At 45.7% G+C, this 1,065,335-nt stretch overlaps 1 protein-coding gene across 2 annotated transcripts; it reads left to right on the plus strand.

Moving 5' to 3' along the window:
• Positions 1-149,583: 149,583 nt before the first annotated feature.
• LOC138580165 (C-type lectin domain family 2 member L-like) lies at positions 149,584-667,949 on the plus strand. 2 transcript variants are annotated; one of them, XM_069650494.1, is made up of 5 exons: positions 149,586-150,078; positions 460,984-461,073; positions 576,086-576,288; positions 655,396-655,499; positions 664,818-667,949. In XM_069650494.1, exons 1-5 carry the CDS (start codon positions 149,712-149,714, stop codon positions 664,927-664,929), a joined length of 876 nt encoding a protein of 291 aa, XP_069506595.1. In that variant the 5' UTR covers positions 149,586-149,711; the 3' UTR covers positions 664,930-667,949. The 2 variants fall into 2 exon arrangements, with proteins under 2 accessions (XP_069506596.1, XP_069506595.1); XM_069650495.1 differs by lacking the exon at positions 460,984-461,073 and having other exon boundaries at positions 149,584-150,078.
• The last annotated feature ends 397,386 nt before the right edge of the window (positions 667,950-1,065,335 follow it).

A 1,065,335-nucleotide genomic window follows, 5' to 3' on the forward strand; every position in this document is an offset into this window, starting at 1 on the left:
CATTTTCCTGTACATGTGCTTCTTGTACTTCTTGCAGGTTGACAAACAATTCTTAAAGCGCTGAATACCATCGCACCACTAAAATTGCGGAAATCTAAACCACAACGCCACTTAAATACATGGTTCACACCGCATCTAAGAGAATTACGCAAAACTAAAAGAACTGCAGAAGCACACTGGAAAAAATGCCCTACAGCTACCAACAAAAATGAGCTAACCCTAGCATCCTCTAGCTACAAAGAAGCCATTTTACTTGCTAAAAAAGACACCTACAACAAAAGGATTACGCAAGCAGAATCCAACACAAAAGAACTGTTCTAGATCCTAAAAGAATTAGAATCCCCTATTTCCCCTATTGACAAATGTGTCACAGATGCACTATGGTGCAGCAACATCCAGAAGGCACTATTAGATAAAATAGCTCAATTACAATTGAAAATCAATGCGAAAAATTGCTTGTTACTCTCTGACCCTGGTTACAAACAACTCCCCAACAAGTCACCCACCTTTGAGTCAACTTGTAAGCCATTCAGCTTCTCACCCCTTTGAGTTTGGGAAGTAGAAAACATCATTAGGAAACTTAAACCGTCAAACTGCCAAGGCAACGCCTGCCCTGCCCCGATCATCAAAGCAGCAGCACATGACCTGGCACCATTCATTACTAACCTTATCAATGCCTCCTTCAAAACCGGAGTAGTGCCTGACAATTTAAAAGACGCATGGGTCATTCCACTACTTAAAACACCAACTCTTGACCCTGCCAACCCTTCTAACTATAGACCGATAACAACTGTACCTTTTTTACTAAAAATACTAGATAGAGCAGCCTACCTGCAAAAACAGGCTTATCTCGAATCGAACAATCTTTTGGGACTAAGGCAATCCGGCTTCCGACCCAGACATGGCACGGAAACTGGCTTAATAGACCTCACTACTCAGATCCAAATCTTAAAAGACAATGGTAAACTTGCACTCTTACTGCTTGATCTGTCAGCAGCTTTTGATTTGGTCAACCACCAAACGCTCTGCCACCATCTGAAATCTGCAGCACACTTCTCTGACGCAGCCACTGCTTGGATCAGCTCCTTCTTGGCAAACAGAACTATGAGGGTCTTCTCTCCCACTGATTCTGCCGAACCTTCACCGGTACCTTGTGGTGTCCCGCAAGGCTCCTGTGTGTCTCCAACGCTCTATAATGTATTTAGGAAGCCCCTCTTCGATATCCTTGACTATCTGATTGTCACGTATACTAATTATGCGGACGACACCCAGATACTCATTCCCTTAACTGGTGACTATGCAACAGACAGCATAACCCTTAATGAAATATACGCAGTAATACAAGCATGGATGGCTCACCACGGACTTTGTCTCAATGACGAAAAAACGGAGCTGCTTATCCTTGGTACTCACGCCAAACTAAAAAAACTAAATACTGCTTTTAAATCTTTCACAATAGATGGTAACACCATATCCGTCTCACACAACACTAAAACCCTTGGAATCTGCCTGGATGCCACCCTATCCTTCTCCAAACAAACTAATGCAGTAGCATCATCAGCCGTCTACACCTGTAAACTTATCACCGCATGTAGGCCGTTCATCTCCACACCTAACTGCATTACACTTGCTAGAACGTTAGTTTTGTCCAAAGTAGACTACTGTAATGCCCTCTACTTAGGCACTAGCCACAAAAATATTAACAAACTACAAGTAACTCAAAATAATGCCATCAGGGCAGCCCTCAACATCCCTAAGAAGTCGCACATCTCTGAGACCAGACGCAATCTCCATTGGCTCCCAGTAGAGCACAGAATATCCCTCAAAACTCTTGCCCTTACACACAAAGCCAGGGCCAACCTCGCACCATCCTACCTCACCAACCAACTTACCCCACACACATCATTAAGACCTCTCAGGGCAGCTCAAGCTAACTAATAATAATTATAATAATTAGGCATTTATATAGCGCTACGAACCCTCAGGTATCTGAGCGCTGCTTATTATTGCCCAGGGTGTGTGGTGCTCATTTATCGACCTCGGAAGGATGAAAGGCTGAGTTTGGCCCCGCCGGGATTCGAACCTGCGTTAACAGGCTCTGCACGGATGTCAAAGCGAGCGCTCTACTCGCTGTGCCACTTGACCAGTTAACACCATGACCATACCGAGATTCAAACTCCATAACTCGGGAGGAGCTAGCTTCCCTGTACAAGCCTCTAAGCTATGGAACACACTCCCCGCTCTCCTCAGGTCAGAACCCTCCTTTAACCTATTCAAACATAACACCAAGCTCTGGCTTCATGACCTTGACACAATGACAGCCTAACTTCCTAGATCCTAATCTTGTTGCCTGCCGAAGGATGTATGTAAATAATTTATTATATGATATGCTATATTATTATTTGCACCCTCCATTGCCTACCACATGAAAATGACAACTTGTATGTATGTAAATGTAACACCAATGTCTGTATTTATCTGTAACTGTAACCTTGAAACCTTTGCCTCCTGCATACTAATGTAACTGTAACCCAGTTTTCTGTAACCATATCTAACCTACGCACCCGTATGCCCCTGGGCCTGGCTGCGCTTTATAAATAAAATAAAACAAACAAAACAAACAAACATGCGATTACTTCACAACGGTTGAAGTGCATACTCCTTGTTTTCTGCGGCAGAGCTCACTTCTTGTTTTGGCGGGGGTGTTGCCAACGCGCACACGTGCGTGTTTTTTCCGTACATTTTCTTGGCAGACGGTGAGTCGCGCACTTATTTTTCCACTATGGTTGCCCCTGTGTGTCGCATACCCATTCAGAGGTCATTGTAGCCTGCATGTTCCGTGCATAAGCATTTTTTATGTTTATGGGTGCCACAGCATACTGCGGGTCCTTAATTCCACGCATGTGGGCTACCGAGGGGTCATGTGCACGTTTGTTTTTGTTTTTGGGGTTGCGTGACCCGTCATTTTTCCCCAGGGGTCACAGACAGCCTTGCAGGAGCACAGGGGTACTTATTCCATCTAGTACCCTGCCCCCTTCACCCCAACTGCCCAGGACAATTGTTTTCTGCACCTCCCATTCCCACAAGTACATCAGTGCCATGGTTGGAGGGCGATCAAGTGGTAAGGGAGGCAAAGGTGGCCGACCTCCAAGAGGTGTCCATGGTAGGGGACGTAGCCAGGATGACCAGGGTGGCCATGGTGGCAGCGGTGGGCAACGTTGGCAGGGTGGCCCAAGAGGGCAGTATGTCCAGGACCATTCAGGGACACCTATGCCCCCCCAGTGGGTCAAGGAGATGCAGCTGACACCATCCCAGCTCAGGCCCTGCTAGCCCGGCCCGGATTGGTCACGGAACAGGCATGGGATGACTCACAGGTCCACTTCCGTGTCACGAAGTCCAAGCCACGTGTGGTGGTGAAAGTTGCTGTCACCAGGCCACCTGGATTTGGGGCAGCAATGTCATCTGCTTCCCCGAGCAGCCAGGTTGTGGAGGCTGCAGGGGCAGTTGCAGATGACACCACCCCGGCTGTGAGTCACCCAGCCGGGACAGTGTTGGTCCCCGCGCCTCACACCAAGGCAGTTGTGGCGCTTGGTCCTGGCAAAGGCACCCAGCAGCCAATGCCTGCAGTGAGACCTTTGGTCATCGTGCCATTGCCTGCTTCCAGTGGCCAGTCCACCTGCGCTTCAGCCCCTACAGACCGGAGTGGTGTAAGCCACTCAGGGTCCGCACCACCTCTCAAGGGGAAGAAGCGTGCTCTTGCGGAACAGACTGGGACCCCAGACACGGCTCGCCCATCTGGCACGTCAAGGAAGCAGAGTTTCAATAATGTGGAACTGGACACACTTGTGGGCTACGTGTCGGAACATGGCCGCGACATGCTGGTGACGGCAGGGTGCAAGACTACGCCTGCTCAGCATAGGGCCCTCTGGCAGTACATCGCGGACCACATTAGTTCCTTGGGATTTGTGAAGCGCACAGCTGATGATTGCTCAAGCGTTGGAATGACCTCAAACACTGAGCAAAAAACAAGCTGGCTTCTAACTACTCCTCTACTCTGGTGACTGGCAGTGGGTCACCACCAGGAGGATGAACTCACAGAACATGACGCAATCACTGGAGGGTTCATTGCAGAGAATCAGATCAAAGGCGCGGGAGACCTCCCAGATCTTGAGACAATGTCCAGTGAGTGCCCATGCGTGTGTGTCCAGACCATGTGTAGGTTGCTTGGGTGATGTGTTGTGATCAAGTGCCAGGTCAGGCTTTGTAGTCATAACTGCCATATGTGACCCAAATAGTGCCTCCAAGCCATCCCCCGCCCTTGGGTTTGGGGTTCACTGTATCCCTACTAACCACTGCAAACACTTTGCACATGACTGCACTTGCCCTTAAACTGCCATCATGCCACGACATTGTTATTATGGTTATTTCTCTTTATTCTGCATGATTCATGGAATAATTTGCATGAAAAACGCAGATTTGTGCGCCTTTCTGCCCGAAAATCACCATACTTCAGACAGGGATTTTCAGGCAGAAAGCAGTGCAAATCTGCATTTTTCACACAAATAATTGCATGAATCAGGCTGATTGACTGCTGAGCACCTACACATGTACTGCACACGCTCACTTCTGAGCCCTGTTTCAACCTTCACCATGACAATTGACTTGTGTCATGTCAAAATGACCTACCATTGATGTATCCATGTGCCTCCCATCACTGTATTTGAACACACTGGCGTTGCTGCAGCGTGTGACACATGTGTGTTTTGTCCCACTCTTTTGCATGTTCTGTTTGACGTAATGCGTTCTACATGGGTGGGGGACAGTAGTGATTAACTCCCATCTGGGTGTCCTTGTCAGTTCTGCCATGGCTATGCTACGTGCCATCTGTATGCTGGCATGTGTCATGTTTGTGGATGGTCCATGCCACTCACAGGCTTATGTCTGATGCAGGTGCTATGAACCATGTAGCACATGTGTTGCTTTTCGATTTTGGAGTAATCAGTGTCTGCTTTCAGGGTCCCCTTCCACTTCATTGCCACTGCATGCATGGCTGAGTTTGTGTCATGTGTGACATGTCTGATTAATGTATTGGATGTGAACATTGTGATGCCTATGTGTGTGGGCTATGCTGTTCATGTGTGTTTTCATGACTTCTCTTTTCATTGTGTGCAGGTGATGAGGCACTAGATGCTGTGGAGGAGGAGGAGATGGCGCAGGGGCAGGATTACTCAGAGCCCCAACCAAGCACCAGTGGAGGATGTGGGGTGGTGCCGCACGAGAATCCATTCCTCCTATAGAGCATCCTGTCCATGGATGTCTCTGGGTACACCTCCGAGGATCTCTATGGCTCAGGTGCTGAATCAGACATTGACACAAATGTCCCGCCGCAGGTGAGTGTTTCTGGCAGGGATGCTGTTCTGTCCAACGCACCTGCTCTGGGGGTAAACCCCTCAATGGCCCATTCAGTGATGGAATGTCCGCCTGTGGCGGTTACAAATGCAGGGTCACACTCCACACTATTTGTTCCTGTTCCTGGGGCAGCAGATCAAAGGAGGAATGCAGTCCTGCAGCCTCAGGCAGCGGCAACACAGCACGGTGCACATCACCTTGGGCCCGACAGGTGTCGTGTCCGGCAACGCGGTGGCCGTGCGCCACCGGGCAATACTGTGTGGGAGAACTCCGTGTATGCAATCGCACAACAACAGGGGGCATCATGTGAGATGATGGCTCAGGCCATGGATAGGGTGGCCACTTCCATTCTCCCACCCGAAAGGCAGGTGGAGCTCCAGCAGCAGGCAACGCGGTCCACGTGCTGCTCACACAGGCAGGACATGTTGGCCGCCAACAGGGACCAATGGGCTGAACTGGGGGCTCTGCGCACAGCCATATCTGCAGAGGCACAGGCCCACAGGGATGCCTTGAGGGAGTATAACACCTCCCTCTCAGCTTCTCTGGGTGCACTTGAGGTGTCCCAGAGTAGACGGTCAGAACAGCAGCTGGAGCAGCTAACACGCAACATCTCAGCTGAGCTCCAGGCAACCTGTGAGGAGATCCGTGCATCACGTGAGGCCTTGCAGGCAGAGCTCTGTGCTACACGTCAAGTGCTGCATGGGGACCTCGGGACCATCATCCTGCAGAGCCAAACCTTTCAAACACGCATGTTTGCTGCAATGGAGGAACTTGCCAGGCAGTGGCGTAACAGTGGCCCCCGCAGCCCCTGTGGTGCGGGGGGCCCCACTAGCACATGTCCTTGGAGGGGACCCCACAAAAAAATGAAAAAAACTATTTTTCACATTTTATTTTTTAAATGTTTCTTTTTGAATGCACTCTGCATTCATAAAGACATAATTTCTGTAACAGAAATAATTTCTTTATGAAGGCAGAATGACTACAAAAAGAAACTTTCTTTTTGAAGTCTGAGGGCTCCCCCACCCCATGACATGGAAGACCCCAGGCTGGAGGCCTCATCTGTCATGGGGTTGGGGGAGCCCTATGACTTCAAAAATAAATAGTTTATTTTTGAAGTCACTCTGCCTTCATAAAGAAATTATTTCCATTATGGTTTGGTCCTTAACGGAAATAATTTCTTTATGAAGTCAGAGTGACTTCAAAAAGAAAATGTCTTTATGAAGTAATAGGGCTCCCCTCAACCCCATGACGTGTGTGTGTGTGAGTGTATGGTGAAAGGGTGTACTCTTAAATGTGTAGGTGGCTTCCTATGTAAGTGTATGGTGAAAGGGTGCACACAAATGTATGGGTGGCTGGGGTGTGTGTGTGTGTGTGTATGTGGTGAAAGGGTGCACACTTAAATTTATGGATGGCTGCCTGGGTGTGCCTGTATGGTGAACGCGTGCACACTTAAATGTATGGATTGCTAGGTGTGCGTGTGTGTATATGGTGAATGGTGTGTGCTTGTGTTCAGGGGCGCTACAAAACCTACATTTCGGGGGGCTTATCCTTCAAATGTTGGGAGAGGCGCTAACTTCACGGACGGTGGGGGAGTGGTAAACTTATTCGTTTGGGGGCATCTAATTTCTTTATACATTTTAATGAGACTATTCTAGAGCAGCTTCAATGTTACAAGCAGTTAACTCTCCTTGAAGTCTGAAAGTACCCACTTATGGACTGCTGTGAGAATGAGCGGTCTCCTGTTCCCTCTCTACCCTTCCAATCACTCCCCTGGCATGCAAGTACTAAAGCCACATCACGATTTAAATTGCCTAAAAGATTTGGCATTTGAATGCAGGTACTAACAGTGAAATGCTTTACAATAGTAATTGTTGGGCCCTTGTTAACAGCAAAACCCAGGTGCCGTTAAACATCTGTGTCCTGTCCTGCCCAGCAACTGCTCTGAAGGTCAGCCAGGTTGAGTCAACATAGCCCAAAATGTCAGAGGGGGAGTGCTGAAGTACAGTCAACTCAATGGTGTTACGCCACTACTTGTGTTTAATGCCTTGATTACTTATTGGTAATCGTCATTATTTCTAGCCCTATTCTTACTCGTCCCTGTACTTGTGTATGAGGCAGTACTTGTATATGAGGCACTCTGCCTCATACACAAGTACTGGGATGAGGTAGAGGTACATGGAAGTAATGCCTGACTTAGCTACCTGTACAATTCATTACTCCTAGTCCCACTCTTCCTCATCGCATTAAGTTCTGGGACAAGGAAGAGGGGTGTGAAGGTAATTCTAGGCCAAGGAGCTGATTTTGGACTTTGAGGTAGGGGGTGGGAAGGAGAGGGATGGAATTGTGCGATAAATCATAAAGGTTGTCCATGTCCAGGCTAAGCAGGCATGATATGTGGTATTAGTGGCTAGATAGGCATTTTGGTGCAGCCAGTCTAGTCATTCCTCAGTTTGGTATGACTTTTTTTTAACTGCGCATTTCTGATAAAGCAGTCCTGCTAAGTGTAATTACCTGGCTAGACTGGCATTTGGGTACTGCCAGTCTAGCTATTTCTTACTGCAGCATTGTATATTTTTTTGGGCATCTGTGATAAACTGATATGATATAAGTCATTTATAACACACCTGTACACAAGTGTTTCTAGGCGCGTCAAGACAAGGGAGGGAAGATAGGGGGAGGACAAGACAAACGATCTTACTTGTCTTGTGTCATTCAGATCGTGCAAGTGCGAGAATGAGAAATGCATAAGAAAGGAAGGGGGGAAGTGCAAGGAATAGGGGAGGGGAAAACAGGGCAGTAATGCTCTCAGTAAGTGCATCCAGGGCAGCGCAGCTCTAGGTAGTGCAAGGAGATCAAGGGACTGTAGGGTTACAGTTACATCCCCTAAGTGTGTGATAGGCCCGGAGGCAGTGCAGGGGTGACTGATCAAGAAAGAGCCAGGACTCAGTGAGACTCTGAGGGTAGCCAAGTAACCAGTCGGTACAGCAGACAGGTAGGTCAGGTAGGCCAACAGGGGAGGGAGAGAGGGAAAGCAGAGGAGAAGAGGAACGTTTTGAGCTACTTCCGGAACTTCAGGTGGTCCGCTCAAGTTTGAAAGGGGCAGGGAAGCCATTCCAGAGGGAGGCACCTGCAGAGGAGAGAGATCTACCCCCTACTCTCTGCCTGGAGAAGCATCTCATTATTAGACTATCTTTAGTTTTATCCCCCCTTTTGTGACTTTGTATCCCTTAGAATTCGTGTTGACACCGAGGTGGCTGTGCTTTGGGACCTCGAATCTTAGAGATAAGGCGCTTGCTGGACTCGCCCATAGAGAAATATCCTCAGTGCTTCTAAGTAAGTACAAATTCTTTGGTTTACTCAATTTAGTGGGCCCCTCTCTTGTTTAGAGTTATAACCTTGGCCTTACTTACAGGTAGCGGGTTCCTCGAGATTTTAGAAGCAGAAGCCAAGCCTTTACCAGGAGTATGATTCAGATGAGTTTGTAAACTGGACTTTTCCACTTTGACAACTTCTTTCAAGCTCCATAATATTTTCGTATGGACAAAAACAATCACAAGGTTAGCATCCTTTGTTTCTCTCTTTCTCTTTAGTACTATCTACTGCACACCAGGATTCGTAGCCAGAAAGTTTTCTGTTGCTCATTGATTTATAAAAAGATTGGTTCAAATTTATTGAAACCCATATGTATAGAAATGTGGATCAGGTCTTCACAATTAAGCTTATGCTAAAATGCTTCTATTTAAAGACAATGTCTACTATGTTGGGTGTCCTGACCCACGTTTAAGCTATCATGCTACAACATTTGGTGCTGTGGGCTTAGAAAATTCAAGATGGCGGAAAACCCACATGTGCGCCGAAATCCAGGAAAGCTGCGCAGTTTGTGCGCACACCAAAATGGTTGCCTCACTTGCCACCCACCAGTGCGAGAATGATAGGCCGGGTTGCCATGAGGGAAATGGGTTGCCAAAGGAAAAACAGTAGCGCCGGTTAGCTTCAAAGCGCTTTAAAACCACCCTGTGTTTCTCTGAAGGCAGGCTCAAAATGTCTATTTTAAACATTGCAACACATCTAAAAACTCACTGGACACCAGCAGACATTTGGTAGAATGGAGTGTTGTGTGCCTACAAAATCTGGGAAATGAAGAGCCCAAAACAATGCTTATAACAAAACTGCTATGGAGTCAGCAGTTTAAGTTGCACTGGATTTAAAGACACTAAAATCGAAAATGTTTAGATTAAATGAGTGACCTATGTTTGGTGTCACATGCCTTTGTAACTGTTGAAATGTCATAGTTTTGCACTTAGAATCAGCATTCTAGCTGCATGTGTAAAATTGCAAGTTAATTTAAAAAGCAACAAAAAAAACATGACAGTTAGCTGAAAGTCTGGCTTAAGGAACTTGATTTTGCTTGACAGCTACCCCCATCAGGAGTGAAACTTGAGTCACAACTGTGTTCCCAGGCCTATCTGCCTTTTGCTGGCCACACTAAGGATATACCATCTCTCTGATAATTGAATTAAGGGGAGCCCCCTACAGAATACAGGAGCTCTGAACAATGTAACCCCCTTCACCCAGGCAGATGGTTTATGGCAGGAGTCGTAAATGGTCGTAAAAAGTGGCTTCCTCCTGAAGGAAAGGGGAGGAGCACTGCCTGTGAGAGCAAGCTGGCTTGGCAGAACTGGAAAAACCAGAAATTCAACCTTGTGCTGAGGGTAAACCACACCCATTTTGAAAACACATAAAAGCAGACAGACAGGACAGATAGGGACCTTCATTTCTATCTGCAGCTGGAAGCTCTGCCGGAAAAATCCATATTTACCTCCATCAAACCTCCAGAGAGACAAACTAGAGACTTCAAATCCATCAATCTCCAGAATCCAGAAGCAGTGCTGTACCCAGAGAGAGAGCAGAGCTGACCCAGACCCATGTTAGCAGTTCCAGAGACCAGACGCTGTGCCCAGAGACCGTCCGAAGTCCAGACCTGTTGTTGACCAGATCGTGACAAAGCCGCCTTCCTGTTTAAAATCTCTTGTGAGTACTCAGCAAAACTCAGCATACATCTCTTAGTTAAAATCATATAATTCAATCCATTTTTAATCTAAGTAGAACTGCAGCTTAGCAATCGTGTTATCCTGCCATCATTTTTAAAACTGAAAAAGTGCTGCGTTTAAAATTTGCAAAACCAAAAACGACCTTTACTAAATCGCTCATATCTCCGCGACCGTTTGTGCTAGAGACTTGCAGTGACTTTCATCTGGAAGCTGAGATCCTAGGCTTTCTTAGGACCCCAAAACGATAGTGGTAGTCCTTGTAGTTCCTCTGTAATAGCGCTCGGCGCATTCGCGAATTTTACCGCGATTTGCAAATTTCTCCACGTGTAAAAAAATCTGCTGCTGCTTGCCTTCCATTTGCCAGAAAATCGTTTGCCTCATAAAAACTATCCCTGAATCATTGCAAGAGTGAGCCTGAGCTAATATTAACTAGATACCACTCACCCTGAACCTCTGAAAGGGAATTAAAAGCATTTCCAGCATATTTCTCATCCATTGCTAGCACATATAAAAGCATTTGGGCCTGTGTTTTCAAAACTCCTATCTGTTTTCTTTAAGCGTGCTTGGGGGGGATTGAACTGAATTACATTGATTGCATTTCTGAGAACTGTGTGCTTTCCTCCCATTTCCTTGCATTGCATAAAGAGGGGGGGAGTGAATAGCCAGAGAAAAGTGATTACATTGTTTGGTTGAAATCATATTGAGTATTTTCTGTACTGCATTCATTGAATATTGCATCCACCTGAGCTTACATAAAGCATTCTGTACCACCTTCTTCTTTTGTTCCTATTCACCTGTGTGCTACCTTATCCATTTCATGTCAACTCCTTATTGATTATAGAGAAGCGTGTTGGTGCCAGATTCTCCGTTGTTAATCTTTATCATATCAGATTAAGTGTGCTATTCAATTATTAATTTATTATAAAGTGTGATATATATATCTTTTGTTTAAATTATCAAATAAACCTTTTAACTTGCAAAACAGAACTACTTCTTGGCTCAGTGGGGTCAGGAGGATTCCAACAGAGGGGTGTTATATAGGGGTAGTCATCCAGAACGCATGAACTGGACATAAAGATTTATCAATAAGGGTTTCCATTCAGTATCCCAGACTAGGCATTGACTTAGCTGTAGTGTTGAATTGAATCCTCTTACAAATTGGGGGCTCGTACCGGACGTTTGGGTTAGAATACCACTTGTGCAGCTTAATACAGCGTGCCAGCTGACCAGATACACATATCCGGTCGGATCACCACGCTGTGTTACGCTGTAAAGCACTCCTCAAAAGGGACACTCCAAGAAAAGTTCTGTTCTGCAAAAATAAAATACAAACTTCTGTAAGTCAGGACAGAGACCAATCTCTAGAATGACGACCTTAGTAGACATGAAAATAGCCAGAGAGCACCTCTTGCATAAGCTATTTGTGAGAGGTGAATGGACCGAACAGGGCCAGGATGCGTGGTTGCAGGCCATCACACAACAGGTCACTGAAACAGGGTCAGATATATATAGAGATCAGGGTCCCTTACATGTGGCCCTGAGTGAACTATATATGGCTCCTAAAGCCAAAGAGGAACACAATAAGATTGCCAGGATAGCAGCATACCTGTACCTATACATGGGAGACATGCAGGATAGATGTGCTGAAAGCCAAAATCTGGCAAATAGGCAACAGATGGCATTACAGAAGGCCCAATCTGATCTGGACTCTTCTGAGCAGAGGCTGCAGAGGAGCCAGGAGTCAGAAAATGACAGCAGACGGTACATCACTAAAATAAAGGAGGATATGGATATACTGCAACAGGAAAAGGCTGACCAGGATACTAGATTTCTGGCCCTGCAGAAGGAGCACCAAGACAGTTTGGACTCCTTACTGCAGAGCCAGAAAAAGCTGGAGCAACAATTAGACTTTAACAGGGCATGCACGGAGCAGGTAGCCACCCTGCAAAGTCATCTAGATAGAGTGAAGGTAGAGAGCAACAAGCTGATTTTGAAAGACCTGGATACCCAGGCAGAGTTTGATGAAGAACGCCAGAAAGCTGGTGCCTTTCAAAGGCAGAGGGACGACCTGGCGGCACAAATGCAGGCTCTTAGTCAGGAAAGAGACGCCTTAGGCCAGGAAGTCTGCCATTTAAAAAGGAAAATGGAAGAAAATCACCTGGCCCACCAGGGACTGGGTGACCTCCAAAAAGAACACCAGAACTTGTTAGAGCACACAAGGAGGGTGGAGGATGCTCTAGCAAGAAAAGAGCAGGCCAATAGGGACACAGCTCAGGAGGTAACCCTCCTGCAGCAAAGACTGGCCCAGTGCTCCAGGACCAATCAGGAAACACAGAGAGAGAATGAGGCTCTCTGCCAGCGCAATGATAGACTCCAACAACAGGTAGCGATGCAGGAGAGACTGAACCCAAAACGATAGTGGTAGTCCTTGTAGTTCCTCTGTAATAGCGCTCGGCGCATTCGCGAATTTTACCGCGATTTGCAAATTTCTCCACGTGTAAAAAAATCTGCTGCTGCTTGCCTTCCATTTGCCAGAAAATCGTTTGCCTCATAAAAACTATCCCTGAATCATTGCAAGAGTGAGCCTGAGCTAATATTAACTAGATACCACTCACCCTGAACCTCTGAAAGGGAATTAAAAGCATTTCCAGCATATTTCTCATCCATTGCTAGCACATATAAAAGCATTTGGGCCTGTGTTTTCAAAACTCCTATCTGTTTTCTTTAAGCGTGCTTGGGGGGGATTGAACTGAATTACATTGATTGCATTTCTGAGAACTGTGTGCTTTCCTCCCATTTCCTTGCATTGCATAAAGAGGGGGGGAGTGAATAGCCAGAGAAAAGTGATTACATTGTTTGGTTGAAATCATATTGAGTATTTTCTGTACTGCATTCATTGAATATTGCATCCACCTGAGCTTACATAAAGCATTCTGTACCACCTTCTTCTTTTGTTCCTATTCACCTCTGTGCTACCTTATCCATTTCATGTCAACTCCTTATTGATTATAGAGAAGCGTGTTGGTGCCAGATTCTCCGTTGTTAATCTTTATCATATCAGATTAAGTGTGCTATTCAATTATTAATTTATTATAAAGTGTGATATATATATCTTTTGTTTAAATTATCAAATAAACCTTTTAACTTGCAAAACAGAACTACTTCTTGGCTCAGTGGGGTCAGGAGGATTCCAACAGAGGGGTGTTATATAGGGGTAGTCATCCAGAACGCATGAACTGGACATAAAGATTTATCAATAAGGGTTTCCATTCAGTATCCCAGACTAGGCATTGACTTAGCTGTAGTGTTGAATTGAATCCTCTTACAAATTGGGGGCTCGGGCCGGACGTTTGGGTTAGAATACCACTTGTGCAGCTTAATACAGCGTGCCAGCTGACCAGATACACATATCCGGTCGGATCACCACGCTGTGTTACGCTGTAAAGCACTCCTCAAAAGGGACACTCCAAGAAAAGTTCTGTTCTGCAAAAATAAAATACAAACTTCTGTAAGTCAGGACAGAGACCAATCTCTAGAATGACGACCTTAGTAGACATGAAAATAGCCAGAGAGCACCTCTTGCATAAGCTATTTGTGAGAGGTGAATGGACCGAACAGGGCCAGGATGCGTGGTTGCAGGCCATCACACAACAGGTCACTGAAACAGGGTCAGATATATATAGAGATCAGGGTCCCTTACATGTGGCCCTGAGTGAACTATATATGGCTCCTAAAGCCAAAGAGGAACACAATAAGATTGCCAGGATAGCAGCATACCTGTACCTATACATGGGAGACATGCAGGATAGATGTGCTGAAAGCCAAAATCTGGCAAATAGGCAACAGATGGCATTACAGAAGGCCCAATCTGATCTGGACTCTTCTGAGCAGAGGCTGCAGAGGAGCCAGGAGTCAGAAAATGACAGCAGACGGTACATCACTAAAATAAAGGAGGATATGGATATACTGCAACAGGAAAAGGCTGACCAGGATACTAGATTTCTGGCCCTGCAGAAGGAGCACCAAGACAGTTTGGACTCCTTACTGCAGAGCCAGAAAAAGCTGGAGCAACAATTAGACTTTAACAGGGCATGCACGGAGCAGGTAGCCACCCTGCAAAGTCATCTAGATAGAGTGAAGGTAGAGAGCAACAAGCTGATTTTGAAAGACCTGGATACCCAGGCAGAGTTTGATGAAGAACGCCAGAAAGCTGGTGCCTTTCAAAGGCAGAGGGACGACCTGGCGGCACAAATGCAGGCTCTTAGTCAGGAAAGAGACGCCTTAGGCCAGGAAGTCTGCCATTTAAAAAGGAAAATGGAAGAAAATCACCTGGCCCACCAGGGACTGGGTGACCTCCAAAAAGAACACCAGAACTTGTTAGAGCACACAAGGAGGGTGGAGGATGCTCTAGCAAGAAAGGAGCAGGCCAATAGGGACACAGCTCAGGAGGTAACCCTCCTGCAGCAAAGACTGGCCCAGTGCTCCAGGACCAATCAGGAAACACAGAGAGAGAATGAGGCTCTCTGCCAGCGCAATGATAGATTCCAACAACAGGTAGCGATGCAGGAGAGACTGATAGAGTCTAGTAAGGCCTTAACTGAGGAACTGAAGGCACAAATGCAGGCTCTTGCATTGCAACAGGGAGCAGAGGCGGATAGAGACCAGGTTCGCTGGGAAAGGGAAACTCAGGAGCATAACCTCAGGAGCCCTAATACCAGAGGCCTTTATCTTTCTCAGTCCCTGGACTCTGCCACCCCCATGTCCCCTGGCGCACATGAGCACCGGGCCACAGGGATGGCAGATTACTATCCAGCCAGAAGCATGGGGCTCATAGGCCAGTACCTCCCAGGAATGGATGGGCGGGCATCTGGGCATGGGCACCCAAGCATGGTGCAATTCAGTGGGGAACCCCGGGAGAATAGGCCCATTAAGGGCATCCTGAAAACCTCTGCCCAGTTAGGTCAGTGGGGGGGGGGGGTACCTAGCAAATCCTGGCAGCAAGGAGGAATCTGAAGACTCCTCTGAACTGCGCAGGACACAGGAGACCAGGTCCCCACATTATGCCAGCCATTCCCAGGCTCGCAGAATCCGGGAAAACCTGGAAGAACAGACGGGAACCTCTGGGAGCAGTGCCTCTGAGTCCGAGGACGAATGGACAAGGGTTACCCGAACCAAAAAGGCCAATAAGGCAAAAAGGGCCTTGCTTAAGGACCCCTTAAAACAGATTAAGGCAATCAGGAGCGTCATCACGCCTTACCATAAGAACGCTAAGTATTCTGTTTGGGAGCACTTAGAGCTGTTTGAGCAAATGATGGAGACTTTCCATTTGAAGGACGGCCAAAGCTGCATTCAATATGTAAAGTGGACCTTCTCCCCGGAATACTCCAGTTTCTTTGCGGGGCTGGAGGACCAAAATCATTTAAGATGGTCCACCTATAAGGCGGCCATCTTGAAACATTTTTCTGTTCACAGAAATCCTCAAGAGGCTCGCAAGGCAGCCTACAATTTGCAATGTGGGGAGGATCAGGCCCCACAAGAATTTGTGCAGGAGTTAAAGCGTGCTTTTGCACAGAGCACAAGAAGGGTGCGCACGGATAGCAGAGAATTTATAAATACGTTTTTCCATGCCTTGCCCAAATATATCATGACCCAGCTCGTGAGGGATTTTCACGAGAAAAGATCTTTAGACTGGGTCATTGAACAGGCTACCCGGATCTATGAGGTGCAGAAACCGATAGATAGCAAAAGTAATGCCCAGAAAAACCCCAAAGCCAACAGCACCCCTGCTGCTGCCAAGGTGGCAGAGGTAAAGGTCACCCCCGTTTTGGATTTGGAGATGGGGGGGCCTAAAAACCTACCTGCACCTAATAATGCTAGGCCCAGGAGGTCCTCGGGTCAGTCACAGACAGGGAGCCAAGGAGGCAGCCCCACAAATGGGGTCCCTCGCTCTCCTGATTATGTAAGTCCCCGTTACAAGGGAAATCGACCCATCCTGGGTTATGTGTGGACTCCTCCAGCCCAAGGGGGGGATCCAGCCAAGGACCTAACCCAGGGAACTTCCCTCCAAACTTCCCACAGGAGGGCAGAAATTTACCAAACCCTGGGCAGAACTTTTTCCCCCGATATCCACCCGACTTTCAGCCCCAAAACCATCCATCCTTCTTTCCCCAATTCCCTGAGCCCAGACCACTGAATCCGGGAGAGGGGAGGCCAAGGGTGGAGGGGTACCCAAATCTTCCCAACCCGGGGTATTACCAGAGGAGGGACAGCTACCCTTCCCGGGATCAGCCCAGGGGAGAAAACAGGGCCCCGTATCAGCCTGAGCGGGTTTCCCAGTTAGAGCGCCAGGTTCAAAACATGGCGCGGGATCTGGGTCACATACTGAGGGCTCAGCAGAACCCTCAGATGGGCGTGCCGGCGCAGAACGCACCCAACTCTGGACCTGGCGCTCCAGAACAATGACGGGGGCAGCACCCCGATAACTCACCGGTTCCCAGGGAGGAGGCACAAAGGGAAGGGGGGTGTAAAGCCTTGGAGGAAGCTTCCTTCCTCACTTGTAAACAGCCCCTGGAAACCCAGGAACCGGAAACAAAATCTCTTGCCCCTGAAAGTCTGCCTCCTAAGGAGCAGAGGGGGGGTAGGAGAAACAAAAGACCCAAACAGACTCAGTTTGAGGAGGAGGTACAGATCTTCCAATTTGAGGGAGAGGGATCCTCAGAGGATCCTGGGAAAAGGATCTTCTCCTTCAGAGAGGGGGGAACTCCTCCCAAAGAAAAATGGGTCCCTAGGGATGCAAATCCAGACTGGGGAGATGTGGAGACTGAGCTACCGCCGCCCACCATCTCATCCCAGAACCAACAGCAAGAAAATCCCCTGGTTCAAACCCATCCTGGTGACTGCCTCCAAAAAGGGGGGGGCGGCCCGGAACCGGAGCCAGGGGAACCCACAATGGCTCTGATCTCCAGTTGCCAACTTTTTCTTTCAGATTCCCAAGGCTCTCCACAGAATTCTGCCCAAATCTCTTCGCTAGCGATGTCCAAAACCAGAAAGTTAGCCCACCAGTTGTCCAAAAATGTGCATTATCTGTGCCCCCTTGAGGAGAAGGAGGGAAGATATTATGCCCCGGTACAAGTACAGGGACAGGGTACGATTTTGGCACTGGTGGACACTGGATCTCAAGCTACCCTTCTGTCCAGAAGGGCCTTTGACGAACTGAATGCAGGAAGGGGAGAGAATTACCAAATTCCTCTCACCTCCCTTCCTGGACAACTGCAGAACTTTGACGGAAAGGAAATTCCGGTTGAGGGGACTGCAGACTTGGACATTAAGATCGGGCGACACAAGTTGAAACACCCAGTCATAGTTGTGACTCCAGAGGGCACCCTTTGTTTACTAGGGAATGACCTCCTGAGAAGGTTGTCACCCCTAATAGATTGCGTAAACAAGGTCCTCTGGACCCAGACTAGCCGACCCATAAAATTAAAACAGAGTGTCAACCATGTTAGTTTAAACGGCACCTGCCACATGGTTGAACAAAAATCTGACCAAGTAGAATTTCACTTCCAGAATAGCCAAATTCCAGACGTGACAGTAATAGCAGTAGGACAACAGACTGGTGATGGAGGGTCCTCTCTATTTCTGAAAATCAACCTTCCTTCCAGTCTAAAGTGGTACTCCACGCTGGAAGGAAACACTCTGAGATTCTATACTAATCCACAATCTGAAACTCCCACTCCTATAGTCCAGAAAGATGCGAAATCAGCTCACAGCCTGGCTGATATTCAGCAAATTGGAGAGCAGTTGTTCATCCCTGTCCAATTAAATGATGGGAAGGACTCTGTTCTCGCTCGAGTGTGTGTGAACAACGGTAAGAGCTTCATCAGCGAAGCCATGTTCCGCCAACTCCCAAAAGATCCAGCCATTCCCACATTCAAACTGATAGACAAATGGGAAATGGACCTGGAAGCACCCAATTCCAAACATCTCCTGCCAAGCAGGTGTATGCTCAAAATCTCCATTGGCAACAAGAGCATAGTCCACAATTGTTGGGTCGTGCGAGACGTCCCTGCCGCCTTTTACTTAGGCAGTGACATTCTCAATCGCTTTGCCATTAGTTTGGACCTAATAAACTTCAAAGCTTGGTCCCCATTAGCGGATAATCCCATGGGCTTTGATGATCCAGAAAAAGCATTTAGGTCAGCTCAATTGCTACCTTATGCGGTTGAAATTCAGGTTAAAGAGGAAGTCACCATCCCAGAAAGGACCCGACAATTCTCCCTGGAAGTGAAAGCTAAAAGAGGACAATATTTGCAAAACCCTGATGCTTACATACATCTAAATGCTTCCCTCCAACAGCAAGGGTTGGGGGTAAACCCAACTCCATTAGTCAACATAGAACATGACACCATTCCAATAGAGGTGGATAACAGCGACTTAAAGAGTATTACTCTAGCCGCAGGCACCATTGTTGGAATGGCGGTTGATGACCGACATTTTTCCATTGATTTAGGTAATGAACTGTTAGGACCAATCCCCAAGGACTGTTTTGACAGTGACAGTGAGGACCATACAACACCAGACAGGATTTTTACCCGGCATGGGGGGTACTTCCTGGTGTACACTTCTTGCCCCTATGGTAAGGAAGATGTGACTTGTGACTTCAGGAGGGATGAGGTGATTTTCCAGGTCCATGAGGGCTGCCTTACCCACCTGAAGCCTCCGGTCCAAATCAGCACTCTGACCAGGGACTTCTCCACCCAGCTGGAGGAGGCCGCGGAGATAGCCACACCAGAAGTCTTTCCAGGCTTCAGGCAGATGGTGGAAGAGAGAGTCAACCTAGCTGATGCATGTGTGACTCTGGAACAAAAGCAAAAGTTGAAACAAGTTTTCTTGGATTTCCAAGATCTCTTTGCGGTAGACTCATATGACTGTGGCCGCACCGACATCCACACAACCACAATCCCCACGGACCCTGGCATGACTCCTGTGTTTGTGAAACAATATCGCTTGCCTCTCGCATCAATGGAGTCCCTTACTGAAATAATTAAGAACCTTGAGTCCAGGGGAATAATCCGTCCAGTCCACAGCACCTTCAATAATCCGGTGCTGGGAATATTGAAGCCAAACGGCCAGTGGAGACTCTGCGCCGACCTCAGGGAGCTCAACAAACGGGTCCATACTTCCCGATGGCCTCTTCCCTACATTGACCAAGGGCTGGCCCAGATCCAGGGGTCACAGGTATTCACTGCAATAGACCTGACCAATGGATACTGGACTGTGCCGGTCAGTAGGGAGGACCAATACAAGCTGGCTTTTACCTTTGGGGGCCAGCAATACACATGGACCCGGACTCCCTTCGGATACCTCAACTCCGGTAATGAGTTCAATATTTTCCTACATAAGGCCATGCCCGACCTGGGTGCGAGGGGTAACCTGGCTTATGTAGATGATGTCCTCATCAAAAGTTCATCTGTGGAGGAACACATAGCGGAGATCCGTTATGTTCTGACCCAGTTGAGGGCCGCCGGAGCAAAACTTTCCTTTCAGAAAGCACAGTGGTGTAGAACCCGTGTTAATTTCTTGGGGCATGAGATTACTCCTCAGGGCCTCTGTCCCCAGGAAAAGAAAGTGGAAGCACTTCAGAAACTGAAAGACCCCACAACTCTGCGGGAACTAAGGAGCCTCCTTGGACTGACTAATTACAGCAGAAAGTTCATTGAGGGCTACGCAGAGATCACCAGACCCCTGATTCATCTCCTGAAGGGGGGGGTCAAGTGGGAATGGGGTCCAGAACAATCCGAGGCAGTAAGACGACTCAAAAGAAGCCTCTCACAAGCGCCTTGCCTAGCTTACCCTGTCAGAAACAAGGAGTTCTTCCTGGAGACGGGGTTCTCTAATACGTGCTTGACGGCAGTATTATACCAAAAGCATGACAAGGTCAATAAAGTAATCTCCTATGCGAGCAAAACTTTATCCTCTGTGGAGGAAAAATTCAACGATTGTGAGAAGGCACTCCTGGCAACGGTGTGGGCATTGAAGAATTACCGCCCGTTTATCCAGGGGGAACACATCATAGTGGAGACTCCACACCAGCCTCTGCAATATCTCCAAAGTGATAGAATCCGGGCCGGAAATGTGAGTAATTCCCGAATTACTTCCTGGATTCTGTCAATGCAAGGCTTTCCTGTGGAGGTCAGATATGGCCAAACCAAGAAGAGTCCCCTTGCGCAAGGTCTGGCTGACTTGCATGATTGTGCCAGAGAAAACTGTCTCGAGGACGAAAGTCTAAAAATCAAGGACAACACGGAGGCATACCTTAATTCCCCCCACAAAGTCTTTGAAGAAGACAAGTGTGAGGGAATGCCCACTGTCTATGTGGATGGATGCTCTTACCATGTTGACAACAACGGGGAGAAAGAACTGGTGGCCGGCGTAGGGAATGCATGGGTGAATGAGTTCCCAGAACCCTCCGCTGGATACAAAATTGGTCCCCGAAGTAGTCAGGTGGCAGAATTGATGGCTGTGCATCAGGCCATCCTCACTGCTGTCCAGCATCAACTCCACAAACTGGTCATAATCACAGATTCGGATTATGTACGGAACGGGTTCGTGGAGCACCTGGTTAATTGGAAAACCAGAGGCATGTTATGTGCTAACAACAAACCCTTGAAACATGGGAAGTTGATCCAAAACATTGATGATCTGGTCACCTCGAATGAGATGACCATCTATTGGAAAAAGATCAAGGGTCATTCCAAAGTAGAGGGACCAGACAAAACTGGAAATGACTTAGCTGATCAGCTGGCCAAAACCGGGGCCATCCAAGGGGATCTAATTGAGATTGAGTCCCTATTGGGGGAAATCCAGGTCACTGCTATCACTAGGTCCCAGACAAATGCTCACAACGACCTCTCAATTGCACAATGGAGCAAGGAGACCCCTGATGCGGATTTGATTACCGCTCAGAAGGGGGATCCAATAATTGGTAAATTTTACCAGCACCTTGAGGACCCTGAGAACTTTCCCCTGACGGATACCGATTACACTGGGAAAGAGGACCTAAGAGTGTTGATGAAATGTCCAAAAATGTTCCGAATCCAAGACGGTTTGCTGGTAAGGAAATCCAAAGCTGGACACGATCAGTGGGTGGTTCCTACCTCATTCCGAAGCCTGATGTTAAGTCACGCCCATGATGCGGCCACCGCCGGTCATAGGGGGTTTCACACAACATTGGAAATCTTAAGAGAGGTTGCATACTGGCCACACATGGGGCAGGACCTCGACCAATACTTGAAGGGGTGTCTTGTGTGTGCACAATTTCAGCCATCATCCCTCACGCACCGGGCGCCTTTACAAAAGAGGGGAATGACACTCCCCTGGTCAGATTTACAAATCGACTTTGTAGGCCCTGTGATTCGCTCTGCTAGGGGGAATAAGTACATGTTGACTGTGACATGCTTGTTTACCAAGTGGGTGGAATGTCTCCCAGCCCCAAATTGCAAGGCAGAAACGGCAGCTGCCTTGATGATTAACCACATCTTTTCTCGTTTTGGTCTACCTCAAAGGATTGAGTCAGACAGGGGTAGCCACTTCACCAGTGAAGTAATGACAAAGATGTGGGAGATACTGGGGGTCAAAAGGAAGTTGCATATTGCTTACAGGCCAGCTTCTTCTGGGGCAGTAGAGAGATGTAACCGAACCATTGTGAGCATGTTAAAGAAGTTTGTGGCAGATTCTGGGCCAAGTTGGGATATCCGATTACCTCTGGTCCTAATGGCCATCAGATCTACCCCTTCATCTGCAACCAAAATGTCACCATTTGAGTTGATGACTGGGCGCAAGATGGTGCTTCCGCAGCATTTGCTCTACAGGACCCAAGAGCAGACACTGATAAATGCCTCCACTACTCATGAGTATGTGGAGAATTTAAGGAAACACCTCCAACATGCTTTTGCTTACGCTCAGCGGAATCTAGAAAGATCAGCTGATAGCATGAAGACCCACTATGACCTGAAAACTTCCAGGAAGGAATATCAGGTGGGAGACCGGGTCTATCTATACAACTTCCAAAGAAACCAGGCAAAACAGCGGAAATTTTTGCCTACGTGGAAGGGACCCTTTGAGATCATCGACAAGATCTCCCCTGTGGCCTACAAAATCCACATCCCCAAAGGTCCTTTGGCAGCGGGGGAAGACAAGTGGGTCCACATAAACCAGTTGAAGTGTTGCCATCCCAGGCACGCTCTGCAACAACTGGAGGAATCCTCTGGAATCCTAGCGGATACTGTCTCGGACTAATTCAGTTCCAACCATAAAACATACCACATCTAGTCTCTAAAATATTGTGATTTGCATGAAACTGTCTCTTAGTGATACTGTTTTTTTTTCAAAATAAGAATGTAATGTTTCGTGATGATGAAATGCATATGCTGCCCCACTATCTCAACAGTGGTGGAAACACGTCTGAGTAGGTATTGCCGCTCTTCCTTTGTCGTCCTAGGAGAAAGAAAACCTGGAGACGGGCCAAGGAGGACAATCTGGAGACCGGGAGCAGAGACGCAATGGGCCCGGGGTACCGCCCAATATTCCCATCAGGACCGGCGAGGAGAACCGATCGATCAATACCGGATGGAGGAAAAGATGCTGAACTGTGCCATCTACAGAATTGGAAGAAGATTATGCGGACAGACCGGTGCGTGGGTCAAAACCCTTGTGCACCCGACTCCCCATCGACTCAAATTCAAAGTGCAGTCGCGTGGGGGGGCTTGTTGGGTGTCCTGACCCACGTTTAAGCTATCATGCTACAATATTTGGTGCTGTGGGCTTAGAAAATTCAAGATGGCGGAAAACCCACATGTGCGCCGAAATCCAGGAAAGCTGCGCAGTTTGTGCGCACACCAAAATGGTTGCCTCACTTGCCACCCACCAGTGCGAGAATGATAGGCCGGGTTGCCATGAGGGAAATGGGTTGCCAAAGGAAAAACAGTAGCGCCGGTTAGCTTCAAAGCGCTTTAAAACCACCCTGTGTTTCTCTGAAGGCAGGCTCAAAATGTCTATTTTAAACATTGCAACACATCTAAAAACTCACTGGACACCAGCAGACATTTGGTAGAATGGAGTGTTGTGTGCCTACAAAATCTGGGAAATGAAGAGCCCAAAACAATGCTTATAACAAAACTGCTATGGAGTCAGCAGTTTAAGTTGCACTGGATTTAAAGACACTAAAATCGAAAATGTTTAGATTAAATGAGTGACCTATGTTTGGTGTCACATGCCTTTGTAACTGTTGAAATGTCATAGTTTTGCACTTAGAATCAGCATTCTAGCTGCATGTGTAAAATTGCAAGTTAATTTAAAAAGCAACAAAAAAAACATGACAGTTAGCTGAAAGTCTGGCTTAAGGAACTTGATTTTGCTTGACAGCTACCCCCATCAGGAGTGAAACTTGAGTCACAACTGTGTTCCCAGGCCTATCTGCCTTTTGCTGGCCACACTAAGGATATACCATCTCTCTGATAATTGAATTAAGGGGAGCCCCCTACAGAATACAGGAGCTCTGAACAATGTAACCCCCTTCACCCAGGCAGATGGTTTATGGCAGGAGTCGTAAATGGTCGTAAAAAGTGGCTTCCTCCTGAAGGAAAGGGGAGGAGCACTGCCTGTGAGAGCAAGCTGGCTTGGCAGAACTGGAAAAACCAGAAATTCAACCTTGTGCTGAGGGTAAACCACACCCATTTTGAAAACACATAAAAGCAGACAGACAGGACAGATAGGGACCTTCATTTCTATCTGCAGCTGGAAGCTCTGCCGGAAAAATCCATATTTACCTCCATCAAACCTCCAGAGAGACAAACTAGAGACTTCAAATCCATCAATCTCCAGAATCCAGAAGCAGTGCTGTACCCAGAGAGGGAGCAGAGCTGACCCAGACCCATGTTAGCAGTTCCAGAGACCAGACGCTGTGCCCAGAGACCGTCCGAAGTCCAGACCTGTTGACCAGATCGTGACAAAGCCGCCTTCCTGTTTAAAATCTCTTGTGAGTACTCAGCAAAACTCAGCACACATCTCTTAGTTAAAATCATATAATTCAATCCATTTTTAATCTAAGTAGAACTGCAGCTTAGCAATCGTGTTATCCTGCCATCATTTTTAAAACTGAAAAAGTGCTGCGTTTAAAATTTGCAAAACCAAAAACGACCTTTACTAAATCGCTCATATCTCCGCGACCGTTTGTGCTAGAGACTTGCAGTAACTTTCATCTGGAAGCTGAGATCCTAGGCTTTCTTAGGACCCCAAAACGATAGTGGTAGTCCTTGTAGTTCCTCTGTAATAGCGCTCGGCGCATTCGCAAATTTTACCGCGATTTGCAAATTTCTCCACGTGTAAAAAAATCTGCTGCTGCTTGCCTTCCATTTGCCAGAAAATCGTTTGCCTCATAAAAACTATCCCTGAATCATTGCAAGAGTGAGCCTGAGCTAATATTAACTAGATACCACTCACCCTGAACCTCTGAAAGGGAATTAAAAGCATTTCCAGCATATTTCTCATCCATTGCTAGCACATATAAAAGCATTTGGGCCTGTGTTTTCAAAACTCCTATCTGTTTTCTTTAAGCGTGCTTGGGGGGGATTGAACTGAATTACATTGATTGCATTTCTGAGAACTGTGTGCTTTCCTCCCATTTCCTTGCATTGCATAAAGAGGGGGGGAGTGAATAGCCAGAGAAAAGTGATTACATTGTTTGGTTGAAATCATATTGAGTATTTTCTGTACTGCATTCATTGAATATTGCATCCACCTGAGCTTACATAAAGCATTCTGTACCACCTTCTTCTTTTGTTCCTATTCACCTGTGTGCTACCTTATCCATTTCATGTCAACTCCTTATTGATTATAGAGAAGCGTGTTGGTGCCAGATTCTCCGTTGTTAATCTTTATCATATCAGATTAAGTGTGCTATTCAATTATTAATTTATTATAAAGTGTGATATATATATCTATTGTTTAAATTATCAAATAAACCTTTTAACTTGCAAAACAGAACTACTTCTTGGCTCAGTGGGGTCAGGAGGATTCCAACAGAGGGGTGTTATATAGGGGTAGTCATCCAGAACGCATGAACTGGACATAAAGATATATCAATAAGGGTTTCCATTCAGTATCCCAGACTAGGCATTGACTTAGCTGTAGTGTTGAATTGAATCCTCTTACAACTATTAGAAAAAAGGATGTAATCATGAAATGACAGTCAGTAATGTATTTTGTTTACACTATGGTTGACCCGCCACTAATATGGATGCAAATATATATTTTTTCTTAGAAATCGCTTATTGCCCCTGATGAAGAGTGTGTAATACTCGAAACGCGTTGGGCCCCTTTTGACTACCACATCATGAAAATGAATAAAAAGAAGATGGTTTCTTGTGACCTAAGTTTGTGTTAATGAACTTTTCTTTAAGTTATTGCATTTCTAAAGCATTTGTAACTACTACATTTATAATTTAAACACAACTAATTGTTGGTCTGGTTTTCCAGTCAGTGAAAGTGTGCAGGGGACATGAGTTCCCGACTAGGGAACTTATCTTTGTTTTTTGGGGCACTTAACGCAACCTAGGTGTCAAGGTTGCATCCTTCTCCCCTGCACCTCAAATACATTCTTAATACCATTAAGTCTTTCCCTTTTTTATCAACATACCTAAACATTAAATAAGGGTGTGCTTCTGGTGTCTGCTGTTCTCTCTCACGTTTTGTTTCCCCGGAAGGGGTTGACACCTTTATTGGACACTAGCACCCCGCCACTTTGAAATGTAATTTTCAAAAATCAATACTCTGACAGACAAATCTGCCACTACTTTAGCATTTACAGATGAGGAAGCCGCGAGGATCCTAGGACTAATTAAAGACACGAGTGCAGACACTACTAATAGAGAAAGTCCAGATATTCTCATTCAAAAACTGGAACGTCTCATACGGAGAGAAATTTCTCAAAAACTTCATGCAACGACCCTTACTCAATATTATAAATCTAAAAGAATACCCAGAGGACTTTGAGTATATCTTCGCCCGACATTGTGTAAAGACAATAAAGAATTCGTAAAAAGGTGGGAACACATACTGAACAAGTGCTCCTTGGACTTGATATTATTAACCATAGAAGAATTGGCAAAATCACTGCACTCCATTAATCAAGAGATTGAAGAGGTCTCCACACAACTTACGAAACTCAAATCGGCTGCTGAATTACATCAAATTCTAGAGGATACCAACTCTAAATTAGAGAATTACAAACGAGAGATTGAGGAAAGAAAAATATGAAAGTTCCGAAGGGACACACGTGACTACGCCAAAGAGATTGTATACACGTGGCAGGAATACTACGGTAACTATAGACCTAAACCCTACACACCATCAGGACCAAAGAAACCATCTTCAAATAACAACACTGACAGCAGTGAAGTTACTAGTGGAGAACAGGAAGAACAAGCTAGCACCAGTTCCATCAGCACAGTACAAAATTTAGCACCAACAGGCCCACTGGCATTAACACCAAGAGCATCAGAGATAACAATCCTGTCAACTCTTCCACCTCCTCCTTTTTTAGGAGATGTCAGACCCGAAGAGGGAAAAAGAAAGCCAAGGCAAAAGAACAAGTGAACTCTACACTAATCATAAATATCTCTTCAAAACAGCTATCCAAAGCTCAGATAGACACATTAAGTCTAGGCACCTCCTTCATTCCAACTAACTCCACTACCTTGTTTGAAGAAGAGATCAACCTATTTAAACTAATTCGGAAAATGGAGTTAAAAATCTTTTTTGACAATCTCGGGCAAACTGGAACACCAAAAGAGCATGATTATCTTGAAATGAAAAACAAAAGTTCTTTTCATCCTCAGATCAACAATCCTCTAGTGAATCTTTTTAAGGCAAAAACCACAAAAGATCTTAAAAGAATCAAATATGAAGCACCAAGAAAACAAAATATCCGTAGACATCAATTAAAGATAATTAAAGACCTTGCAGAAGGCAACTCTCTAACAATCAAGCAGGCAGATAAAGGTGGAGCTCTTGTGCTAATGGACACCAGCCTATACAATATAGGCTGTTTAAAACTTCTTGAGGATAGAGATACATATCTACCTTTGGATATGGATCCTACAAATAATATCCATCAGATCATTCAACAAGTGGTGGAGAAAGCGAGTGCAAATGACTGGATATCAGATAAAACTGAAGAGTTCCTGATCAATAACAATCCAATAATTCCAGTTTTTTATGGATTACCAAAGATACATAAAGATTCTAGAGATCCTCCATTTAGACCGATTGTCGCAGGAACTGACAGCATCTTCCAACCCCTAGCGGTATACCTTGATACGGCCCTTCAACCTTTGGTGCAGAAATCCCAACGTACCTAAAAGACACGACACATTTTTTACAGACAATCAGAGCATTGGACATCAATTTCCCAAACCCGCTGTTGTTCTCCATGGACGTCAGCAGTCTATATACTTCAATTCCGCACAATGAGGGGATAACTGCTTTGGAATGGTTCCTTGTAAATAACGAAGAGATCTATATCCACAAGACCTTTGCAATTGAACTTATAAACCTAATACTGTATAACAATTATTTTAGGTTTAATGATCAGTACTACATGCAAGTCTCAGGGACGTCCATGGGTTCAGCTGTGGCCCCCTCATACGCGAATATCTTTATGTTTTACTTTGAAAAGACACATGTACTAGACCACCCACAATGGAAGAATCACATACATTGTTGGATAAGATACATAGATGACATTTCTGGAATTTGGAACAGTTCTGAACAAGAGTTGATGGAATTCTGGCAATATACTAAACACTGTAATCCGAGGATTAAATTTACCATTGAAATTGGGAAACCAGTAGTGAACTTTTTGGATGTCTCAGTAGAATGGAAGGACATGGAGCTAATTACATCCATTTTTAGAAAGCCTACTGATGTCAACAATACTCTACATTTCAACAGTTTTCACCCAAGACATTTGAAGGAAAATCTTCCATATAGTCAACTTTTAAGAGCAAAACGAATCACTTCAAACACTGAAAGACTACAGACTGAATTTGAAATTATGAGAAATAAATATCAAGAAAGAGGTTTTCCAGCAGAAATTGTTACTCAAGCCATTTGAAGGACAGAAACCAATCCCTGTGAGACACTGCTGACAAAACAACCATCTCAAGCCAAATTTAATCTCACCTATACACCTAAGTATTCTGGACAAAGCTTCCAAATTAAGAAAATTATATACAAGAACTGGGACTTCATTAAATCAGACCCCAACCTTAATCGTCTTTTTCCAGCACCTCCTATGTTGGCCTACAAAAGAGGTAGAAACTTACGTGACACTCTAATTAAAGCGGAGAGACCAAAAAAATCTACTCAAAGACTACTGACTAAACAAAAACAAGGGACCTTCCCCTGTTTAAACTGCCAGCACTGCTCGAATATCATAAAAGGAGATCACATTAGGCATCCAAACAATGGGAAAAAGATTCCATTAAGAAGTTACGCAACTTGCGAATCGAAAAATGTGATCTATACCATCAGATGCCCTTGTGGGAAATACTATGTAGGTAAAAGTAGCCGATGGGCAAAAGACAGATGGACGGAACACAAGTCCCAAATCAGGACAAAAAATCTAAAATCACCAGTATTTCGTCACTTTAGAGATAATAACCATAACATCTCACAAATGAGATTTGCCATTCTGGAAGTTTTACATCCCCTAGCTAGGGGAGGAGACCTACCGAAACTGTTATCACAGAGAGGGCTTTTCTGGATACAGAAACTTGATGCCATGTACCCACTTGGCCTAAATGAAGAGTACTATTTAGGTCCATTCATTTAAAAACATATTCAGAACCCGCTGAGTTAAATTAGGAATGCTGTGTTAGAGTTTGATTGACAATAATGGATCAACAGCATTGTGAAAGAATGTGAACCTAATTGAGGACAGGACTATTGCTATCCAGTGCAGTAACCAGTAAAAATAGAGTATATGAGTTGTATCAGGTTGTCTATAAAATGTATGGCTTAAAACTCATGTCAAGTGGAGTCTTGTATTGGACTCTATTATGGGGTATAAGATCAAAACACACCCCATTGGGGGTCTCATATATCCATAAGAATGTGTAGATGATTAAAAACATATCCCACTGTGGGGATCATATATCCATGAGAATGTGAACCTGGATCAGGACAGTGATGTGAAGTGCTTTATGTCATTGTGCGACTTTTAAATCCTCTACGAGCACGTTGAGTAAGGATCTAATAATGCGAGTGCATCCTTCCACTTCTATCTCCATGTTGCCTCCATTTTCACCACCAAATTAACACTGAACAAATTAACAAGGAATTTAGAGCTCTTTTTACCTTTTGGCATAATGTAATAGACAGCCCGCTTATATCATTCTAGTGCGCGTTCGGCCGGCCGTTGTTTACATGTGACGTCATGCACGTGAGCCGCGTGATTATGTCACAATGTAAACAACGAGCGCGTCCTCCTAAATATCAATATAGACTGAACACACTTTTTCGTGAGTTTCCTTACTCACACTGAGTTTACTCCAACATGGACTATGACATTGCGCTCCTTATTAATGAGAGCCCGAGCGCTCATTTTTTCAAGATGATGCGTCACACGTGCATGCGCGTGACAACATCATCAGCATGCACCCCTTAAAAGATGCCACAAAGATTAGCACGGGTACTGTCAAGCGTGATGGTTCCTGTTTTCATTTGGACTGGAGTACATGCTACAGGTGAGACCAAACTCCCTATAGAGAAAAGTTAGCATAGTTATACAACCCTTCCTATTTAGGAACTTTATTAGACTATCTTTAGTTGTATCCCCCCTTTTGTGACTTTGTATCCCTTAGAATTTGTGTTGACACCGAGGTGGCTGCGCTTTGGGACCTCAAATCTTAGAGATAAGGCACCTGCTGGACTCGCCCATAGAGAAATATCCTCAGTGCTTCTAAGTAAGTACAAATTCTTTGGCTTACTCAATTTAGTGGACCCCTCTCTTGTTTAGAGTTATAACCTTGGCCTAACTTACAGGTAGCGGGTTCCTCAAGATTTTAGAAGCAGAAGCCAAGCCTTTACCAGGAGTATGATTCAGATGTGTTTGGAAACTGGACTTTTCCACTTTGACAACTTCTTTCAAGCTCCATAATATTTTCGTATGGACAAAAACAATCACAAGGTTAGCATCCTTTGTTTCTCTCTTTCTCTTTAGTACTATCTACTGCACACCAGGATTCATAGCCAGAAAGTTTTCTGTTGCTCATTGATTTATAAAAAGATTGGTTCAAATTTATTGAAACCCATATGTATAGAAATGTGGATCAGGTCTTCACAATTAAGCTAATGCTAAAATGCTTCTATTTAAAGACAATGTCTACTATTAGAAAAAAGGATGTAATCATGAAATGACAGTCAGTAAAGTATTTTGTTTACACTATGGTTGACCCGCCACTAATATGGATGCAAATATATATTTTTTCTTAGAAATCGCTTATTGCCCCTGATGAAGAGTGTGTAATACTCGAAACGCGTTGGGCCCCTTTTGACTACCACATCATGAAAATGAATAAAAAGAAGATGGTTTCTTGTGACCTTAGTTTGTGTTAATGAACTTTTCTTTAAGTTATTGCATTTCTAAAGCATTTGTAACTACTACATTTATAATTTAAACACAACTAATTGTTGGTCTGGTTTTCCAGTCAGTGAAAGTGTGCAGGGGATGTGAGTTCCCGACTAGGGAACTTATCTTTGTTTTTTGTGGAACATATCGAATAATGTCATAGTCGGAGAGGCCTTAGTGTATGATAGTTTGATGTTTTACTAAGCTACAATCTTGGAACTGGGAACAAGATTGCCTCTTAGCGACCATATACTTCGATTCAACACTCATGGGCTCTGAAAACTATTGACTATACCTTCAGGGAGGAGTCAGCCTCGATGTAACACCAAATTGTAATGATCAAGGAAATGTTAGAACTATCCCTACAATGCAACATCTTTAACTTTAACAATGTTTATTTTAGACAAACTAGAGGCGTTGCTATGGGCACTAAATATGCCCCAGCCCTTGCAAACCTCTTTACGGGACTTTTTGAGGATTCAGTTATCTACAAGGATAAAGTGTATCAGAAGGAACTTGTATATTGGTCAAGATATATTGACGATGTGTTGATACTATGGAAAGGCACAGAATTAGAGTTCACGACCTTCCTAAACAGAATCAATGTTAACAAAATGGGTATTCAATTTACTGGTGTCTGCTATGCAAATAGCATTGATTTTTTGGACCTCACCATATATATTGAACAGAACCAGATAAGAACATGTACATTTTGTAAACCTACGGAGGTCAACGCTACTTTACATGCTACTAGTTGCCATCATCGAACAACGATTCTTAACATACCATTAGGAGAATTTACAAGAGCAAGAAGAAACTGTCAGACCAAAAAATATTTTGGGAAAGAATGCAGGCTTCTACAATCGAGATTTCTGGCAAGAGGATATTCAAAGAAATGCGTTACCAAGGCATTGGATAAAAGTCTGCAACTAACACAGGACAGACTCTGGCTATTAAGAATAAAACTCTGGAGCCACCCTCTATAGGATTCATTACTAAATTTGGAAACAATCATAAATATGTGAGAAAGATTTTGGCCAAACACTGGCATCTTTTGAAATTGGATGACCACATTTCTAAGTTTATTGACGACAAACCAAGAATCATCTTTAAGAGAGCACAGGCACTAAAAAACAAACTAAGCCCTTCAGACTTACCAGACCTAACAGAGGGAACATCCAATTGGTTACAACCCACTAATGGCTTCAGGAAATGTGGAACCTGCACCATTTGCAAACATGCACATGAAAAAACGGATTGTTTTAAGAGCAGCAACAATAAGACTATAAGAATCGAGCAACCCATAAATTGTAGGACGAAATATGTGGTTTACGCGATTATATGTGTATGCAAACTAGTCTACATTGGGAGCACCATCAGGGAACTCAGGACTAGGGTACGTGAACATCTTGCTGAAATTGGAAGCCAGGACCCTAGACTTCCTCTTGCTTGTCATTGGGAAGAGAAACATCAATTGGATAATAAAGCTGATATTAAGTTCATTGGTCTTCAAAAAGTATCCCTCGGAAGACGTGGAGGTGACAGAGAAAAGAGACTCAGACAAGCAGAGGCGAAAATAATTTGTAAATTCAACTCCACAGTACTTGGACCCAACACAGATAATGAAATGGTGTCCTTTTTATAACAATAATTAAGCTGTAATTATAGTGTTTGGAAATATGTTTACCATCTCATTCACACTATCATACACTAAGGCCTCTCCGACTATGACATTATTCGATAGGTTAACATATAAGTAGTTCCCTTTAATTCCGCTTTTCTGACATTTCTAATACATTAACATTAAAAGTTTTTGATGTGCAGACCTGTTTTTCAAACTTACTACTTTACTTTATGTAACTCACCACATATTTTTATGGTATTTTCACTCCATTACAATATGGCCACCAGTGAACACGCGACTAAACATGGAGAAAGGACAGACTGTGGTATCTGCTACATTAGCAACAGATATAATGACAGAGAGGACGCATAATGGCGCCCCCTCGAGACTTGTAGCAACTTTGCGATTGTACGCGCTTATTCTGAACAGCAGGTAAGAGAGCGTCTGACTTTTCATGTTCTACCGCATCCGAAGATTCATGCTATTTCCGCGCACGTGAACGTGAGTTTGTTACTTGCATAGATTCACTTAAATCCTTTAACATGTAATATCGCGCACGCGATTGTGCGCCTTCAATATAGAGTACGTGTGAACCTACCACTACGATTTCACGTGTTTAAGCATTCACGCGTTTAGCTAAGATGCGACTATTTTTCGTCACCCACTAGTTTGTGCACGCGTACGTGTGTTTATTACCTACCGGTAGCTTTAACGTATTTAGATCCCGTTATTTTAATGATTACATATTTCTCGCACGCGTATGTGCATGTCTTTTACGGATCAGACCAGTAACTTCATGTATGCGTGTATTTTTTGACGCAAAAGTGCATTTTGAGTCTTCGTACGTGTAAACGCTTTTCTACGTGTAATTTCATACGCGAAAGTACACCTTGAGTTATTAGGAGTGCAAACACTTTTTTATGTATAATTTTCACTTAACAGACTTTGATATTTAAGAATACGTGCAATTTTGGCACACTTTATATGCAGGTTACGTTCATTTTGAAGTTGGAAACCCAATACTAAGTGCATTTATCACTATCTAGTTTTCATATTAGGGTAAGATGAGAATTTGTTTATGATATGATTTTTTATTTACAGGGATTTACCCTTTCGATATATGGAAGCTCATTTTTCACATTATGTGACAGGGGCATTTTACATGACTACAAGGTAACACGCTTCTCCATATTTTCTGTGACATGAAAGAATATGAATGACCATAATAATGTTTTTATTGTAAATGCATCATGTAACATAACTAACAAAGACTTTGCATCTATTTTTTTCTCCGAATCTCACCTCTGCTTTCTCCAACCCCTACTCCCCATCCTATTATTGTCTGGCTTCTTATTTTTAACATCCATGCACTTATGTGTTTATGTATTTTTCTTAAATGTTATGTATGCATACCTAATCTTACTATTTTTTATCATCACATTATTTTGGATATATACACATGTCTACCAATGTGACTATTTGCTTATGTTTTTCAACAGCCCTGATTTGAAAAAGGTCCTTGGAGGACCGAAACACGTGTCATCAACTATAAGGGCAATTTTCTGAGAAATAAAACAAATTTGCAAAAATTAGGCGCAGTCTCTTTCCAGGTTACTTATATCTTACACTATTTTACAAGGGGTTTTGTACTTGGCTAAACCCCAGACCTGGTGAGACGCGACTCCATGGACTCAATATATTGATTGTATCAACTACTTTCTTTGTTCACTACTATAAGATTTCGCCAAGTTAGACCAAACCTCCCAAGCCAAGGTTTCTGAGGAACCTGTTCTAGATTAGTTGCAGAGGGCGGAGAGTAGAGGAAAGCAGAGTGAGAAAGAGGTTGTTGCAGTAGTCCAACCTAGAGAGAAACAGGGCTCTGGAGACAGTGAGCTTCTGGGGGAAACTGAGAAAGGGAAGAGTCCCTTTGAGGAGGACCAGCTGGTAGTGGGACTTCTTGGCGATGTCCAAGATGTGAGGAGAGAAAGAGAGAGTGGAGTTGAAGATGACACCAAGGTTTTTTGCCTTGCAGGAAGGCTAGGGAAGAGGGCCCAAGGTGGGTGGCCAGAGTGAGAGAGGGAAAGCAGGGGCGGGGTCCCAATGAGAAGGATCTCCATCTTAATGGCATTAAGGCAGAGATATTTGGAGGTGCACCAATCCTGAATCGCAGATAGACAGCCAGGAATGAGCGAGAGAGGAGAGGAGTCTGAAGGAAAGCTGAGTGTCATCCGCATAACACTGAAAGTTAGAGGAGAAGGTGGAGAACCGGTGGGCCAAAGGGGCCAAGTAGAGGTTGAAAAACCAGGATAGGAGGATAGAGCCCTGAGGAACGCTACAGGTAGAGAGAGAGGGGGCAGAGCGAAAGCAATCAAGTTGGACCTGGGAGGGGAAGTCCAAGAGGAAGGAGGTCAGCCACTCCAGGGCCTGATCCGCGATGCCCAGGTTCTCACTTAGTAGATTGATCAGGATGGCCTGGTTGACTGTGTCGAAAGTAGAGGAAAGATCAAGGAGGATTAGGCCAGAAGGAATGATGGAATGAAGATTAGAGAGCAGATCTTCACGGGTGTTCAGGAAAGCAGTTTCAGTGCCTCTGGCAGCTCTGAAGCCAGACTGATGGTCATGGACAACCAACAGTTTCAGTAAGGAGAGTAGGCTGGGAGATGGCCAGCTTTTCCAAGAGTTTGCCAAGGAAAGGGGCGATGGAGATTGGGCGATAATTTGCCGGGCAGATAGGATCGGCAGACGGCTTCTTGAGGAGTTGGTGCACAAGTGAGTGCTTAAGGGGAGAGCCGTACGTTCCAGTGGCGAAAGAGTGATTACAGAAATCGGCCAAAGCTGCAGCGAGGGTGTCAATATGGTCCTGATGGTTCTGGAGGAGCAGGGGAGAACCTGTTTGGAGGACACTTTCATAGATCAGACTTGTCTAAAAACCTCGTCGGCTGTTGTCATAGAGAAAGAGGAAAAAGGAGGAGGAGAGGTAGAGATGGCCAAAGGGGGGGCGAGAGAGGAAGAGGAGATAGAGGACAGGATGACCTGGGTTTTAGCGGAGAAGTGAGTGGCAGAGCCATACAGAGGGCCTGCGAGGGCACAGGAGAGGTAGAAACTGCAACAGGATCGACCAGTTCCTAGCAGATTTTAATGAGTTTGGCCATGTTGTTAGAGGCCGCAGAGACCCGAGCTTGAACGTGTGCTCTCTTCTTGATGAGTGTTAGTACTTCGACTGGCATTTTGGTGCAACCAGTCTAGGTATGTCTAAATGTGGCCTGGCATGCTTTACTGTAATGTTTTTACGTGTCTACGCTGGCCTACATTGTGCAGCCAGTGGGACATGTTTTCAATGTGGCATGGCATTTTTAATAGCAAAGCATTAATGTTCATGTGCACTGTTGGTGACTTGCATGTATTGGATTGGTGTTACCCTACAAAACAATTGCAAACACTGTGGCTTTTAGCCAATTTTTCTCAGAAAGGGGGCTGTACATTGCATTAAAACACATATTTATATCTTTCTCCTAGTACAGTGTGCGGCATACCCCTTCAGCAACACGTTTGTGCGTATTGTACAGGCGTGATAATATAGAAGGGCCCAGAGTGTGGCACGAAACGTGATTTGTCGGCGAGTTCGGGGGGCCCCCCACAGCATGGCTCGCAGAGGGGTCCCCACATTTTGTGTTATGCCACTGTTGCCAGGGCTTTGCGTGGTCTGCCTCCTGTACCACGCACGCCTTCTCATGTAGCACCACAGGGTGACGACAGCAACGGCAGTTCTCCCACTATCAGATAGCCGTGCAGGCCATGAGGCCATGGAGGGATTTGTTTTTTCTCAAAATCCACGCATGTGGGTATTGGGGTGCAACTTTATTTTTTGTTTTTTTCTTTTAATTTTTCCTCTTTTTTGTCTATTGTGCATTCATGTTACAGTGTGTAGCTTTGTGTGGCACCCATAGGCATCCACTGTGTGTTCCAGCTGGGCCCATACAGGCTTGTCTTGTGTTTGTGTTTGTGGCTTGGGATCCAGACACATATGCCACTACTGCTTCCCCTTTCCATGGGCTTGCAAGGGTGGCACTTGACACAAAAGGACCAAGGAAAAGGGTCTCAAGCCTGAGTGTAACCTTATACATTCACACAATAGAACTCAGGTTGATTAATTCTGTGGGGATATTTTCACAAAATATTGAAATTTTTATTTTTAGTTCTCCCTCTAGAGAGGTACTTGGGATTACTTCAAAAATGGCTGCTTCATAGATGAAAAAATTGCAATTTTATTTGATTTCTCTATCCACAGGGTATAAAAAGGAGGTACAGATCAACATATTTCTATTGAATCTCCCGTATTCCTCTTCTGTTCTGATCTTTCTCATGATTAGTTTTCAGAATCCAGGTTAGAGGTTATTAAATGATTCCCATCTTTTTGATGGGGAGTCCTGAATCAGGGAGCCCAGGTGGGTTTTTAATTCATTGTTTTACACTTGGGATTACTTCAAAAATGGCTGCTTCATAGATGAAAAAATAGCAATTTTATTTGATTTCTCTATCCACAGGGTATAAAAAGGAGGTACAGATCAACATATTTCTATTGAATCTCCCGTATTCCTCTTCTGTTCTGATCTTTCTCATGATTAGTTTTCAGAATCCAGGTTAGAGGTTATTAAATGATTCCCATCTTTTTGATGGGGAGTCCTGAATCAGGGAGCCCAGGTGGGTTTTTAATTCATTGTTTTACACGTCTGGGACTCTTCCTGATATTTGAAGCCTACCGGTTTCAGTGGCACAGGGGCCACATTCATCAGGGCTGGACAGACACTGAAGGGTTAGTGTGTCGATGTCGATGTCGATGTCTAGATAACTGGTTGTATCGTGCCAGGGAATCCCACCTGCAGATGAGGCGGGAACAAGAGGGAGGGGGGGGACAAAAAGAGGAGAGTGAGTGGTACCATAATGATTTTTGAGCACTGTCACAGACATTTATCAGTGCTCTCACGATGAAAATTCAACCTAGGTCTTACCTAGTTATAGGGTTCCCCACGAATATCCGCGTGGTTGGAAGGAGAGAATTTATACTTCCCACAAAAAGCAAGAAGCTATTGTCATGTTCTGGAATCTGGAAAACAAAGAGGGGAGTGATGTTTTAACCAGAGAGGGCTGACAGAAGTTTAATATATCACAAGTAGTTAAAATTAGTGCTTATTAGAAGGGGTCATATTCAAATGAACCCACAGCATATTTTAATTCATGGAGCTCCGAGGCTAGACATGTTTACACTAGACAAGTGTCAATAAGCATAGCGTATATGGCTTATCATGCAGTGCCAGAATCCCCTGGGATAAACCAACCAACGGGGAGTACTGGCAAATGGGAAGCGAAACTGTAGGGCAGAAGGGTCCACTAATCGACCTATTGAATTTCAGAGCCCATAACGAACATAAAGGGGGGGCAGGGACAGACGTCTGTGCCTGCACGGTAAATTCAGCTTTTCCTCATGTCATGCTCAAGATGGGCTTACCTTCGCCGCTTTGAAAATATCAAGTCGGGTAGGGACGGCTCACCGCGCAAGATGCCGGTCCGTGCGCGGATATGTTTGTGGCTTCGCATAGGTACTGTCGCGTCTAGGTGATGTATTAAACAAAGCGTCCACAGCGCCGGGGCAATGGCCAGGGACACAAAGGAGGGACTAGTTTGCAGAGTAAGTGTAGGTGCCGTTATTCGGGCACCACATTAGGCTCAACATAGTAAGGGCATCATACTACGTGGAGCAAGGCCCCAAAGTATGGCGGGTTATGAAAGGGAGCAGAATAGCATGGATATGGGTCTTTTCAGGAATAATTTGACTGTTTGCTCCCTTTCATAACCCGCCTTGGTGTTTTCTTTGGGGAGAAGGGATGAGGCATGGTTTGTTTGTGGGTACATGGTTGTGTTTGTAGAATTTTAGTTGGCATGTTTATGACGTTTTGTTTGGGCCTTTTGCAGTAGTCACAGGTTTGGGGCTACAATGCTTTCGCAAGTGTTTTGCCCAAGAGAGGGGCGTAGTTTGTGCTCAGGTGTGGAAGACCTGTGGCCAGTGGCAGTCCTGGCGGAAGGAGTTTAGTACAGGACGGTTGAGTGTGTAGGTTGGTTTTACTGTCCTGTGTGGCAAGGTATGTGCTCGGTGGTGGCAGCACTGAGACCCTGGCGTGGCAGGCCAGGGTAGAAGGAGTTTGGTTGTTATGTTTGTTAGTCCTAGCATGATTGTGGGTGTGATCTGTTCTGTTTCTTGTGGTTGTTTTTAAGGAGGGAGATGTGTTGTAGCTTGGACGATCAGTGTGACTGTCTGTGTGAATGCAGTGCCTCATGGAATGGTGAGGTGGAGCCTGGAGTATTGGAGTCTTGGGGGTTCTGAAAAGTGATGGTTGGGACTTGGAGGATAGCAGGGAACCAGGGCAGATGCGTGTGACCTTCTCTCCTACCTTTCATGATCTGTATCTATGTAACCAAGTAAATAAAGCATCTTCTGTTTGTACCTACCTGGGTCAGCCTGGTTCCTGCTCCATGTCATCTCTGATCCAGGCACATCTTGCTGGCGTGCAAGAAACTACAAAAATCTCTCACAAGAGAATATTCCATCTTCTCTAAATAGAATGGTGGTGACTGAAATGTAATTGTCTCAATCTGTGCAGTATGTTAACGGCCATGTGGAATGAACTGTCCTATGGAATGAACCATTATGTTATTTAAATGGTGTAAGATGACCTACAAATCTCTTCCCTCGTAGGGGCTAACAATCTTTCACTCATCATCTCATTCAAAGGAGTGAATCATTGTATTATGATACAAAGGAACATATGGATAGTAAAGGTCTGTATAGTTTAGATGTTCTGCCTCATGTGAGTGCACAGTCTATTGTCACATGTTTTCCTCACACAACACTCTGCATTCTGGAACTTGTAGTTTCATTTTGTCCATTAGACAGCTGGGCCATCAAGTCCCATCATGAAAAGTAATGTTGACTGAGAAAATAAGCAGGGCAACACCAATAGTTTTGGTATTGTGTTTACGAGGCATGAATTCAGATAATTTCCACTGTGGGTGTTTAATTTTGTGTTGCTTCGATTGTATACAATTACCTTAAATTAAAACTGAAGTAAATGAAAAGCCCAGGACTGGAATTTAAAATTGGTTCTGTAGGGCAACACCTTGAAAAATGAAATGGATGCCAAGTTAACGACAGTATAAAGGGGCATTTTACAACATTTTGATGATGACTGCACCTACGTAAAACACAATTAAGTTGCTGCAGCAACAGTTTAGACCAGCCGGCACAAAGTTAAAAAAAAAATCATGACACTGCCTTCCCAATATATGGCATCATCACCACTGTAAAACACATTCATGCTGCCTGTGTTCCTCGCACTTCTGCCATATAAACACAATATATTTCTGTAAAATGGTTGCATATTTTATTAACAGAAACCTTAAATTGTTGAAAGCCCTACACCTACTAACTACATACCATGGCCCTCATTACGACCCTGGCGGAAATCGAAAAACGATGGCGGAAATGCAATACCGCCATCGAATAGCGCTCGGTGCGATCATGACCCGTCACCGCAAAGTACGATGCCATTAGCGACACCGTAGTGAACGCCAACGCTAACTGCACCAAGTACGCGCACGCGCGCCATGCCAAACCGCAATTACCACCATGGCGCAACGGTACGCGAATTCTGACCCTAGCGGACATGCACCTAACGCCACCAAGCACGGCGGAAAGTACCATTCCGCCATGGTGAGAAGTACGGCATCGCGAACCAACCATAAACGGCCCTACTGAGTGCCTGCACACCACTCCCTGGCCACATTGCACAACTCCTCGTAGGTGCAATGAAGTCACACAATGCAACCAGTGAAATGTACATGTCACCCATGCCTGCCAACGAACAAATTAACCTCAAGAGGGGCCAATGGGAGCTGCAGGGCACAGATGGCACGAATACAGAAGCTACACAAATGGACATGACCTCAGTCTCCCTCCAAGAAACGCACGCAAACACAGGCACCTGTGACCAGCCATATTCTGATAATCACATCATTCCACCAATCCACCTGGCTGACCGGCATCTGTTACACAAAAGCTAATCCCCCGCCCCTGAGCATGACACCATGAAAACAGTCATATTGGCAGCCCTAATCCCTGATCTCACTGGGCTCCGTAGGCAAACGCGCCCAGCACAGTACCACGCAACTATACTCCGAAGCTGGAACCCAATGCAGATCTCCTCACAATACATCGCTCCCCAAATAGGAATATGCCACATCACTTGCAAAGATGAACGCTACACGGTTCATATCAGAATAGAAATTTAATGCACAACAAATTCACCAAGCCCATACAGCCATTAGGCCATGAACCCCAAAATATAATTCACCATTGTGGGCTGCATCCGCAATAAATGACCAGCTACTTCTTGTGTGACGCCCTCTTCCCTCATGGTACACAGGGCCTACATTCTCGTACGAAAAGGCAACATGGAAGCGCCTCGAACCGCAGGGCCGTCCCATTAGGGAGGCACTAGTCCAGCTGAAAGGCCGAAATGTTGCTCCTAGCCACTAGTACTGCATAAGGGCATGTGGGCCATTGGCGATCGTCCCATAAGATCGTAATGGTGCTCCACTGATTAACACGAAGCAGCAGGTGTCGGGAGTAAAATCCATCTGCAGGAGTGGCATACAGATGGCAGTGGCAAAAGGGGAGGAGATACCTGTCACCCAAATTAAATGAAAAAGAATAGTATGGGCATCAGAACTGCATTTGAATTACTCACTTCAATGATCACACAAAATCCACAGCCATATGCATGCTAGCCCACTCCAAGGGATCATCACCACCCAAAAACCACTTGCGAATCATAACTATCTATATCGAGGTGAAAACACTATTACAAACGAGTGTTACTGTGCATGCGTCTGTCAAAACAGAATCCATCAGATGGGATTAGTAACGTGCATAGACACAAGTGTCTGAAGGCGCGTCGAGACAGGGAGGGTTCAACAAGGCCAGATAGACGATGGTCCCACTATGGCAGCCCTGCATCACATATCGCAGGGGAGGTGGATATATTCCAAGAAGCCCCGTACATGGCAAACTCTGTATGAAATCATCTGTCCATGCATCCATACATCATTCCCTCATCCCGTAATGAAAACGCCTGATTTCATACTCACATAACATGTGAAATTTCCATTGAGTTTGTGCGTTATGCAGCCTGCTAAATCCACTGTGCTCCAGCCCGTAATTCCAGTGTTGTGAAGTAACATGTATTTGGGAACGTCCGGCCTTATCGCCCACTTCGCTATTGCGCATCCCATGCTATTCATATCAATCATTGCATTCTCGCCATGGCCCCTGTCCCAAGGACATTGAACAATAGAACGTTATATTTGCAGTCAGACCTGTGGGCATCTCCTCGCCGCTAGCTGAAAACCGAAAGCGCTGTCCTTCGAATTCCTCATTTGCAACATCACGTCGAAAAGGCATCTGTGGCCGCTTGAAATCACAAATTAATCCATCTAGTGCGGCTGTGTGTGAAAATGGCAACTGCCTTCACTCACAAATGGGACGCCCCGCCCGTCGGTGAACCTCGGTACAGTGTTGCATGAGGGTCCACCGTAACTCGAGTACTACGTTCCACTGACCCTTCACAAGTCTGTTTGCGACTGCAAAGATAGTATGTGAACCAATGGGACCATAGCAGAATGAACATATCAACCAATATTACACTGCCATCGGGAACAAATACATGATTGTAATAGCAAGATGCCATTCGTCGAATGGCAGCGTTGTGTGCGGGACGTGCTCGCCCAAAGGGGATTGCAGCTTGCACAGGTGGAATGAATCACCACAGGTGGAGGCTATACAGCCTGAAAACACATAAATTGCACACCCAACCCCCTCACACAACCACACCCACTCCGAAATGCTACCGGCAGGACTAGCGATGTTGGCCCTGGGGGACCTGATAGCACTGCAAGTACTCCAACTTCAAGAAGAAGACGAACCCCAACTACTACAACAACCGGCCGCACGGAGGAGACGCAGGAGGAGGAGGAGGGCAAGGCAGGGCCAGCAAGGGCCGCCAGCACAGCCACTACCACCACGCAGGCAGCCCGCAATCCCACGCCTCCGAGCACATCCGTTCGACCTCACTGATGAGCAGATCCACACCCTCTACCGTTTGGACCGGGACACCATAACCGCCATTGTGGACATGACACAGGCTGACCTTGCCAGCATGATAGATAGCCCAACCGCCATCCCACCCCTACTGAAGGTGGTGTCTGTACTCCACTTCCTGGCCACAGGCACCTACCAGCACACAGTCGGACAGTTGCATGGCATTTCACAGCCACTGTTCTCACGGACACTATTGCAAGTGCTCGATGCCCTCCTGAGGCACGCAGACGACTACATCTCTCTACCGCGCTCGGAGCAGGAAATTACGAACACAAAAGTGGGATTCCATGCACTTGGCGGCATACCGGGTTGCATTGGTGCCATCGACTGCACCCATGTGGAATTGGTCGTCCCACATGCCATGGAGGCCCAGTACCGCAACCGAAAACAATTTCATTCTCTGAATGTACAAATGGTGTGTGACTCCAACAGGATCATTACACATTGTTGTGCCCGATTCCCTGGATCAACCCATGATTCTATGGTCTTGAGGAACTCTACAATACCACGCTACATGGAGCGACACGCAGGGAACAGATCCTGGCTACTCGGTGAGTCTCATTTCAAGCATGATAATGTGGGGTATGTGATGCGCCAATGACCTAGCAGGAAGGGGGGGGGGTGCGTACGTAGCAATGGCATTCCTCAAACATCCTTTATTGTCCACATACAGGTGATGCCGGGTATCCACTGAAGAGATGGCTCCTTACACCACTCCGGAACCCACGGGACCAGCATGAGGAGGACTACAACCATGCCCACTCACGTACCCGTGTAGTCATAGAACAGGCATTCGGCCTACTGAAGACTCGTTTCCGCTGCCTCAGCAGGTCTGGCGGGGCACTCCTGTACCGCCATGAGAAGGTTGCAAAGATGGTCATGGCATGTGTCATGCTACACAACATGTGCGTACGTAGAAATGTGCCCATGCCCCCTGACGCAGAACTGCATGCACCTGAAGATGGTCATGATGAGGGTGGGGATGTGGCAGCACCTCAAGGAGTCTGCGAGGCACAGGAGGGCCGTGACATTCGTCAGCATATCATAGATGCATGCTTCTAGCACTCACGCCTGGTGGCTGATACATGGACACGGAACTTGTGGCACTGTGTGTGTCCGGAACATGCACAATATGGACTGTACGCCTATAATGGCCTCGTACACAAAGATCAATGTCCACACATCTCATTGGATGATCGTGCATTGTTTATGGCATATGTGAAATCATGTTACACACCCCATCGACCCGCCACCCAAGTGAGCCCAACACACCCCCTCCACCCTCCTACCTCCCCCCCGAACACCAGTGTCCAGAGATGCTCATTGTCAGTGGGCAGTCGCTATTGCAAGCCCCCTCTCCGGGTATCAGGGGCACCCCTGCCTGTGGAGCGCAGGTTCCTCCCTGATCTACGTTGGGGGCTGCCCTGGACGGAACTTGCAACGGATGATGTCTCTGCCTGCTCACGTCCATGCATGTCCCTAAGGGTTTGTGAGAGCTCAGTGAGCACACGGCGCACAGCGGCAAGTTCGGCACATACGTCTTTGGACGTCGCATGCAGTTCCCCCCTCAGGCTCTCGGTGCTTCTCTCCATTTGTACTCTCAGGCTCTCGGTGCTTCTCTCCATTTGTACTCTCAGGCTCTCGGTGCTACTCTCCATTTGTGCCCTTAGTGTCTCTGTACTTCTCTCCATTTCTGCCCTAAGTGTCTCAGTTGATGTTTCTATGTCTGCCTTAGTGCCCCCACATTCATCGGCATGGTCCTTGAGGAGCGTGGCCAGTTGCTGCTGTTGCACGATTACCTGGTCGAGGGACTGTTGCCTCTGCTGGGCCATGGCCATTTGCGGTGGTGTCACAGAGGGGCTGGTCACCTCATGTTGCCTTGCCACAGGGCTTGTGGGGGATGGCCAGTCGTCGTCTTGTGGGTGCCCCTGCGTGGTTTCCTCATGGTGTACGGGATGGAACAGAAGGGGGATTGAGACAGGTCATGGATGGATCTGACTTCGACATCCCCGTTTTCTGTGTCGGAGCATGCTGCCATTAATGCAGTGTCACCTATGGTGCTGCTGCCACCAGAAGCAGTGCGTACTGTGGCATCCATTGGGGGGACCTGTGGTGGTGCTGTTGTGGGCATGCTGGGTGCTGGGCTGCCTGTTGGAGTTCCCTCCTGTGTGCTGCCACTTGATTTGTGCTGCTGCCGTGTCTTGATCCGTGCAGCTGAGGTGGAGGGTCTTTGGCCGTTGGTCTTGGCCCTCTTTGCAGGTGTGCTGGTAGGGGTGTCCTGGAGCTCGTCGTTTGAATCGGACCCTGTGGTGGAGTAAAAGAGGGCGAGCGTTATTGATGGGTCTGTGGGAAATGGAATGGCAATGTATCACATGCATTGGGGTGGTACCTGAGGGTGATTTGGGTTGGGGCCTTGGAGGTGGTTTCTTTTTTGTGTGGAGTGAGGGTGCAGTTGTTTTGCAGCCTGCAGTTAGGGTGTGCCTGCTGCACGTGTAGAGGGTGTTTTTAGGATTTTTAATTATTTATGTATTTAATGTGAGTTTTAAAGTGTGCTATCGGGCCTATGTATGTGGACGTTCTCCTGGACATGTGTTACTGTTGCACTATGTGGACACGTGGTACTTCACATGATTGGACATTGTGGTTTTAGCATTGTTTTATTTGGGACACCTACCTGATTCTTCGGATGTCTGCACTCCTTTCTCCATCCCTCCGACTCCCTCTATACTCTCCATTCCAATGGTGGAGGCACAGATTTCTTCCCAGGGGGTCAGCTTGATGGGTGATTCCGATCCTCCCCCGGTAGCTGTGGCAATGTTGCGGTTGGCAGAAAGTATGCTACGGACGCGGATCCGCAGGTCGTCCCATCGCTTTCTGCATTGCTGTGGGTTGCGGGGTGCGGTCCCCACCGCACTTACCCGCTGTGCCACCAGGGCCCATATGGCCTTCTTGTTCGCAAGTGCCGTCCTGGTCATTTGCGTGGAGAAGACGACGGCAGCATTCTCCTGGAGGGTCTCTGTGAGCACGGTGAGTTCCTCACGGGAGAAGTGGACCTGCCGCTTGCGGTCGCACGCTTTCTTCGCTACTTTTCCCATTTTTCTTGGTTTCACTAGGGTGGATGTCGGGTTGCGATGTGTCTCAGGGTAGTATTTTTGATGGTTGTGTGGAAATAGTGTTTTTATAGGTGTACGGCGTGATGTTTCCCGTTCCGGGACCATGTTTTTACTTCCGTTTCCGTATATTTACGGTCACCGTACTTTCCGATTGCCGCTCATTGCGGTGACCGCTAAGATGGGTGGCGGAATTGCGCCTAGGGCGCCGTACGGCGGCGGTGTGGGCCGTTTTGGGGTCATTTCCGCCATCGCGGACTTTGCACTTCCGCCATGGCGTGGTGCTCGTGCCCGATGGGTCGGAATGAGCCGCACTTTGCTCCGTCGTGCAATGGCGGAAACGCTATTTACGCTATGGCGGTCCGGTCGGTTGCTTTCCGCCAGGGTCGTAATGAGGGCCCATGTGTCCTAAACATGGCTTCATAGACACATTCTGTGTTCTTGGTTGAACCACTTATTAATAGAGACTTGAAATGATTTTCACAACTACCAGTCGTTAAAGTTGAGCACAGAGTCCAACAACCTAAATGGTACAAGGATATATTGGATGTCTGCAGAAGCTGAACATTGAGTGTACAAATCCAAGCCCCTTTGGAGTTACCAGGATGGAACGAATACACAGTGTGGATGTTGTGATGCACTGTGAATACACAGTGTGGATGTTGTGATCCCATGCACTTTCCCCCTTTTCCCTTCCCCATGCACTTGCGCGTTCTCAATGTCACTGGGCCTAGTAAGATCGTTGTGTTTGTTCTCTCCACTGTTCCCCTCCCTTTGCCTGGTCGCGCTCTGAAACACCTGTGTATGAGCGCGATATAAATAAAATATCATATCATCATATCATGTTAGGTTGCATTATGCTAGGTTACAGTTTTATGTTGTCATATTTGGGAGCTTTCATTTTAGATTATGATTCTGTCATTATAGTGTAGCAGTGTTTTAGTACAATTCATTTTAATTTGTGTAGCAGGAAAAGCTATTTTAATTTGTGTTTTCTTTTATATGCAAAAGTTTGTTCTTGATTGAATATAAACTAAATGCATGAATAAAAAAATAAAAAAAGGAATTCTAAAATATAGGGGGACGGGGTATATTTGGGGTTCACTTTGTGTTAGCCACAGAAAGTGTGGGTGTCCATACCAGGGAAGTGCTGCCTTTCTCACAGACATGTCAATTACATGCACTCCGATTCTGACTACTTCTTCTGTTTGATCTTCAGACTGCATGCTTTACTGCAGCAGCATTTGTCTGAATCGCCAAACACGGGTGACAAAATGCCTCCCGTAAATCTGCTGGGATCATGGGGATCATTGGTAGAGAGCCTTAAGGCGTTTTAAAACACTCTCTGGGAGAGAGTTGGATATAATGAGGACTCCGGCTCCAGAAATGCTTGTGGACAGAACAGAGGGTCTTAAACTCGATCCTTTCAACCACCAGGAGTCAGTGGAGAGATTTCAGGGCTGGAGAGATGCGGTCCCTGGGCTTGAGGCCAAGGATAACTCTTCTATTCTGAATTAGTTGCAGGGGTGAAAAGTGGAGTTAGGCAGATTGAGAAAGAGGCTGTTAGAGTAGTCTAGCCTGGAGAGAATCAGGGCTCTGGAGACAGTGAGCTTCTCGGGGAAGGTGAGAAAAGACAGAATACCTCTGAGGAGGTGCAGCTGGAAGTGGTCCTTCTTGGCAAGATCAGTGATGTGCGAAGTGAAGGAGAGTGTAGTCGAAGATGACACTAAGGTTTTTTGCCTCACAGGAAGGCAAGGATAAAGGGCCCAAGGAGGGTGGCCAGAGTGAGAGAGGGAAGGCAGGAGCAGGGTCCCAATGAGAAGGATCTCAGTCTTACTGGCATAAGGCAGAGATCGCCGAAGGCAAACCAATCCTGAATAGCGGATAGACAGTCAGGAATTAGCGAGAAAGGAGAGGAAGCTGAAGGAAACCTGAAAGAGAGCTGAGTGTCATCCGCATAGCACTGAAAGTTAGAAGAGAAGGTGGAGATCAGGTGGGCCAAGGGGGCCAGATAGACATTGAAAAGCCAGGGCGAGACTATAGAGAGAGGGGTGGTAGAGAGAAAGGACCCAAGTTTGACCTGGGAGAGTCGGTCCAGGAGGAAGGAGGTTAGCCACACCAAGGCTGATCAGCGATGCCCAGTTCTAGACAATTGATCAGGGTGGCATGATTGACCGTATCAAAAGCAGAGGAAAGGTCAAGGAGGAAGAAGACAGAGGGAGAGCTTTAATTAAGATGGAGTAGCTGTTCCCCAGCAAAGCAAAGAGGCACTTATTTTCCGTTTATGTTTCTGTTATGGGGGAGAAAAGCTTGGAGTGCGGACAGTCCTTGGAGGTGATGGGGTGGTTGAGCCCACTTAAACAACCTGTTCAGGAAGTCAGCCAAGTCAGCAGGGAAATCATCAATCTACGAGCATGCTAGGACGCAGAGTTATGAGGTATTCATGCAAAGATACTGTGTTGTGCTCTTCATGCATTTCAGCCAAAGATTAAGCTCTTGCTCATTGGGATGAGCTTTGGTGCTATTGCCGTGGGTGTGGGTCTGCTTTGGGGAATCCTGAGAACAGGTGCCTCATGATACTCGAGGAGCTTGATCTGGATTTTTTGGCATTCTTCAAGCAGTTGGCTGTGCGGACCCATGAGCAGTGATTATTTTTTGGTTTCCTGTTCAATGCCTCATTCTTAGTGATCAGCTGTGGTGTGAGGTCAGCTGTCTTGTGAGGCCTGTAATTTTGCTTTGGGATCTGTCTGCATTCTAGTTGGGAGTTTTGATGTGATGATTATACCCTGAAGTGGGTGTGGAGTGGATGTGCCTATAGGAAGTTTTTGATTTTGTTGCACTAAGCGACTCCTGGATGTACGTTTCAAGATGGTATGATGTGGCCTCATGTCTAGCAAGTTAAATGTTTGATATTTGTCTTTTGTGTATCCATTTTTTCCTCCACAGGTCCATAAACTGTTTGGAATTTTAAGCTTTGGGCATGGACTCGATAAGAGCAGGGACCTCTCGTTTACCATGTCTCTTTGGGCTCATTTACTATTGTTTCTGTGGTAAGGCTACATGTTGTATATCATCTTATGTAAAACTCAGCTTGTGGCATAGCGAACCACTTGCTGGCTTTGTGGCAGGCCATTCCTGGTGTGTATTTGTTTAGCAGTGCAGTGTCCACCAGTGGGCTTGACCTGGCTGATGTTTTGTGAGGTGCAGTGTCTTCTGGGGTGCCTGACCTGGCTACGGGCCAGCTGGCATGTTAGACACCCGGCATTTTGGGGGTCATGGACCCATTCCTATTTTATTGGAGTGGTGGTGGGGTGTTGGACACCCAGAGTTGTTGGACGTTTCGCTTGGTACGGTTTACCTTCTTATGCCTTTCGGGACACTGATTTGGACACCTGGAACCTTTGAGGGGGTGGGCCTCTTTTCTATTGGTGCAGTGTTGTGGATGCCGATTGCCTTGTGTTCCCTTGATTAGTGTGTCCCGCTGCAGGGCCTGCATGTATGCACTTGGGCTGTAATTGGCTGAGTTGGCCTGTTCTTGCTGCAGGGTGTTGAGAGGATGATGGTTTGGTGGGAGCGTGTCTTCTTGTTCTTATGGCAGAATGGAGTGCCAGGGTGTGGGCGCTTTTGCTTTGGGTCTGAGTGGGATTTGGAGTGTTGGTCGATATATCAGACTTCAGGTCGCTTTCTCAGATGGTTTTCCTGTGTGCTCTCTCTGTACCTCGTTCCTGTGTTTGTGTTGAGGAGGGATATGTTTTGTGTGTTGTGTCTCCCTTGCCCTGGTCTTGCATGAATGCTAGTGAAATGGAATGCCTGGTGGCATGCTCATCTGTAAAATGTTGTGGTGTGAGTGCCCTTGAATGTTCTATGGTTGTCACTTGGTGGATGAGACCCTGTGAGAGTGGGAACCGGTGGATGTTTTCCTTACCTTCCTTTATACTTACCTTGAAAATCACCTGCTTGTTACCACTTTGTCAACTGTAACCCAAGTAAAGGTGTTCACTTCTGGTATGCAGTGATGTTATCGAATAGTTAACAAAGAATGCAATTTTGGACGAACCCAAAACAATGGGAAAAAAAATAACGAATTCTAGAAGGGTAACGAAAAACAAAATGTGTTCTTTTTTTTTCATTTGCAGAGGAGCAGATATATACATCCGCAGGAGATCCCGTCCCCCTACCTCCTTTGTATTGGACCCATGAGACTGTGCCTTGCCTGACACCAGCTATCGTGCCAATACCGCAGCAAGTATTTGTTGGCAGGGGATATCCATTGAGACAACCTTATCGAATGTATGCTCGAGTTGATGACAACCTACAGGAGGAACTCCCTGAAGGAATATGAGAAAGAGCTAAGAAAATGAACTTATGACGTCATAAGAAAGTGTGCACGATGTCCCGAGATACTGACTAAAGACAATGTGTGGACCCTAGAGGACGAATGACGAAGTAAAGAATCGAGTGAACTATCAACGTGGTTTCCTCTCTCACTTTCCATGCTACTAAACTCTTAATCTCCTCCCTTATCTTCTCTCACCTCTTCTACTGCTCCTCCTTACTCTTTGGACTTCCTACTTCTCATCTCGCCCCCCTTAAATCTATCTACCACTGTGCCGTCCACACCCTCTGTCTCCTCTCCTCCCGTGACTCCATCTCTGCTTCCCTTTCCTCCCTTGGCTGGCTTCCCTTTCACTCCCAACTTAAATTCAATTTCTCTGCCTAGTCTTTAAATCTCTCCATGGTCTTGCTCCCCCTTATCTCTCCTCCCTCCTCTCTTTCTACACTCCCTCCCGCTCCCTTTGCTCTGCTGACCACTTCCTTCTCACTGTTCCTCCTTCCCCTGGTGCCACATCCCGTTTCCGCTCCTTCTATCTACTAGCCCCCCTGCACTCGCACTCCTTACCACTCTCACACCGCTCTATTTCTACCTTTTCCTCATTCCGCACTTCCCTCAAATCTCTCCTTCTCCATTCCCCGCCATGAAACCCCTCCTCCCTTCTTGCCCCCTCCCCCCTTGCCTTATCTCCTTGATCATCTCCCCCCCCCATTCTCACCCTTCACTCCATCCGTCTCCCTCCTCCTCCTCTTCCCCACCCCTCCCTCTCCCTCTCAGTTCTACTGCACTACTCTCCTTCTCCCCTTCAGTTTAATTGCTCTACTTTCTGTTTTGTTGGTCTGATTCTCAATTGTAAATTGCTTCTACTGTTACTGTTATAATGTTAATTGTTATATGTATCTTGTTGTTGTTAAAATGTGCAGCGCTTTGGTGTAAAGCGCTATATAAACTAAATAAATACAATACAATACAATGCAAATAAGATTACACATTAACAAAGTGCTGCAGAAAACAGAAGTTCAATACATGTACAGACGCTGAAACGCAAGGTATATCAAGTCATCGTATAGGCTAGCTATGAGTAGTGAATAGAATGCAGGCGAAGACACCATTATATAGAAACTGGACAGTGGCATTGTGAGAAACCTAAAGGTGTCTCCCTAGCTAGTCTCCAGGGATCTGTCATCCAGGTGGCCAGGACACAGCCATCGCTATTGGATCCAGTTCCTGGAGGTAGACCAGTGAGGGAGGATCACCTGGATGTAGGGTCCTTGGGGAGTGGGAGTGGGACACTGACGGGTGAGATGCGGAATCCCCCTTCCTTCAACACCATGTAGGACATTCAAAACCACTGCCCCCTCCCTTTTCCGACATGAACATGTTCACACGACACACCAGAGAACGGACTAACACCAGAGCCGTTTACCTGACATGTCCCAATACAAGGGTCAGGCAAAGTCAGGCAATTGATCAGAATCACACACACCAGAAGGCCCTTTCCCTTCCCGACAGGGATAAAAGATGGAGCAAGAGAGTACAGTACGAGCACGGCAGACAGCACAACGAGATGGCTTATCAGGCGTGTCAGTTCAAGAGGAGGAGAAATACAGCAGGAATCAAGAGGGAGGCAAGGAGAGAAGTGTCCTTGCCATTTCCGTCCCAGGTCTGCTGAACCTTCGAGGAAGAGAGCCTAAGACCACGAACAATAGCACCAGTGTCTTGCAGCAGATGTCAACGGTACACGGGGTAAGCCTATGCTGATAAGCAGGAGCGAGAGAAGCTCCCGCGACTGTGGTCCTGGCCTTAACTCCAGAGACGCCGAAAGCCAAGCGGTTCATCACAGCCAATGAGTTGAGGGGAGAGCCAAAAATAACCGGGCTGTGTTGAATGAGACGTGCAAAGTGGCAAGTTTGAACTAAGTCAAATGAACTGTGAAAAGTGTTGAGGGGAGACCAGCTGCAGAGGGAAACCGGCACCACGTGAGTGCTATCTCGAGAGACTCTGGTCGATTCCCATCTGAGTGAAACTACAAGTACCAGAAGGCTGTAGGAGAGCCGCCAAAAGAGGTCAAAGTGGTCATACAGGAGGTCTAGTAAAATCCCTGTACAATCGAAAGACTTTGATCTATGAACTGTGTGAAATAAAGGGAAGTGAATCCTGCATTGAGAGAAAGTAAGGGACGTGAATCCTGCAACACTTGAAAGTAATGTGAATGTGAAGTTGACAAGAGTGAACCCGCCCGACGGATGCTCACTGAAACTGTTTAAAAAGACATTAAGATTTGTGAACAAAGGAATAGCCGTAGTGAACCCAGAGAAGGGAGGCTGAAAATAAAGAAGGGTCAGTGCCCGGAAGTGGGGGACCAAATGGTGAAAATTCCTCACCCAAAGTGAATCCAGAAAACAAACTTTCATTTGGTTAAAGGAACTTTTGTTTTGTTATTGGAATATGTCAGGTCCTCGAGGCAAGAGACTTTCAGGTGAAACGAGACTTGGCCATCGACGGTCCCGATAGCTGAAAGCTCGAGAGTTGAAAGCTAAACTATCATCTCGTGCTGGAGGAGCCCGAGACTGTGCTGTGCTCCAAGATCCCACCTTACCCCGTGCTCAAAACATGGGGAAGGGAGACCCAGGCTACAGCATCCTGACATATTATTTGAGAACACTTCTGTCTTTTCTTGAGAACTATCCCACATCCTTTTTTGTATTAGTTGTAAGGTTTGGCAATAGGTTTTTTAGTATAGGCCCTTTTATTTTGACACAACACCACTAGGACTGCCTTTTTTCATTTGACGGTCAATGCTTGCTCCCATCATAGATTTAGGTTTAGATTAGGCATTTTTCCAACCTGCATACAGTTTAATGAACATCCTTGAACTGTGAACACTTGTGTCTGTCTTAACAGTTGCCACCACGAGTTCTCACGGTATCATGAAATAAATAAGCCAGGAACCATGAAAGGGGAATGGAAAGCTGTGTCACAGCAGAATAGCAGGCTAGAGGAGCTGCATGGCGAGGCTGTCTGGCCTGAAGTCAAGATCCTAGAAATCGAGGTCAGCTATCTACTCTGAAGAAGAACAAGTGTGCAGAGGAGGAATCCTCTCACATTAAGGTGCAAGAAAGAACACAAAGGATGGCCAGTTTTAATTAGTTTAAAGCATTTAAAAGCTGCAAAATGGACCAAATCATGGTCTCTTGTCACGTGAGCCAAGGATGGAAATAGAGTTTGAACTTGGAGTTCCAGACATGATAGCGAGTGCCCTCACTCCTGTGCATTCCCAGGACAAAAATACTCTGCAAGGCCAAGCACAAAGACAATTTGATGGCAGAAGGCATGGGTGATGAGAGATGCTGGCCTAATTGGGTGATGAGGTAGCCTCATGTTTGCAGGCACATTATAAATGCCACATCATATCATATCATGTCCTATGACCATGCACTTGGATTTTGGCTTACGTGCTGCTAAATGAACTGAATGTTTCAGACATGGCACATGCGTGCCAACCAATTGTATTAGTCCATTTAGCAAAGGACCTTATAGCTTAGAAGACCAGTGAAACACAGTGTAACTATTTTTTCTTAAATGAGATGTATAAGATGTACACCTGATAAAGGACAGCCAATAACAATCCTATCTCCTATATGATTGTATAGCTAGATGTTTCCCGTAACCAATCCGGCCACTTGATAGGTTTGTTGTAACCTCCCTGTGTTAGATAATTGGTAATAAAACAGTAACTTGCCATCCCTTTAGTTTGTCCGGTTATTTGGTGTAATCCCATCCATTACCATATGCACGTTCCAAGGGCCTTAAGCTCACATGGTAGCAGAGGATGGCTCCAGATCCAAACTAGTTTGACTTCAGAGTTTCGGACGATCAGGCATCCTCTGCCATTAGCTGGAAGATCGTGTAGTTTCCTGCGGTGAGCGGCCGATAGAAATAAACTTGCAAGAAGAATCGAGATGGTGGGCAGGACCCTCTTTGAAGAAATCCCTGCTTGGTTTCCACGGACGCTCCGCGGAAGGAAGACGAAGTGGTCGGATTCGAGGAGGAGTGGATACTGAAAGCCTTGAGTTGATTAACAGATGTAAGTAGATTAAGAGAAATGCCAATATAAAGGGGCGAGATTGTTAAATATTTGGGGGAGCAGGACATTTGTGTGGATAAAGGAATGCCTAAGTAATCCTATTTCAAGGGAGATAAAAGAAGATGTCTCAAATTCCAATCAGAATATTAATAGAGTACGCACAGTCAGGACTGTGTAAGGTGACATCTTAAACACAGCACAGGGTAATATAATTGGAGGCGCAGAGAGAATATCACTTACTATAAATGATTATAGGGAAAAGGGAAGTTGATCACAAAAATTATTAATGTGTATTGGGCCTCATTCTGAGTAGGGCGGTAAGGGATACCGGGCACCGGTAAGGAGACCGGTGCCGGTAATCCCTTACCGCCCTACTACGAGGCCCCTTTGTGGGTCCCTCCTTTAACGCCTGGTGTGACCAGGCGTCATGGACGGGACCCGTTAAGGGACTTCAGAGCTAATAACGGTACCGCAATTTGCGGTACCGTCATTAGCGCCTTCCCCATTCCCATTGAGCCCTATGGGGGCTCAAATGGGAATGGGGAATGGTTTTTTCAATGGGGACTTACCAGTCCCGCAAAGGTCAGACTACACCGGTAAGTCCCCATTGAACTAGACTGGTGCCGGACCCGGTATTGGAGGCAGCCATGGCGCAATTAGCGCCATGGCTACCTCCAATCTCGGAATGAGGCCCATTGTGCTGTTGTTTGAAGTATTATTTGTTGTGTGAATTTTCAAGAGGTAATAAGCTGTGAAGGTAGGAACTGACGTTGTTTTGAGTTAAAGTGTAGTAAACGATTGGCACCAATCAGAAGGCAGGTAGGTTGTTTGAAACAAAAGAGGATTGAGCGGTGATTGATGGTGCTTGCTCATATTTGTTGTTTTGAGATTAAAAGTGGTGAGCAATAAGCTTTGAGAAAGAGATTTATTAATGATCTGGTAAGTATCGATAGTCAATTGCGACTTGTCCTTATGGAGGACACTCCTCTCATGCACTTTTGTAAAACATTACCTTGATTTGCGCCCAAGCTCAAACAATACAGTGCAGAATGGGTAAATGGCACAGCTGATAAAATGTTCATGCCATGGCCACAAGGGAGATCATTGTCAAATGTGTTATTACAGCACATTACCACATATGTGCACATTGCATACACAGGAAAGAAATTAGAGAAAAGACTGGCAGTTTTAGAACTTTGGAAAATGTACCAGGAGGAGAAAGAAGACACAGTACAGGAGGGATGGATGCTTAATCAGCTTAAAGGGGAGGGCATTGAGCCCTCAGCTCCTCTTACTTTGTCCGAGATTAAGACTGTAATTACAGAGGAGATAGGAGTGTATCCTTTAAAGGAATTAAAAGCAGTGGCATGGTATAGTAACCCAACATATGAACCCCGCCGCTTACAGTAGTGATGACAGTCCAGAAGAGAGCGAAAGGAAGAAAGATGACTAAGTTCATACGGGTAAGGAAGAAAGAGATGAGAGATTGAATATATCGACAGATATAGACAGAGAATTTCAGAACAAATGGATGGGAGAACAGATATTACTCAAGTTAGATGGGCAAAGCATCAAGGAAGTTAGACAAATGGATGACAAAGACGAGCAAGAAAAAAGAAGGATAGGGAATGAGAAAAGAGGATGATCAACGAAGAAACAGATACATAGAGAAGAACAAGAAAAAGATAAAAATGGGCAGAGGAACAAAGGAAGCACAGCACTAGAAAGAAAGAAATAGAAGAAAGGGATATGTCAGAAAGAAAGAGGGAGGAAGAAGAGGCACCAAGAGTGAAGGAAAAAAGATTACAGAGAAGGAGAGTAGAAGAACGAAGACAGGAAGTGAGAAGGGAAGAACGAAGGCAAGTAGAAGACCGGGCAAGAAGGGATACAAGAAAGGGAAGGGAAGTGGACGAAGAGGTAAAACAGAATAGAAGGCAGCAAGGTCTTTATGCTAGTTTCATTCTTAAAGAATGAATAATACCAAGCAATGAAATACAGGGGCAATGGGACATGATAAGTGAAGTTCTCCTGATGAGAGATAACAGTCAAGAAACACCTAAAGTAGCACAGGAAGAGGAAAGATATGATGCAGAAAGTATTGCAGAAAGGATTGATAACATATATCAGCAAATAAGGATGGACAGTGAGTATGGGACTCGAGGGAGCGGCAACTGATCCCTGATACCTAAATCATTGGATGAGGAGGAAAACATCTTTAGTGATGAACGCAGAGCATTGTCTTTGAGAAGATTACATTTAGATGGTGAAGAGGAGGATGATAGTCACACTAGTTGGAGTCTAGCAATGTCAGATGAGGAAAGAGAGTCAGGGTGTGAGAAAGAAGGGGAGGGTACATGCATCCCTCTGGGAAGTCAACAGATGGAAAGAGGTAAGATGGTCAGATCTGGAACACCCTGAGGAAAGAACACCAGATCCTATACCATATCCTGAACTTCCCCAAAAGCGATCGTATAGTGAAAAAGGAGAATCTCCACCATATGTGAGTAGGTTAAGGTTGTTACCAAAAAAAAGGCAGATAGGGACGATTACCCCTGCATTAGGTAAAAGAATAGTGGGATCCAACTATGGGATGGGGTTCTCACAGTTCTCTTGCTAGAGAAGGGCGAGCAACAATGCAATATATCCCATGGCATCAGATGTATAAGGATAACTTAAAATGCAAGCGCCCTAGTTTGACTACGGGGCCTGGGAAATGGATATATGAATTAGACAAAATGACAGGGGGAAACACGCTGGCCATAGGAGACATTAAAGGTCTACTGGCAGCTATTCTTGGAGAGAGAGCTGACAACATTTGGAGACGAGCAGGATATGCAGGTGTGACTGCACAAAATACAGCACATGATGGAGCGCCATTTAATAATTGCAGGGCAGATGTTTGGAGGGCTCTCAGGCTACAGTATCCTGATACATCAGATATGGGTGCAATTATGACACGTAAAATGAAAGAAGATGAAGACCCTATTTCATATATTCAGGATATTCAAGAGAGATGGAAGCTTGAAATGCGTGAACCGTGAGAAAAAACAGTGGCGCTATTCTATCCTATTTTGTGTCGGGGATTGCCAGAACAGGTACAGAGACAAATGAAAAAACAAGTAGGCATGGAAGCGAAGCAGTGGGCTAAGATACAGTTAACTATTGTGCATCATTGTCGGTTATTACAAGAGAAGAACAAAAAGAAAGATGAGAACTGAAAGATTGAGGATGCTAAATTAGTCCAGAAAACATTGTCAAAATTTCCTATAGAAGGGGCAGTATTGACAAACGGAAAAGGAGTGGGAATGCAAGAAATAATGGATGCGTCACATGTGAATAATGTACACACAGTGGATCAAAGTGGTTATGGGTTTTGGCCACGAGGTAGAGATGTAGGCTTCAGAGGGAAAGGAGGTGGATTTCAGAACACCCAAGGTGGATTTCAAAATACCCAGGGTGGAAGTCAGAATACTCAGGGAGGATATAATGGTAGGTTTGCCAGAGGGCCACTCCCTGTATGTTGGAATTGGTGGATGACAGGGCATATTGCGCGTGTATGTAGAAGCTGGGGAAATGCGCCACAAAATGGACAACCTTTAAGAGGGGGGGATAGCTTATCCACCACCATATAGTTCACAAGGAGGAGAGGGCTTTGCCCAGGATCACACATTCTATCAAACACAGGTGCTGCAAGCCCAACAGGAACAACAGCAGGGGTCAGTGCAAAGGCACCCACCCCAAGGGCAATCGCAACAAGCACCTATGCAAACACAACAGAATGTGAACCTAGGGCAAATATTAACACCTAGGATAGGGGTATCACTGTGGTAGGAGGAAACTCTTTCACAGGCACAGGGATGAATTTGTACCCTCAATAGGACAGCTCACAGGGTGTTTTGATGTATTCAGTACTATCAGTAACACCTGACCCCCAAGGGGAACGAACGGTCGATGTGACAATAGAAGGGAAATCCTTTTCTTGCAGATACTGGGGTGACTCGCTCTTGTATAAGGGAGGGAAAATATCCAATGTCAGGTATTGCCATGAATGCTCAAGGATTCTCTCGAGCTACATATTTATTTCCATTTACTGATAAATTAACTATTTCTATAGGGGCATGTGGCATGTCTGTCCCCTTGCTCTATTCACGACAAATGCTGGTTAACATCTTGGGAAGAGATTTTAATGACAAAACTTAACATGACAATTGCATTCACTGATCAAGGAATAGTGTGCTCCACTCCAGGAATGCAATATTTAAATGTAGGAGAGTTTATACTGGCATTTACAGGGCAAGTGGCTCCACGAGGAGTCCCGGTAGATCCGGAAGTCTTCATGTGTGGGGTGAGCATTTTATTAACATGGCTACCTGGATTAGTAGGGAAAACTGTGAGGATACTTGATGCGTTCTTATTTAGACATCAATAACCTATGGATGAGGAAGAAGGACAGACTATTCCTATAGAATAGAAAGCAGCATTAGTATGAGGTGAAATAGCAATGCTTGAAGGAGTAGATGACGAAGGCAGAGCATGGAGGACAGTGATGCCTCTTGAGGAGGGATACAGATTGACTGACATAACAGATGACGATATGTTAAAAGATGAATATATAGACGATGAGGTAGTGTTTTTCATAAGCATCACGTACTGGATAAAGATCCAGAAAAGGGAAATCCTGCAGCAAATGGCGCTAATGGGGCAACGACCAGCGTTCTTTCAAGAAGACCTAGAAAAGGTGCCAAGTGTCCTGTGGATTACGGGCCCATATAATGTAGGCCTATTGAAGGGAATAGAAGAGGTTAAAATAAAACTCAAACCAGGAGCAATTATACCTCTAGCAAAACAGTATCCTACATCTTGAGAAGCTGATGAAGGCATATTTAAGACTATTTCAGCGCTGATATATCAGGGAATCCTAGTGCCATCGGAATCCCTGTGCAATAATGAGGAGTATCCGATGAAAACAATATAAAGGGGGATTGTGGAGATTTATCCAGGACTTGTGTCCTCTTAATCAGATTGTAGAGACTGGGTTTCCATTAGTTCCTAATCCTGTGACAATATTGTGCAGCATCCCAGTTGAAGCTAAGTATTTCACAGTGATAGATTTGAAAAATGTGTTTTTCTTGATCCCATTGCACAAAGACTCACAGGACCTTACTGCCTTTACGTTCAGACAAAAGAGACTAAAACATACTCGTTTACCTCAAGGGTATTGTGAGTCCGCATCAATCTTTAACAGGGTCCTATAGATGGATCTAGGTAACATTGAACTTAAGAGTGTGGTAATTCAGTTCTTAGATGACATATTAATCTGCAGTGAAACAGAGGATGAATCAGTTAATTATTATATTGGCAGACAACGGATACAAGGTAGACAATGAGAAATTGCACTATTGACAGGAAGAAGTGTTGTACATAGATCAGTTAATTTCACATGAAGGAAAGAAAGTGACACCTGAAAGAGCTGAGGCGAACATGAAGACACCAAAGCCAAATACAGTGAGGCAAATGCAGGAATTTCTGGGCTTGAGAAATTATTGCAGGGCCTGGGGGCTTGGCTACAACATATATACCAAACCGCTTTTGCAAGTACTTCAGAAAGCACAAGTTGGTAAGGAAAAGATAGAATGGACTGAAGAAATGGAGGAAAGATTTGAGGAATTAAAAAGAGCAATCTGTACAGCTCCAGTTTTAGGAATTCCCAACTATAGCGAAGAATTTTATTTGTTTTCACACATCAATGGGTCAGTAATGACAGCAGTACTCACACAAATAACAACATTAGGGTATAAACCTTTGGCCTACAACAGTGGGAATCTAGGTCCAGCTATGAGAGGACATTTCCATGCTTACAATCTTTGGCTGCTGACGCATTTGCAATTGAGAAGACCACAAGTATTACCATGGGCTGTTCCTTGACTCTTTACGTGAAGCACACCTTATTTGCAATTTTAGAGAAACCCAAAGGTACATTGATATCACAAAAAGCATCTGCATATGAGGTGATGATTTCTAATCCAGCAATTAAGGTAGTGAGATGTAAAATAGTGAACCCAGCCACGTTTGTAGCTGAACCTGTAGAAGAAGGTGATCATGTGCTTGACAGCTCAAATTATGTCAACTTTTATGATGATATACCCCATGTGAAAGAAAATGCTCTAGCAGGAGGGGAAATTCTCTTTATTGATGGTTCTTCGAAAATTGACCAAACTAGTGGGGAGAGGCATTCAAGCTCCACAGTTGTAAGACAGAGATTAAATGGTGAATTTGAGATAGAGGCGAGTGCAAGACTACCATCTCATTTTATAGCCCAAACGGCAGAATTGGTAGAGCTTATTGCTGCGCTAGAAAAATACAAAGGGCAACCTTGCGATGGATATCAAAACAGTCATTTCCATACCAGGATGATTATATCAAGACAACACAAATGGAAAAGGAGACTGGATGGACACAAGATGCTTGTGTATCCTGCTGCAGGAAAAGACAAGGTGATTGTTGAAGAAATGAAAAGAATGAACTGTTCTGACATGACGGAAAAGACTGGAATGCCTGGATGCTGGGAGCAGTCACAACTGCTAATCTATTGACGAGCGAGTACAAACAAAGGATGGGAAGATGGAATGATGTCCTGTGCAGCTCATCTGCTGAGCAAGGACGCAGTGCAAGAGGTACAGAAGGTGAATTATGAGTGTCTAAAGTCATGGGTCAAGTACTCTAAACTGCTGACATGGGTGGAAGACGAAACAGTGCCAGTAGCTGTAGTCCCATTGGTTAACGCAACACTGGCTTTCGAAGCAAGGGAAGAAAATCACATTGGACATAATAAAGGGTACAAGAAAACAATTGACCTTCCAGGATGAGGAGAGGGACGGCTGTCTTAATGGATCGATAGTGGGCCTGCGGATCTAGAGCATACATGAAACCGCCCAGGAATTGGGGTGGAGTGTGTTCCTTGGTACATATCCATGTTCCAGCATTGGTGATTCCACAAAGTGAACGGAAGATTGAAGAATTTCCAAAAGTGAATGATCACCCCAGAAAAAGGAGGTCACTAGAACTCCAGCGGATGAAGAGAGGGAATTATTTCTCACAAAAATCACTAACGGCAGATGAAAACATTCCTGTGGAGCACAAATTGTTCATCAGGACTGCAGTGATGTTCTCATCTATGTTCATGCCTGGAATCTAAACAGCGGTGAATGCCAAAAAGCTATAGATCACCAGCCAGGTGGGAGCTGCTGCAAACAGTCAATGCCACTATAAAAGGATTTAATGCTATAATAAAAGAGCTGAGGGCCATAAGGTTTCTGGCCCTCCAGAATAAATATATCATCGACATGATTACAGCAATGGAAGGAGGTGTTTGCGACAGGATTGGGCACCATGTTGCACATTCATACCATCTAATGATGGCGAGAACGGGACTTTGATGGAGGCCATATCGATGTTGACAGATCTATTTTCATGGATTGCTTATTGGATGGCAAACCTATTCAAGTTCCTTGGAGCAATATTGGTGATAGTAATATTTGGATTCTCTATGATAAGGACAATAATTGGACAAGGTCGGAAAATGGCAAAGAAAGCAGTGGGAATGAAGATCGTGATTGACACAAAGGATGAACAAGAAGACAAAGTGCTGACCAATGATGCCCTCAGAGACTACATAACAGCAAGTATTATGCACCTGAAGGAATGACATTCTGGTATCCAAAGGATCATAAGAACTACGTGGGATGTTGGGTCTTCTGTACCCCGAATGGACAATGCAATTACATGACCTGGTGTGTGGATGAACACATTAAAACAGCGGACAACCTGAGGGGGGTGATGAAGAAATGGAGACCCAAGAAACCCAACTTCAAGAGAAAATACAAAGAAGCAGGAAAACTTGAGGAGGTGGTTGAGGACTTGACCAGAGGGGGAATGTAGAGGAGCAGATATATATATCCACAGGAGGTGCCGCTCCCCACCTCCTTTGCATTGGAGACATGAGACTATGCCTTGCCTGACACCAGCTATTGTGCCAATACCGCAGCGCGTATTTGGAAGGAGATATCCATTGAGACCACCTTATCGAATGTACCCTCGAGTTGATGACAACCTACAAGAGGAACTCCCTAAAGGAATATGAGAAAGAGCTAAGAAAATGAACTGATGATGTCATCAGAAAGTGTGCACGATGTCCCGAGATACTGACTGAAGACAATGTATGGATCCTAGAGGACGAATGATGAAGGAAAGAATTGAGCGAAGTATCAATGTGGAAAAGAAGATTACACATTAACAAAGTGCTGCAGAAAAGAGAGGTTCAGTACATGTACAGATGCTGAAATGCAAGGTAGATCAAGTCATTGTATAGGCTAGCTATGAGTCGTGAATAGATAGCAGGTAAAGCTGCCATTTTATAGAAACTGGACATTGGTATCATGAAATAAATAAGCCAGAAAACATGAAAGGGGAAGGGAAAGCTGTGTCGCAGCAGAATAGTAGGCTAGTGGAGCTGCATGGCGAGGCTGTCTTGCCTGAAGTCAAGATCCTAGAAATCGAGGTCAGCAATCTGCTCTGAAGAAGAACGCGTGCATGGAGGATGAATCCTCTCACGTTAAGGTGCAAGAAAGAACACAAAAGATGCCAAGTTTTAATTAATTTAAAGCATTTAAAAACTGCAAAATGGACCAAATCATGGTCTCTTGTCACATGAGCCAAGGATGGAAATAGAGTTCGATCCTGGAGTTCCAGACACTGTGGGGTGCATTTAAAAGCCCCAAACAGAAGTCCATTTCACATGAATAGCAAGATTTTAAACACTGAAACAAAAATGGCCTGGCCTTTGTTTTTGTTGCTCAGGCAAAATTAAAGAGCCATGTGGAAAGGGGCCTACCTGTCATTACCAATGGATAAGAAGCATTTTAATTTATTAAAGAAGGAGGAATCAAAGATCCCTGTCACATGGAAAACAGGATTTTTAAACATTGAAAACAAAAACGGCCTGCACAGGTGTGTGCAGATAAAAGCAGTTTTTAAAAGTGAAAAACAAATATCACTGCTCTCTGGAAAATGTCGGGAAAATAAAACATGATGTGCGGGTTGAGAAATAGCAATCTATATTATGTTTCACCTAGAAAACTCCAGTGACATTTGAAGAGCGACTTTGTCTTCATGGAAAATGTCAGCCCCAGGCAAACCCTTTTGCTGGATTTGGGCAAACCTTCACAAGGAAATCTCCCTCTCCCAGCCTGGATGTCCATCTCCCATCTAATGACCAACAGCAATAAAATGTCCTGCTAAAGGTGTCGAAATTCAGTGTTCTCCAGACCTGCTGGCTCTGAAAGAAACAACAAGAAAAAGTTACTCTTAGCTGGAGCATGACTAATATATGTTAAAATGGGGGCACCCACTTCAAAGAGTACAAAGAGTAAACGTTCAACACAAAGGAGACTGATAAAAAAAACTATGGGCACAGGCCGACCCAGTGAAAACAAATGGCCGGAAGGCAGGTCTCATATGAAGATTCACAATTAATTTAAAAGGATTATTATCATTTAGGTTTTTTTCTCAGTCATCAAAAGGCAGATGGATTTCATCTATGTTCCATTTCTCATGAAATTTCCAGGCGATTTTGGCGATATAAAATTCATTTACCTGTGACTCACAGAATTGTAATGGGCAGTTAAAGGTTTCTGGCTGATTTGAACATGTTCCAAATGTGAGAGTTGGTGAGCGGGTGGAAAATTAAATTACGGATATGCTTAATAACTTACATATTCATAACTGTTGTGCTTTTTATGGAAATGGCAGAAAGGTGCCACTTCGCCGTGCTACTTGGTATGGATTGGTGGTTGGCTTATCAAATTCTCCATAATTAGCAGAATCAGAACATATGTTTAGTCTGGAAGTTACTAGTCAAATTATGAAGTTGTGATACCTAACTAGTTTTTGCAAAAAGTTGAAAGGAGAACAAAGGGCGATTACAAATGTGAATTACCATATGTTGCTCCAGACCCTTTGGCAGGAGTGAAAGGGGTAACTGTCAATCCTAATGGCAGGAATTATTGCAGGGTACTTCGGCAAGATTGTAAAATTGGTGGTGTCATCTGGTGTCAGAGAAGAGACAGACCATCAAAAAGGCTGCTGAAACTTACCATTTGACCATTTTAGCATCTGACAGCGGGAAGGAAACACCAGGGGAGATTGCTGGGAGTGCAACTGGGTGGAGCTGTCTATCTGTAGGATGGCCTCAAAGCTGACTGGTTTCTTTGGTGGAGGGCATGAGGCCATCTTTGAGAGTGGAGTGTCAAACCCCTGCCCTATCTTTCCAGAGTGTCCTGAGACGCAGCTGGCTTTCCTGAACCTTAAACAGAGGCTTGCTATATAAGTAGAACTGAGCCCTGGGAAACCAAAAGGTGGGGGAATCTGCTGGCCTTGGATCTGTTCCATTTATTGTGGGTGGGGGGGGGCAGAACTGTTTATCTCCTTAGCCTATTTAACCAAAAATATTAATTTAATGAATTCCTCATTTGGCTTTACACTACGGGTGAATTATGTTACAATTTGAACAAATCTCACTTCGCAGTGTGCGCTGAAAACTATAGTCTATAATTTAATTAGGTAATCGTTTCTGTCCTGTTGACCCTGACTTCTTTAAGGAAGGTGGGTGTCTTTGTTCTTAAATCAGTACAACCTTTTTATCCAGCTCCCCCAAAACAGGCCTATCAGTAAGGGGGGGTCTGAAATCCAAAATTCCCCTCATCATTCCAATTTGTCTGCCTGACTTCCCAGCATAGACCAAAGCAAGGGGGGGGTCTGAAAAACAAACCAATAAATCACCCTGTGTTTATTTTAATCCAAAAGTGTGGGCAAAATCATCACTACCAATCTTGAAATCCTACTGCTATCCTTTTAAACCTGCAGGATAATCGCACAACATTACATGATAAGTGCCTTTATTATTGATCAGTGTAATTATTTCATGAAGGGAAACTTGCAGTAAGTGAAGAATTGTGATTGTGTTCTTTTTAACTCAATTTTCTGATTTATCTATGCTGAGAGAAGTTGATTGTGTTGTGCCACGGATAAAGTGGTGTTTGACATTTTCGAGCTAATTTCTATTATGTTTAATTAAAATAAATACCAATATATTTCTCGTACACCGGCCTCGTTCTTGGCTCATTGTTAGCTCAGAGAAGGATCAAGGAGCATGATATGTGTCTGAGATAGAGCTAAAAAATAATATGTTAAACAGTTTGTTGCATAACCACTTGAGTAGGGAGGGAAATAACTCCCTATGTTGAGGGTGGCTTCTCAATAAACCGTTTCAACTCGATAGGGAGTGCCTTCACTTTCGTACATTCCCAGGATGAGAATACTCTGCAAGGCCAAGTACAAAGACAATTTCATGGCAGAAGGCATGGGTGATGAGGAATGCTGGGCTAATTGGGTGGTGAGATAGCTTCATGTCCTATCTCCCTGCATCTGGGTTTTGGATTACGTGCTGCTAAATGAACCGAATGTTCCAGACTTGGCACAAGCATGCCAACCAATTGTATAAGTCCGTATAACGAAGGACCTTATAGCTCAGAAGACCAATGAAACATGGTGTAGCTATTTTTTCTTAAATTACATGTTTGAAGAGGTAGGCATAAATTGTTCACCTGATACAGAACAGCCAATAACAAGTCCAGCTCCCATATGATTGTATATCTCGATGTTTCCCTTAACCAATCCCGACCCTTCATAGGTTTTCCACTATTGCCACATAGCATGATGCCACTCTGATGCATAAAGAAGTATATGAATTGTATTTTTTGTGGCAATCATTGAGAGACTGCGCATATGTCCGTTGATGTTCATTGTAACATCCCCGTTTTAGATAATTGTTAACAAAACAGTATCTTCCCATCTTCTTGAGTTTGTCTGGTTATTTTAACTCAGAATTATTCTGGTGTAATCCCAGCCATTACCATATGTGCGTTCCAAGGGCCTTAAGCTCACAATGTTATGGGTTCTTTCAAAATTCATTCTTTGTTTATTTATTTGATAAAATCACATGCAACCGTCACTTCCCTACTTGGTGTCTCTTAGGTCTTCTTCAAAAAGAGCACATCTTTACACTCTGCTTCCAGCGGCCTTCCATAATGGTGGCACCGGCCCACAGGCATCGCTTGCTTGAAGGGATGCCCCGCAGGTGCTATGCCAACATTATGGATAAAAGGCATTTATTTTCTGAAGCCTGAAGCTCTTGAATATGAGCGAGTGCTTGAGGCTTTAGAAAAAAAAGCCTTGTCCTGTTCAGCTGGGGCTGCCAGGGCCCCGCCTCAGAACGATATTTCTGAGCCTGACCGGTACCTGCCTCCTTCCCCAGCCCCCACACCCGCATCCCTCAGCCAAAATATAATCTGTGAATGAGGATACTTGAAAGCTGCACTCCTGAAGCAGAAGGGCGAGCTCAGTGATCTGCTAGTGCGAGTATGCAGACTCACTTAGAGCTGTGCCAGTGACTGGTCTCACTCATTACTCTCCTCCACATAACAATCAACTCACTCAGCTCTCCTGAACATGCCCAGACTCCCACCGGGTCAGGGTAAGAGCCGGTACAACCACAAACACACCACCTCCTCCCCTTCCTCCCACTCCTCCTGACCTAAAATCTGACTTTCAAACCACCCTCACCTACCTCCTCTCCCCCCGCACCCTCTCTTCCCATCCTTTTGAGTAAATTGTGCAGCATACTGTACCAATGGTTTGTTTCATGTTTTTAAAAATGCTTCTTTCATTATTGTACCTTGTTGTTATACTGTAAAGCGCTTTGGAGTAAAGCGCTATATAAACTCAATAAACATAACATAACATAACAATTTTATTTATTACATTTGTTATACGCCCAGACCCGGAGGTATCACGGCGTAGTTACAGACAGAGGCAGAATACAATCTTAGTGATGATAAGAACATTAATACAGCAATACAGGTTTACATTATTACAATATGTACATTTATATACAGTGCAGGAGTTGCGTTAGTCAGGGGTGCAAGGTATCTGGGATCCACTAGGTCTGGTTAAATAACCACGTTTTAAGTACTTTTTTGAATAGTGGGAAGGACTGTCCATTCTTAATGTTAGTGGGTAAGGCATTCCAGTGCCTAGGAGCGAGTACTTTGAAACTGCTGCCTCCTGAGTTTTCTCTTTTGTAACGTGGGATTTCGAGGTTTTCACTGTTATTCGATCTGAGGTGTCTGGCATGGGATTTCCTATTGACTGTGTTGAGCAGGTATTTGGGAGCTTTGTTGGTGATACATTTATAGGCGATGCTGAGGGTTTTGAATAGTATTCTGGCTTTGATGGGAAGCCAGTGATTTTGTCTCCTGATACTAGAGATGTGCAGGGATTTTTTTATGCCAAGTGCAGCACGGAGGGCTTTATTCTGCACGAGTTGGAGTTTGGAAAGGTTGGTGTTGGATGTACCTAGGAAGAGGATGTTACAGTAATCAAGTTTTGATAGTATTAGCGCTCTTGCTAGTGTAATGGAATTTTCTGGTGTGAGGAATTTGCTACTAAGAGAAATCAATTTGGCTCTGTAGGAAGTGGAGGAGGCAAGGGCGTTTACTTGCTTAGTCATGGTGAGTGTCGCGTCAAGGTAGACCCCTAGTGTCTTTACTTGTTTGAGAACTGGGATAGTGGTGCCATCAATGATGAATGATGAGTATATAGGCTGAAGGGATGCACTTTTGGACACTGTTTCTATTATGAGTAACTCGGTTTTGTCATCATTGAGACACAAGCTATTATTGGCCATCCAGTTTTGGATTTGTGAGTAGATTTTGTTGATAAGCAGGGAGTCTTGCTCATGGTTGCCTGTTAGTGGAATAAGGATCTGTGTGCCATCGGCGAAGTTGGTATTGATGACTCCCATAGCGTCCAATGCTGCGAAAAGCAGCTTGGTGTAGGCGTTGTATAAAGTCGGGGAAAGGCAGGAGCCTTGAGGGAAGCCTATCGGGACTGGCATGGGATCTGCTGATTCTTTTCCAATGGCAACTCTTCAAGTCCTATCAGCTAGGAAGGATTTGATCCACTCTGTGGCATTGTTGGATAAGGTGAAGTTGTTGTCTAAGGTGGTGCAGAGTTTGTCGTGGTCGACCAGATCGAACGCTGCAGAGAGGTCCAGGAGCATTAGCAGGCAGAGTTTGCCTGACTCTCTTGAAGCGTCCATTTGGATCTTCAGGTCAAGAAGGGCTGTTTCTGTGCTATGATTTGGGCGGAACCCTGACTGTCGGTCCCCTAATAGTTGATGTTCTAAGTGGTTTGCAAAATGAACTGGAACGTTACAACATATATAAAAAGTTAATGAAAATAACCTGTAAAAGATGGAAACATACATGCAGAAAACTTAAGAGGTGACAAATAAGTTGTGCTGTCGTTAATCCATCAATTGCCAAAAGTCCTATTTTAAAGGCAAACGAGCAATTAACTTGGAAACATTTACCATTAAACACAGCTGGTAAGCTTACACATGTATTATTTTTTGGTACAGTAAACTATTAAACGAGCTGCTGTTGGTAATTCCACATGAAGCATTCCAGTGTGTCTGCAGGTATAACATGTTTGTGAAAAGTAAAATGTCGAGTAATATGCGGCCCGTTCCTGCCTAAAATGCATTTGAAAGAGTGCAGTATGCTCGGGACAGCCTGGAAGGGGATGCTGATAGCAAGTAAAGCCTTAAAATCTATGTGATAATGGCATTTATCCTTCAGGAGTATATTGTGGGACAGAGCATGTAAAATGATAGGCTGTTCCTGTTCTGAACAGCTGAAAGTGCCCAGAGCGTCATAGTAATTCCATTAGACATCATTGGGATCTATACTTTGGAATAATACTTTTAAAACGAAAAATGCAGAATAATAATAACCTTTTACAAAGTCGTTGCTAGCAAAAACCCCATTCTAAACAGACAAAGATGCACGAAGCACCATTTCTATTCCAATTACGGGTGTCTGGCCTGGGTGAGGTAGATAGCTAAAGAGTGGAATAATATTTGGGTGGGGTGCAGTGAAACATATACTGTTCCTAACTGTTTCCTGCACAATGGGAAACGTGTCTGTACATTTTGTGCTAGAGCCAGTATGTATATATTTATATATTTAATAGCATTTTTGTTCAGAGCTGGCCCTACCCAGAGCGTCTCAGAAACGCCTTACATGGTTCAAAGGTTGAAAAGGTGTGATGTGAAATATATGTTATAGAAGTTATAAAAATGTTTTCAATGTAGGATAGAAAGATTTGGATAGACAGGTGGTAGCAGGGGATGTAGGGGGGGCAGGGTTATGTGTGGGGAAACAGGTATGTTTTGAGGCTCTTTTTGAAAGTGGTGTTGGAGGGTGCAGTGTGTACGTGGAGAGTTAGGGTGTTCCATGCCTGGGTGCCCAGTGAGTAAATTATTGTTTTTGTGTGCATGTGGGTTTGCAGAGTGGAATGTATAGGAGATGCTGACTTGCGTGTCTGGTGTTTGCATGTGGATGATGGGTTAGCGTTTGTCAGGTTTTGTGGTGGTTGGATGTGAAAACAATGTATGGCCCTTTGAACATGATTCTTTGGGGTTTGGAGAGCCAGGGGAGCTGGGCGAGAGCTGGGGCAATGGGTCATGGGTGGGAGAGGGATGAGTCTGCCTGCTGTGTTTTGTATGGCTGGAACAGGAGCAAGGGAGCTGCTGGGGAGTACAGTGAGGAGAGCATTACTGTAGTCCAACATGGAGAGGACAAGTGCTTTCTTTTTTTCTCTGTTTAAGTACCTGTTCTGACTTTTTAGAGGGAAGTTAAGACTACAGCTTCACTTTCCTAGCCGCTTGCTTATTGTCATGGGGAACTGATCAGTCCTTCAAACTGTCAGTGCTGGGAAACTTTGTTTCCCCTTTTACATTATGTGGCTTTTCAACATTCCACCAAGCATCTTACAATTCAGTGCAATGGGGATACCTTTGTATCACACTAGCGTTTCACACTTTGGATTTTTGTTTACTTTTATATGTGCCTAAAGACAAGCTGGTGGCAGCAGGTACATTTGTACTATTTTAGCATTATTTTTAGTGTGCACATTCGTGTTTACTGCATCAAGCTACTAAACGGGCGTAGTGCCCTATGGCTGTGCCAAGAGATTTTTGCTTGTTCTTTGACCATATTGTTGTTTGGCCTTCTTCCTGCTTTGCCAAATCAGAAAATCTCTTGTAACATCATGCACTTGCCCTAGAAGGCTGATGCTTCTATGGTCCAGTGATGCCTGTGTGTGTTTGTGTCCCTGGAAGGGGGTGGAACTGTCAGTATCATGCCAAAACACCAAATGCAAAAATTCAGAAAACGTGGAACCTTTTACTCCGCATCGCACCACAAGTATATGTGGGCCGGTGGGTTAAGGTAATAAATAAAGTAAGGGGACTATGGGGGAATGCGGGGCGTTTCCCCCCCGCATATACTTGCGGTGAAAGTGAAATAAATATTTTGTATTCACATTTTGGTTTTCATCCCATTCACCTTGCACTTCTTCTGTCGGCTGGAAGTCCATCATATACGCTGTGCCCTTCTGGACCAAGGTTGTGCTGTAGAACTGTTTCCTGGGTGGCACAAACGTATCCCCCCAATCGCCACCAAGTATGTATCGAACATCCTCTTCCACCTGTCCCAGCGAATCAGGGGCCTACCCACCCCGGCCAAGAATTGGAGAGTGAGGTCATGACTGCATGCAACAAAAAAACTGAAAGGCACAGTTTTGAATGAACATGACTTCGGTAAAAGCACAGAATTGCAAACTGGCTCACCTGGCCTTGGCAATGCTCTGTGACGAAGGTCTGTACATGTTTTCATTGAAAATCAGCTGGGATAATGCTTGTTCCTCATGATCAGCAAAGAAACGCATAGCTTTTGACACCGCCTCGGGAGCTCCTTCTCCTGAGCACAACCACAACGCCGACATTGCCATGCACAACAGTGGCTAGAAATACCATTTCGGCACAGCCCAACGTCCACAGGGCCTTTTCTTCATGTGCTCTCCAAGAGCTGCTGCTCAACACGTGCACCCTGCCCGCCCCCCACCTGGCCAAAGCCCTCGCGCTGGCCAGTGGCCCCCGTTTCCAATCTTGGCATGGCAAAGACCCGGCCCAGGCACGGCAGCCTGCTTCAGAACCAGCACCCTCACCAGCAATCCACGGACAGCCGCATGGCGCCAAGCCCAGCCCCCCGCCAGAATAGGAGCTTCGATGACCCCTCAAGCATGCCTGCCGAGGAAGTATACAGGCAGGGAACCGCAGGCCATGGCTGTCGCCCTCATAGCACCCAAGTTCATCACTGTGGATTATTGAGCTGTGTATAAGTACGTCTTTTATTGGGCCTACAGAGGGCAGGACCGTCGCTCCTACGCTTTCACTGCACGCCTCGCAACTGTCACCATTTACAAGCATGCACAATGTTCTGCTTGGAACTGATGCCAGCACATATCATAACACATAGCTACATACTAACCAAAGAGCCCTCATGGCAAAGACATGTGCAGTAAAGTCTAAAGCCCCATCTTCCACAAGCAAGAAACAGTTGTTTAAACATGGCAGTTTGCAGTATCTGCTCAATATAATAATATAGCAATGTGCAATGGGAGTACATACAATTTTCAATTCCCATACATTTCCCTACACTGGTAATTCATCTCTGAAAGGGCAATCTGCTGTTCAGATTCCCCTTTCATAGAATCCATGGCAAAATCATAGTGTTATCAGTGACCTGCTGCATCATTTTCCTGGTGTATAGTGCCTGCTTCACAAGTGGCACAGAGAAGGTCCAGAGGACACAACTGCCAATTTGACAGCTGCAGTCACAACCAACTATCTGCAGTGCAGGGGCTGCATTTAAGATATGTGAATTGGTAGCAAAACTGTAATGATTGTAAGTAGACATGATGGTGGCAAAATAATGTGTAAGAATAAAGCTATGCGAGGGTTATGGTTTGGTACATGGTCCTACGTGTGATCATTGCAGTCACATCCAATTTGATACCAGAAATGTGTAAGCTCTATAGGCCCAGTTCAGCGGTGGATGGGTTATATGCATTCCCCCCCCGAGACAAGGCTCACCCATGCCCAATGGTGGGTCTTAGCCTTGGTGGATTCCTTCTCTTTGTTCCTTTGTAAGGGCAGGTAATATCCTTTCCCCAGGGACAGCCACTCTGTAGGGAACTGGCATGGGAACAGGAATCAAGGGGCAGATTGTTAGGTTGAATTTCAGTTTTTATGTGCAATCACTCCACCTGTGAGTACCCCAGCACTTTTTGCTGAGCTACTGGATTTTTTGTCAGTTCTCTTGAGTGAGAAACTTTTTACACACTCACTCATTCTTTTAGTCTGTCTATGGGAACCTTTTGTATTTCTTGGCATACCTTTTTCTTGGAGTCATGCTTTCATCCAAGTGTCGTGGCATCAGTCATTGACGTTTGCAGCACACAGCACTCTCTGTGCAGTGTTCCTGGGGGTCTTTGGGCTTCCCTTTTTATTTTCTGTTATTTGATTTGTGAGAACACCTGTTTCTCAAGGGCAGGGGGATATTTTGTATCCATCCTTTTATATTGTGAAATCAGAACACCACACTGTAGGCCTCATTACGACTCAGGCGGTAAGGGGTTTACGCCGGCGTAAACAGCGCCGACCCTTACCGCCTGAGTACGAGGTCCCTTAGCGCCATGGCGGATTTAACACCTGCTTTTAGCAGGTGTTAAAATCCATGGCGCTAAGGGACCATGGAGTTAATTACGCCACCGTAATTTACGGTGGCGTAATTAACGCCTTCCCCACTCCCATTATGCCCTATGGGGCAAAAATGGGAATGGGGAAGGGTAAATGGGGATTGGGGACTTACCGCCCCGCCAAGGTCGGAATGGGGCGGTAAGTCCGCCAACCACCATGGCGTAAACGTAGTTTACGCCATGGTGGTAAAGTCACGGCCCAGGCGGTAACTTACCGCCTGGGTCGTAATGAGGCCCTGTATGTTGAATGCTAATGGCTTACACTGTATCCCCTTTCTCACTGCTCCTGTAACTTTTTGGGTAGCTTTTTGTGTTACAGAGACAAGCTAGTCTGAATGCCTGTTGGCAGTGGTAATATCCTACCAACAGTTGTGTCATTTGTACTCACAGTCTGTATTCAAAGCTGCAGTAATGCACAGAAGGGTCACCAGTGACCCAAAATAGTGGCCGTTTTCTTGTTTTGCCAAATCAAGATTACTTGTCCTTTCTTGGTGCTTTTTGTGCCGTGCAGTGTGGGGGAGGTCTTTGTTTGACTTTTGTCTTTGTCCTGTTTCCCAAAAAATATGGCAGCTGCATTGTGTACGCGTACGCATGACGTCACGTCACCTTGCAACGGTGGCACTAGAAGAATAAACATTGGAGAGACGCTTGAGGCCTGAGCTTTCTCCTACCTGGTGCCATGTTACTGTGACCTGGACAGTGGCAGGTAAGACCACATGTCTTGCTATTTGCGCACCAAATGGATTTTTTTTACATAAGTGTTTTTTCACAGTAGTGGGTTACTCCATCAGCACATTTTTCTTTGTTCCTTCGATTTAGAAACAGGTAGAGATGGATCATTCCAGACAGTCACAAGGATGACTGTATATCCCCAGGTAAATATCAACTCACACGATATGTATACATTTTATTCTACTTTTATAACATATATCCACACCGGATTGTACAGATGTTACATGTTATTGTGTTGTCATGCTTTTGTTTCCCTATAGACGCTTAAAGGCTCTTTCACAGACAGGTAAATTATTTCATTTGAAATTTAACTAAAGAGTGGGCTGTAGAGCTCATATAGATAAACCCCCTATGGATGATGTATTTGCATATGTTTTGACTCTGGTTTTTCAAATTCGTTCTTTCCCGCATTATTTGTTTATCAACTGTATGGAGTTTTTGGCAATTGTGGGGTATGTATTTGTTTCTGATTTATTTTTTGTATCATATTTTGGTGTAATGCCATGTCTATAGTGTCCAGCCCTGATGACGGACTCAGTTCCAAAATGCATTGGCAATTACTTTTTGGACACACATTTTGGATGCACACTGCCTTGCATGAAATTAAAGTGATTGGGATACTTTTACATTAAGATTTATGGACTATAATTTCTGGAACCTTGTGAATATTATTTGAACATTTAGCAAACAGCTGCAACTTGTCTAAGTGTGCAGCGTAAGCGTATTAGGAGCTAGGAAAAATTTCCTAGCTCGACTTTTTGGATTCTTTACATCCTTGTGCCAAGGCTTTATTGGCACGCTCGGATTAATTTTGGACTATTTTCTTTGTATTTTTTTATTAGTGTTTAATCAGTGGAGTCCACCCTTCCTTCCTTTTTGTATTCTCCGTGGGAAAGCCTGCCACGGTACCAGTGTGTCTATAAATACAGGAAACACGGGAAGACTCAGAAACTCTACTGGTCTTTGTCTTCTGCTGTGCATGCCTGGAACAAGTTCCAACTGCGAGACTGGCTGTCCTGAAAAGACAGCCTCTACCCAAAGTTTGAATGGTGCATCAACGCAGACTGGCTGGAATCCTGCATAAGAGGCATGGATTCTGAGGCTGAGCGAATGATGACAACTGGAATGAAGAATCCTGATGAAGAAGATGACCAAAGACCCCTGCAACAACTTCTAGTAACCACTGCTGTCCTGACCCTGTCTTCCGTGTGATAGGAAAGCTCCAAAGGGGATGACTCCCTCCCTTGCACTGGTGCACCCAATAAGACTCACGACGACCTACACGTTGAGTCATCCCACAATGAGCTGTGACCTTCTCCGACTGCAGTTCAACATACCCTGAGACTTGCACCCATTCTGCAGTGCATTGTCTTCTGAAGATCAAATCCTCCCAAAACTATGGTGGACACCTTCCGGACCTCCAGAGGCAAATTTCCACTCCTTGAAGTCCCCTCACCCAAGTGCTGGTTCGAGAAAGCAAAGCAAATCAAATCATCCAAAGCGGTAACCGTTCTTCACTGCTGCTTTGAAAAGGGCACCAAAATCACAGAGCTGTGAATACATTTTTTCTGGGCATCCCTACACTCAACTGCTGCTGCCATATCTATTCCAGTGTCCCTTCTTTTGTTACCACGACCAAGAATCCGGCAACCGTGTCTACTGCTGATTCACCGTTAGGGCATCATGCTGCATCTTCCTGTTCACTCCTCTGGGTAGAACTTACCTAGAGTTGTTCTGCTGCTACTGTGTTGCTGGGGTGGTGATTTGCGCTCTTGGGTTTTCACCCAACCGAGTTCGGCCAGGCCAAAGGCCTGTGCACCTTCAGGGGACTGATTACCAATTCACTGAAACCATTTTGAGGAGGAAAGCTTTACTTACTTGTTACAGAAGCCTCCTTTGGAACTCCTGACTTTCTACAGCTTAAGCCTTACATATTCTGCCCTCCAATCTGACCCAGAGACACTGATAACTAGATAGGGATGGACTACTAAAGCATAAGGCCACTGAAAACAACATACATGTCTTACAAAAGTTTTAACCTGCTTTATGTTGGTTTTGTTTCATTCATTCTTTCCTGAAACAGCTAGTTTATTACAAAAGTGTTTTACTTACCTCAGAATTGCTTATTGCCATTCTATAAGTAATGCAACAGTGATTTATTTTCTGTAAATATTGCCTTGGTTTTGAGATTGTGCTTACTTTGTCTTATGGTACTTACCTTTCTGAAGAATTATCTTTGCCTTAGTGTATATATGAAAATCAACCATTCTTTTCATATAACTTCTAGTGTGTCAGTATTTCTTTGGACTGTGTGTATACTCTACATTCTTTGTACCTTCCTACAGCCCTTCCTCCCTCCTAAGGCTCAGCCATTGCTACCAACATATGTGTGTGGTTCAGGCCTATACTAAGAGTTGGAGACCTGTGACCCATGCGTGAGTCTAATGAAGGACTTTTGCAAAACTCCCTAACACACGCCCATTCACAGAGAGCCAGGTCTCACACTAGGGTGCTGCATTTCTAAAAGCATTTGTTCTTAGAGAGAAGGGAAGGGGGTCGGGTTAAAGTAGTCAGGGGAACTCTGTTCAAGGTAAAGAGACTTCTACCATTTGGAATCTCTCTGCCTCTCTTTCTCTTTCTTGTCCCCCAAAACTTCCTCTGGAGCAAAGCACTTTGGGTGTGACATCAGAAGGGTAAAGTCCACTCGTTTGAAGGGCATGGATTGGACGCCTATAGCAGTCTAGCTTTAGTCCAGCCACCTGGAGACATTTGACGATAAAAGAATGGGTCTCCAACCACTTCTCTGAATCATCTTGAATCATCCTTGTACATCCATCCTGAATATTTCATTGGAGCCTACTGGGAGAGCAGTCCTTTATAAATTCCTCCAATTGTGAGGTGAAGCCAGATGTTCCAAGGCAGAGGCAAACTCTGTCCCCTAACAATCCCCAGCGACCATTGGGTGTTAACTGTGCTGCTGGACTATAAGCCTACCTCTTTGTCAGCCACCCTATTGCCCTTCGCCTTCACTGAGTTGCAGGTTCCCTGATAGTGTGTGCCAGCCTCCCCGTGTTTGGGAGCCTGAGAAAAGGATTGGCATTGGCCCTTGAGACCTTGGACTTAGACTCACAACACCTGGAAGCCAGAACAGCCAAGACCGCTGTTGTCAAAGACGACCCGTTCCGAGCCGTGATTCGAGCGCTCTAACAGGCCCTTTGGTGTCCATTGTTCTCTGAACCGCCGTCTGCTGTTTGATTTTGTTCGCCACTGTGCTAGCAGAAGTGTAAAATTGTGAGAGCCGAGTGTGCAATCTAGCTTTACACTCCTACAGGGCAGAAGTCAATTTGTTACAGGAGGGGCGCAGCTTGTTGGTGTTGTATAGTTATATACCCACCCATTGACTCCCCATTGCCATGATAATCACTGTGGCCATTCCCACCCACTACCTGCCCCGCTCTTCCCCAAAACACATACTCCCGGTATATCTTTGAGCTAGCTCTAGCAAGCAGTAACCTCAAAAGCGGTCTGCTGAGAGTGAATGACTTAATTACAGCAAAAAATGTGCTACTGGTTTCATAAAAATATCTTATCCAAGTGTGCCTTCCGTCACTTGATTTATGTGTTCCTTGTGCAGAAGACGGTTTAAAAACAAGCATTGACAAAGGCAACGGTTTTGGCTGATATGTGGGTATTAAATAGGCCATCACCAGGCACTGCCATCATATGCCCAGGTAATCACTCCATTTTACACCTGTTACCATCTTATCTACAGGTAATACTATTAGGGCAATGTCTGACAAATGCCTACTCCATGCTACACAAAAGACAAACCTGTTGGATTTGCCAATGCTTGTTTGATATACATGAGTGTAAAATAGTGTCTTCACCCTTCACAAGGGAGTCACTTGAGCGATAAGGGTACACGACTGCTTTTAAAATGAATCATCAAAGCGCTTGACATTCCCAATGCCTTTGGTGTAATAATGATGCCTGATGCCTACTATTACACGTTTGTGATTTTCGCACATAGGTAGCTCTGTGGTACCGGTAGGTATGCCAAAAGCCTCCCTTGAGCCATCAGCATTCCCACTCTGGCTGTTAGTGGCAGTTGGAATGGGAGGCCAGGTGGAGGAAGGGATGCACAGGAAAGCAACACTGAGCGTCCTTGCACTCTGTCAACTTTGCCCAAATTCACACTCCTTATCTCAGAGGCAAGTGGGCTTGGGGAGTTGGATGGCACCAGAAGAGGACACAGACATTGCACCTTTATCTTGTGTCCAGTGAGTGAGAAACTTCATTATCTTTTGTGAACCAGTGCTTTAGTGAAGAACGATTTGATGTGGGGAGGCAAGTACCTGGGCCATTGCTGTCAGTCCCCTGCAAAGGGTCAAGTACCCGGGCAGCTGATGGCAATCGTTCGGAGTCGGGCAATTAACTAGGCAATCATTGGCAATAAAGTAGTGGTGTAATCTCTATAGTGGTGATTTGGCACAGTATAATATCATAACACATGGCGGGGCATTTGATAGAAATCATGGACAATGTAGCAAGGACTTAGACATTCCATTTCCACATACACAAAGGCAGACTTAAATATTATTTATTGTAATTTGTTTTCATCAGTAAGTACAACCTAGGTGGCCCTCCAACCGCACCATCTATGCCCTCCTGAGGTGACTAAACCCTAGGTTGCGCTGATGTGCCACTTATCTAGGGTTAGGGAACAGAAAAAGAGGCTTGCCCTAACTTATTTGGAGCAACAGAGAAAATGTATCAACAATAAAGTTTAAAAACACTTCAATAGGCGCTATGTACTGTGTCCCAGAGTGATGGAGGTCATACAGGACAGTATTAATGATTATTTTACTATCCTGGTTGGCAACCTCAAATCAGATTAAAAATAGCTGGGTAACTAAAAACAAGGCTCAATATTTCATTGGTTCTTACCTTGTTATCATTTTGTCGGCGCGCTGGACAAAGGTTAAGATATGCTTTGCAGCATTCTAGTAACTGTTTTAAAACTCTTCCGCGGTCCTAGCATGTATTGCTCTCAATAGGTCCCCCATCTTGGAGTATCTGCTAGTACTTGCGTGTCACTGTCTTGTCCAGGGCCCTCTTGCTATCAGTCCTGGCAACTTTGGAATTGCCAAAGTGGCACCATCTCTCATGGAACTTGCTGTTTGTTCATGTGGTATACATCTGCTTGCTATGCTGGAAAGGTGCTCATGTCCGGCTTTCATGCCAGTGCTGTCCAGCCAGTCTCGTGACAAGTCCAAGACAGCTTTTCTTCAGTTTTCCACATCATGGGTGCACTATCGCCATCAGCGTTGCCTTGGTGATGCCCGCCAAACAAACTACCAGTCACTGCTGGTTGTGTGCTAGGCCCAAGTGCACTGATTAAAGTGCGCCAGGATCTTGGGTGCCATCCCTTTAGGGGAGGGTCATAGGTGTTACTGGACTGATCTCTAAAGGGTCTTATATGATTCTAGGTGTTATGCACAAGTCTGAAAGTGCTTGACCACGAAGACTCCTATAGTTATTTATGTGTATTGGCATGTCCTGGGCCCGCATGGTTGGGGTTTCTACGGATGGTCTTATAAAGTTGCCAGGGTCTGCCAACTCGTGTGTTCATTCAGGCTAGGTCTGTCTGTCCAGAGGCCAAAAATCCACAGTTGCTCCCTACAGAATAAGGCAGTATGTAAGTTGCCTCCTCAGTGTGGTATCAGGATCTTTTCCACAACTGTCCAGGTAAAGTCGGATGGGCTGTGGCCCTTGAGCATGAAATGCTCTACCAGTGGTGCAGTAATTTTTTGGTCCTAATACATGACTGATGTTCGCCCAGGCGTATCTTAACTGGGCAGGTATTCATACCGACATATCTCATGTTGCATGGACACGTAATAATGTAGATGACATTGCTGCTATTGCAGTTGGTATAGAACATTTGTGTCCATGGATATCGCCAGCCTATGTCTACAGATGTACTCCTCTTAGTTAGGGGACAGCCATTGCACTGGCCACAGGGAGCATGGCCTACTGAGCCAGGTTTATTCCCCAGGGTATTGAGAGCTTGGTATGTGTTGAGCAATGAGTCCCAGAGATTCCATCTATGTTTAATCGCAAATCTTGGAGGACTGATTCTGCATGTGCCTACATGAAGCAGTGGCCAAAATCTGGTAACCTCCTTTTTAATTTGGTTTTCCAGAGGGGAGAAACTCAATACAGCTGTGATGGTGTCTGATGCATCTGCTCTTCGTTCATGTTTTTCAAGTGTTGGTTCTCTCTGAATATTTCTGGCATGTTTTCGAGCATGTTTCACTGTGTGTCTAGGATATCTGCTGGTCATAGTCACTCAGGAGAGTGCAATTCCTACTGTATCTCAGAAACTGCCCGAAGGACAGGTTATCTCGTAAACTCCTAGGATGGTAACTATGGAAGAGTAGGAGAGAGTTCCTATCTGTGGGTTTGTGAAACACAGTGCTTTGATGCTCCCATCTTTGGCACAAAGGAATAAGTCCAAAAAATTCACTTTGGATCCACTGCTCATTTCCGTAAACTGTAGGAACGTATTGCTTGAGTTTATCCATTTCATGAATTTTGTGAGGTCGGTGTTGGTACCTTCAAATATCATAAGGATATGGTCAATGTATCTGGCCCATAATTTGACTCTATCAGCAAATGGGTTATTGATGATCTAAACAATCTTAATCTCTAAATCTGCTATATATAGGTTGGCAAGACTTGGTGCAAATGTAGCACCCAATGCTGTCCCTGAGATTTGTTCGAAGAAATCCTTTTTGCAGATAAAGAAATTGCAGGTCAGGGCGTTTCTGCCAGTTGCATAATTAATGTGACTGGGATGTCTATTGGAGGTTCTCTCTCTCTAAGTGTCTTTTGAATGGCCCTCAGTGTGGCCGCCTGTGGAATCCTGGTGTACAGTGATTCTATATCTAAGGTCACCAGGATTTGGTGAGTCAGATCGAAGTTGTGATCTTTGGTCAGGGATAAGACTACTCTGGTCTCTTTTAGATACGATTTTATCTTAGACACCTCCGGTTTGAGGAAGTAATCGACAAACGGTGACAGTGGCTCTAGGATGGAGCCGATGCCGGAGACTATGGGTCTAACCAGTGGCGGGTTGGTGCCCTTGTGTATTTTGGGTAGTGCGTAAAAAGCTGGGCATTTAGAAGTGGTTGGGAGTAAGAATTAATGTTCTTTTTTGCCAATATAGCCTTCGAGGAGCGCCTCATATACAATTGCTGTAATCAGTTGTCGGATTCTTTCAGTGGGGTCACGCCCCAGTTTCCTGTAGCTCCTTTGATCATCCAGTAGAGTCTTAACCATGATTCAGTAATTCGGCGGTATTCATTATCACTGTTGTTCCGCCTTTGTCAGCTGGTTTGATGATGATGTTGTCATTATCGGACAATATCTTCAGTGCCATTTGTTTTTGTTTGAGAAATTTGTGAACCCTAGTACGTGATCCCTTTCCAATTCATCTAGTTTTTTGCTGAGTGCTTTTTCAGAAGTTAGAGATTCAGCACTTATCCCACTAGATGATGGATTTGTTCTTGAGGTCAGTTGTGCTGGTCAAAGGTGCTGGTGCTTTATCCTTCAGAATTGTTTCAGGCATATTTTGTGCACCAGTTGTGCTATTTCAATTCTTGTTTGGAAGGGGCCATGTATCACAGTCGGTATAAAGGATAGTACTTTCTCGAAAAGGGATGTCTGATCCTGATTCAGGGTCAGCTCTGACAGATTGACAACAAGGGCGATGGGACTCACAGGTCCCAAATCTGGGGCTGGTCTCCTCCCCCATTTGTGTCTCAATGGGTATCGTCATTTTGGTTGGTTCCATCCCCATCCTCTGTTCCTGATTTCTGTTATCATTGCTATTATTCATGTCCTGAAAGTGAACATTCCTGTCTGTCTGATTGGTTGCTTACAAGGTCGTACTGGCACTCGAAAAGGTCCAGTTGTTGGTTCGCAGACGTGGTCTGTTGAATCTTCTCTTCTGGATCTGTCCGCTATTAGTCTCATATGTTGCATTCTACTTGTCATAATAGGTGTTTGTTGTGAATGGGTACACTTATTCATGTTAGAAAGCTGTGATGTCCTTCTTGAGTTTGATCACTTTTATATTAAGGTTGAACTCCTTAAAATCTTTGATGGATGCAGTCAGATCCTCCAAGCTTTTCTTATAGTTGGCTACCAGTCCTTCTGTCTTTTTTTTTTTATTGGTTATTTGCATTTAAACCTTAAACATTACTTCAACCTTAGTTCCTTACAAATATGTTCCAAAAAACCATTGTCCATATCGCCCTGCAAACATCACTTAGTCCTCAGGTTTCTGATTTAGTTCTAAGGATTCCACTAGTTGAAGAGACGCCAGTGTCAATCCCAACTTTCCTGCTGCCAGTATCTCCTCCCAAAAATCATTGTCCGTTTTTTGATCAAAGAAGCTTCTATATTTGTTCAAAAAGAGCTTTCATCTTTCGCTCAACTTCCAACAGTTCAATACCATATGTTTCAGTGTCTCGGGGGCATCTTGGTTGTTGCAGAATCGGCAGAAAGAGGTGTCCGGGGAGATCTGTTTTCTCGACAATTGAACCTCCCTCGTGTGCAAAATATGCAATCGGCATCTCAACAGCAAATCCCGTAAAAAGGGAGATGGGAATTTTGCATAGTATTTGGGCAATTGATTCAGTGCTTTCCATTCCCAATGTGGGACAAAACCGGTCTTACTTTGTTCCCTCAGTGGGAGTGTCTCTACCCAATCCCTCCTTTGTAGGTTCGTTTTCACTTTGGTCGGGTTGTCTGTCAACATTTATGTGTCCATCTCATTTGAAGTCAAATATTTGGTACTGCGTAATCCCCAGGCTTGTAGCAGTTTATCCTTTGGGATTCCCTGAATACTTAAAATCTCAAAGGGAATTGCTGGAGTGGGGCTCTTACATTTCTCAAACAGGCAGAGGGTTCCCCACATAGCTATGGATCTTAGCAATTCTAGACGTAGTTCGTATCTGATCATATACGCCGGAACTGAGTTGGGCAGTCTCAGAACCTTTTTCCAGCATTACGCTTCCATAGTTTCCCATACCTTCCAGGAGAGATTCAAAAGTGATTCTGAGCCATACACGAGGACTGCAACCACCGTTTGCTTGTAGAAGGTCCATATCGGGCATATTGAAAACTTCCTGTACCGTAAGTGAATGGCTTTCCCTTGGTTGGTCAATTTTTTTAATTTATCTTTCAGTAAGTTTAGCTGACCTTGTTCGTTAATATTTTTGTTAATTAGAACTCCCAGATAGATAATGGAGTTCACGTTTTCCAATCTTTTACCATTGATGAACCATCGTGGTGTATTCCCTTTTCTGATTTTCTTCTGAGCTGCTTGCATTATCATAACTTTGGACTTGTTCTCATTAGCCTGCATATCGTTTTCATCAAGGTATCGCTTGAAGGTGTCCAATCATCTCTGTAGATCAATTGCTGTCTGGTCTACAAAGACCAGGTCGTCAGCATACAAGATCCAGGGATTTGGCCATTCGTTTAACTTCGGAGGGAAAGCACGGACCTCCCGTTGTGAAACCCCCAGGGCCGCCATGTATAATACAAAGAGGAATGGTGCTAGGGCACATCCTTGCTTTATTCCTCTTTGTGTTTTGATTTTTTTCCTGAGGGCACCGTCTCTGGTTAATCGTACTTGTATAGATGTATTTGTATGCAAATTTTGGATGGCTTCCACAAGATCCGATGGGCAGTCCCACTTTTTAAATTTGGCCCAAAGATACTCTCGATTTACAGTATCGAACGCTTGGGCCAAGTCCATAAATCGCAAGTATAGCTTGCTGTTGGATTTAAGCGTTCGTAGTTTTAGTAGATTCAGGAGAAAAAAGTGTAGCGAACGTCCCACTCCCGCTGTAAAAGCGGTTTGTCGCTTGTCGAGAATCCCTGATGAACTTGCCCATTTTTGAAGGTCTCGCAGCAGCAGTGAGGCAAATAGCTTCCCTATTGAATCAAGAAGGGCTATTGGCCGGTAATTTGTAGGGCTACCTCGATCTCCCTTTTTAAAGATTGGGACGATCAACGCATCTTTCCAGGATGAGGGAAGTTTTTTAATTTTCATCACTTGGGAGAATAGTAGCGTTATTAAATCCGCCCAATGTTCTTCATTTGCCTTTAATGTGTAATTCGAGATACCGTCTAGTCCAACCTCCCTCGATTGGCTCAGCCTCTTGATCATCATTAAGATGTCCCCACGGTCGAAGACGATATTCCAGGGGTTATTAATTTTCTCCTTCTCGGCTAATTGCAGCTCAACTGATTGCAGCGACACTTTACTTTCAAAGAGTGAAGTGAAATGATCAACCCGTTGTTCCTCAGAAACTTGCGTTATACATACCGCTGCTTGAAAAGTGGTCCCATGATTTATAATGTCCCAGAGGTTCCTGCTGTTGTTAGTCGATATTGCTACTAAAAAAAATTCTGCATGATACTGGGCACGTTTTGCTTGAGTGGCTTTTCTCCAGTTTTTATATTTTTGTTTCAATTTCCGCACCAGAAATTCTTTGTCCATCACCTCTGACTTTTTCAATTTCTTTACATTTTTTCTGTATTCTTTTCTTTTTAGCTCTAATTCAGGATTGTGGGCATGCTTCTTTGTGATGAGGGGTATCTTATTTGCTCCCTTTTCTATTACAAATTCATTTAGCAACCATCGATAGTCCACTTCTTCTGGGTTCTCAAGGACAAAATAATCATAATTCTTAACCAACTTGGGCAGGACCTTCTGGTGAATTTGTACTATATTCATACACCAGGTTACTTCCACTTTATTTGAGATCGGGGAGTGGGGCTCTTTAGTTAATATAGAGAGTTCTGTTTTCAGCAGTTCATGATCACTCTTACTTGTTTTTAAGATCTCAAAGGATTTTACCCACTTTAGTAGTTTTTGCGGAGATGAAACAGTAATCAAGACATGTTCCGCTGGATCCTCTGTGCCAGGTGTCAGCCCCTTTAAGGTCACCAGCAGTTTGGGCATTTAGCATATTCATGTCTCTTATTTCCATTTCATTTCTCCAGCAAAGGGCCCAGTCATTGAGTTGAGAGATGGTTTTGACTTCTCCTTCTTTGGATAGCAATTTGATATTTAGATCTCCACAGATCATTATTGGTTTGTCACTTTCCTGTAGCATTGCTTCATCCAAAGTTTCCAAGATGGCCGTTAGATAGCTCTCCGAATTAGGGAATTTTTCACTCCAGCATGTGTTGATTCGTAGGAGATTTATTTGGCTATCCTTTAGTTGTTTCTGGAGTTCCAAAATGTGGACATAGGTATTGGGGGTACGATGGACCAGGACCTTAAAACCAATCCCTATTTTAACTAGGGTTAGCAGACCAGCATATGGTCTTCCCAGTAATCCCCTCCTGGCAGGATTGATAAACACTTCATAGTTCTCACATACCGGTTTCGTGCTAATCCACGTTTCCTGGAGACAGACGATTTCATACTCATCTAAGGTGTTGAAAGCCACAGGTGTTCCATGAGGCACACAGGAGACCCTTATCCATTCCAGACTTCTTATTCTATGTTGATTTTTCTGCCGCTAGTGCTCCAGCAATCCACGCCCAATCCTGGTGCTGTTCACTCATCAGTTTCCTTGATTTCAGGATCTTCATTTGTTTTCTTGAATTATCTACCGTGAATTTAGGCATTGCAGCTAGTTTCTCCCAGTTCTTTATATCTGCCTTGACAGAAGACTCTAAGTCTATTGCCTTGAATTTCTCAGCTGGATTAAACTTCCTTCCATCTGTTTTTTGAGCATTGTTCTTTTCTTTATGTTTTTCTCCATTGCAGTCATCGTTGGTGTTTGGCTCCCTGGGCTTTTCATTCCATATTGGTTTGTGTTGGCTTGGTTTCTCCTTGATGCCACTTATTCTTATGCTATCATTGTAGTTCAACAGCTCATAACCCCTACCCTCCAGTTCCTTTCTCGCTGCTAGGAGTCGGTTTTTAATTTCCGTTGAGACCAGATGTAGTATTACTGCGTCCATCCTCTGTTCACTTTCAAATTCGTTCGACTATTCTGATGTCATTTGAAGAGAGATTTCTTAGTTTAGATGTTTCTCTTAGTAGATTTACCACTTTTTCTCTGTTTAAGATTGTTCGTTTTGAGTGCTTAGCCCTGCTGACTAAACTTACTTTCAGCGACTCTTCCTCTCTAGGTGAGTATGCTCTCCCGGGCTTCATGGGGGACCTTTGGGCACGGGTTTCTTTAGTTCTTTTGTCTTCCTTTTTTCATTCACGCTTTCTCCCCTATTTGTTCTTATTGGAATCGAGTCCGACCTCGGGCGTGCATTATTTTGAAGTTGCGCATATTTCTTCTGTTTTTTTTCCAGGGTAGCGAACTCCATCAACTTATTGTCCTTCTCCTTCAATCGCCCTTCTCTTGGCTTAGGCTCTTGTTTTCTGTCACCCATTTAGGTTTTTCATCTGGGGGGTTGTTTTCTCTTTAGCTTGAGGTTTTGCCAGCTCTTTCCGGACATTACCTTCGATTTCTTCCCATTCATCTAAATTTAGATTGTTCCATTCCTCCTCCTCCTGATTGTTTTTGATGGCTTCCAGTAGGTCACTCAGGTTGGCCACCGATTTCTCTTCGGTAGGGTCAATGTCGAGGCTCACATTCAATATTTCTATTGAATTCTCTTTTTTGTTGACCAAAGCTGAGTCGCTTCCATTGACAATTTCGTATCTAGCTTTCTTCGCACATTGAATTGAATCCAGTTTAGGCCGAGTTCTTATATTCCTAAGGAATGCACGTGAGCCATTAGACTTTTTTTGGAAAATTTCATATTCTTCTCTTTCTTTTCCACTTCCTTCGAATTCTTTAACACTTCCTCGGCCCACTTTTTTTTTCCTAGTTACTGCCAGTATCGCAGGGCCAGTGGCACCTTGAAAAATGGGAAAGTTTGTATTTGTGTTCTTTTTCACCTCTTGTAACTTAGGGCAAACAACTGGAGCGACCCCACTGGGGTCGATATCATTCTCCTCCATGTCTAGCTGAATCAAATCCTGTTCGTCTGGCACTTTCATTACTGAGGATTGGGCTTTCGTATGACTCGATGATTTCCTCGAGCCTTGATCCTTCCATTGGAGTTCTAATCTTGCAGCGGTCATCCGTTCCTCCGCGATAGAGCTTACCACTGGTCTATCATTGGATTCCTTTGCAGAGCTGGTGGTGCTCTCAGTTTTATTCAGACTTTGTCTCTTACATTTGTAATCTTCAATAATGAGTTCCATAAGTTGTGACTTGACATTAGTCTCCCTCAATTCCGATAGGCGGCTTTGCCAGTTGTTAGCCCACTCGGTTTCACCATTTAGTCCCACTTCAAGTCTCTCCGTGAAATGCTCCAAATTCTGTAGACGGTGGTTGATCTTATCGTTGCCGGTTTGTAGTTCTTGCAGTGAGGTATTTAATGTCTCATACAGTTTTACGAACGGTGACCGTGAGATGGCCAAGGCTGCCATCATGGTGTTCTGTATATGGGCTAGGTCCACCTCAGTATCCTTTTTGTTGTCCAGCAGCCTGTCTGATGGCGTCGCCAAAGAACCAATGGTTCGATTCCCCTGGACTTCGGCTTCCCAGCCAGGAACTTTCCTTTGTTCGCATACATGAGCATCCTGCAGGTCAGGCAGGACTTGGCTGCTCTTATGGTGCTGAGTATTTCATTCACTCTTTGGCGTCCTGCTAGCATTTCAGACTTTTTTGCCGACTTCTGGAGTGCTAGGTCATCCAGGGCGGCAATTCTTTCAGTTATAAAAGGCAGGCTCTTTCGCTTTTCTCTAGGGATTCTCCATGTTAGCGCGCTATATCTTGGGATAGTTTCTCAGCTAGAGCAGAGTTTGAGTAAGATTCTGCCTCTTTGATCTCTATGAGCCGATTGGATTTTCCTTTGAGATTTTCAGCATCCTGTGGGAGATCATTAGACGATGACTTACAAGAGTCCCACAGCTTTTCTTTTTCCAACTACGAAGCAAACTTTTCCGCGACAACAGCTGTTGGCAATCGGCTGACTTTACCCCAGCTGGCGTGGTCAAGCCTCTGTTTCCCTGGCTTGCCAGCAGCAGACTCGACTCTCCTGTTAGAGCATTCATCCTCGAGTCAGCTAAAGCAGCCTCCGCTTGTTCTGCTTGCAGCACGGGGCGGCATTAATGTTTGCACTGTGCCTCACAGATTCTTGCCATAGTCGTCTATTGTCTCCCGCCGCTACTGCAGCAACCTCTCCCCCCCCTCCTCCTTGCTGGGTGTGAGATGTAAATGTGCATGGCTAGAGGGGGAGCAAGGTAATGGGGATACGGCTGATTGTGAGAGAGAGGTCACCTGTTTTCTCACCTCACTGCGCGTTCTTGCTGGCTTCGGTTTTTCGACACTTGTCATTTCACGAACTGGCTTTGTTTTTGACAAAAGTTGTTTTCTCAATCACGCTCCCCAGAGACCTTCACTCTGGGTGTGCAACGTAGTGCAGCTCCTCTCGTCCCAATGGACGTTGTGGATGTTGTGCTGCTCCTCTGGTAAAGAATAGCTCCCCCAGCGAACACCAGCAAAAACCATTTGCTACCACTTTCGCTCCACTTTCACGGGAGGAAGTGGTTTTATGTGGTGAACAGGATGTGGTGCAGGGTGGTGCTGGGCTCCGCCTCCAGGGGAGTTTAAAGGTCCAGTAACAGCAATTACACCAGAAATCTTCCTCCAGCACCAGCAAACACCACTTGCTACCACTTTCTGTCTGTAGGGAATCTTGTTTTGCTTCAATCTCCCTCAGTAGTCTCTCCGAGACGGTTTTGGCAGTACTTATGATCAGTGCGAGCCAGTCTCTAGTGCACTTGTTTGCTATGTAGCTCCAGCCCTTTCGGAACTGGAGCTGTTATAAGAATATCCGTGGTTCAATTCGGATTAGAAGGCCCATGGGTGCTGCATGCGCTCTCAGATATTCTGTCATCATAGCTCTGTGTAATTCCGTTCTGATAAGTTTTTCTTAAGAATGTCTAGTTCATTCCATTTGTCTGTGGTGGCACCTCCTGTCTGTGGTGCGTCTGTGCCTAGAAGAGATGGTATTGCTAGGATCCCTTCTACTAGTTCTTTGTCATCCACTAAATACAAGGTGTCTGTCACGTTCCCAGTAGGCCATGCTCCCTGTGGCCAGTGCAATGTCTGTCCCCTAACTAAGAGGAGTACATCTATAGACATAGGCTGGAGATATCCACGGACACAAATGTTCTTTACCAAGTGCAATAGCAGCAATGCCATCTATATTATTACTTGTCCGTGCAACATGAGATATGTTGATATGACTACCCGCCCAGTTAATAAATGCCTGGGCGAATATCGGTTCTGTTTTAGGACCAAAAAAATTACTGCACCACTGGTAGAGCATTTCATGCTCAAGTGCCACGGCCCATCTGACCTTACCTGCACAGTTGTGGAAAATATCCTGATACCATGCAGAGGAGGCAACTTACATACGGCCTTAGTCCGCACAGAGCAACTGTGTTTTTTTCGCCTCGGGACAGACAGGGCTGGCCTGAATGAACACATGAGCTGGCAGACCCTGGCAACTTTATAAGACCATCCGTAGAAGGCTGGGCCATGCAGGCCCAAGATATGCCAATACACATAAAGAACTATCAGCTTCTTTGCGGTCATGCACTTTCAGACTTGTGCATAACACCCACAATCATATACGACCATGTAGGGATCCGTCGAGTAACACCTATGACCCTCCCTTAGAGGGATGGCACCCCTGAGCCCGGTGCACTTTAATCAGTGCACTTGGGCCTAGCACACAACCAGCAGCGACCGTTTGTTTGTTTGGTGGGCATCACCATGGCAACGCTGAAGGCGACACTGCACCTGCGATGTGGAAAACTGAAGAAAAGCTGTCCAGCACTTGTCACAAGACTGGCTGGACATCACAGGCATGAAAGGTGGACATGAGCACCTTTCCTACATAGAAAGCAGATATAAACCACATGAACCAACAGCACGTTCCACGAGAGCCGGTGCCACTTTGGTAATTTCATAGTTGCCAGGACTGATAGCAAGAGACCCCACACAAGAGGGTGACACACAAGTACTAGTGCATCTGGTGATTCAGATAAGCACTAGGACATCCAACAGAGATACACACAGATACTCCAAGATTGAGGATCTTTTGACAGCAATAATCCAGGCCATCCGCACGCATGCATGCTAGGACCACGGAAGAGTTTTAAAACAGTTACTAGAACGCTGCGCAGCATATCTTAACCCACGTCCGGCGAGCCGACAAAACGATAACAAGGTAAGAACCGAGGATCTTTCGGATAGAGCAAGAACAGAACGCCATCCCCCGCTCTAGCTCTGTCTGAAATGACAGACCGCACAGTCACACTGTATATTTGCAAGCATTAGAAATCACATTTTTCTTTTGAAATGCCCTTCACCGACGTTGATTATCCAATATCGTATTTTATTACACTTAGGCAACTTTGGACTACTCACCAGTTCACTCGAAAAGGGAGAGATGCCCCAAGGGAGCCGAGGCTCACCCTGGTCTGGGTACTGCACACTGGGGAAAGATATATATATATATATATTACCATATATTAACATATATTAATATATATATTACATGGACACGGTAGCGTCCATGTAGTTATGTTTAAGTTGGTGTTTTCCATAGGAAGAGCACTTTTTGGGTGGCTTATAACTTCGCTCCCTCTGGACGAATCCTCACCAAACTTTGCAAGTATATGGCCCACTCTGGATTTTTTTGCAAAGTTTGGTGAGGATTCGTCCAGGGGGGGAAAAGTTATAGGGGGGTCTCAAACTTTTGTTTTTTCCTATAGATATACTGGGAAAAAACTTTGCGCACGGCTACAGCCCGAACAGCTGGACGGATTTTCACCAAACTTGGTCCCGAAAGCGTGCCTTTGTAAATTTGGTGTAAATCCGTCCAGTAGTTTTTTTTAAAATGACCAAAATGTAAGGCAAAAAAATTACTGATATCTCCGTTGGCTTCGCGGACTGACTTCCCTGTTCGCTCCGCGGACAGTGCCCCGATTTGCCCGTCGGCTTGCGTGCTGTACGCGGACATGCAACGTGTTTGCTGATTGGACGGCCTGGTGCGTGATGCGCGTCAGATTTTCTGTGGCGCCTGCCATCTTGTATTCGCAGCCGGCCTCCGACAGCGCGGTGAAACTTGAATTCAAAATTGTATTTAGTCGCATGTGTTGGTGTGTAAGAGTGTTTGGGGAGGGTGGGGAGTATGAGAGAGGTTCAATGTTGTATTTTATTTTTTTATGTGGTAGACGCTTTTGTTGTGTTCGATTTGTCTGCGGACAAAGCGGTTGTTCTGGAATGTTCGTAAATAAACAGAATGGATTCGGTGTCAAGTTGAAAGTGTTCCAAGAAGACTCGTGGGGTCCTGGAATGTTTGCAGGGGTGTCTTGGAGACGTTGTCTGTATTGTTCGTTGGCAAGCTGAAAGTGTTCTAAGAACACTTGCGGTGTCCTGAAATGTTCGTACATAAACAAAATGGGGGTGTCCTAAGGACGCTGTTTGTATTGTCCTCTGGCAAGGTGAATGTGTTCTAGGACCTTCCCTCTGTACGCGGACATAAAAATGGTTGCAATGCTTGAATGTATGGGTGTGATATGCTGCAGTGGTTGTGGCCAGGGTAAAGAATGTTGGGTGCATGGCCATTTGGCCATGCACCCAAGAGTCTATGCCCTGGCCAGAAGCACTGCAGCATATCACACTTATAGTGGCTTATAACTTTGGGTCAAAAACACATTTATAAGGAACAATGTTATAAGCCAGTATGGGTGTGGTATGCTGCGATGGTTGTATACTTACTATTTGGTTTAGTAACGGGAGTCCATGTTTTTCTTGTTCATTTCTGTGATAAAAGAAAATAGCATGTTAGTATTAGTATTTTATAAAGACTTATTACATTGTACAATCACAATTTTTTCTTTTTTTTTTACCCTCATATTAGTAGATGACAAACCAGAGTACTGTGCAATTTGCTCAGTTTCTGTTTTTGTTGCTAAAATCATTGGGTCTGTGGGAGAAAAGAAATCCATGTTGGATTAAAAAAAAAAACTTTTTCTGTTATGCTACAGTTTATTTGTTAGTTTGTTTTCAGTGTTTATTTGTTGTTTCTGGCTAATGCTTTATACATTGGATTGTTCCAGTTTTTGGGAGCAGTAAGATATTAGGTATTTGTTTGGATATTGTGAAATTTTGGAGCAGTTAGATACCAGTAGGCGTATTCTAACTGTTTATTTTTTTATATACTTTCGTGGTATTGCTTTATGTATTTGGATATTTCTAAATTTTGGGACAGTTAGATACCAATTGGCGTATTCTAACTGTCTATTTTCTGCTCTATTTGAGTGTTATTAATTTATCTGATTAGTTCTTGTAGCATCTTTGGGCAGTTAGATAGCTTTTGGAATATTGTGACAGTTTATATTTTTTTACTACAAGTGTACTTAAGGTTTAAGTACAGTTTAGTTATCAAATTTTGGTTTTAAGAACATTAAATAAGCGTTTGTAAGATTTGCTGGTAATCTCTGCTTTAGAGTAACGGTACTTTCATTACATTCAAACCATCCACATTTCTTTTTTATATATGCAGTGTAGTGCCCTGAATTGGTTGTGGCTCCTGCGTGGTAGATTATACCTATTGTTGTGAAGGTGTTCCTACCAAGGGATATTTGACCATATGTGAATCCAGTCAGCTTGCAGTTCTTTTTGGTACCATCTGCATTGTAAAGTAGAAGCATTAGTATTACGTATTTACTATGTGTTTGTATTACTAACGTGGAGCGATTATCTGAATTGCAGGTCGAACATAATCTACCGTGGTTTGCATTTTGTACAAGTTGCTGAAATGAACGGATTCACAATTAGGTATTGATATATACACAAAGCGCTCATTGGGGATTTGTTCTTGTGTCACATTGTTGCAGAGAGTGCATGTATGTTTCCACATGTATGAAATCTGGAAGATTTCATTTATAGGTATGTTTTTGTTTTCCAGTACTAATAGTAAGTACATTAGAAATTCTTGTGGATCTTCCTGTGAGTTTATAGTGAATTTCACCATTCCAGCACAGTAGTCCACTTTTTGTCTTATTCCATGAACACTATACAGGGTGTCAGGATTGTTTTTTGCGTTTCTATGAAGTACTAACATTTGCATACACAATAGGTCTCTAAAGGGTAAGTAAATGTTGTCAACAATTGGTGGTATTTGAAATAGAATATTGATTTCTACATTTGCATAGCAACTTAAACCAATTTCATTTATAAGTTTAAATGGACCAGGTAGTTCTGTATCTGAGTGATTTGTTTTTACTTTGTCAAAGTACTTGGTTTACTTTCCCTAATTGGTTCTTTTTTGATTGTGGTACTTGATGAAGTTTTAGTTTCTTTTACTCTCTTTAGAGGATTTGCAGTCACATCCTTTTGCATTTCTGTTTGATTTAGTTTTCTTTAAGAACATATTCCTTTTTGTGGAACAGGATATCTTTCTAGATGGGGGGTGTATAGTGAACGAAGTCTATTGTATTCTAAAATGCAAGGAATATCAGCGTTTATTTTCCTTGCATCAAAGTTGATTAGAAATAGACCATCAAGTGTACGTAAGCGCGATAGTGCTACGTAGCTCATGCCTTCTTTGAAGACTGTGTTACCAATGTCTATCATTGCTTTGTCTAGGGTAAGACCTTGTGATTTATGAATGGTGACTGCGTATGCAAGAGTTAGAGAAAATTGTTCTCTGCGCACATACATGTCTTTGAAGAGAAGGAATCAAGCTGTTGAGCGTCCTATTCTTTTAACTTCTGAAAGTTTGTCAAAGAGAATATTGACAAACTGAATTTTGTTGTCACGTGGGTATGTTTGAAAGCCAACAACTGTACCCAGTGCTCCATTAACTAGTCCTTGGTCTACGTCAAGGTTACGTTTCAGCATTACTCTGCAGTTTAAGGATAATTTCAATATCTTTTCCAAGCCTGCTGTGTTTGAGATTGATTTTTCTAAACTATTTAGTCTTGCTGTGGCTTGGTCACACATGGGTAGTGTCATTCCATGTACATCTAGTTTGTTTGTGGCGCTAATTTCCATTATTGGTTGCATTTCTTTACTTAAAATGGTTTCATTGAATTTGAAACAGCTTGCAAGAGTTGGCATTAAGGCCATACAATTGACATTGTTGTGGGCTAATTGTTCCATAACATCTGTAGCACATGCATTATCATCATAAAGTGCATGAATGTGCCGGGTTTTCAATATTGCTTCTGCTTCTTTAGAAAGTATACCAACTCTGATACTTTTTAAGATGTTGGGATAAGTGAGATCTGCAGATTGGCGCATGTTTTCTGTTAATTCTCTGTATTGTAAATGTTGCTAAAGGTTAACATTTCCAATGCTGCCAACAGTTTTATGGCAGAGTTTGTGTCCTAATGTTTTAAAAATAGGCTCACCTTTTACTGGTGTCAATTGAAGAAGATCTCCGAAAACAATAATGTGTTTTCCTGCAAAGAGCTCTTCATAGTTTGTTTTGAGTACTTCCTGTAATCTGAGGTGAATCAAAGCCAACATTCGGTTGGACACCATGCTCACTTCATCTATTAGGAGCATTTTCATTTGTTTCAATACTCTGTGTAGTTCCATTGCAGATTCTGCAGAAAGTTTGTAATAATCCAATTTGTTTTGGTGTTCGACTGGCAGGAGTAGTAATCGGTGTAAAGTGACACCACCTATGTTGTAGGCAGCTAAACCTGTGGGGGCAGTGACAACAGCTGACAGTTTGTTGTTTATCAATTGTTGAAGGAACTTACTGATGATTTTGATTAGGAATGTTTTGCCAGAACCAGCTTCACCACTTATTTACAATAGTATAGGTTTGTAATTTTGGCAGGTGCATTCTTTGTTTTCATGCTGTACACCATGTGCAATTTCTTTTGTTACTTCTTGAAAAATGCTATGTTGCTCATTGTTTAGCTTTGATTGTAGTATAGTTAAGTCTTCTTTATCTTCATACTGACACATGGTGTTTTCTACTTCTATCATAGCTAATTCTGCCTCATTTGTTATTAGTGGGTCTCCCAGTGGTTCTTGGCTTCCTGTGACAGAAGGTTGACTACTGTCAGGAGTGTCCTTATCTAGTTGGGCCTGGAGTTCTTCTTCGTGGTGCTGTTCATTGTGGAACATTGTTTTGTACTGTGCAAAGTTTACATCAGTTATACTGCTTTAATTTGCTTTGAAAGCATCTTCATATGAGTCATAGTTATCTAGTATTTCTTCTTCCTTTCTCCATGGTTTAAAGAGTTGTAGCAGGGACATGTAATATACTTCTTTATGTTGAGGAGTCTTTAATGACAATTTGATATGATTAATTAAATTTGGTTTGGTGAGTTTTACTTAGCTGCCTTCACAGTTTGCCACTTTGTATTTACAGTTTTGTTCATCAGGTCTTATATTATTTTTGTATGTGTAGTTTTGGGCTATGTGGTATAGACGCATGGTTTCTAAAGTGGTACTCCTGTTTGGGTAGTATGTGTCCAATAAATTGTTTTTTAAAATGTCTTGGCTGTTGGGATCATGTTTGGTTATTGTTTCCATATCGTCGTATGATTTTATAACTCTTTTTCTAGATTTAGCTGGACCAAGACTTAGCCATACTATATTTGCAGATTTACCTTACAATGCAGTACCAGTTAATCGATCAGCTGCTTCATAGGATCCACATTCTCTATGGGACAGCATTTTTATGCCCAAGCTGTATAATTTCTGAGACACTGTTTTATCTGATGACAGGTCATTCCAGAGGTCTTGGAGCTCTGTCTTTTCTGATTTGGTTAAGTATGCTGTAACATATTGTGCAACTGCAGTAGAATTCTCTGCAATGTACTGCACGTCTATGTTTGCATTCCATAAGTGGGAAATGATTGCATTGTAATCATTGATATATTTTTCCTCTTCTTTTCTTTTTATGCAATATGTATTTTTAGGTGATTTACCTTTAACACTATGTCTAACTGAAGACATGAGGTTGTTCACTTGACCTGTATTTGTAACTGGTCTAGGGAAACCAAATCGGCATTTGGTGTAGTATTTCCCTTTGTTTTTGTATTTGCGACAACAATATTTGCCACATTTTTGTCTTTGGAATTTTAAGATTTGTGCATGAAGATCACGGTTTGTGGATTCTGATGGAATTTCCTAAATGACATATTTTTCAATAAACTGTAAAACAGTGGCATCACTGTCTTGACCAAATTTAGGAGCATCTTTAATCCATAAAAGCATGTGGACATGTGGCGCTCCTTTGGCTTGGTATTCTTTTCTCCAAAAGAAGTGTTGCACTTCTCCAAGGGGAGTAACAGTTTTATTACAAATAAAATGTAGCATAGCAATGAAGCGATGGTGAAAATATCTTGAAACATTAACAGTATCCCGTGAACAAAGTTCTCCAGGTGTTAGTATATCTATGTTTGTTTTGTTTTCGTTTGATATGCGTAGGAAAGCATGTAAATCTTCCCATGCATATTCTGCACAACTTAATGTAAGAAACCAAGTCGGTGGGCCAAGGTTTCTGATCATACAACATACGTCTCCATGACGTCGAAACCAGTACTCTTTAGTACCACGCATATTTGCTAATAGATTTGTAAGATTTGCTTGTAAAACCTCAACTTTTTGTTGCACTAGTTGTAATAATTGTGTAGCTGTCATATTTTGAAAGTGTGATCCTGATTTTAATATGTGTGCAACTTCGTAACATAAAGTTGCTAGTTCACTTTCAAAGAGTAGGTGGAATATGTATTCCACATTTTGTCGAAATCTGGGATCTTCAGAATACATTCGAAATGAGCGATATTCTAATGCTGATATTTGAATAGGTCTATCATCGTATCTTCCTCCTTTACCAGTAGGAAAGAGTAGAGGAAAAGCACGTGCTTCTATACTTTTTTCCCATATGCTGATTGGTGATCCTTTAGTTTGACGCATTTGGTACGTTTCCAGTGCATCTTCTATGGTGTCATTAGAGTGCAATGGATGAATTGTATAATGGTCTAAAGTGTTTGATATTGTAGCTGGATCTAGGAGCTCAAATTGACTAGCTTCATGTGTCTCTTGAATCATTTCAGTTGTATCTTTCAAGTTTTCTTCAATATTCATTTCTTTGTAATATTCATTATTCGCTTTAAGATATTGCAGGGCTTCTCTAACTTTATGTAAATCTACCAGTTGTTGCCAATTTTTTTGTCTTTTGTAGGTACTCCATTTACTAAGATAATTAAAGATTGTTCCATTAGAGGTTGCACTCCTAGAGTGTGTACATTTTCTTTTAGATCTAATGGTAAATCCACTACTTTTCCACAAATACCTTTCACCAATTCAGAGGGAGGTAATTTTGCAGTTTTTGGTTGCAGGCGTATTATTGCTTGAAATGGGTGCACTGTTTGAATTATGATGCTCTCATATAAATTAAGTTGTTGAAGGGGTTTTGGTAGTGGATATAATTCCAAGTTATTTGTGATAGCACGTGAAGGAGTTTGATTGTTGTCAAGTTTTGCAGTGCAGTAACTGCAAAGTATTATGGGGTCAGTTATTTCGTATTTGTTTTCTGCTATAAGGTAGAGAGCTAATTCAAACCATTTCGAATCTTCATTGTCTTCTATTTTGTATGATAGGTCTACAGTTTTTGTGTTACTTTTATAAAAAGTTCTGCGGCAACATACACACACATGGTTTGGTACTTCAGCTGAAGTACTTTCAAATTTTAGTATATGTTTTTTGTATGTGTGTAGTGAAAGGTTGCCATGTGGAGAATTGTTAGGAAGTTGGTTTACAGCTAATTCATCTTGTAAGTGGGTTTCACTTCCAAAATATTTTGTCTGGATATAGTCGATTTCTTTTAGTAGGTCTTTTGCTGTACCATGTAGAAGAATGTTATTTAAATTGGCTAGTGCTAAAGCAGGAGTTTTTGCATAGTACAGTTTATAAACTAGATTTCTTATACTTGCATGATGTGTTGATATCCTTTTGATGTCATGGAAGGTTGTTCTGCAAGTAAGTCCTGTAATGCAGGCCAATGAATGTCCTTGTAGTTCTGTGTACTTGCGTACTGGACAAGCATCCATATTTTGCAGTAGTTTAATTTTCATTTTGTCTTTGCTTTTGACATATTGATTGAGGAATTGGCGTAAAGACTTCAACATTTATTTGGGAATGTTACACATTGACGTGCATGGCCATTTGTAAACTAGATGTTCTGATTCAGTTGAATGGAGGGGTAAATCTACGTTTTCAGGGCATATTTTTGTAAGGAGTACTTCTTGTTCCATTAAGGTATTATTCACTTTTTCATAACCTCGACCACTGCTATGTATGGCAATTGTATTTGTTTGCTTTTGTTTGTACGCTTCTTCATTAAAGTATGGTTCTGTGCTTGTAGTGTGACTCCATTCACCTCCACAGATATTTAAGAAGTTATTTCTGTTGACATTTTGTTTATTGAGAAGTCTTTTTTGTAATTTAGTTATTAATTTTGTTAGTGATTTCATTCGGTTTAATACTAAAATAAATAACTTTCTTTTGAGAAGAATTGCACTGTCTATCAATGCTTCCAAGATTAGTTTCCTACGATAGGTTTGAAGTGTTGAACCTGGTTTCTCTCCTGTTTTCATAAGATTTTGAAGGACTGTGTGACGGAACATTTTGGCTAAAATACTTTTCTTGGTATGCTTTCTTTGTAGTACATCAAGATTTATAGAAGAAGTTTTATTTGTAGTGATAGTTGATTTTCTGTTAATTGTTTTTTGGGTTGTTTTACTTTTTGCTAGAGTAGGCAAAATGTTTGTACTAGAAACCTCTTCTGTTTCACTACATGACTGTATTAGCTGTTGTGATTCAACTTTTTGTACAAATTCTGCTATAGATGGATGTTTATGTTGGAGACTTTTCTTTTCATTTGCTCTACTTCTGCGTCCCTTTCTACAGAGTTGTTTTTTGGTAGGCATTATTCAGGGTCTGTTGAAAAAAATACAGAAGGTATGGGTTGGGGTGTTCTGAAATGCATGTGTGTTGTGTGCATGAGTGTTTGAGTAAGATGATAAAGATGTATGTAATGGTGTGTGATTCTGCATTGGGAAGTACAACTAATAGGGATGGGTATTCTTGAATTAATGTGTTACTAAACGGGGGTGTAGATGAGAGAAAAAAGTAAGCCAATGGTGTGGAGAAGTGTAAATAGTATATCTAAAGCTATACAATTACAACAGTTGTTTGTTCTATAACATCTAAATTCTAGCGGCTGACTTGGGAAATTTGTGTGTCGAAAAATAGGAAGTTGTGGGCCATTCTGCCAGTAAATCACGGTTTAAGACGGGGGGAATTTTGGTCAGAATGGTGCAGATTTTCTATTTCTAGGCACAGAAATAGCATGATTACCCTTACAGTGTCATTGATTAATAATTCAAATATTATGGTAACATTCTACTTACTTCTTCTTTCCTGCAGAATGGTTTTCACTGCAATTGTAAAAGAAAGAAATTAGTATTTTGGTTTGTATATAGCACTGGTTTTAATTTAGACATAGATTTTTTTTAATTGAAATGCTTAGCGCCTTCTTCAAAACCATTAAAACTATCTTATGACTAACTGTAGGAAAGAAAATATCTTTACTATGGCTTGTGAAATTCATATTCATAATGTACAACTGTATACCATTATTCATGCAACTAAGCTTTTCCACGTAATAGTGAGTAAATGTCATAGCCTAGTTTTGCATGTAATAGTGAGTGAATCTGATAGTCTGCTTGTCCTATATAAATGCAAGTAATTATATAAATTAAAAAAATTAAAAACAATTATGTGTTTGTAGAAATGTTATTTTGTGAGATTTGATCATAGAGTGTGCATGTAATTTTGTTGGATTGTATGTAGTCTATATATATTTTATTTCAAAAATGTTATTTTATTATTATTTGCGTGTGTGTGTGTGTGTGAAGAAATTAAACGTTATAAAGGTTTGTAAGTCACAGTTCATTTTAGGACAATGAAAAAATGATCGTAGATTGATTTTACTGATTATACAAGGTAAAATTTGGTTAGAAAATGTGTTCATGTACTGTATAGAAAATATGTATACCTGTAGTTTGTGTTCATGCATATGGATATGGACGAAGCTGCAAGTAGAAATCTTGGAGAATTGTATAGTATTTTTCGTAGATCGTGCTTGCCAATGGTATGAGACTTGTAGTCCGAGAGATGCACCGTACATTTTCAGTAGTGATGTATGATGATGCAGTTAAATGTAGAGGATTTGGATTTGATTGGTCGATGGTCATGTGATTCCTTAGGTACATCCAATGAGGGAATGGCACAGAGAGTGAAGTGGAAATGGTAGAAGGGCTATCCATGTTGCGATATGTTCGCGGACATGGCGGTAGTTCTAGGACACCGCGTATTACATCCGGGGAATTTGGGGTGGGAAGGCATGCAAATGAGATTGAATGTAGCAAGGGATTGGTCAGTAAAGTTTAGTGAGTGTGTTGTGCTAGGAGAGGTTTTCTCAGATATTCTTTTTGCTAAGAGAAGAACAGATAGCCATGGCTGAGTGTTTCAAAAAACAGATTGTGTGGATTTTGGGAGACTCGTGGATACATTGGTTGAAGGTGCATGCAGAAAGCTGTGAAGTATCTATAGATCTTGGATTCCCACATGTGGAAGTGCACTGGCATGGAGTGCGTGGAATGACGTGGTTGGACTTGCTACCTCTCTGTGCAACTTTGAAGATAGAGGAACATCCAGACATAATTGTAATTCATTGTGGAGGGAACAGTTTAGGATATGTGTCTGGAATTTCTTTGCAATTTGCAATGAAAGAAGGACTTCAGAAGTTTATGGAAATGTTTCCAAACTCCAAAGTAATTTGTTCACGGATTGCCCAGAGACAAATGTGGCTTCGTTTTTTCTCATGTGGTCCACAAATGGAGAAAGCAAGGCGTAATGTCAATAACGCTGTTTGTGCCTTCCTAAGAGATTTTAGCATGTCATCTTTTCACAATGAAAATATTATGTTTCGTAGTACATACATTTTTCGCAGAGATGGAGTCCATCTTACTTATGCTGGCAATCATATTTATCTGAGAAATGTACAAATTGCATTGCGACCTTTTCTAGAAATACAGCATCCATTTTGAAGTAGGTGTTAAGTATTTATAATTTTTTACATACAAACACCTCCCAAAGGCTCTTTTCAGAGCCACCACTTCCTACCAGAGAAAAATACAATGGTTATAATAGGGTAACACCCCAATTTTCTTTATGTTCGCGACCTGTCCGCGGACATTCAAGATATAGAAAGGGCCCTACTTATTTATTTTCACTTCTATTTTTTAACTCTGAAAAGAGCCTTATTTTTTTTTTTTTGGGGGGTTTTGTAAACACGACACACTAGGAGAGGCGGGGAAAGGAGGGTAAAGGGGGAGACACCAACCACAGGGATAGGAAAGGGCGAGCTGAGAGAGGAAGATGTACAGTGGGTTTTATTTGGGTAGTGAGCAGGTCTTCTCGTGCTCTGAGACGATAGTCTCAAAAGCACTTTGAAGTCGCTCCCCCCTGCAGAGTACTGTGTCACAGTACAAACATACAACTGTGACCCTCGAAAGGTAAGGGTCATCAGAATTCTGTATGGCCTGTGAGGCAGCTTGAGGAAGACGCTGTCCCACAGAGGTTGTCCTTGTGGTGACAGGATCAGAAACGGAGGATGAAGTAGAGGCAATCAACCTACTATGTTCTTCGCAAGGTACAACCTTGCGAATGGCCCCAGTGTGAAATGAGTTCAGGTGTTGCTTCATGGTTGTGGTCCCAAAGCTATATGCACCGTGCTTCCCGCAACTGAGTACCATTTTGCACTCATTGCAGGTGACACGGTTCGCACGAGCCTTAGGAACATTCCCATGAATGGTAAACAACCGCCACACCCAAAAATCACGCCGAGGGCGGGTAGTAGGGATTTCTTCTACCTCATTCTCGTCATCCTCTTCTTCCTCTTCTGTATCCTCACTTCTGTTCCACTCTTCAGGCCCTTGGGGAGGTGGTGGTGGTGGAGGGGGGGGTCGAACCAGGGCGTACCAGTAATACTATCCCTAGTGTGACGTTCTCTGTACCCAGGATCCCTCATGCGTGTAGGACCCTCAGATTGCTTTTTTACGCCATACTAGTCGGATGCATATTGCGGAGTTCCCTCGGCTCTTAGCCGTTAATACTTACAATTACCGTTAAATACTTCCCCGTTCACTTCCACCGTACGCTGAAGATCGACGCCGGTGAAGATCGAGGAAGCCAGCCGTCGAGGACTGCCACGATGGACTTTGGGCCTTGGAAGCGCTCTGGCCTCGGCCCTGTACAGTAGGGAGAGTGGGGGTTGGTCATACATGCTTCTTTCCCACCTTTTCGCACATATACCCGCTCATTGCCATTTTGTAACATATGGAGAGTACTCCATTCAAATTCTGCCCTAAGTGTAATAGGAAGTTTCCCTGGGTGGATAAGCACATTACGTGCAATCTGTGTCTCCCATGAGACCATCCCGAGGCTACCTGTCGAGCTTGCAAGCTCTTCAATCCGAAAACCCTTACGAACCGCTGAACTAAACGCTGGGCCCACTACGCCAGGCAGCTAGAGGCCATGGAAGTGGAGGGGACATTCAGCGATGGCAGCAACGCTGCCGAATCGGACAGCGAGGGCAAAGGGGTGATTTCGGACACCCATGCGCTGGGCCCCGACCCCGAAGGACTGGCCGGCAGCCACGTTGTGGGGACAACACCCGGCGGCAAGACCGCTACACATACTACCTCCAATAAATACATCAGCCCCGGCCGTGAATCGACACGCGTGTCGAGTGATCAGCAACAGAAGACACCAAGAGAGCCGTCCAACGAATCTGTGTCGTCTGGGCATTCCCATTCGTGTTCGTCTCATGACAAAGGCCAACCGTCTTCGGGTGATAAAGGCGTTGCTCTGCTAATAGTCCCCGAGGCCCGATTGTCAGATGACGATTCCGCCCTCTATCCTCCACAGGTAAGGCTCGTAGCATCTGACCGTACACCTGAGATTCGACGTCCTTCTTCGAATCTCACCTCCGAAACACGACATGAGGCGTCTAACTTTAGTCATGGGAAGGGGGATAAACAACATAAAAAGTCATCTTCAGAACATCCTGTTCATAAGGAGAAGCATAAAGACCCTAAATCAATAGGGAAGTCCACGGTCTCAGATCCTACCACTAAGGGTAAACTCATTCACCCCACTGCTCAGGATATGGACACTGATGAGGAACCAGAACATGTTGTTGTTATTTCTAGCTCTAAAGAATGGAACTCAGCTGACATTGATAGGGTCATGAGAAGGATGTCATTCATGGCGGACTTCTATGAAAAGGACCCTAATTACTTTCATAGTTACTCAATACCCCTGCTACCTCTGCCCCTTTGGGGTCTAAGGCATTACCTAAGTCCTCTCAGCCCCCTGCTAAGAAACTCCGCTCGGACGCCCCGGTTCAGGGCTTGGTCACAGACTGCTTTGTGGTTGAAACTTACCACCCTGATTCATATTGTGATGAAACAGAACCTCAATTGGTGGATGACCAGACAGGGGTCTCTTATTATGGGGGTGACGAGGACCAGGAGGAGGAAGAGGCTGAAGTCTACAATATTGACGCCCCGATTCGTAAAGACCCCCCAGTGCATGACTCACCGTTAGATAACCAACCACTCCTCAATAAGGTACTGGCTAAAGCAGCTGCCCATTTTCATATCGACACACAGGGTGTCCAAGAAGACATGGATTTCGCTGAAGAAATCCTAGGAGACAAGAGAGCCATTACTCAGGCTATCCCTATATTAAAATCCATCCAGCGTAGGATTGATCCCTCACTGGTAACCCAGAATCGCACTCGAGCGGTTAATCCGCGAGTCGAGAAATTGTTCTGTGCTGCACCTTTCGATCCCCTGTACATTAGGGGCAAATTAAAACTGGATTCTCTGGTCGTAACAACCACCAGAAAGAGGGCAGGTACACCGCTTGCTTCTTCAGAAGCACCTCCTGATAAGGAAAGTAAAAGAATATATGGTCTGCGTAGAAAGGTTGCCTCCACTTCTGCCTATCAGGCACGAATTGCCAACAGCGCCACCCTCTTGGCAAGCTACAATTGCCATCAGTGGGAGGAGGTATCCGCCTTAGTATCCTCCGCACCCAAACCCTTAAAGAGCCAGGTAGCTCAACTAGCAGCAGTTGGAAGGTCCGTATCAGGCCGCAAGCTAAAAACAAACTTTGATGCAGCAGATAATGCTGGGAGGTTAATCGCCGAAGGCACTGTTATAAAGCGTAATGCTTGGCTAAGGCAGTCAGGGTTCAAACCTGAAACCCAAGCAACCCTGCTAGATATGCCTGTGGAGCCGAATGTACTATTCGGCAAGGCAGTAGAGGAAGCTTTAAAGACGGCAAAGGATGAGTACGAGACTCTAAAATCTATTGGCTAACTCACCAATAAACCCTCTGGACAGAGGGGAAACAGCAATTTTCGCCACTTTCAGCGTCAAAGTTCACAAAGGGGTTCAAATTATTACCAAAATCAAGGAACCTCATGGGGTAACAATCAATCCCAATTCTCACAGGGCTTCCCCAGAGGGCAACGCAGGGGCCGCACTAGGGGTAGAGGTAGCCCTGCCAGAGGTGGTACGCCACCCAACAAGCAGCGACGTTCCACTTCAGGTCCCCTCCCATGCATCCCCAGTAGGGGGGTGTATTTCCACCTTCACCCATGCATGGGAGGGGATCACTTTGGACAGATGGGTGCTGTCCACAGTGTCCGGAGGATATTGCATAGAGTTGCTAGGGTGCCCCCACGACCATCCTCCGCGCCAGAAAATACACTCGCTGGAACACCAAAGGATCCTCCTCGAGGAGATCACCGTTCTGCTAGCAAATGTCGCCATAGAAGTCGTCCCGCTCAACCAGGTAAACAGGGGTTTTAATTCAACCTACTTCCTTGTGCCAAAAAAAGATCTGACAATCCGCCCAGTATTAGATTTGCGCCCTGCAAACAAGTATGTCAAGCCACAAAAATTCTGCATGACTACACTACAAGAGGTAATCCCCCTACTCAAAAAGGGGGATTACATGGCAACATTGGATATGAAAGATGCCTATTTTCATATTTCAATGTTCCCAGCGCACAGAAGATTCTTGCGTTTCAAGATAGACAACCAACACTACCAATTCAAGGTGCTGCCCTTCGGAATAGCCTCGGCTCCAAGGGTATTCACCAAGGTACTGGCGGTGGTGACAGCGCACCTACGCAGGGAGGCAATCCCAGTGTACCCTTACCTGGACGACTGGCTCATTACAGGGGAGTCCCCCCTAATTTGCAGACTAAACATCCAAAGAACAATCGACCTCCTCTTCCAATTGGGCTTCCCAATCAATGAGAAAAAATCAAGCCTGTTGCCAAGCACCTCAAAACAGTTCCTAGGAGCTGTCCTAAATACCCAAGAGGGGTTGGCCTTTCCATCAGAGGAAAGAATTTGAAATTTGTTGCTGCAAATTCCTCAGTATCAGGCCGGTCGCCAAATAAGGGTGTGCAAAGCTATGCGTTTGCTAGGCATGATGGCATCTTGCGTTTACCTGGTTCCCCAGCCGCGCCTGCGCATGCAACCCATTCAGGAATGGTTGGCAAAACAGTGGTCTCAAGCAAGTGGTCAGTGTGACAATCTAGTGGTCGTTTCGCCAACACTAGTACAGAGTCTTCGCTGGTGGACAAGAGAGAATCTTACGAAGGGGAACCCTTCTACGATCCAGAGATACAGGCCGTTGTCACAACAGATGCCTCTCAGGCAGGGTGGAAAGCCCACTACCTTCACCATACAGCTCAGGGTCTGTGGTCTCACACAGTGGCTCAGAACCACATCAATCTGCTAGAACTTCTGGCAGTCTTCAGAGCGCTTCGGGCATTCAAACCCCTCCTATCCAACCAGTCAGTGCAGATCCTAACAGACAGCATGACTGCAATGTTTTACTTAATCAAACAAGGGGGCACTCATTCTACCAATATGTCCAAGCTTGCCCAGAAAATCTGGAAATGGGCACTCAAACGGAAGATTTACCTGTCATCCCAAGATGTTCCAGGGGATCTCAACTCGCTAGCAGATGCTCTGAGCAGGGATCCCCTCCCAGAGGAACACGAGTGGCGACTACACGAAGAGGTCGTAGGAGACCTCTTCTCTCAGTGGGGTTTTCCCACTATAGACCTATTCCCGACAAGCGAAAATAGGCAATGCCCAGACTTTGCATCCAGGTTCCCCCAGCCAGGCTCCAAGGGGTACGGCCTATGGATGAATTGGTCAGGGATATTTGCCTATGCTTTTCCACCAACCCCTCTGATGAGGAAGGTGGTGAACAAGATCCACAGGGAACCGATGACGCTCATCCTGGTTGCTCCTATGTGGGCGAGACAACCATGGTATCCACACCTATGCAAACTGGTGGTGTGCGACCCCATCAAACTCCTGTGCCGGTACAACCTACTCTCCCAGCACGAGGGGCTAACGGTGCATCCTCAGCCCAACTCGATGAACTTGTCAGCATGGCTCCTGAAGTCATAGAGTTCGGGCATCTCAATTTACCTCAGAGATGTATGGATTTCTTGAAAGAGTCAAGAAAACCTAACACAAGGCACTGTTACTATGACAAATGGAAACGATTCGTAATTTGGTGCCAGAATAAGCAAATCAACCCAGTTGATTGTACTCCTTAGTTGTCACCTATATGCTCCACCTGTTGGATGCAGGGTTAGTGTTTAACTCACTAAAAGTGCACCTGGCAGCTTTATCAACCTACACCACTTCCCATAACAAGGTGTCATGGTGGAAAGTGCCAGTCGTCAAAGCATTTATGGAAGGGATAAAGAGACTCCACCCTCCAATTTCTAACCCACCACCAGGTTGGGACCTTAATGTGGTACTTGCTAAGCTGATGGGACCTCCCTTTGAGCCCATGCACAAATCTAGTCTCAAACACCTGACTTATAAAACTGCCTTCTTAGTAGCCATCACCTCCATAAGAAGGGTCAGTGAAATTCAAGCTCTGTCAGTGCAGGATCCTTTCTTTACCATTCATAAGGATAAACTGGTTTTACGCACTCACCCTAGGTTCTCACCTAAATTCATTTCCAAATTCCCTGTTAACCAGTCTATTGAGCTACCGGCCTTCTTCCAAGAGCCCAAGAGCTCTGCTGAGGTGAAACTCCACACACTGGATGTGAGGAGGGCGGTCCTCTACTATGTAGACAAGACCAGACCGCCAAGAAAGACAGATCAGCTGTTCGTCTCCATAGCTTCAGGCAGAGAAGGAGATCGCATCTCTAAGAATGCCATCTCTAGGTGGATAGTCAGATGTATCCAACTGTGCTATTCCCTTTCAGATAAAATACTGCCTTTTATGCCAAGGGCCCACTCTACAAGAGGTACTGGAGCCACTCTGGCTTTCATTGCAAATGTACCCCTTGACAGCATTTGCAAAGCAGCTACATGGAGCTCTATTCACACCTTTACTCAGCACTACTGCCTTGACACTCATTCCAAGACGGATACTCAAGTGGGACAAGCGGTTCTAAGACATTTGTTCGCTCATAACCCTTCTCACATCCCACCTCCTTCTTCTAACACTGCTCGCTAATCTATGCACAGCATGTGATCTAAGCAGATTCCACAAGCCTCAGAAGGGATACATTACTCACCCTCATCGTATTTCTGATGCTTGTATCTGCTTAGATTCACATGCGCCCACCCTTCCTCCCCTCTGAGAGAAGGCGCATGGATGCTTGTAGTCTTATCTATCTTATCTGCTTGGATAATCTGTACTCACGCTACTCCTCATGCTACCTCATGTCAGAAAAAATACAATCTCAGGGTCCTACACGCGTGAGGGATCAAGGGTACAGGGGACGTCACACTAGGGATAGTATTACTGGCACGCCCTGGTTCAACGCCCCTTTTCGAGTTTCGAAAAACAAACTGTAATGCACTGCAGCTTCCACTAGATGTCGGCCTATGTACAGCATGTGAATCTAAGCAGATACAAGCATCAGAAATATGATTACGGTGAGTAATGTATCCCATATGTGTATATATCACACGGCACGCGGTAGCGGCTGTGTAGTTATGGTTAAGTTGCTAAACTCATAGGAAGAGCACTTTTTCGGTGGCTTATAACTTTGCTCCACTGGAGGAATCCACACCAAACTTTGATAAAAAAAAGTATATGGCCTGCTCTGAATTTTCTCTGCAAGTTTGGTGAGGTTTTGTGCAGGGGGGAAAACTTAGAGGGGGTCCCAAACATTTTCTTTTTCCATAGACTGAATGTGCAAAAACTTTGTGCGTGGCTAGAGCCCGAACGGCCAGACGGATTTGCACCAAATTTGTGGCAGGAGTGGGGGCTTGGTTCAGAAAGTGTGCTTTTGTGTGTTTGGTGGGAATCCGATTAGTACTTTTCTTGCAAACAATTGAAATGTACGTCTCCAAAAATGAGTGATATCTGGGTCCGCTCTGCTGACTCATTTCCCTGTTCGCTCCGCAGACAGAAGTGTCATTGGCTTGCAGTACGGCGTGCTGTCAGAGAACTTCGGACACGGTTGGTGGTTGGCTGGAGGGAAGCATGCTGTGGTCAACATTTTATGCCAAACGTCGCCATGGTGTATCGGAGGACAGTGCGCCGGTGGAAGCATCTGGAAAATATACCGTACGCCATATGTTGGCGGCAAGAAGGGAGGGGAAGGGTGGGGGGGTGAGAAGTGGTTCATGTGACATATGTAAATAGGTGGAAGAAGACGGAGGAGTGCCTGCAGTATTCGTGTATTGGGCCAATTCGTGGGTACCTAGACATGCGACTACTTTGTGTGGTGATTGGAGGCAGCTGTCGTAATGGCCTGATTGCAAGTGCCGCAACCTATTTGTGGCGACCTTTTTCCGTGGTGAGTGATGGCAGGAGAATTTCAGTAGGGGAGTAAATTGCACATGCCATAGGTTGGGTGAGAGCGCGGGTGGCTGTGCTCTGCGGATGGATTGCGGTAGTTGGGCACATGGTGGCATGCATGGGGGCATGAAGTTGCAGTGAGTCTGTTGAATGATTAGAGTATTGGGTGCATGGCCGAAGGCCGTAGGCCGTAGGGCATGCACTCAAGAGCCTAGGGCTTTAGCACACCCACCGCAGCAACAAATGTCTGACTCAGCATACTGTAGAGTGTGCTGCTTGCATAGTGTGGTGTGTGCAGATTGGTTGGAGTAGGGCCAATGTTGCGACCAGTATGTGAGTAGGTTGGCAGTGACACAATACTTTGTGAATGGAAGTGGGTACGCCCATACTATGTGAGTGAAAGTGCACAGGGGTACAGGAGACAGTGTTTGCTGCATAATGATAATGGTGTGTTATTTATATAGCGCCTTAATCCAAAGCGCTTTGCACAGCACATATTTACATACAATATGACCCAACCGAAATTGGTACTCATTTATCGACCTCGGAAGGATGAAAGGCTGAGTTGGCCTTGCCGGGACTCGAACCTGCAGATCACGCTCAGATCGCAGCAGCGAGCGCTCAACAAACTGAGCTATTTTACTGACAATGTGCAAAGCTATGCTGCATAGCTCCATGGCAGTGCGCAGGTTGGGTAGGAGTGCTGGTGGTAGTGGTGTGTATGTGGATTGTCGTAGTTGGTGACATGGTGACATGCATGGTGGCATTACGTTGCGGTGGGTGTGTTCAAGGCCTAGACTATTGGGTGCATGGCCGAAGGCCGTTGGCTGTAGGCCATGCACTCAAGAGCCTAGGGCTTGAGCACACTCACGACAGTAACGCATTTTTGACTGTGCATGACTTAGAGGGTGATGACTTGTACAGAATGGTTGTGGAGACACATTTCAGACGCATTAGGGCAGCAGAAGTGAGCGGCCATGCACGTATGTTTGGGTTGGCAGGTGAGGTCACTGTTAGAACATGGTAATGTTTTTCATGTGTGGTTCGAGATGGTGCAGTTAAAAGTCACGCATTGTGGGCACTGGGTGCAGTCTTTGCATACTGTCAGTATGGAAGAGGGTATGGTTGAAGTGCAGCTTATATGTGCTTGGATAGTGAGCTGTGTGCAGATTGGTTGGAGTAGGGGCAATGTTGTGAACATTTGGTGGTTAGGGTGGCAGTGACCAAATACTTTCTGAGTGTAAGTGGGTAAGACCATAGTATGTGAATGAAAGTGCGTAGGGGTGCCGGAGACAGTGTAATGTTTGTAGATTATGGTGACTGTTGCATTTTACGCTGAAGAGCTCCATTGTGGTGCAGAGGTTGGGTAGGAGTGCTGGTGCCAGTGGTGCGTATGTGCATATTGGTAGTTGGTGACATGCTGACATGCATGGTTGCATTACGGTGCAGTGAATGTGTGCAAGGAGTACACCCACTGCAGCAATGCAGGTTTGACAGTGCATCAGGCACAGGGGGTTGATCTTTGAAGGATGGGTGTGGAGAACATTGTGGACGTGCTACAGCAGCCCAAATAAGTTAAAAAGTGTGTTTTGTGCATTCCATGCTTGTGGTGTGTTAGGGAGAATTCTCACTTATGGCTAATTTCCCTTACCTATAGAGTCCCCCAACAGCTTTGCTGGATTTGAAGGGTTTATTTCTTTTTACCTCCTAAGAGTGAGACTCTTTTTCCCACTCTTAGACATTTTTGCTATGTGTGGTCTAGGCTATTTTTGTGTTTAATGCCTATGGGATCTTTCTCGCACCCATAGGAACCATCTTTATGCACGTGTTACACAGCACCCTCCGTGCAGTGACACAGGTGTGTCGTAGCGACCCCCAAACATAGACTCCATACCCTGGGACTGACTACTGTCTCCCAGGGCATGTAAAGTCCCCATTGACTTTACTAGTCAAATCTTATGAACATAACCAATACAAACCATCTTAATATGGACAGACTGGAAGGGGTTAATAGTTTTTCCCCTATGTTCTTTTTCGACAGGGTACCTTAAAGTCCCCCTCTGCAAAGTTTCTGGCTGGTGCCAGTGGTTACTACCTTTTATATTCGACCGCAAATATTTCTCTATGGGATTTTCCCATTGTTCGAGGCTACCACTTTTACTGACAGCCTCTAACATACCGCCGGTTTATTTTATGATTAACTTTACTCCGCTAGGTTTTATTTGCCAGAACTTTGATATAAATTCTTTCTCGTGTCTTACTCTAAACTCCTAACCCAGGTCGGGGATCCTTTGTTCGCTCTTTTGACAGGCTTTTGCCAAGAAGCCCTCCTTTCGGCGCCTCTGAGTCTGGGGTGGGTCTGTTGTTTGGGAGGGAGAGTAGAACCCCTGGACAGAGTTGCCACAGCAACTCAGGTCGCACTCTAACCTGATAGGCTGGAGGGTCTCCCGACAAGAAGACCTCTCCACTGTTTGAGTGGCAGCTAGGCTGCATGAATGGGTCTCTTTCTGCATAAAAGCAGGGTCCTGAGGAATGGAAGAGCAAGACGTTGCCACTGGAACTACGGAACCGAAGGGGAGAGAAGCCACAGACATCTTCAGCATCTACACCACCGGTGAAGCCCTGCTGGATCGTCTCACCACTTTTCTTCCACACGACGAGAGGAGATCTTCAGCGAAAGAGCCTCCTTCCCTTGAGCTGGTGGGCACAATCAGTTCACCCATCGCATCCTCGGACCTGCCTTGGTCGAATTTACAGTGCTCAGCACTTGGAGACCGGATAACCAGGCAGCTATCGACCCGGACCGCGTTTAAAAGGAGCGTATTTTTTAAACTTCGTTTGGCAGCACCGCGGCTGGTTTCATCCCTGGGTAGTGCAGCGACTCGAACTTTCCTCCACAACGAGAGCCTCTCTTCCTCTGCTGGACCCATCGACCTGCAGGAACTACCAGGAACAACCGCCACCGCAGGAGCCACTTCTTCACGTTTAAGGTACATTGTTCTGCCAGGCCGCTCTTTCTCCGTGGTAGCCCTAAAGGTGTTTTAAATCCTTTATCTACTTGTAGGGTCGGCCGCCCTCTCTCTTAACATTGTCTTTCGCCTCGCATCTATCTCTTCAATATTTTTCTACTAAAGACTTGACTGCAGCTACAAGAACATTTTTGCTCCTAAGCTCTTGGTCCTTTACCACTGACTCCGGCTCAGGCCTATTGACTCTGGCTGATTTGTTAGATCTGCTCTCACTAGATTAGTTTTCAATGAGAAATGTGTTGATCCAACTAAATCTTCGAAACCCCTCTTCCTTCCTACTGTTTTAACCCGTGGAGTGCCATTTTGCTCAGTTTTCATTCACTTATCATTCTGCTAAAGTGTTACTGTGCATTACTTGTTCACAGAACTTCAGGGAAGTGTTGCTAGGGGGTGTTTGAAGATATTTCGGTTTAACTTGTGCTTTCCCTCCCGTTCGTTAAATTGTTAGAGTGCCATTTGTAGTTGGTTTTCACTGTGCCGTTTTGCTCAGTTTTCACTCTACCGCAAACTTGTCCACAATTGAATAGGGAGTTGTATTTACTTTTCCTTGACTGAATTTCTATTCCTTTACCAACTGTGATTTATGTGTTGACTTAGATGTGTATAAAATAAATATATATTCTCTTTTGATACAAAGCTTTGGTCAGTGTTTCCTTGTATCATAGTACTGTACTACCTATTGTGTAAACCCTGAATACTGCTCATCTCCCTCTTGAGATAAGTCTGACTGCTTAGCCACAGCTACCAACTAAATCTTTGTGGTACAGACTGATACCGAAGGTGATTTATTGCTCTCACCTGTAGTCTTAATCTTGTCTAGTGGTCCCAGAGGGAACTGCATGGGATTCTGCCTAACATGGTGATAGTTGCAACATGCTACAGTGTTTGGTGTACGCAGGAGATGGTGCAGTGAGAAGTTGTGCAGTGTGGCGACAGGGTGCAGTGTTTCGATACTGTCAGTATGGGAGAGGGTATTGTGGGATGTATTTACCCATGCATCCGAGCCATACCTCAAAACTGTGCAGTACTGACATGGAAAACATCATGATGGCCAGAGCTTCCCAGAAAATGCACAGGGAAATGCATGAAGAATAGGCTGCCACTCATTTTTGCCGATGTTATGGGCACAGAAGGACACTGCCTAAAACCACCATTGGACTACCCACACAGTAGTCTGAAACCATTGGGAATGGCAATGCTGCTTGCCAATAGCAAACCCATAACTGTTGGGAATTCATTTTCTTAAATCCCAAAAAGGGGTGCAGTACCAGTACTCACCACTATCCAAAAGCCGGCGTTTTAAAACAACACCAGATTTTACTTTTTGTAGAAAACTGAATCAATGAACCCAAAACATGCCAAAGAAAGACTTACTGAGAGGTGGATCCAATGTAAAGTTATATTCTGAAGTGACTTGAAGGTTTATAACAAGACTGGCTGAGCTGGGGATTTCAGCAGTTTAAGTAAATTTGGACTGAAAGACATTAAAAATCTCAAGGTTTAAGAGAAATGAGTGACCTACTTTTGAGTGTCACATAGGTTGCAATTGTTTAAATGTCATAGTTTTAAACTTAGAATCAGCATTATAGCTGCATATGTAAAAATGTTTAGTTTTATTTGAATGCAGAAACTGGGGAACAAAAAAGTGACATTTTATCTGAAACTGGCTTAAAGAGATTCCAATTTGCCTGGCAACTACCCCCATCAGGAGTGAAACTTGAGTCACAGCTGTGTTCCCAGGCCTAGCTGCCCTTTTGCTGCTCACACCAAAAGGGATATGACACTTCCCTGATTGAATTACCTGGGCTCTGCAGGAAATTGAACAAAGCCCTGTCCTGACTCAGGCAAATGTTTTATTGGCGGCAGTCGTAAAAGTAGCTTCCTCCTGAAGCAAAGGGGAGGGGCCCTGCCTGTGAGAGCAAGCTGGCTTGGCAGAACTGGAAAAACCAGAAATTCAACCTTGTGCTGGAGGAAAACCACACCCCTTTGGGGCCAGAACATAACTCTAAAAAGATGAATAACTCATAGTACGGACTTGTGAAAATTATTTAAATGACACCATAATTCTTGTGATTTTTCTGCCCACATTTTAAGACGTGCTAGGACCCGGTGGTATGTTCAGGGGGGTTTTAGCGGAAAAGAGGATATTACTCAAAATGTGTGCATGTGAAAAATCTGACACTTCATCAACTAATGTCCATACTCCTTGCGCACATGTGTGTAAATTTGGGTCAATGTCCGGAATTGCAAAACCAGTTAAAAAGGGTAATATGTGACATTTCTGAATGCAAGCCCCCAGGAAGAGCAAAGTTTGGACAGGGTATATCTCCTGTGATATGTGATGTGTGCATGTAATTTTAAACCAATGTTTACCTGTGCAAATATGTCTTTTGTTATCAAATATAGATTGTGTGCAAGTTGACAGGAGGAGTGGACTTTCTGAAGGCTGTAAAATGACATCACTCTGACACAACTTAGCTCCCCCAATCAAGTGAGAAATGGAAGTTTGACCAATTAGAAGCTGAGAGAGAGGTAGGGTCAGTGATGCTAGAACACACCCACATTCTAAACACATAAAAGCAGACAGACAGGACAGATAGGGACCTTCAAATCCATTTGCAGCTGGAAGCTCTGCCGGGAAAATCCATACTTTACCTCCATCAATCTCCAGAGAAAGCTGTGCAGAAAGATCCAGACTTTAAATCCCTCAATCTTCAGAATCCAGAGAGAGAGCAGACCCAGATCACTGTGAAGTGCAGAGACCAGAGTCCCGTCTAAAACCTGACCAGATCCATGGCGAGGCCCATTTAATTCAAGAATATAGTGTGAGTACATAGTAAAACTGTACCAAACCAAAGCTCTTAGTTTAAATTCATCTAATTCAATCTATTTAACCTAAGTAGAACTGCCTGATAACTCCAAATCTGTCACCTGTCATTCTAGCTGCAAAATCTGTCACTTGTCATTTTGAGCTTTTAAAATTTCAAATCTGAAAAACAACCTTTACAAATTCGCTCATATCTCTGCGACCGTTTGTCTTAGAGACTTGCAGTAACTTTCATTTGGAAGCTGAGATCCTAGGCTTTCCTAGGACCCCAAAACGATAGTGATAGTCCTTGTAGTTCTTCTGTAATAGCGCCCGGCGCATTCGCGAATTTTACCGCGATTTGCAAATTTCTCCACGTGTAAAAAAATCTGCTGCTGCTTGCCTTCCATTTGCCAGAAATTTGTTTAACCTGCTAATCATTCCTGAATCATTGCAAGAGTGAGCCTGGACTAATATTAACTAGATACCACTCACCCTGAACCTCTGAAAGGGAATTAAAAGCATTTCCAGCATATTTCTCATCCATTGCTAGCACATATAAAAGCATTTGGGCCTGTGTTTTCAAAACTCCTATCTGTTTTCTTTAAGCGTGCTTGGGGGGGATTGAACTGAATTACATTGATTGCATTTCTGAGAACTGTGTGCTTTCCTCCCATTTCCTTGCATTGCATAAAGAGGGGGGGAGTGAATAGCCAGAGAAAAGTGATTACATTGTTTGGTTGAAATCATATTGAGTATTTTCTGTACTGCATTCATTGAATATTGCATCCACCTGAGCTTACATAAAGCATTCTGTACCACCTTCTTCTTTTGTTCCTATTCACCTGTGTGCTACCTTATCCATTTCATGTCAACTTCTTATTGATTATAGAGAAGCGTGTTGGTGCCAGATTCTCCGTTGTTAATCTTTATCATATCAGATTAAGTGTGCTATTCAATTATTAATTTATTATAAAGTGTGATATATATATCTATTGTTTAAATTATCAAATAAACCTTTTAACTTGCAAAACAGAACTACTTCTTGGCTCAGTGGGGTCAGGAGGATTCCAAGAGAGGGGTGTTATATAGGGGTAGTCATCCAGAACGCATGAACTGGACATAAAGGTATATCAATAAGGGTTTTCATTCAGTATTCTAGACTAGGCGTTGACTTAGCTGTAGTGTTGAATTGAATCCTCTTACAAATTGGGGGCTCGGGCCGGACGTTTGGGTTAGATTTACCATTTGTGCAGATTAATACAGCGTGCCAGCTGACCAGATACACATATCCAGTCGGATCACCACGCTGCATTACGCTGTGAAGCATTCCTCAAAAGGGACACTCCAAGAAAAGTTCTGTTCTGCAAAAATAAAATACAAACTTCTGTAAGTCAGGACAGAGACCAATCTCTAGAATGACGACCTTAGTAGACATGAAAATAGCCAGAGAGCACCTCTTGCATAAGCTATTTGTGAGAGGTGAATGGACCGAACAGGGCCAGGATGCGTGGTTGCAGGCAATCACACAACAGGTCACTGAAACAGGGTCAGATATATATAGAGATCAGGGTCCCTTACATGTGGCCCTGAGTGAACTATATATGGCTCCTAAAGCCAAAGAGGAACACAATAAGATTGCCAGGATAGCAGCATACCTGTACCTATATATGGGAGACATGCAGGATAGATGTGCTGAAAGCCAAAATCTGGCAAATAGGCAACAGATGGGGTTAGAGAAGGTCCAATCTGACCTGGTCTCTTCTGAGCAGAGGCTGCAGAGGAGCCAGGAGTCAGAAAATGACAGCAGACGGTACATCACTAAAATAAAGGAGGATATGGATGTGCTGCAAAAGGAAAAGTCAGAACAGGATACCAGATTTCTGGCCTTGCAGAAGGAACACCAAGAAGGTTTGGACTCCCTACTGCAAAGCCAGAAAAAGCTGGAGCAACAGCTAGACTTCAATAGGGCATGTGCTGAGCAGGTAGTCACCCTGCAAAGCCACCTAGATAGGGAGAAGGCAGAGAGCAATAAACTGATTCTGAAAGACCTGGATACCCAGGCAGAGTTTGATCAGGAGCGCCAGAAAGCTGGTGCCTTCCAAAGGCAAAGGGACGACCTGACGGTACAGATGCAGACTCTTAGTCAGGAAAGGGACACCTTAGGCCAGGAAGTCTGCCACTTAAAAAGAAAAATGGAAGAAAATCACCTGGCCCACCAGGGACTGGGTGACCTCCAAAAAGAACACCAGAACTTGCTAGAGCACACCAGGAGGGTGGAGGATGCTCTAGCAAGAAAGGAGCAGGCCAATAGGGACACAGCTCAGGAGGTAACCCTCCTGCAGCAAAGACTGGCCCAGTTCTCCAGGACCAACCAGGAAGCACGGAGGGAAAATGAGGCTCTCTGCCAGCACAATGAGAGGCTCCAGCAACAGGTAGCGATGCAGGAGAAACTGATAGAGTCGAGTAAGGCCTTAACAGAGGAACTGAAAGCACAAATGCAGGCTATTGCATTGCAACAGGGAGCAGGGGCGGATAGAGATGAGGTCCGCTGGGAAAGAGAGATTCCTGACCATAACCGCAGGAGCCCTAACACCAGGGGCCTTCATCTCCCCCAGTCCCTGGACTCTACCACCCCCATGTCCCCTGGCGCACATGAGCACAGGGCCACAGGGATGGCAGATTACTATCCAGCTAAGAGTATGGGGCTCATAGGCCAGTACCACTCAGGAATGGAGGGGTGGGCATCCGGGTATGGGCACCCAAGTACAGTACAGTTCAATGGGGAACCCCAGGAGAGTAGGCCCATTAAGGGCATCCTGAAAACCTCTGCCCAGTTAGGTCAGTGGAGGGGGTACCCATCAAATCCTGGCAGCAAGGAGGAATCTGAAGACTCCTCTGAACTGCGCAGGACACAGGAGACCAGGTCCCCACAGTCTGCCAGCCATTCCCAGGCTCGCAGAATCTGGGAAAACCTGGAAGAACAGACGGGAACCTCTGGGAGCAGTGCCTCTGAGTCCGAGGACGAATGGACAAGGGTTACCCGAACCAAAAAGGCCAATAAGGCAAAAAGGGCCTTGCTTAAGGACCCCTTAAAGCAGATTAAGGCGATCAGGAGCGTCATCACGCCTTACCATAAGAACGCTAAGTATTCTGTTTGGGAGCACTTAGAGTTCTTTGAACAAATGATGGAGACTTTCCATTTGAAGGACAGCCAAAGCTGTATTCAATATGTAAAGTGGACCTTCTCCCCGGAATACTCCAGTTTCTTTGCGGGGCTGGAGGACCAAAATCATTTAAGATGGTCCACCTATAAGGCGGCCATCTTGAAACATTTTTCTGTTCACAGAAATCCTCAAGAGGCTCGCAAGGCAGCCTACAATTTGCAATGTGGGGAGGATCAGGCCCCACAAGAATTTGTGCAGGAGTTAAAGCGTGCTTTTGCACAGACCACAAGAAGGGTGCGCACGGATAGCAGAGAATTTATTAATACGTTTTTCCATGCCTTGCCCAAATATATCATGACCCAGCTCGTGAGGGATTTTCACGAGAAAAGATCTTTAGACTGGGTCATTGAACAGGCTACCCGGATCTATGAGGTGCAGAAACCGATAGATAGCAAAAGTAATGCCCAGAAAAACCCCAAAGCCAACAGCACCCCTGCTGCTGCCAAGGTGGCAGAGGTAAAGGTCACCCCCGTTTTGGATTTGGAGATGGGGGGGCCTAAAAACCTACCTGCACCTAATAATGCTAGGCCTAGGAGGTCCTCGGGTCAGTCACAGACAGGGAGCCAAGGAGGCAGCCCCACAAATGGGGTCCCTCGCTCTCCTGATTATGTAAGTCCCCGTTAAAAGGGAAATCGACCCATCCTGGGTTATGTGTGGACTCCTCCAGCCCAAGGGGGGGATCCAGCCAAGCACCTAACCCAGGGAACTTCCCTCCTAACTTCCCACCGGAGGGCAGAAACTCACCAAATCCTGGGCAGAACTTTTTCCCCAGGTATCCACCCAATTTCCAACCCCAAAATCATCCATCCTTCTTTCCCCAATTCCCTGAGCCCAGACAACCTAATCCGGGAGAGGGGAGGCCAAGGGTGGAGGGGTACCCAAATCTTCCCAATCCGGGGTATTACCAGAGAAGGGACAGCTACCCTTCCCGGGATCAGCCCAGGGGAGAAAACAGGGCCCCGTATCAGCCTGAGCGGGTTTCCCAGTTAGAGCGCCAGGTTCAAAACATGGCGCGGGATCTGGGTCACATACTGAGGGATCAGCAGAACCCTCAGATGGGCGTGCCGGCGCAGAACGCACCCAACTCTGGACCTGGTGCTCCAGAACAATGACGGGGGCAGCACCCCGATAACTCACCGGTTCCCAGGGAGGAGGCACAAGGGGAAGGGGGGTGTAAAGCCTTGGAGGAAGCTTCCTTCCTCACTTGTAAACAGCCCCTGGAAACCCAGGAACCGGAAACAAAATCTCTTGCCCCTGAAAGTCTGCCTCCTAAGGAGCAGAGGGGGGGGTAGGAGAAACAAAAGACCCAAACAGACTCAGTTTGAGGAGGAGGTACAGATCTTCCAATTTGAGGGAGAGGGATCCTCAGAGGATCCTGGGAAAAGGATCTTCTCCTTCAGAGAGGGGGGAACTCCTCCCAAAGAAAAATGGGTCCCTAGGGATGCAAATCCAGACTGGGGAGATGTGGAGACTGAGCTACCGCCGCCCACCATCTCGTCCCAGAACCAACAGCAAGAAAATCCCCTGGTTCAAACCCATCCTGATGACTGCCTCCAAAAAGGGGGGGGCGGCCCAGAACCAGAGCCAGGGGAACCCACAATGGCTCTGATCTCCAGTTGCCAACTTTTTCTTGCAGATCCCCAAGGACTGCTTTGACAGTGACAGTGATGACAACACAACACCAGACAGGATTTTTACCCGGCATGGGGGGAACTTCCTGGTGTACACTTCCTGCCCCTATGGTAAGGAAGATGTGACTTGTGACTTCAGGAGGGATGAGGTGATTTTCCAGGTCCATGAGGGCTGCCTTTCCCACCTGAAGCCTCCAGTCCAAATCAGCACTCTGACCAGGGACTTCTCCACCCAGCTGGAGGAGGCCGCTGAAATAGCCAAACCAGAAGTCTTTCCAGGCTTCAGGCAGATGGTGGAAGAGAGAGTCAACCTAGCTGATGCCTGTGTGACTCTGGAACAAAAGCAAAAGTTGAAACAAGTTTTCTTGGATTTCCAAGATCTCTTTGCGGTAGACTCATATGACTGTGGTCGCACTGACATCCACACAACAACAACCCCACGGACCCTGGCATGACTCCTGTGTTTGTGAAGCAATATCGCTTGCCTCTCGCATCAATGGAGTCCCTTACTGAAATAAGAACCTTGAGTCCCGGGGAATAATCCGTCCAGTTCACAGCACTTTCAATAATCCGGTGCTGGGAATATTGAAGCCAAACGGCCAGTGGAGACTCTGTGCTGACCTCAGGGAGCTCAACAAACGGGTCCATACTTCCCGATGGCCTCTGCCCTACATTGACCAAGGGCTGGCCCAGATCCAGGGGTCACAGGTATTCACTGCAATAGACCTGACCAATGGGTACTGGACCGTGCCTGTCAGTAGGGAGGACCAATACAAACTGGCTTTTACCTTTGGGGGCCAGCAGTACACCTGGACCCGGACTCCCTTCGGATACCTTAACTCCGGTAATGAGTTCAATATTTTCCTACATAAGGCCATGCCCGACCTGGGTGCGAGGGGTAACCTGGCTTATGTAGATGATGTCCTCATCAAAAGTTCATCTGTGGAGGAACACATAGCGGAGATCCGTTATGTCCTGACGCAGTTGAGGGCCGCCGGAGCAAAACTTTCCTTTCAGAAAGCACAGTGATGTAGAACCCGTGTTAATTTCTTGGGGCATGAGATTACTCCTCAGGGTCTCTGTCCCCAGGAAAAGAAAGTGGAAGCACTTCAGAAACTGAAAGACCCCACAACTCTGCGAGAACTAAGGAGCCTCCTTGGACTGACTAATTACAGCAGAAAGTTCATTGAGGGCTACGCAGAGATTACCAGACCCCTGATTCATCTCCTGAAGGGGGGGTCAAGTGGGAATGGGGTCCAGAACAATCCGAGGCAGTAAGACAACTCAAAAGAAGCCTCTCACAAGCGCCTTGCCTAGCTTACCCTGTCAGAAACAAGGAGTTCTTCCTGGAGACGGGGTTCTCTAATACGTGCTTGACGGCAGTATTATACCAAAAGCATGACAAGGTCAATAAAGTAATCTCCTATGCGAGCAAAACTTTATCCTCTGTGGAGGAAAAATTCAACGATTGTGAGAAGGCACTCCTGGCAACGGTGTGGGCATTGAAGAATTACCGCCCGTTTATCCAGGGGGAACACATCATATTGGAGACTCCACACCAGCCTCTGCAATATCTCCAAAGTGACAGAATCCGGGCCGGAAATGTGAGTAATTCCCGAATTACTTCCTGGAATCTGTCAATGCAAGGCTTTCCTGTGGAAGTCAGATATGGCCAAAACAAGAAGAGTCCCCTCGCGCAAGGTCTGGCTGACTTGCATGATTGTGCCAGAGAAAACTGTCTTGAGGACGAGAGTCTAAAAATAAAGGACAACACGGAGGCATACCTTAATTCCCCACACAAAGTCTTTGAAGAGGACAAGTGTGAGGGAATGCCCACTGTCTATGTGGATGGATGCTCTTACCATGTTGACAACAACGGGGAGAAAGAACTGGTGGCCGGCGTAGGGAATGCATGGGTGAATGAGTTCCCAGAACCCTCCGCTGGATACAAAATTGGTCCCCGAAGTAGTCAGGTGGCAGAATTGATGGCTGTGCATCAGGCCATCCTCACTGCTGTCCTGCATCAACTCCACGAACTGGTCATAATCACAGATTCGGATTATGTACGGAACGGGTTCGTGGAGCACCTGGTTAATTGGAAAACCAGAGGCATGTTATGTGCTAACAACAAACCCTTGAAACATGGGAAGTTGATCCAAAACATTGATGATCTGGTCACCTCGAATGAGATGACCATCTATTGGAAAAAGATCAAGGGTCATTCCAAAGTAGAGGGACCAGACAAAACTGGAAATGACTTAGCTGATCAGCTGGCCAAAACCGGGGCCATCCAAGGGGATCTAATTGAGATTGAGTCCCTGTTGGGGGAAATCCAGGTCACTGCTATCACTAGGTCCCAGACAAATGCTCACAACGACCTTTCAATTGCACAATGGAGTAAGGAGACCCCTGATGCTGATTTGATTACAGCTCAGAAGGGGGATCCAATAATTGGTAAATTTTACGAGCACCTTGAGGACCCTGAGAACTTTCCCCTGACGGATACCGATTACATTGGGAAAGAGGACCTAAGAGTGTTGATGAAATGTCCAAAAATGTTCCGAATCCAAGACGGTTTGCTGGTAAGGAAATCCAAAGCTGGCCACGATCAGTGGGTGGTTCCTACCTCATTCCGAAGCCTGATGTTAAGTCACGCCCATGAAGCGGCCACCGCCGGTCATAGGGGGTTTCACACAACACTGGAAATCTTAAGAGAGATTGCATACTGGCCACACATGGGGCAGGACCTCGACCAATACTTGAAGGGGTGTCTTGTGTGTGCACAATTTCAGCCATCATCCCTCACGCACCGTGCGCCTCTCCAAAAGCGGGGGATGACACTGCCATGGTCAGATTTACAAATCGACTTTGTAGGCCCTGTGATTCGCTCTGCTAGGGGGAATAAGTACATGTTGACTGTGACATGCTTGTTTACCAAGTGGGTGGAATGTCTCCCAGCCCCAAATTGCAAGGCAGAAACCGCAGCTGCCTTGATGATTAACCACATCTTTTCCCGTTTTGGTCTACCTCAAAGGATTGAGTCAGACAGAGGTAGCCACTTCACCAGTGAAGTGATGACAAAGATGTGGGAGATACTGGGGGTCAAGAGAAAGCTGCATATTGCTTATAGACCAGCTTCTTCTGGAGCAGTGGAACGCCACAACCGGACAATTGTGAGCATCTTAAAAAAGTTTGTGGCAGATTCTGGGCCAAGTTGGGATATCCGATTACCTCTGGTCCTAATGGCCATCAGATCTACCCCTTCATCTGCAACCAAAATGTCACCATTTGAGTTGATGACTGGGCGCAAGATGGTGCTTCCTCAGCATTTGCTCTACAGGACCCAAGAACAGACACTGATAAATGCCTCCACAACTCATGAGTATGTGGAGAATTTAAGGAAACACCTTCAACATGCTTTTGCTTACGCTCAGCGGAATCTAGAAAGATCGGCTGATAGCATGAAGACCCATTATGACCTGAAAACTTCCAGGAAGGAATATCAGGTGGGAGACCGGGTCTATCTATACAACTTCCAAAGGAACCAGGCCAAGCAGCGCAAATTTCTGCCTACATGGAAGGGACCCTTTGAGATCATCGACAAGATCTCTCCTGTGGCCTACAAAATCCACATCCCCAAAGGTCCTTTGGCAGCGGGGGAAGACAAGTGGGTCCACATAAACCAGTTGAAGTGTTGCCATCCCAGGCACGCTCTGCAACAACTGGAGGAATCCTCTGGAATCCTAGCGGGCACTGTCTCAGACTAATTCAGTTCCAACCATAAAACATACCACATCTAGTCTCTAAAATATTGTGATTTGCATGAAACTGTCTCTTAGTTATACTGTTTTTTTTTTCAAAATAAGAATGTAATGTTTTGTTATGATGAAATGCATATGCTGCCCCACTATCTCAACAGTGGTGGAAAAACGTCTATGAGTAGGTATTGCCGCTTTTGCTTTATCATCCTAGGAGAGATGAAACCATGGAGAATGACCAAGGAGGACAATCCGGAGACCGCGAGCAGAGACGCAACGGGCCCGGGGTACCGCCCAATCTTCCCATCAGGACCGGCGAGGAGAACCGATCGATCAGTACCGGATGGAGGAAAAGATGCTGAACTGTGCCATCTATTGGAAGAAGATGAGGAAACATCCCAGGTCTTGCGAGTCCCATTCGTGAAATAGAATGGCCATCGCAAGAGGGGGGCTTGTGGGATGTATTTACCCATGCATCCGAGCCATACCTCAAAACTGTGCAGTACTGACATGGAAAACATCATGATGGCCAGAGCTTCCCAGAAAATGCACAGGGAAATGCATGAAGAATAGGCTGCCACTCATTTTTGCCGATGTTATGGGCACAGAAGGACACTGCCTAAAACCACCATTGGACTACCCACACAGTAGTCTGAAACCATTGGGAATGGCAATGCTGATTGCCAATAGCAAACCCATAACTGTTGGGAATTCATTTTCTTAAATCCCAAAAAGGGGTGCAGTACCAGTACTCACCACTATCCAAAAGCCGGCGTTTTAAAACAACACCAGATTTTACTTTTTGTAGAAAACTGAATCAATGAACCCAAAACATGCCAAAGAAAGACTTACTGAGAGGTGGATCCAATGTAAAGTTATATTCTGAAGTGGCTTGAAGGTTTATAACAAGACTGGCTGAGCTGGGGATTTCAGCAGTTTAAGTAAATTTGGACTGAAAGACATTAAAAATCTCAAGGTTTAAGAGAAATGAGTGACCTACTTTTGAGTGTCACATAGGTTGCAATTGTTTAAATGTCATAGTTTTAAACTTAGAATCAGCATTATAGCTGCATATGTAAAAATGTTTAGTTTTATTTGAATGCAGAAACTGGGGAACAAAAAAGTGACATTTTATCTGAAACTGGCTTAAAGAGATTCCAATTTGCCTGGCAACTACCCCCATCAGGAGTGAAACTTGAGTCACAGCTGTGTTCCCAGGCCTAGCTGCCCTTTTGCTGCTCACACCAAAAAGGGATATGACACTTCCCTGATTGAATTACCTGGGCTCTGCAGGAAATTGAACAAAGCCCTGTCCTGACTCAGGCAAATGTTTTATTGGCGGCAGTCGTAAAAGTAGCTTCCTCCTGAAGCAAAGGGGAGGGGCACTGCCTGTGAGAGCAAGCTGGCTTGGCAGAACTGGAAAAACCAGAAATTCAACCTTGTGCTGGAGGAAAACCACACCCCTTTGGGGCCAGAACATAACTCTAAAAAGATGAATAACTCATAGTACGGACTTGTGAAAATTATTTAAATGACACCATAATTCTTGTGATTTTTCTGCCCACATTTTAAGACGTGCTAGGACCCGGTGGTATGTTCAGGGGGGTTTTAGCGGAAAAGAGGATATTACTCAAAATGTGTGCATGTGAAAAATCTGACACTTCATCAACTAATGTCCATACTCCTTGCGCACATGTGTGTAAATTTGGGTCAATGTCCGGAATTGCAAAATCAGTTAAAAAGGGAAATATGTGCCATTTCTGAATGCAAGCCCCCAGGAAGAGCAAAGTTTGGACAGGGTATATCTCCTGTGATATGTGATGTGTGCATGTAATTTTAAACCAATGTTTACCTGTGCAAATATGTCTTTTGTTATCAAATATAGATTGTGTGCAAGTTGACAGGAGGAGTGGACTTTCTGAAGGCTGTAAAATGACATCACTCTGACACAACTTAGCTCCCCCAATCAAGTGAGAAATGGAAGTTTGACCAATTAGAAGCTGAGAGAGAGGTAGGGTCAGTGATGCTAGAACACACCCACATTCTAAACACATAAAAGCAGACAGACAGGACAGATAGGGACCTTCAAATCCATTTGCAGCTGGAAGCTCTGCCGGGAAAATCCATACTTTACCTCCATCAATCTCCAGAGAAAGCTGTGCAGAAAGATCCAGACTTTAAATCCCTCAATCTTCAGAATCCAGAGAGAGAGCAGACCCAGATCACTGTGAAGTGCAGAGACCAGAGTCCCGTCTAAAACCTGACCAGATCCATGGCGAGGCCCATTTAATTCAAGAATATAGTGTGAGTACATAGTAAAACTGTACCAAACCAAAGCTCTTAGTTTAAATTCATCTAATTCAATCTATTTAACCTAAGTAGAACTGCCTGATAACTCCAAATCTGTCACCTGTCATTCTAGCTGCAAAATCTGTCACTTGTCATTTTGAGCTTTTAAAATTTCAAATCTGAAAAACAACCTTTACAAAATCGCTCATATCTCCGCGACCGTTTGTCTTAGAGACTTGCAGTAACTTTCATTTGGAAGCTGAGATCCTAGGCTTTCCTAGGACCCCAAATCGATAGTGATAGTCCTTGTAGTTCTTCTGTAATAGCGCCCGGCGCATTCGCGAATTTTACCGCGATTTGCAAATTTCTCCACGTGTAAAAAAATCTGCTGCTGCTTGCCTTCCATTTGCCAGAAATTCGTTTAACCTGCTAATCATTCCTGAATCATTGCAAGAGTGAGCGTGGACTAATATTAACTAGATACCACTCACCCTGAACCTCTGAAAGGGAATTAAAAGCATTTCCAGCATATTTCTCATCCATTGCTAGCACATATAAAAGCATTTGGGCCTGTGTTTTCAAAACTCCTATCTGTTTTCTTTAAGCGTGCTTGGGGGGGATTGAACTGAATTACATTGATTGCATTTCTGAGAACTGTGTGCTTTCCTCCCATTTCCTTGCATTGCATAAAGAGGGGGGGAGTGAATAGCCAGAGAAAAGTGATTACATTGTTTGGTTGAAATCATATTGAGTATTTTCTGTACTGCATTCATTGAATATTGCATCCACCTGAGCTTACATAAAGCATTCTGTACCACCTTCTTCTTTTGTTCCTATTCACCTGTGTGCTACCTTATCCATTTCATGTAAACTTCTTATTGATTATAGAGAAGCGTGTTGGTGCCAGATTCTCCGTTGTTAATCTTTATCATATCAGATTAAGTGTGCTATTCAATTATTAATTTATTATAAAGTGTGATATATATATATATTGTTTAAATTATCAAATAAACCTTTTAACTTGCAAAACAGAACTACTTCTTGGCTCAGTGGGGTCAGGAGGATTCCAAGAGAGGGGTGTTATATAGGGGTAGTCATCCAGAACGCATGAACTGGACATAAAGGTATATCAATAAGGGTTTTCATTCAGTATTCTAGACTAGGCATTGACTTAGCTGTAGTGTTGAATTGAATCCTCTTACAGTATGTGAAGGGCAGCTTATATGTGCTTGTTTAATCTGCTGTATGCAGATTTATTGAAGTAGGCCCAATGTTGTGGAGATGTTGTGTTTAGGTTGCCAATGACACAATACTTTGTGAATGGCAGTGGGTACGGGTGTTGCAGGCAGTGGTTTGTTTGCGGATTCTGCTAATTTGACACATTTTCGTGAATGGGTGTTTTATGGTGTGGGGGAGTTGGGTAGAAGTGACGCTACGTATGTTACGTTTGTCCAAAATGTTAGCTGCCCACATGGTTATTTATTTATTTATTTTATTTGCATTTTTAAAGCACTCACACAGCCCGCGGGCATCGAGGAGCTGTTACAGGAGTTGTTTGTTTTTTTTTTTTAGTTGCGCAATTGTTTTTGTCTTAGTTGCGTATTTATAACGCGCTTAAACACCTAGAGGTTTTTAAGCGCGGACCCGGGGATCGAACCTTTGTTGCATTGTGTCATCTTGCTGCTAAGGCGCGCACGTTGCCACTGTGCTATCCTCCCGGGACGGTTGCATGCATGGATCCGTAGTGGGTGTGGGCAAGGACTGCACTGTTGTGTGCATGGCTAACGGTGTGCTGGATGTGCCTCAGCATCTTTGTGGATGCTGCAATCGTGCATTCTTTAGCAGAAGTTTCTGGTGGAGGGGCTTTGCAATCAAACAGAACGTGCACTGAGAGTGTTTAACGGTAAATATGGAGTGGTGTACAGAAATGATAGTGTGCAATGCAGAGGTTTTGTATGTGATTGCTGCATGAGTGTTTGAATATTTCACAGTTCCCAATGAGGGAGTGCTGCAAAAATGCCAGTGCAAAGGGAAGAAGTCTTCTGTCTGCTTTACTGGCCCGTGGCCCTCACTGTAGCTGGGAAAGCGCACATGCCACATCTTGCCATTATGAGCATGCTGCCCATGCAAATGGAATTGTGGGAAATAGGCAATTAGGTGTTTAGGGTGTGGTTGACAGCAAGAGGCGGTACCATTTATTCCCAATACTATGTCGTGAGGTTGGTAGAGATGGAGAGACGCACAGTGCTTATTGTCGGTGATACCTTTGTGTGCCATCTGCACAGGTGTTGTGTGCAAAGAGGCGTTGCTGGTAATTTTGGGTTGGAAGGATTAGACGCTTTCTGGGGCTGTCAGTATGACTGCAGTTTCGGCCGGATGATTCGCCTTTGCAGATATGTGGCCTCCGTCACAAACATTGACTTTGTCATGGTGCACTATGGAAGTCTACATTTGGGTTACATGTCATGTGAACGTTTAATCCGTCACCTGAAGAGGTTGCTGAATGCCGTGATGCACGTTTTTCCTCCTGCCAAGTTTGTTTTCTCATACATAACACAAAGAGGAGTATGGGCCCATGCCGGTGTAATTTGTCCCCAGCCTGAGGTTGGAAGGTGTGTTATAAACAGAAGCATGTGTGAATTTATGCAGACTGCTGGCATGTTCTCCACCCACTATGAGATCATGAGGTCGCAAAATATGCAGTGGATCTGTAGAAATGGCATTTATTTGAGCATCATTGGCAAGGCTGTTTTCCTTTACACTGTGCAACAAGCATCGAACAGAATGTGTTAAAAATGTGAGGAGAGGCAAACAGAAACGCATATAAAGAGAAAAAATAAAAAAAGTTGGTCACATGCAGAAAACAAAACCTTTCTACATCTACGATGGAAGACTTAATCCCCTACCCTGCTTCATATTGCTTCTCCCGCAACCCCCGTTCACTATCACGAAAAGTTAGCGGATTCCGCTATACTTTCAGGACTACATGTGCCACATCCTGGGTGGCCATTAGAATGTATGTGGAAGGAGAAATAGTGCATAGTTTTACAACATTTTGTAGTGGACGTGCTTTGGTAAGGACAATACTTGTACTGTGAATGTGTAACGGTACATTTGAAGTGTTGTCCAGGAGTGACAGTGTTGCATGATGGCGGCTTGAATGCGATTGGTGGATGCCTGTGTGCCTATTTACGAGTAACCCAATGAGGTAGTGCTGCAGAGAAGATAGTGCAAAGAGAAGAAGGACTGCTCCAGCTTTACAGGGATACAGCCCTCGCGGTACTTTGGGAAGCGCACGTGCTTCAATATGCCCTTCTCAACATGTTTCCCAATTGACATGGCACTGTGGGGATTATCCAATCAGGTACTGTGGGTGTGGTTCACAGGAAGGGGCAGTCAAACTGTTGTACATTATACTTTGCGTACTGAGGGTGCCTGACATGGTGAAACGCATTGTGTTGACTGTAGGTGATCCCTTTGTCATACATCTGCACAACTATGCCCTGGAAAGACACTTTGGCAGCAATTTCGGTTTGGAAGGAGTGGATGCATTGTGGAACGCTGTGTATGAGTGTCGTTTCGCCGATATGCATGCACTTTGCAAAGACCTGCCCACTTTTGCAACAGTCGATGTTATCATCATCCACTACAGCGGCATGCATATGGGTTACGTGGATTGCTTACATTTTTCCGTCGACTGAGGAGATTGCTGGATGTCGTGAAGACGCTTTTTCCCACTGCCAAGGTGCCTTTCTCATCCATAATACCATGAAGAGTATGGCCAACTGCTCATGGGTGTTGTTCCGAGCCAGACGCAGGAAGTGGTCTCATCAACAGAAGCATTTACACTTTTTTGTCAGCTCGTGGAATGTTCTTCTGCAACAATGACCTCATTAGTTGTGGAAATGCTGAATTTATCCAAGAAACTGGCATGTTGTTATCACCCATTGGCAATGCAGTTTTGTTTGCCCGTCTATAGGATGCGGTGAAGAGTTTACTGTAATAATGTGAGCACAAGAAAACACAAAAGCAAATAAAAACCGAAAAAAGGTGTTTCTCTAGAAGCATCAAAAAAACAAAAAAAAAGGCTCTTTTAAGCGCTGCCCCTTCCAACGAACTCCCCCTACCCTGGTTGCAAGTTATTCCCTCACACCCGCACGCAGCATGAAAGCCACATCCGGGGATTTTGAGGATGGCGGCCATGGAAATGGGACTGTGGGGATTGTCCAATCAGGTGATTAGGGTGTGTGGCAATAGGAAAAAGGACTCCTGCTTCACTCAGGCCCGGCCCTCGCAGTACTTGGGAAAGCGCACGCGCCACATTCTTCGCTTTTCACTATGCTGGCCTATGGAAATGGGACTGTAGGGATTGTCCACTCAGGTGCTTAGGATGTGCATCACAGGAAAGCACGCCAACAGGAAGAAGGACTCCTCCTGCTTAACTGGGGCATAGCCCTCGCGGTACTTGGGAAAGCGCACGTGCCACAATCTGTGCTTCTCACCAATGCTGACTAATGGAAATGGGACTCTGGGGATTGTCCAATCAGGTGCTCAGGGTGTGCGACATAGGAAAGGGTGGCAATATATTTTCTCATTAATCTTTGTACTGACGGTAGCAGCCAGGCATGGAGAGACCCACTGTCTTGATAGTCGGTGATGCCTTTGTGGAAGATTTGTTCCAGTATGCCATTGAAAAAGGCTTTCATGGCCATTTCGATTTGGAGGGAGTAGAAGCTTTGTGGTGCTGTGGCAATTTGTGCAGCTTCGGCGCTGTGCTTGCAGTATATCGACGAGTGGCCACTTTAGCTACTGTACATAGTGTGGTCGTGCACTATGGAGCATTGTATTTGGGTTCCATGCCTTGTTCCCGTCTGTACCGTCAACTGAAGAAGGCGATGAAAGTAGTGCAGCGTATTTTCCCCACTGCCAAGGTGATTTTCTCGTGTATACTACCAAGATTACTATGCACCTATTCCAATGATTGCTGTTGCCAGCTAGAGGTTGGAAGGGGTCTCATCAACAGCAGCATGTATACTTTTTTGTCTGTTCATGGTATGTTCTTCTGCAACAATGACGCCATTAATTGTGGAAATGCAGAGTTGTTCGAAGTAAATGGCATTTTGTTGTCGTCCATTGGAAATGCAGTTTTCTTTGCTCGTCTACAGGATGCGCTGAAGAGTTTACTGTAATAAAGGGAGCACAAAAAAACACAAAATCAAATAAAAACCGAAAAAAAGGTGTTTCTCTATAAGCGTCTACAAAAAAAAAACCTCTTTTCAGAGCTGTCCCTTACAACAAACTCCCCCTACCCTGGTTGTGATTCATTCCCCCACTCCCGCACGCAGCACGAATGCCACATCCGGGGATTTTCAGGATGGCGATAATGGAAATGGGACAGTGGAGGCAGAGGGATTGCGCAATAACGTTTCTGGGCGTGGTGGGTACGCAGAGGACTGTTGTACAGAACTGATACGGTTACATGGGGAGCTCTTCAATGTTATTGGTGGATGCGTGTGAAACTTTTTAACAGTATCCAATGACGGCGTGCTGGAAAGAAGACGGTAGAAAGAGAAGAAGGAATGTTTCTGTTTTGTTGGGGCACGGCCCTCGCCGTCCTTCGGGAAATGCACGTGCACATACACCCGTTTTCTGCATGCTACCCATGACATTGAGACAGTGGGGACTATCACACCTGCAGGTGTGGGTCACAGGAAGGGCCATTCATAATTTTCTACATTACTGTGCGCACTGAGCCGGATTGACATGTTTGCAATTACTTGCAAACGCAATGTAGCACAGCCCATTTGGTCCAACATCACTTACATGTCAAAACTACGTGGCCAGCTACTCTGTACTGAAAAGCTGCTAACAGATTGCAGAGCAGCTATGGAGTATGACCTGCTGTGGAGAACTTGCACCCGGAAAACAGGCCTACATTGTTGAAAAACCTACATACATGTACAACGGCACATTGTGGTGTGTTTGTAAGCGTGTACTTTCCGGCAAAAAATCCCTGCGTTCCTCAACACTGCACTTTGCCGCTGTCCATGGGTCCGGATCGTGTCACCAAAATAAGGGCCCACGTGGGTGCGGTCGCATGGTGATGTCGCCACTGCTCTCCTTTCCAACTGCTGTCCGCAGGACGCGTTTTGGGCGGAATACATTGTGCGCATTTGCATACAGTTGCTGCTTCTGTACTGAATAATAGGGTGCCATACATGTGCCAAGCATTTTGGGAGACGCTGGCTGTTTATAGGGTATAGCAGGTGAGATGTTTATCTGTGTAGGTATCTGTAGGCCGTGGGTGGACGCCTGAACCTAATTAACGTTTGTTTGCATATGCTGCACAGTGGCAGTGTTACCAGGACACAGAGGAACAGATACACATGCGTGTACTTGCACAAAGACCAAATGTCCACTCCCACACATAATCGTAGGTGGAGGACAATATGTGGATGTGCTGGCGTCTTACGGATGCCGCCATTGTCATTTTGGATAGGCCGGGCACCTACCTTTTTCCTTAATTGTGGTCATTCCAATGAGGACTGTGTGCCGCTGAGTGAGAACGGCATTTCAACAAAAAAACAATATCACATATACACTCAACAACCTTACTTTTACACATTCATACACACCATTAAGAAAGGGAAGTGAATACTTATTGTGGGGTATTAGGGATTTCCTCAAGTTGGTTGTGAGGGGAGGAATACATTGAGGTATCACTGTAACGTCTCCCATCACACGGATTTTGAGGGGATGGCACCCTTTAACATGGGGAAGGGGTACAAATGTAGGTCTGCTAGTGATGTTTCATTTTGTCAATAACACACCCTTGTACGCAACCTTTCAGGTGGCACAAATGTTCACCCATTTTTCCACTTTGCCTGCCAGGTTGTCCTTTTTGCTACGCACAGTTTCTTTCCTTTGCTATGGCCGTATGCTGGTGTGGAAGGGTTGGTTATTTGTGATGTAATCTTTGATGTCCTAGGTGTTAGTGTTAGCAGTGCGCGGTGGTGGCACTTGCTCAGCTTACCATAACTGGGGAATTTCGGTTTTTTTTCTCCAGTTTTACCTGTAACCATAACGTACCTGTAACAATATTTTTCCATTGAATTTCAAAGGTTTTTGCTAGTGCAACTTAACCATAACGTCCATTTAACAAAATTTTTTGTTAGTGAATTTATATATATTCAATGAAAAAACATTGTTAAGGGGACGTTATGGTTAAGTTGCGCTACTAAAAACCTATGAAATTCAGTAAAAAAACGTTGTTAAAAGGCCGTTATGGTTACAAGTAAAACCGAAAAACCCCAGAAATTCGCCAGTTATGGTAAGCTAAGCAACCGTAACTCATGCCACCACCGTGCACTGCTAAGACTAACACCCAGAACATCAACGATGATGTCACAAATATCATTGATGACATCACATGTCTAGCCCCTTCTTTTTTGTTCGCTGCCATATCTAGGCCAGGTGGTTTTATTTACTGAAAGTCAGAAACTAACATTCAAAAGGTATTACATTTATAGATGTTGCTATTCTCACATGTTCTTACACTACTTTCCTTAGAATGTAATCACATCTTATGATGTACATATATAGGGGAAGAAGCAGGCCTGAAACACAGCAATCATTCTTGTGAGTGAATACAATCATGTAGATTATACACAGTTGCTAATGATACTGCCTCTTGTTTGCTTACTTTACTCTCCATATATAAGCCCCATATGTGTATGCATTATAGTCTATTTATGTTTTGTGTGTATTAGCAGAAATATGTAGTAAGTGATGCATTATAAGCTACTTAGCACATGTTTCACAGTACGGAAAAGTCTGACACAGAAGCATTCACCGTTTTATTATATAACTTTGGAAAACTACAAATATTGCACCTCTATGGTGTATGCTGCAGCCAATACCTACATTTCTTTATGAGTAGGTTCCTGTACTAGAAAGAACACTGCAGTGGAATGTTCTCTAGAACACTACATTGTGTGATGAAGTATGTAGTTTATTACACATCTCCCGATAATCCCTGATACTTTTTTGCCAACATTACATTTACAACCCCTTGTATGAAAAGTAAATGCACATGTGATGTGCAGGGGAGGGAAGGTCTAAAAGACCCCCCTTGCCTACATCCCTTCCCCAGGTGAGGGCCATGGCTCAATGAGCGTCCCCTCATACCACCAGGGCCCAGGTGGTGGAGGGCTCACCTGCTGAAGACATTTCCCACACATTGAATTTAGTTAGGCCTCAGAAACCATTTTGTCTAATGAAGATGGTGTGAGCTCAGCGCACTGTAGCGCGGCCCCCTCCCTCGGAGAGTTTCAATCCCTGTTGCCGCAGCACCCTGGCAGATCCGCTGTGAGCCTGTTCCCACGAACAAGACGGACATGAGCTAGCATAAGATACTAACACTGTAACATTTCACCTTCCGCAGTGTATCACTGCTCCCAGCATGACCCGGCCAGCGGGGCCTGGGTGATGAAGAGAACTGTAAAATGGTCATCGGATGGCAGAAAGTCCCCAAATATTAATGCCAAGACCACTTGCAAAGTGTGCATTTCTCCACAAAACCTCTTCTATTTCTGAAACCTGTAAAATGTATAACCATGATAGAATGCATGCTTACATGATATTAGCAATGAAGAGCCCACACCACTGCAGTTGGGTACTAGCAATGAAAGAGCGTTCCAGGGGACTATTTGTTATGTGTATCATTGAAAAGCTCACACTCCGTGGTCCCACACAATAACCGAATTAATGCTGCTAGAGTGCAAGGGAAGACGAATGTAACCATACAGAGGGCTCATGTGAAGGACGCACGAGAATACACTTGACATGCGTGTATGTCTAAGCCCCTTATGCGCCACTAACGTCACGTACGGTGGCGAGTCATTTCTTATGTGCTCCACCAACCTCACTACTACCTCACTTACTGCAAATGTATATGCATATAACTAAATGCTGTAGTTGTTAAAACATAGTGTACGAATAAGGTGCTCAGACTGGCTATATTTGAGACACATTTAGCAAAGTTGAAATGTAAGTTTTTGAGTGATTCAAATGAGTATTATAGAGTGTTCAAATGTCTGTGATGTTTTCACCTGAAGTCGGCAACACACGAGGAAGATACCTTTGGGAATATGTGCAAGGCCATTCCCCCTCCCACCCCGCGAAGACTGCCGAGGAAGATACCTTTGGGAATATGTGCAAGGCCATTCCCCCTCCCACCCCGCGAAGACTGCCAAACAAGAGAGCAGAGGCCCGCGCCGCGCTGCTCCACCTCCCCCAACCAGACTGGAGCCGCTTCAAAGATTTGTAGTCCCCTCTGCAGCACCCAAGGCCACGGCCCGCCACCTGCGTTATTTACAGCACAGCAGTAAACCTCTGCCTGAATACACAAATCCAAAGGTGCCCCCTCGTAAACTCCACAACCCACCGGATCACATTAGACTTATAGCCCTGTGCAATTAGGACACCCAATACTGTGGCAACATACAGCGGCACATTCATAACAACTTCTAACAAGACAGAAAGGCATGTACCGCCCGTCCCATGCCCTGAGACTTAGCCCCTCGACCTATGGTACCGGTCAACAGGGCACTGGTAACCATGCCCTGACGAATGACCATCAGACCCCTCACAAGGTGCATTCCTCCTGTGTTGCATTAACCTGTAGAATAACCTATTGAAAGATTTACTAAAGAAGATAATATTGCAATAGCTGAATGACTGCAGTGTGCATGGCTTAGGGCAAATAAGTCAGGAAAAGACATTCATCTCTGACACTGGCCACCATGGCAGGACAACACCGCCCGGATGAACTCAGTCGACCCGCCAGGCCCAGCCCGACCCACGAGGCTGACCAGTGACGTCCTCCAGCCAAGGCCAACCACATCGCAGCAACGCCTATAGTTAGTCATCACCACCCAATCCCATTGAACTTGTGCCCCCTATAGCATGTAGGTTCTTATGACGTTTTTTGTAAATATATACGCCTGTCTTTGCTATTGTCAGACAGAGCTTTCTCGGAGTTTGCAGAGTTCTTTGCATGCCCTATTCTGATTGATAAACTCCCATTTAAGCTCACCCGCACTCTGTCTTGGCTTTATTCCCAACTTGGGAGAGTCCTTCATTGTCTCTCATTGCGGGGAGGATCGTGCTGGTTGGGGACGCTTGCCTTCAGTGGTGACCCCGAAAGCGTGATTATTATTATTATTTTTTCCCAACCTATCATTACCGTCCCCTTTTGGCACAAGAATCTCCGGTCGAAAAGGGATACGCACGGTGCGCCGGCTCCGGGAGGCTGCCCGCCAGCGGCGACCGGTACGCTCAGAAGTGCGCACTCAACAGAGAGAGGGTACGGGATCCCGGTTGAAAAATCCCCTTTGAGTACCGCTCGCCGGAGCCGGGGCTAACTGTTGAGCGGACGGCAACACTGCCTGGACGGACCCAGTTTCGGAGACTATCGGTTCAAGACGGGCACGTGAGTATTGAGTTTGAGCGATCATAAAAAGAGGGGAGGAGGAAATTTAGGACAGGGAACGAGGAGGGGTAGAAAAAGGGGCACGGAGGTCTACTAAGGACCATCTTAAACTTTCTTAACTTTTCTTTGCATATGGCCATTAGGATTAAGAGGTGAATAAGAGATAAAAGTGACGGGAACCTAGCTCCGAAAGGGGGTGGAAGGCGGCGCCGCATAGTGCTATCTTGACTAGTACTGGGAATATATGAAGAAGTGGATAATAAGATAAAAGTGTCTGGCAAAGGGGGACACAGAGAATATATTAGTGACTGCTATTCTTTTCTTTAGGGTTGGGAAAAAAAATAAAATAAATTAAAAAAAAGTGAGCTCAGTACAAAACGTTAGAGATAAAGTAAGAGACAGAGAGTCCTACTGTACGAGAGAAGATCAGACCAATAAATATATATATATGCGCATACCTATATCTGAATAAGACGGACAGGGACAGCCGGCCAGGGAGGAAAGGGAGGGCAGATTGAATTGTGAATAGAGTGTTACAGAGAGGTGTGTGCACCTCGTATGCGTCAGGAGATAATTTGGTGCTGTGGGTGTGTAAAAATTGTCATAAATGTATAGTAATTGAATGGTCATGGTAAGTGTGGCCGGATAAAGCTTCATGAAGACAAAAATGACAAGGTGAAGTGAGTGTGTACCTTTTTGATTTCTGGGTTAATATTGTCGAGATCACTGATGGTTTGCTCTTGTATGTGCCCCCCAAAGAGAATAGAATAGAGACTGTGTACAGCTTTTTTTGTATTGTGCAGGCAGGGGGAAGAACATAAAGGTGCCCATTATTGAATGTGAAATAGAAGACGAAAACTCATATTGGTGATACGTTTACATTATAATTTTGGGACACACAGAGACACAGAAGTACTAGGAGGGCGCAAAGTATGGGGGCAGAAACACCTTTATCACATATTTGTAAGAACCTACCGGGGTACGCAGAGCCATCATGACCAATGGATAACAGAGCTGAAGGGAGAGGGGTTACCCCAGATATGGCCCGAGGGGGGGTCATTTGAAAAAAGTGTTCTGGATATGGTGGCCACATGCATTTGTTTGAAATACAAGGGGAAGCAGTTGCATAATAGGAGGGAAATATTAGATCTCTGGAGGTTATTTGAAGAGATACCACCGCCTAAAGCACCAGCATTAAATCCTGACCTACCATCCACCACTGACAATCCACTAATGATACAGAGAGATGCTAAGGAATTGCCAAATGTAGAGCCACCAATAGAGGTAATAAGCTTGTACCCGATATTAAACAAGCCTGTGCCCGCAGAAGGGTACGGTGACCCCACTTATGTGCCTCCCCCGACAACTACTACACCCCAACGGCCAACGGCACCCCCGCCATACGAGAGTACAAAGGAGCAAGCCCAGGCAAGTACACAAAGGGTGGACATAGAAAAACTAACAGATGATTTAGAGTCAAGACACTCAATAGCCAAAGATGAGCTCTCAAGGATAAAAGACATATGTGAACGAACAGCACTTAATGCAGCGAGATCAGAGCGCACGTCTAGAGCGCCGAGTGAGAATAGAACACTTGAAGACGGGTGGAAAAAAGGTGAGATACTGTTCAGAATTGAGGAAGAACCGACACGAATAATTGAAGTAGGGACAAGAGAGGGATGTACTGATAATGAAGAAAGGCCTATAGGGGACAGAGAAGAACTACTATGTGATATAAGGGACGATTTGGAGGAAAGCGACAGGTTGAGTTTGGCAATAGGAGGGGGAAGCGAAGGGGTAGATGGTGCATGTTCAATGAGAACACTGGACGATGAGTGGACGGGACGATTGAGAAACAGGGTGGGGAAAATGGCATCATTGGGAACATCAGGAGTGAAGACGGGTACAGATACCACGATGAAAGGAAGGTTACAGCTCCCACTGATACTATAGGGGAGGAGGGAGGCCGAATTATATCCCATGGGCTCAGATGGATAAGGCCAATCTATTAAAGTTATTGCCCCCGTTATCGGGAGGGGCAAGTAAGTGGATATACGCCTTTGAGAAACACACCGCCGGGGTACCCCTAGCAATAGGAGATGTGAAGAGCCTGCTTGTATCAGCAGTGGGGGATCAGGCCGACAGAGTATGGGTAAATGCTGGTTTGCCGGGAGTAACATTAGACTGCGACCGCCATGATGGGGCCTCCTTTAACACAGTGCGTGCAAGGGTGTGGGATGCCTTGCGGGAGACTTTTCCAGATACACCAGACTTGCAGTCAGTAATGCAGTGTACAATGAATGACGGGGAGGATGCTATGGATTACATTTTTCGGGTCCAAGAGATGTGGAGAGCAGAAACGGGTACGCCCTGGTATCAATCGACATCTTTATTTTACTTCATTATAAAAAGAGGGCTCCCAAAAGAGGTGCAAAAGGCGCTCGACAAGATAGCAGGTATTGAAGCGAAAGGATGGCCTGAGATTCAAAGCATAATAGTGCACCACTGTAAGCGAATAAAAGAAAGGGAGAAGGAGGTGGCGCAGAAAAGATTGGCAGACGAAGCAAAACTAGTGCAGACAAAGTTGGTGAAGGTCGCAGCAGCAGTAGCCGCGCTCCCACACAGCAGGGAGGGAGATGAAGAGGAGGAGGGGCTGATAGCAATACAAGGAAGGATGGCAACTAATTGGGCTGGAGCAGGACAGCGGCAGTGGAACGAGCAGGAGCAAGGCAGAGGTCCGCAGTGGCAAGAGTGGGCCCCTCGAGGGGGACGAGGTGGGTACAGGGGCCGAAGAGGTGGACCGGGGTACGGGGGAATGGGAGGAAATGGATGGCAGGGTCCTAGAGGTGCACAAGGGAGTTGTTGGAACTGCGGAAGATGGGGGCATTACTCTAGGGAGTGCAGAAGCAGACCCAACAACGGGTTCCAAGAGGCAGAACATTATGGCCATCCCCACCCGGGGAGCCCATATGGTCTCCCAATGGGACAACAACAACAAAGAAACCCAGGCCAGGGGCACAATGAGCAACAACAAGGGCATCAGTATATAACACAGAACCACCCACAAAACAATGACAATATACAGTACACGCCAGGCAACCCTTTTGCGACAACAGCAAACGGGTCCCCCGCACCAGCGCCCTATAGTGGCGTGTCAGTGGTTTCAGGGAGTGTCTTCAATCAGGGAGGGGCAATGAGATACCCCGCATAGGACAGCCCACAGAGAACACTTGCGTGTCCCGTTCTATCTACCACCTACGATGCATCAGAGGAACCATTGGTAGGGGCGCAGATAGGAGACAAGCAGTTCATATTCATGGTGGATTCGGGAGTGGAGAAATCATGCATTAGAGAGGGCCGGTTCCCGTTATCTAACCGGAAGTTAGAGACGCAGGGGTTCTCAGGGGCTGTAATTGAAGTTCCTTACACAGAATCATTGGATGTAACAGTGGGGGGCAAAACTGTAAAGACACCCTTACTGTATTATGAACACTCACCAATACATTTATTAGGGAGGGATCTCCTGAGTAAACTCAACATGACCATATCCTTCACTGAGAGAGGTATAGTATGTTCAACACCCGGAATATGCCAATTACGTGTAATGTTGGTAGTACAGGCCCACACAACCACACAAGAAATAAGAGGGTTGCCAGAAAACGTGGCAATGTTTATTGAAGGGCTAAAGACATTGGCCCTCATAATTCCAGAGCTGAGAAGAATGGATTGTAGGATTCCAGCGGAGTTCCTCTTCCGCCCCATAGTGTGCCCCGACACAACACCAGGGTCAGTGGTATCATTAGACTTGCACGCAGTACAGGTATCAGCGAAAAGGATTTCTGTGATTGGAATAGACATGGAAGGATGTGAGTGGCGTACAGTACTGTGTACAAATGCCAATATCGCCCTAAGAGACTTAACAGATGAGGATCTCTTTTCAGATGCAGAGGGGGATGGTGAAATAGTCATGGAAATAGTGATGCCCTGTGACATTTTGATTCAAGCAAGGGAAATCCCCGTTCAGCTGATGGCAGTGGTAGGAGCACCGCCGTCATTTTTCGATGACGACATGAGGCTCGTACCAAATAATTTATGGACAACAGGCCCCATGATGTAGGGCTGTTGCATGGAGTACAACCTGTGATAATAAAACTAAAACAAGGAGCAATTCTACCCCGAGTGAAACAGTATCCATTGTCCCGTGAAGCTTAAGAAGGGATAAAAGAGACAATAAATGCCCTACTAGCACAAGGGATAATAGTGCCTTCAAACTCCCCATGTAACACATGTATTTATCCAATCAAAAAAGCAAAGGGAGGGTCTTGGAGAATGATCCAGGATTTACGCCTCCTAAATGATGTAATTCAGAAAGAGTTCCCTTTGGTCCCGAACCCTGCATCAATATTATGCAGCATCCCAAAAACGGCATCGCATTTCACGGTGGTTGACTTGAAAAACGCGTTTTTCTCAATACCCCTGGCTGAAGAGAGTAGATACCTGACAGCATTCACACTAGAGGAAAAAGATATGAACACTGCAGATTACCACAGGGATACTGTGAGAGCCCGAGCATATTCAACCGCATATTACATGAAGACTTGGGAAACCTATCAGTTGAGAGTACAATAATTCAGTACGTAGACGATTTACTCGTCTGTGCACAAGACGAAGAAACATGCAGAAAGGATTCTACAACACTGCTGACTCTATTGGCCAATAAGGGGTACAAGGTCGACAAGGGAAAGCTACAGTACTGTCTGACAGAGGTTCTATACCTGGGACAGTTAATATCAAAAGATGGAAAAAGAATATTCCCTGACAGGGTAGAAGCGATAAGATCAGTAGGAGAACCCACAACAGTGAAAGACATGCAGAAATTCCTGGGAATGTGCAACTATTGCCGAGCATGGATATTAGATTATGCAGCATACACAAGACCCCTACTACAAGCGCTCAAAGAAGCACAACAGGAGAACAAAAAAATAGAATGGTCAGAAGAAATGAGTGCCTCCTTTAAATTATTAAAAGGGTTAATTTCAAGCGCTCCAGTACTTGCAAATCCTGATTATGGACGCGAGTTTTACCTGTTCTCACACTGCAAGGGAACACTCATGACAGCTGTACTGACACAGAAGACGTCCCTAGGACACAATCCTTTGGCTTACTATAGTGGTACTTTAGATGCTGTGATGCAAGGACATTTCGCGTGCGAGCAATCACTCGCTGCAGCCGCGTTCGCAATTGAGAAAAGTGCCACCATAGTAATGCGATGCCTTGTGACATTGTTTGTGGAACATTCATTATTTGCAATACTTGAGGTCAAAAAGCACACTGACAACACAGCGGGCAACCGCCTATGAGATAATATTGTCCAGCGCCAGCATCCATGTGGTGAGATGCAAGACAGTGAACCCAGCAACATTCATTACAGAAGCATGCACACTAGAGGACATGCAGGAACACGATTGTGCAACTTACACAGGAGAAAGAGGGGAGGACACAGTGGTGTGTGAGAACGCTCTGAGCGAGGGGGAAGTGTACTTCGTAGATGGGTCAGCATCAATTGACATGGACACGGGAGAGAAACATTTGGGTATGGCAGTGGTAAGATTAGAAGACAGTGAGTATGAAACACTAGTGCAGTACCGCCTCCCATCACATTACTCCGCACAAGCAGCAGAACTGATTGCACTCATAGAAGCACTACATGCAGCTAAAGGTTGTGCAGTGACGATATACACAGACTCAGCTTACATGACGACAACAGTACATGGGGGTCTAGCAAGATGGGGGCGGAGGGGATTTCGACGAGCAGATGGGACTCCAGTGCAGCATGCAGAGTTGCTGAAGGAGTTGATTGAGGCCCTACAAGATCCCACAGCGGTAGCAATAGTGAAGTGCCAAGCACATACATCCAACACAGATGTTGTGTCTTTGGTAAATGCGGCAGCCACCAGTGTAAAGAAAAATCCACTGTTACTGATGTCAAAAAGTTGCTGAAATCATGGCTCATCGGACCACTTTAAAGATTCAACCCTTTTGTGGGGTTCCACATAACCATTTTACTGTAAGGAGCCCCATCAAAACAATGTCAAGCAAGGATTATTTACTACCATGTAAGAACCATTCCTGTTTGAAGTGCATTAATCCAAGAAAGATACCAAAAATGGATGCAGTACCAACAAAATCCTCAAGGCGGTGCTAGCGGTCTAAACTCTGACAGGAGAACTGAGTGCAGTTGCTGACAAAGGAATTTGACTCAGCTGACTTCAAAGGCTGCATTTTAATCAAAAATTAGCCACCTGCTGTTCCCAGAGGCCAGAAACCTGGGAAACCCTCTCACCTCAAGAGATTCACACCACAGCCCAGGATATCACATGTTCATAATAACCAAATGCAAAGTGACCATCTGGTCTGCTGACCTAAGGCTCCCAGAGACCACAAAATAGGCTCTTGCACTTGAATAGAATATGTTGATTTTGACTGTTTCCTGTCAACAAAGGCCTGCCTGCCAGCAGAGGCATGGTTTCTTACCCACCCAAGTCTTGGAGGCGGACTCCAACACTCTGAGAACTGAATTGAAAGCAAAAAAATACAGTTTATAAAAATACTGATAACTCTTTGTAATCAAATGACAGGAATGTATAACTTTGAGAGCCTTAATTTAAAAAATGTACCTTCGATTCAAGCCCAAACTCCAATTTGTGTGATGTTCTGGGGCAAAACCCCGCTATTAATTGACACCACATACTCTGTGTTTAAGCTAGAGATATGGGAATTTACTGGAGTAGGTATGGACAGCCTGTATATGTGTATAACTTTTAATGAAGAACCAAGGTTGCATAACCCACTAAAATTGAAAATAAGTTGCCATTTTTGAATGCAAGCCCTCAGGAAGAGCAGATTTGGGACAGAGACTACCTCATGTGATAGGTAATATGTACATGCAATGACAAACCACTATGTATTTGAGAAATGTGTATTTTGATCAAATATAGATTTGTGTGCAATTTGACAGGGGAGTGTCCTTTCTGCAGGCCGTATAATGACATCGCTCTGACACTCCACTTCTTTCCCCCAATCAAGAGAGAAAGGAAAGCTTGACCAATGATAAATTGAGAGGGGGGCTGGCTTAGTGATGCTGCGCACACACCCACTTTCAAAACACATAAAAAGAGACTGCTGGGACAGGTAGAGACATTCAATTCCATTTGCTGCGGAGCATGCTGACCGACGACTTCACATCCAGAGATCCTACACTTAGACTTCCAAGCTAAACAGAGACTACAGAACTTTGAACCAAGAAGGTCCACTGCAAGCAAAAGTATTTGTCAGCAGGCCCAAAAATCATTTGCAGACTATTCACAGCCGGACCCAGCTGTTGATTCTGGCCTGAAACCCTGTGCCAGAAAGATCCAGAAGCAGTGCTGTACCCAGAGAAAGCAGAGCAGTATCCAGAACCAGAGGCCAGAGATCCAAAGTGACCCAGACCGCTGTTAGCAGAACCAGAGAGCTGACCCAGATCACTGTGAAGTGCCGAGACCAGAACCGGAGTCCAGTCCAAAACCTGACCAGATCCGTGGCGAGGCCTATTTCATAAATATATTGTGAGTACCTAGCAGAACTGTGCAGAACCAATCTCTTAGTTAAAATAATCTAATCCAAACTATTTTAATCTAACCAGAACTGCCTCCTAACTATCACCTGTCATTTGTAAAGCTGCACCACTGTCATTTGTCAATTCTGCAGCTGAAAGCTGTCACCTGTCATTTTGAGTTTACTTTAAATCCGAAAAACTACCTTTATTTAATCGTCCGTATCTCTGGAACCGCTTGGGCTAGGAACTTGGTTTAACTCTGAAAGCTTAGAATCTCACCTCCTCAACAAGCCTAGAACCGACTTGCTACTCCTTATACTTTTGCCGTAATCACGATTCACGCACTCGCGGATTTTTGCCGCGATTTGGCCCGATTTCTTTACTGTAAAAATCAGCAGCTTTTGCCTGAACTGCTAAAATTTCGTTTGCCTCTTAAGAACCATCCCTGAATCATTGCTAAAGTGAGCCTGAACTCATCCCAAGTAGCTACTACTCACCCTGAACCTCCTAAAGGGAATTAAAAGCATTTTGGGCATATTTCTCACTTCATTGCCACCACATTCAAAGCACTTGGGTCTGTGTTTCAAACTCCTATCTGTTGTATAAGCTGCTGGGGGGGAATTGAACTGAATTCTATTTGATTGCGTTCTTAAGAACTGTGTGCTCTCATCTTCATCTCCTTACATTGCATAAAGGGGGGGGGGTGAATTGTCCAAGAAAGTGATTACATTGTCTTTTGCTGAAATCCTATCAAGTTATTTTCTGTACTGCATTTTCATTCCACATTACATCTATTTGAAACCATAAAAGTATTGTTGCTATCTTATCCATCCTATACCCACTCATCCTTGATTATAAAGAAGTGTGCTAGTGCCAGACTATCCATTATTGATTACTGCTCAGATTGAGTGTGATATTCAATTATTAATTCATTATAAAAGTGTGATATATATATATATATATATATATATAGTTTAAATTCTCAAATAAACCTTTTAAACTTGCAAAACAGAACTACTTCTTGGCTCAGTGGGGTCAGGGGGATTCTAAGAGAGGGGTGTTATATAGGGGTAGTCATCCGGAACTCATGAACTGGACATAAAGATATATTAATAAGGGTTTCCATTCAGTATCCCAGACTAGGCATTGACTTAGCTGTAGTGTTGAATTGAATCTTCTTACAATCTTTAAACAAAACCGCAATACTCTGCAATTTAGAATGTGCTATTATTTCACAATAAACGCTCCAAGAACATCTGCCGATTTCCATATTCTACCAAAATGTTTTTTTCTTTCTTTGTTCTCGATACACAAATGTTTATCGTGAGTCACACGGTGATCCTTTGGGTATAAGCTCATTGGAGGGAGGCACTGTGATTCGCAAGACTTAGGCATCAGCTTGTTGCTACACCACCATAAACGATATCAAGATACTCCTTATTGCCGGTACGCAAAAGGGCATATGGGCCCGGGGCGATCATCCCAAAACACTGTTATGCTCATCCAACCATTGAGATGTATCATCAACTGCCAGCTGAAGAATCCATCAATTGGTGTCTGGAAATTATGACATTCGCAGTAGGGCAGGATGTGGCTGTGTAGAAAACATAACACAAATGTGTCTCAGTAGCCGTTCTTAAATCTATTCTAATCGATCAATTTCTTAGGCACCATGTGAAAAGTAAGGATGAACACAACCGGGAAACATTGCAAACACACAGAAAACAACGTGCACTAACCTCTTAGTCAACAATGTGATTGAGAGGTTAGTGCTATGCAGGGTGTTTAGCTCGCAATTGGAGGACGATGCAGAAGTTGCCTAAAGAATTCGAATAACACATAGACAGCATTGTAACGTAACTATAGCCTAGAATAAGGCGTTGGTGGAATCTGTGCGAACACAGACGTGGACTCCATGCATTTCAGTGCTGGACTGCCCATGTGCCATGGGACAAATACAAGTACACACTGGTTGTTTCTGAGTCTCCTCAGCAATTGGCAAAACCAACAAGCCATTGCAATGTTAGACTGCTATCCATACCAATCATAAAATTAAACCCTGACTCCTTTGTCTACAAATTTGTGTACAATAAAACTTACATAATAATCGGCATTTCCATTCTCTTGGCGTAAAGTGTCTGTTCAGATGAACAATTTTTCATCAAATGAAATGAAATGTTATTTTGTCCAGTTTTCGAATGCTGTCCAAAGACAAAAAACAATAGGGGCTTATGCATAGCTTGCTTTTCCTAAATGGAAGCGACAAATTCTCTCGGCAGGACGCGAGGGTGTAGAGAGTTCAAGGCATTGACCTTGAGGCCCATGGCATCGATTCCCGTGTGCACCACTGTAGCATTAGGAATATTTTGGAAAAACAAACAAATTGTTAACTTGCATACACCAATACCACGCAAAATGTCCAGAGATTTACGCATTTTATGAAAACACTTGGAATTTATAATACACCTGTCACCATTTTGTATTTTGGGGTCCTTGCGCTTTTAGACCCTACCCCCGCATCACCTCAAAATCACCTTCCATGAAGGTCCATGTTTACATTTGTGAAAATGTTGGTTTTCTGTTCATGAGTGAACGTTGGATCAGTGGTGCCTCAATGAGCGCCATTTTCAATTAAAATTTCCAACTGCTTTTCACCTACCCTGTAATGCTGAGGTGTGCGCGACCTTCTGAGGACGGTAAGCGGACTTTCACGGTGAAAAAAACCTGCTTCTTTGCTTCGTGCAGGCATATCCTATCCCATCCTCATCACCCCTCACCTCCCCAGAGATTATTTGGTAAGTTTGACAAGTGCAATGTTGTGTTTTTTAATATGTTTTACCCCAATGTCTGCGGACACCGGTCGCCGTCCGCGGATCCAAGATGGCGACCGTTTCCAAAAATCTGAAACCATCCAATCAATGGGTGCGTCCGTTGTCCGCAGACACCATGTTGTCTTCTAAGCCAATCGGTGTCCAGTATGCGGAGTGAACAGGGAAGTGTTTCCACGGAGCGGACATAGATATCACTAATTTTTTGAGACCCACTTTTTGGTCATTTAAAAAAAAAAAACTACTGGATGGATTTTCACCAAATTTACAAAAGCACGCCTTCCGGACCAAGCTGCCGCTCCTGCTGCAAATTTGGTAAAAATCTGTCCAGCGGTTTGGGCTGTAGGTGTGAGCAAAACATTTTCTCCATTCAGTCTATGGGAAAAAAAGAGATTCAGAGTGGGCCATATACTTTTTTTGGAAAGTTTGATGAGGATTCATCCAGGGGGAGCGAAGTTATAAGCCGCCCAAAAAGTGCTCTTCGTATGGGTTTGGCAATTTAACCATAACTACATGCCCGCTACCGCAGGCCATGTAATACAAATGATGTTTAAGCGAGAGTAACAATTATTGTGTTCTGTCTCTCTTCTCAATCATCCCCTGACCCTGTTCCTTTTCCTAATACAGATGCAATGACCAGTCCTAACCCAGCACACGTGTGTGGTGGCCTGAAGAAAGTGGTCTTACTCGATTATACCACTGAAACCGGTTGGCCATATTTTGTGTGTTTACTGTGTCTCGCCCAGTATAAGTCTACAGGAACACTGGTGTGCAACATCAAGTGCACATAGCACTTCAAATATTGAGCTTTTTTTTTTAGTTACCCCCTATTTTTCATCTGATTTGAGGTTAATAAACAGGATAATTAAAAAATCATGAATACTGTCCTTTATGACCTCATCACTCTGCGGCACAGTACATAGGGCCTATTGAAGTGTTTTAAAACTTTATTGATCAGTTTTCTCTGTTGCTCCAAATAAGTTAGGGCAAGCCTCTTTTTCTGTCCTCTAACCCTAGATAAGCGGCACATCAGCGCAACCTTGGGTTTAGGCACCTCAGGAGGGCATAGCTAGTACGGTTGGAGGTCCACCTAGGTTGTATCTAATGATGAAAACAAATTACAATAAATAATATTTAGGCCTGCCTTTGTGTGTGTGAAAACGTTAGGGTATAGGCATGGGTCAGTGACCCACCCTAGTCCCCCTTTATGTGTTACTTGGACATTCCATGCAAATCGATGCCAATGAGAAAATCGTGTGGTAGTGGATGGCAAATAGTTGGCAGGGAGAACCAGGACATGAGCAGTTGGCCAGAATCCTTGTAAGAGGGGCACATTCTTGAGAATCTGATGCAAATTCCTGGAAATTGGGCAGGTACGGGCATAGCTGATGGCAATCCTTGGAAATGACACATATAAATGCGATGTTGATGGCAAGGTTCCTGGGCATTTCACAGTAAACATTGCACTGGGGTAAGCACCTGGGCAGTGAATAGTACTCCTTGAACATGAGCAGGTGTGTGGGAATTTGATGGCAATCCTTGGAAATCGGGCAAATAATTGGGCACTTGGCGGCAACCCTTGCAATGAGGCAAGTGCCAGGGTAATTGGTGGTGACCATTGGCAATAGGGCAAGAATCTAGCCAGTTTATGGCAATCCTTGAATGTGGGGTAAATGCCTTTGAAGCTGATGGCCATCAAGGGTGAAATGGTAAGTTCCTGGATAAATTACTGTAATCCGTGATAATGGGAATTTATGGGGGCATCTGATGGCAACCACTGGCAATGGCATGCATAGCTGGGAAGTTGATGGCAATGGGCCACTTACCCAGGCATTTAATAGCTAACCTTGCACCGGGGTAAGTACCTGGGCATTTGATAGCTCTGCTTGACAATGGTGCAAGCACCCTGAAAGTTAATGGCAGTGCCTGGCAATGAGGTGGGCAATTGATAGCAATCTCTGGCAATGACAAAGTACCCAGCTTTAATGGCAATACTTGGCAATGGGGCAAGGACTTGTGTATTCATGTCAAACCTTGGCTCTAAGACAAGAACCTGGGTATTTACTGGGTATGTTCAGCAATGGAACATGAAGTGGGCATTTGAGGCTAATCCTTGGTAATAGAGCACATTTGGGTTCAGTTGATGGCAACGGGGCAAGTACTGTGCACCTGATGGCAATTGGAGCATGGACATGACTGTTTCATTGCAAACCTTTAACTTTAATGGGAAGAGGCACCTCTGCAGTTAAAGGCAATACTTGGAAAGAGGGCAATTATAATTGATTGACATCCTTAGTAATGGCGCATGTACCAGCCAGTTGATGGCAACCCGTGCCAATGATCGTTCAAGTGCAAGAGTAATTAATTGTAACAATTGGCAAAAGGCAACGTTCTGAACATTTGATGGCCATTGTAAGCAGCTGGAAAGCATCCGGGCACCCGATGGCAATTTTTAGCAACACAGGGTGCTGGGGCAGTGCAGGGCAGTCCTTGGAGGTGGGGCAAGTACCTTGGCAGGTGATGGCAGTGGGGAGAGTACCTGGCTATTTAATGGCAATATCTCGCTCTTGGTGAGACTCTCACTATTGGTGCGCATGTGCACACTTAATGGCAATCTCTGATACTGTTGTGGCGGGCCCTGGGAAATAGATCGCTAAGTATTTTTATACACTTTAACTCATTGCTGTCATTATCAGGGTTTGGCTTTGCTCCGGGCTTGTTTTCAAACAGTATCCTGCGGGTGACTCAGTTGAAAGTGCAGCAAACGCTTCCGCTTTAGAAAGTTGCCAGGCAACAAAGGGACACTCCTCGCCTTTCTTGATAGTTGCCAAACTCTTGGAGGACGGGGCGAGCAAGACGCGCCATTAACAAGTCAGAAGCAGCACGTATCGCCGGCCAGGGCCCTAGGCAGGGCGCGAGCAGGCCACACCATGAACCAGCCAGAAGGAACACCTATCCCTGGGCATAGCCCTACCCACGGAGGAGCAAATCCTCGCCGCAAGAAAGGCAGCCTACAGCGGGATTCCGGTGGCAACTCCCCCGGGAGGCTGAGAGAAAACCTCAGCACTGCTGGTCCTCTTCAGTCCGGATCTGGGGACCCGGGACCACCTCGCGCACCTCTGAGCCCTGAGGCTAGAAGGACCATAAATACCAAGCCTGGCTGTCCTCCGAGTCCACAGAGACGCTCGGTCGCCGAGAACCAAGAAGAGCGTCACCTGCTGGCGACCAAGTCTGCTGACAATGAGAACGAAGAAGGGAAGAGGCAGAGAACCTTTCCAAATGTGGGTTCCCTAAAAGGTAAGATACCCGGGCCAGACACCAGCCCACAAACCTCTGCGAACCAGGTTGCTTCTATCAAAAGTCACGGCGTTGCACATTTCCGGTGCACACAACTGTCACTTAGTTATGTAACGCTGTTCTTTCCGAGTCAACATTATTTTGCGTGATGGGACTTGCAGGCCCAGCCGCCTAGTAGGGAAATGAAACTGCAAATCCCAGACTGCATTGTTGTGTGAGGAAACGGCGGGGCTGTTCAACGTTGTGAAACATGACTTAATGCCGATATTATATCGTGATATATTATATTGAAACGACACCAGTGGAAGGTTGGATTGAAACATTCGCCCTGTAGAAAATCAAGGTGGTAGCTTAGTATGATATGATACGGCATTTATAACGCGCCTATACACAAGTGTTTCAAGGCGCAACGAGGCAAGGGAGGGGGATCAGAGGGAAGACAGACAAGGATCCTACTAGGCCAAGTGTCATTTAGATCGCACAAGTGCATGGGAAGGGGGAAGGGGGAAGTGCAGGGGGGAGGGGAAGGGGACAGTGCAATACATGGGATAATAGAATAAATAACAAAATAAAGTATGGCCAGTGTTAGGCAGAATTATATACAGTACCCTTTGGGAACACTACACACAATTAGGACTACAATTGACAGTACAATTTCACCTTTCGTACAAGCCTGTACTACACAGTTATAGTGGTAGCAGTAGCGGAGCAGCCAGACTTATCTCAAGAGTAAGTGAGCAGTACAAATAGTTACACAAGGACAGCAATGACTATGATTCAGGCAAACACTGACTCAAGGTTTCTAAGTAAAAGAATATATATTTATTTACTCAACAGTTATATAACATTTCACTATTCTAAGCAAGTTAAAAATCACAATCATAAATACACCACACCACTTTCCTTAAATTCCAGACAAGTTAAGCTCACAAAATGAAGTGGGTGCAAAATGGCACTCCAGCAATTTAAAAGGGAGGGAAAGACAAAGTTATTAGAAATTAGGCAAAACCAACAGGTAAGTACTCAGGGCAATTGCACAAGAGAGACTACAGTGAGGAGATCAGCTAGAAAAGGCTTAGGGCCAAAGTCAATGGGTCAAAAGTCTTTTGCTCAAGATCACACAGTTCAGGGTAGTTCGCGGTACGAGGTTAGAGGCATGGCAATACACACATTGTTCTGTTTTGTTATAATGCTGGGAAATGAGAAAGTCGCTGCATATAACAGGTGCCATGCATTAAACATTTACTTGTCGACTTGCCAACATTTGAAGTTAGCTGCAATTTGAAACAGCCCTCCATTAATGCCATACGTTTACAGCATACCACTTTAAGTGTACATCTTTGCAGGCAAGGTAGTGGGCACAAGAGTGTCATGGCCCGGCTGTTAAGAGTTCGTGCATGATGCCAGCGTTTCGGCACATACTCTCTCCTCAGGCAAAATGTGATCTGTGTACAAGGAAGGACACAAAGGCTTTACCCCTGAAGTAGAAGGGCGAGCTCAGTGATCTCTGCGTATGCAGACTCACTCAGAGCTGTGCCCGTGACTGGACTCACTCAGTGCTCTCATTCACATAACAACCAACTCACTCAGCTCTCCTGAACTCGCAGCCTCCCACAACAACCAAGAAACTCAGCTCCCTGAACTCGTCAGCCTCCCACAACAACCAACTCACTCAGCTCTCCTGAACTCGCAACCTCCCACAACAACCAACTCACTCAGCTCTCCTGAACTCGTCAGCCTCCCACAACAACCAACTCACTCAGCTCTCCTGAACTCGTCAGCCTCCCACAACAACCAACTCACTCAGCTCTTCTGAACTCGTCAGCCTCCCATAACCACCAACTCACTAACAGTGGCAGATTTAAGGCAAAGGGCCCCGTGGGCAGCATGTGACACAGGGCCCTAGGTGGGTGAGTCATGGAGGCAGAGCTTTGGGTGGGCAGAGGTAATTGCTGTCACAAGTGCACAATGGCAATGTTAGGGACAAATGCTATTTTCTATTAAGTTGTCTTTATTACAGTTACCTAGGGGTCTGACTAACTGGAAACAGCCTGGCCTCCTCATCAGGCTTTGCTATCAATGGTAATATTGGAGGATGAAGCCTGAAGCTAATGTTGGAAATTAACATGTTTCAAGCCTAATGGGGAAAGAGAATTACTTGGTAGAGCACACAATTTCCTAGGAAAAGGGCTTTAAAAAGTCTACTTGGATCCAATGTTTGTAATTACAACTTTGGACATTTTTCACAAAAATACAAAATCTTGAGGAAATATGGGCGATGGAAGCTCCGTAGGGCGAGGCTAGCGAGTATGGTAAAGGCAGGTATGGATGCACCATCAACTAAGTGATCAGTGGGCTACTAGTGAGCAACAGGTTAGAAAGTGGCAAATAGTGTCAGAGCACTACTCAAGAATTGCAGGTTATACAAGGAATTACTGTGCATGCGCTGGATAAAGACTAGAGTGCAGGCCTCAAGACACCACGTCTTCAGGGTTCAGCATGCATCGAAGGAAAGAAAGGGAAGGAGGCGGTGAGCTGGGGAGTGAGGAGTGGAAGAGAGAGCGAGCTAGATGGAAAGGAAAAGAAAAGCAAAGGGAGAGAGAGTCATTTTGAGGCGTATGGGAGGGGGGACAAGGGTAATACGATGAAAGGCAAGAGAAGTAATAATGGGTGCCAGAGAAGGGAGATGCGAAAGAGGAACAAGAGGGGCAAGGGAGACACAGAGGGGGAAGGGAGAAGTGAGATGAAGTTATGAGAATGAAGGAGAAAGAAATAAAAAAAAAGACAGGGAGGCTGGGAGCGGGAGTGAGAAAGATTATATAAAGTGAGTTAAGAGAAAGAACGATGGAACATAGGATGGAAGAGGAAGTCGTGGATAAAGGGGAAGGGCGATGGTGTGGGAGAAGAACGCAGGTGAGAGGATGGTAGAGAAACAGATGAAGAACGGTATAATAAATAAATAAATAAGTGCTTCATGCAGTCCTCACCCACCAAAGCAGGCTCTGCTGCCTGGTTAGAGGTATTTGTTATGTTAAGATCTCTGTTAGATCTTTATGACGTTGTGTTTTCATTTGCTGGATTCCAGAACTATGTCGAGTTCTGGAATCACTTTACTGTTGGCTGTTGAGCCAAGTGCAGTGCCTGTCGTTCACCCGTATACTTAAGATAAATACCTCTTAATATATGTGCCGTTTGGATTGACCTCAGCTGTCTCGGTGTTCCAAAGGGTGATGGAGGAAGTGTTGAAAGTATTGAGAAACGTTGCTGTGTTCCAAGATGATATACTAGTGTATGCTGACAGTGAAAGGGAACATGATGTAGTTTTGAGGGGTGTGCTAGAAAGGTTGAGGAATGCTGGTCTCACGGTACAGAGGAACAAAATGCAGGATTGGTGTGAAAGAAGTGGAGTATTTAGGGGCCAAAATTTCAGGACAAGGAGTTTCTACCAAATTCAGTCTAGTAGAGAGCATACGCAAAGCTCCTGCTCCAGCGGACAAAGAACAATTAAGATCTTTCATGGGTATGGCTGAGTTCTACCAAAAAATGTGTCAACAAATTTGCCACCATATCTAGTCCTGTGAGGAATATGCTTAAAAAAGGAGTTAACTTCAATTGGTCGGAGGAGTGCCAAGTGGCTTTCATGAAAATAAAGGATGGCATTGGGAATGCACCGTCCTTGGGTGGTTTTGTGTGTGGTAGAAAGACTGTTCTATCAGTGGATGTAAGTTTGTTGGGTTTGGGTGACTCTTTAGTCAGGTTGATTCAGGAAAGGAGGAGCATGTCATCGATTTTGCCTCTAGGCCTTTAAGAGGTGCTGAAAATAATTATTCTGTGATAGAAAGAGAAGCCCTGGCTGTGTTTGGGGCGATCTTACATTTTAAATTTTTCTTGTGGGGTCAAGAATTTCAAGTTAAAACTGATCACAAACTCCTGGTGCAGTTGATCACTAGTAGTGGGTGGGCGAAGGGTTCACCCAGGATCTCCAGGTGGATGATTGGGTACAACTTCAGGATGTGCTATGTACCAGGTAGAGAGAATGTGGTAGCTGATTCTCTATCTCGGCTTCCTGTTGAGATGGTGGGGGATTCTGTAGGAATGATCCGAGAGGAGGACATGATAATTGCCAATGTTCTGAGTAGTGCTGGGAGTAAAACAGAGTGGTTTGAAGCAGATGGAGAAGATGCAACAGTATCTAAGGTGAAGGAATGGACTGTAGGAGGGTGGCCTGGCAGAGAGGTTTTGGATAGGAGTTTTGATTGTTTTTATGAAGTGAAAGAGGAATTAAGTCTCTCAGAAGATCGAGATGGTAGCAAGGTAAGGAGAGGATCCAAAATTGTTCCCCCTTCGGGAGCCAGAAGTACGTTAGTTAATTTAGCTCATCAAGGTCACAAATGCATGGGGGGCACAAAAAGATTATTGAGGCAATCGTATTGGTGGCCTGGTATGGACAGTGAGGTGGAAAGGAAGGTACGTTCCTGTAGGGAGTGTGAGAGGAGTGAGAAAAAAGAAAAGTTGTGAGAGAAATTCCGCTTTCTCCTGTACAGGTTCTGTGTGAACCTTGGAGGAAGGTTGCAGTGGATATCATGGGTCCCATACAGGGGTTAGGAGATGGATTCAGGTTTGTGGTGGCGATGGTCGATTACCATTCTAAATTGTTAGAGTGGAGAGCTTTGAGGGAAGCCACTACAAGTGAAATGATAGCGTTTCTTGAGTGTATTTTCTTCGGAGAGGGCTTCCCAGCTGAAATTATCACAGACAATGGGGTCCAGTTTTGTTCGGAGAGATCAGGTGCCACAGCATTGTATCGCCCCAGAGCAAATTGATTAGTTGAAAGGGCAAATAGATTTCTGAAAGGAGGGATACAGTTGGATTTTAGTTCAGGGTGGTTGTGGACAGGCTTATTTAAAGAGATGGTGTGGAGTTACTGCATCACACCTCATTCCATCACTAAAGTTTCTCCATTTGTATAGTTGAAGGGCCATCAGCCAGCCACCAAGCTGTGCCATGGTTGGTTGGAGTTGTCAGGGTGTGTGAATGCTGACCAACAAGAAATTATGAAATTGATAACACAGGCACAAAGTGAATATAAACATAGGTTTGACTCTGCTGCAAATGGCAAGACTATGAAATGGTCTGTGGGAGATCTTGTGCTGATAAAGAATCCCAAATGTGGGTCCAAGTGTCTGGAGAGCAAATTTATTGGGCCAAAGATGATTGCACCAGTGTGGTAATTGTGGATGGAGGTGAATGTTGGTCAAAAGGGTGGTTGGTCAAATGTTCTGCAGTAGAGAATGATGGAGTGGTGGTGGAGAGTGATAATGTGAAAGTAGAAGGAGAGGTAAGTGAGATGCATCACGAGAGAAATGAGGTGGACGAGCATGCCACTGTCATGGACACTAAAACTAGTGTAAAAAGAAATGCCTATTCATTTCAAGGATTTCTGTTGTGAGTAACGTTAGGCATAACTGTTTGATATGTATAAGGAGAGAGATGTGTTGAGTTAAGATCTCCGTTAGATCTTTATGACGTTGTATGACGTTGTATTTTCATTTACTGGATTCCAGAACTATGTCGAGTTCTGGAATTACTTTACTGTTGGGATGTTGAGCCAGGTGCAGTGCCTGTTGTTCACCCGTATACTTAAAATAAATACCTCTTAATATATGTGGTCTCTGCCTCATCATAACAGTATTGATATTGCCAAACAGACAGCGTTCATCTTTTGAATCTCAGGAGGGTAAAAGGCTGAGTCACCTTATCCAGACTGAAACCTGTGACATGAAGGCCACACACAGGTTCATTCACCCACTGAGCTACCTATCTTTACAGAATCCTATTCCAAAATAGTCAGCAGTTATTGGTTTTAGTGTCCCCTCAGTCAGTTAGATGAGCCGAGCACCCCAACTTTTGCAAAATCAACACGCTGCTGGCTCTTTGTGCCAAGGTCCACGAACTGCGGTGTGTGAAAAATTAATATACCTAACAACACTACGGGCCTCATTACGACCCAGGCGGTAAGTTACCGCCTGGGCCGTGACTTTACCACCATGGCGTAAACTATGTTTACGCCATGGTGGTAGGCGGACTTACCGCCCCATTCCAACCTTGGCGGGGCGGTAAATCCCCATTTTCCCATTTTCCCTTCCCCATTCCCATTTTGCCCCATAGGGCATAATGGGAGTGGGGAAGGCGTTAATTACGCCACCGTAAATTACGGTGGCGTAATTAACTCCATGGTCCCTTAGCGCCATGGATTTTAACACCTGCTAAAAGCAGGTGTTAAATCCGCCATGACGCTAAGGGACCTCGTACTCAGGCGGTAAGGGTCGGCGCTGTTTACGGCGCCGTAAACCCCTTACCGCCTGAGTTGTAATGAGGCCCTACGTGTTCCTGCTTTGATGTTACAATTTCTCCAGAAACGCAGGACAACCATTTGTGGTGCTGCCCATAAAAGGCTGTCCTGCTTTGCCGATAACCTCAAGCCCTTTCCTCCCAAGGGATGTTATCTCCCCACCAGCCACGCCCTCTATTCTCACTTTTTGTGGTACAGTGCTTCTTGCTCTCTTGAGGGTCATGCTATAAAAATCCCTTATGTACAATGCCATGGCTATTGAAGCACCACTTATAATATGGACAATGTAATGCAATACTCTTTGAGTATGGGTCCATCCGCCTTGTATGAACTGCACCTGATTCATGTTACAGGTGCAGGTTCACGACGGCGCACCAAAACATCCCCACGCCAAGAGGTCCCTGTGCGTTCAAGAAATTTCAGATAGAGAGACACAGAGGTAACGAGGTGGGCCCCTGATGGCAGCCCGTGTGCTGCCATGGAGCCAGGCAGCTGCCATACGCACTGCTGCGGTTCATGAATTCCCCCTGCTCTGAGCTGGGCCCCGAACCTCTGACTCACTGGGCTAGGGACAGCGCCTGTCCTGGGTCTTCCTGTGGCGCAGCCCCCACCTCCAGGGCGTGCGTCAGTGCAGGTGCCACTGCACAGGGATGCCGCCAGAGGCGGATCTAATGGTCGTTCATACGGAATTGGAAGGGGCGGGGCCTGGCACAGGGGCCCGGTCGCCATTTGTCTGCCTGGCAACCGCTAGATGCGCCTCTGCTCACTAAGCTCTCCTAAACTCAACAGTCTCCCACAACAAGCAACTCACTCAGCTCTCCTGAACTCATCACTCTCCCATAACAACCAACTCACTCGGCTCACCTGAATCGTCAGCCTCCCACAACAAACAACTCACTCATCAGTCCTGAACTCGTCAGCCTCCCATAACCAACAACTCACTCAGCTCTCCTGAACTCGTCAGCCTCCCATAACAACCAACTCACTTAGCTCTCCTGAACATGCCCAGACTCCCAGAGGTTCAGGATAGCCGCCGGAATGTACCACACTGCACCGGAACATTACAACATATATACAAAGTGTGAAGAATTCGACCATCCGCACAGGAAGAGTACGCTCGCCTGGGATTTTTTATTTTTTATTTAATTAAAAGAATGTATGATCGGAAATCAACCTCTGGAAAACATGTGGGGCCATTCCCGCACATATTTTCCACGCTCACCGCACAGCAGAAATATAGTCATGTCTTCTGGGAGGACACAGTTTACCAGCACTTCCCTCCCCTATCACGTGTAGCTGACACCTGACATGTGTGGGTACATCAACGCCTCTGTCCATGGGCAGCCTGATTAGCATTTCAAGGCCACACAGATTAGCATCTCCATTGTTACACCTTGCTGGTGGTGGCAAATACTGAAGAATGTTAATTAGCAGGCCTCAGGGAAGGCCTGGGTGCAGGAAGTGACAATGGAGACCAGAAACCAACCCCTCTTTGTAATGCAATGTGTCAACTTGGTACTAACACCCCTCCTTGGTATGAAAGGGCAGTGAATGTCCTGTCTGGAACCACTCCTTTCAGAGCAGGGAAGTATGTGAATTGTAGGAGATGAAAGTCTGCCTGCAACCCCCTACTTCAAACGAGGCCCATGTTGTGACCAAGCGTTGCATAGGGCTCAGTTAATTAGGGAAACACTTTGATGTACAGCAGACAGGAAGATGGGTGGGATTTAGAAGTATATGTTGTCATGCTTCCCCTGTCTGTTGCCATGTGCCCTGATTCTGACCTGAAGCATCACTGAAGATTGTTGGTGGGGACTCAGGATTGATTCATTAAGGTGGGCTTAACCTGCACCAATCACTGGGGCCCGTTTGGTTTTAAAAGAGGGCTGTGCCCCTCACTGATCAGATCACCTGAAGATTTCCGAAGGAGTAAGAAGAACGACTCATTTGGACCTGAGCTAAATGTACAGTCTACCTTAAATCTTCCACCACTGAAGGAAGGCCAGGAGTTCAAAGAGGGATACAAGATCCCTCCCCTAAATATCTCCCAGGGAACAGAGGGAGATACTGGACTTAGAGGACCTGTCCAGCAGCCGCGGAACTGATACCCAGCCAGCACACAGTGCGCCCTGCTAGGTTCTGACAGCAAGCTTCCCAAGCTTCCTAGTTGGGAAGTGCCAGAGAGTCTCTGGACAAAGGACAACGCTGTTGCCTGCAATCATTCTCCTGAGCTTTGCACCGTCTACCTTGAAAGGACACGATTCCTGCGAAGAAGCTAAGAGGAGTGCCACAGAAGCATTATTCAGCGTCCATCTTTTTAAGGACAATTTCGAGACAGTCGAGTCCTCGAACCGCATCCGTCTGCACCGCTGACTGTTGTCACGCTGCAGTCACCAGAGCCGTCCGAGATGCCTCGACCAGCATTCCAGATCCACCAACCAGCACAGAGAGAACGATTCTTGGCCCGAGCCACCACACCGGACAGCCTGCAGACGTCGGTCCAGCCTCGCTTGCCGAACTGCCTGCCGCCTGGTAACTGCAGCTGTCTCCCGCCACTAACTCTATCTCACGGGCTGCAAAGCACCCTGAAACCGCCTCAACACTCTCGAGCACCAAGAACTTCTTCAGCACCAGGGACATTGTGGTTCTGCACCTTTGGACCTTCTCGGAAGGCCACTAGAGACAGTTACGACCCTTTGCCCCTTTGTTGTTGAAACTAAATAATCTTAACTATAAGAATGATTACTTTACCAACTACCCTCTTGTCGGTATCCAGAGTGCATCCCTTTCCTTTGTAAAACTGTCTGTCCTCGGTTTTCCTTTACAGTGTGCGTTGTAATTGTAGCGTGCTAGAGCTGTCTGTTGTAGTAATAATAAAGTAGATATTTGTATACAACCTTGACTGGACAGTCCCTTTTATCATTGGGTAATAACTGTATTTTCGCTGTGTTGCAACTAACTAACGATCCATGACCTTGCAGAGATAAACCTGCCGTTCTGTCCACATTACCAAAATTGGACAAGGAGGTCTTATGATTTACTTGCATTCCAATCTGTTCGGATCCCTTCTGGTGTACTAAAGGTTGCGGTTGATTGATGGTTTATAAACCGATATTCATCCCTGGACCATTGGTGCCCTGGAAGTTGATTCGTCATATTGGTGGCAAGCGATCAGGTCGGTTGGAGCCTTGCGCACAGCTTAGTCACCCAACGATAAACGTACTTTTGCAGGCAACGTTTAGTCACTGCTTGGTAATAGTAATAGTCATGGAGCTTGACATGGAGACTATAAAAGGCATGACCAAGGATGTCCTGCACGTCTTATGTCAAGAGAGGGGACTTCCGCACAGCACTAAGGTTAATAAACCTTAGTTGCTGACCAGCCTCCAAGCTTCGGTTTAGTTCAGTTTAATTTGTGGAGCGCACTTAACCGGTAGAAGCGAGGGCGGTTGGGGAGAAGACCGCAGGGGAGGGGCTAGGCCAGGGTACCCGAACGGACAAGACCTTCTGCAGGGGGTAAATGACGAGGATGACCGCATGAGCAGTGTCTCTCGCCAGTCATCCCTCCTGGGGCCAAGTGTGGTTTCTCTAAACTCGAGAGTGTCAGTGAGGACAGGGGCTAATGCAGCATCCTGCATGTCCCAGGCCTCAGCACATTATCTAAGTGGCCCAGTAATTGTTCCTGCTGTAAATGAGGTAGCAGCTAGGAAGCTCCTGCTCGAGGAGAGGAGACTAGCGATAGAGGAACAGAAACAGCGGGACAAGGTCACCATAGAGCTGTGCAAGCTGGCGCTTGAAGAGCAGAAAGAGGCTAACAGATCCGCCTCTAGCGAGAACAGCAGTAGTGGCTCACACCAAAGGGCCCGGGATAAGCCCCGACGGCACATCCCCGAAGATTTAGTACAGGCTTATGAGGTGGGGAAAGATATTTTGGGCTGGTTTGAAGTGCTCAAGCTGGCATTCCAGCTGCAGGAGGTGGATGCAGTACTGTGGGGTTGCAGCCCTGATGAGTTGCTTGCCGACACCCGGGACTGATGCAATTCTTCAGTTTACTCCTGAGGAAATACCAGTTTATGAAAGCATGAAGGCAGCCCTCCTTAGGAAGATCTGTAAAACTCCAGAACAGTATCTAAAGAGCTTCAGAGAGCTCGGAAAGAAATGTGGGCAGACATTTGAAGCATTCACACACGTGTCGTTGAAATGCCTGAGCGGGTGGATGACTGGTAACAAAGATGACAAATTTAAAGGATGTGAGCATGTGTTGAAAAAGTGTGAGTTTGACCTACACCAACATCTTGTGGACAAGACTATTACAGATCCTAGGGAGCTTGCAAAGGCTGCCGACAGGTTTGTTAGTATTCTAGTCCAGAAAAAGGCTCAGACGAGCACACCCAAACCGGAAGAGAAATCAGCAGACAAAAAAGTAAACAAGGATGGGATGGACAAAGGTCCAACCCAATCCTATTCAAAGTCAGGTCCCCAAAAGAGCAAAGGGAAACCCCCAAACTCTATTTCAACCGTGCACACCGAAAAGAAGAGCACAGGCACCCCTAACACTGGGACACCTGCGTTCTCACCACCCTAAGTTTGTTTCGTGTGTAAGGAGCTGGGCCATAGGAAAGGGGAGCCTGCTTGCAAGGGTTTACCCACGCAAACAATAGTGCATGTGGACTCATGGAAGAGGCCATCCTTAGTGTGGGCCTCTCAAAGGAGGATTTCCGTTAGATATATACAACAAAATGGACCGTTAGATCGAGAATGGCAAGAGACTAATCACTGAATATTTTTACACAAGAAATCAAATGTATTCAAAGTTCTAAACAATCCTTTAGTGGTACTAGAACAACATAGGTTTTCACCAATCATGAATCGATCACATAGTAGTTAAAAACTTCATTCAGTTTTCTCCATCGCACACACACACTCAACCATTCATAAACAATTCCTATTCATCCATATTGACAACTGGTTTCATAATGTATATGACCTTATAAACACAATTTATTTACAAAATGTTTTTACACACTTTTCTTGTATGGATGTCTCTATCTGTTAAACAACAGATAATGCTAGTCGACATGTGTTTCAGTTAGTTTCTCTGGGCTTCAGTAGCCCTCCATTATCCCAACCTTATTCAGGACAGACGCTGAGTACACAATATTCCTCACTTCAGGGTACATGGAGTAGGAGACATCATCTCCAACTGTTATCTTGGAGGTCGTTCAAATCTGTGGGCCAAATCCTAAATGCTCAGGCGATTTGATCACTTCTGGGCTGAGCTGCTATGCAGGGTCTTAACAATCTTATGTCATTTTATATTCTTGTTACAAGTACAGCGGTTGTAATACCTATGCGGACCACTGCACAATCCCGAGGGCTGGCCTCTGGTTGACACCACAATCACTAGCAAACCGAAGTAACAACTGCCTCACATTCGTGGTCTGCTATGCAGTGTCTAATCAGTCTGTCTTTGTCAAAAGATATATGCGTGCCTCTGGTCCAAACTGCGGTCACTAGCACAATGGAGTAACAGTTTCCTCACGTACGTGGTCTGCTGCGCGTCTCACCACTCTGCAATGAATCTCGAATAGGGCGCCTCGAAATGGGATTAGTTAGGGAGTGGCCGAATGTGGATTGGTTACCAGTGGATTGGTTACACTGAGTGGTAATGGTATCTGTTGTGTAGTGCTTGTCTGAAGTGTGCAGCTAGTGATGTCACGTGGAATGATGACAAGTGAATGATGGAATGTTATCTGTGAGAGTTCTCGGTGGTGGCAGTTACAGCTGGCCTGCCTGGGTGATGGGAGCCAGTGTTGTCAAAGCTATTGTCCTATATGTATATCTTATATGTCTTCATGTGGAACTGTAACTAAAAAGCTGAAATAAACTTACAAGAAGTAAACATAAAGAGCATGGAGTCAGCATCTTTTCATGGGCGACGAGACAGTCTTGGAAAAAGGGAACCTACGTTACAAGGAGAAGAAATCACTGAAGGACCCTGCTGCGGGGGGGGGTGCAGGAAGGACAAGCTCCAAGAAGGACAACATCGCCCCCAGAACCAGTAAGTCCCATCACCCAGGGAGCAGGGGAAGGAACTGGCAGTTGACCATGTGTTAATTGGGACCGGCTACTAATAACCCTCAAGGAGAGTTGTGCCCCTGGGCTAGAGGAGAAGGAACTTGTCCAGAAAGCAAAGAAGGGGGAGGGGCACATGGATGGCAATGCTTAAGCCCCAAATAGTGAAGGCTATCTGGGGAATGGAGCTGGGTCATGGGGGGTTTCTTGAAGAAATCATATGTGAAAGGGTTACCCATTAATCATGGCCGAGGAATCGGTCGTCCCAGCAAAGCCCCCCCCACCAGGGCGGCATGCCTCCGACAAGTATTTAAATGTTCCCAATGGGCTGTCCAGTATCAGGAGTGGGACCGTGCAATGGGCAGCTCATAACATGAGAAATGTCAGTGGACTGTGTTGTTCGTGGCATATTACGTAATGTGCCCTCACCCTGCATCTGATATGGGTAATGTGTAATGGTCCCAGTCTCACACTGTTAGCGTGTGGCGGTTGGGAACACGGAGCTTCAATGGTTATGCTGCCTGTCGGAGTAATGGTGATGTCATGACTGGCCGTGGGGAGTTGGCGAAGGAATGGAATGGTGACGGTATAACAGTTCCCCCAATGTTCCATAAATAAAGGCTGCAGGAGCGGCTCCATAGCATCGCAGGTTTAGAGTAAAGGTCCTAATTTTCAGGACGCAACGTGAGAGCATCACGTGGTTGCATCAGGAAGGAATGTGAAAAATAGCTTTGTTTATGGAAGCCACTCTGCTGCAGATAGTGAGGCACGCAGTAACTGAATCGGGTGAAATGATGCCGTTCCGCCTTAGTGAGGCGTACAGTAGCGGCCAACTCTGAAGGTGACCTTAGCAGGATGTGATACTTTGTGACACATTTTATTTGTCCGGGTGGAAGAAGTCTCAGTATGAATTTTTTTTTGGGGAGATCTGAAAGGTCCTGAGTTCTTTGGGAGCATAGTTGTTCAAGGAACTGTACTGGGATGTGTTCAAAGGACCTGTGCCATAGAGGTCCGGGTAACTGTATACCAGCAATATGGAGTTTGCTGTGTTACAACGGTGCGTGGGAAGGAATTGGAAGCGAATGGAAACTAATCGTGCAAAGAAGCCGCTGCATCGCATATTTATGAAATGCCTGGCCAACGGTGAGGTTGCAATGACATTTTCGGATGGTGCACTATAAGGTCTCTGTGTCACATGCCGCTCCGTCTCAATTAGTGAAGCGTCAGGTAGCGGCTAACATTTAAGGTTTAGGATGGGTGATTGTCAAATTAGGTACCTGTGCGCACTTGTTGGATGCAGAAAAAGTGCATGCGTATAACAAGATACCTACACATCTAAAACTACAGTGTTTAGTTGTGCAAATGAATAAGTTATGTGAATTATGGTATGGCAATATGTGGTGTTTTAGGCTGTTTAGCGTAATCTCTTGAGGAATTGCAGGTTTGGAGTGCCAATCACCATGGCACACTGGACACTAATGTGCATATCATTAGGTGCGATGAATGCATGATAGGTTGTAAGAGTGTATTAGTATGTGTGTGATAACTTTAATCATTTTGAGGATTTTCAGCAATATTGCACATGCCATTAGTGACTTTATATGGCTATGGACTTTTAGGTTTAAAGTAGCCTGGTCGGGGTGTAGTGGTACCTGTGAAGCACCTTAAATTTAATTAATTTGAATCAGGAGTTGAAGGAGACACCCTGGATACGTGAACACATATGGGCCCAGCGCTCATCGGTCACCTCGAGGCCGAGATCAGTCTCCCAGGAGCGCCGTAGTTTGGGGAATGTAGGGGGCGATCTGGTTTGAAGCAGAGTGTATAGTCTCGAGATTTTGCCCCTCAAGGAGATGGGTGAGGTTAGTTCGGTGATTGCAGGTTCATCGGGAGGCAGTGCTGGGAAGCATGTGTACTTGTGCTTGAGTACCCTACGGAGGGACGAATATTGGAGCCAAACGGAGGGTCTCCGTCTGAGGGAAGCCGGGAGGTCAGGCCACTCAATGAAGTTACCCTGTTTGAATATGTCACGCAGCAATTCATAACCCGCCTCTGCCCAAGAACGAACTACAGAGGGTGGGACTCGTGGGACTTCCGGGAGGAAATTCCAAATTGGGAGGTTACCGTGGAAGGGATGGGTGGTGCCCAGTATTTGCCAAGATTTGGATAAGGCCAGGGATGTGCATGCCGCTGGGTCCATTGAGTCTGATATCACTGGCATAGGTGTGATCACAAGAGATCAAATGTCACGGTCACTGACTGATAGTCTCTCTAGTCTGACATGGGGAGGGGGGTCCAGAGTATTGAACCAGTGTGCAGTATGTTGGAGGTGTGCCGCCAGTCAGTACCTAAGGAAGTCTGGTGCCCCAAAGCCGCCAGCTTCCATGGGGGCGGAGAGGGTCTTGAGTTTAAGGCGAACTGCGCCCGAGTGCCAGAGGAAGGTGTTTAGGGTGCGTGTCAGCGCCTGAAAGAAGTCAGCTCCCGGACATTGCGGAATATTGGCAAATCTATACAGTAGTTGGGGAAGTACCACCATCTTCAGTACCCCTATCCTGTCCGCCAGTGAGATCGGAAGTTTGTTCCAGCCCTGTATTTTTATTGTAAGATTTGCAAGGTATGACTGATAGTTTTCCTCCAGGACCCGTTCGGTGTGCCTGGACACCACTACGCCTAAATAAGTAAATTTAGATTGGGCCCATGTGAATCCCATGGTATCGGGAGGTGGGAGTGTACTGGGAGTGAGCGGAAAGAGGGTTGATTTGGAACAGTTCACTGTGAGACCAGAGATACGTCCAAATAGAGCAATATCTTGCAGTATTGGGGCCAGGTTAACTTCAGGGGAACGAATATAGAGGAGAGCATCGTCAGCATATAGAGAGACTATATCTGAGGAGCCAGCTGTACGCAGACCCCTATGCGAATGGTTCTGGCGAAGCATGTCAGCAAGCGGCTCCATTGCCACCGCGAAGATTAGGGGTGAGAAGGGTCAACCCTGTCTAGTGCCCCTGGCAATGTGGAAAAGGGGGGAACAATGGCCCTCGGTATGGACTCTGGCCACGGGGTTGGAGTACAGTAGCCTGACCCAGGAGACAAAGGTGGGGCCAAATTTGCATTTGTCAAGTACCCGCCAGAGATAGCTCCACGAGACCGAATCAAAGGCCTTTTGCATATCAAGAGTCGCGGCCACCGCGTGTACACCTGGGCTTACTCTACTTATAATGTTGAATAGGCGTCTCAAATTCAAGGAGGTAGAGCGGCTCGGGATGAATCCCGACTGGTCCGGATGAATGATATGTGGCATGAAGGGGATAAGACGTAGAGCGAGTGACTTGGCATAAATCTTGACATCACAGTTGATCAATGAAAGCGAACGGTAAGAGCAGCATTGAGTAGAGGATTTATTAGGTTTTAGGAGGACTGTAATGGTGGCTTCGCGGAGTGAGGGGGGGAACTGACCTACCTCCACCGACTCCTCCCAGAGTGCTGCCAGACGAGGGAGTAGGAGTGATTTGAAGTGCTTATAAAACTCGATTGGTATACCATCCGAGCCTGGGGATTTGCCCGAAGATAGGGAGTCTATGGCCTCCGAGAACTCCTCAGGGGTGAGTGGGTTCTCAAGGGACCCGATGGTATCGGGAGAGAGGGCCGAGAGGGGGAGTTTATCAAGGTAAGCATCTATTTCCGCTGTAGTGGCGTTGTCTGAGTGTGCATATAGGGATTGATAGAAGGAAAGGAATTCGGTATTGACATCACCAGGGGAGGTGGCCAGGGACCCGTCAGGTCTCTCAATTCCGGGAATAGGTGGGGCACCGAACTCACGGCGGAGAAGTCTAGCTAGGAGCCGGCTAGGACGTTCACCCTCACCATATCTCCTTGCCCGACTGGGGTTATCAAGAAACCTCAGCTCGCGGTCTGCGAGCGAGCGAAAGGTGTCCAATTCCGTGCCAATTAACGCAAGGATTTCCGGGGTTGAGTCTAGAGCGTACTGGGCCTCCAGCGCAGATAATGTGGCCTCGCTTCCAGCGATTTCCCTACGGATAGTTTTGAGGATACCATTTTCTTTGGAAAGGGCAATGCCTCTGATATAGACCTTAAAGGACTCCCATAGGGTGGCCTGTGAAGACACGGTGTTGGTGTTGATCTCGAAGAACTCCTCGATCGCCGACCCCATCTCCGAGCTAAAGACCGGATCAAGGAGAGAAAGTGGTTTCATTCTCCAGTGTCTAGTTTGGTCCCGGTCTAGACCCCAACATAGGGTGACAGTCACTGGGGAGTGATCCGATGGGGTCCTAGGAAGGATTGCCATACCAGACACGGTCTTCATCAGATCGTCGGATAACAACCATCTATCAATCCGGGAAAAGGAGTCGTGAACCGAGGAATAAAAGGAATAAGAGCGGGAGTTGGGGTAGAGGAACCTCCAAGCGTCAAACAGGGCTAAGCGAGGAAGGGAGGAAAGTGTGGTGTATGCAGCTCTGGAGAGTTGACGGGGTCTGGAGCCAGATCTATCAAGATCCACGTCGAATATCGTTTTGAAATCGCCTCCCCAGAGAATCGGTATCAGAGGAAAGCCATCCAGGAGAGTTATAAGATGTGTGTAAAAGTCGGGGTCGTCAATGTTGGGACCATATATATTTAGCAGGATAACTTCCCTATTTTGTAGGGTGCCATGGAGAAGCACATACCTGCCCAGGGGATCAATTATCGTAGCAGTGGGGACAAATCTAAGGCACCTGTGGATAAGGGTCATGACTCCGCGGCTCTGGGTAGAGTAGGTGGTGAAGTACCTTTGTGGGCCCCATGTTTTAGCGAATTTGTCACAATACTCTGTGCATGCATGCGTCTCCTGAAGGAACAGGATTTTAGCCCCGTGACGCTCGGCCTGAAGTTGTAATAGCCTCATTTTCTTGTAATTACCCAGCCCCCGTACGTTCCAGCTCATAAATGTCAAAGTTTCCTCACTCAACCCTCCAGGGGTAGCCATCGAGGAATACGGGTGGATGGAAATGTGCCCCCAATGGTCGGTGCCCAGTGCGGGCAGATCTGTATCGCCGACGGGACCGTAGTGCTTCGGACTCAACCTTGTCTGCGAATACCAAGCTTTTTTTAACATATAACCCCATTCCCCCCTCCCCATCCCACATCCCTCCCCCAAACAGAGGGATGATCACCCTATAGCCCAACAACCAAAACCAGAACAGTGGCATCAACGCCTGGGGGGCCTGCGAGGTGGCCTGGCGGCGATGCTCCGAACCATGAGGCAATATTAGGATAACCATAATGCCCGATACTAATATCAATTCCCGTCCAAGGGAGGTCCCGTGGGGGAAGGGGTAGGCATGGTAAACATATAATGAACCAATTTAACGGGGTTAACCCGGTCACGTAGCGTTAGGACAATGAGCAGGGAGCAATAACAGTGGTGAAAAACATCAAAGATACCAACAGTATTTGTTACAGGTGCGAACAGGTGGTCTCATGGGAACCACATTAGGTAATGTCAGAATGCCAGAGGAACAGGTAAGTACTGAGGCAGGATATAAGGGCATCCATTGAACAAATGTCTTAAGCTGTGGTAAGGCAGTAGTGGCGCCTGCTGCAAGAGCATTTCAGCCGGGAAAGCGTTCATCTATGAACCTGGAGGCCTCCTCGGGTAGCGTGAAGAAGTAAACGCGGTTTGCATTTTCGTTGCGCCGTTTAGCATCGTATAACATGGAATATTTCACCTGGAGGTCGCGTAGTCTCCTCTTCACCGCCAGGAAGGTCTTACGTTCCCGCTGAACAGCCACTGAAAAGTCCGGATATAGATGGATCCTGGCCGCGCCTAAGAGAAGGTCCCCCTTGGCCCTCGCCGCCCTGAGGAGGGCATCACGGTCCCGAAAGTTTAAGACCCTGGCTATGATCGGGCTTGGGGATGCACCAGGTTTGGGTTTCGCCGTGAGTGAACGGTGGGCTCTCTCGATCGCAAACTGCGGGGAGAGTTTTGGGGAATCAAGGAGCTGGAGCAACATACCCTCCACATAGTCTTCCATGGGTTCCTGTATACCGTCTTCTGGCACCCCGACAATGCGAAGGTTGTTGCGTCTCGAGCGAGATTCAAGGTCCTCGTTCTTCTTCTCCACCTCAGTGACACGGGTGGATAGTATGGAGACCTCCGCACGGAGGGAACCTAGGCCGTCTTCGGCGGTGCTCACACGCTCCTCAATCTCGGTCACACGACCATCAGTTCTCTCCATATGCGCTTTAATGGAGGATATCGTGCCATTCATATCATCCAGCTTGCTATGAATTGTGGTGAACCCCTCACGGATAAACTCCATCTTCTTCTGGGAATCGGATGGTTCCGGCGTGGGTGAGGGGGAAGAGTCCTGTGTAGATGCCTCCGCCCCGGGGCCCACCGAGGGTTTAGTGAAAATATTGATGGAGGATTGCTTCTTGCCGGTTCGTGTCGACATGTCGCCGAAGGGGGAATAAACTTAAGCCCCCGGAGACCAAACAGGAGAGTGGATATGGTGGCCAGAGCAGGTTCCAGGATCAAGCAGGCAGCGTATGAGCCGGAGCGAGCCGCGCAGAGCGAGTGGGGGGCCCCTCCCCCACACAGTAGGCCGCAGGCCGCGGAGCTCGGGCGGGAACTCCTGGACAACCGCCTCCGCCCTTCCCGCGGCGGGCTGAAACTCCGCAGCAGAGGCGGCTCGGCGGGCGAAACTCGCGTGGTAGACTCCCAGTCCGGTCAGTGACCCAAGCCGGGAGTCGGCTATACGCTGTATCGGGGCAAACAGGAGATTTTACAGATAGAGAGTGCCACACGGGTCGGAGCAGTGAATCAGGCGGCCATCTTCGTCGAGCGCAACAGCGCACCCCCTTCAGGGTGTTTTGCCTTCATTAAGGCAGAATATGGTTATGGTATGTCATGAGAAAAAACTACGGGTTTAAGCAGTTTGTCTTATTCACAGCAAAACATATGACAGCAATGGTTATGGAATGCATGCATCAATCTGATTCCTATGACATTGTATGTAATGAGCAATTCATGTGTCGAGCTGGAGAGAGTCAGTGAGAGCTTGGTAATGAGTGCATTCACTGTGAGCATGAATAATGCGTGTGGGTCTTTTTAGACATGCAACGTAACCCATGGGTAATGCGTGATTGGTGTGGTTTGGGCTATGTAGTTTGTGGGAGGTAGTTGTGTCCTCCTGTTTCGTTATTGGTCTGGTATGGAGTTTACCTTATTTGGTAGAAGTTGCACAGACATGATGTTGTTCTAGAGCGAGGTAGCACCTATACTCTTTTAGTTAAAGGAGATCTGTTTTTTTTTTATTTAACTCAGGTTTGGAGATTGGTTTGGTTTGTGAAGCTTACTTGATTTTAGGTAAAGGTTGAACAACGTTGTGGTTGTTCTAAGGGGAGATAGCGCCTCCTCTAGGGTTTATCACCCTTCTCATCAAAGGGAACAGTATGTAGCTGATGGCAAGAGGGTAGCTGGGGATGCCTGGCAATGACCCATTGGAATGGGGTGTGGTGATGTCCTGAGGTGATGAGAAAAATGTTTTCTATGTTACGTGTGGTTTTGAGTGTGGACCTTGTTTTATGCTATGGGTTCAATGTTCTGACTTGTTTGGGGATGTCATCTGAGCTGATTGGAGCGTTCATTTTTGCCAGTATTTGTTGATGGCATTGGGAGTGTGTGGCCACCATTCTCAATGTGTTTGGTAGGTTTGTACAACGTGGTGTGGTGGAATGCGCCTGGTTTGTCAAGTCGACGTGTGTGTACTGAGTTTCCACTATGAGTTCCTTGATGGTGGAGGTTGTGGTTGGCTTTTTGGGGGCGTTGAGGCTGATTGTGCTCTAGAGTGGCAGTCTAGAGGCCTGCTGGAGTTCCAGGGTGGCAGCCTGGACCCCCGCGATTTTGAGGTGGGAGTGGGCGGTAGGTGGCGAAGAAGTTTTGTCATGGTGTCAGATCGTAGGTGAAGCAGCTCAGTGCCTCGGCGGGTTTGGTCCTGGGGTGAGAGCACAGTTGTCTATTCATGGCAGGAATAGGCAGAGAGAGTATGGTGATTTTGATAGGTTCAGGGAATGTAGTAAGTTGGGTGTGATGTCCGATGGTGAGAATTTGTCATGGGAGTGTTCGTCTGCCAGTGGTGTGGCACGTGTACGTGTGTTTTAGAAGGAGAGAGGTGTGTTGTGTAGTGCCTGTATGTAACGTGCTCTGTGTAAGTGTGGTTGGGTAAAGGAGGGAGGTGTGTTGTATAGTGCTTGTCTGAAGTGTGCAGCTAGTGATGTCACGTGGAATGATGACAAGTGAATGATGGAATGTTATCTGTGAGAGTTCTGGGTGGTGGCAGTTACAGCTGGCCTGCCTGGGTGATGGGAGCCAGTGTTGTCCAAGCTATTGTCCTGTATGTATATCTTATATGTCTTCATGTGGAACTGTAACTAAGAAATTGGAATAAACTTACAAGAAGTAAACATAAAGAGCATGGAGTCAGCATCTTTTCAGTATCGGATCTCCAGAAGAGACCCCAGTTCCCAATAATCAACTGAACTCTATCTAGAGCACCTGTACATCAATGGACACAAAACTCCTGTGGTCCGAGACACAGCGGCTAGTGTCACCTCTGTCACCCGGCAGTGGGTATCGCCAGGCCAGTATACTGATGGGCCTGATTTGTGCGTAAGTGGCTTTGATGGTAAGAGTAAGTGCCCATTGGTGATAGTAGAGTTCAGTTGGCGAGGTGTAACGACTCAGCGCTGTGTAGCGGTGATAGACTCCATCCCTGTCCCATGTCTGTTCGGTAATGATCTTCCTGATGCCGAAATAGACTCGGTGGCTACAGGCTTAAAACCACGCTCTTCTAGGTATACATGATGAGTTCTTGACTACTTGGCTGAATATGGTCTCCCTCCTCAGCGCCATGATACCTTCGGGTGACCTTGCGCTATATAAATTTACCTAACATAACATAACATTAAGGGCCAAAGAGAATGCCAGATTGAGTGCTCTGAAAGCCTTAGGGTCTGGAGTGCTTCCAGAGGGCTTGTTGGAAAGACCGGCGTGGCCGGTAGCCCCTAGTCCAGTTCCACAGACTGCTGAGTCACCTATTCCTGCTGAAGCCGGGCTTGTAACCACAGGAACCCTACTTTGGTAACAGGGGACCCTGTGACCATAGAGTTGCCTGGTGCTGTGCAGGAACCTAAGGTGGAGGATCAGGTGGGTGCAGATTGGAGGGTCTACCCAAGCTGGATGTGTTCGCATCAGCTGGGGACCCAGATCAGACTGACTTCTACACAGCCCAGAAAGAGTGTCCCACTCTGGTGGGTCTGCAGAACCAGGCGGAGGAGCAGGTTAGGGGCGAGGCCCCTGGACTGTTCAAAATGTAGTGGGAGGATGGACTCCTGTACAGTGATCCAAAGGATTCTGAGGGCGAGGACACCAGAAGGTTGGTGGTTACCCAATGCCACACAAAGTTCCTTTTGGATTTGACTCACCAGATTCATTTTACCGGTCACTTGGGAGTGACTAAGACATCGGACCGGTTGTCTGCGCACTTTTATTGGCTGCAGTTTGGCATAAAAGTTAAGGAATTTGTCTGGTTCTGCCCAACTTGTCAAGCTTCTGGCAAGTCAGTTGGTGCCACAAAGTCCCCCTTAATTCCACTACCCGTGAATGGGCGGCCTTTCGAGAGAATAGGCATGGATACTCTGGGTCCTTTGGATCCTCAAACCAGCTCAGGGAACCGATATATCTTGGTGGTGGTGGACTAAGCCATGAGATACCCTGAGGCTGTTCCTCTGAGGAGCATCAAAGCCCTCATGGTTGTGAAGGCTCTGATTGGGATATTCTCCCGTGTTGGATTCCCCAAGGAAGTCGTTTCTGACAGGGGATCAAACTTCATATCAGCATATATGAAGGCTATGTGGGAAGAGTGTGGCGTCACCTACTGGTTTTCTACCTCCTTTCATCCACAAACCAATGGGCTTGTTGAGCGGTTCAACAAGACCCTGAAAGGCATGATGGGTGGCTTGGAAGAGCACCTGAGGAGAAAATGGGATATTCTCCTGCCATGCCTTATGCTCGCCTACAGGGAGATGCCACAGAACGGAGTAGGGTTTATCACATTTGAGCTTCTGTTTGGACACCCTGTATGAGGTCTCCTCAGTCTAGTAAAGGAGGGATGTGAAAGAAAACGCTCATCCATGTCACAAGATGTGATGGACTATGTACTCTGCTTTTAGTCTAGAATGGTAAAGTACATGGAACAGTCAACCAAGAATCTAAAGGCCAGTCAAGATTGATGAAGGCCACAGTGAAAGTCTATTCTCCGGGCCAGTGGGTGTGGATTATGGAGCTTGTCAAACCCAGTGCCCTTCAGGACAAGAACTGGGCCTTACTATGTGCTGGAACAGGTCAGTGAGGTGAATTATCTCATTGATGTGAAAGGACCAAAACAGATGTGCAGGGTCTTTCACGTCAAACGGCTAAAACCCCATCATAGCCAGGATGGCTGGTCATGGCATTAGTGACTGACGGAGAGACTGAGGAGGAGACCAATCCCCTCCCAGAACTCCTGCACACTGAAGCCACAGATGGGTCAGTTGAAGGTGTCAACCTTGCAACAAACAGCAACTGACAGACCGTCGCCATTTACTGGGACAGATTGCCGGTCTGTTTTCGCTGACTCCCGGTTGCACAGATTGGTGTACCCATGATGTGGACACTGGAGACATTAAGACGATGAAGAGTATAATTCACTGGATGTCCGATAAGGTCGGGCACACCATCAAGGTGGAAGTGTCCAAGATGTTGTCCCTAGGAGTGATAGAGCCATCCCACTGCCACTGGGCTAGCCCAGTGGTACTGGTCCCCAAAAAGACCCTCGACATTCTGTTCCCTTCATTCTGTTTTCCGCCTTTAATTCTGGGCATTCTACTGGTTACCTTTGGGGCTCCTTCACTGCTCCAATCTCCACCGTCCAGTGGTGAATTTGTTCCTGTCGGATTCATCCTCACTCCCGACCTCCGAGTTACTGGAGATTGTTCCTATTCCAAGGACTGTATCCGTTCCGCTGCAGAATTCTCACAGCAGGGTTTTTCTGGTGCCAAGTGCTTTTTCCCTGCTTCGGAGGCCGGCTCCCTGGGGTTCCCTTTGGTCAGGGGTTTATATCCTGCCAAGGTGGCCCATGGCGGAGCCCGTCCTTATTTGCGCGAGAAGAAGAGTAAGAATCCTAAAGACCAAGGAGGTGGAAACCGAAGAAAAGGGACAAGTGGAACTCTGAATCGATCAACAGAAGAAGGAGGTGAGGAGGGGTCACGGGTGAGCTCTTCGGGAGTGTCCAGGCGGGACAGTGATGTCCCTGGCCTTGGACATCCATGTACCATGTGGGTGTAATGTCCCCTAAGCACAGCAACAGCTCCAAGGAGCCCCGGCAGGATCCGCATTCCTCCCCTGAGGTGACATCTGTAACGCAGCACAGCCAGAGGTGGAGCCTGAGCTTGCAGACGGACAACCCACATGGGAGGGATCCGCTCCCAGGGAAACACCAATGTTCTGCTGGCATGGGGGCAATTTGTGGCCTGCCCCTGCAATTGTGTCCCAGCCCACCAACATATCTGCCCAGACGGCCCATTCCCACCCACGCCACCAACAATCCAGCCCACTCTCACCCACCCCACTGACAGTGGGCCCTAACCATAGAATAACAAAAGAACAGTACTCACATAACGTTGTAGCTGCTCGCGTAGAAAAAGCTGTACACAAAACAAAAAACATGTGTTACCTACGGTCACACCAGCAAAAACAAATTAATACTTTGCAAGCATGCCCCCCCCCCCTTACAAGCCATCCCTGGCGGTCTACTGAACCTCATCCCCAGTGAATACCCATTTGCCCCTTCCTACGGGCAGATATCTGCCCCCAGGGAGGCCTGCATGAGGTGCCCCCGCCACCCATTTGGGGTGAGGGGGAGAGAGCCACCAGAAATTATGGGACAGGCCCCCCAGTGGGTGGGGCAGTGAGGTTTGGGCACCCCGGGGCCAGATTGGCACACCAATGTACCCCTCTGCGCCAAGGCAGGTTTGGCAAACAATGAAAATAATTCAAAATGGCAGGCTGCCCTTTAGCGGGGGCTGAGGGGCACCCTACACCACTAGATAATTTTCTAATGTGAAGGGGGGTGCACCTCTCCACCCCCACCCCAATTGGAGGGGCGGCGCATCTCATGTAGCCCTCCCTGGGGGCAGGTAAGGGGGGGGGGCTATCCTGCACTCCTCCCTGGGCTCAGGCGTCACTTCCTAGGAGCAGATATCTGGTCAAAGGGAGGGCTGCATGACATGTAACCCACTCCATTGCGGGTGGGGGGTTCAACACCCCATCCCATTAGAAAATTTCCCATCCCTTTGGGGTGCCCCACAGCCCCCCCTAAAATGCGTTCCACCATTTTCACTTTTTACCTTTGGTAACCCAACTCCCCTTGGTGCAGAGGGGCACATTGGTGTGCCAATCTGGCCCCTGGGTGCCCAAACCTTACTGCCCCACCCACTGGGGGGCCTGTCCCACAGTTTTTGGGGGCCCTCTCCCCCCTCACCCCAAATGGGTGGCGGGGGCACCTCATGCAGGCCTCCATGGGCCTCCTACAAACAGCTGCGTGAGGTACACCCCCTCTCCATTTGGGGTGGGGGGAGAGGGCCCACAAAAATTGTGGGACAGGCCCCCCAGTGGGTGGGACAGTAAGGTTTGGGCACCCCGGGCCAGATTGGCACACCAATGTGCCCCTCTGCGCCGAGTGAAGATTTACTACATCTGGTGTTGGATATTCTGAAGTTCTGCTTTGGCTGTGATCAAATAATCCCAGGGGACATAGACAATATATATAGAGTGAGAAGAAGCACTGGCCCCAAGGCGAGACTCATTTTGATCACTCTGATGAACACCAGGACAAAGGAGACCATTCTAGGAGCTGCGAAGAAGAAAGGAAGTACTTATTTCAAGGGTAATCAAATATCCGTGTACCCAGACTACCCAAGAGAGACTTTGATTATCAGGAAATTCTTTAAAGAGGCCAAAGACCTGTCTAAGCTTGTGGGAGTTAAAGCTTTCCTTAATAGGGAGAATTTACTAACTCTGGCTCTGCCTGATGGTGATAGGAGCACATTTGACCCTAAGGAAGCCATAAAATGGCTGGAACCGCTGAAAGATAAGTGCACTTAGTGTCTTTATTATGATATGTTTTATGTGTTTCAAACACTACCCATATCAAACTTTGATTATTATAATTTTGGATTACCCATGATCGGCAATAATGACTTAAAATGGCGCTGATAACATTAATCCGTTGATGTCTTTGAACTGATTTATTTTTCAAAAGAATACTAATCTTTATGTGGATAGATTCAATGTTGACAAAGCTCCGTGACAATGCCGAGATTTTTGAGGAAAGTACCCGGCGGCGTGATTATCACGTGCCCACTGCGTGGATCAGGAAGTGAAACTAGTTAAATATGGCTTCCTGTTATTACGGAGTACGTCCTGTGTTGCAGTGCGGTTCGCTTCTGAACAGAATGCGGGGAGTGGCTATGACTACGGTACCTCTTCTTCTCCCTCCTGATTGAAGATGGATGACAGCGCAGCAATGAGGTACAATCTATGATCAACGGTGTACAGTACGGTATCTGTGTGACGTTCATCTAAGTCCTGATGGCAGGACGGCGTTGCCTAACATATGTTGTTACACCCCGGTTCAAACTTGAACAGAATTGGTGCACGCTGTCAAATGGCATCTGCTTACATCTGACTGAGCACTTCGGCTGATTGCAACACATGATGGAATGCACCTATATGTTTGATGTTATTAAATCACCTTTATTTCATTTTACTACATGCTTCAAATTTTCGTTTCTATCGGGGGAGGTCGGAATTGGCAAATGAATGAGCTTGGTTTCAGGAAGGATATTTCAGCTGTCTTCATTATCACTCGTCTGTGTCTCTTAGCAGCAATGAGGGCTTGCTACACTCTGCAGTCTCCAGCCAGTCCGGCAGGGCTTGTACTGGACTTTGCAGCGCCCAGCAGGGTTCTAACCTGAGCCCTCCCCCCTACTACTGCAGGCCTTGGCAGAAGTGTGAACGATAAGCAGTGTATCATCCCGGACAGACCTCAACCTACAGTCCCTTATCCCTTTGGCCACTCGGCAGAGAAGGGGGGATTAATCTTTATTTTCCTCTTCATCCACTGGACTCACCTATACTAGCTCATTGGGGAAATATGGGAAATTTGGCTCACATCCAAAGCTGCAGTCAAATGGCATCTGATTGCATCTGACTGGGCACATCGGCTGATTGCAACACATGATGGAATGTGGACTAATTTTTCAAACCTAGCGCCTACGTGTTTGATGTTTTGTCACTCTAGCGTGAACATGGCATATGGTGAAATGGCATGGTCCTTTGGTTACATGCTGTACGACTGTGGTTCCACCACACACATACATGTAGTTTTCTGTTGAGGCACTGTTGATGGATGTTTGCTGGACAGTAAACTGATACTGATTGGCCTCCACACTGCTGCCTAATGAATTCCACGCTGGGTGAATTTGTTATGTTGAGTCTGTGTTGATTCAAATTAGGTTGGTGGCTCTGAATACTTCTCAAGTCGTCGTGGATACACGGTATCCGGCTGTTTCCTAAGGGCCCTATATTGGGGTAGGGGGTTATGCAGTGTTGGTGGGACCTGAGAGGAGATGCTGTTTTGGAGATCCTGTAGTTGTTGTGCCTGTGTCTGCCCTGTGACGTTACATATAATATGTTTTTATGGGAATCTCTACCAAATATGCATGCCCACTTTTCTGAAAAGGGTCATTATTCTACTGGTAATTCTTTTTGGGTTTTGAAACAGACTAAAAGGAACTGATTTTCATATGTTTCTAAATGGTCTTTCATTTAGATTCACCCTACTTGTTTTGAGTCTGTTCTTCTTCCTGTGATTCCCTTTTTTGCTGCTTCCGTCTCTTCTTTGCTGTACTTTGTTCTGGCTTTTCTTCCTTCAGTTTCTATCCTCTTCTATTCATTTTATGGGTCAAGTAGTGAACATGTGCATTTGAACTAATGTTTTATAGGCACGATAAAGCAAAGTTTTAGATGGGATGCCATTAGCTGAGGATTTAAACACTGGTCATATCTCGAGTTATTACCTTCGCCCACGCTTTACTTTGATATGTTTCCTTCACTTTGAATTGCATTATTGTTCTAATGAGGTATCGGGATAGCCCAAGGATACATGACAAAAGCACAATTTGCTGGATGTGGCATAAGCGGTGAGTAGTAGTTAGTGATGGTCTATTTCTGTGGTTAAATGTCTACATAGTAGTCTATGACGGGACTCACCAAATGAGGGATACCTTTTTATGTAATTAAATTAACTTCTTATTAGATACTTGTACATTGATATGTGATTCGTATGTACATATATTTGTCCAATGTTCTTTTTCACTTTTCTGAATTCATATGATCAAAAAGGTATGATGATGTGATTGAGGGGTGGTCAATGTGGTATTTGGGGGGGATATCTAGTTTTACTGGTTTCAACGGGATTCTGGGTTATATGGTTCTTCCATGGTTCCACTGACAGTATGTGTACTTGCCTTGCTCTTTCCGAAGTGAGCTTGATCAACACGCAAAGTCGACCAGATTTACTACATCGTATCATTAGTGGTATTAAGGATTTTGGTACTGAGTGCTGAGCCAGTTGCTTCGTATGATCCTCTTTCTAGCTACTAATGTTTATAATTGATGATGTGCTATTACTGAGGCATGGTTAGACAACGGTGTCCAGTCAATTCGTCGAAAAACTGGTCGACTGCAATTTGGTCGACGCAATTTGGTCGAAAACCAAATGGCGAATTTCTTTTTTTATTTATATATTTATTTTTCGGGTTTTCGTTTAGTTAAAAAAGGGGTTTTTAGAGAAAAAAAGGGGGTTGGGGGGGGGACCCCCCCAAAAAAATAAAAAAAAGGGTTAATAAAAAAATTCGACCATTTGGTTTTCGACCAAATTGGTTCGACCATTTGTCTGGTCAACCAATTTTTTTCGACCAAATGTCTGGCAACCTTAGACAACTGCATTGGTTGCTGGAAATGTGATCCATGTGGTCTGTGTTAGTTTGATTGATTTTTCGTTTGTGATTCAATGGTTATAGGAGGGCTTAAGGGTGTGCATGGGGGGGTAAATGGGGGAGATATTATGATACTGCTGGCTTTATTGAGAAGATTGACCGTATGAAGCTGTGCTGCATAGATAGGTATGAATGGCTTGCTGACTCCGGAGTCATGGGCTGCTTGGGGACAGCTGGGATGCTTTTAGATATTACTGGGATAAGATTGGTGGGTGCTTGAACATGTTGTAGGGTATTTATTTATATTTATATATGTTTTGACTTATATATATTTGGTTGCTGATATACTAGTTCAAGGGAGGGAGCGGAGTTTGAAAAGTTGTTTATTTCCGATAAGGTATTTAGGCGAGTGGACTATGTTGGATATTATATGATGGGACACTGTTTATCAGATTGATGGTTTGGGTTATAAATGGATTTGTTCATTTTATGATGCATTAGTGAATGACTTGAGGGATACAGAGATTTTCTATGATTTACATGCAGAGGTGCTGAGAATTGATTTAGAATTAGTTATGAATGAGGTGGTGTTTGTCTCAGTTGGGGTTTTTCTGTTGATTTATTAATAGTTAATAGGTTCATTGGTTTATAGGAGAGGTGTCCAGGACACTGGACTCTTAGTTATGTTATATTTGGTTTGTAAAATATATCTGTTGTTGCTGACTTGCTTCCATTTCAGAGGGGAGGGGGTGGTTCACATCTATTGATCACCTATTAGGACCTGTACATTTAGCTGAAGTTCCATTATTTGGACTAGTGGGTTCATTTGGTGTGATAATGAGCATGGCGGATGATTTGCGTGTGATTACGTAGAACGTAAATGGACTAAATAATTTTTAAAAAAGAATGAAGGTTATGACCTACTTGAGAGAGCAAAAATGTGATTTTTGTTTTATTCAGGAGACTCACCTTCTTAAAGACGATATTGAAAGCCCGAGGAAAGGCTTGGTTGGGAGGGTCTACGGTTCATCATTTTCCTCACGTTCAAGAGGGGTAGCTATTTTGATCCGGAGAAATGTTCCAATAAAAGTACTGAGAGAATTGTCGGATCGAGAAGGGAGAATGGTGGCACTTCTAGTTAATATACAGGGAATGTTGTGGCATTATGTAATATTTATGCCCCATCTGTGGACGATGGATCATTTTACAGGAAAGTGGCTCAATCATTACAAGATTTGGGTACAGATAATATAATTTTAGGTGGTGATTTTAACACTGTTTTGAATAAGGACATAGATAGGAGTGTGTGTGTGACAAGTAAACAGGTTGACCATCATTATCTATCTCTAAAAAGCCTGCTAGAGGAACATGCCTTACAGGATTGTTGGCGGTTAAATCATCCATTTGATAGAGAATATAGTTTTTATTCGGGGGCACACTCAGTTTATTCTAGGCTCGATATGTTACTGACAGCCGGGAAAATGACTGAGTACCATAAAGCCAGTAAAATAGGTAGGATTATACTAACAGACCATGCACATGTGACTATGTGCAGTAGATTGGCTTGTGCAGAACAAAGCCAATTTACTTGGAGAATGAATAATGCAATCTTACAAGTTGAAGAGGAAGTAGAGAAATTGAGGACTTAAATTGATTGTTTCGTGTCTGAGAATCACAAGGGGGCGATATGAAACCTGAAATTGTATGGGAAGCTTTCAAATGTACCATGCGCAGTTATTTGATTAATCTAACATGTGATTTAAACAGGAAACGTGTTAATAGACAAAAAGACCTTGAGATGAAAATTAGTGATTTATCCAAAAAGATTATGGCAGACCCAACTGACTTGGATGGTACTAATGTATTATTGAAATTAAAGAGAGAACTAAAAAAAGAACTTGAGGAGCAGACAGAACGGAAATACCATAATCAGAAATGTGTGTATTTTGAGAATGGGGAAAAGTGTGACCGGTGGCTGGCCTATAGGCTAAAAAAGAGATAGTCGGAACGTTCAATTACATTGATTCAAGATAAGGATGGTCCGGTCACTTTTCATCCAGGAGAAATCAACAGTATCTTTCGAGATTACTAGGTGAATCTATATCGGAAAGAATTTGATATGACTAACGGTTGTGGAGACTTTCTGGAGAAGGCGCAGTTGGCCCGGCTAACAGAGTCTGATTCGGAATTACTTGAAAAGGATTTGACATTGGATGAGATCAAGAGGGCAATTAACAGACTGAATGTAGGGAATTCACCAGGGCCAGATGGCTTTCCAGTAGAGTTCTACAAGCTGTTGCCAAATTCGGCCCTTGAATTATTAAAGGATATGTATATGGCCTCTTTGGAGAAAGGCATTCTGCCGATATCCATGAGACATGCAATGATATCAGTCTTTCCTAAAAAGGGGAAAGATGAGACACTTCCTACGAGCTATAGGCCAATTAGTCTTATTAACACGGACAATAAAATTCTGGCTAAAGTCCTGGCTATTAGACTAGAAAATCTTCTTCCTACCTTGATTAATGGGAACCAATCAGGTTTACTAGGGGAATCCAGACGTGGACCCCTTGCTCACTATTCTTAGAGAGGCACAGCTCCTCCCTACTGATGAGGTCCAACCAGACCGAAATACGTGTCTGGAGATGCTGTTGGTACTCTTGTTCAGAGGAGAATTGCCTAGCATTTCGGTGCTGGACTGCCCCAGGGCAGGACAAAGACTGATATGTTTGGGATATTTCTTCTCTGTGAAAGATAGTGAGCTAAAGACTCTGGGTAAGTCTCTCATAACCAGGACTAATGTCTGGCAGAGGGACTCCCAGGACACCCCTTGTTAATTTGCATATTTATGTAACTTTGGGTCTCACCCTAAATTACTTGGGGAATCCAGACGTGGACCCTTTGCTCACTATTCTTAGAGAGGCACAGCTCCTCCCTACTGATCAGGTCAAACCAGACCGAAACACGTGTCTGGGGATACTGTTGGTACTCTTGTTCAGAGGAGAATTGCCTAGCATTTCGGTGCTGGACTGCCCCAGGGCAGGACAAAGACTGATATGTTTGGGATATTTCTTCTCTGTGAAAGATAGTGAGCTAAAGACTCTACGTAAGTCTCTCGTAACCAGGACTAATGTCTGGCAGAGGGACTCCCAGGACCCCCCTTGTTAATATGCGTGTTGGGGGTTGCAACAAAAACCTTGGCTGTTCGCAGATGACATCCTTTTGGTTATTCGAGACCTGGGAAAGCCTTTGCCGACTCTCAGATCTTGACTGAGTTTCATAAATTATCGGGCTATAAAATAAATTGGACGAAGTATGAGGTATTACCCCTAGTGCCTTGTTGTAGTAAACGATTTGTAACTGATCTAGGGTTCAGATGGTGCTATACCTTGGGATCTGGATTACTCTGAATATCAGTGAGTTGGTGAAGGAAAACAACGATCAGTATGACTCTTAAAAATGATCTAGAGAGATGGGGTTTATTGAATCTTTCACTATGGGGGAAGGGGAATGCCTTAAAGATGGTTTGAACCCCCAAGATCAATTACGTCCTGAGTATGCTGCCGCTAAACATTGAAAATCAATATTGGAATGAATTAGACAGACTTATCCAGGGATTTTTGTGGGATAAAAAGTCCCCAAGGTTAAGGCTATGGAAATTACAATTACCATTGGAGAAATGTGGATTAGGGGTACCTAATTTTCGGGCCTATCATCTTGCATTAATTTGTGCTTTTATTGCTGATTTCTTGCAACCATTGCCTGATGAATGGGTTACGGCAGAGACAAGTTATAATGGCCCATTATCACCAAGGGCATTATTAACTATGAAATCGGGAGCAAGGAGTAAGAAGGATCCGCTAACGGCTTGTTTGAGAAGCTCATGGAAGACATTAGCTGGGTTATTGGGTGTGAACGCATACAAAAATCCTGATGCTTCAATATGGTTGAATCCCTCTATTAAATTAGAAAATAAATCGTTATTCTGGCCAGATTGGTTCTTGGGAGGTGTCAGTTGGTTTGGAGATCTGTTCAAAGAAGGTAATTGGGTGAGTGCTAGAGAGTTACAACAACAATTTAATATTGACAATTTCAGAATTTCAGATTACAGGAAATTAAAGATTTCTATTGGTGAGATGGATTCTCAAGCTACGGTAGATCTGAATTTTCATACCAGGAAATCACTGGTGGGTGAGAGTGGCCTAGCTAGCCGGATGTACAAACAGATTGTGTGTGAATATAAAGGTAATGATATGCTGAGAGATGAGTGGGGTAGGAGGATTGGCACTGACATAACAGTGGAAACATGGACGAGGATATGTGCGAATGTCAGTCTGTGTTCCCGGAGTTTGTCTGAAAGAACAAAAAAATTAAGATTCCAAATAGGGTGTATTGGACCCCGGAGAGATTATGGAAGAGAGGTTTGAAGGATGATCCGGAATGTTGGGCATGTGTTCATGAAAATGGTACATTGGCGCTTATGATGTGGGATTGCAGGAAGGTACGAGGATTTTGGAGTGATATAGGTGTAATTTTGGAGAGGGTCTTGAATGAGCAAATTAGTTTGGATTTTGAAACGCTGATTTTGGGAAATGATGCAACCTTGGAGGAGTTTACTCAATGCCAAAAGAAATGGTTATTTAGGGGTGCCTTGATGGGAAAAAAAATCATCCTTAGGAATTGGAAAACTGATGTTACATTAGACAAGGAAGTGTGGTTGAATGAAATGCGCAACCTGGCGGATATTGAGAAGTTTCTATATAGGAAACAAGGCAAAACTGGATTGTTCATGAAGACTTGGGGAAAATTTCTAGCGATGTACTGAACCTGAATTTTTTTGTATTATATGATGTGAGCTGTGTAAATACTGGGGGGGGTTGGGGTTTCTGAGTTGATGCGTTGTTGTATTATTGTATGTATAAATTGTATATATTATGCTGGCGTTTCATGTTTTGTTGTATTTAAATTATAAATAAAGCTTTCAACAAAAAAAATGGCAGGCTGCCCTTTAGCGGGGGCTTAGGGGCACCCTACATCGCTCGGGAATTTTCTAATGTGAAGGGGGGTGCACCTCTCCACCCCCACCCCAATTGGAGGTGCAGCGCATCTCATGTAGCCCTCCCTGGGGGCAGATAAGAGGGGGGCATCTCATGCAGCCCTCCCTTGGGTCAGATGGCCCTTCCTAGAAGCAGGTATCTGCCCCCAGGGAGGGCTAAAAGGGGTGCCCGCATTTCCCCTTGCGGTGAGGGGGAGAGGGCCACCCCCTTTTCCATCAAATAAATCCCTGGTAGCTAGTGGCCCCCCCACTCCCACCCAAATCTCCCTTTTGGTTTTTTTCATTTCTTTTTGCCCCCTTCCCTGGGGGCAGATGATCAGCCATCTGACCCCAGGGGGGCCTAACCTGCAGGCCCCATCCTTTGGGTGTCCTGCACACTTATTCCTGGTGCCCCCCCTCCAATTGGATGGGGGGGCCACCTCATGTACTCCTGCCTGGGGGCAGCAATCTGCCCCCAGGGAGGGCTACAAGGGGTGGCCCCCCTTTCCACTTGGTGTGGGAGTGGGAGGGCCACCACCCTTTCAGGGGGGCAAAAAAATACCGGGCCCACCCACACCCACCCCCACCCCCAACCCAGTTCCATTTCATTCTTCTTTTTGCCCCCTTCCCTGGGGGCAGATGATCAGCCATCTGCCCCCAGGGTTGTGTACATATGTGCCCCCATGCTTTGGGGCCCGGGGGGAGAGGGCTGATTACTGTAAGCAGCCCTCCTCCCCCACACGTCACAAACGTATCCCTGGTGGTCCAGTGGCATTGCTGGGCTTGAATCGAGCGCTCTGCGCCCGATCCGTGCCCAGCAATGCTGCGCCAAGAGGGTGTCGTTGGAAAGGGGAGAATCTCCCCTTTCCAACGACACCTCCCTCGATCTCCGGCTTGAAATACAGGCAGAGATCGAGGGGGAGAAAGGTGAACACTCACCCGAAATGGCTGCTGCGGTGAAAATTACTTTCACTGTCATGTCGGCGTGCTTTGCGCACTCCGACGTGAAACTGAAGGTAATCCAGCCCCCTGGCAGTGAGGGGGGACCTCCCCTCACATAGCCTGGGGGTGCACACCCAAACAGCCGTATGGTTCTTGTGGCACTCCTCCTGTACGTGTGCTTCTTGTGGCACTTCTCCTTTACAAAACCAATTTGGTGCCGTACTTGTGGACCCTTCAAGTTACCACATGCTTACAGCATGGGGCAACAATTATTGTTTGGTGGTATTTTCGTAATGAGGACCTATTTGTCTGAAACTCAGGGTGCCATTAAAGTACATTTAATTTGCACATAATGATAATAACTAAATAACTAATGGTCAAGGCTTCCTTCAAACATTTGACAATTACAGGATTGTCAAATCATCCAGTGCCAGGTGCATTAGAATTGCCTAATGTCTTGAATTAATATCTCATTCATTCACTATTGGATGCAGTCACGTCCACATATTCATATTCTAATACACATTGAACTGAGGCATCCGACCCAGCCCTTTAAGCCAAGGTAGCAATATTTAGAGACAGATGGAGATGCAGAATTTTACTCAAACATGATTAATCAAAACTGACTCAGGAAGTTGGCAAAGTATGACTGTTTTAATGTCAATTATCTAAAACGGGGAGTTACAACGAACATCAACGTGTTCGCTTGATCTTCACACTCAATTCAACACATTAAAAAAGCAGGTTATGTACTAATAATTCGTCATCATTGACGTCTACCTATGTTGCAAACTACAAAAACCTATTTGGAATGGTGATAGTCTTAAAGGGAACATTTGGGTATACGTTCCATACTGGTCAGGGAAGGTGATTTGGTCTCTAACATCAGGTGGGGCAACTAAGCCCTCCTCTAGTGCAGGTCACCACGAACATCATCAAATGCACGACAGTCCATTGGTTATACAAACTATAGGGCTATTTATTACGTGTTCCTCTACAATAGGTTGGCACCCTTGTAACCCTCTGTAATATTCCACCTACGCAAGCAGCATAGGCACACAGGTGCTGGTGGGCTGGTCATATCCATAGCTTCCCACCAATTAGCCCTAGCATCCATCATCACACTTGTAGCCTACTAGTCAATTAAGGCTTTGAACTCAACCTTGGAAATTTTCAATCAAGAAATAAAAGTCCATTCCAACTAGTCTATGTTAGGTTAGATTGTATGCAGTACACTTTGGGTGCACTACACCAACCGTGACCTACTAGCAATAGGAACCCAACCTTTGGTATAAGTCTGTACTACACAGGTTGGTAGTGTGGTTGAGTAGCAAGGCTTATCTCAAGAGGGGTCAATGTGAGCTGTAGGGGAGTTACACAGAGATTCACAGTGACACGTATTTAAATAAACTCTTACACACAAGGTTTCTTAATTAAAAAAAATATGAATTTATTTAACAGTCAGTTAGAATAAGCCTTCTTCAGAAGGGAGCAATGTAAAGCAACACACAAAACCACTTCAAAATACACATTCTTAGTTTTCTAAATCAGCAAATACCAATTTGGGATGGCACACAGACACTTCCTAAACCCTCAGGTGACTTCAATAGCTAGGGTGCTGTTGACATTAATATATCACTGTTGCATTTAGAATATTACTGAGATGAGTGTCAAAGAAGAGAGGTTTTTAGAATAAGACAAGTGTCCACAAAGTTATTCTTAATCCGGTAAGTACTTTCAACCCTCCCCAATGCAAAGTTGGCTAACCCTTTCCTGGAAGGAAGGCAAAACACATACGCAGAGGAGAGAAGAGTCATTCAGGGAGCCAGGCCAGCCGATGTTAAGTTAGCAAAAGTCAAGGTGAACTGAAGCACTTCTTGCAGGTAAGTAAAAGTCTTGCACAATGTTTTAGAAATCTTGGTAGAAAAAGTAGAATCAAATGTAGGGTCACAAGCTGTTAGACCTGTGAGTAGTAGAAGATGTACGCAACTCTACAAGTGCAACCAAGACAAGTGTCAACTGAGAACAAGCAAGGTTACAAGACAATAAATAAAAAAAATTAAAATAAACAAGAGGTAAATTCTCTCAGACTGTACAGTACCTTTAGGTTGAAGAAAAGTGCAGCAGAGGACTTCTGTTTGTGTGCAGCTCTGCAGATCCTGTTCCTGGGTCTCAGTCGTGGGGACAAGAGGAAGGACTTCTGGGGACTCCTGCTATGCAACTGGATGGTCAGCGCCGCAACTGGCAATCTTCAAACAAGTGGCACTTCTCAGCTCCTCACGTCTACCGCAAATAGCACCACCGCGGTTCCTGTCTGTCGAGATGGCTTTCCTTGCATCTGGGGTCCCGCACTCTGTTGAGGGGGCTCCGGCTCGACCAGTCCTGCTTCCGGGGAGTCCAGAGGATCTTCCTAGAGTTGTTGGCCAGCTTAAAAGCAACACACACAATCTGGTGTTCCTCTCCCTGGCTATTCGGTTCCAGCAGCGACTGCAGTGGAAATTCCCACCAACTAAACGGGAGAAGTCATCCTTGCAGGGCATCTCTAGTTAAAACGAATTTGGAGCTTCAGCACAGCAGCAGGGTTTCACCGGGCAAACCAGCGGTCCAGGAGTTACAGCAGACATCTCTTCCAAGTTCTTCTTCGGATTCCTACGTCCAGTGGTCGACTATGCCTTACAAGCCAAAACACCTCTCCTTTTATGCAGGTTTCTCCCATTCATTCCAGCCTAGCTGACAGTCACCCAGCAGGGTGGCTGTCCTTGCAAGACAGCCAGGCGGCCAATCACCTAAGTATTTCTGTCTCCTAGGAGACTAAGCACAGGGAGTTGCGGGCACCTCCCTCCCTTCCTGCCCCCGCCAGACACCCTGGAGCCAGAGGCGAATGCAGCTTGCAGTAAAAACACACAATTGTAGTAAAAAGTAAACCATGGCCAGCAGCCATTAGTTGTAGAATGGGTAACATAGAAATGTTACATGAGAAACTAGACAACAGGGGATACTAAGTAACCCCTCCAGCACCCTATTGTAAGATAGTATGTGCTGGGTCTAGAAAGCTACAAATGTTAAAAAGTCAATTTCACTTCACTGCTCTTGGAAACAGTGAGAAAGGTATTAAACCTTTGGGAAATCTGAAAGACTCCCCTGTGTCACTGCATAGAGGGTGCTGTTCGACACAATGCAAAAAGATACCTATGGAGCTTTTCAGACTCCAAAAACCAAATGCAACACAGAGTTTAAATCCCAGAAAAATACATGAGAGAATGGGCAAAAGGTCTCACTCTCACCAGGTTAAAGATTCAAAAGTCCTAGAGTCCAGCAAAAGTGCTGCGGGTTTCTAAGGTATTGAGGAATTGGCACATTTCTGAGAATTCTCCCTAACACTCGTCCCCCCTAGACTAAGGGACAGGAGGATTTCATCCACCCCTGGATGAATCTGCTTACTCCAGTCGGTCATACTTTCTGGAGAGACCATCAGAATTTTGGTGTTACACCCTGACTTGTGTTCTATGGTATATTCAAACCCCTGAAGGCAGATTGACCATCTTAACAATTTAGGATTTCCCCCCTTCATCTGCATTAACCATCTCAAGGGTTGGTGGTCTGTTTGAATTACAAAAGTAGGTCCATACAAGTATAGTCTAAACTTCTTCAAAGACCACACAATGGCAAAACACTCACATTCTATTGTTGCCCACATTGTTTCAGGGTCCTTCAGTTTCCTAATAATGAAGCAGATTGGGTGTTCCCTGCCTTTCTCATCCAGCTGACTCATAACTACTGGACCCATATGCATGCAAGTTCCATAGCCTACCCTTCCCTCCCTGGAGAAAAAGTTAGACCACACAGATTACAAGTGTTGGCAATAAAAGCCTGTAGGATTTTATTGTTACAGATATAGTTATGGAAACAATAACAATAATCATATATCCTTATGATATCATACTTTTGGGCACCGGGTCCTGAAGTAACCCCCTCTGGCCCATGCCACCTTCTTCCCACGACTTGTTGTGGTCACCGTACAGTGCCCTTTTTTTCTCGTCCTTTGTTCTTCTCCCTTTTTTTCTAGGGTGGGAGGGTTTTGTGGAAAAGAAGAAAGAGAGTGGAAGACGCTGATTTACCAGTGAACCTCCTGACTGTTTGGGTCCCCGTTCAGGGTCGACAACCAGTTTGTATTTTGTGTGATCTGTGCAGCTCTTTTTATAAGACCCAGGCGTAGCCCTGGGTCTTTGAAGTGTGGCTGTGGGGGCTGAAGCCCAACCCCCAGGCCGGCAGTATCCGATTGTCTGGCCCCGCGGGAGGGGCAGTTCATTGTGCTCTCCCTGCCTGACTGCTGGTTTCCTCTGGGTGTTTAGCACCCTGTTGCTTTGTGGAAGGGTGAGGTGATTGTTCACACCTCACCCCTCCCTTGCTTTGTAGTGGGAGAGACTGCGTGTCTCTGTGTAAGAGGAGGAGAGGGGCCAGGCTTGGGGGAAGGAGCTGCCCCTCTTCTGGGCCTGCCGGATGGTACCAGCAGTTACCCTGCCTCACTTTGGGAGGCCCTGCAGCATTGCCCATAACTGCTGGACCCATATACATGCAAGTTCCATAGCTGACCCTACCATCGCTGGAGAAAAAGTTACACCACACAGATTACAAGTGTTGGCAATAAAAGGCTGTAGGATTTTATTGTTACCGATATCGTTATGGAAACAATAACAATAATCGCATACCCTTATGACATCCTACTTTTGGGCACCGGGTCCTGAGGTAACCCCCTTTGGCCCGTGCCTCCACACACGGGCAGGTTATCGGCTGTCTGTGTTCCCCCAAATGTAGGTTATTTACAGCCACTGGTGGCTAAGGTGGTGGAGATTTCTCGAAAGAAATGTTCCATGCCGTGTCCTGATAGATGTGTGCCGTCCTTGAGGAAAAGGTTGGGGTCTCCTAGTGTAATGGCCAGGTGTTTTATGAAACCCAGGCCTCTGGCTATACATATTTTTTCTATCCCTCTGTTCAGTTTCCTTCTGGAAATATCCACTGATTTGTAACAGGTGGCCCCCTGCCATTTTCTTCTAGGCAGGATTACTGAGAATTAGATTTCAGTATCTCTCCAATTGTGTGAAAAGCCTGCCAATGAGGCGCACATTTCTTCGAGTAGGCTTCGTCTTCCTGTGGACACCAGGTTGTTGCCCCCTAGGTGTATTATCAGGAATTCCAGTGGATCTCTGTATGCGACCAGTTCTGCTAGTTTGTCGTGGATGTCTGCCCAAAGGAGGCCTCTGTATCCCCACCAGGATGCAATAGTGTTCCTAAATGGCGGGACCTCCTTGGTTTCTTCTGCCCATCGCCCTGTCCTGAAAAACGAACGAGTGTCCGACTATCCATGCTGATCGGAGTGGGGCCTTCCACCCCTCTGGTGTTTCTAGTAGGTGGAAGAAAAAAGGTGGGGGGAGAAGGAACTATATTAGTTCTGGTCTGATGTATCTTCTGTAACAGTCTGACTTCCAGCCCCCTATGTTTTTTAATTGCTGGGCGCCGAGTCCCACTTGCCATGCTGAGGTTGCGGCCCCAATTCTGAAGGAGTGGGTGCCGAATTCCTTTGGGTCCCACCCTGCTTTGCTGATAGCTTTTGTCAGCACCCCTTTAAATTGATAGCGGCTTAGTGCTGAGGCATCCCTGTGAATTAGGAACCCCCCCACTTTGGGCCTTTGTGCGTAATAAAGGTTGGTGATGCACACCGGGCAGTTTGTTGCATCGTCGATGCAGCAAATGTTGATGGTTCTTTTGGCTACTGTTTTGGACTGTTTTATGTCTATGCTAACCCTGGTCTCCATGATACTTAAACCATTGTTGGCTTTGGTGCTTGAGGCGATGAGCTCGCCTATTCGGAAAGCCCCAAAGTAAGCCAGAAAAAATGCTGTTTTAAATAACAAGGTCTCATATGGGTGACAGCATATGCTGTCTGGCTGGCTTGTTATCTTTATTAGTTTGTCAAAATCAAGCGGGCGGCGGGTGTCTACCAGAGATCCCTCCATTTTGCCCCAGCATTTCATGGCATAGGAGATCAGGGCGCTCTGTGTGGGATCTGTGTCCCCCCGCCGTTTGGAGTAATAGGATATTGCTACCAGGTGTCTTTTTGCCCAATCCCTCTTAAAACCCTGCTCATGGGCCCATTTTAAAAATATTTCTATATCTTTTCTTGTTATTAATTCTACGTGGTTTAAACCTGTTGCTCTAAAGACTGTTTGCAGGCACTTACTCTACTGAGCCGTGGTGGTGCTTGCCAGTGCTTTCTCTGCCATCTCTGTAAGGAACCCTGTGCCAGGGTTCATGATCTCTGTGGGTAAAGTTTTGTTGGCACCCGTTTTTGAGGTGCCTGGTTTTCGTTGTACATCCTGGTCTTGGCTCTCTGGCGCTGACATTGATGTAATTTCTTTTAGATTCCCATTATTGCCCAGCAGTCAGCTGGTATTAAAGTCATAATTTCTTGGGCGTGTGGTGCTAGCTCCTGGAAGCTGGTCCACTGAAAGCGAGATAAGGCATCTGCAATGTTATCCATTCCAGTGATGGGTTTGGCTTTAACTACAATGATTTCTTGTAGTGTGACTGCAGTAATGGCTCTTAGGACTTTTAGCACTAAGTGGCATTTGGTAGATCTTCTGTTTATGATGCCTACCACAGCCATGTTGTCACAAAAAATCAAGAGTTCCGTGTTAGCTAGCTGCCTGCCCCAGATGCGTAATGTTAGCCAGATGGGAAATATTTCTAAAAGCATGATGTTTTTTGTCCACCCTGCTGGTTGCCATGACTTAGGCCACTGCCCAGCCACCCATTCTGTATCTAGAATGGCTCCAAAACCCTTGCTCCCGGCTGTATCTGTGAAGAGGACCCTTTTGGCCCATGTATTCAATGGCGTGCGCCAAAGTGTGATCCTTTTGAAGTTTTTGAGGAAATTCCCCCAAACGTTCAGATCTTCTTTCACTTCTTTGCCCAGCCGGGTGTGTAGGTGGGGTTTGGTGCATGATTTGGTTTTAAACTCTGAGCTCCTGAAAAATACCTTACCTTGTGGGATGATTCTGGCTGCAAAGTTGAGGCTGCCTGCCAGTGATTGAAATTCTTTTACTGTGCCCTTGTTTTTTGTATTTAAGTTTTGTATTTTCTCCAGGAGTTCTGCTATCTTTGTTTTGGGAATTCTGCACAGGCCCTCTGCTGAGTCCATCTCAATCCCCAAAAAGATTATGTTGGTGGATGGTTTGGTTGTCTTCTCTGTGGCCAGGGGTATGCCCCATAGTGCGACTATCTTTTCTAGCTCTGCCAGTGCCCTTTTGCATTCTCCTGACTCTGCTGGCCCCATCACCATGAAATCGTCTAGATAAAGTACTATTTTGGCCCCTGGTCGTTGTTTTTGGAATGCCCATTGAAAAAATTGAGCTAAACTGCTCAAATAGCACACATGGAACTGCCCATTCCATGGGGAGGCATCTGTCAACATAAAAGTTGTTTTCAAAGGTAAACCCTAGTCATTGCTGTGATTCTGGGTGGACTGGTAAGAGTCTAAAAGCAGACTCAAGTCTTGTTTGGCCATCAGGGCATTCCTACCGCAGTCCTGTATAAGTCTTACTGCTTCTTGGAAATGTGTGTAGGAGACAGCAGATTCAGTGTGCGGGATTCCGTCGTTAAGTGATTGGCCTTTTGGGTAGGAAAGGTGGTGAATTAACCTCATTTTTCCGGGTTCTTTTTTGGGAACCAGGCCTAGAGGCGATACTAGGTAGTCTGAAAATGGCATGGAGTCCCAGGGGCCTGCGATCCTGTCCAGGCTTAACTCTTTCTCTAATTTGTTTTTTAGCACTTCTGGGTTGTCCCTGGCGGACTTCAGGTTTTTTGGAATTTCGCGGGACTCTGTTCCCTTGAAAGGAATGATGAAACCCTTTTTGAAACCTTGCTGGATTGCCGTGCTGGTTTCACTATCTGGATAGCTCAGCAAAGCTTTGCTGAAGTTGTTGGGGTTGATGGGGGTTCTGCCTGGCTCTAAAACCGGCAGTTTCATGTTAGTGCTACTCAGCTGTGTTTTAGGATGGTATTCTGGTGTTGGTTGGACAAAGTTGTTGCTAATCCTTTGTATTTTTGGCTGGTAGTCTGGTGCAATTGCTTGCCGGGTGGTCGCCATTGCAGTTTGTGCAGTTGTGTTCATACCAGCATTCTTTACCCCACGTGCATAGGTTTTTTCCAAAATTCCTGCATGGAATATTGGCGTTGGAAGCATGGTGATTTTTGTTCTGTCCGTGGGCATTTGACTTAGCTGCCCAGGGCTGATTTTTCCAAAAGGGCTGCTCCCCTTTCTTGTTTTTCTCATTGTCGGAACTTCTGGCCCATTGAGAATTTTTATTGGTTTTAGCTGTTTGGTTGCCTTCTTCCTCAGATGGAAGCTCGGCGTTTAATATGTATAGATCATTCTGAACCTCATCCCATTCTATGGCTGGCCGCTCTGACATGCTCCGCCTGAATCTGATATCGTATGCTAACCAGATTGTACATTTTTGGGCGATTTTCACTTCTCTGACTTTGTCCATGTACGCCCATAGCTTGGCACCGTCTGAGAAATTTTTCCAAATATATAGTTGCTAAAATGGCGAAGGATTTTAGCCAGTTGTCCCAGTTCTGCTCTACCTGGGCGTTCCTGGCTATCACCTTTTCCTCTATTTTCTTGGGGTCCCTAAAGGCATCTCTCCCCTTGCGTTGGGCTTCTATCAGTGAAAATATTTTGATGCATTCTTTTGCCTCTATGGCCTCTTCGATTGTATTGTCTATGTTCCATGCTAAGCATCTTTTGTATCTATTCAGAATTTCTGTGTGAAAAGATTTCAGCTTTTGGTCCAGTTGGGCACTGCTGATCATCAACATATCGGCTGTGCCATTGTTGTTTGCATCTAGTTGTCCTGGTGTGCTTGCAATGGGGGCTGCCTATGCTTTCAGTGCACCTCCCAGGTCTGGTGTCGTTGTTGCTGTTGTAGGCCCAATTGGAATTGTGGCTGCTGCTGCCGGAGTGGCAATTGTTGTGGGGGATGGAGTTGGTGCTTCTGCTGCAGGGTTTAATGTTGTTGGTATTATTGGGGGCGCGGTGGGGTTTGTAATAATTATGGGTCCCAATGGAATACTGTGGTTTGGTGGGTCATTTGTGCCTGAGGGGAGTTGTTGTTTGTCTCTAATTTCTAGCATCATTTGTTGCATGTCCCTCATGTTCTCGCATAGCTTTAACAAAATACTGCTTTTGTTACCTTTGCCCGCTCCTTTAGTTGACTTCCTCTTCTTTGTGGGTGGTGGGCTGTCTCCCACCCCCGGTGGCATGGGCACAGCTTCCTTTGGTAGGCCATATAGGTTTTCCCTGACCCAGCCCCAACCGTAGTGTTTGGCTGCCTCAATTGCTGCGAGTAGGTGAGGTGATTAAGGCTTCGGTGGCGAGCTTGCGGGTCCCTGCGTTTTTGGTTTGGGAGCCATCTGCTTGTAAAGGTGAAAATGGAACTCCGCCTGCACCGGACTGCTCTGTTTGTATTTCCTCCGTCTGCTCACTCGAAACATCTTCTTCCCCGGCTTGCCGCGTCCTCCCTATGGAAGGCTCCCTGCACAATTCTGCTTTCCTCTTTCCTGCAATTTGTTTATTCGAACAGGACCATGTTCAAGGAAGAAAAGGTGCTGCGGGTACAGCAAACTTGAAAACAAAGTGCCCAAGGTAGGGGTGCCACAGGAAGATGCTTAGTTAAAAGCAAACTTCACCTAAAAGAGAGAAAAGAAGAAAGAGAGTGGAAGATGCTGAGTTAACAGCAAACCTCCTGACTGTTTGTATTTTTTGTGAGCTGCACAGCTCTTTTTATAAGACCCAGTGTGGCTGTGGGGGCTGAAGCCTAACCCCCAGGCTGGCAGTAGCTGACTGTCTGCCCCCCCCCCAGGGGGCAGGTCATTGTGCTCTCCCTGCCTGACAGCTGGTTTCCTCTGGGTGCTTAGCACCCTGTTGCTTTGTGGAAGTGTGAGATGATTGTTCACACCTCACCCTTCCCTTGCTTTGTAGTGGGAAAGACTGCATGTCTCTGTGTAAGAGGAGGAGAGGGGCCAGGCTTGGGGGAAGGAGCTGCCCCTCTTCTGGGCCTGTCGGATGGTACCAGCAGTTACCCTGCCTCGCTTTGGGAGGCCCTGCAGCATTGCCCAGAATTGCACCTATACCTGTATTGGAAACATCTGTTTGTACAATAAAGGATTGTTTGTATTCAGGAGCTCTCAAGGCTGGATCTTGACAAAGGGCTTTCTTAAGTCCTTCATATGCATTAGTGCACTCCTCATTCCACCTGACCGGAATTTGGGTGAGGAGATAACATTTAATAGAAAAGCTAAGGTCCCATAGCTCTCAATGAAGTTCCTATAGTAACCTGTGAGACCGAGGAAGGCTCTCACTTGGGTTTGAGTAGAAGGGGTGGACCAGTGTTGTACAGCTTGGACCTTGTTAAGCAATGGCCTGATTTTACCTCCTCCTACCTCATGTCCAAGGTAGACCATCATTTTTTTTACCAATTTGACATTGACTTGCCTTTATGGTCAGACTGGCCTACTCAAGAGCCTGCAATACATATCCTAAGTGGTCAATATGTTCCTTCCAAGTAGGGCTGAACACTGCAATGTCATCTAAGTATGCCATGAAAATAGCCTCCATCCCATTCAGAACATGATTTACCATCCTTTGGAATGAGGCAGGTGCATTCTTTAGTCCAAAAGGCTTAACCTTAAACTGGTAGAGGCCTCCAGGGCTTGAGAATGCAGTTTTCTCCTTGGCATGGCCTGTCAGGGTTATTTGCCAATAGCCTGAGGTTAGATCAAATGTACTGAGGAACTTGGCTGAACCAAGTTTATCCACCAGTTCATCTGTCCTAGGTAAAGGATGGGCAGTCGTGGTGACTACATTAAGAGCTCTATAGTCCACACAGAATCTCAACTCCTTGGATCCTGCCTTGGGCACTAGTACCACTGGCCTAGCCAATGCACTTGTAGCTGGCACTATTAACCCAAGATCAAGCATCTTCTTGACCTCTTCCTTTATGTGGGTTCTTACATGGTCTGACATCATGTAACCCCTGCTTTTAACAGGTAGACAGTCACATGTGAGCATATCATGCTGGCCCCAAGGGGTCAAGGCTGGTGCCAGTGAAAACAGGGAGGCAAACTGATTTAACAGAACCTTGCACTCCTCTTGTTGGTCCACAGTCAGATCAGAAGAGAGATTAACCTCTACTATTTTTCCATCTAGAGGTTGTCCCCTGAGGAGGTAAGTAGAGGCTCACTTTCCTCCTCTTCTTGAGCATAGGCTAGAAGCAAAGCTCCCAGTTCTGGTCTAGAGACATAGGCCTTTAGGCGATTGGTGTGAAAGACCCTGGGGACCTCCTTAGGATTGCCCAAGTCTACCAAGTAATTGACCTCTCCAAGTTTGCCCACAACCTTGAAGGGTCCAATCCATTTGTCCTGTAAGGCTCTCTGCCTTGTAGGTGTTACACTTCAGGCTTCCTCGCGGCCCTCCTTGCAGGGTATGACTTCTTTACAAGCTCCTCTATGGAACAGATACAGGCTACCATGGTGTCTGTACAAACTTCGACGGACTCCGGGTCAGCTGACTCTTTACATGGAAGACGTACGGCAAGACACGCCCCTCTTACGACTATAAAACCACCGTCTTCCAAGGGGCTCGTTGCTGCTAATTAGCGTTATCAGCTACTCGCGGTTTCGTCCGTTTCCTGTTCGTGTCTTCCTACGCACGATTCCTCTTCTGAACTCCTGGTGTTGACCTTTTGCCTGACTACTGGATTGCCTCGTCTCTTCCCTGATTCCTGTTGTGCTCGTGTGGTTGTTTTGACTCGGAACGTTACTGGATCCTGCTTCCTTCTGCGGCACTTCATTCCTGGCTGCTGCCTCTGCATTCGGAACCGAATTACTGTCTACTATCCGGATCTCATCTACAGCTACTCGGGATACTTGTGTGCTCAGGTACAGACTTAATTGGTTATCTCCATTGCCGCAACTGTTTATCTCCACAACTTGTCTGGATATTTTTCTTCTGTTGGATTCTGGGACATTGAGTGACTTTCATGCGAGATTGCCCTCAAGTGCATATAAACGCTGTCCTGAAAACTGCACCAACCTGGCACTAGTGCGACCCTCATGCCGTCCGGGGCTACTTCCCTATACTAACATCCCTGTTTGTTATTTTCTCCTGTTGTGTCTTCTGTTCCAGGATCCCTTTCCTCATTATATCCTTATTCAGGTTAGTTGTTATCAATTCTATATATAGTTGGGACCGATATTGAATTAGACCATTTCCACTCATTTTGTGTTATTCCTTGTAGATCCACCCCAGGGAAGCTCCACTCCAATATCTATCTAGGTAGTTATCCATTTAATTCAACTGTTCTAAACACTTGCATTCACCTCAACCCTGTCTAATATCTTTGTATTCCTTTGCAGCATTGGTATTGGCGGTGTGTGTTCTCCCCGCTCTTTTATTCAATAGACACCTCTGTCTGTCCTAGCTGAAACACCAGCGAGGTACATTGTGGAAAGAGCCCCTCTTTGAGGAAGCCTGAGTCTTGTACTCAGGGGAGCTGGGATGGAAGGCTGAATATCGATTCTTGTACCACCATCATCTCCAAGGTCACTTCTCTGTATCTTCAGCCTATTTCGGAGTGGTGAGTAGCAGAATTAGCAGCCATAAAAATGTCCATGGAGGCCAGTGATGCCTTAAATCAAATTGTGCAAATGGTCACGGATTTACGTACCGACTTGACCAATGCACAAGAGGCACTGCGCCAACGTATGGATGCCATTCAGGCCTTGGTTACCACACCAGCACCACAGATGACCGGTGCTGGTACTACAGCATCAGGTTCAGCGTTTCCACCTCCACAGCAGGAATCAAATCCGATCATGCTTACAACCCAGTTCCCTCTAGCTCCTCCTGAACGCTTCCTAGGCGACCCTAAATAATATTGAACATTCATTAATCAATGCAAACTGCATTTCTTGTGTCGGCCCGCTTCATTTCCCACCTCTACAACTAAAGCAGCTTTTGTTTTGTCTCATTTAGGAGGCACTACAGCCGCATGGGCTAACCCATTGTTGGAATCCAATAGTCATGTTCTTTACAACTGTGATGCCCTTCTTGATATGATGAGTAAAGTTTTTGATACTCGTTATACTACTCAAGCTACTGACCTGGAACTCTTAAAGCATCGACAAGGGAACAATTCTTTATTGGTCTATTTGGCCCGGTTCAATCAGTTGGCAGCAGAAACTGACTGGCCTGAGGAAAAGAAGACAGCCGTCTTCTATCAAGGTCTCTCAGAGGAATCAAAGGACATCCTCTCCACTGTTCCTGTAGTCCCCACGGCATTCAGAGACCTGCTAGATTTAGTCCTTCAGATTGATGCTCGTAAATCTGAAAGACGTGGCGAAAAGAAACCAGCTTTGTTCAGCACGGTTTCAGCAGAGGCCTCGTCTTCCTCACTTCCTGCGCCAGAACCTATGCAGATTGGTGTGGTTAGGGGACCACTGACCCCTGATCAACGAGAATATCGTAGATCACACAATCCCTGCATGTACTGTGGGGCCTCTGATCACTGATTGCCTGAGTGTTCCAAAAGGCCAAAAGAAAGGCGGGAAACGCCAAATCCCGACAGTACACAGAGTCCCTACGTCGGGAAACTCACCTTTGGACTCTACATTACAGAATCCGAGTCATTTAGTCCGCCTACCTGTTACATTTTCCTTAGATCACGGTGTATCATTCCAGACAACAGCCATGATCGATTCAGGTGCAACAGGTAATTATGTTGATCAATGCTTTGCCTCCATGTCATGAATAGCACTGGTTCGCAAAACTATACCTGAAACAGTGAATGCAGTGGATGGTTCAATTCTTGTCTCAGGAATGGTAACTCACCAAACGGTTCCACTGCATATGAGTACTGACAAAGGCCATACTGAAGACATATCATTTGAGCGAAAGCCCCGCGAAGTACAGCAGAAGTCTGGGCTCCACTGGTAAAAGTCAGACCTGGATGGTCAGACTTGAACACAACTGTAACTGGTTTAAATTCAGATAATGAAATAGTGTCTTTCCTATGACTTTAGGCAATTTGAATGTAATTAGGCACAAAGAGGAAACGCAAGGTCTAAGATTTATTTGCTGTGAAATGATAAGTGCTCTTTCTAACCAAGTACTGCGCAATACTGTGGCAATAAGACCCGAGGCGGCGGGCCAATACCACCCCAGGTAATGCCCCCGGGGCCGTAGTTACAGGCCGGAGTGTAGCGAGGGCATTACCGTGGGCGGCATTGGCCCGCCGCCAAGGGTCTTATTGCCATTAGTACCCCGGCCCGTTAGAACGGGGTACTAATGGCATATTTTTCTGTATGGCGCGTTTCGATACAGAAAAAAAAAAGTGACAAAAATGGCCGCCGGGAAAGGGAAAACGTAGTCCATTTTCTCTTTCCATGGCCGCCATGGGGAGCGGACACGCTGGGCACAGAAGTGATTCCAGCGCGTTTGCGCCCAAGACAAGAAGAAAAAAGAAGGTAAGTGGGGTTGGGAGGGCGGAAGGGATGGGAAGGAAGAAAAAAAAGAAAAGCGTACCGCGGTCTCCGGCGGGGGACGATGGAAGCCTCCAGCCGTGTGGAGGCTTGGAGCGGGGATGGCAAGGTTATATTTATACACTATAGATGCAATATAAATAATGTGCCTGTTTTTAGTGCAGAGAAATGTATAAATAGGTTTAGTTATAAGTGAATGATGCGTAAAATGAGCTAAACCATTTAAAGCTAAGCAGACAAACATATGCAAAACACGATTGAGAAACTGAACTATTTTTGTACAAAAGAGGGATAAGGCTCCTTAGCTTAAACTGAGCCCTTGAACTACACAGAGATAGATAAGTTCATACTTTCTATTAAAACACAGAAACATCCTATTGCCTGATTTTTTTTTCTCCACTGCCAAATACTAGAATTGCTTTAATGTAATGCTGTTTCATGTTTAATACTAGAAAGTATTATTCTAATTTTACGTAAAGGAGTATGCATGTTAAATCTGATATTCAAATATGAATAGAAAATGAACAGGCTCATGCTATTTTTCTAAGTGATCACTAAATCTGATTCCCACAAATATAGAACATTGTTGTGTTCAGAAAGATTGAACGATTGCACTGTATGACAAGAAAAGGACCAGGTTCAAAGGTTGGCAATGTGCCCGTAGAAATATATCTTGTGATTACAAACACTGAACTCTAATTGCCAAAATTAATTACTCACAGCCTTCGCGTCCGGTTTGAGGTGGAGATAAAAATGACTCTAAATACAGGATACAGGACACATGTAGCAAGGACTTGGCTCTAATTCTGGGGCTCTGACCAAGACCCTTCTAGGTTCTCACGTCCCATCTGTTCCAACATGTGATGGATTTCCAACAGCTAAGGGACTCCCTCAAGGTTTATAAAAAAAATATTTGGAGCTATAGTGAAGGGGTTTTGAATGAAAGATAGGTATACTAACCACCATCCCTTTCATAAAATACTCTGTGCATAAAACGTTGGGGTTAGTGGTGCCTACTCAAGTGTCCTGCAGCCTATTGGTAATGTAATTAAACCCTGACATCCCTATATAGCGGTATGCAGTGATTATAACGAATCACAAAATAACTAATCCAATTACAACAAATCGAAAATAACTAATTTCAAAATAATGAATTTGGAAAAAATCTAAAAAACGGGTTGGGAGTCAGAATAGTGTTTTGGGATTGGGGAAAAGTATTAGGAATAAAAAAAGGAGGCTTGGGGGAAACCCCCCAAAAACAACAAAAAAGAAATTTGTTATTTTGGTATTAGTTGTAATGGGAATAGTTATTTTGAATTAGATAAAATCACATGTAACCCTATATAGCACATATGTATATGCTGTGCTGTGGCCAATATACTGACCAACAGCTACTACTGAAAGTTAGGGAGAATTCTCCACAATGGCTAATTTCCCTTGCCTACCGAGTCCCTCAGCAGCTTTGCTGGATTTCTAGCATTTATTTTTTTCACGTGGTAAGAGTGTAAGCCTTTTTTTCCCACTCTTACATGTGTTTTGTTGTGTGTTTTACATGTTTGTGTTCATAGACTGTGGAGCCTCACCTACTCCATAGGCATCATCTTTTTACGGTGAGTCACACAGCATCTTTAGTGCAGTGATACAGCGTTGTCTTTTTCAGACTTCCCACTTCAAACTCCATTTTCTGGGACTGATTACTGTCTCCCAGAACATGCAAAGTTGCATTGACCTTATTACTCTTTTTAAATCTGCAGACCCAGTACAAACTATCTTTCATAGAGTACAGGAAAGGGTTAATAGTTATCCATTGTTGTCTGTTTCTCATGGGATGTTATTTCGTTCCCCTTTCTCTAAGATTTGGCTGGTGGCAGTGGTATCTACCATTTTTATTTAACTGCAAGCTATGAAAATAGCCTCGGTACTGTTAGAGGCTATGGTGGTAGCCTTGAACTTTAATCCGCTGGACCCCTTTCAATTTTATTTGGTTCTGGCTGGGTTTATTAGCCATTTCTTTTTGTAAAGGTTTTTCTTGTGTTTTACTCTGCGCACCAAACCAGGTTTGGTTCCTTTGTTCGCCGTCCTTTGGCGGGCTTCTGCACAGAAGCCCTCCTTAGGCGCCTAAGTGTCTGGGTGGACAGGATGTGAGGGAGGGGTTTTAGGCCCCCTGCACAGGGTCTCTTGGAGACCCAAGTCGCACCCTAGTTTGATTGGCTAGGTGACTGTCCTGCCAGGACAGCCACCCTGCTGTGTGATTGACAGCCAGGCTGTGTGAATGGGGGTAAAACTGCTTAAAAACCGGTCTCTGGGACTTGGAAGGCATAGTCGCCACTGGATCTAGAGAGCCAACGAAAAGCTGAAGGAAGACGACTGCTGGGAACTAATGGACATCTCGGTGAAGCCCTGCTGCAGGTCCGAATTGCCTGAACTTCGTTGACAGAGGAGATCTGCAAGGAGTCTTCTTCCCTTGAGCCTGGTGGGACCAACCAGCTCACAAAGCCCCTGGACCTCTCTCTTCAACCTGGTCCAATTTGCTGTGCCACAGGAAACCGATAGCCGGCTAGAGAGAGTCCCTTTGTGCTTTTAAGGAGCGCACCTTTTATTTGTTGCTTTGCTCTGCTGCTGGCTTCTTCCCTGGGCAGTGCAGGACCCTCCACAACCATGTGTGTACAATGTTCAATGTTTTCTTTAAACACTTAAGATGTTTTTCTGCACACATAGCACAATGGTGACACACTTTGTTTCACTCGGTCATGTTGATCTTTACTTGTTCTTGAGCTTCAAGAAACGAACACAAATGATTTCTGCAAAGGCACACGGTTTTAGCTATTCAGCATTCAGTCCCACTATTTGAACAAGGATGAAGCTATTGGTGCAGACAACATCTAAATTGATGTTCAATTTAGCTCCAAGGTTTCCTAGTGCAGGACAAACATTCTGCTTCAGCAGCCTCAACATGTTGACACAGTTCAAAGTTCAGTTTTTCTCTGCTGCAGCCGAACACAGAGTTTAACACAAGACAGAAAACAGGAGTTTTAATCAAAATGGCAGATGATTCTAAAATGGTGGCGAAATCAGCTTTACTCAGGTTTATTTAAAACGTGGTTTTCAGTGCGATGTAAATGTGCTTAGGCCAATGTTCATTAACAGGCGGTATTATGCAAAATATGGCTTTAGACTACATCTTCCATACTATCACTGTTTACTTCAATGGAGTAGGGGGAACAGAATGCTCAACACCCTTCTCCTTGCTCTGGTTAAGCATCCATTCCTCAGGGGGCGGATCCTCTCGCTCCTCCCGATACATCTTCCAGAGCTCTAAAATAGCTAACCTTTCTCTAACTTCTTTCCCATGAACGATGCATGCAAGTATGTGGTCATGTGCTTTAATACTGCCTTTGACAGTGATCCCCCTTGTGGCCACGACATGAACATCTTATCTGCAGTGCCTTGTACCCATTCTGCACTGTACTGTTTGATCTTGGGCATGTGTTTTGGCAAGGTTTTACACATGTGCATCAGTGGTGTGACTTCTCCCATTTTGACAAGTCTCAATTGACTATCTATACTTACCAGCGTTTACACACAATACGTTCCAGAAAAATAACAAATATGACCATGCTCCACACTCATTGCTCAAGCCTTTACTTCTCAATGCTTTCAATCTACCCTGTGGTCGGCACCGACAATGACCCAAGATAGATAATATATTTTTACCTCTATTCAACACTGCCTATCCTTGCCGTCTCTCCCAATACTTCCTTAAAAACATAAATTCACAAAAGGACAAACTAGTCGAATTTCACATGCACGTCATGACACCTCTTTTCACTTAGCCTCTAAAGTACTCCCATGGAGTTTGAATTGTCTTCTTTTGCAGACCTGTCTGCGTGTCGCCTATTTTTATCCAGTTAGATTTTAAGACAATAATTTCTATGCTCCTTCAACGAGGACTACAGGCTTTCAGGCGCTATACGTTTCATTTCAACTCCTTATCATATACCTTGACAGTCCTAGTCACACACTAAAATATCCCCTCGTTACTTTGTTACAACAATCCTACCCCCACAGTTTGCCACTCTCCTTAGCCTACTCACCATACGGGTTTCAGCTTTAGGCCCTCAGTATCATCTCTCCTCCTTCAATCCAGCCACTGTTTCCTTCAGTCCACTCGCCGCCTGTGGAAACCAGGAGGGATTTTGTCAAAGAGGGGCCCATACTACCTGTATCTTCTTTACTTGCAAGCATGAATATTTCGGCCGCTCTCCACAGGAAACTTTGCATCAATCCAGCTAGATGGCAGAGGGTATCGGATTATCTGAAAATCTCGAGTCTATTATCCTTGAGCCAATCATCCGATGCGCTACCACTTGAACCTGTATGGGCGCGCTTGGACGAGGTGGTGTTCTTATAGGCTGTATGGGGATGCACAAGTTACTTAAGCATCACTAAATGGATCAACTCAGGAAGTTGGCAAAAGGTACACTGTTTTATTAACAGCTCTCTAAAACAGGGATTACAACGGACATCAACGGACATCTCATGGCATTGTCTCAACGATTTACATAAAAACAAGCTTTTATAGTAAAACTTTGTCATCACTGATGTCACACTACGTGACAAACTGTAAAACTTACACTGGATTGTGGTTGGATAACAGAAAACATCTACATATATGTTCTAAGGGGTGTGGGGTAGAGGTAGGACCTCTATTGTCAGGTTGGCAACTAAGCCCTCCTCTAGTGCAAGTCATCTTCATCGTCATAAATTACGCTATGATTTATTGGTTCACAAACTATAGGGCTCTTTGATACGTGGCCCTCTATAATTGGTTGGCACGCTTGTACCCTTCTAGAATGTTCCACTTGCTAGCAGCACGCAAGCTGGTACCCCAGGTGTTGGTGGGTTGGGCTTGACCATGCCTCCCCACCCAATTAGCCCAACATATATCATCACTCTTACTTTACTTCATTCAATTAAGCTTTGAACATGACCTTGGGAATAAAAAGGGAGTGCGAGCATGCTCGCATCTTCTCGTATCAGCGTTGTCTGGCCATGTCTATTTCGATCTAGTTCACGTGTCTGGAGACCATGTTTTGAGCTTATTCTTCATATTTAATGGTTTTTAAAACAACTAAAACTTGGAACTCATTGCCCTTTTGCTGTACATTGGCAGAGCTTGGCCCCTCTAATGAATTAATTGTATCTCTTGAAGCTCAACAACCAGTTCTCGGCTCCACTGGCCTTTTGACACTGGTCCAACCAAGCCATCTTGAATTCTTTCTTGCTCATCAGCTACTTTTATTAACTGCGCCACACTTTCAGCTTTCCTGCTCATGGGGCCCCAATTTGCTAAAACACGCTGTAGAACATCCAGATTTCTTATGCATATATATACTTTGGCGCATTGCTGCAATCTGTTTACTACGTATAGCCAGCCTTTATGATTACTTAGTTCTACTTGTGTTACAGCGTCTGTACAATTATAAAATGGTTTGCATTTTCTTCCATGCTCTTCACATGTGTGATCTTCTTTTTGCACGTAAAAGGTCACTTACTTCTTTACTTTGTCACCGGATTCTATATGTTCTCTTTACTTTCTCTTCTGTCATATCTTCTCGGTGTGTCACTTTACGTCATGTGACAGAGGCTTTAATGTAGGAGGAGGTGGAATTGCATTGCGCACAGACTGGTCTATCTCACGGGCCAGGAGGACTGTCATGCTAGACCTGTGTTGGGCACGTCAGGGAAGTCTGGGGGTATGACTTCGGCAAAAGCACCCAGCTCCAGGGCTAGTTAGGTCGCTGTGTGGGCTGGGCTAGCATCAAATGTGTTTAATTTGTATTGTTTTGCATCCCTAGATGGACCGGCGGATTGGCCAGCAGTGGGACCAAGGGTACTGCCTCAGGTGGGTAATGCCTGCGGGCTGCACAGAAGTGGAAGAGAAGTGGTGTGGTTGACCTAATCCGATTGCAGCATCCGAGAATTCCCGGGTGGCTGCTACTACGGGCAACTGAAGAATTAGTCCAAGAACTTGTTTTATACATATGTACGATTGAAGGGCCCTAAAGAGTAAAGGATGGTTCTGATGGCGTGCAGGGTGCTATGGGTCGGAGGTCAGGGGTCTGGCCATAGGTTGTCTCATGATATTAACATAAATACTGTTTCAGGAAGGGGGGAGTGCCCCTGGCCGGCAGGCCAGTGGCGGTAGGTTGGGGCATATTGCATTGAATTGAGCTATGGGGTCAACCATTTGGGTCACCGGAATCCTGGGAAGGGAGATTTAGGGCTTAATTCAGGTTCAGAATGGTCAGGTGTCAGGCCAGGGGCTCATTGGTCAGTCCTTGCTGTTACGTGCAATGGGGAGAGGGTCTGGTCGGTCTAGGGGGTCACAGAATTTTCCTCAGTCCCATCCCGGAGCGTGGGAGGCTGATGGCCACAGCCACCCTCCCCCCACGCTCAAGTACATAATGATGACATAGGGAGGATGTAATGATGACATTACAATGGTGTAATTGATGACGTAATAATTGATGATGTCATGGTCTGTCGCATTTTTGATGATGTGAGAGATGTAATAATAAATGCGGCCTAATGCCTTCCATAGAATATGTGTGTCTAATGTCCCTTGTAGAGGAGGAGCCAAATGCCTCTACCGGAAATCCCTCCTATTTTGCCGATATGTTGGAAGCCGGAAATTGCGACATGCACAACGCCAGTAATGGTACCTATCCCACAAAGAATTCTCAAAAGAAGGTATCTATTGAGAAAGCCCTACATGATGTACCCGCAGAGAGATATGACAGTCTCTTAAGGGAGGTCCCTAAAGAAGTGTGAAGCGATGAATACAAGAGGTTGGTAACGTCACAAGAAATGAGAGTGATGCACTAAGAAGGATGATCATGGAAGAGAATGCATCAACCTTATGAAAACTGATGACAAGATAAAGAATCGAGTAACATTTCATCTGCAAAATGAAGATTGCATGTGCGAAGAAAATATAAGTCGTTTCATAACTGTACAGATGCTGTGATGCAAGTAGGCTAAGTAATCATGAAGGCTGGCAATGCGTAGTGAATAGACTGCAGGCGGTGCGTATGATGAGGTTTTGCTATAAAAAGATGTTCTTTCATATGATGCTTCGAGAATATGCTGTGAGACGTCCATTGATGTCTGTTGTACTCCCTGTTTTAGACAATTGAAAATTAAACGGTTATTGTTTGCCAACTTCTTGAGTCGTTGTTGGTGTGAGAGCTATTCTGCAACCCCATCCATGTAATGACGGGCTTCAGGGAGGATGTAATGATGACATAACAATGACATCATTGATGACATGATAATTGATGATGTCATGGTCTGTTCCGTGGGTGTTCATTGCTTGAGAATCTGACAACAGAAGATGCAGCATGGATGGCAAACTTCAATCGGCCCGTCTGGTGCCATTTTAACAAATGTCGTCCTTTTGGCTGGGTGTTAATTTAGACGGTTCAGCATGCTTGCTTCCTATTCGTATTATATTTCTGGATAGAGGCAGACAGCTGATTAACTCGTCTCTTGTGTTCTTTTCAAATTGAAAAATCTACCTACGTTAATTACACAAATGTCTTTTAATTAAGCCTGAGATTGCACACTAGGATGCTTGCTCCGTTTCAATGGTATGCCCACGCCACTCCCTAACATGTTTAACAAACACTTCTAATTGCTCTGACATGAGCCTTCCATGGGCAGCGCGTTAGCGAGGAGATGCTGAACGTTAAACACAATACCTCAATGTTGAGTTTAGAACTTGGGGACTGTGCATGCATATCTCGTGATCCTGCCCCCTTACTGTTTGGGGTATCCCCTAACTGTTGTTCTGTCCTATGACAATGGATGTGTTTGGGCTATCTTGTTTCTAGCATGGTATGTTGTTTACAGTGGTGAAATGGAAAAAATGGAAAGCGGTTCCCACAAAGGCCAGGGTGGGGGCGGTGTTTGGAATGGGGCAGAGTTCTGAGGAGGTAGAGTTCAGAGGGGGCAAAGCTAGCAGGACAACTCTGCTCAGAGGAAATGTTCAAAATAATATTTTTAAAATGATGCCATTTCTTTCCTGCTGTTTCTTTCCAAACTCTGCACTGTACATCAATTCCACTTTAAATCACTTCCATTACAGTGGTGTGCCCAAAATATGTTATTGTTGCCACATTAAAATCGTTTTGGGATCCCATCACCAAAGAATTACCTAAGAGATGAGATTGTGTAATAACTACGCTGGCAAAGTATAAAAGGTGCTCACCTTTTAAACCCAGCAATCTATAGTGCAATATTGCCTGGAGAACAAACTCCAAATATGGGACATGCGCTTTGATGACATGTGGTCTTGTGGGTATTGTGACAACCTGTATGATATCCTCATAGCCAAACACTTATGCAAGCTTGCCGTCCTCAAACACACCCATGGGGTGTTGCATCAGCCCTCTGGGAAGAAAAGTAACACTATCGACCCACATGTATCCTATTCTTGTAGCCTGAAGAACAGCGCATGGCCACAATCAGAGAAAAATAACCTCTCCAGTCCACAGGATTGCAAACTTTCCTGCCACATCCTAGGCAAATATTCACGACTCACTTGCATTCTCATCATCTCTCCACCTCACCCCGTTTGGTTTTCGACAATACTCTGCTTTATAAAGATGGCTTGGAAAGTACACATACCATAGTAAATAACTCACAGAAATATATAAAACCTGCCACATCCTAGGCAAATATTCACGACTCACTTGCATTCTCATCATCTCTCCACCTCAGCCCCTGTTTGGCTTTCCACAATACTCTGTTTTCTAAAGATGGCTTGGAAAGTACACACCCCATAGTAAAGTACTCACAGAAATATATAAAACCTTATAGAAATATGTTATGCAAAACATGTACAATAGTGGCATTATTCCCCCCTTCTTGACTGGGAGACCACAAATAACAGCATGCAATTAAAAAAAGGAAAACGAATGGCCTTTGGGTTTAACTTCCAATACTTATAACATATTGTTTATGTTTCAGTGTTTGACAAATGCAGGGTTCATATATGATGAAATATTACAATATACCAAAAATAAACACTTTTTGGTGTGTTAAATAAGAACATCTGAAAATAATGTAATTAAAATGTAGTTTAATAACTGTTTTGTGTGATATAATTGAATTGACCTGGAGGAGGGCATAGATGTAGGCAGCTAACTGGTGCTTTCTGTCTGCTTTTGGAATGAAAATGGCCATTTCCATTTCTTAACACGGAACCATTGCGAGCGATTTGTCCAAAACAATAGTTCTTTACTTACGAGTGATTTATCATTAGTACCTGGCGGGGCGTGGCTTTGGCCCCCCGGCCAATGAGGAGGATCAGAACAGGGCTTTACCACACAGTATTGACACCGCTCTGAGCCTCCTCAGAGCTGAAGGCTTCCATCTTCCAACGCTGGGTCACTGTGAGTGCCCGCTCCCACTGCGTCCCCTTCTGCCCACCACACCCCCCTTTTCCACTTCTCCTCTTCCCCACCCCACTTAACTGCACTTCTTTATCCGTCTCCTGCGGCGCATCCCGACCCGGCAATGGCCAACATGGAAAGGGTGAAGGGAGTACCTGTAATCCCTTCATGCCAACCATCTTGTTTGTTTATTTTTTTTATTCACTTATGAATGGCTGCCAAGGAAAAAGTCCCTTCGGATATTCCATGGCAGCCATCTTTTTTTTTTATTCACTTGTGAATGGCCATCATGGAAAGGGAGACGGGACTACTACTGTGGTCCCTTCTCCACGTTCCATGGAGGCCATTTTATTTTATTTTTTCCTTCAGACAGTGTTTCACACCTTCCCCAGAGATTCTATTAGTGCCCCGGTCCAATGGGGGACTAATACCTCAGCTGGCCTGTGTGCATGCAGGCTCTGTCCAAACTCATCAGAGAGTTGCAATGGCTTAGGAAAGTGAGGGGATCAATGCTGCTACTGCTACCAGGGAGGACGATTATGCCAATGTCGCAGGCCGGCCTGCAACCTGTGGTGCTGCTTGTGGTGTCCAGAGCCACACTTTTTCTGGCCTCGCTCAGCATGCTGCTGGCTGCATCTTCCTGGGGACGCAGCCTCTGCATATCGTGGGCACTGGAGGAGGAGGGCCTGTTAAGGCAGCAGCCTAAGTTAAGTATGGGCGTCGTCCATGCAACAGGGCCTACCCGAGCCTTGAAACCAGTAGAGCCAAGATGTTGGCGACTGTTACTCATATTATGTTTCCCCAATGATTACTGACACATTGTGCAAGTGTTGGCAATAAAAAGGCTGTGGGTTTTTATTGTACATTAGGTAATATTACACAACATAATAGTCACAATAATAATAACCATGTCATACATAATGTACACTTTTGGGCACAAGGTCCAGGGTTGTGCCCCATGGCCGCTTCCGCCTTCCGTGGGTGTTCATTGCTTGAGAATCTGAATCTCAGGTTTCATCTAAAAGTTGCTCATCTACCTCTACCAGTGGCCAAACTGTCTGCCAGTCCCAAATGGGACTGGCCCCTTCTGTGTGACCAGTAACTGGCCCGTGTGAGGGTTTTGTCATTACCTGGTCTTACTCGTGCGGGGGTGTATTCTAACGCTACAATTTTTCACCCTTTTATCGCTCCAGCTCTTTGCTTTGACTATAGCTTGGTATGGTCTTAAATCTTATGTGACCTCCTGCTTGTTTAAGATTGGCTATCCCTTGTCTTCCCTTGTCTTCCCATGGGCCCTGGTGGCTGCTGCTCTAACCCTTTCTGTTTCAACCGGTTCTGAGCACCCTTCTATTTCTTAATTTATTGGAGTACTTTCTTCTGACTCCCAAAACATGGCCTTCTTGCCCTTCTGCCAGGCCAATAACTTTCCTGGCCCTTCTCCCTGCGCCCATTCTATGTGTGCAGCGGTCTGGGGCTGCCCCAGTTTTACTTTATACTGTTTACAATGTGAGCTAACCCTATACCTTCTATTAATTCACTTACTGTATTATGTTAGGTGCTGTTTGTTACATTTTCTTTTAGTGAGCTCCCAAATACTAACTTAGTTTTTAGTAGTACCATTTTCAGCCACTTGTCATATTGTTATATTGTGCTGCGGGGTGTTTGCCAATGCCTTCTTAGCGAGCCCCCCGTCATTTTTAAACCCGTTTTCAGGTTTCATGCTACTTGCAACTCCTTGGCCCCGGCTGTCCGGCATGGGCCTGTTGTTGCTTTAACTCTTATTAAAAACTACTTCTGCCGGTATTTGCTGGTGTTTTGCAGGCTATTGCTGCTCTTATTGTACTAAACCTCTATATACCTTTGTCTGACTTGTTATTGTCTGTGATTTGTCTCCTTACTCATTTCCCCTTTGCTTGGTAATTCCTGAATTTCTCTGTCGATCCTTATTGGTGTCTTGCAGGCTTCTGTTGGACCCTGTTCCGCTAAGCTTCTAGCTATCGTTATCTGGCTTGTAATGTCTGCGTGTGCATTCTTTACTCATTACTCCCTTCATGGTAGTTGCCCCTAAATTTGTTTACTTACCGTTCCGTTATTATGTGCCTAAATATTCATGCACTAGTTTGAGTGTATGTTCGGGGGCGTCCTTCTGTTATGCCCCATCATTATGCTTTTTTGAGTGACTGTGTTGGCGCCAAGCTATTCCATGAGCCCCTCTGCACCGAGGTGTGTTTTATTATGGGGTGCTGTTTTTCCTCAACGTGTAAAGCCTGCACCATCTACAGCACCCTGCTAATTCCTGTCAGTGTTGGGGTTGAGATAAATTCCTACCCCCATCTGCTATTGTCTCACTTTTACTTGCGGTGTGAGGGGTTGTTTGGCATATCCATTCTCGCCTCTCTTGATTGTAGGTTTTGAGAGGGGAAATTTGTGTATTTCTGTCGGAGGAGGTTGGTTGTAAATCACTACCTCTTTTGTGTTTACCTCACCACACATAGCGGTCTGTGTGTCCCTTTTTAATTTTAATTTTTATCTTCCTCCATTTGTTCTGCTCTAATGCTGTTTTGTAGTAGCATTTATGTTGTTAGAGCCTATCTCCCCCACTGCCCATTTGGCTGCCTGCTGGTAAGTGACACAATATCCTGTTTAGGCCCCAACCCTGGTCGCTTGTGTGATGCCTTCTTAAGCTGTTGGGCTGTGCCTGTTTCTTAACTCTGTCACTTGGGTAAGCTTGCCCTTAACCCATATTAATAATACTTTAATGTGATATAGATTGAAAAAATTCAAACTTTACACATATTACTTGTACATAATCAAAAAAGGGAAAATTTAAAATATGCAATTTAACCCATATTCATTCCTTTTTTATCTCGTGCTTGTGAAGAAACAGTCCCGGTGTCTGGGCGCTGCTTATTATTAGACAGGGGTGGGGGGTTGGGTTTGGTCTTGCCTGGCTTGACTGTGTGTCTCTCTGTGCTGACCAACCCACTTCCGGTATTATTCTTTTAGTCCCTGTTATTATGCTATCTATTGGCCTCTATTCACTATCCCTGGGCCAGTTCGGCCACTTCTTTGCGGTGCTCCTTGTGGAGTCCTGGTGAATTTGACTTGCTTCCCCTTTTCCCCTGTGGCTCTCTTTGCCCGTACTTTCATCCTGGACTACCCTTATATTTCTGTGGGGGCTTTCTATTGCCCCCTAGCCGGTTGGCGCCGGCAGCCAAAAAACTGCACTTTATTGTCCCCTTTACTGGCCATTAGCCCTCTTCCAGGTTATCTTGTATGCAGAGGCTTTGTTTGGTGCTCTGGTCGGAGTCCCAACACTGAATGTACTTTCTGGGGATCTCTTTATAATTTCCAGGGACTAGCCCTGGATTTTGTCTGACTGTGTGGGTGCTTTGCAGCCACCGGCCGGCTGTTGCCAACAGCATTTCGCACCTTCGGTGCCTTCTTTTTCTGCCGGATGTTTTCTTGCTTGCCTTGACCTTGGTGCTTGGCGCCTTCTCAACTTATCCTCTTGGCTCGTTACCGTCTTCTGACTGCCAGGTTGGTGCCTCTGTGCTGTTGTACCTGCAGAAAAATCTGTTTACCCGGCCTGCTTTTGTTGCACTCCTTACGGAGTGTTGTGTGAAACTGGCTCCCCCTTCTACGGGTTCTCCTTACATTGAGTCAACAACCACACGCTGCAGTGTTCTAAACCTGGTTTTCAGGTCTCTTTTCTTTATTCTGCACACGCAGAATAATTTTTGCTGTGTTCAGTTCGGAATGCTGCATGAAATTGATGCCCCTCTTTTCGGGTTCTCCCTTTATTTGCCCTCCATTGCCTGGCTGGCATTTTCTTTGATTTTTTGTTCACCTATTCATTCGGGAAACTTTTACACACGTTTGCTTTCTTGTTGCGGGTGTTGTAGCTGCCTTCTGTTATGCTTTGGTCGAAACTTGCATTCACCATCGCTGCAGTCCACCTTCTTGTACCGCATAACACATGCCACAGCAGGAGTATGCCTGACTGGTTTGGATTAGTGTGAGTTCGCTGCTCCTTTTAATCGAGCACCTCCTAATAATTATGCTGCATTCCTTTCAGAGTACTGCGTGAAACTGGAGATTCCTTCTTTCTCCTGGTTCTCCCTTTATTTGCCTCCCCTTGTCTGCATGGCTTTCTCTGTGATTTTTGTTCCATTCCAGGTTCCGTACAAAAACTCTTCGCTATGTGTTTGAGTTTTTTGCTGCAGTTATTGCAGCTGTCTTGCGCTATGGTTTTGAGCCAAAAAACTTTGACCCCAAATGCTGTAGCCCTTCTCTTGCATTGCCCTTAAAGTGTGTCATGCAGGGATATGCCCCGCTGTCTTTCCTTTCACTGTGCGCTCCGCACTCCTGTTAAACGACAGCCTCGGTATGAATTATTAGTTGGGTGGCTTTGTTTCTTCCTTCGCTGTTTATCTCGCTATGCCGACGACTCTTGCTCCTTTCGTCCATGTTTTATTTTTTGTATGTCTGCATCACTGGTGAAAGGAAACACTAGTTCTCTCGCTTATTCTAGAAAACGGCTGAAACCGATGAATTGATGGAAACTGAAACGCAAAATCCTCTTGAAAAAAAACCTTGATTTAAAACCCCATTTGAACTTGACATGTTGAAAGAATGATCCCACTTGACAAATACTACAGGGTTGCGCCCTTTTCACGTGACCAATGAGCTTTGTAATGCCGCCATGTGTGCAGGCACAGAATATGACAAAGTTTTACCTTAAATGTACCTGCTCTGTAACTGGAAAGGCAGGTGCATGCCAAGAAAAATAAACGTTGTAGTTCAATTTTATACACCGCTCAATATTCTATTTGTAATTGTTTTTTTATAACACGATTTATACCCAGAGGTTTCTAAGCGCAAACCTGTGGATCAAACCTGTGTTGCTCTGCATCGTCTTGCTTGCAAGGCAACCATGTTGCCCCTGAACTATTCTCCCGAGGAATGTCCCGCTACCATCAAAACCATGGCACTGTTGTACGATATGTTGACGCCTACTGTACCGCGTGCTCAGCGCTGCTATAAGTACTTTGTGCGTCTCTTTCCGGATGCCTCCTGACTTATTTCTTACTCCCCCTCTGTTCGAATTGCATCTACTGTAAGGAGTTTCTGAATGAAATACACCTAGATTTTTGTGGTTTATTGAAAGTTTCATAACTCTGCTCCTTTGTTTATAGAAAAAACACACTCGTTTTTGTAAAGTCGCATGTGTTGCTTTTAAGCATTTGAAGAAACGGTTCGCTTGGTGCTGTCGTGTTTTGATTATCCGCTTTAGTCTTCTAGAGGCAACCCTGGTTTGCTATTTTTTGTTTTGTGTTACTGGCTATGCCCCCCCCCCCACTCCCCGCCATCTGATGTTTCAAGTACTATATCTGACATTTTTACGCTTGGGTTGCTTCGGCAACCTCCGCCGGTCCCTTCCTGTGGAGGGCTTGGCTCTGCACCCCGCTTATTTGAGTTTTTGCAACTTCTGCCGTTGCCACGAGTAATCATGCACTCTGGTGCTGGCCCTATTTCGGATAGCCCAGCTTCCTCAACCTTCTCGTCAGCGTAGATCCTACGTGCATGCTCTTGGATTTCAGGTCCGGTTTGATACCCAGGTTTGTGCTGTTTGCTGCAAAGTCAGCCCCTTATATTCTATCAGAATGGCCCTAGGCACTGCATGTGCGTGGGGGCGGCTTTCCCCGCCCCTGGCTGGCTGGCGCCAATGGCAGTCAGTGCCTCATGGTGACCATCACAGGTCACCAGCTGTTATTTCCTGCCCCTTGGATCTCTCTTGTAGGTGCGGCACATGTTAATGTGCTTTCACACCTTGCTAGGGCCCCATCCTATCTCCTGTCTCTTTGTAGCTGAGTGAGAGGGGAGGGGTATGGGGCAGTCCATGTGCCTGCAGCATGTGTCCTGCGCCCTCCTAGCCCCCCAGGTTACTTATCTGCACTTCCAATCTGCAGGGTACCCCCTCAGCAGCGCTGCCTATAACCAAAGATAATGGTGCTGGCTGTGACAACTGTTACACATGACAGCAGAGCCTAGCCTAATCCGGGCAAGAGTACCCACAGTCAACGGTAAGTGCATTATGCCTACCGAAAATCCCCAACAACTGTCATTACCAATGCTTGTTTTTTTAAGCTCTGACAGTGCATGCTTTGTGTTAGGCAGAATCACCTGCAGTACCCTTTGGGAACACTACAGGCAATTAGGAATACAAGTGGTAGCGATGGCTGAGCAGCCAGACTTATCTCAAGAGTTTAAGTGAGCAGTAGAACAAGTTACACAAAGGACCAACCAATACAGTGATTCAAATATACACTTATTCAAGGTTTCTTGGCAAAAGAATGTACATTTATTTACTCAGTCATTTAGAAAACATTACTCTAGCATAAGCAGTTCAATATCACACACTGATACACCACAAAAATTCAACCGGTACGTAACTAAACAAGCTTAGCTCAAAAATGAAGTGTGAGCAAAATGGCCCTTCAATTACTTAATGTAATTAACACGTCTGTGCTTCAGACGTGGGGCCAAGAAGAAGGACGTTGGTAGGTTCCTGCACTGCCCAGGGAAGAGGCCAAAAGCTGTAGCAAGATGTTTAATGTTTGAGTGCCTTAAAGTCCCCGTGGTTTTCTTCCCTCTGACTATCCAGTTTTCAACAGCTCTCTGATGAAAATTCTCCAGAATAGGACGGTGTCCAGGTGGCTTGCGAGTTGGTTGTTCCCACCAAACTCAAGGGAAGTAGTTAACCTTGAAGGGCTTCTCTGTTGTCGGAGTTTCAGGCAATTCGGACCTGCAGCAGGGCTTCACCATTCGTCCAGGAGTTGCAGCAGTCCTTTTCCTTCCTCTCCTCTTCGGTTCTTTCATTCCAGTGGTCGACTCTGCTTTCCAAGTCCCATAGAACCGCTTATAAACAGTTTTACCCCATTCATTCAGTATGGCTGTCATTCACCCAGCAGGGTGGCTGTGCTTGCCGGACAGTCAGTCAGCCAGCCAATTACACCAGAGTGCATTTAGGTCTCCTAGGAGACTAATCACAGGGAGTTTCGGGCACCTCCCTCACATCCTGTCCACCCAAGACACTCTGGCACCAGAGGAGGGCTTCAACACAGAAGCCCACCAAAGGGCACAAACAAAGGGGCCAAACCTGGTTTGGCACGCAGAGTTACACACAAGAAGGACTTTTCCTAAAAGAAATGGTGAAAAACGATGACCGGAGTCTGTTTTTACAGATAGGTCTTGGGCGCCATATTGAAAAACATGGCTGACCCGATTTTTAGCTACCTTTGTTAGCAGTCGGGAAAAATCACGGTAGTTGATCTAAACCACTGCCACCAGCCATTTAAAGTAGGAAAAGGTAACATTTCACTGTTACCTGAGTGTTTTGACTATGGGGAATCTAAGCAACCCCTCCAGCACTCTATAGGAAGATAGTATGTGCTGGATCAGTAAACTTAAAAAGACTAGTAAAGCCAATTTAACTGTACATACTCTGGGAGATGGTAGTCAGTCCCAGAGAAGGTTTTTAAACCTTGGGGAGTCTGTAAAACACCTCTGTGCCACTGCACTGAAGGTGTTGTGTGACACACAGAAAAAGATGATGCCTATGGAGTTGTTTTAAAACTCCATAACCAAAGAACACAAAAGTAAAACACATTAAAAATGAAAAGTTCAAAGCCCCAAAATATAGCAAAAGAGCTTGAGGGCTCTAAGGTAGAGGGAATTAAGCACTTGTGTGAGAAATCTCCCATTTCTCACGGGAGATTTCTCTCCCGTGAGAAATGGGCCGTTGACCATCAATAATGGCCCATTCTACCCGTTCACTGTCGAGTTTATTGTCATCATTAGTTCCCATCGGGTAATTTGAAGCCATTTGGCGTTGGCTTATGTTTGAAATCCTGGATGTATCAGTGCTGAGAAAAACATGGCAGTTCTGCCGAACAGCCTGTGTGATGGTGGTACTTTGTCAAGATGGAGAAAAAGAGACCTAGGCAATTGTGCCTTCGGTGTGGGCCGCACACCCAAAATTCCCACTAAGGGTTAATCAATTCCTCTTAGTTTATTGTTCGATTAATAAATCCAACTTCAATAGTGATTCAAAAGTATAGTCTTTTTTTATTTTTTGATTAGTGCGTTCATACACATATCTAGTGCTTTATTGGTTAAACTTCACCAACAAAGCTATTTATCTCTGTTGAGGCAAAACAGAAAACCCATCCGGCTAATGCATTTCGGATTATATCCTTCATCAGAGCCAGGTTAATCCTGCACACATAATTATACGTTATATGTTCAATGTACATTCAACAGATTCACAATGTTTAAATCATGATTTGACAGTGCAGCAACGAGATTATCAATAAAAGAATAGTTGTTAAACAGGGCGCCCACAAGGACAAACAAATATTTACCATAAATGTGAGAAAGGGAAGAGAAAAAATAATAAAGAAAACAAATAGACATACATCATTATACATATTCCAAATGCAGTTTTCTCCAGGTAAATGGTTATATTCTATCGTTCGTACTGTTCATAATATTTATCATCTAAATTTTCTTAACAAGTTTAGCACCGTGGTCCCTCGTGTTGTCTCAAGTTTCAAAAGGTCTGACTAGCGGTGTGAACGTACTGTGCTGGGGAGTTAGATAAATGTTATTCTTAGTGCGGATAACTGTGGCTGTTTGACTTCGAGATCTTTAAACCACCAGAAAGAATAATACATTACCAAGAAAAGAAGCTGTGCACTCTCGCCCCTCTTTTTTTAGTACTTTGTCAAGAGCCATTTCAGACTTGCCCCAGAAGTAGTTTCCTATGGGGTATTCTGCCTCTACAATGTGGTTGAGGGGTCGTAAATCCTGGATAAAATGCCACGACTCCCCATTTGCCTTGCAGATGGGGTACACAGCAGTGTTAAATGGGGATTCTGATGGTACTAGGATACCTCTGTCTATGAGGGCGCTGATTGTCTCATAAATGCCGTCATCTGCTTCTCTCGTCAGGGGGTATTGTCTGACTCTGGGTAAAATCGCCCCCTTCTTCAGCTTAATTTTCACTCCCCCTATGCTTTTTATGCATCCTAAGTCATAGGGAATTGTTGTCCATAGTGTGTTGTGTACTGTCGCTAGATCTTCCTTGCAGAAGGGAGGCGGTGCTGGGAGGGGTGCCTCCAGTGCCGTTGCTATTTCACTATTGCCACTTCTCTGTTTGTTATGCGTAACCAGAAGTATACACTCATTCCCATCATCATCTTGCTTTTAATTTCTCTTGTGAGAATAGCTCCTCATATGACACCTGAGTTAATCGACACCCTTCTGATTGCGATTATTGCCCTCCATGCCTTACCCTCGTCATCTAGGGCATGCACTGCGACCAAGTCTTCTCTTGCCACAATTCCCTCTATATCAATTGATGTGAATGCTCCCTCCTTCTCATCTGTTGGGGTTTTCGGCCTAAGGAGGTACTCACCTGCCTTCTCCAAATCTTCCCTGCTATTCCTGGTAGACATGCAAGTGCCATGTCTGTCCCGTATTGGAACATTTCATGATCAACTGGCTCCCTCCTCTGTTCACTTTTCCCACAATATGCCTGTTGTATTTGCCTGGCCGTGAGCATATGAATGCCTGATGTGGAGCACACTATGCCTTTGTCTGTGAAGGATATTTTCATGTTCAGTCTGCTCATTACGTCGCGACCCAGTATATTTACAGGTGCTTGTTTAGAGTAAAGTAAAGGTAAAGATAAGTCATGATCTCCTATTGATAAGGAGATGTTATCAATAAAGGGAATCACTTCTCGAGCCCCAGAAAATCCTTGAGTGTTCATGGCATTGCCTGACAATGTGTACCTTCCCTCCCGTATGCATGACCTAGTGGCCCCAGTGTTAACAAGAAAGGAAAATGTTTTGTCACCCATCGCCACCTTTATGCAAGGTTCCTCAGCAGGGTTAGGTGTTACTGATAGGATGGGACACAGCAAGTTTGTCTGTGAGCTGACCTATTGTGGGTATAGTGATTGTCTGTTCCTGTGTAAGGGTTGTGCCCTACTATAGTTACCCTGCCCATCTTAGTTATTGGTACCACTGCCATTGTGTCCTTGGGTTGTTCTGAGTTGTCCTGTAGTTATGTCAACTGCTGTGCCATTTGTTGTTGGCGTTGTTGTGGTGCTGGTTGTGTTTGTATTTGTTGTGTTCCTGGCATTGTTTGGTGTTGTGTCTGTGGCGGATGTATGCTTTGTTGTGGCAGAATTCGCTGTTGTCCTGTCTGTGAGGGGTTGTGCGTTTAGTATCCATTGTGCCCACCCTGGTAACCTTGTTGCCCTTGTTCACTCCACCCTTGTCGTGTGCCGCTACGCCTACACGTGCGGGACACGTGACCTAGTTGCCCACATGTCCAGCACTGGGGCGGCTCTCTGGCTTGCCATGCGAATCCTCCTCTGCCATCGCCCTTTCCCCGTTGCCCTTGCTGTTGGTATCCTCTGAACCCTCCTCCCGGGTAATTTGATTGCGGTCCAAAACCCTGCCCTCTCTGGAACCCTCCTCTTCCTCTATCATTTTTCTGATACGTGTCCATTCCCATGTATGCTTCTCCTATTTGTGGTGCGTATTGCTGTACTGTATTATACTGCTGCTGCTATTGGGGTTGAGTTTGGGGTTGTGATACTGCTGTCTGCGGCTGTGGGGCTGGGCCCGTTATGAGTGCTCCTTCTAGAGCGTATTTGGATAGCTTCTTTTGGATCAATTTTGCTTCATCTGCCTTTCTATGCTCTGGCTTTTGCTTCATTTTTTCCTGCGACAGTCTGCAATGGTGCACTATTGCGAGTTGTATTTCTGACCATGCTTTTGCTTCCATCCCCACCATTTTTTTCAGTTGTCTCTGCACCTGCGCTGGTAACCCTTGTATCAAGATGTGATAAAAGATTGCTATTGTTTTATCCCATGGCTCCATCGTCTCGAGGCGCCAAAGTTCTTACATTTCTTGGATATAGCCGACGGGGTCCTCATCGTCACTCATCTTGCGTGATGTATTTGCACCTATGTCTGATGTGTCGCGATATTATGTCCGCAGTGCCTGCCACAACGCATGTCTGCAGTTTGCAAATGGGGATCCATCATGTGTTGTGATCTGGGTAGTCACTCCTGGGAAACCTGCCCTTTTCCAAATATCATCTGCGGCGTCACCCAGTATGGAGACTAGCAAGCCCTTGACGTCACCCACCACCAACCTGTGTCCTGCTGTTAATTATTCCATTTCATATATCCACTTCCCCGCTCCCCCACTTAAGGACGGTAACCTGCACTTTATGTTTTCCTTGTCTGTGTGTTTTCACGGCACATACTGTGGTCTTGTCCCTCCCCTTTACAGAAGGGGCATCTGTGAATACGCGGCCCTCTCTTCAGGTGCGTGCTGCTATTGTTGCACCTGGATAGGGCCCCTCTCATCCTCTGCGGTTGCCCCAATGTCTGGCATGTCTATAGTGTGTGATTGTGGTGTGTTGTCCCTTGTCCCAGTGTGTCCACCATGTGTGCACGAGTATCCCCTATTGTTACATTTTGCTGCCCCATCTCTCCTGCATCCTGGGAGGTCCTGCAGTCTATTACTGTAGGGTGTTTGTGGGGCCACTCCTGCGGTTGTGTCCTGGGTTATGTTGCCATTGCGCGGTCATACGCCCCTCTCTTTAGGGGTGCTACATTCCCATGCCTTTTTGCGTTATGTAAAGCTAAGTTGGCCCCTTTCTTTATGCATCACTGTCCTCGCCGTCTCCATCCTCGTCGCTACAGAATCCGTCTGAAAATGTCAATTTACGCAGGAGTGGATAGCATACCGTCACTGTCTCAAGATCAATGTTCACAAAGCCACACACATTCTCCTCTTCCCCTCTCCCCAAATCTGTGACCTTGGTCCCTTTTGTATGCACCTTAGACGTACTTGCGCCATCCACTGTGCATCCGTTAGGGGCCTGTCTGTCCTGTTGTCTTTCAAGGTGCTCCTCGGCCCATCTGTTCCCGTCCAACTCCTCCCTTACCGCTTCGCTCACCCTTTGCAGTGCTCTCTCGTCTTCCTCTCTCTATGTTCGCTCTCTCCCTACCCTTGCCATTTCCAACTCCCTTCATCTTCCCACCTCGTACTTACGTTGTTGGTCTAGGAATATCTTCTGCCTCCAAAATGCCATTTCCCTTTCAGCCCCAACCCCTTCACTCTCGTCTACTTCCGTTTTCCTTGCCCCCGCCTGCACCTTGCTCCCTTCACCTGTCGGATTCCTCCCTATCGCCTCTCTCTGCTCCTTCTCCACTAATGCCAACTGTTCCTTCCTTTCCTGCTCCTTTAACTCTAGCTGTCTCACTAACACTTTCCTTTTCTCCTTTAATTCTGCTATTTTCGCTTCTAACACCGCTTACTCCTTTTCCCACAACTGCCCTTCCCTTGTTACATGCTTTGATATTCCTCTGCATCCCTGTCCCAACTCCAGCTGCCCAATGCCTTAGTTGCACCTTCGGTCTCCCCGGTAGTTACCCCCTGTAACATCAATAGCACCTCTAACGCTATCCATTCGTCTGACCTATTCCCACAAATTCGTTCTTTGTTGCCGTAACCCGCCTTCATTGAGGCCTGCACTGTCGGCCTCTACCCTAGTCCCCTCTTGCAGGGCATTAGGGACGGCTACCTTTGGAGCGTATGGGGGTGGTTTGTATGTGGGGTTTGAGTAACCTTCTGCTGCTGTTAATTCTCGTCTCTTGTTAACTTCTCTTAACTCTTGCACCGGGTATAAGCCCTGCCCCTCCTCTTGCTCCTCCTCTGCATCATCCGATGCAATGCTAGGAGGTGCAGGAGGCAGAGCACAGGAGTCCCCCCCCTTCTTTTGCCACCTGTAAACTCATCATCCATGGCTGGTGCTCTTGGAAAATCCACCATAGTTCAAATATCTCCATGCGGTTAGCTAACTTCTTCCCCTTGTATGTGTTGTGCAAATAGGTTAGTAATGTTTGCGACACATCTTTGGAGAAACTGCTGTTAGGCGGCCATAGTACCGTTACCTTTACATCCGTACCTTTTGTCCATTGTACGCTATATTTCACTATCCTGTCCTTACAATGGGTAGCATTTTACAGAGATGCTGGATGGGGTCACTAATGTTTTGGTCCCGCTGTACGATGCCCCCCCCAATACCCTGTGGTACATCATAGTTTGTTTTGTATGTTACCTGACCTCTAATCGAGGATTTTGACTCTCTGCTGTTAGGGAAAGAAAATAAAATGTGTGGGCAATACAGTTCTACTTCGCTTTATCAATATCTATGGACCTCTGTGGCCCCACACCATTGCGCTACGTACTCTCCTACCGCCCCACCTCCACCAGGGTTGCCGCTCTCCAGCACACCCCCTCGATCAAGCGTAGGCGCCTTCTGCGCACTGCCGCTCGTCCACCTGTCTCACAATCTCAGCATCGCGCTGCTGCCCTTGTACCTGCCAATAACACAGCGTCCTATGCGATGGCCTACGGGTGACATCACCAAGCTAACAGTTCATACAACAAAACAACCCGTGCGCACATAAGACAAACCACCCAACTATCTTATGAAAAAGGATACAGGTAACGATAAAGGATACAATTGGTAGGGTTCTTCCGGATCCTTGAATAACATGGCTTGATAGTAGTGAAGTCAAAAATAGACCTTCCAAATGATACAACTCTCTGACTAATAAAACAGGCAGAGAGAGGGATCACTGGAAAGGGCGTGATAACATCATTGGAAGTCAGCCTAGGATACAATAAGGTATAATGAGAAAATGTCCCAACTAAAACTCTCACTAATAGTACAGCATAGCACCTAGTGCAACACTAACCTGTAGACTTAGAAATGGAGGCTCCGCCAACAAGTCTCTGAAGAAATCCAGGAATTGAGACAACGACAAAAGGAGGGAAGGTTAGTAAGGGAAATGTATCCCGAACGGCACGAGGCTCACGCTAGATACCGGGTTGGTGCACCACAGGATAGCGTCCAAAGTACTGTGCACAATCACCTTAAAATAAACAGTTGTCGGCAATACTTCCTTTCCCACGTAGAACAGAAATGAAGAAATGCAGTCCACCCGTTATCTCATCACAGGTGCCAGGGATAAATCCAAAACGAAACACAACTTGCGTGTGGAATTGCACATTTAAAGAGTTCAAGAACGAGCGTGTGTTTTTACACACACCAAAGTACACGCAGCCAGAACAGCCGCACTTGAAGAGTTCAGGAAACCGCATGAGATTTACACGCGACAAACTTACTCGCAGCCAGGAAAGCAGCACGTGGTGATTTCAAACATTTGCGTGGGGTTTTACACGCAACAAAAGTACACGCAGCTGAAACCGCCACAATTGAAGAGTTCAGGAAACAGCGTGGAGTTTTACACGTGACAAAAGTACACGCAGCCAGGACAGCCGTGCTTGAAGAATTCAGGAAACTGCGTGTGGTTTTACACGTGCCAAACTTACATGCAGCCAGGAAAGCAGCACGCGAAGATATTAGGAACCCGCGTGTGTTTATACGCGCGACTGAAGTACTTGCAGACAGGACTGCCAGAACTCACGTGTGAAGAAAACGCTGTCCGTTGGTCTTCTACTGGACGACTGCCGAAGGTAGCGTGTAGAAAAATACACGCGAACAGGAAAAGCTGCCGTAACTTCTTGAATGCAGCTCCTGGATTTCGCGTGTGAAGGAAACACGCAGGAGAAAGTCAAAGATGTAAATGAAGAGATGCAAGGATGCAGATCAAAGTTTCAGCTACCAAAATGCCATATTGGTTCAATCAGAAGCAGCGATCGACGTCTCCATGCTGCTTATGAACATAATGCAGTAATACACGTGATTATCCTGAATCACGTGAATTCAACAACATGAATAATGCAAACGTCGTTTTCCAGGCAAGATATCAAACAACCTCCATTTAGAATAGAAAGGCTTAGCGGTTCTATGAGCATAAGCCGTTCTGCATGAAGACGGTGTTCCCGGTCCAGAGGCAATATGTCTAACATGCATGACAATGACCCCTTCAATTCAATCCCACATTGGTAACCCACAATTTCCTCAGCTATCATCCCACCTCCCCTGGAGTGGAGTATACTTCATCAATTTGTTTCATGATTAAACTTCACCCGTCGCGTAGCCTGATTCGTGATACGTTTCTCACCAGGGAAACTTCACTAGTTAAGCACCTTCCGCAATCTAAGATAGCTCCAACTAACTTTTGTGAGAATACAACATCTACTCACCAAACTAGAACGTTCAACTCATAGGAAAAGCACACCCATATAGGTATGTTCACTGTCCACACCTGTCGGCATGCCAACCCCTGCTTTATTCGGGAGCCCGTTGCCCCGCAACTGGAATGCTCATTAAACACAGAAAAGGGACTACCTCCGCTCCAATCCCTACACCAGCGCACGTGCCGAACAATACCTCTTTACCAACTATTATCACAATGCCACCTTGCCGTTGTTCTTATTTACAGATCCCCCCCACCCACACAATATTTGGTTGCTGGTTGTGTGGACCACACTTACTTTAGTCCCTCATCTGTTGGCGCCGCTCAGCCGCTGACTCTCTGCCCTCGGCTCGTCTTGCCGTCTCTGGACTGCGTTGGACAACTCGCCAAACGTGGGCGGGGTGATTTTGAAGTCGGCTCCCAACAACCGATCTCCGGTTGCACAATCCAGTACTCTCGCAATTCCCACGAGGTTCCTGCAGTCCTTCGAGGTCCGACGGCAGAGGGGGCAGAAACTGGCTGAACTGACGTCACAAACGATCTTGGTGGGACCTCCAACTTGTTAGGGTAGTTCCGGGGCCGGCAGAGCCACACCTGGGGTCCGCAGACCTCCGGTTCACGGAAGGCCCTAACTCCTTCCCTTGACCCAAAGAAGTTGAGGTCCACACAAGGAGCAAGCTTTTCTGCAGTTTATTAGCACAAACGACAGGGATCATCTACATAGAGTACTTCAGGCAAATCACACATATTCTGGCTTGCAGGTCAGTTTTGTAAACAAATTATGTTGCTATTTGCGCCACTCAGCGAGTTCTGTCCCCGAACCTAGCGCCACATAGGATTGGCTCCCTGAGTGGTAGGTACAGTATGGGGACATATAATGCACAATATTGGTGGAGGCCGCTGGGTCAGGTGGTGTGCTTGGATCATCCTTAAACACTGTTACCCTGAAAGTGTTACATTGGCAATCATGGTGATTGACTGGTGATACCCGCCACCTGCTCCTAACCCCCAGTGTTCTGATTGGTCAGGCCGCGGGCTCTCAAGCCTGGGACAAACTCTGTTCCCAACCCGCAAGACACCTGGTCATGGATAATGTGTATCAACATTGTGTGACTATGTGACAGTGCGTAACAATGGTGTGTGTATACTACTGCCATGAGAGTGTCCCATTCCCAGTGTACAACGTTGCTGACATGTTGTGATTTGTTGCAAGCATGGTCTTAGGCGTGAGGGTGCTGTGCTTTCCCAGCCTGTGGGTCTTGCCATCATATCAACTTGGCCGAGTCACGTGTGAGGCCACCCATGTGTGAGGCTCAATTACTTTGATTTGTTTTGTATTTTGCATGGACAAGTCCCCGCTGGGGCCGGTATCACCTTGGCTTGGTGGGTACAGAATGTCATTTTGCAACATCGTGGCCTTGGTTGCCGTTGCGTCTGCCATGGCGATTCTGCTTGCACAGCATCTCGCTGCTTGAGGTTTCTGGGAGATGATCTTGGCTTGCTGGATCTTCCTAAGGCCTACTCTGGCTCTGAATAGGTGTTCTGCATAATGTCCATAGGTTAAAATGAGACATGGTAGGTCAGGTCCCTCGAGTGCTCCGGTCCTTCCATAGGGTTAATAGCAAGTAGCATTTGCAAGCATGTGCACAATCTCTTCTGGCATCTTGCGTTTCTGCAGTGCTGTAGTGGCAAAATAATAAACGTGCAGACAGTGTGTATATTTTACCGTCCTCTATCTCATAGAACTGTACGCATGTATTCTTTGTGTAGACTGGTGTGTGAATGTCCCGAGTGTGTGGATTGCACGTGTGCTTCCTGTCTAACGCAGCTATGTCGTCATGATGTCTGTAATGACTTGCAGCATGGCTTTTGTGGTGTTATTAGTCGATTCTGTCCATGTAGTCGTCTCCAGCTCAGTCTTGCCTCTCCTCGCACACTTTGGGTGGGGTTCGTACTACCGCAGGGTTGTATGGTCGGCTGGCTGGGTATCTTTCATGATGCATGCCGATGGTGGGGGCAGTGGGGATCGGTGCAAACTCATACGGTCGGTGGTCGTTTTGTCGTGGATACTTCTTCCGGTTGGGGGGGGAAGGTCCATCGGGAGGGAAGGTATGTTCGGGTTTTCCCTCTTCAGCCCTGCGTTTGTTTTATTTCATCTGAATGCCAAAAAGTTAGGCAATACATCAGGAAACAGCCTTATCTGACTTCATTCACGTGAGGGGCAAGGATTTCACATTGAAACCGACAGAGCTTTTGTTTTCCCTTTCATGTGAATGGAAGCACTTTGAAACACTGCAAATGAAAGAAACGGCTTAGTTTGTTCTTTTCTCCCATTTCAAATCAAAGAAAACTGTGCGGAGGGTCTCTCCTCCATGTCTATGGATCAATGACAAATGCAAACTTATTTAAGAAGGACAAATTAAAAGTATCATATGACTCACAGGACCACATCTCAAACAAATACGCTTGTACACGTGTGAAAGAGGAAAAAGGAAAAAAATGTGAAACAGTAACCTGTGTGGGTGGCGGTTGGCTACACATGTACTGTATATTCTCCCCCACTTCAAGCACCTTGAGACTCAGAATACTAGTAAAACCAGTTTTTGGGCTCAATTGGAAGCCTGGCCTCCCCCTGGAAGTGACACTTATAAGTGAACTATTCTAAAATGACATATGAGGCAGCTGAGGGTGTGATAATTATAGGTTCTGCCAGACTAGCAGGCAGTCCTAGCAGAAGGGACAAAAAATGCAAGTGTGGCTAGTGCTTGACCCAGAAGTGCGAGTTCTTTTTGCACCCACTCAGTAGGACAAACTGACACCTTCAAAGGGACAATAAAAGTCTTTTGTTGTAAACTGAGCCAGGGAGAGACAGTTTGCTGTGGGGAATGAAGCACCGCCTTCCCATATGTGGCAGATCCTCCAAATTGACATTAAAGGGTTTATGCATTTTAGCCATTTTCCTCAGCACTCGGAATAAGAAATAATGTTGCTTTATGATATTTTTCTATGTGATTTCCAGGTGGATTTCAGTGACTAAGTGCTTGTTTCTAGGAATTTTTTAACTGAAATGGCCAGTCAAAATGGGACAAATTTTCCAGTTGGTGGGAAGATGGAGATGTACATTATGAGTATGCTTAATTATTTGCAGAGTGATAACTATTATACCTTTTATGAAAATGACCAAAAGGTGCCAAGGGGCTATGTTACCTCGCACAGAGTTGGCTATCGGACTAATTCCCCATGACCCACTGAAACCGCCTATCTACTTCTTATGGTGGTGGCTAGTACACATTTTTAGTTATGATGCATAACTCAGTTTTGTTATCTAGTGGACCTGAGAAACAAAGAACTGTCATAAATGTCAAATAGACAGATGGTCCCATTGAAAAACCCAAACCATAGTCCCATTGAGAGCAATCCCTTTTTACTAGAATCCTATTTGTTATGTGCCTCTGTTCTTGTCCTTAAAACCAATTTCCGATTCTGACAACTCATCCCTTTCCTTAGCGGCCTGTCATCACAAATCCCATGTAAAGAAAATTTCCATTTTGCCGTGTGTGTTTTTCTTTTGCATATACTTTCTTCCCCAAAATCGATTTTCCTACCTTGTTTTCACATTGCCCTGATGTGCTGAGTAGTAGTATTTAGGCTTCCTTATCTCCTCAAGCTTAGCATCACATATTTTCTTTCTAGCTGTCCCATCCCGGTTGTGAGCTGCTGTGCGAGTAACAAGCAAATCGAATTCTGCCATTTTGCTCATAAATCAGGTTTTCATTTTCTTTTCTGATTCCCATTTTGGGGTGGTGGGCTGTATTAAAAATCCGATTTTTCTCTCTTTATCCTTACTCCTTGCCACTGCCTTCCATCCAAAGGGAATTAAGTTAGCTGATGTTTGGGGGTGAGTATTGCAGGGGGAGTGCTTAACTTTAGTGCTATCAAGTGCTTAACAATTATTTTTCCTGTTTGCCATTAAAGATTCATGTGAACTGTGTAGGATGTTTGAACCAATTGTTCTGTAGGAAGCACTGCATTGTGTGACACAACATTGGCGGCTGTTGCCAAATTGTTTTATTTTGATTTTTCCATTAAATCATAAATTAAATAAATATCTTATTGATACACACCGGCCTCGTTCCAAGTCCATTGTGACACAGGGTGTTTGTAAAAGGTGGGTGCGGGACGGGTTGGGGCCTACTCAAAATGAATCCGTGGTTTATTAAAGATAAAGGGCCTCATTACAAGTTGTGCGGTAAGGGAATACCGGTACCGGTAATGAATTACTGGTACTGGTAATTTCCCAAGCCAATCACGAGCTGGACCCACCGCTATTAGCACACCCGTTAATTACGGTGCCACTAATAGCGGCAAGTCCGCGTGCGCACGACCTCCATGCCAGAAGTAGTGCCATGGCGCTAATACCAGGGCATCACAAGCCATGCGGACATGGCATTAGCGGCATAGAAAACACCTAAAAACCCCTTACCGTCATGGCGCAAATAACGGCATCGAAAAGCACCCGTTAAGAGACCTGAGCAGTGTACCCATCTGCCACAGGTGGACACAATCAGCACAGGTGTATGCAATGGAGACAGGCAGCACAAAAGAGCACACCACACCCCTTCCCACACCAAGATGGTCCCAATAGCAGCAGCATGACATGATGGGCTGTAGTACATGATAGCAGTTCAGCACCAGCACCAACAACAACAGCCAGCACCAGAGGTGAGCCGTAACAGGTACCCATTCCTCACACCATACAGGCGCTGACAGCTATCCACTGAGGAGGTGGCTCCCAACCCCTGTACGGAACCCACAGAACCATCAGGAAGAGGACAACAATATTGTACATCCTTCCAATGACAGTGCTCCGCTGCCTAAGCGGCCTGGGTGTGGCACTCCTGTACTGCCGTGTCAAAGTGGCAAAGACAACCATGGCATGTGTAGAGCATCACAAAATGTGCATATGATGGAATGTGCCTATGCCACTTGAAATTGACATGCAACCACCAGAAGAGTATGATGTGGCTGGGGATGAGTGCGGGTGGAATGCCCCGGCAGGATATGAAAGAGGCAGTGCCAAGGAGGCACACGATGTGCATCAGCATCTGATTCTGGAATCTCATCATGCACCAAGGTGAAATAGCATGGACGTAGATGGGAATTGTTGCCCTGGTGCATGTTTTGAGGCCCACAAAGGACCCTGTCCACAATGAATGACACATACACAATAATGGAGACCGCGCTTGGGTTTCAAACTCAGAACAGTGTATATTGAACATAATGTGATACTAAAGTGCATTACCCCAACTCCACATATACACCCTTACTCCCCTCCCCCTCAACACACCCAAATACACCCTTGCCCCCCTCCCCCCTCAACACACCCAAATGCACCCTTACCCCCCTTCCCCCTCAACACTCCCATGTGAGTCTCATGACGTGAATGTGTCCATTGCCACATGTGGCACCCGAATCCTGGTGGCCCTATTTGCCAGTGCCTGCATCGTCATCTGGTGGTTGTGAAGCTGTGCACCGCAGGTTCCACATAGACCGGCGTAGGTGACTAGTATGGCATGAACTCCCAGGCGAGGAGGGGCCTGGTTCTTCCTGGGCCGTGAGTGGGCACCGACGCTCAATAGCGTCTGCTATGCGGTTCATGGCCTGCCGCAATTGGGCCATTTCACTGCAGATTCGGTTGGTGCATGCCTCCCCACCCTCCCTTGTCTTCTGTGCAAGTGTAGCAATGTCCTCCCTCAGGCGGGCTGTCTCTGCCACATGTTGCCCTACTAGGCCACTCATCTCGGTCTGCCTCTGAAAGATGGTCGAGAGGTCATGTCGCATGGTGGGTGCTGGTGGGATGGCTGATGCACCTGCACCCATTGCACTTGCATCAGGAGAGGATATCTGGGGGCTCCATAGCCCTTCAGGGGTGAGTGAATCCCCATGACTACCCGGACCTGAAGAGTACCTCGGGCTTGCCAGTAAGGGGCTTGTTGGTCTGGGGCTCTGGCTATCAGCATCAATGGCAGGTGTTTCCTCCTCATCTGAAGGTGGGGCAGTGGCTGCTGCTTCACCCGTCCAGCTGGTGGCAGCAGAGTGCATTCCCTCGATGCTGCCCTCACCTGCTGGGAGACACACTTCCGTAGGTGCCACGAAGGGAGCAGGCATGGCCTGTGGATGCGTGCAACTGGTGTTCCGGCTGCCTTTGTCCCTGTGGTCATGGTCACTCGTCCTGGCTGCCCTTGCGGATGTGGCGGTGTCCCCTGTGGCATCCCTCCTGGCTTTTTTGCTGGATGTGGGAGCAGGTGTGGAAGTGCGTGCCTCCTCAGTGTCAGTGTGTGATCCTGTAAGGGTGAGAAATGTTGACAACCATCAGTCATGGGTCGACCTGCCTTGAGCTAAATGAATTAGTCATGCCGTTCTATGCATTTAGGGCTCTTTAGTGTGGATGCAGGTAATGGGGATGTTGGGTGGGTCATGCATGAATGGCTCTGTGTTGTACGGGTATTTGGTGATGCATGCATGTCTGTTTGTGGCTGGATCCATGGCATTCATATGGACACATGATTGGGGGAACATCACACTTCACTGTGCATTGTTTGATGCATACACTCACCTCCATCGGACGAAACGGCCACACCATGCTCCATTTGTCCAACTCCCTCGATGGATTCCACCCCGATAGTTGATGCACACGTCTCCTCCCACTCAGTGAGCTTGATTGGCGATTCACTGCCTCCTCCTGTGCCCGTAGCCAGGTTGCGGTTAACGGATAGAATGTTCCACACACGGAACCGGAGGTCATCCCACCTCTTTCGGCAGTCTTTGACTGTGCGGGTTGTGGTGCCTACCGCGCTGACCTTGTGGGCTACCTCTTCCCAGATGGCCTTCTTCTTCACAATGGTCTCCCGACGCATGTCGTTATTGAAGACGACCTGAGCATTGTCTGCTAGTGTCTGTGTGAGCATAAGGAGCTCCTCCTTGCTAAATTTCTCCTTGCGTTGCCGCTCAGATGATTTTTTAACGGCCTTGGGCATCTTAACGGTGTCCTTGGTGTATTTTCCAATGTGGTTCCTGGTAAGGTGTCCTGGATAAGGAGGATGGCAACGGATTGTGTTTTTAAAGATGGCTGCCGTGCTCTTTCCCGTTCTGGTGCGATGACGCTATTTCTGGTTCAGCTAATGGCGGTCACCGCTATTTGCGAAGACCGCTATTTGCATGTGGCGGCAGGTCGGAAGTGCTAACAGCGCTTTCGACGATGCCGTTAAGGGACTTTTTGGGGACTTTTGCGGCATGGCGGTAGGCTCATTACCAGCATGGCGGTAGGCTCGTGCCCGCTATCTCGTAATGGCACGCAATTTGCGGCCTCTTGCGAGGGCGGACACGCTAATTACGCCATGCCGGTAATTAGCGATTTTAACCGCCTACCGTGTAATGAGGCCCAAAAAGTTTTTTTATTGTGCGCCATGTTTATTGTCAGGAGAAGGAGTCCATGGCTGGAGTTTGCCTTGTTATAAAACTGTGACAAAGTGGGGGCTCGTCCGGGATTGTGATAAGTGTTTTCACCCGTGACAGTCCAACACAGCAGACCAACCCATTGAAGGTAGTGTTACTTTTAGTGGCTAGAAAACTGTGTTACACTTTAAAGGTGCCATCCCAAAACGTATAACCTGGGTATCAGACCTGTGTCTCAAAATAAAATAGTGTAACCCTAAACTAGGCAAGAGCAGGGTAGAGATTTTGGCCTTGCATAGATAACCAAAGGTAGAACACTCTTCATAATGAGCACCGTGGAAATCAACAAAGCATCTTCTGTCCAAATTATTCATTAGAGGGAATGGGAAGAAAAAACCCATGAAACCAGGCTATCTAGTATGATGTAACAGGAGTCCTCTATATGCACGGATGTGAGGCAGGACAGTGGCCTGGTACATCAAGCCCTGACTGAGTTTTATATGACTCAGAACATCAAAGATGAGCAGATTAAGATGGTCCAACTCACTGCGTACATGTACTTCTACATGATAGTTATGGAAGAAAAATACAGAGAAAGTGTAACCTCTGTGCAAAATCAGTCGGAGCGATTAAATCAAATACAGAGTGAGTTAAGACAGGCAGAGGGGAAAATGTGAGAAAACCAAAAGTCTGAGTTAGAATTAGGAAATACCATTCAGCAGCTAAAGAATGAGTTGGCAGCTCAGCAACAAACTAATTCAGAACATGAGGCCCAATTGTCTGCACTAAAGGAAGAGAGCCAAGAAAGGGTTGACTCTCGAAGAGAGTCGACTAAAATTGAACCAACAAGTGATATACAATAGAACCTGCTTAGAGGATATGATTGCTTTGCAAGATCAGATTAAGCAATTAAAAGATGAGAACAATGAGTTAATCATTAAAGAAGTTCATTCCCAAACAGAATTTGACTAGGAATGCCAGACGTTAAGCGCTATAAAGCAACATAGAGATAACTTTGGTGAATTAAATTGCACACTGTATCAGGAAAAAGATGCAGTATGCCCGGAAGTGTGCAAATTAAAGACCGACCTGGAGAGAAGTGAGTCAGGCCTTCAGGAACTGACTGACTGAAAGGTAGAGAATGAAAAGTCAATGGGGTACATAAGGCAAATAGAATTTGATCTAGAGCAGGCAACACAGGCCAAAACTGCTCAGAGTGAGGAGATGTATCTCCTGCAGCAGAAATGGTCTGAGTCCTCCAGACAATACAAGAGACCCAGAAAGAAAATGAGGCTCTTGCTGATAAGAACAGGGGACTCCAGAGCACACAAGGGAAGGTCATAGAGGCCAGTCAAGCCCTGATAGCAGAGCACAATGCTCAGGCCTTTGCATACTATAAAGAAATAGGGGCTGAGAAACAGAAATTTGAGAGGTTAGAAAAAGAGTGTGCTATGGTAAATAAGGACTTGAGGAACCCTGAACAGTTAGAGAATGACTGGGCAACCCCTGATCACAGTGTGAAGCCCTCGGTACCAAGGGCTTCAAGCCAACTTCCCACCCTGTATGCACAAGGCACTGCTAACCTCATGTCCATAGGTTCACAAGAACCAGTAACCATGAGGCAGCCGGACTCCAGTAGGCCTAGCATGATTGAGCCGGCAGGCCAGAGTCCATCAGAGATTGATGGGCGTGCATCCCTGTTCAGGTTAAAAAATGTTTGTGACTCATGTATCTGACCAGAAAGACTCCTATGAATAGAGTTAGACTGGCAGAAACATCAGCTACAAAGGAACCACCTGGTTCGCATTGCAGATAAAAAGGAGTCTGAGTTTAGGCCCCAAAAGAGTATTCTGTAAACCTCCATCCAGTCAGGGAGGTATGGGGAGTCCTCCACAAACCGCGGAAGTATGGAGGAGTCAGATGACTACTCCCCTGTGCGAAAGAGGGAGTAACTCCTCCTCTATGGTGTGCCAGGTGCAGAAATTGTTCTATGCTTACCAGGAAATCAGATAATTTCTCTCCCAGCTTCAAGGAGGTGGCATGGAACCTCATCATTAAGTCTTCCCCCCGGTTCAGTGGTGACAAAGGCTCCTTCCAGGGCATCCAATACTTGCGCGGACGTTGGATCCAGACTCAATGTGCGAAGGGACTGTACCGTCTGTAGTGTAGGTCCTCGCAATGCCTCCATCACTCATTTCCTCTTTTCTTGATCTGACACTTTCCACTCATGTAGCATCAGCTGGGTGAGATCGGCCCATAATTCGAAGGTTCCCCATTGTGGATATCAGTGGGCAAAGCTTTCACTTTGCAGCTCTCCCAGTTCCCTTGTCTCTCCCTCTTTTGCTCTCCTGGCTTCTGCGGCTTCCCACAGGGTTCTTATTCTCCCCGGGGACCTTCCACTTAAGTTCGTCAGCAGGGGAGCTCCTGCTGTCGCTGAGGTGAAATCACCTCATGGCGCGGCTCGCTCCCCCTGCTGGTGGATCATACCATGTATCCAAAAACAGCCACCTCGTGCTAGGGGCGCAAAACGAAATGACAGCAGAGAAAAATTAAAGGGTACATGAAAACCAAAATGCCTGTCAACAGGTACACCGTGCTCATTCATTCACATAAACCCACAAGGAATATGGGTTTCCAGCAAATTAGTAACCCCTTAAGTGCCAGACTATTATGCAAGCTTATGCATCCCTCAAAGAGAATTTGCCCTTTGGACAGTTTCTGCGCATCAGGAGAAACTGTTCCATGAAAACAGATTTTGAAATAGAGGCAGCAAGAATGGAGTTGAACCTCATCTCCAGAGGTTATCCCAAGAAGGTGGTCAAACAATACCGTAAGAGGGCCTACAATACCAATAGAGATGACTGCCTTGTTCAACGGCAAAGAGAAAAACTAGAAAAACTAGTCTGTGTCACCCCATACAGTCCACTTAGTAATCTAATAAGAAAAGAAAAAAGCCATAACATTAGATTAAAATTGGTGAGAGCAGAACATGCAAAACTCAAGAGAATAATTAAGGAACAGACACTTTGCGGTTTACCTCCAGTGATAGGCCATTATAAATGCAGGCAATGTTCCGTCTGTAACTTAATGAAAAATCTAAAACATTTGGAAATGAATGGGAGTCTCTTGCAACTTAATAGCTTTTAAAATTGCAAAGGCAAGTATGTAATTTATTTAATTTAACATTTAATGTGATTTAGTTTTCAAAATAAACTTTACACATATTTTATACAAATATAAAACAATACCATATCATACTAATATCATAATATCCATCAAATCCTAACATTCAAATCATAACATTCAAATACCAATAATAAATGTAAAAACCATTTAACCATCATTTTTCATAGAATCTCAACAGAATATAATCAAATTAAAATAAATAAAATAAATCCTTCTCATTCTTACTTTCCCCATGTACTCTTTACCTTAAGGGCCAATAATCTCGGAATAACACAGATAGTTAGAATGGAGAAACAGTTTTATCAGTCTTTGCTCAGGAGGCCTCTGGGAATGATTGAGGGTAAAGATTGTATTAATAATTATTCTCTCAGACCACGACCCAACATCCATTTAACGTGGGGAATATTGTCACCACTTTTCCTATTTTTCATATCATTGGACCCAACCTGGCTTTGATATTTAGCCATATATTGTAAAGGGCAATTATCAGGCGCATGCTAGCGGAATTAGTGCAATAACACCAAACGGACAATTCCCTAATGCTTTCCAGATTATGTACATACCTACCAATCTACACCTGGATAGTACTGGCCATGGTTTGCGATTCGGTTAGTATGTGTTTAGCTGTCTCCAATGCTTCCGATGATTTACATAGGTCGAAAGACTCGCTCTTTAGTAGGAATCTTTTCTCTGCTCCGCATAACCATCCTTGTTGGTAGTTGTTCCATTCTAAATAAGACATTGAAGCGCCTGAGCCTTTTAGATAGACAAAGGTTCAAATACGCCTGTGGCTTCATGAAGGTGTATAGTCTGTACTGAACAAACTGATAGCTCTTAACGCACTGAGGTGGGAATAGTTCTCCAACCAATCCCAAAACTCGATACGTTTCCCAAGCGCATTTTAGACTTCATCCGAGTATCTGACCCCTCTACAAGTCCAGCCTATTTCCGCTAGGAATTTAGTCATCGTCTCATATAATGAGCAGGTGGTATGATTTTTAACTAATTCCTGGTGGACTGCCCTCAGGAGTGGGTTTGTTGTTCCACTGATCATCTTCAAAAAGAACCCTGCCCTCTTTTTTAGGATTACCGCTTTTAGGGATGGTAATCCTAATTCTAACATTATGAGGGCCATCGGAACACCAGGAGGTAAACCAAGGTGTGGATCACCGCTCCTCACTGCTGTGACGCCTTGTGTTGTTACGCGGCGCGTCACATCATGCTAACATTTTGTTGTTCTCTGCTCTTTACAGATCCCCTGCGTGTTAAGGCTCCGCCCCCTTACCCTCCCAGCAAGCCTACAGACACTCGGGCACGTGCACATTGGGCGCGCGCATTGGAAGTGCCTTGGAAGTGTAAGGCTGTTGGGCTGTTAGGCTGATGGGGTGAGGGTGAGTACAGCACTAAAGTATTATATTAGACATCGATAAATGGGAGATTGAGTGTTTGCTCTAGCTATCCCATTGGGCTTGGTGCTACCTGCCCTTCTTAAAAAATGCTCCTTCATTTGTATGCACTCAAGTAATAATTCTATGTTGACATGCCCATTTAAGCCATCTAGAACGTGCCCGCCACCTATAGTGATTCTTACCGCATTTGTACGCTTTGAGAGAAACGCAATCCTACGATGGTAAATGGATTGCGGAGCGGCAGAAAACTCCTAACGGGCAAACAGAAAACTTCTCAAATTGAAAGCTCAGCTCTTTCTACCGTGTCCGCGATGTCGAGCTCTCACTTTATACTTACTGAGGGTGGAACGGCAAATGAGGCAAATGAGTTAGCCCCCATCCCAAAGCCTGCAGAAATGATGCCTTGCACTCCACATGAGTTTGAAAACCTGGGACCTACAGTGAATGTGTCGGTGGGTGGGCTCCTAGCTAATCCTAGTAATATTGGTGTTGATACTACTCTCTTGCTTTCAGATAAAAATACTGAGCCTCAATCCTTACATCTTGCGGGAATCAATCACAATGACCTAGATGTTCAGACTGGAGCTCCTCCACAAGGCGAAATAAGTCACCCTGAGGAAAATTGTAATAAGGAAGTGCCTTCAGACAGAGCACTCCCTCCGTGTGAGAGTGAAACCTTAGGATCTTATAAAAATGACCTAGATGTTCAGACCAGAGCTCCTTTACAAGGAGAAATGAGCTACCCTGAGGAAAACTGTAATGAGGAAGTGCCTTCAGATAAAGCACTCGCTCCATGTGAGAGTGAAACCCTAGGGTCTTAGAAAAATTTGCCCACTCAAACACACGCTACAGGTTCTTTGTCTGTAAAAGAAGCAAACAAAATTTTGCCTGTACGATGGGAAAATGAGTGTGAGGATTTGGGTGGTAATCCTGATAGAGATATGATTAAAAGAATGATGGGTGTGGAAGGCTTTGATAATCCTCACACTGACTTTTAGATGCAAGCTCCTGCAATTGAATCTGAACTAGGCAAGCATATTAGGCTCTCAAATGAGCCCTTGACTCCTGTCACTCAAAGGAAATATGGGGTGGAGAATGTTTTTCTTTGTAATAATTTACCAAACTACTCATATGGTGTACCCTCCCATTATATTTTACGCAGAGATGGTCGAGATATTGACAGTATTTTCACACCAAGAATCCCGTCATCGGTTGCTGCAGCCAGGCAAAACATTAGTTCTCCCATATCCGAAAAATCAGCCATACACCACACCCTTGGTTCTAATTCTCTTGAACATTCAATGGCCCAACAACCACTTAGTAATGAACCAAGAAATTAGGAGTTTGGCCCATCAGTGGTGCCCAGCCCTGATAAGCATTGACTGAGTCCAGAAGCATTCCCTGTACTCACTCGGATACACAACTTGTTGGACAGGGGCCATGAACAAACTCATGGTGAAGTTAGGATGCTTCAAATACAGATGAGTGATCTGATTGAGAAATTTAGCAGAATTGAGGGAATGCTGTTTACTTGTGACGTGATATCTGTTTTGACCCAGAATCACGACAAGGGGGTAGAGACCAACTCTACTGCGACCCAGACAAAAACATTTGCTGAGATAGTGGCACATAATCCACGCATTGAGCCACTCTTAGAGTTGGGCTTGGATCCGCAACTCCCGCAAATCGTAGCAACTAATGCTGTTAAAATTGCAGAGCTGACATCGAAAGTTAAAGCAATGGGCTCTAATCAGGCAATTAAACCAAGCTCTAATGAAGTAGGAGTTCCTGCACTCTACGCTTCCTCAGAGAGTGTACATTTAGATAGCCGTCTGCGCTAACTGATCTTATTGATCTTTCCGGGGACACGGTAGAGTCAAAAGAGAGTCAAGAGTCAAGAGATGATCGTGATAGAAAACTGCACCGATGATGCCCCTAGGCCAGTCCTCACGAGGAAACAGAAAAGAGCTCTGGTTAGAGATAAGAAACGTAACGTTTTTGAGAAAAGAATGAAGGGAAAAGCAGAAAAAAATAAAATCAACCACTTGACAAAACAGATAGACATAACACACATATGAAAGACATATGCAATTTGTCTGGTGGGGATACAATTATTGATTTGAATCAATTGAACGAAGAGTCAAAAGCACTGCTCAATCCTTCTGAGCCTCATCGACAGGCTCAACCTCTGACAAATCCTTCAAGTGATTCAAAAAACTCAAATCAACAAGGTACCAGAGTTGTGACGGGGGTACTTTCACATGGTTCAGGTAAAGACGATAACAAAGGAATTATAAAATAAAAAAAGGGGGGCTGTTTCAGCCTCTAAAGTGGTGGCAAAAGGAATCTCCCCACCCAGCGTGCAGCCCGAAATGCCTGAACAAAAGCAATCTGTACTATCGCACTACTAGCCAATACTGGGAATTAAGAAAACAGAAAAAGTAATAATTGGTGTAGGTAATGATCAATGTGTCAAAGGCCCCTGCAAATCAGTAGTAAGCAAAGCAATCACTCCACAAATCTTCCCTGTTGATCGTATGTCCAAAACTGGTGAGGATTTTGCTAACTATTGAGAAGACACGGATGGGCCCCCGCCTCCACCTGGTGCACCAAATGGACAGGTATTGACGGCTTCCCCACCAAGGCGTAGCGGCTAACAAGAGAATGGGCCCCCATGCAATGATTCTCCTTATACAACAAACCAGCTTAGTTCTACTACACTGATGGCTGGGTAAGCGATCCTACACGTCATGGTAAAGCTCGGCTGAACCGAGTCTTTTTGCTAAATGCCTTGCAGGACATTCCAGCTGTACGTACCATAAGATCAAATGACATTGACTGGATTAAACTAGCATCTGTGAATAATAATAGAATGATTTGTAAGTTTACTTCTCACTTCATCATGAAACTCATTTGGGAACAAAGGGAGGATTTAAAATCTATTGGTTTAATGCCACATCTATTCACATCAATTGAGGATGCAACAAGCTTTGTAGAAATTCCTCTTCCTCCTGTAGCTGAGACATCATCTAGAGCCGCTCAGGGTAATCCATCCGTAATAGACGAGAACACAATGAAACAGTTTATGGCCTTTGTATCAGCAATTAAGGGAATGCCATGGATGGATCCTCGTACTGTCCAATCAGATATGAAATATGAATTGTTAGGAGACTCTTAGCTCTGCTAACCTCACTATCATCTCTTGGAACTCGTGCAGTTTAAATCATTTTAGATCTTGGTGCAGGAATAAGAAACACTTAAAGCCAGACGTTATTTTCCTGCAGGAAACCATTTATCTAGCTCCTTTAACCGCCGAGGGTTACCACACCTATTTTGAGGTGGCAAAGCATGGTTCCCTGGGAAGACCATCGGGTGGCTTGGCTTTATTAACACCGCTTGTAATTGTTCCTCTAAACTGATTAGCAGCTCTGACGCATTTTTGGTCATTCAGCTGACTGCTGACGAGGATCCATCCATTATTATTCTGCTGATTTGTATACACTGGAATAAATATTCGAATGCATTATCTTCCATACTTGATTAATTGAACTCCATATTAGAAGAGGCATTTGTTGTAAATCCTGCAGTAAGAATAATTGGTGGAGGTGATTTCAATTCCTTTTGTTATGATTCTGTTTCTCATCCAGAAGCTACAGTGTTGAAGCATTCAGAATTGTCAAGAAAAAACGGTCAGGAATGGGTGAACTTTCTTTTTGAATGGGACATCCAATCACCCCCTATGATTTTTGAGCCCTATAACTATACTTGGTCAAGGGGAGCGAGCTGCTCATTAATTGATTTCTTTTTTATTTCTTCTGGGCTTTATCAATATACTGCTCCTGTTAACATAATCAACCCAGAATTAGGAGACCATATGATTATTGAACTGACGCTGCACATTCACATTGCTCGCTTCATTATCTCTGGTGGAACCTGATCGTCAGTCTTTGACTGTAAGATGGAATCCCACAGCTTGCTGCAAGCTTATTAAATATATTAAATTGGATCCTGAATTTATTACTAGATTAAGCGTCGGGGGCAGGCTACCGTTGGACGTAGAAGCAAACACCACATCGCGCATCAAAATCCACGTAAACAGGTTGGCAATTGAAAACGCCACCCAAACTCACTTGTATTAGAGTCATGCCCACTCCTTCAACTTAAGTCTAGCTGCTTTAAAGAATGAAAAAAACATCCTAATTAGGCACCTATTAAGAAAAAACTTACATTGCGAAGCATTGAAGGAACAGATAAGAAAAATTAAACAGGCATACAAAAATAAAATTATCTGGATGAGAAGAGAACTAAATATCACTAACAATCAAAACATAATTTTCTGCCTTTTAAGACATGATACTAGGCAAGTGTGGTCTATCCTGCGTACTATAACACGATCTCCTGCCACTGCAGTTGAGTCCATAATTTCTGCGGAGAAATGGTCGTGCTTCATAAAGGATAAATATCAACTACCAGCGCGCTTTGCACCGCTTAAAGGCACTGAACCTAAGTTACTACCAGGCATGCAATCTATATGGTCTATTGCAGATATTGTAGATGCTATTGGGAAATTAAACAACTCTAGGGCTCCGGGACCAGACGGCCTGCCCCCTTGTGTATACAAATCTGATCCTTTTTTCTGGGTCCAAATTTTAAAAATACGATTTGACTTGATTGTTAACACTGGGATAATACCATCCTCTTGGTGCTCTGCACACATTATTCCGATTTACAAAAAGGGCCCTCCTGACTCTCCTCTTAATTACCGACCAATTGCGCTTACAGACGCTTCCTCAAAAAAAAAATCTCTTTTACTGCTGAGCCAACTACAAACACAGATTGACCAAAAAGCAATATTGTCTCCAAACCAGGTGGGCCTTCGTAAACACGTAGGCTGCCCCCTGAATGCTACCATTCTATTCCATCTCCAAGCTCAAACCAATTACTCGAAAATGGGGCCTGTCTATTTGGCCAGTCTAAATCTAACTGCAGCCTTTGACAGTGTGATCCGAGAAATTCTTTGGGCAAAAATTCTGAAATTGGGATTTCCCCTCTATCTGGTAGCTTTAATCGCGTTACTCCATAAAAACACTAACTAGCGAATTATATTGAATCGTGAGGGGGCATTGACTAACCCCATTTCTACTGACATCGGAGTCAAACAGGGGGGCAATATGGCAGCAGTATTATTTAATTTATACCTCCTTGGCCTCAATGAGTCATGGCAAAATGCAGTGGTTTTTCCAGACAAACTTGGTTCCATTAGATTGGACTGGATTTGTTTTGCCGTCGACCTTCTATTTATTGATAGAATTCTGTTCGGTCTCCCAAAAAAATTTGGTCTTTTTGGTATATTTGCAAAAGAACATAACCTCCTAGCCAATCCTACCAAATCATACATTCTAACCTTTGCTCACGGCAAACGCAAAACCACGCATTTTTCTTGGACTCTTAACAAGGCTGTTATTGTGTTTGCCCCGCTAATTCGATACCTGGGCTATCCATTAACAGACTGCTATTCTTTGACTATGTGGAAGAATGTCTTAAATGACAAAGTAAAAACACTGACCTCAATGATGAAAATCATACTTCAAAAGTATTGCATGTTTTCCCTGCTTCCCCTTATTCAATTCTACCTATTAAAAGTGGAACCTATTTTGCTGTATCACTTGGACATGTGCACCTTTGATTTAGACTCTTTCCTCGATTCCCTACAGGGAAAATTATGGAAAACCATCTTGGGATTAACACTTTCTATTCCCAGTGTAATTATGTCATGAGATCAACTTGTTAGCCCTCTCAGTTAATTGAAACTGGATAAGTTTGATTAATTACATCAAAATGGTCGATCCCCCCAAAAACACATACGTGGAGCTCAATAAAATTCTTGATGAACCCAATATTCCTTCTCTGTGTAAACTATTGTCTAAACTCAAGTTAATTCTTAAATCTATCAACGAAACTCCAGAGTCTATGTGTGCGCAATTGCCAAGTCAACAAAAAATAATTCAGAGATATCATTGGTGCATCATGCTAGATTTGATTGGGACCTATCCCTCATTCTCAGAATACAATCTTTTTCAGAGAAAATGGGGTGATCGACCCAAATACTTAATCCAATTCCCCTCTCAAATAGCAAGGAAATTGTACCTTCGCTTTAGACTCATTCAACTACCAATCTATGCTAGAACCAAATATTGGCATAGAAGCCAGGGGAAAACGGGTTCAGGTGATTCTTTTGAAGAACACTGTGTGCGAATCTTTGATTTGAGCATCTCGAGTAAAACCCAAATAACTAGAGAATCACTCTGGAAACGATGTATGGAGGGATTCAGCCAACAACTTACCCTGAAATTGATTGAGTTTCTTGGACATATAGAGGTTCAACTGTCAGAAGCAGCAGTATTGCATAACCAAATACTTATCGATTCTCAACTTACTCAAAACTAAAGTTTTTTATGCCCCCCTTCTTTATTTTACTCTGTGAAAACAAATGTGTGCAAGGATAGCTGGTATTTGGAGCCCTTTGGCCCAAGTTTGATTTCAGAAACTTAAAAGCGTGTAAAGTATATTGGAATGATGTTGATCCTAGTTTAAGTAGTGTTTAACAACATGTTGAGGATACATTTTAAATGTGTACGAATCATTATGTTTTAGTGATATTGTATTGATTGATTTTATTGTTTGGGTCAGTTTTAAGTTATTGGTGAATTCTGTATTTTCTTTCCTTCTTGTTTCCTACCTGTTTGTTTAAATTATGTTTTTTGTTTGCTCATACTTTGTATTATCAAATGTAATTCTATTTTTGTAAAAAGGTTTTTTATAAACCATAAACAATAATAAAATAAAATCAATGTACAGAGCGTAAAGCGGAGGCTGCCCCCACAGCACGCCCTAGTACGTAGAATGTCCATCACCATGAGGTTATGGGTGGGGGAATTGTCCTGTCGGAACCCACTTTAAAATGTACATAGAATATTTGCTTCGTCCACCCATTTCTGCATTTCCCTGAACAATAGTGAGGCAAATAGTTTTCCTGTTGTGTCCTGCATTGATAGTAGCCTGTAATTGTTGGGGTCTGACCGGCTCCCATTTTTTAAAATTGGTATTAGGACTGCTGTTTGCCAGGAATCCTGAGCCAAAATCTTCTCAAACAAAATAGTTAACAAACTGGGCCAAAACTCAGGATTGCTCTTGAAGACTAGAGCCACCCTGGACGTATTGGCCATCCTGGCCATATTGGCCAACCCATTGGGTCCAGGAGCTCTTGAAGACTTTAACTCTTTAATTTTGCTCAATATTGCACCATAGGATGCATCGATGGGAGGACGTGGAGGGGCTCTACTCACTGGTGTTGTGTCATCAATATCGCAATCTGAATTACGGTCTTCAAGAAACTTTACCCATTCTCCTCCACAGATTGGTTTCACTAATTGACCTTTCGCAGTCCCCCTTGTCTCACTTAGAACTGACCAGATGCTACGTGAGTTTTTTGAGCAAATGGTGTGCACTACTCTTTGATATGCTCGATTTCTGTCTGCCTTTTTTATGCGCTTGATAGTAGCTATATATCTATTCTTGATTTTCCTCACATTATCGCAGTATAGCGCCATTGGTATATTCTTTATCTTCATGCTACAGAGATCAGCTCTAAGACCCCTCTTTGCATCTCTTATCTCCTTATTAAAGGGTAGCATGTTTCCTTCCGATCTTACCATTAACCCCTTAGGGGCTGACGCATGTTTACCAGAGAATGCAAGGATCCACTCTTCTATTACATTGATAGACATAGCATTAAAGTCAGGAAGGTTAGAGAATTATTTGGTGGTTAGCGCTTCTATTGCCTGATTTACGTTCTTGCCGGACAAACTAATTGACAATTATTGTCCCTGCATTACTGACAATTATTTTACCTATACTTTCTGCAGGGCCACCACTCGGAACATTAAGGGCACACAGGAGGATGTCATGATCGCTCCAATTATTATGGATCACTTCCATGTCTTACACATGAAGCTGCATTTTGGGACATACAAGTATGTAGTCTAATGTGCTACAAGCTGCTCCATTAGTCCATGTGTGCTAACCAGGGCAGTTGCTAAAAGTGCGGCCATTAATGATTTCTAGTTCCCAGGAGTCAAACAGTTGGACCCATCCGAGCCCCTCCGCATCCTTCTTAGCATGCATCATTACACATTTCTCATTCAACTTTGGATTCTGGGAAGTTCCCCTCTCACCTGTCATGTGGCAATTAAAATCCCAAACAACTATTACAGCTGTGTTTCCTAGTTTTATCAACCAAGATATACTTAGGTCATGCAAAGCATCCTATATTTGTTCCCTTAACATTGCTCAAGGGGGATTATAGAGACTTACAAGGAGAAATCGTACATAAGTGCCCTCTCGGCCGTACTCCAGCTCAACTGCAATCAGATTATTCTCTTGATTGCAGTTGACCCTTCTAGAGACTAACGTGTTTGCCACCCCCAAAAGTAAGCCCCAAAGGTACGGCCTCTTTCTCTCCTTTTAGCAAATGACTGGTACACAACAAAGCCATCCAATATCAAAGGGTCCATTGCCCAAGTCTCTTGAAGACAAATACAACTATGCTTTGCTAACACATCAACAGAGCCCTCTGATCTCAATAGGTGGGCGAAGCCTCTGCAGTTCCAAGAGAGGATAGTAAGATCTCAGTGGGTTGCCAACACCCCAGGCAGTGACTCTGCCAACCACTTTAATACTTGCAGTACATCGGCAGCTTCCGCTTTATTTCCTTTAGTTATATTAGGACATATTTCTTCCTTTAATGATGTTACCAGTTCATCTTTAGCAGAGCTAAGATCTACTTCATTCAGATCAACATCGATGTCAACGTCTACTGCCATCAGTTCATCTTTGTACTTCCTAATCATCTGTGCTGTTGATAGGAATTTGCAATGCAAAGCGGAGACATTAGGGTTAGGACCCTTCAACGGCACAACGAATTGAAAATCATCTGATTTCAGCACTCGGAGTTGTGGAACTGAATTGACTCTAATTAGTAATTCAGAATGTGCTAGCCATCTATTTTCACCGCTTTGATATAGATTCTTAATCAGGTAAACACAATTGCCTGACAGCTTTTTCTGATCTTCACTCAGCCTAAAAGGTGTGGTCTTCGGGTTATTCCCTTCACTCTGGGAGCTTGATGGTTTATCTGGACTCAGAGTTGACCTTTCTTCTTCACCGTGGTCCTCTGTCTCCAGTAGTTCCACATCTAAGACCAACTCTATACTCTTCTCTTGCTCCGGTAATAACCAGCTAGTCAGGCAACCCTTACCAGTGGGATTCTTATTCTTTGCTCTATCTGCTCTTTTCTTTGCTTTCTTAGAGCGTAAGCCCGATCTTACCGAATCTCCCACTGGGGAGGACAGAGTACTTGGTTTTTACTCTTTTGTGCCTTCCTCGCCATTCTATGTGGCTTCCGTGAGAATACTTCAGACTTTGTTCTAAATCCAAGTTAATCTGATTGTCTTGCTGTTCTTTAATTTTGTCGGCAATGTGGATAGCTTCCGAGACGTTAACTTCTGCCTCCTCACATTCTTTAACCGTCTGCTCCTGTGCCAGGGCGAGTGTGTTAGTGTTCGCCAAAATACGCCCTGACATTTGCAAGAGAATCTTTAGAGCAAATTGGAGGGATGCTACAGAAGACTGTAACTCGGCAATTTTGCTTGCCCCAGGGCATGGGCTATCTAACTCCTCTGCCTCTATATCCGGAACGTCCACAATTGAGGCCATAGCTAGATTTGGGGAGGCTGATAATCTGCCATAACTCCCAGTAGGATTAAGTAGTTCAGATGGAATAATCATTGGACTTTCACTCTGGGGCAGAGCACTGCTTCCCAGCATCGACGGTATTTGCGGCGTCATCCCTCTTTGAATGTTCAAACACAACTCAATCAATGAGTTATTATCAACGTCATCAAAGTTGGTTCAACTCATTAAGCCACTGCCACTAGGGCCTGGAAACACAATTTCCTCAATAATTGTCGAGTTAATTTCCGGGAGAGGGTTCAAAGGGAAAAACGCAGTGATCACACCTTGATCAGCAGGGATAGAGTACTTCACTCTCTTTTTTGATTTTGATTTCTTCTCCACCGGCTCAATCTCAGGGTTCTCCATACTAGAATGCTTCAATTTCCGTAGATTATATTTAGTCTGCGTAGACCCTTTCCTCAGCGGCATTTCAGTACCAGCAATGGATGAAATGGCAAGTTGGTACTTCTTTTTATCCCAATATGTCAGCTTTCAACCAGCTCTGTAGTGACTAGAGCAACAACTGCTGTTGGACTTAGCTAATTATTAGCTTTAGTGCAGGATCAGAAAGCAATTGGGACCAGAGACTCCTGCTAGTCGCCTGCCAGCCCTGCTAGACACACAGGTCTTCATTAACTTGTGCAGTGGCTGCTATTAGGGTTAAACAAGTTTCACCTTTTGATGCAGGATCAAAGGCAATTGAGCCTGCAGTCTCCTGCTAATCTTGCTTGTATCCCTCCTTGCAGCAGCCACCTATTGCACTGGACTGTCACTTAATCGAAATAAAAAATCAAACAAGGAAACACACCTTCCCAAGGTCAGCTACCAGGTACTGTTTCAAAGCTTTCAGTGCTTTAAGTGGACTTAGCAGAAGCAAAAATTGTAAAAAGTTAAAAGTGAAATCAGGCAGCCCCTTATATGGCAGGTTTCCGCGGCAATTCACTGTGGGTTTACCTGGGCTTCACTAGCTATAGCTTTAGCCATAAAGTTAGCCCCATTACTTAGTTAGCCCCCATCGAGCTGGTGGACTTCGAATCACAATAGTCACACGTACCACCAATGTCAGAGCCGCCACAGAGCAGCTGCTGCTGGCCTTTTCTTAACCCATCTCAGCTCCTTAATTTATCTCCGCTCCACTCCGCAGCACAGTAGCACAGCGCAGTGTAGGTCTGCGGTACACACAGTCCCAGGCGTCCCACACTTCAACAATAGGACATGGTGTGTCCACAAGTCGTGGAGGCTGGGAGATATTACTGTGCTTATTAGGAACAAACAAATGAATCAAGCCACACTGTAGCACGTCCAGTGAAGCACAATGAGACACCAAACACCAAACACTGGCGCACAGCCGCTTCTGACTCACTCAAGTATGATGAGTATAAGTATGCGTATAAAGTATGAAATACAAAATATGAGGAGTTTATCCCCACGCCAATCGCGCTTATCACCGGTTCACATCAGTCAGCTGGACACAGGCCCTTGGCTATTCAACTCCCATCTCTTCTCCCAGCCAACTTCCCGGTTATTTTTTGGAGCCTTAATTGAGGGAACCAAATAAAACCCAACTGTTTTGCCCTTATTCACATGCGGGTTAAAGCAAACAGTAAAACCCAACTGTTTTGCCCGTGTTCACCACAGGGGTTAAAGCAAACAGTAAAACCCGACTTGCTTTTTCCAGAAGTGTGCTGCCAGAATTAGTGCCCACACACACACAGTACTCCAAACAAAACCCAAACTGTTTTGCCCGTGATTCACAGCAGGACTGTTTTGCCACCACAATGGGTTAAAGCAAACAGTAAAACCCAACTGTTTTGTTTTTTGCAAATAGGAAACACTGCTCACAGTACACTGCTGGACCTACCTGGTCGGAGTCCAGGTCTCAGGGACAGGGGGCTGGTGTTCCCAAGTGCTCTTAAGAATTGCGGAGAGCACAGCTACGCTCCCCGCTCGTCGTCAACCCCGTAAGAGGAAAGGACCTTCAGTACCAGAAAAAGGACCGTCAAGCCACACCAGGCAATGCAATGCAGTGAATTGATCTTGCGCACACTACTAACGCTTACTGGCCGCTTCCGACAGTCAGACAGAAACAAGTATGTCATTTATGAAATCAAATGCCCTTGCAACCTAGCGTACATAGGAAAAACCAAACGTGAAGCACGGCAAAGAATTTGTGAACATCAGTCATGTGTAGAAAAACAAGGTAGCAGAGAATCCATTGGTCGACCACTATAAAGCAAAACACCATGGGACGGAGGATATTTTTGGGCTGTGATTTGGCAAAAAAAACAAACTGGAGGTAGCCACCAGGACTTCAGAAAATGCAACAAAAGTTCATACAAAAATGTAACACTGTACAGAAAGGACTTAACATTTGTATCGATCGGGGCCCGCTCATCACTCGATGATGCACACCAGCACGCTACAAGGAGTGCGGTCTGGTGTTTTGTTTTCCCTGAACATCCACTATTTCAGCAAGGGACACAACTGTCTGGACATTCCACCAATGTGTCGCCAGCCTAGCCATGGTGTGTTTTTGTTTGTTTGAGCACAGGCCAGTTTTTCACACAGTGAGATACCCGCCATGCGAAACTAAGCCCATCCCTGAGAAGTGTAATAGTGAAGGTTCTTCATCTTACACACTCTACTCTGATTTTCAAATAACCATGGCACAAATGTTTTGCCCATATGCTTCAAAATAGCATTGGGGACGTGTGTGTGCACCTGACACGCCTTTATCAGACACAGCGGTCATTTTGTGCACTGTGGCATGCATCCCCTGCCTGACTTTTACAGAAAGAAATTAAATGCTTTTGGGGAAGATCATTCTAGCATTTTCTTTCAGATTTATATAGATATTAAACATTATCTGCTAAATCAAACACGAGTGAAGCAAAAGTGAAAACACTGCAGCCTGTGTAGACACTCCCTGGGCTATCCCAGCCTTCGCGGACGTGATTCATGAATCTATTTTTAGATCTGACAGTCAGTCATTTTGGGAATGCTGCCAACAAAATGAGCTCTGTGAAAGCAGCCACTCCGGTGAGCTTTTATCATTGCTGCCAGTGCTTTACATGGAAAAAAAGAAGTGCAGGTACTCACCAAAGTCCTGCTCAGCCATACAAATGTGACGAATTTTGGAGGAAAATTGAGGTTTTCGCAAAGCTACCACTGTGTGAACCATCAAATAGCAACATGTCTAGGCTTTCATGGTGACATTTCTTGGACCTGTTCAAGTGCATTTGTCTGTGCACACTGACATTTTATTTATCCTTAAGTGCTGTAAGATTCACCAGGGTAAATAAAAAAGCACACATTTGTAATGCAAATACAAACACGGAGGCCATTCACACTTGCGTGGAATGGAAAAATACAAGTTTATTCACTTTAAATAGTCTCAAATTTAAGTATGTACATTTATCTACAATTGTGATGGCCTCTTAAGGACTTGCTTTAGATGCTCAAGTTATTTGATGTGGGACGTAATGTTACTACACAAAAACGTAGGTGTTATTTATGGTTCTGAAATCAGAAAAAAAGGAAACCTCTTAACAAGAAAACAGTACCTTGTAGAGGAAATTGGCACATTAAGTGAGAAAAGTGTCCTCATTGGCTCATATGGTGAAAGCTGCACCTCTTGTTTGCGAGCGCGGCAGGCTGTCTCATCAGCACATCTTCTTCCCTCTTTAACCATGTTTTTACATAAGAAAGTGGATCAAATCTCAAGATTGGTGGGGCCACACATTTCAAAAATATGTGCCAAGGGAATTTCTTTTTTGCAGTTAAAAGACCATTCATGCAACTAAACCTACCTTGACATTCACTCGTAGATACAGCTATGGTTTTAACAGCCTTCATTAATGGCATGAAATCGGCCGGGATGGAGGCAGCATTACATTGCTTACATTCCCGCAATCCTCTCAAACTATCCACCACATTTACCCTGAGGATTTGCCAAATGTGTCGCACATCTTTTTCCACATGCTGAATAGCAATATCTTCTTGCCCTTGTGGCCAGTGTGCTGGGTTGAGTACCTTTACTTGTTGCATGAGAGTTTTAGTCTTTTCCCTGCAATCAGCATCTGACACATTAGTGATTACATGTGAAGAGGTTGTGGTAGCCAGTCTTGATTTTAAGTTTTCTGACAAACTCCTATAAAAATGTGCTGCATTTATTGCTGGAATTGTACTACGGTCATGTAGTACCACTCCTTTAAAAGATAAATTGGTCGGGGCCTCCATGGCCTCTTCCGTGTATGGGCCTGGGGTGTTTATCATGGACTGAAAAACCTGTATGAGTCTGGCTAACAATGTGTCTGCATCTGGGAGTGTTCTATCACAGTGTTGTAGCTGCCTTGGAAAATCGCTTAATTCAATGAAGGCTTCCAGCATAAAGCCAACATTCCTTAAAAAAGCACACAACGTTAGAATGTTATCAAGACCAACATGTTTTGCTCGGTCTCTGGAATCTCACTTTGGTCACCTGCAGCTGTAGAAAAATGCTGGTGGAGTGAAGAGAAGCTCTGCCAAACAGCTTTTTCACTCCTTTCACTGGAAGCTACCCATTGAATGGACAATATACGCCCAATAACGAGAAATCGCTGATCAATATCTTTTGCACATTGCCTCAGTTCCCTTTAATTTTTTGGGTATGCATGATACAGATAGTACATGATTCCAGGGTAAACTCATTGAGGAGCTATCTCTCCGCTTACCCTCCACACTCAATCTGTTGGTTGTCTCCAAGAAACCAGTCTGGCATTAGAGCATCCAGAGGCAAGGAAACTGTTCTTCTGAACACCCGTGAAGACCTGCTCTTAGACCTTGACTCCAGCTCTCCCTCTCTCCTCATTCTTCTCAACCCCTCTTCTGCTTTCGATGTGGTAAGCCATGACACCCTGATCACCTGTATCTGTGATACCCTTGGCATCACAGATCAGGCGCTGGCATGACGTGCCTCCTTTCTCTCTGACAGCCCTTACCAGGTGGAACTTGAATCTTTTCTCTCCGCTATCACTCTCTCTTCTTGTGTAGTACCCCAGGAATCTAACCTACCCCCTGGTTCATCAATGTTTACATGGCCCCTCTGGCCAGCAAGATCTCTGTCTTCACCTCCAACTAACAGTGTTATGCAGATGACACACAGCTCTCTTTTCTGACTACCCTCGGCCTCCTCCTCCTTCTCGCTCATTCCTGACTGGCTGGTCGCAAATCAGTCTTGGTGTGCTGCGAGCAAACTCTGCCTTAATGCCAGCATTACAGAGATTGTCCTCATTGGGACCCCTGCTCCCGCCTTCCCTCTTTCACTCTGGCCGGCCTCTGTTGGCCCTGCGCACTCACTCACTAGTGCAGCAAAAAATATGGGGGTCATCTTCAATTCCACTCTCTCCTTCTCCTCTCACATCTCGGACATCTCTAAAAGGTCCCACTACCAACTGCACCTCCGTAGAGGTATTCTACCTTTTCTCACTTTCCCCAAAAGGCTTACAATCGCCAGAGCCCTTGTTGTAACTAGACTTTACTACTGCAACAGTCTGTTTCTAAATCTCCCTACTTCAACTCTCCAACCACTATAACTCATCCAGAACAGAACCGCAAGACTTAAGATCAAGACCCTCTGCATAGTCCACAAGGCTTTCTGGGGCTGGGGCCTGCACTATCTACAACTCTCTCTCCCTAAATACTCTCCTTCTAGAGCCCTCTGCTCATCCTCCTCCAACTCTCTGGGGGTGAGACGTTTTTCCAAGCAGAGATTTGGGGGAAGATCTTTATCCTCCGCAGGTGCCTTCCTCTGGAACAGCCTCCCTGCCTCTCTCTGCCTTGGACCAGACCTCCTAAAGCCCCGGAAACTCCTCAAGACTTCCTTCTTCTCTTCCTCTTTCTCTCTCCTTCTCCCCTGCTAACCTCCTTTCTCTTCTCTCCGACTCCCTCATCCTTTATCCTTCACAATTCTGCTCAGTTTCCCTGACTGGTCACCTGATGCACCTCCAGAGCCTCACAGGTCCCAGGTTACCCCCCACCAGTCCTTACACTTGCCTCCAGACTTTTGCATTCTGCTCACCACTATTGCACTTCTATAATTTGCTCCAGGAGAAGGGTAACCACACTGCACTTAACCCAGGCCACTGCTGGACTGGGTGCAATTACTCGCTACCCCCTCCCTTCACTTCCTGTCTGCGCACTTACACTACCAGACTTCAATAGGCCTAGTTCGCCAGGCCTAGTATGGTAGTTTTTGTTTCTGTATGTTCCTCTCCTTCTCCTCCCCCCTTATCACCTCACTCTTTGTCATGCACTTGCTCTGTCTGAAACCCAGTATGGTAGTTATGGATTGTATGCCCCCCCTTTCTATCCTTCCTTAATGTCATGCACTTCCACTAGTAGTTATGCCATCAGGCCTAGTATGCTAGTCACTTTTTTGTTACTTCATTCAGAAACTGTGTATAGGAGGAGCCAAGTACCCCCACCACAACCACGTCACCTATATTGCCCATGTTGCCTATAGACTTTATACCGAAAAATGAGACATACACGGAGCAGTTGAATCGACAAAGGGCAGAGTATGGACTCTGTGCAGTACCAGTACGACTACCAATACCGAAGAGAATGCTGGAAGCAAGATTTCCATTGAGAAAGCCAAACCTACACACAAAGTTGAAGACATTACTGATGACAGCTGGTTTGGATCAATCTTTTCTTGGATTCCGCAGTGGATGGCAGACATCTTCAAGTTCCTTGGAGCTCTGATAGTGATGGTATTGCTTGGATACTGTGTGATCAAGCTGATAATCTCGCAATGCAGGAAAACAGCAAAGAAAGCAATAGGAATGAAGATCATGATCGATGTTCAGCAGGGATCGAAGGCCAAAGAATTGACAGATGAAGAAATCAGAGACTATGTGAAGGCCAGTATCCATGCACCTGAGGGAACAACGAAGTTCCTATACCCGAAGAATCATAAGAAGTATGTGGGAAAATGGGTCTACTGCAGCCCAAATGGACAGTGTCAACACATGACATGGACCAAAGATGAGCATGTTAAAACAGCAGGTTGCCTGAAGCGAGTCATAAAAATATGGGTCGCAAAGAAGGATGCCTGGGTGTAAAGGATGATGATAGAGTGGTCAATGAATCGCCCAGAGGGGGGAGTGTAGAGGAGGAGCCAAGTACCCCCACCTCAACCACTTCACCTATATCGCCTATGTTGCCTATAGACATTATACCGATATATGAGACATATACGGAGAAGTTGAATCGACAAAGGGCACAGTATGGACTGTTAAGGATTTCAATCAGGCGATACACTCTGCTCTCGGCCTGGTGTACAGAGCAATGGAAAAACGTGTTTGATGTATAGATTCAATTATTTGAAAGATGTACCACTCGCATCACAGCCCTTACTTAAAAATACCCCCGGTCACGCTGGACCAGGAATCAGGCTGGTTTGTAAAAGGCATTATTTATTTATTTATTTAAGATCAAACTCACAATATATATTTTAATAGATACAACAATCACCAATGGGGTGACAGAACACTGAATAATATCTTTAGGACACTCGGAATCAACTAAGGAGCATAGAAGCAATTGCAGCACAGAAAATAATACTTTTGTGTTGGTTTGAAACAGATAGCACTGTGGTTAACAATTCCCTGTGCAACACACCTCCACCCACCAATAAGCAAATTTAAATAGATGTGAGGAGACAGCAAGTATTCAGAAATAGTACAGATCAAACAGTGTCTCACCTCCCCGTTCCCCCCTTAAACAGAAAGAAAAAACTAAGTGGGCTTTTCAACTGTTAGAATGACTTTTAAAGTTGCTGAGCCAGAACTCTAAATGTGTGGAAAAATGCTTAAATTATTATAAATTCCTACGGGAGCCACTTTGAACAAATGCTAACAATCACAAGCGATGGTTTAATCAGAAGAAAACATTTGAAATCTTAAAGTCCAAGTCGGAAACAAATTAAAGCTATTCCACACGTGTAAATCTTTCAGAATTGGAATTTGCATCAAACATTTCCTTGCACTATAGTCGCAGTAATGGGAGAATCGCAATTCTTTGGATAGCTACCGATGTTAGGTACAAGTAGGAGTTGAAATTTCATTTCTATCACAAAAACTGAGGGTGTTATAGAGGTTTTAGTAAAGGTCGTTTTTGTAAAATAGGCGCGAGAATGGAAAACATAAACTTCAGTTTTAAAATCAGAAAAATATTGACTATGGACTAGAGCATCCAAGCTAAGCCACCAGGACGGCCCAACGGAAGAGTCAGAGTGATTCGTGACTCAATCCTGGTTCCTCGATGTCCACCTTGGAGCGCTAGGCTGGTCACTCGAATGAAATTAATAGATCAAAGTTGACAAAATGACTAAAATTACAAAATGACTAGGAAAAGGATACTTTTACAGATAGACACAATAAGATTTCACTATAGATTTAGACAATATTACTGATTATGGAACTAAGGATAGTACAGAGGTTAGGAGGCGACAAGATAATGCACGGTAATCAACAGTTTCTATCTTCCTGTTAATACTCAAAAAACAAATGGATTTAAGATTTTGGACCGTCAGGATTCTGGACCATTGAATTGGATCCATCAGGGACTGACCGCTGGGCACATCAGACTGTACAGGGTCAGCAAGGCTCTCTGGTCAAAGCACTGCACAGGACTGCACGGGATCCTCCCTTCTTGGTTCTGAGGATATTTCAATTCCGCAGGCAAGCACTAACAGCACACCCAGGTGTATTATGATGCTTCCCCTAGGCTTTTGGGATTCTTTTCTAGAATTTGATGCCAAGCTGAGAATGGTTCTGCTATATCATAGGCCTTTGCTTTGCCAAGTTTCTGGAGTCTGGAACAAGGAAGATGTAGATTTCAGCAGCAGAGCGCCAGCAGTCAGGAGATAGTAAAGTTGCAGAAGTCCATATGTGTTGTCAACTGTCCCCATATATTATGCCAGATGACATGCTAAGCCTGCCCCTGTGAAAGGCGATTGGGTCAGAGTCTACTCTCTGCCTTGATAGGAGGAGAGAAACGAGAGTGTCATCTTTATGGTATAATTTTATGATGCTGAGAAACCACCCCTAGCCACTGGAACATAAAGCCTAATTTTGGCAAAATACATATTTACACATGTGCAACCTCTCTAAAAATTACATACACAGATTGCATATTTAATGGAGTATCTGCTCATCAAAATCCCACAGCTCTGAGACATTTGCAGAATTTTGTCAATTTTGTAATATAAACAATGTTCCAATTTTTCTGTAAATTTCCACAAATATGCACGTTTAAAATGGGAATGTGTGTATAAAATTTCACAATTCTAGCAGAAATACACTCCCCATAAACCCACATTTATTGCCATTCCTGTTCAGAATAAGCTACACGGTTGTTCTAAGTTTTCAAAGGTAGTGCTAAAAATTAGGTTAATTAATCTGCCATTTTCAGATTTTGCAACCCTTCTGATAATAAGTTATACACCTTCTAAAAATGTCCATTACATATCCTGTTAACACCAAATGGTCAGTATTTGTCACTCCTTGAAGCATGTGGTAGCCCCCTCCTTTGGAATTCTCTTCTGTCAGCCAGGAGTTTCCTGGGCTGCAGCAGTTTTATGACCTTTCACACCTTCAATATCCTGGGTTGGAGGATGTCCATTGTTTAGTCCTGGGCTGGAGTCAAGAGTCCGGCCTAGCCTGTAATTAGCACAGTCCAGCCAGCATCTGCTGGGAGGAATGCCCTCCCCCTGGATAGAACCTGTTTGGCAACCCCTTGGCAGAATTACATCCCCCGGCCAGGCTTAATTAAATTGTTAAATTCTTTTGGCTTTACTTTAGCACAAAACAAACTTGTTGCATCAAATAACAGATAGAACTCTCATTCAAGATTTTGAACCTATGGGATCAAGAACAACTACAATATGGGTTACTATCAGTAACAGGCCTCTTATATTGCAAACATTTGACTGTCAGTTTATAACATTTTAAAGTTTAATCAGGAAGGCCCCTGACAGCTGTTATCATAGGTAGCCCTCTGCTGCACAGAGATTTTTGACAGATCCACAGGCAGGCCACTTTTGCTGTGGAGATCTCTTTTTGCTCTTAGCCTTTCATGATCTTGCAAGTTCACAGTGATTCCTTAAACTAAGTGAATTGTAGCACCCAGCGAGAATTTTGAATATTTGGAAGGTGTTATGTACCGGCATTCTGAGGTTTTATCAGCAAAGAAAATGTCATTTAAAGCAATATTTGGAGTTTTATTTAGCAAAGCACTGCTTCGTATTCCTTCTGTACTCCACTTTCAATTGTTGTCGAGCCCAGTGACACATTTCAGTAGTGAGAGCTCTGTTCCACCACTGACAACAGGCGTGGCAGATTGGGCAGCCATCTTTTTGTGTGTTGAAAAGTGTGATTTTCAGGGGTTTTGGTGCGCACAAGGGTTTTGCGGCCATTTTGCTGTTTCTGGCATCACCATAACAGAGTGATGCAGCATAGCAGAGCAAAAGTGGGTCAATACATCCCACAGGGCTCTGTGCATTACCAGTACGACTACCAATACCTAAGAGAATCCTGGAAGCAAGATTTCCATTGAGAAAGCCCTACCTACACACGAAGATGTATGACAGTTGTTTAAATGAGATTCCTGAAGAAGCAGAGCAGATAAACAGCAAAAATGAATGTTGACGTCACACAGAGTCGAGCTGACGTGTATAGAAGAGATGCAGAGACCAGAGAATGCAGATATTCTAAAAGGCATCAAGAAAGTATCGAGGATAAGTGACATCTTGGGATCAAGGTGAAGAAGCTTATGCCACAGAACTGATGAAGATATCAAGTTAGTTTACACGTGTACAGATGCAAGAAACGCAAGCAGCAAAGTAATCATGAAGCTAGCCTTATGCTTTATAATGGCTAGATTGGGGCAAGCGCCAATATATAAATATATGCAATTGAAATAAGTAAAGGATTGATGTTTCCACTACGCATTATAGCAGTGCTCAACAGTAACGAGAAGGCCTCAATCGAGTGTGTCGCAGTTAAAAAGCAGTTGAAATTACAAAATGAATCTCAGAAGGCAGAGTTGGATGAGCCAAGAAGCCAAGGTCTTATCAAACTGGAGCAAACGGACATTGGATACAAATGGTGTGAAAGAACAGAACTCCTGTTCTGAAGGCATGGACAAAAACAAAAGACGTCAGAGCACTATTAAGAATTAGTATTTTAAATGCACCAGAAGCTCGATTCCATGGTCTCTAGTCACATGGAAGGATGAAGTTGGATGAACGAGGTGGTCACACCTAGGCACGAGGGCAGACCGTGCTTTCACTCCCTGAATTTCTCAGAGCCAAGAACACTCTCAAGGCCGAATTTCAAAGTTCTAATTGACACTAGACCATTGAGGTGATGATGGATTAGTATGCTAATTGTTGGAAAGCTGGTGCTAAGGCGATCTCACCAGCAACTGAATGTTCAGCCTGCAAGTTGCTAGACATAGGTGGAAAAGTACTGACAGAGGTTAGAAGCCAACCAATTATAGAGGACTTCCAAATTAAGGGTCCTATAGTTTTGTAGCCAATGGGATGTCGTACATTTAGTGACGTTCATAGTGGCCATTTTGAGGGGAGGGCTTATTTGTCCCACCTGATGTTAATTAACCTATCACTTTCATTCACTGACTCATGCTAGTATAGAAAGTATACTTAGATTCTCACTGAGAGCCTATTATTACTGCGCATAGGTTTTTATAGTTTGCCACGTAGGATGATGTTGGTAGTACACAGGTTAACGTCTTTGAAGACTAATTTTGGGTATAAGAACCCAACCTTTTTTAAGATGCATTGAGTAAGAGGATCGAGGGAGTGTGTTGATGTTCGGCGTACTCCCTGTTTTAGATAATTGAAAATAAAACAGTCTTCCTTTTGCCAAATTACCTGAGTTGTTTCGATTATTATTGATGTATGAATAAAATCTGCATCCCCACCCATCTCCAGGGTATTGCAACTCGCCTTAAAGAGCCGGGGAACCCCCCAGTGCAACTTCAAGGTCTAAGAATGACTGTATTCATTTGTACCCGTTCTGCCTTGAAGCGGTCTGAAGCACTTCACTTGTGTATAAGAGCTTTACAAATAAACAGTTACAATTACAAATACAGTTTATCGAAGAAAATTTGGAAATGACTTAGCCCAGAAATCTCTTTCATAACATCACCCACAGCTAGCTCCAAGCGAGGTTTTGAGTAGTGCCACATAAATAAACTTGGATTTTGCTTCTATAGCTGTGTTGCATCCCCAACTTGCCTTCCAAGCATGACAGAGGCACAATCACATGCAAGGGAAATAAAGCTCGAAGGAAGTCCTCATGAAAACCGTGTGAGTGCAAACATTCAATGAAGGCATTAATAATGGCAGACGCTGTAGTATCCTTAAGCTCAAGCAAGTCAAAATAAAGTCTTCACATCAGAATCATTAGCAACTGCAGCACACAGGCATATTACAAGCACCAACTTTCCACTAAATATAGTGGACTCATCAATTAACAGACATATTTTTCGTTTATTTTGTAATATGTCCTTTGCAAGCCATTCTCTCGTTTCAGCTGCAATGGTATACAGTCTTTTCACCGAATAAATTTTCCTCGAGAACTTTTTTACCAAAAACTTTTCATTAAATGTATTTTTCACTGAAAAACTCTTTCCTTGAAGTTTTTAACATCGAAACATACATTCAATGAAAAGTTTTATGTAAAAAAGCTCTCGAGGAAAATTAATGTTTGGGGTGTTTGTAAGGGTTCAAAACTCAGGTTTGAGGGGACACCCCAATAAAATGTTTTAAAAGTTAAAAAAAGGCATTCGGTATACAGGTTGACGGGGGTGTCTCTGGCGCTGTCCAGTGCTGAACTTCATTGATGATTGTATGCAATCTAGTTCAGCACTGGACAGCTTCCTCTGACGTTATGCTTGTTTTGCGGGTGCTGTCCAGTGCTGAAGTTACTCGCTGACACTACACAAGTCAGAGGGAGCTGTTGTTACTGTATGTAATCTAGTTCAGCAGTGGACAGCTCCCTCTGACTTTATGCTTGTTGTGCCGATAGTTTTTTTTACATAAACTCCATTTTCACATTGAAAAAATAAAAGTGTTTATATACCGAATCTCTTTACGGTAAAAGTGTTTCGGTATACAAACTCTTTTTCACTTTATGTATGTAAATTCGGTGAAACAGTTTTTGGTAAAAAAATAAATAAGTAAAACATGTCCTCAATGTATATTTTTCGAGGTAAAGACATGTAACCAGCTGCAATGTGGTCTATGATATCAGCTCAGAAATTGAGTGAAGAACTCTGCCCATGTTTAATCCATTTAGCTCTTGTACATCCACATCAATCATCCTATCTAGATATGGCCTACCATATTTCCCTATTGCATAGGCAGTGCAAAACACACGGCATGACGTTTCCTGTTCAGCAGCACGCATTGCAACAGCATGTTTTTTAATGCTTTTTTTCAAAGAGTCTTGTGAAACGTGTTCTGCAGTAACATGGGCAACATAGCATTTAAGCTCCTGAATGTTTCCTCGCAGTGAAACTTGCTGCTTATTTTAGTCGTCTCCATAGTGTGTCACTACATTCCAGCCGCTCTACTGCTACTCTTAAACCTTGTGATTTGTTTGCACCCAATGAACTCATTGACATGCATGCTGAGCAACAAAGTTGTCTGTCTCTGATAATGAGCCATTCATATGGATTGCAGAAGTACTGCATTTGCTCAGTACTCCAACAGTCAGGTTTGTACACATGGATCTTTGTAGCAGCAAATGAACTGCTTGATAGATTTGGGCTTGCATTTACCGAACATGCAGGGGCACTGTGGCAAACAGATGATTCAGTGTCCTCTATACATTCAGACTCCATCTGCTTCCAGCGCCCTTCTGGATCCACTGCGGGAAACTCATATGTAACCAACCAATGTCTGCCTGTCCTGGTTACAGGTCCTAACTCACGGGTCAGGGGAGTCTCGCGCTTCGATCGATCCGAGTAGGATTTCCTGTCTTCCGCACTAACAATTTCGAAGAGAAAAATATAAATAAAAAATAAAAATGTTGATCACTGGTTTACAGTTATTTATACAATTTCTTGGCCTAAAGGTTAGGCATCCTTACAATTTGCAAAAACACTCAAAACATGAATTACAGAAAGTCAACAAAAAGTCTGCACTGTAGAAGATCATAAGGACAAAAATAGATGTCAATTTTGGCAAATATTGTGATTACGTGATCTGCCCAAGATCACACCCCCAACCTCGACATCCTGTTAAAAACCCAACCTCTTCTATAACCTGAACCCCATGTTGTAATCCCCCCACCCCCACCCATGTCATAAGGGAAAACCTGCGCATGTGTCATGGGGTGAATGAGACATGACAAGTAGAGTGTCAGCTCTTCAGGAAGCCTAGTCAGAAACCGCCTAATAGACAAAACTCAAAAAAGTGCATTGGATAAGGATGTCGAGATTAGTTAAATAAGCGAAGGCATGAAATGGATGTAGGTGCTTCACTGACCATCAATCACACACTTTTGGGCAGGCACGGACTGGCCAATAGGCACAGAATGCTAGTGTCAGTTTTTTGGGTCAAAGGGGGCCAATTTATGGCCCATGTGGGCTAGTTTGATAAGTTACGTCGGCATGCGGATAGTAGTTTTGATCAGTGCTACTGAATAAATATTCTTTAAAATGCACAATTTGTATCACATTTGATCAGCTCCCCCGTCCCCCACTACTCAGTTTGTCCAAAAGGAATGGGTGGCATTTGCAAAGGTGGGCCACTTTTTAATGGTGCCCGAGACAATTGTATACCCAGTCCGACCCTGCTTTTGGGGCCGAAAGCATATTATCAGGGTTACAGAGCGCACTTCCGGTATAGGCCACAGCGCCCTATTAGTTGGCTGCGTGGCGGTTCGAGGGCATATATTTCACCATTAGGAAGAATGCGGCCCACAATCGCTCCACAGACCTAAGGCACTGCGAGCAAAACCAAACCAGTCTGTGTTATAGAACATAGCAAGCGAGACGCACACTGCTCCAGGAGGACAGATAAGGAGTTCATACAAGTATGGAACATATATGAATTCATCTGTTTTCTAGTACATGAAGATTAATCCGCGCCTGGCATGCCTATGGACAAACATGTGACAAGTACAAGAGGACTGAAGCCTTGGGTGATTTCTTGCAGTTTGCACAAAGGAAACTGACATGTATTAGGTATTTTACAAGTTCGGAAGGACCACGGCTCTCCCCACTCTGCAATAAGGTACACAATGGGCGATAATATGCAGGCGCTTTATGTGCGGATAAGAAACATTTATGAAGCACTGTGTACACTCTCAAAATCATAACCAGGGTGCAATAAAGTGTGTCACTGGCAAAAAGGTGCTGAGGCATTACTGAGCTGAAAAGGCTCCAGGACCAGGCCCTTACTTTTATGACTCACTTATCTTATTTTAATGCAGAAGGTGCGGCCGGGTTCAGGCTGCAGGCCAGCCAGGATCCTCTGGTGACGGTCAACAAGTTGTTGTCTTCTGAGAAATGAAGAGCAGGCAAAACAAAAACTGTCATTAAGCTGTAGAAGCGTGGTATGGTTGGAGGGGCAGAACGAATGAAAGACAAAATTAATTATGTAATGAATTGATGAAAATAAAATTATTCGGTAATCCACGAAGTTATTTTGATGTGAGACAGCAAAAGAACCGTTCTTCCTAACTGAAAGCTGAAACAAATGACTCAATTAATCAATGTGATTGATCGATTTGATTTGATTTAACTTTAAGTAACGTTAAGAGTCACGCGTTTCCTATGTGTGGATCTCTGAATTACTTTGCTTCTGGTCCTGCCTTTTGATTTTCACCCTGATTGATTGCTGCCGGCATTTGTGCCTAACGGTTTGACTTGGTTTAACTGAGATGATGCTTTGACCCTGTTCTGGACGACCTGGATTGTATTAATTAATTTGAAATCTGAAATGTTTGAAATGTTTGATAGGCGGTCGTGTTTGGTTGTTATGACAATGGTAAACTAAATTGTTTTACCCGTTTTAATTGATTTCGTGAAATTTGTGTAAAGTTCAAACTGAACTAAATCACAATAAAGAATTATATAAAAACAAAAACTACTGTATTTGCGTGCCTGACTGAACGCATTTATTTGGACAATTTGCAGGCAAACACTGCCACTTCCGGGAATTACAGTAGACTGGCGGGGGGGGAGGGGTGTGGGGGGGGCTGACCGGAATCTATTGTCCATTTGATGGTATTATCCGCTGATTGAAAGGAGCGTTTCATTTCTCCCACGAACGCTCGTGCTTGCAAGGTCCATCCCTCACAGCTGCACTGCGAGCAGAGCTCTTGCAGGCCATTCTGTTTCCTGGAGGGGGCGGAACCCTTCCTGACCACGTGACACAGCACGTGACTGCTAGCCTGCACAAGTTGCCGGCACAGCCGCCCGTGCGGCGTATTATCCGCTGACTGAAAGGAGCGTTTCATTTCTCCCACGAACGCTCGTGCTTGCAAGGTCCATCCCTCACAGCTGCACTGCGAGCAGAGCTCTTGCAGGCCATTCTGTTTCCTGGAGGGGGCGGAACCCTTCCTGACCACGTGACACAGCACGTGACTGCTAGCCTGCACAAGTTGCCGGCACAGCCGCCCGTGCGGCGTATTATCCGCTGACTGAAAGGAGCGTTTCATTTCTCCCACGAACGCTCGTGCTTGCAAGGTCCATCCCTCACAGCTGCACTGCGAGCAGAGCTCTTGCAGGCCATTCTGTTTCCTGGAGGGGGCGGAACCCTTCCTGACCACGTGACACAGCACGTGACTGCTAGCCTGCACAAGTTGCCGGCACAGCCGCCCGTGCGGCGTATTATCCGCTGACTGAAAGGAGCGTTTCATTTCTCCCACGAACGCTCGTGCTTGCAAGGTCCATCCCTCACAGCTGCACTGCGAGCAGAGCTCTTGCAGGCCATTCTGTTTCCTGGAGGGGGCGGAACCCTTCCTGACCACGTGACACAGCACGTGACTGCTAGCCTGCACAAGTTGCCGGCACAGCCGCCCGTGCGGCGTATTATCCGCTGACTGAAAGGAGTGTTTCATTTCTCCCACGAACGCTCGTGCTTGCAAGGTCCATCCCTCACAGCTGCACTGCGAGCAGAGCTCTTGCAGGCCATTCTGTTTCCTGGAGGGGGCGGAACCCTTCCTGACCACGTGACACAGCACGTGACTGCTAGCCTGCACAAGTTGCCGGCACAGCCGCCCTTGCGGCGTTAAGCCCTGGAGACTGTAAGGGCTGGAGATACTGTTTTGCTGTTTGGCTGTGATCTGTGAGTACACTGTCCTGGGCCTTCCTAAGCCAACCCAATTGAAGCTGTATTCCTATTACGAGGGTTTGGGGTGGAGAGTCGGACTCTGGCAGCTCCACAAGCCGTCGGGCGTTCCCTTCCCAAAAAATGACTATTACGCTGACACAACTCATTTACTAAAACTTTTATTCAATTGAGTGTGTAACATTGCTTTTTATTTTAATTCTCTCTTAATACTAGGTTACATATATACTTCATAGGGTTTTTAGACAATGTACTGGTTTTACAGAGCTTGATTTTTGCTATTTGTGCCATATTTTAACATTTGCATTTTTTTAAAAAATTTAAAAACTGCCTAGTATTTTTTGCTGTGTGTCTCTATGTCTAACTTCCCCTGACATCTAGGCTTATTTCCAGTGTATTTTTGGGTACCTTCTCTGGCATAACTCTTATTTTCTTTCTCTTTCTGCCTACTGTTGGGCTGAGGTTTTATCTGTATGACACGTAAGGGACTTAGAAGTCAGACTGCTATGGAGGTCTCACTTCCTTTGTCCCCTTCGCCCATTGTCAGTATGCCCTTCATGCCATCTACAGTTATTGTGCCAGAAACCCCCATTTCTATTGCTATGGGGAGTTCTGATGATGCTCCACTTCAGGCTCATTATAACCCTCTCCTTTTAAGGAACATAGCCCAGGCCCAAATTCATTTGAGAGAGAGGTCTGAGGTTTTCAATGCTATGGGTATTACTCCACGTAATACAGCTTATAATAACTGTATTTTCAAGGGAATACATGACATTTCTATAGATACTCAGGAAGAACGTCTAGCTGCTACTCTTGCCTCCAATCTTTTGGCTGGGGTCAGTTTCTCAAAGATTAAAAGCAATATGGGCCATGACAACAACCCTCTGGCTAATATCTCTCTTCCAACGATCGCCTCACTGAATCCTAGTACGCCCATACCCCCAGTCATGGTGGGTGAATCAGAAGTTATTGTATCACAACCATTAGAGAAGAAGGACAGTGGGAGCGTTGCTATCTCTCACACTCAAACCTCTTTAGGACCCAAAGCATTACTCAGTGCTATCAATCACACATCTTCTTTCCACGTTAACCTTTCTACTAGTGTGGTGGGAACTCCCTTTTCCCCTAATGGGATCTCTTTGCCGTTCAAAACCCCTCTCAACAAATCCCGTAACTCAATATCAAAAATAAAAATTAGTCTAGGTACCCAGGGTAATCCAATCCAGGGGAAAAAGATCTCACATTTTTTTGGTAAGAAATCTGTTTCTAGCACTCTGGCTAAATCTCTTCACCCTCTTCCTTCAGTATATACCCCGGCCCATACTAACTTAATTAACGTAGCTAAGAAACTGGATATTGAAGATCCCTCAGTCCAGGATATTGATGATATCAGTATTATAGAATGTGCAGATAAGGCAATTGCTGATAGCCACTTGGACTCCCGTCTTAACAAAACAAATAATGTAACACAACAAATTTATGATGAATCATTGGCAGGTTCCCCCTCAGATCTCACCAACTTTATTGACGAGTATACTGAAAAACAAAACTGGTTAAAAGAAAGAGGTCTTCTTCCGGACTCCAAAACTGATTTGCCCAGTGAGTCTATTCTACATCATACCCTTAAAGATGTTGATGATAGAATTAAACTCTCCCATCCAACTATCTCTGCGTTGAATATGGTTTTGAGTTCCTTTGTGAGTCTCTATGATAACATCTGGTCAGAGGTTAGATCCCATTCACGTATACTTTCCGAAATATATTCTAGGCTGGAGGGCCTAGATAGATTTGAAGATTTAGTAAAAATTATAAAAGAAGAAAACCAATTTTTGACCACTCAAGGCCTTGACCCTACCCCTTTCAATCTACCTTTGGCCCCTACACACGATTTTCATCAGGGGCCTACGGGGACCACGGTAACTACTTTAGGGGTGGTCCCCAATGCGGCCCTGGGTCTTCTGGTTCTCCAACCTTCGGATCTTGATTCCCGGGGCTCTTCCTCTATGACTCCCCGAGCTGCCTTTGATGGTTTGCGAGAGGTTGACGGCCCTACAGATATACTTCCTAGTGTCCCGACTGTATTCTCTATGGAAAGAGGAAAGGACAAAGTACAGGAGGATCTGCCAGGGGTATCCCTCAAACCCCCTATACAAGACCGTTCATGTGCGGGTGGGACTGCAGAGTTGGCCGTCCGTTCCAAAGGTGACCATATCGCATCCTCAGGAGAAAACATGACTATCCTAACTCCAGAGAACGCAGCAATTTCTTCTGAGCCCCCAGAGGAAACTTCCTGTCCAAAAGTCCTCCCCTGTCTAGGAAAGAAAAGGAAAATTAGCCAACAAATGAAGAAAACAAAAAATCAGAAGAACGTCAAAAAGATTACTTCGTATACTAATCAATTTTTCAAAAACCTCTTTATGGCAAACTCTTTAGTCCCTTCAACCACTGTTTTAGTTCCACAGGGGACTGGTAATTCTGTTGAACCAATCCCCTCTCCCATCTATGTGACCACTCCGGATACCGCCAATGCTCCACCTATTTTACCACCTGCATCTGTTTCATCGGATGCGGTGGGTACGCTGATTAACACCCCTGCCTCTATAGATGCGGGGCCAGGGACTGTTGGTATTGGTGAAATTGCAGTTCCTAGCATTCGGATAACACCTCTTACCGTACCAGCATCCACTAGTACTAACCCTGTAACATTGCCAACCGATACTGTTGCAGCGGAGGCTAAGGACTCTGCCCCAGAAGCAATTCTCCCTTCTACTTTTCTGGAGTCTATTTCTGGAAATAGCCTGAATCATCCAGACACTTCTCTAACTACGCCGACTGTTAATATGGTTAACATTGATATGGTTAAACATTTATTTCAGTCACTACTTGTTCCCAAGATCAGCAAGGTGACAGTGTCTAATTCAAATGTAAGCTTGTCACAGGACGAGGTTTCTACTACTCGGCTCTCTTCTTCTGAACCGGCACTCTTGTCTGCTCCTGAGGAGCCCCTTGTTAATATGGACTGCATTAAGAGGGATGGAGATATGACAGATCGATCAGACTGTGTCTTATCGACTCTCCCCCCTTTTAACCATGCTTCTCTCAGCATGCCAAATATGCGCATGTCTGCGGTTCGAGAAGCGGTCCCCTCTGGGTTTGACTTTGCCCATAATAAGAACGTTTCTAAATCTTGGGAAAGATTTCCACTGGGGCCAAATGTCAACCATAATAGGACTATACTAAGAGGGGCGAGGGGCTGTGATCTGGCGGCTGACCCCCTTGGTCACTTTACCAAAAAAATTACTGAGTCCTTACCTGTCTCTGCAACAACAAAAGTTTCTAGTGATGTTTTACAGCTTTCCAGTCTTTGGGGCGAAGATATGCCAATCTGTTTAAATCGTGGTAACATACTTAAAATCTTTCACCAACTTCCTTCGCTTTCGCTTGTCTCTAGCTATGACATAGATGTCATTCTATTCCCTTTCCATGATCGTGTAGATGTTAGTAATATTATTCTTAGATCGAAGGTAGTTTTGGACCTGATCATGGGGCATATGGAAGGGTTGAAGCAACTAGGATTTGAAGCAAAAATAGTGGACTCTTCTCAATTTGCCAAAAATAAAGGAGAGGGCGCTGAATATAGAGGTAATCTTACAATGGTCTACCATCCAGAAAGAACTCCCCCACCCCAACGGAGGCATTTCTTGCCCAAATCTAATGGAGATTTCGCGAGCTGGGCACATGTCACTGCAGGCTTATGGAAATGATTTAATTCCCGCTAAATCAGAACTCTCTTCGAAGGCTCGCCCTCTATATAGCTTCGGTTTTCTTTCTTGGAACTCCAGAGGTAATTCTCATTTGTTCACGAACCTAGAAACGGTTGCCGTGATTAAGGCTTCGCATTGTTTTTTTCTCCAAGAAACCTGGCTACTTTCAACTCCAGTTCTTGATGGATTCGATATTTTCTCTCAATGTGCCAAACCTAGCCTGGGAGGCCGCGCATCGGGGGGACTTATTATAGGGGTAAGAACCTCCTTTGGTTTTGTTGCCAAGGAGCTCTCGGATACACCTTTTGGCTTTATGGCCTTAGAGGTGCTTTTTCCGGATTCCAATTGTTACTTTCTCTTGGTCAATGTTTACTGGCATATGGGAATCTCTCCTCTCGAATTGTTTCTGGAGAAGCTAACTGATACAATCCTTGCCTGGAGATATCTGCACCCCATGGGCAAACTCATTCTGGCGGGCGATCTAAATTCAGACTGTACTCTCTGTCTGGAATCCAATTATGATGACCTGGGCTTGGTTATGGAAGACGATCCACGTACAGGACTAAAACTTACATGGGGCCGATCTTGGAATCTGGCTCTGGATTCAACTGGCCTAACTTGTCTTAACAGCCATTATGATGTTACTAATCCTTCCTGCCCAACTTGGCGTAGATCGTCCTCATCTTCCACCTTAGACTACGTCTTTGTCGACCATTCTCTGATTCCATTTTCTTCTAATGTCGAGGTGTCCTTCAACTCATGGAGTGACCATGGTATTCTCCGGGTTCAATTTCTATGCCCCTTCTTTACCAAGCTTCTGCCGGAGGGTGGACCCACTCAGCTTTATACTGTTAGTCAAGGGACAGGGATAAGGTGGTCTCCTCTTAACATCAGTGTTCTTAACAACAAACTGATCTCTTCCCTTAACCACACCTCGCTCTGCTGGAAAATAGCAGTCTTTAACACCTCTTCTTTTGATAGTTTCCTCAATGCCTTACAGAGTAGTATTTATGGCCAGCTCAGGAAAGGAGTCTCCAAAAAACTTCACAATCATAGTTTCGACCAACAATTGGCCGATGTAAAGGCCCTTACCAAGAAACTTATTAGGGATGTTCAAGCCCTAGATACGGATTGGGCAGATAAAACAACAAAAATTAAAACCATTCGCCAAAAATACAAAAACTACTGTAAGCATAGAAAAATTACTATGATTCAAAATGACGCACAGTATATGCTTGCAGTACTAATAAAACGAGATGTGAGGGCTTTCTGGGCTTCGGTCTCCAGCCTAGATAACGCATTGATGGCTGATCAGCTTAATGCAATTCCAGAGGCTAAATGGTTTGAGTATTACTCTAAACTTTTTGATATTGGGGAGGAAGACTTGGCTTCGGATGTATTGATGATTTACCCTTTGAAAGACGCATGGAAACCAGTTTTTGATCTTGAGACAGTGTTCTGTCTTATTTCTAAGGCTAAGAAATCTAGGGCGCCAGGCCCAAATGGCCTTACGAACAATACATTCAAAGCCGAGCCCGAGATTTGGGCCAATCTACTCTTCCTGCTTTTTCAGGATGTAGTAAATTCCGGAAAGGTCCCTATGAGTTGGCATACGGCCCATATTGTCCCAATCTTTAAGAGAGGCTTACGCTCTGAGGTAAAGAATTATAGACCGATCTCTCTTATAGACGCGGACTGTAAGCTTTTTGCTTCTCTGCTCCTCTCCCATCTTAACATATGGATTAGGGACAATCATATTCTCCCCAAATACCAAACTGGCTTCAGGGTCGGCCACTCTACCAATCTCAATGGTCTTATCATAACTGCCCTTCAGACCTCCTCTTGGGGAAAATCTGATGGTCCTCTGTATGTCGCCTCTATCGACTTATCTAATGCATTTGATCTGGTCATTAGATCCAGATTATGGGAAAAATTAACTAAATGGGGCATCCCGGCGGGTCTCCTTTCTCTCATTATGGCCCTCTATGAAAACTCGGGGGTACACATTAGGCTCGATTTGGCTGGTACTCTCTCTAGGAGGATTAGGACGCGTATTGGGGTGAGACAGGGTTGCTCGTTAGCTCCCTGTCTATTTATCCTCTATTTGGCTGATGTGGATAACTTCCTGAAAAATGCAGGCATGGTGAGTGCTAAACTTGGGGACCTGAGATTCTCATGGTTGGCATATGCCGATGACTTTCTCTTGTTCGACCAGACCAAAGTGGGCCTGCAGAGGCTCCTGTGTAAATTTGAACAGTACGCACTGCTTAATGGGCTGAAGATCAATCCTGGTAAAACACGTATCATGGAATTCTCAAAGGGGAGAACCCGAAACAACAAAGTATGGAAAATGGGGGGAGCAAACATTTCTCGAGTTAACAAAATCGTCTATTTGGGCTTTTTGATCTTGGCCCAACCCTCGGTGATAGAACTGAGACGAATTCTTAGACAGAAACTGCTCCCTCTCATCTCCCAATCACGTACTTTAGAGAATAAATATTGTATGTTCTCCCTCAAACCCGTGGTAGACTTTTTCAAGGGTAAGGTGACTCCAAAGTTACTGTATGGTATGGAATTCCATTACTTTACACTTTTGCCCTTCTGGGACTCTCTTGAAGGTATTTACTGGAGGAAAGTTTTAAAACTGCCCAATTCAATTCCTACTGTTGCTATTAGATATGAGTTGGGTCTGGTTTCTCTACGAGCTAGGATTCTTTGGAGGGTTCTCTCATTGTTCTCAGCCTTGCTTTCCCCTAGACCTGATACTTTATATGTTGATGTGGGCCACATGATTTTCTCCCAGACACACTCGGGCCATAACATATATCTCCATCTTTTTTCCACTCTCTGCGATAAGACCCTGATGGACATATCCTCCGACAGGGATACATTACTTACCAACCCTAATAAGGTAAAGGAGTCTCTCTTCAGCCATGATTGGAGCAACACTATCGAAAAACTTCATGGTTATTCCTCACTGAGTGATCTTCAATTTGATCATAAGAAGAGAGGTGTGATGTCTTTTATTTTGATCCAATTTCCTAATAGACATTACCGCTCTCTCCTTATTAAACTCAGATGGAATCTTCTTCCCACTCGGGAAGTCCTATGCAAAAGGAAGAAGCTCTCTGATTTGGATCCCACCTGTCGTTTCTGCAAACTTTTGGGGGTCACTGAAACTTCTCGGCATCTCATTCTTGACTGCAAGGCCTTGACCTCTTTAAGGGACAAATATCTAGGCATTTTTAATGTTATGGGGCGACTGGGGGCAGACAATTTGATTTGGTCACAATGTCTCTCAATCTCGAACATCAAGGTTGGTCTGGCTGTGGCGGGCTTTATCAGAGCCCTTGACCTATATGCCCCTTTGGTCTGATTTTTGCTCCTATTCTTGGAACTATGAATTTTTTACTATATGAGCACAGTGGTTTTAATATGAGTAATGTATTTCATATTTTATACCTTGCATTTATTCTATTTGTTATTCTCTGTAACTAGCACTTTGTATTGACTTGATTAATCTTAGACAATCAAATTTTAAATCTGAAACCGGTTGATTATCTATTGTCTGTCCCTTTCTGTAAAATTTGCAAACCTTTTGCAACTTATGTAAATCTGTAATTTCGTATTTCTTTAGCGGGCATTTTTTTTTTTTTTTTTTAGTCTATGTATTAGTGAATTTAAATTTAAATGCAATGAATGTCTTTTCTTTTATTATTTTGTTCTTAATTATTAAGTTTGTTCTATTTGTAAAGGTTTTTTGTAAACCATATACAATAAAAAAAAAAAAAAAAAAAAAATTGTCCATTTGATCCTGCAAGCTGATTGGGCACTGTCCGCTTTGTTAAAAGAAGAATCAAGTGACTAATCAACTTGCAGGAGCAAGTACAGCTGCGACTTGTGCCAAGAAGTGGTGGCCTTATAAAGTAAATATTTTGAGAAGTACCGGTACTGAGGGTCGGATAGTGCCGGCCCATTTAAAGCACTGATTGCTGTGTTGCTGTGTTCATCTAGATAACTTTGACTACATTTGTGTGCAGCCGAGCAGTAAGGACTACTCTTCCTTCTCCTTTTTAAATGCTTGTGCATAATTAAAACATCTTTTCCTCCTCTGTACGGGCGACAAGGCTGGGGACACAATGGGCCTCATTATAAGTTTGCCAGTTCTGTGGGCGGGCGCCCTCCCGGTCGCCAGGTCTGACCTTGCGGTTGAACGGCACCCGCCCGCAGACACAGACGGTAGCACCAGCACCATTGTGAATGGTGCCGGTGCTACCGTGCTCCCCATTCCCATTGAGCCCTATCGGGGCTCAAATGGGAATGGGGACTAATGAATACCGGCATCCGGCAATGAGCAATTTCCGGGTCCGGCGGGGTCGTAATTACCCATTGCAGGGTGCCGGTGAAAAAACGATCCTGGCGGCATCCGTGCCAGTTTAGTGCCGAAATAGAAGAAATGCCTAATCAAGGTTCTGCAAAAATAAGACTTTAAACTAAAGGGACAGATAAACTGTTGAAAACATTACCAACCCTGCACTATAAGAAAATATATTGATGACACAGATGTTTGAAGTAAAGGTGCACTCTGGGTAGGGCATCACCAGGGTCTGCATGTAGTCTTTGTAGCAATTACAAGAATGTGTCTTTAAACGTTAAAGTGAGTTCTTAAGTGTCCCTTGTGACAGCATCAATCCCGTCTTTTATGTGCTTTCCGGTAGGTCGAGTCAGGTTCGAATTGGTTAAGCTGGTTCAACAGCATTCTACACAGTGGTGCAAATCAACAAGCGTCTATGGGTCGAGGCTCAAGAAACTTGGCACAAGTGGTGGTGCGGGGATGCACGCTGTTTGAAGATTCAATGGGTTCCCGAAATTCAGCTTTCAACTGCCTCGATCGGATCCAACAGCGTGGGGTGGTTCGACAAGTGGCAATAAACAAAGCTTGAACAGGTGGTTATGTGCTGTTTGGATTGCTCGTAGACACTCAAGGCAGTTCAAAACATAGAGGTTCAAAGGCAGCTCTGTTGGGTCTTTGCAGTGACACGAATGGGTTCAAAGGCATTCAAACCAGCTTGAAACGATTCAAAATTGCAGAAAGAGCCAAACACAGCTTCCTTTGATTATTGTGGTGCTTTGAGACGTTCTATAGCCACAGACACTTGCAGGTTTGCCAATTCAGCGGCAGAGTCCTGGGTACAAGTGTCCCAGCAGCAGTCAGGCTTTCCATAACCAGCACACTTCAAATGTACCCATGAAGTGGGTAGGGAGAGGATCTGCACCCTCCTTGAAAATCCTTTTCTTCTCTCATTGTTTGTTTGGCAAATATGCATGTGGTATGTCTGGTGCATGAAATAAATATGATTTAATATGCATTGTGGATAGCAATTAAGCTAAAAAGAGCTGGCAGGATCCTACATTTTCAGAGAAACCCCACTTCAGTGTGATTGACCGTCAAAAGGTGTTAAATTCTTACTATGTACCTGTTGCTTTCTGATTCAATTCAGGTGAATTCAGAAAGCTTCTTCATTGAACGGCAACCTGCATACGTTTTCATGGCCGCATAACAGTGGTCACCCCAATGCTAACAGAGCGTGTGGATTGGGTCACTTGGGATGAATCTGCTAATGAGCTAATGAGCCAGCTGACTTTCATGCCCAAGTGTGGCCTGTGGACCAGACCTTATCAGAGTGTTCTGCATCTTGGATTTTTCTTGTTGCGTGTCACCACCACTTATGCATTCCAAGGATCCAAGAAACTCCTCAGATGCTGTGAAAGCATTCAATGTCTGTGAGCTTCCGCAGTCCTAATTTATGGTGCTGCATGAAGTAGCCTGTGATGGTATGCTTCCTCTGTTCAAACCAGTCTGAAATGTGTGATTCCACTTAGTTGTGGAATTCCATGGTTAGTAGTTTGTGGGCAGTCTCTATAAAGGCAGCATCCACTTCAAAAGAGTATCTTTCCATATGAAGGGATACCATCACCTATGGTGATGATGTCAATCTTGAAGTGGTCATTTTGGTGGGAATAAATGTTCTGCCATCTTTTGTGTGTTCCCTCATAAAGCTGATAGGCTCAAAACTCAGTGTCTCCCGTGTGCTGTTTTAGGGCTGACTTGTGATGGAGAAGGACTTGGGTGACTGTTTGGATCTTATACCCAAGGAGTTGGAGGTTGTGTCACTTTTCCTACACTTTCTAGTCTGCACGTCTGCCTCCAAGTCCCTTCACATCAAATGGGAGTTTTCCAAGACTCTAATCTATGCTTGCTTCTGTACACCCATAACAAAGTAAGCCAGCAGCTGGAAGAAGCTCAGAACATTGTTTGGAACACTATTTCTTTTGTTGTTGCCATCCCTGCACTTTATTTAGATTTAGTTTTGTTGGCAAGTATAGGTTCTGGACACAGACAGACTTTTAAATTGAACTTTCTGACACAGACTTTCCTTAGTTTATTTAGATTGGGAAATCCCACTTTAACGTAGGGCAACTTAGGCATTCAACCAACCTGACATTTAAGTAAATAAGACACTTTTATTTGAACATTGAATCTGTGTCTTGCTTCATGATGCCTTCACTGTGTGTAGTGAATAAACCACCTACTCATCCCCCACACTTCTACCAACCAACAGTGGTCCCAAACATACAGTTAAAACAGACACAGTTAATAGAGATAACTCCTTCACCTTTTGTGGTAACATGGGCCGAAGGAAGGCTATACTCTCAGTAGCGGTGTGAATGTGATTCAGTAGTGACCGAAACATCATCACAGCCCAAAATGGAATGTTCAATCAAGGTCCTAAAAATATAAATGCTTTAATTAAACACACAATCTGCAGAAAACTAAAAAGAAAAACTGTACAACACTCACCACTTTGGAAAGAACAGAGAATATGCAAGAAAAGAGGATGCAACACTGTGGACAAGAATACAGGGTTGGAAGGAAATTTAAGTAACCACAACGTTCTTTTTAAAGGATATGTCTTGAGGCAAAAGGTGTACAAATTACCTCTCAAATATTTTACGTACAAATGGACCAGGTGGGGGGGGCGGTTGTGGGTCAATACTACCTGCTTGGTGGTTCAACAACCAAACCAGGCTTTCAGTGCTGTTCATGTGGTTGAAAGTGGTTAAAGAGCGGCAGTCGGATTGTTCTAGACTGCAAGCAGTGTCTAGCAGAGGTCGACCATTAGCTCATTGCAGTTCAAAGGTGATGATGTGAAGAACAGTAGACCACAAGAGTCACCAGGTTCAGTATGACGGTCAGTTCGACTGTGAAAATACTGGTGACTGGATGCGCTGGTCTGCAGGATCGATTTTATGAAGTGCTGAAGGGGCTGCAGATTGCGAGGGTCTCCAGGGTCAGTTCAACCGTCAATTCATTGGTAAAGATGCTGGAGGCTCAGCTACCGTGGTGCAGCGGAAAACAGGTTTGCATATGCAGTTTAAGTTTGAAGAGCTTGGTGAGTTCCAAATACAGCTTTAGAGAGTCCTGGTGGTTCTATGCAGTTGAACTGCTTGGATCATGGCTCATAGAGGATCAATTGTGGGAATGCAGCAGTCCTGTCTGTCTTGGCTCTCCGGCACTGTGAGCCCCTCTCAGAGACAAGTGTAGTCCTTGTTCTCTGGCACCCAAAACAAGGGAGACTGGTGCACACTTCCGGGCCCCTCACCACAGTAAGGTCCTGGGCAGCAGCATGACTGGCAGAGATGCAGGTCTTGTTCTAGCAGCAGGTTCACAGCCAATGCGCCCTTGGGATGGGTAGGGAACATAGCTGGCCTTTGCCTTGGACACTCAGTCTTCACCTCAGAGGTGCAAAGAAATTCTTAGGTGTTGGTTCCAAAGTGAATCTGAGAAGGAGTCGGAGACCCCATCCTTTTAAAGGCAACAGTCTACAGGTGATTGGACAAAAGCAAGCCTGTTTTAAGGGCCCAATCTCTGTCCTAGAACCAGTGGACTGTGCCTGTCGACATCACACCCAAAGTGCTTTTCGCTACAGGAAGTGGAGGGCACAGGAAGAATAGATAGAGAGGAACAATATGGTGTAAGCTCCCTCTGTCTACACTAACCCCACTTCCCTTCTCAATAGAATAAAAAGCCTTTTTGGAATGTTGCACCATGGTTTGAGGTTACTCATTTTGTGAATGGATGTGCCCATTAATTCCTGTTTCCCAGGACAACTTCATGTGGAGTGTCTGTCTCTCTGGGGTGGGTATTACATGGTCTCCCAAAGCAAAAAAGAGAGGCAGCCACCAAGGGTTCAGTCTTGCTTGCACCAGTAAGAAAGTGTGGCTGGGGGGGAAACACACAACACATCCACAGCTGAGCTTGGATCACAGGGCCGACACATATGTGATATCAAATTGATGTTGCTTGAATAATTATGAGAGATACTGACCATCATTCCTCAAACTCAGGTCTGGCTCATATTTACAGTTTAACGTGCCACAGGACAGCATTATCATAGTTATGTTCTCTTGAGAACAGGGGTACACTTCACTTCCTTCACACCTTCTACTGACTACAATCTACTTCACCCCTTCGGGCACCAATCTTCTCAACAGTAGTTTGCTGACGATTTCAGCAACACTGAGTAAATGCCATCTTGTAAAAATGTAAACAGCCTAGCTTTTCTGGTTTTTATTAATCAATAATAAAATGATGTGTTTAATGACTTTTCAGAAAGTTGTTCTACGCAGACGCCTTCCTTTCCTTAAGCTCCATGCCAAAAGCATAGCGACACATGTGCCCTGCTGCATCAATCACCTGAATTGCAGCACATGCTATTCAGTGGCACAGAGCAGGTCAAAGTAAACAGGTAATTTATTGACAGTGGCTGTGACAGCCAAGTTACTGCGGTTTTGAGGCTGCCTCACATCGCACAGAACACTTGTTCGAACCCGACTCAATGCTTACTCACTGTCCAGGACCAACGTGACTCAACGCCATTTAACTCAATTCAAACCACAAGCTCAAAGCCTGGTCCACCCAGTAGAACTGGCGCACATTGGAATTGGTTACTTTAAACTGACCCTGTCCCCCAGGTCGAGAATGTGGGGCACTATATACTGCCTAAGTCCGTTTTGCACCTTTTCCCCACACCAAGAACACATCCTTTCTGAACTCCTTGTATTTTGTGCCTGTTTCTCCACCCTTCTAAGTGCCCAGAGTGATGCCTCATTACATTCTGCTTTTCTCTATTTTTCTCTTACAGGAGTGGGTTTTTATAGTGTTTTAATAGATGAGTGTACAATTGATTTGTGTAATTAAAGTATACATGTTTATAGGATCTTGGTAGGACATTCTTGTAGCTGTTATACTCTTGCTGTTTGGGTTGCTACTGGCTCACATTTATACCCCTTTTCAGAGTATAGCCTTCCCTCGCACACGTAATCACATAAGGTGAAGGAGGCCGATCTCTTGGCTTTACCTGTGTTACCTTTATGGTTGGAGTTCACTGTTGGTTTACAGAAGTGTGAGGGCTCAGTAGGTGGTATAGCGACTACTCATCCCTGGACTCCTGCAGGGCAGACGTCATTTCATCATATACACCCTTCACCTTTGTGATGCTGGAAATGCATCGGAGGGACCGGGCCTCCGTATCCTTGTCCTTTACAGCTTTTTATCATGTGTTCTGTCGTGTTTTCCGCGCAGGAGTTCATGTGGGACTCCTGGCGGTGCAGTTCTCTCTCTTTTGGTTTGGTGAACAGAATCGTGGGATACCCTTATGGCACCCGTGGGTAGGGGTACAACCCTGTGCCCCTACTGTATGTTTTTGGGCACCTGTGTGCGACCCACAGAGCAGGGTACGGGCTGGTGGCAGCTCCGTGCTGAAATGAATGGTGCCCTGAGCGTCCTCCATTTTGGGATGCCCAGGCCCTGTCACTGGAATCGGTAGATTCCTGATGGAGACAAGATGGCCCCCCATGACCTCTTGCCTTCCATCACCTGTTACCTTAATCTTCCAGAAGTCCCGGGAAGCCCTGCCTCTGTCCCTTCCCCCTGACTGGCTGTTGGGTGGAAGTTGATAGTGTGGGGAAGTGCCGACCAGACTGGCTGGAGCCTTCTCAACGACCGTATGTTGTGGGTACGCCTGTGGGTGGGACCTGGGTGAATCGCGTGTGTGACGAATACGCATTCTCTGTTGTGGCTGTCTAGTATCTGGTGTTTGACACAATGACTGAGACAGCCCTGCCCGAAACCGGTATGAATGCAGCTTGGAGTGATGAATGGCTCGGTACTTGCCCCAATACACATAACTTGTTATGAGTGTCTAGAGAGAAGTCAACGGCCTGAATGCCCCATGTGCCTGATTGGCTGCCTGCCTGCATGAATGACCGTAGTCGTGATTGGATGCTTGAGTGTGACCCAGCGGAATGAATGGGAGATCAACAGTATATCTGGGGACCTCTCACTGCTAGGAATCGTGTTCGGAAGCTGAAGTCCACTACGACAAGTAACTGGAGTAACTGAAGCTTAACCCTGAGCCCTGCTAGACGAGAAGAATTGCTGCTGCTCTCCTTCACAATCTGAAAGCTGATGTGCCTCAAGGACTGACCCAGAGAGGACCTGGTAAGGCGCCCTCTTCCCAAGCTACGAGGGACCATCGTGCACAGCTGATCTTTGCCTACGCTCCCTGGTAGACAGACCTTCGACAGGTTGCCGACCGGGGACGGGGACTGCCACGGAATCCCAAGGAGAAGCGCTCCGGACAGTTGTCCGCCACTGTCGACAACCCCCATCGCCGACTGGAGCCGCCATGCTCTCGTTGCCTAAGAACTTCATTGATCCAAGGACGCTCTCGTCTGCATCATCGCTGCTGTATCCCGTCGGAGAAGGCCCGACCGTCAACGCGCCGAGGAGCATCCACCGGTGGGTTTCCTGCCACCCAAAGACCACAGAGACGCCGATGACTCGACGCCCTTGCTGGGCCACAGTTCTTCAACTCTTTGCCGTCCAGAACTATCGACACCGAGGTGCCCCGCATGCCTCTTCCTTGCAGGACGTTTACGCTTCCCCGTCAATGACCACCGCTAGGAACGACGCGGCCACTTCACCGTCGGAGCTCACCCTGTTCTCTGTCGGACGTTCGACGACCCGTGACTCCTGCCTGAAAGGGAGGACACTCAAGAAGGGCCGTCGATTCCCCGACGCAGAACGCTACAACGCCAAGGTACTTTGGGGTTGCAGAACTATTGGAAAGTCTAGTGTGAACAATATATCGACTGGGCTTCTATCTTTGGTCTACAGGTTGCCCGGGTGGGGGGATCTCCACACAGAGCTGTGTTTAACGGTAGTTACCAGTATTCTGCCAATTGCTCAACCATCTTGCTTTCCTTCTTAGCTCTACTGCTGGTTTCCTCTTTATTTTGATCTGTGTGTCATTCTGACCGTATACACTTTAATGAGATCGGATAACGTTAGTGGTACCACTTTAGAACTGTATATATTTTCCATTGTTGATTTTCGGAGTACAAAGTGAGTTATCGTGTATATGATCTTGAATATTAATTATATAAAGACTGTGTTTTAACTGATACAGTGTGTGGACATTCCTTTGTGGGTGTTTGGGGACTACACTGTACTTAAGAACCAGCTTGCATCACCTCCTGAGAAGCTAGGCCTTGATTGCTCGTCCATTGCTACCACAATAGAGAATCTTGGCAGGGGTCTCTGTGTCTCTCCTCTACCAAATAGAGAGCGGAAGTACAGACCCCCCCTCTGGTCTTTACAACCTTCTCTTCACCCCTTTGTGGGCTTCTCTCTCCTGGCTATTCTTAAGAGTAGCCTCGTCAACCCTTCGGGCCTCACTCGCCTCAAAGTTAACTTTAACACAACCTCTCCTGTTTCTCGCGCCTTCTTCAACACTTGGGCCCTACTACTTTCACCCTAAGTGTACCCCTTTAAATTGTGTTGACCCTTTAGGCCCCACGTTTTTTATTCCTTATTCATAATCAACTCTGCCTTTCCATCTTCTTTACAATGGGTGCCTCTTTCACCCCGTTGGGCTCCATTGTTAGGGAGAATTCTCATTCTATGGCTAATTTCCCTTACCTATAGAGTCCCCCAGCAGCTTTGCTGGATTTGAAGGGTTTGTTTCTTCTTGCCTGCTAAGAGTGAGACTCTTTTTCCCACTCTTAGGCATTTTTGCTATGTGTGGTCTAGGCTATTTTTGTGTTTAATGCCTATGGGTTTTTCTCTCACCCATAGGAACCCTCTTTATGCACATGTGTCACACAGCACCCTCAGTGCAGTGATACAGGGGTGTCGTAGCGACTCCCAAACATAGACTCCATACCCTGGGACTGACTACTGTCTCCCAGGGCATGTAAAGTCCCCATTGACTTTACTAGTCAAATCTTGTGAACTTAACCAGTACAAACCATCTTACCATGGAGGTACTGGAAAGTGTTTATAGTTTTTCTCTTGGGTTCATTTTCGAGGGGGTACCTTAAAGTCCCGCTCTCTAAAGTTTCTGGCTGGTGGCAGTGGTTACTACCATAAATATTCAACCGCAAATATTTTCCTATGGGATTTTCCCATTGTTCGAGGCTAACACTTTTACTGACAGCCTCTAACATACCGCCGGGTTGTTTTAGTATTAACTTTACTCCGGTCGGTTTTATTCGCCAGAACTTTAATATAAATTCTTTATCCTGTTTTACTCTAAACTCCTAACCCAGGTCGGGGATCCTTTGTTCGCTCTTTTGGCAGGCTTCTGCCAAGAAGCCCGCCTTTCGGCGCCTCTGAGTCTGGGGTGGGTCTGTTGTTTGGGATGGGGAGTAGAACCCCTGGACAGAGTTGCTGCAGCAACTCAAGTCGCACTCTAACCTGATAGGCTGGAGGGTCTCCCCCCAAGAAGATGACTCCACTGTGTGAGTGACAGCTAGGCTGTATGAATGGGTCGCTTTCTGCATAAAAGCAGGGTCCTCAGGACTGGAAGAGCAAGACGTTGCCACTGGAACTACCGAACCAAAGGGGAGAGAAGCCACAGACATCTTCAGCATCTACACCACCGGGGAAGCCCTGCTGGATCGTCTCACCACTTTTCTTCCACACGACGAGAGGAGATCTTCATCGAAAGAGCCTTCTTCCCTTGAGCTGGTGGGCACAACCAGTTCACCCTTCGCTTCCGCGGACCTGTCTTGGTCGAATCGACAGTGCTCAGCACTTGGAGACCGGATAGCCAGGCAGTTATCTACCCGGACCGCGATTAAAAGGAGCGTACCTTTTAACCCTTGTTTGGCAGTAGGCAGAATCCTGTGCAGTTCCCTTAGGGAACACTGCAAAAAGATTAAGACTACAGGAGTAAGCAGTAAACCCAATTGGTAGCAGTCTTTACCACCCAGATTTACCTGGTAGCTGTGGCTGAGCAGTCAGACTTCTCTCAAGATGAGTAGGGCCATATACAGAGCATACACAATAGGGCTAAAAACCAACTAGGACAAGCAAACACTGACCAGAGCTTTGGTATCAAAACTATACAATTATTTATTTAACACACACTTTAAGTAATACCCTAGCACTATAGAGCAAAGCAAGTTCAAACACAATCAACAAAAGTATACACACCTCCCTTAATAATTAGTAGACAAGTCTAAGTTAAAACACCACTTATTTGCAAAACAGAGGTGAGCGCGTAACCTAGATGGCACTCCAATAATTAGGTTAAAGGGAGAGAAAAAGTCAGGGCATAGAAATAAAACAGTTACCAACACTTTTATAAGACCATAGCAAGTTGGTGAAGGCAGAGTCTACTGTGGAGCCAAAGTTCATAGGCCAGGCCCACTTTAAATGGAGCAAGGTGAAATGTGCCCAAGATCACACAGTTGAAATGCACTCAAGTCTTTGCGAAAAATGTTCAAAAGAGGTTAGGATGATGCAGAAAGATAAAGTTAGAAGGTCTGGGGCCAACCCAGTTGGAAAGCCAAGGATTTAAGGGTCACCTTTAGCAATCCGTTGAAAGGGAGGCCAGGTGGAACACAGTACCTTAAAAAGTGAGGAAGCTCCAGCGGTGGCAGTTGTTCCTGGCAGCGGGTGCAAGTCGTGGTTTCGATCAGGGGAAGAGAAGATCTCGTCGAGGAGGAAACTTGGAGTTGTTGCACTGCACAGGGATGGAACCAGCCGCGGAGTTCTCGGTTAAAAGGTGCGTTCCTTTTATTCACGGTCACAGTGGTGAAGCTTGGCTATCCGGCCGCCGGGGTGCTTGGCACGGGCGATTCGACCAAGAGACGTCCTGGAAGGCGAATGGCGAACTGGTTGGTCCCACCAGCTCAAAGGAAGAAGACTCTTTCAGCAGAAGATCTCCTCTTGTCGTCGGGAAAGTGGTTAGGTCATTGCAGCAGGGCTCCACCGGTGGTGTCGTTGTTGCAGATGGCTCAGCTTCTCCCCTCTCCGGATTCTTTAGGACCTGTGGCGACTTCTGAAGTTCCAGTCCCCAAAGCCCTGCTTTTATGCAGAGAAACCCCCATTCAACAGCCTAGCTGACACTCACACATGCTAAGTGGTGAGCCGGGCGGCTCACCACTGGGCCAATCAGAATAGAGTGCGACTTGAGTTGCCGGGCCAACGCAGTCCAGTGTGCCTTTTCCCCTTCCCACACATCCTGTGGACCCCAGACAGAGTGGGACCATTTGGAGGGCTTCTGTGGAGAAGCTCGCCAAAATAGTGGAACAAAGGGCTCGACCTTGGTTAGGATTACAGAGATGGACACAAACGCCATTTTAAAACCAAGTTCTGGCGAAAAGACCCAACCGGTGATTTAATATTAAATAAATAAACCGGTGGTATCTTTAACATTGCACCAAAAAGTGGTGCGTTTAAAATGAATGGGAAAATCCCATAGAAAATATTCTGGTGGTTCTGTTCACAAATTTGGACTAATAAAGCCAATGGTGACTTTACATGCCCTGGGAGACAGTAGTCAGTCCCAGGGTATGTAGTCTATGTTTGGGGGTCACTGTGACACCCCTGCGTTACTGCACTGAGGTGCTGTGTAACACACATAAAAAACAGATGATACCCTATGGAGTAAAAGACCCCATAGCCCATAAGCACATACAAAGTCAAATACATCTCAAATCATGCCTAAGAGTGGGAGGAAAAGAGTCTCACTCTTAGCAGGAGAAAAAAACAAACCCCAAAAATCCAGCAAAGCTGCTGGGGGACTCACTAGGTTTGGGAAATTAGCCTTATAAGAGAATTCTCCCTAACAGTTTCATCCCTGGGTAGTGCAGCGACTTGAACCTTCCTCCATGACGAGAGCCTCTCTTCCTCTGTTGGACCCCTCGACCTACAGGAACTACCAGGAACAACCTCCACCAGAGGAGCCACTTCTTCATGTTTAAGGTACATTTTTCTGCCAGGCCTCCCTTTTCCTGTGGTAGCCCTAAAGGTGTTTTAAATCTTTTACCTACTTGTTGGGTTGGCCGCCCTCTCTCTTACCATTATCTTTCACCTCGCATCTACCTTTTCAACATTCGTCTACCAAAGACTTGACTGCAGCTACAAGAATATTTTTACTCCTAAACTCTTGGTCCTGTACCACTGACTCTGGCTCAGGCCTATTGACGCTGGCTAATTTGTTAGATCTGATCTCACTAGATTGATTTTCAATGAGAAATGTGTTGCTGCACCTGAATCTTCTAAACCCCTCTTCTTTCCTACTGTTTTAACTTGTGGAGTGCCATTTTGCTCAGTTTTCATTCACTTATTTTTTGGCAAAAGTGTTACTGTGCATTACTTGTTCACAAACCTTCAGGGCAGTGTTGCTAGGGGGTGTCTGAAGATATTTCGGTTTAACTTGTGCTTTCCCTCCCTTTCGTTAAATTGTTAGAGTGCCATTTGTAGTTGGTTTTCACTGTGCCATTTTGCTCAGTTTTCATTCTACCGCAAACTTGTCTACAATTGAATAGGGAGTTGTATATACTTTTCCTTGACTGAATTTTGATTTACCTTACCAACTGTGATTTATGTGTTGATCTAGATGTGTATAGAATAAATATATTCTCTTTTTGATACAAAGCTTTTGTCAGTGTTTCCTTGTTCCATAGTACTATGATACCTATTGTGTAAACCCTGAATACTGCTCATCTCCATCTTGAGATAAGTCTGACTGCTTAGCCACAGCTACCAACTAAATCTTTGTGGTACAGACTGATACCAAAGGGGATTTATTGCTCTCACCTGTAGTCCTAATCCTGGGTAGTGGTCCCTGAGGGAACTGCACGGGATTCTGCCTAACATCCATCCCCCTTCCTCTCTCTAGTGAAGGGGAAGTCAGGTGTGTCAATTCAGACAGATAGCATTGGAATTGGCCGGTGGGCCACACCCCTGAGGATGGCTTCCTGTTCTGTGGTACTTTGGACTGTCTAGTGCCTTCTCTAGGAACGTCATCTCTCTGGCTGTCATGTCCTAACTCTGCCTCCGGGGCGGAACACCGGAGCCCCTATGTTCCTAATTGCATGTACGTGTAGGCCATATCCAAAGGATTTCTGATTGGCTGTTTTTCCGTGTCCCAGCACCCGAGCGGGCGAAGCCAAGCACGCAGGCGCTGACACTTCTGCAGAACCGCTGGTCCTCTATTCCCTTAAAGGTGCAGCAGTAGGAGTCCCCCGCTTCAGTGGAAGTAGAAGCACAGTGCAGTGTGGAGGTGTGGTGCTGTGCCCATTCATGGTTGCTAGCCAGGTGGATGGCTCACGAGTTAAGTGCTCAGCTCTCACAGAGGGGCCAGCCTGCACTTGGCAAGTTTGAATATCACAAGAGGGCTGACTAAGCATTTCATACTTCTGTGGTTGATACATTGAGTACCAATGAATGCCTTCATTATACCAGTGTTATCAAATAATGCACACGTGGGGGGACTCTGGCATCAAGCACTATATAAGAACACATGTAAGTATTACTGCATTTAATGTTTTTCTGCCAGCGTTAGTTACTATTGTGGAAGTGTACGTTAGTTTGATCCCCAAAAGAGATTGGCAGATAAAAACAAGATAACAAATCCTAAAATAAATGCTCATCGAGCTGCTCGAGACAGCAATGAGTACTGTAGTAGTAAACACATATGTAATAACCTTATTACATAATGAAGACACTGGGCCGGACACGTGAAAGGCGGGCAGAGCCTGCTCTCGCTTCATTCACGCTGATTGCTGAAATGTTCAGCTCACCTTATTCTGAGAGATGACCTGAGCATTTCAGGAGGGGCTGCACAATAGCACAAAGATGCGCGGTCCAGCCCCCTTGCATGCATTAGTGCTGTGCAGTGGTCGAAGTTTACCAAAACAAGTAGTGGAACAATGTTCCCTGCTGGCCTGTCCCATCTCCCCACAAACCCCATCGCCACTACCCCTGCCACGTGCAATACAAACCCCCAAACACACCTGCTGTTTAAGGGAATGTGCAGTGCAATGAAGTGAACGTTTCCACTTCTTCCTACCCTTTTATTTTAAAACGAAACCATTCCGGATTAGTTTCTTTTTAAAATAAAAGTAAAGGAACACCAAAACATAAAATAAAAAAGTAGAGGAGCACTGCCCCCAATCGCTCCCACCCACTTCGACCACTGGTGCTGGGAGCATAAGACAGGATCCCAGACACCACGTGCTTGCTGGGAGCACATGTCCTTGACATGGGCTGTTAAAGGGCCCGTCTTGGTGAAATGCCTGAGAATAAAATAAGCATTTCCATTCACGTGTGTGGGATGGAAATGCTAGTGTGACAGCCGCGGTTTAAATTGTGAATGTCACAGTTCAAAAACAGATTGTGAAAGGGTCAGGACGGACCCTGCCATGGTTTGCATATCCCCCTGTGCCTGTTCCAAACGGCGCTCGGGAAGAAGCTCATTTATGCGCATTTAAAAGCGCATCCCATCTGTGAATTTTGGATGCACTTTTAAATAAACAGAAATGCCCCCTTATTTGTGCAAAGGTACAAAGTGGGGGGAAAAAGGGCACGTGAATGTGCTATCGCATCTCCTCACTTGCGCCAAAAAAAGGTTGGAGAATCTGTCCCTGTAAAACACCTACTAAGATGACTGTCAGCATTGTATTTTCAAGACAGCTTGAGCGTGCCTCCCTCATCCCGATGTACACATGTTTCTCCTGTACAGAATATGACTTGAAATGATAAATTCATAAAGGAGTCTGGGCAGCCGAGTCTTTTGGTGTTCCAGAATCAGTGACTGTGTTTGGAGTCTCTGGGGAGTCCAGTCCTCTTTTGCTGCTAACTGTATTTAAATCAAGGAAATCTGCGGAGCGGGTCTTTGGGCTCTGCGGGCGCTTCCGGCGGTTTGTTTACTCAGACCTCCCGTACCCACTTCAGTTACATCAGGGTCGGGTGGAGGACGATAAGGAAACAGCATCCCCTCTCCCCCTGATCCTTTGGCCAGGCTGACAACAGAGGTTTTCCTGAGGACCCTATTATGGACATCGGAGAAAGACAGCAGCAGGGAAAAAGATTTTACACTTGTACTGACTGGGTTCATTGCTCGAGCGGGAGGCTGCGAGGGTTTCCCTGTCGACCCCACTCGTAGCTGTTATCCCGCAGCTGAAAGTTCTTTCATCTATTACAACTGTGAATTGTAAGCTTGAGACACATGCAGAGGCCCCTCAGGGCCCGATTCTCATCATGCCGCAGTGAATGTGCTAAATAGCACGATTCGCGGCACCATTTCGTGACGCCCAGGCACCACTGCTATTCTCATGTGGGCCTGGGTGTCATCGCAAACACCACCGTGCTTTCGCTGTAATCCGCCTGTTTCAGAATCTCGGCCGCATTTTCGTTAAATAACGAGGGAATCGTTATTTAACGAAAATACTGCCGATACACCAAAGTGAGCAGCTTCAACATCGCAGGATGTTGAAGCTGCTTACTTTGGTGTATAGGAAAGTGTTCATATACACCCGTGTGGTCTACATGAACACTTTCTTTTACACCAAAGCCAGCAGCTTCAACGTTGCAGAATGTGACGTTGAAGCTGCTCGCATTGGTTTAAATACAAGTGTTCCTATACACCCGTGTGTTGTATATGAACACTTTCATGTACACCAAAGCAAGCAGCTTCACCGTTGCAGCAACGTTGAAGCTGCTTGCTTTGGTGTACATGAAAGTGTCCATATACAACACGGGGGTATATGGACACTTCCATTTACACCAAACAAGGCTTCTTGTGGCACTCCTCCAGTGTTACGGCACCTAAAGGGCGCCGTATATGTGCGCTAGTTTAGCGCACATATTAAACTGGAGGAGTGCCACAAGAATAGGCTTCCAAAAAGCCAGTTTATAAATGTGGCGGTTGCTAGGTTGGTTTCCAAACCATCCTAGCAACCGCCACATGTATTCCGAAAGTGGCGCATTCCGACTTTGGAAGAATGCGCCACCTTCAGAATAGGTCTTAAGTACCGAAAAAGGTCGTTAACCCTTAAGACCTATTCCGAAAGTGGCGCATTCCTACTTCGGAAGAATGCGCCACCTTCAGAATAGGTCTTAAGTACCGAAAAGGTTGTTAACCCTTTTAAAGTCCTTTTCGGTACTTAACACCAGGATGAGAATCGGGCCCTCAGAGGTTAGTAGGTATATATTTGGAAGCAGCACCGTGACTGGACACAGCTGAAGGGTGCAGGCTGTGCAGAGCCCGTAGGCTCGTTATTTTCTATATTAGCTGCCTGAGTGAGAGGTTCTATTATCTTTCTGAACCGGCCTGTAATTTGTCCATTCGGTAAACAGAGATTAATATTACAGCTTTGCCTCTGGATTGCGGATACTGAAAAGACACATCACGAAAACAGCTGTGGCACATTAGACAGTGCCGCTGAAATCCAGCTGCGACATGAAAGGCAGGGCGTGACACCTGCGTGTGAAATCACTGTCCCGAATCCTTGCTTAAAACATTTGGCAAAAATATCACTCCCTGTATTCAGTGCCGCCAACTCAAATGGCAATGAGATCCAACCTAAGGAGCGGCCCCATAACGGAGGAAGAAAGAGCTTTGGAGCGGGAAGAGCCCCCAATGGTAAAACACTGTTGCAAGTGGAGAGAGACAGTCAGCTGTTCCAGGGACCCCAGCAGAGTGTGCTGGCTGGACAGGTGGTGTACGCACAGGCTCAAATCCACACTTTGGCAGCAGAAGAGAAAGAATTCACTTTGCCACGAACATCAAGGGGAAAATAAATCAATACTTCACTCGACGACGAAATAGAAGTGTGAACGATCTCCAATCAGCCCTTCAGGCTCTCCAACAATCGGGCTTGGCAAATAAGGAGGACATCGGATGTAGCAGCTATTTAGCCCTGGTTTGGACTTCCGGCATGGTCTTTCTTTTTCCCCCAATACCCTCAAATAATGTCTCAAATTTGGCTGTTTTGCATGACTCAACAGATGCTATGAGGCAAGAATTCCTGCCATCAGTGCCCCTATGTCAAAAAGAAAATGAGCACATGCCATCTCTGCAACATCCCTCAAGTCATGAGCCATGTGTTAGTGAAGCCACATTGTCAGCGTTGAACTTTGTCCTGACCTTTTTGGTGAACGTCTATGAAAATATAAAAGGTGATGTGCGGGACACATGGAGGCATACTCTTAGAAATGTCAAAGACCTTGAACAACTTGAATTTTCAGTAGTAGGTCTTAGTAACGCAATAAATATCTCAATTACTTCCCTTAATATCATCTTTACTAAACCAAATGGCATCACAGAAATCTGCCATAGAGGACCTTAAAATCTCATTGCAAGAGCTAGTCGCAGAAGGAAAAAGACACCAAGTTTAAGATCAGCAATCTCATTCAAGCAAAGGAAGAGGTTTTACAGAAGTTTGAAGAGAATAAATGTGTAATAGAATTATCTGAATCTTTTTCTGCTGACGGCACCCAGTGGCGCAACAAAAAATGTGGGGCCCCCCTGCGAGCCATGCTGAGGGCCCCCCCAACTCAGCAACAAATCAAGGGTTGCACCACACTTGGGCCGGCCTAGATTATCACACTTGCGCAATACGCACAAACGTGCTGCTGAAGGGATATGCTGCACACTGCACTAGGAGAAAGATATAAATATGTGTTTTGATATAATATACAGCACACTGTCTGAGAAAAATTGGCTAAAAAGCCAGAGTGTTTGCAATTGTTTTGTAGGGTAACACCAGTCTAATAGATGCAAGTCACCAACAGTGCACAGGAACATTAATGCTTTGCTATTAAAAATGCCATTCCACAATGAAAACATGTCCAACTGGCTGCACAATGTAGACCAGTGTAGACACATAATAACAATATAGTAAAGCTTGCCAGGCACATTTAGACATATCTAGAATCGTTGCACCAAACTGCCAGTCGAAGCAATAACACTCATCAAGAAGAGAGCACATGTTCAAGCCCGCGTCTTTGTGGCATCTAACAACAGAGCCAAACTCTTTAAAATCTGAAAGGAACTGGTCAATCCTGTTGTGGTCTTTATCTCTCCTGTTCCATCCCTGGCCCTCTGTATGGCTCTGTCATCTCATTTCTCTGCTAAAACTCAGACATCCTGTCCTTCATCTGCTCTTCGTCTCCCTCTTCCTCTCTCGCCCCCCCTTTGGCCAGCTCTACTTCTCTTCCTCCATTCTCCTCTTTCTCTCTGACAACACCTGACAAGGTTTCCAGACAAGTCAGAACTATGAAAGTGTCATCCAAACAGGTGCTCCCCTGCTCCACCAGAACCATCAAGAACCATAGCTCAAGCCTTGACCGATTTCTATAATTACTCTTTTGCCACTGGAACGTTCCCCTCTCCCTTTCCTGGGCAAACTGTTGGAAAAGCTGGCCATCTCCCAGCTTACTCTCCACATGGAATCTGTCGGTTGTCTCCATGACCATCAGTCTGGCTTCAGAGCTGCCAGAGGCATGGAAACTGCTGTCCTGAACACCTGGGAAGATCTGCTCTCTAACCTTGATTCCAGTATTTCTTCTGTCATTATCCTCCTTGATCTTTCCTCTGCTTTCGACACAGTCAACCATGCCATCCTGATCAATCGACTCCATGAGAACCTGGGCATCACGGATCAGGCTTTGTGTGGGTGACCTCCTTCCTCTTGGACTGCCCCTCCCAGGTCCAACTTGGTCCTTTTCTCTCTGCTCTATCCTCTCACTCTGGTTTGTCAACCTCTACGTGGCCCCTTTGGCCCACCTGATCTCTACATTTTCCTCTTTCTTTCAGTGTTATGCGGATTACACTCCGCTTTCCTTCAGGTTCCGGTCAGACTCCTCTCCTCTCTTGCTCATTCCCGACTGTCTATCCGCGATTCAGGATTGGTGTGCCTCCAACGATCTCTGCCTTAATGTCAGTAAAATGGAGATCCTTCTCATTTGTACTCCTGCCCCTGCTTTCCCTCTCTCACTCTGGCCGCCTGCCTTAGGGCCTCTTCCTTCACCTTCCTGTGAGGTAAACAACCCTGGTGTCATTTTTGACTCCACTCTCTCTTTCTCTCCTCACATTTCAGACGTCGCCAAGAATCCCCACTACCAGCTGCTCCTCTTCAAAGGGACTTTTCCCTTTCTAACTTTCCCCCAGAAGCTCACTGTCTCCAGAGCCCTGGTTTTCTCTAGGCTGGACTACTGCAACAACCTCTTTCTCAAACTGCCTTCCTCTACTCTCGAGATTTATCCTTGGCCTCAAGCCCAGGGATCGTATCTCTCCAGCCCTGAAATCTCTCCACTGGCTCCCAGTTGCTGCAAGTATCAAGTTCAAGACCCTTTGCATTGTCAACAAGGCTTTCCGGGCCCGTGGCCTGCACTACATCCAATGCTCTCTTCCAAAATATCTTCCTTCTCGAGCCTTTCGCTCAACTACCTACAACTCTCTAAGGGTTAGACGCTTCTCCAGGCAGAGAGTGGGGGGTAGATCTCTCTCCTAGTAAGGCCTTGTAAGATTTTTTGTCTTGTTCTCCCTCTATCTCCCCCCCCATTGTCTTGTTGCGCCTAGAAACACTTGTGTGTAGGCGCGTTATAAATGACTTATATCATATCATTTGATCACAGATCCCCAGAAAAATATACAATGCCGCAGTAAGAAAAGGCTAGACTGGCAGCAACCAAATGGCAGTCTAGCCATGTAATTCACTTAGCAGGACTGCTTTATCAGAAATGCCCAGTTAAAAAAAGTCATTCCAAACTGAGGAATGACTAGACTGGCTGCACCAAAATGCCTCTCTAGCCACTAATACCACATATCATGCCTGCTTAGCCTGGACATGTACAGCCATTATGATTTGTCGTACAATCCTGCCCCCCCCACACATCCCCTTTCCTTGCCACCCCAACCTCCAACATCAGCTCTTTGGCCCAGAATTACCTCCACGTCCCTCTTCCTTGTCCCAGATCTTACGGTTGAGGCTCCTTGCCTCATAGGTAAGTACTGGGATGCGGAAGAGTGGGACTAGGAGTAATGAAGATTACAGGTAGCTAAGTCAGGCATTACCTCAATGTACCTCTACCTCATCCCAGTACTTGTGTATGAGGCAGAGTGCCTTACACACAAGTACTGTCTCATACACACTGGGACGAGGAAGAATAGGGCTAGGAGTAATGAAGATTACCAATAAGTAATTCAGGCATTAACACAAGTATTGGTTCAACACCATTGAGTTGACTGGGATTCAGCACTCCCCACCTGAAATGTTGGGCTATGTTGACTCGACCTGGCTGACCTTCAGAGCAGTTGCCAGACAGAACAGGACACAGATGTTAAACGGCACCTGTGTTTCGCTGTTAACAAGAACCCAGCAATTACTAACATACAAAATGTCACTGTTAGCACCTGCATTCAAATGCAAACATTTTTAGGCTATTGAAATCATGATGTGGGTTTAATACTTGCATGCCATGGGAGTGATTGAAAGGGTAGAGAGGGAACAGGAGACCACTCATTCTCACAGCAGTCCATAAGTGGGTGCTTTCAACCTTAAAGGAGAGAGTTAACTGCTTGTAACATTGAAACTGCACTAGAATAGTCTCATTAAAATGAGTAAAGAAGTTAGATGCCCCCAAACAAATAAGTTTGCCCCTCCCCCACCACCTATGAAGTTAGCACCTCTCCCAGCATTTGAAGGGTTAGCCCCCGAAATGTAGGTTTTGTTGCGGCCCTGAATGCAAGCACACACACCATTCACCATATCCACACACACACACACACAGCATCCATATATTTAAGTGTGCATTTTTTCACCATACTGGCACACCCAGGCAGCCATCCATACATTTAAGTGTGCACCCTTTCAATTTACAGGCAATCCCAGGCAGCCACCCGTACATTTACGTGTGCTCCCTTTCACCATACAGGCACACACACCCAGGCACCCACCCATACATTTAAGTGTGCACCCTTTCACCATACACTCACACAGGCAGCCACATATACATTTAAGTGTGCACCCTTTCACCATACGGGAACACCCAGACAGCCTCCCATACATTAAAGTGTGCATCCTTTCACCATACACTCACACAGGCAGCCACCTATACATTTAAGTGTGCACCCTTTCAACATTCACTCACACACGCACACGTCATGGGGTTGAGGGGAGCCCTAACACTTAAGAAATTGGGCCTCGTTACAACTATGCCGGACTGGTAACCTTTCCGGGCCAGCATATTACAGCTCTGCAGGCGGTTGCCGTCCTGCCCGGCAGGGCAGAACGGCACCCACCCGCATAGTTTTCACAGAAGCACCGGCACCATTATTAACGGTGCTGGTGCTTCTGTGTTCCCCATTCCCATAGAGTCTGATAGGACTTTATGGAAATGGGGACTTACCATTTGCCGGCGCCTGACTTCCCAGACTGCCGAGGTTGTAATCCCCCAGTGTTACCGGGAAGCTGGGCGCCAGTAAATCATTATGGGTCCGGCGGCAACCTGCTGGTAGCACCAGTACGGTTACCGCCAAACCCGTAATGATGCCCATCGTTTCTTTTTTAAGTCACTCTGACTTCATAAAGAAATTATTTCAGTTAAGGACCGAACCATAACGGAAATAATTTCTTTGTGAAGGCAGAATGACTTCAAAAATAAACTATTTCTTTTTAAAGTCATAGGGCTCCCCCCACCCCATGACACGGAGGCCTCCAGCCTAGGGTCTTCCATGCCATGGGGAGGGCGCAGCCCTCGGACTTCAAAAAGAAAGTTTCTTTTTGTAGTCACTTTGCCTTCATAAAGACATTATTTCTGTTACAGAAATAATGGGGGTCATTCTGAGTTGGGAGGTAAGGGTTAACGGGCACCGGTAAGGATGCCGGTGCCGGTAAACCCTTACCGCCCAATTCTGAGGTCCCTTAGCGGGAACCACAAAGGACATGTGTTCAGACCACACGTCCTTAGCAGGTCCTGCTAAGAGACCAGGCACTAATTACGGGCCCGCTATTTGCGGGCCCGTAATTAGCGCCTTCCCCATTCCCATTGAGCACTGTGGGGGCTCACATGGGAATGGGGAATGGTTTACTGAATGGGGACTTACCGGGTCCTCCAGGGTCGGAATGACCGGGTAAGTCCCCATTCAGCCAGACCGGACCCGTACCAGGTATTGGAGGCAGCCATGGTGCTAATAGCACCATGGCTGCCTCCAATCTCGGAATGACCACCAATGTCTTTATGAATGCAGAGTGAATTAAAAAAGAACAAAAATAAAACATTTTTTTTTTCTACAAGTGTGGCTCCCTCCCAGGACATGTGCTGGCGGGGCCCCTGTTACGCCAGTGACGGCACCCCTCTCTCTCTCAATCAACCCTAGACGAATTTTGTAGATTGGCCCATGCAGCAGAATCGATTCCATCAAATTCACTGCCGGCTGAGAGAAGTTCTGCCCGGGGAAGAGCAGGAGGATATACGAGAGGGAGATATGTGGAAAGAGGGCTCACAGCAAACATATCGGAGAAGAAAAAGACTAAGGAGAAGGAAAGGGGGAAAGGTAACGCAAGGACTAAAGCCTGCCCCCAAGCAGACAAAGAAAACAAAAAACATGAAGGCAAAGAAACCAGAGAGTTCAGACACAAACAGCTTTATAAAGAGCCTAAACGTGCCCTCATCAAAATCCCTTAATACAAAAGTGGAATGCCAAGAGAGCTCTCCACTGAGGGGCCAGCTGAGGGATCTATTGGAAAAAAAGGGCAAGAAAGGAAAAACACAAAAAGTAAGTTTGCCTTTAGACACAAATGAAATAATAGTGTCAAAGGCTACTATCGCAATCCAAACAAATTTGGTGCAAGAAGAATGCGTCTGCCTGGTCAGGACGACTCTGGAGAAATCAATAAAATGGGCACCCATCTTCCTTCGAAAAGACAAATCCGAAAAAAAGAAAATTGCGCCCCCATCAGGAAATGGTCTGAAAACTGCGCCAATCTTCAAAAACTGCCAAAAGATTCCAGCAGAGAGATTTTCAAATATTGTACCACCATCAGATCAGGGAAATCAAGTACATCCAGACTCAAGTCCTGTGCAATCCTCAGTAAATATCTCAGAAAATACAAGAACTGAAGATATAATACGAGATAGACAAGACCAGGTGATTGCACAGAGAAGAGACTTGGAGCCAGGTCAAGGAATTATCGGTCCTTATGCAGTTCCGAAACTGTGGTTTACCTGTTGTAAACCAAAACTAAATCCAAGATTTTTGAATTGAGGAGTAATTTTATCAACCATTAAAAAGGTCCCAGAGCTCTATCCATTTTCAACTAAAGACATTGGGCCTCATTACAACAGTGGCAGCCACGGTATGAAAGGTGCCGTTAAGGCACCGGCACCGTTCATACCGGGCCGCCACATTACGAGTTCTGCTCACGGGTGCCGCTCTGCACGCCTGGTCAGACCAGGCGTGCAGAGCGGCACCCGCAAGCAGAACAGGATGGTAGCAACGGTACCATTATGAACGGTACGGCTGCTACCATCCTCCCCATTCCCATAGAGCCCTATGGGGGCTCAAATGGGAATGGAGACGTACCGGCTCCGGGTCCCGCGCAAGTGGAATTACCAGGCACGCCAAGGTCAGAATGGCCCAGTAATTCCCCTTTCGCAGGACCCGAGCCGGACCCGATTTTGGGGGTAGCCATGCCCTTATTAAGGGCATGGCTACCTCCAACCTTGTATTGAGGCCCATTGAGTTTGTGACCTTTCCCGACCTGCATGATGGACTGCTGGTTGAAGTAGGTTTGAGTTCGAAAGTGGGTTTAGGAGCTCTGTGCTCAGTAGCAGACTCCCTCCAAAATTTGGGCCTAATTGTGCATAATTCTCTGCCTCTAAAGAAGGGGGAGGGGCCAAAGCATGGCGTCTAAAAAAGGGAGGGAAATCTGGGAAAAGAGGAGCAGTTGAGCAGTAGATTAATGACGGGTCAGGAGGGAAAGAGTGGAGATCAATCAGCTTTGTGGTCCATGTTACCTGAAATAATAACTCGGGTCTGTCAGAAACTGGGAGCAAGGCAGACTCCCCTTTAGTTGGAAGAGGATAAAGGTGGTGAGCTGGAACACAAGGGGCTCCAGCACCTTCAGAAATATAAAAACAAGATCGGATATTTTGGGGGGAAATAACATAATCCTCTTCCAAGAAACATGGTTGGTGAACCCCCGAAAACTAGAAGATTTTACATTGATAAACCAATCAGCTACCAACATAGGGAAAGGAAGACCAAAGGGTGGTTTACTGATAGCTTGTAAACAGTTGATAGCCATAAGTTTTATTGGAACCCCTTGAGCTCGAAGCTCACAGTCTTTTTGGAAGCATTAGCGGATGTATTCACACAGACTAAAACATCCTACCCAGATGCAAAAATCTTAGTGGGGGGCGATTTGAATTCACGTTGTCTTCAAAATTGATTTGGGGGGTGGGAGCAGAAATTAAGAGAAGTGAGCGCAAATGGGGCAAAGTGGCTATCCTTTTTAAAAGATTGGGATCTCTGGATGCTAAATGGGGCCATAGAGGGCGATATGCCTCCCACATGTACATGGGTTCGAGGAGAGTCAGAATCGATACTCAACTATATATTTTTGTCACCAAGTCTATTTGCGAAATGCGATTACCTTCATGTGGGACATTGTGCCACCAGTGATCGACGATTAGAGGTCTCTTTAGATTGGAGTTTCAACAAAAAAGTCGATATATGGCAGGGAACGGTTGCGACCAATGCCCAGGGTAATCGTTTGGTGAAATACAGGAAAAATGGCATGCGCTTGAATGAAGCGCTGTCTTGTCTAGACAATAGTGATAAAATGAGTGATTTAGACGAAGACCTGAAACCCTGTTTTTTCTATGATTTCCTGTGTGCATTGGATCGCCCTCAGTATATGCCGTTGCATGGCTCTGTACTACATAAACATACCTTCGATGAACTAACGTGGTCAAAGAAGAGAGAGATGCAAGGCCAGATTAGTATATTAAGAAGGGAAATTGTGGATAAAGTACAGTTGATGAAGGAAATTAGGTATCTTAAATGTGCATACAGGAATTGGTCCAAGCAACCGAAAATAAGACATCTTCAGAAAGACGGGGTATCCATGCTCAGGGCTTTAACAAACAACAATACACATAATTTCTGGGCTTTAGTGAACCCTCAAGAAAATAATCAAGGAGCTGCCCAGGCAAATTGTGTGCTTGAAGCTACCTGGGTGAGCCATCTTACAGAGAAAAATCTTGAACCAAGGAGGGATTTAACATACAGTATCCCTAGTGGTCCCTGGGAAATGGCCTTTAGAGAGGATGATATACTCGAGTTAATAAATAAGTCCTCAGCATTGAGAGCTGCGGGACCGAGCGGCTTGACCTATCAAGTTATAAAAGGAATTCCAAATATATGGGCCAGAATTCTATACATACTTTTTCAGGGAATAATTAAAGAAAGAACTATTCCACCATCTTGGAATTGAGCCATAATTATACCATTTTTAAAAAGGGAGACTGGAAAAATCCAATGAATTATAGGCCTATAACTCTATTAGACGTCGAAAGTAAGATCTTCGCTAGTCTAATATTAAGAGAATTAGAGAACTGGGCCACAGTTAATAGGAGTCTTCCAAAACAGCAAACTGGGTTCCGCAAGGGTCATGCCACCTCCCTAAATGGTATAGTTTTGGCCATATTGACAAATAAGAAAGAAAGAAAGATACCAACAAGGCTATACTGTGCCTTTCTCGATTTATCAAGCGCTTTCGACCTGGTTTATAGAGACAGTCTCTGGTATAAACTGGTTTTCAAGGGAGCCCCGACTCCCCTGATAAATATTTTAGTCTCCCTCCATGAAAACAACACCGTAAGAGTGAGACTTAATAAAGAAAGCCGTCTTTCCGAAAAGATCTCGGTTGGGAGGGGGGTGAGACAAGGATGCATGGCTGCTCCCTTTCTCTTCAATTTGTACCTAGCCAACTTTAAGAAAGAAATAGATGCCGCAGGGTTGGGGAGTGTTAAAATCGGCTCAAGAGTTGTTAAATGGCTAATGTATGCAGACGATATCGTCCTTATGGATCCAACTCCAGTAGGCCTCCAGCGACTTTTGACCGCCCTTGAGGGCTATATGAAGGGAAATCAAGAATGGTGACATTTGGGGGAAAGAAAATCGGTACAAGCAAGTTCCAATGGAAGGTGGGTGGTGATCCCATTCGGGTGGTAGAATAAATGATTTACTTAGGTTATTCGCTATACATCCTGAGAAGAAATCAAATTTTGGCTGAACTTATAGTGAAGACAAACCAGCTAACCTCACAACTGCAGAGAGTTAGCAGCCAGCTCTGCAAATTCTCACTGCTCCCAGCAAAGATTGTACCCATTATCCTGTGTGGGATAGAGGCCAAACCCATTGCCTGGGCATTCGACTGGCAGACTATTGAGGGGTAAATATGGAAGAAGGCCTTAGGCCTGCCACAGCGGACCCCAATGGTAAGCCTGCTTTTTGAGTTGGGCCTTAGGTCACTGAAATCCCATCTAGATTGGAAGTTACTATCCCTGTATAGGTTGATTATTAGCCCTCTTATGGACTCACTATATGAAGATCTACTGGAGCACCTACATAGGGGCCATTCACTGGTGCTGCACAACCTGAGAAGGCTGGCATTGGAGATTTTAGAAATCTGTGGTAGTGACGAAGACACACGACTAATAAATCCAATGAAAACAAAGAAGGACCTAGATAAAATGTATTGGATCAAAACAATTGATCAAATTAGGTCCTCCTCAGCGGCAGCTTCCTTCTCAAAGTGCAATAAAAAACTGGGACATCTTCCAAGATACTTGTTAAAATTTCCATGCAAGAAAGTGAGACAAAATTTCCTTAGATTGCGACTAAATCTGATCCATATCGGATCAGTGCTGACCAGATGGGGACGGCAAGATGAAATAAACTCGTTGTGCTTAGATTGTAAATATCCAAAAACCCAAACAATAGAACACTTGCTAAGGTATTGCGAGGGCACGAGGCCCTCCAGAGAAAGGTTTTTGGGACCTTTAACAGTCTCAGTAGAGTGGTTAACTACAGAGATGTTTTGGGATAGAATGATAGCCGGACATGAAATTCCCCTAACAATTAACGTGATAAGAGTGCTTCAAGTGACTGGGGGTATTCAGTTGAAATACTGAAAGTCATTTTTCCTATTGCTGTCTTTTTCTTTCGTATCTTTTCTTTTTGACTTTTTTATTTTTTTTTATTAGATATGAACGTTTTAGGGTTTTCCTTTTTTTTCTTATTCCTGCATTTAAAATAAGTTGACTCTGATGTAAATGGTATTGTGGTATTTCATGTTTCCTTTTGCTTTGTATTGTAATATTTTGTGTAAAAAAAACAAATTTGGTTGTATCACAATAAAAAAATAAAAAATAAAATAAAAAATGTAGTCTTCATTCCGGCACTCCTCATGTGCTGAAAAACACAGACTGGTTCTCTTTCCCATATGCGTCAGATTCCCACTTCTATGTATCCTTACAAAATGTGCAGTGGCTTCGCTCCAACCCACCACATACATTTCTCATCTTATTGGCCAACCGAGGCCACGTGATTGTTTTGGGCAGTGGAGCACCAATCTGTACTCTGCAATATTTATGCTCTTTGGTGGAGTCCAATCCTGGAGTGCGACAGTTACTGTAGATAGCAAACCAATCTAATGCGAGGCACAGCTGGCAGCCAAGAGGTACATGTAGGATGGAGCAACAGCCCCCACTCAGAGGAAGACAAGAGGAAGCAGTCGGGAGGAGTGGGGGCAGATCTGTCCCAAGACCCCCAGACATGGCAGATTATTGTGTTTCTATTTCCTGTCTTCCTCCTCTTATGAGAAAGAGAGAGAGAGAGAGAGGAGAGAGGAGAGAAAGAGAGAGAGAGAGGAAAGAGAGAGAGAGAGAGAAGAGAGAGAGAGAAAAAATAAAAAATAAAATAAAATATCAGCTAATTCTCAGCAGGACTAGCCCCAGACAATACTGATCTATGGCACCCAGGGCTGACCCAGCTAGGACCATTGCTTCCCAGACCCCCAGGGTCCCTAGAATACCCCAGTCTACAGGTGCACACCTTTTTATTTTTCATTGTGCTCTTTTTCTTTTGAGTCGTGGTAGGGTGACCAGATTGAAACATTTAAAAACCAGGACATGGAAACTAACATAAAAAGTAGGACTCACTCTTGAAAGTGGCGGTCAAGGCAGTACACTTCAGTAGAGGTTGGAGGAGAGGGGGGTGGGTTTAAGTGTTACTGTTGAAATAAACACATATTATAATTAATTTATCACAAAATAACACTATCTTAAGTTTTAAAATGCAGCATTTCTTATGAGTCAGATTGTGCATTCATGCCTGTCAGCTATAAAGACGACTACCAAAAACCGGGACCACTGCAGTTTCCAGTGAAAACATAATCTTGAGAAAGGGGGACAGAGCACCAAAAACTGGGTCGTCTGGTCACTCTAAGTCGTGGGCAACTGACTGATGGAAGAGGCGCCCCACAAGTCCCTGCTGGTTAAATCCCAGAACGCATCCAGCTGCTGCAGCTTAAACACGGAGGTCCCACCTGGTGAGATCGGTACATGGTGACATGGACTCCTGATAAAAGCAAACGTCTACACAGTCATCATCATTCATTGCATTTAATAGCAGCTCATAGCTCCGGGTCACTGATTCTTGACCCTCCGCCACACAGTGTGGGCAGCCAGTAGAGATTAATGATGCCTCGGTTCTGCTATCTAACGTCTCACTTCAATGATAGGCTGTAAATCCGGAAGTTGCGTGGCGACCTGATAACATCAATGGCGGAGATCACAATGTGTAAACAAGCAGCTACAAGCGAAGGTATGATGTTAATGAGTATCTCGACGACGTGTCTCTATCATTATCGGGAATGTTAGCCCTGAATTCCCGTAAGGAATCGTTGCAGGCTCTGACCACTCCCGCAACTTTGAAGGCAACCATTGAGTGACAAATACGTGTCATAATGAATTGTGTAAGTGATTGGAATCATTTCACCTGTAAATGCAGTAAAGCAAGCATTGCCCATTGGAATAATTTGGGGACTGGGCAGAGGTGTGCCTCTTCATCTTTGGAGGGACTCCAAAAGGTCCCCACTAACTTAAGCATGACTGCACTTGCAAACAGCAAAAGAAGCCCCTATTCTGACATGCCACCATTTCTACCCTGATGCAGCCGGCATGACAGCTCTGGATAGGTGACTTTCACTCCCAGACTCAATTGTCTATGGATGTTCGAGAAATTACACTGGATTTCAGTTACGGCAGCAGCTCCCCAAAACCCCAAAAGAGTCATTGCCACCACTAATGACTGCTCGGGAAGCAATCATTGATGTGTCTCCATCTTATCGAAGTAGTTAAAACAAACGTTTTAGAAGAATAGCATTACAAAATAGTGGAATTTGTACCTTAACCTTAACCTCTAACATGTGTGTTGTATTTGTTTCAAATGAAAAGGCAAATATTGCAGAGAAGGATTGTTTGTGGGTCCTCTTTTTGCGGACGAGTTGTGATTCGAGCCAGTTGGTGGATTTGCTGTGAGAGGAGCTTGTGCCTCCAGATATGTGGATCTTAGCCGCCAGGTACGCGGGTGTGCTACTCGTGACTGCTTTGTAGATGATGCATACCGTCCTGAACAGCATCTGGCTTGGAGAGGAAGCTAATGTAGTTTGCATAGGACGGGGGTATTTCAGTGAAATACCCACACATCTGTAATAAGACGTGCAGCAGCGTGGAGGACTGTTTTTAGAGAGCCAAGTGACCTCTCAGGGAGCCCTAAGAGGGGGGCATTTCCCCATCGATGTGTGTCACCACAAGCACCTGTACTAAAGTTGGGAAGTCCTGCAGAGGGAGAACATTTTGTTTTTATGAAGGGTGGAGATTTGGAGCGAGACCTAAAAGGTGCTTTTAAGACATAACCTCTTCACGGCATTGTGGAAAGAAACGTTTTTACCTCATGTTATTGTAAACATTTTGAACAGGAATAATGTGAAACTGGAAAAATCATGTCTTACTAACTTCCTCCTTTAAAATTCACTATGCCACATTAAGAGGTACCAATAAATATTAGTTCACACTTGTTTTACTTGCATAACTTTGAGTCAATGCTAAGTGCAATACACCTTTAAGTTATGAATGTGTTTTTTATGGGAAAAAATGATGTCCAAATGTTTTTCACAATTCATTCTGTGATAATAAATAACCTTACATTAGAAGCTACACTTATAAACATTATTATAAGTTATAATTCTTTGTTTTGGTCATTCGTTGTTCCACACAATTCAAGTATTGGTTCACACTCTTATTTTAGATACCATTGTGATTTTTTAATTATAGGTGCCGGCATGTGTTTCGACCATCAAAGAGTCTTTATCAAGGCTTTGATTAAGGTATCTCAAGCTTGGTAATTCAGGTGGGGCAAGTGGCCCAAGGTGAATTTAAGCTGTCTGTAACCTAGCAGTGATACCCAAGGGTCTGTGCGTGTAACAAATGTAATAAATAAATAATAAAACATAGCTTACAAAGTTACAATACTATTGCTTTTAGGCACTTGGCAATATTAACGTTTGCAACCCCTGAGGGAGGGGGTCGGATCCGTGATGTGGTAGTGCCATAAACACACCGTATGATATGCAGTTTTGGCATGTGCGTAATTAATGTTGGAGGGGAAAGCCTGTTTGTTATGAACGATCGCCCCGGACATTTATATCTGAATCATTATTTGCATCATATGAGCCTGAGTGTGCATTATTTTTCTTTAAATCTTAGTGGACATTTGGTGGGGTAACCCCTATCTATGGACTTTGGGCAATGCTTGCAATTGAGTGATCTCTGATGAGCATGTGCTGTATGACTGCTGAGACAGCGCTTTGGGAGGCTCTCGAGTGCACTGAGTGAAGGCCACCCTGCCCCCATCTTCGGATCTGGCCAGTCTATACCGGCAATCACAATGGAACCTTATTCCCCAGCGAATGTAGATAGGGAGGCGGTGGGTCAATGACCGGCACTTGAGATTGGGGATACCTGATGTCATGGATGTTGACCTGGAAGAGGAGCATCACATGATTGCTTGTAAGTAACTGCAAAGAGAGGAAGGACCCAGTCAAGGTGTCCATTGTTGTGTCAAGGGGTGGGCAAATGTCAAGAAGAAGTGATTTGTTTGGTATGGGATCAGCCCATAGGGTTATTAAAGGGCAGGTGGTTTGGGGGGCAGGTTGGGTTGGCTCAGGTTGTTTAGCATGAAGCGATGATGTCTGTTTGTTGACTTGCAAGTCCAATAAATGGGACCCGATTTGTCCATTCTTAATGAGGCTTTTTAGTCCTTTCTTTTCTTACTTTGATACTAAAGAGAGAAAGGCAACTTTCCCAATGAAATCCATGCTCATTTACAAGCATAAAGCTAACACATGACTACAGCCATGAGGCCAACTATCAGAGTGGCACAAACAGTTCAGAAGGAACAACCCCACCGATTTAGGTGCATTTCAGGGATGATCCTGGCACCAGATTAGGCACCTCAGAAATGTTCAAGTACAGTGTTCAGAGAATAGCAAGACACATGTAAACATATATATGCCAGAAGTACGAGGTACTTGTTTAGTGCACACCTTACATTTTTGTAGTCTTGTCGTTCTTGGTATCAGCATATTCACATGGCAGTGCCTTGCTGCAGTCTAAGGACAGGGTTCTGAGAGAGTATGAATAGTTTCCATATCAACAGAATCGATGCCATTAGGCTCCACTTCCAGGGCTTCAAATCTTCTCCCCCCCCTCCCAACATCTCCCCATGGCTATTCACACCAGGGTAGACATCTCGCCCCAGGATCTCGCATACTTCATCTACCGGCCACCATCCTTAATAAACCTATTGGTCCTGTCCTTACTACGCTTCTTAGGACAGTCAACGCCTCCCTCAGCGATGGTACTTTCCCAGACATCTGTCCACGTGACCACTGAATTCCGAAACTGTTGGGAGGTCACAAGGTGTTGCTGGTGGGGGGTGAGAAGCTTAACAAGCCTTGGCTCCCAGTCACCTTCCAGCACAGGTTTGTTGTGATGATGTGTGATTCCAGAATGGTGGACATCACCCTTCTTCTCCTGAGATCACTCCCATTCATTACTTTTGCGTCTTCCTCTGAACACCTGGCTCCTTCTCATTCAGTTATGGGGCATGAGGCCAAGAATGAAGACTCACTGCGGAAGATGACTGAAGAATGAGGATGAGATGTGAGGATGTCCTCAAGCGGGTGCTGCCCCGGAAGTGTTAGACAGGGGCCGTCTGTAGTATCTCCTCATCTCGTCATAGCATGGGGGCATCAGTGGGGACGGTGCTCTATGACCTGCCCCAAGGGGGCCCCACCAGTGATAGCAGCGCCACTGCCAACTAGCTCAGTGTGTCTTCATTCTTCCACCCACTCTCCTCATGCCTCCCCAGTTTCCCCTTGTTTATGTGTTCCCACGGGTTCCCTCGTGCCACGGGTCTGCCCTACTTTCCCTCTGGTCATGGTGTCCCACTGTCCAGACCCATGCCCACTTGCTGGCATCATACACCGACAGCCTTCAAGTGCTGCCTTGCTTCCTGTGTGCCCTGCCCCCACACCACCATCCTTTGGGGCATTGGAAACATGCTTGAAAAGATTTCACTGGTGCCACCGCTAGGCACAGAAAAATACTACGTATAATGTCACTAGGGAAGTCCTTTAATAAAATGGGAAAATGCCTCCAGAGGCACAGGGGACACCCCACCTAATACCAACCCCCCGGGAGGCTTAAATATATTGTACACGTGTGATTAATCCATATTTTTTTTTACTTGGTTCATCGGACAGGAAATATAACTTTTCCTATTTCTATGCAGGCAAGACAAACTCACAATAGAAGGGGCCCAGCGCTCCTACATGTATGTGATGTGCCCCGCAGAGCTGCGGAAATGTGTCATGTGTTGCTGAAAAGACCCCCCTGTTAGACAGAGAATGCATACTATGCTTAATTGCACTGCGGTGGTCCCTTCAATGAATGAAAAAGATGTATCGAGAGTGTTCTAACTTGATGGGTCCGACTTGATGGTCGTGCAGTTATATAATGCCTCCGTCCCCAAGTACCACTCGAGCAGAATGTAAAATACTGCCCTAGCAATCTTTGAGGCCACAGGTAGGAGTGTTGTCGTCAGCCTGGTATTGAGAACGCCGGAAGGACCCCTGAGTGCTGTAAGGCAAAGGGTTATAATCAAGGAAAACACTCTAAAAGGCAATTGGCAGTTGGCAGAGAGAGTAAACAAGATGCAGTGACACCAGCTTACCTAATAGAGGTGGAGCGTAGGTAAAAAACCTATGCAGGGGAATCCACGGTAGGCTGGGATGATGTAGTTGGCACTCCTGAAAGTACCTGGTGGAACAAGACAGGATCGTGCAAAGCGTGAATCAATCCGAGGGTTGCAAAAACAGAAGGGCAATCCAAGAGCAAGTCCAGAGTACAAAAGGTGTCAGATGTCCGGGAAATCAGAGAGCACGCCAGAGTCCAAGGGTAATCCAAGAGCAGTTCCAAGAGAGTTCCAAGGTCGAAGCAAACAAGAATCAAAGGTAATGCGTGACAGTCCTCCGTAGAAGTAGCTGTGAAGCAAAGAGTCTTGTTTGCCGGCTTCTTTTGAAGTGGCGAGCGGTATCACGTGACGCATCACGTGACTGCTCGCGCACGTTGCGTGGAGCGCAACGCGGCCAGCGATTGGAGCTGCCGGTACTTCCTGGTATCCTGACGTCGCCGGCTGTGCAGGAGGCGCCATGGCAACCGCCAACGCGGAAAAGGGCGAAAAGAGGCGGATCCGCCCAACATTGTATTCCGCCTGCCGTGTTTCCCCCGCTGGTGTAAATGGGAAATACGACGGTGAGAAGCGCCTGATGAGGGAGACAGGTGTGAGGAGGGAAGTGAGAGATGGGTTGTGTGAGAGGGCGTGACAGAGCCCCCCCTCAAAGGCCCACGACCGCGTGGGCTGGAAGGATGCTCCCGGTGAAACCGGGCCACCAGGCGAGGAGCGTGAACATCCCGGGAAGCAACCCAGGAGCGGTCCTCAGGGCCGTACCCCCGCCAGTCTACCAGATACTGCAACCCACCCCTGTGTATACGGGAACCCAGAATAGCCCGTACCTCAAAGACATCGGGGGACGAGACAGAGACCGGGGCAGGAGGGGCAGCCAATCGGGTAGGGCCAGGGCATGGCTTAAGCAGGGAGACATGAAAAACCGGGTGGATCCGCCAGGCGGGAGGCACCGCCAGGCGCATAGCCACCGGGTTAAGGACTTTGATCACCTCGTAAGGACCCACAAAGCGAGGGAGAAGCTTACGACAGCCAGGAATGTGTAAATGGCGGGTAGAGAGCCAAACCCGGTCCCCCACCTTGTACGCAGGTGCATCCGCCCTCCTCCTGTCAGCAGCAGTTTTCATGGAGGATTGGGTCTCACGCAGGTAGATCAAAGTTTGGGCATGGACTGAGACCAAATCCCTAGCGCAGGCCGAAGCAGCGGGGGTATCAGAAGAGGAGAAGTCCGGTATGGGAAGAGTACGGGGATGTTGGCCATAGAGGGCGAAGAAAGGTGAGAACCCAGTAGCAGAGTGCAATGTGTTGTTATACGCAAACTCGGCGAGATGCAAGAGGTTAAGCCAAGTGTCCTGATACTGTAACGTTAGGCAGCGTAGATACTGCTCCAACGACTGATTGACCCTCTCGCTTTGCCCGTCGCTCTCTGGATGGTAAGCAGAGGAATAATGAGCATCGATACCCAACAGAGAGGTGAGGGCCCGCCAGAAACGAGAGGTGAACTGTGTGCCTCGATCGGACACCAAAACATGGGGTAGGCCAAAGAGACAGAAGACAGACTTAAAGAAATGCTTGGCTAAAACCGGGGCTGAGGGTACCCCCTTGCATGGTACGAAACGGCCCAGTTTGGTATAGGAATCGACAACGACCCAAATAGTATCGAAACCCTGTGTACGTGGCAGATCAGTAATCAGGTCCATTGAGACCGTGTGCCAGGGATGTGGAGGAACAGGGAGAGGAAGAAGAAGACCCAAAGGTCGGCCCCTGCGTGACTTGCCCTGAGCACAGATTGAACAGGTATTGACGTAATTCTGTACGTCACGTTTCATAGCCGGCCACCAACACCAGCGTTTGAGTAATTCTAGGGTACGATGCTGCCCGGGGTGACCATTAATGGCAGCATCATGAGACCACTCCAACGCCAGGTTCCTGGTTTCACTCGTGGGAAGAAAAAGCTTCCCGTGTACAAAGGGCAGCCCATCCTGCATAACGGGATCCCATTCTGTTAGTGACTGTGGATAGCAGGAGACCCATTGTCGTATGGTGGACTGCAATGAAGGTGATGCTGTGCAGACACAAGCTACATGAGACTCACTCAACAAGGTTTCAGGGAAGGATGGGAGAACCTCCCCCCCAGGGGAACGAGACAGAGCGTCTGCTTTCCCATGCCCGACACCAGGTCTATGTTTGACCACGAAGTCGAACGCGGCAAAGAAGAGATGCCAACGTACTTGTCGGCTATTTGTACATTTCAGGGAGGCAAGGTCTTGGAGATTCTTATGGTCGGAGAACACCACCGTCTGGTGTTTTGCGCCCAGAAGGTGATGTCTCCACGTCTGTAGAGCGTCTTTAATGGCCAATAGCTCTTTTTCTGTGACTGTGTAGTGTAATTCACTTGCCGTGAACTTGCGAGAGTGAAATGCCACCGGATATAAACGACCAGTGGCAGGACATGGTTGGGACTGTACAGCTCCTAGTGCATAAGAGGATGCGTCTGCCTCGAGGACAAACGGGAGTTCAGGGTCAGGGTGTTGTAACACCGGAGCAGTGGTGAACATAGTTTTCAGAGAGTCAAAGGCGTTTTGTTGTTTTACGGACCAGACATAGGGGACTGAAGGACTAGTGAGCGCAGTGAGTGGTGCTACAATAGAGGAAAACCCAGCTATGAATCGTCGGTAAAAGTTGGCGAAACCCAAAAATGACTGCAGTTGTTTGAGTGTGGTTGGAATTGGCCATTCGTTAATTGCCCGAACTTTGGACTGATTCATAGAGAGACCCCCGGGAGAGATATGGAACACCAAGAACTCAACCTGACTGGTGTGGAAAATGCACTTTTCGGGTTTAGCAAATAGTGCATTGGCTTGAAGACGCAACAACACTTCCTTGGCATGCATGATGTGTTCATCGAGAGAGGAAGAGAAAACCAATATGTCATCCAAATACACTACTACGCAAGCGTTCAAGATATCGCCAAATATGTCATCCATGAAACGCTGAAATGTAGCAACAGCATTACAGAGGCCAAACGGCATAACTGTATACTCAAACAGCCCTTGTCGTGAGCAGAAGGTCGTCTTCCATTCATCTCCCTCCCGCATGGTATTGAGAACGCCGGAAGGACCCCTGAGTGCTGTAAGGCAAAGGGTTATAATCAAGGAAAACACTCTAAAAGGCAATTGGCAGTTGGCAGAGAGAGTAAACAAGATGCAGTGACACCAGCTTACCTAATAGAGGTGGAGCGTAGGTAAAAAACCTATGCAGGGGAATCCACGGCAGGCTGGGATGATGTAGTTGGCACTCCTGAAAGTACCTGGTGGAACAAGACAGGATTGTGGCAAAGCGTGAATCAATCCGAGGGTTGCAAAAACAGAAGGGCAATCCAAGAGCAAGTCCAGAGTACAAAAGGTGTCAGATGTCCGGGAAATCAGAGAGCACGCCAGAGTCCAAGGGTAATCCAAGAGCAGTTCCAAGAGAGTTCCAAGGTCGAAGCAAACAAGAATCAAAGGTAATGCGTGACAGTCCTCCGTAGAAGTAGCTGTGAAGCAAAGAGTCTTGTTTGCCGGCTTCTTTTGAAGTGGCGAGCGGTATCACGTGACGCATCACGTGACTGCTCGCGCACGTTGCGTGGAGCGCAACGCGGCCAGCGATTGGGGCTGCCGGTACTTCCTGGTATCCTGACGTCGCCGGCTGTGCAGGAGGCGCCATGGCAACCGCCAACGCGGAAAAGGGCGAAAAGAGGCGGATCCGCCCAACTTGGTATTCCGCCTGCCGTGTTTCCCCCGCTGGTGTAAATGGGAAATACGACGGTGAGAAGCGCCTGATGAGGGATACAGGTGTGAGGAGGGAAGTGAGAGATGGGTTGTGTGAGAGGGCGTGACAGAGAGTCTCTGGTAATCCCCCCGCTCCCGCCTTCAAGTTCTGCCCACCCCAGCATGATGATCTAAATAATTGCAGAAGTGCATTGATGGCGTTATTGGGGCACCTGTCCATGCAGTTGGCACATGATGGCAGCACCTGGGAGGGCATCACATTTGCTTACCCACCCAATATATGATGCTATTATTTGAGACTACACTTGACATATCATTGTAGCGCCTGCGAGGTTCTTCTGCCTTACACATAGAAGAGTGAATTGCTAGGAACCAGGTGGCATTATTGGGGCGCTTCTGCTCCTGTGATATGATGAATAGCACACTTGCATCACATTGCAGCAATGGTCAGGCTGTGCCTTGCATATATCAGCTATGCAATAGCATTATTTTCACATTTGAGGCTGAACGTGGCATAATATAGCAGCGTAGGCATATGTTGAGGTGTATGTTACATGAAGTACTTCATTACTGTTAGTTTGGCAGCAGCCATAACCTGTTGGCTTTGCGCGTACCTGTTTCCTTACAGCAATGATCTGAGGGCTGAAGTCCAATTGCAGTGACGTGCCATCTCCAGTTATCACAGTAGAGCCCGACTCTGAGCCTCAGGAGAATCTGGGGGCAGTAAACTTCTACTGCTCTGAGATAAGATAGTGTTGATTTTACAGCTCTGTTAGATGCTTAGATCAGAAAGGGCATCTTTTCTCAACACAGGGGCTTTTTTTTTTTTGTAGTCACTAAGTTGTGAGATGGGGGAAGGGACGCAACACACCAAACTAAGATCACTTCTGGACACGATTCAAGTGCGGTCCCAGATCTTCATGGTGTAGAAAGTACTGCACGGATCAGGGCCTTACTACATAAACTCTGCCCTGGTGCAAGGACAGCTGTGCACGGGATTAAGCAGGAAGCATATTCTTACAATTCTTATAATGCATTTGTTAACGGGGTCAATGCTTGCTCTAGTCGCAGCCTTTTGCACTGGTCTAAAATGTATTGAAAGAATATGTTGTTTTGCTGTAGGGCACTTTTTGCCCTGGTGCTAATTGGAATTGCACCCATGCAAGGTTTCTGTAGTTTGACCAAATATGTTTTTGCACCAGGGCAATTTCAGGCCCTATTGTGCATACAGTGCAAACTTGTACGGGGCACGGATTCTGCCATATGGCCAACAATGTGCAACTCTGCTGTTCACAAAGGGACTTGCATCTGTTGCTCACCAAAGAGCATGCAGAGATGCCCGGCAGCCCCTGTAACCACCGGCCCCCGGTCCAGGGCCACAGGAATGGTGATTAGTTCCAGCTCTTACCCCTGGTCAGGGGAAGACACCGTCAACTTACAATGGGACCAAAGGGTAACACCACTTTGCGCTACATGTGGTCACCAAAACCTGCCTTGCAATGTGCTCATATCTTCCTTAAAGTGATGGCGAATAGTCTCGGTGTGACCGCCACTTCATGTTTCACATGGGGTCTTGTGCAGAAAGGGGCGAGACCTCGGTGTTCGCGCTGGACTGTCCCTTCTGGGGTGAGATGACACCTGCTTTGCATATGGTCTTTCCCTTCTGTAATGGCATTGAAGGCTGATAAACAATGGTCTGCGGAGTTGCATCAAACACTTGCCAGGGTTTAAGGTTCCTTCATAACCTTCCAGCATCACCCTTCAGTTTGATGATGGTCTCTGCAATTGCAGATGTTCCGCAGGGAGGCTTTGGCCACTGCGGCCCACATGGAACCTGCTCCATGCCACGGGTGACTGCCAGGCTGCGGCCCATGCTTTATCTGTGTTATGAGCGGGAAGCTTGCACTCATGTGCCTGTTCTATGTATGTGAGAGAAGCTTGCCCTGCTGCTGCTGAAGCAGGACTCTCGTGGGTGCACCAGTCTGCCTGCTATGCAGTGACAGCACTTACACACTTGAAGCTGCACTTGGCTTATGACATGTGAGGCACATGAGGCAACAGCTAGAATCAGATGGCAGAGCCTTGACATTTGAGGTAGCACTTGTCCTGAGATGTTAACACATTGGCAAGTGATGCTAGACCTGGCATATCTAGTTATGTATTTTATTTATTGGTTATTTATTATGCACCTATACAGCCAAATCGTTTTTCAAGGCGCATCAAGACAATGGGCATGAAAGAAAAAAACAATACGATAACGTTCCTACCAGTTCTTGAGACATTCAGATCGTGCAAGTGCAGTACAATAATGCAGGGGAGAGGGGCAGGAGGGAAGTGAAGGATGGGGGAGGGACAGGGAAGAAGGTTGACAGTATCATTCCTACTAGGTCGTGAGACAATTCACAGCGTGCAAGTGCATGAGCAGAAGAAGGGAGAGAAAGGGGATGGAAGGGAGTAATGCTCAGGGGGGGAGCGGGGTGGATTAAGTGCAGGTGAACAGCTTCAATGAAGCACAAGGCAGGATTGAAGAACAACATTAGAATGGGTAGACAATTAGGGAAAGCCTCACCCTGTGGTGCAGGGGGCTACATCACATAAATATGCATGTATGTATTTTCTTTTGTAACGCGTCGAAAACCCGAGGTCATCAGGGTGCAAATAGACACACAGAACAACAGAAAAAAAATGAGACAGGAACAATAAGTAAGGTGCACCATTAGACTGCCTCGCCTGCTGCGGAGAGGGGCTACATCAACTATGCAGGCAAAATAGGTAAATTGCATCATTGGACTGCCTCCGCTCAAGGAGAGGGGCTACATCAACTATGCAGGTCAAATAGGTTCATTGCAACATTGGACTGCCTCCGCTCAAGGAGAGGGGCTACATCAACTATGCAGGACACATAGGAAAATTGCAGCATTGGACTGCCTCACCTCCTGGGGAGGGGGGCTACATCAACTATGCAGGCAAAATAGGTAAATTGCAGCTTTGGACTGCCTTCGCTCAAGGAGAGGGGCTACATCAACTATGCAGGTCAAATAGGTACATTGCAACATTGGACTGCCTCCACTCAATGAGAGGGGCTACATCAACTATGCAGGACAAATAGGTAAATTGCAACATTGGACTGCCTCCGCTCAAGGAGAGGGGCTACATCAACTATGCAGGACACATAGGAAAATTGCAGCATTGGACTGCCTCACCTCCTGGGGAGGGGGGCTACAACAACTATGCAGGCAAAATAGGTAAATTGCAGCTTTGGACTGCTTTCGCTCAAGGAGAGGGGCTACATCAACTATGCAGGTCAAATAGGTACATTGCAACATTGGAATGCCTCCACTCAAGGAGAGGGGCTACATCAACTATGCAGGACAAATAGGTAAATTGCAACATTGGACTGCCTCCGCTCAAGGAGAGGGGCTACATCAACTATGCAGGCAAAATAGGACAATTGCAACATTGGACTGCCTCCACTCAAGGAGAGGGGCTACATCAACTATGCAGGACACATTGGAAAATTGCAGCATTGGACTGACTCACCTCCTGGGGAGGGGGGATACATCAACTATGCAGGACAAATAGGAAAATTGCAACATTGGACTGCCTCCACTCAAGGAGAGGGGGCCACATCAACTATGCAGGACAAATAGGAACATGCAAAGTAGGCCTCAATAGGGGTCAATATCAAGGTGGTAACTATGAGGACTACACCGAGCATGTGAGGCAATAAGTACAATAAGGTGGCATCGCCTGGGCATGTGGCACTGTATTTAGTTTCACATTAGTTTAGCCAGCAGGTTAGTCATCGAAAGTGGTAACTGGATATATTAGGGTTCACTATCATAAGAAGGCACCTCTCCTGGGTGGCCCCTGGCATATCAGGCCCACGCCCTTTGTGTACAGAGGGAGCACCAAAGTTAATATGTGATTAGTAAATAAAGAAGCCTTTTTTAATCTATTTTAGAGACTTGTGGTTTATTATTCTTACAATCACTGTCGTTTTTTTTTTAACATCATTGTTGACACATCCTGTGATTTGATTAGTGTGACATGCCATATGAAGTGGCATGTGCTGTCCATGACCTAGGCTACAAAGGTCATGTGGAGTGGCTTCCTGAGATGTAATTGGGCATATTATGACACTACGTTACCCCTGGAGTATTATTGAACTGACACTCCTGCACTTTCCTATATAAATCTCAAACGACACTTTTGAGGTTTTTATTGCAAAGAGCTAGTAGTATGTGAACATCTGTCACCTGGAAGAAAACTATTGTTTACTAGGTTTATCGAACAGGATGAACTGTGATCCCAAGAACATGTATGGAATCGAATGAAATATCCACATGTATACATGTTTTACATTTTATTGATTCCGTTTTATAAGTAGTGTAAAGGTGTGTATTGCATTAATGTTTATGGTGTTTAAATGTGTGTTGCTAAAGGTGAATCTGTTAACCATAAGGCAAATATATAAATATTACAAATAGATGTAAATGTGTGCAGACTAGATGGTGCCTGAGCTGTTGTGCCAGTACATGGGGTGTAAGGACCCTGCTATCATAACACCAGGATATTAGGCCCCTTTTCTTCAATATTTCTCTTCCTTCTTAACAACCCGTAAAAACAATATGTTGCTGTTTTTCCATGTTCTTATTTTAGTCAGCTACTTTCCTGTTTATTTTTCTTCCCTAGAAGCTTTTTCCATCCTTCTTTTCTTTCCCCTTACCCAGTTCATTCATGCACTACTTCTTTTGTTCACCTTCCCTTTTTAGTTTTGACTAAGGGATAGTGCACTACACTGGTGTTAACGTTAGCATTGTCAGCGAACCTTCTGCATGAGAGTAAGGATACAGTGCATTAACTTCTTGTATCCACCGTTTATTGAATGCACCCAATCACTGTTCTGCTGTTCAGGCGTCCAATAAGTAGTGGATGCTGTGAGCTTATCCACGTGCACTATCTCAGAATGAGAGACTGGGAGATGGGGTGGATGGTTTCATGGGTGGGGTGGCAAGGACACATTGCATGGCTGGAGAAAAGAAGTGCGCGTGCCTATCTTCAACTAAGAGCAGAAATAGGGAAGGTGGGCCTTGCTGTCCTGCTCCCTATCTCTCCAGCCGCCTTGGTGCTTCATCAGCCTCATCTGCTCCCCTGATAATGCTGCGAAAGTCAGGAAGGTCAGGAAAGGGAGAAGGATGCAGGGACGGCACACTATAGTGTTGCTGCCCTCCCCATCCCTGCTTCCTGGAGTGGCTGTCATTGGTAGCAAGACCAGGAAGCTGCACAGCAATGTCTGAGGCCAGGGCCATACTTCTCCCTTTTGCCATGTGTAACACCTCATTAGACTTCCTGCACCTGGCGGCACTCCAGCTGAAGACATTTGCCCATGCAATCCCCTTGCTTTTATATTTTGCATCTAGTGGCAAGTATAAAGTGCCCACAATGCCACAGTTTACTCGTCAGTTCAACTGGTACTGCAGAGATCCAGGCCGCCATCAAATAGTTTGACATTGTGGCCCCAAATGGCCAGGCATATCCTTGATTTAAAAAAATACAGTCATCCAATGCATTAGAATACAATCTCTCACTAGTACAACTCACACCTATAATCTCTCACTAGTTCAACTCGCACCGCTATAATTGAAATTCCTAAATGGTGGCTAGTATGACAGAGGGCATAACACTGCTCTTACATGAAACATGTGTATGTTGCTGCCTACACACACGATTCTACAAGATCTAATGCAGTACCAGTCTCTCTGAAGATCAGGAAATGGTAGGAAAGAAACACAGAAAAGTGTAACGTTGATTCCTTCATAAATTATCCCCTACTCCAGAAAAATATAAATGGAAATAACACTATGTTCTGTTCATTCACATTGCTGGTCAGATAGCACAGCGAGCTTGCTGCCTGCTGTGGCAGGTTTGTATCTCAGCACGGTCAACTCAGCCTTACATCCTTCTGAGATCGATAAAATGAGTACCACTCTGTGGGATAATAATGTCTTCTGTTATTTGAGCGCACTGAGACCTATGGGTGTGTAGCGCTATATAAGAAATACATTATTATTATTATTGAGGGAATAAAGATATATTTGAAAATAAGACACAGATTTGTATTTGCATTTATTGAAGGTTGGGTTTCATTTCAACCAGAAATGTCGTCCATATACAGAGAGTGCAGGAGACAGAGGCACTGCCAGGATGAGGTGCATTTACAATACTTTGAGGGTTTGTGGGAGTGGGTAGCTGGCTGATGTAATGGGATGCAGAAACCTGGGATATGGACAATGGGACAGACATAGCTAGTACATTTAATCAAGCCCTAGTAACATGATATATCAGATTATACATATTTTCATATTCACAGCTGAGCAGGGCAATGGAGTATTGTGGCCGGGGTGGACTAGCGTCAGTTGAGGAGGGTGTGGGAGCAAAGGTGTAACTTGAGACTGCACTTGAATCATCCAAAGATGGCATATTTTCAAGGGATTGATTGTAGTGCACCACATAGGAGTAGGACAATGAAAGAGCAGAAGGAGGGGCAGTGCAGGTAAGAGATAGGTTAAGGAGGAACATGGGGCTTGTGAGGAAGAGTACGGGGGATGCAGTCAGTAAAGTGAGGGGGACAAGACTGCGCTTGATTTTAAGAAAAGAAAAAGAAACTGAAAGAGCGCTCTGCATTTAGAGCCAGCCGGCATTGTGGCGGTGTGCAGATATGGGCATGAAAAGGGATCGGTTATAAAGGGTGCAAGTGGCAAAGTTCAGGACTTTGTTAAGGGGCGAGAAGGTGCAGAGGGGGAGACCAAGGAGAAAGATTGAGCAGTAATGGAATTTACAGAGTACAATAGCAGAGATGAGTGATTTGGCCGAGTGGTTGGTGAAGCAGGAAGAATGTTCCTGAGGTTAAGGAGATTGATTCTCGCAGCTGCGGCAGTGGCTGTAATGAACCCTTGGAGTTCCAGGTTGCTGTCAAAGAGTACTCTGAGGTTCTGAATGAGGTACCGTGTTTAGCTGGAATGAGGTGGGGGAAGGGGGAGGAATGGGATAAGCATTCGAGGCATGTAGAAATGTAATTTCTGTTTTGGACGAGTTCAGTATCAGGAATTGTAATGTCATCAGTGACAAATGGCTGTGGCCTGTGGGGAAATAATTTCAAATTGAAAATAAAATCTCTCGGCAGTCCAATAGCCATCCCCACAGCACAACACAGACACATGCACGCATGCATAGACACATTCTGCACTCTGCCAGCTCCATGAAAGCCTTTGGCCCCTGCGCAGCACAAACAGGAACCAGGAAGCACAGAGCACTTCCAGGATTTTGCACATGCATGCATTGCCTGCTCTGTTTGTATGTTTGGTGAGGTGCAGGAGCATCCCCTCACACATACAAACATGCAGCTCCCCAGTCTGCACCTCCAAGGGGCCATGCAAGGCTGGGCAATCAAAGCGCCCCCATCCTTGCATGGCTCATTGGGCTTCTAAACTGGGGCACTTAAATGTCAAATGGATACCATGTTTCCCTTTGACAGTTTAAGCCAGTCCAGGCATGCTCCCTCCGAGGCAACAAGCAGCTGAGGGAGCATTCTTCGGCTGGCGTGGCTCCTCCATGATAGCAGAGGGTTAAAGCAGGTCAGTGTCCCCTCACCCATTATGGACGAGCTGCCCTTGGATAACGGCAGACCACCACTAGCAAAGGCAGGGGTGTCACTTGTTTTCACCAATGCTATTTTAAATGTGTCTTTTTTTGGATTTTCTTTGTTATAAATGGGGGGGTTCTACCACATCCCATCTAACCCACCCCATTCACCTACTCCAAACACAAGACACATATATATATATATATATTCAGTAAAAAAACTTTGTTAAAGGGACGTTATGGTTCAAAGTAAAACCGAAAAACCCCTGAAATTCGCCAGTTATGGTAAGCTAAGCAACCATAACTCACGCCACATCACCGTGCACTGCTAAGACTAACACCCAGGACATCACAAATGTCATTGATGACATCACTGATGACATCCCATGTCTGGCTCACTCTTTTTTCCTTTACTGATATATCTACTTCAAATATGTTCTTACAGTAATTCACTTAGGGTCCACTCAAAGCATATGAAACATATACAAAGGGGAAAACACAGACTTGGAAGACAGCGATGCTTTCTATGTATGAAGATGATTAGTAAGGTTATCAACACTGTCTTATAGTTCTGTTTTTTTATTACTGTACTTTCCCTGGATAAGCTCATATTTGAACACATTGCACTTAAACTACTTTCTTTAGAGTCTAGTCACAATTTGTGATAATTATACATAGGGAAGTAGTAGCTTGGAAGCAGAGCAATCATTTCTGTGCATGAAGATAATCAGTTAGGTTATGAAGATTGTCTGGTAATACTGCTGTTTTTTTCTTTACTTCACTTTCCCTGTATATGCTCTATTTGTATGTGTTGTTGTCTGCTTGTGTTTTGTTTGCAGTAATGCAATAAGGATGTAGTAAGTGGGTTTGATTAGGTACTTATTAAATGTTTCACAGTATGTAAGACAAATAAGAAAGCATTTATAATTTTAGTATTTAACATGGCAAGATTATTAATATTGCACCTTCATCATGTCTGCTGCACACACTGCCTATGTTTCTGCATGAGTAGCTTAGTATACTGGATAGAACTTCATAATAGAATGCTATTTATATCAATGCATTGCTTAATGCACTAACTAGCTCATGATATTTATTCCGATGATACTTGACAATTTTTTGTCAACATTATAATAAGAATCCCTTGTACAGAGTTTTCATGAAAAGTAAATGCACATGTGATCTCATCAGTGATATCAACAATGGCATTTGTGATGTCATCTTTGATGTCCTGGGTGTTAGTCTTAGCAGTGCACGGTGGTTGCGCGAGTTATGGTTGCTTAGCTTACCATAACTGGCGAATTTCAGGGGTTTTTCGGTTTTACTTTGAACCATAATATCCCTTTAACAAAGTTTTTTTTACTGAATTTCATAGGTTTTTAGTAGTACAACTTAACCATAACGTCCCTTTAATAAAGTTTTTTTTTACTGAATATACATTTTCATAGTGTGAATTTGATAGATGTTTACTAGGATTACCTTACTTTATATACATGTAACATAGAACACACTGAACTTCATGTCCGCGGACTGTGCATATGTCCGCGAACGGTTGCGGATGACATCAACACTACCCAAACACTCAGGGGGTATCTTAAATTGTTTTATCATGCCATATAAACACTGCACAAGTTCCAAAAAGCAGCACATAAACACATTATTTATTTTATTTTTAAATATTTTTTTGGGCTTTTGGTAGAAGACATTCGCGTTACAAGTGGTTAATTATGCAGTAATGCCAGTTTTAAATAACAACCATCAAACAAACAAAAACAAAACAAGCAATTCTCGTTACAGTCTTGGCATGTGAAACATGAGAACGAGCGGATGTCTCCTCATCCGGGGTGCCGTTCTTGCCCTTCTTGGGGGCAACTCCTCCAGTTCACGCATGGTGGGGGGGCAGTTTGCCACCCAGGCGTGGGGGAGTACTCATCATGGTGTGCAGTTCGTTCATGGAGGCTTGTCGTCGGAAGGATGAAACATGTCCCATACTAGTGCTTTCCAGGCAACCCATTTGTCACTACCATCCAGCTCTGATCTGCTTACCGCCTCTGCCGGATCTATGTGATCACTGTGACGCCCGAAAATGCTGACTTTTTCTTTTTTTAACCATTTACACCACATATATATGCGGGAGGAGACCCCCAGCAGCCCCCCTCCCCTATTAATATCATACCTTAAATCCCCCCACATATATATATGGTGTAAGGGAGAGGTTAAAAATAAAATAAAAAGTCGGCATTTTTGGCCGTCGCAGTTCCCAGGTTGACATTTTTGTACGATTCCCCTCCGCCCATACCTTAGTCTCAGCCTCCGCCCACCTCTCGAATTCCCTATGCCAATGTTGGTATCGTGGCCCCCCCAGCCCTCTCCCATGACATGGCAATGGTTTTCTTGGCCAGGTTGCATGCGAGGTCCATGAATTTTTGCACATGCTTAGGTTTGCTGATCCTGGGGTAAGCACGAAGCAGGCACTCTTTCGGTGACCACTCATACCGGGCGACGCCAGCAGCTCTACAGGCTTGTTCTATCCACACCCAAAGATCCCTCGCCCACTCGCATCCCCAAAACATATGTATCATATCTGCCTCCTCCCTACCACACCATGGGCAAACTGAGCTGGCGTTCCTGTTGAAGGTGGCTATTCTGTGTGGGGTCATGTAGGTGCGGTAGAGCACGTTTAGCTGTATCAGTTTGAACCGATGATTCTGTGAGACTGCTTTGGGGTAACTCAGTGCCCTCTCCCAATCCCGTTCTGTTAGTGTCGTGCCAGGTCTGCCTCCCATTGTTCTTTCAATGCTGCACTCTTGGAGTTGGGCGTGTCTATGATCGTGCTATATAGGCTAGAGACTGGGCGCCAGCCACCATCAAGGTTGTACATTAGGGTAAGAATTGGTCAGCCTGCAGCTCATCCGGCCAGCCCTCCTAGCCATCTCTGGCCACCTTTCGGACCCGTTGATACCACAGGAACTGCCCACCGGGGACCCCCTCCCGCTCCCGTATTGAGCTGAATTCCCGGAAGACCCCTTCGTTATACATGTCTCCCCACGTGTATATCCCATGCCCTTCCCATCTTCGCAGAGCCGCCAGGTCCGAGCTGTCCTGGCATGCACCTGCCGCTATTGGTATCTCTGGGGTATAAGGGTGTGTGGTCCCCAGTACCGCTCGCATTCTTTTCCATATCTTCCGCCCCAGTGTCACCACCATTGCAATGTGTTTCGCATCCCCAAGGGTTACCCACAGTATTTCTTTTAGTGTGAGGGGCACAACCAGCTGTTGTAGCAGGACAGTCTCCGAGGTGGGGTCATCAGACAGCCATTTGACCACATGGCTAAATTGGGCCGCCAGATAGTACTTTTCTAAATTTGGCAGCTTCACGCACTCCCGGTCATATGGCAGGTATAGGGTCTTCAGTGAGAGTCTGTGGCGAGTGGTGCCCCACAGGAACCCCCGGATCAGCCCCTCCAGTGTGCGGAAGAAGGAGGCCTTGACGTAATAGTGCACGTTGTTAGTATAGGAACCTCATCTTGGTGATAGCGACTCTACCTAGCAGTGATAGCGGTAGCCTGGCCCAGAACTTCATGGAGTTCCTCATGCCATGCAACACCCTACACATGTTGTTTTCGTGTATTTGTTCAGGCAAGTGTTTAATGTTGACCCCCAGGTATTTAAACGAGACAGTCTCCCATCGGAGACCAACTGCAGGCAGCATGCTGGGGTCTCTCCCTATTAAGCCAGCAATTGGGAATATGCAGGATTTAGATCTGCTGAAGCTGATTCCAGAAACCTTGGCATAGTTGACAGTATATCTAGGATTACCGGGACGTTTAAATGCGGGTCTCTGACGTATAGAAGGACATTATCCATGTAAAGCGATAGTAAGTGCCCTGCACCCCTGACCCAGATGCCCTCATCTAAGTTTTGCTTCCTTAGGTATATCGCTATGGGTTCAAGACCCAGGACGTACAGCATTGGAGAGAGGGGACAGCCCTGCCTTGTCCCCCTCTCAATATCTCAGATGGCAGAAACCAACCTCCCTGTTTTGACCCTGGCCTTCGGATTAGTGTACAGAATATGAACCCAGCTAATGAAGGCCTCCCTGAATCCAAACCCCCTCAATGTCGCCAACAGCCACTCCCAGTAGATCGAATCAAACGCCTTAATTGCGTCCAAAGAGAGTATAGCGTATTCCTTCTGGGAGCCCTCAGTCTGTGCCAGGATGTGTTGCAGTCTGCGCAGGTTTAGGGCAGTACTGCGCCCAGGTATAAAGCCTGTTTGATCGCTGTGTATTAAATCCCCAATTATTCTATTCAGGCATTTGGTGAGGACTGTGGTAAGGATTTTGACATCATAATTTAACATCGCCAAAGGGCGGTATGAGTCGCAGCTTTCAGTCGGTTTTCCGGGCTTCGGTATTGGGACAATTAGTGTTTTTCTCATAGACCCCGGTAATACCCCATTGGTGAATGCTTCTTGGTAGACCTCGAGCAGGACTGGCGTGATGACATCAGCATATGTTTTATAGAACTCTGAGGGGAGTCCGTCGCTGCCCGGGGTTTTGCTGGAGGCGAGGGACCTGATTGCCTCAGTGATATCCTCACCTGTTATTTCAGCATCTAGGGCCTCCCTGTGCGTGTTCTCTATTTTGGGAACGCCTATTTCATCTAGAGTGTCTAATATGTCCGAGTTTGCCACTTGGTGGTCGTGGCTGTATAAGCCGGAGTAGAAGTCACGGAAAGTGTCTTTTATGTCTTGCTGCGTTTTATGTGTCGTGCCTGTTTCGTCCTTTATCTCGATGATTTGGTGCATCAGATGTTCCCTCCGGCATAGCCATGCTAACAGCCTGCCCGGTTTGTCGCCATCGGCGTGTGATTTGGCTGTCTTAACTGTGAAATTGAATTTGGAGAGCCTGCCCCACGCCTCTGGACAATTCCCTTGCAGTAATGCCAGTTCTTCCTCCTCCCCCCGTGTTCCCATAGTGTTGGTTTCCCTGTGTTTTATTTCCTCTTCAGTTTTTTCAAGTTCCGCCCTTAGTGTTTTCCGTATGCCGCCGGCTCCTGCAATAGCCTCCCCCCTGACAACCACCTTCATTGCTTCCCACACAGTGCCCCAGTGTTCTACACTGCCCACGTTTGATTCCAAGTACCCTTCTAGCTTGTCCGTTAACTCCTCCGCAAAAGTTTGGTCTGTCAGGGCATCCGGGTACATGTGCCACAGTGGTACAGGTGTGTTAAGTGACTTCAATTCAGCACTCCAACTAAGTCAATGCCTAGTCTGGGATGCCCAAGGGAAGCCCGTTTTAATATATTTTTATGACAAGTTCATAGATCTGGATGACAAATCCTTGTATAACGCTCCTCTATTTGAATCCGCCTGACCTCACTGAGCCAAGAGGTAGGTTTGTTTTGCAAATTAAAAGATTTATTTGAAAAATTAAACAATATATATATATATATACATATATATATATATGTATATGTATATATATATATATATATCACTTTTATGAATACATTAATATTTGATAGCACACCTATGTATATAATGTTGATAACAATGGGTAACGTTACAATTGCACACTCTTTTCAATCAGTGAGGAGTTAGTATAAAAAGGATAAGGTAGCAGAGAATACTTTTATGGTTTCAAGGAAAAGCAATGATGGAAAGAATGCAGCACAGAAATAAACTGATATGGTTTCAACAAGAGATAATATGATCACTTTTTATTTTGACAATTCACTCCCCCCTATGCAATATAAGGAGATGGAAGGGGAGCACACAGTTTTCAGGAATACAATCAAATGTAATACAAATTCTAGTTCCCTCCTAGCAAGCTTGGAGCAACCGGTATGCTTTTAAAACATGCAGAAATACTTTTAACGTGATTTGCAATGAAGTGAAAATATGCTAACAATGATTTTAATTCCCTCTAGGAGATTCAGGGTAAGTGACAGCTACTTTGAATTAGTTCAGGTCAACACTAGTAATGATTCATGAGGGATTATCAGGTTGAAAATGAATTTCAGCAATGGAAGCAAAAGACAGCGATTTTTCACAGGTGGAGAAATTGAGTCAAATTGCAATTCTCGGCACATTTTCCGAGTGCGTCGATCGCGATTATGGAAAAACTATAATTAAAGTTAAATCTTGTTCCTAGCACTTATGGTTCAAAAGATACGGACGATTTAGTGGAGGTAGATTCTCAGAAATAAAGTAAGATTCAAACGATAAATGACACTTTCACAGGTTTGAAATCACAGAATGGACACACGATTTCTATGCAGTTCGAAATAGGTGGAAATGGTTTGAATTAGATTATTTTAAACTAAGAGATTGGTTTGCACAGCTCTGGCTGGATACTCACTCCTAATTTTGGAAGGAATGGGCCTCGTCACAGATCTGGTCAACAGGTTTAGCTGTGGTTCTCTCTGCTCTGCTGGTCTGGATCTCTGGTTCTGGCAAAAGTTCTTGGCACTGCACAGCGGTCTGGTCTGGTCTGTGGTTTGTGGTTCTGGATACAGCACTGCTCTCTGGGTCTTGGCTAGAATCAAACAGCACAGCCCGGCTGTTTTATTCTGATGTGCCCCTTGGAAGTCTGGGGTAAATCAGTTTGCAAAATTGTAAGGCCAGCTGAGAATACTTTTAGCTTGCAGTAGGCCTTCTGCTTCAAAGTTCTGAAGTCTGGTTTTCTAAGTTCTGGTCTCTGGATAGTGCCTGAATTTGAAGTCGTCCGTCAAAGTGCTTCACAAGAAAGTGGAAAGTGAATCTCTGTACCTGGCTTTCAGTGGTTCTTTTTATGTCTTTTGAAAGTGGGTGGGAAGGCTGACTTTCTATACCCAACCCTCTGAGGATCCTGATAGGTCAAAGGATTTTCTGTGCTCTCACTGGAGTCTACATTTTACAATGTATTGAAGAAACGGCCCTTTGCTTTTACTTAGAACCCAATCTTTCATAATCAAACATGTTTCCCAGATACACAAGTGGTTCATAATACATGTACACCTGATAGATGAATTAAGACAGGTCTCTGATCAACCCTGGTCTTTCTAAGAGCTTGGGTTCAGAAATGACAACATTTTGCGCTTTTTAGTAGGTTTCGCCATATTGGTTTCACATCAAATCTTCCACGGAGGTACACCCCCCCCCCCCTACGCATATTACAGTGAGTTTTCATTTTTCTAGCATAATCCCTGTGTCTGCAATATTGATCAATCCTGGGGTTTAGCCTCAGAACATCCCACAACGTTGAGCTTAGTCTCAAAATGTGGGTACATTTCTCATATTAAGAATCCCCAAATTGTAAATGTCTTTCAGCTTGATAGAATATTTTATGAGCAATTTAATAAAACATATATTTGCTGGGCTCTCTGAATCCACAATGGTTTGTCTCCGCCCCTAGCTGGCTGAGTCAGATGTCACATGGCCTGTCTCTCCCAGAGCAGTTGTTGTTGACAGTTCACACCCAAAATCAGCATATCCTATTCAGTTGACAGAAGCTATTGTCTCTTTTTCCTGCCAGCAGAGCCCCAGTCCAGGGTGCCACTCCCAGTTCCTTTTCACACCAACTTGTCAATCTCTTGGCTTGGGGCAGAAGGAAGCTTCTTTTGTTCAGGGGGAGGTGTGGAATCCGTCTGATCCCAAACACTTTTTAACTCTGCCACCAATGTTCCAATTTGTCTTTTCTTACAATATAACCCACATTTTTAATACATACATTAAACAATTGCTTCCTTCAAGTGATTTCAGAATCTAGTTTTACATTGTCTCTACCCCTTAGCAAGTCTTTCTTTGGCATAGTTTGAGTTCAATTGTTGACTTTTCAAAAATAGTATGGTTTTAAAACGCCGGCTTGTGGCAGTGGTGAGCAACGGTACTGCACCCATTTTTGACAGCTGTCCTTACATCAATATCTATAAAATGAGATTTAGCTTGATAGCATATGATTCTTGCTGATAATGTATTTGTGTGGATTCTTGCAGTAAATGATGTGGAACACCCAACAAGAATTTGGATCCTTTTGGTGGTTATGTAAGCCATGATTTTAGCAATTTTTGACAATCAAGAAAATGAATTCCCAAACAGCTCTGGGTTGCTTTTGGCCATCAGTATTGCTATTTCCTAGTGGTTTCAGGCTACTGTGTGTGTAGCCCAATGGTGGTTTTAGGCAGTGACCTCCTGTGCTCACTAATATAGGCAAAAGTGGGTGGCAGCCTATTTTTCCGGTTTTTACTGCACATTTTTGGATGGTTGCCACGTTTGTTTCCAAGTACCCTTCTAGCTTGTCCCGTAACTCCTCCGCGAAGGTTTGGTCTGTCAGGGCATCCGGGTACATGCGCCACAGTGGTATAGGTGGTGTGGGGCCCCTCACAGTCCACAGCACCTGCAGCGGGGAGTGGTCCGATATTGACCTGCCCAAGTATTGGGCAGAGTCCATTTGTGGCTGGTAGTGTTTGGGCACAAATATGTAATCTATCCTGGTGCGCAAGGCGTGGGGGGCAGAGAAGTACGAGTACTCTCTGTCCATTGGGTGGAGTTCTCGCCACACGTCGACCAGGTCTAGGGATTCTATCAGCGTGTTGAGTGCCCCGGTCGCCGCATCGTTTCTGTTTATCTAGATCTGTCCAGTTCCCAGTCCCTTACACAATTAAAGTCGCCCCCCCAGATGCAGAGGCTGTCCTGGCAGCTAGCTAGTTTGGCTTCCAGTGTGTCTAGGTGCTTTGAGATTCCATGGTTGGGGAAGTATGAGTTTATTATGCAGATTTTGGTCTGCTCGATCCATCCCCTCACCAGCAGATAGCGACCCTCCCGGTCCGCCTCCCAGCTTGACACCTTAAACTGAACCAAAGGGCTGATCCAAACAAGCACCCCCCGGGCGTATTTGGAGTAGGGAGCCCCAAAGCACTGCCCGTCTCAGTGGTCGCTCAGGGTTTGTTGGGTCAGATGGGTCTCTTGGAGCAGGGCTATGGACACCTTCTTCCTGTTAAGGAAGGATTTAATTCTGTTCCTGCACCTGTAGGTGCCCAAGCCCTGAATATTCCATGTCAGGATTCTAATGTCATTGGCCATTTCGGCATGTGCAACCCCACCGGCCAGATCCAGAGCCATCCAGCCACTGATCTCGCCCCAGCAGACAGGCCAATCGCTTACCCCAGCCGAGCTCACCCCCCCACCCCAAAACCTGCAGTAATACTCTCGCCCCTCATGCTACATGCCTCATTTTGCGCTGAGATCTCATCACTTCCGTATTAAGAACAAACCAAAACCAAACAAATTAATAACCAAACCAGAACTAGAACTGGGTAACTGCGCTCAGCAGCCACCTTGTGTCCGTGGCGCTCGAGCGCCCCCGCAACTGACTGGCCCTCCAGGGCCACTGCTTGCGGGCTGTGGTGTGTCAGCAACCGGCCGACACTGAACGGTTTGTGGGGTGCCCGCCTTCGCCCAGTCGGAGGCCCCAGCCTGCCCCTGCCTCATAAAATACTGTGGCGGTCTTCTCAGTGTTCTTTTGCGCCCAAGCAGGCTTCACTTGATGCGTTACCCCCCCCCCCACGTGACTGTCTGAATCAACGTTCTTCATGTAACAGCTTCACAGCCATCTTCCAGGTTGTTGTGCTCCAGCCACATGTTGGCCACAGCAGGCGTTTCAAGAAAGACGACGCGCCCTTTGTAAAGGACCTTGAGGCGGGACGGGAACATGAGCATATATTTGAGGTTCAGTTTCCTGAGTTTCAGCTTAACTGGCACGAAGGAGTTCATGGCTCTCTGCACCGCTGGGGTGTAGTCCGGGTATATGGCTATTTTGCCGTTATCATGGCAGATCTCTCCTCCCTCTCTGGAGAACCTCAGAATGATTTCCCTGTCGCAGAAGTTCAGTATCCTAGCTATCATGGGTCGCGGATGCGAACCCGGAGGTGGCCTTTTCTGTAGTGATCTGTGGGCAGGTTCCACCGTGAACCCCTGCGATAATTTCTCCGCTTCAATCTCGTGGAGTATCATGTTTTCAATGAAGTCCGTTGGGTTGGGCCCTTCCATTCCCTCCGGAACCCCCAGCACCTGTATGTTATTACGCCGGCTCGCCCTTCGGCATCTTCTGCTCGGGCTTCCAACGCTGCGTTCTTCCTTTCGAGCTCCATCAGTCGCCTCTCCAGGTCGCTGGTGGTTCCTGTTCTCTCCTTCAGGGTCATTTCAGCCATGGTGACTCTTTCCGTGAGGTTTCTCATATCTTGTCTCATCAGTTGCATGTCCGACTTGATCTCCCCAATTCTGGTGTTGATGAAGGTACGTAAGGCTGTAATTGCCTCGAGCACCTGATTGTCACTGCTAGCGGGGCTCTCTGCAGGTTGTTCTTGTGCTTCAGGTGTGGCCTGTGGTTGCCCTTTCTGTTTGGCATTGAAGGAGTCCATGATCGTTGTTTCCTTTTTTTGTTTCGTGGATGGCATGGCCCCAGTGATGGTCGAGAGTGGAGAGGGATGTAGTGGTCTTGCGAGGGTAGTATTGCGCCTGGTGGTTCACGTGTTGCGTCTAGGGGCCAGCCGCTCGCGGTTTATAGAGGTTATAGGCCCCAGGATCTGTGTAGTATAGCATGCGGTGTGCCTCGGTACGCTGCCCCAGTGCCTTGTTTCAATGTCTGACCCATCCAGTACCTTCAGCAAATAATGTCCCTGGGTCGTTCGTTGTTGCATGGGTGACCACAACAAATTATGTCCAGGAGTCACCAGGACCCAGCCCCTCTGCGCGTAGTGTAGCTCTCTCGGTGGGCCTCAGACTTGCGGGCGCGCCACGTACCTCTTATCCCCTCCGGCGTCTTCCCGTGTGAACCAGGTCCCTCCAGCTCGCACCCGCCAGCCAGTCCTGGCAGGCCGGTCTCTTTGTCCCCCAATGTCCTCTGCCGCGCCTTCTCGGTGTGTTGGGCGGGCTCACTCAGAGTCGAACTTCCAGCCGCTCCTCCCCCTCACTGCCCATCCGAGGCCGTGTCAGCCATCTTGAAGCCTGGGGGGTCTCGGGTTTGCCGTCATCTCTTCTCCCACCCGCACTCCGACTTTAGGATTTGTGCGGTCCGGGGTCTGGGGAAAAACACTTGTCGGAGCCTCCAGTGCGGGTCAAGTCGCTTGGTCTTGCCTTTTATTTAAATAACGCAGGATCTTTCCAGGATCAGGGCAGGAGCCGCGGTTGAAAGCGTCCTCACGGCATGAGCTCAAGCCACGCCCCCCTAAACACATTATATGTAATAATAAATAAGCATTGGAACCTATATATCTAACACATCAACCATCCTTTTAAATACCATATGTAGTAAAATGGGATATACCAAAACAAAAAAGATATGCCTCCAACATAATTATCTCACAGAAACTGCAGAGCTAGAAGCAACAGTAGACCTACACAACAGTACGAATACAATTTACCAGAAACTAGTAAGTAAACTTCAGTTTTCTTATGTATTTCTAAACTTTTTGTATTAGGTACAGCACAACTAATATATTTTTGATTTTCACACAGAAATGTGCAGCACTTTGGAATGACTTGAGGAAAATGTTCCACGTGAGGAAATGTCTGAAGACAGTGATACTAATGGTACACACTTCTCTATATGAGCAAATTAATAATCATTACTTTACATTTATATATATATGTATATATTTATTTTTAACAGACCATACAAACATTGAAAATAATACACCAAAAGACACGTTGGAAAAGACTCTGCAACGCATGGAACAGAAAATGGACATGCTCAAGGAAAATTTCAATGTTTTGAAACAGTTTGTGGAGGACCACATAAAAGAAAATATTAAATACCATTGTCCCACATGTACCTGTTCCCCCTCTCCATGTCCCAGTCAACTATCACCAAACCCTCAACACCAAGAAAAACGTTTTGATGAGACTTCCATCCCTTCATCCCCTCCCATCCAGTAGTCGAAGTTTGAGAAAAGAAGTAGTGGAACTATGTTCCCTGCTAGTCTGCCCCGCTCCTTACAAACCCCATTGTCCTGCCCCCTCCCCCACACAATACATTTGCCTGCTGTTTAAGGGAATGTTCAGTGCAGTGCAGGTTTCAACTTCTTCCTACACTGTTATTTTAAAACGAAACCGTTCCGGAATGGTTTATTTTTAAAATAAATGTCTAGGAGCTGTAAAACTTAATTAAAAAAAGTAGAGGAGCGCCGCTCCCGCTCACTTCGACCACTGCTCCCATCCATCCTCTCCAATCCCCTAATTCCCCTGTATTTGTATCAGTTTCTGCTTCCCCCTCTCTTTCATAAATTGTGTATATGTATATAATAAAAAAAATAGGTTTCTTTTAATGAAATCCTTTGTGTCTTATTTTTTTAAAAAGCAGTTAAAGTGTCCGCGGACAGAGCGCCTGTCTGGAATGTCCGTAATTAACAAAATGGGGGTGTCCTAAGGACACTATACCTGTCCGTACCCTTCGCAACCAAGATGGAACTGTTCTTAGAACACACCCGGTGTTCGGCGTTTCCGTAAATTAACAAAATGGGGGTGTCCTAAGGACACTATACCTGTCCGTACAGTCTGCAGAACATCTACGCACATGCGCACCACACCCGTAAATCCTGCGAACATCGCGCCTGTCCGTAACTGTCTGTCTCACTTGTGTCGCACTTTTAATTTGTTTGAGGACCCCAACACTGTCCGTAGAACACACGCGCGCATGCGCACAACCATTCTCGTGCATTTGGTGTCCTGCGCACACCCGTTCCCTTCACAGATGTGTTCCCGACGTCATCATGTGACCGCACCCACGCTGAGTGTATATCCTAATTTGCGGACACAGTCCGGTTCCCCAACATTTTAAAAGAACTTTTTCAGACAATGCAAATTATTTTACAGTAAAAATTCACCATTGCACATGTCCCAGACAATGATCCTGGCTTTCCACATACTGTTTGGAACTTTTTGAACCTTTTTGGGTGTTCGATCTGTTTGCGAAGCGCACCCCTCCACCCCTATAAAAGGCCACACCCCAGAGCTGATCTTCATTGTACTTCTGGCTATTGAAGATTGACTTTTGCTGCCTTTGCTGCTCTTGCTGAGATTATCTCATCAACTCTGATGGCATCCATGGCTGCTGTTGCTACATCTGCCTCAGCACCACCCCCAAACCCTCCACCACCACCACCACCTCCCCAAGGGCCTGCAGAGGGGAACAGGCGTGAGGATGTAGAGAACGAGGATGAAGAGGATGAAGAGAATGAGGTTGAGGAACTCCCTACTACCAGCACTCACCGGGAGTCTTGGGTGTGGCGGTTGTTTACCATTCATGGTAATGTACCAAAACCATGTGCGAACAAGGTCACCTGCAAACAGTGCAATATGGTGCTGAGTCGCGGGAGACGTGGTTCGTACAGCTTTGGTACGACATCCATGAAGCGACACCCAACGTCATTCCACAGTGCGGACATTCACAGGGTAGTACCTTGTAATAAACGTAGTAGGTTGAGTGCCTCTACAGCATCCTCCGTTTCCGCTCCTTTCACCACAAGAGACACTTCTGTGGGAGAGCGCATCCCTCCAGCTGCTTCACAGGCCATTCATGATGCTGTTGACCCTTACCATTCAAGGGTCACAATATTGTGTATTTACTGTGACGCGGTACTCTGCAGGGGGGAGAGTCTTTGAAATGCTTTCAAGACTACAGTCACGGAGGACCAGAAGACCTGCTACCTACCTAAGTAAGGCCCACCCTAAATCTTCATCTCTCCACTTGCCCTTTCTTATCCCTGTGGTTGGTGTTCCTTCCTTACCCTCCTTTCCCCTCCTCTACTAGTGTGTCGTGTGTAAAGAAAAAAATATATATATATAAAAGAACAAAAATCCCAAAAAAACAAAGGTTCTTTTCAGAGCCGTCTTTTCAGAGCCGACTTTCACAGTTTAAAAATAGAAGTGGCAAATAAACAGTGCAGGGCCCTGTGTATTTTTTGGAAGTCTGTGGACAGTCCTAGGACATATACAATTTTAGGGTGCTGCCCTAGCAAAACCAATGCACTTTTGTCTAGGAGGAAGTGGTGGCTCTGAAAAGAGACTTTTGGTGGTGTTTTGGTGTGTTTGATGACTAATTCCAAAAAAGGTTGCAATGCATTTTGTACATTTCTCAGAAAAATCTGATTGCCAGCATAAGTAAGATGGACTCCATCTCTGCGAAAAATGTATGTGCTACGAAACATAATATTTTCATCATGAAAAGAGGACATGCCAACATCTCTTAGAAAGGCACAAACAGCCTTATTGACATTGCGCCTCGCTTTCTCCATTTGTGGAGCAAATGTAGAAGAACACAGCCACATTTGTCTTTGCGCAATACGAGAAAAATTTACTTGGGAATTTGGAAACATGTCCATGACCTTCCGAAGTTCTTCTTACATTGCAAATTGCAAAGAAATTCCAGACACATGTCCTAAACTGTTCCCTCCACAATGAATTATAATTATGTCTGGATGATGCTCTGTCTCTAGAGTAGCACAGAGAGGTACCAAATCCACGCACTCCATTCCAGTGCACTTCCACATGAGGGAATCCCAGATCTGCAGCTACTCCACAATGTTCTGCATGCACCTCCAACATATGTATCCATGAGTCTCCAAAATCCAGATTATCTGTTTTCGGAAACACACATCCATAGCGATCTGTTCTTCTCGCAGGCAAAATAAGTTGTGTCAAAATCTCTCCTTACACAACACACCCAGTAAACTTTACTGACCAATCCCTAGCTCCGCTCATTCTCATTTGCATGCCTCTCCACCTCAGAATCCCCGTATGTAATACGCGCTGTCCGCGGACTACCGCCATGTCCGCGGACATATCGAAAAATCTGAGCGTGGTGAAGTTAAATTTAAATAGTTGCCCCATTTCCCCTTTGAGGTTGGCTCTGAAAAGAGACGTTTTTTTTGGGTTTTTTGCAGATGCCTGACAGACACCTGTTATTTCGTTTTTTTTTCTTCTTCTTACTTTACTACTAAATTCTTCACATAGCCTTCTCCAAAGCAACCCTTACATTCCAAAACAGCATGGCATTTCCCAAAAACGATAAGGAAACGCCATATTCTCATTATTACAGAAAAACATACCAGCTCTAAGCATGAAAGCACACATGCCTCAGTTGATTGCACACCTAGCAATGTTTTGCTGAGGACAAAAAACAGAATTATTGTCCCATTTTGCCCTAGGTAGTAATCCAGAAAAAAATACTTTGGCATTTGGAAGGATGTTCATTACTGCTTGAACCAACATTTGGGCTACTGGCGTAACCCAAATGGAAAGCACCATAGTGCAAAACTACCAGATGGGGACTGTTCATCCTGCGCATATCGTCAAACTTGTAGAATTCGCGCTAGATTGCAATCAGGCACAGCGCTCCACACCACCTCCACTCCTTCAACATCGAAATTGTTTGCCACATGCCGAAATTGAGCATGCTGCACTAAAGCATGCACAAACATATCTCAGGGCACCAACAACCTGACTTTCTCCACCTCTGCCATCTTCACTACACACACTCTCTTTCTACTCTCTTTCTACACAAATCCACAACGTCAACATCTGATTGGCTGATCCCTACAGTCCCCTTTCCATACTGGATTTGCTAGAATGACCAAAGGTTCGAACACTTTGTTTTCGGACATTTCAGCCCCGATAATTTGAGAAAACACACATTCTCACACACACACACACACAAACACACCCATAACACACACCCCCACTCACACCCTCAGCACACCCCCACCCACACCACCAACATAAACAAACCCCACTTATCTTCATCTTCACGCTGGTTCCTGCACGGGAACTGGTGCTGCAGGCTCCTTTTTCTTTTCTTTATTTTTATTTTTACACGGACGGCTGCGGGGGTGACCCCACAGCCCCCGCTCACTATACCATAAAGTATAGTGAGCGGGGCAATGCGGGGGACACCCCCGCAGCCCCCGTTTTTTTTCAATGCTACCACCAAAGGATCGAACTTTTGGTGTTCGATCCTTAGGTGGTAGCATTTTTAGATCTTTTGGTCGTTTCGACTTTTTTTTTCGGTCAATTCGACCTAAACCTTCATATCCACATGCATGAATACAAACTACAGGTATGCATATTTTATTCACAGTACATGTACAACTCTTATGAATCCATATAAACAGACTAATGCCACTAAACCTGCATAACTTATACATACATGCGAACCCTCCCGATTTAAGCACAAGACTCCCGATTTGTCATTGAAAAATCGCACTATTTTTTACTGTTTACCGTATAACCTATACATACATGCCAACCCTCCCGATTTAAGCGCAAGACTCCCAATTTGTCATTGAAAAATCACACTATTTTTTACTGTCTCCCGTATAACTATACATACATGCCAACCCTCCCGATTTAAGCGCGAGACTCCCGATTTTTCATTGAAAAATCGCACTATTTTTTACTGTCTCCCACCTAAATTAATGCTAATCCCAATGCAATCCAATGGGAAAAATAAATGGTCCCGATTGCTGTGGTGAAATCTCCCTCTCAGGGGCTCCCGATTGTTGTCATGTCTACCTATAAAATGTACTTGTTGACATTTTTCCCATCTACTATAATCAATTGTCACTTCCAAACCTGTCTGCTATCCACAACACAGCTTTAAAAAACCAAGTGAATTTCATGCACTTAAAATTCTACTCATTTGCAAAGCATGTTGAACTAACATATTGTAAATAAAATATAAAGGCTGCACATAGTCAAATGAAATGCATACATACACTATGTTCAGATATCAAACAAGAATACTACTACAAAAACATAAAAATCAACGTCTACATTAACATCAGTGCTATAAACACACATAATTACTAACTTATTTCTTTTACAGTTGCAGTGAAGACCACTCTCCTGAAAATCAGCAGCATCTGAACTACAAACAACCTATCCGAAGAAACCTGCTCATTCCACAAAAAAAGAGCAAGTACAATACTACCTTAATATTCTTACTGTTCCTCAAACATACTGTGTGGTTCATTCATGTAATTTGCGCACCAAAGAAAACAGCGATTTCTGAGCCCTTTTTCCCACAAATCCCCATTTTTTAAACAGGGATTAGCAGGCAGAATGGCACACAAATCCTGTTTCTTTGGAACACAAATAACATACTCAACCCCTAGAATGTTAGTACTACAAAACAAAGAACTGTTTTAATTTTATACCATTAGGTTTACTATTAATGCTTCTCCTCACCACTAGCTCACTTTCTACTCTCATCTGAACCACAGTTTAGTAACACACAAATAGAAGAATAGCCCTCCCACACACCACCACATACATCTTTCCCATCATACTCACACACTCATGCACACAGCACACATACATTGCAGAACGGCCCAACCCATACCTTCTTTTTTTTTTCAACAGACCACAAGGATGCCTACCTAAAAGCAAGTCCGTAGAAAGCAACGCAGAAATAAAGCAAATGAAAATAAAAGTGTCCAAAATAAGCATCCATCTCTACCAGAGTTTGTACAAAAGGTTCAAACAAAACAGCTAATACAGTCATCTAGCGAAACAAAACAAGCTTCCAGTACAGAAACTTTTCCTCCTCTATCAAAATGTAAAACGAAACAGAAAATGATTAACAAGAATTCGGCTACCACTACTGCTAAAACTGCTCCTATAAATCTTGATATACTAGCAAGTAACCATACCAAAAAAAGTATTTTAGCAAAAATGTTCCACCACAGAGTCCTTCAGAATCTTATAAAATCAGGAGACAAATCATGCACAACCCTTCAAACATACCGTAGAAAATTAATCTTAGAAGCTTTGATAGACAGTGAAATCCTTCTAAAACAAAAGTTATTCATTTTAGTGTTAAACAGAATGAAAGCACTAACAAAACTAACTACTAAATTACAAAAATAACTTCTCAATAAACGGAATGTCAACAAAAATAACTTCTTAAATATCTGTGGAGGTGAATGGAGTCACACCACGAGCACAGAACCATATTTTAATGAAGAAGCATACAAACAAAACCAAACAAACACTATTGCCATACATAGCAGTGGACAAGGTTATGAAAAAATTAATAATAACATAATGGAACAAGAAATACTGCTTACAAAAATATCCCCAGAAAACTCAGAATTACCTCTCCATTCGACTGAACCAGAACGTCCAGCATACAAATGGCAATGCACGTCAATGTGTAACATTCCCAGAAAATCTTTCAAATCTTTACGCCAGTTCCTCAATCAGTATGTGAAAGACAAAATCAAAATGAAAGTGCTGCAAGATATGGATACCTGTCCAGTGCGCAAATACACAGGACTACAAGGACATTCATTAGCCTGCATTTCAGGACCTAATTGCAAAAGCACCTTCCATCATATCAAAATGATATCAATACATCATTCAACTATAAGAAATCTATTCTATAAACTGTATTATGCTAAAAGTCCTGCTTTAGCACTAGTCAATTTAAATATTACTTTTCTACATGGTACACCCAAAGACCTACTCGAAGAAATTGACAATATCCAGAGAAAATATTTTAGAAGTGAAAGACACTTACAAAATGCAATAGCTTTACAACAGACTAGCAACAATTCTGCACATGGCCACCTTCCACTACACACGTACAAAAAAGAAATACTAAAATGTAAAAGTACATCCGCTGAAGTGCCAAACCATGTGTGTGTGTGTTGCCGCAGAACTTTATATAAAAGTAACACAAAAACTACACACGTAACATACACAATAGAAGACAATGAAGATTCCAAATGGTTTGAATTAGCTCTCTACCTTATAGCAGAAAACAAATACGAAAAACTGACCCCTTAATACTTTGCAGTTACTGCACTACAAAACTTGACAACAACCAAACTTCTTCACGTGCTATCACAAATAACTTATTCCCACTACCAAAACCACTGCAACAACTCAATTTATATGAGATCATCATAATTCAAACAGTGCACCTATTTCAAGCAATAATACGCCTTCAACCAAAAACAGCAAAATTACCTCCCTCTGAATTGGTGAAAGGCATTTGTGGCAAAGTAGTTTATTTACCATTAGATCTGAAAGAAAATGTGCACACTCTGGGAGTGCAACGTCCAATAAAGCAATCTTTAATTGTCTTAGTAAATGGTGTACCAACAAAAGACAACATTATTTGGCAACAACTCGTAGACTTACATAAAGTTAGACAAACCTTGCAATATCTGAAAGACAATAATGAATACTACAAAGAAATAAATATTGAAGAAAACTTAAGGGAAACAACTGAAATAATTCAAGAGTCACCAGAAACTGGTCAATTTGAATTTCTAGATCCTGATACAGTATCCAATATTTTACACCATTATACAATTCATCCATTACACTCTAATGACACCATAGATGATGCACTAGAAACTTACCAAATGTGACAAACCAAATGATCACCAATCAGCATATGGGAAAAAAGTATAGAAGTACGTGCTGTTCCTCTACTCTTTCCTAATGGCAAAGGAGGAAGGTACAATGATAGACCCATTCAGATAACAGCATCAGAATACCGCTCATTACAAATGTATTCTGAAGATCCCAGATTTAGACAAAATGTGGAATACATATTCCACCTACACTTTACAAGTGAACTAGCAACTCTATGTTACGGAGTTGCACACATATTGAAATCAGGAACCCACTTTCAGAATATGTCAGCTATGCAATTAATACAAAAAGTGCAAGAAAAAGATGAGGTTTTACAATCGAGCATTACAAATCTGTTAGCAAACATGCGTGGTACAAAAGAGTACTGGTTCCGACATCACGGAGATGTACGTTGTATGATAAGAAACCTTGGCCCACCCAATTGGTTTGTTACATTAAGTTGTGCAGTATATGCATAGGAAGATTTACATGATTTCCTACGCATATCAAACAAAAACAAAACAAACATAGATATACTAACACCTGGAGAACTTTGCTCTCTAGATCCTGTTAATGTTTCAAGATATTTCCATCATCGTTTCATTGCTATGCTACACGTTATTTGTAATAAAACTGTTCCTCACTTCAGAGAAGTGCAACACTTCTTTTGGAGAAAAGAATACCAAGCCAGAGGAGCACCACATATCCACATGCTTTTATGGATTAAAGATGCTCCTAAATTTGGCCAAGACAGTGATGCCACTGTCTTACAGTTTATCGAAAAATATGTCACTTGTGATTTCCATCAGAAGCAACAAATAGTGATCTTGATGCACAAATTGTACAATTTCAAAGACACATATGTGGCAAATATTGTCGTCGCAAATACAAAAACAAAGGGAAATACCACACCAAATGCTGCTTTGGTTTCCCTAGACCAGTTACAGAAACAGGTGAAGTGAACAACTTCATGTCTTCAGTTAGACATAGTGTTAAAGGTAAATCACCTAAGAACACATATTACATAAAAAGAACAGAAGAATCAAAATATATCAATGAGTACAATGCAATCATTGCCCTCTTATGGAATGCAAACATAGATGTGCAGTACATTGCAGACAATTTGACTGCAGTTGCACGATATGTTACAGCCTACTTAACACAAGCAGAAAAAAACAGAGCTTCAAGACCTCTGGAATGACCTATCATTGGACAAAACACTATCTCAAAAATTGTGCAGCTTAGGCATAAAAATGCTCTTTCAGAGAATGTGGCTCCTATGAAGCTGCAGATCATTTAACCGGTATTGCTTTGTATGGAAAATCTGAAAATATAGTATGGCTAAGTCTTGGGCCTGCTAAATCTAGAAAAAGAGTTCTCAAATCATACGACGGCATAGAAACAATAGCCAACAATGATCCCAACAGCCAAGACATTTTGAAAAACAATTTCCTGGACACATACTACCCGAACAGGAGTACCACATGTCTATACCACAAAGCCCAAAACTTCACATACAAAAATAATATAAAACCAGATGAAAAAAAAGGTAGATATAGAGCGACAGATTGTGAAGGCAGCTTAGTGAAACTTACCAAACAAAGCTTAATTAATCATATCAAATTGTCATTAAAAACTCCTCAACATAAAGAACTATATTACATGTCCCTGCTACAACTTTTTAAACCATGGAGAAAAGAAGAAGACATATTAGAAAACTATGACTCCTATGAAGACGCTTTCAAAGCAAATGAAAGCACTATCACCGATATAAACTTTACGCAGTACAAAACAATGTTGCACAATGAACAGCAACACGAAGAAGAACTCAAGGCCCAACTCGATAAGGACACTCCCACAATAGTAGTCAATCTTCTGTAACAGGAAGTCAAGAACCACTGGGACAGCCACTAATAGCAAATGAGGCAGAATTAGCTATGACAGAAGTAGAGAACACCATGTGTCACTATGAGGAAGATACAGAAGACTTATCTGTACTACAGTCAAAACTGAACAAAGAGCAGCGTACCATTTTTCAAGAAGTAACAAAACAAATTGCACATGGTGTACAACATGAAAATGAAGAATGTACCTGCCAAAATTACAAACCTATACTACTATACGTCAGTGGTGAAGCTGGTTCAGGCAAAACATTCTTAATCAAAATCTTCAGCAAGTTCTTTCAACATTTGACAAACAACAAACGGTCAGCTGTTGTAACTGCCCCCACAGGTTTAGCTGCCTACAACATAGGCGGTGTCACTTTACACCGATTACTACTCCTTGCAGTAGAACACCAAAACAAATTAGAATATTGCAAACTTTCTACAGAATCTGCAATGGAACTACGCAGAGTGTTAAAACAAATGAAAATGCTATTAATAGATGAAGTGAGCATGGTCTCCAACCTAATGTTGGCTTTGATTCAGCTCAGATTGCAAGCAGTACTTAAACTACGAAGAGCTCTTTGGAGGAAAACACATTATTGTTTTCGGAGATCTTCTTCAATTGACACCAGTGAAAGGTGAACCTATTTTTAAAACCTTAGGACACAAACTCTGGATAAAACTGTTGGCAGCATAGGAAATGTCAACCTTTGGCAACAATTCCAATACAGAGAATTAACAGAAAACATGCGCCAATCTGCAGACCTCACTTACGCCAACATTTTAAAAAGTATTAGAGTTGGTGTACTATCTCAAGAAGCACAAGCAATATTAAAACCCCGGCACATCCATGCACTTTATGGCCATAACCCATGTGCTACTGATGTTATGGAACAATTAGCACACAAAAATGTCAATTGTATGTCCTTAATGGCAACTCTTGCAAGCTGTTCCAAATTCAATGAAACAATGTTGAAAAAATAAATGCAACCAATAATTGAAATTTGCTCCACAGACAAACTGGACGTACATGGTATGACACTACCCATGTGTCAACAAGCCACAACAAGACTAAATACCTTAGAAAATTCTATCTCCAACACACCTGGTTTAGAGAAAATATTAAAATTATCCTTAAACTATGGAGTAATGATTTAACGTAACCTTGATGTGAAGCAAGGACTAGTTAATGGAGCACTGGGTACAGTTGTTGGCTTTCAAACATACCCACATGACAACAACATTCAGTTTGTCAATATTCTCTTTGACAAACTTTCAGAAGTAAAAAGGATAGGGCGCTCAACAGCTCGATTCCTTCTCTTCAAAGACATGTATGTACGCAGAGAAAAATGTTCTCTTAACTCTAGCATACAAAGTCACCATTCACAAATCACAAGGTTTTACCCTAGACAAAGCTTTGATAGATATTGGTAACACAGTCTTTAAAGAAGGCATGAGCTACATAGCACTATCACGCTTAAGTACACTTGACAGTCTATTTCTAATCAACTTTGATGCAAGTAAAGTAAACGCTGATATTCCTTGCATTTTAGAATACAATAGACTACGTTCACTATACACCCCCCATCTAAAAACATATCCTGTTCCACAAAAAGGAAAACGTTGTAAAAGAAAACTAATTCAAACAGAAATGCAACAGGATCTCACTGCAAATCCTCCAAAGAGAGTAAAAGAAGCTAATACTTCATCAATTACCACAACCAAAGAAGAATCTATTACTCAAGGTAACTCAGGTACTTCTTCAAAGAAGCAACACACACTCCGAAAAAATGACTTGGACACAGAACTATCTGGTCCATTCAAATTTTCAAATATAACTGGTGTAAATTGCTACGCAAATGTAGCAATGAATATTCTCTTTCAATTGCCACCATTTGTTGACAACATTTACTTACACAGTACAGACCAATTGTGTTTGCAAATGTTAGTCCTTCATAGAAACATAACAAAAAATCCTGACAACACGTATAGTGTTCATGGAATAAGACAAGAATTAGACTACTCTGCTGGAATGGTGAAATTCACTATAAACTCATAAGAAGATCCACAAGAATTTCTAATGTACTTATTACAAGTACTGGAAAACAAAAACATACCTATGAATGAAATCTTCCAGATTTCATGCATGTGTAAACATACATGCACTCTCTGCAACAATGTGGCACAGGAACAAATCCCTAATGAGCGCTTCGTGTATGTATCCATACCTAATTGTGAATCCGTTCCATTTCAGCAACTTGTACAAAATGCAAACCATGGCAGATTATGTACTACCTGCAATTCAGATAATCGCTCCACCTTACTAATACAAACACATAGTACATACGTAATACTAATGCTTCTACATTACAATGCAGATGGTACCAAAAACATCTGAAAGCTGACTGGATTCACACATGGTCAAGTATCACTTGGTAAGAAAACCTTCACAACAATAGGTATAATCTACCACGCAGGAGCCACAACCAATGCAGGTCACTACACTGTATATATAAAAAAGAAATGTGGATGGTTTGAATGTAATGATAGTACCATTACTCTAAAGCAGAGATTACCAGCAAATCTTACAAACGCTTATTTAATCTTCTTAAAACCAAAATGTAATAACTAATCTGTAATTAAACATTAACAAAACCTCAATTAAAAAAACAATAAACTGTTAGAATACACCAACAGGTAACTGCCCCAAGATTCTATAACAACCAAATAGATAAATTAATACCACTAAATTATAACAAGAAATAAACAGTTAGAATACGCCAACAGGTATCTAACTGCTCCAAAAATCTGCAACAAGCCAACAGATAGAACATTAGCCAGAAACAACAAGTGAACACTGAAAACAAACAAGCAAATAGACTGAAGCATAAAAAAAAGGATTTTTTAAATCCAACATGGATTTTTTTCCCCCACAGAGCCAATGATTTGAAAAATAAACACAAAAACTGAGTAAATTGCACAATACACTGGTTTGTAAACTACTAAATATGAGGCTCGAAAAAAAGCTGAAATGTCTATTATGCAATGTAATAAGTCTTTATAAAATACATACACTAACATGCTCTTTTCTTTTATCACAGAAATTGAAAAAGAATATGTGCTCCAGTTACCCAACTCATGAAAAAAATATATCCAATCTCAAACAATCAAACAGTAAGTATATTCTAATAGAACGCAGAAATACTGCTGCATAACAGAACCATTGAAGCAAACATCTAACCATACCCACAATACAAAATGTTTACTTCCATGCATATGTTATACTACAATGCTTGTTACCAAACTCTACAATCTTAATGACATACAACTTCACATACAAACTATACAAATCAAACAGTACACAAACTGTAGATTTGCAAATATTTGATAGATATTCGATTCTATGGGTGTGATATGCTGCGGTGGTTGTGGCCAGGGCCTAGAGTCTTGGGTGTATGGCCTATGGCCTATGGCCTATGGCCTTCGGCCATGCACCCAAGACTCTAGGCCCTGGCCACAACCACGGCAGCATATCACACCGATGGTGGCTTATAACTTCAGTGCTTATAACTTCGGTCTTGGGTGCATGGCCTTCGGCTAGGCTCTGGCCACAAACACCGCAGCATATCACACCCATAGAGTCAAACATTTTAACTGCAGCATATGGTCAATTTTTATGTCCGCTAACACCGCGCGTGTCCTTAGAAGAGTTTCAACTTGCCTGTGGACAGCACGGACGGGAATACTGTCCTTAGGACACCCCTCATTTTCACTAATTACGAACATCCCGGACAGCGCGGGCATGGCGAATACATCAGTAGCACCTGCCACCTAAACAAATACAGTATTTGACCCATCTCTTACTCCCCAAACCTCCCCAAGCCATCTTGCACACCAAAACACTCCCCAAAACTACATTTCGCCTCTGTTTGCCGCCGCGCTGTCGGTGGATCCAAGATGGCGGGTGCATCGAAAAAATCTGACGCACTTCACGCTCTTCACCATCCAATCAGCGAACACATTGCATGTTCCCGGCCATGACGCGAGCCGATTAGCCAATCGGTGTCCTGTCTGTGGAGCGAACAGGGAAGTGTGTCCGCGGAGCGGACATAGATATCACTAATTTTTTTATACCTACTTTTTCATTGTTTTAAACTACTGGATGGATTTTCACCAAATTTACAAAAGCATGCTTTTGGGACCAAGCTGCTGCTCCTGCCGCAAATGTGGTGAAAATCTGTCCAGCGGTTTGGGCTGTAGGCGTGCCCAAAGTTTTTTCCCCATTCAGTCTATGGGAAAAAAAGAAATGTTGGGACCCCCCCTATAACTTTGCCCCCCCCCTGGGCCAAACCTCACCAAACTTTGCAAAATAAATTCAGAGTTGGCAATATACTTTTTTTGCAAAGGTTGATGAGGATTCGTCCAGGGAGAGCGAAGTCATAAGCCACCCAAAAAGTGCTCTTCCTATGGGATTAGCAACTTAACCATAACTACACAGCCACTACTGTTGCGGTGTAATATGTATATATATATATTAAAATAAATTGGCTAAACGGCAACAGTGAAAACACCACAGTGAAAATGCGCACGTTTAAAAGAGCTGCAGCAAAAACATAGTAAGCAAAGGCAGGCAGACCACTGTACTGTACAGCCCCATGACTAATACCCCCTTCCTCCTTAAAATCTAGATTGGGTTGCCTATTTGCAGATAGCCCAACATCTTAATCAACATCCTATTCTGAATTCCCTTCAATCTGGATTCAGACAGGGTTTCGGCACGGAAACGTCATTGCTGGAGCTGAAGTCCAGGTTATTGAGTTGTACAAATCAGGGTCTCACATCTCTTCTCATCTCTCTGGATCAATCTGCAGCATTTGATTTTGTGGATCATGCTATACTTACAGATCGACTTGCGGAAGTTGCTATCTTCTCCCCCTCCGCAGTACGTTGGGTTGACTCCTTTCTTGCAAACAGGATAAGTAGAGTTTGTGCCAACAAAGCCATGCCCCCTCCCATCCTAATCCAGTATGTGGTCCCACAGGGAGCCAGCACTTCTCTGTGCATTTACAATATCTTCATGGCCCCGTATTTTGCCCATCTGAAACAGGAAGGAGTCATATTTTCCAACTATGCCGATGACACCCAGTGTGTTATCCCCCTCACAGGTTCTCATAGTCAAGATGAACTAGAACTCAATAGAATCTTCACCATCATAGAGACCTGGATTATGCACAATAATCTTGCACTAAACAGAGGGAAGACAGACCTTATGATTGTGGGCTTTCCAGGGACCCTGGCTAAACTGGTCCCAACCTACAAGCTTTTTCAACTTGGGGAGGTGGCTGTTGCACCTCAACCTAAAGTAAAAGTTCTCGGCGTAACTTTCAATCAGTTGCTAAACATGAAAGCCCATGTGGGAAACACGATATCAGTGACTACCTATTACGTCAAATCACTGGCACATCTTTGGCCGTACATCTCAGAAGCTAACGCTGAAACAATTGAACGAGCCATAATAGGAGTGAAAATCGACTATTGCAGTAGTCTTCTTGCAGGAGTTAGCAAAGCAGCCATTAACCGACTCTAAGTAGTACAAAATGGTGCAGTAAGAGTCGACATTGGGCTTGCCCATTGGGCTCACATCACTGATGCTAGACGCTCTCTGCATTTGCTTCCAGTGGAGGCTCGTATCCCATTTAGACTTGCAGCCATGACCTTTAAATGTAGACTGGGCATTATGCCATCCTACCTGCAAGACCACATTAGAGAGAAACGGAGTTGTAGAAGCCTGAGGTCGAGCAATCATAAATATCTTTTCCTGCCAAGATGAAAAACCAAGAAGGCACAGACTGGTGCTTTTTTCAGTGCCGCTCCGTTGACATGGAACTCTCTACCCTCCTCCCTGCAAGCTCATTCTTCTCTTCTCCTCTTCAAGAAAGATCTGAAGACCTTCTTATTCCACTGATCAGGCTAGGGATTTGCTAAACTGTTCCTCTAGCTATCTAGCCTTCCGCATATGCAGTGGCTATCCTCTCTATGTTCTTCATGCTTGTCTGTCTTTGTCTGCGCCCTCACGCCTCAGGGTTCATGAATGCGCTTTACAAATAAAATAAAGTAAAGTAAAGTAAAGTAAGAGAAAGGATCGGGGCTTAAGAACGCTTTTATGTGTTCACCTATAATCACTCTCCTCAGGAAAGGAAAGGTTGCGGTTGGCTAGGGAACCAGGTGGAGAGAGAGCCAATGGGGAGGGAAGGGGAGAATACAGAGGGGCATAGGAAACAGGAAGGTGTGGATTGTTCGGGTGAGGTCAAGGGAGGAGAAGGAGTACCAACAGACCAAGTGGAGGAAGGACGGTCCAGAGGAACGTGGAGAAAGATTGCTGAAGGAGTGTGAAAGGTGACATATCGGTTGGTGGGAGAAAGTCGTATTAGGATTTGAATGCGTGTGCAGGTGTGTGACTGGAGCTAAGAGAGTGAGTAAAGAGTGAATGACAAAGTGATTGAGGGAGTGAAATCAGAGTAGCTATGGCAGAAGGTGTAGCTGGAGTGGAGTGTAGTGGGGTGTCGCGAGTAGTAGTGTTGAGAGGGGGAAAGTAGAAGTAGTAGTATGTAGTGTGAAGAGTAGTGGTGAAGAGAACAGTGGAGAGTAGAGAGAGCAAGAACATAGGAGGGAGAGACTGGAAGAGCGATAGAGAGAGACAAAGAAGAGGGGAAGGAAGGAGAGATGGTAAGTAGAAGGAAGGGAAGGGCAGTATAGAACAATTAGGTGAGGAGTATAAGAGTGTAGAGGAGGTCCCAGATAAAGCCTGCCCTCCCATCGCCCATTTCGAAGTACCAAGAATGTTCACACCAAAATATGTGACGTATGATGAGCAAATAAAACAGCAGAGAGCCGCAGTAGGGCTCTGCCCAGTGCCTATCAGAAGAACAACACCTGTTGAAGTACCGATACCTAGAAAACCATGGACAGTAAGGTATCCAGTGAGAAAACCCTACCAACAGATAAGACGAAATGAAGATAGCCTAAACACTGTCCCGGAAGAAACCCAAAAGGCCTTAATGGAAGACGAATTATGACGTCACGAAGGCCTGAATGGACTCAAAAGTAGAAGATATGACGACCTAAGGATGACACAAGAAACAAAATGCCATGAATAAGGACATTGTGAACCTAGGAGGAGAGACGATGTTGAAATATAAAGAAGACTAAAATGTAAAGCAGGATGAAGGCATTCCACCAGCTAACGCCTGTACATATGCTTGAAACTGCAAGAAAGCTACGAAAACGGCTTGCTATGCTTAGTAGAAGATAGACCACGGCAAGCGCCACCTAAACATATCTATCTCAACGAAGCACAGTATATAAGTGCGAGTCCACTTTACACAAAGCAGAATCAACTCAGGTTACTAGAGGCCAAACAGGACAGGATTCGTATTTCAGCTAAAACGAGAAGAGGTGGCTGAATCAAAACTTAGCAGAGGCAACGTAAGCAAGAAAGAGCCAAGGTCAGACCAATAGAAGGAACGAACAGTAGCATCGCGGAATCGAAACTTAAGAACAGAATAGCCTATCTCAGGAAGGTCGAGATAAGGAGGCGTAGGCAGGTGGCAAGCCGAATAAGAACTAAATACACACATTGAGGGAAACTCGGCAGATTCACGGTGTGAGTAGCATGTGACCATCCGAGCGAGAAGGAGCATGGGTTCACACCTACGCTTGGCAGCCACCACCCAGACAGAGATATCTCGAGGCCGACCACAGCCAACTAATTGACACATAGCCACTAAAGTAATGATGGATTGAAGGAAGGCCGGGTGAATTGTGGGGCACCCTGCACCTGGCTGACCATTCTGCGTGCTGCTAAGTAAAGTGGAGATTTATGCATGGGGTTGAAGCCAACCCAATCACCACGGACCAAATAATCTAGGGTCCTATAGATAGCAGAACCAATGGGACATCGTACTCTTAATGACGTCTACAATAGTAATGTTAGATGGAGGGGCTTAGACGCCCACCTGATTGTGTTTATCCAATCCTCTCACTCTAGTATCATATACAGATATAGTACCTATAGTAAAGTTACCTTTTCCTAACCAATAGAATTGCATGTTAACTTTTGAGTGTTACACGTCAATGATGACGAGTTTTGAGTATAAATGTTACTGTTGGAATGAAGTTCGAGGGAGTCTGTAGACAATGGTAGACTAAGAAGAATCTGCAGAAAGGGCCTGAAGGGACCTGTTTTCCCCACACATCCCTTCCCATTGCCACGGGCAGCTGAGCGGGCAAAAAGCTGAGGGAGGCGGTAACAAAGGTGGTGATCCCGAGGGTCCGGAGACGAACCATGCGAACGGTGAGTGAAGCAAAAAATTGAATGCTTTGGCAAATAGCGCATGCCTTAGAACAAGTAAAGGGAAAAGGTAACGAAGGGAGGAGGAAAAAACGAAATATAGTCAGAAGTCGAGAAGATATATATATATATATATATATATATATATATATATATATATATATATATATATATATGGGGATAATGACTCGAGAATAATAAAAGTAAATGAGAGATTACCGGGGTAGACACCCGAGACATTAGAGGTTATCGGGGTAGACACCTGAGAAATGAGAGGATCCACCTTATTCCTACGCTTTAATGTGTACCCAAAGTCCCACATAATGGGGAATGAATAGGCTACCACAATGTTTAAAACCGTTGTGAAAGGGGTACGTTTACACTCCATGAAGGGGTAATGATTAGAGGCAGAGATATCTGTGTCCACCTGGTGTCCGTCTAGTCTGTAAAGCGTCTGTCTTACATGTTTCTCTGTTGTGACGTCATATGTACTGACATTTTTTTGAGAGAACTGATTTAAAATGTCATGCCATTTGATAGCTGAGACAAAATCGTACATGAATTGATGTTTTTGAGCAAATCGGAAGATATAACATTGTGGAAATCTGGGTTGGAGCTTGCGATGTGTGGTGCTCACTCATATTGTTAGAAGCTGTTTGAACCACACGAAAGCATTGACAAGTGTTATATAAGAGGAAAGGGAACAGATTTAGGCATGGAAGACATAACTCCATTGGCACACTTGTACAAACAGTTGCAAAAGCACGCACCCAAGCTAAAGAAATATAGTACTGAGTGGGTTAAAGGTACCGCCCACAAGATGTTTACGCCGTGGCTGCAAAATGGGTCTTTATCTAAAGCCGTCTTACAGCATATGATGACATATTTGCACGCCACATATACAGGCAAGAAGTTGGAAAAATGCATTGCTGTTCTCGAGTTGTGGAAAATGTATGAACAGGGAAAGGAGGAAGAGCCACCAACAAATTGGATACTTAATGTATGCACAGAGGAGGGTGTGATGCGTACCGCGCCACCTGCCCCACCCGAAGTGAGGGTAGTAAGGACAAGGGATTATACCCATTAAGGGAACTTAAAGCAGCCACGGGGTATAGCAACCACGCATATGAGTCACCTACACACAGTAGTGACAAAAATCAAGGGAAGGATAAGGACAAGAATATTGCCTGCACAGTCCCAAGGGACAAGGGGAGACGCGATGATGAAAGAAAAGATCAGGCACAGACAAGTGTATCTCTCGACAAGGAGCGAGAAGGGAAGAGATGGAAAGGAAGCAAGGACAGAAATGATAGCATTCGCAAAAGATGAATGGGTGGGAGGACACATTTTATTGAAACTCAATGGGAAAGGTATTTATGATGCGAAACAAAAGGAGAGGTTAGATGAGACACAGAGGAAGGAGAAGGAAAGGGAGTTAAGAGACGAAAGGATAAGAAGGAAAGACAGACAAAGGCAAGAACAGCTATATCGCGAAGAGCACGAAAGACAGCTCGATTGCAACCCAGGAGCAGCCTATGATCAAGACAGACAGAAACAGCAAAGGTTAGAAGAAGAGCAAAGAATACGTGGAAAAAAGGATAAGGAGAAGAAGAGATGAGGAAATTCGAAAGGCAGATGAACATAGAAATGAAAAGAGAAAGGAAGAAGATAGGGTCAGAGACGAGGTGAGGAAACGCAAAGAATTTGATGATGATATAGAACGTAAGCAAAGACAGAGAGCACGCGATCTTGAATATCTGGGGGGAGGGGTTAAAAAACCCACTCCAGTTGTAGATTGGGAAGACATCAAAGAATTCTTTCCTGCGTACGATTCAGTACCAGGCAAATCCAGGACAAATATTGATGATGAATTCGACACCAGAAGCATCGGAGAAACGATCGATAGAATATATGATGAAATGGGGCTAGAACAAATACCCCAAGGAGAGGTGGAAGACGAGCACCTGGAAAGCACTCAGTTGTATGACACTGAGGATGTCACCCGAAGTAGTGGGAATAGGGAACTATCCCGGGATACATTAGAAATCAGTAGAAACAATGAAGATACAAGAAGTTGCGTGAATTGGGGACAGACAATGTCCGACTCCGAAAGAGAAGAGCGCGAAGAAAACGAAGAAGGGAGACGAAGTGAAAGACGACGCCCAAGGGAAAAGGAAATAAGATGGTCAGACGCTAATGAGTCTGCACCAAGAGCATCAGAGTCCACCACACAGCCTGACTGGCATTAAGAAGTATCTCCCGGTCAGAGGGGGGTGTCTTCACGGCCCTATGTGGACAGACTAAGGACATTGCCAGGTAGACGGCGATGCAGGAATATTACCCCTGCAATAGACAGGAGAACAATGAGAGAAGAGAGAGAGGGCTACACATTCCAATTTCCGATGCTCGAGAAGGGGGTAATAAGACCACAGTATATTCCATGGCCACACATGGACCGAGAAAACTTGAAAAACAAACTTCCAATGCTGACATCGGGAGCCGGAAAATTGATACATGAGTTAGAAAAAATTACAGGAGGCAACACGCTAGCTATAGGGGACATCAAAGGTCTCTGGATCGCCATACTTGGTGAGAGAGCAGACGATGTGTGGGCACGAGCAGGCGACTGTGGTGTAACCACAATTAATACCGCGCATGACGGAGTGCCATTTAACAATTGTAGAGCTGCAGTTTGGAAAGGGCTACGAGTACTTTACCCCGATACTTCTTATATGGGAGCTATAATGACTCGAAAAATGAAGGAATCTGAAGATCCGTTAATTTATACACAGAACTTCCAAGACGCATGGGTGCTCGAGACTCATGAATCGTGGACAAAATCTATACCTGTGTTTTACCATATCCTGTGCCAAGGGATGCCAGAGCCGGTGCAAAAACAACTGAAGAAATTGGTGGGAATCGAAGCCAAACCTTGGGCTGAAATACAGTCGACCATCGTACATTATTGTAGAGTGTTGCAAGAAAAGAATCGCAAAAAGGAAGCGACTCGTAAGGGTGAGGAAGCAAAGTTGGTGCAAAAGAAATAGTCAAAGTATGCTCTTGAAGGAGCCATGATAATGAGCACAGCTGCACCAAGCATGCAGCAGGTGGCTAGTCCGCAGTAGAATAATCAGGGCAATGCTAGATTCTATCCAAGGGGAAGAGTATTTAGGGGAAGAGGATGGCAGAGCAATCAGGAGGTTTCCAAAATAATCAAGGAGGCTTTCAAAATATGCAAAATGGTAACCAAGATATGTCAAATGGGCAAATGATCCGACCACCGCGAGTTTGTTGGCTGTAAGGAGCGCAGCAAGGGGTGCAACCGCAAAACATGGGGAATTTTCCACAAGGACAATCCCAACAGGCACCGTTGCAATTATCGCAGACGATGAACACAGGGCAGACCCAGAACCCTGGAATGGGGGATAACAATGGGAATGGGGAAAATCCACCAGCACACAGTGGGCTGAATTTATATATAAACTAGGACAGCTCACATGGAACCCTAATGTGTTCTATCCTATCAGTGACACCAGACCCTCATAGGGAACCCAGGGTGATGTTGTCATGGGGGATAAAGAATATTCCTTCCTAGTTGACACGGGTGCGACACGCTCGTGCATACATGAAGGCAAATTTTCCTTGTCCGGTGAGGCCATAGATACTCAGAGTTTTACAGGAGTGACCAGTCGAGTTCACTTTACAAAGGCACTTCCAGTCGCTATAGGAGATTGTGAAACAAATGTACCTCTACTATATTCGACAGACCCCAGTAAAAATTTTGGGTCGAGACTTAATGAGAAAGTGAAAACATGACAATCTCGTTCACGGAGGAGGGCATAGTACGTTCCACTCCAGGAATGCACTATTCAAATGTATGCGAAATGGTTAGAGCATACTCAGGACACGTAGCCATAAGGGCCATACCATTAGAGCCAGAAATCTTTGCATATGGCATGCGTGTGCTTATAGCAGGATGGCCAGGCCTTGCAGACAGAACCATGAGAACCCCTGATGAGTTTTTATTCAGACCAAGAATAACTATGCATGAGGAGAAGGGACAAGTATTTCCCTTGATGATACACATGGCAGCAATACGAGGGAAAGTGGTCTTCGTTGACGGTTACGATGACGAGGGCAGACAATGGTGCGTGATTATTGCCATTGAAGAAGGATATCGAGTGACTGACGTCACTGATGACGATCTGTTTGAAGAACAAGCAGAAATGGGAGAGACAATAGTGGAAGTGAGTCTCACCTTTTGGGTGAAGATGATTAAAAGAGAAGTACCTCAGAGAATGATGTTGGCACTAAAACGTCCTGAATATTTTGATGACGATATAGCTAAAGTGCCTGTCTCAGTGTGGACTACAGGACCCTATGACGTGGGTCTCTGAAAAGGGGTTGGAGAAGTAAGGATTAAATTGAAACCAGGAGCAATTCTAACAAGAGCCCGACAATATCCCATGTCCAGAGAGGCAGATGAGGGGATTTTCAAGACAATCTCCGCCATTATGGACCAGGGCAATTTAGTGATGTCAGAGTCACCATGTAATACGTCAGTGTATCCTGTGAAAAAAAGTAAAGGGGGGTCATGGAGGCTAGTGCAGGACCTAAGGCCAATAAACGATATTGTTGAGGCCGAGTTCCCTCCAGTCCCTAACCCGTCCACAGTCCTATGTAATATACCAGTTGAAGCAAAGTATTTCACGGTGATTGACTTTAAAAATGCATTTTTCTCAATCCTGTTGCACCGAGACTCACAAGTTCTGATGTCATTCACGTTCAGACAGATGCGTCTGAAAAGCACGAGGCTACCACAGTGGTACTGTGAGTCTCCTTCTATTTTCAACAGAGTCCTGCAGATGGACTTAAGCAAAATTGCATTAAAAAGTATCGTCCTGCAGTATGTGGATGACATCTTAATCTGCAGCACAACAGAAGAGCAATGCAGGCACGATTCTGTTCAGCTACTGACTATACTGGCTGAGAAAGGATATACGGTTGACAAGGAAAAGTTACAATATTGTCAACAAGAAGTGCTGTACATAGGCCAGCTGATCTCACATGAAGGAAAGAAAGGGACCCCAGAAAGGGCTGAAGCCACATTGAACACCACTAAGCCGCACACAATAAAGCAGATGCAGAGCTTTTTAGGCCTATGCAACTATGTCAGGGCATCGGTCTTCGACTACAGCTCTTACACCAAGCCTTTACTTCAGGCTCTAAAGAAGGCCCAAGTGACGAAAGAAAAGATCGAATGGTCTGAGGCCATGGAGAAAGGGTTTGCTGAACTCCAAAGAGCTATTTGCACAGCTCCAGTTCTAGGGATCCCGATTATGCAGAGGAATTTTACTTGTTTTCACACACAAATGGCAGCGTCATGACAGCAGTGCTCACTCAAAGAAGCTTGTTGTGGTACAAGCCCCAGGCTTATTACAGCAGGAATCTGGACCCAGTAATGAGAGGCCACTTCCCATGCGAACAAAGTATAGCTGCCGCAGCGTTCGCCATAGAGAAGGCGACAACCATTGTAATGGGATGCTCAATGACATTGTACGTCGAGCACTCATTATTTGCTATATTAGAGAAACCGAAAGGCACATTGACATCTCAGAGAGCTTCTGCTTATGAAGTGATCATATTGAATCCCTCGATAAAAATAGTCAGATGTAAAATAGTGAACCCAGCCATGTTCATAGCAGAGCCAGTCACTGAGGAAGAACCCATACATGACTGTGCAAATTATAAAGAATTCTATGATGAAATCCCCAGGGTGAAGGAAAATGCCTTGGCAAGAGGAGAGATCGTCTTTATTGACGGGTCTTCAAGGATCGATCAAAATAACGACAAAGATATACAGGCGTCGCTGTGGTGAAACACATAGCAAATGGAGAATTTCGAGTACTTGTCAGTGCGCGAATACCATCCCATTACTCAGCACAGGCTGCAGAATTATTGGTGTTGATACTTGCCATTGAGAATCACGCAGACCAGGAAGTAATGGTGTACAGTGACTCCGCCTATGTGACGTCAACAGTACACGCAGGCTTAGCGCGCTGGAAAAGGAGGGTCTACCTCCGAGTAGACAGCACACCAGTGCAGCACGCAGCCTTATTGGACAGGCTGATTAAGACACTACAGCTCCCAGTGGGCATAGCGGTCGTGAAATGCGCCACCCACACAAAAGGGACAGATTTTATCTCACGAGGAAACCAAGCAGCAGACACGGAAGCCAAGCGTATGGCATCCAGAAATGAGACGATTATGGAAGTGGAAGTTGCCTGTAGCAATGAAAGAATGTTGATTGCATGAACAACACCTGAAGCTTATAATAGCCTTGGGCAAACGCAGCTGATGGAACTGCAAGGGGAGGCACCACAGGAAGAGAAGAACCTGTGGAAACGTCGAGGGTGTTCTTTAAACCCCTCTGACAGCTTGTGGCGACAAGACAGCACTGGTAAACCAGTAATGCCTGTAGCCCTATTAAAAATAGTGCTTGAGCAGTTACATTACCTGGCTCATATGACAAAGGAGAATCTAGCAGCAATGCTCGCGGAAGACTGGTTCATAACGAATTTAACTGAGCATGTTGCATTCTTTATGGTGAACTGCATAATCTGCCAGCAATTCACCGCTGGGCACACATTAAAAGTTATGAGAGGTGTCATCCCCAGGCCAAATGGGCCTTTTCAGCACTTGCATGTCGATTACGTCGACATGATTCAAGTATGTAACGGGTACAGATACTTAATTGTTGTGGTGTGTGCATTCTCTAGATGGATAGAGGGAGATCCATGTACACACCCAAACTCTACCTGTGTGGCCACAATTTTAGTGAGGGAAGTGTTCCCAAGGTGGGGGGTATGCGAAGTCATAAAATCAGATAATGGCCCTCACTTTGTTAATTCAGTATTTGAACAGATTAGCTTGCTGCTTGGTAAAAAGCACAAGTTCTCGTCGGCTTATCATCCACAAGGTAATGGAATCTGTGAGAAGCTTAATGGCTTGTTGAAGGAGAGAATAGCCAAGTTGAAGCTTACTCTAAGGAAGGGATGGTTGCACTGCCTTCCACTGGCATTGTATGCACTTTGGAACCAACCAGGCTATCATCATCTTACGCCACAGGAAGAAGAATGAGAACTCCCCTAACACCCCGAGATAGAGCTAGATGTGATGCCCAGCCAACAAGAGAGGTTTTAGGGTCTGAAATGCAAAACTACCTGAACTGCATGACATCTTGCCTTACTGTAATTTCAGACCAGCTGCAGCAACGACGAAAAGAATGCAGCGCAGCACAGAACACAGAAGGAGACACTGCAACAGACCCAGTTCAAGGTCTACATTTTCCACTCGTCTTCCCTGGAGACGCTGTCTTCGTGAAAAACCATACGAGGAAAATTGTGGGATTTTTTCTCGGTGATATCAAACCCTACATCGGAGAAGTCCCCCTGCCTGCACCCCAAACGAGAGGAATCGATGAGCGACGGTGAAGAACCACAGCACATGCAGAAGAGGTCCATGACGAGGAAGAAGGATGCATGACCCACAAAGTAAAGACAAATAACATTTTGCAAGTTGTGGTTCAAATTGGACACTTCCTGTAAGGAAAAAAGGGGATAAGAACATAAAAAACGGACACTCTGTGCATCCTAGTTGCAGGGTGAAGAAGAAAAATTGCACGCATAAGCCACAACATATTCTGTTGATTTGAGCATTGGACTGAGGCACACTTAAGACTTGATGAGAAAAAGACTATGCCAAATTTTGACCGATGACATTTACATTGGAAGCAAATACAGTATCCCGATTCATTCAGTACCAAGACCTTATTCGGAATCACTTATGGTGTCCCACAATAGAGACATCAAAAAGGACCTAGTTGCCTATTTCGACTTAGTACTAAGGTCATACCCGTCACTGGTAGGGATGCTCACCAGTGTCAGACTTTTTACAAGATCCTGAAAACAAAAAGATAATAAGACAACTCCTCACTGTCATTGCCGAACAACTTATCCTACTCCCTCAGTACAGTGAGAAAGAATCAAATGTTCCCAACACAGGCGGAAATAAATGAGCTTGTCAACACACTGTTCTTTCGCATAATCGAAGACTGTCCAACTCTTATTGGAAGAACGTCAGACACACTCACGTTTCTTCGAGAGCCAGCAAACACTGAACATTTAAGCCATCTTTTAAATAAGATTGTCATTTTAGTCGCCCTCCACATGACCGGAGAGTGCAGACATTGTTTACATCAAGGAAAAAACATATAATCCTGAACCCAGCAAGACAGGACAGATGTCACAATGTCCTTTTTAGCCTAGTCACTGACTTTCCAGAGCTGGTGGGGAGACCTATCAATGTTGACGTCCTCACCTTCATCAGAGATACAGCTAATGTCGCACCGATGGGAATGCTCCTGCATGGAATCATACTCCAAGTGGAATTTTCCAACCATCAGAGAGATTATCTGAGGAGATTTTAAGAAAGCCTTCCGCCGAGGGACAGATCGAGGGAGCAGAGTCGAGAACTTCACTTGTTATACTTGGTGTTATATTTTCCCTATTTCTTCATGCTGAACAGTGTTCAATATTTCCTCAGGACTGAAGCAGATTCAAGGAGTGAACTGGGAGCTTACGTACTTTGAACATGTACAGTAAAGGAATTCACTGAAACGTTATTCTATTAAATTTTTCCCATAGTATAGCAAAGGAACTGTATCCTGCACCAAAAGACAATGTGTCACTCACAAGAAGGGGGACACTTGTGAAGACCTGACACTTTTGGCACAGAACTCAAAGAACGATATTGGGTGGGGGAATAATAACAGTGACATTTGTTAAATGATTAAGATGGGGGTCCAGAGCAGCAACCTGGTCCTTCCACAAGCAGAGAGGCACCCTCGCTTCTCTGGAAGGAAATGCTGTCGCCTAACATATAGAACCATAATGTACTTATGCATCGTATTTATCATTATTTTACTGTCATTAACGATCAGAACTACATTCTTTATTGGTGCACGAAGCGTTCCAATTTCAGTGCACCCACCTGATGATACACACATGAAACCCACAAAAGCACCCAGACCTTATCTAGTCATTCCAGTCCCTAGGAGATCTGGCGGTGGAATGGATGAACGTGAAATTAATGTAATTAGCAATGATACACACACACACTTGAGGTAACGAATGAAAAGAAAAGCTGGAGACAGGGTCGGCACGAGATGAAGTGAAATCACTGACAACTGCACACACAAAAACACTGAATGCACATGAAACAGGCCTAGTGTCAATGACCACAGAACCACAAACGAAAGCAGCAGGGAAGAAGAGACTGCCTGCCATAAAAACCTTCAAAACAGATAGTGTGAGAAAACAAGAAGAATGTCATGATGCCTACCTCCAAGGAGCCAGGCCGGGCCCAGCAACCCCAGAGGCAGACATCATTTTCCCCAGGGAAGTCTCAGCAGGCCCAAGTCGGGGCCCTTTGGACTCAGTCGGCGCCAGGCTCATAGCGGACCCCAGTCCTGGTGCCTTAGGCGCCAGGCTCATAGAAGAGGATGTGTTTAAGTGCTTGGGTGCACACTTACCTGATGCAGACCTTGCTGCTTCATCCAGGCCCTCTTGAGGCCTGAATGGGACTACTTTACCTGTAGGACTACTTCACCACCCGGGTGTGGTCGGGGAAGGATACATACCTGATTGGTGGAAGGATACATACCAGGAACTTCTTCCAAGGCTATTTAAACCCCACCCGAACAGCCACACGTGCTTCACGTTGTTCTGCACCTAGCAGCTGGACGCTCACCGTGTCAGCTCCTGCATCCTGACTTCAGCCACGCCTGCCAGCACCCTGGAACACCTGCAAGGGGAGAAAGGAAGAGAATAGGGGAAGAAATGCACTTACCTGCTAAATCTGCATCCCGGAGTCATTTCTCCAACGGCCCTGAAAAGGAAGACATCATTTCAAAGGCATTTTGTTTTGATCACTGCAGCGCTGCATTTTACTCACCTTTGCAAGGCGCTTCCATCTTCAGCAGCGATCTTCCAGATTCAGCTACGCCCCGGCGCCTAGAGGAAAAAAGACAAGAACAAAGGTGAGAGGGAGAAAAGGAATAAGGAAAGCTCAGTTTCCTTTTAAGTCTTACCTGTTGGATTATTCCCATTGCATTTCGGGTCCTGCCGCTTCCTGGCATCTCCGGACCCCGGCCCCTATGGGGAAAAAAGACAAAGTCATTGAATGAGCGAATGCAAAGACATTACCTGAGCGCTCATCCAGAACTGTTTCACTTCGGGTCGGCGCCATATCTCCGGCACTCCGAACCCCGGCCCCTAAGGGGAAAAAGACATAAGCATTAGCGCTTGCTGCAATTAGACAACAAACATTATTATTAAGCTTGAACTTTTGAACAGAACTTTTACAGCGCCTTACCTGAACAGTCAAGCTTACCTGAACTCCCATCAATCCTCAATCCAGTGAAGTAACTGGGTTTCAACGCGCCCATGCATCAGAAGCAGGATGGAGAGCTCATCCTTCCAAACCCTAAGGAGGGTATCCAACGAGCCAAGGAAGCCAGAATAGAGGGGCCCTTCCTGTCCATCTTCAGAGTTCTGCGCCTTCGACGCCGCGCCTCCGTGGGAACCAGGTGAGCGTCACAGAACGCGAAGCCTTACCACAATTTCCCACCTGGGCGCTATGGAGACTTCCGAGACAGATCAGCTGGCCCATCTTTTAGGGGAATTACGGGCAGAAGTGCACTCAGCCCGCCAGGAGACTAATGCTCTCAGAAGGGAACTAATCCTATCCAAGGAAAGAACTGATGATCTGGCCAAAAGGTTATTGCAGGGCCAGGCAGAGCACACTCCTTTACCTGTTTCCGGAGATACTTCTACAACAATGGGTTCGAATAACCCGGTACAAATCAATCTACCTGGACACATGCCTTTGGCCCCGCCGGAACGTTTTGCGGGGGATCCCAAGAAATATGCTGTTTTTATGAACCAATGCCGTTTACACTTTTTATGCAGGCCTGGGGCCTTCCCCAACGACCAAACCAAAGTAGCGTTTGTACTATCTTACCTCAGTGGCTGTGCTGCCGATTGGTCTATTCCATTGGTAAATCAGGATGATCCCATTCTCCGGGATTTCCAGGGCTTTCAGGCCAACATGGAAAGATTGTTCGCTCTACACTCGCAGGGACAGGCCCTTGACAACGAACTGCTATCCTTACGACAAGGTAATCAGGATCATCTTTTGTCCTATATCGCCACCTTTAATAGACTAGTTGTGGAAACCGGATGGCCTGAAAATAAAAGGATCACATTGTTTCATGGAGGCCTGCGCGGAGAGCTTAAAGATGTTATAGCTCGGATAGTAGATCCACCCCAGGCCTGCGCAGACTACATAGACTTAGTGGTTCAACTTGATCACAGACTTCAAAATAGAAAAGCAGATCGGCTCAAGTATGAAACCAGAGTACCTATCAAGACCCACGTTAACTCCAAGAGTACTGACGTTTCCGAACCTATGCAAATTGGCAGTGTTAAAGGACCATTAACGCAGAAGGAACGAGAGAGAAGGCGACAAATGCAACTTTGTCTGTATTGCGGAACTTCCGGTCACTTTCTTCAAAGTTGTCCAGTTAAACCACCCAAGAAGGTGGTTGGAGCCACTGATAACGAGTTATTGACACCTGGTTCGGGAAACGACCTAGCCCGACAAGCGTAGGGGTCCGCTTGCCGAGCTTGAAAACAAACTCTTTGACCTCGCATTTTGTCATGCCAATGGTGCTTGTGAACCCAAAACAGCCTCAGCAGTTGCATGCTATAGAAGCATACATAGACAGTGGAGCTATTGGAAATTACATAGACCGTGAATTGGCTTCCAGGATTAAGCTTCCTCTCCGCCCGAAAGTAACCCAAGATGTAATTACTACAGTTGATGGAACCGAAATAGCCTCAGGGCCTGTAACGCATTCCACAGTTGAAATCACTCTGGTGGGTCAGGACGGACATCGGGAAGCAATCGTGTTTGATGTGATCAAGGCCCCACAATTTCAAGTACTTCTTGGTATCCCTTGGTTAGAAACACATAATCCGAGAATAGACTGGCGAGCAAAGAAGATAACTTTTCCTGATTGTGAACCAACCTGTTACCCAAGGAATCCAGCTATGGGTCTAGCCTCTGTAACTTCCACCCCTGTACAGCTACCATCTGAATACCAAGAATTCCAAGACGTTTTTCAGAAAGAGCAGGCTAACACCTTACCTCCCCATCGATCTTACGATTGCCAAATCGACTTGGTACCCAATGCACAACTACCTTGTAGTAGGATTTATGCTCTTACTGAACCTGAGAACCTGCATTTGCGCCAGTATTTGGATCAATACCTGGCCAATGGCTTCATTCGCCCATCAAAATCACCAGTCTCTTCCGCTTTGTTCTTCGTACCTAAAAAAAGGAAGGAGACCTTAAGGCCTGTATTGACTACCGCGCCCTAAATCAGATAACGATTAAGAATCGTTACCCTTTGCCCCTGATACCTGAGCTTATCGACCAAGTAAAAGATGCTCGTGTGTACACCAAGCTAGATCTCCGAGGAGCTTACCACCTGGTACGTATAAAAGAGGGCGACGAGTGGAAGACTGCATTCCGCACCAAATTTGGGCTCTTCGAATATCAAGTAATGCCCTTCGGTTTGTGCAACGCACCTGCCGCCTTTCAGTACTTCATGAATGATGTTCTTCGGGAACTTATCGATGTTTGTGTCATCGTTTATATTGACGACATCCTGGTGTATTCCTCCTCAGAATCTGATCACAGAAACCATGTTAGGGCAGTTCTTGAGAAATTGCGCCAGCACAAATTATTTGCCAAGCTCGAAAAATGCGTTTTTCATACCACAGAAGTGGAGTTTCTCGGATTCATCCTGACACCTCAAGGAATCCGAATGGACTCGCGGAAAGTGGACGCCATTCTCAAATGGCCATCTCCTAGCTCTGTGAAGGGAGTGCAAAGCATGCTTGGCTTTGCCAATTTCTATTGAAGGTTCATCCCGGAATTTTCTCGAACTGTTCAACCCATCACAGCTCTCCTAAAGAAAAATAAACGCTTTGAATGGACTCTTGAGGCTGAACAAGCCTTTCAGGACCTGAAAACCAAATTCACCTCTGCACCTGTATTGAAGCACCCGCGCCCAGATCTCCCTTACATCGTGGAAACCGATGCATCCAGTTTGGCCATGGGAGCTGTCCTGTCGCAAAGAGACCCAGAAACTAACCAACTACACCCTGTAGCCTTTTGGTCCAGAAAATTCTCTCCACCTGAACTCAATTACGCAATTACCGACAAAGAACTACTGGCTATTAAATCAGCTTTCAAGGCTTGGCGTCACTATCTTCTCGGTGCAAGACACACCATCACCATAATTACGGACCACAGAAATTAGCAGTATTTAAAGACGGCCAAAGCTCAATCTTCGCGACAACTCCGATGGGCTTTATTCTTTGCGGAATTTGATTTTGTAATTACCTATAGCCCTGGCTGCAAGAATGGTAAGGCAGATGCCTTATCCCGGATAGGCATGGAAGAACCCAATTCGAGTTTAGAACCTGTGCCAATCATACCGGAACAAAGAATTCTGGGCTTGACTTCATTGCAAACCATTGAGGACATCCAAGCTCAAGTAAAACAGCTTTTTGACTCTTCTGCCTTACTGGAATGGAGTCAAAAGGGTCCTCACTTCACCGTTAAGGATGATTTACCCTACTTCCAAGAGCGGTTATTTCTGCCAAGTAAAGAATTGCAGGAACTTGTCATTACCCGTCATCATGAATCATTAATGGAAGGACACCCCGGTATCGCGAAAACAGAAGAAAAGATCAAACGCCACTTCTGGTGGCCTTCTTGGAGAAAAGACATAAAGTCATTTGTGTTGTCTTGCGGAATCTGTGCCCAAAATAAGAGTCAAAAGAAAAGGCCAGCCGGCCTACTTCAACCTTTGGACATTCCACCAGCACCTTGGCACACCTTGTCAATGGACTTTATAACTGACCTGCCTCCTTGTGGTGGTTACAACACGATTCTCGTAATAGTGGATCTATTCTCCAAAATGGCCCATTTTATCCCTTTAAAAGGATTGCCGTCAGCTTCCACCTTGGCCAAGGAATTTATGGAAAATATAGTGCAGTTACATGGTTTCGCTTCCATATTAGTCTCAGACCGTGGAAGTCAATTTATCTCCCACTTTTGGAAGAAATGTTGCCAACTAGCACAAATAGACGTGCGGTTATCCACCAGCCACCACCCCAGACCGACGGACAAACCGAGAGAACCAATCAGACTCTCGAGCAATATCTGCGGTGCATGTTACACCAATCCGAGTTAAATTGGAAAGACATCCTTTGGATTGCAGAATATGCATACAACAATTCAGTGCATTCTGGAACCGGACAGACTCCTTTTTATACCCTGTATGGTCACCATCCTCGGACCTCTGACCTAGATCCACCTCTGACCCTGGAGATGCCTGCAGTAAATCACCTACATTCCACAATAACCCAAGCCTTCAAAGAAGCTACAACCCACTTACAGCAAGCCAAGAAAAAGTATAAAGAAAACGCTGATTTGCACCGAAGTAAAACTCCTCCTTACCAAGTAGGAGATCAGGTATGGCTAGCAACTAAACATCTACCCCTCAAGGGTCAGCGAACTTTTAATCCCAGATTCATTGGGCCTTACCCCATCAAAGCTATTATCAACCCAGTGGCCTTTAAACTCGATTTACCATCCAACATGCGGATTCATCCCGTTTTTCACGCATCTCTTCCAAAACCAGTACAACCTGGAACCAGACTGTCTGAGCCCCTAGGCCCTGTCCAAATTGATGGAGAATTAGAATTCGAAGTGAAAGACATTTTAGATTCCAAGATAGTTAAGTCGAAACTCTTCTATCTTGTTGATTGGAAAGGATATGGGCCTCAGGAAAGATCTTGGGAACCCAGTAACTATGTTCACGCACCACGATTAATTCAACGATTCCATCGAAGATTCCCGCACAAACCAAAACCCCCGGAGGAAAAGACCTTGGGAGGGGCCTTGAGGGGGGGTACTGTCATGATGCCTACCTCCAAGGAGCCAGGCCGGGCCCAGCAACCCCAGAGGCAGACATCATTTTCCCCAGGGAAGTCTCAGCAGGCCCAAGTCGGAGCCCTTTGGACTCAGTCCTGGCGCCTTAGGCGCCAGGCTCATAGCGGACCCCAGTCCTGGCGCCTTAGGCGCCAGGCTCATAGAAGAGGATGTGTTTAAGTGCTTGGGTGCACACTTACCTGATGCAGACCTTGCTGCTTCATCCAGGCCCTCTTGAGGCCTGAATGGGACTACTTTACCTGTAGGACTACTTCACCACCCGGGTGTGGTCGGGGAAGGATACATACCTGATTGGTGGAAGGATACATACCAGGAACTTCTTCCAAGGCTATTTAAACCCCACCCGAACAGCCACACGTGCTTCGCGTTGTTCTGCACCTAGCAGCTGGACGCTCACCGTGTCAGCTCCTGCATCCTGACTTCAGCCATGCCTGCCAGCACCCTGGAACACCTGCAAGGGGAGAAAGGAAGAGAATAGGAGAAGAAAAGCCCTTACCTGCTAAATCTGCATCCCGGAATCATTTCTCCAACGGCCCTGAAAAGGAAGATTTCATTTTAAAGGCATTTTGTTTTGATCACTGCAGCGCTGCATTTTACTCACCTTTGCAAGGCGCTTCCATCTTCAGCAGCGATCTTCCGGATTCAGCTACGCCCCGGCGCCTAGAGGAAAAAAGACAAGAACAAAGGTGAGAGGGAGAAAAGGAATAAGGAAAGCTCAGTTTCCTTTTAAGTCTTACCTGTTGGATTATTCCCACTGCATTTCGGGTCCTGCCGCTTCCTGGCATCTCCGGACCCCGGCCCCTATGGGGAAAAAAGACAAAGTCATTGAATGAGCGAATGCAAAGACATTACCTGAGCGCTCATCCAGAACTGTTTCACTTCGGGTCGGCGCCATATCTCCGGCACTCCGAACCCCGGCCCCTAAGGGGAAAAAGACATAAGCATTAGCGCTTGCTGCAATTAGACAACGAATATTATTATTAAGCTTGAACTTTTGAACAGAACTTTTACAGCGCCTTACCTGAACAGTCAAGCTTACCTGAACTCCCATCAATCCTCAATCCAGTGAAGTAACTGGGTTTCAACGCGCCCCTGCATCAGAAGCAGGATGGAGAGCTCATCCTTCCAAACCCTAAGGAGGGTATCCAACGAGCCAAGGAAGCCAGAATAGAGGGGCCCTTCCTGTCCATCTTCAGAGTTCTGCGCCTTCGACGCCGCGCCTCCGTGGGAACCAGGTGAGCGTCACAAAGAATTAAGAGAAAGACCAACAGAAGCAGTCATATTAGAAACTCTTGAGAAAACAAAAGCCAACTCGGAAAAACTCTGCACGAACGCAACTGATAGTAGACTCGTTATTCCCATCCATAGCCAGAGCAAGGAAACTACAAGAGGAACTGAAGAACAAAACCACAGAGGCTGTATTGCCAAGCACACACGTCCTAACACAAGGGACAAGTACCAGGTCTACAATACAGCCATACACCGGACCGGCGTCAGGCTGGCTGGCATGGGCATTTGCACACAGCAGAGAAAAGATGCATGAGGACCAGGATAGAGCTGCCAGACTCCTGTCCACTCAAATGGTACAGATGATGAGACCTGCACCATGGACCAGGATACCCGAGAGTCCTCCAGCAAGAAAAAGCCATACAGAGATGTAGTTATAGCAAACTACAGGAAAACACTAAGAATCAAGAGAAGCATGCATGAAGATGACAATGAACTAAACGACTACCTGGACAACACAGCACAGCACATCTGGGAAACGACATTTGGGACCAGCACATGAAAGAAGTTGAAGACGAATTTCAGAAGGAGAATGCTTCGTTTGTGCACTTCTACCGTACAGCATGGGGAAGTCCAAGGTCTTCGTAGCTGTAGAAATTGATGTCCCGACAGCCCACAGTCTCTCACACGTAGAAATGTGTAAGACCAGAGGCCAGTTCATAGGAAGTGACGCCTCATTGATATGGGCAACTGAAACAGCTTATCACGATGAAGATGATTATGTCCAGGACATTAAGACGAGAAATAGAGCTCATACTAGGGATCACGTGATCAGGTACGAGAAACCTGAAGTTAAAGGAGCAGGAATAAGATGGGAAGTAAACCCGAGACTGAATGTCCAAGGGAAAACTCCAGAAGAGGCTCAAATTCGGAAAAACAGGCCAAATGCAGATTTGGGGAACAGTACTTTCACCAAAAGGATGGGAGCAAGGAGTAGTGATATGCCGAGCATGGATGGTCCTTGGAGCCTGCAAGGAAGCAATCGAGAACTCACAAAGACTGTGCAAACCAGTATGGCCAAAACTTGCAAAACTGCTGACATGGGACGAAGACAGAGGAGGACCCTTGCAGATAGTGCCACTAGAAAACCCGAAATTGTGCTTCGGGAACAATGGCACAAGAAAGATGGGAGAGAATCAGAAATGTGGACGAATCTTTGACGCTCCAGGAATGGTACATGGAACCGCAGTAATTATGGATCATTACTGGACAGGCGGACCCAAGGAATACATCAGACTGCCGAAATACTGGGGAGGCATATGCACAATAGTGAATGTCCACGTTCCAGCATTAGTGATCCCGAAAAGCGACCTGAACATTGACAGTTTCCCAAAAGCAGATGCTCACTTGAGGAAGAGGAGATCTGTGGAACTGATAACTCAAATAAAGAGAGAAAATTACTTCTCTGCCAAAACAGAAGAAGAATTTCATGCAATCCCATATGAACACAGGCTGTTTAGCCTCACCTCATCAGTGTTCACAACGATTTCTATTCCAAGAATCCAAGTTGGAGTAAACACCAAATGGTTGCAGATAACCAGATGGGAATTGCTATAGACAATCAACATGACCATAAAAGGATTCAATGCGATCAAGGAAGAGTTAAGAGCAATCCAACTGATGACTCTCCAGAACAGATATGTCCTTAACATGATCACAGCTATGGATGGAGGAGTTTGTTCAAAAATTGGAGAATCATGTTGCACATTTATAACTTCTCACGACAAAGAAAATGGAACTCTAACAGAAGCCATAGGAATGGTGATGAAGCTACAGAATCAGATGATCGACGAAACTGACGAAGTTGACGATGACAGCTGGTTTGGATCACTATTCTCGTGGGTCCCACAATGGATGGCAGACATATTCAAGTTTCTGGGAGCCCTGCTATTGATGATATTACTAGGATTTTGTGTCATCAAGACAATATTCCTGCAATGCCAGAAAACTGCGAAGAAAGCCATAGGGATGAAGATCATGATTGATGTCAAGCCAGGATGGAGGCCTAGAGATCTAACTGATGATGAAATTAGAGACGTTGTGAAGGCCAGCGAGCATGCACCAGAAAGTACAAAGTTTCTTTATCCCAGTAAACACAGAAATTATGAGGAAAAATGCATTTACTGCAGCCCAAATAGACAATGCCAATTGATGACATGGAATAAAGACGAACATGTAAAAACAGCAGGAAGCCTGAAAGGAGTAATAAAAATATGGACTCCAAAGAGACACTTCTTCAAACCATCATGTACAAACTCAGAAGATGAAGAAGAAATTAACCCAGATGATGAAGCAAAGATGAATACAGAGGAACCAAGTAAGATGAATCCAAAGGAGGAAGCGGAAGTGGTCGATGAATCGCCCAGAGGGGGCGGAGTGTAGAGGAGGTCCCAGATAAAGCCTGCAGTCCCATTGCCCACACCAAAATATGTGACGTATGATGAGCAAATAAACCAGCAGAGAGCCACAGTAGGGCTCTGCCTAGTGCCTATCAGAAGAACAACACCTGTTGAAGTACTGATACATAGAAAACCATGGACAGTAAGGTATCCAGTGAGAAAACCCTACCAACAGATAAAACGAAATTAAGATAGCCTAAACACTGTCCCGGAAGAAACCCAAAAGGCCTTAATGGAAGATGAATGGTGACGTCAAAAAGGCCCGAACGGACTCTCAAGTAGAAGATATGACGACCTAAGGATAACACAAGAGACGAAATGTCATGAATAAGGATATTGTGAACCTAGAAGGAGAGACGATGTTGAGATAAAAAGAAGATTAAAATGTAAAGCAGGATGATGCCATTCAACCACCTAACGCCTGTACATATGCTTGAAACCGCAAGAAAGCTAAGAAAACAGTGCGGCTTGCTATGCTTAGTAGAAGATAGACCGCGGCAAGCACCACCTATACATATCTATCTCAACGAAGCACAGTATATAAGTGCGAGTCCACTTTACACACAGCATAATCTACTCAGGTTACTGGAGGCCAAACAGGACAGGATTTGTATTTCAACTTAAACGAGAAGAGATGGCTGAATCGAAACTCAGCAGAGGGAACGTGAGCCAGGAAGAGCCAAGGTCAGACCAATAGAAGGAGCGAACAGTAGCTTCGCGGAATAGCCTATCTCAGGAAGGTTGAGAAATGGAGGCGTAGGCAGGTGGCAAGCCGAATAAGAACTAAATGCACAAATTGAGGGAAACTCGGCAGATTCACGGTGTGAGTAGCATGTGACCATCTGAGCGAGAAGGAGCACAGGTTCACACCTACGCTTGGCAGCCACCCAGACAGAGATATCATAACTTTTCCTGACAAGAAGACACAGTTTCGAGTCTGACCACAGCCAACTAATTGACACATAGCCACTAAAGTAATGATGGCTTGAACGAAGGCCGGGTGAATCGTGGGGCACCCTGCACCTGGCTGACCATTCTGCGTGCTGCTAAGTAAAGTGGAGATTTATGCATGGGGTTGAAGCCAACCCAATCAAAAATGACCAAATAATCTAGGGTCCTATAGATAGCAGAACCAATGGGACGTTGGACTCTTAATGACGTCTACAATGGTAATGTTAGAGGGAAGGGCTTAGACGCCCACCTGATAGTTTTTATCTAATCCTCTCACTGTTACCATATACAGATATAGTACCTATAGCTTTTCCTAACCAATAGAATTGCATGTTAACTTTTGAGTGTTACACGTCAATGATGACGAGTTCTGAGTGTAAACGTTACTGTTTGTAAGAAGTTCGAGGGAGTTGAAGCGAGACGGGCTATCGCATCACTGTTGATTTCCATGTTTCCCCGTTTTTTGTACTTGTCATTAAACTGACTCCCCTTTGCCAAACCATTGAGTTGTACTTATTGATTGATGTTGGAGTAGTAAACCTGCACCCCCATCCATCTCAAAGGTGCAGCTATCTAGTCTTAAAGTACTCAGGAGCAAACCCTGACTCTATGGGCTGGCCGGGGGTCTCCCCAGTACAAGAGCATGTAGGGAAAGGGCCAAGTGAGACCTGAGGGTCTGAAAGGCGACTATTCTAAGACTAAAATACATTGGTGAACCTTGTTTAGGGACCACCTAGATTGTTCCCTGAGAGAAATAGTTTGAAAGGGTCTTTGCCCTTAGGCCATCACTAGCAGACATACAGATTCGTATATAGTAGGGGTTTCCGATCTCTAGAGACCAACCTGGGGTCAAGGGATGCCTGGGCTATGAATGGAACTGCCCACACTAGACAACAGAGAGCAGAATGACCCGTAGCTAGCCCCTTTTTCGAATTCTCAATTAAAAACCCTTGAACTGTGTTCAATAGTTTCTGTGTTTTTGTTGCCATCCAGACCCTGATAGAGAGGTCGCCCACAGCTAAGGGAGATGCTGAACATATTATTCCTGACCAACATGTCCCACATCCTGTGGGGTAAAGTAGAAACCCTGAATGTCAGAAATAAAAAGACCCGGCCAGGCCAGTATTTAAGAGGAAAGCTGACTGGTGCTAACCATTGGAAAATGGAGGCCAGTCCCAAAACACTTCTGTTTCTGACTTTAGGCCTAGAACATGAACAGAAATGGCCCTCTTTCAACTTTACCAGAATTAACTTAAGCAAAGGAAAATGTGCCTGGAAACTTAAAAGTGCTGGATGTGCCCAATGCATGGCAAGAGACACATGTGGCTGAAAATACTGTTTTCCTAAATACATGGAGAGCTACACTTTCTACTTAAAGAGACAGATAGCAGCGGGTGCATTATCTTCAAAGTATCACAATACCGAGATCCAGAAATCTAAAGTGAAGCCAAGCACTGTGCATTTGTCACAAATAAAAACACTTACATTTCAACATTAAAATGACATAATGTAAAAAGAGAAGCCTACTTGTGGTAGAAGTGAAGAATGGTGCTCTCTGTTAACTGGTCTATTCGGTGAAATTTGGAATGTACCTCAGGGTTACTATTGTGAAAGCAAAAACTATGTTATGAACAATAGGTTGAAATGCAATTTACAGTTTTTTTTGTAATACGTTACTTTCTTTGTTTAGTTGTACATAACTTTCAAATATCAATAAAAGAACCATAGAAGTTTCATCTTCAATTTACTATAAACATGTTTAAACACAATGCCATGCATAATGTCAAAAGGTAAAAACCTTTGGTTGATTTAAAGTTGTACTTTGTGAAGCATGGATGCAGAGAGTCATTTCATTTCCACTGAAATGAAACTGTGCCCCATTACCTTGTGGAAATACATTTTTAGTACCTTAGAAATGTAGGATTGGCCGAAACACATCCGCATGTCCACCACATTATAATGCTGAATAGACTGCCATTTTGTTTTCCGCCATCTTGGCTGCATTGTTCGTTTCTTTGTCCATTTTGCTCTGAACGTGGTAGAAGGCTGCTGTATGAACTTCTTGACACAGGAATGCAAAATTCACTGAGCATGTTGTTTATCTTTCAATGTAGAACCTTGAAATCTGTGCAGAAGCGTAGCTAATCTATGAGTTAGGTGCCTCCCTGTCTCAGCCATGTTTTCTTTCTTGACTGTTAATTATAATAATATGCATCCGAACGTGCTCCTCTGGAGAAACTGCATTTCTAAGCTATAGAGCAGACTGACCTTAGGCTCCAGGAGCAACATAGATAAGCAACGAGAGGATTGTTACCTTGTACTAGAGAACAAGATATACTACCATGTTCTGTTTTGCTCTGTTCTCAGACAGTACATTTTCCACAGAATGACGTGGGAAAAATGCATATGTGTTACCATAGTAAATTCACCTACATTGTTAGGTCATGAACCCTGTCACATGAAGGGGCTGAACAAACCTGCTGTACTTAATTCAGAATGTATATATGTGCTTGTCGCCTCTGAATCGCTCTCTCTCTCTCTCTCCCCGATGTCTTTGCGCATGCATCGTGGGGTGCAGAGACCCGTTTGTAAAAACATAATAAACGTTCTTTGACCTTGTGACTGGTGTATTTCTGTTTCTTTGCAGTAGCCTCTTTTTGGACTATCAACCTGTTGGTTGGCGCTCTCTAGGAGAAAGATGTCTTGTTGTCAATTAGTTGCTGAGTACATGTCCTGCAGAAGTGACCTAAGGTCAGGACTTTCCATAAAAGGAGCAGTAAATCTGATAGGATCAGCATCAACATGGGCTAAAATCCACATGCCGTGTAAGTGTACTTTGGAATCGAAACCTAAGAAAAGGTGTGGGCTAGGAAAGTGACTGAGTGAGGCTTGTGAGGCAGGGGCTTCATTAATAGAAGAATACATTTTGTTGCATAAAGAGTGCATCGTATATCCCCACAAAGCTTGTTACAGACTTTTATTAAAGGTGACAGATATCTCATTTGAACCATGCTAAAACGATTTTTGTGTGATAAACATTACAGAATTTATTAAGAAAATTTTGATTTTGGCGTTCCCGTCATTCTGAGATTTTTGAAAGTTGGTGTGAGGGTGAAGGACACAATTAACATTTGTGAAATACCTTCTTGGTAGTTGACAATAAACTAGGTCTCCTGCCGAGATACCTGATACCTGATGAAATATCCCGAACAAAGTTAGGAACAGCTTCCTAAGGATTAGGCTGAATCTATTGCCCACAGGTGAGATAGTTGCAATCCGACACCAGACCATCAGACTGGTTGCATTTTGCCAAACCTGTGCCATCCCAACGGAACAGACCCTTCATCATCTCCTAATGGAATCTGAAGGAACTCTGGCCCTGAGGAGAGACACACTTGGAAGATTCACTAGGGAGGTGGATAGATTCACGTCTGAGCATCTATGGAATAGGATGATATCCGGCCAGGAAATCCTCATCACATCAGCAGTGGTAGAAGTAATGAGGGCTCTCAATCTCATAAACTAGCCCGCTGAAAGTGAAGGGAGGCCACATAAACACAAACCAGAAGCAAATAAGTGAGAAGAATAACCAAAGATTGTGATCTGATAGAATACAGGTGTTCAGAATTTTGCCACGTGTACATGTTTATTCTGCTTTAATATGTTATGTTCTATTTTCATCCTTTCAGCTTTCTATGCATATAAAGGAATCTAATGAAAAACTATTTTGTAAAGGTTTAAATGCTATCAAACCAAATAAAAATAAATTAACATTTGTATGATGAAGTGTCATATTTTTCAGGAAGGGCGTGCCAAGGTAAGAATAGTATGGTCTGATTCATCATAAAATATAGAATTCATATATATATATTACACAGCCATGGTAGTGGCTGTGTAGTTATGGTTAAATTGCTGTTTCCATAGGAAGAGCACTTTTTGGGCATCCTACCTCTCCAAACTTTGCAAAAAAAGTATATGGGATATTCTGAATTTTTTGCAAAGTTTGGTGATGTTTGGTCCAGGGGGGGAAAAGTTGTAGGGGGGTCCCAAAACGTCTTTTTTCCCATAGACTGAATGGGGGAAAAACTTTGCGCATGCCTGCAGGCCAAACCGTCGGATTTTCACCAAATTTGCGGTAGGGGCAGGGGCTTGGTCCCGAAAGCATGCTTTTGTAAATTTGGTGACAATCTGGCCAGTAGTTTCCTTTAAAACGACCAAAAAGTAGGTCTAAAAAAATGTGTGATATCTATGTCCGCTTCACGGTCACACGTCCCTGTTCGCTCCACGGACAAGAAAACGATTGGCTAATCCGTAGCATCATGTCCGCGGACATGTGGCGTTTTCACTGATTGCTTGTCGAACAGCGTGAAGTGCGTCAGATTTCTTAGCTGCCCCCGCCATCTTTTGTTCATGTTCTGGTGTACACAAACATCGCCGCTAACACATACAAAACAAGACACCAATGCACTTTTTATGCTTATGAAATAATGTTTCCGAAAGTGAGCTTTAATTAGGTTGGGATGGAATGTGGCAGCGGAAACTCAAAAAGTGGCGTTTTCTTGCCACCAAATTCATACGGTAAAGTGGAAGTTGGTGCTGAATGTACGGCCACCAATGCCTGCGTCTGTGTTACAATGTTTTCAGATTAATATTGAAGTCAGACTGGCGTCCTACGTTTTGAAATCTGAGGCCGCCACGTGGAGTGTTTGATGGAAACACCGGTTCTGGAGGCGTATGGGAGCAGCGGTTCTCATGACTGAATTCTCATATGTTGTTGCAAAGTGTGAATGTATTTGCCTTCTGAGTGAAGGTCAGTTTATTTGCTTTTTTGGTTGCGAGCTCAGTAGGCCCACGCATCCAAGTCAATCCATAAGGGGCAATTGTTTTTTGACCTTGAGCGAAAGAGAACTTCAAAAGCTATGCAAGGAATGAAAGCTTGAAAAAAATAAGATTTGATAAGGTTATGTTTTAAAAACCTTTGTAAGGAACATGAAATATCAGTTCACGAAGATTCTTTGGTGTGAACTGTTGGGGGTCCTGACCCACGTTTAAGCTATCCTGCTACAACATTTGGTGCTGTGGGCTTAGGAAATTCAAGATGGCGGAAAACCCACATGTGCGCCGAAATCCAGGAAAGCTGCGCAGTTTGCGCGCACACTAAAATGGTTGCCTCACTTGCCCCCCCACCAGTGCGAGAATGAAAGGCCGGGTTGCCATGAGGGAAATGGGTTGCCAAAGGAAAAACAGTAGCGCCGGTTAGCTTCAAAGCGCTTTAAAACCACCATTGGACTACCCGCACAGTAGTCTGAAACCATTGGGAAGGGCAATGCTGATTGCCAAATGCAACCTAGAAGTGTGGGGAATTCATTTCTTAAATCCCAAAAATGGGTGCAGTACCAGTACTCACCACTATCCAAAAGCCGGCGTTTTAAAACCACTCTGTGTGTTTTTCTGAAGGCAAGCCAAAATGCCTATTTCAAGCCTTGCAACATGTGCAAAATATTCACTGAACACCAGCAGACATTTGGCAGAATGGAGTTTTGTGTGCTACAAAATCCGGGAAATGAAGAGCCCAAAAACAATGCTTATAACAAAAATGCTATGGAGTCAGCAGCTTAAGTTTAACTGCAACTGGATTTAAAACCACCAAAATCGAAAATGTTAGATTAAATGAGTGACCTATGTTTGGTGTCACATGCCTTTGTAATTGTTTAAATGTCATAGTTTTAAACTTAGAATCAGCATTCTAGCTGCATGTGCAAAATTACAAGTTATTTTAAAAGCAACAAAAAGTTAGCTGAAGGTCTGGCTTAAGGAACTTGATTTTGCCTAGCAACTAACCCCCATCAGGAGTGAAATTTGAGTCACAACCATGTTCCCAGGCCAATGTTCCTTTTGCTGCCCACACTAAGGATATGCCACCTATCTGATAATTGAATTTCCTGTGCTCTGCCAGAGGGTGAACAAAGCCTCTCCACTCAGGCAAAGGTTTTTATTACAGACGTCGTAAAAAGTGGCTTCCTCCTGGAGAAGCTGGGAGGAGCACTGCCTGGGAGAAGCAAGCTGGCTTGGCAGAAACTGGAAAGACTGGTTTCTGTACCATGTGACCTGAAAAGACACACCCCTGCAGCAAGGATATGGTTTTATAAAAAGGGGGATAATTCATAGTGCGGACATGTGAACATTTTATAAATGATACCATAATTCTTGTGATTTTTCTGCCCACAGTTTAAGACGTGGTAGGAACCGGTGGTATGTTCAGGGGGGTTTTAGCGGAAAGGTGGATATTACTCTAAATGTGTGCATGTTAAAAATCTGAAACTTCATCAGTTAATGTCCCTACCCCCTGCACACATGTATGTAAAGTTGGGTCCATGTCGGAAATTGAAAAAGCAGTTAAAAAGTCAATTATGTACACTCTTTGAATGCGAGCTCCTAGAATGAGCAGATTTGGACATAGACATGGCTAAATTCAGCCACACCATGTATATGTAATTTTAAACAAATGTGTACCTGTGCAAATATGTTTTTAGGTCAGATATAGATTGTGTGTAAAGTTGACAGGGGTGGGTTCTCTGTATCATAAACAGACCTCATCATGATGACACTTCATTTCATTCCCCCAATCAAGTAAGGAATGAAAATTTGACCAATGGCGAGAGAGAGGGGCAGGTCTAGTGATGCAACATACGCACCCATTCTCAAGAAACAGATAAAAGGATTGAGTCAGGACACATAGAGACATTCAATTTCATCTGCCGCTGGAAGCCCTGCCGGAAAAATCCATACTTACCTCCATCAAACTCCAGAAAGCCAAACTAGAGACTTCAATCTACCCAGAGAGACCCAGAGACCAGAGAGAAAGCAGTGCTGTGCCTAGCAGAGACCAGACCAGGTGCTGTGAGCAGAACCCGGAAAGACCTGACCAGACTGTTGACCAGATCGTGACCAAGTCGCTTTCCTGTTCAAAATCTCTTGTGAGTACTTAGCAAAACTCAGAACACATCTCTTAGTTTAAATTCATCTAATTCAATTTATTTAACCTAAGCAGAACTGCCTCCTAGCTGTCACCTGTCATTTCTAGTAAAATTTGTCATTTTGAAAAAGTGTGCGTTTAAAATTTACAAAACCAAAAACGACCTTTACTAAATTACTCATATCTCCGCAACCGTTTGAGCTAGAGACTTGCAATAACTTTTATTTGGAAGCTGAGATCCCAGGCTTTCTTAGGACCCCAAAACGGTAGAGATAGTCCTCGCGGTTCCTTTGTAATAGCGCTCGGCGCATCCGCGAATTTTGCCGCGATTTGCAATTTCTTCACATGTAAAAAAGCTGCTGCTGCCTGATTTCATTTGCCAGAAATTCGTTTAACCTGTTAATCATTCCTGCATCATTGCTAGTGTGAGCCTGGACTAATATTAACTAGATACCACTCATCCTGAACCTCTAAAAGGGAATTAAGAGCGTTTCCAGCATATTTCTCATTCATTGCTAGCACCTATCAAAGCATTTGCCTGTGTTTTCAAAACTCTTATCTGTCTTCTGTAGTGTAAGCTTGCTGGATTGAACTGAATTACAGTTGATTGCATTTCTGAGAACTGTGTGTTTTCCTTCCAATTCCTTGCCTTGCATCAAGGGGGGGAGGGGAGTAGCCAGAGAAAGGTGATTACATTGTTTGGTTGAAACCATATTGCATATTTTCTGTACTGCATTCATTGAATATTGCATCCACCTGAGCCTACATAAAGCGTCCTCTACCACATTATACTTTTGTTCATATTTACCAGTGTGCTACCTTATCCATTTCATGTTAACTCATTAGTCATTATAAAGAAGTGTGCTAGTGCCAGATTCTCCGTTATTAATATTTCCCATATCAGATTAAGTGTGATATTCAATTATTAATTTATTATAAGTGTGATCTATATATATATATTTGAAATTATCAAATAAACCTTTTAAACTTGCAAAACAGAACTACTTCTTGGCTCAGTGGGGTCAGGGGGATTCCAAGAGAGGGGTGTTATACAAGGGTAGTCATCCAGAACGCATGAACTGGACCTAAAGATATATCAATAAGGGTTTTCATTCAGTATTCTAGACTAGGCGTTAACTTAGCGGTAGTGCTGAATTGAATCCTCTTACAAGTGGGGGCTCGAGCCGAGACGTTGGGTTAGATTTACCATTTGTGCAGCTTAATACAGTGTGCTAACTGACGGGATACATACATCCGGTCGGATCACCACGCTGCATTACGCTGTGAAGCATTCCTCAAAAGGGACACTCCAAGAAAAGTTCTGTTCTGCAAAAATAAATTACTAACTTCTGTAAGTCAGGACAGAGACCAATCTCTAGAATGACGACCTTGGTAGATATGAAAATAGCCAGAGAGCACTTCTTACATAAGTTATTTGTGAGAGGTGAGTGCACTCACCAGGACCAAACAGTCTGGTTGCAGGCCATCATGCAACAGGTCACGGAAACAGGGTCAGACCTATGGAGAGATCAGGGTCCATTACATGTGGCCCTGAGTGAACTATATATGGCTCCTAAAGCCAAAGAGGAACACAATAAGATCGCCAGGATAGCAGCATACCGGTACCTATATATGGGAGACATGCAGGATAGATGTGCTGAAAGCCAAAATCTGGCAAATAGGCAACAGATGGCATTACAGAAGGCCCAATCTGATCTGGACTCTTCTGAGCAGAGGCTGCAGAGGAGCCAGGAGTCAGAAGATGACAGCAGACTGTACATCACTAAAATAAAGGAGGATATGGATGTGCTGCAAAAGGAAAAGTTAGAACAGGATACCAGATTTCTGGCCTTGCAGAAGGAACACCAAGAAGGTTTGGACTCCCTACTGCAAAGCCAGAAAAAGCTGGAGCAACAGCTAGACTTCAACAGGGTATGTGCTGAGCAGGTAGTCACCCTGCAAGGCCACCTAGATAGAGTGAAGGCAGAGAGCAACAAACTAATTCTGAAAGACCTGGATACCCAGGCGGAGTTTGATGAGGAGCGCCAGAAAGCTGGTGCCTTTCAACGGCAAAGGGACGACCTGGCGGCACAAATGCAGGCTCTTAGTCAGGAAAGAGACGCCATAGGCCAGGAAGTCTGCCATTTAAAAAGAAAAATGGAAGAAAATCGCCTGGCCCACCAGGGGCTGGGTGACCTCCAAAAAGAAAACCAGAACTGGGTAGAGCACACCAGAAGGGTGGAGGATGCTCTAGCAAGAAAGGAGCAGGCCAATAGGGACACAGCTCAGGAGGTAACCCTCCTGCAGCAAAGACTGGCCCAGTTCTCCAGGACCAACCAGGAAGCACAGAGGGAAAATGAGGCCCTCTGTCAACACAATGATAGGCTCCAACAGCAGGTAGCGATGCAGGAGAAACTGATAGAGTCGAGTAAGGCCTTAACAGAGGAACTGAAAGCACAAATGCAGGCTCTTGCATTCCAACAGGGAGCAGGGGCGGATAGAGATGAGGTCCGCTGGGAAAGAGAGACTCCTGACCATAACCGCAGGAGCCCTAACACCAGGGGCCTTCATCTTTCTCAGTCCCTGAACTCTGCCACCCCCATGTCCCCTGGCGCACATGAGCACAGGGCCACAGGGATGGCAGATTACTATCCAGCCAGAAGCATGGGGCTCATAGGCCAGTACCATCCAGGAATGGAGGGGTGGGCATCCGGATATGGGCACCCAAGTACAATACAGTTCAGTGGGGAACCCCAGGAGAGTAGGCCCATTAAGGGCATCCTGAAAACCTCTGCCCAGTTAGGTCAGTGGAGGGGGTACCCATCAAATCCTGGCAGCAAGGAGGAATCTGAAGACTCCTCTGAACTGCGCAGGACACAGGAGACCAGGTCCCCACATTCTGCCAGCCATTCCCAGGCTCGCAGAATTCGGGAAAACCTGGAAGAACAGACAGGAACCTCTGGGAGCAGTGCCTCTGAGTCTGACGAAGAATGGACAAGGGTTACCCGAACCAAAAAGGCCAATAAGGCAAAAAGAGCCTTGCTTAAGGACCCCTTAAAGCAGATTAAGGCGATCAGGAGCGTCATCACGCCTTACCATAAGAACGCTAAGTATTCTGTTTGGGAACACTTAGAGTTGTTTGAACAAATGATGGAGACTTTCCATTTGAAGGACAGCCAAAGCTGCATTCAATATGTAAAGTGGACCTTCTCCCCGGAATACTCCAGTTTCTTTGCGGGGCTGGAGGACCAAAATCATTTAAGATGGTCCACCTATAAGGCGGCCATCCTGAAACATTTTTCTGTTCACAGAAATCCTCAAGAGGCTCGCAAGGCAGCCTACAATTTGCAATGTGGGGAGGATCAGGCCCCACAAGAATTTGTGCAGGAGTTAAAGCGGGCTTTTGCACAGACCACAAGAAGGGTGCGCACGGATAGCCGTGAATTTATCAACACGTTTTTCCATGCCTTGCCCAAATATATCATGACCCAGCTCGTGAGGGATTTTCATGAGAAAAGATCTTTAGACTGGGTCATTGAACAGGCTACCCGGATCTATGAGGTGCAGAAGCCCATAGAAAATAAAAGCAATGCCCAGAAAAACCCCAAAGCCAACAGCACCCCTGCTGCTGCCAAGGTGGCAGAGGTAAAGGTCACCCCCGTTTTGGATTTGGAGATGGGGGGGCCTAAAAACCTACCTGCACCTAATAATGCTAGGCCCAGAAGGTCCTCGGGCCAGTCACAGACAGGGAGCCAGGGAGGCAGCCCCACAAATGGGGTCCCTCGCTCTCCTGACTATGTAAGTCCTCGCTACAAAGGTAACAGACCCATCCTGGGTTATGTGTGGACTCCTCCAGCCCAAGGGGGGGGATCCAGCCAAGCACCTAACCCAGGGAACTTCCCTCCAAACTTCCCACAGGAGGGCAGAAATTTACCAAACCCTGGGCAGAACTTTTTCCCCAGATATCCACCCGACTTCCAACCCCAAAATCATCCATCCTTCTTTCCTCAATTCCCTGAGCCCAGACCACTGAATCCGGGAGAGGGGAGGCCAAGGGTGGAGGGGTACCCAAATCTTCCCAACCCGGGGTATTACCAAAGGAGGGATAGCTACCCTTCCCGGGATCAGCCCAGGGGAGAAAACAGGGCCCCGTATCAGCCAGAGCGGGTGTCCCAGTTAGAGCGCCAGGTTCAAAACATGGCGCGGGATATGGGTCATATACTGAGGGCGCAGCAGAACCCTCAGATCAGCATGCCGGCGCAGAACGCACCCAACTCTGGACCTGGTGCTCCAGAACAATGACGGGGGCAGCACCCCGATAACTCACCGGTTCCCAGGGAAGAGGCACAAAGGGAAGGGGGGTGTAAAGCCTTGGAGGAAGCTTCCTTCCTCACTTGTAAACAGCCCCTGGAAACCCAGGAACCGGAAACAAAATCTCTTGCCCCTGAAAGTCTGCCTCCTAAGGAGCAGAGGGGGGGTAGGAGAAACAAAAGACCCAAACAGACTCAGTTTGAGGAGGAGGTACAGATCTTCCAATTTGAGGGAGAGGGATCCTCAGAGGATCCTGGGAAAAGGATCTTCTCCTTCAGAGAGGGGGGAACTCCTCCCAAAGAAAAATGGGTCCCTAGGGATGCAAATCCAGACTGGGGAGATGTGGAGACTGAGCTACCGCCGCCCACCATCTCATCCCAGAACCAACAGCAAGAAAATCCCCTGGTTCAAACCCATCCTGGTGACTGCCTCCAAAAAGGGGGGGGCGGCCCAGAAACGGAGCCAGGGGAACCCACAATGGCTCTGATCTCCAGTTGCAAAATTTTTCTTTCAGATTCCCAAGGCTCTCCACAAGATTCTGCCCAAATCCCTTCGCTAGCGATGTCCAAAACCAGAAAATTAGCCCACCAGTTGTCCAAAAATGTACATTATCTGTGCCCCCTTGAGGAGAAGGACGGAAGATATTATGCCCCGGTACAAGTACAGGGGCAGGGTACAATCTCAGCGCTGGTGGACACTGGATCTCAAGCTACCCTTCTGTCCAGAAGGGCCTTTGACGAACTGAATGCAGGAAGGGGAGAGAATTACCAAATTCCTCTCACCTCTCTTCCTGGACAACTGCAGAACTTTGACGGGAAGGAAATTCCCGTTGAGGGGACTGCAGACTTGGACATTAAGATCGGGCGACATAAGTTGAAACACCCGGTCATAGTTGTGACCCCAGAGGGCACCCCTTGTTTACTAGGGAATGACCTCCTGAGAAGGTTGTCACCCCTAATAGATTGCGTAAACAAGGTCCTCTGGACCCAGACTAGCCGACCCATAAAATTAAAACAGAGTGTCAACCATGTTAGTTTAAACGGCACATGCCACATGGTTGAACAAAAATCTGACCAAGTAGAATTTCACTTCCAGAACAACCAGATTCCAGACGTGACAGTAATAGCAGTAGGACAACAGACTGGTGATGGGGGGTCCTCTCTATTTCTGAAAATCAACCTTCCTTCCAGTCTAAAGTGGTATTCCACGCTGGAAGGAAACACTCTGAAATTCTATACTAATCCACAATCTGAAACTCCCACTCCTATAGTCCAGAAAGATGTGAAATCAGCTCAAAGCCTGGCTGATATTCAGCAAATTGGAGAGCAGTTGTTCATTCCTGTTCAGTTAAATGATGGGAAGGACTCTGTTCTCGCTCGAGTGTGTGTGAACAACGGTAAGAGCTTCATCAGCGAAGCCATGTTCCGCCAACTCCCAAAAGATCCAGCCATTCCCACCTTCAAACTGATAGACAAATGGGAAATGGACCTGGAAGCACCTAATTCCAAACATCTCCTGCCAAGCAGGTGTATGCTCAAAATCTCCATTGGCAACAAGAGCATAGTCCATAATTGTCGGGTCGTGCGAGACGTCCCTGCCGCCTTTTACTTAGGCAGTGACATTCTCAATCGCTTTGCCATTAGTTTGGACCTAATAAACCTCAAAGCTTGGTCCCGATTAGCGGATAATCCCATGGGCTTTGATGATCCAGAAAAAGCATTTAGGTCAGCTCAATTGCTACCTTATGCAGTTGAAATTCAGGTTAAAGAGGAAGTCACCATCCCAGAAAGGACCCGACAATTCTCCCTGGAAGTGAAAGTTAAAAGGGGACAAGAGTTGAAAAACCCTGATGCTTACATACATCTAAATGCTTCTCTCCAACAGCAAGGGTTGGGGGTAAACCCGACTCCATTAGTCAACATAGAACATGACCCCATTCTAATAGAGGTGGATAACAGCGAATTAAAGAGTATTACTCTAGCCGCAGGCACCATTATTGGAATGGCGGTGGATGACCGACATTTCTCCATTGATCTTGTAAATGAACTGTTAGGACCAATCCCCAAGGACTGTTTTGACAGTGACAGTGATGACAACGCAACACCAGACAGGATTTTCACCCGGCATGGGGGGAACTTCCTGGTGTACACTTCCTGCCCCTATGGTAAGGAAGATGTGACTTGTGACTTCAGGAGGGATGAGGTGATTTTTCAAGTCCATGAGGGCTGCCTTTCCCACCTGAAGCCTCCGGTCCAAATCAGCACTCTGACCAGGGACTTCTCCACCCAGCTGGAGGAGGCCGCGGAGATAGCCAAACCAGAAGTCTTTCCAGGCTTCAGGCAGATGGTGGAAGAGAGAGTCAACCTAGCTGATGCCTGTGTGACTCTGGAACAAAAGCAAAAGTTGAAACAAGTTTTCTTGGACTTCCAAGATCTCTTTGCGGTAGACTCATATGACTGTGGTCGCACTGACATCCACACAACAACAATCCCCACGGACCCTGGCATGACTCCTGTGTTTGTGAAGCAATATCGCTTGCCTCTCGCATCAATGGAGTCCCTTACGGAAATAATTAAGAACCTTGAGTCCCGGGGAATAATCCGTCCAGTCCACAGCACCTTCAATAATCCGGTGCTGGGAATATTGAAGCCGAACGGCCAGTGGAGACTCTGCGCCGACCTGAGGGAGCTCAACAAACGGGTCCATACTTCCCGATGGCCTCTGCCCTACATTGACCAAGGGCTGGCCCAGATCCAGGGGTCACAGGTATTCACTGCAATAGACCTGACCAATGGATACTGGACTGTGCCTGTCAGTAGGGAGGACCAATACAAACTGGCTTTTACCTTTGGGGGCCAGCAGTACACATGGACCCGGACTCCCTTCGGATACCTCAACTCCGGTAATGAGTTCAATATTTTCCTACATAAGGCCATGCCCGACCTGGGTACGAGGGGTAACCTGGCTTATGTAGATGATGTCCTCATCAAAAGTTCATCTGTGGAGGAACACATAGCAGAGATCCGTTATGTTCTGACACAGTTGAGGGCCGCCGGAGCAAAACTTTCCTTTCAGAAAGCACAGTGGTGTAGAACCCGTGTTAATTTCTTGGGGCATGAGATTACTCCTCAGGGTCTCTGTCCCCAGGAAAAGAAAGTGGAAGCACTTCAGAAACTGAAAGACCCCACAACTCTGCGGGAACTAAGGAGCCTCCTTGGACTGACTAATTACAGCAGAAAGTTCATTGAGGGCTACGCAGAGATCACCAGACCCCTGGTTCATCTCCTGAAGGGGGGGGTCAAGTGGGAATGGGGTCCAGAACAAGCCGAGGCAGTAAAACAACTCAAAAGAAGCCTCTCACAAGCGCCTTGCCTAGCTTACCCTGTCAGAAACAAGGAGTTCTTCCTGGAGACGGGGTTCTCTAATACGTGCTTGACGGCAGTATTATACCAAAAGCATGACAAGGTCAATAAAGTAATCTCCTATGCGAGCAAAACTTTATCCTCTGTGGAGGAAAAATTCAACGATTGTGAGAAGGCACTCCTGGCAACGGTGTGGGCATTGAAGAATTACCGCCCGTTTATCCAGGGGGAACACATCATAGTGGAGACTCCACACCAGCCTCTGCAATATCTCCAAAGTGACAGAATCCGGGCCGGAAATGTGAGTAATTCCCGAATTACTTCCTGGATTCTGTCAATGCAAGGCTTTCCTGTGGAGGTCCGATATGGCCAAAACAAGAAGAGTCCCCTCGCGCAAGGTCTGGCTGACTTGCATGATTGTGCCCGGGAAAACTGTCTCGAGGACGAAAGTCTAAACATAAAGGACAACATGGAGGCATACCTTAATTCCCCCCACAAAGTCTTTGAAGAAGACAAGTGTGTGGGAATGCCCACTGTGTATGTGGATGGATGCTCTTACCATGTCGACAACAACGGGGAGAAAGAACTGGTGGCCGGCGTAGGGAATGCATGGGTGAATGAGTCCCCAGAACCCTCCGCTGGATACAAAATTGGTCCCCGAAGTAGTCAGGTGGCAGAATTGATGGCTGTGCATCAGGCCATCCTCACTGCTGTCCAGCATCAACTCCACGAACTGGTCATAATCACAGATTCGGATTATGTACGGAACGGGTTCGTGGAGCACCTGGTTAATTGGAAAACCAGAGGCATGTTATGTGCTAACAACAAACCCTTGAAACATGGGAAGTTGATCCAAAACATTGATGATCTGGTCAACTCGAATGAGATGACCATCTATTGGAAAAAGATCAAGGTTCATTCCAAAGTAGAGGGACCAGACAAAACTGGAAATGACTTAGCTGATCAGTTGGCCAAAACCGGAGCCATTCAAGGGAATCTAATTGAGATTGAGTCCCTTTTGGGGGAAATCCAGGTCACTGCTATCACTAGGTCCCAGACAAATGCTCACAACGACCTCTCAATTGCACAATGGAGTAAGGAGACCCCTGATGCTGATTTGATTACCGCTCAGAAGGGGGATCCAATAATTGGTAAATTTTACCAGCACCTTGAGGACCCTGAGAACTTTCCCCTGACGGATACCGATTACATTGGGAAAGAGGACCTAAGAGTGTTGATGAAATGTCCAAAAATGTTCCGGATCCAAGACGGTTTGTTGGTCAGGAAATCCAAAGCTGGCCATGATCAGTGGGTGGTTCCTACCTCATTCCGAAGCCTGATGTTAAGTCACGCCCATGATGCGGCCACCGCCGGTCATAGGGGGTTTCACACAACATTGGAAATCTTAAGAGAGGTTGCATACTGGCCACACATGGGGCAGGACCTCAACCAGTACCTGAAGGGTTGTCTTGTGTGTGCACAATTTCAGCCGACATCCCTCACACACCGTGCGCCTCTCCAAAAGAGGGGAATGACACTGCCATGGTCAGATTTACAAATCGACTTTGTAGGCCCTGTGATTCGCTCGGCTAGGGGGAATAAGTACATGTTGACCGTGACATGCTTGTTTACCAAGTGGGTGGAATGTCTCCCAGCCCCAAATTGCAAGGCAGAAACTGCAGCTGCCTTGATGATTAACCACATCTTTTCCCGTTTTGGTCTACCTCAAAGGATTGAGTCAGACAGAGGTAGCCACTTCACCAGTGAAGTAATGACAAAGATGTGGGAGATACTGGGGGTCAAGAGAAAGCTGCATATTGCTTATAGACCAGCTTCTTCTGGGGCAGTAGAGAGACATAACCGGACAATTGTGAGCATATTAAAGAAGTTTGTGGCAGATTCTGGGCCAAGTTGGGATATCCGATTACCTCTGGTCCTAATGGCCATCAGATCTACCCCTTCATCTGCAACCAAAATGTCACCATTTGAGTTGATGACTGGGCGCAAGATGGTGCTTCCTCAGCATTTGCTCTACAGGACCCAAGAGCAGACACTGATAAATGCCTCCACTACCCATGAGTATGTAGAGAATTGAAGGAAACACCTCCAACATGCTTTTGCTTATGCTCAGCGGAATCTAGAAAGATCGGCTGATAGCATGAAGACCCATTATGACCTGAAAACTTCCAGGAAGGAATATCAGGTGGGAGACCGGGTCTATCTATACAACTTCCAAAGGAACCAGGCCAAGCAGCGCAAATTTTTGCCTACATGGAAGGGACCCTTTGAGATCGTTGATAAGATCTCCCCTGTGGCCTACAAGATCCGCATCCCCAAAGGCGGTTCGGCAGAGGGGGAAGACAAGTGGGTCCACATAAACCAGTTGAAATGTTGCCATCCCAGGCACACTCTGCAACAACTGGAGGAATCCTCTGGAATCCTAGCGGGTACTGTATCAGACTAATTCAGTTCCAATCATAAAACATACCACATCTAGGCTCTAAAATATTGTGATTTACATGAAACTGTCTCTAGTGATACTGTTTTTATTAAAATAAGAATGTAATGTTTCGTTATGATAAAATGCATATGCTGCCCCACTATCTCAACAGTGGTGGAAAAAATCGCCTATGAGTAGATATTGCCGCTTTTGCTTTATCATCCTAGGAGAGGTGAAACCATGAAGGATGACCAAGAAGGACGATCCGGAGAGCGGGAACGAAGATCCAAGGGGCCCAGTGGACCGCCCAATATTCCCATCAGGACCGGCGAGGAGAACCCATCGATCAGTACCGGATGGAGAAGAAGATGCTGAACTGTGCCATCTACAGAAGAGGAAGAAGATTATGCGGACAGACCGGTGCATGGGTCAAAACCCTTGTGCACGCGACTCCCCATCGTCTCAAAGTCAAGGGGCAGTCACGTGGGGGGGACTTGTTGGGGGTCCTGACCCACGTTTAAGCTATCCTGCTACAACATTTGGTGCTGTGGGCTTAGGAAATTCAAGATGGCGGAAAACCCACATGTGCGCCGAAATCCAGGAAAGCTGCGCAGTTTGCGCGCACACTAAAATGGTTGCCTCACTTGCCCCCCCACCAGTGCGAGAATGAAAGGCCGGGTTGCCATGAGGGAAATGGGTTGCCAAAGGAAAAACAGTAGCGCCGGTTAGCTTCAAAGCGCTTTAAAACCACCATTGGACTACCCGCACAGTAGTCTGAAACCATTGGGAAGGGCAATGCTGATTGCCAAATGCAACCTAGAAGTGTGGGGAATTCATTTCTTAAATCCCAAAAATGGGTGCAGTACCAGTACTCACCACTATCCAAAAGCCGGCGTTTTAAAACCACTCTGTGTGTTTTTCTGAAGGCAAGCCAAAATGCCTATTTCAAGCCTTGCAACATGTGCAAAATATTCACTGAACACCAGCAGACATTTGGCAGAATGGAGTTTTGTGTGCTACAAAATCCGGGAAATGAAGAGCCCAAAAACAATGCTTATAACAAAAATGCTATGGAGTCAGCAGCTTAAGTTTAACTGCAACTGGATTTAAAACCACCAAAATCGAAAATGTTAGATTAAATGAGTGACCTATGTTTGGTGTCACATGCCTTTGTAATTGTTTAAATGTCATAGTTTTAAACTTAGAATCAGCATTCTAGCTGCATGTGCAAAATTACAAGTTATTTTAAAAGCAACAAAAAGTTAGCTGAAGGTCTGGCTTAAGGAACTTGATTTTGCCTAGCAACTAACCCCCATCAGGAGTGAAATTTGAGTCACAACCATGTTCCCAGGCCAATGTTCCTTTTGCTGCCCACACTAAGGATATGCCACCTATCTGATAATTGAATTTCCTGTGCTCTGCCAGAGAGTGAACAAAGCCTCTCCACTCAGGCAAAGGTTTTTATTACAGACGTCGTAAAAAGTGGCTTCCTCCTGGAGAAGCTGGGAGGAGCACTGCCTGGGAGAAGCAAGCTGGCTTGGCAGAAACTGGAAAGACTGGTTTCTGTACCATGTGACCTGAAAAGACACACCCCTGCAGCAAGGATATGGTTTTATAAAAAGGGGGATAATTCATAGTGCGGACATGTGAAAATTTTATAAATGATACCATAATTCTTGTGATTTTTCTGCCCACAGTTTAAGACGTGGTAGGAACCGGTGGTATGTTCAGGGGGGTTTTAGCGGAAAGGTGGATATTACTCTAAATGTGTGCATGTTAAAAATCTGAAACTTCATCAGTTAATGTCCCTACCCCCTGCACACATGTATGTAAAGTTGGGTCCATGTCGGAAATTGAAAAAGCAGTTAAAAAGTCAATTATGTACACTCTTTGAATGCGAGCTCCTAGAATGAGCAGATTTGGACATAGACATGGCTAAATTCAGCCACACCATGTATATGTAATTTTAAACAAATGTGTACCTGTGCAAATATGTTTTTAGGTCAGATATAGATTGTGTGTAAAGTTGACAGGGGTGGGTTCTCTGTATCATAAACAGACCTCATCATGATGACACTTCATTTCATTCCCCCAATCAAGTAAGGAATGAAAATTTGACCAATGGCGAGAGAGAGGGGCAGGTCTAGTGATGCAACATACGCACCCATTCTCAAGAAACAGATAAAAGGATTGAGTCAGGACACATAGAGACATTCAATTTCATCTGCCGCTGGAAGCCCTGCCGGAAAAATCCATACTTACCTCCATCAAACTCCAGAAAGCCAAACTAGAGACTTCAATCTACCCAGAGAGACCCAGAGACCAGAGAGAAAGCAGTGCTGTGCCTAGCAGAGACCAGACCAGGTGCTGTGAGCAGAACCCGGAAAGACCTGACCAGACTGTTGACCAGATCGTGACCAAGTCGCTTTCCTGTTCAAAATCTCTTGTGAGTACTTAGCAAAACTCAGAACACATCTCTTAGTTTAAATTCATCTAATTCAATTTATTTAACCTAAGCAGAACTGCCTCCTAGCTGTCACCTGTCATTTCTAGTAAAATTTGTCATTTTGAAAAAGTGTGCGTTTAAAATTTACAAAACCAAAAACGACCTTTACTAAATTACTCATATCTCCGCAACCGTTTGAGCTAGAGACTTGTAATAACTTTTATTTGGAAGCTGAGATCCCAGGCTTTCTTAGGACCCCAAAACGGTAGAGATAGTCCTCGCGGTTCCTTTGTAATAGCGCTCGGCGCATCCGCGAATTTTGCCGCGATTTGCAATTTCTTCACATGTAAAAAAACTGCTGCTGCCTGATTTCATTTGCCAGAAATTCGTTTAACCTGTTAATCATTCCTGCATCATTGCTAGTGTGATCCTGGACTAATATTAACTAGATACCACTCATCCTGAACCTCTAAAAGGGAATTAAGAGCGTTTCCAGCATATTTCTCATTCATTGCTAGCACCTATCAAAGCATTTGCCTGTGTTTTCAAAACTCTTATCTGTCTTCTGTAGTGTAAGCTTGCTGGATTGAACTGAATTACAGTTGATTGCATTTCTGAGAACTGTGTGTTTTCCTTCCAATTCCTTGCCTTGCATCAAGGGGGGGAGGGGAGTAGCCAGAGAAAGGTGATTACATTGTTTGGTTGAAACCATATTGCGTATTTTCTGTACTGCATTCATTGAATATTGCATCCACCTGAGCCTACATAAAGCGTCCTCTACCACATTATACTTTTGTTCATATTTACCAGTGTGCTACCTTATCCATTTCATGTTAACTCATTAGTCATTATAAAGAAGTGTGCTAGTGCCAGATTCTCCGTTATTAATATTTCCCATATCAGATTAAGTGTGATATTCAATTATTAATTTATTATAAGTGTGATCTATATATATATATTTGAAATTATCAAATAAACCTTTTAAACTTGCAAAACAGAACTACTTCTTGGCTCAGTGGGGTCAGGGGGATTCCAAGAGAGGGGTGTTATACAAGGGTAGTCATCCAGAACGCATGAACTGGACCTAAAGATATATCAATAAGGGTTTTCATTCAGTATTCTAGACTAGGCGTTAACTTAGCGGTAGTGCTGAATTGAATCCTCTTACAGAACACACTGCTGTCTGACTTGGCCAAAAACAATGGAGGCTTTAAACATCATGTACATTTAATTTTGACGACTCTACACCGACCCGCGTTTTAATTTTATATTACCAAAACACTAATTGTGACAATATAACTTTAGTATTATCTTTTTGCGCAGTTGTAATTTCCTCCATTAACAGAGAGTGCAGATTGTCCACATTTGCAGGCTATGACTAGAGTCACCCTTGTTGACGGTTATTACTTTTTCTTTGTCATGTTATGCTTGCCCACATAGCTTTGTGTATCAGTTTGCACGTTCTTTTGGTCTTGTGTAAAATCAAGAGATGTAATTTTTTCTTGCTTGTCCATTCATTTTGGCTTCATAACTGAATTACCATCTCACTGTGTAGTTGCTCTTTTTTTAAACCTTACGGCGAGTGCGGATTCTCTGCGTTTGTAGGCTGTCACTATATGTACCCATGGTCAACGCTAATATTTCCATAAAATGTCATGTTTGCCCACTTCGATTTGTGTACTACTTTCCACAATCTTTGTGTCTTTTTTGGAATTTTTTGCTGAAGGGTATTGACACAGATTCTCCCTTACGTTTTCCGCCTAGCTACATCTTGCCGTACTGTGCGTGCCATGGTTTCCAGATGGCGAGTGACAGCGTCTTTCAATGCCAGATGCAACTGCTCGTGACCGGCTGCCTGTCCATAACAGTGTTCTGGGATGACCGGCCAGGCCCCCTTTGTCCCTACACTGAACTAGCCATTAGGAGTAACATAACATTTATGGTGGTCTAGGGCAAAGGTCATGGCGCCGTGTTGGAAATAACTGTGCAAACAAAGCGGGTGCTTTAACAGAAACGCATAGTTTGTGTATGGGAAAATAACTACGTGTGCCACACCATGAACATTTTCAGTGACGCCCTTAGAACCATTGTTACAAATTAATTGAAAATGGGATTAGTCCGATAGTCTCTGACAGTTGTTTGTTAAATAAAACTACTTTACAAATTCTAAAATGTTAATGTTTTCTTTTTAAAATCCAGTGTATCATTTCAAAATGTAAGGTACCACGTTGTACGTCGCTGTGTGTTTATTCACAGGTTCTGCGTCACGGAACATACTTTTGCTTTTTGGCGGCTGTCATGGAAAGCGAAGAGGGGCAATGTATGGAACAACCGCCTTCCTTTTCTATGGTGGCCATCTTGAAAAAGGATTTTGTTTTGTAATAGCAGTATGTTTATGTACAGGTTCTGCGTCACGGCACATACTTTTGCTTTTTGCAGGCTGCCATGGAAAGCGAAGAGGGGCCATGTATGGAACAACCGCCTTCCCTTTCGAAGGTGGCCATCTTGAAAAAGGATATCGTTGTGTAACCCAGCCCGCCGCAGGCGGGCCGGATTATAACCAGAAATCCTATTTTTCAGTAGCACACGTTATTGCTTTGCAAATCTATACTATTATGACAAATCTTATTGCGTCTATGTCCTTTACTGAGAAATATAAAGTACATGGAGTGTATGCGATTTTTTTTTTTTTAATATACTTACACTGTGAAAGGTGGTTCTTAACTAAACATTTACTTTGTTAACGGATGGCTTTCTTTTTTGTTAGGACAGCTAATAAGGCCATTTGCAAACGGAAATGAGGAAAGAGGCATCAACCAGTAATATGGGGTGATAGGTGGATTGCGCAAAAATATTGTGCGATTGTTATTTGTAAGGTTGGGGCAGTGTTTGTCATGCTCCTTCATTACAGCAGTGCTGCTGTTTCTTGAGGAGGAGGGATGGCCTTAGCTGCTGTCATTTTCAGATACCTAGAACTTTTGCTAAAAGTATATAATGTGTACTACATTGTTAATGGCTGACTACCAATACGTGTTGGCGCTGTGGAAGGGAAATGTTGCAGGTGGACGTTTCTACATCAATATACAATCTGTTTCCACACTGTCCACGAGGCAAACATCTTACTGTTAAGTGTTTACGGACTCTGGGACGCGTTACCGTGCTGTACACCGGCATATTGTCATGTGGTATTCTCCGTAAGGTGTGTAAATAAGTCAGAAGTTACTTTACATTATGTTTACGTGCCACTACTATAAACCGATGATCTTTAGCAAAAAAACTTTGCAAAAGGGACGGTATGGTTAAGTTGCTCTACTGAAAGCCTGTGAAATTCAGTTAAAAAAAACGTTATAAATGTGACATTATGGTTCAAAGTAAAACCGAAAAACCCCAGAAATTCGCCAGTAATGGTAGGCTAAGCAACCATAACTGGCCGCACCACTGTGCACTGCTAACACTAACACCCAGGACATCAAAGATGACCTCAAACAACCAACAGGTTCCATAGGAGGAGCCCGGGCGGAAGGGAGATGCAAAGCCCTAGAGGAAGCTTCCTTTCTCATCAGAACAAAACCCCTGGAAACCTCTGAACCTGAACACAACTATTCTACCCCTGAAAAGAACCTAGGGAACAGAGGATATCCTCTCCCAAACAGGTTCGGGTAACTGTCTCCAGGAAAAGGGGACAGCAAAGAATCAGGGCAGAAAGGGGGCTTCCCCCACCCATTTGTTGCTGCATGCAAAATCTTCTTTACAGATTCCCAGCCTGACAGAAAATTGTCCAAGATCACACAGTGTCAGTGTTCAAAATATAAACATTAACTGCCAATCTGGCACAAAATGCACATTTTCTTTGTCCCCTTGGAGAGAGAAAAGGAAGATAGTATGCCTCAGTCAAGGTACAGGGTCAATGTGCATTCTCAGCACTGGTGGACACTGGATCCAAACCACTCTCCTGTCCAAAAGGGCCTTTGACCAAAGGGGAGAGAGTCACCAAATTCCCCTCACATCTCTTCCTGGACAACTCCAAACTTTTGATGGAAATGATATTTCTGTCAAGGGACTGCGGATCTGGAGATCTAAATTGGGCAACATAGGGTGAAACATCTGGTGATAGTCATCACTCCAGAGGGCACACCTTGTCTACTGAGGAATGACCTCCCCCGGAGGTTATCACCCGTGATTGATTGTGAGAACAAGGTCCTCTGGACTCAGACTAACCGGCCAATCAAATTAAAACAAAGTACAAATTATGCGAGTTTAAATGGTGCATGCCACATGATTGAACACAGGTCCGACCAAATAAAATTCCACTTTAGGAACAATCAAGTCCCAGACATCACTGTCATCCCTGTAGGAGACCAAACTGGTGATGAGAACCCTTCTCCATTTTTGAAAATCAACCTCCCTCCCAGTTTTAAGTGGAAGAAAATACTCTAAAATTGTATACCAATCCACAATCTGAAGGAAACCCAAATCCCATGATAAAAGATGATGGAAAACCAGCTCAAAGTTTGACCGACATCCAGATAAAGGGTGAACAGCTGTTTTTTTCCCATTCAGGTAAATGAGGGGGAAGGGGACTTTTCTCATCAGAGTATGCCTGAATAACAGAAGAAGCTTCATCAGCGAAGCATTATTCAGGAAACTTCCAAAAGATCAGACCATTCCCACGTTTAAGTTGATTGATAAGTAGGAAATGGGACTGGAAACTACAAATTCCAAACAACTCCTGCCTAGCAGGTGCATGCTAAAAATGTCCATTGGCGACAAAAGCATAGAGCAGAATTGTTGGGTTGTGAGAGATGCCCCCTTTGCCTTTTACTTAGGCAGTGTCATTCTCAATTGATTCTCAATTCATTTGGACCTAATTAATTACAAAGCCTGGTCCCGACGGGGGGGTAACCCCGTGGGCTTTGACAACACTGAGAAAGCATTTCAGTCAGCTCGATTGCTGCTGTATGCGGTTGAAGTTCAAATGGGAGAAGAGGTCACCATCCCAGGACAGGTAAAACAATTTACAATAACCTTAAAAATTAAGCAAGGACAGACCCTCAAAAACAAGGATGCTTAAATAAATTTGAATTACCTTCTCTAACAGAAAGGTTTGTATTTACATCCAACATCCCTAGTTGACCTAGAACATAACACCATTTGAATATTGGTGGATAACAGCAACCTTAGAAGTATCACTTTGGGCGCAGATACCTTTATTGGAATGGTGGTTGATGCACAACATTATATTATTGATTTAGGTAATGACATAATTGGACTAATTCCAAATGATGGTCACAATTTTGGCGACGATATCCCTCCAGAAAAGATTTTCACCTGGCAAGAGGGGAATTTCTTGGTGTACTCCTCGTGCCCTTATGGTGGGAAAGAGGTGACCTGTGACATCAGGAAGGATGATGTAGTATTTCAAGTCAACAGTGACGACTTCCCATCCTTGAAACCTCATGTCCAGACCAACACCATAACAGGAGATCTCTCCACCCACATGGAGGACCACTGAAATTGCCAAACCCGAGGTCTTTCCAGCCTTTAAGCAGATGGTCGAAGTACAAATCAATCTTGCTGATGCCTGTGAGACTGAGGAGCAAAAGCAGAAGCTGAAACAGGTGTGATTGGGATTTTCAGGATATCTTTGCTGTGGATTCATACGACTGTGGACACACAGAGATACATTCAACCTCCATACCTACGGACCCCGAGATGGCTCCAGTATATGTGAAGCAATACCAATTGCCTCTCGTGTCTATGGAGTCACCACAAAGATATTGAAACCTTAGAATCCTGTGGGATAATTCATCCAGTCCACAGCACCTTTGACAACCCAGTATTGGGGATACTGAAGCCAAATGGCGACTTTGTAAAGGGGAGTTAAATAAATGGGTCCACATGTGAAGATGGCCCCTTCCCTACATCGATCAGGGACTGGCCCAGATCCAAGAGTCAAAGGTGTATATCGCCATTGACTTGACCAACGGTTACTGGACTGTACGCGTGAGTAGGGAAGACTAGTACAAGCTTGCCTCTTCGGGGGGCAGCAATACACGTGGACCTGAACCCCCTTTGGATACATAAACTCTGGCAACAAATGTAATATCTTCCTACATAAGGCCATGCCTGACTTGGGTAAAAGGGGACACTTAGCCTATGTAGATGATGTCTTAAGAGCTCAACTGTGGAGGAACACATAGCTGAAATACGCTATGTTCTGACCCAGTTGCAGAAAGCTGGAGCAAAACTGTCGTTTCAGAAGCCACAGTGGTTTAAGACCCCTGTGAAAGGATGGGGTCTGCAAAAAGATTAGAGAAGCTTGACATTATTACTACCATTGAGTCGCAACATTTTAGCTTGACCACTATTTCAGATAATGTGCAATTAATTAAAAAGCTGAGGTGGTGCATGAATTCTCTAAGCAAACAGCAGCACATGAACATGAACTAACTTCCTTTCATTAGATAGTAATGACCACTTACCAAGCCATGCAAGCTATTAGGAATAGCTTGGCAAGATGTCATAATGAACACTAACAGTTTCACAGTATCCACACTGAGCGCAGCAGCATAAGTACGTTTTCAGCATCAATAGACAGGGGCTAGCATGTTTCCAGAAATAGGTATAAAGGAAAACGCATCAGACACACAAGAATATGGGACAACCATGCAGCTTGAGGCACTGCCTGACACGCCACACCAACGTCCAGGAACTGCAACATGGCCCCACCGCCCACATTCCGGAAAGCGTCCGTAACTACCCAATGTCAGTATGGCTCCCTGTTAGGACTTGTCGCTCTGAAGCGGTGCAGGAGCTCATGAACAATAGCAGATTGCATAAAGAACGTGGAATAGTCAGTGGTCAACGTGTACAAAAAAAAGTAGTGGAACTATGCTCCCTGCTGACCTGTCCCCAATCACCACAAACCGCATTACCACGTCCCATCCGACGCACAATAAAAGCCCTATGCAAAGCACCTGCTGTTTAAGGGAACGTTCAAGTGCACCCAAGTACAAGTGTCAACTTCTTCCTACACTTTTATTTTAAAATGAAAACACTTCGGAATGGTTTCTTTTTAAAATAGCAGTATAGGAACAGTAAAAATGTAATTTTCGAAAAGTAGAGGAACATCGCTCCCAACCCCTGGGAATAGTGGAAATCTAGTAACTGCCTGGGATGGGAGAAGCCCCACGGTTACTGAGGAGTCTGGACGTTTCAAGCAGGTCCGTGTCGCGTTATCGACTATAGCAGGTGCAAAGGAGGACAATGACGGACTAGTGAAGAAACCAAAGAAGGACTTGGCGGGACTCGCTCCTGAAACAGAGAACTGCACATTCCCAGGTCTCAGGACCGAAGACCCTCCAAGGCCACATAAGGGCACTTTTTAGTCTGTAAAAGTTTATGTTTTTCGGGTGAGTGCAGATTACTATTGGGGTGTTTTGAAGGGAGCATGCTGGACCTATTATGCCATTGCAATGTGATATACTGGCTCTGTTCCTGGCTACTTTTCAATAATATATATTGCGGGCTCTGTTTCTTCCACAGTAAGTACTGAAATAGCTGCCTAACAGTGCATGAGTGCTCCCCCAGCACCCCTATGAAAGGGAGCACTTACTGAAACCTTGTGAAGTGCAGAGTTGAGAACCACACCTCTTTGGATTACCACAAGATTCAGAAGAGAAAATCCCATACAAGGAAGCAGGCCCGTTTCTTGGCCAGGGCGAAGCGGGCAGCTGCCTGGGGCGCAATTGCCACGGTCCCTGGTGGGGATGAAATTCCCCCAGTTTGTGGGGCGGCGCGATTGCCGTGGGCAGAGTTCAGCAGTACAGTAGCGCTGTAGCAGGTGCTGCCTCTTCTGACTGTAATGTCACATAGTACATAGTACGCAAGTACTACGTGACATTACGGAAGTCAGAGGCTCCCTCTGACCACTTTCGCGCCACTTGGGGTGGGGGCACAAAAGGGCCCCTTTCCTGATGGCCGTCCAGGACTCACACGGTGGAACAAAGACAGCTGCTTTCGGTTCAGTGTTCCTGGCTTCCCATACCCTGCGAAGCAAGAAGGTCCCCGACTCGTCATCAGAAAGATGATCGGTACAGCCCGATGTTTCTTTCAACTCCCAAAGAATGCCGAACGCTCTGCATTATTTCATGCTTTATTTACTCCTGTCAATTTTGCTTATCCCCTTCTGTTTTTGTTGTGGCTGTTACGTGACACTGTAAACCCTGCCGATGTAGCTCCATTAAGCTCGGTGAAAACATTGCATATGTTACCAAAATAAGTCCACGTGTGTTACAAAAATAAGTCAGCGTGTTTCCCAAGTGAAAAAAGAGACTTGACAGCCGTATCAACCTCCTTGCCCAAGTCTCTTCAAATTCTTTCTTTGTAGCCTTCGAACGATGCAACCTCTCCCTCGAAAAACAGCAAAAACGCTCTCAAATTCTTAATAATTGAACTTGGGGAAACATGTCATGATTTGCGCAGCTGAAAAGTTGCTTAACGCACTGTAAATCAATGTCAGTCTTCCGCCCCGTCCCCGCACTCGTATCGGGCATTATGCATTAACAGCACACAGGATGGCTTTCCACTGTTGTATTTTCCTCGGTAATGTTAATGTTCACTGATAAGCACCTTGGTGCACCTGCGCTCCTCATTCCCCCTTCAATCATACAGGGCAGAGTACAGCAGGCCATGAGCAGGGGTGTCTGGAAATGTCTGGGGGCCTCCATGGCCGACACCCGGGGTACTCCGTCTGCCTACTGTCCGTCAGCAATAGCAGTGCACTCATGTGGCGCAGTTGAAGGTTTTCAAATGCAAAGGGCAGGGGGAAAACAGTAAACATGCTATTTTTGCACAGAAGCAGCATTTACATGTTTATTCTCTAGTGTAAATATGTGATCACACCATTGACCTGTTATAAGGAATGACAAGACTTACCTTATAAAGTAATATATTGGGTACCACGGAATTCAAAACATTTTTAACGTCATCCATTCTGGAGTACAGTATCCTAGACTAACACAATGCTAAATCAACGGTTTCGGCTTTTGTGGAGACTTTTGATATCCATATTTCCAGGCACTGTGAAATAACATAAGAGGGGTTCTTCCTCCAAGTACCACCCTGGAGACCAGGTATATCATGCATGTTTATTCTGCCTGGATGTACACTTGTAGTCTAAGTGTAGTCCATACATATCAGCACAGAAAACACTGGCCCATCCACACATCAGGCCAGCTTACTCGAATTGTTTATGGCCCTCCTTAATGGATCATGCAATTGCCGCATTGTTCACACAATTTTGCAGCTGAAAACACGTGCGAGTAGCATGCAGTTCTGCGATGTTAAAAACGACTGAACTAAGGTGCAGTACATTGTGAGAGGTCACATCTTAGTCTAACACACTTTGTTATGGACTGGGGTACCTGGGTGTCATTTGTTTAGCAGTGATTTATTGACTTTGGATAGGAGTTCCTTAATGGTGTAGTTTGGGAGCGGCGTGCGGGGTGTGGTGGGAGTGGCGCGTGGGGTGTGGTGCGTTGGCGCGCTGGGTGCTGTCAGAGTGGTGCGCGGGGTGTGGTGCGTTGGCGCGCTGGGTGCTGTCAGAGTGGTGCGCGGGGTGCAGTGGGAGTGGCGCTCGGGGTGGGGGGGGCGCATTCCCAGTGTTTCGCCATGGGCAACAAATGGACTCAAACTGCCCTGCAAGGAAGGACTGGATTCTTCAGCAGTATTGCCACCAAAACGGATCAACTTCTAACTGATGGACCTGGCGCCCCCCACTTCTAGAGGACACACACACAGGGGTCATGCAGTGAATACCAATCCAAACTCTAACAGGCATCCAAGACTGATACTTCCGGCTTGCAAGCATCACCCACACAGGACGCCCATCCCACTAATAAACCACGCCTTGGTTGCAGGTCCAATCACAGCGAGGCCACCAGAGCAGCAGAGGCGCATTCTACAGGATCGCTGTACATTACGGCTGGACAGAGCGCGGGTCTCTGGAACAGTTTCCGTCCCACATGGAATCGCTTCTCTACTAGAGTAATGGTACTAGTCAAGTGATGACTCATACTTTAGCTCGCAAGCTCTTTGCGATTCCCCCATTCAGTTTAACACACGTTTATGCCTATAAATATAAAATGCAATGAACACCCACAAAAGCCAAAACTGCTGCTTTGGCAATTCGTGTGTCACGAATCGACAGGGTGGCGGTGAGTGCAGAGTGTGAGTAATGGGTGATGCCAGGTTTAATTACATGAAGAAAGGGTAGAGGTGTGAGGTTAGGGTATGCAAAGTGTGATATGTCTTTGCGAGGGATGGGGGTGAGCGGCTCATGTACGGGCGGGACTCTGAAGCGGAGAACAAGGAAGAAAGGGACTAGGGTTACTGTGCATTAGGGGGCCAGAGAGGAACCAGGGCCGCTCCTTTCATGCGCTGCTGGAATCTGGACTCTTCTGCAGCACTAGTCTAGATAAAGATGCCATACAAAGGTCGGATACCGGCTGGACAAGGTGGGCCACGTTTTTGCCCAATGTGGGCCAGTTTGGGGAGTTACTTAACTATATGCAAAACATCAGTCAGCCAGAGCCTTCTGGGAGCCCATTCCTGCTGTCCCGGACGGTTGGAGACGTGCCAGGCTGGGCTAGGCCACAAAGCAAAGGCCAAGCCATCCACTGGTGCTCCTTCTGACAATGCCTCCCTCAGTTTCTGAGGTCCAGCAAAAGCCTGGATCATGGCTGATGAGGGGCGTGAAGGGCAGAAGGAAGGTCACTGGCGAACTCTAGATGCGGATGTGCAGCACGCTAGATGCGGATGTGCAGAACGCTAGATGTGCAGCACGCTAGATGCGGATGTGCAGCACGCTAGATGCGGATGTGCAGAACGCTAGATGTGCAGCACGCTAGATGCGGATGTGTAGCGGATGGGCATTTCAGAGCTTTGGTCCCTTCACTCTTTTGGCTTTCGGTGCACCTCAGGGGGCTGCAAGCAAGAGGTTCTCTCGGACCCAGGCAGTCTGCACAGGTTACTGAAATCTCACAGCACTTCCTTCTCTGCCACAGGCTGTGTGTCAGAGCCAGATCTCATTGGTGTGTGAGACCATTTTATGGCCCAGTCCGACCCTGGCGGGTAGTTATAGTGCAGATTGGGTGCAAGGTCCAGCCTGTGCGTGACACCGCCCTGTCGCAGTTCAGGATTTAAGGGCGGGTTGTTACACATTTGTGCCATTGCTGACAAGTTAAGGACATTGGTAAGAGCGATCGCCACAGGATGGAAGGGCTGCACTCTATTAATGCCCCAGAGGATGGGGACCCGGAGAAAGGAACACCACCCACCCTAAGCAGCATCTCCACAGACTCAGGAATTTCCCGCATGGATTCCGGGTATGCCTCAGCATGTAGCAGTTTATCATATTCTTCACACTGCCCTGATGCCCTGTCGCTTCCAGGATCCGGGGCACTGGCCTGGGAAGCAGAGCCCACTGCGCAGGCGGGGTGTGAGGCCGGGCCCCAGCAGCTGCAGGGTCCGGGGTGGAGAAAGCCTGCGAGGAGCGAGGACTCGGGGCTGGAGCTTTCACTTTCCCAAGATGCACGCGACGCAGGGAGAGATACAGAAGCAGGAGTGAATGTCACTGATGACCCGCTGCGCCCCCGGGGACGGTCAAGACCCGCCAAGAAAGAGAAAGCACGGACTGAAGGCCCTGGGGCGCATCTACAGGAACTGCTCCCGAGACAAGTAGACACGCAGCCCACGGAGACAGCAGCAGGAGACGAGAAGACTTGCCAAAGGTCTCTGCCGTCCTCTAAAGGTAGGATGCGCAACTACACAGTGGTGGAAATGGAAAAAAATGTGGTGGGGATCCCACAACACAGGGGCCAGGGTGGGGGAGGAGTGTGGGGGGGGGGGCGGCGCCCGAGCAATGCTGGAATACATTATAAAATAAAAAAAAACACACCCGCGCCGACAGCTTTGCCTTTTAACGCCGGCTTTGGCACTGGTGTGTAATGCACAATGCTCGCTACATGTACAACTGAAAGGAATCAGTTGTACGTGTAGCAAGCATTGTGCATGACACACCAATGCCAAAGCCTCGGTACAAGGCAATGCTGCTGTCGCAGGCGTTTTTCTTTAGTTTTGTTTTTAAGCATTCCAGCGCGCGGTTCATGGTCTTGGGCGGCTGTCTCTGGCCGGATCCCGAGATCCGGCTCCATATCTGGTGCTGGATGTTGGATCTGCTGAGAGCCGGCCCAATGACAAGCAGTGCAACTACACCAGTGAGCTGTTCTCAGAAATCAGGGACTGTGCTGCTCTGCTGACAGTGTCATAATAATCCGCAGCTTCCGCATAGTCAGTTCTTATCCTCACCCCTTCTCACCGCAAGGTGCACGGCAGTGTAACTAGGCCAGAAATCACAGCCTGATTCCCCTTTCTGCGGTTAAGCTAATCTGTAGTGTGTTAAATTGCACATGTCTGTCATCTCCTGAACCAACTACATTCTCTTCCCCTTGCTTAATTTGTGCCGGGGGTTGGCGGGTCTGAGCACCGAGACATAGGGGGTCAGGATGAGTTTGCCGGTATCCCGTCGGTAATTACGGCAGATACCGGCAAACTGACCCTACCGTTTCTACCGCCTGATATTCCAGGTGGCAGAAACACCAGTAGCTCCCCATTCCATGCAGTCCCATTGGACTCCATGCAGGGGTTTGCCGCAAGTACCGGTTCTGGTAATTGCAGCATTTTGTTACTGGTAGGGGCCTGATTTACAGGCAGGTCAGGCCTGGACGTAGATCCGTGGCCCCCATCGGCCAACTTGTGTTTGCCCAGTCTGGTAAAAATGCTTATGTCGAAGTACTGAAAATGTTACCAGCATTTTTTACGAACCGGGGAAACTGTAATGAGCAGAATCATTGCCCTCACCAGCACTTTTAAAACGGTTTTAACCACTTTATTGTAATGTTCAGATATGGGGTTTGCGGTACGCGTTTCAGAAATTAAATTATTTTTTAATTAAACCAGCCTTCGAATTGTCATGTCAACATGCGCGGGTACATGCTGCTCACTGTTACTGGAAAAGGTTCAAGTTGATTGAGCATGACTGACATCTGATGTGCACTCTGGCTGGCCCCTCACGTGCCCTCTGGCTGCCTGACATCTGATGTCCACTCTGGCTGGGTGGCCCCTCACGTGCACTCTGGCTGGCTGACCTCTCACGTGCACTCTGGCCGGCTAGCGCCTCACGTGCTCTGCTTTCAGCAAGCTGTTTGTTCGCAGTAGCTTGCCTGGGCGGGCACAGGCTCCATGCATTCTGGACACACCCTGACGCGGGCCTGTTTTTGGTAAAGCTGGCTCTCTTGGCTAGGGATCTCTTGGCTAGAGCCGAGCCAAGGCCGAGCCAAGGGAATGGACGCGCGAAACAGGAGAGGTCCGTATCTGGACCTGGGGGCGTAGAAGGGAATCTGCGGGTACAGGAAAGGAGCATCAGAGGGCTGAGAAAAGAGGTGCGAGGGGGCATGGGTGCAAGAAGAGGGATGTGTGGAGGCTGAGAAAATGGGTCCAAGGGTGCCGGGGGCTGTGGAAAGAAGTTCAAGAGGGGTGTGAAAAGAGAAGCAAGGGTGCTGGGGGAAGTGAAACGGGGTGCAAGGGGTCTGGGAGTCGAGAAAAGTAATGCGAGAGGAAGAGGGGTGCTGGGGGCTGAGGAAAGGGGTAAGAGAGGCCTGGGGGCTGAGGAAAGGGGTAAGAGAGGCCTGGGGCTGAGGAAAGGGGTGCGAGGGGCTATGGACCAAGAAAAGTGGTGAGAGGGGGCTGTGGACCAAGGAGAGGAGTGCAAGGTGCTAGTGGCTGAGAAAAGGGGTGCAAGGGGATGGGGCCAAGAAAAGGGGTTTGAGGGGCTGAAAAAGGGGTGCAAGGGGCTGGGGGCTGAGAAAAGAGCTGCAACGGGGCTGGGGCCGTGGAAAGCAGTGTGAGGTGCCTGGGGGCTGTGAAAATGAATACGAGGGGGCTGAAAAAATGGGTGCAAGGGGGGTTGGGTCCATGAAAAGGGCTGCAACGGGGCTGGGCCGTGGAAAGGAGTGTGAGGGGGCAGGGGGATGTGAAAAGGGGCACGAGGGGGCTGAGAAAAGGGGTGCATGAGGCTGGGGACTTTGCAAAGGGGTGAGAGGCGTCTGGGGGCCGTGAAAACGGGTGCAGGGCCAAAACGAGAGGGCTGGGGGCTGAGAAAAAGGTGCAAGGGGGCTGGGAGCCGTGAAAAGTGGTGCAAGGGTGATGGGGGCTGTGAAACGGGGTGCGAGAGATCTGGGAGTCGAGAAGAGGGGACCAAGGGGGCTGGAGGCCGAGAAAAGTAATGTGAGAGGAAGAGAGCTGAGATAAGGGGTCTGAGGGCTGAGGAAAGGGGTAAGAGAGCCCTGAGGGCTAAGGAAAGGAGTGAGAGGTGCTGGGGCCAAGAAAAAGTGTTTGAGGGGCTAGGCCCCAAGAAAAGGGGTGAGAGGGGGCTGTGGGCCAAGGAGAGGAGTGCAAGGTGCTAGGGGCTGAGAAAAGGGGTGCAAGGGGATGGGGCCTGAGAAAAGGGGTGCAAGGGGATGGGGCCAAGAAAAGGGGTGCGAGGGGCTGAAAAAGGGCTGCAACGGGGCTGGGGCCGTGGAAAGGAGTGTGAGGTGCCTGGGGGCCGTGAAAATGAATACAAGGGGGCTGAGAAAAGGGGTGCAAGGGGGGTTGGGTCCATGAAAAGGGCTGCAACGGGGCTGGGCCGTGGAAAGGAGTGCAAGGTGCTAGGGGCTGAGAAAAGGGGTCCAAGGGGATGGGGCCTGAGAAAAGGAGTGCAAGGGGATGGGGCCAAGAAAAGGGGTGCGAGGGGCTGAAAAAGGGGTGCAAGGGGCTGGGGGATGAGAAAAGGGATGCAAGGGGACTGGGTCCATGAAAAGGGCTGCAACGGGGCTGGGGCCGTGGAAAGGAGTGTGAGGTGCCTGGGGGCCGTGAAAATGAATACGAGGGGGCTGAGAAAAGAGGTGCAAGAGGGGTTGGGTCCACGAAAAGGGCTGCAACGGGGCTGGGCCATGGAAAGGAGTGTGAGGGGGCTGGGGGATGTGAAAAGGGGCATGAGGGGCTGAGAAAAGGGGTGCATGGGGCTGGGGACTTTGCAAAGGGATGAGAGGCGTCTGGGGGCCGTGTAAATGGGTGCAGGGCCAAAAAGAGAGGGCTGGGGGCTGAGAAAGAGGTGCAAAGGGGCTGGGAGCCGTGAAAAGTGTTGCAAGGGTGATGGGGGCCGTGAAACGGGGTGCGAGAGATCTGGGAGTCGAGAAGAGGGGTCCAAGTGGGCTGGAGGGGGAGAAAAGTAATGTGAGAGGAAGAGGGCTGAGATAAGGGGTCTGAGGGTCTGGGGGCTGAGGAAAGGGGTAAGAGAGCCCTGAGGGCTGAGGAAATGAGTGCGAGGTGCTGGGGCCAAGAAAAAGTGTTTGAGGGGCTAGGCGCCAAGAAAAGGGGTGAGAGGGGGCTGTGGGCCAAGGAGAGGAGTGCAAGGTGCTAGGGGCTGAGAAAAGGGGTGCAAGGGGATGGGGGTCCAGAAAAAGGGTGCAATGGGATGGGCCAAGAAAAGGGGTGCGAGGGACTGAAAAAGGGGTGCAAGGGGCTGAGGGCTTTGCAAAGGGGTGCAAGAGGTCTGGGAGTCGAGAAGAGGAGTGCAAGGGGACTGGAAGCACAGAAAAGGATTGCGAGAGGAAGGGGGCTGTGAAAAGGGGTGCGAGGGGGATGGGGGCTGACATAATGGGTCAGATGGGGCTGGGGGCTGAGAAAAGGGGTAAGAGAGGCGTGGGGGCTGAGAAAAGGGGTACGAGGGGCTGGGGCTGAGAAAAAGTGTTCGAGGAGCTAGGGGCCAAGAAAAGGGGTAAGAGGGGGCTGGGGGCTAAGGAGAGGGGTGGGAGAGGCTGAAAAAGGGGCGCAAGCGGCTGGGGGCTGAGAAAAGGGGTGCAAGGTGATGGGCTGAAAAAGGGGCGCAAGGGGCTGGGGTGAGAAAAGGGTTGCAAGGGGATGGGGCTGAAAAAGGGGTGTAAGGGGCTGATAAAAGGGTTGCAATGGGATGGGGCCAAGAAAAGGGGCGCGAGGGGCTTAAAAAGGGGTGCAAGGGGCTGAGAAAAGTGGTGCAAGGGGGTTGGGTATATCAAAAGGTCTGCCACAGGGGTGGGGGCCATGGAAAGGAGTGTGAGACAGCTGAGGGCCGTGCAAAGGAATACGAGGGGGCTGAGAAAAGGAGTGTAAGGGGGCTATGAAAAGGTGTGCAAGGGGACGAGAAGAGAGGGCTGAGAAAATTAGTGTGAGGGGGCTGGTAGCCGCGGAAAGGGGTGCAAGGGGCCTGGGCCTGCAAAAAGGAGTTCAAAGGGGCCGTGACAAGGAGTTTGAGTGGGCTGGGAGTCGAGAAGAGGGGTGCAAAAGGGCTGGGAGTCGAAAAAACACATGCGAGGTGGCTGAGGGCCATGAAAAGGGTTGCGAGGGGGCAGAGAAAGGGAGTGCAAGGGGGCTGAGAAAGAAATGGGTGCGAGGGGCTCGGAAAAGGGGTGCGAGGGGGCAAGGGGTCCAAGAAGAGGGATGTGTGGAGGCTGAGGAAAGAGGTACAAGGGGGTTGGGGGCCATGAAAAGGAGTCCAAGGGGGCTGTGAAAAGAGGTGCAAGGGGGATGGAGGCAGTGCCCCTGACAGGTGTGATGGGTCTGGGGCCGTGAAAAGGAATGTGAGGGGACTGGGGGACGTGAAAATGGCCGGGGGGCTGAGAAAAGGGGTGCACGGGGGCTGGGGACTGTGAAAAGGGGTGCAAGGTGGCTGTGGGCCGTGAAAAGGGGTGCAGAGCCCGGGGGCTGAGAAAAGGGGTGCCAGGGGTCTGGGAGCCGTGAAAAGGGATGCAAGGGTGCTGGGGGCCGTGAAAAGGAGTGCAAGAGAAAGGGGGCTGAGAAAAGGAGTGCAAGGTGGCTGGTGGCAATGAAAAGGGGTGCGTGGTTGCTGGGGGGTGAAGAAAGGGGTGCAAGGGGCTGGGGCACAAGTAAACGGGTCCAAGGGTTGGGGTCCAAGAAAGGTGTGAGAGGGGGCTGGGCCCAAGGAGAGGGGTGCAAGGTGCTAGCGGCTGAGAAAAGGGGTTCAAGGGGCTGGGGACCAAGAAAAGGGGTGCAATGGGATGGGGCCAAGAAAAGGGGTGCAAGGGGCTGAACACGGGGTGCAAGGGGCTGAGAAAAGGGGTGCAAGGGGGCTGGGTCCACGAAAAGGTATGCAAGGGGATGACAAGAGAGGGCTGGGGGCTGAGAAAAGGAGTATGAGGGGGCTGGTAGCCGTGCAACGGGGTGCAAGGAGATGGGGCCAAGAAAAGGGGTTCAAGGGTATGGGGCCAAGAAAAGGGCTGCAACGATGCTGGGGGACGTGAAAACGAGTGTGAGGGGGCTGCATAGGTGACAAGTATTTCTGCTGGTATCAATTTTAAAACAAGTGGCGACCAGATTACATGTGACTCTTGAATAATCTCTTCTAGTTTGGGGCTCAGGGCACTCACATACGTATCGTGGTATCTGTCCAGATGTAGGGAGGTAATTACAGTATTCACTTGCTCGTTTTTTGTAGCTAAATGCACCTTGATTTGCTCATAATTGTACACCTTGATGTTTTTTTTAATCACGTCTTTACGTGCACTGCCATTCATATTTGTATTCTTGCTATTGTTATATTTTATTATGTGTTCCAGATCAAAAGAACTTTTCATATACATTTATATAATATTCAATAAATATGTTCAATACATAACAGTAATTAGTATACAATATTGATACAGTACTTTCAAAACATCAGCATCAGAATTCATATCAACCTACAATTAATTAGATTCCAAAGTCTAACATTGTTACTAAAACCTAATTAGAGAATCATTAAAAGTGCCCGATGTGTCCTACGCTAGAGGTTTATAGGAATGTCTACCTGCATATATCAGACAGACCATCCCATGCCGTCACCACACTTCCATTGCTTCCTTATTGCAGGCAGGGGAAGGAAGGATTGCCACATCCTGTAAAGTGCAATAGTGTGGTGACCATTCTCGGCCATGAGGCAAATTCTCCCAAAAGAATATATTTTTATTTCATTAGGATCAAGGGCAAACTCGCCAAAATAAGCCATATAAAAATGCCCTGACAGCTTACATTGGGTGAACACATGTCTGCTTGACTCCTGTATTTGCCTATTATTACACATCCTGCAGTTTCCTTCTTCTTCAGGAACACCCATTCTAGGGCCAGTGCCTGCAAGAGGCGGCAATTGGTTAAAGCGAAGAAGCCTGAAGAACCTTCTTAATGCTTGATCAGGAGCCATCATCGTGTACCTTTGGGGGCACAACAAGTGAATTTGACAGTCTTAATCTGTGTGTTTTTTTAAATTGGCTAAATGTTCATGGTTGCATTCCCAATCCCAAAGTTTGTGTTTCTTAGTGAATTCGTTACACAATATATGAAGATCCTCCTCCCAGTTTGGGGGCCATCCAGCTTCCACAAATGTTTTCATTTAGCTTTGCAAATTCTGCCAAAGGATGGCCCATCGGTGCGTTCATATGAGTACTGAGCAGGGCTAACAAAGGACATACCGGGTCCTTTCTGGCTTTTATACAGAGCAAGCCCTGCTCACTGTAAGTACAAGTGTCCAATCAATGAGGTTAATCCCAGTTCTAACCTAATGGCCTCGATCGGGACACACTGTGGCAACCCCAGGAGTTTTCTCCATACTTTCCCATCCAATGTTGTAAAAACATGAAGTTAGTCATAAAAGTAGCCTCAAGACCTAGTGGTGTAACACAAAATGTGGGGGCCCCCGTGCGAGCCATGATGAGGGCCCCCCCTCAACTCGGCAACAAATCATGGGTCGTACCACACTCTGGGCGGGTCTAGATTATCACGCTTGCACAATACGCACGAATGTGCTGTTGAAGGGGTATGCCACACACTGCACTAAGAGAAAGATATAAATAAGTGTTTTAATGCAATATACAGCACACTTTTCCGAGAAGAATTGGCCAAAAAGCCAGAGTGTTTACTATTGTTTTGTAGGATAACATAAATCCAATAAATGCAAGTCAGCAACACAGGAACATTAATGCTTTGCTATTAAAAATGCCATGCCACATTGAAAACATGTCCCACTGGCTGCACTATGTAGACACGTGTTAGACACGTAATAACATTACATTAAAGCAGGCAAGGTCACATTTAGGCATACCTAGAATGGTTACACCAAAATGCCAATCGAAGCAATAACTCTCATCAAGAAGAGAGCACACATTCAAGCCCGGGTCTCGGCAGCCTCTAACATGGCCAAACTCTATAAAATCTGCAAGGAACTAGTCAATCCTGTTGTAGTCTTTTCCTCTCCTCTTCCCTCCCAGGCCCTCTGTATGGCTCTGGCCACCCACTTCTCAGCTAAAACTCAGGACATCCTGTCCTCTATCTCCTCTTCCTCTCCCTCTTCCTCTCCCTCTTCCTCTCTTGGCCACCCTTTGGCCATCTCTACCTCTCCCCCTCCTTTTTCCTCTTTCTCTCTAACAACACCTAACAAGGTTTCTAGACAAGTCTGATCTATGAAAGTGTTGTCCAAACAGGTGCTCCCATGCTCCTCCAGAACCATCAAGGGCCATATTGACACCCTCGCTCTAGCCTTGGCCGATTTATGTAATCACTCTTTCACCACTGGAACGTTCCCAACTCCCCTTAAGCACTCACTTGTGCCGTCTGCCGATCCTACCTGCCCGGAAAACTATCGCCCAATCTCCATCACCCCTTTCCTGGGCAAACTCTTGGAAAAGCTGGCTATCTCCCAGCTTAATCTCCACAATGAATCTGTAGTCTCCATGACCATCAGTCTGGCTCCAGAGCTGCCAGAGGCACAGAAACTGCTCTCCTGAACACCTGTAAAGATCTGCCCTCTAACCTTGATTCCAGCATTCCTTCTGTCCTAATCCTCCTTGATATTTACTCTCCTTTTACACAGTCAACCACGCCATCCTGATCAGTCGACTATGTGAGAACCTGGGCATCACGGATCAGGCCGTGGAGTGGCTGATGACCTTCCTCTTGGACTGCCTCTCCCAGGTCCAACTTGGTCCTTTTCTCTCTACCACCTCTCTCTCTACCTGTGGCGTTCTGCAGGGCTCTATCCTCTCACCCTGGTTTTTCAACCTCTACTTGGCCCCTTTGGCCTACCAGATCTCTACCTTCTCTAACTGTCAGTGTTATGCGGTTGACACACAGCTTTCCTTCAGGCTCCTCTGCTCTCTCGCTCATTACTGACTGTCTATCCACAATTCAGGATTGGTGCACCTCCATCAATCTCTGCCTTAATGCCAGATCCTTCTCATTGGAACCCCAGATCCTGATTTCCCTCTCACTCTGGCTGCCCACCTCAGGCCCCTTCCTTTGCCTTCCTGCAAGGCAAAAAACCTTGGAGTCCTCTTCGATTCCACTCTCTCTTTCACTCCTCACATCTCGGGCATCACCAAGAGGTCCCACTACCACCTGCTCCTCCTCAATGGGACTCTTCCCTTTCTCACTTTCCCCCAGAAGATCACTGTCTCCAGAGCCCTGTTTGTCTCTAGGCTGGACTACTGCAACAGCCTCTTTCGCAATCTGCCTTCCTCTACTCTCTGCCCTCTGCAACTAATCCAGAACAGGACTGCAAGACTTATCCTTGACTCAAGCCCAGGGATCGTATTTCTCCAGCCCTGAAATCTCTCCATATGCTCCCAGTGGCTGCAAGTATCAAGTTCAAGACACTTTGCATTGTCCAGAAGGCTTTCTGGGGTCGGGGCCCACACTACATCCAACGCTTACTTCCAAAATACCTTCCTTCTCAAGCCCTTCCCCCAGCTACCTCCAACTCTGTAGGGGTTAGACACTTCTCCAGGCAGAGAGTGAGGGCTGGGAGGTGTGGAGGTAGATCTTTCTCCTCTGCAGGTGCCTCCCTCTGGAATGGCCTCCCTGCCCTTCTCAAACTTGAGTGGACCACCTGAAGTTTCAGAATCAGCTCAAAACCTTCCTCTTCTCCTCTGATTTCTCTCTCTCTTTCCCCTGCGACCTACCTGACCTACCCGTCTGCTGTACCGACTGGTTGCTTGGCTACCCTCAGAGCCTCACTGAGTCCAGGCTCTTTCTTGATCAGTCACCCTTGCACTGCCTCTGGGCCTACCACGCACTTAGGGGCTGTAACTGTAACCCTACAGTCCCTTATTCTCCTTGCACTACACAGAGCCACACTTTCCTGGCTGCACTTACTTAGAGCATTACTGCCCTGTTTTCCCCTCCCCTCTTCATTGCACTTCCCCCTCCCTTTCCACTTGCATTTCTCATTCTCGCACTTACACAATCTAAATGACACAAGGCCTAGTAAGATTGTTTAACTTGTCCTCCCTCTATCTTCCCTCCCTTGTCTTGTTGCGCCTAGAAACACTTGTGTACTGGCGTTTTATAAATGGCTTATATCATATCATACTACACTAAATTTAGGAGGTAATCCCATAAACACCACCCAAGTGGTAGCTCTACCTTATAATGGGTAATTAAACTTGATATAAATGAGAGATAGATAGCTTATTTCAACAGTTATCAACATTAACTGTTCATTGATATTCAATTAGCAATTTATTAGGACATAAAAAATACATTTTATCAAAACACCATTATTTAAAACACTGTATAAAAGATACAATTCATAAATTGTGACAAACACCACCTTTTAAGCTTGGCAACGATTTTAATTGATCGATTTTCAATGTAGTTTTATAGGCTCAGATTAGCGTCTCTTAAACACAATAGTCAGCCACTTGACATATAACTGTTCTCAATAGTTATTTTCATAAACCATTGTCATGTGCTCAACATGTTTCAGTTCTCTTCAATTGTTAACGGAACCTTCATCAGGAGTACTGTCACTAGTTAGTCTAAAAAAGCAATTACAAGAAATACTGTTATTGTATAGTGCTGAAGAATTCCTACAGCTTCTTGTAAACAGTGTAACCGCTGTTTTCTTCATGCAATAAAACCGTTGTAACTGGTGATAAAAACAACAAAAGAGAAAATAAGCTCTAAATGCTATATTAGATCTCTAGGAATATTAACTATTCTAGAACAGGCCTAAAGGTAAATATACCTGGTTTATTCTGTGGAGTTCTTGGGGAGGCAGTCTTGAATATAGCAAGAGATGTCTTCACTTTGATTATCTCTACAAATAGAGGGAAATAGATCGACCTGCAAAAATAATTTTTTTGCTTGTAATATCCTGAGTGATTAAACTCTTGGGGCTAACAAGAGGGGCAGAATAACTAGTTTGAATACATTAGCTCTAAATTTAAAATTTCAACTTTCTAATTAAAATGATCAGGAGTATGTCAGTACCTGTAGCTGATGATAGAAATATCAGCTCTGTTTATCCGCGATCTGCTTGATGATCAAAATAAAGGTCTAGGGACCGTCCTGGTGGATCACTACCAGTTCTTTCTTTTTAGGCACCTATCAACAGAACATATCACATAATGAAGGGCATATTGACCCTCTGTTGAAGGGCTATTTGTGCTTATTTAAGCTTATCGTTCTCTTTACACAGCTGTCTCTTACCTAGATGCTGTATTTCAATGTTGATATGATTCTTAATGGAGAAAGGCGCTTAGAGTCGTCCGGCCTGCTATTGGTCGTCTGTCTCTACCCGCCGGTCCCAGTATACATCTGTATCAAAACAGAGTAAAGAGGTTCCTTATAGTCTGATGTATCGATGTAACTATAACACAGTCCGAATTCTACTTTTTAATAGCGGCATTGTAGTTTAAATCTACAGTTTCTCCATACCCCTTGTTCTTACCTGAGGTATAGGGACTGGAAAGGCTTAATCCTTCGTGAGGAGTCGCTTAGGTTTCCCCGTCGTCCTGCTAGTTGCAAGTAGCTTCTAGTGGTCGGTCGCCATCTTGGGGGAACCTAATAAGGACATTTAGTCCTTTTCTAGTGTCTATCGTGGGTATGAAAAATCGCCCACTAGTTCTCCATTACAGTATTCCACCTCAGGCGTTTTAAAAAGAACGTCCTTCCTCTCTTTTGATATTCTCCATGTGCCGGTGGGGACAAAGTGCCCTCTAGGTACGGATGACTCATTCTGTCACTATTAGTTTACATATAATTGTATCACAGATGCCCAGACAACTATACAATGCAGCAGTAAGAAACGGCTAGACTGGAGTCACCCAAATGCCAGTCTAGCCAGATAATTACACTTAGCAGGACTCCTTTATCAGAAATGCTTAACTGAGGAATGACTAGACTGGTTGCACCAACATGCCTTTGTAGCCACTAATACCACATATTAGGCCTGCTTAGCCTGGACATGGAGAACCATTATGGTTTATCGCACAACCCCGGCCACCACAGATCTCCTCCCCCTTCCCCCACCACCTACCCCAACCTCCAAAATCAGCTCTTTGGCCCAGAATTACCTTCACGTCCCTCTTCCTTGTCCCAGAGGCTCCTTGCCTCATAGGTAAGTACTTGGATGAGGAAGAGTGGGGCTCGGAGTAATGAAGATTACAGGATGCTAAATCAGGCATTACATCCCTGTACCTCTACTTCATCCCAGTACTTGCGTATGAGGCAGAGTGCCTCGTACACAAGTACTATCTCATACACAAGTACAGGTTAGAGGAGGAATAGGGCTAGGAGTAATGATGATTACCATTAAGTAATCAAGGCATTAAACACAAGTAGTGGCATAACACCATTGAGTTGACTGGGCTTCAGCACTCCCCCCCCCTGAAATTTTGGGCTATGTTGACTCAACCTGGCTGACCTTCAGAGCAGTTGCCGGACAGAACAGGACACAGATGTTAAACGGCACCTGGGTTTCGCTGTTAACAAGGGCCCAGCAATTACGAACGTAAAGCAATTCACTGTTAGTACATGCATTCAAATGCCACATCGTTTAGGCAATTTAAATCATGACATAGGTTTAGTACTTGAATGCCAGGGGAGTGATTGGAAGCGTAAAGAGGGAACAGGAGACCACTCATTCTCACAGTAGTCCATAAGTGGGTGCTTTCAAACTTAAAGGAGATAGTTAACTGCTTATAACATTGAAGCTGCACTAGAATAGTCTCATTAAAATGCATAAAGAAGTTAGATGCCTCACTCACAAATAAGTTTCCCCTCCCCACCGCCCGTGAAGTTAGCGGCTCTCCCAACATTTGAAGGATTAGTCACCGGAAAAGTAGGTTTTGTTGCGCCCTGAACACAAGCACACACACCATTCACCATATACACACATGCACACCGAGCCTTCCATACATTTATGTGTGCACTCTTTCACCATACAGGCACACCCATGTAGCCATCTATACATTTAGGTGTGCACCCTTTCACCATACAGGCACACCCAAGCTGCCCCCCGTACATTTAAGTGTGCACCCTTTCACCATAGAGGCACACACACCCAGGCACCCACCCATATATTTAAGTGTGCACCCTTTCACCATACACTCATACAAGCAGCCACCTACACATTTAAGTGAACAACATTTCAAAATACACTCACACGCGCACACGTCATGATGTTGAATAGAGCCCTATTACTTTAAGAAGAAATTGGGTCTCATTCTGAGTCCAGTGGTAACCCTGCCGGTGCTATCGGTGGGTTGCTGTCAGACTCTGAATGATTTACCGGCACCTGAACTCCCAGTGCCCCGGCGGCACGGAAAGTCTGGCACCAGTAAATTGTAATTCCCCATTCCCATAGAATCCCATAGGACTCTATGGGAATGGGGACACGGAAGCACTGGCACTGTTGTTAACAGTGCCCGTGCTTCAGTGACGGTTTGCCTACTGTGGCCGCTGTGCCGGCAGGGTCCGACCTGTTGGGCACAGCGGCTCCGGCAGGCAGACCTGTAGTATGCCGGTCCAGAAACTACAGTGCCTTTAGCTCACCGGAACCATTGTTTGCAGACCGCCATACTTATAATGAAGCACATTCTTTCTTTTTAAAGTCACTCTGACTTCATAAAGAAATTATTTTTGTTAAGGACCGAACCATAACGGAAATAATTTCTTTATGAAGGCACAGTGACTTCAAAAATAAACTATTTATTTTTGTAGTCATAGGGCTCCCCCAACCATGACATGGATGCCTCCAGCCTGGGATCTTCCATGTCATGGGGTGGGGTGAGGGGAGCCATCGCACTTCAAAAAGAAAGTTTCTTTTTGTAGTCACTCTGCCTTCATAAAGAAATTATTTCTACAGAAGGCAGAGTGAATTCAAAAATAAAAATGTTTCTAAATAAAAGAATTTGAAAAAATATTTTTTTCATTTTTTTTTTCTCACAAAGTGGGGCACCCTCCAGGACATGTGCTAGCTGGGCCCCCCGCACTGCGGGGTCTGCGTGGGCCCCCGTTACGCCAGTGTCAAGACCGCAGCCAAAGGTTTTGTGAATTAAAGCCTTTGAGTGCAATCACGTTACTATTTCTTGCCTCAATCATTTCCTCGTATTTGTTATCTGATCCCTAAGTAGTTATAATCATTTAGCTTCTCGATACTCTCACCAATAATTTGGGTATTTCTTCCGAGCTTTGACCTTATAGGGACGCACATCAGTTTGGTTTTCTCATATTTGATCACCAAACCATTTTCAGCAGCGTAGCTTTTTAAACTTCGATTGTTCTCCTCATCCCTATCGGGGTGTGGTACATGAGCACAACATCATCTTGCATACTGATGACAAAGTCATAAGTATCTCTACCCAAATCTCCAGGGTTTCCATAACAACTTTGGCAAGCCCATCAGGGCCAGCTGCTCTTCATTTTAACATATTTTGATCATGAGTAAGATTTCTTCCTTATTGAAGCTGAGATCAAACTTTGGGCCCCGACTTTGAGTCACACATTTATGAACAATTTCCCGTCCACCATAGGTTTTTGTTAAGTAGTCAACTTAGCTTTTTTCCTTTATAGGGTTTGCAACTGCTGATGCTTTAGATCTTATAATATCATTGAACGTCATCCAAAGGCTGTTTGGAGCACAATTACATAGGATGCCCATCATGTGTTGCCACTGGGCATTCTTTATTTCTGTGTTTGCATGTCTCCCTTTTGACATGTGCTACCACTACTGCTGTGTCCAGAGACGATCTCTTAATAACTCTAATAACTCGGTGACGGCACATTTTGGCGTCACGTATTACTGGGTCATACACTCGGGCATGCTTAGCTGCCTCATAGTGCACATAACTATTACCCATAACAGCGACTTTTTAAATACAACTAGAGAATCATTCAATAATTACATGGGAAGGGAACCAGGTTTCTTATATAGCACTTCTTACATTTTTTCCAAGATCACAGCATTCATATCAATTAGATTTTTAGTTGTCCAGCTTACTCGATTTTTCCCTATATTTATTTCAATATCCCCTACTTTACTGGTGCACTGTTTCATTGTATGAAGCATCATATGCGGACTGATTAGTGCGTGATTGTTAAATACTGTGGGTTGGACATTCATGTGGCATTAACATCCTACCCGGCAGGCCGGATTGGGTGTTAAGGCCATTAGCACTCCGGGTTACGAAAGCAGTAACGCAGGGTGCTAAAAAAATCAAAAGTATTTTCCATCATTCAACGGGACACTGCACACATCCCGTTGAATGAAGGAAAATACTTTACCAATATGGCCGACATGGTTATAGAAGGCGGGGATCCGTACGGAGCCCCTCTTCTATGACCATGGCAGAAGGAAAAGGGAAGCTGCAGCAGCTGCAGGCTGCGGTGGCACTGCAACAGTCAGGTAAGTGGGGAGGGGAGTTGGGATTTTTTTAAAAAGATGGTGGTCTGCGGTGGGGGAAGCAGTCTGTGTGTTCTGTGGAACACGGGCTGAGATTAAAGGTTTCAGCTCGTAGTCCACAGAACCTGATTGACTGCGCCCCCACCCCGGGTGCTAATGGACATTATACAGGCTATATCTTGCCAACATATGTAAAAATAATCAAATGTTGCTTCCCTACTCCCCAAATGCCATGTATATTTAGCAGGAATGTTACCCATCACTCTGCCATTTACCATACACAATCCCTAATCTTTTATAAAACACAACCCTGTATATTGGGGGTTGTTTGTTTCCTAAAACTGGCAGCAGTTACACACTTAGTCGTACCATTTTTAGATTTTCCAAATAGTGGGCATTTAAATCCCTGCCGATTATTATTGACTTTTCCTCCATGAGCCTGATGCCAAATCACCAAAGCGCCTCCTGAATGCTTTCGGTGAGATGTCCCCCAGGTGGGTCATAAAGATTCATCACTAAGTGCCCGATTCATGGAATTCTTAGCATGGTTCCAAGTGACTTTGCACTCCTGGACACCATTTCGCATAGCTCTCAACTCACACGCTTTTGCGGGTGTCACCCGCCTTGTAAAGGGCTGACTCACCCGCCAAGCCTCCTGCACGCCCATTCATTCCAATGGGCGTCTCACCCGCCAAAAACAAAATCGGGTGATTTCACCCGCTTTTGCAACACAAATGGTTGAGAGCTATGCCATTTCGGATGGCCAGAAGTAGCAAGTGCAACCCCTGTGCTCACAGCTGCTATCCCTGGCCTCTCCTCTGCCACCCCTGCCCAGCAGCAGTTGTCTGGACCCTCAGTCTCATGCAATTTGCTTTGAAGACACACTTTTACATCGACACACATGCGTTTGTTTAAACTTGTTTTCTCTGGTGGTTTGGGGGTTGGGCTGCTCTGCTCTCGCTCTACTTGCTGGCCCCTGGCGCCTGGGCGTGGCCCAACTTGATGCTTTTCATTACCTGAATGTGACATCATTGCATTTTTTGAACACGCCGGTTACAGAGCGTGGGACCGCAGGATTGATCGAACCTGAGTTGCTGCGTTGTCTTGCTTCAAAGACAAACACATTGCCCCTGAGGTATCCTCCCAGTCCCTCTCTGGAGCGAGCCTGTTAACTATGGTACGGGAGGAGGCGAGCACAATCACAAGCGAGAGAGGGAGGCAGCGTCGGCCTACTTCATCTCGAGAAGAAGACATGTGTAAAAGGATTCAATTCAACACTACAGCTAAGTCAATGCCTAGTCTGGGATACTGAATGGAAACCCTTATTGATATATCTTTATGTCCAGTTCATGAGTTCTGGATGACTACCCCTAGATAACACCCCTCTCTTAGAATCCCCCTGACCCCACTGATATGATATGATATGGTATTTGTAACGCGCCTATACACTGTAAGAGGATTCAAGTCAGCACTACAGCTAAGTTAACGCCTAGTCTAGAATACTGAATGAAAACCCTTATTGATATATCTTTAGGTCCAGTTCATGCGTTCTGGATGACTACCCCTGTATAACACCCCTCTCTTGGAATCCCCCTGACCCCACTGAGCCAAGAAGCAGTTCTGTTTTGCAAGTTTAAAAGGTTTATTTGATAATTTAAACAATAGATATATATCACACTTTATAATAATTAATAATTGAATATCACACTTAATCTGATATGGTAAATATTAACAACGGAGAATCTGGCACTAGCACACTTCTTTATAATCAATAAGGAGTGGACATGAAATGGATAAGGTAGCACACTGGTAATTAGGAACAAAAGTATAATGTGGTAGAGGATGCTTTATGTAAGCTCAGGTGGATGCAATATTCAATGAATGCAGTACAGAAAATACTCAATATGATTTCAACCAAACAATGTAATCACTTTTCTCTGGCAATCCCCCCCTCTTTATGCAATGCAAGGAAATGGGAGAAAAGCACACAGTTCTTAGAAATGCGATCAATGTAATCAGTCCACCCCAGCAAGCTTAGACAACAGAAAACGGATAGGAGTTTTGAAATCACAGGCCCAAATTGCTTTGATATGTGCTGGCAATGAATGAGAAATATGCTGGAAACGCTTTTAATTCCCTTTTAGAGGTTCAGGGTGAGTGGTATCTAGTTAATATTAGTCCAGGCTCACACTAGCAATGATGCAGGGATAGTTGGCAGGTTAAACGAATTTCTGGCAAATGGAAAGCAGCAGCAGCAGTTTTTACATGTGAAGAAATTTGCAAATCGCGGCAAAATTCGCGGATGCGCCGAGCGCTATTACAGAGGAACCGCGAGGACTATCTCTACCGTTTTGGGGTCCTAGGAAAGCCTGGGATCTCAGCTTCCAAATAAAAGTTATTGCAAGTCTCTAGCCCAAACGGTTGCGGAGATATGAGCAATTTAGTAAAGGTCGTTTTTGGTTTTGTAAATTTTAAACGCACACTTTTTCAAAATGACAAGTGACAAATTTTTACTAGAAATGACAGGTGACAGCTAGGAGGCAGTTCTACTTAGGTTAAATAGATTGAATTAGATGAATTTAACTAAGAGATGTGTTCTGAGTTTCGCTAAGTACTCACAAGAGATTTTGAACAGGAAGCGACTTGGTCACGGACTTCAGTCTGGTCAGGTCTTCCCGGGTTCTGCTCACAGCGCCTGGCCTCTGGAACTCTCTGGGTACAGCACTGCTTTCTCTCTGGTCTGGTCTCTGCTAGGCACAGCACTGCTTTCTCTCTGGTCTGGTCTCTTAGTACAGCACTGCTTTCTCTCTGGTCTGGTCTCTTAGTACAGGATAGATTGATGAATTTGAAGTCTGGATCTCTGGATGTTGTATGGTCCGGCAGAGTGCGTTGCAGCAAATGGAATTTTAGGTCCCTATCTGTCCTGACTCTCTGCTTTTATCTGTTTCTTGAGAGTGGGTGTGTGTGTTACATCACTAGACTTGCCCCTCTCACTCGTCATTGGTCAGCTTTCATTCGTCCCCTTGATTGGCGAACTGAACTGTGAGTCAGATTGATGTCATTTTATGATCTCTTGAAACAACCTCCCTTATCATCTGTGCACCCAAATCTATATATGATCAAAATACATACTTCAGAGTTACACAGTTGTTTGAAATTACATATACATGGTGTGGCTGAATTTAGCCATGTCTCTGTGCAAATCTGCTTTTTCTAGGAGCTTGCATTCAAAGAGTGTACATAATTGACTTTTTAACTGCTTTTTCAATTTCTGACATGGACCCAACTTTACATACATGTGTGCAGGGAGTAGGGACATTAATTGATGAAGTTTCAGATTTTTAACATGCACACATTTAGAGTAATATCCACTTTTCCGCTAAAACCCCCCTGAACATACCACCGGTTCCTACCACGTCTTAAACTGTGGGCAGAAAAATCACAAGAATTATGGTATCATTTATAAAATTTTCACATGTCCGCACCATGAGTTATTAATCTTTTTCTAAACAATATCCTGGCTACAAAGGGGTGTGGTTTTCTCTCAGCACAAGGTAGAATACTGGTTTTTCCAGTTCTGCCAAGCCAGCTTGCTCTCACAGGCAGTGCCCCTCCCAGCTTCTTCAGGAGGAAGCCACTTTTTACGATGTCTGTAATAAAAACCTTTGCCTGAGTGGAGAGGGCTTTGTTCACTCTCTGGCAGAGCACAGGAAATTCAATTATCAGATAGATGGCATATCCTTAGTGTGGGCAGCAAAAGGAAGGCTGGCCTGGGAACCCAGTTGTGACTCAAGTTTCACTCCTGAGGGGTAGTTGCTAGGCAAAATCAAGTTCCTTAAGCCAGACCTTCAGCTAACTGTCATGTTATTTTTGTTGCTTTTTAACTTAACTTGCAATTTTACACATGCAGCTAGAATGCTGATTCTAAGTGCAAAACTATGACATTTCAACAGTTACAAAGGCATGTGACACCAAACATAGGTCACTCATTTAATCTAAACATTTTCGATTTTAGTGTCTTTAAATCCAGTGCAACTTAAACTGCTGCAATCATTTAGAGCGGCACAGCTCAGCCAGTCTTGTTATAAACCTTGTCTTATGATCTTCATTTCCCAGATTTTGTTAGGCACACAAAACTCCATTCTGCCAAATGTCTGCTGGTGTTCAGTAAATATTTTGCACATATTGCAATGTTTGAAAATAGGCATTTTGACTTGCCTTCAGAAAAACACACAGTGGTTTTAAAACGCCGGCTTTTGGATAGTGGTGAGTACTGGTACTGCACCCATTTTTGGGATTTTCTTGGATTAATGCATTCTAAACAGGAATGGTTCTTACATGGTAGTAAATCCTTGCTTAACATTGTTTTGATGGGGCTCCTTACAGTAAGATGGTTATGTGGAACCCCACAAAAAGGGTTGAATCTTTAAAGTGGTCCAATGAGTCACGATTTCAGCAACTTTTTGACATCAGTAACAGTGGATTTTGTTAACAAAGACCTTTCTTTACACTGGTGGGTGGCAAGTTAGGTAACCATTTTGGTGTGCGCACAACTGCGCAGCTCTCCTGGATTCTGGGATGAAATGATGGGCGGCGACAGCGCATCCCCATCTTTACCCACTCCAATGATTTATTTTTTGTTCTGGGGCAAAATGATGGGCAGCGACAGCTCAATCCCCACATTCACCCCGTCTAATGATTCCACATGGGTCAAAACCCTCCACAAACCCCCCCGCCCGACTGCGCTTTGACTTGAGTCGAGGGGGAGTCGGTTGCAAGGGAGGTTTTGAACCCTGGCGCTGGTATGTCCACATTATCTTCTTCCAATTCTGTAGATGGCACAGTTCAGCATCTTCCTCTCTATCCGGTCAGATCGATCAGTTCTCCTCGCCGGTCCTGATGGGAAGATTGGGCGGTACCCCGGGCCCATTGGATTTCCGTTCCCGGTCTCCGGATCGTCCTTCTTGGTCATCCTTCATGGTTTCATCTCTCCTAGGATGATAAAGCAAAAGCGGCAATATCTACTCATAGGCGATTTTTTCCACCACTGTTGAGATAGTGGGGCAGCATGTGCATTTTATCATAACGAAATATTACATTCTTATTTTGAAAAAAAAACAGTATCACTAGAGACAGTTTCATGTAAATCACAATATTTTAGAGACTAGATGTGGTATGTTTTATGATTGGAACTGAATTAGTCTGATACAGTACCCGCTAGGATTCCAGAGGATTCCTCCAGTTGTTGTAGAGCGTGCCTGGGATGGCAACACTTCAACTGGTTTATGTGGACCCACTTGTCTTCCCCCTCTGCCAAAGGACCTTTGGGGATGTGGATTTTGTAGGCCACAGGGGAGATTTTATCGACGATCTCAAAGGGTCCCTTCCATGTAGGCAAAAATTTGCGCTGCTTGGCCTGGTTCCTTTGGAAGTTGTATAGATAGACCCGGTCTCCCACCTGATATTCCTTCCTGGAAGTTTTCAGGTCATAATGGGTCTTCATGCTATCAGCCGATCTTTCTAGATTCCGCTGAGCATAAGCAAAAGCATGTTGGAGGTGTTTCCTTAAATTCTCCACATACTCATGAGTAGTGGAGGCATTTATCAGTGTCTGCTCTTGGGTCCTATAGAGCAAATGCTGAGGAAGCACCATCTTGCGCCCAGTCATCAACTCAAATGGTGACATTTTGGTTGCAGATGAAGGGGTAGATCTGATGGCCATTAGGACCAGAGGTAATCGGATATCCCAACTTGGCCCAGAATCTGCCACAAACTTCTTTAATATGCTCACAATTGTCCGGTTATATCTCTCTACTGCCCCAGAAGAAGCTGGTCTATAAGCAATATGCAGCTTTCTCTTGACCCCCAGTATCTCCCACATCTTTGTCATTACTTCACTGGTGAAGTGGCTACCTCTGTCTGACTCAATCCTTTGAGGTAGACCAAAACGGGAAAAGATGTGGTTAATCATCAAGGCAGCTGCAGTTTCTGCCTTGCAATTTGGGGCTGGGAGACATTCCACCCACTTGGTAAACAAGCATGTCACGGTCAACATGTACTTATTCCCCCTAGCCGAGCGAATCACAGGGCCTACAAAGTCGATTTGTAAATCTGACCATGGCAGTGTCATCCCCCGCTTTTGGAGAGGCGCACGGTGTGTGAGGGATGTCGGCTGAAATTGTGCACACACAAGACACCCCTTCAAATATTGGTTGAGGTCCTGGCCCATGTGTGGCCAGTACGCAACCTCTCTTAAGATTTCCAATGTTATGTGAAACCCCCTATGACCGGCGGTGGCCGCATCATGGGCGTGACTTAACATCAGGCTTCGGAATGAGGTAGGAACCACCCACTGATCATGGCCAGCTTTGGATTTCCTTACCAACAAACCGTCTTGGATCCGGAACATTTTTGGACATTTCATCAACACTCTTAGGTCCTCTTTCCCATTGTAATCGGTATCCGTGAGGGGAAAGTTCTCAGGGTCCTCAAGGTGCTGGTAAAATTTACCAATTATTGGATCCCCCTTCTGAGCAGTAATCAAATCAGCATCAGGGGTCTCCTTACTCCATTGTGCCATTGAGAGGTCGTTGTGAGCATTTGTCTGGGACCTAGTGATAGCAGTGACCTGGATTTCCCCCAAAAGGGACTCAATCTCAATTAGATTCCCTTGGATGGCTCCGGTTTTGGCCAGCTGATCAGCTAAGTCATTTCCAGTTTTGTCTGGTCCCTCTACTTTGGAATGACCCTTGATCTTCTTCCAATAGATGGTCATCTCATTCGAGGTGACCAGATCATCAATGTTTTGGATCAATTTCCCATGTTTCAAGGGTTTGTTGTTAGCACATAACATGCCTCTGGTTTTCCAATTAACCAGGTGCTCCACGAACCCGTTCCGTACATAATCCGAATCTGTGATTATGACCAGTTTGTGGAGTTGATGCTGGACAGCAGTGAGGATGGCCTGATGCACAGCCATCAATTCTGCCACCTGACTACTTCGGGGACCAATTTTGTATCCAGCGGAGGGTTCTGGGGACTCATTCACCCATGCATTCCCTACGCCGGCCACCAGTTCTTTCTCCCCGTGGTTGTCGACATGGTAAGAGCATCCATCCACATACACAGTGGGCATTCCCTCACACTTGTCTTCTTCAAAGACTTTGTGGGGGGAATTAAGGTATGCCTCCATGTTGTCCTTTATTTTTAGACTTTCGTCCTCGAGACAGTTTTCTCTGGCGCAATCATGCAAGTCAGCCAGACCTTGCGCGAGGGGACTCTTCTTGTTTTGGCCATATCGGACCTCCACAGGAAAGCCTTGCATTGACAGCATCCAGGAAGTAATTCGGGAATTACTCACATTTCCGGCCCGGATTCTGTCACTTTGGAGATATTGCAGAGGCTGGTGTGGAGTCTCCACTATGATGTGTTCCCCCTGGATAAACGGGCGGTAATTCTTCAATGCCCACACCGTTGCCAGGAGTGCCTTCTCACAATCGTTGAATTTTTCCTCCACAGAGGATAAAGTTTTGCTCGCATAGGAGATTACTTTATTGACCTTGTCATGCTTTTGATATAATACTGCCGTCAAGCACGTATTAGAGAACCCCGTCTCCAGGAAGAACTCCTTGTTTCTGACAGGGTAAGCTAGGCAAGGCGCTTGTGAGAGGCTTCTTTTGAGTTGTTTTACTGCCTCGGCTTGTTCTGGACCCCATTCCCACTTGACCCCCCCCTTCAGGAGATGAATCAGGGGTCGGGTGATCTCTGCGTAGCCCTCAATGAACTTTCTGCTGTAATTAGTCAGTCCAAGGAGGCTCCTTAGTTCCCGCAGAGTTGTGGGGTCTTTCAGTTTCTGAAGTGCTTCCACTTTCTTTTCCTGGGGACAGAGACCCTGAGGAGTAATCTCATGCCCCAAGAAATTAACACGGGTTCTACACCACTGTGCTTTCTGAAAGGAAAGTTTTGCTCCGGCGGCCCTCAACTGTGTCAGAACATAACGGATCTCTGCTATGTGTTCCTCCACAGATGAACTTTTGATGAGGACATCATCTACATAAGCCAGGTTACCCCTCGCACCCAGGTCGGGCATGGCCTTATGTAGGAAAATATTGAACTCATTACCGGAGTTAAGGTATCCGAAGGGAGTCCGGGTCCATGTGTACTGCTGGCCCCCAAAGGTAAAAGCCAGTTTGTATTGGTCCTCCCTACTGACAGGCACGGTCCAGTATCCATTGGTCAGGTCTATTGCAGTGAATACCTGTGACCCCTGAATCTGGGCCAGCCCTTGGTCAATGTAGGGAAGAGGCCATCGGGAAGTATGGACCCGTTTGTTGAGCTCCCTGAGGTCGGCGCAGAGTCTCCACTGGCCGTTTGGCTTCAATATTCCCAGCACCGGATTATTGAAGGTGCTGTGGACTGGACGGATTATTCCCCGGGACTCAAGGTTCTTAATTATTTCCGTAAGGGACTCCATTGATGCGAGAGGCAAGCGATATTGCTTCACAAACACTGGAGTCATGCCAGGGTCCGTGGGGATTGTTGTTGTGTGGATGTCAGTGCGACCACAGTCATATGAGTCTACCGCAAAGAGATCTTGGAAATCCAAGAAAACTTGTTTCAACTTTTGCTTTTGTTCCAGAGTCACACAGGCGTCAGCTAGGTTGACTCTCTCTTCCACCATCTGCCTGAAGCCTGGAAAGACTTCTGGTTTGGCTATCTCTGCGGCCTCCTCCAGCTGGGTGGAGAAGTCCCTGGTCAGAGTGCTGATTTGGACCAGAGGCTTCAGGTGGGAAAGGCAGCCCTCATGTACCTGGAAAATCACCTCATCCCTCCTGAAGTCACACGTCACATCTTCCTTACCATAGGGGCAGGAAGTGTACACCAGGAAATTCCCCCCATGCCGGGTGAAAATCCTGTCTGGTGTTGTATTGTCATCACTGTCACTGTCAAAACAGTCCTTGGGGATTGGTCCTAACAGTTCATTTACAAGATCAATGGAGAAATGTCGGTCATCAACCGCCATTCCAATAATGGTGCCTGCGGCTAGAGTAATACTCTTTAAGTCGCTGTTATCCACCTCTATTAGAATGGTGTCATGTTCTAGGTTGACTAATGGAGTTGGGTTTACCCCCAACCCTTGCTGTTGGAGAGAAGCATTTAGATGTATGTAAGCATTAGGGTTTTTCAACTCTTGTCCCCTTTTAACTTTCACTTCCAGGGAGAATTGTCGGGTCCTTTCTGGGATGGTGACTTCCTCTTTAACCTGAATTTCAACTGCATAAGGTAGCAATTGAGCTGACCTAAATGCTTTTTCTAGATCATCAAAGCCCATGGGATTATCCGCTAATCGGGACCAAGCTTTGAAGTTTATTAGGTCCAAGCTAATGGCAAAGCGATTGAGAATGTCACTGCCTAAGTAAAAGGCGGCAGGGACGTCTCGCACGACCCAACAATTATGGACTATGCTCTTGTTGCCAATGGAGATTTTGAGCATACACCTGCTTGGCAGGAGATGTTTGGAGTCAGGTGCTTCCAGGTCCATTTCCCATTTGTCTATCAGTTTGAAGGTGGGAATGGCTGGATCTTTTGGGAGTTGGCGAAACATGGCTTCGCTGATGAAGCTCTTACCGTTGTTCACACACACTCGAGCGAGAACAGAGTCCTTCCCATCATTTAACTGAACAGGGATGAACAACTGCTCTCCAATTTGCTGAATATCAGCCAGGCTTTGAGCTGATTTCACGTCTTTCTGGACTATAGGAGTGGGAGTTCCTGATTGTGGATTAGTATAGAATTTCAGAGTGTTTCCTTCCAGCGTGGAATACCACTTTAAACTGGAAGGAAGGTTGATTTTCAGAAATAGAGAGGACCCCCCACCACCAGTCTGTTGTCCTACTGCTATTACTGTCACGTCTGGAATTTGGTTGTTCTGGAAGTGAAATTCTACTTGGTCAGATTTTTGTTCAACCATGTGGCATGTGCCGTTTAAACTAACATGGTTGACACTCTGTTTTAATTTTATGGGTCGGCTAGTCTGAGTCCAGAGGACCTTGTTTACGCAATCTATTAGGGGTGACAACCTTCTCAGGAGGTCATTCCCTAGTAAACAAGGGGTGCCCTCTGGGGTCACCACTATGACCGGGTGTTTCAACTTATGTCGCCCGATCTTAATGTCCAAGTCTGCAGTCCCCTCAACGGGAATTTCCTTCCCGTCAAAGTTCTGCAGTTGTCCAGGAAGAGAGGTGAGAGGGATTTGGTAATTCTCTCCCCTTCCTGCATTCAGTTCGTCAAAGGCCCTTCTGGACAGAAGGGTAGCTTGAGATCCAGTGTCCACCAGCGCTGAGATTGTACCCTGCCCCTGTACTTGTACCGGGGCATAATATCTTCCCTCCTTCTCCTCAAGGGGGCACAGATAATGTACATTTTGGGACAACTGGTGGGCTAACTTTCTGGTTTTGGACATCGCTAGCGAAGGGATTTGGGCAGAGTCTTGTGGAGAGCCTTGGGAATCTGAAAGAAAAATTTTGCAACTGGAGATCAGAGCCATTGTGGGTTCCCCTGGCTCCGTTTCTGGGCCGCCCCCCCCCTTTTTGGAGGCAGTCACCAGGATGGGTTTGAACCAGGGGATTTTCTTGCTGTTGGTTCTGGGATGAGATGGTGGGCGGCGGTAGCTCAGTCTCCACGTCTCCCCAGTCTGGATTTGCATCCCTAGGGACCCATTTTTCTTTGGGAGGAGTTCCCCCCTCTCTGAAGGAGAAGATCCTTTTCCCAGGATCCCCTGAGGATCCCTCTCCCTCAAATTGGAAGATCTGTACCTCCTCCTCAAACTGAGTCTGTTTGGGTCTTTTGTTTCTCCTACCCCCCCTCTGCTCCTTAGGAGGCAGACTTTCAGGGGCAAGAGATTTTGTTTCCGGTTCCTGGGTTTCCAGGGGCTGTTTACAAGTGAGGAAGGAAGCTTCCTCCAAGGCTTTACACCCCCCTTCCCTTTGTGCCTCCTCCCTGGGAACCGGTGAGTTATCGGGGTGCTGCCCCCGTCATTGTTCTGGAGCACCAGGTCCAGAGTTGGGTGCGTTCTGCGCTGGCACGCCGATCTGAGGGTTCTGCTGCGCCCTCAGTATATGACCCATATCCCGCGCCATGTTTTGAACCTGGCGCTCTAACTGGGAAACCCGCTCAGGCTGATACGGGGCCCTGTTTTCTCCCCTGGGCTGATCCCGGGAAGGGTAGCTGTCCCTCCTCTGGTAGTACCCCTGGTTGGGAAGATTTGGGTACCCCTCCACCCTTGGCCTCCCCTCTCCCGGATTCAGTGGTCTGGGCTCAGGGAATTGAGGAAAGAAGGATGGATGATTTTGGGGTTGAAAGTCGGGTGGATATCTGGGGAAAAAGTTCTGCCCAGGGTTTGGTAAATTTCTGCCCTCCGGTGGGAAGTTTGGAGGGAAGTTCCCTGGGTTAGGTGCTTGGCTGGATCCCCCCCCTTGGGCTGGAGGAGTCCACACATAACCCAGGATGGGTCTGTTACCTTTGTAGCGAGGACTTACATAGTCAGGAGAGCGAGGGACCCCATTTGTGGGGCTGCCTCCCTGGCTCCCTGTCTGTGACTGGCCCGAGGACCTTCTGGGCCTAGCATTATTAGGTGCAGGTAGGTTTTTAGGCCCCCCCATCTCCAAATCTAAAACGGGGGTGACCTTTACCTCTGCCACCTTGGCAGCAGCAGGGGTGCTGTTGGCTTTGGGGTTTTTCTGGGCATTGCTTTTATTTTCTATGGGCTTCTGGACCTCATAGATGCGGGTAGCCTGTTCAATGACCCAGTCTAAAGATCTTTTCTCGTGAAAATCCCTCACGAGCTGGGTCATGATATATTTGGGCAAGGCATGGAAAAACGTGTTGATAAATTCACGGCTATCCGTGCGCACCCTTCTTGTGGTCTGTGCAAAAGCCCGCTTTAACTCCTGCACAAATTCTTGTGGGGCCTGATCCTCCCCACATTGCAAATTGTAGGCTGCCTTGCGAGCCTCTTGAGGATTTCTGTGAACAGAAAAATGTTTCAGGATGGCCGCCTTATAGGTGGACCATCTTAAATGATTTTGGTCCTCCAGCCCCGCAAAGAAACTGGAGTATTCCGGGGAGAAGGTCCACTTTACATATTGAATGCAGCTTTGGCTGTCCTTCAAATGGAAAGTCTCCATCATTTGTTCAAACAACTCTAAGTGCTCCCAAACAGAATACTTAGCGTTCTTATGGTAAGGCGTGATGACGCTCCTGATCGCCTTAATCTGCTTTAAGGGGTCCTTAAGCAAGGCCCTTTTTGCCTTATTGGCCTTTTTGGTTCGGGTAACCCTTGTCCATTCTTCCTCGGACTCAGAGGCACTGCTCCCAGAGGTTCCCGTCTGTTCTTCCAGGTTTTCCCGGATTCTGCGAGCCTGGGAATGGCTGGCAGAATGTGGGGACCTGGTCTCCTGTGTCCTGCGCAGTTCAGAGGAGTCTTCAGATTCCTCCTTGCTGCCAGGATTTGATGGGTACCCCCTCCACTGACCTAACTGGGCAGAGGTTTTCGGGATGCCCTTAATGGGCCTACTCTCCTGGGGTTCCCCATTGAACGGTATTGTACTTGGGTGCCCATACCCAGATGCCCACCCCTCCATTCCTGGATGGTACTGGCCTATGAGCCCCATGCTTCTGGCTGGATAGTAATCTGCCATCCCTGTGGCCCTGTGCTCATGTGCGCCAGGGGACATGGGGGTGGCAGAGTCCAGGGACTGAGAGGTATTAGGGCCTCTGGTACTCGGGCTCCTGAGGTTATGCTCCGGAGTTTCCATTTCCCAGCGAACCTCATCTCTATCCGCCCCTGCTTCCTGTTGCAATGCAAGAGCCTGCATTTGTGCTTTCAGTTCCTCTGTTAAGGCCTTACTCGACTCTATCAGTCTCTCCTGCATCGCTACCTGCTGTTGGAGCCTATCATTGTGCTGGCAGAGGGCCTCATTTTCCCTCTGTGCTTCCTGGTTGGTCCTGGAGAACTGGGCCAGTCTTTGCTGCAGGAGAGTTACCTCCTGAGCTGTGTCCCTATTGGCCTGCTCCTTTCTTGCTAGAGCATCCTCCACCCTCCTGGTGTGCTCTAGCAAGTTCTGGTTTTCTTTTTGGAGGTCACCCAGTCCCTGGTGGGCCAGGTGATTTTCTTCCATTTTTCTTTTTAAATGGCAGACTTCCTGGCCTATGGCGTCTCTTTCCTGGCTAAGAGCCTGCATTTGTGCCGCCAGGTCGTCCCTTTGCCGTTGAAAGGCACCAGCTTTCTGGCGCTCCTCATCAAACTCCGCCTGGGTATCCAGGTCTTTCAGAATTAGTTTGTTGCTCTCTGCCTTCACTCTATCTAGGTGGCCTTGCAGGGTGACTACCTGCTCAGCACATACCCTGTTGAAGTCTAGCTGTTGCTCCAGCTTTTTCTGGCTTTGCAGTAGGGAGTCCAAACCTTCTTGGTGTTCCTTCTGCAAGGCCAGAAATCTGGTATCCTGGTCTGTCTTTTCCTGTTGTAGGATGCCCATATCCTCTTTTATTTTAATGATATATTGCCTACTATCATTTTCTGCCTCCTGGCTCCTCTGCAGCCTCTGCTCAGAAGAGACCAGGTCAGATTGGACCTTCTCTAACGCCATCTGTTGCCTATTTGCCAGATTTTGGCTTTCAGCACATCTATCCTGCATGTCTCCCATATATAGGTACAGGTATGCTGCTATCCTGGCGATCTTATTGTGTTCCTCTTTGGCTTTAGGAGCCATATATAGTTCACTCAGGGCCACATGTAATGGACCCTGATCTCTCCATAGGTCTGACCCTGTTTCCGTGACCTGTTGCATGATGGCCTGCAACCAGACTGTTTGGTCCTGGTGAGTGCACTCACCTCTCACAAATAACTTATGTAAGAAGTGCTCTCTGGCTATTTTCATATCTACCAAGGTCGTCATTCTAGAGATTGGTCTCTGTCCTGACTTACAGAAGTTAGTAATTTATTTTTGCAGAACAGAACTTTTCTTGGAGTGTCCCTTTTGAGGAATGCTTCACAGCGTAATGCAGCGTGGTGATCCGACCGGACGTATGTATCCCGTCAGTTAGCACACTGTATTAAGCTGCACAAATGGTAAATCTAACCCAACGTCTCGGCTCGAGCCCCCACTTTGTAAGAGGATTCAAGTCAGCACTACAGCTAAGTTAACGCCTAGTCTAGAATACTGAATGAAAACCCTTATTGATATATCTTTAGGTCCAGTTCATGCGTTCTGGATGACTACCCCTGTATAACACCCCTCTCTTGGAATCCCCCTGACCCCACTGAGCCAAGAAGCAGTTCTGTTTTGCAAGTTTAAAAGGTTTATTTGATAATTTAAACAATAGATATATATCACACTTTATAATAATTAATAATTGAATATCACACTTAATCTGATATGGTAAATATTAACAACGGAGAATCTGGCACTAGCACACTTCTTTATAATCAATAAGGAGTGGACATGAAATGGATAAGGTAGCACACTGGTAATTAGGAACAAAAGTATAATGTGGTAGAGGATGCTTTATGTAAGCTCAGGTGGATGCAATATTCAATGAATGCAGTACAGAAAATACTCAATATGATTTCAACCAAACAATGTAATCACTTTTCTCTGGCAATCCCCCCCTCTTTATGCAATGCAAGGAAATGGGAGAAAAGCACACAGTTCTTAGAAATGCGATCAATGTAATCAGTCCACCCCAGCAAGCTTAGACAACAGAAAACGGATAGGAGTTTTGAAATCACAGGCCCAAATTGCTTTGATATGTGCTGGCAATGAATGAGAAATATGCTGGAAACGCTTTTAATTCCCTTTTAGAGGTTCAGGGTGAGTGGTATCTAGTTAATATTAGTCCAGGCTCACACTAGCAATGATGCAGGGATAGTTGGCAGGTTAAACGAATTTCTGGCAAATGGAAAGCAGCAGCAGCAGTTTTTACATGTGAAGAAATTTGCAAATCGCGGCAAAATTCGGGGATGCGCCGAGCGCTATTACACAGAGGAACCGCGAGGACTATCTCTATCGTTTTGGGGTCCTAGGAAAGCCTGGGATCTCAGCTTCCAAATAAAAGTTATTGCAAGTCTCTAGCCCAAACGGTTGCGGAGATATGAGCAATTTAGTAAAGGTCGTTTTTGGTTTTGTAAATTTTAAACGCACACTTTTTCAAAATGACAAGTGACAAATTTTTACTAGAAATGACAGGTGACAGCTAGGAGGCAGTTCTACTTAGGTTAAATAGATTGAATTAGATGAATTTAACTAAGAGATGTGTTCTGAGTTTCGCTAAGTACTCACAAGAGATTTTGAACAGGAAGCGACTTGGTCACGGACTTCAGTCTGGTCAGGTCTTCCCGGGTTCTGCTCACAGCGCCTGGCCTCTGGAACTCTCTGGGTACAGCACTGCTTTCTCTCTGGTCTGGTCTCTGCTAGGCACAGCACTGCTTTCTCTCTGGTCTGGTCTCTTAGTACAGCACTGCTTTCTCTCTGGTCTGGTCTCTTAGTACAGGATAGATTGATGAATTTGAAGTCTGGATCTCTGGATGTTGTATGGTCCGGCAGAGTGCGTTGCAGCAAATGGAATTTTAGGTCCCTATCTGTCCTGACTCTCTGCTTTTATCTGTTTCTTGAGAGTGGGTGTGTGTGTTACATCACTAGACTTGCCCCTCTCACTCGTCATTGGTCAGCTTTCATTCGTCCCCTTGATTGGCGAACTGAACTGTGAGTCAGATTGATGTCATTTTATGATCTCTTGAAACAACCTCCCTTATCATCTGTGCACCCAAATCTATATATGATCAAAATACATACTTCAGAGTTACACAGTTGTTTGAAATTACATATACATGGTGTGGCTGAATTTAGCCATGTCTCTGTGCAAATCTGCTTTTTCTAGGAGCTTGCATTCAAAGAGTGTACATAATTGACTTTTTAACTGCTTTTTCAATTTCTGACATGGACCCAACTTTACATACATGTGTGCAGGGAGTAGGGACATTAACTGATGAAGTTTCAGATTTTTAACATGCACACATTTAGAGTAATATCCACTTTTCCGCTAAAACCCCCCTGAACATACCACCGGTTCCTACCACGTCTTAAACTGTGGGCAGAAAAATCACAAGAATTATGGTATCATTTATAAAATTTTCACATGTCCGCACCATGAGTTATTAATCTTTTTCTAAACAATATCCTGGCTACAAAGGGGTGTGGTTTTCTCTCAGCACAAGGTAGAATACTGGTTTTTCCAGTTCTGCCAAGCCAGCTTGCTCTCACAGGCAGTGCCCCTCCCAGCTTCTTCAGGAGGAAGCCACTTTTTACGACGTCTGTAATAAAAACCTTTGCCTGAGTGGAGAGGGCTTTGTTCACTCTCTGGCAGAGCACAGGAAATTCAATTATCAGATAGATGGCATATCCTTAGTGTGGGCAGCAAAAGGAAGGTTGGCCTGGGAACCCAGTTGTGACTCAAGTTTCACTCCTGAGGGGTAGTTGCTAGGCAAAATCAAGTTCCTTAAGCCAGACCTTCAGCTAACTGTCATGTTATTTTTGTTGCTTTTTAACTTAACTTGCAATTTTACACATGCAGCTAGAATGCTGATTCTAAGTGCAAAACTATGACATTTCAACAGTTACAAAGGCATGTGACACCAAACATAGGTCACTCATTTAATCTAAACATTTTCGATTTTAGTGTCTTTAAATCCAGTGCAACTTAAACTGCTGCAATCATTTAGAGCGGCACAGCTCAGCCAGTCTTGTTATAAACCTTGTCTTATGATCTTCATTTCCCAGATTTTGTTAGGCACACAAAACTCCATTCTGCCAAATGTCTGCTGGTGTTCAGTAAATATTTTGCACATATTGCAATGTTTGAAAATAGGCATTTTGACTTGCCTTCAGAAAAACACACAGTGGTTTTAAAACGCCGGCTTTTGGATAGTGGTGAGTACTGGTACTGCACCCATTTTTGGGATTTTCTTGGATTAATGCATTCTAAACAGGAATGGTTCTTACATGGTAGTAAATCCTTGCTTAACATTGTTTTGATGGGGCTCCTTACAGTAAGATGGTTATGTGGAACCCCACAAAAAGGGTTGAATCTTTAAAGTGGTCCAATGAGTCACGATTTCAGCAACTTTTTGACATCAGTAACAGTGGATTTTGTTAACAAAGACCTTTCTTTACACTGGTGGGTGGCAAGTTAGGTAACCATTTTGGTGTGCGCACAACTGCGCAGCTCTCCTGGATTCTGGGATGAAATGATGGGCGGCGACAGCGCATCCCCATCTTTACCCACTCCAATGATTTATTTTTTGTTCTGGGGCAAAATGATGGGCAGCGACAGCTCAATCCCCACATTCACCCCGTCTAATGATTCCACATGGGTCAAAACCCTCCACAAACCAAGTGTTTCAAGGCGCGACGAGGCAGGGAGGGGGGGAAACAAGGGGAAGACAGACAAACGATCCTACTAGGCCAGGTGTCATTCAGATCGCGCAAGTGCAGAGGTAAGGGGAAAAGGAGAAAGTGCAGGGGGAGGAGGTGGGGGGAAAAGTGCAGTACAAGGTAAGTAGCATAATAAAATAATAAATAATAATAAAAAGGGCCAGCTGGTGGCAAGTGCGAGGTAAGTGCAGAGCAAGTGCTGGGAAGGGGGCTGTAGGGATGCAGTGACAGTCCCACAGTGCAGGGGGAGCCAGGGAGGCAGTGCAAGTGGAGAGTGGCTGGGCCCTGGACCGAGGTCACAGAGTGGCCCAGATGCAGGTTTAGTGCAGACTTCAGTGGGGAGTTTAGCAGGTTTAGCAGGGGAGAGGGAGAGAGAAGGCAGAAGCGAAGAGGAAGGTTTTGAGGTGCTTCCGGAACCGGAGATGGTTCTCCTCAAGTTTCAGGGAGGCAGGAAGGCTGTTCCAGAGGGAGGCCCCTGCTGCGGAGAGAGATCTACCCCCAGCTCGTTGAGCCAAGAAGTAGTTCTGTTTTGCAAGTTTAAAAGGTTTATTTGAGAAATAAGACAAAATATAGATACCACGCTTTTATAATAAATTAATAATCGATATCGCCCTTATAAATATAATGTTAATCAACAATGGGTAATCTGACACTAGCACACTTCTTTATAATCAATGAGGAGTTAGTATAGGATGGATCAAGTAGCAAAAATACTTTTATGATTTCAAGGGAAAAGCAATGAGAAATAAAATGCAGTACAGAGATACTTGAGATGATTTTAGCAAAAGATAATATAATCACTTTTTCTCTGGCAATTCACCCCCCCTTTATGCAATGTAAGGAGATGAAGAGGAGAGCACACAGTTCTTAGAAATGCAATCAAATACAATACGAAATTCAATTCCCCCCCAGCAAGCTTAGAGAAAACCGGTATGAGTTTTAAAACACAGGCCCAAGTGCTTTGAATGTGGTGGCAATGAAGTGAGAAATATGCTGAAAATGCTTTTAATTCCCTTTAGGAGGTTCAGGGTGAGTGAGAGATACTTGGGATGAGTTCAGGCTCACTCTAGCAATGATTCAGAGATGGTGATTAAGAGGCAAACAAGCAAGGAAAGAAATGACTGCTGATGGTTACACATGGCTGGATTTTTAAACAAATCGCAAATCGCTGTAAAATTCGCGAGTGCGTGAATCGTGATTACGGCAAAAGTATAAGGAGTAGCAGTTCTAGGCTTATTGAAAAGCTGAGATACTACTAAGCTTTCAGAGGAAAGTTAAACCAAGTTCGTAGCCCAAACGGTTCCAGAGATATGAACGAATTTGTAAAGGTCGTTTTTCGGATTTAAAGTAAACTCAAAATGACAGGTGACAGCTTGTAGCTTCAGAATTGACAAGTGACAGTGGTGCAGCTTTACAAAATGACAAGTGACAACTTCTAGGAGGCAGTTCTGGTTAGATTAAAATAGTTTGGATTAGATTATTTTAAACTAAGAGTTTATTTCTGTCACAATCTGACCTAAGTACTCACAATATATTTTGGAAGGACTGGACCTCGTCACGGATCTGAACAATCAGGCTAGCGGCACTTCACAGCGATCTGGTCTCTGGTTCTGCGGTTCTGCACGGTCTGGTCTGGTCTGGCACTGGTCTGCTCTGTCCGGATACAGCGGTCTCTGCACGGCTCCTGGATCTCTGCACTGGTCCTAGAAAAAGTTCTTGGCAAGGGATTCAAGCAGCTTGCCCGGCTGTGAGTAACTTGCAATGATTTGAGGCCTGCTACAGAGAACTCAGCTTGTGGTTTTAGGCCTCTGATTTAGGTTCTAAAGTATAAGTTCTAGGTTCTGGTGTATGTAGCTGGAGTCAGTCTGGAACTGGTATCTTCTGGATGCTGTGTGGTCCGGCAAAACGCTCCGCAGCAACTGGATTTGAATGTCTCTACCTGTCCCAGCAGTCTCTTTTTATGTGTTTTGAAAATGGGTGTGTGCCTGGGCCTAGCTAAGCCTGCCCCTCTCTACTTGTCATTGGCCCAATTCTCCCCTCTCCCATGATTGGGGGAAGGAAATGTGAGTCAGAGTGATGCTGTAGGTTTTATGGGTCAGAGGATCCTCCCCTGGTCAGTTTCCACACAAATCTATTTTTGACCCAAATACATATTGCACAGATACGCAGTTGTTGTTACAAATTACAAGCACACATCACATATCACATGAGGTATACTCTGTTCAAACTCTGCTCTTCCTGGGGGCTTGCATTCAGAAATGGCAACATTTTGTGCTTTTTAGTAGCTTTCCCCATATCGGATTTTTCTCCAAATTTATACAATTGTGTGCAAGACATGTGGGCATTTGGATAAGGAAGTGTCAGATTTTTAACCTGCATACATTTAGAGTAACAACCTCTTTTCCGCTCGTAAACCCCCAGATCATACTACCGGGTCCTAAAACCTCTTAAAATGTGGGCAGAAAAATCACAAGAATTATGGTATCATTTAGATAATTTTGACAACCATGAGTTATACATCTTTCTTAAAATCATATTCTGGCCAACAGGGGTGTGTCTTCCCAGGTCACATGGTGGAGAAACCAGTCTATCCACTTCCTTTAAGCTCAGCCTGTCCTCAGAGGGGGCTGCCCCTCCCCATTTCTGCCAAGAGGAAGCCACTTTTACGACGCCCCCAATATATAACACCTGCCTGAGTCAAGGAAGGGCTTTGTTCAAAAGGAAGCCATTTACGACCCCCCAATAAACCATCTGCCTGGGCCCTTTGCTTAGTTTCTTGCAGTCCCCAGCTGCTCCACCCCTAATCTAATCAGAGAGGTGACAACTCCTTTTGGCAAGGGGAAGAGTGGCTGAGCAGGTTTTAACTCCTGTGGGGGTAGATGTCAGGCAGAATTGGAATCTCTTTAAGCCAGTTTTTAGCTAAAATGTCACTTTTTGTTCCCCAGTTTAAGTCAATACAATTTTTACATATGCAGCTAGAATGCTGATTCTAAGTTCAAAACTATGACATTTTAACAGTTACAAACTATGTGACACTCAAAAGTAGGTCACTCAGTTAATTTAAACATTTCGATTTTGGTGGTTTTAATCCAGTTTCAGTTAGGCTGCTGACATGCATAGCTCAGCCAGTTTTGTTATGAACATTGTTTTGGGCTCTTCATCTTCCCAGATTTTGTATGCACACATACTTCATTCTGCCAGATGTCCGCTGGTGTTCAGTGAGATTTTTGGATGTGTTGCAATGTTTGAAAATAGGCATTTTGAGCTGGCATTTAGAGAAATCAAAGGTAATTTTAAAGCATTTTTGAGCTAACAGGCGCTGCTGTTTTACCTTTGGTACCCATTCCACTCATGGCACCCTGGCCCATCATGCTAGCACTGGTGGGTGGCAAGTTAGGCAACCATTTCGGTGTACGCACAAACTGCGTGGTTCTCCTGGATTCTGGCGCACATGTGGGCTTTTTGGCCATCTTGGATTTTCTAAGCCCACAGCACCAAATGTTGCAGCATGATAGCTCAAACGTGGTTCAGGACACCCAACACATGCAAGCAGTTCGGCGTGCTCTCGTCTCGGGTAAGTCGCCATGTTACATTACGCTGTGCAGAAGGTATTCTCTATAATGGAAAAGGAAGGATTTAGACATAAATGGGAGATGGAGAAATTGTATTCAATACAGGGATTGTGTGGGGGGAAAGGACTTAAAGGGGGCCCTATGAAATGAATACATGCACCATGAAAGATGCTGGATTTATTAGGGGGACTGCCTCAGCACTAAGTTTTCACTTGATTCGAATCATACATATCGAATAATTCAAAATGTATTTGATGTTTTCATATTTTTGTTTTTTTTATGAAAGCAAATCAGCAAGGCGCCACACAGGTGCTGCAGATGGGGTTTCCCATCCTAGGCAGTGGGGCCCCAAACATAATTTTCAACTGAGCCACCACGCATCTGCAGCCGGCCCTAAATGCTGTGGTAAAATTAACACTATTTGATTTTAATTGGGTAGACAACTGAAATTCATTACTGTAGTGAGTGAAACAGCAAATACGTTCCTCGACTAAATTGGCCCTCAAGGGCATCCATTGAAAAGTGACATCATTGAACGTGGTTGTACCCCCATGTCTTGCTCCACTAAAGAGTGCTTTTAACTTGGCTCTTGTTAAGAGAGCGGGAGGATTGGTGGTGGGTTTAGCTCACTGTTGTCAAAAGTAAATTAGAGGAAGAATCTATATTTGACACAAAAAGGTTATTAAGTGTTGCCAATGTTTAAAAATCCCAGCACTGTGTGTTAAGGTGGTGCATCCTTAAGCGCCAGTAAAGGGGTGTCTATGTGTGGGAGTGAACTGCTGCAGCTGAGCGCCAATGCTCGGATACACTGAGGACAGCTGTACAAGGCATATACAGCAGTTTGCAGGAGTCCCTTCCTGCCACTGCCACAGTCCATCATTACTCTCCTTTCCCCATGCACTGGTAATCCAAGTTAGTTTGTACTTTGCCTGGACAAGCTTAAGAAATGTTCACATGGTGGGCAATGGCTTGCTTTTCTGGCACTCTGGGTTGGGGTTGTTCCCCAGATGGCACTCAAGACTGGACCACGTGTGAAAAAAGAACAGTTTCATTTCCCACGGCCCCCAGGCCATATATAGATCCTCTGCCGATCTTCCCAGTGGCACAAACAACAGGATATATGGCATTTACACTTGTGATGACTTATGCACATTGAACACTATAGCACTGCTTACTGTTCTTAGCCTTCCAGCCCCTTGTTCGTGTGCACTAAAGTTTCCAAAATGCCTCTGCTTTGCAACCCAATATATTTTCTCATTATGAGCCGATTGTCCATTGCTGTGTAATGCTTTGCTTTCATTGCCCAAGGCCATCCAACTTTGCTCATAAAAAAGATGATTGCAATTGATGATTCTAAATATATGATATATGTCATTTATAACGCAGCTGTACACAAGTGTTTCTAGGTGTGACAAGAAAAGGGAGGGAAGACAGAGGGAGGACAAGACAAACGATTTTACTAGGCCTTGTGTCAGTCAGATCGTCATTCAGATCTTGTGTTCCTGAAAGCACTATATTCCACAAGGCATTCAAATAAGATTTGTACTGTTTGAGCTTTCGGTGAGCATGTGGGTCACTTTGACTGATGTGAGGATGTGGGCATCCGCCGGGTCCCTGTGGGACCTCGACACACAATGCAGCATTTGTGTTGCATGTGGCAGCCTCGAAAAGTCGTCACTTGCTGCAGTGAATTTACAGTGAAGTTCTTACCATTTTATGTGAAAAGAAAATCACTTTGCTTACCGTATATTCTGCGTATAAGACGACTGGGCGTATAAGACGACCCCCGACCTTTGAGAAGGTTTTCCTGGTTTAAAAAGTCATTTTATATACCAGAATATACGGTATATTGACTTTGACATTTTTGCTGTTGGGGGACAAAAAACTGTTTACGAGATCAGTTCTTGGCCAGAAGACACTCGGCAGGCAATGGATGTCTGCACTTTCAGGTTTAGGCCTCTTCGAGATGCTCTGTCTGTTTACAGTTTAGCCCGAGTGATGTACAATAGTCCAGGTTGTTGTGTTGGACGTCTGCTTACATTCACAGTAATGTGGGAATATGGGCCTATGCACACTGATATTAACGCTACATATGCTGATCCATTCTTGTATGAAATGTATATCATATTAAAGTGATATCGTAACCATATTTTTCTTAGTGTGCTGAGGGACAATGCTATGTGAAAGGTCATGTGGCATAACTTCCTGTGATGTCGCTTGGGGGCGGGATCAAATTACATCACTGCTTGAGATGTCATCAGAGGTTAAGGGTCATGTGATGTCACATCCGCTACCCCTGGCATTTTGATGAAATGACATTCCTGTTTGCATTGCCAAAATACACTTTGCACAGTTCCATAAATCAAGGTTTGTGTTGGCAGTGCAAAGTCGCTTTTCAGCAGTGAAAAGTCATTTTGCACTGTGCAAAAAATGCCATGAATCGGGGCCTAAGAGTTTGCTCGAACTCAATAAAGTAGGTACATGTATCTCTACAGCAAGTACACTAGCCGTATTTTCTATCAACTGAATTTCAGTCACATCTAGCTCATTAGACACTCCAATTGGCATACCCCACATCATTCTCCCAATAGGGCCCATTTTTATCAATGATTGTATTATAGTGTAACCATCTATGATTACAGGGTGGGTTAGCCAGCACAATGGTATGAGAAAAATATCATTTTAGTACATCAGCGTATGACCACCCCCCTTTCACTGGTGAAATGGTAATACTCGGTCCGCGGATGTTCTATGCCATAATACTCAATGGTCATGGTCTGTGTTCTGGAATTGCCGGCAAAAAATCCCCCAAGCCACCCCCACTCCTGACCCTCTGAATCTTTTTCAAGGATGTCCTTCTCTCACATCACCGTTCGACCATTGATTCCAGTTGTTATCTTCAGGCCACCTCCAATTTACGTTTCCGACTTCCTAACCATTTAAGCGGCCGTATCATTTGAAATATTACTTGAAAGCGGTCGACAAAGATTTTGTGTTTGAACATCAGTGTCACATAGTGTATCTGGGGTTGCTTCGGAACTCACAAAAAGTTACAAAAGGAATCCAAAAAGGAGCGTACACCATTCAAGAAGTAACACAATTTATTCTGTGCCCGGGTGCAGCTGGGAAAGCAGAATTCACACAGACGGCGGCACAGTACTGCATGAAAGGCGCTCGCAAAGTAACTGCCCTAAGGGAACATCTTTTATAGTAATGAAAGTTAATTAGCATCTAAACATTTTGCAAAATTAGGTTATTCCTCCTACCGCAACTAATTGGTAGGGCTATGTTATTCCCCTACAGAACCACATACATTACACATCAATGATTGGATCCTGAAAAATTCACCCCACTACCCACAACCACCATCATGACGTCACGAACCAACACACATTTCCCACATCAGCAGAACTTTCATAATCTGCCGGCAGTCAGCTCCATCCGTTTCCCATGAGAAATGTCTTCCATCATGACACCAGTAGAGCCATGAACCATTGAAAAATAATCATTGTAATGTTGCATCTTGAGAACACTACAGACCTCTTTCCAGGCTTGAATGTACTAATGGCAATTTGAAACCGCCATGGGACACTTGGAAACTGCCAGCAGTCCAGTTCTTCATTTAATAATTTGCCGAATTATAAAGTGTGTATCTTGCACCATAAGCTTTGCTCCATGACCTTGAATGTATCAGAGACTGCTTGTTTCTTACCATATTATCCTGGGAACATGTACCTTTCCGTGTGCTATCAGCTTTTGCAGTTACTAAACTCGTTAATGAAAAAGGAGTTTTTCTTTTAGCCAAGAAGACAAGCTCTGAGGCCTGTTTACAGTGCCTCTTCCTTAATATTAACCAAAGCATACTTACCTTTTACCCACGCTAAACACCTATATTTTTATTATTGCACTTTCTACCTATTTTGTGGACATTTGATGCATACTAATTATGGGCATTATCCAGCATGGCACCTAGATGGAGCTACGGAGCCATCAATGAAAAGCCCTCTCCATGCCTTGTTATTCTGGCAGTTGATAAGTTTGCGCCTTTGTACCATGCTGAACTTGCATTTTTACCACATTATTCCCATCTTTGATTCACCTGTAAATTTCTATTGTTTTTGGTTATTTGTTGTCCCACTTAATAATAATAATAATAGCGTTAGTTATTATCCTTTTGGATACCCACACTCTAATTACACTACCCAGGTCACCTCCTTCTTCTTCATACCCATCTAATGATTCCCCAATAAGTACAAACCCTGCCCCATCCTTAAGGCATCCCATCCATAAAGCATCATAATCATCAATATTTGCTGGTGGTATTTTAATCGGGTCAATTTCATCACTATTATAATTTATATCAATGTTTGTTGTTAGTGTATTAGGAGCATTATTTGTTCTATTCGTCCCATCAACATTCAGGTGCATCATATGGCTTCCTCTCCCTTTGTTGGTAAAATGTCTCATAATGAGTTGGCCTGTGCAGAAGGCGACAAGCAGGCGAACCACCAAGAGGTCAGTCACTTTGAATACCCCTGCAAGCCAGGCAGGTGTCCAAGCAAAGAGAGTGGCACACCAGTTGTTTGATTGCACTCCATTAGCTTCATTTGGCATCTTCTCATGGAGTGTCTGTATTTCACTAATTGCCTCACTCAGAGTTTCATTTGATGCTTCTCCATTGGGTATCACCGTACAACAGTATTTTCCGATCTTAGAACAAACCTCTCCCTCAATAGCAGTGAGGAGGTCTAAAATCTATCTATTCTGTAGTGCCAACAGGTGTAGTTCCCTCAGTTCTTCATTTACAGCATTTAGTCATTTTGCATTTTAATTTGAAAGCTGCATAAGCTTGTATCTTGTGAGCTACAGCCACTTTCCGTTCGCAGCAGCTTGCACTCCAGGAAATAGCAACAAAACAAAGAACAAAGCCGCCTTTTAAAACAACCTGTATTCCGTTGGAATTGCTGCCAGATTCTCTGCACTCTTCTCCGACAATTAGTTATTTTCTTTCTCCTATTCAGTGCTCCTGGCATTTTTGGTGCTCTGCTTTGCTCCACCACATTTTCTTCCAGTATTTCAGACCGTTCCTTCAGCAAGGGCTCCATGTTGCTCTGGGGCACCACCAAAGCAGGGCTATGCAGTGTGACCATCGAACATGCACCGTTCCAATTGAGAGGAAGCTGGGCATAGGCCTTTGATCCGCAGGCCCACCAAATATCCATGAGTTCCCTGCGTCAGCGTTGCACCGCTCGTCACTCTTGCACAGCTGGTGTTAGTCCCCAGATATGTCGACCCACTGGACCCATTCAACCTGAAACACAAGGGAAATCGTGTAATGCTCTTGATGTATATTGGCTGATGTTTTTCACTTATCCAAACAAAATGCATGTACATAATTTCATCTAATTGCCTTGCAACTGTCATTTACTTTGGATGCTACATTTTGTTCAAATCCTACCAATCCTTCAGCCCGATGCTGCATTATTTCCCCCTCCCATATCATTGTACCATATTGATCCCTGTATTCTCATCAATGGTCTTGTATGGCACCATGGAATGCTTTGTCCCTTGTCATTTACACACTTCAGTTTTCTGTGTACTGTTATCTGCTCCCCCCTTTTTGGACCGTCAATGCAATATTCTATCATTCTCTTAGTTTCTCTTTTTCTGGCTATTTGTTCCTTGAAATAGACACCTTGCTTTGCGAAGGGATAGGTGCATTAGGCTGTCTTGTTGCCACATCTAATCAGTGGTGACAGAGAGCACCCTCTTTTCTTCCAAAGCTCATTTTCTTCTTGTGGAGCTTCTCTCTGAAGTTCTATTATTTGCATTTCAGGGGTTGCATTGAAACCCTTTGGCATTGTTTCTTGTGCTGCTGTTCTCACCAATGTCATAATGATATGATATGGCATTTATAACGCGCCTGTGCACAAGTCTTTCTAGGCACAACAAGACAAGGGGGGGAAAAAGAGGAGGACAAAACAAAAATCTTATTAGGCCTTGGGTCATTCAGATCGCGCAAGTGCGTGGAAGTGGATGTGGAGAAGTGCTAAAGGGGGTGCGTGGAGAAGTGCAGGAAATCAAGAGTGCAGCCAGATGATGGCTCAGTGCAGGTAATGGAAAGTGCAGCCAACGGATGGCTCTTAAGTGCAGAGAGAAGGGACTGTAGGGTTACAGATACAGACCTCAAGTGCTGGGGGAGCCAGGAGGTAGTGCAAGGTAGGTGCAGCTGGACATGTGAGGCACTTGGCCCAAGAGTGTGGCCAGGTGACCAGTGCGTGGACCAGATGGGTAATCAGCAAGGGAGAGGTAAAAAGGAAGCAAAGAGGAAGGTCTTGAGTTGCTTTCAGACCCAGAGGTGGTTCTGCTCAAGTTTGTGAGATGCAGGGAGGCTGTCCCAGAGTGAGGCCCCAGCCAAAGAAAGAGATCTGCCCCCAAATCTCTGCTTGGAAATTCTACTTACCCTCAGAGAGTTGGAGGTGGATGAGCGGAGAGCAAGAGAAGGGAGATGTTTAGGAAGAGAGTGTTGGAGGTAATGCATTCCCAGGCCCCAGAAAGCCCTGTGGACAATGCAGAGGGTCTTGAACTTGATCCTTGCTGTCACTGAGAACCAGTGAAGAGATTCCAGAGCTGGAGAGATACGATCCCTGGGCTTGAAGCCAAGGACATGTCTTGCAGTCCTGTTCTGGATAAGTTGTAGAGGACGGAGAGTAGAGGCAGGCATATTTAGAAAGAGGCTGTTGGAGTAGTCCAGCCTAGAGAGGACCAGAGCTCTGGAGTCAGTGAGCTTCTGGTGGAAAGTGAGGAAAGGGAACATACCTCTGAGGATGTGCAGCTGATAGTTTGTCTTCTTAGAGGCGTCAGAGATGTGAGGGGAGAAGGAGAGGGTGGGGTCAGAGATGACCCCAAGGTTCTTAGCCTCTAGGAAGAGGGCCCAGAGTGGGCGGCCAGAAGAGAGAGAGGAAGGAGGGAGCTGGTGTTCCGATGAGGAGCATCTCAGTCTTACTGGCATTAAGTCAGAGATCATTGGCGGCACACCACTCCTGGATTGCAGACATTCAGGAATGAGAGAAGGAGTAGAGGCAGCCGAGGGGAGCCTAAAAGAGAGCTGGGTGTCATCCGCATAACACTGAAAGTTGGGGCAGAGAGCAGCGATGCAGTGGACAAGGGGTGCCGGGTATTGGTTGAACAGACAGGGAGAAAGGTTAGACCCAAGGGATACACAACAGGTAGAGAGAGAGATATAAGAGAGTATGGACCACAGCTGGACCTGGGAGGGTCGGTAGGTGAGAATGGAGGTCAGCCAAGCTAGGGCCTGATCAGTGATACCCAGGTTATCACGTAGGCGGTTGAGCAGGATGGCATGATTGACTGTATCAAAAGCAGAAGAAAGATCGAGGAGAATGAGGACAGAAGAAAGGTTAGAGTCAAGGTTAGAGAGCGGGTCTTCACAGATTTTCAGGAGCGCACTTTCCATGCTTCTGGCTGCTCTGAAGCCAGACTCGTGGCCATGGAGACAACCAACAGATTCAGTGTGAAGATTAAGCTGGGAGATGGCCAGCTTTTCCAAGAGTTTGCCCAGGAAAGGAGTGATGGAGTTCGGGTAATAGATAGCTGGAGAGGAAGGATCGGCAGAGGGATTCCTAAGGAGGAGGGGGGTGGGTTCCAGTGGCAAAAGAGTGATTGCAGAAATCACCCAGGGCTGGAACAAGGATGTTGATGTGATCCTTGATTGGAAGAACAGGGAAGAACCTGTTTTGACGGGACTATCATAGATCGGACTTGTCTAGAAACATTGTCAGGGGGTAAACAAGGGAAAGGAGGAGTAGGCATATTTCTTCTTGTGTACCTGCTAGCAACAATTATGTCCCTTCTGGCAAATATTCTGCTTCTGTGGCTGCTCTGTCTGCCCTGTCGTTACCCTGGGATGTTAAATCCTGCCCCCCTGTTTAGGCTTTGCATTTTATTATCGCCATCTCCACTGGGATGGGTAGTACCTCCAGTAATTTGCTTAGAAGTGCTGCTTGTTGTACTTGTGAACCATCACTTCGGCAGAATCCCCTTCTCTCCCACCTTGCTAATCCTAAGTGCACTGTGGACGTTACATATGCGAAATCCGAGAATATGTTTACTGCATGTCCTTCTGAAATATTCAAAGCCTGAATTAATACCCCTAATTCTGCCACTTGTGCAGACTAATCTGTTGGCAGTCGTATTTGAGAGAGAATTATATACTCCTCATGTATGTACATTACCACTGCTGCTCCTTTACATTTTTGACCCAAATTCTGGTCAGTACTTGAGCTTCCATCAATGAAGATCATGACACCCCCTTCATCTTCTCCTCCTTCACCATTGTGTTTCCTTTACTCAATGTCTCAAGATTTTGTTTTATGTGGAATGTGTTAGGCTCACTGTGCCCTGATGGTATGTTACGTTATTCACATCATGTTATTTTACATTTGTTTGTATAAATACACAGTTATTGTTATTTTGAGTAATTGACTCAGTAGACAGTCTTTTTGTTCACAGGTGTGGTTCTGTCCGGTTCTTCGCCCTGACCAATTGTTTTAGATATATCTATTAGAAAGGAAAAATCTTGCTGCCCTATTTTAACTGCTACCTCGGGTTGCTCTTTGGGGTCTTTAGTTACTGCTAGGACTGGACACCCTTGTATTTTCCCTGGGCACCCCAATTGGGAAAATATGTTGGATGATGTTGTGAATTTGGTTTCCCCCCACCACTGTAACCCCGGTGAAATGGGGTACCTCATTTGTCCCAATAATGTAGCATTCGCCTGTATGTGCGTTTGTACTAGTGCCTACAGTATGCTCACTGCTCCTTGAGTTCCTGCTAGTGTCCCCCCTTGGATTGGTGCTTGTCCCTGTGTTGGCATTGTTGGTGGCTGCTGAGGCTGTAATTGCATCTATGGTATGTGTACTTGTTGCTGAGGTAACCCTTGCTTCTGCTGATTCTGTTGTGGTATCCCCTGCATCTGCCATGGTTGTGTATATACTTGTACGTATGGTGGTTGCTGCTGTATTTCTCCTTGCCTTGTTGCTTGTTGGCCGAATGGGCCATTCGGGCATAGTGCCCTATATTGCCACAAATGAAACACTGTCCTCCAAATTGGGGCCCCATTCCGTATAGCCATACCCCCTTGCCCCAGGAAAATATTCTCTGCCTGGTGGGTACTTTCCCATGTATGTATTCCCTGTGTTCATGAATCCAGGATGCTGTTACATTTGTTGTTCTCCCCATTGAGAGCTGTACAATGTCTGAGTGTATCCCCCTTGCTGTAGTGCTGCTCCTACTGGAAGTGCCCCTGGTTGGGCGGGTGCAATGCTAACTGGTCCTGAGATTATTGCCCCTTCCATGCTGATTTTAGCTAACTTTTTTATACCAATTCTCTGCTTTTGTCGCATTATCCATTAACTCTTTATCCTTCTCCTGCTTTCGTTTACAATGGTGTACAATTGTAGCCTGTACCTTAGGCCATCCTTTTGCTTCTATCCCCACTATCTTTGCTAAAGAATTCCTAACATCCATAGGGAACCCCCTTACTAGGATGTGGTTAAATAGAGGTATTTTATCATCCCATGATTGTTTATTCTCCGGAATCCACATCTCCTGCAGGGGGTTCTCATCTGGCTACATTTTGCGAACTAATATTGACCCATTTCTGATGTGTCTTTATACAGCCATACATGTGCTCGATAGTTGTTAAATGGTGCTCCGTCATGTATGTTATTGCTCAATTTTACCCCAGCATTCTCCGCCTGCTGCCAAATTTTGTCACTTCGCTCCTGTATCATAACTGCCAGTAAGCTCATGTTGTCTCGTATAGCTAACGGGATCCCTGCGGTTTCTTTTTCAAATACATATATCCCCTTACTAGCCCCTGCCATGAGTGAAGGTAAACTGTAAACCAAGTTGTCTCTTTTTTATCCATCATCTGCCAGGGTACACACTGTACTTCCCGCTTTGCCTTCTGTAGAAGGGGCAGCTGTGTTTGTGCTCCATGCTTAGCCCTCCGTTGCAGTGCTTTCCCTACTGCTACTCTTGCTTCCCAGATTCGAAGCGATTTGTCCAGTTCCCTACCTGTTCTTCTCCTTCTTCTTCATCCCTCTCTCTCCTCTGCCTGCCTCTACCCTTATTTGTGAGGTCACATGGGTCGCATTCATCATCTATCATGTTATTGTCACTTTTGCCTTTCCAGTCAGATTCCGTATTTTCGCCTTTGTTGTATCTTGCTCCTCGTCCACCCCGACGGTCTCCTTGCTATAAAATTAAAATTTTATATGGCCTGACGTCCATCCTTGCTGAGCCTCATCCTCACTGTGTTCTTTCCTCTTCCTCTCAATCTCCTTCTCCACTACCCTTCGTGCTCGTCAAAACAGTCTAATTGTTGTGTGTTTGCTCTTCATTTTCCGCCAGGTACTTTGGAGTGCCCGTCTCTTTTTTATCTTTACAATGGGATTTGGGCTCTGCCCTTCCCTTCCTTTTCTGGAGATACTCACATGGGATTGATATATCCTGCAGTAGGCTTTAATAATGGATAAAATCCATTTGGAGGGTGTGAGGCAATAGCTTTTCCCTCTACCCCTTTTTCCTCTTCCTCTTCTCCCTCTTTTTGCTTACTTTTTTTCTCTTCGTAAAGCTTCCACAAACCCAATATGTCATGGCTCTTTTTAAGCTTCAAACCTTTATATGTTGCCGACCAGTATGAATGCATACTGTATTTTCTATCCTTCTGGAATGTTAATTCCCTGGGCCATTATTTATAACATTGCCCCACTGTGTCATTAGCCCACTGGAAATAATATTTTAATATCTTGTCACAATACTGTGGCAATCTTCGACACATATGATTGAGAGGTGTGTCCATTAAATAGGACATTTTTACACCTTTCTAAATTTGAGTATATTTCAATTTTTTTTAGTACTCTTGTTCATTTTAGTCTTGGCCCTACTTACTTATATTCCAAACACCCCTACCCTTCCTTATTCACATACACTTATTCATACACTCACAGTCACCCACTTACTCTTATAACTACCACTTATTTTCCCGTTCACCCTATCTCATGCACACTGGCCTTCTCCACAAACCCTGTCCTTTCGCACCCATTTTACACACTGGCCCTCTCCACAGGCCCGCCTGTTAATTAAATTTAGTGAACAAATGGCCTTCTCCACAGGCCCACCACCTTAACAATTGTACTTATGTTAATAATGTGTTGAGTGTGTGGTTGCTTCACCCTCTGTTCGATGCCGCTTCAATACGTTTTACGCTGGACCTTCAATATTTACATGTAGTTCGGCTCCGGTCCTTCCGCCCCTACTGTAGCCACACAAAACACTAAGCAAAATTAATGCACTTACTAATGAACAATTGAACACTGCTTTTTCTACACAATCTCTCTCAAACTGTATACAAAAAAATGACACAACTATACGAATCGCCTGCACTAGGCGCAACTCTCGCCTAACGAGGTTCGCCACCTTACTATGCAACTCTCTGCTCTAAAGCAGATGTGCCACCGCCCTCTCACTCCCTATCAGGTAAGCGCACCTAATATCTATTACTACTACGGCCAATCGCCCTCCACCTCTTGTGATGGTGCGTTTAATACACCATAAAACAATTCCACCCCTGCGCGTTCATGCACGGGTACACTCATGTATCCTCTTCGGAGATTCTCGAGTACTCTCAACCCCAATTCTTCATTTAAAGGCCAGCACTCCTTTCTTAGTACAGGGAACGCAGAGACCAGGCAGACCTTTGGGAACTCAACATCTGCACGTCTCCTCATTATAGCGCTGTACAACTGGTCTGCAAACGCCACCCACACTCCTCCACAAGTGCGTCTGGAATACCTCGTCTGGTTGGGAAAACTGGATCTCGCTGGGGCCTCTAAAAATGGATCTGGGGTCACTTTGGAACTCACCAAAATTTTTTAAAATGCAGCGTACACATTGCAAGAAGTAACACAATTTATTCTGGGCCCAGGTGCAGCTGGGAAAGCAGAATTCAGACAGACGGAACAGTACTGCATGAAAGGCACTGTCAAACTAACTGCCCTAAGGGCAAATCTTTTATAGTAATGAAAGCTAATTAGCATCTAAACATTTTGCAACATAAGGGTATTCCTCATAGCGCAACTAATTGGTGGTAGAATCACATACATTACACATCAATGATTGGATCCTGCAAAATAAACCCCACTACCCACAACCACCATTATGACGTCACAGACCAACCCACATTTCCCACATCATTAGTGCCAAACATTGAGTCACGAGCTGATCAGCAGAACTTTAATAATATGACCCCGTCAGCTCCATCCCTTTCCCATGAGAAAGGTCTTTCATCATGACACCAGTAAAGCCTTGAACCATTGAAAAATAACCATTGTAATGTTGGTTGCATCTTGAGAACTCTCCTGACCTCTTCCCAGGCTTGAATGTACTAAGGGCCATTTGAAACCGCCATGGGACACTTTGAAACTGCCAGTAGGCCAGTACTTCATTTAATAATTTGCTGGATTATAAATTGTTGTGCGTCTACTGATTTTTCCTTGCACCGTGAGATTTGCTCCATGACCTTGAATGTATCAGAGACTGCTCGCTTCTTGCCATATTATCCTGGGAACATGTACTTTTCCGTGTGCTACCAGCCTTTGCAGTTACTAAACTCGTTAATAAAAAATGAGCTTTTCTTTTAGCCAAGAAGACATGCTCTGAGGCCTGTTTACAGTGCCTCCACCTTAATATTTAACAAAGCATGCTTACCTTTTACCTACGCTAAACACCTATATTTTTATTAGTGCTCTTTCTACCTATTTTGTGGATATTTGATGCATACTAATTATGGGCGTTCTCCAGCCTGGCGCATAAATGGAGCCGCTCAGCCATCAATGAAAAGCCATCTGGATGCCTTGTTATTCTGGCAGTTGATAGGTTCCCGCCTTTCTACTGCGCTGAACTTGCATTTGTACCACAATGGGACAGCACCAGATCAGCCATGGCACTCGTGTGACAATGAACCATGGATGCTGGTGTTTCAGCATTCTCCAATAACTCCACATAGTCAATACCACACGACAAGAGAACCCTTAACTGAGGATTGCATGAAAGACCTGCAAGATAGCAGCTTGTCTATGTATCCATCTTTCCTCTCTATTGGGAAAGAGGCTACGAATTAAACACTTCCTACTGTTGCTCTCCAGGCATTTAGCCAGGACTACGTTGCCCTTGATTGATAATGGAGAGCTAGTCTTTGCTATCGACAAATTAGAGTCATTTGTGGCAGGCTGGGTACTCTCTTCCATCTCATCCGGCACTTCTTCGCAGTCTAAGCCGTTCTGGCTCACGCCACCAGGGGCTTTTTCATCATCATCTCCTGGAGCATTTATCAAACAGCTTGTCAGCGTGGGTGCTTTTTTACTTGCTCTTTTAAATTTCCAATTGACTCTCTTTCTCTCTGTTCTTTTCATGTCATATAGATGCTGTCTTTACTGTTATCAAGATCATTTTGCCTCTAATTTCCTTCCAAGGCAGGTTGGATCACGTTTCCTTCAACTTCGTTTATAACCACAATATTTCTTTAGAAATGTTCTATTCTTCTCGGAGCAGCCATCTGCAAACTAATGTCTTCATGAATCCTATTACAAAGTTTCAACTGTATTTTAATGGCAAATTGCAATGTTTCGATAGAGACGCTATCACAGTGCAAGTGGCAGCGATAGCCTGAGGGCAGGGCTGCCCGGCGACCGCCTGGGTGCCCTGCCATGAGCCCCCCACCATGCCAGCTCGGGGAGTCTTTCAAGGGCTTCCCCGAGCTGGTGCTGTGGGAGAATGTGGAGCGGAGTGCATTTAATAATAATAGGGTGCCTGCCGTGACTATTGAAAAATGTGGCCCCCTTCACCCTCCGTAAGACCAGGGGTGTGCGAGGGGAGAGGCGCCACATTTGTGTTTTCTGCCTGGGGCGCTGTTACTTCAAAGGCTGGCCCTGGTAAGTGGCTACAGTCGATGGGACCAGTATCTGTTACGTTCCGCCCTGCGTCCCGCTACGCAGTGACGCAGGGCGTCCTTAATAAAAGCCCCGCCCCCGCGCTCGGGAGGCAGTTCCGGGGCAGACCATCCAAGCGTGTGTGTGTGTGTCATTACGGCTCCCGCTGGAGCTGCGCCACAGGCCGTGCGGCCTACTCCAGCTACGCCAGCCCCCGCGCGCGCATGCCGCGGGCTGGAACTTAACAATGGCGACGAGGTGGAGCGAATACTAACATGCGCTCGGCGTTTGACAGCAAATTTCTGGACACCCGGTGGGGGGGGGGTCGCACATGTGACCCTCAAAAAATTATTTTTTTTCCTTTCTCCTTCGCCCTCTACTCTCCTGCTGGGCATTGTGGAGCCATCTGGTATCTGGCCTCCCACACTAGAGGGCAGCAACACGAACTGGCACCAAAACAACGTGGAAGCACCAGTTCCTGAACGTTCCTACACAGTGTCTGGAAACCGCAGCACTTCCAGGGAAGGCCCAACTTCACGGTGCTGGTGGTTGTCCGAAGAGCTCACGCCAACACCAACCAGGTACACGTGAACATGGCGGCCGGTACATCCACCCCTGGGCCCACCACGCCGTCCAGAATTGCGGCAAACCTGTCGATGACATCACCACAGCCTGGCACACAAGGAGGTTCGTCGACACTGGTCCAGCCTTTTGACCCCTTCACGGACCAATCATCAAGTGGACCCAGATGGCAGTTGTGGATCCAGAAATTCGAGATGGCGATGGACTGCAAAGATATAACGACAGCCAGGAAGATGAAGGCACACCTACTGCTCAGTGTGGTGACGAGGTACTGCGCATCTTCAACTCCTTGAACGTTGACGATGGCAAAGATGCATACCAAAGCGCAAAAGATGCCCTCACGGCTCATTTTCTCCCTCAACTAAACCCGGACTATGAGACATTTATCTTCTGCACCACTATACAGGCAGCGGACGAAACCCTTGATGCCTATCACACTCGGTTAAGAAAATTGGCCATGTCCTGCGAGTTCACAAATGTTGAGAGGGAGATCAGGAGGCAAATTATCAACGGCATACACTCAGAAAAACTAAGACACCTGATACTCAGCGAGCAAGGTATTCCCCTAAAACGGATCCTTGAACTTGGACGACAAAGGGAACTAGCTCACACCAGAGCGGCCAACATGGAGGCCACGCTACACAAATTGCAACCTGCTCTCAACACAGCCATGGTGGCCCAGATCACCAACAGACAATCCTTGAGGGTTGACTACAGTGGGGGCTATGGCCAAAACAGGTGGCAATCGCGCATTCCTGGGCCCACAAAGTGCGGCTGGTGTGGTGGCCCACGACATGGCAGCCGCAACTGTCCCGCACAAGGCACCACATGTGGAGCATGCGGCAGGAAGGATCATTATGCAAAGGTATGCAGATCAGCGGGCACCTCCACGCAGCCCCCACAGAACCTTCCGGAGAAGAACACGACCAAGAAAAAGAAGCAAGCCAGTGCAAGGAGGGTCGCAGTGGCCAACTCTTCCATGGAGAAAGAAGGGGATGATGTCTCGGCAATGCAGGAGGATCCCAGTAAGGACAACGATAGGAAAGGGAGGAAGGTATACCTGGTGTCTGCATTAAGCCAAGGTCAGGAACAACAAAGAAAATCTGTCCGAAGGCGCAAGTGCATGGTCACCATCCAAAACCAGCGCATTCTCATGACCATTGACACAGGCGCCTCGGTGAATGTCATGCCCACAAGCATATTCCAGACTCTAAACCCTCAACCAGATCTGAAAAGCACAGGCACGCTGTTGTATGCATACGGCAGCCGGAAGCCCCTACCAGTTATTGGCAGGTTCCGCACTACGCTGGAACACAGTGAAAACAGACTATGGTCAAAAGTCTATGTCGTGAAGGCAGGAATTGAAAGCCTCCTGAGTGGGGATGCAGCAGAAGATCTGGGAGTGGTCAAATTCATCTGCCATGTCGATGAAGCCGAGGAGGTGGAGAAGATGTTGAGTCAATACCCCAAGTTGCAAGATGGAATAGCCTGCTTGAAGGGCAAAACCATCAGACTGCACATTGATGAAACAGTACAGCCGAAAGCCGTAAGGCATTGGAGAACACCATTCCACATGAGAGAACAAGTGGAGCAGGAACTCAAGGCATTGGAAGAAGCCGGCATCATAGAGGAGATCACAGGGCTCACACCATGGGTCTCTCCAATGGTTGTAACGCGAAAGCCTAAACAGCCCGGAAAAGTCCAGATTTGTATAGACATGCGTCTCCCTAACACTGCCATGAAAAGAGAATGCCACATCACACCAACGATTGACGAAATCGTGGCTGACCTCACGGGGTCTTGTGTATTCTCAAAAGTTGATCTGAAGGCGGGGTATCACCAACTCAAACTCCACAGAGACTCTCGCTAAATCACAACATTCTCGACGCATTTGGGGTTGCGGAGATACAAACGCCTGGGTTTCGGGATATCGTCCGCTGCTGAGGTATTCCAGCAAACCATCCAAGAGGTCATCAGGGGTATCCCTGGTGTCCTCAACGTGAGCGACGACATTCTGATTCACGCCCCCGACAAGAAAGAGCATATCAAGAGGCTTCAAACTCTACTGGGCAGACTACAAGAAGCTGGGCTTACCATACACAGGGAGAAGTGTGAGTTCCTCAGATCTGAAATCACTTTCTTTGGTTACAAGTTCGGCAGCACGGGCATCTCCCCTGATCCCCAGAAGGTCGCAGACATTCAGGCTGCAAGCCCACCGATGACCGCCACAGAAGTACGCGGCTTCCTAGGCATGGCTACCTACTGCGGGAGGTTTATCCGAAACCTGGCCACCCTATCTGAGCCATTACGGGAACTGACGAAAGCAAACATCAAGTGGGACTGGGGGCAGAAGTGCCAGGACTCATTCGAAAGCATCAAAGAATCCCTGTCCGTCGACACCAAAATGGCGTATTATAACACCAAGCTGCCCACAGAACTGTTCGTGGATGCAAGCCCTGTTGGGCTTGGAGCCATCCTAATGCAGGTAACGAAGGAAGGGGAGAAAAGGCCGATAGCATACGCCTCGAGAGCCCTCACGGAAACCGAACAGAGGTACTCCCACATTGAAAAGGAGGCCATCGCTGTGCTGTGGGGGTGCAGGCACTTTCATCTCTACTTATATGGGCGTCGGTTCACGACAATCACTGACCACAAACCCCTACTACCAATTTTTATGGGAACGTCATCATACCCTCCGGCACGAATCACCAAATGGCTACTACATCTTCAGCAGTACGACTTTGATCTTATCTACCAACCAGGCAGTGGAAACCCCGCAGATTTTCTCTCGAGGCATCCGCGAGCGGCAACCCAACAAGAAATCCAAGTGGCCGAAGAGACTGAGGAACATGTATGCCAAGTGGTACGCGCAATGAGACCAAAGGCTGTGAGCATCGAGGACATCGAGTCAGAAACTCACAAGGATCCTTGTTGCAATTTAGTGAAAGATGCTATTATCTCAGTTGACTGGAAGACTTTCATGAGACACACACACAACAGAACAGCGGAAGCGAAAGGGTTTCGGTCCGGCATGTTCACCGTCCTGCAAGATTTGTCGATCACAGAAGGCGGATTGATACTAAGAGGAAACCGTATCGTAATCCCTCTCAGAATACAAGACAGGATAGTGGTCCTAGCGCATGGAGGACACCAAGGACTGGCAAGGACAAAAGCCCGCATAAGGCACATGGTATGGTTTCCCCAGATCGAGGAGCGGGTCGAGACACTCATTAGCACGTGCCTATCCTGTCAGATAATGGGGGCCCCGCCAGAACCGGAACAAATTCTATCGGCAGAGCGCGGCCGCTCTCGTTGGGAGGCCATCAGCAATGACTTCTGTAAGCTACGAGAAGGCCTCCACCTTTTGGTGGCCGTTGATGACCACTCCCGATATCCCGAAGTTGAAATAGTCGAATCCACAGCAGCGGAAGTGGTTATTCCGGCCATAGAGAAAATGTTCGCAACTCACGGACTACCTACCTCCATCAAAAGTGACAATGGGCCACCGTTTACAGGGGAGGAATTCAAAAACTATCTGCAGGACCTCAATATAAAGTATCATCACATCATGCCAAGATGGCCCCAGGCAAACGGGGACGTAGAACGGTTCATGAGAACCATTAACAAGGTGCTAAGGGTATCCAAGGGGAATGCCAGCCGATGGAAGGTTGACCTCTACCGCTTCCGCCGGAACTATAGGGTCACCCCCCACAGCACAACCGGCATACCGCCGGCGGAACTCATGTTTGGCACAGTCATCAGATCCTCGATTCCGCATCATCCAAGTAGGACCCCGGACGTGGTCAACGAAGAACGCACGGAAAGGAGGAGAAGGAGTGCCAATGCCCACATGAGTGGCAAGAGGAGAGCGAGGCCGTCCAATCATCAAGTGGGGGACCAAGTCGTCATGCTACACAACCCCACAAAGTCAAAACTCGATACCAGATACGAGGAACTTCCATGGACCGTCAGTGACCGGCACAGAACCATGGTGACTGTGACAGGAGGATGCCGTCAAGTGACGAGGAATTTGTCGTGGTTCAAGGCGGTGCCACGCACCCTGTGGACTGACAGTGAGTGCCACCGGGAAGACGAGGATGCTCAGCCCAGTGAAGAAGAGCCTGGGTCCATCCCGGATGAGACAGGAGCGGGGATGGAACTTGGGAACAGCTGGATGCACCCGGCCTCGAGGACCCGAACAGCGAAGGTGAGCCAGATCATGAGCCGGGGGGGTGTAGTCCCCGAGAAGGGCGATACGGTCTGAGAACTGCCACGAGACCGCCAGCCAAGTTAAATGACTATGTGTGGTAGTTAATGCACCCGGACCACGAACAATAATGGCAGGGTAGTTATTTGTTAAAAACGTGAACAGATGTTGAACTTCCAGTTGATGGCATTTAGTGTTATGTTTGTTTGTTTTATAATAAAGGAGGAATGTTATGTTCCGCCCTGCGTCCCGCTACGCGGCAACGCAGGGTGTCCTTAATAAAAGCCCCGCCCCCGCACTCGGGAGGCAGTTCCGGGGCAGACCATCCAAGCGTGTGTGTGTGTGTCATTACGGATCCCGCTGGAGCTGCGCCACAGGCCGTGCAGCCTACTCCAGCTACGCCAGCCCCCGCACGCGCATGCCGCGGGCTGGAACTTAACAGTGTACTTACGTGACATTTCTGTAAACAAAGCGGGTGATACCAATAGGCGATTTTCATTTGCCTCAGTCGCATCCACTGTTATAACATGCAGATTAGATTCCTGCCAAAGGCCAGCTGCCATAGGTGTCTGCTCAGTGTTATTTCTTTTGGAGGCAATAACACAATTCCAAAGGGAGTTATTATCAAACATAGTCGAGGAAGATTGCAGTATTACATTGGGCTCTTTTCATTCCACTTGCAATGTTACAGGGGCATGATTGCAAGGCTCAGCACCAAAGTAATCAGTCATTCTACCTCCACAGCTTTCCTCATTCGTGTTTTCTTTTCCCTTTGGAGTAACAAGTTGCCTTTTTTTCATATTGTCAACTTTGGCCATAAGACTAAGAGTGCCTGCCTCCCTGGATCCGATTCTCACATTATATTTGCTTGTTTTTGCCTTGCCTCTCGAAGCCATGGCAAACAGAGCTTGTGCTAGGTCGAGATAAAGAACGTAGCTTGCAGCTTATGTTGGTCGACTACACGTAAACAGACAGCATGGTCAACTCACTTACTTATGATGGGCCAGCCACGAGATTCCCGGGTCCCACGTTTACTCTCTGTAGGTCTGCGACCTCTGACCAGCTGGACTGCAAACTGATCCACACTTGCTCTGCTCTTGCGCAAATGCGCAGTGCCTGTGGTTTTTAAGCTGCCAGCCACCAGTTGGATTGCCGAGTTGTCAGCCCAAAGCAAACGATCCAGATAAGATTAAAGCAATGCCTTCGCCAGCGAGCTATCTGCAGGACTGCTCCACTCTTGCTCCGCACTGGCAAAAAAGTGCATATTTATATTAATGTTGCTTGGTTCAAAGTACAGCTTCCATTTAGCATCCTCAATAAGAGTAGATGGAAGGGTTCAAGGCAGGTTATAACAGCCAATATAGTTTCTAGATACAAGAGTCTCTCTTTCACCAATTCATATTTTTTCTTTATCATAAAGTTTCGGTGTTGAATGGCTGCTGTGTTAATGGAGATATGATAAGTCATTTATAATGCACCTGTACACAAGTGTTTCTAGGCGGGACAAGACAAGCTTAGCCCTTATGTACTCCATTGGTAAACTCTTGGCTGAAGATGATTTTGTATCCAGTCTTGCATGTCCAGTGCATACTTAATGCTCATCTCCTCCAAGGCCGAATTCCTACTTCTCACCAACTTGGGTCTTTCCTCTCATCTATCTCTTTCTACTTGTGGTGTTCCCCAGTGGTCTAACCTCTCTCCCTGGCTCTTTAATCACTACCTGGCACCTCTGGCCCACCACACCTCTACCTTCTGATCCAACTTTCAGTGCTATGCGGATGACACCCAGCTCTCCATCAGGCTCCCCTCATCCTCTTCTGCTGCTTCTCTCATACCTGACTGTCTGTCTGTTTGCAATTTAGGACTGGTGTGCCTCCAACGATCTCTGCTTTAGTGCCAATAAGACTGACCTGCTCCCACCTTCCCTCGCTCACTCTGGCTGCCCACCCTGGGCCCTCTACCTGCTCGTTCCTGTGAGGCTAAGATCCTTGGGGTTATCTTTGACTCTACCCTCTCCTTCTCTCCTCACATCTCTGATGTATCTAAGAAGTCACACTAGCAGCTGCACCTCCTCAGAGGTATTCTGCCTGTTCTCACTTTCCCACAGAAGGTCAATGTCTCCAGAACCCTGGTCCTCTGTAGGCTGGACTACTGCAACAGCCTCTTTCTAAATCTTCCTGCCTCTACTCTGCGCCCTCTTCAACTAATCCAGAACTGGACTGCAAGACTTGTCTTTGGCCTCAAGCCCAGGGATCGTATCTCTCCAGCCCTGAAATCTCTCCACTGGCTCCCTGTGGCCTGCGAGGATCAAGTTCAAGATCCTCTGCATAGTCCACAAGGCTTCCTGTGCCAGGCACCATGCTACATCCAACTCTCTCTTCCTAAGCATCTTCCTTCTCGAGCCTTTCGCTCATCTACCTCCAACTCTCTAAGGGTTAGACGCTTCTCCAGGCAGAGAGTGGGAGGTAGTATCCACCCTCGGCAGGGGCCTCCCTCTGGAACAGCCTCCCTGCCTCTCTCAAACTTGAGCAGTTCCATATCAGTTTCCGGAAGCAGCTCAAGACCTTCCTTTTTGCTTCCGCTTTCTCTTTCCCCTCTCCCTTGCTGATGTCCCTGTCTCCTGCACAAACTGGTTACCTGGCCTCCCACTGAACTTGGAGACCAGGCTCCTGCACGACCAGTAGCCCCTACACTGCCTCCAGGCTGAACCACTTGAGGGACTGTATCTGTAACTCTACAGTGCCCTGACTCTCTGCACTTATGATCCATCTCCCGTCTGCATTTACGAGTTCTTGTACTCTCCCCCTCCCCACTCCATCCTTGCACTCTCCCTCCCCCCCAGCACTTGTGCAATCTGAATGACACAAGGCCTAGTAAGATAGTCTGTTTCGCCCGCCCTCTGTGCTCCCTCCCTTGTCTTGTCGCGCCTAGAATCACTTATGTACAGGTGCGTTATAACTGAATTATTACATCATAACAACACCCAGACATACAGACCTGGCTATCAGCCATGAACCCTGAGGGCTTTACGCCAGAGCTCACTTAGTTCGCCAAGTCCCTCGGGTTCCACATCGACAAATACCTCTCCTTCAAGACACACAAAGCTAAGTTAAACTCAGACAGATTGGTATCTGCTCTCCCTCCTGCAGAAAGTCAAGACCTTCCTCCCTCTGGACAGCTTTAGATCCACCGTTCAAGCACTTGTTCTATCCCACCTGGTTGGGGGCAAAGCCCTCCTCGAAGGCCTCCCATTGTCCTCCCTTGTGCCTCTGAGAAGTGTCCTACATGCGGCCTCACGCCACACCCAGGGTCTACGCAGTTATGAGCACATCACCCCGGGCCTCATCAACCTTCACTGGCTCTAACTGCATGCACAAACCACCTGCAAGTCTTGCTGCATCATCTATAAGGCAGTCACCAACAATTCACCCAGCAACTTTGTGGAGGAATTCAGCATCTCCGGTGGACAGCACACCACCAGAAGCCAGGACAAGTGCAGACTTGAAATATACCCCTGTAAAAAGAAAAGGACCAGAAAACAAGCCTTCTCTGCCTACACCCCAAGACTATGGAACCCCCTCCCCATCAGTATTGGACTCGCCCCCATGCTCCCACAATTCAGAAAAGAACTCAAGACCCACCTCTTCAAGGAGTCTCTCCTCCTCAACACCTAGGCCATCAAGTCACCCCCGCCACCTGACTTGCTAGATGTGTTCGCCCCTCTCCTTCCTGCCATCCTGTACAGATGTACCCCTCATCTGTGCCCATCTGTATCCTGCCACCGCTGTATATCTGTTCTGTTATCTCTGAAAAGTGCTGTGTTATGCATCTGTACTGTTGCATTCCTCTGTAAAGCACTCCGCTGTGTATCTGCATTGTTGTATACCTGTGTAAAGTGCTCCGTTGCTTCTAGAAGCTAGGTCTGCGCTCAATAAATACAATAATAATAATAATAATAATAATAATAATAATTAAAACAGCAGTAGAGACATTAAGGGGAAATTGTATGAGGGGAAAGAGACCCGATCCCATCTAGAGCGAATCATCCTGGCTTTGGTTCATTGGGTTGATCCCATTTTCATTTAAACTGCCCCATTCTTATGACAAATACCCTAATAAAGATAGAGAACTGTAACCTATTGTATTGGTGTCACTGTTGGTACTAGGCAGAACCCTGTGACTCTCCTATCACACAATTCAATGTCAAACTTGGGCTTTCATACCAATCAACATCTTTTCAGCTATGCATGATTGCCACTCTTCTGTTTCCCTCCCCCTATCCTTTTCTCCCCCAAACCTCTACATGCCCTATTCCTGCCCCTTCTCCACATGCACTCCCATCAGTGATGTTGGCAAATCTGCTTGAATTGCCCTCCTGATTACCCCTTCAACCTTGCCTAAATGAAGTCGGTTTTCTGCATGTTTCCCTTTTCTTTATACCCACCATACAGCATGGATCGCTTCCTATCCACCTTCATCCTCCTTACTCCTTCCTATTGTGCCAGCCTGTTGTAGGCTTGTTCTGTAGTGTGGGTCATGGTGAGTGGAATGTTGTGAGGTCATGATGGAAGGTTGGGGTTTGAGTGTCAGGAGTGTTCTATAGTCAGTTAGCACTGGACGCTGGTGTGTGTGGATGGTCAGTGTTTGTCAGGAACCAACCTACCTTTTAACTTACCTGGTACCTTGGAATAGATATGCCTGAAGAAACATTGTTCGTAGCATCTTCATTACCCACATGGCTACTTCATTTTGGGGATGAGCTGGTTCCCCATTTTGGGGCCAGAGGTCCCAGTAGCTGGTGCTGCGGCGGAGGGAGCAGCTTCGGGACAGACACTGCCCTCCAGGTTTACATCCACACTGAAGGTACCAGTGGGCTGGCAAGGAAGCTGGCAGGAGGTGCCAGGGACACTGCGGGTTGCAGTTGAAGTCCCTACAGGCAGACAGGCTGGACGGAGTCAGCGGAGCCCATGGTGAAGCCCAAGAGCGTTATCCTAAGGATCTTTCCTGCAAGGCTTGTGCTGGGCGTCGCAGGTAGATGCTATTCACCGGGTGCTGCGAGGCCTGCTATCTGAGGCTGGGGGTCATCCCCTGGTGTGGTAAGCAGCAAGAACATTGTCCTTGGGTGCCAGCACTGTCAGAACCGTCATATTTGTTACACCGCGGTCAGGAGGGAGCAGTAGAGATATTGGGTGCCGGCGGTGTCAGAACTGTCAAATTTGTTTACGTCGCTGTCAAGAGGACACAGTAGTGTTTTCCTGGGATATGGAGGATAAAACAGGGGCAACGCGCTGGTCTTGGAAGCAAGATCACGCAGAGCAACAGAGGTTCGAATTCCAGATCTACGCTTTGAAACCGAACTCGGGTACGGTATTAGGTGCTTTATAAAAAAACAATTAAATAAAATAAATAAAATGTCGGCTGGTCAGGTGTCTTTTCCTCTGCTTGGCGATGTGGTGCTTGGGGGATCCGTTCAGCGTGCGGAGCTGGAGACTGTTGGGCGTGTAGTTCCCTGTGGAGCTCCTGTGCTTGCTGAGGCTGATGGTGGAATGAGGACGTCGGCTCTGAGCCAGGGCATGTCATCGTACGGAGACTTTGCACGCCGCGCACAGAGTCACCATGGTGACTGTGCTCTCGCTAGTGTTGAGTAGGCAGAGATGCGGGTGTCCCAGAGTACAGTGGAGACAGGTACTACTGTTTTAGTCTCTGGGGGAGGCCTATTAAACAGTGTCATCGGTTTCAGCAAAGGTTCGTCTTTCATGGGAAAAGGCCTCGAATGGAGAAGGCTGTTTTCCATACTCCTGTGTCGACCGACTTCCGTGTTCAGGAGCTAGTACAGGTGTCTGGGTGCACTCTGGAAAAAGAGTCAGTGGACATCTCCAGTGGGGTTGTGGACCAGGGGCTTCCGGTGGATCCTACCATTTGCTCAATTTGTATGGCTAGTTAGTTTTATAGTGAGGTGTTCTGCCAGGACTACTGCCGTTTTGTCAACAACTTGAAGGTTTTGGATCCAGATTTGTGGGGTGTGAAGGCATCCTGAAGCAAGACACAGACAACAGATTCAAAGTTCAAAATAATAATGCTTTATTAACTCAAATGTCAGGATGGCTGAAGGCCTAACTCACCCTACACTAAGGTGGGATTTCCCTACCTGAACGAAACTAAGGAAAGTCTGAGTCAGTAAGTCCAACTTAAAAGTCTGTCTGTGTCCTAAACCTATCCTTGCCCTCGCAACTAAAGCTAAACAATATGTAGGGATGCGAACAATAAATAAATGGTGATCAAAATAAAGTTCTGAGCTTCTTCCAGCTCCTACCATCCTTTTCAGCTCCCCTTGCCCAAGATTAAGGCAACACAGTTCCACAGATCCTCGGGGAATTCCCTAACCCCACGTTCAAGGCAGCACAGTTCCAAAGGAAACGGGTCTCGAGGGCTCTGTCTTCAAGACAGCATTAAAGTTCAACAAGACTTCAGGGTTTCCTTCCAAAATACTTCAACTTCTCTTCCGTACTTCAAAATACATTTCTTTTAAATTCTCTCACGCTCTGGTTTCTTAACAAGCAGGGGGTGCATCCCAGCCCCTCTTGTTGGGTCAAGTGTTCCTCAGATTCACAAAATGACCACACGGTTCACCCACTACAGGTTGTGCAACCAGGAACCCTAGGCTCTTTGGCCCATACAAGTTTTTCTGCATATTCCTCTGAGTGAATGTTCACATTCACTTGGCTTCTCCTTATCAGCCTCTTGGCTTTATGTGAAGGTCTCACCCTCACTTGGCTTCTCCGTGTGGTTGCCACACTGTATTCGCACATAAAGTTCATATCGTGGTGATGGCCATGCTTTCTCACAATCTTCCACTCCTGCTCTCTTGCATCTTCCATTACTTTCAGGCAGGCAGTACTTGCACTTTAACCCAACCCGTATCTTTGGGTCATTTCATTCATGGCATTCTGGCTTGCTCATTCGCCAGCTAGCTTCCCCCACAGCCCCCAGGAGTGCCCCAGTTCGAGTGACTTTCTCCCTTTGCTTACCGGTCCTTGGCGTTCCCTCCGGGCAGCTGTGCTGTTCAGTCTCGGCTCGGGCCACTGTTTTTACTTTAACCGCAAGCCCCGCTCGCTCTTCTGAAGCTCTTCTGTTCTCGCCGGCAGCTCCGATTCGCTTCTGTGGATGCTGGTGGCTGCTTCATTTCCTTTTCTTCGCCCGCAGCTCCGGCTGCTCAATTTTGACCACATAGTCTCCCAAACTTGTGGTTTTCTTCCAGCACGCCTGCTCCTGGGCTCCGCAGTTCCTTGGGAACTTTTGGTGGTGTCCTGGATTCTCTGCAGGACCCACCACCGCTGCCTCCTTTCAAACAGGACTCCCTGCTTGTCTCTTGCACTCAGCATTCCCTGGTACTCTCTCACACCTAGGATTCTCTGCTGCTCATTGTGTTGTTGGTTTCCTCCCTTCTCATACACCTGCAACCATTTAACAGGTTGCAGGTGTGAGTTCCCAATTTGAATTGCCTGTCTGCAATTAGAGGAACATACCTGACCTTTAAGGTACTCTGCAGGCATCCTCCTCATCTCAGTACTAGAGTGGTGAAATGACTCACTGGTGTTTATGGCTCCTAGTTGCCTCTTCCTCATCTCAGTACTGTAGTAGGGTGAATGATGGAAATTGAGGGGAGTTGTTTTACAATATCCCATAAAGGTCAGGTTGGTTCTCATAAGGGAAAGGGAGATACCATGTCTTGCTTGTCTCCCCCTTAAACCTTTACTTCTTCACCCTCTTTCTGATGTTTCTATACTGCCTTGCATTTTCTTAGTCAGTGGGTCAGGGGTAGCAATACCCCTTAAAGGTGTCTTGGATTGAGGGTTCCTTCTGAAATGGAAATGAGTGGTACCGCGTCTCACCTAAGGACGTCTCATTCCCACTCCCCCCTCGCTTGTCCAAACCCAGTGTCAGGATCCAAAAGAGATGGCCTTTCCCTGGCCACATGAGAAGATGACCAAAGTGGAGAATATGTGAGGATGCCTTCATGTTTCTCACAGGGGGTTAAATTTGCAGCTGAAGGGACTCGGTCTCAATAAAGTCTAGTTAGTTTTGGTTGTGGGGGCCAGTGTTTTTCTGCTGTTTGTCTTTTATGTAGTGACCTCTGGTGGGGTTAGGAGCAGTGGGTTTAGGTGGGTTAATGCTGGGCCAATGTTAGTATTCAAGTCCTATTGTTATTTAATTGCTGTCATGTTTATGTTGTGGCCTTTTGTTTAGGGTGCTGGTGTCCATGCAACATTTTTGCGTTGGTGGGTGCGGTGGTGCACGGGGCATTTTTGGTTAATTTTGCATTATTGTGGGTGCTTGCATCCTTCCTTGGGACAGGTGGGTGTGTGGTTTGCATTTTGGACACATGTTCTGGGACACATGCATTCTGGTCTAATGTTTTGGATTTAGGTTTATGTTTTGCTTTGGAGCTTGGACTAGGATTGAAGGACTTGCGGGTGCAGGGATCGTTTGGGGTAGATTTGGATCGAGTAACTTTCACCTCATTATTTAGGGATGTTCCTGTGTATTTGTTTTGTTTTGGTGTGGTTTATTGGTGTTGTCAGTAGGCAATTTTGTTTTTATCTCTGGTTGTTGTGGGATGTTTTGCAGTATGGCTGGGCAGAGTCTGTGGCTATTTTTGTGGGTGTATGTATGCACTTCCTTGTGTGGTCGTGTTTTTTCTGGTGTTTGGTGCATTTTGGAGTTGCACAGTCACTTGTGCTTGGGGCTGTGGGCTACAGCCGGGATTTTGGTTGCACCGTCTGCAGTGTAGTAGGGCTGTGGTTTACAGCCGGGACCTGGTTCTACAGTCGGAGGTGCATGGGGCTGTCATTTGTAGCTGGGATTTGGACCTTTGGCGGGTGTTGGGGCTGTCGGTTTTAGCTGGGTTGGATTATTCTCCGGTTATGGGGCTGTTGGTTGTAGCCAGGGTTTTGGTCAAGTTTCATGCTTTTCCTTGTGTGTGACTATCAACATTCAGACGTCAAGCGTTGGGCCTGGACTTGTGTTGCTCGCCTCCTGGTGTGTATTTCGACATTTGTCAGGTCTTCTGTGTCACCGGCTTACCACTAGTTTAGTTGGTGGAGTTGCCTGGGTCCTTTCTCCATGGTTTGGTTGGCGGTAGGGGGAGGTGTGTTGCACAGCATGTGTGGAGGGAGTTTGGTGTTTCATGCTGTGTTCCTTATGTGGCATCATGTTTTGTTTCCAGCTGCCATTTCATTTTATGGTATTTCATGATTGCTGTCGCCATTTACGTCCATCGTTTTGTCATTGGCATTTCTGTTTTACTGTGAGGAGAAGGGTTTGGTGTACTTTCTTCAGGGTATGGAGTTTCACGTTGAGGTTGGGGAGCATGGATTTTCATTCTTTAAGCGGTGTATCTGGTTGAAGTACTGGAACTTGAGGAGTGGGTATGTTCTTCATGGCTTGGTAGCTGGTTGTGTTACATTGTTACCCATAGGTCAGGGGCCCGGTATGTTTGGTTTGCTTGGAGTTGTATTCTTATGTTTGGCTTGCATGCTGGCCACATGTGTGCCTGGTAGTGGAATGTATGGTCTGCTAGTTGAGGTGGGTCGTATAGTGTTTGTATCAATGTTTGCATCTGGGCAGCGTTTTTACTTATGCTCATACCTTTGCGCACAAGCACTAGGGCAAACCTAACATACTACTGAAATGCATTGAAAACATAGGTTTTTGCCCATAGATACACTAAATCTGTGCAAAACTGCACTTGTCTCAGTGCAACGTTCCTGTATTTCGGCCCCAGATTGCGTTCTCTTTCTGTGTGGCCCCCGCTCCACTGCATCGCTCACAGGGGCCCCCTGGGGCATGGTCTGTGATTCGTAAAACCGGGTAACTAAATAAACAGGCCAAGACACGAGGGGGACAGATATTTCAAGATTCAGAATAAACACATTTGTTTAAGTCAGAGTGTGCCTTAATTAAATCGCAATTCTTCTGCGTTACTGTAACCTGTTGGAATCCTGTGTAAATCTTGTGTTGGCATAGACAGCTCAATGACAGTCTTGACAGTGCCATGAACCTGAGAGAATTCTAATTTTATCTGGGCAACCCTGAAACTGAGGTCCCATGGTGAATCCCCCACAAGGTCTAAGCAAGGGATAGCCTGTAGCAATGCCCTGTAAATCTTGCCTTTACTCTCACTGTGCACTGCATAGGGTGACTCTCTTGCAGAACTAAGCAGTCTCTTTTCCTTCAGTCACACTCTCTATGCGCCTTAAACAGAGTTTTCACCAAAACCTCGTTCTTTCTCCTCTCTTATAGAACTACACTCCAAACTCTACTTCATGACACTCTTCCTCACCGCTGCTGTTCTGCTCCTGGGTGTCCTCATTTTAGGAGCCATACTGCATGGTAAGTCTTTGATTGTAAGAAAGTTATATCATGTTACAATGCTTTCATACTGCACCACATCATCACTGTAGTAGTGTCAGAGCACCTAGGCTTGGCCATGGAGTCGCATAGTGTGCAATCGCCAGCGGTAACCAGACCTTAGCCTGAAGACAGAAATAAATGAGCAGGGGAATGATAAAAGGATGGAAAGAGGGTAATAGATTCTACAAAAAAAGGAGGAAGAGATACAGTGAATGAAGAATGTTTTGTGATAACACGAGTGCATGCAAAGCCTGTTAGGTGGACCATAGTTCTATTTGAATAAAAATAATGGGCCTCATTCCGAGGTTGGTGCTAGTCATGGCGCTATTAGCGCCATGACTAGCACCATTACCGGTACCGTGTCCGCCCTGGTTCAATGGGGACTTACCGGTCTAGTCCGACCTTTGCGGGGCCGGTAAGTCCCCATTGAAAATGTCAATCCCCATTCCCATTTGAGCCCCATAGAATGGGGAGGGTGATAATAACGGAACTGTAAATTACGGTACCGTTATTAGCTCTCCGATGTCCTTAACGGTGCCCGGTATCCCTTTGGGCCCTACTCGGAATGAGGCCCATTGTATTTTACAAATAACATCCTCATAACATAATAACAGTAACAAGAGGCATAAAAGCTCACCTTCATATAATAAACATAGATTGTCATGTATTAGAGCCACAATACTAGGCCAGTTCGGTCAACATTGGATCAAGCAAAAAGAAGGAAGGTCAAAAGATAAAAAAAAGAAAGATGCGGGGACACATCCGGTAGTAAGAAAACACATGGGGCAGGAAATCCCGAACAGGATACTCCAGCAAGAAGGGTCAGGAGTCTTTATTCTTTGGAAAATAGTTCTAAAAGAAAGGAGGTTATGCCCTAAATATTGTGGTACATGGATTGTGTTCTTAAGGCAGAATTGGAGAAAAGAAAGTTAGTAAACAATGTGATAAGTCAATGTATATTTGGCTTGAGACTGTTTGTAAGGCAAGTCTCAAATCGATAATAAAAACAATCAATTCAAAGTGCCAAAAAAGAATGTGCGAGATGAGAGAAAAACAACACAGCCTAGGACAAGAATTATCCAAAAGACATTGCACAGTATGATTAAAAATGGTTGGTTATATAGCAATTTACAGAAGAGAAATGACAATAAATTTTACAGATTATTCACGGCCTTTGATCGGACATCGCCATTTACACTATAGGTGAATCCCTACACTACCTAGCGGTTTCGGCCAAAATGACTGAATTCAAATGACCTAACTAACCAAAAGTCTGAAAGAAGGTATCACCAATAAAAGGTCGATTTTTGGTTAGGTAGGGCATTTGGATTCGGTTTAGGGCTGCAGGCCCCCCCCCGCTTACTATACTGTGAGCGTGGGTTGCAGGGGGGTCCCCCGCAGCTGTCCCACAGTCGAAAAAAAAAAAAAAGAAAATAGGCTGCAGGCGCTGCAGGGGTGTCCCCCGCAGCACTCCACTCACTATACTATACAGTATAGTAAGCAGGGGTTGCAGGGGACACACCCAGAGCCGAACTAAAAAAAAATAAACAAAAGGGCCCTGCGGCGCCGGTTCCCGATCACGGAAGTGAAAGGGAACAGGTGTCGCAGGGACACGGCCGGACGGAATAGAAGGTAAGTAAGGGGCTTGGGGGTGGGGTGGGGGTGTGGGTACATCAGGAATGTTCAGGGGAGAAAAGACTGAAGATTATTTTGAACAAATAATCTTCGGTTGTTTCTCCTTCGAACATTTGCACCGCGGAAAAACAACCTCAAATCTACCTAGCCCTATTGGCTTATTCTACCCTCATGACCGGACCAAAATATGCATTTGTTAAGTGACTAGCATTGAGATCATCTCCTTTCTCATTGTGCTGATTAAATAGGCAGACCTCCTTCCTCCTGGACCGACCCTCACAGGTCTAGCTAGGCTACTTTCTCTCCACCACCTCTCTCCACATGTGGTTTCCTCCAGGGCTGCATCCTCTCACCCTTCAACGTCTATCTGGTCCCTTTGGCTCACCCAATCTCCACATTCTCTTCTAACTTTCAGTGTTATGCGGATGACACCAAGCTCTCTTTCAGTCTACCCTTGGCCTCCTCCCCTTCTGTGCTCATTGATGATTGTCTATCCGCTATTCAGGCATGGTGCACCTCCAACAATCTCTGCCTTAATGCCAGTAAAACAGAGATTCTTCTCATTGGGACCCCTGATCCCGCTTTCTCTCTCTCACTCTGGCTGAGTTCCCTGGGCCCCCTCCCCTCACCCTCTCGTGAGGCAAAAAACCTTGGTGCCATATTCAATTCCACTCTCTCCTTTTCTCCTCACATCACAGACCTTGCCAAGAAGGCCCACTTCCAGCTGCACCTCCTCAGAACTCTTCTCCCTTTCCTCCACTTCTCCCAGAAGCTCACTGTCTCCAGAGCTCTGGTATTTCCTAGGCTGAACTACTGTACAGACTCTTCCTTAACCTTCCTAATTCTGCTCTTCGCCCCCTTCAGCTAAGGCAGAACCGGACTGTGAGACGTATCCTTGGCCTCAAGCCCATGGACTGCATCTATCCAGCCCTGAAATCTCTCCACTGGCTCCCGGTGGCTGCAAGGATTAAGTTCAAGACCACCTGCATCATCCACAAGGCTTTCTGGGGCCTTGGGCCTCACTACATCCAACTCTCTCTGCCTAAATACATTTCTTCTAGAGCCCTTCGCTCATCTACTTCTAACTCTATGCGGGTCAGATGCTTCTCCAAGCAGATATTAGGGAGTAGATCTCTCTCCTCCGCAGGTGCCTCCCTCTGGAATGGCCTCCCTGCCCCTCTGAGACATGGGCCGAACCTCTGTAACTTCCGGAAGCTTCTCAAGACCTTCCCTTTCTCCTCTTCTTTCTTGCTCCCTCTCCCCTGCTAATTTATCTGCCTGCTCTCCTGAACTGGCAGATTGGTGCCCTAAGAGTCCTTATAGGGCACCAGTGACCCTCCTTGCCCACTCCTCCTGCACTGCCGCCTGGCCTACCTTGCACTGCTGGGCTGGGACTGCATCTGTGTAGTCCCTTGCCTTCCTCGCACTTAACTCATAGCCCTGCTGCCCTGATTGCACTTCCCCCTGGACCCTCTACCCAGCACTTCTCGTTAACGCACTTGCACGATCCGAATGTCACAAGGCCTGTTAGGATTGTTTACCTTGTCTTGTCCTTCATCCCCCCCGCTCTTGTCTTGTTGTACCTAGAAGCTCTTGTGTATAGGCGCTTTATAAGTACCAAATCAATCAATCAATCAATCAATTGTTCTGTTTTAAGTTTGTATCAGCTGAGCCTGACATTCTATTGACTGTTTCAGGAGGAGTATGCGTGAGGTGAGTGACTGAGCAATTTTCAACCAATCCCTGTGTGAGATATGACAGTGTGACAATGAAATTATAACTTTTGCAACCCCTTCCCATTGACCTAATCTGTTGACACTGTCTTACCGTTCCCATCATTGTGAACTGTTCATCACTGGTACAACTTTGCACCTCGTCATTGGAAACTTGCTTCTCCTTCCTTTCTCATGATTCCATTTGCCCTGCCTCTGACCGTATGAGCTGGGGGCTTAGCTGCTTGCGAACTTGATTCTCTTACACTGATATGAATATATGTATGCAGCTTGCAATATTATAAATATGCCTTGTCACTAATATTGTGTATATGCTGTGAGGGTTGTGCATAGTTTTCCATAAAAGTTACTGATACCTGATCAATCTATTCTTTGTGCAATGGTGGTTTCTTGTGAATTCTTACTTAGCAATTGCAACTCTCTCAGTGAGATTTCTTCTACAAGAGCCATGTTGTTCCTTGATCATTCTATGTTGCCGAGTGCATTCTTTACTGCTCATAGTTCAGTTCCTACCAACGTGTGACCTTCGTTATGATACATTTTGATGCACTTACTAGGAACGTAAGTTGTTATATATCTTTTAAACACTCAGCTAAGCTGATGTATTTTGACCAATTTGTGTGCAGTGTCCTGTCCTCCAACTCTAGGGTCTGGTATTTCTATGTAACATTTTCATGACATCACTACTGCAACCTGTTCGCCCCCCTTACCCCAACCAATCACTGTGCAGAATTCTGTCTTAATATTGAAAGTTACATCTTGGTATGTGTGCTCTTCGTTGCAAGGGCTTGGCTGATGCTTTCTACTGTGGGTGAGGGTTTTTCATGCTTTGAAGATGGCTAACTGGGTCTTGAGGCCTACATGTGTTATTTATTTGATTAGTGTAATGTGTTGCTATCGCTCACTATCATTATGAGTGCTCCTCAATGTTTCCGGGACTAGTGTTAAATGCTGCTGTATCCATTAAGGAAACATGGTTATGTTCAGATGTAAGGTGCGTGCATTCCAGCTCGCTGAAGCATGGCTACTGGCATCTCGTTTGTCCTACATTGGGAAGTTTCTATGTGTGGGGCTGCGCTCTTTGTACTCTGTGCTTTCTTACAATGACTTTCAAAGCTTGTATTTTCGTGCCTGTTTGGGGCGTTGGATGTATTCTCCATCATTACTGTACTCCCCAACATGTTTTTGGGTGATCCTAGAAGATTTGGTGCTTCAGTTGACTGGGGAGTACCTTTAAATGTTAGCACATGCGAGCACTATAATATCAATTCTGGAATTGCCAAGCCTGATGGCCAAGAGCGACCAAGCCAAGAGTTGACCATGTAGAAAGGTGAATGTTGTAGGTTAACAAAGGATAGGGATTAAATAAATTATCTGGTCACGTCCTGACACCCTTATAATGAGGTGCAAACATTAGATAAGTCCTCCTTTTCCTGTCCAAACAGAACCCATTCTGTTCCCTAAATTACAAATGGGGCTGTATTGTGCAATCTATGATCGGCAAGCGTATTCAGTTCATATTACCCGGGCAAATAATCTAATCCTCCCAGAGCAACTCAAAGCAGTACTATTTTCTTGACACTGGGGAGGTCATTTAAAGATGAAGTGATAACCACTTTGTTTATGCTATTATGATTTCTTATGAAGTGTAAACATTTTCACAAAGTTTTTAAATAATCACTCTTCAAAAGAAAACCAAAGTCAGGCGACATGAAAAAGGTGTTAAACGCCACTAAATGTACATGTTTCGATAAAAAGTGATCATTCTCAGGTGGCCTGTCAGGAAGCTATTTCTCCATTGTACAGTGGAGATGCCGTCTTTAAGCATTTGAAAAATGAAGATTAAAAATGTTGTGAAAATGTTTATACTTTACAATAAAACATTATGATAGAATAACCAATAGAATAAACAAAGTGGTTATCACTTCATCTTTAAATGACCGCCCAGGTACAGTGCTGTGAAGTGACATCAATAACAGCTGAGCCCAGTACTGAAATCAGTTGCTTTTGGATAGATGGTCCTAACTTTGTGTGCCCACTCCAGCTTTCAGCTCAGCATCCCAGTAATATCTGTCAAAGTGCCACGATCCGAATTCAGTTCACATGCCAGCAATCCACTAACAGTCAAACACCTGGTACATCTAATTGAACATGTAACAGGCAAAGATAATGTTACATTACTAGTCATCTCTACAAAATCATTTGACAAGTTTCTTCAGTTATGCACAGGCTTGTGATGTTTAGATTATAGCCTGCTGAATGCCCACACCATCCCAACTGCTACAAGACCATGATGATGCCAGTTAGGCACTCTGCAATTGCCACACAACATAACAATGCAAACCAATAAATAAGCAATACGTCAACAAAAAGTAATTCCAGGCCACAGAGAAAAACACACTGCAGCCTCCATAGTTCCAGTCCTTTACCCCCACATCTAAGGCAACACCCCACTCCACCTGCCAGTCAATGTAAGCCTTTTACTGATAAGTGGATAACCCCTCATGATACAGCCACTTTTTTTTGCAGCGTCCCACATGTAATATGCAACATTTACCCACTCTTGACTGACCAATAGATATAGAGGTGCAGTTTTCTTAATCAGCAACACCACCTCGTTCCTCTTGTGCTCCCCACTAAGACTGTCTAGCATAGGTCTTGTCGCAGACACATTAAATAGTGCTTTATGATACTCTTGATTGCATTGCGTGTGATCTGTGGGGTGTAATGACAGCCCCAAGAAAATGAACAGAAAGGCCAGGTTGGACCTCTAATGTGAAATACATTCTTCTTATGGAAAGGCACGCTGACAGAGTGACAAGCCAGCCTTAAAACCTCAACACTGGGAGTGTGGCAGGAGTGTGTTGCCTGTGGAGCCTGCTACGAGATACAGTGTGTCTTTCATCTCTATTGCTGTGGGAGGAGCATTTTCATCAAAAACCCTGTCCAGACGCGGAGCGTCGCGCAGTGTGGCAGGAGTGTGTTGCCTGTGTTGCCTGTGTTCCCTGGGAGCAGTGGGACCAGCGGTATGGCGATGTCGAGTAGATCCGGAGTCCCGCAGACCCGTCCTCAGCTGAGGCGTGCTGAACGGGACGAAATCATGGCGGGTAGAAGAACGCTTCAATCACTGGATAATGCGGTAAGTGCGCTTGCACCTAGCTCATTTAGCCCCCAACGTAGTTGCACACCCCACACCCTGTCTCCTCTTGAGTAGCATGAGCCTGGTGGCGATCATGGTGAGGAGCGGTTGCAGGAGGGAGAGGGGAGCGCGGGGGGCTTGTCACCTGGGAGACACCAGGTGCGAGCGTTCACCGGCGGTGCAGAGCGCCGAAGAGCTAACAGTGGAGAAATTAATGGACAAGGTGCAGAGGACTCCCTCGAGTACCCAACAGTTCAGGCCGGCACACGAAACCGGTCTGAAACGGTCGACCAAAAACTTATCAATAAACATTTCAACACCCCCACAAACGACGCCCGCGCAGTGAGCCCAATAAGCAAAAAAACCAAAAAGTTGCGCGAAGCACTCACCGCGACTTGCAGACGATAGAACAGAGGCCGCTTTCAGTGGGGAGCGGTGATGAGGGAGGAGAGATGGGCCCCGAGAGCTGCGAGGAGGAGGAGGAGGACTCTGAGGAGGAGCCGGAGCAAGGGCTCAGACCCAAACCCAGATCCAAAGCAGCCACTCGGGGTGGGGGCGAAAACCTGAGAGGGCAAAAGGTTTGGCTTGAGGCAGTTGACACGTCAGATAAAGTAAATGTGCAAAGATCGAGTGTAGTGGAAAGAAGCAGCCAGAAAGGAAGTGAGTCCACAGAAGACACTGAAGCAACAGAAAACCTCAACAAGCTAGTGTGTCAGCAAAGAAACAACTGCACACTGAAAATACTAGCGTGGAAGAACGTAGAGGATCTAATTAAAAAAGACATGGAAAAAGTAAAACATATTACAGCGCAAGGCAGCATTGTGCGATGCCGTAATCTGTCACTGGCCAACCTTGAGAACCCTAATAAAAGGATTGGTCTTTCTGACCTCCCTCCTATAAGTGCACAAAAGAGCATGACAAGAATTGAAGACTGTTTAGGAATGATGCCAACACAGTCCAAAGGCGAAATGATAAATCACCCGAATGCTGGAATGGCCATATGGAGACGAAACAATCGCGTATGGCGACAGGATCAAGGGCAAACGTCATCTGAAGAACTAGAGGGGACAATCTCATCGGAAGAGGGCGACTTCCAATCCCAAAAACAGAGAAGATCAGCCCTTAGACTGGACCAAATGGAAGATGAAATCTGGGACCCAGCGTCTGAAGCTTCCTTCAAACCTGATATGGAGATAAACCTTCACCGGCATCCGCGAAGAGATTCTATTGCCATAGCGGATCAGGTAATCAGAGATCTTGCCCTTCTGAATGCCAAAATGGCCGTCCCAAACCAGGTACCACTGAACAATAGACTGCAAGATGGGAGGGATACAGATCAAACGGCCTGCATAGAGAACTATGCAGCTCCCGCAACCATGGAAGTCGCAAGCTCCCAAAAGTTGAAGAGGAAAGCGGCAAGGAAGGAAGATCAGTCTGAAAACGCCCATAAAGCAGCCAACTCAGAGACTGAATTTTATCACTCCCAGAAACGCATACAAAATCAAAGGCTAGAGAAAAATATGGACATAGCTGATATAATTAAACAACCAATCAGATCCAGTGGGCCTAATCAGGGGATACCTGCGTTGCCATCAAGAACCACGGAGTCTGACACAGAAAATGTAAGTGAAGCCCAGCAAAAAAACAAAAACACAAAATTGCCTTCCAGAAAAGTACGGGACGGGATACTGACCTCGAAGGCTGCAATTGAAAAAGTTGTGAACGAACTTCGTCCAATCTTGATGTCGGCCACAACAATAGCTGTAGCTCCACTAACAAAGCTTTATGAGCAACTTAATGATACGTGTAAAGATCAGAACACATTGATTGCCCTCCTAAACACAAAAGTGATAAAAATGGAAAGCGACATGCTCGAAATGGCCCTGCAAAACAAAATGACATGTCGTGGATACGAACAAGCAACCACTTCTCTGAAAGAAGCCTTAAAAAGTAACACGGAGGACAAACGTCTGCTAGCAGAGGTCGCAAAACAAGCTCTAATAACTCAAAATAAAGAGCAAGATAGAAGAGCAGTGTCCAGTAGAACACAAGTATAGCCACTGGAACTATGCAAAGCGGCCCAAGTCGAGCAGGAGTCCCAAACCCTGCCAGAGCAAACAAAGGAGTCAGCGCCACCAAACGCGATCTCAGTACGCTCAGTACGCCGAAGCACGGCAAAGGAGGGACAGACAAAGAACTAAACCCCGAAAACCCCAAAAACGAGACGCGAGAGCGTGAAGAAAAAAGACCGAGCATCCAGGCAAAGGAGGCACAGCAGGTGACAGATGACAATAGTCACAGTAGGGCCGATATAACTGTGCAAGTGACGCCCATGGGTGCCTCTAGAGATGAAGAGATGAGGGAGGGCCCAAGAAAGGAGTTGAACACCGCATCAGCAGCTAAATCAGTACCCCTGATGATTAGCCCAGCGAGAGAGGACAACAAGACAAGCGGGCTATCGCCAGAGCAGAGTGTACTCAAGGACAAGAGCTCTGACCAGAAGTGGTTCGAGCTATTTGAAAAATCGCAGACATCAAAGCAAGGGAACAGTGAAAATACAAAAAAAGGTTGCCACACCAAGCAAGGGAAATGTAAAAAGAAAACAAAAAACATGGTGGCTCCGAAGAATAAAAATGCCATGAGCTCAGCAAATTTCTTCAGAAATATCAAGGCTCTAAATCTGACAATAAATAACACTGAGATGTTCAGAGAAGCTCCCAAAAAAATGAGACCCAACGAGTTAAGAGATGTGCAAGAAATAACGAATTTGACTGAAAAGTGTCAGCATAATAACCCGACCATAACCGGACGGGACCAAGAGAGTGATGAGGACGAACTGTGAATATGTCAGTATACAGTATCCAGTTGAATGCCTGGTTAAAAGAAAGCAACGCAATTGACATCAGACAAACGGGCTTTGTTAAGGGCGTAGGGTGCAGCCTAAATCTTCTATTACTCAATCTGCTAAAAATGGAAGCGATTAGATCGTGACGGAAGGTATATTTAGCGCTAATCGATCTGGCACACGCGTTTGACGGAGTAGATCGTGAAACCCTCTGGCAGAACCTGAAAGAACGGGGATGCCCTACTAGCCTCATCCTGATGATAAGAGAACTGTATTCTCAAACGACGGTAAAAATTCGGCTAGACACCCAATGGAACTACTCAAACGCAATACGAACTGCCCGAGGAATAAAGCAAGGCTGCGCCCTAGGCGCAACATTGTTCAATTTCTATATTTCCGAAGTAGGAAAAGTGTTTGATGAAGTGCGCAGTACCCCACCTACACTGAACGGAACTAAAGTCAGCTGGCTCCTATACGCAGACGATATTGTGATACTAGATCTTACTCAGATAGGCCTGCAATGCAAATTTTCAGCCCTGAAAGAATACACGGCGAAGATGGGCCTAGAAGTTAACACAGAAAAATCAGAGATTCTGACCTTTGAAAACTTAAAAGGAGCATCCTTGAAAAAACGTCAATTCCAGTGGTCATTAGGGAAAGAAAAAATCAAAAAAGTAAAGAGCAGCAGATATCTAGGAGTATACATTAATTGTAGTCTATGTGATGAACCAATGGCACTCCAAACATTAAGCAAATGCAAGCAACTAACGGCACAAGCGTGGGCCGTTCATAACAAATATGGGAAATTTTCTTACAGCCCCATGATCAATTTTTACAAAAGCAAGGTAATCCCCGCCTTGATATTTGGAGCGGAATGCATGTTTGGATGCTCAAGCGAAATCTGGTCAAGATGCGAGGGGATGTTTTGGAAAAAGATTCTGCAAATTCCAACAAGCTACCCAACAGCATGTGTACTTTATGAAGTAGGAGTAGTAACTCTGGATGCAAGAATCACATGGAACATGTTGAACCTACACAGCAAGACAATTGAAGTCTCAGCTCCACAATTTGAAATATTGACAGATCATGAAAAATCGCGGCCACAGCCGATACTCCAACAATGGAGACTGAACTGTAAAAAAATCTTACAAGATTTAGGAGCAGATGACAAACAGTTGATCACTAATCCAAACGCTGTGAAAAAGAAATTAATGGAACACGATTGGATCAAAACAATTGAGAAAAGAAACTCCCACAAATGTATGTTAAATCATCCTGGGGAAGCTAAGGGAAGATCACAGACACTCCAATATTTGAAAATGTTTCCATGCAAAGTCTTAAGAAGATCTTATTTAAGATTTAGACTAAACTTGTATGAAACAAGAGAAGTGGAAATGCATAAAACAAACTGCTGAAGAATGATCTGAAATGCCGTTTCTGCCAAAATGAGAACGAAACACTGAAGCACTTGGTTCTGTACTGCAGTGAGCTCAAAGACTTGAGATCGAAATATTTGTCCAACGAAAGAAACGTAGGCGTAACATACAGTGAAGAAGAGTGGTGGTGCCGCATGCATTGTAGGGCCCACAAAAAACTGTTGCTGGCTCTCACATTGTTTCTACAACAGATGGAAAGCATGATGCTAAAAATGGAGTAAGGAATGTAGAAAATCGCCAGCATCCAAAACGAAAATGTGATGAAGTTGGTGAGATTTCAATAAGGGACAAGTGGCACAAGATGGACTAGCATGGCGTGTAGTGAAAGGGAGCGCTAGCCACGAAATCGCGAAAAGTTTTAGAAGAAAAATGCATTTTAGATACCACAAGCTAAGTGTTGTTAGTGATGAGAACGTATGAAAAGTTTTTCAAAAGTTTGTATAAACTAAATTAAAATAAAATAAATAAAAAAATAAATAAATAAACCAACACTGCCAATGTGTCTAGCAAATTCTACACATGTACTTCTGCAGTTGAAACAAGGAGTATGCGAAAGGTGATGCCCGATTGCAGAGAGGAATTGGAAAGGCACATTATGATTGCCAAAATTATCAGCAGCATTTAACTTGCATCTGCCACTTTAAAGGCAGTTTGTAAACAAAAAGACATAGGGCCTCATTACGAGTTTGGAGGCAGCCATGCCCTTAATAAGGGCATGGCTGCCTCCAAACTCGGGTCTGGGTTCCCTGAATGGGGAAATACCGGGCCATTACAACCTTGGAGGGCCCGGTATTTCCCCATTCAGGGAACCCGGTCATCCCCATTCCCATTTGAGCCCTCGGTCTCAATGGGAATGGGGAGCATGCTAACAACGGGCCCGTTAATGACAGGCCCGTTGTTAGCATGCTGGCCCCCTTGCGGGACCCACTAAGGATGTCTGGTAAAACCAGACGTCCAGAGCGGGTCCAGCAACGGGACCTCGTAATGGGGCAGTAAGGGGTTAACGGCGCTGGCACCTTTACCAGCGCCGTTAACCCCTTACCGCCCCTCACGTAATGAATCCCATACACTTTCTGCTGGGGCCTTGCATGTGATGCAGCTGCTATAATAAACACATGGAGTTAAAATGTTTGCTAAGAATGAACATATCATGATGATAAAACCAACAGCAGTGTTTCACTTTCAGTTTCCCAATTGAAAAACAAATGCTGTGTGCAAGAGAAACTGGTTCAAAATGACCTGGCATGTGCATTTCGCAGTGGCAAAGAAAGACAATGAGAAAAATGTTCAGCTGCCAAAATTAACATAATATGAGAAGGGCTGAACAGTGATGGTGAGATGCAATTTATTAAAATAAATAAAAAGGCTGCACATGAAAAATACATGCCACTGATTGAATAGGCTATTTTCTTTCAGATGCAACATGAAAAGGCCTTATGTGCCCAGGAAAGACGTGACTAAGTTTCTATTCAGAACACTCAAGTGATCTTCCCCCCACTACAGATCTGCTTGGCTCTCTATCTGAAAGTTAAATCTCTTTGATGCCTTAGAAGGAGGGCATTTATGGAGTTGCTATGCGGCTAGATCCACAAGAGAAGCAGCCGTGGAAGATTGCAAATCCTAAAAATACAAACTTTTAGATTTGAAATGTGGTGTGGTCAAGATTTGAATGACAAATTACAGAACTGCCTCATGATGTTCCGAGAGCAAAGGTGAGTCATGTAGCCTGAAAGATAAGAATCTCTTCTACAGGCCCTGACTGGCAGGATTGGGTAATGACTAATTGCAGGCTAAAATCGAGCAGCTGACTGGAACAGATGCTTCGACCTCCCAGCAACTTAAATTGAGAAATTAAATTTAGGAGAAGATATGTAAATATGTGGCCATAGGTTTATGTTAGGAATTATATTTTGCCCATGAACATTTGACCCGTGATACTTTCAGAATTGGGGCATATGTCATTTTAAACTTATTCCACAGTAGTTGTGTTTCCACAACTATCATCCAAATCCGAGTTTTGGAACTTAATTTACAACCCACAATGTGTTTCTAGCTTTCTCGAAAATGTTCTGAATCCAAAATTTGGAGAGCTGGTGGCTTATTAAATTAGATATCTCAGTAGAACATTTCACATTCATAACTATTATAATTTTTGCGTTAATTGTGAAAAACCAATATACAGCAGAAAGAGAAATGCTTTTCATAAGTCCAACATGATAAGGGGAACACACAAATATATAAGAAGTTATGTTTATTTGTAAAACTCAAAAGTGTAAAAAAATGTCATGCAGGTGGGTGGATCTATCATAGAACTCTAAGGGCCTATTGGCAGGGAGGGTTGAACCTTGGGGAGGAGTGGACCATAAAGGGACCAATTAAAATTCAGTGCTACTAAGTTAACACCTCCTGACCATAATATTTGGGTGTGGAATTTAGGGGGTTAATAAGTGGCTGCACAAGCCAGAAGGGGAGAACTGAATAAGATGTCACACATACGAGCAGCGCGTTGGCACCTACTTTGCATGCGTGCTGGTGGCTATGTTCATAATGGTGATTGCGCTATTGCCAGCTACCCCGAAGCCTGGCTGGGTGCCCTGCAGGATTCTGCCTGCAGCCTCATCGCCATCTTGTTTCACGCACGGTTGTGCTGGGGCCTGTTGCAGTGGAAACCGGCACGTTCCATGGCCTTACATGTGCTCAACAGCACCATCATGTTGCCGGTTTTGACACTCCAGCATCTGTTGCCATGGACACCATCACGCCTCCAAAAGCCTCGTTCGTGCCTGCCTGCCAGCATTTAAGAGAACGCTGCATGGATGGCTCTGCGCCTCAACTCTCCCCAGTACATCATTAGTTCTGGGTCTGTTTGTGCCCTTTTTTCCGTGCTGTTCTGACACCTCTTGTCTGCTGGTTCCTGCTATTCTGGCACCTTTTGTCTGCTGGTTCCTGCTGTTCTGCGCTCAGTACTCCTGGGCTTTTCCTTAATATATTTGGGCTTCTTGTCCTGCTGATTACAATAGTTGGGGCTCCTTCCTCCAGCTCTGGCCCCTTCCTATTTTTTTGCTTTCCAAATTCAGCCTGACTTCTTGGATCGCAGTAACATCTGCAGCCTTTAAATACCATCTTTCCCTCCCATTTCAGTGCTTGCACTGCCCTTTCACCATGTTCATTCTGGGAGGTGAGTCTGTGGTGTTAGAGGTTTGGTTCCGCTATCTCTCGTGTTAGATTTCATGGAAGGAGTTAGTGCTAGACACTTAGCATTTGGTTTTGTTCATCCTGAAGAATCTCAGAGACAACATACAACAAATGGAAAGGGGTGTCATTATCCAAAAACAAAATTCTTAACTGTACCCACTCCCCAGACCGGGCCTTTAAAGAGAGGGATGCTGCATATAACTGAAACCTGAGTGTTTGGTGCTGCACAGAGAAGTGCTTTGCCAGTTGAAACCAGGTGTAATTCTCCATTGGAAAATGCACATTCTCTCCTGAGAGTGAGTAACTGACCCTGATAGAAGAAAGATTGTACATTGTTTTGGGTGTGAAGTAGGATGGAAGGTTCTATCAATCAAAATTATTCTGAAAAGTCTGTGTTATTTCAAAACTGCTAGCATTTTTAAGTGTGCAGGGAAACTAAATGTACAAAGCACTGCATGTGTGAATGTTCTTTTAAACACAGAACATGTTGCAGTTGTTTTAAATCTAAACCTTATCAAGAAATACTTATGCTCATGCTACAGTAATGTGTCAAGGTATTATTTAATTTTGACCTAAAAGGGGTTTGTGGGACCAGAGGATTGAACTGTTTATTTGGTCTGTGTTCCATGTAATTGAGACAAAAAGGAAAAAGTGTGTTTGGTATTGGAGTTTTTTTTATGCCACAGAGAAGGTGATGTGTGTAACCCTTTGGTGAAAATATTCCTTGAACCTATCTAAATAAACATATTTTCGTTCTATACCCCGGTTTCGTTCTTGGCTCATTGTTGGCACAGGGGGAGGGATCTACGTGGATCTATATGAGATATCGGTAGGGCTAGTTTGAATTAAATAAATGATTTGTTATGTGTGAGCTTGATTGGGGCAGGGGGGAGAACTCAGGTTAAGAGCAACAATGCCTTTTGGGGAACTTGGCAGTATCACTTAGCGCTTCTGTGGTGGCGTGGACGTCCTGAGGGTGTTTTGGAAAGTTAGCAAATGTGACTTTCATTACAGGCAGCTCGAACTACAGAAAGACTGTTGCACAATAGTGTTGGATGGTGGGTAGTTTGTGTTCTGCCGGTATGGCATGTAGTGGGTGCTATGTGGGTAGGAGCTCCTCCTCTATCATGTTGATAGGATTTCCTATGCAGTCCTTACTGAGGTGATGTCTCTGTGTGCATTTTCAGCCCATGTAGCAAGCTAATGGTCTGTGCTAATGGAACTTTCTGCTCCAATGTTCACTCCATCTGCTTTCTAAAAGTATCAATGTACATCCTTGTAGTGTTGCATTCGTGCTGACATATATTTCCTTTTGTATGTTTGTCTGGGATTCATAGAGTGGGAGCATATCTGGGAAGCACCAGAGTGCCGTATATAGGGAGTGCACCCACGGGATCACATGTAGGGTTCAGGTGCAGCTGAGGTAACAGGAATGGGCAGAGGGAGCAGGGTAATGGGGCGCTACAGAGGGGGAGAAGTTGACTTCATTGGAGTGATCCACCATTGGTGTGAGATTATTTAAAGAGTAGCATCTTCAGGTCTTTACTGAAGTGTAGGATAGAAGGGGCAGTCCTATCCGCATTAGTACCTTATTCCAGAGATGGCAAGGGCCTGAATTCCACTTTGTTCCATCTTTCCAGTTCTTTTTTCCAGTCTAGCAATATCTTGTTTTCTGATGGTGCATTGGCATCTTGATCTGGTAAGCTTCTTGGCCAGGTTGAGTGGTGTTTTGGTTATGACTGCTATGGAGGTGATTCAGGCTGTCTTGAACATGATGACTGCTTGAAGGGTTAGCCTGTGTGGCTTCTAATGGATGGCGATGTAAAGGTCACATTCTATTAGTCCTGAAGTGGCTCTGCAAGTGGCTGTTAGGCTGTGGAACACTGTGGATCTCTCCTGTTACGTCGCTGGAAACATTGTTGCCGATACATCATGTTCACACTACAAGGATATCTTTGACTACCACCACTTGTGGACACAAACAGACTACCTAATATAATTATACGTGTTACTGTATAATTATTGGACCTAACCACGTATATTTCATATATTTTTTTAGGACACGCCCACTTCGTCATAAATTCGAGCCGCCGCGCGCTCCTGTGCACGCGCTCCTGAAGTGGCTCTGCAAATGGCTGTTAGGCTGCTTTGCAAGTGCTAGTACAACGCTGCCTAGCCAACTGCTGTATTACTTTTTCCCCATGATATTATTGCTTTTAATGCTATGACTGCATTTGTAGGACCTGTAGGCACGATTTATTTGTCATTGGATGTAGCAGTCTTGGGGTGAGTTTACAGTATGTATGAAATCTTTCCTTGACCTTTCACTTGTCAGTTTGATTGTATTATTGCCGGTTTTATCTGTTGCTGAAAGTTTTAATATTAGTCGTTTTTAATATTTTTACTTGTCTAGTGCTCCCACTATTGCTGCTCCCACAATTGTGCCTTAATTGTGTTGCGAGCGTGGTGATATGCTTCTTGGCCCTCGTGCCTTCTATTTTGTGTCTATGATTAGCCACATGAGCGGCTTTACTCAGTAACCACTGTGACAGTAACACACCGTGCAGCTGCTTTCTATTGTGTGTGCATTTCGCACCTACATTGCTACGCTTTCTTATTGATGTGTGATCTAGTGCCCTATCCCAGGATATCTATAGTTTGCTAACTTGTGTTGTGTGCAATATCATTGCAGAGGTATGGACGCTTTTGATAAAGAAATGGCTATGCATAAAAATCTGCGCAATAGGTGTGTATGTGTACCTAAGATTATCACTCGTCCTAAAAAGGGTGCTGTTCTTGGTAATCTTAGTAATCCTATTACTGATTACTTTTTAAAGACCCCCACTCCTATCTTAATGGCATCTCATCTGCCTATTGACAAGGATCTTCGTCTTATTCCATCGGAGGATCTAGAAAAATCAGAGTAGCTGCCACGTTGTGAGATTTTTCAACACAAAAATGTAAAACCCACCTGTCATTTTTGGATGGTGTATTTTTCTTCCTCCCTCAGCTTCCATAATCCATACTTCCCAACCTCTGGTCCTATCAGCAGCCAGTGGGTGTCTTGGTGGGAGGTGAAGGAAGAAACTGGCCAATCCACAGCGTGGGAAATATGATAAAATGGGAGTGTCATCAGCCTTAGAAGAGGTCAATTTTGCATCAAAGAGGGCTTTTTCCACTGTATTCCTGGAGGTAGCCTACTGCTGGACTCTTGCGAGGAACAACTAGCAGAGAGGCCTTAATCTTTGCATTGGAGACAGTGACAGGGTAATCTAGAAGCTAGCTGGAAACCACATCAGACGAGCCAGAGGGAGTCTGTGCTTCCGTCAAGGGGAAAATCCTTGACTGAAGCCCTTGACCAGATCTGTGCTGTCCTCAGAGGAATCCAGTAGTTTTTCCTGGAAGCCCCATAACAAATGCCTCCCATGTAAGTAGACTAATCCAAAAGCCATCAATTGTGTGGGGAGCTACCTGCCTTTATCCCTTTCCATTAGTGGATAGGGAGGGGGGCGTTAAACTGGGTAGGCCCTTCACACCATTTATTAAATCACACTCAAATTATTTCCCCATAGATAACCACCCTATCTGTGAAATTTGAATTGTGTGGGGAACTGCCTGCCTTAATCCTTTCCATTAAATTGCTGGGAAGGGGGTGAAAGCGTGTATATCCTTAGCACCTTTAATTAAAATAAATCAATTTATTCCCATATAGACAAATCACAGATTGTGTGTTGTTATAGTTCAAAACGAACAAAATTCATGCCCATTGGATTAGAGACGGTATAGACAATTAAGACTTGGGTGACTGTCCTTCTGAAACCCCTGACTCCTGTCCAGAAAGGGGGGGTCCTGAATCCCCAAAGAAGTAATCCTAAAACGCTACCTTTCAGGTGAATGGGGAGGGGGTAATACGAAAGTTCCTATGTATTCCCTTGTATTCCAAACCAGAATTACCAAGCATTACATCACAATTGTATGTGTGTTGCAAAATGAAATTTACCATTTATTCCCTTACATCCCAAACCAGAATTACCAAACATGACTTCTCATTTGTATGTGTTGCAAAAGGAAATGTTCCATTTGTTCCTGTGAATCCCAAACCAGAATCCCAAAGCACTGCATGTCCTTTGGATGTGTGTTTAAAAATGATTTTCCCATTGAGTTCCTTTTCCCAACCTTGCCTTTCAAATGAAAGCCTAAAAATGATTTCCCCATTTGCGTTCCTTTTCCAAACCTTGCTTTTCAAATAAAAGCCCAAGTCGATTTTGCTATTGTGTTTCTTTCTCAAACATTGCCTTTCTAAAAATGAAGCCAAAATGATTTTCCCATTGAGTTTCTTTCTCAAACATTGCCTCTGTCAAAATAAAGCCAAAATGAGGTTTCCATTGTGCTCCCGCTCCCTGGACCTTACCTTCAAATCAGAGGATTCATATCCAATTGATCCCTTGAGGATGGGGGTTGCTGGGAGTAAAGCATATTGGGACACACTAAGCAATCACTGGGCCTCATTACATTCCGGTCTGGTAACTACGGTACTGGTAAGCTTGCCGGTACCATAGTTACTGGGCTGGCAAACTACGAGTTCTGTTCGCGGATGCCTTTTCGCCGACCAGGTCAGATCTGGCGGGCGGACCGCACCCGCAAACAGAGCATGTCGAATGCACTGGAACCATTGACGAATGGTGCCGGTGCATCCGGCTTCCCCATTCCCATTGAGCCCTGTAAGGCTGCCGAACATGGATGCAGCACACCACTAACTGTGGTCACACACACCTTGAGGTCAGTGACAACGGTTGACTGATCTGTTACAGTTAACTTTGTTGAAAATGAAGTGTTACATATGAAGCTTACATATATTATCCTTATTTTTAGAAACTCAACTATTCCCTCAGATAGCCTTACCTGAAGAAGGACACATTGACCTGAAACACGTAGTAAAACAAATAGGCAATGTTTGCCAGAGAGATCCTCTCTCTCCCAGAACTGTAACGACTTGTGCCTATTGTGATATCTGATCTCTAGAAGAATCAACATACTCAATTGCTAATGATAGTAGAAACTATTGTTACTAAAGGTCACCTCTATTAATTTCATGTGAAGTTTATTACTTATGTCAAGAAGCTCACAGACTTATGCCTTTTACTAATTATTTCATAAAACAAGATGAATGTTATCTTTGACTTATTTTTGACCAATTAAATTTTTGCACATAACAGTAAAATAAATGTTTGATGTTTTTCCATTTAGGAATTCGAATAATGTATGTTTGGATGTAAATTCATTAACAATTATATTGATGAAAGTGTGCCCTGATTTTTGCCCTCCAATGCCCACGGAGGATCATCTCCTTACACTGTTTTATGATCTTGTAGCCATGATCTCATCAGGAGCACCTAAATTATTTCTCATCGAAGGAAAAACTTTGAATCCAACTACTGAATTATTAAAACTACTGAGTGCACCTCTATCCTCGACCATAGAAGAAATACAACACCCCCAACCCAAATTTCTTTCCCAGATACCCTTCAAACCCCAATGTCCAGAATAATCCTCCTCTCTCTCCCTGCTTTCAGGACAATAGATTCCCAAATCCGGGTGAAGGGAGACCTAGGCTGGAAGGCTATCAGGGAAACTCTCAATACCCAAGCTACTCTGGGAGAAGGGACAGGTCCAACAATTAACCCATGACCTGGGTCGCATGTTGAGGGCTCAGCAGAACCCTGAACTGGAAACTGCTGCCCAGAATAACTCAACATCTGGGTCTGGTGCCAAGGAGAAATGACGGGAATAAACCTCTGACAACCAACAGGTTCCAGAGGAGGGGGCCCGGGTGGAAGGGAGATGCAAAGCTCTAGAGGAAGCTTCCTTTCCCACCAGAGCAACACCCCTGGAAACCTCTGAGCCTGAATCTTCTGGCACCAAAAAGGTGGAACCTAAGGAATAGAGGGTAAGTAGGAGAAATCGAAAGCCAAAGACAACCCACTTTGTGGAGGTAGTCTACAATATCCCTTTCGAAGGAGAATTGTCCCTTGAGGATTCAGGGAAGAAAATCTTCTCTTTCAGAGATGGAGGGATCCCTCCCAAGGAATAATGGGTCCCAAAAGACCCTGATTTCGATGGGGTAGGTATGGAAACTGACCCAGAGCAAGTAGCTCTTACACCTAAACAATGTCACCCAGCGGATCCATAAATCACAGATGTATCCTCCCCCCAAACAGGTTCAGGTAACTGTCTCCGGGATTAGGGGGACAGCAAAGAATCAGGGGAAACAGGGGACTTCCCAAACCCACTTGTTTCAGGGTGGAAAATCATTTTTACAGATTCCCGCACTCTGACACAAAAAACTGTCCAAGATCACACAGTGTCGGAGTTCAATATAAAAAGGTTCATCACCAAGCTGGCACAGAATGCACATTTTCTTTGCCCCCTTGAGGAGAGAGAAGGAAGACGATATGCTTCTGTCAAGGTACAGGGTCGGTGTGCATTATCAGCGCTGGTGGATACTGGATCCCAAGCCACCCTCCTGTCCAAAAAGGCCTTCAACCAACTAAATTCAGGAAGGGGGTAGAGTCACCAAATTCCCCTCAAAACTCTTCCCAGACAACTCCAAAACTTCATTGGGAATGATATTTCCATCGAAGGGACTGTGGATCTGGAGATCGAAATTGGGTGACACCCGGTAATAGTCGTCACTCAAGAGGGCATACCTTGTCTATTGGGGAATGACCTCCTTCGGAGGTTGCCACCCCTGATTGACTGCGTGAACAAGGTTCTCTGGCCTAAGACTAACTGTCCAATAAAACTAAAACAAAGCACAAACTACATGAGTTTGAATGACACAAGCACATTGATTGAACAACATTCCGACAAAATAGAATTCCATTTTAGGAACAATCAAGTCCTATACATTACTGTCATCTCTGTAGGAGAACAAACTGGTAATGGGAACCCTTTTCCATTCTTGAAAATCAACCTCCCTCCCAGTTTTAAGTGCCTTTCCACACTGGAGGGAAATACTAATACTAAATAGATTTATACCAATCCACAAACAGAGGAAAACCCAAATCCTATGACAAAAAGTTGATGAAAAACCAGCTCAAAGTTTGAACGACATCCAGATAAAGGGTGAACAGCTGTTTTTCCCCATTCAGGTAAATGAGGGGATGGAGCCTGTTCAAGCCAGAGTATGCCTGAATAATGGAAGAAGCTTCAGCAGCGAAGCATTATTCAGGAAACTCCCAAAAGATAAGACCATTCCCACATTTAAATTGATTGATAAGTGGGAAATGGGCCTGGAAACTCCAACTTCCAAACATCTCCTGCCTAGCAGGTGTATGCTAAAGATTTCCATTGGCGACAAAAGCATAGAACATAATTGTTGGGTTTTGAGAGATGTCCCCTCCACCTTTTACTTAGGCAGTGACATTCTAAATCGATTTGCAATTACTTTGGACCTAATTAACAACAAAGCCTGGTCCCGACTGGGGGGTAACCCCACGGGCTTTGACAACAAAGAGAAAGCATTTCGGTCAGCTCAATTGCTGCTGTATGCGGTTGAATTTCAAGTGAGAGAAGAGGTTACCATCCCAGGACAGGTGAGACAATTTGCAATTCCCCTAATAATTAAGCGAGGGCAGAACCTCAACAACAAGGAGGCCTATATAAATTTGAATTATCATCTCACACAGCATGGTTTGTATTTACATCTGACACCACTAGTTGACCTGGAATACGACACCATTTGAATATTGGTGGATAACAGCGATCCTCAAAGTATCACTTTGGACGCGGACACCTTTATTGGAATGGCGTTTGATGCCCGACATTATTCTATTGATTTAGGTAATAAGATCATTGGACCAATTCCTAATGACTGCGTAGACATAGACAACGGTATACCTCCGGAAAAGATTTTCACCAGGCAAGCGGGGGAATTTCTTGATGTACTCTTCCTGCCCTTATGGTGTGGAAGAGGTGAACTGTGATGTCAGGAAGGATGAGGTGGTATTCCGAGTCACCATTGGCTACCTCCCATCCTTGGAACCTCATGTCCAGGCCAACACCATAACAGGAGATCTCTCCACTCAACTGGAGGATACTGCCAAAAACGCCAAGCCTGAGGCTTTAAGCAGATGGTCGAAGAACAAATCAATCTCGTTGATGCCTGTGAGACCGAAGAGCAAAAACGGAAGCTGAAATAGGTGTTTCTGGATTTTCAGGATATCTTTGCAGTGGATTCATATGATTGTGGATGAACATAGATACATTCAACGACCATACATACCCATGGACTCCAAGATGGCTCCGGTATTTGTGACGCAATACCAGTTACCTCTCACATCTATGGTGTCACTCACAGAGATTATTAAAAATTTAGAATCCCATGGGATAATTTGTCTGATCCACAATATCTTTAATAACCTAGTACTTGGGATACTCAAACCCAATGGATACGTTGCGCAGACCTAAGGGAGTTAAATAAATGGCCAGATCCAAGGGTCAAAGGTTTAAACCACCATTGACCTGGCCAACAGTTACTGGATAGTACCCGTGAGTAGGCAAGACCAGTACAAGCTTGTCTTTTCCTTCGGGAGGAAGAAATACACATGGACCCAAACCCCCTTTGGATACATAAACTCTATTTAATCTTCCTGCATAAGGCCTCTCCTATGTAAATGATGTCTTAACCAAGAGCTCAACTGTGGAGAAACATATAGCGGAAATACGCTATGTTCTGACCCAGTTGCAGAAAGCCAGAGCAATACTGTCCTTCCTGAAGGCACAGTGGTTTATGACCCGCGTGCACTTCTTAGGGCACAAAATCACCCTTGAGGGTCTCAGTCCCCAGGTGAAAAGGTGGAAGCATTATTGAAATTGAAAGACCTTACTACTCTGTGAGAACTAAGAAGCCTTCTTGGACTCACTAATTATAGCGGAAGGTTCATTGAAGACTACACAGAGGTCACTCATCCCTTGGTCCATATATGAAAGGCTGGGGTCAAGTGGTAGTGGGGTCCGAAACAATCTGAGACAGTAAAACAATTAAAGAGAAGCCTTTCCCAAGCTCCTTGTTGGCTTACTCCATAAAGAACAAGGAGTTCTTCTTGTAGACGGGGTTCTCAGATACTTGCTTTAAAGTTTTATTATACCAAAAGCACAACAAGGTCAATAACGTAATCTTATATGCAAGCACGACTTTGTCCACTGTGGAGGAAAAATTCAATGATTGCAAAAAGGCAATCCTGGCAGTGGTGTGGGTGTTTAGGAATGACTGCCCATTCAACCAGGGGGGCACATCATTGTCGAGACTCCTCACCAACCCTTGCAATGTCTCCAAAGTGACCAAATCCAAACAGGGAACCTAAGTAATTCTAGAATTACTTTCTGGATTCTGTCCATGCAAGGCTTTCCTGTGGAGGTCAGATATGGTCAAAACAAGCAGAGTCCTCCAGCGCAAGGATTGGCTGACTTGCATGACTGTGCTCAAGAACACTGTCTCAAGGACGAAAGTCTAAGGACCAATGACAATACAGAGGTGTATCTTACTTCCCCGCACAACGTCTATGAGGAAGACACGTGTGAGGGGATACCCACAGTTTATGTGGATGGGTGCTCCTACCAGGTTGACAATCACAGAGAAAAAGTACTAGTTGCTGGCATTGGGAATGCCTGGGTGAATGATGCCCCAGAACCCTCTTCTAGGTACAAAATAGGTCCCCAAAGTAGTCAGGTGGCAGAGTTGATGGCAGTACATCAAACCATCCTCACTGTCATGTAACACCAACTCAAAGAACTGGTCATAATCACTGATTCAGATTATGTCAGGAATGGGTTTGTGGAACACCTAATTAAATGGAAAAATTGAGGCATGCTGTGGGCGAAAAACAAACTGGTGAAGCACAGGAAATTCATCCAATCAATTGATGATCTGGTACCTCTAATGAAATAACCCTCTATTGGAAAAAGATCAGAGGTCACTCCAAAACAGAGGGACCAGACAAAACAGGAAATGACTTGGCTGACCAGTTGGCCAGAACCAGAGCCATTCACAGAGATCTCATAGAAACCGAATCCCTGTTGGAGAAAATCCAGGTCGCTGCTGTCATGCAGTCCCAAACCCATGCCAATAATGAACTCTTAACTGCCCAGTGGATTAAAGAAACCCCTGATGCAGATTTGAATAATACACAAAAACAGGACCCACTTATTGGGAAATGTTATCAACATCTTGAAGACCCCGTGAATTTTCCTCTGACAGAATCTGATTATATCGGGAAGGAGGATCTCCGGGTGTTGATGAAGTTTTCCAAACTGTTCAGAATCCAAGATGGTTTGTTGGTACGGACATTCATATCTGGATGTGACCAGTGGGTGGTACCAACCTCATTCTGAAGCCTGGTGTGCGCCCTCTGCCGGCCATAGGGGGTTTCATACAACATTAGAAATCTTCCGCAAGGTCGCATATTGGCCACACATGGGCCAGGACCTCAACATCTACTTAAAGGGGTGTCTTGTGTGTGCTCAGTTTCAGCCAAGTTCTCTCACACATAGAGCTCCCCTACAGAAAAGGGGAATGACACTGCCTTGGTTAGATTTGCAAGTCAATTTCATTGGGCCAGTGATTTGCTCCTCTGGAGGAAACAAGTATATGTTGACCGTAACATGCTTGTTTACCAAGTGGGTAGAATGTCTTCCAGGCCAGAATTGTAAGACGGATACAGCTGCCGCACTAATGATCAACCTTGTCTTCTCTCGTTTCGGCCTTCCCCATAGGCTTGTGTCGGACTGAGGAAATCATTTTACCAGTGAGGTGATGACCAAGATGTGGGAGATATTAGGGGTAAAGAGAAAACTCTACATTGCCTACCACCCAGCCTAAAGTGGGACAGTTGAGATGCACAATAAAACAATTGTGGGCATTTTGAAGAAGTTTGTGGCATACTCTTGACCAAGATGGGACATCCAATTATCTGCATCCCTAAACGAGAACATACGGAAGAGAATTGGGTCCATATCAATTCGTCGAAGAGCTGTCACCCCAAAACAGGCGCTATGACTGATTGAAGAATTCCGTGAGGGTAGAGCCCAGAAACCATCTGAAGAATGAAAGGAAAGGATGGACACCTGGATGAAGAATATTGCACGTTACTAGGGAGTAAAGGAATGTATAATTAGAAAGAATGTAGACAATTCAGAAACAAATATAAATAATGTGTGTAAAAATGTTCATGTAAGGGAAATAAATGTAAATATGTTATATGAGGTTGTTTTTTTTCTTCTCGAATTGAATGTTATAATACCGGGGAAATAAGTACTGGTATGATATACTTAACCTCCATTTTACTCTCGACAGATTCAAAATCTCCTTACCTTCACAGCCTGGAGGTAGGAGGTTCCAAAAAGGGAGGGGTTACAGGAGCAATCCCCAAAATCCAAAAAGAGTGGAGTGCAAACCAGAGCACCACTCCCTCAGGACAGGAAAAGAGCGAACATGCTCCAATGAGGAAATTCAAGGAATGAGCCAAAGCAAAAAGATTACATTTAAAAAAAAAACACTCTCCGTTGCTCTTTTCTACGAGTCAACAGAGTCAAAGATCTGGGGGGGGGGGACCTGTGGGGTAAAAAGACAGTCCCAGAGCGACACCTGACATTTAAGAAATAAAGTCAAGTGACAGATTGCGTTTATCAGGAATCAAGAGACTTAATGTTGACCTTATACATTGACAGCCTGTAAAGAGAAAGGCCTATTTTGTTTTTGTAAAAGTGAACACTGGTTTCCTATGTTAACTGTGCCTTATCTGTGTGCATTAGATTAATAGTGAATCTACCCCTGTTCTGATATAGTAGAAAAGAAAGATTGTATTTATGAACAGCAGGCCTAGATATGAGCACGTCTTGTCGATTTAAAACTGTATTTTCTGAAGCATGGATGCAGCTGGTGTTTTCCCCATGGATTGAAAGGTCTGTGCCTTTCAAGATTTGACCTCAAGACCTTTGGCTGAGACCTCGAGGAGGAGAAGGTCTGGTTTTCAGTTTAAATGCTAACATATGCAGAGAAGTATATCGAAATTATCGTATTTACAGATAACACAGCCAGCAGAAATGACCTTTAAGGTCGAATCTGCCCACAAAATATGCATTAGCTCCAAGCAAATACCTTTGAAGCTCAGGTGGGGAGGGCAGAATCACATGGGCTGGAAAGCCAGATGTCCCAGTCATGTGGTTTGGAGAAAATGAAACTGCTTGGGTTTGATCTGAATGTGAAACAGGAGGTGTTATGTAATGCATGCCATATGTATAACATTGAACACATTTTCCTAAATAAAAAGAGCATTGTGTGTTTCCCTGAGCTCACCCCAGACTCATTTTAAAGGGGATACAAAGGCAGTTGTGACCATGTAAAAACGACATGTTTAGGATGGATTCAACTGGAGGTATGTTAATAATTATGATTCTGGCATTTTCATAAATCTGAGGAACTGGAAAATTGGTGAGGTGATAGACTGAGAAATGAATGTATGTTGGAAGTGGAAAACGGCAGATGTGTGAGTATTTCGGCTCAGGAGCAAATCGCAAGAAACAATAGCTCCGCCCAGGAAGGGCATGCACAAATTTAATTAATATTGTCCGTCTTGCCATAAAATGTAGAATCCAAAAATATATAGGTTTACACAGTTATCTGAAAAATGAGGGTAGCTGCCACGCTGTGAGATTTTTCAACACAAAAAGGTAAAACCAGCCTGTCATTTTTGGATGGTGTATTTTTCCTCCTTCCTCAGCTTCCATAACCCATAACTCCTAATTTCTGGTCCTAGCAGCAGCCAGTGGGTGTCTTGGTGGGAGGTGAAGGGAGAAAACTGGCCAATCCACAGCGTGGGAAATATGACAATTTAGGAGTATCATCAGCCCTATAAGATGTCAATTTTACACCAGAAGAGGGTTTTTTCCACTTTATTTCTGGAGGTAGTCTACTGCTGGACTCTTGCAAGGAACAACTAGCACAGAGGGCTCAATCCTTACATTGGAGACCGTGACAGGGAAATCTAGAAGCTAGCTAGGACCCCATCAGAGGAGCAAGAGGAAGTCTGGGTGCAGGAGAAAATCCTTGACTGAAGCCCAAGATCAGATCTGTGCTCTCCTCAGAGGAGCCCAGCTGTTTTTCCCTGGATGCCCCATAACCAAGGCCTCCCATGTAAGTAGACTAATCCAAAGCCATCAATTGTGTGGGAGATACCTGCCATTATCCCTTTACATTAGTGGGTAGGGGGGTGAAACTGGGTAGGTCCTGCACTCCTTTTATTAAATCACACTCAAATTATTTCCCCATAGAAAACCACCCTCTCTGTGGAAATTGAATTGTGTGGGGAACTGCCTTCCTTAATCCTTTCCATTAAATTGTGGGGGAGGGGTTGAAAGCGTGTATATCCTTAGCACCTTTAATGAAAATAAATCAATGAATTTCCACATAGAAAAATCACAGGATGAGTGTTGTTAGAGTTTAACTAAAATAATTCATGTCCAGTGGGTTAGAGCCGATATAGTCAATAACGACTTGGGCAACTGTCCTTCTGAAACCCCTGTCCAGAAGTGGGTGTCCTGAACCCCAAAAGAAGTAATCCTAAAACGCTAACTTTCAAGTGAATGGGGAGGGGGTAAAAAGAAGTTCCCATTTTTCCCTTGCATCCCAAACCAGAATTACCAAGCAATACATCTCGATTGTATGTGTGTTGTAAAACAAAATTTCCCATTTATTCCCTTGCATCCCAAACCAGAATTACTAAGCATTACATCTCAATTTTATGTGTGTTGCAAAACGAAATTTCCCAAATATTCCCTGGCATCCTGAACCAGAATTATGAAGCCATGCCCTCATGCTTTCGGCGCTTGATCAATAAATAAATACATTAATTACATCTCATTTGTATGTGTGTTGCAAAACGAAATTTCCCATTTATTCCTGTGCATCCCAAACCAGAATCCCAAAGCGCTGCATGTCCTTTGAATGTATGTTGAAAAACTATTTTCCCATTGAGTACCTTTTCCCAATCTTGCCTTTCAAACAAAAGCCTATAAAACGATTTCCCCATTTGAGTTCCTTTTCCAAACCATGCTTTTCAAATAAAAGCCCAAAACGATTTTCCCATTGAGTTTCTTTCTCAAACATTGCCTTTTGTCAAAATAATGGCAAAATGATTTTTCCATTGTGTTCCCACTCCCTGGACCTTGCCTTCAAATCAGAGGAGACATATTGAATTGATGCCTGGAGGGTGGGGGTTGCTGAGTAAAGAGCATTGGGACACACAAAGCAATCACTGTGTATTGTATATGTTTTCAATTGCTTAATTTGCAATTAAATCTGATTTAAGTTCTGACTGTATATTTCAGAATTCTACCTGTGTTGTTTTAATAATGGACAGTAATTTGGAGTAGTGATATGGTGTAGTGCCACAGCATTGGTGGTTGAGGTTTTGGTTGCTATTCCATTTTGTCAAAACTTAAATAAATATATATATTCTTACTATACACCTGCCTGGTTCCTAGCCCATTGGTGGTACAGAGGATGTTTGTTGGGGTGGTGCGAGACGGGTTGGAGGCCTCACTAAAGTTGAATCTATATAAGCTCTTTGGGTGCGCGCCACCTTGCTTGGGGGGGGTCCCTGAGTTGAGAGTGACCACCTGATTAATCTTGCCAAAGGTTACATATGGAAAGAGTTTTAGGGCTTCCTCTGTCAAGTTCCATTAGTGTTGTTAGATTTGAATAAGTGCTTTTGTCACTGGCAGTTCATATTTACGGATTTATTTTTATTGTTTCATAAATTCAAAAGCCCACCGAAAAATTCTTTATACGTGGACTTTAGGAAAAAGGACACTAAATTGAATAACATTTTTTGTATTAAAACAATGGAGAAACTGGAAGAATGGGGGTTTTGAGGAAACTCTGTATTTGAAAACCCGGGAGCACATAAGCAACATGTATGGCTTACAGACTGGTGTCGCACTTGTGACTCTGTGGGTGGGTATGATCAATATAGCAGATTGATGACCGGACACAAAAAGCTACGACTGTGTGCTGGATACCTCTGCAGATTTCCATCATGGAAAACTGTGCACATTTTGTTAAGGCTTAGATTAGCTATCTTACCCACAAGAGCAAATTGTTTTTGGTGGAAGACGGATTGTTTTTTCCGACAAGTGTAGATTCTGTTTAGAATATAGCGAAACGTTGCAGCATTTATTTTTAGCATGTGAGGCACTGGTTGATCAAAAATGAAATTGCTTAAAAAAATATATCAACAGGTTTGGGTGCGATACAGGGCCTACGGTATGAATATGTGCTGTGGAACCCTGCCTTATGAATCAAGTAAGGCATTGATTCAATTTTTGGGTATGATAACATTGTTGGATTAGTGGAATGTTAATGGTGCATGGAATGTTAATGGTATGTATGACTTTACCAGAGAATAGGTCAAGGACATTTTAAGAATAATGTGTGCTTGGTGTGAAAAATGAAAAAATTACTTTAAGGGGATTTTGTAATTATCTATGGTTTTATAGAATATCCTGTGGAAATGTAATGTAAAGATGTATTATTGTAATAATGTGTATAGTTGATGATAATTTGTGTAAGGTTTTATCTTTTATAAAACTGAATGCACAATAAATAAACAAAAAACAATGTTACAAACAAACAGAAAAACAAGTTCCTAACTTAGAGTCTCTTGATTTTAGCCTACTCTTCCTGGAATACTAGAGGTTAGTCTCATTGTAAATTAAGTAAGCAAGGCATTGATTTGATTGATAATTATGATACTATGTCATTCCATGAGATCTGGATGACCTAGTTATGGATGCTTAAAATATCATTATGCCTAAAGCTCAGAAGGGCATGCAGTTAAGACTAAATATGAGGCCCTTGAATACATTCCCAAATAAATGTCTATAAAATTATTTTTGGTGCTATCAGTAGTTTGAATCTAATTGATCTGATCTGAGTCGGAGGCAGCCGTGTAAGGCGGTGCGGCCTGATGTAGCATTTGTTGTAGGGTGCTTTGCTCCATTCTCACTGCGATGGAGCAGCGTGTCTTGGCGAGCCCAGCAAGCCCATCTGCAAGGTGTGCATGACCACGGCGTCAGTGAGGAGTGCAGCGTCACACACCCTCTGAAGTCTCCCGGAGTCCCTCAGTTCTCGGCTTCCCGCCCATAGCCCTCTGTCTCATTTTGTCTTTGACAGCGGCAGCTCGGGGGCTCACTCTAGAGGGTGTTCTTTGCAGCTCCTACTGTGCGTCCGCTCTGTACCACAGACCATTCTATCCTCTGCAATCATTCCCTAAATAGCTATGCCTGTTACAAGGCTACAATCCATGCTTAGCATGGATAAGGACATAGTTTGTTCCTTAGAAGCGGACCTGATATCCACCCCGATGCCATCTAGTCATCAGATGGATGTAGGGGTTAAGGTGGATTTCTTGCCATATCCATCACACTCGCCCCGCTGGAATATCAAGGGATAGGCAGTCGCATCTCGGAGGTCTTAGCCCTAAGTGTAAAAAGGAGACAGATGCTTCAGAAGGAACAGAGTCTACTTTCTGAACTCCTGTGTAATAACAAAAATCTTAACAATGACATTAAGATTGGGGTTATGGTTGCAAGTTCTCCCTCACCCTCTTCCACGCATGTACAACCCTACGTACCGGAGCTTCTTGAAGTACTTGGTGTGGTAAAAGGGGTGCTTGTTGAGAATGAGGATCTTCATAAGCTAGAAGGCTTTGATCAGACGCGTGCGCGGTCAGCCTCAATTAAGCAAATGACTAAGGGGGGCATTTGGGAGATAAAACACCTGAAAGTTTTAATAGGGGGCTGTATACCCCGAAGGCAACGGATAACTGGTCTTTCTATAAGGACCAGTTGCAGCAGGACCTAGAGGTGTTGACGAGGAGAGGAAATTACTGACGGGCCCATTGGTCAATACTCACCCTTGAAAACTAGTAATACAAGATAGCTGCACCATGTGAGGACAGAGTGCAGGATTCACATACTCCGGCAAGATTCAATGATCAGGACTCAATAAGTTGGCAAAGGGAAGTCCGTTTAATGATACATACATCAGTTAATGGAAAATCAGCATCCTCTCGAACACCTGTCTTGTTCCGACTTCCTCGAACTTCATTCATGCAGCAATAGTTATAGTACAATTTCATCATCAACTGACGTGTAACACTCAAAGGTTGTCATACAATTCTATTGGTTGGGAAAGATAACTTAAGTATAGGTGCTATATCTGTATATGAAAATAGAGCACACAGATTGGATAACTCTTATCAGGTGGGCGTCTACGTCCAGCCCTCTACTTCACACGTAATTGACGTCACTACAACTACGACGTCTCATTGGCTACAGTGTCTATAGGACTCTAGATTAAATGGTCCATTGTGATTGGGCAAGTTACACCCCTAAGCGTAAATCTCCACTTTAATTAGCAGCATGCAGAATAGACACCCAGGTGCCTGGTGTCCCAGGATTCACCCTGCCTTCTTTCCATCAATCAGTTGTTTCGGGCTACGTGTCAATTAGTTTGCCGGTTATGGTCATGAAACTGTAGTCTCTTATCTGGAGAAGTTATGGCAACCTCGGGTTCGGGGTGACATCAGTCGATAGACTTCTTCGTGCCTGGCTGGTCATGTGTCTGTTCACCGTGGACTCGGCTTCAATCCTCTTCTTTTCGTGTATTTGATTCTCCTTCAGGCCTCGCCACCTGCCTGGGCCCCTCTTATCTTGACCTTCCCTGGCAGGCTGGTATGCTCTGGAGTTTCGATTCTGTAGCTTTGCCGCTCTCCCCTTTCCTTGCGTTGACCTTACTTCCCAGGCTTGAGCTGCTCTTTGTTAAGTTTCGATTCCGCTCTTCTTCCTGTCTCTGGCTGAGTTTCGAAACTAGGCCTGTTAGGCCTCTGGTCGCCTGGGTACCTTTCTGCTTTTACAAAATGGAGTTGCACGTGTACCTTGTGCTTTATTGGGGTTGATATATATATATTTGGCGCACGCCGCTCTATTCTTCTACTAAGCATTGCAAGCAGTATCGATTACTTAGCTTCTTGCATTCCAAGCCTATTTATACACATTAGCTGGTTCGATTCCTCAATCTAGGCTTACAGCTTTGATTCCTTTATATTTAGGCAGCGTTTCCTCTCATGAGTCCATTACATTATCATACATCATATTTCGTCCTTATGTCATTTCTTGCTGACATTTTGTTCATCTGTGAGCTTGCTCGGGCCCTCGTGACGTTACCACTCTTCTCCCACTGTGGCTCTTTGGGTCTCTTCGCGGACCGTTTGTAGGTAACCTTCATTTCGTGTCAGCTGATGGTATGGCTGTCTGATTGGTTACCGTGTTGCCCAGGGTTGCCTGGTTATGGGCATTTAAACAGGACTTGCTCTCCTGATGGGCACTGGACAGAGTCCTAATGCAGCTCTCTGTTGGTTCATTTGTTCCTCGTACGCCAAGTACCTTGGTATGAACGTTCTCCGCAACTCAGCATGGATGGCAGGAGTGCAGGCCATATCTGGGACCTCCTCAACACTCCCCCCTCTGGTCGGTTTATCGACCACATCTGCTTCATCTTTTCTATTTATTTCTTTTGATTCTTCAGTATTTTGATCATCATCTTCAGGGCTGGTACATGATGGTGTGAACATGTGTGTCTTTGGAGTTCATATTTTTATCACGCCTTTCAAATTTCCTGCTGTTTTCACATGTTCATCTTTGTTCCAGGTCATCAGCTGGCACTGTCCATTTGGACTGCAGTAGATGCATTTCCCTTCAAACTTTCTGTGTTTCTTAGGATATGTGAACTCTGTTCCTTCTGGCGCAAATTTGCTGGCCTTCACAAATTCTTTTATTTCTTCATCAGTTAGGTCTCTGGGCTTCCATCCTGGTTCGACATCGACCATGGTTTTCATCCCGATGGCTTTCTTTGCAGTTTTCTGGCACTGTGTGATGATTATCTTGATAACGCAAAATCCTAGCAGTACCATGGCTAGCAAGGCTCCCAGAAATTTGAATATATCAGCCATCCATTGTGGGACCCATGAGAACAAGTTCCCAAACCAGCTGTCATCGTCTACTTCATCTGTTTCCTCGGTCATCTGGTTTTTTAGGGTTGTCAACATGCTTATGGCCTCTGTTAGGGTTCCATTTTCTTCATCATGTGACGGTATAAATGTGCAACATGATTCTCCAATTTTTGCGCAAACATCTCCATCCATGGCTGTGATCATGTCAAGCACATATCTATTCTGGAGAGTCATCAATCGGATTGCTCTTAGTTCTTCCCTAATCGCGTTGAATCCTTTTATGGTGGTGTTGATGGTCTGTAACAACTCCCATCTGGTTATCTGCAACCATTTAGTATTTGCTCCAACTTGGATGTGCAGTAAGAGTATTGTTGTGAATACTGAGGAGGTGAGGCTAAACAGCCTATGTTCGTATGGGATGTCATAAAATGCCTCTTCTGATTTGGCAGAAAAGTAATTTTCTCTCTTCATTCTGGATACCAGTTCCGCTGCTCTTCTTCTCCTTAGATGTGCATCTGCTTTTGGGAAACTGTCCAAATTCAGGTAATTCTTTGGGATTACTAGTGCAGGAACGTGGACGTTCACCAGTGTGCATATGCCTACCCAGTTCCTCTGTAGTCTTATGTATGCCTTGGATCCATGATGACTGCGGTTCCTTGTGTTATTCTGGGGCTTCATATATTCGTCCGCAGTTCTGATTCTCCCCCATTTTCCTTGTGCCATTACTTCTGAAACACAGCTTCGGGTTTTCCAGTGGTACTATCTGCAGGGGTCCTCCTCTGTCTTCGACCAATGTTAGTAGTTTTACCAATTTTGGCCATAGAGGTTTACATAATCTCTGAGAGTTTTTGATTGCTTCTTGGCAGGCCCCAAGGACCATTCAAGCTCAGCAGATTACTACTCCTTCTTCCCATCCATCTGGGGAAACTGCTGACCCCCAGATCTGCATTTGGCCTCTGTTTTTCCAGATTTGAGCCTCTTCTGCAGTCTTTCCTTGGACATTCAGTCTCAGGTTTATTTCCCATTTTATTCCTGATCCTTGAGCAGGGTTCTCGTATCTGATCACATGATTCTTGGTGTGCGCCCTGTTTCTTGTTTTAGTGTCCTGGATGTAGCCATCTTCATCTGGGTAATCCTTTTCGTCAGCCCATATCAACGAGGCGTCTCTTCCCATAAACTGTCCTCTGGTGTTGCACATTGCTACGTGTGACATACAGTGTGCTGTGGGGACATCGATTTCTACAGCTACAAAGATCTTGGATTTTCCCATGCTGTATGGTAGGAGTGCACAGACGAAACATTCTCCTTCTGACTGCCTTTGTCCTACTTCCTTCATGTGCTGGTACCATATGTTGTTTCCAAGATGCGCTGTGCTGTCCAGGTAATCGTTGAGTTCATTATTGTCTTTGTGTGGGCTCCTCTTGATCCTCAGCGTTCTTCTGTAGTTTGCTAGAACTATGTCTATAAACGCATCTGTGCTGCTTTTCCTTGCTGGGGGCTCCCGGGAATGCTTGTCGGTGGAGCAGGCTTCATTATATGTATTGCTTTGATAGGAGGAGCTTTTGCGTTTCTTTTCCTCTCTTTTTGTATCCTCTCGTAGAGTGCCTTTAACCACCACCTGTCTGCCACCAACCCAACGTAAGGCTGTACCGTGGGCCTGGTGCTTGTTCCTTGTGTTGGAACTGGCGAGCTTGCCACTACAGTCGCTGGCGTTCTAATTTTCAGTTCCTCGTGTAGCTTCTTCGCTCTGACTATGAACGGGAACAGGTGCTCCATCAGCATTTGTGTTTTCTCTGTAAGTACCTTTGTGGCAATTTCTGTCCCTTTGAGGGATTTTGCGATGCCCTCTCTCACTAGGTTTTCGTTAGGCTCTTCCTGGATATTTCCACTGCTCTCTGGAACTGGTTGCTCGGTAGGCAGTCTCTTATTCTCTGTTGCCATTATTCGGGGTTCCGTGGCCATTGACACTTGTCCTTGTTCGTGTGCACTCAGTGTGTGGGTGCGTGCCGTGGACAGTGCTGTGTTATCATTCACTCCATGCTGACCCTGTCTCCAGCTTTTCTCTCCATTCATTACCTTAAGTGTGTATGAATCGCTGCTAATTACATTTAATTTTAAATAATTTGTTTTACCATCAGCTTTTCTTGGAACAGGGATGTCAATATACGGTCTGGGTGCTTTTGTGCCCCAGATTTTCATTACCTGGTGGATGCACAGACATTGGAGCATTTCGTGGACCAATAAGAAATGCAGTTCTGATAGTCAAGGACAGAAATACAATAATAATCATTATGTATATACATATGACTGTCTTATACGACAGCTGACAGCATTTCCTTTCAGGGAAGCGGGGCGTCCTTCTGTCTGTGGTAAAACTAGGTTACTGTTCTGTGCCCCCATGTTGATCAAGTCCATAGTCAATTATTTGTTTCTTTTTTTTCCTCTAATCTTGTTGCTAAAAAGTTCAGCAAATACTAAAGTGACGAGTGTTTCTCAAAGCGTCCCCCCTCATGCGAGTGGTGACGGGAGTCTCTGGGTATTCAGTACAGTTCCTTTGCTAGGCTATGGAAAAAGGTTAGGCTAGCATCTATGGCACATCACATTCATTTTGCATTTTTATAATAGACACCATTCCATGGTATTCCCCTAATTTGCCGTGGTCCTGTGGGCGTGCTGGAACCTGTTCAATCTGAAACCATGAAAAAATGTAATTGCTAAAATCACGCAAAAATAAAATATCGAAAAAATAAAAATAAAAGTGAACATATGAGAAGGTAGGAAGAAATAAGAAAAAGGTTGAAAAAGGTAAACACGGCAGTGAAGTTCGTGTCTCTGTTCCTTTCACTTGGTCCTTCGAGGTCGAGTTGATGAACAGTCTCTCTCTCTCCCCCATTTACTCCACTGTGGAACCATGATGCAGAAATAGAAAGGGTAATAATACTAGGAAAAGAAGTTTATGATGTCGTTATCCTTGTTTCTGCCTTTTCTCGATCTGTCCTCGGTGGAAGGATGATGAAAAAGTTTTATCGCGGATCTCCCCCTTCTAATGCTCTTCTCAGCAGTGGATATCCATAATTATTTCTCAGTTGCGCTATGATAGCTCTCAGGAGTCTATTCAGTTGTGCATTTTTTGCTGGGTCTCTGAGGAAAGTGGGTATGTCAGTAGTGATGGGCCTAACCACTAGTCCTGGAAAGTTCTCAATAAGGTGGAAGAAAACTTGGAGTGCTTATCTGCTGTCTTCTGGTGTCAATGACATTCGCTGATTCACTTAGTGCAGTGCCAACAGTTTTTTTTTTCTCGGTCTGTCCCACGACGGCAGGTTTCACTGGAATCTCCTCAGGAATTCTCTTTGAAAGCTAGATAGTTCCACTTGCAGCTGTATGCCATAAAAGAGTGTTCCTATCTGTATAGCCTTAGCAGGGTCTCTGATGAAGGTGAGGGGGTCAACTTCGGTAGGTCTTCCCACCAGTTCTGGAAAGTCCCTTACTAGTCCGAAGAGGACATTGTGGGCTAGTAGGCTGTCTTCAGGGGACATTTGTCCTGCTTTGTGAGATTCGGGATTCTGTGCTCTTTCCTCGACGTGAACAATGTTTGCACTGTCCGGTCGCGTGGAGTTCGACCAAATACTGATCTTATTTAACAGATGGCTCAAATGTTCGGTGTTTGCTGGATCTCGTAGGAATGTCAATGTATCACTTGTTCTTCCAACAATAGATGGACCGTCTTCGATTATACGAAAGAAAAGTGTATAGATGAGTTCATCTAGTGTGGCCTGTGGTGGAAGCATTTGTCTGCTGCTCGCTGTGCTCGGGCAATTCAGCGAAGACTTCTGTGATGACAGTCAGCAGCTGCCTGATTACCTTCTTGTTTTCTGGATCTCGGATGAATTCTGTGACATTTGTTCCTCTCCCTATGAGTGACGGGTAACTCAGCACCACAAACTGAAAGTGAGTGAGTACATCCCACTTGAGACTTCTGCTGGGATGTACCATAAGCCCGCAAACAATGTCTTAAAGCTGGCTGCTTCAGGATATCACTTTTTGGCTCTCAGAAATGTCTTAATAAATGCTTATCAGAGTTATAGAGTTAGTGTTCAATACCTTGTGTGGCTCGGAGCATTTAAGTTACCAGTGTCATTAGAGTTTCTGAATACGTGATTCTTTTCTTTACCCTGTACCTTCAGCTGCGGAGAGTGTTTGATAGATGCCCTGTATCCCCTTTAGTGCTTAGAGGAAAAGTCCAATGTGCAGCCACGATTCTCACAGTGTGTTCTTGAGTTTGTCTTTTTCTGCTTATGCGTCCTTCTTCCTCGTCATCGATCTTGTCTGCACGTGCTGAGGTCCTTCCCCGTTGTCTGTAGATTCCTTGGCGGTAGATGCAGCAGGAGTGCTTTCTCCTAGAAAGTGTTTTATGTCCTGCAGGAAGATCCAGGCTCTTCTTCCCTTGAGTTTGACAGCGGACGGGGTGCAGTCCTCTACTATAAAAGGGCCATTAAACCTTGGTTCGTCCCATCTTTTCCTGGTGAAATCCTTCACAAGCACTCGATCACCAGGGAAGACGGGGGGCGCATGTAGACCTTGTGCGGGGTCAGCTTCAGCACTTCCTGATGTGTTTTGTGCTGCATTGCCCCCTTTTCGCCGTCGCTGGAGCTGGCCTGAAATGACAGAGGCGCTGGATGTCATACAGTTAAGATACTCCTGCATCTCTGCTCCCAGAACCTCTCTAGATGGCTGGGCATCACATCTAGCTCTATCTTGGGGGATAAGAGGGGTGCTCATCCTTCTGCCTGTGACTATCTCGTGCGGCGTAAAATGATGGACGGAGCCTGGTTAGTTCCGAAGAGCATACAATGCCAGTGGTAGGCAGTGCAACCATCCCTTTCTTAATGTGAGCTTCAGCTTGGCTATCCGCTCCTTAAGCAGGCCGTTGATCCGCTCACATATCCCATTTCCCTCTGGATGATACGCCAACGAGAACTTGTGCTTTATACCAAGCAACAAGCTAATCTGTTTGAACACTACGTTCACGTAATGAGACCCATTGTCTGATCTCATAACCTCACAAACCCCCCACCTAGGAAAGACCTCCCATACCAGGAATTTAGCAGCACAGGCGGCATCGGGGTGTGTACAGGGACCTGCTTCTACCCATGTGGGGACACACCACCACAATTAAATACCTGTACCCATTACACACCTGAATCATATTGAATCAATCGATATGCAGGTGTTGGAAAGGTCCATTTGGTCTGGGGATGACTCCTCTCATTACCTTTAATGTGTACCCAGAGGTGAATTGTTGGCAGACAATGCAACGTGCTCCGCTAAATTCGCATGAACCAGTCTTCTGCGAGCGTTGCAGCAAGAGTTTCTCTTGTCATGTGGATGGGGTAGTGCAGTTGTTCTAATGCTACCTTCAGGAGGGCTACAGGCATTAATGGTTTACCAGTGCTGTCTTGCCTCCACAATCGTCTGAGGGGTTTAAGGAACACCCTCGATGCTTCCATAGATTCTTCTCCTCCTGCGGTGCCTCCCCCTGGAGCTCCATTAACTGAGACTGCCCCATGTTACTATAGGCTTCTGGTGTGGCTCGTGCTACCATCATTCTCTCATGGGTGCGTGCCACATCCACGTCCATGATAGTTTCGCCTTTAGATGCCATGCGCTTGGCTTCTGTGTCTGCTTCATGGTTTCCACGTGACACAAAATCTGTCCCTTTGGTATGAGCGGTACATTTTACGACCGCTATGCCAACTTGGAGCTGTAGTGCTTTTATCAGCCTGTCCAATAGGGCTGCATGTTGCACTGGCGTGCTGTCAGCTCGGAGGTAGCCCCTCCTTTTCCAGTGCGCTAAACCTGCATGTACTGTGGACGTCACATAGGCTGAGTCACTGTACACAGTAACTTCCTGGTCTGCATGATTCTCAATGGCGAGTATCACGGCCACGCCTGTATAACTTTGTCCATCTTCTTGGTCAATTCTTGAAGAACCGTCAATAAAGACGATCTCTCCACTTGCCAGGGCATTTTCCTTTACCCTGGGGATTTCATCATAGAATTCCTCATAGTTTGCGCAGTCATGAATGGGTTCTCCCTCTGTGACTGGCTCAGCAATAAACATAGCAGGGTTCACAGTCTTGCATCGCACCACTTTGATCGATGGATTAGAGATAATCACCTCATAGGCTGATGCTCTCTGAGAAGTCAGCATACCCTTTGGCTTTTCTAGTATGGCGAATAATGAGTGCTCAACATATAGTGTCATGGAGCACCCCATCACAATGGATGATGCCTTCTCAATGGCGAATGTGGCGGCAGCTACATTTTGTTCACATGGGAAGTGGCCTTTCATAACTGGGTCCAAACTTCCACAGTAATATGCTAGGGGTTTATACCCCAGCGAGGTTCGCTGCGCGAGCACTGCCGTCATAAAATTGCCAACAGTATGGGAAAACAGATAGAATTCCTCAGCATAATTAGGAATCCCGAGGACTGGGGCCTTACAAATTGCCCCCTTGAGTTCTGTAAACCCTTTCTCCATTTCTTCATTCCATTCAATTTCTACTCTCGTCGCCTGGGCCTTTTTAAGGGCCTGCAACAAGGGCTTGCTATATGAACTGTAGTCAAAGATCCATGCTGTGACATAGTTGCACAGGCCTAAGAAGCTCTGCATTTGCTTCACTGTGCGTGGCTTGGCTGTGTTCATGATGGCCTCAGCCCTTTCTGGGGTTACCTTTTTCCCCTCATGTGAGATCAGTTGCCCTATGTACAACTCCTCCTGTTGGCAGTACTGCAACTTGTCCTTATCCACTTTGTATCCCTTCTCAGCTAATATAGTCAAGAGCTGGACAGAGTCATGTCGGCATTGTTCTACAGTGATGCTGCAGATTAGGATATCATCTACATACTGCAACACAACACTGTTGACCACAATATTGCTTAGGTCCATTTGCAGGACTCTGTTGAAAACAGATGTGGACTCGCAATACCCCTGTGGCAGCCTCATACTTTTGAGGTGCATTTGTCTGAAAGTAAATGACGTCAGGTCTTGTGAGTCACGGTGAAATGGAATCGAGAAAAATGCATTTTTCAAATCGATCACCGTGAAGTATTTTACCTCAGTGGGTATGTTGCACAAAATTGTGGATGGATTAGGGACTAGAGGGAATTCGGCTTCGACTATGTCGTTCAATGCTCGTAAATCCTGGAAAAAATGCCAGGACCCTCCCTTTGATTTCTTGACAGGATAAATCACTGTGTTGCACGGTGATTCGAACGTCACTAGGATGCCCTGCTCCATCATAGCAGAAATTGTCTTTGTGATCCCTTCATCTGCTTCTCTGGACATGGGATACTGTCGTGCCCGTGGCAGAATCGCTCCTGGTTTTAATTTAATTTTCACTTTGCCGGCCCCCCTCAGGAGACCTACATCATAAGGCCCTGTAGTCCATACTTTGACTGCCACTAGGGCCATGTCGTCATTGAAATATTCCGAGCGTACCAGCGCTAACATCATCCTCTGTGGCACCTCCCGCATGATCATTTGGACCCAAAAGATGAGACCCACTTCCACCCGTGTCTCTTCTAGGTCAGGGTGTTCTTCGAACAGATCATCATCGGTGACATCAGTAATGAGATACCCTTCTTCGATGGGAACAATCACACCCCATGGTCTGCCCTCGTCGTCATCTCCTTCAACTAATATTATTTTGCCTCGCACCACAGCAGAGTGTATCATTAAGGAAAATACTTGTCCCTCCTCTTCGTGCATGGGTATTCTTGGCCTGAATAGAAACTCATCAGGGGTTCTCATAGGTTTGTCTGCGAGGCCTGGAAATCCCGCCATAAGCACTCGTACACCATATGCAAAAACTTCTGGCTCCAGTGGTACAGCTCTCATGGCTATGCGTCCAGAGTATGCCCTGATCATTTCACACACGTTTGTGTAATGCATTCCTGGGGTGGAGCACACTATGCCATCCTCAGGGAACAAGATGGTCATATTCAATTTTGTCATCAGGTCCCAACCCATGATATTTACCGGGGACTGGCGCGAATACAATAAGGGTACATTCATGTCGCACTCTCCTACTGAGACGGGGAGTGCATCTGTAAAGGGAACTCTACTATGAGCTCCAGTCAAACTCTGGGTATCTATGGCCTCGCCGGACAAGGAAAACTTGCCTTCCCGTATGCACGAGCGCGTTGCAACCGTGTCAACTAAGAAGGAGAATTCCTTACCCCCTATTTTGACATTTACCCTGGGTTCCCTGTTAGGGTCTGGTGTCACTGATAGGATAGAGCACATCATATATAAGTTCGGCCCACTGTATACTTGTCAGTTTCCCCCACTTCCAGGATTAACTCCCCCTCTGGGAATATTGCCCTGAGACATTTGTGGCGGCGCCTGCTGGGATTGTCCCTGTGGCACGTTCCCCATGTTCTGTGGCTGGACCATTTGTTGTGCACCTTGCTGCTGCACGGTATAGTTTTGTGCACTGCCCTGTTGTGGGGTAACAGGTTGATTCACCATGCCTGTCCCCAACCCTTGGTTGCTCTGCCACATGCCTTGGCTTCTGCACATACGCGCCACGTGCCCTGTTACTCCACACAACCAACATACTGGCGGCGGCCGGGCCATCTGTCCTTCTGGCATATTCGGACTGACCATCGGTGCGTTCTGGATACCATTTTGAACATTCTGTAAACCTCCTAGGTTACCTCTAAATCCTCCCTGATTGTTTTGCCAAACTCTTCCTCCAAACCCTCTTCCTCTTGGGTAAAATCCTGTGTTACCCTGATTACTCTGTGCTGGGTTCGTCACGTGCTGTGCACTCGACTCGGCTGGGCTGGTGAGCATGGCTCCCTCGAGAGCATATTTCGAGAGCTTCTTTTGCACCAGCTTCGCCTCTTCTCCCTTATGTGTTGCCTCCTTCTTCCGGTTCTTTTCTTGCAACAGTCTACAATAATGTGCAATTGTCAACTGTATTTCGGCCCATGGTTTGGCTTCGATTCCTACCAATTTCTTGAGCTGTTTTTGCACCGGTTCTGGTAACCCTTGGCACAATATATGGTAGAATACGGGGACAGATTTCGTCCAAGACTCATAAGTTTCGAGTACCCACGCGTCTTGAAAATTCTGGATATAAAGCAACGGATCCTCTGACTCTTTCATCTTTCGAGTCATTATAGCTCCCATATCAGACATGTCTGGATATAGCGTTTGCAGCGCTTTCCACACTGCTGCTCTACAATTATTAAATGGTGCTCCGTCATGAGACGTGTCAGTTATGGTTACCCTAGGGTAGCCTGCCCTTTTCCACACGTCGTCTGCTCTTTCACCAAGTATAGCGATTAGGAGCCCCTTAATGTCCCCTATGGCTAGGGTGACACCCCCCGTCATTTTCTCGAATTCGTGTATCCACTTCCCGGCTCCCGAGGTCAGCATTGGAAGCTTATTCTTAAGATTCTCTCGGTCCGTGTGTGGCCATGGTATATATTGCGGTCTTGCTCCCCCTTTTTCCAACAGTGGGAACTGATGGGCACAGTCTTCCTTTTCCTTCCCCCTAACTTTCCTGTCTACTGCTGGGGTGGCATTCCCACCTTGCCGTCTTCCTGGCAAGTCTCTTAATCTGTCTGCATAGGCGGATGCTGACGCCCCCCTCTGATCGTGGGGTGTTCCTTTATGTTGGCCGGACTGTCCAGCGGACTTCTGTGTCCTATTTGTGAACTCACTAGTATCTGACCATCGTACCCCTTGGTTACCTGGGAGCCGCTTTTCGCAGTTCTTCCTTCGTCATGTGCCACTTCCTCCGCTTCCCCATCGGAGTCAGACCCTGAATACTCCCAGTTTACACAACTTCTTGCATCTTCTTCATTCTGCTCAACCTCCAGTCTGTCTAGGGACAGTCCCCTGCTCCCACTACTTCGAGTGACATCCTCAGTGTCGTACAGCTGAGTGCTCTCTAAGCGCTCATCTTCCCTTCCCTCGCGGGTCATCTGTTCCAACCCCATCTCATCTTATATTTGATCGATCGTTTCCCCGATGCTTCTGGTGTCGAAGTCATCTTCAATATTTGTCCCACTTGTACCTGGTACCACATCGCTTGCAGGAAATAATTCTTCTACGTCTTCCCATTCTACAACAGGATTGGGTTTTTTAACTTCCCGCTCCAACTATTCCAGATCCCGTGCCCTTTGTCTGCGCTTACGTTCTATCTCCTCATCGATTTCCTTGTGCTTTGCTTCTTCTCTAGCCTTATCTACTTCCCTCATCTTTTCGTCTCTACGTTCCTTTGCCCTTCTAACTTCCTCTTCTTCTCGCTTCTTTACTTTCCTTTTGTGCACTCTCATTTCTTCCTCTAACTTTTTCATATTCTGCCTGTACTTCTCATAGGCTGCGCATTGTGTGCAGCTGAGCGGTATTCCTTGCTCTTGTTCAGCCTTTGCTTATTCTGCTTGTGCTGGTCATAGGCTGCCTTCTGCTTGCGATCGAGCTTTCTTTCTTGCTCTTCGCGATATAATTGTTCTCGCCTTAGCCTGTCCTTCCTTCTTATACTTTCATCCCTCACTTCTTTTTCCTTTCTCAGCACCTCGTCAGACCGTTCACTCGGCCTTGCACCATCACTTCCTTTTCCATCTAACTTCAAAAGTATCTGCCCTCCCATCCATTCGTCCTTTGCAAATGTTAACTCATTGGTTCCTTTCCGCATCTTTCCCTCTCTCTCTCTATCGAGAGATGCACTAGTTTGTGCCTGGTACTTTCCTTCCTCACCTCGCCTCTCCTTGTCCCACGGGATTGTGGAGGCCGAGTCAATTTCCTGTTCCTTCTCTTTCGTCTCATCACTGCTACATGCAGGTGACTCATATGCAGGGTTGCTATAACCTGTGGCTGCCTTAAGTTCTCTTAGTGGGTACAGACCCTCCAACTTACTTCCCTCAACAACTGGTTCCGGTGGGGCAGGTGGCGCGTTAGGCGTCTCACCCCCCTCCGTACATACATTTAATATCCAGTCTGCGGGTGGTTCTTCCTCTTTTGCCTGCTCAAACATCTTCCAAAGCTCGAGAACAGCAAGGCGCTTCTCGAGCTTCTTCCCGCTATAAGTGGCATGTAAAAAGGTGGTCATATGCTGTAAAACAGCCTTAGACAATGACCCATTCTGGGACCACGGCTTAAAATTTTTATTTGCAGTGCCCTTAACCCACTCCTGGCTATATTTCTTCAGCTATGTCGCATGCTTTGGCAAATGTTTGCACAAATGTGCAAGTGGGGTAACCTCCTCTATTCTTAATTTTGTCAGCAACAATGTTTACACAATTCTTCAACGTATCACTATTATGAGCGAGCACCACATGCGCAAGCTCCAATCCAAATTTTCTGCAAGTGTTATACCAACAGTTTACTCAAAACTCATCAATTCAGTGGCGACTCCCTCTCATTTACAGAGTCGCGTAAAGCAAAAATGCATTGGCATCGAACAATAGTAACAACAGTTCCACATTCAGCATACACAGGACATATAGGACAGACGCTTGACAGACTAGATGGACACCAGCTGGTCATACGTATACCTGCCTTCTAATTATTACCCTGTCATGGGATTTGAACGAACCCCATTCAATCTGCTTTAAACGTATGGGTAGCCTATTGTCTCCGCCCTGTGTGCTCTGGGTTCACGTTCGTTCTAACCACTCTTTAAAGCGTAGGAACAAGGCAAATTTAACAGTTTGCTCTCGGGTGCCCCCCCCCCGGTATTCTTACTGTTTTTACTTCTCGGGTGCCCTCCCGGTATTCCTTAGTTTTTGCTTCGGGTGTCTCCCGGTATTCTTTACAGTTTTTGCTTGGGGTGCCCTCCCGGTATTCTTTACAGTTTTTGCTTTGGGTGCCCTCCCGGTATTCTTTACAGTTTTTGCTTCAGGTGCCCTCCCGATATCTTTACCCAATTACTTCAGGTGCTTAGGTCTTTACCCCCTATATATATACAGTCTTCTCTCCTTCTAGCTGTTTTATTTTTTCTCCGCCAACCTCCGCTACCTTTCCCCTTCTTACTCTAAAGCCTATAAAACATTTTCCAAGGTACCGAGTTTCGTTTTTTCACTCACCGATCGCCTCTTTTCCTCTCTGGAACTTCAGGATCACTGCCCCTTCCTCTTCCCGCTTTTAATGCTTTCGTCCGATCCGCTGCCCGTGGGAATGAGAAGGGTTATGCTCAGAAAGGCGGGTTCCTTCAGACCCATTGCAGATTTTTTGGGATAATTACACTATCATTGTCCAAGGGGAGCTTCTCAGCCTACTCAGCCGGAATGGCGAAAGGACTCGTGATGTAACCGAAGGCCCAGAGTTACTTCGTGCCGTCGGTCTAAGGGTGACTTATAACTATATCAATTGATAATCAATAATTGATGGCCGAAACCATCCTCACGCTACCAAGTGTTGACGAGGAGAGGAAATTACTGACGGGCCCATTGGTCAGTACTCACCCTCGAAAACTAGTAATACAAGATAGCTGCACAATGTGAGAACAGAGTGCAGGATTCACATACTCCGGCAAGATTCAATAATCAGGACTCAATAAGTTGGCAAAGGGAAGTCGGTTTAATGATACATATATCAGTTAATGGAAAATCAGCATTCTCTCGAACACCTGTCTTGTTCCAACTTCCTCGAACTTCATTCAAACAGCAATAGTTATAGTACAATTTTGTCATCAACTGACGTGTAACACTCAAAGTTTGTCATACAATTCTACTGGTTGGGAAAGATAACTTAAGTATAGGTGCTATATCTGTATATGAAAATAGAGCACACAGATTGGATAACTCTTATGGGGTGGGCATCTACGTCCAGTCCTCTACTTCACACGTAATTGACGTCACTACAACTATGACGTCTCATTGGCTACAGTGTCTATAGGACTCTAGATTAAATGGTCCATTGTGATTGGGAAAGTTACACCCCTAAACGTAAATCTCCACTTTAATTAGCAGCATGCAGAATAGACACCCAGGTGCCTGGTGTCCCAGGATTCACCCTGCCTTCTTTCCATCAATCAGTAGTTTCGGGCTATGTGTCAATTAGTTGGTCGGGTATGGTCATGAAACTGTAGTCTCTTATCTGGAGAAGTTATGGCAACCTCGGGTTCGGGGTGACATCAGTCGATAGGACTTCTTCGCGCCGGGCTGGTCACGTGTCTGTTCACCGTGGATTATGCTTCAATCCTCTTCTTTTCGTGTATTTGATTCTCCTTCAGGCCTCGCCACCTGCCTGGGCCCCTCTATCTTGACCTTCCCCGGCAGGCTGGTATGCTCTGGAGTTTCGCTTCTGTAGCTTTGCCGCTCTCCCCCTTTCCTTGCGTTGACCTCGACTTCCCAGGCTTGAGCTGCTCTTTGTTAAGTTTCGATTCCGCTCTTCCTCCTGTCTCTGGCTGAGTTTCGAAACTAGGCCTGTTAGGCCTCTGGTCGCCTGGGTACCTTTCTGCTTTTACAAAATGGAGTCGCACGTGTACCTTGTGCTTTATTGAGGTAGATATATATATATTTGGCGCACGCCGCTCTATTCTTCTACTAAGCATTGCAAGCAGTATCGATTATTTAGCTTCTTGCGTTCCAAGCCTATTTATACACATTAGCTGGTTCGATTCCTCCATCTGGGTTTACAGCTTCCTTTATATTTAGGCAGCATTTCCTCTCACGAGTCCATTACATTATAATACGTCATATTTCGTCCTTATGTCATTTCTTGCTGACATTTTGTTCATCTGTGAGCTTGCTCGGGCCCTCGTGACGTTACCACTCTTCTCCCACTGTGGCTCTTTCGGTCTCTTCGCGGACCGTTTGTAGGTAACCTTCATTTCGTGTCAGCTGATGGTATGGCTGTCGGATTGGGTACCGTGTTGCCCAGGGTTGCCTGGTTATGGGCATTTCAACAGGACTTGCTCTCCTGATGGGCACTGGACAGAATCCTAATGCAGCTCTCTGTTGGTTCATTTGTTCCTCGTATGCCATGTACCTTGGTATGAATGTCCTCCGCAACTCAGCATGGATGGCAGGAGTGCAGGCCATATCTGGGACCTCCTCTACAGAGGCATGCCTAAATCTCGAGGATTTCAGTTCCTGGGTGTCGTCTCTTGGTCAGAAACTTCTCGAGTCACCCCAGTTCACCCTGCAGAGGCCTTTAAAATCTGAAGTGAATAGCACGGAAAAGTCCTCCCAAACCTCACCTGGCCAGCTCAGGTCTCATCAGGGATGTCAAACAGCCCCTATTGATCCGGCTCATCTGGTTTTGGCATCGCAAAATAATCCAGACGTTCTGGTTTCTTGCCCTGAGCTCGAAGTTCCACCAGAGGGTACTCTACCTTCCATCAAGCCCTCAGCCTTACTGGCCTCTATATCTCATAAGTATTTACGACTTAAAAAATCAGCATTGGCGAAAATCAAGGACCCCAACCTAAGGAGCTTTGTTCTGGACTCCAGAAACTTTATTATTGCCAATGTTGAGAAACCGGCTCAGTTTGAATCTAGGGAGGCCCTAAAAAACATAATTCTGGCATGGCTCAACTTAAAAGTGGCTCCTAACTGTATCAGATCTCAGGATCTTCGGGTCCTTTGGAGAACTCATATTGAGAATTGGTGCAGTTTAGATAAAACTGTCTGTATTGTGGTGGGATGTGGTTCTAGCAATTTACCACTGTTTCTGCATAGAATTACTAGGCTGAACCATTTATCACCTATTTCTAAGTTGAATATTGTTCTGAATTGATCTATCCTATTCATTTGCCTTGTTGGCTTTTTAGGCATTTGTAGTGCCTTCTTACGGACTGTAATACGCATTCCCTTTTATGTTTTCATGTTGTATAATTTTGTGTTTGTTTGTTTTGTATGCACCATTATGCCTCCGGGTCAATTGTGTGCAATATAAATAAATAAATAAACTATACTAAGCATTAACATATATGATCCACCAGGGGACTCAAATCTAATTTAATTATCTCTCATATTTCCAAAATCGTGCCTTGTTATGGGACAACCCCGAGGGTGAAGTCATAATTTACTTATTGTATAAATGCCTATACAAATGCACAATAAAATAAATAAAAGAAATCATATGCAGTGTGTAGTGTGACATAGCCCTGATATCATAACTTGACCAATCACTATCGAGAGATCAAATGTTCGGTTCAACTTATAAATGAAAATTGGTTGTACAGGGGAATACATGGTTGCGCTACATGTCCAATCAAGGGCTATAGCATTGCGAGGGAGTTGCATAAGATCAACTGCAAAGGTACTTCTACATGTATCAATCGTAAACACAGTAATGTGGATAATATTCTCGTGCCCGGGGAAGGGTGCTCAGCCAATCAGGTGGCTGGAACAGCAGATGACAATACACAATCCCCGGCCGCTGTCCCTGCCACCAAGGCCCTACCCCGGGTGGCGCCTTTTTTTCTTTCAATGCAGAGATTGACTGATTTCCCTCCCCAACCCCTCCATTTACGTGCGCTCCTCCCGTCTGGCTGCCGCCATAGACATGAACAAGGGACTTAGACCCTTTTCCATCTAGCAACAGTCCTTTTTTTGTTTTGTTTTTTCATCGGGAAAACGGTGCGGATATTCCGATGAAAAATTGTGAAAGCAATCTGTACCCCGACAAACCCTGGGGTGCAAATGGCTTTCATGCCCTGCCAGTCAGGTGGACATGGCCTTTAACAGAACACACAGCCCGAGCTGAGGCCCAAGCTTTGCTCGGGCCAGCCTTAGCTCGGGCTGGCGGGCCGTTAAAGGCCATGTCCGCCCTACTGGCAGGACATGAAAGCCATATTTATGAGTCCCATATTGATTGAATGCTTGCTCTTTTTTACATTCACATCAAATGTGTGGAGTGATCATTCATACTTAAGTGTTAAAGAAGAAGGGGCTAGTTTATATGAGTAAACAAAATAATTACTGGACACTATGATATAAACTTGTGAGGTGATAGCATTGTTTGGAATAAGGGTAATATTCAGATATGAAATTACCTCATTATCCATGACTCACTGCTACATGATGTCCATTTTGTAGTGGACAGTTGTTAGGGAGAATTCTCTGTTTAGGCTGAATTTCCCTACCTAGTGAGTCCCCCAGAGCTTTGCTGGATTTCTGGGGTTTAATTTTTTTCTCCTGCCAAGAGTGAGACTCTTTTACCCTCACTCTTGGACATGTTGAACTGTGTTATCTTGGACAAACCTTGTGTTGAATGGGCTATGGGGTCTTTTACTCCATAGGGCCTCATGTATTTTTGTGATGTGGGTTACACAGCACCCTCTGTGCAGTGACCCAGGGGTGTCCTAGGGACCCCCCAACATAGACTCCATACCCTGGGACTGACTACTGTCTCCCAGGGCATGTAAAGTCACCAAAGACTTTGCTAGTCTTGAATCCTGAACAGAACCAGTACAAACCATCCTATTGTGGACGTACTGGCTGGGGCAATTCGATTGCCCCAGGGTCTGTTAGTCGAGGGGGCACGTCTCTGTCCCCCCTGATCGAGTTTTGGCTGGTGGCAGTGGAAACTACTTTTTATATTCGACCGCGAATATTTCCCTATGGGATTTCCCATTGTTTTAGGCTAACACATTTAATTATTTATTTACGGTAGCCTTAAACATACCGCCGGTTTATATATTTATTATTATAAATCCGGTCGGGTTATTTTGCCAAAACTTGATCCTAAAATGGCGTTGGTGTTCGCCTCTGTAACTCTGACCCAAAGTGGAGCCCTTTGTTCCACTTTTGGCGGGCTTCTCCACAGAAGCCCTCCAAAGTGGTGCCACTATGTCTGGGGTACTTAGGAGGGGTGGAGGGGGATTTAGGCACCCTGGACTGAGTTACCTTGGTAACTCAAGTCGCACTCCGTCCTGATTGGCCCAAGTGGTGAGCCGCCCGGCTCACCACTTAGCATGTTTGAGTGACAGCTAGGCTGGGTGAATGGGGGTTTGCTGCATAAAAGCAGGGCTTTGGGGACTGGAACTTCAGAAGTCGCCACAGGACCAAGAATCCGACGAGGGAAGAGCTGAGCCGACCTGCTTCGACGACACCAACCGGTGGAGCCCTGCTGAACCGTCTCACCACTTTTCCCAACGACCGAGGAGAACTCTTAACGGAGTGGCTCCTTCCCTTGACTGGTGGGGACAACCAGTTTTCGCCTTCTTTCCGTCCTTCGAGGTATCTCGTGGCCGCCTTGCCTGTGCCAAGCACCCCGGCAACCGGAATACCACTTTTACCCCCAAACCGCGAAAGTCGGTACAACCCTTTAACCGGAGGACTCCGCGGCTGGTTTCTTCCCGGGCAGTGCTACGACCTTCCTCTTCTGCTCTTCAGTGAGATTTTCTTCTCCCCTGACCGACGTCGAGCCTTGCTGTCACTGCCTGGAACAACTGCCACCGCTGGAGGATCCTTTCCGCTTAAGGTACTGTGTTCCGCCTGGCTTCCCTTGCCACCGACTGTACGGGGTAGATTTAGTCCCCGGCTTTCGAACCTGGGAGTGCCTGGGACACTTTGGCTAAACTTTCTGAGCCACTCTAAACTCTTTCTAACTCTTTGCAAGACTTTGAATCCCTAATAACAGTGTGATCTTGGGCACATTTTCGCTCCGGCTACTCTAAGAGTGGGCCCTGCCTAGTGACTTTTGCTCACCTGTGACTTTGTACTTCTTTAAGCCTATTGCAAGTGTTCTGGACCTTAGAGTGGTGTGTTTAACCTATTTCTGCTTTTTCTACCCCTTTCTTGGAAACTACTAGAGTGTCATCTAACGTTAAGCACTCACCTCTGTTTTAATTATGTGGTGTTAACCTAGAGTTGTCTAGATAGGAGAAAGGATTGAAATTGCTTTCATTATAACTGTGTTTGAAGTGTTTCACTATATTTTGCTAGAGTGTTTTTCAACTTATGTGTGTTTTAAAATAAATAATAATATACTTTTGAAACCAAGCTCTGGTCAGTGTTTGCTTGTGTTATTGTGTTTGGGGGTACCTATTGTGTATACTTTACATACTGCCTAACTCTTCTTGAGGGAAGTCTGACTGCTCAGCCACAGCTACCAGGTACATCTGGGTGGTACAGACTGCTACCAAGTGGGTTTACTGCTATACCTGTGGTCTTAAATCTTTTGCAGTGTTCCCCAAGGGAACTGCACAGGTTTCTGCCTAACACTGGTGTACAGCGGTGGGATTTGTATTGAGTATACATTTTAGTGTGCTTTAAAGATACCTTAGTGCAACTAACCACAAAGCTTAGCACTAGAAAAGTAAAACCTCTAACATGTCAGTTATAGAAAGCTATAGTCAAGAGTCCCTTGCAGCCAAAACTGCTGATTGTTTAAGAGTGCTCTGTAAACATAAGGATCTCATGACTAAGGGCAAGAAAATGGAGCTGATTGAAAGATTGTTAGCTAACCAAAGTCTGGGTGATGGTTCAGAGGAACCTACCACTCCAGCAACTGTAGATAACAGTATTGAAGTTAACATGGATCAAAATGTTGATAATTCTGAGGAAGAGTCAGAAGAGGAGGGTGAGGCTGTTGTAACTGTCCCCCCTAGGCCTCTGCCTGCTCTACCTGCTGTACCTACTGGGCCCTTACCAGGCCCCACATTTAGTCCTCAGTACTTTGAACTAGAGAAAATGAAACTGGAATTGGAGTATAAGAAACTTAATGCTCAAACTGACAAGGAACTAAGGCTAAGGGAAATGGAGCTCAAGTATGAGCTAGAAATGAAGAAATTATCTGTTGAGAATGCTTCTCTCTCTGGCTCCTCTAGAAGTTCCAGTCCTAAAAGACCCCGGATGCCTAAAGAATTGGTTGGTATGTATGAGCCTAAGTTGGATGTGTTGGATTGGTTGGCTCTGTTTGAATATAATCATGGGCTCCAGAACATCACAGGAAATGACTTACTCACCTGGTTGTTCTCTAGGCTTCCCCCTGTTGCAACTGATGTGGTAATGGAGATGGGGGAGGAGGATAGGAAGGATTATGAATGTGTGAAACTAGCTTTGATAGCTAGGTTTGGGAAGACCCCTTCCCAGTATCTTAAGAGGTTTAGGAGCCTCAAAAAGCATGATGGTACCCCTTGGGCTACCTGGGTGAGTGAAGGGTTGAAAAACTTAGAGGGATGGATTAAGGGTTACAAGGTGAACACTTATGAAGGTATGAAGAATTTGTTTATGTTGGAGACTATTTATGATGGCTGCTCTCCTGAGCTCAGACAACACTTGGCTGATTCCAAGGAATTAGATTCCCGGAAACTAGCTAAGGCTGCTGACTTGTGGGTTGCCAACAGGGCCACTCACAAGGATTCTGGGGTAACTCAGAAGAAGGATGGGGAGAAACAGCCAAAAACAGACTCCAAAGAGAATTCTAATAATTCCTATCCCAAAGAGGGCCCCAAACCACAAAATAACCAGGGTAAGCCACATGGGAAACCCAGTCAGGCTACTGTACCTTCTGGCCACAAGCCAGAAGGAGGTCAGAACAAGCCACCCTTCCAGAGAGCATTTGGACAATGCTATGTCTGTCAGGGTACTGACCATATCAAAGGAGATCCCAAGTGCAAGGGTAAACCTGCAGGGATCAGCACAGTCTCCTTAGCCTTCACTCCTGAGGATGAAGTACAGATGGCTAGTGCCCACTTTGAACTCTTTGCTGAAGAACCCCTGGGTCTTCAAGCAACTGTAAACTTAGAGCCTATGGGTCTGGTTAGTCCCCAGAATAGGGTTGTGTATAACTCCCTACCTGTTAACTCTAAGGTGTATTATGTGGACAGTGTTCTTGTCAATGGCCAGGATACTCCTGCCAGGAGAGACACTGGGGCCAGCAGAACAGTAGTGGATGAAAGCTTCTTTCAACCTGAGGATGTGGCCAAAGCACCCAAAGGTCCCACTAAGATGTCTGGAGGCCCTGTCCAAATGGTTCCTATTCTACCAGCCCTCATTCAGTGTAACAACATGACAGTGAGGATCCCTGTCAGTGTTCAGACTGAGGTCCCTGGGAAGGTCCTGTTGGGGAATGACCTAAGAACTCTAGGAGTAGTGTCACATACCCCCAGGCCTCCCAGTATGGAGAAGCAGAACTTAACCAAATTGGCTAGAAAGGCTACCTTGAAGGACCCTTCTAAGCCTGTGGGACCCTCTACTGAGAACCCCACTACAAGCCCTGGTGTTAGTAAGTTGACCTCTAACCCAGGCACATTTCAGGATAGTATGCTAGGAACATGGGAGCCCCAACCAAGCTCCATCATTGTTCCCCTAGTCTCAGAGTCTCTGACTCCCCCTGCTTCTGAGGAAGAGGTGGATAGACCAACTAGGCCCCTATCTGGACCTGAGAGAACTGGTAATTCTCAGTGCTGGTGGAAAGCCAGAAAAGAAAAGTCTAAGGCCAAAAACCTTCAGACTGTTGGACCTTCTACTGAAGACCCCCACTCAAATCCTAATATTAGGGGGGAAACTCCTAAAATAGGTAAGGGTAGATCTAAGAGGAAGGGGAAACAGGTACATTGCCTAACCCCAACCCCTCCAACCAAGAGGCCTAAGACCCAACCTGCTCCCACAAGAGAGGTGGTGAGGAACCTTGGAGGCCCCTCTAGATCTAAGGGAATCCTTTATAAGGACCCCTTGAAAAAGCCTAACATAGGTTCAGAAGTTGTACCAACTTCTGAGGGACTGGTCAACCAGATCCCCTATAACAAAAAGACTGATGTTCCTCAAAGGGTCTGTAGGTCCTTTAGCTTGCAAAAGAAAGCCTTTGAGTTCTCCATTGAACATAGGTCAAGGTGTCACCATCAAAATGCTGATGGACTCTCTAGGATGTATATCATCGACTAGAGGTATGAGGTTCATCCAGGAGTGGATTAAATCCTCCTGTCCCTTAGTCTGGGGGGGGCGAGTGTTAGGGAGAATTCTCTGTTTAGGCTGAATTTCCCTACCTAGTGAGTCCCACAGCAGCTTTGCTGGATTTCTGGGGTTTAATTTTTTTCTCCTGCCAAGAGTGAGACTCTTTTACCCTCACTCTTGGACATGTTGAACTGTGTTATCTTGGACAAACCTTGTGTTGAATGGGCTATGGGGTCTTTTACTCCATAGGGCCTCATGTATTTTTGTGATGTGGATTACACAGCACCCTCTGTGCAGTGACCCAGGGGTGTCCTAGGGACCCCCCAACATAGACTCCATACCCTGGGACTGACTACTGTCTCCCAGGGCATGTAAAGTCACCAAAGACTTTGCTAGTCTTGAATCCTGAACAGAACCAGTACAAACCATCCTATTGTGGACGTACTGGCTGGGGCAATTCGATTGCCCCAGGGTCTGTTAGTCGAGGGGGCACGTCTCTGTCCCCCCTGATCGAGTTTTGGCTGGTGGCAGTGGAAACTACTTTTTATATTCGACCGCGAATATTTCCCTATGGGATTTCCCATTGTTTTAGGCTAACACATTTAATTATTTATTTACGGTAGCCTTAAACATACCGCCGGTTTATATATTTATTATTATAAATCCGGTCGGGTTATTTTGCCAAAACTTGATCCTAAAATGGCGTTGGTGTTCGCCTCTGTAACTCTGACCCAAAGTGGAGCCCTTTGTTCCACTTTTGGCGGGCTTCTCCACAGAAGCCCTCCAAAGTGGTGCCACTCTGTCTGGGGTACTTAGGAGGGGTGGAGGGGTATTTAGGCACCCTGGACTGAGTTACCTTGGTAACTCAAGTCGCACTCCGTCCTGATTGGCCCAAGTGGTGAGCCGCCCGGCTCACCACTTAGCATGTTTGAGTGACAGCTAGGCTGGGTGAATGGGGGTTTGCTGCATAAAAGCAGGGCTTTGGGGACTGGAACTTCAGAAGTCGCCACAGGACCAAGAATCCGACGAGGGAAGAGCTGAGCCGACCTGCTTCGACGACACCAACCGGTGGAGCCCTGCTGAACCATCTCACCACTTTTCCCAACGACCGAGGAGAACTCTTAACGGAGTGGCTCCTTCCCTTGACTGGTGGGGACAACCAGTTTTCGCCTTCTTTCCGTCCTTCGAGGTATCTCGTGGCCGCCTTGCCTGTGCCAAGCACCCCGGCAACCGGAATACCACTTTTACCCCCAAACCGCAAAAGTCGGTACAACCCTTTAACCGGAGGACTCCGCGGCTGGTTTCTTCCCGGGCAGTGCTACGACCTTCCTCTTCTGCTCTTCAGTGAGATTTTCTTCTCCCCTGACCGACGTCGAGCCTTGCTGTCACTGCCTGGAACAACTGCCACCGCTGGAGGATCCTTTCCGCTTAAGGTACTGTGTTCCGCCTGGCTTCCCTTGCCACCGACTGTACGGGGTAGATTTAGTCCCCGGCTTTCGAACCTGGGAGTGCCTGGGACACTTTGGCTAAACTTTCTGAGCCACTCTAAACTCTTTCTAACTCTTTGCAAGACTTTGAATCCCTAATAACAGTGTGATCTTGGGCACATTTTCGCTCCGGCTACTCTAAGAGTGGGCCCTGCCTAGTGACTTTTGCTCACCTGTGACTTTGTACTTCTTTAAGCCTATTGCAAGTGTTCTGGACCTTAGAGTGGTGTGTTTAACCTATTTCTGCTTTTTCTACCCCTTTCTTGGAAACTACTAGAGTGTCATCTAACGTTAAGCACTCACCTCTGTTTTAATTATGTGGTGTTAACCTAGAGTTGTCTAGATAGGAGAAAGGATTGAAATTGCTTTCATTATAACTGTGTTTGAAGTGTTTCACTATATTTTGCTAGAGTGTTTTTCAACTTATGTGTGTTTTAAAATAAATAATAATATACTTTTGAAACCAAGCTCTGGTCAGTGTTTGCTTGTGCTATTGTGTTTGGGGGTACCTATTGTGTATACTTTACATACTGCCTAACTCTTCTTGAGGGAAGTCTGACTGCTCAGCCACAGCTACCAGGTAAATCTGGGTGGTACAGACTGCTACCAAGTGGGTTTACTGCTATACCTGTGGTCTTAAATCTTTTGCAGTGTTCCCCAAGGGAACTGCACAGGTTTCTGCCTAACAACAGTAAATCATCAATCAGTTGTTCCTAGTGACTCAACTATATGGCACTCAGACAAACAAATGCAGTAATATTGAAAATTTGCACCCGTTAAAGACAGATTGACCCCCACAATCTGCCTTTCCCGAGCACGATTGTACCTTCACCGCCGGCAGCTGAAGGAAAAAAAAAACTGAAAAGAAAATCGCAGCCGCCATTTTAATTGAAAAGGGACTTTTTGGAACATGTTTTCCATGGCCACCATCACCCGAAAAGGTACCCAGTCCCTTTTCCATGTTAATTGGGGTGGGCAATTTATTTTTACATTTCTTATTCTCTGAGAGGAGATGGGATCGCGCAGGGCTGAGCTCCCGCCGGAGGAATCAAGAAGAAAACTATCCGCACCCTGGTAAATCCCGGGGTGCAAATAGCTTTCACACCCCGGTTGCTGGCGGGCTATGTATAGAATGTTGTGAAGGAACGATAGCAAGACATTTTGGTGCTTATTTAAAAATACCAGAGTATGGCGATTACATCGAAATTAGTCCTGTTATAGAGAACAGCTAGACAGAATTTATAAAGTCTATCTATTTTATTACTGAAGCAAACAAATCTAAAGGTTTTAAACAATCTACTTCCATCTATAATCATTCAACAACTGAGGAGGATTTATACAATATTATTATAGCATAACAACCTCCAGTGCTCCAGGCCCAGATGGGCTTGCAAATAGTGTCATTAAGGCTCCTCCTAGATATTGGTCCACTTTGCTCCATCACTTATTTCAACAGATTGCTAGGGACATTTTTGGAGAAAATCACATCCTCTCCCTATCTATAAAAAGAGACCATACAGGCTTCCAGGTATTTACAGCTTATTAGCTATGCTAGATGCCCCAAGCAAGATGTGTTGTGATACATTACTAAATGTATTAAGAGACTGGCCTGAGAAAAACAAATAAAATTACAAGTATGTCAAACTGGATTTCACCCAGGCTTCAGTACTACTCACAATTTTTGAACTATGCAGTATTTTATCCAATGTATAATGGATATCTCCTCATTGATACCATATATATAGCTTTTACTGATTAGTAGGCTGCATTCAACTGTGTTAAATCGACAGGTACTCTGGGGAAAGTTAATCAATTAGGTTGTCTCAAAATCACTACTGAATTTCATACAGCAACTTTACAGCCAAACCTCTGTAGATATAAGACTGGGACGTTTTGGCTCATTATCTGATTCTATTGCTACAAATAGTGGACTTAAGGATGTAAATTGGAATCAATTGTATTTAATCTTTATATTGCAGGTATGGATCATGCACTGGAAGCTGTTAGAAGTTTTCCTCTAAAGATTCATGATCAGCATATAAACTGGTTGCGGTGTGCGGATATGTCATTATGGGTCGCACCCAAATCGGATTACAATGCTCTTTACAAGCTCTTGCTAGTTACTCAAAGTGTGATCATCTCAAAATAAATTATAACAAAACAAAAATTATGATATGTGGGAGGAAAAGTCAAAGATCTGACTAAGTATGGAACATAGATGGGATCTGACTTCAAATTGTTGAACAATTTGTATACTTGGGGATGGGGGCTTCGTTAAGTCCCTTCTCCCCGATCGCTGGTGGCCATTTTTTTTTTCTCGAGTCGAGAAATGGTCGCAGTGACATTTCTCAAATTGAGAAATAGTACCCCGGTATGACGTGCCGGGGTACTAATAGGAATAGAACCCTCAGAGTGGGGGCAGCTATAAAAGAAAAGATGGGGAAGCCCTCTGCTGGCCTTATGTTGGGTGTAAGAAATGATATATTAGTAGAGGAATATATGCCTTATTATCAAAGGAAAAAGCTGTGGCAGCTGTCATATCCTTTCCTAGACCCTCTCAGATGCGTAAAATGTTGCTGATTAATTTATATGGATCGCCTGGGAGTGTACATACTATGGATTTAAAGAAATATATTGAGACCGTTTTAAATTCTTGGTTGGATGAATAAGAGGGAAGGTATTATATGATTGTGGGATATTTCAATACTAAGTTCTTAGTTGCTGATCATAATGCATCTGGCTGTTTGACTATCATACGTAGAGCCAGTAGTTTCTGGGCCTCCATTTTAGATGGTTTTCATATGGAGTTTCTTAACCCATGGGAATCTAATCCCACGGATGTAGTGCCTCCCACTTTTACGTGGCAGAGTGGTCAATTAAAATCTAGAATCAATTTTGTTTTTGTCTCCCAATCTCTGAAGGAAATATTCTATGATTACGTCCCCCAGAATACTGAGCTAATTGATCAACTGACTTTGAGCTGCTGTACGAATAACGTAGTGCATAATACACAAAATGTGAGGTTGGGAATGGTATAATGTAATCTGCTAGGTAATCGATTGAGATTGTCTGTGAAGAACGTTGAAAAATTCAATAAGATGGTGTGGGGAGTCCTGCGCATCAATGCTTATTGTAGTGAATTAAGGAGGATGTGTATGGATCTTTCTCCCTTGGAAATCATGGATAAAGTTGATAGAGCTGTAGATGAAATTTGTGGTTTGAGTAACAAGATAGTATTGCCTAAAAATATAAAGGGTGTGATATATAATACTGAGATTGTTAATGGAAGAAAGATATATAGGTCTGAGATGAGACAAGCTAAAAGAAGGTTGAATGTAGAACCCTTAAGAGTTAGGGCTATTGCTAATTTATGCACCAAATATAAAAACTGGGTAAGGATGCACAAGCAATCCCAATATAGTGCACATTGGCTGATTGTCTTTGACACCCTTAAATCTATTGACAATCAGAATATTTGACATTATGCCAATACGTTTATGAAAAGGACGCATAATATAACAGTCACCCCATCCCTGAAATGGACTGGATTGAATATGTAAGAGGTCTTTACTCTAAGCATCTTGGCAAATAGTCAGGGTCTGTATTTAGTAGGATTAATAAATTTACTCACCAACTTAATGATCGGAAGTGGTCCTCATTTGAGGTGGAGGACATTGTCAAAACTATTGGGAAACTGAAACATCCCGAGCGCCCGGGCCGGATTGTATTTCCAACATCGTTATAAAAAAAGGCTCAACTTCAGCTATGGGTGAGTATAATTTATAAGCTCTTCATAAAAATAGTCATTCAATGATTCCGGTCAATGATTCTGGTCTTACAATTTTACAAAGGAAAGGTTGTTCCATCGCTGATATATGGTTCAGATGCGCTGCTAATGATCCCAAAGGAGACCTGCCTACAACTGGAAGGCCTTTTCTGGCGGCGAGTTTTGAAACTACCGATATCAATATCAGTTGGCATCAATACGCTACAAACTATGCCTTCCATCGCTGCAATCAATGGTAAAAAGGAACTCACTGATGCTTTATAGAAAAACAATCATAAGCAACTGCACAACTGTTCTAGATATTGTAAAGGCAGAAATCAAAGGAAGGAAGAGTCATCTTTTGACAATTTGGGTGCAAAATAACAAGGGAGCCTAGAGGAGATAAATTGTACAGATGATGAACGGACCCAAAATCACAATAAGATGAAAAAAAACTGGGAGAGTGGGATTGGATCCAGACCATCTTCCTAGCGTCTAGAAACAAACTGACAATTCACCTGCCACAAGCGATAAGGAAAGTCAACGAACTTCCAAATTATATGAAGAAGTTTCCCAATAAGTCATTGTGAAAAGTCTTCCTACGGATACCATTGAACCTTCTCCTGACAAATGAAATCAAAGCCATAAGAGGGCTGTCGTCTGGAAACGAGTGTCGTTTCTGTAAGATTGCTGAACACCAGGAAACAATTAGACACTTGTTACTATCTTGTGTCGGACTAACTGCATTAAGAAACACACCTCTAAGCCATATATTTAAGGATCTTTGAACTTGGAATGAAGAGGATTGGTAGCCACTCTTAATCAAAGGAGAAAAAACATCCTATGTAATAGCAGTTGCCCAGTTCTTCTAGACTGACGCAGCGTTATGGACAGGATACTTTGAAGTTACTGATTTTAGAGAGACTGGAATGAAAGAAAGCAAACTTGTAAAAATTGCATGTCAATTCAATCAAGTAATAATAAAGAAATAACAACAACAAATAGTCACTATGCAAGTTTCCCTCAATCCTAGAAAGCAAACTTGGTTCCTATATGTATTTATTAATTTATTATCTAAATCCTGAGGCATCAAAGCACTGTTGCAAACCAGTTACATGATACAAAAGCTACAGCAGAAATGTGTCATCCCGCCCATGACACACAGACCGGGTAAGATGCAGATTATTGCGTAGTGAGACATTGTTCTCTGGCGGGTTTAAGGAGGACCGCAGTTTCAGGGTTTTGCAGAAATAGGCAAGATTCAGGGCTTTGCGGGTGGCCCAGTAGGAGTCCTCTGCTCTTAGTTCAGGGAGAGGGTGTTCCATTGGTTCGCGGCCACCGAGGGGAAGCTCACCCCACCTCCTTTGGCTCTTTTCAATTTGGGCTGGGACAGCCGATGTGCGTGGATGGACCTAACCGGCCTGCTGGACTTTGATCTTACAATTTTCTTAGCACAGTATTGCGAAGCAGTGTTGCTCTGGCATCTTTGGGTAAAAGACCATGTTTTGTAGATAATCCTTTCTCTAATAGGGAGCCAATGACCCATGTTTTCAGCAACAGTGATGTGGTCTCTTTTGGGAATGTTTAAGGCTGCTCGAGAGAGTTGTTTTCGATTATCTGTAACTTATTGATGTTCTGTTTTGAGGTCCTGGGAAAGAGGACATTGCAATAATGCGGTCTTGTTCCAGTGATTGCTCTCGCAATAGTTAGGCAGCTCTCGGGGGACAAGAACCTTCTCTCTGAGTTGATAAGTTTGTCGGTGTAAGCTACCGAAGAGGCCACCTCACTCATTTGTTTGTAGAGCGAAAGGGAAGAATCCAGATAGACGCCCAGTTTTTTTACAGCCGTTGATATAGGGATCTGGATTCCATCTGTCCTGAAGGTGGTGTACTGGGAGCTGAGCTTCTGCTGCATAGCAGGGGGAGCCTACCAGTAAGATCTCCGTCTTGTCGTCATTCAGACATAAGCAGTTTGGGGCCATCCAGGTCTGGATAGTTGTGTACACTTTGTTGAGCCTTAGGGAGTCACTATTTTAGGAGCCTGACAGGGGAAGGAGTATTTGGGTGTCATCGGCATAGTTAGTGTAGGATATGCCAATGTCGTCCAGTAGGTCAAATAGGGGTTTAGTGAATATGTTGTACAGGGAGGGGGAGACGCAAGAGCCTTGAGGGATGCCACAAGGTATGGGGATATGTAGGGCACTCGCAATGTTAGAGAAGACTCTCATGGATCAGCCCTCTAGGAAAGATGCTATCCAAGTGGTGGCATTGTGGGAGAAGTTAGCAGAGACGGCGAGGTGGTGACAGAAGGTCTCATGGTCTACTAAGTCAAAGGCAGCCGAGAGATCCAGTATGAGGAGGATGGCTGATGTATCCTCATCTCTGAAGGCGCCCAGTTAGATCTTTTGATCCAATAGAGCTGATTCGGTTCTGTGACCTGGGTGGAAAGCCTGATTGCCAAATGGGGTGTTCTCTCACCTCCCTGGGTCTGTCCCGCCAGTCGACCACAGACAATCCCTAACCTTCTTAGGATATGTGTAACAATCCTCCAGAAATGTCCAATAAGTGTGCAGACCCACTTCGATATGCTCAAGCATGACCCTCAGTTGGGCAGCCTTATAATACAACATCAGATTCGGGAAGCCATACCCACCTTCCACCTTCAATCTTGGCCAGTGCTTAAATCTTCCTTGCAATGTGAGGCCTCTTTCTTTGCCAGACAAAACTGAAATACATGTCTTCAACCTCCATCATGAATCGCTCCAGCAGTACCGTCAGCAACATTTGAAACAAAAAAAGAAGGCGTTGGAGCACGTTCATCTTTACGACTGTCATTTTACTGATTATCGAGGGCGTAAGTCCTGACCATCTCCTTAGGTCCTTCTTAATCTCATCGACCAATGGGATACAGTTTCTATTTAAAAGGTTCCTCCAATTATCCATGCTGCATCACCCCCAAGTACTTTATGTTATCCATCGCCACAGTGATGCCACAGCTTTCATCCGCATTGAGAACTTCCCCCGAGATCGCCTGAAACGGTAACAGGAAGGATTTTTAATATAATTGATATTCAAGCCTGCCAAAGCCCCATAAAATTCCAACACCTGCATGAGCGCTCCAAAGGAAATGATGTGTTTTTAAGGTTTTTTAAAGAAACCCAAAAATTACACAATACATATTTTTTTGGAATAATTCTAGCTTCACTCCATGGACTGATAGGTTTTAAGCCCACCTTTCATGTGTGAATAGTTAAAGGTCAATTCTATGGCAAGACTGGAGGCGAGCCTTATGCTTCAACGTCTTTAATTTACTACTCCTCAGCAGTTTCAACAAACCAATAAAACCAATAACAAAACACTGAAAAAAGTCTCAATAGGCTTTTCTTCTTTTGGAACTACAATCCCCATAGCCTCTGCAGTCCATCTCCTTTCCGCTCAGCTATGACCACTTCCTGTCCCTGAGCTCCTCATTTCCTTCAAGCAGATAAGTACCAAATATTTTACCTCCTTATGAATGAGAAATGTGTGTGAGTTTGGCACATGTATGAGGTAGGAAGTTACTGTAAACGACATAGGCAGCTGGCGTATTAGTAAGCATACCATTAGAGGTTCTCGTAGCCCGAGCGTATACATTTGCAGCGTTTTATGGTATTCATATTATATTTACATTACATGTAGGCAGATTGCGGCATTTGGATTTCGATCGTGTTGTTCAGAACCCCCAGAGGTTAGCAGCCCCGCAGAGCACACACCCCGTGCCGCATACTCGGCACACCAGGGGTGGCTAGGCGCCCGCGGGGCTTTGCTCTGAGCCCTCGTACAAGGGAGAGCGGCCGGCGCTCTCCACCCCCCACCTTTGTAGGGGCAGAGCCAAGATACAAAGTGCTGGATCTTCGCGTCGCATTAGCACTGCGACGCAGAGAAACAAAGGAGCCGGGCCCGGCGGTGAAAGCTCTCTCACAGAGCTTAATTTATGTAACGGGAGCCCTGAAACCCGTCGTAGCAAACAGGCTTTGACCTACCAGTCAGCCGCCTGGCAACCCTAACGCTTGCGATCAGGAGAGCACACTGAGCAGAAAACGGAGCGGGCACACAGAGGCACCGAAGCTCGTGCCTGATATAATATACAGAAGACAAGTCCAGGTGCAGCCACATATATGCCATAAGATAAAAAATAATAATAATAAATAGTAATATCAAGAGGACTAATTCCCATATTGAGCAGAACAATTATAGAGAGTGGGAGATCCTCACAAAGGCATTGACCAGAACATCCAACTAGTGAAGTGGGCGTGCACAGACACCTGTATAAGGTATTACGGCACACAGCAACCTTCTTAAAAGATGTCAGAATTTGAGTGGAGTGAATAGGAGCAGTCGCTGGTTTTAGCGGCCAGCTTCAAGGAGGTGCTGGGGAACTCACTAGTGGATGCTGTGGTGCAAGGGGTCAAGCCCCTTCAAGAGAGGCTGAAGATATTGGAAGCAATCCTACATCAGCCCAGAGATAGCACCAGAGGGACAGAGCGCCCGCCCACTGAACCCTCGGAAGCAGGGTCTAAGGGGAGTACCAAGGCCCGGAAGAGGAAAGCCTCTTGCGACCCCAGGGCCCTTCGGATGTGGTGAAAGAAAAGGCCCCGGAGGTAGTTGATGCTTTTGCAAAGCTCAGAGAAGCATATTTGCAGCGTCGGACAGTGCCGAACCTCACAACCCCCACTCCTGGGGAAGAAGATGAAGGAGAGGAGAACCCAGGCTCGGAATGGAAGCCATTAGAAGGAGACCCTCCCTCCCAAGATGAGTATGAGATAGAGGAGGAGTAGGAAGTCAAGCCCAGCGGAGGGAAGAGAATCCGCAAGGAGAAACACCTCGAGGAGGTGGAGGAGGATATGTTTGATCCGGACAGCATCTGGAACCCGAGGTCAGCGGACTAGCAACCATCACAAGAGTGGCACAGTACATGACCATGAGGTTAAGGAAAGCACTCGACAAGGAAGTCCAACAGCGCTTTCGAGGAGAATGCCTGAGACCAGACCTTCCAGGCAAAGTAGTCGAAACTCTGGAGCTAGACCCTAAGATGCTGACGTTCGTGTCTAAAACAAGCAAGGATACCCGTAAGGGTATCGATAGATCTTGGAAGAGCTGCCAAGAGAAAGTGCTAGACTTATCCGGCACGCTTGCAAAAATCATGGACCTAGCGTAGAGGGCCAGGGACACAGGAGAAGAGGTGGACCCCAAAGCACTGGCAGGCTGGGCGCAGAGAGCAGTCTGCTTACTGGGCAATGCCAACTGTGCCATCGCATTAGAACACAGAAGAGGGCTATTACTGAAAATTGATGCCAAACTTAGCGACCTCGCATCATACAAGGCAGGAGAAGCAGCGCAAGGGCTCCTCTTCAGAGAAACCTTCGCGAAAGAGATGGGCCGTTTCGTCGGTACCTGCGCCTCTTTGGAGAAGGTGCAAACCTCAATTCGCAAGATCTTCCCTAACCGGGTTTTTGCCAGGACCAGCCGCTACAGGGGTCGCTCGACTGGTCGAAACCAGGGAGGTAGAAGACCCCTGAATCACAGCGCTCAATACTGGGAGAACAGGCAGCAGGATTCCTTCTTCCCATCCAGAGGGTGTTTCCCGGGAGGACGCAGAGGAAGACGATCCGGGCGAGGACAAGGATTCACTCAGGTGAGAGCAGCGCATTACCCTCCAGTAGGGGGGAGAACTGGTATGTTCTGGAGAAACTGGCGCGTGCTTTCCAGCGATGCCTGGGTGTTGCAAACCGTGCTAGGTATGCATCTAGAATTTGTAGAACCACCCATACAAGAGCGCAGGCCTCACCAGCAACGATTAGAGCGCGCAGAACAGAAACTGCTAGATCACGAGCTAGATCAGTTGGAGCAGAAGAATGCCATAGAGAGGTGTCCGAGAGAGCCCATCTTTGTAAGCAATATGTTCCTGGTGCACAGAAAGGAGAAAGTGCGACCAGTCATTAACCTCAGAGAGCTGAACGGCTGGGTAGTATACCGGCATTTCAAGATGGAAGGCATCCATCAGCTCAGAGATTCCATCAGAGAAAGAGATTGGCTGATGAGACTGGACCTGAAGGACGCTTACCTAATGGTTCCAGTGGTAGAGGACGTCAGAACCTTATTAGCTTTTCACTGGAAAGAGCAGTTTTGGCGATTCAAAAAATGCCCTTCCGGTTTGCTTCGGCCCCTTGGGCCATCACCAAACTGATGAAGCCAGTAGCGACAGCGATAAGGGAGAAAGGTATAAGGCTGATCATTTATTTAGACGACCTCCTAGGGCGGGCCGAAGACCAGGAGACACTCATACATCAGACGAGATGGGTCCAGGACCTGTTTTCGTCCCTAGGATTCCTTGTCAATGTCGAAAAATCCGACACCAGGCCAGCACAGAGGCGAGACTTCTGGGGTTTTGTCCTAGACACCAGGAAAGCCACGCTGGAGCTCCCAGCCCAGAAAATACGCGACATCAAGAGGGAATCAAGAGGGAAATAAAAGCGTGTCTACAGAAACAAGTAGTTTCGCTCAGAACGTTGGCGAGAATAGTGGGGCTGCTAGCAGCGTCCATTCAAGCCATATTTCCCGGGCCATCGCACGCGGCAAAGACTAAAGACAAGACATCTGCAGCAAGGCTTGAGGTATCAACAGTGGTACCTTTGGATCAAGAATCCGTGACGGAACTGGAATAGTGGTTGAAGAATATGGACGCCTGGAATGTGCGAGCCATTTTAGGAGATCGACCAGACCTGATCGTAGAATCCGACGCAAGCCGCTTGGGCTGGGGAGCAAGATGCGGGGACCTGCAGACAGGGGGGAAATGGAGCGAAGAGGAACTCTGCCTCCACATAAACTGTCTGGAGCTGTTAGCAGGGTACTTTGCGATCAGAGCCTTCACGAAGGGGAGGATGAAATCGTGCGTCTTACTAAAGATGGACAACATATCGGCAGTTCGATATATAAACCATCTAGGCGGCACCAGATGCAATATGCTTGCAGAGCTGGCGAAAGATTTTTTGCATGTCTGCCTTCACTCACAGACATCAGGAACGACGGAGTACCTACCCGAGACTCTGAACGTAGTAGCGGATTGGAACTTGCGGTACCCCACGGACTCCAGCGATTGGAAGCTGGATCCAGCAGTGTTTCAGAAGATGAACCAGAAATGGGGTCCGCTACACATAGACCTCTTCGCATCCCGGTTGAACGCCCAGACAGCAGTGTACTTCAGCTGGAGGCTAGACCCGGGGGCTCAAGGCACAGACGCGTTCCTGCGAGATTGGAGGGATGGTCCGCACTACGCTTTTCCCCCATTCATGATGCTCAGCAGAGTTCTAGCGAAATGTCGGAGGGAGAGAACAGAGCTGCTGCTAGTAGCACCATTGTGGAAGTCAAGTGTGGTTTCAGATGCTTATGGAGCTAGCAGTGGACCATCCAAGAGTCTTACCGGAAGGAGAACAACTGCTCACGGTCCCAGTTGGGTCATATCATCCTCTGAGAGTGAGAGGGACACTCCCGCTCATCACGTGCAGGATATCAGGAGACGCTGGGGTCTGCCAAGCATTTCGACGCAAGCTGCAGAGCTCATCGCAGATTCCTGGGCCCCGTCCACTAGAAAGAGCTACGACGCGGCTTGGGCCAAATGGATTGGCTGGTGCAATATGAGAGGTGTTCATCCCATTTCTGCACCTGTAGTGATGATACTAAACTTTCTAGCGCAATTGTTACAAGACGGACGAGCGTTCCGCACAATAGGAGTATACAGGTCCGCGATATCTGCAGGCATCTGCCGATTGAGGGAGTACCAGCAGGGGAACACCCATCAGTGGTTAGACTTATTTGAGGGGCCAGATTTAAAGCACCCCCAGAACCTAGATATAAGACAGTCTGGGACGTATCGGATGTGAGAGCGCTGGAAGTAAATAGAAAGTCCTTCGGGCCAGAGGGAGTGACCTTTGAAATAATGAAGGGGACTAAGACAGGTACTTCTTCAGTACATTATCTATACTTTCCAAACAAGCCTAAGTGGTGCGTAGCAAGTTGCATCAAGGAGTATGAAAGCAGAACGGCCGAATACAGGGCAGTCAGTACCACGCAGTTGCTCATAGCGCATAGGAAAACTTTTCAAGGCGTGTCCACAGCTACCATTGCTAGATGGGTCAAGGAGATCATGAAAGCAGCAAATATTGACTTAGAAAAGTACGGAGCACACTCAGTGCGAGGAACTATGGCTTCTAAAGCCTTTACAACAGGAGTGTCTCTGAGAGATATTATGTTAGCAGCAGACTGGGCAAATGTTCGCGCGTTTAAAGAGTTTTATTTTAAGCCGACCGAGAGGTTAGCGGTCGCTGTGCTGGGAAGCTTTGAACAAGCATAATTCTCGCCTCCAGTCTTGCTATAGAATGAAGATTACCCCAGCTAACTGAGCAGGGAGTATTAATTCTATTAAAGACTAGGAGGCGAGCATTAAATTCCCGCCCAAGTTATGTATTGTGTATATCGTATTTGTATATTGTAATGGATAATACTGTATATGATAGTGGCAATACATGGTCACCACTCTGAATCTTCTGCTTTGTATTGTTCCTAGAGGAAGAGCAGAAGAACAATTGAGATAGGAGACTAGCAACTGTAGTCGCCTGGAGTCGAGGAGGATCGACATTCCATTTGGAGTGGTTTAAGTCTTCGCTCTGTTGGCAGGACATAGTGTGGAGTTTTGGAAGTGACTAGTGAGAGCGAGTAAAAGAGAGGAGGAGCTCAGGGACAGGACGTGGTCATAGCTGAGCTGAAAGGAGATGGACTACAGAGGCTATGGGGATTGTAGTTCCAAAAGAAGAAAAGCCTATTGAGACTTTTTTCGGTGTTTTTTATTGGTTTTATTGGTTTGTTGAAACTGCTGAGGAGTAGTAAATTAAAGAAGTTGAAGCATAATGCTCGCCTCCTAGTCTTTAATAGAATTAATACTCCCTGCACAGTTAGCAGGGGTAATCTTCATTACAAATCATTTGGATTGTCACATGTCCAACTGCTTGTCCTCTCACAATCCATCATTTTTTTATCAGAAAATAACATTTATTGGGCCTCATTACACGTTAGGCGGTGGACCAAGGTGCCATCAGCACCTTGGTCCATGCCGGTAAATTACCGGCACCACCTTGGAAGAAAGGGGAATTACCGCCTAATTCCGAGGTTGGGAAGGCGGTAATTCCGCCTTCTTCCATTGCCCTTCCCCATTCCCGTTTTTGCCCCATAGGGCTCTATGGGAATGAGGAAGGGGGAAGGCGCTAATTACGGTACCGCAAATTGCGGTACCGTAATTAGCACCTTGGTCCCTTTGCGGGTTGGTTTTTAACGCCTGCAAAAAGCAGGCGTTAAAGTCTCCAACCCGCAAAGGGACCTCGTAGTAAGCCGGTAAGGGTTTACCGGTACGTGTAATGAGGCCCATTGTGTCTTCTATTATTAAAGGCATTCAACACGTTCTATAGAGATACCAAAGTAAAAGGGGATTTACTTACACCTGACACATCTTCCACTTTCCTCTAGTATATTAACACTAAAACATCCACACTGTGTTAATGTGCTCACCCATGCACTGTTTGCCTTACACTTCTAGACGTGTTGTGAAAGTTTAAGGGAAAGAGGAGCATTCACGTTGCTGGGAATACGATCTTAAAAGATTTTCTTTTTTGGGAAACCTGGCTTGTTATGCCAGCATCTTGTAATGGTTATAGCGAGGAATACACACTGTGTGAGGAACACACTTCATACTGCACTGCTGTGCTAAATTAATCTTCTGCACGGGTAGGCATGAAACATGATCTTCCCGTTCTTTTTCACACGGTTCACAGTGATTTTCTTCTCTTTTTTTGAATATATGGTGTACATTCTTTGACAGAGAATGGGAGCCTAATTGTTCATTTTTATGAATGCAAACACTGTATTAGTGCTCTAGCATGTGTGCTTTCTATATATTGAGCACGTTTTTGCCTCCTGCTGCAAAAACCAAATTGTTGAAATGCAAGCCACCCTCCCCCGCCCCCCTCGCCCCAAAAATACAATAGTTCCAAAGAGCATACAATTGCACCTTTACTTTATGGCAACATATTTTCTTACACATCAATCATAAACCTCGTGTCACACAATTGTGGTATCATTCTAGGTTACGGTTTTTAAAAGTGAGCTTTTACAAAATATTCTACGTTATGGAATTTACAAAAGATGTGTTACTCTCTTTCATTATTTTGTAGTTATGCTTTTTTAAGGAACACGACGTGTGTTTCCATTATTTGTTAGAATGTATTAATACTGCGGGAAATGGACACAGTGAAGCATTTACATTGCTGGAAGTGATAACGAAATTCTCCACAGTTTAAGAGGCCTAATTGTCCTGAAAATAAAAAAAAAAAATAGAAATTATTCCCGAATGTCCAGATGTATTTCTAATTCCAAAATGAACACATTCCCAGAAGTATGATTTTCTTTTTCTTTTTTGAAACAATTTGTATTATTTTTTTCTTAGCGGTTCATTTTGTACATTATTGAATATTACGTATCTTGTTAAGCTATAACCGCTACCTACCCTTTACCCTCTCCCCCTTAACTTGAGCCTACTCCATTTCGCCTTCCACCGTTACATCCTCTTGGGATGATCCCTCTTCTGTTTTCTGGGAGGTATCGTCCTCGCTTAAACATACCTGGCTGGACCCAACCAGTGTAGCCACTAAATGCCTCCAGGCCATCAATGTATCCTCCCCCCCTCTGCTGGCTGCTTCGGTCCATACCACCGTTTCGGTTTCAGCCCACCTCTTGAGGTCATTCCACCACACCTCTACCTTTGGCCTGTTACATGCTTTCCAGCCCATGGCAATCCTGCGCTTGGCCAATATGTAACCCAGGTCTTTAAATGTGCTCACATGCTTTAGCTTGCGTGGTCTGGGGCACCCCCCAAAATACATGCCCACACCGATTCCACATCTAGCGTGATCCCCCTTTCTGTCAGGCGCTGGGCCACTTCTTTCCAGAATTTCCCAATTTCCTATGCATGCCCAGAACATATGGGTAATTTCTGCCTTCACTTCTCCACATTTGGGACATGAATGTATTTCTGCGTTTTTAAATCGGGCTATCCTTGGGGGGGGTCATGTATGCTCTATGAGTTATGTATAGCTGGATTTGTTGCAGCCTTGCATTTCTGGACACCTTCTTATGATACCGTTGAGCTCTCTCCCACTGCCCATCATTCATGCTTCCCCCCACCTCCTCTTCCCACTCCTGTTTTAGCTGGGTTACCTCTTTCCCAACCCTGCTCATCAATAGTTCATAGATTCCGTAAACCTCGTGCCCTCCCTCTGTGATGTCATAGATTGTTTCAATGGTTGTATCTGGCTGGTCTTCCAGCACTATTTCAGACCATGTTTCTTTCACTCATCGCACAAGTCTGGTATATGTGACATGTTGCTCTTGATGTAGGCCCGTTTCCTCTACCAATGTGTTAAACTCCAATGTCTTCCCATCTTGCCGTATGTCTCCCATTGTTGCAATGCCCACCGATTCCCAGTGCATGCGTATTGTTTTCCTCAGTTGCACGTCCCCTTTGGTTAGTGCTACTAGTGGCGTCTGTGGGGAGCACGGGGTCAGGTTCTCCATAGATTGGCAAGCTTTCTGCCACATTTGCCATTCCAATTCCAGCATTCTCGGACCCCCCTTTATCTCCAATTTGGGCAACCATATCCATTCTTTCAAGAAGAATGGGGAACACTCTGATCTCAGCAGTCTGGTCTCCGATGTTGGGTCTTCCGATAGCCATCTGGCCACATAATGTAGCTGACTGGCCCAGTGATAAATCTAAAAATATTTTTGTTTTATGCCTCCTTTGTCATATGTGTTTTGTAGTTTCCACAGGGCTATCCTATTCCTAGTGTTGTGCCAGATGAAGCCTCTACTTATGCTCTGGAGTTTGGCAAAAAAACGTTTAGGTATCATGTATGGTATGTTTCCAAAAAAGTGTATCAGCCTTGGTAATACAACCATTTTCAACAGAGCATCCCCCCCCCCTGCTACCATGGCCACAGGGAGCTTAGACCAGAATCTCATACTGTTCTCAATATTTGTTACAGCCTTCTCTGTGTTGTGTTTGTGTTCATCCTCCACTGTGTGATAGATATCTATCCCCAGGTATCTGAAGGTTGTGGTCTCCCAGGGTATGTGTAGGATGGGTAATTGCTCCTGCGGGATCCCTTTATATCTGCCCAAAGGGAATATGCATACTTTTTTTGGGTTGACTGCAATGCCTGAGATGAACGCAAATCACTCCATTACTTCTAGGATATATTGCAAGTTTTCCTCCGGGTATCTTAGATATAACAACATATCACCCGCATACAGCGATATTAGATGTGGCCCTCCTTTCGTGTGAATCCCCACCTCTTCGTACTTTTGTCTAAGGTATATCGCTAGGGGCTCTAATGCAAGGATATATAACATCGGGGACCAAGGGCACCTCTGTCTGGTACCTCTGCTAAGTTGCCACCTCTCTGAAATAACCACCCCAGTCTTTACTCTGGCTAGTGGTGAGCTATAATAGTCTAACCCATTTTAGATACTCAGGCCCTATACCATATTCCTGTAAGGCTGCTATCAACCATGGCCATTTCACAGAATCGAAGGCCTTCACCGCGTCCAATGAGACTATTGCTACCTCTTGTGCTTCCCCTTCTGTCTGCTCTATCACCCGGTGTAGCCTTCTGAGATTGTCTGATATATTTCTATGTGGGACGTATCCAGTTTGATCAGGATGTATAAGTTTACTTATAACCCGTCTCAGTCTCCCGGCCAACACAGCCGTGAGTATTTTACTGTCCTGGTTCAGCATGGATAGCGGTCTGTATGTTCCGCGCTCCATGCTCGGCTTGTCTGGTTTAAGAATCGGGATGATTATCGCCTCCCTTAGGGATTCTGGCAGCATTCCGATTTCGAGAGCTTCATTTAACATGGCCAGTAGTGGGGGAAGCACTTCTGTCTTATATGTTTTGTATAACTCGCTAGGGAGTCCATCCGAGCCCGGGGCTTTACAAGTGGGCAATTCTTTGATTACTGCTTCTAGTTCCTCTAGTGTGACAGGGGCGTCTAAATTCTCTCTCTCTTCAGCACTCAGTTTCGGTAGGCCGATGTCTTCTAGTATTTCCGCTATGTCGCTGTCTTTCTCTTCATCTACATCTCCATACAGTAATTTATAAAACTCAAAGAAACCTTAATTCACTCCCTCCTGGGTATCAAGAATCTGTCCTCCTTCTCCTTGTATTGCTCTAACCATCGGCCTCTGTGTTTCACTTTTGTACAACCTAGCTAACAGCCGCCCCGGTTTGTCTCTGCCGGCGTGCTGCCTCTCTATGTATTTCTTATAGTTTAGGTTGCATAGCCTCTCCCAATGTCTTTCGCATGATTGCTGTAAATGGTTTATAGTATTCGCCTTGTCTAGGGAGTCAACTACACTGCGCGTATCTGCCTCAAGCTTCTCCTCTGCCTTCTGCAGTTCTTGCAATATGACCCCCTGTAGTCCTTTGGATTTAGCTATCTCTGATCCCCTTACCACCACTTTGAATGCCTCCCATAGGGTGCCTATGGATTTTACGCTTCCGGTATTGTTTTCAAAATATTCAACAATCACCTTTCTCAGGTCCTTTCTGAACACTGTGGGCCTCATTACGACCCTGGCGGTCCGGAAATAACGGTGGCGGTAAACCCGCCGCCACCGTTGTTTCCGGACCGCCTGATCCCGACCCCTGCAGGCGGGAGGTGGTGTTCCCGCCAGGTCTGACCTGGCGGGTTTAACATCTCCCGCATGCAGGCGGACGAGGAAACACCGGCAGCATTACGAGATGCTGCCGGTGTTTCCATGATCCCGATTCCCATTGAGTCCCATAGGACTCAATGGGAATGGGGATTTACACCATTCCGCCTCCGTGATTCCAGGAAAACCGGGGTTGTAATGCCCTGGTAATTCCGGGAATCACGGAGGCGGAATGGTAATACGAGTCCGGCGGTAACCAGGCGGTTTTACCGCCGCGGTTACCGCCGGACTCGTAATGAGGCCCTGTGTCTTTTAATGCTTCTTCTCTCAGCCGCCACGTAGGAATTCTAGCTCTGGGGGCTTGATGCTGCCATGTTAAGACCAGTGGTGAGTGATCTGAGAGGATTCTCGCTCTTTATTCGGTCTGCACTATCTCTCCTATAATTTCCGGGGAGGCAACAAATATGTAATCTAACCGTGTATACAAATTATGTGGGGCTGAGTAGTGCAAGTAATGTCTATCAACTGGGTGGTGTAGCCTCCCCATGTCTTCTAACTTAAAGTCTTTAAACAAGGTCTGCAAAGTTCAGGCTGCCGGGGTGGGTTTGTCCAATATCCCATCTGACCTGTCCATCCTGGTATTTAGCGTGCAGTTGAAATCGCCTCACCATATAACCACGCCCCCCAAGTATGGGGTTATTTTACTGTATAGGGTCTTGAAGTAGGCCACAGTATCTTAGTTCAGGGCGTATGTATTAATAATGCACACTTCTCTGTTTTCTATTAGTCCCCGTACCGTCACCATCCTCCCATCTAGCTCCACCGCAGATTGTAGCAACTGAAAAGGGACATGCAGTGCCACCCAGGTGATTACCCCTGTAGCATATGCAGAGTATGTTGCCCCCACTGTGGTCCCTTTCCATTTCTTCCCCATCACCTCTTGTTTTTCGTTTGTAAGATGGGTTTCTTCTAGAAAAGCAATATCTATTTTCTGCCTCCTCAGGTACATCATAATTTTGTTTCTCTTGAGATAACTATGCAGCCTCGTGACATTCCAGGTAACTATCTTGAGGTCCCCCATCATTATCCATACCCGGTTCCGCTCTTCTCTCTTCTTTTCCTATGTATCTTGCGCTTCGGTGCATGGATGCAAGCTCCTTCTTTTATTAAAACCACAGCACACCCTCCAACTCCCTCCCCACCCACCACCCTTTCCGTTCCCAACTGTTGCCCAGCTCCATCCCTGGATCTCAGGCCTACCCGCATTTAGTACCTATTCGGCGGTGCTGATACTAGGGACACAGCAGGGGGTTACCGCCCTAATGGCAACCCAACTATCCTATCAATAGGGGTATAAGAGTGAGTCTATCATGTCTCCTGTTATTATGCCACATTATGTTATGCTCATTCAATACTGCATGCTCAGCCCGTAGCCCGTTACTTCGATGCCTACCCTTGCCCTATCTTATATTCAAGTCCCAATGTCACAGTTTATACAGCATCGGCTTTGGGATCATGCCTCACTTATCCGTTCTGTCCTTTCTCTGGCTGTCTGCTCCCGACGGGCAATTTTGGGTGTCCAACCACTCTGTTGTGTCTTCCGGGGTCTCAAAGAACAGGGCCTTGTTTTTATGGAACACTTTCAGTTTCGCTGGGTACTTCAGCATATCTCTGTAACCTGCTTCACGCAGTCTCTTCTTCACAGTCCCATAGTTCAATCGCCGTTTCTGCACCAGAAGTGTGTAGTCTGGATATGCCGCGATGGTGGCGGATGCTCTTTGAATTGTGCCTCCTTTCCGGAAGTGTTCCAGGATCTTCTCTCTGTCTCGGTAATTCAGTATCTTGACAATTATTGGCCTTGGGGGGGCACCAAGGGGACATTCTTGTGAGGGATCTTTGTGCTCTCTCCACCGCGAACCCTTGGGTGAGCGCCCCACCCCTATTTCCTGAAGCAGCATGGTCTCAACGCAATACGTTGCGTTAGGGCCTTCTTTGCCCTTCCGGAAGACCCACTATATGTATATTGTTCCTCCGGGCACGTCCTTCGGCTTCCTCTGCTCTGCTTTCCAGGTTGGTTACTTGCTGTTTCAGTACGTGGATCTCCGAGGCATGGGATGCGCGGGCTGCCGTATTTGTGGTCACTTCTTTCTCCAGCTCGTCTGTGCGCTCCGCTATTGTTCGTACGTGTGGTCTGAGTAGGTTGACCTCCTCCTGCACTGCGCCCACTTTAAATTACAGCGCTGCCTTGTGTTCAGCTGTGGCTGCCTCCAGTTTGGTTTCCCATGTCGTCTTCAGGTCCGCAATCGCGTCCAGGATTTGCTGGTCATTGCGCATTGGGGTTGTGTCTAATTGTGGGTTCCTGTCTTTGTTCCTGGCCCCCTCCGTTGGCTGTGGGGTCTTCATAAATTCCTCCAGTGTGGATTGCTTCCCTTTGGCCTTGGGAAGTTTAGATGCCATTCCGTCCCCTCAGTTTGTTCCAGTTCTAGATGGCTGGGGACCAATTTCTGTCAAGTGCACAGTGGAGCCTCGCCGGTCTCATGAACTATAGACTCAGACCGGGAGGATTAGGATGTACTTCTCTATGTTGTGGCCCATCTGATGTTGTGATTAGGCCATGTCTCTCCCCTTCTTAACCCGTGGCACTTCTGGACCCTTTTACGGGGAGCAAGGGATCGCTTACTTCCTTTGGTCTACCTCAGGGGTAGCTCCGTAGTTCTTGAGCGGAGGGCACTTCGGGGCCACTCAGGGTTTTGTATGGTGCGAGCAGTCTTGCCCTTCTCCTTCCATGTCTTGGGGCCCCATGCACCTAAGTGTGGTGGGGCGTCTGCTCTTTGCTGCGCTACCGCAACTTCCATAACATGCTTGCCCTGCACTTCTAATTTTGTAGTTGTTCTGGACCGCTTCTCCCAATGTTCTGTGCCGTTGTATCCCGGTCCCCACTCTGGGTCGGCGTAGAGCTGCAGGTTCTTGCCCTGTTTTCACCCCTGTTGGCCACCTCTTAGTGTCTTCCGTGGCAACGTTGTAGTTTACATGCAGTGGTGCCCGCTCCTACACACTTCTTGGCTGTGTCACCGTCTCCAGCAATGCCGCACACACCTTCATTCCGTGTCCTTTGATGCTTACTCCTTTGTTTGGCGAAATCGCCCGTGTTGTACTGTTTCTTGCTCCCCTTGCACAGCCAGCTTCCCCTCTCCACGGCAATCGTGTCAGTTTCATTTATGAAAGTCTGTGCAGTGTATTTCTCTTCTCGACACTGTTACCTCTTGTGCTTCACTTGCCAGCGACTTTCTGTTTGTTTACAGAGTCTGTATGCTTTTTTGGTGTCTGCTCTTCTTAGTCATGGCCTGCTTGCTTGTGTTGTAAGGGAATCGTGTTCCTGTGACTTACGTGTGTGCCACCTCCGTGCAGATGGTATTCTTTCTGGCTCTCTGCGCAGTCCTGTGCGGCAACAATGTTTCACAATGTTTCACTAAGAGCAACGAGGTAATGCCTTCTCCATCGTCTATACCGTTGGTGGGGGTCACCCCTGCGAGCCTCCAGGCTCATGTTGCAATATCCAGTGTTGTAACAGTATACTTCTCGCAGGCACCAAGGTTATCCACTCTCCTCCAGTGCGCTAATGCCGCTACTCAGCAAGTTTGCAGTCCGCCTTTGTCCACACCGAATTCTGAATTTGTTTGGTGCAACAATATATTTTCCGGTCAGCTGCGCCGCGTGCTGCTGCTGGCTATTATTCACACAGCCACTGTAATCTGTGCTGCCATCGTCGTTATCGCTCCTCTGCTTTTCTAAGCCACCGGCTTCGCTGTCAATGCAAGAGAGCACAAGGCTCCGATTCCATAAAGCTGCTGCGCCAGGCACATCCTTTGTTCACAGTGAGGCGCCATTTTAGGAGGCTCGCCCGCAGGGTCTCGCTGTCTTCATAAGCTCATAGTTCTCTTCTACAGCTGTTTGAAGTGTTGCATTTACGACCACTGCTTTTAAAGTGCATTTATCAGTAGGATCTCAGTCGGATCAACAGGAGCCTGTAGAAACCACGTCTTAGTCTGTGGCCATGTAGCCACGCCCCCTCCCAGAAGTATGATAAAGTGTATTGGATAGCAAAAGAAATAGCGTACAGAATGAGGAGGAGAGGGAAATAATTTCCCATGGCCAAAACAAGGATAGAGAGCAAACAAGAACATAGCAGCCAATGGCCAGGAAGGTTGATTCTAGAGACACCCAAGAACATAGCGGCCAATGGCTAGGGAAGTTGAGTCTAGAGATACCCAAAAACATAGCAGTCAATGGTCAAGGAGGTTGAATCTAGAGATACCCAAGAACATAGCGGCCAATGGCTAGGGACATTGATTCTAGAGACACCCAAGAACATAGCAGGCACTGGCTAGGGACATTGATTCGAGAGACACCCAAGATCATAGCGGACAATGTCCAAGGGCGTTGATTCTAGAGACAGCCAAGAACATTGCAGCCAATGCCCAAGGACGTTGATTCTAGAGACAGCCAAGAACATTGCAGCCAATGCCCAAGGACGTTGATTCTAGAGACAGCCAAGAACATAGCAGCCAGAGGCCAGGGACGTTGATTCTAGAGACACCCAAGAACATAGCAGCCAATGGCTAGGGACATTGATTCGAGAGACACTCAAGATCATAGCGGACAATGTCGAGGGCCATTTATTCGAGAGACAGCCAAGAACATAGTAGCCAAAGGCCAGGGACGTTGATTGTAGAGACACCCAAGATCATAGCGGCCAATGGCCAGAGACATTGATTCTAGAGACAGCCGAGAAAATAGCGACCAATGGCCAGGGATTTTAATTCTAGAGACACCCAAGTATATAGCAACCAATGGCTAGGGACGTTGATTCTAGAGACACCCAACAACATTGCAGCCAATGGCCAAGGACGTTGATTCTTGAGACACCCAAGAACATAGCAGCCAATGCCTAGGGACATTGATTCTAGAGACGCCCAAGAACATAGCGGCCAATGGTATGGGACGTTGATTCCAGAGACACCCAAGAACATAGTGACCAATGGTCAGGGACGTTGATTCTAGAGACACTCTAGAACATAGCGAGCAATGGCCAAGGACATTGATTCTGGAGACCACCTCTATATTCATTGTAAACAAGCAAGTTAATTAGGCAGCAATGGCGTCTGCAGCAGAGGAGCAACGTTGGTGTTCAGTGGCAAGCAAATGCCCCTATGGAGGCTAAACATGGAGATTATGCCACTCAAATAACTGGAGGAAGAAGTTTCCTTAAAGGCCATGGCACAGCATGAGTAACCAGAAGTGCAGCCAGGCTCACAATAGCTCAACATTGTTTAAAGTCTACACAAGTGAGAGCAGTTCAACTCAACAACCACTGTGCCATTTATAATAATACTTTGGTAGGAATTGGCGCAAACGCTAACTCCATAGCTTTGTGCACAACATGGCAAGTACGCAACTGTGCTTCCATTTTGTGTTGTAGTTTTATAAATTAATGTATACACAATATTATTAACCAAATTGGTTTTACCGTCTCGTGTATTAATTAGTATTTCTTAGTGAACATGTCTTGGTTTCCACCATGTTTTAATGTTTTTCTAAGAAATGAAATGTGTTTTTTCTGTGAGACACATTCACAATACTACAGTGATGCTAAACTAAATTAAAATAGTAAAACAACTCCTCTTCATCCCGGAGAAATGAAATCTGTTTCTCAGCATCACGCATACATGCCATAATACTGCAATAATGTTTTAAATACATTTCTGCTTTGGTAAGAATTGACGTACTTTGCTAGAAAGATACATTTTGGTCTTTCTTTAAATGATTTTTAGGGAAGCATCACTTATGTTTTCGAAATGTTGTAATGTTGTAACAAGGAATCCAAATGTGTGTTTTGTTTTTGTTTGGGAAACACAACACCCTTTGATGTTGGTATAAATACATTATTTACGTTGCTGGGAATTCTGACCATGTTCACGATCGAGATTCTCCTCTTTTTTTAAATAATAAAATCTCACACAGAATTGCAACACCCTTATACATTTTCAAGAATGTAAATACGCTATTCATAACATCCCGTTGCCATTGTGTGTGTTTTAATTCTCTGGGAAACACGTAACGTAGTACATGTTGTCATTATAGGCGCATTATAAATGCCATATCATATCATATCATATCGTTATGGTTTAGAACAATTTTACCTAACCCCAAAAGTTCGACTCCCAAAGGTTCGACCCCCAATTTCCCGCATATATATATGTGGGGGGTTAAGTATATAAAAAATGTATAGGGGTAAGGTGGGGGGGGGGGGGGGGTTGTGGGGCGTCTCCCCCCACATATATATTTGCGGAAATTTTAAAAAAAGAAAAAAAGTCGAACTTTTCGGTTCAGTACAATCACTTAGATTCATCATCATGTCTCTCTGGGTTCAGGAACGAAAAGGCGACATAATGATAGCGCCTGAAAGCAACATGCGTCTTCATTTGCAACACTCTAAATGCTTTTTTATTAGTATTTGGTGGCAATGTGATTACACAAGCGTTAACACAATATTGCTTAGCAAATATAACAGGCATTGGAAACAGGGCCAGCCTGGGAACCAAAAGTGGCCCTGAAATTTCTTTTCAAAGTGGCCCATATTTTGCCTAACGAGCGAGCACAGCACGTGAGCCCAACCCTTGTATGACGAGATTGAGAGTATCCCCAAGAAAAAGTTGAATAAAATAAATCAAGATTAGTTAATTTAAAGCATGTTTTAAACACATAGGGATTAAAAAGTGATGTTTTAAATAAGTTAATGATCTCGCAAATTAGATCTTCAATGCTAGAGGGACCTGGGATGTTACACATTTTGCAGATGAGAACAACGAATTAATCTGATATTAATGGTGCCCAGTCAACATGCATCCCAAATAAATTTCATCGTATTCTTGTGCTGGGAAGGGCACAGAGATAACATGTATTCTTAAACAAGCATTGGCAATGCCAACAGTTTTGGCTTTTGTGTAGGCATGGGAAAGGCATTTGCCAGGCACTGCCATAGTGGTATTAACGGGACTGTAGCACCTAGAAAGTGTTGAGAGTACCTAGGCATATGATAGCAGTGCCTGATGAATGCCTAATATTGATATAGAAGATTAAACTGTTGGCATTCCCAATGCTTGTTTTTAAAAGGACTTCAGTGAAGGACAGACATAGGACCTGATTCATGGATTATGTGCACCGAAAAACACGGGATTTGTGCGCCATTCTGCCCGCAAATCCCCATTTGTTAAACAGGGATTTGCAGGCAGAATGGCGCACAAATCCCCGTTTTTTTCGGCGCAAATAATCCATGAATCGGTTTAATAGTGCTTTAAATCAAGTGGTTAAAGGCAGACCTGACATTTTTATTACACCAGTTGCGCATTTACAGTTTCAATTAAGTTATTACCTCTGAGAAGACTGCTTTGAGAAAACACTAGCAGGCACTTTGAGCACAAAGCTTGATGGTAAGACCTGATAAAGCTAGCTCAAAGAGATCCCAGGATCACGTGTTTTGGAGGGAGAGGGGTAAAAAGTGGATGAAAATGTCACAACAAAGTGGCAAACTTTCTAGTGTAGATGTTAATGATGACTGAGAGGGTGACATTGTGCAAGCACTGCTGACTGATGGTGAGAGTGGGTGAGGATGAGTGCAGGAATTCAGTGGGGTAAGTCACAGTGACATATTGGAAATGTGTGAATGTGGATGAGAGGCACGTGTGGTTATGCAAGGACAGGGATACAGCTGTCCATAAAACTGTAATCTCAACAGTCCATGTGACAGAAATCCCAAAAGACCATGAGACTGCGAAATTGGGAGCTCTCACAACACCAATTCAAGACAATCATAAGACTGCAAAATCTGTGGCCCCTCTGCCACTGAAAACAGAAGCACTTGTGACTGCAATATCTGACAGTAATCCCAAAATCCCATTACACTGCGAAATTAGGAACCCATTGGAGTGATCCCTGCAGCCAATAGGACTGAGGGTTCAGCGAATTATGTGATCGATAGCTAAGTTATCCATCCCTATTATGTTGGGCTAACTAAGATCCCATGTCCCATGTCTGCAGCTAATAGTCTAGACATGTTCTAGACATGTTCCCTCTGCTTCAGTTACCATGCCACGTTAAGAAAAACTCATATCAGAATACCCTCAAATGTCCCCAGCACACAGTGCTTGGGCTATGCAACACTCCAGGCAGTGCCTCAGCCTGGCGTAAAGCTATGTACGACCTGTGTGAGGTAGCAGGCAAATGAGCTGCTGTGTCATTCTTAGGGCACAAGCTGGCCCTGCGCTCTGCAGCTGCTCTGGGGAGGGGTGACGCCTTTTGTAGACCTTGTTTAATGAGGTTTTGCCTCAGAACGCTCTCACTAGCTGGTATGACACCATGGCGGGTTAAGAGTTGAGTCTGTAAATCAGGCCTGGACTGGCCCACCGGGACACCAGGAGTTTCCCGGGTGGGCCTGTGCACACAGGGCCTCTTTTCTTGGGGGAAGGCAGGGCTGGATTGGCCATCGGCCTTTCAGCCCGTGGCCGAAGCAAAATCATCCCAGCCCACACCTTGGCCGATTATGCGAGGCCCTGTGGGCTGGTGTTTTCCTTTATGGAATTTGCCGTGTATTTGATGAATGCATTTACATTGTCTCCACCTGCAGAGAGGCCCAGGGCCCGGCCAACCCTGCTCAGCTCAGAATGCCTGCTGCTGCTGCATCAAGCCACACCATGGCGCCAGCCAGCCCATCAGTGTTAGTTTTTGTTACAAAACACTGGAAGCGGCCGGGCTGGGACGGGGCAGGGGCTGCTTCAGCCCGGCCCACTCCAAGTGAAATGTATTTTGCTTTACCTGATTTATTTCTGTCCTGACTCCTGCGTTTTCGTGCACGGTGCATCCTGTGGGTGATCGTGGGGGCCCTGGGCTGGCCTGGGCACATAGCTGTGGCAGTGGGTACGGGAGCACGCCACAGCTGGAGTGTCCCATTGCACTGGAGCCAGTAACGTCTTCCCATTACCTGGGTGTACAGGCGGCATTCCGTGCCTCGGGTTCCTGTTAGAAAGCAGCAGGGGCCAATGCACTTTCCACAGTGAGTCTTTTTCGGAGTCGCATCCGCAAATTTGGTCTGTTAGTCTAACCGGCAATTTGCACTAGTTCAGTGCCCTTGCTTCGCTCCCTGTGCCACAGCCTGTCAGTGCTCTTAGTGGTGGCTTAAAGTTGCACCTGATGGTGTCAGTTTATTGCTCATCCGTCTTTTGCAGCGGCAGAGTTCAATGCCATTTGCTGAACTCCTCGATCCTTTTTTGGGAACTGGCGGTGTCAGTGCTTTGTCAGCGTCTCGGAAAGCAACAGATTTGTGTCCTTTGGCCCTTTGGGAGCTGCACGTTTCCTAAGTTTACCAGCAGGCGTCAAGTCCTAAAAATTAAAGTGGGGGGACTCATCAAAATACGAAAGGGATGTGACGTAGCCAGAAATTATCATATCAAGGTAAAATATGCACGTTTCATTAAATTGGTTTTGCATAACCACCCAAATTGCACACAAGGAATGGCATTTGCCTTTCATAAAATCAACACACACAAAACCAAGAGAGGATATTTTCTTCTAATAGTGTTTTTGAAAACGTTAAAAGGTGTGCATGTTTTAAACTCCAAGAACCAATACAAATGGGACATTTCACCTTTAGTTGTTTGCTATTCTTCATCAGGTTACATAGTGCAGTGGTGAAGTGTCCGGACTACTCCGGTTTGATCTCCGAGTTTGGCTTAAATTCAAAGAGCACATTCAATATTTCTCATTTTAGCTGGGTGAACTGAGTCCACCCTCTGAATAAAATGGGGGGACTCCATCCCCCCACGTGTACCCTCGACTTGAGCCCTGCCTACCCCGCCCTATTGAGTCTTCTGTGCTGATCCCTAGTGAACATTTGGGATATGGGATGTCTCAACCCACTCATCCAAGCCCTACAACATCACGGTGCATTGCTGGCAGCATAAACATCAGAATGGCCACTGGAAAACATGCTGCTCGCTCAAAATCATCCAAAAATGCACAGTGAAAACCTGGAAAAGGGGCTACCGTCTACTTTTGCCTATCTTAGTGAGCACAGGAGATCACTGGCCAAAATCACCATTGAGCTACCCACAAAGTAGCCGGAAACCACTTAGAAAAAGCAATGCTGTTAGCCAGAGAAACACAGAGCTGTTTGAAAATCCGTTTTCATGATTGTCCAAAATTGCTAAAATCCTGGCTCACAAATCACCTAGAAGATCCACCCTTCTTGTTGGGTGTTCCACATTACTCTACTGCAAGAATCCCCACCAATACAATATCAGCAGGAATCATATGCTATCAAGCAAAATCCCCTTTTAAAGATTGCTTACTGGAAGAAATCTGTCAAAGTGGGTGCACTACTGGGACTCACCACTACCAAGAGCCGGCGTTTTAAAAGTCATTTTCTTTGTAAAGTTGAACATGGAACTCCAAACTATGCCAAAGGAAGACTTGCTAAGGGGTGGAGACAATGTAAAACCATATTTTGAAATGACTTGTAGGAAGCAATTGTTTAATGTATGTATTAAAAATATGGGTTATAATGTAAGGAAAGACAAATTGTAGACATTAGTTGCAGAGTTAAAAAGTTTCCCACACTGGGATCAAACAGATTCCACACCTCCCCCCTGGAAAAAGGAGACTTCCCCTGCCCCAAGCCAGGAGATTGACAAGCTGGTATGAACAGGAACTGGGGAGTGGCACCCTGGACTGATGCTCTGCTGCCTGGAAAAAGAGACAATAGACTCTTTCAACAGAATAGAATATGCTGATTTGGGTGGGCCCTGTCAAACAACTACTGCCAGTAAGGAGAGACATGTGACCATCTGACTCACCCAGCTGTGGGCGGACCAGACTGGAATGTGGATTCGGATAGCACACCAAATACAGGTTTAAGAAAAAGGCTCATAACAAATTTTACCAAGCTGCCAAAAATGTACAACTTTGAGATTGTGACAATGAAGAATTCACTCATAATTTAAGACTAAGCTGGGCTTCATGTGACGTTCTGAGACCAAACCCTGGAATTTAATCTTATTGTAGATACTGTGTGTATGCTATGGACCTATGGACCTAAAATATTGTTGACGGGTTGTGCAGGCATGTCTAAAAATTGGTGTAAAAATAATATTGCAGAGTTCACCAAAAGCGCGAATAAGTTGTCAGTTCTGAACCCAAGCTCTTAGGAAGATCAGAGTTGGGCAAGAATGTACCTTAAGTAAATTATGATGTGTATATGGATTTTGAACAACTTGTGTATCTGGGAAATATGTTTTTTCAGGTAAAATAGATTTCCTAAGAAAAAGCAAAGGGGAGTGGATTCCGTAAGCCATAAAGATGACACCTCATGACACGCAATTTCTTTCTCAAATCAGGGGCAGGGAATCCTCTAACCTATCAAATCATTAGGGGGTTGGGCATGTAGAATTAGCCTACCCGCCCACGTTGGAAACATATAAATAGAGACTGTTTAGAACAGATGGAAAACTCTTCTTTCCACTCTTCAACCAATTTCTTGCGCAGCACCCTGACGGAAGACTCCAGAATCCAGAACTTAGACTCCAGAACTTAGACTCCAGACTCTAGAACCAACTCTAGAACTAAGCTCTAGAACATTGAAGCAAAGAGGCCTAACCCAAACACCTGAACTCTTCTCAGCAGGCCTTCAGAATCTAGCAACTTGATTCTCACCTTCAACTGCTGGGCTGTGCGGTTTGCTTATAGCTGAGAACCCTGTGCGAGAACCAAGATCCAGACTGTCAGATCCAGACCCAGAAAGCAGAGCTGTATCTGGAACCCGAGAGACCCAGACCAGAGGCCGCACAGACCGCCGTGCAGTGCTGAACGCAGACCCGGTGGCGAGAGAACCGCATCCCAAAACCCGTGACCAGATCTTTGACGAGACACACTCCATTTAAAGACATAGGAGTGAGTATCTAGTCTAGAACTGTCCATAACCCATCTCTTAGTTTAAAGTAATCTTACTCCAACCATTTTAACTTGTCCAGAACTGCATTATAGACTCCTGTGTCCATCCTGTTGATTTCAAACCTGTAAAGCAAACCTGTCATTTCTGAAATCTTGACTTTATTTCTGAAAATCTACCTTTACAAAAACCTCTGTAACCTTTGATCCGCACATCATAGGACCGAGATTTGAATGTCATTTAAAGCTAGGATGCTAAGCTTTACAACAAACCTAAAACGACATTCCAATTCCTTATAGTTGTTACGGAATCGCGATTCACACACGCAAATAAATTGCAGCGAATTGCAATTTAGCTCCATTTCACCACTTGTAAAAAAAGCTGTTTCTTGTCTTTCACTGCTGAAATTCGTTTTCAATATGATAATCATCCATGAATAATTGCTAGTGTTGACCTGAACCAATTTAAAGTAACTATCACTCATCCTGAACTCCTTTAGTGAATTAAAATCATTTTAGCAGATTTACCAATCCATTGCTATCACATTCAAAGTATTTTTGCCTGTTTTAAAATCATTCCTGTGTCTCTCTAAGCTTGCTGGGGGAACTGGGATTGAACTGCATTATCGATTGTATTCCTGAAACCTGTGTGCCCTCATTTCCATCTCTTCATACTGCTTAGTGGGGGGAGTGAGTAGTAACAGGGGGGAAAAGTGTGGTTATCTTGTCTTTTGATTGAAATCATCTCTAGTTCATTTCTGTGTTGCATTCTTTCCCATCATTGCATTTCCTTGAATCACATAAAGTATTCTCTGCTACAGTATCCTTCATATTCATCCTCCTAAGTGATTAAAGAGAGTGTTGATTTTGTAATATTACCCATTGCTGATTACTGTTCATATTCATAAGTGTGCTATTCAAATATTATTTTATTCATAAAAGTGTGATCTATATATTGTTTAATTCTCCAAATAAACCTTTTAATTTGCAAAACAAACCTACTTCTTGACTCAGTGAGGTCAGGGGGATTCACAGAGAGGGGCGTTATAAAAGGGTTCATCATCCAGAGTTAAAGAACTTTGACAGAAAATATATGAATAAGGGCTTCCATTGGGAATCCCATAATAAGCATTGACTTAGTTGGATTGCTGGATTGAAGTCACTTACAAGCAGACAGGCTTGTGTCACAGTGTATTTTTTTCAAGCCGTTCTGGGACTTTCGGAGGTCAGTATTCCACGCGCATTCCCTGTGGACCTATTCAGAACGCAAGGATCTGTGTTCTTTGGTGAGTCCTGTGACCTACTAGCTACAGAACTGAGCTCCTACAGCATAGTGTGAAATGGCTTGGTTGTCTGTGCATAGGGACTCCAGTAACATTACATCAATGGATGTGAATCCTGGCCAAGGAGAGGGAATCGCCCCCCTACCCTGTGGAGACCCTGACCAATATCCTGGATGGTGGCCATGCCAACACTCTTGTCAGGAGAGAAGTAGGTGAGTGCAACAAGCTGTACGATTCCACTCAGTCATGATACAGGCTGTCTCTATCCATGGCCAATGTGTGGGAACATGTGCTGGACGACTTGGGCCCAACCCCTGGCCTGGACCCTGGTTGGGCGAGCACCCCCTACTCCGGGTATCCAGAGGGATTCGCCGGCCCAGCAGACCGGCATGAGAGGGTGAGTAGAGTCCATGGAGGAGGATGTCTCCCAAGTCATCATTTTCCCTTCCACAGGGGAGTGGGGGTGCTGCTGGTCAGTGGTCCTCAGTGTTTGGTCTTGGTTGGTCTCCCTTACTCGTTAGGTTTGGCTCACCACTTTCTCTGTGAGGCCATAGAGCAGCCTGATGTGCATTTTTAAAACAAGGTTAATTGTAAGTCGCCCCAAAAAAGGCTGCTTTATAAGTATTAGAGCTACAATTTTCTTCCAACATGCTTACTATTGAGCTTTGTTTTAGGAGATTGACTCTATGCAAGTTACATACATTGAATGTTTTTGTCAATCATCAAAGGTATGGAGCTTAGCTTTGAATTGTGTGTTTGTTTGGCAATGGGTGGTTTCGAGAACGGAGGACAGCCTGGTTGTTCGGTGTGCCTGTCACGACTTCCAAGTTCTTGGGGGAAAATGGCCTCCAGTTTCTTCCTTCTTCAGATATTTTGTTTCCGCTTTCCTATTTCATGGTTACGTTGCTTGCTTGAATGCAAAGTCATGTCAGCAGGTAGTTTTCATCATTTTGCCGGTGTGTTGAGTGTCTGATAGGCCATACGTGGAAAGTTTTACATATGGGTTTTAGTTCTTACGTGCAGGTGCGTTGATAACAAACAAGGATCAAAACAAACTGACGTTTTAAGACCAAGTAATTGGGCCCCAGCATGAGACCCTGCTTGAGATCCTCGTCTCCATATACCCTCACACTTAAATTGGACACTGGCTCTTGGCCACTGCAGCCACGCACGCGTGTGCACCATCCACATGTTTTACCCTGTTTTCCAAGCCTTTTATCAACTGGGCAATACTTGACATATTTTGACTAGAGCAAAATTGCCATTCTTTCCCTCAGCCAGAGGTCACGTGGCAAGGCCTCGGAAATGCTGTGAGTACCTGGTCATATGATGGCAGTGAGCTGGCAGCCTAAAGGACTGGCTCTGCCGGGGATGTTTAATTCCGTGTGGGAATGCAGGGGGCGTATTTTCCAGCTGGAAATGTGAGAAAGCACTGTTATATTCATCAACGTAGCCAACCCCACCCACACCCTCCCTCCTTTCAAACCTCTTAACATCTCTCCTTGGGAAAATCCAGAGACTCAAATCCTATATGGAAAAAGGGCTATAGAAAACCCTGTACTTGACGTGCATTGTGTGAGGGAGATGCAGGATGGGTGTGCGGGGGGCTTTTTCTCACGCACATGACCACATGGAACCAGCAGCCAAGAGGCAACGAGGGGGCAAGAAACAAGAGCACCATTTGGCAGCATCCGTGTATGTGCGGGTGGGACAACAAAGCTTTAAGCATTGGCAAAGCCAACCGTATTGGCCTGTGTATAGGTATTAGATGCCTAACACTGCTATTGTATGTTCAGGTACTTGCACTATTTTACAGCTGCTACCATTAATCGTCAGTTAGTCCCATCACAGCAGTGACTCGTAAATGATTATTCCATGCCTCCACTAAAGCCCAAACAACTGGCATTGCCAATGCTTGTTTTTCATGAGTGGTTGCTCCAAATGTAAGACTCTGAATGCATTCTAATTTAAAAATGACCACCTCATCCCTTTCTGTTCCGCACTCATACATACAGTATTTCTTCATGCATTAATGGTCTTTTCCCAGCCATAATCAAGCAGAAGCACTCTGAGTTCTGCAGTCATATTAAATAGCTACAACGTGGAGGTTTAAGAATTGCTGGGCTGGGAAAACCGCCCAAACAGGTTCATGGGACATTTGTTATTTATGTAACCAAACTTCATGAAAGTCACTGCTCTGCCTAACATGTGATGGCAGCACCAAAATAGTGCGACACGCCATGGGCATATAAAGCAGTGTGCCTGGCAAATGCCTAATACTTATACATAAGCCAAAACTGTTGGCTTTCCCAGTGCCTGTTTTTAACAGGACTTCACTGAAGGACACACATAGGGGCTGAAGGCAGACCTGTCTAAGACATTTTTTATTACACCATTAGCGGGTTTACAGCTTCAATTAAGTCCTTAACTCTTGAAGGCTGAGAAAACACTTCAAAGTTTGATGGTAAGGCTTGATTAAAGGAAGCTGAAAGAATTCCCATGAAGTTGTTTTGGACGGGGAGGGGCCCCGGAGCTGTAGACCCTGTCACAGAACTGTATGCAAAGTTATGTTATTTTATGAGTTGTGTTGTAATGTAACAGACACATGAACCCTCCATAAGTAGCATTTTCTGTAAAATCGTGAATTGACGTGATTCACGGATGATGTTTTGAGGGCCACTTTTTTTAGATGAGGCCTGGGCCACTTTTTTAGGGTGTCTGGGCCTATTTCTTGTCCCAGTCCGACACTGGCGACGTTTTGTCCCCAGTTCAGACCCGCTCTCTGCAGACACTGCTGCGTGTTAGAGCTCTCCTATCATCAGGCAGTCTCATGGAGAATCACGCTGAGACGGGCAGCTCTGATTGCCTGCAGCAGGTGGGTGTGTGTCTCTGTTACTCTTTACCTTCATGCACTGCCTGCTTGCTCATTAATTGCAATCATGTAATTCTCACTCTCCTGCTTCTCGGTTTCTTGTCTGACACCTTTCCCTTATACGTGTATCTCCCTCTCACTGTTTGCTCCTTCCTCTCCCTTCGTTTCTCTGTTATAGACCTCCATCTATCTGCCGGAATGTCTGTATGCATCTGATTCGTGTATTTCTTTCACTAGTTCAGTATCTGAACCCATGTCTTTATCCACTCAATTGCACACATGTTAGGTCACTGTTACAGTCAGTGTCTTAGCAAAAGACAGTTTCTCGCTTTTTTCAGGGTATGACTACTCGCTGTCCAGTATGAGTGAACATTTCACAAACGTTAGAATAGACAGTGCTCCGTGCATTTAAAAGTCACCAAAATGATAGTTTATTTGTAAGGCATGTACTCTTCCTATCTTCAACATGCAGTTTAAAAATACATTTGGTGATCAGCAACAGCATTTTTAAAATCAGGTTTGTCCTCTCTAAATATCATATTCCATGTCTTCTAGGCCTATACTTGTAATGGGAATAATGAAACTACAGGTTCCAGAAAGCACAGCGTTTTACTGTGGGTGAAAGATCAGAAGTTGCTCAAGATGGCATGTTGTGATGTAAGCTACATTCTACCAATCTTCTATTGGGGTACAATGCATACACTTTTGGAGTCCTAATGACTTCCTCAAACATTCAAGCGTAAGCATCTGAATACTGTCACTACCATTCTGAAATATGTATTTAAAAGACTTTAGTTCCACAAGACTCCAAAACAGGGTCAGATGTGCTCTCAATGAATGCTAAATATGGCATACCGAAATAGCTAATTCAGACCGTCAGCATGCAGAGGCAGATGAAACTTAGTAATAATAGCAGCTATCATAATAGCGCTTAGAAGCACGAAGAATGTGTCATAAAGCACAATATGAAATTGTAATATTATTGAACAAATACGTAAAAATATTTATGAATACGTAGGTATTTACACATTTTGTAGGTATTTTTAATATTTGTTGGTATTTTAATAATTTTCTAAATAATAAAATGGCGCTGTGTGCTTTGTTGTTTTGCGAGGATGCTGCTATTCTTTAAAATGAGTTTAATTGTTTTTTTAATTTTAAATGAATGTATAACTGGATTTAAACTTTAAACGTGCACGATCAAATCCCAACGACATGTCATCATGCACGATCATATACCAAGAACATGTCATCACAGCGCTTTCATTATCCAGCAATCCAGCAGGTGTTTTCCAAAAGGAAAACGTGAGGAAGTAGCAGTGCAAAGCCAGTGTGCAGTGAATGCTTGAAGGAACGGGCAGATCTAGATGAACACAGCACACTCGAGGTCAATGTAGGGTCTGGCAACTCATTCTGCTTTTAGACCACGCAGGTTGGCCTGTTGTCATTCAGATGGTGTAAACACAATTAATATACAGAAAAAGCTTGATCGCGAAACACTCATTTTAATTCTTCCCTGAAATGTATGATATGATATGATATGGCATTTATAACGCGCCTATACACAAGTGAATGATGCAAATGGCTCTCACGATGTGTCAGGATTAATTGGCATGAATTCCTCTTTCAGACATGTCTTCTGACTTGGATATATTGTTCTGCGCTCAATAACAGTAAGCAGTAAGAGCCCAGGATGTGCCCTGCCTTGTATAGGTTTCAGCGTTTATACGTGGGGAATCAGTGCCCACTACCAGTGGTGGACTGGCCTAAAGGGAACTCTGGAGATTTTCTTGTGGGCCTCTTTTGAGTGGGATGAATACAGAATTTCTTACAAATCGTTCAGTTCATGTTAATATGGGGCCACTTTGAAAAACATTTCCAGGGCCACTTTTGGTTCCCAGTCCAGCACTGCTGTGAATGGATGAAAACTCTGCATTCCCATTAGACCGTCCCCATAACAACGCCCTCTGAATGATATATATATTGGAGAGTAAGGTGCTTCAAGGGAGACGATAGACATAGACACAGAGGACGTGAAGACACATAAGCATGACGGACTAGTCTGCTTACGTTCCTATGGAACCAACGCTGTATCCAGCTCTGTCTTTGCTCCGACTTCTCCATCACTTCCACTTGGAATGTAGCTGTCTCTGCTCTCGCATCTCTAGCTCTCCCCTGTCATCCACTACTTGGCCTTCCTGAATTATGCTACCCATTCTGCCACTAGTACTGTTAGTGGAAGCAGTCGATTGCACTTGCAAATCTTTCTTGCGAAGAGCCTCCTCGGGCTAACGCTGAGATTGCCCTGCACTAAAAAGTAAAACGTGCTCTCTCTGCCTCTGTTGTGGAGTGGGTTCTTGGCATGTGGCAGTACTAGAATGAATGGTGGGCACTATTGGTGGAATCTGAGAGGGGGAGGGTGGACTGCTTGAGAGGGTGCACTAGGAATATAAGAATGCATTTGAGGGGCTTGATACGGCTAAGCGATATGTGGTCTTGTTATATTAAACTAATGGTGAAAAGAGCAGATTGTACAATTTGATAGAAGGGAAACTCAGTGGAGATTATGACATTTCAAAAGGAGCTCTGTCGCTAGAGTGTTTTCACCGAACGGCGCACAACTGTGTGTGCTGCCGGCGCATTGATTTTGCTTTAAAAACTGTTGGCAGAAATAACACTCTCCTTTAAAATGTTCGTGCGTCGGTACTCCCAGCTAATAGCATTGGTTTCCTAGGCAGTTTGTGCTTCATTGTACTGCCCAGTGCAGTGTCGGGAATTGTGCGTTTTATTACGTGGAAGGGCGGAAACTAGGGCCTGCAAGCAGACTGCAGCTTAGATGGGAGGCCTGGGAACCCTTGAGATTACAGCCGGCACTGGAACGGGGGAGAAGAGAACGGTCCGGAACTCGGGAATTAACTATCGTGTCACTATTACATTTTTAATGTTTACCAGTATGTCCTCAGTTCTCTCTTCGTGTCCCTGCCATTGTCTTCTACACCTGGCGGGGGTTCCGATTACGTTATTGCCATATGTGTTATGTTATTGGGCATTTGTATAGCGCCTTTTATCATTGGCATGATTCCAAAGCGCTGTGTATTACAAAGAAAGAAGGAACCAATGTGCTCTGAGCCGTGGGGCTCCATACCACAGTGTCTAATCCCTGAAGAGGAACTCCCAGCTCTGCGGGACAGGGACAAAAACCTGCACCATGTAAACGTGCAAGCAGAGAGCAAAATTCCACCGAAATAATCGTATCGCTAATACTGTTGGAACAGTGAGATAGTCAATCAGAAAGCAGCATTTAAACACGCATCCCTGTGTGCCTGGGACCAAACCGGGTCACGTTGTTGCTGGGCTAATCCAAACATAAAACCACTCTCCCAAAGTGTGCCATTATATTAAGCCACTGAGCCAAAATAGGAATTGGCTGATGAAAAATTGCACACATTGCATAGACGGAAAAACAGAAAGCCACCTGTAATGGACATTCCTACCGTAGAGCAAATGTGTTTGAGAGACGGTCCGTCCTAGTTTCTGTCGCAAACCAAACCCGGCGCAACGTGAGTCACCAGCAATGAGCACGTAACCTGCTGTGCTATCTTACATTACAGACCGTAATGTGCCGCAGTATTTTCCCCATGAATTTGACAAAGATTGTGCACCTACTTGTTCATTTTGCCCACAGATGCTCAATGCCATGAGATAGCTACGGACCCGTCCTTCTCCACAAATTACTCTCAGGTCTGCTGTGTGCCCGTAAAACCACAAACCCACTTTGCCCTTATCTGCTGGTAGAACAGCTCAGTTGGCTTGGCCGGCTTCGAACCTGCTCCTTGAGATCACACACCTATTACTGCCGTACAAGCTGAACCAGCCGAGCTGTCCTGCTGTACAACAGAGAACCATTTAGGTACCCATTAATTAATCTCCCTAGTGAAAGGCTCCTTGGAAAGTCGTAACTATCTTTACATTACCCAGCCCACAGTCACTGTGCGCACCTCGTAATAGTCAGCCTTTTCATGGCACATTTTTTGCTTTTAATAAACTGTAAATACTCGCTATCCCAATCCCCTCTGGGCAGGCCCCATGGCCGGGTGAAATAAGGGCCCATTCAGGTGACCTTTCCCACTCGAACCGTGCGCATCCATTGTCCACTCCCCAGTTACAATAATTGGCGTGACAATACTTCCATAGTTTTTGCCATAGGAAGATACAGGGCTGGACTGCACCCCAGGCCCACATGCTCAGCCGCACAACCCAGCTGCCTATGCCCAGCTCTATTGGGAAGAAATGTGCAGCAGCAGCGCCAGCGTCAGCGTGTGTCATCCGAATTGCAGCCAATTCAATGAAACAACCTATGCGGATTCTCAGGGAGACGTGCACGCTGTGTATCCTTCCGCACCAAAGAGGCCCTATGCCCAGAGGCCTACCGGGGGATGTCCCGGTGTCCCGGTGGGGCAGTCCAGCCCTGATTGGAAATGGGAACAGTTTTCTTTTTGTGTAGGCATTGTAAAGGCATTTCCCAAGCACTGCCATAGTGGTATTAACTCGCCATTGAAGGTAGCAGCTGCACAATGGTGTGAATACCCGGGCATGTAATAGCAGTGCTTGGCATTTGCTTAATACTTATACACAAGTCAAATGGCTGAAGGAAAACCTTTTTATTATACCAGAAGCAAGTTTACAGTTCCAATTTAGTATTACATCTAAGAAGACTGCTTTGAAAAAAAAAAGGGCAAAGAGAAACCAGGCGGATGCATTTTGGGCAGGGATGGGCAGGAAGTGGGTGGGAATGGCTATAGGGATTAACATGGGCATGCGCAGCCAGTGGGTGGGAAAATAACAAAACAACACCTACAAGCTTTGTATTCCACCTCATATGCCATTTCTCCCTAGCTTTACTCTAATGCAAGAGTTTTGGGTTGTAGGTGGCACTTAGCTCCACCTAATAGCCAAAACTAAAAATATATCAAATAATATAGTTTACATATTATCCTAAATATTTATATAGCCAAGTTTGTGATGTCATCTTTGATGTCCTGGGAGTTAGTCTTAGCAATGCGCGTAGATGGTGTGAATTATGGATGCTTAGCTTACCATAATGGGGGAATGAGCAGTGTTTTTTGGTTTCACTGTGAAGTATAACAGTCCTTTAACAAAGTTTTTTTACTGAATGTACATATATATATATATATATGGCAGGGAAAGAAAACAAAGGGACTAGACATGTGACATCGTCAGTGATGTCATCAGTGACATTTGAGATGACATTTTTCATGTTCTGGGTGTTAGTGGTAGCAGTGCACAGGGGCGGTGGCAGGCTTGGGGGCTTAGGTTACCATAACTGTCGAATTTCAGGGGTTTTTCGGTTTTAATTTGAACCAGAAAGGGGAGGTGGAAATTATTTTTTTAGTGAACTGCACAGGTTTTTGGTAGGGCAACTTAACCATAACGTCCCCTCAACAATGTTTTTTTTGTAGTGAATTGTACAGGATTTTTGAATGGGAACTTAATCATGACAGTGTGTCAAAGAAGGTGTTGTGTGGAATGTACACTGTGATGATGTGATTTTGGGAGATATGTAGCATAATGTACGTACTTGATATACATTTAACATAGAGTATACAGAACCCGGAATCGTACAAAAATGTCGACCTGGGAACTGCGACGGCCGAAAATGCTGACTTTTCTTTTTCTTTTAAACCCCTCCCTTACACCATATATATATGTGGGGGGGTTTAGACTATGATATTAATATGGGGGGGCTGTGGGGGTCTCCCCCCGCATATATATTTGGTGTAAAGGGTTAAAAAAAGAAAAAGTCGGCATTTTCGGCCGTCGCAGTGATCACATAGATCCCAGAACCCCCTCCCTATTGATAATAGAAAGGGACGGACTGAGCGCCTGTTTGCGGACGGGGCGGACAGGATCAATATTACCCAAAGAGGCGGGGGGTATCTGAAAATGTACTATTGTCTTACACAAAAAGTGTACAACATAGAAAAAGGACATAAAGATATTGTAAGTAGTAATAAGTAAATATGGAAACCTGAAGATGTGAAAAGAAAAGGACACATTTAATAAGCATGTAGAATGAAATGGATGGTACCATAACAGAAAAAGGATGCCTCCATCGTAATCACTTCACAGAAAGTCGGCAGCCTGGAATGACAGTGGACGGACGCAGTAGGAAGAAGGGACATTACATCAAAAGAGTGAGTGGAGGCCATTTTTTGTATGTTTTTTTTTTTTTTTGGTATGTGGTGCAAAAATAATAATTTTTTTCTGTTCTTTTAACTCAGAAATGGCTAGTACTTTGGAGTGGCGGGAGGAGTATTTTCCGCATGGGGAAATATATGAAGACAGCAACAATAATGCTACACATTGCTCTGCATATGCAAAATAATGACCAGTATTTAATAGGCATTTAACATATGTATATTTTCTTTTAACAGACCAGGAAAGAAAAGAAGAAAGGGCAACAAACGAAATAGAAGAAGATAGGATAAAAAGGATTGAGCAGAAAATTGACATATTGAACGAGAATTTTAAAAGTTTACGGAAGTATGTGGAGGACTGTGTGAGAGGAAAAGTTAGTTACCATTGCCGCACCTGTACCTGCCCCGCTTCTCCATTCCCTAGTGAACCATCCCCAAACCTTGAAGATGAAAATAGATGTTTTGGCGAAATATCCATCCCTTCTTCCCCTCACAAATCTTCTCCTCATAACCAGTCCGTGTTGAATCCTAATTCCCCCATATTGTGTCAGTGTCCGCTTCCCCCGCTATTTCTTTGGACTGAAGTGTGTGTGTTTGGAATGTTTTTGTACAGTAGTGTAGTGAAAGAGAGTGAGGAAAAAATGTTTTTTTTAAAAGAGGTAAAATGTTCGCGAACAGCGCGCCTGTTCGACCTATCCGTAAGGAATGGAATGTGGGTGCTGTAAAGGCAGTACACCTACCCTTACTAATGTCAAGTAAGATGGACTTGAAGTTTGACCGCACCATCTGTTGAAGTTGTGCGTACATAAACAGAAAGGGTCGTCCTAAGAACATTATACCTCGCCGTAACGCTTGTAAACGAGATGAAACAGTTCGTAGAACACACCAGATGTCCGGGATGGCTGTAAATAAGCAAAATGGGAGTGTGTGAAGGACAGTATACCTGTACTTATCGGGCGCAGCCAAAATGGTGCCGTCCGTAGAACAGGCACGGAGGCCTGCAAGTTCGTAGGCAAACAAAATGGAGTTGTCCTAAGGACACTCGAACTGTCCGTACAGTGAACATATCATGTATGCACATGCGCAGTACAACCGTAAGTATAGCGAACATCGCGCCTGTCCCTAACTGACTGTCTCACTTGTGTCGCACTTTGAAATTATTTGAGAACCCGAACACTGTCCGTAGGACACTTGCGCGCATGCGCACGTTTGGTACTCTGCATTTGCTATCCAGCGGACTATCATTTCTGGCGCGGATGTGTTCAGGACGTCATCATGTGACCGCACCCACGCAGAGCGTGTGGACTAATTTGCGCAGTTTGTGTGCTTCCTCAACAGTCCAAAAGAAATTGTAGACACAAGGCAAAGTATTGTAGAGTGTAAAAATATAATTTCACATATCCCAGAGAATAGTTGACCTGAGGACTTGATGTGTAAAATTTTTGTACCGCTTTGCAGTGATGAAGGCGGTCACGAGGCACACCCCTCCACCCCTACAAATGGCCACCCCCCCGAGCGCATCTTCATTCTCCTTCTAGCTATAGCAGATTGAGGTGTAGTGCCTTTGCTGCTGTAGTGACCAAAATGAAACTAATCGGTATGGCTTCCATGGCTGCTGTTGTTTCATTAGCCTCTGCACCACCCCCAAACCCGCCACCACCACCACCTCCCCAAGAGCCTGCAGAGAGATATATGGGTGAGAATGTATAGAGCGAGGAAGAAGAAGAGGAACAGAATGAAGTGGAGGAACTCAGCAGTAGTAGCACTCGCCGGGAGTCGTGGGTGTGGTGGTTGTTTTCCGTTTATGGGAACGTACCAAAAGCATGTGCGAACCTGGTGAAGTGTAACCAGTGCGAGGTGGTGCTGAGTCGCGGGGAGTTGGTTCGTACAGCTTTGGTACGACAACCATGAAGCGACACCTCACTTCGTTCCACACTGCGGACATTCGCAAGGTGGTGCCATGTGAAGAGCATAGTCGCTTGAGTTCCTCCACAGCATCCTCCGTGTCCGATCCTCCCACCACAAGACACACTCCTGTGTGGGAGCACCTCCCTCCAGCTGCCTCACAAGCCATTCACAATGCTGCTGACCCTTACCTTTCAAAGGTGATAATAGTGTGAAATTATTGTGACGCAGTACTCTGCAGGGGGGAGAGTTTTCAAAGTGCTTTGAGGCTACGGTCGCAGAGCACCAGAAGCTTACCGAAATAAAGCTCACCCTATATCTTTCTCTGTTCACTTGCCCTTTCTTATCCCCGTTGCTGGTGTGCCTTCCTTACCCTCACTTGGCCTCTTCTCCTCCTAATGTGTTGTGTGCTGTGAAGCAATAAACGTGTAAACAACAGAAATTACTGCAAAGGCTCTTTTCAGAGCTGCCTTTCTCAGTTTAAAGATAGAACTATGAAGTGACGGTCGTAAACCACCGCGGAGTGGTGGAAAAGTTTGCGGACAGTCGTAGGGGAAAAAGGGAGGGTGCAAGCGGAGCAAACACAATGAAGTGGACGCTGGGAGTAAGTGGTGGCTCTGAAAAGAGCCTTTTGGTGGTGTGTTGTATGTGTCAAAAACTGTGGATTGGAGAAAACGGATTGTCAGATAGGTTAGTGTGAATTCAGAAGAGGTCGCAATGCATTTTGTACATTGCGAAGAAAAATCTGATTGCCAGCATATGTGAGGTGGACTCCATCTCTGCGGAAAATGAAAGAGCTGCGAAACAAAATGTTTTCATTGTGGAAGGAGGACATGCTAACATCTCTTAAAAAGGCACAAACAGCCTTATTCACATTGCATCTCGCTTTCTCCATATGTGGACCAAAAGCAGAAGAACGCAGCCATATTTGTCTTTGTGCAATACGGGAAAAAAGTATGTGACAATTTGGAAACATGTCCATGAGCTTCGCAAGTCCTTTGTTCATTGCAAATTGCAAAGAAATTTCAGAGACATGGCCCAAACTGTTTCCTCTGCAGTGAATGATAAGTATATCTGGAGGACGCTCTGTCAGTAAAGTAACACAGAGAGGTACCAAGTCCAGCCACCTCATGCCACGCACGCCATGCCAGTGCACCTCCACATGAGGAAATCCGAGATCTGCAGATAAACTGCAGTTTTTTGCATGCACCTTCAACCAATGTATCCATGAGTCTCCCAAAATCCAGATAATCTGTTTTCGAGCATGGAAAGCCATGGCTGTGTGGTGTCCTGTCAGAGAGAAGACGGTTTTACTAAAGTCCGCAGTTCAGAACACACCTACTGAACTTTATGGACCAATCCCTTGCTCCGCTCATTCTCATTTGCATGCGTCTCCACCCCTGAATCCCCGTTGGTGATAAGCGCTGGCTGCGAAGTACCGCCATGTTCGCGGACATGTATAGGATCAGAGCGTGACGACGGTACATTAAAGTGTCATTCCCCCTTTTCCCCTTTAAGATGGGCTCTGAAAAGAGCAGTTTTTTTTTTTTGGCCAGATACCGTACAGACATCTGTTATTTTATTTCTTTTTTGTATTTTTTGTCCTTGCCTTACTCCTACAACCATTACAGAACATTCTCTAAAGCAAGCCTTACGTTCCAAAAGAACATCACATTTCCCAAAGAAGATAGGGCAACACCATCTTCTTTGAAATAATCCGCATTGCTTGAAGCAATGTTCTCGTGGCTGCAGAAAAACATAGCAGCTTGTATCATGAATGCACGCACGCCGCGATTGATGATACACCTGCCAATACTTTGGTCTGGACAGAAAACAGAATTGTTGTCCCATTTTATTCTAGGCAGCAAAGCAGAAAAAATGTATTTCGTTGTTGGGAAGATGGTCATGAGTGCTTCAACCAAATGTGCCAAATCGGCCAACAAAGTACGTGAACTCACGTATCCCAAATGGGAAGCACCGTAGTGCAGAATTACCACATGAGGAGTGGTCATTGTACGCATGTCTCTGCAAACTTGCAGAATTGCCGCAGAATTGCCATCAGTGTCAGCGCTCCACACCACCTCTACTCCTCTGACATCGAAATGGTGTGCCACATGCCTACTCTCAGCATAGTGTTGTAATCCATGCACAAAAATGTCTCCAATCACCAAAACCCTGACCCTCTGCACCTCTGCCATCTTCACTGTACGCACCGTCTTTCCACACAAAAGTGTAATGTGAACATCAGATTGGCTGATTCCTACTGTCCCCTTTCCATGCAGGATTTGCTGTAGAAACCCGTATGTGACATGCCCTACCTGAGGGCAAACGTTGCTTACGTGCGGCACGTAACTCTTACCCAGTCCTTCCACCCTTTCCACAGCGGTAGCAAGTCGAGTCCCTCATTGGACACAACTAAGCAGTCACACAACCATCCACCATTCACATTGAACATCGCTAATTCTAACTCCGTCATCAACATTGCGCACTTCAAAATTACTGTCGATGATTGTGAATGGAAGTCGCATATCATTGCAAAGCACCTACTTCATAAGCTACTGTGCAAGTATTGCAAATTTCTACGTACAGCTCCATGCATGCGCACATGCATGAGTATATTATACAGGTATGTATATTGTAATCAGAGAACATGTGTAACCCTTATGATTTAATTTAGACAAATTAATCGCGCTAAATGTGCACAGGCAATACATACCAACGTTCCCCCTTTTAAGTGCAAGATGTCCGATTTATGATTGACAAACCGCACGACTGCTCTTCCGTATAACCTATACATACGTTGCAAGCATGCCTATTTAGGGCGGAACTCAATTTTGTATGTCAAAATGTCGGAGTTGTGTACTATGTACAGACTACAGTAATGCTACTTGCAATGTAATCGTATGAGAAAAGTAAGCGCTCCCGATTGCTGTGGTGACATCTCCCTCTGAGGGTCTCCTGATTTTTCGGCATCATGCTTTTAATTTGCAAGTAGAAAATGTTTCCCCATCTACTACTGTGCCCTATCGCTTACAAACCTCTCGCCTATACATAGTACACCGTGTAAAAAACAAGGTTTTTCCATAAACTTCAAATTGTTAGCAATTTTGAAGGACTTTCAAGTACCATATTGCAAATGCCATGGAAAGACTGCACAGAGTGAAGTGAAATGCACACATGCACTGGGTTGAAATATGAAAGTAGAATGCTGTGACAAAAGAAGCACAATTAATGTGTGTAGTATCATCACTGCTGTAAACACACTAAGTCATTGATTTTGTTTTTTTGCACCGCAGTAAAGACTATTCTCCTGAGAATCAACAGCATCTACACTGCAGACGACATACCCGAAGAAACCTGATTATTTTGCGAAAAAAAGTAAGTACAGTACTACCTTTATATTGTAACTACACCTCAAAGACGCTGTGTGGGTTATTTGTTTATTTTGGGCACCAAAGCAAACATTGATTTTTAAACCATTCTACCTACAAATATCCATTTATTGAACAAAGAATAATAGGCAGAATGGCTCACAAATCCCTGTGTGTTTGGAACTCAAATAACATACGTAATCCTTAGAAGGTTATATTTAGAAAAGAAGTTGATGTTGCAAGTTTATGGCATTTCGCTCATTAATAATGGTTTTCGTCACAAGTAGGTCACTTTGTACTCTCATCTGAAGCACATTGTAGTAGTATAGAAACAATAAAGTAGCCTTACCAAATCATTGCACGAGTCCAATGCACATGGACACACCAAGACAAAGACCTTCCCCATGCCTACCAAAAAGCAACTCCGTAGAAAGAAACGCAAAAGTAGAGCAAATAAAAATAAAAGTGCCCAATGTAAGCATCCACCTGTTGTAGAGTTTGTAGAGAATGTTAGAACAAACCAGCTAATGCAGTTGGTTAGCAAAACAAAGGAAGTCTCCACTACCGAAACTTTACCTCCTCCATCAAAATGTGTCACAAAACACAAAAATGTTGTCAAACAAATGACTACCAGTACAGCTAACAATGCTCCTAATAATCCTGATAGTGTAACAAGAACGCATAGTAAAAAAAGTATTTTATCAAAAATGTTTAGTCACAGAGTCCTTCAGAATCTACTAATAAGAGGACCGAAATCATCCTCACCCCTTAAAACCTACCGAAGAAAGTTAATCTTACAAGGTCTCGTGGACAGTGCAATCCTTCTCAAAAGGAAGTTGTTTATATTAGTCTTAAATAGGATGAAAGCACTAACAAAACTAAGTACTAAACTACAAAAGAAACTGAGCAATAAACAGAATGTGAACAAAAATAATTTCTTAAGTTTGTGGTGGTGAATGGAGTCACACAACAACCACAGAACCATATTTTAATGAAGAAGCATGCAAACAAAATCAAACAAACACAATTGCCATCCATAGCAGTGGACGAGGGTATGAGAAAATCAATACTACCGTCATGGAACAAGAAACACTGCTTACAAATGTATTCCCATAAAACTCAGAATTACCTCTCGATTCAGCAGAATCACACTGTGCAGTACACAAATGGCCATGCACATCAATGTGTACCATTCCAAACAAAGCGTTCAAATCTTTACGTCAGTTCCTTAATCAATATGTAAAAGGTAAAGAGAAAAGTAAAATGAAAGTGCTGCAAAATATGGATATTTGTCCAGTGCGGAAATACACAGGACTAAAAGGACATTCATTAGCCTGCATTTCTGGGCCTATTTGCAAAAGCACCTTCCATGATATCAAAAGGATATCAATACATCATTCCAATGTAAGAAATCTAGTGTATAAAATATACTATGCAAAAAGTCCAGCTTCAGGATTAGGCAACTTAAATACTACTCTTCTGCATGGTACACCCAAATAGTTACAAGAAGAAATTGACCGTATTCAGAGAAAGTATTTTGGAAGTGAGAGCCACTTACAAAATGCAACAGTTTTAGAACATAGTAGCAACAATTCTGCATATAGCAACCTTCTACTACACACATACAGAAAAGAAATAGTAAAATTTAAAAGGTCATCGGCTGAAGTACCAAACCATGTGTGTGTGTGTTGCCGCACAACGTTTTACAAAAGGAACACAAAAAATGTGGACATAGCATACAACATAGAAGACAATGAAGATTCTAAATGGTTTGAATTAGCTCTCTACCCTTTAGGAGAAAACAAATATGAACTAACTGAACGCCTAATTTGTTGCAGTTACTGTACTACAAAATTAGACAACAACCACACTCCTTCACGTGCTATTACAAATAATTTGGAATTGTTTCCATTACCAAAAATCCTGCAGCAGCTCAATTTGTATGAGAGCATGACAATTCAAACAGTTAACCCATTTCAAGCAATTATACGCCTTCATCCAAAAACAGCAAAATTACCTTCCTCTGAATTGGTGAAAGGCATTCGTGGCAAAGTAGTTTATTTGCCATTAGATCTAACAGAAAATGTACACACTCTAGGAGTGGAACGTTCAATAGAGCATTCTTTAATAGTCTTGGTAAATGGAGTACCAACAAAGGACAAAAAAATGTGGCAACAATTAGTGGATTTACACAAAGTTAGACAAGCATTGCAATATCTAAAATACAATAATGAGTACTACAAGGAAATAAATATTGATGAAAGCTTAAGGGAAACAACTGAAATAATTCAAGAGCCATCAGAAACTGGACAATTCGAACATCTGGATCCTGCTACAGTATCCACTCTTTTAGACCATTACACAATTCATCCATTGCATTCCAATGAAGCATAGATGATGCACTAGAAACTTACCAAATGCGACAAACCAAAGGGTCACCAATGAGTATATGGGAAAAAAGTATAGAAGCACGTGCTTTTCCACTGCTATTTCCTACTGGCAAAGGTGGAAGATACGATGATAGACCCACTCAGATTGGGGCATCAGAATACCGTTCATTACGAATGTATTCGCAAGATCCCAGATTTAGACAAAATATGGAATACATATTCCACCAACTCTATGAAAGTGAATTAGCAACACTATGTTACGGAGTTGCGCACATTCTTAAATCTGGTACCCACTTTCAAAATATGTCAGCTACGCAGTTAATACAAAAAGTACAGGAAAAAGATGAGGTTTTACAATCAGTATAACAAATTTGTTTGCAAACATGCATGGTACAAAGGAATACTGGTTCCAAGGGCACAGAGACGTGTGTTGTATGATCAGAAACCTAGGACCACCGACTTGGTTTGTTACGCTAAGTTGTGCCGAATATGCATGGGAAGATTTACATGAATTCCTACGCATAGCAAACAGCAACAAAAACAACATAGATATATTAACACCTGGAGAACTTTGCTCTCTAGATCCAGTTAATGTGTCAAGATATTTCCATCATCGTTTCATTGCCATGCTACACTTTATTTGCAATAAAACTGTTCCTCCCCTTGGAGAAGTGCAGCACTTCTTTTGGAGAAAAGAATATCAAGCGAGAGGAGCACCACATATTCACATGCTGTTATGGATCAAAGGTACACCGAAATTTGGTCATGACAGTGACAGCACTGTTTTGCAGTTTATCCAAAAATATGTCACTTGTGAAATCACTTCTGAACAGACACATAGTGAGCTGCATGGGCAGATTTTACAATTTCAAAGACACAAATGTGGCAAATATTGTCGTCGCAAATAAAAAAACAAAGGTAAATACTACACCAAATGCAGCTTTGGTTTACCTAGACCAGTTACAGAAACAGGTGAAGTAAACAACTTCATGTCTTCAGTTCGACATAGTGTTAAAGGTAAATCACCTAAGAACACGTATTACATAAAAAGAAGGGAAGAATCAAAATATATCAATGATTACAATGCAATCATTGCCCTCTTATGGAATGCAAACATAGATGTGCAGTACATTGCAGACAATTCCACTGCTGTTGCACGATATGTTACAGCCTACTTAACAAAAGCAGAAAAAACAGAGCTTCAAGACCTCAGGGATGACCTAGCATCAGACACAACATAATCATAGAAATTGTACAGCCTAGGCATAAAAATGCTCTCTCATAGAGAATGTGGCGCCTATGAAGCAGCAAATCGTTTAACCGGTACTGCTTTGTATCGAAAATCAGACAACATAGTATGGCTCAGTCTTGGTCCTGCAAAATCTAGAAAAAGAGTGCTAAAATCATATGAGGACATAGAAACAATTGCCAGAAATGATCCCAACAGCCAAGACATTCTGAAAAACAATTTACTGGACACATACTATCCAAACAGGAGTAGCACTCTGGAAAGCATGTGTCTATACCACATAGCTCAAAACTTTGCATACAAAAATAATGTAAAACCCGATGAAAGAAAACATAGATATAGAGTGACCGACTGTGAAGGGAGCTTAGTGAAACTAACCAAACGAAGCTTAATGAATCATGTAAAATTGTCATTAAAAAGTCCTCAACAGAAAGAACTATATTACATGTCTCTGTTACAACTTTCCAAACCATGGAGAAAAGAGGAAGACATACTAGATAACTATGACTGCTATGAAGATGCTCTCAAAGCAAATGAAAGCGCTATCACCGATGTGAACTTTACGCAGTACAAAACAATGTTACACAATGAGCAGCAACAGGAAGAAGAACTTCAGGCCCAACTAGATAAGGACTCTTCCGACAGTAGTCAACCTTCTGTAATAGGAAGTCAAGAACCACTAGGACAACCACTAATAGCAAATGAGGCTGAAGTAGCTATGGCAGAAGTAGAAAACACCATGTATCAGTATCAAGAAGATACAGAAGACTTAAAGGGATAGTCCAGTAAAAAATGTTATTTAAAAAATAGATAGGCAATATAAAAAAAATAATACTAGCACTATTTTTTTTAAACTTCCCATGGAAAATGTTGGGCTATTCAAGCTCAAAATTCGCAAAAGCAATCACATGGGCGCATCCATTTTGTGAAATGGATGCCCGCCTGTGCTGGCTTTTGCTTTTGCGGCACTAATGAAGGAAAAGCTAGTAAACAAAAGCTAGCGCTGGGTGGCTTTTCCTTCATTGGTGCCGGGACTCGGAGGACGCGGACCGGAGACCAGAGCAGGAAAGCTGTAGCTGAATCTCGGTAAGTACTATTTATTTTTTAAAAAAATAAGCACTAGCTGCGGTTTCTTTTCTATGTTTTCCGGGCTAGAGGAGCCTATCTATATTGCCTATCTATTTTTTAAATAACATTTTTTACTGGACTATCCCTTTAACTGTACAACAAGCAAAACTTAACAACGATCAGCGCACCATTTTAGAAGACGTAACAAAACAAATTGTACATGGTGTACAACACGAAAATAAAGAATGTACCTGCCACAATTACAAACCTATACTGCTGTACGTCAGTGGTGAAGCTGGATCAGGGAAAACATTCTTAATCAAAATCATCAGCAAGTTCCTTCAACAATGGACAAACAACAAACTGGCAGCTGTTGTTATGGCCCCCACAGGTCTAGCTGCCCACAACATAGGCGGTGTCACTTTACACCGATTACTACTGCTTCCAGTAGAGCATCAAAATAAATTAGACTACTACAAACTTTCTGCAGAAGCTGCAATGGAATTACGCAGAGTATTGAAACAAATGAAAATGCTACTAATAGATGAAGTGAGCATGGTGTCCAACCTAATTTTGTCTTTGATTCATCTCAGATTGCAAGAAGTACTTAAAAGTAACAACGAAGAACTCTTTGGAGGGAAACACAATATCGTTTTCGGAGATCTTCTACAATTGACACCAGTGAAAGGTGAACCGATTTTTAAAACCTTAGGCCACAAACTCTGCCGGAAAACTGTTGGTAGCATAGGTAATGTTAACCTTTGGCAACATTTCCAATATAGAGAATTAACTGAGAACATGCAGCAATCTGCAGATCTCACTTATGCCAGCATCTTAAAAAGTATTAGAGTTGGTGTATTATCGCAAGAAGCACAAGTTGTATTGAAAAACCGGCACATACATGCACTTTATGGCGACAATGCATGTGCAACTGATGTTATGGAACAAATAGCACACAAAAATGTCCATTGTATGGCCTTAATTCCAACTCTTGCAAGCTGTTTCAAATTCAATGAAACAATGTTAAGTAAAGAAATGCAACCAATACTGGAAATTAGCGCCACAGACAAACTAGACGTACATGGTATGCCAGTACCCATGTGTGAGCAAGCCACACCAAGACTAAATAGTTTAGAAAATTCAATCTCCAACACAGCTGGGTTGGAAAAAATATTGAAATTATCCTTAAATTGTAGAGTAATGCTTAAACGTAAACTTGACGTAGAGCAAGGGCTAGTTAATGGAGAACTGGGCACAGTTGTTGGTTTTCAATCATACCCACGTGATAGCAACATTCAGTTTGTCAATATTCGCTTTGATAAACTTTCAGAAGTGAAAAGGATAGGGCGCTCAATTACTCGATTCCTTCTCTTCAAAGACATGTATGTACGTAGAGAGCAATTTTCTCTAACTCTTGCATATGCAGTTACCATTCATAAATCCCAAGGTCATACCCTAGACAAAGCATTGATAGATATAGGAAACACAGTCTTTAAGGGAGGCATGAGCTTATTTACACTTGATGGTCTATTGCTAATGAACTTTGATGCAAGTAAAGTTAAAGCTGATATTCCTTGCATTCTAGATTGCCTTCACTGTACACCCCTCATCTGAAACAATACCCTGTTCCAAATAAAGTAAAATGTGGTAAAAGAAAACTAAATGAAACAGAAATGCAACAGAATCCAACAGCAAATTCCGGAAAGAAAAGAAGCTGAAGTTTCATCAATTACCGCAAACATAGGAGAACCTACTGGGGAATGTAAATCAGGGACGTCGGCAAAGAAGCAACAGAAATTCCTAAAAATGCACTCAGATACAGAACTTGCTGGGCCATTCAAATTTGCAAATGAAAGTGGGGTAAATTGCTATGCAAATGTAGCAATGAATATTCTATTTCAATTGCCACCAATTGTTAACAATATTTACCTCCACAGTACAGACCAATTGTGTTTGCAAATGTTAGTGCTGCATAGAAATGCAAAAAGCAATCCTGACAACACAGTCGTCCAATTGTTGCCTTACTCCATGAACACTGTACGATACAGTGTTCATGGAGTAAGGCAACAATTGGACGACTGTGCTGGAATGGTGAGATTCACCATGAACTCACAAGAAGATCCACAAGAATTTCTAATGTACTTACTATTAGTATTGGAAAACAAAAGCATACCTGTAAATGAAATCTTCCAGATTTCGTACATGTGGAAACATACATGCACTCTCTGTAGCAAAGTGATACAGGAAGAAATCCTACATGAGCGATTTGTGTATGTTTCCATACAAATTGTGAGAGCATTCCATTTCAGCAACTTGTACAAAATGCAAACAATGGCAGATTATGTACTATTTGCAATTCAGACAATCGCTCCACCTTACTGATACAATCACATAGTGCCTACATAATACTTATGCTTCTACGTTATAATGCAGATGGCACCAAAAACAACTGCAAACTGACTGGATTCACACACGGTCAAGTGTCACTTGGAAAGAAAGCCTTTACAACAGTAGGTATAATCTACCATGCAGGAGCTACAACCAATGCAGGTCACTACGCTGCATACATTAAAAAGAACTGTGGATGGTTCGAATGTAATGATAGCACCATTACTCTAAAGCAGAGATTGCCAGCTAATCTTACAAATGCGTATTTAATGTTCTTAAAACCAAAATTTACGAAATGACGTGTACTTCAAGATTTAAAAAAAAAAAGATGTGAAAGACTACAAACAGTTAGAATACGCCAACAGGTATCTACCCAAGAGGATGTAAGAATGACACATAGGGCCTCATTACACGGAAGGCGGTAATGGTTAACGGCCACCGTTAATGGTAACGGTGGCCGTTAACCATTACCGCCTTACTACGAGGTCCCTTAGCGGGTTGCCGTAATTAGCGCCTTCCCCATTCCCATAGAGCCCTATGGGGCAGAAATGGCAATGGGGAAGGGCAATGGCGGAAGGGGGATTTACCGCCCCACCAACCTTGGAATGGGGCGGTAAATCCCCTTTCTGCCAAGGCGGTGCCGGTAATTTACCGGCATGGTCCAGGGTGCTAATAGCACCCTGGACCACCGCCTTCCGTGTAATGAGGCCCAAAGAAATTAATATCACAGATCATTGGGAACAAATGCACAGGTAGAATATGCCTACAGGTATCTAACTGTTGGTAAAAATCGGCAGGAAGGCAACAAACATAACATTAATCGGAAAGATGAAGGAAACACTCAAAGGAAACACGGAAGTAGTTAGTACCATAGTAAATGAAGGTTTTTTTAAATCCGACAAGGATGTTTTTTCCCCAGACCCAAGGATTAGGAAAGCAAACACAGAAACTGAGCACAATGCACAGTACACTGGTTTGTAAACTAAATATGAGGGTAAAAAAAAGGTAGACTGTCTATTAAGCAATGTAGTACATTTTCAAAAAATGCAAAGACTAACATACCTGTTTCTTTTATCACAGAAATGGAAAAAGGGATACTTCTGCCAAGTACGATAACCATTTAAAAATTGTATGTGGATTCTGAACAAAGTAAGGAGTAAGTATATTGGCAGTCATTTTCTACACATGCGAATCTAGACGTCTAATCTATTGTACTAATATTCTGCAGTGCCTGTAGGCTGGCCCTTGCATCTTCGGTGTGTAACCTACCATGTACGCCTTACTACCAAGGTACAAGGAGTATAGGTCCTAGCCACAACCATCTCTGCATATCAAAACCATGGTCCTTGAAAATTAGTTACTTATAAATTTACTTTTCGGACCATCGTCTGTAGCCATGCAGGCAAGACACAAGGGCGTCCACACAACAAGCGCATTACACCACACCCATATTCACTTGTAACTCCACTGCTTATGACTTCAGTCTTGGGTGCATGGCCTTTGGGCAAGCAATCAAGAGTCTGGGTCCTGGCTAGAAACACCACAGCATATTGGAACCATTGTGCCTTGTCATTGTACTATGTACAAACTTGGTTTTGGGAGCATGGCCTTTGACCATGCTCCCAAAACGCTACGCCCTCCCCACAACCATCTTAATGATGTTGCATAGTACAAGTGTACCAAGAGCTTTGATATGATGCAGTAGTTTGTAGCTACAGGCTACAGAGGTGAGTTTGAGGCCATAGCATTATGAATGTATGGGTATACAGTATTTAAAATGCATAGTTACTTACAACTGCAGTGCTTATTACTTTGTTCAAATACTCTGCATCCTGGCCACTACTACCACACCATATGGCATCCATTGTGACATAAGTACACTACGAACAAATTTACTTTTGGGGGCAAGGCCTTTGGCCATGCACCCATGATTGCAGCCCCTCCCCACAGCCGCCAGAGTGATGCACTACCACACCATATCGTACCCATTGTGCCTTGTAAGTACACTACATATAACTGTGTTGTTGGGTGCATGGCCTGCGCCCATGCACTCATGACTGCAGACTCTCCCCACAGCCATCTGACTGATGTTCAATACTAGGGGTGACTCTGTAGCTCTGAAATGCTGCACTGTTTGTGCGCGGGGCCTAAAATTGTAGGTGTATGACCATACATTTCAATATATGGTTGTGAAGTGTCTTATAACTGCAGTGCTTACAAGTTTCCTGTTGGGTGCATGCTTGGGTGTATGGCATACAGCCTGCAACCATGCACCCAAAAGTACACATCTTGTCCACAACCACCGCACTACATGAAACCCATGTGGACTTGTAAGTGAAGAGGTTATGGCTTTGTTGTTGGGGGCATGGCCTTCAGCCTTGCACCCAAGAGTACACACACTCCCTACAATCAGGCAATCGATACGCATTAGTAAGGGGGTATCCATGGGTGTGACATGCTGAAGTATTGGTGGTCTACGGCCGACGGCCATGCTTCCAAGACTCTAGGCCCTGGCCTCAACCACCGTAGCATGTGCCACCCATGGCGGCGTACTGATGAATACAATAACCATAGGAAAAAGTATTGCAATTACGGCATGGTGTCAATTTCAATGTTCCCTAACACCACACATGTCCTTAGAACTGTTACAAGTTCCCCGTGCACTGCACGGACTGAAATACTGCCTTTATTGGACCCCTCATTATCTGTGCGTACAAGGAAGCCATTGAAAATACATCATGAAGAAGGTATAAGTGTGTTATTGGGCGCATGGCCTTCGGCCATGCACCCAACACTATAGAATCTCCCCACAACCACCTCAGTGATGTGTGGTAGTAGGGGTTTTTCTATAGGTGTGGTATCCTTCAGTGCTTCTAGCCAGAGGCTTCACTCCTAGCTGTATGTCCATAGATCTTACATGCGATGGGTGTGCAGTGGCTCTCACGTCTACTACTTATAACTTTGTTCTTGGGTGCATGTACTTATAACTTTGTTCTTGGGTGCATGTACTTATAACTTTGTTCTTGGGTGCATGGCCTTCGGCCATGCACCCAAGACTGCACGCACTCCCCACAACTTGCCAATCGAAACCAATACTACGAGTGTATACATGGGTGTGACATGCTGCGGTGGATGTGGCCAGAGCCTACAGTCTTTGAAGTTAGGCCTTTGGCCTTCGGCCGACGGCCATGCATCCACGACTCTAGGCCCTGGCCACAACCACTGTAGCATGTGACACCCATGGTGGCGTACTAATGATCATAATAATAACAGCCATCGCGGAAAAGTAATGCATCACAGTTAGAATTTTCCTGTCCACTGCATGGACTGAAATACTGCTCTTATTGGACTCCTCATTTTCTGTGCGTACAAGGTGGGCATAGGAAATACTCAATTAGCCTCAGCTGCTCGTCGCGCAAAGGCTTCACTGCGGCGCTCTCCATATCATGACGTGGCAACTTTCCCTTAGCTGCACGCCCCAGCTCCATTAATCTCTCCAGCAGAGCGACCGCCGCCTTGCGAATGCACAGCATCATCTGTGCTGCCGGATTTGGTCCGTGCCTTTCAGTCCACCCTGGACTGTCCCATCTTCATTCAAGCCTTTTCAATCCAGCTCTGTCTGGAACTGTGCTCACAGTTGCTGGACTCCCTGTACAGCAAGCTGGAGCATCGGCCCAGGTTCAACCCCTTTTGGCGGAACCTACAAGTACTGTAAGAATCCTAATACACCGGGATAGTAGATTCCCCCTTGCCCTCTATATACATACAGGGGAGAAACTAATATACTACATAATTCCTGCCCTGAGGAAGGCCCCAACTACTGATGCCTGTTTTGGCACACCGAAACGTGTTATCCATGTGTTTTGTTCCCCTCCCGTTTGGAAGTACTTCGGGAACACATTTTTGTATCTTTCTTACACGTTGGCAGATAACCATATAAACCAAGTTGATTTGATGATTTCGCTTTTACCTACCAGGGTAATTTTTTATACACCCTGGTAATACCTAGTCCACAGGAACAATCTGTTTCCTGCTAGGATATTTTCATCAATTAAGTTTTTGAGAACTATCCAATTTGCTTCTTGATGAATATACCGCTTTTGGTGACCTTATGTATATACGATGAATGCTATGTTTTATGTTTTTTTCTTCTTCTGATATTTTTCTTTAACTTGTGTAAAAAGTAATTTGAACAACACAATGTGTTTTGAATAATAAATCTGCTGTTTGTACTCTTAGGATTTTCTTCCTTGGTTTCTGTTCCTGTGACTTTCTTTGAGAGCATATACCTTGTACTAAAATTGAGATTCAACCAAAATAACTGACAGAAATTAAGACTGTCACCAGCGTGGGTACCTCTTTTGGTTCTTTGTTTAAAATGTGTTGCTTACCCCTGCTCACGCTTGCACACCGGGGTATACCTATTGTCTGTACATATTGAAGGGGCCCCTAGGGGACCCTCGCAGGTGGAAACAAGGCAAATCACCACACACGAACTGATACGCAAGACACAAGGTTGTATTCCCAAAAGCTAGGGTTTATTGCAAAGCAAATAGTCTCAGTTGGCCAACTCGGTCTCACGCCCTGCAATGTGTGTTTCCGGACCTCGAGGGATGCAAGAGAGCGAAAAACGTACATCAGTTACATATATACAAAATGGGCATCTTACAATCAGTCGTGACATGTTTAACACCGCCCATTGTATAATTTCTTTGAACTGGGTTCGATGATTGACAACTCAACGTTTATGACACCTTCACACATCTATTTTAGCAACAATATGCAACATTGCGAGTCTGGAGACATATTTCTTTGTTGAACAGAACACAGTGCTTCTGTGCTCGCAGGCAAGCTGCGTACGGGGGAAGAGTCGCATTCCAAGCCTTGCTATCTCCTATTTGCTATTCGTGTCCTGGGAGTCAGCACACTCGGCTGGGCTTAGGAAAGGGGGGCCGTAAGAAAAGCATAATTCAAGCCTTTAGCTGTTTCTTTCTAGCATTTCTACCATCTTAACATGACTAGCTGGCATCAGTGAAATGATTAAATGCCGTGTTGCTCTCCTTCAAGGCTATATGCGGGAGGGGATTTGGGCATTCCTCTCTGTGGCTGCCTACGTTATGTTTCAACGAATAACTCCCGGCCTCGCGGCATTGCTCTTTCGCTTTGAACAACAAAGTATCAGTGAAGCAGAATCAGCAGAATAAGGTTACAGCTAAGCAGTTTTGAACAAGAAGCAATGAGCAAACGTTAGAGAACAAGATGGCGATTCTAGTTACATCAAAATGGCCACACATTGGTCAAACTTATGAGTCTGTATTCTGGCATTCAGTTACATGAGACGGTTGGTCTTCGGCCAATATGATACATTGCCTCTTATCGTGTGGTATCTATTTTTCTAGACTGACAATATGGGCATAGGAAATACATCATGAAGAGATTATAGCTGTGTTATTGGGTGCATGGCCTTTGGCCATGCACCCAAGAGTGCAGGGTCTCTCCACAACCACCTCAGTGATGTGTAGGAGTGGTTTTTTTTCTATAGGTGTGAAATCCTTCAGTGCTTCTGGCCAGAGGCTTCACTCCTAGCTGTATGTCCATAGATCTTACATGGGATGGGTGTGCAGTGGCTTCCACGTCTAGTACTTATAACTTTGTTCTTGGGTGCATGCACCAAAGACTGCACGCACTCCCCACAACTTGCCAATGGAAACGCAATACTACGGGTGTATCCATGGGTGTGACATGCTGCGGTGGTTGCGGCCAGGGCCTACAGTCCTGGATCCAAGACTCTAGGCCCTAGCCACAACCACCGCAGCATGTCACACCCATGGCGGCACACTAATGAATATAATAATAGGCATCGGGAAAAGTAATGCAATCACGGCATGTTGTCAATTTCAATGTTGGCTACCACTACATGTGTGCTTTCAACAGTTAGAGGTTTCCTGTCCACTGCATGGACTGAAATGCTATCGTTATTACACCACTCATTTTCTGTGCGTACAAGCTGTCCATGGAAATTACATCATGAAGACCGACCCCCAGAACGAATTCATTGATCACCCATGTCTTACTGTCTGAACCTTTCCCAATGGTCTGTGACACAGCAAAACACTTTTATAAATAGAGCATATGTGCGCTGGTTCTTGCTTCGCTTTTGGCGAATCCAAGATGTCGGCCACATCCAAACAATCTGACGCAAAACACGTCTCGCAGCAGCCAATGGGCAGAGACGTCTCATATCCGCGGTCATGACGCCAGCCCCTCGCCAATCGGTGTCTTGTCCGTGGACAGAACAGGGAAGTGTGACGCGAAGTGGACATAGATATCACTAATTTTTTCAGACCTACTTTTTGATAATTTTAAAGAAAAGTACTGCACGGCAAGTCACCAAATTTACAAAAGCACGCTTTCTGGACCAAGCCCCTGTACCTGCCGCAGATTTCGTGAAAATCCGTCCAGCGGTTTGAACTGTAGCCGTGCGCAAAGTTTTTCCCCCATTCAGTCTATGGGAAAAAAAGACGTTTTGGGACCCCCCCTATAACTTTTGCCCCCCTGGACCATACATCTCCAAACTTTGCAAACAAATCCAGAGTGGACCACGTACTTCATTTGCAAAGTTTGGTGAGGATCCGTCCAGGGGGAGCGAAGTTATAAGCCGCCCAAAAAGTGCTCTTCCTATGGAAACAGCAACTTAACCATAACTACACGGCCACTAACGTGGCCGTGTAATATATATATATATTACACACACACAACGTATAGGATTATAAGAAACTGTTTACATTCCGTCTATCTAATGTTTAACCATATTCTCAATCTCATACCTCTCATATCATAGCTTGATTATATGATGTATCAGAAAACGTCACACCCTAATACTAAGTTGCTTACATCCCCCATAAATTACAGTACAAGTATAGAATTCCAGGAATTACTTCAGAATAGCACTTAGCTTCGTACAATGCAACAGCAAATGTTTAATGCTTACAGTCTGTGCTCTATGTCAGATCCAACACATTCTATCTTTCATTGGAAGACCCGTCCGTGCACCAATAACCTGAAACATTATTTGACTTCTGCTGTGACACCCATAACACAGCCCTGGCCTGTCCAGTGCATCATTATTCCCACAAGAGGTCCATCAGAAGCAAGAGATCCTGCCATTTGGAGAAGAGTGCTTCATACATTCCTTGTGGCCTATTATAATGCTAACAATAAGTTGAGGACTAGAGGAAATATATAGTAGGTAATGATTATTGCATATTCTTTCTTTTAGTGATAATTTCACCACCGGAAGTCCCAACATCACCCTGCGCAGAGGTAACACCACCCTGCTTAGAGGCGTGCCCCATGGACTGGCTGCACAATGGAAGGAAATGCTACCACTTCTCCGAGGAGGAAGCAGAGTGGGAGGACAGCCAGATCTTCTGCGCCTCATATAATGCGTCACTGGCTCTCATCGACACCCAAGAAGAACTGGTGAGAATAAATACAATATGCTTTTCTCTTGGACAAATACCCCTGCAAGTGGAATTACATGACCAGAGATGGGCCACACTATGTGCATTCACTCAGCCCGAGGCAATCATCCGAGGCCACTGTGGCCCCTGGTCAGTGACTAGTAGTTTATCACTAGTACAACATTTGTAATATCATTTTTTTAATCTAGCACTTTTGTCAAATTCCATTTGCATCTATTCGCTGCAAAGAGATTGTTGCTTTGTCAGACATGGCTTGTCTGTGGTTCAAACCCTTTTGAATGAATAGACCCTCTAGGCTGGAGATTAAGGAGTTTGACTGCGGTGAAGGTAGGTTTATTTAAGTAATTCTCTTCTGAGCCCACCGGCTGTGTGCTGGCAGCGTGTAGGTGTCCCGTGATGTGCTGTGTGGAAGGGTGAGTGCATGGGGAGTCTAGAATGGTATGGGGGCGGTTGAGAAGTGAGAGGGGACTGCATGGATGGAAGCTACGCTGCTACTGGGCTCTGAAGAGAATTACTTAAATAAACCTACATTAACCGCAGTCCTATTTGTTTGTGTTACTTCATACATGCACGCTAACACCCAAAGAAATGTGGGATGTATCTGGCAGGACAACTTGGGCTGTGAAGGTCAGGATGGGGCCAAGGTACAGGCCATCTTGTTCTCATTGAAACTACTCCGACAGGTCCTTACATACATTGCAGTAGAGGACCATGCTTTGGTGGTAAGGGTCTTGACTAATGCCCATCTGGACTACTGTAACAGTCTGTTGATGGGCATTCCAGTAAAACAACTTCACAAGCTTGAAAAGGCCCAGAATGGGGCCGTTAGGCCCATCTGCGGATTAAGTAAAACTGCCCATGTGTCTCCCTCCCGCCGAGCATTGCACTGGTTGGCCGTAGAAGACTGTATTAAGTTCAAGGTGGAATGTTTTATATTTAAATGCCTGAATGGATTAGCCCCCGACTATCTGAGAAACAAGCTCATCCTGTACCAACCTTCTAGGTGCTTACGATCACAGGATCAATTGCTTCTGAGCAGCCCCTTTCCACTTTGGTATCAAGGGGGGATAGAAGATTTGCTGTCTTTGGCCCAAAGCTTTGGAATAATATCCCCAGCGAGATCAGGGTCTTGGATACTTTATATCAATTCCGTAGGCCCTTGAAAACCTTTTTATTTAGATAGCCAGCTATTGTTCCACCATGTATGTAATATACATTCTGTTTAAATCTGAAGATGGTTATAATTTGTGGTTTAATTTTCTAGATGTCGGCTGCACCACTATGCGGTTTAGTCTGTCACTCTGCGTGATATAAATACACAAATCAATTAATCAATCAGGTTGTACAAGTAGAAGAATATGAATACATATATAGGAAGAGTGAGGTGGGATAAGCACTTAGAAGCTTCTTATGATTACAAGTAAAGTCAGCAGGATCCCCACCCACTATTGCTCTTAAATGTACTGTCAGCACTAACCCCACATACAGGTCATGCAATGGCACGGTCTGTGAGCTAACAGCCTCGATGGTATAATGTAAAGTAACTTCACGTCATTACACATAAGGATGAGAAACACCACCTGCGATACCAGCAAAGCTGGCAAAGTCAAACCAGGACACCACAAGGTTATAGGAGGATGATATAGTAAGAGTCTTGCAAGAGGACATGTAGGAATAGTGCTTACAGAATGGAAAGGACAATATTGGCATTCATATAAGAGCAGGACCAAACAGGGGTGTCTAAAGGATCACGTTTATCTTGCAGAACACATCAAGGTCACAGAACTATAGAACACAGACACACAGGGCCGTGGAGAAACAGGAAAGCACTGGGAGGGACTGACTTCAAAATGGAAGATTGAAAGGGAATTCAGAAAGCAGGAAATACTAATAAGCAGACAGAATTCGAAATCCAGTGATACAGGAACATGGCGCTATTAACAAACAATAAAGAACCAAGAAGAAGGGACTGAACACAAACAGGGGTGTGTATGCACATATCACAGCAATGTGTCCTAATTACACACTCTTGCCGTAGGGTACAGTGATTGCATATTTGGATGGTGCAGAGCCACACTGCAGCATCCTGCTGGCATGACATTTGTCCACTCTTTTGTATTTTGGGAACATGCACTGAGAGCCTGCCAAAGGATGCCTCTATGTGTGTGTTCTCAATGTTGGCCAATTGCCAAAAGAAACTAAACACAACAAGACCAGTGTGCACACAACTGTGGACATATGTGTCCCAGACACACATCCAACCATTGAAGTGGTCTGTTCACAGCAGCACTGGAGTTGTGTCTGTGTTGCATCTTCCAGAACTTGCCATGACAATGGCCATGATGTATGAATTGGTGGATGTGACAATGACATGTCACATGCTGTATGTATTGTGGTGGAGCATCTCAAGGTGCATTCAATGTTGTCATTCTTTAACTGCCTCGACGCATAACGCTACATAGGGCATAACCATTCACCTGGCATGGTGTGCAGCCTGAGTCTCTAGCCTAAATCCCTTCCCCGGTGTTGCCATTTGCTTGTGCCTGTAACTCATCGACCCACACCTGTCTTTGTATTGCTACTGGCAGTCTTTGCAAAGCACCAACGAGAATCAGACTGCTGATGTTAGCCAATGAGCCATTGTGCAATATAGGTTGCCATGACGAAGAGGATAGACAGGATGTTCAACCATGTTCAATGGCATGTGGTAGGGGAGATGTGTGTGTGTTTGTGTATTCCCACTCTGCAGAGTAACATGTGTGGAACTGTCATGTTTCTCACTGAGGAAATAGAGGTGATGTGGGTCATTCACCAATGACTCCATTTCTTTTTTGTTCTGCTTCATGAATGACCCTGGTCAAAATCTGCGGCCGTGCAGAAACACCAGTGTCGGCATGAATCTTTACAAAAGTGGGACATCTACAAAGCGGGAAGAAAGGGGATGCATTGGTGCTGGAGGAGCACGCTTCAGGGCCAGAGGACCAATGTCCTTTACTAGAGGCTACACATTCATTCTTCACTACTGCCACACCTCTGTCTGCTTCAGATCTTGCAGATGTTCATGCCTGGCTTACAGATGTTCCTCTGTGTGTCTTGTACACAGCACCTTAGAGCAGAACATTGAAGTCTCCAATACACTTTATCTGAGGATCGCATCCTCCAGTGTTGTCCAGTTACGCTGGTGTCAGCACACACCCTGTTGCCTCACTGTGTTGCTGAGGCATTACCCACTTCCTAGTGATGAGACGTACAGATGTACACGCGAACCAATGTGCTTATTGCAGACAAGAGGGTCATTGGTGAGCACAATGCCCGATCCTTCAGCAAAGGTCGAATAACACATATGGTGTCATGGGTAGACGATCCAGAGGCTGCCCTGGGGTAGGGGGTCCTGGTAGAAGCCAGTTCGCTCAAAATTCTCAGTCATTCTCGCAAGACAATCAGCAACCTAGTGTAGATAGCAGAAATATTTTCGATAAACCTTCAACTGACTATATTTCTGAAGATCTTGCATTTGACGATATATGGTTTCGTTAGGACAGCCCGAAGCAGGGTCTGGAACCGACGCCTATTCCTGTTAATCAGAAAGGTCCCTACGTTGAGATGATGGTGGGGAATAGGAAGCATCTATTTTTGATAGACACAGGAGCACAGAAGTGTTCCATTGATCATTTGCGGGTTCCAGACATTCCACTGTCAGGGCAGAATAACGTTTCTGTAGGGTTTTCTGGCACACCAGTGGTTAGTCCGGTTTCTCTGCCGGTACCGATTTCACTGGGCCCATTTACGGATCACTGTCTGTTTCTTCTGACAACCAACTGTGGAGAGAATTTGTTGTGGTTGAATCTGTTGAAGGAATTAAATACGGTAATTCATTGTTCTTCGGGTGGAGTGCGTTTGACGATTTCACCCCACCAATCTTCTGCCTCACAGTTTTTCACTAGACCTTTGCCACCAGAATTTAGTGCAGTTCCGGCGTGTTTATGGGCGGTTGATGACAATGATGTTGGTATTTTGCAAATCGAAAACAAAGAGGTGATGGCTGGAAGGTTTATACTGAATCTTAACCACTGGCATTGCTCGGGGCAACCGTCCAGACCATCGTTCTTCGCCTGCCAAGCCATTACAGAAGGGGAAAGACCATATGCAAATCAGGCTTGGCCCCACCCCAAAAGGGGAAGTCCAGCCCGAACTACTAGGTCACATCCCTTCTGCACGAGACCACAAGCATCCCCAAACATGTTTCACCCTTGTTGGGGCTCATCAGTGAGGAGTAGCTTGGGTCTCTAGGCCCAGCAGGCACGGGACCCACGTCTGGGCATACCCGTCCCACTCGGGGTGACAAAGCAAAAACAAAGAGGTGATGGCTGGAATGTTTAGACTGAATCTTAACCACTGGCATTGCTCGGGGCAACCGTCCAGACCATCGTTCTTCGCCTGCCAAGCCATTACAGAAGGGGAAAGACCATATGCAAATCAGGCTTGGCCCCTGTTAGGCAGAAACCTGTGCAGTTCCCTTACTGTTTGCTCTGATTTGTGGTATACTAGGGTGCTTTTTTCTCCCCTCGCAGGATTCTCAAACTTAGGTTGGCCCGGTACCTAATACGCATTACTGTTTGCTTGCTCTAATTGTGGTAACTTGTGCTTGCCGCTCACTTCCTGTCTGCGTGCTCTCGTTTTGTCTGTCTCCCCCCCTACCTCCCTCCCTCCTTACTCCATGGTGCTCTCCGTCTCGCCTATCTTCTCTAACTGCTTCTCCATTGACTATCCTGCTCTCCTCACTAAATCTGGTAGGAAAAAGTTTAAAAAGGACATCCTGGTCTCCAACCCAGGCCTCCCTATCGCTGACACCTACACTAATGCCTGCTCTAAGGAAACTCTCACTGACATCATCTTTTTCGTGCCTTCGCCTGACCTATGGACCCTTCATATGGTCTCTGTGCTCTCTCCTTTCTCCTCCTCTCCCATTAATGGTGGCACCCGTTGGGATGTCCTCTTGGCCCCCTTCCGCTCCTCTAAGGCCATCATTAATGTCTACGCTAACGGGACCGTCTTGGTCCAAGGCCCTCAGGCCAACCTTCACCTCTTCGATAGACGCTTCACACTCCTCATCAACTTCCTCTCCTCTCCTGCTGTCCCCCCTCCTCTATCCTTGGCTACCTTGCCTCTACCCTCCCTCCCTGCCCCCTCTCGTGCTCCTTCTTCACCTCGTGCTCGTGCTCCTTCTTCTTCACCTCCTTCTTCAATACCTCCGCAGGGCGTACCTCTGATCTGTACCCCTCCCCGGAAGTTCTTCAAGGATGGCAGCCTTCTCCACATTGCCACACTAAACACTCGCTCTGCCATCAAGCACTCCTCCAATATCTGTCACCTTCTTGAGGAACTAGACCTCGACGTCCTTTGTCTCACTGAGACATGGTTCACAGCCAGCTCTGCCACCAGCTTTGACACACTCCTACCTGACGGTTACAAGATCCTCTCCGTGCCCAGGCCCAACCGTGCAGGGGGTGGTGTTGCCCTTATCTTCCCTGAGTGGATTCCTGCCACTGTCACTCCTACGCAGACCTACTCCTCTTTTGAATGCCTTGTCTGCCGACTCTCTCTCTCTCCTAGCCATTCCCTTACCGTGGCTACTATCTATCGGCCACCTGGTCAAATTTCCTCCTTCCTCTCTGAGTGGGCTGACCTCTCCTCCGCACTCCTGTCCTCAACCACTCAACTCCTCTTTCTTGGCGACTTTAACATCCACCTTGATGCCTCCAGTCCCCCCACTGGTCTCTTTCGTGACCTCTGCGACTCTCTCTCACTCTCTATTCTCCCATCTGGGCCTACTCACTCTGCTGGGCACACTCTTGATGCTCTGATCTCTTCTGACCTTCCCCTCTCCGTCCCTCTCTCCACTCCTCTCTCCTGGAGTGATCACTTTCTCCTATCCTCCCACCTCACCCTGCCTACCCCACAGGTAAAGCCACCCTCATCACTGCCACCCACCTTCTCGGTCATCCGACCCATGAAGAGTGTGTCAGTTGAGGCTTTCGCTGCTACCTTCTCGCCCCCCCCTGCCCCTTCGGCTGACTCCCACCCTGACACAGCCCTCTCCATGCTCCACTCTGCTATATCTGTTAGTCTTGATATCCTTGCCCCCGTCATGAGAATCCGCCTGAAGCCCAAAGCCAAATGTAACTCCTGGTACGACTCGGATCTCGCCACCCTAAAACGCAAGTGCAGGGTTGCAGAGAGGAAATGGCGTGCTTCATGTTCATCCTCTGACAAACTGGCCTGCCGCCTGCTCCAAAGGCAGTACCGGCTCTCCGTTCTCACCAAGAAGAGAGCCCTTATCCAAGCCCGCATCTCTGCGGCATCAAACAACTCCGCCGAACTCTTTAAAATCTGCAAAGAGCTGGCCAACCCTGTTGCAGTCTCTACCTCTCCTGTCCCCTCCCAGGCCCTCTGCACTGCACTGGCCTCTCACTTCATCTCTAAAACTCAGGACATCCTGTCCTCGCTCTCCTCCTTTCACCTCCCTCCCTACCCGGCCCTTCCTCTGGCCCTTCTGCGGTCACCCCTCCTCCCTCTTTCTCTGCCTTTCCACCTTTCTCTGCTGACGAGGTTTCCAGACAAGTCCGATCTATGAAAGTCTCTTCTAAACAGGTTCACCCCTGTTCCTCCAAAACTATCAAGGACCACATCGACTCCCTGGCTCCTGCCCTGGCTGACTTTTGCAACCACTCCTTCGCCTCTGGAGTCTTCCCTTCCCCCCTCAAGCACTCCCTTGTGCACCCTCTTCTCAAGAAACCCTCTTCCGACCCCTCCTGCCCGGCTAACTATCGCCCTATCTCCATCACTCCCTTCCTGGGCAAGCTCCTGGAGAAACTGGCCATCTCCCAGCTTAACCTCCATGCTGAATCTGTTGGTAGTCTTCATGACCATCAATCTGGCTTCAGAGCTGCCAGAAGCACGGAAACTGCTCTCCTGAACATCCGTGAAGACCTGCTCTTGAACCTTGATTCCAACACTCCGTGTGTTCTCATTCTGCTCAATCTCTCCTCTGCCTTTGACACTGTCAACCATGCCATCCTGCTCAACCGTCTCCGGGAAAACCTGGGTATCACTGGTCAGGCTCTGGCGTGGTTGACCTCTTTCCTTTCAAATCGACCCTCCCAGGTCCAACTGGGGTCCTTCCTCTCCGACATCTTTTTCTCCACCTGTGGTGTCCCCCAGGGATCTAATCTCTCTCCCTGGCTGTTCAACCAGTATCTGGCATTCCTTGCCCACCGCATCGCCGCTCTCTGCCCTAATTTCCAGTGCTATGCGGACGATACCCAGCTCATTTTCAGGCTACCCTCAGCCTCCCCCTCTCCTTCCCTCATCTCTGACTGTCTGTCTGCTATCCAAGAATGGTGTGCCGCCAATGACCTCTGCCTTAATGCCAGTAAGACTGAGATTTTACTCATCGGTACTCCCACTCCCTCCTTCCCTGTAGCTCTCTGGCCTGCCTCCCTTGGCCTCCTCCCTGCTCCTACCTGCAAGGCAAAAAACCTTGGGGTCATCTTCGACTCCACACTCTCCTTCTCTCCTCATATTTCTGACGTCGCCAAGAGGTCACACTACCAGCTGCACCTCCTCAGAGGTATTTTTCCCTTCCTCTCCTTCCCCCAGAAGCTCACTGTCTCCCGAGCCCTGGTTCTCTCGAAGCTGGACTACTGTAACAGCCTCTATCTTAATCTGCCTGCCTCCACTCTCCGCCCTCTGCAACTCATCCAGAACAGAACTGCGAGACTTGTCCTTGGCCTCAAGCCCAGGGACCGTATCTCTCCAGGACTGAAATCTCTACACTGGCTCCCAGTGGCTGCGAGGATAAGGTTCAAAACCCTCTGCATTGTCCACAAGGCCTTCTGGGGCCTGGGTCCTAAATACCTTCAACTCTCTCTTCCCAAATATCTTCCTTCCCGAGCCCTTCGCTCATCCGCCTCCAACTCCCTCAGGGTTAGCCGCTTCTCGAAGCAACGAGCTGGGGGTAGATCTCTCTCCGCGGCAGGGGCCTCCCTCTGGAACAGCCTTCCTGCCTCCCTGAAACTTGAGGAGAACCATCTCTGGTTCCGGAAGCACCTCAAAACCTTCCTCTTTGCTTTTGCTTTCCCTCTCCCTCTCCCCTGCTAAACAGCTAATTAATTTTCACTGAAACTGCACTGATCCTGCAACTGGACCACTCTAAACGGCCTCGGTCCTGGGCCCTGCCACTCTCCACTTGCACTGATGCCCTGGAACCCCTTTGCACTGCGGGTCTGTCTCTGTATTGTAAGAGGATTCAATTCAACACTACAGCTAAATCAACGCCTAGTCAATAATACTGAATGAAAACCCTTATTGATATATCTTTATGTCCAGTTCATGCGTTCTGGATGACTACCCCTATATAACACCCCTCTGTTGGAATCCCCCTGACCCCACTGAGCCAAGAAGTAGTTCTGTTTTGCAAGTTAAAATGTTTATTTGAGACTTAAACAATAGATATATATATATCAAACTTTATAATAAATTAATAATTGAATAGCACACTTAATCTGATATGATAAAGATTAACAACGGAGAATCTGGCACCAACACGCTTCTCTATAATCAATAAGGAGTTGACATGAAATGGATAAGATAGCACACATGTGAATAGGAACAAAAGAAGAAGGTGTTAAAGAATGCTTTATGTAAGCTCAGGTGGATGCAATATTCAATGAATGCAGTACAGAAAATACACAATATGATTGCAACCAAACAATGTAATCACTTTTCTCTGGCTATTCACTCCCCCCCTCTTTATGCAATGCAAGTAAATGGGAGGAAAGCACACAGTTCTCAGAAATGCAATCAATGTAATTCAGTTCAATCCCCCCCAAGCACTCTTAAAGAAAACAGATAGGAGTTTTGAAAACACAGGCCCAAATGCTTTTATATGTGCTAGCAATGGATGAGAAATATGCTGGAAATGCTTTTAATTCCCTTTCAGAGGTTCAGGGTGAGTGGTATCTAGTTAATATTAGTCCAGACTCACTCTTGCAATGATTCAGGAATGATTAGCAGGTTAAAGGAGTTTCTGGCAAATGGAAGGCAAGCAGCAGCAGATTTTTTTACACGTGGAGAAATTTGCAAATCGCGGTAAAATTCGCGAATGCGCCGGGCGCTATTACAGAAGAACTACAAGGACTATCACTATCGTTTTGGGGTCCTAGGAAAGGCTAGGATCTCAGCTTCCAGATGAAAGTTACTGCAAGTCTCTAGCACAAACGGTCGCGGAGATATGAGCGATTTTATGAAGGTCGTTTTTCAGATTTGAAATTGTAAAGTTCAAAAAGACAAGTGCAGCTTGCAACTAGAAACTGACAAGTGACAGCTTTGCAAATGACAGGTGACAGTTAGGAGACAGTTCTACTTAGATTAAGCTAGATTGAATTATATTATTTTAACTAGGAGATTGGTTCTGCACAGTTTTCTAGGTACTCACACTATATTCTTGAGTGAAATGGGCCTCGCCATGGATCTGGTCAGGTTTTAGACGGGACTCTGGTCTCTGCACTTCACAGTGATCTGGGTCTGCTCTCTCTCTGGATTCTGAAGATTGAGGGATTTAAAGTCTGGATCTTTCTGCACAGCTTTCTCTGGAGATTGATGGAGGTAAAGTATGGATTTTCCCGGCAGAGCTTCCAGCTGCAAATGGATTTGAAAAGTCCCTATCTGTCCTGTCTGTCTGCTTTTATGTGTTTAGAATGTGGGTGTGTTCTAGCATCACTAGACCCTACCTCTCTCTCAGCTTCTAATTGGTCAAACTTCCATTTCTCATTTGATTGGGGAAGGAAGTGTGTGTCAGCGTGATGTCATTTTATGGCTTGCAGAGAGTCCACTCCTCCTGTCAACTTACACACAAATCTAGATTTGAAACAAATACATATTTGCAGAGGTACATATTGTTTTAAAATCATATGCACCCATCATGCATTACAGGAGGTATACCCTGTTCAAACTCTGCTCTTCCTGGGAGCTTGCATTCAGAAATGGCAATATTTTGCACTTTTTAACTGGTTTGCAATACCGTACATTACCCCAAATTTACACACATGTGCGCAAGGAGTATGGACATTAGTTGATGAAGTGTCAGATTTTTCACATGCACACATTTTGAGTAATATCCTCTTTTCCGCTAAAACCCCCCTGAACATGCCACCGGTTCTAAAAACCTCTTAAAATGTGGGCAGAAAAATCACAAGAATTATGGTGTCATTTATACAATTTTCACAAGTCCGTACTATGAGTTATTCATCTTTTTCTAAAACCATATTCTGGCTATAGAGGTGTGTCTTTTCAGGTCACATGGTACAGAAACCAGTCTTTCCAGTTTCTGCCAAGCTCAGAGACCCTGCCACTCCCAGCTTCTGCCAAGAGGAAGCTGTTTTACGACTCCCGCCAATAAAACATTTGCCTGAGTCAGGACAGGGCTTTGTTCAATTTCCTGCAGAGCCCAGGTAATTCAATCAGGGAAGTGTCATATCCCTTTTGGTGTGAGCAGCAAAAGGGCAGCTAGGCCTGGGAACACAGCTGTGACTCAAGTTTCACTCCTGATGGGGGTAGTTGCCAGGCAGAATTCAGTTCCTTAAGCCAGGTTTCAGATAAAATATCACTTTTTGTTTCCCAGTTTAAGTCAAGACAATTTTTTTACATATGCAGCTAGAATGCTGATTCTAAGTTCAAAACTATGACATTTAAACAATTGCAACCTATGTGACACTCAAAGTAGGTCACTCATTTCTCTTAAACCTTGAGATTTTTAATGTCTTTCAGTCCAAATTTACTTAAACTGCTGAAATCCCCAGCTCAGCCAGTCTTGTTATAAACCTTCAAGTCACTTCAGAATATAACTTTACATTGTATCCACCTCTCAGTAAGTCTTTCTTTGGCCTGTTTTGGGTTTATTTATTCAGTTTTGCAAAAAGTAAAAACTGGTGTTGTTTTAAAATGCCGGCTTTTGGATAGTGGTGAGTACTGGTACTGCACCCATTTTTGGGATTTAAGAAAATGAATTCCCAACAGTTATGGGTTTGCTTTTGGCAATCAGCATTGCCATTCCCAATGGTTTCAGACTACTGTGTGGGTAGTCCAATGGTGGTTTTAGGCAGTGTCCTTCTGTGCCCATAACATCGGCAAAAATGAGTGGCAGCCTATTCTTCATGCATTTCCCTGTGCATTTTCTGGGAAGCTCTGGCCATCATGATGTTTTCCATGTCAGTACTGCACAGTTTTGAGGTAGTGCTCGGATGCATGGGTAAATACATCCCACAAGCCCCCCTCTTGCGATGGCCATTCGGTTTCACTGATGGGACTCGCAAGATCTGGGATGTTTCCTCATCTTCTTCCAATAGATGGCACAGTTCAGCATCTTTTTCTCCATCCGGTCGGATCGATCGGTTCTCCTCGCCGGTCCTGATGGGAAAATTGGGCGGTACCCCGGGCCCGTTGCGTCTCTGCTCCCGGTCTCCGGATCGTCCTCCTTGTCCCGTCTCCAGGTTTTCTTTCTCCTAGGATGATAAAGCAAAAGCGGCAATACCTACTCATAGACGTTTTTCCACCACTGTTGAGATAGTGGGGCAGCATATGCATTTCATCATAACAAAACATTACATTCTTATTTTGAAAAAAAAAACAGTATAACTAAGAGACAGTTTCATGCAAATCACAATATTTTAGAGACTAGATGTGGTATGTTTTATGGTTGGAACTGAATTAGTCTGAGACAGTGCCCGCTAGGATTCCAGAGGATTCCTCCAGTTGTTGCAGAGTGTGCCTGGGATGGCAACATTTCAACTGGTTTATGTGGACCCACTTGTCTTCCCCCGCTGCCAAAGGACCTTTGGGGATGTGGATTTTGTAGGCCACAGGAGAGATCTTGTCGATGATCTCAAAGGGTCCCTTCCATGTAGGCAAAAATTTGCGCTGCTTGGCCTGGTTCCTTTGGAAGTTGTATAGATAGACCCGGTCTCCCACCTGATATTCCTTCCTGGAAGTTTTCAGGTCATAATGGGTCTTCATGCTATCAGCCGATCTTTCTAGATTCCGCTGAGCATAAGCAAAAGCATGTTGGAGGTGTTTCCTTAAATTCTCCACATACTCATGAGTAGTGGAGGCATTTATCAGTGTCTGCTCTTGGGTCCTGTAGAGCAAATGCTGAGGAAGCACCATCTTGCGCCCAGTCATCAACTCAAATGGTGACATTTTGGTTGCAGATGAAAGGGTAGATCTGATGGCCATTAGGACCAGAGGTAATCGGATATCCCAACTTGGCCCAGAATCTGCCACAAACTTCTTTAATATGCTCACAATTGTCCGGTTATATCTCTCTACTGCCCCAGAAGAAGCTGGTCTATAAGCAATATGCAGCTTTCTCTTGACCCCCAATATCTCCCACATCTTTGTCATTACTTCACTGGTGAAATGGCTACCTCTGTCTGACTCAATCCTTTGAGGTAGACTAAAACGGGAAAAGATGTGGTTAATCATCAAGGCAGCTGCAGTTTCTGCCTTGCAATTTGGGGCTGGGAGACATTCCACCCACTTGGTAAACAAGCATGTCACAGTCAACATGTACTTATTCCCCCTAGCAGAGCGAATCACGGGGCCTACGAAGTCGATTTGTAAATCTGACCATGGCAGGGTCATCCCCCTCTTTTGGAGAGGCGCGCGGTGCGTGAGGGATGATGGCTGAAATTGTGCACACACGAGACACCCCTTCAAGTATTGGTCGAGGTCCTGCCCCATGTGTGGCCAGTATGCAACCTCTCTTAAGATTTCCAGTGTTGTGTTAAACCCCCTATGACCGGCGGTGGCCGCATCATGGGCGTGACTTAACATCAGGCTTCGGAATGAGGTAGGAACCACCCACTGATCGTGGCCAGCTTTGGATTTCCTTACCAACAAACCGTCTTGGATCCGGAACATTTTTGGACATTTCATCAACACTCTTAGGTCCTCTTTCCCAATGTAATCGGTATCCGTCAGGGGAAAGTTCTCAGGGTCCTCAAGGTGCTGGTAAAATTTACCAATAATTGGATCCCCCTTCTGAGCGGTAATCAAATCAGCATCAGGGGTCTCCTTACTCCATTGTACAATTGAAAGGTCGTTGTGAGCATTTGTCTGGGACCTAGTGATGGCAGTGACCTGGATTTCCCCCAACAGGGACTCAATCTCAATTAGATCCCCTTGGATGGCCCCGGTTTTGGCCAGCTGATCAGCTAAGTCATTTCCAGTTTTGTCTGGTCCCTCTACTTTGGAATGACCCTTGATCTTTTTCCAGTAGATGGTCATCCATTCGATGTGACCAGATCATCAATGTTTTGGATCAACTTCCCATGTTTCAAGGGTTTGTTGTTAGCACATAACATGCCTCTGGTTTTCCAATTAACCAGGTGCTCCACGAACCCGTTCCGTACATAATCCGAATCTGTGATTATGACCAGTTCGTGGAGTTGATGCTGGACAGCAGTGAGGATGGCCTGATGCACAGCCATCAATTCTGCCACCTGACTACTTCGGGGACCAATTTTGTATCCAGCGGAGGGTTCTGGGGACTCATTCACCCATGCATTCCCTACGCCAGCCACCAGTTCTTTCTCCCCGTTGTTGTCAACATGGTAAGAGCATCCATCCACATAGACAGTGGGCATTCCCTCACACTTGTCCTCTTCAAAGACTTTGTGTGGGGAATTAAGGTATGCCTCCGTGTTGTCCTTGATTTTTAGACTTTCGTCCTCGAGACAGTTTTCTCTGGCACAATCATGCAAGTCAGCCAGACCTTGCGCGAGTGGACTCTTCTTGTTTTGGCCATATCTGACCTCCACAGGAAAGCCTTGCATTGACAGAATCCAGGAAGTAATTCGGGAATTACTCACATTTCCGGCCCGGATTCTGTCACTTTGGAGATATTGCAGAGGCTGGTGTGGAGTCTCCACTATGATGTGTTCCCCCTGGATAAACGGGCGGTAATTCTTCAATGCCCACACCGTTGCCAGGAGTGCCTTCTCACAATCGTTGAATTTTTCCTCCACAGAGGATAAAGTTTTGCTCGCATAGGAGATTACTTTATTGACCTTGTCATGCTTTTGGTATAATACTGCCGTCAAGCACGTATTAGAGAACCCTGTCTCCAGGAAGAACTCCTTGTTTCTGACAGGGTAAGCTAGGCAAGGCGCTTGTGAGAGGCTTCTTTTGAGTTGTTTTACCGCCTCAGCTTGTTCTGGACCCCATTCCCACTTGACCCCCCCCTTCAGGAGATGAATCAGGGGTCTGGTGATCTCTGCGTAGCCCTCAATGAACTTTCTGCTGTAATTAGTCAGTCCAAGGAGGCTCCTTAGTTCCCGCAGAGTTGTGGGGTCTTTCAGTTTCTGAAGTGCTTCCACTTTCTTTTCCTGGGGACAGAGACCCTGAGGAGTAATCTCATGCCCCAAGAAATTAACACGGGTTCTACACCACTGTGCTTTCTGAAAGGAAAGTTTTGCTCCGGCGGCCCTCAACTGCGTCAGAACATAACGGATCTCCGCTATGTGTTCCTCCACAGATGAACTTTTGATGAGGACATCATCTACGTAAGCCAGGTTACCCCTCGCACCCAGGTCGGGCATGGCCTTATGTAGGAAAATGTTGAATTCATTGCCGGAGTTGAGGTATCCGAAAGGAGTCCGGGTCCATGTGTACTGCTGGCCCCCAAAGGTGAAAGCCAGTTTGTATTGGTCCTCCCTACTGACAGGCACGGTCCAGTATCCATTGGTCAGGTCTATCGCAGTGAATACCCGTGACCCCTGAATCTGGGCCAGCCCTTGGTCAATGTAGGGAAGAGGCCATCGGGAAGTATGGACCCGTTTGTTGAGCTCCCTGAGGTCAGCGCAGAGTCTCCACTGGCCGTTTGGCTTCAATATTCCCAGCACCGGATTATTGAAGGTGCTGTGGACTGGACGGATTATTCCCCGGGACTCAAGGTTCTTAATTATTTCAGTAAGGGACTCCATTGATGCGAGAGGCAAGCGATATTGCTTCACAAACACTGGAGTCATGCCAGGGTCCGTGGGGATTGTTGTTGTGTGGATGTCGGTGCGACCACAGTCATATGAGTCTACCGCAAAGAGATCTTGGAAATCCAAGAAAACTTGTTTCAACTTTTGCTTTTGTTCCAGAGTCACACAGGCATCAGCTAGGTTGACTCTCTCTTCCACCATCTGCCTGAAGCCTGGAAAGACTTCTGGTTTGGCTATCTCTGCGGCCTCCTCCAGCTGGGTGGAGAAGTCCCTGGTCAGAGTGCTGATTTGGACCGGAGGCTTCAGGTGGGAAAGGCAGCCCTCATGGACCTGGAAAATCACCTCATCCCTCCTGAAGTCACAAGTCACATCTTCCTTACCATAAGGGCAAGAAGTGTACACCAGGAAGTTCCCCCCATGCCGGGTAAAAATCCTGTCTGGTGTTGTATTGTCCTCACTGTCACTGTCAAAACAGTCCTTGGGGATTGGTCCTAACAGTTCATTTAATAAGTCGATGGAAAAATGTCGGTCATCAACCGCCATTCCAATAATGGTGCCGGCGGCTAGAGTAATACTCTTTAAGTCGCTGTTATCCACCTCTATTGGAATGGTGTCATTTTCTATGTTGACTAATGGAGTTGGGTTTACCCCCAACCCTTGCTGTTGGAGAGAAGCATTTAGATGTATGTAAGCATCAGGGTTTTTCAACTCTTGTCCCCTTTTGACTTTCACTTCCAGGGAGAATTGTCGGGTCCTTTCTGGGATGGTGACTTCCTCTTTAACCTGAATTTCAACTGCATAAGGTAGCAATTGAGCTGACCTAAATGCTTTTTCTGGATCATCAAAGCTCATGGGATTATCCGCTAATCGGGACCAAGCTTTGAAGTTTATTAGGTCCAAACTAATGGCAAAGCGATTGAGAATGTCACTGCCTAAGTAAAAGGCGGCAGGGACGTCTCGCACGACCCAACAATTGTGGACTATGCTCTTGTTGCCAATGGAGATTTTGAGCATACACCTGCTTGGCAGGAGATGTTTGGAATCAGGTGCTTCCAGGTCCATTTCCCATGTGTCTATCAGTTTGAAGGTGGGAATGGCTCGATCTTTTGGGAGTTGGCGGAACATGGCTTCGCTGATGAAGCTCTTACCGTTGTTCACACACACTCGAGCGAGAACAGAGTCCTTCCCATCATTTAACTGAATAGGGATGAACAACTGCTCTCCAATTTGCTGAATATCAGCCAGGCTCTGAGCTGATTTCACATCTTTCTGGACTATAGGAGTGGGAGTTTCTGATTGTGGATTAGTATAGAATCTCAGAGTGTTTCCTTCCAGCGTGGAATACCACCTTAAACTGGAAGGAAGGTTGATTTTCAGAAATAGAGAGGACCCCCCATCACCAGTCTGTTGTCCTACTGCTATTACTGTCACGTCTGGAATCTGGTTGTTCTGGAAGTGAAATTCTACTTGGTCAGATTTTTGTTCAACCATGTGGCAGGTGCCGTTTAAACTAACATGGTTAACACTCTGTTTTAATTTTATTGGTCGGCTAGTCTGGGTCCAGAGGACCATGTTTACGCAATCTATTAGGGGTGACAACCTTCTCAGGAGGTCATTCCCTAGTAAACAAGGGGTGCCCTCTGGGGTCACAACTATGACCGGGTGTTTCAACTTGTGTCGCCCAATTTTAATGTCCAAATCTGCCGTCCCCTCGACGGGAATTTCCTTCCCGTCAAAGTTCTGGAGTTGTCCAGGAAGTGAGGTGAGAGGAATTTGGTAATTCCCTCCCCTTCCTGCATTCAGTTCGTCAAAGGCCCTTCTGGACAGAAGGGTAGCTTGAGATCCAGTGTCCACCAGTGCCAAGATTGTACCCTGCCCCTGTACTTGTACCGGGGCATAATATCTTCCCTCCTTCTCCTTAAGGGGGCACAGATAATGTACATTTTTGGACAACTGGTGGGCTAATTTTCTGGTTTTGGACATCGCTAGCGAAGAGATTTGGGCATAATTCTGTGGAAAGCCTTGGGAATCTGAAAGAAAAAGTTGCCAACTGGAGATCAGAGCCATTGTGGGTTCCCCTGGCTCCAGTTCCGGGCCGCCCCCCCCTTTTTGGAGGCAGTCACCAGGATGGGTTTGAACCAGGGGATTTTCTTGCTGTTGGTTCTGGGATGAGATGGTGGGCGGCGGTAGCTCAGTCTCCACATCTCCCCAGTCTGGATTTGCATCCCTAGGGACCCATTTTTCTTTGGGAGGAGTTCCCCCCTCTCTGAAGGAGAAGATCCTTTTCCCAGGATCCTCTGAGGATCCCTCTCCCTCAAATTGGAAGATCTGTACCTCCTCCTCAAACTGAGTCTGTTTGGGTCTTTTGTTTCTCCTACCCCCCCTCTGCTCCTTAGGAGGCAGACTTTCAGGGGCAAGAGATTTTCTTTCCGGTTCCTGGGTTTCCAGGGGCTGTTTACAAGTGAGGAAGGAAGCTTCCTCCAAGGCTTTACACCCCCCTTCCCTTTGTGCCTCCTCCCTGGGAACCGGTGAGTTATCGGGGTGCTGCCCCCGTCATTGTTCTGGGGCACCAGGTCCAGAGTTGGGTGCGTTCTGCGCCGGCATGCCGGTCTGAGGGTTCTGCTGAGCCCTCAGTATGTGACCCAGATCCCGCGCCATGTTTTGAACCTGGCGCTCTAACTGGGAAACCCGCTCAGGCTGATACGGGGCCCTGTTTTCTCCCCTGGGCTGATCCCGGGAAGGGTAGCTGTCCCTCCTCTGGTAATACCCCGGGTTGGGAAGATTTGGGTACCCCTCCACCCTTGGCCTCCCCTCTCCCGGATTAGGTTGTCTGGGCTCAGGGAATTGGGGAAAGAAGGATGGATGATTTTGGGGTTGGAAATTGGGTGGATACCTGGGGAAAAAGTTCTGCCCAGGATTTGGAGAATTTCTGCCCTCCTGTGGGAAGTTGGGAGGGAAGTTCCCTGGGTTAGGTGCTTGGCTGGATCCCCCCCCCTTGGGCTGGAGGAGTCCACACATAACCCAGGATGGGTCGATTTCCCTTGTAACGGGGACTTACATAATCATTTGTGGGGGTGCCTCCTTGGCTCCCTGTTTGTGACTGACCCGAGGACCTCCTGGGCCTAGCATTATTAGGTGCAGGTAGGTTTTTAGGCCCCCCCATCTCCAAATCCAAAACGGGGGTGACCTTTACCTCTGCCACCTTGGCAGCAGCAGGGGTGCTGTTGGCTTTGGGGTTTTTCTGGGCATTACTTTTGCTATCTATCGGTTTCTGCACCTCATAGATCCGGGTAGCCTGTTCAATGACCCAGTCTAAAGATCTTTTCTCGTGAAAATCCCTCACGAGCTGGGTCATGATATATTTGGGCAAGGCATGGAAAAACGTATTTATAAATTCTCTGCTATCCGTGCGCACCCTTCTTGTGGTCTGTGCAAAAGCACGCTTTAACTCCTGCACAAATTCTTGTGGGGCCTGATCCTCCCCACATTGCAAATTGTAGGCTGCCTTGCGAGCCTCTTGAGGATTTCTGTGAACAGAAAAATGTTTCAAGATGGCCGCCTTATAGGTGGACCATCTTAAATGATTTTGGTCCTCCAGCCCCGCAAAGAAACTGGAGTATTCCGGGGAGAAGGTCCACTTTACATATTGAATACAGCTTTGGCTGTCCTTCAAATGGAAAGTCTCCATCATTTGTTCAAACAACTCTAAGTGCTCCCAAACAGAATACTTAGCGTTCTTATGGTAAGGCGTGATGACGCTCCTGATCGCCTTAATCTGCTTTAAGGGGTCCTTAAGCAAGGCCCTTTTTGCCTTATTGGCCTTTTTGGTTCGGGTAACCCTTGTCCATTCGTCCTCGGACTCAGAGGCACTGCTCCCAGAGGTTCCCGTCTGTTCTTCCAGGTTTTCCCGGATTCTGCGAGCCTGGGAATGGCTGGCAGAATGTGGGGACCTGGTCTCCTGTGTCCTGCGCAATTCAGAGGAGTCTTCAGATTCCTCCTTGCTGCCAGGATTTGATGGGTACCCCCTCCACTGACCTAACTGGGCAGAGGTTTTCAGGATGCCCTTAATGGGCCTACTCTCCTGGGGTTCCCCATTGAACTGTACTGTACTTGGGTGCCCATACCCGGATGCCCACCCCTCCATTCCTGAGTGGTACTGGCCTATGAGCCCCATACTCTTAGCTGGATAGTAATCTGCCATCCCTGTGGCCCTGTGCTCAAGCACTCCTCCAATATCTGTCACCTTCTTGAGGAACTAGACCTCGACGTCCTTTGTCTCACTGAGACATGGTTCACAGCCAGCTCTGCCACCAGCTTTGACACACTCCTACCTGACGGTTACAAGATCCTCTCCGTGCCCAGGCCCAACCGTGCAGGGGGTGGTGTTGCCCTTATCTTCCCTGAGTGGATTCCTGCCACTGTCACTCCTACGCAGACCTACTCCTCTTTTGAATGCCTTGTCTGCCGACTCTCTCTCTCTCCTAGCCATTCCCTTACCGTGGCTACTATCTATCGGCCACCTGGTCAAATTTCCTCCTTCCTCTCTGAGTGGCCTGACCTCTCCTCCGCACTCCTGTCCTCAACCACTCAACTCCTCTTTCTTGGCGACTTTAACATCCACCTTGATGCCTCCAGTCCCCCCACTGGTCTCTTTCGTGACCTCTGCGACTCTCTCTCACTCTCTATTCTCCCATCTGGGCCTACTCACTCTGCTGGGCACACTCTTGATGCTCTGATCTCTTCTGACCTTCCCCTCTCCGTCCCTCTCTCCACTCCTCTCTCCTGGAGTGATCACTTTCTCCTATCCTCCCACCTCACCCTGCCTACCCCACAGGTAAAGCCACCCTCATCACTGCCACCCACCTTCTCGGTCATCCGACCCATGAAGAGTGTGTCAGTTGAGGCTTTCGCTGCTACCTTCTCGCCCCCCCCTGCCCCTTCGGCTGACTCCCACCCTGACACAGCCCTCTCCATGCTCCACTCTGCTATATCTGTTAGTCTTGATATCCTTGCCCCCGTCATGAGAATCCGCCTGAAGCCCAAAGCCAAATGTAACTCCTGGTACGACTCGGATCTCGCCACCCTAAAACGCAAGTGCAGGGTTGCAGAGAGGAAATGGCGTGCTTCATGTTCATCCTCTGACAAACTGGCCTGCCGCCTGCTCCAAAGGCAGTACCGGCTCTCCGTTCTCACCAAGAAGAGAGCCCTTATCCAAGCCCGCATCTCTGCGGCATCAAACAACTCCGCCGAACTCTTTAAAATCTGCAAAGAGCTGGCCAACCCTGTTGCAGTCTCTACCTCTTCTGTCCCCTCCCAGGCCCTCTGCACTGCACTGGCCTCTCACTTCATCTCTAAAACTCAGGACATCCTGTCCTCGCTCTCCTCCTTTCACCTCCCTCCCTACCCGGCCCTTCCTCTGGCCCTTCTGCGGTCACCCCTCCTCCCTCTTTCTCTGCCTTTCCACCTTTCTCTGCTGACGAGGTTTCCAGACAAGTCCGATCTATGAAAGTCTCTTCTAAACAGGTTCACCCCTGTTCCTCCAAAACTATCAAGGACCACATCGACTCCCTGGCTCCTGCCCTGGCTGACTTTTGCAACCACTCCTTCGCCTCTGGAGTCTTCCCCTCCCCCCTCAAGCACTCCCTTGTGCACCCTCTTCTCAAGAAACCCTCTTCCGACCCCTCCTGCCCGGCTAACTATCGCCCTATCTCCATCACTCCCTTCCTGGGCAAGCTCCTGGAGAAACTGGCCATCTCCCAGCTTAACCTCCATGCTGAATCTGTTGGTAGTCTTCATGACCATCAATCTGGCTTCAGAGCTGCCAGAAGCACGGAAACTGCTCTCCTGAACATCCGTGAAGACCTGCTCTTGAACCTTGATTCCAACACTCCGTGTGTTCTCATTCTGCTCAATCTCTCCTCTGCCTTTGACACTGTCAACCATGCCATCCTGCTCAACCGTCTCCGGGAAAACCTGGGTATCACTGGTCAGGCTCTGGCGTGGTTGACCTCTTTCCTTTCAAATCGACCCTCCCAGGTCCAACTGGGGTCTTTCCTCTCCGACATCTTTTTCTCCACCTGTGGTGTCCCCCAGGGATCTAATCTCTCTCCCTGGCTGTTCAACCAGTATCTGGCACTCCTTGCCCACCGCATCGCCGCTCTCTGCCCTAATTTCCAGTGCTATGCGGACGATACCCAGCTCATTTTCAGGCTACCCTCAGCCTCCCCCTCTCCTTCCCTCATCTCTGACTGTCTGTCTGCTATCCAAGAATGGTGTGCCGCCAATGACCTCTGCCTTAATGCCAGTAAGACTGAGATTCTACTCATCGGTACTCCCACTCCCTCCTTCCCTGTAGCTCTCTGGCCTGCCTCCCTTGGCCCCCTCCCTGCTCCTACCTGCAAGGCAAAAAACCTTGGGGTCATCTTCGACTCCACACTCTCCTTCTCTCCTCATATTTCTGACGTCGCCAAGAGGTCACACTACCAGCTGCACCTCCTCAGAGGTATTTTTCCCTTCCTCTCCTTCCCCCAGAAGCTCACTGTCTCCCGAGCCCTGGTTCTCTCGAAGCTGGACTACTGTAACAGCCTCTATCTTAATCTGCCTGCCTCCACTCTCCGCCCTCTGCAACTCATCCAGAACAGAACTGCGAGACTTGTCCTTGGCCTCAAGCCCAGGGACCGTATCTCTCCAGGACTGAAATCTCTACACTGGCTCCCAGTGGCTGCGAGGATAAAGTTCAAAACCCTCTGCATTGTCCACAAGGCCTTCTGGGGCCTGGGTCCTAAATACCTTCAACTCTCTCTTCCCAAATATCTTCCTTCCCGAGCCCTTCGCTCATCCGCCTCCAACTCCCTCAGGGTTAGCCGCTTCTCGAAGCAACGAGCTGGGGGTAGATCTCTCTCCGCGGCAGGGGCCTCCCTCTGGAACAGCCTTCCTGCCTCCCTGAAACTTGAGGAGAACCATCTCCGGTTCCGGAAGCACCTCAAAACCTTCCTCTTTGCTTTTGCTTTCCCTCTCCCTCTCCCCTGCTAAACAGCTAATTAATTTTCACTGAAACTGCACTGATCCTGCAACTGGACCACTCTAAACGGCCTCGGTCCTGGGCCCTGCCACTCTCCACTTGCACTGATGCCCTGGAACCCCTTTGCACTGCGGGTCTGTCTCTGTATTGTAAGAGGATTCAATTCAACACTACAGCTAAATCAACGCCTAGTCTATAATACTGAATGAAAACCCTTATTGATATATCTTTATGTCCAGTTCATGCATTCTGGATGACTACCCCTATATAACACCCCTCTGTTGGAATCCCCCTCACCCCACTGAGCCAAGAAGTAGTTCTGTTTTGCAAGTTAAAAGGTTTATTTGAGACTTAAACAATAGATATATATATCAAACTTTATAATAAATTAATAATTGAATAGCCCCCTTAATCTGATATGATAAAGATTAACAACGGAGAATCTGGCACCAACACGCTTCTCTATAATCAATAAGGAGTTGACATGAAATGGATAAGATAGCACACAGGTGAATAGGAACAAAAGAAGAAGGTGGTAAAGAATGCTTTATGTAAGCTCAGGTGGATGCAATATTCAATGAATGCAGTACAGAAAATACTCAATATGATTTCAACCAAACAATGTAATCACTTTTCTCTGGCTATTCACTCCCCCCCTCTTTATGCAATGCAAGGAAATGGGAGGAAAGCACACAGTTCTCAGAAATGCAATCAATGTAATTCAGTTCAATCCCCCCTAAGCACTCTTAAAGAAAACAGATAGGAGTTTTGAAAACACAGGCCCAAATGCTTTTATATGTGCTAGCAATGGATGAGAAATATGCTGGAAATGCTTTTAATTCCCTTTCAGAGGTTCAGGGTGAGTGGTATCTAGTTAATATTAGTCCAGACTCACTCTTGCAATGATTCAGGAATGATTAGCAGGTTAAACGAATTTCTGGCAAATGGAAGGCAAGCAGCAGCAGATTTTTTTTACACGTGGAGAAATTTGCAAATCGCGGTAAAATTCGCGAATGCGCCGGGCGCTATTACAGAAGAACTACAAGGACTATCACTATCGTTTTGGGGTCCTAGGAAAGCCTAGGATCTCAGCTTCCAGAGGAAAGTTACTGCAAGTCTCTAGCACAAACGGTCGCGGAGATATGAGCGATTTTGTGAAGGTCGTTTTTCAGATTTGAAATTGTAAAGTTCAAAAAGACAAGTGCAGCTTGCAACTAGAAACTGACAAGTGACAGCTTTGCAAATGACAGGTGACAGTTAGGAGACAGTTCTACTTAGATTAAGCTAGATTGAATTATATTATTTTAACTAGGAGATTGGTTCTCCACAGTTTTCTAGGTACTCACACTATATTCTTGAGTGAAATGGGCCTCGCCATGGATCTGGTCAGGTTTTAGACGGGACTCTGGTCTCTTCACTTCACAGTGATCTGGGTCTGCTCTCTCTCTGGATTCTGAAGATTGAGGGATTTAAAGTCTGGATCTTTCTGCACAGCTTTCTCTGGAGATTGATGGAGGTAAAGTATGGATTTTCCCGGCAGAGCTTCCAGCTGCAAATGGATTTGAAAAGTCCCTATCTGTCCTGTCTGTCTGCTTTTATGTGTTTAGAATGTGGGTGTGTTCTAGCATCACTAGACCCTACCTCTCTCTCAGCTTCTAATTGGTCAAACTTCCATTTCTCATTTGATTGGGGAAGGAAGTGTGTGTCAGCGTGATGTCATTTTATGGCTTGCAGAGAGTCCACTCCTCCTGTCAACTTACACACAAATCTAGATTTGAAACAAATACATATTTGCAGAGGTACATATTGTTTTAAAATCATATGCACCCATCTTGCATTACAGGAGGTATACCCTGTTCAAACTCTGCTCTTCCTGGGAGCTTGCATTCAGAAATGGCAATATTTTGCACTTTTTAACTGGTTTGCAATACCGTACATTACCCCAAATTTACACACATGTGCGCAAGGAGTATGGACATTAGTTGATGAAGTGTCAGATTTTTCACATGCACACATTTTGAGTAATATCCTCTTTTCCGCTAAAACCCCCCTGAACATGCCACCGGTTCTAAAAACCTCTTAAAATGTGGGCAGAAAAATCACAAGAATTATGGTGTCATTTATACAATTTTCACAAGTCCGCACTATGAGTTATTCATCTTTTTCTAAAACCATATTCTGGCTATAGAGGTGTGTCTTTTCAGGTCACATGGTACAGAAACCAGTCTTTCCAGTTTCTGCCAAGCTCAGAGACCCTGCCACTCCCAGCTTCTGCCAAGAGGAAGCTGTTTTACGACTCCCGCCAATAAAACATTTGCCTGAGTCAGGACAGGGCTTTGTTCAATTTCCTGCAGAGCCCAGGTAATTCAATCAGGGAAGTGTCATATCCCTTTTGGTGTGAGCAGCAAAAGGGCAGCTAGGCCTGGGAACACAGCTGTGACTCAAGTTTCACTCCTGATGGGGGTAGTTGCCAGGCAGAATTCAGTTCCTTAAGCCAGGTTTCAGATAAAATGTCACTTTTTGTTTCCCAGTTTAAGTCAAGACAATTGTTTTACATATGCAGCTAGAATGCTGATTCTAAGTTCAAAACTATGACATTTAAACAATTGCAACCTATGTGACACTCAAGTAGGTCACTCATTTCTCTTAAACCTTGAGATTTTTAATGTCTTTCAGTCCAAATTTACTTAAACTGCTGAAATCCCCAGCTCAGCCAGTCTTGTTATAAACCTTCAAGTCACTTCAGAATATAACTTTACATTGTATCCACCTCTCAGTAAGTCTTTCTTTGGCCTGTTTTGGGTTTATTTATTCAGTTTTGCAAAAAGTAAAATCTGGTGTTGTTTTAAAATGCCGGCTTTTGGATAGTGGTGAGTACTGGTACTGCACCCATTTTTGGGATTTAAGAAAATGAATTCCCAACAGTTATGGGTTTGCTTTTGGCAATCAGCATTGCCATTCCCAATGGTTTCAGACTACTGTGTGGGTAGTCCAATGGTGGTTTTAGGCAGTGTCCTTCTGTGCCCATAACATCGGCAAAAATGAGTGGCAGCCTATTCTTCATGCATTTCCCTGTGCATTTTCTGGGAAGCTCTGGCCATCATGATGTTTTCCATGTCAGTACTGCACAGTTTTGAGGTAGTGCTCGGATGCATGGGTAAATACATCCCACAAGCATCTCTACAGCCCCCTCCTCCCCCAGCACTTGTTCTGCACTTACCTCACACTTGCCACCAGCTGGCCCTATTTATTTATTTATTACGTACGCCACTTACCTTGTACTGCACTCCCCCCCCCTCCCCTTCCCCTTGCACTTTTCCCCTCCCCTACCCCTGCACTTGCGCGATCTGAATGACACCTGGCCTAGTAGGATCGTTGTCTGTCTCCCCTTGTCCCCCCCTCCCTGCCTCGTCGCGCCTTGAAACACTTGTGTATAGGCGCGTTACAAATACCATATCATATCATAGCATAGGGAACACTGCAAAAGATTTAAGACTACAGGTATAGCAGTAAACCCACTTGGTAGCAGTCTGTACCACCCACATTTACCTGGTAGCTGTGGCTGAGCAGTCAGACTTCCCTCAAGAAGAGTTAGGCAGTATGCAAAGTATACACCATAGGTACTCAAACACAATAGTACAAGCAAACACTGACCAGAGCTTAGTTTCAAAAGTATATAGTTATTTATTTTTTAGAACACATAAATTGAAAACACTCTAGCAATATATAGTAAAACACTTCAAACACAGTTATATGGAAAGCAGTCCCAACCCTTATTCCTAACTAGACAACTCTTGGTTAACACCACATAATTCAAACAGAGGTGAGTGCTTAACTTTAGATGACACTCTAGTAGGTTTAAAGAAGGGAGGGAAAAAGAGCAGAATTAGGATAAACACACCACTCTAAGGTCAAGAACACTTTCAGTAAGTTCAAAGAAGCACAAAGTCACAGGTGAGCAAAAGTCACTAGGCAGGGCCCACTCTTAGAGCAGACAGAGCGAAAATGTGCCCAAGATCACACCGTTATTAGGGATTCAGAGTCTTGCAAAAGAGTTCAGAAAGAGTTTAGAGAGGCTTAGAAAGTTTAGCCAGGGTGTCCCAGGCAATCCCAGGTTCGAAAGCCGGGGGCTAAAACTACCCCGTACAGTCGGTGGCAAGGGAAGCCAGGCGGAACACGGTACCTTAAACGGGAAGGATCCTCCAGCGGCGGCAGTTGTTCCAGGCAGTGGCAGCAAGGCTCGACGTCGGTCAAGGGAGAAGAAGATCTCGCTGAAGAGCAGAAGAAGAAGGTCGTTGCACTGCCCGGGAAGAAACCAGCCGCGGAGTCCTCCGGTTAAAGGGTTGTACCGACTTTCGCGGTTGTGGTAAAAGTGTGGTATTCCGGTTGCCGGGGTGCTTGGCACTGGCAAGGCGGCCACGAGATACCTCGAAGAAGCGGAAAGAAGGTGAAAACTGGTTGTCCCCACCAGTCAAGGGAAGGATCCACTCCGTTAAGGGTTCTCCTCGGTCGTTGGGAAAAGTGGTGAGACGTTTCAGCAGGGCTCCACCGGGTGGTGTCGTCGTAGCAGGTCGGCTCAGCTCTTCCCTCGTCGGATTCTTGGTCCTGTGGCGACTTCTAAAGTTCCAGTCCCCAAAGCCCTGCTTTTATGCAGCAAACCCCCATTCACCCAGCCTAGCTGTCACTCAAACATGCTAAGTGGTGAGCCGGCCGGCTCACCACTTGGGCCAATCAGGTCAGAGTGCGACTTGAGTTACCAAGGTAACTCAGTCCAGGGTGCCTAAATCCCCCTCCACCCCTCCTAAGTACCCCAGACAGAGTGGCACCACTTGGAGGGCTTCTGTGGAGAAGCCCGCCAAAAGTGGAACAAAGGGCTCCACTTTGGGTCAGAGTTACAGAGGCGAACGCCAACGCCATTTTAGAATCAAGTTTTGGCAAAAAATCCCAACCGGAGTTATAATAATAAATATATAAACCGGCGGTATGTTTGAGGCTACCGTAAATAAATAATTAAATGTGTTAGCCTAAAACAATGGGAAATCCCATAGGAAAATATTCGCGGTTGAATATAAAACGTAGTTTCCACTGCCACCAGCCAAAACTCGATCAGGGGGGACGGAGACGTGCCCCCTCGACTAACAGACCCTGGGGCAATCGAATTGCCCCAGCCAGTACGTCCACAATATGATGGTTTGTACTGGTTCTGTTCAGGATTTAAGACTAGTAAAGTCTTTGGTGACTTTACATGCCCTGGGAGACAGTAGTCAGTCCCAGGGTATGGAGTCTATGTTGGGGAGTCCCTAGGACACCCCTGGGTTACTACACAGAGGGTGCTGTGTAACCCATATCACAAAAGTACATGAGGCCCTATGGAGTAAAAGACCCCATAGCCCATTCAACACAAGGTTAACCAAAGAAACACACTTCAAACATGCCCAAGAGTGAGGGTAAAAGAGTCTCACTCTTGGCAGGAGAAAAAAAGAAACCCCAGAAATCCAGCAAAGCTGCTGGGGGACTCACTAGGTAGGGAAATTCAGCCTAAACAGAGAATTCTCCCTAACAGCCCCACCCCAAAAGGGGAAGTCCAGCCTGAACTGCTAGGTCACATCCCTTCTGCACGAGACCACAAGCATCCCCAAACATGTTTCACGCTTGTTGGGGCTCATCAGTGAGGAGTAGCTTGAGCCTCTGGACTGCCCCTTTTGGGTAGGACCATGCCTGATTTGCATATGGTTTTTCCCCTTCTGTAATGGCTTGGAAGACTGAAAAACGATGGTCTGGAGGGTTGCCCAGAGCTTTGCCCGTGGTTATGATTTATTCAAAACCTTCCAGCCATCACCTTTGCGTTTTGCTAAAGTCACCCCGAGTGGGACGGGTATGCCCAGATGTGGGTCTCGAGTCTGCCGGGCCTAGAGACCCAAGCTACTCCTCACTGATGACGCCCAACAAGGCTGAAACATGTCTGGGGATGCTTGTGGTCTCGTGCAGAAGGGATGTGACCTAGCAGTTCGGGCTGGACTGCCCCTTTTGGGTAGGACCATGCCTGATTTGCATATGGTTTTTCCCCTTCTGTAATGGCTTGGCAGACTGAAACACGATGGTCTGGAGGGTTGCCCAGAGCTTTGCCCGTGGTTATGATTTATTCAAAACCTTCCAGCCATCACCTTTTCGTTTTGCCATTTTGCAAATTGAGCCTGTTAAAATAGTTTTGAAACCAGGAGTCAAGTTGCCACGAATTCCACAATATAAGATTTCAGTTGATGGTGAGTAAGCTTTGAGTGTAGTTTCCGACTTTATACATCGTGGAGTAATTGAAGAAATTGCAGGATGTTTGTGCAATAGCCCGATTTTACCAGTGTATAAGAAAGGGGATAATGCGATTCTTTTCCATTTCATTATCGATTTGCGCGCTATCAATAAGATTGTTGCTCCACAATTTCCAATTGTGCTTGATGTAACGACGTTACTAACAATGATTCCAGCTTCCGCTACTCATTTCAGTGCGGTGGATCTTAAGAATGCCTTCTTTAGCATTCCCATACAGGTGGATAGTAGATATTTGTTCGCGTTCACCCTAGGGGGATGCTCGTTTACATTCACCCGTGCACCACAAGGGTACACGGAGAGTCCAAGCATTTATAGTAGGGCTTTGAATGAGCAGCTCGATACACTTGAGTTGCCTTCTACTTGTACATTGTTGCAATACGCCGACGACCTTCTCTTAGCTGCAGACTCAGAAAGTGCTTGCAAGGAAGGTACTGTGCTATTGCTTATTCATCTAGCAAAGCATGGGCATAAAGCTTCATTGAAAAAGTTTCTGTATTGTCGACAGGAGGTCACCTATTTAGGCTATCTCCTGTCAAAGGAGGGAGAAGATTGACGCCTGAACGAATAAAAGCATTTCTAGCATGTCTGTCCCAAATACACAGAAGGAAGTCAGAGCCTTGATAGGAATGGCTTCTTACTGTAGACAGTGGATCCCAAAGTTTTCACTAGTGATAAAACCAATGTTGGCATTGACAAAGAAGGGCATTTCCTTGCCATTGCCGTGGAACTTGGAACACCAGAAATCTTTTGATCTGCTCAAGGCTGCACTGTGTTCAGCACCGGTTTTGGGCACACCAAATTATGATAAGGCCTTCGAGTTGTATGTGCATGAACGTGATGGATGTGCTTTGGCTGTGTTAACGCAGGAACATGGGGGGGAAGAATAGACCGTGCGGTTATTTTTCCTCCACACTTGATCCGGTTGCATGCGCTTTGCTGAGATGTTTGAGAGCTGTGTCTGCTGCTGCGTCTGTAAAACAAAGTGAGGGTATGGTTTTAGGTCACACTTTAACCATGATGGTACCCCACTCCGTAGACGTTCTATTAAACAGAACGCAAACGCAACACCTTACTGCCGCGCGATTAACAAGATACTAACTGATCCTATTTGCACCGCATATCCAAATTAAGAGGTGTTGCATATTGAATCTGGCTGAATTGTTACCTCTTCCGCAAGATATTGCTTGCAGTGACAAAGTTTCACATGACTGCCTCTATACCACAGAGCAAGAAACTAAAGGCAGGATCGATTTAAATGATACACCTTTGAATGATCCACAAGGGGAGCTGTTTTGCAATGGCTCTTGCTTCAAACTTCCGGATGGTACATCCACTGCTGCATATGCCATCACTACACTAAGCACGATTGTGCAAACCAAGAGAATTTCGCATAACTCCACGCAGGCCGCAGAGATTATCGCACTGACTATGGTTTGTGAACTTTCCAAAGGGCTTTGAGTAAATATATTTACCGACAGCCAATATGCCTTTGGGGTGGTTCAGTAGACTATGGGCAGAACGAGGTTTCCTGACCTCACACAGAACAAAAATCCAACACGGCACCTTGATAGTTCAGCTACTCTTGCGCTTCCTACTCAACTAGCAATCATGAAGTGCGCCGCACATCAGAAGGTAGTAGACTGCTACTGATTTATATTCAGAAATGTATGTCACGAAAGAAACCACACATATCTGTAACAGTAGATGAAGGGATTGACTCGATAAAAAATATTCAAGCTGATGCCACTCCAGGGCTGAGGGTTTAGCAAGTTTGGATGAGGAAGGTTGTTGGGTAGACATTTCAAAAGGAAGATGGATGCTACCCGATGCATATGTCATCGCCATGGTTACAATGGCTCATGGTCCCACTCACATATGTGCTAGGAAAATCTGTAAATTATTAGAATCTGTCTGGGTAAATGTCAAAATCTCAAAAACTGCTGAGCGTTTTGGCCAGAATTGTATGATTTGCTTACAGCATAATGCGGGGAAGGGTACGACGACACCGAGGGGTAGTTTTGGTCCCCCCTCTGTGCCTTTTGAAGTGATTCATTTTGACTTCATCAAGATGGAGCGCTGCTATAACTACAAATATGTCTTGGTAGTCATTTGTGCCTTTAGCAAGTGGGTTGAAGCCTTCCCTGTGAAAGATGCTACAGCAATGACAACGGCGAAAACCATGCTTATGGAATATTTTCCTAGGTTTTGTTTGCTGAGGGTCATCTGGTCGGATAATGGTCCACATTTTAACGCTGCTGTCATCTTGCAAGTATGCGCGGGTTTACAGATCAATAAACGGTTCAATTCGGCTAGACACGCTCAGAGTGCTGGACTCGTAGAACGTCATAATGGTATCTTGAAGAATAAGCTTGCAAAGGTATGTGCCAGCAGTAATTTGAAATGGCCAGATGCCTTAGCTATAGCTCTACTGTCCATGCGGACGACCCCACAGACTAGAACTGGACTCTCCCCATATGAGATAGTAATGGGGAGGCCAGCTAACATTTGGAATACGCAGAGCCCCAAAGTGTTGAAAGATGTGGATCATTTGCTTCCTGCTGAATACTGTGACCAGTTAACTCAAAACTTTTGATTTATCAACAGGTGCGAGAAGCCCTCCCAGTTAAATATGAGGGGCCAGGTCACAGAATTCGACCCGGTGAATGGGTGTTCACAAAGTCATTTGAGAGAGCATCCAGTCTCGCACCGCGTTGAAGAAGGCCTTTTCAGGTCATGTTGGCCACACAGACTGCTGTACGAGTAGCTGGCAGAAGACACTGGATACATGCCACACACATCAAGAGGATACCTTTTCCTTTGCCACACGACAGAGAAGAAAAGAAGGAAACTACTTGCTCTGCTTCTGGTGATCAATCTGTCTTGAACAACATCAAGGATATTTTGGAGACTCTTCCTGAGCCTGTGGGGCCTGGGGAGACTGCTGCTTTGAGTCTGAATTCTTCTTCCAATATTTCTGCACCCTTGAGCAATCTTGCCTTTGTTTCACCACTTCCATCAGGAAGCAACGACACAATGTTCGCAGATCACGAGTGTCTGGAGTCTTAGGGTACGATCTGCGTCCACGGCACTAGACTTACAGCACAGCACGACTGTGCCCACAGGAAACGACTGTTGAGCTAGTCCTTTGCCACTCTCTCGCTGAAACATAAGTAAGTGGCTGGGACAGGAAAAAGCTATCTTGAATCAAGATAAATCACTTGGTCAGGAGATCACCAACAAACGAACATAAGGAGTCTATCGCAGAAACCTTTCCGGAAAGAGCTTCGAGGAACAATGCCTGTCGCTATCTCTACTCGTACGGAGCAACCAATCGATTGTGTGGCTAACAAAGACATTGGACAGAAAAATTCATGGTCCGTGAGGACGTACTGTTTTCTTGTAACTATGTTAACTGGTCTGACAGTAGTAATTGCTCTTGGATTTTGGTATATTGAGGGGGTGCGTCCACTTGAAACTTTGATACTCACTGAGAGTGTTCCCACTATGTCTTCTCCTTTCGTGCATCTGCACACTCTATCTTCTAGGGATTCCCAACACAGAGAGAGTTATCACAACAATACGCTTTTGTTAATTATGAATGCGAACCATGCGATTTTGAACAGAACTAATTGCTGGATATGTTTGCATCTGCCACAACACAGGGAAAAAGGGTTGGGCTGGTATATTCATCCCTTGCCTCTAACTACTGCATGTTATGCCTCTCTAAGGGCACTATTCTTTGGTCATTGGAATGACAGCATCTCAGGGAACTTTGATGGGACTAATTTGAATGAGTTTAAAAGGAGAGTCCTGACGCCCCTGGGATGTTCCCTTTTTGCAAATGGGAGCAAGCTTAATGTTGCTTCTATTAGGCCTTCCTATAGACTTTCTAGACCTCTCAATTGCCAATTTATTTCAAGATGGGTCCTGTAGGCAACCGGGATGCCATGTCCTCCTTCTTACACTATCAATCACAGCCCCAACTCTGTTTCCTTCTGCATACAAAGGAATGGTTCTCAGTCAATGGGTACTTTTGAGGGTTGTACCAATATTGCGAATTTGACTAGTGAGGACAGACCCTTGTATGTAGGTGATCCTGTTTATTTTGTTTGTGAAAATGAAGCTTATCCATGGCTACCTAGAGATTGGCAGGGTACTTGTTATTTGGGTATCTTGCTACCAGGGGTATTTGTAGCTAGCACCTCTGAGGCCTCTAGGGCTTGTCCAAGGCGGGACGAGAACGGTGATACTCCTTCACAAGTCATGGGCGATGTAGCAAAATCCTTTGTGCCATTTTGGGGACAGATCATGAATTCCGAGGATATTAGGAGACTGGCAAGAGTATTGGAGAGAACCATCAACCGGACCACCGATATACTCTAAAATATGAAGTTAGAACAGAAAGCAATTAGATTAGTGGCTCTACAGAACCAGATGGTGTTAGTCGTCATCCTGGCTAAGCGTGGTGGAGTATGTAAATTGGTGGGATCTGCTTGTTGGGTTTTTGTACCTGACTCCTCCCCTACCATATTCAAGGCAATACAAAATCTGCACATCCTAAGTACAGAAGTACATGTTCCCGAGGGAAACTAGGATCTTAGTGCTTGGTTCTGGGGCTCTTTACGGTGTTGGGGATGGAAACTCTTTTCAGCCTTAGTTGTAATACTTGGTATTCTGTTGTTCTGTTGTTGTTGCATACAATTCCTTCCTGCCGTATGTTCGATGTTAGGAGGATGTTGTGTGCAAACTATAGGAACATTAGGACTGAAAATACACACACCCGAGAAGATGACTAATGTTTTTGTAATGGAGGATATTACTGTCAAGGATTTGATGGCGATCGATATATCTGATCAATGTGAATCAGGATGTACGGACATTGAAACGTGGAGTTACGGGTAAAGTGAATATTTCTAGTAAACCTCTTGGCTTAGGAAAAATTATTAAACAGTAATTATATAGTGCCTCCTTATTATTTATATTGGACAAAGCCCATTCGCGCTACACGGAAAAACACGTTGCAAAGTTCAGATTTTTGGGTTAACTTTGCTGCAATTTTAAGAATCATCCGCCATTTTGATTTTCACTCGTGTTCTACGTTCTAAAATGGTGGACTATGTCTTCGACTTGCAGCCAAGCCTTCCGACCTTCGAGTTCTGTTAATGTTTAGGTTGTCCGAGAGCCGACTGTTTAAAATGAGCAAAGAGACCTTGCGATTCATTCAAGTGTTGTCTGCGCTCACAAGCCTCATCCTTGTATAAACATTGGGACAATGAAGAACAAACCTCAAGCATATGCTTTAGCTGAACTAAATTGTGTAGACTCTTGAAACAAGGCTTACCGCGGATCCGAGAACATACATCACTATTGTGTCTTCATGGAAATGCAAACTTATGTAATCCTTCACATAATATTGTAAAATCTGTATGTGAACTAGGCACAAACTCTAGACCATGAATTATTAACGTGAAGAGAGGCTGGACAATATTGTAGATCATGTATAAAAATGCTAGTGTTTAGATGTTCAGCACTCTCTCTCCTCTCTGTGTCGGCCGGTACACACTGCAAGGTGTTGGGTGCCAGATAGCTATCTGTTTTGCTTTGTAAACTGTACAGTAATAAAAGATCTTTTGTATCTTTTCAGCCCGTGATTGGTGTATTTCATTTGTGGTACTCAGCCTCGATATTTCTTAGTTTTTTCACCTTAAGCACTCCCTTGTGCACCCCCTTCTTAAAAAGCCTGTTGCCGATCCTACCTGTCTGCCAAACGATCGCCCAATCTCTATCACTCCTTTCCTGGGCAAACTTGTATAAAAGCTTGCCATCTCCCAGCTTACTCTCCACACTGAATCTGTGGTTGTCTCCATGACCATCAGTCTGGCTTCAGTGCAGCCAGAGGCACGGAAACAGCTCGCCTGAACACTGTGAAGATCTGGTCTCCAATCTCGATTCAAGCCTTCCTTCTGTTCTCATCCTCCTTGACCTTTCCTCTGCTTTTGATACAGTCAATCACGCCGTCCTGATCAATTGACTCTGTGAGAACCTGGGCATCATGGATAAGGCCCTAGAGTGGTGGTCCTCCTTCCTCCTCTACCGACCCTCTGAGATCCAACTTGGGTCCTTGATTTGCACCACCTCTCTCCACATGTGGTGTGCCCCAGGGCTCTAACCTCTCAATCTGGTTCTTCAATGTCTACTTGGCCCCTTTGGCCCACCTGATCTCTACCTTCTACCCTAACTTCCTGGGTTATGCAGATGACACTCGGCTCTCTGTCAGGCTCCCCTCAGCCTCTTCACCTCTCTCGCTCATTCCTGACTGTCTATCCGTGATCCAGGATTGGTGCATCTCCAATGATCTCTGCCTTAATGCCATTAAGACTGAGATCCTTGTCATTTTGAACCCTGCTACCGCTTTCCCTAACTCACTCTGGCTGCCCTCCTTGGGCCCTCTTCCTTTGCTTTCCACTGAGGCAAAAAACCTTGGTGTCATCTTCGACTCCACTCTATCCTTCTCTCCTCCCATCACAGACATTGCCAAGAAGGCGCACTACCAGCTGCACCTCCTCAGAGGTATTCTTCCTTTTCTCACTTTCCCCCCATAAACTCACTGGCTTCAGAGCCCTGGTTCTCTCTAGGATGGACTACTGCAACAGCCTATTTCTCAATCTGCCTTCATCTGCTTTCCGTTCTCTGCAACTAATCCAGAACAGGACTGCAAGACTTGTCATTGACTTCAAGCGCAAGGACCATATCTCTCCATTCCTGAAATCTCTCCACTGGCTCCCGGTGGCTGCAGGGATCAAGTTCAAGTCCCTCTGCATCGTCCACAAGGCTTTCTGGGGCTGGGGTCTGCACTACATCTAATGCTCTCTTTCAAATTACCTTCCTTCTCGAGCCCTTCGCTCAGCTACCTCTAGCTCCCTGAGTGTCAGATGTTTCTCCAGGTAGAGAGTGGGGGGTATATCTCTATCCTCTGCAGGCGCTTCCCTCTGGAATGGCCTCCCTGCCCCTCTCAAACTTGAGCCGGACCACTGGAAGTTCTGGAAGCAGCTCAAGACCTTACTTTTCTCCTCTGCTTTCTCTCTCTCCCCCTGCTGACCTACCTGTCGGCTGTGATGACTGCTTGCTGGCTACCCTCAGAGTCTTACTGGCTACCAGTTCCTCCGTGACCAGTCTCCCCTGAACTGGCTCTGGGCCTACCATGCACATAGGGTCTGTAACTGGAACCCCAAAGTCCCCTGCCTCCTTGCACGTACCCTGAGATGACTGCCCTGGCTGCACGTACTTAGAGTAATGATGCCCTGACTGCACTTCCCAAGTCCCTCTCCCTGGCACTTCCCTGTGCACTTAAAATTGACTCACTTGCACGATCTGAATGACACACTGCCTAGTAAGATTGTTTGTCTTGTCCTCCCTCTGACCTCCCTCCATTGTCTTGGCGCGCCTAGAAACACGTGTGTACACGAGCAATATAAATGACATATCATATCAGAACAATTACCTTAGCCATGCAGAAAAGGAGCAGCAACTTTTTGATACAAGAGACAATATCAGCTGCTTAGTTTGATTACAGAAACGTAACAGGAAATTGGGGCTAGTTCAATTTGCAAACTGCAAAGTACCCCACCCCCTCTCACATACACAGCGTGACCTTCCCACTAATAATTGGATATCTGCAATTTGACAAGAGCATAGATGCATAGTCTTTGCAGGCCAGTGGCTGCAGGAGATCATGTCAACTCTTGTGGTTTACCAGAGTCTGTGGAATAGCATTTGACGAAAGAAAGTCTAGTGTCTTGCATCCTCTGCTCAGAAAGGTGAGGGGTATACGTCATTGTCACCCCAAGGCAAGTGAGGGGGGATAATTCCCCCTGATCAAACCCTTTATTGCTTCCTGGTTCCTACCGCCCACCTCAATGTCATTTGAGAATGTAAGGAAAGAAATATATGAACTTAAAATAGAGAAACACATAAATTATGTTGTAATCTAATCAAATTCTTGGTATTGGGGTAACGTAGTGGTTGAACTATTCATAAAGACTCTTTAACAGAAGGCCATGCTTCAGGTCATGGTTAAGCAGCAGTGTTGCACTGATTTATAAACAAGCTTTAGAGAATCCAATAGCTCTGCCTTTGTAAATGTAGTGGGTATGTTTTTTGTAGAGCACTTACAGTTTAAACATGTTGTTCATCTTCTACATTTGTAAAGACGTAATTATTGACTTTGTCAATGCTTGTTTAAAGGTAGTAAACCTTTATTTTACACATGGTAAAAGGTTGCCACTTTTAAGTAATAAAACAAATAAATGACAACTCCTAGTTAAAGAAAAACAACAAACCTTCCTTCTGAAGAAAGTAAATGTCATTCAGAAATGTCCGCACATATTTATATTTTGGAGCATACTTTCTCTAGAATTGGGGAATTGAAAAAATTGCTAATTTCTGGAAGATTTTTTCCAAGTTCACAACGTTGCAAGAGATGTAATTAATTTGTCAGATGTATTTGCACTGTAAAACACACAATCTTACAAAAAGGTAGACATGTCGAATTGTATTAAACTAACATGCACTATGTTGGTAACCTGGAATTAAAACCAGATTGCAACATTTTTAAGATGCTGTGAAATGCTATTACCAATAAACATCTTCAGAATAATTGCTTGCAGAATGGGATTTTCTCGGGTGCACAGATTTTATTTATTATTATTGTGGTTTATTTTCAAACCTTACACAAAATTAGAACATGCAATACACTATTTACAATACTCTTATATGAATTACATATTATGCATCAATAACAACCATACATTCAAATTGTTCTCGATTATCATGTTAGTCCTCTAAAAATATTAGTAACTTTAAAATACATACAAAAGTATCAAACGTTTCATCACAGAAACTGTATAATCTGTTACAAAATCCTAAAATAAATGCCATTCTGTTTGCTTTCCAAGTGTCATCTAAACAGTCTTGGAGTTCTTTACAGGAATATTAGATCATTACCATCCTGTATTTCCCTCTCCATCATACTAATAAGAGACTTTAGCGACCTGGTATAAGCCAGTATAAAAGAGTTACTCTGTCCCCGCATGAAAGAAGCCCACAAGCATTCACCAAGGTCAGTATAAAAAAGGGTTAATACATTTATAACAGTGTTGTACTGTTAAGATGGATTTCTGAACTCTGCCCTGGAGGGAAGAGGTTCAGAAGGCCAGCAAAGTTTCTTGCAACAGGGTAACCTTCTGAACAAGCCAGACCAATCAAGGTAGCATTGGTGGCAGTCAAGACTAGGGGCCTCATTACAACCCTGGCGTTGGACCATGGTGCTATTAGCACCATGGTCCATGCCGGATTCTGCCATGGTGGATGGTGGATTTACCGCCCCATTCCAAGGTTGGCGGGGCGGTAAATCCCCATTCACCATGGCCCCTTCCCCATTCCCATTTTAGGCCCATAGGGCTCAATGGGAATGGGGAAGGCGCTAATTACGGCACCGTAAATTACGGTGCCGTAATTAGCACCAAGGTCCCTTAGCGGGTTGGACTTTAACGCCTGCAAAAAGCAGGCGTTAAAGTGTGAATCGGGCGTTGCGGGTTTAACAGCGCCGCAGCCTTTTACGGCGCCATTAACCCCTTAACTCCTGGGTTGTAATGAGGCCCTAGGTCTCAGAAGGGTTGAGGGTGATGACTACACCACAAATTACTCTTAGTCAGGAGTATATATCAAGATTACATATACATTTATTAAAGGTCTTTTAACTCAAACACAAACTAAATCTTCAGCAATATTAACAGAACTAACACAACACTAACTATGAAACATATATACAGTAACAGTGGCCTAAACAAATATTACACTAGTAGAGATCCACAACCTGCAAAGAAAGGGGTCACACAGTGTTAGGCAAAGTTTGTATGCAGTACCCTTTGGGTGCACTACAGACAACTCTGACTACAGGTATAGGAAACTCAACCTTTGGTATAAGCTTGTACTACACAGTTTTGGTAGGGTGTTGAGCAGCCAAGCTTATCTCATGAGGGGTCAATGTGAGTGGTAGGGGAGTTACACAGAGATTCCCAGTGACAAGTATTCAAATACACTCTTACACCCAAGGTTTCTTGAATACACAATTATTAATTCATGTATCAGTCAGTTAGAATAAGCCTTCTTCAGAAGGGAGCAATATAAAAAATACACTTCAGTACTGTACACTCTTAGTTTCTAAATCAGTAAAGACCCTTTTGGGATGGCCCACAGACACAACCTACACCCTCAGGTGACTTCAATAGCTAGGGTACTGGGGACACTAATATCTTACTATTGGCACTTAGAATACTGTGGAATTTGGTAAAAGGAAAAGGTTATTTAGAACATACAAGAGACCACAAATATTCTTAAGCTGGCAAATACGTTCAGGTCCTCCAAGAAGAGTCCTTCAGTGAAAAAGACTAAGCCAAAGTAAATAGGCAAACGTCTATCTGAGCTGAAGTCCTGCTTAGCAGGTAAGTAGACAATGTTTTTGCACAATGTTTTAAGAAGTCTTTGAAGAAATAAGAATCAAATTGGCCACAAGCTGTTAGACTTGTGAAAGATAGAAGATGCAAGCAACTCTACAAGAGTTAAGTTCTCTCAGACTTTACGGTATCTTTGTATTGAAGAAAAAGTGCAGCAGAAGACTTCTGTTCCTGGGCAGCTCTGCAGATCTCTCTGTTTCTGGGCCTCAGTCGTGGGGACAAGAGGGAGGACTTCTGGCGACTCTGGTGACTCCTGAACTGCAATGGGACAGTCACCGCTCGCAACAGGCAATCTTTCCAACAAGTGGCACTTCGGTGTTTCAGCTCCTCGGGACTACCGCAAATACCAACAATGCGGTTCCTGGCTGTCAAGATAGACTTTCCTTGCTTCTGGGATCCCGCACTCTGTCCAGTTCCTGGGAGTCCAGAGGATCTTCCTAGAGCTTTTGGCCAGCTTAAAAGCAACGCAAACAATCTGGTGTTCCTCTCCATGGCTATACGGTTTCCAGCAGCAGCTCTGTGGAAATTCAACCAGCTCCGAGAAGGATGTCCAGGTGGCTTACTTTGGAGTTGATTGGTCCCATCAACTCAAGGGGAGAAGTTGTCCTTGCAGACGCTTCTCTGTCGATAAGAATTTGGAGTTTCAGCACAGCAGCAGGGCTTCACTGGGCAAACCAATGGTCCAGGAGTTGCAGCAGGCGTCCCCTTCACGTTCTTCTTTGGTTCCTTCGTCCAGTGGTTGACTCTGCCTTACAAGCCAAAAGCATTGCCTTTTATTCAGTTCTCTCCCATTCATTCCAGCCTAGCTATCAGTCACCCAGCAGGGTGGCTGTCCTTGCCGGACAGTCAGCCGGACAATCACTACAGAGTGCATTTGGGTCTCCTAGGAGACTAAGCACAGGGAGTTTCGGGCACCTCCCTCACTTCCTGCCTACCCCGGACACCCTGGAGAGAGAGGTGGGATTCACTTGTGAATCCCGCCCAAGTTAAAGCGAACAATGTGACCAAACCTGGTCTGGCACGCAAAGTAATTCTCAAGAAGGACCTTTCCACAAAGAAATGGCGAAAAAAGAAGACCGGGACCATTTTGGCAAAAATTTCACCATTGGGTGCTTTACTGCAGCTGTGAAAGCTTTACTGCAGTAAAGCTGCAGTAAAGCTGTGAAAGCAGCACGCGGTAAATGCACACCACAGTAGTTAAAACGAAACCACTGCCACCAGCCATTCAGTGAGAAAGTTACAAATGTAAGTAAAGTCAATTTCATTTTACTGTTCTGGGAAACAGTAGTTTATCCCAGAGAAGGTATTTAAACATTTGGGAAATCTGAAAGACTTCCCAGTGCCACTGCACTGAAGGTGCTGTGTGACACAATGTAAAGGATGATGCCTATGAAGTTTGTCAGACTCCACAACTAAAAGAAACCCAGAGCTCAAAATCACATTAAAATACATGAGAGAGTCGGAAAAAGAGGATCGCTCTCTCCAGGTTAAAAAAATCAAGTCCTCAAAATCCAGCAAAGTTGCTTGGGTTCTCTAAGGTGGAGGGAATTAGCACATTTCTGAGAATTCTCCCTAACACACAGTGCGAAAATATATTAGGCGGTCCTTCAACAATTCAAACCCTAACTAATAGGCAGTCCAGTCCCTAAGAAGTGTGGATCCTTGTGCTCAAAAGTACATTCAGTGCCAGAAAACTTGATTGTGTGGTTAAGTTAAAAACAAGTCTTCTTCAGGAGGCTGTACTGGCTGGGTGAGGTGATGAAGAATAACTTCCCACTATTCAAAGAGGGTCTCCCCAAGAGGACAGAACAGTTTCAAAGAATTGGGAATAGCTCGGTAGCATATGCTACCTCGAGAATGGAGAGTGGCCCTCAGGTGACACTCGTGCATAAACGTCTATGGATGCGAAAGGGGCCACCAGTAAGGGATGCAAGTACCTACTGACCCTCAGCGCACTCTGGACCAAACGTTGCCAGTCAAGTCCAGTTTGCTCACAGGTTCAAATCCTGCAATTGCACAGCTCTGCAGCTTTCAGGCGCTGCGTTCCGGGATGCATTCCATGGTGGGACAGTGGCAATTTCTCTGTTCCTGGTGAAGGGATCAGGCCAGTTCCACTGCAGCGAGTCTTAGGGCACTGGGGGGCACAGCAGCAAGGCACCCACTAAGATTGTCACCACAGCTGGGCGACACAGTGACCGTTTACACTCGAGTTCAGGCATACTCTCCTAAATCCAGACCTAGGAAAGGTAGGTGTACAAAAACCGGTGGGAGAGTGCCTTAAAACAAGAGTTTACAGTTTCCAAAGGCTCAAGTCAAAACACGAGATGGCAGCGGTTCCAGGGCAAATGTCCCTTATGAGCCGCTCAGTTCATTGGGTGGTCCAGGAACACTTCTGAGCAGGCTCGTTAGCAGGCTAAGCAGGAGGTCCTAAGAATAGTTAGTGCCACTAGTCCAACGGGTCAAAGCACCCTTGCAGGCCTTCTGTGATCGATGTAAAACAGGGGCTCCGATGGAAACACAGTGGGGTCAGGGTGCCAAACCTTCCAGCGGGTCACCAGTGCTTCCACGGATCTGCTTCAGTGGTTCAGGATACTTGGCTCCTTTACTAAGTTCGGTGTGAACTCAGAAGATCGACATGGAATGGGTGTAAGGTGCCTTCTCTTATCCAGAATCTCCATTGCGCCAAAACGAAGTGATACCAATAGGAGATCTACTCACATTCAGCCATCCCAGACGTGGACCAATCATGGACCACAGTGGTCCCAGTCATTCCCAGCACACCAGACATCCTGGCACCCAGGATGTGTATTGGAAAGTAGACAGCTGCAGCCCACATCCTTGGCACACACACAAGGCATGCAGAAGCACGCAAAAGATTCGGTTTGCGCGGGGGTCTGCATGACCAAATAAGGAATTCCCAGCTTGGCTCGACCTGGGGAAGGCAAAGGGACAAGATGGCCAAAGGACAGAACAAAGGACCTTGTGGCATGTCCATTTTGTGCACTAACCACTGTTCTGGGCCAAACGCGGTTAATGCGTTTTGGACCCTAGAAAAGATTCAAAAATGCTTTATAAGTAACTGCTACCACCAGCTGTGTCCGGGCACACTTGAACATTCACGTAAAATCCTTTGAGAGTGTCTAGGACCTTAAAAATGAAAACGGCACCCCAGAGCACTGTACTGTAAGGTACATTGTGCACTGATAACATTTTACTCAGAAATAGCAACAAAGTGAAAAACTAAGGGAAACAAAGTCTCCCAGTACTGACAGTCTGAAGGGCATGTCAGTTTCCTCATAACAAAATGAGCAAACGCCCAGCAGAGTACAGCAGAAGGCTGGGCTCCACTGGTAAAAGTTGGGTGGGGGTTCACAACTGGAGGGAAAATTACCCATAAATGGAAATTGTTCCTAACACTCGCCCCTCTCAGACCAAGGACAGGGGGAACTAATCCACCCCTCTGTGAGCTTCTTGTTCTGGTAGGTTAAACATTCTGGAAAACCCATCAGCATTGCTATGTTGGACACCTGGCCTATGCTCAATGGTGAAGTCAAACCCTTGCAGGTTTATGGACCACCTGAGCAATTTAGGATTATCTCCCTTCATGTTCATGAGCCACTTTAAGGGCTTATGGTCAGTTTGCACAGTGAAGTGGGTCCCATAGAGATAAGGCCTCAGCTTTGTTAGGGCCCACACAGCAGAGAAACATTCTTTCTCTACTGTGGACCACTTGAGCTCTCTATCCTTAAGATGGAGACTTAAACCCAATAGTGTGCGCCTTGCCTTTCTCATCTACCTGTGATAGTACAGCTCCTATCCCGGTGTCAGAGATATCTGTCTGCACAATCAAAAGTATTTTGTAGTCAGGGGCCCTGAGAACAGGGGCCTGGCACAATGAGTCTTTTAAGCCATTGAAGGCCTTCGCACACTCCTCAGACCAAGAGACCTTCTTGCATTTCTTTAGAGTTGTGAGAGCAGTCAGAGGGGCAGCTATGGTAACATAGTCTGCCATGAAGTTTCTGTAATCTGTGAGATCTAAAAAGGCTTTCACCTGGATTTGAATAGTGGGGGAAGGCCAGTTTTGTACTGCTGGTACTTTACTGGGTAGAGGCTGAATCCTCCCTCCACCTACTTCATGCCCGAGGTATACCACTGTACCTTGACCAATCTGGCTCTTTCTGGCCTTTATGGGCAAGTGGGACTTCTGAAGGGCCTGCAATACAATTCTGAGGTGTTTCACCTGATCCTCCCAGGTGGCACTAAAAACTGCTATATCATCTAGATATGCAAGATAGAATTCATCCAAGCCATTACAGACATGATTCACAAGCCTCTGAAATGTGGCAGGTAAATTTTTCAACCCAGATGGCATTACCCTGAACTGGTAAAGGCCCTCTGGAGTTGAGAATGCTGTCTTCTCCTTGGCATGTTCTGCTAGGGTTATTCTCCAATACTCTGTAATGAAGTCAAATGTGCTGTGGTACTTGGAGGCTGCCATGGTATCCACCAGCTCATCAGTTCTAGGCAAGGGGTCTGCATCTGCCTTGGTGACAACATTCAGAGCCCTGTAATCCACACAGAACCTCAGTTCAGAGGTACCTGCTTTTGGTACCAGAACCACAGGACTGGGCCAAGTACTACTGGAGGGTTCAATCACCCCATGATCTAACATCTTGCTGACCTCCGTCTTGATGTAAGTTCTCACCTTATCTGACTTCCTGTATCCTCTACTTTTGATAGGTACACTATCTCCTGTGTCAATATCATGTTTGCACCAAGGTGATAAACCAGGAGCTAGGGAAGGGGGAGAATTGCCTCAGCCAATGTATCACCTCATCTTGCTGACCAGAAGTCAGGTGAGGGGCCACTTGGACACCCTCAATGAAGCTGTCTGAAGGACTGTTTTGGAACAGGTCAGGGAGAGGTTCTGACTCCTCCTCCCTCCTCTACATCTGATGCCAAGAGCAGTGCAGCTATTTCAACCCTAGGGGTGAAAGCCTTCAGCCTATTCACATGGAACACGTTTGGAGCCTCTCCAGGCCTTCCAAGGTCCACTAAATAGTTTTCCCCACCCAGTGGCTCCACTATTGAGTAAGGGCCAGATCATTTATCCTATAAAATCTCTAGGCCTTGTAGCGTTCATGATCAGGACTTGCTGGTCTGGTGTAAAGTTGACAAGGGAAGCCTTTTGGTCATATCAGTGTTTCACCAGAGCATGCCCAGCTTTCAACCTATCAGTGGCCTGAGCCATCAGGAGGACCATCATTTTCCTTAAGCCTAGCACATAGTCCACTACTTGGAAGTGATAGGGGGATTAGGCATCTCTCATCCCTCCTTGACTATAGCCAAGGGTCCCCTAACATGGTAGCCAAAAAGAAGCTCAAAGGGGCTGAAGCCAACCCTTGTTGAGGTACCTTTCTCTAGGCAAACGATAAGCATGGAAAAAGGAGATCTCATTTTCTCCCCTGCAGCTCTTCCAGAGCCCCAATAATGCTCTTGAGGGTTCTATTGACCTCTCAATTAAGCAATTGGTTTGGGGGTGATATGCTGATGAAAACCTATACGTAACCCCACGCTCCATCCACATGGCTTGCATGTACTTGGATATAAAGTTGCTACCCCTATCAGACATAACATCTTTAGGGAAGCCAACAGTAGTGAATATGCATAGCAAAGCTTTAGCAACTGACTTGGCAGTTACTGTTAAGCAATTGGTTTGGGGGTGATATGCTGATGAAAACCTATACGTAACCCCACGCCCCATCCACATGGCTTGCATGTACTTGGATATAAAGTTGCTACCCCTATCAGACATAACATCTTTAGGGAAGCCAACAGTAGTGAATATGCATAGCAAAGCTTTAGCAACTGACTTGGCAGTTACTGTTTTTAATGATATGGCCTCAGGATAGCTGGTGTCATGGTCGACCTGCACCAGGATAAACCTATTTCCCAAGGATGTCTGACGGTCAAGGGGACCAAAAATGACAACCCCTACCCTTTAAAATGGTACCCCCACCACTGGGAGTGGTACCAATGGAGCCTGGATTGTTGTGCCACTCTTACCAGATAACTGGCATGTGGCACAACTCCTGCAGTGACTTTCTACCTGGGTCCCCATCCTGGGCCAGTAGAAGTGCATGGCTAACCTTGGTTCTCTTGATGCCAAGGTGACCAACAGGGGGGACTTCATGCACCATCTGCAAGAGGAAGGATCTTACATGAAGGGAAACCACTAACCTCCTATGGTCTCCTTCTGTAGACTCTGTGGGCTCACTGTATAGGAGCCCACCTTCCCAATAAATCCTGTGCTTCCCAGGAGGTTCCCCCTCAATCTGGGAGCAGGCCTGTCTCCTTAGGCCTTCCAAAGATGGGCACTCACATTGGCCCTTACTAAACTCAACCCTGTCAGGACCACCTTCAACCAATAAACTTTGGAGTTCAGGATGGTCATGGGGATTGAGAATTTCAAGCAACACCTCTTCCTCGTCAGGTTCAGGTGTTTGGGCAACTACCTCCACCTCAGTGGTAGGTGAGTTAGGGAGAATATTTTCTTTCTCTCTCTTGTCTCCTTTGACTCCTTTAGCCTTGGGTTTCCCCTTCGCCTTGGGCTTTGCCTTGGCTAAGGTAGCCCTTGTCTCTGACCTTGTGCATGGTCTCTCTGCTATGTCACCTACACAATCTAAGTCGCTGAGATCATTCCCCAGCAGGACATTACCTGGGACTTGCCTCTGTATGCTCACTGGAATCCTGACCATAGTACCATTTATAGTAATATTTACAGGCATTACTGGGAACTTGAGAGGAACCATCAGCTCCCTTGGTGGGTATCAGGGGAGCTCTGACAAGCTCCTCTGGGTTTACCAAAGTGGAATCCACCACAGTTCTGCTGGCTCCACTATCCCTAAGGGCAGGAGTATCTACTCCATTGATTAGCACACTGTCCTTAAAGTAGTGATTGGTATTGTCTGGTATGCTAGTTTTAGCCACTGAGACTATAGGCTCCCATGGAACCCAGGGGAACTAGGACTACCTCAGATTCTATCCCACAGGGGAAGGAGTTGTAGGAGAAGGATGCCCCTGTGATCTCTTCCTCCTCCCTCATAGGGGGGGAGGCTAGACTCACAGAGTGGACCCCCAAGGTTTTGACCTCACATCTGGCGTCCCCCTTCGCATGGTCATTTGCTCCACAGGCCACACAAGATCCACCGGGTCTTGGGACATAGGGAGACTTACTATAACCAGAGTTCTGTCTGCGAGTATAACTTCCACTACCCTGAACATTCTCTTGGGACTTACCCTTGTTTTTCTTTTTGTGGGCGTAATGGGAAGAAGTATTATAAGATCCCCCACCCTCCTTATCTTTGTTCTTTTTCCCCTCCTTCTGCTTACCAGGAGTAGCCTTGTCCTTATGGGACACTCTGTGTGACACCCACAAATCTGCTGCACTGGCCAGCTTCATAGGATCTATCTCCTATGAATCAGCCAAGTGCTGCTTAAACTCAGGGGAACACGATCCACAAATATGTTCAAGCATTTATTTATGTAGGTATTTATTTATTACATTTGTTACATGCCCAGACCCTGGGGTATCACGGCGTAGCATGACTAAACATACCTCAAAGGTGGTGACCTTATAGCCTTCAACCCAGCCAGTCAAGCTGTTCAAGTAATCAGTAACATAGGGCACCCAAGTGTTACCTTCTTTCTGCTTGTACTCTCTAAATCTCTTTAAGTAGTATTGAGCAGGAGTCTTCCCAAACTTTAAGATGAGATTTTGCTTTAATTCGCAAAGTCTACTCTATCAGCCTTAGACATTTCCATATCGGCACTGCAGCCAGAATGGGGAAGTCGACTGAGCAGCCATTCAATCTTGTCAGCATCCACAACCTCTTGTACTTCACATGTGTACTCAAAGGCAGTTAACCAGTACATGATGTCATTCTTGTCATCATATATACTGAGCCGATCTTTAGGAAACCGTGGATGAGAGGAGGACCCAGACCCATGATGATCCCTGTCCTTTTGTTTTTCTGATTGCTCAACTCTCACCTCTGCCATGTTGAACTCAAGCTCTTTCTGCTTAAACAGAAATTCTTGTTTCTTGAATTCAAGCATGGCTTCAGCATCAGAGCTAACAGACAAAACTTGGGACTCTACATCATGCCTGTCTTCATGGACCCCATGGATGAGGGCAGCTACAGCTCTGCTAGAGCTGTCAGTGAGTGCAGCCCCACCACCTTCTGCAATCTCATCTGAAGTAATGGCATCGAGTTGCACCTCTTGCCAATCCATGATCCTTTATATCATTTCACCTTTGGTACCTTGAGCGGATAAGCCTCACTCGGTACACAGCATTCTCAGTGTTTCAGACTTGGAAGCATTCAAGGTTATGTTCGTTATTGCTTCCATGTTTTAAGATAGGTCATTAGCCTTTACAGTTAAGTTACTACTAAGGTCACTATGTGTCCTGGGTAAGTGTAATCTGGGTACCTTTACCAGTGCACAACACTGGGTACCTTTGATCCTATCCCCCGATGTACACCCATTTGTTAAGAGGGATTTCTGAACTCTAACCTGGAGGGCAGAGGTTCAGAAGGCCAGCCTAGTTTCTTGGAACAGGGTAACCTTCTGGAGAAGCCAGACCAATCAAGGTAGCATTGCCGGCGGTAAAGACTACGTCTCAGGAGGGGTGAGGGTGATCGAAAGCCCACAATGGGCACACACAGTAAACAACACCACAAATTGCTCTCAGTCTGGTGTAAATAGCAAAATTACATATACATGTATTAAAGGCCTTTTAACTCAAACACAAGTAAATCTTCAGCAATATTAAAAAAACTAACGCAACACTATGAAACATATATACAGTAACAGTGACTTAAACGAATATTATACTAGTAGAGATCCACAATATTCAAAGAAAGGGGTCACACAGTGCGAATATCTAGTGCGAATACCTAGGATTGATCTCTATATAATTCCCACCAGTTGATCCTCCAAGCTATCAGGAGGACCTAACCTTTGGCACTGGTTTGGAACCATGAATACCCTGGTCCCTAAACCATAGGACTTGACATTCGGTTCATTAGCCGTGGCCACAAATACACCAGACTCTGGTGGGGGACGCATTTGGTTGCTTTACCCTATCACACACAATCAGGACGTGTTGGGGTTTTGTTTTCTCCTTGCTTTGTTTTACTTTTTATTGGATAGACTGTTTATTCAGCTATATATCTTGTGGATGGCGTTTGTTTGAAAATGTTTATTTCTTGCCAACACCAGAGTGTATGTTTTATATTATCTGATGCAATTCATTATGCACACTAATGGTCACTGATTCTTTTTGAAAGTGTCATTTCTGTAAATACTCCTTTGGGAGATCATGTTTTCTTGTTAGATAATAACTGCAAAATTAATAAATAGCCACCAAGCTATCACAATCGTTTTCTTTATGTATTGTTTTTTGCTCCAAGGCAGCAACACTGGATGCTTCGGGGTAGCCTGAGATATCAAACTAATCAGATATCCAGAGTACTTGGATTCAACATTCATTGTTATATAGGCGAATTAGCCTTAAGCCTTTTGTTCATAGAGTACCACACAGGAAGTAATAGTGTGTGTATAAATATATTTTTGTCGGGATGAGGTCAGTTTCTTGTTCGTATAACAGCATTTTCGATGCCCTTTACCTGGCCTTCCCAATACATAGGGCCTTCCCTCCTGTTTACTCGAATATACATATTAGGCAGTCCTTCAACATTCAAACCCTAACTAATAAGCAATCCAGTCCCTAAGAAGTGTGGAGCCTTGCGCTCAAAAGTACATTCAGTGCCGGAGCACTCGATCGTGCGGGTAAGTTCATAACAAGTCTTCTTCAGAGGGCTGTACTGGCTCAGGAAGGTGGCTGAGGTGATGAAGAATAATTTCCCACTATTCGAGGAGGGTCTCCCCAAGGGGACAGAACAGGTTCCAAGAATTGGGAATAGCCCGGTAGCACAGGTTACCTCGACAAAGGAGAGTGGCCCTCAGGGGACACTCGTGTATAAAAGTGTATGGATGCGCCAGGGGCCACCGGTAAGGGGTGCAAGTAATTACTGAACCTCGGCGCACTCCGCACCAAATTTCGCCAGTCAAGTCCAGTACGTTTGCAGGTTCAAATCATGCAGTTGCGCGGCTCTGCGGCTTTCAGGGACTGCATTCCAGGATTGATTCTGTGACGGGACAGTGGCGATTTCTCTGATCCTGATCCTGGTGAAGGAATCAGGCCAGTTCCGCTGCAGCGAGTTTTAGGGCACAGGGGGGCACAGCAGCAGGGGACCCACAAAGATCGTCACCACAGCTGGGCGACACTGGGACGGCGTATGCTCGGGTTCAAGCATCCTCTCCTAATTCCAGACCTAGAACTGCTAGGTCTATGAAACTCGGCGGGAGAGTGCCTTATACCCTGAGTTTACAACCTACAAAGGCTCAAGTCAAAACTCGAGACAGCAGCGGTTCCAGGGCAATGGTACCATACGAGCTGGTCAGTTGTCCAGGAACACTTCCGAGCAGGCTCTTTGCAGGCTAAGCAGGAGGTGCCGAGAGTAGTTATCCCCACTATTCCAATGGGTCAAAGCACCCTTGCAGGCCTTCTGTGATCGATGCGAAAAAGGGGCTCCAACTGGACAGCAACAGGGTCAGGGTGCCAAACCTTCCAGCGGGTCACCAGTGGTTCCATGGATCTGCTTCAGATTTTCAGGATACTTGGCTCCTTTACTAAGTTCGGTGTGAACTCAGAAGAACGACCTGGAATGGATGTAAGGAGCCTTCTCTTATCCATAATCGCCTTCTCACCAAAACGAAGAGATACCAATAGGAGATCTGCTCACATTCAGCGATCCCAGATGCGGACCAATCACGGACCATGGTGGTCCCATTCATTCCCAGCACACTAGACATCCTGGCACCCAGGTTGTGAATTGGAGTAGACAGCTGCAGCCCACATCCTGGGCACACACACAAGGCATGAAGATGCCTGCAAAAGCTTCGGTTTGCATGGCGATATGCATGACCAAATATGGAATTTCCTGGGTCGGCTCAACCTGGGGAACGCAAAGGTACAATATGGCCAAAGGATAGAACAAAGGACCTTGTGGCATGGCCATTTTGGGCACTGGCCACTGTCCTGTGCCAAACTGGTAAACACAGTTTGGACCATAGAAAAAGGTCAAAAATGCTTCAAATGTAACTATTGCCACCAGCTCTGTCCTGGGCACACTTGTACATTCACGAAAAATCCTTTGAGGTGTCTAGGGCCTTAAAAATGAAAAAGGGACCCCAGTGCACTGTACTGAAAGGTACATTATGCACTGATAAAACATTACTAAGATATAGCAACAAAGTGAAGGACTAAGGGAAACAAAGTCTCCCAGTACTGACAGTCTGTAGTTTCGCCATAACAAAATGAGCAAAAGCCCAGGGGAGTACAGCAGAAGGCTGGGTTTCACTGGTAAAAGTCAGGTTAGGATGGTCAGACAACAGAAAAATGTTAGGGGGTTCACACCTGGAGGGAACATTTGTCATGAATGGAAATCTTTCCTAACATGTACTCTAAGCTTTTGCAATCGTGGCCAAAAAATTACTACATGTTTCAATGTTTTGGATGCTTTTGCATTACGACATAGCCTACATTTTCCTTTCTTGAGCTTCCATGCTCCTTTGTGGGCCTATACGTTCTAAGGTAACTAAGTGGTTTAATTTAAAGCATTTTAATGTAAAGGTTTTAATTTAAAGGTAAACCTGCATTGAACGAATCCAGGAACTAATTCTTTAGTCAGACATTCCCAGTCCCCATCCAACCAATCTGCAAATATGTTAGAACTTCTGGAAGGTCTCAAGTGTTATTGGTTCCCCATGGATTAAAGTACAGTAGTTTGTCAATGACCACACAGTTGCCAGAAGGGATATATCACATTCATTAAATATGATCTTGTGATAAATGTTTTTTCACGTAGTAGATCACTTGATTAACTATGTTTCTGATATAAGACTGCAATTAAACAGGTGTCAGAAAATCCCTTTTCCAGGAGAAATTATTTGTTTTTAATTGATAAATCAATCATGGAGGATTGGAAATACATCTTTTTATTTTTGTTTGATGGTCCCTCCCTCCAACCTGAACCCCACCCTTCAACACATGGACTGAGGTTGCGTAATCTCTGTGTAATTCTCTATGAATTTATGACTATAGTCAGTTCTAAGAGACTCATTTACTTAAAGAGGAAATTGGTAGCCTTAGAAAAGGTTGGGTTGGAAGGATATATGGCTCAAGTTTTTCATCTCGATCAAGAGGAGTGGCAATTTTAATCAAGCGGAATTGTCCTTTGAGGATTGTACGGGAAATGTCAGATAATGAGGGCAGGATGGTGGCTCTGCTGGTTAATATTCAAGGTTGTTTGGTGACGTTATGTAATATTTATGCCCCGTCAGTAGATGATGGTTCATTCTTTAGGCAAGTGGCGCAGACGCTTCAGGACTTGGGTTCAGACAACATCATTCTTGGTGGTGACTTTAACACTGTTTTGAATAAGGATTTGGATAGGAGTGTACCTGGAAATTTTAGACATAGTGATCGTCACTATGTTTCTCTTAAAAACTTCTTAGAGGAACATGCTATACGAGATTGTTGGAGATTGCAACATCCGCATGCTAGAGAGTACAGTTTTTACTCAGGTGCACATTCAGTTTATTCCAGATTAGACATGTTGTTGACAGCTGGTCTGATGACCAAGAACTTTATGTCAAGCGAGATTGGCCCGATCTTATTGTCGGATCATGCACACGTGAGGATGTACATTGACTTGGGAAATACTGTTCGGAGAACGTACACGTGGAGAATGGATAATGCGTTTTTAAAGATGGAAAAAGAGGTGGATAAGTTGAAGGCAGAAATTGACTTTTTTGTTTCAGTAAATCATACTGATGATGTGCGGCCAGAGGTGGTTTGGGAAGCTTTAAAATGCACTATGAGGGGTTATCTGATTGATTTGACGTGTGGATTGAGAAAGAAAACTGCAAATAGACAGAAGGAACTTGAATTTAGGGTTGTTGCTTTATCAAAGACAGTTATGGCTGACCCATCTGACAGAGATAGTTTTACTGGATTGAGGATACTGAAAAAGGAACTTAATGGCATAATTGAGGAAAAGACAGAAAGAATATATTGTAACCTGAAATGTGATTACTTTGAAAAGGGTGAGAAGTGTAATAAATGGTTGGCGTATAGATTGAGAATGAGGGAGGCTGAAAGATCAATTGCATCTATTCAAGATAAGGATGTCCAAATCACTTTTATGCAGAAAGAAATTAATAATGTTTTTCGGGATTATTACATGCATTTATATAAGAGTGACATTGATGCGCCTGTCAGGACTATTGACTTTCTGGAGAGTGTGAATCTTGCTAGGGTTTCAGATTGTGACTCACAGTTATTGGAGAAGGATCTGACAATAGATGAGATTAAGATGGCTATCGGCAAACTAAATGTGGGAAAATCGCCGGGGCCTGATGGCTTCCCGGTAGAATTCTACAAGATATTGCCTAATTCAGCCCTGAATCTTCTTAAAGATATGTATGTGTCCTCTTTGGCTGAGGGTGTACTGCCGGCATCGACTAGACATGCTATGATATCTGTCTTTCCGAAGAAGGGCAAAGATCAAACGCTTCCTGGAAGTTATCGACCGATTAGTCTGATTAACACAGACAATAAAATCTTGGCTAAGATCATGGCTAATAGATTGGAAGGTCTAATACCGAGGTTAATTAGTGAAAATCAGTCGGGTTTTGTAAAAGGGAGGAGTACCTCCAGTAATATCAGGAGTTTATTTCACACACTTAATAAGGCATCGAATGAGACTGAAGAGATAGCTGCGTTTTCATTGGACGCGGAGAAGGCTTTCGATAGGGTGGAGTGGAACTACTTGTTCTTGGTGCTTGAGAAGTTGGGTTTTGGAGTGAATTTTATATCATGGATTAGGCTCTTGTATACAGAACCGACAGCAGATGTTAACACTAATGGGATTCGGTCTGATCCATTTAGACTGGAGAGGGGGACAAGACAAGACTGCCCTCTTTCACCTTTGTTATTTGTTCTGGCGATTGAACCTTTGGCGGATGCCATTCGTGATCAACTGGATATAATTGGTGTTTCGTGTTGGGGTTTGTGTCAAAAAATATGGCTGTTTGCAGATGACATACCTTTGGTCCTGCGGGACTTACGTCTTTCATTACCGACATTGATGGGGGTCTTATCCTCATTTCAGGAGATTTCTGGTTTTAGAGTGAATTGGGACAAATCTGAAGTGTTGCCGCTGGTTCCTGGGTGTAACAGAAAATATGTCACTGATCTAGGGTTTCGGTGGTGTCCCGTAAGGATGTTGTATCTGGGGATTTGGATCACCCCGAAGATTTGTGACTTGGTAAGAGTGAACATGAATGTGATTACAGTGGCTTTTAAATACGATTTAGAACGCTGGGGGTTACTGAAGCTATTGCTTTGGGGAAAGGTGAACGCATTAAAAATGATGTCAGCCCCTAAAATTAACTATATCTTAAGTATGATCCCTTTGAAGGTTAATGTATCTTATTGGAAAGAATTGGATAGGCTTATACAAGGTTTCTTGTGGGACAATAAACCGGCAAGATTGAGTTTGTGGAAGTTACAACTACCTTTAGAGATGGGCGGTTTGGGTGTACCAAACTTCAGGGCCTACCATCTGGCCTTCAGTTGTGCTTTTTTGGTGGATTACATGGAATTGAGTCCTAGTGTATGGGCTGTGGCCGAGGCAAGTGCAAATGGTCCATTATCTCCTAAGGCATTTTTAACCTCTTTATCGAAGGGAGTAAAGGATATACTGACTACATCACTGAGAGACTCCTGGAAGAATTTGAATGTCTTATTGGGTGTGGACGCATACAGGGATCCGTGTGCGTCTATTTTGATGAACCTTTCTATTAAATTGAATGGCAAATCATTTTTCTGGCCTGAATGGTTTTTGGGAGGTATCAAATGGATTGGAGATCTCTTCAATGATGGTTTGTGGAAATCTGCGAGGGAATTGCAAAGTGAGTTCAGTATTGATGGATTCAGATTTTTGGATAACAGGAAACTCAAGTTAGCAGTTGGTATAATTGATTTTCAGAATGGTCTAAACCTGGAATTTCTTACGAGGAAATCATTGGTGAATGAGGGCGGCTTGGCGAGCCGGGTGTGTAGGCAGATTGTTAATAATTATAAAAGCAATGATGGCCTAAGAATTGAATGGGGTCAGAGAATTGGAGCGGACATTACTGAGGAAAGTTGGATACGGATGTGTGAGAATGTCAAATTGTGTTCCTTGGGACTGACTGAACGGGCAAGACAAATTAAGATCTTGAATAGGGTGTACTGGACCCCGGAAAAATTGTGGAGGAGAGGCTTGAAGGATGGACCGGAATGTTGGACATGTGTTCAGGAAGATGGTACTATGGAACATATGTTGTGGGATTGTGTGAAGGTCCGTGGGTTTTGGAACGATATCGGTGGTATCTGTGAGAATGTCTTGGATGTGACAATTGACTTTAATTTTGAGACGTTAATTCTGGGGAATGATTCCATTTTGGAAGATCTCACTCTGTGCCAGAAAAAATGGTTCTTCAGAGGAGCTGCAATGGGTAAAAAGATTATGCTTAGAAATTGGAAGTCGATAGCTACATTAGACAAAGAGCTGTGGCTGACTGAGATGGGGAATTTGGCAGCTATGGAGGAACGACTGTATAGAAAGCAAGGCAAAATAGGTTTGTTTCTTAAGATTGGGGGAACATTTTTAGAACTGTGTTGATCTGATCTTGTAGGTAACGAGATGTGAACATGGGGTTGGGTGGGTTTGGGTCCTGAAATTTTGTTATTTATTTACTGTTTCTGTGATTTTGTATATAATGTTAAAGTATTGTGTGTTGATGTATTCTTATTTGTATTGTAAATAAATTATCAAAAAAAAAAAAGTGTAGCTTAGTTCTGTACCACTGTGCCTTCTGAAGATAAATGTTCACACCTGCATTTCTAAATTAAGTCAACACATGGTGGATGTCTCCCAGGTGTTCCTCCACAGTTTTACTTTTGATGAACAGGTGACCTATGTAGGCCAAATACCCTCTTTCTATAAGATCTCACGTTGCTTCGTGTAGAAATATTTTGAACTAATATCTGCTATTAATATATACATAGACCGAAACAGAGTCACAGGTCAAGTGTATTGTTGCCACCAAATGTAAATGCAAGTTTATATTCATGTTCACAGAGTACCGAGGTCATCCAATATCCATTTGTCAAACTGAGGGCAGTATATATTTTAGAACCCTGGATCTGTGCTAATCCATGATCGATATATGGGTGAGGCCACCAGGATATGTCTGACTTCTTATTCAATTCTCTTAGGTCTGCGTAGAATCTCTGTACTGTGAATTGGTCGAATAATCCATCGGAATTCCAGGTTTTTTATATTCTCTGTGTGAATCCATGCAAGCTTGTGGTAACCAGCATTGTCCTACAAATACTGTCACCATATTAGGTGCTGAAGGTATTGGAGTATAATGAAGGGACATATGTCCATAATTATAGGATTCAACAGAGAACATTATTTGTAAATCTAGAAATACCGGTCAAAGTTTTTTGTGTTCTTTGGTCTGATAGGCATCATCCATTCTAATCTGTTCCTCGACTATATGATGGAAACCTGGTGTCAAACTCTGAGGGATTCTCCTGCCCTTCCTCCTCACCTTGTTCTTCAGTGGAGCTTTCCTGGGGGTCTGTCTTCTTCCTTCTGCGTATTTCCTTCTTTTCTCCTGTCTTCTTCTTGGTCTTCTTTTGGTTTAAGTAGGGGCGAGCTCCACTGGAGGCCACATTGTCTGGATGGCAATGCACCCGACTGCAGGGTTCCCCGGAAGCAAGCCGGGAAAAAGCCTCCTGGCTGAAAAAACCCTGATGGAATCCAGGTGTGAAATGGATGAGCAGTCCGGACTGAAGCATAAAGATGTTCTTGGTATAGAAGGTTGGCTCCGGGTTCCGGAATTAGAAAGGTATGATAGAAGTCTGTAACCCAGGTCAAATCACTGGCAGAGATGAGCTGATGCCAGTACGGGGTAACCCGTGGGATACATGTAGTGATTTAGGTTTCCATGTTGTCTTTGCAGAATGAGTAGAATGCTGAGTGAGTGACATGGAATATTGCTGGTGAGAATGTTGTTGTATGGTTGAGAGTTCTGAGTGAGAGTTGGTGAGATGAAGCCTACCTGGGAGGATGCCGGTGCATGTTGCCCTGAACCCAGATGCACTTGACCCTATATGATTACCTAAATGTACTGGAACTAAATAAAGAAGTCACTGGAACTTCACCTGAGGTCAGAGTCATCTGTGGGGAACCAAGAACTTTACATTGGCGACGAGGATGCTGGCTGTGCTGGGGGACAGCACTGAAGATGGCACATGCACCGCCCCCCAACCGAAGAAGAAGACCCTCCCAGGTAGGGAGAGTGCTTTATGCTGTAGGCGCAGGAGGGCCCAGCGCAAAGGGCAGAGGCGCAGAAGAGAGTGAGCAGTGCCTGGGCCAAGGGCTGGCTGTCCTGCCAGCAGTTGGGCAGGTCAAGCACAGTGAAAGGCAGAGGAACTTTGGCAGGGCTGAGGGCCCAGTGACTGTCTGAAGGGGTTTGGGAACCCAAAGCTGCGGCATGGAGGGCTTTGGAGCTCAAGGCAGCAGCATTTGAAGAGGCTGGGAGTCTGAGCTGCGCCTGGAAATATTTGGAAGCCATGCCGCGCAACTGAGGGGCTTAAAGCCCATGGCAGTAGCAATTGGAGAGGTTTGGAGCCTGAGCATTTCCTTGGAAAATACAAATCTGGGAGCAATGCTGTGCAGCTGAGGGGCTTGGAGCCCATGGCAGCAGCAATAGGAGAGGCTTGGAGCCTAAGCGGTGCCTGGGGACTGAAGAATCCGGAGGTCATGTTGTGCAGCTGAGGGGCTTGGTGCCCAGGGCAGCAGCACTGGGAGAGGCTAGGAGCCTGAGCTGCGCCTAGGAGAAACTACCAAACCACTGCTCTCTGGCAGAGGGGCTAGGTGCCCACTATGAGAACTGTTTTTCTATGAGGGTCATAAGTGACTTTGTGGAGTTTGGACCCCATATGCTGTACAGAGGAGGGTCCTGGGGGCCATTACAGCATCTGGAGGGGTTTTCAGCCACAAGGTCTGAAGAGGAGGGTCCTGGGGGCCACTGCAGTGTCTGGAGTGGTTTGGAGCCCAAATGCTTTGATGAGGAGAGGCCTAGAGCCAATTTTGGTGCAGCTGAACGGCATTTTGCCCATTAAGAGAGCGCCAAGGAGATGGTTAATAAGCTGGTGGTTTATGGATTTACTTTTGTTTTGATTATAGGTGGTGTTTTACATAGTATGCAGCAGAGTTTACTTTAACATGTTAGGTTTTAATTGTCACGTGAGGCCTGTGATATGTTGACACCATAATTGCAACATGAGCATTTTTTTGGGTGAATGTACACTGAATGGGAGTGTGTGGTGTCGTGGCCTTTATTGAAAGACACATATTAGATGTGAGCAATGTCAGGTTTATGAAGCAGTTGTGTTTAACGCATGTTCTTTCCGCAGATGGACTTTTCAATGCAATAGGTAAAGTGGACTGATATAGCTATAGTTCATGGCCCGGGAAATGTGATAAATGGAATATGATTACTAAATGTTTTGTTTTCCAGATGGGACTGTTTAAAGGACGTCTGTGCCATTTAGGGAGAACTAAGATGTTTAGTTAGTAAATTTAGCAGAAATGTTATTAATTTTAAAGCACTGTTTTGTTGTTGCAGTGTGGGGATCTGCATGTGTAAGTCTTTGTGGTGTGCTAGAGATTTGGCATTTTGGTGATTTTGTGCTCGTGGCTTGATGGAATGGTGTATGGTGTGTTCAATGGTGTTGTTCTTCACAGCAGTTGAGTTATTTTGTTGGACTCAAGGAACACAGGTGACGGATAAGGGGTGGCAATATCGCACTGTTTGTGCTGTTTCACTCGGACGTTTGGAACGTCCAACCTGGTTCTTTGATTGTGAGGTGCACATCATAGTGGTGTGTATTTATTTGGCTGTGAAGTTATGGGTGGCTGAGTGTAACAAGAGTACTGTTGTTCTGGTGAAAGTTGACTATGCTTTCTTATAGTTGTGTTTGGTCTTTATGTGGATCTTTAGGTTACAGGCAACGAAGTGGGGGCGGCGGCATAGGTACCTTAGGGTGCAATGTGTTATTGTGTCGTTTCACTCGGGTGTTGAGAATGCCCAGCCTTGTTCCTTGGTGTGTGTGGTGCACAGCTCGGAGTTGTGTGTGTGTGGTGTGGCTATGAGGTTAGTATTGGTTATAGTATTTGTGTGGTAGAGGAGGAGAGAGGTTAGAGAGATACCTGAGCTGTTGAAGATTGATTCCTAGTGGTACAATTTCCATTGGTAGGTGTCCTTCCTTTACTGTGTAGAAAAGGGGAGGGGCATTGTTAGCATTGTGTTATGGTACCATTTGAACTTGTGACGCGTTCAGGTTGTACGGGTGTGTTGATAGTTCATGTGGTTGAGATGCACGCGCAGGTGTTGGAGTGTCCGTGTGTGCTGTGTGTTGTGAGTGTATGACCGGTTTTGGTAGGCGTTGTTGTTGTGTAAGGAAGGGAGATATTGTCACGGCTAGCTGGCACCGGCGTTCCCTGTGGCAATGCTGGAGATTGCGAGCACTCTCCGTTTTCCCCTCTTCCAAGATGGCTCCTCATCCTCTGGGTTACGGTACAGTGTTTTCACGTTCGCAAGACAGATGTCCTCTGACGTCATCTCGTTCTCTCATGGATTCCGGATATGGTCCAGCAGAGCCGAAGCCCAGTGCGTCGCTACTCTCTACAGACGCTACGTGAGTTCGCAACTAGGGTGTTACTATTCAATACCTTATACCTATGCTTACCTTTCCTTTTCTACTCTTTCCTACAGCCTTACCATCCTGCCTATCCTTCCCGTTCCGCAGCACACAAGTCTACAGGAAACTCCGGTAGTCTCCCCTTCCAGACACAATAGGTACTTCCCCAATCATTATATTGTTTCCTCTCGTACCTAGTTCCTTCACTCATCTTTCGTTTACTTATTTAGAATCCGGACTTCGCCGAGATTCTGTGACCAGATCCAGTGAATCCTGTAAATCTTGAGGAGCTGCAGCCAGCGGATACACGACCGATCCAGCTTCTCATCCGTTCCAGCAGGGTTTTTTCCCCCAGGAGGGTTTCCCTGGGATCCCTTGCACACCCCTTTGTTTCCCTCTTAGGGAGGAGGGAGGTGTTAGGGGCCTCAGGGGACTCCCCAATTGCCCAAGAAAGGAAGAGGCTTAGATACACATCATGACTACTTTACAGGCAGCCTTAGATCAAGTGCAGCAGTTAACGACCGCAGTACAAGGATTGTCCCATGAGGTACAAGCCTTAAAGCATGAAAATGCAATCCTTAAACAGCAAATGTTAATTAAGGCCCCCACTAGTTCCGAAATTCCTCATGGCCCCCTACCAGGCGGGAAATATGACGGAAACCCGCATTCTTTAAGGGAATTTTTGGATGCTTGTACGGTGCAATTTGCTTTTAAGACATCATTCTTTCCCTCAGACAGAGATAGAGTGGGATATATGATTACTCATCTCACGGGCCCCACGCTAGCTTGGGCCACGCCTATTGTCACTTCCAATAATGCCATATTAGATTCTGTGCCTGCTTTTACGGCGAGTCTGAAAGCAATGTTTTCTCGGAGAGAATACAATGTCTCCTCTCAAGAGAAACTTCTAGATTTCAAGCAAGGTTCTTTAGGAATCTTAGAATTCATTACCCGTTTTAAACAAATGGCCTTAGGCACATCATGGGCCGATGATGCACTTATTACGTTGTTTAGGAGAGGGGTTAATGAGGAGTTGAAGGATGAATTGGCTCGAGTTTCGAGACCAAACACCTTAGCTGAACTAATCTCGTTAACCATGCAGCTGGACTATCGACTGCAAGAGAGGCACGCAGAGAAGAGGAAAGGGAGAAGTCATCGCTCTGCGCCAGAATTAGCATCCTTCTCTAAAACAGCTACTCCAGACGAACCTATGCAGTTGGGCACTACACGGGGTCCTCTGACTCCAGAGGAACGCGCCCGCAGAAGAAACCAGGGCCTATGTATGAATTGCGGCTCTTCTGATCATACCGTACACAAGTGCCCAATCGCTCCTCTCAGAAAACCATTTTGTTCAGGAAACGCCAGACCTCAACCGTAAGGGGACCTACGGTCGGGGTAACTGATACAGGTTCCCAGTCTCCTACAAGGTTGTCTCCCTCGCTGGACATGGTAGTCTTGCGCGTCACTTTTTCTTTGCCAGATGAAAACATTGTTACTGTCCCAGCATTGGTTGACTGTGGGGCAGCTGGTTTGTTCATGGACGATTTTTGGGCGAGAAAACTGAATATTCCCCGATCTCCCAAAGCTATCGCGATACCAGTTGAAGGCATAGACGGAACTCCACTAATTTCGGGACCTATCCGAGAACAGACTCACACTTTGAAGATGTTCATTGGATCTCATAGGGAGGAAGCCGTATTTGATATAATAAAAGCAGCTCACTACCCTGTCATTCTGGGCTTGCCCTGGTTAAAACTACATAACCCTTACATAAATTGGGCAGCCAGTTCCATTTTTTTGGGATCAGAATATTGTACCCAACACTGTCTTGCTGAAGGATCAGTTGGATTTTGTGCTCCTTCATCGAACCCTGTGGCCTCTCAAAGGATAGTAGACTTGATTAGTCTTGTTCCTCCTGAGTACAAAGAGTTTCAGGACATTTTCTCCTCTTCCCAATTTTCTGAACTTCCGCCTCATCGGAGAGATGATTGTTGCATCCGTCTAGACTCCTCTCAGCCACTCCCTTTTGGAAAGATGTACATCCTTTCCAAAAAGGAAAAATTAGTCCTACGGCAGTATTTGGATACCCACCTCAGAAACGGTTTGATTGCGGAATCAACTTCCCCTGCAGGCGCATCATTATTCTTCATAGCAAAGAAGGACACGAACGAATTACGTCCCTGCATTGATTATAGGGGTCTTAATAAGATCACGATTCCCGATCGATACCCAATGCCCTTAATACCGGACATCCTAGAAGCAGTGAAAGGGGCAACTATTTACACAAAGTTGGACCTCAGAGGGGCTTATCACCTCATCAGAATCAAGAAAGGGGATGAGTGGAAGACCGCGTTTCGTACCCCTTTTGGACATTTCGAATACCGGGTAATGCCCTTCGGACTCGCGAATGCACCGGCAGTTTTCCAAAGATTCATTGACCATATATTCTCAGAACTCCTTCTTCATACGGTAGTGGTGTATCTTGACAACATATTGGTGTTTTCCAAGAATCCTAAAGAACATCACCAACACGTATGTCAAGTATTACACCGATCACGAAGTAACCACCTCTATTGCAAGCCTGAAAAGTGCATATTCCATCAGACTACAGTCACGTACCTGGGGTTCGTTCTGTCCCCTACTGGAATTTCCATGGATCCTCGCAAGGTGACAGCTATTCTGGAATGGTCCTCTCCTAGTTCTGTCAAGGAATTACAGAGATTTCTGGGGTTTTCGAATTTCTATAGGAAATTTATAGCAGGATTTTCATCAATCGTTCTGCCCCTTACAAGACTACTCAAGAAGGGAAAGTCTTTTAAATGGACAGAAGACGCCCAGTCAGCCTTTGATACTTTGAAGACCCTCTTTACTTCTGCTCCTCTCTTGCGAACCCCAGATCAAAGCTTACCGTTTATAGTCGAAACTGATGCCTCCCATTTTGCTTTGGGTGCTGTACTTAAACAAGCTTTTACTCAAGGATCAGAACACCCTGTGGCTTTTCTGTCCAAGACTTTTTCTCCCTCTGAGATCAATTACACGGTGTTAGAGAAAGAGTTGCTGGCTATAAAATGGGCCTTTCAGGAATGGAGACATCTCCTGTTGGGTTCCCAACATCCCATTGAGGTCCGCACCGACCATAAGAATCTCAAGAGTTTGCAATACGCTGAGACTCGTAACAGCCGGCAAGCAAGATGGGCCCATTTTTTCTCTCCCTACAATATCACTTTCACTATCATTCCAGGAAAAATCAATCTTCAAGCAGACGCTCTATCTCGTAGAGATCCTGATTGCAAATCTGGTTTTCAGACCGAGAGATTGTTTCCTCATGCTACGTTTATATCTATGGTTCAGGACTTCCTTCACTCTGTAGCAGCCCAAACTCTTGTCTTAATGGACTCCATTAGATTTCAGGCGGAAAAATGGGGACTAAGTCTCGAAGACGGATGTTTCTACCGGGGTCATCAGGTGTACATTCCCTCACTCCAGCTCCGAACTGAAGTCATGCATATGTGTCACGATTCTATGGTAGCTGGACATCGTGGAATAGCCAGTACCCAAGAACTCATACTAAGACATTTCTGGTGGGAAACCTTAAGAAGGGACGTGACTGATTACGTCTCTTCCTGTGTGGTTTGTTTGCAAGTCAAGGTTCCACGCAGTAAACCATTGGGAAAGCTGGCTCTAGTCCAAATACCTACTCATCCTTGGCAATTGATTTCCACAGATTTTATCGTTGACTTACCTGAGTCTAAAGATCATACCACCATTATGGTAACAGTGGATTATTTCACCAAATTGGCTCATTTCCAGGCTCTACCCTCAGTACCGACAGCTCCCCAGATGGCAAGACATTTCATAGACTCCATCTTTTCCCGGCATGGTCTTCCTGACAGCATAGTGTCAGATCGGGGTTCCCAATATATTTCTCGATATTGGCAACAAGTCTGCTCTGCTTTAGGCATAAAGAGAGCCTTGAGTTCGGGATACCATCCTCAAACTAATGGGCAGACTGAACGTTTAAATCAAAACCTGGAAACGTATCTGCGCTGTTTTGTATCAGCGGCACAGGACAATTGGAAGGATTTGTTACCCTTGGCAGAGTTTGCCTACAATAACACTCCTCATGCTTCTATCAAAACTAGTCCCTTTCATTGTACCTATGGGTACGATCCTTCCTGCTATTCATCCTCTCTTCTCAGAGCTTCGGCCTTTCCAGATATGGACGCCCTAATGGGCGACATTCAACAGGGACATCTTTTGGCCAGAACCGCATTACTGGAAGCTCAAGAGCATTCTAAACGTTATGCTAATTTGCATCGTTCATCGTCTCCAGTGATTGTCCTGGGGGATTTGGTCTGGCTCTCAGCAAAGTTTTTGCCCAGACATCTGGTTCCCTCTAAATTATCTCCGAAATATTTTGGACCTTTTACAGTATTGAGAGCAAAAGGTTCTTTGGCCTTTGAGTTACAGCTCCCACCTTCTTGGTCCAGGATCTACCCAGTTTTTCATGTTTCGCAACTCAAACTTCACAAATCGGATCGTTTTGGTCGATCTACAAGGGCCTACCCGCCTCCAGTAGCTACTACGGAAGGTCCGGAGTTCGAAGTCTCGGGCATTTGTGATTCCCGTTATCATCGCGGTCGACTGCAGTATTTGATCCATTGGAAGGGTTACTCTGTGGCCGACCGTACGTGGGAACCGGCTTCAGCGGTTCACGCCCCCTTACTTGTTCGCCGTTTCCACAGGTGTCATCCGGGCAAACCAGGGGGTATTACCCTCAGAAGGAGGCATACTGTCACGGCTAGCTGGGACCGGCGTTCCCTGTGGCAACGCTGGAGATTGCGAGCCCTCTCCGTTTTCCCCTCTTCCAAGATGGCTCCTCATCCTCTGGGTTACGGTACAGTGTTTTCACGTTCGCAAGACAGATGTCCTCTGACGTCATCTCGTTCTCTCATGGATTCCGGATATGGTCCAGCAGAGCTGAAGCCCAGTGCGTCGCTACTCTCTACAGACGCTACGTGAGTTCGCAACTAGGGTGTTACTATTCAATACCTTATACCTATGCTTACCTTTCCTTTTCTACTCTTTCCTACAGCCTTACCATCCTGCCTATCCTTCCCGTTCCGCAGCACACGAGTCTACAGGAAACTCCGGTAGTCTCCCCTTCCAGACACAATAGGTACTTCCCCAATCATTATATTGTTTCCTCTCGTACCTAGTTCCTTCACTCATCTTTCGTTTACTTATTTAGAATCCAGACTTCGCCGAGATTCTGTGACCAGATCCAGTGAATCCTGTAAATCTTGAGGAGCTGCAGCCAGCGGATACACGACCGATCCAGCTTCTCATCCGTTCCAGCAGGGTTTTTTCCCCCAGGAGGGTTTCCCTGGGATCCCTTGCACACCCCTTCGTTTCCCTCTTAGGGAGGAGGGAGGAGGGAGGTTTTAGGGGCCTCAGGGGACTCCCCAAATTGCCTCATTGATTGCTGCACGAGACAGGTTAGTGTCGAATCATTACAGATATGTAGTGATTTAGGTTTCCATGTTGTCTTTGCAGAATGAGTAGAATGCTGAGTGAGTGACATGGAATATTGCTGGTGAGAATGTTGTTGTATGGTTGGGAGTTCTGAGTGAGAGTTGGTGAGATGAAGCCTTCCTGGGAGGATGCCGGTGCATGTTGCCCTGAACCCAGATGTACTTGACCCTATATGATTACCTAAATGTACTGGAACTAAATAAAGAAGTCACTGGAACTTCACCTGAGGTCAGAGTCATCTGTGGGGAACCAAGAACTTTACAGTACACGTGGACCAGACTAGAATGATATAGCAGGAGAGCCACAGGGATGCGGTCAGTGTAATGACCCAGGGAGAAATAGGAGACGGAGTAGCGCAGCACAGGAAGAAAGAAGAGAAAACACCCCTGACAACCGCCAGAGGCGAAACAGAGAGAGATAGTGACACGGGGCGAGGCCCGGTGAAAGGGAAATGAATTCAGAGTTCCGAGAAAGAACCAGAGATAAGAGTAGAGAGCAAACAACCATCCGGGGTGAGACGCAGAAAACAGGGAGAAATAAAGAAAGCAAGCGGGTGAGGACTAGAAAGCCATGAAAGCCACTTGCACAGAAGGCGAGGGGGAGGTGACAGAACAAATAGGCGAAGGGACACCCGACAAGACAGAAGCCACAGTGAGTGGCAAAATACTGCAGAGCGTTAGCTCAAAGGGGGAAAACAACTCACAAGCGTTAGCCTTCGTGAGGATACGGATGTGCAATGCGTCGGGCCGCTGCAATGGGAAGCAGTTTAAAGTGCGGCAGCCATCTTGTTAGAACCACTATACCGTTCAACAAGAACGGTGGGAATTGTGATGGAACATTCAATGGAGTCTCCAGGAGTTCCATAGTTTCCACAAGGGGCGCATGACACCTGGGAATAAATCTGGGGTGGCTGTTTATTATATATCTTCTAATTGGGAGGATAACTCCCTACTTAGAGTGCTGACCTTGTTGATTCCTTAGTGTTGAGGTAGTTACTAGTGGCTCTGATTACTATCTCCAACTAGCATATCACAGGTAACATCTTCCACTCATAAGTGTACAGGGAGTATACCAGAAAACGACCCCCCTTGTCGGGGATATACAGTTATTTATTTATTTAATTGTTTTTTTATAACACGCCTAATACCACACCTGAGTTTGGTTTCTAAGCATGGATCTGGGATTCGAACCTCTGTTGCTCTGCATGGTCTTGCTTCCAAGACCAGCGTCTGCCACAATCAATATAGTTGTAATAATCTTCAGTTATGGAACCAACACCAGGGTTGGTTGAATCCTTGGAAAAGAGTCTGGAATCAACAACCATTGCAGCAGAGATCTCCTGGTTTCAAATTATGTTTAGGGTATCATTATTGTCAACTAATATTTAACCGTTAATGATCATTTAGTATGCAGCTACCCTGCTGCCCCTCCTAGGAGAATGGGAAATGCCAGCACTCGCTCCTAATGGCACCAGAGGCATGGGTAACTATTTAATTCCCTTTTTGGCCAGACTGACTCGTCTGACAACTGCCTTCTTGTTCTCCTAATCAGATTGACAAATGGCCCTGGATCGGGAACTGGGAAGGTCCCTGCCTTAGTTGACTCTGGGCTGCTGGGATATTTATAGACCTAGCGTGGGCACAACAACAAAGACTACACAAAGACTACACACCATCTTCAAAGCAGCCGTGGTACCTGTCAAAGGAGTGGATGGTTGTCCTTTATTGTCTGAATAAGTGATTCATTGTTCTGAAACCTTATTCATGACCGTCGCTGCTCATCAAAAAACAATTATATTTGATCTTATAACCACAGAACATTTCGCCATTATTTTGGAGATACCCTGGCTTAAATACAACAATCCCTATGTGAACTGTACAGCAGAAACCCTGTTTCTAAGATCAGAATGACGTGTGAACCCTTTTACCCTATCTCGTCCTCCATCTACATTGGCCTGGAATGTTTCGGTACAGGAAATGCCAGCTACTGTACTATCTTTACACCCAGTTCATGCCAAACATCATAAAACCCTGTACTTTTTCCAGGATGACGGCAAAAGAAGTTTACCACCAAATCGTCCAGATGATTGTTCTGTAGACTTATTGACTGTGAGCATGGTCCCTTTTGATCATATGTAAGTTATCTGAAAATGTCAGGACAGCATTATGCAAATATCTGGACGATGATCTATGGGACGGCTTGATTACAGAGTCCAAATCACAAGGCAGAGCCTCAATTTTCTTCCTGACGAATATGGATACAGCAGAATTATTAAACAAACTATCCAAGTGGGAATGTACAGCAATAATTCTTCAAACACCTAATTTTGTAAATATTTTAAATATTTTGAGGTGCATTTGCGTGTCTCCAATGGTTCAACAGGAGAACAATGACAACATCACAACAAAAGGACTTGTTAAAGAAAACGAGTCGCCAAATGTACTCCTTAGGAAATGAATCCCCTTACCCAATTTAAATCAATTAATGACATTCACAATGATTTGTTGGTTCAAACAAGTAACATTCAACAGAAACATATGGTGATATTCAATAAAACACCTATTGAATATAATGTATGTATCCAACACATACATATTCAGATCCTTTTTAGGATAGAAGAACATTAATAAGTTGTACAAACAAATTACTGTACTCACTCTCTACAGTTATGTTCTACTGTGTATGTTTTTGGAATAATCCAATAGCATTCGTGATTTCGGATTCCCAACATGTTTCAGATGGTCATCTATCCTTTATCAAGGGAGCTCCTACCATACCATTCAAGAACCTAAATAAGAAATATCACATAATCCATAAACATATTCATTCATCATGAACTACTCCAGTAGTCATTCACAGTTTGTTCACCGGTATCAGCAATGGATATGTTCACTGTGAGTTTAATTCTAATGTCTGAACATTTTTAATGTACAACATAAAACGGTCAGATATAATATTTTTATTGCCAAACCAAGCCTGTAACATCTTGTAAATTAACAATGCTCACCTACGTAGGCTGCATCCATGTACATAGTCACTAACCAAAACACACAACTTCCTAGAAAAGTAAACCACAGAATCCACTTCAAAAAATCCCATCTAGGAATAATCAAACCCCCACTAACACCCACCAACTAATTTGAATACCAATATTAATATTGGCTCACCGATTTACCTGATATTACCAAGCCATATATGGTGATGTAACACAGTCCCTGGTCAGGGTCCCATGGAATAATATGCAAACGAACGGTCTGAAATAAAAAAATACCTCCATTAACTTCCCCGAATCTAGCATTTACTTGAAAGGACTGGTATTTACTTACTCTTATTTTGTAGTTTCCATACACTGAACAAACTTTCAACACAAGGAACGAGGCACTGAGCTGGTGATCAAATCCGGCACCTCCTTCCTCAGTGTTTAAGAAGGAAACCAGAGTGTGGTCATGTGACAGGAATGTGAGTGCCTTCAAAAAATCAGTCTGCTACAGTGGTGGGCATCTTTAAAGGTTCAAACACCACTTTACAGTTAGTAGGCAAGATTAATGTTTACATTAAATTACAGCACTAATCTGGTAATCATCACTAGTAATTCAAACAATTTCTCTGAATATTATAAATACTGCAAATGTCACAATTTTCTCTAGATCTGAGTTCTTATATTCCTGACCCACTCTATATGCCAGCTACATGTTGATGAGGTCCTCTTTACATCTTCTTCTACTTATGTGTGCGGGGACGGGGAACAGAAGCAGGCATCCACTACCCAGCCCCCCTAGCTCACTACTACACACTGCAGTACAGGTGCACAACAGGGCACAAGTCCCCGCACATACATACCCGAGTAGCAGCAGTGGCCATTTTCATATGTGTGCAAAAAAATCCCCAATAATTTATATTGTAGTTCATTGAACACGATCTAACACCATAGAGTCACTCAAAATCAGAATAAAAAAATCTAAAAATCCTCAACAATTCCTCACTTGAATGGATTCACAACATTGAATATCATTCCTGCCAGTTTGATTCTGTCAGATAATTAGATTCTGCGCACAATCGAAATGGAATGCTATCCAGTACATGCATATCAGGATCTGTTGGTGCAATCTCAATATACGAATCTTAGCATCACAAATTGCAGACTAATACCCCTTCCACTGATTCGTGCAGAAGAAATAACCTTCTACTCACTATCTACAAATGTCGTCAAACACCAACCCTAGATGGTAACTTCTCCATGGTTACTTAACATCGTCAAAATATACCCTCACTCCAGTTTCTTGGTAAAATTCTCAATGCGATATCATAGAGTGCATACATGATAGGATCTTTACATTCAAAGGTTTATGCCTCAAAAAAGGTTCCAAAATGATTTCCTTTTCATCGATTCTTGCAGAAGGAAAGTCCTTTCTGCTCACAATCTAACGATCTCATCAATCAACAAATCAGAGTTTTTGCCATGCTACGATTTCAGGGGTCTCAATAAAATTACTGTATAAGACAAATATCCTTTGCCATTAATAAGGACATTCTTACTGCAGTCAAAGGATTTACCATCTTCACAAAACTGATCTTGAGAGGAGCTTACCTCACCTGTGTGATGAGTGGAAGACTGCCTTTCGAACACTGTACGGCCATTTCCAGTACTGCGATATGCCGTTTGATCTAGCTGATGCACAAGCAGTTTTCCAACGATTCGTGGATCATCTTTTCGCAGACATCTTGGGACACTATACTATAGTGTGTTTGGATGACTTACTGATCTTTTCTCAGAATTCGACTATGCATACTAAGAAGTCCTTAGACGGTTACTCAACCACAATCTCCTGATTAAACCCGAAAAATGGGAATTCGACTTACCTTCCATCTTATACCTGGGCTATCGCTCATCTGCTTAAGGTATATCCATGGATGTGAGGAAAATTAATGCTATTCTTGACTGGCCCAAGCCCATGGCACTTAAGGAACTGCAGCGTTTTATCGGTTTGGTGAACTTTTACAGAGGTTTATTGCTCATTTCTCCCGGGTGCTCTTACTGCTAATCAATCTCCTAAAAATTAACAAGATCTTGGCAGCCAAAGCATTTGCCGAACTCAAAGCTGCATTTACCACAGCTCACATACTCTGACAACCGGATGCCACCAAGACTTTCGTAGTTGAGGCTCTGACTCCGACATCCACTACTCAGCGATAATGAAATAACTGCTTGCTATAAAGGCTGCTTGTAAAGAGTGGCAACAATTCTTGCTTGGGGCACAGGAACAGGTTGATATGCGGTTGGATCATCACAATCTTTAGATGTTCCAACAATTTTAATGCTACACCAGAAATTAATTCACCCAAAATGACTTTCATGTGACCTATATCTCTGGTACCAACAACACAATGGCTGACGCTTTATCTCATAAAGACTTAGGGAACCCCAAAGTCACATATTCCACCAAGATACTGGAAGGAAAACAGATTATATATCATATTTCTCACTTTTTGGACCTGGTAAGAGAAGAACAAACCTGTTCTCCAAAAGATTCATGTCTTCAACACCTTAATGTACTGTGATATCATGACATATGGCTGTATTTACCCTCAGAACCTTTACAACTGATGACACTTCAGCTTTGTCACATCACCCCTGTTGCTGGACATAAAGGAATCAGAGGTGCACATGATTTGATTTGTAGAGGCTACTGGTGGCCCTCTTGACACAAGGGCACTCAGTGCTTTGTTTCGGCCTGTGTGCTCAATATAAAATACCTCGTATTGGATCCGTCTGCAAGTTATACCACTCTGAAATACCTGTAGCACCCTGGAGACAGATTTCCACAGAATTCATCATAGAACTGCTGCCCTCTGATGGGCAAACTATAATCATGGTGACAATTGATCACTATTCCAAACTTGCCCACTTTTCAGCATTCCCAAGTCTACCCACAGCTGAAGCTATGGCTCATGTGTTCTTGAAGGACGTATATTGTTTACACGGACTACCTGATGGAATCATCACTGATAGAGGGAGTCAATATACCTCACATTTCTGGGGAACATTGTGCAAATACTTAGAAGTCCAACACATTTTTTCATCTGGGTATCACCCGCAGACTAATGGTTCTACGGAGCATCTGAACTAAACTCTGAAAAAGTTCCTTTGCTGTTTTTCTTCAGCCATCCACATCAATTGGTATGAACTGTTACCGTTAGATACAACTGTGATGAATTACACAGTTAATACAAGCGTTTTCAAATATGCGGCTCCTCGCATGAGTTAATCCGCCTTGTTATTTAACTGGGCCACAAGAGATAAATAAGAAAAAATAATTTCTCTTCCTTAAAATAACAGGCACCCATCACGTGAAGCACCACCTCTGGGAGCACTCACAACGGGATCTACTCCACCTCACCAGTTTGCCAGCCCCTGAAAGTTTCAGAGGAGATTTAAGGCTCTCTTGCCACACACACCTTTCACCCTTGGTCTTTACCAAGAGGCAACGCAGAATTGTCGATTGTCCTCCTGTCCTGAAGAAGGTTGAATATTAAGTCACGATATGAGGGGACTGTTCCACCCTTGCTAAGAGAACTCAACCGAAACATGTTGACAACGGTTTTCTAAACCCCATGAATACCAACAGAGGGGCACATTGTAAAATAATTGAGTGCTTAATTTAACAACTGTTTGACCTATTATTGTGATCTAAAGAGAACCTCACTTTTTTCTAATTCTTTGTAAACATGATGATTGTATGAATGAGTTGTGAATGATTGGTTGTTGAAGGGATGTATTGCAGTTGGTCTGTGGAGCCGACTAATGAATACAAACATTGTATATATTTTTTATATGACACATGTATTTGTACAATAAATAGAAAGCTATTATGATATGAACAATAGTCAGCTGTCATCTCTGGTCTAGTTGGCCCAATCTCTTTATATTGACATTTAAAGATGATAGCAAGGAAACTGAACTGAAGATGGAATTCAGAAGATAGCCAATGAATAGAGTGAAGAAGAGGAGAAATTGAAGAACATGAAGGGATACTGCAAAGAGTGTGAAAAGCTGAATTAGAGATGGAACGCAAAGGAGCAAAAGGGGAATGTCTTGCTGGCATGCCTGGTCCAGACTATGGCTAGGTGTACCAAACCTACCAGGAAGACTCGGGAAAGGTCTGGGCAGTGGAGAGTTAGTCTCAGGAATTGGAGATTATCTCCCTTCTTCAATTAAACGTATCTGCAGGAGTTTGATTGTGTTTTGGGACTCAACTGAATATCTTTGATTTCCTGTCTCAGTATAGCAGTGTAGCATCATGGTCTATTGCAATCAGTATCTGCTGTTTACTTTGTACTAGCGTTTCCTTAAATGCCTTCAGACTAGCTTGGCTTGTGATAAATGCTCTAGTTTTGTAAGACAGTTTTTCTTCCATGTATTGTAGATTATTCTGCAGTGGATCATTTCCTTTCTGGTAAATATTCATTGTTATGTATACTCTTGGTTTATGGACTGCCAACTAGCTGGATCTTTCTTCAGATGTTTGACATTGCATCAAGATCTTTAATTCATATTTCTGATTTCTCTCTCAATATCACATTTTCTTCTAATATTTGCATTGACTATTGTACTTGCACCTGTGTTATTTGTAAGGTGAACTGGTGTTTTCCTGAATTGCAGTGCATTTTTCCTGAGCTAACTGATTCGTTTGCTTCCTAATTATTTTTACATTATTATGGAGCTGATCAAATTCAGTCTGTTAATCAATGTCCTTCAAAACAGGTTTTGGTGCAATCTCTTTAGTCTCTTTCAATAGCATTGTTTTATTTATCATGTCATCTAATGTGCTATTTATATAAGTGGCTTGATCACATATTTAGGCCTTTAACCTTTATGTATCTGTAGCTACTGGCTATGAATGCCATTCATATTTAAAAGATCTGTATTAAGGCTTTGTATTGCTTCTTTGAACACTTTCAATTCGTCTCGTATTGCATCTATTACAACGTGTTATTTCTGCACAAACACTTGCTTGTCCCCCAGAGTTTCATTCAACTGTTAAGGCCCTTGTACCTGCTGAACACTAGCTTGTTGTATGAGTGTTAATTCTTTGGTGGTCTTTTAGGCATTTTCTGTTACCTGGTGCTAATAATGTCGGGTTTCAGCAGACAATCTGTCCTCCACCAGCTTAAGGTGAAGTGAGAGATGGGCAAATAGAATCACAATAATGTGCTTCTCCTCCCTCACTGTGTAGGTTAAATATCCTGTGATGACATGGCTGGATTGTAGGTTTGATCACAAGTATGATTTAATATATATGTCTATAACTTACCTCCATTCAAAAAAACAATCCACTTTAATTATTTTTCTCACTTCAAAATTGAGGAAATAAGGGCTCCAGGCAGCAGTGATGAAGAAACAGTAATTTATTTCATTACAGCGACAGCGGCCTATGAGAGCCGAGTGCCAACATGGCTCTCTCCCTGCAGTCTCTACTGTCTCTCATCTACATTCTTAGAATAACATTCTTAGAACTTAATGAGCTCATAGTGCAGCTCAATGTTTATCTAGGATCTGGTAATACATTTTTATGAACTTGTTTTAACTTACACTTACATCATAACACATCTCATCCCTTATGTGCATACAGCTGTTTACTCCACATAATAATCCTTAAACCAGCCGGGTTTGTTCTTGACTCTATTTGAATGTGTCTGCTGCAGACCTTGAATTGTTGTCATCCTTGGAGCACTTATCTATGACACTAGAGTCTCTGATACTGTTATTAGCAAATTCACCATTGTAATGTTCACCATTGTCATGTTTATCATGTGCATTGTCCTTCATGCATTCTGGACATTTCACAATTCTGGACATTGACCAACACTCCCTCCCTTCTACAATTACTACATTGTTTCTTATCGCAAATATTTTCTTGGGACCAATGTATTTGCTTTCTACACATTTTGGAGTGAATCTAGGGTTCTTTATGAGAATACAATCTCCCACTTTCCAGGTATTACTTTTGACACTCTTGTCCTCATCAAATCTTTCCTTGTACACATCCTGTGCTTCTTTGATTAGAGTCATAATTCTCTCGCGATCAATGTTGGAACTCTTGGCTAAGTCCATCCACCCTGGACATAGTTTTGTTCCAGGTTGTCTCCATTTCAATGACATGAACGGAGATACATTTGTAACTGAGTGTGGTGTGGTACAGTAGTTCCATATCATTTCTCGTACTACACCAAACCATCTTAGATTAGAAGCCATGGGCAATTGCAAACCAACCTTTATGAACCTATTGGCTCTCTCAACGAGGCCGTTGGCCCTTGGATGATATAAAGCAGTTCTAGTGTGTTTGATGCAAAATTTCTTCAAGAAAGTTAACATCCTTTCAGAACAGAATTGTACTCCGTTATCAGTGATTAATTCTGTCAGGAAACCCTCCCTGTAAAACACTTTCTCGTATTTATACCCATTGTCAAGGTTTTGTAATGGTCTCATCAAATCAACTGCAACTTTTTGCCATGGTTCACTCGGTACTTTGACAGGATTTATTGGTACTTCTCTAACCATCTTGGTCTTGTCACTCTTACCACACTCTCTACAACCCCTAACACACTTCTCTGCATCGCTGTCAATCCCGGGCCACCATAAATATTGCCGCAAATATCTCTTTGTTCCTCCCATGTCCAGGTGACTTTGATGTGCTATATTCACTAAATGAGATCTGACTCCACTGGGGGGTATTATCCTATTTCCTTTTCTAAGTTTACATCCGTCCTCAGACATACTTAACTCGTCCTTCACACCAAACTATCTGTCAAACTCTTTTCCCACAATATTCTTGTGAGGCCATCCTTCTCTGGTCCAAATCATAACTTGATTCAATATTAAATCCTCCTCACCAGCTCTTATCCACATCTCTTTATCAATGGCATCATGCTCAATTTCTGCAATGCTCACATCTTGAAATTCAGGTGCTCCCTCCAATTCACCATCACACACAGGTAATCTGGATAAACAATCTGGTACCACATTCTCCCTCCCGGGAATGTAACACACCTTGAAATTATAACCCAAGAGTTCTACCATCCACCTCGAAACTCTTGGAGACCCTTTGGCCCACTCAGAACCGTTCATCAATTGAACCAAAGGCTTGTGATCTGATCTGACAATAAAAGGTCGACCCCATAGAAAGAACTTGAAGTGCGTGACTGCCCAAAATACTTCTAGTGCCTCTCTTTCAATGACCGAGTAATTTTTTTCTGCTCCTCTAAGTGGCCTGGATGCAAATGCAATTGTGTATTCAGTTTTACCTGAGTCAAACTGAGTCAAAACTGCTCCTAAGCCAAGGGTACTAGCATCAACTGAAAGCAACGTTTTCCTTCCAAACATGAATCCACTTAAGGATGGGACCTTGACTATACAATCTTTGATTTGCAAGAATGTTTCCTGACACTCTTTGGACCATGTGTACTTCACGTTCTTTTTTAGTAACTCCCTCAATGGAGATGAGATGGATGCAAAGCCATTCACAAATTTATGGTAATATTCCGCTAGTCCCATGAAAGAACGTAGTTGGTCCTTGTCTTGGGGCTGAGGAGTATTACTAATGCTTTATATGAGTGACTTTTTGGGAGAAATACCTTCTTTCGAAACTTTGTGTCCCAGATACTCCACTTCCTCAACACTTATTTTACATTTGCTTCTTTGGACCGTTAACCCAGCCTCTTTCAGTCGGCATAGTACTGCCCTAAGTACTCTGTCATGCTCATGCTCATAACTTGCAAAAATCAGAATGTCATCTTGAAACACCTTAACATTTTCCAACCCTTTTAACACTTCCTCCATCACCTTTTGGAGCACAGATGCAGCCGAGGCCAACCCAAATGGCATGTGATTGTATTTATAAGTGCCTTCAGGTGTGATAAAGGCAGTGAGATGTTGCGATTCTCGGGAAAGGGGAACTTGGTGATAGGCAGAAGAGAGATCAATGACAGAGAACAATTTGGGTTCACCAAGAGTGGAGAGTGTCTCGGAAATGTTGGGTAGGGGATGTCTCTCCACCAGAATATTGTGATTAAGACTGCACAAATCTACACACACTCTTAATTTACCATTATATTTGGCCACTAAAACAATGGGGGACAACCACTCTGTGGCCTCAACAGGTTCAATTACACCCTTATCTACTAAGTTATTGAGTTCACTGCGTAGTTGCGCTCTCATGTTTAACGGCACATGTCTCACTTTATGAACAATAGGCTGAGAGTCTTTCTTTAGTCTAATATGGTGTTCGAAGTTCTTGAGTCTGCCCAGACCTTCGGTGAAGACCTCTGGGAACTCTCTTGACCACATATCATCAATCTCGGCAATGGTGACAGGCTCAGTGGCGCTAGCTTGCACCCTGACTCTCAACTTCCTTTGTTCCTCCCAACCTAAAAGGGAGGCTCCCTTTCTTGCAACCAAAATGTCAGCAACGCATTCTCCACCTCTGTATTGCACACTTGCAGTAAACTGTCCCAGCATCTCAATAGGGGATTCCGCATAGCCGCAGGGCCGAATTCTTGGTGGATCCAGCATTGATTCATCTTTTATTAGAACATTTTTAAATGTCTCTTTAGAAATGATGGTCCATGGGGAACATGTGTCAACTTTCATGAGTATTTCTTGACCATCAATTACAAAAACATCTGTTGGACCTTTGCTGTCTCCTCCTCCAATGGTCGAAATCTCGAAGACATGTCTGGGGTTGTCTTGCGAGGAGTACACCTCCTGTATGTTGTAAGCTGAGTGAGCACCTTCTTCTTGGTTGTCTCTGGTTTCCAAGAGATTTATTGATGACCTCTTGCATACATTAGCAAAATGTCCTCTGGTCCTACACTTGAAACATTCAGCATTCCTTGCTGGGCACGAAGGGTAATTCGGACCATGCTTGACACTGCCACATCTGGTACACTTCGCACCCCATGTTCCTTTCCTGCTTGTATTGACATTAAGTCTCTTCCTGTGATCAACTGCGCGCACAGCTTGGGTACTCTGTTTGTCAGACTTCAGTTCTTTGACATATTGTGAGGTTTGTTCTATGCTTCTGGCTAGGTCCACTGCTTCATCCAACTTCATGTCTTTTGCCAACAATTTCTCCTGTATCCTAATATTATTTATGCACCTCACTAACTGATCTCTAATTAACGAGTCAGATAGATGTTCGAATTCACAGGAGTGGCTTAATGTTATTAATGAGGCTATGTACGATTCCACGGATTCTGAGGACTCCTGCGTACGCTGAAAGAACTTGTGCCTCTCGAATGTAACATTTTTTTTAGGCTCAAAATGATCCTTGAGTTGTTTAATCGCAAGGGCATATTCATCTGTGCCCTCCGCTTCACCAGCTTGTGCCCTGCCTAACCCATCAAACACTGCACGGCCTTCCACACCAAGATTGTGAAGTAATAATGCCTTTTTGCGAGTTGAGCTGAATCTCTCTCCTCCCATTGCCACCAGGTAGTTTTCAAACATGTCTTTCCACCTGTCCCACCTAATTGTGCCACAATGATGCTGCAATAAATACAATTTTGTGTCACAAAATTTGCTTTTTTATGCACAAAATATTCTATTTCATGCTGCAATATCCTGGAAGATCTGAATGACTATACAACATGGACTATCTCATTCCACAAACGAATGCAACTTCACACACATCTGTGATCTGAGGCACCTTGTGTGTTACACAATGCATGGGTGTATTGACTTCACTGATGTCTTCATCAAAGAATCCCAAACTGATCCCCCATCTGTTGAGATATTCGTTGAAAAATATCTCTTTCAAGTAAGTGGAAATTGATAATTTAACATCTGTTATACAGTCCCGCCCCATAATTGTGGGACAAGAAGCATGCTGTGTTTTATGGTTAAAACCTGAATTTGTTTAAATAAAAGACATTCAAAGGTGCATGCGAGGTCACACCACGACATCTGACATCCATTACCATGAGCATTTACACAGTTAAGGTTTGCCTGACTGTGACAGCATGTCTAACATTTGTAATTCTAAATAAAGCAAGGCAGTAAGCAGTACTTAATTCTATGACTATAACACCACCCTCAGTCATTAAATAGTAAGTGCAGAACATTTTATTTTCTACAGTAACAAAAACAAGCACAGGTACCAGAGAAAAGTTGCTTAGAAAAATTACCTTTATGTACACATATTTACATTAGTTTGCCCCCATCCACGTATGAATGGGGGTTGTTGGTTTGTAGCATGCAATTTAAATGCGGCTTAAAATGCGGGTTTGTGGCAGGAAAACCTTGCTATCAGTTTAGAGAACAGGGGATCATGTTCTTGAGAGCCGTAATGTGAATAGAAGGCTTCTAATCACACCAGAGCTCATTTTCAAGCATGTGTATGGCACAGAGGAGGGGAGGAACACAACTTGCATTTCTGCCTTACCTGCCTCTCCGCCATACACATTTGCCAGCATCTGCGCCGGCATGCGTTTATGGGTCGGTTCAAAAGCTGCAGATCCCTAAGGGGTCCACCTGTTTTATACACCAGCATAAAGCAGGCAGACCCCATAGGCATCCATTGTACACGCTCCCTCCCATACAAGCATGTCAGGCAGGGTTTCATTGTATTTGTGAACACTGCGCACCAATGCAAGCAAAATACTAGCCAGTGATTGACAGATTGTATGGCAGGGTTTGTGGTTTTTGAGGTTGTTAAGGACATGATGATATCTCCTTTGACAATGTTATTATAATTTTACTTACGATTATCTTATTTTTTATAATTTGTTTTGTATTAATACTGTTGTGATTTCTTTCTTTTCATGTGTATGTTTTAACGCTGTTATGATTATTCCAAATAAAGCTTGTTGTTAATAATTGAGGAATTCCAACAGTTTGTGTCAAAATGCATTTGAATGGAATCCATTTTTTGACTCTCTTCCCCACCTGCCTCAGGACACTCCCCTTCCTACACATCGGGCCTCATTAGGAGTCTGCCGGTCCGGTAACAATGGTTCCGGTAAGCTACCAGCACCGTTGTTACCGGACCGGCAGACTCCGAGTTCTGCTGGCGGTGCCCTCCCTCCCGGCAGGTCCGACCTGGCGGTCAGAACGGCACCCGCCCGCAGACTCTGATGGTAGCACCGGCACCATTATGGATGGTGCCGGTGCTACCGCCCTCCCCATTCCCATTGAGTGCTATGGGACTTGAATGGGAATGGGGAGTTTCTTTTTCTGGTGCCTGACCAGAGGGACCGTCTGGGATGTAATGCCCCGGTGATTTCCCATTGCCAGGTGCTGGAAAAAAATGACTCTGGCAGCAGCCGTGCTGTTTTTACCGGCACGGCTACCGCTGGACTCATAATGAGGCCCATCATCTCTTAACTCTGGCGCCTACCCTCCCTGTCATCTTGCTGCTATTCCTGTATCCCTTCATAGATTGGCTTTGACAAATCCCACGAGTATGTGGCCCTTCCCTTTTTTCTGAAATGTGTTGCTATCCTCTCTCACTTACTTTGCCTTCTCCCTTTGCTACCCGGGTTTCCTTTCCACGATTCCTGTTCAGAAGAACTTAGAAACAGCTGAAATGTGGTGATTGTCACTCTATAGAAAGCACTAAATAAATACACAAATTGACAACAAATCAAATGCAGTTAATTTATGTCACAGTGTATAAATCTCACGCCTGAATTGTTTTCTCTTTTGCAGGATTTCATGCTGGAACTCATCTGCACAAAGCACATGTGGGTCGGTCTGCGGCACAACGGGACTCAATTCCACTGGGTGAACGGCACCGCCTGCAACAGTACTGTGTAAGACACTTTGCAAAATGTCCCCTTAAATAAAAGAGTGTTCAGAAACCTATCAGGCACACAAACTAAGACACAAAACATTACCTGCTTTCAGACTGTGGCCGAAAACTAGCTTATATAGATATTTAGTGTGATAAATGCAATGGCCGACATTGGGAGGGTATGACTGGTGAGCTGGGAATAGAAAACCGTGTCTATTAGGAGGGGCTTAAGGCCATTTCAAGTAAAGACTTTAAAGACTTTGTTGTTGATTCTGTTTCACACTTAGATGGGGCTGCCAGCATCTTAAAGTAGTGGAGTATTGTTTTCTCCCTGTTTGGCCTCTGGGTGCTTGGAATATGAGGAACAATCGTGGTATTGCAAAGTTATTGGCCCACTTCAGCGAGTCTGGATTCCATGGCAAGATTTGAATGTTATTTTAGAGGCCATGGGCCTGATTTACAAAGCGTTTTCAAAGGGACTGTGCCATTGTGGAACGCTTTTGTAAATCAGGCCCCATGAGTGTAGTGTTAAGTACTCTGTTCTGTGTGCACTTTGGCGAGGGTTCAGGGGTTGTTAATGACAAAGCCTGTCCTATAACAGGGCTTAATGCTGTTAGCATCCTGGGCTTACATCCGAGTTGTTAAACATTTTTGTTAGATGTGAAATGGCTTTGACTGTAGGGGCGGCTCGTCCATAATGGGCGAGGGGGGTGTGACCCACCAGTACTTGGCCCCCTCTCACACATAATGGAGGAGCCATCCGAGTAAAATACGAGCATTCCCTCAGCTGTTTCTTTGTGAAAAGCAACATTCACTATGGCTTGCTTGGGTGAGCCCTTGCAAGCAGGATCCCCTTTCCTATGGCCCAGCTCCTTGCAAGAACCAAACTTTGGGTTGTGAGACTGCAGGTGTCCCTGTGCTAGGGGTGCCTGTGCATTTCTTTTCTGGGTGCATGGCTGAACTAAAGTTGTGGGGTTTCCCTTCTGGCTTTGGGGACCTGACTTCGAAGTGGGTTGGATCTTCGTCCTTTGTCCTTTCCATCCATGTTAACTTTCTTGTCAGGGGATTTCTCTTAGTGTTTGGGTGGCTCACCTGAGCTTTTTTCTGAACTCGAGTACTGACAAACATGTCAACAGCTTTGGCAAGCTCCCCAGGGTCTGTAATAGTCTTGTCCACAAGATGCTGGTGTACGTCGACCTCACAATTCTTCAAGACATGCTCACATGCAATCACATTGTACCTCCCTTAAAATGTGTAAACTTGTTGCAAGACACCCACCCACTCAGATATTTCAATGACAAGTGTGTGAACGCTTCACATGTCTGCCCACTTTTCTTGCCAAGGTCTCTGAAGCTCTTGAGATACTGTTCTGGGGTTTTACAGAACTTCCTGAGAATGGCCATCTTCATGCTCTCATAAATGCGCCTTTCTTCAGGAGTTAACTGAAGAATTGTATCAGTCCCCTGTGTCGGTAAGCAACTCATCAGGGCTGCACCCCACAGTACCCCCTCCACCTCCTGTAGCTAACAAGCAAGCCAGGGCACTGAAAACCAATCGAAAATGTCCTTCCCCACTACATAGGACGGACTGCCTAGGCTTGTCATGGGCACCTTGATTTGAACCACTACTGCTTTCCTCGCTAGAGGTGGATCTGTTGGCCTCCTTCTTCTCTTCGAGTGCCAGCTTGCACAGCTCTATGGTGACCTTGTCCTCCTGTTTTTGTTCCTCCAGCGCTTGTCTCCTCTCCTCCAACAGGAGCTTTCTAGCCGCTACATAATTTACAGCAGGAACAATTACTGGGCCACTTAGAGACTGTGCTAAGGCCTGGGACCTGCGGAATACCGCACTAGCCCCTGACCTTCGACACACTCTGGAGTGTTGAGAAACAAATCTTACCTCCCTGAGGGGTAGTTAGTGATCAACACTACTTAGGTTGTCTTCCTCGCCATCTTCCACCACCCCTTGTGGAAGGTCTTCAACATTCGGGTACACAGGGCCTAGCCCGTCCCCTGGGGTCTCTGCCCCAGCCCCCCTAGCTTCTACCCAAGTTTGGATGCTGATAAGCAGCTCAGGTTTATTAATCCTGACTCAGTGGGGAAGTCCTCTCTCTTGGCATAGGATGTGCAGGACATCTTTGCTCATGCCTTTCACAGTCTCTATGTCAAGATGCATGATTATTATTAAATACCTGGCAGTGTTATAAACACTGACTGCAACAGTACTTTTATCACTGGGTGACTAAGTTGTGCACAAGGCTCCAACTAGATCTGACTGTCTGCCACCAATGTGATGAATTAAATTCTGGGGTAGTGGGGTGAATATCGGTTTTTAAACCATCAATCAGCACCACACATCTAATACACTATAATGGTTCCGGACAGATTTGATTAACCAAGCATACATTTAAAATGATAATCTTCCTTGTCCAGTTTTGGTAGGCTAGACGGAATGGCAGGCTTATTGCCTCTAACGGTCATGGATCATTGGTTACTTCAAACACAGCTAAATAGTTATTAAGCAATGACAAAAGGAGTGTCCAGTAAAGGTTGTATTAAAAAAAATACTTTAATATTGTCATGACAAACAATCTAATAACACTATTAAATACAACGCACCCTGTAAAGGAATGCAGAGAACAGGCAGTTTCTAAGATGGAAAAGGGATCTCTCTGGATACTGAAAGGAGGGTAGTTGGTATGGTTAATAACGACAACAGTTTTTAACGGCCTCTTGGCTTCAGCAAACATGGAGAAAGGATCTTTAAATGTCTCTAGGGGCCTTGTGGAAGGAAGAGGGGGACAGAACCACAATGTACCCTTTGCTGTAGTTGTGCTTGGTGCTCGCCAGCGTTGAGCTGGCTTTAGGGCACTTTTTAGGCTTCTGCAAGAGCGCTCAAGACAGGAATCCGTGGCAGGTATTCAGCAGTAAGATGGTTTGGCGAGTGAAACTTGGTGAATAGCAGCTGCAGGCTCGCCTTAATGGCAACTCGGGATCAGGAATCGTTGTCTTAGTGGTGATTAGCGATTCTGAAGTGCTGATCAAGATGTCTCAGGTTCTTTCAGCAACTATAGCTTCACGGTGGTAGCTCGAGGCGTGATGGCGGTAAGCATTGCAGGCAGCTGCAGATCGAGGAATTAGACTGGCTCGAAAATCTCCTTTAAGGCGACAGCGGCAGATGCTTGATGTTGCACTTCTCCCAGTCTCTTAAATGGGCATGAGTTGTCCTTTAAGGCAGACGGCTCAGAGCTAGGGAGTGTTTTGCAGGCAGCTACCTTGTCCTTGGTTTCGGGTTCAGAGACTTTCCAGCACTCCCTGTCGAGGGAGCTTGCTGCAGAGCCTAGCAGGGTACACTGTGTGCTGGCTGGGTACCGGTAGTTCTGAAGCGGCTGGAGAGTCTTCTGAGTTCTTTTCTCCCTCTGTTCCCTGTGAGAAGTTAAGGGGAGGGATCCTGATTTCCTCTTTGGATGTACATGGCCTTCCTTCACAGGCTGAAGTTGTAAGGCAGACTGTACCTTCAGCCAGGGTCCAAGAATGAGTTCTTCTTCATGCTTCAAGTGGAGTCTTCAGATGATCTGCCTGAAATAGGGGCTCCAGTCCTCTCTTAAAGCCAAGTGGGCCACAGGGATGGGTGGAGGCTGAGCCTACCTTAGTGAACTAATCCCGGCGTCCCCACCAACAATGTTCTGTATGTGTGAGGTCATAACCAGAGTGCCTTACAACAGGAAAAGGTAAGGGGGTCCTACAGGAGCAAGGGGTGTCCCAGAAACAATATGGCTTACCCTTCTCTCAACAGAAAGAGTTCTGGCTCACTCCCCTGTCATACTAGGTCCCACCTGCCTTCTTGTCTGCTGTGATCAAAGCATCTCTCTGGTAATAGTTCTCCCTCTATGCTTCCTTTTTAAAGCAGCAGATCTCCCTTAAAGGTGTTGCAAAACCAGATTATCTGTCTTCTGCAAACCTCATTCTTGTATCTTATGAAATGGGGGGCCCCTAGCGAGGGTTGCCTACTATAAAAATAGACTCCGACATGTCAGTTCACTGTCATTGATACTGGGAGTTGGGAGCTGGCTTCATGTTGACACAGTTAAATATGAAAGGTTTGTTGGGTTTCCTGTTTCCTTTGTTATCCTCTGCAGCCATGCCCTCTGGGAGCCTGTTTGAAGTACCCTCTATTGGTATGCTAATCACTGCCACCAGCTGCAGGCCTAACAAAGGAGCAGGGTGGTTCCATGGAGCCCTTGTCAGTTAATCAGGCTGTCCATGGCAGGGGGCTTTTCGCCCCTCTCCTTGTGATGACATCATGCTCTCCTCTCCCGTCATATTCCAACTAAATATGACAGGGGTGGACTGTGCCTGTAGGCTGTTTCCATGCCAGAGTTCACAGGTGTATGTTTTAGTTGTGGTGTGAGCACAGGAAAATGTGTGTGGATTAGCCCCACACATTTTCCTGAGGCAGGTCTACCATTGTCCATTTACTTTAAAATTTCAAAAAAAGTCCAGTCGAGCCCACACCCACCATGCAGATGATTTATTCCTCACAGTGCCATCATTTAGAGGATGAAAGCCATACACTCCAGCACAAGCATTTCACGGTACGATGTTGGCTCTATCCCTGTCTAGAGAAGGGTGCCCAAGTAGTTTGCAAGCTCTGTACCACTACTCCTGGCACTTATTCAGCTCTTCCCTTGCTAGGAAGCAACCTGCTCTTCTAAGGCTCCAGTCCTAACTGTCAATTGATGTCACTGTCACACATCCATTGGTTCCAAACTGTTGTCAGTCATAGTATCCTAGCAATGTGTCCTCCCCTGTTGGATAACCATTGGACACAACACTGCCTCCTAAAGTGAGGAATCTGTCACCACAGACAGGCTGACTGTCCTGTAAACTACAGGAAGTCAGGAGGTTAATTAACCCCCTGTAACCCAGAACACAGCTCCCCAGAGAAAAACATTAAAAAAACAATAAACCTGGCTGTAGCTAGCGTCAAAATGATCAGGGGATTAGACCCATTTCTGTTTTCAAAATAAATGTAAAAAACCAAAAAATATTTTTAATAAGCCACTGTGAGAAACCAGAAGATGTCTCACCTGCTAGGCCCAGGAATCTCTCTCTCAGGTGGCCAGGGCACAGCCATTGCCTTTGGATACAGACCTTGGGGGTGGACCAGTGCGGGAGGATCACCTGGGTGAGGGTTCTTCGGACAGTGGGACACCTGATGGAGAGATGCGGTGTCCCACTCCCTTCACCCCATCCTACCCAGTAGGATATTAGGGAACTTCCCCCCTCCCCTTCACCAACACTTTCACACAGTCAGCCCAATCTGGGAGAAAACAGACTCACACCCGATCATTGGACCTGACACGTCCCTCTACTATAGTCAGGCAAGGTCAGGAAACGACTGGTAACCACTCACACCTGAATTTCATTAAGCTTACCCACACAGGTAAAAGGCGGAGCATGAGAGCACACTCAGAGTGAGGCAAAACACATGAAAGAACAGCGTTTTCCAGATGGTAGCTGATCGAGGGGAGAAAGAAGTCAAACCAAGAAGGGTGCGCAAGGAGGGAGATACCCTTGACCTTTCTGGCGAGAAACAATTTTTTTTCTATTATCCATCAGATTAAAAAGCGTAAGGCCAGAAAACCAGACTGAAGGATCCTGCATTGTGTGTAGGAGAGACCTGGGACCCACCTGCATGGCTGACCGAGTCGGGAAGGAGCAGCAGCAACTGTAGTATCGTCCTTGGCTCCAGGATCAAAGCAGCGCCAGAGAGATTAACACAGCCAGTGCGTGGGGGAGACTGATGCAAGACCAGTCTGTGTTAAAGTCAAGTTTGCAAGCAGCAACATTGTATAAAGATCGCAAGAATGAAGATTAGTAACGCGTGTGATGAAAGACGTGAGGAAAGCTTAACTGCTGATGGATGTTTGAACTTTAACCGAGAAAGATACACTACCAGTGACAGGGTGGTCCAGCACCAAAAGATGTGTGCTCAATCGAAGATCTCTGAGAGGCATCCAGCCAAGAAATGGCAGAAGCGAAAGTAAAGAAAAAATGAGAATGATAAAGTGAATCGAAGTGGTCCTGCAATGGTGTAAGTAAAATCCATCGCACAATCGAAAGTCTATTATACAAAAAGGAAATCTTAGAGAGTGAGATTACATGGTCGAGCCCGAACCAGGGAGAGCAATTGTAAATATTGTATTTAGCGGTCCAAGTCTGAAGGAGGGAGATCCGTGGTCTGAGCCCGATCGAGGTAGACCAATTGTGAACATTGGATTAAAGAGGGTCCGAGCCAGAAGGAGGGAGACCCATGAACATGTGAATGTGAAAATCCTCATAAGAAAGGAACTTTGGTGCTTGTTTGTTACATCAGGCCCTCTATAATAAGAAACGGTTATTGGGATAGAGACTTTGGCACAGAAGGCCCCGATACCTATGCTTTGAACTATGTCCTCATGGCAGAGAAGCCAGAGTGTGTGTGAAGCTCGAGTGTGCTGCCTTGCCCCGTGCTGAAAACGTGGGGAAGGGAAGCCAACTGCTCAAATATCCTGACATATCATTTCTTGAACACTTTTCTTTTTGCATACATTGTTGTCCCACACCATTTGTATTTACAAGTAAGGACTGGCAATAAGTTTATTAGCATAGGTCCTTTTTTATTTTGACAGAGACTCCACTAGGACTGTGTTATTATTATTTGATGGTTGTAGCTTGCTCCCATCCTTAGATTTAGGGTTAGAAAGGCGTCCAACCAACCTATTGAAGTTCAACAAAACACCCTTGAACAGTGATCACTTGTGTCTGTCTTCACTGTTTGATAAGATGCCTTCCTTACAGCCACCAAATAGCATAGTGTAACAAGATGACATAATTCACAAAATCCATGCCCTACCATAATTTCGCATTTATATAGCGCGGAAGGGGTGCAGGTATAAACACAAAAAAGTAGTGAAACCGTATTAACCAGTAGCCTCTGTGGAGCTCTTTTTCCCCTGTACCAGAACTATTATTTACCTTATTGTCTCAGATTATGGCCATGGGCTGAATACCCACAAGTTGGCGCCAGTCGATTCTCATCCCATTTCATAAAAGGGGCAGTCTCACAGATCCTTGGAATTTCAGACTCCTGGCTATGCTGGATACTAGCAGCAAGATTGTTGCTACTATTCTACTAACACAGCTGAATAGATGGGCAGAGTCTAAGAAATTACTTAGCCCCCAGCAGATGGAATTCAGAAGATGATGCAGCATGATGTCAACTTTGACCTCTGATATGCTTTCAATCTCCCTCTTTTCCTCTTCAACCTTCTCACCTGTAGAATCAGAGTCTTCCTCTACGGGGCTGAGCGCTCGATGTGCTTTGTAGTCCTTTTCTTTTTTTCTAGGCTGAGCGTGTCTCCCACAAGAGGGAGCCACAGTGAGGGCGGTAAGAAAACGCCCTGACCATGCCCCCCTCCCAGGAGGGACAGAAAGGGGGAAAAAAGCCAAATGTAGGCAAAAAACCTCTAGGGCCGGCAGGTATCTCGATGGCAGCTGGGCCAAACAGACGAGAGATGGAAACAGAAGAAATCAGCAAAACGGGAAGCTCCGGCACAATTGAAACTCCAGCAACAGGTAAGGAAAGTAGAAAAACAACGGGAATGCAGAAACGGGAAAAGGAAAGAAAGAGGGAGAGTCCCGATGGCGGGGACCGGGGAACGAGAAGAAGGACAGAAACAAGAGAATGCTCAGAGGAGCGAGGAACAGCGTATAGCAAGACCGCGGCAGCGATGAAAAATGCAGCTGACCGTGGAAGGGTTGCAACGCACTGAACAGAGAGAGGGGTGTGGCTATGTAACGTTACGGCACCTGAGCGGAAAAAGACTATACCGCTAAGTGAATGTAACGCTGGGCGTGACAGGGATCAGGAAGTCCGCAAGCGGAATCGGGGCCATAGGCGCCAGCTGGGAATGTGACGCATGACACGTGACACACAGCATATGGGCCCTACAATTGCTACTGGCAGAGGTAACTCGGAAGTCCAATCACTGCCTCTATCTGTGTTTCATTAACTACTCCTCAGCATTTGAGTGAGTCTTACGTACCAGTCTCTGGAGTAAACTGAAAAAAATTTGGGATTTGATTCCACCTTATTGCACTACATCAAACTGTTGTAAATGTACAGAAGTGCACCGGCTCGAGTAGCTCAGGATGGCATCCTTACCAAATCTAATAACACTAACATAGGGTTAAAACAGGGCTGTGTGCTCGCCCCTGCACTATACAACTTGTACGTATGTGACTTGAAGTCCCATCTAGATGAATGCCGTAATTTCCCCAAAAATTAGCTGTTAGGTCGCTGGGATGGTTGTCATACGCTGATGACACGGTCCTTATTGACCAAACTCCTGTGGGACTGCAGAGATCGATTGATGCCCTGCATGGTTTGCAAGATGTAATGGCCTTAGGGTCAACCAAAGTAAAACCAAAGTTATGACCTTGGCCAGGAACAAGCACAGCAGCCTACCTTTTACATGGCATACAGGTGTGGAAAACCTGGAGGCTGTCTATTCGTATGTTTATCTCGGACACCCCATCACATCCTACCCCGTAGTATCTTTTTTATAAAGATATGCTAAAAGCCAAAGCAAAAATGTCATTAACAGGAAATGTGGTGAGTCAATTGAAGGCCTGCTTGAGCTATATAGAAAAAGTGTCATTCCTTGCATCATTTACGGCTTGGAAGCATTGCCGGAACTGCATTTACTTGCTTAGATGGAATTGAAGGGAAATTACTACCTTCAATACTTGGTCTCTCCAAATCGACGCATTTACGCCTCGAGTCGGGGCTACCTTCATTATCTACACATTGGAAGGTGGCAGCGTCTGAATAGTGAAGATGATATAGACACATTACTGACCTTAAGGGCTCAACATGTGAGACAGATATTGAAATGTGCTTCCCTAAAGTGAATGAAATTGCGTTATTCAAATTATCTCTAACTAGATCGATAAACTGGGATAGATCGCAATCTATCTCTGCGCTTACACTTAGGAAATGGTATTGTTTATATGCCACTCAGGGTCACGTGCCTGGTGCTCCCCGAAGTTACCTAAGGAAGTACTGCAGCACATTGCTGGGGTGTTTTATTACATAACTAGGATTTAACATCCTTCGGTGTATGAGTACACAGGGTGTGGGTCGGCATACCAGCTGGTATTGGGTCCATACCAATACCAGCAGTGATTACCATTAAATACCAGTCCCTCTAGCTGTGTGTTAGGATCTACAATGCTAATAATAGTCATGATGATGTTTGTGTCCCCTTTGTGATGCAATGTGTTTCTCTTTCCAGATGTGCAATAACAGATGAAGGCGAGTGTGTCTACATGGGATCCAAGGCCCTGCAAATGTCGGGTTGTTCACCGTTAAGACCCTTCATTTGTACCAAGAAGCCTCATATCTGAAGGAGCTCAGCTGGAAGCCACAGGATGATGCAGATGTGCCTCCCTTAGTGGGATCCAACACATCCCTGAAATGGAAACCTTTGATGTCTTTCCCCGAACATTTCGATTACACTTTAATTTGTATCCATTCACAGAAGTTTGCTCCAATGGAAAAACATTTAGAAAAGTCAACCTGCCCTTGGGATCCCTGGCGGTAGTTGGTGCAATGGCGTGAAGCAAAGAGAGTTTAGACAGGGGGAGGCCTGCATCATCATTTGCAGGTGAATGAGACCAGGAAATCCACAGACCAAATCAGGAGGCCCAGAGACTTGTCAAAGGGAAGGGGACACTCTGGGTGTGTTGTATAACCTTGTTTCTATTATGTTAGGCAGATGACATGTAGAACCACTATACATTTCTTAAATGTAACAGTGTTTATAATATACTTATGTTCTTTGTTGTGAATTCAAAAGCAATAGTTCCCATGGGGGAAATAGATCAAAATAGCTTAGGTCACAAAACAAGCACACCTACAAATATAAATAATATAAATAGGTACTGTCATATTTGATGTATTAATGTGGTAAATACAGTGCAGACAGGACTACCGGAGGGTCACTTGTTTAAGAAAATACCAGCCTAGGAATCTGTACAAATGGAAGACGTCTTGAGGGGTTTCCTACCACAGGATGCAGCTGTGAAAGTTTCCATTTCTGGTGGGCCTGGTGAACAGGCGCTCTGTTGTCTTTATATGCTGAGCATGCCCAGCACTGTGCTATCTTTATAGGCTGAGCATGCCCAGCAATGTGAAATCATTATAGGCTGAGCATGCCCAGCACTGTGACACCGTTATAGGCCGAGCATGCCCAGCACTGTGTCATGTGTACAGGCTGAGCATGCCCAGCACCGTGACATCTTTATATGCTGAGCATGCCCGGCAATATGAAATCATTATAGGCTGAGCATACCCAGCACTGTGACGTCGTCATAGGCTGAGCATGCCCAGCACTGTGGCACCTCTATAGGCAGAGCATGCCTGGCACTGTGTCATCTTTATATGATGAGCATGCCCGGCAATATGAAATCATTATAGGCTGAGCATACCCAGCACTGTGACGTCGTCATAGGCTGAGCATGCCCAGCACTGTGGCACCTCTATAGGCAGAGCATGCCTGGCACTGTGTCATCTTTATATGATGAGCATGCCCAGCACTGTGTCATCTGTACAGGCTGAACATGCCCAGCATCGAGTCATCTTTATAGGCTGAGCATGCCCAGCACCGTGACATTTTTATAGGCTGAGTACGCCCAGCACTGTGTCATCTATTAGGCTAAGCATGCCTAGCACTGTGCCATCTTTATAGGCTAAGCATGTCCAGCACTGTGTCATCTGTACAGGCTGAGAATGCCCAGCATTGAGTCATCTTTATAGGCTGAGCATGCCAGCACTGTGTCATCTGTACAGGCTGAGCATGTCCAGCAACGTAAAATCATTATAGGCTGAGCATGCCCAGCACCGTGACACCTTTATAGGCTGAGCATGTCCAGCACTGTGTCATCTTTATATGATGAGCATGGCCAGCACAGTGTCATCTGTGCAAAAGACAGTCAGGTTTCCGCAAAGGCCATGGGACTGAAACTGCTCTTCTAGATTTAAAAAATCAGATTACTAAAATAATGGACACAGGCAAACCTGCCCTCCTCGTCCTACTCGACCTTTCTGCAGCATTCGATTTGGTCGACCACAGCATTCTCACAACGCACCTCTCCAATGCTGCACACTTCTCTCACAAGGCTACCACATGGATCACATCCTTCCTTGAAGGCAGGGCCATGAAAGTGTACTCTGACCAGGATAGCGCCCCCCCCACCACTATCAATTGTGGAGTCCCACAAGGGTCCTGCACCGCACCGACCCTCTACAACCTATTCACCAAACCCCTCTTTGACTTACTGGACTCCCTCAACATAGCGTACATCAACTACGCTGATGACACGCAGGTCCTCCTCCCCCTCTCTGGAGACTACGACCTTGACTCAGAAGCCCTCCTCAAAATCTACTCAACTATCCAAACATGGATGGCTATCAATGGCCTCTGCCTAAACGGAGACAAAACCGAAATCATCATCCTAGCCCCTAACGAAACTCTAACCAAACTCAGCCCCGATTACTCGCACTTGATCATCGACAGTATTAGCATACCTGTCTCCGCTGCCGTCAAGACCTTAGGAGTCTACATTGACGCGACACTCTCTATGACAAGACCAACCAGCGCCATTGCCTCAGCTTCTGCTCTGACTACCAAACTCATCTACGCCATAAAACCCTACCTCACCACGCCCAACTGCCTCTCCATAGCCAGAGCTACTATAGGAGCCAGACTGGACTACTGTAACGCCCTCCTGGCAGGCACCTCATCAAAAAACCTAAACAAGCTCCAAATAGTGCAAAACAATGCCCTCCGTGCTGCACTACACATTCCCAAAACTGACCATATCTCACAGGCCAGAAGACGCGTCCATTGGCTCCCAGTCAAGGAAAGGATCAACTTTAAAATCCTCACCCTCACACACAAATGCATCAACCACACAGCACCCCCCTACCTATCTGAGACTATAACCAAGAACTCCTCCATCCGCCCCAGAAGAAGTCACCACGCCAACCAACTCCAAGTACCCACTGTAAAAAGAGCCAAAGCCGGCGGCATTGGCTTCCCTCACATAGCACCTAAGCTATGGAATGCCCTCCCCAACGCGCTTAGAGCAGAACCATCTCTGTATCTCTTTCGCAAATCCCTCAAAACCACGCTATTCAACTAACTCCACCTTCCCTTCACCCACCTCAGCTCGCACACATCTGATACGAAAAGTGTTCGATACGAAATGTTTCCTGTAATGAAAATTGCTTTGTAACCATCTTCCTTCCATTGTAACCAGACTATGTATGTATTCATGTAACAGCGCCACGATGCCCCCGGGCTGACGTGCGCTTTAAATAAATCTGAATAAATAAATAAATAAAATAAATCTGTACAGGCTGAGCATGCCCAGCATCGAGTCATCTTTATAGGCTGAGCATGCCTAGCAGCGTGAAATCATTATAGGCTGAGCATGCCCAGCACCGTGACACCTTTATAGGCCGAGCATGCCCAGCACTGTGGCATCTTTATAGGCTGAGCATGGCCAGGACCATGTCATCTTTATAGGCTGAGCATGCCCAGAACCGTGTCATCTTTATAGGCCGAGCATTCCCAGCATTGTATCATCTTTATAAAAGTATAATTGATAGCATGAGCAAGTGGAACCCACTACAACAAGCAACTGAAGAAGACACTTTCTATTTCTATGTATTTCCTGAGCACCAAAGCCCTTAGGCATCCAGGTGCTACATTGAACAAAAAAAACGAGCACAGAAAGAAAAACAACACAAAAAAAAACAATATGAAGGCCTGCCTAGGGAAACAATCTAGTTTTCAGAGGTTTCCTGAAGGTGAGATGATTATTTTCTTTCCACAATGCTCTGGGAGCTCATTTCAGGCCTGTGCGATCAGAGTTGGAAAGGACCGCCCATTCCCCCAAGTTCTCTTGAACTGGTGGACAATTAGGCTGTGTGCACCAAAGGACCTCAGGCATCTAACTGGCTTATAGAATTCAAGTTTCTCCTTCAGGTAGCATGGTGCAGTCCCAAACAGACAATTATGGCCTAGTCTGAGTTTCTTAAACTGTACCCAAAGGGAACCAATGAAGTTCCCTGCGGGCCATAGATTATGGGTCTCTATGTGCAATGTTGTACACTATGCGTACAGCAACATTTTGAAAAAGAAGAAAGAAAAAGAAAAATCCATCTTTTAAATTTGGTACATCTTTAAATATTCTGGGTGTCATTCGCCACGCTGCCCTACATCTTTTTTTCTAGTGCCCCCCAACTCTTTGATGTGCAAGTGCTGGAAATGCACAACTGGTGTGCCTTTCTGTGCTGTCCACCCGGCAATTCCAATATGGTCGCTGCATTCTTTGGGCAGTCAAGGCAGTCGGAGCGCCTCCCAAGCTGCCTCCATGCATGCCAATTTTTAATTGGGCAGCATATACTCTCCGTCAACAAAGGCCCACTTCCCAAGGCCCTGTATGTTCCACTGTCCATAGCATGGCCGGGTCCACCGGGCCTTCCCTACTCCCCTCCATGTCCAATGGAGGAAGAAGGATACAATCTACGGAACATTTGTCATCTCGCTGAAGGTCAGTTTCCTCATCAAAAAAAGAAAATAAATAAAAAGAAACTGGACTCACTGTATTTCCTACTGTCCTGTAAAAACTCGCATTTAACCGTGCATAGTGGCCTTCATTGTGTTTCCACTCCCCTGTAAAAACTGCATTTAACCGTGCCTAGCGGTCTTCATTTTGTTTTCCACTGTCCCCTAAAACTGGATTTAGCTGTACCTAGTGGTCTTCATTGTGTTTCCTAGTGTCCTGTAAAAACTGCATTTAACTGTGCCCAGTGGCCTTCATTGTGTTTTCCACTGTCCTGCAAAAATTCGGATTTAGCTGTGCCTAGTGGCCGTCATTGTGCTTTTCACTGTCCTGTAAAAATTGCATTTAGTTGTGCCTAGTGGCCTCATTGTGCTTTCCACTGTCCTGCAAAAATTGCTGTGCCTAGAGGCCTTCATTGTGCTTTCCACTGACCTGCAAAAAAAACTTGCATTTAACCGTGCCTAGTGGCCTTCACTGTGTTTCCACTGCCCTGTAAAAAATGCTTTTAACCGTGCCTAGCGGCCTTCATTCTGTTTTCCACTGTCCCGTAAAACTGCATTTAGCCGTGCCGAGTGGTCTTCATTGTGTTTCCTACTGTCCTGTAAAAACTGCATTTAACCGTGCCTAGTGGCCTTCATTGTGTTTTCCATTGTCCTGTAAAAATTGCATTTAGCCATGCCTAGTGGCCTTCATTGTCTTTCCACTGTCCTGCAAAAATTCATATTTAGCCGTGCCTAGTGAACGTCATTGTGTTTTTCACTGTCCTGTAAAATTTGCATTTAGCCGTGCCTATTGGTCTCATTGTGTTTTCCACTGTCCTGCAAAAATCACATTACTGTTCCCAGTGGCTGCTTGGTTGTTCCATTAGCTGTGTGCACGACCCTTTGTCTCCCACCCCTCCTTGGTACCCACACCCCATCCCACCCTTCCTTGGTACCCCCAACCCTCTTCTTCCTTGTACCTCAGTACCTCAGACTGGTGAGTGTGTACCACTATAGCTAACTATTTTGCTTTCTATCCCTCCTATCCTCTCTAATTGCTTCACTATCTCCTAACCTTCTCCTACCACTAAAACTGGCCTGAAGAAACTTAAGAAGGACATACTGGGATCCAACCCAGGCCTCCCTATTGCAGACACCTATGTCACGGCTTCCGCCAGAGAGACACTTGCAGACATCCTCAACTCACCTGACCTATGGACTCGCTACATGGTCGGCTTTCTCTCTCCTATCGCCTCTTCTCCCATTAATGGTGGCACTCGCTGGGAGGTTCTCCTTGACCTCTTTCCGGAGTCATCATCAATGTCTATTTCAATGGAACCATCTTGGTTCAGGGTCCTCAACCCAACCTTCTTCTCTTTGACAGGCTCCTCCCTCACCTATCTAACCTCAACTCTCATGCCGGCCAAGCTCCCCCTCCATCTGTACCTCCCTCCTCCTCTGTACTAACTCCATTGTCTACTATGCCTTCCTTCTCCTCTGCACTGGCTCCTTTGCCCACTGCACCGTACTCCTCCTCTGCACAGGCTGCCCTGCCCACTGTGCCTTCTTCCTCTGCACTAGCATCCCTATCTTGCTGCACTGTCCTGGCTCCCTTATCTGCCTTGGCCCCTCCGACATCCTCCACTATCTCTCTGACCCTCCTGCCATGCCCACGGGGACCACCACCCCTAGCGTCCCCCTCTCCGCGAAAGACCCTCAAAGATGGAAAGCTGCTTCACATTGCCACGCTTAACCCCCGCTCCACTGTTAAACACTCGTCAGACATCTGTAACATTCTCAAACTCATGGACCTTGATGTGCTTGCCATCATGAAGACGAAGCCGGTAAAATAGTAAAGCAGGTTGAGCGCTCGCTGCTGCGATCTGAGTGTGATCTGCAGGTCACAGGTTCGAATCCCGGCCAGGCCAACTAAGCCTTTCATCCTTCCGAGGTCGATAAATGAGTACCAATTTCGGTTGGGTGATATTGTAAATATGTGCTCTGTAAAGCGCTTTGGATTAAGGCACTATATAAATAACACATCAGTAAGGACAACTCTGTCACAAGCTTTGACACACTCCTCCCAGAAGGTTACAAAATCCTCTCTGTGCCCAGGCCAATGAAGACAGAGGGGGAGTGGTGCTGATCTTCCCAGAATGGATACTGGTGTCCATCATCCCTAGTCAAGCCTACTCCTCCTTCGAGTGCCTAGTCTGCAGGCTCTCACTCTCTCCTAAATCTTCTCTTCTCAAGCCACCTTCTACCAGCAACCAGGACAGTCCACTCTCTTCCTCTTGGAATGGGCAGACTTGGCCTCCGCTCTACTCTCCTCCTGATCTCAACATCCATCTGGACTCTCCTGACTCTTCAAGACCTTTCTGCAACCTATGCGACTCTCTCTCCCTCTCTATCCAACCCTCTGGCCCCATGCACACCGTGGGCCACACTTTGGATGCTGTCATCTCTACTGAAATCCCTCTCTCTATTCCTCTCACTATCTCTCTCTCTTGAACTGACCACTCTCTTCTCAAAACACACCTGAAACTCTCCTCTCCTCTTGCAGCAACACACAGCCACTCGATTTTAAAGACACCAGATCCATGAAAAAAGTGACAGAGGCTGCGTTTGCCTCCACCTACTGTCCTCCTCCCATTTCTGCGGCTGACTACCACCCTAACACAGCCCTTGCTAACTTCAATCTCTCGATCCCCAATCTTGACACTCTTGCCCCTGTCATGAGGGTCTGACTGAAGCCTTTTCCAAAGGTACAACCCCGATCTGGCTGCCCTTAAACGCAAGTATAGGGCTGCTGAGCGGAAATGGAACTCGTCGGGTGGACTGTAGAGAACATAAAGTCTCTCGCGGCGGTCACGCGCGCTCTCGTGTTTACGTTTCGAATGAGAGCCGCGCGACTGCAGCGAGGATGGCAGTTAGAGCGTGAGGGTAAGTGGCTCGAAGTGAGGAGGGCAACGGACGAGCTCTGTGAAAATAAACTCACTTACTTGTTCTTCTGTGTGGTCTCCCTTCTTCAAGTGGCGACGAGGGGGCACACGGAGCTCGCCGCGGAGCCCAACGACGGCTTCCTGGAAGCGGAACGCGTCGCTAGAGCAGGTCCGGAGACGAGAAGAGGCCTGTGGAGAGGTGGGGGCCTGAGAGGGACTGTCTCCGCGGCACCTCGGAGCGTGGAGCTGCAGGGGACGCTCTCCCCACTTTCACTCGTGCTGCCAGACAAGTAAAGGCTGTTTCCCTTGGTGGGGGCCGGCCACTCCCCCTCTCATAGGATAATAAGGTGAGGAGCAGGGAGAGGGGGGAGGCTGGGGGCACAGCCAGGGAGGAGGTACAGCCGAGAAGAACTCAAAGATAACAAGAGCCACGTTATGAAGGAAGTGTGTCTATTTCATTGAAGCTGGGCAACTGTGCGCCTCTAGTGGACATTTATGTCATTGCAGTTTTGCAGGAAGAAGGTCTCCCAGAGGGCAGTTAAGTAACTGCGTAGACTTCACACAATACTGTGTGTCAAAAGAGAACAGAAATACAGAGAACCTGTGCTCTTCATTTATAAGAGTGGAAAAAAGGGCAAGTACATGAAACTGGCAAATAGTAGGAAATAAAGGCACAGTAACGCAAGGAGTGAATTTGGTAAATAAGCCACTATTTACAAGAAAATGGCTGCGGGTAGTATGTCACCTCCACCACAGTTCCTGTCAGAACCTGGTGCTCCACCTATAAGGTGGGATAGGTGGAAGAAGCTGTTTGACACGTACCTGATTGCAATTGGAGGGGATAAGTTTGCAGCAGCCAGAAAAGAGGCGATTCTGCTGCATAATCTAGGAACTGAAGGCAGAAGTGTTTATGATGGATTACCAGATCCTCCACAACAAGGCCAGGGAGAGGTGGACCAGTATTCCATGGCAGAAAAGAAGTTGGAAGTTCATTTCGAAGCCAAGAAAAATATAACATTTGAAAGACACAAGTTCTTTCAAAGAGTACAAGATCCGCAAGAGCCAGTGGAGAACTTTATTGCAGCATTGAGGTCTCTGAGTCATACATGTGAATTTGGGCTGCTTACTGACTCTCTTATAAGGGACCAATTAGTTAGTTGCACAAACAATATAAAGATACAAGAGAGATTACTATCTAGAGATGCATCGCTGGAGTCGGCCATAGACCTAGCAAGGAGTATGGAGCAGACCCATAAATATATGACCACTATGAAGGGAGACAAGTCGGAAGGAGAAGTGGCTGCGGTGAAGGGATTTTGCAAGGCTGGCTTCAATAAAGAAATCAAGTGCTATAAGTGCGGTAGTAACCGTCATATTTCTACAAGCATGTTTTGCCCAGCCAGAAATAGCTCGTGCTTAAAATGCAAAAAGAAAGGGCATTTTGCGAGAGTTTGTCGTGAATCTGGGATGGTGCAGAGCATTGAAGCAGGTGGAGGAATGTTGGAACAAAGTGAAGATTTAGAAATGGGAAGGAGCAACCAAACAAAACATGTATTGGAAGTAACAGAAGTTTCAAGCAAGGGAGGTGCACCCACAGATGTATTCATGGTCGATGGAAGGGTGGTGACAATGAAGGTGGACAGTTGCTCACCATGGACATTGATGTCCAAGGCGAAATTCCAGAGTTGCATGCAAGGAGAGGTGACAAAATTGAAGAAGCACAGTATAGAGCCATATGCATATGGAAATGTTAAGATTGGAATTATAGGGATGTTCCAGGCATCTATCAAGTACAAAGGGAGGAGCTGTGAAGCAGAGATACACGTTACCCAAGAAGGCTCTTCACTTCTGGGATGGGAAGAACAGTGGAAATTGGGAATTAGAATACAGGGGAATGCGGAGAGACCAGTTGATGTAGCTGAACTGAAGGATAAATGGGAAAAGGAGTATCCCATGGTGTTTCAGGAAGAACTAGGAGTATTGAAGGGATTTGAACATGAAATTCAATTAAAGGCAGGGGCCAGTCCAAAAGTGCACAGGGTGAGACCAGTACCTCATGGATTGAATGAGAAACTCAAGGATGAAGTGGAGTCGTTACTCCAAAGGGGAATAATAGAGAAGAGTGAAAGCTCGGAATGGCTATCACCGGTTGTAGTAGCAGCTAAGGCCAATGGAGACATTAGGTTATGTGTGGATCTGAGGGATCTGAACAGGAACAAATTAGTGGATAGGCATCCACTACCATTAATAGGTGACCAGCTATCAGTACTGAACAATGCCAAAGTATTTTCAGTTATTGACCTCTCACAAGCATATCATCAGATTCCGTTGAAGGAGGAGTGTCAACACCTAACAGCATTTATCACGGTGTTTGGTTCATTTAAATACTGCAGGATGCCATTTGGGCTTGCGTCCGCGGCAGCCGTATTCCAAAGAGTCATGGAGACGGTGTTGAGTGGAGTAAAGAACATTATTGTGTTCCAGGACGATGTGTTGATATATGCTGGTTCTACTGAAGAACATGATGAGGTGTTGAGACAAGTGTTAAGCAGATTGAGTGAGGCAGGGTTGACGGTGAAGAGGAGCAAGTGTAAGATTGCGGTACATAGTGTGGAATATCTGGGACATGAGATAGATGAGCAAGGGGTGAGGCCTAAAAAGAACTTAGTAGAAGCAGTGAGATGCGCACCTGTACCAAAAGATAAACAGCAGGTGAAATCATTTCTTGGTTTGGCCGAATATTATCATAGGTTTGTAAAGGATTTTGCCAAAGTATCAGTGCCCCTCAGAATGTTACTCAAAAAAGGAGTGAGGTTTGAATGGTCTGCGCAGTGTGACGTGGCCTTTGAGTGCATTAAGCAAGCAGTGGGTGAAGCACCATCCATAGGTAGGTTTGACCCTAAGGACAAAACGGTTTTGGTAGTAGATGCGAGCATGTTGGGACTGGGTGCGACGTTAGTGCAGTACAACAAGGATAATACTGAGAGAGTAATAGCATTTGCGTCTAGGACGCTGAGAGGGGCAGAGAGCAAATATTCAGTCATTGAAAGAGAAACGTTGGCCATGTTTTGGGCAGTAAATCATTTTTTAAGTTTTTCTTGTGGGGAAGAGGATTTGTGGTCAGGTCGGACCACAAACCCATGGTTCAGATGTTTGAGAGTGGCAGGTGGGCCATGGGTTCTCCAAGAATAAGCAGGTGGGGTCTAGGACTCCAAAATTTTAACCTTGAAGTGAGCTATTTACCAGGGAAGCGGAATGTTGTGGCAGATTGCCTTTCCAGATTGCCTCTTAAGGGTGAACCTATGAGAGACAGAGGAGGAGTTAGTAGTAGCAGAGGTAAAAAGTGCGGTCAGTAAGGAGGAATGGGCGAAAGAAGAGAATTCTGATAATGATCTCAAGTTAGTCAAAAGTTGGACAGTGATGGGGTGGCCAGAAAGAAAAAATCTGGATAGTAAGTTCAATACTTGGTGGGAAGTAAAAAATTAGTTAAACCTATGTGAGGATAGGTTAAGGAGGGGGAGGTGCATTGTTCCTCCTCATTCCCTTAGGTCGGTGCTAGTTGAGCTGGCTCATCAGGGGCATCCTGGAGAAGCGGCTATGAAAAGGAAATTGAGGCAGAATTTTTGGTGGCCGGGAATTGACAGGTGTGCAGAAAGGTGCGTCAAGGATTGTATAATTTGCCAAACGAGTGACAAATGCAGAGTGGTGAGAGAGGCTCCGATGATACCAAATGTGGTACCGGACCAGCCGTGGAGCAAGTTAGCAGTGGACATAATGGGTCCGGTGGCGGGTCTGGGAGATGGGTTAAAGTTTGTGTTTGTCGTAGTAGATTTTCATTCCAAATGGTTTGAGTGGGAAGCTGTAAAGGAAGTCACGGCAAGGGAGTTGATTGGTTTCTTAGAAAAGGTATTTCTTAAGGAGGGGGTGCCGGTTGAAATTGTGTCGGATAATGGGGTACAATTTGTGTCGGGAGCAATGAAGAAGAGTCTTACAGGATACAATATAAAACACACAAGGACTGCTCTGTATAATCCTAAAGCCAATGGACTTGTTGAAAGAGTTAACAGGTACATAAAGGGGGGCCTGCAGTTGGCCATGAAGTCGAGGCAACCATGGAGGGAAGTATTGAGGATGATGACATGGAATTATGTCACTACGCCACATTCTGTGACGGGAGTATCTCCATTTGTTTCGATGAAGGGAAGGGAGCCTGGGACAAGGCTTTGTCCAGGATGGCTAGGAATGGCCAAAGTGGTTAATGTGGACCGGAATCAGATTATGAAACTTATTGTGTTGAGTCAGGAAAGAAATAAGGAACTGTTTGATGAGAGGATGAGGGTGAAAGAACGTGAATGGAAGGTTGGGGAAAAAGTGTATGTCAAAAACCCTAGACTAGTGAACAAGTGTGTGGAAAGTAGATTTCTGGGTCCTAAGAAGATATGTGCAGTAAAAGGTAATGTGGTAATTCTGGAAGGTGGCGAAGTATGGTCGAAAGGAAGATTGGCGAAGGTGGGTGATGAGGAAAGGAGTGAAGGTGAAAAGCAGGTGAGGAAGGTGGAGGAGGATAATACGAGATTGAATGAGAAGGTGAAAGGAAGGGTGCTGGATGAGAACATGGGAAAGACAGGTGGGAAGGTCAGAGAAGATGACATTCAGAGGTCAAAGGTCGAAGAAGATTCTTCACATAGGGCTAGGTCTAAGCCGGTGTGGATGAGGGATTACGAGACTTGACATTGAAGTGCTCACGTCATGTTTAAGGAATACATGATATAGATGGACACTGAGGGTACTCAGGTCATGAGCAAGCAATGTGCTACTGTTAATTTTATTGTATTCTGGTTCAGACAAACTTGCTGATTAATTTTAATTGTTGATAAGTTTACATTACAGTTATAAGCATTATAAAAAAAATATATTTGCCCTGTTTGAGGGGGAAGATGTGTAGAGAACATAAAGTCTCTCGCGGCGGTCGCGCGCGCTCTCGTGTTTACGTTTCGAATGAGAGCCGCGCGACTGCAGCGAGGATGGCAGTTAGAGCGTGAGGGGAAGCGGCTCGAAGTGAGGAGGGCGACGGACGAGCTCCGTGAAAATAAACTCACTTACTTGTTCTTCTGTGTGGCCTCCCTTCTTCATGGACCATCTGACAAACTGGCCTGCCGTCTCCTTCAAAGGCAATATCGACTCTGCATCCACTAAAAGAAAAGTCTTTATTCAAACCGCATCTCAGCGGCATCAAACAACACGGCTGAACTTTAAAAAGTCTGAAAGGAACTTGCCAATCCCACAGCAGCAGCTTCTTCTGTCACACTCACCCAGGACTTCTGCTCGGCCATGGCTGCACACTTCATCACTAAAACCCAAGACATCCTGTCCTCCCTCTCTTCCACACCACAGCATATGCCAATACCGGAGCCTCCCTTGCCCCACTCTCCACTCACCCTCTCTTCTCTCTCACCCATCACATCTGTTGAGGTCACCAGACAAGTCCAGTCTATGAAGGCCGCTTCCAAACAGGTGGACCCATGCACCTCAAAAGAAAATAAGGACAATATTGACTGCCTCGCCCCAGCCTTGGCAGATCTCTGCAATCTCTCCTTTCCCACTGGAGTTTTCCCAAATGCCCTTAAACACTCCCTTGTGCACCCTCTGCTCAAGAAAACCTCTGCCGACCCCTCCATTCCGGCAAACTACTGCCCTATCTCTTACTCTCCACACTGAATCTATTGGTTGCTTCCATGACCATCAGTCTGGCTTTAGAGCATCCAGAGGCATGGAAACTGCTCTTCTGAACACCCATGAAGACCTGCTCTCAAATCTTGACACTAACACTCCCTCTGTCCTCATTCTCCTTGACCTCTCCTCTGCCTTTGACACTGTTAACCACAACATCCTGATTGAATGCCTCCATCAACCGCCATTCCAATGAAGGTGTCTGCGCCCAAAGTGATACTTCGAAGGTCGCTGTTATCCACCAATATTCAAATGGTGTCATGTTCTAGGTCAACTAGGGGTGTCGGATGTAAATACAAACCTTGCTGTGGGAGATGATAATTCAGATTTAAATCGGCGTCCTTGTCTTTGAGGTTCTGTCCTCGCTTAATCTTTAGGGGAATTGTAAATTGTTGCACCTGTCCTGGGACAGTGACCTCTTCTCCCGCTTGAACTTCAACCACATACGGAAGCAATAGAGCTGACCGAAATGCCTTATCAGTGCCCATGGGGTTACCCCCCAATAGGGACCAGGCTTTGTGGTTAATTAGGTCCAAATTAATTGCAAATCGATTGAGAATGTCACTGCTTAAGTAAAAGATGGAGGGGACATCTCTCACAACCCAACAATTATGTTCTATGCTTTTGTTGCCAAAGGAAATTTTTAGCATACAGGAGATAATAATAATAATAATAATAAGAGTTTCTAGGCCCATTTCCCACTTACCAATCAATTTAAACGTGGGAATGGTCTGGTCTTTTGGGAGTTTACTGAATAATGCTTCGCTGATGAAGCTTCTTCTGTTATTCAATCATACTCTGGTGAGAACAGGCTCCTTCCCCTCATTTACCTGAATGGGGACAAAAAGCTGTTCACTCTTTATCTGGATGTCAGTCAAACTTTGAGCTGGTTTTTCATCATCTTTTGTCATTGGATTTGGATTTTCATCTGATTGATGTGGATTGGTATACAATTTAAGAGTATTTCCTTCCAGTGTGGAATGCCACTTAAAACTGGGAGGGAGGTTAATTTTCAAAAATGGAGAAGGGTTCCCATCACCAGTTTGCTCTCCTACAGAGATGATAGTGATGTTTGGGACTTGATTGATCCTAAAATGGAATTCTATTTTGCCGGACCGTTCTTCAATCATGTGGCATGTGCCATTTAAGCTCAAATAGTTGGTGCTTTGTTTTAATTTGATTGGCTGGTTAGTCTGAGCCCACAGGACCTGCTCATGCAGTCAATCAGGGGTGATAACCTCAGAAGAAGGCCATTCCCCAGTATAAAAGGTGCGCCCTCTGGAGTGACGACTATTACCAGGTGTTTCACCCTATGTCGGCCAATTTTGATCTCCAGATCCTCAGTCCCTTCGACAGAAATTTCATTCCCATAAAAGTTTTGGAATTGTCCAGGAAGAGGTGTGAGTGGAATTTGGTGACTCTCCCCCCTTCCTGAATTTAGTTGGTCAAAGGCCTTTTTGGACAGGAGGGTGCCTTGGGATCCAATATCCACAAGTGCTGATAATGCACACTGACCCTGTACATTGATGGAAGCATAACATCTTCCTTCTCTCTCAAGGGGATAAAGAAAATGTGCATTATGTGCCAGCTTGGCAGTTAACTTTTGTATATTGAACTCTGATACTGTGTGATGTTGGACAGTTTTCTGTGCCTGAGTCTGGGAATCTGAAAAGAAGATTTTGCACTCAGAAACAAGCGGGATTGGGAAGTCCCCCTTTCCCCTGATTCTTTGCTGTCCCCCTTTTCCTGGAAACAGTTATGCAAATTGGTTTGGGGAGAGCAGGGGGTACCTCAGTGCTTTCAGGGTCATCTGGGTGACATTGTTGGGGTTTACAAATGTGTTGCTTTGTCTAAGTCAGGGTCTTTTGAGACCCAATTTCCCTTGGGAGGGATCCCTCCATCCCTGAAAGAGCGATCCCTCCAGGGATTCTTCTCCTTCAAACAAGATGTTACAGACTTCCTGCATTAAAGGGGTTATCTTTTGCTTTCGATTTCTCCTACTTACCCTCAGTTCCCTAGGTTCCAGATTTATGGGGGTAGAAGATTTATGTTCAGGTACAGAGGTTTCCAGGGGTTTTGTTCTGGTGGAAAGGGACGCTTTGCATCTCCCTTTCACCTGGGACCCCTCCTCTGGAACCTGTTGGTTGTAAGAGGTTTCTACCCGTCATTGGTCTGGGTCACCAGACCTGGATGTTGAATTATTCTGGGCAGCAGTTTCCAGAGGAGGGTTCTGCTGAGCCCTCAACATGCGACCCAGGTCTTGTGTTAAGCATTGGACTTGTCGCTCCATTTGAGAGATCCTTTCTGATTGGTAGGGAGGTCTTGATCATACCTTCGGTGCTCCCGGAAAGGGTAGCTGTCCCTTTTCCCAGAGAAGCTTGGGTATTGGTATCCCTGATAACCTTCCATCCTAGGTCTCCCTTCTCCCTGATTTGGGAATCTCTTGTCCTGAAAGCGGAGAGAGAGAGGAGGAGTGTTCTGGAAATTGGGGTTTGAAGGGTATCTGGGTAAGAAACTGAGGTTGAGGGGTGGAGTATTTCTTCCCTCCAGAGGGACGTTCTGATGGAGGTTTCCTGGGGCAGTACTTACCTGATTGCCCCCCTTTGTCCTGGGTGAGTCCATACATATCCCAGGATGGGTCTGTTACCCTTGTATATAGGGATGATGTAGATGGCAGGGTCGGATGGAGCGTTGGTCTGCCTTGCTGCCACCCAATTGTTTTGTATCTGAGGGTCTCCTCTGCCTCTCATTCTGCTTGTTGACATTAGTGGGAGGAGTATTTTTAGGTCCTCCCATTTCCAAATCCAACATGGGAGTATTTTACACCTCTGCTACCTTTGCAGTGGCAGGTGTTTTTGACGGTTTGGGGTTTTTAGGGTTGTTTTTGTTTTCAGCTGGCTTTTTTACTTCATAAATCCAGGTGGCCTGTTCTATCACCCAATCCACTGTCCTACGCTCATGAAAGTCCCTTACTCGTTGGGTCATAATGTTTTTTGGGAGCACATTGAAGTAAATGTTGATGAGCTCACGACTATTGGTGTTCACCCGCCTAGGGGTCTGTGCAAATGCTCGCTCCAGCTCTTGCACAAATTCTCTAGGCGGTTGGTCTTCCCCACACTGCAGGTTGTAGGCTGCTTTGTGGGCCTCCTGTGGGTTACTGTGAATGGAGAAGTGCTTTAAGATGGCCACCTTGTAGGTGGACCATGTTTGGGGATCTAGGTCCTCCAGCCTTGCAAAGAAGCTGGAGTAAACCGGGGAAATGTCCATTTGAAAAACTCCATGGAATTTCTATCATTCTTAATACCAAATGAAGTCATCATTTGGTCATAAAGCTCTCGATGCTCCCATACTGAATATTCGGCGTTCTTATGGTAGGGAATCATAAAGCTCTTTATGGCCCTTATCTGCTGAATTGGGTCTTTCACAAGACCTCTCTTATGTTTGTCAGACTTTCTTTCCACTCACCCTCTCAGAGTTTATGCTATTGGTGGTCCACTCCCTGTCCTCTAGGTGCTCCCTACCTCTATGAGACTGGGAATCCCTCCCAGAATGATGGCGTCTGATCTCTTCTCCCCTGTGGTGCTGTGGGCTCTCAGGGTAATTTCCATTGTACTCCCCTTTTTGCACAGGGAAGTACTCCTCCTCCGTATCCCTCCTTCTGGGTATGGTAGGGAATTCCCCCCACCTTCCTGAATGTATGGAGGTTTCTAAAATACTCTTTTGAGGTCTGGACTCTGGTTCTTCTCTGCCTGCAAAGTGGACCACGTGGTCCCTTTGTAACTTCATTTTCTGCCAGTCTAACTCCCTGATCTTGTCACCATTCATCATAGGAGCCCTCCTGGTCAGAAGTACATGCTAGGATATTTTTTACTTACCAGAGCCCACTGGTGCGGCCACTTTCCCTTCTACTGGGCAGAGATGAATATTCATCAACATCTGATAAGGACTGACCTTCTGGCTCAGTTGTACTACGCCTGGTTGGGTCCAGCTGCCTCATGTTTCCCTGTTCTTGAAAACAGAAGGTATGAAATTATATGCACCCTGTACATATGAGGTGGTGAGTTGGCTTGAGATCCCTGGTAGAGAGATCATCACTCTTTGATCGGAGGGTGGTTTTCATTACTATGACTGGTTCGGGTGCTTCAAAGGCACTTTGTATTTGGAAATTTCATTTTTCAACCTCTCACATTTGTTTTTCTCAGCTCCTATCTCCTGGTGATATACAGAGGCCTGAGTGTTCAATTCTGACACCAGTGCGTGAGTAGCTTGTATCACTTTATTTTGTGCCATCAAACGGTCTCTGAGTCCATTGTTCTCCTCACAATGGGACTCATTTTCCTTCTGTGAGGCTAGCATTGTCTGTGCATATTCAGACCTCTTCTTTATCACGAGACTGATCTTCTCCTCTTGTGCAATTAAGGCCTGTGTTTCCTGCTCCATGTCAACCTCTGCTTGCTTCACATGTTCCCTAACTCTTTCATTGTCTAGCCTCATGTGAGTCAGTTCCTGAGAACATAACTCACTTTTCTCCATGTCCGTCCTTAACTGAGGCACTTCCGGAAACAGGGTACTATTCTCTTGACACAATTTGCTATTTTCTTCCCTCAACTGCTCTCTCTGCTCTTTAAAAATGTTCAGATATTGGTGCATTTGATCGAATTCACCCTGAGAATGAACATCCCTAATGACTAACTGGGTATTTTGAGCCTTCAGCTGTTTAATCTGTGCTTGAAATGTGAAAATATCCTCTTAGCAGGCTCTATTGTGAACAACCTGCTCACTTAATTTGTGTTGACTTGCGCTCAGGTTTTCAACACATTCTTGGTACTCTGCTTGCAGCGCAGAAAATTTAACCCCTCGCTCTGCATTTGCTTGCTTTTGTGTCGCTAACTCATCTTTTAGCTGCTGAAGAATATTTTGTAATTTTGACTCTATTGTGCTTTTTCTTCTAATTGTTTCTACTCTCTCTGGTCTTCATCCAAAACCTCAGACTGGTTTTGCACAGAGACTACACTATCCTGGAATCTTTCTTCCATGATCATCATATGGAAGTACATATATGCTGTGAACTGAGCCATTCTAATTTGCTCATCTTTGCTGGTCTGTGTCAAAGTTTGTCAGGGCTTGATGTAACAGCCCATTATCCTGCCACAGATCAACATTTGCAGAGGTAACCGCCTGCATCATTATAGCTTGTCACGTTTCATGTTCTTGTTCTACCCATTCACCTTTAATAAACAATTTGGATAGAAGGTGCTTCCTGTCCATATTGATTTCTACGGTGCGCATTCTGAAATGTGTTCTGCACCTGATATACTCTCTATATCAGGCGGTCAACCATGCCATCCTCCTCAACCGTCTCTGTGATAACCTGGGTATCACCGATCAGGCCCTGGCTTGGCTGACATCTTTCCTCTCTGATCGACCCTCCCAGGTCCAACTTGGGTCCTTCCTCCTATCTATCTCTATCTCTATCTCTAACTGTGGTGTTCCCCAGGGGTCTAACCTTTCTCCCTGGCTGTTCAACCAATACCTGGTACACTTGCCCACTGAATTGCTGCTCTCTGCCCAAACTTTCAGTGCTATGCGGATGACACTGAGCTCATTTTCAGGCTCCCTTCCACCACCATTTCTCCATCTCTCCTCTCTAACTGTCTGTCCTCTATCCAGGAGTGGTGTGTCACCAACGATCTCTGCCTTAATGCCAGTAAGACTGAGATTCCCCCCATGGCACACCTGCTCCCTCCTTTCCTGTCACTCTCTGGCCGGCCTCTCTTGGCCCTCTTCCTTCTCCCACCTGTGATGTTAAAAACCTCGGGGTCATCTTTGACTCCACTCTCTTCTTCTCTCCACACACCTCTGACCTCTCTAAGTAGTTACACTATGAGCTGCACCTCCTCAGAGGTATTCTTCCTTTCCTCTACTTCTCCCAGAACCTCACTGTCTCCAGAGCTCTGGTTCTCTAAAGGCTGGACTACCGCAACAGCCTATTTGTAAATCTGCCTGCTTCTACTCTCCACCCTCTGCAACTCATCCAGAACAGGACTGCAAGACTTGACCTTGGCCTCAAGCCCAGGGATCGTATCTCTCCAGGACTGAAATCTCTGCACTGGCTCCCAGTGGCTGCAAGGATTACATTCAAAACCCTCTGCATTGTCCACGAGGCATTCTGGGGCCTTGGGCCTCAATACCTCCAACTCTCTCTTCCTAAATATCTTCCTTCTCAAGCTCTTTGCTCACCCGCCTAAAACTCCCTCAGGTTCAGTAGCTTCTCCAAGCAACAAGTTGGTGGTAGATCTCTTTCTTCAGCTTGGGCCTCCCTCTGGAACAGACTCCCTGTCTCCCTGAAATTTGAGGAGAACCATCGCCGGTTCCGGAAGCACCTCACAACCTTATCTCCCCTGGTGAACTCCTGACTGAAACTGCACTGGTCACCTGGCTACCCTATAATCCCGGGCCAGGTCCCCTCCCCCACCAGCTGCACAACTGCACTGCCTCCCTGGCAACCCCTGCACTTAGGGGCTGTTTCTGTATCCCTACAGTCCCCACCAACTCTTGACACTTGATTTCTGCACTTACTCCTGCACTTGCCACTAGCTGGCTGCACTTTTACATATTGTTTTTATTTTATTTATTTATTCTTTACTGTTGATCCTATGTATTGCACCGCCCCCTCCCTCTTTCCCCCTGCACTTACCCTTTCCCCCGCCTCCTGCACTTGCACGATCTCAATGTCACCTGGCCTAGTAAAATCGTTGTCTTTGACTTTCCCTCTGTTCCCCCTCCCTTGCCTTGTCGTGCCTTGAAACACTTGTGTATAGGCGCATTATAAATGCCATAATATATCATATCATATGCAAGGGAAAAAAAACTCAACCCAGTTTCTGCTTAGTTACCTTCTCACAATGACAACTCAAAATTAACTGTATTATCTATACACCGCCCTAAAACCCGGGATACAGGTCTGAATGGCACCTTGACAGTACAACACAACTTTCCATTCACTGCAATGCAATTACACCCAAATGAATAGTCTGCTGCTACTCACTATTGAAGACGCTCTACTAATCCCGGCACAAGCCCCCAGCTTTGTCACAGTTTATTATGTGGACACACTCAACTCAGGGAGTTCCTTTCATCAAAAGCAAGGTGGCGCACAATAAAGCACTTTTGATTCAGGTTAACTTTGGTGAGGCCTCCAACCCGTCTCGCACCCAACCCCAACAAATATCTGGTGTCACTGATGGACTAGGAACCAGGCCAGTGTGTAGTAAGAATATCTATTTATTTATTTATTTATTTATTTATTTAAGATTCGACAACATGCTAACAGCCAACATCAGCCACCAATCCTTTGGCAACACCCGATATCACAACAATAACTCTATTATTCAAGCAACACAGATGGAATTTTGAAGCATGCAATAACACTTACAACAGATTTAATTTCGATTTAACCAATGGAAAACATTCACAATACAATACAGGGTCCACAGAAATGACTTAATTTGAAACAATACTTTTCTCCCAGCAACCCTCACCCTCCAGGCCTCAATGAAATATGACCCCTTCAATTTAAAGGCAAGTTGCAGGGAGTGAGATCACAATGAAAACATTGTTTTGGCTACTGATTTAAAAGGGTGCTGTTTGGGAAGGGAATTCAATGGGAACAAAAATCGATTTGTGCTTGTTACTAGAAATGCAATATTAGGGAAAGGAACACAATGGAAAAATCATTTTTCAACTTTGATTTAAAAGGCAAGGTTGGGAAAAAGGGACTCAAGTGGAAATCGTTTTTCAACACCTTGAAATAAAAGGCAGGATTTGGTCACTTGAGGTCAGAGAAAAATAAAAACAATTTTGTTTTGTAACACACATACAGACTTGAAACGTGGTGTTTTGTGGACTAATTCTTTTTGGGATTATGGATGCCCCCCCTTTCTATATGGAAGTCAAGGATTTTCAGAAACAGTCAACCAAGTCTTTGTGGGCTATACCGGCTCTAATACACTAGGCATGAGCTTTGTTTGTTTTGATTTCTAACAACACTCTTCCCATTATTTTCTATATGGGAATTAATTGATTTACTTTAATCAAATGTGCTAAGGGTCTATACAGGGTTTCCCTCTCCCCACAATTTAATGGAAAGGATGAAGGCAGGAACATAATGCAATTTCAACAGAGGGGCTGTTTTCTATGGCAAAATAAGTTGAATGAGATTTAATAAATGGGCCGAGGGGCATATCCAGTTTCACCACTCCCCTTGACCCGCTAATGGAAAGGGATAAAGGCAGGTGAATCCCCACACAATTGATGGCTTTGGGATATCTACTTACAGGGGAGCTCTATGCTCTTTGCTCAGGAAGCCAACCAAATCTTTAGGACCCTCTTTTGGTAGGCAGCACCCCAGGCCTCTCCCACAGCAACGTCCCTCCAAACAGGCCTCTCTCAGATAGGGCTCCCAGATTACCAGGCAAGGTTTACCCTGATGGCCTTGGTAGCTCTCCTTGCCTTTCTGCTAGTGGTTCCTCGCTATAGTCCAGCAGCATGCTGTCTCCCGGAATAAAGTTCAAAAAGCCCTGTTCTGATGCAAACCTGCCATTTTATAGCATGGATGACACTGCAACCTTGTCATAATTCCTGCTGTGAGGATTGGCTAACTTGCTCCCTTCACCTCCCATCAAGGCACCCACTGGCTGTTGATAGGACCAGAAGTTGGGAGATATGTTTGATGTAGGTTGAGGGAGGAGAATAGATATATAATTTCAAAATGACAGGGAGTTTCTAAATATTTTGTTCTGAAAAATCACATAATGTAATAACTCCCTTGATCTTTCAAATAACCCATGATGATAAATATATCTGGGCTCTATCTTTTATGGTGAATCAGACTATATTAATTTTATTTCAGCACACCCTTCCTGAGCAGAGGTATGATTCTTTGTGGTTTTCTGCTGAGGCAAAATAGCTAAAAATGAGGCAATTTCCAATTGAAACCTTATTTTCATGATCTACCCCTTTGCCAACTTTCCCATTTGTCAGGTGTATGAAAATGGCAGAATCATAATTTTCCACATAATTTAAATTATGTATCTCACACAAATTTCATTTTTACAGGGTCCCAATGGACTTTTCCTTCTGTTTAATTTGAAGCCGGGGTGTGCTCCATAGGACACACAATGCTCCTTTGATTTAGGAAAAACGGTGTTCAATGTTTAATGAATGGCAATGCATTACATGTGTCGGTAAGTTTCCTTTCTCTCAGGTTTCCATTTCTGTTACAACATGTGACCAGCCATCTGGTGTATCCGTGTTTATCTTAACATTTTCTTCTGCTTGGCTTCAAAGGCTGCTTGACTGGAGCTTAATGTATATTTTATGGGAAGCTTGACATTAAGGTCATTTCTGCAGGACATGTTATCAGTAACTCCAAATAATCCAATCATACTTCTTTGTATATCTTAGCCTTTAAATTGACAACCAGACATTCTTCTTGGTGGGCACTGCCCCAAAAGGTCTGGTTGTACAGATTTTCAAAGAGTCTTTGTACAGAGTTAAATGCACTTTTTATGGGGAACCTGACCTTAAAGGTTGTTTCTGTTGGTTGTGTTATCATCAATTCACCACAAATTCTATCTCTTTTCTTGTCTATTTAAGTATATGTTTGAAACCATTCCTGCATACCTAGCATTCATCAAACCAAAGGGCTGCGAGGTCAGGATCCAAATGCACTATTCAGTTCACAGTTCAATGGGGGATTTCAGCTCAGAGAGAACAAGTTGCAGTTTACCATACTGCAAGGCTTGCATATCAAATTTAGCCACTGTGTACCTGCAACTTTCAATGCTGCACCACGGCCTGTTGTTCATAAATACAGTCCTTTCTTTTATAATATTAACAGAAATGAGTTCACTCTCTCCACACAGACAGGCCATAGTTACATCAGGGAGCAGTATTCAATTCTACACCAAACGAAATAGCCCTCTCTCGTACAAATGTCATTTTCCTGGGCTGAAATCAAGTCTCTTATTACTGGATAAAAAAGTCAGCCATTCGACTTTATTTCTGAATTGCAAAGGCATTATTTCTCCTTTTTAGCTTCCAATTGTGCAACTATTTATTGTCATCCAATGTACACTGCTGCAGTTTTTTTTTCATCTGTCCATGTGTAATGTATTTTTTTAATATTACAGTTGAAATGACGTTAGTATCCCTTCAGTATTGTCCACGCATAGGGCATTATTTACCATGGGAAACCGATGGCCCCTCTAATGCTCAAAGTAGGCCTTTCCAAAATGTCAGTTCATTTGTGAAAAGTGTCTTTCTCCACTTACGCACTTGTCCATTTTAATAGAGTTTAACTATGCCCATTTATTTCCACATCACTTGGCCTTAAGTCAGAAAAAGAAGTGTTTTGGATTGGCCTGCATTTTTCAATGGATAGCACCACCAAGCTACACTCTTAAATCCTGGCCTGGTCTCTTTATTTCTGAGATTCAGGGGATATCATTTATCCCACAGCATGCTTCAAACAATGAGTAACATCAGGTGACGTTATCGCACATGATCCTCTGGGGTGTGACTCACAATAGATGCAATAGTTCATACAGATCTCAAGTTGTCCTATGACAGGGGTGAAATATGCTGCCAGAACTGGCTGTTAGGCGCACATCAAATTAATTCTGGTACTTGTTGCCCTACCTTTATTTGGTGAACAAACATAGAAGTAATGCACAGCACTGCAAAATGATGCACAATAAAACCATCAGAACTTGCAAGACATCCCTTCAGAGCGTTTTCTTCTGCATATTGTTGAGAAACAAGACTGCCAATGAAAGACTGAAGTTATGTGGGAAAAGTGGGTAGCAGTTTGTCCACATCACTAGCTTTAGTTTGCTTCAGCATATCCACATTCAAAAGACACTGCAAACATATTGATGTAGTGTAGCAAAAGAGAAACCATTCCATTTTCCAAATTAAAGGGATCATGCTATAGGTCCAGGCTCGCATAGAGGAAGATCTTCAGTGACCTCTGGTGATATGCGGAGATCTGTGTACACATTGTATGTTTATGCGTATGGATAGTTTCCATTGTTATTTAATAGACTGAGAATGGCAAGCATGGTATGGCCGAACAATTTAGAGAAAGAGGTGTAACAATGTATTGAGAGGTTGCCCTCAACACAGGGAGTTCCTTCACTCCCCATTCAAGACGTCATGCAACAAACTGTTTAATAGATTATTTTCTCCAGCGTTACTTCAGACGCATATCATGCCCATTGGATCCCTCTCCCTGAGCTACCAATGAGCCAAGAACCATGCCGGTGTACAAAAAAAAATTAGATTAAAAGTAATAGAAATCGTACAACTACACATGCCACCTTCTTTGTGGCTCACCATTAACTTCTTGTTACACAAATAAATTATACAAATTAGTTTTTAAAAAATCACACTTTTTTACTTTCTACAAATTTCACTTCAAGAAATAATTCATCTGAACAATAACCAAAACAATTATAAATGTAGTACTGTGCAATTTTGATTTTCCTGTGCGCTTAAAAGCTAGCAATTTATTTTTTACAAATGAGTGCAAATGCATATGGCAATTATTATTTCACCCACACTTTTGCTTTAAAATAAACACAGGGTAATTTAGCGGTTTGTTTTTCTGACTCCCCCACAGTGGTCTGGGTTGGGGAAGTCTGACCAAAAAATTGGAAAGATTTGGGAAATATTGGATTTCTGACCCACCTCCACTGAAAGGCCTGTGTTGGGGAAGCTGGATGGTAAAAATTGGGATGATATGAGAATTTAGGATTTTCAGCCCCCGCCCCACTTATTGGCCTGTGTTCGGAGAAAGTTGGATAAAAAGATTGGACTGATTTAAGAACAAAGACACCCCTCTTCCTTAAAGAAGTCAGGGTCAACAGGCCAAAAAGGTTTACCCAATAAATTATAGGCTATAGTTTTCAGCACACACTGAGAAATGAGATTTGTTAATTTCGAATTTTAACAAGAATCACCCTGTAGTGTTCCACCAAATGAGGAATTAATGATTTTTTTTTTAGTTAAGTAGGTTAAGGATCTACACAGTGTTCCCCCCCACCCACTATAAAGGAAAAGGATTTAGGGCAAGCAGATTGCCCCACATTTTGGTTTCACAGGCTCAGATCTACATAGAAAGCCTATGTTTAAAGTTCAGGAAAGCCAGCTGCGTTTCAGGACACTCTGGAAAGATAGGGCAGGGGTCCGGACACTCCACTCTGAAGGATGGCCTCCCACTCTCCACCATTAGACCCTATCAGCTTTTAGGCCTTCATAGCATCAGACAGCTCCACCCAGGTGCACTCTCTGCAATCTCCTCTGGTGTTTTCTTGCAGTTGTCAGATGGTAAGTTGCAGCAGCACTCTTTTTATGGTAAATTTCAGCAGCTCTGTCCCTTCCTTTTAGTACAGTCCCCCTTATACCACCAACTTTACAATTTGGAGAAATTACCTACAAGACTTCTCACAACTAGGATTGGACAGTTACACTTCTCTCTACTCCCAAATCCAGCCTCCATCTCAGGATTGGTTTAGGGATCTGGAGCAACATATGGCAATTCCCATTTACAATCGCCATCTCACAACTGTCATAATGTATATATTTTCCTTTTCAGTCAACTCTGGACACTGCACGGCCTCTGGACTGGATCTGACAGGTTGGTTCTGGGTTGCAGCTATCTGGTTACAGCTCTGTTCTACTGGTTTGGATCTCTGGATTCTAGCATGAGTTCTTGGCAAGAAAGCAGAAACAGCACAGCCCGGCTGTTCTTTTTGGTGTCGTTCCCCTTGGAAGTCTAGGGTAAAATCAGGTTTCAAGATTTTAAAGGCCAAGCTGAGAAGCGTTCAGCTTTGCAATTGGGCCTCTCTGCTTTCAAAGTTCTGAAGTCTTGGATATGGGTTTTTCGTACAAAGTGCTTCGCCAGTAAATCAGTTGATGGGTGAATCTGTCTGTGCCTCTAGGTCCTAAGCTGTCCCTATTTATGTATTTCCCAAAGGGGTGTGTTGGCTGAATTATACTAGGCACACCCTCTAGGAATCCTATTGGTTAGAGTCTGTCCTCTATTATGATTTGAGAAGGAACTCTGGTGCCATGATGATGCTGTATTTTACAATCCAAGGAGTACCTGCCCTTTGTTTCTGTACAGCAGCAAATCTATTTTTCACATGAAGCATATTTACAATATAACCAACTTGCTAGCAATACATATTTACATCACAGATTTAGTAGAGCAAGTATCCGTCCAAGTCCCAGCTTAGTGAGAGCTTTAGTTCAGATTTGACAGTTTTTCGCGCTTTTGGTTGAGTACCCAATGTCAGATTTGTCCACATGCGCATGACATCTGGGCATAATTATGTGAAGTTTCATATTTCTAGAATCATCACAACTGCTACAAAATTACAATTTCGGTAGTCCTGTCTCTGAACATAGTACAGAGTTCAGAGTAGTTTCAAACTGTGAGCAGAATTTTCAGGTTAACAACCTATATTTTACAGATTTTTACAAATTGTGCACAGTTCTCTGTGAGTTTTTTTTCAAAAAGATATTTTCTTGTGGGTTAAGATACACAAGTCTGTCTGGTCCTGCCCCCAAAGTTTTGGTGTGCCAAGAGCAATCCAGGCCTCTCTTCCTGCTGGCAGTTAGTTTCTGTTGACACTTGAATTTGCATTCCCTTTCAGTCCAGGAAGCCTATTGTCTCTCCTCAGAGAAGCAGAGCAAAATCTCCCCCCCCCCTCCATTAACATCCAACTGAGAGTTCCTGGCTTTGCTGAGAAGCAGGAGAGCTGCCTTTGTTGGAGCAAACTGTGGAATGTGCTTTGAAGTCCTCTGTTTGGCATCAGCTCACTTTAAAACACTTTGTTTAAAATTGTCTGTGCTAAAATAAACCTTACATTTTCAACAGTAGACACACAGATCTCTAATTCCAGTCTTTTTAAATTATAGAGATTGAATAGTAGCAACCTATATTGCTTTTGATGGCAAGTCACTTCTTTTCAACAATTAGAACTTAATGTACAAGTTTAAACTAACAGTGTAGGTAAATGACAGCTTTGATACTGGCAGGCAGCGGTACTGCACCCATATTCTGACAGATTTTTCCAGACAAGAATCTTTTTGAATGTGGATATTTTTGTGATGAAATCTGCTTCTCCTGTCATTGTGCTTATGGGGATTCCTTAGAGGAGGTGATGGTGAACACCCAACAAGGATGTTGGATCTTTTCTGATGTTTAGGAACCATTATTTTGCAATTTCAACAGGCAAGGAAAAACGGATTTTAGAGCGCACTTCTGGGTTTTCCTGGCAATAAAGCACTGCCTTTTCAGGTAGTTCCATTTCACTCAGTGGGCAGCCCAATGACAGGTTTTGGCAGTGTGGTCTCCTGCTCTACCACTGACACAGGCAAAGGATTTGGCAGCCTATTTTTCCGGTTTCACTGTGCACTTCTCAGAGATTTATAGCGCGCATAGGGCTTTTTGGCGGCCATTCTGTTGTTTCTGGTGAAAACAGCACAGTCTACTGGGTCAATGCATCCCACAAGCCCCCCAGCGATTTGGCGTTGACCATCCGTCAAGAGAAGTCTCGGGACTGGGATGATCAGTTTCTTTTCTTTTGGTTCAAATGGCAAAATTCATCATCTTTTCTTTTGGTTCAAATGGCAAAATTCATCAGGTTCTCCCATGAGAGGTGGATCGACCAGTCTTCTCGCCCAGTCCTGATGTGAGTATGGAGCGATACCCTGGGCACCTTGGATCTTTGCTTCCGGTCCCTGTGTGGTCCTCCTTGGTTTTAGTATGCATGGTTTCCCATTCTAGGATGACAAAGCAAAAACATATTTGTAGACATTTCCCCACCACTATTCATGTAGTGTGGCGGACACATACATTTTGACATATCAGGACACATTTTTCTATTTGCAATTTATTGACTATATAGATGGAATATTTTTATAGTGGGAATTCTAGGGAGCTGGAGTGACCCCATCTGAGGTTCCAGGAGACTCCTTGAGTTGTTGCAGAGTGTGCCTAGGGTAGGAACACTTCAGTTGGTTGATATGGACCCACTTATCTTCCCCCTCTGCCAAACTGCCTTTGGGGATGAGATTTTGTCTACAATTTCAAAAGGTCCCCTAAAGCTAGGCAGAAATTTGCGCTGTTTGGCCTGGTTCCTTTGGAAATTGTATGAGTAGACCCAGTCTCCTACATGGTATTCTTTTCTAGTAGTCTTTAAGTCATAGTGGGTCTTCATGCTGTCTGCAGATCTTTCTAGATTTCGCTGATCATAGGCAAACGCATGTTGAAGGTGTTTTCTCAGATTTCCAACATACTCATGAGTTGTGGAAGATTGATCAATGTCTGCTCTTGGGGTCTGTAGAGCAGATGTTGGGGAAGCACCATCCTCCGTCCAGTCATCAGCTCAAACGGTACATTTTAGTTGCAGATGAAGGGGTAGATCTGATGGCCATCAGGACAAGCGGTAATCGAATATCCCAGCTTGGCCCAGAATCTGCCACAAACTTTTTTAATATGCTCACAATTGTCTTGTTGTATCTCTCTACTGCACCACTAGAGGCTTGCCGGTAGGCAATGTGTAATTTCCTTTTGACCCCAAGTATCTCCCACATCTTTGTCATTACCTCGCTAGTGAAGTGGCTACCTCGGTCTGACTCGATCCTTTGGGGTAGTCAAAACGCGTGAAGATGTGGTTGATCATCAGGGCAGCTGCTGTTTCTGTCTTGCAATTTGGGGCCGGGAGACATTCCACCCACTTAGTAAATAAGCATGTCACGGTCAACATGTACTTATTTCCCCTAGAGGAGCGAATCACGGGCCCGATATAATCGACTTGTAAATCTGACCAAGGCAGTGTCATCCCCCCCTTTTGGAGAGGCGCACGGTGTGTGAGGGATGTTGGCTGAAATTGTGCACACACAAGAACACTTTCAAGTATTGGTCAAGGTCCTGCCCCATGTGTGGCCAGTATGTGACCTCTCTTAAGATTTCAAGTGTTATATGAAACCCCCTATGACCGGCTGTGGCCGCATCATGGGCGTGACTTAACATCAGGCTTCGGAATGAGGTAGGAACCACCTACTGATCATGGCCAGCTAGGGATCTCCTTACCAACAAACCGTCTTGGATTCGGAACATTTTTGGACATTTCATCAAAACTCTGAGGTCCTTTTCCCCAATGTAATCGGTATCCGTCAGGGGAAAGTTCTCAGGGTCCTCAATGTGTTGATAAACTTACCAATTATTGGATCCCCTTTTTGAGCCGTAATCAAATCAGCATCTGGGGTCCCCTTACTCCATTGTGCAGTTGAGAGTTCATTGTGAGCATTTGTCTGGGACCTAGTGATAGCAGTGACCTGGATTTCCCCCAACAGGGACTCGATCTCAAGTAGATCGCCTTGGATGGCTCCGGTTTTGGCCAGCTGATCAGCTAAGTCATTTCCAGTTTTGTCTGGTCCCTCTACTTTAGAATGACCCTTGATCTTTTTCCAGTAGATGGTCATCCCATTCGAGGTGACCAGATCATCAATGTTTTGAATTTATTTTCTGATGTTTCAATGGTTTATTAATAGCACATAGCATTGCTAGGGAGAATTCTCTGTTTAGGCTGAATTTCCTAACCTAGTGAGTCCCCCAGCAGCTTTGCTGGATTTCTGGAGTTTGTTTTTTCCATCCTGCCAAGAGTGAGACTCTTTTTTTCCACTCTTGGACATGTATGTGTGTAATTCCTGTGAAATGTCAATGTGTTCGATGGGCTATGGGGTCTTTTACTCCATAGGTTCTCATATGTTTTTCTATGTGTGTTACACCGCACCCTACGTGTCGTAACACGGGGGTGCCCTAGCGGGTCCTCCACCATAGACTCCATACCCAGGGACTGACTACTGTCTCCCCGGGCATGTAAAGTCACCATTGGCTTTACTAGACCCAAATTTACTAACAGAACTAGTACCAACCATCTTATTGTGGACGTACTAGTAGGGGTAATTCGATTACTCCTGAATCTGTTACTCGAGGGGGCACTGTCCCGTCCCCCCTCGTCGAGTTTTGGCTGGTGGCAGTGGAAACTACTTGTTATGTCCGATCCCGAACATAACCCTATGGGATTCGTCCCATTGTTGGAGATTGATACTTTTTCTCATTAATCTCTGACGTACCACCGATTTACTTATCTTAAATAAGTTTATCGAGTGGTATTTTCTGCCAGAACTCGGTTTTAAAATGGCGTCTGTGTTCGTCTCTGTGACTCCTAAACCAAAGGTTGAGCCCTTTGTTCCACTTTTGGCGGGCCTCTGTACAGAGACCCTCCAAAGTGGTGCCATTCTGTCTGGGTTACCTCAGGGGTGTGGGAGGGGGTTTAGGCACCCTCGACCGAGTTGCCTTGCCAACTCAAGTCGCACTCTGGAGTGATTGGCCCAGGTGGTGAGCCTTCCCGCTCACCACTTAGCATGCGTTGATTGACAGCTAGGCTGAATGAATGGGGGTCGTCTGCATAAAAGCAGGGCTTTTGGGACTGAATCTTCAGAAGTCGCCACAGGACCTAAAGAATCTGACGAGGGTAGCGCTGAGCCGACCTGCACGACGACACCTCCGGTGGAGCCCTGCAGAACCGACTCACCACTCCCGACGACAGAGGAGATCTCCCTGCCGGAGAGTCTCTTCCCCTGACTGGTGGGAACAACCAGTCCCCTTTGCTTTTTATTCACCTCAGGACGCAGTGGTCGAATTGCCCGTGCAGAACACCTCGGCAACTGTATAGCCACTACCCCTGTACCGCGACCAAAAGTTGGTTCCTTGTGACGGAGCACTCCGCGGCTGGTCTCTTCCCTGGTGGTGCACCGGACTTCACTTTCCTTCGACGACGAGATCATCTATACTCTTAGCCAAGACCCAACGTGCATCCACCACCAGGAACAACTGCCCCCGCCGGAGCTGCCCTCCACAACAAGGTACCGTGTCCACCTGGCTTCCCTTTTGATCGGTTCGAGTGAGGTGTCTTAATCCTCTCTGTTCCGTTGGGTCGCCTCTAAGCTTTGCTCATTCTTTGTTCTGAACTGGTTCAATCTGCCGATAACAATTTGCTACAAAGACTTGAATGCATCTCCAATAGAGACTTTTTGGGACATCGCGCCTTGCCTCTCTCCGAGTGGGCCTGGCCTCTGAACTTTATGACCTATTGTGATTCTTGCCTTCCTGCTTTGCATTTTTTCCGCAGAGGATTGAACTGTGTTGATTTCATAACCTGCCTATCTTTTCTCTCCCATCCTATCTAATATTCGAGTGTCATCTAGGTTGAGGTATACACCTCTGTCTGAAAATAAGTGGTACCGGTAGAACCTAGAGTTGTCGATAATTTGCTAGGGGGATTGATCGTTTTCTGCTCCGTAGAGTAATTGTGTTTGATTTGTTGCCGTGATTTGCTTTAGTGTTTTCCATAGACGTTCTGTTATAAATAAATAACTTACTATCTTTACACTAAGCCTCGTTGCGTGTTTGCTTGTCTTGCTGTGAAGAATTGCCCTATTTTGTATACTCCACATACTGACCAACTTTTCTTGAGAGAAGTCTGACTGCTCAGCCACAGCTACCAAGTGAATCTGTGTGGTGCAGACTGCTACCAAGTGGGTTCACCGCCAACGCCTGTAGTCCTAAATCTTTTGCAGTGGTCCCAGAGGGAACTGCACAGGTTTCCGCCTAACACTGGTGTACAGCGGTGGGATTTGTATCGAGTATACAGTTTAGAGTGCTTTTCGACACTGTAGGATAACTAACCACAAAACTTTACACAAAAAGCAACTTTCAAAAAACATGTCTACGATGGAAATTTACAGTCAAGAATCTTTGTCGGGTGAAAATACTGAGAGTTTGCGAGCTCTCTGTAGGCAAGAGAATCTTTCTGTAAGAGGCAAGAAGTTAGAACTAATAGAGAGATTGCTGGCGAACCAAAGTCTGGGTACTGGTTCAGAGGAACCAAACTCTCCAGCAACTGTAGATAACAGTAATGGTGTTGATCTGAATCGTAATTCTGATGATAGCGATGAAGAGGCTGACGAGGACGGAGAGGCTAACGAAACTGTCTCCCCCGCTCCTCTACCTGCCTTACCAGCTGTGCCTACGGGGCCCATACCAGGTCCCACAAGTAACCCTGCTTATTTTGAACTTGAAAAAATGAAGCTCGAATTAGAATATAAACGGTTCTTGGCTCAATCTGAATGAAACCAAGTGCTCGAGTTCAGACGGATGAATGCCCAGGCTGAGCAGAAGCAAGCTGAGTTGAGACTCAGAGAAATAGAACTTAATCACGAGTTAGAAATGAAAAAGTTGTCTATGGAAAATGCTTCTCTCTCCTCTGGTTCCTCTAGGAGCTCCAGTCCCAAAAGACCCCGGATGCCGAAGGAATTAGTGGGTATGTATGAACCGAGATTGGATGTGTTGGATTGGTTGAAACTGTTTGAATACAATCATGGGCTCCAGGACATCACCGGGAATGTGTTGCTTCCCTGGTTGTTCTCTAGGCTCCCTGCTGTTGCGACTGATGTGGTAATGGAGTTGGGGGAGGCGGATAAGACGGATTACGAAAGTGTGAAACTAGCATTGATAGCTAGATTCGGGAAGACCCCTTCCCAGTATCTTAAGAGGTTTAGAACCCTCAAAAAGCATGATGGTACCCCTTGGGCTACCTGGGTGAGTGAAGGGTTGAAAAACTTAGAGGGATGGATTAAGGGTTACAAAGTGAACACTTATGAGGGTATGCGAAATCTTTTTATGTTGGAGTCTATTTATGATGCCTGTTCTCCTGAGCTCAGACAGCACTTGGCTGATTCGAAGGAATTGGATTCCAGGGCTCTAGCTAAGGCTGCTGACTTGTGGGTTGCCAACAGGGCTACTCACAAGGATTCTGGGGCAACTCAGAAAAAGGATGAGGGAAAACAGCCTAAAAAAGACTCAAAGGAGAATTCGAATAACTCACATTCCAAAGAGGGCCCCAAACAAAACCAGAATGGTAAGCCACCGGGAAAACCACAGCAGAATAGTGTGTCTTCTGGTGCCAAACCGGAAGGAGGTCAGAACAAGCCACCATTCCAGAAAGCATTCGGTAAATGCTTTGTTTGTGGCTCGACTGACCACGTGAAAGGAGATCCCAGATGTAAGGGTAAACCTTCAGGGGTCCAGCTTGTCTCCTTAGCCTTCGCTCCAGAGGAGGAAGTCCAAATGGCAAGTGGAACCTTTCTACTGCTAGCTGACGAACCCATTGGAGTCTCAGCCAGCGTTTCTTTAGTATCTCTGGGGTTGTGGGAACAACAGAATTTAGATGTCTATAATTCTATCCCCGATAATACTAAAAAGTATTATAAGGACAGTGTCCAGGTGAATGGTCAGGAGACTCCTGCCATTAGGGACACTGGGGCCAGCATAACTGTGGTGGATAAATCATTTTTTCAGGCTGAGGATGTTGCTAAGGCACCCAAACGCCTCACCAAGTTAGCTGGAGGGCCTGTGCAGATGCTTCCCCAATTACCAGTTCTCATCCAGTGTAACGACATGACTGTGAAGATACCTGTCAGCATACAGAGTGAGGTACCAGGATGCGTACTGTTGGGTAACGATTTGAAAACTCTCGGAGTTGTATTGCATACTCCCAGACCTCCTAGTAAACGGTTACAGGAGCTAACCAGACCTGCAAGAGAGAGGACCATGCGCGGTACTCTCGGGGAGATGATGAAGAAAGAAATCACTCCTGCTCCACTGGAATTGTCGGCCGCTGTCTCTAAGAAATCGGAAGCGAAGGGGAAACCTAAGACTTCTATCCCGAAACCAGCCGCCAGCATTCCAGTGCAGCCGACACGGACTTCCCCGCGGTTGTCCAACGTCACACCCGTAACTCCACCTCCAGCTGAGGCTGAGAGGGAGGTACAACCCTGTTTGGTAGAATTAGACTCTGAAGAGGAGCTAATGGAAGGCCAGGAACTCATTGGAGATCTGGATCCTGTTGACCATCCTGAGCTGCAGTCTTTACTGGCAGAAGGTGGACCCAGCAGGGCAGACTTCAGTAAGGGACAGAGAGAATGTCCAACTCTGGAAGGTCTTTGCCATCAGGCAGAAGCTCAGGCTGAAGGGCAAGAGCCTGGGAAATACAGGTTGGACTGGGAAGATGGCCTCTTCTACAGTGAACCGACCGAGTCTGCACCTGCAGACTACAAACGCCTTGTAGTACCCCAAGAGAACAGACCACAGTTCTTACAGTTAGCCCACGAGATTCCTTTGGCTGGTCACTTGAGTTTCAAGAAGACTAAGGAAAGGCTCTCGCTATACTTCTATTGGCCAAAGATGGGGGCCGAAGTAGAAAAACACTGCAGGAGCTGCCACACCTGCCAGATCTCTGGTAAGGTTGGATCCAAGAATGTGGCACCGTTAGTGCCTCTCCCAGTTGTGGGAGTCCCATTTGAGAGAGTAGGGATTGACATCGTTGGTCCCCTTGATCCTCCAACCTCCTCAGGCAACAGGTTTATACTTGTTGTAGTAGACCATGCTACTAGGTATCCTGAGGCAATTACTATGAGGACTGTTACAGCTCCGGCTGTGGCTAAGGCCCTCCTTGGTATTTTTACTAGGGTCGGGTTTCCTAAGGAAGTAATCTCTGACAGGGGGTCAAACATTATGTCCCACTACATGAAAGCCATGTGGAAAACCTGCGAAGTAACTTACAAGTTCTCAACGGCTTACCACCCACAAACCAATGGGTTGGTAGAAGGGTTCAACCGAACCATGAAGAGCATGATAGGTGCTCTAGAGGAACCCCTTAAGCGTAAGTAGGACCTTCTATTGCCATGCCTTCTCTTTGCTTATAGAGAAGTCCCTCAGGATGGAGTAGGTTACTCTCCCTTCGAACTACTCTATGGTCATCCCGTCAGAGGTCCATTGGCCCTGATTAAGGAGGGGTTGGAGAGTGCTCCTTCCCCCAAGCCAGTCAGAGTGACTGACTACGTGATAGGTCTCCGGAGGAGAATGTCACACATGATGACGGAAGCAAGCGATAACTTGAAAGCTGGACAAGCATTGGTCAAGCACTGGCACGATCAAAAGGCTAACATGGTTGAGTTCGCTCAAGACCAGCTCGTTCTCGTTATGATCCCAACAAGGCAGAGGGCCTTGCAAGATAAATGGATGGGACCCTACCGAGTAGTGGGTAAACTCGGGGAGGTTAACTATCTGGTGGACTTGGGCAATCCCAAGGAGGCTCCGACAGTCTTTCACACCAACCGACTTAAAGCGTATGTCTCACGACCTGATGTAGGAGCGTTGCTTCTAGCATCATCCGAGGAAGAAGAAGAGAGTGAAGCTCTTCCGGATCTCCTCAGAGGCTTACCTTTAGATGAACAAATTGAAGGAGTGAATCTCTCCTCCAATCTGACACCCGAGCAACAAGAAGAGTGCAAGTCTATGTTGAATCAGTTTGCCTCTCTGTTCTCGCTTTCACCAGGCTTGACCCCTTGGGGCCAGCACGACATACTCACTGGTGACTGTCTGCCGGTCAAAAGCAGAGGATACCGCATGTCAGAAAACGTACAAACCCACATCAAAGGTGAGGTCAGCAAGATGCTTGATCTCGGGGTAATAAAGCCCTCTACTAGTCCATGGTCTAGCCCAGTTGTGTTAGTACCAAAGGCCGGATCTAAAGAGCTTAGATTCTGCGTGGATTATAGAGCTCTTAATGCAGTCACCACGACTGATGCCCATCCTTTGCCAAGAACAGATGAGTTGGTGGATAAACTTGGCGCCGCCAAGTTCCTCAGCACATTTGACTTGACGTCAGGCTATTGGCAAATAGCCCTGACCAACCATGCCAAGGAGAAAACTGCATTTTCTACCCCCGTTGGCTTATACCAGTTTAAGGTAATGCCTTTCGGACTGAAGAATGCACCTGCTACGTTTCAACGGATGGTAAACCAGGTTCTGAATGGGATGGGGGACTTCTGCATGGCATACTTGGATGACATCGCAGTGTTCAGCAATTCCTGGGAAGAACATGTAATCCCCCTGAGAGATGTTTTGCAGGCTCTTGGACGAGCCAATCTGACCATCAAGGCGAGTAAATGCCAAATTGGACAGAGTAAGGTAGTCTATCTTGGGCATGAGGTAGGCGGTGGAGAAATAAGGCCTTTGCTCAGTAAGATTGAAGCTGTGCAAAATTGGACAACACCGACTACTCAAACCCAGGTGAGAGCCTTCCTAGGCCTCACTTGGTATTACAGGAATTTCATAGAGAACTATGGGACCATAGCTTCTCCACTGAATGTCATCTCCTCGCCCAAATTTCCTAAGAAGGTCAAATGGAACGAGGAGTGCAATCAGGCTTTTGAAAACCTGAAGAAGGCTCTTTGCCAAGCCCCAGTACTCAGAGCTCCTGATTACCGCCAACACTTCATTGTGCAGACAGACGCTTCCAATGTAGGGATAGGTGCCGTACTCAGTCAACTGGATGGGAAAGGTAGGGAGCACCCCGTTTGCTTCATCAGCCGCAAGCTGAAGGATCCTGAAACAAGGTGGGCAACAATCGAAAGAGAGTGCTTTGCTATCGTGTGGGCTCTGAAGAAGTTTAGGCCGTACTTGTATGGTTCTACTTTTGTTATTCAGACTGACCACCAACCCTTGAGATGGTTAATGCAAATGAAAGGGGAAAACCCAAAACTATTGAGATGGTCGATCTGCCTGCAAAGGTTTGATTTCACCATTGAGCACAGGTCAGGGTGTCACCACCAAAATGCTGATGGTCTCTCTAGGATGTATGTCATCGACTAGAGGAATGAGATTCATCCAGGAGTGGATTAAATCCTCCTGTCCCTTAGTCTGGGGGGGTGCGAGTGTTAGGGAGAATTCTCTGTTTAGGCTGAATTTCCTAACCTAGTGAGTCCCCCAGCAGCTTTGCTGGATTTCTGGAGTTTGTTTTTTCCATCCTGCCAAGAGTGAGACTCTTTTTTTCCACTCTTGGACATGTATGTGTGTAATTCCTTTGAAATGTCATTGTGTTCGATGGGCTATGGGGTCTTTTACTCCATAGGGTCTCATATGTTTTTCTATGTGTGTTACACCGCACCGTACGTGTCGTAACACGGGGGCGCCCTAGCGGGTCCTCCACCATAGACTCCATACCCGGGGACTGACTACTGTCTCCCCGGGCATGTAAAGTCACCATTGGCTTTACTAGACCCAAATTTACTAACAGAACTAGTACCAACCATCTTATTGTGGACGTACTAGTAGGGGTAATTCGATTACTCCTGAATCTGTTACTCGAGGGGGCACTGTCCCGTCCCCCTTCGTCGAGTTTTGGCTGGTGGCAGTGGAAACTACTTGTTATGTCCGATCCCGAACATAACCCTATGGGATTCGTCCCATTGTTGGAGATTGATACTTTTTCTCATTAATCTCTGACGTACCACCGATCTACTTATCTTAAATAAGTTTATCGAGTGGTATTTTCTGCCAGAACTCGGTTTTAAAATGGCGTCTGTGTTCGTCTCTGTGACTCCTAAACCAAAGGTTGAGCCCTTTGTTCCACTTTTGGCGGGCCTCTGTACAGAGACCCTCCAAAGTGGTGCCATTCTGTCTGGGTTACCTCAGGGGTGTGGGAGGGGGTTTAGGCACCCTGGACCGAGTTGCCTTGCCAACTCAGGTCGCACTCTGGAGTGATTGGCCCAGGTGGTGAGCCTTCCCGCTCACCACTTAGCATGTGTTGATTGACAGCTAGGCTGAATGAATGGGGGTCGTCTGCATAAAAGCAGGGCTTTTGGGACTGGATCTTCAGAAGTCGCCACAGGACCTAAAGAATCCGACGAGGGTAGCGCTGAGCCGACCTGCACGACGACACCTCCGGTGGAGCCCTGCGGAACCGACTCACCACTCCCGACGACAGAGGAGATCTCCCTGCCGGAGAGTCTCTTCCCCTGACTGGTGGGAACAACCAGTCCCCTTTGCTTTTTATTCTCCTCAGGACGCAGTGGTCGAATTGCCCATGCAGAGCACCTCGGCAACCGGATAGCCACTACCCCTGTACCGCGACCAAAAGGTGGTGCCTTGTGACGGAGCACTCCGCGGCTGGTCTCTTCCCTGGTGGTGCACCAGACTTCACTTTCCTTTGACGACGAGATCATCTCTACTCTTAGCCAAGACCCGACGTGCATCCACCACCAGGAACAACTGCCCCCGCCGGAGCTGCCCTCCACAACAAGGTAGCGTGTCCGCCTGGCTTCCCTTTCGATCGGTTCGAGTGAGGTGTCTTAATCCTCTCTGTTCCGTTGGGTCGCCTCTAAGCTTTGCTCATTCTTTGTTCTGAACTGGTTCAATCTGCCGATAACAATTTGCTACAAAGACTTGAATGCATCTCCAATAGAGACTTTTTGGGACATTGCGCCTTGCCTCTCTCCGAGTGGGCCTGGCCTCTGAACTTTATGACCTATTGTGATTCTTGCCTTCCTGCCTTGCATTTTTTCCGCAGAGGATTGAACTGTGTTGATTTCATAACCTGCCTATCTTTTCTCTCCCATCCTATCTAATATTCGAATGTCATCTAGGTTGAGGTATACACCTCTGTCTGAAAATAAGTGGTACCGGTAGAACCTAGAGTTGTCGATAATTTGCTAGGGGGATTGATCGTTTTCTGCTCCGTAGAGTAATTGTGTTTGATTTGTTGCCGTGATTTGCTTTAGTGTTTTCCATAGACGTTCTGTTATAAATAAATAACTTACTATCTTTACACTAAGCCTCGTTGCGTGTTTGCTTGTCTTGCTGTGAAGAATTGCCCTATTTTGTATACTCCACATACTGACCAACTTTTCTTGAGAGAAGTCTGACTGCTCAGCCACAGCTACCAAGTGAATCTGTGTGGTGCAGACTGCTACCAAGTGGGTTCACCGCCAACGCCTGTAGTCCTAAATATTTTGCAGTGGTCCCAGAGGGAACTGCACAGGTTTCCGCCTAACAAACATGCCTCTGGTTTTCCAGTTAAGCAGGTGCTCCACGAACCCGTTCCATACATAATCTGAATCTGTGATTATGACCAGTTTGTGGAGTTGATGTTGGGCAGCAGTGAGGATGGCTTGATGCACAGCCATCAACTCTGCCAATTGACTACTTCGGGGACCAATCTTGTACCCAGCAGAGGGTGCTGGGGTCTCATTCACCCATGTATTCCCTACGCCGGCCACAAGTTCTTTTTCCCCGTTGTTGTCAACATGGTAGGAGCATCCATCCACATAGACAGTGGGCATTCCCTCACACTTGTCTTCTTCAAAGACTTTGTGTGGTGAATTGAGGCATGCCTCCATGTTGTCCTTGATTTTTAGACTTTCATCCTCGAAACAGTTTTATCTGGCGCAATCATGCAAGTCAGCCAGACCTTGTGCAAGGGGACTCTTCTTGTTTTGGCCATATCGGACCTCCACAGGAAAGCCTTGCATTGACAGAATCTAGGAAGTAATTTGGGAATTACTCACATTTCCGGGCCGGATTCTGTCACTTTGGAGATATTGCAGAGGCTGGTGTGAAGTCTCCACTATGACGTGTTCCCCCTGGATAAACGGGCAGTAATTCTTCAATGCCCACACCGTTGCCAGGAGTGCCTTCTCACAATCGTTGAATTTTTCCTCCACAGAGGATAAAGTTTTACTCACATAGGAGATTCTTTTATTGACCTTGTCATGCTTTTGGTAAAATACTGCAGTCAAGCATGTATTAGAGAACCCTGTCTCCAAGAAGAACTCCTTGAATTTGACAGGGTAACTAGGCAAGGTGCTAGTGAGAGGCTTCTTTTGAGTTATTTTACTGCCTCGGCTTGTTCTGGACCCCACTCCCACTTGACCCCCCCCTTCAAAAGATGGATCAGGGGTCTTGTGATCTCTGCGTAGTCCTCAATGAACTTCCTGCTGTAATTAGTCAGTCCAAGGAGGCTCCTTAGTTCCCGCAGAGTTGTGGGGTCTTTCAATTTCTGGAGTGCTTCCACTTTCTTTTCCTGGGGACCCTAAGGAGTAATCTCATGCCCCAAGAAATTGACTCGGGTTCTACACCACTGTGCCTTTTGAAAGGAGAGTTTTGCTCCGGCAGCCCTCAACTGTGTCAGAACATAACGGATCTCCGCTATGTGTCCCTCCACAGTTGATCTTTTGATGAGAACATCATCTACATAAGCCAGGTTACCCCTTTCACTCAGGTCGGGCATGGCCTTATGTAGAAAAATTTTGAATTCATTGCCAGAGTTGATGTATCCAAAGGGAGTCCGGGTCCATGTGTACTGCTGCCCCCCAAAGGTGAAGGCCAGCTTGTATTGGTCCTCCCTACTGACAGGTACAGTCCAGTACCCATTGGTCAGGTTTATTGCTGTGAATACCTGTGACCCCTGGATCTTGGCCAGCCCTTGGTCAATGTAGGGAAGAGGCCATCGGAAAGTATGGACCCGTTTGTTGAGCTCCCTAAGGTCGGCGCAGAGTCTTCACTGGGCGTTTGGCTTCAAAATCCCCAGCACCGGATTATTGAAGGTGCTGTGGACTGGACGGATTATCCCACGGGACTCCAGGTTCTTAATTATTTCAGTAAGGGACTCCATTGATGCTAGAGGCAAGCGGTATTGCTTCACAAACACTGGAGTCATGCCAGGGTCCGTGGGAATTGTCGTAGTGTGGATGTCGGTGCGACCACAGTCATATGAGTCCACCGCAAAGAGATCTTGAAAATCCCAGAAAATTATTGCATCTGCTCCAGAGTCTCACAGGCATCAGCTAGGTTGACTCTCTCTTCAACCATCTGCCTGAAACCTGGAAAGACTTCCGGTTTTGCTATCTCAGCGGCCTCCTCCAGCTGGCTGAAGAAGTCCCTGGTCAGAGTGCTGATTTGGACTGGTGCCTTCAGGTGGGGAAGGCAGTCCTCGCGGACTTGGAAAATCACCTCATCCCTCCTGAAGTCACAGGTCACATCTTCCTTACCATAAGGGCAGGAAGTGTACACCAGGAAGTTCCCCCCATGCCGGGTAAAGATCCTGTCTGACGTTGTGTTGTCATCACTATTACTGTCAAAACAGTCCTTTGGGATTGGTCCTAACAGTTCATTACCTAAATCTATGGAAAAATGTCAGTCATCAACAGCTATTCCAATAATGGTGCCTGCGGCTAGAGTGATACTCTTTAAGTCGCTGTTATCCACCTCTATTGGAATGCTGTCATGTTCTATATTGACTAGTGGTGTTGGGTTTACCCCCAACCCTTGCTGTTGGAAATAATCATTAAGATGAATATAGGTGTCAGGGTTTTTCATTTTCTGTCCCTTTTTAACTTTCACTTCCAGGGAGAATTGTCGGAGCCTTTCTGAATGGTGACTTCCTCTCCAATCTGAATTTCAACTGCATAAGGCAGCAGTTGAGCTGACCTAAATGCTTTCTCCCGGTCATCAAAGCCCATGGGATTATCCGCTAATCTGGACCAAGCTTTGAAGTTTATTAGGTCCAAACTAATGGCAAAGCGATTGAGAATGTCACTGCCTAAGTAAAAGGCGGAAGTGACGTCTCGCACGACCCAACAATTATGAACTATGCTCTTGTTGCCTATGGAGATTTTGAGCATACATCTGCTTGGCAGTAGATGTTTGGAATTGGGTGTTTCCAGATCCATTTCCCATTTGTCTATCAGTTTAAATGTGGGAATGGCTGGATCATTTGGGAGTTTGTGGAACATGGCTTCGCTGATGAAGCTCTTACCGTTGTTCACACACACTCGGGCGAGAACAGAGTCCTTCCCTATATTTAACTGAACAGGGATGAAGAACTGCTCTCCAATTTGCTGAATATCAGCCAGGCTCTGAGCTGATTTCTCATATTTCTGGACTATAGGAGTGGGAATGTCTGATTGTGCATTTGTAAAGAATTTCAGAGTGTTTCCTTCCAGTGTGGAATGCCACCTTAGAATTGAAGGAAGGTTGATTTTCAGAAATAGAGAGGACCCCCCATCACCAGTTTGTTGTCCTACTGCTATTACTGTCACGTCTGGGATTTGGTTGTTCTGGAAGTGAAATTCTACTTGGTAAGATTTTTATTCAACCATGTGGCAGGTGCCGTTTAAACTAACATGGTTGACACTTTGTTTTAATTTTATCGGTCAGTTAGTCTGGGTTCAGAGGACCTTGTTTACGCAATCTATTAGGGGTGACAACCTTCGCAGGAGGTCATTCCCTAGTAAACAAGGAGTGCCCTCTGGAGTTACCACTATGACCGGGTGCTTCACCTTGTGTCGCCCAATTTTAATGTCCAAATCCGCAGTCCCATCGACGGGAATTTCCTTCCCATCGAAGTTCTGAAGTTGTCCAGGAAGAAGGGTGAGAGGAATTTGATAATTCTCCCCCCTTGCCGAATTCAGATATTATCAAAGGCCCTTTTTGACAGAAGGGTAGCTTGGGATCCAGTGTCCACCAGTGCCAAAATTGTACACTGCCCCTGTATCTGGACCGGGGCATAGAATCTTCCCTCTTTCTCCTCAAGGGGGCACAGATAAGGTACATTTTTGGACATCTGGTGGGTTAGTTTTCTAGTTTTGGACACTGATAGTGAAGAGATTTGGGCAGAATTCTGTGGGGAGTCTTGGGAATCTGAACGGAAAAGGTGACAGCTAGATATGGGAGAAGTTTTGGGTTCCCCTGGTTCTGGTTCTGGGCCGCTCCCCCTTTTTGGAGGCAGTCACCAGGAATGGTTTGAACCAGGGGATTTTCATGCTGTTGGTTCTGGGGTTGGATGATGGGTGGCGCAAGCTCAGTCCCCACATCTACTCAGTCTGGATTTGGATCTTTTGGGACCCATTTCTCTTTGGGAGGAGTTCCCACATCTCTGAAGGAGAAGATCCTTTTCCCAGGATCCTCTGAGGATCCCTCTCCTTCAATTTGGAAGATGTGTACCTCCTCCTCAAAATGTGTCTGTTTGGGTTCTTTGTTTCTCCTACCCCCCTCTGCTCCTTGAGTGGCAGACTTTCAGGGGCAGGAGATTTCGGTTCTGGGTCCTGGGTTTCCAGGGGCTTTTTGCAAGTGGGGAAGGAAGCTTCCTCCCATTGTGCCTCCTCCCTGGGAACCGGTGGGTTGTCGGGGTTCTTCCCCTGTCATTGCTCTGGAGCACCAGGTCCGCAGGTTGAGACATTCTGCGCCGGAATGCTCATCTGAGGGTTCTGTTGAGCCCTCAGCATGCGACCCAGATCCTGTGCCATGTTTTGGACCTGGCGCTCTAGTTTTGACACCCGCTCACGCTGATACAGGGTTCTGTTGTCTCCCCTGGGCTGATCCCGGGACGGGTAGCTATCCCTTCTCAGAAAATACCCCGGGTTGGGAAAATTTGGGTACCCCTCCGCCCTTGGCCTCCCCTCTCCCGGATTAGGTTGTCTGGGCTCGGAAATTGGGGAAAGAAAGATGGATGGTTTTGTGGTTGAAAGTTTTGCAGGTACCTGGGGAAGAAGTTCTGTCCATGATTTGGGGAATTTCTGCCCTCCTGTGGGAAGTGAGGAGGGAAGTTCCCTGGGTTAGCTGCTGTTTGGTTGGATCCCCCCCCCGTGGGCTGGAAGAGTCCATACATAACCCAGGATGGGTCTGTTCCCCTTGTAGCGGGGGCTTATGTAGTCAGGGGATTGAGGGGTCCCATTTGTGGGACTACCTCATTGGCTCCCTGTTTGTGCCTGGCCCGAGGGCCTTCTGGGATTGGGATTATTCTGATTCTGTGCAGGCAGGTTTTTATGCCCCCCCATCTCCAAATCTAAAATGGGGGCAACCTTCACCTCTGCCACCTTAGCAGAAGCAGGGATGTAGGTTGGTTTGGGGCTTTTTGAATTCTTTTTGTTTTCTATGGGCTTTTGCACCTCATATATTCGTATTGGCCTGTTCAATGACCCAGTCTAGTGATCTTTTCTCATGAAAATCTCTCACTAGCTGGGTCATGATGTACTTGGGGAGAGCGTAGAAAAAAAGTATTCACAAATTCTTTGCTGTCTGTGCGCACCCTTCTGGTGATCTGCGCAAAGGCACGCTTTAATTCCTGCACAAATTCTTGTGGGGCCTGATCTTCCCCACATTGCAAGTTGTAGGCTGCCTTGCGAGCCTCCTTAGGATTTCTGAGCACAGTAAAAATGTTTCAAGATGGCCGTCCTATATGTGGACCATCTAGAATGATTTTGGTCCTCCCGCCCCGCAAAGAAGCTGGAGTATTCTGGTGAGAACGTCCATTTTACATATTGAATACAGCTTTGGCTGTCCTTCAAATGGAAAGTTTCCATCATCTGCTCAAAGAGCTCTAAGTGCTCCCAAACAGAATACTTTGCGTTCTTATGATAGGGTGTGATGACGCTCCTTATCGCTTTGATTTGCCTTAGGGGATCCTTGAGCAAGGCCTTTTTCACCATATTGGCCTTTTTGGTTCGGTTGACCCTGGTCCACTCCTCCTCTGACTCAGAGGCACTGCTCCCAGAGGTGCCCGTCTGGTCTTTTAGGCTCTCCCGGATTCTGCGAGCATGGGAATGGCTGACAGAATGTGGGGACCTAGTCTCCTGTGTCCTGGGGCGCTCAGAGGAGTCTTCTGATTCCTACTTGCTCCAAGGATTTGATGAGTACCCCCCCACTGTCCTAGCTGGGCAGAGGTTTTCAGGATGCCCTTAGTGTGCCTGTTCTCATGGAGTTCCCCACTAAATTTTACAGTACTTGGGAACCCATACCCAGATGCCCGCCCATCCATTCCTGGGAGGTGCTGGTCTATGAGCCCCATCTTCCTGATTGGATTGAAATCTGCCATCCCTGTGGCCCTTGGCTCATGTGCGCCAGTGGACATGGGGGTGGCAGAGTCCAGGGATCGGAAGAAATGAAGGCCTCTGGTACTAGGGTTCCTGAAGTTATGCTCATATGTTTCCCTTTCCCAGCGAACCTCATCTCTCTCAGCCCCTGCTCCCTGTTGCCATGCAAGAATCTGAGCTTTCTGTTCCTCTATCAAGGCCTTGCTAGTTTCTATCAATCTCTCTTGCATGGCTACCTGTCTGTGGAGCCTGTCATTGTTCTCACAGAGAGCCTCATTTTCTCTCTGTGCTTCCTGTGTTGTTTTAGAGTACTGGGCCAGTCTTTGCTGCAGGAGGGTTACCTCCCGAGTCCTGTCCATACTGGACTGGTCCTTCCTTGCTAGAGCCTCCTCCACCCTCCTGGTGTGCTCTAACAATTTTTCACACTCTTTTTTGAGGTCACCCAGTCCCTGAAGGGCCAGATGATTTTCTTCTATTTTCTCTTTTAAATGACAGACTTCCTGGCCTAAGGTGTCCCTTTCCTGAGCAAGAGCATGCCTCTGTGCAGCCCGGTTGTCCCTCTGTCTTTGGAGTGCACCAGCTTTCTGGCGCTCTTCATCAAATTCTGCCTGCGTGTCCAGGTCTTTCAGTATTCATTTATTACGCTCTTCCTTCTTCTGTCTAGGTGGCTTTGCAGGGTGACTACCTGCTCTGCGCATGCCCTGTTGAAATGTATTTATTGCTACAGCTTTTTCTGGCTCTGCAGTAGAGAGTCCAAACTTTCTTGGTACTCATTCTGCAAGGCCAGCATTCTGGTATCCTGTTCTGCCTTTTCCTGCTGCAGGATACCCATGCCTTCTTTTATTTTGGTTAGGTACTGCCTACTTTCATTTTCTGATTCCTGACTCCTATATAGCCTCTGCTCAGCAGAGTCCAGATCAGCTTGGGCCTTTTCTAATGCCTGCAGTTGCTTGTTTGCCAGATCTTGGCCCTTGGCATACTTGTCCTGTATTGCTCCAATATGTAGTTATAGATATGCCGCTATTTTAGCAATCTTGCTTTGCTCTTCCTTTGCCTTAGGGGCCATATACAGTTCACTCAGGGCCATATGTAATGAACCCTGGTCTTGCCATTTGTCTAACCCTGTTGCAGTGATCTGTTCTGTGATTGCCTGAAACCACATATTCTGATCCTGCTCTGTCCATTCACTCCTTACAAATAATGTATGCAATAGGTGTTCTTTAGCCATATTCATTTCTACCAAAGTCGCCATTCTGGAAATATTGATTTCCTTCCTGACTAAAAGATGTTTATTTTATTTTTGCAAAACAGACAAATTCCTTAGAGCGTTCCTTTTGAGGGGTGCTTTTCACAGTGTAACACAGCGTGGTAGCCCAACAGGGATTGTATACCCCATCAGTTAGCACAATGTATTAGACTGTCACAAGTGATATATCTAATTCAGAAATCCCGTGATGAGCCCGCAATCTTGTAAGTGATTTCAACCCGGCACTCCACCTAAGTCAATGCCTAGCGTGTGATGCACAGCTGGAACCCTTAATTATATATTTGTGTCTATAAGTTATTTTATTTCAGAATGATGTACCCTGGTTGTAGTTCATACGTTCGAAAACAAAATGATCGAATGCCATTTGATCGACAGTCAAATGGTCAAAAAAAGGGTTGATTTTTTTAATTTTTTTTATGGGGGTTCCCCCCAACCCCTATTTTTCTTTATGAAAAATATGTTTTAATAAAGAAAACTAAAAAAATATATATAAATAAATAAATAAAACAATTCGACCTTTTTTTTTCGACCATTTGACTGTCGATCAAATGGTCATTCGATCTTTTATTTTCGACCATTTGACCGGACACCATGTACCCTTATATCACGCCCCTCTCTTTGAATCTCCCCGGTCTCACTGAACCAGGAAGCACGCTGTTTTGCAAAGATAAAAGATTTATTTTATGGATATGCACAATATATATATATATATATATATATATATCACACTATTTAATATTTATACAAGGATCACCATTGGGGTGATGTTACAATCAACAATCTCTTTAATCACAAGGAGTATGGATAGGAAGAATGATGCAGCACAGAATAAAACTTTGTGTGGGTTCAGTCAAATGAATTGTCACTTTTTCCCCCTGCACACGACTCAATCCCCCCAATTTGCAAGATAAATAGATGGAAGGGGAGAACACAGGTTTCAGGAATACAATCTCAACAAATACAGTTTCAATCCCAGTTCCCCCCAGCAAGCCTAGAGAGAAACAGGAATGATTTCAAACAGGTCAAATGCTTTTGAATGTGTCTTTGAAGGAATGGTTAAAACATAAAAAAATTGATTTAATTCACTTAATTGGATTCAGAACTAGTGGGAGCCGCTTGGTATAGTTTCACATAAACACTAGCAATAATGATTGAATAACTAGCAGGTTGAAAACTGAATTCTGAGGTCGGATGAAAAGAAATAGCTGTTTTACATGTGATGAAATTGAGCCAAATGAAAAATGTGCGGCAAACTTTTTCTTTTCTAGCATGTACGGTACGGAAGGTTTTAGTAGAGGTCGGTTTTTCTCAGAAAGAGTCAAGATTTTCAAATGGAAGATGCGCTTTTGAATGACAAACAGGAATTTCTTTACACTAAGGAGTCTATGAAGCCACAAGCTACACGACAGCACAGCCACCTATCCAGTGACGTCTCCGGATGGTTTCTATCTGCTGAGACGCTTGTCTTTCTTCAGCACTATATTAGCGCAAAGATGATATTATCACTAGTATTATCAAAGGACTATATGGATGAGGGAAAGATTCAGGAAAGACAAAAGATTCTCTATAATGCATTCTGGATATGATAGAATGGGTTGGATAGGATTACTTAAGGGTAATATACTGGCTAGGGACAATTCTATGCTATAGATACTCACAACTACTGTTTGGAATGAAGCCCGTCAAGGATCTGGTCAAAGGATTCTGGACTGGAATTCTGCTAGCCCACCGGACAGGATTCAGGGCGCTCGGTTCTGCACTCAGCATGGCACTCTGGACACTGCACAGCCTCTGGACTGGATCTGATGGGTTGGTTCTGGGTTACAGCTATCTGGTTACAGCTCTGCTCTACTGGTTTGGATCTCTGGATTCTAAGAAGTCTTGGCAAGAAAGCAGAAACAGCACAGCCCGGCTGTTCATTTTGGTGTTATTCTTCTTGGAAGTCTGGTGTAAAATCAGGTTTCAAGATTTTAAAGGCCAAGCTGAGAAAAGTTCAGCTTTGGAATTGGGCCTCTCTGCTTTCAAAGTTCTGGAGTCTTGGATATGGGTTTCTCTGGTAAAGTGCTTCGCCAGTAAATCAGTTGATGGGTGAATCTGTCTGTGTCTCTAGGTCCTAAGCTGACCCTATTTATGTATTTCCCAAAGAGGTGGGTAGGCTGAATTATACGAGGCACACCCTCTAGGAATCCTATTGGTTAGAGTCTGTCCTCTCTTCTGATTTGAGAAGGAACTCTGGTGCCATGATGATGCTGTATTTTACAATCAAGCGAGTACCTCACCTTTGTTTCTGTACAGTAAATCTATTTTTCGCATAAAGCATATTTACAATATAACCAACTTGCTAGCAATACATATTTACATCACAGATTTAGTAGAGCAAGTATCCGTCTGAGTCCCAGCTCAGTGAGAGCTTTAGTTCAGATTTGACAGTTTTTCACGCTTTTGGTTGGGTACCCAATGTCAGATTTGTCCACATTTTTCTACATATATGCACTTGACATCTGGGCATAATCCTGTGAAGTTTCATATTTCTAGCATCATCCCTACTGCTACAAAATTACAATTTCGGTAGTCCTGTCTCTGAACATAGCACAGAGTTCAGAGTAGTTTCAAACTGTGAGCAGTATTTTCAGGTTAACAACCTATATTTTACAGATTTTTTACACATTTTGCAAAGTTCTCTGTGAACCTTTTTCAAAAAGATATTTTCTTGTTGGTTAAGATACACAAGACTGTCTGGTCCCGCCCCCAAAGTGGTGGTGTGCCAAGAGCAATCCAGGCCTCTCTTTCTGCTGCCAGTTAGTTTCTGTTGGCACTTGAATTTGCATTCTCTTTCAGTCCAGGAAGCCTATTGTCTCTCCTCAGAGAAGCAGAGCAAAATCTCCTCCCCCCTCCATTAACATCCAACTGAGAGTTCCTGGCTTTGCTGAGAAGCAGGAGAGCTGCCTTTGTTGGAGCAAACTGTGGAATGTGCTTTGAAGTCCTCTGGCTGGCATCAGTTCACTTTAAAACACTTTGTTTAAAATTGTCTTTGCTAAAATAAACCTTACATTTTCAACAGTAGACACGCAGATCTCCAATTCCAGTCTTTTTAAAATATAGAGATTGAATAGTATCAACCTATATTGCTTTTGATGGCAAGTCACTTCTTTTCAACAATTAGATCTTAATATATAAGTTTAAACTAACAGTGTAGCTAAATGACAGCTTTGATACAGGCAGGCGGCGGTTCTGCGCCCATATTCTGACAGATTTTTTCAGGCAAGCACCTTTTTTAATGTGGATATTTTTGTGATGAAATCTGCTTCTCCTGACATTGTGCTTATGGGGATTCCTTAGAAGAGGTGATGGTTATACCCAACAAAGATGTTGGATCTTTCCTGATGTTTGGGAACCATTATTTTGCAATTTCAACAGCCAAGGAAAAATGGATTTTAGAGCACTTCTGGTTTTTCCTGGCAATGAAGCACTGCCTTTTCAGGTAGTTCCATTTCACTCTGTGGGCAGCCCAATGACAGGTTTTGGCAGTGTGGTCTCCTGCTCTACCACAGACACAGGCAAAGGATTTGGCAGCCTATTTTTCCAGTTTCACTGTGCACTTCTCAGAGATTTATAGCGCGCATAGGGCTTTTTGGCAGCCATTCTGTTGTTTCTGGTGAAAACAGCACACAGTGAGGTCACAGGGCAGAGCCTAGTGGGTCAATGCATCCCACAAAGGACTAACACCCATGACATCAAAGATGACATCAGAAATGTCATTGATGACATCACTGATGACATCACAAGTCTGGCACCCACTTTTTTAGTTTAGTGAGATATGTGTACTAGTTGATTTTCTTGATTAGCAGTGAGGAATTGCAAAGTGAGAAGGTGCTACATTTTTACTCCTTACCTTTCTCATATGTTCTTACACTGCTTTCCTTAGTGTTCAGTGACATCATATGCTACATATATATATATACATATATTACATGGACGCAGTAGCGTCCATGTAGTTATGGTTAAGTTGGTGTTTCCATAGGAAGAGCATTTTTTGGGTGGCTTATAACTTCGCTCCCTCTGGACGAATCCTCACCAAACATTGCAAGAAAAGTATATGGCCCACTCTGAATCTTTTCGCTACGTTTGGAGAGGTTTGGTCCAGGGGGGGCAAAGTTATAGGGGGGTCCCAAAACTTTTGTTTTTTCCCATAGACATAATGGGAAAAAACTTTGCGCACGCCTACAGCCCAAAGCGCTGGACCGATCTACACCAAATTTATGGCAGGAGCGGGGGCTTGGTCCCGAAAGCGTGCTTTTGCAAATTTGGTGTAAATCCATCCAGTAGTTTTTTTTAAAATGACCAAAATGTAAGGCAAAATAATTAGTGATATCTCTGTACGCTTCACGGACAGACTTCCCGGTTCGCTCCGCAGACAGTGCCCTGATTGGCCGAGCGGCTTGCGCGATGTCCGTGGACATCCGACATGTTCACTGATTGGACGCCGTGGAGCGCGTCAGATTTTTGGTGGCGCCCGACATCTTGCATTCGCGGACGACCGCGGACAGCGAGGTGAAACTTGGTTTAAAAATTGTATTTAGTGGAGTGTGTTGGTGTGTAAGAGTGATTGGGGAGGGTGGGGGAGTATGAGATAGGTTCAATGTTCTGTTTTTTTTATGTGCTAGACGCTTTTGTTGTGTTCGATTTGTCTCCGGACAACACGGCTGTTCTGAAATGTTCGTAAATAAACAGAATGGATTCGGTGTCAAGTTGAAAGTGTTCTAAGAAGACTTGTGGGGTCCTGGAATGTTCGCAGGTGGTGTCCTGAAGCTGTTGTCTGTATTGTTCATTGTCAAGCTGAAAGTGTTCTAAGAACACTCGCGGTGTCCTGAAATGTTCGTACATAAAGAAAATTGATTTATCTGTTTGGATATTTCTAAATTTTGGGACAGTTAGATACCAATTGGCGTACTCTGTCTATTTTTTGCTCTATTTGAGTGGTATTAATTTATCTGATTAGTTGTTGTTGCATCTTTGGGCAGTTATATAGCTTTTGGAATATTGTGACAGTTTATATTTTTTTACTACAAGTGTACTTACGGTTTAAGTACAGTTTAGTTATCAAATTTTGGTTTTAAGAACATTAAATAAGCGTTTGTAAGATTTGCTGGTAATCTCTGCTTTAGAGTAATGGTACTATCATTACATTCAAACCATCCACATTTCTTTTTGATATATGCAGTGTAGTGCCCTGAAATGGTTGTGGCTCCTGCGTGGTAGATTATACCTATTGTTGTGAAGATTTTCCTACCAAGTGATATTTGACCATGTGTGAATCCAGTCAGCTTGCAGTTGTTTTTGGTACCATCTGCATTGTAACGTAGAAGCATTAGTATTACGTATTTACTATGTGTTTGTATTACTAACATGGAGCGATTATCTGAATTGCAAGTCGAACATAATCTACCACGGTTTGCATTTTGTACAAGTTGCTGAAATGGAACGGATTCACAATTAGGTATTGATATATACACAAAGCACTCATTGGGGATTTGTTCGTGTGTCATATTGTTGCAGAGAGTGCATGTATGTTTCCACATGTATGAAATCTGGAAGATTTAATTTATAGGTATGTTTTTGTTTTCCAGTTCTAATAGCAAGTACATTAGACATTCTTGTGGATCTTCCTGTGAGTTTATAGTGAATTTCACCATTCCAGCACAGTAGTCCAATTCTTGTCTTATTCCATGAACACTATATGGGTTGTCAGGATTGTTTGTTGCATTTCTATGACGTACTAACATTTGCATACACAATGGGTCTGTAAAGTGTAAGTAAATGTTGTCAACAATTGGTGGTAATTGAAATAGAATATTGATTGCTACATTTGCGTAGCAACTTGCACCAATTTCATTTATAAGTTTAAATGGACCAGGTAGTTCTGTATCTGAGTGATTTTTTTTTTTAATTTGTCTTCCTTCTTTGACGAAGTACTTGGTTTACTTTCCCTAATTGGTTCTTTTTTGCTTGTGGTACTTGATGAAGTTTTAGTTTCTTTTACTCTCTTTGGAGGATTTGCAGTGACATCCTGTTGCATTTCTGTTTGATTTAGTTTTCTTTTAGAACAATTTCCTTTTTGTGGAACAGGATATGTTTCTAGATGGGGGGTGTATAGTGAACAAAGTCTATTGTATTCTAAAATGCAAGGAATATCAGCGTTTATTTTACTTGCATCAAAGTTGATTAGAAATAGTCCGTCAAGTGTACGTAAGCGTGATAGTGCTAAGTAGCTCATGCCTTCTTTAAAGACTGTGTTAACAATGTCTATCATTGCTTTGTCTAGGGTAAGACCTTGTGATTTATGAATGGTGACTGCGTATGCAAGAGTTAGAGAAAATTGTTCTCTGCGTACATACATGTCTTTGAAGAGAAGGAATCGAGCTGTTGAGCGTCCTATTCTTTTTACTTCTGAAAGTTTGTCAAAGAGAATATTGACAAACTGAATTTTGTTGTCACGTGGGTATGTTTGAAAGCCAACAACTGTACCCAGTGCTCCATTAACTAGTCCTTGGTCCACGTCAAGGTTACGTATCAGCATTACTCTGCAATTTAAGGATAATTTGAGTATCTTTTCCAAGCCTGCTGTGTTTGAGATTGATTTTTCTAAACTGTTTAGTCTTGTTGTGGCTTGGTCACACATGGGTAGTGTCATTCCATGTACATCTAGTTTGTCTGTGGCGCTAATTTCCATTATTGGTTGCATTTCTTTACTTAACATTATTTCATTGAATTTGAAACAGCTTGCAAGAGTTGGCATTAAGGCCATACAATTGACATTTTTGTGGGCTAATTGTTCCATAACATCTGTAGCACATGCATTATCACTATAAAGTGCATGAATGTGTCGGGTTTTCAATATTGCTTCTGCTTCTTTAGAAAGTATACCAACTCTGATACTTTTTTAAGATGTTGGCATAAGTGAGATCTGCAGATTGGCGCATGTTTTCTGTTAATTCTCTGTATTGGAAATGTTGCCAAAGGTTGGCATTTCCAATGCTGCCAACAGTTTTACGGCAGAGTTTGTGTCCTGATGTTTTAAAAATAGGCTCACCTTTTACTGGTGTCAATTGAAGAAGATCTCCGAAAACAATAATGTGTTTTCCTGCAAAGAGCTCTTCATAGTTTGTTTTGAGTACTTCTGGTAATCTGAGGTGAATCAAAGCCAACATTAGGTTGGACACCATGCTGACTTCATCTATTAGTAGCATTTTCATTTGTTTCAATACTCTGCATAGTTCCATTGCAGCTTCTGCAGAAAGTTTGTAATAATCTAATTTGTTTTGGTGTTCTACTGGCAGGAGTAGTAATCGGTGTAAAGTGACACCACCTATGTTGTAGGGAGCTAAACCTGTGGGGGCAGTGACAACAGCTGACAGTTTGTTGTTTGTCAATTGTTGAAGGAACTTACCGATGATTTTGATTAGGAATGTTTTGCCAGAACCAGCTTCACCACTGACATACAATAGTATAGGTTTGTAATTTTGACAGGTACATTCTTTGTTTTCATGTTGTACACCATGTGCAATTTCTTTTGTTACTTCTTGAAAAATGCTACATTGCTCATTGTTTAGCTTTGATTGTAGTATAGTTAAGTCTTCTTTATCTTCATACTGACACATGGTGTTTTCTACTTCTATCATAGCTAATGCTGACTCATTTGTTATTAGTGGGTCTCCCAGTGGTTCTTGGCTTCCTGTGACAGAAGGTTGACTACTGTCAGGAGTGTCCTTATCTAGTTGTGCCTGGAGTTCTTCTTCGTGTTGCTGTTCATTGTGCAACATTGTTTTGTACTGTGCAAAGTTTACTACATCAGTTATACTGCTTTCATTTGCTTTGAAAGCGTCTTCATATGAGTCATAGTTATCTAGTATTTCTTCTTCTTTTCTCCATGGTTTAAAGAGTTGTAGCAGGGACATGTAATATACTTTTTTATGTTGAGGAGTCTTTAATGACAATTTGATATGATTAATTAAATTTGGTTTGGTGAGTTTTACTAAGCTGCCTTCACAGTTTGTCACTTTGTATTTACGGTTTTGTTCATCAGGTTTTATATTATTTGTGTATGTGTAGTTTTGGGCTATGTGGTATAGACACATGGTTTCCAAAGTGGTACTCCTGTTTGGGTAGTATGTGTCCAATAAATTGTTTTTTAAAATGTCTTGGCTGTTGGGATCATGTTTGGCTATTGTTTCTATATCTTTGCATGATTTTAAAACTCTTTTTCTAGATTTAGCTGGACCAAGACTTAGCCATACTATATTTTCAGATTTACCATACAATGCAGTACCAGTTAATCGATCAGCTGCTTCATAGGATCCACTTTCTCCATGGGACAGCATTTTATGCCCAAGCTGTATAATTTCTGAGACACTGTTTTATCTGATGACAGGTCATTCAAGAGGTCTTGGAGTCTGTCTTTTCTGATTTGGTTAAGTATGCTGTGACATATTGTGAAACTGCAGTAGAATTGTCTGCAATGTACTGCACATCTATGTTTGCATTCCATAAGTGGGCAATGATTGCATTGTAATCATTGATATATTTGTATTCTTCTTTTCTTTTTATGCAATATGTATTTTTAGGTGACTTACCTTTAACACTATGTCTAACTGAAGACATGAGGTTGTTCACTTGACCTGTATTTGTAACTGGTCTAGGGAAACCAAATCGGCATTTGGTGTAGTATTTTCCATTGTTTTTGTATTTGCGACGACAATATTTGCCACATTTGTGCCTTTGGAATTGTAAAATCTTTGCATGAAGATCACTATTTGTGATGAAATTTCACAAGTGACATATTTTTCAATAAATTGTAAAACAGTGGCATCACTGTCTTGACCAAATTTAGGAGCATCTTTAATCCATAAAAGCATGTGGACATGTGGTGCTCCTCTGGCTTGGTATTCTTTTCTCCAAAAGAAGTGTTGCACTTCTCCAAGGGGAGGAACAGTTTTATTACAAATAAAATGTAGCATAGCAATGAAGCGATGGTGAAAATATCTTGAAACATTAACAGGATCCTGAGAACAAAGTTCTCCAGCTGTTAGTATATCTATGTTTGTTTTGTTTTCGTTTCATATGCGTAGGAAAGAATGTAATTCTTCCCATGCATATTCTGCACAATTTAATGTAACAAACCAAGTGGGTGGGCCAAGGTTTCTGATCATACAACGTACATCTCCATGACGTCGAAACCAGTACTCGTTAGTACCACGCATATTTGCTAATAGATTTGTAAGATTTGCTTGTAAAACCTCATCTTTTTGTTGAACTTTTTGTAATAATTGTGTAGCTGTCATATTTTGAAAGTGTGATCCTGATTTTAATATGGGTGCAACTCCGTAACATAAAGTTGCTAGTTCACTTTCAAAGAGTAGGTGGAATATGTATTCCACATTTTGTTGAAATATGGGATCTTCCGAATACATTCGTAATGAGCGATATTCTGATGCTGATATTTGAATAGGTGTATCATCGTATCTTCCTCCTTTGCGAGTAGAAAAGAGTAGAGGAAAAGCATGTGCCTCTATACTTTTTTCCCATATGCTGATTGGTGATCCTTTTGTTTGACACATTTGGTACGTTTCCAGTGCATCTTCTATGGTGTCATTAGAGTGCAATGGATGAATTGTATAATGGTCTAAAGTGTTTAATATTGTAGCAGGATCTAGGAGTTCAAATTGACCAGCTTCTTGTGTCTCTTGAATTATTTCAGTTGTATCTTTCAAGTTTTCTTCAATATTAATTTCTTTGTAATATTCATTATTCTCTTGAAGATATTGCAGGGCTTCTCTAACTTTATGTAAATCTACCAGTTGTTGCCACATTTTTTTGTCTTTTGTAGGTACTCCATTTACCAAGATAATTAAAGATTGTTGCATTGGACGTTGCACTCCGAGAGTGTGCACATTTTCTTTTAGATCTAATGGTAAATACACTACTTTTCCACGAATACCTTTCACTAATTCAGAGGGAGGTAATTTTGCAGTTTTTGGTTAAAGGCGTATTATTGCTTGAAATGGGTGCACTCTTTGAATTATGATGCTCTCATATAAATTAAGTTGTTGAAAGGGTTTTGGTAGTGGATATAATTCCAAGTTATTTGTGATAGCACATGAAGGAGTTTGGTTGTTGTCAAGTTTTGTAGTCCAGAAACTGCAAAGTATTATGGGGTCAGTTATTTCGTATTTGTTTTCTGCTATAAGATAGAGAGCTAATTCAAACCATTTAGAATCTTCATTGTCTTCTATTTTGTATAATAGGTCTACAGTTTTTGTGTTACTTTTATAAAATGTTCTGCAGCAACATACACACACGTGGTTTGGTACTTCAGCTGAAGTACTTTCAAATTTTACTATTTTCTTTTGTATGTGGGTAGTGAAAGGTTGCCATGTGCAGAATTGTTACGAAGTTGGTTTACAGCTAATTCATCTTGTAAGTGGGTTTCACTTCCAAAATATTTTGTCTGGATATAGTCGATTTCTTCTAGTAGGTCGTTTGCTGTACCATGTAGAAGAATGTTATTTAAATTGGCTAGTGCTGAAGCAGGACCTTTAGCATAGTACAGTTTATAAACTAGATATCTTATACTTGCATGATGTGTTGATATCCTTTTGATATCATGGAAGGTTGTTTTTCAAGTAGGTCCTGTAATGCAGGCCAATGAATGTCCTTGTAGTCCTGTGTACTTGTGTACTGGACAAGCATCCATATTTTGCAGTAGTTTAATTTTGATTTTGTCTTTGCTTTTCACATATTGATTGAGGAATTGGCATAAAGACTTGAACATTTTTTTGGGAATGTTACACATTGACGTGCATGGCCATTTGTACACTAGATGTTCTGATTCAGTTGAATGGAGGGGTAAATCTACGTTTTCAGGGCATATTTTTGTAAGGAGTTCTTCTTGTTCCATTATGGTATTATTAACTTTTTCATAACCTCGGCCACTGCTATGTATGGGAATTGTATTTGTTTGCTTTTGTTTGTACGCTTCTTCATTAAAGTATGGTTCTGTGCTTGTAGTGTGACTCCATTCACCTCCACAGATATTTAAGAAGTTATTTCTGTTGACATTTCGTTTATTGAGAAGTCTTTTTTGTAATTTAGTTATTAGTTTTGTTAGTGGTTTCATTCTGTTTAACACTAAAATAAATAACTTTCTTTGGAGAAGAATTGCACTGTCTATCAACGCTTCTAAGATTACTTTCCTACGATAGGTTTGAAGTGTTGAACCTGGTTTCTCTCCTGTTTTCATAAGATTTTGAAGGACTTTGTGACGGAACATTTTGGCTAAAATACTTTTCTTGGTATGCTTACTTTGTACTACATCAAGATTTATAGAAGACATTTTATTTGTAGTGATAGTTGATTTTGTGTTGTTTTTTGGCTTGTTTTACTTTTTGATAGAGGAGGCAAAGTTTTTGTACTAGAAACTTCTTCTGTTTCACTACATGACTGTATTAGCTGTTGTGTTTCAACTTTTTTTTACAAATTCTGCTATAAATGGATGTTTATGTTGGAGACTTTTCTTTTCATTTGCTCTACTTCTGCGTTCCTTTCTACGGAGTTGCTTTTTGGTAGGTATTCTTTAGGGTCTGTTGAAAAAAATACAGAAGGTATGGGTTGGGGTGTTCTGCAATGCATGTGTGTTGTGTGCATGAGTGTTTGAGTAAGATGATAAAGATGTATGTAATGGTGTGTGATTGTGCATTGGGAAGTACAACTACTAGGAATGGGTATTCTTGAATTAATATGTTACTAAACTGGGGTTCACATGACAGAAAAAAGTAAGCCAGTGGTGTGGAGAAGTATAAACAGTATATCTAAAGCTATACAACTAAAATAGTTGTTTGTTCTACAACATCTAAATTCTAGTGGCTGAGTTGGGTAATTTGTGTGTCGAAAAATAGGAATTTGTGGGCCATTCTGCCAGTAAATCACTGTTTAAGACGGGGAGATTTTTGGTCAGAATGGTGCAGAATCTCTATTTTTAGGCACAGAAATAGCATGAATTAACCTTACAGTGTGTTTGAGTAATAATTCAAATATTATGGTAACATTCTACTTACTTTTTTTATAAAATGAGCAGTTTTCTTCTTAGTTGTTCTTTGTACTTCAAATTCGGCTGCTTCTTTTCAGGAGAATGGTCTTCACTGCAATTGTAAAAGAAAGAAATTAGTAATTTGGTTTGTATATAGCACTGTTTTAATTTAGACATAGATTTTTTTAATTGAAATGCTCAGCGACCTTTTTCAAAACCATTAAAACTATCTTATGATTAACTGTAGGAAATAAAATATCTTTACTATGGCTTGTGAATTCCTAATGTACCACTGTATACCACTATTCCTGTAACTAAGCTTTTCCATGTAATAGTGAGTCAATGTCATAGCCTGATTTTCCACGTAATAGTGAGTCAATGTCATAGTCTGCTTGTCCTATATAAATGTAAGTAATTATATAAATTAAAAAAATTAAAACCAATTATGTGTTTGTACAAATATTATTGTTTGAGATTTGATCACAGAGTGTGCATGTAATTTTGTTTGATTATATGTAGTCTATATATTTTATTTCAAAAATGTTAGTTTAACATTATTTGCGTGTGTGTGTGTATGAAGAAATTAAACGGTATAAAGGTTTGTAAGTCACAGTTCATTTTTGGACAATGAAAAAATGATCGTAGATTCATTTTACAGATTATACAAGGTAAAAGTCGGTTAGAAAATGTGTTCATGTACTATATAGAAAATATGTATACCTGTAGTTTGTGTCCATGCATATGGATATGGACGAAGCTGCAAGTAGAAATCTGGGAGGCTTGTAAGGTATTTCTCGTAGATCGTGCTTGCCAATGGTATAAGACTTGTACTCGGAGAGATTCACCGTACATTTGCAGTGCTGATCTATGATGATGCAGTTACATGTAGAGGTCTTGGTTTTGATTGGTGGATGGTCATGTGATTTCTTAGCTACATCCAATGAGGGAATGGCACAGAGAGTGAAGTGGAAATGGTAGAAGGGCTGTCCATGTTACGATATGTTCGCGGACATGGCGGTAGTTCTAGGACAACGCGTATTACATCCGGGGAATTTGGGGTGGGGAGGCATGCAAATGAGATTGAATGTAGCAAGGGATTGGTCAGTAAAGTTTAGTGAGTGTGTTGTGCTAGGAGAGGTTTTCTCAGATATTCTTTTTGCTGAGAGAAGAACAGATAGCTATGGCTGAGTGTTTCAAAAAACAGATTGTGTAGATTTTGGGAGACTCGTGGATACATTGGTTGAAGGTGCATGCAGAAAGCTGTGGAGTATCTATAGATCTTGGATTCCCACATGTGAAAGTGCACTGGCATGGAGTGCGTGGAATGAAGTGGTTGGACTTGCTACCTCTCTGTGCAACTTTGAAGATAGAGGAACATCTAGACATAATTGTAATTCATTGTGGAGGGAACAGTTTAGGACATGTGCCTGGAATTTCTTTGCAATTTGCAATGAAAGAATGACTTCAGAAGATCATGGACATGTTTCCAAACTCCAAAGTAATTTTTTCACGGATTGCGCAGAGACAAATGTGGCTTCGTTCTTTCTCATGTGGTCCACAAATGGAGAAAGCAAGGCGTAATGTCAATGAGGCTGTTTGTGCCTTCCTAAGAGATTTTGGCATGTCCTCTTTTCACAATGAAAATATTATGTTTCGTAGTACATACATTTTTCACAGAGATGGAGTCCATCTTACTTATGCTGGCAATCAGATTTTTCTGAGAAATGTACAAAATGCATTGCGACCTTTTTTAGAAATACAGCATCCATTAAGTAGGTGTTAAGTATTTATAATTTTTGACATACAAACACCTCCCAAAGGCTTTTTTCAGAGCCACCACTTCCTCCCAGAGAAAAATGCAATGGTTACAATAGGGCAGCACCCCAATTTTTTTTATGTTCGCGAACTGTCCGCAGACTCTTAAGAAATACAAAGGGCGCTGCTTTATTTATCTTCACTTCTATTTTTTAACTGTGAAAGGCGGCTCTGAAAAGAGCCTTATTTTTTTGGATTTTTGTTATTTTGTATTTCTTTTTGTTTTTTATACACAACACACTAGGAGAGGAGGGGAAAGGAGGGTAAAGGGGGGACACCAACCACAGGGATAAGAAAGAGCGAGCTGAGAGAGGAAGCTGTAGAGTGGGTTTTATTTGGGTAGTGAGCAGGTCTTCTCGTGCTCTGAGACGATAGTCTCAAAAGCACTCCGAAGTTGCTCCCCCCTGCAGAGTACTGTGTCACAGTACATACATACAACTGTGACCCTTGAAAGGTAAGGGTCATCAGAATTCTGTATGGCCTGTGAGGCAGCTTGAGGAAGACTCTGTCCCACAGAGGTGTTCCTTGTGGTGACAGGATCAGAAACAGAGGATGAAGTAGAGGCAATCAACCTACTACACTCTTCGCAAGGTACAATCTTGCGAATGGCCCCAGTGTGGAATGAGTTGAGGTGTCGCTTCATGGTAGTGGTCCCAAAGCTATACGCATCATGCCTCTGCGACTGAGTACCATTTTGCACTCATTGCAGGTGACACGGTTCCCACTAGCCTTAGGACCATTCCCATGAACGGTAAACAACCGCCACACCCAAGAATCACGCCGAGTGCGGGTAGTAGGGATTTACTCTACCTCATTCTCGTCATCCTCTTCTTCCTCCTCTGTATCCTCACTCCTGTTCCCCTCTTCAGGCCCTTGTGGAGATGGTGGTGGTGGAGGGGGTGGGGCTGGTGCTGAGGCAGATGTAGCACCAGGTGGCAATAGTGGAGCCATGGATGTCATCGGTTTGGAGATGGAAATCTCAAAATCTGCAAAGTATGCAGCAAAATGTAGTGTGCTCTGTGGAATAGCCAGAAACACAATGAGAATGAGCTCTAGGGCGTGGTCTTTTATAGGGGTGCTTGTATGCGGTTCGTGGACTTGCGCGTCATCCGCAAGACAGATCGAACACCAAAAAAGGTTCAAAAAGTCACAAAAACTATATAGAAACTTAGGATTAGTATGTGGGATTTGTGGTATGGTGAGTTTGTAATGAGAAATATTGTGGATTACTTGGAAATGTACTTTTAAACTGTTCGGGGACACGAACAGTGTCCGCATTCAGAACACGTGATCAGCGTGGGCACGGTCACATGATTGCTTCGTGAGCATGTTCGCTAAGGAAGCGGCCGTCCGCAGGACACCCAATGTACGGACATTGTTTTGCGCATGTGCGTTGATGTTCTACGGACAGTGTTCGGGTCCTGAACTAATTAAAAGTGCGTCACACATAAAACGAACAGTTACGGACAGCCGTTTTTTTCTTAGCACAGTTTAACTTACTTGCAAACAATACCGACAGACATAGCGTCTCCAGCACACCTCCATTTTCGTTTATTTACGAACATTTCAGGATACTACGAGTGTTCTTAGAACAGTTTCAAGTTGCATGAGAACATTACGGACAGATATAGTGTCCTTAGGACACTTCTATTTTCGTCTATTTACGAAAATTTTCGAACAAGCGCGCTGTCCGTGGACACCTAAATTGGTTTTAACAAAAAGAACTGAAACTAATTACAACACAATATAAAAAAGTAAATTTATTTGACATATATTAACAATTTATGACTGAGAAGGTGGGGCAGAAACGGAAACAAAAACAGGAGAATTAGGGATTTCAACATGATTGGGATCAGGTGAAGAAGGGATGGAAATGTCATCAAAACGTTTTGGTCCATGGAGAGGGTTTGGGGTTAAATGAGTGGGATATGGTGAGGGGTTACAAGTACAGGTGGGACAATGGTATCTTGTTGTTAGTTTTAGGTGATCCACCACAAAGTTTTTTAAATTGGTAAAATTTGCCATAAATTGGTCCGTTTTTTCGTTTATGTGTTCCAGTGTGTTATCCACTGCTTCTTTTTCTGTAGTAGTTTCAATTTTTGTATGGTCTGTACAAAAAAAAATGTATATGTTAAATGTATACAAAATAATATTTATTAATTGGTTTATATAGTAAAGTGTGTACCATTAGGTGCACTATCTTCTGACATTTCGTCTTGTGGAAAATGCTCCTCTAGCCACTCCAGAATACTACACATTTCTGTGAGAAAACAAAAAAGTAATATATTTTTTTTATCTAATACAGAAAGTTTATAAATATATGAGTAAAATGAAGTGCACTAACTATTTCAGGTAAGATATGTGATGAGTAGTCTGTACGTCTGGTCTTGCTCTTAGTTGTGGAGTGTCTGTGAGGTAATTATGTTGGAAGCCACTTAATCTTCTTTTGGTATATTCTATTTTAGAACATTTTGTATTTAAATGAATGGTTAGTGTGTTACATATATGGGTTACATTTCTTAAGTATTACTACATATACTTGGTATGTGTGCTGCTTTGTGAATTTGTTAAATGTTCCTATGTTATGATATAACAATTACACATACCCCCCCAGAGTTTTTAGGTGGTGGTACTGTTGTGCGAACATGTCCGCGGACAGTCAAATTCAGTCGAAAGAGTTCAGTATGTTCCATATTACATGTACATAAAGTCAAAGTTATTATTGTTAAGTTGTGCTACTAAAGACCTATGAAATTCAGTAAAAAAACTTTGTTAAAGGGACGTTATGGTTCCAAGTAAAACCGGAAAACCCATGAAATTCGCCAGTTATGGTAAGCTAAGCAACCATAACTCGCGCCACCACCGTGCACTCCTAAGACTAACACCCAGGACATCAAAGAGGACATCACAAATGTCATTGATGACATCACTGATGAATCACACGTGCATTTACCTTTCATGAAAAGTCTGTACAAGGGATTCTTATTGTAATGTTAATAAAAAAAGTGTCAAGGATCATTGGAATAAATATCAAGTGCTAATTAGTGCATTAAGCAATGCATTGATATAAATAGCATTCTATTATGAAGTTCCATCCAGTATACTAAGGTGCTCATGTAGAAACATAGGCAGTGTGTGCAGCATACATGATGGAGGTGCAATATTCATAAGCTTGCCATTTTGAATAGTGAAATGATAACTGTTTTCTTATTAGAGTTTTGCGTACTGTGAAACATGTGATAAGTAGGTAATAAAACCCACTTACTACATACTTGCATTATTATAGACAAAACACAAAGAGAAAAGAACACATACAAATATGGGTATATACAGGGAAAGTGAAGTAAGTAAAAAAGCAGAAGTAGTAGCGGAAACAATTCATAACCTACCTGATTATCTTCATGCAGAGAAATGATTACTCTGTTTCAAAGCTGCTACTTACCCTATGTATATGTATCACATGATGTGACTGGACCCTAAGGAAAGTAGTGTGAGTACAAGGTATACAAATATGAGCATGTACAGGGAAAGTACAGTAATAAAAAACAACAGATCTATCAGAAAGTGCTGATAACTCTACAGATTATCTTCATGCATAGAAAGGTTTGCTGTCTTTCAAGCTTGTGTCTTCCCCTATGTATATGTTTTATATGATATGACTGGACCCTAAGGGAATTACTGTAAGAACATACTTGAAGGATAATTGTACAAATATAGTAAGTTTTCAATTTTTAGATCCTGCCTGTTACTGAAGAAAACCATGTGGCCAAGATATGTTAGTAAAGGAAAAAAGGGGGAGCCAGACATGTGATGTCATCAGTGATGTCATCAATGACATTTGTGATGTCATCTTTGATGTCCTGGGTGTTAGTCTTAGCAGTGCACTGTGGTGGCGTGAGTTATGTTTGCTTAGCTTACCATAACTGGCGAATTTCAGGGGTTTTTCGGTTTTACTTGGAACCATAACGTCCCTTTAACAAAGTTTTTTTACTGAATCTGATAGGTTTTTCATAGCGCAACTTAACCATAACGTCGCTCTAACAACTTTTTTTACTGAATTTTATATATATATATATATATATGGGAAGAAGGAAGCCTGAAATGCAGCACTTATTTCTGTGCATTAAAATAATCATTTAGGTTAGGAACACTTTCTGGTAGTACTGCTACGTTTTTGCTTACTTTACTTTTTTTGTATATGCTGCTATTGGTATGCATTGTGCTGTCTTTCATTTTTGTGTGCAGTTGTATATTTATATAGTAACTGAGGGATTGGTAGCTACTTACCGCATGTTTAACAGTCCACAAACGTCTAAAAGAAAAGCATGCATCATTTCACTGTGCAACATGGGAAAAATGTGGATATTCCACCTGGATTATGCATGCTGCACACACTGCTTAAGTTTGTACATGACTTCGGACTTCTAATGCAAAGAAATGTGTAATGCAATATTATTTATAGCAATGCCTTGTGTAATTACTTACTTATGTAATGATAGTTCTCCCCGTGATCTCTGATAGGTTTATGGCAACATAACAAAGACAATCCCTTCTGGGGGCTTTTCATGACAACTACATATACATGTGATGTCATCGCTGATGTCATCAATGACATTTGTGATGTCATCTTTGATGTCATGGGTGTTAGTCCTTTCAGTGCACAGTTGTAGCGCAAGTTATCGTTGCGTAGCGTACCATAACTTGCAAATGTCTTTTTTTTTTTGGTTTTACCTGTGACCATAACGTCCCTGTAGCAACGTTTTTCCATTGAATGGCAATGGTTTTGTAGTGGTGCAACTAAACCATAACGTCCCTTTTTACAAGGTTTTATGTTAGTGAATTTCATAGGTGCACTGTAACCATAATGAAGCTGTAGGCTACTTTTTTGCAATAAAGTGGATATGGTTTTAGTACTGCAACTTAACCATAATGTCCCTCTACGAACGTTTTTTGTGAGTCAATACATATATATACATGCAAGGACTAACACCCAGGACATCAAAGATGGCATCACAAATGTCATTCATGACATCACTAATGACATCACATGTGCATTTAGTTGTCAAGGAAAGCCTCCAGAAGGTATTGTTATTGTAATGGTGGCAAAAAACTAGCAAAGATCATTGAAAGAAGTACCATGAGAGAAGTACTTCATTCCGCTATGCAAAGCTATACACAACATAGCATTACACACTTCTGTACCGTACATGAAGCAACTCATGTGGAACCAAAGCCATTGCCTGCGCCATGCCCCATAGCAGTGTAATGTACAAATTGTTCCCATGTGACCTAGTGAAATCATGAATGCTTTTGTTGTACAGTTGTGGGTACTGTCAAACATGTAAGAAGTAGCTACCATTTTCTTAGTAACTACATAATTGGACTAATGTACAGAAAACATAAAAACAGCACAATGCATACCAATGGGAGCCTATACAGGCAAATTAAAGTAATCAAAAAAGGAGCACTACTTCCAGAACCTGTTCATAACATAAGTCATTATCTTCATGCACAGATACGCTTGCTGTATTTTACGCTTTTTCCTGCCCTACATGTATATGTATGACATCATATGAGTGTACCCTAAGGAAAGTAGTGTAATAACATGTGAGAAGGGTGCCGTACACAAAGGTAGAAGCTTTAGAAATATTAATGACTGTTAGTTAAGAAAAGCACCTGGCCTACTTATGGCAGTATGACAGTGAACAAAAAAGAGGGAGCCACACATGTGATGTCATCAGTGAGGTCATGAAGGAGATTTGTGTTGGCATCTTTGATGTCATGGGTGTTAGTCCTTGCAGAGCACACTGGTGCCGCGAGTTGTGGTTGCTTAGCTTACCATAACTTGCACATTTTGGGGGTTTTCTGGTTTCACCTGTAACCATAACGTCCCTGTAACAACGTTTGTCCATTGAATTGCATACGTTTTTCCTAGTGCATAATGTTCCTTTAACAACGTGTTTTGCCAGTGAATTTCATTGGTTTTTAGCAGGATACCCTCATTTGTAAAGAAGAAGTCTCCAACACAGTAAAAGAGCTAGCAGCATTGTAACACACACAGCAGTTGCAGACTATGCGTCTGGTTGCGCACATTGTGTGGCATCCAACCTGCACAGAAAGGCGCTGTCAATCACCAAACGGCAAAAATGTATTACAACAGCAGTATGGCAGAGAATGGCACACGAAAATGGAGTAGGTGTACAAATTGTGTACATACAAACCAAACAGGAGAAAGTGAGCAGGAATACATCATAAGGGACTGCATTAACGACATAAAAAACGTCTGCCATCACCAATCGTACCGCGCTGCTACTGTACATGGGAACAAACAACTAACGGACAGAGTAATGACTGCAAAAGCTTACAGCAAAATGGCGGTACAAACTGGTAAGGAAGCAAAACTACTGTGTCTAATGATTGCACATGTGTTTCAGTATGCAAAAGTACATATGTATAACGCATCCTTTTTAAATGAGCCAATGCCAAGCACCTTCGAGTTGCAGAAAAAGATTTCCATCGCAAAAGAAAGACTTCCTTCATTAACCCCATTGGTACGCACTGTAGTATGATATTCCTGCATGTACAGCAAAGCCATTCTGTTTTCTGTAACAAAAAGTATTGGAAAGGAAAAAAAAGGCAGTAGATGGTGCAATCCTTGCACAACAACATCCTTTCATAGCAAAGAAAACAAAGTGTGCAAATAGCAAAATAGGCAGGCCGGAAAGCAAAGTAAAAGAAATGGCCAACAATTGTGCCCCGTTACAGGTTCCGTGCAAACAAATGTTTTGGACAAAATTAAGTGGCTGTGGTACACCTGCATGTATACTGCTTCCCCATGTACAAGTCTGCCATCCCCTGAAAAATCGTGTCATGACACACGTGCCAGTGGCACAGCAGGCTATTCCTTCCATAACAACCAAGTTTTGCACATCGCATTTCCCCACAGTAAGTATGCACTTGTGATACCCCTTTCCTTCCAGTAATGGGGTGGATGAATGTCCAGAAGTGTAAATTAATAATAATGGTGTTCCTAAATGTTTGGGTGCTGTTTTTCCTGAACTTGTTTTTATACTCAGTGGCACACAGTCCTCCTTCCAATGCTTGAAAGTATACAAAAGATAAGTGTCCTTCAGAATACCCACAATTGCAATGAACGCATCCGTACGACAACAGCAGGCTGTGCATGGACTCATGTTCTCAACCACCTACCAATGCGTGTGGGAACAGATGTTTGTACATACCGCAAATACAAGCATGTATGTGTGTGCCTCTGTGTCCTTGTTACATCCGCACTGTGCAGCATATGCAAAGGAATGTTGATGTGGTGGGGGCGTCCACCCACATCGTACAGATCGATATGCAAATAAGCATCCCACCTCCAGTACCCTACAAATAGCTAGAATCCTCCCACAATGGTCGATGGACGTTTGGCACTCTACTACTCCATAGAAAATTGGCAACGGTATACATAGTACACCCACACACATTGACACAATGCAGGTCGGCCACAAAGCGTCCAGCTGACAGTCGTCCAAAAGCATACATGCCAACACTGTGTACACAAACATGTGTAGAGATGTCGATTTTTCAACAGTCGTACCTACCATACTGATGACATTACGCCAAATGATAGCACATCAACTTCACCCCATCAAATGATAACACATAACATTAGAGTACATTGTAGCAAGTTAACTTTCACCTTATGAAATCACAACAAATGGCCTCAGTTGGCATATTGGCTTCAAGGGATCACAATAACCGAGTGCCTGGGGTGCTCCATCCCATATCCTGTAATCCATCAGGATAAAGAAAAGTACCAAATGAGAGATGTGTACATACTGTCACCAGTGTGTTCCTCAGGGCAGCACAATTTTCTCTTGAAACATATGAATAACAGCAATGTAATCAGCCAGTCACTTTCGACTTTTGACAACTGCATGAAACCTGTTGAACAATGTATGACATCACAACACATGTACTACTTTTGTACAAATGAACCATTTTAATAGGTCTTGGTAATCAAACCACGTGTCAGTGAGTAAAGACGAGCAAGTAAACAAAGTCATAATAGTGTAGTCATTGGGTAAGTGCAGTTACTTTTTAAATACTACACTATACCTTCACATCAAACAGATGCTGTTTTAAAGAGACCTCAAAAAGGATACAGTTTTCAGAAAACACAAGTGTACTTGCTAGCAAACATACAATACAAGGTTCCAAAATCAGGGGAGCTGCTACCAACGTAAATGCGACTGGTAGTTGAGAAAGGCCTGCCTAGGTGCACACCCAACAGTATTCAGGTGCAACATTGCACTCCCACACCCACTACTGCTAAACAAGCACACGTATGGCAATGTGGAACAATCTGTAATTTAACATTACAACACATGACAATTTAAGTGTAAAGGGTGTTCAATAATAAACAAAATGAGGTGTTCCCTTCTTTTGTGAAAGCAACATTTGCACAGCCGCATTCACTACCTCCTTCTTGCCCACTGTTACCTCCTCATTACTGGTGAATGCTGCCTACCCAGGAGCTGGTTTCAGCTCCTGCTTCTGCAATCTTTCTTTCAAGGCCTGTAGTACTTATTATGTATTACAGTACACCCCACAGTGCACGCACTAATTGGAAAATCACCACATTTTAGAATGTAGCAATCACAGGAGGGGACAGTAACAAGGAAACAAAGTCCAAGCATCAAACAGTGCCAATTTCCCACACGATACCCCCTGTGAAAGGAGCATTACAGGTCAACATAGTACATTACTCAGTTTCCTACACACGCAATGTGATGTCACAAAGAACACATCCAGTATGGTGGCTTTGTGTAAGGTGGATACAGGCTCAAATAACACATCACTGACTTCCCTACACAGTCACAGACACTGCACAATGTACACATACACTGCTGGGGATCTGTCCAAAGTACATTAGGCACTTCAATACAATATCACGCACTTGCCTGCACAATCCGTCACCCACGGTTCTAATCAGTGCTTTTTGCACTTGACATTCCTGCATTGTATTAAGGATTGGAAATACACAGCGTCACCACTGCAACCCCAGCAGAAGATAAGATGGACAGAACCACATCTTGCGTCCATCCTGATGAAGGCCACTACTATGACGGGCTTGAACTCAGCCCCCTATGGCCGAAACACTCCAGTGTCGATAATCTGTGACACAACTGTTTAACCCCCATTGTATGTTCTGTAGATAGTGTTGTGTACACTGCTTGTTAATTACCCCCGGACCAATTACATTCCTGGGTAGCACCCTGTTCAGTCGTGTGTTCACCCATCTGTCATTTTTGCTTGTGCTCTATGTTGGAAATGTTACCTCGATATTTCAGAGGTTGATACTTACCTGTATTTTCTATGTATATAATCAAACCTGTCAGTTCACTTTCGTGCTTATCGAAAGTCTTGTAAATAATTGAAAAATCATCTGTGCAAAAAATTGGTTTGAAATAAAATTGTAGTTTCAAAACCACACAGCTGTATTCGGATCTCCCATCCTGATTCCTTTTATATTAATACATGCAGTAAGGGGGTAGCCATGGCGCTAAAAGCGCCATGGCTACCTCCAACCTCGTTATGACCCCCTGTGTCTTAAAACCATTTAAAGTAAATGGGTGTATTTCACTTTTGGCAATGGTGAAATTGGCAAATGTGCTCTGCCGCAGTGCGTCTGCAAGTACCAGCAATCATTCCACTGTGGCGGAGTACACACAGTAGTGGTGACAATTATGAACATCCCTTTCTGTCACCAACACCTGCAGCAGCGACAGTTCCCATTGTCCCAATGGCATAGGTCGGTTCCAGAGAAAGGGAGTATATGCACGTGCGTTCACCAAAGGACAGCGACGCCCTTCTCCGGATAAAGGGGAAACATTACTTCTTCCCTCTGCAGTGTCTTCTTCGCAGCACATCCACATTGCGTAAGTGTACAAAGTTGCACACGCTCCTACCAATAACATTGAAGAGCTCTCCATGTCACAGTATTAGTTGTTTACAGCACGCCTCTGCGCCCACACAGCTGCAACAAATGTAATTTTGCAATCCCTGTGGCTGTACAGTCGCATTTGCATAGTGGCCACCCTCAAAGCTCCTGGATGTGCCTTTCAACCAGCGTCACGACAACAGTGCCAACATAACCAGCCGAACACAGAGATGTAGTGCGTCTTCCCTCATTTTGGGAACAGCAGACTGACCAACGCACAATTCCAATATGATTATTATTTTTTTAATAACACATTTTATTACATTTTGTGCAATAATACAAGAACATACAAAACGCAACCATATAACATTGCATACAGATGGCAGAGCAGTACGAGCAGGTATAGTTTGGATATAAGCAAACATAGAAACACATATGCTGTAAGGTATAGATGCGGACAAGTCAGCGAATTGTCTTTTATATACTGGTCTTACTCAAGCAGCTTCAAAAAGTGCGGTTATCGCGTGTGGCCTTTGCAGAGTTTCGCGACAAAGCCCGTTGTCCATGTTGTCTCTGAGTTATAATGGCTGTTCCCATTTTCCCCGGATTTTATCTGCTTTGCCTGGACAACCTCTAGCTTTATAGACTCAGCGTTCCATTAGGATGATAGCATCCACATCTGAAAGCCATTGGTCATACTTCGGGGTGTTTTCTGAACCCCATAATTGCGCAATGTTCCTTTTGGCAATTCCGGTGGCTGTCGAGATGAGTAGCTTTTTGAAGCGCAACATTTCTACTGTATCTTCAATACCCAGAAGAAGGAGTTTGGGGTCTGTTGGGATCTGGCGACATATGACTTTGGTAAGTCTTGCGCTACATTTACGCCAGAAGTGTTGTATACGTGCACATTGCCAGAGGATATGGTAGAAGGTCCCTTCTTCTTGTTTGCTGCGTAGGCATTTGGGGTCAGTCGCTTTGCTCCAATTGCACAAAGCTACTTGGGGATAGTATATCCTGTGGAGTATCTTTAGTTGCACGAGCCTAATTCTTGCCGAGACTGCAGTCTCTAGGATACATCAGAGTCAAGATACAATCTTCGGGTAGTATTGGGCCCACATCTCTTTCCCATTTCATCTTCAGGTTCTGTAGCTCTTTCGTGGCGAATGAGGAAATAGCGTTGTACATGGTAGACGTGACCTTATTACTCACACTGTCTAGGACTATGTTCCTTTCCATAGGCGTGCATTCCGGCATTTCCTCCAATTGGGCCCTATGTAAGGTGAGTGCATGTTGTAATTGTCCATAATGATAGTGTTCAGTGTCTGGAAGATTGTGTGATGCCACGAGCTCGGGAAACTGTATCAACTGGTCGTTCACGAATATCTGCTGGATGGTCTGTATGCCAGCTGTTGCCCAGGTTGGCCATTTCGGGAGGTTACTGAGGCTCGAGAGGTGAGCATTGTTCCAGATGGGTTGGACTGGGGTAATTTTATTGTCCCATCCTAGGTACTTGTGTACTTCCTTCCACACCAGGGCTGTGTGTGCCACTATCGTGCATTCAGGCGGGCGAGTCTGTTTACAGTAGAGGATTTTAATCGGGGACATGCCGTGTCGTGCAGCTAGTTCGCCCTTTATATGGGGAATGGTCGGGTCCCCATGTAATATGTCATTGACTGTCGCCATTTGTGTCGCCCAATAGTAGATCTGGATTCCCCCCTCCCAGACTGAGCGTTGGAGGGTTTTGAGGGCAATTCTCGGGTGGAGTTTACGTGTTGTTCCATCTATTCTGTGGAACTCTACAGTGGGGACATGGAGAGGGGCATTTTGGAGGATGTATAAGAACCGGGGTAGGGCCAGCATCTTAAAAAGTGCCGTCCTGCCTAGCAGTGTCAGTGGCAGTGCTTGCCAGTGGACTGCATCTTGCTCGTATCTTTTAACTAGCGCGTGCAAATTTTGTTTTACATAGCTATCTAGTCCATTGGTGATTAGAATGCCCAGGTAGCGGAACTGAGTGGTTTCAACTTGATATGGGGAACCCGATGCCGGTATGCAGTCTACCCCTTTTACCGGAAACAGCACGGATTTGGACCAGTTTACTCTAAGTCCACTGAAGTCTCCATAGTTAATTAGTATTTGCGTGACCACAGGGCAGGAAAACGCTGGGTCGCCCAGGTATACTAAGAGGTCATCTGCATAGAGGGATACTTTATCTTCCCAGTTCGACCCCCATCTGAAGCCAGTCCACGTGGTGGGGTCCCGCAAGAGGGCTGCTAGTGGTTCTATTATTAGTGCAAACACCATTGCCGAAAGCGGGCAACGTTGTCTGGTTCCTTTCCCCAATCGATATTACGCGAGGGCCACCCATTTACTCTAATCTCCGCCACTGGATTGTTGTAAAGGAGTTGCAACCATTTTATGAATGGTTCCCCAAATTGCAAAAAGTCGAACACTTTTTCGAAATCTATAGCCAACAAAGCAAGTGATTGTTGCAGGGCCGGTGCTCTCTCTAGCACCAGATGCAGCCTGCGAATGTTCATTCTTGTGGACCGTTGGGGCATGAAGCCGCATTGGTCAGGATGGATCAGTGACGTGATGACCAATTGTAGTCTGTTGGCTAGTATTTTGGCTAGTATTTTGGCCTCACTGTTGATTAGGGATATGGGTCGATAGGAGGTACATTCCTCTGGGGGTTTGCCTTTTTTGGGGATCACTATAATGGTGGCCCTGCAGAGATCTGGTGGGAGCTCGTTCTGGTTTAGGGAGTGTTCAAACACGTTAAGCAAGTGAGTGGGTATGTCCAGGTGGTTTAGCTTTTTCCAGATGTCAAGTGGGAACCCGTTGGGACCTGGGGTCTTGCCTGTTTGGAGTTGGGCAAAGGCTGATGATATTTCGTCAGTCGTTATTTTGTTGTCTAAAGTGGTGGCTTGTTCTGTGGTGAGTGTTGGGAGGTCGATATCAGTCAGTATGGTGCTAGCTACAGCATTGGTGGGGGGTTTGTAGAGGTCCTCGTAGAATTCAGAGAAGCCTTCCACAATCTCTGCATCGGAATAGACTAGATCTGCGTTCAAGGTTCTAATGCACTTCACCTTCTGTTGCCCTTTGTCACGCTTTTCCAGCCACGCAAGCATTTTGCCTGCTTTTTCCCCTGTTTCGTACAGACGTGCCTTCATAGCAATATGTGCCTTTTGGGCACAGTCTAAGGATAAATTGTGCAGCTTCTTCTGTGCCATTATAAGGGCTCTGTTCGTCTCTGGGGTGTCGCTGGCAATGTGATCTAATTCCATGGACGTGACTTCGCTTTCGGCTTCGATGATTCTCTCGCCTTGGACCTTCTTTTTTGGGATGTCCATGAGATGATTTCTCTGCCTAGGACTGGTTTATATGCCTCCCATAGTGTGTTGGGATCGTCGACCGAGTCTGCATTTAATTCAAAGTAGTTGGAAGTAGCTGCCTCTATCTTTTCTTGGAATTCCGGGAACCCCCAGGTAGTAGGAGTTCAGTCGCCACGAGGGGGGCGGTCGTGGTCTCGCCGTTTCCAGTTCAAGTATCAGTGGGGAGTGGTCGGAGAATCCCCGTGGCAGGAAGGATGCGCTGCATACTTTAGGAATATTTTGGTGTGGTAAGAAGAAGTAGTCTATTCTGGACATCGAGGCGTGGGCCCCAGAATGGAAAGAATATTGTCGAACCTCAGCATGGAGGGTTCTCCACGCGTCACACAGGCCTAATGCTGACACGAAGGAAGCCAATTTGGTGGTGATGGAGGGATTCCTGGCTCTCAAGTGTGTGTGGTCGAGGATATTGTCCATGACCTCATTGAAGTCTCCTCCTAACACCCATGTGTCTGCGGGGTTTGCTGCCAGGATGGGGCTAATTTCAGTTAGCAAATCGTTAAGGAGAATTGGCGGGGAGTACACTGCCATGAGTGTCAGGGTTTGGCTCCATAGTGTTGCTTGGATGTGTACATCACGGCCTCCTCTGTCTTGTAGTATGTGCGTGATCACCAGCGGAAGTCTTTTGTGAACTAGTATGAGCACCCCTCTCGCACCCATAGAGAAACCAGTGTGCACCGATGTGCGGTAGTTTGGTCTTTGGAAGAATTTGCATGTATTTCCTGCTAGATGCGTTTCGGACAAAAAGGCTACATCCGGGGAGTGTCTATTTAGGTGCTGCAGTACCAGTCGTCTTTTGATGCTGGATCCCAGCCCGTTCACATTCCATGACAGGAGTTTGAGCTTTCTCTGGGTTGAATCAGTCTCAGGTGCCATTGGCTGTTCGGGGTTTAGGTTCGCACATGCGTTCCTTCGGTTGTATACGCGGCGGTTGTACCGCGTTTGATCTGTACAGTGTGCTCATCGTGCCTTTGTATGCTAAACGTTGAATGAAGATATTAACTCTAACTCCCCAGTCCCCATACTCCACCACCAACTGAAGCATCTGTCGTCCCGATATAAACTTTTAAACAATTTAACTGTACACTACATCTGCCCGCCCTATGGCAATCCGGTTTTTCAGTTCAGGTTTGCCGGATGGTGTGGATCGGGAATAGCTTGGGGTTGGGTAGTAGAGCACCGCTTTACGGTGCTCCGGGTACACTCTTTGTCCGGGGGGGCGGCTATTTGGCTGGCCGCCAGCCGTGTTAGCCATTGCACCCAAGTTTGCAATGTGCCTCGTGGCTCCTTTGCTTTACATTAGCGGTGATTTGGACATACGGAATACTATTGCTGCTTATTATGCCTCAGCATGTTGTAGGTTGTCGATTTGTTGTTGCTGCTGCGGATCCAGGTCAGATGGCCGCTCAGGATGTGGTCTGTTCCATTCTCCTCTCCTCCTTCCCTCAGCGCTCCAATCACCTTCTATGTGCCTTTCGGACCAGCTCCACGCCTCCCTAGGATCTGTGAAATGCACCTTTGTGTTCTTATGGAATATTTTGAGTTGGGCGGGGAAGATTAGCCCATATTTGACTCCCATTGATTGCAGGCGTTTCTTGAGGGGATCAAATGATTGGCGCGCTTTCTGTACTTCTTTGGTAAAGTCAGGGAAGAAAGCAATTCTTGAACCATTGTACGTGACAGTTCCTTTAGACCTTGCCAGCTGCAGTACCGTATCTCTATCCCTATAGTTTAGGAACCTTGCAACAACTGTGCGTGGAGGTTGCCCAGTGTGGTCTTGCCGGTTGGGATGCGGTGGGCCCGCTCGATGGAAAAGAACTTGGAGAAGGACTGTGCATCATATGTGTCTGCGAGCCATTCCTCAAGGAATAACTCCATGCAAGCTCCTTCTGCCTTTTCGGGAAGGCCCAGTATGCGGATATTGTTCTGTCTTGATCTGCCCTCACTGTCATCCGGTCTTGATTCCAGAAGCTTTATGCGTGCCAACATGCCAGACATCTGGCGGTTCACTCCTCGAACACTGTCCTCAGTTTCGGAAATCCGTGCCTCCGCTTCTCCGGTTCGTGAGGTTAGCTTCTGCAGGTTGTGTCTTAACAAGGATACATCCGCACCAATACTGTCCATCTTTTTCTCCATGGAGGTTCTAGAGCTGGCAATGGCGCTCATTATGTCTCTGAGGGAAATGTTCTCCTCCATGCAGTCTGCGTCGGAAAGCGATGGCCTCTCTGGGAAACGAGTCAGCGGTGTGGTTGCGTATTGCTCAATTCTGCTTTGTGTGGAGGTTTTCCTGGGCTTATCTTTCCCCATTTCTGATATTCTGGTGGGATGGCTTTGAAGGTCTGTGTCACGCCTGGAGGGAAACGCCAGCTGCAGTGTGGAAAGGCAAGTGTTATTGAGGGGGGTCGGGGATGAGCGCTCCTCACCTATAGTGTTATGAGTGCAGTGGTCACATGGAGCCGTGCCGGATATGACTTTAGTGGTACCGCCTTACAGGGAGGATGACCACAGGATGGAGGCCCTCGACTGGGTTTGCGTTGGAAATGAGCCTGCGTTTGGGTCCAGGTCTGCCGTGGATCCGTGTTTCCGTGCACCTCGATTGTTGTGGGCGCTTTGTTTAGTACAGCTTGTGTTGTTGTGTTCAGGCGCCTCCGCTGTGCTGGGGGCGAGGGGTATAGCAGGTTGGGCAAGCATGCACTCACTGGAGCTTCAACGACAATTTTCTCCAGGCACCAGAGGCGCAAGGGTAGCGGTCGCATGGGGCCCACTGGGGTCAGCCTGAGCCCTCCAAATCCTCTATGTGGCGGGGGTGGCAGACACCTTTGTGCCTATGTGCGAGATGCTTATTGACGCTCTGCCTAATACGTGAGGTCTTCAGCTCTGCCTCACAGGCATTCTTTTGAATTGCTGTCTTTTTTCCTTTTGAATGCCGTGTGGCATCCGATTGCGCAACGTGGTAGGGTGACTGGGGCGGGAGGCACATCTCCGCGGTCATCCCGCCATGTGCATGCTGATTGTGCCGCTGTTGTTGCAGTACCGAGTTATTTCACTGTGGCGTGACACCTCTCCTCGCACCAGTAGTACACCTATGGAGCAAGGAGCTGCGCTTGTATGGGACTGTGCTTATACTTGGAGCCTCGCTGTCGGCGTAGTGTAGTTAGATTGCGCAGGTCATGGTTCTTGCTTGATTATAACACGGGCCACATTGCCTGGTCGTCTGTGACCCACATGTTTTTTAGGTAGCCGCTTGTCTATGTCCATGGGCTGAGGGGGGCTCTATATGAGTTCACGCAGTGGGGGCCCCAGGGGTGGCGCTGTTCCATGGGGGAAGCGTTCAGGAGTGTCACGCAGGGGGCCTGGCCCCAATCTCCCATCCCCCCTTCTCCTTACCGCTGATCTGGGCCGTCGGCAACTGTCGGGAGATGAGTGGGAGCCGCCCCCAGAGTCTATCAGGTGCTCGACGCGAAGCGGAGTGCCCGCGGTTCTACCACGGCTCCGGGCCAGCTTGGTGGTGTTGTGCCTGCCTCCCCGAGGCAGACGATAGCAGTACACGGGCTCTTACACCACCGCGGCAGTGGTGACTGCTGGCTGTTCTGTGCGTCTGCGGCTGTAGGTCGTCGGCGACGGATGTTCTGCGTCCGCCCCCAGTGACACCTCGCCACTGCTCTCTGATCCGCAGCGGAGGAGGGAGATCTCACGTCTCGGGGGGGACCCGCAGGCGGGAAGCGGGGAGGCACTCACTGGGATCCGCTCTCTCTCAGTAGGGAGCGGCACCAGCGGCAATCCGCATGTTGCTACGTTCGCTCTCCAGCTCGCCACAGCTTCTCACACCCCTTCGGTTTGTCGTTGTTTCGCGGGCAGGAGTTGTCAATGGCACGCAGCGCCCACCGCTCATTCGCAGCATGCAGCAGCTATTTTATGGCGCATGGGCCCGCTTCTTGTATGCTTTGCAAACTGGGTCTCCCGGCACCGATTTGCTTCGGAACCGGGTAGAGGTGTGCAGCGCAGGTTCCCACGTCGATGAGGCATTTTCGGTTATCTTAGGCAGGCAAATAAGGCAGGATTAATTCATGATCTGGCTGGCGGCACGGGAGCGATGCAAGCTCACGTCCTCATCGTCATCCAGCTCTCCAATATGATTATTGATTAAGACTTCAATAATGTTTATTCACTCTCTGTTTCACTCAGTTTTGACATGTTCCTTGAATATTTGATGCACTTTTCTAAATTCACTGATTTCTTCTACACCATTGTGTTCTTCTTTAAAATTAATAAACATTTTAACCAGAGAGCATAGGGTTCAGCAATGTATGCAGTATTTTTTGGAAAGGACAGGCTCACAAACACATCCCTATGTCCCATTGCACAAGCATGCATGTTTGAGAACAATGTGCAGCTGCTTTCTGGGTGAGAAATGTGCACAACAATCCGTCCAAAATACACACCATAGAAGTGCTGTGTACTGTGTTTGCACCTTTTCTGACCACCGGAGTACGGCACATATTTTTGCCCTGCAAGTTATGGTGCACCACTCCTGCTCACCTACAGTGCGTCTGCAACGGAAACCAGCCATGTTTCTGTCCTTACGCATGCACACTAGTGGTGACAATTATGAATGGGCCTTGGTGGCACCCACAGCCGCAGCACCAACAGGTCCCATTCTGGCAGTGTCATTGGGACCTTCCACAAAAAGGGAGCATATGCACGTCCGTGAACCCAAGCACAGCGACGCCTTCACAACATGAAGCACAAACATTCTGCATTCCCTTTCCATTCTGCTCTGTACAGCACAGCATCATTCCGTAGTGGTGAAAAGTTGCCCACGCTTCCACCAATCATTATAAAGAACTCTCCATTTCACAGTACTACTTCTGTACAATAGGGCTCTGGTACACACCATGGCCACAAACGCAATCCCTGTAGCGATACAGTCCCATTTCCATGACCGCTATCCTCAAAGTTCCCGGATGTGGCTTTGGAACTGCGTTCCACCGTGTGAGAAGAACATCCAAGCAGGGTGCGGGAAGGCCGATGTAGGAGGTGGCTGTCAAGAATAGATTTGATTTTTTTTTTAAAGTTTTCTGCTAAACACCTTTCCCTTCGGATAGTCTTTGCTTTTCTTTTATCTTGTGCGGACATTCTTCTAGTACATTTTTCACTACTTCGTGCAGACGGGCAAACAACACAGCATTTCCAGTGGGCAACAAACAAATGCCATTTTCTTGAAATAACTCCTCATTCCCACAACCAATGAGGTCATTGTTGCAGAAGAACATTCCAAAACAGGACACAAAACAGTTCATGCTTCTGCTAATAAGACACCTTCCTGCGTCGCCCTCCGAACGACATCCAGGAGCACTGTCCCATACTGTGCGTGGAGTGCTAGATGAGAAAAGCACCTTTGCAGTAGGAAAAAGTCACTTCACTAGCTTCACCGACCTCCTCAGTTGACGAAACAAACCTTCACAACGCGCGTTACCCATATGCATACTGCCGTAATGGAGCACAACATCTGCTCTACCCAAAGTGGCCAAGTCTTTCAAAAGTCGATGCATGTCAGCAAAACTGGGCTCGTACAATGCGTTCCACAATGCGTCTATTCCTTCCAATCCAAAATTGCCAGCAAGGTTTCTTTCGAGGGCATACTTGTGCAGATCTGTAACGAAGGCATCTCCCAAAGTCCACACAATGTGTTTTGCCATGTCAGCCATCCTCACTACGCACTACATAATGGACAACATTATCACTGCCTCTTCCTGTGAAGCGCACTCACAGTACCTCATTGGGTAATCCCAACAGTCCTATGGCCATTGGTCAGCATCTTCAGAAGGGCAGATTGTGGCACATGCGGTGCTCAAAACACCACAAGGACCGCACCCCAGTAAAGCAGGAGCAGTCCACCTTCCCTTTCCACTACTCTCTCTCCTCCACTACCTCATTGGATACAAGTACATTGGCACAAGCAATTCCACCAATGTCAGGCAAGAGGAACATCCAGAAGCACTGTCCAATTCTCCTCGTGGTTGTATGGATGTGAAGAGCACCTTTGCAGTGGGAGAAATGCACTGCACTACATTTAGAAAACTCCTCAGTCAATGAAACAAACTTTTGCAACCCACGACACATCATTGTCAGTGGGGGACAAAAAAATGCCATTTCCTTAAAATAACTAATTCCCACAACCAATGAGGTTACTGTTGCAGAACAACATTCCAGCACCGAACACAAAACTTTTCATGCTTCTGTTAATGAGACACCTTCCTGCATCGGGCTCCGAACAACATCCACAAGCACTCTCCCATACTGTGCATCAAGTGATAGATGAGAAAAGCACCTTTGCGGTAGGAAAAAGCGACTGCACTTGATTTACCAACCTCGTCAGTCAACGAAAGAAACCTTCGCAATGCACGTTGCCCATATGCATATGACTCTAGTGGATCACGACAACATTTGCTGTACCAAAAGTGGCCAAGTCTTTCAAAAGTCGATGCACGTCGGCGAAACTGGCCTTGTACACTGCGTTCCGCGATGCGTCTACTCATTCCAATCCGAAAATGCAAGCAAGGTTTCTTTCGAGGGCATACTTGTGTAGATCTGTAACGAAGGGATCTCCCAAAGTCCACACAATGTGTTTCACCATGTCAGCCATCCTCACAACGCACTATATAATGGACAACATTATCACTGCCCCTTCATGTGAAGTGCACTCACAATAGCTGATTGGGTAATCCTGACAGTCGCATGGCCATTGGCCAGCATCTTGAGAAGGGCAGATTGTGGCACGTGCAGTGCTGAAAACACAGTGAGGAGCGCACCCCAGTAAAGCAGGAGCAGTCCATCTTCCCTGTCCAGTATTTTCTCTCTGCTGCTACCTCATTGGATACAAGTACATAGGCACAAGCGATTCCACAAATGGCATGCAAGAGGAACATCCAGGAGCAGTGTCCCATTCTCCTCGTGGTTGTATGGATGTGAAGAGCACCTTCGCGGTGGGCAAAAACACACTTCAAAACGTTTGGAAAGGTCCTCACTCGACATAACAAACCTTTGCAACCCACGTAACCCATGTGCATGCCGCGGTAGTGGATACCATCATCTGCTTTACCAAAAGTGGCCAAGGTTTCAGCAAACTGCATATATGTCAGCAAAAGGACGCTCGAGAACAGCGTTGCACAATGCGTCCAGACCTTCCAAGAGGAAATTGTGAGAAAGGTTTCTTTTTAGGCTGCACCTCTGCAGATCTATCATGAAGGCATCACCGAAAGTCCACAGAATGGCGATCACCATGTGAGCCATCCTCACTATGCACTGTACAATGTACAACATGTTCACCTCCCCTTACTGTGAACCACACCCATAGTGCCATCCTCACTACGCACTGTACAATGTAAAACATTTTCACCTCCCCTTCCTGTGACACCCACAGTGCCTCATTGGATAATTCTGACAGTCCCATAGCTTAGCAAACTGCAAGCATATCACGAAAAGGGCACTCAAGCACAGCGTGGCACAATGCGTCCACCTCTGACAAGCGGAAATTATGAGCAAGGTTTCTTTTCAGGGCGGACTTGTGCAGATCTATCACAAAGGCATCACCGAAAGTCCACACAATGCGTTTCGCCATGTGAGCCATCCTCACTACGCACTGTACAATGTACAACATTTTCACCTCCCTTTTCTGTGAACCACACCCACAGTACCTCACTGCATAATTCCGACAGTCCCATACCTATTCGGCAGCATGCCAACAATCACAGATTGTGGCATGTGCGGTGGTGAAAAAAATGCGAGGGCCGCAACCTACTAAAGCAGGAGCACTCCATCTTCCCACACAAGTAAAGCTGGGTTGCCAACTGTAGCACTTACTACTCTATGCGATGCACACTGCTCAACCACATATAAGAAGTGATACCACCATAACATCCTGTATATGTACAGTACCCCACTGGTACATGCAGTGCACACACTGCACGACTGCTCACTGGAACATCTCCACCCACACACACCTACAACTGTAGTCACTTCCACCAATCACCACACCCATACCACCGCACAGAAACCAACACTGTGCCTGATAAGTTCCTTTCAAGGGCCAATGTGTTGAAGTAGGTTGTCAAGGAAGGCTCTTAAAAGGCCCTACCCATAGCAAACACAATTGCATCAATCTGCTGCCCCATTGCTCAAAGGGGGCTATGCTGAGCACCACATGTAAATGTATGCGTAGCACCTCACTTGTGCTGTTCAACCACATGTTCAATATATCGTACAACCGTTCTGTGCACCTCACCTACTTGAACTGCATGGCTACATTATGTTGTGCTCCCTGTGATGAAGGCATAGCCTGCTGGGCCATGCACCCAACAGTCTAAGCCTTGGTCACGCCAACCACACCTTACCAAAACCATGCAGGTCACCATCTAACATGTGTCCAAATAACGCAAACCACATGGCCTCCAGCACTTCCACGCAATCATTGCACCGCAATGCAGGAATACAAAAACATGTGTTCCACTTACGGTAGCGCACACACATATCGCTGTGTGACTAACCTACATAGCACACCATAGTGTACTCTTTGTGTAAATGCTATCGTCTTCTGCAATGCCGACTGACAACTGCATGGCTACATTATGTTGTGCTCCCTCTGTTGAAGGCCTAGCCTGCTGGGCACATGGCCTAAAGCTTACGGCCTTCAGCCATGCACCCAGCAGTGTAAGCCTTGGCCATGCCGACCACAGCTTAACTATGCCATGCAGGCCACCATGTACGCATGTGCCCAAATAACATAAGCAACATAGCCTCCAGCACCATGCACCTCGCCTACTTGAAAAGCATGCCGACTGACAACTGCATCGCTACATTATGTTGTGCTCCCTGTGCTGAAGGCCTACTACTATATGCAGTGGACACACTGCAGGACTGCTCACTGGAACATCTCCACCCACACACATGTGCAACTGTACGTGCTTCCACCAATCACCACACCCATACAACCACACACAAACCACCAATGCCCCACCTGCTTTCGACCACTAGCCATAACTCTTCAGCGAGTCGTCATACTTTCCTCTCCTAGACCTGCAGCCATGCATCAAAGGGACTGCAGACTTACCTCTCATAGCACACCATAGTGCACCCTATGTGTAAATGCTATCGTCTTCTGCAATGCACTCCCCTTTTTCCCATAAACACATCGCCCCTACAACTGCCATGCCATACCTGAGGAACTGTAAACAAGTGTCTTTCCTACTCACGTAGCCGCCCATCCCCATACTGTACCCAATACCGTAGGCACACCACCCTCCTCTTCTACTCACATTTCTCACAAACAGTGCTTGTGACTCACGCCCCCTTTCCATCCTTTCTTGCACCCACCTAATGTCATACACTATTTTCTTCAGCCCCTTTCGCCACCAGATTTTCCTCCTACACAACATTGCGCAATCATAGCACACTTTTGTAACACATACTGTTGCACACTGCAGCACAATCACTATTTCACCTGCACAGCCACCATGCAAATGGAGCACAGGAGCTCAGCCACATATAACAAGTCATTTCAGTGCACTCAAACCCACCTACAAGAGGCCCAGCTTCCCACACTATCTCTTACAACATTGCCACACACACCACAGCCATATCCTCCGATACACCATGGCGGTGTTTCGCTAAATCGTTCACGCACAGCACACTTCCCTCGCACCCCCCTTTCCATCCCTTCTGGCACCCACCTAATTGCCGTACACGATGTTCTTCAGCCCCTTTCGCCAGCGGATTGTCCTCCTACACAACATTGCACCATCATAGCAAACGTTTGACACATACCGTCACTGCACAATGCAGCACAATCACTATTTCACCAGTGCCGCCACCAACAAAATGGGACGCCAGAGCTCACCCACATATAACTAGTAATTTCACGGCACACAATCCCACCTACAAGAGGCCCAGGCGCCCACACTTTCTCCTACAACCGAGCCACACCTTGCCACACACACCACAGCCACATCCTCTGATACACCATGGCGGCATTTCGCTAAATCTTTCACGCACGGCACGCTTCCCTCCAGCCAACCACCGCACGCGCCCAATGTTTGCCGACATCACGCCGTTCCGCTGGCCAATGACACTGCGCTTCGCGGAGCGAACAGGGAAATGGGGATGCAGATTTTTGTAATATACAACAAAAGTACTGGTCTGATTTCCACCAAACACACAAAAACAGAATTTCTGGCCCAAGCCCCCGCTCCTGGTACCAATTTTGTGAAAATCCATCCAGCCGTTCGGCCTGTAGCTGCGCGGAAACAAAATGTTGGGAACCACCTATAATTCCCCCCCAAGCTCCCACGCGAAACATCCCCCAAATTCAGAGCCGCCCATATACTTTTTCTGCAAAGTTTGGTGAGGATTCGTCCAGGGACAGTGAAGTTATAAGCCGCTGACAACATGCTCTCCCTATGGGTTTAGCAACTTAACCATACCTACACGGCTGCTACCACAGGCTGTGTAATTGGGCAGGGAGCTTGAGGGCTGCCTCGATCTGCATGTTTAGCTTTTGTATTACATGAAGATATCAATGTGTAGGGGGTGATTGTTGGGTTGTGTGTGAGGCAGGTCTGCACTGTGGTTGGTGGGACTGTGATGTGTAGGATGGTAAGGAATGAGTTCCTGGTATTAAATGTGGGTCATTATTCGGTGGGCAGTCAATGTCGAAAAAATAATATCGAATTACAAAAAGGTTGAAAACTTAATGTCGGAAAAAAAAAATCGAATGCTTTTTATTTTTTTATTGATATTTTTTTGGGGTTACGCATGTTAAAAAAAAGGTCAAACCAAAAAATAAAATAAAAAAGGGGGGTTGGGGGGGAGCCCCCCATTTCGAATAAAAAACATAGTAAAAAAGACATTCGAATTTTTTTTTTTGGACATTTTTTCGACTTTATGACTTTCGACATTATTTAATTCGACTTTATGATTATAAACCTCATTATTCGAGTTCACATCTTTATGGAGCAGCTGGCATTAACACCATTCATGAGCACTAGGTCCCACAAGCGCCTAAAGGAGAGCCAGATAGCAGAATACGCTAAATTAACATAACCTTACGTGTCAGTTAAAAGGATAACACGCCCCTTTTCCCCGCCGATACCCCAGTGTATTAGGCTTTCCCAGCTATTGCACTGTTTGCTTCATGCTTCGAATACACCTTCCCTCTTGAGAAGAGCAAACAATGTTGCCTAGCAGGAAGTGTGTAGGTCGTGTTTCCTCTAATAGACACCACTCCTTGCTTTTCTTTTAGTAACTAGGATACCTCACTGTCAACATCAACTACTGCAGAAACCTGTGCACAGCTTCTAAGTTCTCTTTGGTCACACCAAAACCGAGATAGGCGTGCCACTGAGTTGAGTGGCTGGAGCAGATGCAAAAGTCAGCCCATAAAGTAAATTAAAAGCGAGAAACAATTTCTAAACCACTTCAAGGTTCATTAAAGGCAGTGCTTTTTTTATTGGTCGTTTAACGCCCATTTTGATTGTGTGTTTCTACAAGACTACTTCATAAACCTTGCCATTTCTAGCATTATTCCCTCTCCTTCCTTTCTTTTCTCTGGATCACACTGTTTATATTTTTGTCTACTGATTCTTCAGTCTGTCCTCTGACGTTTCTGTATTTCCACTCGTTTTTTAATGCGCACGTGCACCAAAAGTGGTATGTTGGTACAGACCCCAAGGGTGACTGAGGGAAGAATTAGTTAAAAAAAAGACGAGAAAAGGAGGCCTGTTTTAATTCACGAGAGAAAGTCCACAGCATGCACATCATTTCGGGGCAACGGCTACCCTGGCATATTCCTTTGTACCCTTGGCACTGCCTCTGCACCCCTTAGCCAAATGGCCCTCACACTTTCAGACTGCTTGTATAGTGTGAGCCACCACCATAAGCAATTCCCAAAGAAGTACACACTTGGTTCATTTGCATAAGGAAATTAAACATTTACCAGAGCAGCACTTGCCACGGCATCTTCAGAATTATGTCTGTGCAGGTTGCTTTATTTCTATGTATACATTGTGTGTGTGCCCCATCTCTGTGATCGCAGTTTCCTGTGTTTTAGTAATATTTTTATGACTATTGTGTGACACTTCATTGTAAACTATGCACAGCAGTTGTTTGTACGCAGTTTTTTATGTTTAGTAAATTAACTTTTTATGAACAATGTAGGAATGGACGCGGATAGCTCAGTGAATTAAGTGATTACTGCTGCTTCCCATCAGAATTTTTCATACTTGTATAACTGTGCCGGATCATGTAAGAACATAATACAAAAAACATAGTATTTTGGTGCAATATTAACAAACTTTGGCAATACTAACAGTTTGGGCTTTTGTGTAGGCATAGCAAAGGCACTTGCCAGGCACTGCCATAGTGGTATCAACTGCTCATTGATGGTAGCAGGTGAAAAATGGTGCAAGTACCTGGGCACTTAATAGCTGTGCCTGGCATATGCCCAATACTTATACACAAGCCAAAACTGTCGGCTTTGCTAAGGCTTGTTTTTAACAGGACTTCAGTGAAGGTCACACATAGAGCTTATAAACTGAATAGCTGAATTCAGACCTGGTTATGACATTTTTTTAAACCTTTTGCACATTTACAGCGCAAATTAAGTCATTAACTCACTCTCCGGGGACTGCTTTGGAAAAACACTGCCAGGCATTTCAGATCCAAAGTTTGATGGTAAGTCTTGATTAACGTGAGCAAAAAGAGTTCCCATGAGGAGGTGTATTGGGTGGGGAGGAAAAGGAACTGCGTTGGAATGGCCATAAGCATTATCATAGCCCTGGGCAGTCAATGGGTGGGCATTTAACTACAGAACACCTACAAGCTGTGAATCCCTCCTCGTATGCATTTCTCCCTATCTGTACTCTATTGCAATACGTTCAGTTTACAGGTGGCAGAAGTGCCACATAATAGCCTGAACAAATTAGATTAGTACATATCTCATGGAAGCAAATACACTGCTTGGGATATGATTTTTGTAGGGGCATGTTTGAAGTTCAGTAAGAATCACAGCAGTCACACTTCAATCAACACTGACAACACTAATTTAAGACTATGGGCCTCATTACGAGATTGCTGGTAGGCCGCCGGTGCAACCGGCAGCCTACTGGCAATCTCGGTTTACCGTTTCCACTGCCCGATTACGGGTGGTGGCAGAACGGTAACTTCCCATTCCCATGGAGTTCATTAGAACTGCATGGGATTGGAAACACTGAAGCTCCAGCACCGTTGCTAACGGAGCCAGTGTGTGATGCTGGAAATGTATTGGAGGGACAGGGCCTCATTGTCCTTGTCCTGTACTCCCTTAGCATGTGTGTTCTGTGGTGTTTTCTACAGAGGAGTTCATGTGAGACTCCTGGCAGTGCAACTCTTCCTCTTTTTGGTTGTGGTGAACAGAGACCCGTGGGTTACCCTCATGGCACCCATGGGTGGGGGTACAACCCTGTACCCTTGGTGTATGTGGCCCACAGAGCATGGTATGGGCTGGTGGCAGCTCCATGCTGAATTTGACAGGTGCTCTGAGTATCCTCCATTTACCAGCCCAGCAGAACTCCCTTACATCACAAAACTGCATTTCAGCATTTACCAGCAGAATGGCTTCACTGGCTATTTTGAGCACTATTGGATTGCATCAAAACTGGGGTTTGCAGTCACCAAAATGATGGCTGTGCTGTCTTTACTAGGCACATATGGGGCGAGATGAAACATAGGACACCCCGAGGATTGCTGCAAGTCATTTTCTGCATGTGCACCAAAAAGAAGAAATCAAAAGCAGTTTAGTGCAGCGCTGCTATGCTGCCAGTTTAATAACTTCCAACTAAAGTAAAGGAAATGTTCTGCGTTTAAAATGGCTTTGCACTGATGCCATTTCAATTTTTTAAACATTACACAGTTGGTTCCAGTAAGACACATTCATGTCCATTTATCTTCAGGCTATACACCAGCAAAGGAGGGCAGTCCTTACTGAAAGGCATTCTGTGTCAAGGAAAATCTGTGAAATAGCCGAGAAAGTCACTCCAGGCCACACGACAAACGTTTTACTTTTGCAACAATCTAATACAGTCAAACTTTTCAGAAAAAGCTCTCTCTCTCTTTTTGCTTGATGTCCGTTTCAGAGAACCCTTGTGTTGGACAGATTCCTGTGTATTAGAAATTGACTAGGGCTATAAATAATGTTCAGAATATAGATGCGAGAAAAAGCTGCATTTGTAAAGTGACATCCAAGAATATTAACCCACATGTAAAATTGTGATTTTGCAAAGCAAGAAAATGCCTTTTAAAAGGTGAAATGTTAAACTAAGGCCCTGTGCTTGCATAGACATCTGATGGGGGTTTGCTTTAAAATATAAATATGATATTTATTCCCAAAGGGCTTGCTTTCTGGTTAAAGAAAGACAAATAAATAAATAAATAAAAATACTGTGAGGCCAGCAGAACAGGTTTGGCAGGCCCTGGCTTCAAAGAGCCCTGTCTCCCCTGGGAACATATTCCCCTTCCCCAAGTGGACCAGCCCCCTGGACACATGAAAGCGGACAAGGTGGAGAATCTAGCACCCTCATCAGACGGAGCGGCATTGCTCCAGCATGAAACAATGGACTACCCTGGCACAGAGGTGTGAAATCCTCTGAAACCTCCCCTCAACTCAAACTGAAGGACTTCAAAGGCGAATCCATGGCAACACTGGGCTAAGCTGACCAGAGCCTGACATTTAGCTGGGGGTTGGAAGAAATGCCCATATTTGGAAAACAAAGCCAGCCCTTTTGATTTCAGAGACTGTTCAGATCGTGTCATTTACTTCAGTAATCAAAAGACATGTTAATGTGAAATTATGACCGTTTAAATGTCGTGTTTGTGCCATTAAAATAAGACGTTGTAGGTTTTCCTGGCATGTTGGGGAGCCAAAACGCCAGGAAAATGTAATTTCTGGTGAAGGCATACATGGTACAGCTTTGACATTATATGAAAACATGCCCTGTGATAATATGTATACATATATACAATTGTAGAATTTTAGGCAAAATGTTTTCCATGGAAATGGCAAAAGATTGCCCGAATGACTAAACAGCATCGCACCGTTTTGGGATTTGAATGGTATATTCTTTGTAAAATATCGGATCTGTCTATCTAATTTTTATAAGGGGGGTATGTATAAAAATAAGTGTTTTGCTCCATAACTTATTTTGTCAAAAATAACTTTGGTGAAACAAAGGTACATCATAAAACACCCACCCTAAAAATGAATCACCTCCTTCAGTCCAATCTGCTTACATGGAGGAGGCGACTTCCATAGGCAGACCTATCCGATTTAGAGGTATATCTAACTTAGTTCTGCCCACATAGTAAAAATAGTCTCATGTCATCCGGCCTATAAAGGGGGAAACATTCAAAATTCAGGACACACAGATTCCAGAAAGACAGACCTTCCATAAAATCCTACATACAGACATTCAAGAAAATCCAGCATTCATAACTCAAACATCCAGAGATCCAGATATTCCATATTCACCCTGCAAGATTCCAGATTCCAGAAGCCAGGCCAGAGGTAGCTGATCCTATCCAGGCAGAACCACTGATCCAGAATTAAAACCCTACTAAAAACCCAATAATTCAGGGAGAATGGGGGAAAGGCTGTGGTACCCTTTTTGGGAGTATCCTGTGACCCGACCGGCTTTTGCCCCGCTACCTGCTTGCCCAGCTGATGCACCTCGCTGTCTCCAGTGTCCAGACTAGGCCCAGCTGTCCCTTCCAGGCGCAGTGACCAGATCTTGCCACGCTGCTCAGAAACACGGTTCGTTGTCCAAACTATCCCATTCAAGGCTCTTTGCAAGTATTTCCCTTCCCTCACAACCAAAAACTGCATCCCTTGCTTTGTTACCTTGTATTATGTCCAATCCCATAGAGACCCTGAAACTGCCCTAGCAAAATCCTTAAAATTGTCAGAATTCTCTGTGTATCTTGTTCTTAGGAAAATCGCTAGTGATCTCCATGTGTTAGCGCTGTTCCTTCCAATCATTTCAGTTTGTTGTATAAGTCCTTAGTACTATTTGGAATACATTAATTAAATTCCCATCTAAAGAGAAACACGGCGTGAAGGGGTTGCAGTTGCAAAGTAACCTGTTTCGTGGGCGGTGTTCCTCTTTTCTAGCCACTAAAATATAGTATCAGTAAAACTTGTCATTTCCTTTTCAAACCGATTTTCACTGTGCAACTGCTTGCATTTTCTAAACCGATTTTTCCTTCACCTTTAAGAATCCCATACTGTCATCCATTCTGGGTTACCCTTTCACTCTCATATCCTACCTGTGAGGTGTCTTTGTACTTTAGCATCAAAACTGAATCCCGATTTTGCCTGTTTAGCCCAAATTCCAAACCGTTTCGCTATTTTAAACCTGTGAAATGAATCAATTGCAAGTTCTCCACGTGTGATTTTGCAGCACTGTGTTTTTCCTTCAAGGTTGATTTTCTGAACTGTATGCCCTTTGTTAGTACATTGCCTTGTAGTTTGCTAGACTTCTGATTTCTTTGATACTGCTATACCCATTTTTGCCTTTCTCATTCAACTGCACATGTAAAACAAGTATTTAGTAATTCTGAGTGCCATTTTGCTCAATTTCAAGAGTTTTCAATACGATTTTGCCTCTCATTCAGAGGTGGAAGGTCGGATATTCATTCTGTTTGTTGCTTAATATACCTGACTCCTTGCTACTCCGTTCTACCCACACAAAATTCGGTTAACAAGAGTTTGAGGGGGTGTGGCAGGGGGAAACATTAACTGTGGTGCTATCAGAAAATGCCACCCAAAAAGTAATCTTGCCTTTATTCAATTCTGCACTGTATATCTTATGTAACAAGGTCAAACTAAGTGTATTCTATCAATGTACAGTGTAGTTATCACCACACTGGTGATTTCTGCCCTATGTTAAATTTGTGTGATTTTCATTGGAATTTAAAAATAAATAAATACATATTGTATTATTACACACCGGCCTGGTTCATAGACAATAGTCCATTGCGACCCGGGGTATTTGTAAAAGGTGGAGTGATACGGGTTGGGTGCCTTCTCAAACTGAATTCGTAATAAATAAAATAAAAGTGTTTTAATTGCGCGCTGCATCCCCAGCCAGTAGAAAGAGTTCTGGTCTGGAGTGTACCGGGCCTTCAAAATCCTTAACAATAGGAATCAGTGGATTCCTGATAGGAGACAAGATGGCTCCTGTGACCTCTTCTTTTCTATTACCTGTTGCCTTGTTTTCCCAAAGTCCTGGGAAGCCCTGACTCTGTCCCTTATTACCATGCTTACTGTTTGCCTACACAGACGTACCTCAGGAGGATATTGGCTTCAGCTCCTTCAAGCTTCTTTTTGGTTACCGTCTGATTGGACCCTTGGCTATAGTCAAGGAGGGGTGGGAGATGCATACTCTCCCTATCATTACCAATGTAGTGGACTATGTGCTGGGGCTCAAAAAAAGAATGGCACTCCTGATGGGTCAGGCTAGTGAGAAGCTGAAGGCTGGGCAAGCTCTGGTGAAATATTTGCATGGACAGAAGGCTTCCCTGATCAACTTCCCACCAGGCCAAGTGAATCCTATAAGACCTAGAGCTTTGCAGGACAAATGGTCAGGCCCTTACACAGTGGTGGAGTCCCTGGGTGAGGTCAACTATTTAGTGGAGCTTGGGAGGGCTGGTCAAGCTCCAAAAGTGTTACATGTAAATAGGCTGAAGGCTTTCATCCCACGATTTGAAATAGTTGCACTGCTGTTGGCTTCAGTTGTTGAGGAGGAGCAGTCAGAACGACTTCCTGATCTGTTCCAGGGCAGTCCTTCAGATAGCTCCTTTGAGGGTATCAAAGTGGCCTCTCACCTGACTTTTGATCAACAAGCTGAGGTGAGAAGTGTATTGAAGCAATTCTCCCCCTTGTTTTCTCTAGCTCCTGGTTTGACATCAACACAGGAGATAGTGTACCTACCAACAGTAGGGGATACAGAATGTCAGACAAATTAAGGTCTGACATCAAGACAGACATTAACAAGAGGTTAGATCTTGAGGTGATTGAACCTTGCAGTAGTCCTTGGTCCAACCCTGTGGTTTTGGCTCCAAAGGCAGGTTCCTCTGAGTTGAGGCTCTGTGTGGATTACAGTGCTCTGAATGCTGTCACCAAGACAGATGCACACCCCTTGCCTACAAGTGATGAGCTGATGGATACTTTGGGTACTTCCAAATACCTCAGCACATCTGACCTCACTGCAGGCTATTGGCAAATATCCCTTCCAGATCCTGCCAAGGAGAAGACAGCATTCTTAACTCCATAGGGTCTTTACCAGTTCAGGGTAATGCCCTCTGGGTTGAAGAAAGCACCTGCCACTCTCCAGAGGCTTGTGAATCATGTCCTTAACGGGTTGGATGAATTCTGTCTAGCATATCTGCATGATATAGCAGTTTTCAGTGCCACCTAGGAGGATCATGTGAAACACCTCAGAATTGTGCTGCAGGCTCTTCAGAAACCCACTTTACCATAAAGGCCAGTAATTGCCAGATTGGCAAGGTTCAGTGGTCTACCTTGGACATGATGTATGTGGAGGGAGGATACAGCCTCTTTGCAGTAAAGTACAAGCAGTACAAGACTGGCCTACCCCCACTACACAGACCCAGGTGTGAGCCATTTTAGGACTCTCAGGGTACTACAGGAACTTTATGGCAGACTATGGCACCAAAGCTGCCCCTCTGACTGCTCTCATAACTCCAAAAAACCCAAGAAGGTATCTTGGTCTGAGGATTGTGCGAAGGCCTTCAATGGCTTAAAAGACTCCTTGTTCCAGGCCCCTGTTCTCAGGGCCCCTGATTATCAAAGACCTTTTATTGTGCAGACAGACAGATGCCTCTGACACTGGGATAGGAGCTGTACTATCACAAATAGATGAGAAGGGTAGGGAACACCCAATTGGATTCATTAGTCGCCAGTTTAAGGACAGAGAGCTCAGGTGGTCCACAATAGAGAAAGAATGCTTCTCTGTTGTGTGGGCCCTAATGAAGCTGAGGCCCTACATCTAGGTGACCCACTTAACTGTGCAAACTGACCATAAGCCCTTAAAGTGGCTAATGAAAATGAAGGGAGAGAATCCAAAGTTCATAAATATATTTCACTTGAACAAACCCCTGAATAGTGGATTCCTTATTCTTAGAAGTCGGACCATTAAAGTGTGTGCTTCTATAAAAAATACTTTTTTAACCTGATATTTTATGAATGCAACTGTTTAAATATATAATGCGCCTTACTCGTATTGCGTGTGACCTTAGCCCCAGTGCGCTTTGCGAGTGCTTCCTCTCATTGCCCACTGCTTTCCTCATTTTAAATACCATTTTTACATCTATACATGCACTTCTCATATTTTTGTCAAAAATGTGTTTTTTTCTTTTTATTCTTGTTTTTTCCCATAAATATTCACTAATACATTACCTTACTTTTTACTGTAATTTGCACTCATGATTACATTTTTCCTCTCGGCGTCACCTTTTCAATTTGTGTGATCCTGGACAAATTTGTTTTCTTTTCTTCTCCAAATGCCCTTATATTGCATAATTATACTGCATCATGAGGGAAACACTGCTCCCCTTCTTGGCACCCCTCCAATCAGCTCTGGTCTTGGTGTACATGCTTAAACCTTCATATATGACACCCTTATGATTCTCCATGTGTAGTGCATAACCTATGCTTTTTCTCTGTCCCCAACTATCAATATTTTCCCTATTCTGGTTACGTAAAGCACCCTTCTATGTTTTCATTTTGCAATCTGTCTTTTTTCCTCATGGCACACTGAAGACTTTTTAACAAATAATTGTTCCCTTTTCCTTCTCAACTATACAATTGTCCCATACATGTTCCCGGGCCTATGCTTTTTCTAAATGTCCCATCCTTCATCAACAAGGAGCGGCTACTTGCTCAACATAAAATCAACAAATCAGGGGCACTCTAAGTATCTGCTCAGCCAAGACGGCATCCAACACCACCCCAATGAATGACCAACCAACCCCTTTTACAATGGGAAGTGACCTGTGTGATCTTAAGCAATGACTCAATGGTGTCTCTCCAGCTCACACATATACAATAACTAGTAACATCCATCTTATTAAAAAAAACAATATATTCAAATATAAAGCTCAATCATATATAGCTCTTCTCACAGAATCAATCAACACTTCAAAATATAACACCCTTGCTTACCTAAACAACCAGGGTTATATTACCTCACAACATACCAATTCAATTCAGCGCTTCTTTCAACACCCAGCTTCAACAATTATATACTAATGCTATGAAAATATGCTTTTCTCAAAACCGAATTATTTGTCATTTTATTCAGCAGGTATCAGTCATTTTGACCCCTAACTGAGTGTCCCCACTAAGGAACATAGACAATATGCATTTGTACTTTAAGAACCCCAAAACACTTAAATTAACTTAATGGGTTCCGGTTCAAATTGACATTTCCATTTCTGTTCGGGTGAGCCCCTGACTAATTTAAGCCTAGCACCAAAAAACACATTTTTCTCAAAACTGTACAAATACATCTCTAAATGTTTTCCTTGCATTCATAGTACACATACTAAATTAATCTCTTCTTAGTTTGGTCACATTTCCATACTTGTTTTTCATGACTTTTTTTAATGTCATTCTTTCCTTGTTTTTAATGTGAATACATACACAAATATTTTCGTGATCTGCCCACAGTTTTGCTTTAGTGTTTTATATAAATATTTTCAACAACATATTGCTGCTTTTTCTGCACAAGCTGTACATTAACTTGCAGGACTATCCCTTTGTCTAACTGTGGAACAGTCTTGTTTTATTTATTTTTGCAACCATAAATTATTCTCCTCACTCTGCCAACTGCTTATCTCTCAACCTTGAACAGACATTCTAGCTGGTCCCAGCAGCGCAGACTTGAACATATTTTCCTGTGTGTGTCAGCGCTGGCGTTCCGCCAGCTCCACACAATGCATACAAAAGTGGTCCTATCTTTGTGAAATTCACCTTTAAGACATGTAATATATGACATCCCCTTTCCTTCTTACTGGAGGAAGGGGATCTGAGGTCAGATTTAGTATCACTTTGATTTAAACACCCCTAAATTCCTGCGTAGTTCCCTGTTTAAAGCAAGATTAATTTCTCTTCTATCTCATGTTTTTTGTGCTTCTTCGTTTACATTAACATTGCACCGATTTTTGCTGTCCAAAGCAATTTAGTACCCCTGAGACTGTCAGCTATGTAGGAATATAAAAATCAACCCCATAACTGCCTCCCCCCATTCGCCTCAAAGGGTGCAAAGTAGCCACAATGTGGCTTCATTTTTTCTATCATTTTACCAACAATCTTAAAAATATTTCCAAAACAACAAATGCAAGCCTGTCTATCAACAGGTTGCTCAAACCCTCTGCCTTTTTTTACTGATCCCTGCCTATCTCTGGGGTGATATACACCATCTACCTTAAATAAATAATGCAATTTCTTGACCTCACCTCCCTTTGTAGACCTCATTACTGCTTCTGCAACACTTTGAAATACACATATAACAAACAGACAAACAAGTTGACTTCCACATTAATTATCAGCAGCGCTCCTCGCTTCTATCTTGCCCCTAAAATACCTTTACAGGAGTGTAAATCATTCCCTCTCACTGACCTGTCTATGTGCAGCATAGCAATACCCACTTGGGTTTTGGAATGACTTCTTCTAGATGTTCCTTGAGCGTAGGACTCTGGGCTATTTCTGATGCTACTCATCATACATTAAACAATCAACCCCCCATTATTCTTCTAAAACTACCAAATACCCCTTAAAATACATGTTTGTATTGTTTCTCCCTTTCATACCCGTATCCCATAATACATACCTTAATCCACAGGTGTCAAAGTGCACCATCATCACATGCTGACAGTTATATGAGACCTCCCCCACCAATGAGGGCACACTGCAGATTCACTTACCCCTTCTCTCCTTCTTGGTACCTCTCCTATCGCTGCCAGCATAGATCTGAGTTCTTTCTCCCTGGAAGGAAAATCTTCAGGGTCCCTTTGTGCGGTCGCCAAGTAAACAGGAGGACCCTGCACCCTCCATGAACGTTGACATCTGTGGACTAAGGCACTGGAGACCAGACAAGGACAGAGCGGGAAACGGACGCCCGGGCACTTGATTCAAAACCATCTTTAATACAGATTCAAAGACTCCAGAAGCAGCAGCACTGAACTCCAAAATCATTTGCCTTTTTACCCTTTTAAGAATGATGTACCATTTCATACAATTACACATCTCTAATTGGTCCCTTGAGCCAAAAGCAAACCCCTTCTTATCTGTGATTGGCTGGCTTAACTGCCACTCACAAAGCCACTTTTGCTCAGGTTGGCAAGCATTATTTGACTGACACATAATCTGATAAGCTTGTGTGAGATTCAGCCGGACCTCATTATAAATCCTCAATTGCCTGCCAAAAGCAGCCCTTATCTGATTCATGAGCCCTGCCAATTTCACTTGGCAGGCTATAATGCATGTGTTCATTCTCTTGGTGCCAACCAAGCAGCTGTTCTGCCTGATTGTAGCCTTCCCAGGCTCCTTATCTGAATTATTACCAATCATTGTCTATTTTGTCTGCCAAGAAATTCCAAATATACTCCAACAGACATGCTTATTTAAAGTAAACTGACAATGACCTGATAATGAACTGCTGCCAAAGAATTACTCATTATTCTGCATGAATAAGGGTTTTGACCCTATTTTGTTTTTAGCATCCATCTTAGAAAATATCTGAGCCTGTCCAGCCTGAATATTCTGTTCAGCTACCAACAGTGATTTACTTTTGTGCATAACTTTTTCTGTATCCAACTTCTGGACTACTTGTTTCGATACTCATGATGTGTGTATAATACCTGAGACACCCTGAGACACCCTCCACTGCTGGATCACTCTGACCCTAAAAAATATATGTCACCCTATTATGCATTCTTTGTTTTAAAAAGCACTATAATTCTGATTGTTGCAATACTGGAACATTGATCAGCCCACCATGCCATTCGCACCTAACTTGGGGGTCGGGGGGTCTAGCATTTCCTATATACAGCCTTGTGTTTGTTTAAGTGGTATCTTGTGTTATTAGTCATACATTTATTATTTTTTTCTTACATTTGCCATGTCCCTGCCTCTGTTGTCATCACGTATCTGTTTTGTACTGGGAGGTAGATCTACTTGCACATGGCAGTAGACATGTGTAGGGGGCATGGTTACCCACTTTTCTGACATATCATGATTTAATCCTGGCTTATATTGTCATCAGTCGTCTCCCAATATACCTGAATTTCTGGATCACTGTACGTGTGCTGCTCTGGGATAAGGGCTGCGTCAGGAACAACAATAGGCATAGGAACACAATACACCAAACCCCTATGAAGAAATGCTAGGTTAGATTAAATGCACAACACAAGGAAAGGTGGACAAAGGAATGCTGGTGTATGGTCTTTTAGTGATTGGATGGTATCTGTATGTAACTTAAATCAGTCTGCGTACACCAGCAATTGTGTGTTTTATAATACAACACGGGATAGAACGCTATTCACTATTAACAGTTAAAATTCAAAGCTGCAGCATCTAAAAAAAAGTGCTTTAAACATAGAGTCCTTATAAAGTGCAGTTTATAATATAAAATTATACAAATGTCCTTACATGGAAGACAGCCTGGTCAAGGCTGTCTTGATGTCCACATTACTGCACCAGCTCCTTAAAGTGTTTCTTTGTTTTCTAGTGGCTGATTTCAGGGCAGCATCAGTATGGAGGGAGCCCCAAAGTCCTTCTTCCTCAGGCCACGTATGCCAGAGGTAGCCCTGCACATTAGCTGCAGTTTGTGGGACCCTGAAGGGAGTCCTTGCTGGGCCACGTATGACAGTGGTCCTGTGCTAATTGCAGAAATGGGTGGCCCAGGAAACTCTCTCACACCAACGCTGAGTATGTCAGAAGTGGCCCAGAGATTTAGTATGGCCCGCCATGTCAGGCCCAGCAGCAGTGAAGCAGTGATCCCCTTCCTAACCTGGCAGCCTGGGAGGCAGCGGTGAAGGTGGGGTGCACCAGATCCCCACGGGGAGTGCGAAGCAGCAAGCTTTGCTGCAGCAGTGATTTAAAGTTCTGTGCCCCTCCTGGTAACAGGGTGCCAATTTGATGAGGAGCTGTGATGGTGATTGAGAATGCAGTGTCCCTCCTGGCAACTGGAGCAGGTTTTGTGGTAGAGAATAGCGATGCACCCAAGTCAATACTCTGAAGAAAGCAGTGTCTCTGTGCTTAGTGCAAGATTAACTACTATCCCTGAGCACCTGACATGCTTACTGTTGCACAGCTATTTTGGTGTCAGTCTACTTCTGGAGTGTCTAAGTGCCAATGCTTACTGCCTTGTGTGTTTGGCAATAGCATTAAACATAAGAATTTGAAATAATTGTCAAAAGACACATGTTTAAACCCATAGAATTATAATCTTAGTCTAGTCATTACATTTCTTGCTTGCTTTCTTACCAGGAAGTCAAGTCTTGGGGATCATCTCTTGTTCTCAAGGCTTTGGCCTCAAAGGTATGTTGTGACATAGCCTTCAGGGTGTTTTGGTAAGTGGATCCTTGCTGTCTGAACCAGCTGGTTTCTAATGGATTATCCCCTCCCCTTCAGCTTAATTTGTTCCACCCATTGTCCATTTTAGCCACTACGGTACTAACAGATGAGTTTCAATCGTGCAATCAGTAGCACTGATTGAAATGGAGCCAAAGTTACTCTGTTGGCATTTCACAAATAAACTGGCATGTTTGTCTTTGAACAAGGAAATGCAAGACCAGTGTTTCGCATTTTAGTTTATTAACAACTGACCTTGGAACAGAATAGCTTTTCTGTATTTTTGTAAGGATCTTGGGGTTGGTCACCCTAAGTTACCTGGGGGAACCCAGACGTGGACCACTTGCTCACTACGCTCGGAGAGGCACAACTCCACCTCACTGATGAGGCCCGACTAGTCCAAAACACGTGTCTGGGGTTGCTGTTGGCACTCTTGTTCAAAGGAGGATTGCCAGGCCTTTTAGTGCAGACTGCCCTTGTGGGCAGGACAAAGACTGATATGCAAATGTTTATTCCTCCTTTGTGAAAAGTACAGTGAGCAAACAAATGATGCCTGCAGACTCTCAAAGTGGGGGAAGAAAAACACAGAACAGGTTGTCATGCCATGTTCTTTCTAGAGACGGGAGCCTGCTACTATTTATGTATTTTCCCAAGGAACTTGGGGTTGGTCACCATAGGTTACCTGGGGGAACCTAGATGTGGACCCCTTGCTCACTGTGCTCAGAGAGGCACAGCTCCACCTCACTGATGAGGCCCAACTAGGCTGAAGCACATTTCTCAGGTTGCTGTTGGCACTCTTGTTCAAAGGAGGTTTGCCAGGCATTTCGGTGCTGGACTGTCCTTGTGGGTGGGACAAAGACTGATATGCAAATGGTATTCCTCATTTATAAAAAGTACAGTGAGCAAAAAGCGATGGCTGCAGACTCTCAAAGTTGGAAACATCCAGAGAACAGGTTTTCCTGCCATGTTCTTTCTAAAGAGGGGCGTTGCTGCCTTTTTGGTATTTTTGCAAGGAATTTGGGCTTGGTCACCCTAAGTTACCTGGTGGAACCCATACATGAACCCCTTGCTCACTGTGCTCAGAGAGGCACAGCTCCACCTCACTAATGAGGCACAACTAGGCAGAAACACATGTTTGGGGTTGCTGTTGGCACTCTTGTTCAAAGGATGTTTGTGGGTAGGACACAAACTGATATGCAAATGGATATTCCTCCTTTGTGAAAAGTACAGTGATCAAAAAGTGATGGCTGCGGACTCTGAAAGTGGGAAAACCCCACAGAACAGGTTATCATGCATGTTCATTCTAGAGAGAGGTGCCTGCTACCTTTTTTGTAGAATAGCAGCATTTTGCATAACGAAAATATTTACCGGCTTTGCTATCTTATCTAAAAAAGAGTGGTTGTGATGGTTTAGTTTACATTTACATTAGCTTGTATGTCCATCATTTGTTTACATAAGCAACTTCAGATGCAGACATGCCAAAACCCCTATAATAATTGCAGCTCCTAAGAATCTGCTTTTTTTAACTGCCAGTGCATCAGTTACCATGTTCTTTTCGCATTACATCACATTTGAATATTGTGGATTCCTTAGTCTACCAATTACATGGATTTATTTTAGGTAAGGATCATTTAAACTGACTAGTTCACATTTTACAAAGTTGCGCTCTGCGTGAGTATGCACATGTGTTTCTATTACAGTTGATAATTAATCCTTTTTAAAATACACTTTTAACAAATAGCTTTGTCTTTGTTTTGAATTGTTGCCCTCTCTGCTACTGTATTTTCATAATATGGAAGACATACAAGATAACATAGTACTCATTTAGCAATATAGCACTCACTTTGGCAAAGCACAAATCATTGCTTTGAAAAAATAATCTGTAAACATTTAAAATTATACATTAACCGTTTGTACATGTTCTCTATCTCTGTGCATTCTGTTCTGAATATGCTCAATTGGGTTTTAAAAGAGTAGGCTGCCAAGCCAAATGTTTGTAATGTACATACATGAAATACATGCCTATCAAATTCAATAGGAATGTTCCACTCATATGTGGCTGCCTTGTATTGTGACCTATTCAAGTTAGTTTTATTTCTCAACTCAGGATATGACACATTTATTTTAGAATAGAGCATCATCAAATAGGTCTGAATCAATTTTCCATAACACAGTAAGACACATTGGGCCTCATTACAACCTGCCAGTCCGGGACCGTGCAAAATCCGTGACGGCGGTAAAAACGTTTCCGTGTCCGCAAGGGTGCGGAAAAACCGTCCGATTACACGCTGTCGGTCGCGCGCACCACACGGACTCGGAAACGTTGTTACCGCCGTCACGGAAAACCCCACGGAAATGGAAATAACGAAGCCACAAGTGGCGCAAAACCCGTTTACGCCTCCGCCGCCACGGACACGGAACCGGAAATACCATGATCGCCAAAACAGGAAACAGAGAGGCGGCCATTATATAAAAGCACAACCCATTGCCATCCAGAGCCAGCACAAGCACAATCCTGACTCTGAGAAGCCAAAAGGGACCACCAGCATGTCTGCCAGGATTCCTGCTCAGAGGCAGCGCAAACAGCGCTTCAGCGAGGCGGAGCTAACCGTCTTGGTGGAGCACATTGTGGACAATGCTGAGATGCTGTTCAGCGCCGACCAACGGCGTGCCACACAGCAGCGGAGGAAGGAGGTGTGGGCCGAAGCTGCACGCAAGTGCACCGCCGTGGGCGTGGCAGTGAGGAGCGTGAAGGACTGCCACAAGCGTTGGGACGACCTGAGGCTGAGGGTACGCAACCTCATTTCCACACACCGCCAACGCAGCAGTGGGACAGGCGGAGGACCCCCTTCCCCACTGAGGCTGCAAGTATGGGAGGAGCGTTGCAGCAGCGTCCTCCACCTAGAGGGAATCCATGGGATTGGGCAGGCTGAGGCAGGAGTGAGCCCACCTGCAGATGCTGGTAAGTGCCCAAACATGAATGCCACATGTAAATATGCAGTTGCGAGTACTGGGCCAAAGGACCCATTAACAACCCCCCCCCCCCCCCAGGCAGTGCATGTGTGGGCCAAAGGACCCATTAACAACCCCCCCCCCCCTCCAGGCAGTGCATGTGTGGGCCAAAGGACCCATTAACAACCCTCCCCCGCCCCAGGCAGTGCATGTGTGGGCCAAAGGACCCATTAACACCCCCCCCCCCCAGGCAGTGCATGTGTGGGCCAAAGGACCCATTAACAACCCCCCCCAGGCAGTGCATGTGTGGGCCAAAGGACCCATCATGATCCGTATGGCAACCAATATCACTGAATGCAGACACCAGCAATCAGATGCATGTGACCAACACTATTCAATGTACAATCTTAATGACGCATGTGATGCACCCATCTGTCACCACAACAACACTAATTGCATGCCCTTTGTGTCCCCACAGCCGTTTCAAGTGACAGTGATACTGCACAACAGGCCAGCCAATCAGCATCGGCAAGTACACTAGCCACCGCCACCACACAGGAGGATGCTGCCGGCAGTACTGCACCTCTGGCCACATTACCAGCCACTACAGATGTGCGGCACACCACCACCACCACCAACATCCCCACCGTCTCCACACTGGCTGAGTCCAAACAGGCGCCACGGGAACCTATCATGGCCACCCAACACAACACCGAAGGCAGCAGCACTGCAGAGGGGGCGGCCTGCAGTGATAACAGTGCCCCGCAAGAGCACTCGGAAACGGGGCCACAGGGGGAGATGCCCACATTGGAAGACCTGGGCTCCTTCCATGAGCTGGGGTTCAGCCCCACTTCACTGGGGAGTCCCATGAGGTCGCCCACCCCATCCATGGCCGAACTGAATGCCCGCATGCAGCGGATGGAGGACCAGCAGGCTACCCTCACCCAGCTGGTGGAGAGGCAGCTAGAGGAATCCAGGCTGCAGAGGGAGAGCTACAGCGCCTCAGTGCGTCGCCTGTCGAGGTCCATTGGACGCTTTGCGAGCACCATAGTAACCCTTGCACGCCATGTGCGGGAGGGCAACGACCACACCTCCAGGCTTGTAGAGGCCATGTTGGTTGGCCAACAGGCAAATCTGGCACGGATGCCCTCAATCCCTGATTCTGGCCAATCAAACACTACCACCCCATCCAGCTCCACTACTGCCAGTCCGAGGAGGCGCTCGAGTAGGCTAACGGGTCCCTTGGGCAAGGTTGCACAGAAGCGCACACGGAAGTGATGGCATGTGTGTGGGGCAGTGCAGGACACATGTGGACTACAAGGGTGTGAGAGGGGTGGGCACGTTTGGGTGGTGGGGTAGGTAGTTTTGGGGGTTTGGACAATGGGCACTGGGTGGGGGTGGGCACGTTTGGGTGGTGGGGTAGGTAGTTTTGGGGGTTTGGACAATGGGCTCTGGGTGGGGGTGGGCACGTTTGGGTGGTGGGTGGCCCCGGGTGTACAGCTTCCCTAACCAATGCACCTTCTTCCCTGTTGTTATTACATCAATACATTACCATTTCAAATCAAGACATACATGTGTGGACATTGATCATTTATTTTGCAGTGCAACTATTAATTCATTGTCGTCACCATGTTTGTGCATTACTGTGAATGTGCTGTGACTCAAAAGTAAATGCGAATCAGGGCATCCCGTGCTCTCTGGCCATCATGTGGACCCCCAGGGGGAGGCGGTGCCATCCCATCCCCATCTCCATCCCCATCCCCATCTCCATCCCCATCCCCATCCCCATCTTCCTCATCTGCGTCTGGTGGCATTGGGATGTTCCTGCGCAGGCATATATTGTGCAGCATGGCAAATACGAGCGTGATTTTGCCCGTCTTCACTGGGCTGTACAGCAGTGATCCGCCAGATCTGCTCAGACAGCGGAAACGGGCCTTCAGCAGTCCAAATGTCCTCTCAATCATTCCACGTGTGCGGATATGTGCCCTATTGTATGCCTCTTCATGCCTGTTCCTTGGTCTCCGTACAGGTGTCATCATCCATGGCGTGAGTGCATATCCCGCATCACCTACATGGGATGTAGATGGGGGAACATGTCAGTGTTTGTGGCATCATGTCCTCATCTGCTGCTGTGCATTCTTGTATCATCATTCATTCATGCATATGTACCATGCAGTGTCTGGAGGTATGTTTTGGCCATCACGAGGTATGTCGCTGACTGCGTATGGGCCTACACATTAACTTGCATGTTTGCTGTGCCCTGCGGGTGACATTTGATTGTGTGCATGTCATGGTGCAGTGCTGTCCACACATGGCAGAGTGACTCCACTGTACGGAAGTAGTAAATACACGTCGTCTCATTTGCACGCCTCTCATGCTTTTTGGGGCAGTGTTTCAATTGAGGGTGGGTGTCTGCAGTGGCACAGGGTTCATGGGACAGTGACGGGATTGGCTGTGGCAGCGTGTGCACGGGCACATTGTGGTGCCCTGTCATGTCTTCCTTCATGATGTTTGGCATCCGCTGTGTATTTGGTAGATGGAAGGGGGGTGATGCATGTGCGGTCACAGCGGCACACTCACAATGCTCATTGGCCTGGACACACACACACCACTCCAACAGGGTTGTAGCATCGTCAGCTGTACTCACCCAATAGCCATGTGCTTTGTCCGGCATAGCGTTCCATGTACCGTGGCAACGTGGAATTCCGCAGTACCATTGAGTCATGTGATGAGCCTGGGAAACGTGCACAGCAGTGTGTAATCAGTTGCATGGCATCACAAACCATCTGGACATTCAAAGAGTGATACTTTTTCCTATTGCGGAACACCGCCTCAATTGCATGTGGTACTGTCAGCTCGACGTGGGTGCAGTCAACTGCGCCTATGCAATTTGGCATGCCTGCTATGGCATGGAAGGCCAACTTGGTGGCAATGACCTCGGGGAGGGTGCGGGGTAGGGCTATGTGTTCCGTCACATGGCGCAACAGGGCATCCAGTACCTGTACCAGGATTTTTGAGAAACACGTGCCAGTGCCAAGGAAATTCAGAACTGAGACAACCTTCAAGAGGGGGGGGATGGCGGTGGGGGTGTCAATTAGGCTGCTGATGTTGTCCTCAATCATGGCGGTGATGTGCAGGATTGTTGCACGGTCCAGCCGGTATAGGGTGTGGATCTGTCCTGGGGTGAGGTTCCAGGGTGAGGCCCTGAATCGTGGTATTGGTGGCTGGCGGCGGGGTCGGGCTGGCTGGGCAATGGGGTTTGCCATAGCTGCAGGGTTGGCTGGTTGCCGCCTGCGCCTCCTCCGCCTACGCCTCCTCCTCTGCGCCATTACTGCCACCATGTGCAGTACTGCCTGTTGGTTGAGTAGGCCCAGTCCCAGTGCTACTAGCCCTGCTGCCTGCATGGTTCTGTGTTGTGTTGGGCTGGGTGTGTCCCTTTTGTAGGCTCCCAGTGGCCTGCTAGGCCCAGCTGGGCTGATTTGGTGCACCTGTGCCCTGATTCAGTTCAGCAGGCAGTGTATAACGCCATGTTCGCGGTGGCGGCGGTTCCGCCACCGTGATCACGGTATTTCCGCCATTTTTTTCCCGGTATTTCCGTGTCCGCGCTAGTTGTGATGCTCACGGTGTTTCGTGTTGCCGGTAACGGAGGGGTTTCCGTGCAGACGGAATTAAGGGGAACCCTATTTCCGCGGTGGCGGTTTAGGGTGGTGCTATTACCGGGGCCGCGGGTCATGATTGCGCGGACATGGAAACGGTGGCGGTATGGTTTTACCGGCAGTGTTAATTCCGGACCGGAGTACTTGTAATGAGGCCCATAGATTTGTTATATCCTCGCAGATTATCTTTTCAAGAAAGAAGGCGTCATATGAGACAGTCAAGCATGTAGTACCAAAAAGAAACATAGATGGTGTCCTCACCACGACTCAGTGTAGGTGCCAGAGGACATTGGAATACACCCTCTGTCTTGTGATATGTACACAATCAGATTATCGAGTGGGTTTGCTCTTTACCAGAGTTGAATGAGTTTTAGAGGAATACCCAGGCACATTGAGTTGAAAGTATATGGTTAGTACTTCATGAAAACACTTTAGGGCTTACCCTTAGGAGGGAACAGGAGATAGATATGGCCAGGGTCCAAAGATGAAAACTCCAGGGCTGGATCATGAGATTCACCTGGATTCAGCTACTTCATCCAGTGTGAAGGACAACCCATAGATCTCAGGCTTTAGAGTGCAAGAGCCCAACAACTCAGCACAAGAGTAAAAGAGTTACTCATGGACTAGAGCAAAAGTCTGGGTCTAAACATGAGGAGCTCCAATCATTGTAACTAGCGCCTCTTCCATTTCCTGCAGGTGATACAGTTCAATGTTTCTCATAAGTGTGTGTCTTTAATCAGTTGCCTTTAATAGGTATACTGTCTCCCCAACAAGCCAAGAGTGATCAAATCCATAAAAGACACTCTGGAGTAATAGACACATTACATTCACAAACTGGTCATTGACTCCCTCTAACCGTATTTGAGGTGCATTCTATTCAAGCAGGGTCTGCAGCTTTATAAGGCAGCACACTCTGGGGGTACAATGATATCTTGTAAATGACAATAGCTGAAAATAAATTCATAAAGATATCTCTTACCCAATATCCCACTGTTGATGTTAACTGGCGTAATGCTCTTTGATTCCTCACCATAATCAGACACTTTTATTTTTGGTTAAGTCTAAACACATCAAACAACCTAATGCTCTTTAATGAGATGTTTAAAGACGTAGATGAGTGCACTAATGGCAAATTGTGGAAGTGGCACGAGCACTTGTACAGCTTACTGCACTACATAGGGATGTTACACATCCTCATCAAAGATGTTGCAGTCACAGAAGAAACTGTGAGGTGATCAGGTCTAAGCTTGACCCCCTCTATCTAAAAACCATGATTCTTGATGCTATCTCCCTATCTAGTTTCCCAGGTTATTTGTCAGTGAAAACCAACATATATCATGAACCCTACCTCAACTACATGTTTCCTACTTTTAATAGAGCCCTACTCATTAAGTTCGTATTGATTGTTTTTCCTGTCGCACAGTTAACCAATAAAGGGTCTTGTAATTTCTCCAAATTCTGTCAATTTTGCACTACAGATAGTCTGACATGTGTTTCCTATTGATCTACCCAGCATATGGCTCGCTGAGGAAGAGATGGATTTATCCCACCCTCATCAGTGATCAAAGTGAGCGGGAACGGTCGGGAGCGGTGTTCCACTACTATTATTTTCTGTTTTACCATTCCTCTACTTTTTATGACCATATTCACCATTCTATATAGAGGATTTGTCCACTGATGTCCCTGTGCAAGTGTACAGCTTTAATAGGAGCCTTAGTTACTAGTCACTTAACACTATTGCAGTGCCCCAGCCGCAACACTGGTCACATGTTGCACTATGCTTCCACCCACCCTCTCCACTGACAAACCCACAATTCCACTACGTTTTTCAGTGCACTTCTACCACTGATCCTCATCAAATACCAGGCATGCTCTAAATCATGATGTTTATATAAAATGACCAGCCATAGGGATGTCATATTTGCAGTTTTTAGCTTTCTGAGCAAGGCATGGAGAATTCGGTCAAAAGCAATGATTCGAAACGACAACTGATTTTGCTTTTTTTAAAAAACATTTCATGACGATTACCCTTGTTGGTTACGGATAATATTACTGTAAGATGTAATGACATATGGTTTCTGATCTCACAATATGATGCTTCTGTTATAATACACTTTTATGGGCTTATGTCCCAAATAAAGATTACACTGACTGACTGATAGGTTGTCGGGCTTCCATGACTGCTCCCTGATATTCAGGAAGGTCACCCTCAAAGATGAAGCCCACAATTAACAGTGCTCTATATTACAAACGAAACTTACCGTGTTCTCTAGGTTTTCGTGGACTTCTGAGCAATTGGCCACTATTTTCATGGCAACACACGACATTGTGCAAAATGCAAAGTTATATTATTCAGTTTTCCAGAAAGACAAGAGATTCCATTATACAACGAGATGGACATAAGATTGATAAATCAAAATATACATCTACTGTACATCACAGTATTTTTATGCTGAGTCAGCATCGAAATACCTACATTATGTAAGCACATATCCTCCATATCAGACTTGGAATCTACTAGGAGTATTTTATTTTGGTGAAGGAACCGCCTCTCCCTTTTTGTCTTAGCTTTTTATACCAACAGCCCTAATATGTCAGACATGAACAATTATTTTACTGGTGACAGTCTCTCTCCAGCAAGAGCGTGCAGGTTCATATCATTTAAAACTCTGCTTTGCACACATGGAACATCGTGGAAAACCCTTTCCATGATGTTTTCTGTTTCTATAGAGCAGGCCTCACTTTGCAAATGCAATTCTGTTGCTTGCATGAGAAATACTGCAACCCGTAGCAGGCAATATCAACCAATATTCATTATGTAATGTGATACTAACAACCATAAAAAACAAAAACAAAAAATGTTTAAAAGTTAAGCGATGGAATAGGTATTAGAAACAGTGAGGGAAAGGCTTGCATGTTTTTATTTTAACAGAATGTGTGACTGGGAGTATAGCCTTTTCAAGCGAATCACTACGCACATAAAACCCTCAAAACAGAAACATGAGGTGGGCTGGTTTATTGCTGCACGCATAGAAGCCACGAAGAATTTGCTTGCATCCTTGAAATCTGAATGCATTGAAAAGGCCTGCAAATAGCACAAAGGGAAAACGTATGGAAATTGTTTAGCGACCCATTATGCAGAATTCCTGCAGAATGCCTTAACCTCCAAAATATTAGGAAAATCTGGTACCTCCTGTCTTTCAAGACAGCCATGCACCTCTTAAGCACTCTTGTCTTCTCTTAACTGGACTATTGCTCCAGCATCTTCTTTGATCTCCCCAATCATGCTTTCCACCCTCTCAACAAACTCATTAACTTTGCTACCAGGACCCTCTTTGCACTCCCTCACTTCACACCTACTTCCTTGTACGCACCAGGCTGGATGGCTGATGCTGCAAAACAGGGCCATATTTAAACTCCCCCTCCTGGTTCACAAATCCATCCACAGTAAGGCACTTCTGTATATATCCTCCTCTGTCCAACTCTACAAGCCTTCTTGTAATCTCTGCTCTGCCTCATCGACTACTCTTGTTGCACCTTAACCCCCTCCCTGTGTTTCCTCTCACTTCTACTCCTTCGCTCTGCTTGCTCCTTCTCTCTATTCACAATGCATATATGTATCATGTTTGTCTAATTCAATGATGTATTACAACTTGTTGCATCATACTAACTCACCATGTCACCACCCATGCACAGCTTTGACAAAGACTTTGGTCGAAACACAACAACAAACAAGCTTTGACAAAGACTTTGGTCGAAACACAACAACAAACTCAAGGTGTAATGACCTTTTTCACACCAATCCATACTAATAGAAAGTGACCAAAAATCCAGCGCCAATGCAAACAGGGTTTTCTTACCAGCTCTTGCACCCATGTATTGTCCCTGGTGACCGATCAATTTACTCCCCTAAATAACCTGGTCAGAATGTCACTCAAACTCACCCCATTGTAAGGAGCTCACTACTTCCCATCAACTCTGATATGATATGGTAAATCATTTATAACGCGCCTGTACAAAAGTGTATCTAGGTGCGACAAGACAAGAGAGGTAAGAAAGAGGGAGGACAAGATAAAAGATCGTACTAGGCCTTGTGCCATTCAGATAGTGCATGTGCGAGAACAAAAAATGCAAGGGGAAAGGGAGGGGGGAAGTGCAAGGGAGAGGGGAGGGGAAAACAGTGCAGCAATGCTCTGAGTAAGTGCAGCCAGGGCAGCGCGGCTCTGGTTAGTGCAAGGAGAACAAGGGACTGTAGGGTTACAGTTAAAGCCCCTAAGTGCATGGTATGCCCGGAGGAAGTGCAAGGGTGACAGATCAAGAAAGAGCCTGTTACCCAGTGAGACTTTGAGGGTAGCCAAGCTACCAGTCGGTACAGCAGACAGGTAGGTCAGCAGTGGAGGGAGAGAGAGAAAGCAGAGGAGAAGAGGAACGTTTTGAGCTGCTTCTGAAACTTCAGGTGGTCCGCCTAATGTTTTGGCGGGGCAGGGAGGCCATTCCAGAGGGAGGCACCTGCAGATGAGAGGGATCTAACCCTTACACTTCCTGGAGAGGCGTCTTACCCTTAGAGAGTTGGTGATAGCTGAGCGAATGGCTTGAGAAGGAAGGTATTTTGGAAGAGAGCGTTGGATGTAGTGCTGGCCCGGCCCCAGAAAGCCTTGTGGATAATGCAATGGGTCTTGAACTTGATCCTTGTAGCTACCAGGAGCCAGTGGAGAGATTTTAGGGCTGGAGAGATACGGTCCCTGGGCTTGAGCCCAAGGATAAGTCTTGCAGTCCTTTTCTGGATTAGTTGCAGAGGGCGGAGAGTAGAGGCAGGCAGATTGAGAAAGAGGCTGTTACAGTAGTCCAGCCTAGATAGAGCCAGTGCTTTGGAGACTGTGAGCTTCTGGGGGAAAGTGAGAAAGGGAAGAGTCCCTTTGAGGAGGTGCAGCTGGTAGTGGGACTTCTTGGAGACATCCGAGATGTGAGGAGAGAAAGAGAGAGTAGAGTTGAAGATGACACCAAGGTTTTTTGCCTCGCAGGAAGGAGAATGAAGAGGCCCCGAGGCAGGTGGCCAGAGTGAGAGAGAGAAAGCAGGTACAGGGGTCCCAAAGAGAAGGATCTCCATCTTACTGGCATTAAGGCAGAGATCGCTGGAGGCACAACAATCCTGAATCACAGATAGATAGTCAGGAATGAGCGAGAGATGAGAGGCTGAGGGGAGCCTGAAGGAGAGCTGAGTGTCATCCACATGACACTGAAAGTTAGAGGAGAATAAAGATCAGGTAGGCCAAAGGGGCCAAGTAAAGGTTGAAATACCATGGTGAGAGGATAGAGCCCTGGTGAACACCATGGGTAGGGAGGGTGGTGGAGAGAAAGGGACCAAGTTAGACCTGAGACGGGCGGTCGAAGAGGAAGGAGGTCAGCCACTGCAGGGCCTGATCTGTGGGGCCCAGGTTCTCATGGAGATGATTGATCAAGATGGCATGGTTCACCGTGTCGAAAGCAGAGGAAAAGTTAAGGAGGATGAGAACAGATGGAATGCTAGAATTGAGATCAGTGAGCAGATCTTCATGGGTGTTCAGGAGAGCAGTTTCCGTGCCTCTGGCAGCTCTGATGTCAGACAGATCATCATGGAGACAACCAACAGTTTCAGTGTGGAGTGTAAGCAAGGATATGGCCAGCTTCTCCAAGAGTTTGCCCAGGAAAGGGGTGATGGAGATTGGGTGATAGTTTTTCAGCAGGTAGGATCGGCAGACAGCTTCTTGAGGAGGGGGTGCATAAGGGAGTGCTTAAGGGGAGAGGGGAACGTTCCAGTGGCGAAAGAGTGAGTACAGAAATCGGCCAAGGCTGGAGCGAGGATGTCAATATGGTCCTTGATGGTTCTATAGGAGTATGGGTGCACCTGTTTGGACGACACCTTAATAGACTTGTCTAGAAATTTTCTCAGGTGTTGTCAGAGAGAGTGGAGAAAGGAGGAGGCGGGGGAGAGATGGCCAAAGGGCGCCGAGAGAGGAAGAGGGAGAGGAAGAGGAGATAGAGGTCAGGATGTCCTGAGTTTTAGCAGAGAAGTGAGAGGCCACAGCCAAGCTCTCTATTGTACGTTTATCTGTGTTCAAAAGAGCATTGTTCCTTCCTGTATATAAGCAAATAAATAAATAAATAAATAAGGCAAATAATTGGCTGAAGCAAATTGGGATAATCTGGTGTGGAGCTGCAAGAATCCCAAACTCCTGAATATTTTAGGGGCTTGCATCACATGGCCCAAAGTAAGAGGCTTCTCTTTCTATAGAGTCGATGGGGGTCATTACGAAGTTGGAGGTAGCCATGGGGCTATTAGCGCCATGGCTACCCCCTTACCGCATTCCGGGTCCGGGTTCCCGGAATAGGAACTTACCGGGTCATTCCGACCTTGGAGGACCCGGTAAGTCCCCATTCCGGGAACCATTCCCCATTCCCAATTGAGCCCCCATAGGGCTCAATGGGAATGGGAATGGAGCGAATAACGGGCCCGCTATTAGCAGGCCCGTTATTAGCTCTGAAGTTCCTTAACAGGTCCCTTCCATAATGCCTGGTAAAACCAGGTGTTAAGGAAGGGACCCACTAAGGGACCTCGTAGTAGGGCGGTAAGGGATTACCGGCACCGGTGCCCTTACCAGTGTCGGTAATCCCTTACTGCCCACCTCGTAATAACCCCCAATGTCTCAGCAGATAGTTGGGTCAGTCGTTCTGGGGTTTTAGCTAATTGGCCATGCCTAAGCACTGCCTATGTGGCAAAACTATTGGCATGGCATTGCTAACGGGGAGTTACAGTGGCATATGAGGAGGGGCACGGGCTGCTGATGTCCTTCAGTTATGGGCCCACCCATCATCTAGCAGGCGCAGGCTTATGTGTATATGCATTTCCACACATGTTATTTATTTAATTGTTCATTTGTGATGCACCTATACACATGTGCATTTCAAGGCACAACAAGGCAAGGGGGTGGGGGGCAAGGAGGAACGATTCTACTAGGCTTTGTACATTCGGATCATGCAAGTGCAAGTATTTATAATGCGCTTAATACCGAAGGTCAATTTTAAGCACGGATCCGGGATTCAAACCAGTGTTGCTCAGCATGGTCTTGCTTCCAAGACCCACGCGTTGCCACTGAGCTATCCTCCCTTCACATCCCATCACATCCCTGCCCAAACCACACCTACAGGATTTATTTTGATTGGTTGACTTCTTTGTGTGCATGTTCTGCTCTCCTAACACATATTTATGTTTGTGCAGCGAAGTGTTTGATGTGTTGACTCTGGGCAGGCAGGGGCAGCACTCTCTCACACTGTGCAGAGCTTGCTTTTTAGGGCATGCGCCTGGGTGGTTATTTCTAAAGCTCATAGCCAGCCTGAACCGTGCCCGCATCTACCCAGTCCACATCTGTTTGACAATAGGAAGTGGATCGCAGGCAGGCAGTACGTTTGTTGCCGACAGTGAGTGAAATGCTGATGTGTCATTGGATCTCTGATGCAATTTTTGTCTGTTCGGCAATAGGGTGTTGTAGTAAAGTGGCCATTTCCTTCCGCAAAGATACACTTTGTTGCTCTGGGATGGATATATATAACTGGAGTAGCGGAGAGAGACCTCAACTTCCTCATCCTATTCCATACTGTTGCGATGAGGAAAGAGTCTACTAATTCAGACAGTTAGTGATCTTTTGGGGCACTCACCTCATATACAGATACCACTATAAGCAAAGGTGGAAGAGTAGATCGCTATATGGGCTGCAGATTGGTATCCTTTTCACCCCCCCCCAGTTTGGGCTGTGGTGATAATGAGCTTTGTTTGTGGACTGGAGCTTGGTATCCTTTACATCACCCAGTTTGGGCTGTGGCGACAATGAGCTTTGTTTATGGACTGCATGTCATGATGCCTACCCCCGGGGACCCAGACCAACTCCAGCAACCCCGGAAGCAGGCATCAAGTTACCCCAAGTAAGCCCAACAGCCCCCGCTAGGGGCTATTTGGGTGCAGTCCTGGCACATATGGCGCCAGGCTCATATGGAGAGTCAGTCTTGGCGCCATAGGCGCCAGGCTCATAGATTAAAACTTACCTGATGCAGACCATGCTGCAAATTTACCTGATGCAGACCATGCTGCAAGAGCCCCAAGCCAAACGAGGCTTGGGAGGGTCTATTTTACCTAGGGACAATTTTTTTACTCGGGTGGGGCTGGGGAGGAATACTTACCTGGGACTACTTTGGAGGCTATTTAAACCACGCCCGAAGAGCAGCACACGCTTCGCGTTATTCTGCATCCAGCAGCGTAACGCTCACCGTGCCTGCAAATCTGTATCCAGTCTTCTGCCACGCCCGCCTCGAGTTTGGAGCTCCTAGAAAAAGGGAGAAAGAAGGAGAAAAAGTTAGAACAAGAGCAATACCTTTGATTCTTACCTGAATTCCCGATCCATCATGCCTTCGAGCTGGAAGAAAGATGTTGTTTTATGCGCATCGCCTCGCCTGCTGCAGCGCCGCGCTGAACTCACCGGTCTTCGCAGCATCTTCACATTTCACTGCATCCTCCTGCATGTCACCGCCGCACTCCGGCACCTAAGGAGAAGAAAAAAACAGCAAGGTGAGCCAAGGGAATACACAGAGGAATACCCCCCATAGACTTATCTGATTTTACCACCGGTGGTACTACTCTTCTTCACGGGTCGGGCAGCTTCCACTGCATCCTAGCCGAACCCCGGCCCCTAAGGGCAAACAAAGGACAGCAAGGTGAAACAAGGGACTAACAAGGGGAACCCCCCTCACCACAAAAGACTTATCTGATTTTACCACCGGAGGCATTATTCCCCGAGACTTCATACTTTCTCTCAGCGCCTGAATAATGGAGAAAGCAACAGGTTACATATGGACATTATTTTATCGAACTGTGTTAGATAATACAAATCTTTACCAGAACATTACCGGTTGCCACGAGGAACTCTTCAGTAGGGTCAAGCTGCAACCTGCAAGGAATCGGACAAGAGTGAAAGTCAGGCATTTGAACTCTTACGAACTACATACTTACGGCGTCTTGCCGGGAATATCGGAGTCAATATTGTCCTGGAACTCACCAATTCCTTCGAGCCAGTGAAGCACCTGGTTATCTACGCGCCCCTGCGCTCAATGCAGGATGGAGAGCTCATCGTTTCAAATCATCAAGTGAGACTATAACAGGGAACATCCAAGGTGATCAGTGGGGAGAAGAGCGGGGTGGGGGGGATTTACGGTCAACTCCACGGGTGGTTAATTCCGTTTCTCCCCTTGCAGAAGAATATTCCTACGGGACAAGCAAACAAAGCTAGGTGGGCCAGTCCAGTCCGTCATCTCGGCCCTATGCATCACATTGGTGGAGACCGCAGCAGTCCAGTCCAGATCGACGCCTCTGTGGGAGCCAGGTGAGCGTAACAGAACGCGAAGCCTACCCACAAATTCCCACCTGGGAGTTATAGATACCTCAGAGACTGACCAATTGGCCCAATTACTAGGGGAATTGAGAGCTGAAGTGCATTCCGCCCTTCAAGAAACCAATGCTCTTAGGAGAGAACTGATTTTGTCAAAGGAGCAAACTGATGATCTTGCTAGGCAACTATTGCAAAGCCAGGCTGGACAAGCACCCCTACCTGGTTCCGGGGGAAATCCAGCTCCTGTGTTATCGAGTAACCCTGTGCAAATAAACCTACCAAGACATATTCCATTAGCCCCACCCGAACGCTTTGCCGGAGATCCCAAAAGGTTCGCCGTGTTTATGAACCAATGCCGCTTGCACTTTTTATGCAGACCTGGAGCCTTCCCATCAAGCCAAGGTCAAGCCAAGGTAGGCTTTGTATTGTCATATCTCAGCGGCAGTGCAGCTGATTGGTCAATTCCACTAGTTACTCAGGATGACCCAATTCTTCGGGATTTTCAGGGCTTTCAAACTAGCATGGAAAGACTATTTGCCCGGCACTCCCAAGGACAGGCCCTGGATAACAAACTTTTGTCCCTTCGACAGGGTACCCAGGACCTTTTATCCTACATCGCAACCTTTAATAGGTTAATAGTGGAAACTGGATGGCCTGAGGTAAAACGAATCACGTTATTTCATCGAGGGCTTCGAGGAGAACTCAAGGATGTCTTGGCTCAAGTCATGAACCCCCCTCAAGACTGCGCTGAATATATAGACTTAGTGGTCCAGTTAGATCACAGACTTCAGAACAGAAAGGCTGATCGAGCCAAGTTTGAGAATCGGGTGTTGGTCAAAACCCACGCTAACCCCAAAGGAGCAGATGCTTCAGAACCCATGCAAATCGGAGGGGTTAAAGGACCCTTAACCCAGAAGGAAAGAGAAAGGAGACGACAAATGCAATTGTGTCTATATTGTGGAACTTTTGGACATTTTCTACGGGATTGCCCTGTAAAACCACCCATGAAGGTGGTAGGAGCTGCTGATAAAAGCCATATGGAGTCAGACTCGGGAAACGACCACGCCCGACAAGCGTAGAGGTCCGCTTGCCGAGCTTGAAGAAGGATACTCAGACCTCACATTTCATCATACAAATGGTCCTTGTAGATCCAGGGCAGCCATGGTCTATGCACGCAGTAAGGGCATACATTGATAGCGGGGCCATAGGAAACTATGTGGACTATGAATTGGCTTCCAGGATGAATCTACCTCTCTTTCCCGAAAAACCACCTCAGATGTCATCCAGTCAATGGAACTGAAATTGCTTCTGGGCCTGTAACTCACTCCACCGCAGAGATGACACTATTGGGTCAGGATGGGCATCGAGAGGCTATTGTGTGTGATCTAATCAAAGCTCCACAGTTCCAAATAATACTGGGGATACCTTGGTTGGAAACACATAATCCTTGTATTGATTGGCGAGAGAAGAGAATAACCTTCCCGGATTGTGCACAAACTTGTTACCCAAAGAAAAATCAGAACGCAGGCCTGGCCGCAGTAACCACAGCAGTCATGCAACTACCTCCAGAATACCAAGAATTCCAGGATGTCTTCCAATAGGAAAAGGCAAACACCTTACCTCCTCACAGATCGTACGATTGTCAAATCGATCTCAGACCCGGTGCACAACCCCCTTGTAGCAGGATCTATGCCTCACGGAACCTGAGAACCTTCACCTACGACAATACTTAGACCAGTACCTTGCCAATGGCTTTATTCGCCCATCCAAGTCCCCTGCATCTTCAGCTTTGTTCTTCGTACCCAAAAAGGAAGGTGACCTCAGAACGTGCATAGACTACCGCGCATTGAACCAGATAACTGTTAAGAACCGATACCCGTTGCCTCTGATCCCTGAACTACTAGACCAAGTGAAGGACGCTTGTATATACACTAAATTAGATCTCCATATCATCTGGTACGTGTAAAACAGGGCAACGAATGGAAGACTGCTTTCCGCACTAAGTATGGGTTATTCGAATAACAGGTGATGCCTTTCGGGTTGTGCAATGCACCAGCAGCTTTCCAATACTTCATGAATGATGTCCTTCGTGAACTCATTGACGTTTGTGTTGTTGTGTATATCAATGATATTCTAGTATACTCCTCTTCAGTATCTGACCATGTGAAGCACGTCCGAGCAGTCCTTGAGAAATTGCGCCAGCACAAACTATATGCAAAACTCGAAAAATGCATTTTTCATGCCACATGCCACAGGAAGTTGAATTCCTTGGGTTTATCCTGACCCCAAAGAGAGTCCGAATGGACTCACGGAAGGTGGACGCAAACCTTAAGTGGCCATCACCAAGTTCAGTTAAAGGAGTACAAAGCATGCTCGGCTTTGCCAATTTCTACTGCAGATTCATCCCAGATTTTTCACATGTCGTACATCCCATCACAGCACTCTTGCGAAAAAATAAACACTTTATGTGGACTGAAGAAGCTGAAAATGCCTTCCAAGAGCTGAAAGCGAAATTCACGTCTGTACCTGTATTAAAGCACCCGCGCCCTGAACTTCCATACATAGTGGAAACTGATGCATCCAGTCTAGCCATGGGAGCTGTCCTGTCTCAAAACGACCCTGAAACTGGCCAGCTTCACCCAGTAGCATTTTGGTCCAGAAAGTTCTCGGCACCCGAGTTAAACTATGCGGTTACCGACAAGGAGTTATTAGCCATTAAATCCGCCTTCAAGGCTTGGCGGCACTATCTTCTCAGTGCCAGGCATACCATTACTGTGATCAACGGAACTTACAGTATTTAAAAACAGCCAAGGCCCAATCGTCACGTCAACTCGGATGGGCATTGTTCTTTGCCGAGTTCGATTTCGTGATAACCTATCGACCAGGTTGTAAGAATGGTAAAGCAGACACCTTATCCCGAATAGGGATGGGAGAGGCAGAAGTGAACCCAGAACCAGTACCTATAATTTCTGAACAAAGGATTCTTGGCATGACTACTCTACAGACACTAGAGGACATTCAGGTAAAGATCCCAACTCTTTGATCCTACAGCCCTCCAGGACTGGGTAAATAAAGGCCCGGACTACTCTGTCACCAATGATCTGCCTTATTACCAAGGGCGGCTATTTCTGCCACACAAGGAACTACAAGAGCTAGTCATTTCCCGTTATCATGATACCCTAATGGAGGGGCACCCAGGTATTGCAAAAACTGAAGCTAAAATTAAAAGACAATTCGTGTGGCTCACTTGGCGAAAGGATATTAAATCATTTGTGATGTCTTGTGGCATTTGCACCCAAAACAAAAGTCAAAAGAAAAAACCAGCTGGACTCTTACAACCTTTAGACATTCCGCCTACACCATGGCACACCTTAGCGTTAGACTTTATTACCGATCTACCTCCTTGTAATGGGTTTAACACCATTCTAGTTATTGTGGATCGTTTTTCCAAGATGTCCCACTTTATTCCTTTAAAAGGACTACCTTCAGCCTCAATCCTGGCCAAAGAATTCCTCGAAAACATTGTTCGCATACATGGATTTCCGTCCGTGTTGGTCTCTGACCGGGGGCAGTCAATTCATTTCACATTTTTGGAAGAAATGTTGTCAATTGGCGCAAATTGATGTGAGGTTATCAACCAGCCACCACCCCCAGACCGATGGTCAAACGGAGAGGACCAACCAGACTCTCGAACAATACCTGCGTTGTATGTTACATCAGACGGAGAGTAATTGGAAAGACATTCTTTGGATCGCCGAATATGCATACAATAATTCAGTACACTCTGGAACTGGACAAATCCCCTTTTATACCTTATTTGGGCACCATCCTCGAACCTCAGACCTTGACTCACCCCAAGACTTAGAAATGCCCGCAGTGGGCCATCTGCACGCTACGATTACACAAGCCTTTAAGGAAGCAACTACACATTATAAACAGGCGAAAGAAAAATACAAGAAAGATGCTGATCGGCATAGAAGTGATTCTCCACAATACCAAATAGGGGACCAAGTATGGATAGCCACAAAACATAACTCTAAAGGGAACACGGACCTTTAACCCCAGATATTTGGGACCTTACTCTATTAAGTCCATTATCAACCCGGTGGCTGTCAAGTTGGACTTACCTGCTAATATGCAAATTCATCCCGTCTTTCATGTGTCACTTTTGAAGCCAGTACAACCAGGGACAAGACTAACCAAGCCACCAGACCCCATCCTTGTAGACGGAGAACCCGAATTTGAAGTTAAGAACATCCTGGACTCCAAGCTGATAAAGTCAAAACGTTTTTATTTAATCGACTGGAAAGGTTACGGACCACAGGAAAGGTCATGGGAACCTAGTGACCATGTTCATGTACCCCGATTGGTGAAAAAATTCCACCCAAATTTCCCAGACAAACCGAAACCACAGGGAAGAATGACTTTAGGAGGGGTCTTGGGGGGGGTGCTGTCATGATGCCTACCCCCGGGGACCCAGACCAAGTCCAGCAACCCTGGAAGCAGGCATCAAGTTACCCCAAGCAAGCCCAACAGCCCCCGCTAGGGGCTATTTGGATGCAGTCCTGGTGCCTATGGCGCCAAGCTCATATGGAATGTAGAGTCAGTCCTGGCGCCATAGGCGACAGGCTCATAGATTAAAACTTACCTGATGCAGACCATGCTGCAAACTTACCTGATGCAGACCATGCTGCAAGACCTCCAAGCCAAACGAGGCTTGGAAGGGACTATTTTACCTAGGGACTATTTTTTTACTCGGGTGGGGCTGGGGAGGAATACTTACCTGGGACTACTTTGGAGGCTATTTAAACCACGGCCAAAGAGCAGCACATGCTTCGTGTTATTCTGCATCCAGCAGCGTAACGCTCACCGTGCCTGCAAGTCTGCATCCAGTCTTCTGCCACGCCCGCCTCGAGTTTGGAGCTCCTAGAAAAAGGGAGAAAGAAGGAGAAAGGGTTAGAACAAGAGCAATGCCTTTGATTCTTACCTGAATTCCCGATCCATCGTGCCTTCGAGCTGGAAGAAAGAAGTTGTTTTATGCGCGTTGCCTCGCCTGCTGCAGTGCCATGCTGAACTCACTGGCCTTCGCAGCATCTTCACATTTCACTGCATCCTCCTGCATTTTACCTCTGCACTCCGGCACCTAAGGAGAAGACAAAAACAGCAAGGTGAGCCAAGGGAATACACAGAGGAATACCCACATAGACTTACCTGATTTTACCACTGGTGCTACTACTCTTCTTCACGGGTCGGTGCAGCTTCCACTGCATCCTAGCCGAACCCCGGCCCCTAAGGGGAAACAAAGGACAGCAAGGTGAAACAAGGGACTAACAAGGGCAACCCTCCTCACCTCAAAAGACTTACCTGATTTTACCACCGGAGGCATTGTTCCCTTAGACTTCATTCTTTCTCTCAGCGCCTGAATAAAGGAGAAAGCAACAGGTTACATATGGACATTATTTTATCGAACTGTGTTGGATAATACAAATCTTTACCAGAACATTACCGGTTGCCATGAGGAACTCTTCAGTAGGATCAAGCTGCAACCTGCAGGGAATCGGACAACAGTGAAAGTCAGGCATTTGAACTCTTACGAACTACATACTTACGGCGTCTTGCCGGGAATATCGGAGTCAATATTGTCCTGTAACTCACCAATTCCTTCGAACTAGTGAAGCACCTGGTTATCTATGCGCCCCTGCGCTCAATGCAGGATGGAGAGCTCATCCTTTCAAATCATCAGGTGAGACTATAAGAGGGAACATCCAAGGTGATCAGTGGGGAGAACAGCGGGGTGGCAGGATTTACGCTCAACTCCACGGGTGGTTAATTCCCTTTCTCCACTTGCAGAAGAATATTCCTACGGGCCAAGCAAACAAAGCTAGGTGGGCCAGTCCAGTTGTCATCTCGGCCCTACGCATCACATTGGTGGAGACCGCAGCAGTCCAGTCCAGATCGACGCCTCTGTGGGAGCCAGGTGAGCGTAACACTGCAGCTTGGTATCCTTTTCACCGCCCCAGTTTGGGCTGTGGCGAAAATGAGCGTTATTTATGGACTGCAGCTTGGTATCCTTTGGACCCCACAGTTTGCGTTGTGGCGATAATGAGCTTTTTTATGGACTGCAGCTTTGTATCCTTTACATGACCCAGTTTGGGCTGTTGTGATAATGAGATTTGTTTATGGACTGCAGCTCGGTATCCTTTACATCCCCCAGTTTGGGCTGTGGTGATAATGAGCTTTGTTTATGGACTGCAGCTTGGTATCCTTTTGATCCCCCAGTTTTTCGCTGTTGTAATAATGAGCTTGGTTTATGGACTGCAGCTTGGTAGCCTTTTCATTACCCAGTTCGGGCTGTGGTGATAATGAGCTTAGTTTATGGACTGCAGCTGGGTATCCTTTTCATCACTCATTTTGGGCTGTGGTGAAAATGAGCTTTGTTTATGGACTGCAGATTGGTATCTCATTGATCCCCCAGTTCGGGCTGTGGTGATAATGAGCTTGGTTTATGGACAGCAGCTTGGTATCCTTTTGAACCCCCAGTTCGGGCTGTTGTGATAATGAGCTTGGTTTATGGACTGCAGCTTGGTATCCTTTTCACCCCCCAGTTTGGGCTGTGGTGATAATGAGCTTTGTTTATGGACTGCAGCTTGGTATCTTTTACATCCCCCAGTTTGGGCTGTAGTGATAATGTGCTTTGTTTATTTATTTATCTTATATTTATAATGTGACGGTAGCCCGCAGGCCTTGGGGAGCAGAGACAAGGACACGTTGCAAATGGACGGGTGCTTTGCAAAAACGGGACAGACAAACAATTGCGCAGTGGGCCTAGTAGTGGGTTTCCACAAAGGATTATGTAAAGATGAGAGTTTTCACTTGCTTGCGGAAACTCATGTAATTGGTTTCCAGTCTAATGTGGGTGGGAAGATTATTCCAAAGACCAGCTGCCAGTATCGGGAAGGATCTGCCAAGACCGCATTTGAGTTTATGTGAGGCAACTGTGATTTTGCTGATTTTAGCTTGGTATCCTTTACATCACCCAGTTTGGGCTGTTGTGATTATGAGCTTGGTTTATGGACTGCAGCTTGGTATCCCTTACATCACACAGTTTGGGCTGTGGCAATAATGAGCTTTCTTTATGGACTGCAGCTTGGTATCCTTTACATCCCCCAGTTGGGGCTGTGGTGATAAAGAGCTTTGTTTATGGACTGCAGATTGGTATCCTTTACATCACCCAGTTTGTGCTGTGGCGATAATGAGCTTTGTTTATGGACTGGAGCTTGGTATCCTTTTGATCCCCCAGTTCGGGCTGTTGTGATAATGAGCTTTGTTTATGGACTGCAACTTGGTATCCTTTTGATCCCCCAGTTCGGGCTGTTGTGATAATGAGCTTGGTTTATGGACTGTAGCTTGGTATCCTTTTCACCCCCAAGTTTGGGCTGTGGTGATAATGAGCTTTGTTTATGGACTGCAGCTTGGTATCCTTTTGATCCCCCAGTTCGGGCTGTTGTGATAATGAGCTTGGTTTATGGACTGCAGCTTGGTATCCTTTTCACCCCCAAGTTTGGGCTGTGGTGATAATGAGCTTTGCTTATGGACTGCAGCTTGGTACCCTTTACATCACCCAGTTTGTGCTGTGGCGATAATGAGCTTTGTTTATGGACTGCAGCTTGGTATCCTTTTCACCCCCAAGTGTGGGCTGTGGTGATAATGAGCGTTGTTTTTGGACTGCAGCTTGGTGTCCTTTACATCACCCAGTTTGGGCTGTGGTGATAATGAGCTTTGTTTATGGACTGCAGCTTGGTATCCTTTTGATCACCCAGTTCGGCCTGTTGTGATAATGAGCTTGTTTTATGAACTGCAGATTGGTATCCTTTTCACCCCCAAGTTTGGGCTGTGGTGATAATGAGATTTGTTTATGGACTGCAGCTTGGTATCCATTACATCACGCAGTTTGGGCTGTGGCGATAATGAGCTTTCTTTATGGACTGCAGCTTGGTATCCTTTACATCCCCCAGTTGGGGCTGTGGTGATAATGAGCTTTGCTTATGGACTGCAGGTTGGTATCCTTTTCACCCCCAAGTTTGGGCTGTGGTGATAATGAGCTTTGTTTATGGACTGCAGATTGGTATCCTTTACATCACACAGTTTGGGCTGTGGCAATAATGAGCTTTCTTTATGGACTGCAGCTTGGTATCCTTTATATCCCACAGTTGGGGCTGTGGTGATAAAGAGCTTTGTTTATGGACTGCAGATTGGTATCCTTTATCACCACAGCCCCAACTGTGGGATGTAAAGAGCTTTGTTTATGGACTGCAGATTGGTATCCTTTTGATCCCCCAGTTCGGGCTGTTGTGATAATGAGCTTTGTTTATGGACTGCAACTTGGTATCCTTTTGATCCCCCAGTCGGGCTGTGGCAATAATGAGCTTTCTTTATGGACTGTAGCTTGGTATCCTTTTCACCACCCAGTTTGGGCTGTGGTGATAATGAGCTTTGTTTATGGACTGCAGCTTGGTATCCTTTTCATTACCCAGTTCGGGCTGTGGTGATAATGAGCTTGGTTTATGGACTGCAGCTTGGTATCCTTTTCATCACCCAGTTCGGGCTGTGGTGATAATGAGCTTTGTTTATGGACTGCAGCTTGGTATCCTTTTCACCCCCTAGTTTTGGCTGTGGTGATAATGAGCTTTGTTTATGGACTGCAACTTGGTATCCTTTTGATCCCCCAGTTCGGGCTGTTGTGATAATGAGCTTGGTTTATGGACTGCAGCTTGGTATCCTTTACATCCCTCAGTTTGGATGTGGTGATAATGAGCTTTGTTGATGGACTGCAGCTTGGTATCCTTTTTCATTACCCAGTTTGGGCTGTGGCGATAATGAGCTTTCTTTATGGACTGCAGCTTGGTATCCTTTACATCACCTCGTTTGGGCTGTGGCAATAATGAGCTTTCTTTATGGACTGCAGCTTGGTATCCTTTTCACCACCCAGTTTGGGCTGTGGTGATAATGAGCTTTGTTTATGGACTGCAGCTTGGTATCCATTTGATCGACCAGTTCGGGCTGTTGTGATAATGAGCTTTCTTTATGGACTGCAGCTTGGTATCCTTTACATCACCTCGTTTGGGCTGTGGCAATAATGAGCTTTCTTTATGGACTGCAGCTTGGTATCCTTTTCACCACCCAGTTTGGGCTGTGGTGATAATGAGCTTTGTTTATGGACTGCAGCTTGGTATCCATTTGATCGACCAGTTCGGGCTGTTGTGATAATGAGCTTTCTTTATGGACTGCAGCTTGGTATCCTTTTCATCACCCAGTTTGGGCTCTGGTGATAATGAGCTTGGTTTATGGACTGCAGCTTGGTATCCTTTCATCACCCTGTTTGGACTGTGGTGATAATGAGCTTTGTCTTTTTACCTATTCTGAGTTAACTGGGTTTCTAGTTTGTTTGACACCCCATCCCTGGGATACATTTTTTCTGAGGGTTGCCTGATGGCTCTGCTCGGTTCTTTTACCGTAAGACAGGAGTCAGCAATGGGGATGTCGTTTGAATCGGTGACATGCAGGTGGATCACCGCGGAATCTGGTGAACGTAGTACACGTCTCTAATCGTACCATGGGCTAGGTTCTTCAGGGGGATGGGGGTATTTTAGGCTGACAATGTTGCAGATTATAGTCCCGGAAACAAGAAGCAGTTTCCACTCAAAGTGGGGCTCACAGAGAGATCACACTCCCTTCCTTCACCTGCTCCACAAGTTGCAGTAGATTGCATAAAAGCAATACAATTCTAGATGTAAAAAGTTGCCACGGTACAAGAAATGTGTTCTGAAAACAAGTGAGAGTGCACTCCCTTGGTCCACATGCCCAGACAAGCGATGACCCTCGTCGGCTACAGTAAAGCTCTCACGTTCCGCACGTAGTGCGGGGTCGAGCCTCCTGGATCCAGACTCCTTGCGTGAAGCAATTAGCTGCAAAATCAGACTGCACTGCCCTGCCACACTGCACTTTTCTATCCAGCGGGGTTCTCGTGTGTTAGGGAGAATTCTCAGAAATGTGCTAATTCCCTTCACCTTATAGACCCCTAACAACTTTGCTGGATTTTGAGGACTTGATTTTTTTAACCTGGAAAGAGTGTGAGCCTTTTTTCCCACTCTTTCATATGTTTTGATGTGTGTTTTACATTTATGTTCACTGATTATGGAGTTTTAGATCCATAGGCATCATCTTTTCATGTGTGTTACACAGCACCCTCAGTGCAGTGACACAGGGATGTCTTTTAGATTTTCCAAAGGTTTAAATACCTTCTTTGGGATGAACTACTGTGTCCCAGAGAATGTAAAGTGGAATTTACTTTACTAGCCTTTCCCAAATTCATAGACCCAGCACACACAATCTTACAATGCAGTGCTGGAGGGGTTATCTAGTATTCCCTGTGTTTAAACACTCATGTAGCAGTCCAATGCTACCCTTTCCTATTGAAAAGGCTGGTGGCAGTGGTTTTACAATGAACTACCATGATTGTTCCTGACCGCGAACACCGGTAGCTAAAAATCACAGGAACCATGTTTTTCAAGATGGCGCCTTAAGCCCCTTTGTTTAAACGGGTTCCAGTCTTCTTTTTTCGCCATTTTGTTTTGGAAAGGTGCTTCTAGTGTTTGTCTCTGAGCGCCAAACAAGGTTTGGTCCCTTTGTTCGTGTGCCTTTGGCGGGCTTCAGGACTGAAGTCCGCCCTTGGCGTCTGAGTGTCTGGGCTGGGCAGGAAGTGAAGGAGGTTCCCTATACTCCCTGTGCTTAGTCCCCTATGCGACCCAAATGCACTCTGGCGTGATTGTCTGGCTGACTGTCTGGCTAGGACAGCCACCCTACTGGGTGAGTGACAGCTAGGCTTGAATGAAAGGGAGAAAACTGTTTAAAAGGCGAGTCTCCAGGACCGGAAGGCAGAGTCGACCACTGGAACGAAAGAACCGAAGACGAGCTGGAAGAGGATGGCTGCTGCAACCACTGGACCGTTGGTTTGCCCGGTGAAGCCCCACTGCAGGTCTGAATTGCCAAACTCCATTTGACAGAAAAGCTCCTTCAAGGACGGCTTCTTCCTTTGATTTGGTGGGACCAATTAACTCATAAGACACCTGAATACCATTCTCAAGGCTGGTTAGGTTTAACCAGGGAGAGGGACACCAGTTTGTGTTCTTGAATCTACAGCTACTGCAACTGAAGTGACTCCATTTTTTTTGCTTTCTTCAACAAACCCGCGCAGTGCAGGAGTCCCCCGGCGTCCTCCCGATTGTCCCCATGACTGAGGCTCAAGAACAGCGAGATCTGCAGGAACTGCCAGGAACCACGACTTCAGCAACATTTGTTTTCTTCACAAAAAAGGTACTGTGCCAACCCGAATGAGAGAACACCACTCTTGCGGAGAAAGTTTGTGAAACTTTCCCCACTTGCAGGCCTTATCAGTTTGTGACCCCACAAATGATTCTTGTTCGCCTGAACTACTTCTGAGAACTTTTGCAAAGACTTTACCGTTTGAGACCAGAACTGCTCTTTCCTATCCAGAACACTAGCCCATTGACTTTGGCATGGCCTATTGACTTGAATTGAACTATTCTGGTGAACCTAACTGTTTGCACTGCCTAGAACGTATATATAATCTATTCTACTTACTTTTGTCATTTTTGCTCACTGCTAAGTAACTGAACTGTCATTTGACTCTTTTTTCAAGGGAGCTCAAACTGTCTCAAGAACTTAGAGTTTTGTATTGAAGTGTATTGGTCTATAATATTAAGTTGCCTTCTTCTAGTGAAATGTTTTATAAATGATTGTGCAAATAAAGTAATATGCGTTTTACCAAGAAACCTTGAGTATAAATGTCTGTTTGAACCACTGTGATTAAAAGTCCTTTGTGTAACTACTTGTACTGCTCACATTCACTCTTGAGATAAGCCTGGCTGCTCAACTCGTTACCAACAAACTGTGTGGTACAAACGTATACCAAAGATTGGTCTTGCTTACACCTGTAGTCCTCATTGTGTGTGGTTGTCCCAGAGGGTACTGCATGCAATTCTACCTAACACTGGTGATCAGCTGTGAGGATAAAGTATAGTTATTACATTGAGAGTACTGCTATCACTTTTATTCAAATAACCTTCACAAGGCTAAGCATCACTAGAAAAGCATTTGTCTTATAATGCCAAATATGGATAACTTCAAACAGGAAGCCTTGATCATTCTAACAGTAGATCAACTGAAAGATATGTGTAAAGTCAGGTCTGTCTCTGTTAAAGGCAAGAAAAACGAATTGATTGAGAAATTGTTGAATCATCAAAGACTGGGAGATAGAGCTATAACCCCATCCCCCATCAAAGGTGTATACTGTTGATGAGGATGATAATGTTTCTGAGTTAGGCTCAGATGTTATTGATGAGTTAGAAGAGTCAGAGGAGTCTCAGGAAAAGAGGCCCTCTTTACCTCAACCAGCTCTAGGCCCTCAACCTATAGCCACAGGGACCCTATCAGGTCCAGTACTGAGTCCAGAATTTGTCTCTCTTTAAAAGTTGAGACTTGAGTTACAAGTTAAAAGGCTCCAAATGCAAACTGAAAGCAAACATCAAGAACTCAGGCACAGAGACATGGAATTGAATCATGCACTTGAAATGAATAAATTGTCTCTTGAAAATGGTTCTCTCCCAGAGTCTTCTAGGTCTTCCAGTCCTAAGAGGCCTCACATGCCTAAATAAGCTGTGAGTATGTATGAGGTGAGACTTGATATTTTAGATTGGTTGGCTGCTTTTGAATATACGTATGGGATTCAGGGTTTCACAGGGAATCAGTTGATTCCACGGCTTTTGTCTAGGCTCCCTCAGGTTGCAACTGATGCTGTAATGGAGGTGGGGGAACTTGAAAGATTGGAGTATGAAAATGTGAAGCTAGCTTTGATAGCTAGATTTGGGGACACTCCTTCCCAGTACCTTAAGAGGTTTATGACCCTCAAAAAGCATGATGGTACCCCTTGGGCCACCAGGGTATGTGAATGTTTGAAAAACTTAGATGGTTGGGTAAAGGGTTACAGAGTTAACACTTTTGAAGAAATGAGGAATCTATTTTTGTTGGAATCTATTTTTGATGCCTGCTCCCCTGAGCTGAGACAGCATTTGGCTGACTCTAAGGAACTTGATCCAAAGAAGTTAGCAAAGGCTGCTGACTTGTGGCTTGCCAACAGGGATACTCACAAGGATTCTGCGGCAACTCAGAAGAAGGATGATGGGAAGCAGCAAAAGAAAGATGGCAAAGAGAATTCCAATACCTCCAATCCAAAAGAGGGCCCCAAACATAAAAAGGGTAAGCCACATGGGAAACCGAATCAGCCTAGTGAAACCTCTGGTGCCAAACCAGAGGGAGGTCAGCAGAGGCCCCCATTTGTCAAAACATTTGGAAAATATTATGCTTGTGGGTCTAATGACCTTGTGAAAGATGAAAAGGTAAACCTTCAGAGATCCACACTGTCCCCTTAGCCTTTTCCCCAGAGGAAGAAGTACATGTGACAAGTGGTAACTTTCAAGTACTGGCTGAAGACCCCATTGGAGTCTCTGCCAGTGTTTCTTTAGTGTCCCTGGGTCTGTGGGAACAGCAGAATTTAGATGTCTATAATTCAATTCCAGATAACACAAACGAATATTACAATGACAGTGTACTTGTGAATGGTCAGGAGAACCCTGCCATTAGAGACACTGGGGCCAGCATTACAGTGGTGGATGAATCTTTTTTCAAGGCTAAGGATGTTGCTAAGGCACCCAAAGCCTTACTAAGCTTGCTGGAGGCCCTGTCCAAATGCTTCCTTGACTACCATCTCTCATCCAGTGCAACAACATGACTGTCAAGATACCTATTAGTGTGCAAAGTGAGGTGCCTGGGAGAGTCATGTTGGGGAATTACTTAAAATCTTTTGGAGTTGTATCAAGCACCCCCATGCCTCCCAGAAAAAGGAAACAGGAGCAGGCAAGGAGGGCCAGGGAGAGTACCTTAGATGGCTCTCCAGAGGATGTTACAGAAGAGTCTATAGCACCTAGCCCACATGAGCTACTGACTGCTATTTCAAAGAAGAATTAGACAAAGGGGAAACCCAAGATCTCCAAGAAAAAGCCAGAAAGCACTAATGTGCTAACCAGGAGGGAATCCCTGAGAGGACTGTCCAAAGTCACACCTGTGGCTACTCCATCAGCTGAGGCTGAGTGTGAGGAACAACCCGGAAAGGTTGAATCAGCTGCTGAGGATTCAGAGCTGGAAGAAGACCTGACCCCTGTTGGAGATCTGGATTCTAAAGACCATCCTGAGCTGCAGTCTTTACTGGCAGAAGGTGGCCCCTGTAGGGAACACTTCAGCAGAGGCCAGAGAGAGTGTCCTACTCTTGAGGGTCTTCACCAACAGGCAGCTTCCCAGCTGGACGGGCAAGAGCCAGGGAATCATAGGTTGTACTGGGAAGATGGCCTCTTCTACAGTGAACAAACTGAGTCTATCCCAGGGGACTACAGAAGACTTGTAGTGCCTCTAGAGACAAAGCACCAGTTCCTACAGTTAGCCCATGAGATTAGTTTGGCTGGTCACTTGAGCTCCAAGAAGACCAAGATAAAGCTTTCTCTGTATTTCTACTGGCCTAAATTGGGGTCTGATGTAGATACATTCTGTAGGAGCTGTCACACTTTTCAGACCTCTGGCAAGAGTGGAGCCAAGAATGTGGCACCTTTGGTGCCCCTACCAGTGGTGGGAGTCCCTTTTGAGGGTAGGAATCAACATTGTTGTTCCCTTACACCCTCCAACCTCTTCATGCAATCATTGTAAATTGGTTGTAGTAGACCATGCTACTAGGTATCCTGAATCCATACCTTGAGGACTGTTACAGTTCAGCCTGTTGCTAAGGCCCTACTTGGTATTTTGACTAGGGTAGGTTTTCCTAATGAAGTAATCTCTGACAGGGGATCAAACTGTATGTCCCACTACATGCAGGCCATGTGGAAGAACTGTGGAGTGACTTACAAGTTCTCAACTGCCTATCATTCACAAACAAATGGATTGGTAGAGAGGCTTAACCGTTCTATGAAGAGCAGGATAGGTGCTTTAGAGGAACCCCTTAGAAGAAAGTGGGACCTTCCACTGCCATGCCTTCTATTTGCTTATAGAGAGGTCCCTCAGGCGGGAGTTGGATTCAGTCCCTTTGAGCTTCTCAATGGTCATCCAGTTAGAGGTCCATTGGCCCTAATTAGGGAGGGGTTGAGAGTGCTCCTTCTCCCAAACCAGTGAGAGCCGCTGACTATGTGTTAGGTCTCCGGAGAAGAATGACACACATGATGACAGAAGCATCTGATAACTTAAAAGCAGGTCAGGCTCTGGTGAAGCATTGGCATGACCAGAAAGCCAACATGGTTGAGTTTACTCAAGACTAGCAAGTTTTAGTTATGGTACCTACAAGGCAGAGGGCCTTACAGGACAAGTGGATAGGACCCTTCAAGATTGTGGGAAAACATGGAGAGTTCAACTATCTGGTGAATTTAGGCAATCCTAAGGAGGCCCCCAGGGTCTTTCACACCAACCGTCTAAAAGCTTATGTCACCAGACCAGAAGTGGGAGCTTTGCGTCTAGCTTCAGCTCAAGAGGAAGAAGAGAGTGAACCTCTACCTGATCTCCTCAGGGGACAGCCTTTAGATGAGAAAATAGAAGGAATCTATCTCTCTTCTAATCTGACACTGGAACGACAGGAGGAGTGTAAGTTACTGTTAAATCAATTTGCCTTCCTGTTTTCACTATCACCAGGCCTGACCCCTTGGGGCCAGCATGATATTCTGACTGGTGACTGTTTACCTTTCAGATAATGTCAGAACCCATATAAAGGTAGAGGTCAACAAGATGCTTGATCCCGGGGTAATAGAACCCTCTATCAGCCCATGGTCTTGCCCAGTTGTGCTAGTGCCAAAGGCAGGATCCAAGGAGTTGAGATTCTGTGTGGACTATAGAGCTCTAAATGCAGTCACAAAGACTGATGCCCATCCTTTATCTAGGACAGATGATCTGGTGGACAAACTTGGTTCAGCCAAGTACCTCAGTACATTTGACCTAACGTCAGGCTATTAGCAAATAGCCCTGACAGACCATGCCAAGGAGAAAACTGCATTTTCAACCCCAGCAGGCCTCTACCAGTTTAAGGTAATGCCTTTTGTATTAAAGAATGCACCTGCTACATTCCAAAGGATGGTTCATCAAGTTATGAATGGGATAGAGGACTTCTGCATGGCATACTTGGATGACATAGCACTGTTCAGTCCTACTTGGAAAGAACATGTTGACCACTTAGGATAGGCCCATCCGACCATAAAGGCAAGTAAATGTCAAATTGGGCAGAGTAAAGTGGTCTACCTTGGACATGAGGTAGGAGGAGGTGAAATAAGGCCATTGCCCAGCAAAGTACAAACTGTACAAGAATGAGCCACCCCTACTACTGAAACCCAAGTGAGAGCCTTCTTAGGTCTCACTGGTTATTATAGGAACTTCATTGAGAACTACGGGACCATAGCTTCTCCCTTAAATGTGGTCTCCTCACCCAAATTTCCTAAAAAGGTCAGGTGGAATGAGGAATGCACTAAGGCATTTGAAGGACTTAAGAAAGCCCTTTGTCAAGCTCCAGTCTTAAGAGCTCCTGTCTACAACCAAACCTTAATTGTGCAACCATATGCTTCCACTACAGGTATGGGTTCAGTACTGACTCAGCTAGATGAGAAAGGTATGGAGCACCCCATCTGCTTCATCAGCAGAAAGCTGAAGGAACCAGAAACAAGGTGGGCAACCGTTGAAAGAGAATGTTTTGCTATTGTGTGGTCACTGAAGAAGTTTAGGCCATACTTGTAGGGATCTACTTTTGTGATTCAGAAATCCTAAATTGTTAAGATTGTCAATCAGCTTACAAGGGTTTGATTTGACCATTTAACATAGGTCAGGGTGTAATCACCAAAATGCAGATGGTCTCTCCAGAATTTTTGACCGACTGGAGTAAGGAGATTCATCTAGGGGTGGATTAAATCCTCTTGTCCCTGAGTCTGGGGGGGACGAGTGTTAGGGAGAAGTCTCAGAAATGTGCTAATTCCCTTCACCTTAGAGACCCCCAGCAACTTTGCTGGATTTTGAGGACTTGATTTTTTTTATCTGGAAAGAGTGTGAGCCTTTTTTCCCACTCTTTCATGTGTTTTGATGTGTGTTTTACATTTGTGTTCTCCGATTATGGAGTTTTAGATAACTCCATAGGCATCATATTTTCATGTGTGTTAGACAGCACCCTCAGTGCAGTGACACTGGGATGTCTTTTAGACTTCCCAAAGGTTTAAATACCTTCTTTGGGATGAACTACTGTTTCCCAGAGAATGTAAAGTGAAATTGACTTTACTAGTCTTTTCCAAATTCATAGACCGAGAACACACCATTTTACAATGGAGTACATGGAGGTGGTACCTAGTATCCCCTGTGTCTAAACACTCATGTAGCAGTCCAATGCTACCCTTTCCTATTGAAAAGGCTGGTGGCAGTGGTTTTACAAAGAACTACAATGATTTGTCCTGACCGCGAACACCGGTAGCTAAAAATCACGAGAGCTATGTTTATAAAGATGGCGCCTTATGCCCCTTTGTTTAAACGGGTCCCGGTCTTCTTTTTTTGCCATTTCTTTTTGGAAAGGTCCTTCTAGTGTGTGTCTCTGCGTGCCAAAACAGGTTTGGTCCCTTTGTTCGTGTGCCTTGGCGTCTGAGTGTCTGGGGTGGGCAGGAAGTGAGGGAGGTGCCCGAAACTCCCTGTGCTTAGTCTCCTAGGAGACCCAAATGCACTCTGGCGTGATTGACTGGTGGACTGTCCCGCAAGGACAACCACCCTGCTGTGTGAGTTCAGCTAGGCTGGAATGAAAGGGAGAAAACTGTTTAAAAGGTGAGTCTCCAGGACTGGAAGGCAGAGTCGACCACTGGAACGAAAAGAACCGAAGACGAGATGGAAGAGGACGGCTGCTGCAACCATTGGACCGTTGGTTTGTCCGGTGATGCCCTGCTGCAGGTCTGAAATGCCAAACTCCATTTGACAGAGAAGCTCCTTCAAGGACAGCTTCTTCCTTTGAGTTGGTGGGACCAATCAACTCATAAGACACCTGGATACCATTGTCAAGGCTGGTTAGGTTTAACCAGGGAGAGGGACACCAGTATGTGTTCTTGAATCTACAGCTACTGGAAATGAAGTGACTCCATTTTGTTTGCTTTCTTCAATGATCCCGTGCAGTGCAGGAGTCCCCTGACGTCCTCCCTCTTGTCCCCACGACTTAGGCTCAAGAACAGCGAGATCTGCAGGAACTGCCAGGAACCACAACGTCAGCAACATTTGTTTTCTTCACAGAAAAAGTACTGTGCCAACCCGATTGAGATAACGCCACTCTTGCGGTGAAAGTTTGTGAAACTTTCCCCACTTCCAGGCCTAATCAGCTTGTGACCCCACAAATGATTCCTTTTCACCTAAACTACTTCTGAGAACTTTTGCAAAGACTTTACTGTTTGATATCAGAACTGCTCTTTCCTGTCCAGAACACTAGCCCATTGACTTTGGCCTAGCCTATTAACTTTAATTGAACGATTCTGGTGAACTGAACTATTTGCACTGCCTAGAAAGTATATATAATCTATTTTACTTACTTTTGTCCTTTTTGCTTACTGCTATGTAACTGAACTGCCATTTGGCTCATTTTTCAAGTGAGCTCAAACTGTCTCAAGAACTAAGAGTTTTGTATTGAAGTGTATTGGTCTATAATATTAAGTTGCCTTCTTCTAGTGAAATATTTTATAAATGATTGTGTAAATAAATGAATAAGTGTTTTACCAAGAAACCTTGAGTATAAGTGTCTACTTGAACCACTGTGATTGAAAGTCCTTTGTGTAACTACTTGCACTGCTCACATTCACTCTTGAGATAAGCCTGGCTGCTCAGCTGACTACCAACACACTTATTACGACCCTGGCGGTAAGGGGTTTACGCCAGCGTTAGCTGCGCCGACCCCTTACCGCCAATTACGAGGTCCCTTAGCGCCATGGAGCTTTTAACACCCGCTTTTAGCGGGTGTTAAAATCCATGGCGCTAAGGGACCATGGAGTTAATTACGCCACCGTAATTTACGGTGGCGTAATTAACGCCTTCCCCACTCCCATTATGCCCTATGGGGCAAAAATGGGAATGGGGAAGGGTAAATGGGGATTGGGGACTTACCGCCCCGCCAAGGTCGGAATGGGGCGGTAAGTCCGCCAACCACCATGGCGTAAACGTAGTTTACGCCATGGTGGTAAAGTGACGGCCCAGGCGGTAACTTACCGCCTGGGTCGTAATGAGGCCCACTGTGTGGTACAGATTTATACCAAATGTTAGTCTTGCTTACACCTGTAGTGCTAATTGTGTGTGCTGGTCCCAGAGGTTACTGCATGCAATTCTGCCTAACATCGTGACGCATTAACTCCTGCTGTCTGGATTCCATAGGGATTGGCAGTATCTCAGAGGTCAGTAGTTGGTAATTAAAGCATCCTGTTAGCATTGCATGCATTGTCCGGAGGTTGGGGGAACACATTGGTTTGGTATATGCAGAGGAGTCTATTCCCATTACTGCCCACGAGTCATGCACGAACTTGCCTCTGCTTCGCCATTCTTTACAAGATCTGAACACTGAAAGCAAGCAGTTTGCTGAGTGGAAAGAGAGTCCCCCTAAAGGTGTGGGGAATGTATGACTGTTATGCAGGACTCCCCTGCAGAAAGTGAAGAAAGATGCACCAGAGATGAGAGTGATCAAGGCTTTCCTCCCAGAGTGCCCACAATTCACAACTCTCAAAGCATTGTTCTTATGGCTCCTTCAGAATCCCTTGTCATTAGCACATCATTAATGACAGTTCTGTAGCACATAAGCAGAAGAGAAGAGTCCTGCAAAATGGGCGTTTAGTCCCCTTTGGGAGTTATGGAGCTGACGCAGAGGTGGCGGCAGCTGTGTCCCTTAGCTACTGGATCAGGATGGCGATTACCATGACCTATGCAGTAGGCCGGTGACTCCCAGAAGTCACGTAGGGGGGCCGGGGCTGGGCCAATGCATTGTGTATCCCCGCAGGATATGTGCCGAGCAAACACTGAACATGGACAGTATTTATTTTATTTTTATTTATTTAACATATATAAAGTGCTCACACAGCCCGCAGGCATCGAGGTGCTGTTACAGGAATTGTTTGTTTTTCTTAGTTGCGTAATAGTGTTTTTTTTTTTGTCTTAGTTGCGTATTTATAACGCGCTTAAACACCCAGAGGTTCTAAGTGGGGACCCAGGGATCGAACCTGTTGTTGCTTCGTGTCGTCTTGCTTCCAAGACGCGCACGCTGCCGCTGAGCTATCCTCCTGGGACAGCCATCTTTTCAGGCCCTAGCGTTCCTCGCTCCGACATTAACTGACGGTCGTGCAGGACTCGTTAATAACACGACCATGATGTGCGCAGCCGCATACCGTGGTCCATGCGCTCTGTCATGGGTCTTCTATCTGAGGAATGCGGAAGTAAGGCATACACTACTTGGCTGGAGGCAATGTTGATCGTGCTCGGAATGAGGACGTTGGCAGCTGCTGCTGCTGTTGTGGGTGGGCGAGTCAACTTTCCCTCTATTCTTTATCATGAGTCAGGTGCTTGGAGTGCATCTACAGTTCGGTTTGCTGTAGATCCGGTTTTGCATGTTCCCGGGGAGGGATACTTCTTGGCGGACATCCAGAGCTCGAGGCTTTACCTTGAGACATGGGAGAGCCAGGGAATTCATGGGTAGGACCGAGTCTAGGGGTCTGGCCTGGCTCCTAGGGCCCAACAAGAACAGAGCCTGGGGAAAGGCTGAGCAAAACGGGGGGGGGGGGGTGGTGGGGGGGTCTATGTCAGGGGGCAAGACAAGGTGCTGTGAGTAAGGAAACAGATCGGGGACAATAAAGGACTAAAGCGGTTTGGGGCGAGAAAAGGGGCCAAACAGGACTGGGGCAACAAAATTGACTAAAAGGGTTGAGGACCACAAAATGGACCAGGACAAGAAGACGAGCGAAGGGGGCCAGAACAGGGCCAGCAAGGAATAGGGCAACAAAAGTGTGCTAAATTGGGACAACAAAAGGGGCTGATGAAAAAATGAAGGACAAGGGGCAAGAAAGGGGGCTAAACGGGACTGGGGGCTTCACAATTGGCTAAAGGGGTTGTGGGCTGCTAAAGGGCCGAAAGGGGCTGAAAAGGATTGGGGCATCAAAGTGGACACGAAGAGAGGCTAAAGCGGGCAGGTTCAACAAAAAGGGCCTAAAGAGGGCAGCAAAAGAGGGTGTGGGCTTACCTTTAAATTCACTGCCACGCTAGACGCTGCCAGTCTGACTTCAACCCTGCACCAGGGATAGAATACAAACATCCCTGTTTCAGACCCAAGTCATGCCTGCAGTTATCTAATTTAACAACTACCCAAGTGTCCCTGTAAAGTGGAACTATCCTATGTAAGAGGCCCTGGGGTGTACCCCAGTGATCGGGCTTGGCCCAAAGCAAAGAGCTGTGTATTGCATCAAAGGCTGCGGAATAGTCTATATGCCAGGTACGGAGGCAGGTCCCCAGTTCTGGCTGGCACAGCGAGTTCCCTTAACAAGATGTTGGGCAAGAGTTTGCCAAGAAAGTGCAATAAGGCAAGGAGCCGATCGCTTGCAGGGTCAGAGCACGGTAGCACCAGGACTCTTTCCAATAAACCGGGATGTGGCCAAAGCAAACTATGTTGGTAAAATAGCAGAATAAAACATGAGCCCATGTGTCCCTGCTGTTTAGGACATTATTATCTAGACCATCAGACCCTGGTGGCCTGTGAATTATCAGGCAATGGCATCCACAGTGTAGCTGCTTATATCCAACTAGATTCCCACAGGTCTTACCATCCCCAGGGGCCATGCTACGGAGCATAAGTTACAATTCTGCAGTGTCTATGTGCTCGTAACCAATTGCAGTAGCAATTTTTATTTGCCCTAATTGCCCATTTTGCCCTTCAAAAAGTTCGAGTTGGCCCAACTGGTGTGAACATCTAGTCTTAAACTGCGCTTCTTATGGGCAAGAAGAACGTCATATGGGGCCCAATTCTTAGCACACTCCAAGCCTACAGCACAAGTGGAGTGTGTAAAAGCAGCCGTAAGACCATACATCCACTCAGAGAACTCTTCCACGGCTTTAAACTTGCACAGAATATCCACACAGAGTCTGAGATTATCTTCACAATGTTAGGTGAGATCCAATCCACCCGATTGGCCTTTGTGTTAGTCACCACGGGACCCATGTCCCCTTTAGTGGATTGCTTAGTGCATGTCAAGGAAATCAGGGCATGGTCCCTGGCGTGACATGCTCCACGATAAGAAAGACCATCAAATAGAAATCTTTCCAACTGATGATAAATAATCTATGATAGATTTTGCTGTTACCCGTTGCCCAGGTCTAATACCACTAAGGGTGCACCCATTGGGCATGCATAGATTGGGTTTGTGCAGGCACTCCAACCACAGATTACTTGTTTTTCCCGTAGGAGTCCTAATGGGAGGGTCCCGTTTACTGACTCACAACAGCAGCCATTGAAATCACCCACTAAAGAGATGAACGCCCCCATTTCCTCCAGGATATTCAGTATGCTACACGTGCGTCTGCTTCCTGCAATGGGGGCGGGAGGGGTGTCGTAGCTGTTAATAAGCACCATGGTGAGGTTATTGTGGATCCTTACCTCAACTAGCAGCATATAGAGGGACCTTCCAGAAGTAGGGACCTCCCTAGACTCAAGGAGGTTCGGGGTACCCATGAGTAAACCACACCTGGGCCTCCCTTTAGACTCCCTTAACAGTGGTACGGCAGAAAACCATTATCATCCAATAAAAACTCAACTCAGGAGCCAGCTTTCGTGCAGCAAAAACACATCATGACCCTTAAGGCACCTGCCTGCCTCCCCACTATCAATCAGCTTCTTACAGGCTTGTGAATTCCAAGTCCAAATGGTAAAAATGTTCCAAGAAAAAGCCAGGCCCTTTGCACTAAGTGAGATTACAAACCCCTGGAAGCCAATCCCTAGGCAGCTCACATGAGATTACAAAGCCCCTGGAAGCCAATTCCTAGCCAGCTCACATGAGATTACAAAACCCTTGGAAGTCAATCCCTAGGCAGCTCACATGAGATTACAAACCCCTGGAAGCCAATCCCTAGCCAGCTCACATAAGATTACAAACCCCTGGAAGCCAATTCCTAGCCAGCTCACATGAGATTACAAAACCCTTGGAAGTCAATCCCTAGGCAGCTCACATGAGATTACAAACCCCTGGAAGCCAATCCCTAGCCAGCTCACATGAGATTACAAAACCACTGGAAGCCAATCCCTAGCCAGCTCACATGAGATTAGAAAGCCCCTGGAAGCCAATCCCTAGCCTGCTCACATGAGATTACAAAACCACTGGAAGCCAATCCCTAGGGAGCTCACATGAGATTACAAAACCTCTGGAAGCCAATCCCTAGCCAGCTCACATGAGATTGCAAAGCCACTGGAAGCCAATCCCTAGCCAGCTCACATGATATTACAAAGCCCCTGGAAACCAATCCCTAGCCAGCTCGCATGAGATTACAAAACCCCTGGAAGCCAATCCCTAGGCAGCTCACAAGAGATTACAAAGCCCCTGGAAGCCAATCCCTAGCCAGCTCACATGAGATTACAAAGTCCCTGGAAGCCAATCCCTAACCAGCTCACATTGGTCAGAACGGCTGGTTGTGTGCAAATTACGGTGTATCGGTTGGCCTGACTGATACAAGTCATCTTTCAATGCCCTTGTATGCACTAGAAATGTCCTTGCATCAAGTCATACCATAATCCACTGTCCTTCGCAAATGCCATTATAACATGCAGGATATGTATGGACCCACAGTGTAGAATAGAGCGTGTAAGGTGTAGGTATCGAGCTGCTCCACCCAGGAAATGTCCGCTGATGTTACCACTCTTAAAGAAGGCATCATATGGAATAACGAGAGGATAGGCTCTGTTCAAACCACATTTAGGGACACACAATTCCCAAATTCAAATGCTATCTGAAGAAACAATAACAGCTGTGGTTTATCAGGAATTGCCCTCTGTATTAACAGGGGATTTGGCCAAACAGTTTGCTGCTGGTATAGTAACAGCCAGCAACTTTGTGGCTCTGGTTAGGCGAGCAATCAACGATGGCAGCAAAGATGTCAACGATGGCAGCAAAGATGTCATTGGAGCATGAAACTTCTTCAAGTCTGCAACATATGTCCCTTTCTCTGCTCATCTCCAATCGGTTTTGGATTCACTGTAGCACATCATTCTTTTGCCTAATTTACTTCTATGTCCTCTCTTAGGGAGAATTCTCATTCTATAGCTAATTTCCCTTACCTATAGAGTCCCCCAGGAGCTTTGCTGGATATGAAGGGTTTCTCCTGCTAAGAGTGAGACTCTTTTTCACACACTTAGGCATATTTGCTATGTGTGTTCTAGGCTATTTTTTGTGTTTAATGTCTATGGAATTTATCTCACCCTCATAGGAACCACCTTTATACACATGTGTTACACAGCACCCTCCCGTGTAGTAACACAGGGGTGTCGTAGTGACCCCAAAACATAGACTCAATACCCTGGGACTGACTACTGTCTCCTAGGGCATGTAAAGTCCCCATTGACTTTACTAGTAAATCTTTATGAACTAAACCAGTACAACCCGTCTTACTATGTAAGCACTGGAAAGGGTTAATACTTTTTCCCTGTTGTTCATTTTCGAGAGGGTACCGTACAGTCCCTCTCTCAAAAGTTTCTGGCTGGTGGCAGTGGTTACTACCAAAAATATTCGACCTCAAATATTTCCCTATGGGACTTTCCCATTGTTCGAGGCTACCACAATTACTGACAGCCTGTAACATACAGCCGTTTCTTTTTTTTTTAGATTAACTTTACTCCGGTAGGTTTTATTTGCCAGAACTTTTATATACATTCTTTCTCGTGTCTTTCTCTAAGATCATAACCCAGGTCAGGGATCCTTTGTTCGTCCTTTTGGCGGGCTTCTGCCAAGAAGCCCTCCTTTCGGCGCCAATGAGTCTGTGGTGGACCCATTGTGTGGGAAGGGGAGTAGGCCCCCTGGACAGGGTTGCCTCAGCAACCCATGTCGCACTCTGCCCTGATAGGCTGGAGGGTCTCCCACTAGGATGACCACTCCACTGTGTGAGTGACAGCTAGGCTGTATGAATGGGAATCTTTTTGCATAAAAGCAGGGTCCTTAGGACTGGAAGGACAAGACGTCGCCACTGGAACTAAGAAGCCAAAGAGGAGAGAAGCCGAAGATATCTGCAATGACTGAACCACCGGTGAAGCCCTGCTGCAGCGTCTCACCACTTTTCTCCACACGACGAGAGATCTTCATCTGCAAGAGCCTTCTTCCCTTGAGCTGGTGGGGCCAACCAGTTTAACAATCGCCTTCCAGGACCTGCCTTGGTCAAATCGCCAGTGCGCTGCACTCGGAGACCGGATAGCCAGGCACCCGTCCACCACAACCATGTTTTAAAGGAGCGTATCTTTTAATCCGTTTCGGCATCACCGCGGCTGGCTTCTTCCCTGGGCAGTGCAGTAACTCGAACCTTTCTCCACGATGAGAGCCTCTCTTCCTCTGCTGGACAACATGAACTGCAGGAACTGCCAGGAACCACCGCCACTGCAGGAGCCGCTTCCACTTTTTCAGGTACATTGTTTCGCCAGGCCTCCCGTTTTGCGGGGTATTGCTAATCCTTTGCTGAAATCCTTTACCTACCTCCTGGGTTGGCTACCCCTATCGACTAACATTGTCTGTCACTTTCTGCAACCACCTTTTCGAATCGTTTAACAAAGACTTGACTGAAGCTACAAGAACATTTTGCTCCTAGGCACGTTGTCCTGTACCACTGACTCTGGCACAGGCCTATTGACTCTGGCTAAATCTGTTAGAACTGCTTTCTCTAGATTGCTTCTCCCCTAGAAATGTGTTGGTGCACCTAACTCTTATAACCACCTTTTCTTTCCCTCTCTTTTTAAAACTTGTGAAGTGCCATTTTGCTCGGTTTTCACCTCAGTATTATACATGCTAATGTACTGCCTTGCCTAAACCTGTTCACAATCCTATTGGGAAGTGTTGCTAGGGTGTCTAAGAGTATATTTCTGTGCAACTTGTTCTTTCCCTCCCTTGTGAGAAATTGTTAGAGTGCCATTTGTGTTTGGTTTTCACTGTGCCATTTTGCTCAGTTTTCACTCTTGCTCAAACTTGTCTACAATTTAATCAGGGAGTTGTGTATACTTTTCTTGACAGATTTTAACCTGCTTTAATAACTGTGAATGATGTGTTGAACTAGAAGTGTGTATAATAAATATATATTCCTTTTAATACAAAGCTTTGGTCAGTGTTTCCTTGTGCCATAGTATTGTAGTCCTATTGTGTAAACCCTGAATACTGCTCATCTCCCTCTTGAGATAGGTCTGACTGCTTAGCCACAGCTACCAACTAAATCTTTGTGGTGCAGACTGATACCAAAGGGGATTTATTGCTCATACCTGTAGTCTTAATCTTCTGTAGTGCTCCCTAAGGGAACTTCACAGGATTCTGCCTAACACTGGTGTACAGCGGTGAGGATAAAAATATTGGATTTACATTTTAGAGTGCTGCTAGTACCTTGGTTCAATTAACCACAAGGCTAACAATCACAAAAAGTTTATTTTAAACAAAGTCAAAGTATGGAACGTTACAGCCAGGTGACCCTCCTTACTAATACTGCTGATTATTTAAGGGATCTGTGTAGACAGAAAGGTCTTCCTGTCAAAGGCAAGAAATCAGAAATGATTGATAGACTGTTAGAAAAACAAAGTCTGGTTAGTGGGGCTGTAGTGCCTACTCCTCCAGCAAATGTAGCAAACATTAAGGATGATAATGTTGATGATGTTATTGTTGAAGAAAATGAGGAAGAGGAGGATAACCATGCCACCCCCTCTGGCCGTCTGCCTGCTCAAAAGCCTCAACCTGTGGCTACTGGACCTTTGTCAGGTCCCACATTAAGTCCTGAATTTATCTCACCGAAAACATGAGGCGTGAACTTGAATTCAAAAGAATTAGTGCCCAAACTGAACAGAGACACCAAGAACTAAGGCTCAAAGAAATTGAGCTCAATCATGAGCTAAAGATGAAGAAATTGTCTTTGGAAAATGCTTCTCTCCCCGAATCCTCTAGATCTTCCAGTCCAAAAAGACCCCGGATGCCTAAAGAGATTGTGGGTATGTATGAACCTAAGTTGGATGTATTAGATTGGTTAGCTATGTTTGAATACAATCATGGGCTCCAGGATATCACAGGGAATCAGTTGATCCCCTGGTTATTCTCTAGGCTCCCCCCTGTTGCATCTGATGTGGTAATGGAGTTGGGGGAGGTGGATAGGATGGATTATGAATGTGTAAAGCGAGCTTTAATAGCTAGATTTGGGAAGACACCTTCCCAGTACCTTAAGAGGTTTAGGACCCTCAAAAAGCATGATAGTACCCCTTGGGCTACTTGGGTGAATGAGTGTTTGAAGAACTTAGAGGGATGGATTAAGGGTTACAGAGTGAACACTGTGATGCTGGAAATGCATCAGAGGGACAGGGCCTCTGAATCCTTGTCCTTTACTGCCTTTTATCGTGTGTTCTGTCATGTTTTCTGCCCAGGAGTCCATGTGGGACTCCTGGCAGTGCAGCTCTCTCTTTTGGTTTGGTGAACAGACCCATGGGATACCCTTATGGCACCCATGGGTAGGGGTACAACCCTGTGCCCCTAGTGTATGTTTTTGGGCACCTGTGGGTGGCTCACAGAGCAGGGTATGGGCTGGTGGCAGCTCCATGCTGAAATTGACAGGTGCTCTGGGTGTCCTCCATTTTGGGATACCCAGGCCCTGCCATTGGAATCAGTTGATTCCTGATGGAAAACAAGATGGCCCCTGTGGCCTCTTGCTTTCTATTGCCTCTTACCTTGTTTTCCCAAAGTCCTGGGAAGCCCTGACTCTGTCCCTTCCCCCTGACTGGCTGTTGGGTGGAAGTTCCATATATGGTGTTGTTGTGAAGGCCCAGCTAGACTGACTGGAGCCTTCCCAGTGACTGTATGTTGTGGGTACCTCCTGTGGGTGGGACCTGGGTGAATGGAGTGTGTGACCAATATACACTCCTTGTTGTGGTTGTCTGGTTTCTGGCATGTGAGACAAAGACTGAGACAGCCCTGCCCGAAACTGGCCTGAATGCAGTGTGTAGTGTTGAATGGCTGGGTACTTGTCCCAATCCACATTCCTTGTTGTGAGTGTCTGAAAGGGAGGAGTGTGGCCTGAATGCACTGTGTGCCTGATTGGCTGACTGACTGCACGAATGCCCTGCTGTGTGATTGGCTGCTGTGTGTGTGCCAGCAGTGTGGATGAGAGACAGAATAGTATATCTGGGGACCTCTCACCACTGGAAATTGTTCAGAAGTTCAGAAGCGTTCAGAAGCTGAGTCTCCACTCAAGAGTAACTGGAACTGCTGACCCTCGACGCCCAGCTGGAAGAAGAAGACTTGCTGTTGCTTTTGCTTCGACCGATCCGAAGGCTGCCGTGTTCGTCGAGGTCTGACCCGAGAGAGGACCTGGCTAGGCGCCCTCTTCCCGTGCTCCGAGGGACCATCGAGCACCGCTGAATCTTCGCCGAAGCGCCCTGGAAGTCAGACCCTCGAAAGGCTGCCGACCCGAGACGGGACCGCCGAGGAGATCGAAGTGAAGCACCCGGACATCGACGCCGTCGAAGTCCATTGCCGTCGACCAGGGTTCGCAGGTCTGTGTAACCGCTGGAGGCCCGTCGAAGTTGTGTTGCCCAGCCGCGGGAACCACTTGATGCCGTGCCGCCGACGACCGGAGCCGTCCGCTCCTTGCCTAAGAACATCCGAATTGAAGGACTCCCTCGTCCGCATCGTCGACCGCTTTATCCTACCGGAGAAAGTCGAGGACGACCAACGCGCCGAGGAGAATCCGCCGGTGGGTTTCCCGCCACCTCACAACCCCAAAGACTCGAGCGACTCGACGCCCTTGCTGGGCCACCGTCATTCACAATCTTTGCGGTCCAGAACTAGTGTCGCTGAGGTGCCCCGCACGCCTCTTCCTCGCAGGGCGCCGACGTCCTGACGCCGACGAGCACCGCTCGGATCGAAGTCTGCCACCTCATCAACGCCGTTCTAACCTGTTTGTTGTCGGACGTTCGACGCCCCGTGTCTCCCGCTTGAAAGGGAAGGCAGTCAAGAAGGGCCGTCGATTCCCCGACACCGAACACCGAGTTCCTCAACGCTTCTCGACGCCTCTCGACGATCCGTGACTCCCGCTTGAAAGGGGGTCGCTCAAAAAGGATCTGTCGACGCCTCTTCGAAGAACTCGACTCCACCAGGTACATTGGGGGGGTAAAAACATTGCAGGAGAGAATAAGACTATTGAACAATATATGGACTGGGCTTGTGTTATATCTCTTTATTTTACAGGTTGCCCAGGTGGGGGGATCTCCACACAGAACTGTGTCCAGTAGCTAGGGCCAGTATTCTGCCTATTGTTTCAACCATCTGTTACCTCTTCTCTCTCTATTGCTGGTTTCCTTCTTATTGATCTGTGTGCCATTTTGACAGTATTGTGAATGCACTTTAATGAGGTCTAATATTAGTGGTACCACTTTAGAATTGTAGATATTTACCATTATTGATTTTCCTGAGCACAAAGTGCGTTATTGTGATAAGTGTACATAACCCTTGAATATTAATGATATAAAGACTGTGTTTTCAGTAATACAGTGTGTGGACATTCCTTTGTGGGGGCTTGGGGATACACTGTACTTAAGAACCAGCCTGCATCACCTCCTGAGAAGCTAGGCCTTGATTGCTCGTTCATCGCTACCGTAATAGAGAATCTTGGCTGGGGTCCTCTGTGTCTCTCCTCTACCATATAGAGAGTGGAAGTACAGACCCCCCCACCGGTCATTACAAACACTTATGAAGGAATGAGAAATCTTGTAATGTTGGAGTCTATTTATGATGCCTGCTCTCCTGAGCTCAGACAGCACTTGGCTGATTCTAAGGAAATGGATCCTGGAAAGTTAGGCAAGGCTGCTGACTTGTGGGTTGCCAACAGGGCTACTCACAAGGAATCTGGGGCAACTCAGAAGAAGGATGAGGGGAAGCAGCCACCAAAAGAGAACCAAGATAAATCTAATACCTTCCATCCCAAAGAGGGCCCCAAACAACAAAATAACCAGGGTAAGCACCAAGGGAAACCAAATAGGGCTAGTGAGTCCTCTGGTGCTCAACCAGAGGCAGGTTAGCAGAAACCCCCATTCCAGAGAGCATTTGGAAAATGCTATGTCTGTGGGTCAACTGACCATATCAAAGGAGATCCCAGGTGCCAGGGTAAACTTGCAGGGATCAGCACTGCCTCCTTAGCCTTCTCCCCAGAGGAAGAAGTACAAATGGCTAGTACTCACTTTGAATTTTTTGCTGAAGAACCCTTGAGTCTTCAAGCAACGGTATCCTTAGAGTCCATGGGTCTGGTTAGCAAACAGAATAGGGGTGTGTATGACTCCCTTCCAGAAAACTCTAAAGTATATTACATGGACAGTGTTCTTGTCAATGGCCAGGATACTCCTGCCAGGAGAGACACTGGGGCCAGCAGAACAGTAGTGGATGAAAGCGTTTTCAAGCCTGAGGATGCTGCTAAGGCACCCAAAGGTCCCACTACTTTTCTGGAGGTCCTGTCCAGTTGGTTCCTATTCTACCAGCCCTCATTCAGTGTAATAACATGACAGTGAGGATTCCTGTCAGTGTTCAGACTGAGGTGCCTGGGAGAGTCCTGTTGGGGAATGATCTAAAAACTCTAGGAGTAGTATCCAGTACCCCAAGCCTCTCGGTATAGAGAAGCAGAACCAAACCAAAGTGGCTAGGGAGGCCACTTTAAGGGACCACTCTAAGCCTGTGGGAACCTCTAGAGAGAACCCCACTACAAGCCCTGGTGTTAGCAAGATGGCCTCTAACCCAGGCAAATTTCAGGCTAGTATGTTAGGGAAATGGGAGCCCCAACCAAGCTCCATCATTGTTCCCCCAGTTTTAAAGTCTCTGACGCCCCTTGCCTCTGAGGAAGAGGTGCATAGGCCAACTGGGTCCCTCTCTAGGCCTAAGAGAACTGGTAATTCTCAGTGCTGGTGGAAAACCAGAAAAGAAAAGTCTAAGGCCAAAAGCCTCCAGACTGTTGGACCTTCTACAGAAGACTCCAACCCAAATCCTAGTATTAGGAGGGAAACTCCTAAAGTAGGTAAGGTTAGATCTAAGAGGAAGGGGAAGCAGGTACCTTGCTTAACCCCAGCCCCTCTACCCAAGGGTCTAAGACCCAACCTGCTCCCAAAAGAGGGGTGGTGAGGAACCCTGGAGGCCCCTCTAGATCTAAGGGAATCCTTTATAAGGACCCCTTGAAAAAGCCCATCACAGGTTCAGGAGTTGTACCAACCTCTGAGGGACTGGTCAACCAGATCCCCTATAACTTTAAAAAGAAAGGTGTTTCTCAAAGGGTTTGTAGGTCATATAGCTTACAAAGGAAAACCTTTGATTTTACCATTGAGCACAGGTCAGGATTTCACCACCAAAATGCTGATGATTTCTCTAGGATGTTTATAACCGACTAGAGGTAAGAGACTCATCCAGGAGTGGATTAGATCCTCCTGTCCCTTAGTCTGGGTGGGGGGGCGAGTGTTATGGGAGAGTTCTCATTCTATGGCTAATTTCCCTTACCTATAGAGTACCCCAGGAGCTTTGCTGGATTTGAAGGGTTTGTTTTTTTTCTCCTGCTAAGAGTGAGACACTTTTTCCCACACTTAGGCATATTTGCTGTGTGTGTTCTAAGCTATTTTTTGTGTTTAATGTCTATGGGGTTTCTCTCACCCTCATAGGAACCATCTTTATACACATGTGTTACACAGCACCCTCCGTGCAGTAACACAGGGGTGTCCTAGGGACCCCCAAACATAGACTCCCTACCCTGGGACTGACTATTGTCTCCCAGGGCATGTAAAGTCCCCATTGACTTTACTAGTCAATCTTTATGAAATAAACCAGTACAACCCATTTTACTATGGCTGGAAAGGGTTAATAGTATTTCCCTGGAGTTCATTTTTCGAGAGGGTACCGTACAGTCCCTCTCTCAAAAGTTTCTGGATGGTGGCAGTGGTTACTACCAAAAATATTCAACCGCAAATATTTCCCTATGGGATTTTCCCGTTGTTCGAGGCTACCACAATTACTGACAGCCTCTAACAAACCACTGTTTTATTTTTATAGTAACTTTATTCCGGTAGGTTTTCTTTGCCAGAACTTTTATATAAATACTTTCTCGTATCTTTCTCTAAGATCCTATCCGAGGTCGGGGATCCTTTGTTCGTCCTTTTGGCGGGCTTCTGCCAAGAAGCACTCCTTTTGGCGCCACTGAGTCTGGGGTGGACCCATTGTGTGGGAGGGGGAGTAGGCCCCCTGGACAGGGTTGCCTCAGCAACCCAAGTCACACTTTGCCTTGATAGGCTGGAGGGTCTCCCGCCAGGATGACCACTCCACTGTGTGAGTGACAGCTAGGCTGTAAGAATGGGGATCTTTTTGCATAAAAGCAGGGTCCTGAGGACTGGAAGAGCAAGACGTCGCCACTGGAACTAAGAAGCTAAAGAGGAGAGAAGCCAAAGACATCTGCAACGACTGAACCACCGGTGAAGCCCTGCTGCAGCGTCTCACCACTTTTCTCCACACGACGAGAGATGATCTTCATCTGCAAGAGCCTTCTTCCCTTGAGCTGGTGGGGCCAACCAGTTTGCCAATCATCTTCCAGGACCTGCCTTGGTCTAATCGCCAGTGCCCTGCACTCGGAGACCGGATAGCCAGGCACCCGTCCACCCCGACCGCGATTTAAAGGAGCGTACCTTTTAATCTGTTTCGGCATCACCACGGCTGGCTTCTTCCCTGGGCAATGCAGTAACTCGAACCTTCCTCTACGATGAGAGCCTCTCTTCCTCGGCTGGACAACACGAACTGCAGGAACTGCCAGGAACCCCCACCTCCGCGGGAGCCGCTTCCACTTTTTCAGGTACATTGTTCCGCCAGGCCTCCCATTTCACGGGGTATTACTAAATGTGTTTGAAATCCTTTACCTACCTCCTGGTTTGGCCACCCCTATCGACTAACATTGTCTGTCACTTTCTGCAACCACCTTTTCGAATCGTTTAACAAAGACTTGACTGCAGCTACAAGAACATTTTGCTCCTAGGCACTATTTCCTGTACCACTGACTCTGGCAAAGGCCTATTGACTCTGGCTAAATCTGTTAGAACTGCCTTCTCTAGATTGCTTCTACCCTAGAAATGTGTTGGTGCACCTAACTCTTATAGCCACCTTTTCCTTCCCTCTCTTTTTAAAACTTGTGAAGTGCCATTTTGCTCGGTTTTCACCTCAGTATTATACATGCTAATGTACTGCCTTGCCTAAACTTGTTCACAATCTTATTGGGAAGTGTTGCTAGGGTGTCTAAGAGTATATTTCTGTACAACTTGTTCTTTCCCTCCCTTGTGAGAAATTGTTAGAGTGCCATTTGTGTTTGGTTTTCACTGTGCCATTTTGCTCAGTTTTCACTCTTGCTCAAACCTGTCTACAATTTAATCAGGGAGTTGTGTATACTTTTCTTGACTGATTTTAACTTGCTTTAATAACTGTGATTTATGTGTTGAACTAGACGTGTGGAAAATAAATATATATTCCTGTTAATACAAAGCTTTGGTAGTGTTTCCTTGTGCCATAGTATTGTAGTCCGATTGTGTAAACCCTGAATACTGCTAATCTCCCTCTTGAGATAGGTCTGACTGCTCAGCCACAGCTACCAACTAAATCTTTGTGGTGCAGACTGATACCAAAGGGGATTTATTGCTCATACCTGTAGTCTTAATCTTCTGTAGTGCTCCGTAAGGGAACTGCACAGGATTCTGCCTAACACCCTCCCATATGTTAGATGCGGCTCCTCGTATTGGAGGGACATTCAGACCAGCATTCACTAAGCCAATAGGAATGGCTTTGCAAATTTAGAGGACAAGAAGAGTTTTCTTGTCCTGTGGGACCCCAAAGAAAATGTACATTTCCGACTTCCACATTTGCAGCATACTTGCCAACCCTATGGACTTAGGCGGTAGGCTGCTCTGCTTTTTGTGCAGTCCTACCACCTGCCAATTTCATGTACAGATCCTACAGCTATTTATAGTGTCTGCTTGGATTAGTGGCAGCTTTATGGGGCTACGACCAGGCCTGGCTGACTGTCAGCCTGGTCCCTGGACATCCTGCTGCCCTGCAAGCAGAAATTAATTCTGTTTTTACAGGGGGTGAAGCGTTGAACTAATAAAATTGATTGATGGGCACATGACTTGAGGTGCAAGCACATAATGCCACACAGCCCATGGCTCAGCTATGTGCCCGAACTCTGCTCTCCGTGTGTTTCCTGCTGTGAGTGCACTGCAGAAATGTGCTTCCCCTCTGTGGTGGCATGCCCTCATTGTCTACTAGGTCTCGGTGATTCATTTGCAGTTAGACAGGTAATTGTGTCTTAACTTCCCAGTTCGCATTTATTTTCAGTATAGTCTGGGGAAATTATAAGCATTGCTCCTGGCAGTAAAAGTGCATGATTTTCAGCGATTGAGCCTGGCAAAAAACTGACCCTTCCCTGACAGTTTGCTCTGTGGGATGTAATTCTTCTGATCTTGATGCCAAGTTAGGTAATCGCATGAAGAATACATTTCATATTTGGCATGCAAAGTAGTTTGTAAAATATGAATTCCAAAGCCCACCAAAGATAGCAATACAGATAAACCTAGCCATTGCAACACCTATTTAATCTTGGATCAATATTTCATTCACTCGTTCACACTTTTGGACATTAGAAGTGTGCAGGAACGGCTTTAAAATCAATTTCTGTAAACCCTGGCAGTTGATTTTGTATTCATGTTCAGATTATGAATGCTGGACTATATGTATCAGAATACAAAATGAAAGGAGCATAGATGTTAGGTATTTATTATCATTTTACACCTGCCCTTTGACAACTAAAGAGCGCTTAAACGGCCCAAAAGGTTGCACTATTTTAAAGCATATTTTCAAACATGATCCATTCCACTCTATAGGTGCTTACCGAGCCCCAGTTTTTCTTTGCATTCTGGGACTTTTAATCTGAGTTTTATAATGGGAAAAACAGAGCTACAAGACCAAGAATGCAAAGGAAAAAAGTAGAACTGAATAAGCACCTACAGATTTGAATAATATGATATGATGTGGCCTTTTTAACGCGCATGTAGACAAGTGTTTCTAGGCGCGAATTGATCAAGTTGGAAACTATGTTAAAGATGTGGAAATCGCCTGAAGAGCCTATCTGATAAATCCATGTGCTTATAAGTCATGATTTGCTAAAGCTGGCATTTGTATACAAAGTGCAGAGCACTTGCACAACAAACAATCCTCATCATCATGTAACCCGGGTGGAAACCTTTGTGAGGGAAGAGACATCTACAGCTGGTGTTTGTAGCAGCTGTTAATTAAACTGCTGCTCATTACCAGAAAGTTAATGCAGAAATAGATTTTTGTTACTTGTATATTGTAAAATGAAAATATGTTTTGGTGTGGCAAAAGCTGTGAACAGTGCTCAGACTTCACTCATGAGTGGTATTACATGATAGACTGTCCTGCATTGGTGCAGTCACTCTGGCCATGTTTTCTAATTGTGGCATATCATTTTCACTGCCAAAACCAATATTACCAGTGTTTTATGTGGGGATAGTGGCATATATTGATGCAGCCATAATGGACATGTATAAGCACAACCAGCATGAAACAGTTTTTTGTACTAGAATATATTGTGGGAAAAGCATCAGGATAATGCTCCTGTGCAATGCTGGTGACTTACATCTATTTGTTCATGAGTTCACCTACACAACTGATTGAAAACTGTGTGGCTTTATACTCATTTTTTAAAGAAAGTGTGTTTTAAAATGCACCATTTTAACCCATTATTTTAACTCCTTTCAGGAATTATACAATATGCCCTCCCACCGCCTCCCCAAACTCCCAATTCCTTGGTACAGGCTCCCTTGCTATCCTCAGACTCTCGTATGTTGGTGGGAAAACATTTACTCGTTCTAATTAAAAAATCACCAGCCGCTACTGCTCATTGAGCATTCTGATTTCTAATGATGGCTTAGAGGTCAAGGACACTCATTTACTGTCATTTGTTCTGGACCCTATGTTACGTTATGTTGTTTCCTGTGATGTCATGAGGTTAGTGGTTATGTGATGTAATTTCCTTTGTCATTATTAAGCTCATTCAGTGCTTTAAGTGGGATTGGAAATCGAGGGGGGGGCTCTAATTTGGGGATGTGGCCCAAGGAGATGCCTCCTAATGAGATCCCAATAACGAAAGAAGGGGTTGCCCCAATAGTGGTACAGCTGTGGTGGGGGTCTGGAGTAAAAAAACGTACGAATCCAAAAAGCTGGAGAGAATGATTCTAACCTAAATCAAGGTTTTGATCCAGTATATATTTTCATTTGGTATCACAGATATTTATAATTAGTTTCCCTCGGGAACTGAATTATAATCAAAAGAAGTAGATACAAAAGAAGAAGAGAAGAACCTAGTGGTTCTCAATTTATTCTGATTTACAATAAAAATACACTGAGTAAAAAAACAAGAATAAGGTCAAGCACTCTTGAATTCAGAAAATGCATGTGCAGAGAGTGAAAAATAAGTGAGCAAAAGACAGTGAAGACGAGGTCATACATACATTTATAATACAACCTGTGCAAGAACGTCACCAACTCAATCAGGCAAAATCATAAATACATTTATAACACAGCCTGTGCTGAAAGTGTCACAGGTGCAATTTACATTCAATTTACAATATTGTGAAGATTTAAGTTCCATTTCATAAGACAATATTGTTGGATTAGAGGTCTGCCTATGTAAAAAGCAACAGTTACTAATGTCTTAAAGGTCTGGTATGGTATAGCTCAAAAACCTCAATGTCCCTTCTAGCATCGACCTGATTACGTTTCGGCGGGCCACCTGTAAGGCCAGGGTGTCAAAAACGCCTTCTTCGGGGCAGATTTGATGTGATAATCCCAACAGGGAAAGCAGACAAATATAAATTCCTAAAGATGGGTAAATATAATTGATAGAAACCTCTTGATGATTGTAATCAGTTAACAGGGTAGCTTCATAAATCGCTTAATTAACTTGGTGTGACTACTTATTTGAAATGTCCTGAAAGAGCCTTACCCAACTAATTGGTGGAGAGATTTCAGGAACAGAGTTTTTTGACAGAAACCCACATCGCAGCAAACATGCGTGTCACAGCAGGGCGGACAGTCAAAACCAGTGTTCAACTGTAATATCTGTGGATGGACAAGGTTACCCTATTTTAGACAGTCCATCTATTTGTGAAATAATTTGATTCATGCGTGATAGTAAAAGTATGGCAATGCATACCTGGTATCCACAAATGTAGTGTGTCCATGGCGGGGTAGTGTCCTGAAAACGCGGTGTGTCCGTGTATCGCCAGAATTGTGGTAAAATGAACACTTCGTACCAATGTTCAGCCTAATTAGATGAATAGAGTGGCCTATAGTTAGAAAATACATGAGACCAATACACCTGCATTGCATAACGTGCATGGCTATTTCATAGCAAGTGAAAATGGTGCAATTTCTTACTTGTCACAAATGTGCCTGTTCCTAAGGATGAACTGGTCATGCGCAGATTCTCCAGTTGATTTAGTTCCTAGGCGCTCAAACAAAGTCGACCACTGTACTGTCCGGAGATACATTCTAATGCGTCCATTTTTAATCTATAGAATAAATGGAACACTAAGGGGTGGGCAGCTGGTAAAAGAGGTGGAGCTGGGGCATACTGGCGTCATTACCTGTGATTCGCCCAGCCCCTCCTTTTAAACAAAAGAAGGGCTCGGCGCACCAAAAGATGTGGCACCAGTGTGCTCCAGCTCGCATGCAGCAGGCAGCCCTTTCATTCAAGGAGCCCGCTTTAACCATGGGTTCCTTGAATGAAAAGTCTGCCTGCTGCTGGTGTCTATGTACTCAGGGCCATCTTAAGCACTTTGGGGGACCGGGGCACAGACACCTCTGGGGCCCCCCTCCAAAAGATCAAAGGAATGAAGGGATATAGATAACAACCCATAGCTTGATATGCTGCCACGCAGATATCAAAATAAGCATAGTAAACTTCCTTGCCATGATGTTAGAGCCTTATTGATTTGATATGGATGCACAGTGCCTTTAATGATCCTGCTTTTCAATAATGTGGTTGGAACCTAGCTGGTAGTAGCCAGTGTCTCTTGCCATACAAAGTGCTACTGGCCTGGCTTTGCCACAGAGTGTTGCATGCCCAGTGGTTACACACTCAGTCTAAAGAGGTACACATGCTCGTCTACATTTTTTTTAAACTGCCCCATGCCTTGTTCTCAACCTGAAATGGAGAAATCAGTATAAAAAATTACACCAGCCTTGTTCTTGAACATGCCTTATCTTGGACAAGCCAACCAGAAACCTCAGTATTCTGCACAATTGTCTTCACAACGCAGAAGTTATTATTTCACACAAGCGGCTTAACACATATATTGGTAACACTGTGTCGGCCTTGCTGGAATTTGGTATTGTAATCTTGCATGTGAACGCATACCACTGCAATGAGTACTTAACACACTGAGCTATCCTCTGAACCATTGGGACACTCAAATGTATCAATATGTATTTCAACTTTGGCTATTGCACATGATCAATATAATCCCCACAGGAAGGTGAGAATGCTACAGGTGGTGTGCCACGCAAACTATGTATACCACAGTGAACATAGCATTTGTGATGCTGGAAATGCATCAGAGGGACAGGGCCTCTGAATCCTTGTCCTTTACTGCTTTTTATCGTGTGTTCTGTCGTGTTTTCTGCCCAGGAGTCCATGTGGGACTCCTGGCAGTGCAGCTCTCTCTTTTGGTTTGGTGAACAGACCCATGGGATACCCTTATGGCACCCATGGGTGGGGGGTACAACCCTGTGCCCCTAGTGTATGTTTCTGGGCACCTGTGGGTGGCCCACAGAGCAGGGTATGGGCTGGTGGCAGCTCCATGCTGAATTTGACAGGTGCTCTGGGTGTCCTCCATTTTGGGATACCCAGGCCCTGCCATTGGGATCAGTTGATTCCTGATAGAAAACAAGATGGCCCCTGTGGCCTCTTGCTTTCTATTGCCTGTTATCTTGTTTTTCCCAAAGTCCTGGGAAGCCCTGACTCTGTCCCTTCCCCCTGACTGGCTGTTGGGTGGAAGTTCCATATATGGTGTTGTTGTGAAGGCCCAGCTAGACTGACTGGAGCCTTCCCATTGACTGTATGTTGTGGGTACCTCCTGTGGGTGGGACCTGGGTGAATGGAGTGTGTGAGCAATATACACTCCTTGTTGTGGTTGTCTGGTTTCTGGCATGTGAGACAAAGACTGAGACAGCCCTGCCCGAAACTGGCCTGAATGCAGTGTGTAGTGTTGAATGGCTGGGTACTTGTCCCAATCCACATTCCTTGTTGTGAGTGTCTGAAAGGGAGGAGTGTGGCCTGAATGCACTGTGTGCCTGATTGGCTGACTGACTGCATGAATGCCCTTCTGTGTGTGTGCCAGCAGTGTGGATGAGAGACAGAATAGTATATCTGGGGACCTCTCACCCCTGGAAATTGTTCAGAAGCGTTCAGAAGCTGAGTCTCCACTCAAGAGTAACTGGAACTGCTGACCCTCGACGCCCAGCTGGAAGAAGAAGACTTGCTGCTGCATTTGCTTCGACCGATCCGAAGGCTGCCGTGTTCGTCGAGGACTGACCCGAGAGAGGACCTGGCTAGGCACCCTCTTCCCGTGCTCCGAGGGACCATCGAGCACCGCTGAATCTTCGCCGAAGCTCCCTGGACGCCAGACCATCGAAAGGCTGCCGACCGGAGAAGGGGACTGCCGAGGAGACCGAAGTGAAGCACCCGGACCTCGACGCTGTCGAAGTCCATTGCCGTCGACCAGGGTTCGCAGGTCTGTGTAACCGCTGGAGGCCCGTCGAAGTTGTGTTGCCCAGCCGTGGGAACCACTTGACGCCGTGCCGCCGACGACCGGAGCCGTCCGCTCCTTACCTAAGAACATTTGAATCGAAGGACTCCCTCGTCCGCATCGTCGACCGCTTTTGTCCTGCCGGAGAAAGTCGAGGACGACCAACGCGCCGAGGAGAATCCGCCGGTGGGTTTCCCGCCACCTCACGACTCCAAAGACTCGAGCGACTCGACGCCCTTGCTGGGCCACCGTCATTCACAATCTTTGCGGTCCAGAACTAGTGTCGCCGAGGTGCCCCGCACGCCTCTTCCTCGCAGGACGCCGACGTCTCGACGCCGACGAGCACCGCTCGGATCGAAGCCTGCCGCCTCATCGACGCCGTTCTACCCTGTTTGTTGTCGGACGTTCGACGCCCCGTGTCTCCCGCTTGAAAGGGAAGGCATTCAAGAAGGGCCGTCGATTCCCCGACACTGAACACCGAGTTCCTCGACGCTTCTCGACGCCTCTCGACGATCCGTGACTCCTGCTTTAAAGGGGGTCATTCAAGAAGGATCTGTCGACGCCTCTTCGAAGAACTCGACTCCACCAGGTACATTGGGGGGGTAAAAACATTGTAGGAGAGAATAAGACTATTGAACAATATATGGACTGGGCTTGTGTTATATCTCTTTATTTTACAGGTTGCCCAGGTGGGGGGATCTCCACACAGAACTGTGTCCAGTAGCAAGGGCCAGTCTTCTGCCTATTGTTTCAACCATCTGTTATCTCTCCTCTCTCTATTGCTGGTTTCCTTCTTATTGATCTGCGTGCCATTTTTACAGTATTGTGAATGCACTTTAATGAGGTCTAATATTAGTGGTACCACTTTAGAATTGTAGATATTTACCATTATTGATTTTCCTGAGCACAAAGTGCGTTTGGTGTGATAAGTGTACATAACCCTTGAATATTAATTATGTAAAAACTGTGTTTTCAGTAATACAGTGTGTGGACATTCCTTTGTGGGGGCTTGGGGATACATTGTACTTAAGAACCAGCCTGCATCACCTCCTGAGAAGCTAGGCCTTGATTGCTCGTCCATCGCTACCGTAATAGAGAATCTTGGCTGGGGTCCTCTGTGCCTCTCCTCTACCATATAGAGAGCGGAAGTACAGACCCCCCCACCGGTCTTCACAAGCTGGTGGCAGCGGTGGGATGCTTATGGTTTTAAGACTCAGTGTATAACCGTGCCACTTACAAAATATCCGCACTTTATTAGATTAAGGTTTGGGTGTGTTCCAAATAACTGCATTACAAGCAATGGAGTCCATTGCGAATGGTAAATTGACTAGGATGAGCTTAGAGGCTCTCCAGAGTGCTTGTGAAGCCAGGGAGTTAGACTTTGTGGATAAGTGTAGGGCTGAGCTGATAGCTGCCCTGGTGGACTACCAGACTGATGGTGAAACTCTTGATGAAGGGGGAGATGCAACCAGTGAGGACTCTGCCCCTGGGGTTGTCGCTGAATCTGTTTCTGGGAATGCCGCCATTCCTGCTGCCTCTGTTCCGAACCCCAGCAATTCCATGGAACTTGAGTTATTAAGGATGAAGTTAGCCTTTGAATATCGCAAGTTGGAAATAGAAGCTGATCTTAAGAAAGAGGAGCTGGCACAACAAGTGGAGCTCAAGAATAGGGATCTTGAACTCAGAAATAAGGACCTTGAACTCAAGAGCCAGGACACTGAATGTCAGAGAATCCAGCTAGAGAAAGCTAGAGTGGAGACTTCAGCTAAAACCAGTGAGAGTGTCAGGTCCCCAGCCACCAAGTTTATGAAAGATTTGGTGGGTGTATTTGTGGAGGGTTCAGATATCCTCCAATGGATTGAAGCGTTTGAAATGGCTTGTGCAATTCATGATGTTGATAAAAGAGATTGGGCTAAGTGTTTGTTAAGCAGAGTGCCTCAAACTGGATATGACTGTATTCTGAAGCTGAGTGTGGAAGAAAGGGGTCAGTATGAGTGTATGAAGTCTGCTTTAATTGCCAAGTTTGGCAAGACACCTACCCAATACCTTAAAAGGTTCAGGGATTTTAAGAAAAGAGAGAATATGTCTTGGGTTGACTGGGTGAGTGCTGCGCACATGAACATGATGGGGTGGATTGACGGGTACAAGGTGAAAACTTTTGCTGAATTATCCCACCTGTTGTTTTTTGAGCATTTTTCTGAAGCCTGTTCACCAGAGCTGCGTCAGTATGTTGCTGACCAGAACATTTTGGACCCCTTTAAGCTGGCTAGGTTGGCTGACAAGTGGGTCTCCCACCGGGTGTCCCCTAAGGACTCCAGTGGGAAGGACCAGGACAAAGAAAAGGGGACCTCTCAGAAAGCTGAGGAGTCCCAAAAGCAATCACAGTCGGGTAAACCAAAACCTTCCTCTCCTAAGACCCAAAAACCTAGTGGGGATAAGTCATCTGTGGGTGGGAATAAGAGTAGTGGTCCACCTGCTGCAAAGCAGGCTCCCAGTGGTTCCAGTACCGTACCCCGCACTCCTGGCACTTGTTGGGATTGTGGGGCTCTGGACCACAGAAGGGGTGACTCCAAGTGTAAAGGTAAGGCACTTGGAGTACAGGCTGTCAGCCTGAGCTACCCTTACCCCATGTCTGAGGTGGAGGCCACTGCCCTCCCCTCCTCTACAGGAATCACCTTTGGTGCTCCTGTAGAGATTTCCTTAGTGTCCCTTGGGGCCTGGGACCAGTACGCAGAAGTACTGGCGACTATCCCGCAGAACACCCGTAGGTTTTTGAGAAGTGTCCTCTTGAATGGCCAGCCTTCTACTGGCTTGAGAGACACTGGGGCAAGCATGACAGTGGTGGACAGGACCCTGCTCAAGCCAGAGGACTATGCAAGTGCTCCTCTGAGAACCACCAGGTTAGCTGGTGGGCCTCCCAAATTATCGCCTGTAGCCTTAGTCACACTCATGATTGGAGACAAGACAGCAAAGCTTCCTGTCCTGGTTCAGGACAATGTCCCTGCTAACATTCTGTTAGGAAATGATCTAGTAGAGTTGGGGTTGATCTCGGATGGTCTTCCCATGACTGCGGCTGCGGTCACTAGGTCACAGGTGACACCGGGTCTGGCTGTGAGTCAGGTACCCGAGCCAAAGGTGAGGCCTAAGGCAAGACGAAGGAAGACCAAGAAGGCCACCTCTGTGGGGGGAACACCTTCTCTTCCTGCTGTTCCAACAGCACCCATTGGGATCCATGCTCCGGACGGGCTGGGTCCAGTGAAAAACCCAAACTCAACTCCTGAGGGAGACGAGACAGAAGACTCTCCTGTGGGAGAGGTTCTCAACCCGGAGGATCATCCCGACCTTCAATGCTTGCTAGCTGAAGGGGGACCCTCCCGGGCAGACTTCTGTAAAGGACAGAGAGAGTGCCACTCTCTCGAGGGTCTGAGGAAACAGGCCCTGTCCCAGGCACAAGGTGAAGTGCCTAGGACATTCAAGATTTATTGGGAGGGTGAGCTCCTTGTTAGTGAGCCCACTAAGCCTGAACCTGGTGCCCTCAAGAGGTTGGTGGTACCCCAGGTTTACAGGCCCTTCCTGCTACAGTTGGCGCATGAGGTGCCCCTGGCTGGTCATCTTGGTACCAAGAAGACTAAGCAGAGGCTCTCTGCCCACTTCTACTGGCCCCGGATGGGAGTGGAAGTGGAGTCCCACTGCAGGACCTGCCCCACTTGTCAGTTGTCTGGCAAGACTGGAGGCAGGGTCATTGCCCCACTGCAGCCATTGCCAGTGGTTGGCACACCGTTCGAGAGGGTGGGCATCGACATTGTCGGTCCCCTGGACCCTCCCACTTCCGGTGGACATCGGTTCATCCTGGTCTTGGTTGATCATGCCACCAGGTACCCTGAGGCTATACCCCTTCGGACTATTACCGCCAAGGTGGTTGCCAGGGCTCTCCTGGGCATTTTTACCCGTGTCGGATTCCCCAAGGAGGTTGTCTCTGACAGAGGATCCAACTTCATGTCCAGTTACATGAAGACCATGTGGAAAGAGTGCGGGGTAACCTACAAGTTCTCCACCTCTTACCACCCCCAGACCAATGGTCTGGTTGAGAGATTTAACAAAACTCTCAAGGGCATGCTAGGTGCTTTGGAAGAGCCCCTAAGGAGGAAATGGGATCTCCTCCTGCCATGCCTGCTGTTTGCTTACAGAGAGGTACCTCAAGAGGGTGTTGGTTTCAGCCCCTTTGAGTTACTCTTTGGACATCCCGTGAGGGGGCCCCTCGCCTTGATCAGGGAAGGCTTGGAAGCCACCCCTCCAGGTCCCGCCAAGCAAGTGGGGGACTATGTGTTAGGCCTCAGGCGGAGGATGACACAAATGATGGGTCAGGCAACAGCAAATCTCAAGGCCAGCCAGGAATTGAATAAGTACTGGCATGACCTTAAAGCTTCGCAAGTGGATTGGACTCCGGGGCAGGAAATCCTTGTGATGGAGCCTACAAAGCCTAGAGCTTTGGCCGATAAATGGACTGGACCCTTCCGGATAATCTCCAAGATGGGCGAAGTCAATTATCTGGTTGACATGGGTGCCTCTGGGGTAGCCCCTCAGGTATTCCATGTCAACAGGCTCAAGCCTTTCCACAGGCGAGCAGAGGTCTCATGTCTCTTGCTAGCTTCAGGGCAAGAAGAGGATGAGAGTGAGCCCCTTCCTGATTTGCTGCATAGCAACCCTCAGGATGGCTCAGTGGAGGGAGTACGTCTCTCTCCAGATTTGACAACAGAGCAGCAGAGGGCCTGCAGGGCTTTGCTCCAGCAGTATGCCTCTCTGTTTTCACTGACACCGGGCCTTACACCGTGGTGTAAGCACGAAATTGACACTGGTGACAGTGTGCCTGTCAAAAGCAGGTGCTACCGTATGTCAGATACCGTCAAGAACCACATCCAGGCTGAGGTCGCCAAGATGTTGGATCTGGGTGTTATTGAACCCTCAACCAGTCCCTGGTCCAGTCCAGTGGTCCTTGTCCCTAAGGAAAGTTCCCAGGCGGGTACCAAGGATTGGAGGTTCTGTGTGGACTACCGAGGAGTCAATGCCGTCACCAAAACTGACGCACACCCATTGCCCAGGGCTGATGAGCTCGTGGACACCATAGGTGCTGCCAAATTTGTGAGCACCTTTGACCTTACCTCAAGCTATTGGCAAATAGCTCTGACGGACCATGCCAAGGAAAAGACGGCATTCTCCACCCCTGAGGGACTCTACCAGTTTAGGGTCATGCCTTTTGGGTTGAAGAATGCCCCTGCCACCTTCCAGAGATTGGTCAACCATGCGCTCAGTGGGCTGGAAGCCTTTTGTGTGGCTTACTTAGACGACATTGCCGTCTACAGTTCCACCTGGGAAGAGCATTTGACACATCTGGATAAAGTGTTGCAGGCCTTGAAAAGGGCTAACCTCACTATCAAGGCCACCAAGTGCCAGATAGCTCAGGGGAAAGTTACCTATCTTGGTCATGAGGTAGGAGGGGGTCAAATCCAGCCTCTTTCCAGTAAGGTACAGGACGTACAGAACTGGGAGACTCCCACTACTCAAACCCAGGTGAGAGCCTTTTTGGGCCTCACTGGGTACTATCGCAATTTCATGGCTGACTATGGAACCATAGCTGCACCCCTGACAGCGCTAACTTCGCCCAAACAGCCTAGGAAGGTTAATTGGACCGAAGACTGTCAGAGGGCCTTTGAGGGCTTGAAAGAAAGTCTGTGTAGGGCACCTGTGTTGTGTGCGCCTGACTACAGCCGACCCTTTATCGTCCAGACGGATGCCTGCGACACCGGAATTGGAGCTGTCTTGTCCCAGTTAGATGACAAAGGGAGAGAACATCCTATCATATTCATCAGTAGACAACTCAAGGGTAGAGAACTTAGGTGGGCTACTGTAGAAAAGGAATGTTTTAGTATAGTTTGGAGCCTTAGGCGTTTTAGGCCCTACCTTACGGGGTCCACCTTCAAGGTCCAAACAGATCATAAGCCGAAATTGCTCAGGTGGTCCATTAGCCTGCAAGGGCTAGACTTCACCATAGAGCACAGACCAGGGAAGAGTCACGATAATGCAGATGGCCTTTCCAGAAGGTATGTTGACCGTCTGGATGAGGGTGTCTATCCCGTGGGAGATTAGACACCCTCCACCTCAGTCTGGGGGGGGCGAATGTGATGCTGGAAATGCATCAGAGGGACAGGGCCTCTGAATCCTTGTCCTTTACTGCTTTTTATCGTGTGTTCTGTCGTGTTTTCTGCCCAGGAGTCCATGTGGGACTCCTGGCAGTGCAGCTCTCTCTTTTGGTTTGGTGAACAGACCCATGGGATACCCTTATGGCACCCATGGGTGGGGGGTACAACCCTGTGCCCCTAGTGTATGTTTTTGGGCACCTGTGGGTGGCCCACAGAGCAGGGTATGGGCTGGTGGCAGCTCCATGCTGAATTTGACAGGTGCTCTGGGTGTCCTCCATTTTGGGATACCCAGGCCCTGCCATTGGGATCAGTTGATTCCTGATAGAAAACAAGATGGCCCCTGTGGCCTCTTGCTTTCTATTGCCTGTTATCTTGTTTTTCCCAAAGTCCTGGGAAGCCCTGACTCTGTCCCTTCCCCCTGACTGGCTGTTGGGTGGAAGTTCCATATATGGTGTTGTTGTGAAGGCCCAGCTAGACTGACTGGAGCCTTCCCATTGACTGTATGTTGTGGGTACCTCCTGTGGGTGGGACCTGGGTGAATGGAGTGTGTGACCAATATACACTCCTTGTTGTGGTTGTCTGGTTTCTGGCATGTGAGACAAAGACTGAGACAGCCCTGCCCGAAACTGGCCTGAATGCAGTGTGTAGTGTTGAATGGCTGGGTACTTGTCCCAATCCACATTCCTTGTTGTGAGTGTCTGAAAGGGAGGAGTGTGGCCTGAATGCACTGTGTGCCTGATTGGCTGACTGACTGCATGAATGCCCTTCTGTGTGTGTGCCAGCAGTGTGGATGAGAGACAGAATAGTATATCTGGGGACCTCTCACCCCTGGAAATTGTTCAGAAGCGTTCAGAAGCTGAGTCTCCACTCAAGAGTAACTGGAACTGCTGACCCTCGACGCCCAGCTGGAAGAAGAAGACTTGCTTCTGCATTTGCTTCGACCGATCCGAAGGCTGCCGTGTTCGTCGAGGACTGACCCGAGAGAGGACCTGGCTAGGCGCCCTCTTCCCGTGCTCCGAGGGACCATCGAGCACCGCTGAATCTTCGCCGAAGCTCCCTGGACGCCAGACCATCGAAAGGCTGCCGACCGGAGAAGGGGACTGCCGAGGAGACCGAAGTGAAGCACCCGGACCTCGACGCTGTCGAAGTCCATTGCCGTCGACCAGGGTTCGCAGGTCTGTGTAACCGCTGGAGGCCCGTCGAAGTTGTGTTGCCCAGCCGTGGGAACCACTTGACGCCGTGCCGCCGACGACCGGAGCCGTCCGCTCCTTACCTAAGAACATTTGAATCGAAGGACTCCCTCGTCCGCATCGTCGACCGCTTTTGTCCTGCCGGAGAAAGTCGAGGACGACCAACGCGCCGAGGAGAATCCGCCGGTGGGTTTCCCGCCACCTCACGACTCCAAAGACTCGAGCGACTCGACGCCCTTGCTGGGCCACCGTCATTCACAATCTTTGCGGCCCAGAACTAGTGTCGCCGAGGTGCCCCGCACGCCTCTTCCTCGCAGGACGCCGACGTCTCGACGCCGACGAGCACCGCTCGGATCGAAGCCTGCCGCCTCATCGACGCCGTTCTACCCTGTTTGTTGTCGGACGTTCGACGCCCCGTGTCTCCCGCTTGAAAGGGAAGGCATTCAAGAAGGGCCGTCGATTCCCCGACACGAACACCGAGTTCCTCGACGCTTCTCGACGCCTCTCGACGATCCGTGACTCCTGCTTTAAAGGGGGTCATTCAAGAAGGATCTGTCGACGCCTCTTCGAAGAACTCGACTCCACCAGGTACATTGGGGGAGTAAAAACATTGTAGGAGAGAATAAGACTATTGAACAATATATGGACTGGGCTTGTGTTATATCTCTTTATTTTACAGGTTGCCCAGGTGGGGGGATCTCCACACAGAACTGTGTCCAGTAGCAAGGGCCAGTCTTCTGCCTATTGTTTCAACCATCTGTTATCTCTCCTCTCTCTATTGCTGGTTTCCTTCTTATTGATCTGCGTGCCATTTTTACAGTATTGTGAATGCACTTTAATGAGGTCTAATATTAGTGGTACCACTTTAGAATTGTAGATATTTACCATTATTGATTTTCCTGAGCACAAAGTGCGTTGTTGTGATAAGTGTACATAACCCTTGAATATTAATTATGTAAAAACTGTGTTTTCAGTAATACAGTGTGTGGACATTCCTTTGTGGGGGCTTGGGGATACATTGTACTTAAGAACCAGCCTGCATCACCTCCTGAGAAGCTAGGCCTTGATTGCTCGTCCATCGCTACCGTAATAGAGAATCTTGGCTGGGGTCCTCTGTGCCTCTCCTCTACCATATAGAGAGCGGAAGTACAGACCCCCCCACCGGTCTTCACAGCATTACAGGATGAAAAGATCAGAACAAAATGTACTTGTCAACAACAGACAGAAAATAGGTTTAGCCATAGCAGCAGACCATAGAAAATCCTGATGTGTGATAATTTTGTTGAATTGGGGAAACTGACTTTTTCTTTAATAAGGCTCCTTCTTGGCGCCCCCTCCAAGGTGGGGGCCCAGGACAAGTGCCCCTTTTGCCCTCCCATAAAGACGTCTCTGGATGTACTTGAAACAGGAGAAGGGCTGGAGGGCCCAGTCTCTCCTTTTGTTCCGAGTAACTAGTCATCACCCAGCATTCGTGCTGGGTGATGACTAGTTACTCGAAACAAAGGAGAGCTGTGTAGTCCAGTCCTCCTCCTGTTTCAAGTACATAGACATCAGGCAGCCCGCACTGCACGGTTACACCTGCTGCTTGCAGGTGTCAGTACTTCTGTTTAGAAAAAAGAAAAGGTGATGCCTTTTCTTTTTTCTAAACAGAAGTGCTGACACCAACAGGCAGCTCGTGTAACTGTGCAGCCTCTTACACGGCTGCCTGAGGTGTCGGCGGGGGTGGGCCCCGGCAGGGCCCCAGCTTGGAAGCCATTTCTGGAGACTGCCGGGGTCGGCCCCCGGCTGGCTCCGGCCCACTTAAAGCCCTGAGCTAATTACTATTTTTGAACCTTCAAGAATCCTACAGATTTCTGGTCACAGAATGTTGGCATGTATGTGATTCTAGGTTTCATTACTTGAAGAAAGGGTAAAGGTCTGAGGTTCGTGTATGCAAAGTGTGGTATGTTTATGCAAGGGATGGGGCTGAGCGGTTCATGTAGGCAGGGACTCTGAAGCTGAGAACAATGAAGAAAGGGCCTAAGGTTACTGTACATTTGGGGGCCAGAGAGGAACCAGTGCCGCCCCCTGGTCTAGATACAGATTCCAAACACGGTCGGGTACCGGCTGGGTCTTACCCTGAGGCCCCGTGTTGTTCAGGAGGAAGGTGGGAGGAGGAAGAAGGTAGCTACAGTGCAGATTGGGTGAAAGGTCCACCCTCTGTGGTGCCTTCCCCTTTAAGGCCACACACACACGGCGGAAACATTGACATTGTCAGAGCTGTCAGAGGGAGACGGCCAGCAAGCACCGTGTGCTCTGTGGCTCATGGGGCGGGAAACATACGGATATTGGTAAGAGCGATCTCGACAGGATGGAAGGGCTGCACTCTCAGAGAGCTGCTGTGACTATTAAAGCCCCGGAGGATGGGAACCCGGTGAAAGGAACACCACCACCCAACCAAAGCAGCATCTCCACGGACTCAGGAGTTTCCCTCCATTACTCGGGGTTTAGCAGGGATTACGGGCGTTCCTCAGCATATAACACTACAATCACGTCTTTATATCCTTCAAACTACCCTGATGCCCTATCGCAGCCAGGACCCAGAGCACTGGACAGTGAAGCGGAGTCCACTGCGCAGACGGAGTGTGAGGCGGGGTCCCAGCAGCTCCAGGGTCCAGGGTGGAGAAAGCCTGCGAGGAGCGAGGACTCGGGACTGGGGCTATCACTTTACCAAGATGCACACGGTGCAGGGAGAGATACAGAAGAAGGAGTGGATGTCACGGATGACCCGCTGTGCCCCCTGGCATGGCCAGGCCCCGCCAAGAAAGAGAAAGAATGGACTGAAGGCCCTCAGCTGTATCTACGGAAACAGCTCCCGAGAAAAGTGGACACGCGGCCCACAGAGAGACCAGCAGTAGAGGAGAGCTGCCCAAGGTCTCTGCTGCCCTCTAAAGGTAAGATGCGCAACTACACTAGTGATCTGTTATTTCTCAGCAATCAGGGACTGCGCTGCTCCGCTGCCAGTGCAATGATTCGCAGCTTCCGCATAGAAGTGCGTCCATGTTTATCCTCACCCCCTCTCACCCCAAGGTGCACGGCAGTGTAACTAGGCCAGAAATCACAGACTGATTCCCCTTTCTACAGTTAAGCTAATCTGTATTGTGTTAAATTGCACATGTCTGTCATCTCCTGAATCAACATTCTCTCCCCCTTGCTTCATTTGTGTCAGGGTTTGGCGGGTCTGAGCCCGGATGCATAGGGGTTCATTGTGAGTTTGCCGGTATCCCATTGGTAACTCCCGCAGATACCGGCAAACTTACCCTACCGTTTGTTTCTTCCGCCTGATATTCCAATGTTACCGGGATAATCCAGGTGGCGGAAACACCAGTAGGCCCCTGTTCCATGGGGTCCTATTGGACTCCACGCAGGGTTTTGCCGCAAGTACCGGTTCTGGTAATTGCAGCATTTTGTTACTGGTGGGGGCATGATTTACCGGCAGGTCAGGCCTGGATGTAGATCCGTGGCCCCCCACCAGCAAACTTGTGTTTATCCAGTCTGGTAAAAATGCTGGTGCTGAAATTACCGTGAATTTTACCAGCATTTTTTCACGACCGGGGAAACTGTAATGAGCACAATAATTGCCCTCACTGGCACTTATTAAACAGGTTTAACCACTTTATTGTAATGTTCAGATGAGGGGATAGCGGTACACGTTTCAGAAAGTTACTTTTTAATTAAACCAGCCTTCACATTGTCATGGCAACATGCGCGGGTACATGCTGCTCATTGTTACTGAAAAAGGTTAAAGTTGATTGAACATGACTGACATCTGATGTGCACTCTGGCTGGCAGGCCCATCACATGCTCTGCTTTCAGCAAGCTGTTTGTGTGCAGTAGCATGCCTGGGAGGGCACAGGCTCTATGAATTTTTGACACACCTTGATACGTGCCTGTTTTTGGTAGAGCTGGGAGAGCCAGGGATCTCTTGGCTACGACCGAACCAATGCGGAGTCAGGAGAATGGATGTGCAAAACGGGAGAGGTCTATCAGGGGAATGGACGCGTAAAACGGAGATCTGTCAGAGCAGAGTATGTCCCGACAAATTTCCCCATCTCCTTAGCGAATGCCTCACCAAAGAGGAGGCCTTGAGCCGCTTTACCTCCTTTGTGTCTCTCAGAGGATAGGGCACAATTTGTGTTGCCCAATAGAAACCACTATCTGTGCACAATTTTCCAGCATGTCTGGGTCTACTGGTTCCCCTGTGTCTCTGGCCCTCTTGGCTAGGTCCATGATCTTGGCTACTGGGCCTGTCCGATCGAGGAGCTTCTCCTGGCATCTCTTCCAGGATCTGTCCATCCCTCCGTGGAGGTCTTTTGAAGATTTTGTCACGAATATAATCATGCGTGTATCAAGCTCCAGCGTTTTTGCTACTTTCCCTGACAGTTCCATTCTAGGGCATTCTGACCACATGCAAAGTCTCTCCTTCTCCAGTGGTTTTCGTGAAAGCTGCCAGTCTGAGGATTTTGGGTTTCTAATGGAATCGGGGTCAAACATTTCTGACACTTCTGTATCTGGTACCACAATATGCTTTTCTTTTCTGGGTTTTTTCTTGCACTAGATGGGCACTGATTCTGCCTTTGAGATGGGCCTCTCGTCATCTGTCAAGGTATCATTGTCCAGTGCCCCATCCGTATCCCTTATATTATCGTCCCTTGGGGAAGGGGGTAGGAGGCATGGCACTGCTGATCTCTGGAGGAAATCTCCTTTGAGTATCACGAAGGTGTCGGCTCTCTTTGGGGCTGTTTGTACTCCACTTCATTCTGGACCCGGGGGCGTAGAAGAGACCTTTGTCTTTTGGGTCAGATTACTCCCCAGTTTGTCACCCTGTGGTTGGGAGACTATTGCGGGCGTGTCTTTTACTTTCCCACTCTGATCCGGGTTATTGTTGCTCCCCAACAGGGTCTCCAGAGTGTCTAATCTCTCTTGCAGGGGTCTAACACCCTGGGCCACAGCCTCCACCAGTGTGTTTCCCAGCACCTTTTTAAAACGGAGTGCCAGGTCGCTCTTAGGCTCTTTGCCTTCCTGGCTGCCCTAACTCCATGTGTATTCTTTCATGGTATCTCCTTATCAGTCCTTGCCTGGGAGTGGACATTTTGTACGGGTGGTGCCACTGTCTGATTCAGCGGGCTGATGCGACACACCCGCTCTCACTAAGAAAGGCTTATCAGTAGAAATAATCTCACTCTTTAATAAATGTCTTTTTTGTGGCCGAGATGAGCTGATTTGGTGTATTGATTCCTTTCTCAATGGTGCCCCAGCAATCTCTGCTGTTGTGTGCTCCGACTCCGATATTCATAGTATTGGGGATGCTTGGTCACGCTCGCAGACCTTAGTGCACAATGATCACTCTTGCGAGGTCTACCGGAGCTCCCTGGCGAAGATCTGTGATATGTGCAGTTTTGCGAAGCCAGCACGTGCCGATTGCGTCACGTGTATTCGCAAAAGAGCCGTGCACTGCTCCCTGCTCCTCGGCAAATCTCCAGAGCGCCAGGAGCTCCAAAATGCTAAGGGAGGTGGCAAACAGTCCCCCGGATGCGCACCTACTCAAGCACGGGCCCAGTTTTCTGCCTTCCTGTAGGTTGTGTGAAAAAAAAAGTGCGCTGAAGCGGATCTCAACAGCACGATTATGAGACTCCACTAGCCCTCTCAGTGAAACAAATCACATTTACTACACATTAGGAGCATTATGAAACCTTCACACTACAATAAAAACATATAATTAACACGAAAAGTATCCATGCTGGACGGTATGTATACATGCAGTACTTATCTCATTGAAGAGCAGAAAGGGAAGAGGAAGGGACCTGGACAGGAAGTGAGTTGTTGGGTCCAGAGACAGGAAGGAACTACAGGATTGCAATGACTGACAGGTATTTGTAGTTCCATAATGTTAAAAAAGTTTTTACAAAAAAAATGAAGTTTTTATAAGTATCAAAGTGATAAGATTTAAAACTGCTGAAGAGTAGAAATAAAGGAAGTTGAAGCATAATGCTCACTTCAGGTCTTGACATAGAATCAAACATGTTGATAAAATAACAATTCCAGAGGGATCTGTAGATAAAATGGCCAACACATAAGCATTCCAAAATACTGGAGTTGGTAAACCACAGTGGATCACCAATGTAAAAAACAGATCAGCAGAGAGACAATTCGGATGAATGCGGAATAGATACTGGAAAATCCTTTCATTTTTTGCAAATGGTAGCCACAGATGTCTATGGATTCCACCTCTAAGACTGAATTTCTACTGCTGAACAACAACACTGAACAGCCGGACATCCAGACCAGGCTCTCTGCTATGCACCCTGAGGGCTTCACACCCCAGCTGGCCACCTGTGCCAGGTCCATTGGGTTTGACATCGACAGACACCTTTCCTTCAAACAGCACATAGCAAGGAAGACACCAATGGCTTGGTACCAACACTATCTCCTGCGAAAAATTGAGCCCTTCATCTCAGAAAACAACATCAAATCTGCTATCCTCTGCTGGGTCCTCTCCCACCTGTTGGTGGCTATGCCCTTTCGGAAGGCCTTTCAGCAATTACGCTGGCTACCCTGAGATGTGTCCTGCATGCTGCAGCATGACTCATCAAAGGACTCTGCAAATTCGACCACATCACTAAACCCTGATCAAACTGCACTGGCAGCAGCTGCAAGCCCAGAGGCGTTGCTGGGGGGGGCTGAGGGGGCTATAGCCTTGGGTCTTTTGGTTGTAGCCCCGGATAGAAGCTCAGGGACTACTACCAAAAGACTATAGCTAGCCCCGAATCCCGCCAGTCCCGACATTAGCTTAGCCCCTGATCTTTTCCAGACCTAGCAACACCCGTGTGCAAGCCTGTATCATCTGCAAATCCTGCTGCATCATATTTATACAAGGCTGTCACATTGAAGTCCCCAAGCTACCTCACTGGGAAACTGAGCATTTCTGGAGGCCTATGATCCACCAGAAGTAAAGACATGTGCAGACTTGAACTCTGCCTGTGCAGGAAATAAAATAACAGAAGACAGGCAATCTCTGTCTATGCCGCAAGACTCCGGAACCTCCTCCCCATGAACATCTGATTTGCCCCCTCACCTATAAAGTTCAGGAAGGATCTTAAGACCCTCCTCTTCAAGGAATGCATCCACCCTAAGACCTAGGTCCAGACACCCACCACACCACTCCCTAATTGAGACTGGGTGATCTGATCCCAACTATTTCCTTCCCTAGTTACGTGTAGATTCACTGCTGATAATTGGCTGCTTTCTGATTTTGTTAGATCCCCTCTCCCTTGTTTCTCTGCTCCCTAACCTTACTCTTCCCCTTATGAGTGCAAAGTGCTCTGTTGCTTCCCGAAGCTCGGCACTCAATAAATACCCTAATAATAATACAAATTATAATAATGGATGCGTGTGTAGCTTTTTGTAGGAATGCATCAGTAACAAGGAGAAGGGGGGGGCAAAAGGACTTTTTTGTTAGAGGGGGGCTTGACTCAAAAAGGCACTATAACGTAGTAAGAAAAAGAAAAAGAAGAAGAGTCATCAGCTACCCCTGTTCAACCGTGTAGGGGGGGTAGGCTTAAAAGAGACAGGTAGCTAGTTTGTGCAAATACTAGCTACGGAAGGTCACAAGATGATTTCGAGAGAATGTTATGGTACATCAATGTATTCATGAATTCAAACACACACATCTAAAAACTGTAGGTTCACAACGAACGATTGACAATAAATACTACCAGTTCACAAGTAGTATTGAAATTCGCACTATGGTTTTAACCCTTACTCACTAAACTGTGATGTATAGAACAGTTTACAAATTCTATTTTGAGCTCAATTTGGCTCAAATGTATTTTTTTATAGGTTCAATTGTTCGTTGTGAACCTACAGTTTTTAGATGTGTGTTTGAATTCATGAATAAATTGATTTACCATAAAATTCTCTCAAAATCATCTTGTGACCTTCCGTAGCTAGTATTTGCACAAACTAGCTACCTGTCTCTTTTAAGCCTACCTCCCCTACACTGTTGAACAGGGGTAGCTGATGACTCTTCTTTTTCTTACTATGCATCAGTAACAGAAATAATGTAATAATGGCAGACTTCCCAAATTTCAGACATGCTTTAGAAAACATGTCGGAACTTAACTTAATGGTTACCCACTTGCCTCTGTTATGTTATGTTAGAGGCATTTAAGCGCAACGGCCACTCGAGGGTATCTTGCACTAGAGAGAGAGCAACGTCCATAGCAGGAAAGACAAAATGGAGTCAGTCATTTAAAAAAAGAAATGTCTTGATCGCTTTCGTAAAATCTATCTGATTACATAGTTTCTTTATGGGTAGTGGCAGCTCATTCCACAAAATAGCGGCTGCCACAGAAAAAGCCCAACCTCCTACCCATGCTCGTCGATAGGAAGTCACGATAAGCAGGTCAGCAGTTGCGGAACACAGCTGATGGTTAGGATAATCAAGCACAAACTTGGCCTGGAGAAACTCTGCTCCCAGATTATGTACAGCCCGGTGAACAATAGACAGAGCCTTGAACCTTATGCATTGACTCACAGGCAACCAATGGAGGTGTCGTAAAATTGGAGACATATGGGCTCAATAAGGGGTGCCAGTTGCTACTCTCGTGGCCACGTTTTGCAGACGCTGGAGTGTCTGAATAAGCCCCTTTGGTTCAGCCAGATACAAAGAATTGCGGTAGTCCAGCCTGGATAGGATGAGAGCTGCTACCACCGGAGGACGAAGAGGCTCAGAGATCAGAGGGAGCACTTTTTTCAGGACTTTCAACTGGAAATGTCCTGTTTGACAAACGGCTGCAACCTGGCTATCCATAGAAAGAGAAGCCGATAGTGTTACACCCAGATTGCTCACCTTCCCCGTAGGAATGGGGAGGGCACCAAAAGAAAATATTTCTATGTATCCCTTCTTCCATATTTTTTCCTCGTTCAATATTCCAAGCTAAAGATCTCTAAAACCTGTTTAATTTCTCCCTTTTGAGCTCTTTTAGTGTTTCTCGTAACTGGGGGGTTGTGACCTCTGTGCTTTGCTCTTGCGGGGGGGTTGTGGCAGCGTCATTGCTGGCACTGTCTGGTGTTGGACCTGTGCCTTCTGCAGCTGGCGCCAATATTATGGCCCCTTCAGTGGTAGGACCTGTTGTGTCACTCTCTGTGGTGGTGGGGCCCCCATGCCCTTAAATGACAATTTTCTCTTCGTTGTTCATTGACCCCATTTGACCCTGCGCCCTTTAGCTGTTTTACCCCCAAGTCAGTCATCATTTTCTCTAGCCTATCAAACTTCGCATTTACTAACAATTTTTGCTGCATGAAATATTTGTTTGCAAAATTATCCATCATTTCATGAATGCGTGTTTCTTTTCTATCTTACTTAGTGTTCTTCCCCCAGTGTCTGCTTTCACTTGCTTCACTGTTGTAGCTGGGCTCTTGCTTTCCTTGGATTTCTTTTTCGGTGGTTCCACTGCTTCCTCGAGCTCTACCAACTCCTCTTCTTCTTCATCTGAATCCTCTCCCTGCCTTCTTCTCACCCATGCCCAGGCATGCACCTTCTCAGTCTCTTTTGCCCAATCCAGAAGCTTTGATCTCTTCTTGGTGGCCATTCTTTACCGTACTGCGTGTGCAGTCCTGAGCCCAGAATATCAATACATTTCTGACATTTCGGGCTTACGACTTTCTGCAATGTATGCGCTGTGCGGTTTAACAAACAGGCTTGTTTGCCTCCGACTGTGAAATTGAACATGTATCCTTGTGCCCAGAATATAAATAACTGTCTTTGAAAGCTCTGATGTTAACCTTTGGGCTCAGCGACTCAGTACAACGTGGGCCGTGCTGCTGCCCCCCACGCTTATTTTGCTTTTTCCTGTGAAAATGACACGTACACAATTTATATCAGTTCCTTGACTCCTTGGCCCGCTTGCTCGTTCCTGTTGTCCCGGCATCCCCGGCCAGGCTTTCTCCTCAGTTTCAGTCTTGGCGGTAACCTTCTCGCATCCGCTTGTTGCGTGCTGGGTCTGCAGTCCTGCCGGCTGGATCTGGTGCCACTTACGCCTCGACTGACGGCCGCGTTCCTGTGTTAGCGGTGAGTGGGATCCAATTTAAATAACTCTCTGCTCTTCTACTCCGTATTCCACCATCGATGCAGCTTCCTTGGCCTCGTTCCCACGCTGGTGGTGAGTGGGATCGATTTAAACGACTTTCCGCTCTCCTGCTGTAGCTTTCTTGATCCATGCAGTAATATCTGTGTTAACTGAGCACGGGAGATAAATCCCCATCCGAAGCAGGGTAAAGCTCACGGACCCGGCAGCTCGTGTTTGTAAAGAAAACCTAAATAAAGCTATGGTACAGTACGGGTTGAAAAAACCTCCGGGAGCAGGGCAAAGCTCATGGTCTCGGCTCCAACGAGCAGGGCACTGCCTGAGGGGAAAAATAAAAACTTCAGCGTACGGAGAAATTCTTGTGTGGTGCTCCGTCCGGAGTACCTAAGGAACAGTTTTCTCCCTCCCTTATGCCTGGCTTTATACACCTAGTTTGGCGCTAGGCCATGCATTTGCTCCGGGGGGGGGGGGCTTTTGTTATACCCCGGCCGGCTGGCGCCGACAATTGTTAGCACCGCGTTGTGCCCCTTTTGTTCTGCTCTTCCTGTTCCGTGGGGCAAGGCACTTGCTAGTGCCTTGACACCCATGCCTGCCTATCTCCTATGCTAATGTAAGCGGCGGGGGGGCAGCTGTGATGCTGGAAATGCATTGGAGGGACAGGGCCTCCATGTCCTTGTCCTGTAGTCATTTTTCATGTGTGTTCTGTATTGTTTTCTGCCCAGGAGTCCATGTGGGACTCCTTGCAGTGCAGCTCTTCCTCTTTTTGGTTTGGTGTACAGACCTTGGGCTACCCTTGGCACCTATGGGTGGGGGTATAACCCTGTGCCCCTAGTTTATGTTTTTGGGCACCTGTGTGTGGCCCACAGAGTAGGGTATTGGCTGGTGGCAGCTCCATGCTGAATTTGACAGCTGCTCTGAGTAGCCTCCATTTTGGGATACCGAGGCCCTGCCATTGGCATCAGTTGATTCTTGATAGGAGACAAGATGGCCCCTGTGGCCTCTTGCATTCTATTGCCTGTTACCTTGTTTTCCCAAAGTCCTGGGAAGCCCTGACTCTGTCCCTTCCCCCTGACTGGCTATTGGGTGGAAGTTCCATATATGGTATTGTGGGGAAGTCCAGGCCAGACTGGCTGAAGCCTTCCCTGTGACTGTATGTTGTGGGTACACCCTGTTGGTGGGACCTGGATGAATGTAGTGTGTGACCAATATGCACGCCATGTTATGGGTGTCTTATTTCTGGTATGTAATACAATGAATGAGACAGCCCTGTCCAAAACTGGTATGAATGCAGTGTGGAGTGCTGAATGGCTGGGTACTTGTTCCAATTCACATTCCTTGGTTTGAGTGTCTGGAGGGAGGAAAATGGCCCGAATGCACTGTGAGCCTGATTGGCTGCCTGCCTATATGAATGCCCTTCTGAGTGATTGGTTGCCTGAGTGTGACCCAGCAGAATGAATGAGAGACAGAACAGTATATCTGGGGGCCTCTCACTGCTAGAATTTGTTCAGAAGCCGAAGTTGATACTTGATGCTTATCCCCGAAGCCAAGCCGGAAGAAGAAGGTTGACTGCTGTTACCTTCATCACAATCTGAAAGCTGCTGTGCCTTCAAGAAACTGATCCAAGAGAGGACCTGGCTAGGAGACTGCTTCCCGAGCTACGAAGGACCATCGTGCACTGCTAACCTTCGCTGAAGCGCCCTGGAAGCCAGCCTTCGAAAGACTGTCAACCGGAGACGGGGACCGCTGAGGAGAACGAAGAGAAGCACTGGACAGCCATCCACCGTCGTCGACCAGGGTTTGCAGGTTTGCTATAATCGCTGGAGGCCTGTCAAAGCCGTGTTGGTCAGAAGCAGGGACCACTTGACGCTCTGCCGCCACCGAGCGGAGCCGCAATGCTCCATTGATTAAGACACTTTGAATTCAAGGACGTTCTCGCCTGCACCGTCGACCACTTTGTCCCGCCGGGCAAAGTGAAGGCAGCTGATGGGTTTCCCATCTCCCGAAGACCGCAGAGACGCTGACGACTCGATGCCCTTGCTGGGCCAGAGTTCTCACTAACTCTTTGCGGCAACAAACTATCATCGTCAAGGTGCACCGCATGCCTCGTCTTCACAGGACGCCCATGACTGATTGTCGACGAGCACTGCCAGGACCGAAGCTGCTGCCTGGACGCCTCTGTTCATCATTTCTTCAAGGGATCTCGACGATCCGTAGCTCCTGCCTTAAAGGGAGCCGCTCAGGAAGGATCCGTCGATGACCCAATATCAAACTCTGCCATTCCAGGTACATTGGGGTGGTAGAACTATTTAGAAGGAAATAAGACTCATATTGAACAATATATGATATGATATGACATTTATAATGCGCCTATACACAAGTGTTTCAAGGCGCGATGAGGCAAGGGAAGGGGAACAAAGGGAGACAGAGACAATGATCTTACTAGGCCAGGTGTCATTCAGATTGCGCAAGTGCATGGGAAGGGGGAAGGGGAAAAGTGCAGGGGGAAGGGTGAGGGGACAGTGCAGTACATGCGATACATAGGATAAATAAAACAATAAATACAAAATACGGCCAGCTTATGGCAAGTGCAAGGGTAAGTACAGACATCAGGTATAAGTGCTGGTAGGTTGACTGTAGGGATAAAGAAAACAGTCCCAAGTGTGGGGGTTGCCAGGGAGGCAGTGCCGGTGTGTAACTGGCGGGGGAGGTGACCTGGGCCCGAGATCAGCGTGTGGCCAGGTAACCAGTGCAGTTTCAGTGAGGAATTCATCAGGGGAGAGGAGGAGAGAAAGCAGAAGCAAAGAGGAAGGTTTTGAGGTACTTTCGGAACCAGAGATGGTTCTCCTCAAGTTTCAAGCAGGCAGTTCCAGAGGGAGGCCCCAGCCGAAGAAAGAGATCTACCACCAACTCGTTGCTTGGAGAAGCGACTGACCCTGAGGGAGTTGAGGCGGATGAACGAAGAGCTCGAGAAGGAAGATAGTTAAGAAGAGAAAGTTGAAGTTATTGAGGCCCTTGGCCCCAGAAGGCATTGTTGACAATGCAGAGGGTTTGTGGACAATGGACTGGGCTTGTATGATATCTTTATTTACAGGTTGCCCAGGTGGGGGGAACCTCACACAGAGCTGTGTCTATTGGTAGGGGCCAGTATTCTGCCTATTGTTTTAACTAACCTGCTTTCCTCCTATGTCTATTGATGGTTCCCTTTATTAACTGATTTGTATAACATTTAAACTGAGTACCATTGATGCATATTAATGGAATCAAAGAGTATTTAATTGTGGTACCACATAGAAACTGTATATATTTGCCATTTTAGATTAACCTGAGCACAAAGTGTGTTATTGTGTGTGTATATAACTCTGACCTTATTTATATAAAGAACTGTGTTATCACTAACATAAGGTGTAGACATTCCTTTGTGGGTGCTTGGGGACTGCACTGTACTTAAGGACCAGCCTGCATCACCTCCCGAGAGATTAAGCCTTGATTGCTCGTCCTTCGGTACTGCATAGAGCAGGGGTCTCCAACCTTTACGTTAGCTAGAGCTACTTGTAGTGGAGGCCAACAGTGGAGAGCTACTAGCGGGCGACATCGGGGTGGGGATATTTATAAGCCTCGGAATTTTTGCCAATATTTTTTTGGCTCAATTACTTCTCCTCTATAAACAGATGGAATAACATATGTCTTCGCTAATATATTAAGAACTTCAAAAACCTCTTTGTTGCATTATTATTTATTAGTAGCTGTCTCAAAAAGACAGATATTTGCTGGACTACCACACAAATATCCTGTAATTTTTGTGCCCCTTCCTTTGCGTTTTATGCAGGCTTTCTACATGCTAGGCACACTATTATTTTCCAAATAAAAAAAAGTAATTTCCACATTGAAAAATGTTGCTTGCGTTCACAAGTTTTCTTTGAAATGATTTTTTTTGTCAGACACAACACATACTCTGTTATTTGCCAGTAAAATAGCTCAGCGGGTTGAGCGCTCGCGGCTGCGATCTGAGCGTGATTGGCAGGTCGCAGGTTAAAATCCCGGCAAGGCCAACTCAGCCTTTCATCCTTCTGAGGTCGATACATGACTACCAATTTCAGTTGGGTGATATTGCATGTAAATATGTGCTCTGTAAAGCGCTTTGGATTAAGGCGCTATATAAATAACACATCATTATCATTATTTGTGTGCCCCTCTGTGTTTTAGCACAAGGTATATTTATAGAGATGTTATATGCTTGTCAAACAGGTTAATCACAAATACTTCTCTTATGCTGACAGCAGTTTTTAGGAAATTAAACTGTGGGTTCATGGGTGCCAACTTTTGATTTTCACGGGCAGGAATATCCCCACCTCAGCCCCGAATATAAGCAAGCAACCAGCCCAACCCATACCCTGGCCAAACACATTGTATAGCACTTTTTTTATAATGCATTGCAAAAAATCATACGATTAACAACCTGTAGTTTTGAATATATAACATCTCAGCATCGGTCTGTCAACCTGCTGAACTACCCTGGTAGGCTTCTACTGTACAGCGTGTCTATGGATTGCTTAATGTACTAAAAGTGGGTGTACTTGTGTCATGGAAGTGATTTAAAGTGGAAATGTATGGTGTGGAATTTGGAAAGAAATTGCACCATTTTTAAAATATTATTTTGAACATTTCCAGGCAAGCAGCAGTGCTACTGTGATATTTTCAGTGCGTGGTCACAATGATCCTGATCCTTCCCCAGCCCCTCCAACATCTCTGGCAAACAAGAGCAGCTTGCTTAAGAAAGACTGTCGTGGGGGCGCACAAGGCCAACTGTGGTACTACAGGCGGCCTGCAGAAGCATAACGTGATACTGACATTTGTCAGTGGATTTACAAGCAGTTCCAAGTGGCACAGTAGCCAAGCTCTCTGCATGCAATTGGGCCGACAAGGGTTCGGATCCTGAACACGGAACATGGCTGCAAAAATTACCATTAAATAATATAACTTAGGATAAATGTTTATTTTTCGGTATCTTCAGCGCGGGCGACTGAAAAGGCTCAGGCGAGCTACTAGTCGCCCGCGATCGACTGTTTGGCGACCTCTGGCATCGAGAATCTTGGCTGGGGTGCTCTGTGCCTCTACTCTGCCACATAGAGAGCAGGAATACAGAAGCCCCCTCCAGTCTTCACACTGGTGGCAGAAGTGGGATGCTTATGGTTTTAAGCCCAGGGGCGCAGAAGTACAGCTGTCTGACCAGGTGTGTCTCCTTACCTCAGGCTGAATTAAACCTTCATAAATCAATATTTAAAGCAATTTTCCTCTACCCCACTCTCCGCTCCTGCACTATTGCACCTTTGGACCAAGTTTCAGCATGACTCGGACTTCCCTTCCAGCTCTGTGACTGTCTCTTCGGTGTCGGGCCTCTTCCCGCTTCCTTCCCAGAGCAGGTGTGTTGGGCCTCTGCCGGCTGCTCCTGAGTTCCTTCGGCGGGCTGTCCATCGGTGCCTCCTCTCGACTTTTGCTCCTCCACGTTTGCTGGGGTGCTGCGGCCGCTCCTTTTCCAGCTTCTGCTCCGGGAGCCTTGTGGAGCATGTCTGCCATGTTTACCACCCCCTTGTGGCTGCTGTGGGCTTGCCAGCTTCGGTCGGACCTTATCCCGCTCTCGTTCTGGGCGGGTGCGTGGGGCCTCTGCCTGCTGCTCTCAACTACTTGCCCGCTCTCTCTTCCATCAACGGACTGCCCCACCTCCAACAGGGTCTTCCTCGGTGCACCGGCCCTTCTGTGTCCTGTCAGTGCACCTTGACAGCGTCTACTCGGGCTCCCGCTTTTCAAGCCTCCGTAGATGGGCTCCCTGCGTCCCCTCCACGTCTGTGGAGGTGCTGCAGCTGCTCCTTTTCAACTTCTGCTCTGGGAGCCTTGTGGAGCCTGGCTGCCGTGTCTACCATCCCTCTTGCTGCCGCAGGTTTGCAGTCATCGGTCAGACCTTCACCTGCTCTCATCCTGGGTGGACGCGCTGGGCCTCCACCAGCTGCTCTCAGCTGCTTCGCCCATCCTCTCTCCCATTAACGGGCTGCCCCACCTCCAGCGGGGTCTTCCTCAGCTCGCTGGCCCTTCTGTGTCTATCAGGGCTCCGTGACCGCGCCTGCTCAGGCTCACTACTTTCAAGCATCCGTAGAGAGACTCCAGCGCCCGCCGTACCTTCATCGCTTTCACACTTTGGTCTCCCGTCATCATCCTGTCTCAGACAGTGCCTGCTCCAGCCCACGCTTCCCAGGCCTCCTGGTGAGGGGTTGCCCATCCGGCGCACCCTCATTCCGCCACGCACTGGTCTCCTGTCGTCAGCCTTAGACGCTTTGTGGCTTTCTCCTCCCACCATCATTCTCCTAGTCGTGTAGCTACTGTTCAAAGACCGCCTACCGCTATTGTGGCCATCCTCCTCACTGCCGCCTTCTACCACCTGGTCTCACTCTGAGCTGCAGACCACCTGCTTCTACCTGGACCCTTCTTGTCTGCTGGCCCTCAGCTACCGCCTGGACTCTTTCTTCCACTGGCCACCAGCCACCACCTGGCCCTTGTTCCACGGACCGCCTGCAACCACCTGGGCCCACACTGCAGACCACCTGCTTCTAACTGGACCCATCCTGTCTGCTGGCCCTCAGCTACCGCCTGGACTTTTTCTTCCACTGGCCACTAGCCACCACCTGGATTCTTTCTTCCACTGGCCACCGACCACCACCTGGCCCCTTGTTCCACGGACTGCCTGCAACCACCTGGGAACACACTGCCAATTGGCCTCCTACCACAACCAGGACTTCATATCCCCTTCAAAACGCCAACTACCACCTGGACCCTTCTGGTGATTTCCATCTGCTTCAACTTGGGCCATCCCTGTCTCCTGGATCATCTGCCACCACCTGGGCCCCCCTGATCTGTGGACCATCTACTCCCTCCTGGGCCTTTTCTGTCTGTTGGCCCTCTGCCTCCATCTGACTCTTTCTTCCCATGGGCCACCTGCTACCACCTGGCCCCCTGATCTGCTCACTGCCTGCTACCATCCGAGCCACCCCTTTCTGCTGCCCCCATACCACCCCCAGGACTATTTCCTCCTGGAATGCCAACTACCACCTGGACCCGCTAACCTGTGGACCATCTGCTACCACCCCAGGTCTCTTTATTTCCCACAGACCGCCAACTACTCTGGACCCTAATGATCTGGCAACCATCTGCTATTGCCTGCCCCCCCTGTCTGCTGTCACCCCCTACCACCAGGGCTCTTTACTCCTACGAGCCGCCGGTCACCTCTTGTCCCTTCTGAACAGTGGACTTCCCACTTCCTTCTGAGCCCTACTATCTGCAGCCTGATGGCCTCCTGCCTCCCCATCATCTCTTAACCGCTACCACCAAGGCCCTCCTGAACTATGGACCACCTGCTACCACCTGAGTCCCTCTTGACTGCCAGCCTCCTGCCTCTCCATCGGCTCCTTATTCTCCCACGTGCCGCCGGCCACCACCTGGGCCCTCTGAACTGCTGTCAGCCTCCCCTCCTGGGCCCACCCTTCCCTTGCCCCTGGCTCCTTCCACCTGGGCCTTCCGGTCTGCGGACCGCCTGCTTCCATCTCCCCTCACTCCATCTTCCTTTCAGCACTCTCCATCACTCCATCACCTCCTCTTCCTCTTCATCTCTCCATCATACTTCGCCACTGCACTCTCTTCCTCCCCCTCCACTCTCTTACCTACAGCACTCTCTTCCCCCTTGTCATGCGCATTGCCAGATTTCTCTCTTCCTGTTCTCTTCGCCCTCTTCCCCCACCCCCTCCCTCTTCTCCTCTTCCTTCCACTAATCCTCACGTCTACTCCCTTGCTCAACCCCCTCCCCCACTCACCCTCTCCCTTCCCTTCCTTCCCTCATCGTCCTAACCTCATTTACCTCCCTATTATCCAACCCTCCAGTCTAATCAGCTTTGGCTTTGGAACGCCAGATCCCTCTGCAGTAAGACCGCAGCTGTCTTGGACATGTTCTTCCATCTCAACCTTCATTTCCTCTGTATAACCGAAACCTGGATCCCTCCTCACAACTCTACTGTTCCTGCCTCTCTCACCACCCTTTCCTCTTCCTTCACTCATGTCTCTCGCTCCACTGGTCGTGGCAGTGGTATTGGTCTCCCCCTCCACCTTAAATACCTTTCATCTACCTCCTCATTGTCTCTTCTTACCTTCCCTTCTTTCAAATACCTGTATAAATCCTTTTATTTCCCCTCACCCTATCTTCTTTCTAATCATCTATAGACCTCCTGGCCCCCTCTCCTCCTTTCATGATGACCTTGACCACCTCCTCTCATCTCCCCCTCCCCCTCCCACCTCACTGTACTTGGCGACTTCTACCTTCACCTTCCCATTCCCCCTCAACCTTCACCTCTTCTTTCCATCCTCGACTCCTACCTCCTCTCTCCTCTCCCTTCTTCTCCTACTCACTCTTCTGGCTCCACTCTTGATCTCATCTTTATTTCCACCTACTCATCTTTAATTCCACCTACTCCTCTTCCCCTGTCTCCACTTTACCCAACTATCTTTCTGACCATGCTTTTCTCTCCTTCTCCCTTACTCCCCCTCTCTCTCCTTCCACTCCTTTAGCCTCCTCCATATCCTTTTTCCGACGAGACCTCTGTAACTTTAGCCCTTCTCTCTTTCTAGTTACCTGCTCTTCTTCTCTTCCCCCTATCTCTGTCTTCTCCACTCTCCCGGCTGATCTTGCTCTATCCTCTCTGTCCTCCTCTATCTCTTCCAGTCTCGATCAACATTACCCCCTCTCGTCTTTCCGTCCTACTCGCAAACCTTCCCAACCCTGGCTCTCCCCTCACCCCCTGTCCATGCGTCGTCTCCTCCTCTACCTTGAGTGTCGCTGGCTCAAATTCCCCATTCTTTCTAACCAAACCTCCTAATTCTCTTACCACACTCTATATGATTCCTTCCTTAACTCGACTAAACGCTCCTACTATTATAACCTCCTTCACTCCCAAGCCTCTCATCCTCGCCGTATCTTTCAAACCCTCTCTCGTCTTCTCTCCCCTCATCTACGTCTTTTCTCTCACGCTGACTTCTTCTCTTCCAAAAATTCTCTCTCTTCGCCAAAACATTAACTGCTCTCCTTTCTACTCCCCCTCCTTCCACTCCCCTTCAGCTTGCATGTCTGAATTCTCTACAATCTCTCCCTCTGATGTTTCTTTCCTCCTGACCAAATACCATCCTACCGCTGCCCCTTCTGATCCCCTTCACACCCTTCTTATTCCTAAGATTTACCCTTCTCTCATTCCCTACCTATCCTCCTTCTTCAATATCTGTCTCTCCTCTGCCACCTTGCCTTCTGCCTTCAAGCACGCCACTATCATCCCTATCCTGAAGAAACCTTCTGCTAATCCCCTTCTTGCATCCAATTTACGTCCAATCTCACTTCTTCCTTTTCTCTCTAAAATACTTGAACGCCTAGCCTATTCTCAGCTCTCAGCTTTTGTCACTAACCTTTCTCTCCTTCCCCCCTCTTAGTAAGGCTTCCGCCCTGAACACTCCTCCGAGACTGCTCTCACTTATGTTCTTAACTCCCTCCTCACCGCTCGCTACTCAAAGCAATCCTCAGTCCTCATCCTCCTCAAACTCTCTGCTGCCTTCAACACTGTCGATCACCCCTTACTTCTCAATACTCTTTCCTCCTTTTATTTCAAGGGCTCTGTCCTCAACTGGCTCTCCTCTTACCTCTCTCACCTCTCTTTTGCTGTCTCTTGGGGCAGTCGAACCTCCCCTACTCTCCCCTTGAACTGCGGTGTTCCCCAAGGATCTGTTCTCTGACCCTTCTTATTCTCTCTTTACACCTCACTCCTCGCCCCTATCATCTCTTCCTTTTGGTTTTCTCACCATTTCTACACCGATGACAGCCAGCTTTTCCTCTCCTTCTCCTCCTTCACCCCTGACTTACACCTAAATCTCTCTTCGTGTCTTACCGCCATCAAGAACTGGATGTCATCCCACTATCTATCTCTCAACACTGATAAGACTGAAGTCTTATTCTTTCCCTCCAACACGCTTACTCCTCCCTCTCCCCCTCCTTCTATTCATTTTCCCCCTTCTAATCTTCCCATCTCTACCCATGCTCGTAATCTAGGCATTCACTTTGACTCTTCCCTTTCCTTTACCCTCCATATTTCTCTCACCTCTTGTACATGTCGCTACCACCTTTTCAATATTCGTAAAGTCTGCTCTTCTCTCACCTTCCATGCTACCAAACTTGTAATCTACTCCCTCATCTTCTCTCTTCTCTTCTATTGTTCTTCTCTACTCTTCAGACTCCCTGCTTCCCATCTCGCTCCCCTCAAATCCCTCTACCACTCTGCTATCCGTACCCTCTGTCTTCTCTCTCCTCACGACTCCATCTCCAACTCGCTCTCTTACTTCGGCTGGCTTCCTTTCCACTCCCAACTTAAATTTCACTTCTTCTGTCTTGTCTTTAAATCTATTCATGACCTTGCCCCCCCATATCTCTCCACTCTTCTTTCATTCTACACCCCCTCTCGCTCCCTCCGATCTGCTGATCTCTTCCTACTTTCTGTTCCCCTGCCCCATGTGCCTCTTCTCGTTTCCGCTCCTTTCAGCTCCTTGCCCCCCTACACTGGAACTCCCTACCTCTTTCTCTCCGCTCTATCCCCACCTATTCCTCCGTCCGCGCCTCTTTGAAATCACTCCTTCTCCATTCCCATCCTGACACCCTTATACCTTTCTCTCTCTCCCCTCTAGTACCCCTTCATATTTCTCCTTACCTGCCCCCTTTCTCTCCTATGTCCTCCCCTCCTCTTTCTTCCTCACTCTATTCCCCATTCTCTCTCCTTCTTCCTTTCCCTTCCCCACCCCCTCCTTTCTTCTTTATCCTCATAGGCAAATTGTTCTACATACTGTTTTTCTGGTTTGATTCATATTTTATAATTTGCTTCTACTGTTATCATGTTCTATGTATTCTTGTTGTTAAATTAAAATTTGCTTTGGAGTAAAGCGCTACATAAAAACAATGAATACAAATACAAATACAAGAATCAGTGTGTAACTTTGCCGCTTACAAAATATCCACACTTTGTTAAACTGAGGTTTAGTTGTGTACTAGATAACTACATTACAAGCAATGGAATCTATGGCAAATGGTAAAATGACTAGGATGAGCTTAGATACTCTCCAGAGTGCTTGTGAAGCCAGGGATTTAGACTTTGTAGATAAGTCTAGGGCTGAGCTGATAGCTGCCCTGGTGGACTACCAGACTTATTGTGAAGAACTTGAAGGGGGGGGGGGGTGCAAACATTGAGGACCCTGCTCCTGCGGTTGTTACTGAATCTGATTCTGAGAGTGCCACCACTCTTGCTGCCTCTGTTCCGAACCCCAGCACTGCTCTCCAGGTGGAAGCCCTGAAGATTGAACTTTTAAAATTGGAGCTACAACTGGAACAGTTAGCCTTTCAATGTAAAAAGTTGGCAACAGAAGCTGAATTGAAGAAAGAGGAGTTGGCATAACAAGTGATACTCAAAGATAGGGACACTGAGCACCAGAAAATGTAGCTGGAGAGAGCTAGAGTGGAGACTTGAGCAAAACTAGTTGAGAGTATCAGGTCCCCTGCCACCAAGTGTATGAAAGATTTGGTTGGTGTGTATGTGAAGGGGTCTGATATCCACCAGTGTATTGAAGCGTTTGAAACGGCTTGTGCAATTCATGATGTTGATAAAAGAGATTGGGCTAAGTGTTTGTTAAGCAGAGTGCCTCAGACTGGATATGACTGTATTCTGAAACTGAGTGTAGAAAAAGGAGTCAGTATGACTGCAAGACACCTACCCAATACCTTAAGAAGTTCAGGGATTGCAAGTATATATGTGTCTTGGATTGACAGGGTGAGTGTGGCGCATATGAACATGATGGGGTAGATTGATGGTTACAAATTGAAAACATTTGTTGAATTTTCTCACCTTTTTTTTGTGTATTTAACTGTGTTTTACCCGTTTTTACAAAATTGCACCTCAATTTGATGGTTTTGTTTTCAGATGGAGTATGTTCAAATCAAGGCTTTCCTAAAAGTTTCCAACAGCAATTACCGGTTTTCGATTTAGACCATCCATCAAATACGCCCACCAGTAATCTTCGTCCAATGTACAAAAGTGTGAGTTTAAGAGAGCTAGATGAGTTTCCTTGTTAGACACAAGTGCCGGGCATTTAAGGATGAGGTGCTTCAGGTTTTCAATCGAAAGTGGATCTGTACAGAAGCGACAGGAGATTGCGTCAGTCTTATTCCAAATTCCCAGGATTTTGATTATTTTTAAGGTGTCTCACCTTTTGTTTTTTGAGCATTTTTCTGAAGCCTGTTCACTAGAGCTGCGTCAGTATGTTGCTGACCAGAACATTTTAGATCCCTTTCAGCTGGCCAGATTCGCTAACAAGTGAGTCTCCCACCGGGTGTCCCCTAAGGACTCCAGTGGGAAGGACAAGGACAAAGAAAAAGGGACCTCTCAGAAATCTGAGGAGTCCCAGAAGCAATCACAGTCGGGTAAACCAAAACCTTCCTCTCCTAAATCCCAAAAATCTGGTGGGCATAAGTCCTATGTGGGAGGGAGTAAGAGTAGCGGTTCTCCTGCTGCAAAGCAGGCTCCAAGTGGTTCCAGTAATGTACCTCTCATTCCTGGAACTCTGGATCACAAGGGCTCTGGATCACAAGAAGGGTGACCCCAAGTATAAAGGTAAGGCACTTGGAGTCCAGGCTGTCAGCCTGACCTATCCTTATCCCATGCCTGCGGTGGAGGCCACTGTCCGCCCCTCCTCTACAGTGGTCACATTCGGTGCCCCTGTGGAGATTTCCCTAGTGTCCCTTAGTGCCTGGGACCAGTATGCAGAAGTACTGGCTACTATCCCATAGAACAACCGTAGGTTTTTGAGAAGTCTCCTCTTGAATGGCCAGCCTTCTACTAGTTTGAGAGACACTGGGGCGAACATGACAGTGGTGGACAGTACCCTGCTCAAACCAGAGGACTATGCAGGTGCTCCTCTGAGAACTACCAGGTTAGCTGATGGGCCTGCCAAATTATCTCCTGTAGCCTTAGTCACACTCATGATTGGAGACAAGACAGCAAAGCTTCCTTTCCTGGTTCAGGACAATGTCCCTGCTAACATTTTGTTAGGCAATGATCTAGTAGAGTTGGGCTTGATCTCTGATGGTCTTCCCATGACTGCTGCTGTAGTCACTAGGTCACAGGTGACACCGGGTCTGACTGAGAGTCAGGTACCCAAGCCAAAGACGAGGCCTAAGGCAAGAAGGAAGAACAAGAACACCACCTCTGTGAAGGGGGCTCCTTTTCCTCCTGATGCTCCTGCAGCACCCACTGGGATAAATGCTCCAGAAAGGCTGGGTCCAGTGGTAAACCCAAACTCAAATCCTGAGGGAGAAGAGGCAGAAGACCCTCCTGACATGGGAGTCCCTGGGGTAGCCCCTCAGGTATTCCACGTCAACAGGCTCAAGCCTTTTCATAGGCGAGCAGAAGTTTCATGTCTCTTGCTGGCTTCAGAGCAAGAAGAGGATGAGAGTAAGCCCCTTCCTGATTTCCTGATTCTCACGCTCTGAAACACTTGTGTACGAGCGCGATAGAAATAAAATATCATATATCATATCATTTGCTGCATAGCAACCCTCAGGATGGCTCAGTGGAGGGAGTGCATCTCTCTCCAGATCTGACACCAGAGCAGCAGAGGGCCTGCATGGCTTTGCTCCAGCAGTATGCCCCTCTGTTCTTGCTGATGCAGGCACAAAATTGACATTGGTGACAGCGTACCTGTCAAAAGCAGATTCTACAGGATGTCAGACACTGTGAAGAACCACATCCAGGCTGAGGACGTCAAGATGTTGGATCTGGGTGTTATTGAACCCTCAACCAGTCCCTGGTACAGTCCAGTGGTCCTTGTCACCAAGGCAAGTTCCCAGGCCGGTACCAAGGATTGGCACTTCTGTGTGGACTACAGGGGGGTCAGTGCCGTCACCAAAACTGACACACACCCATTGCCCAGGGCTGAGGAGCTTGTGGACACCATAGGTGCTGCTAAATTTGTGAGCACATTCAACCTTACTTCAGGCTATTGGCAAATAGCTCTGATGGACCATGTCAAGAAAAAGACTGCATTCTCAACACTTCAGGGGCTCTACCAGTTTAGAGTCATGCCTTTTGGGTTGAAAAATGCACCTGCCACCTTCCAGAGATCAGTCAATCATGCACTCAGTGGACTGAAGGCCTTTTGTGTGGCCTACCTAGACGACATTGCTGTCTACAGTTCCACCTGGGAAGAGTATTGACTCATCTGGAAAAGGTGTAGCAGGCCTTAAAAAGGGCAAACCTCACTATCAAGGCCACCAAGTGCCAGATAGCTCAGGGATAGTCACTTATCTTGGTCATGAGGTAGGAGGGGGTATAATCCAACCTCTCCCCAGTAAAGTACAGGATGTACATGACTGGGAGACTCCCACTGCTCAAACCCAGGTGAGAGCCTTTTTGGGTCTCACTGGGTATTACCGCAACTTCATGGTGGACTGTGGAACCATAGCTGCCACTCTGACAGCTCTGACTTCTCCCAAACAACCAAGGTAGGTTCATTGGACCTAAGACTGTCAGAAGGCCTTTGAGTGCTTGAAGGAAAGTCTGTGTAGGGCACCTGTGTTGTGTGCGCCTGACTACAGCAAACCCTTTTTTTCGTCCAGACGGATGTTTGCAACACCGGAATTGGAGCTGTCTTGTCCCAGTTAGATGACAAAGGGAGGGAACATCAGATCATATTCATCAGTAGACAACTAAAGGGTAGAGAATTTAGGTGGGCTACTGTTGAAAAGGAATGTTTCAGTATCGTTTTTAGCCTTAGTGCGTTTTAGGCCCTACCTTACCGGATCTACCTTCAAGGTTCAAACCGACCATATGCCCCAGAAGTGGCTTATGCGGATGAAGGGTGAAAACCCAAAACTGCTCAGGTGGTCCATTAGCCTGCAAGGGCTAGACTTCACCATAGGGCATAGACCAGGGAAGAGTCATAATAATGCAGATGGCTTATCCAGAAGGTTTGTTGACCGTCTGGATGAGGGTGTCAATCTCATGGGAGATTTGCCGCCCTATCCTGAGTCTGGGGGGGCCACTGTGATGCTGGATATGCATTGGAGGGACAGGGCCTTGCTCTCCCTGTCCTGTAGTCCTTTTTCATGTGTGTTCTGTATTGTTTTCTGCACAGGATTCCATGTGGGACTCCTGGCAGTGTAGCTCTTCCTCTTTTTGGTTTGGTGTACAGACCTTTGGGATACCCTTATGGCACCCATGGGTGGGGGTACAACCCTGAGCCCCTAGTGTATGTTTTTGGGCACCTGTGTGTGGCCCACAGAGCAGGGCATGGGCTGGTGGCTGCTCCATGCTGAATTTTACAGGGCTCTGAGTATCCTCCATTTTGGGATACCCAGGCCCTGCCATTGGCATCAGTTGATTTCTGTTAGGAGAGAAGATGGCCCCTGTGGCCTCTTCCTTTCTATTGCCTGTTACCTTTTTTCCCAAATTCCTGGGAAGCCCTGACTCTGTCCTTTCCCCCTGACTGGTTGTACGGTGGAAATTCCATATATGGTACTGTGGGGAAGTCCAGGCCAGATGTCCTGGGTGTTAGTCTTAGCAATGCACGTAGGTGGCGCGAGCTATGGTTGCTTAGCTTACCATAATTAGCGAATGTCAAGTGTTTTTCGGTTTTATTGTGAAGTATAACGTCCCTTTAACAAAGTTTATTTTTACTGAATATACATATATATATGTAGAGGAGGTCCCAGACATGGCCTGCACCCCTTCTCCTCATTTCGAGGTACCAGGAGAGTACTCACCAAGGTATGTGACGTATGAGGAGCAGATGAACCAACAAAGAGCTGCACTGGGACTCTGCTCAGTGTACATCAGAAGATCCATACCTGTTGAAGCGCCCATAACCACACAGCACTGGGTAGCACGGTACCCTATCATTCAGCCGTACCAGCCGCTGAGACGAAATGAAGAGTACCTACAGACAGTCCATGAAGAGACCCAAAGAGCCTTAATGGAAGGCCAGTGAAGATGACACAAGGGCCTGGACGGACTCGCAAATGAATAAAAACGGCTATTGAAGACAGCACGCCAGCACAAGCAGTTATGAAAATAGATGTAATGGACACAGGAAAGAGACGATGTTAAAACGTAAGGAAACGTTGCTACGAGACAAGATGGAAGCAACCAACCAGTAAAACGTGTGTAAATAGTCTTGGAATGCAAGAAGCTAAAGAAAACAATACTGCTTGCAATGCTTAGTAGAAGAGTAGAGCAGCAAGCGCCAACCATATATCTACCTCAACAAGGCACATTATAACAGTGCAACTCCATTTTGTAAAGCAGAAATGTACCCGGGCTGCCTGAGGCCTAACAGGCCAAGTTTCATAACCCAGCCAGCGTCAAGAGAAGGAGCGGAATCGAAACTCAACAAATAGCGGCTCATGCCTAGGAAATCGAGTCATCCAGAGAAAAGGAGGAGAGCGTCAGCTAAAAAGACTCAAACTTCAGAGCATACCAGCCTGCCCCGTGAAGGTCAAGATAAGGGAGCCCCAGGCAGGTGGCGAGGCTAAAGAAGAACAAATACACGAAAAGTTGGAAACTGAAGCAGATTCATGGTGAACTAACACGTGATCAGCCAGGCGCGAAGAGGTACCACCGCCTGATGTCACCCAGAACCCGAGGATGCCATAACTTTTCCTGATAAGGGGCTAGAGTCTCGAGGCCATACCAAGCCAACTAATTGACACATAGCCCAAGATACTGATTGATGGAAGGGAGGCAGGATGAAACTTGGGAAACCAGGCACCTGGGTGTCCATTCTGCATGCTGCTAATTAAAAGTGGAGATTTATGTTTAGGGGTGTAACCTGCCCAATCACAATGGACCAAGTTATCTAGGGTCCTATAGATCGTAGAACCAATGAGACGTAGTACTCAAAATGACGTCTATCACGTGTGATGTAGAGGGAGGGGTGTAGACGCCCACCCACTAAGAGTTATCCAATCCGCATGCTCCATTATCATACACATATAGCACCTATACTTAAGTTACCTTTCCTAACCAATCATATTGCATGACAAGTTTTTTTAGAATTAGACGTCAATGATGACGAGTTTTGTGTATAAAAATTGCTATTCAACTGAAGTTCGGGGAAGTCGGAGCGAGACAGCTGATGCTGATTCCCAACTGCTTCCCTGTTTGATGTACTTGTCATTAAACGGACTTCCCTTTGCCAAACTACTCATTATTGAGTCATGTTGGAGTAAGCGAATCCTGCACCCGCATCCTTCACATGGTGCAGCTATCTTGTCTTACAAGTAGTAGAGGGTGAGCACTGACCTATGGGCCCGTTGTTGGACCTCTCACTCTCCTGTACACTTGGTAGCAGAGGATGGTTTCGGCCATCGATTATGGACTATTGATTAATATAGTTATAAGACACCTATAGACCGACGGCACGAAGTAACTCTAGGCCTTCAGCAATATCACAAGTCCTTTCGCCATTCCGGCTGAGAAGCTTCCCGTGGACAATGATAGTGTAAGTCCATAAAAATCTGAAGTGGGTCTGAAGGAACCCGCCTTTCCAAGCATAACCCTTCATAGCCAATCAGATGAAAAGACCGCAAGAGGCTGAAGAGGAAGGGGCGGTGATCCCGAAGCCCCAGAGAGGAAAAGATGCGATCGGTGAGTGAAACAACAAACTTGTTACTTTGGCAAATGTCTTGTAGGCATTAGAACAAGCAAGGGAAAGGTAGCGGAGGGTGGCAAAAAAACAAACAAAACAAAATAATAAAATAGTCAGAAGTAGAGAAGACTGTATATATATATATAAGGGGGTAATAACTCGAGTATAAAAGAGAAAAAAGCGTAAGGTTACCGGGGGGGCACCCGAGAGAAAAACGTAAGGCTACCAGGAGGGTACCCGAGAGAAAAACGTAAGGCCACCAGGGGGGCACCCGAGAGAAAAACGTAAGGTTACCGGGGGGTGGGCTCCTGAGAGAAAAATGTAAGGGTACCGGGGGGTGCATCCGTGAGAAAAACGTAAGGTTACCGAGGGGCACCCAAGAGAAAAACGTAAGTTTACCGGGGGGGGGCACCCGAGAGAAAAACGTAAGGATGCGCCTTGTTCCTGCGCTTTAATACAGCGGTCAGAAGTAATGTGAACTCATAGCCCATATAATAAGGGACAATTAGACTACAATGACGTTTAAAGACGCATTAAAGGAGTTTGTTTAAACTCCATGACGGGGTATTGATTAGAAGGCAGGTATATGTATGACCAGCTGGTGTCCGTCTAGTCTGTCAAGTGTCTGTCCTATGTGTTCTGTTGTATGTTGAATGAAAGAGAACTGTATCGTTGATTGTGTGAGATGAAATTTGATTTTACGCGATTCTGTGAAGAAGAGGGAATCGCCAATGAATTGATGGTTTTGAGTTAATTGATAGTATACATTTTGGCGGGAAAAGATTGGATTGGAGCTTGTTTATCTGGTGCTCGCTCATACTAGTAGAAGGATAACAAACTGTATCAATATTGTTGGTAACGGAATTGAAATGGAGGAGGTCACCCCACTTGCGCATCTATGCAAGCAACTACCTAAGCATGCACCTAAATTAAAAAAGTATAGCCCAGAGTGGGTTAAGGGTACCACCCACAAGATGTTTATGCCTTGGCCACAGAATGGGTCCCTATCAAAAGCCGTCTTACAACACATGACCACTTATCTACATGCCACATATACAGGCAAGAAGCTAGAGAAACGTCTTGCTGTTCTAGAACTGTGGAAGATGTTTGAGCAGACGAAGGAGGAAGAGCCTCCTGCAGATTGGATATTAAACGTATGCACGGAGGGGGGTGAGACGCCTACCGCGCCACTGGCCCCGCCTGAGCCAGCCATCGAGGGAAGTAAGACAGAGGGGCTCTACCCGTTAAGAGAACTAAAGGCAGCCGCGCGGTATAGCAACCCCGCTTATGAGTCGCCTAGGTATAGTAGCAACGACAATAAAGATAAGGACCAGGAAATCAATCTTGCCTCTGCAGTCCCGAGGGACAAGGAGAGACGCAATGATGTAGGAAAGGATCAGGCACAGAGTTGTGTATCTCTCTCGTTAAGGAGAGAGAGGGAAAGAAACGAAAAGGAAGCAAAGGTAGAACTGATGAGATAACATTCGCAAAAGACGAATGGATGGGAGGGCAGATATTGCTGAAACTAGATGAAAAGGAAGTGATGATGAAAGGCCAAGAGAGAGGTCTGATGAGACTCAAAGAAGGGAGAGAGAAAAGGAGAAGGAAATGAAGGACGAAAGAATAAGAAGAAAGGATAGGCTGAAGCGAGAACAACTATATCGTGAAGAGCAAGAGAAACAGCTTGATCGCAAACAGAAGGCAGCCTACGACCAGTACAAACAGAATAAGCAAAGGTTGGAAGAAGAGCAAAGGGTACGTGAGAGGAGAATGAAGAGAAGAGAAGATGAGGAAATTAGAAGGGCAAAGGAACGTAGAAACGAAAGGAGGAGGGAAGTAGACAAGGCAAGAGAAGAAGCGAGGAAGCGCAAGGAAATAGATGAGGAAGCAGAACATAAGCGCAGACAGAGGGTACGAGATCTTGAATATTTGGAGCAGGAAGTTAAAAAAGCCAATCCTGTTGTAGAATGGGAAGACATAGAAGAATTCTTTCCTGCACATGACTCGGTACCAGGTACGAGTGGGACAAATATTGAGGATGACTTTGACACCAGAAGCATCGGGGAAACGATTGATAAGATATACGATGAGATGGGGATAGAACGGAGATCCCATGGGGGAAGGGAAGTTGAGTGCCTGGAGAGCACTCAGCTATATGACACAGAGGATGTTACCCGAAGTAGTGGGAACATGGGACTGTCCCTAGACAGACTGGAGATTGGGCAGGACGAAGAAGATGCAAGGAGTTGTGTAAACTGGGAGTATTCAGAATCTGACTCCGGTGGGGAAATGGAGGATGAGGCACACGAGGAAGGGAGACGGTGCGCAAAACGGCTCCCAGGGGACCGAGGGGTATGATGGTCAGATGCTAGCGAGTCCGCAAGTAGGACACCAAAGTCTTCCGCGCAGTCCGGCCGACATGAAGGAACACCCCACGGTCAGAGGGGGGCGTCAGCACCTGCCTATGCAGATAGATTAAGGGCATTGCCAGGGAGACGGCAAGGTAGAAATGCCACCCCAGCGATTGACCGAAGAGCTATGGGGAAAGAAAAGGAAGACTGCGCATTCCAATTCCCGGTGCTAGAAAAGGGGGGTGCAAGACGACAATATATTCCATGGCCACACATGGACCGAGAGAACCTAAAAAATAAGCTTCCAATGCTGACATCGGGAGCCAGGAAGTGGATACATGAGTTAGAGAAAATGACAGGGGGTGTCACCTTAGCTATAGGGGACATTAAGGGCCTCCTAATTGCCATACTTGGTGAAAGAGCAGACGATGTATGGAAACAGGCAGGCTACCCTAGGGCAACCCTAATTAACCCCTCCCATGATGGGGCGCCATTTAATAATTGTAGAGCAGCAGTGTGGAAAGTGCTGCGAACGCTATATCCAGACACTTCTGATATGGGGGCTATAATGACTCGGAAAATGAAAGAGTCAGAGGATCCGTTGATTTATATCCAGAACTTTCAAGACGCATGGGTGCTCAAAACGCATGAGTCTTGGACGAAATCTATCCCTGTATTCTACCACATATTATGCCAAGGGTTGCCCGAGCCAGTGCAAAAACAGCTCAAGAAATTGGTAGGAATAGAAGCCAAACCATGGGCTGAAATACATTTGACAATTGCACATTACTGTGGATTGTTGCAAGAAAAGAATCGGAAAAAGGAGGCAACTCGTAAGGGTGAGGAGGAGAAGCTGGTGCAAAAGAAACTCTCAAAGTATGCTCTCGAGGGAGCCATGCTGACAAGCCCAGCTGAACCCCGCGCACAGCAAGTGACTAACCTATCGCTGAATAATCAGGGTAGCGCAGGATTTACCTGAGGGGAAGGGGTTTTGGAGGAAGAGGATGGCAGAGTAATTGGGGTGGGTTTCGAGGTAACCAAAGAGGCTTTCAGAATAATCAAGGTGCCTTTCAGAACGCACAGATGGGCGGTCCAGCTACGCCAGATGGACAGATGGCCCAACCACCGCCAGTGTGTTGGCTGTGTGGCATGACAGGACATGTGGCGCGCATGTGCCCAAGCCAAGGCATGTGGCAAAACGGCCAAGGAATGGGAACAGGCATGGTGAATCAGCCTGCTGTCCCGCACCAGGGCAGTGCCCAAAATCACACAGTGCAGCAGGAGGTGTCAGGCTCGCAGCAAGGTGTGCAGCAAGTGGTTCAACCCTCACACAAGGGGAACGTACCGCAAGGACAATCCCAGCAGGCACCGCCGCAAATGTCGCAGGGCACAAGTTCCGGAGGGGGAGTCAACCCTGGAAATAGGGGAAATCAGCAAGTATACAGTGGGCCGCACTTATATATGAAATAGAACAGCTCACGGGGGACTCTGATGTGTTCTATCCTATCAGTGACACCAGACCCTATTAGGGAACCTAGGGTGAATGTTGTCATAGGGGGTAAAGAATATTCCTTCTTAGTTGACACGGGTGCGATGCGCTCGTGCATACGAGAAGGCAAGCTTTCCTTGTCCGGCAAGGCCATAGATACTCAGAGTTTCACGGGAGCTCACAGCAGAGTTCCCTTTACAGACGCGCTCCCAGTCTCTGTGGGAGAGCGCGAAATGAATGTACCCTTATTATATTCACGTCAGACCTCAGTAAACATCCTGGGTCGGGACTTAATGACTACGTTGAATATGACAATCTCATTTACCGATAATGGTATAGCATGCTCCACTCCAAGAATGCATTATTCGAACGTGTGCGAAATGATCAGAGCTTACTCAGAACGTATAGCCATGAGAGCTATACCATTAGAGCCAAAAGTCTTCGCATATGGCATACGGGTGCTCATGGCGGGATTGCCAGGCCTCGCTGATAGAACTACGAGGACACCTGATGAGTTCCTATTCAGACCAAGAATACCTGTGCATGAAGAAGAGGGACAAGTAACCCTTAATGATACAATCTGCCGCAGTACGAGGGAAAGTGGTATTGGTCGAAGGATATGACGACGAAGGCAGACAATGGTGTGCGGTTATCGCCATCGAAGAAGGGTATCGAGTGAGTGACGTCACCGATGACGATCTGTTCGAAGAGCGCCCTGATCTAGAAGAGACAAGGGTGGAAGTGAGTCTCATATTTTGGGTCAAAATGAACAAACGGGAGGTGCCGCAGAGAATGATGTTGGCGCTGATACGTCCAGAATACTTTGATGACGACATGGCCCAAGTGCCTGTCGCGGTATGGACTACAGGACCCTATGACGTAGGCCTCCTGAAGGGGGCAGTTGAAGTGAAAATTAAACTGAAACCAGGAGCAATTTTACCAAGAGCACGACAATATCCTATGTCCAGAGAGGCAGGTGAAGGGATCGCGAAGACAATTTCCGCCATGATGGAGCAGGGTATCCTAGTGACGTCAGAATCACCTTGCAAACAGTGATTTACCCTGTCAAGAAATCAAAGGGAGGGTCTTGGCGTTTAATGCAAGATTTAAGAGCATTAAACGATATAGTTGAAGCTGAGTTCCCTCTAGTCCCTAATCCATTCACAATTCTATGCAACATACCCACTGAGGCAAAATATTTCACGGTGATTGACTTGAAAAATGCGTTTTTCTCAATCCCTAACTCACAAGACCTGACATCATTTACTTTCAGGCAAACGCGCCTGAAAAGCACGAGGTTGCCACAGGGGTACTGTGAGTCTCCATCCATTTTCAACAGAGTCCTGCAGATGGACCTAAGCAATATTGCAGTAGACAGTGTTGTTTTGCAGTATGTGGATGACATTCTAATCTGCAGCATCACTGAGGAACAATGCAGGCGCAACTCTGTCCAGCTACTGACTATCCTGGCTGAGAAAGGATATAAAGTTGATAAGGAAAAGCTACAATACTGTCATCGAGAGGTGCTGTACATAGGCCAGCTAATCTCACATGAGGGGAAAAAGGTAACCCCAGAAAGGGCTGAAGCTTTTATGAACATGGCTAAGCCGCTCACGATAAAACAAATGCAGAGCTTCTTAGGCCTGTGAAATTATGTCAGAGCATGGGTCTTCGACTACAGTTCGTATACCAAGACCTTGCTTCAGGCCCTAAGGAAGGCCCAGGTGACAAGGGAAAAAATCGAATGGACTGAGGCAATGGAAAAGGGGTTTGCAGAACTCAAGGGGGCGATTTGTAAGGCCCCAGCTCTCGGGATTCCTAATTATGCAGAGGAATTCTACCTGTTCTCACACACCGATGGTAATTTTATGACGGCAGTGCTCGCGCAGCAATCCTCACTGGGATACAAGCCCCAAGCATATTACAGCGGGAGTCTGGACCCGGTCATGAAGGGCCACTTCCTGTGCAAACAAAACCTAGCTGCTGCCGCGTTCGCCATTGAAAAGGCATCATCCATTGTGATGGTGTGCTCCATGACATTGTACGTCGAGCACTCATTATTCGCCATACTAGAGAAGCCAAAGTGCATGCTGACATCTCAGAGAGCATCCGCATATGAAGTGATTATCTCTAACCCATCGATCAAAATAGTGCGATGTAAAACTGTGAATCCAGCTACGTTCATAGCTGAACCAGTCACAGAGGGAGAACCCGTACATGACTGTGCGAATTATGAGGAATTCTATGATGAAATCCCCAGGGTAAAGGAAAATGTCCTGGCACGTGGTGAGATCGTGTTCATTGATGGTTCATCAAGAATCGACCAAGAAGATGGACAAAGATACACAGGCATGGCTGTGATAAAACACCTAGCAAATGGAGAGTTCCAGGTACTCGTCAGTGCACGAATACCATCTCACTATTCTGCGCAAGCTGCAGAACTATTTGCGCTGATACTCACCACTGAGAATCATTCAGACCAGGAAGTAACGGTGTACAGTGACTCTGCCTAGGTGACATCTACCGTGCATGCAGGCTTAGCACGCTGGAAAAAGAGGGGCTACCTCCGAGCGGACGGCACGCCACTGCAACATGAAGCCTTATTGGATAGGTTGATAAAAGCACTACAGCTCCCAGTGGGCATAGCGGTCGTGAAATTCGCCGCCCACACCAAAGGGACAGATTTTGTGTCACGTGGAAATCATGAAGCGGACACAGAAGCCAAGTGTATGGCATCCAAGAGTGAAACGATCATGGACGTGGAGGTGGCACGTACCCATGAGCCTATGATGGTAGCACGAGCCACACCAGAGGCCTATAGCATGATGGGACAGACTTAGCTAAAGGAACTCCAAGGGGAGGCACCACAGGAGGAGAAAAATGTGTGGAAGCCTAGAGGGTGTTCCTTAAACCCCTCTGACGGGTTGTGGAAGCAAGACAGCACTGGTAAACCAGTAATGCCTGTCGCCCTACTGAAAGTAGCATTGGAGCAATTACACTACCCTATACATATGTCAAAAGAAAATCTCGCTGCAACGCTCGCAAAAGACTGGTTTACACCGAATTCATCAGAGCATGTTGCGTTCTTCATGGTGAACTGCATAATCTGCCAGCAATTCACCGCTGGGCACACACTAAAAGTAGTAAGAGGGGTTATCCCCCAGCCAAATTGGCCATTCCAGCACTTGCATATCGACTACGTCGACATGATTCAAGTGTGCAATGGGTACAGGTATTTAATTGTGGTGGTGTGTCCATTCCCTAGATGGATAGAAGGTGGTCCCTGTGCACACCCAGACTCTACCTGTGCTGCCAAATTTCTAGTGAGGGAAGTGTTCCCTAGATGGGGGGTGTGCGAGGTAATGAGGTCAGACAATGGGGCTCACTTTGTTAATGCAGTTTTCGAGCAGATCAGCTTGTTGCTTGGTATAAAGCACAAGTTCTCGTTGGCGTATCATCCGGAGGGGAATGGCATATGTGAGCGGCTCAACGGCTTGTTAAAGGAGAGGATAGCCAAGCTGAAACTCACATTAAAAAAGGGATGGCTGCACTGTCTACCACTGGCATTGTATGCACTTTGGAACCAACCAGGCTCCGACCATCATCTCACGCCGCACGAGATAGTCACAGGCAGAAGGATGAGGACCCCTCTTACCCCCCCCGAGATAGAGCTAGATGTGATGCCCAGCCAACAAGTGAGGTCTTGGGGACAGAGATATAGGAGCACTTGAATTGTATGACATCCAGCGTCTCTGTCATTTCAGGCCAGCTGCAGCGACGGCGAAAAGGGTGCAGCACAGTACAAAATACAACAGGAAATGCTGAAACAGATGCCGCGCAGGGTTCATGCATGCCTCTCATCTTCCCTGGGGATGCTGTTCTTATAAGGAACTTTACAAGGAAGAAGTGGGATGAGCCACGATTCAATGGCCCTTTCATCGTAGAGGACTGCACACCTTCAGCCGTCAAAGTCCAGGGCAGAAGGGCAAGGCTCTTCCTGAATGACATTAAACCTTATATAGGAGAAAGCCCTCCAGCTGCATCCAACCACAAAGAAACCACAGACAACGGGGAAGAACCTCAGCACGTGCAGACAAGATCCATAGCGAGGAAGAAGGACGCATGAGCAGCAAAACAATGACAAAGAACTCTGTTTTAATTTGTGACTTTTAAATAAGAACATTTCCCCACACCAGAGGAAGGTAATAAAGAACAACAATACGGACACTCTGCATCACAGTTTCAGGGTGAAGAAGAGAACTACACATACAAAGCCACAACAACGTTGATAATACGAACTTGTGAAATCACGTCACGCTCAAGTGGTATAAAGACTCAAGACTCTGATAGACTGCAAATAAGACATTTTCTGAGAGCGTAACACAGCATCCTGAAGCAACCAGTGTTGAGACTTTGTTTACAGAACTTATGGTATCGCCCAGAAGAGATCTCAAGTGGGATGTGCTAACCACATCCAGCTGGTGATAATATCCTATCCGTCACTCATAGGGAGAGAAACCAATGTCACAGACTTTATTCAAGATCCTGTCAACAAGAAAATAATCTGGCAACTGCTAACTGTCATCGCGGAAGCCTTCTCCGAGCTTCCTGAGCACAGTGAAAAAGACACTAATGCTTCCACTGCCAGCAGACATTGAAGAGCTCACCTTCGCTTTGTTCTTTCAAATAATCGAGAAATGCCCAGGGCTCATCGGGAGAATAACTGACACACACACTTTCATCAGAGACCCAAGAAACCTAGCTCAATTGAGCCAGCTGTGGACTAAACTAAATCACCTTGTGGCAGTCCACGCAACAGGAAGGTGCAGAGACTGTGCGAATCAAAAGAAAAGCTAATGACCAGGACCCAGCCAAACAGGACAAATGTCCCTATCACCAAGGACACCCGGCTGGCGCATTACGTCCTGCTTAGACTAGTCACAGACTATCCGGAAATGGTGGGGAGGCCTGCAGATGTTGACGTCATCACCTTCCTTAGAGATCCAGCCAAGGTACCACACATGGGCACACTCCTCCACGGCATAATGCTCCAGGTGGAGCTATCTAACTTCCAGCGAGAATACCTTAAGAGGTTCCAGTGAGACATTTCGCCGTGGGACAGATCGTGGAAACAGAGAGACAGTGCCTTATCTTTCCCCCATGGGACAGAATGTGGAGACAGAGAGACAGTGCTTTATCTTTTCAATGTGGGACAGATCGAGGACAGAGACACAGTTGTTCAATTTTCCGTCGCAGGACAGATCGAGGAGAGCAGGGACAAGAACTACACCATTCTTACTCTTTCTTTTTTCTTTTTCCTCGATTTTTCCTTATTTTTCTTTTTATTTTTCATGTTCACTTTCATTTTTTTTAAAATTTTTGTGTGATTTTTAGCAGTTCCATCTTTTCATTCCTTTGCATTGGACAGGTTCCAGTATGTCCTCAGAACCAAGGCAAATTCGAGGAATGCACTGAGACACTTGAAAAGCACTTGTCACTTTAGTAGTAATGAACTCATGAGCTACGAGATCAGAGCAAGAAACGGAATAAATGACTAACTATGGACTTCTTTGAAATAGGGGCACAGAACAGTAACTTGGTTTTACCACCAGCACAGGGGCGCCCCCGCTTCCCTGGAAGGAAATGCTGCCAGATGTCCTACAAGTCTATTATGTGTATATGCGTAGTAATTATCATTGTCTTTCTATCGTTGACTATCAGAACTGCTTCCTTTATTGGTGCGCGAAGTGTCCCAATCTCAGTGCACCCACCAGATAATAAACGTCTGGGGCCTACGAAAGCACCCAGACCCTATATAGTCATGCCAGTCCCAAGAAAACCTGATGGTAAAGTTAACAAACTAAAATTAAATATAATTATCAGTGATTCAGACACACTTGAGGTAACGAATGACGAGAAAAGCTGGAGACTTGGTCAGCAGGGAATGAATGAAAACATGCCACTGACCACTGCACGCACCCGCACACAGAATGCACACAGACAAAGGCAAGTGTCAATGGCTACATGGCCTCCAACGAAGGCAGCTGAGAAGGGGAGACTGCCTGCCGAACAATCAGTTCCAGAAAATAGTGGAAGTAACCAAGGAGAACTAAGTGAGAAACCAATGAAAGAGGGCATAGCAAAATCCCTCAAAAGAACAGAAGTAGCCGCAAAGGAACTCACAGAGAAAACACAAGTGCTGATAGATTATTTGTTCCCATTCATAGTCAGAGCAAAGAAACTGCACGAGGAACTGAGAAATAGAACTACAGAGACTATAACAGTAAGCATGCCAGCTCAGACGCAAGAAACAAGCAGCAGACTTACGACACAGCCACACATTGGGGAGTTGGTGAGCCAACGGCGGTTAGAGAACCTCTATGGAAGATTACAAGAGGACAGGAAAAGAAACAAAAAACCTTCTCCTACCACTGCGATACAGCCAAGGCAGCCCGCTCCACCAAGACGCACAGAGTGGAAAAGCAGCGCAGATGCTTTTAAAGACATAGTAATAGCAAACTACAGAAGAACACTGAGAATCAAGAGAAACCCGCATGAAGATGACAATGAGCTCAGCGATTACCTGGACAGCACAGCCCGTCTCGGAAATAACATATGGTACCAGCACATGAAGGAAGTAGGACGAAGGCAGTCTGAAGGAGAATACTTCGTCTGTGCTCTTCTACCGTACAGCATGGGAAAATCAAAGATCTTCGTGGCTGTAGAAATTGATGTACCCACAGCACATTGTATGTCACATGTAGCAATGTGCAACACCAGAGGACAATGTATGGGAGGAGACACCTCGTTGATATGGGCCAACGAAAAGGTTTACCCGGATGAAGATGGCTACGTCCAGGACATTAAAACAAGAAACAGGGTGCACACAAGGAATCATGTGATCAGATACGAGAATCCTGACGTCAAAGGATCAGGAACACGTTGGGTAATAAACCCAAGATTGAACGTTCAAGGAAAACCTGCAGAAGAGGCTCCAATCTGGAAGAACAGAAGCCAAATGCAGATTTGGGGAACAGTGGTTTCCCCAAATGGATGGGAAAGGAGTAGTAATCTGCCGAGCTTGGATGGTCTTTGGAGCCTGCCGAGAAGCAATAGAGAATTCGCAGTGGTTATGCAAACCTCTGTGGCCAAAACTGGTAAAGCTGCTAACATGGGTCGAAGACAGAGGAGGACCCCTGCAGATAGTACCAATGGAAAGCCCAAAACTATGCTTCAGAAGTAATGGCACGAGAAGGATGGGAGAGAATGTACATTGTGGACGAATCTTTGAAGCCCCAGGAATGACACAAGGAACTGCAGTTATTATGGACCATTACTGGGCGTGGGGATCCAAGGCATACATAAGGCTGCCGATAAACTGGGGAGGCATATGTACACTGGTGACCGTCCACGTTCCCGTGCTAGCAATCCCTAAGAATGACCTGAAGTTGCACAGTTTCCCGAAAGCAGATGCTCATCTAAGGAGAAGGAGATCTGTGGAACTGGTATCCAGAATGAAGAGAGAAAACAAATCAGAAAAAAGAATTCCATGCAATTCCATACGAACACAGATTATTCAGCCTCACCTCAACAGTGTTCACCACGATGCTCTTGCCACACATCCAAATTGGAGTGAATGCTAAATGGTTGCAGATAACCAGTTATTACAGACCATCAATACCACTATAAAAGGATGTAACGCGATCAAAGAAGAACTGAGAGCAATCAGACTGATGACCCTCCAGAACATATATGTGCTTGACATGATCACAGCGATGGATGGAGGTGTTTGTGCAAAAATCGGAGAATCATGTTGCACATTTGTACCATTGCACGATGAAGAAAATGGAACCTTAACAGAAGCCATAAGTATGTTGACAAACTTGAAAAACCAGATGATCGATGAAAGTGATGAAGTGAACGATGACAGCTGGTTTGGAGACCTATTCTCGTGGGTCCCACAATGGATGGCAGATATATTCAAGTTTCTGGGAGCTTTACTAGCAATGGTACTGCTAGGGTTCTGTGTTATCAAGATAATCATTACACAGTGCCAGAAAAATGCGAAGAAAGCCATAGGGATGACAATAATGGTTGATGTCAACCAAGGGTGGAAACCCAGAGACCTGACTGATGAAGAAATAAGAGACTTTGTGAAGGCCAGCAAATTTGCGCCACAAGGAACAAAGTTCACATATCCTAAGAAACGAAGAAGGTATGAAGGAAAATGGATCTACTGCAGCCCAAATGGACAATGTCAGCTAATGACATGGAACAAAGACGAACATGTGAAAACAGCAGGGAGTTTGAAAGGGGTGATTAAAAATATGGACTCCAAAGACTCACACATTCACACCATCATGTACAAACCCTGAAGACGATGAACATGACACCGAAGAATCAAAGGAAATAAATGCAAAAGAGATTGCAGAAGTGGTTGATGAACTGACCAGAGGGGGGAGTGTAGAGGAGGTCCCAGACATGGCCTGCACCCCTGCTGCTCGGTTCAAGATACCAGGAGAGTACTCACCAAGGTATGTGACATATGAGGAGCAGATAAACCAACAAAGAGCTGCACTGGGACTCTGCCCAGTGTACATCAGAAGATCCATACGTGTTGAAGCGCCCATAACCAGACAGCCCTGGGCAGCACGGTACCCTATCAGACAGCCGTACCAGCCGCTGAGACGAAATGAAGAGTACCTACAGACGGTCCATGAAGAGACCCAAAGAGCCTTAATGGAAGGCCAGGGAAGATGACACAAGGGCCTGGACGGACTCGCAAATGAACAAAAACGGCTATCGAAGACAGCACGCCAGTACAAGCAGTTATGAAAATAGATGTAATGGACACAAGAAAGAGACGATGTTAAAATGTAAGGAAACGTTGCTACGAGACAAGATGGAAGCAACCAAACAGTTAAACGTTTGTAAATAGGCTTGGAACGCAAGAATCTAAAAAAAACAATACTGCTTGCAATGCTTAGTAGAAGAGTAGAGCAGCAAGGGCCAACCATATATCTACCTCAACACGGCACATTATAACAGTGCGACTCCATTTTGTAAAGCAGAAATGTACCCAGGCTGCCAGAGGCCTAACAGGCCAGGTTTCATAACCCAGCCAGCGTCAAGAGAAGGAGCGGAATCGAAACTCAACAAAGAGCAGCTCATGCCTAGGAAATCGAGGTCATCCAGAGAAAGGGAGGAGAGCATCAGCTAACAAGACTCAAACTTCAGAGCATACCAGCCTGCCCCGTGAAGGTCAAGATAAGGGAGGCCCAGGCAGGTGGCGAGGCTAAAGAAGAACAAATACACGAAAAGTTGGAAACTGAAGCAGATTCATGGTGAACTTACACATGATCAGCCAGGCCCGAAGAGGTACCACCGCCTGATGTCACCCAATACCCGAGGATGCCATAACTTTTCCTGATAAGAGGCTACAGTCTCGAGGCCATACCCAGCCAACTAATTGACACATAGCCTAAGATACTGATTGATGGAAGGGAGGCAAGATGAAACTTGGGACACCAGGCACCTGGGTGTCCATTCTGCATGCTGCTAATTATTATATTATAATTGGAGATTTATGTCAAGGGGTGTAACCTGCCCAATCACAATGGACCAAGTTATCTAGGGTCCTATAAATCGTAGAACCAATGAGACGTCGTACTTGAAATGACGTCTATCACGTGTGATGTAGAGGGAGGGGTGTAGACGCCCACCCGATAAGAGTTATCCAATCTGCATGCTCCATTATCATATACAGATATAGCACCTATACTTAGTTACCTTTCCTAACCAATTATATTGCATGATGAGTTTTTTTAGAATTAGACGTCAATGATGAAGAGTTTTGTGTATAAAAATTGCTGTTCAACTGAAGTTCGGGGAAGTCGGAGTGAGACAGGTGGTCGCAACGATGCTGATTCCCAACTGCTTCCCTGTTTGATGTACTTGTCATTAAACGGACTTCCCTTTGCCAAACTACTGAGTCCTCATTATTGAGTCGTGTTGGAGTAAGTGAATCCTGCACCCCCATCCTTCACATGGTACAGCTATCTTGTCTTACAAGTACTGGAGGGTGAGCACTGACCTATGGGCCCGTTGGTGGACATCTCGCTCTCCTGTACATATATGTGGCAGTGAACAAAAACAAAGGGGCTAAACATGTGATGTCGTCAGTGATGTCATCAATGACATTTGTGATGACATCTTTCATGGGTTCCATGTCATTTCATCGCGGGATGTTTTTTTGCAGGGTTTTTTACTGTGGATTTTTTTTTTTAAAACTCAGAATTTTTTATTTTTTATTTGTGGGGTTTACCCCCTAAACCGCCATCCCCTTTATTTTTTGTTATATTCCCGTATACCCACACCCAATTTATATAATTTTTTTAACCCCCAAAAAATTCGATGATTAAAAAAAAAAAATCACGATAAAAAACCCTGTGAAAAATCATCCCGCGATGAAAGGACGTCGTACCCTTTCATGTCCTGGGTGTTAGTGCTAGCAGTGCACAGTGGTGATGGTGAATTTCAGGGGTTTTTTCGGTTTTACTTTGAACCATAATGGCACGTTTGAAAAGTTTTTTTCGTGAAGTGCACAGGTTTTTGGTAGTGCAACTTAACCATAACGTCCCTTTAACAAAGTTTTTTTTTTAATTGAATTTTACAGGTTTTTTGAAGGGGAACTTAATCATAACATCGCGTTAATAAAGTTTTTTTGCTGAATATACACTATCATCATGTGATCTTGGGAGATATGTAGTATAATTTACTTACTTTATATACATGAAACATAGAACATAGAGAACCCCCTCGCTATTGATATTTGAAAGGCACGGACTGAGCGCCTGTTTGCAGAGGGGCGCGGACGAGGTCAACAGTACCCAAACAGTCAGTTGGTAACTGAAATTGTACTATTGTCTTACACAAAAAATGGTCATCTTTGAAAAAGGACACATAAAGACATTGTAAGTACTAATAAATAAGTAGGGAAACCTAAACGTGTGAAATAAAAACCATGCATTTAATGACCATGTAGAATGAAATGGATTATACCATTACAAAAAAAAGTGTGCCTCCAACGTAATTACTTCACAGAAAATCTGCAGCCAGGACTGACAGTAGATGCACGCGGTACAACAAAGGCAAATTACAATAAAATAGTAAGTGAACTTCATTTTTCTTATATGTGTGTGTACTTTTTTTGGTATGTGGGGCACAAAAAAATAATTTCTTTCTGTTGTTTTGACACAGAAATGTGCAGTACTTTGGAGTGGCTGGAGGAGAATTTTCCGCATGGGGAAATGTCCGAAGATAGCGATAATAATGGTACACACTGCTCTGCATAAGCAAAATAATGGTCAGTATTTTATGGGCATTTAACATATATATATTTATTTTTAACAGACCAGGAAAAACAAGAAGAAAGGACAACAAACGACACAGAGGAAGACAGGCTGAAAGGGATAGAACTGAAAATGAACACACTGAATGACAATTTTAACAGTTTAAGGCAATTTGTGGAGGAGTTTGTGAGAGGAAAAATACGTTATCGCTGTCCCACCTGTACCTGCCCGCCTTCTCCATTCCCTAGTGAACCATCCTCAAACTTTCAAGAAGAAAATAGACGTTTTGATGAAACATCCATCCCTTCTTCCCCTCACAAATCATCCCTTCACAACTATCCCGTGTTGAATCCTAATTCCCCAATATTCGGGTCAGTATCTGCTTCCCCCTGTATTTCTGTTGATTGAAGTGTGTGTGTGTTTTTAGAAAGTTTTTGTATATTCGGTGTAGTTGAAGAGTTTGAGGAAATTTTATTTTTTTAAAAAGACTTAAAATACAGTGCGCCTGTTCGAGCTATCCGTAAGCAATAGAATGTGGATGTTCTAACGGCAATACACCTACCCGTACCAATGCCAACCAAGATGGAACTGATCTTAGAATGCACCATCTGTGCAAGTTGTGCATAAATAAACAGAATGGGGCATCCTAGGGACATTATACCTCTCCGTACCGCTCACAAACGAGATAAAACATGTTCTTAGAACACACTAGGTGTCCGGGATGTCTGTAAATTAGCAAAATGGGAGTGTCCTAAGGACACTATACCTGTCCGTATTGTCTGCAGCCAAGATGGAACCGTCCGTAGATTAGGCGTGGTGGCCGGCATGTTCGTAGTCAAACAAAATGGAGGTGTCCTAAGGACTCAGGACCTGTCCGTACAGTCATCAGATCATGTACGCACATGCGCAGTACACCCATAAGGACTGTGAACATTGCGCCTGTCCCTAACTGTCTGTCTGACTTGTGTCGCACTTTTAATTAGTTTCAGGACCCGAACACTGTCCGTAGAACACCCGTGCGCATGCGCAAGTCCGTTACTCTGCATTTGCTGTCCAGCAGGCACACATTTCCCTCGCGGATGTGTTCAGGACATCATCATGTGACCGCACCCACGCTGAGCGTGTGGACTAATTTGCGCAGTTTGTCTGCTTCCGCAACATTGCAAAAGAACTTATACATACATGGGAAATTATTTTACAGTATAAAATGACCATTTCACATGTCCCATACAATACCTCTAGCTGTGAACGTGTCGTTTGGAATTTTAGCAGCGCTTTTGAGTGATGAATACGGACACGAGGCACACCCCTCCACCCCTATAAATGGCCACACCCCCAAGCTCATCTTCATTGTGCTTCTGGCTATAGCAGTTTGAGTTGTGCTGCCTTTACTGCTGTAGCGACCATTTGGCAACTAATCCTTATGGCATCCATGTCTACTGTTGCTTCAATAGCCTCAGTACCACCCCCAAACCCTCCCCCGCCACCACCTCCCCAAGGGCCTGCAGAGGGATATACGGGTGAGGATGTAGAGATTGAGTAAGAAGAGGAATAAGAGAATGAGATGGAGGACTCGCCGAGAGTCGTGGGTGTGGCGGTTGTTTTCCGTTTGTGGGAACGTACCGAAAGCACGTGCGAACCTGGTCAGGTGTAACCAGTGCCAGTTGGTGCTGCGTCGTGGGAGACCTGGTGCGTACAGCTTTGGTACGACAACCATGAAGCAACACCTAACTTCGTTCCACAGTGTGGACATTCGCAAGGTGGGGCTATGCGAAGAACGTAGTAGATTGAGTTCCTCCACAGCATCCTCCGTGTCCGATCTCCTCACCACAAGAGACACTCCTGTGGGGGAGCGCATCCCTCCAGCACCAGAAGAACTGCTCCCTACCTAAGTAAAGCCCACCCTATATCTTTCTCTTTCCACCTGGCCCTTCTTATCCGCGTGGTTGGTGTACCTTCCTTACCCTCCTTTGCCCTCCTCTCCTAGTGTGTCGTGTCCTCAAAAGCAGTAAACTGGAAATTAACAAAAATAACAAAAAAGGCTCTTTTCAGAGCCGCCTTTCTCAGTTTAACAATAGAACTATCAAGGGACCGTTGTAGGCCCCCGCGCATTTTTGGAAAAGTCTGCGGACAGTCGTAGGACACACAAAAGTGGAGGGTGCAAGCGTAGCAAAACCAATGGACTTTTCGCTGGGAGTAAGTGGTGCTCTGAAAAGAGCCTTTTGGTGTTGCGTGTGCTTCAAAAAATGTATGTTGGAAAAAATGGATTGCCAAATAGGTGACTATGATTCCAAAAAAAGTCGCAATGCATTTTGTACATTGCGAAGAAAAATCTGATTGCCAGCATATGTGAGATGGACTCCATCTCTGCGAAAATGAAAGAGCTGCGAAGCAAAATGTTTTCATTGTGGAAGGAGGACATGCCACCATCTCTTAGAAAGGCACAAACAGCCTTATTCACATTGCGTCTCGCTTTCTCCAAATGCAGAAGAATGCAGCCATATTTGTCTTTGTACAATACGGGGAAAAACTATTTGGCAATTTGGAAACATGTCCATGACCTTCGTAAGTCCTTCCTTCATTGCAAATTGCAAAGAAATTCCAGAGACATGGCCTAAACTGTTTCCTCCGCAATGAATGATAAGTATATCAGGATGACGCTCTGTTTGTAAAGTTGCACAGAGAGGTACCAAGTCCAGCCACCTCATTCCACGCACGCCATGCCAGTGCACTTCCACATGAGGAAATCCAAGATCTGCACATAGACCACAACTTTCTTCATGCACCTTAAACCAATGTATCCATGAGTCTCCCAAAACCCAGATAATCTGTTTTCGAGCACACAGAGCCATGGCTGTCTGGTCTCCTGCTAGGGAAAAGACGTTCTCACTAAATTTCTCTGTACAGCACACACCCACTGAACTTTACTCACCAATCCCTACCTACGCACATTCTCATTTGCATGCGTCTCCACCCCAGAATCCCCGTTGGTAATACGCGCCGCCTGCAAACTACTGCCATGTTCGCGGACACGTACAGGATCAGAGCGTGATGACTGTACATTGAAATATTATTCCCCTTTTCCCCTTTAAGGTGGGCTCTGAAAAGAGCCATTTTTTTATTTTGGGCAGATGCCTTACAGACACCTGTTATTTTGTTTTTTAAAAATATTTTTTGTTCTTACTTTACTCCTACAACCATTACAGAACCTTCGCCAAAGCAAGCCTCACATTCCAAAAGAACATGGCATTTCCCAAAGAAGATAACGCAACACCATCTGCTTCAAAATAAGACGCATTACTGGGAACAATGTTCTCGTGGCTGCAGAAAAACATACCAGCGCGTAACATAAAAGCATGCATGCCGCGATTGATGTTACACCTCCCAATACTTTGATCAGGACAGAAAACAGAACTGTTGCCCCATTTTCCTCTAGGGAGTAAGCCAGACAAAATTAATTTCGCAGTTGGAAAGATGTTCATGACTGCTTGAACCATCCATCTATAGCAGAGTTTGTAGAGAAAGTTGTTACAAAACAGCTAATACAGTCGTTTAGTGAAACAAATGAAGCTTCAACTACCGAAACTTTACCTCCTCCAACAAAAAGTGGCACGAAACACAAAGCACTTTACAAAAAAATATCGGCTACCAGTACTGCTAACAATGCTCCTATTAATTCTGATATAGTAACAAGAACCTATAGTAAAAAAAATGTTTTGCCACAGAGTCCTTCAGAATCTAATAAGAAGAGGACCGAAATCATCCTCAACCCTTAAAACCTACCGTAGAAAATTACTCCTACAAGCTCTCGTGGACAGTGCAATCCTTCTCAAAAGGAAGTTGTTTATATTAGTGCCAAACTACAAAAGAAACTTATCAATAAATGAAATGTGAACAAAAATAACATCTTACATATTTGTGGGGGTGAATGGAATCACACAACAACCACAGAACCATATTTTAATGAAGAAGCATACAAACAAAATCAAACAAACACAATTGCCATCCATAGCAGTGGACGAGGGTATGAAAAAATCAATAATAGCATCATGGAAAAAGAAACACTGCTTAGAAAAGTATCCCCTGAAAACTCAGAATTAGCTCTCGATTCGACTGAACTAGACCGTCCAGTATACAAATGACCGTGCACATCAATGTGTGCCATTCCTAACAAATCTTTCAAATATTTACGTCAGTTCCTCAATCAGTATCTGAAAGGTAAAGACAAAATTAAAATTAAAGTGCTGCAAAATATGGATATTTGTCCAGTGCGCAAATACACAGGACTACAAGGACATTCATTAGCCTGCATTTCTGGACCTATTTGCAAAAGCACCTTCCATGATATCAAAAGCATATCAATACATCATTCAAATGTAAGAAATCTAGTGTATAAAATATACAATGCTAAAAGTCCAGCTTCAGAATTAGCCAATTTAAATCACACTCTTCTGCATGGTACACCCAAATATCTACAAGAAGAAATTGATCGTATCCAGAGAAAATATTTTTGAAGTGAAAGCCACTTACAAAATGCAATAGTTCTAGAACAGCCTAGGAACAATTCTGCACATAGCAACCTCCTATTACACACATACAAAAAAGAAATATTAAAATTTAAAAGTGCATCGGCTGAAATACCAAACCATGTGTGTGTGTGTTGCCGCAGAACGTTTTACAAAAGGAACACAAAAAATATAGACATAGCATACAAAATAGAAGACAATGTAGATTCCAAATGGTTTGAAGTAGCTCTCTACCTTTTAGCCGAAAACAAATATCAAATAAGTGAACCCCTAATATGTTGCAGTTACTGTACTACAAAACTAGACAACAACCAAACTCCTTCACGTGCTATCACAAATAATTTGGAATTGTTTCCACTACCAAAAACCCTGCAACAACTCAATTTGTATGAGAGCATCATAATTCAAACAGTTCACCCATTTCAAGCAATTTTACGCCTTCACCCAAAAACAGCACAATTACCTCCCTCTGAATTGGTGAAAGGCATTCATGGCAAAGTAGTTTATTTGCCATTAGATCTAACAGAAAATGTACACACTGTAGGAGTGCAACGTTCAATAGAACATTCTTTAATTGTCTTGGTAAATGGTGTACCAACAAAATACAAAAATATTTGGCAACAACTGGGGGATTTACATAAAGTTAGACAATCCTTGCAATATCTAAAAGAGAATAACACATTTTTAAAAGGAAATAAATATTGAAGAAAGCTTAAGGGAAACAACTGAAATAATTGAAGAGTCATCAGAAACTGGACAATTCGAATTTCTGGATCCTGCTGCAGTATCCAATCTTTTGGACCAGTACACAATTCATCCATTGCATTCCAATGAAAGCATAGATGATCCACTTGAAACTTACCAAATGCGAGAATCCAAAGGTTCACCAATAAGCATATGGGAAAAAAGTATAGACGCACGTGCTTTTCCACTGCTATTTTCTACTGGCAAAGGTAGAAGATACGATGATAGACCCACTCAGATTACGGCATCAGAATACCGCTCATTACGAATATATTTGGAAGATCCCAGGTTTAGACAAAATGTGGAATACATATTCCACCTACTCTTTGAAAGTGAACTAGCAACCCTATGTTACGGAGTTGCACACATTTTGAAATCTGGAACCCACTTTCAAAATATGTCAGCTACGCAATTAATACAAAAAGTACAAGAAAAAGATGAGGTTTTAAAATCAAGTATAACAAATTTGTTTGCAAACATGTGTGGTAGAAAAGAATACTGGTTCCGACGGCACGGAGACGTATGCTGTATGATCAGAAACCTTGGACCACCAACTTTGTTTGTTAAACTAAGTTGTGCAGAATATGCATGGGAAGATTTACATGAGTTCCTACGCATATCAAACAGCAACAAAACCAACATACATTTATTAACACCTGGAGAACTTTGCTCTCTAGATCCAGTTAATGTCTCAAGATATTTCCATCATCGTTTCATTGCTATGCTACACTTTATTTGCAATAAAACTGTTCCACCCCTCGGAGAAGTGCAACACTTCTTTTGGAGAAAAGAATACCAAGCGAGAGGAGCACCACATATTCACATGCTTTTACGTATCAAAGGTGCACCTAAATTTGGTCACGACACTGATGCCACTGTTTTGCCGTTCATCCAAAAATGTGTCACTTGTGAAATCCCTTCACAACGGACACATAGTGACCTGCATGGGCAGATTTTACAATTTCAAAGACACAAATGTGGCAAATATTGTCGTCGCAAATACAAAAACAAAGGGAAATACTACACGAAATGCCTGTTTGGTTTCCCTAGACCTGTTACAGAAACAGGTGAAGTGAACAACTTCATGTCTTCAGTTCGACATAGTGTTAAAGGTAAATCACCTAAGAACACGTATTACATAAAAAGAACAGAACAATCAAAATATATCAATGATTACAATGCAATCATTGCCCTCTTATGGAATGCAAACATAGATGTGCAGTACATTGCAGACAATTCCACTGCTGTTGCACAATATGTTACAGCCTACTTAACAAAAGCAGAAATCACAGATCTTCAAGACCTCTGGGATGACCTATCATCAGACAAAACGCTATCTCAGAAATTGTACAGCCTAGGCATAAAAATGCTCTCTCGTAGAGTATGTGGTACCTATGAAGCGGCAGATCATTTAACCGGTACTGCTGTGTATGGAAAATCAGACAACATAATATGGCTAAGTCTTGGTCCTGCTAAATCTAGAAAAAGAGTTCTGAAATCATATGAGGACATAGAAACAATTGCCAGAAATGATCCCAACGGCCAAGAAGTTTTTAAAAACAATTTATTGGACACATACTATCCGAACAGGAGTAGCACTTCGGAAAGCATGTGTCTATACCACATAGCTCAAAACTTTGCATACAAAAATAATATAAAACCCGATGAAAGCAAAGGCAGATATAGAGTCACAGATTGTGAAGGCAGCTTATTGAAACTAACCAAACGAAGCTTAATTAATCATGTTAAATTGTCATTAAAAACTCCTCAACAGAAAGAACTATATTACATGTCTCTGCTACAACTTTTTAAACCATGGAGAAAAGAGGAAGAGATACTAGATAACTATGACTGCTATGAAGGTGCTTTAAAAGCAAATGAAAGCACTATCACCAATGTGAACTTTACGCAGTACAAAACAATGTTGCACAATGAACAGCAACATGAAGAAAAACTTCATGCCCAACTAGATAAGGACTCCTCCGATAGTAGTCAACCTTCTGTAACAGGAAGCCACGAACCACTAGGACAGCCACTAATAGCAAATGAGGCAGAATTAGCTATGACAGAAGTGGAAAACACCATGGGCCTCATTACAAGTACTCCGGTCCGGAATTACCACTGCCGGTAAAACCATACCGGCACCGTTTCCATGTCCGCCCAATCATGGCCCGCGGCCCCGGTAATAGCACCACCCTCAACCGCCACCGCGGAAATAGGGGTCCCGTTAAGTCCGTCTGCACGGAAACCCCTCCGTTACCGTCAACACGAAACACCGTGAGCATCACAACTAGGGCGGACACGGAAATACCGGCAAAAAAATGGCATAAATACCGTGATCACGGTGGCGGAACCGCCGCTACCGCGGACATGGCGTTATACACTGCCTGCTGAACTGAATCAGGGCACAGGTGCACCAAATCAGCCCAGCTGGACCTAGCAGGCCACTGGTAGCCTACAAAAGGGCCACACCCAGCCCAACACAACACAGAACCATGCAGGCAGCAGGTCTAGTAGCACTGGGACTGGGCCTACTCAACCAACAGGCAGCACTGCACATGGCAGTAATGGCGCAGAGGAGGAGGCGTAGGCGGATGAGGCGGAGGCGGCAACCAGCCAACCCTGCAGCTATGGCAAACCCCATTGCCCAGCCAGCCCGACCCCGCCGCCAGCCAGCAATACCACGCATCAGGGCCTCACCCTGGAACCTCACCCCAGGACAGATCCACACACTTTACCGGCTGGACCGTGCAACAATCCTGCACATCACCGCCATGATTGAGGACAACATCAGCAGCCAAATTGACACCCCCACCGCCATCCCCCCTCTTGAAGGTTGTCTCAGTACTGCATTTCCTTGGCACTGGCGCCTATCAACACATGGTTGGTGAGCTGCACGGCATATCACAACCCTGTTTCTCAAAAATCCTGGTACAGGTACTGGATGCCCTGTTGCGCCATGTGTCGGAACACATAGCCCTACCCCGCACCCTCCCCGAGGTCATTGCCACCAAGTTGGCCTTCCATGCCATAGCAGGCATGCCAAATTGCATAGGCGCAGTTGACTGCACCCACGTTGAGCTGACAGTACCACGTGCAATTGAGGCGGTGTTCCGCAATAGGAAACAGTATCACTCTTTGAATGTCCAGATGGTTTGTGATGCCATGCAACTGATTACACACTGCTGTGCACGTTTCCCAGGCTCATCACATGACTCAATGGTACTGCGGAATTCCACGTTGCCACGGTACATGGAACGCTATGGCGGACAAAGCACATGGCTATTGGGTGAGTACAGCTGACGATGCTACAACCCTGTCGAAGTGGTGTGTGTGTGTCCAGGCCAATGAGCATTGTGAGTGTGCCGCTGTGACCGCACATGCATCACCCCCCTTCCATCTACCAAATACACAGCGGATGCCAAACATCATGAAGGAAGACATGACAGGGCACCACAACGTGCCCGTGCACATGCTGGCACAGCCAATCCCGTCACTGTCCCATGAACCTTGTGCCACTGCAAACACCCACCCTCAATTGAAACACTGCCTCAAAAGACACGAGAGGCGTGTAAATGAGACGACGTGTATTTACTACTTCCGTACAGTGGAGTCACTCTGCCATGTGTGGACAGCACTGCACCGTGACATGCACACAATCAAATGTCACCCGCAGGGCACAGTAAACATGCAAGTTAATGTGTAGGCCCATATCCAGTTAGCGACATACATCGTGATGCCCAAAACATACCTCCATACACTGCATGGTACATATGCATGAATGAATGATGATACAAGAATGCACAGCAGCAGATGAGGACCTGATGCCACAAACACTGACATGTTCCCCCATCTACATCCCATGTAGGTGATGCGGGATATGCACTCACGCCATGGATGATGACACCTGTACGGAGACCAAGGAACAGGCATGAAGAGGCATACTATAGGGCACATATCCGCACATGTGGAATGATTGAGAGGACATTTGGACTGCTGAAGGCCCGTTTCCGCTGTCTGAGCAGATCTGGCGGATCACTGCTGTACAGCCCAGTGAAGACGGGTAAAATCACGCTCGTATGTGCCATGCTGCACAATATATGCCTGCGCAGGAACATCCCAATGTCACCAGACGCAGATGAGGAAGATGGGGATGGGGATGGAGATGGGGATGGGGATAGGGATGGGATGGCACCGCCTCCCCCTGGGGGTCCACATGATGGCCAGAGAGCACGGGATGCCCTGATTCGCATTTACTTTTGAGTCACAGCACATTCACAGAAATGCACGAACATGGTGACGATAATGAATTAATAGTTGCACTGCAAAATAAATGATCAATGTCCACACATGTATGTCTTGATTGGAAATGGTGATGTATTGATGTAATAACAACAGGGAAGGAGGTGCATTGGTTAGGGATGCTGTACACCCGGGGCCACTCACCACTCAAACGTGCCCACCCCCACCCAGGCCCCATTGTTAAAACCCCCAAAACTACCTACCCCACCACCCAAACGTGCCCACCCCCACCCAGGCCCCATGGTTGTAAGCGATATTCAATCAACACTACAGCCAAGTCAATGCCTAGTCTGGGATGCTGAGGAAAACCCTTATTAATGTATTTTTATGTCTAGTTCAGTACTCTGGATGACCACCCTTGTATAACACCCCCCTCTTAGAACCCCCCTGACCCCACTGAGCCAAGAAGTAGGTTTGTTTTGCAAATTAAAAGGTTTATTTGAGGATTTAAACAATATATATATATCACACTTTATAATAAATTAATATCTGATAGTACACTTAGACATATGATGTTGATCAACAATGGGTAATCTGGCACTAGCACACTTCTTTACAATCAATGAGGAGTTAGTATAGGATGGATAAAGTAGCAAAAATACTTTTATGATTTCAAATGGATGCAATGTTGAATGAAAATGCAGTACAGAAACTAACTGATATGGTTTCACAAGATATCATATGTTCACTTTTCCCCTGGTGGCAATTCACCCCACCCCCCTTATATGCAATGCAAGGAGATGGAAGTAACACACACAGTTCTCAGGAATGCAATCAAATACAATACGAAATTCAATTCCCACCCCAGCAAGCTTAGAGAAAACAGGTATGAGTTTTAAAACACAGGCCCAAGTGCTTTGAATGTGGTGGCAGTGAAGTGAGAAATATGCTGAAAATGCTTTTAATTCCCTTTAGGAGGTTCAGGGTGAGTGAGAGATACTTGGGATGAGCTCAGGCTCACTTTAGCAATGATTCAGGGATGGTTATTAAGAGGCAAACAAATTTTTAGCAAAGGAAAGCAAAAAGCTGCTATCTTTTTGCAGGTAAAGAAATCAGCCAAATCGCAAATCGCGGCAAAATTCGCGAGTGCGTGAATCGCGATTACGGCAAAAGTATAAGGAGTAGTATAAGGAGTAGCAAGTAGGTTAATTGGAAAGCTTAGATTCTAAGCTTTCAGATGAAAGTTAAATTTCGTTCCTAGCCCAAACGGTTCCAGAGATACGGACGATTAAATAAAGGTAGTTTTTCAGATTTAAAGTAAACTCAAAATGACAGGTGACAGCTTGCAGCTGCAGAATTGACAGGTGACAGTTGTCCAGCTTTAAAAATGACAGATGACACGATTTCTAGGAGGCTGTTCTACTTAGGTTAAAATAGTTTGGATTAGATTATTTTAACTAAGAGATTGGTTCTGCACAGTTCTGCTAGGTACTCACAATATACATTTGAAATAGGCCTCGCCACGGATCTGGTCAGGTTTTGGACTGGACTCCGGTTCTGGTCTCGGCACTTCACAGTGATCTGGGTCAGCTCTCTGGTTCTGCTCACAGTGGTCTGGGTCACTCTGGATCTCTGGTCTGGTCTCTGGCAAGTGTTCTTGGCAAAAGAATTCAAACAGCTCGCCCGGCTGTGGAATAGTTTGCAAATTATTTTAAGGATGCTGAGGCCTGCTGAGAAGAGTTCTCAGTTTGTGGGTTTAGGCCCTTGCTTTAAGTTCTGAAGTAAAGTTCTGGTCTTTGGAGATTGATGGATTTGAAGTCTGGATCTCTGGATGTGAAGTCGTCGGTCAGCATGCTCCACAGCAAATGGAATTGAATGTCCCTACCTGTCTCAGCAGTCTCTTTTTATGCGTTTTGAAAATGGGTGTGTGCCTGGTCCTAGCTAAGCCTGCCCCTCTCTACTTGTCATTGGCCCAATTCTCCCCTCTCCCATGATTGGGGGAAGGAAATGGATTGTCATCATGATGAAGTCTGTTTATGGGTCAGAGGATCCTCCCCTGGTCAGTTTGCCCACAAATCTATATTTGATTCAAATACATCCTTCCCAGATATACAATTTGTTGAAATTACATGTGCACATTATATATTCCTTATGGTCCATGCTTGTCCGCCTCTGATCTTCCTGGGGGCTTGCAGTCAAAAATGACAACATTTTGCGCTTTTTAACTGGTTTTGCAATATCGGACATTTACCCAAAATTACACACATGTGCGCAAGGAGTATGGACATTAATTGATGAAGTGTCAGATTTTTAACATGCAGACATTTGGAGTGAGACCCTATTTTCCGCTAGCAACCCCCCAGAATACACCACAGGGTCCTAACGCCTCTCAAAATCTTCACAGAAAAATCACAAAAATAATGATATTACTTATATAATTCTGACAAGTCCGCACTATGAGTTATCTATCTTTTTAAAATGATGCCCTGGTCAAAAAGGGGACACATCACAGGGTGGAATAACTGGTTTATCCACTTCCCCCAAGCTCAGCCCCTAGCAGAGGCACTGCCCCTCCCAGTTTCCCCTAAGAGGAAGCCACTTTATGACGCCCCGAATATAACATTTGCCTGAGTCAAGGGAGTTGCATTGTTCTGTTCCTTCCAGTTCCCAGGTGCTCCACCCCTAATCTAATCAGAGAGGTGTTAACTCCTTTTGGCCAGGGGCAGAGTGGCTGAGCATCCAGTTTCAACTCCTGTCGGGGGTAGTTGTCAGGCAGAATTCAGTTTCATTAAGCCAGGTTTCAGCTAAATGTCACTTTTTGTTCCCAGTTTAAATCACTTTAAATACATATACATTAAATAATTACTTCCTTCAAGTCATTTCAGGATATAGTTTTACATTTTATCCACCTCTTAGCAAGTCTTTCCTTGGTCTGGTTTTGTTTCATGTGTTCAGTTTTACACAAAAGTCTGGTGGTTTTAAAACGCCGGCTTTCTGATAGTGGTGAGTACTGGTAATGCAACCATTTTTGGGATTAAGAAAATGAATTCCCCACAGTTCTGAGTTGCTTTTTTGGCAATCAGCATTGCCATTCCCAATGGTTTCAGGCTACTGTGTGTGTAGCCCAATGGTGGTTTTAGGCAGTGCCCTCCTGTGCTTACAACATAGGCAAAAATGGGTGGCAGCCTATTCTTCATGTTTTCCCTGTGCACTCTCTGGGGAGTTCTGGCCATCATGATGTTTTCCATGCCAGTACTGCACAGTTTTATGGTAGGGCTTGTATGCATGGGTAAAAACATCCCACATTGTACAAACCCCCAAAACTACCTTCCCCACCACCCAAACGTGCCCACCCCCACCCAGGCCCCATTGTTCAAACCCCCAAAACTACCTACCCCACCACCCAAACGTGCCCACCCCCACCCACACCCTTGTAGTCCACATGTGTCCTGCACTGCCCCACACACATGCCATCACTTTCGTGTGCGCTTCTGTGCCTGTGCAACCTTGCCCGAGGGACCCGTTAGCCTACTGGAGCGCCTCCTTGGACTGGCAGTAGTGGAGCTGGATGGGGTGGTTGTGTTTGATTGCGCAGAATCTGGGATTGAGGGCATCCGTGCCAGATTTGCCTGTTGGCCAACCAACATGGCCTCTACAAGCCTGGAGGGGTGGTCGTTGCCCTCCCGCACATGGCGTGCAAGGGTCACTATAGTGCTCGCAAAGCGTCCGGTGGACCTCGACAGGCGATGCACTGAGGTGCTGTAGCTCTCCCTCTGCAGCCTGGATTCCTCTAGCTGCCTCTCCACCAGCTGGGTGAGGGTAGCCTGCTGGTCCTCCATCCGCTGCATGCGGGCATTCAGTTCGGCCATGGATGGGGTGGGCGACCTCATGGGACTCCCCAGTGATGTGGGGCTGAACTCAGCTCATGGAAGGAGCCCAGGTCTTCCAATGTGGGCATCTCCCCCTGTGGCCCTGTTTCCGAGTGCTCTTGCGGGGCACTGTTATCACTGCAGGCCTCCCCCTCTGCAGTGCTGCTGCCTTCGGTGTTGTGTTGGGTGGCCATGATAGGTTCCCGTGGCACCAGTCTAGACTCAGGCAGTGTGGAGACGGTGGGGATGTCGGTGGTGGGGATGTCGGTGGTGGTGGTGTGCCGCACATCTGTAGTGGCTGGTAATGTGGCCAGAGGTGCAGAACTGCCGGCAGCATCCTCCTGTGTGGTGGCGGTGGCTTGTGTACTTGCCGGTGCAGATTGGCTGGCCTGTTGTGCAGTATCACTGTCACTTGAAACGGCTGTGGGGACACAAAGGGCATGCAATTAGTGTTGTTGTGGTGGCAGATGGGTGCATCACATGCGTCATTAAGATTGTACATTGAATAGTGTTAGTCACATGCATCTGATTGCTGGTGTATGCATTCTGTGATATTGGTTGCCATACGGATCATGATGGGTCCTTTGGCCCACACATGCACTGCCTGGGGGGGGGTTGTTAATGGGTCCTTTGGCCCACACATGCACTGCCTGGGGGGGGTTGTTAATGGGTCCTTTGGCCCACACATGCACTGCCTGGGGGGGGTTGTTAATGGGTCCTTTGGCCTACACATGCACTGCCTGGGGGGGTTGTTAATGGGTCCTTTGGCCCACACATGCACTGCCTGGGGGGGTTGTTAATGGGTCCTTTGGCCCACACATGCACTGCCTGGGGGGAGGGGTTGTTAATGGGTCCTTTGGCCCAGTACTCACAACTGCATATTTTCATGTGGCATTCATGTTTGGGCACTTACCGGCATCTGCAGGTGGGCTCAATCCTGCCTCAGCCTCCCCGATCCCATGGATTCCCTCTAGGTGGAGGACCCTGCTGCAACGCTCCTCCCATGCTTGCAGCCTCAGTGGGGAAGGGGGTCCTCCGCCTGTCCCACTGCTGCGTTGGCGGTGCGTGGAAATGAGGTTGCGTAGCCTCAGCCTCAGGTCGTCCCACCACTTGTGGCAGTCCTTCACGCTCCTCGCTGTCACGCCCACAGCGGTGCACTTGCGTGCAGCTTCGGCCCACACCTCCTTCCTCCGCTGCTGTGTGGCACGCCGTTGGTCGGCGCTGAACAGCATCTCTGCATTGTCCACAATGTGCTCCACCAAGACGGTTAGCTCCGCCTCGCTGAAGCGCTGTTTGCGCTGCCTCTGTGCAGGAATCCTGGCAGACATGCTGGTGGCCCCTTTTGGCTTCTCAGAGTTAGGATTGTGCTTGTGCTGGCTCTGGATGGCAATGGATTGTGCTTTTATATGATGGCCGCCTCTCTGTTTCCTGTTTTGGCGATCATGGTATTTCCGGTTCCGTGTCCGTGGCGGCGGAGGCGGACACGGGTTTTGCGCCACTTGTGGCTCTGTTATTTCCATTTCCGTGGGGATTTCCGTGGCGGCGGTAACAACGTTTCTGAGTCCGTGTGGTGCGCGTGACCGACAGCGTGTAATCGGACGGTTTTTCCGCAACCTTGCGGACACGGAAACTTTTTTACCGCCGTCACGGATTTTGCACGGTCCCGGACTGGCAGGTTGTAATGAGGCCCCATGTGTCACTATCAAGAAAATATAGAAGACTTAACTGTACAACAAGCAAAACTTAACAAAGATCAGCGCACCATTTTTGAAGATGTAACAAAACAAATTGCACATGGTGTACAACACGAAAATAAAGAATGTACCTGCCAAAACTACAAACCAATACTGCTGTACGTCAGTGGTGAAGCTGGGTCATGAAAAACATTCTTAATCAAAAGCATCAGCAAGTTCCTTCAGCAATTGACAAACTGTCAGCTGTTGTAACTGCCCCCACAGGTTTAGCTGCCTACAACATAGACGCTGTCACTTTACACCGATTACTACTTCTTCCAGTAGAACACCAAAACAAATTAGACTATTACAAACTTTCTGCAGAAGCTTCAATGGAACTACGCAGAGTATTAAAGCAAATGACAATGCTACTAATAGATGAAGTGAGCATGGTCTCCAACCTAATGTTGGCTTTGATTCACCTCAGTACTTAAAACAAACTACGAAGAATTCTTTGCAGGGAAACACATTATCGTTTTCAGAGATCTTCTACAATTGACACCAGTGAAAGGTGAACCTATTTTTAAAACCTTAGGACACAAACTCTGCTGTAAAACTGTTGGCAGCATAGGAAATGTCAACCTTTGGCAACATTTCCAATACCGAGAATTAACAGAAAACATGTGGCAATCTGCAGATCTCACTTATGCCAACATCCTAAAAAGTATTAGAGTTGGTGTACTATCTCAAGAAGCACAAGCAATATTGAAAACCCGGCACATTCATGCACTTTATGGCGATAATGCATGTGCTACTGATGTTATGGAACAATTAGCGCACAAAAATGTAAATTGAATGGCCTTAATGCCAACTCTTGCAAGCTGTTTCAAATTCAATGAAACAATGTTAAATAAAGAAATGCAACCAATAATAGAAATTATCGCCACAGACAAACTAAACATACATGGTATGACACTTGTGTGAGCAAGCCACAACAAGCCAAAATAGCTTAGAAAATTCAATCTCCAACACAGCTGGGTTGGAAAAAATATTAAAATTATCCTTAAATTGTAGAGTAATGCTTAAACGTAACCTTGACATGGAGCAAGGGCTAGTTAATGGGGCACTGGGTACAGTTGTTGGCTTTCAATCATACCCACGTGACAACAACATTCAGTTTGTCAATATTCGCTTTGACAAACTTTCAGAAGTGAAAATAATAGGGTGCTCAACTCCTCGATTCCTTCTGTTCAAAGACATGTATGTACGTAGAGAACAATTCTCTCTAACTCTTGCATATGCAGTCACCATTCATAAATCCCAAGGTCTTACCCTAGACAAAGCATTGATAGATATAGGAAACACAGTCTTTAAAGAAGGCATGAGCTACGTAGCACTATCACGCTTATGTACACTTGACGGTCTATTTCTAATCAACTTTGATGCAAGTAAAGTGAATGCTGATATTCCTTGCATTTTAGAATACAATAGACTACGTTCACTTTACACCCCCCATCTGAAACAATATCCTGTTCCAGAAAAAGTAAAACGTGGTAAAAGAAAACTAATTCAAACAGAAATGCAACAGAAGCTGACAGCAAATCCTTCAAAGAAAACAAAAGAAGGTAAAGGTTCATCAATTACCACAAGCAAAGAAGAACCTATTAGGGAAAGTAAACCATGTACTTCTTCAAAGAAGGAAGAGAAACTCCAAAAAAGCACTCAGATACAGAACTAGCTGGTCCATTCAAATTTTCAAATGAAACTGGTGTAAGTTGCTATGCAAATATAGCAATGAATATTCTATTTCAATTGCCACCAATTGTTAACAATATTTATTTACACAGTACAGACCAATTGTGTTTGCAAATGTTAGTCCTTCATAGAAACGCAATAAACAATCCTGACAACACATACAGTGTTCACAGAATAAGACAAGAATTGGACGACTGTGCTGGAATGGTGAGATTCACTATAAACTCACAAGAAGATCCACAAGAATGTCTAATGTACTTACTACAAGTACTGGAAAACAAAGCATACCTATAAATGAAATCTTCCAGATTTCATACATGTGGAAACATACATGCACTCTCTGTAGCAATGTGAAACAGGAACAAATCCCAAATGAGCGATTTGTGTATGTATCCATACCTAATTGTGAATCCATTCCATTTCAGCAACTTGTACAGAATGCAAACCATGGCAGATTATGTACTATGTGCAATTCAGACAATCGCTCCACCTTACAGATACAAACACATAGTAATTACATAATACTTGTGCTGCTGCATTATAATGCAGATGGTACCAAAAACAACTACAAGCTCACTGGATTCACACACGGTCAAATGTCACTTGGAAAGAAAACCTTTACAACAGTAGGTATAATCTACCATGCAGGAGCTACAACCAATGCAGGTCACTACACTGCATACATTAAAAGGAAATGTGGATGGGTGGAATGTAATGATAGCAGCATTACTCTAAAGCATTGATTGCCAGCTAATCTTAGAAATGCGTATTTAATCTTACTAAAGCCAAAATTTAATAACTAATGTGTACTTCAACATTACCAAAAAATGAAGTGAAAGACTACAAACAGTTAGAATACGCCAACAGGTATCTAACTGCCCAAGAGTGTATAACAACGACACAGATAAATGAATACCACAGAACCGTAACAACAAATGCACAGTTAGAATACGCCAACAGGTTGTTAAAAATCGGCAACATGGCAACAAACATAACATTAATCAGAAAGAACAAGGAAACACTCAAAGAAAGCTAAGAAATAGTTTGTAGCATAGCAAATAAAGTTTTTTTTTAATCCGACAAGGATTTTTTTCCCCCAGACCCAAGGATTTGAAAAAGAAACACAGAAACTGATCAAAATGCACAGTACACTGGTTTGTAAACTAAATATGAGGGTAAAAAGAAAGCTAAACTGTCTATTATACAATGTAATAAATCTTCTTAAAATGCAAACATTAACATGCTTTTTTCTTTTATCACAGAAATTAAAAAAGGCTAGTTCCGCCAAGTACTACAGTCATGTAAGACATATATGGATTCTGAACAAATTAAACAGTAAGTATAATTACAGTCATTTCATACATATGACAATCTACACGGCTAATCTATGGCAGTAATATGGTGCAGTGGCTGTAGGCTGGGCCTAGCATCTTTGATGTATAACCTACCACCTACACCCTACGGCCAAGCAACCAAGACTATAGGTCCTACCCACAACCATCGCTGCATATCAAAACCATGGTGCTTCTAATTTGACTACTTCTAAGTTTAGTTTTGGGTGCATGGTCTGCCTCCCTCCCACCAGCGTCTCCTCTTTGAAGTGCATTATGTAAAATCGGCCTGCGTTACCACCCCGCGCCCCAGCCCCCACCCCCACCCAGCGTATATAACTAATGTGCGCTCTAGTCTGTTGCCGTGCAAAAATCTCACTTCACAGCGTTATCTGCCCCATCAGTTCACACTGTGTCTGACACAGTGGACAGCATTGTGCGCTATAGTCTATTGCTGTGCCAAAATCTCACTTCACAGCGTTATCTGCCCCATCCGTTCACACCGTGTCTGACACAGTGGACAGCATTGCAGTAGGGGTAAGAGCCGAACATGACATGTGACACGTGCAGGTGTCACATGCCATGCCAAAAAAATGTATAATTCAGAAAAAAACTCAGATGTGCATGTGACTACATGCCAAACAATGTCATAAAATAAAAATAAATAACCTTTGATCTATCGTTTTAAAATGGACATGAAAATCCATGGCTGGGACTCGAACTAACGAGTTCCCGCACTCGCGTCCCGTTACTGCATCAAGGATGCTGTCAGTTTCTTTAAAACCCGCTTCCTTCGTGCACTGTCATGTGCTTCAGTGTTAGTTCCTATTCTGTTTTAAATCAAATCCTATTTTTTTTTTTTTTTTACTTTGGTTTTATTAGTAATTTTTCAGAAAAAGAAACAATGACAACACCGGGAGCAGTATGAATATCACATTTAACATCATCATCAAACCCCCGTGGTCTCCTTCCCCCCGTCTCCCCCCTCTCCCACCTCCCCAACTCCGCCCCTCCCCCCAGATCAGTGTCCCATCGAAAAACCAATCGCAGGAGTCGTCATCAGTACTCGTAGTTCGGTGCCTTGGAGCTGTGCTATGCGTTCCCATAAATGCTGGCCTAGACGGATCCGCTGTCTCCCGGGCCGTGGGTTACACCCTTGTCCTTGAGTGGTACTCTCTGGGCTCCATCGCCCTCATGCCCCGTGTTGTCCACATAATGTCAGTGAGCATCCCACCCCCATGCCTGGTAAACCCCATACCAGTTTGCCTGGAAGGTGCTCCATTCATTGTTTACCATGGAAGTCAGTTTGTCCATGAGGAACATGTTCTTAAGTTTTTTTAGCCAGTCTTCCTTAGAGGGGGTCTCTGGGCTTTTCCACCTTTGTGCTAGGGCCACTCTTCCTGCTCGCAACATGGTCTCCCACATTCTTGGGTACCTATATATTTCCGCCTCCTCCGGTGGGAGGCCCAACAACATCGAGTGGGATTAGTTCCTCGGTGACCTCCGCCATCCATCCCCGTACCTTCTCCCAGAATCCCTGTACCTTGGGGCAGAACCACCACATGTGACCCCTCGTCCCCACTTGGCCACATCCTCTTGGGCATCTGGGGGACACCCCCGAGAACATCTTGGATAACTTCAATGGGTCTCTATGCCATCCCTGTAAGATCTTAAAGTTGTGCTCCATGTCCGACATGAACAGGTTCCCATGGAAAGCTATTTTAAACACCCTGGACCATGCGTCCTCCGAGAGAGCCTCTCCTGCCAAGTCATTCCAGAACCCACAAAACCCTCTCCTCCCTTCCAAGTTAACAGTGTTCAATATTTGGTACATTTTGGATACTACCCCTTCCTTGTTGTGGCCGTGTCTAGTAACTTTTCAAAGGGGGTCAACTGTCTCCGCAGATTCAGGCCCCAAGTCTGGTCACAGAGGATGCCCTTCAGGCGCAAATATTCAAAGTCTGAAAGAGACCCCCACCCAAGCGCATCTCGCAGCTCCTCGTATTCGAGGAACTCGCCCTCCTTGAACAGTTGCCCCGCCCATTCCAGCCCCCCATCTGACCAGGACTGGGCATTCCTAAATCCCCTGCTACCTAGTTTGAGCGGGTGGCCCCAGAGCGAAGACATCGGGGAGGGCCATGAAGTGAGGTGCGCAGTTGTGGGTCCTTCTTTCCAGATTGACCAAAGTATTCCCAGGGTTGGGTGGGTCAGCAGTCTATTTGGGATGTGTTTACGCGGCAACCACAAAAGGTTGCATACTTTCAGAGGGTGGGCATCCATGTCCTCCAGATAAGACCAGTAGGTGCCCATCCCCTCCCTCAAATGCTCCAACAGGACCCTTAGCTGGGTGGCCCGGTGGTAGAGAAGGAAGTCCGGCAGCCCGAAAACACCCTCCTCCCTAGGTAACGTTAGAATGGCCTTCCCTATCCTCGGGTTACGCCCTTGCCAAACAAACTCTCGGACTGCCCTCTGTAGGTCTCGAAACATCTGGCCGGGGACCCCCGTTGGGAGTGCCGTGAAAAGATACAGCAGTCTTGGGAGGATGTTCATCTTCACCGCTGTCATGCGCCCGTACCAGGATAGGATCATACCTCCCCACCTCCTCAGGTCTGATTTAATCTCCGCCATAATGGGCCCATAATTCGCCGAAGCCAGTTTTGAGAGATCTCTCGTGAGGAGCACAACCAAGTACCTAATGGAGTCCCCCCCCACCACAATCCCTGCACACCTATCCCGGTGGTCCAGCCCCGGGTCCCGAGCCCTCATAGGGAGTAACACTGATTTTGATGCGTTTATTTTTAGCCCCGAGAATTGCCCAAAGGTCGTCATCAGGGACAGGAGAGGGGGAAGCGAGGAGCTGGGCTCCACCGGGTAAGCTAGAATATCGTCAGCAAACAGGGAGAGCTTGAACTCCACTTCTCCTCTTTTAATCCCTTTAATGTTGGGGTGAGCTCGGACCGCTATGGCCAGGGGCTCCATCGTCAGGACATATATTAAAGGGGAGAGTGGGCATCTCTGCCGCGTCCCCGCGTGAGAGGGAATGAGTCGGAAAGTTCTCCATTCACCTGTACTCTCGCCGTTGGGGCCCGTATAGGGCGGAAACCCAGTTCCTGACGTGAGCCCCGAAGCCCATTCGACGGAGGAGGAGTTGCATGTACCTCCACTCTACCCTGTCAAAAGCTTTCTCGGAGTCCAGGGAAAGCAGACTTGCTTCGAGGTCTGATTCATCAAATCCTATTTTATAATACTAAATGTAAAGAACAGTTTCTTACAAAAGCTGTTACTGTCTAATGCTTAAAATGTATTGTTTACATGTTTTCCAAAGCAGTATGGTAACAATACTGAAGTGTGTGTTTGTGTGTGTAGATTAATTCATACTTTTTACACTTTACTGTATGAAGGTGATCAATACAGTACAACTACATTTTACTTATAACATTTATAACTTTTATTGCAGAGTATATGCAGATCCATGAAAACGTTTTCATTTACAGATGTTGCTAAATCTTCAGATTTAGGTTAAACAGCACTTATATATGATACAATCAGGCTTGCCCAATGAAAGTTTTTAGAAGCTCTGCAAGGTAATGTAATATAATGTTTAATTTGTATAGTGCCTTTTCCCATTGGTATGGTCTCAAAGTGCTGTAGGCGAATGCTCTTGGTGGACTAAAGTCCATGGTATGAGAAATTTGTCAAATGAGTGTAGAATATGTGTGTGCATTGTGGTGTGGTCTCCTTTAAGGTGCGGAGACGCGGTACATTATTGCGCCATGTCAATAAATACAGGATCGCGTCAGCACGCATGGTAGTGCACAAGCGGGATCGCAGACCATGCACGCTGTGTTTGTGTCTCTGTTCAGGGCGGAGAGGGCATTCGTGCATCAGGCCCGCTGTTCCCATCGGGACACCACATGAATTATGGTGAATACGAAGGAGGGTAAGGGTGGCTAAGTCTCTACTAGCTACCCATATCAAGCTGGCATGTGGATGGCTACTGTAGGACCGTCTGGATGTATGCACATGCAGGAGCTTCATTATGTAGCTAGACTGAATTTTTGTCATTGAGGATAGCTGCATTTTTATGGCAGAGGTGTTGTGCGATGTTTCTTAAGAGTGGTGTGTGGTGCAGATGTGTGATTGGGTGGCCTTGCCATCATGTATTTTTCATGAGCATGGAGTTTGATACGTACCCCTGTGCTCTGGTTTGTTTCCTGGTTTAGTAGAATTGGCGTGCATTCTGTCCTGTTGTCTGCTGTAGTTTATTTTCTGTGTTCTTGTGTTCTTGGTGCATTTTACTTGCAGGTTGCTAGGGAGAATTCTCAGAAATGTGCTAATTCCCTTCTACCTTGGAGACCCCCAGCTCTTTTACTGGACTTTAAAACTTTGAATTATTTCTAACCTGGAGAACCTTTTTCCCACAGGGAAGTCTCTTAAATTTCCCAAAGGTTTAAAAACCTTCTCTTGGTGAAACTACTGTTTCCAAGAGCAGTGAAGTGGAATTGACTTTACTTACATTTTGTAACTTTCTAGACCCAGCACATACTGGGCCTCATGAAGAGTCTGGTGGTAGCCGTGCCGGTAAAAACGGCACAGCTGCCGACAGAGTCATTTTTTCTCCAGCTCCTGGCAGTGGAAACCTACCGGGGCTGTAATTACCGGGGCATTACAGCCCCGGCAGTCCCGGTAATTGCCCATTGCCGGGCGCTGGAAAAATGACTCCCCATTTCCATTTGAGTCCCACAGGACTCATTGGGAATGGGGAGGACAGATGCACCGGCACCATTCATAACGGTGCCGGTGCATCCTTCAAGGTCTGCAAGCAGGTGCCGTTCCACCCGCTAGTTCAGTCCTAGCGGCCGAGAAGGCATCTGCTCGCAGACCTCGTAGTTTGCTGGTCTGGTAACAATGGTGCCGGTAGCTTATCAGCACCGTTGTTACTGGACCGGCATGCTTGTAATGAGGCCTAGTATCTTACCATAGGGTGCTGGAGGGGTTACTTAGTATCCCCTTTGTCTTGTTTCTCATGTAACATTTTTATGTTACCCTTTCAACAATGAATGCCTGGTGGCAGTGCTTTACTTTTTACTACCATTGTGTGTTTTTACTGTGGGCTGCGTTCGCAGCTGCAGTAATGCACCCATGGGTGCCCTTTTTTTTTAAATTGATTTAGCTGAAATTAATCAACTTTTCAATTTAATTTTTATCATTACATACAAGAAACAAAAGAAAAGAAAAAAAGAACTCAAATATTGACAAGCAACAAGATAAATATACAACAAGTAAAAGTCAAAAACCTATTACAATATGATCAATTTCACATTATTTAAACATCTGTTTACACATAACATCTCCCACTGAATGGGTGTTGACATGATCAAAAACAGAGCAAGGTTAAAGAACAGAATCTAATATAATGCTTCTTTTTTCTTCTTTCCATTTTCAACATCCTATTTACTTTAGCTCTAATTTTAAAGATGTTAAGAGGTTAATTGTTGCTATTTGTAACCTCTTCTGAGATGATCCTGCAATGTAAGCCCAACACATTTTCTCTTCCAATTGGCCCAGATATTTATGAAAGTTCTTAAAGTGTGTTACTCTCAAGAAACTCAGTTCAGTGCATTCTGTAATTAAATGTTCAGTTGTTTCTTCTACCCCCTCTTTCTGGCAAAATCTGCATATATTTTCAGCTTTTGATATAAGTTTGCGTTTGTAGGAGTGGCCCTTGTGGACCACAAATTGAAGCGGAATCGCAAGATTGCATGTCTATAGAACACAGTTGGTATTTGTTCAAGATACATTTCTGGAATGCCCATCTGTTTCGGTGAAAATACTTCTGGAGATATAGAATGATAACTTAAACATTTTTCACGATTGTCAATACAATCCCTTTGGTAAATCGAGATTTTTGCTTTGTCTGGGTTGGTTACTAACATGTCTATTGAAATATTCGCATGCATCATAATCTGATAAATTGTCACTAACCATTTCTGCACAAAAGGATGAGAACTGGAGACGATGTATTCTGCCAGTGTTTTTAGCATGCTTGGACTACATGTTGATATTATGCATTTCCGAAATAAAGCATATATTTTCCCCAAAAAATGTGCATATAATGAAGTGAGTCCTAATTCATATCGAATCCATGCCATGGGATTGCAGTGTGGTAATTGCAATATATGTACCCAAAAAAGTTTTTCCCATTTCTCGCATATAATAGATGATATCGGAATATCTGTCTCAAGGCCATATAAAATAGTTGGAATTATTTTAGCTTTCCAATAGGTTAATTCAGGACGCACTGTAAATTTACCATATCGGTATTGGATAATTTTTGCCTGAGATACTGCAGTTTGAATTTTATGTTCAATTGCCATATGCTGTGCTTTTGCCTTTGCTGATCCCTCAAAACGTATACCAAGGTATTGGTATTCAGGCACAATGTCCAATGGTGTACTATTAATTGACCAATTATGCCCTCTACCTCCATATCTTGTCGGTTTATATGTAACTATTTGAGTTTTAGATATATCAATACTCAGTTCTTTATAACTAGTGTAATTTTCAAAAGCCGTCAATAACTTTTGTAGGCCCACAGGAGTCTTAGATATGAGGACAAAATCGTCGGCATACATGAGGGCTTTGACCAGTAATCTGTTCATTTTTGGTGAATCCGTATTTATTGCTTCAAACACATATTGGACATCTTGAATAAAGTAATTAAAAATAGCAGAAGCTAGGAGGCATCCCTGTTCAAGACCTCGGAAGGTCGGTATTTCCGCTGACAGCAAACCCTGTAGATTTAGCCTAATGCGAATTACAGTATTGTGATGAAATTCATATATCATATCGCATAAGGAAGGTGGGCATCGATCATGTATTAGTTTTGACATCAGGAGATCTTGCGACACCAAATCAAAAGCGGCTTGCAAATCCACAAATGCAAAAAAAATGGTTGTTTTGTTTGGTGACATTGGTATTTCAAGGCATTAATGCATAGTAGATTAATACCTGTTCCTAAGCCCTTAACAAATCCTATTTGTTGGGGGTCTCGTAGTTTGTGTGCTGATGTCCAAGCATTAAAGTCCCTCAATACACACTTTGCAAAAAGTTTCCCTGGTGTATCAAGAAGGGCTATAGGCCTATAATTTGATGGATTGGAGTAATCGCCCTTCTTGAATATCGGGACCAGAATCGAGGACTTCCACGTGCTTGGCAAAGATTTATATACAAGCACTTGTTGAAACATTGAATGTAAGAATTTAGACCACAAGTCGACATTCTCTTTGAGCATTTTGTTATGTAGCCCATCAGGGCCAGCCGCTCTTGAATTACTTGCTTGTTTTATATAGTCTGAAATCGTATTTACTGAGCACTCTAGTTGCCATTGTTCATTCGTTTGCATCTTATACTCATATTTATCAAAACCAGGATCTGCATATAAATTGCTAAAATATGAAGACCACTGTGTTTCGGATACACCATTAGCTTGTGCCTCTATTTGATGGAATTGTTTGCATTCATTCAATAAGATCCATGTGGCAGCTGAGGTTTTTGTTAGGATAGTTCTAAAAAAAGCTTCACTATCATGATTGAATAGTTTAGCTTTATATGCTCTGGTCCAATTAGTATAGTTGCATTTAGCTGCTATTAGCCTTTCTAGCATCAAGGGTGAACCCATTTTGAGAATATATATTTGTTCTCTACGATATGCAGTTTTCTTTTCATGCACTACATGATCATATTTATGAGTGTGTCTAACTGGCTGGTTATTTCGTGTAAGAATGGTATCCTTAAATCGGTCAAGAATATGGGTATTAAGAATGCAAACTGTTATCATAAGCATGGGTTTGAATATGTTCATTAAATGCCTGCAACTTTGATGTAGACCAGTTAAATCTGGTTCTGGCATTATTAATTGCTAGAGATTGTTGTAAATATAGCTGTTGCTCTTGATCTCTATTTTGGCACCACTTAAATCGAGATACCAGCAAATTATGATCACTTGTAGGCAGTGGAATTAAATTCAGTGATGTAATACTTGTGAAATGTCAGCTGTCAACAAAAATGTGATCAATTTTACTGGAGCTGTTTTTTCTATGCCATGTAGCTTGTGCCAGTTACATCACCTGAGACCGCACCATTCACAAGAATAAACGCTCTTTCCGACATAAAGGCAAACCACCGTCGAGCCTCCTTTGATTGCAGGCCTGTTATTTTTTGGTTGTTAAGATCTATGTTGGAATCACTTACTACAAAGGTTGACGTTACCTCAGTAGCCAGTGCAATCATCTCTAACATACTAGATAATTTAGAATAAAATATATCATCCGATAGTCCATAAGGATTCCGGTATATGTTAATGAGTCCAATTGTTCCAGCTGCACTGATCAGTTTTACCAATTGTAAAAAGCTACCATAATGTAGCCAGGGTTCCAACTTAAAACCTGATGTCAGCCGAGTTGCAACCAGTAGGCCAGAAGCTGGTCTGCCCTTAAGTCCTTTGACTGCCGGGATCAATGAAACCACATAATTATCCCACACTGGTGCCACAAGCAATCAGGTTTCCTGAAATGCTAGCACACCAAGGTCAATGGTGAACCTTTTTATTGAAGCTTCAAGATGAATATGGCCTTGTGTGTTCCAACAACCCACTGTGATTTGCGATACCCCCTGATCATTAGTTAGTTATGTTCTAGAGAATGCAGAAGAGTTGGATTGCAATCTTGTTCTGCGATCTGGTTTTTCTAAGGGTCTAGTAGATGGATAAATAGCATGTGTATTTTGGTTGTGTATTCTTTCCGGATCCTGTGCTATCAGAAAGCCCATATCAATGAGCTGCATTTTTGCTTTCCATACAGCATTGTAAACCAATCCTGAGGGTATCCATAATCTTACAAGTGTGAGATTTTCTTCCTGCAACAAATTGTATCAGTTCAATATCTCTAGATGTTATTGACTCTAATTCAGGAATGTCAGCAAAAATATTTAGTACACTTTCTCGATTTAAGTCAGACATATTGAACTGTCCTCCCCGACATTTCATTTTTAGCAAATGGCAATTAGGACTAGTCTTAGGTTGAGGATGTTTTACCTGATAATTGTGTGCCTGTATCCGATTGTTCGTGGCTCTTAAAGGTTCAGCAGCTGTTAATAGGGCTTGCTTATAGGGTCTCTGGCTTGATGATGAGGTAGTTCATGCTCTGTAATATCTTCAGGTTGATTATGTATTTGGTTGTCAAGCTCTTGGTGAGCCATATTACTTAAAACTGGCTCTTTTCCAGACTGTTTTATCCAATCTCTCTCTGCTTCTTGAGTCTGCAGCCTAGTTCTGTTTGGGGCTCCATAAATGCCTTGCGAATCCTGTTTTGTCTTATCTATTTTGAGTGGTTGAATTGCAGCCCCTGAGGTTGTATCAACATCTGTCTTGGCCATGGCTGAAGGTTTCTCTTTTTCAGCTAGCTAGGAATCAATCATTTTTTTCATCAATTCTATAGCATTGGCAGGTGGTAACATTAACATATTGGTAGATCTAGCCTCGATCGTCCTTTCAACTTCCTGTCATTCCAAGGCACTCTTGTTATTGTTTTCAAGTGCTTTCACTAGATCATTTAGTGGTGAATGTTGGATAGGATCACTAGCAAATTTAGGAGTGGTTTTGCTAGGTATGGCAGTCGTAGTGACTTGCTGACTTCCCGCTCTTGTTTCAACCTGAATCACTTCCAAATCTGACTCCTCGGCCCCTCGCCGATCACCACACACTTGTTTGTTGTGTTGGTTACTAACTGCTGCAAGTGTGTTAAAAAAAGTTGTGATTTTATTTTTGGGCATCTTTATTGCTGGCATATTCTTGGATTTCCTTATTAAGGATTGTTTTGGTGTCTTTTTTGTCGTGATCTGCGATGTGGATTTTGTTGTTTTTTTAGCAAATTGCTTTTCAGATCTTACTTGACAGTCTCGTCTCGCCTCCTGATTAGCATCTTGATCAATACTTATCCAGGAAGCTTCCTCTATAACTACAACCGGCTCATTATTTATGATGTCAATTGGCCGAATGATCTCTGGGATCAAAGGTACACAACTTTGTTTAGATGTGCTTTCCGAGATAACCTGTGTTTGCTGTTGTGTATGAAGCATCCAGGAGTGGATAGCGTTAATTTGTTCAGCTTGTGTTATGAGTTTCTGATCTAATTTTTCCATTAACTTGAATAATGTCAGTAATGTAGTGTTTATTGCTGCTAAAGTAATTTCTAACATGTTTGCTTGAGGTATATTTAAGTGCTGCGAAACATCAATAAAAGGTTGGTTCATAGGGCATTGCCTTGGGGTAGGATGAACATATGCAGAAGATGCAGAAGAATCCTCAAATTGGCTTTCGCTCCTGCATGTGTTTCACCTTGAAATGATTGATTGCTGCAAATGGTGATGGGTGACTCACATTGACTGGCGTACAGTGATATATTTACAGCTTCTAAACTATCAATCACTGTACTATTCAAATTTTGCTGTGGAGCATTTGCATTGGTGGCAGAGAGATTCTCACCACCATGCGCTCCCATCGAGTTCATGGCGGGATCTAATATGGTAATATCAGACACTACTTGCGGCATTGGTGACACAGTTGCCGCTGCTGTAATTTTGGGCTCACCTCTGCCCACCCTCCTTGGTGTAAAAAAAGCTGCTTTACTTATTGCATCATTTATGGGGGGCCCTCTCCATTGAAATGGTTTTTGGGTTTTATTAGAAATAGAAGGTCTTGTTGTTTTGGGAGGGGCGGCGGGGGTTAAGGTGATGGCTGTGCTAGAGACGCATAACTTCGTAGTCCCTACCACGATTACTGATTTACCCACTATGCTAGTGTATGCTGTATTATTAGGCATACACGTTGTCAAAGTGTATAGCTTACAAAGCATGCGCCACCCACGAACTGGGCCAGTTCACCAAATAAATAAGAGCAAATGAGAAACACACAAAAATGCTCAAAGAATACTCAGAGCCAGCTAGAAAACGAGTGCGACACAATTGTGAACCAATAACAAACAAACCTCTCAAAAGGCTCGGCACCAAACACCCGGACACGCCGGGCAAAGCAGGCTAAGCGGTACTTCAGCAAGGTACTTCCTTGCAAGGTGCGCGCGCGCAGGTGCGTGAGCAATCTCAACATATAGATGGAGCGAAAGTACGGCCCCTCCAGGGTGGTGACAAGCAAATTATGCACCAAGTGCTTTCTATAAGCAAACAAACAGTATGGAAGTTATATTGCTTATTGCTTAATGTCTTAAAAGTCTTTGCTTGAGTAAGTCGCTGACCTGGTAATCAAAGTCCACAATACGGCAAAGAGGAAACGTTCACTTTTCACTCGTTCTTTCCAGTGTTTTCAAGCGGGCTAAGCGGTACTTCAGCAAGGTACTTCCTTGTCAAAATGGGCCCGGTCTTCTTTTTTTGCAATTTCTTGTTGGAAAGGTCCTTCTTGAGATGTACTCTGTGCGCCAAACCAGGTTTGGTCCCTTCGTTCATTTTGTCGTGTGATTCACGAGTGAAGCCTGCCTCTGGCTCCAGTATGTCTGGCAGGGGCTGGAAGTGAGGGAGATGCCTGAAACTCCCTGTGCTTAATCCCCTTGGTTACAGGAATGCACCCAAAGGTGATTGGCTGGTTGGCTGTCCTTGGAGGACAGCCACCCTGCTGTGCGATTGACAGCTAGGCTGTAATGAATGGAAGAAACCTGCATAAAAGGTGAGGCTTTTTGGCTTGCAAGGCAGAGTCGACCACTGGACGAAGCAATCCGAAGAAGAATTTGGAAGAGACGCCTGCTGCAACTCCTGGACCATTGGTTTGCCCGGTGAAGCCCTGCTGCTGTGCTGATGCTCCGAATTTGTTTCAACTAGAGAAGCCCTGCAAGGAGGACTTCTCCCCTAGGGTTGGTGGGACCAATGAACCCCAAAGTGACCTCGCCTGGACATCCTCTCGAAGCTGGCTGTACTTACACTGCTGCTGCTGCTGGAACCGAAATGTCAGGGGGAGGAACACCAGACCGAGTGGATTGCTTTTAAGTTGGACCCGAGCACCCGGACTTCAGACTTCCCTGAAGCGGCACTGACCAAGCCTGAGCCACCTCAACAGAGTGCTGGACCCCAGATGTGAGGAATTTCTGAAGTGGTATCCGAGAACCGCACTGTTATTGTACTGCTATTTGCTATAGACGCGAGGAGCTGAAACCACGAAGTGCCGCTGAATTGACGTTTGCTCATTGCTGCCGCTGACCTTCTCATTACAGTGCGGGAGTCCCTAGACGTCCTCCCTATTGTCCTCACGACTGAGGCCCAGGAACACTAGGATATGCAGAGCTGTACAGGAACAGAAGCCAGCTGGAACCATTTCTTCTAACCAAAGTTACTGTATAGTTAAGAGGACTTACCTTACTTGTTCTCAGTTGAGACTGGTCTTGGTTGCCCTTGCAGAGTTGCTTGCAGCTTTGCCCCTCACACGCCTCACAGCTTGTGACCCTTCAAGTGATTTTATTTCTACAAACCTATCTAAAAACAGTGTGCAAGACTCTTACTTACCTGCAAAGAAGATCTTCAGCTCTCCTAGACTTTGCTCTACTAACATTGGCTGTCCTGTCTCCCTGAGAGACTCTTCTTACCTCTCACACTGTGCCTTTACCTTTTCCCCCAGGAAAGGCTTACATTTACTTTGCATTGGAGGGAATTATTTGTTAACCTTTGTTTTATTCCCCAATGTAACCTTTGCACCAAACTCAGTATTGCTCTAAATGTACCAGTGATAAATCAAAGTCCACAGTGTCCTAGCTATTTAAGTCACCTGAGGGTGTAGGGAGTGTCTGTGTGCCATCCCCAATGGGTATCATCTGATTAGAGAAACTAAGAGTGTGTTTTGAAGTATATTTTGAAGTGTTACATGTTTTGCTCCCTTCTGAAGAAGGCTTATATAACTGACTGTTAAATACATTAATAATAGTTTAATCAATAAATCTTGAGTGTGTTTATTTGAATAACTGTCACTGTGAAACTCTGTGTTACAACCCTACTGCTCACATTGACCCCTCTTGAGATAAGCCTGGCTGCCAAGCCACACTACCAACCTGTGTAGTACAGACTTGTACCAAGGGTTGGGTTCCTATTGCCAGGAGGTCAAGGTTGCTGTAGTCTTCCAAAGGATACTGCACACAATCTTGCCTAACACTGGTGGCAGGCGGTGAGGATATATTGTAGAGTTGTTACATTGAGTGTTTGCTTTACATTTGTTCAACTAAAAAACCTTCACAAGGCTAAACTCCACTAGAACTGCAATTGTAACATGCCACATATGGATAACTTCATACAGAAAGCCCTGATCATTTTAACAGTAGAACAACTGAAAGAAATGTGTGGGATCAGGAATCTCTCTGTTAAAGGAAAGAAAAACTAATTAATTACAAGATCACCAAAGGTTGGCTAGCAGGCATGTAACCCCTACTAATCCAGAAAATGAGGAAATTGATATTGAGGATGATAATTCAGAGTGTAATTCTAATGTCTTAGACGAGTTAGAGGAGAGAGAGGAGTCCCAGGAAGGGATCCCCTCTTTGCCTCAGCAGGCCCCTTTGCCTCAACCTATGTCCACTGGGACCCCACAAGGTTCATCACTGAGTCCAGAATATGTGTCTCTTGAGAAAACGAGGCTTGAATTGGAATTTAAAAGGTTGTAAGCTCAAGCTGAAGCCAAACATCAGGACATCAAACTCAGGGAGCTGGAAATGCAACATGCTCTTGAAATGAAATGATTGTCTCTTGAAAATGTTTCCCTCCCAGAGTCCTCTAGGTCTTCCAGTCCCAGGAGGGCTCGCCTGACCAAAGAAGCAGTGAATATGTATGATGAGAAACTTGATATTTTGGATTGGCTGGGTGCTTTTGAATACAAACATGGGATTCAGGGTGTCACAGGGAATCAGTTGATTCCTTGGCTTTTGTCTAGGCTCCCCCGGTTGCAACTGATGCTGTAATGGAGGTGGGGGAACTTAAAAGATTCTAGTATGAGAATGTGAAACTGGCTTTGATAGGCAGATTTGGGAACAATCCTTCCCAGTACCTTTAGAGGTTAAGAACCCCCTAAAAGACTAATGGTACCCCTTCGGCTACCTGGGTGTGTGAATGTTTGAAAAACTTAGATGGATGGGTTAAGGGTTACAGAGTAACTACCTATGAAGGAATGAGAAATCTGTTTTTGTTGGAATCTATTTTTGATGCCTGCTCTCCTGAGCTGAGACAGCACTTGGCTGTCTCAAAAGAGATGGATCACAAGAAGCTAGCAAAAGCTGCTGACTTGTGGGTTTCCAACAGGGCCACTTACAGGGCCCTGACAAGAAAACCGCCACCTGGGGCTCCACCCCAGCCGATAATAGCCCGGATCCTAAATTACAAAGATAGGGAGAACATCCTAGAACACTTTCGCAAAGGAAGAACGATCCATCGAGAACCAGCGACCATCACGGCTTACCCTGACTATAATTTCCTGGTGCAAAAACAGAGGATGAACTACCTAGCAGTTAAAGGGAGATTATGAGCAGCTAATCTCAAATACATGCTGTTGTATCTGATGAAACTCAAGGTCCTCTATAAAGACCGCTCAATCTTCTTTGAGACTCCGGAAGAGGCGAATAAGTGGATGGATACAGTGAACATGCAGACAGGAATGGAAGACCAAGCGGCAGCAACAAATGAACCTGTATTGTTTAGATGACGCATGCTTAGGCCGCACAGTAGCTATCACGGAACCATCCGATCATTGAACATGTTGAAAGGTCATATTGTCCGACCTCATAATCAGCTAAATGCAGGAACCACCGGTGCCGCACCGACAATGGCGGTGCAAAAAGGAATCACATTCCCCATACTAGTTTAGATAGGTTAGGATACTAGTAGTTATGTATCCTCCTGCTGCACTACGAATACCAGCATGGAAGTCTGGGATAGGAGTGAGATGCAGGGATGCCTGAGCTCTGGATCTGGAGCTGGGCAAAAGTTGGGAATTGTTGGGAAGAAGGGCGGGAAGGGAGTTGGGGTAGTTAAAGGGGAGTTGGTCTACAGATACGCACATGGGTGGGATAGTGAATGCAGCATGGGAAATATTAGAGCTTGAACCACTAGAGGGGATGGGGGAACTTAAAATAGCTTCAACAGCCACATTAAGAGAAACCGGGTAATGGAATATTTGAGGCGCCAGAAAATAGATATAACTCTCCTGCAAGAAACTCATCTTACTAATGACAGGTAAGATACCTTGTTACGGAAGTGGAGGGGAGTGACCTTGGGTTCAACATATTCCACATATCTGTGGTTACCGTGTTGTTGCACCAGCCCCTGAGCGCCACTTTAACTATCTGCTCCTCAGGTGAGCTTGGTGTTGTCCAGACCCGCCCAGGCCTCTGATTTTGTGTTTTTTGCCTACCGTTGAGGCCCCCAGGCCATGCCAGCAGCCCTGTGTGCTCTGCTTCCTCTACTCCCTCCATGGGCCTCCCTCCCACTATACAGAACTCTCAAGTCTGCTGTGTTTAATCTTGGACTCAACTCATTGAGATCAACTTGATTCACAACCAGAAGTGTCCACACTATGATAGTGCAGTAACTACAGGCCCGTTCCACACCTGATAGTATTCCAATGGCTAGTCCACTCTACATTACCATAGTCTGTAGCCACTAGCCTGCGCCAAATTTCATTACACTGGGGAATTTGTTGGGAATTACCTGACTTACATCAGGAGGGGGCCACACGGCGATGGTGCTGTGATTGCTGGACTGCTCCACACTGTAACTGCTTACCTTCCCTACTCTGCAATCGTATTGTAACTGCTGGCCTGCTACATACTACTATGGCAATGTATCTGCTAGTGTACATCGCACACTAAGGTACCCGGATAACAGAGCTTGAGATTAACCTGATTCACTTCCGGAAAGATCTACTATGTGACAGCTCTTTGATCTCCAAAAGTACGTCAATCTCTAGGATTTCGATCATACCTACCTTAACCTAGACATCCATACCCTATCCCACAAACTGAAGCCAGGCCTCTCCCACTGCCCAGTCATCTCAGATCTGGGCACTGTATTATTACTCCATAAAACCTAGACCTAAAACTTCTAGCTACCAAGGGGTCCCGAAACTAGCTATTCGAACTACCACCCGAGACAGCTTGAAACACGCTCTCCCCTGGCCGTCCAAGCCCCAATTGAAGCGTTAAGCACTGCATGTCACTATTGATCATCTACTCCGGTGATACCAAGTCCCAACATCCTGCCTATACCCTGAGATTTATCGTTACTTACCCTGAGTCCAAACCACCTGACAGCCGAACGCCCACCACCCCGAATCCCCCTGACAGTGCACTGATAGGAAACACACCCGAACCATCGACAGAAAGGACAGACAGAACCCGGAGCAGTCAAGAATATCAAGATTAAAGGAAACATCAATACTGTCCTTGCACAATACATCACAGAGGACCACATACCCTGCTATCTCTGCACCGTGAACTAAAATGCCCTGACCCAGAAAGGGACGCTGAGAAAGAGAGCAAGATTGCGCAACAATGGACACCGACACACAAAGCCAACAGCACCCAGTAGAAGCCTCAAATGCAGAAAACACCGCGCCTAACACTGTTATCACCAGAACAAACTATGTAAGAGAAAAATCCCTATATTTTACACCATACCTCGTGACAAACACGGAGCCTCGATACCTCAACAACACTGAAATCCCAAGACAAACAAAGAATCCACCAAAACACCCAGAAAAAAGACGGAAGTACCCAATAAGAGAGTGGGATGACTCCAACCCTTACCCCATACTTCACAAGAACAGAGAGGCACCATCGATATCCACAACATACCAGACAAGATGACGAACCCCTGGGAACCAACAACCCTACGATTTACCTAACACACCGATTAAATGTAGAAGAAGCCACCAACTGGGATTTTCACTCCACTAACCCTACCTTCAAATCTCTTCATACCTAATTCAACAAAAAAAACACAACCACTCTCACCCAGCAAACTGCACGCACTTCACCACACCGCATCAACAACAAACTAACAACACATAAACAGCACCAACTGCACACGTGGTCTCACCCCGGTCCAATAATTACACCAAAGCCCAGTGCACAGTGTATACCGAGCTGAAGCCGCCAACAGCACGCCACCTCGCTCACTCTCCTACTCCCGCTTCTCCCAACTAACCCACCCACGCCCCTTCTTGTTTACAGAGCCGCCAGAGCACCTGAGGACCAACTGTGTTGGTGACGGTGTGTGATATAAATACCTTTAACATTTAACATATACCAGAGGAGTCATAATATGGGTGGCACCTATAGTCCCATTCAAGGTCCTCCAGACCTTCCTGGACATGGATGGTAGGATGATAGTACTACGGAGAATGGTGGAAAATAGAGAAATATGGGTTATTAATACGTATGCTCCAAACCATGACACAACATTCTATTTCAGATCCCTATACCCCAAGATAGGCCTGTATAGGGATTGAGCGTTGATATGGGGCGGTGATTTTAACTGTATTCTGGACCCGGCAATGGATAGATCGGATGGCAAATTCACTCATCCAGCCTCTTCAGCTAAAGCTTTAAACACGCTGTTACACACATTTAAGTTGGCTGATGTATGGAGAACAATGTGCCCGCTGAGCAGAGTATACTCTCACTATACGGCTCCCAAGAACCTCTACACAAGGCTAGAGTATGTGTTTGTGGGGGAAGAAGTTCTGGGAGAGTTCATAAGGGCTGAGTATAAAGCAAGAGTCCTCTCGGAACATGCCCCTCTGTTAGTCACGTGGCAGTTCCTTCCCCCCCGAGCTAGGATCCCGACATGGAGACTTAGGGTTGAGGCATTTAAGGATAAAGGGTTTTGAGAACATCTGAGGGAAGAGGTGAAGGAATATTTTGAGCACAATACAGGCAGGGTGGAATCTGCAGGTACACTGTTGGAGGCCTTTAAAGTAGTGGTGAGAGGGGGGGCTATAGCAAAGGGAAGCAAGATGTCATTTGAAGGGATTTACAAAAAGCAGAAGATAGACTAGAAGCCATTGCGCAGACAGGAGAGAGGTCCCTAGAGGAGGATAAGGAGGTGTCCCGCCTGCAACAAGAATGTTGGGAACAATGGAACAGGTTAAGTAAATTGAGCTGCAGGAAATATGTTGAGAGACAACATGCAGAAGGGGACAAGCCAGGGCACTTACTAGCCTGGCTTTATAGGAGTGAGAGTAAACGGGAGACAATTAGAGCGATTGTGGGAACCGATGGAGAATTGTGTGAGACGTAGGACGGGGTTAACAAATGTTTTTATGATTATTACAAGAAATTGTATGAGGAAACCTCAGAGTGCTATATGTCAGAGGTAGAAGTAACATTGCCAGAGATTAGTCTCCACAAGCTAAACATGGAGGAGAGAGACAAGCTGGAAACCCCCATCACGATAGAAGAACTAGAGTATGTGATAAAGGAGCTACCGACGGGCAAAGCCCTGGGAGTGGATAGGAAATGCTGAACATGGGCAGGCTGCCCGGGTCATTGAGAGTCGATAATTGTCCCCCTTCTTAAACCAAATAAGCCAGATACAGACTGTAGCTCATATAGGCCCCTTTCATTACTGAATCAAGATGGGAAGATTCTTACAGCTTTAATGGTACAATGGCTTAAACCCACCATTGCCAAGCTTATACATTTGGACCAGACAGGATATGTCCCACACAGAAATATTACAAATAACCTGAGAAGATTACACCACATAATAGAAGATAGTACCCAAGGAGATCCACAGCAATTAGCAGTGGCGTTACTCGATGCAGTCAAGGCGATTGCTCGGTCAGATGGCCTTGGCTGTTAGCAGTGCTGGAAAGGTTCGGTATTGGACCCACGTACATGAAATAAGTGCGATTGGTACATACCCAACCGATAGCGAGGGTCAAAACGGGCACAATCATTTCAGAACAGTGGCAGTTAAGCAAAGGCACGAGGCAGGGATTTCCGTGGTCCCTGATGCTTTTCATCTTAGCGTTGGAGCCATTAGCGGTCTATTTACGGGAGGAATATGGGGAGGTGGGCATAGTCACTCCGGGAGGGAGGCATCTGATTTCATTGTACACAGATGACATGCACCTGTACTTGCAGCACCCTGAGACGAATTTGCAATACATCCTGGATGTAATGGAGCGATATGCTGCCTAGGCATAACAATCGACCCACAGAAGTCGAGCCTGTTCCCTTTGGAAATTGAAAACCCCATGTCTTTCTGGGCCAGATTTCTGTTGTCCATGATGGGGCGAGCAGCATTGCTGAAGATGGTGGTGCTAACGAGACTCCTTTATTATTTTCCAAATGTCCCGTTTGCAATACCGAAAATGTGTTTCAAGAAACTGCATGGCATAAGCAGGAGCTTCCTGTGGCATAATTCGAGGTGCAGGGTGGCATTGTGGAAGCTGCAGAACTCGTACCATCAAGGGGGAATAAAGTTGCACAATTTTGAATTATATTTTGTTGCTAGTCAGTTGCAATTTGTGGCCAAATGGCTGTCCAATGAGCAAACGCCCGAATCACGGTTACTGAGAGCAGTTAGTACTCCGTTCTTTCTGAACAAAGTGGTATGGATAACCATATTAGCGATATACCATTAGTTAATACCTAACTTTGACAATACAAGAGTTACAATATTCTACATCAGAGAATAGTCGCGTGTGCCTAATTGTGATTCCCAAAGGAGGCCTGAACTCTGTCCTTTACTTCCACATGGGAATGCAATTATTTACCAATCTTTAAACCCTGAAAACTATATCAAGAAGTGGTAGGGTGTGCCTAATTCAGATTTTGAAAGAAAGACTGAATTATATTCTTTATTCTAACATGGCATACCTTTCATGTAAAGAAGGTAACGTGTATAATAGTTGAAGAGGAATACAAGCATTACCCAAGCCAAGAGTCTCTCCACATTCACATTGAACCCAAACTTTCCCAGAGTTGAGGAGCAATCTAACTGCACTGTGAAGTTGATAGCAGTTTATTGGCCTAAGATACAAGTGTGCACATATTGCCAGAGGCTAAGAGAGTGTCACCAAGGCTTCTGGGTAATTAAATGGGCTGATAACTGACAGAAAGGTGCAGATAAAGTTGGGGTAGGGAATCTGGCTGTTGTAAAAATTATTTTTAAATTCAAACAGCCTGTAGTGCCAGAGACTGTGTAAGACAGAGAGAAGTAAGTCAGAAAGGCAAACCCAGGTTGCTTTTGTGACAGACAGATAAGAAAGGCAAAGAGGCTGCCCTTTTGAAGAGAGTTATTCAGAGGAAGAAGTTGTTGAAGCAGTTGGAAGTATATCTTGTTGAAACCTGACTAAAAGTACACATTTGGTGAAACTGTGGTAGTAGTCCAAAGTACTAAAGCTGTGGTGGTATATCTGGTTGTCAGTGGATGCAATATTGTAGTAGTACAATCAAAGAGGAGTACTGTGAGACAAAGGTGACTGTTCTCATAGTAAATTAGTAGAAGTGAAGTTTTTAAGTTTTTAAAGATCTCTCCACCTTAGACTTTACAAAATGTAATTGGCAGGTTCCATTTTATGGCCCTGATAAAGAAAAAACTGCATTTGACACGCCCCTAGGTTTGTTCAACTTTAAAGTCCTCCCATTTGGACTACATTGGGCCCTGCAACATTCCAATGGTTGATTGATAAGATCTTACAACCATACTCTGAGTTCTGCAGGGCCTAAATAGATGATATTGTAATACACAGTAAGACCTGGGAAGATCATGTTTATCACCTCTATACAGTCATGCAAGTCTTGACAGCAGTGGGGTTAACATGGAATCCTAGGAAATGTAAATTGGCCCAATCCACAGTAAAGTAGGATGCAGGGGGCTCGGGTAGGTGAATGTATTTTTGAGGAAATATGTGTAATGTATCTAATCCTCTCTTCCTCGCCTCCATCCCATTGTGGTGTTCTCTATATCATACATCAGAGACACCACCCACATCATTCAACTTACCGACAATATACCTTGGAATAAAGACTACTGGCTTATAACTATGGACATCACATCATTATACACCAGCATTCTACATGATAAAGGACTCATAACCACCGAGTATTTTTTGAAAACCCGTCCGTTTCTTTTAATGACCAAAATAACATATTTCTTGAGATGCTACAATTCACACTACAGAACAACATCTTTATTTTCAACAAATCTCTTTATCGGCAAATACAAGGCACAGCCATGGGCGCGAAATATGCCCCATCCTATGTAAACCTATTTATGGGTCATTATGAACTAAAATTTGCGTGGTAACATCCATCATTTACTCACTTCAAAAATATTGTTTTCTGGGCCAGATACATTGATGATATCTTTCTCATTTGGAATGGATCAATAGAAGCATTTCAGGACTACTTCCATGATCTCAATCACAACACCTACAATCTCAAATTAACCACGGAATATAGCCAAACAAACATCAACTTTTTGGATATCCCTTTTTACATTGATAATGAAACCATCTGCACGACACTCTACACCAAACCCACAGCTGTTAATAGTATACTTCATGCATCCAGTAATCATCCATAGCATGTTATCCGCAATATACCCTATGGTGAAATCTTGAGAGTTAAAAGGAACTGCACCAAGGAAGATGATTTCACACAAAAGGCCATAACAGCAGTGAACAAATTTATCGAAAGAGGATACCCAACCAAACTCATAAACAGCAGCTATTGGAAATCTTTCACCAGGACTAGGCAATCATTGCTACAAATCAAACCCAAAACAATTTCTACAACAGAAAGCAAAGACAGGAAAATCAATTTCATCACAAATTACAGTTCAAATAACTTAACTATTCGGAAAATCTTACCAAATACTGGAACATCCTCAGAATGTTCCAGAATGTTAAGCAAGAAACTTAAAAGACGAACTAAGCCCATCGCACTTTGTGAGCAATACAATTGTCAGAAATCCTGATACACAGACCATGTGGCTACACAAACCACTAAAAGGAAGCTATAAATGTGGTTAATGTTCGATGTGTAAGTTCTCAGACAATGCAAGAACCACCATTACTAAACCAAACGGCACCATACACACAATTCAACATCTCATTAATTGCAACAGCAAATTTGTTATATACATCATCACTTGTCCTTGCAACAAACTCTACATAGGAAGTACTATCAGAAAACTAAAAACCAGAATCAGTGAACGTATTTGGGCAATCACCAACCAAGACACAAGATCTCCGATAGCCAATCATTTTTTGGAATCCCATCAACCGACACAGGTCAGTCAACTTAAATTCTTTGGGATCGCCAAACTCAAACCTCCCCTCAGAGGAGACAATGTTGAATTAAAGTTGAGAAAACAGGAAGCACGCGGGATCTGCTTAATGGACACCTGCAACACAGGTTTGAACACAGACCAGGAGTTATGCCACTTCCTGTAATCCTCCACAATTGGTAAAGTTCTCAACATTTGCACAAACACTAATCTAGCTTCCACGTTTCAGGCAACACCACATTATCCTTAAGAACTATAGTATTGCAAATCCAAATCAACTATTTATTTTCCACTATCTGGGAACTCCAAATCACCTTCAGCAACATAATCACTGACAATTATCCTTCTCTGCTCAACCATGAGCACTGACTGTTCTTTTCCATACCTCTAATACTCACTTTCCATATCAGCCTTCATGATCCAACTGTTATATTGCTATAACAGCCCTCTTCTAACCACCCGAATTAAAATATATGTTTTGCACCATTAGCATGCCCGATACCATCACTGTTTAAATCAGCATGTTTCCCTACACTCTCAACATTCACCCCCCTCTTTTCTTTACTAGTTTTCATGACCTTTACGCTATACTACTAAATTAGCCATTGTTTTATTGCCCAAATTATTGAGCATGACTTGCACTATTAACTTGATCCACACCATTAACGTCCCAACCACCTATGTGTATTCATCTAAAATCAACATAGTTGGCTTCTGGCTGGCGACAACAATCCAAAAGCAAAATCAAGCACTTCACTTGCTTTGTGGGGATCCTCCCCCCTCCCTTTTCTTTCATTGCAAAGCCAAAGGTAAAAATTATTTTCTTATCTTTACCTTTCTTAAACATGCCGGACCTATAACCAAAATTGGTGTAACGCCACCAGGTGCTCACGCAATGACGTGATCACGCATCGACGTGATCACGCATGACATCATCGCGCATACGTTATTACGCGGCATCATGCATCAAAATAAACCGCTTCTGATTAGCATGGCAGACGCCAAATACGAACGAGAAGGACCTAGGAATCAGCTCAACAGCGGTAAGCACACATTTTATAGCATCTTGCCTGATCACTTCTTTTGGCCTTCTCTGATATTCACTCTAGAACGCAATTCCTCTACCCAAGTCCAATGCATTATTTTTGATCTAGCTTTAAACATTGCACTAGCCTTCTGCCAGCTGCCCATCTTGTTAAAAATACCTCTTGCTTCCCATTGTATTCTCAAGTGATTTCACAGATTTTCTCTCTCAGAATACTTCAACTTGCCTGATACATGTACTCCTAGACATATATCCTTAGACAAAAGCCTATGTAAATGATTTTGAAAACCTATACTATTAAACTTGAGAACTAAATAGCACACAATTTAACTATTTCAGACCAGACCCTTTGCCAAAATCTGTAAGTGCTCCTACACTGTGTTGAATCAACAATTCTCTCAACATCAAATCTACAAACCTGTAAGTATCAAATCATCTGTGTCAACCAAAGTGGACAGTGTTTAATTAATGGATTAGAGAGTGCAAGACCAGATGCTCTTGAAAACCATTTTTCTCTCTCTTCCTCTCAGACAACTTCCGTACCCACATATGACTTTTTCCTCCTGAAGAACCACTGCGACCACGCAGTGTGGAAACACGTCTCGAGGATTCAATTCGCTATCAAGTTCTATCCACCCTAGGACTCCCCTCATTGAGGATTACTCCTGCATGTATTTGCTTTCCTCAAAAGGACTTACTCCAACTATAGAGCCAACTGCTCTTGGGATCAAATTTTTGAACTTTAAGCTTCTCTCAAAAAGACTTTGCTCTTCATAATCAAGGACACCTAGACCTAGCGAAAACAACTAAGGCCACAACTTATCTCTATCATTTGAAACCTTGATCCAAACACCAAGACCTAGTGACAACAACTAAGGCTACAACCAATCTGTACTATTGGTAACTTTGATCCAAGCACCAAGACTAAGGGCCTCATTACGCAGACGGCGGTAACCATGGTGCAAGTAGCACCATGGTTGCCGCCGGTATTTTACTGTGTCCGCCATGGTGAATGGCGGAATTACCGCCCTATTCCATAGGGCTCAATGGGAATGGGGAAGGAGCAAATAACGGTACCGCAATTAGCAGTACATTTATTTGCACTGAAGTCCCTTAGCGGGTCCCTTCTTTAGCGTGTGGTCTGACCACACGTTAAGGACGGGACCTACTGAGGGACCTCGTAGTATGGTGGTAGGGGATTACCGGCATCCCCTACCGCCATCCATGTAAAGAGACCCTAAGTGAAAGCAACTAAGGCCACAACCAATCAGCATTCTTTGGATCTTACTTTGACAACAGACATTAAGCTTGTCATTCAACTTCATGAGTGCGACAAACTCGTTTTTTGATTTATATGTGTCTACACCTACAAAAAGAAATACACATTTTTATTCATGTAAACTTACTTACCTTGTGTCAATATCTAGTATCATTGAGAAGCGCGACAGGAGGGCTTTTTCTTTTTTAGCTTAGTTCAAGTCCAGGTCAGCCTCTGTGGCATCCCTCAGTTGCTGCATCTCTTTTATTATCACTGTGAACTCAGAAGATTTTTCCCACTTGGGGCGCCAAACTGGATGTTTCCTAAATTAATGGGACAATCACAAAAACATCTCAGGGATTTTATAATCTCCCGGCAAGAAGAATGTGTTATACCGCGTGTCACCTGAGGACTTTTCCCCTTCTACTCCCCCAAAGACCCTGTGATCCGCCCTTGCTTGCCCACCCCTGGGTTGGGATCCACAAGTGATGGCCTTTCAGTGGCCACTTGAGCAATGATTCCTTGTGAAATAAATGTGAGAACGTTCTCAGGTTTCTGACATAGTCCAGATGAAACACACATAGATATATACTAACGGACATATACCACTCCTGATTGCCTGATTGGCCATTGCCTCTCCCATGGATGCTAAACGGTTACATAGAATCCACTGAGAGGCTCCAAATATTGCACTAGCACCTGGGACCGAGAACAAAGGAGATAAGAACCTGAGAAATGTGGGGAACAGGGTGCTGGATCACCTCAGGAGAACAGACCCCAAGAACTGTGACAATAACCTCACAATTTACTGTATCTTTTGCCAGGGGACACCTGGCCCTGAACCTGCATAACATTTTGCTTACTGTGATGAAGTGTACCTTCACATTATTATAAATGTGCCTTGAAACACCATTTGCTGTATAGGCGCCTTATAAATACCCAATAATTGATTTTATGTTCATGCTGTCGTATGTTATCTTGTGCTGGTTAGTATATGCATCCCACCCTTGTTGAGCCTTACATTCTTCTTGTCTTTACAGTTAGAGAGGAGAGGTTATCCTCAGTGGAGCATTCAGTGTTGACTTGTGTGGGTTTAGCAAAACAGAAAGTTGATGGCTGGAAGGTTTTGAATGAATCATAACCACGGGCTGTGGGTGACATGATTTTTGCAGCCAACCTGCTTAGATAGTGCCATTGTTTTAGAGTTGTCACAAAAAGAAAATGTTGTTGGTTACTTTTGCAACTTTTTTTCTGTTAATACATCTTTCATTAAAAAAAATAAAGAGCATGAAACTTGATTTCTTCTGTACCAGTTTCCTTCTTTCTGTTAACATTGATTAAATCAGCATAACTCATGCTGCTACAAATGGCCTTCAACTACACTGAATGTGGGCCAATAAAGCAAATGGGGCGTTGCCCATTTATGTATGCTGACAGTAACAACAGAGTGGGAAGGAACATTGCATACTGTTAAGTATAAAGTGTATTGCTGTGCCTTGCAACGTCAGCCACGAGAACTCCTTAGTAGTCCTAAAGAAGATATCAATCATCAGGGGCGCCGAGTACGCGGGTGCTCCGGGGCCCGGGCACCCGCTGGCAGAATGAAGTCGGGCTGGGCCCCCCGGCCATAGAGAAGAGACGCAGTATGGATGGCCCTTTGTTCCATCCATACTGTGTCTCTCTCTGGCGGGCCGGGTAAAAGCCAGGTAGAAAATGATGTTTAAAAATTGAGGGACGGATACAAAGCAAGAGGCTCTTGTTTTGCATCTGCCCCTCAATTTCTAAATATCATTTTGGTTTGGGTATACTTCAACATCTGTGCACCTGGGTGCACGGATGTAGAGGTACACCAAACCCAAAACAATTTTTAAAAATAGAGGCACAGATGCAAAGCAAGTCTGTCCCTCCATTTCTTAAAATCTTTTTGGGTTGGATGTATTTGTACATCTGTGCGCCCCTCTCCCAAAACGATTTTTAGAAATGGAGGCACAGATGCAAAGCAAGTCTGTCCCTCCATTTCTTAAAATCTTTTTGGGTTGGATGTATTTGTACATCTGTGCGCCCCTCTTGGCAAGAGGGGTGCACAGATGTAGAGGTACACCCAACCCAAAAACGATTTTTAGAAATTGAGGCACAGATGCAAAGCAAGTCAGTCCTTCAATTTCTAAAAATCTTTTTGGGTTGGATGTATTTGTACATCTGTGCACCCCTCTTGCATTGCATCTGCGAAGGGAGGTGGCAGGGAGAGGGCAAATGAGACTGTTTGCATGTCTCTGAGTGTGTACGTGGTGAGGGTGAATGCTATGCTATGGGCGGGGAACAGAGGCGTTGAGGGAGGTAACTCCCCTGAATTCTAAGGAAGGTAACAGCATGGGAGAGGGTGGGAGTGTGGGGTGTGGTGGGATCACCTTCTTGGGTGAGGTTTAGAGGGTTGGGGGGGCAGAAGAATGTGATAATTCGGCCTTTTGAAGACCACACAAATCGGCCAAAATAAATCGGTCTTTTTTGTATTTGTTCTTCAAAATGCAGAATTATCACATAGAACCCAGTATGGACCTTGCCATACTGTTGACCTTGTTCAGTGTAATAGCACTCAATGGGACAGTACTTGCAGGGCCTAATGGTGCGGGCTTCTATATTTTTAAAGAGACAGTAACAGCACTTCTCAGCAGGGCGGTGTAATCTATTTTCTACTAGAGCTGCCATATTTGAAATGGGGCAATGCTGGTACTCCTCAGTTAACTCGCTAAACAGGGCTTCTATAATTGTAATACTATGCTTTTGTTGAGGCAATGCTAGTTCATCTTAGTGGGGCTGCTATACTTTTGATGGGACAACATCAGCACTTCTCAGTTGAGCTGCTACACTCTTATTGACAAGGCCCCAGCACTTCTCAGCAGATTTATTTATTTTTATTTTTATTGGTTATTTATAATGCGTGTAATAATACCCAGAGGTTTCTAAGCGCGGACCAAGGGATCGAACCTGTGTTGCGTGGACCGAGGGATTGAACCTGTGTTGCTCCATGTCGTCTTGCTTCCAAGGTGAGCACGTTGCCCCTGAGCTATCCTCCCGAGACGCTGAAGATCTGAAGTACATTTAATGATACAGAACCAGAACTATTGAGCAAGTCTAACATCATCTTCATCATCATCATCAGAATAACTCAACACTGTTGTGGTTATACAAGAGCTAATATATTTAATGAGATGGAATGTAGCAGCACTTAATAACCCAAAGTGCTTAAGCATAGTTAATGTTAAAATACTACACTTCTCACCATTGGAACAGTACTGCCACTTCTCACAGAGGCTTCTACACCTTTTATGGGGCAGCACTGATCCAGCCTACTTGACAGCTTCACTTCTAATGGCACTTCTCAATAGGACTGCTATACTTCAATAGGAAATAACCAACACTACCCCACAGGGAATTGCATACTGTTGATGCCACCGAAGCAGCACTTCCACCCACCACAGCTGCTTTATTTTTAATGGCATAGTGCGTGTACTTCTCAGCCACTCTGCTTTACATTTAAACAGACCGAATTGTCATTTCTCAGCAGGGCTGAAACACTATACCATTGTGTTCTGTATGTTGAGTGCTTCTTAACCACCAATGTGGGTTCATGGCACTCTCCCAGTGCCTAAATAGTAGATCTGGCTACATTCAATTGGCAACAGGCATGTCCCGAGCTGCCTGCTGTCCCTAAACTGCCGCTCAGGATGTTGGAAGCTGTGATGGGGCAAGGGATAGAAGGCTCGAGCCTGTAGGCTAGCAGAATCAGCAGGGTCTTAAAACCTGCTCACTCATTCTGCAGTGAGGGGCCATGGGGCAAAATGAGCCTGATCCCACATACACAGGGTTGTTACCCCGTTATCTCTTCTGAATGAAAGAATGAGCTCTCTCGGGCACAAGTTATCACCCCTGCACACACAATGAATGAATATGGTATGGATCCATAGATCGAGAAAACTGGAGTGAGAATTCAGAGTGTTTTAACAGAAATATAATTGTCTTCCCAGATGGGAGACTGACTCCATTAATATACATGGGGTCACTGAGATGACCAAGAGTGAAACTGTATGTTCATTTGTGAGATTACCAGCAACTGGTATACTATGCTCCAAGGAGTGAGGTGCCCACTCAATATATCACACTGTTTAAAGGTGTGAGACCTATCCTGAATGCTTTTCCAAAGAGCCTTGGCCAGAGTTTCACACTGAAGAAGTGAGTATGTGATCCAGGGTTTGCAGCCCAAACACACGCATCGGATTCTCATGCACCCACTTGCGAGATTTGCACCAAATTAGTGAGATTGTGCTCCAAGGTAGAGACACACGCACAGTCTTTGCTCTGAGGTTTGACACACTCACAGGATGGGATGGCATTTCGTTCTCCCATCCTAGTTGTGTTGCTCTGCCTTTCGAGGGCTACTACAACCTGGATGATTATAGAGGGGTTGAGTAGGGGCAGTGTTGGCCTACTGGAATGCAACTGCGCGCCCCCGCCCTCCTCGCACCAAGTTGGCGAGTATGTGCAAATGCGGTCATATAACTGCTAGTGATGTCACTTCCTATATTTGGGCACCCCCCGGGAAATTCATAAGTCAGCTCCCCTGTCAATCACAAGGTATACAGTAAATATAGTTTGAATCCTTGGTATTGCACTCAACATTTTTGACTGGAAGCTATTTGTAGGCAAACAGCCTAACACTCTTGGGCCCCGATTCCACTCGTAGCCCTAACGGAATGGCTCTCGTAATTGGCTACAAGTCACCAAAGAGCTATAAACCCAATTAGGGTTTAGCTAACCAACTATGATTCTATGAAGGTCGTTTGCCTGAGGGAATAATACAGTTGTGTCCTGCTTGGAGCTATTAATTATTATCAGGTAACGGAGGAGTGCTTTAGTCGAAAAGGGTCTTGAGTATGGAGGGAGTTATATACATAAAATGTGGCCTTGAGGCATGCAAGGATGGCAATGACGTCTTCCATAGTGTGTGTCTTGAAAATTGTCCAGATAGCTGTGGTTTTGCGAGATGGGACGTGTACTGTGCTGTTAGTTGTAGCGTTGGTTTCAGCAGAAGTGCAATTCTTTTAGTGGAGGAGGCGGGGCAGGACTTCTCATCAAGCGTGTGACACTTGCATGGGAGGAAAGCAGCACTTCTCACCAGCTGTTTCATACTTAACAGCACTTTAGGCGCTACTGTCCCATCTAGTCCCCAGACGGTGTTTCAGCACACGTACAGAGAACCCACAACCGTTCCCCCACAAGATGGTTTAGGAAATATGCAACCCATACCCTGCTTCAGTTACCCCTCCCCGACTGAACCTGCAACACCCCACCTGACACCCCCTCCCTAATCCCCCAACACTATACCCAGACAAAGGCACCCATCACAAGTGTTGTGTGGGAGACAAAGACCTGCAACGTGCTTTATAGGGCAAATGTTAACTTACAGGTGCTCCGTGTACATGACGTCACAGTGACCGGATAATGCTCTGCACTAGCATCCTGGCTGGGCTGGTGAAGACAGTCTATAACTCCTCATCCAGTTTCCTGACAGTGCATAGCTTTGAGCACGGATGTCAGAGCGGGAGGTTGGTGTCAGAACCTGAGTACGAAGTTTCAGTTGCCAGCATCTTCGCTTTGTAGTCCATGTACAGTGATAGTGTTAACAGCTGCCTGCTTCTCCTCTCCCATGACTGCAAACATATTGTTTTTCACAGCTGCTAATCCATATAAGTCTGCAAGCATAATGCTGTGCAGTGCTGGAACCACTGAGTAACCCCTTGCCACGCTTAAATATCTGTCTCGTAACTCCCTTTCCTCCAACCCTTCCCAACCCGTCCCTCTTTCCCCTTTTCTTTGCGCTTGCCCATTTCAGAGTTCATACTTGCCTGTTGACTACCATCTTAATCCGACAGGCAAATCTGTCACGTCGCAGAATTACATTCTTTAGACGTCAAGAGGGCCTTAAAAGTATTACCTCAACCGCACAAAAGCCTTCAGGGCTACAAGACAACTTTTCTTTGCATTAGGTGTAGGTTAGGCAGCAGTGAGAAAGACCAAACCCGCTGAGATTCATAAACCTTTCATTGTTTCCTAGAAGGAATGCACCCTGCAAGGCCACAAGTGGGCCGAGAGCTCCCTGTGAGAAGTTATCACACAAGAAAGAGGGCACAAGCTTCCGAACTTCACCAGTCCAAACCCTAAGTTATAGTGCCCAGATGCCCCCATCCCAAGACCCCAGCATTCCAGTTTACCGGTCAACACCAGACCACCGGCCATAAAACTGTTAGTGTGCTAATCCATCACTAGGATCACAGCAGAAAAGAGAGTTCACCCCACCTGATGTCCCTGTGATTTGTGCTTCGAGGAACGTAAACTATGTGATGGCAAACTGCGTTATCGGTTGGATTTTCTGACGGGTAGCAAAAAAGACATTACAATTGCTATCAGATTTTTCTACCGTGTCAGATTTTCCTAGCGCTAGGAATTTCTTTCGGTGATCGAAAGTAGCAGAATCGTTGGAATAGAAAAGCAGCGAGACAAAACTTTTGTTACTTATGCTCACCAAAAGAACAGGGGAAAGGCTTCCACATGATACCTAATGGTTCATAAATACATCCCAGTCTCATAGTGGTTTGTTTGTTATGAGGAAATCACCAACACTTCCTTCTTCTTCCTCCTCCCAGAACTTACTTCTGAGGCAGAAGCCTCCGTAATAGATTCTCTCTTTCAAAATTAGTTAGGTCCTGCCTCTTTCACCTGGAAATGTAATACCTCTCTACACCCATAAAACCTCAGTTAGAATGTTCCTGTCTCCTACAACCTCTTGCTGCTGAGCATTGGGGGCAACTTTGGTGGCCTATGCATAGCTGCCAAATTACCCAGTCCTGTTTTCTTTCTCACTGCATGCTGGGACGTGTAGGCCCATACTTATTCAAAAGAAAACTACAAGTCCCAGCATGCAAAGGGAAAAATGAGGATTGACTCGAGGTATCACACATACATACATGCCAACAGTCCAAAGCACCTGAGAGCAGGGCCGGTCTTATGTAATATTTGGTATTGCATACCGTTCTGGTAACCCCTGTCTTCGGCTGTCTTCAGAAATCGCAGACCAAAGTAGGAGAGTTCTGAGCCTGCTCAATTAATAAAAGCATATATTAACACGCTGCAGTGGTGGCCCCGTACAGGGGCGCATCGAAACCTACATTTCGGGGAGAGGGCTAAGTGGTGATGGGAGTGGCCACCTCAGAAAATAGGTGGGGCAAACTTGCAGGCTCTGCCCCCACTGTTCTACTCCTCCACCATGGTCTGGTGTGGGGACCAACTATCAAATAGTATATTTTAAAGCACAATATGCAGAAAGGCGATGGAAGTCTTTCTTGAAAGTAGCAGCTTTAAAGTTTTACCTCATTTGTTGAAGTACATTTTTCTGAACAAACACAGTAAAACTTTAACACCGCCAGTTTCGGGATAGGCTTCCCTTACCTCTCTGCCTAACAGAATGCAAGTGCACACATCCAGGGGTGCACCTAGGCTAAAATGTAGGTTGAGGCTAACCCTTCAAAGGTTGGGAGAGGCGTTCTGGTATTGTTCTGGTAGCCCCAGCAAAAAAGGACAGGATGACTTCCAGAAGGAGTCACAGTGTAGACTTATGATGTACTCCCCTCCCCAATACATGGGATAGTTCAAACTGTGTTTTGTTAGATGCTAACCCTATTAATCAAGGCTATACCAAACATTACAACACTATATCGGCTATTATATTTCGTATCCCCATAAAAAAGGATGAGATGACTTCCAGAAGGAGTTACAATGTAGACGTATGATGTACTCCCCACCCCAATGCAAGGGATAGTTCAAGCAGTGTTTCATTAAATGTTACACCTCAAAATCAAGGGGATACCAAAAATTATAACACAATATCAGCTGTTATATTTGGTATCCCCAGAAAAAAGGACGGGATGACATCTATTCCTCACAGGTGGCTTTGCAGGGCAGCAAAAAATGCCTTTACATGCCGTCAGATTTTGCTTACCCTGCCTTCAGATTTTGCTTAGGCTGCCTTCAGATTTTGCTATCGCTACATCAATGACGCAACATAGGGTTAAAAATGCTGAGGCACAGCTCCAGTTGCCCGGGAAGGATGGCACCAAGCTACCATAGGGTTAAATTGGCAAAATTCCTCACATGCGAGTTTGCAGGGCAGCAGAAAATTACTTTTTACGTGCCGTCAGATTTTGCTTAGGCTGCCGTCAGATTTTTCTATCGCTACCTAAATGAGGCAACATAGGGTTAAAAATGATGAGGCGCAGCTCCAGTTGCCTGGGAAGGATGACACCAAGCTACCATAGGGTTAAATTGGCAAAATTACTCACAGGCGGTTTTGCAGGGCAGCAGAAAATGACTTTTTACGTGCCGTCAGATTTTGCTTAGGCTGCCGTCAGATTTTTCTATCGCTACCTAAATGAGGCAACATAGGGTTAAAATCGCGGAGGCACAGCTCCAGTTGTCCAGGAAGGATGGTACCAAGCTACTATAGGGTTAAATTGGCACTCTTCATCTCCCCGCCTGGGCAGGAGCCCTTCCTCACCTTTCCCAGCTGCAGGAGCAGTGTGGGCCCTAGGATCAGTGTGTCCATCAAGCAGCATCTGTACTGCAGGGTCAGCACGACGCGTGCTCTCTCCCTGCTAGTGTCTTCCAGCAGTGCGCTGTATCGTGTGTGTTGCCTGATCTAGCAAATATTGGCCTGCACACCCCTCACTGAAGCCTTGTGAGTATTCCTCCAGCCCCTCTGTGACACCGTGCCTGTACGAAACGGCGCGCTACCTAAGATGGCCGCCGCCCGACACGCCAGCATTTTGTTTATTGTGGTTGCCGAGCAACCGTCACAACAAAGCATTTACCCTATCACTGGCGCCTGGAGGCAGAAGCCGGCCTACCTGACTATGGCCTTCTGATCAAGGCCCTCCCCTGTCCGTGCCTGTCGGTGCCAGGAGGGTTAAAGAGAACTACCTTGCCACCTTGGGTAAGACACCCCCTAACTTTTGTTGACTACTCTTTCAGCCCATTGCCAGACCATTAACTCGGTATTGTTACCTCCTACGACACAGCATTGCAGTTGTCCTATCCTCCGTAGCAGCATCCAACCAAATATAACAATACCTGCCATACCTTACGTCTTTCACCTGTCTGCCTGTATACGTCGCACTGGCGCCAAATTGCTCTGCTATACTGTAATTGTACGGATGTACGGTCTGGGCGCACGCTCAACCAAACTGCGAATTTGATGCTGCCCATTTGCACTACTAATATAGCTCGCATGTTTTGATCTGTGCGTTCAACTGTATTGCCTAGTCTAGATTGCATGCACGGTCCTGCCGCATGTTTAGCCGCATTTCAAAAACATAGTTTGTATGCACGGTTGAACCTAGCACTCTACGCCCCTGTGCCCTCATCTCCGGCATTTATGTCTTCCAGATTTGTGCTGAAAATACAGCAAAATTATACTCGGCCACATTCTATGACTTACTCTTGGTGCCTGTAACCTCCAAACATACCCTTATTCACTAAATTACGTGCTGCACTCTCGCCGATATGCTCAGATTGCACTGTTCATCATAGCAACTACTAACCCTCTACGGTGCAGCCCACCCTATCACCGTACCATAGACTCCACACAACCACCTTATTTCGTTGTTTGTACCTGTTTACCTCCCTGTTGGATTACTATGCCACTGTCGGACTAGCCCATCCCACTGTTCATACTAGCCCATGCCTATTCTAGTGTTTGTACCTGACTATGATAATATCGGACTAGCCTACTCCGCCGATCTGACTCGCCTATGCCCTTTCCATTGATTGTACCTGCCTGCCTATCTGACTAGCCTATGCCTTTTCCTTTTATTGTACCTGCTTGCCTATCTGACTAGCCTATGCCTACTCCATTGATTGTAACGGCCTATGCCAATGTCGGACTAGCCTACTCCGCTGATCATACTAGCCTGTGCCTATTCCATTGATTGTAACAGCCTATGCCGATGTTGGACTAGCCTACTCCGCGGATCTGACTAGCCCATGCCTATCTCATTGATTGTACCTGTCTATGGTTATTGTTGGACTAGCCTACGCTAACACGCTAACATCGGATTAGTCTACTCCATTGATCGTTCCTGCCTATGCTAACGTCGGACTAGCCTTCTCCGCTGATCACACTAGCCCATGCCCACCACACGGTGACAAGTCTACCAGATTGATTACACCAACCTTTTTGACCAGCCTCCCTGTCGACTAGCTAACTACACGGCACTACAGTTGCCAGTGTTGAATTATGTACACCAGAAAGACCCTGTTGAATCCTCTACTGCTGATCCGACCTATTATCTATACAATAATGTCCCAAGTTAGACACTCACCCTGTCCCCTACCAGACAGAAATAACAGACTCTGAGCAAGATTAGCCCATCTCTACGAGCCTAGATCCAATAGTAACCTGAGCTCTAATTCCCACCTGAATTACAATACCATTGCCCCTTGTCATGAATCGACATCTAGATCAGACCTTAAGGCCCTGCCAAAAACACTGCACCTTGCCCACCACCTTTTGAAATCCAATACTAGACCAATCAATACAAATCGGGCCCCACCAGTCTCCAAGAACCCAAAAACACGATCACTATCTCTGGAGCTCTCATCAATGCAAGATCTCTAGTGATGCATGCCACTGAAATAGCAGACTTCTTATCTTCCGATGATCTGGATATCCTAGCGGTCACTGAATCATGACGCAGCAGGTCCTGCCCTTATGCTAGCGATACCTGACAATTATCAAATACTTAGAGTGGACAGACCCAATGCTGGAGGGGACGCTTTAGCCATCATAGCAAAAACCAACCTCGCCATAAGACTTCAGACTCCACCACCACTTAAGTCCTGTGAAATACTCACTGCCAAACTTCCCATATTTAACTGCCACACTTCAACTATTTACCTACTATATAGACCACCAGGGCCTACCGGCACCTTTGAGGAGCACCTATCCAGTCTCCTTGCCAACAATGCCAAAGATTCCTCGCAGATATTAATTCTGGGCAATTTCAACCTCGGATTTAACGACCCAGAGGACAAACAGGCCCACATAATAGGAACCATCCTCTCAGATCACAGACTTACCCAAAACGTCCTCGCCCCTACCCATGTCAAAGGAAGGACCCTTGACTGGGTAGCTGACCTGAATTGTACCACCTCTATCACCAAAATAACTCTGCAACTGTGGACTGACCACCACCTGATTGAGGATCTATAGCAATAGACAAACAAACACCTAAAGTCATAGTCATGGCACCACCCCTTCCTACCAGATGCAAAAAAAAATATCAAGCAAGACAAAACTACTACCTCACCTGCTCCCCTCCCTTAACCTTCTACCAAGCAACTCTGACCCCAATCTCCTCGTTGAGACTTTTAACAACACTATGACTAAGGCCCAAGACACCATTGCGCCAGTTAAACTACGCAAAAGTAAACAGAAGGCTCACCTTAATGCCTGGTTTACACCCCACCTCAAAGAACTGAGACTTCAAAAAAGAAAATTACAAGCCCTATGGCGACACACCCCATTGGATGAAAATAAACTACAACTAATCAATTTCTCAAACAATTACAAAAAAGAAATAATTTGCACCCAAAAAGACCTTTTCAATGAAAGAATATCCAAGGCTAGTTCCAACACCAAGGAACTGTTTGTGATCCTCTGGCAATTGGAATCACCCATTCCCCCCTTAGAAAATGCACCCAAGGACAAACAATGGTGCCAATAAAAAAGCCTCCCTGCTCCACACTGAGACGCAACCCACCACCACTACTGAAGCCACCAACATCTCAGCACCATTCAGATTCACTAAAGTCACCATCCAGGAAATCGAGAAAATCATTTCATCCCTGAAGCCATCTGACTGTCAGGGTGCCAACTGCCCCGCTCAAATAATAAAAGATGCAGCGAGAGACCTAGCCCCATTCATCTCAAAATTAATTAATGCCTCGTTCAAGACCAACACCGTCCCAAGCAACCTAAAAGAGTCCTGGGTTCTACCTTTGCTCAAGAAGCAGACCCTAGACCCATCCATCCACACTAATTACAGACCCATCACCACAGTACTGTTTCTCCTTAAAATAATTGACAGAGTAGTGTATTTTGCAAATTCAGAACTACCTTCAAACTAACCGCCTACTAGGCTCTCACCAATCTGGATTCAGGCCACAACATGGCACGGAAACGGCATTAATTGACCTAAAAACTCAAATTGACGAGCTCAAGGGCAAAGGCAAAACGGCTATGCTGCTCCTCCTTGATTTGTCGGCAGCCTTCGACTTGGTGGACCATGCAGTCTTATGCAAACATCTGCCTTCGGCAGCCCACTTCTCGAGCGATGCAATAGTCTGGGTCCAGTTCTTCTTAGAAAATAGAACGATAAGAGTCTTTTCCCCTGCGCCATCGGCAGACCCGATCCAGACTACCTGCGGCATTCCACAAGGATCATGTGTCTCGCCCACTATGTATAACATATTTACCAAGCCCCTATTCATCAAATCAGACAGACTGGGTGTCACCTACACGAACTATGCGGATGACACTCAGATCCTCATACCCCTTCGGGCAATTTTGACACAAATACGGCCTTGGTAAATAAAATATATCTCCTCATTCAAGCATGGATGGCAGCTCATGGCCTCTGCCTGAATGACGATAAAACTGAGATACTGATCGTGGCTCCGATGCTAACTTAAAAAAATTGAACTAGAACTATTCCATATTCAATATAGACGGCAACACAATCAAAGTAGTTAAAGAGGTAAAACCACTAGGTTTCTACCTTGATTCCACCTTAACCCTAAGGAAACTGGTCAACTCCTTAGCATCTTCTACCGCTTCCACCTGCAAGCTCATCAGAGCCTGCAGACCATTTCTAACTAAAGCTAGTTGCATTACCCTCGCTAACGCCTTAATATTGTCAAAATTGGATTATTGCAATGCCCTATACCTAGGAGCCAACAAATATATCCTTGACAAATTACAAACGCTACAAAACAATGCCCTTGGAACTGCCTTAAACATACCTAACAGAGAACACATATCCAACATTAGAAGAGAATACCATTGGCTAAAGATAAGTGACAGAATCCTACTCAAAACAGTCTCTCTTACTTCCAAATGCCTTAACAATGCTGCACCCCTATACCTTACAGAAGGAATGGTTAGGAGAACCTCGACCCGCCCGTCCAGAGCAACAAACTTCCACTGCCTAGAGATAACGGCCCTCATTACAACTCAGGCGTTAAGGGTTTAACGGCGCCGTCAGCGCCGTTAACCCTTAACGCCTGATTCACACTTTAACGCCTGCTTTTTGCAGGCGTTAAAGTCCAAGGCGCTAAGCGACCTTGGTGCTAATTACGGCACCGTAATTTACGGTGCCGTAATTAGCTGTAATGCTCACCTGATTCCCACGGAGGCGCCGACCCGTTCTGGACTGCTACAACTTCTTCCACGGTAAAGCGTAGTGCTTGGAAGATGGACTGGACTGGACCCCCAAACCTCATCTGTCTGGCCCGTAGAATAATCCTTCTGGAGATGGGAAAATGGAGTTAACTGTCTGCTAGATTGTGTGTGAGATTCCCCCCTTTTTCCCCTTCTCACCCTCCTCGAACCCTAGCTGTGCCTTTCGCAGACTCTCACCTTAATTTCTGTATGGACGAGCTCTCCATCCTGCTTCTGACGCAGGGGCGCGTAGATTTCCAGTTACTTCACTGGATCTCGGATTTGGCGAGGGTTCGATGTCTGCTTGCCTTTACCAAAATGCTGCCGTAAATATATAGTTCAAAAGATCAAGTCTTATTTGTCCCTTGGCCTTTGTTTAATTTTCAGGGACTAGGTGAGGAATCCGTGTGGAGGAATGGATTCGCAGAGGTAAGCTCAGGTGAGTACTTTTAATAAAGGTGTGCCGTAGTGGTTTGCTCCGACACCTTAATGAGTGTGTCTTATTTCCCCATAGGGGCCGGGGTACGGAAAAGCCAGAATAGCCGCTCCGACCCGAAAAGGGAACTGAGGTCCCAACAAAATTCAGGTAAGACTTAAGGTGAGTAATCTGTCCTTTTGCAATTAGTTCGTTGCTCACCTTGTTTTGTCCTTTTTCTCCGTAGGTCTTGAATGCGACCGATGTCGCCTATGGGTGCTGAAAAGGTTGCCGGCGCCACGTGAAGGTAAGTGGAAGCGGCGCAGCAGCGTGAGAAGCGGATCGCTTCTAACTATTGTCTTTCTTTTCCGTAGGTGCTGGGATGCGGCCGATGTCGCCTATGACCGCTGAAGAGCTAGACAACGCCACGTGAAGTTAAGTGGAAGCGGCACTGCAGCGAGCGATGAGATGCATTTCTAACCCTTGACTTTCTTTTGCAGGATCGACGGAGTGAAGAATCCGGATGCTGGATGAAGGTAGGTAATATCCTAATGCTTGCCTTTCTCTCCTTGCAGGTGTTCCGGGTGCTGGCGGGCGTGGCAGGAGCCAGGATGCAGGAGCTGACTCGGTGAGCGTCCTGCTGCAGATGCAGAATAACGCGAAGCACGTGTGGCCATCCGGGCGTGGTTTAAATAGCCTTGGAAGAGCTTCAGGTGAGTGTTCTTCCACTGGCCCCACCCGAGTAAGAAAAGAGTTCCTGACAGAAAATAGTTCCTCCCCAGCCTTAGTTGGCTTGGAGCTTCAGACAGCATGGTCTGCCTCGGGTGAGTATGCAGCACGGTCTGCCTCAGGTGAGTTCACCCAAGCATTACCAAATGTTCTGCCATGATGAGCCTGGAGCCTATGGCGCCAGGACAGATGCCTTTTATGAGCCTGGCGCCAAAGGCGCCAGGACAAGGTCCAAAGAGCCCCTATAGGGGTTTTCTGGGTCCTGCTTGGTGAGAATGAAGTCTGCTTCCGGGGACGCTGGGCCTGACCTGGCTCCTCGGGAGCAGGCATCATGACATTAGCGCCTTCCCCATCCCCATTATGCCCTATGGGGCAAAAATGGGAATGGGGAAGGGCAAATGGTGAATGGGGAATTACCGCCCCACTCACCTTGGAATGGGGCGGTAATTCCGCCATCCACCATGGCGGAATTCGGTATGGCCCATGGTGCTAATGGTGCTAATAGCACCATGGTCCACCGCCTGACTTGTAATGAGGGCCAACCAGTTTTAAGCTAAGTAAAGCTGAAGAAAGTAGCTTCCCGGTGAAAGCCACGCAGTCTTGGGACGCATTACCTCTAGCCCTTAGAACTGACCAGTCCTACCTCAGCTTTAGGCGCAATACTCTAAACTGGCTACGTTCTAATGACATACGATCCCCACTGGATACCCGTCTTATATACCTAACCCACTGTACATTTGCTCGTATTTTTTTTTCTTGTTCCTGTGTTGTACTTATACCAGTGTGTAACTAAACTTTAAGTATCCTTGTACCTGTTGCGCCCAGTTACCTAAGGGTTCGGTGCGCATTGCCAAATAAATAAACAAACAAACAAACAATTCCTCACAGGCGGCTTTGCAGGGCAGCAGAAAATGACTTTTTACGTGCCATCAGATTTTGCTGAGGCTGCCGTCAGATTTTGCTTAGGCTGCCTTCAGATTTTGCTATCGCTACCTAAATGATGCAACATAGGGTTAAAATTGCAGAGGCACAGTTCCAGTAGCCCGGGAAGGATGGCACCAAGCTACCATAGGGTTGAATTGGCACAATTCCTCACAGGCGGCTTTGCAGGGCAGCAGAAAATGACTTCTTACGTGGTGTCATTTTTTTGTTGTTTTTTTTGTTTTTTTATTGTATTTAGTTTGAAAACAAACCTTTACAATCTTTTAGACATCTTGACTTCAATTTGCATGTTATATTACAAGACAAATAAGAGATACAAAAAGTTGCATTCTTAAGAGGGTAATTACAGTACCATGTTAGCTACATACTAAAAACCCTATCATCAAAACAAGTTGTTATTTACAAAGTCATTCAGAAGCTAAAACACAATAGTTAAAATATACAATCAATCCTCAAACAACTAGCAAGTCATAAAACATAAGTTGTCTCATTGTATGTTCCAATTCATAGTTATCAGTTGTGTTGCCATGCGATAGCAATACATCGAGAGGAGAGATGAAAACAAACAATGGATTACAATAATTCATATACCCATAGACAATCATGTTACTACATTATATATACATATATATAAAAAAAACAAATGTGCCTCTTTAATAGGTCAATTAATTCAATTAGATGCAGCAAAGCGAGAGGAATCGGAACAGACTAGCATAAGAGAAGTGCCCAATGATGGATTAAGCACAATATTATATACCCCATCATTAGTAACAAACAAAGTTGTTTTTTCTTAAGAGGGCTTCTTCAACTTTAGCTAGCACTCGAGTTAGGGCAACAATAAATCGAATGCTATTCCTCATGAGACAATGTTCCCAAAAGGTCATTTTAGCCCAATACGTTTCCTCTGGGTAATAAATACCCATACATTTACGCCTGTCAGATTCAAAATTGGGACAATATACAACTAGATGTTTTAAAGTCTCCTGCTGACCAGTGTTTGTGCAGAATCGACAATTCATCTCTGAATTCCCAGAGGAAGATTTATACCAACCACCGGAGCGTTCAAGTGTATGATACTGATTCAATTTGAATCTGAGATAAGCTGTTCGTGCTTTCTCACATGGAAATTGAATAATGTAAGGGAAGCATAGGTTTTTCTTTCTTGAATACCTTGCATACTCTGCGTACGTTTTATAAGAGCTGTTGTTTTCGATGGTTCTGATCCAATCGTGCTCATATAATTTATGTTTGACATTCACTAATTCCAATGCCAAGTCCTCAATAGAAGAATTGATTGTCGCAAGAATTTAGTTCATGTGGTTGACAAATGTTGACATTGATGGCATACTTCCCTCTCTCATGATCTCGTTGAGTCTTTTATTTTTTTATTTTTTTTCAACTTGAATTTTATTAATTTTGACATTGGATGCGAACATACAGGTGGATACATATTATACTTTAGGAGCTATATCAAGAAATTGTTCCAGTCCACCTTAACAATATTTGACAACAACATTAACTTTCGATGTTCCAATAAAAGGAAAGTGAAAGCCCTACCCCCCTCCCCCCACCCTCCCTCCCGGATCCCGAGTCTCCTTCATCCGTGGCGTTGCTATGTTGAATCATAGTGGGCTGCGTGACGTTCATCTTCAATCGTCTCTAAATCAAAGATCTCCTGTATGGTCTGTGACAGGCATGGGCTGTTGGGATTGGGTTGTTCAGCGTTCTGCCAATGTTGGCATGGGTTGAGTGCTAATTTCATTGCCGCGTTGAGTCATCCGTAGCTGAGCGTGGAATATATTGTTCAACAAAGTCGCACCAGGCTTCCTCATGTCGTGCGGCCTTGTCATGGAGTATTGCTGGTATTTTTTCCATTGTATAGATGTTTGTGGTGATTTGTATCCAGTCCTTTTTTCCAGGTAAGCATGAAGATTTCCATTTTATCATGAGGGCTGCTCTCGCCGCGAGCAACAAGGGGGATACTAGACCTTTTACCCTGATCAGTTCGTCATCATCTTCTTCAAGGCCAAAAAGAATCAGGAGGGGCGACAGTTCCCTCTCTATGCCGTCCAACTGTTTGATCCATCCCAGGACTTCTTGCCAATAGATGCGGACATTTGGGCAATTCCACCACATGTTCCAGTAGTCGGCAGTCATGCCACTTTGTTGCCAGCATCCGGGGCTGGAGTTCTGCAACATTTTGGACAGCCTGTATGGATCGTATTGCCATCTATGGAGCAGTTTTATAGCGTGCAATTTGTACTGGGCTGCAATTGATATTTTGGATGGCGTCTCACAAATTTTGTCCCAAGCCTGCTGATCGAACTCTCTGCCGAAGTCTCTTTCCCATCTTGCCTTGAGACGAAGGCTCGGCGCGTCATCTTTGGTGATTAAAGCCCTGTACATTCGCACTATGAGGCCCTTGGAGGTGGTGGTCGTGTCCAGGATCATCTCAAAGGGCGTTAGTTCTCTCTGTGTGGATGCCTTCCATTCTTTTCTAGATAATACACCTTTCAGTCGTAAGTACAGGAAGACTGGTATTGGGTGAATTTGGAGGGCCTCCTCTAGTTCCGTTATTGAGATGAATTTCCCTTTTCTCCATAGCTGACCGACTCTCTCGAGGCCGGCATCGAATCAAGATTGATATCTAGCGTGTTCTGGGATTTCCTCTCTGATCCCGTGGGAACAGAGATGGCTCAGGGGCGAAGGCCATGTGGTGACTCCGAGCATCGCTTTCCCCTACTTCCATATGTTCCACATTGTGCCCAGTATTGGGTGGTTGCGCAGTCTCCTCATGAGTTTCGGTCTGGGGACCCATAGCCATTCCGCCAGAGTTACGGTGGCCAGAACGTCGTTGTCCAGTTGGACCCATTGGAGGTCCGTCCTATCTCGCAGGTGTGAGATCAGAATTCTAAGCTGTGTGGCTTGATAATAGCGTTTGATGTCTAGTAAGCCTACCCCTCCTAGGTCCTTTGGCAATATTAAGACATCGTAGGGGATTCTGGGTTTCTTCCCATTCCACAGAAAGTCTAGTATGGCCTTTCTGACTTGTCTGAAGAAATGTTCCGGGATTGTAATGGGTAGGACCTGAAAGGGGTATAAGAACCGTGGGAGGGCCACCATTTTGATCGCGTTTAGGCGTCCCATCCAGGATATTGTCAATGGTTTCCATTTCTTAAGATCCGCCTTGAGGGATTCGAGAAGCGAAGGGAAATTTGCTTCGTAGAGGTTATCGAGGTGTCGCGTTAAGTTAATCCCCAAGTACCTCAGTGTTGGGCCGCCGATGATCAGCCCGAGGCGCTCCAAGGCGATTTGGTGTTCTGGAGTTGGATCATGGAGCGGAAAAAGAATGGATTTGGAATTGTTGATTTTGAAACCTGAGAGTGTGCCATACTCTTCTATCAAATGGATCGCTCGTGGGATGGAAGACACATGAAGCAGAATGTCATCCGCGTACAAGGCAAGTTTATATTCTTTGCCATTCACCTGAATCCCTTCCACTGCAGGATCTGCTCGAAGCATTACGGCAAGAGGCTCCAGGGACAGTGCGAAAAGTATCGCAGAGAGGGGGCAACTTTGTCTCGCACCCCTGCTGAGGGAGAACCAACGGGAGAATTGAGAGTTCACCATGACCGATGCTCTTGGTGTTGTATAGATTGCCTTGATCCCTCGGTGGAGTGTGGGTCCAAGGCCTATTTTTTTTAGCGTGGCTTCCAGGAAATGCCATTTGACTCTGTCGAACGCCTTCTCAGCATCGATTGAGAAAAACGCTGGCTTGTTCAACGATGTTTGGGCCTCGTGGATTAAATGCAGGGCTTTCCGAGTGGAGTCCGCACCTTGTCTACCTAGGATGAAACCCACTTGGTCGTTGTGGATTATTGCAGGCATGTGCGACTCCAGCCTTGCAGTGAGGACTCTCGTGTAGATTTTGGCATCGATATTTAGAAGGGATATTGGACGGTAGGAGGCACACAGCTTTGGGTCCTTACCCTCCTTGGGGATGACTGTTATCAGTGCTTCAGAGAAGCATTCAGGTGCCACACCGGATTGAAGGATGTTGTTAAAGAGGTCTACCATGAATGGGAGACGGGCATCTTTGAAAGTCTTATAGAACCCCGTTGTGTACCCATCCTTCCCGGGGGCTTTCCCGGTTGGGAGTCTTTTGATTGCTTCTGCAATTTCTTCTCCTGTGATGGGGGCTTCCAAGGTATGTGCTTTGTCGGACGGGAGAGTGGGCAAGGGTATTTTGTCCATATACTCAGTTATCACTTCTGGATGCGGAGCAGCGCGTGACGTGTGTAGCTCCTCGTAGAAGTCGGCAAAGGCGTCCAGGACAGTGAGGAGATATGGCTCGCAGGAATTTCCATCCGCCTGGATCGTGGGGATCCACCTCTCCTGGCGTTGACCACGGTGTCTTGCGGCTAATAGGGCACCTTCCTTGTCCCCATGTTCATAATGCCTCTGCTTCAGGCATTGAAGCTTGCGCGCAATGCTACCCGCCTCCAGTTGTCGTAGCTCCTCCCTCTTGTCGTTGGCCTCCTTAATCTTTTGCATTCTATCTTGGTCGGCTGACTGTGCCATGCGATCAAGTCGGGTAATTTTGTTTCGGAGCCTATTTTCAATCAGTTGACGCTCTCTCTTTTTCGCTGCTCCCTCCTTAATAAGTAGACCTCTCCAGGTAGCCTTGCCAGCTTCCCAAGCTATATTCATGGCAGTTTCGCCCGAGTTGTTAAGCTCAAAGTATTGAGTGATGTCCTGTTCAAGTTGTTCCCGAAAAATTGGGTCCTTAAAGAGAGTCTCGTTGCAACGCCATTTAGAGCATCTTCGAGGAAGAGCCATTTGATCGAAGGTGACCGTGACCATATCGTGGTCTGACCATGAGATAGAGCTTATGCTGGCTTCAGTCATTGCCGTGACAAGGTCTGCGGTTAGGTATATATAGTCTATTCTGGAAAAGGTTGCATGCAGTGCTGAGAAGAAAGTAAAGCCAGTTTGGGTGGGATTGTTATGTCTCCATGCATCGGTGAGACTGTAGGCATCCATCATATCATGCGGCTGATGGTGTGTCCGACGCCCGCTGAGGGGGGCGTAGAGGTGCGACCTGATTGTCTATCCTGTTCCGGATCCATCCACGTGTTCAGATCACCTCCCAGTATTACCTCGCCCTCTGCTTCGCTCATGACTTTCGGGATTATCCTCTGCAGGAATCTAGCCTGTCCTGTATTGGGGGCGTACACTGACGCCAGAGTGATGACGGTGCCTTGTATCTTGCCTACTAGGACTAGTGCTCTGCCGCTGACGTCCATCCATGACTTCAAGAGTTCAAATTGAATCCCTTTACTGACTAATATGCCGACTCCCACTTTCTTCAGTGGGCCAGAGCCCCAGTATTCAGAGCCTAGCTTGGCATATAAAACCCTCCTCTCTTCTCCCTTGCTGTATCAGGTTTCTTGTAAAAAGAGTATATCTAGTTTGGCTCTCTTGAACTCTCTTGTTACTAGCGATCTTTTGGTGGGGGAGTTAAGTCCCTTAATGTTCAGTGTGCCTATTTTGAGTGTGCCCTGCCTGTCACTTGATTCGTTATATCCGTGGGACATTGATATGTTCATAGCACTCAGTCGGAACGTCACGCTGCCCATTGCAAGAAATTGCCATAATGGAAGTAATGTAATAGCTGCCCCTACCAAGCAGAGGGTTCAAGACTCGATGTTCCCTCTCCCTCTCCTCCCCCCCAGGGTATTAAGCCTCATACCCATTGTCCCCAGATCCCGTCGTTGACTCCTCATTATCTTCATGGGGGTCTGTGTCCCAGGTTGATGGCGTCCGGTTTGGACCAGATGCGTGCAGCCGGTCTACTGTCGGACCACCAGTGAGGGTCGTAGCCCCCCTTTCTTCATTCTGTCCCATTCTGTTCCCAACAACATATTAACAAAACCATGACAACAGTTACCGTTAACTTGATTGGTGCATCGATGCGTGTAGTTACAAGAGTCGACCCCACCAGTTGTTCATCTCTGTGCTTCAGATGGCTGTCTCTTCACGTATATGAAAAGACCAAGTGACTGTACCAAATTCTGAAATGCTGGTGTATGCTGGAAAATGGTGTCAGGCCATGCTTTGTCGCGATGGAGGACAGCCCATTTCTATTTCATTTGTTGCTATCCGGTGTGTCATTGGGCCGTCTGTACTTTCTTGATCCCTTGACTTTTTTCCTTCTCGCACCTTGTGATCCCCATCTCGCTCTGTTCTGCGATGAGTCCACTTGCATTTCCTCGCTTGGGGCGGTTCCAAGAATGTCTGCGATGCACTCACGGATTTCTTACTCAGAGCGAAGGGTTACCTTCCTGCTTCCATGCTCAAACGTGAGGGAGAAGGGGTATCCCCATCTGTATCTGGTCCCCTGGTCCTTAAGCCGTTTTGTTAGGGGGCTACAGAGATGCCGCAAGGCCAGGGTGAGCGAGCATAAGTCCTGAAAAATAGTTATCTGGGCTCCCCCCAGGGTGAGAGCATCGCAGGACCTGGCCTTCGTGAGTATCCTGGCTCTGGCTTGGTATTTATGAAATCTGACAAGGACGGATCTCGGGCCGCCCGGGGGACACCCGGCTCTGTGTATTCTCTCTATTGTCGGTTCATCAATGTTCTCATCCGCTGCTAAGATCCTGATGAGGTTGTGCACCGTTTGCTTGAGATCCTCCTCTGTTTCCCCCTCACGTTCCGGAATTCTGAAAAATCGTAGGTTATTTCTCCTTTCCCTATTTTCCAAATCGTCAATTTTTAGGCGAATTTCGACCTCCCTCCTCTCTATGCTACGCATTCTGAGGTCCAGCTGGGTTTCTAGTGTGTCTATTGAGGCTTGATTATTCTCGACACCCTCCAGCCTCTCTTCGATTTTGTCCACTCTTTGCGTCATCTTATCAATTTTGTCGCCAAGATTCGTGCCCATGTTTCGAATTTCGCTTAGGATGGTGGCGATGTCCCCCTTCGTGGCTGCTGCTCCCGTCTCCAATGCTTCCCCTGACATCATGGTGTTTATTCCCGGTTCCAGGTGTGGAGAGGCGTAGGCGAACCTGGTCAGCTTGCTTTGGATGTTCATAAGATGCTTGTATGCGAGGAGGCACACGCCCCTAAGATGGGGGCCTTACCCTCTGCACTGATGTAGTGTGGAGGCCTTAAATTGCATAGTGGGACGTGGTTCCGGGGGTCCGGGATGGTGGGATCGCAGTGGTGGGAGGAGGCAGACGCCCTGAGACCAGGGGCCGTACCCTCCACTTGTGTCTTTTACGGACCTAAGGCCGGTGTGATGTCTGGAGGCCAATCTCGTCGATGAGTCCGAGAAAAGACTTAATGAGCGAGTCTTGTAGCTGAGGGCTCAAGCCTTGACGAGATTCGGGGGGACCTCTGCCGAGTATTTTCGTTTGGTATTATTGGTGGGCCACCTGTGTAGCTCTCAGGGGGGGCATCTGGTCTTAGGTTACGCTGAGGAAGGCACACGCCCCAAGGATGGGGGCCCAACCCTCAGCGTAGGCATCTTCTCCGGGGTTAACCTCTTTTGTCTTGCTGCGTGGTCTCCAGGGGGACGCTCAAGGGACGTACCTCCAAGGACGTGTAGTGGATCACACGCTGTAGGCGGAGATACTATTTACCGTTGGCGGGGGGTAGAACACCGTACAGGAGGGGTGGAAGGTCAGTCTACCGTTGCCACCCCCTGGGTGGGTGACGTGTCCACAAGCCCCCCCACAGGGATTGTGGGGGTGGCGATTCCTTCGGGTGCAGTGTGTCCTGTGGGAGATCACTTGCTCGAGTGGCCTGCTGTAGGGCTAGGGAGGGGTGCCTGGATCACGTATCCGAGGATGGGGCGACCGCCTTCGGGCCTGCAGTTCACTGTTTGGGGGCCTGCCGTGCCTCGGTTGAGAGGGGGATGCTGGTGGAGGCCCCCGCGGGGAGGTCCCCGTGGAGAAGTGTGTCTTAAAGGGGCCGGGCGGTAGCCAACTCTGCTCACGGCCTGCGGCGCGGGACAAGGCCCAGATCACTCTGCGTCCCGTCCTCAGCTGAGAGCGGGAGCAGGAAGCAGGGGGAGCTCTTCCCCCGCGAGCGGGACCCCGGGAGGCACTCCCGATGAAGGCGAGCCCCCGTCAGGGGGTCGGGCTTGAGTAGCAATCTGAGGCGGGTTGGGGGGCACCTACCCACTCGGCTGCGCTGCTTCCTCTTCTGCGGCACCAGCCTCCACCACAGCCCAAGTGGGGAGATGGGGATAGTGCTTGGGTCTCCCCGTCACGCACCAGTTATCCTCTGTAGAATGCTCGGTGCAGGCGGGGAGATTCCAGCTGCTCTGGATGATGGGAGGGGCCGGTCACTCCAGGGCCCGCATCTGCGCTGTAGAGTCTTTTCCTGCTACGCGTGTGTTCGGGGAGGGGAGGCTCACGCCGTGGGTCTTTTCTCCCCCCTGGAGACACCGTTTTTCGCCGAAACTTCGCTCCGCGACAGAGGACCGGTTCACGGAGCATGGGGGATCCAATCTTCACGCAGGGGGTCAAAAATGGGGGCTCAGGTCACTTTTGTGGCCCCGCGTTTCGGAGCTCGCACGGAGGTGCTGCTCATCCGTGCGCCCCCTGGTGGCCAGTCCCTCGTTGAGTCCTTTAAAGAGTGAGTTCTGAGGTGGAACCAATATTTTTGCATAACCAGCTAGTTTGCCCCAAGTCCATCTCGATGCTAGCGAGGAGAGGCACAGTTCCTGCAAGATTATTTTGTTGGGTACTGACGATGTAAGACCCAACATGTGTTTCACATCTGGGCCTGGATATTATTAAGGATGTCATCCAGCTCCAGTATACAGGAGTCCAGCCCGTATAATAAAATGTGTTCTACCTTCATCATATAGAATTCAATTACTGGGAGTACTGAAAATGTACAATTCTTCCCAAATATTATTCTCATCATGGACACTAGAGGATGAGCCTTTGTTTTTAAGCCGACAGCCCAAGATTTTTTAGAGTTGGAATTAGTTAATGTATAGCCAAGATAACATAAGCTATTTAGGCGTTCAATTCTAATGCCCGCAATGTGCCAATTATTGAATTTGATCTTTTTCTGCTTGGTGAATATAATAATCTTTGATTTAATGGAATTGGCCTTCAAGTTGTGGCTTGTAGCATATTCGTTGAATTTGTTTAGCTTGTTTTGAAGCCCAAAAGGCATCCCGTCCAGCAGTAAAATGTTGTTGGCAAAGCATAGCCAATTGAGCTTGGTCCTGCCAAATATCACTGGAAACATGGATGGCTCAAGCCAGAGTTTATCCATGACGCAAATATAGAGATTAAACATAGGTGAGGCAAGGTTACACCCTTGTTTCACTCCAGTCGAGGTTGGGATGGGAGGAGTCAACGCACCATCTTGGGTTACCCTGACTTGGAAAGCCGTGTTAGAGTGAAGCATTGCAATTACTTGAACCAGCCTCTTTGAGAAGCCCATAGCCAGTAATTTGTACCAAAGCAATTTGCGAATTATCGTATCGAAGGTACAAGATAGGCCTAAGGCCGCTAAATAAATCAGACCAGACTTGGATTGTTTAGCTTGGCCAATAAGGGGGCAACCATGGTGGCATTTAAAGAGGGGCCCATGTGTTTCCGAAGTCTACTTGGTGGCTGGAATAGATGTTCTGTTCATATATAAAAGACTCAAGATGTTTCAAAAGAAGGATAGCAAATACCTTAGCTGATGTATACATTAAGGCTATAGGCCGAAAATTTGCCGGGTCTTGAGGGTCCCCTTTTTTAAAAATGGGAATAATAATCACATTCAACCACGATCCTGGAATCGTATTAGATCGCAAGATGTTATCAAATTTTGTGAAGAGGATAGCAGCCCAAAAATGGGGATCAGATTTAAGAATACACGAAGGTATCCCGTCCGGCCCGGCCGCTTTGGAGAATTTTAGACTTTGGATGGCTAGGATCATTTCTTCTAGAGAGAATGATAGGTGCTCGGTACATTTGAGGTGCTGAATCCCTGAATCACATTTTAAAAAACTGTGCGGTGGCTGGAATTTTACACCGATGTTCTGTTGCCAACAGTTAGATGAAAGGCTGCTCAGTGATAATGCTCAAGGTTATTCTTCCCATTAAGGGTGGCCCAGATCTTACGGGTGTCATGTTTTACAAGAAGGTACATCATCCCTTCGTTTGCCTTTAGGTGAAGATGATGCTTGAGCACTTTAATTTGGTTCCGATATTTTAAGCAGATCTTATATTTGGCCTCCCGGTACTCGGGATCACCTAGTTTCAATTGAGTGAGAGATCTTAGTCTATAATTCTTTTCTCGTTTAAGGCTGGCTATTTTAGGATTCAAAGTGAACCGATGTTTGGTTGGTGCAGGTTGGGGGCGAAGCATGATGTCACGTATATGTGTTCGAATCACCATGGAATTATTTTCCTCTCTTAGTGAAGCATTACAAGACATTACATTTGCCTTGTACACTCTCCAAGCGTCCCTATTTACAATATAGGAAAATTCCCTACACAAACGAGGATGCCATTTCACAGAAATGCAGGTTCGATCAGGTTGAATTAAACCCAAAATTGGGTTGCTAACTAAAGGAGCGGTCTTCCGGTGAATCTGCAGAAGGATCGGCGCGTGATCACTGAGTGGAGAATCCAAGAGAGTCATCAAGTTCACCAGGTTTAGAAGTCCTATCGAAACAAAAAAAGTAGTCGATAAAGGAAGATGCAAGTGCCCTGACCCAGGTGCCTCGATGATGACCCGTTTTGAACTTCACATAGTGCATGTTCCATTCCAACAAATAACACAGCCAACGATCCCCCCTCTTTACCAATGGAGTGCGATTTTGGCGAGTTGAACTATCAGTAGGCCTTAGGATGGCACTTAGACATACTGAATTAAAATCACCACATATAATTATATGCATAGCAGGGCAGTTGATGTAGGCATCTTCCAACATTGCATCTAGAAGGTTAAAGAAGGCCTCCAAGGTCTGATTTGTCGGGTTAAAATATATGCAAATCAATAAGAAAGAGCATAAAGGCTCATCTACCAGGTTACACTCAATAACCTGTATTTGTGGTGAACAAGAAATCACCCGAGATCGGTGATTAAAGGAGTTGTTGATTAAAATGGCAACCCCACCTGAAGGTCGACCACTAGGGCCCTGCATTGCTGGTGCACAGAAGGAAGTAAAACCATCTGCAGCAAACTGTTTAGAACCTATTGTTTCCTGCAGAAAGAGAACATTGGGATAATCACCATGGAAGGTTTGTCCGAGCCAAGTCATAAAGTTCTGAGGCCACAACAATTCCATGAAATAATGTTAAAGCGTTTCTCGCTAGGTCTGCTTTGTCACTTTGCACATTTCTATAATAGAAGACAACAGAGCTAACCAAGTAATGCTAGAAGCGGCCCCTACTAAAGAGGAAAGCTGCATAATTAAGTCAGCATTCAAAGGGGAGGCACTTGAGATGATTGTGTCCCCAGCCAAATTAGAAATTGTGGGTGGAAATTGTTCTTCCAGGAATTCAGTGGCCTCTTCAACTGTGCGAAATAGCTTGAGCATTAGCCCACGCATTTCAAAATCTTCCCTATGCTCCCACAGCAATTTTTATATAATCACAGAGTGCGGTAGTTGTTATGATTAGCCAACTTTATCCATTCTATGTCATCTGAGTGTAGTGTACAGAGTTGCGGGCTACCTTTGAAAATATTAAAGAGGAAAGATCGATTGAGTCTCTGTAGACCGTTTTGGTTTGGGTCACTCCGCCACCCTAAAGTGTATGGAGTATCCCAAGCAAAACTGTTGGCCTCACTTTCTGATTTCGAATTCCTATGAACCTCAACACTCGATGGATTTGATACCGGTAGCCTACCCTGAGGGTTAAAGTTGATATTGTTGTCAGATTGTGATCTGAGGTCAACCACACTAGGCACAATGTTATCTTTGCAATTTTTGGAAAGCACAGTATATTGAACATGAGCCTTATTTATAGGGGAAATGTGAGAGGCAAATTTTGCAGAACACAGGAGTGTTGTAGGAGAGTACATAGGCAGATGAGGGTTAGCCGGTAGCTCTGCAACAGGCGATTGCCTCTTTGAAGGGTCCTCTGTAGGGGGAACCATATTATCACAACATACATATAAATGCTGAGTAGTTTTGTTTGTGGTCATGGGATAATAGTTGGAAAATTGCCTTTGTTGAGGGGAGGATGGTTCAGGCTTGAGGGAGATTTTCTCAACACTCACTGGGTTATGTAATATAATCGTTGGTATGTTTCCTTTCGGTGGACAGGCCTGACCATCCTGCATCCCCAAATTAAGAACTATTTTCGACTCATCATTCAACTGATTGAAGTCAATGATTGCATTTTCAATATTTTAGAGATGGAATTTTGACCACACTTTTTCATAGGGGATTTTTGATTGTTAGTGTCTTGAGAGATACTGGGTTTCTTTTTTAAGTTATTATTCCGTTTAAGCGCTCTTGCATGGGCCTCATTTTCTGTAAAAAACAAAATTGCAGAAAAGCAGAGGCCGCCCTCAAAGGAATACAACCTAGCACTACTAACATTTCTCCTATCAGTAGCTACTGTAGTGTCGCTGGCATTGAGGGCCCTTGTTTCTGCCATTTCTGTACCTACAGAGTGAGATACAATTGGTTTAAGCACACACTGCACATTTAACTTTGTGTTGCATTAATTTTCATAGCAGTGCTTTTTACGCAATCATCTTCATTTCGGTGTGTTTATTTTTTAGCATATTCTGAGAGAGAAAGTGAGGAAGACAAGGAGAGATGAATGAGAGAAAAGACACAGAGAGGGAGAGGGAGAAAGAAAAAGAGAGGGAGAGTAGGAGGCAGTCAATTATTCAGACATATGTATTTTCGCATTTTGCGAGTACCATTCACTTTTATATACACTTCTTTCATTTTACTATGTACACCGTTTATGGTAGTTCACTCTAGTTTTATTTCTCTTTTTTTATCTGGCTCTGTATTATTTCTCAGCATCATTATTAAGTTACGTTTGTGTTGTTCCTTCCTCAACATTTCTTTCTCTAACCACTACAACGCTGTCATATGCTTTTCGTATGTCTGATAGATGGATCCAGTATTTCAGGTCTTTTACTTTCACTGCAGTGGGTGTACAGTAAACTACCTTGTATGGGCCATGAAATCTTGGAGCATTCCATCTCCGCACAAAGCTGCACTCATATACCGTCTCCCCAGGCATTAGTTGTACATTTAGGCTATATCCTGCCAGGGGTTACTGTGTCACTTTCACTTTCTCATGTGAAGGGTGGGGCTATTTGCTTTGCTATTATCCTTGCTGCTTTGGTCAATTTAATTAGGTAATCTTGGAACTCCTCACCCAGTGCTGTGGCTGTTCTATGTGCATCTGCCATCCTTCTTAGGGTGATATCTATCTCGTGGGGTGACAAGTGGTGGCCTTTGCTGGGCTGGTTTCTCGATTCAAATAGGGCCAACGACAAGCAGTACACCCAGTTTCTCTTTAGGGTGTGGCACAATTTTAACAATCTACTCTTAAGGAGGCCGTTGATTTTTTCCAAAATGCCGTTAGCTTGCAGGTGATAAATCGAACATAGTTTGTGTTTTATCCCCAACAGCGCAGTCACTGCTTTGAATAAGTCGTTGACGAAATGCATTCCATTGTCAGATCGTATGACGTCACAGATCCCCCACCGGGGAAAACACTTCCCTCACTAAGAATTTCACTGTGCATTTTTCTCCCATGTCTGCATAATCAATATGCAATTCACAGAATGGTTGTCATGACCCTTACCCCTGACCCCCACTGTTAAGGCAGCCTGCCAGGTAGGGCCAGGTTTCGGGGTTCCATTATGGCCTTAAAGGCCTCAAGACCTCATCCGAGATTCTCTTGGAGTCAGTCCTGGTGCCTTAGGCACCAGGCTCATAGTCATTATGGAAAGCATCTTTAAAGTGGGACTATTTACTTTGGGCTACTTTCTTTGGACCTACAGTCAACATGGAGGCACCCACATAGCTCAGTTGCAAAGAACTGAACTATGTGGTATAGTGTTTTGGGTGTGGTTGGCCTGGACTACTTTACCAGGACTACTTTACAGGAAGGCTAATTAAACCATACCCAAACAGCAGCACATGCTTCGCGTTCTTCTGCTGAAGCAGCGTAAAGCTCACTGTGCCCAGTGTTCTTCTTACCAGCTATCCTCGGGGCCACGGCCTGCAGAGAGAGAAAAAGGGACACTGTTACAGAAACTTAACTGCGAATAGCATCCAGTCTTCAGCCCGTCGCTAGCTTCCGATTCTGCTCCCCTGGGGACAGCAACCCAGCGAATTACATTTTCTGGATACTGCACGCTTCCCGGAATTACGCAACCTGAAAAGGGAGAGAGAGAAGGGGAGCATTAGTGAACGCTCACTAAAGGTGCACACGAACGACGGAAAACACAAGACTCTTACCTGGGGAACCGCATCTTGGCCGGCATCGTTCTGGAACACCACGCCTACCGGGAAAGAGCATCGCGGCCTGCAAAAGAAGGGGAGAGACACAGGTTAGTACATAAGAGGCAGAACAGCACCGCGCATCGTGCATTTCTTACCGAACTGCGTTGCACACCACGCCATCATTTACTGGCAGGTGCTAAGCCCAACCTGCACTACAACACCAAATCTCCACCTAAAGGGAAGAGAAAAGACATTAATCACATAGGAGGAAGGAAGGGAAGAACAGTATTGAGTACAAAGACTGTAAAGCAGCAAGACCTACCTTAAGGACACTTAAAAGGGCGTGCACCAGTGAAGTAACTTGGTCGCTCACACCCCCACGAGACTATGCGCCCCAGCCACGAAGAGCAGGACGGAGAGCACGCCTTCTAAAGAAACAAGGTGAGGAGAGGGCCAAGGGAAGGTTGAGTCCAAGGGAGGTGGGAAGGCACCCCACCAGAGACAGCTAAATCTTGAATCCAGCCCTCCTGTATTGCAGGCTCAACTGCCATCGGAAGCACCACCCGGGATCGGTGAGAGGGTTCAAGGCGCATATCATCCAACCAGGGCTGAGTGGCATCCCTGTGGATACAAGGTGAGCGTAACAGAACGCGAAGCCTAAAACACATAATCCACCTGGGCATCATGGAGACATCCGAGATAGACCAATTGGCTCAGTTATTGGGACAGTTACGTGCCGAAGTACATTCAGCCAGGCAAGAAACAAATGTTCTCTGGAGGGATCTAGTTGTTACCAAAGATTGTACCGAGGAAATCAGTAGACAAGTACTCCCAGTCACAGGCAGGACAAACTCCATTGCCTGGGAACAATCCGCCAACGCAAGCACCAATCTCATCAACCACTCCGGTACAAATAACTCTTCCTGGAGCAGTTCCTTCACCTGAACGATTCACAGGTGATCCCAGGAAGTATGCTACGTTCATGAATCAATGTCGTCTTCATTTTCTTTGCCAACCTAGTGCATTCCCCAACGACCAGGCATGGGTAGCTTTTGTTTTGTCATATTTGATAGTGCGGCAGATTGGTCGGTACCATTAGTAAGCCAAGACGATTCACTGTTACATGACTTTGGGAGGTTTCCGAGGGAAATGGAGAAACATTTTGCTCGTCATACCCAGGAACAAGCAGTAGACAACAAACTTTTATCACTCCGGCAGGGGAATCAAGATTTTCTAACGTATATAGCGACCTTTAAAAGATTAGTCGTTAAAGCTGGGTGGCCTGAAAACAAAAGAACCACGCTGTTTCATCAAGGACTACGGGGAGAGTTAAAGGATGTCCTAGCCCAGGTGGTTGATCCACCCACAGACTGCACTGAATTCATCAATCTGGTTGTGCAACTAGATCATAGATTACAAGACCGAAAGGCAGACCGGACTAGATCAGACACTCGGACCATGTATGTTCGGTAAAGGACAATGTCTCACGCGTGTCGGAGAACGCTGTAGAACCCATGCAGATTGGAGGCGTGCGGCCCCTATTAACAAAAACTGAAAGAGACAAGAGAAGGCAACAGCAGCTATGTTTGTACTGCGGAAAATCAGGCCACTTCCTCAAGGATTGCCCAGTGAAACCCCCAAAGAGGATTGTAGGGGCCACAGAGAAGGAAGATAACAAGGAGCTGGAATATACCAAGCTCGACAAATGTAGAGGTCAGTTTGTCGAGTGAGAAGGAGCCACCGACCTCACACTTTGCAATACCAGTGATCCTAATCAATCACCACAACCATCTCGGATGCACGCCGTTGAGGCATACATAGACAGTGGAGCAGTTGGGAACTATATAGATCAAGAAGTGGCGGCAGAGATGGGGCTTCCCCTATGTTCAAAATCGACCACTGAAAAGGTTACCACTGTGGATGGGACAGAAATCCCTTCCGGACCAGTAACCCAATGTACAGCAGGACTAACCCTATTGTGCCAGGATGGACACCGAGAATCTGTTGCCTTTGATCCCATCAAGGCGCCTCAGTTTCGACTAATATTAGGGATGCCATGGTTAGTAGCTCACAATCCTCAAATAGATTGGCGTGCAAAGAAGCTGACCTGTTCCGATGACTGTGCTCCTACCTGCTATTACCAGGAAGAAAGGAAACCTGACTTATGTACATCTGTGCCTCCCAGAGCGGCAGCGTTAGCACTTGGCGTGACTAGTGCGTTACCAAGCGAATACCAAGATTTCCAGGACGTGTTCCAGAAAGAACAAGCTAACACACTACCACCGCACAGGCCCTATGACTGTCAAATTGACCTCATACCTGGGGCACAAATCCCTTGTGGCAGGATCTATGCACTCACAGAACCAGAAAATCTCCATTTGAAATCCTATCTAGACCAGTACCTGGCAAACGGATTTATCTGCCCGTCTAAGTCACCAGCAGCCAGTCCCTTATTCTTCGTACCAAAGGAGGAAGGAGATTTGACGACTGCATCGACTACCACACGTTAAACCAGATCACAGTAAAGAATCGCTATCCACTGCCACTCATTCCCGAATTATTAGACCAAGTCAAGGTTGTATGGATGAGGTTGCAGGTGGAGTTGGAGAGAGACACACCAAGAGAGCAGGTGGAGGAAGGACGGCAGAGTGGTGTGTTAGACAGATTTTTGAAAAGTTCAAGCACCCTGTGTTTTCTTTTCATGGAGCCGAGTAGCTGGTCTTTTGCAGACCAAGATCACAGAAATACCTTGTGTACAATGTCTTTACCACCAAGATATAAACCGGTAGCGGAGTTGTGAGGAGAGTTGGAGTCTGCAGGAGTCCGCGGGATCAGCGAGGATCTAGCGAGGTATGGAGCCTAATGGGAAATCCTTAAAGCATCAAAAGCTCCCAGAAAAGAAAAACGCAAGAGCGGAGCAAGAGCAGCGCGATGACACAGTCACAGCCATTGCCACAGATGTGGACACGGACTCAGAGGCGGAGAGGGACGCAGAGTTGAGTCCTCGCCAACTCAGAAGTACCAAACACACCAAAAACACGATAACAAACTTTAACACAAATTCGACCGCAAAGACAAAGTCGCGAAACGTGAAAGACTGCTTTACCCACAGCCAACCATTCAGGCCAGGGGAGGCTTCTAAGATCTCACCCCTAGGAGAGCAAAGGGCAGATGAGGATAAAATTCAGGACGACATCCAAGAAATTCAAGAACAACAACAAAGAAATCGGAACTTAGCCCCTCAAAATAGAAAAGAAATCAACAAAGCATGGCGAGCGGGTCCCCAGCGGGGGCAGCCGGAGGACGGCTCTTGCTGGGCCCTGAGCGGTGCGGCGCGCCGGTCTCGAACGCTGGGGAGGGCGCGGGTGCGGGTGCTGCATTGTTCGCTGACACCGTGGCATTCGCTCTGCCCGAGACGCCGGCCCTCCTGGCCCCCCAGGAAAGCACGATGGCGCAGACGCCGTCGGCTGCAGACACGCTGCAGCCGACATGGAGTCGGCCCCATGTGTGAGCAGCGCTGGAGCCGGCGCTCCAGGTACGGCGTCGCAAGGCGCGGGGGCGGAGGCCGGCCTATGAATGGGGAACAGGCCGGAGATGCAGGCCTGAACAAACAAACAGAGAGAGAGAAGACATGCATCACGGCCACAGTACACAGGGAGCCCAGTCTGGCAGATAAGATTCCCATCCAAACCACTGAGAAGGAAAGCAGAATTCCTAGACAAAAACCTGAAAACCTGATGAAATACAACAACAAAGTGTCTCTTAGACCGATAAACCAGGAAAGTGATGACCATATGGAAGCAAATGAGAGCGAATCTACTAACACAGAATCCGACGAAGAAAAAAATTCAGAGTCGGGTTCAGACTTAGAAGACAAACAACTGCTGGCTAACGCCAAAACAAAAAATGCGGATAAACTAAGAACAAAAAGAAAGGCTCAAGCGGGCACGACAAAGCTGAAATCACAAAAAAGAAGAAATCAAGAAAAGGAAAAATTAAATCAAGGGAAAGGGGCGGTAAGCAGGCAGCAAAAACCGCGGAAAAAAGTGAGGTGCAACTGAAATGGCTTCCCACACCCCTGATGTCGGGCACTCTAAAAGCTTTTTTCTGTAAACATCAGAAAAGAAAATTAGACACAGAAACAGAACTGTCAGACGCCGAAATTTTGGAAGCTGTCCAGGAAATCTCGCCGGTCAGTAAATTGCGTAAAACCAACGCAGTACGATGGCATGCTGCAATCCCACCGACAAAGGATCCCGGCTCACTTCAAATCGCACCAAGCACAGGGAAAAATACAGAAAATAACCAAGCACCTAAAGACACCACCACATCAGATGCCATGGCAGGGAACCAACTCCGTGGGGAGAAACAAGGCGAAGAGAGTAATGCGGTAAAAGCTGCTTCACAACAAATTGTAAAGGACCTGTCGGGAGACAGAAATAAGACCCCACAAGATGAGGAAAGAAGCCGACAGGACCAGTCATCAAATATAGAAAGGCCGCCAGGTACACAGGTGGACAGCACAAAAGCACTACAGATAAATGATCACTGCCTGGACTGGACCAAAAATCACATCAGGAGGAATCAAGATTCTCTGACCCCAACTAGATCAGGGGCCCAAGACCCAAATGCCCATCTAGGGCACAGGAACAGAAGATCCACGTCAGCAAACAGGTCAGACCAGGGCCAATCGGGAAAGCATCTAAGGGAGAACGCATTGAGGGAGGGGCCCCGAAACGCCGACAGACAAGCGACACTGACATCATCCCCGAAACCCAGACGGACCAGTGAAACATCTTCATCAACCTTGAAAGAATTTCCTAGCAAAAAATCACATATAGAAACGGTCATGTCAGCCATGATGATCGCCCTAGCTCCTTTTTGCAAACTGTACGAGGCGATAAAAGAAGGAGCACAAGATAACACCGCAATACTGGCTAATTTAACAACAAAAATGACCTATATTGAAGGATACATTACTGCCCTAGAAGAGAGAAATAGCAACCAACAACAATGCTGGGAGAAAAAAGTAGAAGACCTCAAAAAAGATCTTAAAAAATTAGTAGACTCGCTCCAAGCTGAGAAGAAAAGGCAAACAGTAACAGACCAAACACAACGGAATCAAAACGACATCAGAGAAAGGCTGAAAGAACTGGACGCTTGGCAAGAGTCAAAAGAACAGGCAAAAGAGAAAAACAGGGTCTCTTCAAGAACCACTGACGCTGCAGCACCGAATGAGGGAGAACCAAGTCTCCTAGCCGCAAGTGACCCAAGGGTCGTCAAAACATCAGGCAAAGACTTGATGATCATGCCGCCTCGTTCACCCACAGGAGCGAAGCAAAAACCAAAGAAGGACTACACAAAGAACCCGATCCAAAAAAAAGAATCCGTAGAAACTGTGGGATCACTGAAACAGAGGCCCCACAACCAAGGCTCCCCAACTGCAACCGAAGAGTTTTTGGAGGACTCAGATTTGATGAATCTCTCGCAACATTGGGAAGAAAACCCTGGGGACATAGACCAGGAGGTATTTATCATCGAAAAGGATGAAGAAATAAAAACTGCAGTCAAGGAACAATCAGCAAGCAGAAAAGAAGTAAAGGAACCAGACGGAAACAAGGAACGGCCAGGCCTGAAAGATCGTCAGGAGCCAAACGCAAAGGAAAATGAAAACAAGAAGCGACTCTGCAGCAAAAGAGACAGCAAAGAGGACAGGGCCAGAACAAGAAGGCTAGCAACTCCAGAGCCAAGAAGAGAGGACAAAAACGCAAGCAGACAGCAAAGCAAAAATGTAAGAACAGATGATGCAAAACACACATTCAAAATCGAACAAACTAAAGCAATCAAAGACTACATAGTCTTGAATAGGAGAACTATCCTTCAAATAATAAGCAAAACAACGACGTTAAAAAGCATCAAGTCGGAAGACATCACACTAGTGGAGCCGTACCATAGAGGGAATACAGCAAAGGCATACCTCCATGTCAAGGCGGTGGGAATTCAATACATTAACCCTATCGCAGTGAGAGAATTGGAAAAAAGTGGCTTTACATTAACAGAAATAAAAACCATAAGTTACAGCGAAGATACAACGAGGAAAGTACAAGAAAGGGAGGAACGAACACAGCGATACATATCTAGAACGGAAGAGCGATATAAAGCAAACCGACTGGGCAAAGAATGGCATGAAAAAAGGCGCTTCAGTCCTAACAGATATACCCGCCAGGAGGACCTGGAGCACCGGTATAACCATCGCAACTATACCTCCGAAAACAGGCCCCCCGGTGAAAAGAGAGAAAAAAGAGAGAAAGAAAGATACGAGAGTAATCAGCAAAATTATAACTAACGGTTGAACAGAGAGGACCCTCAAAGGGCAACAATCCTTAGCCCATGAAGAAGAACGCGTAGGAAGTCACCAGAGGTAAATCAAATGAGAAACATGGAAAAAATAAAGGCAGCTGCAACACCACAAGGTCCTTGGTCTTGGTTAAAAGCAACACTAAACCCGAAATCTCAGAGATAGCAGCGAAATTTGTCTACGGCACAATCGCAGACAGGAACAGTCAACACACAGAGAGAGGCAAGCGTCGAAAGAATAACCCTAGGTTCATGGAACACACAAGGTCACGCTCACCTGACAGTGGCGAGCGACGTGGACCTAACCAGCATGGATATCGTGTGTCTCCAAGAGACATGGCTTTTAGAGAAACTGTCACTAGATGGATTTGAAGTGGAAATATCACCGGCCATAAAAGGCTTGTTGGGTCGTCCATCGTCGGGCCTGTTGACCGCAATAAAAATGGGCTCCGGTTTGTCTTCACCAAAGAAAATAATGGAATCTTACGAGTTGCTGGTGACAACCACAACGTGGAGCAAACAAATGACACCAAGGGAACAGGAAGACACTATTCACCTAGCAATAATAAATATATATTGGAACCCCCAACGGACAAACACAAAAGCATATTGTAGAAAGATGAGTGAGACAATAGACTGGATCTACGTGGAGTTCGAAAAGATTGAGATTATGGTGTGTGGCGACTTGAACGCTGACTGTGCAGAACCACAGTGGACCACAAAAGACAAGGCCCTACAAGGTAACACAGTGAAACGGGAAAGGCCTGGAGGGCGGTCGCCAAGTCACGAAATTTACATAACATCGAAACACTATTCCCTAACCAAGTGAACATCCCGACCTGGGAAAACCTGTCCTCCAAAGCCACTTTGGATTACATCTACGCCTCCCAGGGTCTTCTGACGAGTATCCTGAAATTCAAAGTACAAAAGAACCACGCACAGTGATCATAACCTCGTGATGTGCGCATGGAATGGGAAGCAGCCGGCCAACCCAACATATCAGTTTCAAATGGAGGTGAATATCCAGCAAACCCGATTGCGCCTGACGGAAACAGATATTATAAAGATATCCAGAAACTATGGTTAGCCAACTGAAGTAGACCCAACTAATGGCGGCGCAGAGCGTCCAAACTATCTACCGATGTTGCTTCCATTTAGAAGAGTAGTCGCTGGTAAACAAAGACAGGCGACGCATCCTAAACATACCTATGACAAACTGGTAGTCGAAAGAGGAAAATTGCTCGCAAAGCAAAGAGAACTGCGAAGAAAACAAACACCAAAGAAGCATGGGAGCAGTGGCAAAAGGAAGCAAAAAAGTACAAACATTGGTTAAAACATCACAAACTCCAACTGTACCAACAAGATGCCGAGAAAATGTTGAGAGCCCTCAACACAAAAAAGTCAAGCAATTTCTGGGCACTAATTAAAACTATGAACTCGAACACGGCCACAGAAATCGCAAACTCAGTGTCAGAGGAGAAATGGGTGTCATATTTAATGGCCCAATTCGACCTACCGCAAGAGAGAGCACTGGAGAGTGACGAAGATGCCACAGCAGAGTGGGTAAACGTGTCGAACGTGGCGGAAATCGAAAACACCATCCTCAAACTAAAAACCTCAAGAGCTCCCGGTCCGGATGGATTGACCAACCCAGATCTGAAAAAATCGCCAAAAGCATGGGCGGGCGTGATCAGCAAAATCTTCTCCCACTGTAGGAACACTAACATGATCCCCGAAACCTGGCTGAAGGCTGTAATCGTCCCCATTTACAAAAAAGGTGGCAGAGAAAATCCAGAAAGCTATAGACCCATAGCCTTGCTAGATATCGTGGGGAAGATTTTTGCATCACAGTTATTGAACCACTTTAGAACCTGGGCCAAAACGGCTCGATGCAACGATTCCTTTCAAACAGGGTTTCAGAAAAATGGGAGCACCTCTATAAACATCCTATTGATCAACATACTAAAGGCCAAAGTGAGAGAAGGCGCCCCAAAAGTGTATCTTACATTTGTAGACCTGTCGAAAGCCTTCGATAAAATAGATCGGGCAAAACTCTGGGATAAGTTAAATCATTGGAATTGCCCCCGGCAATCTTGAACCCGATCAAAGCACTCCATGCCGACACGAAAATCAGGGTGAAACTGAACAAACAAGGTGCCCTGTCAAAGGAGATCCAGGTGAAGCGTGGCGTTAAGCAAGGCTGCCCCTTAGCTCCGGCTTTGTTTATCACGTTTTTGGGGGACTATCAATCGGACGAGGAACAAATCAGAGCCTTCCCCCCAGGATAGGTAAAGCACAAATATCACGACTACTCTATGCAGATGACGTCATCATCATCGACCAAAAGAAAATTGGACTCCAGCGCAAATTAACAAACTTGGAAAAATATATGGAAACGAACCATTTTGAAAGCAAAGCAAAAATGCTAGTTTTCGACAAATCAACAAAAAAGTCGGCGCGACCACCAAAATGCTACCTGAACAAAACAAAAATTGAGGTGGTGAATGAGTTTAAATACTTGGGGGTGATCCTTGATGGTTCAGCAAGAGACAAAGCAATGCAAAAACACCTATGGAGCAAGGTGAGATTGTTAACAGCACAGACGAGAGCGGTGGACAGAAAATTTGGAAAATTCTCTATGCTACCGGCCATCAACTTTTATAAAGGGAAGGTGATCCCATCGATCATTTACGGCATGGAAGCTTCATTAAACATCCCCAGAAGCGTGTGGCAGAAGCTGGAAGGCCATGTCTGGAAGTCTGTTTTGGGTTTACCGAAGTCAACTTCCATGCCCGCGATCAGGCGGGAACAAGGCCTTGTCTCGCTAGCCTCGCTGATAGAACAAAGCAAAATGAGATTATGGAGGAAAATCTTGATGTCGGACAACCTACCAATTTACAACATTATCGCAGAAGAACTAAAGAGTGGCTCATGTAAGGCTTTCAAGATGTGGGCTACAAGACTCCAACTCATCTTGACAGAAATAGCCTGTACAGAAGAAGATCTGATATCCAATCCGGACCGGGTGAAACCGAAAATGGAATGGAGGGACTGGATTTCGACAATTGAAAAAGCCAGTACTAACAAACAACTGGCCCGCCTCCCGCCAACATTTATCTAAGTCAAAAAACCGCCAAACTATTGCCTGAAGTTCCCAAACGAAGGCATGCGATGTATGATCTTGAAGGCTAGACTCAATCTACTAATGACGCACAAAATCTTAGCCATCCGCAGTCCGGCAATGGACAACAGCTGCCGCTTATGAAAGAACATGGACAAAGTGGAAACCTTGAAACATCTGACGCTCCAATGCCCGATGACCAAACAAAGCAGAGCCACATACCTTCAACCTCGACTCCAAGGGGTAACAACAGTAGAGGAAGAGGTTTTGTGGAACAGGCTAATCTCAGGAGAGACAACACGTTGGTCCTTGACATTGGTGAAACTAATAGAAGCAGCCTTTAGATTGATAAACCAGCTAGGTTCAGCGAGAGAGTCAATGAAATCAGGAGACTAATGCTCAAAGGCAAAGAGGGAGGCATCTGCATCGCTTAAAAACCAAACAAGAAAAGAGACTGTGAGGAAAGGAATCCGGACTCAGAAGCACTCGTTTTTCGCTTCGGGATTCTCTAAGTTGGGAAAACCCTTGTAAAAATTAAAAATTTCTTTTTAATTAAAAATTCAAGTTAAAAAAATATATATATCTTTTTCAAAAAACGCATGTGTCGTTTATGTGTGCAACCACGCCTACTGAAAACATTGTACACTTGACATTAACACATCACACGGTATAAGGGCTGATGTCACTCAATGCCTAGTCCCATGCATGGGTATATCATGTGCAAAGGTCCCTTCCCTGTACTCTCCACCCAAGACATGAGAGCAATGAATGAACACAAGAGTAACCCCCCCGAAAAAAACTATTTGATGAACGTTTTCATTATAATGTACACATCCAAATGCCTGGCGTTGCAATTGCAGGAGATGAAAGAACATAGAACCATTTAGGTCATTTGTATTGATCTAACAATATTCTACTTAGCTGTGTTTGATCCCTTCAGTGCTGATGTGTGCGTCAAACCCTGGCGTTCTGCGAGTACTGCGCAATGCCATTTTAGAATATTATTTATATTTATTAAGTCATGTCAAGTTGCCATAGCACAGTGGTCTTCGAACTGTGTGACTGGCCCTGACTAGGAGGGTCCAAAGGGTGTCCTGGGGGGATGAAGCTACACCAAAATGGACTATGTTGACTGCTTTTAATAGAAAATAGAAGCAGATATGTGTTCTGGGGGGGGGCACTAACAATATTGTACTCCAGGGGGGCTCATCAACACTATTATACTCAGGGGGCTCAGCATAAAAAAGGTTTGAATGCTGCTCTAACATATGATGTCATAAGTAAATAGAACCTGTTGCGTGATCACGTAGATACATGTGTCGCTATGTGTTGCTGTAGTGCATATTAATGTGATTAATTGCTCAAAATAACTATCTTGTGGGAGATGTAATCGGAATGTTGCTGTTCATAAAACTCGATCTGGATACAAATAATTGCTTAACATGATTCTACATCTAGGTGTTATATCTGATGGAAAAAGAAAAATAGTAAAATGCCCATCCTGGTAATAATAGAATCTCCTAACTATTGTTTTTAATGTTACATTACCATCTGAATGTAGAAAATTGCTGGGAAATAATCCCAACTGTAAAGTTGTATGTATTGGAAATAAAAAATATTAAGATGCCCAACCTGCTGATAGTAGCTTCACTTAGTTACTAGAACTTAGTTGGGGCCGTTCTGTGATGATCCTCAGTAGCTGTATATTATAAATTTCCAATGTAAATTTAAGATATAATAATATCTGTTGTACAAGATAATTACATCTGTAATGGACCATTTACATCCTACAGTTTGTGACATGCCAGATTATATCATAACAGATTGGTCCTAGAGTAGTTTGTTACTGTTCTTTGCAATGTATGTGAAAGCAAAGAGGTACAATTAACATGAGTAAAACTTCCAATTCATTATCTGTATTCAACCTTTGTAAGGTAGTCCTTAGTTTACAGATATATCTTGCCTCCGTTTTTCTCAAGTTATTTACTCTGTTACTGCCGCTCATGAGGATTTAACTTGGTCAAATGCCAGGAATTTGATATCTCTCTTGTTGTCTATTTGGCGAATCTTGTTCCAGTTTAATGCCTATGGTAATGGAGGGTCCTGGCTGCCAATGGTGCTTAAAGGTTCTCATATGCAGATGCGCAGTTCTGGAAAAGTGCTTCCTACATAAAATTGACCACAGACACATATGATAATGTATACAACAAATTTGCTATGACAATTCAAAAAGTGCTTAATGGTAATATCCTGCATATTAGTGAAAGAGAATTGTCATGTATTGTCAAGGGAATAGGTACACATATTGCAGACACCACATTTATAGAACCCGGAAATCTTTTGTTCTGCGGTCAGCCAATTGCATATCTTCACTTGTGGTTACATGTAACCAGGGCATAGTATTTTCCTTATGTTAGGATCTCTCTTATATAGCATATCCGGTTTGGGACCAATATAGGTTACTAAGTGCGTTGCCCATTATAAATAAGTGCCAATGTTTATTGAGAGTACGATAGAGAAGGGCACTCCTTTTCCTCACTCCTGTGATAAATCTAACCCTGTCCTGTGACTTTATTGAGTCAGATTTATTCAATTGATTAGTCTTAATGAGTTCCTTCCTAGTCTTGCTTCTAGCTTTATGAGTTGCCTGCTCTTTAATTTGTTCAGTATAGCCCTGATGTCTGAATCTCTTTTTCATGTAGGCAAAATCTTTACAGCACAACACAATTGCAGTGAGCACAGTACGACCGAAAGAGATAAATATGGTCAATACCACTAATATGGTACTTTTACAATTCTAGGTCATGGTCATTTTTGACAATATTACGAATGTGGTATACCTTTGATGTTGCAATCATTAAGCAAGCCTTGAGAAAGCCTTTTGGCTAAACACTTGTCCAAAATATCAGCAATGATGGTTATTTAATAATTGTTGGCAACCATATCTCATATTATTTTTTGCCAATAAAATTCAGGCAGAGACTTATCACAGAAATTCTAAATTTGTTTAGTGTACCAGGGCTCGAGGATAAGGGAACCCTTGTTGCATTTCAGCATTTAGTTTTCGGCAGAAGGAGAGAAGAGCATTGTAAGCAAGTGGCAAAGACTTGTAAGAAAGGAAAAGGCGCCACCATGAAAGAACGGAGGTGGAGCCATGATGCAATGAGCAAAACAAAGCAGCTCATTTATACCACAATATCTCTAGATATGCCTCCAGGATTTTCGGGAGCGAGCAAAAGCTCTCTTTGACAGAACTAAAAAGTGAATCTTCAGAATGAGAGCTATTAACATCATAAAGGATTATCTTAAGTATAAACAAGTCATATCATGTAAGCGGTATCATGTAAAAAAATGTAGACTAGACCAAGGAAGGCCCAAGAGATACAGGGCCTCATCACGAGTTGGGGGGTAGCCTTTAAATGCGGCGGTAACGCTATTACTGCTGCATTTAAGGGTCCGCCCAATCACGAGTCTGGCAGCATTTACCCCCAGGCATAAGGTGGGGGTAAATGCGCCAACTTAACGCCAATCTTCGGAAGGAATTAGAGCAGTGGTATTAGCTTGCACTAATTGTGCCAAAAATGCCCCAATAGACCCAATGGGGAATGGGGAATACCCATTACCACCCAACCCTTGATCCGGCGCTAATGTCGCCAGACCGGGTGGCTGTAACTCTATTAACCCGGGCTGTATCCGGTCTACATCTTTGTGAATTGCGGGCCTGTCTGTGGTGGATTCTAAGTACTGGCTTTGAACAGTTTAACACAATGATCCATTTTCCTTTGTCCACCTGCAATTTGTCAAACCTATTTTTAGCTAGCTATTTTTTTATATTATCATAGACATGGAGATGTGTTCTAGTCAAAGCTGAATTTTCCACAACAACCAAGGGGCCGATTCATGGAACAAACGTGCGCCGAAAATCTTCGCGCAAGCAGGCGCAAGCAGGCGCAAGCAGGCGCAAGCGGAAAAAAACAGGCGCACGCGCACGCGTGCGATTCATGGAAGTCCCTGCGCGTGTACACCTCGGGATGTGCGCCAAACCCGTGCATGGCGCACAAGTCACTGCAACATCCCGAAAGGTGTGCGCGACGCGCACAGTGAAAGCGCACAACCTCGGCGCATACACCAGAAAGTGGGCGGGACACGGGGCGTAACGCGCGGAATGGGGAACAACACGCGAAAATAAGGGCGTAACTGGGGATGTACTGCAGGGAAGCAGACGGAACGCCCACACGCAATCGAACCACAAGTATTCATGGAATCGAATAGGGCAAAGCCACGCACTGCCAAAGACACGCACAAGCTGAAACACTTCCGCCACACGAAGGCAGGCGGTAGAGTCCCAGCGCATCACAAAAGTGGCAACATACAGCAATTGGGCCTGTGCGAGCGGGGTACGTGTATTTCGGGGGCGCGCGGGAAGTTACACACGCGATTGAGCAGGGTATGTGTATTTCGGGGGTGCGCGGGAAGTTACAAACGCGATTGAGCGGGGTACGTGTATTTCGGGGGCGCACGGGAAGTTACACACGCGATTGAGCGGGGTACGTGTATTTCGGGGGTGCGCGGGAAGTCACACACGCGATTGAGCGGGGTACGTGTATTTCGGGGGTTTGCGGGAAGTCACACACGCGATCTCATCAGGGTACGTGTATTTCGGGGTGCGGGGGAAGTATCCCATGCAACATCAGCAGGGTACGTGTATTCCAGGGGTGCGCGGGAAGTTCCACACGCAATCTCATCAGGGTACGTGTATTACAGGGGTGCGCCGGAGCAGCACACGTGAATTGCAAGTGTGGGTCCTCCCAGGTGTTCCCTCTACAGCCTCCACGGCCCCTGCAGGTGGCTCACACCACAGGGGCCTACCCAGCACATGTCCTGCAGGTACCCCATCCACCATGGCCATGCCCACTAGCCAACCCACATGTCAACTTGCACTACTGCCCAACAACGCATGTCCCCCTGCCCCCCCAGCCACCAGGGGCACCCACCACCAGGCCCCCACCCATGTCTCCCACCACCCCCACCCCCCAGCAGTGCAGGGGCAGCCTCCACCAGGCCCCCACCCATGTCTCCCAGCACCCCCACCCCCCAGCCACCAGGGGCAGCCTCCACCAGGCCCCCACCCATGTCTCCCACCACCCCCACCCCCCAGCAGTGCAGGGGCAGCCTCCACCAGGCCCCCACCCATGTCTCCAGCACCCCCACCCCCCAGCCACCAGGGGCAGCCTCCACCAGGCCCCCACCCATTTCTTCCACCACCCCCACCCCCCAGCAGTGCAGGGGCAGCCTCCACCAGGCCCCACCCATGTCTCCCAGCACCCCCACCCCCCAGCAGTGCAGGGGCAGCCTCCACCAGGCCCCCACCCATGTCTCCCACCCCCCCCACCCCCCCAGTCACCAGGGGCAGCCTCCACCAGGCCCCCACCCATGTCTCCCAGCACCCCCACCCCCCAGCCACCAGGGGCAGCCTCCACCAGGCCCCCACCCATGTCTCCCACCACCCCCACCCCCCCAGTCACCAGGGGCACCCTCCACCAGGCCCCCACCCATGTCTCCCACCACCCCCACCCCCCCAGTCACAAGAGGCAGCCTCCACCAGGCCCCCACCCATGTCTCCCAGCACCCCCACTCCCCAGCCACCAGGGGCAGCCTCCACCAGGCCCCCACCCATGTCTCCCACCACCCCCACCCCCCCAGTCACAAGAGGCAGCCTCCACCAGGCCTCCACCCATGTCTCCCAGCACCCCCACCCCCCAGCAGTGCAGGGGCAGCTTCCACCAGGCCTCCACCCATGTCTCCCAGCACCCCCACCCCCCAGCAGTGCAGGGGCAGCCTCCACCAGGCCCCCACCCATGTCTCCCACCACCCCCACCCCCCAGCCACCAGGGGCAGCCTCCACCAGGCCCCCACCCATGTCTCCCAGCACCCCCACCCTCCCAGTCACCAGGGGCAGCCTCCACCAGGCCCCCACCCATGTCTCCCACCACCCCCACCCCCCAGTCACCAGGGGCAGCCTCCACCAGGCCCCCACCCATGTCTCCCAGCACCCCCACCCCCCAGCAGTGCAGGGGCACCCACCACCAGGCCCCCACCCATGTCTCCCAGCACCCCCACCCCCCAGCAGTGCAGGGGCAGCCTCCACCAGGCCCCCACCCATGTCTCCCACCACCCCCACCCCCCAGCAGTGCAGGGGCAGCCTCCACCAGGCCCCCACCCATGTCTCCAGCACCCCCACCCCCCAGCCACCAGGGGCAGCCTCCACCAGGCCCCCACCCATTTCTCCCACCACCCCCAGCCCCCAGCAGTGCAGGGGCAGCCTCCACCAGGCCCCACCCATGTCTCCCAGCACCCCCACCCCCCAGCAGTGCAGGGGCAGCCTCCAACAGGCCCCCACCCATGTCTCCCACCACCCCCACCCCCCAGTCACCAGGGGCAGCCTCCACCAGGCCCCCACCCATGTCTCCCAGCACCCCCACCCCCCAGCCACCAGGGGCAGCCTCCACCAGGCCCCCACCCATGTCTCCCACCACCCCCATCCCCCCAGTCACCAGGGGCACCCTCCACCAGGCCCCCACTTATGTCTCCCACCACCCCCACCCCCCCAGTCACAAGAGGCAGCCTCCACCAGGCCCCCACCCATGTCTCCCAGCACCCCCACCCCCCAGCCACCAGGGGCAGCCTCCACCAGGCCCCCACCCATGTCTCCCACCATCCCCACCCCCCCCAGTCACCAGGGGCAGCCTCCACCAGGCCTCTACCCATGTCTCCCAGCACCCCCACCCCCCAGCCACCAGGGGCAGCCTCCACCAGGCCCACACCCATGTCTCCCACCACCCCCACCCCCCAGCAGTGCAGGGGCAGCCTCCACCAGGCCCCCACCCATGTCTCCCACCACCCCCACCCCCCAGCCACCAGGGGCAGCCTCCACCAGGCCCCCACCCATGTCTTCCAGCACCCCACCCCCCAGCAGTGCAGGGGCAGCCTCCACCAGGCCCCCACCCATGTCTCCCACCACCCCCACCCTCCAGCCACCAGGGGCAGCCTCCACCAGGCCCCCACCCATGTCTCCCAGCACCCCCACCCACCCAGTCACCAGGGGCACCCTCCACCAGGCCCCCACCCATGTCTCCCACCACCCCCACCCCCCAGTCACCAGGGGCAGCCTCCACCAGGCCCCCACCCATGTCTCCCAGCACCCCCACCCCCCAGCAGTGCAGGGGCACCCACCACCAGGCCCCCACCCATGTCTCCCAGCACCCCCACCCCCCAGCAGTGCAGGGGCAGCCTCCACCAGGCCCCCACCCATGTCCAACTCATGTCACCCACCACCCCCACCCCCCAGCACTGTGGAGCACCTGCCAGCAGGCCCCCACCCATGTCCAACTCATGTTCCCCACCACCCCCCAGCATAGCTCTCAACCATTTGTGTTGCAAAGGCGGGTGAAATCACCCGATTTTGTTTTTGGCGGGTGAGACGCCCATTAGAATGAATGGGCGTGCAGGAGGCTTGGCGGGTGAGTCAGCCCTTTACAGGGCGGGTAACACCCGCCAAAAGCGGGTGAGTTGAGAGCTATGCCCCCCAGCACTGTGGGGCACCTGCCATCAGGCCCCCACCCATGTCCAACTCATGTTCCCCAGCACACCCACCCCCCAGCACTGTGGGGCACCTGCCAGCAGGCCCCCACCCATGTCCAACTCATGTTCCCCACAACCCCCACCCCCCAGCAGTGCAGGGGCACCCACCACCAGGCCCCCACCCATGTCTCCCACCACCCCCAACCCCCAGCAGTGCAGGGGCAGCCTCCACCAGGCCCCCACCCATGTCTCCCACCACCCCCACACCCAGTCACCAGGGGCAGCCTCCACCAGGCCCCCACCCATGTCTTCCAGCACCCCCACCCCCAGCAGTGCAGGGGCAGCCTCCACCAGGCCCCCACCCATGTCTCCCACCACCCCCACCCCCCAGCCACCAGGGGCAGCCTCCACCAGGCCCCCACCCATGTCTCCCACCACCCCCACCCCCCAGTCACCAGGGGCAGCCTCCACCAGGCCCCCACCCATGTCTCCCACCACCCCCACCCCCCAGTCACCAGGGGCAGCCTCCACCAGGCCCCCACCCATGTCTCCCAGCACCCCCACCCCCCAGCAGTGCAGGGGCACCCACCACCAGGCCCCCACCCATGTCTCCCAGCACCCCCACCCCCCAGCAGTGCTAGGGCAGCCTCCACCAGGCCCCCACCCATGTCCAACTCATGTCACCCACCACCCCCACCCCCCAGCACTGTGGGGCACCTGCCAGCAGGCCCCCACCCATGTCCAACTCATGTTCCCCACCACCCCCCAGCACTGTGGGGCACCTGCCAGCAGGCCCCCACCCATGTCCAACTCATGTTCCCCAGCACCCCCACCCCCCAGCACTGTGGGGCACCTGCCAGCAGGCCCCCACCCATGTCCAACTCATGTTTCCCACCACCCCCACCCCCTCAGCAGTGCAGGGGCACCCACCACCAGGCCCCCACCCATGTCTCCCACCACCCCCACCCCCCAGCAGTGCAGGGGCAGCCTCCACCAGGCCCCCACCCATGTCTCCCACCACCCCCACCCCCCCAGTCACCAGGGGCAGCCTCCACCAGGCCCCCACCAATGTCTCCCACCACCCCCACCCCCCAGCAGTGCAGGGGCACCCACCACCAGGCCCCCACCCATGTCTCCCACCACCCCCACCCCCCAGCAGTGCAGGGGCAGCCTCGACCAGGCCCCCACCCATGTCTCCCACCACCCCCACCCCCCAGCCACCAGGGGCAGCCTCCACCAGGCCCCCACCCATGTCTCCCACCAACCCCACCCCCCCAGCACTGTGGGGCACCCACCACCAGGCCCCCACCCATGTCTCCCAGCACCCCCACCCCCCAGCAGTGCAGGGGCACCCACCACCAGGCCACCACCCATGTCTCCCACCACCCCCAACCCCCCAGTCACCAGGGGCAGCCTCCACCAGGCCCCCACCCATGTCTCCCAGCACCCCCACCCCCCAGCCACCAGGGGCAGCCTCCACCAGGCCCCCATCCATGTCTCCCAGCACCCCCACCCCCCAGCCACCAGGGGCAGCCTCCACCAGGCCCCCACCCATGTCTCCCAGCACCCCCACCCCCCCAGTCACCAGAGGCAGCCTCCACCAGGCCCCCACCCATGTCTCCCACCACCCCCACCCCCCCAGTCACCAGGGGCAGCCTCCACCAGGCCTCCACCCATGTCTCCCAGCACCCCCACCCCCCAGCAGTGCAGGGGCACCCACCACCAGGCCCCCACCCATGTCTCCCAGCACCCCCACCCCCCAGCAGTGCAGGGGCAGCCTCCACCAGGCCCCCACCCATGTCCAACTCATGTCACCCACCACCCCCACCCCCCAGCACTGTGGGGCACCTGCCAGCAGGCCACCACCCATGTCCAACTCATGTTCCCCACCACCCCCACCCCCCAGCACTGTGGGGCACCTGCCAGCAGGCCCCCACCCATGTCAAACTCATGTTCCCCACCACCCCCACCCCCCAGCACTGTGGGGCACCTGCCAGCAGGCCCCCACCCATGTCCAACTCAAGTTCCCCAGCACCCCCACCCCCCAGCACTGTGGGGCACCTGCCAGCAGGCCCCCACCCATGTCCAACTCATGTTCCCCACCACCCCCACCCCCCAGCAGTGCAGGGGCACCCACCACCAGGCCCCCACCGATGTCTCCCAGCACCCCCACCCCCCAGCAGTGCAGGGGCAGCCTCCCCCAGGCCCCCACCCATGTCTCCCACCACCCCCACCCCCCCAGTCACCAGGGGCAGCCTCCACCAGGCCCCCACCCATGTCTCCCACCACCCCCACCCCCCAGCAGTGCAGGGGCAGCCTCCACCAGGCCCCCACTCATGTCCCCTATCACCGCCACCCCCCAGCAGTGCAGGGGCAGCCTCCACCAGGCCCCCACTCATGTCTCCCACCACCCCCACCCCCCAGCCACCAGGGGCAGCCTCCACCAGGCCCCCACTCATGTCCCCTATAACCCCCACCCCCCAGCAGTGCAGGGGCAGCCTCCACCAGGCCCCCACTCATGTCTCCCACCACCCCCACCCCCCGCTGAAATGACCCAGTGGCCAAAAAATGCAGGACATTGAGCAGCTTCTCCAAGGGGCTCAATGCTTGGGAGCAAAGGGTGGGGGATGTGAGGTCATCTTCCCACTCCCTGACCAGGTCTAGGATGATATGGGGTGGAAACCTATACCTGCCATAGACCTGGTCGTCAGGCATCCCAAAAAGGCTTGTCCATGGTGCGAAAATGCATGCCCTGGCTATTCTCCTCCTCCTGCGGTGTCCCACGATCAGTGCAGCGACAAATGGGGCATTCATCGTAGCTGTATATACGCGTTTGTTGTTTGCGCGCTCTTTTATGCTGTGCGCGGGGACGCCTCCGCCTGCCTTCGTGTGGGCGGACGCGTTGACGCCTGTGCATGTCTTTTGCCGTGCGCGGGTTTCCCGCATTCGGATACGTGGTAAGACTGTAGGTCCGAGTTTCATCGCGTGTGATCGGAGGGGAGTGAGCGTACACGCGATTGGCCTGGGTACGTGTGTTTCAGGGTGCGCAGGAAGTTCCACATGTGATTAGCCTGGGTACGTGTGTTCCGGGGTGCCGGGAACTTTCGCACGCGATTGGTGGAAATCCACGTGTGTTCTGACATCACGTGCAATGAGGGAAACACCCGCGCGCGTCACGTCACAGACGCGCTCACGCGCTGAGGGCCTTTGCTCCAATGAAATCGCATATGAGTGCTGCCGTGCATACTCGCTAAGGGCCTTTCCTCGTATTACACGCGGACGTGCAGTTTTCCACGCGCGCTTACGCGCATGGGCCCTTTCCTCGTATTACACGCGGACGTGCATTTTTTCACGCGCGCTGAAATGCCCATGCACGTCTGTACGCGTCACGTCACAGGGGCGCTTGCGCTTGAGGGGCCTTCTGTCCAATGAAAATGGGTATGCGTGCAGACGCGCTTACGCGCTTAGGGCCTTTCCTCGAATTACACGCTGACGTGCAGATGTTTCATGTGCCAAATCACTCCGTATCAAGCTGGCCACGCGTAAGCACACGGAAGACCACGCTCCTGCCCAGAAGGCCGAACTACTGCCCCCCAGAGCCCCGAGCACGCTCCCACCTGCCATCTGCTGCTGCCTGACTGCCTGCTGCCCACGTGCCCTGCTTATTTGCTGCCTGCACATCAGCCAGGGTGCTGTTGCTGTGACCACCCCTGCTGGAACCGAAGACTCCCGACTGGGATTCCATCGCTCCACAGCCCAGCCCCAGGACCCAGTTGCCCACCCACTCCTGCCTCTGGGGTTGTCATGTCGGGGCAAACACCATCTGTGACCACTGACAACCCCCGGCCAGAGAGGCAGAGGGGCACCAGCTTCAGTGCCACCGAAGTTGGTGTCCTGGTGGAGCAAGTCCTGGGGCAGTATGATGCCCTCTTCGGAAGTTCCCGCGCCGACAAGGAAGGACGGACTCGGATCTGGACTGACATCGTGACTGCCATCAACGCGGAGGGGGTGGCAGTCCGCGACTTACAACATGTCAAGAAGCACTGGGAGGACCTCAGGTCCAGGACCCTGAGCAAGGCCCGGCGCCTCTTGAAGGCAGCGGATGCCAAGGGGCGCCGGGGCCACTTGTCGGAAGAACAGATGAGGGTCCTGGAACGCATATCCCCAGTGCTCCACGTCCAGGTCCTTGAGAGGCAGACCCGTCTGGAGTCGAGCGGTGAGTGTACATGCATCCTGATTGTGAGCAGTGTGTGTGGTGATTATTCAGTAGTGTGCAGGTTGCACATCTGTTTGTATGGGGTCGAGTATGGGTGGGGGTGTACAGGGCCGTGGGGCTGACACATGCGAGGGCTGGAATGTGTGAGACATGGATGGTGCTTGTGTGTGTAGGCTTGCATGCCAAATGCAGTTGTGTGGGCACACATGTTTGGATGAATGTGTATGTAAGTAGACATGTCAGTGATGTCACGCATGTATGTTGTTTTTGGCTGCATGTATCAGCACTGTGTACATGTGCATGTGCGTGTATTTGACAAGGGTGCAACAGTGATGCAACATGGATGCATGTGACAGCGGTATGTGGAAGCCTGATTGGCAGATGTGACATGGATGCCCGTCTGAACACTGCGACACTTGGCAGAGGTGTACACATGCATGCAAGTGTGGTGGTGTGTGTACATGTGTGGTGCACTTCCTGTGTTGCATGTGATGTCTGGCTCACCTTTGGCTGCTCATGCTGTTGTATGTGTATGGATGGTGGTGGCAGTTGCGATATGGCTGTGGTATGGCTCATGTGTGCGAGTTGTAATGACATGTGTGTTGGGGATTGTGATGACATGTCTGAGGTTTGCCAATGCCACTCATGTACAACTGTCATGTGTGTATGTGTCCATTGTACAGTGCCCTGATGCCTGTGTTTTGTTTCTCCCTGTCTGCAGCGTCAACTGATGAAGAGGGCGGAGAAGGTGCTGTGGAGCACAGCGGCGGGGATCCCACCGCCAGCCGGAGACGCAAGGCCCGGCTCCCCTCCCATGTTGTGATCTCGTCGGGGAGTGAGGAGTCTGGTGCCGCGTCCCAGGCCGCAGCTGCCGGGGGGAGGTCCAAGAGGCAGAGGTTGGAGTTGGACTCCTCGGCAGCAGAAGGGGCAGCTGGGACCCCACAGGGCCCAACAGGGGAAGATGGCACGGAGTCATCCAGGTTGGTGGGGTGTTTGGTGGAGGAGGAGGCCGTGCAAGCACCAGAGACGGGGTCTGGAGGTGGGGATCCCACTGGTGCTAGTGGTGCAGTTCAGGACCAGGGACAGGAGGCAGCACAGGCCGCCACGGAGATGCCTGTGTGCAATCCTGTCCCTGATTCTGTCCCTGCATCATCTTGCACCAGCAGGGATGCCTACGTCCAGACCCGTTTTCAGGCAGGGGATGAGCTCACGTCAACTGGCCTTCCTCTGCCTGCGGACGTGGCTATCCAGGTCCGGGTTGAGCCTGTCCTGGCTGGTGTGGCGTTGCGTCAACGGGCCATGCGAGGTGACCTGCAGTCTTTTCATGAAGAGACTGCACGTCATCTCGAATGGCTCGTTGACCACGTCAGCCTGCTGGGACAGGTCACCCAGGCCAGATTCCTCCGTCTGATGGGGCTTACTACGACCCCCTCCTCAACTGGACCCCCTACGCGCCAGTCGTCCTCTGTGCCATCTTCCCACCCATCAGTCACCTGGGTGCCCTGTGGAGCTGCCTCTGACGGTGCGGCCAGGCTGGTGGAGGAGGCATCCCTGCCACAGTCGGGAGTCGGACGTCCTGCAGGGGTGGTCACATCTACGACTGCACCTCAGCCAGCGGAGGATGTGCAGGCAGCAGGAGGCAGTGCACGGGCAGAGGCACAGCAGCAGCAGCAACGTGGTGGGAGCCATGAAGGCTCGGGGCCTTCAACATCGGAGGAGCAGGCATCGGCCGGAGGGCAGGAGGACCCAGGACAGAGAGTGTCTTCCGTGTGGCAGCGGTTGGGCCACGCCATAGATGCGGAGCGGCAGCGGGCGGAAGAGGCACGCCTCACAATGGTCAGGGCGGAGAACTCCATGCGGAGGCCCCTGAGGCGGGCCAAGTGCCTCGAGGCAATCGCAGGGGTTTGGAGGTGGAGACGTCGACGGCCCTGCGGACCCTCGGGGCCATGGAGGAGGACTGCCTCCGGGACATTGAGGAGGAGTTCGATGATGCCCTGGCCTGGGACATCCACAAGTGAGTCGTGAAACTAGCCCACTGCCCTTGTACATAGTTATGTAGGTAGTGTTAGGTTTCATTTTTGTTTTGATTTTATTTGGACCTTTCGGACATTGGCCACATTTTTGTATATAGTTTATTTTATTAGTTAGTGTAGTTAGATAGGTTTCCTTTCTTTTGTTGGGATAATGGACCCTGGCTTGTTCACATGTACATAGTTCACTGTTGGATTGTATTATTTTTTCACTTTTTAACCATGGAGCAATGGCTTTCTTTTTTATTTCCCATTGGATTTTGTTTTGTGGACATTGACTTTGGACAACATTACTTTGGAATTTTATTTTTGGTTTTGCTTTTTTTCACGGACATGCTTCTTTTAATTTTTGTACATTCACATTTCTGTTTCTTCATTTTTTATTCTATTTATGTTTCCTTTAATACATATTTTTTTTGGTGAACTTCAATGTGTGGTATCTCATTGGTTTCATGCATTTCATGATATGTGTTTTGAGATTCACTGACACCCATTGGGTGTATGTGAGGGAAATGTGTTTGTTTCGGAACTTGCAATTGGTGTTCTGTGATGTAATTGCAAATTATGAGTGGGTGGATGCAATACTCGGGTGGGTGTTTTGCATTTGGAGGCTGACCATAGGGACCAGGGATCTAGATTGTGATGACATGTTGGCTGGGGAACATGAGTTGCACATGGGTGGGGGCCTGCTGGCAGGTGCCCCACAGTGCTGGGGGGTGGGGGTGGTGGGGAACATGAGTTGGGCATGGGTGGGGGCCTGCTGGCAGGTGCCCCACAGTGCTGGGGGGTGGGGGTGCTGGAGAACATGAGTTGGACATGGGTGGGGGCCTGCTGGCAGGTGCCCCACAGTGCTGGGGGCTGGGGGTGGTGAGGAACATGAGTTGGACATGGGTGGGGGCCTGCTGGCAGGTGCCCCACAGTGCTGGGGGGTGGGGGTGGTGGGGAACATGAGTTGGACATGGGTGGGGGCCTGCTGGCAGGTGCCCCACAGTGCTGGGGGGTGGGGGTGGTGGGGAACATGAGTTGGACATGGGTGGGGGCCTGCTGGCAGGTGCACCACAGTGCTGGGGGGTGGGGGTGGTGGGGAACATGAATTGGACATGGGTGGGGGCCTGCTGGCAGGTGCCCCACAATGCTGGGGGGTGGGAGTGGTGGGAGACATGAGTTGGACATGGGTGGGGGCCTGGTGGAGGCTGCCCCTGCACTGCTGGGGGGTGGGGGTGCTGGGAGACATTGGTGTGGGCCTGGTGGTGGGTGCCCCACAGTGCTGGGGGGGTGGGGGTGGTGGGAGACATGGGTGGGGGCCTGGTGGAGGCTGCCCCTGGTGGCTGGGGGGTGGGGGTGCTGGGAGACATGGGTGGGGGCCTGGTGGAGGCTGCCCCTGTTGACTGGGGGGTGGGGGTGGTGGGAGACATGGGTGGGGGCCTGGTGGAGGCTGCCCCTGGTGGCTGGGGGGTGGGGGTGTTGGGAGACATGGGTGGGGGCCTGGTGGAGGCTGCCCCTGCACTGCTGGGGGGTGGGGGTGCTGGGAGACATGGGTGGGGGCCTGGTGGAGGCTGCCCCTGGTGACTGGGGGGTGGGGGTAGTGGGAGACATGGGTGGGGGCCTGGTGGAGGTTGCCCCTGGTGGCTGGGGGGTGGGGGTGGTGGGAGACATGGGTGGGGGCCTGGTGGAGGCTGCCCCTGCACTGCTGGGGGGTGGGGGTGATGGGAGACATGGGTGGGGGCCTGGTGGTGGGTGCCCCTGCACTGCTGGGGGGTGGGGGTGCTGGGAGACATGGGTGGGGGCCTGGTGGTGGGTGCCCCTGCACTGCTGGGGGGTGGGGGTGCTGGGAGACATGGGTGGGGCCTGGTGGAGGCTGCCCCTGGTGACTGGGGGGGTGGGGGTGGTGGGAGACATGGGTGGGGGCCTGGTGGAGGCTGCCCCTGGTGACTGGGGGGGTGGGGGTGGTGGGAGACATGGGTGGGGGCCTGGTGGTGGGTGCCCCTGCACTGATGGGGGGTGGGGTGCTGGGAGACATGGGTGGGGGCCTGGTGGAGGGTGCCCCACAGTGCTGGGGGGTGGGGGTGCTGGGAGACATGGGTGGGGGCCTGGTGGAGGCTGCCCCTGGTGACTGGGGGGGTGGGGGTGCTGGGAGACATGGGTGGGGGCCTGGTGGAGGCTTCCCCTGGTGGCTGGGGGGTGGGGGTGCTGGGAGACATGGGTGGGGGCCTGGTGGAGGCTGCCCCTGGTGACTGGGGGGTGGGGGTGGTGGGAGACATGGGTGGGGGCCTGGTGGTGGGTGCCCCTGCACTGCTGGGGGGTGGGGGTGCTGGGAGACATGGGTGGGGGCCTGGTGGTGGGTGCCCCACAGTGCTGGGGGGGTGGGGGTGGTGGGAGACATGGGTGGGGGCCTGGTGGAGGCTGCCCCTGGTGCCTGGGGGGTGGGGGTGGTGGGAGACATGGGTGGGGGCCTGGTGGAGGCTGCCCCTGCACTGCTGGGGGGTGGGAGTGGTGGGAGACATGGGTGGGGGCCTGGTGGTGGGTGCCCCTGCACTGCTGGGGGGTGGGGGTGGTGGGAGACATGGGTGGGGGCCTGGTGGAGGGTGCCCCACAGTGCTGGGGGGGTGGGGGTGGTGGTGAACATGAGTTGGACATGGGTGGGGGCCTGCTGTCAGGTGCCCCTGCACTGCTGGGGGGGTGGGGGTGGTGGGAGACATGGGTGGGGGCCTGGTGGAGGCTGCCCCTGGTGACTGGGGGGGTGGGGTGGTGGGAGACATGGGTGGGGGCCTGGTGGTGGGTGCCCCTGGTGGCTGGGGGGTGGGGGTGCTGGGAGACATGGGTGGGGGCCTGGTGGAGGCTGCCCCTGGTGACTGGGGGGGTGGGGTGGTGGGAGACATGGGTGGGGGCCTGGTGGAGGCTGCCCCTGCACTGCTGGGGGGTGGGGGTGCTGGGAGACATGGGTGGTGGCCTGGTGGTGGGTGCCCCACAGTGCTGGGGGGTGGGGGTGGTGGGAGACATGGGTGGGGGCCTGGTGGAGGGTGCCCCACAGTGCTGGGGGGTGGGGGTGGTGGGGAACATGAGTTGGACATGGGTGGGGGCCTGCTGGCAGGTGCCCCACAGTGCTGGGGGGTGGGGGTGGTGGGAGACATGGGTGGGGGCCTGGTGGAGGCTGCCCCTGGTGACTGGGGGGGTGGGGGTGGTGGGAGACATGGGTGGGGGCCTGGTGGTGGGTGCCCCTGGTGGCTGGGGGGTGGGGGTGCTGGGAGACATGGGTGGGGGCCTGGTGGTGGGTGCCCCTGCACTGCTGGGGGGTGGGGGTGGTGGGGAACAATAGTTGGACATGGGTGGGGGCCTGCTGGCAGGTGCCCCACAGTGCTGGGGGGTGGGGGTGCTGGGGAACATGAGTTGGACATGGGTGGGGGCCTGCTGGCAGGTGTCCCACAGTGCTGGGGCGTGGGGGTGGTGGGGAACATGAGTTGGACATGGGTGGGGGCCTGCTGGCAGGTGCCCCACAGTGCTGGGGGGTGGGGGTGGTGGGGAACATGAGTTGGACATGGGTGGGGGCCTGCTGGCAGGTGCCCCACAGTGCTGGGGGGTGGGGGTGGTGGGGAACATGAGTTGGACATGGGTGGGGGCCTGCTGGCAGGTGCCCCACAGTGCTGGGGGGTGGGGGTGGTGGGAGACATGAGTTGGACATGGGTGGGGGCTTGGTGGAGGCTGCCCCTGCACTGCTGGGGGGTGGGGGTGCTGGGAGACATGGGTGGGGGCCTGGTGGTGGGTGCCCCTGGTGGCTGGGGGGTGGGGGTGCTGGGAGACATGGGTGGGGGCCTGGTGGTGGGTGCCCCTGCACTGCTGGGGGGTGGGGGTGCTGGGAGACATGGGTGGGGGCCTGGTGGAGGCTTCCCCTGGTGCCTGGGGGGTGGGGGTGGTGGGAGATATGGGTGGGGGCCTGGTGGAGGCTGCCCCTGCACTGCTGGGGGGTGGGAGTGGTGGGAGACATGAGTTGGACATGGGTGGGGGCCTGCTGGCAGGTGCCCCACAGTGCTGGGGGGTGGGGGTGCTGGGGAACATGACTTGGACATGGGTGTGGGCCTGCTGGCAGGTGCCCCACAGTGCTGGGGGGTGGGGGTGCTGGGGAACATGAGTTGGACATGGGTGGGGGCCTGCTGGCAGGTGCCCCACAGTGCTGGGGGGTGGGGGTGCTGGGGAACATGAGTTGGACATGGGTGTGGGCCTGCTGGCAGGTGCCCCACAGTGCTGGGGGGTGGGGGTGGTGGGGAACATGAGTTGGACATGGGTGGGGGCCTGCTGGCAGGTGCCCCACAGTGCTGGGGGGTGGGGGTAGTGGGGAACATGAGTTGGACATGGGTGGGGGCCTGCTGGCAGGTGCCCCACAGTGCTGGGGGGTGGGGGTGGTGGGAGACATGGGTGGGGGCCTGGTGGAGGCTGCCCCTGGTGACTGGGGGGGTGGGGGTGGTGGGAGACATGGGTGGGGGCCTGGTGGTGGGTGCCCCTGGTGGCTGGGGGACGGGGGTGCTGGGAGACATGGGTGGGGGCCTGGTGGTGGGTGCCCCTGCACTGCTGGGGGGTGGGGGTGGTGGGGAACAATAGTTGGACATGGGTGGGGGCCTGCTGGCAGGTGCCCCACAGTGCTGGGGGGTGGGGGTGCTGGGGAACATGAGTTGGACATGGGTGGGGGCCTGCTGGCAGGTGTCCCACAGTGCTGGGGGGTGGGGGTGGTGGGGAACATGAGTTGGACATGGGTGGGGGCCTGCTGGCAGGTGCCCCACAGTGCTGGGGGGTGGGGGTGGTGGGGAACATGAGTTGGACATGGGTGGGGGCCTGCTGGCAGGTGCCCCACAGTGCTGGGGGTGGGGGTGGTGGGGAACATGAGTTGGACATGGGTGGGGGCCTGCTGGCAGGTGCCCCACAGTGCTGGGGGGTGGGGGTGGTGGGGGACATGAGTTGGACATATGTGGGGGCTTGGTGGAGGCTGCCCCTGCACTCCTGGGGGTGGGGGTGCTGGGAGACATGGGTGGGGGCCTGGTGGTGGGTGCCCCTGGTGGCTGGGGTTGGGGGTGCTGGGAGACATGGGTGGGGGCCTGCTGGTGGGTGCCCCTGCACTGCTGAGGGGTGGGGGTGCTGGGAGACATGGGTGGGGGCCTGGTGGAGGGTGCCCCTGGTGAATGGGGGTGCAGGGGGACATGCGTTGGTGGGCAGTAGTGCAAGTTGACATGTGGGTTGGCTGGGGGTCATGGCCATGGTGGATGGTGTGCCTGCAGGACATGTGCAGGGTAGGCCCCTGTGATGTGAGCCACCTGCAGGGGCCGTGGAGGGTGTAGAGGGAACACCTGGGAGGATCCACACGTGCAATTCACGTGTGGTGCTCCCCGTGCACCCCTGTAATACACGTACCCTGATGGAATCGCTTGTGGAACTTCCCGCGCACCCCTGAAATGCGCGTACCTTGCTCGCACGGGCCCAATCGCGTGTGGAACTTCCCGCGCACCCCTGGAATACACATACCCTGATGGAATCGCGTGTGGAACTTCCAGCGCACCCCTGGAATACACGTACCCTGCTGATGTCGCGTGTGAAACTTCCCCCGCACCACGGAATACACGTACCCTGATGAGATCGTGTGTGGAACTTCCCGCGCACCCCTGAAATACACGTGCCCTGCTGATGTCGCGTGTGAAACTTCCCCCGCACCCCAAAATACACGTACCATGATGAAATCGCGTGTGGAATTTCCCGCACACCCCTGAAATACATGTACCCTGCTGAAATTGCGTGTGGCACTTCCCGCGCACCCCTGAGATACGCGTACCCCCAATCGCGTGTGGAAATTCCCACGCACCCCTGAAATACACGTACCCTGCTGAAATCGCGTGTGGCACTTCCCGCGCACCCCTGAGATACGCGTACCCTGCTCGCACGGGCCCAATCGCGTGTGGGAATTCCTGCGCACCCCTGAAATACACGTACCCTGTGAAATCGCGTGTGGCACTTCCCGCGCACCCCTGAGATACGCGTACCCTGCGGAAATCGCGTGTGGAACTTCCCGCGCACCCCTGAAATACGCGTACCCTGCTCGCACGGGGCCAATCGCGTGAGGTACTTCCCGCGCACCCCAGTAATACACGTAGCCCGCTTGCCGTGCTGTTACAGGGTTAGCGCAGCCCTTTGCGCTGGATTGGGTATATTGATGGCTTTTCCCTGCGCGAGAGGCGTTCTTGGGGGCGTAACTGGCGCTGCTGCACGGTCGCTGCGCCACTGTGCGCCACGGCTGGTTTTGGTGGCTGGAATCCATGAATGCGCTGTGCGCGGAAATGGATTTTAGCGCACGCGGCTGGTGCAGGGATTTGCACGTGCACAGTGTGCGCCATCCGCGTGCGCCACTTGTCCACTGAATTCTATGAATTACCCCCCAAATGGTGCTGTAAAATGCCACTAAATGCAACTCCCTTTCAGGGCAGAATGGTGTTAACTCTTTACAAAGCACTGCCCAGCTATTCGGGGAACAGAACTCGGGCCCAGAAAATAGCTACAACCACACTGCAGTGCTAGACACACTTCTTATGACACATAACTTCACACATCCTGTGCGGTGTGGTAAAATGAGGCACTAGCCCTAAGCTTACATTCATCATCCCCGCTGTGGCTTGAATATGCATTCAGTACCTCTTAACAGAGAGGCACCAACCTGTTTTTTAGAAAGAAGATCAATGTGTCAGTTAGGCAAGAGTGGTGGACTTGGGGGACCCGTTTCTAGGTGTTTGAGAGGTGCTGCCACTGGTGCATGGCAAGTTACTGTGAGAGAATCCATCTGCCTCCTGGTTTCCCCAGTCTCCTCACCAATGGCGGCTGTCGCATATGTCTGTGAGATTTGTATGACTGAATCAATGAATAGCTAAAGCACGCTGGGTTTGGTATGCGTTTCCTTATTTTTAGAAACCTTAGTCACCCTAACTGTTAGGGAGAATTCTCTGTTTAGGCTGGATTTCTGGAGTTTGTTTTTTTCCATCCTGCCAAGAGTGAGACTCTGTTCTCCCACTCTTGGACATGTATGTGGGTAATTCCTTTGAAATGTCAATGTGTTCGATGGGCTATGGGGTCTTTTACTCCATAGGGTCTCATATGTTTTTCTATGTGTGTTACACCGCACCCTACGTGTTGTAACACGGGGGCGCCCTAGCGGGTCCCCCACCATAGACTCCATACCCGGGGACTGACTACTGTCTCCCCGGGCATGTAAAGTCACCATTGGCTTTACTAGACCTAAATTTACTAACAGAACTAGTACCAACCATCTTATTGTGGACGTACTAGTAGGGGTAATTCGATTACTCCTGGATCTGTTACTCGAGGGGGCACTGTACCGTCCCCCCTCGTCGAGTTTTGGCTGGTGGCAGTGGAAACTACTTGTTATGCTTCGATCCCGAACATAACCCTATGGGATTCGTCCCATTGTTGGAGATTGATACTTTTCTCATTAATCTCTGACGTACCACCGATCTACTTATCTTAAATAAGTTTATCGAGTGGTATTTTCTGCCAGAACTCGGTTTGTAAAATGGCGTCTGTGTTCGTCTCTGTGACTCCTAAACCAAAGGTTGAGCCCTTTGTTCCACTTTTGGCGGGCCTCTGTACAGAGACCCTCCAAAGTGGTGCCATTCTGTCTGTGTTACCTCAGGGGTGTGGGAGGGGGTTTAGGCACCCTGGACCGAGTTGCCTTGCCAACTCAGGTCGCACTCTGGAGTGATTGGCCCAGGTGGTGAGCCTTCCCGCTCACCACTTAGCATGTGTTGATTGACAGCTAGGCTGAATGAATGGGGGTCTTCTGCATAAAAGCAGGGCTTTTGGGACTGGATCTTCAGAAGTCGCCACAGGACCTAAGAATCCGACGAGGATAACGCTGAGCCGACCTGTACGACGACACCTCCGGTGGAGCCCTGCGGAACCGACTCACCACTTCCCGACGACAGAGGAGATCTCCCTGCCGGAGAGTCTCTTCCCCTGACTGGTGGGAACAACCAGTCCCCTTTGCTTTTTATTCGCCTCAGGACGCAATGGTCGAATTGCCCGTGCAGAGCACCTCGGCAACCGGATAGCCACTACCCCTGTACCGCGACCAAAAGGTGGTGCCTTGTGACGGAGCACTCCGCGGCTGGTCTCTTCCCTGGTGGTGCAACGGACTTTACTTTCCTTCGACGATGAGATCATCTCTACTCTTGGCCAAGACCCGAAGTGCATCCACCACCAGGAACAACTGCCCCCGCCGGAGCTGCCCTCCACAACAAGGTACCGTGTCCGCCTGGCTTCCCTCTCGTTCGGTCTGAGTGAGGTGTCTTAATCCTCTCCGTTCCGCTGGGTCGCCTCCAAGCTTTGCTCATTCTTTGTTCTGAACTGGTTCAATCTGCCGATGACAATTTGCTATAAAGACTTGAATGCATCTCCACTAGAGACTTTTTGGGACATCGCGCCTTGCCTCTCTCCGAGTGGGCCTGGCCTCTGAACTTTATGATCTATTGCGATTCTTGCCTTCCTGCCTTGCATTTTATCAGTGTAGGATTGAACCGTGTTGATTTCATAACCTGCCTATCTTTTTCTCTCCCGACCTAACTAATATTCGAGTGTCATCTAGGTTGAGGTATACACCTCTGTCTGAAAATAAGTGGTACCGGTAGAACCTAGAGTTGTCGATATTTTACTAGGGGATTGATCGTTTTCTACCTCGTGGAGTAATTGTGTTTGATTTGTTTGCCGTGATTTGCTTTAGTGTTTTCCATAGATGTTGTGTTATAAATAAATCACTTACTATCTTTACACTAAGCCTTGTAGCGTGTTTACTGGTCTTGCTGTGAAGAATTGCCCTATTTTGTATACTCCACATACTGACCAACTTTTCTTGAGGGAAGTCTGACTGCTCAGCCACAGCTACCAAGTGAATCTGTGTGGTACAGACTGCTACCAAGTGGGTTCACCGCCAACGCCTGTAGTCCTAAATCTTTTGCAGTGGTCCCAGAGGGAACTGCACAGGTTTCCGCCTAACACTGGTGTACAGCGGTGGGATTTGTATCGAGTATACAGTTTAGAGTGCTTTTCGACGCTGTAGGATAACTAACCACAAAACTTAGCACTAAAAAGCAACTTTCAAAAACATGTCTACGATGGAAACTTACAGTCAAGAATATTTGTCAGGTGAAAATACTGAGAGTTTACGAGCTCTCTGTAGGCAAGAGAATCTTTCTGTAAGAGGCAAGAAGTTAGAACTAATAGAGAGATTGCTGGCGAACCAAAGTCTGGGTACTGGTTCAGAGGAACCAATCTCTCCAGCAACTGTAGATAACAGTGATGGTGTTGATCTGAATCGTAATTCTGATGATAGCGATGAAGAGGCTGACGAGGACGGAGAGGCTAACGAAACTGTCTCCCCCGCTCCTCTACCTGCCTTACCAGCTGTGCCTACGGGGCCCATACCAGGTCCTACAAGTAACCCTGCTTATTTTGAACTTGAAAAAATGAAGCTCGAATTAGAATATAAACGGTTCTTGGCTCAATCTGAACGAAACCAAGAGCTCGAGTTCAGACGGATGAATGCCCAGGCTGAGCAGAAGCAAGCTGAGTTAAGACTCAGAGAAATAGAACTTAATCACGAGTTAGAAATGAAAAAGTTGTCTATGGAAAATGCTTCTCTCTCCTCTGGTTCCTCTAGGAGCTCCAGTCCCAAAAGACCCTGGATGCCGAAGGAATTAGTGGGTATGTATGACCCGAGATTGGATGTGTTGGATTGGTTGAAACTGTTTGAATACAATCATGGGCTCCAGGACATCACCGGGAATGCGTTGCTTCCCTGGTTGTTCTCTAGGCTCCCTCCTGTTGCGACTGATGTGGTAATGGAGTTGGGGGAGGCGGATAAGACGGATTACGAAAGTGTGAAACTAGCTTTGATAGCTAGATTCGGGAAGACCACTTCCCAGTATCTTAAGAGGTTTAGAACCCTCAAAAAGCACGATGGTACCCCTTGGGCTACCTGGGTGAGTGAAGGGTTGAAAAACTTAGAGGGATGGATTAAGGGTTACAAAGTGAACACTTATGAGGGTATGAGAAATCTTTTTATGTTGGAGTCTATTTATGATGCCTGTTCTCCTGAGCTCAGACAGCACTTGGCTGATTCGAAGGAATTGGATTCCAGGGCACTAGCTAAGGCTGCTAACTTGTGGGTTGCAAACAGGGCTACTCATAAGGATTCTGGGGCAACTTAGAAAAAGGATGAGGGAAAACAGCCTAAAAAAGTCTCAAAAGAGAATTCGAATAACTCACATTCCAAAGAGGGCCCCAAACAAAACCAGAAGGGTAAGCCACCGGGAAAACCACAGCAGAATAGTGTGTCTTCTGGTGCCAAACCGGAAGGAGGTCAGAACAAGCCACCATTCCAGAAAGCATTCGGTAAATGCTTTGTTTGTGGCTCTACTGACCACGTGAAAGGAGATCCCAGATGTAAGGGTAAACCTTCAGGGGTCCAGCTTGTCTCCTTAGCCTTCGCTCCAGAGGAGGAAGTCCAAATGGCAAGTGGAAACTTTCTACTGCTAGCTGACGAACCCATTGGAGTCTCAGCCAGCGTTTCTTTAGTATCTCTGGGGTTGTGGGAACAACAGAATTTAGATGTCTATAATTATATCCCCGATAATACTAAAGAGTATTATAAGGACAGTGTCCAGGTGAATGGTCAGGAGACTCCTGCCATTAGGGACACTGGGGCCAGCATAACTGTGGTGGATAAATCGTTTTTTCAGGCTGAGGATGTTGCTAAGGCACCCAAACGCCTCACCAAGTTAGCTGGAAGGCCTGTGCAGATGCTTCCCCAATTACCAGTTCTCATCCAGTGTAACGACATGACTGTGAAGATACCTGTCAGCATACAGAGTGAGGTACCAGGACGCGTACTGTTGGGTAACGATTTGAAAACTCTCGGAGTTGTATCGCATACTCCCAGACCTCCTAGTAAACGGTTACAGGAGCTAACCAGACCCGCAAGAGAGAGGACCATGCGCGGTGCTCTCCAGGAGATGATGAAGAAAGAAATCACTCCTGCTCCACTGGAATTGTCGGCCGCTGTCTCCAAGAAATCAGAAGCGAAGGGGAAACCTAAGACTTCTATCCCGAAACCAGCCGCCAGCATTCCAGTGCAGCCGACACGGACTTCCCCGCGGTTGTCCAACGTCACACCCGTAACTCCACCTCCAGCCGAGGCGGAGAGGGAGGTACAACCCTGCGTGGTAGAATTAGACTCTGAGGAAGAGCTAATGGAAGGCCAGGAACTCATTGGAGATCTGGATCCTGTTGACCATCCTGAGCTGCAGTCTTTACTGGCAGAAGGTGGACCCAGCAGGGCAGACTTCAGTAAGGGACAGAGAGAATGTCCAACTCTGGAAGGTCTTCGCCATCAGGCAGAAGCTCAGGCTGAAGGGCAAGAGCCTGGGAAATACAGGTTGCACTGGGAAGATGGCCTCTTCTACAGTGAACCGACCGAGTCTGCACCTGGAGACTACAAACGCCTTGTAGTACCCCAAGAGAACAGACCACAGTTCTTGCAGTTAGCCCACGAGATTCCTTTGGCTGGTCATTTGAGTTTCAAGAAGACTAAGGAAAGGCTCTCGCTCTACTTTTATTGGTCAAAGATGGGGGCCGAAGTAGAAAAACACTGCAGGAGCTGCCACACCTGCCAGATCTCTGGTAAGGTTGGAGCCAAGAATGTGGCACCGTTAGTGCCTCTCCCGGTTGTGGGAGTCCCATTTGAGAGAGTAGGGATTGACATTGTTGGTCCCCTTGATCCTCCAACCTCCTCAGGCAACAGGTTTATACTTGTTGTAGTAGACCATGCTACTAGGTATCCTGAGGCAATTCCTATGAGGACTGTTACAGCTCCGGCTGTGGCTAAGGCCCTCCTTGGTATTTTTACCAGGGTCGGGTTTCCTAAGGAAGTAATCTCTGACAGGGGGTCAAACTTTATGCCCCACTACATGAAAGCCATGTGGAAAACCTGCGGAGTAACTTACAAGTTCTCAACGGCTTACCACCCACAAACCAATGGATTGGTAGAACGGTTCAACCGAACCATCAAGAGCATGATAGGTGCTCTAGAGGAACCCCTTAAGCGTAAGCGGGACCTTCTATTGCCATGCCTTCTCTTTGCTTATAGAGAAGTCCCTCAGGAGGGAGTAGGTTACTCTCCCTTCGAACTACTCTATGGTCATCCCGTCAGAGGTCCATTGGCCCTGATTAAGGAGGGGTTGGAGAGTGCTCCTTCCCACAAGCCAGTCCGAGTGACTGACTACGTGATAGGTCTCCGGAGGAGAATGTCGCACATGATGACGGAAGCAAGCGATAACTTGAAAGCTGGACAAGCATCGGTCAAGCACTGGCACGATCAAAAGGCTAACATGGTTGAGTTCGCTCAAGACCAGCTCGTTCTCGTTATGATCCCAACAAGGCAGAGGGCCTTGCAAGATAAGTGGATGGGACCCTACGGAGTAGTGGGTAAACTCGGAGAGGTTAACTATCTGGTGGACTTGGGCAATCCCAAGGAGGCTCCGACAGTCTTTCACACCAACCGACTTAAAGTGTATGTCTCACGACCTGATGTAGGAGCGTTGCTTCTAGCATCATCCGAGGAAGAAGAAGAGAGTGAAGCTCTTCCGGATCTCCTCAGAGGCTTACCTTTAGATGAAAAAATTGAAGGAGTGAATCTCTCCTCCAATCTGACACCCGAGCAACAAGAAGAGTGCAAATCTATGTTGAATCAGTTTGCCTCTCTGTTCTCGCTTTCACCAGGCTTGACCCCTTGGGGCCAGCACGACATACTCACTGGTGACTGTCTGCCGGTCAAAAGCAGAGGATACTGCATGTCAGAAAACGTACGAACCCACATCAAAGGTGAGGTCAGCAAGATGCTTGATATCGGGGTAATAGAGCCCTCTACTAGTCCATGGTCTAGCCCAGTTGTGTTAGTACCAAAGGCCGGATCTAAAGAACTTAGATTCTGCGTGGATTATCGAGCTCTTAATGCAGTCACCACGACTGATGCCCACCCTTTGCCAAGAGCAGATGAGTTGGTGGATAAACTTGGCGCCGTCAAGTTCCTCAGCACATTTGACTTGACGTCAGGCTATTGGCAAATAGCCCTGACAGACCATGCCAAGGAGAAAACTGCATTTTCTACCCCGTTGGCTTATACCAGTTTAAGGTAATGCCTTTCGGACTAAAGAATGCACCTGCTACGTTTCAACGGATGGTAAACCAGGTTCTGAATGGGATGGAGGACTTCTGCATAGCATACTTGGATGACATAGCAGTGTTCAGCAATTCCTGGGAAGAACATGTAATCCACCTGAGAGATGTTTTGCAGGCTCTTGGACGAGCCAATCTGACCATAAAGGCGAGTAAATGCCAAATTGGACAGAGTAAAGTAGTCTATCTTGGGCATGAGGTAGGCGGTGGAGAAATAAGGCCTTTGCTCAGTAAGATTGAAGCTGTGCAAAATTGGACAACACCGACTACTCAAACCCAGGTGAGAGCCTTCCTAGGCCTCACTGGGTATTACAGGAATTTCATAGAGAACTATGGGACCATAGCTTCTCCACTGAATGTCATCTCCTCGCCCAAATTTCCTAAAAAGGTTAAATGGAACGAGGAGTGCAATCAGGCTTTTGAAAACCTGAAACAGGCTCTTTGCCAAGCCCCAGTACTCAGAGCTCCTGATTACCGCCAACACTTCATTGTGCAGACAGACGCTTCCAATGTAGGGATAGGTGCCGTACTCAGTCAACTGGATGGGAAAGGTAGGGAGCACCCCGTTTGCTTCATCAGCCGCAAGCTGAAGGATCCTGAAACAAGGTGGGCAACAATCGAAAGAGAGTGCTTTGCTATCGTGTGGGCTCTGAAGAAGTTTAGGCCGTACTTGTATGGTTCTACTTTTGTTATTCAGACTGACCACCAACCCTTGAGATGGTTAATGCAAATGAAAGGGGAAAACCCAAAACTGTTGAGATGGTCGATCTGCCTGCAAGGGTTTGATTTCACCATTGAGCACAGGTCAGGGTGTCACCACCAAAATGCTGATGGTCTCTCTAGGATGTATGTCATCGACTAGAGGTATGAGATTCATCCAGGAGTGGATTAAATCCTCCTGTCCCTTAGTCTGGGGGGGGCGAGTGTTAGGGAGAATTCTCTGTTTAGGCTGAATTTCCTAACCTAGTGAGTCCCCCAGCAGCTTTGCTGGATTTCTGGAGTTGGTTTTTTTCCATCCTGCCAAGAGTGAGACTCTTTTCTCCCACTCTTGGACATGTATGTGGGTAATTCCTTTGAAATGTCAATGTGTTCGATGGGTTATGGGGTCTTTTACTCCATAGGGTCTCATATGTTTTTCTACGTGTGTTACACCGCACCCTACGTGTCGTAACACGGGGGCGCCCTAGCGAGTCCCCCACCATAGACTCCATACCCGGGGACTGACTACTGTCTCCCCGGGCATGTAAAGTCACCATTGGCTTTACTAGACCTAAATTTACTAACAGAACTAGTACCAACCATCTTATTGTGGACGTACTAGTAGGGGTAATTCGATTACTCCTGGATCTGTTACTCGAGGGGGCACTGTCCCGTCCCCCCTCGTCGAGTTTTGGCTGGTGGCAGTGGAAACTACTTGTTATGCTTCGATCCTGAACATAACCCTATGGGATTCGTCCCATTGTTGGAGATTGATACTTTTCTCATTAATCTCTGACGTACCACCGATCTACTTATCTTAAATACGTTTATCGAGTGGTATTTTCTGCCATGACTCGGTTTGTAAAATGGCGTCTGTGTTCGTCTCTGTGACTCCTAAACCAAAGGTTGAGCCCTTTGTTCCACTGTTGGCGGGCCTCTGTACAGAGACCCTCCAAAGTGGTGCCATTCTGTCTGGGTTACCTCAGTGGTGTGGGAGGGGGTTTAGGCACCCTGGATCGAGTTGCCTTGCCAACTCAGGTCGCACTCTGGAGTAATTGGCCCAGGTGGTGAGCCTTCCCGCTCACCACTTAGCATGTGTTGATTGACAGCTAGGCTGAATGAATGGGGGTCTTCTGCATAAAAGCAGGGCTTTTGGGACTGGATCTTCAGAAGTCGCCACAGGACCTAAGAATCCGACGAGGGTAACGCTGAGCCGACCTGCACGACGACACCTCCGGTGGAGCCCTGCGGAACCAACTCACCACTTCCCGACGACAGAGGAGATCTCCCTGCCGGAGAGTCTCTTCCCCTGACTGGTGGGAACAACCAGTCCCCTTTGCTTTTTATTCGCCTCAGGACGCAGTGGTCGAATTGCCCGTGCAGAGCACCTCGGCAACCGGATAGCCACTACCCCTGTACCGCGACCAAAAGGTGGTGCCTTGTGACGGAGCACTCCGCGGCTGGTCTCTTCCCTGGTGGTGCAACGGACTTTACTTTCCTTCGACGACGAGATCATCTCTACTCTTGGCCAAGACCCGACGTGCATCCACCACCAGGAACAACTGCCCCCGCCGGAGCTGCCCTCCACAACAAGGTACCATGTCCGCCTGGCTTCCCTCTCGTTCGGTTCGAGTGAGGTGTCTTAATCCTCTCCGTTCCGCTGGGTCGCCTCCAAGCTTTGCTCATTCTTTGTTCTGAACTGGTTCAATCTGCCGATAACAATTTGCTATAAAGACTTGAATGCATCTCCACTAGAGACTTTTTGGGACATCGCGCCTTGCCTCTCTCCGAGTGGGCCTGGCCTCTGAACTTTATGATCTATTGTGATTCTTGCCTTCCTGCCTTGCATTTTATCCGCGTAGGATTGAACCGTGTTGATTTCATAACCTGCCTATCTTTTTCTCTCCCGACCTAACTAATATTCGAGTGTCATCTAGGTTGAGGTATACACCTCTGTCTGAAAATAAGTGGTACCGGTAGAACCTAGAGTTGTCGATATTTTACTAGGGGGATTGATCGTTTTCTACCTCGTGGAGTAATTGTGTTTGATTTGTTTGCCGTGATTTGCTTTAGTGTTTTCCATAGATGTTGTGTTATAAATAAATAACTTACTATCTTTACACTAAGCCTCGTTGCGTGTTTACTTGTCTTGCTGTGAAGAGTTGCCCTATTTTGTATACTCCACATGCTGACCAACTTTTCTTGAGGGAAGTCTGACTGCTCAGCCACAGCTACCAAGTGAATCTGTGTGGTACAGACTGCTACCAAGTGGGTTCACCGCCAACGCCTGTAGTCCTAAATCTTTTGCAGTGGTCCCAGAGGGAACTGCACAGGTTTCCGCCTAACACTAACAATAGAGCTTTTGCAAATATCAAGCATATATACAAGTTTGGCCATCAAAAACTTTAGCTATCAGCATGGAATGACTGCTAAAAACTCAAAATTACTTGCAGTGTTGTGCATCAGGCAAACTCTGAGAAACAAAATTGACTTTATATTTTAAAAATAACAACTAGTAAATTGAAAATTAACCGCTGCTCCTCTGGCAATCTGCCGCCCTAGGCCTGGGCCTAGTTGGTCTTCTTGTAAATACAACTATGCCAGCGATTGGTGTGCTTTCTAAGCGTGGGATCGGGATTTTAACCTGTGTTGCACTGAATTGTCTTCCTTCCAAGACAAACGTGTTGCCCCTGAGCTATCCTTCCTCCTCCATGTAATGTTACTACCTATTTTAAAGCTCAGAAGACAACGTTTTTCCATGAATTTTCATAAAACAACAAACAATTTTTCGTCATTTGGATTTAGAATATTTTGTTATACTCAAAAGGGCAAATATATTATAGAAAATGCATTGTTTAATTTTTGTAACATATTATATTGAAGTCAAGTCACTAGAATTATTGAATAAAATGAATATATAAGAATCATGATTTCCTTCATAGAAATGAGGGATTGGAATATTGACTGCCTTTTGTTATTAGATGTTATGCTTATATTTGCATATTTCTATTTAGTATAATTTTTGATTGCTGATTAATTCTTTTTAAGGCTCCCAGTTTTACGCCTTTACTGATTTTTACACATAGATACAGACGGAAATCACTGTGTTTCCTTTCAGTATTTGTTTGAAAAAAATTGAAAAAAGCAAACGTGAAGGTCTCTTGCTTAGCTCTCCATGTTGTCAAGCACACCTTTTAGCCCAATGTTTATGGAAAGTAACACAATGGAGAGACTTTAAAAGTTCATTTCTTTCCATTTCAAAACCTTAAAATGGCTGCAGAGATGCTTCTCTAGTCAACAGCATGAGCAAGCCATTTGTTTTAAGGTGAAAATTGTTTGTGGCTTGATGTACATGACCCCAGCTCTGCGAGCATTGTATTAAAGAAATTTCATTTTTTAATGTTAATATATGTGGAAAAATACTAGTTGTGACTTTTTTTTCTACACAGCAAAAAATAATGTGGATAAAAAAAAAGATAAAATGAGGAAAACTTGACCCCCGTCTGTTAGGCCACTCTATTAGTTATACAGTGGACACATCTTTTAAAGCTTCCATAGCTACTTGAGATTCATAGGCCATGCTAAACATCTCTTGCGGCCATCCCCGAAATATTACTCCTTGACTCTTTAGGCTCCCCTCGAATTCCTGTCTTAAGGCACTGGAAACATGAATCCATTTCACCTTGTCCTCCCCATATACAAATAAAAAGCAGTTGCTTATACATCCTCTATTTAGAGACAGGTTTTTATCAATGTTTACTGACAATTATTTTTTTGTACTATTGCTAACTAATGTTCATATATTATGCCATCCTGCAAGCGCACGGCATAGTCAATAATGAGACAAATGTTCTATGGAGTTTCAGAAAATACCTATTTTAAAATAATCAGAAAATCAGAAACAATTCCGCATTAAAATGTTGAGGTAGCTTTTTCATTTATGGTTTAATATTGAAAATACATGTTACTTTAAAAAGCTTGTAACATGGGATTTTCCCAGAGGTGAAACACATGTCGGGTCAAATGTTTCAAAATAGGTTTCTGCAATTTTTGAAATTTTTTGCATGCTCATCAGAAATTGCTGGACTGAGAAAAATAGAAAAATTAACTTGCCAAATTTTGAGATGATAAACATTTAAAATGAATCAATGCATTGCACGTGCAATGATTGCAATAGAAATGTAATGTTGCTACAGTGATATTGTACTTTTAGAACATAAAAGGTGTATTCAAAAACATCAGCAAAACAAGAGATGTGATGGCTGGAAGGTTTAGAATTAATCTGAACCTCTAACATTGCTCTGGGCACCTCTGAAGACCATCGCTCTTTTCCTGGCAATCCATTATAGAAAGGGGAAAGACTATATGCAAATCAGGCTTGGGTCCATCGCAAAATGGCAGTCCAGCCCAAACTGCTTGATCACATCCCTTCTGCACAAGACCACAAGCAACCTAAGACATGTTTCAACCTCATTAGGCATCATCAGTAAGGTGTAGCTTGGGTCTTTAGACCCAGAGTGATGCCATGGGTTCAAGTTAATTTTAAACCTTCCAGCCATCACCTCTTTTGTTTTACGTACTCAAAAACATAAACTGTGTATGATGTATACAAACTAAACATACACCAAAACACAAACTACGTGCCCAATTTGTACATATTAATGATTAAACATTTTCCTATATATGACAGGTGCAGTAATAAACACGTTTTACTTTGGAAAAATACATGATTACAATGATACCATACTTTTACAACATAAAAGGTGTATGCAGAAACGTACACGCCGTATTATAAGGCAGGCTACAACACCAACTTGATGGCACACACAGCAACTGCATACAATCTAAAAAAACAATAGCATACAGCGTGACTCACACAGAGAAAGTACACAGCCATACCAACAATAGGAAGACCATACACATAGGTAGCAACGGAATACTACTTTGCTAACAAAAATGTAACTGCAATTTAATTCATTACGCATAAGAATGTAATATTCCATTTATATTAACGTAACACATGAAGTATGCCTTCAATGATATTACATTACATTAAATGCACTCCATCTGACTCCAAAGATGCTGTTCTTCCTACTTTTTTGTTGTGGTGAAATATGCCATGTATGCCATGTATGCCATGTATGCCATGTTGAAACAAACATTGTGGAATACATCTATTTAGAGTCATTCTAGGGAGATACATTTTACGATGATTTGCATTTCCTCACATCCAACTTTTAGGTGCAGCTATGCATGAAAACACAATTGTGCATTTTGTGAACAAAGTAAATGTAATAAGTCACTTTTTATTTTTTACATAATTCAGTTCTTTCATATAATATGATATGATAAAGTATTTTTTTATTGCGCGCCAATACACAAGTGTTGCAGGGCGCGCCGAGGCAAGGGAGGGGAACAAGGGGAGGAAAAGAAACAATGATCTTACTAGGCCCAGTGACATTGAGAGCGCGCAAGTGCAGGGGAGAGGGAAGGGTGAACGTGCAAGGAGAGGGGAGGAGTGGAAGGTGCTGAATACGGGGTCTAAAAACCAGTAGTGCAGCCAGCAGATGGCAAGTGCAAAAGTTAAGCACAGACACAGGTGTCTAATAAGTGCAGGTAAGCGTACTGTAGGTTTGCAGATACAGACCCAAGTGCAAGGGTTGCCAGAGGGCAGTGCTGGTGTGCAGCTGGGTGGGCAGGGACCTGGACCCGAATTCAGAGGGTAGCCAGGTGACCAGTGCAGTAACAGACAGAGATCAGCAGGGGAGAAGAAGAGAGAAGGCAGAAGCAAAGAGGAAGGTCTTGAGGTGCTTCCAGAACCAAAGATGGTTCTCCTCGAGTTTCAGAGAGGCAGGGAGGCTGTTCCAGAGGGAGGCCTCAGCTGAAGAAAGAGATCTACCTCCAACTCATTGCTTGGTGAAGCGACTAACCCTGAGGGAGTTGGAGGTGGAGGAGCGAAGAGCTCGAGTACGAAGGTATTTCCCAAGGGAGAGTTGAAGATATAGTTGGCCCAGGACCCAAAAGGTCTTGTGGACAATGCAGAGGGTCTTGAACTTAATTTTTGCAGCCACTGGAAGCCAATGAAGAGATTTCAGAGCTGTAGAGATACGATCCCTCGGCTTGAGACCAAGGACACATCTCTTAGTCCTGTTCTGGGGGGCAGAGAGTAGAAACAGGCAGAATTAGAAAGAGGCTGTTGGAATAGTCCAACCTAAAGAGAACCAGAGCTCTAGAGACAGTGAGCTTCTGGGGGAACGTGAGGAAAGGAAGAATACCTCTGAGGAGGTGCAGCTGATTGACTTCTTAGAGACATCGGAGATGTGAGGAGAGAAGGAAAGTGAGGAGTCGAAGATGACCCCGAAGTTCTTAGCCTCACAGGTGGGAGCCAGAAGAGAGCCAAAGGAGGCCAGCCAAAGAGTGAAGGGAAAGAAAGGTGCAAGTGTGCCAATGAAGAGGACTCTGTCTTGCTGACATTCAGGCAGAGAACGTTGGAGGCACACCATTCTTGGATTTCGGACAGATAGTCAGAGATGAGAGAGGGAGATGAGGTGGCAGAGGGGAGCCTGAAAATTAGCTGAGTGTCATCTGTATAGCATTGAAAGTTGGTGCAGAGAGCGGCAATGCAGTGGGCGAGAGGTGCCAGGTATTTGTTGAATAGCCAGGGAGAGAGGTCTAGACCCCTGGGGAACATCACAGGTAGAGTGTGAGACAGAGGGAAGGAAGGACCCAAGTTGGACATGGGATGGTCGGTTGGAGAGGAAAGAGTTCACCCAGGCCAGGTCCTGATCAGTGATACCCAGGTTGTCACGGAGGTGGTTCAGCAGGATGGCATGGTTGACCGGTCAAAGGCAGAAGAGAGATCGTGTAAGATGAGGCAGAGGGGAGATTAGAATCAAGGTTGGAGAGCAGGTCCTCATGGATGATCAGGAGAGCAATTTCCGTGCTACTGACTGCTCTGAAAAACAGCAAAGTTTGTCCCCACAGGAAGTGGTATATGGGTAATGTGGTGTGTGAATTACCTACACCCCCACCATTTTGTCTGAACGTAAAAACCACAATGAATGAAAGATCAGCCAGACTGATGGTAGTGGAGACAACCAACAAATTCAGTGTGGAGATTATGCTGGGAGATGGGCAGCTTTTCCAGGAGTTTGCCCAGGAGAGGAGTGATGGAGATCGGGCAATAGTTCTTGAGAAGAGGGTGCACAAGAGAGGGCTTCGAGGGAGGGGAAAGCTCCACTGGCAAAGGAGTGATTGCAGAAGTCAGCTAGGGCAGGAGCGAGGGTGTCAATATGCTCCTTCGTGGTATTGGAAGAACAGGGAAGGACCTGTTTTGATGTGACTTTCATAGATCGGACTTGTCTAGAAATCTCTTCGGGGGAGAACAGAGGAAAGGAAGAGAAAGAGGGGGGAGAGGAGGCCACCGGTGGGGCGGTGGTAGCAGAGAGAGATGCGGAAAGGGAAGGAGAGGGCGAGAGGGTGGGCAGGATGTCCTGGGTTTTAGAGATGAAATGAGAGGCCAGGGTCTTGCAGAGGGGCTGGGAGGGGACAGGAGAGGTAGATACTGCAGCAGGATTGGCCAGCTCCTTGCAGATTTTAAAGTGTTCGGCCGAGTTGTTATATTCTGCAGAGATGCAGGCTTGGATGTGAACTCTGTCTTTAGTACGGACAGAGAGCCAGTAATACCTTTGGAGCAGGCTGCAGGCCAGTTTGTCAGAGGATGCACAAGATACCACCCATTTCCTTTCAGCCACCCTACACTTGCGTTTAAGGGTGGCATGATCAGAGTCGTACTAGGAGGTGCACCTGGCTTTGGGCTTCAAGCAAATCCTCATGAAAGGGGCAACAACATCGAGAGTATCAGAGATAGAGGAGTGGAGCTTGGAAAGGGCTGTGTCAGGATGTGAGTCAGCCAGAGGTGGAGGAGGGGGAGGGAAGGTGGCAGCGAAAGCCTCAACTGGCACACACTTCATGGGCCGGATGACCGAGAAGGTAGGTTCCCTTGCTGGAGTTAGCTTGGCATGAGGGGTAGAGAGGGTGAGATTGGAGGAAAGGAGAAAGTGATCGCTCCAGGAGAGAGGAGTGGTGAGAGGGTTAGAGAGGGGGAAGTCTGAGGAGATGAAAACATCCAGAGTGTGCCCTACAGAGTGAGTCAGGCCAGAGGGAATAGACAGAGAGAGAGAGAACCACAGAGGTCGCCAAAGAGTCTAGAAGAGGAACAGGAAGCATCCAGATGGATGTTGAGATCACCAAGGAGGATGAGTTGAGTGGTTGAGTGGTCATACACCACAAGATGTTCCTGCTAGCATGTAGCAAAATGACATCTGGAATTTTGCCACTTGCATGATAATAATTAACTTTTTCAATTACCTATTTTGCACCATGATATCCAAGCGACTGAAAATTCAGATTTTCGAATGGTACAGTTATAACCATGTGTCTTACATAGTTGTGAAACCATTATTTTTCTGTACAGCATCACCGTGTTCCTGTTTACTATAGATTGTAGTGATTGGAGACAGAGTTCATGGCGTATTGATGTCACTGGTGTCGATGCTGGTAATTGTAGCACTGTTCGCCAGAAACAGCCTTCCATACAAGGGCAGCAATCATTTAGAAGCACCAGTAGGGCGTCCGAGCCGTATATCAATGACGGTACAACCTTTCCTTTATATAATTGCATAAGCGGGATTGTCGTGAAACAGCCTTATTTTCTGTCAATCGCTCTGGCTTGTAGTGTAGGCTCATAGCACCTTGGTCCACCGCCTAACGTGTAATGAGGCCCACTGAGATTGACTTTGCCATAGAATGCCACACTTCATGATGGCTTTGTCAAGCAAAGCCAGTATTGGTCCCTCTATAAACACATTTGTGAGGGCTTTGCCCAAAAATGACATTATTTCACATAGTATGGACACACTACTGATGGCTTTTCTCCAACATGCCAGTGTTTGCTATATAACAAAACAATTGTGGCGGCTTTGTCCCAACATGCCAGTATTTGCTCTTTTAAGAAGACACTTATTTTAGCTTTACTGAGAATTAGTAGTATTTTCCCCTGAAACAAAATGTTCACGTTGGCTTTGCCCAAAAGTGCAAATATGTTTCCCTGTAATAAAACACTTGCAACGCCTTTGGCCAAAAATGCAAATATTTTCCCCAGTAAAAACACTCTTTTGATGATTTGCCAAAAAGGCCAGTATTTGCCCATTCTTGTTGATGGTTTGCTCCAAAATTCAAACATGTGCCCCTTTAAGAACACACTTGTGAAGGCTTTGCAGAAACATGCCAGTATCTGGTCTTGAAAGGAGACACTGGTGTGACTTTGGACACAAATGCCAGTGTTTGCCGCTGTAAGAAGACACTTGGGTTGGTGATGCACATAAATGGCAGTGTTTGCTTCAGTAAGAGAACATTTGTGATATCTTCAACTAGAAATTCCAGTATTTTCCCTTGTAAGAACACACTTCTGATGGCTATGCCCAAAATTGCCAGGTTTTGCCTGTGTTAGAAGACACTCGTGATGGCTTTGCCAAAAAGTCCACACTTCATGAAGGCAGTGCCCAAAAAGCCAGTATTTGCTTCTGTAAAATAAAAACATGTGATGACTTTGCACAAAATTACCTACATTTGCCCTGATATTGCCTGCATCCCACCCTGATTTTTCAACCTCTACTTGGCCCCTTTGGCCCACCTGATCTCTACCTTCTCTAACTTTCAGTGCTATGCGGATGACACTTGCTTTCCTTCAGGCTCCCCTCAGCCTCCTCTCCTCTCTCGCTCATTCCTGACTGTCTATCCGCAATTCAGGATTGGTGTACCTCCAATGATCTCTGCCTTAATGCCAGTAACACAGAGATCCTTCTCATTGGGACCCCTGCCCCTGCTTTCCTTCTCTCACTCTGGCCGCCCACATTGGGTCCTCTTCCTTTGTCTTCCTGTGAGGCAAAAAACCTTGGTGTCATTTTCGACTCCACTCTCTCTTTCTCTCCTCACATCTCGGACATCGCCAAGAAGTCCCATTACCAGCTGCACCTCTGTAGGGGTGGAGCCAAGTACCCCCACTCAAAGCTCTGCCCCCATGCTGCCTATATGTTGAGAGCGAGAGTGTGAGACACGTGCAGTGCCAGTGAGAATACCAATACCGTGAAGAATCATGGATTCAAGGTTCCCATTGAGAAAACCATAAATGCATACGCGAATATATGATGGCCATTTGAATCAAATCCCAGAGAAGGTGGGAAAAGCGAGCATGGAAGAAGACTGGTGACGTCATGCAGAGCAGAGCTGACACACTCAGAAGAAGCTGACAAGTATAGATATGTTATAGAAAAAAAAGGAAGATGAGGCGCACACTCTAGTTCCCAGTCATGTATACCTGCTGCAATTCAGTTGATCTTCTCCTCCAAGCGCTTTCATGTCTCTAACAATCTTCAGGGAGGCAGTCTTTCTTTTCAGGTGTTACTGATAAGGTTCAATTTAAGTCTAAAGGAATTCTGGTAGCTGTAGTGATAGTACAATTTTTTCAATTAAGGTGACCAGGAACCATCTCCCCTCCAAAAGCGCAATAATTTCCCATAATTGGGGTAAGGGGTGAACCATCAATATGGCTCTCCTAGGTGGGGCATGTTAACCCTGGTGCCGCTGCCTCTGGAGCCCGGGACTCTTGTAACATTATGTAAAAAAAAGAAAGATGAGGCGCGCACTCTAGTTCCCAGTCATGTATACCTGCTGCAAGCTTTCATGTCTCTAATAATCTTCAGGGAGGCAGGAATTCTGGTAGCTGTAGTGATAGCACAATTTTTTGTTGATGGGGGAAAACCATCAATATGGCTCTCCTAGGTGGGGCATTTTAGATCAACTGAACTGCAGCAGGTATACATACCTTTTTCCCAAATATGCCATTATTTGGCCCTTAAGAGCATATCTGTGATGGCTTTTCCCCCCGACATGTCAGGATTTGCCAATGTAAGAGGAAAGTTGTTTCACCCAGTAAGAAATCAAATGTTTCCTGCTCTAGGTTGAGGTTACTGCTCCTCCCGGTGCAGGACCATTGGCAGACATCCTGTCTTTGAACCTTGGCTGTGTCGTAGATTGTTCACACACCACGACCCACAGTAAGGAGCTCCAGCGCTGCAGTTGTTTTACTTTCAATTCCCTCCCCAAAACCTCCTCTATTGTTTTGTTTACTTATGTGGTAGCTACAGTTGGGGGCATTTATTTGATTCACTTACTTCTGCCTTCTGCAGGCAGAGTGTGTTTTCAGTTGCTGTGCTCCCAGTAATTTTGTGATCTACCCACACAGCATTTCTGTGCTGGTACACCAGAAAGAGCAGAGGGCAAGCAAAAGGCAAGCCTGTCTGTTCTCGTCCGTGTGCTGCACGATTCATGGCCCCCCCCTACTACACTCTTAAAAATTACTAAGCAAATATGGCCTTATGAGGATCTGTTGCTATTAACTCCTCAGACTACTGTCATGCCTCCAGGTATGACCATTCCTGTAACTGTAACTACTAAACCTGGTATTCTTAAAGGGCTTCTGGTGAATGCACGTTCACTTGTTGCACATGCAGCTTCCTTCCATGATTTAATTTCAGAACTGTGTCCTGATCTCGTGGGTGTTACTGAGCCCTGAATTAGTCCAAGCCCTTCTTAACCCCTACAATATCCTTCATGTGGATCGGACAGCCTCCCATGCTTGTGGGGGCATTGCTCTAATTTACAGAACAATGCTTCTGTTACACTGGTACCACTTTCAGATGACATAAAACTGAAAGCCATCTGGCCCCCATTGTAGTCTCCCCAGCCTTTACCCTTCACATCTTAACTCCCTATAGGTCCCCTCGGCTGATTATCTTTTTTGCGGTCAACTGCTTGACTTAGCAGCCAACTTGCTGGACGGGATTACACAATAACCAGACAGATTCAAAGAATATGGCAAAGTACGACTTTATTATCAGTTCAATGAAGTAGGGAAATCTGGCAAGCATAACAAGTCTTAGATCACACACTCTCAAATACATTTAAGTAAGAGAAAGGCGTTATACTTCAATATACGTCTGCTATGATGTCATCCTACATGGCAAATAGTAAAAACCTACCGGGCGGAGGGATAGGTTAAGGGAACATATATACCTGTAGCTTACTTAGGTGTTAGTAACATCATTGGCTGCCCCTTATCAAATATGCATACCTGGAGCAACCTATAACTATGTATAATACAGGTAATAGTAGAATAACTACAGCGGATTGGCTTCTGCCAGAATGTGTAGTCCATCATCACATAGGCCATCCTAATTGGTTGGCACTCTCTTCCAACCTTGGACTTTTGGCTTGTTAGCAGCACGTAAGCAAAATTAAACCTAGGTGCAGGTAACAATGTCAGACAACTGCCCACTTGGCCAATTAGCCTACCATCTCTCATCAGTTGGGCCCTAAACCAAACCCTCTTTTTTGTAGTTGACCTTGCTGACTGTTCTCTTCTCCAGAACTCGAAAGGGAGTGAAGGTACATTGCTATCTTCGTCTGGAGCCTAATGAATGTGCCTTGTTTTCTTATCTTAGACCACGTGTGAGGAGACCATGATTTATCGATTCTGTTCTCCTGTTTAGTGCTATTGATTCAATTATACTGAATGCTATTACTATGTGTTGCTCTGTCTTTCATATGCCTTTTGTATCTTTAATTGTCCACTACTTGGCACTCGCAAATATTCACTCATTTTCCCATGGGAATGGGGAGATAAAAAGTGTGGTGCCTGATTTCCCGCACTGCCGGGACTTGTAATGTCCCTGTGGCACCAGAAAGTCAGGTGCCGGATTCGGTGTTAGAGGGTTGGTGGCAACCCACTGGTTGCACCGGCAGGTTACCGCCAACCTCGTAATGAGGCCCATTGTCCGTTGTATCCTAACTGGAATGTCTGTGAATGCTGCAAGGTTCATTTGTTTCCCTTCAAACTTTTGAAAATCTGATAGTCCAAATTATTGTTTTTATTCCATCTGCTCTTTGTTTTGGCTCTTGGTAGTCAATCTCGTCTGCATGCGCATAACTTCTTCTCTTGCTTCACTGTCAGCAGGTGTAGGAGGCGGGAGGGTCTCTCCTTTGTAAAGCTTAACGTCATTCAAGTGCAGTCAAGCTCTTCTTCATTCGAGTTTCACAGCAGTAGGAGTGACACCCTCTACTAGGTGCTGTCCTTGAAAGCGAGCTTATTCCAAGTGCGTACAAAACTGTTTACAAGCACTTGGTCCCCTGGTTACAAACTAGGTGCTTTTAGCAAGTCAATAGGATCAATTGTTTGGCTATCTTCATTAATCTTCTTCGACCCTTCACTCCATTTGTGATCTGTTGAAAAATAAAAGAAACATTAGCAGTCATATTTGTTAAATAATCATGCATCTCATCCACTAAAGTTTTAGCTACACTATGGGCATCAGTTTTTATTCGAGTGGGAAGATCAAGGGGTACTCTCATGCAGCATCCAGTAACCAACTCATGAGGAGTCAGGTGGTGATCCAAGCCAGGTTGGTTCCTCAGTGCGAACAATGCATGTGGTATGCAATGTAGGCATCCCTTCTTCAAAGTTATTTTAGTCTTGGCTATCCTTTCTTTAAAGCGTCAATTTAATCTCACACAAACACCAATCACCTGTGTGTGATAGGCAGATGAAAACGTGTGCTTTTTGCCTAATAGAAGAGTTATCTGTTTGAACAATTCATTTACAAAATGTGGCCCATTATCAGACTGCATGATTTTACACACACCCCATCTAGGAAACACCTCACGTACAAGAAAATTGGCATCAGGGTGCGTTCATGGACCTGCCTCAATCTATCTGGAATATGGACATACTAGCACTAACATGTATCTATAGCCATTGCATAATTGCAACATCTCCACATAATCTATATGTAGATGCTGAAAAGGACCACTGGCTCTGACGATTGCCCCTCTCACTGTTCGCAAGGTATGCCCTGCTGTGAACTTCTGGCAAACAATGCAGTTCACTATAAACTGTGCAATGTGTTATAACACATTTGGAGAAAACCAGTCTTCTCCGATCATGGCAGCAAGATTCTCTTTGGTTGTTTGTGCAGGATAGTGAAGCTGATCCAGCACAACTTGCAATATTGCTAGAGGCATGTCTGGCTTTCCAGTACTTTCTTGTCCCCATAAAGCCTTGGTGGGGGATAAAGAACACCCTGTCTCTGCCATAAATCCTGATCTTCCTGTGATGCTTGACCTTGCAGCTCAATTAACTGTACAATGGATAACATATTACAACCTTCTTCTAGCAGCATGTAATTTTCTGACATTTGCTTAACATCTTTTACTTCAAAATATGCTGCTTTTTTGGCTTCAACATCTGTGGCTTCATTACCATGAAAAAACATGTCTGCCCTCTTAGTATGGGCTGCACACTTCACCACAGCGATAGCCAATGGGAGCTGTAGTACCTTAATAAGCCTGTCCATTAGAGGCGCATGTGCTGTTTGCGTGGAGGAACCCCAACCTTTTCCAACGTGACAACCCTGAGTGAATGGTTGTTGTGACATTGGTGGACCCAGAGTACACTGTCACTTCCTCATTCTCAAATCTCTGTGCAGTGATAAGTGCCACTAATTCTGCAGCTTGTTCTGTGCAATATGAAGGCAGTCTTGCGCTTGTCTCTACTTCAAATTCACCCTCATGGCTTAACTTCACTACTGCTTATCCTTGCTAGGGAGAATTCTTAAAATGTGCTAATTTCCCTCACCTTTTGAGACCCCCCAGACACTTTGCTGGATTTCTAGGATTTGATTTCTTACCTGGGAAGAGTGTGAGCCTTTTTATCCACTCTTCCATGTATTTTGATGTGTGTTTTACTTTTGTGTTCTTTGGTTATGGAGTTTTAAAACAACTCCAAAGGCATAATCTTTTTCTCTGTGGCACACAGCATCTTCAGTGCAGTGGAACAGGGATGTCTTTCAGACTTCCCATGGTTTAAATACCTTCACTGGGACTGACTACTGTCTCCCAGAACATGTAAAGTTAAATTGACTTTACTAGTCTTTTTAAATTTACGGACCAAGCTGATGCCCTCCTCTGGCGCCTGAGTGCCTGGGGTGGACAGGATGTGAGGGAGGGGCCCGAAACTCCCTGTGCTTAGTCTCCTAGGAGACCTAAATTCACTCTGGTGTGATTGGCCAGCTGACTGTCCGGCAAGGACAGTCACCCTGCTGTGTGATTGACAGCTAGGCTGGAATGAATGGGAGAAAACTGTTTAAAAGCAGGTCTCTGGGACTTGGAAAGCAGAGTCGACCACTGGAACAAAAGGACCGAAGACGAGCTGAAGGAAGAGGACTGCTGCAACTCCTGCACAACCAGTGAAGACCTGCTGCAGGTCCGAATTGCCTGAAACTCCATCGACAGAGAAGCCCTTCAAGGTTAACTTCTTCCCGTGAGTTTGGTGGGAACAACCAACTCACAAGCCACCTGGACACCATCCCCATCCTGGTCGAATTTTCTTCAGAGTGCGGTTGAAAACCGGATAGCCAGTGGGAAGGAAACCAGTTTGTGGACTTTAAGGCACTCACACCTTAAACCGACATTTTGCCAAGCTTGTGGCCTCTTCCCTGGACAGTGCAGGAACCTCCTGACGTCCTCCTTCTTGTCCCCACGACTGAAGCTCAGGAACAGCGAGATCTACTCGAACTGCCACGAACAACTGCTTCAGCTACAGCTCTTCTTCACTTTAAGGGTACTGTGCAGGCGCGGTCTGGACATCTTTCTGGCTACAGTGAAAGTTTGTGAAACTTTCCCAACTTTGAAGGCTTGTCCTTCCCTAAACATTCGTCTAACTTTTCGTCTGACCAAATTCTTCTTAGATCCATGGCAAAGACTTAACTGTTTACTACCAGAACTGTGCTATCCTATGCAAAGACTCTGAGCCATTGACTTTGGCACAGGCCTATGAACTGAATTGCTGGTTGTAGCTAACTGAAACCCTTTGCCCTGCCTATGGAAATATTTGTGCTATTGATTCTTATAACCTTGTCTTTTTACCCCTCTCTAAAGTATCTGAAGTGCCATTTTGCTCCCACTTCAGGGGAGCTGAACTTGTTCAGTAACTTATTGGTTGTGTATTTGTACTATATTAGTATATGATATTGAGCTGCTCTTGCTAGTGTAATGTTTTCAAAATGACTATGTAAATAAATATATATTATTTTACCAGGAAACCTTGAGTAAGTGTTTATTTGAACCACTGTATTTGTTGGTCCTTTGTGTAACTAGTTCTACTGCTCATTCAACTCTTGAGATAACTCTGGCTGCTCAGCATTTGCCACCACATAACTGTGTAGTACAGGCTTGTACCAAAGGTGAAATTGTACTGACACTTGTAGTCTTAATTGCATGTGGTGTTCCCAAAGGGAACTGCATGTGATTCTGCCTAACAATCCCATGGCCCTCATTACAAGTTATGCCGGTAGCCATGCCGCAATTTGCGGCATGGCTGCCGGCAAAACCGCATCCGTGTCCGTGTCCTCGGAATGAGGACTTACCGGACCATTCCGAGTCCGGATGGCCCTGTAATTCCTCACTCGAGGACACGGACACGGTTCATCCCCATTCCCATTTCAGTCCCCATAGGGCTGAATGGGAATGGGAGAGGGAGTAAACAACGGGCCATTACGAGATGGCCCGTTGTTTGCTCCCTCTTCCCCTCGCGGAACCCGGTATGCACGCCTGGTTTTCCCAGGCATGCTTAACGTGTCCCGCGAGGGGAACTTGTAATGTGGCGGAACGGGTTGAACGGCGCCGCAGCCTTTTACGGCGCCGTTTAATCCGTTCCGGCAGGGTCGTAATGAGGCCCCATATGTCTTTCTCCTGTAGTTTGATCAATTTTCAAAGAACCGTCAATGAATAGGATGTCCGCACTCCAAGAGCATTCTCTCTGACATGCGAAATATCATTGTAAAACTCTGTATATGTTGAGCAATCTTGTTCATAATCCTCCTTCCCCACTGGATCTGCTATAAATGTTGGTGGATTCACTACTCTACATCTCACAATTTTGAGGGCTGGGTTTGAAATAATCACTTCGTACCCTGATGCTCTTTGTGTAGTCAATGTGCTTTTGAGTTTTTCTAAAATGGCAAATAAGGAATGCTCAATGAATAACATCATTAAACATCCCATTGTAATACTTGCAGCTTTTTCATAGGCAAAATTAGTTGCAGCTCAAACTTGTTCACAAGTGTAATGTCCTTTCATCAATCCCAGACATTGGGTACTTTCCCTCTCGAACACAGGAACGAGTTGCTCCTGTGTCAACTAGAAAGAAAAATGTCTTGGCTCCTATCATTACCCTGACCCTTAGTTCCTCTTGTGGGTCTGGTGTTACAGATAGTCCTGTAGACATCAAGTCGCTCTGTGGGCTCTCCTATTGTGGGTATAAATTCATCCCTGTAAAAAGATTTTCTCCACTACTGCCACAAGCCCTATCCTGGGTGTGGGTACTTGTTGGGCTTCTCTAGTCGCCTTCCATTGTGGCACCATTGCTTGTTGTATTGGAACATACTGTGGTTATTGTGTCTGAGCATGCTTTGTTTGCTTATGTGCTTGCTGTGGTTGCCCTTGTGGATATTGTGTGTGCAGCGGAATCAGCTGCGTTTGCAGTGTTTGCGGCGCATGTGATCATGGGCATAATACTCCTGCGTTTATGTAATGTACTGTGGAGAATAGCCCATCCCACCTCTCGGAGCTTGCCAGTTCTGCTGCATGCCCCCTCTACTTCTGCATGTGTGGGCTATATGTCCTGTCCTCCCACAATTCCAGGATTACTGCTGTGGTCCTCCATTAAATACTCCTCCCACTTGAGGGTTTTGAAATCCGCCTCATCCTCTACTAGGTCCATTCCCTCTACCTCGTGGCCAGAAATGGTACCCACCTTGATGTATAGGATACCGTGTATTACTTGGCTGTACTGGCTATGGTTGAACCAGGACAGAAGTCTACCTTGATGACAGATGTTGGTCATGATGTGGTAATCCCTGCCTCGGCCAAAGCAATCATTCACAAGATTTGTGGAATCATCTCTCCATCCAAGGAACAGGATGATAGTAACAAGGAGGAAAAGGCAGATGGTTTAGGATGTTTTGATGACTGGATTCAATTGGTCACAGTGATGAAGGAGGGATCTCCTCACTGCACATCTCAGTGCAGTGCAGTGACAGTGTGCTGAACCAGCCTGTGAGCATCATCATAATGATTCCCCCAGTAGCCTTCACTTGAGATTGTCACTATCTCTTTGCCACGAGGGCTCTTGGAAGAATGACAAGAATTAGAATGTGTTCTGTTTAAATCTCTGTTAGGGTTTACTCTCTTTAAGTGAGTGAAACTTGCCAAATGTTCTGCAATCAAAGTGCAGATGCCAACAACAGCACTCCTGCATGGTTCTGCGTTGCCTGACAGCTGCACAGGGCCCATGGAAAGCCGGAAGAGCGGTGGCAAGGGAGTAAGAGAAGGAGTCATGAGCCAATCACTGGGAAGGAGGAGGGGGGTCAGATGCAAGTATGGAAAGCAGGGTGGGGAGCTTACAGGCGGTGTCAAGTGGGAGTCTGGGGTTTATGGGAATAGCAATGCAAAAGCCGAGCCATCAAATTACATTTTTTAAATCATGTACATGAAATGATATGTTTTACTTATTTTCATAACAATATATAATTGATGCAACCCATTATATACTCCATAGTTATTTTAATTTCCACAAGGATTACACATTTAGACTGTGTGCTTTTACTGTGATGATAGGGCAGGCAGTATAACCATGTATCTGCGCTCTGAACTATTAATTGATTAGTCTGTCCAACCTGCCTACTCAAACAGCGAACTTATCTTTTCGATTGCACAGATTTCACAAGTTCCGTCAAAAGAGGTGTTGCCCCCTTTACCTCTTCAAGATTCTTTCATGATTCCCATATTGGGTGAAAGGTGCCGTTGATTGTTAAATAATTAAGCTCAATTCAATATGCTTAATTTCGATGGAACATCCATAAAACTCTAACAAATTGCAAGCATATCAAATACATTACATATATATAATGACAAGAACTTATCATAAACCTAAAATCTTCAATAATTACAAACATGATTAAAAAAATTAAAGGTTTCACTCAGGTGAGAGCTTCATCATTTCATAACGTGAGTCAGCAAAAAGTCACTGATGTCTTCATGGAGTGCCAATTATTTTCAATTTCATTTTCAAAAATGTTTGAACGAAAAGACCTATCACCGAAACAGAGGAACATTATTTGGTGACCATGAATTCCAATGTGACATAAAAGCTGCCAAAGTACATTCATGCTGCATTTGTTCCCAGTCCTCAAAGCTTGTTGGAATTTTTAATTGCTACTGCTTTATTGAAAGGTATGCTACTGTTTGTGTTTACTTTTGCAAATGTCTTTCATTATAATTTTGGGTTGATGTGGGGAACGGCACGCGTGAACCTGCCATTTTTTGTGTTGTATGTACTGTATTCCTGGCATAGAGAGGGATCCTCTGTACTGGGGCAGATAACTGCTATGGGGATGTTAATCTCTTACACAGTACCTAATACAGCCTCTGGATTCTTGCTGGCTGTTTAAACATTTTGTACATGGGCAATTTCTATTTACCCAGGATGAAAAAGGTTAATAAAGGTGCAAATCAATGATTTCTGTAGTCAACACTGTACACTGTGAAACAGTGAAACTACAGACTGTGATGTACCTTGTGTCCCCCTCCTCACTCCTTCTACACCGTTTGCGCAATTCTGAATATCATTTGCCCAGAGATGAGGGACAAGTTGAAGGAGCTTTCTGTCACTGGGTAGTCCAAAAATCCACCAATGGCTTAAACCTCTTTTTATTTCCCTCATGTGATTGTCAATCAACTACCACACAAAGTGGAAACACATCCACAGAAGTGGAAAACTAAACAAATGATGATCAATGATCAATAAGTGGCTTGTCGATCAATTGTGGTGTTGTACAGTGTACTGAAGGGGGTGGTGGTGCACTTCCATGCCAGATTTTCATATTTAGGAGTTACACACCCAATTTATTTAAGCAAAATTGTTGGTATTTTCCCTAGATGTGCACATTCTCCTACACAACACACCACTCACTTAATTGCAAGTCAATGGGACAATTCATCTATAGTGCTGCCGCTTTTGCATGGGATCACCAATGTCTTATATGATTTGTTCATGGTTCGGAACACTGCAAAACAAAAGCGATGATGACTGGAAGTTTCTGAATTAATCTTAAGCTCTGGCATTGCTCTGGGCAACCATCCAGACCATCGTTCCTCGCTTGCCAAGCCATTACAAAAGGGGAAAGACCATATGCAAATCAGGCTTGGTCCCACCCCAAAAAGGGGTAGTCCAGCCCAAATTGCCTGGTCACATCCCTTCTGCACGAGACCACCAGCATCCCCACACATGTTTCGTCCTTGCTGGGCCTCATCAGAGAGGAATAGCTTGGGTCTCTGGGCCTAGCAGGCACGGACGCGCGTCTGGGTATACCTGTCCCAATCAGGGTGACAAAGCAAACATTTATTTTCACTTTCATGTGCAGTACTTTTTTGCTGTACCTTTAAACACTTCTGTGATCTCATTGGCCTCTGATTAAGCAAGATGATGAGCGAACAGTGTCCTAGCCCACATCTATGCTGTCCTCTCTTCACAGGATTCAAATTACAAATAGAGGCTTTTGCCATGCTTGGTGAGTTCTGGGTTGGAAATGGCTGACTATTACGTGAGGCAGACTTTGCAGTTGCCCAGAACTGAGGCTCATGAACCTCTTCTACGTTGTTTTTATGTCAAGTGTTTATCTATTGTACTGTACAATACACTAAGTAATGCCTCACAGCTCAGCTTCATTTGAGTGGAGAGTGCCAACTGATTTCAATGGGATCACCCGCCAATGATTCCTAATATGCATTTTATTATATACAGTAGAGTGTTGCTGTGTTTTTGTTAATTTCCCACTCTTTCACCTGTGATCAATGACATGAACAAGAAGTGGGTGTTGCATTCAAAACTGTTGATGGATACAGGACATGAAAGGTATTTTCTTCCCCAAAGATATTGTCTTCATAGATGCGATAGCTATCGGGTTAGAACACTTCAACAGGACAGCATTTTACAAGAGACGGCACCTTTCTAGTAAATCACAGCAATCGCACCTGATGAAAATCCACGTCTGGGGGGGTATCTTCACACATGGGCCAAGCAAGAAGGTCATGTTTGAAGGGATCATTGACACAGTCTTCTTCGAGGAGCACACACTCTGTGGGGCACTGGTCCATCATCAGCAAAGGTTTTATGGACATGATACCCAAGCCCCCATTCCTCAAATGCTAGACTCATAGTGCGCAAGGGGTTACTCCTGAGTCTCCTGACCTAAATACAATTGGGATGGTATGCCACACCTGAAGGGATTTTCAAGTGGGTTAATTTACCTATGAAGAAGGCTGAACTTTTGCATGACATCACATTATTTTGGTGCAAAGTTCTTTCACAAGACATTTGCTGCAGAATGACTGCCCATCTTACAAAGGCCCCACCGGGTGTCAGTGAAAATGAATTGGGCAGCAGAGAATATGTGTTGTGATAAGTGTTTTTAAATACATAATTTATGAATCTCCTGAGGTTGGCAGGCGTGCAGGTTTTATGGAATAAAGAAAATATGTTATCCTGCATCATGTCATTTTCACTTTGCAGCTATTTTGGGAAAGTTATGATGAAGGTGGGCATGGTGGGGCTTTGAGCCAGGCAAAGTTGTTCTCAATTGTCATGGTTGGTAGCAAGTGGCTAGACCGGTCTGGGGCAGGAAGAGGTCGCTGTCCACAATGCATGAGTTGAGTTTTCCCTGAAAAGGTCTTTGTGGAAATACAGACAGAGAGCCATTGAAAGAAACAAAGGCACACATTGTTTCTTAGGAGGCACACATTATGCTCATAGATGCAGAGTCCAGGGACAATTGTCAGCCGGTTGACACATGGGAAGCACTGAGCACTTTTGTTGGAACTGAAAAATGCTTGAGGCTGAGATATGGCTGCAAGAGAAAAAAAGTGCAATATGGCATGTTAATATCAGGGACACTCACACATGGTAAGTTACTGGGGCACAACACAACAAACAGCACTGCAACCCCATATGAACGTTTCTAATGTCAATGCAAAAGGAATAGCAATGTTGAAAATGAAAAAAAACATGGCACACAGTGCTGTTCCCTTGTGCTTATATGCTCTTAGTTTGATGATTTGAGTTTACCCTACAATAAGTCTGTGGGGAAAAAAGACACAGGCAAAGTCCCAGTTAAAAAGTGTACATTGGTTTTAAAGAGGCAAACAGTTTGTTTCTGCTAGCACAGCCCACTCAACATTACTCTGGAACATGGGGTGTTTTAGATGCAGTGCAATGTGCCCTTGATGTATGGTGTGGTGAACCAGAAGAAGGACAATCAGATCTCATTTTCAAGGAATTTTATTAAAATAAAAGAATGAAAATGCCTAACTAGCCCTATCGCTATGAGTGAAGTTCCTTACCTAACTAAACAAAAGCTAAGGATGGGCTTCAAAGTCCAACATAAAGTTCATCAGACCGAATCCTATCCAACTAATTGGTCCTACCACTTTAGAAAAAACTGAGAAGGGAATGGGAGACTTTGTACAATAGACTCAGCAGGGCATCTGCCTGGCCCAATTTATATTTAGTTTGTTCTTGGGTTTAAAAGTTCCCTTTTCCACCATGGGATATTCTTCCCAAACTTTGTATGAAGTTAGGGGTTTCACCTTCTCCTGTTAACAAAGAGAACTGCCTCTTGTGAACAGTTCTATTGCTTCTGGGATTTCTGGCAAACAAATAAACAAAAACAACACTGACTTCTTCGAGGTGTTTAGTCCTGCTTTCCTCATATAGGTTATTTTCTTTCACCCATATTGTTTCATATATGGCGGTGGACCACCCTGTCTTATCAGACTTCTGTACAGGGACGTCATTTGGGGGTCGCCAGGGGTCGCAGTTGCGACCCCTGAGGTCTCCCTTGCTACCCCTGAGGGTCCAAATTATTTTGGTATATATATATATATTGAGAGAGAGCGATAAAGAAACACAGATAGTTTGAAATATAGACAGATAGATAGAGATAAATAGGGAGAGAGAGAGAGACAGATGGAAATAGAGAGAGAGAATGATAGAAAGATAAACAGAGAGAGCTAGATAGATAAAGAGATAGATACATAGTGATAAATAGGGAGATATATATATAGATAGCAATAGATAGGGAGATACATGGAGATACATAGAGCTAATTACCCCTCTCTAAATCCAAACTATTTTGGTGAGTGTACCAGCTTTTCAACTTATCACTACAAAGCTTGTAATAAGGTCCTACAGACTATCTTCATACCATTCATGTAAAAAACTTTTTTTATTCATATTTCGTATAACAAACATAAAATTAATTAAGACTACTCATGTACACATTTACACAAACAAAATTATACAACAAATCTGAATCTAAATATTCAGAGATGTGTTTGCTAGAAAGTGGGGTTAGTAAGTGACTAAGATCCTTTTGCAAACCAAATTAGCCATTTAAGAAATCACAGTATAGGAACAATAGAAAACAGATATGAATAACTTCACTTTTTGATATGTTATCCTGTTCTCATTACGTCACACAGTATTCATCTACAGAGATCCTCTAGTATGGTCTCTGTTATCTAAGGCTTAATATTTCATGCCTATTCGATTGTCTACATATGTTTCGGCTTTTATCTGACAAATGAGACACTATCTCAGGTGCCTTTTTTTGATGTTATAGCCGTCTTCAGGACACAGATATTTCTTATAGAATTGCGATTAATTCACAGGAACCCCTTCAGAGTCGTTGTCTCACACACACTACAATGCAAAACATAACATAAAAACGAATTAAAAACGTATTAAAAAGAGGGAAGGAGAGTCACATTTATCTGGCTTTTGTATTATGCACCTATGTTGGGCACTAACCTGTTTTTTTTTTTTTAAACAATTGGATTTGAGCTTATTTTACAATCAAAATGTCAATTTCCTTGATAGAGTAGAGCACTTCTTGATTTAGACTACAACAAGTAATAGATAGGTATTACTCAACTTATTTGTCATTTCTTTTTAATGTCAACTACCAAATTCTAGTAATTCTTACAATACTAACCTGTCATCGCAAGGCTGTATTGCTTGTTTCCTTATCTTGCTCATTTATGCCACACCGTGTAGTTGCTCTGGGTATTGAACATCATCATTGTTTTCCTTTATGGATAGGTATTAGATGTGTGGAGTTCAAAAGGAGAAAATGTCTCACTCCACATCTATACATTGGGGATGTAAAACAGTTTTAGTTTCGCTTGATTCCTTTCTAGTAAGAGTTATTGCAAAAGCGGACACATATCATACGTACTTATATTATTCAACAACCTATCCAGTTGGCTGTTTCATAAAAATCCCTCATGCGGGATACTTGACAAAAGATTATTTTACTTACTTTTTTGTTATTATAGTAGTTCCTCGTACATTTGTATCCGCTTCTATCAGAGACGCTTTTTAAACAGCCTGCGGCTCGCAATGCGACACTTTTATCTATTTTTCAAGTCACATGATCAGGATCTCCCTGTCACGTGAAGTGCTTGATTGTTTCACTGCGACTTTCATACCTGACATTTGTGATGTCATTTTTCATGTCATGGGTGTAAGTCTTTGCAGGGCACAGTGGTGGCACGAGTTAGGGCTGCTTAGCTTAGCATAACTGGTGAATTTCTGGGGATTTCGGGTTTTACTTGTAACCATTAGATAGATAGGTCGAATTTGATAGGTTTTTCTTAGTGCAATTGAAATATATCGTCCCTTTAACAACGTTTTTTGTCAGTCAATTACATAGCTTTGTAGTAGTGCAACTTACCCATAACGTCCCTTTAACTATGTTTTTTGTGAGTGAATTTCATAGGTTTTTACTAGTGCAACTTAACCATAATGTCCCTTTAACAACGTTTTTTGTCAGTGAATTTCATAGGTTTTTACTAGAGCAACTTAAGCATAATGTTCCTTCAGCAATGTTTATTCAGTGAATTGCATAGGTTTCTAGCAGGATACCCTTACTTTTTGAACATGTACTGTACAACATACTGAACCTGCGGGAACCATGTTAATCCGCACAGCAGGCTCTGAGTATGCGTATGGTCATGGACAACGGATGGCATCCAACCTGCTCAGAAAGGCAGGTTCTGTCTTACATAGTGGTACCATTCAGCAAACACAGGGAACATATGAAAGCAGCAGCATGTACATGAATTGCAAGGTAAGATAGAGTAGATCTACAAACTGTGTACTTATGAAGCAAACAGCACAAAGGCATAGCGACTACACCATAACGGAATGCATCAACAACAGAAAGGATGTCCCCCTTCAACAATCTTACCTCACTGCTACTGTGCATGGGAACAAAGAACGAACGGCCAGAGTACTGACAGGAAAAATACTAAGACCAGAACATCACTGCAACGTAGCAAGCACACTACATTTTGTCTGATAATTGCACAGGTGGTGTAGTATACAATAGTACAGAAGCATAATGTTTTTTTTTGGTACGTAGCAATTGGAAGCACCTTACAGTGGCTGGAAGAAAATTTCCCTCATGCTGCAATGACCTACAATACTAACCCCATTGGTACTCACAGTAGTGTAAAACGTAAATTATGTAATATATATTGCTTCATGTACACCAAACACATTTTATTTTCCATAAGAGAACATATTGGAAAGGAAAGCAAGGCAGCACAAGCGGCACCCCTTCCACAGCAGCATACAGGCATAGGAAAGGAAAGAAACTCTGTAAATAGCAAAATGGACAGCCTGGAAGCCAAAATGGAAGAATTGATGAACAATTGTGCTGCCTTAAAAGATTGCGTACAAGGGTATTGTATGGACTAAATAAAACAGCACTGCCAGACCTGCACGTGTACCCCTTCCCCATGTCACAGCCCGCCATCCCCTCAAAATCCGTGTAATAGGACACGGTACGGTGATACCTCAATGTCTTCCTCCCCTCACAACCAACTTGTAGAAATCCCCAAATCCCCACAATAAGTATCCAGTTCTGCTACCCCTTCCCTTTCCTAATAGTGTGTATGAAGGTGTGGAAGTAAATGTTGATATTTAAATTGTTGCTGAGTGTAAATGTGGTATTGTTTGTTTTTTGAAATGCCGTTATGACTCTGCGTCACACAGTCCTCGTAGGAATGACTGCAATTAAAGAAAAGGTGGGTGTCCTACGGACACTGCACCTGCCCGGCCTATCCGCAATGACAATTGAGGCATCCATACCACGCCAGCATGATCCGCATGTTCTCATGTTGTGCACCACCTATAATTACATGTGGGAGCGGACGTTTGTTCGTTGTGCAAGTAGACGCATGTGTATGTGTTCCTGTGTGTCCTGCTAACACCACTACTGTGCAGCATATGCAAACATTCTTTATTTAGCTCGAGACACCCATCCACGTCCTACAGGTAGCTGCTATACAGGTAAACATCCCACCTGCTATACCCTGTAAACAACCAGCGTCTTCCGAAATGGTCGGCGCACGTGTGTCACACTATTATTCAGTAGACAAGTGGCAACGGTGTGCATCGGACATTTATGCTCATGCGCACAATGTATTCCTCCCAAAATACGTCCTGCGGACAGCCGTCCCAAGGGAGAACAGTGGCATCATCACCAGGCAACCATACCCATGCTGCGCGTGGGCCATTATTTTGGGGGCACGATCCGGACTCTCGGACAGCAGAAAGGTACATTGTTGTACAATGTATGGAGTGTTTTCCGAAAAGTACACGCTTGCAAACACACCAGAATGTGCTGTTGCACATGTATAAATGTTTTTGAACAATGTAGGCCTGTTTTCCGGGTGCAAGTTCTCCACAGCAGTGCTACAAAAGGTTGCACCCCAGAGCTGCTCGGCAATGTGTTTGTAGCTTTTCAGAGCACAGTAGCAGGCCACATAGGTTTGCCCTGTAATTGATGTTGGATCGAATGTGCTGTGCTACACTGCCTTTGCAAGCAATGGCAACCATGTCAGGCCGGCACACTATGCAAAGTAATGGAGAAAAGTATTAACAGCCCTTCCGGTGAACCACACCTCATTTAGATAGTCCTCATTGTCCCATTTCCATGGGTGGCATACTGAAAATGCTAGTATGTGGCACGTGCGTTTCCCCAAGTACGGCGAGGGCTGTGCCCCAATAAAGCAGAAACATTCCTTTTTCCCTTTCCTCTTCCTTCTTTGCAGCACGCCGTCATTGGTTGCTGTTAAAATGTTCCACATGCATCCGCCAATCACATTAAAGAGCTCTCCATGTAAAAGTATCAGTTCTGTACACCACTCCTCTGCCTACACACCACACCCAGAAAAGGTATTGCGCAATTCCTCAGCCTGCACAGTCCCATTTCCATAGCCATCCTCAAAATCCCTGGATGTGAATTTCATGCTGTGTGCTGGCGTGGGGGGAATAAATTGCAAAATTGCAACCAGGGGGAGTTCGTTTGTAAGGGTGGCTTTGAAAAGAGCCTTTTTTATTTTGTATTGTAGGTGCTTCTAGTGAAACACCTTTTTTCAGTTTTTATTTGCTTTTGTGTTTTCTTGTGTTCACATTGTTACAGTAAAGTCTTCAACGCATCCTGTAGATGGGCAAACAAAACAGCATAACTAGTGGGTGACAACGAAATGCCAGTTGATTGGAAAAACTCTGCATTTCCACAACTAATGAGTTAATTGTTGCAGAGGAACATCCCACCAGTGTACAGAAAAGTATGCATGCTTCTGTTGAAGAGACACCTTCCAACCTCTGGCACGGAACAACTTCCATGACCATTGTCCCACACTCGTCTTAGTGTTATGGACGAGAAAAGCAACTTGGCAGTGTGAAAAAGCCTCTTCACGACATTCAGCAACCTCTTCAGTCAACGGAGGAAACCTAAACAAGCCAGGTAACCCATATGCATACTGTCATAGTGCATGCCGATAACATCAACAGTAGGAAAAGTGGCCAGGTCTCTGCAAAGTGCATGCATATCAGCAAAACTGCGGTCGTATATGTCGCACCACAATGCATCCACTCCTTCCAAACCAAAATTGCCATCAAAGTGTCTTTCCAGGGTATACTTGTGCAGATCTATCACAACGGCATCACCCAAAGTCAACTCAATGCGTTTCGCCATGTCAGCCAGTCTCACTACGAGTAATATACAACAGTATGACCGCCGCTTTCTGTGAACCACACCCACAGTACCTGATTGGATAATCCCCACAATCCCATTTCCATTGGCTAGCATGGTGAGAAGCGCCGGATGTGGCACGTGTACTTCCCAAAGTACCACGAGGGCCGTGCCCCAATACAGCAGGAGCAATTATTCTTCCCTTTCCACTTCCTTCTTTCCAGCACGCCATCATTATGTACTGTTAGAATGTTCCACACGCATCCACCAATCACAGTGAAGAGCTCTCCATGTAACAGTATCAGTTCTGTACAACAGTCCTCTGCATACATACCACACTCAGACATGATATTGCGCAATACCTCAGCCTGCACAGTCCCATTTCCATGGCCATCCTCAAAATCCCCGGATGGGGATTTCGTGCTGCGTGCGGGTGTGGGGGATTAAATTGCAACCAGGATAGGGGAGTTCGTTTTTATGGGCGGCTCTGAAATGAGCCTTTTATTATATTATGTTTTGTTTTAGGTGTGTCAAGTCAAAAACCTTTTTTTCGGTTTTTATTTAATTTTGTGTGTTCTTGTGGTCACATTGCTACAGTAAACTCTTTAACGCATGCTGTAGATTGACAAACAAAACAGCATTGCCAATGGGCAACAAAGAAATGCCATTTGCATGGAAAAACTCTGAACATTCACAACTATTGAGGTCATTGTTGCAGAAGAACATCCCATCAGCGGACAAACAATCAGACAGGGTTCTGTTGATGAGACAACTCCCAGCGTCTGGCTCAGACCAACATACATTAGCATTTTCCCATACTCTTCTTGGTGTTATGTTTGAGAAAAGCACCTGGGCAGTGGGAAAAAGGCACTGCACTGCATTCAGCAACTTCCTGAGTCAACGAAACAAACCTAAACACGTCACGTAACCCATATGCATACCGCCGTAGTGTACAACAACAATATTGACAGTCGCAAAAGTGGACAGGTGTCTGCAAAGTGCATGCATATCGGCAAAACTGTGCTCAGAGACTGCGTTCCACAATGCGTCCACTCCTCCGAAACCGAAATTCCCATCACACTGTCTTTTTGTGGCATACTTGTGTAGATCTATCACAAAGGCATCACCCAAAATCAAGACGATGCGTTTCGCCATGTCAGCCACTGTCACTACGCAGAGTAATGTACCACTGTATGACCACCCCTTTCAGTGAACCACACCCTCAGTACATGATTCGATAATCCCCACAGTCCAATTTCCGTTGGGCTGCATGGTGAGAAGCGCACAATGTTGCGAGGGCCACGCCCCAGGAAAGCACGAGCAGTCCTTCTTCCTATTCCACTATTTATTTTCCACCACTACCTCATTGTGTGAGTGTAAACAGTCCCACAGGCATCCACCAATGCCATGCTAGACATTAGCATCTAACACTGTCAGTTTTGCAAAACACTTCATATGTACTGTTACAAAATCAGCCTGCAAGTGTGCTGTCATTCGAAAGCACAACCAGTAGAAAGTTCAGTAAAAGATTGCAAGATTTTTTCATCCACATTCATCCACATGAGCACCCATCACCACAAAATGGAGGCATGCAAACCTTTCCCGAAGTATGTTTACAACTCTGTTATAAGTGCCTCTGTGCACAGTATGTGGCACTGAGCATCCGTTACGTTCTTAAAAAGCATACTGTTTTTTTTCCCATCCCCTACCATCAAGTGGCACTTCAATGGTATGTGCTTGCAATGTTTTCATTTACCCATATCATACATTGTAATATGAAAACAGGAACTCTCTGCTTTCCTTCTGACAATGCTACGATTTGTTTTCCCCACTAACCCATCTCCTACATAAATCGTAAAAATATCCCACCAAAAGCAGCAGTGAATGTATCTTACCAACCTAAAGCAAGTTCCCAAAATGTCACTGTGTGCACAACTGTGCTTCTCTTTAGGCTGGACTATTGCAACAGGCTCCTTTTTAAATGTGCCTGCTTGTACTCTCCCCCCTCGGCAACTCATCCGGAAGAGTTCTGTATCCCTAACAGTTCCACCACCACCTGATGTCTGCACTTACCCTTCCACTTCTTGTCATTTGTTCTTCTTCCCATGTGCTGCACTTTCCCCTCCCCCTAACCATGCATTTGGGCACTCTGAGTTCACCTGGCCGAGTAGGTTTGTTATCTCTGTCTCCCTGCTGTCCCCCCTCCTTTGCCTCGTTGCACCTTGCAAAACCTGTGTATAGGCGCATTATGAATGCCATATCATATGATATCATATACACATTGCATTCATGACAACATGATGCCTGCCACTTACCTTGTACACTTCACAGGTTTGTTCCCCTCTACTCCACTTACTACACATTTTTCAAACATTATTGCACAAAAGCAACACTGAATGCATGCTACCAACTTCAAACAAGCCCATAGAGTTCATGCATGCAAACAGGATGCCTGCCCCTTACCTTGCACACTTCCACCCTAGCCATCTGCACTTCTTTGTACAAAGAGACCTTCTGCCACAGTATTTGCGTACACACCACAACCACAAACCTTATTGAGCAATGTCTTTCGCTCCACAGTCTCATTTCCATGGCTCCCATCCTGAAAAAGTCTGGATGTGGCACATGTAATCCTGAAACTACCGTGGAATCCACTGAGTTTTTCTGCTAGAAGGGAAGGGGTGCGGGGAGTGTCAAGCAGGGTAGGGGAATGGGTTTTTAGTGGTCCCTCTGAAAAGTCTGGAGAGATGTTCAAGTGCTTCATTAGTCTTTCTGGATTTATCCGAGATGTCTTGTATCGCTCTTTCACCGTGGGTAATAATAAGTAGCGCTCAGATCTCTGAGGGTTCGTAGCGCTATATAAATGCGAAATTATTATCTACTCTTTCTTCCAATTTAGCAACATCCACCTTCACTTCCTGCAATGATTGTTTCAGTTCCAGTTTTAGTATGGAGAATTGTGTCTGAAATGTTTCCATAAACTGATCTAGAAAATCTTTGAAGCAAGATTGAAAGTCCTCTTTCTGCATTGCTATCTTCTGGTTGTCTCCGCTGTCCAGTCGATGCTTATTGGGAGATTCCTCACTGTCGTCTGCAGTGATGTACCGGGGGTCCACAGTTTCTTACTGCTATTGTCCATGTTTTTTTTTTTATTCCTTTGGCCCAGAGCTGGTGCCTTCCCTTTACTTTTGGACATGAGGGTAGTGTTGGTGGCTTCTTTGCCATAATTAGTATATGTGGATCGCTTCCTTCTAATATCCACCAATAGTTAGTTTCTGGTTGGCGTGGTGGTATGTTAGTTTTATCGGCACATTTCTTATCTCCCCACCATTCCTTAACTGGTAATGCCCTTTGTAATTTTCCAGTGTAGAGTTCAGGTGTATCATGGTCTTCTTTCCTGTACGTTCACTTCCCTGGGATTTGCTTTAAGTAATGGCTTTTTACCTTAGAGCCTCCTTCCAAGAGCTGTGTGGTCTTCTGTCCAATCCTCCCAGGCTTATTGCCCAACAGTGCAGAGTTTAAATTTGCTGCCTAGCTGATCCCGCAGAGCAACATTAATTAACTTCCCATAGGCATTCCTGCTTGTTCTCTGCCTCCTCTGCCCTTTTTCTGCAAGCCACCTTCCCTCTCCGAATGGGCACAAATGGGGGGACTGCGTGCCCACTTTCCCCTGGGAAGGATCACGCACCAATCCCTGGTCCCTCTTTCTGTGTTTAATCACATCGGGTCTCACAGCACCTTACCGCCATTCTGTTGTTGTAGGTGGTCAAGTGGCCTAGCCTCTTCTGCACATGTTGGTGCTGCAATGCGGATCCATAAAGTGTGAGGTGAATTCCTGCTATCTTATCAAATTACTCTGGGACGTTTCTTCTGGAAATCGCCCACTTCCCTCCTTCCCGGTTCCTTACTCAGTTCTCCTCCTCCCAGGATGCAGACTGCTTTCTGCGATGTCGTCCCTCACTATTCCACTGAGAGCACACTCGGAGGAGGAGGGTAGTGCACTTAGTGTCACTGCAGCTGTCCCCCGCAGTTCCCAGCTATCACTGATCGTCTCACTGCCACGAAGGCGTGTTCGCTGATACCTGTGACATATATTCTGCTTCCAATTGAGGTGTTCCCCAAACAAACTCTGCATTCAGTGACACTCTGCTTCTTCCGAACACAGATCATACGGTCTGCTGAATCTGTGCAGGTTATGTTTCTTTTAGACCAGCGGCATCCCTCACTTCTATGCACTTCAACTGCTTAAGTTTGCTTATTTGAGTGGCCTTTCGGCACAGGGCACTCACATACGTCCTGCTCCATCGGCTGCCATTTTGGAATTGCGTCACCCACTTTTAATCCTTGCGCCCTACTCACATCCCTTCTCCTGACACCCTCTTGCTTATTCATTAACCAATCCGGAAAAATATCAGAACCCATATCTCTACCTCTCATCATACAGAATTGTGTTATGCCTGTTAATACATGTGGTGTGTCACGATGTGCCAGCAACATGTCGTTTAGACCTTTTTTCCACTCTAGCCCACTAGCCAAAGACAATTGTTAAGATTCTTTGATTATGCGATTTGTGCGTTCCACTAAGCCATTTGCTCTTGGATTGTACAAAGCTGTTCAATGGTTTTCAATTCCATGAAGTTCTATGTATTGCCTCTTTTCATTCAATACCAACTGAACAACATTGTCAGATACTATCACTTTGGGATAACCTTCACTGGCAAACAAAGTTTCCAAAAGGTCAATTATAGCTCCTGTTGAAATGAAATCTACAAACTCGACTTCAAACTAGCTGGAAGCGTAGTCAACTACCACTATCAAAAACCTATTCTCTTGCCCAAGTCTGCACTTGGGACCCATAAAGTCTAATGCAATCTTCTCCCAAGGCCTCTCCAGAATGTCCACACTACAAGTCTCCACTTTATGTGTTTTCAAGGATTTGTCACTTACAGAACATGGAATACAATGTCCCACCTCAGCTTCTACCATTGCATCCATTCCCGGCCACCAAAACCTTGACCTCAATCTTCTTTTGGTACGACTTAATCCCAAATGACCATTGTGTTTTCTCCTAGTAAGTTCACCCCATAAGGATAAAGGGAGAATCAGACTCTCCCCCGAGCTAGACCCCACTCTGAGCTGCTCAATTCATCTATGAATTTGTAGTAGGGACTATATTTGGCTTCACTTGTGCGCCAAACTTGTTCCATGCCTACTACAGCCTCTCTCATCTCTTGATCTTCTTTCACATCCTATAGCCACACCTTTTTCTAAAAGACATCAAAAACTGAACTTTTAATTTGTGCAATCCACTCATCCCCTACATTGTCCTGTGGCTCCACCCCCTCCATGAGTGCTCTAGATAAACAATCTGCCACCGGATTGCATTTCCCTGAAATATACTCTTCTGTGAAATTGTAACTCTGTAATACTGTTAACCACCTAGCTATTCTAGAGGTCGCTAGACCTGATCCTTTTGTAGAGAATAAATGTGCCAAAGGCTTTTGGTCACTCCTGATTTTGTAAGTTATGCCCCAGATGTAGGTCTTAAAATATACAGAAGCCCAATAACATGCAAGGCTCCCTCGTTCAATGGTCGAGAATCTCGATTCTTTGTCAGATAGGGTTCTAGATACAAAAGCCACCGGCACTTCTCTGCCTTTCCTGACCTGGCGCAAGACCATCCCCAAACCTGACGCACATGCATCCACTAACACAATAGTTTCTGCCAAAGGGTCAAATCTATACAAAGTGGGTCCATTCGCAATTCCTCCCTTAAGACCCCTGAAAGCAGGGGTCTTTCTTCCTCCTTACCCCAATAGAACTCTTTCCTCTCCTTATGCAAAACTCTAAGCGGTTGGCTTTTTACCGCCAGATTCCCCACACTTTTGGAATAAAAGTCTACTAACCCTAAAAAGGATTTCAGCTCATCTTTTTTGGTAGGTGATTTGACCGCCACAATAGCATCCACCATTTCCAGACGTGGAATCATGGCCTCTTTGGTGAGCCTATGCCCCAAATATGATACTTGAGTTACTTTAAATTGGCACTTGCTTAACTTGACCGTCAAACCAGCCTTTTCCAGTCTCCTTAATAATTTATACACTCTAGCGTCGTGTTCACTTTCATTCTTTTCGCCGATTAATATGTCATCCTGAAAACACTTCACTCCCGGAATGTCCTCCAGCATATCCTCCATAATCTTTTGAAATACGGCGATGCTGATGCTAACCCAAAAGGCATCCTTTTAAATTGATAAGCACGCATCGGGGTGGTGAAAGCCATTAAGGCCGAGATGAAGTGTGTAAGTCAATTGGTTAATATGCTGATGAAAGATCCAGAGTAGTGTGCCATTCTGCCTCCTCCATGGTTATTAGCATCTCATTGATCTTAAGTAAACTGTGTCTATTGGCCCAAATATATTTATTGAGGTCCCTTAAGTCCACACATAGTCTAATGCAACCATCTGTGCATTGAGTGACCACAATTGGGAACAACCATTCACTGCTTTCAATTGGATCTATTATGCCTTGCTCTCATAGACCCCGAAGTTCCTCCCTCACTTTCTCTCTCACACCCAATGGAAGGTTGCGTACTTTGTGTACAGATGGTGTAGCATGGGCAGACAATTCAATCTTGTGGCAATACCCCTTAGGTTTACCTAGGCCATGCCCAAACACCTTATTCAACCTGATTCCCACCTCTTTAGCAAATGTGTCCACCCTGTTTACCCCTACTGCTCTGACCTGCATCTGTTTACCCAGATGTAAGTCAAGGCCCAATTTCCCTTGATGCCGCCAACCTAATAAGCAATCACCTTTGACAGCCACGTACATTTTTGCTCTTATGTTCTTGTCACCATAAGCAATGTCCCCCACACAAAAACTTTGCTATCAATCCTCCCCCCACCATATACTCTTGGCATAATGTCAGTGTTGTGTAATATGTGACTTTTGTCGCCCTTAGATTTCCTTGTATTTACGTTCCAAAATGATGTCGGCTAATGCTTTCACTAGACACCCCGCCACTAAAATGTCCTCTTCCGGAGGCACATACTCATCTTCATCATCGTTCTCTATACCTCCCACAATATGTGCAATTTTGTTTGCCCACTCACTTCTCCCTTCTCCGACAAATTGAACATCTCTTTCTGTCTCCATAGTTGTGTTGTTAGATTTGCACAACTTAGCGAAATGCCCCATCTTGTCACAACGTCTACATTTCACTCTGATGGCTGGGCATTCCTTGGCATTCATGGCGTGTTTCTCAAACCCGCACCTGGTGCATTGTCCCTTGCGGTTATGGTGTACAAATGCATTATTCCCACCAGACAAAATAAATCCACTCCCTCCATAATAACTCCTTCCCATTTTGGTGTATTTATTCACTAAACATACTTTCGATTCAGCGCTACCATTTGCAATTTCTTCCTCTTTATCTACTGTGGCCCATACACTCTCCTTGTTATTCTTGGAATTCACCTGATTTAGACACATGCTGGTTAATTTCATGCCCTTGGATTTTGCCAATGCATCCAGTAAAGAAGGATTCTTTGCTGGCCACAACCTTTCTTGAATTTTAGGGTTAGACGCATGCATCACGAGTTGGTCTCTGATATACTCATCTTCATTTCCCATACATTTGCATTATGCCAACAGCACTCTCAGATCAGCTACAAATGGGTCCACTGCCTCCCCACTCCCTGTCTTCTTGAGAAGAACGTGTACCTCTCTAAGATTATATTGATCTGTTTGCCAAATTGTACCTGTAATTTTTTCATTGCCATTGAATGAAAACCTGCCCAACACCCCTCCCACCATCAGCTGCTCCATCATCCACAACATCTGTCAATTTTTATTGATAATGCATACTGCTTCTGCCCCCAGACAACACATTAATGTTGAATACTTCCTCTCGTCAGAGTATCTTTCTCCACCTGATGCCACAAAATACAATTTAAACAAATCTCTCCAATCTTCCCAGGGAATCAAAGGTTCTCTGGGTGTAGGCACAAATGTGGGTGGTGGCTCTAAATTTTGCATGTTGTTGTCGATGACAAATAACTGAACAGTTCCCAGCTATCTTCTGACCAGAATGTCTGCCACTGTCACTGTTCTGTGGACGAGGATCGCTTCAAGAAGTGAAAATAAGTTCTCTCTAGGCACAAACTCCAGATCCCGGCTATCTTCAGACAGTAGTTCCACCCACTGTCGCTTACAGATGGTGCTGGAACAGTCAATATAGTACCAACATTTTCATGTGCCTTTCCTACTCCCAGCTATCTTCAGACAGGAGTACCTCCCACTGTCACTTCCAGATGGTGCTGGGATAGTCCATCACCCAGAGATGCCAATGCTAACAGCCCAGGTCGATTCTGCCAGAACTAGTCCTTGGATTCCGATTCAATATTGCTATCCACAGAGTAAAACCATAAATGATGAGGATCACCTCCTAGTATTCACCATTTAATTTCACCAGTGCTTCATATAAAATGCCCAGGAATCAAATATGAAACCAAGAAAAAATATGTATTTTTTTTACCTCCACAAGGGGAGCTGTGAGCATAGGGTATGACGATTCCTGTACATGGAGTGTATTCTTTTAATCACCAGCAGGGGAGCAGAGCGTAAAGGATATGATGGTACCACCCACAATAGACGTGTTCAGATGTTACGCCGGATAGAAATATTTCAACCCCTCACACTTCAGGCATGACTCCTACCATGTGCCTCCTGCTCCAGTCCGTCTCCCTGCTTCCCCTTCGTTGTAGGGATAAGCAGCCCTTCAATCAAATGATCTGCAACCTCTCACCTTCTGGCGTACGGCTGCTGTGTACAACTGCTTGTTGTCCGTCTCACTGCTACTCTGTGTTATGGAGAGCCACTGCCCGCTATGACACCCAAACTGCTTCCCTTTAACAGGCACACCTCTGCTGCAGCGCTGCATGCACCAGCTGCGCTTGGGGGTGTGAATGTCCTGGTGTGCGACCCGGTCAGACTGTAGGACATTCCAAAGTAGATCGAGGATGGCTGACTGATTCCTGGGTGCATGCAATGCCTGCGGGGTCTACCTCCTCGTCCCTCACTTCATCGCCATTGAAATAATGAAGGTAAAACAGTATTGAGTTCCCTATGTATGTTTATTATTTATAGTCTGTAATAAGAAAAGACCCTCATGACAGCAAGGGGCCAGCAACATTGTGACAGTTCAACTTCTTTTGAATGTACATGTCACAGCTTCGGTTCGCGGGGATGCCTCGCGCAAGTCGGTGTCCGGACATTTCGTCGAAAGACATTTCGTCGAAAGACATTTGGTCGACGGAATTTGGTCGAAAACCAAATGGTCGAATTTTTTTTTTTATTTATAGGTATATTTTTTAGATATTTTTTAGGTTTTAGTTTAGGGAAAAAAAGGTTTTTTTTAGAAAAAAAGGTGGTTGGGGGGGGACCCCCCCCCCCCAAAAAAAAAAAGTGAAAATAAAAAAAAATTCGACAATTTGTCTTTTGACCAAATGGTTTCGACCAAATGTCTTGTCGACCATTTTTTTTCGACGAAATGTCTGGTAACCGCGCAAGCCATCTTGCGCACCAAAGGATACACCAAAAAACGTTCAGGAAAGCGGACCAAAGATTAATGTTGGATTTCAGGGTGGCATTTGCCAAACCATCGGGTCCTGGAGCATTTGTAGCTTTACTTTTTCTGATCATATTTTTAACATCCGACAGTTCTACCTTCATATCTTTCCACCAGCAAACGTCATAAGCAGGGCTGGACTGCCCTACCGGGACACCGGGACATCCCCCGGTAGGCCTCTGGCCTGTAGGGCCTCTTTTTGAGCGGAAGGATACATGTGTTACACATCGCGTCCTCTCGGCTCTGCCTGGGCGGTTTGCCTTGAATTGGCTGCCACCACTGACCGAGGCAGAGGCATCGTCATTTTTTTTTTCACAGGATCTGGGCTGGGCCTGCGCCTGCGCAGGGCCCCCTGGGCTGGCTGGGCACCAGATAGGAACCGCACGGCGCACGTGCCCTGCAGAGGCACCGTCATTTTTTTTTCTTTCCTTCCCAGCAGCTGGGCTGGGCCGGGCCCGCCCCTGCGCAGGGCCTCCTCGGCTGGGGCACCAGATTGAAACCACACGTGCCCTGCCTGCAGCCCAGCCTGCGGCACAGAGTGCAGTGCACACATTAGCAGGCACTGCAGGCAGGCAGCTGGTCCGGGCAGGGCTGGACTGGGAACCAAAAGAGGCCCTGGATTTTTTTTCAAAGTGGCCCCATATTTCGTCGAAGGATCGTGCATAGCGCGTGAGCCCAACCCTTCTATGAGGGGATTGCGAGTATCCCCCAAGAAGATTTTAAATAAAATTAGTCCAAATTAGTACATTTAAACCATGTTATAATCATATATGGATTTTAAAAATTCATGTTTTAAGTAAGTTCATGATCTCATAAAGTATATCTTCAATGATAGATGGACAAACCACGAGTGCAATATCAGTCTCAATAAACATAAGAAACATATCAAATAACAAATGGATTGTAACAAATGTTTTTATTAAGTAACAGAAAGCTGTGAAAACTCTAGAACTGTAAAACAGCTAATAATAAATATTAAATATTCAATAGAAATCTCTGAAAACTCTAGCACTATAAAACAGCTAAAAATAAATAATTATTATTAAATATTCAATAGAAATCTGCGAAAACTCTAGAACTGTAAAATGGCTAATAATAAATAATAAATATTCAATATATCTTGTGACATTCTAACTTCAAAGCAAACAGACCAATGGTGATATCACTGCCAAGTGACTAAAAGCATCACTTCTCCCTTACCATCAGCATAAAGGCTTCCAACTGAGATTTTGAAAGATAATTAAATTGAACATATATTTTTTTTTTATTATTAAATACCACACATCCATGAAAACTGTAGGACTGTGGAGTCGCTAATATTAAATTATAAATATAAAATAATTAACATCCGTTGTAACAAGCTGCCTTTTGTAAGGCAAAACATTGAGCATCAATTTAAGGAATGTGCATAAAGGCTTCCAACTGAGGTATGCATACAGTATTAAATAATGTAAACCATGCAAAGCTGTAGAACTGTATAGAAGCCTATATTAAATAATTAACAATCTTTGTAACAAGCTACTTTTGGAGGCCAGATGATTAATGATTTCATCATTGTTAAGTGTCATCAAAGCATCTTTTTCAACTGACATAAGCATGAAGGCTTCCAAATGAGGCTGAGTAAGGGAACTGCGAAGTCTGTTCAAGATGTACTTGAGCTTTGACAATGACCTTTCACATGCCACCTGAGAGCAGGACAATGTCAGCGTAAGCTTGTAGGCATTAGAAAGTGATCTATAGGCTCTACTGTACATTTTGAATCTTCGTAGCACATTATAGCAACATGCTATACAATTCTTGCACATCTTGCATGTTGTACTTTTGTCTCTGTCCTCAGGATCGTCACCTTCTTCAGTTTGAAAAATGAGATGAAAATGGGCCTCATCTTCTTGTGCATACAATTCATATTCTTTATCAAGAGACATTTTGAGTCTGTTCCACTTTGATGCAAAATCAAGCAGTTCAGTTTGTAATGTTTCAGTGGATGCTTCTGAATCAAATCGTGTCAGCAAGCTGCTTAGTCGAGCCAGGGCATTACTCGGAAGGTTCTGCAGGATCTCCCGAAAGTTTCTGGGGTCCAAACATGCCAAATCTGCAAGAGCTGACCATGGGTAGTGAACCGGCTCTGCCAACTTGTAATGATCTTGTCCATTGCAATATTGTACACTTCAACTCGGAATTTATCACTGGGTAACACGATAGGTTCATCAGCTGCAGCTTCACCAGGCATCACCTTCTGTTGACGTACTCGAGGCACTGGGAAGTCTTCTTCGACTACAACTTCACATTCCCTTTCCTCCAGCTTGTCATTTGGCCAAATTATGAACTTCCTGTTGCATCCATTATATCACTAACATTATGACCCTGTGTCTGTAGTCTTTCTATGGTTTCATTTACCATTCAATATGCCTGTAGCACATCCAAACCTTGTGTTTGTAAGTACAGAGATAAAGGAGTGGTATTTTTAAAAATATATAGATACATCTGAGCAGTAAAAACAGTACGGAATGAAATGAGTGACTTTGCATATGCTTCAGCCTTGTACCTAGTATTGTCATTTAAGCGATCCGATCTGGCTAATTCCAGCATCGTTTCTACAACATCAAGAAACATTGCGCGACTTGGGTCATTATATGAACCAAACATTTTAGTAAGTTCTGCATCTTTTGCCCACCATCTTGTTTCCCCAATTACAGATATTGAACGAAATCTATCCTGTTGGCATTAGTCACGCCACACGTTCATGCAGAGGTATGATTCACGAATAAATACACCACATGAATTCAACAGGCCAAACAGTGATATTGCAGGTACAGCCACTTTTGTGACATCCAACATTACTAGATTAAGTACATGTGCATAGTACCACACATGAATTTGGCCTGGGGCTTTGCTGCTCAGCCATTTTGTAAAGCCATTGTACTGCCCTTGCATGTTGGAGGCTCCATCTGTTGAATTACCAACACAGTTTGATACATCAATATCCATTGACTGCATTACATCACAGACCAGATCACACATAGCTTTACCAGTGGTTTATGTACAGAGATATAAGACGCTCGTGAACAACATCCGTAATGTATCTAATTACAATAGAGCACTGATCTAAAGCATTTATTTCCTGAGTTGTATCCAGCTGTATTGAGAACAGTCTAGCTTCTCTGATTTCTTCAGCAATTCCTTTTTTCAATAATGATGAAATAATATCAATGATGTTGTTAACAGTAGTTTTTGAAATCAGTGTAACCAGGCTGCCATGCCCTTTACTACCCTTTACACGGTCATGTCAGTTTTTACTAAGTTTTCCGACTTCTTCAAGGAGACTTTTTAGTAAAGGATCAAATTTGTTCAGAAGAAGAAGAATTTCTAGAAAATTGCCATGATCCAAACTTTCCTCTTCTAATGTATGGGCTGCTTCAATTTTTGCCCGATAGCTGAGACCTCTTTTGCCAATCAGTTTAATTGTTTCCACCACACGCTCTAGAATGGCCCATTTCCTTTTCACTTCCTCTTATTTTGCAGTTTTTTGTTTTTGAAAGAGACAGCTAAAAATATCATCATTCTTTGATATCATGAAGAAAGAGGTTGAACTATTGTTGTGTAGGTTGCTTCATTCATGCTCATCAATTCTTTGATACATATGCTTTTCGTCAATGCATCCTTCAATGAAAGCACTTCTGTCTGTGTTTCTGCTAAACGCAAGACACACCATGCAGAAAAAAGCTCTAGCCTGAATAAGTCAACCACTGCCGCCATTCCCCATCTTTATGTTGATATAATGTTTTTGTATTGAAATGAATTGGAAGGTCTTCTGGTTGACATGGATGGAATTTTAAAAAGGCAAGTAGGGTTTCTGATGATGGCCTGACAAACCACTGTTTTTCCTCAACATTATCAGCTGACTCAGCATCAACCAGTACATCAACATTGTCACACTCTACTTCCTCAGCTTGTACTTCTAGGGAACCTTCACAAGTTGAAGCGTCTATTTCAGTTCTTTCGTCACCCTGTCCTGTACCTCCAGCTTCAGTGTCAGTGTGAATTGTGGCAGAACAGCTTTTTTCTGGTCTAGGATCTTCCTGAGGATGGACAAGTTTTGTTGACATAAACATGTCACTTTCTTTTGATATTGGCTGGCCTCTTTTTCTAATTTCTTCTTTTTCTTCTCTTTTTCTCAGCTCCTCCTTTAACTTGTTTTCTTTTCCCGTCATCATCTACTTTTTTATCCATGCTGAAATCTACCAAGGTAAAAGAACATTTGTGTAATCAAAAAGCTTCCATGTTTTCGTTACTTATAACAAAACAAGTATTAAAATCAAGTTTGCTGTTGGTCAGTCACTCGGGACAACTGTCCTGGCTGGGCTTTGTGCATAAAATGTTCTGAATCTGGGTAAGGGAAAGCTGAGTGCAGGCCAAAAGCTGGACGAAGCTCGAAACTTTGATTTGAACACTATTTTTGCTGCTGACATCCCTGCACAATGGACGAAGTTAGTTGTAAGGGCAAGTACAGGTTTTGGACACAGGCCCTCATTACGACCCTGGCGGAAAGTGACTGACCGGACCGCCCCAGCGTAAATAGCGTTTCCGCCATTGCACGAAGGAGCAAAGTGCGGCCCATTCCGACCCATCGGGCACGAGCACCACGGCATGGCGGAAGTGCAAAGTCCGCGATGGCGGAAATGACCCCAAAACGGCCCACACCGCCGCCGTACGGCACCCTAGGTGCAATACCGCCACCCATCACAGCGGACACCGCAGTGTGCGCCTACCGGAAAGTACGGTGACCGTAAATATACGGAAACGGAAGTAAAAACATGGGCCCGGAACGGGAAACAACCCGCCGTACACCTATAAATCCACTAAAACCACACAACCACTAAAAACACTACCCCGAGACACACCCCAACCCGTCATCCACCCTAGCGAAACCAAGAAAAATGGGAAAAGTAGCGAAGAAAGCGTGCGACCGCAAGCGGCAGGTCCACTTCTCCCGTGAGGAACTCACCGTGCTAACAGAGACCCTCCAGGAGAATGCTGCCGTCGTCTTCTCCACGCAAATGACCAGGACGGCACTTGCGAACAAGAAGGCCATATGGGCTCTGGTGGCACAGCGGGTAAGTGCGGTGGGGACCGCACCCCGCAACCCACAGCAATGCAGAAAGCGATGGGACGACCTGCGGATACGCGTCCGCAGCATACTCTCTGCCAACCGCAACATTGCCACAGCCACCGGGGGAGGTCCTGAATCACCCATCAAGTTGACCCCCTGGGAAGAAATCTGTGCCTCCACCATCGGAATGGAGAGCATAGAGGGAGTCGGAGGGATGGAGAAAGGAGTGCAGACATCCGAAGATTCAGGTAGGTGGGCCAGATAAAATAATGCTAAATCCACAATGTCCAATCATGTGAAGTACCATGTGTCCACATAGTGCAACAGAAACACATGTCCAGGAGAACGTCCACACACATCGCCCTGATAGCGCACTTTAAAACTCACAATAAATACATAAATAATTAAAAACCCCTAAAACACCCACCACACGTCCAGCAGGCACACCCTAACTGCAGGCTGCCAAACAACTGCACCCTCACTCCACACACAAATGAAAGCACCTCCAAGGCACCGACCCAAATCACCCTCATGTACCACCCCAATGCATGTGATACAATGCCATTCCAATACCCACAGGCCCATTAATAACCCTCGCCCTCCTTTACTCCACCACAGGGTCCGATCCAAACGACGAGCATCAGGACACCCCTACCAGCACACCTGCAAAGAGGGCCAAGACCAACGGCCAAAGACCCTCCACCTCAGCTGCACGCATCAAGACACGGCAGCTGCACACAACAGGTGGCAGCACAGAGGAGGGGACATCAACAGGCACCCCAGCAGCCAGCATGCCCACAACACCACCACCACAGGTCCCCCCAACGGATGCCACAGAAGGCACTGCCTCTGGTGGCAGCAGCACCATAGGTGACACCCCATTGATGGCAGCATGCTCCGACACAGAAGACGGGGATGTCGAAGTCAGATCCATCCATGACCTGTCCCATTCCCCCTGTTTGTCCCATCCCGTACAACATGAGGATACCACGCAGGGGCACCCACAAGACGACGACTTGCCATCCCCCACAAGCCCGGTGGCAAGGCAACATGAGGTCAACAGCCCCTCTGTGACACCCCCGCAAATGGCCATGGCCCAGCAGAGGCAACAGTCCCTCGACCAGTTAATCGTGCAACAGCAGCAACTGGCCACGCTCCTCAAGGACCATGCCGATGAATGTGGGCGCACTAAGGCAGACATAGAAACATCAACTGAGACACTCAGGGCAGAAATGGAGAGAAGTACAGAGACACTAAGGGCACAAATGGAGAGTAGCACCGAGAGCCTGAGTGTCCAAATGGAGAGAAGCACCGAGAGCCTGAGGGGGGAACTGCATGCGACGTCCAAAGACGTATGTGCCGAACTTGCCGCAGTGCGCCGTGTGCTCACTGAGCTCTCACAAACCCTTAGGGACATGCATGGACGTGAGCAGGCAGAGACATCATCCGTTGCAAGTTCCGTCCAGGGCAGCCCCCAACGTAGATCTGGGAGGAACCTGCGCTCCACAGGCAGGGGTGCCCCTGATACCCGCAGAGGGGGCCTGCAATAGCGACAGCCCACTGATAATGAGCTTCTTTGGACACTGGTGTTCGGGGGGGAGGTAGGAGGGTGGAGGGGGTGTGTTGGGCTCACTTGGGTGGCGGGTCGATAGGGTGTTCAACATGATATCACATATGCCATAAACAGTGCACGATCAACCAATGAGATGTGTGGACAATGATCTTTGTGTACTAGGCCATCATAGGCGTACAGTCCATATTGTGCATGTACCAGACACACACAGTGCCACGAGTCCCGTGTCCATGTATCAGCCACCAGGCGTGAGTGCTAGAAGCATGCATCAATGACATGCTGACGAATGTCACGGCCCTCCGGTGCCTCGCAGACTCCTTGAGGTGCTGCCACATCCCCACCCTCATCATGACCATCATCAGGTGCTTGCAGTTCTGCGTCAGGGGGCATGGCCACATTTCTACGTACGCACATGTTGTGGAGCATGACACATGCCATGACCATCTTTGCAACCTTCTCATGGCGGTACAGGAGTGCCCCGCCAGACCTGCTGAGGCAGCGGAAACGAGTCTTCAGTAGGCCGAATGCCTGTTCAATGACTACACGGGTACGTGAGTGGGCATGGTTGTAGTCCTCCTCATGCTGGTCCCGTGGGTTCCGGACTGGTGTGAGGAGCCATCTCTTCAGTGGATACCCAGCATCACCTGTATGTGGACGATAAACGTATGATGTGGAATGCCATTGCTACGTACGCACACCCCCCCCCCTTCCTGCCAGGTCATTGCCGCATCACATACCCCACATCATCATGCATGAAATGAGACTCACCGAGTAGCCAGGATCTGTTCCCTGCGTGTCGCTCCATGTAGCGTGGTATAGTAGAGTTCCTCAAGACCATAGAATCATGGGTTGATCCAGGGAATCTGGCACAACAATGTGTAATGATCCTGTTGGAGTCACACACCATTTGTACATTCAGGGAATGAAATTGTTTTCGGTTGCGGTACTGGGCCTCCATGGCATGTGGGACGACTAATTCCACATGGGTGCAGTCGATGGCACCAATGCAACCCGGTATGCCGGCAAGTGCATGGAATCCCACTTTTGTGTTGGTAATTTCCTGCTCCGAGCGTGGTAGAGAGATGTAGTTGTCTGCGTGCTGCAGGAGGGCATCGAGCACTTGCAATAGTGTCCGTGAGAACAGTGGCTGAGAAATGCCATGCAACTGTCCGACTGTGTGCTGGTAGGTGCCTGTGGCCAGGAAGTGTAGTACAGACACCACCTTCAGTAGGGGTGGGATGGCGGTTGGGCTATCTATCATGCTGACAAGGTCAGCCTGTGTCATGTCCACAATGGCGGCTATGGTGTCCCGGTCCAAACGGTAGAGGGTGTGGATCTGCTCATCAGTGAGGTTGAACGGATGTGCTCGGAGGCGTGGGATTGCGGGCTGCCTGCGTGGTGGTAGTGGCTGTGCTGGCGGCCCTTGCTGGCCCTGCCTTGGCCTCCTCCTCCTCCTGCGTCTCCTCCGTGCGGCCGGTTGTAGTTGGTGTTCGTCTTCTTCTTGGAGTTGGAGTACTTGCAGTGCTATCAGGTCCCCCAGGGCCAACATTGCGAGTCCTGCCGGGAGCATTTCGGAGTGGGTGTGGTTGTGGGAGGAGACTGGGTGTGCAATGTATGTGTTTTCAGGCTGTATGGCCTCCACCTGTGGTGATTCATTCCACCTGTGCAAGCTGCTCTCCCCTTTGGGCGAGCACGTCCCGCACACAACCCTGCAATTCGAGGAATGGCATCTTGCTATTGCATTCATGTATTTGTACCCGATGGCCGTGTAACATTTGTTGATATGTACATTCGGCTATGGTCCCATTGGTTCACATACAATCTTTGCAGTCGCGAACAGACTTGTGATGGGTCAGTGGAACGTAGTACTCGAGTAACGGTGGGCCCTCATGCATCACTGTACCGAGTTGCAACGACGGGCGGGGCGTCCCAATCGTGGGTGAAGGCAGTTGCCATTTTCACACACAGCCGCACTAGATGGATTAATTTGTGATTTCAAACGGCCACAGATGCCTTTCCGACGTGATGTTGCAAATGAGGAATTCGAAGGGCGGCGCTTTCGGTTTTCAGCTAGCGCCGGGGAGATGCCCACAGGTCTGACTGCAAATATAACGTTCTATTGTTCAATGTCCTTGAGACAGGGGCCATGGCGAGGAAGCAATGATTGATATGAATAGTTTGGGATGCGCAATAGCGACGTGGCCGATGAGGCCGGACGTTCCCAAATACATGTTACTTCACAACACTGGAATTACGGGCTGGGGCACTGTGGATTTTGCAGGCTGCATGACGCACAGACTCAATGGAAATTTCTAATGTCATGTGAGTAAATATTCAGGCGTTTTTATACCGGGATGAGGGAATGATGCATGGATGCATGGGCAGGTGATTTGATACAGGGTTTGCCATGTACAGGGCTTCTTGGAATCTATCTGCCTCCCCTGCGCTATGTGATGCAGGGCTGCCATAGTGGGACCATCGTCTATCTGGCCTTGGTGAGCCCTCCCTGTCTCGACGCGCCTTCAGACACTTGTGTCCATGCACGTTAACATTCCCATCTGATGGAATCTGTTTTGACAGACGCATGCACAGGTACACTCGTTTGTGATGGTGTTTACACCTCGATATAGATGGTTATGAGTCGCAAGGGGTTTTGGGGTGGTGATGATCCTTTGGAGTGGGCTAGCATGCATATGGCTGTGGATTTAGTGTGATCATTGAAGTGAGTTGTTGGAATGTAGTTCTGATGGCCATTCTGTTCTTTTTCTTTTCTTTTGGTTGACAGGTATCTCCTCCCCTTTTGCCACTGCCATCTGTATGCCACTCCTGCAGATGGCTTTTACTCCCGACACCTGCTGCTTCGTGTTAATCAGTGGAGCAGCATTACGATCTTATGGGACGATCGCCAATGGGCCACATGCCCTTACGCAGTACTAGTGGCTCGGAGCAACATTTCGGCCTTTCAGCTGGACTAGTGCCTCCCCATTGGGAAGGCCCTGCGGTTCTGTGCGCTTCCATGTTGCCTTTTCGTACGTGAATGTGGCTCTGTGTACCATGATGGAACAGGGCGTCACACAAGTAGTAGCTGGTCATTCCTTGCGGATGCAGCCCACAATGGTGATATGTGTTTTGGAGTTCATGGACTAATGGCTGTATGGGCTTGGGGATTTTGTTGTGCATTAAATTTCTATTCTGATATGGGCCGTGTAGCGTTCTTCTTTGCGAGTGATGTGGCATATTCCTATTTGGGGAGCGATGTATTGTGAGGAGATCTGCATTGGGTTTCAGCTTCGGAGTTTAGTTGCGTGGTACTGTGCTGGGCGCGTTTGCCTACGGAGTGAGGTCAGGGATGGGGGCTGCCAATATGACTGTTTGAATGTTGTCATGCTCAGGGGCGGGGGATTGGGTTTTGTGTAACAGATTCCGGTCAGCCAGGTGGACTGGTGGAATGTTGTGTTTTTCGGAATATTGCTGGTCACAGGTGCCTGTGTTTGCGTGCGTTTCGGGGGGGGGGATTGTGGTCATGTCCATTGGAATGGCTTCTGTATTCGTGCCATCTGTGCCCTGCAGTTCCCGTTGACCCCTCTTGTGATTCTTTTGTTCGTTGGCATGCATGGGTGACTTGTACTTTTCACTGGTTGCATTGTGACTTCATTGCACCTACGGGGAGTTGTACTTTGTGGGCAGGGAGCGGTGTACATGCACTCAGTGGGGCCGTTTACGGTTGATTCGCGATGCCGTACTTCTCACCATGGCGGAATGGTACTTTCCGCCATGCTTGATGGCGTTAGGTACATGTCCGCTAGGGTCGGAATTCGCGTACCCTTGCGCCATGGTGGTATTTACGGTTTGGCATGGGGCGCGCGCGCGTACTTGGTGCAGTTAGCGTTGGCGTTCACTACGATGGCGCTAATGGCTTCGTACTTTGCGGTGACGGGTCATAGTCGCACCGAGCGCTATTCGATGGCGGTATTGCATTTCCGCCATCGTTTTCCGATTTCCGCCAGGGTCGTAATGAGGCCCACAGTCTTGATTTGGACATACTGACCCAGACTATCCTTAGTTTTCTTTAGGTAGGGAAATCCCAACTTTGTATGCGGCAAGTTAGGCCTAACTCCAACTCACTTTGAAGTAAAAATAAAGCTTGAGATTAGAAAGCCAAATCTGTTGTCTGTGTCTTACTTCATTGTGCCTTCACAGCGCTCAGACACTTCCACACTCATTCGTGTACCCACTAACTTACCCAAATATCCATCCACCCACTTATCCCCCTCTCTATTTTCCCTTCATTTCATCGCATTATTGCAACTCCTATGGGTCCTCAACAAAGCTATGGGTTTGCCTGCACGATGAGTTACATCTTTATATCAATGTCAAAAAATGGCTGGTCAGGACATTTTCAAAAAGGAGGATAGCTCAGCGCCAATGTGCTCACCTTGGAAACAAGAAGACCTGGAGCAACACAGGTTCGATCCCCGGGTCCGTGCTTAGAAACCTCTGGGTATTAAGCGTGTTATAAATAAAATATCATATCATCATATCATAACCAGGTCTAGCAAGTGAGCAAGCATGATCTAAATTGCATGGAGGCAATGCTGTGGGCACATACAGTTAAAGATGCTACTTATATAAAGGGAATGTAAAACGACACTTTAAACTTCTTTGCAAATGATTTTTCCCATGTCTACTGTCAGATCCTATGCACACATGATGCTGTCAATTAGCACATTTTTCTGCTGCTTGCCTTGATGATTATAGAGCAACATCGCAATTTTGAAAGGTAATATTGGGTTTTGCTTTCCAAAGAAAAAACACCCTCCCATGGTAATGCTAGGATTCATTATAAATGACAACAATTGGGAGCGCAATGTGATTAGTAACAAGCAAGTTCAGTTTGAAAAATGCAAAGTCTCACGGTCAGAAATGTTCACCGGTGTACACCGCAATCTGTGTTTGAGCTGTTGTGACACAGGCACGTGATGGCGCCACCAGCAGTTACCTCAGACCTCGGGCTGCGGGCATCAACCATGAACGAGAAGCGCAGGGGAGGAGACAATCATGGTTGTACGAAATCCTGCGAAGAAATGAAAACAAAATGAATGAAGGTTCACTGGTCCAACCCCCTATAAAACATTGTCTACATGACATCACAGTTCACACACACTCTGCAACACACTTTTCGGCTGTGCACAAACAGCGATAAAAACCATACGCTATCTCATGCAGTGCCTGAAAGAGTTAACTGCGATGAGTGGTTCAGGCCTGTGCTATAGGGGCACATGATGCAGTGCAGCATTAGTGGGACGTCCAGTGCAGTGCTGTTTGTCGTTACAACATTTGGTCTTTGCCTACCAACTTCCTAGTTTGGTAAAAGTGGGTCACAGTTTGATGAGTTACTTCACCATGCAGCTAGTAGTTTTGACTAGTGGTGTTGAATAAATAGTCCTTAAAATGCACAATTTGCATCACATTTTATCAAAAACCTCCCCCTTGGGTACTACTCAAACAGTCTGTAACAAAGCAATGAACTGCCATTTGCAACAGTGGGTCACTTTTTCATTGGTGCTCAAGACCATTTTATTCCCCGGTCCGACACTGGCTGAGTGCATGAGCGCCAGTGTACAATCACCGCCAGAATGTCAGCATACACCCAGAACCTCCAAGTGAGTTTGCTAACTTTGGCGGAGGAGCCTGGATGGGATAGCTCAATAACCTCGCTCTGGCCCAGTGGGGTGAGGGTTGGTAACTTGGGAAGGGCTGCAGCCTCATGCAGGGATAGATCACACACCTCCCTGACTGTGAGAGGTGAGGAAAGGGCTGAGGCCATGACGAGCCAGCCCATACACTTCACCACAAGCGGAGGGTGTTTCTGCCCTCAAACAGCCATCGTGCAGGTGAGCAGGCCTACAGGGCCGGGCGGCACACGGGGAGCTTGAAGGTTTTGTGGTTACTTAGAAGATAGATGCAGATTTGTCTAGTCAACTCTGCACCAGGGTCTCCTTAATCGGATTTGTAATGGGTTTTCTGGATGCCATAGCGGATGGAACCACCCACGTGGCAGGATTTTGACCCTGAGCCCCCATGTGAGGTGGTGAGCACAATGGTGGGGCACTAGATCCATTGAGATCTGGTGGTGTGTGGAGCGCGCAGAAGGATGTACTCGCACAGGACATCATTTGCATAAGACATATTTCATTATTATGAACTACTGTTTGTTTGCTTATCCATTTGTTGATATTATAATATGTAATAAAAATTATGAAACCAAAACAAAAAAAGTTAATTTTGGGAACATAAGAATGACCACCAATTTCTCAAACGTGTCTGTGCTAATAATTCAAACGTGCATTCCTTCGGAGCATGCAATGCACGCTGGGTATGGTGCTCATTTCCTCTGTCAGAATAGTCAACCTAACAGTAAAATGTGTGCAAAGCATGAGACATATATACAGCTTTGGACAGTGTCATTGTTTAAGTTTGGGCTGTTGAGCAAAGGATGACTTTCTGTTGCAGATTTGTGCGCCAGGCCCTCAGGAAAGACAGTCTTTGCAGGAGCACAGCTCCCTTACCCTCCCACAGTCCAGACCCTTTTGCAAACTTGGAGAGAAACTGAAACCCACATAATCCAATGTACATTTGAATACCGCGCTCAATGTCCTTTGCGATCAGGATGATGCAACATATTCAGCCCTCTTGTTCTCTATTTGCTTGGTCATACTGTACACACTGCTTCAATCATCACAAGCCAAGCCTCCACTTCCATACCAACAACAACCCAGCCATCCCCAGCTCTAATGTCCATCTCTAACCACACATGACATCAGACAGCCCACAGGTGACGTAGCCAGGCCTAAATGCGCCTATACCCTGACCTGCAACCCCCTCCTACTTCAGCACGAGGTTTGCTATAGTGCTATACTGCGGCAATGCACCCCTGTCTTTCTACCCCTGGTGCACACACACACAACTCAGCTGGTTGTGTTACAGCCCCATAACTACGGCACCACACACACCATCACAGACACACATCCATATACACAAACACCAGCACCCTTCGCAGCACCCAGGTGTCCTTCAAGTAGGAACTCATTCAATCTACATCATGCCAGGAAAAGGCGTTATATGGATGTGTCACCGCCCTGGTGGGTAGCAGGTGAATGCACCACGTCTGGATGAGTTTTTCATGTCTCGCAACATGTAGTCCTATCCAGGGACGGGACCGCCACCCAGTTCTGCTGCCAGAGATGCAACTACGGAAGAAAACTTTAGATTATAGACTAAATGCTGCCTATGTTTCTGAGCACTATAAAACTGAAGGAACTATGGCGTTTGGCGGAGTTACTGCCACGAAATGCAACTGCATTTGCTTTGGAAGTCGAGACCCTTTCAGACTCCTATCCCGCCTTGCGGCACTGATCTGCCTTGGACCTCAGGTCGATCGTTTCATGAACTTCAAGGAGCTTTTTTGCACAGTGCAAAGTGACTTTTCACTGGTGAAAAGTGACTTTGCACTGCCAACAAGCACCCTGATTCACCCCTGTCTTTTTGCCGTGCAAAGTGACTTTGCACGGCAAAAAGACACTTTGCACTGTTCTGTGAATCCGCGTGTTTCTTGGCATTGCAAAGTCACTTTGCACCAGTGAAAATTAACTTTGCACCACTGAAAAGTGCAAAACATTCCTTGAATTAGGACCAGTGTGTCTATAATTTAAAAGCAGACCACAAATATACATATAGGTGCTTCTCAGAGCGCAGATCGGCTGCTCTTCTTTTTCAGTACAGGGGTTACAAGATGCACATCTAGGGGCACATTGTTAAAAACTAATGCAAATAAAACAGCTGAGATAATGCACTTTTTTATTTGCATTAGTTTGAGAAGTGGGCAGGTCACCATATTCTCAAATGCACCTCATTCTCAAAGGTATCTCATCACTTGTGCCAAAATATGTACTGACAATCTGACCGAGTCTCCAAAGGGCCCGGGCAGAGCTTTATAATGCACATACTGGGCTTCCCTAAAACACGCAGGGGCCTTCGAACACATAGGTAGTGGCCCCCCTCCTGGGGGCCCAATAACATACAAGGACTGCCCAACACATATAGGGTCCATCAGCGCTACAAGAGACTCTGTATTACACAGGAGTCAATCAGAACACACGGGGCCACTCAGCACGCACTATGCGCCCCCTATACATGGCCTTATTCACATGCAGGGTTGGCCCCTCGGCACATAAAATGTTGATCAGTCCATTTACGGGGTCCATCAGCGCATGCAGGACTCATCAACACTTTCAAAGAGTGCTTCGGTACATGAAAGGCCCCTGCACATACAAGCCCCCCTCAGCAACTACAGGCTAATCAGCACACAGTGGAGCACCACTCATACAGGCAGGTATAGGCCCTGGCCACATTGGTAGAGGCGCATAGATGGGGCGGTGTTACCCCATACTGCAAAATAATACCAGGATGCGAAAGGGGACAGGACAGCGTTGGGGGAGCAGTGGTAAGTGGCAACATGGGAGGGAATAGGCAGGTAGGCAGGGAATGGTCTGGGAAGTGGAGGGGGTCAGGTAGGGGGAGGGTGGATGAGTCATGGGAGTTGCACGTAGTTCCCCCAGATAATGAAAGAGGGGAGGCCTGTGAAATATTGGTGGGCGCTGGTGGTGTCCCCCAGAGATTTAGCAAGTGGCATAGGTGGGTGGGAGAACAGGGAAAGGAGGGTGATCTTTTTTCCAACTCCAGTTGCACAAACATTTAAGCACAATGGATCTTTTTTCACCCATCACATAGAACCAAATAGGAAACCATGCTTAGAGGGGCCCAAAACACACATTGGGCCCCATAAAATACAGGAGCCACTCAGCATGCACAGAATCTCCTCACACCATTCAAAGGTCTGCCAGCACATAAAGGGGCCCCTCAGCACAAACAGGGTCTCAGCACACACACAGGGGCCTCTTGGTACACATCAGGCCCCTTAGCACAAGCAGTGCCCCATCTCATATACTGTGCATATTCAGACTACACAGCACAACGAGAGCTGATCAGCACACACACACACACAGGGGCCTCTTGGCACACATCGGGCCCTTAGCATAAGCAGTGCTCCATCTCATATACTGTGCATATTCAGGCTACACAGCACAACGAAGGGCTCATCTGCCCGTAAGAGAGCTGATCAGCACACATGCAGGTCCTCATTGCACACGCATGACACCTCCACACAGCAGAGTGTGCCTCATTGCACCTAGCCCACATAGCACATAAAGTGCCAAACTCCACAAAAAGGGCCCCTTAACAGCTACCCTGTAATCCAAAGAACAATGAGGAAGGATTGCACAAATAATAACAAATTGCTCTTTTATTCTCTCTCCCTATCACACTCTATCTCCCTCTCTCTGATATAGTCCCACCTCTCTACTTCACTCTCTGTCTTCCATTCTCTCCCTCTCTATCTACTGCACTACCTTTTTAACACACTCCCTCTGCCTCTAGCCCACTCTATGTAACCGGTCTTCTTTATGTGTACCTCGCTCTCTTCACCACACACTCTACACCAATCATTCTCACCTCATACTCTCTTCCTCTCCTGCACCCTACTTGATTCTCACTCACCCTTGTATACATTGTGCCACGCACCCTGAATTTATTTTCATCCTCCCAACAATGCACATTCATAAACCCTTTGCTGGCATCACCCTTGTTGTGACACCCCCCTTGCTCCCTGTCTCTCTTATCACCTTGCACAGAGCCCATGATATCATCTGATGATAAAGCATTTATAACGCGGCTATACACGTGTTTCAAGGCACGACCAGGCAAAGGGGGGAACAAAGGGAAGACAGAGACAGCAATCTCATTACCATCCTATGCACCCTATTTTTTTCTCTAACCCTGTTGACTTTTGAACATTGGGTCTTTTTCACCATTGCAGGTAAAGCTCTCTTTTACACCTTAGCTCTAACTCGCATACACTCAACAATTCATAACAAACAGTCAACATATTTTATCTAGTAAACTCAGTCACTCGGCGTGTTACACTAATCAAAGAAATAAAATAAGTCAATAAATGAAGCTAGGTTATACCCACACTACAACATTCATAATAGCAACGCCAACTTATCATTTCCAATTGTCAAAGCATAAATAGAAGTGCACTGACCAGTCAGAGGAGGACAGCACGGTGCAGACCATAGCGCATCGGCTTTGTCGGTGCTTGAAAAAGGGTCAGAGTGGAGAAATATAGGCATACAGCAGTGCAAATTGCTTTTAAGCCTCCGTTTCCTGCACCACCAAAATAAAATTAGTCTGAGAGAGATTGCATTGCCATATCTACAGTGCCTGCAATACTGAAGGACCTTCAGTATTGCAGGCACTGTAGATATGGCAATGCAATCTCTCTCAGACTAATTTTATTTTGGTGGTGCAGGAAACGGAGGCTTAAAAGCAATTTGCACTGCTGTATGCCTATATTTCTCCACTCTGACCCTTTTTCAAGCACCGACAAAGCCGATGCGCTATGGTCTGCACCGTGCTGTCCTCCTCTGACTGGTCAGTGCACTTCTATTTATGCCTGTATTTCTCCACTCTGACCCCTTTTTAAGCAGTGAGAAAGCCGAGACACTAGGGGCAGCACCGTGCTTTCCTCTTCTGACTGGTCAGTGTATTTATATTTATGGCTATATTTCTTCACTCTGACCCTTTTTCAAGCAGTGAGAAAGCCGATGCGCTATGGTCTGCACCGTGCTGTCCTCCTCTGACTGGTCAGTGCACTTCTATTTATGCCTGTATTTCTCCACTCTGACCCCTTTTTAAGCAGTGAGAAAGCCGAGACACTAGGGGCAGCACCGTGCTGTCCTCCTCTGACTGGTCAGTGCACTACTATTTACACCTGTATTTCTTCACTCTGACCCTTTTTCAAGCAGTGAGAAAGCTGAGGCGCTAGGGTCTGCACAGTGCTGTTCTCCTCTGACTGGTCAGTACACGTCTATTCATGCCTGTATTTCTCCACTCTGACCCTTTTTGAAGCACCAACAAAGCTGAGGCACGAGGGTCTGCACCATGCTGTCCTCCTCTGACTAGTCAGTGTACTCCTATTCATGCCTGTATTTCTTCACTGTGCCCCATTTTCGAGCCCTGACAAAGCTGAGGCGCTAGGGTCTGCACCGTGCTGTCCTCCTCTGACTGGTCAGTGCACTACTATTTACACCTGTATTTCTCCACTCTGACCCTTTTTCAAGCAGTGAGAAAGCTGAGGCTCTAGTTTCTGCACCGTGCTGTCCTCCTCTGACTGGTCAGTGCACTTCTATTTATGCCTGCATTTCTCCACTCTGACCCTTTTTGAAGCACTGACAAATCCGAGGCACTAGGGTCTGAACCGTGCTGTCCTCCTCTGACTGGTCAGTGCACTTCTATTGATGCCTAGATTTCTCCACTCTGACCTTTTTTCAAGCACCGACAAATCTGAGGCACTAGGGTCTGCACCGTGCTGTTCTCCTCTGTCTGGTCAGTGCACTACTATTTACGCCTATATTTCTCCACTCTGCCCCATTTTTTAACCTTAACAAAGCCGAGGCACTCGAGTCTGCACTGTGCTGTCCTCCTCTGACTGGCCAGTGCCCTTCTATTTACGCTTGTATTTCTCCACTCTGACCCTTTTTCAAGCAGTGAAAAAGCAGAGGAGCTAGGGTCTGCACCATGCTGTCCTCCTCTGACTGGTCAGTGCACTTCTATTTATGCCTGTATTTCGCCAGTCTGACCATTTTTCCAAGGAGTGACAAAGCCGAGGAGCTAGGGTCTGCACCATGTTGTCCTCCTCTGACTGGTCAGTGCACTTCTATTTATGCCTGTATTTCGCCACTCTGATCATTTTTCCAAGGAGTAACAAAGCCGAGGAGCTAGGGTCTGCACCATGCTGTCCTCCTCTGATTGGTCAGTGCACTTCTATTTATGCCTGTATTTCTCCACTCTGACCATTTTTCAAGCAGTGACAAAGCCGAGGAGCTAGGGGCTGCACCGTGCTGTCCTCTTCTGATTGGTCAGTGCACTTCTATTTACGACTGTATTTATCTAATCTGACCCCTTTTCAAGCAGTGAGAAAGCCGAGGTGTAAGACCATATCGTGAGGTTCATTTCCCAAACAAGTCTGGTTTATTTTCAGACTATCTCAGTCGGCCGACCGGGTCTCAACGCCTCACGACGTGTGTTCCCAGACACCGTGAGATGAGAAAGAGCGAGCAGCGGTAAAGCAGTCATATATATACATAATACATCATCATTCTACAGGCTTATTCAGTCCGCACCCTATATGTGACATACAAGCTAGGGTTCGGTAATTGACAGTTATGTACGTAACTTCATTCAGTCTAAACATTAGTATTTCTAGCCGAGCTGCAGAGACAGTCTTCTGTTATGGGGAACACGGGGCATCGGCACAGGGAAGGATATCATGTTCTAGCAGATAGACATTCCAACTAACGTTATCTGTTCGCTGCGCTCATGGGCTAAGGGTCAGACAGTTCTGAAGCAGAGAAAATACCATCCTTCGTGAACGAGCACCGTTAGTTGCATGTAATTGTCATTTAACTGCCTTTTACAACAGCGCTTGCAAGACAGGCTGGCACCTGGGCTGCTGATTAGTCGTGGCTTTTGCACAGCTACAGGGGTTTACCGAATAAGAAAAACAATGTATTTCTGCGGGGTTTCACATTCCTGTCTACATTAGCATTCAAAGTTCAAGCTGTGGCCTCGCACCATGTGTGGATCTGAAGCACAGAATATTTTTGCAAAGCGTTACAGAAAAGAAAATGGCAGGCATTTACAAAAATTGACTCTCAATGGTCACATTCATGTTTCATGGTTTGCAATGTTTGTCACATGATGCGATTTGCTTATCGCCAACATACTATTCATAGTATTCGGTCTATGTGATTGCATTTACAGTTTCACAAACCCTCCCTTTGGCCTTAAGCCAATAGCATCATCATCCAAACATTGCATCCTCATCAAACCAAGTGTCACTTTCCGAACTACGCATGTCGCTATCATAATCATTATCAGAAATATTGATTGCCATATACTCTTTGATTATTTCATTTTCATGTTTGAGACCATCATTTATCATATGAGGTGTGAGCTTCACAATCTTTGTACTAATTATCTGTACACATTAATTTGTAATTATGGAGCCAATGACTGGCAAACATTGTATGCAACAACAGCAGAATATGAGGATACTAAATATCATGACCAAAATTGCAATTAGTTTCCATCTCCAGGATCGTAACAGTTCCCAGAACCATGTACTCAAATTTAGATTCCAGCCACCTGTGGGAACATGGATTTCAGAACTTTTGACGTGTAATTTCTTAATTGCTTCAAATATTGTAGGGGAGGAGTCACTTACAAAAGCACAGCATGCTGATCCCACTAATTTGCATACACCTCCACGGACAGCTAAAATAATGTCAAGAACCATTCTATTCTGAAGTGCAACTAGCCTGATTGCTTTTTGTTCCAGTGTCATGTTGTACAGTATGAAAGTGGTTCCATTAATTGTGTTTTCTAACAACCTGGACAGTTTTCTAATATTCCATGAATCTATTGCCTGTCCCCAAAAAGGTATAAAGGATTTTGCTATGTCCCCAAAAATGTGCCCAGCAGTATCATCTCGTCGTGGCCGGGATCTGGATATTTTTACTTTTCAGAGGTTGTGGCGAGAAATACACCAGGTAAAAGTATCCCTAAATAACAGGTACCTTCTCTGTTTCTAGGTATCCATGGATAAGCTTGGTCCTGCACACAAAATAGACAGAACCTCCTATATATAATGTTTTCTCTCCATGCTCAAGTACAGCAGTATTACTACATCTGTTAAATGTTCCCACCGGGTGGGATCCTCTTTTCTGCAAACAAAATGGAACAGAATGTGGATGATGGTTAACAGTACAGGAGGGAGGCATGGCATCTTTGTTCCCAACCGGAGCCATTTTGAAAGTAATTAGGGGCTGGTAAGGCCTAGAGAGTCTATCAATGGGACTGGTCGATACAGTGTTAATTTTGCTTCTATTTGGAAACACGGAACAACCCAAAGGTGTCAATACCAATCTTTTGAATTCATTTATGTTCGTTCCATCAAAGTTTCCAATGACACTATCATTCCTTCTCCCAAAAAATAGAGCTCTTAATGATGCATAACAGGCAGTAATAAGGTATAGAGGATGTATATGCCAACTCATTCCTCTTCCCCCATGCTGGGGTAAATGCAAACACACCCAGCAGTTGGATCGATTTCAGATAGCATGTGTCATATTCATAATCAGTAATAGTATATTGTTATCGTGACCTTTTCTGTGTTTAACATCTCGTGGAGGAAGAGTGTAAGAAAGCACATGAGCTAGGGTCTTTATAGTGGGACCATTGACAGTGGGCAATAGGGTGTTCATGGGATGTATAGTTTCTAAGTACCAAAACATTGGAATTAGTGTAGATACGATACAGATAGATATGATGACCAGAGCAGTTTAGTCTTCAGAGACCAAGTTTTTCTCGAAGCTGATTCAATGTCAGTGTCTATAGTTCTATTAATGTCTTCATCAGCGCAGGCGGCAGTAGGAGCGAATACAGGCATGATCTATAAAGGCTTATTTCAAAACTTTCTCAGCATCCATCAAAAAAGTCTCCCACGGCAACACACATTTAATCAGCAGAGTTCAAGCAAGTTCAGTGCAGCCTGCTTAAGATGGCAGCAAGCTGGTGTTTACCTCAAAGGCTCCGCAGAAGCAAGAGGAAGTATCAATGTCAATTTTTCATAGTGTCGGTAAATTTGCCCCTGCTTGTCCACGCTAGGTTGCAAAGCCCTTCACTTTCAATGACAGCACCGGGAAATCGCGTGTCAGAGCTCTCATCCGATACAGCTCATATGCTCCCTTTCCCTAGGCCTCCGTTTACAGCTCCATCTGTGAGCCAGAAACAAAGGCTGTTTACAATTACTTCCGAATTTGTGGATGCAAATTGTACCTTAAAGCTCCAGGTACAGTGTGATCAATGAATAATGCACTATCATTGTTTGCAGCAGATGCAGAAACAGTGCCAGTCGGCCATTCAATTGGTGATGATGAGGCAGCAGATGTACACGGTTGAGGTAACACTGATGTTTCAATTTTCGTTGCAATCTTCCCAGACCCCTTCTCAGGCTCAGGAAGTAGTTCCGGCTGAATTTCAGCAATGTCTTTGTGATCAATCAAGGCTGGTTTATTCTGGAAGTCAGGATAATCGGTCTCTTTCTCATGTGGCAAAGGAAGCAGGATTCTTTTCGTGTGCGTTGCATGAATCCAGTGCTTTCGACTGTTTACTCGAACTGCAGTCTTTGTGGCCAGGAGTATCTGGTACGGTCCCTTCCACTGCGGTGCAAGTAAAGATTTTCTCTAAAAGTTCTTCACTAGGACCCATTCTCCTGGTTGCAAACAATGTCCTGGGCCTGTGTATCTGACAGGAAGAGCCTCCTGCACCTGCTGATGAATCAAATGCAAGTTTTGAGTCAGCTGTTTACAATATTCAGTAAGTAGCAGATACTCTATATCTTTCAATCTTTTCAGACGTGGCACATTCTATACATTGGCTGGTTTTCCCATTATTCTTTCATAGGGGGAGAGACCAGTCCTTGCTTGCACAGACGTGCGCATGGACAATAAGGCTAATGGTAATGCATCGGGCCATTTCAAATTACTTTCGGCGCATTTTTATACCAGCTTATTTTTCAAGATACCGTTTTGCCATTCTATAAGACTGCCACTCATCGGATGTCTGGCTGAATGGAATCGTTTATCAATTTGGAGGCCTGCACCAATCTGTAAAATCACGGGCGCTATAAAATGTGGGCCATTGTCTGACCATATGACACAAGGAAGCCCAAACCTCGGAAAATATTCCTTTAACATGGATTTCACTGTTGACGTAGTGGAACAATCTTTCAGGGGATAGGCCTCCACCCATTTGCTAAATGCACAGACCACTCCAAGGACATATTTAAAGTTGTGGCATCTCTCCATTTCTATGAAGTCAAAATGAATGACCTCAAAGGGAATTGAGGGATGACCAAAACTTCCTACTGGTGTCACTGTTCCATTTCCAATGTTGTGTTGTAAACAAGTCATGCAATTTTTAACCAATCTCTCTGCAGTTTTCATAATGTTGTTGTACCATGCAGAATCAAGGTGCTGATAAATCTTTTTCGCACATATATGTGTTGGACCATGGGACATAGTAACCATTGCCAGAACATTTGCATTAGGCAACATCCATCTACTGTTTTCTTTGTCTACCCAACAACCCTCTGTTGTTTCAGCATACATTTTTGTGTGCAAATCAGTGGCAGTTTGTTTCGAGATTCTGTCCCCAAATGCGTTTCCCTTTCCTACGTTACACATTATCTTTTTATGAGAGTTGCATTTCATTATTGCTAATCGCTTGGGCAGCGCAAGTGCTGACAACAGTCTCACTATTAAAGTGCCATGTTGAATCTTAGTTCCATGTGACATTAGAAAATCCCTTTCAGCCCATAATCGGCCAAAATTGTGGACCACCCCGAAAGCGTATTGACTGTCAGTGTGTATGTTCACACTAAGGTTTTCAGAAATTTCACATGCTCTGGCTAAAGCTATTATTTCCGCAGCTTGTGCTGAGTTATATGGGATTTGTTTGCTCTCTACAATGGTTTTCAGTGTAGTAATGGCATAAGCAGATGTTGATATGCCATTCAGTAATTTAAAACAAGAGCCATCACAAAAAAGTTCTCCATCTGGCTCTTTCAGGGGTATACCAGACTTTTGTCTCTTACTCAGTAATAATTAAGCATTCATGTAATAATTGTTTCTCACTCCCTTTTTCACTTGGAGGGGGCAATAACTCGGCTCAGTTCAAAGAGCAACATATCTTAATTTGAATATGCGGTGCAAATAGGATTAATTCATACCTTGTTGGTCGGGCGGATATGAAATGTTGCGTCTGCGTTCTATTTAACGTCTACTGAATGGGGTACCATCACGTTTAAAGAGTGTCCTAAAACCATCCCCTCAGTTTGTTTCACTGACATGGCAGCAGCAGCAACAGCTCGCAAGCAACATGACAAAGCACATGCAACAGGATCCAACGTGGAAGAGAAATAACCGCATGGTATATTTCTGCCCCTGTGTTCCTGAGTCAAAACAGCCAAAGCACATCCATCATTTTCATGTACAAACAACATAAAACACTTCTCATAATTTGGCGTGCCCAAAACCGGAGCTGAGCATAACACAGCTCTGAGCAGGTCAAAAGCTTTTTGACACTCCATGTTCCATGGCAAAGGTAAGGTAACATCCTTCCTTGTCAATGCCACTATGGATTTCACAATCATAGAGAAATTGGGAATCCACTGCCTACAATAATGAAGCCATGCCAATTAAAGCCCTGGCTTCCTTCTGCGTATTTGGAGTAGGCATATCAGAGATGATCTCTATACGTTCTTGTGTCAATCTTCTTCCCTCCTTCGATAGGAGGTAGCCCAAATAGGCCACCTCCTCTCGACAATACTGGAATTTCTTCAACGATGCCTTGTGACCGTGTGCAGCTAAATGTGTCAATAGTAAGACTTTCTTTGCAAATGTCTTCTGTATCTGCTGCTATAAGCAGAGCGTCAATATACTGCAATAGTATACAGCCTGTCGGTAACTCAAGCATATCTAGCTGTTCCTTTAATGCTCTACTGTAAATAATTGGACTTTCAGTGTAACCCTGTGGAATACATGTGAATGTGAATGAGCGCCCTCCTAATGTAAATGCAAACAAATATCTACTGTCTGAATGAACGGGGAAACAAAAAAACACATTTTTCAAATCAATGACACTAAAGTGTGATGCAGAAGCAGGAATCATAGTTAAAATTGTGGTGACATCGGGGACTAGCAGGAATTGTGGAGCAATAATTTTGTTTACCGCGCATAAATCTATTATAAAACGGTACAGGATTTCATTACCTCCTTTCTTGTAAACTGGAAGAATCGGACTATTACAAATATTACCAGAAATCTCCTCAATTACATTTCTGGAAAATTAAATCAGACACAATGCATTTCAAAGCTTTTTCACCTTCAATCGAGATTTTGTATTGCGGAATACGCGGTAACGTAATTCCTTCTTTCAAAATAATTTTTACTGGTTCTACTTTCAAACATCCTACGTCATTATCATTTACTGCCCATTTACGAGTCAGTACTTCACTCAATTCAGTCGGTAATGGCAGAGACACAAATTGCGATACGGGGGTTTGTTGTGGCGAAATCGTCAAGTACACTCCATCAGGAGAACAATAAGTTACTGCATTCAATTTCTTCAATAGATTCAATCCCAACAAATTTTCGCCGCAGTTTGTTGTCAAAAGAAATGGACAAGATTCAGTGAATGGACCTAGTCTGATTAGCACTGGTTGTGAAACTGGACTAATTACTGGTGTACCCGAGAACCCTACTGAAACATTTCTATGCCCTGACAGTGGTATATTTGGAACCTGCTGATGGTCGATCGAACATTTCTGGGCACCTGTGTCCACTAGAAAAATGTGCTCCCTATTCCCAACCTTCATTTCTACGTAGGGCCCTTTCTGATCAACGGGAATAGGTACTGGTTCCAAACCCTGTTTCGGGCTGTTCTAGTGGAACAGTACATCATCAGATGTAAAGTCTCCAGAGTAATATGCATTGGAGGGATGATCAAAAACAGTTGGTGTTCTGTTGTGGATTCTGATTAACCTGATTATCCTGAAATTGTGGCTGCATCTGACTTCGGTTCTGGCCCCCTATTCCTGGATGACCTCTAAACGGTCTTCTCAAAATAGTCCCATTTAACCTCTGTAATTGAGGTCACTGTGCTCGCCAATGGCCTTCTTGTCTGCAATAGGCACATTGATTTATACCTATCGGACCCCCTTGCATGTTGGATGATAATGCAAATTGGACTCTAGACGGTGCGTTTCCGCCACCTCTATTACCTTTGGCTACCTGCTGCAGTAGCACTCTTGTTTTCAAATCTCCTTTCTTCCTTATTTCCTTATCCTTTTCAGAATTTACTCGGTTCTCATAATATTGGGCCATATGTAATACTTCACTTTGTGATTTTGCTTGCCATGCACTTTCAGATGTCATTATTAATGTCTGAATTTCCAGTAACAATCCTCGCACAAATTTATCAACAAATATTCTCTTCCCAGGTTCGGTACTTAGATCTTGACAACTAAAATCTGCAAATACATCTTCGAACTGGTTAAAAAAATCAGTCGCTTCTTCCGATTTTCCGTCAATTTATGCCAAACTGTTCTCTTTTCAGGCACTAAACTTTTCAATTTCGAAACTATTTGTGAGGGCAAAGTTAAAATTACTTGCGGAGGTTTCTCCCCAGCCTTTCTCTCCCTATGAACTCTGATCAAAGTTTCCCATGTTTCGCCTAGCATCGGCGCATCATTTATACTTCTAATTTGTTTCCATATGTCAGCAGGAAGAATCACAGGGAACAGTAAATCAATTTCACTCAGTGTAAAAACAGATGAATTTAAAACGGATTCAATTTCCTTATAAAAACCAGCAGGATTTTTCCTAATATCAGGAACCGTCTGTTTTATAGTGTTCACTTCTTGCCTAGAAAAGGGGACATGTACAAATTGTGCGATATAATGGGCTTCTATCGTTCGCGCTGGAATTTGTCCTATGGCAGCAACTTCTACTTTCAGGACAAACGTGGGAGGCACCTCCCTCATAGGTAATTGCAAAGTAGGTGATTCTACATCTATGCGTCTATTAAGCAACAAAGTCAGATCAAGGGAAAAAGCAGCCGTTCCGGTGTCTGGCGAAAATGCTCTTTTGTAAATCGTCATCAAATCAGCAGGACAACAAACCTTCTTCTTCATGCATTCATCCTGTAAGTATTCCACCGTAACCTGTAACACCTTTTTCTGCATTTCTGGTGTGTATTGACTAAACGTATCATGCACTTCAATCAGGGAAATGGTGGTATCCATAATCCATCTAAGTGAATCGCGCGTACACATTTGCATCTCTTCACTAACAGGTTTCAACAGCGGAAGAAATCGTTTCTGGACATATGACATATGCGGTTCACGCTTACTCATTATATCTTTATGCAATCGATCAAGTTCTCGCTTAAACACAAATATTCGCCCTACATGTTCTCGTATTTTCGCCGCATTATCTTTCGACTTTGAAACGACAATCAAATCACGCAACTCTTGCGGTACCACTGTATCATTTAAGTCACTCCATACCTTAACAAGATAATCTCCCATATATTCTAACAATACCTGTTGTTCACCAAGGCCTCTATGATCAGATATGGAACTTTGCACAGCCAGTTCATTGCCATCATCAATATACGTCTCAGCCCACTGTTTTAGTTCTTCTTTCCGTTCCTTGCTAATCGTACTATGAGTCATTCTAATACTTCCTCTTTCAGGCCCCATCGAAGCAGAACGGCCAGCTAAAGCGTATAACTCATGCTCTGTAGGAAGTGGAGGAAATGATGTCATGGGCGCAGATGGGACTGTTACTGCAGGTGCAGATGGAAGCGTGGGAATAGCAACAGGAGGAGATACATAGGGAGGCTGTGCAACTGGGTCAGTACTTGGATGATCATTTCTTCGCTCATTTAGTATCTTATTCATCAATTTGTCTGATGTATGCAAATCTTGTGAAGGATATATTTTCTGTATGTCTAATTGGAAGGCCCTATCCATGTTCCTAATGGCTTCTGTCTGCTTCTGTTGAACATGCTCTAGCGCTTTCTCTATGTTTGACATGTGTCTAAGTGCGTGTTTCTCTCTGCTTTTCAAGCGTTGATTCGCTTCCTTCCTCCAGTCCCTTACAACGTCGAACGCTGCATGTCTGGCCTTTTTCTGTAGCAAAACTGTTTCCAAATGTTCTATGCATGCTATTTCGAAGCTCCCATTATTCGGCCACTGAAGGTCTGATACACGTCTGGTCTGCCTATGTCAAATCGCATTAAACACTATTGCCCCTATACCGTATTTAATGTATATATCGTATGCTGGTGACCCCTCTGGTGGCGCGGCCTGGCCAGTTTCCAAAGACTGTCTACCGCAGTGAAAAATTCTCACTAGACAGTAAGACAATGTCCCAGGCATGGGTAACTCTTACCTCTTTCACCTGGGTGTTTGTACTTGCAAGTGCAACATTCAACCAATATCAGGACGTTTAACAATCGGGGCACGACTCACCTGATCAATCAATTTGTCTCTCAGGACGCAATTCGTCCGTATACAGGCGCAACCAAAAATCGCACGACCACGTGTTTGGCACAATTTGCCTCGCTTCCAAGACCCTCCCCTTGATGCTCTCTGGGTACCGTTCATCGATCAGGGATCGGCTGTGTACAGATCTGTGGAGGAGTCTCTAATTACTTCTGCAGGGGCACCCTGGTCCGACAGCTCCGCCCTTGACTCGTCCTTGCCTTCAACGTACGCGATGGAGCATCACACAGCGAGTCCCTATCCCTATCTGTGTGCCATTTTTTTTAAGACCATATATGGAATAAAGGCACAATAACCATATACTAATGACACGCCAGTCATGAGGTTTGTTTCCCAAACAAGTCTGGTTTATTTTCAGAGTGTCTCAGTCGGCCGACCGGGTCTCAACACCTCACAGCGTGTGTTCCCAGACACCGTGAGATGAGAGAGAGCGAGCAGCGGTAAAGTAGTCATATATATACATAATACATCATCATTCTACAGCCATATTCGGCCCGCCCCTATACGTGACATACAAGCTAGGGTTCGGTAATTAACAGTTATGCACTTAACTTCATTCAGTCTAAACATTAGTATTTCTAGCCGAGCTGCAGAGACAGTTTTCTGTTATGGGGAACACGGGGCATCGGCACAGGGAAGTATATCATGTTCTAGCAGGGAGACATTCCAACTAACGTTATCTGTTCACTGCGCTCATGGGCTAAGGGTCAGACAGTTCTGAAGCAAAGAAAATACCATCCTTCGTGAAGGAGCACCGTTAGTTGCATATAATTGTCATTTAACTGCCTTTTACAACAGTGCTTGCAAGACAGGCTGGCACCTGGGCTGCTGATTAGTCGTGGCTTTTTGCACAGCTACAAGGGTTTACCGAATAAGAAAAACAATGTATTTCTGCGGGGTTTCACATTCCTTTCTACATTGGCATTCAGAGTTCAAGCCGGGGCCTCGCACCATGTGTGGATTTGAAGCACAGAATATATTTGCAAAGCGTTACAGAAAAGAAAATGGCAGGCATTTACAATAATGGACTCACAATGGTCACATTCAGGTTTCATGGTTTGAATTGTTTGTCACATGATGCGATTTGCTTCTGGCCAACATACTATTCATACTATTCGGGCTATACGATTGCATTTACAGTTTCACAGAAGAGCTAGGGTCTGCACCATGCTGTCCTCCTCTGACTGGTCAGTGCCCTTCTATTTATGTCTGTATTTCTCCATTCTGACCCTTTTTCAAGCAGTGAGAAAGCCGATGCGCTATGGTCTGCACCGTGCTGTCCTCCTCTGACTGGTTAGTGCACTTCTATTTATGCCTGCATGAGATTTCCATGCAGGCATAAAATGAATTAATGCAGATGTTCCTTTTGCTGACAGAGATTAATGTTGGCCATAATTAGACAACGTCAAGACTTTGTGCAATTACGAAGGTTTGGGGCCATGGTGCATGTACATCTTTCTTGCAGGCCGTGCATCTGGTTTGAGTCATTGATGACTTATAATGAAGTGTAGACATTTGACCATAAGGTTAAGGGTGAAGAAGGTCATGTCTCTGATATGGTACTGGTGCCTTCTGCATACAGTGTGCAGTGCATGGTACTGGTGCCTTCTGCATACAGTCTGCAGTGCAAGTACCTATGGAAGAACTCCACCAGCTGTTCATTTTGGTCCTTGGATTCCTTTTCCTTTGTGTGTTCTGTAAACACCCAGTGATATTATCTTGAATACTAGACTTAATAATGAGTAATAAAAATCAGACTGAAATGAATATCTACAGGGTTAGAGGGCCTACAGAGTGTTCATGATGCTATGTGAACTTGCATGGTAAATGTGATATAGTCAACTCCCAGTCTTCATCCATGATGGCTGTGAGGGCGATGTTGCCTGGAAAGCAATGCCTTCTGGGACTCTGCACCAGGACCTTTCGCCAAATGCAGGAAGAGATCTGATCCCTGTGCAACCCTCGGACAGGAATGAAAAACACCAGAGGGTCACACGCTGATAAGAGGCGGTGCAGGTCTTGCCAAATATTGTCCCGCAACATCCGCAAGAGGAGAATATATGACTATCATCATCTTGCAATACCAGAGGAAACATTTGTTATTGAAACATAGATGACATATACATCATCTGAGACTCTGCCTTAGAATCACTGATGTAATTTAGTAAGTGCCATAGTAGTATTCAACCCAATTTTACGTTGACCGCAACCTGCAATCAAATCCACATACATTTCTAGATAGGATCGAAGAGAAGCACAATGGTATACTATAGACACAACCATATTGGAAACTGCCAGATTGTAATAATCGGTTGAGATTTATAATCGGTTGAGATTTGGCACATGCCATCTGCACAGCATGAAACAACATTGACTACTTACCCACCATTGCTGTGCATTAAAAGAATGACTTCTGAATTGGAAGAATTCAAGGAACTAGACGTGGCCAACTTCAATATGTTTGGCTACCCTGCTTCAGTCTCACAAAATGTTTGAAAGATAGTCACATCCAAAAATGGACAGGAACTATTAGACACTAAAAACAATATTGGAAACTGTGAAAGGCAGGTGTTTACTACTTTATATGTGTCAGCAAGTGGAGCGATGAAATTGACCATATAGAAATATCGGGAATACTGGCCAATGATGAAGATTTATGAAAAATATTCAGGAATACTCCCATGTTTTCATACAGATAAAAAACTCATCCCATTTAAGCAGTCGTGAAGAGCCCCACTGCCCCCTGTCATGATCTCTGCTTCCAAAAGGTCAGGGTTTTCCCAAATCCCTTGGAAGCAGATCCATAACCCAGGTTCCGAGTGCCAACCAGTCCCAATTGGACCTTTTGGACCCAGTCCTGGCGCCAGTGGCACCAGGCTCATAAATATGCCCAGTCCCAGCGCTGGAAGCGCCGGGCTCATAATGCTTGGGTGGATTTACCTGCAGCAGACCATGCTGCTTACTTGCCTGCCAGTTGAGCCTCTGATCCCCTTCTGTTTGGAACTACTTTTCCTGTTGGGTGGGGCTGGAGCCACTCCCTAGATTCAGAACACTGGAACTCTTCTGGAAAGCAGGAACTCTTTTCTTACCTAGGCGTGGCTGTGGAAGGAGACACCGAAGCACTACAGGAGGCTATTTAAACCACACCCGGTGGATGAATCTTGCTTTGCGTTATTCTGCAACCTCTGCAGCAGAACGCTCATCGTGTCTTCTGCATCCGGTCCTGGGCCTAAGGAAAAAGGCTTACCATCCTGAATCCAGTCTTCAGCAACACCTATAAAGACAAGAAAGAACAGGTTAGCATTCCGGCATCTGAAAGGCAAAGGCTTACCATCCTGAATCCAGTCTTCAGCAACACCTATAAAGACAAGAAAGAACAGGTTAGCATTCCGGCATCTGAAAGGCAAAGGCTTACCTACTCTTCATGCGCTCCGGAGGTCTTCACACTGCATTCCGGCATCTGAAAGACAAAAGCTTACCAACTCTTTGCACGCTCCGGAGGCCTTCGGCGCTGCATCCCGCATCTGAAAGACAAAACAAGGTGCGTTTAAAGACATTGGGGAACTTTAATACTCACGTGCCATTACTCCTTTCCACATCTAATCCAGTGGGTATTCCGGCACCCTGCAGCCGCTCCGAACTCGTACCTGCAAAATAAAAAGACAGTTAGAGCGCATCGTGAAGCAGGCAACAAGCGCTTACTTACGTGCTTCCAGGCGCTTCTATTCATCACACAGGCTCCATCTTCAACTCACTTCAGCCCGTCATCCGCCATCGCCGGAACCCTGCAAAACAAGAGACATCATTACTAAAGACTTTAAAGACATTTGAATGACTCGAAACTTACCGTTCGTGCAGTAAATGACGGACAGCAGTCCTCTGAAGTCAAGAGGCCTGTGCTACCTATCCAGTGAAGAAACTGGTTACAGCACCCTGCCCCGAGGCAGATGGAGAGCTCGGCATTCACTTACCTAAGACATCTTACTCTACACGTCAGGCATACAGTGCACAGAGGTCCAGCCCAAGAGCCAACCGGGTGCTACACATCACCTTTGGAGATACGGTAGTCGCCCAGTCAAGACCGGCGCCTCTGCGAGAATCAGGTGAGCGTTACAGAACGCAAAGCCCACCGCAAAACTCTCGCCCAGGCGCTATGGAAACCTCGGATACTGACCCCCTAGCCCGGTTACTTGGGGAACTAAGGGCAGAAGTGCATGCAGCTCGTCAGGAAACGAATGCTCTAAGAAGGGAACTAATTATTTCCAAGGAGAGAACAGACAATCTTGCTAGACAAGTGCTACAGTCACAAGCCGGACAGACCTCGTTACCCGCATCAGGGGCAAATCTTCCTTCAACATCCTCTATGAATCCAGTGCAGATCAGCCTACCTGGGAATGTACCTCTGGCTCCGCCCGAACGATTTTCTGGTGACCCAAAGAGGTTTGCAGTATTTATCAATCAGTGCCGGTTGCACTTCTTATGCCGGCCAGCAGCCTTTCCAACTGATCAAGCAAAAGTAGCTTTTGTACTTTCGTACCTTAGTGGCAATGCGGCAGACTGGTCGATCCCTCTAGTTAATCAAGATGATCCGGTTCTCCATGATTTTCAAGCCTTTCAGCTTAGTATGGAAAAACTGTTCGCAAGACATTCACAGGGGCAGGCCTTGGACAATGAGCTTCTTTCGTTGCGACAGGGTAATCAAGACCTTTTGGCTTATATTGCATCTTTCAATAGACTAATAGTGGAAACTCAATGGCCTGAGGACAAAAGGATTACGCTGTTTTATAGAGGTCTACGTGGAGAGCTCAAAGACGTTTTAGCCCAAGTAGTGAATCCCCCACAAGACTGTTCGGATTATATAGACTTGGTCGTTCAAATAGATCACAGGCTGCAGAACAGGAAGGCCGATCGTTCCAAGTTTGATGCTCGAGTATTTTCCAAACCGCCAACTCCTTCCAAAGGAGTAGACTCCGGGAAACCCATGCAAATAGGGGGTCTGAAAGGTCCTCTAACACAAAGGGAGCGGGAAAGGAGGAAACAGTTGCAATTATGCCTATATTGCGGAAACTCAGGGCACTTTCTTCGAGACTGTCCGGTGAAACCTGCCAAGAAGGCAGTAGGAGCTGCAGTTACCAAAGTTACAAACTCTGAGCAGGGAAACGACCTCGCCCGACAAGAATAGAGGTCCTCTTGCCGAGCGTGAAAACCAGTTCCGTGACCTGGCATTTCGTGATACCTATGGTCCTCATTAGCCCTGATAACCCGGATCGATTACATGCAATTGAAGCTTACGTCGACAGCGGTGCCATCGGCAATTATGTGGATCATGAAATGGTTTTGAGGATGAATCTAACTCTTTGTCCCAAGGCTGTAAAGGACGGCATTACTACGGTGGATGGTACGGAGATAGCCTCCGGGCCAGTAACGCATACCACTCAAGAGGTGACGCTAGTAAGTCAAGATGGACACCATGAGAAGATCGTGTTCGATGTGATCAAGGCCCCTCAGTTTCAGATTATTCTAGGAATACCTTGGTTAGAGAAACACAATCCTCTGATCGATTGGCGAGCAAGAACGGTCCAGTTTCCAGAATGTGTCTCTACTTGTCACCCTCCACCTGGTGTTGCACTGGCCGCAATTTCTTCAGAGACTCCCCAGTTACCTCCCGAATACCTAGAATACCAAGATGTTTTCCGGAAGGATCAGGCTAACTCTCTACCTCCTCATAGGTCTTATGACTGCCAGATAGACCTGATACCTGGATCTACTCCTCCTTGTAGTAGAATTTATGCCCTCACCGAGCCTGAGAACCTTCACCTTCGACAATACCTGGATCAATACCTGGCAAATGGGTTTATTCGTCCTTCCAAGTCCCCTGCTTCTTCAGCTTTGTTCTTCGTTCCAAAAAAGGAAGGAGACCTTAGAACTTGTATCGATTATCGCTCCCTGAACCAGATCACCGTTAAGAATAGATATCCGTTACCTTTGATCCCTGAACTCCTGGACCAAGTCAGAAAAGCATGCATATATACAAAGCTGGATCTTAGAGGAGCTTACCACTTGGTACGAGTAAAAGAGGGCGATGAATGGAAGACGGCCTTCCGCACCAAGTATGGGCTATTTGAATATCAGGTCATGCCCTTCGGACTTTGCAATGCCCCGGCCGCCTTTCAATATTTTATGAACGATGTCCTCAGAGAGCTCATAGATGTATGTGTTGTTGTTTACATTGACAACATCCTCGTTTATTCTTCATCGGAATCTGAACATCGGAAACACGTGAAAATGGTCCTCGAAAGATTGCGTCAACACAAACTTTTCGCTAAGTTGGAAAAATGTGTTTTCAACGTGACTGAAGTTGAATTCTTGGGATTCATATTATCACCTGGCGGAGTGCGTATGGATTCGAAGAAGGTCGATGCAGTTCTCAAATGGCCATCACCATCCTCCGTAAAAGGTGTGCAAAGCATGTTAGGCTTCGCTAACTTTTACCGCAGGTTTATCCCCGAATTCTCTCGAATAGTCCAGCCCATCACTGCCTTGTTAAAGAAAAACAAACGTTTTGAATGGTCTACCGAGGCGGAACAAGCTTTCCAGGATTTGAAGACTAAATTTATCTCTGCACCAATCTTAAAACACCCTCGCCCCGAACTCCCCTACATCGTGGAAACTGATGCTTCAAGCCTTGCCATGGGGGCAGTTCTATCACAAAAGGACCCGGTAACCAATCAGTTGCATCCCATGGCATTTTGGTCCCGCAAATTCTCGCCTCCTGAAATCAATTACACGATTACTGACAAGGAACTTCTGGCTATCAAGTCTGCCTTTAAGGCTTGGCGGCATTACCTGCTGGGGGCCCGACACACCGTTACTGTGATTACGGATCACCGAAACCTGCAATATTTGAAAACCGCAAAAGCCCAATCCTCTAGACAACTCCGTTGGGCATTATTCTTTGCCGAGTTTGACTTCATAATTACCTATCGACCTGGTACAAAGAACGGTAAAGCTGATGCCCTTTCTCGGATGGGAGTGGAAGAACACTTGATCAACCCCAAACCTGTACCAATCATTCCCGAACAAAGAATTCTGGGTGTAATCGCCACCGAATCCATAGAGGAAGTTAAGGATAAAGCCAGGCAACTTGTAACTCCAGCAGACATACAGAATTGGCATCTGCAGGGAAAGGACTTTGCAGTAAAGGACAATTTATTGTATTTCCAAGAACGATTATACCTACCCAGCACAGATTTACAGAAAAAAGTAATCTCTTGTTATCACGACACTTTAATGGAAGGTCATCCCGGTATGGCCAAGACCTCAGAAAAGATCAAGCGCTACTTCTGGTGGCCGTCTTGGAAGAAAGATATCAGAGACTTTATAATGTCCTGTGGAGTATGCGCCCAAAACAAGAGTCAAAAGGAAAGACCAGCAGGCCTCTTACGCCCTATTGACATCCCACCTCGCCCTTGGCATACGCTTTCTATGGACTTCATCACCGATCTACCTCCATGCTCCGGATACAATACGATTCTAGTAATCGTGGACTTATTCTCCAAGATGGCGCATTTCATTCCGCTCAAAGGCTTGCCAACAGCAGCAACTCTGGCCCGAGAATTTCTCGAAAACATCGTCCGACTGCACGGTTTTCCTTCGGTTCTAATTTCGGATCGAGGTAGTCAATTTATTTCTCATTTTTGGCGAAGTTGCTGTCGGTCGGCTCAAATTGATGTGAGACTATCGACCAGTCACCACCCTCAGACCGACGGACAAACCGAGAGGACCAATCAAACTCTGGAACAGTATTTACGCTGCATGCTGCAACGAACTGAAAAAACTTGGAAAGATATCCTTTGGATAGCCGAATATGCCTACAATAACTCTGTCCATTCGGGAACTGGGAAAACCCTGTTTTTTCTTTTGTACGGCAGTCACCCTCGAACCTCGGAGTTGGATCCCCTCCAAGATCTTGAAACACCAGCAGTAGACTACCTGCATTCTACAATCACCCAAGCCTTTAAGGAAGCTGTTTCTCACCTTCAAAGGGCTAAAGAACAATACAAGAAAGGAGCAGATCAACATCGGAAGGAAGCCCCTCACTATCAAGTAGGGGATCAAGTCTGGTTATCCACCAAATATCTATCTCTAAAAGGGCCACGCACATTCAACCCAAGATACCTTGGTCCCTATTCCATCACTACCATAGTAAACCCAGTAGCGGTCAAGTTGGACTTGCCCCCGCACATGAAGATACATCCGGTCTTCCACGTCTCTCTATTAAAACCCGTGCAACCTCAAACCCGACTAACCAAATCTCCAAAACCTATCCTAGTTGATGGAGAACTCGAGTTTGAAGTTAAAAGCATTCTGGACTCCAAGATCTCCAAATCTAAACTATTCTACCTAATTGACTGGAAAGGCTACGGCCCCCAAGAGAGATCCTGGGAACCTGCTGAATATGTCCACGCTCCTCGCCTAATCAAAAGATTTCACCGAACATTTCCTGACAAGCCAAAACCCCCGGAGAAGCCCGGTTTGGGAGGGGCCTTGAGGGGGGGTACTGTCATGATCTCTGCTTCCAAAAGGTCAGGGTTTTCCCAAATCCCTTGGAAGCAGATCCATAACCCAGGTTCCGAGTGCCAACCAGTCCCAATTGGGACCTTTTGGACCCAGTCCTGGCGCCAGTGGCACCAGGCTCATAAATATGCCCAGTCCCAGCGCTGGAAGCGCCGGGCTCATAATGCTTGGGTGGATTTACCTGCAGCAGACCATGCTGCTTACTTGCCTGCCAGTTGAGCCTCTGATCCCCTTCTGTTTGGAACTACTTTTCCTGTTGGGTGGGGCTGGAGCCACTCCCTAGATTCAGAACACTGGAACTCTTCTGGAAAGCAGGAACTCTTTTCTTACCTAGGCGTGGCTGTGGAAGGAGACACCGAAGCACTACAGGAGGCTATTTAAACCACACCCGGTGGATGAATCTTGCTTTGCGTTATTCTGCAACCTCTGCAGCAGAACGCTCATCGTGTCTTCTGCATCCGGTCCTGGGCCTAAGGAAAAAGGCTTACCATCCTGAATCCAGTCTTCAGCAACACCTATAAAGACAAGAAAGAACAGGTTAGCATTCCGGCATCTGAAAGGCAAAGGCTTACCATCCTGAATCCAGTCTTCAGCAACACCTATAAAGACAAGAAAGAACAGGTTAGCATTCCGGCATCTGAAAGGCAAAGGCTTACCTACTCTTCATGCGCTCCGGAGGTCTTCACACTGCATTCCGGCATCTGAAAGACAAAAGCTTACCAACTCTTTGCACGCTCCGGAGGCCTTCGGCGCTGCATCCCGCATCTGAAAGACAAAACAAGGTGCGTTTAAAGACATTGGGGAACTTTAATACTCACGTGCCATTACTCCTTTCCACATCTAATCCAGTGGGTATTCCGGCACCCTGCAGCCGCTCCGAACTCGTACCTGCAAAATAAAAAGACAGTTAGAGCGCATCGTGAAGCAGGCAACAAGCGCTTACTTACGTGCTTCCAGGCGCTTCTATTCATCACACGGGCTCCATCTTCAACTCACTTCAGCCCGTCATCCGCCATCGCCGGAACCCTGCAAAACAAGAGACATCATTACTAAAGACTTTAAAGACATTTGAATGACTCGAAACTTACCGTTCGTGCAGTAAATGACGGACAGCAGTCCTCTGAAGTCAAGAGGCCTGCGCTACCTATCCAGTGAAGAAACTGGTTACAGCACCCTGCCCCGAGGCAGATGGAGAGCTCGGCATTCACTTACCTAAGACATCTTACTCTACACGTCAGGCATACAGTGCACAGAGGTCCAGCCCAAGAGCCAACCGGGTGCTACACATCACCTTTGGAGATACGGTAGTCGCCCAGTCAAGACCGGCGCCTCTGCGAGAATCAGGTGAGCGTTACACCCCCCCACAAAGAATGTTCACCCGCTAACCAAAAACAGGCAAATAACCATGTAATTATCAAAAATATACATATTTTAATCTGAACACATTACACATTACAATATATTTCTATAAAATCAACATTGTGATCAGAAGTCATTCTACAAATCACATCTCTGTCTATACATTTCACACATATGGCAGAAAAGCTAACACTTCAAACCCTTTCTATGCCTAACTGTGTGGTATGTCTATATCTTGACCACCACCATCATTAATAATGCCCTTCTTAATTCATATGGGCAAGAGGCTGTGCACAGACACAGATGTGATTTGTAGAATGACTTCTGATCACGATGTTGATTTTATAGAAATATATTGTAATGTGTAATGTGTTCCGATTAAAATATGTATATTTTTGATAATTACATGGTTATTCGCCCGTTTTTGGTTAGGGGGTGAACATGACTACGTTCATATGCATCTAAATCACTCACTCTTAGCAGAAAGGAAAGGAAGCTGGTTTGTGGGATATTGCAGTTTTTGTGTCTAGCCGTCCTCACCCACACAGCCCCTAAAAAGAGGACCTCGTAGCTCTTGTTAGCTGACCCCCACAAAGAATGCCAGCCTTGCCTTAGATGCTGTACCAACGTAATCAAAGTCCAGTTGGCAATCCTCCAGGAAAAGATGCAGATATGATTACAGGATTGTGCTACTTACATTTCATGGCACATCATACACATAATCAATGCCCATGTGACTTCATTTATGTGTGGGAGACCACCAGAATGGTGGGAACGAGGGTGGTAGACCACAAGAGTGACGTCAGAGTACAAGGCATCAATGCTAGACTTTTTATTGCGTATAACCTTTCTGTTTCGATATTCCAATTCCACCTTTTGGAACTTGCTCGGGAACGTCCCTGCACTGGAGACGTTCAGGATAAATCTTGTAGAGAGAAACCTTTTGGATTCAAGGCATGTCCAGTCTTGCTCCAGAAGGCTTAAATGAATCACCTTCTCCCTCAGTGTGTTTAGCGTTATGCCTCCCTTTGTGTGTGGGGCCTCTCTCTCTCTTCGTCAGTCTCTCTCTTGCTCCAACCATCTCTCCCCCTGTGTTGTGTGCGTGTCTCTCATTCTTTCCCTCAATGTGATGCTATCTGACTCGCTCTGTCAGTGTCTCTCTCCCCACCCCTGTACCTGCCCTTCTCTCTCTCTCGTATTCCTCTCTTTCTCTCTCTGTCCTTCCCTTATTCCCTCTGTGTTTGGGTTTCTCTATTTGTCCCTCTCTTCCTCCCTCTCTCTCCCGCTATCTCTCCTCTGTGTGTCTTCCTCCACCCTCTTGTTCCTTCTTTGTGCCCCTCCCTCCATCTCTCAGTGTCTGTCAGTTTCTCTTTCACCCCCTCCCTCCCTCTGTCGCTCTCTGCACCGTGTTCTATGTCAACCTCTATCTATGTCTCTGTCTCCATCTCTACCACGCTCTTTCCTTGGTTGTATCTCTCCATCTCCCCTGCTTCACCCCCTCTCTCTTCCTCACTCTCTGATGCTCTTCCCCCTAACTGTGAATCCATACTCTCACTGGGCTGTGCCCCTCTCTGTTCGTCTCTCCCTATAGATCGTCCAAAGGTTCTGTTTCAGTCTCTCTTTTATCATTGTTCTCTCTCTCTCTCCACCTCTGGCACTGTATCTGCCACTCTCTTGAAATGAAAGCAACTCACATCCATAATATTAGAAAGGATTCGGCATTAGACAATTTCTGGTACTCTAGAACTTCTAAACTGTCTATCTTTCCTCTAACAGCATTGCAGTGAAATACCGAAGCACTGAGCACACCTGTGGAGCGTACAGGGGCAAAGGAATCTACGCTGAGCAGTGCAGCTCCAGGATCAAGTGGGTCTGCGAAAAAGAGGCCATCCGGTTTGACAAGAGATGAACCATCAACAGTTTGCAATTCTTCAGACAACCTCAAACCTAGAATACATCTGCCCGTTCACTCCTGGCATCACCATAATTGTCCTTTTAGTTAATGCATTTTGTATTCATGATCTTTAAATAGAAGAAATGAATGACTGCTTGGATGATAGAGTGCTTCAGGGGAGTAAATATGCAGATTTGTATCATATTTTAAAAGTGTGTTTGTTGATTCTTCCAGAAACCTCGTGAGTGTCACTGGAAAAGGCCAAGCCCACATGAGTTGCAATTCACAACTCCAAGAGCTACCCCAGACGTCCATCGATTAATGTTAAAAATATCCAAAACGTTATTACAAGTTAAATATTGACTTTTCCCCCGTGGAAACCTGAAAGGGCGGAGTTTCTGTACGTGTATTTTGGAATAAAACCCATCGATAGCAAACGCCAGGGTATTTGAGTGTATGTTTAAATTATCACACGGGGTGTTTCTTTATTTTTATGCATTACAGTGAATGTTTTTGACATGTGCTTTGCCACCTCCTAATGTATATTCTTAGTATCAGTCCAAGTTTGAACCTAGTCCTCCACCCACATTTGCACACTTTGACCCAGATTTAATATTCTACCATCGATATCCATCGTGTACAGTTTACAATTCAGCGTCTCTTATTGGCAAACATGAGTGTTATTAAGTCTAGGCACTTAACACTTGTAATGTTTTCATACACATTACAGAAAAACATCTTGACCCTCTTGCACTGAATGTGAGTACATTCCATGTACGCCAGGCAATCCACGTAATAATAACAATTTTCTTCACCCAGTATGCGCCATCAAGAGTGAAGGAAACATGATGGAAACAAAGACACGCATTGCCTCGACTTAACCACTTACATTTGCACTTGGATGTAAACAAGTCACCCGTGGGCAATTTTCATCACTTGCACTGCGGAGTGCAAACCGAAGCATAAACTGATGGGAGAAGCATCATTACATGTCTCTTTTGCCCTCCGCAGTGCAAGATAAGTAAACACTGCGGTGTAACTTCAATTTTTGCTTTGTGTCAAAAAATCCTATCCTGCTGACTGAGGATGTGTGCGCATGCCCAGTCATTACTTAACGGATAGGATTTTTAAACACCAGGAATGTGGAGTGCCTGTCTTTCTGGGATCCCGGGGGTGCAGTTATGTGTGTCGACTATCAGAGACATAGAACAACAGCCTGTAATGACTGTTTCCCAATAGATTTTGACCTTCTGAACTCCTTGCCTCAACTCACTTGCAGCTTACTAACAAAGGGAAGGCTAGTTGCACAAGATGCAATCCTGTGCGTGCCACCACAGGCAGAATCCAGTTGAATCCAGAGTGCTCGGTCCTCCAGTACACTCCTCCATCTTCATGACAGCACAAGAGACAAAATGAAACTTCAAAAATCAATAGTCCAACGCTGCTGTAACTGCAGACTGCAACTCACTTGCAGCTCACTTGAACTTCTATTAATTATAGAGTCCCACAGGCCTTCCCATTGGCTCCAGTTTTGTATCATGTTTACATTCATTCAACTTGAATCCTAATGAAACCAAGGTTATTCTCTTTGCCCCAGGCAACAGCTCAAGACTCACAGGCTACTTCCACCCCGTCCAAATCTAGTTTGCTTTTCCACGACCTATGTCAACAAGTTAAGTAATCTGGGAATTCTGTGACAGGATGATTTCAATCTATCTGCTCAAATTGAAGATGTTGTGAAGGTTCCCATCTCCAAATGTTGTTTGCTTTGTTCAGTTCTTCTTTATTTTCTTTGGAAGGTACAGGCTGTCATCCTTGTTTTTTTTAATCAATTTCAAACTCGATTATGCCAATATCTTTGATTTTGTCATCGCATACTTTCAGGCTAATGCTTTCAGCAAGCACAGACAAATGCAGTTTGGCTCGTGTTTGGTATGACTAATTGATATTGCATTGCTCCTTCTAGACAGTCTCTACATTGGCTCCCTGTGCATAGTTGGATCTCTATTAAGATCCCGTGCATAGGTTTCTAAGTATTAACATTGCTTAGATCCAAAATACTAAGCATGTGAGATTAACCTCTACAGGCTAGTGTGAGGATTATGGTCCGAGCACCTTTATCTCATGGCTATTCCCTCCTCTAGATATTTACAGAACTGATTGTAGACTTTCAGTGATTGCACTCTGCCTAGGGAACAACTTACTAATGGCTATTCTTAAGATGGTATCCTTTTTCTCTTATTGAGAGCTTTAAAAACAACGTATTTTCTGATAGGTTGCTGCTCTTTATTTTCTCCATTTACTTTGCCTGCTTGTGTGACAAGAGCCAGTTTAGTCTGTTGGGTCCAAAGTATTATATTTGCCTCAAAAATCCCAAAAATCAAAATCATGTTGGCTTTGTTTAGACTGCCAATAAAAATGCTATGCCACTGTAAAAACATGTCCACACTGGCTGCACCAATTACTCCTCCTCAAATAAGACTCAGGGTAGCTTTGCCCATAACGCCTGTAACAGTGCTATGCCACAATAAGAAAGCATGGTCTTCATTGGCGCAGCCAGAAATTAACACCATGTCCATACTAGCTGCACATATGGCAGACAGTATCCCCAATTAAGTACGCTTAGCATGTTGGTTTTGCCTATAATGTCAGTATAAATGCCATGCCACTGTATCAAAACATTGCCATACTGGTTGCACCAATGTAGCACCCCCCTTACAAACACTCATCATGTTGGCTTTGCCCATGATGCAAGTAAAAATGGTATGCCGTTATCTATAGCAGTGCCATGATGCCCCAGGGCCGCTGTGTGCTTTATAAATCCAAATAAAATAAATAAATATATAAATGTATATTATATATTTATAAAAGTTAAAATGTGTGGGTGGCTTGGTTTGTGACAAAGCATTGTTCCTTATACAAGTTGTATAAGGTATAAGTTGTATGAGAAAAGTTTCACCAATCGGCACCAACTTTTGTATAGTTACCTGTTAGGACCCTCCGGACATTACTTGCTACATGACATTTGTACACCCCACCCCTTTCCCCCTAATTTTAGCAAAACTCAGAATTTGTGGGTTTGTGGCTTGGCGAAGCATTGTTCCTTACACAATTCCAAACTATTTCACCATTCTGCACCAAATTTTGCATAGTTACCGGATAGGACCGTCCGGACATTACTAGCTACATGATATTTGGACGCCTGACCACTTTCCCCGGTTTCCAGCAAAACATTAGTTTGTGGGTTTGTGGCTTGGCGAAGCATTGCCCTTATACAATTCTACATTGTTTCACTAATCTGCACCAAACCTTGCATAGTTACCTGTTAGGACCTTTCGGGCATGACTGGCTACTTAACATTTGGACACCCCACCCCTTTGCCCAGATTTCAATGTGGTCATAGAAGGACCGGGCCTGACACGAGGAACAAAACTCCTGGTCTCGAAAACCATGATTCACAGTTCCCGAAATATTTGCACCACAACAAACTGCACCACGCCAGGGTGAGGCAACAGGTGAGGAGAGAGCACAGAAGGTCCCAATAAGAAGCAGCACACCAACTCTCGCCTCCACCCAACTTCTTCGCCGGGGTACGTCAGCCAGCCACACGCGCCCATTCTCAGTGCAGTGTACTTCAGGGTGCAAAGCACTTCAAGCGATAAGTGAATCGGAACAGTGACCTCCAGGATCATTGATTTTCTACAATAGATGAGAGTGTTATCATGTCTGTCTACAGAACCCATTTGGACAACCCACACTTTTGCTACTGTCATTATAAAAAATAAAAACATGTCCATACTGGCTTCATTAAAGAAGCCTCCCGCCCAGCCAGAGGCTCACTGCCCCAGCCAGCATGCACACACATATATACCTATATGCCACAATATGCACACTGCACATTTATACACTTCCACACCCATACTCCACAACATACATGCAGCCTCTTCATTCACACACATGCACCCATACACTACAGCAAGCTCACTGCACTCTCATTTACAACTTCTACCTCTCGCTCTGCCAGTGTTACTCCTGATACTGATTCTGCAACTCCTGGTAACAAACGCAGTGCACTACCCAATGGGTGTGGATAAAGGGATACATTTCAGCCCAAAGTGTTTTACTGTGTGAAATACCATTTTGCTTGAAACAAATCACTTTGGGTTTGGCGCACGTGTGTGTGTGTGTGTGTATGCTTTTGGAAACTGTTCTGTGAGCTACCACTACACGCAACTCGTGCATTTCATCTATTAACTTAAGGAATCTAAACATTGTCTTTCACAATAAGCAATGCATCTATTAAATGAATACTGCGTCGGAATGTGGATGTGTACTCAGTGTAGCGACGTTACAGACGAGTATATCTTGACCTAGTATATGCACTGGGATACTAAGATAATTATATGATAGCGATTGAGAAGTGTTGGGTGAGTCAGGGGCCACGGATCGTGCTCTGCCAATCCTGGTAGCTATGTATTCTTACAATACCTTCCGTGTCTATTCACGGTACAGCAGGTACATTCCCCAATAATAATTCTAGAGCTGCCAATCCGTATTCAGAAGGCAAGTCAACCCAAGGGTAGGACGTCACTAGGCACTAGTACCTGACAAACGGTAAGGGAGTGGGATTGACGTAGTTTATACAATCAATATGTTGTCTGTCCCTAGAAGGAAAGTAAGCAATATTTTTTTATTTCTTTATTTTTTTATTTATTGCTATATTTAGCTTGATTTACAAACTTTTACAACATTTCTTCAAATCATTAGATATATTACAAAATGTATATTACAAAATAAGTCAAACGAAAAAACAAAAACTATATACAGTCTCTACATACATGTTTCACTTTAACACAATAAGTTGCAACATAATTGCATAAGGGTTATTTTAAAAAAGACAGATTCTTAGATTCTTAAAAAGTATAAGATTATTTTTTTCCTTAGTTGTTGCGTAAAGCAAAATAGGAGGTTCTGTGCAAGTGGCCGAGTAATACATTCTACGTAATATGTCTTGAACACTAAAAGAAATCATTAGCATTTCGATGTGTGCATGATACGTAATAGACTCTAAACGGAATCATTAGCATTTCAATTTGTGCAAGATACGTAATAGACTCTAAAAGGAATCATTAGCATTTCGATTTGAGATAGTCTCCTGATTACATGTGCAAATTCAAATTCCTCTCATTGGATAGCATTCTATGCAAAACGATTGTATATTTAAAACCAACATCTCTTATCCTTACTTGCTCAAGCGGCTGCAGCTTCTTCAGAATGTTGCAGCAAGATCAGTTCTCCATCCCTCCTTTGGCACACATATGTCCCCATTACTTAGACAACTCCATTGGCTTCCTGTTGAGGCTAGAATTATGTTTAAGTCGATGCGTATAGTTCGGCGGCCTTTCTATGGCATCGGTGCTGAGTATTTGCAAGCTAGGTTTGTTCATTATACTCCTACTCACACTCTCCGTTCTCAATCCGATCATCTTCTAGTTGTCCCCAAGTTCAGGCACACTCGAATTGGTGGGCGCGCGTTCACTGTGGTGGCAGCTAAGGCCTGGAATAAACTTCCTCTTGAGCTTCGAAAGACCGCTGACCACCTCCTCTTTCGACAGTCACTAAAAACATTGCTATTTTGACTCTCCCGTTCTGATTCATATTATCCTGGTTCATCATAGCGCCATGATGGCCTCGGGCGTGCGTGCGCTTTATAAATCCTATTAACATAACATAACATATGCACAGAAAATGACATGCCTGAACTGGAATTCTAAACAGAGTTCTCTTTGCAGTACTATAATCCAGAAGAGATATGCAAAGAGATACATAGCAAAATGCATTCCTACGCAAAAATAATACTTGAGCAAAATGTCAATACCATTTTGAGAATGCAATGCAATTTACTATTATGGATCCTCTTGGACTTAGTCAATGCAAAGCTCAAAAAATGATTGCACAGATGATAATGAACAAAGTCATACAAAAACCGGCATGGTTTTGAATTAAATCTCTTTGTTGATTACAACTAATAAGCAGGTCAGCAGTAACACTAAATTTGTGTTATGTGTAGAGCCTAATAACCGAGTATGGTTATCTCACAACACTGAAGAGCTGGGAGGGAATCGTTCAGGCTCTCAAGCCAGCAATGTAGGCACCATCGTACCCAAAGAAGATTCACTGTAACCACAATTGACTAATGAAAGTTGACTGGAGCCATGTTTGGGAGGCAGTGTGGTGAGAGTTTTGGTGAGAGTTGATTGGTTGGCAACCATATGGGAGCCCATTAGGCCATGTGGGTATGATGCAAGCCTCTGTCCTAGGTACAGGTACAGCATGCAACATGTTCTGCAACATGTTCTGCATCATCACATGAAGACGTGTGGTCCTATGAGAATCAGAATCACGTGGGCACAAGGTACATGGTCAGGTCCTATTATGTGTAATGGAAAGATCTGTTAGAGGCGGTGGTCTATATCACGCGGGTAGGCAAAGAGGACTTGTACAGGCCTCAAATTGTGCTGTAAAGCCACACCCTCAAAGGTAGAGGATGGCCTGTTAGGAAGTTCCATGACAGTTTAACTAACTAAATCTATCCATCTGACTCTTCTTTGTATGGGCTTATTGGGAAAACCCTCATAGTTACTCTGATGTTTTGGTGCTCGGGGCACACATGTTTGGGATGGGCATAACATGTTAGTTTCCTTATTCATTTCTGCACAGCTGTATGGAAATAATTCCTGTCTGTACTGTTGCTGTCTATGAGATTGCTAACTGGATTATAATGTAATTTGGGTTTCTACATGACTTTACTTGACGTATGAAGCTTAGCATGGCATAAGACACCTGTACCTGGGCATATGAAGCTGCACTTAATATATCATGGCTGCACTGGGCATGTGAGGCTGTATTTATCATAAAATGGCTATATGTGATATGTGAGGATTTAACTGGCCTATGACGACAGTAACTGGCCATATGAACCTGGGTGGGCACATGAATGCACACCCCCTTGTTTATGATGAGTTTTTTTGGTGTTTCATTGCCATATTATGGCAGCCTACACGTCATATCTAGGCAGCACTCCAGTTACATACAACTGGAAACTAACACATACTTTTGCATGTTGTAGTAATATTTGGTATTACACTTGCACTTATTATAGTTTGTTTTTGTTTGCGATGCTTCTTTACTAGTAGTTTTTGTCCTGATTGAGATGTTATTGTATCAATTGTATTTAGACCATTTAATTTGCACAATAATTACTAGTTTTAACAACTAGATTCGAATTTTTGTATTTTCAATATTTTTGCTTTTAACACTATTAACTGTTTTAGCTTCATTAGATATTGCTTTAATTGTGGGAACTTAATTGCATTGATATTCAGTTGCTCCCGTGTATCTACACGCCTAATAATTATCCAGGCTTCGCCAAGACTGTTTTGCGTCAGAGAACTACAACTCCCTGTATTTTTGTAGTCCTCGCACCTTTTTAGCCAATTATCAGTTGCGTATGCATGTCAGGGTTTAGCAAGTCTGCTTTTATATAACCCCTGTCCTTTCGCGCCTGTGCTACTTCTTACTAGTTACTGTTGTCCTGATTGAGATTTTAATGTATCAATTGTATTTAGGCCATATAATTTTCACAAGAATTACTAGTTTTAACACCTAAATTAGAATTTTAGTATTTTTGCTCTTTTTTGCTTTTAACACTATTAACTGTTTTGACTTCATTAGACAGTGCTTTAATTGTGGGAACTTAATTGTATTAATATTGAGTTGATCCCATGTACCTAGACGCCACTTGTGTCCTAATAATTATCCAGGCATCCCTACAACTGTTTTGCGCCAGAGAACTAAAACTCCCTTTTTTTAATAGTCCTTGCACCTTTTTAGC

Source organism: Ambystoma mexicanum, chromosome 3p (genome assembly GCF_040938575.1).
Source record: "Ambystoma mexicanum isolate Mex_15411 chromosome 3p, UKY_AmexF1_1, whole genome shotgun sequence".
Taxonomy (NCBI): Eukaryota; Metazoa; Chordata; class Amphibia; order Caudata; family Ambystomatidae; genus Ambystoma; species Ambystoma mexicanum.

Excerpts from the sequence above, each read along its gene's own strand:
- LOC138580165 (XM_069650494.1), top strand. The coding sequence starts at position 149,712 with ATGAACCAGCCAGAAGGAACACCTATCCCTGGGCATAGCCCTACCCAC. Across the intron at positions 150,079-460,983 it reads AAATGTGGGTTCCCTAAAAG|AACTACACTCCAAACTCTAC; the intron begins GTAAGATACCCG and ends CCTCTCTTATAG. Across the intron at positions 576,289-655,395 it reads TCGACACCCAAGAAGAACTG|GATTTCATGCTGGAACTCAT; the intron begins GTGAGAATAAAT and ends TCTCTTTTGCAG.